Source organism: Sturnira hondurensis, unplaced genomic scaffold (assembly GCF_014824575.4).
Source record: "Sturnira hondurensis isolate 20B ecotype Veracruz unplaced genomic scaffold, ASM1482457v3 Scaffold0000396, whole genome shotgun sequence".
In the NCBI taxonomy this organism is placed as follows: domain Eukaryota; kingdom Metazoa; phylum Chordata; class Mammalia; order Chiroptera; family Phyllostomidae; genus Sturnira; species Sturnira hondurensis.
The window spans coordinates 1,059,309-2,212,741 of record NW_028073027.1 but is presented as its reverse complement, the minus strand read 5'-3'; the positions used below and the strand labels follow the sequence as shown (position 1 = coordinate 2,212,741).

Sequence of the window (1,153,433 nt, the reverse complement as noted above, 5' to 3'; positions counted from 1 at the left end):
GGAAAGGGCAGATACGTGTAGTAGAAGGACAATCTGCGTTGGGATTCTGATTCTACCACTGATTGGCTTTGTTTTGACAAAAAATTTCCTAGCATCCCCACGCTGTTTCCTTGTTTGCCAACCAAAATTAGCAAACTTCTCCTCAGGTAATAAGACATTAATATCTTGATACATAGAAGGAACTTCTCATTCAGAGCTTGCAGATAGCAGCCAGCTGATAAATGATTATTCTCACTGAATGATCACTGCACAACAGCTTAGTGCCTTTTCTCTTATATTCTACTGCTTTGCTCTTTAAAAAACAAACCTTTGTGAGTTTAGAACAATAACTTCTTTATATCTTATGTCAAGGATCAGCAGAGGTGAAGAAAGAGAAATTGAACTAACAGGTGCTTTACATTTAAGTTTACCCTACAAAACAATAGAATCATAAAAAGCAAGAACTATAAGAGCAATATATACTAACTCCTCTAACTAACTACAGAAACACAGGTATGAAAGAGGATGGCTCAGGGTCCCAGAGGGAATAAATTTAAGATCTGCATTTCTTTTAGAACCCTGGTCTCCAAAATCAGATCCAGGACTTTCAACTCAATGTGCACTTTATCCTTCTCAAACTGAGCAAGATGAACCATAGGTTTAACCAATAAAAAATAAAGAGGCCTGCCAAGATTCCAATCAGCCCTGCACACTTACTGGGCATCTACGGAGAGCCAGGGCCTGTGCCAAGTGCTCTGGGGGATAGGGTTGAGTAAGGCATGGTCAGTGCTCTCCTGTCAAGTGGCGGAAGCAGGCACACACACAAGTAACTTGATTCCAAGGCAGACTGTGGTAAGTGTTATCTTAGATCAGTGCAGGAGACAGGTCACACGACTGGAATAGCATGAAGTCAGGCCCGAGGCTGAGGCCATGCTGTTATTTAAGAACCCTATCAGGTTCATCTCACAGCTTGGCAATGGTCCAAAAACCCTGTAGCTTTTTGTCCTGGGTGTGCTGGGTCATAGGATGCTTCTACTGCCTCTGCTGGAGTCTACTGTTAAGGCTCCCAAAGTTGGAGAGTCTAAAAAGTCAGGCAGAGGGAGAGGTTCATTCCACTTTTTAAAATAAATGATGTTAGAATGTCTGGAACTATCAAAAATGGCCCACTTCAAGGTTTCCTATTTCCTTCGCTAGCACGTAGGGATGTACTAAACATCAGAACCTCCAGCTTTCTATCCATCCAGGAAGTTAACAAAAAAAATGTGACATTTGTTCATTTTCCTAAGGCAATTCTTATCTCATTCTGATATGCCTACTGTATCTTATTCTGATACTTACTGTTTGAGTGTCTGCCTCCTGGACAGGGTTGTGAGATGCTGGTGGACACAGCCCTTCTGACCCCACCTCACCTCCCTAAGCACCCTAGAAAGCTTTGTGTATTAAGTAATCAAGTTCAGTTGAATTAAATTGTGCCTACTGCTATTCCTTGAGTTCTTCCCCATTTCTCACTTGTTGACAAGTTTTCCAAAATGCCCTCAAACTCAATATTAAAGTTGAAAGGGCAGAAATGGTATATTTCCCAACTAAATACTGCATTGTGTTAGACAGATTATTAAAAAAGAAGAAGAAGAAAGAAAGAAAGAAAAGAAAAGAAAGAGTGGGGAGAAGAATTAACCTGGATGAAAAAAAGAAAGAGGTCTTGACTAAAAGCCCAGAGTCTGAGCCTTACCGTTGGCTCTATGTGACCTCAGGCAATCTGTTTCTCTCTTCGAGCCTTGGTCTCCTCCTCCATGGACAAGCAAGAAGACTGGATAGGTTTATTGTCAAGACTTTGTTCATTTTGAGTGATCTCTCATTTTAATTGTGGCCATTTTTTATACTGCCTGTAACACTAATAATGGTATGATAATTTACAATTTGCAAAGCACTTATAAAGGCATTATTCTCATATATATGTATCTATGAAACTGTGCTTTCAACATGCAATCTATAATTAGGACCTGACTATACTGAAGCGCGGGCAAGAAGAGCTGAGGAGTCCCCCACTCTACGCTCTCTCTGAAGCAGAGCTGACCTCTAGAGCTTCCTCGGGCTGAGATCAGATTCTTGTGGTCACACCCTGATCCAAACCAACTGTTGGGGCTTTGGAACGGCCTACTCACTCCTGGAAGTGTATCCAAGAAACCCACAGATCTCTGCTTCTACATGTGCTGGCCAGACCCACAAATCAGAGCTCAAGGAAGTCTTCAGGCAGAGGAGTCTTCCTTCTCCCGTCTACTTCACTCAGTCCTCACTGCCTACCTCTCATGAACACTTACGGTTTCAATCGCCATCGAAGAGTGATAATTACAAACTCAGAAATTCTAACCTGAACTAGGTGTTCAGCTGGTAAGCCACTTTTCTAACTAGCTAATCAATGTCTGCATTGTGTCCTTGAACCAAAGTAACTCACTCTGCCTTTATTGTCCTTCATCATAAATGTGCTTATTACCGCCCTCTCTGGTTCTTCCAACACCTGCTTGTTAATTTGACTCAGAGCTTCCGATTCAACTCTGACTTCTTTTCTTGGAATTGTATTGCTAATCACTGACTGAGTCCAGCAGATTTTCCCTTTGCAATATCTATCCCTATAATAATTACTCATACTTAGACATATACTTAACTTCTTAAAGTATTCTTCTGAGGTATTTCACCATGCCACACCTCTAAGCAGAAACACTCAGAGGTTCCCTATTGCGTACCACATAAGCCCTTTTCTTTTTAGCGCTGGTGTCCAAGGCCTTTCGCCACCCATACAAGGCACCCACAAGGCACAACCAGCTATTCCTTTTGCACATCCTGCCATTAAGTAAACTGTGCACTCTTCTCTCTGCCTGCCCCTCATCCCACCCACCCCGCAGCACACGTACCTTTGTAACACTGTTAAGTTGTTCAGTATGTCCTGCCCCATTTCTCCCGACCCTTCTTATTAAAACACGATTCTGTTCTCTAAGGGGAAGCTTGATGGTCCTTCTCGCATTGCACTAATCCTGAACCAGATGAGCATTCTTCATTCTGAACCCCATAGTCTTTTTGCCTTTTTTCTTTGTCAAGCCAGCTTCCGAGTTCTTAGTTCAATTGTGGGAGCACACTTCCAGAGGTGACTTTGTTATTCCAGGTTGCATGTCAGTGAACATTGCTGGGAAACTTGACACAGCAAAAAGCTCAATACAGCTTAGATTGAATGGATTTATAGGAAGGAACCAAAAAGAAAAGGAACAGAAAGAAATCAAGGGCCATTGTGGTCTTTTATCTATGATTTATTTTATTATTTTTAACTTGGAGGATATAGTAATAACATGGCTACCTTCACGGACTTTCACAATAATGTTGCTTTTAGGACCATCAAAAAAAGGCTAGAACAAGGTAGAGCTTAAGAAAAAGTGAAATTCAGTGCTAGGGAATAATATCCCAAACCACAAAACTCAGCAGCTGACTGAGGATGCGGACCATTTATCCTGATATCCAGGGTAATCTATATCTACTTTTCTTCTAGCTATCTTCTTTCTGACTTATCTACACAAGAATGCAGAAAGCCGGAGTGTCTATATTTAAGTAGAATGGATTTTAGAGCAATGAATGGTGACTAATTAGATCTACAAAGCTCACCCAGGATGCCCCTTCCCTGTTGACAAATCACCTGAGACTGAGTTGTTTGTAGTCTGTCTCCCAGGCAGAAACGAGAAGGTCCTGAAGGACAGAGCCCCTCTGACTCATGTATTTATCTCCTAGCACCTAGAAGGTGCTTTGTCTTATAAAATATCCAATCAATGATCAACTGAGCTGATATAACCCTGCTTTTCCATAGTTCTTCCCCATGCCCCAGCATTTTACTATAGTCACTAAAAGGTCTGTGACTTGAACTTGTTAGGTAAAATTCCTCTTGCAAAATAATTGATATGCTACACGCATTCCTAATAGTCATTCACCCCCCGAGAACACAAGAATCTGGCTCCTCAATCTTAAGACTCTGGCTGTTAGACATGAAATGAGCACACTGTACCTAGCCAGCCCTCTGCAGAGGGGCAGTGTGTGCCCTGGGCTAGGCCCTGGCCTTCCACCCCAGCAGCTGCACCCTGAGCCAGAGGACCAGGAGCATGGCCACCTGGTACTGATCCCCTCATTCCACCTGACAGGAAGATGGTTTAAACTTTCTCTTGCACAATGCACTGGAGGCGGAGAAGGAAGGCAGACAAAAAGAATGGGGCAGGTTGATTTCATCAGCCGTAGCAGCAGCTTCTCAATATTTCTTTGAGAAAAGATGTTGGCAGCTTAAGCACAACATGCTCAGGCAGATTCCATTTAACAGGACATACAAGTGGTCTTCAGTCTCCTTCCCTCTTTTCACCTCTCTTCTTTCTTCTGGCCTTAGGCAAGAATTGTTTTCTTAGTGGGAGTGGGGAATATGAATCAGATGTTAGCAGAGTCTGGATTTAATTTCAATTTACATGCACTATTCTTCAATACTGGGTTCTCAACCATAGATCTTTAGAAATAGGTGTGCTATGAATCCTCTAGCTCTTTCAAAAATGTTTGTGGTTTTTTTCCTGGACACAAAAGTAATATGCTTATTGTAAAAATTTTAGAGAATTTATTATATGTTTATGTGTATATATGTGCATAAACATACCTATATTTAATGCATCCTTTGATGTAAGCAATCTATTTAAACATAAATTTTATTAAATACATATTAAATTATTGTTTCATGCTAGTAAATTTTCTCTCACAGGGTGATGTTTTGGTCACTTAGTACTACATTATAGAGCTATCACCAAATTTAGTTAGTTTTACACTGTTGGATATTAGGGTCAATTTATTGGTTATTATATACAACACACTTGACAAATACCTAGTACAAAATTTTCTGTGGTGTGTATTCCTATTGATTTTCTCAGAATGAGTTCTGTATCTACTTTGTGAGATATGACACCAATCTGAATTCTCATATTTGGCCAACAGATGCAAGGCTGGACTACAGGAGATTCGGGAAGCATGGGGAGAGTGAAAAAGTAAAGAGCTGAAACAACAATTGCTAGTTCTCTGGGCCCATCACAGCCCGCAGATTTTTTGTTGTTGTTGTTGTTGCCAAAATTCCTGCTTATTAAACAACCTTCCCCAAGATTCTCTCATGACTTTAATTGGTCCATAGTTTCCCTCATCCCTTTAATTACAGTCCTGCAGCACAGAGAGACCCCAAGAGGATCAGCACATGAGACATGTCAAGTTCAACCAGCATAGTTCAACAGGCGAAAGTAATGCAAGGGGTTTCATTCTTTACTTTTCTCCAAATATGGGCTTTTAAAGGGCCCAAATAACCAATCCATAGCAACACTTAACAGAATTTTAGTGACTTTCATTAATCTTGCAACGAATTTAATGCTGTTCTCTTCGGCGCTTTATTATGTAGAAGAACATAATATTCTCAGAAAGAAGAATCTTTCACCTTTTGACCCAGCAATTCCACTTCTGGGAATATATTCAAAGAAACCCCAAACACTAATTATAAAGAGTATACATACCCCTATGTTCACTGCAGCATTATTTATAATAGCTAAAGTCTGGAAACAGCCCAAGGGCCCATCAGTACATGAGTGGATCGAAAGCTGTGGTACATTTATTTAAACAATGGAATACTACTCAGCTGTAAACAGTAAAGGAAATCTTATCTTTTGTGACAGCATGGATGGACCTGGAGATTATTAGGCTAAGTAAACTAAGCCAGTCAGAGAAATATAAGTACCATATCATCTCAGCTATATGTGGAATCTAATAAAAACAAACTGATAAACAAAATAGAAATGGGGGTGTGGGTATACATGAAACAGGCAGCTGTGAGAAGGAAGGGGTGTTGGAGGACTGCAGGAAAGAATGTGAAGGGATTAAGTAAAACTGCACATGTAAACAACAGACAACAGTGTGGTAACCGCCAGAAGAAAAGGGAGGTGTGGGGCGGGTAGGTGGAGGAATGGGGATTGAAAGAAACTTTGCTTGGGGCGGTGGAGGTATAATGTAGTGTGCAGATGCTGTTTTATTGAGTATACACTTGAAACATGGGCCCCAATAAATTCAATAAATAAAAAAAGAAAATGGGAAAGGAAGTAGAGGATTCAATGCAGTGATCTGGGGTGAAAACTCAATGTTAGCAGTTTTTGTTTGTTATATCATTATTACTCAAATATTTACTGAAACTAAACAAGCTGGAACTAACTATGCTAGTTCCTAGAGGGAATATGACTTGAAGAAAAAAATCTTAACTATTCATAAAAAGCACTAGTTGAGGAGGCTAGTAAATAGTGAATTCTGATATGAGCACCGGTTTTCCATTACAAAAAAAACAGGTACTATTGGGTACAGGTTATTTGTCTCCTTGATTCAAGTTGGGAGGGGGATAAGCCTTGGATTTTTAATGTCATAAATTTTAAGTTATTTAATAAATATAGGCAAGAATATCTCGCTGGACAATGTAAACACATTGGACACTTCAGTCTAAACTTCAGGAATTTACAATCTAGTTAGTTAAATGATTGATTTATACATGAAATTGTGAATAAGCAGTTATATAAGCAGTAAGAGTTAACATTTTAAAATGAATAACATGCCCTGGCTGGTGTGGCTCAGTGGACTGAGTGCTGGCCTGTGAAGCAAGGGGTTTCTGGTTGATTCCCAGTCAGGGCACATGCCTGGGTTTTGAGCCAGGTCTCCAGCAGGGGTTGCGTGAGAGGCAACCACATATTGATGTTTCTCTTCCTCTCTTTCTCCCTCCCTTCCCCTCTCTAAAAATAAAATAAATAAAATCTTTTTTAAAAAGTCATTTAAAAATAAAATAGATAATATATCCTGTGGGGATAGTTAGGGAAGATTTCAGGAAGGGGAATGGGAGGCAACTATACTTTTAAAGAATTTTTTCCTTCCTTGTAATTCAAGTAGATTTATTAGGGGATATAAAATTGGAGTTGAAAGAAAAATCTTGAGGTAACACCACCAAATGCAATGTCCTTGGACTCCTTTGGTTGTCTCACTTCATAAATATTTGTTAAGTATCTACAATGAGTGAGAATGTCAAATTCTAGTGATATAAAGATTCATTAACCTGGAACCATATTCAAGTTACTGTGAGATGAAGATAATTATTTTTATATTCTACTTCACAGTTACCAACTTTATTCATATTGTTATTTCAGATCAACAAAAGCTTTGTAGGGTTGATAATATTTTCTCTGTCTTATCCATAAAAATACAACAAGCCACAGCAAAATATACAAAAAACAAACAAAAGTTGAGTCAGGGTTTGCTTCTTGCTCTAACTTACACAGGACTGCAAACCACTTTATTTATCCTACCCTACAGCTCTTGCTGCAGAATGTTCTGTACAAATAAAATTAGCTTTAGGTCGTTAATCATCTGAGACTAGTTGTTTAGCTTAGTAATTGCACTGATCATTTTCATAGTTTATTTCTTAGATACTTGTCTTCTTTACATTTTAGAAATTTATTACTCTGTTAAGTAACAGAGATTCTAGCATCTGGGAATAAATTGTCTGCTTTCTATGACATTTACTAAGAGCCAAGGAGTTGGCTTATCTCATTAGTCAGCTCTGCATAATTTTCCATATATTTTCATTAAATTTGTATTGAAATATTCACTTCAATTTTTCAACATTTTATAACCCTAAATAAGTTTTCATCTATATTTTGAAATTACTAAAATAAAATTCATGTATTGTATTTAATATATATTTGAGACAAAAATATATTATATAGTGTATATTGTGTTAATATGTTTTCAATATTATCAACAATAATAATGTGTATTAATATGTTACCACACTCTGTTGTTTGTTATAATGACTATAAATACATTTTCCATATTTATATAAGAAAGTTATTAAGATCTATGTTTTACAAAGATCTGGCAATTTCTATAAAATTTAGACAGGCAGCTACACAACTTTTAGGAACTATTTTTGGAGAAACCATTGTATACAAGGTATTGTGCTGGGCACTTCACATACCTTTTTGAATATCATTCTCAAAAGAAGCCTGTAAATTGAAGTACTGGTCCCTATTTTACAAATGACAAAATGTTCTCAGAAACATATATAAGCTCAGTTAATGTCAAGTGAGAAATGTCATCTTGCAATAGAGAAAACCAGGATGTGTCCAAGTGCGTGACTTTTATCCCAGGACTGGGGAGTAGAAAAAGGAGGTGTCCATGACATTATTTTCTTATGTTGCACTACGTTATGGAAAAAGGGTAAGTCCATTGCCACGATAACAAATTTCATTTTTCCTTTTCTTTTTAAAAGATTTTATTCATTTATTTTTAGACAGAGGGGAAGGGGGGAGAAAGAGAGGGAGAGAAACATCATGTTTGGTTGCACTTGAGCACCCCCTACTGGGGAACTAGCCTGCAACCCAGGCATATGCCCTGACTGGGAATTGAATCGGTGACCCTTTGGTTTACAGGCCAGCACTCAATCTGCTGAGCCACACTAGCCAGGACCATTTTCCTTCTTGATGAATTTGCTTTAACTTTGCAACCAATTTCAGCTGTTCTTATTGAAATGTGCTGTCTTATCTTGTCTCATCATCCGGGCCACCAATATTCCTCTCTTCTCACCCTCACAATTTCCACCGCCACAAGGTACTTATCTTCAATAAAAACAATTTTCCTAGCCCTGGCTGGTGTAGCTCAGTGGATTGAGCGCGGGCCTGCAAACCACACAATCATGGTTCCATTCCCAGTCAGGGCACATGCCTGGGTTGCAGGCCGGTTCCCGGCAGGGGACACAGGAGAGGCAACCATACATTGATATTTCTCTCTCTCGCTCTGCTTCCCTTCCCCTCTAAGATAAATAAATAAAATCTTAAAAAAAAACAATTTTCCTAATGGAAGGTACCTGTGAGCATTCCATCTAAAATAACACTGCCAACTAAAAAAAATGGCATTATTCTTCTGGTGAGTGTAAAAGATTCTTGCGAACATTATTAGTAACAATATAACCTAACATAATACTTAGGACATAAACTAGAAGGCATACTACCTACCATTTATTAAGTATACCCTATACATTTCAGGCAATTGTCTTTATCTTCACAGTTAGGTATCTCCGAAAGACAAGGAAGTCTGGGCTGAGAAGTAATGTACCCAAAGTCATGCAACTAGTCAGTGGTAGAACCAGATTCAAAGCTTGGTCCTAAAGTTAGAGAACCACCTATTATTAGTAAGAGATTAAGATAAGGCTATAGTTTGTTTTTTTTTTCCAAATTTCAAGTTTCTCTCCTTTAAATGTGGGCTGTTAATAGCTGTCCTGCCTACTCTGCAGCTGTTTGAGGAGATCAAAGGAGTTAATAGAAGAGAAGTGAGAATACTTGGCACAAAGTATAAAACAGGATAACAACACAGGTTTTGTCAGTCTGTCTAGTGAAGCTCTCCTTTTTATTGAATAGATATTTATTAAGCACTTTTTTTGCACTAGGAATGTTCTAGACTTTGGAACTATGTTCAAAGATAAACAAATATATAGTTATCTGTATAACATACACACAAAAAGTTTGAAGTTTTCAAAGATGAATACAGAGAAGCAAGATTGAAGTCTAATGCCATTATGAAGTTGTGGTTCAGAATATCTATTCCAGTTTTCTTCTAGTCTGACTTCCTTTTCCCATGGAGATCAGAAAAAAACAATTAAAAATTATCTAATTTATTTTGATCTGGTGATCAAAGTTTGACTCAGATTCCAAAGCAAATGCAATTACATGAGACTTGAAATTTGAACTGAGAGAAGGGGATATTGGGAATATATTTGATCAACTCAGACATAGCAAATGTGTCATGGTTCTGAAAACAAACTGTAAGTCTTGATGATTTTGTAGAAATGACTTCTCAATAGTAGAAAAGGTGACACGATCTTGGATCCTGAAGCTACAGTGACAGCTTCCTGATTTTGCACACAAGATTTCCTGATTGGAGGATAGTGATACTGTTCTGGAACCATTAGCATTAGCGTTGTAGCTAACTTAGCAGTTCAGCCTGACACAGTCCTATACTTATATGCATAATGGGAGATGCCTCCTAATTTGATGGTCAGCCTCCTCACCATGTCAGGAGAAATAGCTCTTTTGTCAGCCTGGTTCTGCAGTATGGGCCTGAGAATAGATTCTGGAATCTCATCCTACAGATTTATATTTAACCATCTTAATAATTCTGACACGTTGTAATAAATTATTTCATTCAAATTGTTTGCAATGAAATCTTTTTTCTTCATCAGAATCTTGATCAATACAAAACCCCAAAGAGAATATACAGAATGCAGAAAAACAGTTTTCAAAGGTTATTTTTAAAAGTAATTCAAGTAATTAAGTTGAGTAATAATTGATCCCAGTAGGTCTCCTAATGTGATTTCTCTTTTTCACTCCCTAGTTATCATCTGTTTCTTTCTCTAGAACTCGTGTGTCATCTTGTCATTCAGAGAAAAAAATAAGAGTAGACCGTACATTCAGCTATAACATCTGCAAAGAAATGTTCTTTTGAAATGCAATGTCATATTTCTAATTTGAATTTTTTATTCCTTCGCAATATGGTACAATGATCTTTATTCACGTCAAACCGTTTTTCACATTAGCCTCAAATGTACATTCTCTTACTTTTATTTTTACTTAAAACATTCTTACTGCTAGTGCATTTCTCTTTTGATTGAGTGGAGGGTTTACTAAGCAAGGGCTCTATTTATTTTTTGACACAGTCACCTACCTTTCAAAACAGCTTTGGGACAATAGATGAAATAAGCGCAAACAGCAATGTATAATAAGCCTTTGGTGTGTCTTACAGACCCACCTCATCCCACTCATGGTGGTTAATCTTGAATGAGGTGGTTATATCATTCCAGACTAAGGTCATTCAGTGTTTCCCATAATTCAATATAACTGTGTACTGTTAACCTAACCCTGCTAGCAGATGGTACTTTAGAGAAAAAAATTCTTGTATCATTTGAAAATGGCAAGGTGGCTTTGACTCTTAGAAAGTACACTGTAAGAGCCAGAACTTAAAATCTATGTGTGGCTTTGCTACAGACTAGTTGTAAGAAGAGGGTTTTTTTAATCTTTCTGGGCCTCATTTTTCTCGTCTATAAAACAGGAAGTTTAGACTGAAAAATTAATGTGTTTTGTAAGTTAGCCACCACTTGTTGAAACCAACCAAATGCCAAGTCATATACTTATATGTTATATACTTACATATGTTATAGAGATGGATGAAATAGTGAACCACGCTTCAAGAATTACAATACCTATTTGGGGAGACAGACATAAACCAATAGTAACTCAATATAATGATCTCTAAATACTCTTTCAGTTATGAGTCAAATAAATATGTTTCTCTTTTTCTCATAGTGTGTGTGTGCTCATGCACACATACACACTTATATCCTCATACAGGAGCAAATTAACTAAGAAAAGTTCAAACAAAGACAGACTTCACAGAGATGACTGTTAATTGAAGAATGGGTATCACAGAAGATAGAAGAAAAATATTTATTCACTGGTTTCATTTACATTTACTTTGTTCTTTTGGAAAGAGATTAACTGTGAGAGGCTTATCAAAAGCCTTGATGAATTCAGTCAATTGTAGAAGAAAAGATATGACCACTTAGTTTTTTAATTATTGGATCGTTTCTGAAGTCAACTGCATTTTTATGCAGAGCTCTGCTCTGGGACATCTCCCACTAACGGCAACCAGGTAGATGACTTTCCTTGATAATTATTTCCCTGGCTTGCAGGAGAAAATTTGAGGATTCTCTGAAAACAATCACATGAGAGGATGTCAAATCCCAGGATTTAAACTCAAAATCTTTAAGTTAAGTACTACCTCACTGCTTACTAAGTACATGTCGGATGTAAAAAATGACCTTAAGCAAGTCACTTGATCACTCCGGAAAATATTTCTTTTATTTAAAAAATGGTGACCTCTTTTGTTTACCTCATAGGAGGGTCAGAAAATTCAAAATGCCTGCAGTTTCTGAAGAGAGTCACACACGGATGGAGGGATGTAATTTGGGAGGTGAAATGGGAAAGAGTGGTAAGTGTTGAGAATGGAAAATTACAATAAATAACATAGCCATTCAGTTCGGAGCTATATGGACTTTAGAGATGACTTAGTTCCATATTCTCACTTTCTGAATAACAAAGAAATCCAGTAAAGAAGTTATCAAGACTTGTGCCATATTATACACTCCAGCCCAAATACTAAGAATTAGCAGTAACAATTAGTCATACAGATATTTCCTGAATTCAGAAATCATCAGGACAGTGACCGTTTTAATGATTTTTGGGGTTTTTTGCGTTTTGATATTTCTACTGTGAGTAATTACATATCAACTAATTCACTGGGCAGTTCTAGATTTCTAGAGTCAGTTTTCTGCTCCGAAAGTATGTTCTCTTGCGCATAAGCTATCTCTCGTTTTTAAGGCATAAGATTAAAAATTAATTTTAAATGTGTAAATGTATGTTTTAGAAATATCCAGGCTTCTGAATTCCAATGACTGTAGATTTCCTTCAGCTCTCTTTAATCTTTTGCTCTTGGAAGATTGCTATCTTGGCTCCGTTTAGCAAAAAATCTGCCTCTAAACCAAATGACGCATTTCCAACCTGCCTTTGCATGCGCTGTTCACTCACAGGTGATTTTCAGATACAAGAGTTGCAGTGGTTGTTAAGAGGCAATTATCCACAGGTCTTCCGCGTTTCTGTACTTCCTCTGTGTCGAGACACTAATTACCCCTCATTCCAGAATGTTCAAGTGGCTAAGGGCCTTGGAAGATTGTGATAGCCTTTGCTTCAACAAAGAGAAGACAGGCTTATAGGCCATCACCAAATGCTCAGATTCCCTAAATTCCGGATTCCTTTCCTGTCAAGTCTCAAAGTGTGTGCAGATGTCACTTGGGACTCTTTTTGCTGCCCTTTGGAAGTCGGGCCTTAGGGAACCAGTGCAAAACTGCTGACCCTCAGGCTGCTTCCCATCATCACTGACCTAAAATTCTTGTGTCTTCCATCAGCACCCACACACTGTGACAGGCTACCGTGTTATCTCTCAAGTAAAATGTCAGGCGAGTCCCGGCTCTTCACAGTGGTTAGGGTGGCTTATTCACAACCTGCATTCCAGCAAAAATAATTAATTTAATCCAATTCCTATTTGATAAAGATGGGCTTATAAATATGCATTTGATGCCAAACTAGCCAAGGCAAAGTGAGGGTATGTATGGGAGAAAGCTTCCTAGATCTTCACCCATCAAAGAGGAAGAGAAGCCACATATGATCCTTGCAAGCATTTCATCCATCTTGCTTCAACCCTGGGTATGACAAAAGAACATATGGAAAAATAAAAGAACAAAACTAGAGAAAAGGACCCAACCCTGACTTCCTGAGCTACAGCCAGGCCACCCAACTGCCACTATGTCGAAGAATGCATTTCCTTACTCTTTAAGGCAATGTGCTTCAAGTTCCTGTGATTACTCTATCCAAATGCACCCTGCTGGTACTGCAGCCTGTGAACTACGTCTCTCACTGACTTACCATATATGCCCTCTGTGACCCACCACAATGAAACCTCTGCTTTACCACTACATTAATAGACCTCCAATTACTTATTTTATTTTATTTTATTTTTTCTTATGATACCCACACAAAGGAGAGCACAAAATTATAGGGACATTTTAAATCACTACTCACATTAAATAAGAAAATATTGATAACATCCCATACAAGGGCATCTTTATAACCACAATCTTTCCCTTTCCCTTTAAAGATAACAACTTTTCAGAATTTTGCCATAACCATTTTTCTACATTTTAAAAGTTCCCTGGCTGGTGTACCTCAGTGGATTGAGCATGGGCCTGTGAAGCAGAGTTGCCAGTTTGATTCCCAGTCAGGACACATGCCTGGGTTGCAGGCCAGGTCCCCAATAGGGGACACATGAGAGGCAACCACTCATTGATGTTTCCCTCCCACTTTCTCCTTCCCTTCCCCTCTCTCGAAAAAACAAATAAATAAAATATTTTTTTAAAAAGAATAATCTCTGAGAAGAAGAGACAGCTGATTTTATTTAAGGTTTTGGGGAAGCATGGATTTTCAGAAATCTAAGTGAACTAACATAATCTGAACATGTGTGGTTAACTCAGATAAGACTGTTATTGATCGACAGACACTGAGTTGTGTTTACTGGCATCAGTCCGTCATGGATTGGCTAACTTTCACAAGAGAGGGGTGATACCGATATTTTGGTTTAACAAGGTATGTTCACTAAGGCAAGTAATTGTTCGTTATTTAACAAGCTTAAAACTGATTCGGATAACTACTTGTAACCATGACTAAAGAGTAATCAATCTTTTCTTACCTTTGTGGGAACTTTTTAAAACATCAGTTCTTTTAGTTTGTCTCACCAGTTACGAATATCACGCTGTTTTAATTACTGTAACTTTATGATGAATCTTGATATCTAGTGCAAGTTGTTTCGCTTTATTCTTTTTTCAAGAGTGTCTTAGGTATTCTCATTTATTTTGCTTCTACATAAATTTTAGAGACTGTTTTCTTTAAGTTGTACACACACAAACTTGTGATTTTGTTTGTATCCTATTGATTTTTCTAATCTAAGGATATGATCTATTTTTTCACTTATTGATTTTTTTCATATCACTCAAAAAAATTTAGGATTTTATACATCTTTGACAGCTTTTTTTCTAGGTCCATTGTATTATTTTATAGTATCAGGCATGGCAGATTTATTTCCTAACTGCCTATTTCTGGTAGGTTGAGTTTTGCAATTGAATTTTGTACACTTAGTTTGTATCTACAATATCACTCACTTTTCTTACTTGTTTTCATCATTTATCACTGGAATTTTTGGAGGGAATTTGCCATGCAGACAATAAATTAATCTCTTTTGTTTCTTGCCTAGTCTTTTAACTTTAATTTCATTCCCTTGTCTTTTACTTCACCAGCTATACCTCTAGTATAATAGTGAAATATAAGTTGTGGTATCTAGAATTTATCTGGCCATATTTTAGACTACATTTCCAAGCTTCTTTTTGAAATTGCAGGTGACATATGACTAAGTCCTTATCAATGGAATTTGGGGAGAAATGTAGCACGCTTCTTCTAGTACTTACTATAAAATAACTACATATGACCCTTCATTTCCTCCCTCTCTTTTTCTATCTGCTGCATGGAGAATACTCTTAGAACCTATGGGAGCACAACCCATAGGATGAATGGAACCTAAGTACCCAAATGCCATATTGATTTCCACTTACTTCATAAGGGCCACTTACTTCATAAGGGCTACTTACACTGCATTGTTGCATAATTGAGGATTGAATTTTATTGTTACTTAGCCCTTGGATTTATCTGGTATCACCACTAGAAAATATATATTTAGTTCATTAATTTCAGTCTTTCTCGCTCTTTAATATATGTATTTTAAGGATAAAAATTTCTTTATAAATACTGTTCTAGCTTCATCTCATAAGTCTTACTACGTAATATTCTATTTTCTATTTTCATTTTCTTAGGTCAGAATAGTTTCTATTTTTCATTTAATTTTTAAATGTATTTAATCTCATTTTCATTTAATTTCTTCTTTAATTTCTAATATGTCAATGCCTTTTTATTTTTCAAATGAATATTCTCTAGTTATCTTTAAGGTATTTAATTTAATTATATTGTCCTCATATAACATGCTCTGAATGTATTTAATCCTTAAATAACTGTTAAATCCTGCTACCCAAATTAAGGTCAACTTTTATAAAGAGCTATATTTGATGTACTCAGAAAGAAAATATTTTGTACAATTATTGGATGATATACTCTATATGTTCATGAAATCTTTATGTAATAATATTGCTCAACAATATTTTGATCTGCTTGTTCTACCAATTACTCAAAGAAACATTCCACTGCTAAAATCTCCCTCTGTGATTGAGGAATTTTTTTTTCATTTTTCTTAGAATTCTGTTAAGTTTTTGCTTTACATATTCTAAAGCTGTTTTATTAGTTGCAGGTAAATTAAAAAAAAATTGTGACTTCCTATTGAATAAAATGTTTATAATTATAAAACAGCCCTCTTTTATTTTCATAGTGGTTTTTACCTTATATGCATTTTATTAGCTGATATTAATATAATTGTCTTTCATTTGCTAATTCCCTAGTATTCTCTATTCTTTTAGTTTTAAAATAATTTCTGTACCTTTATGTTCATATATATATATATGTGTGTATATATATATGTGTGTATATATATATATCTTTAAACAATATGCTAGATGTTTTTCTAACTTAATATGATCATCTTTGTTTTAATGATGCTATTTGCATTTTAATGTTTTTACTGATACAATTTAACTTTTTTCATCTTTTTCATTGTCCCCCTCTTCTACATACTTTCTCCTTTTTGAATTTCCTTTGGATTTTTAAAAATTATCTTTTGCTATTTACTTGTTTTAAAAATATATTTTTAATTCTTTTAGCATCTGTTGAAAAATGACAACATAATTAGCATATCAAAATCCACATTTAAATAATATCTTTACCCTGGTTTTGAACAATCTAGGACCTTAAAACCTTTCCTTTACCACAACCCTGACTTACTTACATGTTACTATTTCAGCATATTTTAATTGTCTTTTTAAATAAAAATGTATGATAATTCATTTTTCTCAACCTAACTCTTCTAATCCTTCTTGGTCCTGGCAAAGATGGAATGTCTGATAACAGGACATCCTGTGATCGAACAGTTAGAGCTGCCAATCGTGAGCTGGATTCCATCAGACTGACCAGGTCATATGGTCAGATAGACACAATAGTAGAGCATTGTAACATGGGGACTTTGTACCTAGTGAGAGGACACGAGTAAGCAGCATGAGCAAATAGCTTAGAAGCTCATGCCATTGAACACTGTTGCACAAATACTTCTCCCTTCACGCACACCTCTGGTTGTGTGGGAGTTTTTATGACCATCTGATATAAACAAAAAAGAAATAAAGAAAGCAGAGCTTAGTTCATGGGTAGGTTGGTTCCACAGGTAGATGTTAGCTGATAGTGGAAAACAGTTGCACTAAAGCTCCACTCAAGAGCAGTCTTATGAGTCTCTGACTGCTGTGTTTGCCCCTGAAATTGATACAAAATAATAGTGAATGGCAACTGCGAACAAAAAATAAAATTTAAATTAAAAAAAAAATAGCCCTAAATGATATCTTCAAGTAGAAATCTTTCTACTTGCACATACCTGGGGCTGGTACATCTAATTAACAACGTTGTATAGAAAGATAGAGATCTGAAGTAAGAACAAATACAAATTCGTGGTCAGTGGCAAATAGTTTGGGTAGAAATAGAAAAATAATGGAAGATCAAGAGGATTTCTGGGAAAGAAGCTTGTGGGTGGACATATGGGAAGGACAACTGTACAGAACTTCACATTGAATGTTCATGTTTGGCAGAGAGCACCTATCACAGAACAGTCTGTAACAACCAAGCAGATAAAATCACCCAGCCAGTTGATGTCAGCCGGAGTCATTCGTTGACCCTCTGACCCTGCTCAGTTGTGCAATGGATTCACAGGGGGGGAAAAGGTCATTGAAAGAGCCTTGGGACCAAAAGATGGACCTAACAGTATAATCTCTTCTCCAAGGCTGATGTAACTACTGCCCTGTTTACTACTCAACATTCCACAAAAGGAGATCAAAGCTGAACTCCAGATATAACTACAACCCTTGAGGAGATCAGCTCATCACTTAGTGGTGATTCATTTAGGAAAGACAGAGTTTCATATTGGTTGAAATTGGCACACATGAAGGTATCTGTTTGTGTTTTTCACCCACATCACTAACCAAGGGCTTACAGAGCATCTCATACACTGACACAGTATACCACATAGCATCAAACCATTAAGGACCTGAAGATCCACAGTTGTAGCAAATGAGATGCGGCAGTGGGCACATGATCATCACTCTTATGATACATGAGGTGCTGTGTGACCCAAACACTGATGACATGATGGAATAACAACATGGTGTTTTAAAGACATAGCTGATATAGCAGCCTGAAGATGAAGTCTCTAAGGATGAGGTGGCATCTTTCAGGAAGTAGTACACACCTAAGTGAATGACCATTACATGGTACTGTCTCCAGACGGAGGAATACAGAGTATAAGAACCAAAGAATGGAAGTAAGAGTGACCCCATTTAGCATCACTGTCAGTGACAGACACCTTTGGGGAGTTTATGCTTTATGTCTCTGCAACATTGATATCTGTAAGTCTACAGATTCTGTGCAGTGTAAGACAAGATGCTATTTGAAATAAGCAGTAGACAGAAGATACCATTCTCACAGTTTATTGATAGTAATAGTAGTATAGGGTATTAGGAAGGCAGAGAGAAGAGGCTCCTAAGTAAAATAGATGTATTTTCTTGGGTGGTCGAGGATGAGATAGGAATTGAAAAAGAATTAGAAAAGGCAGGGAATATGTTCATGAAGAGGTAAGGCTCAAGCTGGATTTTGTAGTAAAGAAAATAGTTAATCACACATATGTGTAAGTGAAAGTCCTTCAGGCAAAAAGCATAAAAATTTATACGAAGACTGGGATATGTACAGATTTCTAGTTCCAGAAGGAAAGGAATGTCCCAGAAGGTCGGGCTGCCGTCTCAGACAGAAGACAAAGCAGAAGCCTTTAATGCCTCAGATGCCTGGGGGCAACAGGAAGTCATCAAAGTGTTTTAATCAGAAGAGAGGCTATTCCGTGTGCACTGAGCAAATTGAACTAAGGACACCCATTCTTTTATACCTTCTCTTCAGCCCATTCAGAAAAGAAAAACCTCCTTTTGGCAATGAACCCGTATCTTCAAAAGATTTATGGACTTCTGGAGAAATTCCAGTATGATTCGTCAAGTACAGGACCAACTGTTCTTTTCAGAGTAAGAGAGAGAAAAAGAGAGAGGGGGGAAGATTTAAAAAAAAAAAAAAAAAACTTCACTTGTGAATGTGCGTTTTCTTTTTTGTTTTTGTTCTTTTTTAACTTTTTGTGGGGGAAGGGATAACTTCAGACTTTTGGGGACTCAGGCCCTGGTTACAGAAGCAGAGGGTATAATTTACTTGAGTTATCTTGAAAAAGAAAATTGTCATTAAGAAAAGGGGACAAAAGCACAAAAAGAACTTTCTCCTGAGCTGGAGCACTGGGTTTCAAACTGCAAAAATCACACGCTAGTTAAATCAAGGGCAACACTTCGTTAAAGAGAGTACTCTCAGAAAATAAATGATAAATGAATTGAATTGCCAAATATACTTGTTACTTAGCCCTCAGTTAAAAGCGATTCCATCTGGGGAGCTTTTTAGAAATTTTAGCCCAAGGAGAGCACTTTCTCATTTCCTTTGGGATTTCAGATTTAAACTCCAGGATATAGCAAAAACCTTATTCCACTGAATATGCATCTATTCTCCTCCACTTGCACCCACTTCCCTTTGGACTTGACTTCTATACGTATCATGAATTACTCCTGTCTTGGTGTTCACATACCACTTTTTCTCTGCCAAATCTTCACGTCTGTCTTAACTTAGGGGATTGTGAATGCAATTGTCTGTATGTTTTTTCTTTAAATTGTAAGAAAATGAAATTCTAGTCAGAGGGACTTGGCCCATCCTGCCACTTTCTAGTGTCCAGAGGCAATGGAACCTCAGTGGATCTCAATTTGCTCCTTGTGAACTGCTGACACAAGGCTTCTGATGGAATATTCTGTGTTCCTTTAATAAGCTATTTTCAACCCAAAGCCAGGCATTAGAATGGCTTTGAGAAGCTCTTTTTAAAAAAGACCTTTCACGGGGTCTCATCTTTGGAGATTCTCATTTAAAAGACAGGGATATTAGTACATCTCCAAAGCTCTCAAGTGATTCAAATATTTGACCATAGGGGACAGCCCCAGCCTTCAACCAGGCCACCCCAGCTACACACCACAGAACAAGTGCAGAGTAAAATGGCTATAAGGCTCTGTGGCGCTGCTCTTTACACCAACCTAGTGGACAGATCATAGAGTTAGGTTAGAGATGCCAATCTGTCTGCTGAAGGCATTAGAATGTGTAAAGAGGGGCATGTCCAACTCAGACTAGCAAAGCTTTATTAATCTGAGAAGAGAATATGAGAAACAGAATAAGGAAGGAGCCCATCCCTTCAGTCCACATGTGGTGGAAAAGCCTGGTAAAGAACAGACAAAAGGCTCAGAACTGCCCCCCCCCCCCACCTGCCTTTCTGAAAACACTGACCCCTGGCAAGATTTTCCTTGTCTTTGGAGTCCTGGAAAAGCATGCCATATTTAGAAAGGGAACCCATTTTATGTGAATGTTTGCTAGGCATTAAGAATTCTGCTAAGTACATGCCAGCCAGCATGTAGACCTCCAGTGTCAGCCTGTAAAGAGGACTCTGCCAGCTTCCAATTGGATTGCAAGGACTTGAAGGTGAGGCAGGAGACTCTAGAACAGACTTTGTCCTGCCTGCCACCATCTAGATCTCTGCTACTAGATTCCTCTCAACTGAGTGGTTCTCAAACATTAGCTTGCATTAGAATAACGTAGGAGACTTATAATTCACCATATAAAGCCACAGTGATAAGCATAATAAGTTTAAAAGGCTTAGCCCTGGCTGGTGTAGCTCAGTGGACTGAGCTCAGGCCTGTGAACCAAAGGATCTCGGTTCGATTCCCAGTCAGAGCACATGCCTGAGTTGCAGGCCAGTTCCCAGCAGGGGACACACGAGAAGCAACCATACATTGATATCTCTCCCGCTCTCCTTCCCTTCCCCTCTGAAGACAAATAAATGAAATCTTAAAAAAAATAAAAAATGAAAAGCTTAAATTTAAAAGATAATGTTAAACACTACAATATAAAATGTAAGCCTATAGCTATGCAAAGATTCAAATCAAATACAGATCTCTGGGTCTCACCCCAGAACTCCTGATGCAATCGGCCTGTGGAGGGACCCTGTCCTTTGCACTTCTGGGGCCCATCTGCTGGTCTGGGGACGACACTTTGAGACCCACTCTTCCAGGGCACTAGCACAGCAGGGCTCCCTTCAGGGGGGTGACCAAGATTATGATATGTTTGCTCCAAAATCTGCTTATGATCCCCCTTTTTATAATGTAATTTAATCAAATATTAGGTAACTAACAACATGCAAATGTAAATAAAATAGTTTCTTCTGTTTTTCTCTAATAGCTAAGTAGAATATTTTGGAAATACCCCATAAGGAGTATTGCTTTAAAAAACATGTTGTCAAACAAACTGTCTCTCAGGTGTGAATGCTGAAAGATTGAGTGTGGGGGTGGGGAGAGACACTTGCAAAATTCTTTCACTTCTGTATCTGTGTGCTTTGCAAGTGTTTTATAATTTCTTTGGAAATAGCCTTGGAAGTACATCAAAATATCAAAGAGTTAAAAATGAGTTAGTACATACTAAAATTTTAGACCATTATCGGGAGACCAGTAGTTCAGAGAAGTATAAGCAAATAAGAAATTCACCCTCAAGCAGAGGTTGTCTGCCATTGCTCCAGAGGGTGGGCCATAGGTCTCAAAGTGAAGGAGCCTCAGCCTTCCCAGGGGATGGGCTCCCTGCTCCTGAAAAGCCAGGACAGCCATGTTGAGGTCAGTAGGCCATGCTCACAGTGGTGTGGACCCTACCCTGCAGGCTCTCTGAAGGACATCTGGTGACGGTGGACCTAGAAAGACCAATCACCCAGACCCTCCAGGGAACTAAAGTAAATGTCATCTGATTGCAGCCATCCAGAGAGTCTGGACATGAATCTATTTGAAGTTCCTGAAGGTAACATATTATTTGTATAAACAAAGGCCTGTGGCTACAAATTGAGATAGGAATAGAGCTAAAATGGAACTTCAAGAAAACACCCTGACATGTCGAGAACATGCATTTGCCACGAAATAAACAGTGTCTTTAGAAAAATGATTTAACAACAATTTATATAGCACTTAGTATGCTTCAGGTATTGCTTAAGAATGCTATACACCTTAATCTGTTAATCCCCCTAACAAATCAGTGAGGGGTACTCTGCTGTTACCCACATTTTACTGATGAGTTTAGATATGCTGTTCAAGGCCCCTCAGATAGGAAGTGCTAAACCTGTGATTCAAACCCAGAAAACACAACTCCCCAGTCTGCTCTCTGGGCTGCCAAGCTCTCCTGACTTAGAGGAGAGAGATGCCCATACCAAGGGGGAGAGGCCCAATCGATGCTCTATTTACTGCCACTTTATATCGGTATAGCATAACTTACGTAAGGCAGCCACAGTGATTAACCACAGATTGTCACCACGATCCCGGGAAGCAGATAAAACTATTACTGATCCTCATTTTACAAAAGAAAAATTGAGGCTGAGAGAACCAAAGTGACAGAGGGAGGCATATCTGAAGTTCAGATATTTGACTGCGGATCCATTATTCTTTCTTTCATTCCACCCTAGTTTTCTCAATTTTCTATTTTCCCTGAGGGAAAATTTAAAATCAGATTTTTATTTTTTTCCCCTTTTTATTCCATCCAAAGGTTGGCAAGATGTTTAAATCAAAGAGATGAACTTTTTTTTGAAGCCCAGAATGTTAAGCAATTCTCAAACTTACTAGGAACGTTTGATTTCAATCTTTTCAGGTAACCCATTTACTTATTAAGAGGCAGGAGGGCTTTTGAAGCTTGACATATTGTGCAGGGTGACTGGGTAGAACGTGGCAGTCCTTTTCCCCCTTTATCTTCAGCCAGCACATTGAATTGCTCCTTTGCCAGCTAGTAAGGCAGGCGTGTTGAGACAGTGAAAATGTAGAGGGAGGGACTGAAAGTTTGGTAGAGGAAACACTGGGCCTGCAATGTGCAGACCTAGGTTCAAGTCCCATCTGAAGTCAAGACACACTGGGGGAGCCTGAGCAAATCACTTACTTTTTTAGATCTCAGATCTCTCATCTGTTGAGTATGGGTTTTAGAAAAAATAATTTTCAAAGCGCCTCCTAACTTCCCAGCTCTTTTGGTGGTCTGAGCTCTTCCTCTCTTCTCATGTGATTTTTGAACACGTTGGGCTTCAATTATCCCATCTGTAAATTCAGAATAATGATATTTATCAGGATTATCTTTCTAGATTGATACATGGATTAAATGTAATTCTAAATACACACATGTTTTAAAAAACAGGCAAACAGTATCATTAACTAAGTAGAAGAAAAGTTAATATTTCAGCAAGTAAAAAGCATTGCTACTGATCTTCATAGAGCGCTTAGTGGGTTAAATGCTTGGACATCTGGTGAAATACTAGCCTCAGCTGTTTAAGTGACATCTTCTTAGGTCAAATTTCTCTTCTCTCTCCAGTCCATCTGCTCACAGCTTGTCATGATAAACACTTCTGAGTGACAAAGCAAAGAGTACACAGCAACAAAAGAGGGACAGCATCTTGGATCTTAACTAGACAACATTACCAGAGCAAAAACAGCAGCCAGTCAACTACTTTTGATTCTCCCAGCCCCACCCCACATTACCTACCCACCTCTGCCCCCATCATTCTTTGTACCATGTGTTGTAGCCACAGGTTAGGCAGGAGACAAACTGTGCTAAGAAATCAAAGACATCCATGAGTGACTGAAGAGAAGAAACAAACTTCATGGGTAAAAATAATGCCAGGTAGAATCTGTAGGTGTTACTGCCCTCAGTTCATGGAATAGAATGTGATATGAGACTGATGCTCCCTAGAAGAGGATGATCCAAACACTGCGTCCTGGGAATAAAGGCACTTGGCTTATCGGCGACACCGGGGTCATTTGTTCTGAGACTTTGTCAAAAATTGCTGAATATTCAGCCTGTTTTCTCATTTGTAAAATTGGGCAGTATTCAGTGTTAAGCAATAAACAACTACCTCACTGTCCTTAGGCTTAAATAAAACCGTTCTGACAGGGCTTGACACAGTGAGTAACCAAGTCTTTATTGACTCCGAATGTGGTATACTGGAATAAGCACTATACTACGAAGTTCTCACATGTCCAGCTGAGGACTTGGATCTTTCAACTCGTTAGGAATGATCTGAAGTTTCAGAGCAAGGGAGTACTATCATCAGAGTTGGGATTCATGTTCTTGGTTCTGTTTCCTTTCATAGAAAATGAGGAAGTTATTTAAATGTTCTTAAATTCTCTCCTTGCTCTGGTGTTCTGAAAGTCCATGCTGCTGCCTTGAATGTCTGATTTTTTTAAAAACCAAAAAAAATTGTGTCTACATATGCATTTTGTGTGAATAAGAACATTCCCCAAAACTACTTTTTCCAATAACGGAGTCAATAACACCAAAATTACCTCAGTACCAAACAGATTTTGGTGCATCACACAATGCTAGTAGCAATTATTTCATAATAGAGCAAATTCATATAATTTTTTATTAAATGTATTGGGGTAACATTGGTTAACGATTATATAAGTTTCAAGTGTACATTTCTATGACATGTGATCTTTCTATTGCATTGTGTGCCCACCATCCAATGTCAAATAATCTTCCTTCACATATATTTACCCCCTTTATCCTTTAGTAACTCTCTCCTTTTTCCCTACGGTAACCACCCTACTGTGGTCCATGTCTATGATTTTTTTTGTTTCTTAAACTTGTTTATTCATTTGATGCTTTCAGTTTTATATCCCACATGTGTGTAAAATCAAATGGTTCTTAACTTTTTCTGTCTGATAATTAAGAAAAAATATCTTTGTTAATTATCTTTCAAAAGCATGAATCCTTTATGTACTAATGACAAAAGGTAGAGTGTGTTGTCTGAGCCAGGAGGAGTAAAGGAAGGAATGATGTTAGCAAGAGTCAGAGCTCAAGCTTGACTCATTACTTATCATGTTAGGAGCAAAAAACATGTAATTTTGCCTCCAAGTGCATTCCTTATCAATAAGGTCATCTGTCTCCTTCCATTGAATGAAAAAAATATATCTGTTCTATAACAATCCCTAAAAATATCTGCATCCTTTTTCTCAAGATCTGTGTAAGCATCAGATCTAATCATTCATTCAGGTGATTGAATTGCTACCACAGTATACCCACTGTGTGCCAAGTGTTGTGTTATGGACACATGTGAATGTGATTAGCCTACAAGTATCTGTGGTAGACTATGAGAGAAGCCAGGAAAAGACTTTAATTATAGAAAGACTTTAATTAAAAATCAGGATAGGGGTTACCTTTGCAGGGGGAACAAGACTGATAGAGAAAGAAAACTGAGAAAATTTCAAAGGTATTAAGTATGTAATGGACACATGAGTAATAATTCTTTAAGCTGTAAAATGTATATTGTCTTTGTATGTGATAATAACACTTTAATTTAAAAAGTACACAAAAGTGGAGTGAAATGCACTCCAAATTGATCTTCTCTTTGAAGCCCAAATGAAGTGTTTCCTGCTACATGGAGTCTCTCCTGACTTCACTGATGTTCTTCCTCCCTCTTTTCACTACTCTTCATATCTTTTATTGTACTCATCTTCCTGTAGTTTTTAACTTATACTACATGAGACTATAGGTTGAGTAAAACCATATCTTGCAAACATCTTGATGATAAAATATGTGTCTCATTATCTCTGTTTCACCCACAGCAGCTATCTTGGAGATCAGTTGTGGTATGGTCCAAGGATACAGGAATTTCCCCTCAAGAGTTTTGACTTTAAATCCTGGTTTTATGACATAAACTTACGAGATATTGCATAAGAAGTTTCAACTTCTGTGAAAAGCTGATGACCTTCACCTTTCAGGAACACGAATTTAGGATTTCTGAGACTTTATTGAGATAATGCCTGCTATATTCCATTATGAAGCATTACATAAATGTTTATTTTGGGTCCTTGGACAATGAAGGTTTTCAACAAATATTTGTTAAATGATTTTGCTACTGTCTTCACTATGTTCCAGGTTTCTAATCAAAAGATAGGGAATAAACACGCCTTAAAAATGCAAAATGTCTTGTTCAAGGAATGAAAAGCACTGAGTCACTCATAAATGACCCATCCAGGAATACAAACTTTACTAAAAGAAGTGAGTGGGAATTTTGAAACACTGAACCATAGGAGCTAGAAGAGGCTATTGACCAGTTTGCTTCCAAATTCATTATGAGAGGGGCACTGTAAAAGGCCACCATACTTTGGTGTTATGTATTAATGTCAAATATATTTGGAGGCATGATAACAGCTATGTTAGATATTGATACCAATTAAAATAACAAACAGCTTTTACCTTGAAATGAAGTCATCAATTGTCAATACTTTTCTTAGAAAATTGTAATTTCTAAGACTCCTCAATCTACACAGCATTAGAAAAATTTGAAAATTGCCTGCCAGTTTGTTGAAAATACTTTAAAATATGTTCTAAAGTTGTTTATTACTGGCTTCCTGAAAAAATATGTTATAGAGAATAAATGGGAATAAATAGGATTTACTTTGTTTTGGATATACACATATTTAAATGTCTACTTCGATTAGCATTTTCTTATTTCCAAAATGCTTTAGGCCATTATTGTCTTAATTAAACATCTGTGAAGGGAATATTGTAAATCCCATTTGACACAAGACAGATATGAGCTGCAGAGAGTAAGTGACAAAGACCGTTTCAAAACCTAATTTTTCTGACTCTAGATCCCAGGCATTTTCCACGCCACTACAATTGCTTCACCTTTACCCTCAACATTTACCCTGGGTAGGTCACCTTTTGTCTTTGACATCCAGATATCTCCTTCAAATGTAAAAACTACGCCTACCATATATAGAAGGCATGCAATACATTATTATTGAGTAAATGAAATGATTTTTCACTCAACATCTCCAAAGACCTACTATACTTCCAACATTGTACTGGGCACTGAAGCAGAATCACAGACTTTTCTTACCGTCACAGATAGAAAATTGTTTTCATCTTTTGCTTGTATCTTCTATGAGCAACAAACTACTCAGGTAGGTAAGACTTCAAAGGTAATACATAACTTCCAGTTTTCACCTAGAAGGTGGGCTTTTTGATTTATTCCATTCTGCAAAGGCAAGCCTACCAATTTAGCAGATATAAATTAGAAATTATAAATGACATTTATGCCTTTTTAAAAACACGGCTATCTCTAAATTTAAACTGAAGCACCTTATTCTTTATATCCTCAAGTATCTACCACTATGTCTGGCACATAATAAGTGATTCACAAATACTTGTTAAAGGGATTGAAGTGTTGACAATTCTGACAAAATGGTCAGGCTCAAGAAATGACAAAGGAAATTGATCTCTCTCTCTCTCTCTCTCTCTCTTTCTCTCCCTCTCTCTTTCTGTTAAACTTTATTTTGAGGTAATTTTAGATTTAAAGAGAAGTTCCAAAAATAGTATGGAGTTGCCATATACCTCTCACCCAGTTTCTCCTAATAAAATATCTTACATATTTGTCAAAACTAAGAAGCCAATATTTACTACATTACTATTAAGAATATTTCTGACATTATTTGGATTTCATTAATTTTTACATTAATATCCATGTTCTCTTCTAAGATCCAATCCAGGATACCACATTGCATTTAAGAATTTCTTATTCACACAAATTGTTTTTATAATGTGAAGAGAGTTTTGCATTATATGAAGCCTGATGATGCACTGAGGAATGTTCATCAACCCAGAAGAGCAGACGCACACCAAGAAAAACTTCCAACAGGATATGGAAAGAGGAGAGTGGGCTGGTCTCAACTGTAACTGACAAAGCTGGAAGGAAAAACACTTGTCAATTACTTCTCAATAAAACTGGAGGAAAAAAGAAAGAAATTTGAATTATATGTTCTGAACCACATTTTCATGTCCAGTCTTAGTATTTATAACTACACAAATATATGAGAGGGCATTTTATTAAACAAAAATCCTTTTTTAAGCCTTCCAGTTTTTTAAATATAAAATCTTACAAACATGTAATAGCACCTCCTCTACCCCCTAACCCTGCACAAATCACTATCAGAAAAGATCCTGAAAGCCTCTTGTAGTTTGACTCAGCTTCCTGTTCAACGGTAACAAGAACACATGAATTTCTCTCTTTCTTTGGAGATTGTATTGAAATTACAGTATAGCAATGAAGAAATAGGACAAAGTCATAATAGCAAGAAAATGCAAAGGTGTGAGATGTTTACACAAATTTCTTATAGATGCATGAGTCAAAGCAGACAAAGACTCTGTGATGTGGGAGAGCTTTCCTGGAAGAAGCTAGAAGGTTTTAGGTCAAAAGATTCAGAGATTAGAAATCTCTTATCAACTACTCTGAGTATGAATTTTAGCCAAAAATTTGAGAGCAATTCCCCTTAGGAGAATGAATATTTGAAGTGATTAATGCCTCTAAAATGAATGTTAGTTAACCCAGAGTAAGATCCTCTTTATTCCTGCATTTGGAAATTCTTAGCTAAAAGGCACACTTCTGACCTACAACCTGAATGTAAAGATTTGCCAATAAACTTTGCCAAGTACTCTGAAATTCCTCTCAGCCTTCCATTCAAAGAGAAACCCACCAGGAAATGAGCCCAGGTTCACAAAAGCAGGAGAATTCCACACACCTGAATAACCAATTGAATCTTAATTGAATCTTTCATATTTATCTGTGAATGAAAAAAAAATGGCATGAGACCAATGGGAAACACCATCAAATAAAAGACAAAGGTAAACAAAGAACAACCGACAACAAAGACACAAAAATGACACAAGAACTAGGTATTTTTTATTGAAATTATATTGTCAGAGAAAAGTGAGAAGATATTTTATCTGTGAAATAAGAATGAAGGCAAAAACAAATTAGCAATCAAAGAATTAAAAAAGTTTGTTGGAAATTCAAAATGCATTCATGGAAATTAAAGCTTAATAAAAGTATTTGAAGAATAGTTTGAGAAAAAACAATCTTAAGATTCAGGGGTAAAGAAATAGCAAGAGAAAATATGAAAGAAAAGACAAATGACATAGCAAAACAATCAGAAAGTATTGTATCCTCTAAAGAAATTTCAGAAAGAGAAAAAGAAGAAAGAATGGGAACACAGTATCAAAGATATTATAGAATTATAGAATTGTAACTTCAAAGTTGTGAGGAAAGATATTTTTTAACATTAATTTAAAACTCTATATCCAGAGAAGTTGTTAAGTCTCATGTTGCTACAAAATAGAGATAGATTTTTTTATGTTTAATTTGTATCATAAAGTATTTAAAATACAGCAAAATATGAAAAATTTAATAGGCATTCATATACATATATACCAACCAGATTTTTATGTTGTTTGTATTTTGCCATATTGGCTTCAGAATTTTTTTAAAATAACATGTTTTAGGAGAGATGTTAACAAATGCTGGCATAGCTATGGACAAAAGAGAACCCTTGTGCGCTACAGATGAGAATGCACTAATGCAGCCACTATGGAAAACAGAATGGAGGATCTGCAAAAAGCTAAAAATGCAACTGCCATGTGACCTAGCAATTTCACTTCTAAGGATATATCCCAAGGTAATGAAAACTTGAAAAGGTATCTGCACATACATATACACATATATACAGTATGGAAAATATCCAGTCACAAAAAATTTTTCAAAATCCTATCATTTGAGACAACATGGATAGACATTGAAGGTATTATGCTAAGTAAAGTAAAATAAGTTAGAGGAAGACAAACACTGTAAGAACTCATTTGCATGTGAATTTTTGAAAAGTAGGAACACGGAAAGAGATTGAACTTGCAGTTAGCAGAGGTTGGGGGTGGAGGGAGAGGAAGTTGAAAGAAAGTGGTCAAAAGTTATAAACTTCTGCTTATAAGAAAAATGAGTACTAGGGATGTGATGCATACAGACACTGTTGCATGACATGCAGGAAAGTTAAGTGAGTAGACCTAAAGAAATTTCCTCTCAAACATACATTCAAGGTATATGTTAACAATTTTTCAATACAAATGAGAAACAACATACTTTTGAGAGAAAAAATACAACCATTCTTTGCAAAATAAAGCATGTTTTTAAAAACATAAAAATACTGAGAAATAACAAGTCCATAATACAAATTTATCCTATATTTTCCTTATATTCTATTCCCCCCTTTTCCCCAGAAATCAGATTTTCCCTGTTGTTGATTTCTATCTTCCCTATCATATGCTTTATAAGTTTAATACATCATAAGTATTTAAAAGTTAAAAAGTTAAAAAAACATAAAAATAAAAACAATACTTTGTATTAATTGTTGTTGGGAACTGCTCTGCCTGGTTTCAGGAGTTGTACCTCCCATGGCTAAGGATGAGTGAGTAACCTCTGGAATGTGAGCCACAGGAGACAAAGCTTGTCTCTGGTAGCAAATGCTGCCTCTGCTTCCTCTCCCTGTCCCCAAAGCATGGTCGATGTCCTTGACTGGTAAGATTCCTCACACAGAGAGGGGCAACCTAAGCCAGACACAATCAGTTGGAAGGTCATCATGGAAAACCTCAGGGGGGCTGCAACAAAGAGGGAGTGATGGACCCTTGTCCCCCAGCTATTGTGACATAGCCTAAGTCTCCATGTCCTCTGGGAGAAATGCTTCCTGGCTCTAATCCACTTAAACCTAAAAACCTATGAATGGGAAGGCAGTGTAGCCCTGTGCTAGAAAGGGCAGGTTCCTGGGTGATCACGCCTAAGAAAGAATATGTAAAAATCCTGTGAAACCTGCTTTGTTTAGAATGCTCTCATTTAAATGATAAGGGTCCAAGCAAGATGTTGGTTCCTCAAAGTTTTGTGGCTCTTTACTTATCTGACCCTGACTGAGAATAAACCCTCACAGTTCTTTGAATGTTACCTATTGTTTGATCCTTACCTGTATTCTTCTGAAATTGAACCCAATAAAAGCCTTTTAAGGAAGGGGCTCTTGGCCCTCCCCCCTGGAGGGATCGGCCACCTTTCCTCCCCAAGCAGATCATGTCTTGGTTGTTTCAGTTTCATCCATGGCGAACAGGGGAAATGTGCAGGCAAAGTTGCCCCCGCAAATTATATTCAAAATTTTTAAAGATTACTCTATTGTATATATCCAATTATATATTTTTACCTTCAACATTATGTTTCTGATATTTATCTATCTGGATACATAAAGATTAAGTTTATTTATTGTAAAAGATGCCTGGAATTTCCTTGTTCGAATACCAATTCTCCTATTGATGGATGTCTAAATTATCCCAGCTTTATTTAGTCTTACAAATTCTATTAGAATGATCATTTCTGAACATATTTCTTCCTGTAGATGTGTGAGAGTTTCTCTAAGAAATATTCCTAAAAACTGATTTATCACTTATAGAATATGGCATTTTCAAATTTACTTGATGTTGTCAAATTGAGGGCCTAAGCAATTTTCCCAGTTTAATCTCCTGCTAGCCTCTACCATATTGTTATCAAGCTTTGATATTTTCTAAGTTTTTAATTTGCTAGTCTGAAGCTTGTAATTTTAATTCATATTTTTCTGAAGCTTGTAATTTTAATTCATATTTTTCTGATTGATAGAGGGGTTCATCTATTTATTGGACCCTCAGATTTTCCTTTCTTTAAAATTCCAGTATTTAACATCTATAAATATTTCTATTGAGCTATTTGACATTTTCTCATTAATTTTGGAGACACATTTTTTAAATTATTTGTTATCTTTTGTTTGAGTTACAGAAATCTTTTCCCAGTCTTTTTTTTAAAGAATTTATTTATTTTTCTTTAGAGAGGAAGGGAAGGGGAGAAGGAGAGAAATATCAATGTATGGCTGCCTCTCATAAGTTCCCTGCTGGGAACTGGCCTGCAACCCAGGGCTGTGCCCTGACTGGGACTCGAACCACGATTGTGTGGTTCGCAGACCAATGCTCAATCCACTGAGCTACACCAGTCAGAGCTTCTTTTCCCAGTCTTTTACTTGCTCTTACATTCACAGTGTCTTGTCCTAAAGAGAGTATTATGCCAAGTGAAATATGTCAGACAGAGTAGGACACATATCATATAAGCTCTTAGATGCGGAATACAAAAAGCAACCAACCAACCAGTCAAACAAACAAAAACAAAAGCCATGGAAATGGAGAATAGCGGGGAGAGAGGTGCAAGGGTGGGCAAAATGGATGAAGGGCATCAGGAGATAATAGACTTTTGACTGTGAAATGAGTCAGCCGTGGAGGCATTGCATGCTACATGATGATTCTAGTCAATGGTATTGCAGTGCATGTTTGCAGGTTTGTGGGAGAGTAGATCTTGAAAGCTCTCATCACAAGAAAACCATGTTTTTATAATTATTTTTATGGTGATGGATAGTGGCTAGATTTACTGTGGTGATCATTTCACAGTGTATGTACATGTCAAATAATCACATTGTACACCCAACACTAATGTATTGCATATTAATTATGCCTCAATTAAAAAATAGTTTTAAAGTTTTATGTAGTCAAAGTTATCAATATTATTCTTATATAGACTGTGCTTTTTAGGGTTTATGAAACCCTTCCTAATTCCAACATCACAAATACATTCCATGCTTTTTCTGGAATATTTTAAAGTTCTAAGTCTCATATTTGAATATTTATAACATGTATTTATTTATTACCTCTATAAATAATATCATTTTTAACAGGACCAAAAAAGTAAAAGTTATTCATAACTTCAGCGCTCAAAAACCACATACTGTTAACACTTATTCTATCTCTAGTTTTATTTATGTGTACATGTCCTTTTGTTATATAAATGAGATGATACGGTACCTATATTTTATACACATTTTTATTGAATAGCACTTAATAATATTTGACAAAACTACAGTAATTCACAAAAAGAGGGTTTGAGGCTGGAGAACTCAGAGGTTCAAGGTTTGGAGAATAATGTTCCCAAACATACATAAAAATGTTCCCTTACAGTATGAATTTGGAACACATGCAACCCAAAACAAGTACCCCAATTAGCAATTTTGTTTTTATATGATCTCTGCAGCCCCTCCATTGGAGAAATGTAGAATTATCCATGCAATTGTTATTAATACATCTGTCTCCTTCACTAAACCATTTGCCCCTTTTAGTCATGGACAGATGGACTTCACCTTTGTACCACTAATTGGACCCAGCAACTAGGAAGTGCTCAAGCCATGTGGAAATGGGACTTCCAGCCAAGATGGAGGCATATGTGGAAACACCATGCCTCCTCGCACAACCAAGTTTAAAGAAAACAAAGTTTTAGTAACAAAAATGCCACCAAAACACAGAAAATTGAACTATATGGAAGTCCAACAACAACAAACCATTCCGTCAGACGGGTAAGAGGGGCAGAGCCAGTGACTGGTGGAGCTGGGTCCGAGCAGGGTCGCACGGGAAAACTCCGCCAGATCAACCCAGGCACACGAGCAGCAGTTGGCAGATCCCAGGCATGGGGTTGCGATGGGCAGACACAGTGAGGGCGCTAGGCAGCAGGCTGACCATGGTCACACATCCGCGGGCAGATAAACCAGGTGGAAGAGCAAGCAGTGAGACAGACCATGCAGACCATTGTGATGAGAAGCAGCAGAGGAGACCACCATTGCCCCTGTCTGACCCCACTTCCACATACAGCATCACAACCCAGCGACTGAGTTGCCCCGACCTGGTGATCAACTAGGGATCTGCCCCTCATATGTAACAGGCACAAAGAGACCAACATATTATGGCTAAGAAGAATTCAAAGCCCCAGAGCCAATAACTCTAAGTGACCAAGAAATAGCCAACCTATCAGATGCACAGTTCAAAATACTGGTGATCAGGATGCTCACAAACTGGTTGATTTTAGTCACAAATTAGAGGAACAAATGAAGGCTAAACTAATTGAAATGAAGGGAAATGCACAGGAAACCAATAGTGATGGAAAGGAAACTGCGACTCAAACCAAGGGAGTGGACCAGAAGGAAGAAAAAAATGACCAAACAGAAAAGAAGAAAGAAACAAGAGTTCAAAAAAAGCAAGGAGAGGCTTAGGAACCTTCTGGACAACTTTAAACGTTCCAACATCCAAATTATAGGGGTACCAGAAGGGGAAGAGGAAGAGCAACAAGTGGAAAACTTATTGGAACAAATAAGAAAGGAGAATTTCCCCAATCTGGCAAAGGAAATAGACTTCCAGGAAGTCCAGGACGCTCAGAGAGTCCCAAAGAAGTTGGACCCAAGAAGGAACACACCAAGGCACATAATAATTACATTACCCAAGATTAAAATGGAGGGGAGAATTCTAGAAGCAGCAAGAGATAAGGGGACAGTCTCTTACAAAGGAGTTCCCATCAGACTGTCAGCTGATTTCTCAAAAGAGACCTTACAGGCAAGAAAGGGCTGGAAAGAAGTATTCCAAGTCATGAAATCCAAAGACCTACATCCAAGACTGCTCTTTCCAGCAAAGCTTTCATTTAGAATGGAAGGACAGATAAAGTGCTTCTCAGATAAGGTCAAGTTCAAGGAGTTCATCATCACCAAGTCATTATATGAAATGTTAAAGGGACTTATCTAAGAAAAAGAAGATAAAAAATATGAACTGTGAAAGGACAGCAAACTCACAGTTATTAACAACCACACCTAAAACAAAAGCAAACTAAGAGGACAGCTAGATTAGGAGCAGAACCATAGAAATGAAGAACACATGGAGGGTTACAACAGGGGAGTGGGAGGAGGAGAAGGGGGGAGAAGGTACAGAGAATAAGTAGCATAGATGGTAGGTAGAAAATAGATAGGGGGGAGGGCAAGAATAGTATGGGAAATATAGAATCTAAAGAACTTGAGACATGTGGTCATAAACTAAAGGGGGGAATGGTGGAGGAGGGGGTGTGCAGGGTGGAGGGGAATGAAGGGGGGAATAGAACAATTGTAATGGCATAATCAATAAAATATATTTAAAAGAAAGAAAGAAAGAAGGAAATGCAGGTGAGGAGACATAGGTTCCAGTTCCATAAGTAATGTCTCAATCTCTTATTCTGAACCTGAGAGAAGGGGACTAGATGACCTTGTTTCCTAACTCCTCTAACATTCCAGACTTTCTGATTCTTAAGAAAAAGTATTATGGGGTTCATAAATATTCTTTAAAATATTTGTACTTGGTGATCATATTAAGTAGAACAGTCTTTCAAAAACCAATGATATCTAACACTAACAGGTGTTTACTTAAACACAGATGGAAATCGTGGTCCCTTAAGGCTGCCAAATGTTCAGTAGAGATGTCCTTGCAGGTTTGGATGGATGAGCTGTTTTCTGGTAAGTCGCCATCAGGATTCCAGAGAGCAAGCTTAACATAAGATACCCATTGGTGCTCTCTCACCACTGAGATTTCTGGCAGGATAGAGGCCCGTGTCATTTCCTGGCCACTTTGCCTTTCCATCTGTCCCGTGGACTTCAACCTTCTACAGAGACCTTGTGATTACATCTCCCTCTAGTGACTAAAACCTTTGTATAATGCAATCTTTAGTGGCACATGAGAAAAAGTATTGACAAAAATATATAAATAAAAATGTAATATATTAGTCCTTTGATAATTCAAAGAACAGTTTTTGTTGCTTTATGGGAGTCGTGAAGTTCATAATGTATTCCACTTTGAATTGAGAGAACTGACATCAGGAAGACATTTTTCTCTGTGTGTCTGAGAATCAAATATTCAGAAATCTACCCCATTAATAAAATGCACTAGATTAACCACCTACCAGAGTCTCATGTAAACATATGATAGGATAATATTCAGGTGCAAATGTATAAGAAAAAAATTTCTCTTCTATTCATTCTGTTTATCATTGCCCACAAAACTGATTCTGGTTGATTCATCTTTGAATATTTTTCTTATATTGAGGATTTAAAATATCAAGAATACAAATTTTCAATCCAGTAGCACACATTTATAAAAACAGTAGTAATAGTTAGCCAAGGTAAACTCTAAATAAACAGTTTGAGAAGTAAAATGGGCCAGAGAGAAAGCAATTCATCTTTTAGGACTATGAGTTACCCCAAGAACCCTAGGAGAAATGGCATCATTTGTATTTGTGCCATCCCTTCTGCAGTAGTTCCTTGTGGTTTAAAAGAGACTCTTAGGCAGACAAATCACTATTCTTTTCTCCTTGTTATATCTGTGATAAGCACTGCTGGGATTGCCCGGCACTTCCGCCAAGCCAGTGATATCACCTCCAGACCCAAACCTCAGGACGTGTCACCTTTCACATCGAGTGCCCTCATCCCTCCCCTCAGTACAACTTTAGGCCAAGGACTGGAATGTCCTGGGCCTTAAAGAATGTGTCATCATGAACAAGTTCATGTCAGGAGCCTACTTTTTATTAAAACGGTTACGATCTGAAGTGGAAGCTAGAAACTGGGCTCTGGAGAAGGGATTTTCACCAGCTCCCTGGGAAGTCCCTCTGGTTTCTAAGTCCATTTCTCAGTTCACTTTATGAAGCCCTTAATACCACTGGCCATGCCATTTAAAACCACTGTAGTCTTATTTTTTCATCATTGACCTTGCAGATGTACAATTGAGGAAGTCAAGTCAATGGTTCTTATACAGCATGGTTGTAGGCATCGGATTGGCCCAATCGTTTGATCCTAATCTATTAAATTAATTTCACGGCACAGAAACCAAAGTCCTGGACTGAGTAGAAGAGTCTCCAAAACCCCACAGAAATGGTAGGACTAGAAACCAGATCACAAGAATCCAAGGATATTTCTTTTAAGCCATACTTAGTGTTTTTACATATTCCAGACTAAAGATCCACATATGCAAATAAATGTAGATTCAGTGTTGCCCATTCAAAATTATCTTCTTAGAAGTTTTTAGATATGCTACTGTTATTCAACACATGTTTAGAAATCCTCTTTGGGCATTACACCCAATCTCTGGCACATTATCAGTGATTTCCTCATCCACCAGCCGGTCAGTTCATTAAGGGCTCAGTCTGTTTAATTTTGCTTATCTCTCTAACACTTAACATACTTCTTGACACATGGCAGGTCATCATAAACACTTTTGAATAAAATATGACAATGTTTACCTCTTGATGGAAGATTTAACTATTAGAAATATCCAATATCACAAGAAAAAATATTAAGTTCATGAAGTCACTTGCTGAATTGGATATTCAGCATCATATTATTCAGAGTCCCTGACTCTACCCCCACATGTAATTTGATCCCAGATCCCAGCTATTCATCTCAAAATCTCACAACACCACTCCTAACTCTTGCACAGAGAAAGAACTCATAAATATTTAATAAATGTTTGATGAAATGGAACAGTAGGTAGGAATCTGGATGAAGGCAGAGGCCACTTGTTTATAGGTTACTGAAGTGAGAATGTACTGGTAATATTTCTTCACCAGAAAATAAAAGTTAACATGGGTTATTGCCAAAGTTCTAGCCCTCAACTCTCCCCTTTGAACAGTGTCCTTGGATGAAAAGGCGTTGTATGTAGAACAGATTGTGTCAGGAGCTGACATCCAAATATCTTTAGGTGTCAACATGCCGATCTGAGAATATTGCTAAAAACACAGAAGTTTCTCTTTTGCAAAGGCCCCATCCTGCTCCTTCTAGGGTGAAATATGTACTTACTACCAGCAGAAATTATACATTAAATAAGGAGCACTTATGACTATAGTTAAGTTCTCTGATACTTGCTGGTGTTGATTGTGCTTGACATTTGGAATTCATATATTTATGCTTGCCTTGGATAACAAGTTATTAACAAATACCACCCAGGAATAATGAACCATAGGGTATTTTCTGGGGAAAAAATTCACATACTCTCTTTTTCCCTTCCTTCCCCTCTCTCTAAAAATAAATATAAGCTTTTAAAAGATCCATGGTTGAATGATAAACCCAGGCCCTTATTTTTATCTGATTACAAATTCTTCTAGAAATAATAGCTAGTAAACCTTATCTTTTACCGTATATTATACTGAGTAGAAGGAAAAGTGAATTAGTCCTGGGGCTAAATAAATTTCAGGGCTTTGACATGCCATGAAGTTTAATTAAAAATATAAAAAATAACCCAAACTTGGGTGTAACTTCCAGGATACTTAACGATGCCTCAGGTGTTTTCTCACCATTCAAAATAATTTTTCTTAATGAAGAAATATGCTTGAGGTACTTTTTTTTATTCCTTTGGGATCTCCCCTATTTAAGATTTGTTAATATATTCTAGTTTAACAGGCAGGACTTATTTTTTTTACAAGATGTGTTTCATCACTGAACTGGTTTGTGGAAGAGCCTGGGCCCTGGTTGTGTTCAGTCCTACCCTCATACAAATATGGGTGTTTGGTAGGGGAGGGAAGGAATGTTGTCTTCCGCATTGTTTTTTCTCTCTATTTGTCCTGGCCTAACTCTCAGTATAGAGCACTTATAAATAATCTGACACATTAAAGTGAATGTCTGAACAAGGGGTAAGTCAGATAGGGACTAAGCCAAGTGCCAGGACAGAATAACACTTGGGCTGTACAGCCAGGGGGCACCTTGCTGCCTGCTGTCTTGTCAGCTAGAAGCCCAGAAGAAAGGTAATAAAACTCTTCAATCCTGGCTATCTATGTTCCTCACTCGAACAAAAATTTAGTGATTGATTGGCTGTGGCTCTGATTTCACTCCTACGTGGCTTCTAAGCCCAGGCCAGCAAAGGCACAGTTGGGAATGGGTGCACTGGTAAGATTTGGAGGCCTTCAGCTCTGGGTGCTGCAGCTTTCTGTGCCACTCAAGACCAAATCCTCTCTTCACAGGGCCTACGTGAACTCCCATCAACACAGCCTCCCTTTTTCTCCATCTGCTAAGGGATCTGTTCAAGTCTTCACAAGCATTAGTCTTCCCTGTCCTGACCATATTCTTTTGAATCTGATTTTAAGCATGTGAATCTTACCCAACCCTTCTGACATTAAGACTTTCAAAACCCCAAAGCCAAGGGCTAACTCTATTTTCCTCTCTTATTTCTACAATGTCATTCCTTCTTTGACGGAATACAAAGAATGTCTACCTAGATGAATGGTGGAGACAAAGAGAAAACATTAGGAGTAAACACTACATTGTAGCACTTCACAAATATTATCTCACGATAACTTGTACATGCATGGAGAGAGAAAAAAGAGATATGAGCTCAGAGAAGTGCATTAGTGGTTTGTTATTTTAAGACTGTGGAGACAAATAGAGATCACCTGGCTTAATTCTTCCATTTAGTATGGGGAATAATCAAGATCCAAAGAAAGGAAGTGACTTGTTCAATGTGACAGTGTGTTATTGGGAAGAAATGGGATTTTTTTGACCCATATTCTTATCAATTTAGTTTACAGAAGAGAATACAGAATTTAATGTTAGTCAAATTTATATTTTAATTCATAGCTGAAAGGGATTTAAAAAATTAGACTATGAAATAAATAAATTTTGTTCTTTACTTAGCACATGTGTGATCTTTGTGAAGATCACAACTATTAAACAACTGTAAGGGTAATCTGTAAGTGAGGATATTAAACTTTGTAAATTTGTTATAATCAAACTATGTGAAGTATATAAATTCTTGGCACATACTAGATGCTCAATAACTCATGGTTGTGGTATATAGTAGAATGTTATCCTGTAACTTTTATATTTAGAGTTATATATTATTATATAATGTTATAGGCAAAAGATGTTAGCTAAGTGTTTAAGTAAAATTGAATAATATGCTATTTTGAATGCTAGAATATTCCTTAACAGGCACAGTTAAACCAAAGTTCTTCTGAACCTCTATAATTCATTTCAAAAAAGTATGCCTTAAATTAGAAGCATTGAAACATTCACAAATAAATTTTTTGATATTGAATTCAAACACTTCAGCTAATCAGAATACTTGTCAGTTGAAAACAAGTAGGATAGCAAAGATAGTTTAAATGTCTGGTATCTTTTTTTACAATAAATTTGGGTCCTACAAAAGGAAAAATTATTTTCTCAAGGTGACAGAATTAGTTCCTTACAGATCTGAATTTAGAATCCCAAAATTCAGGTATGTAACCTGTGTCACATTACCCTCTCTGTCCCATTTATAATTTAACAAGGAGGAAACATAAGTTTCAAACCTAGAAGTAACCCACTCTCTCACCTCATACTACACTGTGTGTCAACTATCACATATACTGCACACTGCCCCGTATAACTTTTTAGAGTCACACCAGTCACACTGTACCAACAAAACATAGATCAAGGGACTGATCCGGCTGCTCCAAACTTCTTGTCAATGCATTTCTCATTCCATAAGCTATTTACAAAAATGTCCAATGCCTTGTAAAACTATCTAGTTATTGATGCATTATTTTGAGAATCTTTAAGCAATTATTTCACTTTATTTAATCCCCTCAATTCTATTTCTTTGGCATTTGCTTGGGTTTTTTTTTTTTTTGAGGGGGGGGGCGTGTTTTTTGTTTTTGCCTAGATCCTTAATTAACAGAGAGAAAAAAAGGTTGCTCTACCAGAATTTCAAGCTCTTACTAAAATAAAGAAGACTCATTTTCTGATCACTTCCTTTACTGAAACAAATTGAAAAGATAAAAATAAGCAAATGCAGTAGTGATTCAGAGAAAATAATAGAATTTTACATAAACAATCTCAATCACAAAGACACAAAAGTACTAGTCAAGCACACAGAACATGTGATGGGCAGTGAGAATGGCTTTTATCATAGACACACCTGAAGCTGAGTTTCAGACCAGTCATGTCAATTTCATAACAGCTAATAAAAGCTGATACTAGAGCACTTTCATAAAGAGAACACTTTTTTTCAAATTAAATTCCGCCCATTTATAATTCATATGAAAAGACTTAAAGACAAAACATGATACTCTCAGAAAGTACAGGAACTGAACAAGTGAAAACGACAACGGTCAAACTCTGGAACAGTTTCAAACATCATAGGCTCCGCTCCTGGCACTCTAACATTTGTATCCCATGATTAGGAAAAATTGATTTTTTTATAAATAAGAGAATGCCTCTATCAGCATGAAGCACACATTATTATAACAAACATTTTTGATATAACAGCACAGCAGAGAATGTTGAGGCAGGGAGGCACCTATTTAGCCAATTATTTTTCTGTTTACATCTTTCAATTTTTCTGAATACATTTTGTTGTGCGAATTTGATTTTATCACTTACACTTCTTGAGTTTCCCCAGTCTCAATATAAAATTGAAACAATATTTACCTCACTTATCATAAGGTGTACTCTTGGCAGGGGTAAAGGTCAACAGAATTTCTTAAAGCACAAGATTTATTGATTTATTTATTTTATTGTTGTTCAATTATAGTTGTTCCCATTTTCCCCCCATTACTCTCCTCTGCACCACCCACCCCACACCTCCACAATCAATCCTCCCCACCCTGCCCCTCCATTGTCTTTATCCTTGGGTCCTTTAATACAAATTGCTTGACTTGACCTTTCCCCTTCTTTCCCCTGTTGTCCTCCTCATGCCACCCCTCTGGTTACTACTGTTTTTTTCTTTATTTCCATGTCTCTGGTTCTTTTGTATGCTTATTAGTTTTGTGGATTAGTTTCCTTTATAGGTAAGATCATATGATATTTGTCTTTTACTGCCTAGCTTATTTCACTTAGCAGAATCCTCTTCAGTTCCATCCATGCTGTTGTGAAGGGTAGGAGCTCCTTCTTTCTTTCTGCTGTGTAGTATTCCATTGTGAAAATATACCACAGATTTTTTTATCTACACATGTACTGGTGGGCACTTAGGCTGTTTCCAGTACTTGGTTATTGTAAATTGGGCTTCTGTGAATATTGGGGTGCATAGGCTATTTTGAATTGGTGTTTCAGGATTCTTAGGGTATAATCCCAGCAGCCAAATTGCTGGGTCAAAACACAGTTCCATTTTTAGTTTTTTAAGGAAATTCCATACTGTTTTCCACAGTGCATGCACCAGTTTGTATTCCCGCCCACCGTGTACTAGGATTCCCTTTTCTCCACAACCTCTCCAGCACTTGTTTGTTGGTTTGTTGGTGATGGCCATTCTGACTGGTGTGAAGTGGTATCTCATTGTGGTTTTAATCTACATCTCTCTGATGGCTCATGATGCTGAGCAAATCACTATTCATACAAATCATAAGATTTAAAGGTAAGAGAAACAGAAGTGCCAGGAATAACGCCAAAGTATTTACCTTCAGGGTCTTGAAGAATGGCATTGCCATCATTTGAATCAGGAAAGTCTATAGAAAGAGTGGTCAGAGAAACACACTCCTCCAGCAGTGGCCCAGCTCTCTGTGCACATTTAACAGCAAAAGTCTAGAAATCCGAAGGAGTCAGAGTTCTGTGCAATCCATTATTTAGCTAGGCCTAGCACACATGAGCATGTGACCACTCAAGATATTTCAATATGGTAAGAATCTATTTCTAAGCAAGTTATTCATCTTTAAATAAGATTACCTGAAGAAAAGCTGGTCACAGTTATCTAAATGGTACACTTCTATGATACTTGCATTGTGCAATTGTTTTATTCTTTAATACATTTTATATTTGTAGGAAAAGAAATGATTGTTATTTATTAGAAATCATATCCAAAATACTATTTTTAAAAATTTCATAGACTTTTAGGCATATTCAGAAGAAAAAGTTCTGGAATGGAAGATTTAGTTATTGAAAGACCAAGGTCAAATAACATTTTAACATGATATTTTTCTATTAGTAATTGTAAGAATGCACAACTCCTTTCTGGCTGATAAATTTCTTCTCTTAGGAACTGTAGGGATATTACATTATTGGTCTTTTCCATTTGGGAAGTCAATGGATATATAAAGTGCATATGAAAAGAAATAGAAATTGCATTCCACTATTTAGAACTATAAAAGCATCTAGCAGAACAATAAAAATTAAGATTTATAAATCTGTGAGACAATGTTGAGAGGAAATACAATTTTTATAGAAGAAAGTGCTTAGATACTCTGTCAGTTGGAATTGGAGCAGAAAACAGATGGCACGCTGCTGTTGAAGAGAGTTTACTGAACAGCAATTTGCAAAGCTGTGGATCATGTTTAGGTAAAACAATAAGATATAATAAAGTACTCAGATTCTATCAAGAAGCAATTACCAGTACCTGGCGTGACCTATAGCTGTCAGGAAAGGTTATTTAACAGGAGTTGAGGCCAAAAGGAGCTGTAACCATAGGTAGCAGCCATTGCCCACTTATCACCCAATAGGAAGCTACAGCAGACAAATACCCTCCCCCCTTTGATTTCCTGATGATGCCATTGGTCCACCCTATTTCGAAGATACAGAGAATAGAAGCCTGGACAGTGACATTCACAGGTCCACTTCCTAAGCCACAGTGGTAGATGAAGAATAGTTGGTAATAGATTCAGAGGAGCATAGAAAAATCCAGCACAGATATTCACTAAGATGGGAAATTTGAACATGTTAAAGTTGCCTCAGAAAACACATAAATAGGACTACAAAGACACATAATTATTTTTAACAGAGAAATATTATAAAAGTAAACCTAAAAAATAATTATTATCACTAAGAAATAACTATTTTTATGTATTATTTACATATTTTGGATCTCAACAGATATATAGATAAATAGATAATCAAAATAAATGTGTAGGTATATCAATTGATAGAAGACATTTAAAATGATATTAATTACAATTTCTTATAAAGAGTACTAAATACATGGAGGTTAAATCTAAGATATTTAAAGTATAACTAAAGGGAATTCAATGAGTTACCAATACATATTTCTTTAGCACAATCTTTATTGGTATGTTTATTTATAACATGTGCCTTAGCACATTTTACTTTGTTTAAAAATTTATACTTTATGAGACTTATTAAACTTTCCACTTATGATTTATTTATATATGTACAGAGTCATGGTTTTTTATTTTGTTCTATGACTATAATCTAATCTTATCATTATTTATTTGGTTGTTTATATTAATTGAGATTTGGCCAGTGGGGACTCCTTGAAGATGGCCTATCTTGTCCTTTCAACATGTCATCATCATTCTGAGAGTAGCTCCTTATTTTTCACTATTACAAAATGTTCCAGACTCACCCTGTTCTTTCACTGTTACTTCCTCAAGGACCCCTGACTCCTTTTAGTGGCAAAATCTATTTCAAAAGCAAAATAAGTCATATTTATGCTCATTGATATGGTGTATTGTTGCCCCCAAGCCATCTTAGTAGGGCCACGAGATACAGTCACACAAACCCATTTATACTTGTTGTTGATGTATCTACCCATTAATCAATCTATTTCTATAACTATTGATGTGTCTATATTGAAAATCATGAGTTCACAGTGATAGTTTCAACTCTAATCTAACTAACAACACAATGTCATTTTTTCTTCCTTTTTATATTTTTGACTCCTTTCTCCAACAGTGAGATACATGATTCCCACTAAACTTAATAGTTTTTGCTCATTTCATTAACCCCTGTATGTTAAGAGACTCCCTTACTGCTCACACACACACACACACACACACACACACACAGCCCATCTTCTACCAAGACTCCAATGTTCCACGCTGATCTCCCACACAGACAATCTCCATGCTCCTCTTGAGCTCCAACACCCTGCTCTGTGCTGCAAAGCCTGCACTGAGCACCTCTCTCACACGAATTGGGCTATAAAATCTCACTCTGGACCACCATGTTTTCTCCTCCTGCCAATGTGGGCAACAAACTTGCTTTGGACTGAACCATGCAGGAAAATAAGAGAAAGAGAAAAAAGAGAACAATTTATTTTTCATTCTAAATGCGTACATTTGAAAAAAAATAAGGTAAGAAAGCAATAAGCTGACTTTCCACCATAAAGAAAAGTCTAAGAAAATAACAAATTAAAAGAATGGAACTAGCCTTGGCTGGTGTAGCTCAGTGGATTGAGCACGGGCCTGTGAGGCAAGGGGTCACCGGTTCGATTCCCAGTCAAGGCACATGCCTGGGTTGCAGGCCAGGTCCCCAGTAGAGGACATGTGAGCAACAACCACACATTGACGTTTCTCTCCCACTCTTTCTCCTTCCCGTCCCCTCTCTCTAAAAATAAATAAATAAAATATTTAAAAAATAAAGATTTTATATAAAAAAAGAATGGAACTAATAGAAGAAAAATAATAAGTATGGAAACTAATACAATAGAAATTGGACAAATAGAAAAATCAATGAAAACATAACTTGTGTTTTGAAGTCTTTTAGCAAAAAAATGAGAGAAAATTAATTAGCAATATCAGTGACATAAAAGGAGACATCACTACAGACAATAAAAAATAAAAAAGAATAAATAATATTATGCCAATAAATCTGACAACTTAGATAAAATAGGCAATTGCTTGATAAACACAACTTACAAACATAGAAGATAACTATGCATCTCAGTGCTCATATGTACTTATAAAGAAATTAAATTATTGGTCAAAAATCTTCCCACAAAGAGAAATCTGGTCACACATAGTTTCATGGTGACTTTTAACAACAACTAAAGGAAATATCTGTTCTACAGAATATAGAGGAGAAAACACTTTCCAAATTATTTTATGAGATTAGCACAATCCTGATACTGAAATCTGATAGAAATTATGAAAAAATAAAGTTATAGATCCATATAACTTATGACCCCCAAAAACTTCAATAAAATATTAACAAATCAAACTTAAAAATAGTTTTAAAAGACAATGTATCATGTAAGTAGTTTTAAATCCAAGAATAAAAGACTGGTATAATAAAAAAATCAATCAATGTAAGTTATCAAGTAAATAGGATAAATCATACAATTATTTTAATAAGTACAGAAAACATTTATGATAAAACTTAAAGAAACTTCTTTAATCTGATTATGGGTACCTAGAAAATCACTACAGTTAGTATTGTTTTTAATTATGAAGGACCAAATGCTTTCTCTCTAATAGTGGGGAAAAGGCAAGGTTGTTCCTCCTCAACACTTCCCTTCAGTTTTTATTTTTTTATTTCTATTTTTATTTTTTTGGTGTGTGGGAGGGAAACCTTTCAATTTTATTAGATTAAAAAAACACAACTAAACCCAGTAGGAACTAAGGGGAAAGCTGGTAAAAGAAACAGAAAAAAAAAGTCTGGGCAAAGATTAGAGATGACAAAGGGAGAAACAGAGAGTGGGGAGAGGGAGGAGTTTGGGGGAAGGGGAGACATTGAGAGCCCAAGTCAGGCAAGAAAGAGGTTTCTCAGGACTAGACATCTCTTTTTTAAATATGTTTTATTGATTATGCTATTACAGTTGTCCCATTTCCCCCCTCATTCCCCTCCACCCTATGAACCCCCTCCCACACACATCCCTCCTTTAGTTTATGTCCATGTGTCACAAATTCTATATTCTATTCTAGATTCTATATTTCCCATACTATTCTTGCCCTCCTCCCTGTCTATTTTCTACCTACCATCTATGCTACTTGTTCTCTGTACCTTCTCCCCCCTTCTCCTCCTCCTACTCCCCTGTTGCTAACCCTTGATTTGATCTCCATTTCTATGGTTCTGCTCCTGATCTAGCTGTCCTCTTAGTTTGCTTTTGTTTTAGGTGTGGTTGTTAATAACTGTGAGTTTGCTGTCCTTTCACAGTTCATATTTTTATCTTCTTTTTCTTAGATAAGTCCCTTTAACATTTCATACAATAAGGGCTTGGTGATGATGAAATCCTTGAACTTGACCTTATCTGAGAAGCACTTTATCTGTCCTTCCATTCTAAATGAAAGATTTGCTGGATAAAGCAACCTTGGATGTAGGTCTTTGGATTTCATGACTTGGAATACTTCAGTCCAGCCCCTTCTTGCCTGTGAGGTCTCTTTTGAGAAATCAGCTGACAGTCTGATGGGAACTCCTTTGTGGTGACTGTCCCCTTATCTCTTGCTGCTTTCAGAATTCTCTCCACCATTTTAATCTTGGGTAATGTAATTATTATGTGCCTTGGTGTGCTCTTCCTTGGATCCAACTTCTTTGGGACTCACTGAGCTTCCTGGACTTCCTGGAAGTCTATTTCCTTTGCCAGATTGGGGAAGTTCTCCTTTCTTATTTGTTCACATAAGTTTTCCACTTGTTGATCTTCCTCTCCTTCTTCTGGCACCCCTATAATTCAGATGTTCGAATGTTTAAAGATGTCCTGAAGGTTCCTAATCCTCTCCTCATTTTTTTGAATTCTTGTTTCTTCCTTCTTTTCTGTTTGATTGTTTCTTTCTTCCTTCTGGTCCACTCCATTGATTTGAGTCCCAGTTTCCTTTCCATCACTATTGATTCCCTGTGCATTTTCCTTCATTTTACTTAGTGTAGCCTTCATTTTTTTCATCTAATTTGTGATAAAAATCAACCAGTTCTGTGAGCATCTTGATCACCAGTGCTTTGAACTGTGCTTCTGATTGGTTGGCTATCTCTTGGTTGCTTAAAAGTATTGGCTCTGGGGCTTTGATCTGTTCTTTTGTTTGAGCCTTTTCGGGCGGGGGGGTCTGGCTGTGCCTGTTATGTATGAGGGGTGAAGCCTTAGGTGTTCACCAGGGCAGGGCAACCCAGTTACTGAGTTGTGATGCTGTATGTGAGAGTGGGGTCAGAGAGGGAACAATGGCTCTTGCTCCCCTCTCTCAGATTTCAGTCCCTTCTGCCTCTTCCCACAAGCAAATTTAGCCTTTCTGGTGCTGATTCCCTTGTGTGTGGGCTTGCGTACATTCTAGGACCCTGTGGGTCTCTCCAACAAACTCTCCTATGAGGCTAGGAGTCTCTCCCAGCACCTCAACACCCATAAGTGTTTTCAATCGGTGCTTTTAGGCTTTATTTTCCAGCACTGGGGCCCTGGGTTGCACAACCTGTCTTGCTCCCCATTTTCACCTGGTTTATCTGCATGCAAATGCGTGACCACAGTCAGCCAGGTGCCTTGTGCACCTCATTGGGTCTGCTTGTTGCCACCCCACGTTCGGAGTCTGTTGGTTGCTGCCTGCACACCCTGGTCATGAGCCACCATTTTCTCCTGCTGTGACCCCTCTCTGCCAGCTGCAGGCTCCGCCCCTCTTATTGGTCTGGATGAATGGTTGTCGAACTTCCCTACAGTTCAATTTTCTGTCAGTTCTGGTTGTTTTTTTGTTTCTAAATTTTTGTTCTTCTTAGTTTTGGTTGTGTGAGGATGCACAGTGTGTCTACCTATGCCTACATCTTGGCCAGAAGTCCTGCCTTCAATTTTCAAGAGAAAGTCTTAACCAATGCAATAAAGCAAGAAAAAAGAAGAAGAAATAAAGATTAAATAATTTACTTCTTTAATAAGAAGTAAAACGACTATTATTAATTGATTCATAGATGACATACTTGTTATTCTTAAGAGCACAATGAATTTTACCATAAACATACTCCTAGAATACATGTATTGATCAAGTTCACAAGACACAAAATTACTCTTCAAAGATAATTTTTTCTATGTACATAAGCAACAAACAATTGGAAAAATGAAATTTCAAAAATACTACTTAATATATTAACAAATCTATCAAAATCTAGGAATAAATTTAATAAGAAAAGTTTACTGAAAACTGAAAAATATTACTAAAATAAAAATCAATCAATAAAACTTAAAAGTAATTGTAGATTGATACAATATTCAGGAAATGGAAGAGTCAATATTGTTAACATCCTTCCTCTTCAAATTGATCTCCATATTCACTACAATCTCAATGGAAATCTCAGCATGTTATTTGAAGAAATTGAAAATATGATTCTAAAGTTTATATAGGTATGTAGAGAATCTAGATGATCAAAAGAGTTTCATATTTGTATCCTATAGAATTTATAAGATTCTAGGATAAGAAAGTGACAGTGTTACAATGACAGAAGGACCTAAGATTTAAAAAAAAAAAAGACTTGAAGAGGAATTTAAAATAAAAATTAGTAGATATCTGCTTACTATGTTCCAAGAATTATGAAGGCATTAGGTAGGTATTATAATTTTAAGTTTTCACAATACTCCTACAAAACAGCTATAATTAGGACCTCTACTTTACAGGTGAAACAACTGCATTAAGTAACTTCTCAGAAGTCATAAACCTATTAGGTGGCAGACCCAAAATACAAAGTAAGAACTTTCAGATCATAGACCTTATTCATAAATAAAAACGTACAGTTAAATTTGCATTTATATTCCATATGCAATATAAACAAGCTGAAACATGTTTACCTTTCCAATGTATTTCCAATGTACTATTAGTACCTCTGAATAAGAACTGGTATGTCATTATAATGTGATGTCTTGCTCTGCAAGCATTTCTTTCCAAAATCTCTCAAAACAGTTGAATGAACAATATGCTGATGTAAAGACTGAAAACTGAATAATGTGATGTATGTGATATGTCATCAATAACATGATAATGTGAAAGTAGGAATGACGCTGAGAGGTGGTAGGGCCAGGATGAACCCCAAGTGATTATTATCAAAGATCATGCAGTAAAGAGAATAGACATGGACATTCTCAAACCAGCAGTGTGGAGCTGTGAGGGAAACAACTTTGATTATTACACAAGCATTATTCTTAGAAAACAAACAAAAAAATCAATGGATAGGCTTTCCCTGTATCATTCAAAAAGAATTGAAAAAGAATAAGAATAATTTCCCTGCTTGCAGTAGGAAAAATTAAATATGTTATTAAATATTTATTCTAATACTATTTGTTGAATCCTATAAAAAGAGAAACCACAACTACTGCATTTGAGAAATTCAGCTTAAATTCAGAAAAACAAATGCATATTCCAATAACTAAAAACACAGTGAAATCAGAGTTGAGAAGATTGTGTAAACTGTTAATGCATAAACAAATCATGGAGGCCTGTAGAAGGGAGCAGCAAAGAATCAATGCAAGAAGAAGAAAGGGAGGAAGTGTGATAAGTCCATAGTGAGGTAAGGAGAAGAAATACCTTCTAAATAAAGAATTGCCAAAATCAGAGACACGGTGTCTTATAAGAGCACAGCAAGTTCAAGGAACTGCAAGCAATTCAATATGACTACACAAATATGTGGTAGATGGAGAAGTGATAAGTCTTTGGGGGCAGAATGTGCAGGATTTGGAGTTTTATCCTGAGGTTATAGAACCATGGAAGATTTTACACATTCAGCTAATCTCTTTGTAGTGTATCGGTGTTCTGGCTCGAATTGGAGTTTGGATGGTAATTAAAAGGCTTTTGCAATAGTTCACAGGAAATATGACATGGGCCAGATCTAAAGACATAGAGGTGAAATTAAAAAGTGAATTTGAGAGCATTGGTGGGCGGAATCATTGGGAATGAGAAAACTCTTGAATATGCAGGGGGTGCAGAAGAAAAGCGGACTCCAGGAACTGTGGGACAGGCAGGGAGACGAACATACATCCCCACTGCTGAAGGACAACTTTAATCATCCTACCGGTTACGGACTTCCAGAACCAAAGAGAGGACAAAGCACAAGCAGAACCACTAGATTCTAAAGCAGAATTTTACCCAGATATCTTTCATGAATTAAGCTTTGACAAAATAAGAATAACCTTGAATGTTCTAAGCTTGAATTTGATCAAATAACAGAATGGCCAGCAACAACTTTGGCAATCCTATTTTTACCCAGAACCTGAGATATCAATTTCCCTTGTCATAAGGACTCAGACACAGAACTCTTTTCTAAACATTATGTGTGATTCATTCTGTCTGACTAATAACCTGCCAGTAGATAAAAGAGAAGAGACAAATTGCCCCAGAATAGATAAAGCTGAGGTCAACGACATATGTTGAAGGTAACACCTGCTATTCCATATATAGTAAGTTAGTTAGAAGTTTCATGTTGAATAAGCACCAAAAGCCCCAGCAGAAACCGAAACATCTCCACCCAAATGCTCTCTCCTCTTACCACACTCTAAAATCTTACTCTGTGTCGCTGAGCGTGAGTTAAGCACAGATATGACTGAGCACTGTTGGCATTATTTGTACATGCCTCAAACTACTATGAATGAGAGATTATTCCTGTTTCCATCTCCACATTTCTTTATGCCTCGATCTCATCTACAATCTCAACTAAGCTCTGGAAATTCAGCTTCATACCCTGTGTCTGACCTCAGGCCAGTTTTCCAGGAAACTCCCCATCTTTGGGTCCCTCTTTACCACTGTGGAATTTCAGAACAAATTGATGGTTTAATGAACTACCATTACCTCACTTCAAGTTTCCATTCCTTAAAGTGGAAACAGTCATGACTCAACTACTACACTGTAGTTGAAACCAATAGAATGATGTAAGCTTAAAATGCCATCCAGTTGTGAGGGATTATAACTGCCATTTAAACATTCTCAACCAGTTTAAGCATTGTGTCTGAATTACATTAACAATGAACTTCACTTTCTTCTTTGGTATTATGAAGATAAAAGCAGTGCCTAGAGTGGGTATAAGAACAAAAGGAGTAAACATGTGAAGTGTGCGACACGATCTTGTAAGCACTAAACACTGAATGAAAGGTGGTATTTGTAGAAGCATTGGTGTTATTACTATTACTCATATTGATTTATGTTAAAGTAATCAGTATTTGCTCCTAGCCTATTTATAGGGTACAAATTCAGGGTATTTGGTGGAGACTCTGCAGGTAGACGGCACAGAGGGGATGATGCAACCACACATTGTATGCAGGATGGATTAGGGCACTGCTTGTGTAAGTAGTTGGTGTAGTCCAGGCAATGGCCCTTGCTTGGTACAAGTACAGCATTGCCCACTGCTAATAAATAAGGCTTGATGACACACTGAGTCTAAGCTTTCTTAAAATTGAGTCTCCTGTTCACATTTTGAACCATCATTGGCAGTGATTTTGAGTTGGTCTTTCTGGAACTTCTCGTGGAGATGGAGTTGCTACAGGCAAGTGTGCTATCCTTTCAGGTCTGATAAATGTTTAATCAGCCTTTTATTTCAGACTGTAGAACTTAAGAATTGGACCAGAATTTAGAGATCATTTAGCTGAACCCACCTTTTCCCCAGATGATGAGGCTAGTGCCAAAGAGATGTGACTCGCCCAAAGCTGTGCAGCTAGTAAGTAGAGAAAACTGGCAGGGTCTCCTGACTCTTACCTAGGGCTTGCTTCCTCTTCTCTTCTGCAGTTAGTTAATTTGGTCTCTGTTGGTTGGTCTTCTGAGGCTGAGCACCTGGGTGGTTTCTTACCTGAGTCTTGGACAATAGCCAGGCATATAGATGGGCAGGGCTGGATGACTCAGAGAGCAGAACACTTTGCGCCTAAGGGGCCAAGCTACAGTTTGAAAGAAGGGTGTGGGCTCTGGGCACTTCCCCATAGCTCCCAAGTTCTGTCAGCATGACTGAGGGGAGGAGGGAAGGAGTGAGGAGTATGGTCTCATTTCGCAGGGCTCCTGCTAATGAATTCTGGGACATGGAGCAGGTTTGATTGCTCACCCAACCCAATGTATGTTTGGCCCAGGTAAGGTGAGCAGTGAATTAGAAAAGCATCACTCAACATGAAAAGAGTGAAAAGAGATATTTGTTTTTGCAGGAAAAATTATTCTTGTTATTTTTTTTGCATTCATTCATTTTTGCAGGAGATATCTATTGATTGCATACCATGTACCAGAAGGCATGCAAATGTTAAAGTATACAAAAGCAAATAACAAGACCCCTATTACCAACAAGCAGTAGATAGCAAGTAAATTGCCAGATTTTATGTAGTGAGATGTATGCTGTCACAATGGTAAGAACTAGGCATGTGAAACTCCAGGGGAACTGGTGTGTGTGTTTATGTTGTGTATGTGCACAGACCTTAGAAAGGTTTTTTTGAAAATGATGTTTGAGCTGAATCTTTAAAGATTCAGAGAAAGTATAACAACAGAGGTGTGAGACAGCATGGCTGTTCTGAGAATTAGTAATTCAGTACGGAGGAGCATAGCATCAAAAATAAGGATTATTGGAAGGTGGCTGGCATGTATTATCAATCCACTGCAGAAATGTTCCATTTTACATTGTCGTTGGGAAAACAGAAGCTGAGGAGATTAAGCCATTCTCCCAAAACTCAGGCAATGTGAAGCACCAAACCAAGATTATGTTGGACCTCCACTTTTTGTATGCTTCTCATCTTGGACTCAGAAAGGCAAATTTGGAGAAAATTATTGTCAAGTCTTCCTCAGTGGAGAGGCTGAGCAGTAACTGGTAGCTGAGATATCATTTCTTTACGGAAACCATGGCATATATGTTGGTTAAGAACTCAGGCTTATGCCATGGAAAGCTACTTCATCTGTAATGCACCTATAACACTGTACCAACACACTTAGAGTAATCAACTGTCAAGTACAACCAAGTCTGTGTGGGAAAAAATGTTTCAATTTGGAATGATTGGAAAATCTCACCTTTACTCTCCTGATGTGAAAGATGAAGACTTCAAGCCCCTACTGACAGGGTCAAGAGGACAGGGAGTGACAATGCAAAGAATATGACCAAAAGACACTAAGAACACAGAATGTGTGGGGCAGAGAAATATATACACACAGGGTTTGATTACTGAGAAACTCACAACTTAATACATGTAGTGGATGCAAATTCCATTCCCTACCTCCAGAATCTCTGTTTTGATTTGGCTTTATTAACTCTCTGCAGACAGCTCTAGTTTTACTGCCCAAAGTCCACACTATGATTTGAGATGTATCCATGTCAATATATGTGAGTTTTGTTTGTAAACAAATGAATGTATCAGTTATACATTCACTTGGTAGATCTTAGGTTGTTTGCAACTCTTCGCTGACATAGTGCTGCAGTGAACATTCTAGTACATGTATGTCACTTACAGCACAAATATAAGACCATCTCTTAGGGATAAATTGATAGGTCAAAGGCCAAGTTTATCTGCAACTTTATTAGATATATCTAAATGGTTTTACAATCCATTTAGATAAAAATGGATTGTAAAATCTTTCCAACAGGAGAGTGAAAGAATTTCAATTTTACCACTAACTCTTAAAATACTATGTGACACAAGGCAAATTGCTATGTAAGTTTTACTCTGAGATTAAGGTTAGATCTACCTCATGATATGCGTTGAATAGTTTTGTGGGAACTCCTTTGTAGGTGACTGTCTCCCTTTCTCTTGCTGCTTTTAAGATTCTCTCCTTATCTTTAATCTTGGCTAATGTAATTATGGTGTGCCTTGGTGTGTTCCTCCTTGGGTCCAACTTCTTTGGGACTCTCTGAGCTTCCTGGACTTCCTGGAAGTCTACTTCCTCTGCCAGATTGGGGAAGTTCTCCTTCATTATTTTTTCAAATAAGTTTTCAATTTCTTGCTCTTCCTCTTCTTCTGACACCCCTATGATTCAAACATAGGAATGTTTAAAGTTGTCCCAGAGGTTCCCAAGTCTCTCCTTACCCTTTTGAATTCTTGTTCCTTCATTCTGTTCTGGTTGAGTGTTTATTTCTTCCTTTTGGTCCAAACCATTGATTTGAATTTGGGTTTCCTTCCCTTCACTGTTGGTGCCTTATACATTTTCCTTTATTTTACAGAAATGGAGATCACATGGGGGGTTATCAGCAGGGAAGGAGAGGGAGCGAGTGAAGGAATAGGTACAGAGAATAAGTAGCATAAACTGTAGGCAGAAAATATACAAGGGAAGGTTAAGAATAGTATAGGAAATGTAGAAGCCAAAAAACTTATATGTACAACCCATGGAAATGAACTAAGGTGGGTGGGAAGATGTGGGTGAAGGGGGTTGTACAAGGCAGAGGGGAATAAAGGGCGAAAGTGGGACAACTGTAATACCATAATCAATAAAACATACTAAAAAATTTAAATTGGTTAATTTTTTAAAGAACTGACCTTTGATTTTTTTTGTTTACTTTCTTTTTAAGATTATTTTTGGCTCTTAGCATTTGTATTTCCTTCCTCCAAGTTTCTTTAGTTTTACCAAGTTCCTCTATTATAGTTTCTTACGCTGAATGTGATTTGCTTATTAACTCATTATTCAGAATGTTTTATTTATAAAAATATTTTTTGTAAGGCTTGGGTGTGGGGATTTTCTTATATAAATGTATTCTAATTTCAATCCATTTGTTTAAGAACGTGTTATTGATTCTTTGAAACTTTGTGCAACTTCCCTCATTATCAATTGCTTGTATACTAGCAAAAATAAAACTACTTTAGACCCACTAATTAATTTTGTCTTCAAATCTATAGTCAGTACTAAATTTTTTTCTGATTGATAAATCAGTTGCTGGTATACATATATTAAAAATCACCCATAGTGATTATGAATTTGTCCAATTTATCTTGTGAATTATGCATTTTGAGGTAATATTGTTTAGTGCAATAGGTTTATGATTGCATACTATTCTTGTTAATTTGTTGCATTAATCATTATCAATATCATTATTATGTTGTTGCTGCTGTGTCTTTCTTAATACCATTAAACTCAAACAACTTACAACTCGCCTGTTAGGAAATATCTACTGAATTGTCTTACATATTTTAGTTTTCAGACCTATCTGTGTTAAGAGTACTGTTATTTTATGTATCTGTGAAGGTGCTAAGAAAGAACTTTATGTGACTCAGCAATGCAGAATCATAAAAATAATCAATTAACTGTGAAAATCCTTGGGCAAATTGCGTTGAATCAGTGGGATGGTGGCAGTGAGGCTGGCGGTGTATGTGTGTGTGTGTGTGTGTGCAGGTGAGTATAAACACGACGTGCTTAAGGAGCTAGGGGCTAGACAAGTAAAGCCTGGTGAAGCTAACAGCCTTTGAAGTGTGACGAGGTTGTCATGCTGTAAACCTTCATGGTTTAGAAAAATTTTGTTGTAATAGTTGTAGGGGAAAACCCTGGAATTGCTTTTCATATTCAGTAAAAATTAATTAGCATCAATTGTTCTAAAAGTGATATTCTTGAAAAGTCCCTTTTCTTTTGCAAGTTAAACCTCTGCATTATAATCCTACAGATGGTATTAATTTACTGAAGTTCTTATTTCTAAGTAGTTTGACAAACTTCAGTGATATCTTTGTTGGAATTTTCATGATTTCTATTGATTTTATTTAGTCTAGTATCCATGTGCCCAATAATACCTAATAAATTAATTCAATGACGATACATGTAGTATGTTTTCAAATGGCCCTTCCTTAAGGCTTGGAGAGAAGGAAACCAAAAGGCAACATTTTGTGGACTCGAAGAAGCTCACACCTTGGTAGTGGAGACAAACAAAGATAATACAACGTAGGAAATGTGTGATGAGGCTGTGGTTAACTCTTCTTAAGGCTTGCTAGAAGAGGGCTTGGTGTGAGAGAATTTTGTAAATAAAATGTCACAGGATCCAAAGGTTAAAGAATGAGAACATTTCAACCAGGGGTTTAATGAGGGAAGTTTCTTTCATCAGAATAACCCAGGTAACCCAAATGAAAAGATGGGAATGCGCTTGGCTAGATTGGGAAGGTAGTAGCAGTAGATTGGGAAAACTACTACACTTGGCTAGGTAGTAGTCAGTGTAGCTGGAATATGAGGGGCAGGGGAAGGACAGGGTTTGATGCAAATCAATAAGTTAATTATTATTATTATTATATCTAACACATAGATAAGACACTAGATGCTTCCTGTCTGTCGGTACCATTGCAAGTCCTTTACATATGATAAATCATTTAAGCCTTAAAACAACTTTATGATGTAACTATTATTACTTCCACATTATAGATGAAGAAACTGAAGTCCAGGCCCTGGCTGGTGTAGCTCAGTGGATTGAGCACAGGCCTGCAAACCAGAGGATCGCAGTTCAATTCCCAGTCAGGGCATATGCCTGGGTTGCAGGCCAGTTCCCTGCGAGGCCAACTCCCAGCAGGGGACGCACAAAAGGCAACCATACACTGATGTTTCTCTCCCTCTCTCCTTCCCCTCCAAAGATAAATAAATAAATAAAATTTAAAAAAAAAGAAACTGAAGTCCAGAGAATTTGATAGTTTGCCAAGTTCTCAAGAGCTAGGATGTAGTAGAAACAGAATTAACATCTGGGTATTGGGCTCCAGAGCTGAATCTCTTAAAAACTTGGTATTTCAAGTAACAGCACTTGGAGGGAACTTCCACAAGATCAGCCACCGTCACTGGAAACATACAGACTTCATTTACTTTTGCATTTCCTTGACATAAACGATTCCCCTAAGACAATGGTTATTTGTCAGTACCATACAGATACAAAGGCTGAGGTAATCCAGATGGGAACGGACAAAACCCCTAAAGCCTGGAAAACCTATTGTTCTTTTTTCAGAATTGAATATTGGTTTTCATTATGAAAAGCTAAACTTTATAGGCTGTGAAAGCAGCACAGTTTTGAACTGAGCACCTCAGATAAAATCAGGAGTCGACAATGTCAGCTGCTCCTGTCTCTGGAGAAATGCAAACCTGTGAATATAGGTTTGCTCATTATCTCAGGTCCTTACACAGCCATAAAGCTCTTATGAGCAAATGTTTTTATTTAAAACTGTTTAAACTACTTCAAGTTAATTTACCATCATATTTCTGAGTTCTGGCCTGAAGCTGGCATCTTCCCCATCCTAATTTTATCCCCAGTTGAACTCAGATTTTAAATTTCACGTTTCCAATGAAGCTAAGTTCACCTGGAGGACTTGGAGAAAGCTTCTCCCTGTGACTGCCTCATGCTTAGGTCATGCTGTACTGAAACATGCAGAGAACACGCATTTCTTCCTCCACAGGGATCTAGTTCACTTTGTCCACCTCAAGCCTCTTCAAAACTACAAAATGATTGTAAGAAACCCAATGTCCACAGAGCTTACTCACATCATTGCCTGTTTTTCTTGAACTACTGATAGCTCAGTGACTGCCTCCTCCCCAGGAAAGTCCAAGCCCCAGGTCTACGTCCGGGCCTTTCCATAATCCCGAGTACACCAGTCGAATGGAGATTTCCCTCTAAATACTCCACATTGTAGCTCTTTCAGACTGTACTGATGCTTTCTCACCCTCCGAAATATCTTTCCCAATTCTTCCCACCGCAAGTTTCACAAAATTTTACCCAAGCTGCAAGGCCCAACTCAAATATCTTTTTGCTCCCAGAATTGTGGGGGGTTTTTTTCAACATCATGTCCAATTTACTTTTTTAAGGGCCTCTAAGAAATCTCTCACCAAAGTTCACTTGGAATTGCATTATCTGGTATAAGTAATTAACCTGGGCTCCTTCCCTCGCACCCCTAATGTGAGTCCCAGCCCTTACATTGACTCACCTTGTCTATACAGAAGTTTTCATGGTGGTTCGTGTAAAGTAAATGCTCTGTAATAGAATAACAAAATAGATATGCTGAAATCTACAGCTCCACATTTGAGAGGACAGACTAGTGAAAAGATAACTAAACCATAAAAAAAAACCCTAAGTTCAAAGCCCAAATCTATCACTATTCTTTCACAATGTCAGACAAGTAACTGTCTTTCTGCGTCAAAGAAGAACTCATTAGATAACCACTAAGACTCCTTCTAATATTTGGAATTTGTCATTCTATGATTTCCCCAGTAAATATGGACATAAAATACTGATAACTTCTATCTCAACCCCTCGTCCAGCTTCAGAAATTCTATCTGAGACTATGATCTACAAATCTTCATTAGACAGCAGCAACTAGCGAATCTACACCATATAGTCTTATATTTCCTGATGGTCTTGGCAAGCTGGAGACAAAAACAAAACCAACCAGCCAACCAAACAAACAAACAAAAAAATCCCAGAAAGTTGTGCTCTTAAAAAGAATTCGAATGCAGATTTAGAGTCAAAGCCTCATTTCACAGCAGAGGAAACTGAGGTTGAGATAGGTAAGTTATTTTTCCCTGTCACACAAAAATAGTCATTACCAGAATACACGCTTCACCCCAGAACTCTCATCTCCCAGGAAGAACTTTCTCCATTAGAATGAAGAATTTCAATATTTAACTGACTTAAATGGCTGAGTGCAAGGTAATGAAGAGGAAAAATAAAGAAACAAGGATGTTTTTAGAGCTTCATCTGGGGAGCTTATATGTGGTGGAAGTAATCACTGGGTTTTTGAAAGGCACTATAATTGTAGTATATGTGAGTTGTAGTTCAAACACGCAGGTGGGGAAAATTTTACATTTTCTTTACTTTTATGTAATTTAACTTATTGTACATGTTGGGTTCCTGTTCTACTAGGTGGTGGAAACTTAATCTTGGTCCCTTCAGGGTTCCTCCCCTCATTCTAGGTTTCCATCTGAGTGCTGAAGGATTTATCTTATGCTATGGCACTGGGAGGCATCTGGTCCTCCACGGCCGTTTCCCCATGCACCGACATACCCACCACAAATTTGATGTATGTCTCTAGGTGCACACAGGCCGCAGCTCAGTCATTCCTCATTCTCATTACCAGGAGGTCTGGGTCTTTCTCTGTGTGCCGTTTGACATTTTCTGCTGCTCCTCAGCCACACTGGGGACTCTGTGAGGCCAAGGCCCTACCTGCATACATGTAGACATCTTGAAGAAATCAGGTCCTTTGTCATGTGGATTTTCAGGAACTCTTTATCTGGATTCCAGGTGGGGGAACTCCCTTCCCCTTTCTCCAACATATACACATTCATCAGATATCCTCCTAAAACTGTTGTTCAAACTTTTTTCTCTCGTCACCTATATTGGTGCATAACACATAAAACTCAGTTCTGAGTGGCTGAACACCATAGAATCGTATTTCGAGTGAAGTTTGAAATAGTTGCTGCCGACCCTCTGCAGAATAGCTTTCCTCCATACAATGATACAGGGACTTGCTCTGTTTCCTGCCGGGATATGGGGACTGCCGTGATATCTTTACCTGTCTAGCTCAACCGTGTCTAACACATGCACCTTTGAATTTGTCAAGCAAGTAAGTCTACTCATTCCAGTCAGCCAGCCAGCTGGGAGAGAAACAGAATGTGGATTATCCCCGTGTCGGGGCGTTTACTTTGGAATGCCCCAGCCTGGATACTGGGAGTGTCACTTCCACTCACCTTTCACGAAAACACCTAACTGCAAAGGAGGCTGGGAAGTCACAGTGGGCCGTGTGCTGCGAGGAAGCGGGAACGGGGTTACTGTAAAATCGGCTACTGCCTGCCCATCTCCAAGTTTATAAACCAAAATACTCTTCTTTTTTTGCTCATGCTCGTCTACTATATCTTCCCTTAGTTAATAAATTTAAATGTACCTACTTTGGCCGGGTAGCATCATGGCATTAAAGGAAGTACTGAGGTTGAGGAGCAGAACATCTATTACAGTTTCAGTTCTTTTCGCTGCCATGCAACGGACAGTAGTGTTTTTTAAGACAGGCTCACAGCCTGCTGGGCTGAGTTTGGCTCGCTGCGCCACCGCTAGTTGTGTAAGCTTAATTAACTTCACTTTTCTGGGCTTTGTTGCCCACATTTATAAAATGACACAAATCATGCCTTATTCCATACACTTGTGGTAAAAATGAAATAAATAAGCAAAGGTTTTAGTACAGTGCCTGATATAAAATGGACTCTTAATAAACGGTAGGCAGTAATAGTAAAGAAAATAGTGTATTTTTCTTTAACTGTAAGCTGATGCTACAGACCAAGCCTCTATGCAGATATATGTAGTTTTCCGAATGTAGTCATCAAAATCTACCTGGAAAGGTTTGAATACCTCTCTCCCCATCCTGGCTACAGAACACCATAAAAGTCAGAAGCCGCAGAGTTCAATGAGCTATAAAAATATTATTTTGAAAAATATAGACTGTGCTATGTTTATTACTCATGCTTTTAAATGGATTATTCCCTTTAAAAAAGAATCACATTGGAGTAATTTTTGTTTTTGCTGTTCTAGTTCTTGTTTCTTTTTTGTTGTTGTTATGGGTTGTTATGTATTGTTGTGCTTTGCTTTGAATTTGTCAGCTTTTTGCCTCCAGCGATGTAAACAGACGACACTGAAAACGCCTGGAAATGAGTATTTGTCAAGGTAACTCCTGCCTTGCCCTTTCTCACTGTCAGGCTGAGAGACCCAGCTGGAAATAAGAGCAGCTGCCTGCGGTGCCCTGCTTTAGGGCACTTCAAACACAGCTTTAGCTTTATCCCATTTTAAGTTCAGATATTTCAAGATCCTGTGGAATGGGACACGACCCATCTACTTTATATTTGGATGGTACTTTTACTGAAGATAGACCACAGGGGGAGGGCTGGGGGAGGGGAAGGAAGGGATGGAGTAATAGCCTCTAGATGCCAGGTCAATGATATCTGTATTTTTAGAGCACCTTTCACTTCCAAGAATGTGTCCACTATATCTCAGTATTCCCAGTCATATTAGACCCTCAAATATTATCTAGATTTTAACAAGTTAATGGCGGTGTTTCACCTGAGTTGAAAAAATGTAAATCCAATTGGGAATTGGACCTGTCCAGCTTTGGGGGTTGCTCACCTCACAGAGAACCTTCTTTCTTAGGGTGAAGGAGCCACCATTCCACCATCCTGCTAACAGCCTATTTTTACATCCAGGAAATAGAGTTATTGTAGAACCATGGAAATGGATACGGAAAGAATTCACAAAGCAATCCATTCCAGCTTCAGGCCACTTAAGAAGAATTTTTAGTCTGTTTTGCAATGTTGGTGATGTCCACCTGCATTGCCCTCACTGTGTGCTGAGCTGATTTCACCCAAGGCTAAAATTCTGACAGTTTCGTAAACAAAAGCATAGAGATGTTAATGGCCAATTCACAGTTAGACTTAAAAGGATGCCTTCCCATGAAAGGGACGACTTTCTATTGCCATTTTCTTTAGTGGGGCAGTTATCTTTTGGTAAACAAAATTCCAAATCACGATACAATGAGACACCACTGATTAAAATATGTATGAAAGGCCCCAGCTGGTGTGGCTCATTGGATTGAGAGCCGAACTATGAACCAAAGGGTCACTGGTTCAATTCCCATTCAGGGCACGTGCCTGGATTGCGGGCCAGGTCCCCAGAATAAGGAGTGCAAGAGGCAAGCACACATTGATGTTGCTTTCCCTCTCTTTCTCTTTCCCTTCTCCTCTCTGTAAAAATAAGTAAATAAAGTCTTTTTAAAAACTTACAAATAAAAACAAACAAAGTACATATGGAAGGAAATATCCTTTAAGATAATTATTCATCTTGTCAGTATCATTCTGAGTATCTATACAATACCCAAATTTGAGGTATAAAGTAGTTAGAAAAATTTATCTCTAAACCAGTCTCATAATTTAACTAAAGATAAAATGAGATCTTAGGGAAATTAAAGGACTTGTTTTCCTTCAGGGTTTCTAGAAAATTACTTGCAGGATTCTTCACTGATCTACAACTAAGAGATCTTTGTATTAATTATACTGTAGATACACAGTATAATTAATACTAAAAGCTTCCTTTATAGAATGACTTATAGTTAGAGAAAAAGAACTGCCAGATAGCTGTTTAGGAACATTGCAAATAGCTGATTGAAGTTTACAAGTATCGCTATCACCCAATAGCTTCAGCAGGATTTGGTACAGCATCAGGTGCATTAGAAGTCTCTAAAGGACCTATCATTAAATTACATTTGTGGCAAAATTCTTGGAACTGGGAAAATGACCTCCTTGAAGATGCCATCGACCTTAAGTCAGTAACAGAAAAATAGTCCCCGAGTAGGAAAATCAATAGTAGAATATCAGTGCCATCTCTGCCTCTGAATTGTTACGTGAGTTATGGTAATGACTGAACTTCTCTAAAATGAAGGGATTTAATGAACTCATCCCTAAGGTCCCAGTGAGAGCTCCACTGGTCGGCCCAGCATTGCTGCGCTTGCTCCATCAGTATTCATCAAAGGCGCTTTTGCACATAGACTCTGAAAGATTCTTTCATCATGTGAAGGTTAGAGCACATCTTTCACTGGGAGAAATTAAGGAGGAAATGTTAACCGGTATTATTGATTTATTTTACAAACAACTATACTCCATAAAATCTTTGACAGGTTATTCCCTAATGTTCTAGAATAACGAATATACACATTTAGTTTTGAAAGAAGTCGAAGACTTGAAAAATAATATTAGAGTAAGTAGCCCCTATTGAAATGGCCTCTGTTCACAGAAGAATTTTTAGGCTGGGAATTTACCAACATGGAAAACATAAAACAAAGGGTAAGAAATGAAGGGGAGAATGACTAAAATGCTATGGGCAATTCTTAAATTGAAAAGTTCCCGCAATGTAGCAAAGGTCCCGTGAAGCAAAGGTGACCTCCTTGCTGTAGACACATAATCTTTTTTTAATAGTATTTTATTTTATTAAATGTATTGGGGTGACACTAGTTTGCAGAACCACACAGGTTTCAAGAATAAAACTCAATAAAACGCCATCTGCATACTGCATCAGGCACCCATTGCCCCCAGCAAAAACAGGTGTGGCAATAGCAGAGGGAAAGGTGGTGGGGGGTAGATGGAGATGGACAAGGGGGGGGATGGGGGTGCATAGACCAATAATCTTAACATTGCACAGAGGACTCGGAGCAGGTGACACCCTTGCTCTTCCCTCAGCATAATGTTTTCAAAATAATATTTTGAGATGTTTATCACTATGAAAATATGTTTGATCTATAACTTATGTGAAGTGATAAGTAGTATCTGTTTCACTGAAATGAGCATCATGGTCAATATTTCTAGAAGACATTTCTTCACATAAATTCTTACAAGTGTGTCCCCTAAACATTGAACTGTTTGTTATTCTGTCAGACGGGAGTCTTTCATAACTTGGAGATTAACAAAACAAAGTTTGACTTTTCCTGAAGTTTTCTTTTTTATATTCTATTGATTATGATATTGTAGTTTTCCCATTTTTCTCCCCTTTATTCCCCTCTGCCCTGCATCCCCTCTCTCACCAGCACTCCTCACCCCTCCCTTAGGTCATGTCCATGGATCATAGACATAAGTTCTTTGGCTTCTCCATTTCCTACTTTGTGCACTGACTTTAAATATGTTTCTCACAGCACCTGTAACTCATTATACCCACTTGTTTAGAGGCTTGGCTTTCTCCACTGAACTTGTCTTCTAGAAATTTAACCATATCTTATCTATCTTATATACCCAGGTAAGTCTGTTTCCAAGACACATTAAATGCTTTTAAAGTAATGAATGAAAATTAAGGTCTATTTTGATGATATTACATCTCTCATTACATTTGGATGACGCACATCTGTGTAAACGTAGTAGTCCCTTATTTAATCAGATCCTAGATCTCTGATGTGAAGAATAAGAACAACAGCAATTACTTTGCAACCTCGTATAGTTATTGTATTCATCAAATTAAAAAGACGATGTGGTTGTGTATTATAATTTTAATCAGCTCAGAAAAGTAAGTTACTATATAATGCAATTTTTCTCTTCTTTTGTGGTCATCACTTACTAACAAAAATATTAAGGCACTAAGAAGAAGACTAAATTAGGGTGACACAGGGTTGTACTTTAGCCATTAAGAAAATTGTGCTTTTTCTTTGACCAATATGACACTGACCACTTCCTGGAATGAGTACCTAGAAATGTGAGAAGTGCAACTGAAGTAAAAATTTGACCAGGCAGCTCATTAGTTTCACACATTAGGTCATTAGCCTACTGCTGATGCATGACTCTGTGCTCTCTACCCTTCAGGCTGGTTTAGCTTGGAACATGGGTGTGAGGATAGACAACATCACTGACTCACAGATTGTGGTCACTTTCATTGTTTATCACAAAGTTTCTTCTATGATATCATTATCTTTATGCCTTTACCATAACTGGTGAAATTAGGGGCTGTCAGTTTGCCTCTCTCAAATCACCTTTAAACATATTACTTGCTAAATAAACCATCATTGGTTAACTTATTGGCTTGCACTACTTTCAAGTTTTTCATATTTTTATTATGGCTCTTATCCTCAAATCTCTACACTTTCTAGTTTTGCAGTTACCCCAGTGAAAGATTGGAAACCCCACAGAGCCCAACCTGGGATCACTTAGTATGTGGAGCCACCATCTAGGAATCAAACGTTCCCTGGAGTTGCCATGTTTTGTAACTTAGACCCGCTGAGGACAAGGCTTTGGGAATTATCAAATCCACTATTCTCAATTTAAGGATTGGAGGGAGTTGTTCACTTAGTTTATTAGTGGCAACGGATTATCTGGGCTCTTAATGTGGAGCTCTTTCTACTGAGTATTTCTATCTCCTTTTCTAGAGCTAAAGTTTTCAATACTCAGAGTTGTTCAATACCTTTAAATTTCAAGCACTGTTAGACTTCATTCTTCCTGGGGTCACCCCAACACACAATCCTAAGCCCATCATTTTCAGACCAACCCGGGACAGAGGAAGACATCTGTGTTACTGAGTATGTGTACATTGGTTACTACAAGTATCTGCAGTTTTAAGGACTGTCCACGGATCGCATTTCCTTCCAAGTTGCACTACAGTGACCCAGACACAACACTGACAGCTGTGGTGTAAATAAATAAAAACAGTATTTTGATCCTAATGGGGGGAGGGGTAGTGAGAGGTTGAGGACAAGAAGAGAAAGAGGCAGACAGAATGAAACAGCCACAGCTGTGAAAAGAACAGATGCTGGCCAGGAGAGAGGGAGAGAGTGAGGAGGGGAGGAGAGAGATTAGGGCTCCACCAATGTCAGAAATGTTGAGGCTCTTGGAAAAGGATACACATACTTGGGACAGGTGGGAAGTGTTTACATTAAAACCAGAATATCAAATGCCTTCCTAAATGCTAGCCAGATCATAGAAGACCCAAGCTGACCCAAAGGAAAAAAGCTGAAGTCCTTGCCCAGAGAGCCCATTACAGAGAGAGCCTCCAGAATTCTTTATATTCCATTCAAATTACTGGATATCAGCTGTGAGTCGCTGGATATCAGCTGTGCGCATAAATACTCAATGCTGTGTGTCAGTGGCTCTCGAAGTTCGGTCCCCAGAGCAGCATCAGCATCACTAAGGAAACTAGCAGAGATGCAAATTTTCTGGACTCAGTCAGACCTACTAAATCAAAAATCTTGAAGGTAGGACCTGATACCTGCATATGAACAAATCTTTCAGGTACTTTTGATGTATGCTCAAGATGGAGAACCTCAGCTCCACATGCATGCTACTGCTCAGCTTCCTCAGGGTTGCCTATCGCTTCCAGTCAACCAGCCTCCTCTCAACTTTACACCTTGGTCCCTCTGGGTGCTGCAGGACCCATGCCCTGGCATTGTGGAGTGCTAGTCTCCCCTTAGGGGCAACAAAGGCTACAGCATGTACTTCCAACAAGTGGGATATCAGACCAACTAAACCCACAGGACAAAATCCTGAAATGCATCCACTGAGATTTCATTTAGTAAATGTTGTCCAACACCCACCCTTGACCAGAGATTGGCCCAGTGCAAGGACAGCAGCCTCAGTCATCAAGGCCATATATAATAACTTTCTGTAGTGCCTGTCATTTAAAAAATACAAAACATTTTCCAATAAGTTACTAAACTTGAGCACATCAATGTCTGGAAGCAATTTGGAAAGGCTGGTGGGAGAGAGTTCAGTTTATCATTACGAAAAACTCATTCTCTAAGCCTTGACATTGTTTTCAGTCGTTGGTAATGTAGTTTCTGTGAGTACAGACATTTAGCTTCCAGTGTTACCTCTTCTATGACCTCTGATCCTTGGCAGTCCCTTTTACTCTTTCATCCCTCCTATAAAACAAGGGTCTTGATTGGAGAGAATACTGACTGTCTTTTTTTTTTTCAGCTTTAACACAAAATACCTTTGTAATGGAGTTGGCTGGTTGTAGAGCCAATCACAGCAATGACTTAGGTGATGGTTCTAAGTTCAATTCTCTATGTGGTTTGAAAGGCTGGCTCAGTACAATCCATTCATCTTTAATGAACCTGGGTTTCCAGAGGACTCTGGTGGCTCACTCTGCATGACATGGCACCATGATATCAATCAGCACTCTGGGGAAAATGACTGAACGTACACGCTGATTTGTACCCAATAGTGTCATGACCTCCACTGGAAGGAAGTCAAACTGTTATGAAAGGAGCTCTCTTAGAGATAGACTAGAAAGGAGTGTATATGTTCAAGAAACCATCTCCTTATCTCTTGGGGCCTTTTCCACTAGGTTCTGCCCTTATATTAAACCTCCGCAAGTCCAAGCCCAGTCTCACTTTGCTGAAGACACAATTCTCAAACTGAAGGATATCAGAACTAAAAATCCCTTAAAAGGAGAGTGAGAGAGAATGATTATTTATTTAGTACTAACCCTGTGCCAAAAATTCTGTTAGATGTTTTACCATGACCACAATTCCATTTTACTTCATGGAGGAAATCTAGTCTTACTTTCCTCATTTTGCCAAATGGACAACTGAGATTCTCAGCAAAAATACATACAGTGACAGGTCACAGGATAGCTTAGGAATGGACCAGGGCTAGCCAGACCCCCCAGTGCAGTAATCTTTTCGACCTGTTCTATTCCCTCCAAAAGGTCATTCATCTCCCCGAAAATTTAGAGGCAATACAGAAGTAAACATTACAAACTTTTGACTTTTTAAAAAATTTCTACTGCCCACTATAAAAATAACTTCATTTTAAACCTTGGGAATAATGTAATTCCCAATGATAATTAAGGATTCACTCAAAAAAGCACCCAGGCAATGTCAGGAATCCTGGGATGGACTTCCAGAAAGATGCAACTCTTTCAGACTTTGGGAATAACAATAGCCACAATCAGTAGAATAATAGTAATAGAAATATGCTTCCCATATTTCAACCACTGTGGCACTGTCTACTTTAACTCTCAAAACATTAATTCACATGAGGAGGTAAGAAATATTAATACTATTTCAAAATGAGGAAACTGAAGCTTAGCAAAGTCACAGGACACACCACAATTCAAACAGCTTGCAAGTGTCAAAAGCAGGATTTTTTGTTTAAATTTGTTTATATTTTTCCATTACCCCCTCCATTCCTTCCCCTATGCAATCACTGCACTATTGCCCATGTCCATGAGTCCTTTTTGCTCAATCCCTCTACCCCTAACCTCTCTCCTCGACCCCACTAGCTGTCATCTGCTCTCCATCTATGAGTCTGTCTCTATTTTGCCCGTTAGTTCAGTTTGTTCATTAGATTCCACATACAGGTGATATGGCATTTGTCTTTCTGTGACTGGTTTATTTCACTTGGCATGATATTCTCCAGGTCTATCCATGCTGTCACAAACAGTAAAATTTTCTTCTTTTGTGTGAGCAAATAGTATTCCATCATCTAAATTTCCCATAGTTGCTTTATCTACTCATCTACTAATAGACATTTGGGCTGCTTCCAAATCTTGGTGATTTTAAATAATGCTACAGTGAACACGAGGGTGCTTATGCCCTTTTGAATTAGTGTTCTGGGTTTCTTCATATATATTCCCAGAACTGGGATCACTGAGTCAAAATGTAGATCTACTTTTAATGTTTGAGGTATCTCCATACTGCTTTCCACAGTGGTTGCACCAGCCTACATTCACACCAACACTGCTAATAGGTTTCCCTTTCTCCATATCCTTGCCAGCACTGGTTGATTTATTGATGATAGCCATCTGACAGGCATGAGGTGATACCTCATTGCTGTTTTAATTTTCATTTCTCTGATGATTAATGATGTTGAGCATCTTTTCACATGTCTATTGGCCATATGTATGTTCTCTTTGGAGAAGTGTCTATTCAGATCCTTTGCCCATTTTTAATTGGATTATTTGGGTTTTTGGTATTGAGTTTTGTGGTTTCTTTATAAATTTTAGATATTAACCCCTATCAGATGTATTGATGAATATGTTCTCCCATTCCCTGAGTTGTCTTTTTATTTTGTTGATGGTCTCTTTTGCTGTGCAAAAACTTCTTAGTTTGATGTAGCCACAGTTGTTTATTTTTCCTTTTGTTTCCCTTGCCAGGGGAGATATTTCAGATAAAATATGCTGCTACAAGCAATGTCTGAGATTTCACCACCTATGTTTCCTTCTAGGATTTTTATGGTTTGGGGCCTAATATTTAAGTCTTTAATCCATTTTGAATTTATTCTGTTGTGTAGTGTAAGAAAATGATCTAGTTTCATTTTTATGCCTGTATCTAACCATTGTTAAACAACATTTATTGAATAAACTGTCTTTATCCCATTGCATGTGTTTGCTTCCTCTCTTGAATAATAACTGACCATAAAGGCATGGGTTCATTTCTGGACTCTCTATTCTGTTCCATTGATCTATGCGTCTGTTTTTATGCCAGTGCCATGCTGCTTTGATTACTATGACCTTATAGTAAATTTTAATATTAGATACAGTGAATTCTCCAACTTTGTCCTTCTTTCTTGGGATCGCTATTTCTCTGTAGGGCCTTTTTTGGTTCCATATAAATTTTTGAAATGTTTGTTCTAGTTCTGTAAAATGTGACCTTGGAGTCTTGTCACATTTTTTAAAAATATTTTATTTATTTATTTATCTTTAGAGGGGAAGGAGAGAGGGAGAGAAACATCAATGTATGGTTGCCTTTCGTGCATCCCCTGCTGGGAGTTGGCCTGCAGGGAACCCGCCTGCAACCCAGGCATGTGCCCTGACTGGGAATCGAACTGCGATCGTGTGGTTCTCAGGCCCGCGCTCAATCCACTGAGCTACACCAGCCAGGGCTGAGTCTTGTCACATTTGCTGTGATAAGACTTGCATTAAATCTACAGATCGCTTTGGGTAACATGGATATTTTAATGATGTTAATTTTTCCTATCCATGAACACAGTATGTGTTTCCACTTATTTGTATCTTCTTCCAAAAGCAGCATTTGAACAAGTTTGGGGTAATTGCTGATCCTGAGCTTCTAACCACTATTGTATACTCTTCTTTGCAATGGATGCTGATAATTAATAGTTATGCTGTCATTCAGGGATGAATTTAGTATCTCCATCTTGTTTAACCCTCATTAACATGGGAAGGTGTCATGGTAGGCACTGTTAAACCCCATGAAAGCGTAAGGGAAGGAAAATGTGAGACCATGTGAGGTTAAGAAATTGTTCTTGGGTTTTACAGTTGGAAAATGCAGAAATGGAAGTTCTGAGCCCTAGTGCTCTGCATTTTCCCTCACACCACAAAGACGGACCATAGCTAACCTTAAGTAGATGCATGGAAATTGTGACTCAGACCATGTCATTGCATGCAGAGTTACAGGAGAATCCCCTGCCCCTGGGAGAGATGGGAAGGGATTAGGGTATTTCCCTGAGGTCAGGGCAGTAAAGTAATAACCAATGTTCTCCACTCACCACTTAGTCCCATGTGAATTTGAAAAGCCAGTGAGGCACTAGTTATTCCTGTAAATGTGGTGGGTTGGCAGGAGGTGGGCTCAAGCGTGGAAATCACAGAGTGGCTGTTGTTTCTACCAACCCACGAGCATCTCTTTTCCTCAAGCTTCTTGCTTTTCTGTCTAAATATGATCCAATGGGATCTTTAAGCTCTCACATCTGCTAATTCCACTGGCCCTGGGTAGCCAGTTTAAAGGGGGGCATGAGGACACCCCTGTTTCTCTTCTAACACAGCTTACCCCTGTTGGTTTCCCAAACCCAAGGGCTGCCTTCCCTCCAGCTGTATCTGCCGACTGAGTTCTCATCACACTTTGTGACAAAGCATGCTTTGCAGTCTGATCACCACATCACACATTAAAGTGAATTTTAAAATCAGAATATAAAACCTTAGGTTAAATTTAATCCTTAACTGACATTGATTTCTAAATCAATAAAATGTTTCTTCTTTTCTATAAGAAAATTTTACAAATGCGCAACTTATTCTCTGAAAACAAACATCAAACAAAAAAGAACAAAGATGGATTTATATGAACAGAGTCTTTGTATTATTCAAATATTACTTTAATTTGAAAGTTTTTATTAATTTTTAATGGCAAATAAAATTATTCTGCAATTACTCCTTTGCTGCTCTAAAATACCTTAGCCCATCTTTTACTTTTTTTCCATATGTCCACATTTAGTGGATATCAAAAGCCTAATTATACACTTGTAAACGCACAATTTAACATGCATACATGCATAAAGTGCTAAGGTACAAATACATAAGCACCAATGAGAAACTGCAAATGCAAGAGCTGATTATCAACCTCTTCTCTTTTCTATGTATATAACCTTGAGCAAGACTTTTAACTGGTCCTCAGTTTTTATGCCTGTAAAATGGAAATAGTTTCCACTGTGTCTACTTTACAATATCACAGATTTTTTAATAAAGATTAAAAGGAATCATTTATATTATTTATCTAATGGCGGCAACTCTAAGATTTTGGGACAGTGTATTTCATCTCCCCGAGTCTCAGCTTTTTATCATTAAAATGAGGTTAATAATACTTTGTTATAAACCTTGTAAGTGACTGTAGAGAACAGTGATGGTAACGGATGTGAGAGCAATAGATCAACTGTAGAAAGTGATCCAGAATGGAGAGAATGTGGTGTCATGAATGCACTGGCCCTGATGGTGTTTGCAGGTAGACCTAAGCCAGGGACCAGGGCTGGCGTTCACAGTCCATGACTCATCAGTGAAATCCTCGGTCATAAAATGAAAGGCAAGTCTGAGCTATTCTTTGATTTCTTGTGGTTTTATGCCCTTTCAAGCCACACCTACCTATATAAGAACCAAGAACTTTTGAGAAATCCATTTGAAATGTTTGTTCTATTGGGTATAGCAACCTTAGGTCCAACCCTTTCATGATAAGCCCAGGCTGATTTTATTAATGGCTGGCATCTGGTTTTCAAACTTGCCCTTACATAATGAGTGAGTCCTATTTCCGCCTCAAGCTTTAGTGAAGATAAAAACCTTGCACATTAGGGCAAAGCACCCTTATTCTCACCAACCTCTAATCAGCACAGCTTGGGCTTCCAAAGCTACAAAAAAGAAGCTAGTGTTTCAGCAGTTTAATGAGTAGGCAGAGACAGAGATCTCACCCCGGGCTCATTACTGTAACACAGTTTAAGAGCACAGAGACCATGAAACTGTGGCTGTGTGTGCTGCAGCAGGCACTTCAATAACCCTCGGCTTCTGGATCATTGCAGAGCCAGGGAAATGTTAAAAAGCATGGGACCTCGGGTAGCCTCTAGGGGAACTACTGGAATGTTGTTTATCTTTAGACCGTAACAACTGGTCCAGTGTTTCACAACAGGAAGGTCTGTCCTGGAGCTCAGACACTGAAAGCTTAGAGAAGCAAAGCTTGAAATAATCCCCTCTTCTCTTCTACCTTCTGTCTCCCCGCCCTCCTGGACCCCTATCCCATCCAACAATTCAGATTTAAAAAAAAAAGAAAAGAAAGGCACAGCCAGGGCTGTGACCTTGAAATAGATACAGCTTTGCAAGCAGCTTGCAGTTAACTTAATACTCTAGCCGGGATGGGACACAGCCTGATCCAGCAGGACATTAGGTGATAGGGAAACCAGGAACTGTGCCTTCTTTTATTGTCTTAACTGCTGGATTCAGAAAAATTACCCTCTGTTCAATAGCATCTGTGTTTTTAGTCCAGGTATGTTCTCTCAAATTTCTTGAATGAGAAGAAAGGACAAGCTGATGGTGATTACAATTCTAAAATAATAGTCAATGCTTAGTAACTTTAGTTTCATGTGGTTTGGGGAGTTAACTTTAAAAGTGCGAATAAGTAGCTCTGTAATCTTGGACAAATGGATTTACAGCTCTAAAATGGTGTGCAGACATCTGAGAAGAGATGACAAGAGGCTGCATTCAGGCCCCTGAAGTGGGGAGGTTGCCTGAGCCTTGCACCTTTTGCTCCAGGGATCTCTGAATCTCTCTGACAGAGAACATAGAACTTGGAAGACTCTGGGTGGTTTTATTATTAACGTAATGGGAGCAGATTGTTGTTGAGAATCTTTGCACACCACACCATGAAGATGGGCCTGAGTTTTGGAAGGTACAATAGGGAAATATCAGTGTATAATGTTTACGACTGGGTCCAGTAATCTCAACTGTTTTTGCACAACCAGCTTCAACTTTCCCATGATGGGGAGAAGGAAGAAAACTGGATCCAAGAAAAATTATTTTCTTTTAGTTATTTCAGGATGAAGAAGCATTTGACCTGCAAGTGGTTGAGTAAATAATATTGGTTCAGAAAAATCTAACTACATGCCCAGCTCCTTCTTAAAAACATTTAGCACTTGGCCAGCATATATCTACTTCTGGACAAACTGATGAATAAATTCATTGATTTACTTAGAAAACAACTACCATGCCTTGTCTGAAGCATATGAGATGAACCTTTCATTTTTCGCTCAGAAAAGAGACAGAGAATAAGTAGGTTAAAAAGTAAACTCTAATGGCGGGCAAAACAAAATACAGATAACGAGGAGCTGGTGATGATGATGAGATGCAGAAAATAAAAAAATTAATTCTAGCTGTAGCTTTCAAGAAGGTCTTCATGAAATTGGTGCAATTTTACTCAAACCTTAAGTGGCAGGCAGGTTTTGATAAAGCAAATACTGGGTGAATGCATTTCAGACTGAAGTCAAAGTAACAATGAAAGAAAAAATGTGAAAATATGTGTGCTGCGTGTGGAAAACGAAGAGCAGTTCGTGAGCCCGTAGGAGTGGCTGACCCCGCCTTCTCAATGCCTCAGAAGCACTCCCACTTCCACACTGCCCTTCAGAACACCTGTGAATCTGAAACATGTCCACATGTATAATCTCGTTTATCATCAACAACCCTGTAAACTCAGAATGTCTCCCACTACTTTTAGGGTAAAATTCCAACTCTTTGGGGTTAGCACACTAAGTCCTTTAGGATCTGGTTTCGTTCCACCTGTATGGCCTCATCTCTAAGCCCCAACTTACTACACCCAGGCAACTTTTCTTTCTGCCAGTCCAAGATACCAACCCTTCCTACTTTCCCATGCTCTGGAACTTAACATGTTACTCTTCTGCCAGACCCAATCTTCCTAATTACCTTTAAATGTTGGCCTGCATCAACTTTCTGAGTCGAGCACTACTACCGTTTCCACGTCTGCTGTAGCGCATAGCACAGCACTCTCCGTTGTTTTCCTGGATTTCCGCTCCTTGAGGCCAGAACATTGCCCACATTAACTTCTGAACCCACAGTGACTAACATAGCAGCTGAAACATAGCAAGTACTACAATAAAATTTACTGAATGACTGGATATGAAATGTTAAATTTCTGGACCAAAAAGATGGTGCCCAACTTCTAAACTCCGAGTTGCCTAACACTACACTTTCAAGGATCATTTCTACACTTTATTACTAAATTCAGAGTTGCCAACACAAGGGAGGATGGCATGCAACTGAGATTCAATCTTGACTCAAGTCCTACACTAAGTTCTTCACATGCCTTGGTGCCATCACAGTAGTTTTTTTTTGTTTGTCAAAAAATATCTGAGGCCACCTTAAGGACACAGAGACTGTAATTTTGCTGTCTGAATCTCAGCTGAAATGAAGGTGCGTTTGCATGAGACAATAATCACTTAACTGCCTTGCTGCCATAAGAACACTAATACTTTGGCCCTTCCAGACAGGCTTGGGAATGTGATTAGGAACCATTTGAAAAATGACGCCCTGCAGTAAAATGGAGCTTTGTGGCCTCTTCTCCAATCCCGCCTTCTGATCCTTTAAAACCTTCTTTAGAAGTTTTTTTCCCTTTCCTTGTGTATGCTTACAAAAAAAAAGTGACAATCAGAATTCTTTTCTGAAACTAGCCTTACCTGCCAAATTATCCTGTATTTATTTAGGCAATATTCAAGTCTCTGTGCTTAAAAAAAAACTTAATTCTTGCTATTGAATCAGCCAATGAAAGTCTATGGTAGATTATGTGGCCAGTCATTATTCTTCTTTGCCAAATGCATAGAAACAGAAAATGACTTCATGAGCTTTGTTTTTTGTGGACTTCCTATATCTTGCTGAGCCTTTATAGATAGCATTTGTCTCAGTCAGTATCTTCACCGTGCTGTTATTGGCTAATGGAGTCCAGGTTTGGGAGGTACCTCAAGGTTGGATCCTTTCTATGTAGTTCTCTGCCAAATGGCTGTGGAATTTCTGTTTAAAAACTTCTTCAACAGAGAATGGACTAACTCCTAAGAGCTCATCCTGTCTTTGAACAACACTGGCTATTTCACCCTGTGAGATCATTTTTTCTGGAGTTTCCATAACACCAGACCTCATCTATCCATTAGGGCCACAAAAATAATCCATTCTCCATGCCAGCTTCAGATACGTGACGATGCCAAGGCACTTCTATTGTTTTTTTTTTTTTTTTTTGCAAGTGACTCCTGCATTGGAAAGGTTAAGTCATGCTCCCTGAAGATTCCCCTGATTGTCAGTGTCACTCAGAAGTCTGGTCCCTAGATTTAAGTGCTTCCATCTAGATATTTTTTGAAAAACAACGAAGTCAGGACCAATATATTCCACCTTCATCAACTGACGTGAGCCCCACATTTCTTTCCTTGATCTTATATTTTCCACTCAGCTTTCAAATTTACGTTTCAGGTTATTTTTTTTATTAAGCTCATGCACCCACTATATTACCTTTCCTTTCCCCATGCTATTAAAATTTCTAGTACACAGGATATTTTATTATAGAAAACACTAATATGTAAGTAAAGTTATAATACACTTGCATATATTTATTGAAGCTCTCATTCTGCCTGGTGGCAAAAAAAATACTTAATTTTTGCCATTCTGGGTAATCTTGGTTATTTTTAAATTTAACTCTGCGACTTTACAATTTCCCTTCTATCTTTTTTGCAAGAGTATATCTAAGCTCTGAGGTTTATGTTACATCATGCAGAAAATATCAGGCTGATGCTTATCAGTGCAAGATGCTTGTATTTGTCTACAAAACCAATGTCCATGCACTCAACTGCCTTCTCTCCTCACCAACCCCTCCACTTGTACACTAGATCCCACCTACTCCTCAAAGTGAAAAGATATCCACCCTTAATCTATCCCAGAACAATTATTGATATCCATAACCCCAGACCTTATCCCCTCTCAGCCTTTCTAAACTCAGGAAATGGCAACTCTAACTTTCTAGTTGCTCAAGACAAAAACCATGGACTTATCTTTGGCTTTTCTTTTTTTCTCATAGCTAACATTTATTCTTTTTAAAATTTATTTATCTTTAGAGGGGAAGGGAAGGAGAGAAATATTAATGTGTAGTTGCTTCTCGTGAGTCCCCTGCTGGGAACTGGCCTGCAACCTAGGCATGTGCCCTGACTGGGAATCGAACAGCAATCATGTGGTTCGCAGGCCCGCACTCAATCCACTGAGCTACACCAGCCAGGGCACATTTATTCTTTTATAAAATGCTGTGCTTCTATCTACCTACTACATCCTGAGTCCAACCACTTATACTGATCTACACTGTCACTCCTTGTTCTAAGCCACCATCATACCTCACCTGGATTATTGCAATAGCCTCCTTATGGCTGTCTCTGAATTTCTCCTTTGCCCTTACAGGGTATTTTACTCAGGACAGTTACAATAATCCTGTTAAAAACTAAGTCAGACTATGTCACCCCTCTGCACAAAACAGTGAAAGGCTTCCCATCTCCCTGAAAGAGTCAAAGCTTGTATCAAAGGAAATGGCTCCATGTGATCCAGATGCATGTTGTCCGCCTGATCTTGACTTTCCCTACTCACTGCTAACTCACCACACTGCACTAGGCTGGTCTTCTTGGTCCTCAAACACTGTAAACACACATCTGCTTCAAAGCCTTTGCACTGGGTGTTCCCCAGTAACCCCATGGTTCTCTTTGTCTCCTTCTTCTGGTCTTTGCTGAATACGACCTTCCCTGACTTCCATATTCAAACTCAATTACCTCCCTCTAGCACTCTCCACTCAATTTTATTACTTTCAACTTCATAAGTATGCTTTTACTGTATTTATTTTTCCTTCCTCTGTTATCTGTTTCTCATCACCAAAATACTTCATGAGGCAAGAATTTGTATCTGTTTTGTTTTAGGTTTTTTTTTTTAATTAGTGTATTCCAAATCACTAGAACACTGTCTGGCATGCACTCTCAATAAATGTTCACTAATTGAAATCCCACAAGTCTCTTACCACATGTTCTACATCATGTTCTGCTTTGACACTGCTTTTTTCTGACCATGGGGCTTTTCTAGTCCCTAAGCTCCTGTGTCTGAGCTCTCCACACAGATGCATGAGCAACTTCTGGATACTGTCTATGCCACTCTGGGACTTCTGACACTTCTGCAACACGCCTTTGGTCTTTCCTGCCCAGACATGATGTGGTACCACTTATTCAGTGCTGCTCCCCTGTGCTGGACAAGGTACCCTAGAACCTGCCAGACTCCATTCAGGAAGTAGGCCCTTGATCGTCTGTACTCTCAGATCACTTCTTTGGGGGGAAGTGTAAAACTGAACCATTCATCTCTCATCTCTTTCCAGTTAACTACTGAATGGGGTGAGTCACTTCCTCAGAAGCCTTCTTTAACTTCTCATTGGCTTGTTTACCTCTTTTCCATCTCCAGAGTTTAATCTCTCTATGGTCAATGTGAAAACCATTTCAGGCTTATTTCTTCTACGCCAATACCAACTCATGCCAGAACCTTCATTATTAATTTCTGAAAAACTCAGGCTCTCACAAGTCCCATAGCATTTTCCCTCAAGGTTTTCATCTCTGCCATGGGCTTTGAAAAAACTCTTCTGAAACTAAAAAGCCAAGCCTTTCCTCCTTTCTTGCGCTTGGGCTTCTGCAGTAATGATTCATCCTGAAAGCATGAGACTAAAGAGAATAGCCCCAGGATCCAAAAAATTGGAGATATGCACACACATTAGTTAATATTTTAAAATCTTATTGAGCTTTTCATGAAATAAAATGCTTTGAATTGCTTATCAAGAAGGAGGGGTTAAAAGCATATATAATCTAGAATTTCCAAATTCCTACCTTTAAATGCTCCAGATTCTTCCTTGGTAGGTTTCTAACAGACATACCTAGAAGACCCTGTAGGATACCTTATTCCTATATTATTAATTTCCCATCCAGGTGAAACAACAGTTTATTCCTGCCCATTTAACTTCTGTCCAGGTAAGTTAAGAGACCATGTGTAAGTCACAAGATCTCCTTCTGGCCTGTGGGATCTCAGGCAGAGGGCCTTGTGCAGAACCACGTCACAAAGGGGACAGCAGGCCTTCTCAGAGATGCACACAGGAAGCACTGCTGGCAGGTCCCAAGTGGTAAGCAAAGAGGAAGCTGAAACAGTTCAGAATGCATTCATCTGTCCCAGTGCTCTGCCAAAGTGGAAAGTGCCATCTTCCCAGGTGAAAGATAGGATAGTATGAAAAAATCCATGCCAAAATAGAAAGCTATTCTATTCCCCTCGTGTGTAAGCCAAGGAAGATCTCCATTGTAAAAGTGTCTTAAAATATAAAAATGTTGCCCTGGCTAGATATTCAGTGGGTTGGAGTGTCCTCTTGTACTCTAAAATGTTGTCAGTTTGATCCCTGGTCAGGGTTTCTCTCGCACATCGATGTTTCTCTCTCCGTCTCTCAAATCAATAAAAACGCATCTCCGGGTGAGGATTTTAAATAAATAAAACTAGCTGTTTAGAAATAAAAATATTGGAATTGATAAATAATTATTAGTGATTCCCTTATTGATAAACTATGCAAATCCTTGATAACCTCTGAAAACTAGCATTTTTTAGGTCTTAATCTGAAACCCCGGTGAGCAAGAAAGTATGTTGACACTGGGAAATGCCAGGGAAATTCCAGGACTGGGGTCAGGCAAAGGGTACATGGTCAGAAGACAAAAGGTAACATTATGGCTCTGATGAGAGAGTGCAAGGGAGGAACTGGTGAAAAAACTCTCACATCAAGGAGGAAGATTTAACCTGAGGCATCGCTTTTATTGCATTTCTAGCACATCTCTCTTCTGCATCCCAATTCTATCACGATCCACTGTGAGCTCAGGCAATGCGAACTCATTTTCATATCAGCAAAAGGGATTAGAAAGGTAAATCTTCAGAGGAAAAAAGTCCATGCTGTATTTTAAAGCCAAATGCACTATAACTGATTTTTTATCCATTCTTTTGTATTATTCATGCCTCAGCTCCCTGTCATGGCCATGAATAAATGAAACTTTACAAATGTTATATGTGGTCCAACATGTCCCAGAATCACCCTGAAGCTGAGGATTAGCTGCAACCCATCCTAGGGTCTCACAGAGTGTGAATGTGAAGGCTTTGGAGATAACCAAAATCAAAATCAAAACACTTCCTCGGTCTTTTCAAACTCCCTGTGATAAACAGTAAGATGACACACCTATATTGCATTTGAAATTCAAAGTAAATTAAATATTGTGACAAAAGACAAATCAGATCAATAGAACAAGGGTGCTGCTGTGTGTTTATACCAAATATCTCCCTTTGACTTTTATAGACCTTCCTTTGAGAACTAAGGCGCTGGTCAGAAATCAGAAAAGGCCTTCGCATTATTTGTGACCTGAGAATGGTTTCCACTGTCAAAAGAATAATAATATTCCATGTTATTTAAAAATTTTATAGAACTCAAACTTCAGTGACCACAAATGATGTTTCACTGGAGCCCAAGTGCGTTCACCCATGTTGTCTGTGGCTTGCTTTTGCACTAAGCAGTGGAATTGTACAAAGTAGATCCAATGGCCTTTAAGGCATGAAATTTGTACTCTTTGACCTTTGTCAAAACAAATAAATTGTTTATCCCTGGTGTAAATGAATTTTTTCTTTTATATATGAAGACACTAAAACCCAAGAAGAGTTAACGTCTCAAGGGCACACAGCTGGTATGTGGGAGAGGCAACACTGAAACCCAGCCCTCTGCACCCCTCTGGTGTCTTTTCCCATTATACTGCTTGGTCCAGGAGTCACAGGGACTGCAGCGGGCAAGCCGGTGGTTGAACAGGCCACACGCACCAGAGCCACTGTTTTAAGGTTTCAGGAACATAAACAAATAAGTTTCCTAAGAAGAAGAGAAAAAAATCCGAACAAACACTATGTGTGTGGCAAATTCATTTCGGCTCAGCATGTGCCTTATGGTGTGTGATGGGACCATGTCACCTCTGGTCTGAACTGAATGCTTTCCGCATTTCGGTCAGAGTAAGCTGTTCGTGCTATTTCTTATATTGCTGCCACAACCCGAGAGCCCACAGAAGCAGTGATGTGGGACATTTCATATGAGGGAGGGCTCTGGGGGAAAAATAGAACCTCAGAGTGGGGGAGAGAGTTGAGCTGGGCTTTCTGCTGGAGGCTACATTTTTATTTCTATATATTTTCTGACTGGCGCGTGTCTTCTTTGTTTTGAATAATGGAGATAATTATACATTCAGGGGATCACACTCTAAACCCCTTAAATGATTAAGAAATCTTATTGCAGGCAATCATGAGAAAATGTAAGGGAGGATTACCCAGAGAGACGATGGAAATCACACTTCTTCGAGTCCCTTGCTTAGCACAGGGAACTAATCACTATTCTCTTTCTTTCCCATGGCCTAATTGTTGATATTCCAGGCCTCTCTCAGGGCAAAGCAATGTTCTCTCCTAAACCCTGCTCATGTGAAGTCACAGGTTTGGATGGGTCCCTCTTGGGAAACTGCTACCTCAGTGATTTTGATATCAACTTGTCAGCTCCCATTAACCAGCAACTAGGAGTAGAACAAAGGCTTCCATTATGTTCAGGCTGCAAGATTCTTTGTTTAGAGAGAAAGGAACCCTATACTGAGCAGCTACCACATGACAGACATTATTCTAGAAGCTGGGGATTAAACAGTGAAAAAAATTTATAGTTCCTCACCATAAAGACCTATGTCTAGTCAAGCCAGGTCGATCGATGAGAAAATAGGAAATTCAAATGTGTGTCGTAAGGGATAGGAAAAAGTAAGTACAGAGTGTTGGGGCTATCCAGATGCTACGTAATTTGAAGGAAAAGATGAAACTGATTAGGAAAAGAGGGTAGAGAAGGCATTTGTCAGGCTGAAGGGACAAGCATGGAGCCCGACAGATCAGAGTTACAAGACATCAGACCTACAGAGACTTGCCTTTCTCAGGGGTCATTCCAAGTCTTTCCTCTTCTCCCTCACCAACACAGTCTTCTTTCCTAAGGTTTGAGATGAAAGTCCAGTTACAGAGTATTTTCTATAAACACATGTTGACTGTCAGTGGATCAGAAAACACAGTGTCACTGGAACTTCCCCCCACTGACTGTCACTGTCATCAGGTTTTGTCTTCTTTATGGTCCATCGATAGCAACAATTTCCAGGCTCTGTTTTTTCTCAATTACACTTTAAGCTGATCAGGGTGAGACTTTTCACTAAAGAAAAGTCAACAGCCCTGAAAAGGCAGGTGTTAAAAGCTAGCAAAAGGATTTGATGTTAAAAATGGATGACTGATTTAGAGTGACCAACACATGCCTTTGAGTTTACAACACTATCCATAACGTAGAATGGAAGCCATGGTTGGCAAAAATCATCTAGAGATTGGTAGGGAACCATCCCATTTGGGGGCCCTCGTGTTGCCAAGGGAGTATCAATGTCCACTTGGCTTTTGATGGTGGAAATATAACTCAGTGGTCTCAGCTTCAGAATTCTTAGACTTCCTGGGACCAAAAGTTTAAAGTCTTGGCAAGCTTGAGTTGTGGCTTTAGTCTTAGACTCCTTAGGGAAAAAAAAAAACTCTGAGGACCAAGTGATTTATGGTATGTTCTTCTTCTAGAAGAGCTCTCTAACCCCTGGCCACTGAATGGACTTTGAAATATGCCCACAGGGATCCTTTATCCAAGGACAATCTTTGAGTGCTTATTATTTGCTTTACTAGTGTAGAAGCTCTTTAATCATTGTCTCTGCCTTTGCTTTAATCTAGAAACTGTCAATTTATTAGCTCATAACATGCCTGAAGCTTCTCACCATCTTACTAGGAAGAGACTAATATAAACTCAAAAGAGGATTCTAAAAAAGTCAGATTGATGTGAGAGTAGGATATGAAAAGACAAAATAATATAATGACTGTAGCCAGACTTAGAGTTTATTTCTGAAAAGAAAACTTTCACATTTTGTTTTAAGTGTGGGCATATCATTTTAAACTCCAGCCAATAATAACAATTGATGAGTTGAGTAAAAACATTAACTATGATAAAACTGAAGGTACCCAGTTCAAAGGATTTTCAGCACACAAAGCTTTGTGAATTTACTCAAAGTGCACATTTAGGAAATGCTTCTGAAAACAAAGTGATGAAAAAAACAGACAAAGACCATGTGCTATGAAATAAATAAAAAAGTAAATAAATATCTTGGAGAACAATCAGAGTATCAAGAAAAAATAATGTTCAGGTTACAGGGATATGGGGACTGAGGACAGCATGAGACCAAAGCAGTATATAAGGCACGTACTAGAGAGAAGGTGGTGTAAGAGCCCAGAGAGAATGGACTGAAAGAATGAGTCCATCTTAAAATAAAACTGTAGTATCCTTGGCTTCTGGATAACCTAGACTAGCCACAGCTGGTCTAATCACTGTAATCACTCTGAGGTTTACCTATGACATTTTTGATCTCTTGCTATTTGTCTCTGATCTTTTTCCCCAGTTGTTTTAATATCAAGTAAACATTTACTATTTTTTTCTCTTTTACATATGATATTTTAAAGATTACCTGTCCCTACTCATTCACTTTACAAATGAAGTACCCAGGACCATAAGAGGTTAGAGTAAATGATCCAAAGTCATCCAGATAGAAAGTAGCACAGATGGGACTAAAATCCTGGATCTTCTAATTCCCAACTCATATTTCATTCCAAGAGTCCATTCTTCCTCTCAGTTAATCACTACTCTCCTCTTAATCATAGTGGTAATTTCTGTGAAGGCAGAGAAGTGGTGGAGGTGACTTTTATGTTAGATTTTAAAATTAGCATTTGGAGACTACCTATGAAGGATTACTGGAAATCTGGAGCAAGACAATATCATCACATTTATTTTCTGGAGGGTCCCAATACAGTCTTCCAAGGCACTGGCTTAAAATGATAGGCCTGCCTGCTCTGTCAGTTAACTATCCTGTTATTATTCTATTACCAGAAACAGAGTTTGAGGATTCAAAGGATTTCAGAGATCACCTAAACCCAATTTCTTATCTTATGAATGAGAAAGATGAAGCTCAAGAAGATATCTTACAAAAATCACAGAATATTAGAATTTGAAGAAGCAAAGGATATTTAGTCAACTTTATTTTTAATTTAAATAGAAGCATGAAAAGTACTTAACTACTACAACACTTGGGTTTCCCGCCACCCATAATTGATAACTGCTCCTATTTTGTTGTATTTACTTCAAACATTTTATATAAGAAATAAAACTGCACAGACACAGGTGTAATAACCTTTCCCCATCCCTTAGGCTCCCTTCTGTCCTCATCAATCCAGGAGCAGCCAGTATTGGAAATGTGTTTGTGAATCCTTGCAATGTGCTCTGTGTAATTTCATATGCACATATGGATATCAATAGATGATACATAACTTCTACTTCAAACTACTTCTACTTCTAACTTCAATGGGGGTTAGGGACCGTTGAATCAAAACAACTTGGATTTGATCTGATTGTATATTGTTCTTTCTAGAAATACTCAGTAGAAAATTACTGTGAGCCAAAAATTGTACGTAGTTTTGATCTAACACACCCATTTGACAGACGGGTCGGAGAGGCTAAGTAACTTGCCTCAATGGATGTAGTGTCCACACGCAACAACAACCCAGGTGGCCTCTCTCCTACCCCCATCTCCACAGTATCTTTTCACTGAGACATCCCACCTGATTGTCTTTTTTCTCCTATGTTAGGCGCTGTGGATGTTTTTCATTATCAGATTTAGAAAGCCACATTTCTCCCCTATACTTCCATTCAGAAAGAAGCAATTCTGGAGTCAGGAAATCTCATACCAGAAACAATATATGCTTTAACTTCACACTTTGTTCTGAACAGCAGGGCAGCCAGGCAGACACCAGGCTCACACACCATTATGAATCTGTCAGCAATTAGAATTCTAAACCCTATTCGGTTTTTACTTGCTTCAATCAACTTGTCACTGCAGTGAGGATTATCTACTTTCTCAACATAAACAGCAACAGAAGTGAGTGCAGTGGCTTGCGTCCTGGGCTGAGGCGCAGCCAGAGAGAATGTTAAATAGCACATTTTGCAGACAGGAGGGATCTGGGGCCTTAATGGGCCATAATTACGGGGGGCGGGGCGGGCAGAGCTACACTAACCTTTGTGGGAGGCTTCAGAATTCTGCTCCTTAGGACTGGGAGACATTTTGGGAGACGCAAGAAGGCTGTTCTCTGCTTCTCCAGTCTCCATTTCCTGAGCTGGAGAGAAAAAAAGAAGAAACTGTCTGTTCAATGTTTCTACTCAGACTGGAAGGATCTTGGAGATCATGCCACCCAAACCCCTCATTTAAAGGATTAGGAAACTGAGATTCCAAGAGAGGGGAAGGCCATGGCCAAGGTCAAACTTGAGACAGAGCCTAGTATTCTGACTCCCAGCCCTGGGCTCTTCCCACCTTACCACACTGCCCCCTGCAGAGGAGGTGGAAAAGACCTGTGAAATAAGCCACATCCTTCACCCGAATTCCCTTCTTAGTTTTCCATGGCATCCAGTGGTGCAAAAGATAAAAACTACACAGTGCAACAGATGTGAGGACAAGGCAAGGTCACAACACCAGGGACACCTAGAGAAGAATCTCATTCCACACCTTCTTTTCCGAAGATAGAGAGTACGTAAGTACACAAGGAGAAATTAATTTGACTCCTTTTAACAGGTTATTTTAAACTAATTATCTAAGGAATTTAGAGTTGGGTGGTAAAAGACAGAGTTTGGTATCTTCTACTACTAATAATTGCTAATATTACATATTGATTTATTTAACCTTCACAACAATGTTATGGGGTTAGCATTAGTATGCAGTCTTCATTTTCCGGATGAGGACACTGAAGCACAGAATGTTGTGTAAGTTGCTCAAGGTTATTCACATTGTGTGGCAAACTAACATTTGAAACTAGCTGGTGTGGCTCTAGAACCTCTCTCTGAACCAACAAGAGTAGGAGGACAAACCACCCTGATTTGCCTGGGACTGTCCCAGTTTTAGCACTGACAGTTTCATGACCTGAGTAAACCCTTTGCCCTGGACAAACTAGAAGAGTTGATCTTCCTGCCTATAACTGTACAGACTCTTCTGTTTGTCAACAATTAAATCTAAGCCTGAAGAGACGATCCCCTCAGTTAGGTTGCCATACCTGTTTTTGTCCCCTTGGGAGGCTGAGATCAAAGAAAGAACTTAAGTATTAATATGTGCCTAGTATCAGACTGAGCAAGTGTAAGGTTTTATGTCTTTGTGATTCTCACACACACCCTGGCTGAGGTACATAAACAAGAAAACAGAAGCTCAGCAAGGCTTAGGTTTGCAGCCTAACATCTCAGAGTCAGACAGTGCAAAGCCAGGATTTGAACCTAAGCAATCTGGGAGATCCTGAGACTTCTTTGTTGAGGTAGCTAAAATGGTGAATTTTATGGTGAATTCTTATGGTGAATTCTTGCAACATAAAAATCCTACCTGTGTAGTGTTTTGTTTTGCTTTTTTTCCAGATATGGGAATTGACACATAACAACTTAAGGATAACTTAAGGAATTCTCTTTGAGAATTCCCTCTTTCTGAGCGGAGCTTTGAGCTTCCACCTCCTTCTCGTGGGGTAGAGTATGCACTGGCCACAAATTGGGGCCAACACCTCAATGTTCTTACTCTCTCTGTGCTTTGTCCACACTGTTTCTTTCACTTGAAAAATCAGTGATTTTTCAACCAGTGTGCTGCAAGAGGCACACTGGTATGCTGCAAGAATTTTTAAAACATGCAATACCAGACTAGTCAAGGGCACTGACCTCTTTTCCCTTAGACTGTCAGACCAAAGGAAAAAGAAAAAAAGGCAAGAACCAACACAATAGTAGCTGTCAATCAAAAGCATACCTATTTTTGTCAGATTGGCAAAAAATATATATTTTTGGTGTGCCACATAATTTTAATAATTGGTTTATATGTGCCACGAGGTTAAAAAAATTAAAAATGCTGACTTAGATCATTGCTCCCCTAAAGTTGTGTGCATCTAAAATTCTTATCCATCCTCTAAAACCAGTTCAAATATCACTTCCATAAAAGCCTTCCATGGACATCCTAGTTTAACTTAATCATTCTCTGATCTTCTTTTCCTAAAAGTAATTTACCCTCTTCAAATAGATATCCTAATCTGCCTCATTCCAGACTCACACGGGCAGGATGGGAGAGGGGGCAATTTCTGGCTCTTGCTATGCTGTGAATTCAGGGAAACTTTATCCTGTTTCCCCTCTCAGTACCCGAGGGTACCAGAAGGGCACTGTGCATGGTAAGCAATGCAGGTGCTTGTTGAATGAATATGTGTATGTATTAATATATTTCATTATGAACTGTGATGTTTGCATATGGTGATTTGGATGACTGAAAAAAAAAACATCCAGAAGTTTTTTTGTGTGTAAGGGGATCATTTCTCTGGCACTTCTAAGCCAGACACTAAGACTAAAGAAAAAGATTAAGGCAGTTGGCTATGTGTTTTAGGTACCTACTTTTGTAAAACGTATCCTAGCATCCTCACAAAAGTATCTGTTGTTAAAAATAATGATTTCAGCCCTGGCTGGTGTAGCTCAGTGGATTGAGCACAGGCCTGTGAAGCAAGGGGTCACTTGACTGGTTCGATTCCCAGTCAGGGCACATGCCTGGGTTGCAGGCCAAGTCCCCAGTAGGGGATGCCTGGGAGGCAACCACACATTGATGTTTCTCTCCCNAGTTTTTTTGTGTGTAAGGGGATCATTTCTCTGGCACTTCTAAGCCAGACACTAAGACTAAAGAAAAAGATTAAGGCAGTTGGCTATGTGTTTTAGGTACCTACTTTTGTAAAACTTATCCTAGCATCCTCACAAAAGTATCTGTTGTTAAAAATAATGATTTCGGCCCTGGCTGGTGTAGCTCAGTGGATTGAGCACAGGCCTGTGAAGCAAGGGGTCGCTTGACTGGTTCGATTCCCAGTCAGGGCACATGCCTGGGTTGCAGGCCAAGTCCCCAGTAGGGGATGCCTGGGAGGCAACCACACGTTGATGTTTCTCTCCCACTTTCTCCTTTCCTTCCCCTCTCTCTAAAAATAAATAAATAAAATATTAAAATAATAATAATGATTTCAAATGGTTTAATAGAAATAAATACAGGGCAGGGAGTTCGTTTCCACTTTCTTTGTCATGACCCAAACTCACTGTGTGACCTTTGCCCAAGTGGTTGAATGACATGATTTCTAGGAGTTCCTCCAGCTCTACATGCCTATAATCCAATAATTCTAATGATTAAAGCAATTTTTTTCTCCACAGGGACATTCTGTTCTCTATTGCTATAGCCTTGGCATTGAGAAAACTTTAGATGAATAGTATTATTAATAATAAATTGGTAAAGGACCAGTTGTAGCCACCTGAGGAAGAAGAGGGTGTTATGTTTGAAGGAAGGAAGCCAGAAATTCTGGAGGGACATGATGTGTGAGATGAAGGCTGGGGGTTTAATGAGTTTGAGGCGTGAACAATTCAAGCTTCGGGGCAGCATTCCCTGGCAGTGCTGAGCCCGGCATGTTTCCATGCCCTCTGTGGCCGAGCGCTATTTTAGAATGTACTTGCGCCTGGATCCTCTAACACAGCTGTGACTGTCTGTTAACTTTCAGGCATGGCTCTCCATTCACGCAAATGGCTCTTGGTCTGATACTGACAGGCCTAAGGGAAAGGCAGCTAGAGGAAGGTTGATTGGGGGCAAAAGATGGGGACTTCATTGAAACTGAGATGTAGCAACCTTAGCCCAATGGACCAGGAAAGATAAGAGTTTACTCTATGAAGGTCAGAAGCAATAGTGTAGGAAGTCTTAATGGACAGCCGCACCCGAGCAAGAAATGTTTCATTCATCATTTGGAGAGCCCCTCAAAACTCCTTTGCCATTAACGTTCCTTTCTGGCTAGGACATAACCTCTTGAGACCTTAACCCATGGAAAAAATGAGAACACAGATGAGTGGTTTCACCATGCTCCCACCCTTCTCCCTTCTGGAATCCCTTCCAGGGCCCAGAGTGCAGAGCTGTCAAGTCCTTCCCTGAATGCTTTGGTTAAGTGGATGCCCAGCCCAGCTGAAGAAGCTGTGTCAGGGTCAGGTTAAGCTCTCCAGCTGCTGGGAAGGGCAGAAACGGTCACCATAGAAACAAGCCCCTCATCAATCATGTAGTGACACACAAGGAAAATGACTGAGGTGCAGAGGGGACTAGAGTCCCTGGAAAGACTACCCCTTTTTTCTTGAAAACAGCTGACGGACTACATTCTTAAAAAAAAAAAAAAAAAAAAAAGGCAACCATTTCCAAAATGGAGTGAAAATGGCGAGGATCATTTCTGTGTCCTTAAAGTAGACCTAGATGCTATGGTGCTCTGAGCCTGTGAAGGCAGAGGTTCTTATTTGTGTGGGTTTTGTTCTTGCGAATGACTCTGTTAGATACAAATCCAGTGTCAGAGAAAGAAGACAACTTTGTAACTTGTCCAAGTTCCACATAGTGAATCAACAAGTGAGCCAAGACTAGAAACTAGGTCTCCCACTCCAAATATGTTACTCCTTCCACAATCCTGGGGTGAGGGTGGATTTTCATAGTGAACTAACAAAGATTAAATTTCAAAACCCCTTCTTTAATGGATCCTCTCCCAGGCTGTGAGAAGAGCCTTGGTAAAGTATTCCTGGGGTCCTTTTTTTTTTCAACTTCCAAAAGTAAAATATTTTAACTGAAATTGGTTAAGAATGGTGTTTCTTTACATTCTATCTCCTCCCTTCAGGCTGTTAGCTAGAATGGCCTTGGGCATTTGTGAGATATGGCTAAGGGCAAGTTGAAGTAGATTAACATTTAGCTGGAGTTTAGTAAGATATAACTATGTGGTCCCCAGTCACTCTTGGGAAGAGTTAAATTATCATTTATCTTGATGTAGAACTAAGTTCCAAGAGCACTTCTACAACCAACAAGCACTGACACTCAAAGGAAGGTTCTTTGAAGATAAAAATGGGCCCTGAGGCATCTGCGCAGAAAACAGGAGGAGAGAGAAGCATACAGAGCTAGGAGATAGTCTGTACGATTCTTCTAAATCTCCTATCCTATGTGTGGCAGAAACTTGATAGACATTTTCAATTATTGATCATAAATTGTGAGGCTGAATGAAACTTTTCTAAACTATCAATAATAATTTTATAAAAATACATTTCAATCAACTAAAGAAAAATTAAATTATCTATTTTTATACAGAAAATAATTTTAAAAATATATTTTCATAGGAAGTGGTGATCAGCCAATATACAGTCAAAAATAGGTATTATATAAGTCAGTTAGTAAAGGTATTAAGTTCTTTTATAGAATTAAAAAAATTTTGTAGTATTTTTCAGGTTTGTAATACCTGCAATTTTTTGTAGTTTGGTGGAGATGTACTCATCATTCAAAAAATATTAATTTTTGTGTCTGATTTTGTTTTTGTAATATTAGATTCTTGCTTCATGAAGAAAGCCCTCATGTCATATAAGCCACATAAAATGTGGATCTTTCATGAGTTTACATTAATCACAGGATTACTAAGAATGGGAAGATATGCTCTGGGTACATTTTGCAAATCAGGAATCCATCCTTATTGTACAATCACTTGAGCAGTATCGTTACTGAAACTTTGCAGTTTAGAAAGAAGAGTGTTCAGAATCTTTCCTTTTGTGCACAGAAACAGTTCCCCAGTGCAAATCCATCTGGGTCAATTCCATTGCTGGTAACAGGAGCAAAGCCTTATATAACACTTTGCTATTACTCATCAGTGTTATGTTTGTATACTGCTTATTCCCCAAGCAACAAAGCCATTTAATCTCATTTGATTTTACCAACTTTACTTTATCTTGTGAATATGCACATTTGTGAAACACAATATGTCTGGAGAACTGGTTATTCTGACCCATTTACAGAAAGCAAGACCTCAGTGGAACTGAGGAATTATTAAAATGTGAACTATTCAATTTTATCTCTAATGTATTCTCTCCTTAGAGAATTGCTGTGAGGATTAAATAAGATGATGTAAATGAAATATCCTGACCTAGACACTAGCACATGAGTGTTTGGTAAATGTTAGTTTAATGTTAGATGATTCTTTACTTGTAGGTAAACATTTGCCAACTTGGGTTCATGAAACACCCAGATGCCTGGAGGCATTTCTACAGTTCCTTGAAAGAAAATGTGGTCATAGGACTCGAGCTTTGAAGTTCTCTGCTCTGACACGAAGGGTAGATTGTAGACCTAAAGCAAGAAACCAAACCCATAATACTTTTGCAAACTTGAGTGGTTAGGAAACCTTGTTGAGAACAGATCTGTGAGCAGATAGGTCATCAGAAAACCTAACTGACTCTCAACTTACCTACTTCCCAGTTACATGACCTTGGTTACGTCATTCTATGTATTTCTTATTATTTTATTTATTTATTTATTTATTTATTTATTTATTTATCTTTAGAGGGGAAGGAGGGAGGAAGAGAAACATCAATGTATGGTTGCCTTTCATGAGTCCCCTGCTGGGAGTTGGCCTGCTGGGAACCGACCTGCAACCCAGGCATGTGCCCCGACTGGGAATCGAACCATGATCCTCTGGTTCACAGGCCTGTGCTCAATCCACTGAGCTACACAAGCCAGGGCTATGTATTTCTATTTTGACTTTTTTATCTCCAAAACAAGAATATCAGTAACTTATGGGCCTATAGAAATAAAAAACAATAAAGCATCTGATAAATTTGAAGATGTGTAGACAATGAGTTATTATTTTGCACCAAAAAATAAAGCTGGAGAACTTTCACAAACCCCATCACTACTTTCCTCAAAATTATTAAGCGAAAACAAGTGAGACACATTTAACACACAAATGTTTACTACCTGGATAATGTAGAAGTAAATACATATATTTGATAAAAGGCAAAAAATAAGAGTTGACAGAGAAAAGCTAGGGCTATCTCACTCACACCTTTATCTTCATAGAGGTGAGATGAGCAAAAAGTCAAAGACAATAAAAAAATAGAAGTGAAACATTAGTTAAGAGACAAATGTAATCAAAAAGTAGAAGATAAACATTTATGGAAGAAAGGGAAGAGTGAAGTTTAGTGTATATGAGGTTAGCCTGGTTCTCTCGTAAGCAGAAGCCAATGGATGATATCTGGTGTTGTTAAAATAATAATACAAGTAAAATACTTTCCAGAGTGATGAAGGTAACTACCAACAGAACCAGAAACAAAGGTTCTTAAAATAAGTTACCACTAAATTGGAATTAGAAAGAAATGAGTTGGGAAGCTACTGGTATCCAACATAACTCTTTGATATCATTTGATTTTCTTTACTATTTGATAAAATATGGAAGAAAAAAAATAAACAACTATTATATAAAACATGTTCTTGTTTATCTTTGGTGCCATCAATACAACCTCAGATATTCAATATTGTTTTTAGTAAGGATTTTAATTTTAGCCATCTCTTTTTTTTAATTATATACCTTTACTGGTATAGAATAGACATGGGATACATGTGGCCATATGATATTAAATTAATTAAAACAAATACTATAAAAATTTCAGTTTCTAAGCTTCACCCGCCCTATTTCATGGCTAATGGCCACTGTGTTGCAAGCATAGAATTACGGAATGTTCCATTATTGCAGAAAGTTATGTGCCCTCTCTCAATCTATCTATAATTGAGGTGTTACTTATCATTCCTTCTGGGGTGACTCCCTGACCTGTGTCTCTAGCCAGACACCCTGTCTCCTGAGCAATAGTCCTTCACATGCAGCTTCTGATTAGACAGGGATATTTTCACTTGATGTCCCATAGCACCTTCATCCTCACTTTACCCAAATCTGAACATATCGTATTTCCTATGAAAGTTTTTACTTCCTATATGCCTACCTTTACTGTTGGAACCACCATCTGAAAAGTCACTAGCATCAGATGGTGTCTCTCTGCTGCTTGCTGCTCACATTCCCTGAAGCTGACTCAGTTCATCACTTTTTCCTGACCCACCTCTTCTGGCCACAGTATCTGCCAGTCGTCACTTTGTGATGATGCTAGGTGTGTCTTGAGCTCCTGCTAACTGAACTCTCTTCTAAAACTGACAAGCCACTGACTGATGATCTGAGCATCACTCAATTAGTCTTCTTTATGATTTTTTTAAACCTCAGTAAAATACCATTCCTTACTTTCTGTGACTATGATACATTCTGCATGTTGCTATGTGTTTTGATGTAACCACAACAAAGTCTGGGGAATAAAAAGGCTTTTGGCAAAATCAAAATACTATTTGCATCTAAAGTCAGGGAGAAGGCTTAAGCTGGCCTGCTGCTTTGTCAAACCAGACCACAAAAAGGCAGCGGTTTCACAGGAGCTTACACATGTGCTACTGAAGTGGGTTGCAACCAAAAAGAATACAGCACCAGACTCATAAAACCCATCACTGACTGGCTGCCTAATATGTGTACAGGTCTATGTTGGAGGAGAAATTGGGATATCCTCAAAACTTTACAGTCAATCAGGGCAGAAAATAGTCAAACGGCTATCTTTTTAAATATAAGTCAAGTTATGCACCCAGTAGAATGACCAGCTTAACATTGTTCTCCCTAATCTTGTTTTAGGGAGTCTCTGGTATTGCAGAAATGAGAAAACGTAATTCTCAGGTTGTTTTGTAGTTAGATTCCGAATGTGATTAAGTTCTAACTTAGTCCAGTCTTCTACCTATAAGTGCACGATCTTAGTCAGGTTTCTTAGCCTCTTTGAACTTTGCCTTTCTTTGTTTCAGTAGAGTTTGTGACATTAATGTATTCTTGAGAGGTATCTGAGAATTCATTGATTTACTGAATGCAAAGCCCTCAGCATACTGTCCAAGACCTTTAAACACTCAAAAAATTGTTGTAGTTACTATTAAGAGGAAAAAATGGAAAGTGCTTCCCGGGTCCTGCTTCACAATAAATAGGGAGGAAGGGGGCAAAATGTGTCATATTCATTTTGCCCTTGCAGATCTAGCAGACACAATATGGTTTGGAGCCAGTGGGTATAGTGGATGCTCCTGATCATTAGATTGTACCTTAGGTGTGGTGCGATCCTGGTACTTGCTTTTAGGACAGCAGCTTCCTGCTTGCTTAGCTTCCTGTGCATGGCAGAGATAACTAAGCCCAACTTGGTGAGCCAACTTTGTGGTAGTGTTCAGAGAATCACTTCTGGAATCACAGCCTAAGACTCGTGCTTCCAGCCTTTGTTACAACATTGTGAGTACTCAATTCCACGTGTTAAACACCGTGTGTTTAAAATAATGAAATGGCTCATATTATGTGAAACCAAACCCAGGCCAGTACAGACAGAATGGAACAAGTGACATCCCGTGTCTGCCATGAGCAGGCTATAGTGGCTTTGTGAGGTGACAGTAACTGGGTCTTATCACTGCTCCAGATCGATTTTCTGATAAAAATGAGAAGTAGTCCTGAAGCAGGACATAGAAATGGCATTCAATTTATTTTGCCCATTTAGAGAACTTTCCTTCACCACTATTTTTCAGGATAACTGTGGAGTAAGTGCCACAGCTGTCCCCTTTCAGATGAGGCAGCATATCAAACAGAACCATTTGAAAATCAAGTTCAAAATTGTTTCCTCAGTCCACTGACTGTCCATAAAACCACAGGCATGGGCACCTTAGGCTGCATTTATTCTCAGTACTTGGTGACTGATGGTCAAGTGCCATCAGTCTATAAATATAGTAGGATTCAGTAGCAATCAAAAAGAAAAAAAAATCTTATCTAAGAGAACGGGATATCTTTGCTTAAAATCCTAAGGTCTATTCAGTGACCCACCCACAGCAGCTGGCCAAAGGTTCCATGCAGGATCTCCATCTGCCACAGACACTTCAAGCACCATTGGATCTGCTGGGTGGACAGCCCAAGTGATGAAGCAGTTTGCACAGCAGCCTGAACCTGCTCCAGATTCCTCTCCTGTTCTGTGCCTCCCTCAAAATTAGCAACCTTTGGATTACTTGGTCAATGGGTTCAAACAGCAGACCCAAGTAAAGTATATGCTTCCTCTAAAATCTAAAGAACCCCATTAGGCATTGTAGCTTTTCTTAGTAGTAGGAGAGCAGAAAATTTCCAACTGCCTTAGAAAGTGTATCTTGACATGTCTCGGGCCATTTGACATGTTTCATACCCTAAAAAAGTCTCTAAAGCCACAGAAATTTGGGGTGAGGGAATATTTCTATGCATGTGTCACACAGTTGTTAGAATACTTTCTACTTCCTGTTCACCTGGTTAAATCAACATGTAATATCATCAGTGAAATAAACCAGTGGAGCAGAGCAGTAATCAAGTTCCCTATTGTCTAGAATATGACACAGGTTTGAAAGTTTGATATAACTCCAAGTGTGTTGCTGGTCCTGACAGATGAAAGTAAACTGTCTCTGATTACATTTAATAATAGGTACAAATAATTTTAAAAACTTACCATATCAATAACTGCATACCAGGTGCCTGGAAATGTATTGTTTTGCTCAAGCAACAAACAAACAAACAAACACATCTGGACCAGAAGTTGTAGTTGGAATCAACATCTGATTAAATGTGCAATAATTTATTTTTATTCTGTATTGTTTCCACACTTACAACCAAATTTATCTTCTTACAGTAACTAAAAAAGTGTAATTCATAAGAAGATGTAATATACCCCAAAATAATTGTGAGGTTTTTGCCAATTTATATCAACAAAATACTAGAGAATATACATGGGAACTGATCCCAAGAGTATTTAGTTCAATGTGAAAAAATCATATGTTGGAGTAGACAAAATTTATTGATGAGAGTACACTAGGCTAAGATCTAGATTCATTGCATTTGAGCCACTACGAATGGCACTAAAAGTTTGTTTGGCTAAAAGATGGGTCCAAAAATGTGTATAATGAACAAATTTGAAGTGCCAGAGAAAGGTATCTGTGAACTTAGGGAGATCGATATGCTAAAGTGTTTTTATTACTTAAAACCCTCTTACCTACCTTCTGACTATGATCCCCAAGAACTTTCAGAGACACTGCCTTCACCAAGGCCATGAAAGATGCATTTGTGAGAAGAATCTCAACATTTTTCAACGGAACAGCTTTATTGCGGTTGTTCTCTGCAGGCCAGGAGTGACAATGGGAACTATTGCCATCAACTTGGGCAATCTGGATTTAGTGGGGACAATAGTATCCTAGGGTGGCAGTTTCTGACTCAAGTCAGACTTCAGCTCACTTATGCTTAGAAAGATCAAATAAAATTTGAGCAGGCTTTCCATCAGTCTTTTGCTCTAGGGACAAAACAACCAAGTAACCAATACCGAAGATCTCTGTGGGTCAGGCCATTCTGATTGCTACTTTGGCTCAACTGTCCATCACGGAAGCCATGCCCATCTTATTCTCTAGACTGAAGACGGAAAAAAAACCAACACCAACATAATGTTGGTTGCAAACACTATGGAAGAGTAAGTGTGACACTAACTCAGGATAAAATGTTAAGCAAACACTAATGGAAAAAATGCACAAATAAATTTAAAAATCCAAAAAGAAAAGCAATAATTACTAGGCACTGAGTTTACTACAAGTAATCCAAACTAAGGTGTTCTGATTTGTTCCTTAAGTGCGATTACTAAATCAGAAAAAAGGTGATATATACATGTATGAATGACCCATGGACATGGACAACGGTATGGGGATTGACTGTGGGAGCAAGGGGTGGGATGGAAGGAGGAGGGCAAAGGGGAAAAATTGGGACAACTGTAATAGAATAAACAAGAATTTTTAAAAAGGGAGCTTTTAGAATCAAGGTAAACTAATACAGCAACATGTTTCTAATATTTTTGTATCGATTCATACCAAATGTTGTCATTTTACATGTCTATTGATTTAATTTTTATTAACTGCTTACATGTTTATTGATGTGATTCTCTGCCTCTTAGAATGAAGGATTGCTGAAAACATGATATATAATTAGTTTCCATAATAGCCTTTATGTTTTTACTGTTTCCCACTTAGCTATATTAATGTTTTTCAAAAATGTTGTAATGAATGCAAAATAAAAAACAAAAAGTGGTATCTTATATATAGTATGAAGTTAACCATCAGCTTCATGTGAACAAATAATATGATATAGAAAACCTGGATTTCATTAACAATATATTGGCAAATGAGGAACATCTACACTCTAACCTGCACTAGACAGCCTATATATGAACTGCCTTGCCAGTATTGAATGAAATATTTTACAAGAAGTATTCACTGGACAAAGGGTGCCTCAAAGAAGTTCAGTATAGGGGTGCTGGATAATGCCTCACACAGAGAAGGGCTGTGGTAACTGGGGTTTTCATATCAATACATAAATAAATAAAACCACTTTGTTGGCAGAGCACTGGTTAGCTGCCTTTATTTAAAGTACAACCGTATGAAATAGAAAATTTATTCTGGCCCTGGCTGGTGTATCTCAGTGGATTGAGCACAGGCCTGTGAACCACATGATCGAGGTTCAATTCCCAGTCAGGGCACATGCCTGGGTTGCAGGCCAGTTCCCAGCAGGGGACTCACGAGACGCAAACATACATTGATATTTCTCTCCTTCCCTTCCCCTCTAAGGATAAATAAATAAAATCTTTAAAAAAATGTATTCTGGATAATCTCAAAGGAAGATCTTGGATCAAATATAGGTGAATTTCCAGGGAGGACTGTCTGGATGCAATAGTCAGAAGATTCTTCCCCTTGCTGTAAATGTTTGGCAGTAGAAATAGCTACTGTAGGAAGCAGGGGAGCCTTTGACCTTTGGATGTTTTTGCAGAAGCTGAGTCTATATTGGCTGTTTGGTGGAGCACATTCCTGCAATAGGCAGCAGGCTAAGCTAGATGGCCTTTAAGATCTCTTCTAATCTAAGTTCAGATGAATCCATGAAGGGTGAGCAGAGAACATGAAGGAAGAGGAATTTCTGAGACACATGTAGCAAGACATTGTGGACAGGATGTGAGCAAGAAGGTGGTTCAAAGGGCTCGATCCCAATATATGTTCCAGTGGTAGTGTATCATCAGGATATCTCACATCTACCCGAACACACAGGAGTTTGTTCATTAAACTGGGCCTCTTATGCTCTCTCCTCAAACTGACCCAGCAGCTATGACACACTGATTTAGATGACATGTCTCTCCCTGGGAATAGAGGTAAATGGAAAGAACAATGGAGCAGAAATAGGAAATCAGAGGTTCTAGAATCTAATCTCAGTATTGCCAGATATTCACCGCCTGCTTTTTGAGCAGTATCTTGCAAATTCACTATAAAGGAGACCTGTGAGATGTGAAGAACCTTTTATAACTGAGCATAAAATCGTTCATCAGGCACGAGATCTAGACTCAGGAGTAACCTCATGTCTTTACCTCTCGTATTTCACAATGGTTGTAGCTCTGACATGAATCACATTACAGCTCACATTTTTTTTTGTCTTGGGTTTTGAGGCTAAATGGGTTTAGCAAAGGATATCGTAATTCCTCTTTGTGGCCACAGAATTGTCCTAAGGGATTGCAACAATCAAATGAAATAAGATAAGTATTGATAGAGTCACTGTTACTCCCAAGGCCACAAAGGGAGCACTTCCTTAGTCTCGGAGGAACTGGAATCTCCAAGGAAATCAGAAGACCTGGCCCCCTAACCACCTTCACAGCAAGGAGCACGTTGAGGGAGGTGCAGACCAGAGGTGAATTTACACATCAGTGACTAAAGTTTCCTGCCTCTAAGCATAAGAAGTCACTCATGAGCAGCGTCCCTAAACCACAGCTACAGGATGTGGGCACAAGCCCTTGTATAATTGTTGGCAAAGAGCCAATAAGCATTCATCCCCGTGCAAATACTGGGGCTTTTTTTGTTGCTGTTAACCTTTGAAAACCACAGGTATTAGCCTCTCTTTTTCTTCCCCTTGGCACCAATCATCTTTTCTCCAACTTGGTCTCTTGTGTGTAAAGAATTTCTGAGGAGCTTTTAAACCTAAATTTAATACTTTTGCCCTCCCCTCTCCTGCCCCACAAAATGCCAGGCAGAGGTTAAGCCTCCTCACAAAATATCTGCTGGCTATGCTGGCTTCCGCAGCTCTGTTTGGGCTTTTTGATTAGAGAAGAAATCAGAGAGCTCTAGCAGTGACCTTAACCTTCAAGAAAATACAGGCAATTTCTGGAAATTCCCTCTAAACAACAGTGACCTATTTTTTTTCACTTTAGAATTAACCCAGCAACTATGATAAACTGATTTACATGACATGACTTTCCATGGGAGTGAAGATAAATGGGAAGAGTAGTGGAGCAGAAATAGGAAATTGGAAGCTTTAGAATGTAATCCCAGTGTTGCCAAAAATTTACCATCCACTTTTTGAGCAATTTCCTTCCAGTTTCTAGGCCTTTGCTCTGTGAAACGAAAGATTTGGACTAGGTGGTTCCTGTCTCTGTAAATCGGATTCCTTAGTGGTGGTTCAGCAAAGGTACAATGAGAATGGGCCTCAGTGTATTGTAAAAGATCCCAAACTTAGAAGTTGTCCTTTCTTTTCTGCCGCTGAGGCTAGCCAAATACCAGGCCTCCAAAGAGACCTGGCATTTGGCCTCTCAGGCCAAATTATTATTACTCACTGAGAGGTCAGGCATGGTGATTCTTGACCACACAGTATATTGTAAATGGTAGAGAATCGATCAGCCTTCACTCTGTACCCAAATGCCCTACATCCTGAAATGAAAATCCAAGCTGAGTCTACTGAAGCATAAGAATGTTTTCAAATAAAAGAGATGGCAGTTGAGCATTACGGGTCTAAGTAAACAGAAGGAGGACTTTCTAATCATCAGAGCCTCCAAAGACATATTGAAGACTGTAGGTTATCTGTCAAGAGAGATGTTCAAGCAGTTTCTGAAAGGAGACTCCCTGGGATTTTCTATTTGGAATTCCTGAATGGCACAAAAACCAGGTAAGGAAGATGGCAGTTCTATTCTGGGGGCATTTCTAACTGTAAGAAGTGTATTCTTATCTTAAATTACCATCCAAATTTCTGTATACTCTCACCCTCTGATCATCACCCTACCTTGCATACCCCATGTATTACCTTATGACACACCCCACAGAGAGCCTTTGTGAAATCTGAAGGCAGTTCTAGTGCCGTCTCTGAGTTCTCCACACTAAACAGCGTTGATGCGATTAAACACTTCTACATTGTTATAAGCTGGGCCTCAAGACTCAGAGACATCTACCTTCTCTCATTTTTCTGATTAGATTCCATGGATGATGCTAGAATGTGTCATTTAGACAGTCGTTTGACAACAGTCCAGTTTAAGTTACAAAGAGGACAAACGTGCAGAGAGAAGTCAATTGTCAGGCTGATCCTTAAATGGGAACTGAAAAGAAAGGGCTGGACATTTCGGAGGCTGCTGCCAACAAATGCTACTATCTTGAGGCAAATGGGGATTTTCAGGCAACAGTGCTATAACGATTTGCCAATTATGTCTACTTTAGAACCATTGCCAAAATAATCCAACGACTTTTCATTCCACTACTGTTGACAGGGCAGCTGAAAATTTCAACATTTCCTTTTGCAGTCTGAATAGAAGTTCCCTGCCTTGGGGACTGTAACAATATTTGCCATCATGGGGGGGTGGGGGGAGTGGATGCTGGAAAGGGGAAAGAGAGGGAGGGAAATATTAATGGAAGTAAACAAAGACAAAATGGAATGAGGTTTATTCAAGACTTGGGTTTTGAATGCCTACATCAAATTGATGTTTATGATTGTATCAAAGGCCAAATCTTAGGAATTGAGGGAGTAAGTGTTTCAAGGTAGAACTTCAAAAAAATAGATGCCACATAAGCAAAAACAATTACCTGAAAATTTTTATTTGAATGCCTACCAGGATGTCCCAGCTTTGAGTCTTGGGACAGGCCAGATGTTGGCTATAATAATATTTACAGTGTTCAACATTTAAAACTGATTTTCAAAATAAATTAAAAATAAAATTGAAAAATACAAGAACCTTGAAAAGTTGACAAAAGGTGAAATAATCTGGGAAAATTGTTCAACATTAGACATAAGGAGAGACAAAGAGTAAATGAAAGAAAAAAGAGCAATGGAGAACAGAATGAGTTAAGACACACCTCCGAACCCTGTGGGATGCACAGACATTCTACAGGGAGCCCCTCCTGTGGCATTCCCACCGCTCCCTCGATTATTGTGGCCCTACTTCCACCGGTGTAACAAACTGGGCATCCATTAGAAAGAAAGGGCCTGCTCTTTTTCTGTGTGTGTTTGAAGAAAAAACTGCAAACAGAAATGAACCATTAAAATTCTCGAGCAGGGAGTGATATAATCAAATTGTGCTTTAGGAATCTGACAACCAAGAGCAGAATGGATCAGAAGAAGGCCAGCCTTGGAATGAGGATCCCAACTGAAAGGCTGCAACCTTAAAAAAAAAAGACATGCTAGGGTCATCCTCCAAGTTGATCTAATAATATACCTGTGAGAATGGAAAGGGGGAGGAGAATATGAACACTTTTGAAAGAAGAATGAACAGTGAAAGAATGAAAGAAGAATGAAAGAAGAATGAATGCTAAATTACATACAGATACGGTACTGCTATGGTCTGGGTGCTTGTGTCTGCCTGAAGTTTTATATGTTGAAATCCTAAAGCCCAGTGTTGAGCCCGAAGGCAGTGATTAGGTCATAAGAACAGAACCCTCATGGAGGAGGTTAATGTCTTTCTAAAAGAAGCACGAGAGAACATTTTATCATGTGAGGATATAATAAGAAGTCTGTGACTTCAGAAGAATGCCCTTACCTGACCATGCTGGCACCCTGATCTCAGAGTTCCAGCCTCCAGAACTGTGACAAATATAATTCAGTTGTATATAAGCCGCCCAATTTGTGGTATTTTGTTACAGCAGCCCAAATAGACTAATCTAGATACTATATGGAATGGATTTTGCATGGAATTTACCTGGAACTATAAAAATGACACAGAGAAATCCAGGAATTTGAAGATGCTACATGTGAGAGGCCATTTGAACACTGATATAGATAATCAGCAGACACAAATGCAAAAGTAAATCTTGAAGAAATATCAGGGATGCAAATATGGATTTGGAAGTCATTCTTATAAGAAGGGTAGCTAAAATAATAGACAGTGAGGCCTCAATGACAAAGAAAATCAGGATCAGAGGGCCAAAGACCAAGACCTGAAAAATGCCTAAGTTTAGAAGACAGAGTAACAAGAACCCAAAGTCCACCTTGAGTTTATGATAAGGTACCCATTTGATAACATCATTTAATGGGCTTAGGAGAATGTATTTTCTCATTTTGGGAAATCTGATTATTACTATATAAGGTCTAAAGTGTACATTTATCAGTCTAATTAAGCTTCTAGATTTCCTAATGTACTAAATATTCAAAATCATATAATACGATTTAAAAAACATTAATTGTTTCAGTCCAAAATGACAGTGAGCCAAACTAGAATCTTCAATTATAATATATGTATGGATGATGTACTTATACATCAAAGAGTCTCAAAAACCAATACTTCCACGAGCAAGAGAATAGCCAAGTTTGTTGCGGTTTCCAATGAATGACATCAATCCCATGTAGGTCTCAATCAAAATGGGTTCATTTAACACCATCGGTCCCTTTGCTCTTTCAGATCCACTTGAATTCTTGACGGCATTCTGGATAGCTGGCACAAGCTTAGACATGAACCCAGACAACTGAAGAAGAAAAGAGAGCACAGAGTTAGTGAATGCAGATTAGGTCCAGATGAATCTCTTCTCCAACCAGTCCTTATATAAGTTGACCACTCTTAAGAGCTTCAGTTATTTTTACTTCTTGAATAAGAATCATTTCTCAGAATTATTAACATTGCTTCTGTTAGTCTTTTAATAAATTAATCCATTAATAAATTACATACATAAAGACATCTACCTTGTTTTATTTATTTTTCATTACTGATACTTTGTGCAACATTAAGAAGTCAGATTCATAATATTTCTGACAGTCTATTGTGAATCTCACCTGTTGCCCTCAAAGAAGTGACAGTATAATAATCTAAGAAATGAGCTTCTAATTATTATACAAAGTTCACAAAAAATAAATAGTAAAAAGAAGCACAAGATGCTAAAGGAAAACAAAAGAGGGAGAAATCATACACAGTTAGAGATTCGGGAATAACAAAACGTGACTCAAGACAATCCTTTGGGGGTTAATAGAGTTTCAACGACTGAAACCAGGTTAGTGAGGGCTTACTTGACAGCTGCTCTTTTTTCCAACCCAGCATCCTTCCCACTCTTTGATATTCTTCTACTAATAAGAGTATTTCAATTTTTATTTGAAGAACTACCCTCTTCCATTGAGCCCAAGTAATTTAAGTGGAGCTGAATTTAGCAAATGACTCTAGTCCAATCATTCAGAGATATCCATTCCTCTGGTAGAGAGATTGGTCCAGGTATCTCTACACAACCGATGTGATTGAGAAGTTGATAGAATACGAGCCTATTAGTATTCGTGGCCATTTTTGTCACACATAGGGAGAACCTAACTAAGAATGAAAACAACAAAGGTAAAAGAACTAAGACCTTGAGAGAGATCAGTTTTTAATAAAGACATTTGAATTGATCTGTTCAAAGACAAATGTCTACCATAAACTTTTAGTTAAATGAGTGAAAAATAAAATTTCTTCTTTGGTCAAAACAAGTCTAATTGGTTTAAGAGAAGGACAATTCAGAGAGGATTCCAAACAAAGATATAAACAGGGAAATAAAGTTGAGAAAGCTTTTATCTTTGTATTTTCAATAAGTTATTTAATATTCATTACCTCATTTCAATATAAACCTGTCAGGTGGTAAAAGAAGGTATCATTTCCATGCTAGCAACCAATTCCCATAGAGGTAAATGACTTACACAAAGACACCACTTTCTTAATCATAGTTTAAAAAAATAAAAATAAAAACAAAAACAAAAACAAAAAAACTATTAGAATAGTGCCTATTAGCAGTGAGATCCAAATCTGTATCCTTGGCAATTGGATCACTAATCTAAATAAAAATTCTTAGAGTATATTCCAATATCAATTCAAATTATTCAACACACTGTATAAATCATTCTTCCCATTTCTCCACCAGGAGGCCAATCTCTACTTTAAAGAAGTAAGATACAAGTGATGATTCAATAAAGAAGGAGAAGTCTATAGTCTTTCATCATAATCTAGTTTTCTTTTTTTAGTTGTATTTTGCATTTACTATGTATCCCCTTATACCCTTTTCCACTTCCACCCACCACCCTGCCTACAACCACAATCACCATGCTGTTGTTCATGCCCATGAGTCCTTTCTCTTTTTTGCTTTCTCCCTTGACCTGCCCCAATGCCTCCCCTCAAAGCTGTCAGTCTGCTGTCTACTTATGAATATGTTTCTATTTTGCTTGTTAGTTCAGTTCAATAGAATCTACATATGAGTGAATCTTGGGGTATTTGTCTTTGTCTGGCTGGCTTATTTCACTTAGCATAATGTTCTCCAGGTCCATCTATACTTTTGCAAAGGGTAACATTTTCTTCTTTTTTATGGCTGAGCAGTATTCCACTGTGGAGATGTACCTTAGTTGTTCTATCCACTCAACTACTGATGGGCACATGGTATGTTTACAAATATTGGCTATTGTAAATAATGTTTCAATGAAGATAGGGGTGTTTATATTCCTTCAAATTAATGTTTTGCATTTCTTCAGACAAATTCCTAGAAATGAAAACATCGCATCATATAGTACTTCCATTTTTTAAATTTTTTGAGGTAACTCCATATGCTTCCCACAGTGGCTGCACCAATCTGTATTCCCACCAACAGTGCAAAAGCATTTCCCTTTCTTCACATCCTTGCCAACACTTGTTGTTTGTTGATTTATCAGTGATAGTCATTCTGACCAGTGTGAGGTGGTATCTCATTGTGGTTTTAATTTGCATTTCCCTGATGATTAGTGAGATTGAACATCTTTTCATATGTCTATTGGCCATGTGCTTGTCCTGTTTGGAGAAGTGTCTATTCAAGTCCTTCGCTCATTTTTTAAATTGAATTGTTTGTTTGTGCTTGTATTGAGTTTTCTAAGTTATTTATAAATTTTGGGCATTAATCCCTTATCATATGCATTAGTGAACAGATTCTCCCTAAAACTATCCCATTCACAGTTGCTTCAAAAACTATAAAATATGTACAAGTAAATCTAACTGAAGATGTAAAAAACCTATATTCAGAAAATTATAAGACACTGAAGAAACTGAAGATACAAACAAGTAGTAGCACATACCATGCTCATGGACAGGAAGAATTAGCATCATTAAAATTTCCATGCTACCCAAAGCATTCTATAGATTCAGCACAGTTCCTATTAAAACAACAGTGATATATTTCACAGAACGAGAAAAAATATTTCAAAAATTTATATGGAACCACAGAAGGCCCTGCATAGCAATAGCAATCTTGAGAAAGAACAAAGTTGGAGGAATCACACTACCTAATATCAAACTATACTGTAAGTCCACAGTAATCAAAACAGCATGGTACTGGCATAAAAACAGACACATCAATAAATGGAATAGAATAAAAAGACTAGAAATAAACCCACACCTTTATAGTCAACTAATATTTGACAGAGGAAACAAGTACCTACAATGGGTAAGAGTTTTCTATTCAATAAATGTGTTGGAAAAAATGGACAGATATGTGCAGAAAAATGAAACTAAATTGCCTTATTATACCACACACACAAAAGAATAAACTCAAAATGTATTAAAGACTTAAATGTTAGACCCCAAATCATAAAAATTCTAGAAGAAAACATAGCCAGTAAAATCTCGGGCATTGCTCATAGCAATAGTTTTTTCTGCTACATATCCTCAGGCAAGGGAAATGAAATAAAAAGAAAAAAGAAACAAATGGGACTACATCAAACCAGAATGTTTTTGTGCAACAAAGGAAACCATTAACAAAATCTAATTTTCCACTGAGCTACACCAGCCAGGGCCAAAATCTAATTTTCTATGTAGGTTTTGTCCTGGATTTTTAATTTTATACCCAGTTGCCCTTAGGTAAACCACTTTTCCATGTTAGGCTTAGTTTTCTTTTTAGAAGGAGAAAAAATGCCCTAGAATTTAGAATGCATCTTATTACTAGCTGACCTCACACATAAGTGAGAAAAGAAAGGAAGAAAAGACCATGCCAATGATACTTCTAATTTGTCAGCTGTGTGACACTGAAATTCCACTTCCCCTTTCAGAGCCTTAGTTCTTTTGAAAAGAAGCATTACATTCTGTTTTTAAGATAATATCAGAAGAAAAAATAAATTACCGATTATAAGATGACATAGAGTTTGCTAGAGTACTTCAGTATCAGTGAGTTTTTTCAGAATAAACTAAGGTATTTGCCCCTCTACTTTTCTTTAAAGTAATATTTCTTAATTGGGTAATATAAAAACATTAGTTTAAAAAATAAGGAAAAAGAGATTACTTTACTGAGGTTAAAGAACCTAATAGACAAGCAGGGTTTTGCTTGTTCTCCATGACTTTCACATAGAGTGGCAAAGACAGACAGAATGTACATCTTATTACAGTCCCAGCAGCCTCTTAGAGACTTCAAAAGAAATCTAAATATTGGTGTTACTTAATGAAACAAACTATAGTCATATAGCCTGGAGATTCTGGAAGGAAGGACATGTTCCTTCCAGCAAACTCTATCAGAGGTTTAGTTCATTGGATGTGAAAATCAGAGAAACGTGTTCTTTCTTCAACTTCCAAAAGAGGAAAAACAAAAAGAAAAGAGTAAGTTAATACCAACTGACACCATACACACAAATAAATTCAAGGTGGATAAAAGACTTAAATATGTCACAACAGGATAAAACTCCTGGAGGAGAACATAGGTAGGAAAATGTCAGATGTTCCATGCAGAATATTTTCACCAATATGTCCCCTAGAAGAAGGGATGTAAAGGAAAGAATAAACATATGGGGCTTCATCAAATTGAAAGCTTCGGCACAGCTAAAGAAAACATCAGCAAAATAAAAAGGAAACCAACCATGTGGGAAAATATATTTGCACATGATACCTTGAACAAGGGTTTGATCTGTAAAATATATAAAGAACTCACATGCCCTGGCTGGTATAGCTCAGTGGATTGAGCATGGGCCCACAAACCACACGATCCCGGTTTGATTCCCAGTCAGGGCACATGCCTGGATTGCAGGCCAGTCCCCGGCAGGGGACACGCCAGAGGCAACCACACATTGATATTTCTCTCCCTCTTTCCTTCCCTTCTTCTCTAAAAAATAAATAAGTAAAATCTTTTAAAAAAAAAAAAGAGCTCACATGACTCTACAGAAGACAAACAACAAACAACTCAACTAATGGGCAAAGGACCTGAACAGACACTTCTCCTAGGAGGACACACAGAGCTCTCAGAGACATGTGAAAGAAGGCTCAGCATCACTTGCCATCAGAGACACAAATTAAAACCACACTGAGATACCACTTCACGCTGGTCAGAATGGCCATCATAAACAAAGTAACAAGCATGTGCCGGTGAGGTTATGGAGAAAAGGGAACCCTAGTACACTATTGGTGGGAATACAGACTGGTGCAACTACAGTGGAAAACATTATGGAATTTCATCAGAAACTATAAACAGAACTGCCTTTTGGCATGGCAATTCCACTGCTTGGAGTATACCCTAAAAACCCCGAAACACCAATTCTAAAGAACCTATGCTCCCCAGTGTTCATAGCAGCACAGTTTGCAATAGCCAAGTGCCGAAGCAACCTAAATGCCCATCAGTAAATGAGTGGATCAAAAAACGATGGTGCATTTATACAGTGGAATACTACACAGCAGATAAAAAAAGATGGAGCTCCTACCCTTCATGACAGTATAGATAGATCTGGAGAGTATTATGCTAAGTGAAATAAACCAGGTGGTGAAAGACAAATACCATATGATCTCAGCAACAAGTGGAACCTGATCAACAAAACAAACAAGCAAGCAAAATGTAACCAGAGACATTGAAATAAGGACTGAGAGTAATCAGAGGGGAGGGGAGAGGGAATAATAAGAAACAGAAGGGGAAGGGTCATCAAAGAACCTGTATGAAGGACCCGTGGACAAAGCCAAAGAGGGTAGGATTGAGGATAGGAAGTCCGGGTGGGTGGGGCAAGTGGGAGGAGATGGAGGAAAATGGAGACAACTGCTCTTGAAAAACAATTAAAAATAAAATAAAACGAAATCAGATGCAAAACAACATAAGTTAATAACATGGCCATTTCATCACTGTATTTTAAAATCACTAAATTTCAAAGTCAGAAGTAATCTTAGAGTCCTCTACTTGAACCACTCATCTGTTGTTTTAGTTTCCTTACCGTATCCCCCGAGGAAGCTATACCCCTCTCCACGGATATATCCAATGAAATGGAACTCGCTGCTGTGTAAGCGTATCCATTTCATCACAGTGTACAGTGGGAAAATGCTTGTGATTAGATACATAGGTCCAGGTGTACTTTCTTGCACTATTGGTAACTGATGATTAGACTTTGGAAAACTTACTTAATCTCACTGAACCTTAGTTTACACATCTGAAAAGGAGAAAATATAATAAAATTATAATGTCACTAATATCAATCTCATCAGATTGTTGTATGAATTTAAGTGAATTATTCAAAACTATTTTATTGCTGGGGGAAGGCGGTATAACAGGACTAAATGGTAATTTTAATAATAAAATTAAACCTAAAATATTTTGTAAAGCATATGATTTATAGATATAAATATTATCGCTAGTTATAGGTAGAAGGACTTTTAGTTTTCTTAATCCTATTTTCTTCAATTTTATACTTTGTGAATTTCCTTAATATGTATCATAAACTTCAGAAAGCACTTTTTAAAAACTATAATATGCACTTGTTAAAAGCAATAAACAGTTAGTTCCCTGTATGCCAAAGGATATATTAAATTCTACTCATAAACCATGATTTCAAAAAACATGGTTGAGTATCAACATATTTCTCCCAAGATTTTTATTAGTTATAAAAAGATAAGTATTAACTTTATAGAGAAGAAATCCAGCACACCTTAAATAAGTGATCAAGTTTAACACCAGTTGTAATAAGACACGCAGGCGTCACAAGCCTGTGACATGATGCGTGGGAGGACACAGCATCCTTTCTTCAGTGTCTGTGCCAAAACACACACGTATCCCAATCCAATCACGAGAAAACATCAAATTCAAATTGAGACACTTCTACAAAATAACTGACCAGTATTCATCAAAAGCACTAAGAGCATAAAAACAAAGGAAGAATAAGAAACTCTTACAGTTTAGAGGACAATAAAGACATAGAAAAACAACATGTAATAAAGGTTTCTGGACTGGATCCTGGGATAAACAGAGGACATTGGGGAGGTGGGGAGTGAAAGTTGAATAAGATCTATAGTTAATATTATTTGCCAATGTTTAATTTCCGGGTTTTGAAAACTAGAAATTAAATACTATAGTTATGTAAGTTGTTAGAAGAGTTTGAATGATAGGCACATGGGAACTCTGCTACATCTGCAGTTGTTCTGTAAGTCTAAAATCAATTCAGAATGAAAACTTTGAAACTATTTCTCTCCCAAAATGTTTGTAGTTTTCCATTATTCAAGGAGAAAATTTTAAAAGAAATACAGGTGCAAGAAGACATTGTTACTTTGTTTCTCTTATCTATATTTTTAATATGAATCTATATCAAAATTATACAAGTATCAGTAAATTCCCATTTAATATTTTATTTTCTGACATGAATTATGCTGAGACATTGTGTGAACTCATTGACTGATTTTCTATCCATAGAAGCTAAATGGTTTTTAATTTTTTTCATTTTAATTTGTATTTTTCCTCTAAAAATTTTCTCTGAATGATTTCTTACAACCTTCAAATAAAAATTTAATTTTTGTCCATTTTGAATTTAGCCATTATAAGATTTCTTCAGATATTATTTTAAAGAATATTATTTTCCTGAGTTTGATTTAGTAATTTTATAATTAACTTTATTAAGACTAACTTCCCTCAGGCAAAACGTTGCTTCTTAATGTCAAAAATAATATGTGGTTTTTTCATTTGTTTACCAGTGATGAAAGTTTTCCCAGTGCCATTTTGTTTTAGCTGCTTTAATATTCTGTGTGTTATATGAATTATTTCTACCAGTGCTAGAAACTAACTCTGTGTTTCACTAACACATGAAAGGGTGTCTAAAATCATTCAAGGAATATTGATGAAGCACCTACATTATACTCCAGGCATGTTCTCTCTGCTGTGAGAAGATAGGCAAGAATCCTGCTCTCATGGAGTTTATATTTTTTTGGTATGAGATAACAATTAAAAATAGATACAGGCAATCTTGGTAGTGATAAATTCTAGGAGAAAAATAAAATGCAGTAAAGGGGTAGACAGTAATGTGATTAAGGGGGACTTTCCATATTGTATCCAGGGCAAGTCTTTCTGAGAAAGCAAAACTTGAACTGAGGTCCAAATAACAAAAAGGAGGCAGCCGCTTGGAGAAGGTATGCTAGGAAGAAAGTCACAGCACTGCAGAGCCTGTGAGGTAGGGATGCGCTTAGTTTACTTAAGGAACACAGAAAATCCCTATAAGACTAGATTATAGTAACCAAAATAAAGAGGTAGGAACACTAGGCATGAAGAATCCTGTGTTCTTCATGGTCCTGTGGACCATATTAAGGACTTTAAATTAAAGTGACTTTAAGGACAAGCTTAATATTGCATATTTTTATTTATAAAATGTAATTTTGGCTGCTGTTTGGAGAGATTGCTGTTAGGGTCGAGAATGGAAGCAGGAAGATGAGTTTGGAGGGGGCTTCAGTGGTCAGGCAAGAGACGATGGCACCTGGGACCAGGTAACAGTGGAGAACATAAATTGGGGATATTTTTCAAGATAGAGCCATAGAACTTGTTGATTGATATGACTGAATATAGGAGGTGAAGAGAAGAGAGGAATCAAAGATGACATTTAGATTTTTGGTCTGAGCAATCGAGTAGGTAGTGGTCTCATTGGTGAGTCAGAAAGGCCTCTGGCGGTAGGGCTCAGAGGTGGTGAGGCACAGCGATCAAGCGTTCTGTTTTAGGTGTGTTTTTGAGATGTCTAACCAGTAAGCCGCTTAGAGATTCACCATAGCTGGCTAGAGAGCACATGAGCCTGGGGCATGAAGAAATAGGCAGATGAAAAGCCCTTACCTATAGTTAAAAACTTCATAATAATAATTGTAGATCCGGAGTCAAGAACAGTTTCACAAGTGAAATTAATAGCCTAAACAAAATAGGATGCAGGATAGGGGTTAACAATCACCTCATTCAGGAAACTTTTGTTGAAAAACGTGCTCAGCATTGGAGAAAAGGCAGAAGAGACCTAGGTAAACTGAGGGCCTAAGAGTTCCAAAATTTGGTTATTTGTCTAACACCAAAAAGCTAGCACGCAGCTGAGCAAGGTCTTGGATTCAGATCTCCTAACATAAGTCCTAAAGTCCTCTCTTCTATAAAATACTGCTATTACTAGCAGTAAAATTCTAATATTTAAGAGAGATTTTATGTTCCTTATTTTCTAAAGGTAGAGAGAAAAAATCAGACTCAGTGATTTTCAAACCTTAGAACACTGGATTCCCCCATAGGGTGGGTGACAATATAATTTATCATCAAACCAGAATTCTTTTGAAAAGCAAGGAAGTACTGTTATTAACAAGGTTGGGACAATAGATTTCTGAGCAACTGGGGAGATGGTTGTAGAAGAAAAGGAAGAAGCCAAGTGGATAACCTGCTTCAGTCCCTGTAATCAAATCAATTAGAACTTGCTCAATTTTTATCAGTTTTATATATTTGAAATCTGCATGAGATTTTATTTTAAATAGACATTTGTCTTTTAAGAACATTGAGAAACACGGTACTAAGCTTGCCTAGCACCTCTAGCTAGAGGTCTCTAGCTCTGACTATTCAACCCACAAGGTGTAGAGTGTCGACATTTCTATTCATCTTAAAGACCAAGCTTAAATCCTATCTCGCCCACAATGCCTTCCCCCAAACACACTCATGGCAAACGTTATTTTTTATTTTATTACATTCCACTTTTATTTCCATTCAAATATTTCATGCAGTTCTCTAAGAACTAGACTAATAAGTACAGTTGTCTGTCGGTGCAATTGAATCAAGGTTTCTCTCTACCTTGGGACCACTGTTATTTAGGGTCAGATAACTCTTTGCTGAAGAAGAGAATATTCCCTGTATTTTAGGAAGTTAAGAAGCATCCCTAGTCTCTAAACACTAGATGCCAATAGCAACCCACTCCAGGTACAACAACCATAACTGTCTCCACACATCGCCCAGTGTCCTCTGGTGGGAAAATCACCACCTGTTGAGAACCACTGAACTAAAGAAGGTACAGCATGATATAACTTAAGTATTGAAATCAAACAGATCTGGTCTTAAGTTGCAAATATGGCAATTACTAGCTTAGTGGAGTTTATAATTCCTCTCTGAACTTCATAGTTCTTTTTCTATAAAATATGGCTATGAATAGGATCAAACTCAATTTGTAAAATTTAAACAAACAGTTTGTGTATAAGCTCCTTGTGTGTGTACACACCTGCTCATGTATTTCAGGAAGGGTTGGAGAAGAAAAATGTGACAAGGATGGAGTTTGGGATTATATTGAAAAGGCCATAAAGGAAGCCTATTGCTAATAATCAATAAGCATTGTCAATAACTCATTGACATAATCATCATTACCATCATCATCAAACTATGATTAACTAAAGGCCAAAGTACAATTAACCTCAACATTTCTATTGTCAGCACCCTCTGGAGAGTCCAGGCGCCTTTTCATAGGTTAATAAATGTCTGGCAAATGAGATTACTGAGTGCCTCCCCCGTCCTCAACTCGAGCTTCATTTCATGAGAATCCTTTGTGGCCTCAGAATCTAAGTGCTGGAAAGAAAAAGATGACACTTTCATACTCAATGAACTTGGCATTTCATTAGAGTCAGATGCACTTTATTTCTAGTCATTTCAGTGAACCAGCTCAAAGGAGGAGGGGCCAGGAAGATAGAACAAGCAGTACATTGAAGGAGAGGCAAACAAAAGGCCAAGTCCCCAAGCTGGCTCTTGAGTGTTTCAAGCCCCTGAACTCAGTCTGTGTGACAAGAACGCAGTGTCATCTGATATGATGCCACCAGCCACACACTTTTCTCTAAAAGCTTTTATACACCCACCTCTGGCTCCTTCTTTTATTCCAGTCTCAAAATCATGAGGTCAAATTTTAACAACTCCGGTTACACAGGGGCTGTATGTTGATTAGGACAAGGTGTAGCAGTTCGTGTGTGTGTTTGTGTTGGGGAGGTAGGGAGTGTTGAATGCTTTTGACTTTACAACAATTATTTACCGGCTGAATGGCTGGGCACCTGGTTTGCTTCAGGTGCTGTCTGCCAGCAGTTCACTGCCCCATGTCTCAGTTTTCCTTGTTATAACCATCGCTTGCTTCCTGTTTACACTGAGTAAAGAGGCCTGGTTTCATGCCTGCACAACCACATTCCTCAGTGAGCAGGTTTTCCAAGCCTTCAGGCTATAAGTTTTAATCTCCCTATGCAGAAAGTGAAGCATGCTGGGAATCAGTAAGTTCATCCAATACACAACACTGGTAGCTACTTGGGAAGTTACACAGCTGGACAAAATGTCTGTATCACCCTTTCACATTTTATTTTGAATTATCTTTATGGAGACACCATGACTGTGGGTATGCCCAGGTATTTAAAGAGAAAAAGGAATATGAGGCAGAAACTTCTTTCCTACAAAAGAGAAGTTTCTATACATCCTAATTTGCATCCTCATCCTTTTCCATTCCTTCAGCTTTCCCATCAACATACACACAGTCTTTAACCTCTAGCGAAAATGAACTACTCTTTCCTTATCCAAGAACATTTCATATAACTTTCTAATTTTCAGCTTCTACTCATGTTTCTTTTACTTAACACTTCTACCCAACACCCTTTGATGCTTAAATCACTCATACCTTAAAATTTACATCAAATGTCATTTTACCTGTTAACCGTTCGATTTATCTGTCCCCTCTTTTGCGCTCCCACAAAAGCCTGTGAATCCCTCTACAAGTGGTTTTCGCACATTGAATTGTAATTTGTGCTGTGGCTGCTGTGGTTCAGTTGGTGGGGGCATTGCCCCATACAATGAAATTTTATTTTTTGATTCCCAATCTGGGCACATAACTAGGAGTGCATTCCAGAAATAACCAGTTGATGTTTTTCTCTCATAGTGATGTTTCTCTCTTTTTCTTTCCTTCTTTTCCTTTCCCTCTTTCTAAAATCCACAGGCTTATCCTTGGGTGAGGACTAAAAGAAAAGTAAAATTATAATTTGTTCATTACCTTTTTTTTGCCTTCTCCCTTCCCACTATAAGTATCTGGAGGGCAAAATCTGTTTCATTCTTCTTGGTATTCCCAGATTACTAACACACTGCTCAGCATGTAGGGTTCAATACCAGGTCGGAACACAATGAATACTGGTTAAATTGACATGAAGAAAAATGAAAGGGCCAGGGATGTAAAGTTACATTTGATTGCTAAAATATTGGTTCACTTTTATAATTCCCTGAAAAAGAAAGGTAACAATACCAGAAAAGAATAAGAAGGGTTAGAAAGCAGATCACTTTAATCTGGCTGTAGACCTTCCATGACCCATTCACTGTTAATTGACCAGCTCTGGACCCTCACTAGTCACTCAGAGCAAGACTCACCACACCCTCCAAGAACCCAACAAGTCAATAATTAAAAGAAGAAAGATACCGCTACAAATTGCAAATGTTAAGTTAGTGAAATAATGGAGGATAATTTAGACTGGTCATCATGTATAATAAGACATTATATCATATCACATCAATGAATATGAACACACACAAAGAGTTTCTTCAAATTTAAATATAGTTGTCTGCATATTAGCAATTGTTTGGTGTAGAAATAGAGCTATTTTATTGCAATACCTTAGTCAACTCAATCACTCTAAGTAAGTTGGTTTTTATTTTTTTTAATTTTTATTATTGACTTGAGAGAGAGGGGTGAGAGAGAGAGAGAGATTGATTCTCTTTTCCACTTATTTATGCATTCATAGGTTGATTCTCATATGTACCCTGACCTAGGATCAAACCTGCAACCTTGGGATATAGGGATGATGCTCTTATAAACTTAGCTACCCAGCCAAGGCTAGGTACCCTCATTTTAAAAATGGAGATAGCTGTTCTCATCTCATAGGGCTTTGTTAGTGAATTACATGAAAACATACAAGCTAAAATCAATCAATGTAAAGTATAATTACATAATATTATATGGGATTATGTTTATGTCTTATAATAATATAAGCAATGCCAAAAAGTATTATTTAACATTTTCACAACTATTTTATATGGATAATGCAAAGTATGTGCATGCAGATTGGAAATGTTGGGGAGGCTCAGGGAAAAGCAAGACTGTCTGGAAAGACACCATTGGCCCATCACATTTGCCAGATGTAGAAATGCTCCAGTGAGATGGATGTGAAAAAATGCATTTTGGCATATTATTATATAACTTTGATTGTGATTTTTAGATCGGTGAGATGAGAAGATAATATAAATTAGAATTTGAATATTTTTGTCCATAAAGGTTCTTTCCTAGGGTAATTTCTCAACCAGTCAACCCCATGACTCAACTTTGATTCAATGTTGTATCATCTGAAACCTCTGTCACCAGCTCATGCATGTTCCATGGACATTTCAAATTTGGGTCCTAAACTGAACCTCCAAAACTACTCTTCTTTTAGCTTTCGCCACTTAAATTAATGGAAGCACCATCTACCTAGGCTGAAAATGTGTCTCCTTTGGAATCTTCTTCTTCTTTGCCTATAATATCCTGTCAGTTAACTTTTTCCATTGATTCTATATTCTGAATATCTCAAAATGTCTTCACATTCTCTCCATTCCTACTGCCTCTAACTTACTTTAAGCTCATCTCATCTACTTACAAAGTCAGCCAAAATAGTTTTACAGTTATAAATATACAGCACAGAATTTACTCATATATTATTATTTATTAATTACAGTGTTATTTTCCATATGAAGAACTGTAAAACTACTTTTGCCCTACCCTATGTTTTTTGAGCTATTAAAATTATGATGGTGAATATATAGAATCAAACTCCCTCTGAATTAAATTACTCTTTGTCTGAGAACATGCCTTTTACCTGCACACGCCTCCTCCCCTCTTCATTTGGTCCAAACTTCTGTTTAAGCCAATTTGTACTCACTGAACAAATCTTTGCGTCTTTCTCTGCCTCCTTTATTAAACAATGCATTCCACAAAGGGAAAAATCTTATCCCACTGATTTTTGTATACTTAACAATTGTCATAATTCCTGCATTTTGTAGGTGTCAGGAAACATTTATTGAATAAAGAGCTTCCACGAGCTACAGAAATAAAGATTTTGACTAAAAATAAATGTGGATGTTTTTACCTAAGAAATTACTCCATTATATTGTAAATAATTTGAAGATTTTGACTTCATGTGACTCAGCCCTCTATGATTCTCTTTCCTGGGCCATAATAGTTTTGTTAAATTAAATTGCTTCAAGTATTTGATTTAGTTATAAAATTTCATCTATATTCTTTTACTTTTACCTGTTTTATTCATAAAGGGAATGGAAAAACTAGTTTATTTTACCCTTTTAACATCTCATGTTATGCCACAATGTTCTTATAAAATGTATTCTGTGTCTCCAAAATTATCTTTTCTTCTTATTTATTCTTTTAGTTTAATATAACTGAGTCTTAATCAAAGCCAATCTGGGAAAATGTCCTGAACATAAACAATACTGTGACATAAAACCAATAACAAAAGAAAAATGAAGACTCTAAGATTTGGATAATAGACTCATCATCTTACATCCTAGATGGAGATCACTTACTTGCCTACAGATTTGTGACTGGGGTAGTCTTTGAATTAAGAAATGGCTTGGGGAATAAGAGCACCAGACTCTTGCCAGGAATAAAAAAAAATACTTTGGAAGAAAAATGAAGAAAAGCCTTAAAAGCAACACATCTAACAGACTCACAGAGTTTGATTGAATGAAAACCAACCCATCAGCTGACCATTCATAATGCTGAAACCCACAGATGTGGGGACACACACAGACACACACACACACTGTTGTTTCTACCTCTATTCAACAAGAGCTATATGCACATCAAATTCCCCCATCAGCTTTAGCTAATAGGAGCATTTGGTGAAAATTTTAATTATTCCATTCCCCTTTTGATATTTTAGCTTTTATCTTTCTCCTTAAGTTATTTGATTATATTTATATGTAACAGAATAAAGCAAAGCACTTACAGGTATTAGAGTGATATTGATGGCATTTCTCTGTAGTTAATAGAAATTGTCCTTTAATCATTCACCCTAAATTTCTTCTAGTAAAGGACACTCAGGGAATAAGTACTTAGCGAACCAGGTATAAGGGACAAGAGCAGACTTGGGCCAGGAAGTGATGGATGTAATAACAAAGGCTATTGTTGGTATTTATTTGTTAAGTTGGTATTATTTTGAATTATAATAAAATACAATTACTATTAATAAAAATACATATTCTATTAAAGGCTAGAACTAGATTCCTTTTAAAGATGGGGAATGGCTTTGGGAAGTTACATTATTGAGTTCTTGTGTTGGAATAACACGTGTTAAAAAAAGAAACAGATAAACTACAATGTGTTATTACTAAGAAAAAAACCTGAATGTGGTGGTATGGCAAGAGCAAAATAGAGGAAGAAAGAATCATGGAGTAATGCATTAGAACATTATCATTAATGAGGTCTTTTAAAACATGGAGATCTGATATTCCATTTGAAGTTTATGGCATTATTATGATATAAACTCCCTAAAGCCTTCAATGGGTCTACTTTCACATAAATGTCTTTGTATAAGTGTTATGTTGTTCTTACTGGTTTTCATTCTGTTTTGTTTTGTTGACTTTGGGCAGTAAAGAGTCAGCCTAGGGGTTGATGTTGAGGCTTGGGTCTAGGTTTTGTAAAATAGAATCGTGACATATAGGGATAACTAAGGTTGCTGCTCCAGAAATAGTAGAAACATCATTCATACAATGAACTAATTCAGTGCCTGCAATGACTTGGAGCCAGAGGTAAGCTTGAGACCATAGGTCCCTGAGGATGACTGCATACACCTCTAAAGGACCGTTGACTTTTCCTAGATCAGAAAAGGATTCAAGCCAACTTCATCTGTATGTAAATAAGGCTAAAGACCCCAACCAGTCTCTAATCACATATATTATTCCTCAAATCCTTTTTAGAATATAGGACTTACCAATTTAAAAAATTTATTTATGCATATACATGTATATTTTATTAAGTATATTCAAATAATGCAAGAAATACAAAGTGAGTCATCTAACTACAGAAGACTTCAGATGCAGGTCTGAATTTATATCAGATGAAGAGTTGTGATATTTTGAAGTGAATGCTAACACATAAAGGTAAACCTAGAAAGGTCAGAGAAGGCAAGAATTCTTAGGCCTATAAGTATAACTTGTATGTGTGTATCTAGTTTTGTTGAAAGTGCAAACTTTCATTTTTCACTGTGTGTATGGCTTCAACCATTTCGAACTAGTTGTACTATACTAGCAATGCTAAATTTCCTTGCGAAAGAAGAAAGAACAGGAAAAGGGACTCTCCCTGCCACCAGTAAATTTAATATCTATTTGGGGGGATGAGATTTAAAGACATAAAAATATTGTTAACTGATTTACCATTTTTAGAACATTTTTATACACTTTATCTCATTCAACTTTATAATGATCCATTGAGTTTGGGAGAAAGGCCAGTTTTCATTATTTCCATTCAGAAATAAGACTACCAAGACTCAAAGAGAAAAATGACTCAAATATGACCACAGAGCCATACTTCACACTATTTTATATTTTTCTGAATAAAATAATTAGAATTTAAGTATGCATAGAAAATTATATGTAGCTTGTGTGTGATAAACACAATCAAACATAAATTTTGCAATTTGTAAACCATATTACACTTTACTTTCTTGCTAAGAAATTAGCAAGGAAGAAACATGGTATGGTTATTGTAAATATATATTTTTCATATAACACAGCTTCATTACTTATTAAAAAGACTTATATAAACCTATATATTTTTTCATATATAACACAGCTTCATTATTTATTTAAAATACTTATATAAACCTATTTTAACTTTTATCTATATAATCCCAGGTTATATCTTATCATTTTTTTAACTGTACATGTTTTAGAAACATAAAACTTTACTAACAAAGCTAATCCAGGAGTGAATTCCAAACTGCTTCCTACCTTGCAAAGTTCAAGGAACTTCTCACTGGTGTATCTCACAGGATGCTCAGTGAATGTAGCATAAGGTACCTCAGTAGACCATGGGTTCCAACGGGACAACAGAGATTGCTGTTCCAGACTCCCCCAGTAGATCCTAAGTCCTTCTCCTTGTCTCCTACAAGAAAGGAATTTTTCCTTTAGATTAGCCATTTCCATTAGGTTACAGCAAAAAGGAAAGCATGGGAAAGGAATGGAATATCTCAGTAAGGCTTTATATTGCTGCTGAGATAACTGGCTTAGCTATCAACTAGTTTAATTGTTCCAAAGAATTTAGAAGAAAAGGATGAATTTGTTTTCAGAAATGATGAGTTCAAAGTGTGATTGAGAATTCTATGTAAAGATGCCCAGTTGGACATGGAAATGGGAGGCTGGTATTCAGGACAGATGCTAAGGGCTAAGGGCTAAGCAGTGGGCTACTCACTTCATGACAACGTTCTGATGGCGCAGGTTGAAAGAGAAAGGGAGAAGGAAGAGTCAAGGTGGTGGGACAGGAACTGAAACAGACAATTTGGGAAGATGGTTTCAAAGAGAAAGGTAGATGACAACAATTTCCACAGAGCCACAAATACAAACAACAAGAAAAAACTTGGGGTTTTCAAATAGAAAGATATGTATGACCTTTAAGAAGGATAACTAATTCAAAATATTCTGTGACCTCAACTTCTATATCTCACAATTCTCTATTCTCTGCATACATTCCATCCAGCAAAATTTCAGCAACAAATATGTTAAAGCTCTAACGGAGACTCTCTCTGTCCTTTTCCACTAAATTCATAGTCCTGACCCACAGCATGTAGGAGGCAGCCACTGTCTGGTAGAGCCCTGGCCTGGTCATCTGGTAAACCCAAGTGCAGAGCAAGAGAAAGTCATCTTGAGAGTGGTGGGAGGGAATCTGTGGCAGAGGAATATGGGCACATTCAATAACAAAACTGTAGTTTCTGTGTCCTCTTCTTCTGCATGTGCCCATTAGAATTTATGGTCAGTGATTTTAAACATCTCTGATTGCAAAGAGATCCTCAAATGTTAAGATAAGCTGAGGAACTTCACATTCAACAAACTTTAAAACTAAGGTGCTTATGATTCTAAAGAGGCCCATGGAACATGCAGAGGTCTTGTTTCTTCTAGAAATTAAATCCTGGGATCTAGAATAGAAAACTGGAGCTTAATTGTGGTCTCTTTGCAAAGCTGTGACTTCCTGTATTAAAGAAGGATTCCTTTGGGAATGCTATTGTGGTTTCTGAATGTTTATTCATGTAGAGATGTGTATAAACACCATCTCACACATAAGCATATAACACCCCTCTTTCAATTAGCTGGTCCCTGAGCTGCTTTTTACAAAAGGAAAGTCCAAAAAGAGACTGGCAAATTCTGCTGCCCTATTTTCAGATTTTTGATGATTACATATGAAAGCTGACACTCAACCTTTTTTTGTACTTAATCCTTTGCCCAGAAAAAAAAAACAACAACAACAAAGGAAAAGAGAAAAAAAGAAGAGAGAAAAAAGGAAAATATCGTGCATACCTCTAAAGTTCCCTTTCTAGACCCTCACCTTCTCAACTGCTATACTTTATCATACCTCCTGTACTTTTCCTCATTTTTTTCCTGGCTTGATTGTAAACTTAAAGCTCAGTGAATATTCTATACATGATGATTAATGGAGTATTCTGGTCTGAGTACATTAAAACAGCTTGTATAATAGAATTATTTACTAAGCCATATGTTAATTTATATACTGGGTGCAATTTTGCTTTTATCCAAAAGGGATGAAAATATGTTAAGATAGATTGTCTGGTAGGTACACTTCATATTATTTCACTTTAGGGAAACCCCAAATGAAGTTTAAGCATGATATTAAAGAGGAGTCCTATTTCTAAACAATCAATTTGAGTATGGCAATGACCTTTCTCAGAGATATAATATACTTCTAAGTATACAATTTCACCCAATCCTCTTGCAAGATCCAGAGATAACAAATGGAAAGATAAATCTAGAACTAAATAGTCTTTCCAAAGGTAAAACTAAGGTGTTGCTTCTCAGAAAAGCCTTCAGCACCAGAGTATTATGAAAATCTATCAATCAAATCTATCTTCTTGTCTGTCAAGAAGGCAATTGTGGAATATGGACTCCTTCATGACTAAGAATGTTTTATTAAACTGTTACTTGTGTTACATGAGAGCAATCATGTGAGGTAGAGTAAAAATGCAGTGAACAGGACATCAGATAGCCCAGTGTTAGAGTCTTAGTCTTGACACCTAATGCTGTGTGACCAGGAGCAAACTTATTTCTTCTTCTAAATCTCATTTTCCCCAAATGTTCTTAGGGTGTTCCCACATGGTAACATTCCATGGCCTCATTCTTGTGTGAGTAGTATATACAGCTATCATGCTACTAGCATTCAGCCAGTCAAGCGGATCCATAAAAAGCCTCTGAGTTGTATCTTTAATTTAGAGACATCAGATTAGCACCCCTTCCCCAGCAGAACACATCCTCTGCTACAAAGACTACACTAACCATCGTCCCATCTCTTTTAGGCAGCTTTAGCACCTCCCATGCTATCTCACAAACACGTAAAAGCACCAATCAGCCGGTATGGAGGGATAGTAGTTGAAGGCTTATAAATTATAGAATGCCAGAGCTAGAAAGTCTCTTGGAAGCTATAACCCAGTGTCTTTTTTTCTGGAAGTGGGAAAACTGAGACTCAGAAAGGACCAGCGATTTCCCAACATATCATTACAAACAGAGCTGAATTAGCTAGCAAGAGTCATAGTTTCCTAAAACTCCATTTAGGTGTATTCTCACCATTCTGGGTTATTGTTACAACATACATTCCAAGTTAAGGCCCTGCCATTACACAACACAGCCTTATTTCCAATTAGACACAGAGTTAAAAGAATTGCCCTAAGGAGCCTGCCACCTTTTGTGGGCAAAAAGCATGCTCAGGAATTCTAGCTAAAGGTCAGAAAGAAAATCTCTCTCAAGTGGAACTCTGGATTTTTATATACACTCAGTAATAGCAATTCTGAGGTTTTAGGAAAATCAAGTATTACTAGAAATCAGGGGGTAATAATTAAAAAGCTGTGTCATTGGGGTAAGAAGACTGGGTCTTTCTCATGGAGTTATTATGGTCAAGTTTTCAAAGGGTAGATACAGTCCCAGGTAAAGAATGACAACATCAAATATTTTAGCAAAGAAGACTGTTTGAATTGGATCCTTTGGATTCTTCCTTTAATCATCCCAGAAGAACCCTCTTTCCATAGATTCTACCTTCAGTAGGTGAAAAACACTGTGCCTTCTATTGGACAACCAAGACCTCTATCTTAGGCCCACACTTGTTGTTGGGTTTTTTTTTTTTTTGTCTTTGAGCATTTCATACCAGCTTTCTGATCTTCAGGTAGCAACAATTTTATAAGAAACAAGAAGATAATGAATAAGAGAATGTTTTGTATGCTATAAGGCATTGGCCACCTAGCAAATATTGAGTGCTAGCATGTATCATAATGCTTATTGCATACTGTCAAATAAAATGTAAAAAATATAAACTTCATATTTTTAATCTTTATAGAAATTTTTTAACCTTCATGGATAGAAATAGATGAAGTTAACAGGAAATAAGATAAAACATTTGACCAGGCTCCAACTGATCACCAAGTCAAGAACTACTAGTGGAATAGAATAAAAAGAAAGAAGAGAAACAGTGTTATCTCTGTTTTACTAGTCTAAAGTCCATGTGCCTGGTGCTTCAAAAGGCTAAAACTCAAAACATTAGAGTTTTGAGTAAGGAAAGATTTATTGATGAAGATGGCAACAACTGAGAGGATGGGAGATTTAGTGATGCCTTAAATCCACCTTAAGAAAGTATAGAGTTCAGGCTTGTTTTATCAAAGAAAGAGCAAATAGAAGGGTTGAGAGGTGATTAACAACTACAGATAACTGGGTGCCAGTGGGGGTCCAAGAAAGATTGTGTTTAGCCTGTTGACCCTAGTTGACATGAGTCTAGTTGGAGGTACATGAAAATCTTTGATAATAATACATATTTCTCTTATCTCCTCAGGAGAGGCACTTTCTGGTAGCAGTTACTTTTGTAAAACTCAAGCTGCAAGCAGAATTCCTCCAATGATTAGCTTGTCTATGTGCAGGAAGTTACTTACCTGAATGAAGGCCATGGAAACAAAGCAGTACTGAACAAGATGGAGTCAGAAAGGTTGAGCATTTCACTCTGTTACAGTGATAACTTATTTTGTTCCCACTTTCTATCCTCAAGAAAACCAGCCACATCTGGCCTCTATCCCCACTTCTTATTCTTCACTTTTGGTAAACACCAAAATCTCACAGAATGGTATAGAAGTAGAGGAAGGGGTCCATAAGGACAAATAAGAACTTAATGGAAGAAGGGGTTTATAGGAGTGGGAGATTTTGGGTACCATAGATTGTCTGAATTGGAAGGTCCCTTAGAGGTGTGTTTCCAATTATTTCATTTTATAAATATATACACTGAAGACCAGAATTTTCACAGATCAGAGTTCTTCCTTGAGTCATGTTAATTACATGTTCTACTCAGTGACTCAGACTCAGAATTCTACTCAAACACAATTGTTGGCAGGGTGGAAGGCCTAAGCAATTACTACTTTAAACCATTATAACATCCCAAAAGATGACTTGCCTTCTACGCTACAGAAGTGCCAAAGGACCAATCATGAAAAATAAATATGGTTTAATAACACAGAAAGGAGCTCCAAGTTGACAGAGGTAAGACTTTCTTCAATAAGACAAAAAATTATTTCTATTGGGAAAGCCTCCCTTCCGTGAAATCATTTTTAGCTGAACCACGATAAGAGGCCAACCAGTCAACAGTCTGGGTTAATTTGTTCATTCCACATATTCTTCTTCCTTTGGACAGAAGATACAGATCCTTTTTTGTAGCACAATATGGCCAACTTCCTTTCCTTTGACTTTCCACTCTCTGTCCACCCTGGCCTTCACAGATTCTGGGCAGAGGCATTAAACTACCTGTTAGAAGAGCTGAATGAAGATGCCAGGCTCCCGGAAGGAGAAACAGCAGCTTCCATGATTACCTCCGTCAGTTGCCCCCTCCTTTCTACACATCTCAAATCTCAGAGTTCCACCACAGAATTAAAAACATAGCTCAAGGCACCAAAGCAAGATTTATGAGGAAGCACAGACATTAACTCTTGCTCTAAATGTAGGGCGTGTGCTTGTAAGTATGGGTGAGCAAACAGAGGGAGGTGGTGAGGGGAGGAGGGAGGGCAGTGCAGGGGAGACAGCAGTTCAGAACAACACAATATATTTTCTTAATGTCTCCTTTCAGCCTGTATTGTTGAAAGGCGGGCTTTCTAGGCCCGTGAAATGTTAGTCCCTTGCTTATTTAATCTGTACAAAAGGGAGGACTGAGTTGGCACCCTGGATGGTATTCAATGCTTCTTTGCTCATTGAATGACCTCAGACAAAATATTTTCCATGACAAGAACCCAAAAGACGCTGGCACAGACTCAGACAATAAGATTTGCAGAATGTGTTTACATTTTCTCCATATCCCCAGGCTGTTCCAAACCCATCGGCAGGTGCTGCCTTTATCTGTTCTCTTTGCTCACCTGGCTGCCTCCCAGAAGTTTCCAGAGCCTTGGGCTCAGTGAGATTAACTATTTACTGACATGGGTGACCAAGAAATTCTATGGGTTATATTACTTGAGGGAGAGGTAAGTGCTAAAGTAAAACTAGGTCAGCAGTGTTCACAGAGAATTCAGGGTCAGTTGGTGCCTTGGTAAGAATCGAGTAACCGTCAGGAGGCCAGAGTTCAAAGGGTAGATCTGCCACTGACTGGATGGACAATCTGAGTCATTTCCTCCTCTCTCTAAAACCAAGTAGTTGAATTAGATCACCTCTAAGGTCCTTTTCAGCCCCAATAAATTGATATCTGTGCTGAATGACCAGAATAATGTTTATTATACTGGTTATGCCTAAAGCTTTAGGGTAACTTGATGAATATGAGAAATTCTCAGAGGGCTGCTGACATGATTGTTCTTCTCCTAGAAGAAGAAACGATTTTAAACTGTAGAAAAATAGACCTAGGTTAGGCCAAAAGCAGAATGCAGAGAAAGTGAGGGAGAATATACAAGGGTTACAAAAAGGGTTTGGAATTACCCAATCTAAAATACATATTTATCAGCTTGGGAGACTTTAGATGTGCTTGTCCTAGAAGTGGTCATATTCAGGGCTGAGGTGAAGACTAAGGCACAAACCAAATGTACAACCTAAGATTTTGTGATTCACAGTGTTAGGATGCTTGTGTGTGTGTGTGTGTGTGTGTGTGTGTGTGTGTGTGTGTGTATGCAGACTCCTAGTAAATACTTAGACTAAAACATGGCCTCTTATACTGCTATACACATAGCAATCACTTAATGAATCCTTGTTTAATGACAATGAATGAGTAAATAAACTCACAGAGTTAAGTTAGGATGGCCTCTGAGATTGATTGCCATATTATTCCATTCTTAGAATGTTACATGTTATGGTAGTAAAATCCTTGAACTAAAAGTTCAAAAATAAAACTTGAGTCTAATCCTAGCACTGATGTACTTTCTTTGTAGCTTAGACCTGGGCTCTCTAGGATGTCAACCTCTCTAGGACTTCATTTCCTTTTGCTACAGTCTAAATTTCTGTGTACCCCAGAATTTATATGATGAAATCTTAATGCCCAAGGTGATGGAATTAAAAAGTGAAGCCTTTGGGAAGTGCTTAAGTCACAAGGACAGTGTCCTCATACTGAAATTAGTGCATGTATAAAAGAGACTCCGGAGACCATTACCTCTTCCCCTGTGTGAGGACACAGCAGGGAAGTGCCATAAGTGAACCAGAAATCAGGCCCTCATTAGACCCGGAATCTGCCAGCACCTTGATCTTGAACTTCCCAGCCTCCAGAACTGTCAGAAATAAATTTCTGTGAGAAATAAGCTACCCAGGCTCTGGGATTTTGTTATAGTAGCACGAATGGACAAAGACACCTTTCTTATAAAATAACAAAGGCATTGGATTAGATGTCCTCCAGAGGATACCCCAACCAGACACAAATCTAGCACTTACGATTCATGAGAGCCAAAGACTATTTACCTTTGGGTTCTACTTAAATAACATACAGAAATATTTTATTTTTCAGAACTGGTATGAATAGATTACTTGAATTGAAGTCAATCTAAAACATAAATACTTATTTTCTTAAACAGATCATATTAAAAAATAACTAATTCTTTTACAGCTTAATAAAAATCACCACAAACTCCAGATGTGAAGAGCTGGAAGGGATTAATTGTTAATCATTTATATTCTACTTCTTCAACTCCTTAATTTTACTGATACAGACACTGAAATCTAGAAATTTACTTAGATTAATACTCAAAGCCCTCATACTTTCCTATATTCCAGTGCTTTCCCTTATGAAAACCAACTATTGTATATGAAGAGTAAGTCTATTTATTCAAGCTCTGAAAGATTCTTGACTGCTAGGTTTATTAGTTCCTGTATCAGTTTTCTCTTCCCTCACCATCATTCTGTCATTGCTTGCTGCAATCAGTATTCCATTATAACACTATTATTATAACATTATTATTATTCCATTATTCCATTATAACACTGCAGTAGCTTTTCTTCTCATCTGTTTTTTATCTCTGAATTCTTATTGATAGGAAGAGTAGAAATGCATTCCCTTTGGAGTCATGGTAAAATAATTAAACAACAACACCTCTTTCTCGTGTCCTTTCCTGTAAGAGGAATGTATCCATTTTATAGTAAAAGCTTTGATTTCACAGATTCCATTTAAATGAGGAGCTAATCCAATCAAGTTGATAGTAAACAATTTTTGAATCAAAGAAACCATATGGTTCTTTTAGTTTTGGACATCTAAATGCTCATGTTTTAGAAAGTCCATTGGAGTTATACCTCTCAAAATGAAACAAACACAATTTTAGGATTAGAAATCATAACCTTCTTTCCACTGATGGGAAATGACGCAAAACTTTCTCTTCCTTAGAGTCACACTCTGGTAGACCGCCACTGTCAAATGCTGTAAAAGGAGCCTCATATTCTCATTCCCCTCCCAACCTTTTAGTGTGCAACCTCCCCAATATGTAACAATTGTTCTGAATAGCAACATTATTGGCAAATCCTTGCTAGCATTCTTTCATGAAGTCCAGAGAAATTTCTCTGGGTAAAATTATAATGAGGAGACAGTGGCAGCAAAAATCCCTTACAGTTGAAGGTATCAAAAAAGGTTCTATTCATTTAGTACATGTTTGCTGATCTTCAATCTTGCACCAAGTACCTTTCATTGAGGACAGAGCAATTCATAAGAACAAAGATACAGTTTGGGAGGGGGTAGGGGCTAGGGAGAGACAGAAAAAATTCAGTATATGTCCCTTTATATTATTACCATGATCTTATTTATATTCAGTTAGGCTACAATGCCTATTGGCAGGGTGGAGGGAGAGAGGTCAGAAGAAAGCTATTGAACTCAGTGGGGTTGGTGCTGGCTACGTAGGACAGTACAAGGTCTAGAGCAACCGAATTCTGACATGGAAGTTAGTGAGAAGCCAGTGGGTAATCAGAGGAAAACGATTTAATTAGTTTAATTAGCCAAGGAAATTTGTCTCTGATGGGTATACTCAAATTGACAGAAAGAAGGGTGACTGTGTAGAGGTGAGTGGGGCATGTGACTAAGCCAGATGCCCCCTTGGTCTCCAGACCATTAACACGGCTGAGTCTTAACCATGTGTGGGCTCCCTACTGGTGTCATTAAGAAGCCTAGAGGCAAACAAAAAAGAGGATAAAATCAAAGTTGGGTGGCAATGGTGTGGATAGCAGAAGAAAGAGGAAGGAGAACATTTCAATGGATGATAAATTTTACCTTTAACAGCCCTGGCTGGCATAGCTCAGTGGATTGAGCGCGGGCCTGCGAACCAGACAATCGCGGTTCGATTCCCAGTCAGGGCACATGCCTGGGTTGCAGGCTGGTTCCTTGCAGGCTAACTACCAGCAGGGGACACACAAAAGGCAACCATACATTGATGTTTCTCTCCCTCTCTCCTTCCCATCTAAAGATAAATAAATAAATAAAATCTCTAAAAAAAAATTTTTACCTTTAACAGATTAAAATTGCAGTTGCTAGTTCACTGAATTACCAGGCTTTCTAACCTTAGAGTCCTTCAATTTTCTCTTCTGTTAAATAAAATGAGTGGCATTGTCTTATACAGGTATATATGGGTTAAGACAAATTAAAAATGTCAAATCTCTAACAGTGTCTGGTAAACAGTAGGCACTCTCTATGTGCCCGTTGGATAGTGACTTAGAGCATACAAAACAATTTCTCATCCACTATCCCATTGTTCCTCATGAAACTATTATTTCTGTGAAAATGGTATGAAATGCCCAGAGACAGAGAGCTAGTGAAAGCCAGGGTTTATGCTCAGATATTTCTGGTCCAGAGGTAAGACTCTGACCTAAGTGTCCTCATCCAAAGCCCTGAGCTTTACTCAAAAGATATCAGCATTGAAGAGATCTGAGGGTTGGTTGACAAAGATGACATTTAGTGACATTGCTGATGGAGGCTGTCTATACCTGGCAGAGCTCAGAGCAGAGGTCTGGAGCGGGACTGTCTGCAGCGATGGAAAAGAAAGGACAGACGGAGAGCCTATCTAGTCTAGCTGTAGTTCTTTCCCTTATACATATCAAAGAAAACCTGGCAACAGGAAAAGGTAGTTTCAAGAAAAACAACAGTAAGGTGGCCGCTCCCTTTCCTTTTCGTTTGCACCTATACAGCACTAAGCCTGTGTGAAAATGATATAAAAGGATTGAAAGAAATATACTAGAATATTACCATTATTGATACCCTAGGATAATTTTTCTTGGTTTACAAATTCTCATTTTCTGTAATGAGCATACACTATTTTTACATAGAAATAACAAACTGCATACTTAACATATCATCACCCATCATAATCATAGCAAGGACTAAGCTGTAGCAGTCAGTGTGCTAAGGGCTCCACATTTGTGACCTCCTGACCTTACCATAAATGCACAAGGTGCATGTATAAATCTCTGTCTTACAGATGAGAAAACCGAGGTCCAAAGCCATGAACTAGTAAGCAGCAGAGCTGGGGTTAGGATTTAGGTCTCTCTGATTCCACTGCCCCTCCTAAGTTCATGGCACCCTGTGGATGAACAGGACAGAAAAGAAACATTTACACCAACCAGTTGTTTGTTTTCTATTGAGCCCATATAAAGACAATTAATTCCAGAGTTCACATCTTTATTTGTAGTCGCTCTTAACCTGAACTAATCTACCCTCTGTCTTTCTCCATAGTGCTGATCCAACGAGCTTAAAAACCTAAAGGGACTTCCTGTGGCTTATAAAATCCAGAAACTTCCCCAGTCGGACATTCCCAGCCTTTTAAATACACTTCTAGCATTTATTTCCAATATTCAAAACCATGACTCCTCGGGACTCCAAGCAAACAATTCAACTTGCTGAGCCTGTCTGACAGCATTTGTGATCATTTCAGCAATGCTAAATAATCCCATATACTTATCTTATATCATCAAATGAAGTGGGAGTTGTTCAAGAACTGAGTCCACATCTAAATCATATCCATTGCCCCCACAATATCTATCTCAGTACATGGTCAAACAGTTTTCTCAGGGTCTTTACTATAAAATAAAGTCAAGCAAAACAAAAATACTCACTCTTTAGGCCCAACTGGTCTGGCTGTTGTTTTTATTCTCATCAGTCTACATTTCTGAATTGCATTGTTTAAAACTGAACTCTTAAAATGGTTGTTGAAGAGCTATGGGGGAATCCTTTATCACCTTTGAGGTGTATGTAAAGTGAGTCTTTTAGAGAAAGACCCAGGAGAGGGGGACTGGGGTTTTGCATGCAGGAAGTCTGTGATCCTTCTCGAAAGCGTGAGCTGCAGATGCTGGCCTGACAGGCCTACAGCAGGGCCTTTCAAGGCCAAAAGGCTGCCACGTGTAGACAGGAGAGGGCAACTCTTGCAAAGCTACCAGGAAAAATACCAGAAATTCATACCAAGAGGAATACTACAAAATGGTTCCCTTTTACCATTGTAAAGGAAACATTTCCGAGGTAACTCCTTCTATTATCAATTAAGATATCTGGCAAAACACATGGCCCTTGAATTTGTGTAAGTTTTCATCTCCTCTCTCAAAAGCAAGTCACTTTTAAGCACTCCAAATAACTGTGTCAACAGGCACAGAGGAGCTAAGTTAAAAATAAAAGAGAAAAAGCTTCTGAGAAGAATATGATTCTGAATCTCATTGCTTTCCATTTCTTCTCATCTCAAGGGAGACTGAGAGTAGAAAATTTAGAATACATGCATGGGCAATTAGAAGACCAGTTACCACAAACTTTTGACCCAGTTCTCAGTGGTCCATTGGCAAATAGCCTGAGCCGCCCTGAGGAAGGCAAAAGACACAGAGCGCTCTCTGATTGACAGACACAGAGCGCTCTCTGATTGGCAGAGAAGGAACAGGGCTCTTTCCTAACACATCCCCTTGGATCATGCTCCCAAGGCTGTGTGCGAACATTTGGCTTTCTCTACTTTGAAAAAAATTTTTTAAATGAAAAAGATTCTCAAAAGATTAAATGTGATACTCATTTAGACTTTCCTTTATGTTTTATGAGAGCATTTCCTGGGGAAGTTTATTTATGGTATTGCATACCATACATTATGGGAACAAAGCAAAAATGTCTATCTCTTAACTTCCACACACAGATGTCATCTACAATTAACTTCATTTTCCCTCTTGGCCAGAGTCGGTGCAAGCCATTCAAACTGTTCAACAAGAATTGCCTGTTAAGGGGTCCCCTCCATCTCTTTCCAAAGTGATTGTATTCTGCCTGTCACAGGTGAAATTCAGACAACAAAAATCCATGTCATTTTTCAGGTACTTGGATATAATGAGAGAAAGTATGGAGTTTGGAGAATGGAGGCCTGGGCTCAGATCTCACTGCCTTTCTTTACTATGTGATCTTGGGGAAGGCCCTTTAACCCTGGCGATCTGCTTCCTCATCTGGAAAATGGAAATAAGGATGCCTGCTTAGCAAAACTATCATAGTGCTGTGTGTCGAATGCCCGGTTACTATCAGCAGAAGTTGCAAGCATTCTTTTACCAGAGCCCTAAAAAGTAAATCAGAAGAGAAGATATTTCTAAATTCTCTTAGCATTCCTACTAGCTTCCTTTGCATCTACCAAAAACTGCCAAATCATAAATTTTGTGGGGGAGTGGTGGTGGGGGACACAAAGCAAGAAGAGAGCATGAAATACTAAACTACACACAAAGTTAAGAAATTTCAAACATTTCCTGAAATACAACTGATTTACCTACATTCTGCAGTGTACTCATATATTTAACTTTGGGGTAAGTGACCTAGAGTTCACTTGATATTTTGGTGTATCTTCAAGTTGCAATAGTGTTGTTTTGCACACATGTGAGCTTGGGGTTTTATGATTTCATTTTTACTTAAGATTTGCTTTTACCACAGAACTTTTTATTGCCACCCAGGCCCAGAACAACAGTACAGATAGACCTGGGATCTTCCCTCTTGTTTTTCAGGGCGGGTGCTCAGTCCCTTAGGGTGGCACTTTGTGTACATAAGTGAGAATGAGCAGCCACATCTCCAAGTTCCATCCACTCAGGCCCACTCCCCAAATGGTACCGTCAGGCCAAGTTCCTGTCCTTTGGCATCATGGCATGCTCCGGGAAAGATGGGCCCTCAAAGTAGAAGTAGGGCAACTTGAACAGAAAATTCTAGGGTCTCAGAAACCCGGAGAGTGAGCTGTAGCAGTGCCTGACAAAGTTTATACATATTTGACTTACCTGGGGACCTTGTTAAAAAAATGGATTTTGATTCAATTGGTGGAGTAGGTCCTGAGGTTCTGGACTCTGTACTTCAAGCAAGTTCTCAGGTGATTTTGCCACTGGTCCTATTAACAAATACCGTACGAGGGGCTGTGGACTGTGAGTGGGCATATCCCTAGGCCTTCTGGGTGCCACACCCTCTGGGGGATAGACACAGCTAGATAAGGACCAAAGAGGGCTGTCAACAGTGCAGGCCTAGGACAGGGGTCCTGGTTACCCAGTGGAAGGCACAACAGTTTGTACCTGCTGTAGAATAGCAATATAAGAAAAGAGGGTTCTATTGGGACAATTAAAGGAAAAAAAATCCAAAGGATGCACTTCAAAGAGTTTTCCTATTATACAGTGGAATTAATTGTCAAACAGCAGTTCTCAAAAAATATTTTTATTTAAAAAATAGACTGTTAGGTGTGCTTAAAGATTATTCAAATGTTTACAGTGATCATTTTTTTAAATATTTGTTTATTCAATGTATTTTGTTTTATTTCTATTTTTATGTCTTTAATATTTTTTCTTTTTTTTAAATTTATTTAACTCTTGTTCAAGTACAGTTTTCTTTCTTGTATTCCCAGCCCTCCCCCCACCAGTGCTCCCCACCTCTCTCCCATCTCTGCCCCCCACCTTAGTTATTGTCCATGTGTCCTTTATACTTGTTCATGTGAGTCCCTCCCCTTTTCCCCTGTGATTCTCTCCCCTCTCCCCTCTGGACCCCGTCAGCATGCTCTGCATTTCAGTGTCTTTGGTTACATTTTGCTTGCTTGTTTGTTTTGTTGTTTAGATTCCTGTTAAAGGTGATATCATATGGTATTTGTCTTTCACCACCTGGCTTTTTTATTATAGGACATCTCTCAATCTCTTTCTCTTTATTTTAAAAACCAACAAAACAAACACCTAGTTCCTTCAACCATTCCTCATTGAACTAGGTTAAAAATTCCCTGACAAGCCAGGTTATTTGCTTTTGAATATATTCCAGTTTCCCGATGTCCTTATTAAAGTATGAGGCCAAGAAAGGAAAACAATACTTCAACAGTGATCCAATCACTGTGGAATATACTATGATAACACCCTCCTTCCTTCTAGAGGCTGTATATCTGCTCATTTACCCAAAAACAACATGAGTTGTATTGATGACTTACCACACTGCTGACTCACCTGGGGTTTACCAACATATACGGCTTCTAATATATAAGTCTTTTTTTATGCCTCTGCTGATTGAATACATTGTGAGGAGTTGATTTTTCTAATTGGCTTTTCGAACAAGTAGACATAAAAATATAGCTCAGAGTTAAATTGCCCCTTTGGCACCTGATCTTTCATAAAGAAGCGTTTGATCAGAAACTACAAGGCAGAACAAACAAACCCTCTTGATGCCTTATTTCGTCTAAATGCTAAAGGCAAAAGTGAAAGGAATTAAATGTGTTATGTTCTGGTAAAGGCAGGCATTGGGAATTACCAGCTCATCATAAAATGCACCTCTACAAAGGGGCACTCAAAAACACAGAATTATCTGCTGGAGGGTGGGCCCCTTATGGTACAGGCTTTCCCTACTAGGTGAGTGTTCTAGGAACCCATCTGTATCAGTGTACTAGCTGGTGTTGTTGAGAGAGGCTGCATTTGGCTTCAGGAGGTTTTTTTTTAAGACTCTTTCAACGTTTTTGCCTATTTCATGATGGGTAATTTATGAGTGCACTTGCCCATACCTCACTGAGTGTTCAGCAGTTTTTGACCCAAAAGAGCATGATCCCTATTCCCCACTCTCCTAGTCACCTGATCTTGCCCCATCTTGCCCTGAGCAACTGTTTTTTGCTTCCCCGGTTAAAAAAAGGGTGGGGTGGGGGGCTCAAAGGGAAAGTTTTGCTGATGTGGAAGAGGTGAAACAAAAAAATGGCAGAAGTACTAAAAGGCAGCAAAACTGACAAGTTCAAAAAGTGTTTTGAGCAGTGGAAAGAACATTTTGATAGGTGTATTGCATCAAGTGGAGAGTGCTTTGAAGGTGACTGCAGTTTAAACATGTAAAAATAAATATACAATTTTTATAAATAAATTCCTGTTTGTTGAGGGTTCCCCCTCACATTTTAGAAATAGTTCCTGAGTCAAAGTAGGTAGAGCCCAAGCACATAATAAATAAATGGATGGATGGATGGATGAATAGAAAGACAGAAAAATAGAGAGAGAGAGACAGAGGGAGAGAGAGAGATATCTCATATCCTGACCAAAGCTGAAGAAATTGCTTAAGTGTTTTAAAAAGAGAATCATTTAAAAATGAAACCAAATTAATTATCTTTCCTCAGCATAGTTCAGAGGTGGCAGAACATTTCTGTGTCTGTGAAAACTAATTCTATTTGTATTATAAGATTATCCAAAAGGCTGTAAGAGCCACAAAATTTGAACATGGTCTTTAATTAATCCTGCACCATGCTTAGTATAGCAGTGTGAACCCTTGGGAAATTTTGATCATTAAAATTAAAATGTGCACGTATATACAATTTCCTGAAGATACTTCAGGTACGACTTCAGCCTCCTTCTACCATATCACCATACATTTCTGCAAAGAGCAGAGAAGAAATGGCTCTCAGAATATCAAAGTAGCTTCTTCCTAATTATTTAAAGGTCACTGAGACCAAGGCCTGTTTTGCAATCTGAGTGATGCCCAACACAGCTTATGTTAACTAAGTATTGAATACTAAACAAAATGAATTATCATTTAAAGCCACAGAAATAATTTAAAGATGGGAAATATTGAACTCTAATGTAGCAGCAATATTATTCACTTATGAATCTATGCTCAGTGGAACTATGCTCAAAACACTGCCCCAGGCACCTCTGTATTTCATGTGGCTCATATTCTTTTAGAAAAGAATAAGTATTCTAAGAAACTACCAGGAGAAACCCACAAAAAGAGAAGCCATAATTACAGAGAAGGAGAGTCCATCACTGAAGATCAGTGAATCCTGAAAGAAGTGGCAATTGGAAAATCAAAGTATAGTAAGAAGTGTGCATTCAGAGAGAAGAGGTTATTCCAAGTAGAAGGACATAATACACAGGCATAAATCATGAGAGTGGGAAGGTATTGGAGTTCCTTCGCCTCTCACTCGAAGTGAGGTAGATACTGAGTATGGTCCTTGAGCTTACAGTTTTTAACCAGTTCTTTTCTGCTCCAGAATGAGGAAGAAATTCTCTGCCTCCACTTCTGGTGTGTGTGCATGTATGTTTGGAGTAATTGGGGGTAGCCTAGAAAAGGGAGCATTCATTTCTGCATAGAAGCACATTGTTTACATATAGCAAACTCACTCTAATAATTCATGGCCTAGTATGATAACAAACATAGCTGCTATTTATTACTGTGCACTTTACATGTGTTATTTACACATTTGATAGCGAGCTTCCAAAGTAGATAGTATTTTTTTATGAGGAAATTGAAACCAAACTATTCAAAGAGCCTACTTAATAGTCGTAAAGTATTCTTTTTAGTTTATTTGACCTCAAGGCCTATGTATTCCTTCCTGTTATACATACTTCACTCCTTATGCCTCCAAAAGGTTCAGAGGCTGGAAGTGTGTTTTTCCTCGCCAAACTCCTCCCCAAAATATTGTAGGAGACAGAGAATTTCAATCACGGTAGCTTATCATTCCAGTTCTGTCTTTGTTCATTCTCTATACACGAGAAGCAAGATGGGCTCCAAGCACAAATTTTATTATCATATGTGGTGATCTTATGCCATCAATCTGATAATTGCATAATTCAGGACTGGTTCCAAGAAAGAGCTTTGTTTTTCTTTTCTTTTTTCCCCCCTCACCTACACTATCTTCCGTATCACTGCAGAGGTAACATAGTATCTAACTACCGGATACTACATCTGCTTTACTTTGATCACTGTCTAGAAACTTAAACTTCAGACTTCAAAATCAGCCATCAGTATCCCATGCTAAGACCGTCTGGTGGAGAAGGTGAACCGATAAGGAGACATGTGTTCTATATCCAGCTACTTCTTATTCTTAGAACTTCATATAGTATTGCCATAAGTAATTATAAAGAATTGTACAGAAACTGTTGACTATTTCTGTGTGACTTAAACCTACTATACAGGGGAGAAGTCAGCTAAGAGGATAGATAAGCAGATTGGAGTCAAGCCATAGAAGATATTGGAAACTGGAGTCATCCTTATCCTAGAAGACAGGAATGACAAACTCTCTTTCACCAGGGGCTACACCAGCCTCATGGTTGCCTTCAAAGGGCCAACTGTAACTTTAGGACTGTATAAATGTAACTACTCCTTGACAGTTAAGAGAGAGCTCGGCATTGCCACTGGGTAGAAATAAAGTGCTGGGCTGGATAAAATAAGGTGGAAGCCCAGATTTGGCCCATGGGCCTTGTGTTTGCCATCTGTACTATAAGTCCTTATTATCCTATACACAATTGAGGGCTAAGGAAACCTTTTAATAAGAGGAGAAATATCAAAGTGACCACAGCTTTGATTAAAGAAGCTTAAGTGGTCAGAACTTGAGAGGCAAGATGGATTTTGGAGACTATGAAATAAGGGAGCCCAGTTAAGAGCCTCTATGTGGAGAACTTGTGAGGCCTAGATCAGAACAATGAGGACAATAAAAAGGAGAATGAGGTAGACTTCAGAGTCAATGATAATAGGACCTTGATCTCAAGTTGCATTTATCCTTAAAAACCTGTTTAGTAAACTCTCCTCTCAGCTACTCTATGGTCCTGAGGTTTGCATCCTCTGTGAGTGAGAAGACAGCGTAGTCAGTGCAGCCCTGGGAGGAAGACAAGTTTGCTCCTGGACCTGCTGAGTGTGAGGAGTCTGTGGCACAGCAAAACCATCCTGGGCACTTCTTTGCACCCCTTCCTGCCATGTATTTCCCTACCTCCCCTCTAGCAAGCCTTCTTCAGGAGTGAAAGCATTTTTTAATTATCCATACCCCTCTGCTTCTCGATTTAAGAGCAGAAGGAGCAAAGAAAGTGGCTGGCTCCCACAGGCCAGCTGACACCACTGCCTTTTCAGTTTGTGAGGGTGGAGGTAGAAGCAGAAGCCTCCCATCCAAACAAACCAGACTTCCAATCCTATGGAAACAGAGAACCAAGGTAAAGCCACTGCCAGAGGAGATCCACGTCACCTCACTCATGACCCGGGGAACAACAGTGCAGATACGAGTGGGATGGAATCTCTCCTCACAATCTCACTTCAAGTCTTCACCTTCAAAGAAAAGAAATTCCTAAGGAATGACATAAACCAATTAGAGAGCTGCCTAAGCCAAGCCCAAGTTCTAAAACAGAGACCGTGGGTTCCTTTTAGGTGGAATGATCAGAACAAGGGCCAAGACAAGCATATGTAGGACCCTGGGATGCCTGCCTCCTGGCCTGTCCCAGAGGGAGCTGGATCCCCCACACTGCAGAGGCTGCTCTCATCCACTTCCTCACTTCCAAGGATGTCTTTGCAAACAATGCTTCCCAACCTTCTTTCTCTGATGATCTGGCCAGGGTTCCCTGCTCATTGCTAGGTGGCATTTAATTAGCTTGTGACAATCTGTCACCAAAGTATGAGTGGAAAAGAATCGAGATTTGGAATAACTTGTCACCTTAAAACTTTTGCTTAGTTCTTTTTACAATGTGTATATTCAGTTCCATGCGGAATTTAGAGTTACAATCAAAATATTTCTTTCTAGTCCTGAAACCATTATAAGTTTGAAGAATAGAGAGGAAGACGTAAAGGTGGTGGTAGACATGGAGTAATTGATCGCCTAACATACGCCAGAGTCCTTACATTATGTAATTTCTTTTAATCCCACCACAACCTAATGAGCTGTGTATCATCATGATCACCATCATCATCATCTCTACTTCACTGAGAATTAGGGAGGTTATGGACATTTTCAAGGTCACGCAAGTAGCAAGTGGAGGAGACATATACCAGCTCTAAAATGTGGTTCTGTTGCCAACCTAATATAATCGCTATTTTTACATAAAATTTAATGGGAAGAAAACTGGTGGCAAGTAGAGAAGCAAAAAAATCCAAAAATAAGGAAAATTACATCTAATCCAACCACCCAGAGATAATCAGCCTTAATATTGTGTTGTAAATCCTGCAATTACAGAAGTTTAGCTCCCTTTTTGCAGCTCCTCCACTGATGCTACAGAAAGCTTTCGAACAAATTACAGCTTCTTGTTATATTCAAAATCAGAAAGAAAAAACAGGAAAAGTATATTCACATTTTTGAAAAGGTGAATTTGAGACATAGTCATCGAGTCCTACAACGTGCTTCAACACTGCTTGGTGTCTGAAGAATTAGAAAACATCTGGGTCCTTTAATGCATGTCCTCCAGAAGCTCACCTGAAATAGCAGCCGCGGGGTCATAAAGGCACAGCCAGGGGTCTGGGCAGATTCTGCAGTAGCAGCCAGAGGGGTCCACCGTGCCCACCATAAGCTTATTTGGTGACCATGGCTTTAAACAATGTCCCTGGCTTCAGTGTGTCCACCTTCAATCCATGTTTATCATTTTTACCCAGCTTCATTGTCAGGGTGGTTTTCAAGGTTAATGATATACATATTTATGAACACCCTTTGAGATCAACAAAGCACTCTGCCAACAAAAGGTAATTGTCAAAATCTCTAATAATTAAGGACTTGACTTCTGAGATGAAGGTTTTGCCAAGGGGATAAAGGAGTCATGGTAGAACCCCTTTGCAACCCTAAACAATAAGCTAGTAACAAAATCATAATGAAAATGCTACTACAGTATCTTACCTTTTGTAGGTATAGAATACGAATAGTAATGGTGACGATGAGGGCAAATACTTATTCACTTTGGCATCACATTTTCAAATACTTTGCAAATGATTTGCATAGCTTCCTCATGTTATCCTCAAAATAACCCTATGTAGGGATATAGCATCTTATTTCACAGATAAGCAAAGTCCATGAAATTTTACACAGTATTTCTACCTATAAACCAGCCATTTCATTTGACTCATATAGTCCCACTATTTTTTTCTGTTTTCTTGGGTGAAGAACTATGACCCAGAATGTCAGTTTGCCTATATTCACAAAATTGTTACAAATCAGGTCTCAGTCTAGGACTGGGTCTACCTAGTGTTTTTTTCAAGTAACCTGCAACAACAGTCTTTGTGTTCAGTCACACAGTCATGGAAAATTCCCCACCCAGTTAATTCCTCAAATACCCCAAGGTTGGCACCTCATGCTCCCTATTTTAAGAAGTGACTTAGGTTCAGCCTGGGCAACTCTGAAGACATCTGCAAGTGTTCTCCAAAATGACCCCATTTCAAACTTTTTCTGCAAACCAATTTGTTAAGCATAAGGAGATGATGGGGCATCACTTCTAAAATTTTGAGCACAGAGATGAATTGATCAGTGTGGCATTTTAAGATAATCTGATAGCCTTGAATTGAATTTGGTCTGAGGACAGGTAAACACTGGAGGCAGTGAGATCTAATAATTTCATAGTGCTTAATACGTATTTAGGCTATCTTAGACACTAGGTAGTCTCAATTAATCCTCACCATCCTATGAAAAGTATAGTGTGTCTTCACTTAACACTGTCAATAGGTTCTGTGACTTTAGGTGAAACCAGGTACAATTAAGCCAATTTTACCATAGGCTGACATAAATAAAGAGTCAAGTTCCTATGGTAGCTCATCAACGTTATAATGAAATGACATTATTTGAGGATCTGCTGTACAGGCTATCATCATCTTCACCTTATAGATAAAAAAACAAAGGAAGAGGAATATAAGAGACATTTCAAAAACTATATAGTCACTAAAGAGCGGACCCTGAACTTGAACCAACATAGAATGTCTGGTTAGCCCATGCTTTTAACCACTTCACTGAAGCAAAGTCAGGAAGCTACCATAATTATTGAAGTGAGAAGTAATGAAAACCCCAAGATCACAACAGTAGAAATGGAAAGGGTTAGGTGTGAAAAATGTGGCAAAAGAGACTTGACAGAATTTGACAACCTGATTAGATTAGGGGGAAATAATAAGGAGCCAAAGATGACAGAATTTTCAAGCCTGAATAATTAGGAGGACACAAAGGCCATTCCCATAAATAAAGGCCTGCAGAAGAGAAGCAGGTTTGTTGGGGAGGCGTGAGATGGGGGAAGATGACAGGGTGCCTCTGAGATGCCTGCGGGGCGTACAGGTGGAGACAGCCAAAGGGAAGAAATGCAGGTGTGGAGCGCTTCCCACCGCTGAGCCCCCAGACTTTCTACAGCTCCAATCAGCTATTTTTAGCCTAGAGTTGTAGTCTTAGACTTGCCCTGCACATTGGTGAATGACACAGGATAGAATTTTCCATAAATGCTTGGATTTGAGAAAAAATGCTCATACACAGGTCCAAGCATCCACAAACTCAGCCACCTCTTAACAAGCTGGATTCTTGTGCAAAACCATCTTAAGCTGCTTATTTTCTAAACTTAAAGTATTAGGCACACAAATCAGTGGCTTGAGGATAGACGCAGTAACAGCTGAATAATTCTTTCCTTTCTACAACAAGCTGTCCTTGTGAAGGTGAATTTGCTCCTGCGTGATAATGAAGTCTATTTAGGATTTTTGAAAGTGAAGGTTGGCTCAAAATGTTTTCCTCTGCCCAGTTAGGCCTGAGAGCACCCATTAGCTGACTGAGGTGGGAAGAGAAAAGAAAGACAGAAGGGAACAATGGAGAAAAGTTCAAGATTGACAGAGGAAAAGGGAGGTGGGGTACAGAAACCCACAGTTCTTTACACAGACGATTCTGGGTCTTAGTTACTCAGGATTTGTGATCACAGCATTGAGTGGGTTTGCTCCTTTTTAAAAAATTAGCAAATAACTCCCCCAAATGATATGATGAATAGTATGTAACTCTTCATATTAGTCCTGTGTGGTACACTAGTCATTCCTTTCCTCCTGTAATACATGTTGGCCTTTGGACTTTTGCTCTGATTTCCCACTACAATCTCACCGCAGATTTCAGAAATAATTAACCAGAATACATAGGCTTTGCTACCTCAGTTAATCACAAATAGAACTGTCAGCTCTTTATATACAATATATTACTCATTTTTAAAAAGTGAAGCAACTACATTATGAGTCCAAGTCTAAAAATTTTGAGATTTCATTTAGCTGAACTTTCAGCGAGTATACATATATGCATGCACACCAAGAAAGATCCCTAATTTCTCTCTCTCCTCTCCCCATGCTTCTCCACTGTTTCTGATATAAACTTAATATTTAAACTAAAAATGCTCATTTACATGGTTCAAAAATTGAGTGCTAAAGCCACATATTTCATCATTGTGGACTCCATTTCTCTAAACCTTTTCCTCCACTCCTGCCTGATTTTTTTCCTTTAAAAATCATCAAATCAGTGGGTGCAAATATGTAAAAGATAAACACATTTGAGTTCTGCATACGCTTCAAGAGCTGACTCTTCATAGAAAGGGCTGATATTTTAAACAGTCATTGCAAAACCCCAGTGGTTTTTCTGGGCAACATCAACTGAGCATCTTCAATCAAAATAACCTTCGTGCTGACAGATGCTGTGATGCCACAGCACTTAAAACAGTCAATCTACCAGCAGCAGCTCCGAATACTTCCTCTCTGAAATCATCAGCACCCAAAGCAAAGTACTCACATATTGGAAACACCTTCCTGGAAAAATCACGTTGCCCTTTGAACTGGCAGGGGCTCTAAGACATTTCTTGTTTCTTTTCTCGTCCTGTCTACTGACTTCTACTTTCCCTCTCATTCCTGCTCACATCAGTCTATTATCACAATATTTGCAGATTAATACTTAAAAGAAGCATTTTAATAACTTTCAGCAAAGTCTTGTCACATTCTTTTTAGAGAATCTTAAGTAGTTGGTGGTATTCATAGGGAAATAACACACATTAGTTTTATTTGAATTTTAGAGAAACATGCAAACAAATGGAGTATTGCCAATAAATTAGTAAAACCTGATCCTCTGACACAGAGAGTTCGGAGGTCTAGTATTTAGTGACATGTATACTATAGATTCATGGAGCCCTGACTGTAAAGACAGCCTTGTATTAGGAGTGTAACCAGCAAACTGGGATCCAGGAGTGTAGGACACCAAGTTAGACAGACAGGCAATGCTGTCGGGGTAAAAGAAGGTGGCAATTAATAATGTGTTAGAGCTGAGTTTTCCTTTATGGGAAATAAGATTCCTACACCAAGTTAAAAATCATAATTACATTTGCATATACATACTGTGATCAAGAATTTTGGGAAAGACTTCTTTTTTTCTCAGATGTTCCTAGTGCACATTAGTTTAAAGCATTCTGGAAGTGCTTGAGTTAGAAATCTACCTGACTAGTTGCAGTCTGGTATTTTTTTTCGTTTACCTGAAGTACCGAACACCTTTCTGATGTGTGTGATTCCATGCAACACGCTGTGCATGATGTTCTCAGAGGCCCTTCCGTGTCCGACACAGGAAGGAAGGCTCCAGTGCTTCATTAAGTGGACCCCTGCAGTACTGCGGGCTACCCTTCACTGGTCTGGCAGGTCTTGGAAAGAAAGATTCATAAGACAAAGTCCACGGACACTTTCTAAACTGCTTGCAAAATCTGTCTTCTCCCAACAATGTGACAACCAGTATTGCAGAAACATAACAAGATCATCTTAGGAAAAAAGAAAGAATTTGAAATAGAAAGAAAAGATGGGCGTGGGTGGGAGAAAAGCAGGAAGTTGTCTTCCTGAAGTTAATGGAAAAAAGCATGGATCCAGAGTTAGGGCGCAGGGGTGAGACCATGCCGATGCCTGTCCTTGTAACATATGTGCATGCATTTTTTTTTGTTAAATACCATTGATCTGTCCTTGCTTTTAATACAATTCTAATTACAAAAGTGGGGACATGTCCAGTCTTCTTGTCTGTAGCAAAACATGAAGACAGCAAAGTAAATTTAAAGTGTTAACCACTCCATCCAGATCTTTGATTTATTTAACTTGAGATTTCGGTTTGTATCTGGACTTTACAATTTACTAACTCTGTGGTCTGGAAAATAACTTCATCTTCCCATGCCTTACTTTTTGCATCTTTAAAAGAAGGAAATAATTTTTACCTCCCAGGACTATCAGGAGATTAAAATGAAACAATGGGTGTGACAGTCCCCGGTCTCACTCAGTTTTCACAAATGTCTATGGAATGAGTAATTGATTGGTCGCTGCTGAACATTCCCCATCATGAAAATATTCTCTCTTGGCTTCCATGACTCTACTCAATTTTATTTTTAAGAAAATTGTTGAAAATGTCAATTTTATAGCCAGTAAACTCTAACTGCATTCAGCTACTCTATTAAATCATATTCTTAAAAAAGTGAAGTACTCGAATTTCATAGCATCAAAATTTCAACAATCATAAAATCTTATTTTGCTTATTCACTTCTGTTATTGCTATAAAATAAATGATTAGTTGGCTTTTTTGAAGAAAAAAACAGAACCAGGAAGTCACCTTGAAGACATCCTTCTCCTAAACTCTGAAAAAAGCTGAAAACTTACTGAATGGATCAGAATAAATTATTATCACTCCATTAGATCTAAGTTCTCCCATGACGTTAAAAGATAAGCACAAACACGAGGCATAGATAATTGAGGTTCGATATAAAAATGAAAATGAATGGTCAAGGAACTCCAAAGCTTTTAATACTTAATACATAAACCTGGTAATTTAAGTTATGGACAAAGTAACTCAGACCCAATACATTAGTTCACCTTGCAAGTGGGTTGACTTAAAGTTTCCTTTTTAGATATGCACGGTTTACTCAGTAATAATAATAAAAGGGAACCACAAAAATTCCACACGTACAGCATCACTCCCTCTAAACCAGTCCCAGCATGCCAGGTTGCAGTGCACTTAAACCCACACACCAAGAGTTTTAACTTGAGCTTGGCTGGGGAACTTGGACGGGACTTTCACTATTCAGAGACAGAAAATATTAATTATCATCAAATCTGTCATTATCTTCCCATCCCCCCTCCACATCCTCATCTCGCCTATCTCACCCCTTCTCCCTCCAGCCAGCAAAATGAGGAGCAGTGATTTGCAGAGCAGATTGTGGTTTTACTCAAAAAGAAAAGGGGCTGGCTGTGTGCATCTATTCAAAGTAATCAAAACAAGGAGATGAGAGAGGTATTCTCTGCCGTGCCCCAAGGTGATTTTGTAGAAAATCCAGAAAATATGATTTCATTAAACACCTACAAAATAAAAGTAAAGAAAAAGAGGGGGAAGGGAGAGAGGGAGTCAGACTGAGACAGAGAGGATGGATAAGAGAGGGAGAGAGAAAACTAATGAGAGGAGATAGAAAGAAATGAGACAAAAACAAAATGAGGCAAAAAAAAACATGTGTTGCCTCAGTAGGGGAGAGGGCAAATGCCCTCTCCCCTACTCCCTCTTCCTTTTGAACTGCGTGTCTGGGCAGATAAAGCTATTAGGAGAGTGTGTAGAAGCTGCAAGCAGAGTTGGCCTGGCATACTGAAAGAACAGGCGAACTCCTGCCTACAAGATAAGACTTCAGGGGCGCCTGGATGACCCACTGCCCAAAATAACACCATTTCATCCACTGGCTGATGTCAAAAATTCCACTGCTTGTGCTTCATTTATTTTGGAAAGGTCTATGATACTTACTAACACTGCCCTGGGTTAAGGAACTCTTTCAGCCTATTTGCAAACATTTATAATCTGTGCGTGATTTTCAAGGTCTCTCCCAGGTGCTGCTTTGTACCCAGATGTAAGAGAAAGAAATATGTAAAAGCAGTATATTCCTGAGTATAATAGGAGTCATATCAGAAAGCTAAACTCATCGACGACAAAATTTACCTCTTCAACTAGCCTTCAGTCCATGTGAAACCCAAGTTCACCATGAACATTAGTTTGTATTAGAAATTAAGGAAGATGAAAAATATCAATGACATTTTTATTTTATATTTATAAAACTCTGTGTTGCAAAATTAAGATAATTATGCAGTGTCCCAATAATACACACAAACACACACATATAAGCATGCACACACAACTCCACAATAATACAACTCCAGGGTTGTTGGGCCCAGGAGCTAAGTGTCATTTTAAAAAAACAATTTCTTTCCATCTTTGTGCTTTTCTGTCCTCACAGTTCCCCTCATGGTAGCAAGATGGGTAAAGCTGGACAAGCTTTCACAGGCTGACCCACCAATGGAGAGACTTCCTTCTTCCATTTTTTTAAAAGCCAATGAAAAAAAAGTTACCCTGAGTTTTTCTGAAAAACTTTCACTTATGTAAGAAGCAATATTACTTAGTGGTTTAGAAGCACAGATTTTGGGGCCCGACTTCTGGGTATGAATCTAGTTCTTTCACTTATTAGCTGTGTTTCCTTGAACGAGTTACGTAACATCTTTGTTCCTCAGTTTCCTCACTCGCAAAATGCAGTTAACAATAGTATTTTCCTCATAGGATGCTATCTGAATTGAAACAGTATCTGGGTCATAGTAAGTCCCATTACATGTTAGTTATCGGGCCTGAACTGGGTTACACTCCTGCCTAAAGCATTAACTCACAAGGGAGGGAGCTTACCAATCACTCATCTCTTGAATCTGGAGATCACTTTCTCTGAGTCATATAACTTCTCAGAAGAGAGTTCTTACATAAATAAAACTGGCTCTGGATAGAATGAAAGAAGGGGGTAAGTGGTTGTTGGGTAGGCAATCGACATTGTGTGCTACATGTACCCCATCCATTAGCCTTTATTACAATCCTACCATCCCCATATTACAGAGAAAATCTAAGACTCAAAGGAGTTGTTAACTTTCCCACAATAAGAGAAACAGCAATGGCAGAGGGTGGTGCTTCAAACCAGGCTGTTTGCAAGTCCCGTGTTCTCTCCACTAGGGCGGTCAGCTTCATTTTAATGAAAGGGCCAAGGCTTCTACAAGTCTCCATTTGCACAGCTTTCCTTTAGCCTTATGTAGTTGAGTGCAGGAAGGATCTGGGGGCTTGTCCCTATGTCACAGCTTAGGGGAGTGGAAAAGTGGAAAGAGTGGGGGAGAAAGACAAAAGCAGCTGCAAGTTCTTCATTTCTTACTATTCATGTACATATTAAATGAACAGTGTCTGAGTCCTCTCCCACTCATGACAGACTTTGTTTCCTCATAATTTAAAGGACATTAAAAGTATCTTAGTTGCTTACAAGTAAGAAAGCAGTGATATGGATTTTAATGCACTTTTGGTTGACCTTCACTCATTTTTCTAATATTATCCATGATAATAAGTCTTACCAAGTTTTTTTTTCCTGTATTATTTTATATTTTATATTTTACCAAGAAATCATCTGTTTCCTCTTAGATGCCAAATATTTTTCAACAAATTTGTATGTGGTATTCTCTTATGATTATTTTAAGTTTTTTTCTAATACTGGTCTTACCTTTTTTCTCATTCTTAATTTTATCTATTTCTGCCTAATATTAGTGATACTAGTGACTAATAATAATCTGCCTCCATATTAAAAATAGCTTTATCTTCCTTGTTTTGCCTTAAAATGAAACAGGTTTTAGATGATTTGTTTATTGCACTAACTTCTACCTTTACTTTTATTCATTTCTATTTCCTTATTTTATTTTAATTGTTCTTCCTTTATTTTATAAATATGAGAACTAAGTAATTTTAAGTCATTTCTCATTTGTAGTGAACATATTAAAAGCTTTGCTGACTAGACCACATTTCCTTTTAGCATTTACTTTATCTCATAGACTATACATTTTCCCAACTAATCTATCATTTCAAGTATGACATTCCTACTTCAAAAAAACTTTTTTTCCTATACTATGCTAGGCTGGAGTGACCCAAAACTAAGTAAGACCCAGTTTGTCACATGCAATACCGTAGAGTCTAACATGGAGATAGTCCTGTACAGAGCTGGTGCGGATGTGAGATTTACATTAACAGCAAAACGCCCAAGTAGCAAAAGGCAAGATGTAATAATGCCACTCCCTCCCCTCCTCTGCAATAGGAATCCCACCCAACCACAGAGATGAAAGGAAGTAGCCACAGATCCGGCTCAGAGACCTTCCAGATACAAAGTTGTGCTCTACAAGAGTATTCTCACTCTTTGTTTGAGACCTCATCTCCTAATTCATCTGCCTAGCATAGTAGGGCTGAATCCAGGTTACTCTTTCATCCAGACATTCCTCTCTGTAACTTCCACAAACACCTCTGGAGAGAGGGAATTACCTCTCTGCCCTGTTCCACCCAAAGTCACAAACTACAGGTTGATGACGAGTCTCCAAGCACAACCTGCACTAGTAGATGGGGTGGAACAGGCTGCCTCTGTGTGATGGATCAGCTTATGTCATTTCTCCTCCAAACCAGATGGATTCCTTTGTTTTAGTTCTTGATTCAGTGAGTGTTTTGTTTTCCTTTATTTTTTGAAAAAAAAATGTTGCCTCTATTATAAAGAAAATACACAGCCAAACAGGGGTGGAAGAACATGGGGGTAAAAGATATGGCAAAACTGAATCACCAAACAAGCTATCCAAATATGGTCTCCTATTGTGGAGTAGAGTGGATTGCCCCTAATTTCCCCTGCCTTTCCTGGTTCAGAGAAGCCTGTTCCTAGCAGGGGTAATCCCAGGGAGCCCCATTTCCCAATATATTCTCTTCCTGGGAGTTTGGGAATGCTTGTATAATTCTCAGGCTTTCAAGATATAAAGACAGTATGAAGAAGAGAAGAAGATGTTACAACCTTTTGTTCCAAAGTTGTCTCCAGCCCCATTCCTTAGTATTTGATGCCAAATTGTTGAACGTCATGGAATTGGGGCAACTTGGGCAACAGTATGCTGAGCAATGAGACTGTGTAGATGAGGAAGTGAGAAGCGTCATACTTGGTGTAGAAGCTGACTAGAAGATAGAGTACCAAAAGTACAATAGGAGAGATGCTGAGGAATTGGAAGAAAGCGGTCAATTGGAGCCCATAATCCATCTGTTCAGAGTGTGTAAGTAGTAAACCTTTTTTGGGCAGGGGTCTCAAAGGGTATCCTTTTCACCCCATGTTGAAGACATGCAATGCCAAGCTATGGATGACATTGGTCAGGGTTCAGACAACAGGAATGCCACATAGAACCACATGCGGCAGTCCCACCAAGATGATTCAGGCCAGCCAGATGTCCCGACTACTCATCACTCAAGTTCAGGGTTGACTTCCCTGTGTGTCACCTATACATTCATCCTGCCAGTTTCAGAACCTGATCAGCTAGGGGTGCAGGGCTCCAGCGAGGTTTTTCATACTGCCTTTCTTTGAGCACTTACTACGTATCAGGCATTGTGTTAAATAATTTATATATGTCATATAATTTAAAACTTGCAACAAAACTTTTTATTTATTTATTTTTATTGTTGTTTGAGTACAACTGTCTCCATTTTCACCTCACCATGCCCCTTCGCCCCCACTATCCCCACCTCCCACCCTCAAACCTACTCCCTTTGGCTTTGTCCATGTGCCCTTTATACAGCAACAGCTCTTGACACAAATAAAATTATGCTCATTCTACAGGTGAAAAAATAAAATTTAGAGAGGCTGAATAACTTACACAAGTTAAAAAGAATTCCCCCATGTAGAAAATGGCAAAACTAAATTTCAAGGTAGGTTCATCTAACTCCAAAGGCAATGCTCTTAGTCACGAGGCTATAACTGCCTCTTTCTGCACCGTAATCATGTTGCAAAATATATTACAGAACATCGATTTCCTGAAACCTGCAGCTTTACCAGGTGTGTCCTCTGCGATCAACTGAATCATACCTAGGAATGTTGAGCAGGTCAGAACAGGGCCTCACTATAGGCTGCCAAGTACTGTCCTCCACTGTGCTAACTGTCCACCCTCTGGGGCAGTGATTGGCAAACCAGGGCCCGTGGCCAAATCTGGCTCATTTCCTGTTTTGGTTTGGGTTTTTTTTTTTTTTTTGAGCGTCATTGAAACACAGCCTCACTCACTCATTTATGTATTGTCTGTGGTTGCTTTCACACTGTAACAGCAGAGTTGAGTAGTTGTGAGAGATACCACCTGGAACACAAAATCTAATATATTTACTGTCTATTATTTCTTCAGAGAAAACGTTTGCTGACTTTCAGTGTAGAATACACCTCACCTCAAATACATCTTGGAAGGTTTGACTTGAGGAGTCCTATTATTTTACGTTCTGTATATACTTCATAAGAACACAGAGCATAGGTGCGTGGCACTCTTCTCCCATGAGACCGCAGCTAGCCTCTTTCTTAGCAATGGGCCATGACGAGATGGCTAGAAACAAGCATTGTTCATAGCATCATTCACCATGTTACTGAGATGAGACATTCTGGGGGAGCAATCTGCTCAGCTTAGAAACCAGTCTGCTTTCCAGCAACAGTGTCCGCACCTCGTCCTGGGCCAGAAGACCCAGGGCTAGGACAGCGCTGACTCCTGCTGACCTCTGGACCCCTGAGGTTCTCTCTCAACCCAGGGGAGCAGAAACCACTCCCCAAATGTTCACCTTGAAAACACTAAAGCAAATGATCCAAGCATAGTTTATCCAGGCCATTCACAGCTCCTGAGTCATGAGGTCACAGAATTGTATTAATTCCACAATGACAAAGGGTCGGGGAAAGAAAAGGCACCGATTTTAAATCAAGTGACCAAGGGTACAAGGGAGACACAGTGGTAGAGAGAGATCTTTGCTGTGAGTGAATATCCTCTGTGAAGAGGTTCAATCAGCCTGCAGACACATATCTGAGAAAGCACATGGTTCACAGTTCATAAATCTGAAAATGTATTTGTGAATATGAAGAATTAGCCTTCTATGTGGCTACAATGATTTCCCCGTTTCTAAACATGTTGGAACAGACACCCGTGAGCCATTTGCCAGCCCATAGAATAGTGATTCCAATGTAAAGTGTGGAATTGGACTAGAAAAGATGTAAAGTAATTCACTAGAATTACTACGGATCAGTGCTACCTATGGTCCTCAACACATTTTCTTTTTAACTAGTCCATGCATCAGTCATTTTCCAACAATTGATCTCCCTAATTAATTCACTTTTAGCACTTCAAGCCTATAAAATTGTATTTATTTAGTATTCTATGCTCTGTGGCCAAATGTGTACCCACTGCAAAGTCTTAATGAATGAAACATCTTGATTTGGGGAGGCTTGAGTCGCCAACAAAAAAACGTTAAAAACTAGCACTTGCTTCTAACAGACTTGAGTTATGTCATTTTCCCACTCTTAACTTCATTCTGCTATCTGTATTCTTTTTTCCACCAAACTGCTAGACCACCCAAATTAATTCCTCTCCTTTCTTTGTTTTCTGAAACATGAGTGTGATTTTAAAATTCCTGTTAGATCCTAGAGTACGAGGTGTGTTCATAGGTGTACATTGAAGGTGCTTCTTCACATGCCGATAATTACATTTGGGGGCAAATACACCATGTAGACTTACCTCCGTCTCACACGCAGTCCCTTCACCGCCCTAGGAGGGCTGGAAACCGTAGGGGAAGCTGCCTTGGTTGGGCAGAAAGCCACAAGGCTACACGTTTTACACAAACCTCCTGTTCCGTGCTATTTCCTCTCTGTCCTTCTGTTGCCAAACCACCACCGTTCAGCTAATTCCTCCTCGAGCAGCGTCTCACCCAGCGCTGCAATTACAGTGGAGACAGAAGTGGAGTTGGGAATGAAGTAATGAGGGGGCACAGAGAGGAGGCCACCGTGATTCATCCCTAAGGCATTGGGGGGGTCATTAAATCCATACATGCAGTCCACTAGTCACTAATTTTACCCACTAACTAGAAGAAAAGAGGAAGAAATGAAAATTAGGTGTTTTGAGAAAACCCTGCCTCTGTTGGTCCCTTTCCGAGAAAGCAGCTTACTAAAAAATGCCAACTTGTCATCGTAAATAATCCCAAGGTATTATTTACAACATCCATAAACCAAGGCAAAGAAGAGTACAGACTGTCCCCTACTTAGAATGGCTCAGCTTGACAGTGGTGCCAAAGTGACATGCATTCAGTAGGAACCATACTTCAAGTTTTGAATTTTGACCTTTTCCTGGGCTTGTGACATAAGGTGTGATAACCACAGGGAACCGCAGCTCCCGGTCAGCCATGCAATCTACAATGGTGAGAATAAACAACCCATACTGTGTAGTGTACTGTGTTGCCAGTGAGTTTTTTGGTTTTGTTTTTTTTTTTTTTTTGGATTTTGTTTTGTGTTTTTGAATCTCATCACATCTATAAAATGTTCACCTGAATGTGTCTTCTGCTCCTGGTAAGAAGAGGAAGGCAATTACTCTCTTGAGATGAAACTCAAGATAATTGCCCAGCTGTAGCCCAATGTACATGTTCTGAGCACGTTGAAGGTCAGCTAGGTTAAGCTCTGGCGCTCAGTGGGTTAGGTATTTTAAATGCATCTTCAACTGATGACATTTTCAACTTGAGATAATTGTATCAGGATATAACACCACCAGAAGTCCAGCATCATCTATGTAGGAATTATTAACAAGGTATGGTTGATACAGTTTGTAATTAATACACACGATCATTGTGCCTTAAACATCAATACTTTAATGTGTGCTTAAGGCAATATTTCAGCATGTTTCCTATGGCTTGAGATTTCACAAGAGACAAAAGGAAGAAATTATTATATCAATAGCCCCCCAAATTTTGCTCCTGGACATTTTTTTTTCCTTTTTTTGGAAAATGGGCTTACTTTGCTTTCTAGTAGTGACCCAACACTGAATTCCACATATTTCCCCTGAAGCTCTTTCTCCTAACTGCTGCATTCCTCCCAATAACAGTACATTCTCCTTGCCTTCAAGGCCCCCAGTTATAGCCATTTCTGGTGCCATCTCTCATGCTCTTCCCCTTCTACAATTCCCACCCCAGACCCTACTTCCAGCATCTAATCAACATCTGTTGCTACTGCTTCTTTTGTAGGAGTAACCATCTCTTCACCCTCACATCCATCTCAAATAGTTCAGGCTCTCACTGTCTTCCCTGCTCAAATGCAGCAACCTCCTAACTCTCTCCCTTCCTCCATTGTCCTACTCCCATCCTTCACCAGAAATCTCTCCACCCAGTGTTCCTTGTGTTAAAAATCACACCAACTGTTTCAAGGGTCTTGTGGAGCAGTATTTCTCATTTCTTCAACCTAGAAAGCCCTTATTCAATTCTTAAGGCTCATTTCCTTGAAGAAACTTTCCGTGATCCCTTAGCTTTCTGAACAAGGTGCCCCAACTCAGTATTCATAAATATGTTAAAATAATTACATTTAGCCCTGGCTGGTGTGCCTCTGTGGATTGAGTGCTGGCCTGTGAAGCAAAGGGTCACTGGTTTGATTCCTAGTCAGGGCACATGCCTGGGTTGCAGGCCAGGTCCCCAGCTGGGGATGCACAAGAGACAACCAAACATTGAGATTTCTCTCCCTTTCTTTCTCCTTCCCTTACCCTCTCCCTAGAAATAAATAAATAAAATCTTTAAAAGAATAAAATAATTACATTTAAGTCTTTGTCCCACAAAAGACTTTGAGGCATGAAGCTATTTTTTCTTTCAGTTCTTTTGGATTCAGTTCAGAAGTGAATGAACTGTTAAATGGATTCACTTCTTTATTTAAAATTCATGTTACCATGTTACCAAGCATATGCAATCATTTTGCATTCAAAGTCTCCATCCTTCATGTGACCCCACCTCTAGCCTTATCATCCACTATGCATTTATTACACTCAAGCAAAACTGCATCCTCTCACTACTGTCTGCATTCCTTGCTATTACCTGACCATGAGTTTCTATTTTTGCTATGCTTTCCGCATGGACCAAGCTTTTCCTCTAACCCTCTCTTTACACCCTAAATCCCCACTATTACCCTGGTAACCCTTCTTTAAAGGTCTTGTCATACACCACTTCCTTTATGTTCTCCGGATATACACACAGTTGTATGAATTCTCTTTCATGTCAATTCCTCTGCAATGACATAAGCTTATTGCAACTTACAGTATAGTTGTCCATACACTTGACCCATTTCTGCTATTGTAATATACACTCTTGATAGCACAAACTGTGTTATTTAGCTCTATATCACAACACCTAACATAGTGATGTATGCATATTCACACACAATGAATGCTCATTCTATTTGAACAGATTGTTTGAACCTGGCTTAAAATGCTATTTTTATGTGTACTGCTTGGCACCTGAGTCAAGTTGTTAAGCAGAAGCTTGGTCTGGTGGAGTTCAGTAACAAAGGAAAAGGCCTCAGACCTCCTTCTAGGTGATGCGTGCTTTTATTCTGTTCTTCCTAGAGCAATCAAAAAGCATAAATATGCGATAGCACCTTAACCTCAATAAATATTTGAGAAGTAAGAGGGTTTGTGGATTGTAATTATTATAGTCACTAATGAACATTTTTATACATATATCAAAATTCACTGAACTCCCAAGATATGCCCTTGGGAAAACTTAGTGGCTCTTATTTGTTTTAGAAAAAGCATAGATAAAATTAAATTTATGGTAGGAATTCAAGACTGTTTGTATGCTTTCCAATACGGTGTAAATCAGTTAATTTTAAATGTTTTTAAACTGGCGAGTAAAACCTATGGCTGAGCAAAGGAGCAAGTCTCACTCCTTTTGGTCTAGGGGGGAAAAGAAGGTGGTAAATCCTGGGCATTCTTTTGCAAAAAAATTAAATCATTGCTTAAAGTTTATTGAAATCACATTTACAGAAGAAAACCTATACTGTGAAATCAAGGTCTTAGAGAATTACCAGTGCTATCCCTGGGCCCCAGGCCTCCATCACCACTCTCTCCATCATCACATGAGTCATTCAGAATCCCAAAGCCAGTGAGTTTACTGTCCCTTCGAGTCTATGTTCTGATTTAAATTCTGCATAATGACAGATAATCCCAAGAAAAATTGCCATTGGCCTTGAAGTTTATCTAGATGAGCTGAACAAAGGACAATTAGATTTGTTTTCCTATTTCAAAGAAAAGACAACATTTTATGTAATGGAACTTAGAGGCTGGATTTCACATCTCATCATGAAGGGCTTGTGAGATGTCCCATTCACCTAGTATTTTCATTTCACTTTAGCTGCAATAAGTAAATAAATAAATAAAACTAAATAAAACAAAAAAGAAAAACAATTAACAGAGGGTGACTGAAGTAGATGGCGGTAACAAACCCCTCAGAGCCCTGGGTCTGGGTCATTCTCCATTTTTTTTTTTGGAAATCCCTTCAAGGGTCAGTGAAAAAACCCAGAGTGTATGAACTCAAAAAATAAAGAACTTGAAGTATCAAGGCATTTGGGGTACAAAATAACTTGTCATCAGGCCATTTTTCAACATACATTTTTTACTGGCTTTCAGACAAACACAACACTATTTCCACATAGGAGTGGGCAGACACTGCCTTAGTCATCTTTTTTGTACTGGTCAATGGAAAGATCCCAGGGACAACTTTCAATTTGCCTGGGCACGTTAAAAATTTCTGTGGGTTTTCTCTAAGTGTGCTTTTAATTTAACAATTGCTGAAAACATTTTAGTCAAAAAGTAAAGGTTACCACAATGCAGACCCACAGCATGGAAGATGGGGCTCAGTGCGACTAGGTAAGGCTCAGGTGCAAAAAGAATTAAGTACTGATCTTCTACTCTAGGCTGACCAGTGAGGAGCAGAAATAAAGAGGAGGAAAATCCTGGGCCATATTCAACAGATGAGTGTGTCAATTACTTCTTTTAAAGTGTGGAAGACTAATACCACGAGAGGATGCTATGGACAGCCTCTGCCATGGGAAATGGATTGAATTGCTCATTATTTCACAGAGACAATGAGAGCAAAACTGGGATTAGAGCTCAAGTCTCCTGAGACTTGTTATGACTTTTGAAATTACAGATGAAGGAGGACATGAGCACTTGGACTTTCAAACCCTATAGGGCGTCCTTCCTGTCCTTGTCCTTCCCCATGTCTACATCCAGCAGGAAGGGACATCATACTGCCACTGCCATTTTACTTGTCTGTCTCTCTGCTCATATTGTAAACCCTTAGAGAGAAAGATGTCATATATCATCTCTCCAGAGCTCAGCTCAGTGTTTGACATATACTAGGAGCTAAAGAGTCATTGAATTTATGAGCTAAGTCTTGATTCTGTGCAGCAACGGAGAACAATACTAGGACCAAGAGGTGAAAGATGCAAGAGGAGCTTAATTCAACTCAATACAGGAAAGACCGTTCAGAGCAGAGCCTCCCTGAGTGGGACAGGCAAGAGAAGAACTAGTGAATTCTCTTCTTCCAGAAACCTTTAACAGAGGCTGGATAATCACCTATCAGGACTACTGGAGAGAACATGCCTACTTGGTGGTCTCTAATTTAAAGACCTATAACTATTCCATTCCAGAGCCCAGGCCTCATTTATCTGAGAGAAGAGTCTCTAGTGCCACCTTCCTGTCACCTGGGGTACTTTATAAAGGTTCATCTTTGCCAAAGCTGACTAATGAACTTGCTGATCCTATTTAGTATTAAGCCCTTGCAGTCTACAAAAAACAAACAAACAAAATAACAAAAAAATACCCAATTAAGCAGGAGAGGTCCATGGTTAGGAATTCAGCTTAATCTTCTACTATTGAATCGCTTGTTCCTACCCCACTAGAAGCATTATATAGATTTAATAAACTGTGGTCTCAATATACACCAGTAAAAGAAAATACAACAACAACAACAACATCAAATCTTAAAACTGATCAGGACTTACAGATTACCTGAACTAAAATGCTCATATTTAGGCCTCAAAAGGAGGTATCTATAATCACACAGCTGGTGCCTGGTAGAGTTGGCACAAATTTCCCCTCATTACAAGGCCAGAATTCTTTTCATTACCCAATGCTGTGAAGCCCGCTATAATATAACACTTAATTATACAGGTTCAGGGCTACAAGTCAAAGCAGATCCCAAATGTAATAATAGAGGCTCAAACTACATATGGCAAAAACACGCTATAACATGGTTAACTTATGATGTGAATAAATTATAAAGAGATTGGCTGCATGGTATTTTTCCCATCAAGGACTAAGTTGTACTTCTAATTTATCATGTGGGTAATCTATGCTGTAAACTCTGTAACACATGATCTCATTAGAATCCCAACCAAATGAGAGGCATTGGAGAATCAGCTTGTATAAAAAAGGCAAAGTACATATGCACTACATTAAACTTTTGAATACACGAGCTCTTTTGGACTGACCTATTCTCTGCAAAACAGATATTATTATATCTATTTTTTAAAGAGTTTATTTATTTATCTTTAGAGGGGAAGTGAAGGAGAGAGAATGAGAGAAATAACAATGTATGGTTGCCTCTCGTGAGTCCCCTGCTGGGGACTGGCCTGCAACCCAGGCATGTGCCCTGACTGGGAATCGAACCGCGATCGTGTGGTTTGCAGGTCTGTGCTCAGTCCACTGAGCTACACCAGCCAGGTATTATATCTAGTTTTAAAGATGAGACTAGGGCTTGGAGATATCAAGTGTTTAACCTGCTGTCATACAACTAGTAAATGACAGTCAGGATTCAAATCCACATATGCTTGGTTCCTAAGTCCAAGCTTCTTCCTGCAGGGTCAGGACACCCCAGTCCTTCATGCCTCTGTACATAAGTTTGACTTGACATTACTAACTCTCCGTCTTTGGATCTTAGATAATCTCTCATGTCCATTCAAGGTCCAGAAGTTTTCTAACACAATCTCAGATATTCAAGATTTGAAAAGAATTTCTTATCTATATTCTATCCGAAAATAAATAATGTAAAACATGAACATGCAAATACCCAAGATGGCTAAATTACTTTCATTTCTATTTTCTGCTAGGGGTCATTTAGCTAGGTTTGTCTGAATATTGACACCAATTGAGGGCCTTTGGGGAAGAAGCAGCAGATTCACAGTTTCATTATGCGCGTGATGAGCGAGCTGAGAGAGACATCCCCCATGTGCAGGACTCTGGAAACAGCTGCAGCTTAAACGGGCATTATGAGAAGCATAGGCAGGAATTAGCCAGTGCTGAAAGATGAGGACCTTCAGTCTGATGGGGACTGTCTCAATCCTGTGCTTTGGGCCTAAGAGACTGTGCATCTATCTTAAAGGACTGCCTGTGTAGAGAAAAAAACCCATCTCTTTAAGGCTGCCTGGTGTAGTGAGAATATCCGAGCCTGGAGAATCAGGAGGCACAGTTTTGCACTATTTACCAAAAACTTCTTTAAGATGACTTCATCTTCAAGTGACCTCAGTTTTTTCATTTGTAAAGGTCAAAATGAACCACCTCCCTGCATTTACCATGGTAGTGTATGTGTGCATGTGTGTATGTGTGAATCCAAATAAGCACTGTGGAGCCCTGGCTGGTGTAGCTCAGTGGATTGAGCATGGGCCTGTGAAGCAAAGGGTCCCTGGTTCAATTCCCAGTTAGGGCACATGCCTGGGTTGCAGGCCAGGTCCGCAGAAGGGGACACATGAGAGGCAACCACACATTGATGTTTCTCTCCCAGTCTTTCTCCTTCCCTTCCCCTCTCTTGAAAAATAAATAAATAAAATATTTTTAAAAATAAGCAGTGTGGAAAGGCTTTGCAGATTTCAGGGTATTAAGAACTAATTGCTGACAGTATTACTTTCTCTCTAGTGTAGTCTGACATTTCCACTCCCATTGATTCACTCACCTCAGAAACAGTGATGACATTTTTGTTTGTTGGCTTTATTTATACTTATTTAACTCTCCCATGGAAGGAAAAGAGTGGATTTTGGTGTTACAAGGATCTGTGTTTTGTCTCAGGTAAAGCACTGGCTGGCTTTGTGCCCTTGTGTTTGTTGGTTGATCTCTCTCTTCATCTATTCCCTCATCTGCAAAATGGGGATAATAACACCTGACTAGTGATGACATTTGAATTTACGATGACATATCTGAAGAGTCTAATACACTATCCAGCTCACAATGGCTGTTTAATAAATGGCAGTGGCTACTGTAATTATTTACCACCCCTTTCAAGTGACCAGTGACAAACAATGGGAAAAGAAAAATCCCCCCTACTACTGGCCAATCCAAACCCAGTCCCATCAGTGTCACTTGTGAGGATGAGGACACACATTCAGTGCCAACTGAACATGAATATTACCCCTTTGCCATTCTGCTCGGTCCACGGGCCACCACCTCAACACTTCTGCTGCCACCCAGCAACTGCCCAGGGGAACTGCCTGGATTTCAGACCAGTAGAATTTAAAGAAATAGTTTTTTAACAACTCCAAAAAGCAAGGAGGGAAACCTTTTTTGAAAGGCTCTTTCCACTGCAATGACAATACACAGAAGTATGAGGGGTTAAATTCTGCAACTGAGTCAAATTCAAAACTCCTGACACTGACATCTAGCCATGTCTTCTTCCATACGGTACAATATCATTTCTGTAAAACTGCCTACGCTATTTTTTTCCTCTTTGCTGCATCATTTACTATTATTTTAAATGTATCCAGATAAAAAATTCAAATTTTTGGCTTTTGTTCTGTTGGATACCACAAGAGCATAAATTGTCCTCTCATTGTTCCACAGGTATTTTCAAAATAAAAGTCCAGACCAAAAAAAATAGTAATAGCCTATGTCAGGGAGCTCATTTCTGGAAAGTTGAAACTCTAGTTATGCATCTGCTATCCACCTAATTAATGCTCCATTCCCCAGATGCTTCCAAAGATCAGATTCCCTGTTCTTTGATGCCACAAGGAGAAGAACACATAAAGATGCTAGAACCTAAAGATTTAGGTCAATGAATAAATACCCTCCTGAGGTGTTCACCCATGTTTAAGTTTCACTCTCGGCTTCGTCGTTGCATGTGTTGACAACAGTCCCCCAAGACCACAGTGTATGTCTGCAAAACGTGGGAGATTGAACCAGACACTAACATTCCTTCCAGTTTCTGTTTACTCTCATTATTCTCATTTGTTAAAATAAAATAATAGCACCGCAGAAGAATTTAAACTCATCATAAGTAACAGGGTTTGTTTTCTTTTTTTTTTCCTGCAATGAATTAGAATAAATAGTCCTGAACTTTGACTTTCTGCCATGTGTCCCTCAGGTCCTATTATTACTCCGGGTGGGTTCTCACTGGCACATACCCACACAGCCCTTGAGCTCACACCAGTCTGCTGAACAAGCCTCTTACCACTTGAATGTAAGCTGCTGCACATTAGTAAGATCTCCTCTTTCTGAGGCAATCCGTCAGTGGATATTAGAGCAACCCCTAAAGAAAGGGGGTCCAAAGAGTTACAAACAAAAATGAAAACAAAATAACGTGCAGCTGGCGATTAAGAGATGATTCAGAAAACCCTGGAGAGTCGCATGCATGTGACTTCAATGCCACACGTTGTTGTAGAAAATGATTAGAATCAATCTTGATAGAAGGAACAGAAACACTGCACTTTAACCCACAGAGTTAGGGCTTGGAGACATCAAGTGTTTAACCTGCTGTCATACAACTAGTAAATGACAGCCAGGATTCAAATCCACATATGCTTGGTTCCTAAGTCCAAGCTTCTTCCTGCAGGGTTTTCATTTGTAAAGAGTTAGGTTAACAGTCTTTTCACTTGTGTTCTGTTTTATGCCATTTTTTGTTGTGTTTTTATTTATATTTTGTTCTGTATTCTTTTCTTAAAAAAAAAACTGAGGATGTTAACTGGGTCATTTCTAAAGCCACATAATCCAAAAGACAGTTATAAGATTTAATTGCTGAGTGACAATAAAAGGGAAATATATAAGACGGTTCTTTCCATAGGGAGAGCAGAAAAGCTAAATTGATGGGCACTAAAAGGCCAACATTTAAATGTTAATTACAAGTAGCAAGGGCAAAAGTTAAGATTCCCTAGGTCTAAAATATCCAAATTCTCTAGCTTCCCAGACTCTGTGCTTTAGATTCCAGAAAGGATTAGGCTCTTTTTCACCGAACCAGCTTCTCTCTTTAAAGCCAAATCCCTGACTTGGATTCCATTTGTGCTTCAGAATCCTGCCATGATGACACCAAAGACCAGCGGCATTTCCCTAAAGAAGAGTAGTAGTGTGTCTAACTGATGGCTTTCCTTGTCAGTTAGAGCAGGAGACATTTGTAGAACCTCAAACTGGATGCCCATATACTAAGCACATAGTGAGTACAGCTTAAGTTTTGGGGTGATTCTCAAGTCTTCCCCAGCTGGGATGGGATCCTGCCCTCTGCAGGAATTCTTAGGCAACAACTTCCTAAGGAGGTATTTTTCATTTAAATATAACCTCCTGGCAACCAAATATTTATCTAAAGAAGAAATTGGGAGTGGCCCTGTCCAATCAAGCACCTGGGTTCAGTCCATTACTCAAAAATAACAGGATTGAGGCATTTGGGGAACGCCTCCTCCCAGATATTTGCCAAGAAATAGCTCAGCAATCCCCTACCATCCACCCATCCTTGTCAACACGCCTCCCTGGGCATTATGAGTGAGTGGACAGCACCACACCCAAGATCAAATCCAGGGCATTCTTGGCACAGCTCCCCAAAGGCAAAGTCAAGAGCATGCATGACAAAATCCTTGCCTGCTGCCCAGTTCATCAGAGTATGTGATGTAACTTGATCCTTGCTGAGGATGGTAAGTCCATAAACCCCAAGGCAATTCTGTTTTCAGACTTCACCCCCATCCAAGTCAATCTCAAGTGACTTTTCACCATTAGAGTTTGGGAACACAAGAGGATGATACTCAGAATCTCATACATGACCTTTTCATTCCATACTTAGGTCTGGCATCCAATACCTCTCACCAGCAGTGACTCAAAAATATGATCAAACTATTCTGTGCTACAATCCATCTCACACATCACTACCTGCTTTAATCATTTATCATCCATTTATTGAGCACACAGACTGTGCCTGCCACAAACTACTACTGTGCTACAGTCTGCAGGGACACAAAGATGCATAAAGCCTCTCTGCTCTGGAATCTTTATGACTCCCATTAGCCGAGGAAAATATATAAAACCCCCATATCCTGCTGTTATACGCGGTCTGTGAGCAGGTTATTCTCTCTCCTTCATCTCTCCCTCCACTCTCCCTATATTCCAACCAGGAGACTCCTCATAGTTTCTAAAGCAACTTTTCATGCTTTTGCATTATCATATCTTTTGATAATACTCTTTCCTCAGCATATGAAGCATCTTACCATTTTCTGCCAAAATTTATCAGTATGCTGTCTCTTTAGCAACAATGACTACCCTCAGAAAATAATTGGCTCATCTGTGCTCCCAAAATATGTTGTTTCTGTCTTTCTTTTAGGGTTTGTCATGCTATGTTATATGAAAATTTGTTTTCTCTATATTTCACTCTCACTATACCCAGTTAAATCTCAGGCTATCTAAGGGCAAGAACAATATACAGTATAACTCATCTCTCTTTCACTGCAGAGACTATAAGGTCATTGTCCTCCATTTGTTGAATGACCTCATTAAAACTATTACAACTAAACCTTATTTCCAGAATCTGGGTGCAGCAATATCAGATTTACCATGAAGGACAAAAAACACAAGGAAAACACATAACCACTCTAACTAGATAAAAAAGCTAAAACAACTTTTTAATTAAAAAGTTAATAAATATTAATTGCCTAATGTTCTTAATTATAAGTCAGGTTTTGCATTAGAACTAGCTTCCTCGGCCTGCTAGCTCATCATCAAATAGTATAAAATATAACCCTAGGTGTTTAGGTGGGTTTAAGGTCACTTCTCTATGTGTACCTGTAGACTCACCCCTTTTGACTCTACATGCTTCCTGCTTGGTCTGAATTGGTGTATACCTTGTTGCTCCTAGGAGCGTTTTAACATGTGCAGTCTCTGCTCACAGCAACAGACCTCAAATCTCCAATTAATTAGGGCTTAAGTGCTCACAAACCAATTCCCATCAAAAAACAGGCTCCAGCTCTCCATTAGTTTGTCTCTGACTTAAAGGCCTTAAGTGAATGACTGACACTCCTTTCCTATTGAACTTGCAGCACAAGCTTGTAGTCCTAATTGCCCCCTCTCAGTGACTCAGTAGCTTCTCAGGGAGTAGCTATCTCTTAGCATTTTGTGATACATTAAAGAATATCTGTAAGAGCCACCTTCCTTATAAAGGCAGAGCAAATGGGGGGAGAAAAGCTAATATAGAAGCACCTGTAACAGTCACTGGCTATGTTCTTCTTTAAGTCCTACGACTGCACTGAGAGAACATTATTAACTCTAATTTTTAGATAAGAATACAGACCTCACAGAAGTGATACAGCAAAGCCAAAAAATGAAAGATCTGCGATTGGAACCATGGTCTGTGGAATCCTAAACCATATGAACATTCCCTCACACAGAACTGTTATCCTCACTGTCCCTAACATTCAGGAGATGGCAGAACCCCTTCTTCTTCTCTGGCTCTATTAATTAGAATGAAGTTTGGCTGCATATAACAGAAAATTCCAATTAAAATGAAGCGTACATGCTCTCTTGGCAAAAGAAGACCAGAGGTGATCAGTGCAGGAGCAGAAGCCAGGCTCCTTCCAGCTTCCTCCTCCGCCACCCTTAGGTTTGCTCCTTGGGTCCATAGTCCAAGATGGTGGCTTGAGAATTACACCCACATTACAGGTAGAAGGAGGGGAAAGTAGAAAGATACAGACAGTACTTCCTTGCCTTTTGAGGAGTCTTCCTAAAAAGAGCTCCCATTGCCTTTGCTTACATTCTATTGACCAGAACTTAGACAAATAGAGACATTTAGTCTCATGAGAGAGCCTTATAAATGCAGTTTTTCAGTTAGGTAAATGGTTGCCTCTGATGACTTAGGGATCCTTTTAGATGGGAAAATAAGAGAACATTGCTACATGCCATTTGCATTTAACAGACATTTCTTCTACTCTGAGGACTAATTTAAGTTCTAAAGACAGAATGTTCAAGATTCTAATGGAGATGAGAAAAGGTAGAAAAAGAAAATTGAACTTCTTTTACTCATGCCTGAAGACACTCTGCAGAGAAGATGAAAGCTCTTACTTTTTTGCCTGAGTGGAAGGAGAAGATGAGACAATCATGTCACAAACTCTTTAGCCTGATGTCACTCTTCAGAAGAGAGGACTCACTTTACTTCCAGTTCCACTACTCACTTCCATGCACAACCATACTAAGACTCTGTGACACCAGACTGTGAAGATCATGGCCTCTCTACTCACCTGTGAGTCAAAACACCAACAACCCCAAATCAAAAAGCAGAAAATTGTCACAAATACTGACATCAAAATGGTTTCTTTTAAATGTATACATTTAAAATTTTGAATAAGTATGTTAAGGTCAGACTTCTGTCACTGTTTGGTGAACGTACTGTACGGTCACCACAGGCCTGTGCTAGTCTGGCTACTGGATAATCCAGTGTGGTTGACCATTTTTCCTGAACTTCAGTTATTCCCAGGGCTTTGTCTCCTGAGTCCTATGGAGTGCAGTAATGTTTCATAAATAATGCTTAATTTGGAGAAAAGAGTTCCATGCTATATCACCTTATTTACTGAAAGAGATGTGGGGAAGGAAGGGGTGAGAAGCTAGGGAGTTACTCCTCAGGAAAGACAGCACACGGGACTCTTAATGACCTCTCACCTCACTCCCACCTAGTGAAAATATTTTGCTTTGTGTTTTAAATATATATATATATATATATATATTATAAATATTATATATATATATAATCTCTTCCTTCTTTGGTGAGGTAAGCACTCTGTTGGATGAATATTCTAGTAGTTTGGCACACCTAAATGAAAAATAATTTCACCTATTACATAACTGACTGGATGATTTTAATAAAGAAATGATGAATGATATGATATAAAAATATGACATATAGGGCTAAGTCCAGAATAAAAGAAGAGCAAGGGGACAAAAAAGAGGAGGAAGGAGCATATATCAGTTGAAGCTACAAGGAAAGAAGATTGAATACTAACTGGCCTGTTTTCTTTTTTCCTAGTCTGTCTTTCCCCTGAGTCTGAAAAATGAATTCACAAAAGTTCAAGTTCTGCTTCCAGTATTACACATTCCCAAAACAAAAACTGTCGTTGGTTATAGTATCCTTTGACTCCCAAGAAGGAATTCTTGTGGTTGTTATTTCATGGGAATGAATCTGGAAAGAACATAAAATTTTGGTCAATCCTTGCCCCATAAGATGGCTAAGACCTTAGAGATCACCTATTTTAACACTTTCATATTACATTGGGTAAATCGAGGCCCTGAGAGGAGAAACAATTTTCTTTCAAGGATGCATAGAAAACTGAAGACAGAATAAGAATGAGAATTCAGATTTTCTTATTCCCAACTCAGAAGTAGAGTCTTCATGTTGCACCTTTTAGGAGTCAAATTCATTTCATGAGGATTAACAAGGACTAGTGTTCTTCTTTATTAGAGTGAAAGAACTGAAAAGATCGATCCTTAATCCTAACCCTGCCTGTAACCATTCCAATCACCTCCCAGCATCCTGCTCCCTCTACTTCTTTACTTAAAACATTTCTCAAGAACTCAGGTGAACTTAGCAGTTCTCTTGGTTTGGAGTAACATGTCATAGTGTCAAGGTGCACATCTGATTTTAATCCCCCAGAGCTACTTCCATCATCACTGATAAAGCCTTGTGTTTCTATAATACCTTTCCCCAATAAGCCCAGGGTGATTTATGAACATTATCTCATTACACAATAAGTAATTATCCTAAGAGATAAGTGGGCAATTTTATTCATTTTATACACTGAATCAGACTTATTTCCTAGCAGTTTCAGAGACAGTCCCACAGTTTAGAGTAAAGACTTTGAAACTAATTTTCACTTAGGAACCACTCTGCCTGGTTTCAGGAGTTATAACTAACCCCCATGGCTAAGGCTGAGTGAGGGACCCCTGGAATTCGAGCCACTAAGGAGACAAAGCTTATCTCTGGTAACAAGTGCTGCTTCTGCTTCTTCCCCTGCCCCCAGTGCATGGTCGGATAGTCAGAGACAGGTAAGACCCCTCAGAGTGATACAGGGTGCAGCCAAGGAGGGGCCCAGAAAAGATTTGGAATGGTGTCCATAACTCAAAGTGTACAGTAATATTGGAGGAAATATTAAGATGTCCTCACCCCACCCAGGTGTCAGTTGGGGGAAAGGACAAATGGAGCAGGGCCATTGAGAGCTGTTTTGCATAGCAACAGTTTTGCAGCTAACCTCTGGAATGGTCATTTAACATATCTATAACATTTAACTGGTTTCATAGATATGTTAAATAGGTGTGGCCAAGTTTTGGGCCAGGGAGAAGTGAGTGGCTGCTACCCAGGATATAACTGGGGGCTGATGTTCAGAGAGAGTGCCTGTGGGAGAGGCACGTGGCTTTAGCAGAGTGAAGACCCCCTCTTGGCCAGGTGAGGGGGAGAGCCACACTGTTTTGGAAAGATGTAGATTCCTGTAGCCATTAGGAGAGAGAGCCATACGGTTTCAGCAGAGTGCAGACCCCCTCTTGGCCAGGTGAAAGGGAAGACCACACAGCTTTGCCAGAATGGAGATCCCTGCGGCCAGGTAAAAAAGAAAGACACGCTTTTGGTGGAGTGTGGCTTTGGTAGAAGAGGCCCACGCGGCTTTAGGGTGCTCCCTTTGGCCAAGTGGCCTGGAAAGCAGGAGAGACTTTGACTGGAACTTGGTACAAAGAACTCTTGCCAGTGGAAGGTGCCGCATGACTTTGGATTACTTGGAGATCCTGCCTGGACAGGTGACACAGCTCACATGCCAGCGACCTGAAAAATACGTGTGCTCTTTTCCTGATTTACGGTACCCGGAGTTGGGACAGTGGGAGAAGGGAGCGCTGTGTGTGTGTGTGTGTGTGTGTGTGTGTGTGTAGGTGTATACCCTTAAAGACTTTGATATTTTAATGGAGGCACTAGGCCTGCATAGCATTAAATAAACATTTTGTTTCCTTTTCACAACTCTCTGGCATTGAGAGATGTCTTTCCAATTGGCGGTGGACAGAAGAGCCCAATAGATATTAGTATACCGTCCTTGNTCGGTGGGCCCAGTATTGCCCCCCCCCCCCCCCCGGACCCTTGTTTGGTAACAAGAGGAGGGGCAACCTAAGCCAGACACAATCACTTGGGAAGCCATCATGGAAGGACTCTGGGGGCTGCAACAAAGAGGGAGTGATGGACCCTCGCCCCTGACTATTCTGACATAGCCCAAGTCCCCATTTCTGTCTGGGAGAAGCACTTACTGGCACTAATCCACTTAAGCCTAAAAACCTATGATGGGGAAGGCGGTGCAGCCCTGTGCTAAAAAGGGTGGGTTCTCTGGGGTGATCAGGCCTAAGAAAGAATATGTAAAATCTTGTGAAACCTGCTTTGTTTAGAATGCTCTCATTTAAATGATAAGGGTCCAAGCAAGAAGTTTGTTCCTCAGAGTTTTATGGCTCTTTAGCTATCTGGCCCTGACTGAAAATAAGCCCTCATAGTTCTTTGAATGCTATCTATTGTTTGATCCTTACCTGTATTCTTGTGCAAATGAGCCCAATAAAAGCCCCCTGAGCAGGGGACTCTTGGCCCTTCCCCTTCGAGGGATCAGCCAGCTCTCCTCCCCAAGCAATTTATGTCTTGGAAGTTTCACTTTCATCTGTGGCAGACAGGGGACTTTGTGGGCAAAGTTGCCCCCACAATTCTCTAGTGAATGGCAGTGCAGTGATGGTCAAAAGCAGAAGTCCTCTAACTCCTCCACAACACCATAGCTTATCAACATCTAAATACGTCACTCATCTCCACGTCGGTGTCTCAGGCCCTTCAGATTTAGTGTGGGTCCTGTTGGCTTATTTACAGTTCCTCACAAGCATCAAGTTCCCTCTCTCCTTTGCATATTCTTCTTCCTCCTAAAACATTTTCTCCGTAACCCCTTTCACCTTGTCAACTCTTACTCATCCTCCTAACCCCAGTTCCAGAATTCCTTCCTCAGAGAAAACTTCCCTGATCTCTGCCCTCCAATTTGAATACAAATCCTGCAATAAACGCTCTGACAGCCTTCACGTGGTAGGCTACTTCTCAGATGACCTCCAATAATGTCTACTCCCTGATACTCATGCCCTCGTGAGGCAGCCTCCCCTTGAGTGCGAGCCAGATTGAGCAACATGCCTCTAGAGAATGGAGTGGGACGGAGGTGATGAGATGTCACTTCCTAGCTTTGGTGGCCCAAAGGCTACAGCTTCTATCTTGCTTGACCTCCCTTGTTCCCTCTGTGAAACCAGTAGCCATGGTGTCGGTAGCTTTAGGGAAAGGGTCACACGGTGGGAACAGTTCTCTCTGGCCAAACTACAGTGAGAACCTGAGCCTGCCCACAACTACATGGCCAGACTCAGTGACCGCCCCCCCCGCCCCCGCCCCTTGGATCAGCTTTGAGATGCCCCAGCCCCAGGGACATGTTCACGGAAGCCTTGGAGAGATCCTGAACCAGAGGATGAAGCTAAGTCACACCCAATTTCCTGCCTCAAAAACAGCCAAGTAATAAATCTTTGTCATTTTGTAGCTCTAAGTTTTGACGTAGGTTGTTATATGGCAATAGATAATCCATGCACTTCTTATATCTCTACTTCAAAGCACCATCATTGTTCTAATTTTAAACTTACCAGTGTGATTATTTGATTACTGTCCGATTGCCCCCTTGACTGTGGGTTCCATGAGGGGAAAAAAACCTCTCTCATCCAGCACAATTGTATCACAATACTCAGCACAGCATCTGGTGATGGAAGTGCTGAATAAATGTCAGCTGTGTGACTAGTTTCTCCCAAGCATCTTCTTTTTTCATACACTGTCCAGCACCTCACTCAATAGACATGAACTTCGTCTTCCCTTTGCAGGCTCCCTGCCCATCCCTCCTCCTGCCTATCCCACATTAGGAAAACCCAATCCAGTCATCACATCCTGGGAATTCCACTCCAGCCAAGTCTTCTCATACCTATGCCCTCCCTTCCTCACCTACCAGCCCAGTTCAGGTCCTTATGATTTCCTGATTCTACAATTAGAGAATCTCTCCCATGGTCAGCCCTTTCTTAAAGTTTCTGTTTTCTCCAAATCATCTCTTATAGGGTTGCTACCCCTATCTTCCTGAAGCAAAATGCCAATCATTTTAGGCTCCTCCCGCAAGCCTTCAATATCTCACATCCTAGTAGAACTAAAACCCAAGCTCCTCATATTATTATTGTTTAAAACCACAGGTATGGTAGAAGTTCAGAAACTTCCACTGTATCTTCTCAGCAGCTGGGACCCAGTCCCCTGTGAGAGCAGGCATGATCACACCAGCTGGGCATTTGTTTACTTATGTCTGGGCCACACTGCTCCTCTTTATCTCTCTGGACAAATTCTGCTCACCCTATAAGATCTGCTCAAATCTCACCTGCTCCATAAGACCTTCTAACAACTCCCAATAGAAATACTTTCTCCCAGTTCTGTGCCCATGACCCTGTTGACTTTCCACTGGAGCACTAACCAAAGCCTAGTTAAAGCGTGTGTGTGTGTGTGTGTGTGTGTGTGTGTGTGTGTGATCCTGCAAGCATGTGACCATCTCAGGGATATTCTGTGTCTCGTCACTTTGTCATACACAAGGTCTGCCACCAGGCCAGGCGCAGAAAAGACTCAGCAAATCAGATACTACTGGGAAAGAACGTACCTTTAAAGGGCCACTTTTTATTTTCAGAATGGTGATGAAAGGGCAGATTATTAAATTAGTGGCTTTTCTTTTTTGAGCAAAGACCACAAACTACCTTTGAAGTCAATAAAAAAGATGTGATTGGAGGAAAATAAATCGGTACCTTTAATCCTCCCACTGAGTTTGGAAAGACAACAAAATGCCAGCTTCCCCCCCAATCGTTTCTTTTTAATTAAAAGTTAGCTGAACTCCTTTAGAGGGCTCAATTTTCTGGTCAAGTCAACAAAAAAGAACCAATGCCCTCCACCCCCTCTCCTTGTCCTGCCTCCCCCACTCCTGGAGTTAGGCCACCCTTGGGGGTGGCATACACTTCAGCTGTTTGCTCTGCGCTCGTAATTAGATTGTCTAGACAGGAGACACTGCTGGAGCAATAGAAAATATTTTACAAGGTGTTCCACAGAACCACACTTATAACAGTGATTAGAACACACCGACAGACGCGAAGCCAGCAGAATCGGCCTGGGCCACAAGTTGATTTCACCCAGAGGAGAGCAGAGGCCTTTGAAGCTCTTGTCTGAGGAACAGAGGCCAAATTAGAACTCTGGGGGCACGAGCAGTTCCCTGGCTTTTGGACCTAAGAGAGCAAGGCTGAGGTGATGGAGTCATGTCTGGAATGCCCTCCTTCTGTCCTCCGGGTACTGACACTACGTCAGCAAGGGGCGGCTCCCAGCTCCTGCTTTCACCAGCATCTCTACATAGGGGACGGTGGTGACCACCACAGGGAGTTTCCCCAAACCTCACTTCTGAGGCATTTCCCATCCATTACATTTTACACAATGCAAATTTCAAACGGAAAAAAGAGTGTGTGATGCCTATTTTGCAGGAAGATGTTTCTTGGCCTGACCTTCCCACTCAGCTTTTGTTGGCAAATCAATGTGACAACAACACTATTTTCCAGCAGAAAACCTCTTTAGAGACATTTTTCCCAGCAGTAATTCATTAGGTAAAATCATTTAGCCCTCTAAAATGAATGCATTTTGGAAAATTGCTATACCAGTAGAGGAGTTCCACAAATACACAGGGTTTCAAGACCAAAAAAAAATCTTTGGGATATAAAAAATGAGGAAATGAAGAGATTGAGCAGAGAGGAGAATTATATCAAGAAAGTAGATCAGGATCTAAGTCCCTGAATCCTACACCAGTGAACCGTGTCTTTCTACTCAACCCATTATCAAACCTTGCATCCTCTTAATGCTTACTACGTACCAGATTTTGCCTAAGCACTTTATATATGTATCATCTTCTCTTATCTCCAACACAGACTAATTAGATAGATACTATTGCCCTCTCAAGGTTACACATGAGAAGACTGAGGCAAGGACTGTCATGCGGCAGCTCTGTGCCACTCAGAAGGCAGCCTAGGGCTGGCTCCCAGGAGGCCCTACTTCAGACCAGCTCTGGAAGTGCAACGCCATCTACACTCTACCTCATCATCGCAGAGTTCAGGTGGGAACAGAGGTAAAGAGGGAGGCCCACTTACCCTGAACACTACAATGCATTTGAGGACTAATAGAAATCAGGTGCATGACAAACGGGGAATTTGAAATCAAACGATTTCATGTTTCTGACCCACCATTATTTATTACATGATTACTTACAAGTCACTTAACCACTCAGAGTCACAGTTTTCTCAACATTTCCTATTGTGGGCATATCAAAAAATAAGAGTGGGGGAGATTTGACAAGTAAATATGAATTTTAGAACTCTTTAAGTGACCACTAACTTTAATTTAGCACTTCACAATTTACAAAACACTTTCACATCTATCATTTAAATCTACAGTGAACTATGAGCTAGACTTTGCAAGGATTTATTATTATTCACATTTTACAGACTGGAAATGGAACGCTCAAGTAAAGTGACTTGTCCAAATTTAAACAGCAAGAATTTGGCATGGTTACAATTAGTCATAGCTTTATGCTTAGTTCTTATAGAAGCCTAGTCTTCTACCTCCCCCACTTTGGGGGGGAGGTTATAGACTCAACAGCATTATGAAATTGATTTTTAATTAAATTCTTGGAATGAATTTAATTATGATAGAAATAAGAGTTGGAATTTGCATCTCAGATAAAGAACAACAACACAAGATGTATACCAGCAACTAGTACCCTGGAGGATAAACCAGGCCTTTCACCAGTTCCTGGTTTTGTCTCTTGGGAATGCCGGAATTCGAAGGTAATCTACCTGCACCTCACCAATAAATGATCCGCAGCTCTTAGTTGTCTCTTGCCATTGCCCTCTCCCTTCACATTAAGCCAAAGGCAGACAGTGAATAAAACAAAACATCTCTGTTTTGTAAGCACTAGTATGTGGGATATGCTGACACACGTTCTGCGAGGTTCCAATAATCCTCTTCATGGCTTCTTAAGAAAAGCAGAAGCTACATTAACAGAAGTGATAGTCACCGAGAGATAGAGAAGAGGAAAGAGGGGACGGGAGGATGACAAAACAGACAAGACTATAGAGAAAAAGAGGGATGTGCAGGGAAGAAGGGAAAGGAAGGGAAGGGAAAGGGAGAGACAGAGAAAGAAGGTAATAAAGTAGTATTTATTCAAAGAAAATAATACCAAACAGGAAATCAATCAGAAGAATTGCTTTTGAAACCCATTTCTAATACTAATTAGCTGATAGTTCCTGAATCCCTAAACTCGTTTTGGTCTCACTTGTCTCCTCTCCAACAGGTAGTCAATCAGCCCTACTTATTATTGGGTGTTGAAGATCAATGGCACAGGGGCGGTAAAAAGCTCTCAGTAAACACTGCCAGTATTACCACCTACAGCTATACTGGGTGCTAATGTTACATCATTGCATTTTCTTCTAACAAGGGGATTTGCTGGGACTCAGTCCAGGCTTTCGTCTGAAGTCAGCAGCTGATTTTCCCTCACCTCCTTCTCCTTTTTCTCACCCCTGACCTTATGATGGTGACTTAATGCCCAACCAAGAAGAGCCAACTGACTTGGAAATGAAGGTAATCAAATTAATCTACTTAGTTCCAGGTTAACAAAAGCCTTTATCTGAGAGAAAATCAGAACTTGTTAACACCTGATATCTTCGAGGCATATTAAAAAGGTCTTTGAAGCTATCTCATTAGAGGCTTCCAATAAGACTGCTAATGAAGCAGAATGACAACTAATGTGAATGACCCTTTGATAATGAGGAAGCAAAGCTAACAATTGTAAAATTGTGACTGAAATCTAGGATTCTACTCCTAGTCCAAAACTCTCCTGTGAAAGTTAGCTAAAAATCAAATGAAACATAAAAACACCCTTCCACCGAACTGTGTTCCTACCTCAGGGACTCACAGGCAGCCTCCTAACGCTTCACAGACTGCCGGCGGCTGGCACAGGCTTTCCCCTTCTAACTGCAGAATGCAAATCTGGATAAAGTGCAAGTTAATTAGGAGGGCTGGAATGACAGCAACTCTGTGGTAATAATCGGGTGTCTCGTGGGAAATAAGATGAAATATACCCTAAAAAATGAAATTTGCTTGGTAAAACTAATGAAGGAAGTCAAGTGAAGGATTCCAGAATGTGGGAATGGTATGAATAGGCAGATTTCTTATTTTTTAAAGTGTAGGCTTACAACACACTATTTAAAATGGCACATCAGGGGAAGCATATTATTTAAATAAGTAATCATTGAAGTAACATTGTAATTATAAACAACTTATAAATGAACGATGGAGTAGAAGTGGGCTAGCAATGTAAATGGGTTTATATTAGGGAGTCAGTAGATAATATTAAAAAAACACAGGATTAAAAATGCTGTGCTAAGTTACAAGTTACACTTAGAATCACCAGTAGGAAAAGATAGACTATAAGGATTCTTGTGTGTGTGTGTGTGTGTGTGTGTGTGTATACACATATACACACATATATAATGTAATATTATACTATATTACATTATATTACATATATATACACACATGTATATATACACACTCAATGGAAAGAGAAGGAAATGTAAAAATACGTTAATATATATTTTTAAATACAATAATACAAAAATTAAGGTGAGATAACTAAGACCATAACTGTTGCATCAGTTTGTGTAAATAGGCTCACCTTATCAATTGAAAAAAAAGACACCCAGTTTGGATCACAAAGTAAAATTCAGTCATATTTGTATAGAAGAATATATCAGAAAACAAAGAGACTGAAAATTCACAGTAAAAAATATATATAGGCAAAGATATATGAAGAAGATTCAAAGAAAAAGAAGGTAAATTTTGAAATAGTCTGCAGCTGAGACCAAAAATAAACAAAACATTAAATGAGACCATTGAAAAAGTTTATCATCTAGCCCTGGCTGGTGTAGCTCAGTGGATTGAGTGTGGGCCTATGAAGCAAAGGATCGAGGTTCAATTCCCAGTCAGGGCACATGCCTGGGTTGCAGGCCAGTTCCCAGCAGGGGACGCACGAAAGGCAACCATACATTGATGTTTCGCTCCCTCTCTCCTTCCCCTCTAAAGAAAGATAAATAAATAAATAAATAAATAAATAAATAAATAATAATATTAAAGTATCTAGAAAAACTCAAAACATTGGGAAATTTGCTAATACACTTCTAAAATATTCATGGGTCAAAGTAGAAATAACAAGAAACAATAGAAAAAATATATATATATATAAATGCGCACCTAAGGATATGCTTTTATTGATTTTAGAGAGAAAGAGAAACATCAATGTGAAAGAGAAACATCAATTGGTTGCCTCTGTACACATCTCAACAGGGGACTGAGACTTCAACCTAAGTCTGTACCCTGACTGGAATCAAACCCGCAACTTTCTGGTCTATGGGACAATGCTGCAACCAATTGAGCCACATGGCCAGGGTAAAAACATTTTTAACTGAATGATACTACAAGCAAAACACATCAAAGTCTGTGAGATGCAGCAAAGTGGTGCTCAGAAGAAAATATATCGCTTTCAATGATCTTTCTATTAGACCTGTAGAAAGGCCTAAAACCAATCCCTCTGGCTTCCAAATTAAGAAGTTAAAAAGAAAGCAAAGTAAACTAAAAGTAAAGAGCAAAAAGGAAATGAAGAACATAATTGAAGAAATCAACTAAATAAAATTGAGACAATTGTGAAAATTACCAAAGCGAAAAGCATGTTTTGTTAAAACCAACAAAATTGGTAAGTTAATCAACAGAAAAGAGAGAGAGAGAGAATGCAGATCACCAATATCAGGAAAGAAAATAATTTCATTTAATACCTTAGAGACACTAAAGGAATAATAGAATATTAACAACTTCGTTTTCAAATATAACAACTTAAATAAACTTAAATTCTTTGACAAATACAATTAACCAAAATTAACATGAAATCAAAGAGAAAATGAGCAACCAATATCTATTTTTTTAAATATAACTATTATCAAAAACTATTCCACAAAAAATCTCAGGCCCAGGAGATTTTTTTATAAATTATATCAAAAATTCAAAAACTTCACCACTCATATAGAAAATATTTTAGAAAATAAAAAGAGGAGAAAACATTTTCCAACCTGTTTTATGAGGCTGGAATAACTCAAATACCAAAACCAGGCCAAGACATAACAAAAGAATGAAAATAATAGACTAATATCCCTATAAACACAGACACAAAACTCCATAGTGAAATGTTGCCAAATGAATCCATAAATGTACAAAAGTGATAATACTCCGTGACTAAATGTGTTAATCTGAAAAGGGAAGGCTGATTTAATATTTGGAAATCCTAATAAAAGTAGGATTTTTAAAAAATTAGTCAAGCTGCTGAAAAAGTAAATATGTATAAACAAACATAAATTCTTTAAAAAGAAGATAAGAGGGGAGTAACTCTAACAGATATTAAAACATAAATCAATGTTATAATAACTAAAGGCATAGTGCACTTCAATAAATAGATAAAGGGGGAAACGAAGAGTACAGAAGTAGACCCAAATACACATGGTACAGTATACATTATAAAGGGAAAATGGTGGAGTATTGAATAAATGGTGTTGATAAGTCTAGCCTGCCATTTGGATAAAAGAAAGCCTGGCTGCATAAGTTTTCCCTTATTTAAGGTAAACTCTTAAAGTGAAAAGTAAATTTAACTTTTCTAAAATAAAATTAAGCTTAAGATGAAATATTCTGAACTACTAAAAAGACTGAGGTTGATCCATATGTGATTATATAGTAAAGTTTCCAAGGTATATCACTAGGTAACATCGCTTAAGGCAGGACAGTTTATGACAAGTATACTTATTGGGTAAAATAATTTGTGATAATTTGTGTGCATATAATACTTACAAATGTATATAAACACACATATATCCATACAAAGACATTTTTATTCTATAAGAATAAAAGACCTCACCTGGTCTCTTGGTAACTCACAACATCTCTTAGTGGAGTTGATGTCTCCTCCACTAAGCTTTCAGGGAAGATCTGAAGAGACTTCTTTTAAGAAGAGCAATTAGTCACAGGGATTTTGTCCATGGGAATAATTTTAATTCCCCAAAGCATTGTACATTTTTCTACCTCCATTCCTTTGGTTATGCTCTTCCTTCTACTTGGAATGTTCTTAAACTTTTGCTCTCCTTCTTTGGCTGATTCTCTACCCAAGAAATTGGTTGAGAACCTTTCCTACCATGCTCCCATAGCTCTTTCCAGCTTACATTTAACCATTTATTTGTCAGGTTTTCATAAGAGAGTAACAATTTACTCAAATATGTATTCCTAACACAAAGTAAGAACTCAATGATTGATGAATTCAACTGTACAGCTCCACACCTCTCCCCTGGGTATTCCCAGCTTATAGAACTGAAATGAACTTTGCAGCTGTTTTCCTTATATACCCCACCCCCACTGCACCACTCTCCCAAGTCTAAGACATCACACTCACTTGTCCAGGGACATCCCAGGGAAGGCAAACTTGCCCAGGCAGATGCGACAGACAGCACTCAGGGGGATTTGCTGCAACTGCACACAGCTGAGCATGATGAAGTCATATTTGCAGATCAAGAGAGTCTTGTTTGTGACCACCAGAATCCTCTCCTTCTCATTGTTCCAGTGATCTATCCTGTAAGAGTCATCACAGAGAAATATAGTTGATGGCATCATTTTTCCAAGTTAAAGATAATGACATTTACGGAAACATCTCTAGTAACACAGAAGATCATGAGGTTTGATCATTCAGTAAAAAGAGGGATTGAGGAATGCCATCTCTTCTCTCTGTCAGTCTGACTCCATGACCAAGGTGGAAGAAGGGTGGGAGACCACAGGGAAAGGTTTTGTGGTCACGGAGCTCAGAGATGATTACCGATGATGGGATCCACTAGGGGAAACGCTAGTTTGTATTTATCATGTTGGGAGTCAACTGATTCATACTCCTCTATGTCTTCCTAGTTCTCCAGGAAAGTTTCATGAAGTGCATCTTCCTCCAAGGACACCAAAACCTTCTCTGTGTTCTAACACAACCTGCACCACAGATTTATGCTAACCTCCAAAGATCATATTGCTGATGAGATAAAATGGGGACTTGAACATAGGTCCACTGATCCCCAAGACATCTGTATTTTAAGCTTATACATCCTATCATATCTTTGTGGTAGAAATAAAGTGAAATAAGTCCAAACTATACACTAGATAAGTCATTATTGAATTGTTTTGCTTCATACTTGAGAGCCTTCCAGTGCATGCATGGAAAATTCTGAGTGTTCTCTCCAATGGAGAAAACAAGAAGGAATCAAAAAACAATGGCTTCTGGTTAAGGGAAACAGAGTATGGTTTTCATCCCTCTCACCCGCAGCACGTTTGCTGTCTGTTTACTATAGACTTTAGTGTACAGCACTTCATGACTTTTATTGTTTCAGTACATGCTTTGTCTTCCCTAAGAGACTGACCAGGGTGATTTGTGATTGACTTCTATCTGAAACCCCCCTTCACAGAATCAGTTTAATGTAAAGATAGTATGGGCACCCCACTCCCATCCATGCACAGTAACCACACTGCTATTCTGAAAATACAAAAGGAATAACATCACTCCTCCTTCACCTTATTAAATAGTCTTGTTTTGATCTTAGATCAATTCCAAGTTACGTAATTGGACTACATGTCCTTGAATGGTCTGGCCTCTGCCAAGCATCACCTCATCTCAAGCTGAGAAAACCCATTGTCCAATGGTTTGAATGCCTCATCCAAAGATGGTTGGATAACTCCTATATAAACTTGGTCCCCTATTACACTCTCTCAAAGCATCCTGATTATTTCCCTTTATACTACTAATCACCATTTGTAAGAAGGAATTGTATGTAAGATATTTAGTAGCAGGTACCATGTGCACACTGACAAATCAGAACGGACACCACAGTGCAGAGGGTAGAGCAATGACAGTGAGATGGACTGAGTGTGTATGTATTTCCCATGAGGTCAGAGACCGTGTCTGTTGGGCTGCTCACTCTATGCAGTTCCTATCAAATAGCCTTCCCTGTATAAGTATCAGGGAGTAAGTGAGTGGGTGACATTCACAATAGTTTTGGAGACCTTTGGGCTGGGTGAGGATAGAGAAGGAAACTTCCAGCTCTATCACCTGTCTTTGGCTCATGTCCTTTATTTATGAAATGGAGATAAGACTAGTATTCATCTCCTTAGTTTTGCGAGAGTCTTAAGAGATCTGATTCTCAACCAGTGTTCTATAAATGAACTGTCATTATCACTAGGAGGGACCTAAGTCACTAAATAATTTTAGGTAACCCAAATATATGCCATTCCTCAGTACAATCTAAAGAAAAAAATGAGGAGTTAAATCAATGGGAACAAAAATAAAAAGAGACACAAATGGGAGAAAAAAGGAAGAATGACAAAGAAAGAGCAATAAGCAGCAGAAGAAAGATGAGAAGGATGAGATCACTGAAGGAGGTCCTATTATATGCTGGCTGTCCTATACGTGTGTATGACTATTAACTCTACATGTCCCCACAACCCTTTGAAGAAAGTCATATCTAAAGCCACCACTTAGAGCCATTTTTTGCAAATATCATCTCCCTTTCAGTTAATTGCCTCTTTGTTTAATATCCAAAACATATAAAGAACCCATAAAACTGAATACCAAGCAAACAATCCAATTAAAAAAATGGGCAGAGGACCTGAACAGACACCTCTCCCAAGAAAACATACAACTGGCCAACGGACATATGAAAAGATGTTCAACCTCATTAGCTATTAAAAAGATGCAAATCAAAACCACAGTAAGCTACCACATCACAACTGTTAGAATGGCTACTATCAACAAGACAAGCAACAACAAGAGTTGGAGAAGTTGTAGAGAAAAGGGAATCCTCATTCACTACTGGTGAGAACGTAGACTGGTGCAGCCACTGTGGAAAATAGTCTGGCGGTTCCTCAAAAAATTAAGAAAAGAGTTACCATACAACCCAGCAGTCCTTCTCCTGGGTGTCTACACAAAAACCTCAAAAACTTATATTTGCAAAGATATATGCACCCCTATTTTTGTTGCAGCATTATTCACAGTGGCCAAGATGTGGATCCTATTAACCAATGTCACCCCAATAAATTTAATAAACTTATTTTTAAAAATAAAATCACCACTTAGCTAAAACATATGAGTAGATTTAGTGGTGCAGAGTCTTGAGAGGTTTGGTTTAAATCTTGGTTAAAAATTTCCATCTACTTCAACAACACCGCAATACTTCACTGAGTAAAGGAGAGAATTCTTAATGATCTGCTTAACACTCTCAGTCTTAGTCAGAAAGAAAAGGAGACTCTGAAATTTCTTACCAAATATCTACATGTTTCTCTAAATAGATTGCATCTACTTAGCAGCAAGTTATAAGCTGCTGCCTAATAAACCAGACTTGTTTTTAGCCTAAAAAACCACAGCTTTTGGTTGACTGATTTTATTGAAAATGTCAGCACTCCATAATGAGATTTATTTTAAAAGGTAAAGGATTGGGAGCCGGGGGAGAATTCTTTTTAGGAACACAGAGTGCTCTGCTTCGACACAGACTCTGCATAATTTACATTTCTGGAAATTCTGAATTCAAGTAAACATTCAGGCTTATAAATAGTTTGGGGCCATCATCTCTCACTCCTAGGTGGTATGCGTATTTATTTAGATTTCAATCACACTATTTTCCCCAAAGAACTCATGAAGAAAACATTAAATTTCATATTCCTAATATTAATATAATTGAAGTGTGGTTGGTGATAATATCCAGAGAAAATATAATAGAAATAACATTAATGTATTGTGTTTGTACAGCTTGTGGAGGTTTACAAAGTCCTTGATTATCAATGTTCTCATTTAATTCTCACAACAGCCCTCTGGACTAGACAGTATTGCCCTCATTTTAAAGACAATGAAAGTAAGGTCCATAGACCCTTAAAATGACTTGCCCAATATTTTATACCTAGCAAGCAGTAATGCAGTAACCTTAAATAGGTATTGAGATATCAAATTTAGCCATAGTGTTGCCTTTCTCCCCAGTGTTACCCACCTCTCAATAGAGGATCCTTCAGTCTGATGTAAAAATGTGGCAAATCCACCTCTGAAAGGAGCTAGTGTGATGATAGGTATCAGTCCTAGAACTGGTCTCTCCAGGAGACTTCTCCCCAGGAATTGCCCTTTCCAAACCTCGTCTTCATCCAACATTTTCTGTCTTGGGGAAGAACCTTCTTTCCAATCCGTTATGCAAGCCAGAGACATGGGGTCACTCTGGACTCGTCCCATTTCCTCATTTCACACGCCAAGTCACAGGCATTTCCCTCCCGAAATATCTGCCTAGACCACACACTCCTCTCCTCCACCTTCAGCCTCCTGATCCCATCCCCCCTCATCTCCTGCCTGGACTATAGCAGTCACCCTCCCTCTAGACTTGGGCTCCCAGTCTTCCTTCCAGACCCAGTTCACCTGCACCTGCTCTTGCTCCCCTCCAACCTTTTCACCGTACTGGAGTGCAGTAGACCTTTTGAAAGGCCTAGTCTGCTCTTTACCTCCCGCTCTGGCTTCAACACTTAAGCAGCTGCACAAACACCCTTCAACTCTTCCCCAGCATTCTTATGAAAAATGACAAAAATGCTTCCCCTGGTCTAAGAGGATTTGCAGTTAGGCTCTACCTACTTCTACAACCTCACTACAGGCCAAAAGTCCCTTCACTTCATTCTCCTTGATTTTCTTTCAGTTACTTGTATTCACCATGCCCACTTCTACTAATGGGCCTTTGAACATGCTGTTCCCTCTGTTAGCAATGGTTTTTTTTCTCATCTTCTATATGAGAAGTGAATTCAATTACCACTTACTCAAGCATGCGTTCCCAGACCTCTGTGACTACCTCTCCTCTGATAGACACTTTTAGAGCCCCTCACATCTCTCCTTCATAGTATTGTACTTATCCCAGGTGCACTTGGACAGCTACTTCCATGATTTTCTCAGTAATGTCCATCTCTTCTTCTATACTGTAAACTCCACAAAGATAGTCAGTTCTTAGCATTGTGTTCACAAGGTGGTAGGGGGCCAAAAATATTTCTTAAATGAATTAATAAAGATTGAACAACCCTTGCGTTTTGCAACCCATAAGCCTTGGCTCATAAAGAAATCCTCTTCTCAGGTTTACCCACTAAAATACTACCCCCCCCACCATAAAATAGTGTGTTTTCACAATAGGATAAGCAACATTGAGAAAATGTGTATTCCATAATAGTGAGAAAGAGCAGAAACAAAATACTACTTCCAGTCTACTTCCAATTGTGTAACAACAGCCATAAAACACATAGATCAAAACGTTAACACATTAGTTTGTGTGGTGAGATTTCAAGTGACATTTCTTTTCATGCCTTTATAGGCCCGTTTAATTTTTTTACAATGAACATATTCTACTTGTATTGATTCAAAAGATATTTTTAAACATAATAAATTTCACCCATCCTACACGTTCTCAGCTTAAATGCTCTCTGTTTCATGGAGGCTTACCCTCACCTACCTCTCCCCCAAAGTGGATGCCAGCTTTCTTTCTTTTCAATATACACAAGCCTCAATCAGTGCCTCAGCTGTGGCTGTAGTCACAGTCTTCTCTAGATCATAGTGATTTCTGTGCTTGTCCTATCATTTCCCCCACTTTTGATTTAGTGGCTTAGTCCTATCTGAGTTCCCTCCCTGTGCTCAGTCCAGAGCCAAAGAGAGAGCAGGGTCTTACGTAGCCAGTGAGCAGGGCATGAAATAGAAAACTAGAACCATAAGATCTGTTCCCTCAGTTGTGAGAGCCACTCTCTCCTGGCAGAGTTTTTGCCACATCTCCTATGCCCACCAGTGTTCCTCAGGACTAGTGTCATTTCCTTACTTGACAAGGAAGGGGTCCTGTTCCCCCAGTACAGGAGGGAGCCTAGGAGCTCTGTGAAATTTTCAGTTTCCTGGGATGACAACAGTTTCGCCAGCAGAGGGCAACAATGAACTAACAATGACAGGAAGGACCTGCCTGAACAAGTTTCCAGAACCTGCAACCAGTTACTCAAACCACCCCAGATGCCTTCCCAGAGGTCCCAGCCCTGAGCCCAACAGTACTTACAGTTGCTCTTTTAAGGTTGTGTCAGATCAATTTGTGGTTTGGAAATGATTTCCTTCCAAACAAGAATTTTTTTTCTAATATTATTTCCGCCCCCACATACACACATGCATGTGCATGCACACATGGGAGCACACACACGTGACTCTATAGAGATGTCCTCCCTCATGCTGAACAAGGTGACTAACTGATTGACAGATCTACCTTCCTTGGTGTGCCCCTCCAGCCTCTTAGCATGGCCCAGCTCTTGAAAGACGAAGACAGTACCTTGGCTAGCCAGGAATCAGCAACCCAGGAGAAAAACACTGAATCATTCATTCCACACATATCCCCTGAGTACCCACTGGGTCCAGGCCCTGAAGAGAAGCTAGTTTGGGTTTGCTCTTCAAACACTAACAGATGAAAAATGCATGGCACTTAAGCAAAGCAATTTCCCTCCCCCTGAGTTAAGTGAAGACTTGTAAAATTTTTAGCTAAATAATCCACATGCAATTCTTTCAGTCATTTTGTTACTCTTCCCTAAGCCTCTCCAATGTGTTTAAACCAAAGGACGCTCCAAGTAAACACAGGATTCTAATAAAAGCACAGTGTCCATAAACCTTCCCTGTTACAGGTCCCCAGACTTGACTTCCTGGGGTTCTTTTTTTCTCCCTGCTCCCTACAAGCAGCCAGTCATGTTCCAGATTCAGCACTAGCTACTGGGGAATTGAGGGAAGAATTCTGCTCTTAAAGGACACAATGCTCTAAGACATGGGTGGAAGCATGTAAGGAAGAGCTAATGCAGCACCCAAAGGTGAGAAAAGTCGTGATAACCGTATGACAAGACCACAGACTCGGATCTCCAGGTTTCCAGTCCACGGCCCACGGGGTGCGGCGAGGTGAAGCCACAGCAGCTTGCTGATGCCCCTGAAGAAGGTGCACATCAACCCTTCATTTCCTGCCGCGTGTTCAACATCTCAGTGTTGGAAATGCACAAATCGTTCCTTGGAATGCACACCAAAAACAAGTGTCAGGATTATTTACACATTTCTTCAACACTTCTTTAGTGTGCACCTCAATGGGATAGACAGAATGTCCTCATACAACACAGGTAGGATGGACTGAGAACATCCATCTATGTATCCACAGAGGCTAATTTTTTCTGAGTAAAAAGTCCTACTGTGAGATTTCATATTGTTCCAGTTGATTGTAAAAAAATAACTTTCCCCTCAGAAAACAGAGGTTTATGAGTTTAAACATAGGTATATTTGTATATGTATATACATACACATGTATGCATATGTATGTCTGGTCTAAAACCTGAGAGTGACATGCACATATGAAGAGTTCTGCCATGTATTTTTATTAAATTATAATAAAATAAGCTTCCTTTTATGGAGTTCTTCTCTGGATCAAGTACTATGGTAAGTGTTAGGTACCAGTAACTTCTTTTAACCCTCACCAAACAAGCAAATTGAGGCTTGGGGAGGTGTTTTAGACTGAGTGCTTGGCCCCACCTCATTCATATGTTAAAGCCCTAGCCCTCATTGTAATGGGGCTAAGAGGTGGGGCCTTTGGCAGGTGACTAGGTTTGATGAGAGTGGACTCCAGTGATGGAATTAGTACCTTTTAAAGAAGAGAGATGACTAAGCTTCCTTTGTTCAAGGATGTGAGGACACAGTAAGAAGGCAAGCTAGAAGGAGACCCCTCACCAAGACCTACTCTGTAGGTATCTTGATCTCAGATTTCCAGCCTCCAGAACTGTGAGAAGTGTCTGTTGCTTAAGCCACCCAGTCCATGGTATTTTATTATAGCAGCACCTGCTTATTGATACAGGATGTTAAATTGTTTTAAGTGACATAGCCAGGATTTGTTTAAGGTAAATTTCACTTTAAACCCTTTAGCTTTCTACATTACCAAGCTACCATCCATTAGAAAGATAATGAAATTTCCCCAGTGTCTATACTATAAAGATTGCTGAATGTCTATACTATAAAGATATTATACAGGTTCTCAGACTCTAAAGTTATCTACAATTGTCCCCGTCCTTGAAAAGCTTACAATGTACTATGGGAGGAGATTAGTAAATCAAGTAGTTTGTTAGAGAATGATAAATGATAAGGTGGCAATTTGTCCACAGTGCTAGGGAAGTCACAACTAATGCCTAACATTCAACGCTTACTTTATATGAGTTTTTGCTCTAAGTGCTTCATATGGGTGATCTCCTGCTCCCAGCAAGCCTGTGAGGAAGGCAGTGTCACTGTCCCCATTTTACAGGTAAGAAATGAAGGCATTGAAGGACCAAATAACTTTTCCAAAGTGGTACAGCCAAGATCTGAAACTGTAATTCAAACCTCAGAGCCCAAGCTTTTTATCAAACCCTTTGCTCTATTGAAAGGCATCTTAAACCACCTAGGAAGTCAGGCAAGGCTCTGGGTAAAACGTATTGTAGGGTTTGAAGGATGCGCAGAAGAAAGCTTGGTGCAGGAGCCAGAGCAATTCACTTTAGACAGAGGAAACGTCACGTGAAAATATGTATAGGGTTTGCACATGCAAACATGTATAGCAACATGTACAGAATGACTTGTTAGATGAAACATGTTTGTAAATTAAATAGTATGCAAATTAAAATCTTAAAAATAGAATTTCCCTTAAAAAGGAGGATAACACCCATGAAGATTCTGATTCAGGATTGCCAGGATGGGATCCCCAACACCTACATTCTCTTAAAACCTACCACATGTATACCAAGGCTTTGAAGACCAGGACATTTTCACGAGCTGATCTAGGAATTTCTCCTGATCTGGGACAGATCTATGATCTTTCAGACACCCAGGTGCATCTGTGAGTTTAGACCTGAAGAATTTTTAGGTGGCACTGGAAGATTGGTCGTTTACCCAGCATTTCACATTGGAATACCTCAGAGTGTTTGCAAGGAATGCTTGTCCCATCTAGGAAATCAGTCCTCAGCACTTTCACTTTATCAAAAGTTCCTTAAACTCCAAGAATGAATCTCTTCTCCTCCTCATTTTCCCAGCCAGGACAACCAAAACCAGAGAGCATCACTGTATCATGTCACAGTCCCAACCTGGTCCTGGTGCAGAGACTCTGCTGTGTGAATGTTAGTTTCTGTTCTTATGTCCCTCCTCTGAAGAGGGATTGGCCAGCAATTGGCCAGCAATTTTAGTAAGACTCCTGTGAGCCTAAGGCTCATTTAACCATATAGAAGACTTTATTTTATCCTATATTTCATGTCCTGGATTCCTGAGCAATGGTGGGCTTCCCATCACACCAGCTCATGGGAGGAAATGCTGCCCTGCCTTTCACTAAGATCTAAGAAGATCTAAGATCTAAGCTGTAAGATCTAAGAAGTTGCTTATCCATTCTACAGTTTATTTTCCACATCTCCAAAATGAAAATAATAAAGTTCATACTGCATAGGATTATTGTGAATTTAAGAAACAGTGCACATAGAGCCCTTAGTAAAATACAATGCACCTAAAATGCTTCATTATTGTTGGCTACTAATGATGACAATGAACTCTTCTACACCCCCTTTAAACAGTTTTGAAAAATTTATTGAATTGGCAGATAAAGTAATGAATGGCTGATTGAAGTAAATTACTTAACAAGAATTCATATAACTTACTACAGTTTTCAAATATACAAAATATTTTTATTTCAATATCCAAAAATTAAAAGAGTAGTCATTAGTGCCACATATATAAGACGTGTTTCTATATGTTTGTCTGTTTATTTGTCTGACACTGTTGTGTGTATTTTCATTATACTGGAAGCTATGTTGGAGTTACTCTGTCTTAAAATATAGACCATAATGATATGTAAAGTTTCCTTTATAAGTGATATTGTGGGAGACCAGGAGTTGAACCAAAACCAATAAGAAGCCCATGCAAATGTCTATTGCAGGGGTCATATCACGTTCACTTAGATATCCTGGCCAGAGAAGCCAACACTGGATTCAAATAGGAGCCCAAGCCAGAAGTCACAAGAGAAGCAGCTAGGAATTATCACTCAAAACCAAATCATTGTTTTCCTATTGAATTTATTCTCTCCTTGTGTCAATAGGAAGGTTTGTCTTTAGAAAAGTAATACCAAGTAACTAGCCAGAAATAATCCCCCCCCAAAATAAAGAAAGAATCCCCTTAGTGGCCTAAGAACTATTTATTGAGCAACTTCTACACTCCAGGCTCTAGTGGTATAGTGGTGAATGAAACAAACCCCTGTTCCTCTTGTTCTTGCATTCTAGGAAGGGATGTAAACCAAAGGAAACAGACACAGAAAGATCTAGATAAAAGGGAGATGGGGAATCTGTGGGAATAGTGTAGAGATAAAGCAAAGTCCTAGTACAAAGTCCCCAAGATGGGACTCACCACGTTCATGAAACAGCAAGGCAGTTTGGTTGGTGTGACTGAGGCAAAAGGAGCAAGGAGGAAAGTGGAGGGAGATTTAAAGCAGAAGCCAAATTACATGCTGGAACAACCACAGTTTCTGTGCAGTGTATGACTATTTTTCACATTAAATGGTTATTATTCCCTGCTTTACAGATGGAGGGCCTCCATAAACGACATACATCTAGTACCGGGTGACAGAGCCGAGGCCAGAATCCAGCTCTCTGAACCCCCGCCCAGGCCACATACATTACACCCAGCTGCTTCTCCCACGTATTTTCCCACGCAGCCAGATAACTTTGCCCTCTCTACCACACCACCATCAGTAACAGGGTGTTTTAACAGCTACACAAAAGAAAAGACTGGGCACACCTCATCCTTCTCTCTCTTCCCACAAATGACTATATAGCTGTTAAATAGCTCCAATCTTCCACAGCACAGAAGGAGCTAACAAGAGGTCCACCCTCTGATCATCTCTCTCCTCCCCTGAATTCATTCTAGGGGATTCAGTTGATCAGAAGCCAAGGAAGCTGGCAGGAGAACAAGGCCTAGTTTTGAGGAGGCGGCAGAAAGGGAAGGAATGAAGGACAAGATACAACAAATGCTCACATCTTGCCACCTCTGTGTTTTGTTGTTGTTGTTTTTAATGGGAGAGATGTGTGCTTGCTGTACTAGGTTAGTTACAGCTCTTTGGATACAGGAGACACAGGAAAGCCCGAGAAGAGGACGTGTGTTATAAAAATACTCTAAGGAATTCTACAGAATCCCAAGAACAGGCTTATGAAACCTGGAAAGCCACCAGGAATGAAAGCTACTGTCCCAGGGGCTGCCTCTCTCGTGATTCTTGTGTGTCTCTCTACACATCTCATCTGTTTCCTGTGGACCAGTGTGCTCCTTCTCCTTACTAACAGTGTTAGTTCATCTTTAAGTCCCCCTTGCCTATGACCTATTGACTTTTTTTTATCTTGACTATACATGAACATTCAACTCTGCTCTCATAGCTAACTGGCCTCTGTAGCTTGGCATCCCCAAGTTCAAATTCTCAAGAGAGGAATTCTTTTACTCCAAATCATCCTTTAACAGTATCTTTATGGGGGTCATACTCCAGCTAATGAATTAACCTCTCTTTGTCCAATCAGCCATGGCCAGTGCTGAAGTTACACAGTACAAAATAGGAATTGTCAGTGAAATGCACTTTCTTTTCTTTCAGAGTTGTTTTAGCTATTCTAATTATTTCATCTCTCCATAAAAATTTTGGAATAATCTTGTCTAAGCCTATAAAAATATCTTGCTGAGATTTTGAAAGCAATTATGTTAACCCTGCATATCCAATTTGTGGAGAATTGATGTCTTTGCTATACTGAGCCTTCTAATCTATTGACACAATATGTCTAGCCATTTATTAGATCTTTCATTTATTTCATGATAATTTTGTAGTTTTCAGCATGCAAGTCCTGTACATATTTTATTAGACTTGTACCTAAGTATTTCTTCTTTCTTTGAGTTACTATAAATGCTATTATATTTTTATTAGTTTTCACTTCTTTAATGCCACTGTATAAAAATACAAGGTCTGTCTGGAAAAAGTCCAGCCATTATTAATATAATGAGAACAGTTCCCATGACATCAATGTAACCTGGCAGCCAAAGAGAGTGGACTGGAAAGCACATGTGTGAACAATGATGACTTCACTGTACTAGCCAGTGGGGCCAGTAGATGCCTTTGAGTGAGCATGCGTACTGTGTAGCCATTGTATTCAAAATGACTGAGTGAGTAGAGTAACGAATCTTCATGAAATTTTGCATTAAGCTTCAACATTCCTTCTTGGAAACTATTTGGATGATTCAGAAGACTGCAGCTATGGGGAACTGGTGATTGGCAGCTTCATCATGACAATACGTCCACTCATGCATCACATCTCATGCAGAGTTTTTTGGTGAAACATCAAATCACCCAGGTGAGTCAGCCCCCTACAGCCCAGATTTGGCACCCTGAAACTTCTGGCTTTTCCCAAAATTAAAATCATCTTTGAAAGGGAAGCAATTTCAGATCATGGATAAGATTCAGGAAAATATGACAGAGCAGCTGATGGCAACTGGAAGAACTGTGTGAAGTCCCAAAGTGCCTCCTTTGAAAGGGACTGAAGGGACATTGTCCTATATACAACGTTTCTTGTATCTGGTATCTTCTTCAGTAAATGTCTCTACTTTTCCTATTACATGGCTGGATACCTCAGGACAGACCTTGTACAACTGATTTTCATATATTGATCTTGAATGCCCCCAAAATTCTTAAGCTCACTTAATAGTTCTGGGAATTTTTTGGTAGATTCCTTAGAATTTTCTACAAAGACTAGTATGCTATCTACAATTAGGGACAGTTTTTATTTCTTCTTTTGTGGTCTGTATGCATTTTATTTTATTTTCTGGCCTTATTATGCTTGCTAAATATTCCAGTACTGTGTTGAACAGTGGTAATAAGAGTAAAAACTTACTATGCCTTCTCCCCAGTCTTACAGGGAAAACAATAATACTTTCCCAATAGCATGATGCTAACTATAGGTTTTATGTGGATGTTTCTAATAAAATTTTTATAGTTATCTTCTTATGTTTTTCTGAGAGCTTTTATCATGAGGGTATATTGAATTATGTCAACTGCTTTCTGTGCATGGATTGATCTAATCATGTGATTTTTCTTTTATTAGCCTATTAATATTGTGGGCTACACTTATTAATTTTCCACAACCATATTAGCCTTTCATCCCTGGAATAAACCCCAGTCAGTCAAGGCATATGATTTTTTGTATATGTACTTAATTCTCTCTGTTACCACTTTGTTAAGAATTTTTATGTTTACATCAATTATGGATATTGGTGTGTAGTTTTATTTGCTTTATCTTTGTCTAGATTTAGTATCAGTTTAATACTGGCTTCATAAAATAAGCTTGAAAATATTCCCTCCTCTTCAATTTTCTGGAAAAGTTTATGTAAATCGGTGCTGCTTCTTCTCTATAGAATTCTCCAGTGAGATCTTCTGGGCCTAGAGAATTCTTTTTGGGGAGATTTTAATTATAAATTCAATTTACTAATTGTTACAGGGCAATTAAAATTATCCACTTCATATTGGGTGTGCTGTGGTCCATTACAGCTAAGGTGTCAAACTTTATGTGTGTAGAGTTGGTAGCTGTAAGCACTTATTATCTTTTTGTTGTTTGCAGGGTCTGTAATGATACCACTGTTTCATTCCTAATATTGGCAGTTTCTTTCTTCTCTCTCTCTTTTTTTGTGTGTCAAATTTACTAAAAGCTTGTCAATTTTATTAAACTTTTTAGATAGCTAGCTTTTTACTTTATTAATTTTATGTATTGTTTGGGTTTTTTATTCATCGATTTCTACTGTTACCTTTATCATTTCCTTTCTCATGCTCACTTTGGGTTTGTTTGGTCTTCTCTTCTAGTTTCTTGAAAGAGCTTAAAGGCTGTTCCTCAATTGATTTGAGCACTGTTCTTTTAGTGTTATGAATATATCACTCAGGAGAGCTTAGCTGTAGGCCACACATATAAAATTTTGTATTTGTATTTGATTTGGGCTCAATGTACATTTTATTTCCTTTAAAATGATAAAGGAAATAAATGATCCCTGGTTATTTATAAGTATGTTGCTTTGTTTTTAAGTGTTTGGAGATTTTCCCTTTATCTTTCTGTTATTAATTTCTCTCTTATTTGCTTCCAGTGTAGTCAGAGAATGTACTCTGTATGATTTCAGTTCTATTCAATTTGGTGAAGTCTGTTTTGTGGCTCAGGATATGTTGAATCTTGGTTCATTTTCCATGGTGCTTGGAAAGAACATGTATTCTGCTTTTACAGGGTGAAGTACTCTGTAAGTGTTCATTGGGTCCTGTTGAGTTCTTCTAAATCCTTGCTGGCTTTCTGTCTATTTGTTATATCAATTATTGACAAAATGGTGTTTAAGTATCCAACTATAATTACAGACTTATTTTTTCTCCTTTCAGTTCTATCAATTTTTGTTTTGTATATATTTCATTTCTGTCATTCGGTGCATACCCATTTAGAATTTCTCTGTCTTTATGGTGGATTGATCCTTTTATCATTATACAATTCTCTCTCTTTACCTGGTAATTTTCTCTGCTCAACAGTCTACATTTTTATTAATTCGCATAGCACAGAATTTCAGAAGCTACAGCAACCCCTAAATGTTGTAGTTCTTTCTACCAAACAGACCATGGAAACAGAGGCTCTCTCCTCTTCATATGGTTTACTCCTCTTAGACCCACCCTATTTCTCCACAATGGGGCATTTTGGGAAAACCTAGGGACCCTGTAGAGTGGAGACAATTTGCTGTTTGTGAATCAGGCAGCATGCTTATTCATAAATGTCTATAATAGTTGTTTGTATGACAGCTGTAGTGTCTTAAATATTAAGATTGAGGTCTTGATAAAACACATATTGACAGGCCCCTAAATAAGCAAGATTAAGTTTAGATTATTGCAAATTATTTCCAGAACCTACTGCATTTCTAAAAATCCCAGTATCATATTTGATATCTTTCAGTAACTCAAGAGAAAAAAAATACCTGTAGAGCTTATGAAGGAAACACAAAAGCAGCAGTGTGTTCTAAATGGTAAACACATTCTAAAATAATGATAATAATGATGATGGTCTTGGCATAAACTTCTGTACCGTGACTGAATTCAGTACACCAATGTGCAGTCATTGAGCATGTGGTTGGAATGGGTGCACACATTAGGCTCTCACATGCAGGCAAGTTCACCACACAGCAGTGCATTATGGGAATGAAGAAAGGCCCACACAAGGCCATAAGGAATGGCAAGATATTGGCAAATTGGGGAGACACACCCTATCCAAAAACATTCAAATGGCCTATGGATCTCCAACTTGTGACTCTAGGAAAGAAATATGATCTAAATTCTGTAGGCTGGTACTCAAAATTCTTGACCCTCCTTTCTACCTTTCTAGCTTGTTCCTATGTCTCTCACTCTTAATCACTATCATCCAGCCACACTGAATGGCTGTGGTCTCCTGTATTTATGTCCGTTATTCTGCAAGTATTCTTTCCTCCACTAAAAGATTTTTTCTCATTTTATCTTTTTGAAACTTTATCTTCCTTTTTTAAATCTGTCTATCCCCTTTGCGTTCTATGTTTCCATAGAATCATTTGCAGGTCTATATGCCAACATGTATCATATTATGTTGCAAGTTCATTTACATGAGCTCCTTTTCCACAAAACTGAGAGTTTCTGCCTCGATCCATGTGGCTCAGTTAGTTGGAGCATCGTCCCATACACCCAACGGTCGTGAGTTTGATTCCCCATCAGGAAACATACCTAGATTATGGGTTCAGTTCCTGGTTGGGCCACATATGGGAGGCAACCAATCAATGTTTCTCTCTCACATCAATGCCTCTCTCTCTCTAAAATGAATGAACATATCAGTGGGTGAGAGTTGAAAAAAAACTGAGAATTCCTTGAAGATAGAAATCTTGTCTTATTTGCCCCTGTATTTTGTTGGTTAGGGTTGAGTCTGCCTAATGGAAGGAGCTCAGCAAACACTTAAATAAATGTGTGAATGTGAAGTAATAATAATAACAATAATAAAAGCCAACTCTTATGTGGCATATACAATGTGGCAAAAATTGTTTAAGTATTTTACATATATAAGATATTCAATTTAAAAATAAATAGCCCTATTTTTATGCCCATTTTATAAATGATAAAGCTGAGGCCTGGAGTATGTAAGATAGTTATATGACCAAAGTCACATAGCTAGCTAGTAAGTGATGGAACTGTGCATACTGCATCAGATTGTTTCCACATCTTGGCTCTTTCTAACTCCTCCCTAATTGGTAGCAGTCTTGGGAAAACAAATACTTCCAAGTACATTTGTGGCTGCAGTAACTAAATGCCCTCACTGTCCTACAATTCAGGTCACTCAGGGACCATTAGCTATCTGGATGACGTGGCTGCCATGGGGAATTAATAGAGAAAAGCACTGTGCTTAATTAAGCAGTTGTCAAGAATACCCACACAGTATAAATGGATTCTGGCAATGAAGGTGCTTTTCTTGCTGCCAGAGTCCTGCCACAGGTCATTAACATCTTGATAGATTTGAGTCACTTTTCAGCTCAAGTGCTTTCACCCAAGAGTGGAAGAAGTCTCTTTGGGCTTGGAGCTGCTTCAAGGTCCAGGGACTTGGAGGCAGAACTCCATGGATGGACCCTGCTCATGTCAGTGCAAAGCTTCAAACAGTAGATGACTCTATCAGAATTGAATTCAAGCCAAGTCCATGATAGGTTCTGAAACCTGCCGTGTGCCAGACATTGTTCCAAGCATTGGGAGGTAGGCACAGACGAGTGAATCAGAAACAGGCCTTCCTCACAATGTGCATCTGAACTTTACTATGAAGTATAACACAAGCACAAAGAAGGGAGAGAAAATTATTCTGGTTGAATTATTGGAAGGCTTTATGGATATAACATTCCTGAAGGACAAGAAAGATTTAGATGAACAAAAGGAAAAGGAAGAAGAAGTCATATAAAATAGAGCAAACTAGGTGAGTGTAATAATGAGGCCAAGAAATTGTGTCAGGAACTTTTGGAGACAAGCAGGCAGTTAAATCGTCAGTCCGTGACATTCAGGGTCTCGAGGATGAAGCAAAAGAGCACGCAGCCAGTGAGAACCCACTGAAGCCCTCACACCACAGCATGAGCATGATCTGGACAAGTACTTCTCAAATTTTAGTGCACATAGAAAGCAACTGGGGATTCTGTGAAAATGCAGATTCAGGTTCAGTATGTCTAGGATGGGTCCCGATGGTCAGTATTGCTGACAAGTTCCAAGGTGGTGCTGATTCCAAAACCACACTTGGAGTCACAAGCATCTGCAATATGTAAATAAATGGAAGCACACAAACATAATGGAAGTGGGTAAGAGATAAATTTTAGATTGTTAACTTAATTTTCATAGTACATTTATTATTTATGGCTAAAAGAATGAGAAATCCCTGGTTTCCAAGTCCTTAAATTTATAACTGTAAGTAGCAATATGTTTCATTAAATAATTATTCAGCATGCTGTATAACAGAACTAGACTGGGACAACATAAAGTGTGATTGGCCTTACCCATTAGTGACACCTACCATTCCCTACCAGAATTTGACTTTCTAGTTAATTCTGGGAAAAAGACTGAAGCAAGTCAAATGAACAGCAAAAGGCAGAGCATGATCTGGAGAGGAAAAGAGGAAAAGGTCTCTGAACCTGCCCAGTGAATTTCTGACCCTCCTCCCTGCAAACAATAAACTATCAACAAAGAGACCAGACTCAGGTACAAAGGTCATTTAACCACTTCAAGCTATGGTGATCACTGTGTTGGGGGATGAGCAATCACAAAAAGCAGCAAGAACGGTGCTAGGAAAGGACAGCGAGACTGAGTGGGAGGTCTCATGACCCTGCTGTGACCCTGATGAAGTGATTGCCCTTAGATAGGTCATTTCATCTCTGGGTTTCTTCATTCATAAAATGAAGCCAATAGTCCCTGCTTGCGTTTTCCTGTGGGTCTGCTTGAGGATCAAATGCAAGAGCATGTGTAAAAGCAATCACATGTAATGCTGCTTTGGAGATCAGTGTACTCCAAAGAGGCACCCGGTGCCTGGAAAATAGTTCCCAGTCATGTGTTCCTCAACATCCCTTTGTCTGCCAAGATGCCTTTCTTTTTATTTAAACATCTAGGCTAGAACATTCTTCTGGGGAATCTTCCTAAATTAGGAAGAGATGCTCTACATACTGCCAAATACCCCACCAAGCCCAAGAAACGGAATTCTCAGTTTATCCAACAGGTTTCTGTCAGAGGAACCACATGGTACAATTTACCAAGAGGCACACATGGAATCTTTGCAAAATAGCTAAAGGGTTATTTTAACAAAAGACAGGCCAGCACAGGGCATCGGAGCCCTCACCCTGCTACTTTAGAGCTGGCTACTCTTCTGAGCCTTGATTTCCTCACATGTAAATCGTAAGTAACGTGTCCTGCTTAAGACGATTGCTGTGAAGATTGACTTAAATGAAGAAGGGAACTTTTAAACTGTGAGGTGCTATAGAAATATTATTATTTTATCTAAAATAAATGGGGAATGCCTTATATATTTTATCTCTCTTTCTAATAATGTAGTTTTATTCCGATCCACTTGTAAACATTTCTTACTTTGTGTTCAATTTTAAAAGAATAATATAAGCCCTTAAATGTATGTAGTCATTGACAACTGGGGAAGTAATTGTTCAATAATAGGTGGGTGATTGTGTCACTTTTACAAAAACTACATGATAACCGGGAATAATGCTAGGGAAAACCTGAGAGAAGTGCCATTTAGAGATTGTCACATTTATATGTATTTTACTGATATGATGGCAAATGCGCAGAAAGCACTTACCACAATATTGTACTTGGTACAATTTAAGTGCTCAATAAATGTTATCTATTATAACAATATTTGGTAAAAATGCATAGGGAAAAACTGCAATGACAAATGCCAAAGATTAACAGTGGCAGTGCTTTTTTCAAGAACAGCAGATTTTAGTGACCTGAAGAATATATTTTAACAAATTCACTAATTAAAAAGGAAAAAACAAAACCTAGTCAGATTCACGCAGCTGCACTAATAGTAAGAAGCAGAGCAAGGGTTCAAATCTGAGTCTTCTGGTTTCAAATTCAGGATTCTTTGTATGACACCAGGCTGCCTCATTGACTTTACTTTTATTCCCCTGTCTGTATGTTTGATGTAGACAGTTAAGTCAAGTTCATGTATTTATTATACCAGAGTCCTCAGATAGAAGCCTACATGGGTTTCAGGGAAGGTACACAATGAAACATGTATTTTCTACAAGGATGAGCTAGAGTTACTTGATCCCAGTCACTAGAGGCTAATATCCTTGTTTATGGACAAGAGGAATAAGCACAACAAGCCCCAGCACCACTTCACACTAACGTGCCTGGAGGGAAGATCCTACCTCCTCCTGCCTCCTTAACCACGCAGACAAAAGCATCTTGAGTGCTGAGGAGCCACTCCATCGCCATTATATCATACTTTCTGAGACTCCATAGAGTGTCAAGATGTTCTCTGTGGTTCTGATTTAATGGATCACTTCTAAAAGGGTACACATAGTTTCTTCAAAAAGTCCTTTCCCAGAGGGCCAGGAAAGACAGTGAGAAGAGGAGGCAAAATTGAGATAAACACAATCTTGTCTGTACAGCTGTCGAAACAAGTGAAGCTCCTGGATGAGCCATAATGGGGCCTCAGAATTCTCAGTTTATCCACTTCTCAGCGAGGTCCCACGTAGCTGACGCCAGTAAGCTTACTCTAAAGAGACTCCAGTTAGGAATTGTTCTGATTGTCTGGACTAATTTCCAGTTAGGAATCTGGAATCTTTTTAGAGTAAGCTCACTGGTGGCCTAGCTGGAGCTGGTGGCTGCATCTCTCGGTTTTCCCTTTTGGCCTCAACATGCATCCTCTCCGGGCCCTCTGCCCAAGTGCTTTCAAACTCATATTTTTACTTTTACTGAATAATGCATCTGTATCAATTTACACTATCACAAAGCAGTTTACCTGAACTAATTCAGGTGACCTTTCTTGGAAAAAAATGCCTTTGTGACTTAAAGTTATTTAAGCTTCGATAGAAGGCATGAGTACAAGAAACAGACATGTAAGGATTCCTCTCCTTTTTGAAAAACTAGCCATAAAGATAGCATCTAGGCCCCTATTTCAAACACTCTATCCAACAGCTCTTTGTGGACACTCTAAAGGACAACTCAGACACATTTTTGCCAGGACTGTGATCAACAAGTTCTGTAAAAAGGGAATGACAAGATTGTTGGGAAGATAAAGTGAAATAGTGTGCAGCGAGTTCTATTTACAATGTTTGATATATGGTAGTTTCTCAATAAAGTAGAGTTATTCCATACCTGGAATGGTGTCCCAGTCAACCCAGCAGATCCCCGGGCCTAAGCCCAAGAGTTATCCTGGACTCCTTCCTCATAGAGAATTAAACTAAAAAATCCACCAAGCCCAGTTATGTCAGTTATCAACATATTGCCTCTCAGTTCTACATGTGCCCTTTAGTTTGCCCTGGCCAGGTAGCTTATTTGGTTATAGTGTTATCCCAAAATGCCAAAGTTGTGAGTTTGATCCCCAGTCGGAGCACATACGAGAATGAACCAATGAATGAATAAATAAGTGGAACTACAAATCGATGTTTTTCTCTCTTTTTTCCTTTCTCTTCACAATCAATCAATAAATGAATGCACCTGTTAGTATGTGCACTATAATAAACAACAGAATTTCTTTAAGCATGTCTCTTTCAAAGTGTGCACTATACTATGATTTTGCAATACAGAATGCTACACAGAGCAGAAAGAGGTCCAGACGATCAGAACGATAAAGCAAGTTCTGATCTCTGGTATTTGCTGATTTTCATAGTGTAATCACTGCCACCACAGTTAATTCCAAGCTGCCAACATGGCATCGCTGAATATGCAGTCAGGAGAGAGATGTGTGTTAGCATACTATCATAGAGTATTTCCACCACACAAATGTTCTAGGCATAAATAACCCCAAGAATGTACGTAACAGCAAAGTGAAGTAAAATAATCAGAAAGTGAGGCCTTTTGTAATGTATTATATTTGTTTTATACCTACTCATTTGGTTAGAAATGTTATATAATTTAATTTTAATAATGAACAACTGACTCTCAAAATCTGTGAACTTGTACCGCCCACCTCTCATGAACCAGTGTGAACCAGCATGGGCAGGCTACGGGGTCAGACCCACTTCCCTCCGTGAACAGGAATCACTGAGCTCTTCTGCTGGAGGCTTTGGTGACCATGTTTCCAAGATAGAGACCTCGCCTAACCAATTAAGCCTCTGGAATGGAGTTCTAATTTCATTTTCCATTTAATAGTATAGATTCTTTAGCAGAAAAGAGGTACTTCTTTCCCTTAGTATATGAATATTTTATGTATTGTAAAGATGGTGGTATCCCTAATATTTTTTTTAGTTTAATTCTTGTTCAAGTACAGCTTTCTGTCTTATATTCCCAGCCCTGCCCCCCCAGTACTCCCCACCTCCCTCCCATTGCCACCTCCCACCTTAGTTATTGTCCATGTGCCCTTTATCATTGTTCATGTGAATCTTGGTAGGTAAAGAAAAGGTCATGCAGACCTAAGTTTCAAAGAAGAACAAAGAGGTAACTGCCTTCACAGTTTCATTTGCCATGAAAGCCCTTGTAGATAATATAAATTTGGGGGTAAATGAAGCAGTTATTAAAGTAATAGGGGCTAACTTTTAGCCTTGCTTTTTTTTTAAATCCTAAATGGACATGTGGCCTGTCTTCTCTATGCTGCATGTTTTCCTGGTTTTGCTGCTTGTGTTATTGTACACAAAAATCCATACTGTGTATGTCGACCTCATTCATTCTGTTTCCTAGTCTTTCTTTCTATTTCACCCAAAATGAGATGGGCAGTAGCCTTATGTGGATGAAGAGAGAGTGTTTGTAAGAGACAGAGATTGGAACCAGAGAGTTCAGTTGGGAGGCTAATGCAGTAGTCCTTGAGATCAGTGATAAGGGCCTGCCCTAAGGTGGTCAAAGTGATGGCTGAGTGACGTAACTAGCCTGGGAAACAGCTGTGGGCACCAAACCTGGTCACACCATCACCCATGGGGCACTGTGAAACTTTACTTTCTAACTGGATATGTCAATCAATTATCTTACATAACAACCAGAAGAAATTCTCCCAGAGGTCCATCTCCTATTCTGTTGTAGTTGTGTCAAGGAAAATGTTAGATTTCACTTCCCTTCACTGAGTCACAACTACTCACACTGTCAAGAGCCAGAAGCCTTGAATTTTCTCTCCAGAAGTCTTGGCTATGTGATCTTTCAAGTCTTCCATGGCAGTCTCAATGGCCCCCGGCTGAGTAAGAAAAAGAAAATACCTAGTTTAGAGAGGACTGAGTCCTCCTTGTGCTTGTGATTAGTTATTATATATCTACAGCTTCTCCAAAAGCTGAGCAGAAAAGGTAGTTCTTGCATTTGCCTATTTGTTCTAGGCACTACCTGCTGGAGAGCTTAGCTTTGAATTCTGGTATTTACTAAACTCTTCTCCTTGGGTGGGACAAAAGCAATTCAAGTCCTGTCTTCCATAATCTTACTCACACTTTTTCTTAGAAAGGAAGACAGTCATTTTCAGACCAGTTTTTCTGAACAAACATGTTTATCAGGCAGTTCAAAACATTTAGCAACCTATACATTTTTTATTGTTGTTCAATTACAGTTGTCCCAATCCTCCCCCCGCCCACTGTTCTCCCCTGCACCACCCACCCCCAACTCCCCCAGTCAATTCCCACCATTGTCCATGTCCATGGGTCCTTTATACATGTTCCTTGATTAGACCCTTCCCCTTCTTTCCTTCATTTTCCCCCTCCCCCTTTCCTCTAGTTACCATCAGACTGTTCTTTATTTCAATGTCTCTGGTTATATTGTGCTTGCTTGCTAGTTTTGTTGATCAGGCTCCACTTATAGGTGAGATCATATGGTATTTGTCTTTCACCACTTGACTTATTTCACTTAGCACAGTACTCTCCAGATCCATCCATGCTGTTGTGAAGGGTAGGAGTTCCTTCTTTCTTTCTGCTGTGTAGTATTCCATTGTATAAATGTACCATAGTTTTTTGATCCATTAATTTACTGATGGGCACTTAGGCTGTTTCTAGCACTTGGCTACTGTAAATAATGCTACTTTGAACATTGAGGAAAAATCTACACATTTTAAAAATCAAGCCCTTCTCTCTTCCAGGAGCACACAGCAATAAAGCACAAAAAAGAAAACTTCTTCCAATACTCTAATCATAATTTTAGCTGTGTCTATGAATAAACTTTTTTGTCTCCTTACCTCATCTTCTTCACCCTTCTCCAAGTAGGTGTTCCTACTTGCGGACCTATCTCTAGCTTAAAACTTGATTAATCCCTATCCTAATAAGAAATTTGTAGATCCTCCAGTTCGATGGTTTTTTAAACATCAATGTACCTCAGAATTACCTGAAGCAGGTTTTAAAACACAGATGCCTGAGCCCTGTCCCAGAGTCTGATTCAGTGGGTTGGAAGTGTGCTTGAGAATTGGCATTTCTTTCAGGTCCCCAGGTGATAGTGTTGGTGTGGGATCCTACTGTGAGGATCACTGATCTCTAGACAGTTATTCTCATCCTTGACTGCACATCGGAATCACCAGGGAAGTTTTTTTTTTTTTTAATCCTAATGCCCAAGCTATACACCAGGCCAATTACATCAGAGACTCAATGAATGGAACTCACACACCAACACATCAGTATTTTTAAAGCATCCCAGATGACTCCAATAGGTGGCCAAGGCTGAGAACAATCTGGGCTTATTTAGTCTAAGCCATTTTATTTTATAGTTGTAGAAACAGGGACCACTGTGGAGAAGTCACTTGTCCAGGTAAGTCAGCTAGGAGGTAGCAGAAACAAGCAACCCAGACCTTTAGTTTCCAGACCTACAATGCACTGCTGGTCTCATTTCCAGGTCTGGGCTAATGCCAAGTGACTTACAAATTTTCATATATTTTACATATAATAAAGCTTTAATACTAAGCTCCCTATTTTCTCTCTATATTAACATTCCTAATACTCCCAGCCTGAGACCCTTCTCTCACAAAAGTAAACAGGAACACTATCCTGGCTAAGACCCATCCAAATACCTTTTCTTCACAGTGGTTGGGTGGTGGCAGGATTTAAATTTGCTTATTTTTTTTGGTCTATAATAAAAGGCTTTGAAACATTTTGGCCACAGAGTCCATTGGTTAAGAAACATTTTATATAAGAATCCATATAATAAAAATAGGAACAGAATGAAGTGCCTCAATAAGTGGGGCTAAAGGTGTAAAGCTTCACTCACTTGGCTCCCCTAGGCCCCCAGGTCACTGAGCGTAGCCCAAGTTACCCAGGAAAGAGACAGGTCACCTTCTAAATGGAGCTGAAGGACCTGGGCTCTCTATCCAGATCTGCTGGGAGTGAATTCCACGCCTCAGATGTTTCCCTGGCCTCTGCTTCCTCATCTAAGTGGTAGACCAACTCAAAGCTTTCTGAGCCAAGCTGAGGACCAAAACCTCCTTAACATCTTTAAGAATATATGATCATATCCCTTATACTGGGACGTTCTATCATTTTAATGTTTCCTGTTGAATTGGATGGTCAGACAGTGGACTGAATGATTTCTGACTCTCTTGCCATCGCCGGCTGCTAAAGGGTGACAGAAAGATAACATGGAACCCCATGCCTACTAAAACCTGCATGTCACGTAATCAGTTAATTCTGGAACATTAACCACATATTCCTTGAGCTCCCACTTATAGAGGAGGTTGAGCCAGCATCTCTGGATTCCAGTGACCCTACTGGAAGGCATGGACTACCATGGAGGGAAATGTATTTTAACCCCATGACAATTCTGTCACAGAACTTCAACTTCCCATGATGCAGCCTGACTCTACCAGGTCTATTTGTCAAATTCTCTAAAAAACAATACTTTCTGTGATGACTGATTACATGGATGCTTCCTTTCTCTCTCCCTATATTCATATAATTTATGCTGCAGCTAATATAATTTGATGGAAAAATACAAATGGAATGGAAGAATAATGAAATAATCCTAAAACAATAAGTATTTTGTTGAACACTTTCATGCCAAGCACTTTGCCAAAAAATACTTGAAAATGAATATAATAATGTAAAAAATTTTAAAACCTCACCTGGTTTTATGAAAAGCAATTGGTAAAATCTATCAAAATAATCTAGTCTTTGATTTACACATTTCACCTCTGTGAAGTTATACTATAGATATTCTTGCATACATGCACAACAACTTGTATAAAGTATTCTTTGCCATCTTATTTGTGAATAGCAAAAATTTGGAAGCAACTCAAACATTTATCAATAGGGGACTAGTTACATATATCATGGGGCATATATGTACAATGAAATATGTTGGATATATTTAAATGAAACTTGCATTAACATGTAAAGATTTCAAAATATTAAGCAAAAGAAAAAATGTTCAGAAGAAAAAGTAAAAATACCAACTTTCATGTAAAAAGGAGAATAGATAAGAATAAATATCTGTGTGTTCTTTTATATGCCTAAAGTAACTCTAAAAGGATATATAGAAATGTTAGCAATGGTTCCCTAAGCAGGGGGAGGAATTTGATGGGTAAAAATAAAGTATGTCTTTACCAAATGGTTTGGAAGTCTCTGGAGTTCTGTAAAAGTTCTCACTATCTATGATGTTATTGGTACTGTAATAAATTAACATCAGACACTTAATATTGGAAATGAAATAAAAATGTGTGAACAAGCTGACTTGCATTGAGTATGAGATATCGGTCTCAGCCTTTCTGCTTGCTGTGAGACCCACGTTGAATCACTTTTTCATTCTATATATCCACTTAATTATTTGTTAGGTGGATAGGGTAATAGTTGTAAAACTGTTGGGAGATGCCAAAAACATTTAGTAACACTGAATAATAAAAGACTTTGTTATCACTCTTACTGATAATATAAATAGAAGGTAAATAGTTGTACCAGGATTTGGGGATCAAATGGTTACTGCAATGAAACAATCAGCTCTGAGACTCTTTATAGCCTAATAGAAAATAATGACAGAATAATATGTACTCATCACGTGATAAAAGAAAGCTTATCAAGCTTATCACTATAACATATAGTTCTAGTTCTAAAATTTAACAAAAAACATTGGGGGGGATCCTTATTTTTAAGTCACTGTACAGCAAAATGGGCCACATTTTCTTTAATAATCTAGCACTGAATATCTTCAGTGAAAACAAATCTACTGAGAGAATTTCAAAGACATATACCTTTGTGTCCTTGCTTTTCCCTAGACTAGACTAGGCTGGGGCAGTTGTCACACAAACAATACTCAAGTCAGCTGCTGATTTTTCCCCAGGTACTGGATGCCTTAACTAAATAGTGAGAGACAAGGAGAGGAAGAAATGCTCCTAAGGACTCAGATACAGGAAGATCTCTCTTGTGGCTGTCATTATGTCACCATGCCCAGATAAGACTGCTTTGTGGTAAATACATAAGGTAAGAAAACCAGCTCTACAATGTATATGATTGTAAAGTACAATCAAATGTGTCTTTTCCTGAAAATGAAGAAAATGCCTCTTATTTTATCGTTGTTCATTGTCTTCCCTTAGGAAAAAACAGCATCTTTATTGTAATTTTCAACAGATTTTAGTGAAAGTAGGAAAGTTGAGAAATCTTTTACCCAGTGAGACATATAATTTCTAGACCAGAAAAAAAGCTCACACAGAGTATAATACAACTAATATATTTAGTTATTCGTAATGCAAATGAAAGGCACAGGGAACCCTATAGTAAGAGAAGCGGGAAAGGGAGGGAATATGAAACCCTAATTAGAATCATGAAAGCAACGACATCTTGCTGCACAATGGGAAGACTCCAACCTGCTTATTAAAGTCTCCTTGCTCACAATAGAACATAGACTATAAAAAGGCCATGGGGAACCATTAATCAAATATTAAAAGATCAAATAGTTTCAGTCCCAGTAGTTTATATGTAATTTACATTCTCAAGTATAAATTTAGAGATAATTCCCCATTCCTAATCTCTTTCAACTTTCTGATAAGGTATCTGCAAATATAGAGTCCTTCAGGGAGTTTAAAAATATCTTTCACCATGCAGATCCTGTATTGTTTCTCTCATAAGAAGTTGCCTTTGAATGTGTCTCCAAAATAAAGTGATTATCGTAATATACCTCGAGTTATTAGCCTTGAGGGGTACTTTTGTTCAGAGAAGGCATTATGCCTTTTTTAGATAGGGCTCAGCAATAATAGCAGATGAACTACAACAGGAGGAAAAGGTTACCCAAGCAGACTGAGAGCAAGTGGTTCAGACCTTCATTACTGTGACCTCCCATTCATTGCCCAAGGTGAGATGCAGTGGAGGTGAAGAGTGTCAAGAATCCAGTCTCAGCATAGCCCTTCAGTGTTTGGTTGGCCTTAGGCAAGTCACATCTCGTTAGTGTGTTTCAGGGGTTGGATTAGATAGCTCACAGGTCTTTTCCGAGTTAGCAAAAATGTTGATACATTGTATCAAAAGGGCAGAGTTTCAGTAAATAAATAATAGAAGGAAGCCTGAGGGAAGGAAGCAACGTCGTGGAGTGATGCAGAAAAGGACACAAAAGGTTTAAGGGACCACATGGACTCCTTTCAGAATCCAGTATTCGGAAGTGTGATCTAATGCATGAGGTTATGATGCTAAAAATGATGCTTTTGTTTGTCCAGAATTAATTTATACCTTCATATCAGTCACATCATGCATTTCCAGCTTGGAACTCACATAATTGATTCCCCTTCTTGCTGTAGCATTGGGTATCTATCTCTGGCCTCAGAGACACTGAGTGCCCTTCTGCCACAATCAAAACATAACTTCCCTTTTCAGGTTAAAAGATAAAAACAGGAAACGATCTAAATACCCAGTAAATGTTAAATTAATAGCAGTATATCTCCATGATGTTGGCATATTACAGATTTGTTAAATATGATGTTATGGAAGTACTACAGTGATTGATGTAGGAAGTAATATTTGGCATGTGATCCTATTTTGCACACATTAAACATGTAAGGAAAAAAGTAATAAGGACATATACCAAAATGTATAACTGCACATTAACATATTTGGTTTACTGTGAGCAGGGGGATTATTCTGATTTTTATTTTGCTAATCCACATTTTCCAATTTTTTCAATAAGCCACCTATTGTGAAATGATTTTAAACCTTTTTTAAAAATTTTTTTAAAGATTTTATTTATTTATCTTAGAAGGGAAGGGAAGGAGAGAGAGAGAGAGGGAGAGAGAAATATCAATGTATGGTTGCCTCTCATTCATCCCCTGCCAGGAACTGGGAACCTGGAACTGGCCTACAACCCAGGCATGTGCCCTAACTGGGAATCGAACCGCGATCGTGTGGTTCGCAGGCCCGCACTCAATCCACTGAGCTACACCAGCCAGGGCGATTTTAAACCTTTTAATAAAATTAAATGCTTGACCAGGAATTCCTCCACTAAATTAGTGACTGCTCTTCTGAATTTGCAACAATAATTTGCAATGATAATTTATATATGTTTTAAATTCTTATACTGGAATAAATTGATTTCTTTTTAACTGCTGCAAGGGATCATAGGGCTCTAAATTGTCATGCAGGAAACTGGTTCTAAACCTAGCTTTGCAATTTACTAGCATCTTGGGCAATTCTGTGCTCACTAACTGTTAAGACACTGGGTAAGTACAACCCCTCTCTGGACTTTAGCTGCCTCTGAAACTGAGAGTACTGGCTAGCACCTTTGTGCTCAAAGTGCAGTCCCTGGACAGAGAGCAACAGTACTGCCAGGCAGTTTGTATAAGTGGAGTATCTAAGGGCTCACTCAAGGCCTACTGAATCAGAATCAGCATTTCAATAAGATCTTCAGATGATTGATTTGTTTGCACAATAAAGATTAAGCAGCACTGGGCTAAATCATCTGTAGATCTTATTTCACCTCTAAGAATGATAATTTATGATGAATCTATCACAGATCTGAATCATTTAGAACCTTGGTCTTATTTACTTATCCTTCAAGAAAATGAATTAGGTTTCCTTACTCAAACTTTTTTTACTGCTACAGATTCTATACATCTACATTTATATCTTACCCTGGAGGCCATGGTAAGCTCATGGTCAACTTAATGTCATTCATTGTATATGTCTAATTATAAAAGTGTAAATGTCAAATCAACAAAAGGAGAGAGAAGGCATTTATAATGGCAATGAGATGCCACTTATGAAATGTTAATAGATGTGGCATGCTTTGTACTAAGAACTCTTACAAAGTTAGCTTATTAAAAACTTCATATAAAACTAGTATTTTATCCACACTTTGAGGATGAGAAAATTTATATATGCACACACATACATTCTCCCCATTTTCTCAACTCCCACCACATCAGCAGATTTGTCATTTACAAGGTAGTAAAACTAGGCCATTCCTTTATTTATTCAAAAAATATATTTCTCATATAAGTTTTAATTGAGCCAATAGTTGTATTTTTATTATCCTCACATGCATTAATGCACATTTATTATACTCACATGCTAAAAGAACCCTTCATATTCTGTCCCTTGGTCTGAAAGAGAATAAATGCTCAGTACCTTTGGAACATAGCCCTCAGCATACCTAAAAAAGTCCTCACATCTACTTTAGATTCATTAATAAGATTAAAAGGTTTTCCTTCTCAGGCTTTTGAGAATTTAGGGTTATCTTTTACATACCTGAGGGAGATATTCATCACATAGATTGAAGTCAGTCATTGAAAACCCTTATAAAGGAGTCCAAAACTCAACTATACATTACAGTAGGGAGAGCACTGAACTGATAGACAGGACATACTGAGCCTAGATAGCTCTTTGAAACTTGAGTTTCAAAGTGAAACATCAGTCATTTCCCTTACTGAAGACCAGTACAGGCCACCAGGCACTGGGGCAGCTCATATTCACAGCTGCTGGTCTCCTCAACCCCTTGATGGCATGCGGAAGCACCTGGACCTATAGCTTCTTTTTGTTCATCAGATCTCCTCCCCCTGGGCTGAGTCAGTGGGAAAAGGCACCAGCGTCTCTTGAAAGTGATTCACATCTTCAAGTTTAGACTTGGGAGATAGATAGGTTCCAATCTGTCTCTATTCTGTATTACCTATTCCCACTTCACAACTGACAGTTGGTTGACCGATATCAACTTTAGGCTATCACAAGATACAGAGATGGCATCTCTGCATAGATTTCTCAGCCAGTTCTCATAGTTGCTCTGCTTTCCAAAGATAAACCCCTTCTTCTATAACACTCATGGTTGTCTTTCTCTCATTAAACCTAGGCTGTCACATCATTGATATCAAATATAAATGAAATTTAGGGGATGCTTTGATTTTCTTCACAGTTATATCTTACAACTGAACTTGCCATATTTAGTCAAGTCCACATACTTTAGAAAACAAACCATATGCTCTACATACACAAAAACACTCATACAAATACACAGTATAGCATGTACCAAAGAACCTTATAAGTAAGAGTCACTGAATATAGGTGATATGAGCATATGTAATCTCCAACATGCCTAAATGAACACCATATGCACTGAGTTGCTTCTGTTAAAACTTAACTAAAGATATATTTTAAAGGCTACCAAATCAGGATTCATTAGTTAAAGATTTGTAAATAATCTCAGAGTTTTGGCCAAAATTTACTTATGAAATTGAGTTAAACATTTTTTTCAACAATGAGAGGCCCCATGTACACTTGAAAAAAAAAGATGGTCTTTTTTTCCACAATACAAAATCCCTGATTTTGACCTCAGTTGTTGTAGCCAATGAACTAACCACTACTATGTTGACAAGAATAATGAAGTATTGGAAAAGAAGTATGATGGACAGTCAAAGACAGAAAGAGGTAGGTACTAGACACCAATGAAGTACTACCTACTGATTCAAATGCTAGAAATTTAAAATACCATTTTTCTTCATCTAGATATACAACCCCCATCCTCATTACCCACCCAGCCATTTACTTTCCCAGCTCCAATGCATAGGAAAGACAGCTCGGTTCCACACTGCACCTACAGGTTTGAGACCCAAAATACCTGTTCCCACACAGTAATACCAGCACTCCAATGGAGACCCTTGAGGTTCGTTCATTCAGCACATTCTCAACAAGCCTTTCCACTCCACCACCCCTGTTTACAAAATACAACAAATACCCACTCTGGGCTCACAGCTTTCTGTTCCAGCTGCTCTGGTTCTCTATCCACAGGACATTAATTCATTGAAGTGTGGGTTAGCATAAACACAGGACTGAGGGGGGAAAGACCCATGGGGAATAGAGGACCTGCTTCTCCTTGATTCTAACGGGTGGCCAAAAATACAGTCTTTTAACTTCTCCAAAATTCAGATCCTTTACCCGTAAAAGATATCTACTTCACAGCTATTGTCACTATTATATGAGCTAAGAAATGTGAAAACACTTGGTAAAACACGCTATATAGAAAAACATTAGGATAAAGCATTATATAGCATATAAGAACACCAATGATTTTACCCGTGTAACGAAGTACTTCCGTGAGATATAAGGCCTGTGATAAGGATTGGGGTAGAGTGTTGATTTGGTCACACTGGGTTGCCTTGACATCTGCTTTGGCGCTGGGTCCTTGCCTGGGTCCCCCTCCTCCATGGAGAGTCGCTCAGTCTCTAAGGGTTGGTCATCTCCCTCTTGCTTCAGAGACACAGGCTGGAATCCTTCATAACTTCCAATCGTTGACATTTCTTTAGCCTAAAACAAGGGAAGAAAAACTCTGGTCAGTTAAGAAAAACAAAGTCACCTGGCTCTTGCAAAATGGGTACATGAGCAAATGATGTTTCTGAAACTGACACCCCCCACACACATTAAGCAAACATAGGCATGGGTGGATACAATTCCATAACTCAGACTCCACCATCCTGGAGGGCTATTCTCTGGACAGAGAAAAGGAGGCTGTAGGACTTTTGTTTTTCATCTTTAATTCCCCAGGACAGGAAGGTGAGCAAGGGAAGAGCTATGTGAAATAATTGTCAGGCAACTTTGTTCAAGATTTCATAGCAGTTTTGCTTGAAAGCCTACCAGCCTGCAAGCTTATTTGTGTTAAAAGCAATGATAAAGCACCTTCTTATGTGCTTCTTGGGGAGTAATAAGGCACAAAAGCAGTTAAAACTAAGCACTATTTCTTAGCTGAAACATCACAATTCCAAAAATATATACTAAGGAAATAATTTAGACAAGTGCTCAAAGACATAAATATAGAAGGTTGTTCATCACAATATCTATCATCTAATAGAAAAATATACAACTTTAGGTCTAATAGCAAAATATTGTTTACAATAGCAACATTATGTGCACACACAACATTGTATCTAATACTGAAAAAAATTATAGTGAAACTAAGTACTATTAATAGGTAATTGGCTAAATAAGATATACCATGCAGTGAAATACAGTATAGTCATTGAAAATGTAAGCATATACTTTTATCATGGAAAAATGTCCAAAATATATTATTGTTAGTGAGAAAAGTAACTAATAAAATATTATGAATAATGTTATTCAAATTGGTAAAATAATTCAGAGAGCAAGAAAGAGAGAGAGAAATAAAAAAAGAAAGAAACTAATAAAGAGAATACTTGGGCGCACACACGCATGTACGATATGAGGGAGGTCTGAAAAAGTCTAAAAAAAGTAAAATGAAATATTAATGATTATCTCTCGGTGATAGGATTATGAACAATTTTTATTTTCTGTTTTGATAAGTCTTTATTGTTTAAAATGATAATATGGGAATGGGAAAAACTAGGTTTACAGTTGTTTATATGGGAAAAGACAAACAAATACTACAATACTTAAAAATAATCCAAGAATTAACTGTAAAACTACTTTTGCGCATCTCTGTATAGGACCTAAAGTAAATAAAAACACAATAAATTTACCTTTATTTTGTAAATACAAAGCAACACAAGCAAAACAAGACACACATGCTAACCTAGTAAAAATGTGCCTAAACCAGGTCTCCATTCTCTTCACGAGGCCACATAGTCAGTCATCCCTGTAGTAAGCACACTACTGCCAACACCCCGTGGAAGGAGTCTCACACCAGCTTCACCACACGACTGCAAGTGCCATCCTGTTCTCAGGGATGCCTCAGTGTTCTCAATCATACAAATGTGATTTCCTTGGTTCTTGTGAAATACCAGAAAAATGAGAAACAGCCTCTATTACCAGCAAGTTTACATTCTTGAAATTGGGATTGATTAGAGTATTCAAGAAAGATGAAAATAGCATGACCATATAATTTGTTGCCTAAACCCAGACACTTTTGAGATAAAAAGAATGCTATTAATAATTATGCCAGTATGGCCCTGGCTGGTATGGCTCAGTGGATCGAATGCTGGTCTGGTCACCGGTTCTACTCCCAGTCAAGGCACGCATCTGGGTTGTGGGCCAGGTCCCCAGTAGGGAACATACAAAAGGCAAACACACATTGGTGTTTCTCTTGCTCTCTCCTTCCCTTCCCCGCTCTCTAAAAATAAATAATATATTTTTAAAAGAATATGTATAACATCTAAAAAAACAATTATGCCATTATTATGGGAGAACACTGAGATTATCTCAGACAATTGTGGACATAGTCATCCCAAGGGGTTAGAAGGTAGGAGAAAACGGAGTTGGCTAAAACTCATGAGTGAAAAACTCTCTGCAGATTACATCACAGGTTATCTCCTCTGATCCACCCAGCCAGCATTGGAGGACAATTTCATCTCCATGTCTCTGGGGAGCACAGGGTTGGATAATTCCAGCAACACTTGGATAATTATAGCAGCACTGGGACTCCCAAACGTGCTTTAAGCCTAGCTTGCCCACCATGATGCATGCTACTTTACAACAGGAGGGTATTTGCTGGATTTTCAGGTAATTTTATTTAAGTTAGTTGTACAAAAGACGGACATTAGGTAGAACAGGCTTTTGGGAAACACAAAGCACACACGAAGAAGTAGAAAAAAATTGTTTATGTGTGGGGGGGGGATGAGAGAGAGAGAGAGAATGAGAGAGAAGAGGAAGAAGGGGAAGGAGGAGCGGGAGGAGGAGATGGAGAGGAAGAGGAAGAAGGAAAAGGAGAAGGAAAAGAACCCAAGAGAGAAAACTCAGTGAGACACGGCCTCCCTGGCAGTTCCTCCCCGCCTTTGTGCAGGTCTGCCACCTCTGCACGAAGGAGCGTTGGACGGACGTGCGTTTCTAGAGTTCCCTGTAACCTGTGGGGGAACGTCTGTGCCTCAAGCCTGCTTCTGTATTTGCTGCACTCTGTGAACACAGGCCTAACAACAGACATCTGCGAAAGACTCCGGTGCCTGGAAAACAGAGGGAGGATTTAATTAGCACCACTTCCTCGCCCTCGGGCTGTCTTCTCTGGAAACAGTTGAAGGGGAGCAGAGCACTCTGAGATTGAGCTGTCTGAGATCCAGGAAACGAGGAAATTCAGCTCCAGTTAAATTCTTCAGGCCATGATTACTGGGAAAGTTTAATCCGGTCCCTTCAATCCAAAATGAGTCCAGCTCTATTCCAGTCATGGGGACATCTTTTCAAGGCCATGTAGCTGCGCTGAGAACCTCCCCCAGAGCAGGGAAGCAGCATGCAGCCACTCCATTCCGCATCACCACCTGCCCAGACAATGTTTATTCCCAATTCCATAAAGCGTGCCCTCTATTGCTGTGCAAACAGACTACATACATTCAAATACTAAAAGCGTGTCAATGGCAAAAAACACACTTTTTCACCGAATTTTCTCATTCCAGGGAATGTGTGTAATGAAAAATATCCTAAAGAAAGAAAAGACTGCGATATTGCTTATTGTGGGTGGTAATGAAAAATTGGAAACCAACTAAACAAACACTAAGAGCCGAGAAATTACTAAGTCTATCCAACCGATATTGTGCAGATGCTTAAAATAACGTGGGCAGGTGCTGCAGCATGGGAGTAAAGATGCATCTTCTTGGATAAAAAAAAAAAGGCAAAAAAGTCTCCTCCGGTAATGATGATTTGAGCAATTTTTACCGTGGTAAACACTAGAAGGGAAATGTTGAGATTTATTGAGGTAGTTGGATTGTAAGTGAGTGTTTGCTTTTAAAAAAATTAAAATATATTTGTGCTGCTTTTGTAATAAAAACTAAAATGTATGAATAAATGTGTTGGTTCGCAAACTCAGAAGCTTCCTGGGTGAAATCTGAAAATGGCCCTACACGGAGGACAAAGACAGATCCCAAGGGGGCAGACCACTCCAGGTCAGTAGGTGACAGGTTTATCAGCAAGGGAACTTATACAGGAGGCTTGTCTTCTGAGACCACAAAATGAGTAGATTTCCCTGCTGGAATATTAACAGTTTATATAAACTGTTAAGAGTCCTGGACTGGGTTCTGGCACATTCACCCAGATGTTCTCAATAACACATCTCTCTCTCTCAAAGTCTCATCCTTGAAAACAGCTCCCACTGTGGGAACAGTGGGCAGAATGTCATTTCAAAGACTGAAAAGAGGGTGAGGGGCCTCTAATTGCCCAAGTCATGTCTTCTCAATGACCTTCTTCAAAAAAAGTCCCAAATAAATACCCAAGGAAGTGCTATGCTTCCTTTGATCAGACAATAATTCTATATTTCTCAGATGCCAACAAACTCAGAGCTAAAGTTAATATCGTATTGGAGTAAATAACTTACTCCTGGGCCCTGACCTAAGTATACCTCCTCCCTTTATGCATGCTTTCATCCATCTCTCTGTGACTTTTTTCTAGCAATACTTAAGAAGCATATAGGGCATAAACTGTAGCTAGAGAATTAATGCCTAGTTCAACTTGGTTCATTTTGCACATTTTATAACACTGAGGTGAAGGACTTGCCCAAGTTCACACAACTAAATAGAATTGAAAAAGAAACCAGATTCTTAGACTCTAGTTCACTGTTTCTTATTGTAAAATTTAGAAGAAAAGCAAGTAAGTAGTCATCAAACTCATGCATTGGTAAACTGAAGACACTTTTGCCAAATGTCAGCTCCAATCAGGTTTGCTTTGCTATGGGATTGAGGCTCATCCCCACCTCAGCAGTGCTGCACTCTGTGCCACAGGCTGAAGCTTTCTCCTTCACCTGGGACCAGGATACTTACCAATGCAGCACAGTGGGGGCCAGAGTCTGGGGTCCAAAAGCATCTAGGAGCTTGGAAAATGTTTTAATTTATGTTAAAACCAGAAGAGAAAAACCAAATCTTCGTTGAAAAATGTTTTAATTTTTTTTCATATCAGAAAAAAGGGAAATTTCTGGGGCGCCCAATATCTACTATATCTCACTTAAAACCAAGTAAAATAAAATATTGAGCCATTTAAAGTCTTAGAAATATGCCCTGGTTGGTATGGCTCAGAGGATTGAGCACTGGCCTGTGACCACAGGATCACCAGTTCGATTCCCAGTTGGGGCACATGCCTGGGTTGTGGGCCAGGTCCCCAGTAAAAAGTGCACGAGAAGCAACCACACATTGATGTTTCTCTCCCTCTGTCTCTCCTTACCTTCTCCTCTGCCTAAAAATAAAATAAAATCTTAAAAAATAAAGTTATAGAAATATACATTTTGATATTGATATCATTATGGTGAAGAAGTTGACAAAGACAAGAGAGTCTGGGCATAGGAAATCATAAAGTAGCCCTGACTTGAATCCAGAGTATGATTCACATCCCCTGTTTAGTATTCCATTCTCGGGGTTTATCCGAGACCATTAGAGCTAAAGATTTTCTCCACTCCAAGACTTTGCCATTTCTATTTTGGAGAACTCTGTTCCACTCTGTACTAGATGTCTGTGCTGTAGACAAGCTGTGCAATCTTAAGATAATGATTTTTGCTTTCTCAAAATCAAAGAGAGGCTCAGAATAATTGACCTTAAATATTTGTCCCCCAGGGCAGAGGATAAATAACTACCCTGAGACCTTCTAAGCAGGTGGAAAGGAGTAGCTGCCCACACTAAGTGGTCACAATTCCAGCCACAGGCAAAGAAAGGGGGAGCTTGGGGGTGTTTCTTCACCTCACAAGAGTTTATAATGAACAGTTTGGGCATAACAAAAAGTACCACGGTTTAGATCAAGATAACAGCACTAACATCAAACAGAGATACTGGTGAAACTCAGGCTGTTTCATGAGGAGCCTCTTCTCAAGGGCCCTGCTGTTCTCCATTTCTTCAGCACTACTTCCTCCTTTTTCCATCTAGTTTTAAGAAGTCCTTGGATTCTTGCTCTCCCCCTCTCTCTCTGGCAACCTTGCATAGTCAGGTCTCCTGTGCTTTCTTTCCTTTCCCAGTGTGTCTTCTGATGGCTCCCCAAGTCTCCACAAAGTTTGTTTTAATCCTCTGCAATCCTCTTGTAGGTATGCATGATTTCTGCACAGATTCCACATGATTTCCACAAAAAATATCCTGCATGATATTCCTCTGCTTTTGGAATATTAACAACTACTTCAGAGTCCTCTTGCTACCTCTCTGGCTCCTCGGGAAGACAGAATCCCCATTTAGAAATCAGTCATGTACTCTAACCTCCACATTTTGTGAATGAGGAGACTGAGGCTGAGATGGGTTATGTGTCTCCCTTGAACTTTCAGTTTGGTCACATAAAATTTAATTAAAGACAATAAAGAATGAAGTGTCCTGGCTTGTGTTGCTCAGCAGACTGAGCGCAGGCCTTCGAACCAAAGGATTATAGTTCCATTTCCAGTCAGGGCACATGCCTGGGTTGCAGGTCAGTTCCCAGCAGAGGACGCACGAGAGACAACCATACATCAATATTTCTCTCCCTCTTTCCTTCCCTTCCCCTCTAAAGATAAATAAATAAAATCCTAAAAAAGAAAAGAACAAAGTTATGGCCACCACAGGATTAAACATATTATCCCCAGAGAAATACTTGTGAGTAGACCAAAAGCTTAGGAATGTCTATGGGTTGTTAACAAGAATTGCTACCCTCTTGCAGGTGGGATAGTGCTGGGTGGGGGAGGGAGTGTGGGAGTTAGTTCCTGTGCATTGCGTTATATTGAAATATTTCAACTGGGCTTTTCTGATGATGTCATCTCTATCCATCTGAAGGGGTTAACATTCTCCAGGCATATCCTCAAAATAAAAATCTACTTTTAATTTTGACATTTTGTGAAGGTAATTTATGTGAATTTATGTGTGCAGCCTTTCCTGAGTCTCTGTGAGAACAGTTACGAGATGTGTGGTGGATAAATAACAATACTCTAACACCTCAAAACTCTCCAACAAGCCCTCCTTTGCACCAGTTGAGACAAGAAAATTGGCAAACAGTTCATCACAATGTCACATTTTGTACATTAGTGATAACAAGCCAGCAGGGCGCCTCTGTGTCCAGGGGAAAGTGAAATTGATGGAGGGCCTCTTCCTTCCCAGCTTCTCCCCTCTCAGCATGGCCCTCTGCTCTGACGTTAGTGTTTCCATGCAGCAAGGGGTGAGGTCAGACTACAGGGCCAGGACAAATGTGGGTCCCCCGCTCCTGCACTTAGTGGGTCACCCTGGGCAAGGGGCTTCCCTTCTCTGTACTGCAGGATGCTCATCTACAAAATGAAGGGCCAGGCTTTATGGTTTGCAGATTATACTCTTAGAAACAACTAACTCATTTGAATCAATAGAGATCCATTTATCTGTTTCTGGACATCTTCTGAAGCTTTCATGGAGGGTAGGGGTGAAATGTACTGACATTTGAAAGCTATTGGACTAAATTATTCCAAAGTTTTCTTCCAACTCAATCATTCCGTTAGATTTGATTAATTTTTCTTCAGTGCCCAGAGTATCTGAGATCTAAGCCTGTAGAGGTGGCTCACATAGGGTTTCAGGCTGCTCATTTAGGGTTTTCTCATCTCCTCTTCGTTATGTGACTCCTGCTGACCCAATGGTTCCCTTGTGATTCAAAGGCTGTGGGGTCAGAGGAAGAGAATGGTGGTGGTAGCCGCAAATCTGAGCATCCATGGTGAGGATTCTGGGGTGTTTGGCTTCTGACTTTATGCTAACACAGTGAAAACCCACCTTGACCAGAGCCACTAGGGACATCAATAGCAGTGCACTGAGCACCTCACCCGGGTGAGGCCAGGGCCAGAGACATGCTAGAGCTCCAAACTATACTTGGATGGAAGAAGGGACTGGCTGAGCTCCTCACACATAATATTATTTTTTAGAGTAGTTTTGCTAAAATATATATGAAAAAGAATTAATAAAGACAAAAATGTTGACTGGAGAATCTTGTGAGATTACAGGTCCCTGGTGACTACCCCAGATTAAGTCTCTTACACAATTCCATGAACATTTCTACTGTTCACCCTGTTGGGATTATCATAGCCCCTGAGTCCATGACTCCTGTAGCTTTGTCACGCTGCTCTATAATCAGCACTTGCTTTCCTGTCTTTACTCTGGGCCACGAGCAACTCGGGATCAGAAATCGTGTCACATTCATGTTTATAGCCAGTACTTGGCATGGGCATGGTACAGACTAGGCACTCAGGACAAGTTCTCAAACAAACAGTTGGGTGCCCCACTCACCTCTCTGTCAGGTCTGAAATCTAAAGGGCAAGGTTCATGTGTGATCCTTTGTTGTTTGCACGTTGCCTCATGCTTCAGACATGAGTGCTCAGTCAATGCTTATGGACTCAGTGATGGAGCTCTGTGTGAGGCATGCACGGAAACATCTTCTGTACCCCAACACATACATTTACACTCACAGACACACATACAGCTACTGAAGTGCATAGTCTTGTAGAGGTGATGGAAGCAAGCAGATAATTGCAGACCTACGTGATAGAGACATAGTAGGAGAGAACATGCAGAAAACACAGTGGAAACAGAAGATGACAGTAACAGGGTGGAGAGAGGGGTTGAGAGTGTGGAGACTAAGAGGTATGAGGAAAGGCGCCTCAAACCTGCGTGCGTGTTAGAGAACAGGCGAGGACATTCCAGGTGAAGGTGTGAGACGTGAAGAGGAGGGCGTGTTCCAAAGCTGGAGGTAATGCGTGGTGAGTGTCACTGAGAAGTTTCCTGCCCACCTCCAGCCCCCATCCCTTGAAGAGCTGGTATCAGTTGCTTAAACCTCTGCTCTGTAACAGGGTGAAAGTGAAATCCTCCTCACGTCTCCTCCGCATTCCCTTTTGTCTTCTGTCACCCTCCGTCATTGCTGGGACAGTTCCTTCTCAGGCAGTCCAAACACAGAGGCTGGGCTCACCGCAGTAAGGATCCTAACCGCCTCAAGACTATCATAAGATCAACAACTTCTTTACCGTTTCAGAGATATCATGCAGAGGTGAGTCACACTGTGTGTTGTCCAACTTTGCACCACCGTTTTCTCTCTCTTTTCCAGAGTACCAAATTCTTCTTTGTGTGTGTCTTTGTTTAGTATTTAGAATAATATCAATTTCACCCACTTATCCAAGTGTCTCAGGTTCTCTCCTTCAACTTCCCAAATAAGTGTAGTCTCCCCCAAGATACTTCCTGCAGGTAGCTATTAATGTAACCTTGTCCCAGGATGTTTGAATCAGGAGAGAGCTGGCTGGAGATGTATCTAAAAAGTACAACAGAAGAAAGCCAACCTGTAAGGCTGGCATCAGTGCGGTGACTCATCTCAGGCGACAGCACAAGTGTCCTACTTGCAATTGGCATGGAGCAGACAAAGAAGTGGTGGCATTTGGGGGAAGAGACAAATTAAGATTAAATCACCAGCCTCCCCACTACCCTTCAGGGGAAGAGAGAGAGGAAAGGGAAGGGGAAGAAAAGGGAAATGCAAGGAGCTGTCCAGGATAAAGATGTTAGTCCTGATGAAGTACTTTCAGGGCCTGTGAGCCCTCAACTATTTTCTCCATGAACACATGAAAAAGAAAGGAGCAGAGAAATCAAAGAATCAACCCAGGCCAACAATGCTGACTGCAGCTGTTACTGTTCTTCTGTCTCTAAAGTAAATTGGATCCCTGGGTTTGAATCTGCTGATTCAGAGACTAGGTTGTGGCAATACTTAGACATTAGAACAAGCTTCTTTCCCAAGTATGGAGACAGCCCAGGGGAGTGCGTGGATTCTGTCCAGCAGGGATTACTGCCCACCTACCAAGCATCAGTCCCGGTGCCAGGTAGGAGCACCAGCCCGCATTCCACAGCCAGACGTTCTTGCCTGGGAGCTTTGTTTCAGGAAGCCACACCACAGCCTGGGTTTCCTGCTAGGCCAACTGTGACCCCTCACGTCCAGAATTCGTGAAATTCAGAGAAAGATATTCATCCAAATGCTGATAACAGCACCCCCCTCCAAAAGGTAAAAATATAAACTACATATCTTATTATTCTGATGAATTTTTTATTATAAACATTTTTATTAAAGTTAACATGCACTCAAAAAATCATAAATGTGCCAACCAGTGATGTATCATAAAGTAAACACACCCATGTAACCAGCACATAGGTCCAGAAATACCATGTTACTGGCATCCTGACAGGATTATTTTTCTCAAAGTGAATATTCAGTTGGTTTCACAGGATAGGATCGGAGCGTGTTGCCAGGCATTTGGGATATCATCTAGCCCAACACTCTCACGTTACAAATAAGAAACCAGATGTTCAGATGAGAGCAGTGGAATGCCTTACCTCAAGTCACAAAGCAAGTCCAATGAAAGCCCAGAGTCCTAGGCTTCTCTTTCCTATCCTCACTGCCTCAAATTTCTCTAAAGACTCAGCTGGCCTGTGGAGCAAGAGACACCAGCTCTGCACGTGGACTTCCTGCTCCAGGAGTCTGAGGTTAGCTCTCTCCAGTCTCCGTTCAACAGGGCTCTGAGGAGTTGTCCCAAAGATACAGCTCCGAAGCTCACACAAACCTCACTTTCCCTCTGGATCGTGGTATCAACATATGTTTTTCAAATCCCCCTTCTTCTAGTTCCATGATTTGACTGGTCATTTTGACTTGTGGCCTGTGAGACAACTGTCCCCTCTTCTAAAGAAGTCATCCCTTGGATGGTGAGTGACTGCTGACTGTCACCTGAGGAACTGTAGAGAAAACTAGAGAAATTCAGTTGAGAAGTGAGAAAATGGGGAGGACACTGATCACTCTTTTCAGATATTTCGAGTTTTCCAGAAGGAAAAGAGCACATTTATTCCATTTGATTTTAGAAAGCACAGGGGGGTGGTTGGACCTCTTGTTTTTCATGACCAAGCTTCTCAAAAAATGATCCACCCTTGCTCCCTCAACTTAATTTTATCTCATTCACACCTTAGTCCACAGAAATCTTCTTTCCAGTGCCAGCATATCTATGAAATATTCTCAAAAAAGCTCGTGGGACCGGATCCAATGGATACTTTCCACTCTTCGTCTTCTTTGATCTCTTTGGCACTGTGGATGGCTGACATCATCCTTCTTGAAATTTTTGTTTCCTTATTTTCCTCAGAATTGCAAATTCCCATTTTCTACTTCTGTGTTCCTGGCTTAGATTTTCCTTCATGGAGACTCTCTGTTTCTCACAGGCTGATGTTTATTGGAGCACTCTGGATGCTTTCGTTAAGCAATCTCTTTTATTCACATTTTTGAACAATAATCTATAGATCTGTGACTCCCATGTCCTATTCCCAGCCAGGTCCCTCTCCCAAGCCACAGATTCACCTGCACAACTGACTACTAGACGCGTCATCTTGTTTACTTGCCACATTTACTTCTAGCTCATCATATCCAAAGATGAACTTACCATCTTCTCACCTCCCCCATGAACTTGCTCTGCTTTTTATTCCAATTTCCAAGTTCCCAGCTAGAGACCTGCCTGATTTCCTCTTCTTGCTTGATACCAAAAAATCAGGTACCTATTCCTACAGCCTTTAGATCCTTAATATCTACTTGAGTCTCTACTTTGCTCCACTTATTGCTACAGCTTCAGCTCGTCTCTTGAGGATCATTATAAAGACCTTATCATTGGTTTCTCTCCAATATTAGTCTCTCAAATATATATGCACACAGCAGAAACACTAATGTTCTTAAAATATAAATTGGATCACATCACTGGCTTACTTCCCCTGCCTGATTTAAGCCTGAAAAAATGACAGAGACCGATGCAACCCTGTGCTAGAAAGGGCGGGTTCCCTGGGCAATCAGGCTTAAGAAAGAATGCATAAAATCCTGTGAAACCTGCTTGGCTAAAAATGCTGTCAATTTTCTGACAAAGGTCCTAACAGGATATGAGTTTGTTTCCCAAAGTTTTGTAGCCCTCTAGCTAACAGACCCTGACTCAGAATAAGCCCTTGTAGTTCTTTGTGTGTTATCTATTGTTTGATTCTTACTGCCTGATGATGATTAATGAGCTTTACCTGTATTCCTGTACAAAATGAGCCCAATAAAAGCCTATTGAGGAAAAAGGTCTTGGCCCTTCTCCTTTGAGAGATCAGTCACTTTTCTTTCCCAAGCAGATCATGTCTTGGTAGACCTATTCTCATCTGTGGTGGCCGGGGATAGGGAGGCCTGCCAGCAGATCCCCCTCCCATCCTGTTTCTTCCTCAAAAATATAGGCAAAAAATGTGCACATTATGCATGGCAAAATATGATATGTTGTAGTTACCTGTTAGCTTGCCTTAACTTTCACATTCCTTTCACATTCTTTTGACTAGCACATAAGATCTGGTGTTAGAGACAGAGTTTTGTTTACTGTGGTATCCTTAGCACCAAGTATAGCACATAGAAAGCATGCATTATACATATATACATATGTATGTGTGTGTGTAGTGCTGGACAAATGGATCAGTAATAAATATCTTCATTCCATGGAATACTCATAACAGAAAATGCAAAGGAGATGTAGCCTGGAGAATCTTTCTCTTCAGAGGTGGTGGAACCAGACCAGAAAGGAAAAGATCGGAAACACTTTCTTCTAAACCAGGCTCCAAATCACCAGTTTCCACAGCTTAACGTGATGGCAATTTAGAAATGCATTTGTTCTATGTTCTCAAGACACCATGATCTTTTATCACACAGTTCTTTAGTCATTGCCTTCGACTGGTCTCTCTGAGTAGATTGCGAGCTCTGCGTGGGAAGTAACCATGCCCTCATTTGTCCCCTTGAATGCCCACAGAATACTTAACCCTTTGTGAACCATAGTGAAATCAGTCACAGAGATACCACAGAAGGTGTCTGTGCCACTAGAGACAGACAGAACAAGAAGAAACTCACTTTTGCCTGACATTACCCTGAGGAGTAAGTGACAACTATGAGCACCTTTGAGAGAGAGCACATCTAGGGATCAAGGGAACAGAGGAGAGAGGCTTATCCTGAAACCAAAGAGAAATATTCAGTAGCAAACTCTTAGAAGGCATAAAACAAGACCAGAGAGGGGACCAGTAATTTCAAAAACAGGTACTGCCTACTTTTCCACCTTATTGGTCACCATAACTGAAGGGCAACTTGTGTTTTAATAATGAAATACACATTGAGCCCCTAAAATGATGAATGTTAAACAAGACACCAAATTGGGCAAAATACCTAGACAGGAGAAAGTGTTAGGGTAATATCATTCCAATGCAACTTTGACCATTTCCACTCGACCTAGGCAAGAATGTTAACATCTGGAATTAAGCCTGCTCTCCAAGATGCTAAGAGGATTTAAATAAGTCCAGAGAGTTCTACCCAGGGAGAGAGAAAGGCAAGAGAGCTAGAGCAAAGATATATTTCTCATGAAAATAGTGAAGACCAAAGTATAACTATGGAGAAATAAAAGCAGTTCGTTTTTAAGAACGACATTCACATTCAGCTGAGGTGATTTAAGGAAAGTGGAGAGTTCAGCGTACTAAAGAATGAAATACTTTTTAAAAGTTTATATGACCTTGTGAACTAATATAAACTAATATAAGCTAATACACTTGCTTATATTAGTTTACCATTAACTGTTAAAAGTTAACATTAGCTTGTTAGATAAGGATAGGTGAGGGACAATGGCATCTGTAACAAAAGACCTCTTTCTGTTTTTCAGTAAGGAAATAAAACAAGAAAATTGTCTAAGTGTCTAAGAAAACAGGATATGTGCATGTAAGTAAATAATCATACCAGAATATTAAAGTAAGAATAAATGCATATTTACTTATGTGGGCCTCACTACAATTACTGTTAAAGCAGTGAGCAAGATTAGCTACAGTAGATAGTAAGTACACTAAAACAATTTTAAAAATGCTATCTGTGATATGTGAACATGTTTCTCAATGCTGGCTTTCGGGGGGAGGGGTAAATGTTTGCTTAGTAAACGTACAGCTTCACTCCTAAAGCAATCAAGCCAGGAGTAGGAGTATGGGCCTGAGAAAGATCAATCACGACAATCACCAGGTGTGGTCAGTGATGTCATCTTCATATGCAATATTAAGTGTACATACATATGTTGCAATAATGCATATCAACTTCTCTATCTGTGAAAATATGCATGTTGGTGCCTGCCCTGCTTATTCCATAAGATTTTGTGAAGATCAGATGAAAAGGTTGTGAAAGTACTTTGTAAATGATGGAGTGCTTTGATCCTGTATCTTTTGAAGAGCCTTTAGTACATTATCATAGAAGGAGAAGGAGGCGATAAAATACTATTGGAGCAGAGGTTCTTAGTAGTCACTGAAAGATACCAAGAAGAAAGTGCCCCTGCCCAAAGCTTTTAGGAAGGCTTTTTCCAGTCTTGATGAGGTCAAAACTACTAGGAAGATGTGGGTGGTGATAGTGAGGAGAAGCAATGTGTCTAGACAAGGGATGTGTCAAATCTTCCTGGGAGACAATTGTTCCACTTCAGCCAAGGGGCCAGGCAAAAACTGAAGTCCATGGGGCCAGAATGTGATGCTTCCCAAGTCACCTACAAACACACTTCCTGTGTCTATTCTTGCCTCTAGAATATCCCTTCAGAATATAAAAGCAGTGAAAGGACATCTGTGGCTTACATAATATGTCCTATTTGTGAATGGAGACATTCAAGTGAATGGGTAAATCTGACCGTTCCTTAGAGCTTCTTTTCTGAGATGTGTCACCAAATGTAGGTTAGCCCGCAGCATTATTGTTTGGCAGTATCTCTGCATCAAAGAACTTCAACTGTGACAATGCATAGTGTTTAAAGAGATTGCTGAAATATTGATGTGTCTCCCAAATATATTCCCTGCTAACTATCCTTCCTTCTCAATGTGCTGGGGCCAATCTATACTCTCCAGCACTATTCCTAGTTAATGTTATCCCACCTAAATAGACAATGTCAGGCTCCAAAAGCCAGTAGTGTTTGACTATGGCGCATCTGTAATTTTCCCACCCAAGCACAAACAGTAAATAATTTTTTTAGAAAATGCTGCAGAGAGTTACTGAAACCAACTCTCCTGTTGGGAGTGACTGATTGTAGAAACTTCAGTGTAGGAGGGACCTTACTACCACTAGTTCAATAGCATATCCAGTATAGGTATCTCTCAAATTGCTACTTTGGTTTACTAATAATGTTACCCATCTATAGATTTAAGTTTCATGATAGAGTGGGATTAATCACTACATTATTAGAAGCTGTGTTGGTATATTTTAATACATGAAATAAAGAGCTCATTTAAAATAAGTGATATTGCTAGCTATCTTTTTAATTCATCATCTTCCAGTGGCAATCCATTGGACTGCAATCCAAGTGCATCTCTCATGTTAATGTCCTTTTAAAAATAGCAATACATACTATCAGGCTGGCCAAAAAGTCCATTTACTTTTTTCTGTAAAATAAAAGACACATTTTTCATTTTCACCAATAACTATCGATTTGGATATTTTTAGTATTTCAGCTATCTCCCTCTACTGGCTTCTAGTGGGCAGAGGCCAGGGGTGCTGCTAAACATCTTCAGATGCACAAGACAGCCCCACAGCAAAGAATCATTTGGCCAAAATGTCAATAGTACCAAGGAACTTCACAAATCACTTTTGACATGTTTAATTAGTCACAGCACCCTCTCCATACACTGTACAAATCATTTTGGGGGGTTTCAGTTGCAAAATACCTTTCTTGAAATAATAAAGCAGAATATGCTGAAAATGTTGCACAATTTTCTCCCATCTTCAATATTAAAATAGATGCACAAAAATTCACCAACTTTGAAACGTTTTTAAAATGCACACTGATATGACATCTGTCACACTACAATCTAACAAAATTACTTTGGATGAAGCTAAAGACAACTAAGTACTATGAGAGCCATTGTACAGAAAAAGCTAAATGAACTTTTTGGCCAACCCAATGCTTCTTAAAAATATGTTTATAATATATCAACTACCTTAGTGTGTTTTAGATAGAACATTACATAGCCATTACAATTAACACTGTACAAATAAAATAGAAAGACACCCAAGGTGTCTGTGTATATGTGCATGATAGCATGATCTTAGTTTTTATAAAAAATAAAATACAGGTATGTATACAAGAAAATTTACAGGGATAGACACCAAAATGTTAGCATTTTTTTTTGGGGGGGAAGGGTGGGGAGGAGGGTGAAGGGATGAGAGGTAATAGGATCATAGTGTTTTTTCCTAATTAAATTTTCTAATTTTTTACAATAAAATATTATAATGATTATAAAATGAGAAAATAAAGTATTAGTTTTATTTATACCATTTGAAAATTTAGTTTTTTTTAAATGCTGACATTTTCATTATAGATTCCCCATGCTCCAGCACCCATCATAGGAAAAAATAAATCAATTTGTTCCATACAGAAAATATACCAATATTTGGCCTTCAGAAATTCTCTAAAAATGAGAGTCAAAAAAAGACTAGAATTTACACCCAGATGAAGACAGTTTCCTGTACATGGATAGCTGGGCTGTTGGGCAATGACTTATCTGCTCACTAATATTCAAAGGCTACTTCCAAAAAGCAAAAGCAAAAGAAGCTTTGAGAGATTGAGAAAGATAGTGCCTCTTGAGTAAGTTTTATCCCAAGAAATTATGATACTGATATATAAGTCAAGAAGTTATAAATTCATTATGTAAATTACATAAGGAAAAAAGCTGTAGGAAATACTTGTCTTAGAGAGAAAAGTCCAACACACTTCTAATGAATAGATGCTCTAAGAACAAAGCCCTCGTTAAAGCCAGACTGGATAGAGTGGGTAATTTGGTAGACATTCTGGTTTTCCCCTCACAAGTTCATAGCACATCATGTCCTTACTTTTGATTTAAACATGACTTTGTGAGTGATGTATCAAGATCACTCACCTACAAATCAGAGGCACAAATGTTTGGAGAATTAGGCCAAGCCTTCCACAAGATAATGGACAAGGAAAAGTAATGACATAAGTTGATCCATTTTTTGTAATCAATTCCTGTATCAGGAATTAGACCGACACAGTAGAGAAACATTAGGAGTCAGAGAGACCTGGGCTTTGATCCAGACTTCATGAGTTACCAGATGTCCCAAGTTGGTAGCAATTTATAAGTCCTTAGCTCCAGTTTTCTCAGCTGTGTAGTAGATCCAGTATTTGCTTTGCAGGAAGGTATAAAAATTAGAAAAGCTAATGAATCTAAAGGACTATCAAAATACCTACAATATAGTAGAATTTCAAAACGTAACTTTGAAGGTTAGAGAAGAAGGAAAGTTAAAGGAGTCTAACAATCAACTTAATCTATATTAGAGCAACTTAAATAGTTAGGAATAGAGTAGGATAACTAGTGATAATGGTCAAGGCCTTGAAGTAGTAAGAGGCAGGAAATTTAGGTTCAGATGTAAGTCATTTATTTTCTTTGGGCATGGTTTTGTTTGTTTTATTTTGTTTTGTTTTGTTTTTACACGGTCCAGGAGGTCACTGAACCATTTGGTTCCCCAAGTTTCCCAAAACTCTACCAGTCTAGGACTCCACATGGGCATGGTGTGGAGCCCCTATCCTAAATCAAGGTGGAGGGCTAGGAGACCACTTACAAAGCAAGTCAAATACCAAAAACAATGAGCTACAATGTATTCATTTTAATCATTTTTATCCCAACTTAAATAAGTTTTCTAGTCTTTGGTTATATGTACTTGTATATTTAAAAATTACTTTTTTAAGAGCAACAAGGATAATAAATCAATTAGAAGAACAAGGTATTAGTTCATCTCCGTTTTTGAATTCAATATACAAAAAAAACAAGTGGTAGGAACTTCTCTGTTATAAGCTGTTCCACCAACCAATGAGAGCTACACTTCAGAGAGCACTGACCAGACCAGCATGCGGTTTCATCCAGCTAGACCTGGTCCATGCAGAGTAAAATTCTCCCTCCTATGCAAACCAACATAACATTGTGGATTGTGGCCTCTGAAAGGACCCTGTTGTAGCTTCCCAGATTCCTTCACTCATGAAAGCTACCATTTAGAGTTCATCTCACCCAGAATGAATAGTTCTATATTTGTTAATTGACTGTGCAACTATAATTCAAAGATGAATAAAAAAATAGATCTTTTTGGATAGAGTTTAGAGCCTAGTAGAGGGTATAATAACTTAAGCATCAATCCTAAATTACAGATATTTAAACTTAAGGTACTTATTGTACCATACTGTGTGTTCATAACCACTGTAGAATATAATGTGATGCCTAAAAATCATATTTTTGAAACAATTAAGTAGCAAATAATGCTAAGTGAAAAAAACAAGATCTGAAGTGACACATACACAATGGTTTTATTTTCAAAACCTGAAGTACATATAAATAAGCAAATAAAAATACTAGAAATTAACACACTAAAGTGTTAAAAGAAGACCTGTAAGTGGAACCTGATAGATAAAACAAACAAGCGAGCAAAATAGAACTAGAGACATGGAAATAAAGAACAAACTGACAGTGACCTGAGGGGAGGGGGACAATGGAGAAAAGAAGGGGAAGGGTTGTCAAGGAACATACAGGACCCATGGACAAAGACAATGGGGGGTAGGGTAGAATGTGGGAGGCGGGGGTTGGTAGGGTAGAGGAGAGTAATGCAGGGATAATGGGGACAACTGTAATTGAACAATAATAAAGAAAAGAAAAAGAAAAAAACTTTATCTCTGAGACAGGGAGGTTGTAAAATATGTCAGAAAATAATCCTGTAGACAAATATTAATTAACTTGGAAAGATATGTTATTATGAAGTAGAAATAATGATTATAAAATACTATATTAAAAAAACACCCACATATGCACTGGAAGTACACGTACCAAAATGTTATGATTATCTCTGAATGACTGGCTTATGGATGACTTTTACTTTTTTTTACATTTAAAATTTTTTCCAATGTTTTTTGCATTGAACATATGTTGTACTTATGATTTAGGAAAAAATTGTTACAATAATATTTTTTTTTTAAATATCAGTCATAGGCCTAGGGCTATGGGTATAAGAATAAAAATCTAAACACAAGAATAAAAATCTAAGATCCCAGCACTAGTGAGTAAAGAGACAATTGTATAAGAAACCTTATCAAAGGTAGTGGCTTCACAAGGAGTTTGAAAGGGCTCCATCCTAGTCAGAGACCTCTCTACTAGGTGAAAGAGTACTTCCACTTTCACCTAATTGCTCAGTCCTCCCCACTTAAGGAAGCTCTCCGTAGCCACCAAAACTCCCTTTGACCCAGAAAGACCTCCTCAATAAGATGAAGCATTACACCCATCATAGGTAGGAGCCCTGTCCCTGCAGAGACACTATAAAAAACCCAAGTCAGAAACCATCCTCTGTGCTGCTTTGCTTTTCACTCCCACTGCCAACGCTGAGTGTTCAGAACAGAACAGATGCTTAATAAATGTTTATGATGTATACCACATATGCTACAACAGAAGGGCAAGGGGAGGGGAGCAAGGGAACCTGGAGGCAACTAGCCTAGTACTGCCAACCCCTGGATATATGGCCTTGATGACAATGGTACAGCGAGGGTTGTGTGACTTGACAATTAGACAAACTGGTAACACAGACAAAGAACTACATTGACAGATGTTCATTTATAGGGATTGATGCTAATGATTATTTGGACACATTTAACTTTGCTAATTATGTTGTAGGCCATACATAAAGAGCAAAAGAAGGAAAAGAACTCTTCCCTAGCCAGTCAACCAGTCAGAGAAAGACAGATACCATGTGATTTCACTCATAGCTGGAATCTAACAAAGAAATCTGAACTAATAAGGAAAAGTAGAGACAGATTCATAGAGAATAGTTTGACAGGTCTGGGGGTTGAGGCAGGGGTGAGGTGGAGGGATCAAGCAGAAAAAAAGAACACCATGGGGATGAACAACAGAGTGGTGGCTGCAGTGGGGGGTGGAGGCGAAGAGGTTATAAGGGAGATAACTGGTAATGGAAAAAATATGGTAAAATTGAACAATTTAACAATTAAATTTAAGTTTAAAAAATCTACCATGCAGAGAAAATGAAAGTAACTAATTTTTATGTATATTCTTTCAGACTTCTACATTTATCAGTAGATGATACCGCTTTTCTACTTCAAAAACAGAGCTGTGCTGCAAATATCACTCCAAAACTTCTTTTCACACTTACATTGTGGAGGACGCTGATACTGAGAGTGGAGGCCTCACTCAGAACTCACAGTGTGCAGAACACTTAGCTGTAACTGCATTGGCTACTTTCAAGCTCACCACAGCCCTAGGGTCTAGGTGTTATAATTAGTCTCATTTTACAGATTAGGACAGCCAAATTTAGAAAAATTGAAAAATTTGCTCAAGGTCACATAGTTTGTAAATGGGAAGAGCTCTACATAGATCAAAGTTCTCTGGGATCTCAAGCCTGTTTCTGCCACTGCGCTGCATCGCACAGTAAATAATTTCTTACAACAGCATATTAGTGGTTGTGTATGGTTCTGTTACACACTCAGTCATGTTTATGTAACTCATCCCTTATTGTTAGTTATTCACACTGCTTTCTTTTTACATTGCTTTTATATTGACTCTGCACTGAAGATCCTTGTGGGGAAAATTTTTCATCATCCTTATTTTTTGCCTCATTACAAATTCCTAGAAATGCAAATATTGGGTCAAAGAGTTTGTAAATGTACAGTTCTTGGTACAGGTGGTCAGAGTGGTATACATGGTCCTCCCAGAAATGTTGCAGCAATTTCAGTCGCAGTAGAAAACAAGGGCTATACATACGTGAAATTGAAAAAGTCAAAACAAACAAAAAAACAAGCTCATAGATACAGAGAACAGAATGGTGGTTGCCAGAGGCAGGGGGTGAGGGGTGGGAAAATGAATGGAGTCAAAAGGTGCAAATTTCCAGTGACAAAATGAGTCAGTCACAGAATGGAATTTACAGCATGAGGATCATAGTTAATAATACTGTATTGCATATTTAATATTGCATATTAAAACTTCGTAAGAGAGTAGCTCCTAAAAGCTCTTATTGCACAAAAAAGCTCTTATTGCACAAAAATGTACCTATGCATAGAGGGTATCTACTAGACTTATTGTGGTGTACTGTCATGATCATTTTACAATAAAAAACAAATATCAAATCATTATATTATGCACCCCCCAAAAATATGCCCACAGTTTTATTTTCTGCAGTTTAGTTACCATAGTCAACCACAATCCAAAAATAGAAATAGAAAATTGCAGAAATAAACACTGTATAAATTTTAAATTGCATGCATTCTGAGCAGTGTGATGAAATATTGTGCTGTCCTCCTCTGTCCTGCCCAGGTCATGAATCAGACCTTTGTGCAGGGATTTCTCAATAATAGCCCCAAAGCCACTCACAGAACACTTATTACAGAATATTATTATAAATGTTTTATTTTATTATCAGTTATTATTGTTAATATTATCCTTAAGCCCTTACTGTGCCAAATTTATAAATTAAACTTTATAGATTTATATGTTTAGGAAAAACAGAATATATATTAGATAGATAGATAGATAGATTTCAGATATCCCCTGGGTGCCTGGGAGTCTTAGAATGCCTTCCCCCTAGATAAGGAGAGAATACAGTATGCCAATTATGCCTCAGTTGAAAAAATAAAAAAATATATAAAACTCTTTTTTTTTTCAGGTCAGGAGAGGGGTTTATAACTTTAAAACATTACAGTTAATGCTTTAAATGAGTGCAATACTTGTTTTTATTTGTAATATTTTTTTAGTTGTGAGATTGAAAGGTTAGGGTATGTATGTATGTATGTATGTTTGACAATTTATTAGTTTCATGTTCTTTGTCTTATGGATTCATGAGCTCCTCATTTATTAAACATATCAAAAATTAAACCAATATTTACAATATCAACAGCCATTAATGATTATACTGATACAACTGAAGATTGCTTATAGGATGAGTAATGATGGTATGAAATTTTCAAAACAGATACACCCATTACACAAGCTTACATACCCCTGACTATAGAGCACAATGAACCATACCAACTGGCTTCTAGAGTTGTACATATTATTTGCCTATTTCATTAAGTCCGCATGTGAGACTACCTTGAACTTGGTACTCCTGTTTTGTTCCTGTGGGACAGATTAACTTCCCACATTACAAAATGAAAGTACTCAATTTAACTCATTAATTTAAACACATTTGGGGGAAATCTCTGTGCCAAGTGCTATGCTAGGGGAAAGAAAGGTAGAGAGTAGACGAAAACAAATACAATCTCTTCCCTTAAGAAGTACATTGCCTGCGGAGAAATCAGTTCTGCAACTAGATAATTACAAGAAGACGGGATAAAGCCCTAGACAGGAATCTGTACAAAGTGAAATAGGAGCATTATAATGGCATTGTAGGGTCACACTGAGCAGTCTGGATACAGAGGCATCTAAAAACTCTTGCCCCAAACCAAACACGAAAGGACACAGTCTGTCCCACTGCTGCAAGACGTGCTTATACTGATATTTTACTCCAGGAGCTGCCATTTGATAGTGGCAATGACAGGAAAGAACAGCTGCCCCTTTGCAGGGGGTGACAAATCTTGTACAAACAATTTATTCTGAACCTGCTGTCCAGGGACAAATCAAATACTATGTATTTCAATATAATACTATGCATTTTAATGTATTCCTGCTTAAAAAATCACAAAGCCCCAGCTGAGGAAAAGGTAGGTTTGAAAACCAAGACATGTTGGTTTGGAGGTCCAAGTAAACAGAAAGAACCTGGACAGAAAGAAGCAGGCAGCAGTAAGGATAGACACAAATTCACCGCTGGAGGAAGAGATTGCTGTGAAACTCAGTCTGAGATTACAGGCATAACAAATCGCATTACCATCCTCCAGCAGGCAGAAGGTCAGCCTAAATGCCTGTGTGGAGCATACTTGGAAGACTCTTTCCAAACACTGCAGATTTTCACTGATACAAAAAGCTGAGTTCTAATTTCCTCCCAGGGCCCGAGACACTCTTCATCTGGTAGGACCGCATTTGTGGCTCTTGAGACGTTGCTGGGGACTGTGAATCTTCTGGGGTTTATGTAAGTTCCTTAAACAATGACCAAGTGAAAGTTTTATAGAGCTTTATAGAGAGTTCTAAAGCTGTAAAACTCATCTGTCTAGTACAAGTGGTGGCAGCGAAAAGAGAGAAATGATCTTGACATTTAAAACCCAGGTTTGAGTTGCATCTGTTATTAATATGTTCTGTTGTTTTGGGAGAATAACTTCAAAATTTTGAGCCATATTTTCATTCCCTGCCCCCCCCCAAAAAAAAGACCATAACCCCACACCAGAAAAACTTGAGTGGTAGAAAAGATAAATAAAATGCTCCTCTATGTGAATCAATCAAGTTACAATTTCTATAAAAGTATATTTCTATCATTTTTTTCTTCCAGTTAGTACGCATCTCTCTAGGTCCCTTCACAAATAAGGTCCTTAGAAAGAATATGTACAGTCACCGGTTCCAATTTCTCTTCTTCCATTCTCACTCAAACCCATGCCAGCCATCTGCAGTGTGTTCGGATTTCTGACAACATATCACTCTATGTCTAGGTAGCACCTGGGCTGTCTTACCACCCTCTCCTCTTTGGAAAATTTCTTCACTTTGCTACCAGAACGCACCATGCTCAACCGGAGCTCACCTACCACTCTGGTTCTCCTCCTCCATCTCCTTCTCTGGTTCCTATGGAACAGGGGGAGTTAGAAGGCTGTGGAAGGGGTAGGTATGGCCTGATAAAGGGGTGCATTGTTTATAAAGATAGTGAATGGAAAATACTTTTCATCGTACCACATGCTGAAGATTTTAAGCAATCTCAATGATAAAAGCTTCCTCTCCCCTGACACAGACCCACCCCACTCTGTCCTATCCCCTCTGGTACACAATATATTAACTAGATTCTCCTCACCTCCCTAACCCAACACCTTATAGCACCTCAGGTCAGCCATTAAACCACTTATCTTGTCTGTCTATAATAACTCTTTGATGATCTCATTTAATTTCATTACTGTAAATGCCATGCCTATTGATGACTCCCACTTTTTCTCTTCAGCTCAGATAGCCTCACTGAATCTGGTTTCACGTACTGACTCACTACTGGACATCTGCAACTTAACCCGTTACAAAATAAGCTCCTGCTGTTCCTTCAAAACCTGTTTCTCTCATGGTCTCCTCCATTTCAGATAAACGCCGCTCCTTTCTACTAGCTGCTCAGACAAAATCTTGGAATCATCCTTGGCCGCTTCCTGTCTTCCCCACTCCCTTACTCATTAACCACAGATCCAATCTTGTCATCACCTCCACCACTGCCTGCTGGTCCAAGCTCCCACATCACTCATCTGGTCAACAGCAATAACTCCCTACTGAATCTCCCTGCCTCCGCCTGCCCTCTCTCCACACCACTCTCATCTGTTCTCAACACACAAACAGGATCCCTTTGAAATGTAAGTCAGACCACCCCATTTTTTAAATGATTCTCATTTTACGCAAGGTGAAAGTCAAAGTTTTTACCGTGTGTTTCGGAGTCCTTCATTATTGCTGCCCCCACCCTCTTCATCACCATTTTTCTAACTTCATTTTGAAAGGTTTCCCTGCTCAATTCAAGCTAAGCCTCATGCTTGAAGGTGCCAAGAAGCCATGTTCCAAAGCTCAGCACCTCTGCAGTAGCTGTTGCAGCTGCGTAGAATACTGTTTCTCCAGTTATTTACATGGCTCACTCCCTGGTACCATTAGAATTTTTACTCAAACAACACTTCATTCCTCTCTAAGCACCCTCTCTAAAATTTCAACTTTCCGAGACTTCCTATCCCCTTTCCTGTTCTATTTTTCTCTACATCTTGTATCTTACATTTCTTACTAATTAGTTTTGTCTACCTCCCATCTGTCTCATTAAAAATGTAAACTGCTTGAGGGCAGAAATTATTTCTCTTTGTTCAAAGATGTTGCTTTTCCGAACTTCAGAACACATTTAATGAATAGTTGTGAATGAATGAGACTTGAAAAGACGTGTGTATTGAATAGATGTGAAACAGTTTTCAATGAATGAATCTTGTTCACACGCCTCATTTTATTCTGTGGCATATCAGCACCAATACATACTTCCCTTGAGATACGGGTACAATTCCAAAACAGTGTCACACACAACTTTGTGCATGAAAATGAGAAAAGGTGGTTAGTTACACAAATACCTTGGGGTATGTGTATAAACATTCTGTGTGTGTGTGTGTGTGTGTGTGCCCACTGCAACCCTTCAGTAGGCCAGAATATTCTTTCAACCCATGAGGAATTCTGTAAATGACAGTGGAGCACTCACATACCCATGGAATTCTCCAGCCACGTTTACTATGGAAGAGTCTAGGGCCAGGACATTCAAGGACCCTGTACATCTATTTGGTGAGGGGTGACTGCTTCACGGACCAAAGAAAAAAGCTTATCAACTGAACAAAACCTTCTACATCCCACAAGTTAGGAATCTATACAACATCACATTTCCAACCCCCAAAATAGACATTATTTTTAAAAAGTACACAACCATATTTTACCCAGAATATTTTTTATATTTGCTCAATGTATTTTTAAAATATTTTTATCTATCTTTCTAATTTAATTGTTTTTACCAACTTACTGCTCTCACTAAGCATCTGATATTGCCCACTACATTTAGGAATATCAACACCTGTTTCCTTCCCTCTTAATTCTTCTCAAACACTTAAAGCTGGACTAAGTGACTACTACACAGATTTTCTCTCACTACCAAATTATGTATGGGCTCAGATAGTCATGAACTTGAACGAAACCTTTGGTCAATACTTGTAGTGCTCTCAAGCCCACAATGCAGTGCCTGATCAGTCAACACCCAGGATCTACTGCTGACCAAATTGCCAGCTCATTCCCCACTCAGTCCCACTGGCCCAATAAACAGTTCGAGAATTCTTTCCATCCCTCAAGTACACATCAGACAGTCCTGACTTTTGAGTTTGCTTAAATCCTCTGTTCCTGGAAACTCATCTCCTCTCTACCTGTTCAAAGCCCAGGTCCAATGCCATTGCCTTTTTATAGCCATGTCTGATGGCAACTGACTTAGTTGCCATGGATATATCCTCAGTAAAACCAACAATAGTTGATTTCTTGCAAGAACAATAATTCTTTTTTGAAATAATAGTTCTTTCTTGTAGGATTTATCATATTTTGTCCTGTGTTCTAGTTATTTGTATACATATTTTTAGTGCTAGTAAGCCCCTCTGGGGAAGGGTTGTTGCTTTTCATACTTAAATCCCCAGGCTTGTGGCAGTATGCACCATAGGTGATCAAGAGGCGATTGTTTTGTTAGTGAACGAATCATAGAAAACACATTATTTGGCTAGTTTTCAGGATTTGAGCAACTTGTTCTGAATTCAGGACATTGTGATGCTATCCATGTGTTATCATGCATCAAAATTTCTTATTTTGTGTCATTGATCTCTTTAGTAAAAAGTGCTACCTTGTTCTTTCCAAGTTCCCTTGGTAGGTATCTAGAGATTATACTGAAGCTGTATTAGCTTAATACTTTACCTTTAAGTCACTGAGACTTAATACCTGGCTTAATATCCTGAATAGGTATCAAGGCCAATGGCATATCGTCCTGAAGTCATCATTTCTCCTCTTACCCCTTCAATAATGAGAGGTTTAAGCCAAAGAATTAATTTCATCTCCTCCTGGGTTCCCATGATGTATGACCGGGTGCAGTGTTATATAGACCTAGGTTTCCCTTGTAAGAGAATGGTTTGAACATTTAAAAGATCAAAGGACTTGAACAGACACTTCTCCAAGGAGGACATACAGAGGATCCAGAGACACATGAAAAGATGCTCGATATCGCTAGCTATCAGAGAGTTGCAAATTAAAACCACAATGAGATACCACTTAACACCAGTCAGAATGGCTATCATAAACAAAGAAACAAACAACAAGTGCTGGAGAGGTTGTGGGGAAAAGGGGACCCTAGTTCACTGTTGGTGGGATTGCAGACTGGTACAACCACTATGGAAAACAGTATGGAACTTTCTAAGAAAACTAAAAAGGAGCGTGCCTTTTGACCCAGCAATTCCACTGTGAGAAGCATATCCTAAGAACCCTGAAGCACCAATCCAAAAGAACCTATGCACCCCGATGTTCATAGCAGCACAATTCATGATAGTCAAGAGTTGGAAGCAACCTAGATGCCCATCGGTCAATGACTGGATCAAAAAGCTATGGTACATTTACACAATGGAATTCTATGCTGCAGAAAGGAAGAAGGAGCTCCTACCCTTTGCCACATCATGGATGGAACTGGAAAGCATTATGCTGAGCGAAATAAGCCAGGTGGTGAAAGACAAATACCGTATGATCTCACCTTTAACAGGATTCTAAACAACAAAACAAACAAGCAAGCAAAATATGACCAATGACACTCAAATACGGAACAGGGTGACAGGGTCCAGAGGGGAGAGGGGAGAGAATCACAGGGGAAAAGGGGGAGGACTCTCATGAACAAGTATAAAGGACACATGGACAATAACTAAGGGTGGGGGGCGGAAATGGGAGGGAGGTGGGGAGCATGGGGTGGGGGCCAGGCAGGGCTGGGAATATAAGAGAGAAAGCTGTACTTGAACAAGAATTAAAAAAATAAAAAAAAGATCAAAAGAGATCAGTATTGACAAACTCAAATACCTGGCGGTTTAAATCTGGTCACATAGGGACTGTGAAAAATTGGGGAATACTTCCTCCATTTGGAGGAAGCACATGCTGCCCAGATCTAGCCAATATGCTTTCTCTGTGGGAATGTGGATTCACTATTGCCGAAGCTCATCTTCCTGAAAGGCGAGATCATTGATTTTTATAAGAAATTTTCTAGATGTAAAATATTTGCAACTAGCTCAATTTTGTTTACCACTGCAGCACAAACAAAACCCATGCTGGACTTACCTGTGGCTGTTAGTCTGCAGCCCCCGGATTAAAGAAACTCTCAAGATCAACCATGCCATTAGATTCCACAACTCTGAATAAAAGACCAACTAGCATTATAACTTCTAAAGCAAATGAAACCTCTTTAGAAGGGTCTTAGAAGATACAAGGAAAGATCCAGATTGGTTGAATAAAATGAAAACTCATCTGCTTGCTCATCTCCCAGCACTATTCTTAAGGAGCAGTTCCAAAATTTGACTGAAACGAATATTCCACAAGAACCAAGTTAATAAGAAAAAATGCTTTTATGGATAGCTCCCCTGCTCTACAGGGTATGAGGCTAAGATGCTTAGCATTCCACTAGATCCTGAGGACATGTCAAAGTGCCCTAAAACTTTTAATTAAAAGGAATCTTAAAAGCTATTGGGTACAATCCCTAAAATGACCCAGCTAATGCTTCTGTTTAAGGACACCCACACCACTCACTCAGGGTCATGGACAGTAAGGGAATCAGAGACCTGCATTTGACGTACAGCTCTAACGATCCCTGGCTGCTGGCCTTGTGAACATTATGTCACCTTTCTGGGCTTCAGTTATCTAATTTTGAATACGATAATTGAGTATGTCATTTCCTCAAGACCATTGCAGCTAGACAGACACTGAGAATAGTACACAGAAGTCTTCCAGAGACTATGTAGCACTTCAACCCCTGGGATGAATCTTCATGCTGTCATAACAAACTCAAATGCAAACATGTATACACACACAGACAGAGAAAATATTTCCTCCCACAACTAAAAATGATAAAACCTTTTTGAACATGAAGGAAAAATGATTGCTAAAATTGGCATCTTAAAAAAATAAATGATGTAATCAGTGAAGATGAGATTTTCTTAAAACTGTAGAACAATAAGATGTAATGATAGCTGTCACAAGAGAGGAAATTACAGGAGTCAGTGTGAAGGGATTTGGGGGTGTTTTTTCTTCCGGTGGAGATCTGCTTTTCCATGTATCATAGAAAGACTCTAAAGCTAAATATTTCCCCAGGGCCTTTGTGATCTATGCCTCATCATGCTGCTGCTGACATTAGGAGAGTGTCATTCGGCCCAAATAGAAGCCTTCTTGCACAGAGAGCCAGGGCATAGTAGTCAGACTCCAGGTAGTCTTGTCCTTGCATTTGCATATTACTTCTCAGTTTTGAGGTCCTTTTATGTATATATTCTCATTTATTTTCTAAAAATAGCCCTATTGGATAAATCTTAATCATTATAAAATTTCTTTCAGATAAATTAAGAAATATCCCTCCCAACCTGCCTATGAGGAAATAATGCACTTTGTTTCCCATTCGACAATTCAGGAAGCCTTTCCACTTCTCTTGGCTTTTGGAGATAAGCTATGACCTGCTGGGTGGGACAGAAGGGGGAGAGAAAAGGAGGAAGCAAATCTAATCTTAGCACTAGCCTGCTGATCAAACTTGAACAAATCACTCCAATTCACCAAGCTTCAGTTCACTAAACCACTGAGTAGAGAAAATTATACCTATCCCACTGCTTTTATAATGCAGTTAAGATCAAAATCAATATATAGATAGGGATGTCAAGGAATTGAATAGACTTAGAAATACTGGTTCACAAATCTCATCAACCCTAGACAGTGAGGAAGAGTGGAAGGTCATATGATCATGGAAAATGATGGGCCTACCTGGAAGTGCAAGGTGGTGGTCGAAGTGACCAGAAAGCAGGAGAAGGGGCAGGAGCAATCATCTCATAGAGAGAAACTGTATCTCTTTGCAGAACTGGTGACAAGTCGTCTGGCCTTACCTGACTAGGCTGTGGCTGGTCCTCACGGCTCTTCTTTCTCTTCTTGAATGAAGGGGCTCAGACACAGGCAGTGGTCAGGAGAGGTGTGGTTGACACAGATGAAGCCAGACAGGAGGGTGCTCTGGTGCTGTCACCCACTCGGGTGAATCTCGCCTCACTGAGTGGGCTGAGAGGTAAGTGCTCAGTCACAAAGGATCAATGTAAGGACTGGGGATGTTTACAGGGTGGAACTCAATCTGTCAGGGACAGGGAACTGGGTTTGTGGGTGGGGCCTTTCTTGTTCTACAGGGACACACCTCTCTCTCCTGTCCTCTCTTTCAAGAAGTCCTGGATGTTTCTGCCAGCTTCCTCTTCCATTGAAACCTTTTCATCGTGTGAGCAGGAGTAGCCTTCTGTCCATTTCTCCATGGCATGTGTGTGCCCCAGTTAGCTATAAGAAAGCTTAAGTCTGAAGCCTACAGTCCTATTACTAAAAATTTTTAATGATGCCTTGACTATTGGATATTTGTGATTTTAAGCGTTATAACCACTTTTGTATCAGAAGTATAGAGGACATGTAGGGTAGTATATCTCTGAGAATAAATACAAACACAACACAAGCACTTGGAATGTCTGGGCGGTAATCCTATTAAAGTGTTTGCCTCATAATACTGTTTTCCATTTAAGTGTGTGTCCCTTTCACTAGACTGTGAGCTCCTTCAGGGTAATGACTATATCCTAATCTCCCATATACTCCCCAAGAATATTATCATGTAATAAGTACTAAATAAACACATATTGAACTAATGATAATAAGTTAATGTCTGTTTAGTGAATCCCCATTTGCCACTTGAGGGCTTTGCACCCTGTGGCAAGTTATATTTTTATATTCTAAGCTGATATATGTTTTTAAGATTTTATTTATTTATTCTTAGAAAAAGTAGAATGGAATTATTTATTTTTAAAGAGAGAGGAAGGGAAGGAAAAAGAGAAGGATAAAAACATTGGTATGATTGGTTGCCTCTCACATGCCCCCAAGTGGGAACCTGGCCCACAACCCAGGCATGTGTCCTGACTGGGAATTGAACCAGCGACCTTTTGGTTTGCAGGCCAGTGCTCAATCCACTAGACCACACCAGCCAGGGCCTGAGCTGATGCTATTTTTGGTCATGTATAAATTGGGGGTATCATTTCTTCTTCAGAGATGTTGAATTTGAAAGGAAGCATATGAAAATGAGCCCAGAATAACAATGACATAGCAACAATTGCTACGAAATGTAATTGAAACCTAATGAATTGATTTCAAAACCCAAATTAGAGTTTTCTGTATGAGAGGGCCAGTATGAAGTATGAACTGTGAAAAGACATCACATGTCCACCTGTCATACACACCTCCACAATGTCTAGGACATCAACTTATGCTTTTATTCAGCAGGCAGTTGACTGAGCAACTGTTGTGGCCATTCTCAGTTTTTCAAATAGATGAGGATAGATGAAAATGAATGAGACATAGTCAGCCACAGGCATAGATGGATTTTTGGAAGAAAGAAGAGGACAGAAAACAAAGTGCTACATATGTATGATTGAATTTGTGTATGTTCTATCCTAAATACTCTATTCCGTTCATTCAGCAGATTCTGGCCAAGTCAGATTGTATTTGTTTGATGACTGAAGAAACTGGGGTGCACTAGGACACTACTCTGGCTGGATTCCATGCTTTTAATTTCTTCTTTTAAAAAGAAACATAACAGACACTCCCCCCCCCCAGCCAAAAAAAAATAGGTTGGCAGTTTTGGGCACATGGAGGTCATGAAGAGATTTCATAGGAAATAATGTTCAAACTGCCAACTCACCTAAGACCACCTTTAAAAAGTCCCAGTGAGTAAACAGTCTAATTTACACACCTTCATAATGTCTAGGATATAGTCATTTATACTTTTATTCAACAAGTATTAACTGAGAAACTGAGTTGGCATTTCTCAGTTCTCAGAGGAGACAATAAAGAAAAATGAATTGGACACCATCTCTCACACAAGGAGTTCAGAAAGATGAAATATGTAGAAAATAGTAAGCACCAATGACAGGATTATAAATAGCACTGTGGGAATCCAGAGGAGGGAGCAATCCAGAGAGGCTTCACAGAGGAAGATACACCTTTAAATCTGGTCTGTTAGGGAGACTTGGGAACTTAACAGGTAAAGATGTGGAGTTACGTATAAATGTTAACTGGGAGATGCACTGAACCACTCACTGTTCCCTGATCTAACTGAGTTACCTCCTCCTTACTAGAGACCCGAGGACAAAAAGGGAGTTTCAAATAACTGGTATCTAGGTCACTCCATTTATACACCACAAAACTATAAGGCAATTAGAAGTAATGGCAAGACAAATGCTGCTCCCACTCAGCTCCAAGTGTCTTTATGATGGCTCAGGAGGGGGCAAAAACAAACGCGGGGGGGGAGAGCTGAGAGATGCTGGGTCCCAGCCTGGTCTCTTAAGAGTGGGACCAACCAATGCATTGCTGTTTGAAGAGTGTTATTTTAAAGAGCAAGAGACTCTGTGAAAAGACATCTCATGTCCACATGGCAGCTATCTCATTATCGCTACGTCTCCAGTGGCTGCTCAATACTTCTCCCAGCTCATGCTGTGCTCCTGTCACACTGTACCCAAGCAATAAATGGAGCAGGGAACAATGTGTCCAGAAACAGCACCAATGGTAGAAAGAATGTCACACAGAAAACCTGGGCCTGGTCCCTCATCTGCCACTCACTGGAATCAGCAGCTAGTAGCTTTGTCTCTGCCAGGCCTCGGTTGCTTCTTCTGTGCAATGGGAATTATAATGCAGACTCCACCCACCTCCTTGAGCTGTTGAGGGAGAAGATAAGATGCTGGAGGTGATATAAGCTTTGTAAACACACGTATTTGTATGAATGTACAATGCTATTATGATGGGACCTATGATAACACACGGGATTCACCTCACATCTACTATTTCCAGTCATATCATAGGCTGCGTACAGATTCTGGTGAGTGACATGCCCAACAGCTGAGGAGCAGAGAAGCACAGGAAAATTTTATTACATAGGTTCCTTGACATCATTCCTCTTGATGTCTTATCTTTTCTTCACCTTATCTGCATCTCTTCTTCACCTTCTTTGACAGCCTTTTGATGTATTTCACTGCCCCTTCTACTTCAATCCTACTGTCACTAAGAGAGGATGTAGGTGTTGCTTATTCGGGTTAGAAAACAGTGGTTTATGGGACCTCCTCTTCTCCTGACATCTTTCTGATGGGCACTGAGGGACACCCCAACAATGACACAGCTGGCCCTCTCCCTGGCCCCAGCAGGGCTGCTCTCCTACCTACATACGTAGGGCAGCGTGTGGGCAGGAGAAAGTACGAGCAGGCACAGATCCTCAAAAGATCTGAACCAAAACCTTCTCCATCCTAGGTTTTCCTACTAGAGGTTCATGCAAAGAAGGACTGGTTCATAGACGTGCATCACCAAAGGTTAATGGGCACTGTCGACAAGAAGCCCAATGTGACTGACAGCTCTGCCCCCTCCCCAGGTGGCTTTTGGGAAGAGGATCACAGTGATGATGAAGATACTGAAACTAGTTGTGGAAGCAAACAGGACCCTATAGACAAGTTTTCCACTGAGAGCTGTATGAATGGAGTTCACAAAGTACGTAGCTAGTCCTGTCCGTCTTTTGAGCTCCAAAGGCACACAGCACACATCACAAGTTTTCACCTTATTGTGATTAGTTTTCTTCCTAGATACCTGTCTATTGTCCTTAATATACGGTCCATGTCTTAAACATTCCTTTAGGATCTAGCACAGTGAAATGTTAACAGAGGTACTCAGGAAATGTTGGATGGATGGATGAATGAACAAGCACACAAAAATATAAATTATTCTGTCTTTCTTTATAGTCCCATCAGGCCTGGCCACTGGAGAGATGCCAAGCAGGAGAAGGAAAAACAATTAGTTTCCCTGTGATTTTGACAGGGGACTAAATTCAGCCCAAAGCATCTTTTTTTTTCCCATCTCTGTTTACTCTGGACAATCTGTCCCTTATCAGATGAGCTCAAGGCTGGTGGAAATATGCGTATTTTATTTGAAAATATCTTCTTCATGCAGTTCTGTTTTGCTGCCCAGACATTTGTCTGCTTTGCTGCATGTTGTGTATCAGATAGGACTCAGACAAACTGCTTTGGCTTTCCAAACTGTTTTGTTTTCTACATTCAGTTATGGTTTATCTTGCTTCCCTTTCTGCGTCTCACTCTTATTCCCAAGTTCCAGTGCAGCCCACAATGACAGAGAACAATTTCATTGTTACTTGCTTCACTGAGGGCTAAAAAAGGCATGGGAGATAGAAGGCTTAAGATTTTGTTCCCATATGCCACTAACAAGTTGTGTTCATCTCCTGATTGCCTTTCCTACCTTGGTTTGCTTCTCCTTTGCAAAATACAGTCTGCTTTTGACTGCCACCGAACCTCAGTGCAGTAGCCTGAAACCCTCTGGGTACCAAGCTTCAATGACATCTGACATTTTCCATATTCAGTGCAGCTAGAGAAGAATTATCATCATTTTTGGGTTTGGTTCCAGGCAATGGTCTGGTATCTATTGCCCACTGAAGCCCCACCTCACTTTCCCCCCCAGATCCCCATCTCACTTCCTGATCCATCCCGACCCAGAGTGACTTCACTGGGTATGCGAGGTGGGTAGCTGCACAGGGCTCTGCATATAGAAAGGCCTCATACTTGGTTTTGCTTTGCTGTCACCATCTTGAAATTCTTAATAATTTTTGAACAAGGAGCCTGCATTTTCATTTTGCACTGGCATTCATTCACACACGATGTAATCTGTCCTGTCCTAGCCCCTTACAACCCTAGTTCCCCAAAGCAATAGAGAACTAAGAAGCACTAGGCAAAGGAAAACAATGGTGCAGCTTTGTCAGCCATTAATGGAGGGGTCCCATGGCAGAGCCTTGCCATGGAACGCCCTGCATTGTAAATATAAAATCAAAGAAAGGGCAAGGTGGGAGAATACGAAACCTGACACAGTCCCAGCCCCTATCAACCTTCCCTGTCTTGGGTGTGTTAGAGGCCTGACTCATGCCCAGGGTGTGGCTCCCCATTCCTGCTAAGCACAGGGCTTGTCCTTGCTCACAGAGCTAAGGAGGAAACATGGGTTGCCCTGGAGTGAGTGTGAAAGCCACCCAGTCACCACCCCACCTCACAGAGCTGAACGGAATCTTCAGGCAGACCTCAGGCAGCCATCACAGTCCAGCTTCCTTCATCGGTGAAGCAACCTCTCCACATCAGAGACTGGCCTGACCCAAGTTTACACAGTGAGCCAGTGTCCCATGCTCCCCGTGGCATTAATTCCCTTGTGGATTTCTTCCCCTTTCAATATAGTTGGGGTCCACAAGGAAAGAACCTACTTCTCTGTCACACAGGTAACACAGTCCAACACCAGGACAGTAACCAGCAGTTTCTGATGCTCAGTATGTATTGGTCAAATTAAATTGCAAATGACCCTGATAGTTTAAAACCACAGTATAATGAAATCATTACCATCAGCTCTTTTCTCCTATCCAAAGTTCTTCTTCTAATAGCCTGACTCATTTTGCATATTTCAGCAGGGAAGACTCAAAGGAGGGAGGCAAACCTTATAAAATTTAAACATGTGAACAGAGAGTGAATCATAAAATATAATACAAATAAGACAATCTTTTTAAACATTGAGACTCTAAGCAAAGTATGAAGGGCACTAGTTAGAAGGAAAGGTAACACCCATCTGTGCAGGAATGCGGAGCTACTTCTGAGCCCTCGTTCACTCACTCCCAAGTGTACTTGGCAAGGAGACACTTGGGAATGTTTCCCTGTCTGGCCTTTGGCTTTCTTGTCATCCAGGTAAAGAGGTTTGGATGTGCTCAAAGTGGAGTCCCTTCCAGGGCTGGCTTTCCATGCTTTTAGCACAAAATTATTACCATCTTCACATCTGCGCCATGACTAAAAGACTGGTTTTCAGGGTTAGATTACATTTTAGAACCTAAGTTGGCATGGCAAAATAATGAAAGCAAGAAAACAATTCAATTAAAAAGATTGAGTTCTGGCCAATTAGAGGTGACTCAAAGAAGAAGCTGCTATAGAATTTTTCTGATGCCAAATAGACACGGCTATAACTCTGAGGCACCAGAAACATTTCAGGATGGGTAGATGCCAGATATCCAAGAAGGGCACGTAAACAATGAGCTTCCAGCTCCCAGGTGACTCAGTTTAGACTGAACCCCACCCCAAGCACAGTCACTTGGAGAGTCATTCTGCTCTGTTGGAATGTGTGAAGAATGAAGGGGATGGTGGTCTCTAAGGCCAAGGCCACATTACTGAGAGTCTTAAAACACTAAGTCAAGAGTTTGTACTTTACTTGCATCTTTATTATGCATGGGAACTGTGCTTGGTGATTCTATTTCGACATTTGATGAGTTCTTGTGGGCTATAACCAGACTACAAACATACAGCTTCAGATAGCTGCCCAAATCGCATGGGGAGAGGGTAGAAATATATGTGTGTGTGTGTGTGTGTGTGTGTGTGTGTGTGTGTGTGTGTGTGGGTGGTTGGTCTCAGTTCCAGACCCAGCCACACTCCTGCTTTTGTTTCTGCAACATGAAGAATTTTTGTATGTTGGTAACAGCACTTTGTGACCATCTGCACCAAAGCCTGTCCCACAGTTTGGTCATCCTGACTGTAGTCTCAGCCTGGACCTTTATGGCAGGGTGTCCTTTGATGTCCAGGCAGTCCCTGGACCACAGCCTGAGAACCTCTTGTTCAAAATGCATATTCCCAGACCCTATTCTTGATTTACTAGGTTATAATCTCTGAGGGTCCACTCAGGATTCTCCATGTTCAGAAGTCCTGCCAGATACCTCTTATAAATATCAAAGTTGAGAAATGGAGCATCACACTTTCTCAATCTACTGTCAGAAAACTCCAATATGGAGGAAGCTGTATAAGACCCAGGGAGCAGGAGCTTGTGGGATGAATCAGCCCTGCTGCAAGGAGGCCGGGGAGAAACCTGTGTGTCTGGAACATTGGGTGGCAGACTGAATACAGTATGTGACAAAGTTAGAAGACAAGTAATTTGTACAGAGGTGACCCACAACCTTTTTATTGCTGCCTTGTTCCTGGCTGCAGTAGGCAAGAGTTCCTAGGTGAATTCTGGATTTTAGTAGTTTCCATCCCAAATTCCAATAACTGAATCCCTGTACTTTCGCTGACTTACACCTACATAAGCAAGGTACTCACTTCATCACAGGGGGGTGGAGGGAACGTGCAAAGAGACCAGGGCCAAAGCTAGCTGCTTTATGTAAAGGTCCACAAAAGGGAAAGCGTGAAGGGGTTTAAGAAGAGGAGTTGGCTGACTCTGTCCTCGCTCCCAGGGAGACTCCTTGACAGGCGAAGGACAAGCCCCCACTCCCTGGAGTTTTCTTAAAGCACGTCTGGGACCCAGGTGCTGTGGGAGCTGCAGAGGGAACCTGCCACGCAACATGCCATATCCGTTTTCAGAGGGTGTTGACACCCTCCTCCCACACCTGCTGTTGCCAAATATCACCCTGATTTTTTTCTCCAGCCTCCTGTCTTCATGATGATGATTAAATATTCATAGAATGCTGCGATGCCAGAATACTTTGTGAAATTTCAGATACCTTTTTCTTTTTTTTAAAAGGATGCTTTTCCTTTTCTTTCTGAGTATCCCAATCTTGAAAATAGGTAAAAGAATGACAAATGCCAGTGACTCAAAAAGTAGAACCTGAACAAAACGCTAGCATCCTAAGTCTTTACAGTTGTGTTTCAAGCCCAAAGTGTCTGCCACTTTATGAAGACTAAAGCCCAGAATTTAGAAAACATTCTATATTTTGTTGTTCGTACAGCAAAACAATTTTTCAGTGTACTGCATTTTACCATTGACTCTGTGTAAAATATAAGTAAATGTGTGTATGTATGTCTGTTTTATTTACTTATGCTAAAAGAAGTTTACCTTACTTGAAAAAAATGTATTTTTAAAATATTTAGAATCACAGACTATTGGCTAAGAGTTAATAGTCTCATCTTACCAGTTGTTTTTGGAATAAGTTTCAAGGAGCCCTAAGGGTCTTGCAGAGATGCCTCAGGGCTACCATGTGAGACAAACTAAGCCCAAGAGCCCAAAGCTACAGGCACCAACCCCAATTCAACCAGAGCAATGCTGCTGCTACCTGGGTACAAGTTAAATGTCCTCATAACATTTAACATTTAAGAAGTTGGTGAAAGGAGGCCCTGGTAGTACACATGGAAGCCTAATTCCTTAATTTTACATTTTATAGAAAATATAAGACACAGAGAAAAATGACTGTCCCAAAGTCATATAAGGAGTTTTAGCTTGAGTTTATTGTTTACTTTTTTATTGTACCTTGGTGCCCCTTGGAACTCTTATAATTCTAATTTAAAAGCTTGTTTATCACCTAGAAATCTTATGGCTTAAGCCTAAAACCGGTAAGTCATTAAAATTCCTGGGACAACTGTCTATGAAATAATCATAAACTGAAGGTAAGATCCAAACATTTTTGCTTCCTGAACAAGTCTGACATTCTTAAAGGTCCCCAGAATAGCTGAATATTGTCAGTGCTGATCACAGCTCCATCTTGAATCATAACACAGTTAAGCTGGGTGAGCACACTCTAAAATTGCATTTAAAATACCTACTAAAGAAAGGTGTCATCAAGCTGAATCAATGCTTCAGTGAGAAGTAGTTGCTCAGAGGGAAAAGTACCAATAAGAAGCCTATGTTGGATCAACTCATGTCTTAATATTTATTTCTTTCTAATTATTTATGTAATACTTACTGTGTGCCAGGAACTGTTGTACAATACCTTACAAATATTTACCATTTACTCCCCATATAACCACATGGGGAAGGTACTATATATAATCGTCATTTTACAGGTGGAAAAACCGGGCACAAAGAGCCTCAGTAAGTTGACGACTATCACAGAGCTGTTCCGTGGGACAAGTTTCAGAGATACTTTCCTAGATCACACTTAGCATAAAGGGTATCACATCACTATCAGGGTCATTTCACCAAACTCCCCTGGAGTTACTCCAAGACCTTCAGAAAGGCAGAACCAGTTAGAATCTGTGCTCATTGATTTCATCATTAACAGTCTGAGAATATTACCTAATATTATCACCTCCTACTCTGCCAACACGTTGTTAATGCTTTACACACATGACAGTTCTATGAGGAAGAGATTGCCAGTAGACCCATTTTGCAGATGAGAGAAGAGACTCAGCAAGTGGGGCAGAATATGCCAAAAATCACAGGATTCTAAAGGGTGGAGCTGCCGGCCAAAGGTACTTGGTGTGTGTTAGCAGAGGTCTTTAATTGACTCCTGGAGATTTGTTGTGTCCACAATATTTTACCAGTTTTTTAAACAAAATGCTAAAATCTAATAATTGGGAGGTTTCAATAAAAAATCTAGAGTTTGATTTTTCCCTCTTTAGGTGTGGCACGCATGTACTTCTCCAACACACCAGAGCTCCCACCACTTACCATCATTTCCCATCCAGCCGCTTTGTGCCTTGACTGACTGGCCTGGCTCCTCAAAGCACATTAGCTGTTGGGCAAGTTACTCTGTGAGTGTCTTCTCACAGCAGGTGATCTTGGCAGTAGACTCAGAGTTTTCAGACTTGAGAAATGCGTAGATATCTTTCACAAGACAAAAACAGTGTCGTGAACCTCTGAAATACATTGAAAACTTCTGAGATTTTGCAGAACCCTATTCAAAAATCACTAGGTTAAAATACAATTCAATATTTTAACCAAAATTATTATTACCTATATAGAAATGAGATTTAGATTTCAATTGGTAATTTTTCTTAACATTAAAATAAGAACAAAATTAAAATTTAAATAGCATAGTGCTTTCAAGGTCCATCCTGCTGTGGCATGTATTGGTACTTCATTGCTTTTCATGGCCAAGTAATATTCCACTGTGTGGCTAAACCACCTTTGGTTTACCAATTCATCTGGCTTTATGTGCCAAAGGTTTGGGGAGGGAAGAGTAGGGAGTGACTGCTTACTAGTTAGAGGTTTCTTTTGGAGGTGACAGAAAGGTTCTGGAACTAAAGACTGGTGGTGATTGCACAACATGTGAATATACTTAATAGTGAAAATGTTATTTTTTAAAGGTTTTATTAATTTTATTTTTAGACAGAGGAGAAGGGAAGGAGAAAGAGAGAGGCAGAAACATCAATGTGTGATTGCCTCTCACACGCCCCCTAATGGGGAACTGACCTGCAACCCAGGCCTGTGCCCTGACTGGGAATCGAACCAGCAACCCTTTGGTTTGCAGCCCATGCTCAATACACTGAACTACACCAGCCAGGGCTTGAAAATGATATTTTTATGTTATATGTATTTACCACAATAAAAAAAACCCTCTATCACACATGAACCTTCCAAGAAACCAGACTTTAAAGAATCAGTAATCAAAGTAAGCTCATTTATACTGTTTGATAGCCTTACTAGTACTCTGATCTCCTTTAAAATGGAAGCCAGCAGCCCTGATACAAATCTTTGGAATCCTACATGATAATTCCCTTAACGTCATCTCTGCAAATTATCCTACTTGTATCTGATGCTCATAGCAGCCTGGAAGAAGCTGTTTTCACCTGATCTTTGAGGCTTTCCTATCTCCATGTCCTTACCCTCCTGTTGACTTAGAATTTGAAACGCTGCCATCCTCTCCCATATCAGCCATCAGAAACCCAGACAATGCCATTATCTGGCCATTGTAGAGCCAGATGCAAACACCACTTCTGATCTAACTTATTGTACCTTCTCTGTCATATTACTTACCCGTGTGCTCCAAAAAGCTCTCAATGTTTCTTCGTTGCAAAGCAAACTGAGTGCAAAATTATTAACCTGTCATTAAAGGCTCTTAACAACAATGCCTCACCCTTATTCCTCATTATTTCCTTTCACATATCATATACCCCAGTCAAGCTAAACTATTACCTACCCCTATATGTCTCACACATTTCTACACCCATGCCCTTTCTCAGAATGTTCTCTCTGACTGGAGCTCCACCCATTACTTCCAACTAGAAAGGCTTCAGAGCCTCAAGACTGTATCCCAAATGTGCCTTCCCCATGGGGCTTCCTCCAGTTGTTACCCACCTTCCACCACTCAGATGCTCCCTGCCTTGACATTGACTCTTCACAGCCTTTAGCCTCTTTTGCAGTACATGCAATATCTGTCTTGTAATATAAGTATATTTCTAGGCTGTGTCATTCCCTGACTAATCTGTTAGCTCTTTAAGTACAAGAACTGTCCCATTAATCACTGCAAGTCCTAATGCTCTTGGCATTTGATAGGTACTCAATTAACCCTTATTTCATGGAATAAAATGGTACAAAATAAACAGATAAAAGGTGAAAAATGGATATTACATTTAGACCTACTGCCAGCCTTGTGGGCCTAGAAAATGGAATATTGTGTCCAGTTGTGGCACCTGAAAAAAATAGTTGGTGAAGGCAGACAAGCAGATGTGGATAAGAAAAGCAATAGGAAGAACTGGCTATTTATTAAGCAGAGGGTAAGATTTCGTTAGGCACTTAATGTATTTGTATCATTTGGTTCCCACAATATCCATCCACTTGAGGGCCCAAGAAACTTAGGAGAAACCTGAGTGAGTAACTTTCACAAAACTGCACAGGTAGTTTGACTCTAAGCCTATGCACCCTGCTTCTACAACAAAAGAACACTAAGAAAGGCCAAGCCCATTTCCTCCAACCTCAGCCCCAGGATGAGTTCACACTGACCAGCTCAGCAGTGCACCGTGGGTGGGAATGCAGACGGTGCAGCCACTGGGGAAAGCAGTATGGAGATACCTCAAAAATTAAAAATGTGCCCTGGCTGGTGTGGCTTGGACTGAGTGCCATGCCAGCCTATGAACCAAAGGGTCACCAATTCAATTCCCAATCAGGGCACATGCCTGGGTTGTGGGCCAGGTCCCCAGTAGGGGGCACACAAGAGGCAACCACACATTGATGTATCTCCCCCTCTTTCTCATTCCCTTCCCTTCTCTCTAAAATAAATAAATACATAAATCTTTAAAAAATTAAAAATTCACCTGCCTTTCAACCCAGTGATCCCACTTCTAGAAATATAGCAAAAGAAACCCCAAATACTAACTCAAAAGAACACAATCACCCCTATGTTCATTGCAGCATTGTTTACAATGGCCAAGACAGGGAAGCAACCCAAATGTCCATTAGCAGATGAGTAAATAAAACAACTATGTGAAATTTATGAAATGGAATACTACTTTTTCATTAAAAAGAGGAAAATTTTACTCTTTGAGACAGTATGGATGGACCTGAAGAGGTCACTTAGCAATATGCTAAGTGAAATAAGCCAGTCAGGAGAAAACAAATACCATACGATTTCATTCATATATGAAATCTAATGAACAAACTGAACTTACAAGGAAAATGGGGANGTACCTGCCTTTCAACCCAGTGATCCCACTTCTAGAAATATAGCAAAAGAAACCCCAAATACTAACTCAAAAGAACACAATCACCCCATGTTCATTGCAGCATTGTTTACAATGGCCAAGACAGGGAAGCAACCCAAGTGTCCATTAGCAGATGAGTAAATAAAACAACTATGTGAAATTTACGAAATGGAATACTACTTTTTCATTAAAAAGAGGAAAATTTTACTCTTTGAGACAGTATGGATGGACCTGAAGAGGTCACTTAGCAATATGCTAAGTGAAATAAGCCAGTCAGGAGAAAACAAATACCATACGATTTCATTCATATATGAAATCTAATGAACAAACTGAACTTACAAGGAAAATGGGGACAGCCTTATAGATGGAGAGCGGGATGACAGCTAAGAAGCAGGAGGTTAGGGGGCAGAGTGATTGAGCAAAAAGGAAAAAGGACTCATGGGCATGGACAGCAGTGTGGTGATTGTGGTGGGGAGGAGGGTAGAAGGGGACTAAATGGTAATGGAAAAATACAATAAAGATTAAATTTTAAAAAGCCAATAACAATAAAAGCTAATGCCTCCTAAATGCCAACCATGAACCAGTAAATTAATAGGTACATTACAAACATTGTCCCAAATTCTCCCAACCACACCATGAGGTGAGTATTACAAATTTCAAGACAGGGAAGGAAAATGAAATTCAGAGATGTATCCAAGGTCATGCCACAGTGAAAAGCCCAAATCCAACCTAGATCTCTGTGAGATGCCATTTCAATTATGCCTCACTGCCTCTTCTGTACAGACCCTAGCCATAGGTGGTATATTAAAAAGATTCTCAAAAAAGCACCACCTTGAAAGGAATTGCTAGCTTGAATATGAAGAGCACAATAAGAACTTTCCATTTGGTAATCTCAAATTTCATCCCCCAGAGAAGAGTACACCTGGCAACAGGTGTGGCAAGTAAAGAGGACGGGTAGCACCAGCACCCCAGCGTCGCCCCTGAGCCTTTCCCTTTCCCTGGAGTTCCTTTATTTGCATTTCTGTTGCCACCACCAAGCTAAATCTGCACCTCCCAGGGCTGAGGAGGAGGGGAGAGTGAGAGAGGAGTGCTTTGCTTCTTTTCTTCTAGGTTTAAGGAAGACCTAGTCTTTCTTACTGTTTTCCTTAGCACATCTGAGACAGGGTGGTATATTCAAAATGAAATTTACCAAACACTGAGAAAAAACCCTAAACGGAAATAAAGCAAATAACAAGAACTCAAAATAGATGACTAATCCCAAGACTTCTAACTAAAGAAAGGCACCAAGCACCAAATTGGATCACATTTCCCCAGACGAAGGCTATCTTAAACAATTTCCAAGCACCTCTCAGCGGGTCATCTTGATTCCCATGTGAGACCATCTTCCCACCATGAAAAAGAAATCACATGGTTAGGTCTCCAGAGTCAACCTGCAGACTGCCAGGGTTCCTTCCACTCAATTCTATTTGAGTTTCAGAAAATTCAACTCATAGGTCATTTACCAAGAGTTGCTAATTGACATCCGTAAGTCCCAGCAAGGTCTGCAGCTGACCTCAGTGCAGGCTAGCAACTTCGCCCACTTCCTCCTGAGCATTCAGTTGCCACCACCCCCCATGCACCCACTCAACCACCACGAGATGTTCCTTTGAAATTTGAATTTTAGTATCTATTTTGACATTAAATACAGAGTGTCAGTCTGTGAGGAGGCGGCGCTCTGGACCCCTCCACACTACTCTCCCAGGCTGCAGGCAGGAGAGCCTTGCAGCTCATGACCACCATGCAACACTCCAGCAAGCATTACCTACCATAAGAGTGTTAACCCAAGGGCTGTGGGTGTGAATAGTCAGGATTTGAGTAAAACAGATGTCCTCTTTCTCATTTCCCATCCCACACTGCACTCTGAAGATCAAGAACAACACACAAGATAATTAAACCACACCAGCCAGTGAATCATTCCTGTCTGGGACTTGTGGCTGACATCGGGTTGTTGGTAGTAGCAGGAACACATAAATAACAGTGCGGCATGAACAAGCACTGCTGCCTCCCAGGACAGCAGAGCTCTCTAGCTTATGGACACTTCCCACCTCTCAGAGCCGCTGGGCCTCTGGTCCGTTCTAGGAAATCACCAGGACAGCAGCTCTAACTCTGCCCTTCTCTCTTCCCAAATCCCCCTCAAGAATTTTGCCCCGCTTCCTCTCAGCTGACCCCTCTCCGTTACCTTGACACACCATGCCTGTTTCTACTTCTCTGCTTCAGTATTTTCTGGTGCCTCTTCCTGAAACGCCACCTCCATCCCTTCCCTCGTCTGGTAGAATCTGCCAGCTTCCCGAGACCCATTCCTCAGCAAACCTTTTCTAATTCTCAGAATTGGGTCTGCCTTTGCCCATCTCTTTATTTAAAAAAAAAAAAAAAAAACTAGAAAGAAACTATTATCTTTTTCCAGTACATTTCTTGATTAATTATCATTTCGAATATTTTTTAAAAGTGTACTATGATTCAGCATTGACACAAACATTTGTGAGTACAGAATGACACACACCCAGGGCAGCAGGGGGTCAAGGTAGTGTGCGAGGATCACGTTTTTGTCGTTATAAGAATAACTGCCAGGTTCTTAGAAGAAAATCCTGGAGACAATACACATTATTATCTTAAGAGCCTTCACAACAAATCTTTTTAAGAGGAAAATTGCTTTCGTCTAGGGCAAAAGGGAAAAATACCTTGATAAGCTCTTGGGATAGCAAATGTGCTTTTGAGGACAGCTTCAGAGAAGTGAGCAAACATCTGTGGTGAAAATGAGAGTAATTTGGTTTTGTTCCTTAGTAGAGGGAGTGTGAAAAGAAGAGAGTCGAGCTGTGAAGTCAGAGTATAGACACATCCAACACGATGCAGACACACTGAACTCCATGGGGGAGGTCAGTGGAACTAGATGTTGATGAGAAAGCTGAAAGATGTTTTTAAGAAGCTGATGCCTGCTCTTGCCACTTGAAGGTCTTGGAAAGTTAGAGATCTGCTCAATGTTTCAGAGCCTCAGTTCCTGAAGCTGAACAAAGTGGATGAGAATGAAACCTAGTGCACAGGGCAGTCTGGGGGACTGCGTAATAAAAATGGGCTTGAAAACTATAGTGATGGTTCTTATGTCCCATATGGGATGGTTTGAGGGATGCTCTGATGTGGATGGTGAATGACTATGATGTTGACATTCAGTATCTCTTTGATTATATCAGGTTTGGCCAAAGTCTTTGTTTTTTAAATGTGGTCCCAGACAACCAAGAGTGATGTGACATTTATAAAGTCCCACAGTAAATAGATAATATTCCTCAAGTGCATTTACTTATTTATTCAAGCCTTTATTAGTCTACATAACATGCGTTGCACAACACACGGCACCACCAGTTCAGCCTTTGGTGCTATGAGACAAGCCGGGTTCCCTACAGTCTGAAAGGAGAGAGAACGGCAGAACTTAGGAGAACTCTTGTCACCGAGACCCATCGGGTTTCGACTCATTAACTGGTCCAGGTAGGAAGAGGGGAGTGCAGTCACCAAACAGATCTGCCTATGCCCCTGGGATGCAGCAAGACTGTGTTTGTTTTGTTGTCACGGAACCTTCCTCCCAAGGGATGAAAAATGCCTGCTATACTTCCTTAACATCTAATCAGTTCCTCCTCTTCTTTTTCTGTCTTTTGCCAAAGATATCATTAGGCAAACCAGAACAGAAGGTGGCCGGAACCTGGCCTGTGTGTCTGCTTCACAGAGCTCTAAGCCCGAAGGAGGGTGCCCCTCACTGAGTTCCTGGCATTTGAGGTTCAGTCTGGAAAGGAAGTGTGGCCATCTGCCTTGGACTCTGTCAAATGGAGTCTGTCTTCACTGCTCCATCCTGTGGACATGCAAATCATGGACCAGTTGGAACAGATATAAGCTGTCTAATGCAACTTAAGCCATGATGGCTCTAGGGTCAAAATATAGGGAAGGGAAGGGGAGATGAGAAAATTAGCTCAGTGCCCAGGACCCAAGACATACTGGTGGGCCCTGGGACCCTGTCTGGCTCAACAGTCACGCCAGCTTCTTCAGTGAGAACCAAAGAAGCAGGCTCAAGGGGGTCATGAAAAGCACTGGTTCAACCACCCTCAATTTGTAGGTGAGGACACTGAGGTTGAAAAAGAGATAGCAACAACAGATGAGTAGCAGAGTCAGAGCGAGAATCAGGCATTCTACCTCCCAGCTTACGTCTCCTTTCACTACACTGATGCCTGTCCCCGCTGGCTGAGGACAGCCTGAGAAGTGCAGTGGTTTGAGTGACCCCCAGCAATGCTCAGTGTAAGAAATCTACCCCCCAGCCTGAGAACCCCACCAGCAGACCATCCGCAGGCCTCCAGATAATACAGTTTATGTCAAAACAACTTTTATTTCCTGAGTGTTTTCTCAGCTGTGCCTTAAAATAAAATCTATGTGTCTAATCTCATCCAGCTCCGTGCTGCCTGCTGCCATCACAAAACAGTGCGGAAGTGCTGATAGAAAAGGCTTCAGAGAGAGTGTGAAACTCTGCTGGGAAAACAGGGGAAGGGCGACGGCAGTGGAGAGACCATCTGACCCGCTGAGCTGGGTGCATCTCCTGTGAGCATCATCCTGGCTCAGCTTCTGGGCGTCGTAAGAGCAGGGAGACCATGGCCAGGTTGATGTGGTCTCAATGTCACCCTCAGAAGGTCTTCCCTGTCACAATAAAGGACATACCAGCCTTCCAGTTGCTTGATCACAAACTCTAAAGTTACCCCTGACTCTCTAGCCTCACACTCTGCACCTGACTCATCAGTAAGCACTGCAGGCCGTAACTCCACAACAGAGCCCAAGTTTGTCTCCTACTGCTGTTCCAAATCACCGCAAGTGTGGTAGCTTAAAGCAACACCTACTATTTATTGTATAGTTTGGGCCAGTCAAACGTCCTCAAGGCTCCATTCCATCTGGAAGCTCAAGGGGAAAACCAGCTACATTCATTCCTAGGCTCATGCCCTCTTCTTCTATTGTCAAAGACAGAGTCTGGCATCTTCTCTTCTCTCTCTGCTTCTTCCATCATCACATCACTGTGCCTCTTTCTAACTCTACTGCCTCCCTCTTATAAGGACTAGAGCCACCTCCCAATCTCAAGATCTTTCATTGAATCATAACCACAGAGTCCCATTTGCCAGAAAGTTCCAGTGATCGGGACATAAATTTTTTTTTTGGTGAGGGGGTATCACTATTCAGCCTACTACAGGCTTGGGATGGGTGGAGCTCTGGAGCAGATGTTGCTGGCGCCCCACCCAGCTCCCATTGGCCGGCTGGCACACCCATCTTGCAGCACTGCAGGTGCTGCAGCCAACAGCTTACACACTCGAGTTACACAGAACTGCCCTGGGCTGATGGGAGCTCTCTCACTGGAGACATTACAACGCTCCTCACTCCTTACACGCAATGACTAACCGACGTAGAGGTCAAAAAGCCCAGATCCTCTGCTTCAGGTTGGGACAACTCCCCAGTGTAAATTATACCCTAGACATTCCCTGAATCAGAACAAGACTAGATGTCATCTGTGATTACTCTGTTGGTCCCTCCTCCCTTCCCTATCCTGTGATCCTCACTCCTTTGGAAATCTTTTTTTCTAAAGAGCATGCCCTCAATAAACCATGTGTATCCAAATCCCTTTTCATGTTCTACTCCTAGGGAACCTGAATGAAGACAGACCTTGACAGATACCAGATGGTGAGAAATAAAATATTTATTTAAAACCACAGTAGCCAATGCCTGGCACATAACTGCTCCACAAGTGGTAATGACGATAATTGTAAAAGTCTGGCAATGACAAACTCACTCAGCACTCTCTCTCTGAAAAATTAAAATATTTTCCTATGGCTAAAGTTCTTTTCCATATTGCTTCTGTTCTCTCCTCTAGAGTGATCTGCAAATGCCTGATACCCTTTCATAAAATAGCCACGCAGATAATAGAAAATAGCAATCCTCTTAGGTTTTCTCATTACCAAGCACAACATTCCCGGCGGAGCAGGCATAACTGTCCCACCATCACACACCCCTCTGTAAAGGAAACTGCCCGTGCAAGGTCTTTGCTGGGGCATGGGAATCCCTCCAGCTTAGAAGTAAACCCTGCCTCTGGCCAAAGGTTTTTGGACCATGAAGTATGCAGGGCACAAGGGTTGCTAAAGCACNATAGCAATCCTCTTAGGTTTTCTCATTACCAAGCACAACATTCCCGGCGGAGCAGGCATAACTGTCCCACCATCACACACCCCTCTGTAAAGGAAACTGCCCGTGCACGGTCTTTGCTGGGGCATGGGAATCCCTCCAGCTTAGAAGTAAACCCTGCCTCTGGCCAAAGGTTTTTGGACCATGAAGTATGCAGGGCACAAGGGTTGCTAAAGCACAGGCTCTGATCAGAAACTATGGCATCACTTAAAGGAAAAATCTACAACACGGAGGAGTTACAGTAATTAACCAGAGCAATTAGAATAGGTCTCTCCAGATTTTGTAACCTGGGGTAGATGGTGCAACCTGGAAGCAGGAAGAGGAAGTTGGAGCTTTGAAGAAGAGCAGAAACCGACCAGAGGAGCTGAGCTTCCCTGAAGGTGAAGCATGGGCTCACGTGGTCACGTGCTCTGGCCCTTGATCCCCAGAACAGACCTGAGCTCGTCTGTTGGATTTGGACCACCTTCCCGCTCCCAGAGCTGTGAGGCCTGATGGGTAAGGTTTTCCTGACATTAAAAATGCACTGAAAAAGTAATCATTGATCATTACTGTGCGTCAGGTCCCAAGCCAAGCACAGAAGGTTTTTGTCCTTCAGAAGCTTATAATTTAAGGCATGGAGACCAACAGTTACAAGTAAGTGAGGTGAGTGAGCTCTAGGCATCCAAACAAAGCATGCAAAGACACTCCTGCCTCGCTGCTCTCCATCAAAGCCAGGAGGCTGTTACATTTTCATTTTCTCTAATGAAACATAGAACAGCCCCGACCCATTCATTCTAAAGTGTGATATTCACTCAGTTAATGTTTATTGAACTTGGCATTGGGAACATGAAAGGACACTGGTCTGTGTAACCTCAGGAAAATAGCAATTAACCTAAGTAATGCAGACGAGCTTCGATGCTGAAGTAGTTGTTCAGCCAGGTGGAAAACACTATGCACATAATCAAGTACTGGGGCAGGTCTTTTTGTGAAGGCCTCCCAAAAAAGGTGGGGGTGCGTGTGGAAAAGCTGTGGCAGATGTCAGCTGCCAGATGGCAAGAAGGAAGCAGTTCCGGACACAGGCTTGAAGCAGAGAGGTTTGTGTAGAAAAGTGAGAGCTAGTTGACCCCATCGTATGGAAGAGTGGGCAAGACAGTGGGAAAGACAAAGAGCGTGGGAGGGGTTGGAGGAAATGTCTCTGAGTGGGCGGAGTTTGAGTTCTGCATCTGAAAGTGTGGATCGGGAAGGGCTGGAAGATAACCACACTGGTGGAACAAACAGCCTGTGCCATCAGGGCACCAGTCTCTGAAATCACCCTCCATTGGGCAATTGCCTCCAGAGGCAATACTTCTTCACAGAACAGAAAGGCCAACAGATCTTGATAATTCAGACATTCATCAGAAGGCTTCTGAATACTTTCCCAGAATGAAGTTCTTGAAATGAAAGCAATAATTTTCATGCCATTAGGAAGAGTCAGAGTTCTTTCTCAGAACTCCATCATAGATGATCTGTGGGTTGAGGATGGAAGGTACGTTGTAGACGCTGAATATAAATTCACACACTGGGAGACAGACAAGTGATGTTTTACAAACTCTGCAGAGATAAATGGTCTCTATCCACCTCTCTACATATGCTCTTGAACAATATAAAACTGGGGGCCTGGGCTCAGGTGATATAGGTCATGTGTTTAAGAAGTTAATTCACCCATAAAATGGCGGTTACCATAAAATGGGATCTCCAGAACAGTAAGCCGTTCTAGCAAAAGAGATAAAAATGATGTCAGTCTGAGCAGACTATATCCTGTATGATTTCGACTATATGACATTTTGGAAAAGGCGAAACTATGGAGACAGCATAAAAATGAGTGGTTGCCAGGGAGTTGGGGTGGGGGGGGTGCGGATGAATAGACAGAGCACAGAAGATATTTGGGCAGTGTAAACACTCTGTATGGTATTACAGTGATGGACACGTGCGGTTATACATTTGCCCAAACTCGTAATGTGTACAACACTCAGAGTGAACCCTAATGCCCACGACGGGCTTTGGGTGATATTGTATCAGTTCAGGTTCACCAGTTGTAACCAATGCACCTCTCTGGTGGGGGTGCTCCTGATGGGAGAGGTTATGCTCGTGGGGTGACAGGGAGTGTATGGGGAAAGCTCTGTACCTGCTTCTCAACTTTGTTGTGAACCTAAAACTGCTCTAAAAAATAAATGACATAAAAATGCTTCAAAACCAATCAATTAATTTCAAAGGCAGAAAAAGATCTAGAGCCCAATTTAGGAAAACCCGTGCCATAGGAAGGATGGGTGGCCTTGTCCCTAACAGCAGGGCGGGGATGGTCTCATTAGGTAAGAAGCAGCAGCTGTCCATCCACTTCTGCTGGGCCATGGACCCTCCCCCAAAGCATCCACGTGCCGCAGGGACGGAGAAGTGGGATGGGAGATAGTTCATCAGGCAGGCTCAGGACCTCCACTTCCACTTCCATCAGAGTAGCTATGGTTTCACCTGTTTCAATGATGGGTCTCTTTGCACCGGAGGTTTCAGATAATGAGAGAGCACAGGATGCTGGAAAGCAAGTAGGCAGTCACTTGTCCTTATTCTTTCACCATCAAAATCCAATCCCCCTTTTTTCCTGCTAACAAATCTTGAGAAGACATGTTGCCTTGGTCAGACATCCATGGCCCTTCATGGGCTTGCTGCCACCTTCTCCCGGGTTTGTCTGTAGCTTCTTTCCCATTTTCCTTAATCACCAACCAGACCGACAATTTATAACCCGTCCTCGCCCATACTGTTCTCTGTGCTCCTGTTTCTGCCTGCTTGGTCAACTACAAGGCATATGTCAACTTTAAAAACAAAATTGCCGGTTATTTTACCAACAAAATGGGTTTATTTGGAAATAGCAGAGAAGTGCATTTCAGGACAAGCAGACTATGGTAATGGGGGAAGGATATTTTGGACAAAAGTTCACTGGAGAAGCACTGAGTTTAAGGTTGTGGTGAAGCACTGAGTTTAAGGTTGTGGTGACCCATCATCAACTGCAAATGGTCAGTGTGTTGTCACTTGGGCAGTGAGTGAACCACCTCCTTTTTCTTAAAAGCAGAAGATGAAATTTCCGTGTGATTAATGTCCTCCCCTTGTTAAAATAATTCCTGTCTCCTTCCTGCTGATTATGCAGACTGCAACCAGTGGCAAATGTGGGAGGTGTTTCCCTTCAGGGCTTCCCACTCCATTTTAAATGAGGTTTCCTTTATTTATGCTCCAAGGACCCCAGAGAGACGTCCTTTGCTTTGGTAACACTTGGCGCCTTTTTCTTAAAATGGTGCTTTTTAAGTTATAATTGTTTGTTGACAGGTCCATTTCTTCCATTTTACTGGGAGCCCCTTAAGGGCAGAAACCTGCTTTGTTCTTTGCTACTTTGTTAAACTGGCAGAGAGCCTGGACCCTTCTGAGTGTTGAGTGAACTTTTTCATTCAAACAGTAATAATCAGTACTGCCCACCAGATGGCAGTATATAGACATTTTTCTCTTACCAATCAGAAGCCGGGAAGGGTTTATTGCAAGTTAACTTTCGGTTCTGTCCTTTTAGACAGACAAACAAATCTCTACAGACACCAGGACTTTTGACTGGGCAGTAGAATTCCACCGCTGAATCAGAACCTCAGGAAGCTATTTTATTCCCTAGAAAATGCTCATTTTCTCAGGTGAGCTGAGAAAGGATTCTACTGTTCTGTGTTGTAGGACAGGACAGAAGAACTTGGCGCTGAGTTTGATCATCACAGGCACAAGGTGACCATTTTCCAAGACTTATGAAAAACAGACACCAACGCCCACTGCTTGCTGCCATCTGTTTAGGTCCCTTAACCTCCTGCCCACCCCCATCTGTCAGACCCACACAGCACGAAAAATCAGCCAAACATGCCTTCTGAGAACAGCATCGTCCCCACCCCTGGTTCTTTCTCCCACCCCTGTGGAGAGCACTGGGCTAGCCACCCAGTAGACCTGCAGGTGCTCCTAGTTTAGAGGCCCTAGCTGCTCTACCTGGGACCCTGTGCTCAGCTCTGGAGCTCCTTAGAAGCAAAGGGCTCCCAAATAGAAGAGAGCCCTAGTCCCAGTGAAAGACAAAGAGAAACATTTCCTGAAGTACCTCCCAGATTTAAAAAGCCCAAAGGCAGAATGGCCTCGCCTTTCCACTCCGTTTGGGTTTCTGTGTGTTTCCCTCCACGTTGTAGTAAGGAGGGAAGGAACCTGCCCCTCGTGCTACTTTGCAATTTCCTGTGTTGTCTCCACCACCACCCACCCAGGCGGTAGCTGCTCCAAACTTGTCCTACGCCCACGGATTTCTTTCTCCACTGCTAAAGCAGAAGTTATAATGGCATACAGGGAAGAAGATTCCAAGGAGTTCAACCTCTTTTAATCAAACAAAGCTCTCAGTTCTAAGGGGATCTACCCTGGAGATGAGACTCACTAGCTAACTCTGCCCCATCCTGGGCAAAATGGATGGTAGAGTGGTTAAGACATAGGCTTTGAAATTGGCAGAACTTGGTCAAATTCTGGTGCTAATTATGTGACCCTGGGTGAGTTACTTAGCCCCCCTAAATCATAGCTTCTTCATCTATAAAATAAGGAAAATATATACATAACCTCAGAGAGACATTGTACTGATTAAATGACAAGGCATGTACAGTATTTAGCACAGTTCCAGTGCAAGTAAAAGCAAATGTTAGCAATTACTCTTCGCATTAGCAGACAACCCCTGCAAAAGGCACAGATCCCCGGAAGCAGTTCTCATTGTTACACTCAGCACAAAGTCGGAAACTTCTAAGAGCCCAGAACCTTTTCTTCAAACATGTTGGAATCCCTATTTTAAAGAAGATCTGTATTGCTTTCATTTATCTATTCTTTCATTCAGTAGGACTTGTTGAGTCTGTGAGCTGTGGCAAGCTCCGGGAAGGTTATGAAGATACAAGGATGTACAAATCATGACCTCTGCCTCACGGAGCTCACAGTGCATTGAGGAGACCCACCCATAAGCAGTTATAATACAGTGGGATCCGTGCTTTAAAATGGGTACTCACAAGACACAACAGATGCAAGGGGAAGGAACCAGAGCCCTCACCCACCTTACAAGGCATTGCTCGTCCTTGGTGGTCTAACCCTTGCCTTCCTAACAATGTCTACTCCCAGAAATAATTTTCTTTATGAGAATACAATTATGATGGCTCAGTGCCTCTTACCTTGACACTGACTATCCTCTCTAAATGGAATACTCTCCTGTGGAAACACTGCTTACTAACCCTCCAGGTCTCTGCCTAAGGTGGCACCTGTGAGAAGTCTTTCTCAGCTCTCCAAGGAGACCTAGGAGCTTCTTCTCCCCACTGGCTGTGATCTCACTGAAAGTGGAACCACATACTTTTACTTTGGCCCTGACACTTGACTCAGAGCCCAACCCCAAACTGACATTAGGTAACAGTGACTCACAAATGATGCCCTGCACCCCTCTGCCACCAGCATGGTCCAGGTGTCAGTCAGAAAACCAGCTGAGCTCACAGAAGGTCTCTCGTCCCCCAGGTCACACAGTCCCATTACAAGACAGCTTGATAGCTACAGACAGTTTTCTGATGTCCTCCAAAGTTTCTTGCCTCTTATCCCCCACCAATTTTGGTCCGGTTTTGCTCTTTAGAACAATGCAGAATACATGCGTCCATATTCTCTTCAATGTGGCAGTTCCTTGTGTACATAAAGACATCAAACACATGTGATGGCAATATGAGATCCTCCTTAGTGTTTTGTTCTCTTAGAACAAAAACAGCTAATTAAGCCATCATTAACACATATTTTAAGTGCCTAACATATGCTGAACACTTCTTAGAAGCTTTGAGTTCATAAATTTCATCCTGATACATCCAACACCACCCACATTCACATACCTTAAGTTTTTGTTTGTTTTATTGTATTGGATTTTGTTCTGCGTTCTAAAGCTGTAGATCGTTTTAGATATTAACCCTTTATCTTTGGTATTAACATTGCATCAATTTATTGAAAACCTGTGCCAACCATGAGATTAGGCCTTTTTTAATATTCTCATATAGAATAAAAACAAAAGCAATCGTATTGCCTTTTTGCACAGGTGATGAGTCAGTTGTCAAGGAGAATAACCCCTGTTCAAGGTTACGTTGTGGATAGAATCAGAGACAAGAGACAAGGCCAGCCTAGCTCTCCTGCAAGGCCAGTTCACCACACCAAGTCATTCTTTGTGCCAGTCTGTGGTGTTTGCTTTTCACTTTAGTTTGGTGTTACCTGCAAATCTGGGTGTTTCTTCTTCCAGATAACCATTCAAGTTATGAGTAAAAAATATTGACCAGAAAAAAGGATATTCACCAGGAAAAAAAGGCTTGGATCCTCTCCAGAGGTCTCTTTAGTTTACACAGAGCCATCATGAGCAGACCTTCAGAACCATTTTTGTCACCCAACTGTGAAACTCAGTGAATGTGACATGATCCTGCTCACATTTCACCGTCTTGTGACAATCACATCACAGAAGGCTGTGTTAAGTCCATTGCTAAAATTTCCTCATCCTGCTGATTTACCAAATTAGTGGCATGATAAGAAAAGGAAATGTGGTGTGTCTAGCCTAACCTGTTGGTTAGGTTGAAGTTGCATTAACTCCTAGGGGTCGGTGCCTTTTCTTAAAAACACCCACAGATCAATTGCATAATGATCTGTCCCAAAATTTTAACAGGAACCAAGATAAAACTCATACTGTTTCCTGGCTTCTGTGATAGGCACAAATTGAACCCCTTTATTGAAAAAAGAATCCTTTTATATTTAATTTTTAAAGATTTTACTAAACTATGGTACATTTACACAATGGAATTCTATGCAGCAGAAAGAAAGAAGGAGCTCCTACCTTTTGCAACAGTATGGGTGGAACTGGAAAGCATTATGCTAAGCAAAATAAGCCAGGCAGTGAAAGACAAATACCATATGATCTTACCTTTAACAGGAACCTAATCAACTAAACAAACAAACAAGGAAAATATACCCAAAGACACTGAAATACAGAACAGGCTGACAGTGACCAGAGGGGAAAGGGAAGGGAATTTCAGGGGGAAAGTTTGAATGGTTTGCAGGAACAAGTATAATGGAGACATGGACAAAAACAAGAAGAAGGGGGTAGAAACAGGAGGGAGGTAGGGAAGGTTTGGGGGTGGGCTGGGATGGGGTAAAAGGCAGAAATTGTACTTGAACAACAATCAAAATAAAATAAAATGGTAACTAAAAAAAATTAATAAAACCCATAGCCACAGACACTAGTATGGTGATCACACGAGGGGAGGGGGATAGGGCCAGGTGTGAGAGGGTAAAGGAGGGATAAATGTTGACAGAAGAAAACTTGACTTTGGGTGGTAAACAAATGGTACAATATGAAAATGATGTATTACAGAATTGTGCATTTGAAGCCTATACAATTTTATTAACCAATATAACACCAATACATTCAATAAAAATGTTTTTAAAAGATTTTATTTATTTATTTTTAGATAGAGAGCAAGGGAGAAAGAGAGACAGGGAGAGAAAACCATCAATTGGTTGCCTCTCACATGCCCCTGATGAGTGACCAGGCCCACAACCCAGGCATGTCCCCTGACCAGGAATTAAACCAGTGACCTTTCGGTTTGTGGGACGATGCCAACCCACTGATCCCCATCAGTCAAGGAAAGAAGAAACTTATTAGAACCTGCCAAAATATGATCAGTTCTCAGGGCTATCGAGATGCATACCCACCCATGGCCCCAGTTACATTATAATGCTGTTTGACAGAAGAAGCTTCTACTTCTTTGTTTTGTAGTATGAGACATATCAGTATGTCATGTATCTTTTTTCTTTTCATTAACTGTGTATCATCTGGCAGAGTGTTTGGCTAAATATTCCTAACCCTAAATTTCGAGGTTAAAATCTCTTTAAATTGTAGGAACAAATGATTGCCTGTGAGATAATGTGGATCTCAGAAGTCCACTTGCAGGAAAGAGCTTTTATGTCATAAGCATGTTAAATCCAGGAGGACACAGGTGATGTCTGGTAATCTATCACCCATGCCACTCGGTGTATTCCCAGTGCCAGGAGCATAATAAGTGTGCAGGAAGTATTTGTTATAGCAAAGGAGGAGAAGATGATCATGCAAATATGTGTGCCTTTAGGAATGGGAACTCAAGGTCTTACATTCATACTAAACCATTTATGATTGATAAGAGAACCCTTTGAGAAAGCAGGTCTGAGCAGAAGACCTCAGGAAAAGTTCCCAAAGATTCCCAAAGGAGGATGGGAAAGCCATAGAGAGAGAAAAGAGAAGAGAAACATGGAAGGGTCAGGGCCTGAGCTGAAAGCAGTGAAACAGCCATGATGTGGGAGACAGAGGTCCCATGTTCAATCCCCTCATGTTCCAGCATCAGTTACTTGCCATTAATGAACTCTCCCACCTTAACAGAGCCGCATTTTCCTAAGTGATGTGACAGAGACAAGAAGCCAGATCTCACAAAAGTGCTACGGGCATCAAGTGAGGTAAAGAATATGAGAGCACGTTGCCAAATCAGATCACCTGTACCTGAATCTGTGTCAGGCCCAGCTTGAAGAGAAGACCTGAATAGGACAGCACGTGACAAGACAATATTCAGGGTGGAGTGAGAGACTGCCTCCTGTGGACTCTCCCGCAGAGTTCAACTATGTCTGACTTAGGAGAAACATTGACCTCCACCAGGTTGAGAAGATAGTGCATGTGCAGTACGTGTACAACTGAGAGACAAAGCCATATGAATATTTATCAGGCTTCAGGTCTATAGTGAGCTAAAACTCATCATACCCTGAGCAGAATTCAGCATCTTTTGCAGAAAGCCAGTCATCCCTATTTCTGGTCCTGACAGAGCAATACCTCAAGCCACTTGGTTCTGAAATCTGTCTTCACTGTCAACCCTTCTACCACTCCAAGGGCAGGGGAAGGAATGGACTTCATACATATACCTGTCATCCTGAGAAATCTTTAACTGTTCTGAGCCCAATGTTCTCATCCGTCAAATGCAGATGATGCCATCTGCCCTAGTTTGTTTCAGCATTTTAAGAGAATCAACTGATTGATGTAAGAGCTTTTTAAAAACTGTAAAATGCTATAAGAGAAAAAGACGATCTTAATACTTGCAACACTATAGAACTAAGCCTGAATGACTGCTTTTTTAGCCCATTCATAGAAAATTCAGACAAAAAATAATCTCTTATTTAGTGATACAAAAGATACTGGTTCCAAGTATTGTGTCTGACCAATTGCAGACACTGTGCAAGCACCTCAACTTGTTCATAAGCTTTACAAGGAAGGCAGGGGCATAATTTTGTATCCCACCCTTGCCTTCATTCTCAATTATCTTTGGTTAAATTAAGTCCCATCTCCTTTTTGCCATTTTGTTCTTAGCTCTGATTTGTGATCTGTGGTGGCTTTTTCTTTGTGATTTCTGACCTCCTTACGTCTCTTGACCTGAGGAGTTGACAGCTTCTGAAGCTCCCAGGAGGATCGGACTTCAGCCCCGCATGTGCTTGCAGCCCGATTCTGTTCTGCTGCCGGAAAGCCTTCGCTTAAAGGTGTGAACGATGAATCACACCGTGACGCAGATACTCTCAGCAGCCAGTTGGCCATTCCTTGTTGAGATTACAGAAATCCCAGGCTTGTTAGACTATTCAGCTCAGCACCCAGGCTCAGTGGAGAAACTCATTAGCTCCATTTAATTAGAGAACCAAACACGTCCATAACTACTTTACTGTCAGCTCACTCTCCACAGCCTCATTAATATATTTCTTTAAAATTTCACACCTTTAATGTGGTAATGACTTTCTTAATTTTTTCAGCATCAGATTCCATAGATTCAAGCTATTTAGCTAGAAGACAAATAGAACAATTAACAAGTGGTAGTCACAATACTTTGAACCAATATCTTTGGTATCACTAAATAATTGGTCCTGAAAAAATTTGTACTTTCAAAATTTTAAAAGTACAAATTAAAACATCCTCAGTGCTTGCACAGTGTCTGCAGACATAATCAATCCCTTGACATAGTTTCTGAAGCCATTTATGATGTGACTCAGCCCTCTCTTCCTTTCTGGCCATGTCCTGAACTCTTCACCCACATGCACAAGGGGCACGGATGGAGCTTCTCTCAGACCTGGTGTGTCCTCTTGGGCATCCACCCCTCTGAACGTGCTGTTCCTTCTTCTTAAAATGCCTTGTCTTCCCCTCTGGACATGGTAAGTTTTCCTTTGTGGGACAAACTAGACTGTGGAGCACTTCATGACCCCTACCTTCCTTCCGCTCTGTTTCTTTCAGTTCTTCAAACTCTCTGAGCTCATTCCCTCTTCAAGATCTTTGCACACTCACTTTCCTCCAGCACGCTCATTCTTATTTCTACTCATGGCTCAGGTCTCCACTTACATACAACTTAGAAAAGCATTCCTTGATACCCCACTCACATCTAAAACAGGACTTCACCTAATTCTTTTTTATTTAATCCTGTTTTCTTCTTTCATGACGCTTATCACAGTTGTTAAGGAAGGAAGGAATAAATGGTAAATTCCATGTGTACTTGTCTAAAGTCCACACCCACAAATACTCAACTGTAAGTTTGATAAATATCAAGGGCTAGGTGTTCTGTTCTTCATTTAAGATTCCAGCACATACTGGTGCTCAATAAATATTTGTTGAACAAATTCTTTTCTTAAAGTACTCAGAGCACTTTGTGTAATCTTTAAATAGTACACTTCTTCCGCAGGAAGGCAATTGTTTACTTGCATATTTATTGTCTCTGGATTTGAGTGATTCAAGATGGGTTGTGTGGTCCCCAGAGCATCCTGTGGTGGGTAATACTGTAGATCTCACCACCCTATATCTTAATTGGCTCCAACCTGTCTGCTAGCACCCTTGCGGCAAGAACAGATTGTTTACCTCTACATCCTAGGTACCTGGCACTGCATCTGGCACACAAATAGTTTTTAAGAGAATGAATGAACACAATTTATTTTTCTATTTTGTCCTGATCCTTCAAAGTACTGTTCAGATATCAGAAAAATATTACGTCCCATCACTTGAGTATCTGATACACCCTCTGTGCCTATGTTTTCTGTTGGAAGCACATCCAATAAAACCTATACAACTTCTCTACAACAAAAAGATGCAGAGGCACAGGGGTAAAGGTCCTCCCATGGAATTTAAACTACAACATGATTATTGAAAACTTGTTTGTAAATTTTCCAAGAAGACATCTGTTTTTTAAGGCTTCTTATAATTGAACAAACTATCTCTCACCACCAGGTAGGATTTGGCTGGTAACCTGTTCCCTCCAAACACTGAGCTCCATGCAGCATGGACATGCCCAAGCCACCCTGAGAGGGAGGCCAGGCTAGTAAGGGTCTCACTGGAAGTTGAAGGAGTAAGAGGTGCTGAATGAGACTAGAGAATACGTACAGGGTGCACGTAGCCTCCCCCAATACCTGAGGGGTTACCACCCAATTAGACTTCTTCTGTGAGTTCCAGGAGAAAGGCTAAAGGTGAGGGTGAGATTTATATGTAAGATCAGGAAAACCTGCTTAGCAGAGTTGTCCAGGAGAGAATGGGCTGCCTTAGGAGGAACTGACATCCCAGTCTCCAAGGGATACAAGGCCAGAGCAAGAGAACGATGGTGAGTGATGTTGTGGGGGATATTTAGGCATCTGAAAAGGGATGATGGGGAAGAGGTACTGACTACTAACTAATGCCATGGTTGATCGAGTCAGGTGCTGTGCTTACGCATGGAGTTCCCCCCCCAAACATCCTATCAACATCTCCCTTCCACTAATGAAGGAATGGAGGCACACACAGCTACAGAATGTGCCCAAGGTCACCAAGCTCGGGACGGCATCAGAATTCAAGCCCAGTCTCACCTGACTTCAGAACCTGTGCTTTTAGCTGCAAAAACGACTAAACTAATATTCTGGGGCACTTTATTGAGATATCAAGAAAAAAAACAATAAATGACTCAAATGTATCTACGGGAGCTGGGTCCTTTGCCTTCTGCTTTTCCTTTGTCCTCCTGTACTTGTGAGCACAGGGCACCTCACCAAGTTTCGAGCTTCCTGTGTCTCTGTGTTTAGGTGAACATAGATCCGACAGAGCTAGTTCATTTCAAGTAACCAAGCATGACTTTGGACAGCTCTTGTCAAGATCCAATAGAAGAGCCAATTCCAAAAATATGTTCCTTTAGTGGTTTTTTAGGGTTCTCCGCTCTGCATGGATTGACAATGTGGTAACAAGAGACATTCTGGAGACTGGATTTAATGCAACCATATGCTAGACAGAATGAGAACCCATATTGTAGCAGACCAGACGGTACATTTCCATGTTAACAGAAGCTTGATTGCAAATTACATTTAGTCTCAACAGCTCAGTTCACTGCACACAGATGCCATGGGGGACTGTAAAGTTAGCGAGATGTGGGGGAGTACGACTAACATTTTTTTTAAATCCTTCAGCTGATAGAATGCCAAAGAGCATCAGCGCTGATGCTGAAAAGAAAATGCTGCTATATTTGTTTTGCCAGGAAAGGAAAAATAATCATTGTCGCAAGTTGTTAGTCAAATTATGAATACGAGCTCAGCTGGCAATTGTCTGATAATACAAACAGTGATATTAGGGCTGTCAGATGTTGCGTGCGCTGTTTGACAGCTAACATGTACACTCTCTGAACGAGGAGTTGGTTCACTGATTCAAAAAGTCAGGCAGGCAGAAGGGCGGGTGACTGAGGAGAATTTCTCCCGGGATCCTGGTCTCATGTCTAGGACTAAATCTGGGTCAGCTTCCCAGAGTGGGTCAGCAGTTCCCCATGCAGAGAAGGATTTGTGGAAAAGTAGAAGGAACACAGTATGGGTTTGAGTGGCAGGTCTGTCTCTGACTTGCTGTGCAACCCTGGGTAAGCCGTTTAATCCCTCTGGGCATAGGTTTCTCCACTTCTAAAAGTGGGAATGATGATTCTCAACCAGGTCCTCCTCCCAAGAGTGTTGTGAAGATCACAGCTAAGAATAGTAAACACTGAGTACTCTAGAAATGTTGGAGCTCTCTACTTGGTTGCATTTCTTTTTCGCTCCCATTTTAAGAGCCCAGCTAAAAAGATTTCTTGCCCATTTACTCGTGGCTGAAGCAGAAATTTTCTGTCTGTGTATGAGCATCTTTCATCTTCTTTCTTCTTGGGAGTCTGGCTACAGGTCCCTCTCATGCAGATCTCACCCCGATTCCTTCATCACTCATTTCGTCCCTTGGGAAGATAGGAGGCTTTCATCAGGTCTCAACAGGTGTGCACAGCGCTCTTATTTTTTCCACCCTCCTGTTTTCCAGAGTCCAAAGTAGAGTAGAGAATGTTCTGCTGCAGAATGTATGTTCTCTGCTTACCCTCTGCACCTCAGGACCCTTTATGGTTGTGCGTGGCTAGATGGCTAAGTTCTGACCAAAGAAATATTAGTATGAGTGAAGTACACAGCTTTTTAGCCTTGCCTTTAATCTAGGTGTACATGATCCATCCTCATTCTCTTTCTCCATCCACAAACTGAGTAGAAAGACTCAAAGACCTATGAGAGGGCAGAGCCCCAGAATGAAGGGAATCTGGGGCCCTCAGTGACTATCTGGAGCATAGCCCCCTGCCAATCTGCACTGGGCTATGAAGTAAGTGAGGAACTAAAGTCTCTTCTTTGAAGCCGCCGAGGTTAGTCGGTTGGTTGTAAAAATAGCTAGCTACCTTAAAAGCTAAACAGCCACCTATTTTACCTCACCCCACGAAGTATGTTGCTGTCGGAAACAAAATCAGTACCTCATCAAACACTCCTGACACGTCACGCACTTTCATACTTCCAAGCCGTGGCTGGCACGGTGATTTTCCCCTCTGCTTCCCACTTCTCTCAACTCCAACCACCCTTTCCATTGAGCAAATTCCTGCCTCCGAGGTCCAGCTCTGAAGTGCCCACCCTGATGGAGTTTATTGTCTTCTCCTTGGGGCTTTCACAAAATGTGCACATGCCTCTTTATTTGATTATAATGGAATCATGTTTTACATGTCTCCCTCCCTCTTGAGCCAGGGTCTCTGTCTCATTCAAACCCTTAATGAATGTCTGAGAAAAGTGCTGTCTTTGTCTTTTGCCTCTGTTTTTATCCACTGTCTTTGGGATTAGATGTCCTGGGCTAAGAAGTGAATGAGATATATTTTCCAGTTTAAAAATAGAGGGTCACAGAGGCACATGTAAATGCCTTTTGAAGTTTAGATCTCTTATCACACAGGTCAGAGGGGGAAAAAACACATCTTCTTTTCTATCCATCTATCAATCAAAGCCTGCCCTTGATTCACACAGAGATGTGAGGAGGGGAGGGTGTTGACCTGAGAAGGGCAGACTCAGCATGTTGTGGGCATGGTGGATGCCCCGGTGAATGGTGGCCTCCTCTCTCCCTGTTCACCCCATTCTTCCTTGCCAAACCACTGGGACCCCTATTGATCGTCCTTCAACAGGCGAGGAGCAAAGCTGTGGCCTGTTCACTTCTGAGTCCAGCCCAGCCACTCAATCAGAACTGTTGCTTGAAAGATACAAATGTAGAGTTCTGTTCACAGTGGGACCACCATGCTCACATCACACATCACTTTGTACAATTTAAGGACACCCTGCTGGGCTCCAGTTTTTAGGAAAGAATGGTTTTTGGTTTTGTTTTCCAGTGGCTGCTACTGTTCTCTTCTGTTCTTCCTGTTTGGGTTTGGGATCTGTTTCCTTCTCCCAATTCTAGAGTTTTCAGAACATGGTTATTTCCTCACTTACTTGTATTTGACACTTTGAGCTTCTCTAGTTGCCATCCTGACATCCTCACTGGCATTAGCTATTTTTTTCCCCAGTTAACTCCTAGAGGATGTTCAGGGTTTATCTAATGACAGTGAGGCCGGATGGTGGCAAAAATCAGAAACCGCATTGCTAATGGGGAGTTTGTATGAGTACTAATTCTACCGTCTATGTGGAACAAATCATTTCACCTTAGTCTCTGTCTTTAAAATAGGAACAAAAACATGAACTCTGTCCCTCTAGACTGTCACTCCATCAGAGCAGGGGTCATGTCCATTTTGTTCAGTATGATACCCTTACAGCTACCCTGGTTCCTGCTATGTTGTGGGCCCTAAATAAAAATGGTTGAGTGACTGATTGAGTGAAAGACTGTTGACTGAGTGACTACTGCAGAGATCATATAAGGTAATAGACATAAAAACACTTTGTAAGTCCTGTAGCGGTATACACAGGGAAGTATTATTATTGAACAGGTGGGGAATGTATGGACTGTCCAAAACTGAAGTTACTTAGCTATGTTAAGCAACTCCTTAGCTACTCCTTGGGGTAGCCCGGGGTTGCAATTCAAATGGGAGATAGGGTAGAGAAGTAATTGCTACCCTAACAGAAAAAAAGGAGAGAATTAAGGCAGTGGTGTTAGAAAGGCCTGGAATATTCCTAGGCTGAAAAGAGTTACACATCAGAGAGGAATCTTGTGCTCACTCGTTATAACAAAACAGCTTTTATTGTCTGGCCAAGGTCATTGGAATCCAGAGTTGGATGTGAATTTTCCTGAGAAGTCATTACTTCCTCATGTGTTCTATATTTATTTATAATTCCATCAAGTATGAGAAATGACTTAAGACAGAACTTGTCAAAATAGACCATCCCAGATTTGAACAGGTCAAATAATTCACTTCATAAATGGGAGAATGAGACAAATGATGTGTCTAAGGTAACTGGGCTAAAGATGATATTCAGGGCCAGCCACATTCCTAGCACAGCCTTCTGAATCATATATAGCTAGAAACACTAAGGATGCTGACTTATAACGAGAATGAAAAATGAACATATACATAGAGACAGTAAGGACAAAAGTAGAACCACTTCTTGGATTTCCTGTAGCTCCCCGTCTTGTGGTCTAGCTCAGTTCAAGATCTAGCTACTTACCCTTGGATTCTGACAGCCCACATCCTTGAAATAAACTTCTCTTTATAGCTCAGCTAGCGGGGTTGTCTTCTCTTCATGGGAACCAGGAGTCATAAGCAATCCAATTACAACCCAAAAGCTCCTGGAGGGTTCATGTGTTCCCACCGCCCCTTCCACTGACGTTGGTGTCCTTCATAGATGGAGTAATCAGTAAATGTAAGATGTTGATACTGAAGCTTCAGAAATCTTTCTTAATATCTGCTCTCTAAAAGTGGCCCTCCTTTTCCAGACATCTTCTCCCACAAGAATCTCGTACCATAATTGCCAGTACATTTGTCCCATCTTCCTCTCCAATGTTCCCAGCGTAACCCCCAGTGGTTCCCGTCTAGGCCCAGGCAGTGGGGGGTACAAAGGGGATGGAGACCTCTGTATTAGAACTGTAAGCTTGCTCATTGCCTCTAGTTCATCAAGCATGATTCGTAAGTTACTCTATCCGTGTTAAAGAAAGGGGAAGAGGACAGAAGCACCATTCTTAGACTTGTGACAGAAAGATAAGTAGAATATAGGTTCAGCCCTTAAAATGCTTGACACAAACACACACATAGAGAATATAATTTAAATGTTTTAATAGATAAAAGTACTCAGTCCCCTTAGAATTTGGGGGCCCTGCTGGGACTTCAGAGAGTCGGAGGCACTGGAATTGGGTTGTGAAACCTGCGTGGGATTTCCCCAGATGCCAAGAATGAGGAAGAAGGGTATTCTGAGCAGAGGAAATAATAAGTGCAGTGGCAAAGAGGGGTGGACAGATGTGGCAATGATTACTGACTATACTTCATCTGGAATGGCTAGACTAGCATTTCTCAGAAGATGCTCTGGAAACAAAAATGTTCTATGGACAGTACGTACGGAAAAATGCACCCTATATTCCTATTTACAAACGTAAAATATATGTGTGCCTAACAGTCAGGAGGCTGCAAGGACAGTCAGAGAATATGGTGAAGGGCCTGACGGGGGACAGTGGACACAAGTACAAAAGAGGATGCATGTGAGAGGGTTCAGGGGAGCACAATCAGATTTTCTAAATGCAGGAGAAGAACAGGTTTAAAAGACCAGGTTTTAGCTTGTTGGAGTGAGTTGGTGGCAGTGCAATGTGAGAAGAAAGGGGGAGTATTTGGGGAAGAGAGCACAGGTTTTGCTTTAGTGTACTGAATGTGAATTGACTGTGAGGCAAGTATGTGAAGATGTCAACAGATGACTGACAATACAGCTCTAGATTCCAGAAATGGTGTTGTGGTTCAAGAAGATGGTGGACAACCGTTATAAATGTTATAGAAATGACTGAGCACTAGACACGGCAGTGGATTAGATAAGCTCCATGGTCTCTTTCTGCCCTTACGTGGTCTCCACAACGATCATCAGAGCGACCCACACTAATGAAGACAGATGGCCCACCCTCTGCCTGCTGAGTACGTACAAGTGCATAACCTCCTGCAGCTGATCATGGAACTACTGGCTGCAAATTGGAGCTTGATGCGTCTACATCCCAATGAAAGGAGGTGGTTCTTAAAGAGATGTGTTTCAGAAGTAAAACTTTGCAGTGATCCGGGTAAGATGGTTCCCTTTCTTTGCCTAGACACATTGAGGAGAGCACACAAGGTATTTAAGAACAAACATGTTCCCTGAAATGTACTTCACTGACCCTTCCTAAGTATCAGTGCAGCCTGGGAGAGTGGAGAGAGCATTTGGGATGGGAGTCAGGTGGCTTAGGATCTAGTCCTGACTGTGTCAATAAATCACTGTATGTCCTTGTGAAGATTACTTTCCTCCTCTGTGTTTCCATGCCCCTATTTACACATTTGTTAAAAGTGTGGTTAAATAATGATACATGCACTACTTATTCCCAGGGCTGTCAGGAGCATTCAATGAGATGGGTTCATGAAAAAAATGTTAGTAATGGAAACTACTTGTTTTAAATACACATTCTCAACTGTTAGAGATACAAGAGACCCTGGACTGAGTAATATAACATGCTCATTTTGCAGATAGGAAACCAAGGCCCAGAGAAGGCAGGTGATTCACCCAAGGTCAGACAGGCAGCAGTGTGAAGCCAACATACAGATAGGTGGGTACTCTTCCTTCCCAGCACCACTGCCTTTGAAAGGCCAAGGGCTGGGAGCAATGTTGGAAAGGAATGATAGGCTGGAAAGAATATGTGGTTGAGTGGCCAACCTATGGAATTCAGAACCCCAAGCAGCAGATACAGCCTGCAGTGTGAGTAAGCCAGCTAAAACTAGTTGCCCCAAATTTCTCGATCGAGTGGGCAATCTGCTTTTGTTTATGTCAAGCTGAGTTGGCCACAGCTGAGTCTATCTGAGCCCCCAGCTCAATAACTTTAACAGACACTAAGCCATTTTGTAATGGTATTTTAATATTGATATCCTCACTGACTTGGTTAGAAATTCAGACATAATAACTTCATCCTCTCCTCTCTAATCCCAGAAGAAATGTTCTAGATGGGGCAGCCAGCTGTTCTGATTCACAAAACTTCTAACACCAAATGTATTGGGAGGGTTTCCCACACCAACGAATTCTCCAGCCCTCTAATACTAAGCACTCAGAGTTAGTGCAGACCCCACAGGTTCAGAGCTGGTTTCCACAAGACCACCCCTACTTCACAGGCCAGTCTTGCCACCATTACTTGTGACCAGCTGGTTTTAAATTTGTGGGGTTCCACAACCCTCTCCTCAAGTTTGTTAATTTGATAGAACAACTCATAGGACTCAGGAAAACACTTTACTTACTATTACTGATTTCTTATGAAAAAATACAAGTCAGAAAAAGCCAGATGGGCAAAATACAGAGGGCAACATACAGGGGAAGGAGCATGGAGCTTCATGTCCTCTGAGCATAGTCCCCCTCGGCACCTCGATGTGATACCAAACCCTGTTGCTTAGCGGTTGTGATGGAGGTTTTATTACTTCATTATTACTTTATTAAATCATTGTCCACCAGGGACTGACTCAAGCTCCAGCCTCTTTCTCCTCTCCTCTCTTCACAGGTTGGAAGATAGAGCTGAAATTTCCAACCCTCTAATCATACCTTGATCTTTCTGGTGACTTGCCCTGGAATCTAGAAGCCCCCAGTGATCTCATTAGGGGAAGGGGGAAGACATCCCTGTCACCCAAAAAATCCCAAGGGATTTGAGAGCTCGGTGGCAGAGATTGAAAGATGCTCTTATCATCGCTTTCACCTAAGGGATTGTAAGCGTTTCGGGAGCTCCATGCTGAGGCCCATGGACAACGACAAAACACAGATCTCTTATTATGCCATAGGAGCCATCATTTATTTCTTTCCTGAGCTGTGACAATAGTCTCCTAACTGACCTTCTTTTGGATCTTTCTTCTCCTTCCTCTCTTCCTCCTCACAGTTGCCATTATCTTCCCACAGAGTAACTACCAGTACTCCTGCCCTCCCCATCCTCACTGCTTACTGAACAAAGCCCCCAAATCTTCGTCCTGGTATTCAAATCCCTTCCAGGTCTGGCCCCAATCTCTCTTCTGAGGTTTATTTATTCTACTCCCTTGCTTGTCTGATACACACCCAGCTAAACCTGGACTCTCTGCTAAATCCTGAATACACATAGGCCTTTCTTCACACTAGTCTCTCAAGCTGGTAGAACATTTGTCAAGGTCCACCTCTGTCACCTATGCACCCTAATGGCCTCATGCTTTTCCTGTTTCCATTACATTTTTCCCCTAATATTGTGATGCATGTGCTTGTCTCACTTTCTCATTAGATGATCCTAATGTCAATTCATCATATCATCCTCCACAGTGCTCAGCCCAGTGACTAGAAACCAAGTCTCAGCCAGAAAAACAACATATATTATTTGAGGAAAATTAAATACATAGACTACCCCAGAAGTGAAGACCACTATAAAAATAGTTTAAAAGTTACAAAACAACTAGCATTGGCTAAAGATGAAAGCATTTCCAGACAGCTTCACATCGGAGTTGAGTAGTAGCTGATTTTCCAGAAAAACGCTTGGAAAAATTGTTTTACCTATTCCCCATCTTGTCTGTTCAGTTGCTTTGAAGTCTGTAAAGTGGCCAATATCTCCCATCAGAGCTGTGTTTCCTTTCCAGACAGGAAGACTGCTACTAAGTAGAGAAGCCACACTTGTTTTTGAGGTCTCGGCTGCAACAGTGACTCATCCAGTGAAGCCAGAGGCTGTCTATTTTGATCTTTCTATGTTCAGAGTCTATTTACAGTTGTAATTTTCTTTCTTTCTTTCTCCCTTCCCTCCTCTGGTGACTTATCAGAATGGTCACACATTTGACAAGTGGAACCTGTATGGAAAAAAAGAGAGCACAATTGAACACGCTTTCAGCTAAAGCCCACGAATAAATGCTTGTGTTTACAGCTCTGATGATAGGGTTCCGGTAATGACTTGGCCTTTTTCTCCTTGATTGAATATTCCCCTGAGCTTGCCAGTCTGGGCTCCTGTTATTTAATGAGGACATTGGAGCACAACCTCAAGATGTCTGCAAAAATGACCTTTTCTTTGGGTTTTTTCCAAATGCAAAGAAAAGTAGAGCCCAAGTTAGACAGGGTGCTTCAGGGACACAGCCTTGGAATGCACTCTTTCCCCTAGAAGCTCCGAAGCCTGAAATCACATACTGTCAGAGCCGAGAGAACCATAGAGATGATCTGGCTACACGTTTTCATTCTGCAGCTGGAGAAACCCAGAGCCAGAGGGGAAAAGCAAGTCGCCATAAATCACATGGCAGGCGCAGTCACAACACAGGCATACTTGGAACCTAAGACTCTAGGTTGTAGTCAGTGTTCTTTGGAATGGTTTAGACTAAGTAACAGCTGACTCAATTGCTGCTTAAATAGAGAATAAAATTCTACTGTCCTGATGACAATGTGGCAGCGTTAGGCTTTCCTTTCCCTGTGCTTGAGGTGAAAGACTAGCCACATGAGCAAAGGAATTGGCCTCTCATCATAGGCTCAGTGTCTCACTGTCAGTTTTGAAAACCAGCACAGAATTAGTGTAAGAGACTGTGGTAGAGGATCTTCACTAGGACAGCCTCAGAGGTCCCAGATCTGCCTCATTCATTGTATATCTGCATTTTGGCTTCACCTGCAAAATACGGAATAAGCTTATGACTGGAAGTGCTCTTCTAAAGTTTAAATGAGAAAATATGTTCAAAAAGTTCTTGATGATATAAAGCTCTGTTCTGCTTGTGAGAAAAATTAGCTAGAAATTATGAGAAAAAAGTTCTTAGACTCTTATCAATGGGGTCTTTTCTCCAATATGACAATTTTGTATTCTCATGTTAATAGAGACCCTGTAATTCTAAGTGAGAGATGTTAAAGAAAAATTTTTGGCTTTAAATTTTTTACATGCTCCTTGTAGACAACTTAGAATCCAGAAACATATATTTTTTAAAGTAATCTTTAATCTCATTACCTAGATGTAATCACTTAAATATATAATTAGGAGCAAATTATTATAATTTTGCCTTTTTTCAGAGCTGTTTTACCAGGTCATTCAATATGTTATCTATACGTATGTGTATATGTGTGTGTGATGTACCTGCATACTATTTCAACATTAGAATGCATTATAATATATTTAAATAACATAAATATGTCTGAACATTTAGCTGATTTATTAGTGATTTCCTTAACATAAGTTTAAAAATTGAATGTAGCCCAAGTTGGAATGTCTCTGAGTCTTCCTATAAATAAGGTGATCATAGGTTTTTGGGTCTAAAACAGGGTATTTTTTTAGAGTAGAATGTCACACTGATAATTATGCTGTGACAAAGAAAATAAATCTGAATTGTCCTGGGCAAAGTGGACATATGACCACTAATAAAAGTGTCAGAACTATCTATTTACACTAATAAAAATGTCAGAACTATCACCTGCCAGAGGCAACATAGCTTAAGGTGAAAATCACACTCTAGAATCAGAGCATTTGGGTCCAAAATCTAGATCCACCACTGTTAGTAAAAATGGCATAATGACATGAATCTTTTTCCTCATCTGTAAAATACGGGCTATTACCTGCATCTCAAACGTACATGCATTTGAGTAGGACTGTTAATGAAAGACTGTTGTAGTTGGAAAACACTCTACTGTCAGGAAGATTTCTTTTTTTCTTAGTGGTATTAGTGCAATGGAGATAAGTTCTGTCTGCATCAGCCTTCCCCCTGGGGCTGTCCTAAACAAGTACATGCTGCTGAGTTTGCAAGTGATTCCTTCATTGGAGGTAAGCTAGTAAACCACTGACCCACACAAGGAGAATCTACATTTGCCCCTCGTTGAATCTCATTACACACCATACAAAGGGACAATTATTAGTGTCCTCTTTAAAGCTGTCTTTTTGCTTTGCTGACTACTGGTTAAAATAATCAGCAAGAGTTTGAGAATTTTTTGACCATGCCAGTCCTTTACCCTCTCATGATATTTGGCCACTGGGATTGTACTTGTATTGTCTGTTGCAGTCACCTGATAAGAAAAAAAGCACCAAGAATAGAACTTTAACTTTTCCATAACTTAATTAATGTATAAATTAATTCCCAATTTTCTAATGAGAAGTAATGCTTGAATTCTCTAAAGTCTCATAATCTCTTTCAGGGGGGAAGGAAGTTATGAGTCCCAAGTGCGGTCAAACAGTTGTCTTCTAGTTGAGTTCTTCTATGAATGAGCAGAAAGAGGCTATAGTACTTATAACCCTATGGACTCAGGCATCAGAATCTCTCTCACATGTATCATACCATCTGGCCAGGGATGTTCTACACCACACACTCACTGACCTCGCAGTGAGGACTTGATAACTGCATTATGATGCACTTGTCCAGGCCATAATCATCAGTGTCATCATTTATCAGCTCAATATTCAGTTGAGAAATCTCACTATCCATTTCATAGAAAGCCTTAAGTATAAATCTTTGATTTATCAACCACCTTGGAATTTTTTGTTTATTTTTCTGTTTTCCACAGTACCTCATACAATGCTTTGCATAGAAATACATGTTTAATCAATACTTGGGAAATAAACAAATTATTCCCATCCCTTTTCCTNGAGTTCTTCTCTCTATGAATGAGAAAGAGGCTATAATACTTATAACCCTATGGACTCAGGCATCAGAATCTCTCTCACATGTATCATGCCATCTGGCCAGGGATGTTCTACACCACACACTCACTGACCTCGCAGTGAGGACTTGATAACCGCATTATGATGCACTTGTCCAGGCCATAATCATCAGTGTCATCATTTATCAGCTCAATATTCAGTTGAGAAATTTCACTATCCATTTCATAGAAAGCCTTAAGTATAAATCTTTGATTTATCAACCACCTTGGAATTTTTTGTTTATTTTTCTGTTTTCCACAGTACCTCATACAATGCTTTGCATAGAAATACATGTTTAATCAATACTTGGGAAATAAACAAATTATTCCCATCCCTTTTCCTCTGCCCACCTGAAACAATCACACCTTTACAGCAACCCAAATTCTTACTTTCTTCTTCACCTGTGTTTTAGCAAAAAGAACAATAAGCTTTAAATTACAATAACTGATTTTAAATGGAAGTGAAGCTATAACCTTTCCCTACAGAAGAATATCAATTAATACATGTGGAAGGAATGAGAAAAATAGAAAGTAACTAGAATACCATAATAAGTATAACAGTGAGCAAGATTCAACAAAGATGATAAAAACCGTGAGTAAAATATTAGTGGAAACAGGATATTTGTATAGTTTCAAAGTACCGCCTCTCATAATGTTTTATAATCACAAAGGAAAAGTAGAAAGAATTTCTCCCCTGCATTTACAGGGGGAAACCCAGCAGATGCCATCCTGACCAATGATCAGGATTAATTCCACCAACAGTGCATATCAGCATCATCTGATATGTCCCGAGAATGACACATCAGCTCAGCGGTAGCCTTCCCAATGCCTTCAATAATTACAAGAAAACATCAGACAAGCTGGAACTGAAGGACATTCTACAAAACAACTCATCAGTACTCTTCAAAAGTGTTAAGATCATGAAAGACAAGGAAAAACTGTGAGGAACTGTTCCAGATGGTGAAATTTAAGGAGACATGACAACTGACAGTAATGTGGGAATCAAAACTGGATCCTAAGAAAGAAAAAGGACACCATTGGAAAAACTGGAGAAATCTTCATAAAGTCTGTACTTTAATGGCTAGTTCTGTACCAAGGTTATTTTTTTGTTTCAATATTGTTCTATAATTATATAAGATGTTAATATTAGGGGGGTTGGATGGAGTATTTATAGGAATGCTCTGCATGATTTTTGTTATTTTTCATAAACTTACCTCAAAATAAGTTCAAAATAGAATAACTGAGCTCAAGTGCTCAATGCCGCCACCATCCATGGCGTGTCTGTAGGCAAGTCACCTAACCTCTCTGAGCCTCACCTTTTATCATCTCTAAAGCTAGAGGGACAGCACTCATCTTTGGCTAATGTGAGGTCAAAATAAAATAAGACACCTGAGACACCTGCAGACTCTTTCTTTAAAAAACATACTATTTTTATTACTATTTAACCCCCGGCCTTCCCACCCCATCCACCTAGGATATACAGGATATTCAGTTAAATTTGAATTCCAGATAAACCATACTTTTTAGTATAAGTATGTACCATGCAATATTTAAGACATATTAAAGTCATATTTTTATTTATCTGAAATTCATGTTTAACTGGGTATTCTGTTTTTTTATTTATTAAGTCTGGCCATCCTACCTCCACCTACCTTCCAACACTCTGTGCCCTTATTAGACACCCTGTCCTTCCCTTTGCAGCCACTGTTTACACAAGCTGGTGCCCTCGGATCTGAGAGCCCCTGGCACCAGGATTCCCCGGAAACACTGTGGCAGCCCGTGCTTCAGGGGAGACAGGTGAAGGCGAGTCAATAACAGGACTCTGACTCCGGCAAAGTGAGTTCATGGGGAATGTGTAACTCAGAGGAATTTTCTCTTTCTGGCTTGCAATTGTGCAAAACTTATTTTTAAATTGTTAGGGTGTTTTTATTAACTACCACTGATAACTTCCCAGTGATGTGTCCTATGCAGATTTTTAATCCACGAGGAGAAAGAAGAACCACCAAAGTCCGGCAGATAGAACACCTCTCAGAACCTGTGGTGTGGTTGTGAGGATGGGGCAAGAGAGAAAAAGAGGAAGCCTTGAGCAGAACACTCTCACGTACAGCCACTGACCACGGCGCAAAAGGAGGCCTGTTTTCACTTTCCCGAGAAACTGTGGCTGAGGGAAGGCAAAGAACTTAGACTCTCTCCAGCTCATAGAAATGATCGCCTTTTTTCTTACAGTCACTCATTGCATCTTCTTCTTATTTTTTTTCCATAGCATCTGGCCATCGAGGCTTTACGCAAAGGCCACTCTTTTGTGAGTTTCCCATCTAATTCTCCAAGAAAGCCATGGTTTATTTTTCTCCGACTCTCCACATTATTTTGAAAAGAAATAAAGTCTTTAGCTCTGGCTATAGCCACATGTCCACGTTTTACCTCCTTTTTTGGCTTTGAGGGCAAAGACTGTATCATATGTATGCCAAGATTTCCTACCGCGCCTCCAAAGCGAAGATGAGACTTTCTACCTTGGGAGATGAGAGGACCAAATCCTGGTTCTGATTAACCACTAACGTGGCACACTGGGAACAGCGCAAATGGTTGCAGGTACAGTTTTAACATTGGGCAATAGCTTCTGTTTATTCACATATATAATTGCCTAGGTGATTCCTCAGCCCCTCCCAGGTCTGACATTCTACCCTGTAGGACTCCGTAGAAGTCCTGCTCCTCAGGATTCTACCTGACGGAGCAGGTGTGTGAGGAATGGTCTTGTGCTACCGGCACCTTTGCAGCTCTGAAAACAACTTCCTGTGGGCATCACATTTTCCTTTTCAGTTGACACACCTTTCTTTCCTTCTCCCCACCTTGGAGGTGTGTCAAAACCTTAAAAGCAAGGAACTTCTACAGGAGACGTCTCAGACTCCGAGGGCTCCACTGAGCTAGCAGTAACAGCAATTCTGTGAATCAAAATCACAAACCCCTGGGGCATCTTGCCCCCCAAGCCACCTTCCGAAAGGGTGTCTGCTGACTCCAAGAGAAGGTTCAGATTGTTCTACCCAACAGTAGTCACAAGTGCATAGGCAGCCTTACAGGGTCTTCCTGCTAGATTCGAGCAAAGTAACACTTTCATCTCTCTGGGCCTCTAGGCGCCAGCTCTTTCACAGTGGAAGCCCCGGAAGTAAGAGCGGCTCCTCTTCCCTCACAGTTTGGTAGAAAGCAAGTAAGATGGAACCAGCAACCAGTTAAAAGTGCATGTCCCACGCCAGGTACCAAGTACTTCACATGTAACATTAACTCTTTCTAACAGCCCTCTAACTTTTATATTACAATTCCCATTTGGACAATGAGGAAACCTCCGCTAAGTTTAAGCAAACTGTACAAGGTCACAGAGCTAGAAACTAACCAGAGTGGAATTCAAACACATACTGCTGCCCCACAAGCCTGTGTTCTTAACTGCACACTTCCCACTTCTCAAGTGAAAATGTTTTAAAATCAGAAAGCATCATGCGCATAAAGAAACTGTCCCTTAATCCTCACAACACACCACGGGATGAAAAGGTAGGTATTTTTATTCCTGTCTTATAAATAAATGTAGATCAGACCTCTTGTCATCCAGCTAATAAGTGACAAAACTAAGAGTCAAGCCAGTCATCTGCTTCTGTGACCAGACCCCCAAATAAAGAAAGAAGCATAACCATCCAGTTCTGTCTGAAAGTGGTTTTTTTTTTAATACTACGAGAAGGTCATGCCACCTTGTAAGAGTATATGTATACCCTCAATGTGTCTTCTGAGTGAAATTGCCTTATTTTATCTGGAACAAGGACTTTTCCCCACGTCAGCAGCTCATAGTCCAAAATGGACTTTTCTCTGCCTCACACATCATTCCCCAGATGAAAACTGCCAGCAAAGACCTGCTTCCAGAACCTTGATCATCTATACTATCACTATGAACTGAGGGAAAGAACTGAGCTCTGTTTCAGGCATCAGCAGTGCTTATCGTGTCGCAGCGAGAAATCCACCCCACGCTTTGTCCAGACAGCTAATCTGATAGGAGACGATAAAGATGGGATGCCACCAGGGCAAGGCTCTGGCAGACGCACTTTGCTGATCATTAAAGACATTTTTAAAAATAAAACAAAATAGAAATGAAATGAAACAGAAGGTTCGTTTTCTGAACAAGTCACAGAATCTCTCACTGAACAAACAAAAAAAAGTCTGTGAAGGAGGGGGATGGTCTTCTCTGAGACCTGAGGCTGCCCAGCTGGCAGAATCCTAATGTGGGGTGGAAGGTGTTGCTTCATTTGTGGTTTGTGATTACGAAGACATATGAATAGGGGGACCAAAGGAGGACTAAGTGGGAGAGAAATTGTTTACATGAAAGCTGTGGCTTTCTATTTCTTTGCCAGTTTCCCACCTCTGGGTACCTCAAAAAGCAGGCACAGTGGGAAGGGGGCAGGAATTAATCAACTATAAACAAGCAACCCTGGAAAAAGATCATATGATCTGACAGGCGCAGGGCTCAATAAATAATAAGCACCTTCATTTATATGGCAATTTATAGTTCACTGTACACTATCAATTAGATCATTTCTTTTGATCCTCAAAAGCAGTAAGAGGAGGTCAGCCAGGATTAGTATCCCTACTTCACACCTAAGCAAATGGAAGCCAAGAGAAGGAAAAAAACTGTCCAGCATTACACAGCCTGTGGGTAGCAGAGCAAGAATTTGAACTGCTGTTTCTGACTCTAGAATGGTTTCCCCTCATTACGCCACATTGATATGATCATGTAAATGTTGAAAAGAATAACACCCATAGTCTGAATATAAAGTCTTCTCTTTTTTCTTAGCTGTATAATTTTATTAATGGATACACACATCTGATTCAGATATAAGACACTTCTACCACCCCAGAGAGTCCCCCATATTCCTTCTGAGTCAATCCACCCCTTCCCCAAGCAACCAGTGCTCTGTTTTATTCGCTGTGCATTAGTTTTGCCTGTTCTAGAATGTAATTTAAAAGGAATCATAAAGTTTATACTCCTCTGTGCGCAGCATAATTTCTGTGAGATTCACCCATTAAGCAGACATCTGTATGTATTTATATAGAAAATAATTTAGTGAATACATTCTACCCTTACCATCCGAGATTAGAAAACAAAAGTGTAAGCACACTAGTGTGTGCAGGTTCCTGAAAGGTCACCTACTAAACTGAATTAAAGTGAATCACTTAGGATCTCACTGCAGAATCTACCGCCACTTAGGTAGAAAATTTATTGAACTTTCAGGATAACAAACTAAATGTTACAGTTTCTTTCACATGGGTACTTTATACAAATGTGGGTCTCATCTCTGCCATTGTTCACCCCTTCAACAAATATTTCCCTTGCTCTGTGTCAGTTGGTCTGATGGAGCTCATGGAGGAAAAAATACAGATGACTATTTTTAGCATTGACCATGAAATACCAAATACTCACTTAAGATAAATATTTTCCTCATATGTAAAATGGGGAAGGCATTGTCTCCTGCTACCAGGATTATTTATTGAAACATTAAAAAAGTTCATAAAGACCATTTATATAGTTCATCTGTTTTTGTTTTTGTTTTAGTAAAACCCTTTGTTCTAAAAAAAACTCTTATAAGAAATACACATGTGAAAGAAGTAAAAGAAGAAGACTCCACTTGAGGGGAGGGGGTCGAAAGGGTTGCACAGAGTAATCCAAGCCCTCCTAGTCACCCCCAACTCCAGCCTTCCACGGCCAGGGGCCAGTTAAAGAAACACCGCTTTATTCACTGTGTAAGAGAGAGCTCTTGCCGCCCCTCCAAGCACACAGCGCACTTTGCACTTGCCTTTTTTCTAAACTGCCATGATTTATTACTATAAGAAATTTCCTTGTGAAGGGTTCAGAATAGACCTCCCCAAAATGTGCCACTTTGGCATATGGATTATTTTCAGCTGAATGTGATCGAGCCCTGTAGGCTCAAGGGTAATTTTTATCTCCCTGTTAAAGAATCTAAATTGGGGCCTTTCCCACATTAAGAGTTAACACCAGAAATAACTTTTTATGACCTATCCATAGGGCAGAGAAAACTGCTAATTACTGACCATCTGCTTGTCTCACAGCCCTGCCAGTCGCTTTCCTCCCTTCTGAAGCTCCAGGGCATCGTACCCCAGGCCTTGGCTCAGGCCCTGGCTGGTGTGGCTCAGTGGACTGAGCACTGGCCTGCGAACCAAAGGTCAAGATGCCATGTATTCTTCGTTCTACCTTTCTGTCTCTGGACTTCTCATGAATGTGGGGTGCATATGTACATATGTAATGTAATTAAATTTGGTTATCTTTTTTGTTAATTTGTTTCACTGAGGTTCAGTTGTTAGACAAGCTGAAAGAAGCTAGAAGGGTAGTGGAAAATTTCTTCTTCACCACACCTATGTGCCCCTGTACTGGACTGAGCTCCCCTTGAGGACAACCACCAGGTCTCATTCCGTGTCTCTGTTCCAGAGTCTTCCCCACACTGTCTCTGACACATGGGAACTCATCAATTAATGTGTTCTGAATAAATGCATAAATTAGTGAGAAAATGAACAGTAAGGATCTTTAAGATGGCAACAATCTTAAAAAATTTGATCAGAACAAATACAATTAAGATAATACTCTGTTGTATTCCTCTAATGCATTTCAAAACTTAAACAATTGTAGGGCAGTAGCTCTGTGTTTTAAATGGAGGTGAGGCCAGCCTTGATGGGCCTGCCAAGGCCAGCCAGTCAGGGTCTGAGTGAGAAACACCCAGAAGTTTAGTTCCCACGTGCATTCCCCATCCTGAACAGAACCAGTGCTGTCAAATCATCAGCCAAATTTCTCTGATTATCAGAGGTCAAGAGCTCATGCAGCAAACCATTTCTCCACTGACTTAGGCCAAGGAGTGGCTTGATAGAGTGCCAGGAAGTACAATGAATGTTTTACCTTATAAGTGCTGTGGAGACAACATGTTCCTTTTAGCATTAATTGCTTCATTCAAAAGAAGCCATTTAGCATCTGAGCCTGGTTTTTTCCCTTGATGAGCAATTTCAGGCTGCCTACCAAGGCTTTTGTTTGTTGGGAGGAGAGAGGAAGAGAAAGCATTTTGTTAAGACATTTTAATTTTCATATTTAATGAAACAGATTGGGTAGCAGGTTCCTTCAATTTTATTTTTCTGTTCCCTGAATACCTTCTTGTGTATTGCATATTCTTCTGGAGCTTCCTGCAGGAACTTTTCTACATTTCACAAGTTAAGGTTTCTCAAATGTTACCCACTGAATGAAATCTATTTCTTGCGCCAACATTCAGTTGTTAGTATTATTGTAACAGACCCATCATAAATCTCAAAAATGGAAAGGGAGCATGTACTGGTGTTTCCCCATATTCCCTTGAGCACATGAAATTATACAACTCTCCAAAGTCCTCTTTTTTGCTGCTGTATTTAAATGTTTTGTATTTTTATAGAAGAACTTCTTTAAAGGGATTAGTGCTCCTTAATAAGAGAAGTGTTAGCCAATCAATCTGAAATTTTACTTGTTTTTAATTAATTAACAAAAATGTAAAGATAAACACTGCTGGATTGGAGTCAGGAGACAAGCTCGCTCATTTCGGCTATTATTCACTATAATATTTTCCCTCTCTTCTTTCTGATAAAGGGGGGCAGAGACTTTGTCTTGTTCATATTTAGAACAAAATGGAGGTGGTGCCTAGCTCACAATAGGGGCTCAGTCAATATTTGTGGAATCAATGTATAAGAGAATTCAAGGATTTGACTTGATTTTTCCGGGCCTCAATTTCATTGTTTATTAAAAAGTCAAAAGGGTTGCTAATGTCTGTGTTTCCTGCCTCACAAAGTTATTGTAAGGCTCAGATGAGATAAATGATGGCTTTCTAAAACTGTTCAGTTATGCACAGGATTAAAGCAGAAGTACCTCAGAAACAGCAGCAGGTTTGCATCTAATCAGCCGCGTGACCTTGGCCAAAACATTTCCATTCTTTATAATTTCTCTTTCTCATCAATAAATGCACAGGATTAGATTAGATGATCCCTAGATTCCTTTCCAGCTCAAACCAAGATCTTTAAACTAGTCAACAAAAACTAATTTAGTACGCACTGTATACAAACTGCTCTTCTAGGAAAAAAACACCAAGGAATAATCAAAGAGATTTTAACACAAAATAAAAGCAATAACTCTTCCACAATACTCTTCCTGCTTATTTTTTGAAATACAAAAGCAGACCATTAGGGAAAAGCATGGGAAGATGTGAAAACCATATTTCACAAGAAAAGTCATTTGGGGAAATGAAAAATTGAGTTAGCTGCCGGTATGCATCTTGTAGAGAGCGTTCTGACCTTCCAACCTGCTTGTGCAACAAACTTGGATTTGACATTTGGTGTTGGCTTTTACAATCAACTTAATGAGAACTATCTTTACAAAGAACGAGTGCATGCTGCACAAAAGGGTTCAGAAAAATGCAGATCTAGCGGGGGAGGGGAGCCAAGAAAAGAAGCAGCATAAATATACTATTGTGACTTAAACAAGTTACTTCCTTTGAGTATGTAGACAGCTTAGGGCAATTTCAGGCACAAAAAGAATAAGCATCTTTAGAGCTCTCAGAGGAATTTATTGACTCAAGGGGTGAGAAAATTTTCTCCAGAATTCAGCTGGCCCAGTGAAGAAATGAACCCATCAATAAATATAATATAAATGATATATAGATCCTATATGTTTCAGGGAATTAAACTTTCAAGACAAGATTTTCCCTCAAGAATATTTATAAGATCATCCATGATGTGAAGCTAAATATCCTTCTAGCTTAACATGTCCAATATTAATTTCATAATTTTAATCCTCACACCTACTTTTCTCCATTGGCCTATCTTGAAAAATACCATCTTAATACACCATTTTACATATACAAACCAAAAAACACAAAAGTGTTTCTTGATTTCTGCTGCCTCACTTCCTATGACCAATGAGTTATCAAGACCTATTTTCATAAACCATTCACAACATCCAAAGGAAGGCATGCAAAGAGGAGGAGGAGTGTATTTGTAATAAATCAGGTTATGCCTCAGTAACAAAGAATCCCTGAAACATCAGTGGCTTAACACAAAAAACACTTTGCTTTTTGCTCATGTTACAGTCTAATGTACATTGGCTTTACTCAGTGGTTCTTCCAAGCCATGATTCAAGCATTCATGTTGCTTCTGATTTTTAGGAGCAAAAAGTATATTGTCTTCCAGATTCGGTATATTATCTTCCAGATTCACCATAAAAAGAGAAAGAAAAACAAAGTAGGTGAGATGTTCTTATCTTTTTAAATTTTGTTTAATCCTCAACCAAGGGTGTTTTTTCATTGCCTTTAGGGGGAGAGTGGGGGAAAGAGAGAGAAACATCCATTGGTTGCCTTCCATATGTGACCCAACCAAAGATCAAACCCACAACTTAGGTGTGTGTCCTGACTGGAAGTCAAACCCACAACCTTTTGATTACAGAACAATGCTCCAACTAACTGAGCCACACTGACCAGGACTTATATGAGATATTTTTAAAGACCAAGCATAGAAGTAGTTTATATCTTTTCTGTTCACATCCCATTGGCCAAAATTCAGTCACAAGAAACTTGGTCTTCATCTGACCTCAGGAAAGTTAAGAAATGTAGTCTGCTAGAGTATATTTTGTGTTGAACTTAACACATTGTCTAAGACACAGAAACCAATAACTAATTTAGATGAAAACATACCTAAATTACATTATCTACCCTATTTACAGGTATATTTTGGCACTGAGATCCACAAAGTCTCAGGGTTCTCTACTTAACTGAAAAAAATATTTTATAATTAAACTCTCCCTGTAATTATTGTGGCTTCATTCTCTAAGAAAACAAAAGTGTGCAAATCTGTGTCTTTATTTTCACCTCTGTCTTCTGGGATAAAAGTCTTTTGCTCATGAAATGCTGTATATCTAATTGTTTACTACTACCTTTCACACAAATATTCTTCTTCCCCATTACAGAATAAATACTTGACCATTCTTTAAGCTTTCTCATTCTCCCCACACTCCTTTGAAACTACAGAGATCTCAACAAGACCTGGGTTCAGATAGAGGTGTCTGACCATGTAGAGAAAATCAGATTTCCAAAACTCCAAAATTACTGAACCTATACCATTGAGATGGACTGGGTTACCTTTTATCTATAATTTAGACAAAATTTTCTGAGCCCTCTTGACACTCTTGCTTTCCAGCCCCATTTAGCCAACCAATCCTCACTCATCTTTCAGGTCTATGCCTAGGTATCACTTTTTTCTGTCAGGATTTTATGGCCTTTTAAGTGAACTCAAAGTACACTGCATTTACCTATTTCATAGCTCTTGCCAGATTTTATGTTATAAGCACCGATGCAGGAAGAAGTAGGAGGGGGAAGATTTTAGCATTCCTCAATGACCTATAAGAACTTTGGCACTAGGAATGAGTTGTGATGGTTATGGTGGTAGTGGTATGGTTTATATCTCCATCTCCTAAGGCCATAATGATTCTTAAAATTATGTTTGTAGAATGAATAAATGAACATATTTATAAAAAGGGAAAGTAGCAGCTAAAGAAATTTTGGAGTAATTTAAGGGAGGCCAAATGTTATTAGCAATTAATGGCCATGGCTGAAGCCCATATAGATAAAAATAAGAAAGTTTCAGAATTAACTCTGGGAAAGTGAGGTATCTTACAAGGCAAATTTGAATATCACTTCTTTCACAAAACTTGCTTTGGTCACCTCAGCTTAGAAGTGCTCATACTTAGACTCCCATTCAACACAGCAGAGTGGGTGGAAGCTGTACTCACCACCTCCCATGACCATATTGAAATTACAACTAAATTATAGAATAATTGACTTAGATAACCATTTGAAGACCAGCTGAACAGGAGTTGTATAACTAAGGGTGTACATAAGAAGTTGCATTAAGACTGGTAGGAGATGTGAAAAGGGATGGCTCCACAACCACGTGTGGTGATGAGAGTCCAGAGGAATATCTCAGCTGCAGAGTTAACCCTGAAAAGCGAGGGGTCTCAGCCTCACATTGGCTCCCCAGCCTGAAGCACCAGTGCCAGGAAGAGGAACTCATATAATATCTGGCTGTGAAAATCAGCAACTCCATCTTCCCAAGTGAGATGAAAGGTTGCTGGAAACCCAGGCATCCTTTTTAAAGAACAATAAGAGACTCTTGATCAAAAGTCCTCACACTAAGCTCTGGCAGAGGGACAGCAGCTCAGGGGATGCCAGAGTCGTAAAGGAAGAGATTGAATCATGTGGCTTCAGAGAGAGGGCTGAAGGGACGGCTGACAGCCAATGTCCCTGTGTTGAATTTACCTCCCATATGGCCCATGAGTGCCACCTTCCCTGGGCTGAGCACTCTCTCCACATGGTATTAGCCTGGTGAGCTACGTTAGCTCACCTAATGTAGGACTCCTTGAGGACTCCTTGTGGCCCCACCCTACCCAACTTGTGCATAGCCAGAGTCTCTATCAGCAGCAACCAGCCTGGGCCTGTGTTGCAGTCTGTCTTAAAAACTCTCAACGAATTTTGGGAAAGCATGGTTGGGGGAGGGTGTCAGAGACACACAGGATGAAACTTAGCTGTGTGGATTTGCAGGTGAGGACCATCTTTCACACACCCAATATATGCCATTATTTCTGTGCTGAGCTCTCCCTCCTCAGGCCAAATCTTAATCTGCTTTAGCCGGGTGAACTGTACTAGTTCCATCCTGATATCTCCCAGAGATGTTGTCTCACTGCAAAGGTTTGCTGGTCCCAGGTGGGTTGCAGCTGATGTTGCTGTACCCTGAGATTTGATGAGTGATCTCAGACGCAGCAGTGGCAATGATTTTGAATCTGTATTACCTGATAAACACCATTTACTCTTACCTGATAAACTCCAGAGCACTGGCCTCATGCAAATCAAGTGTCACCTGAAGCTTTTTTAGCAGTTGAGATTAGCAGGCAGCCTACAGGTAGTACAAGTTATGAGGTGCTATGGCTATTTTGCTAAAATGCCCAAGGTCTGATACTAGGAAAAGCCAGCTCCAGTTTGCAGCTTGGCCCCTCCCACATGTACACAGGCCTACCACAGGCAGTTACCAACTGTGGATCACATTGTATCCTCTAACCAGGTAGCCCATGGTTGGTCACAGGCAGTGTCTGACATTGAACTGTGCAAAAGTCCCTCCAAAGAGTCCCCAGAACCAACACACCTGATGGCTGGTTTCAGATCACAACAGAGCACCATCCAATTAGCTTCACAAGCAGCACATCCACTGGTCAGCAAGCACCAGGCCCTGTTGGGGCAAATTCAGCTTCATGGGGTCAGCCCCCCAGAGTAACTTGTATACTGTAGTAGTGGCCAATCCTCATAACCAGCCAGGCTGAGGATCAACCCCACCTATGGATGTGCAAAATGCAATCAAGGCTCATCTAAAACAGAAGGGCAGGCAAGGGACACTCCTGGAGCACTCAGCTCAGGTGATCAGGCAGACTGCCCCACTTGGCCCCACAGGATACCCACTGTATAAGGCCACCCTACCAATATTGGAAGACATAGCAGATCTAGTGTAACAGCATCTGCATTGTGGGGCACCAGAAGGATAAGAGAGCAAGAGATTGAGAACCTATTTGAAGAAATAATGACTACAAACGTTCCTAACCTGCTGAAAATAATAACACAGAAGTCTGAGAAGAGCTGAGAGTCCCAAAGGAGATGAATTGAAGAGGCCCACATCAAGACACAACATAATTAAAATGGCAAAAGTTAAAGACAAAGAGAGAATGTTCAAAGCAGCAAGAGAAAGATAGTTGGCTACTTACAAGGGAGCTTCCATAAGAAGTCTATATGTCATATATGTCAGCTGATTTCTCAACTGAAACATTTCAGGCCAGAAGTGATTGGCAGAAAATATTTAAAGTGATGAAAGAAATGAGATACAACCAAGACTACACTACCCAACAAGTCTGTCATTTAACATTGAAAACAAAACAATAGCTTCCCAGACAAGAGAAAGCTAAAGGAATTCACCACCATCAAACTGAAACTGGAAAAGACACTGGCATTCGGGCCGCCTGTCACTACCAAACCAAATAAGCAATGACAGTGATTGAATCTCTATGGGAGCTTTATTCAGATGGCCAGCAATCTGAGAAAATAGTGGGTTCATACCCTAACAGACCATCTTGTCTTTTCTTTCCAGGCTAGACTTTTTATAACAGGGAATAAACAAGGTGAGGTAAGGGGTTTTGAAGTTCAAGAAGAATTAGGTGAAAGAAACTGCAACATTCCTGTCCTGGGCAGTTAGCTGTTCCCAGAGGTGGGTGGTCACATGTCTCTCCCTGAAACACAAAGGCCCAGATGCTTCCACTTGTCCCCAGGTGGTCATCTCTAGCAGTGCCCCAGAAGGTCTGCTATTTTCCCAGGAGCCAGGATGGGACTTATCTGTAGTTTCTGAAAAAAAAAAAAGCTTTAAAATATACATTACTTACTAGCCTTATAACTTTACCTTAAACTAAAATTTTCCAACTCTTGAGTCCCTTATCAAAACCAATATTAAAGAAATGTTAAAGGGACTAACTTTTTGAAAAAGGTAAGGAGAAGGAGAAGAAAGAGAAAGAGAGAGAGAAAGAGCAATAACCATATAGCTATAAATAATCATATTAAATGTTCCAATCAAAAGACATAGTATGACTGAATGAATAAAAAAGCAAGGCATATATATGCTATCTACAAGAGACCCATTTCAAGTCAAAAGACACACACACACTGAAAGTAAACTGTTGGAAAAAGTTACTTGATGTAAATAGAAACCAAAAAAGCTCAGGTGTCAATATTTATATCAGTCAAAATAGACCTTAAACAAAGGCTATAATAAGAGACAAAGAAAGACATTACATAATGATAAAGGGATCAGTTCAACAAAAGAATACAACCCTTGTAAACATTTGTGCACCCAACATAGGAACACCTAAATATATCAAGCAAATATTAATGAATATGCAGAGAGAGAATAAAAGTCATATAGTCATAGTAGGAAACTTTAACACCCAATTGACAACAGTGAAAAGACATTTAAAAAAGAATCAGTGGCTTTAAATGACACATTACACAAAATTGACTTAATTGATAATTTAATAGCACTTTATCCCAAAGCAGCAGAATATACATTTTTTCAAGTGTAAATGAAAACATCTTCTAGTATAGATCATATATTAAACAACTAAAAATCTCAACAAATTTAAGAAGATTGAAATCATATCAACCATTTTTTCTAACTACAATGACATAAAACAAGAAGTCATTACATGGAAAAAAACCTAAAAGCATATAAACACAAAGAGGCTAGATAACATGTTACCAAACAAGGAATGGATTAACAGTGAGGTCAAGGAAGAAACCAAAAGATACACTGAGACCAATGAAAATGAAAACACAACAACCTATGGGACACAGCAGAAGCAGTCCTAAGAGGGAAATTCACAGCAATATAGGCCTACCTCTAAAAATAAGAAAAATATCAAATAAACAATCTAGCCTTTCACCTAGAGGAACAAGAAAAAAAAACAAACAAAGCTCAGAATGTGTTGAATAAAATGAATAAACAAAATAGAGTTTAAGATAACAACACAACAGACCAATGAAACTCACATGGGCATGGAATCTGGCCTTCCTGAAGCCAGCTGATGAAGCTGACAAGCACAAGGATATCTCCCTACAGTGAGAAGGTAGGCTATTGAATAATTGGTGATGAGACAAAGCTGGCAAGTCAATTTCTCTCCTCTCCTCCTTCCAGAGATGACCCACATAACTGAACAACCATTGGTGATTTTTGTAAAGCTGTGGCCAGTTTGGTGCCTATCACCTTGTATTTGTTTATCCCTCTTCTCCTCTTCCCCCTCTTTTCCTCACTCTTCCTGTCTGAGATTGCACCTCCCAGTAAGTATTTTCATTAAACCTTGCCTCAGGTAAAAGAAGCAAGACTGAACTTGAGAAAGAGAGATTTCCTCAAGGGAAAGTTTGGGATCTTGGAGGACAGACTAACTGATATGAAAAAAACAACAACAACAACAAAAAAAGATACAGTCAAGTCTAACTCCTCTTTGAAAAGAATATTTTTAGTGCTTTTAAATTATTTTTATTTTAAATTATGTTAAAATATGCCCAACATAAAATTTACCATCTTAGCCATTTTTAAGTGCACAGCTCAGTGGTGTTAAGTACATTCATGTTGTTGCGCAACCAATCAGAACCCTTTTCATCTTACAAAACTGAAACTATACTCATTAGACAACTCTCTATTTCTCACTCCCCCAGCCTCTGGCAACCACTATCTACTTTCTGTCTCTGTGAAGTTGACTATACTGGAGAGCTTGTATAAATACAAGTATACAGTATTTGTCTTTTTGTGACAGGCTTATTTCACTTAGCATAATGTCCTCATGGTTCATGCATGTAGCATGTTTCAGAATTTCCTTATTTTTAAGGCTGATATTCCATTGTATGTATATGACACATGTTGTTTATTCATTCACCTGTCAATGGACATAAGTTGCTTCCACCATTTGGCTATTGGGAATAATGCTATTGTGGACATGAGTATATAATTATCTCCTTGAGACCTCACTTTCAATTCTTTGGGATATATACTGAGAAGTGGAATTGATGGATCATGTGTTAATTCTGTTTTTTTAATTTTTTGAGGAACTGTTATACCATTTTTGTAGTGGTTGCCCCATTTTACGTTCCCACCACTGTGTACAAGGATTCCAATTTCTCCATAATCTTGCCTAAACTTGTTAGTTTCTGTGTTTTGTTTTGTTTGTTTTATTAGTGTAAACAGCCTAATGGGTACAAGATAGAATCTCAGTATGGTTTTGATTTGCATTTTCCTGAGAGGGATTTTTAAAAAGAGATTATTTTGTTGTTAGTAGATTAAATAGGAAAGGAGCCCAAGGAAGTCTCAAAGAGGAGGAGAGGGATGATGATAAGAAGCAGAACTCTGTTGTTCTTTCTTTGGCCTCAGAACTTAATGCAAGTCCAAACAAGACAAAGAGTAACAGAATTTAGGCAGGTTTCTCTAACGCTAACTGCTGATACTAAATACAATTTAGAGACTATATCTCATCCACTGTAACTTTGTGGAACGTAGTTTTCACTTCTGTAGTTTTAAAGCCCAGATCTACAAGCCAGGTAGGATAGATAGATCAGGGAAACATTGGTCAACCACTAATATGTTAGAGGCCTGTATAACAAAGCACAACTGTATTGGACGAATGTATGCCTCCTATGGTCCAATAGCTCAATAGCTCTCTGGTGAGCTATTGAGGTCCATTCTAATGCAAATCCAGCTGTATGGATAAAACATAAGCCAACCACCTGGATCAAATAGCCAAGAGAATTTGACTTACTAAAGTATCAAAGCCTACACCTATTGCCCAACTAGTGTGTAATGTTCAATTTCTTCCAAAGATCGGCTTCCAAATATCAACACTTGGGACCGCTTCTCAAGGTTCCCAGCCCATGTACCAATGTATGGAGTTTGCAGAGGGAGGCAATAAGTAACACTCCTCTTTCCTCTTAAGAACTGATCTATTTGAGAAAAATTCAAAAGTTATGCAAGATAAAAACAGCATTTTTACTATGTAGAAATGCTGCTTCTTCTTCCTCAGTTTAGTGTTATACTCCTTGAATTGAGCACATACATTCTGCCTTAAGGAGAGCTGGACAATAGAACCACAAGTTCCTACCAAGCAGAGTGTTTGTCCTGAAATCAAGTCTCTCTAAGAGTGAGTGAAATGGAGTAAAGATAAATGCTCTTTTCCTTTTACTTCTGCACACAACAGAAATTCTTACTTCATGTACTAAGAGAGCTGCAGTAGGAATAGCATTCTCCTTATATCTTCCTTCAGCTACAGCTATGATTTAGCTCAACAGTCCTATTGTAGTTGAAATTTTTCTATGAGTCTTGCAGCCTCTTACTGTTATAAGAAAGGAACCCAATCAATAACTTAGTTGATTCTCACCCATGCCTAATCTATGTTGGGTTTCTGTCACCCACTTTTTGGGGGACCAAATAATGGGAAGCAAGGCTTTGACAAAGTGGAAAATGGGATACTGCACCTCTCTCAGTGACACAGGCCGAGCATAAATCCAGTATTGACATTGTTAGTTCTCGTCTTTCTGACCTTCTCAAACTCTTATGTGGGGAAGATGGGGAGGGAAAAACAGCTCTTACCCTGGGTGTCATTCATGAAATAAAGTCTATGATCTGAATTCCCAGACAGACAGACTAAATTCTACAGACTTTACCTGTAGTTATTCAAAGAATGTATTTGGAATTAAAACACACATACACTTTATTTTCTCAAATTGTTATCTTTACCTTTCAAAAAATGTTATATCCAGTACCTGAATGGTGGGAAAGACCTCTGGAAAGCATACGGGAGATAAAAATATTTCTTACTTTACTATCTCCAAATACTGTTTTACTACATATAAAATAATATTAGAAGTCTTTAGTTAATAAAATCTAGTAATTATTTTATTTAAATTTTCTATAAGAACCATGAATTAGCTTTAAACTCAAAAAAGAGCACTAGATCATATTTTTAATTACAGTGTAGCGCTATCACCTGGTCAAGTTCTTATAAGAAAATTACCAAATTTTATGAGGGACTGTTTCCTTATCTATGAAATTAGAGAAATACTTATACCCACTGCTTATATTTTGAAGACCTTAAGGATACCTTGATTACCTAGCACCTAGGTGTCTAGCACAAAATGTGCACCCCCAAAAATTGGTTTCTCCCTTCAAATTATCAAAGCTTGCCTCAGAGCTGGCATCATTGGAGCTACATTCACTAGTTATCTCTCAAAATGCACCACAGTAAAATTATCTCGACAGAAGCTCTCTTACCAAAAACAGACTTACACATGCTCAACTGAGTTTCAACAAAGGTACAAAGGCAACTCAGCAGAGAAAGGGTTACCCTTCCAACAAATATTCTGGAAGAATTACATGTCTATCTGCAAAAACAGCAACAGAAAATAATCTAGATCCCTTACACCCTGTGTAAAACTTAACTCAAAATGGACCACAGACACAAATGTAAAAAACTCTAAAACTTCCAAAAGAAAAAAGGGAGGAAACATGGTAACTTTTGAATAGGCAAGGAGTTCTTAGCTATTACACAAAAGCATAAGTCACAGAAGACAATTGGTAAAGTCCAATGGATCACATTGGACTTTACCAAATGTAAAACCTTCTGGTCTTTAAGCCACCTGATAAGAATGATATGAATAGAAGGCACAGACTTTGAAAAGTGTTCCTAAATACGTCTGAACTTGTAGCCAGAATATATTTTAAAAATCTCAAAATTTAACAATTGAATAAAAAATTAAAAGTGTGAAAAACATTTGAACACATAATTTATCAAAAATGTGATATGTAAATTAAAACCACGATGTAATACCATTACGTACCTATTAGAATAACAAATAAACACTGACAATGTAAACTGAGGCAAGGAGAACTCATACAGTGCTGATAAGAAAGTAAATCATTACATCCACTTCAGAAATGAACTTGGCAGTATCTTATAAAGTTAAGCATAAACCACACAAGAGAACAGTCCTACCTCCAGGTACTCACCTAAGTAAAATGAAAGCCTACATTCACACAAAACCTGCATATGACTGTTTATCCCACCTTTATTTCCCAAAACTGGAAACAGTCATGGTACATATTTACAGTCAAATACTACTTAGCAATAAAAACAAACTACTGATACACACAATTTGGATGAATCTAAATGCATTATTCTAAGGGAAAGAAACTAGACTCAAAAGGCTTCAATACCGTATGAGTCCATTTATATGACATTCTTGCAAAGGGAAAACTAAGGGACAAAAACAGATCAATAGTTTCCAGGGGACTGACTGTGTGAAGCACTGGGGTGTTTTGGGAAAAGAATTGTTCTATATATCATTGTTGTGGTTGTGGTTACAGACAAAATGTTTGCCCAGACTTGCAGAACTGTATGTTAAAAAGATGCATTTACTGTATGTAAATGGTTCCTAAATTTTACTTTAATCCTCACCCAAGGACACGTTCATTGATTTTAGAGAGAGAGAGGGGAAAGGAGGGAGAGAAGGAGAACAACACTGATGATAGAGAACCACATTGATCAGTTGCCCCTTGTACATGCCTCAACCAGGGACTGAACCTATGACCTAGGCATGTGCCCTGATTAGGAATTGAATCCGCAAACTTAGTTTAGGAGACAATGCTCTAACCCCCTGAGCCACCCCAGCAAGGCTCTTTATTTTTTTTAGTGAGAAAAATAGTTATTGATTATATAGCAAGTATGCCGCTCGGACCACACACTAAGATGTACTATGAACATTTATTTTCTGTAATGCAGTGTAACATTTATACTGAGCTTCTATTCTGCTGGGTTGGTGGACAAACTTCTCCTGAGTTCTTCCAACACTTACCCCTTTTTCCCGTTCCTCCCAAGCTATGCCATAGGTAGGATTCCGCGTGCAGCAGCAAAGTGGGGGCACATCTGCAATGGCTCATAGTTACAGGCCCACACGAGTTCCATCATATCCGCTGTCCCATGCTGCACGGCCCAAGGCATCTGGTAACGCCCATGGTTTCCCTGTCACTCCTGGGGAACAATAATTTTCCCTACAAGGCTGCTGCATATCAGTTTCCAAGTTGTGTTCCATGTATGAGGTAGCCATTTCTTCTTTAGCGTCTCATTACTGCTGCGTTAGCTCTGTGGGGACGCGGGGGTCAGAATCCCTCCCTCCGGACTACAGAGCCCTCTGAGGCATAGTCGTTCTCTCTCACGCCCCTCCCCAAACTCTCTCACACACGCACAGTGCCCAGAGGAATACTCTGCTCTTCCTCTTTGCTTGCTTCTGACCAAACATTTTGTCTATACCTTTAAATACGAACCTTTTACCTTCTCCACAAAACTCTCAAAATTCCCCTGAGGGCTCAGGCTTTTCCATGACAAATGTCAGAAAGACAAGTAGGCTATTTCTGAATGCAGCCCTTCACTGCCTCCCCTGAGGCAATCAAATACAGGGCTGTGCTGAGAAGCTGGAGCTAACATATTGAATTAAGAATATGCAGATTATGGGGATATCTGTAATAGTGTCAACAATAAAAATAAATGAAGAAAAAAGGACATGCAGATTCATCTGCTGAATGAGGGGCACAAGCCACCCTCGAGGGGTGTGTGGAAAGCTCCCTCAGCATCCCAGCTCACAATTTGGGAAAATGAATCCCACAGGGTCATTTCTACTGAAGGCACAGGTTCAATACACCCACACAAAGGAAGTAGAGCCACAAGCTTTATTATCTATGGATTCCAGAAGCAAGAAGGGAGGCAGAGATGCTATGGAGGGCTGCCCTCCATCCTAGGTCCTAAGCAAGCAGGAGAGAGAGGGCAGGGTAGCTAGCAAGCACCTATGACTTGATAAGACTTACAAAGTGGCTGGGGTGAAGGTCACTAACTTTTCAGGAGCTTTACTCTAAGTGGTTATGTTAAAAGATCTCTCAATGTCAAGACTCTGAGTGTGAGTACAGTTATTACACTGTAAAATGCCTCAGCAGCAACTCAGTTGCTCTCATCACAGGGGTTAACCACACTACAGGGGTGCAGATAGGGGTAGGGGAGAGGGAAATGTTGGGAGAAAGAAAAAACAGGTTGATACTTAAAATATCAACCCACCTCATGTGGGTACCAAATTTTAATGGTGCTACTTTTATGACAGTTTCCTCTAAGGATATAGAAATACCTGAGCACATTATGCCATTTCACAAGGTACCATAATGTTGGGGTTTACTGACTGTCAAAATTGTGTTACAAAATTATGTTATTCTACAGAATGCAGAAAGAGAAAGAATTTTGAATGTAAGGAATAATGTGTGAACCAACATGTGAAAGAGAATGTGCATAAAAATTATACTAAAAAAAAATTGTGGGCCTATCAGCATTCTGGACAGTTGTCCTGAAGAAAAAGAGCCTCAAAAATAAAATGTATAAAAACTGTGCTGCCAAATGTTAAGTAAAAAATAATCAGTGAAAGAGAGTAATTAAGTCACGTATTACATATTCTTTTTTCATCCTCTCCAATGGCAATCATGTACTTTTGAGGGGGACATCTGGAAACCGAAGCCCACTTAAATCATTCTGTTTCCAGCAAGCAGCTGGCCAGGAATCTTCATGTACTAAAACCTGCTGTCGGTTTGCCCCTGCCTCCAGCCCCAAATGAAGTCAGCCCACCTTGCCACGAGACAGTTGAAACAATTGCACATTGGCTCCAGTTTCCTGGAGCACTCTCCAGAAGTCCATTTTTCAGAGAAGTTACTGTTCAGACATAAATGAAGCCCCATTTCACAAGCCAGCACCCTGCTGGTGACTTACAGGGACCACATTTCCCTGGGTAGGCAGCCATCCTGGTCTAATCCTGGGTGTATACATTAGAAGTGAGGCAGTGAACTCAGGCAGCGGCTGGATGACTATGGAGGGTATATTTCACAGGGGATTCCAGGGCAGTTGCTCTAAGTTGCCTGGAAAATCTCCTGCCACCGTAAGACGTTATGATTCTATGAAATTCCCTGTTTTCAAGGAAATGAGAAAAGAATAGTACATTATAAAAAAGTTGTCTACCTCAGTGAACCAAAGGTTGTCTGATTCCTTAGAGAAATGAAAGTACATGTTTCCATATTCAGACATTATGTAACTTGAGATATAAATCAGAGAAAATCAACATATTAGGGAATATTTTAAATTATATATCAACTCAGTAAAATTCTGGAAGTGATGTAACAATTTTCTTTAAAGTGAGTCTGTGGTATGATGATACTGAGATTCTGTGATTTTCTGAATGGAGAAAAATGAACTACAAACCTTAGTAATTTGAAATAATGAAAGAAGAGCAGTATGATTCAGCAGAGGAAAGAAAAAATGAAAGTATGGAATTTCTATAAGGAAAGGATGTTGCTTTGCTTTCAAGTCTACATGTTACTGCAAAGGTAGTGACCGACAAGTAAAGTGAGTCAATAGACAAAACTGCAAAATTCATAATAGACATATTAGAAAGCAAAAGCTATGTTAGAGGGAATTTTTAATTTTTTAATCACTAGCCTGACAAAAACTAACATTTTCGTTGACCAATTTATCTCATGGAAAAACACATTAACTGTGTTCAAATGGAGAAATTGTTTTCTGCCTTTAATAAATATATGTTCTGCATAGCCTGTTTGAAGTTCTTTGAGCAAAAGTAACAGGATTAAGTCAGTGGTGAGCCCTTCCCTTCACGTTCTTCTCCACAGCAGGCCAGGTGAGGAAATCAAATCATCAAAATTGTAGCATTGCAGAGGGAGAACAGACGATCTCTGTATCTTTTACTCAATGTTGCTGTCAACCTAAAGCTGGTCTAAAAAACAAAGTGTACAAAAAAAGTCAGGAGATTGTCTTTTACGTAGATCTTTCCAGATAGCAGACACTAGTTTTTCCCAAGATTTAGAAAAAAGAAGCTACATTATGTGCATTCCAATTATTTCTTTTGAGATTAAATTATTTCTAAGAGAAACTCTTCATTTTTTCAATGACTAATGAAAAGAGCACAAGACTCAGCACTGACATCAGTCTCAGCTCTGATCACAGCTCCATATGCCACCAGCTAAGTGAATTTGTGTAGTTCATTTTTCCTGGAGCCTGGATTCATCACATGGAAATGAGACAATAATAACCATCCTTCCATCCCTTAAATGATAGGAACATGAAAACCATTTGAAAACAACACAGCTATATACAAATATAAGAAGGAAAGAAAAAAACAGTATGCTGCAGGAATCATTCGTTCATTCATTCATTCCTACAGCACACATAATGCGGATTTCCAATATAAACCAGGATCTCTGCCAGGTGCTGGGAATTTCACAGTAAACAAAGCAGACAGAATTGCAACCTTTCCAAAGTTTACAGTCTAGTGGAGAAGACAGGTGCTAAATAATCATGCAAATAAACATATTTTAAATTGTGGGAAAGTTAAAAGCAGGTTGGAAAATGATGGGTGGCCTGATTTAGATGAGGACTGGGATGGGGCGGGGGGTAAAAAAAATCAAGAAAAAGTTTCTCAGAGACTTGAAGCATGGGGAGCTGAAAAGCAAACATTTGAGGTTGCAGAGAGAGTTCCAGGCAAAGGGAAAAGCACAAGAAAAGACCTCGAAGTGACAAAAGCTTGACATATTCAAGGCACTAGCAGAAGGCCAGAGTGGCCGTTGATGGTTTTTGTTTGTGTTACCATAATGATGACCTCATAGTGCTTTCAAGAATAGAACAATGATGAATACTGGTGCACTAATTTTCACTTAGGCTAAACTTTCTATCTTCGACAAATGTTTTCAATTTAGAATGCTTCTACTTCCAAGGCAAATTCCTAATTCCAATATATTTAGTATTTATCATGCCTAAAGGACATTGTAGACATCCTCTATTCTGTAGATGTCACAGAGAGTCGGCTTGTTGAAATTAAGAATTTTAAAAAGAAAATTAATGGAACAGAATCTATCTTGAGAAAAGCTAAATGTTCCATTAACATGTGAGCAAGAGTTGAAAGTCCTCAGACTCACGGTGCTGGAAAAGAGAAGACAAAGGAGAGACTGGCTTGGTTCCACGTGCCTATTCAAGCTGTCCTATGAAGGAGAAGGGACTTCAGCTGTCTCTAATGGTTATGAAAAGATTTCATGGTTAAAGATTTCAGGGGATCAAAATGTTCCTTGATAGGGGACAAAGAACTGGATAAGAGCAGGAGATATAAAATTTGGCTGAAGAAAAGAATAGGTATTTCTCCAGAAGGCACAAAGAAATTATAATTAAGTACAGACTAGATTGCTCCTAGAAGACATGCAGAGTTCAGGTATCTTGCAGGACCAGTGTAATAGACAACCTCTAAGCAAAATGTTGAGCCTTTTAGCATCTCTAGACCACACTGGAAGAAGAGTTGTCTTAGGCCATACATTGCAACACATATCCACACAAAAAAAATCTCATAATGTTTAAAGTAAATTTACAGTTTTGTGTTGGGCCACATTCACAGCCATCCTGGGCTGTATGGCACCGCGGGCTGCAGGTTGGACACCCCTGCATGTCTTCCAGCAATGAGAGACACCACTGAACAATGTTTCCTTAAGAGAAAGATTTAAGAAACTATTCTCAGTAAAACAGAAATTTCATCTTCCAAAACTACTAGTCACTTAGGAGACTGGGGAGACTGGCACCCTGATCAGGAGGGGGATGGCCTTAGTAAAGCACTCCCATCAGAGTGTTGTAGGGAGCTTTGTAAACTACAAATGATGGCCACAAAGCCTTTGTCAGTAGAGAGAAATTTTCATTCATTAGAAATCTTTAGTATTGCCCAGTACAGGTTGAGAAGAAACAGTTTGGTAAAGGAATTGGGGTAGAAGGTAAGAGTCTCGGGTTCCTAACTTGAGCAAAATGTTCAGGACCAGGTCCGAGATAAAGCTGTTTCATGATTGCTGGAGGCAGATGGAGGTGGATTAGGAAAGATATAAAGCCAGAACAGCTACTGAAGATTGAAGGGTATGCAGGTGAAGGTAACAGGGCAGACGAACCATTCAATATGAGATCAGGAGTATTAGTTATGGCCCAAGAAAGAAGGTGTGTACAAGAAAGAGCAAGAAATAACATTTCAGGTGTATGTTGTGTAAGCTAGTTTGGTAAACGGGTAAACTGGAGCTTTGCTAATGAAAGAATAAACATTAATCCAATAGCTCATCGGTTCTTAACCTTGAGTTTCTGTTAGTCCCCTGAAGATGTGACTATAGTCTCTGATTGGTGCAAACAGAGGACTTTGTTCTGAGATGCCCTGAAGTTACTCTTAGGGAATGTGGCATCTCAGAATGAGCCAAGGGAGAGTCCTGGGCCTTATTTATATATTGACTTTAGGTGTGATTAGAAGACAAAAAGAGACAGAAAGACTGACGAAGGTTTTATCAGATCATGCTGATGGGTTTTGAAAAGTGACTTGCTAGGATAAATTCCTTTTAGGCCCACTCCCACTTCCAACCCGGATAAGTGACTGGAAGTTTAAATAGCATTTACTGAGTATTTATTATCTCCTAAGCACTGCATAAGTGATTTATTCTCAACACAAGCCTATTAGATAAACTGTACTCCTTCCCATAGTAGAAGACACTCAAAAACTTAACTCCTTTATGATTTCACTCAGTCATTTATTTATTGATCAACATATATTGATTAAACACCTCTTGTGTGCTACTCTAGGCAATATCTATCAGGAGCTACACCAGGGCATACCTAGTACTTTATCTGCCCAGCATCCCTTCCACTTAGAACAGTATCACTTCCCTTTTTGGATCTTTCCCTTTCTCCAGTCTATTCACATGTACCACCAGAAATTCCATTTTCTTACCTCACCTCTATTTCATGATCACAAGTAATGGTCAAGTGACTTAGCACTTGGGGACTTCGGACTAAGGAAATATCAGATAAGGTCTGGTCAGTGGTTGAAAACTATAAGAAAATATTCAAAGACGACGAGCAACCCAATTAAAAAATGGGCAAAGGACTTGAACAGACATTTCACCAAGGAGGACATACAGGGGATCCAGAGACACATGAAAAGATGCTCAATATCACTAGCTATCAGAGAGATGCAAATTAAAATCACAATGAGATATCACTTAACACCAGTCAGAAGGGCTACCATAACAAAGAAACAAACAACAAGTGCTGGAGAGGTTGTGGGGAAAAGGGGACTCTAGTTCACTGTTGGTGGGATTGCAGACTGGTACAACCACCATGGAAAACAGTATGGAATTTTCTAAGAAAACTAAAAATGGATGTGCCTTTTGACCCAGCAATTCCACTGTTAGGAGTGTATCCTAAGAACCCTGAAGCACCAATCCAAAAGAACCTATGCACCCCGATGTTCATAGCAGCACAATTTACTATAGCCAAGAGTTGGAAGCAACCTAGATGTCCATCGGTCAATGACTGGATCAAAAAATTATGGTACATTTACACAATGGAATTCTATGCTGCAGAAAGGAAGAAGGAACTACTACCCTTTGCAACATCACAGATGGAACTGGAAAGCATTATGTTGAGCGAAATAAGACAGGCGGTGAAAGACAAATACTATATGATATCACCATTAACAGGAATCTAAACAACAAAACAAACAAGCAAGCAAAATGTGACCAAAGACACTGAAATACAGAATGTGCTGACAGGGTCCAGAGGAGAGAGTGGAGAGAATCACAGCGGAAAAGGGGAAGGACTCACAGGAACAAGTATAAAGGACACATGGACAATAACTAAGGTGGGGGGTGGAAATGGGAGAAAGGTGGGGGAGCACTGGGCAGGGGGCAGGGCTGGGAATACAAGACAGAAAACTGCACTTGAACAAGAATTAAATTTAAAAAAAATATTCAGGAGCTGTGATGGGTCACAATGTTTGCCAGCTGAAGGAAGTTCAAACTGAAGCTGACACTGAAAAACAGCACAGACTGGATCCTTGTGGCAGTCATATATCTGACCCATCATTGTGCCTTTCACCTCTTCGTTAGATTCCAGGTGTTTATCCAAGGATCTACCCCAAATTATTTCTGCCAAAGCTTAGCTTTTTTTTTTTTTTGCTTCTAGTACTGTTTGTTCGTTGCCATAGTTGGCATGGAAGACTCAAAGATGAAAAACACACAGCCCTGCCCTATGACACTCTTAAGAGGAGTTTCATAAGGACCCATGTATAGACACAGGTTATTACAACATTCCAAGTGGGAGGGGGTGAGAACATGACTCCCTACTGTGTGTATGTGAATCATCCACCTACCCATTTCCCTACCACTCATCCCTTGCAAGATCTTGATCCACTTCTGTCCTCAAGGTATGGGAATCTCTAAAAATTTAGCGAAACCTCCAGAATTGTCTTTCACTTTCTCTCAGCTTCCTCATCTACTTTACCTTGAAGATACAAGGACCAGGAGAGAACTGCTAGAGCAAAGTTTTTGGGAGAAAGAGCTAGGTGATTTCCCCCAGAGCTCAGGGGAAAAATTGGCCTGAAAGGCGAAGAGACACCTCTTCCATAGAGGCAGGTGTAGACAAGATAAGAAATGATGATAGCTATAATTCTCATCTGAGAATATATACATCGCTGTGAAGTAGTAGCTATAATGCACTGTTTAGAGCCATGAGACAGAGTATTTTGGCTTTAGAAAGTTGTAAAATGTCTATTGTAAAGACCAAATTTTGAAGACATTAAAGGTGCATCTTACAGGTGTCACTGTGGGCCAGACTGAGGTTGGAACCATGAATTTATAGTGGCTCCAATACATGTGGTGGCATAATTTCCCTCAATGGGCCCAGTAGTTTAAATGCAGATCAGAGAAAAATAGAAGAAAGGAGTTGATTCACAATGTGTAATGGCCTAGAAAGGGATTTATGGCACCAACGGGAGAATGGCCATCTAGGCTGGACAGAATGTACAGATGAACAGGAAATCAGAGAAGAATTGTTAGGTGTGAGAAGGTAGACATAGACAACACAAGCTGTCTCAAAGACATAAGAGAACACATGAAAGGAGTGAGAGATAGAATGATAGAGATTTGTGATCAGAGAATGAAATCCTGAAGTTTGTGAAAGTCAAGGAATTGGTTAGTCCTCTGAATACTGACCACACAGAACAACAGTAGGACTCAGGAAAGGAGAAAGAACTGCATGTCATGTGCCTAAGTCATCAAGGAATGTGAAGAGAGATGAAGAGGGTGATGTTTGACAGTGGGGATGTAGGGGTAGAAAGTGGAGGATTGAATGGTATAGTCAAACACCATTCTTCTTTAAGAGAAATAGGAACTTGGAGGAATAATAATATTTGGAGGCAATAGTATACAGATATGGGAAAGGTCACATTACTCTAACTTCTGGATAAGATTTAAGAAAAATATATTGGTAGAGCAGTTCCTCAAAATTTCAAAATTGAGGTACTGTATAAGCCAGAGATTTTATTTCTGAAATCCAACCAAAGGAAATGACTCAAACTAACTCAGAAAGATATTTGAAAACCCATGTTCACAGCAGCATTGTTTATCATAATGAAAGCCAAGACATTATTTAGCCAAGACATGAAAACAACCTAAGTGTCTCTGAGTGGTTGAGTGGACAAAGATGTTATCGTATATACAATGGAATATTATTCAGCCATAAATAACAAAAAAATCCACAATTTGTGTAAACATAAATGGCCTTTGAAGGCATTATGCCCAGTGAAATAAGTCAGAGAGAGAAATCCAAGACAGTAGTATCTCACTTATCTGTAGAACACAATTTTTAAAAACACCAAACTCATAGAATAAAAGATCAGATTTGTGGTTATCAGAGGTGTGTGGGTTGAGAAGGAATAATTGGAAGAAGGTGGTCGAAAGGTACAAAATTCCAGTTTTAAGAAAAATAAGTACAAGGGATGTAATGTACTACAACACGACTGTAGTTAACACTGCTGTATGATATATAGTAAAGTTAAGAAGTAGATCCTAAGAGTTCTTCTCTTCATAAGGAGAATGTTTTTACTCTTTTCTTTTTATAGTACTTTATCTATATGAATGATGGATGTTAACTAAACCCATTGTGGTAATCATTTCATAATATATGTAAATCAAACCATCATGACGTATGCCTTAAACTTATACAGTGCTATATTGCAATTATTTCTCAGTGAAAATAAAAAAAAGTAAGTAAATAAAAATAGTTAAGATGGTAAAAAAAAAAGTGTTTTGGGAGTCCATGTAAAGGAGCATTCAGAAAAGTGATATGCCCTGGGGAAACCAGGTTTCAGTTAGGGCAGAAGATAGGGGGGGGAAAAACTCTATAGAGAGACTAAGAAAATGAGAGACTTTGTGGGCATGGACAGGAAATCTCCCAGGGTGCACTGCAAAGGGTTGGACGGGGTGGTCCTCAGAAGGGAAAGGGAAGAGAAATCAACACAGAACAAAGATGTGACTAGAGGAGCAGTAATGACCCAAAGGTGTGGTTGCCAAGGGGAGCTGTGATGTGAAGCCTGGCAGAGGTTGCTGCCTTCAAATGTCCAAAAGAAACTTTTTAATGAAGTTNGTGTTTTGGGAGTCCATGTAAAGGAGCATTCAGAAAAGTGATATGCCCTGGGGAAACCAGGTTTCAGTTAGGGCAGAAGATAGGGGGGAAAAAACTCTATAGAGAGACTAAGAAAATGAGAGACTTTGTGGGCATGGACAGGAAATCTCCCAGGGTGCACTGCAAAGGGTTGGATGGGGTGGTCCTCAGAAGGGAAAGGGAAGAGAAATCAATGCAGAACAAAGATGTGACTAGAGGAGCAGTAATGACCCAAAGGTGTGGTTGCCAAGGGGAGCTGTGATGTGAAGCCTGGCAGAGGTTGCTGCCTTCAAATGTCCAAAAGAAACTTTTTAATGAAGTTGTTTTGATTCTAGAAATCCACAGCATTTGCTCAGGATTTCAAACAGTATGTTGGTCAAAATATGACGCTGCCAAAATAATCTTTTTCCATTTACCAAAAATGCAGTTCATGATGGAAGCTACAGTGACTATGCTGACAAATAAGAGGGCGCAGAGCTCTCCTGGTGCCACCAACTGCAGCCTGAATTGGCGGAGCAAGCCATCCCAGCTCACAGTCAGCCAATGATAATGCTTATATTTGAAGTCTTCCCTGGTGGAATCAAAGTGTGTGCTTTATTCACCAATTTGGCTCTATACAAAGCAGACTATCAGTAATTCTTCCAGCTATTTCTCACGGTCATTATGGAGAAAAAACAATTGAGTAAATATTTGCAAAAGCAATGAATTTTGTTAGTGAAGATACACCATATAAATATTAATCACTACCATTGCCATGTAATTTATTATCCAATAGTTAGTGATGCCTACTCAAAATAAAATGTGAAGTCAATGGAGTGGGGTGGAGAGGTGGAGCCAAGACCCATGAGGAGTGATTTGGCAAGGGTTCTTAGAGGAGGTCAAACTAGAGCTGACCTTCCAGTGATTTTTCATCTTCCCCAAAGATACCTCTTCTCTAGACACTCAGACATACCCTTTCTATCGCCATTCTGCTAAGCCTAAGTACTTCAGCCTTCAGTAGAGAATGGAGGGGAAACCAGCAAGGCCTCCCCAAGCTAACCCAAACCGGGGACGGGATAGAGGAACAGAGCCCACTTACCTCACAGGCCATCATCTTCCCTTGGCAAAAACACTCCTCACCGCTCAAGCTCAGCTCTTGGGGCCTGACCTCTTTTTCAAGCCTGTGGTCAGCCTGCTTATCGGGCCTGAACTCCTCCAGCTGGATCTTGTTTTTGACTTGGCTTCTTTCTTCTCAGCTGTTTCCATTTTAGGTCTCTGTTCCTGATTCTTGAAAGCACAAGTAGCCAAGCCCCTTCCCTCTTCTCAGACCAAGGCACAAAGATTGTTTTAGGGCACCGCTGATCAATGTGGGACAGAAGATAGGTGTCCATCACTGGTCTTCTGGTAGGGGCTTTATTTGGGCAGAGCTGAGCCTCCTCTAGGGGATTCAGAAGAATAGTACTAGATAACCCAACATGTAAGAACAGTGTGAAGTGAGACTTCAGCAGGAAGGAAACAGCAAAGGCCTTATTATCCCAGAGACTAAAGATAGCAGAACCCTGAGCACCCATTGTCTACTTTTCCTTTTTTTTCAATTTTGAGCTTTTGAACCACTGTGGGAACATCAAGTCAAGCCACATTTATTATACAGATGTTATCCAACTCTGAGGCCCAACTATATACCGAGCCAGAAACATACCCAACCTGCCAACACACAGAAACCTTTCCCTGCATTTCTGTGCCACAGATATGGGGATGTGCCTCCACCTCCAGGAGCAAGTGGCCTCCTGAAATACTAAAGATTTTAAAACGCAAGACTGATTCTCCTTATTGTCCACTCTCATGCCACTGCCTCCTCCCTCCCTCTTCCCAGTCCCACCCTCTCCTCCTCCCCCAGGGGCCACTATTGGAGCCAAAATCCACTTTGTCAGTGTATGAGCAGCCTTGCCTTCTCTTGCTACACACCCCATGTGACCCTGGAGAGCCTCCAGGGCATATTTCATCTGGCAGCAGCATTAGATGTCACTGTGACCCAAAACTTCCTGCATTCTTAGGCATGGTAGCGCCTGCCAAAGCCAGCCATGGTGGAGGAAGGAACGCCATTTGGGGGGAGCTGACCAAGTGTGGTGTCAGACGCCCTGTCTGCCAGCAGACAGCAGCACTGGTTTTCCACTGCTGGCCATTCATCAGACTTGGCCAGCTTTGCTCCTTCCCTGGGACCAAGTCAACAAGCTGAAAGCAAAGGAGCTGCAGTTCTGGCACACACAGGAAGCCTTTTCTGTTCGCATGCACACCATGCAGCTGTGCTCGGTGGCCCCAGGAACTGATTTCCCACCTGCCCTACCTGCTCCCCGGCGCTGCAATGGGTCAGGGTTCAGCAGAACTCCCGAAGACTGCTGCTCCTTTTTATTTATTTTTTTCCTGTATTGGAGGAAAAAACCATCATTATAGTCGGTAAACTTCGTGTTGAATTTTCTCAGAGTCAAAGAGAACGAGAGTAAAACTTGGAGGCCAGAAAATGATTTTAGTATCAGTTTACAAGGTCTTCTTCCATGCAGAAATCATAAGTTTTAGGATTAGAAAAGATCATAAACCACCCAAGCCAATTTGGTAAAGAGACATTTGCGTGACTGATGAAAACAACCCACTCCCTGCCGAAAAAAATGAGGGCCACACAAGGTTTTGCTCATAACTTTGAAAGTGCAGGGACTCCTGGAGCCATCTGTGAATATTATTGTCTGCTGCTGATACCACCGCTTCTCTTCTCATTTTGCAGAAGGGAAAACATGAGACCCAGAAAAGATATTGGCTTTTGCAGAGACCAAGGCTAGATGTGGTCCTGCTGAACCCAGGTCTCCTGACTCAGAGCTTTTCTAACACAATGCATCATCCTCTCTCACCCCTGGAGCCCCTCTCTTCTTTGTCTTATTTTCTTTACCCTTGTAGTCTCTTTTTTCTTCATTTTTCCCCTTCCTGATTGCTCTCCTTAGTTTTTCTATCTTTCATTCTCATGTTCTTTTTTCTGTTTTCAAATCTTGCTTCCTCTTTTATTTTTCTCACCCTACTCTCACTTCTTCTCCCTTTATGCACCCAGTGAATCAATCAGTCTCAGCTTTGTGATTCTCTCAATAGGTTATTGGCTTCTATTGAATTAAAAGGCAGAATGGTTAGTTCTGGTCCAGTGGCTCAGTTGGTTGGAGCGTGGCCGCATACACAAACTGGTTCTGGGTTCCAGCCCCAGTAGGAGCACTCATGGGAGGCAACTGATGGATGTTTCTCTCTCACATCGATCAGTGGCCACTCTCTCTATTTCTCCCCACCTCTCTCTCTCAAATCAATAAACATATCCTTGGGTGAGGCTTTTTTTTTGTTTTTTTAATGTTTAAACATGGGAAAGAAGGAAGTTGCAGAAAGCAGTGAAACCAAGAACAATATTTTACTCTCACCAAATCTTCAGTATAGAAGTAGCACCAATGGGTTTTTTTCACCTTTAATAAAAATGAACATGTAATAGGAAAGAAATACAGAAATCAACCCTGCAGATTAGTGGTTCTCAGAGTATCATCCAAGGACCCCTGGGTCTCCGAGACACTTTGAAGGGGTTCACAAGGTCAGAATTGTTTCCACCATAATGCTGTTATTTGCCATTTTCACTGTGTTAACATTTGAACTGATGGTACCAAAACCACAGTGTGTATTATGAAATTTGGGGTGCCTCGTCACATATTCAAGCCATTGAAACTGAATTGGACCCATGGTCATTGTAACATTTACCACCATGGTCAACAGTTTTAAAATAAGTAAAGTTCATTTAAGAATGCCCTTAAAGAAGCTGTTAAAATTATTTATTTTGTGCTCAGGTTTTAAAAACCTGAGTATACATCTCTTTCTCTTTTTTTTATTGTTGTTCAATTACAGTTGTCCACATCTTTTTCTATTCCATGACAAAATGGCAAAAGCAAATCTGCTGTTTGCTTAATAGTTGCTTCAAGGAAAAGCAGTTTTGCAACTGAGATGTAAGGGACACCAATTGTTTTTTTCTAATTCTATCTGGAAGAACGGCTGGCAAACTATGATTGTTTCAACCTGTGTCTTGGACAGACACTTCCTTAATAATGAGTGAAGTGAGGCTGTCACCTCATGGGCACAATTGAGGATCTCTTTTGCCAATCATAGATTCAAGCTTTTGATTAAAAAATGAGAGTGTTGGAAAATATGTATCTGCCACCATAAGTTTAACTGTTTCTCAATACATAAAACTTATCCAATTAGGTCTGTGGTAATATTGACAGATGTGATTATTTTAATTTTGGAATGAAATGTGTTGCCATTTGAAATATTCATGTAAGTCAATGGGCTAATATGTTCCAAATGATCAATGCATGATGTTACAAAACCATATTTTGGAAAAATATCCACTTAAAATGCAAGATACACTAGAAGATTTTAATATAACTGAGCAGGAAATGTTTATTAACATGGTTCCAGATTTCACAATGCATCTAAACTTTAAGAAACTATCATGAGTTTTGATGTCGTTTGTAAAGAACATAGAATTGTAAAGAAAAGTGTTTACAATTATCTGAAAACACCATTAAAATATTTCACCCTTTCCAACTATTAATATGTGTGTGTGTGTGTGTGTGTGTGTGTGTGTGTGTGTAAGGAAGAATTTTCTGTGTCTACTCTAACTAAACAAAATACTACAGATTGAGTAAAATAGAAGACAAATGCTAAGTACTGTAGGAGGTCCTGGAGACCTGCAAGGCTAGTAGGAAGCTAAGACTTGCAGGTCACTAGCTGCACATGTCCAGAAAGACCACGGGAGAGAATAAATGAACTGCTCCACTTTGGCTGCGGGGAAGAGAAGCTAGAAAAATCTTTACAGAGGTAATAACAGTTGAAAAGTCTGAGCAAAAGCTGAGAATTCAGGAAACAAAACCAGAAGAGAAGTAGAGGATATGGGGTGGAGTTTACACTTGCCAAGAAGAGGCCAGAGCGCAGGAATAGAGAGCTGAAGGTATATTGAGTGGAGAGCAAGCATTCTATTAGGTACCACTGAGATATGGCATACAAAGCCTCATAGGAGGGGCTTCTTATACCACTGGAGCTCAGTAAATGTTTGCCAGATGAATCTATGTGTGAAAACAATGATAAAAAAGTCCTGAGTGGGTTTAGCTGTGTCTCATCATCCCCTTCTTCCCACAGTATATGTGAGAAAATTTTGTAGATAAAGATGATAGAGGCCAAGAGGAGACAATTCATACCAAGTACAAGTTCAAGGCAGAGTGGGTCCCTGACTAAATTCCCCTCTCCTGGCTTCAATGTCTCCTTCACCAGACAATTCCTTCTGAACTCAGGCCTTGGCCCAACTTGGGAAAAACACTGAATGAATAAAGGGATGACAGACACAAGGCTTGAGATTCATCATTTAAAGCATTTCTTCTGAACACACATTTCCTGACAAGAGCCCTCGGGATGTGGAAATGAAGAAAGATTTTGCTTTTATCTTCCCAGTCACTTGAACAAGAAGTTCAGGGGAGAGAGATCCATGTGTCCATGACTAAGAGAGCATAGTGCTACCCTAAGTACAAAGCACAAAGAGGATCTCTCTCTAAAGGATGATGAGGCTTTCAAGAAAGTATGGAGAAGATGGAAGTGCTTCAGGAGACTTGCAGAGGATGAAGACAGATTAGATACAGAACACTCATTCGTGAATTTAAAAGCTCCTCAAAGACTGTGAGTCTGCCTTTGTCACTGGATTCCACACCCAGCACAATGCCTGTCACAGCAATGACATTACATAAACATCTGATGAGCTACTCTGAATGCAGAGGTGAGGAAGATACTCTGCCAAGACCCTATTGTTTTCACTTTGATTGACATAGAATGTGTAAGTTTGTGTACGGCGTGATGTTCATGTGTATGTATTACAAAATGATTACCACAATAAGGTTTGTTATAGCTCCATTCCTTCACATAATTATCTTTCTTTGTGTGTGATGAGAACCTTTAAGATCTACTCTCATACAACTTTCAAGTAGATAATACAGGGTTGTTATAGTCACCATGCTGTACTAATTCTCTCATACCTGGAAGTTTATACTCTTTGACCAGCATCCCCTCATTTGTCTGACCCCTCAGTCCCTGGTGACCACCATTGTATTCTCTATTACTTCCAGTTAGACTTATTTAAATGTCACATTAAAGGGAGAATATACAATATGTGTCTTTCTCTGAATCACTCATTTCACCTAACATAATGTCCTTAACATCCACCCATTTTTATAAATGGCAGGATTTTTTCTCTTTAAAGCTGAATAATAATCCATTATTATATACATTGTATAAATATTGTCTATATAATCCATTGTGTGTATCATATATAATTCATTATATATGTATGCATATATATACATGTATATTCGCTATTATATATATGTACATAACATTTTCTTTATCCATTTACCCATCAATGAACACTTAGGTTGTTTCCATGTCTTGACTGTTGTAAATAATACTGCGAATAATCATGGGGGATACAGGTATTATTTCCTTTAGATATATACCCAGAAGTGAAATTGCTGGATCATATGGTAGTTCTTTTTTTTTTTAATTTTTGAGGAACCTCCCTTCCTGTTTACCAGAGTGTGTGCCCCAATTTACATTCCTACCAACAGTACACAAGGATTCCCTTTTCTTCACAGGCTCACCAATACTAGTTTGTCATCTTTCGATAATAGCCAACCTAACAAGTGGGAGGTGATATCTAACTGCGGTTTTGATTTGTGTTCTCCTCATGATTAGTGCTGTTGAACATCTCTTCATATACCAGTTGGTCATTTTCAAGATTCAATTTTGAATAAGCTACACAGTATCTCTGCTCTGGTCTGTGACTTCCCGCTGCCCCCTTCCCCACCACTGGAAATCATGTCCATCACTGGTACCCAAACCTGCCATAGGCAGACGGCCTCTCTTCATCTTGTGATCAAAATGTAAAAAGTGTCCTGTTTCCAGGCAGGCAGAGCCTTGTAGTTTCCCAAAACAAATGAGACAGTGGTCACTGCAGATCTGGTCTCTGTTTCACCTTCATACAGCCTCTCTCATTTCCTTCTTTCAAAAGGCAAGGGGCAAAAGGATTGCATTGGAATCTTGGTCCTGAACCAGAATCTCTGTAAGAAAGGCTGCAATCAATACATATGACACAAGACTGATATGATGCCCTGAAATGAGGGAACATCTGCAAAACTAATGCCAATCATTTTCTAAGGTTGAGCACTATTTTCCTCCAGGATAGATGGGCCTGCTCCCCATTTCAGCCAGAGCAAGACGGAAGGCTTCAGTGATGAATGACAACAAGGAGATTATCACCCCTAAAACAAGGGAATTATGTAGTTTCTCACCACCCCTATCAACATTGATATGCAGAGATTCAGCCCTACCAATCATCTTTAAAAATACCATCTTTAAAATACTTCCCCTTTTGGGGATCGGCTGTCAAGGCAAGTGATACCATGTAGAAATTAATTATGCCTGGATGAACTTTAGTGTCATAACTCACAGAGCTTTATCAGAACAAATGACACAAACTTAGAATGCAAGTGGGAGTCACTGAGGAAATGGAGGGATTTCTGCAGGATAAATAGTAAGTCAAACTCCAGATTCAAGGATGTGAAGCAGTCCAGGCAACCCAAGACTTCCTAAGCACCATTTAAAGGGTGATCTCAGAGTGCTTTGAATAGATAATTTTGTTTACACACAAAGCTTTACAAATGGGGAATTTAGAACAGTTGTGGGATGAAGAGGAAAAGGAGGGGTCAGTTATGGAGTATTTCAGAAATTATAAGAAAGGACTAATTGTCCTGCGAAATATCTCTTCATCTTGTGAAGTCCACGTAGAGGTTGCCTATACTAGACTTAGGTGGTATGAGGCCTCTTTCCGCTTATCTTATAGGATACCTTTACATGTCCCTGTTCTAGCACACATAGTATGCACTCTATTTCCCAATCTGCTTTCCTACCGAATTCTGATGGCCCCTGAACTCAGGGACTTGATGCAATTACCTTTGTGTCCTAAGGCTTGAGCCTAGACTAAGCACAGGGTATGAGCTCAGTTTGTTCAGAGGTCATATTCTGAGTGAGAAAATGAAAATGAGCAATTGATTAAAAGTCGAGGTAGATCTGAACAAAGCCAGTATCCCAAGGGCTGCTCTGCCGTGTTCTTTCTCGTAGGCTGCTTTCTTCACCAAGAATAGCGCTCTTTGATCCTGAATAAAGAAAATTAGAATGGTTCCCGGGGGGGGGCAGCAAATACAAATAAACAGATAAATATTAAAAAATGGGAAAGTGTTTGCTTTGCAAAACAAATACTTTTAAAAAGAGGGAAATGTTTTTAAGAGTGTCAGCTTCAAATTTCTTAGATACCAACACATGGAAAATGAATGGATTGAATCTCAAATAAAGATGGCTTCACCTGTCTTTCTATTGTCCATTCATGTTCTAACATTTATGAAAAAATCCTTGAGATTAAAGATCATATTAAGCTACACAATTAAATCAGTCAGAGTTCAAGATTTAAGTGGCTTCTTCTTTAGCCGCTAAGTAAACATTACCAGTAAAATTCTTACAGGTAAAAAGGATCCTTGTAAGCCCACAAAATGATAGACCATTTTGTTCAGCTCATAGAAACATCTATACAACACAGAACAAAATATCTCTCCAATACACTTGTGAATATCTGCCTTTTTTTTTCAGCCAAAACTAATATCCTTCCTGTTCTCCTGGGTTAGGTCTATAAGGTCACTACAGCGCTCTCTCTCTCTCTCTCATTCTTCTTTATCTTCTCCTTCCTATTACACAGATTTGGCTTTGGGGAATTATTCAGTTTTCCAGGAGAATTTGGGTTAGTTCATGCAAACAAATGTCTGTATCTTCAGCACCCTTCCATTTACTCACAGAAGTGAAGAAAGAAAAGAGGATATGATTGGAATAAATTGTGTTCCTCAATCTAAGTAAGTTAGAAGGTACTAAAAATGCAGAGAGGAAGAGTTGATTTTGTTTATATTTTCAAAGTTTGACAAGTTCCATCCACTAATGAGTTGATATACATCATACTTACAACAGTGTCCTAGGCAATAAAAAAATATTCTGTCATTGTTTCTATCATCATTGTTTCTGATCAAGCCTACCTCCAGCTGGCACTAAACAGTTGGGAGTAGTGGCTTTTCCCAGAAGCTAGAAGCAAGCAATGTCAGCTCTGAAGTGAAGGGGACAAGATGGAGAACTTCCACACCTGCTACTGACGTGACAGTGTGCTCCTCTGAGCAGCACACCTGCTCCTCAGGAGCAGATAAGCAACAGGTAACTCTATAACCAAGATTCCAAAAGGAGAAAAAATAAAAGAAAAGGAAGGAAAGGAAAACATTTTTTTAGAAAACCAACACTAAACGTGAGAAGACACAACCTTAACAAATATAAGTATTAACACTCAAGAAATAGAGTGAATAGAGGATGCAGAGGAAGACATTTAAGATGCAGAGTTAATGTCTTCATAAAGATTAANTGCTCCTCTGAGCACACCTGCTCCTCAGGAGCAGATAAGCAACAGGTAACTCTATAACCAAGATTCCAAAAGGAGAAAAAAGAAAAGAAAAGGAAGGAAAGGAAAACATTTTTTTAGAAAACCAACACTAAACGTGAGAAGACACAACCTTAACAAATATAAGTATTAACACTCAAGAAATAGAGTGAATAGAGGATGCAGAGGAAGACATTTAAGATGCAGAGTTAATGTCTTCATAAAGATTAAAGATGCTCTCATACCCACGAAGAGGTAGCAGCTAGAGCTTTATCCTCAAAGTGTGGTCCACACCACCAAGCCTGGGAGCTTGTCAGAAACGTGGTATCTCAGGCCTTGCCCCAGAATGAATAGAACAGAACATTTGTTTTTTCAAGATCCACAGGTGATTTTTATGTCCACAGTGTTTGTGAAACACTGTCCTACTGGCCTTGGCATTTGAAATTTTGATTATTAAAGAAAATAATTGGTGGACAGAGAAGCAGTAATAGGTTCAGTTAAATTGAAAGGTAGTCAAAAGCCCCAGCTGAGAGTCACTTTTAGGACCACATCTGAGCTCTCATTGGCAAAACTAGACAGGAGAAAATGAGGGAAAACATAACTTTCTTAGAATCCTATACTAAGCATATAAACTATCAATGAAATAAGAAAGAAAAATAAAGATGCACTTGGGTTTGCAAAAATTCATAGAAGTTACCACCCTCATGTCTGGCTTGGGCAGGGGGGTTGGGGAATGAAGGTGTGTGAAGGAATTGTGTGTAGCATGAGGGTAATAAATCAAAGAATTAATCATATGTAAGATATAAGAAAGAGTGGTGAGCAAATGAAGTAGAAAACCTAGAGAAAGTTTAAGTAATGCTTGATGCTTAATATTAAAGTATTTATAATGAAATATTTATAACTAAAATCCCAGATAATCTCAAAGTGGCAGGTAATGGGTGGAAGAGAGAGAAAAACTATTCATGTTCCTGTCTCACTTAGGGAAGAATAGAGGTACTGAATAACTCTAGATAATAATAGCAAAACATGTTTAAATGTGTATGTGTCATAAAAGACTGCGGACTACATGATTCCATTTCTATGTAAGTCTAGAAAAGACAAATCTAATCCATAGTGACAGAAAGCACCTCAGTGACTGCCTGGAGCTGGAGAGGGTTAGCGAGTGGGCAATGGAAGATATGCTGTATGGGAACTGGTCCAAGGGATTTTGGGGTGATGGACATGTTTCATACCTCAATTGTGCTGATGATTAAATGAGCATATAAATTTTAAGTGTATATTTTACCTTTAGATTGATATTGCCTGTTATTAGAATATGTAATGAATAACACAATAATAGTGGGCACCAGTCTCTAAGCACCTACTATATCCCCAGTGCACTCTATGTTGTTCCTTAGTGACCCTGACAGAAGGTGTCACTATCCTCACTATAGAGATGAGGACGTTGAGGATGACAGAGGTGAAGAAATTTGTTCAAAGTCACATTGCCAGTGAATGACAAAAGTAGGATTTGAAGCTGGACCTGCAAACCTTAACAAGTAATGACATCATTATAATTTCATGTCTAGGATCTATCAGTAGAAACCTGACATAAACATTTCAAAAATACTTGTTTAATTAACTGACAACGGAATCATAAATTTAGGAAATGAATAATATTAGACCTAGGAGGGATCTTTCAGATCAAATCCAAACCCTTGTTTCACAGACTGCAAAATACAGGTTTGGAGAGGGAAGATGATTGGTCCAAGACAACAGAGTAAAGTCTGTGGCAAAGCTGATAGGAAAATATGAGTCTCCTGACTTCCACTCCAGCTGTTCTGGAGGGTCCTTGGTCAGACCAGGCATCTGGCCCATGAACTAGTCAACCAGCTAGAGTGATGATCAGGCACCTACCCTGGCCATCCCTCTCTTTTCCTGGGTTCTGCTAGGTCTGCTGCTTACACACCTCCAAGAAGAAGCCTGCTGCCCCAGCCCTTGTCAAAACCTGATGTCCAAGCCAGATATGTAAAAATTTCCAGGTCTCTATCCCCACCTCTATGCTCGTGTCCAGGCAGCGCCAGTTAGAAGTGCTTCCTCCCCAGCTCAGTGCCACCCTTAGTCTCCTGGACTCCAGCGGCTCTACTTATGCCAAGAATCTCACAAAATATTTTTTAAACAGATCTGTCAGCCTCCCCGCCAGGCCCCCTCTCCAGCCCACACTAATTATAGTTACTCAAACCCAGTCAATGGAAAAATATAAGAAATGAGCTGTGCCATCTTCCGCCTGTTTCTTTTCTTTTTTCCCCCAGGCTCTGTCCCCACCCAAACATCATCTCTCTTTCTCTACCTATACATAGGACTGAACATAAAGAAAGGTAAATATTTGCTCCGTGTGTGTGTCTGTGTGTGTGAATACAGTGGGGATACTGTAAGCAGTAAAATATTCTGCTGTGCTGAGAAATAATTTTCTGCACTTTTTAAGTGCCAGTCACAGAGTTAAGGCTACTACAACTGCATTTATAAAGTTCTGACCACTGGAAATACCCCTCTGAGTTCAAAAATATTCAAGTAAATTGTAAATCTTGAAACAAGATCAGTTCAACCAAATCTCTGTGAATGGCAGGGCACCTGAGAGTACCTGTCTCTGTTTCTCAAGTATAAAATGTCTCAGTCTTGAACTAGACTTGCAATCAGTTGTGGGGTCTCCATTAACAGGCATGCGTACAGATAAAACCTTGAGGAGTTAGGCAACAGACTTAACCAACTGTTAACATTCTGGCCTTCTGTCAAGAAGTCTAATGGGCTTATTCTAGGTTTTGGTTTCCCTGGATGAAGTATATTAAAGAAAAGAAAATGTGTATATGCTTCATGTTCCACACATTTATGTTCTCTTGGCTAATATTACCAAAATCCATGTAAGGCTCAGATTAATTAATGATCTGTCCCAAGTCATGCAGCTGGGGCTGGCAAAGACAGGCAAAGACCCAGGTCTTTCCGTTAAATAGCTTGCCTTTCCAGGACACATACTTTTTGGGTCAACTACCTGTTCCAAACACTTTTCCACATATGAGAGGATGTGCCCTCTCATGTTTTCACCTCGTGTATCCTCCTCTTATCACTCACCACTGACACACTCCTCCCTGGGAAGACAGATGCATGGTCTGCTGTGGACAGTGAGTTGAGGCCAGATGGACAGTTTATTATCAAATGGCACCCAACGTTTTATAAATAAGTTTAATATGCTCCTAAATTTATTTTGATCTCAAAAGAGTGATGAGTTGAACCTAGATAACTTCCAGGTGAATGACTTCCAAGCCAATTTGAACCTCCGCAACAAATAAATAATACTACAAAAAGAGTTTCATCACTACGGAATTACAGACAAGGACATCTAAAAAATGTTAACACCATTAACATGCTAGGACATGACATCAATTGTGACATGCTGTTTTCATAAGGAAAGAAACAATAGAAGAGAAGATAGCTATACTGAGTGGGTGTATGCACATGTTGTATTTTTTAAATATATATATTTTATTGATTATACCATTACAGTTGTTCTGTTCCCCCCCTTCATTCCCCTCCACCTGCACACCCCCTCCCCCACCATTCTCCCCCCCTTAGTTTATAACCACATGTCTCAAGTTCTTTAGATTCTATATTTCCCCTACTATTTTTGCCCTCCCCCTATCTATTTTCTACCTACTGTCTATGCTATTTTATGTACCTTCTCCCCACTTCTCCTCCTCCCACTCCCCTGTTGCTAACCCTCCATGTGTTCTTCATTTCTATGGTTCCACTCCTGATCTAGCTGTCCTCTTGGTTTGCTTTTGTTTTAGGTGTGGTTGTTAATAACTGTGAGTTTGCTGTCCTTTCACTGTTCATATTTTTCATCTTCTTTTTCTTATATAAGTCCCTTTAGCATTTCATATAATAAGGGCTTGGTGATGATGAACTCCTTGAACTTGACCTTATCTGAGAAGCACTTTATCTGTCCTTCCATTCTAAATGAAAGTTTTGCTGGATAAAGCAATCTTGGCTGTAGGTCTTTGGATTTCATGACTTGGAATACTTCTTTCCAGCCCCTTCTTGCCTGTAAGGTCTCTTTTGAGAAATCCGCTGACAGTCTGATGGGTACTCCTTTGTAGGTGACTGTCCCCTTATCCCTTGCTGCTTCTAGGATTCTCTCCTTCATTTTAGTCTTGGCTAATGTAATTATGATGTGCCTTGGTGTGTTCCTTCTTGGGTCCAACTTCTTTGGGACTCTCTGAGCTTCCTGGATTTCCTGGAAGTCTATTTCCTTTGCCAGACTGGGGAAGTTCTCCTTTATTATTTGTTCAAATAAGTTTTCCACTCGTGGCTGTTTCTTTCCCCCTTCTGGTACCCCTATAATCCGGATGTTGGAACGTTTAAAGATGTCCTGGAGGTTCCTAAGCCTCTCCTCATTTTTTTGAATTCTCATTTCTTCATTCCTTTCTGGTGGGATGTTTTGTTCTTCCTTCTGGTCCATTCCATTGATTTGAGTCCCAGTTTCCTTTCCATCACTATTGGTTTCCTGTGCATCTCCCTTCATTTCAATTAGTTTAGCCTTCATATGTTCCTCTAATTTGTGACTATGTTCCTCTAATTTGTGACTATAATCTACCAGTTCTGTGAGCATCCTGATGACCAGTGTTTTGAACTGTGCATCTGAGAGGCTGGCTATTTCTTGGTTGCTTACAGTTATTGGCTCTGGGGCTTTGAGTTCTTCTTGAGCCATCTTTTGGCCTGTTCGTGCCTGTTACGTATCAGGATCAGAGCCCTAGGTGTTCACCAGAGCAGGGCAACTCAGTCGCTGGCTTGTGATGCTGTATGTGGGGGCGGGGTCAGAGAGGAGCAATGGCGGTTCTGTCTGCCGTGGCTGCCACCGCAGCTGCCACCACCACCGGGGCCGCGTGCTTCATCTCCCCGAGCGCGAATGTGCAACCGCAGTGAGCCCTCCGCTACTGGGTTCGCTTGCTGGGGCCTGTGCGGTCTGTCTCACTGTGCACGAATGTGCAACCTCGGTCAGTCTGCCCCGCACACTGGCTGGCCCGAGCTGCCTGTGTGCCTGGGTCTGGGGATCTTTCCTGCCTGATCCTACTCCACTGCTGGCTCCGCCCCTCATACCGGTCCAGTTGAACTGTTGTCTGACTTCCGTATAGTTCAATTTTCTGTTCTTTGGCTGTGTCTTTGTTTACTAAACCTTTGTTGTATTCAAACTTGGTTGTGGGAGAAGGCACAGTGTTTCCACTTATGCCTCCATCTTGACAGAAGTCTCACCTGTTGGATTTTTTTAATAAAAAAAATAACATCATTTCATTTCAAGAAAACTTGAGAATAAAGGGGTTACTAAATAATTTGTTACTAAATAATTCAGAGTAAAACTAGGGAAGTGATTTCTTTGCCTGTATTTTCATAATTGTTTCTGTATCATTTAACACTTTAAACTGTACTTTTCCCCTTCTTTTCTTTCATTAAAGCACAAATTTTGGATTGCCCATATGTGAACCGACCTTGCCAATTGAGCTGTATTTTCTGTCCCTGCACAATATTGACTTCCCAGTGTGCCTGACTTGTCTTTTCACTTTTCATTCTATGTTTCTACTTGCCTATCTACCTTCTAATCGCACTCTGTCCCCATCACTGACTCCTCTTCTTCCTTTTGTCTCTTACCTCTTCAGTGACATTTGCCAAAACTCGTTCTTTGCTGTCACAACAATCCCACCCTTGTGCATTCTTCCTCATTCACATCTCCATTTCTGTTCTTTCAACTACATTCCAGTAATATGCCGTTATTGTTTTCTCAGATTTGTCTTTTTATATCTTGCCTTTTTCTCAAATACAACTCATCTAAAGAACTAAACACCTCTCACTAGCTCATCTCAATCACAGTTATTATTCCAGTTATCCGGGCTGAAAAAATGGCATCAATTTTCTCTTTTTTTTTAATTTAATTATTGTTCAAGTACAGTTTTCTGTCTTTTACTCCCATCCCAGCCCCCCCACCCAGTGCTCCCCACCTCCCTCCCTTTTCCACCCCTGATAGTTTTTGTCCATGTGTCCTTTATACTTCCTGAGAATCCTTCCCCTTTTCCCCTGAAATTCCTTCCTCTCTCCCCTTTGGTCCCTGTCAGACTGTTCTGTATTTCAGTGTCTTTGGTTATATTTTGTTTGCTTGTTTGTCTTGTTGTTTAGGTTCCTGTTAAAGGTGAAATCATATGGTATTTGTCTTTCACCACCTGGCTTATTGGCATCAATTTTAATTTGTTCTTCATCTTCACTTCTTATTATCTGAAAATTTGGCTGAACACTTACTCTGTTTGTTCCTCTCTCTACCTGCTGCCATGACCTTGGTAAGACTTCTCGGTCCACATGTGAAGTATGGCAGCGGCTGCCTTCGTAGCCTCCCTGTCACTGGTTTCTTTTCCCTCCAATCCAACCTTCTGCCCCTGCCAGAAATTCTTCTTTCAACATCGTTTTATCATGTCACTCTTCTATGCAAATGTCTTCAATGATTCTTTTTTTTTTTTTTTTTTTTTGCTTAACAGTTCTTTAGCTCTCTGGTCTTCCAAGCACACCCTGTCGTGATGTAACCCCATTTGACTAGTTTAATCCCAGGACTATTCAACATGTACTTCCTGATCAACCCAGACTAGCCTCTCCACACTGCCACAAATATGCTTCGTATTTGTTTTTCACAAATGATTTAATTTGCCTCTCCAAGTCTTAAAATTCAACTTACCCTTCAAGACCTAACCCATATTTCTCTTTCTTTAAGAATGTCTTCCTGTAAATTACCAGTTTTCCCTCAGTTCCATCTCTTCTCTGCCCTTGATCTCTCTCTGCATCACTATGGTGGAACTAGCCTTTCTGGCCCTCTAGCTTTTAGGTAGATTCAACCTGCAGAATGCATGGGAAGTTATTCAAGAAGAAGAAGAGCCAGTACTTATATTTTTCTCTGCTTTCTATGGAGTCTCCAAAACTGACTATATCTCCTCCATGACTCCAGCTCCTATGGAAGAAAATAGTATGGAATTTCCTTAAAAATTAAAAATGGAAGTGCCTTATAACTCAGCAATTTCACTGCTAGGAGTATACCCCAAGAGCCCTGAAACACCAATTGAAAAGAATTTACATATCCTTATGTCCATAGCAGTGCTATTTACAATAGTCAACTATTAGAAACATCCCAAGTACCCATCGGTAGATGAGTGGATTGAAAAACTGTGGTATATTCATACACTGGAATACTATGCAGCAAAAAGAAAGAGAGAATTCATACCTTTTCCAACAGCATGGATGGAACTGGAGATTATTGTGCTAAGTGAAATAAGTCAATTGTCAAAAGACAAATACCATATGACTCCACTTAGAACTGTAATCTAATGAACAAAATCAACTAACAAGAGACATGGAAATAGAATAGATGAATAGCTGTAGGATGGGAGGAGGGTGGGGGGAATGAAGGAAGGAAAGGGAAGGGATTATTTAAAGAACATGTATGAATGACTCGTGGACATGGACAACAGGGAGGAGACTGATGATGGTGGGGGAGAAGGGTGAGCTGGGTGGAGGGGGTAGCAAGAGGGAAAATTAGAATAACTGCAGTAGAATAAACAATTGTGTGTGTGTGCATATACACACACATCCAGAAGCAAGGCCAGGACTTAACAGAAAATTTTTATATGGAACCATTTAACCACTTATTAATGAGCTCTTCATGGTAATGAACCCATTCTGTTTCATTATGAAGTGTCTTTTTTGTAAAGAACAGTGTCTATAAGAAATAATACTTAATATATAATATATAATTATCTTAAAAATGCAAGTGATATTCAATCAGCAACCAAAGTTTGTTGAGCAAGGAGCAGAAAAAATGTGCACTCAAAGACCATTAGAGCTGAATGGGAACTTAGAGTTCATCTCAGCCAAACCACTTAATTAGTGTTCTCAAAGTGAAAACTGAGGCCCAGAGACTTAACTAATTTCCCAGCTAAGAATAGAACCCAGGTAATTTCACTTACAGCCCAACATCCCTTGCATCAAGTCATGACGCCTTTAGAGAGGAAAAGTGCTCTCATTCATTCACAGTCTAAACTAGAAAAGAAAGTCCAAAATCAATAGAAGTTTAGAAAAATACCAAATGGGAAAAATAGAACCTAACAGAAAGACTGTTTAGAGTCACTAAAAAAATATAGAACTTGAAGCCAGGAAAACTAGATTTGAGTCTCAGCAGTTTCACTCATTAACCATGTGGCTTTAGACAACACATTTCATTTTAATATTTTAATATCCTCAACTGAAAATTGGGGTTGAAGATAATAATTACGTTGTTAAATTCAGAAACAGAACATAAGTGTAAATTGGGAAGAAGATTTGAAAAAGAGCACCTGCTGTCCTCCAGAACTAAAAACTGAAAGTGGCAGTCACAGAATAATGGGACGAAAATGTTCCATGCAAGATGAGTGACAAAAACTAAGCTCACCACTTCAGGCTAGGGATTTGCTGTGTGTGGTAGGGGTTGGGGCATGGTATCTTCATACATAAAGAGGGTAGAAAACAATTCCAATTTTATCTCTGAGGCTATGGTTTATAGAAAGCTGTGGTCTCGTTGAAGTAGAATTACAAAAACAGCCCTGGCTGGTGTAGCTCAGTGGATTGAGTGCAGGCCTGTGAACCACACAATCGCAGTTCGATTCCCAGTCAGGGCACATGCCTGAGTTGCAGGCCACTTCCCAGCAGAGGACTCACAAGGGGCAACCATACATTGATGTTTCTCTCTTTCCCTTCCCCTCTAAAGATAAATAAATAAAATATTTTTTTTAAATTACAAAAACACAGCCTGATGTGAAACTGAGTTAAGCAACCCACTGACTCAAATATTGGATCTCAATATCTCTAAAATAGCCATATAGCCAAAATCTAAAATGCCATCATAAAATTAGGCTCAGAACTAGAATTATAGGGAGGTAGTATCAAATACCTGCAAAACTACTGACCACAGAGGAAGAGAGACAATCCCTCTGATCCCAAATGGGCTCCATCTGCCCAAATTTTAAAATTGATACAAAATATGGAGCTAAGAAAGGCAACCAATGAAATCCACAATTAAAATACTAGGCCCTGGCTGGCATAGCTCAGTGGATTGAGCACAGGCCTGCGAACCAGAGGATTGCGGTTTAATTCCCAGTCAGGGCACACGCCTGGGTTGCAGGCCAGTGTCCTGCAGGCCAACTCCCAGCAGGAGATGCACGAAAGGCAACCATACATTGATGTCTTTCTCCCTCTCTCCTTCCCCTCTAAAGATAAATAAATAAATAAAATTTAAAAAATACTAATTTAATCCTTCTAAAATTAATTTTAAGAGAGAGTATGACATCAGTAAATGACTGGATCAACAAACTGTGGTACATTTACACAATGGAATACTATGCAGCAGAAAGAAGCACGGAATTTCTACCCTTTGCGACAGCATGGATGGAACTAGAGAGCAATGTGCTAAGTAAAATAAGCCAGGAGATGAAAGACAAATACCATATGAACTCACCTATAAGTGGAACCTAATCAATAAAACAAACAAGGGAGCAAAATAGAACCAGAGACATGGAAACAAGGAACAGACGGACAGTGACCAGAGGGGAATGGGGAGGAGGATAACAGGGAAAAGAAGGGGAAGAATCAAGGAACATGTATAAAGGACCCATGGACAAAGATAATGAGGGGGGGGAAGATGAAAAGTGGAAGTTAGGGGTGGGTAGGGCAGGGGAGAGTAATGGGGTAAATGGGGACAACTGTAATTGAACAACGATAATTTAAAAATTGTAAAAAGAGACAGTATGAAAAAGATTTTACATGAAAATATTACACTAGTAAAAGTGAAGAAATAACAGTTAAAATTATCCAAAGATATGAAAAAAGCAGTAATAATACAAGATAAGTTAGATATGACAATAGGATCAATAAATGAACGTAGCTGAAGAGAGGACAGCACAGAAATAAAGAAACAGAAATAGGAATAATTAATAACCATGGAGAATAAATTGAGATGTTCCACCATATACCTCATAGGAGTTAAAAAAAGAGAAGAATAAAAGAAAATCAAGCAAAACATCAGAGAAGTTTTCAGGCTTAAAAAATAAGTCCTCAGGATAAAAAAAAAACAACACTCAAATACTAATGTGAATTAATAAAGACAAATCTACACCACAGAACATCTTAATGAATCTGTCAAACTCTAGGATCTAAGAGAAAGGCCAAATTCTACAAATAATGGTTACACTGATAGAAGATTTATTGTCGGCATGAATAGATTCTAAAATTAATAGGGTAATATATTAAAAGTACTTATGAAAATTAACTACCAATTCACAATTTTAATCTTTATTAATCTATCATTCAAAAGTGAGGATAAACTACATGAAGTAAAATGGAGTAGAAACAGAATATGTTGATAGTATAAAAAGGAGAGTACAAAAGAGGATAATGCTAACATGTACACTATTTTTAGTATATATAACAACATAGTATTAATTTTGTGTGTGTTTTGCATGAGGATAAAGGGGAAATAACATTGTTGTGGGCTTATTTTTACTAAAATAATACCCTAAAATGGGTGCTAAAGGAGAGAGGAGAATTTGACACTTCTACAAGTATACATTTTATAATGTTTTAACGTGAAATCATGCTAATGATCTTCAAATTAAAAAACAAAATTAAATCAATAAGAATGGGAAAGGAAACAGTAAAACTAAGCACAAACCGAAACAAATGAACATAAGTGTAGATCAAATGAATAACATAACCACCCTAAATGAATGAGAAAAAGAACTATTCAAGTAACTTCTAATATTACACTTTGTCTATATATCCTTCATTTTAATTAAAAAAGGAATGCAAGGAAACCTTTATTTTTAAAATTGATTGTTTTCAGTGTTTATGTATAGTAATATTGAAATAATTTTTGTGTTGCAGGATTGAGCAAAAGAGTGAATGTATTAGTACTATTGGGAGCTAGCATTCCTACTTGACAGAAGAGAATACAAATAAGGAGCTAGAAAGAGCTCTTTGGAGGTGGAAAGGAATTGAAGGAACCAGTTTTAACTCATGTTTTCACACGGGTATCTATTTAATAAATCCATCTACTTAAACATCTTACAACAATGACACTCTCATGGAAATGAACACACCTAGTGCCCAGGTCTTGGTTTCTAAATACCATTGCCACTGAAGAAAACAGTGCTCCTTGGGAAAGTGGTTGACTTGAGAACTGGGGCAGGGAAGGTAATTAAGATAAGTATGGAACATTCTGTTGTGCTACAAAGTTAAAAAGTACCTAAAAAATATATAGGCATATATCATACACATAGAAGCCTGCTTGGAAGGGATCCAACTACAAGATCTAGTGCAATTTCAGGGCCATTGTGGATTACAACAGCAAAATATACTTACTACAAATCCATGAGTCCATACTAATAATAAGTAGATGGATAAACAATCTGAGTGGAGGTCGAGGGGAGAAAGGAGAGAAGAGAAAGTGCTGGAAATGCTTCCTTATGGATGAAGGCCAACTAATCAATATAGAAGGGATAATGAAATTAGGAAATAATCATTTGTAACCATTATAGTAAAAAATAAATTTAGGCAAAAAGAAGAAGCCCAATGGATCTCAGCTACAGGAAGGTAGTTTTTATGAGAAACAGATATTTACAAAGTCTAGAGGAACATAACTACAAATATTTATAAATTTTAAAAGGAAAAAACTGAGGAAATTGAACACTTTAACCAAATGATCAAAATTAACATTACCAATGAAGAACAAACACATGTCATATGCTTCTGGCTCTAATGCCCCAAGGAAGACACAGTATTATTTATAAAGTAAGCAAGCCAACAAATAATATCTGTATATTATCGTGAGGAAACATCAGACAAACCACAGTGAGGGACAATCTTGAACACAGCAGGCTTGTATTTTTCAACATTATCAATGACATAAAAACAAAGAACAGCTAATGATCTGTTTCTGATGAAAAGAAAATAAAGAGACATGACACCTAAATGTAACACATGGCTCTACATTGGATTCTGAACTGAGCAAAAATAACAGTTATAATGTTGTAGGGAAATCGATAATTTTGGAATATAATCTGTAGATTAAAATATTGTATTGATGTTATATTTCCTCAAGACATTGATGAAAGAAGTAAAATCCTTGAGCAATAGTCCCATTTTTTATGTCTCTTCCTCCACGTATTGTAGAATCCATGTCCAGAGAAAATATTAAATATGTGGTTGTTTCCCTTCATCACTATCCAATCTGCCTGATGGCTAAGCCAAATAAGGCCAACACTTCACATTCCCTGATCCCTACTTCTCAACTAACAGAGGCTTAGCTTCATTCTTCATGCACATGCCAACAAACAGAGAGATGATACCAGGCTCTACCAATGGTACAACCTGCCTGAACCCAGCTCCATGGAGACTCCTTCATAGACATCCAGGTCCTCATTGTATTTGTGGGAAATGAAACTATATTGAATTGAGCACACAACCTAATTAGCAGATTTTGAACTTTAGAGACCATTATGTTACAATCCCACATCATCTTTTGAAGCTCAGAAAACATGTAGCTCTCTTCATTAATTTATCACAGTAAGTGCATCATCCCCGCCTTTGAATACTCTGAGCCTAATGATATGCCCAATGCAGAGGATGACTCATAATAGGTTTCCTTCTAGGGAGATTACTCTGTATGTGCACACATATGCCACCTTGAATGAATTTTTCTATGCTTTTGTGATTGTCTCTTTTAGTAGTGTGTGTGCTTCTGTGTGTGTGTACAGGAGCACACTGGTGCTTGTAGGTACAGGTTTATGCCTCTAGGAAGGTGTGTAGACATCCCTTTGTGGATAATGCCTATGAATTGCCACGCTTCTATGTGTGCATGTATATAACTCATACACTGATTAGTATAAAATTGATGAACGATTTTTCTGTTAAGAATCTCTGAATTGCAAGTGACATGAAACTGAGCTAAAAATTGTTAAGCAAAAAGGAAATTTATTGGCTCATTTTACTGACTTGCTCAGAGTTAGCTTTGAATTCCCATTTGAGAAAAATTCTCAACATCACTAGCTATAAGAGAAATACAAATTAAAACAACTATGAGATACCACTTCATGCTTGTTAGAATGGCTAATACCAATAAGACAAGAAATAACAAGAGTTGGAGAGAATGTGGAGAAAAGGGAACACTCATGCACTATTGATAGAATGTAAATTGGTATAGCCATTAAAAAAATGGAATGAGGTTCCTCAAAAAATTAAGAAGATAGCTATCATATGACCCCACAATCTCTTTTCTGGTTACCTACCTGAAAAATTTTGAAAACATTTATTCACAAAAATATATGGACACTTATGTTCATAGCAAAAGTATGTACAGTAGATAAAACATGAATACAACTTAATTGTCCTTTGAGAAATGATTAGTACATATATAAAGATAAAGATGCAGTGCATATACACAATGGAACACTACTCAGCCATAAGAAATGATGAAATACTGCCATTTACAACAACATGGACACATCTGGAGAGTATATACTGAGTAAAATAAATCATACAGAAATGGGCAAGAACTATATGATTTGCCTCATATGTGGGATACAAAACAAAAAGCAACAAACAAACTCATAGAGACAGACAGCAGAATGGTGGTTACTATGGAGGAAGGGTATGAGAATGGCAATGAAGAGAGTATAGGAGGCAAATATAAGCTGACAGAGGAGACTAGATTACAGGTGTTGAGCACCCAACAGAGTTTATAGATGCCATAAAGCCGTACACCTGAAATTCATATAATGTTATTAAGCAGTTGCCCCAATACATTTCACTGATAAAACAGTTAGGCAAAAAAAAAAATCCTATTTTGGAAAAGGGGAAGTAGGGAACCACACCTGGCAGTGACTTCTCAGGAACACCCAGGGCTCGAGGACCTGGGATCCTTGCTTGGGTCAGCTCGCCTAGGTGCCTCCAGTGACCTCTTGCAAGGCACTTTCCTTTTTTGAGTTTGAGCCTCTTTGCTTCTAAGCAATTCCAGGGGTAAATAATAAATCCAGGAGTCCTTTCAAGTCACTGCATTTGAACCCAGAAGCTGATCTGGGAATTTCTGTTTCCTAGCAACAGGTGTCTCTTCACCCACTTCACCCTCGGCTTTGTAGCCTGTGTCCTGATTAATCAAAGGACCATTTGCAACAACAGCCACGCAGGAAATCAAACCTACAAGCCTAATTCAATCTCCTGCCATGTTACTTGTTCATACAAACTGTAGATTGAGGTGAAAATCTCCTTTTTTTAGCACTGTAAGACTCTGGAATACGTGGGTGTTCAGATATCTTAGATTTTAGACTAAAGCAAGAAAGGACTTTCTTAGCAAAACTATATTGCCATTCTCTCTTTTTACTACCTGTTTTTATCATTTAAATTTTTATTGAGATTGTTGTTGATTCGCATAGAATTGTAAGACATAATACTGAGGTATCCCTCAGACACTTTTTCCTATTTCCCCCAGTGGAAACACTTTGCAAAATTATAGTATAATATAACAACCAGGATTTTGACACTGATATAATCTACCAATCTTATTCAGATACTCCCAGTTTTACTTGCAGTTATTTGTGTACTTTGTGCATATTTATGAATGCTTTTGCCAACTCCATTTCCAGAAGCTCCCCCCACCCCCAATAGCTGAGGCCCTGTACTCGCCTTTTTTTTTTAGAAAGAAGATGCAATGTGAGATGACACCCTAAATATTTGAGTTTATCCATGTGAAGTGCCTAGAACTATGCCTTGCATGTGCAAGAAAGTGTTCAGTATATATGTTTTTACTGCCATGTTTGAGAACTTCTTGTAGGTTGGACACTTGGGACTATCTCATGTAATCCTCACAATAATGCTGTGACTTAGGCAATATGAGTGTCCACATTCTAGATATTAGGAAACTGAGGCTTCCGGAGATTGAATAATTTTTCCAAGATCACAAAGCTATTAAGTAATAAAGCCAAAACTGGTATCTATCTACCCTGGTACACCTGAATGACCAGTAGAATCTCAAAGCTGCTCAGACAAAACTAAATATACTCACAGAAGGAGTATTGTCTAATTTGCTCCACCTTTTTGGTGAACTGGTCTCTGCATATACGGGCCTTTCTCAGTTCCTCTGAATGTGCCTTCTAGTTGATGTATTTTGAGGTCCTTTTCACCAATTCAGCCTGAGCAGCAAGAGCATAAGTCATCCTCAGCCTCAGGGATAAAGGCCGAGCGTGTGCTTTAAATACAGCTGTTGTAAGTTAACCACATCCTGGGCAAATCACCTCTACAGACAACCTACTGCTTTCCCAAGAAAGCATCAGTGTTAAGAAACAGGCGTTAAGAATTGTTTTTTTCTTAAAACAGTTTTATAATGCACACCTCTTTGTTGGGGATCCTTATTTGTGGAGACTGGATTCATCCTAACAGTGCCATGACACTTAAACCCATGGATCTAATGGGATGCTCTGTGGGCCCACGAAGGAATATATACACAGTTATAAATATACCAAATAAAAGATTATTCAGTTAGGTTGCTTGTTTGGTGCCATGTTATAATAATCAGCTAAATTGTTCACTTCCTACCTGATTATTACATGGTCTATCAAGGCTAAATTACATTGTAGAGGGTTTCTGTGTCCCAAGATTACAGTCCTTGGTCACACCGAACGGGTCCTTGTATTCACTGATTAGAGAAGGCTTCAAGGAAACCAAAACACCATGTGGTAGAAAGGTCCTAGGGTATGAGGTGAAAATCTTGACAATGGCAAATATTTAAATTAATATCATTTTTATGGCATCGTTCTTGTTGTACTGGTCATGTAGGTGGGGGAAGGGGGCAGTGTCAGACACTCTCTAAGGCCCCTTTCTGGCCAAAAGTCTATGGTTACAGGTAATGGCAGCCCAAACTAAACTGGTTTCAGTGAACTCACAATGCAGAGGAAGACTTTAGAGGTTGACAAGGAATTTTTGACACACATGTATTCTTTTGTTAATATGCATATAGCAACATGAACTGTGCTTTAGAAATTAGAATAAGCCCCTCTTATCTTCTTCAGTGAATCATTTTTTGTGCGTTTTATTTAATTTTTTTCAGTGAAACTGTTGCTCACAGCTGTTAACACCTGTTCCCCTTGGGTCACAAAGAAGAATGATTGAAGAATTTCAGAAGATGATGGGACTATAGAAATGAGCACATGGAGTGTAGGAAGAAAGAGGGAGGGAGGGAGCAACCATGGAACCCTCTCGCACGTGCCATCTTATCATGACCATTTCCCCTCATTTTACTGTCTTCTGTCTAGACAAAATAAAACTGCTGAAGGTTTACAAAATGATTTTCTATCCAAAAATCTCTTTCCTGTCACAGCTCAATGGGTATATTTTCCCCTTTAATCAATGAGACCTGGAGAGATATGGTACCAGTGCAAACACAAGCCAGCACCTCATGGATGAAGCATACATCGTGTGCTGGTAAGACAACCAGTAAAAAGCCTAGGGCCTCGAATGCCACTGAAGATGGAACATTTTTTGATTCATTCACTGACTCCTGAGGAATATTTTCTTTCTTAGCCTGTGCTGTGTTCCCAGCAACTCCCCAACCCTAATGGGACTCAGCTTAGAGAAAGCATGATAGATGTGATGTCAAGCTCTTAATTTAGCAATGTGTCAAGGAGGAAGCAAGAGTGACTCATTCTTACACTTTAAAAATTAACCCCATTGGGAAGGGGAAAACCCAAGATACCACTGGAAGAGAAAAGAATGAGTGGGGGTAAAACACATCAGGCACTTGGGATTATACATCTTTGATATCCACATGTCACTGATGCTTTTCAAAGGATCTGCCATCACTTTGATTAGTAGCCCCAGACACTGTGTCCCAAAGGAGTAAGTGTGAATAAGAATGAGAACTATAAATCCCACTCTGGTCCAGGACTATGTATTCAAGCTGTTCATCTCTTGATGCTGGTAGATTATTTCAGCCATTCCAATTAGCATTCAATGAGCCCCTACCAACCCGTACTAAGTTCTGTCATGAGAAATCCAAAATGATTCTTGACCACAAGTTGCTTATAAACCATCAGGGGATTTAGCATGCACATAGAAATAACTACGATTCAATGGAAAATGATGTAATCACAGAGGGTCCATAGGAGAGAAAGATTACTTCAACTGGAAGGAGGTATGAAGCTGTATTCATTCGTGTATGCAACATTTACTGAGGCTTATTTATTGGGCCCAGCTTTTTGCTGGAGTCATACTCAAATAAGGGTAAAGAAGAAAAAACACAGCAAGAATACCCCTGATAACACAGTAATGGAAGTAGGCATAAAGTCCCCTGCCTTGGTCTCCTCTTTTGGGTCCCACTTTCCTGCTGCCTACCCTCTAGTCCCTGAGAACATTTCCTTAACACTGGCTTGCACATGAATTCCTGCCTCTGGGTCTGTTTCAGGGACCCGACCTATTGAGAAACACGACGGAGTTTTTAGAAGGAAGATGGAATGTGAGAGGACACTAGAAGTAAGGCAGCCTCCGTGGCAGCAAAGCCTTTAGAGTGGGAGCGAGGAGATGTCATCCCATAGCTACGCGCTGGCCTTGGAAAAGCACATCATATTTCTGGCCTAAGTGTCCATACACAAAATTTTTCATTTGGTCACAGAGGAACTATGTAACTCCATGCCAAGTATGATTTCATTTTAAAGAATAGTTTCATTAGGGCAAATAGATATTTTTTAAAGAGTACACACGCACACATATTGGTACTACTCACGGTAAATTTCTTACTTGGATATCAGTTTTTATAGCATCTTTCTCCTTGGTCTTAACAGAAAGAGCCACATCTGTATTGATTGAAAGAAAGAAAGAAAGAAAGAAAGAAAGAAAGAAAGAAAGAAAGAAAGAAAGAAAGAGGAAGGAAGGAAGGAAGGAAGGAAGGAAGGAAGGAAGGAAGGAAGGAAGGAAGGAAGGAAGGGAGCTGTTTGAATTCTAAGATTGTCTTCTGCCTTAAACGGGGGTCTTACTGGTTCCAATGCTTTTCCTCTTTCCTCTCTGGGTTCAGTAAAGAGTCATGCTGTGCATATCAGCTTTTCTTAATGATAGTCTAGGGTGGTGATGAGGGAGGGAGTTGAAATAGTTAACTAATAGCCATAAAACAAAATTACCTTCTCTGTGCTACCTCCACTACAGGAAACATATAATGGAAATATATTAAATTCTAAAACTTTTTGTAAAGGAAACCAGTAAATCTTGTAGAGAAGCCCTGAAAACCCTGTTGTATGATGTTTCTGTTACACAATCTTTCAATTTTCCCTGGTTGGTCAGATGAGTCATTCTCCTTTCACTGTATTTCCCTGCTGGGTTTTTGACTTAAAGAATTCCTTGCACAATGATCCCCTACAACTCAGGCCAGGAAAATTTTCCTAGATACTTCCCAGAGAAATGGCTAGTTCGGCCTCACATATTCAGTCACTGGATCTTTGCAACAGTCCTGAGCAACAGACCTGACAATGATGATGATTAAAATAGCTATAGTTTAATGGATAGTCTGTGCCAGCTTCTATTCCATGCACTAGACAGGTATTTGCCCCATTTTACTGACTAAGAACTGAGGTTTAGAGAGGTCAGTTAGCCTGTTCTAGTATCACTACCAATAGCTGACATAGTCAGAACTGAATCCAAACACCTAGTTCCAATCGCTGTGCTCTTTTCTCCTTATACCATGAAATGTATAAATCTTGATCTTATTATTTAGAACTTTTCTGAGATATATAGTCCTTCTTTTCCTTTAGTGATGAACAGAAATTATACAAGTCATTCATTCATGCAGATGAAATGGAAATTGGACCAGGATATAGATAAATCTACAGTAATTCTTGCAGTAGACTGCCAGGCAGTTGTCAACTAGATTGTATTAATACTCAAAATAAAATTGTATGCTTTGGGGAAGTTCTTAAGTGTTCTTAGAACTGAAACATTGTGCTTGCCACACAGGATGTTTCATGTACGCTTAATATATATATGAGCATTGATTAAAAATAGACCTTAGCCAACTCAGGGCATGGTTAAATATACTCTCTAGGGTACATCTCTGCTTGTGCTACATAAATTCGATCTTCCAGGATAGAAGAGCTTCATTAGGTCCTTTTCCAGGGAGATTAATGACTCTGATAACCTGAAAGAGTTTATTTTCTTCACCTAGCATGAGTGTTAAACTTTCAAAGAGCAGTTCACACTTTGACATCAATTATAATATCGTGACCTATACATGGTACACATTTATTATAGGTTAAAATGAATCACCTTTAATCCTTTGCCCTGATTATAGCATGCTCCTGCTGAAAATATCCAGTGGTCCTTTATTTTCTAAGCCCGAAGAGTTTGTCATCCTAGTGTCTTGACAAGAATACCATCGACTGACCTTTTGAAACTTCTTCTCTACTTTATGTATCCTAGACCATGGCTCTTTTCTACACACAACACTTATTTCATGCATTTGCATATGCCCTTCCTTTTTAAATCATTTTTTATCATTATTCTATTACAGTTGTCCCAATTTTCCTCCCTGTGCCTTCCTCAACTCATTCCACCCCTCACTCCCACAGTCAATTCCCGTGCTGTTGTCCCTGTCTGTGGTTCATTTACACGTGGTCTTTGTCTAGCCCCTCCCCCTTCTTTCCACCATCACCCCCCTCTTCCCTCTCCTCTGGTCACTTTCCATCGGTTCCATGTTTCCAGGCCTGTGGTTCCATTATGTTCATTAGTTTCTTTTGTTCATTAGATTTCTCTTACAGGTGAGATCCTATGGTATTTGTCTTTCATTACCTAGCTTATACCACAACAGACAAGAAAAAGAAATAAAATGCATCCAAATTGGAAAGTAGGAAGTAAAACTGTCATTGTTTGCAGATGACATGATAGTGTACACAGAAAACCCTATAGTCTCCACTCATACACAAAAAAAACTACTGGACCTAATAAGTGAATTTGGCAAAATAAGCAGGATACAAAGTCAATATTCAAAAAATCAATGTCATTTTTGTACAGCAACTATGAAACATCAGAAAGAGAAACTAGGGGGAAAAGTCCCATTTACTATAGCGACAAGAAAAATAAAGTACCTAGAAATAAATTTAAAAGGAATTAAAAGACCTGCTCATGCCCTTCCTAACCTGGGTACACTCACTACTCTTTACCATCCTCACATATGAGAAATATCCCTGTCCTTCAAGAGTCAGCTTGAATTCCTTTTTCTTTTTGTCATGGTCTCCCATCTAATCTCTCCAGCTCTGAGGTCCCCGTAATACTTGGGTTATCCTCTTCTTATTGCACAGGTCATAGGCCGTCTTGTATTATTAATTTATGTACATGTCTCCTTTCTTTCTTCACTGTTAATTCTTTGAGGACATGGGCTGATTTTAGACATCAAGAGTCATTTTTTTTATCAAACATTTCCTGATATCTGCTTTGTGCCTACTATGTATAGGAGACATAGACACCAGTAAAACATTGATATTGGATTATTAGAAGAAAAACGGGACACGAAAGAAAAATAAGCTCCTTGTGTTAAGTCTCCACTACCAGGTATAGGCCAAATGCGGTAGATGGCGCTCGTCCTTCGTAGACCTTAGGATGGGGAGAGAGCCGGCTTTCTCCTCTGGTAATGAAAGTCACTTCTCTTAATGACATCCTTGTGGAAACTTTTGGCTCCAGTTAGTAGCCACCTTTGGATCACAACCCAACTACTAGTTTGAAAGGGTGATTCAACCACCAGCCCCAAGCAGAAATGCCAATGTCACTGTGCCCTTCTCCAATTCAAAAGAGTGGGCGTCACAGAATTCCAGCGCCATTCCAGCCCGAGATTGAGGTGGTAAATGGCAGGCTCTCAATGTACACAAGCCAGTCCCTGGAGGCAGTTGTCGCCCAAAAAATGTCAACGGGCTTAGCAGAGGATTGACTTTGGTGATGGACTGCTTCTTAGTAAATCAACAAATTGTTCTTTCACCTGGGGTGAAAATATGAAAAATAAAGAGAACACTTAATGTCACAGAAGGTCAAGTCCTATAAAGGGCCTGTGTGATATGTGGTCCAACTTGTTATTTTGGCAGATGGAAAAACTGACGCTTAGAAAGAAATTGCTTGTACCAGGTCACAAAGAAAGCCAATGAGAAGTGCAGAATGGAGACTGGAGAGCCTAAGACCCCTAATTCCCAGTCTCAGGCTTGTTACAGCACCCCCTTTTTGGCTCCATTTTATCCTCTCTATATTTTTCCTTCAAAAAAGACATGTCTTTTTGGTAAGAACTCCGACACAACTAGGAATCATGTTCAAGTCAGTGTTTTGTGCTTCAAATGTTCCTTATGTCTTGGTATGGAATTAGTCTGAATATACTTTCTTCTGTTTTCTGAAGAGGACCAATATTCTCGTGACTTTAGAAGCCGGGTGAGTGTAGAAGAGCCTTATAGTTAGTAGATGTCACAGCATTCTCCTTTGCTTTACCAAATATTTAGAGAATTAACAATGGATGAACAGTATGGTTAATGTCACTAGTCCCAAGTGGTGACGGGAACCAGGTCTACTCCGGCTTGTTTCTGGAGGTCTTTGGGCCAAGACCAGGTTCCAGTGCCAGCTTTACTGATGAGCCACCATGCATCTCCTGCAAGTGACTCTCCTGGGTCTGGAATCAGCTTTCTCATCTGTAACATAAGTATCCTACCAGCAGCAGATTACGTAATGTGACATAATGCTTTATCTTAATGCTTAAAGAAATAATCTTGTTTTCTATTTTGCTGCACACACCTCTTCAAGCAAGACTGAGTGTATTTTCACCAGGATCATCAGGTGTGCCCCAGCCATTTCAGATACAGTGTAAAGAAGGAGTCAGGAAACCTGGACCTGAGGGCCAGCTCTGACGCAGCCAGCCCAGTGATTTACATAACTTCCCCAGGACTCTATTTGCTCATCTGCAGAAATAAGGTAACACCTTTCTCCTCATTCTTCTCTAGTCAAAGCCCATTTTTAAAAAAATCTGAAATGGACCAGGGTTAATGTGAAATTTTTGAGATGCAACAACTATCTAAGCAATCTATAAATCATGGAACACATTACAGATGGAAAATATTACCAACATTTTTATTCACCTCTGACTTAAAAGTCCTTAGAGTCTAGCAGATGTGGATGACCCAACGGGGAATAAGGCACATGCTAAGGCAGTAGATAAGTAAATGCAACTTAAAAACAGAGAGTCAGGGAAAAATTTTTTTCTTGATAGTTCAAAAAATATATTCAAGTTACGTCATGGTGAAAAGCTCATCTTCCTTTGACTTTCTGATATTTATTTTATGACTTCAGATTGTTTTTCCAATTTCTAAATTGAAAAGGTTTTATTATAATTTTTCAGTATGTACAGCCTCTTAATGACTTAATCAGTCCTGATATCCAGCAAGTGACTTAATTCACATCTACATTTGCTTATAGAGTACCCCACTGGTTCAGAAACAAGTCTATAAAGCTAGCACTAACTGCCCAGAAGGAACCAAGGTTGGGGAAGAAGGGAAGTTGATTTTTACAGTGGAATCTAAATTATTAGGCTCGAGATGTATGCCTCGTTTTATCTTTGACATTCAGTGTCCTAAGGGAATAGACCTGCATCAAAAGGGCCAGAATGGCTCAGTGCGCAAACCTGAGGGCTCTGTGCAGGACAGGTGCTGAATCAGCTGGGTTCTTCTCCCATTTGAAGGCAGATCAAAGCTCAGGCCGTCCAAAAGAAATTACACTCTCTTCTGCCACTAGAGGGCCCCATCACCAGGTAATAGGGCAGAAAATTTCTGTCCTCTAAGTGAATGTCTCAGACCAGGAAGCTTCCACCTCCCCACTTAAGGGTGGCAGTTGAAGCCATGATCACCTCAGCCATGCCTTGTGTGTGATTTTGGTTAGCTCCCTAATTAGTAACAGTACTATCCCCCACATATGAGATGCTATATGGCATACACTACTTATGTGATCCTCAGAATAGTCCTGTGAAATGGGTATGACTGCCATTCTCATTTCACAGATAAGGAAACAGACTGAGAGTGGTTGAACAATTTAGCCAAGCCCCTCTGCCAGAAAAGGGCAGAGCTGGGATTTGAACCTGAGACTCTCTAATTTCAAAGTTCAAGTTCTTAGCTGCAATGCTCTATTTTCCCTGGTACCTGGTAACTCAAGGCTCTTTTAGTTCATCACCCTCAGCCCAGCAGTGAGTTTAAAAACGGTAAGGACCATGCTAAGTGAGAATCCAGACTGTGAAATTATCCATTTTCTAGGGGAAGGTGGACTCCTCCTTAATTAAGAGGAGAACAAAAAAGAGGAGGGAAGGCAGGGAGAGGAAGTAGAGGAGCCAAGGCTATCCTTACACAGCTGTGGCTTGTCTGCATGGCACGTGCTCCCTTATTCTGTTTTCTTCCATCCATCTACAGCTGTGATGTTACCCAGATAAAGTGAAAAGGGGTCTCTGTGCAATCTGCAGTGTGCTCTGGAATTGAGACAAGTCCAAGGAAGCCCAGGGGACCTGCAGAAGGAGTACTCAGAACTGGACAGACCTGAGGAGTCTTCTGAGAAATAGTCTAAGGAATAGTTGCCAAAGCCCAGGTGGAGATACCTGGAACTGCCTCTGAGCAGGAGAGGAATAATACTGATTACCATCCAGTGTCTCTCCCTTTGAGTCCACCCAGCTCAGTCCCTAGGGACTTATGCCCAAACCCTGGAGAAAGTAAACCTCCCACTAAGGCCTGAATGTAGGGTGTTCCCACCCATTGTCTCTTTGAGGCGTTGGAAGGAAGAACAGCAGATGATGGCGCAAAGGAAAGAGCCATAACTCTTTGCACTAACTCTTTCGGCACCACCCACTGGGCACACAGCAGCAGGGACAGGGATGAAATTACCAGGGAAACAGATACTTCGGCAACCAAGACTAAGGAGACGTATTTGCGCATCAATATGGGTCCCTATAATTGAAGGCATGGTTATCAAGAATTACAAGTCCAATATTTTACTTTTTTTATTTCTAAGGGGGGAGGAATGTCTATTATTAAATTTTCATTATAATTGATCCATGTTCACGAAAATCTAGTTCATCCATCCACCACGACGAGGACATCTGGAGGAGACAATATTTATATGGACTCCGAGTTTCACGGAGGGAGGCAAGGTCCAAGGGTTATAATCTGACCCCAGAGTAGCAAGGAGGCAGCTTTGCAGTCAGAGCCTCTATCAGGAAGAGGTTACGCAGGTTTCTTAAGGATGGGGTGAGGTACCTTAAAGTAATGGATCCATGACCTGTTTTCCTTGGATTTTTGAAGCTGATTTATTAGGGAATGGATGCTTTTGTAGAGAAAGTCCCATAGCTGGCTAAAGTTATATTACTTAACTTTTGGGAAGCTACTTCAGCTCTAATGTTTGTGGTTCTTCCAAGACTCATAAAACCTTGGGATGAGGGAGAGATACCTGAGAATGATCTTTCTGAGGTGGCATCTGGATCAGGACAAGCTTTACCTGTTTTCCTGCCTTCTTGTAAGTGACAGGAAAACAAGTGGACATTCTCTATTAATAACCTGGTGTTCAAAACTAGAATTATGCTAAAACTGCCCAAACATCGTGGCTCTTGGTATATGTTTTTACGCCATAGCCACTTATGGAATTGCTTTCCTTCCGCTGTGCAAGGGGAAAGAGCAAAAGGTGTCTCCAAACCTCCGTGAAACCTCTACACGTCCTCACTCGGTGTTGTCCTAGGCTTCCTTTTTGGTGGTTACTGAACCCCATTTTCTGCCATTTTCCCCTTGGTTAAGAATGACCCTCATCCTGTAGTAACATCCACTTTTCTAATTCAATGAATTCCTAACACTTTTCATGCATTCAACTTCGTAGGTCGTTCCCAACACGGCACTGAAAAGTGTGGAGAAAGCCAGGGACGGGAGAGTGTCTGGACCTGAACACTGGCCTAGGACAGAGGTGGAGTTGGGCGATCATTGCCCCCTGCGCGAGGAAGATTCCGCAAGGAGTACAAGCCTGCAGACGCAGAGTCAGCTCTGGCTTTACTGTGCTCTGTTTTTCTCTGCAGGTCTCCACAGAGCATTATCTCCCTACCTAAGCTACAGTGCTCTGACTCTCCTGCATATGTCACCTAGGGCCCTGTGTAAGTTTCTCTAGGGTACAGATCAGGAGAGAAAGTTCTGGGTTGTGGGATATTTATACACTCAATTTCAGGACAGATCGCTTTTCAGAATGGCTCATCAGTTTACACTCCCACCAGCAGTGCGCGAGGAGTCCCTGTCCCACATCTGTGCCAGCAATGCTATCTTCTGGCTTCGTAACTTTACCAGCCTGATGGGTGTGAAATTAGTCTCATCGTGGCTTTAATGTATCTCTCCCTGATTAGTTGGATGTGGAGGATCTAGTCATGAGCACGTAGGGAATTGGGGTTTCTCCTCTGTCAATTGCCTATTCATGTTCCTTGCCAAATCTTCTCTCTTTCTTGTTGATTTTCAGGAATTGCTTCATTATTTTAAATATTAATCCCTTGTCAGTTTTAACTGTTGTCATTATATTCTCCCAGCCTGTCCTCCATCTGTTACCTCAGTGTACAGTATCTTCCACTGAACAGAAACTCTTAATTTTTATATAGTCAGATTCATCCATTGTTCCCAGTACGGTTTAGACTTCTTGACATGGCTCAATAAATAATCTCACACCCCAAAGTCACCCAGGTGTTTTCCAATATTTTCTTACTGGTTTATAATTTATCTGTACCCTTAACTGCTTAGTACATTATAAATTTTATCATTTTTTTTACTGTTGTGCAGTTACAGTTGTCCCAATTTTCCCCCCATTAGCCCCTGTCCTGCCAATACCCCCTCCCTGAGTCAATCCCCACCCTGTTGTCCATTACTATGGGTCCTTATACATGTTCCACAATTTTCCCTACATTTTACACCACTTCTGACAATGCTATATGCAAAAAAAATCATCTTACTTCTATTAAATTACTATGTCAATATATTATATATAACAGTATCATTTATAATCTGGACTGGGAGAGACTTGAGAGTAACAAAGAACATTATTTGAAATTTTGCTAGGCAAATGGGCATTAAAGAGAACTTTCTCATGCAAACTGTAACAGTCACCTCCAGGTTACCCTGCATTCCATGCGACACCGTTCCATCTGTCCCACCCACCACGCTGTTCGTCTGTTTGGGGCACAGGCCTCGCTGTTTTCTTTGTGCTTCTATAGTAATATGTGCCAGAGCAAATACTAGGTTCTGCTCTTCTTTTCCAAAACTGTCAGTTGCAAATGGACTTTTATGTTTCAAACTATTTTTTGGACCCAGTATTTCCAGTTTCTCTGGAAAAGTTTTGATTGGAATTCCATGCATTGTTTATTCAATTTGGAGAAATTTGACATTTTTTAAGTGTTAAATGGTCCCAGCCATAAACATAGTTTGTCTCTCATTTATTCAGATATTCTTGCATATCTTTTGACAAAGGTATTTATTTTTCCAAAATCACTTTTTATTAGGTTAATATATTTATATTTTATAGCTGTATATCATAAATGAGGAATATGTAACTTCTTACTTGTGAGAAGAACATTGTTGGTTGTTATAATGTCATATTGTATCCTGAACTAGGGTTCAACACCAAATAGTTTAGAAATATGTTTGTTTTCTTAAATAATTATGTTATCTGAAACTCCCTTCTAATATTGATACTTCCTTGTTTTCTTGTGTTATTATATTGTTTATATTTTCTAGAACTAGGTTAACTAGTAGTGGTAATAGAGATTTTTTCTTTTATGAAATATCTCTGAAGTTGCAAAACTCAACACCAAGGAGCCAAACAGCCCAATTAAAAAATGGGCAAAGGACCTGAATAGACACTTCCCCAAAGAGGACATACAGGTGGTCAATAGACATATGAAAAGGTGCCCAACATCACTAATCATCAGAGAAATGTAAATTAAAACCACAATGAGGTATCATCTCACACCGGCAGAATGGCTATACTCAATAAATCTACAAACAACAAGTGCTGACAAGGACATGGAGAAAGGGGAAGCCTTTTGCACTGATGATGGGAATACAGACTGGTGTAGCCACTGTGGAAAACAGTATGGAGATACTTTGAAAAATTAAAAATGGATCTGCATTTTGACCCAGTGATCCCACTTCTGGGAATATATCCAAAGGAATCCAAAACACTAATTCAAAAGTACATACTTATGTTTTTGTAGTGTTATTTACAATTGTCAAGATTTGGACATAGCCCTAGTGTCCATCAGTAGATGAGTGGGTAGAACAACTATGGGACCTTTGCACAATGGAAAACTACTCAGCTGTAGAAAAGAAAATTGTACTCTTTGTGACAGCATGGATGGGCCTGAGAACATTATACTAAGTGAAATACGCCAGTCAGAGAAAGACAAATACCATGTGATTTTGTTCATATGTGGGATCTAATGAACAAACTTAACTAACAAGAAAAACAGGGACAGATTCATAGGAAGAGAGAAGGATGACAGCTAAGAGGGGTGGAGAGGAGGTTAGGGATGGAGGGATTGAGCAAAAATGGAAAATGGCTCATGGACATGGACAACAGTGCAGTGATTGTAGGGGGGTGGGTATAAGGAGACTAAATGGTAATGAGAAAAAAACAAACTTTCAGAAACAAAAAATAAAATAAAAATTTTCCCTAAAAAATATATCTGAAGTTTCTTTTTTTAAATAGATATTTTGCTGGAAATTTTATGTATGTAGAAAATTTCACTAGTTAATGAGATTCTGTTCTATGTCTGTTTTTGTAAAAAATTGGAATTGAATTTTATAAATTTTTTTTACCTCTGTTGAATTAAGCATATGATTTGTTTCCTTAGTAAATGAATGTGCTAATGTTTCTAATGTGGGAAACTTCTTGTGGTCCTAAGGTAAACTGTGTAAGATCATTATTCATTATTTTTTAACAATATTTTAATTTTTGATCTAACAATTAACTTAGACTTTTACATGTGTGTTTATAAATAAGAAAGACCTATAATTTTCTTTACAGATAACCTTTCTATATGGTCTAACATCAATGTTACACTAGCCTCTTTTATTCTGTCATTGTCTAGGACAGTCTAAATAAAAAGATGATTATTTGTTTTTTAAAAGCTTTATCATGATTGCTGGAAAATCACTTTTAACAGACCATTTGGACCTGGAACTGTGGCAAAGCAAAAGAGAGAGGTTTGGGCTGAGGACTCTTCTAATAATCATTTCTGTTACTTTTCTAATTTTTATATTTGAAAATTTTAAGTTCAAATTTTTATTTCTTTTGCTGGATCTGGAATATTTTTCCGAAATGGGTCGATTGCACTTAGGTTTACCAGTTTGTAAGTATTATAAACAGTGTTGGTGGTTTTTGTAATCTCCATTACACCTGCAATTATAATTATACAATTGTACATTACATCTCTGGTTCTGCCTTCTTTATTTGTTAGTTTTTATTGATATTCGTTTCTCCTTTTTCTCAATCAGAATTACCAATATTACCAGGTATATAATATCTAATTCATCTTTCCAAAGAATTCAAATTTATGTATTTGTTTGTACTCATTTATATGTTGTTACTATTCACTATGTTATTAATTTTTCCTGTATTATTTCTTCATAAAGTTAAGATAATGCTTTCCTGCTGTTGTTTTTCTAGCTTTGTTGGGGGAAATCTTTTTAAATTTTTATTATTATAGATGTATTTAAAGCACAAAATTTCCTCTAGGGCTGCTATTTAAATATTTTATGCCTTTGCCTTTTTTATCTATTTGAATTAACCATTTCCCAGGATTCTCCCACTCTGTATATTAATTTACCTTCATTCTGCTATGTTTTTGCCAGTTGCCACTGTGTATTTTGAATTTACATAGATATGTTATAAGCAAAAATATTTATGATTGCTTCATATACTTGATCATATACATTGTTCATGTTATCATTTTATTATATCTATCTTTTTTCCTGATGATGATTTGTCATCATTTCTAATTTGTTCAAATCAAAGTTGCTATTCTGGTTTAGTATCAGATCATATTGTCTGATATTCTTCTTATGCCATTGTTTTTCATTCTCCTTTTTCATACTTTTGTTGAAATGCAGCTTACATACTTGGATCACATAGGAGTGACTCTTCTTTATAATCCAACTGGAAAGGGTCTGTTTTAGGTTAGTGATTATGATCCATTTATATTTAGTTTAATTATTACTTTGTTAGAACTTACTTCTACCAAATTGTTTTGTGTTTTTTATGTATACAAATTTTATCTGTTTTTTTACCTCCTAATGCAACTTTTTAGTAGCTAGATCAAATTTTCTTCTCAAAATTGCTTAGAAATTATACATTCTATTTTATATCCTGTGGCTGTTCTTAAACTATCAACATACATACCGATATTTAAATCACCAGTACTTAAAAAAATAAATAAATCACCAGTATTTTAAAATCTAATCAACATCTATATATTTTTTCTCAACCAGACAAGCGCACATGTACCTTTTGTCTCTCCCTGCAGCCCCCAAAGCTTTGTCAGTATCATTGATAATGTATAGAATAGATGATTCTATAACTCTTTTTATTTTAGTAAATGGGTTAATAACTTTACTAAGTTACTCGCTTTATTGTCTCCACTATCCATTCCCCCTCTTTCCTATAGTGATAGAGCCCCTGGGTTTGGGTTTAGCATGCAGCCACCCCAAATAAAGACTACAGTTTCCAGACTCTTTTCATAGCATGACCAAGTGATAAAATTCTGGCCAAAAACATGTGAGAAGAAATGTGTGCAATTTCTGGAACATTTACTTCAAGAAAAAGGAGATGACCTTCCTTTTCCTCCTTCTTCATCCAGCTGCTTGAAACATATTGTAGTTGTTAGACACTTTTGACCATCAATGAAATCAACACTTAAGTGGGAAGATGAGCAAGATATAAACAGCCATGATTCTTGGCCACCTGGTGAATCAAAACCCTCCCACCAGCCCTGGACCACTTACCAAACGATTGATTCTTAGGAGAGAAAATAGTAACTTGTCTCTTGCATGTTTGTCTTCTATTTCTCCTATAATTAATTATCACAATTTTGGTGGCTTGAATAAATTTATTATACAACTTTGGAGGTCAGAAGTCCTAAATTCAAGGTGCAGGCGGGGCTATATCCCTTCTGGCTATTCTAGGAAAGAATCTGTTTCTTTGCTTTTTCCAGCCTCTTGACATGACCTGCATTTCTTGGGTTGTGGCCCCTTCCTTGTGTCACTCTAGTCTCTCCTTCCATTATCACATCTCCTTTCCTGACTCTGACCCTCCCTGCTCCTTCTTGTTAGAAAATCTGTGATTTTCTAACATTGGACCCACTCGGATAATCCAGGGTACCTCCTTATCTTAATCACATCTGCAAAGCCCCTTTTGCCTAAGAGGCTACCATATTCAAGAGTTCTAGAGAAGAGAATGTGGACTTTTTTGGAAAGGCTATTGTTCCACCTGCAACACCTTATTAAGCTAACTGTTCTTTGAGTCAGTTTTACACATAGCTGGACCTAAATTCTCATATTACCTTTATCCCAAACTCTATAGTTTCTTTTTATTATTGCTAATTTTTATTATTTTCATTGCTTCTTTTCTTGTGACAACACTTCTTCCAAGAGTATTTGCAAAAAAGGTCTTTGTTTGGCAAACTCCTTTCAATGTCATGTATACTCTCTGCCTCTCCACCTTCAAGGGTTTCCTGAAATTTTCTGTCTTGGTCTCCACCACCCTTCAGAAGAGCCAGTCATCAATGTTATTATTAAAGAACCCTGTCTTGTACATATCCGTATTTCATGGGCTTAAAACACAGTATTCACTTAGTAAAAGTCTGATGAATGAACCACAGAGTTGGTTTTTATGTAACGGCCACAGCAGAAAGGGAAACGCCAACAACGTTAGGGATGTGGCAAGACAGACACTAGAGAAAATGTTCATCTGCCACTTGCCCTTACATTCTTGCATTTCTTGACTTCCAGAAATATCCCATGTCTACATAAAATAGGCTTGATATAAATATGTAAATAAATATATATATTTATGTGTGCGTAGATGGCATTAATCATGCATTTATCAGGTATATCTGTACTATATATCCTGTGAGGTAAGTAAAAAAACTGTCTTTCCTACTTTTCAACTTTATATGGTTTTCAGTGTCTCTTTTAATTTTTATTGAATATTTTTTTCCAGCAGTTGTTAATAAAATGCAAGCATTGATGACAAGATCCCTCTATTGGCCAAGGGCACAGACACTGGCACTAAATGCTCCAGGTTCAGGTGCTGACTGTCTTTTACTCCATATGTGATCTTACTGACACAAATCAGTCAAAATTATCTGTGCCTTAGTATCCTCACCTATAAAATGATAATATCTAATTCATAGGGTTAATGAATGAATTAATGAGTTAATGACATAAAGTACTTAAATAGTTTCTGGCAAATAACTCTATATGTGCTAGTTATATTTTTTAAAAAAAGAAAAGAAAAGAAAAGAAAAGGCACCTGGCTGGTGTAGCTCAGTGGATCGAGCATGGGCCTGCGAACCAGAGGATCGCGGTTCGATTCCCAGTCAGGGCACATGCCTGGGTTGCAGGCCAGTTCCCAGCAGGGGACACATGAGAGGCAACCATACAATGATATTTCTCTCCCTTTTTCCTTCACTTCCCCTCTAAAGACAAATAAAATTTAAAAAAGATTAAAAAAAAGAAAAGGCATTTGCAAAGCCTTCAATCAAGATTAAATATATGACTTAAATCTTCTTTTTCTTAAACTGTGTTGTGAAGTTTGTATGAGCAGCAGCAAAACGAAATCCATCTCATTCCAAGAGAGAGGGTCACAAATGATTTTCTGCCATTAACACTTCCTCCTGCTTCTGGGAGTCTCCGGCAGCTTCTCGGGGAGAACAGATGGGGTTGGGGAGGGGGCCAGGATTGGGGTAACAATTCGAGCCCCTCTCTTCTTCCCTTTAGGGAGATTGCCTGCATTTAAATTTTAGCAAATTTATTTGGTAATAATGGTTGACAGAATGAACAACTGAATTTTGTTTTAACCTAAAGCCACATTACCTAATCCAGATGTACTAGGAAAATTAGAAAGCTATATCCAGTGTATTTTGAGTCCCAAGTCCAGTAACTATTCAAAACTTATATTAGAGGTATGATTGACACTTCAGAGCTAGATAAAATACAAAGTGTCCAGTTAAACTTGAATTTAAATTCAACTGTACGTTTGGTTTGCTTTATTTTTGTCTTTTGCTAAATCTGACAACTCTGCTCAAAAACCCCAATTATCATTGCTCCCAATCCCCTCATGTCGTGATGGGGAAACTGTGAAATTGATGATGAAATGAAGTCTCCTACATCTAGTAAATGGAACCCACGTGTCAAAGCCAGGTCTTACGATGTCTTTTCTTAAGTAAAATACGAAGAATGTCAGAGTAGTCAGGTAAAAGAAAATAAACTGAAAGGGGAGGAAATATCTCTGTGTCTACTCTCCCTAAATATCTTTCTTAAATTTGGAATCTAGTGTCCAAGTCATTTATGAAACCACCTTTTTGGGTTTGTTCCCGACATCACTAAACCGTTCACTGAGCTCATGTGCGTCTGCTCTGGAAAAGCTCCTTGAATGGGTTTTGTCTGTCGGACAACAAAGCACAGCACTGAGGTTGGTAGGCATGAATAGTTAAAGCACTCTTCATGTCTACTGATGCTAGTTCACATAGAATGTTTTATATCATCGACATTTTACACTGTTTATTCCCTGCTCTCTTTGTCAGAGGCAGCGACATCATAAAACATCACACCTTTAAATGGACCACATTCTACATATGTTTTTGGCTGTGAAATTCACATCTCATACACAAACTGATTCCCTATTCTTTTCCCTTGAACAAATTTAAATTTCAAGAAAAAGGTGCTAATATTTCTCTCTTCCTTAACACAGGATAACAGACATTATCGTATTAACAATTTCTGGTTAGAAAAAAAAGCTCAGTTTTCACTGACTCTCTTCTCAAACTGTTCAATTTACCTAAAATAAATTCTCACATTTAACCCAATAAATCTCTCCTTTTTTAGTTGAAAAAATTCAGTTTTATCTTCAGTGGAAAATAGACCATCATTAGAGATAAGGAGAAAGTTAAATTAGTCTCCCTTGCCCCTCTATTTCAAGGCACTTGGTGTTGTTATTAAAATATGTATCATAACCTGTTCTATAGGCAAGTTATTTATGTACATGTCTGCCTTGTCTGCTGGGTTGGAAACTCCCTGAAGGCAGAGGATGTGTTGAACCCCAACACATACACATACAGTGATAATAAATTATGACATTTGCTTAGCACTTCACTGTTTACAGAGACAAATGATCATGCTATCTACCATTTATTAAGCACACTACACTTCAGGCAATGTGCTTATTGCTTTATCCCCAGTACAGCACAGCAATACTGAGTAGTAAGAAATATTATTAGCATGCCTCAATTATAGGTAAAAAATTAAGTTTTTGGAGAAGGATAATTAAACACAGCTAGAAAATGCTACAGTGGGAGTTTAAATCTAAATCTCCTTGCCATGGAAGTTTCTTGTTTTCTTAGCCATCGGCTATAATGCGCGAGGACATCAGATGGGACAGACTGTGACAATGACCCTCTCCATCCTCTGCTTAGTACCAAGGAGTATAGAAGCAACACGTGCTATTCCAAGGGCATCAGGAAGTGACCCTACAGCCCTGGAGAACAGGTCATTAAGTGACACCATTGATCATCTTCCGAGGCTTGATTATCTGATCTCTCATTGTTTTCCCCACAGTGAGCGATATGAAGAATACCTAAGGGTCTAGCCCAAGTGCCAGTGTTATACGGCAAATAGGGCACTGGAATGGGACTCAGGGAGCTGGAAGCCTGGTCCTCATACATGATTTACTGGAGTTGGGCCTCACTTTCCCATATGTAAAGTCATGAATCTAAACTATGTGATCAAAGTTTCGCTTCAGCTGTACATTCCTATAATCCACAAGAATATGAGTGTCCTGAGAAACCCCAGCACCTGGCACATAATGAGTTCTCAGTAATAAACATTAGATGAAAGAGTAAATAAATATCTGATGAAATAATGAATAAATCAAGGAACAATGACAAAATGGCCCCTATCTCAGTGTGCAGGAATCATAAATAAGGTGTCCCCTCACTGCAAGGCCTGAGAGAGAAAGCAAGCTCATTCTTCTTAGTGCTAGCACTTTCCGCCTTTCTACACAATTCCATCTGGCTCTGATACTTCATTTTCCCAATTTGGAACAACTTATCTCATTCATTGGAATCACTTCCTTTCTTATGTTTACAAAACAGATGATTTGGGGATTTTACATAATTCATCTTAAACATAGACTAACTTAAACTGAGTTCAAGCACCATCCACCAGCAGCACGGAGCATTACACTGGATGTGAAGGATATGATTCTATATGCTTTTGAAAGCCTAGTCAAGGTTGTCAACTGAATATATTTTTAATGACAATAACGTTGCCTCTGTGGGCAGGTCCGCATGCACCCTGCATGGGTTTATATTTCGATGCAGAGTTTATAGCGTTTTGGTTCATTAAGTCTGGTCATCCAAGTGAATGTAGAAAAATGAAAGTTTTTAGCATAGTTCTGACTTCCTATTTACATACCTTACTTAGTCCAGATGTGAACTTTTAGAATAGCTGCACTCCTCATGAAAATGATTTATTGGTTCTTGATAGGCATTCTGAGTGTGAGTGGGGTATAGTTTAGGTTACTTTTGTCAGAGCCAGGAGAGGCAGAGTGGGGCAGGGTGAGTGGCAATCTAATTTTTCTAAAAGTAGGTCTGAGATATAGATATAGGGGAAACCACAGGAGTTATTAAGTAAAAAATAATTATTTTAAGATTGGTCAAAAAAACGGAAAGTGTTCGCCTGGGATGTTTGTGTGGTGCTTTCCCGCCTTCACTACGTAAGCAAACAGTTATACAGCATCGCTCATCAGGTATTTTTCTAAGCACCTTACACATATTGATGCATCTAAAATGTATAACACCTTCATCAACCCCATATCACATTCAAAGAAAGGCCCAGAGAATTAAAGTCATTTGCCCAAAGTTATTGAGTTATAAAAGGGGCATAAACCAGATTTGAAACCAAAATGCCTGACTCTGAGGCCAAGGATCTTAAATCCACACCACACCAAGCTGCCTCTGTCCTTGATACCAGTGGCCTCCTACCTGGCCTCTTTCCCTCCCATCCTACACCCAGATTTTCCAACTCATCCTTCATCAGTGTGAACTTTCTATAGTAGAGCTTTGACCCATGGCATTTCCTACCTCAAAACGCTTCAGTGGCTCACAGCTATCCTCTGAAATCTAGTGATCCACCCTTAGCCTGTTCCTCTCATTCTCCACAACTTGGTCTCCATCTCTTTTTTGATGTATTTCCCAAATCTCTCCCTCCACAATCTTAACTTGCAGCTAAACTTAAACCCTACTTGCCATTACTACAACATGGTTATGACATTCCTCTGCCCATGGTTTTATCCACATGGCATGGAAAACCTTCCCCCAAAACAAGGCTGATATAAACCTGACCTGCTTTCCAATATGCAAAAATCACATGTTCTCTCTATCTCCCCAAAATTTATATGTTGAAGCCCTAGCCCCCATGACTGCATTTGGAGAGAGAGCCTTTAAGCAGATAATTCAAAGTTTATGGGGGCAACTTTCCTCAGAAGTCCCCCCAGCCGCCATAGATGAGAGTAATCATGACTGAGACATGATGTGATCTTCTTGGGGAGGGGAGGTGGCTGTTTTCCCAGAGGAAAAAGGCCATGAGCAGTGGCCAGTGTCTCAGGGGGAAAAGGCATTGAGCTCCCTCCTCTAGGGGCTTTTATTGGGCTGTAATACAAAGGAATACAGGGCAGCAAGGTTCAAACAGTAGATAACATTTCAAAGGAATCTGAGGGCTTAGTGTGAGTCAGAATCTGTCAGGAACAGAGTTTTAGGGTTTCCTGCTTGAACCCTTAACATATGAATGAAAGCACTCTTAGCCAAACAGATTTCACAGGTTTATCAGGAAGTCTTTGTGATGCCAGATTGTTCCCCAGGACACATTCTAGCAAGGCAAGGAGCTGCACCCTTCCCCAACAGTTATTTGGGTTTAAGGGGATTAGAGCCAGGAAGCACTTCTTCCAGAGAACATGGGGACTTGGGCTATCTCAAAGCTAGGGGGGGTGAGAGTCCATTGCTCGCTCTTTGTTTCAGCCCCCTGAGTCCTTCCATGAAGGCCTCCCAAGTGATTGAGTCTGGCTTAGGTTGCCCCCCGCTGTGAGGGGTCTTAGCTGTCATTGACTTCTGACCAAGCTTTGGGGGCAGGGAGAGGAAACTGAGACAGCAATTGCTACCAGTGCCAAGCTTTGCCTCCTGCGGCTTGCATTCCAGAGGTCATCCCTTGCCCTTAGCCACAAGGAGTTTAGATGCAATTCCTAGAACCAGGCAGAGTGGTCTACAACAAAAGTTAAATGAGGTCATTAGGGCAGTTTAATCCAACAGCGCTGATGTGCCTGTCCAGAAGAGGAAGAGACATCAGGAAGCACAAACAGAGGACAATACATGTCAAGATACAGCAGTCTGCAAATTAATGACAAAACCTCACTTAAAATGGAATCAGAAGGCTAGTAGCGGGAACTTTCATGTACACATGTGTCACTCAATGTAAACTTCTGACCCTAAAGGAAGAGATGGGACTCGGATATCTGACAGGGAGTGATGTTACCTTACTGACTCCTCAGGGGGAAGGAAAGATTTCTCCTGTCTCAGAAACAGTTCAGCCCATGGGAGACCATAACCCAATCAATGAACAGTCGAGATACTTCAAACTTTCACTTTCCTCCAACAGAAACTTCAATTCCAACAGCTTCTCCTAAATCTATAAAAAAAGTGTCCCTCTCCTTTTTTCTCAAGCCTTGCATGTGGTTTGCCATTAGATTCATGTACAAAACTGCAATTCTTTGTTGTCCACAAAAAAATGCATTTTGCAGGAGAAATACCTGGCTGATTCTTTGACTAAGGTCCGTAGTTAGAAGGCAGCCAGCTGTAAGCCAGGAAGAGAGTTCTCAGCAGAAATGGCCCTTGCTGGCACCTTTACCTTGGACCTCTGGCCTCCACCACTGTGAGAAAATGCATCTGTCAGTTAAGCCACATACTCTGTAGTTTTTTGCGGCAACCCAAACTGACTAATATACTTTCTCTCTTATTTCTTAGGGTGGGGATTCTCAATCTTGGGTTCAATGACTGTTTCTGAGACCTATAAATTTTGATAATGTGCTAGTAGGGACTAAAAAATTGAAAGAAAAAGGTCTAAAAACTACTTGTAATGACAAAACAATTACTTTTGTGGAAAAACAATGTCTCTTAATGTTTAAAATTCACCCATAGCTATTGCAATTTTCTGGATCATTGACCAGCACTGTGTTATTATATTTTTATTATAGACATGTTGATTGCTCTGGTATTGCTTTTCTTAAATATTTGAAAGGCAACAATCTTAAATATTCTAGAGAATACTTGAGAAAGCAAACTAGCTTGATCATGGTATTTCTCTTCCCTGTCAGTACTTCCCTGTCATGGTATTTCATTCCCTGTTCTCCCCATTATTTCAGGAGAGATGTCAATCATCAAAGTGTGTACCCTCAGTCATTCCACAATTTAGTTAACATACCCTTCACATTTCATCAGCACCCCTGACAAGATACATCAGCAAACCAGTTGAGAATTATTGTATTTGGGTATTAACTTTAAGAGAGTAATAGGATAATACTATAGGTAAACATTAGAAGTAAATATGAGAGTCTGGCAAAGGAAATAGACTTCCAGGAAATCCAGGAAGCTCAGAGTGCCAAAGAAGTTGGACCCAAGAAGGAACACACCGAGGCACATCATAATTACATTAGCCAAGACTAAAATGAAGGAGAGAATCCTAGAAGCAGCAAGAGATAAGGGGATAGTGACCTACAAAGGAGTTCCCATCAGACTGTCAGCGGATTTCTCAAAAGAGACCTTATAGGCAAGAAGGGGCTGGAAAGAAGTATTCCAAGTCATGAAATCCAAAGACCTACAGCCAAGATTGCTCTATCCAGCAAAGCTTTCATTTAGAATGGAAGGGCAGATAATGTGGTTCTCAGATAAGGTCAAGTTAAAGGAGTTCATCATCACCAAGTCCTTATTATATGAAATGTTAAAGGGACTTATATAAGAAGAAGAAGATGAACAATATGAACAGTGAAAGGACAGCAAACTCACAGTTACTAACAACCACACCTAAAACAAAAGCAAACCAAGAGGACAGCTAGATCAGGAGCAGAACCATAGAAATGAAGATTACATGGAGGGTTAGCAACAGGGGAGTGGGAGGAGGAGAAGGGGGGAGAAGGTACAAAAAATAGCATAGACAGTAGGTAGAAAATAGATAGGGGGGGCAAGAATAGTAGGGGAAATATAGAATCTAAAGAACTTGAGACACGTGGTCACAAACTAAAGGGGGGGAATGGAGGGGGAGGGGGTGTGCAGGGTAGAGGGGAATGAAGGGGGGAATAGAACAACTGTAATGGTATAATCAATAAAATATATTTTAAAAAAAGAAAAACTGTAATGGCATAATCAATAAAATATATTTTAAAAATAAAAAAGATACAAAAAAGAAGTAAATATGAAATTTATTTCTGTTGGCAAAGATTTCTGCATTAATAAATGAATAGAAACAGGGACTAGAAAATGTTGTTAGAAGGAAAGATTACAGAGTGACTTCAGTTTTATTTTTGAAATGTTTCTCTGCACCTCCATTTTTCTTCCTGATGATCAGCTATTCCTTTTAGAATCAGCGGGAAAAGGAAGACATTCTCACTGAGTAGAATCTCTAGCTACCCAGTTTCATGGGCCCCTTCTCCATTGAGAGCTGCCTTCTCCATTTAGCACCATTGTCACCCTACTCCTTGGTCTAGCATCCACCCTCTTCTTAAGCATCATTTACATTCACCAAGCTTATGTACCTCCTTCAGGTCAGTCAAATAAACTAACCATATTAATGGGAGGTGCTGAGTTAATAGAGGTCTGTGCTTCACAATTCTAATTAATATTTTTGAATTTTGACTATGTTTTCAGAAAATATCTTCAAAACTTGGATTCTCTAATTCTAGCATTAGCCAGTGGGCCATAAAAGTGTGGGTGGAGCTAGACTAGCTCTCCAACCATGAACCAGAATGTGGTCACTGATTCAGTAGCCCTACTCTGTGCTGGAGAAAATAATTAGTCCCATATTGTCAAACAGACATCCATAGTACCATGCCAATTTGTGAAGACCTGATTTATTTCCACATCTCTCTCAAGCGTGTTTACTGACTCACTCTAAATCTGAAAGAGTAAAGAGGCTTTAGAAAGAAGAAAAGAACATAAATATTGAGAAGCCCATGACTTACTCAGCTGAGAGTAAATACACGTACAGAGTAACGCTTAAGAACCCTATTCAAACACACAGATTTTTATTTTGTTTTGTTTTTCTTAGCCTATCTTAAATTCCAAATGGACTTGCTCCGTGACCATTTCCTTTTCCATACCCATTTTGTGCTTTCCAGAGTCCATAAACTCTGCAACCCATTGTGCGTGGAGCAAGAACTGTCCGAAAGCAAACAGCAAACCTCAAATAAGAATGTCATTACTTTAGAGCCTCCCAGGCATTCTCCCAGCCCAAGAAAGACTGTAAAGATTCCTTTTTTAGAAAGAAGAAATCACAGAATACCAATTTCTTTCCCATTGAGACACTCCGCTATTTAATTAAAGTAGTGTCGGCACTTGGGTTAGAACTATATTTTAGGTACACAGGCCAAGGTTATTTCCACAACATTAGTGACTCTCAGTCTTAACTGCACATTGGAATTTCCTACAGAACTTCAATAACCAATGTCCAGCCACACCCCAAGAGACTCGGACTTAATTGCTCTGGAGTATGGCTTGTGCATCAAGAGTTTTTAAAGATTCCCAGGTGATGCTTACATGCAGCCAAGCTTTCAAACCACAGATCACAGTGTGCTACCTCTCCTAGTGACTAACCGTCAACCAGCTGGGTCTCATGGATAGTGAACAAAGAAATCGATGGCACCCACATTGTTCAACCCTCTTTGCCCCTCTCCCTGCTAACATAATACAGATGCATAGTTAGCAAATAAGTTGTTTATTGAACCAATGGCTGTTGTCTTCTTTTAGAGCAGGATTCTTTGAAAATTTTCTTCAAGGGCCAGTCTGTATATATGGGTGTGCAAACAATTTAACTGTGCCATTGTAACAAGAAAGGAGCAATAAAAAATGGCTAAAGTCCAATAAAACTTTATTTATAAAAACAGGTACTCCAGCCCGCAGGCTGTGGTTTGCTGACTTCCAATTCAGTGTCTAAAGTATGTAAAACAATTACTACATATTTTTTGAATTGGGATTACAATGACTCTGGGCCAGTGGTCTTTAGAATTCCATTACAATTGTTAGGTATTTGCCTGCCAGAAGGAAAGATTTGCTTCAGAATAGTTCACCTCTGCCTATCTCTGCTGTTGAATAGAGCCAGTTTTTAGAGCAGAGGCCATTGCAACTCCCCTGGAGCCCACACCCAAGTATACTCGGTACCTCCCTGATACCGCAACAGGGGGCTCTCTCCCTTGGTATACCTCCAGCTCCTTCTCTGTACCCGTAGTGCATCACTTGTCATTTTCCACCCTATTATTTCCCATGTGCTATTTCCCATTCTAGATCATAAGCAAGTAGAAATAGTCACTACAACCACCATTGAATGTATTTATTGTTATTTGCAATACCACTATTAATTATATTTATTATTATTTGTTAATCATACTTATTATGCTTTACAATTCTCAATTCCTTTCATATCTACTAGTCCCTGGAAGAAAGGTAGAGCAATGATCATCACCTGGATGTTAAGATGAGAAACTGAGTCTCAACAAGATTATTAAGCACTAAGAGGCAGAGTCTAAACTTGAATCCAGATCCTGTGATCACAGGAAAGTGTACTTAGTGGGGGGGGGGGCATGGAAACTGTGTGTAAATTCTGAGAGAGCGCTATTCAAATTCATTTGGCACGGGACATGAAGAGGATAGAGGACAAACAATATTGCATTCACTGTGGACGTCAGAGCCAATGAACACCATATTCAACAGGCTGTGAAGAGGCTCTATGGCATTGACATGGACAAAATCATCACCCCCTCCCCACCCCGATTAGGCCTGATAGAGAGGGAAGGACATATATATGACTGATTCCTGACTATGTTGCTTTAGATATTACCAACAAAATTCAGGTCACTTAAACTGAATCCAGATGGCTAATTCTAAATATAAATATTTTTATCATAAAACAAGAAATTCAATTAATAGTTTCATAATCTTGAGAAAATCATTCAAACTTGGAATTTTTGTTCCTTCAACTGTAAAAATACAAATACTAGTTAATACCTTTCAAGATTACTTTGAGAATTATAGACAATCTGATTAATGTTTGTCATGTTAAGAAGGGCTCAGTAGTAGCAGCTACCATTACTAGTATAATTACACTGTTGCTGTGCTGATTAGCTAGGGTTCTTTTCAGTTTGGGTATGTTTCCGTTTGCTGTTACAGATTTCATTGTATTTGGTGCAGTGCCTTTAATTTAATAGGTGTTCAATTAATGCTAAATGAACTCATTAATTAGTTAATTTACTAATGACTTGGTTATATAGGCCTATATTTAAACGTTTCTTCAAGCATAAGCCTGTTAAAAGGAATGAAAAGATCCCCAAAGGTAGAAGAAAATTAGATGATTCCTTTTTAAAAAGACAACACATAAAGTGAGTTTCCTTCCCATTTCAAAGTAAATTTCTTTAGCCAAGTGCACGTGCCCAGCAACACTTTTGTTAAACACTTAAAATAAGGAAACATAGGCCCCAACTGATTTTCTATTCCTTATGGAATCATTAATGCTTAAAAGTCAACAAAAGCAAAGCTATCAGCAGGATTTTCTGGATTAGTAAATGCCTAAATTTAGCTGAGTAATCAGTAGTAATGATAAATTTTCTTGATTTAGAATTTATTTTGGAAGATCCTCCAAAACACCCCCAGAGAGCTCTGAAAAAAGTCAAAAGTTCAGCCTCAGAGCTTGATTTAGGGATACCTCATTCGAAATTCCCAAGCACCTCTAATCTACTCCACTGGGAAGTCAATGAATTGATTACTTAATACACACCAGGACCCACTATGTGTCGGACACTTTTCCTGGGCACTGAGGTGATGAAAGAAGCAAAAGATGCGGTCTATGAGTTCAAGCGGTTTATGATCTGCTGAGTAAGAACAGATGTACAATCCTGAAACAGACTAAAGTACGCTATGGGGTGTTGGCCTCAAGTCCAGAGGGAGGGGTGGAGAGAGAGGGAGAAGAGTATTCGCCAGGATAAGTGAAGAAAGCTTCTAAGGGCAAATTCCCAGTTTCAGACTTGCAGTGGTGCATGCATTAGTGCTGCATACTGACATTTGGGCAGGCATTCATAGAAGTAAAGTCTGGAAAAAGATGAAGACACTTTACCAGTTGGCTCCAAAGGAGGTCTGAGAAGCAAGTTCATGAAGAGTTCTGCTCCATGTAGCTATTGAGGGTTCACACTGTGTTGTGACTCTCCCCTCTTCTAAGTCAGGGTTCCTACCATTCAGTCAGAGGGCCAGTTCTACGAGAGAAAGATCCACACAAGGAGGGTTTTAATGGACTAATCTTCAAAGTGGGCTCATCACTTCTCTTCTTATTCTATTGGTCAGAACTCAATCACGTGGTCACCCTGATCTACAAGGAAGATGAGAAAAATGTAACTGCACGCTCAGGAAAAGAGAATCAAACAATATCAAAGAGCACTAGCACCTTCGGGTACAGTGTGCTGTTCTGGTTGTCAAACTTGTGGTGACTCTTTCTTCAACATACTGATCACACTTACTTCCTCCCCAAAATACACAACAGGAAGTCCCATCCAGTCACTGAAACAAACGCAAGGTCCAGGATGTCTGAATCCATTCTCTCTGTCTAATCATATGTCTCCTTATAGTTCAGTGACCTATGACCTACATGAAATACATAATGGTGGAATAAAGAAGAATTAGCAAAATAGAAACACTTATTCAGAAAAGAGAAAAATGAGAGACACATAGAAGTGACTAGATGTTGATGCTGCCCTTGAGAGGAATTTCCTCTCCATTCGTTCCTGTAGCCAATGGCCATCTTTCTGGAAAGTTCTTTCCCATCCACTATCTTCTGCCCACATATAAAGTGAATATCTGTGCTTTCTTTGAGCATGCAACACCTCACAGTCCATTTCCTGATGGTAGAAATACGAGGGGCTGAAGAAAATACAACATCATACCCAAACTTAGATCATAGTATTTTGACATTACAATGCACTAGAAAATTTGGTAGGTTTGTGATCTACTTTCTTCTTGTCAGTTTCCCATCAAATACACACACTTACAGTCTTTCCCAGATAGAAGAGAGCATAAATATTAGTGAGCATTACTGGCTTCTGCTATAACTACCCATTGTGTAAAAAGGAGGAGAATTAAGAATCTGTATTTGTATTTGCTTCCCATTTTAAAAATAAATGACAGGATTTGTATTTGCTTCCCATTTTAAAAATAAATACAGTGAGAAAGAAAAAACAGTGAATAGAGACAAGGTGGGAGGCACATTTTCAGTTTATATCTGTTAACAATGTTTGGATTTTTAAACCACGTAACTATATTATTACCATTTCCAAAAATGTATCACCAGCTCCAAAAACCTAGCAACTTCTAAAATGAACATAAACAAAACCTAGTGCCCTCTCTTCCTCCAGCTCTTCTGCAGCATCAATTTTCTGGGCGGGCTTCACTAATGATGCCTATTTTCACCAAATTTTGCTTCGGACAAAACTGTGAGTAGATCGAATCAGGGGCAAGAGCCACATGGTAAGGTTCACTCTTCCATCTTCCGTTCAATAGTATAACTCCCTCCTGCCCTGCTAAGGAGAGATGATGAGAACTAGGCACATAGTTACGTGTGTGTTACACGCCATTCAGTTGGCTCCAACTCCTGGTGATTCTATGAGGTGATTCTATGAGCTGCAAAGTCTCATCCTCAACAGTCTTGCTCATACACTGTAAATTCAAATCGATGTGGGGTTTTTTAGTAAAATCAATCCATTTCATATTTGGTCTTCCTCTTCTCCTGATGCCTTCTATTTTTCCTAGCATTATTGTCTTTTTCAAAGAACTCTGTTTTCTCATGATGTGCCCCCAAAAGGACAGCATTAGTTTTGTAATTTTTGCCTTCAACAATGTTTCAGGCTTAATTTGCTCTAGGACCTACATATGGACCTACTTATCCATCTATCTGGAAATCCAGGTTATCTGTAGAACTCTCTTCTAACATCACATTTCAGAGGAATCCGTTTTTTCCCCACCATCCTTCTTCACTGTCTAACATTCACATCCACACATAGTATTTGGGAATATAAGAGCGTAAATGATCTTAGTCTTGGTCTTAATGACACCTCTTTGGTCTTGGTGATCTCTAACTCTTCTATTGCTGCCCTTCTGAGTCTCTGCCTTCTCTTAATTTCTTGGTTACACTACCCATTTGAATTGATGACTGACCCAAAGTAAGCAAAATCTTTATCAATTTCAATGTCTTTATTGTTATGTCAAAACTGCGTGTTTCTTCTATAGTCATGGTTTTATAGATACCCCTGAAAGAAGATTTAGAGCAAAAACAACTCTTAGGAAAAAATAAATATAAATATTGAGCCAGGGCATCCATTAGCATTCAAGAATAATCTTTCAAAAGGGTCACATTTGGATATATAGAAGGATGAACAAGGACTTCCCAGGCCAGTCTGCAAGAGGCAAAAGAGAACTGTGTGATGGGGGTGGAGGGTGAGGTAAGAAATATTTAACCAACCCTTGCTAGGACGAAACAACGCTAATGAATACCCAGTCACCAAAATTTAAGCAGGAGACAAATTGGCTTTCAATGTCAGCCATTATAGAAGGTACAGCTCTCTAACTGCACCCTTAATGAAAAAGGAAGACATTTGGTCTGGAAGGTACCTGAGGAGAGACAGAAGAGCCTGGATGTAAGTTTCAGTGTTAAATTTTGTCTGCAATTAAGAAAAATTATAAACAGTTGTTCAGAGGCTAAATGAACTGCTCTGTCATTTTGAAGAGGGAGTAGTGCAGAGGTGGGGGGCAGGGTAGGTTGGTTGGAGGGGTTGGAGGAGCCAGACGGCCTCCCCAGCCATTCCAGCTCTGAAGCCCTGTGACTCAATGTGTTAAGGATGGCTTTAACACTCTCACTCTGTCATTCTTTCCTTCTCTGTTTCCTTCTCTGTGCCACCATTTGAACAATATGCATGGGGCGTGTGTAGAGAAAATAGTAAGTAGTACACAAATACAATCATTGCCTCTGAAACCACAGCTTCAGGAGAAAATAGCATGTGGGGAAAATGGGCTTGTTTTGACTTTAATATCCAAGGTGATAAGTTGTAGGGCACAAATTGCTGAACTTCATTTGGGAGATTCAAAAGCCACTGAAAATTTAATAATAATAAAAGTTAATATTTATTGAATTTTAACACATACATACTAGCTGAGTTTAAGTGTTTTTCATGTATTGAGTGATTTAATCCTCTTGGAAGAGGTGGTCTTTGAGCAATTAAAAAATAAGCAAGATATAGCCCTGGCTGGCGTAGCTCAGTGGATTGAGTGCGGGCCTGCAAACTGCACGATCACGGTTCAATTCCCAGTCAGGGCACATGCCTGGGTTGCAGACCAGTTCCCAGCAGGGGACACACCAGAGGCAACCATACATTGATATTTCTCTCTCTCTCTCTCTCTCCTTCCTTTCCCCTCTAAAGATAAATAAATAAATAAATAAAATCTAGGAAAGTAAATAAATAAATAAACCTAGACATTAAAAAAATAAGCAAGATATAGACATGTCAATATAGTGGGCAGGTAGAATGTAAGAATTAAGTTCAAGTTCTGGGTGAAGACTGTTGGCTCAGATTAAGTGTCCCAATAATGTCCTCAAATCCTCTAAGTACTAAAGAATTCTAGTTCAATATTCATTACATGGAGGGTGATGCCTGTAGATACAAATGATAGCAATTCTGAAAACTCATTAGGGTAATCATTTATCAACATGTACCTTCAGGGAAAATAAAGTAATCATATTCTTTGAAGTTATGAAGTGTGGAGAGACATTCAGAGAACTTAATACTAAGCATTCTGTTCTATACCTGCAGCTGTTAAATCTTCAGGGATAGACAAATAATTTTGTTGTGGTAGTTGAGTGTGAAGATAAATAGATCGAGCCAACCAAATTGGCAAGACTCTTCGTATTTTAACAGCTCATCTCTAAGAGCCAGATCCTACAACTCACAAACTCCTAAGAAAGGGTGTGAACTCTGAGAGAAAATAAGATCGGTAAATATGGGGGCCAGAAGCAAGGAAATCCTGATTTCAATTCCATGTTTCACTGCAGGTGTCGCTAACACGGGACACAGTCTCCACAGATCACATTCTTCAGGGCTGTTGCAATGGGCATGGGAAGGTACAGCATTCAACCCGCTCAGGGAAGGTCTTCTTGCCCAGTGTCTGGGATTTCTGTCACAGACACCCATCAGCTATCACCCCTTCAGAAATTGCCTCATGCAGAGCTGCTTTGGTGAAGGTGACTGCCTTCCTGGTATGGCATATGTCCAAGAACTGATGGAGGTTGGCCAGTAAAGGCCTGGTCAATACCGTCAAAGTGGGACAGCTCTAATCGACCATTGTAGCTTCAGAGCTCTTTGTGGTGCTGGTTGAAGAAGCTGCCAGGCAACTGGGTTCCCCAATGGCAGGTCCACTTCTTCTCCCCACTCCTGCACTAGACCCCTCCTTCCCACAGGCATGGATCCCAAGGACAATTTCTAGTAAACATCCTACACACTAAACTCTTTATCTTCATCTGCTTCCCAGAGAACCGAACATTTCACAGATTGCTAGTTACTGAACTGGAGGCTATTATTTTTTCAGTGAAACAAAGGTCAACTTAACATGGAATGACCTTGAAAAATGAGTTTACCTTTTTGGGTCTCAGTTCCCCACTTATAGATTTGGGGCACTGCACATAAGTACTCCTTTATATTATATGCAGTCTGCCCAGTAGCAGGCAGAACAGGAAAGCCCTACCTATACAATGAGTCCAGAAACTAAAAAATTCATCCTGATTAAAATATTACATTTACAACTTAGTTCTCTGGTGCGTACAGTGCTTCTGTCCCACAATTTACACTTCAGACCTGCCCATACCTGAAATGCAAGGAAGTGCCTATAAAATTTACTCAGATATCTGTTCTTTTCACAAGAACGGGATATGGAAGCAACTAACAAGGGGAAAAAACATAAGAACTCTGGCATCAGCAGATGAGAAAAAGGTTTAAAATGTGAAAAAAAAATCTCCCTGAAATAAGTAGATGCATAAGAGGATCTGAGAACATGAGGCACGGGACTGCATGTTTAATTCTTTTTGATCTAAATTCATCCTTTTCTTCATAACCAGAACCCACTAGACTCAGGAACACTGTGGAGCAAGCACTAGAATTTAAATGATCTACTTTTGTATTGAGAGCTGCGTGAGCTAGCTGTGCCACCCAGGCCAACCTAGGCTCTCTGAGGTAAGTTTCTCTATATGAGCATTTCAGCAATTACACTGCCTTTTTAAGGGATACTGGGGGGACAAAGTGATGCATGGCTGTAAAAACACTTCAGTAAGTAAAATAGCAACATGTGCATGTAATAGACTTTTGTTCATTCTTGTATGTCCAATCCTCACAGCCAAAAAGGATCTCTAGTCATCGAGTTTATCTTACCTTCAACAACTTCCAGTGAAACAAAAGTCTAATTTCCTAAAGAGAGGATTTGGGAAGTTTTTCTCCCAATTTAGACAACAATTGCATTGGCAGAATCTGCTTGATGTAACTCTTTTGGAACTCTGAAGGCTTGCAGCTTCCAAGGGAAATCTCAGAAGATAAAGTAAGTCAATTGCAGTCAATTTCAACCATTAGCATAGCAGCAGCTACAACCCTGCCCCCTCAGCCTGGTGGTGGGCAGCTTGTTCCTAGAGCAGCTTGCTCAGGACTTAATTCCATTGAAAGCCAGCACAGGCCAAAAGGGCTCTTCTATCCTTCAAAGACGTGGAACCTGTGCTCCGATCACGTATTACTGTTTCAGTCACAGCTGTGCAGGGAAAGAGGTGGGTGACCATTGTTGCAGCATCACCTCCCACTGTTGAATGCTTCTCTAGTTGAAGGGACTTTCAGAAGATTTAAAGGACCAGGGCCTTTTTTCTTCCCTTTTATTTTTCCTCTTGCCTTTTGGGGCGGGAGTAGAACGCAAACATAAAGCCTAGGACATTTAAAAACAACTGAATATACTGGGAAAATGAAAAAATGACAGTGCATGCCCAAGGAAAGACATAGACTAAGAATGAGAAAAGGCCTGAGAAGACCTTAAATGTACATCTCTGGCTGATCCTTCCCGTAGAGGCAATTTGCAACAATCAAAAAACACAATAATAAACAAAAGTAATAGCAAATATAAAACAAAGCCAGGGGAAGGATATAATCTGATTTCCAGAGTTACCGCATTATTAGATTTGAATGTCTAGTTTACAAAAAAATCCTAGAAAACAGGAAAGAATGGCAATTTAAAGAATAAATAAATAAAAGAAGCTCTCCCTGACAAACACTTGATGGCAGATGTGTGAGACGAACACTTATTTAACTCAATTATTTAAAAAATGATCAGAGAACTAAATGATGATGTGTAGAAATCAAGAAAATGATGTGTAAATACATTAAAATATCAATAAAGAGAAAAAACTTTAAAAGAAAAAATATTCTGGAGCTGAAAAGTATAGTAACTCCAAAAAATTCACTGAAGGGATTAGCAGATTTAAGCAGGCAGAAGGAAGACTCAGCAAACATGAAGATAAAACAATGGAAATTACTGAATCTAAAGACTGAAAGAAACAAGATTAAAGAAAAATGCAAAGAGCTCTACCTGGTTTGGCTCAGTGGACTGAGCACTGGCCTGCAAACCAAAGGGTTGCTGGCTTGATTCCCAGTCAGGGCACATGCCTAGGTTGCAGGCCAGGTCCCCAGTAGGGGGCATGTGAAAGGCAACCACACACTGATATTTCTCTCCCTCTCTCCCTCCCTCACTTCTCCTCTCTCTAAAAATAAATAATTAAAGCTGTTAAAAAAAAAAATGAAAAGAGCCTATGTGATGCACATGTCGAGCACCACCAAGCAAACAATATACACATGGTAGAATTCTAAGAATGAGAAAAGGCAAAGGGAGTATTTGAAAAATAATTATTAAAAAAATTCCAAATTTGATGAGAATATGAATATAAACATCTGAGAAGTTCAACAAACTCCAAGTAAGATGAACTCAAAGAGATCCACATGGAAAACATTATAATTAAACACTTGAAAGACAAAGATAAAAAGAATTTTGAAGACAGCAAGAGAAAAGAGAGTTGTCGGATACCAGAGATTCTCAACAAGGTAATATATGAACTTCTCATCAGGAACTTTGGGAGGCCAGAAGGCAGTGGGCAACCTATATACAGCCCATCCCCAACTTCTGATGGTTCAACTTAAGATTTTTCAACTTTACAATGCTGCAAAATTGATACACATTCAAACTGAAATATAATTTTTCCTGAGCTAGCAATACACAGTGTGACACGTTCCTGTGATACTAAGGAGTGTAAAATAGGTTTTCTGTTAGAGGATTTTGCCCAGCTATAGAATAATGTGAGTGTTCAGTCAATCCAAGGAAGGCTAGGATAAGCTATAACTTTCAGTTAATTATATGCACTAAATTCAATTTTTACTTATAATATTTTCAACTTATGATGATTTTATCTGGACATATCTCCAATATAAGTCAAGGAACATATATATTCAAAGTGTTAAAAAAAATTTTAAACAAGAATTTTATATCTGGCAAAACTCCTTCAAAAGTGAAGGAGAAATTAAGCCATTCCCATGTAAACAAAAGTTCAGGGAGTTCACTTGACCTGCTCTGCAAAATATTCTCAGGAGAGCCATGCATGGTGTAATAAAAGGATGCTAGACAGAAACTAAGCCATATGAAGAAATAAATATCCCAAAAAAGATAAATATAGTGGGCAATTATAAAATTAGTATTATTGTAGACACAGTTTATAACTCCTATTTTTGTTTTCTACATAATTCATGAAACTAACACACAAAAAGTTATTAGATTCAAAGGTAATGTTATTGTAACTTTGGTGCTTATTTCCATATTTTGCTTTCTACGTAATTTAAAAGCCTCATACATTTTTAGAAGAGATTATTTTATGTTTTGGGGCATACAGTGTATAAGGATATAAGTTTGTGACATAAGTAGCCAAGAGGTAGAAACAGAGCTATATAGGAGCCGAGTATTTTTCTTTTTTGGTTATTGAAGTTAAACTGTATGAACTCAAATAAGAATATTATAACTTTAGGATGTTGCATGTAATTTCCATGGTAACTGCAAATAAAATAGCTATAGAATATACCCAAAAGAAATGAGAAAGAAATTTAAATATTTTGTTACCCAAAAAAAAAAAACCCAACCCAAATCATAATGCAGAAACTGAGGGACAAAAATGCAGAAGGCACATAGAAAACAAATAACAACATTATAGAAGCAAGTTCTCACTTATCAGTGATTCAGCAAAAATAAATGGAATTTTCCAATCAAAAGACAGAGGCTATCAGAAAAGATAAAAAACATTTGTTCTTTATAGTTGTAGACAACTATATGTTGTCTACAGAAAACTCACTTCAAATTCATAAAGACAAATAAGTTTAAAGTGAAAGGATAAAAAATGTTATTCCATACAAATAGTATGGAATGCAAACATTATTCCATGCAAGAGAGATCAGGGGTGATTGATTACATTATATAAGACATGATAGACTTAAAATCAATACAAGTTACAAGAGACAAAAAAGAACTTTCTATATTAATAAGAGGTTTAACTCAGCAAGAAGATTTAACAGTGGTAAACATTTATGTACCTATTACAGACCATAAAAATACAAATCATGACCGACAGAACTGAAGGGAGAAATAGGCATATGCACACACAGTTAAGTTGGAGCTTTCCATTGCCTGCTTGCTAAAATGTATAGAACAATTAGAAGATAAGAAAATAAAGGACTCAACAAATAAACCAACGAAATCAAACAGGTATATACAGGACACTCAACAACAACAGTCTATATATTCTTATCAAGTGCACAAAGAACATTTTCTGGATAGACCATATGTTACCACAAATTGTTTTAATAGATTTTAAAAGATAAATATTATAAAAATTACCTACTTATACCACAGCAGGATGAAGATAAAGTTAGAAATCAATAGCAGAAGTAAAGTGGGGAAATTTACAAATTTGTGGAAATTAAACAACAAACTCTAAAAAGAATCAAAGGAGAAATAACAAGGAAATTTAGAAAATACTTTGAAATGAAAGGCAATGAAAACACAACATACTGAAATGTAGAGGACACAGTGAGAGTGGTGCTGAGGGGAAATTTCATAGTTTTACCACTTACATTAGAAAGTAAGGAAGTCTTGAATCAATAACCTAACTTTACAACTTGAGGAGCAAGAAAAAGAAGGATAAACTAAACAAAAAGCTATTAGAAGAAAGGAAATAAAAAGATTAGAATGAAGAAAAGAAATAATGAAGATTAGAATGCAGGTACATGAAATAGAAAATTAAAAAAAATTAAATCAAAATAACCAAAAGTTGATTTTCTGGTGAGGCCAAAATGATCGACAAACCTTTAGCTAGCTGAACAAAAAAAAAAAAAACCAAGCCCTGGCTGGTGTAGCTCAGTGGATTGAGCGTGGGCCTGCGAACCAGACGATTGTGATTTGATTCCCAGTCAGGGCACATGCCTGGGTTGCAGGCCAGTTCCTGGCAGGGGCCAGTTCCCATCAGGGGATGCACAAGAAGCAACCATACATTGATGTTTCTCTTCCTCTCTCCTTCCCTTCCCCTCTAAAGATAAATAAATAAAATATTTTTTTTAAAGATAAAAGTCAAATGACTGAAAATGGATATGAAACTGGGGACATCACTGTCTACTTTACAGAAATAAAAAAAGATTATACAAGAGTACTATGAACAATCATACACTAACAAATTTGTTAACCTAGATGAAATGGACAAATTCTGGACACAAAAATCTATCAAAATTAAATCATGAAAAAAATAGAAAATCTGAATAGATCTATAACAAATGATGAGAATTAATGAGACTGAACTTAAAAACCAGTGAACAGATAAAAGCCCCAGATTGAGAGCTTCCCTAATAAATTCTGTCAAACATGTAAACAACTAATACCAATTCTTCTCAAAATTTTCAAATAAACATGAGGAGAGAATACTTTCTGATTTTATGAGTCCAGTGTTATCATGATACCAAAGAAAAACAAAAACCATACAAGAAAATAAACCCCCAGATTCATAACTCCTAATAACAGTGATGCAAAATCCTCAACAAAATACTAGTAAGCCATATCACCAACATAGTAAAAGGATTATACACCAAAAGCAGACGGAGTTTATTATTAGAATGCAAGGATGGCTCAGTGAGTAAAAATTGATTAATATAATACAATACATTTAAAATGAAGGAAGAAGTGTGATTATTTCACTTGATGAAGGAAAAGTATTCAACAAAATTTAACATCATTTTATAGTAAAAGCAGTAGAAAACTAGGAATAGAAGGATATTGTCTTCAACCTAATAACAGCCATAAATAAAAACCTCGCAGGTGAACATCATGCTCAATGATGAAACATTGAAAGCTTTTCCTCTAAGGTCAGAAACAAAGCAAAATGTCTGTTTTTACCACTTCTATTGAACACAGAACTGGAAGTTCTAGCAAGAGCAATGAGGCAAGAGAGAGAAATCACATGCAATCAAATTGGAAGATAAGTAAAATTATCTCTGTTCTCAGATCATACAATCTTACAGGCAGAAAACCCTAAGGATTAGGCACACACACACACAATAAAGCTATTAGAACTAATAAATGAAATTAACAGTTTCAGGATACAAAATCAACTACAAAAAGCATTACATTTCTTTACACCATCAATGACAAGTCCATTTACAATAGCATAATAAAAATAATAAAACTTAAGAATTAATTTAGCCAAGGAGGTAGAAGACTTACACAATGAAAACTACAAATGATTGCTGAAATGAAGGGATTCTGTCTTTAACAGGAAACAAAATTTCCCCCAAATTCCCAATAGATGTCTATTTATATCTCCTTGGGCAGGCTGTTTGTGGACAGTATTTGCCGCAAGAGAAACTACTAACTAAAATTTTAAAGCTATATGTCACTGCCCTGAATGAATACCAGGCTTCCATCAACAAAAGAGAAAGGAAGAAAGGATTAAGACTACACAACTAACAATGCTGGGTACTAAATCACTACATTTGCACTTTGTGAGTGACCTAGTACATTTGTCTGTGTATAAAATAATAATGCAGATTATTTTATAAAACTTTTAGGGCACCTGGGGATTATATGTACTTCAAAATAAAGGAAATTAATAAACATGGCAATCAATTACTCCAGGTAAAACAAAAAAGTTGACAAAAACTCAAGCAATCACAATTTACTATTTATCTCAATAAAGAATGTTACTTTTATAAAAATCATAGTAATGTAAATACTGAAGTCTTTCTGACGTCAGAAGAGAAGAAAACTCGTTTTAAACACAACCTTTAGAGTTCCCATTTTTCTACTCTTGCTCACTTCCTGGGGTCCCAGTTACAGTGTATCGAGAACTTCCCTGAAGAGAATAACAACAAGAGTAAGATCACAGACCCTCTGGGTTCAAATGGACTTCACATCGGTGAGATAGCTCTCCAGTTTAACCTCCTCTACATTATTCCTTTACAAGTGGTTACTTGGCTTCTGCTTGAATACATACACTAACAGGGAGCTCACTACTCCTCTACACAGTCCATTCTATTCCTGGACATCTATAATTATTGCCAAATCATTCCTTAAAGTAAGGTTAAGGTCAACCTACTACAACATTACTCTATTCGTTTTTTCCTACTCCCTAAAGCCCTACAGATCATATCCAATTCCTCTTTCACCAGAAAGTAATCCGTTATTTGAACACTGGTGTCAAGCTAACCATTCAAAATTCTCCCCATTTCAAATTCTTCTTCAGGCCCTCCAACCATTTTTTAATAATATTGTTTCACATTTCAGTGACATTTTGGACACCTCCTTTTGGATGTACTTCATCTGGTCAATGTCCCTTTTAAAATGTGGCACCAGAACAGAACATATGATTGGCAGATGGAGTAGAAAAAAAAAAAAACAAAACAAATTTCTGAATTTTACATTGTATTAGGAGGTATCTTGTAATATGTTTCCTTTTGAGGCTTTTGGGGGATGTTATAACAAAGAATACAATAATTATGTTTATAAAATCTATGAAAAATGATGCATTCCATCCCCCAGACCTTTCCAAAACACATCTGTCCCTATTCACTGTGCATGATAATAAACGTGAGCTGAAGTCTCGGCATGAAGTAAGAAAGGATGAGGTCTGGGTCTGGGTGAACCATCTTCTCTTTCAGGAATCAAAAAAGAATTGTGAACTAAGATTCTTTTAACAATCCTGAATATCAGATAACTCCAGGATGAGATTTATTTCCAATACCCTGCTAGACCCACAAGGAGAGCATGTCCCATTTTGCTGGATTCAAACAGCCAGTCTGTGTTTCTGATCTGCAGTCTCTGTCAGATTCTTTTACTTCATATCTTTCTGCTTATTCCTCTTCTTTATACTCGTTTAGAATGCACTAATGGAAGTAGTCTGCCACGTGGCTTTCCTTTTTGCCACTTTTTCTCAGGAAATGTGATTAAAGAACTTGGAGTGGGCTGTTTTATGCACAAATATTCAGACAGTCTCTTAGCAATAAATGGCTGTCGCTTCTATTATCTGTCTGGCTTTCAGTTCTATTATCTCTTGTGAATTGGTGCAGGGCTCTATGAAACAGTTTTTAGGCAGCCTCATTACTCCCTTCCACACCTTCTGCTCCATCTGAGAGTGTTGCTGCTGTGATTGCTGGATAATGTTTGCCATTAGACAAGGCATATAAAAGAATCAAGCTATGACTAATTCACTTGATGGCTGTGTGCCCTGTGTCATGCTCATTAACACTGCTCGACTCCGTTATTAGAGAATCACAGAGCAGACCTCAGCGGGCTCACATCTATACTATGGGATGCTTTATTTTCCCATCTGAGCCACATTCGACTCACCAGCTTGTCCTACTCACCCTCACCTTCTATCCCAGGCCATTCCACCCTGCCACACCTAACTAGGCCTTTCGGTGAATAAATAAAGGCTTGTTAGAGTCTGTTGCCAAGATAGGCTTTCAGATTATCTGGAAATGGGAGTTTATGCCTTCTGAAGAATTAATTATTCACACTGTTTTCCATTGAAAAGTCATCCAGAGATGCTCCTGGTGGAAGTCCAAAGACAACAGCAATAACACCTTTTGTAACCATTATTTCACCTCAGGTTTACAACAACCCTGTGTGGTAGGCTGTAGAAATAGCACTCTAGCATTAGACTGAACACCAGATTTCCAACTCAGAAGAGCTCCACAAAACACAAACAGGTTATCTACAATGTCGGGCAGAAGGAGACAGAGAGAGAATATTTCCTTAGTACTGGTTCAAAATGTTCTTTTTCTTCTTTATAGCTGTCCCAGTTATTCCTTTGTTGTTCTCCTCTACCCCATGCCCACTCCCTCAGTCAGTCCCCACCTTGCTTCCTGTTCACAACGTTCTGACTTCCGGTTCACAACGTTGAGACTATAGTGGCATTCCAGTTAGCCATTTAGAGCCTCAATCATTAACTCCAACTGATCAGTGACAAATCTGTATGATACCATTACTATTGTTCCCCAATAGGATACCTAGGTATCCTCTACGTCTGAGTGCATGGATGACTGCACTATTTGACTCTTGAAGTTGATCATGGCTGTGTGATTGATTTGACCATTAAATGTGAGTGAAAATGATGTGTAGATTCCATGTGGAAGCATTTAATTGCAGATACTTGAATCTGTATCTTGGTTCTTTCCTTGTCACAGAAAATGTAAAAGTATGTATTTATATAGATGTACCTTAAGATCTAAGTAGCCTGAGATACCAAGCTACTACATGGAGGGCAGTTGCCATGGAGAAATGCCTGAACTTTGAGTACAGTGAAATTTGATTATGCTAAATTACTAAAATTTTGGAGTTGTTTATTGTCATAGCATAATCCAGTCTACACTGACTAATGTACCCTTAATTTTATGATATATCTTCATTAGATATATCATAAAATTAAGCCATTAGTGGAAATAAAAAACATTCAGAATGGCTAATTGAGAAAAGAAATAACTGAACTTAAAAAAAAAAGTTCAACTCCAATCTAAAACAAGAACTCTGCCAGGTACTGTGTGCTGGTTGCCAAGGTAGGCTTTTTCACTGCATCTGGTGAAGACAAGGGAAGTCTGAAATGTATTCCATGCTCTGTACTCCACGCTATGCATCCTGGTTGAGAGATGTACTCAACAGCAGTCTTTAAGTCACACGAAAGTTCGTTACGTAAGAGCTAAATCCCTGAACTCAGATCTTACTTTTTGGATGACCTATGAAACATCACTTCCTTGTCTAAAGTTGCCATTTTTATTTTAAAAAATTTTAGCACTTTGGTTGTTAAAAGATTTAAATTGAATAAAGTATATAGAAGTGCATATGTAGTATCTACAACATAGACAAATAGCACTTAAACCTGAAGCATCAGCTTGGATTGTTGAAAGACATCAGTGAATGTACAGGTAATATTGTGAGTGGAACAAATGAACACTTTCCAAAATAAGTGGTTTGGGAAGCTTCACAGATGTGAGTCACATTGCGCTTGTTCCCAGGTTATGATAACATACATTTTGAAGTGACAGAATTCTGGTATGAACCAGTTTAGTTAAAGAGAGATGTTATTGTTTCACATAAATTAAACAATATTTGAGTAAACAAACCATAGAAAAGGAGCAATGAACCATATTTTGGAACAATTAGAATCAGAGACTTAAACATGTCCACACCCCTCTCTCTTTCTTTGTCTTTGTCCTTTTCTCTCTATGTATCACTTCCCTTTTATCTCACTGCAAATGTTTTGTTTCCAAATAATAGGAAACATAGCTGCCAATAGTTCTTATATTTTCCACCAAAAGACAAAGACTAACTCCTTTTCTCAATTACATTTTGAGAAATTCTGGAGAAAAATTATATCAGCTAGTCTGATCAGGGATTCACCTTTAGACCAATAAACTGTTTACGTGGAACAAAACACACCGACTGGACCAACCTGAGCAATATGCCACCCATAGACCAACAAACTCTGGCCAAAGATGAATCAGGGTCATGGGAAGTCATGGTAGCCCCAACTGAACCCAATTGTTTGGAGTGGGAGAACAGTTTCTAAAAGAAATGAATGGTATAAGTTAGAAAATACTATAAATACCTTCTTTAGATAGTAACTTAGGGTGCATCAGTTGAAAAGTGATGGTAACAAAAATAAATTCATCATTCTTTTAAGAAAGAGAAGCCAATTATCTCTATTATGGGTCCTGTGGCCAAACTTAGTTATATATTTCTATTTGAGGAACTTTCCAGAAAGACAGATTGCCTGGGCCAGATGGATGTTTCCCCATTCATTATCTCTCCTACTATACGACACAATTCACTCATCAGGGAGACTTAGATAAACCATCTAACTACATCTCCTAGAATCCCCTTTGCTATGTGAGTATAGATTAGAGTTTGCCAAAAAGAACTCACGTGAGACTTTGAAAGGCAGAAGTAATTTGGGAGGTTAAAGTGGCCACATGGGTGGCCAGAGGCAAATCACATAGGTGACCAAAGGAGTTGCTTGGCACCTCCCCTAAAACTAAAGAGTTGCAGTACTTTCCTGATGAAATTTTTGTAACTACTTACTGTAGGGTTTCAAGCTGTCTCTCTGATATTTGTACTGTATCCTTCTTGACCTTCCTTCCCAGATGACCCTTAATTTTTCTACTGAAACATTATTTCATATTTTATATAAAAATATTGTTCCTGCATTAGAATGACTCTGTTTTTGTATTCCAACAAAGGCTGATACAGGTGGAGATCTAGTTAGGCACAAATAAAGAGATTCCAGGCTTGTTGACTATAAAGTACCTACGATGAATGTGGTAAAGAAAAAGAACAAGAGGGAAAAAGAATCAGGAGTTTCATTGCCTGGTAAAATGATACAACCATCTCTGAATCGAACATGAGAGGACATACTTTTCTATAAAATGTTTGTTTCTTTCTCTTGTGCTATGAAGGATCTAAGTGAAACAGTTGGTAACTATAAAATTAAGTAATATACAATGTCAATTTCCTGATTTTGACAATTGTACTATGGTTATTAAAAGATTTGTCTTGTTTTTAGGAGATATACACTGAAGTTGTTGGGTTTTGCAACTTACTCTCAGATGGTTCAAATGAATTGATGGAAATAAAGAGAAGGCAAGAAAATTGGAACTTCAATTTTATCCTATAGTAATCAGTAGACCACCCCATTTTGTGTCGATAAAGGCCAAGTTTGTACTCCCACCTGGTAGTAATAATGCAGTGCCCCCTCCCTGTGCCCTAGTGAAGTCATAAAAAGCTAGGTAAAACAGAGATTGAAGTAAGACTTTGTGTCTCATACCTAACACACAGAACCCAAAAGGTTCAGTTTTGATTAAAAAAGCACTTATGCCAATTACCTGAAATATCTCAAACTGAACAAAGAAGACATCAATAAATGCTAACACAGATAACAGTGATGGTGGAATTATCTGACATATATTGTAAAGAAGTCACCATAAAATGTTTGAATCAACCACTATGAATAGTTGAGGCAAATTAAAAAATAGAAAATTTCAACAAAGAAACAGAAGATCTCAGCAAAAAAATAGAAAGTATAAAAAAAAAAACAAATCCAGATTTTAGAACTTAAAAATACAATACTTAAAATAAAAAACTCAGTGGTAGGTTCAACAGTGAAATGAGAAGGAAAGACCATTTAACATACTTTTAGAGCAACAGAAATTACCCAAGGTAAACAACAAAGTAGACTGAGGAAAGCCTCAAAAGACTTTGGGAATAAAACAAAATAACTAAAATTTGTGTCATTGGAGTTAGAGGAAAAAAAGGGGATGAGGCTGAAGAAGTTCTTAAAGAAATAATAATTGAAAACTCCCCAAATTTCACAAAAACAAACAAAAAAGGAAAAAAGGCCAAACAACATGTAAACTTAAAGGTTCAAGAAGCTAAGAGAATCCAAATAAGGAAAAACCAAAAGAAATTCACACTAAGATGTAATGCAGTCAAAGTTCTGAAAACTGAAGACAAATTTTTTAAAAAACTGAAAGAAGCAAAAGAAAGATACAACCACACTTATATGAAAAACCCCATTCAAATTACAGTAGATTTTGCTCCAGAAATTATAACGGCTAAAACAAAGTGGCATGACATCCTTCACCTGCTTGAGTGAATGTCAACATAGAAGTCAACGTCCAGTGAAAATATCCTGTAGGAGCAGAAGGGAAATCAAACCATTTTCAGAAACAGGCAAGCTAAGAGTATTTGCAGTCAGAGACCCTACCACAATAGATGGGCTAAAAAGTTCTCTAAACAGACTTTCAAAAATGGTAATCTGAATATCGGAAAGAAAGTACATGGTAAGCAAAAAATATGGATAAATAAAAATAGATTGTCCTTCTCTTTCAGGTTTTCTAAATGAATTTTCACAATTGAAACAAAAATTGTAGCATTGTGTGATGTAAATATAAATGCATGTAGAAAAATATTTTAGAAAGTGATATTTTAAGTAGGGAAAAGTTAAGAAATAGAAAGGGAGACAAGATGTGTAAACCTTAGTAAAACTGGTAAAAATGGTATCGGTGAACCATGATAAATGGTGTTTATATAATATAAAACCCAGAGTAACCACTAAACAACTATACCAAGAGTGCACAAAAAGCTATGAACAATTAAAATAGAATTCTAATAAATGTTCAAGTGACTCCAAAGATGGGAGGAAAATGAAAACAGAAACAAAAAACAAATAAACAGAAACAGAATAAACAGAAAACAAAAATAAAATGACAAACTTAATCCTAAAATATCAATAATCATAGCAGCAATAAATGGTCTAAATACATTAATTAAAAGACAGATATTGACAAAGAAGACAAAAAGAATAAAGTGGTAGAAATCACTTTATATTAAGGCTTAATGTATGTCTATGGTAATCAATATAGTTTGGCATTGGTGGAAGAATAGACACAGATTATTGGAACAGGATAGAGAATTCAGAAATCAATTTATAAAAATATACCTGACTGATTTTTAACAAAGGTGCAAAACTAGGTTAATGGAAGGTAGATGCCCCTTTCAACGAGTGGGGCTGAAATAACTGAATTTCCAGAAGCAGAAATAAATAAATAAGCTGCAACCTAATCCTCATATGAGAATTATTCAAAAATTAATTCAACTGTTTCATGGACTTAAATATAAAATACAAAACTATAAAATGTTTATTAAAACAAGAAAATGTTTTTGGCATCTTAGGTTAGGCAGGGAATCTCCTAATTGACAGTAAAAGCATGATTCATAAAAAGAAACAAATTGATAAATTGAAACAAATTCATCAAAATTACAAATTTGTGCTCAAGAGAAAACCCTATTAAAGTGATGATAGAACAAGATACAGAATGTAAGGGAATATTTGCAAACCATGTATACATGTAGCAAATATATATAAGTGAATATATAGAAATTCCCAGAACTTAACAGTAAAAATAAGCAAACAAAATAAGCACATAAAAGATGTTCATTACTATTTGCTATCAGGGAAATACATATTAATACTATAATGAGATATCACTATACACCTATCAGAATGGCTAGAATAAAAAATTATGATAATACCAAATGCTGGTGAGGCTGCAGAGAAACGGAATCACTCATACCTGGCTGGTGATAATGTAAAATGGTATAAGCCACCTTAGAAAACGATTGTTTTTTTTTCTTTAAAAACTAAACATGCAATTACCTTAAGAACCAGTGATTGTACTTCTGGGCATTTATCCCAAAGAAATGAAGACTTGTATTCATTTGAAAAGTTACACACGAATGTTTATGTGACTGTATTAGTTCTCTAGTGCTGCTATAAACAACAGCAAAAAAAAGTACCAGAAACTGGGTAGTTCAAGCAACAACATTTATTGTCTCACAGTTTTTGGAGCCTTGAAGTCCAAGATCAAGGTGCCAGGAGGGCTGTTTTCTTCTGTAGGTTGTGAGAGAGACTCAGTCCCATGCCTCTTCCCTAGTTCTCTGATGGTTTGCTGGTGATTTTTGGTGTTCTTGTTGAAGCATCACTTCAATCTGATTTCATTTTCATATAGTGTTTTCCCTGTGTGCATATCTGTCTCCAAAATTTACCCATTTTATAAGAACACCAGTCATATTGGGCCAGCACCCATCCTAAGACCCCACGTTAACTTGAACCCTCTCTACAAATACAGCCATGTTTTGTGTATCAGAAGTTAGACTTCAACATAAGAATTCTGGGGGGAGGGACACAATTCAATTCAACAAGCACCTTTAATCGTGATATTCCCAACCTGGAAACAACCCAGAGGTCTTTTAATAGGTACATATTTCATCAAACTGTGGTATATACATACCATAGGATATTACTCAGCAATAAAAAGAAAACTTTTGATATGCACAACTACCTGGATGACTCCACATGAAATCATGCTAAGTAAAAAAAGCGAACCCCAAAAGATTACAAGTTGTAGAATTCCAATCATATAATGTTCTTGAAATGACAAATTACAGAAATAGAGGACAGATTAGTGGCTGCCCAGGTTAAAGGGGCATGGGTCAAGAGGGAAGTAGGTATAGCTAAAAGGGCAGCGGGAGGGATCCTTAGGGTGATAGGATGTTCTGAATCTTGATATGTAAAAGTCAATATCCTGATTGTGATATTGCACTATAGTTTTGTAAGTTGTTACCATAGGCAGAAACTCAGTAAAAGATAATTGGATCGCTCTGTATTTTTTCTACAAGTGCGTGTCAGTTTAAAATTATCTCAAAATAAACTTTTAAAATAAATAGATAAAATGCTTTAAAAGGTATTTGCTAATTTTCCCAAATTAAAGTAATCATATATGATGAAAACATTTTAAAATCCCTCATAATCCAAGATTTGGTCTGACTGTTATTCCCAAAGGGATAATGATGTCATCATACATAAGCAACGTAGACAACATCTGGGATCACCCTACCTCTTAAACTATAGATAAGGTTGAATTGAGCTCATCCTTACTCTCGTTTCCTTTCTTGGTTTTCTATAAAAAATAGTCAAGAGGATGTAAAGTATGGTATAAGGAATATAGTCAATAATACTATAATAACTGTCAGCCTGTTCTCAATTTGTGTCTTTGGTTATATTTTGCTTGTTTGTTTTGTTGATGGGAGGCTTGGGGAGGCTTGGGATGGGGGAAAAGGCAGAAAACTGTACTTGAAAACAATTAAAATAAAAAAAATAATACTGTAATAATTATGTTTGGTGTCAGGTGGTTATTAGACCTATTGGGGCAGTCATTTCATAAATTACATAAATATCTAATCACTATGCTGTACTCATATAGTATTGTATGTCAACTGCAATTTAAAAACAAATATTTTTTAATGAAAAGAGACTCCTAGATTTTTGTTTTTGCCTAGGGGTAGAAATAGGAATTGATTACAGGTACTTAAATTTCTGAAATCCTGCTTTGGTTAAATCAGTTCCATTTGTAAATTATCTGCCAATTCTGCTCATGACATATTCAACGCTCTTTCAGCCCAGTCCCTTCCCTAAAACTCCATTCTCTTGAGGTAAGTGTGCGCTTAGTGTGTCTTACTGATTATCACAGGAAGGTGGCTGAGGAGAAGATGACACCGTACTAAGAAAAATATATTTAAACTGAACACTCCTGTGTTCTAAGAAGCCATTGATTTACCAGCAACTGGGTGATCACTGCCACTTTTCTCCCCCCAAAAGCCTGTGCTACCTTCTAATATCTCATATCTCATCTTTTCCCTCTTATTCCCTTCACTCTTCTCCTCACACTTCCAAATTCCTGTTTACCATTAATTCAAAGAAGTTTAGCCTTCTCTGTATTAATTTGGCTTCTGGTAGACCATGACCTCTGAGTATCACTTTTCTGCTTACAAGCTTGTCAAGAATTTTTTGAAACCAAGACGTTGTCTTCCTTAGAGGAATTCTTATTCCATTTGTTAGGCAAATCCACTTATTTTTCTTACCACACGCTTGCTAAAGAATATGATCCCAGTGGGTACAAGCTGGCCACGTATTGAAGAACATATCTAAAGGCAGAGGTAATCAATTAATCCTGATTTTTTCTCTGAATCATTTTGAACATTGGTCTCTTCAAAACTAATTACACTTGGGGAAGCAAAGGCATTTCAACAGTCATTGCATTAAAGATAATAATGCTAATGAGTAAAAATATCTGTGCATTCTTCCTTCTTTCTTGTTTACCAAACCCCAGTGTTGCCTGAGCAGTAACATGCTAAACCCTAGAGGACCAATTAGAAGGCTATTATGGGCTGAATTGTGTCTCCCCAGAACACATCTGATAAAGTCCTAAGCCCCAGTGCCTCAGAATGTGACTGTGTTTGGAGATATGGTCTTTAAAGAGGTAGGCAAGTTAAAATGAGGTCGTTAAAGTGAGACTTAACCCATATGGCCAGTGTCCTGACAAGAAGTGGAGATCAAGGTGCAGACACACAGAGAGAAATGACCCTGTGGAGACGCAGGTGGAAGACAAGCATCTACAAGTCAAGAAGAGAGGCTTCAGAAAAGATTTTTAAAAGTTCTGCTAAAACCTTGATCTTTTATGTCCAGAAACATGAGAAAATAAATTTCTATTATTTGAGCCTCCCAGAGTGGTATTCTGTGATAACAGCCTTAAAAAACTAATATGATGGGCCTAAGTCAACCATGAAACTTTGTTTTTACCTTGCGTTTGACATACTTATAAAAATTAGATATAATGGGAAGTCTTTTAGGTCTTTCAAAGTGTCTCTTATATTGTACTTTTGACATTATTCTATGAAGAGATGATGCTTGAAACTGTAACAGCCTTCCTGAAAGCATGAAAAAAAGAAAAACTCAGGGACATTGATCTTAACCTTTGAAATTGGTGAGTTGCTGATCCAACTTGAGACTGCTAATCTCTGAACACCTTGTTTTGTAAGTTTGATTAATAAATCTGAATTGTTTGAATTAGTTTTATAAATACTTTCTTATTCATAGGCCAAAACATCAAAACTCTTACATTTACAAACATTGCATTAACTGTTTTCATATGAAATCAATCCAATTTGTCTGAAATCTAGAAGATTCACGATTAGAGGTCATACTACTACGGCAATCACAAGAATGGATTTCACTGCATAAGGAAGTGGAAAAAGGTAGATGGAGGGACGCTAGAAAGTTATCATTAAAATATACCTAACATCAGCCCTGGCTGGTGTAGCTCAGTGGATTGAGCGCGGGCCTGAGAGCTAGAGGAGCACGGTTTGATTCCCAGTCAGGGCACATGCCTGGGTTGCAGGCCCGTTCCCAGCAGGGGACACACAAGAGGCAACCATACACTGATATTTCTCTCCCTGTCTCCTTCCCTTCCCCTCTAAAGATAAATGAATAAAATATTTTTTTAAATGCCAATATTAAAATATATCTAACATCACTTGGTAGAAATCAGTGTCTCTCTAACCTTGGCATATTAATTTCTTCATTCAAGAAACTTACTGAGCATCACCTACTTTTACTGGGTTTTGTGTCATCTCTATTGAGAGCGATATTGGTTTTATTTATCCTTTTTCCCAACTCCCATTCAAAAGTGTTTACTGTGTATATGGAGATCAAATGTTTTCCTAAGACCCATTTGGTTGACAGAAACAAATGAGTGAAATAAAACCTGACCTATTGCCTTTGGCTGCAAAAACAGCTGGACCCTGTCTTTTCCACTTTCTGCCCCACACCATAAAAGAGAGTCCACCTATAATAGGAAAACCATGGGTCCTATGAGACAATACCTAAAGCAATCACATCAAATGGCACAGACAGTTGTCTGCCACAGGGGGACAGTGCAGCTGCAAGTCCCTGCTCCGGAAGCAGCCTGCTGGCACAGGCCGTGGTCCAGGGGACAGTGCACTTTGTGGAAGCACGCTGGCGCCACAAAGACATGCTCAGCTGCCACTCTCCCTCAAGCCTCACTGCTCCGGAGGTGAGAGAACAGCTAGCACAATTGGTGGCAAGTTAAATCATCTTTCTGAACCAAGCAATTCATAACTGGGGTGAGGAGGGAAAGGTGTTTTTAAGCCTTGGGTTTTTGTTTTTGTGTGGCTGTGTGTGATGACAGCCAAGGGCTCATTATTCTCCTGCCAGGTGCCCAATAACTGAAAAGCCACTTGTGAGGCGCCAACGCTGCCATCTCAGTATTGTTGTTGCCCCACTGCAGGGTGGGTAGGGGCTGGCCGTGAGACAGGCTGTGTTTTCATTGGACTCCTCCTGGAAGGGAAAGAGCCAAAAGTTTGCGGGATGCTTATTGGAGCCAGTTTCAGAGTAATAAAAGTGCATCTTTGATACACAGAGAGTTTATGTTCTTCATAAAAATGCTAATTGCAATCTTTGCCGAAAGGAGTGGCGAGAATGCTTTCCCCTTCGGTTTTTCATATGAATGTGGCTGTACTATGTGGATGACCTTGTGTACACTGAAGGGGGCAAAGCTTACGTCCTCTCTACAGCCTTTCAAAACCCACTCTAAGGATTCTACCACCATGAATCTGAGAGCATTTAAGCTCTTTTCATGGAAAACTGGAAAGCAATCTATTTGTTTCTTTTTTTTTAAATAAAAAAAGCTCTTAATTCAAATACACAGGGGGAGCTTAGAATATTTTTTCCTTCAGTGAGTATGTTTTTCCAAGGTCAACTTGGAGGTTCTTCCTATTTGGCTGAGAAAAACTGGAGCCCTGGTAAGTGCGTTCACAGCCCTCTCTGTGGCTTGGAAACCTTCCCCACCTACAGATGCTACAAGAAGTTGCTGATGTTTTTCCAAGGCCCCACTGTTTGCTTCTCCAGCTACAGAGAAGGAAGACAGGGTGATGAGTGAGGTTTTATTTGTCCTGCAGGATGACTCATTTAGCAAGAGTTTCCGACCCAGAATTCTTGTGTTGCTTTGCTCTATTCATTCCACTCCCTCATCCCTATGCCCCAGCCCCTTTAACTTTTTGGTCCTTGGGCAGGTTTTCATTCACCATCTCCTATAGTTCCCTCCCTCTAATCTCAAAGCAAAAATAAAAGACATTTTTTAAAGATAAATTTCTGACAATTGCACTCAGTTGACTCTGGGAACTTGTTTAAAACACAGGGGTTTTGAAACCTGATCAACGAAGTAATCAGTTCTGGGTTGGATTAAATAGCATCCTTCAAGACTGCGCCAGGCCTTAAGAAGGAAAACAGCTCCCTTCAATCCCTCCCACCATGAATGAGACTCTGTCTCAAGCACTTTTATTAAATATTTCTCGAAACGATGTCTGTCTTTCCAATAGGGAGAACATGCAGTCTTTCTCAGAACCCAGTCGCATCTTTGGTCCAGCGGCAGCTGGTGTCACTCACAATGTGCTCACAATGTCTCTGCGTCAGATGCTTTGTGTCCTCAGAAAGGCACATCATTATTTGGAAAGGAGTAGGGTGAGGGGGCACTAAATATGAGGAATCCAAAACATAGTAGCCTAACTTGACAAAACATCATACCATCGAACCGGTTGTCATTGCAACCGTACAAATCCAGGAGAACAAATACTGAACTTTGTGTTCATAAAAGCTGCTTTCCAACCTCTCTATTATTTCTTCTAAATCATTGCAACACCACACCACACCATTCTTTAAACCTTGTCTTTCCCCATCTGCAAATCAAAGAGAAAAGTGAGAAACATTAAAGTGTTTCTGTGAACATTTTTTTCACAAAGATGCTGCTGCCCAGCTATCTAATGCATTGCAATTTTATTCTATTTCACATAATAGTCACATGGAAACAATCTCTTCTGTACGCACTAGATCTGGCACAGTCCAATAGTAACAAGGAGGCCAAGGTACCGATGCCTTTGGTGGACTTCAAATTACAGGAGGCAGGCTCTACTCCAGGCTAGCGACCAAGATTGGAAGGGACCAGCCAAATAAAAAACTACGTGTTAGTGAAACCAGAGGCTTTGACTCACAGACTTGCTACAAACACCAAGTTGAGGTCAAAGATAGTAGTGTCATGGAATTAAGAGTTCACAACCAGATTAATCAACATGAAATGTTATGATGCTCTCCTAAAGGTATAAAGAGTGAACAGGTACTTAATGGGTGGGATGAGGGGATGGAGAAGAAGCTGGTAAGTCACACTTCTGTGAGAAGTGGACAGGTCTTCCTAGAAGTGTTCATATCGGCACCAATGATGGTATCTCTTCAATGAACCAAATAAAGAATGGCTGGGTGTAGTGAGATGAAAATAAAGGACCACAAGAAGAAGGAACAACATTAGTGAGGGCATGGCAACAATAAACAGCAAGGTGTGCCAAAGAAGCACAAGAAAACATGAATGATGAATGAATGAATAAATAGCATGAAATAAGTAACAGCAAAGGCTATAGATGACATTTGAGAAGGCAAGTGACATAATCAGGTAAATGAACATAGCAACAGTATGTTGCAGGATCCTGGGAGAGTCAGAAGACTGAGAGATGTGTGACTTCCTCTCTTTTCCCCTAGGTCACACTAAATATTGCCATTTAATAATTAGATTTTAATGTGTATCTTCCCTACAAGAGCAGGCACAGATTCTTTTTTTTTTGTCTTGTCCATGTCTATATTCCCAGAATCAGCTAGATGTCTAACATATAATAATACCCATCAGTTTGGTATTGAATGAATGAGCATATGGATAAATGAATATATAAAGTGTAAGGAAGCCTAGGGCATTGATCACTGGAATAGAAACAGAGATAGACCCATGCAAGTGTCTATGAGATTTGAAAATCAACAGAAGTCGGTAATTGATTATATTTGGGCCAAGAGAAAAGAGGAGTCAAAAGAGGCATATTTAGGATGTAATGATACTGGTCTGGGCCAGGGGTAGGAAGCTACGATCATAGGAGCCAGAGTGGGAACAAATTCAAGTGGAGATGAGGTTGGCTTTGGTCATGTGGAGTTAGAGTAATGACGGTTATCTTGCTGAAATGTCTGGAAAAGCAGAAAATGCAGAGCTGGGGCATGTAAAAGAGGTCAAAACTAAAGAAAGGTTTCATTTTACCTGTTGAGACATGTCCGTTAAAGCTGTGGGCAAAGATGGACTTGTCCAGGAGAGAGGACAGAGAAGAGAAAGCAAACAAAGGCAGAGCCTTAGCTATGGTGACAAGATGATCTGGTATCTGAAGTTTGGGGACCACTTCTCTATCTCCCGATCCAGCTGACTGATCTCGTAACCAGGCAGCAACCCAGGAAACACTGCAGACCCCTGTCCCACCAGGGGAGATGGGGTTTTAAATACATGCTGCATTCCAACCATTAACTGCAATCACCAGTTCTTGCCTTGAACATTAAGAGTTACAGCACAGCTCCGAGATTGCCGCTGGCGGCCGTACATAGCAAACTTATTTTTCCCTCTGATGCTATTTAGTTTCTGATGGTGTTATTAAAATAAAAGAATTTTTTCTAAGGAGCTGGGAGGGAATCCACTTAACCAAATTGTTCATAAAAGAAGTAAAAACCCATCAAGACTCTGCTTTGCATTAAACCACAAATATAGAATCCTGTATAGAGAACCTTCTTATGTAAATATTTACAAGGAGAATAAAAAGGGAAAATGGTCTGGGGAGCCATCGGATAGAATAATACAGGAACGAACTTAAATACAGTCAAAATGGGCTCCACCTACTCCAGGGCATCTTCTCAGAAATCTGCTATTGCCTGGCACGAAGAAAGAGGAATATAGAGTTAAAGGAAAAAGAAGCTTCTGGCAAAGTGTCTCTGGAGCCCCATTTCAGCTCTGAAAACTGAGTTTTTTGTTTCATTAAAATTGTGAAAAACTAACTATAATAAACTCCTTAATAATGTTTACGAATTAATTCATCGTTCATCATTCCTCTATAATCAACCTCTACTCTTTCCCAAAGTCTTTCAAAAACCGCCATGTGGGTGCTTGGGAGTCTGTAAGGGCAGCAGAGCTTGTTCCTGGGCTGTTCTCCCTAAGTCCGCAGGCGGGCCCCTTTGCATTCACTGCTGAGATTGCAGGCTCATTCCTACTGCGATGCATGGGTCTATGACACTTTCTCGGGTTCCTTTTCTCCATCTGCCTTGGGTAGCTTGACTACAAAGAAATGATCATTGACAGACATATCAATTATGAAATGTTTTCGTAACTGCTCGCCTGCCCTCCCTCCCCTCTCTCTGGGCTCTCCTGTGCAATCCTCTTCCAACTCAGCCCATTTGAAGCAAACTTGGCTCACAACGCACTTTGCAACTAAACCACAAAATAACATGATTGTAAAAATGTGAGCTGCAAAAGTAATAAATAAGGAAATAAATAAGTGTGTAACCACAGAGGCTCGACTGGCTCCTCGACCCTGTGACCACAGGGGACCTCCGCTCTCTGTCCTCACCAGTGGGGAGGTCAGGAAAATGGAAAGACTCCTTGTCTTCACCGAAGCATCTCACAAATGCAGGTGACACAGAAATAGACTTCTTTTAAAATCTCATTGTGAGATAGACAGTCCCATGTCAGAGTTATCCAACGACAAAAACATGTTCAGAGGGTGGGAGAAGTGGGCTGCTTGTCACACCATCTTAAGAGTACACAATAAGGGGCAGACTCTGTGCCAAGACGCATGCATGTGGCTTCTCTTTAGTAACCCTGGGAAGTTGATATGATTAGTTCTAATATGCCTGAGGAAATGAAGCCCATCAAGAAACAAATAGAGCTTAGACTACAAGCTCTCACGGATGCTAAGAAATGTCCTTAATGACTGTGTGGGATAGGGTGGGTATAGAAGAGATACGTGTGATTTTTTTCACTTAGTCTCAAGCCTGGCTGTTGAGATGTCCCCATTTTCAAAGATTTGGAGATTAAAACACCAAAGTCTGAGCAGCAGGCTCATCGAGTTTTTTACTTACCATCATTTACTTTGAAATCCTGACAGCACCAAATCTCTCTTTATCAGACCTCTGGGGCTGCTGAATTCTGCTAAGGGTATGACCAGTTACAATTCAGTCCAAGATGAAATGAGAGGCTGCAAGCTAGGCCTGGAGCTGAATAACAAAGTTCAAAAATTTTCAGTTCAGGACGCAGAATCTAGTATTCAACAATACTTTGTGCTCCAGGAGAGAGTTTAAATGTTAAGAATAGAAAAGAGAGCCCCCCGATGATTAATATCTATAGAAACAGCAGCATAGTGGGCACTTTTGTCACAGCCCCTGCATCACGCGGTCTTTGAGGACCCTGTTCTCACTACAGCCATCTGAACAGTGCGCTTCCCCAGTGTGTGCCCAGGAGCTACAGAGCCAAGGAATGCCGCCTTTTTCAGGGAGGAACAAAAAGACCCTGGCTGGTGTAGCTCAGCGGATTGAGTGGGGGCCTGCGAACCACACGATTGAGGTTCGATTCCCAGTCAGGGCACAAGCCTGGGTTGCAGGCCAGTTCCCAGCAGGAGATGCACAAGAGGCAACCATACATTGATATTTCTCTCCCTCTCTCTTTCCCTTCCTCTCTAAAGATTGAAAAAAAAAAGACCCAAACAAGACAAAACAACAGAGAAAAAAACCCACAGGAAATACATAGCCTTCAATCAAAGTTAACAGTCAAATGAAGGAGACAGATGGGCATGCAAGTGATTCCTAGGGGCAGGACTAGTTCGACATGCAGTGTGTAGACTGAGAACAGAACCAATAGTCAGTTTACCAATCTCACATCCATTAGCATCTTTGGTTCTCCCCACTCCCTAAATAAGAGTTAGCATTCCCATTTCTCCAAGGGGGGAAATAGAGGTTCAAAGAAGGAGAATGCTTTTTTCCCCTAAAATCTCCAGCTCTTAAGTAGGAAGCCCACAGCTTTAGAACTCCTGCTCTTGACCTCCACCGCCACGCTGGAAATGCTGCAGAAAACGGACCGGCAGCAGCTAGGCGAGCCCTCTTCAGGAGGGGAGCTGCTAAAAGACACATTCCAGGAAGAAGAAGAGAAAATAAAACCCTTAGGAACGAGGCATAGAGATAATAAGAAGAAAACCAGAAGAGGAGTGTGCGACATAAAACACCCCACAGCGCTTTTGGACTCATTAAAAGTCAAACCAAAGTATTCCTTCTCTACGACGTCACATCTGAAACGCTGCGGGTCTGTGATTTTAATGCATTTTTTTGTAACTCATTAAGGATGGAACTATTTCTAAAGTCAGTTATGCATTTGTTTATATTTTAAAACAAAGTATAAACAATATAATCTAGCCTTTGCGGGGAGCAATGGTCTGCCACCGACTTCACGAACAATAATGTACAGTAACATCCTAGAGGGCGCTCTAAATTTAACAGACTGACTTCCACGCTCAACCCAGACGGCTGTGATTTTTTTTTTCATTCTTGAGGATTTGTGGGAGGGTTTAGTTTTATTTTTCCATCTCCTCTCTTTTTACCACACCATGGACTTTGTACTACGCTGCATTTTCAGTAGCCTGCCTATGGTGGCCCCTTCTCCATTTTGGATTTGCTGGCTTGGGTCTCATAGAGATTTGTAGGTGACCAAGTTTATTAGTAGTTTGTATAAACGAAGAATCATCACGCCGAGTGAGGGACTACAGTCCGTCGGCAAACTGTGTAAGGTTGGGCACTTCGCGTGAGCCTTTCTTATGGCTGTGCTCACGTCCTTTGCTTATTTTCTAGGTTGACTTGTGTTTTCGTAGTGAGTGGTTTTCAAGACCTAATGCACGTAAAACATCCTCCAGAAAATAATTCATGAATCCCCCAGCACAAATGACATCTGCTTCTAAACTCCAAAACTACTAGATGTGCCTTTCCGAGAGTGAAGTGGTGATACCACTGTCTTCCCTGGGTTTGTTGTCAGTGGGGTGCTCCCCGTATTACAAAGAAAAACAAGATTTGCATTTCATTTGTCTCCGTTTCTCTCCCCAAGAAGAGCTTTGTCCAGAATTAAAACATAAATGTTTTCCTAGAGGGAATTTCATCCTTGTAGATGGGGCAGATATGAGGAAGGAGACAGAAGAAAAAGTTGGCAGGGAAAGAAGATAAAGAGGATGGTGGGGGAGGGGAGGAGGAGGAGATGTGGAGGAACTTTAGTCCGGTAGCGTCGGGCATTTCCCGAGTCTCGCTGGTTTCCGTCCAGCGACTGCAAGCAAATCTAGACAACTGCCACCAGAGCTGAGACTGAGGAACCCAGGCACCCAAATGAGCCCCCATGCATGCTCACCAGAAAAGACACCGAAGGCCGGGAGGCCCTGCTGCGTGGAGGCCGTGGGAGGCGGGAGCAGCCCAGCTGGCAGGGGACAATGCACTGCTGTGGCTGTGGGCTCTGCCCTTTCCTGCCGCCCGGCAGCCTGGCTCCACGGCTGAGCTTGTCCTGGGCTGAACTCTGCAGCGGCCCTCCTTTTCTCAGACAGGTATTCAAATGAGCAAATGTTTCATTTTAAAAGATTTTGTTTAAAAAATAATCTCAAAACTTCCTCTGTTCCTCTTGCTCTCATGCTCACGAATGCCAGTATAAGAAAACTAGGCAAGTTTGAAACCAACAATATCATAGCAATTAAGCATCGGTTAGCCTGCCAACATATGTCCTATGAATATAGGGCATGAATGACCTATATTCATATGCCCTACGAATATACCCCAGCTTTGGAACTTTCCACAACCTCTCTTCCTTTAGGTTTGTTATTGAGTGAGTTGATACACCTAATGCAACATGGATTCTGATTCATCATAGTGTTGGCCCGAGGTGTTCAGCATATGGTGCAGCCACAGAGACAGCTGCCCTGTTAAGATCTCAGAGCTTTTGTCCCCCCTTTTATTGAGTTTATTGGGGTGGCACTGGTTAACAAAATTATATAGGTTCAGGTGCACAGTTTCACAACACATTGCCTGTACACTGTATTGTGAGTTCACCACTCCAAGTCAATTTTCCTTCCGGCTCCCTCAACCCACCTCCCCCCAGGAATCACCACACTGTAGTGTATGTCTATGATTTCTCTCTCTCTCTCTCTCTCTCTCTTTTTGCTCAACCCTCCAACCCTCCCCTTCCCCCAGCACAGCCACCTCAACCACCTGGCTATTATAAATAACGCTGTAATGAACATAAGGGCCCATATATTCTTTCAAATTAGTGTTTCAGGTTTCTTTGGATAAATTCCCAAAAGTGGAATTGCTAGGTCATAAGGCCATTCCACTTTTATTTATTTGGGGAAACTCCATATTGCTTTCCACAGTGGCTGCACCAATATGCATTCCCTCCGACAGTGTATAAAGGCTCCCCTTTCTCCACATCCTCACCAGCACTTGTAGCTTATTGATTTATTGATGATAGTAATCCTGACAGGTATGAGGTGATACTTGTTGTGATTTTAATTTACACTTACCTGATAGTTAGTGACATTGGACATCTGAATGTCCTCTTTGGAGAAGTGTCTATTTAGGTCATTTGCCCATTTTTAAATTGGATTATTTGGAAGCAGCCCAAGTGCCCATCAGTAGATGAGTGGATAAAAAAAGCTGTGGCACATTTCCACAATGGAATAGTACTCAGCCATAAAAAGGAGGAAATCTTACCCTTTGCAAGGGCATGGGTGGCCCTGGAGAATATTGCGTTAAGTGAAATAAGCCAGACGGAGAAAGGCAAACACCACATGATCTCACTCATATGAGGAATCTAATGAAGAAAATGAACAAACAAACAAGATAAGGATCACACAGCTTTGACTGATGATGCTGCCATGGTCGGTGCTGTGGAGCATCTCTGTCGTCCTGGCCTTTCCAGTACCTACTTTCTCCTATTCTGGCGGCAGCACCTCACTTTTCCTTTAGAGAACCACCTCCCTCTCATCTTCCATCTGTGTGGGTTGTGAAGGACTGACCTAACTCCTCTAGGCTCGCTTGTAGAGGGCGCATTCAGATGGGCGCATTCCGGTGTCAGTCCATTGAGTCAGTTGTGGAATTTCTGCCAGAATTATTTGGGGGAAAGCAAAAACTTTTGGTTATGGTTTTTATACCGATATAAACATACAGAAGCTGAAAACACCAAGAAAAAGAAATGCCTGATAGAGAAACCAACAGAGAAAAAGCATAGCCTATAAAAGAGAAGCATAGTTCTGACTTTCTTACTTGATACTTGTAATTATTCAGTTATGCACCCAAAGCATGATTTTTTTTTAAACCTACTTTGAATCAGAGTTCTGTTAGTTGCAACTGAAAGAGTCCTGGTTAATGCAGGTGCAGAGACAAATGTAATATAAAATGCCTATCTTAGAATGCTTAATAGCTTACAAACAACCATCATATGCACTATCTCATATGAATATCATAAAAATTCCAAACGTGGGTCCTTATCATGCTCCCTATTTAATACATGAGAAAATGGTGGCTAATTTGCCCAAACTCTGGTGGCCAGAACTGGACTCTTGTATTTCTGCTCTTAATCCAGTGGCACCCATCCTTGTTCCAAGGAGTTTATAATCAAGTGCAAGAGACCAGCTGAGCCCATGTGTAAAGCTACACAATACAAAACTAGGCAGTGCATGCAATGGTGAAATAAACTTAATGGGGCAGCCTTTGCTTGTCAGTAAGCCTGATGACCCTTAGAGGAAAAACGGCCTGTGTATTCCGAGAGGACACAGTGCTGAGGTCCAGCCAGCACCAGGAGAATGTAGGAAGGAGAGTGACCGCTCTGGTTTTTACATTTCCCTAGAGAATTTTAAGGCATCTCAAGAGCAGCAGATCTGGAAAGGCCTTTACAAATTTTTAACTCTGATACCATCTTTTTACAGGAGAAGGAAATAGAAAAAAAAATTGTTTAAAAATGTCATGTTATTATTGACTATCCACTGACTTTTAAGTTCCAGGCTCTACTTTATGTTCATTATTGACAATGTTCACATAGACATTGCAAGATAAATATTATTTAGATGTTTCAGATTTGGAAAACAAAAGTCAAAGTTTCTCCCTTTGGTTTCTTTGTACACTTATCTGAGCACTTATCTCAAATGAAGCTCTTTTTCTTATCCAGAGGAGAAGCAGCTACTTGTCTTCTAAGACATCTCGAAAGACCCCGTCCATACTTTCCTTCCCCTTCACTGTACTTCTCCTGCACTCAAGCCACAACCAGCCCTATCAAAGCACAAATAGTTCATTAGACTTAGAAGTCTTTGTTCCCACACCCAGCTCCCCTCTACTAGACTGCAGGTTTTTTGAGGTCAGATACCATGTTTTACTTGTCTTTGTATGTCCAGTGCTCACCATAAGAGCTGGCATCGGAGCTGATGAGAGGAAATAAAGAAAACAGAAGACACAGGCTTATACTTAGGGAAATGTCCAAAGTCAGGAGGCTGAGAAAGACCTGGAGAAGGCCAGGATGGGAGGTGTACAGGAACCAGAATAATATTGGGTCTCAAGAAACACAAGGGAAAGATTGCCAAAAGTATGCAACGATGCAGAGAAAGGTAAAAGAATGGGACTGGAGAAAAGGTCAGGATGTGGGTAGCCACGCTGGTTTTGCAATTTACTGGTAATTCCTTGGAGAAAATTATCAGGGGGTTCAGATTTATCAAGAGAACTGTTTTTCTCTGCCAGCAATCTGGAGGATCTACGAGGTTGAGCAATAGTGTAATTATACGTTTATGTCTGGCTTGCCTAAATGTCCTAGGTTGAAAGACCTCCAGGGCATAAGGTTTTTATCTTTTGAGCAAGGACAGGTTATATCAGCTTAGCTCTCACGGGGAAAACCCAGCACAACGATGGTGAAGCACACTGTGCCAAGGAAATTAGGTTTTAAAAGTACTAGCAGAGCAGATAGTAAGCTTTACTGGATTTAATTAAACTTGTAAGTGAGAGATTCTTATTGGATTACTGTACGAAATCTAGAAATCTAGGAATATAGGGGCTACTCTCCTAATTTGGGTTGTTGTAGTCAAGGAGACAAACCAGGTTCCTGTCCAGAATGGTCTCTACAACCACTACCTTGGGTCTGTTCCCAGAAGGAAGAAAAAACGATGAACCAGAAAATATCTAACTTTAATGCTTCTACATACAGATGTGTGATGGGTAGCAAGACATTTCCCCTCTCTAAACTTCAATGGTCCTAACTGTAAGGTAGGTAGTATACGAATACCTTTCCCACAAGGCTGGTGTAGAAATCCAATAAGATACTGGCCTTAAAAATCATTTGTAAACTCCAAAGTGCTGCACCAACATCACAAATTTTCAACATGGTAGAAATGCTCTTATTATCAGTAGAAATAAAAGATAGAAATAGCTCCAATGTTTGAAAACCCAGCCCACATAAAGCAATTTCTTTCCATTTTTCCTAATTACTAAGATTCATTAATCTTCATAGAAGTATCTGCTGATAGGGATTTTTCTTTTGTATTCTGTCATTAACTTATTCACTGAATAACTATTATATGCTAAACATTGTTCTAGGCACTGGAGATATGGAAAAGAGAACAGTAGCAATAATGATAATGAATACCCAGTATTCCTCGAGCACTTTCTATGTTTCAGGTTTTATATTGAGCACTTCACTCATACAGTAGCCACCCACCCCTCTTATCCACAAGAGATACATTCTAAGCCTCCCCATGGATGCCTGAAACTGCAGATAGATAATACTGAACCCTACATACAAGGTCTGTCCAGAAGGTATCCAGCCATGTAATAGGAAAAATAGAGACTTCTATAGAAGAAGATAAAAAATACAAGAAACATTGTACATAGGACAATGATACCTCAGTCCCCTTCAAAGGAAGCACCTTGAGACCTCACACAGTTCTCCCAATCACCATTAGCTGCCCTGTTGTATTTTCCTGAATCTAATTGACACTCTGAACTCTCTTCCCTTTCATAGGTGATCTTAGTTTGGGGAAAAGCCAGAAGTCACAGGGCACCAAATCTGGGCTGTACCAGGGCTGAGTCACTTGGGTGATTTGATGTTTCACCAAAAAATTCTGCATGAGATGTAATACATGAACAAGTGAGTTGTCATGATGTAGCTGCCAATCACCAGTTGCCCATAGCTGCAGCCTTCTGAATCAATCAAATAGTTTCCATGGAGGAATGTTTCAGCTTAACATAAACTTTGATGCAAATTGGTTTTTCTGCTCATTCAGTCACTTTGAATGCAATGGCCACACAGTACACATGCTCACTCAACAGCATCTACTGCCCCCACTGACTAGCACAGCGAATCATCATTGTTCACACATGCGCATTCCAGTCCATTCTCCTTGTCTGCCTGGTTATATAGATGTCAAACAAACCATTCTCATTGTATTAACAATGGCTGGGCTTTCTTCTAGACAGACCTTGCACACTGTTTTGTCCTATACATACACGCTTTTTCACTTAAAGGAAGCACTTTGTGGGTACTTTCTGGCATATTCAGATTTCCAGCATCACTACTCTTGTGCTTTGGGGAAGTTATTAAGAAAAGTAAGAGTTACTTGAACACAAGCACTGTGGCACCTCGACAGTCAATCTAATCACCAAGAGGACCTCTAATTTACACAGCATGGACGCACTGGACAAAGCGATGATTCATGTCTCCTCAGGTGGGACAAAGAGAGATTTCACCACACTTCTCAGAATGACACATGATTTGAAACATGAATATTTATTTCTGAAATATTCCACTTAATACTTTCAGACAGTGGTTGACCCTAGGTAACTTAAACCACAGGGAAAAAAAACCCTGCGGATAAGTGGAGACTATTACACTGACTCATTTCATCCTTTTAAGGTCACTATGATGCAGGCGTGTTTATTTACTTCATATTGTAAAAGAGAAAACTAAGACTTAAAGAGGTTTAGTAATTTGCCCCAAGTCCATAGTAAGTGGCAAAACCAGGACTAGAACAAGGACTGGCCCAGGTTGCCTATCCCTAAAATCTATACAGTTACCATTGTGCTAGACTGCCCCGATGGGCAGGATCCTTGCTCTCCCAGATCTTACAGACACACCAGGGATGCAGCAGACAGACCAACAGACAAGCATACAGTGACCGCATCCAGAGGGGAGCACCTGGGAAGAACAATTGATCCCCGTTGGAGAATGGGAACGCGCAAATCTGTTCATCAGCGCCCGGGAGCCGGGTCTGATGCCTAAAGCAGCTCTTAAGCTTAACCATATACTTTGAACACTGAATATTTTCCTGTGAAATATTTACAACCTTTTAGATTTACTTATAATACTACTCCTCACATTTTTGTAGAATTTGATGACCTGTTTGCAAGGCTATGAGTACAAGGTTACTTATGATCTCATTTGATCCTTCCAATAGTGATGTGAGATGGAAGGGTCTGGGGCAATTACCTGTATTTTTTGGACCATAAGTTGCACCTAGGGTTTAGAGAAAGAAAAATAGGAAAAAAAAATTTGAAGCAAAACATGTGGTAAAATATTTAATAACATAAATAACATAATATTTCACCAATGTAAACATAAACAGAACTCAACAGCAGCATTAACAACCGTTATTCCTCCCACATTTGCAGGGGGTGTTGCATCTTATAGTCCAAAAATACAGTATCCCCATTTTACATATGAGGAAACTGAGTCCTGAGAGAGAAGCCTACAGGTCTTGAGTCATCTACTTAGTAAGCAGCAGAGCAGGGGCATTAAAGCAGATCATCAGACTCAGGTCCAGGCCTCTCTGACATCCAGCTTCAGAACATCATCTAGCATCTTGATCCAGAAGATTTGACAAATGGAATTACCTCTCTGGTCAAACCTGCAAATGTGGTGCAAGAGGTTTCAGAGCAGGGTGTTAAAGTTCTACTTTCCATAAACCTGTAATTTTTATTTTTAAGTAAAGCTGCTTGGTAGTTACAGAGCGTCTTCTGCCACTTACTTCTAAACACTCTCAGGCTCAGTTCAGAGAATTTTGTACCTTCAAGATTACTTAGCCATTGACTTTGATTGCTCCTGACCTTGTCAAATGTTAGCACCCAATGTGATCATTTTTGGTCATTTTAAACCATTGCTGGTACAGTACGTATCACGTAGGGAGGCCTGGCATACAGAGCATGTTGGAATCAGAAATTAACCACACTTTCCCAGAGCAAGGAGAGCCCTCCGAGCAGATTCTTCCAAGGGCCAGAGCTTAGGAATAGTATTAGGATATGAACTGATTTCCAAGCATCATGAAAAAGAGTCTTCAGAGGCTTTGAACATGTGTTCTACCTGCTGAGTACAGCATGTACAGCTTTAAATATCAGAATACGTTTTTCGTAAACTAATTTTTGTGGCTGTTACCCTTTTAGTGGGGACAGGTACAAAACACATCAATGCAACAGTCTGCTTTACATACTCATTAGCACAGTGATGAATGTAAATTGAGGAATACATAGTGTGTTAAACCTCAAAACCTATACATTTTTCTGAAATGTAAGATAATGGAAAGGCTCCTTCAGTTTTTACCCACCACCTTTATTGAAGTTCTAAATGGTGTTTGGGGCAAGGGGTACTGAAAATAATGGAAGGCTTTTCTCAGCTGTGGTCCAAGAATTCCAGTGAAGAGCTTCCAATGAAGCTCTATGGCAAACAACGCTGTAGACTGTGAAATTTTCCCGAAAGGGTTTTCTAAATGACAACACCACAGACTTTAAAAGTATTTCCAATACCATACACCAAGGCAAGTTGAGTGGCTTAATGGTTTATAGGCCAGGAAAGCAGCTATATTGGAGAATTTATAGACATTGTAAATCCCATTTCTCTCCTACAGAGAAACTTTTTAAAGAGTAGACATGACTTTAAGAATATTGAGAAAACATCAGTTTTCATAAAGCTTTAATAAACACCCCAAGGCACAAGTGTTCAGAACAGCCCATTCACCAAAATGTCACTGCATTATACCCTCCAGGAGATCAGTATACTGTGCTCTCGGGAAGAGGGCATTTGATTTATTCCTAGTTGAGAGCACCAGGTGACAAGCTGAACAGAATGAGTTTGTTCTCTCTCCCCCTCTTCTCCTTTTTTCCTTCTTCACCAAAAAGCACCCAGCCATAGAGCCAGTAGAAAGTCCACACAGGCAGTTACTTCAGTAGCAATTAACACTTGGTAAGGGACAATGACTGTTAAAACCGACTCTTGTGTGTTTCAGGGGTTATGAAGGATAAGAAGGTTATGAATAGGTTCTAAGGAAATTATAGAACTTAACATGTGTCATTTAAATTGTAAGTTTATAATTCAAACTTAATAATTTTGAAAATTATCCATTTAAATTTAAGGCCCATCTCCTTCTAAATTCTATCCTTGGGTTTGATCTCTGTTGCACCTGGGTCTATAGGCGAGTTTCTGGGAATAACCACAGTGAACTATGAATTCCTTTTTGGGGGGAGCCCAGGCTGAAATACATCACGATCTTTTTTATCAAGCTCAACATTTGGCTCTGTGACCTAAAAAGGATGAATATCTTTACAGTGATGGCAGAGCAGAAATCCGATGCAACCTGTAAAACCCTAGCATAGGATGATCCCTAGGAGGAGAGAGTGTGGAAGGGAAGGACCAGCCAGACTGCAATTTTAGTGCTTATTGTGAGGACTCAAGGACATCAAGGCAAGCCACCCGATGCACCTGTGTAAAGGAGAGTTATTGAAATCCCTACCCTAACCTCCAATGTTATCCTTTGGAAAACACAGCTCTGACCATGAAACTCAACAGTTTAAAATTAAGTCATTTCCATCTAACTCCTGGATGGCATATGTTCCTCCCTGTCTCCAAGCCATTGCACATACTCCTCTGCCTACCTGACTTTTTCCTGAAAAACTCCCTACATCCTGGTCCCTGGTAAGCTCAAATGTTACCTTTTCTGAGAAACCTTCCCTACTAGTACAGTAGTGCAGTTAGTTTCTTCCTCTGTGCCCCCTTAACACTGGTTACATACCTCTAGGATTGCATTAAACATGTTGCACTGCTTTTTTTTTACAGGTCTTGCTCCTTTACTATATTAGACTAGAAAGCAAATCTTATATATTCTTAGTGTCTCACATAAGGACTGGTACATAGCAGGCACTTAAAGGTTTCATGGAGAGAGAAACAAGGAAGAGAGAGAGGAGGGAGGGAGGGAGGGAGGGGAGGAAGGAGGAAAGAAGGAAGGAGAAAGGAAGGCAGAAGGGAGGGAAAGAAAGAAAGAGGGATGCAGGAAGAAATGAAAGAAGGAATGAAAATGGCTTTGGTTTCCCAACTGATAGTCCTACAATGAAATAATAATTTCTCCCCCTTCCCAGATATGGAAAATCTATATTTATTTCACCATCTCTTAATTAAATTGCTCATCTGGATTTAAGAAGACATTTATTGATTCTTTTCCATTGATACTGAAGAGGCCCCTAGGAAGACTTAATAAGTGTAGAAAAGATAAATAAGTGTACAGGTAATAAACTCTAGATTACATAAGCAAAATGTTACTTAATTACATTCCTATTAATATACCGACTCTGTAATGAATTTTTGAGGCATTTAATTATCAATTTGACAAGATAATCTAGGGGTAGTTAATGATTATACCAGTAAATTGTTTTTAAAAATCACTGACAATTATTAAGTTTCGTAACAGACATCAAATTGACCTGCTAAACTGTCTGGTTAAATAGACAGCAGTTAATTATGAGGTACTTACACATGCCTCAAATTTTAATACTCAAGTCTTTTTGAATTGTGTAATGTCAACAGTGTTGTGTAAGGGAACAGCTTGCCCATGGGGAATGCTCATGGTTGTGCAGTGTGACCGCCGGACAGGCAGGAGCATGACCAATGATGCTTAGCCTAGTTTGTCTCACTGTTTATCTTGGGCTGGAAAGATGGAATCCCCTACAGGAGACCAGTAACTCTCACATGCACTCAGACCTGTGGGGCTATTCAAGCTCTCTCTCAGAGGGAACTACAGAAAAATGGTCAGATTACAAAGGTTTAGGATGATGATGGCAATATTGCTACTGTACAAGCACCACCTATGGACCAGACACTGTGCAAAGTGCGTTCTATAGGCTATTTCTTGTAATCGTCAAAAGATAGAAGATTCCATCAAGATGCAGGTTTTTCTTGGAATGCTTAGTGGCAGGGTATGAATAAGAAAGCACACAAAACAGACAATTGAGCCTAGCTGGTGTAGCTCAGTGGATTGAGTGCGGGCCTGTGAACCACACACTCGCGGTTCGATTCCCAGTCAGGGCACATGCCTGGGTTGCGGACCAGTTCCCAGCAGGCAACTCACGAGAGGCAACCATACATTGATGTTTCCCTCCTTCTCTCCTTCCCTTCCCCTCTAAAGATAAATAAGTAATTTTTTTTTAAAAAGCAGACAACTAAGAAGATTTTATCATAGCTTCAGATGGCAGCCCGAGGCTTCTGGCCACATGAACTGAAACCAGACAGAGGCAATGGCCCTGGTGCTGAAGACATAAACCCAGTCAAAGACCATTTACTTTTCAGGGGTCTGGAGTACCTGTTTCTCCTCTTCTTTCTTTTCTTTATTTTTTGCTTTTATTTTAGTTTTTTAATTTTTATTGAATTTATTGGGCTGACGTTAATTAATAAAATTATATAGGTCTCAGGTTTACAATTCTATAATACATCATCTGTATATTGTATTGTGGTTCACCACCCAAAGTCACGTCTTCATTCATCACCATGCGTCCCCCCTTCACCCTCTTCTGTCTCCCTCCACCTCTCTTTCCCTCTGCTAATCACTATACTATTGCTTGTGTCTATGAGTTTTTTTCTTTGCTGAATCTCTTCACCTTTTTCAGCCAGCCCCCTAACCCTCTCTTCTCTCACTGTTTTTCAATTTTCTCCCCACCCAGACTCTGTGGTTCCAGAAGACCTCTACAAAGAACCGTTTCTTGGGGTCTAACTCCTCCCTGTTAGCTTTCACAGTGCTTAGTGCAGTGCCCACTGGCACAAACTAAACATTGAAAAGAATATTTCTTGAGTTGAACTGAATTAAACTGAATAGGATTGGATGGGAAGGGATTGCATAGAATGATATGGCATGAAATGGGATGCGAGGGAATGGGATGGGATTCCATTGGATTCCATTGTAGTGCATTGAACTATACTGAACCGAACTTTGTAAGGAAGGAAAACAAACTCCAGAACCTTACGTTGCTTTACTTTTGGGTCAAGGCACATTCAGTAATAATAAAGTAGCCTGAGAGCGATACAGATCCCTATGTTCAAACTTCAGCCCCATCACTTAGCAGTTCTGTGATGCACAGTAAATTCCTTAACCTCCTGTGCCTCCCAGCTAAAGCTAAGATAATCGGAATAACTGCTTCAGGGAATGACTATCAAGAGTCCATTCAATTGCTTAATTTGGGTAAAGTCCTCGGAATAATGCCTGGCACATACAACTCACTATATAATTTTTTTAGTAAAAATAATTTAAAAAAACACAATCACCACTGAGTTGTATTCCACTTTAGGTTTTACCTAAACCTTTCACCTATGGCAAATCACAACACATATGCACAGGAAGGATCATTCCAACTAGTCCCCATCTGGCCAATAAGAAAACTGAAGCTCACAAAGGCAAGGGCGGATCAAGAAGTCAAGCAGGTCACAAATGGTCAGAGAACTTGAGCCTAGTTCTGTCTCACAAGGCTATTTTCAGTTTGGTCAGGCCCTTCTTAGGAAGTCCTGATGTGTATGCCACTGGTCACCCAATAGGCAAGCATTAGGAGAAATCACGGTAACCTCAGGATTGTTGGAATAGCCTTTTAGCTGCCCAGTGTTCTGCAAGGAAAAGGATTCCGGCCGGGACTGCAGTAAACGGTCTGTGATGTGGTGTGATAGAAACAGCCCCAGTGAGGAGGTCAGGAAATCTGAATTCTGGCCCTGGCTCAGCTAGTCACTTTTGTGATGTTAATAGCAAACATTTGTTGAGAGCTTACTCTGTGCCGTGTCCCACATTTATGTCATTTAAACCTCACAAGAAACCGTGGGCATAGACACTTTTATTATTTCATTTTGCAGATGAAGAAACAGAGGTATAGTATACATAAGTGACTTGCTCAGGTCAAGTTGCTGGTAAGAGTCATAATAAATGTTATTTGTAGAATGAAGAGACTGGGCCAATGTGACCTCAAAGGTACCTTTCAACCCATTCCACTTATAATTGAGTGAGCTCTTACCTAATCCTCACTCCTCTGGGGGGTAATTCTGTGGTTCTGGGAAGCTCTAAATCAAAACACAGACATTGCAAGGCCTCCCAGGATACCAAGGTTGAAAGACCAGTGAATCGTTGCACAATGTGGGATTTTCTGATCATTGAAGGACTGAGACATGAGAGAAACTGGCAAAGGATGAAAACATCAAATCTTCCCCAGCCTACCAGTTTCATATATACATTTATTGCATTTGTAATCATGAGGTTCATTCCATTTTGTATTTTTCTTCACTTAATATACCATCATAAACATTTTTCCAATAATTAATGCTGAAATTCTTCATAATTATCACTTCAAGACTATGTGAATAACCAGCCACAACTGCCAAATGATAATGGGTCAAAATAACATAATAAGTGACCCTGTTACTAAATATTTACATAGTTGTTGGTGCACTTACTATTATATATAATACTGCATGAACACCTTTGCCCAGTTCCTTGTCTACCCGCCATATTGTTTCTACAACATGAACTCCCCAGGAGAAGCGAAGGCAAAGAGCTGGTCCATGTCTGCGGCTCATGCACTCTGAAAGGGGAGCATATAACATTGATAGACCACAAATGACCCGGCACGGTTGAAATCTTAAGGCATTGAATGATGAATCTGGTTCCAGATTTTGAGTGAATGTGACTGGTTTGCTAAGGCGAACAAACATGAATTAACTAAGGTTTGGAGTGCTGACTTCTCAGCACATGGATCCAAAGCTTGACTACTGTCAAAGAGAGAAGCGTCTGTGAGAAGTGCCTGCAAGAAACAGACTTCCAGCAATTAAATGAGATGTGAGGAGAATTTTTAAAAGATCAAACCCTCAAGAAATTAGTGCTCAGGGGACAAAAATAATCTAGTTTTCTTGGACTTCACTTTGATAGTTTAATCTTTTTAAGATTTTCTATTGTTATTCTACTACAGTTGTCCCAATTTTTCCCCCTTTGCCCTCCTCCTTTGCCCATCCCACCCCCCACCCCCACAGTCAATTCCCACACTGTTGTCCACATCCATGGGTCCTTCATATACACGTTTTAATCTTAATCCTAAAGAAATATTGTGGCCAGTATCAGCTAATCAGAATGGCTGGTTCAAGCTGAGAACCATAGGAATACATATCATTAACTTATGACATTCATTTGCCAGTCAGCAGGTCTGTTCTTAAGCCCGCATTTTCCACTTCCAGAGTTCTGTCTTATTTTTCTCGATGAAACCACTCCTATAACATGTCCTCCATTATTTACAGTTTCAGGTATTTTTGCTTTTATCTGTCTACTTTTGTTTTGTTTGTCTTGATGGAGAAAACTGAAAAAGTGCAAATTTTTCTAGATTTTAACTTTTCATAATTTTTTTTTACAAATACCTCACTGACAAACTAGTTTTAGAGTATTCTTCAGCAACTCATCCTTTGTGAGCCTTCCCAAAGCAATTAACTTAGTTTTCATTGAAGCAACTCTTTACTTTCACATTCATAGTTTATCTGTTTGCATAATAAATTATATTATATTAAGCAATACAAATGACATAAGTTTTGGGGGGAAATCAAATGACCCCTGGTGAGTATTCAGCTCAACTAGTGGGAGGAGATGGGCACCAGGACACTAGAGAGCAGCCTACCACCCATGAGTATTTACTTTGCTAAGGTCATCTGTCAGAATATTCCGCAAAGGGAATGGAGGGCTTCTGTCAGCTAAGTGAAAGCTACGTCTATTGAACATCAGTATTCCTGAACACAAAAGAGGAGAGGATGAGAATTGGGTGTATGTCTGCTGTCTCTGTATCAACGAGGGACTAAAGACACTTAGTCGAGCTCTGTGGAATTAGAGCTAAGTGTCAGAGCTTGTGTCCTTCACTTTCTTGAAAATCTAGTTTCACTGCCTATTTTAGCTCTGTGATTTTATAAATTCTGATGTGGTACTAGACCCTTCTAGCGAAATCTAAGGAGGTTTCCCTCCGAGAAAACACTCGGAGGCATTAACAACTACATGTCACTTCAGAGAGCTCATACTTCTCCTCGTGGAGCCTGATCCTCCAGGATTCCAGGCATCCCAGGTTCTGGATCCCTATTCTAAAAGGGAGGAGTGCTTTGTAATGGTAACAGTTTCATCTTTTGCTATGAATTCGGAGCCAGGATACAATGCGTGCTTGAAAGGCTTAACATTTGAGCTAGACAAGTCCTTAGAGGTCTTGCCATTTTCCTCTAGTTTACTGAGGCTCATAGAGGCCAGCAGTTTGTCTGAGGTGGTCTGTCCAAGACACAATGCTCAAAATGGAAGAGATTATTTTCCCATGTTCTATTAGTTTAAGAAAATAACTCCTTTGTAATGGCTAATGAACAGAACCATAGGTATATTTGAAGTCTGAATATCTGACCAAGCTCCAGCTTCCTGTGCACTGAAGGGAGGAGACGCTGGAACATGTAGGAATCGGATCCTGATACAACTAGAGCACCAGCAAAAGGTTCTGGGTTTCACTTCAAGCTTTACTACCAAGTCACTGATGTTGGGACATTATTTCTACTCATTTGGCGTAAGTCCTCTTGTTTGCGAAAATAAATCCTATGACTAGGAAAGTTTTAAGGTTCATTTCCAATTCCAGAAACAAAGTCTAGCTGTCCTCATTTCCTTGGCCTTTTTTCCCTTCAGCACAAACCCAGAGATGGTGACCACTAGGGGTCAGACTTGCCAGAAAAAACCTAGGTCAAATTTTTTTTCCCCCTGACTGGGAGAAAACAGATCTTCGAGCCTGGCAAGTGGTGGCACATTTAAACTCTTGCAACATGTGAAGTTATTATGTTTTTAAATATTTCTAAGAAATAGATGTTTCACAACATTCTTTTCTAAGAAAGTCTTCCTTGTATTTAACCTAGATTGCTCAAATATCATTTTAATCTATATCTTATTGTGGTATCTCAGTGGGGACCAGGAATCAGTGGCTATTATCCTCTGGGTAAGATAGGTCTTCTTCTGAGCAAGAGTCAGTTCGTGTCTTAGTTTTCATGTGAGTAAAATGCAGGGCCAGGATTAGACTCACTCTTTCAATGCGAGCACCTTAGTTCCTGCCACTGTTCACAGGAAACAGACATGGGCCAGCCTTCAAGGAGCTTTGATGATCTCTAAAACCTCTGGTGTCAGCCCTAAAGCTCAATTGTCAAGTGAGATGACTTGTCATTTTCTTAAGTAGGCGTCTCGTTTTGCAGTTTTCAAAATAAGGGAGTCACAATAAATGTCTCTTGAAACATCTTACAGCTTTATGGCTGTAGGAATCTATGACTCTACCTTTTCAGCTATTCTAACTCTATTAGTTATATTTCAGAATTTTTTCTTTCAACCATTTTAATTATCCCTTATACTTTTCCCCCCTCAAAACCTGCCCATATTTTAAACCTCTGGTGGATTTTTATCTGATTATTCTTCTCAGCCAGAGCCACTCATTTCCCAGGCTTTGTTTATCCAGCAGCAGGGAGGGTGCTGAGGCACGGGGCGGGCGGGGCTGGGCGGGGCTGGGCGGGGCGGGGCGGGGCGGGGCGGGGCCAGGAGACATGGCTGCCCCTTGGCCCAGGCAGCACAAGACCTTCGACCCTCTTTTTGTCCTGCAAAGAGTTCAGTTTTGATGTTTTGTTTTTAAAATATTTTATTTGTTTTCTATGCTTTAACATTTTTATGTACGTGTAAAAATTCGAACAATATAAAAGTGTATATTCAAGAATAAACTCCCCCATTTCTTTTTCTTGCCTTCATTGCATATCTCAGAGGTAAAAGCTATAGATACTTTGGTGACTATCCTTTGAAATTTTTTTTTCTGCTTGTACTCACACACACGTTTTGTTTGTTTGTTTGTTTCTTTTCACCAATTCAGTACTGTCTAGGGGGGGTGTGCAGCACTCACTAAAGACAGCTTTCTAGTGGGGGTGAACAAACTGTCAAGACATGCAGGTACAAGAATGAGAGTATCAAAACCATTTGAGTAAAAGAGACTGATACAGACAGCACATACTACATTATTTCATTTATATGAAGCTCTAAAACAGGTCAAACTAATCTATGGTGAAAAAATATAAGACCAGGGTTTTCCTCTAGTTGGGGAAGACAGGAATTGCCTGGAAGGAGATGTAAAAGAACTTTACAATATGATAGTAATATGCTACTATATATATCCTAATAGAGGTTTGGGATACACGGATATATACATTTGTCCAGACTCAGTGAATATAATTAAGGCTATGCATGTCAGCATATACAAATGTATGTTAAAAGAAAAAATGGTAAACAAGTATTGAACTCTAGCTAATGATATTCATGCTGAAGAATTTAAGGGGAAGTACGCTCATGTCTGCAAATTACTTGAGAATACATAAAAATCTGAATTGATAGATGGACAAAGGAATGCATTAATTGATATATATATATATATAAAAATGATAATTCAAGTTCAGTAAATGTTAATGGCAGAATCTAAAAAGTGGGTAAATGGGTGTTATAAAATTATCTTTGGAATTTTTACAACAAAATAGGAAAAAAGGTGCTTTGAAACATTTTAAATGCATACAAATAGACTAGACTATTGTTGGCCATAAAAATAAGAGCTCACATTTCTGAGCCCTTAAACAGAGTGAGGACAAGAGACCTAATGTTTTCTCTTGTAACTTCACACATTAGTAGCTATATCATCTGTATAGGCTCCAGGAGAAAGAAAAGGTTCTTAAGAAATAATAATAATAGCTACAATTTATTGGATACTCCTGCATACTATAAACTTCAAATACATTGTGGCATTAAATCCTTTTTGTTTGAAAAAATAAGTATTACTATTTCTATTTTTTTTATTTTTTAGAAAAAGTGAGGATAAGAAGAGAGATCAAGCAACTAATTAAAAAATCACATGACCAGTGAGTAGCTGGACCGGGATTAAAACTGGGTCTTACAAACCCACAAAACCCGTGTTCCGTTCACTAGGATACACTGACTCTCACATCGCGCCCTTCTTGGTCTCTACTAACTGGGGAGAACCCTGGGCCCTGCATCCAGAAACACAGGGGATGAGGAGAGAGGGCCCCCCCAAATTGTAACGGAGCAGTCTGTGGAGCAGGTACCTTGGTTACCTGCACCACTGGCGATGGATCTTAGCTCCAGAAGCCCTCAGCATCTCTCAGGGCAGGCTTCAGGGTGAAGTGGCAAATGGCAGGCTTTGCAGAGGGAGCTACAGCAGTCAAAGTCAAATGTGTTGGATCAAAACCTGGGAACATCATCATGGGCTCCACCCTACCCCCGCCCCCCCCCACCACCGTCATAACAGCTGCAACTGTTTATTTCTCTAACATCTGGCCAGCCCATGTGTAAACAGAGTGAAGGGTCAGCATGCGGAAAGCATCTGAATGCCCCATTTCTCAGCCTCTTAAGGATTACTGAAACGGGACAAAGCCTGCTTTAGGAAACTCTTTTTAATTTCTTTGGGATTTGGGCCACAGTTTCTGAAGCCACTTTAGGATCTCTTCTCACCCTTGAGTCCTTTCCCTCGCCATTACAGAGGGGCAATGCTAGGGGTGGCGAGAACTTTGGACAGAGAACAGATGACCCAGATTCCAGTTCAAGCTCCTCCAATAACTATCCATGAACTTTTGGGAAAGTTTTTCTCTCTAGGTGTCAGTTTACCGCTCGGGTTCTATGAGGGTAAAGTTCTCTCTAAGGTTTCATCAGCTTTAATCTTCAATTTTTGGCATAATTTTGGCAGCTACCATATTACCGTCTCTATTTATCCAGTCAGCACATTCCCAGTCACTGCCCCTCTCGGCGTCCACGTGATGCTTCAAAGGTTATCAACCCCGACACCTTTTCATGTCAAGTGTCTCACCTTGTTTCCCCCTAAAGAACATGTTCAAACCAGCCGTAGTGCTGAAGACGGAATTCGATTTATCAGTTATTGCTTCCGTTTCAAAAGCTAATTGCTTAAGCAGGGCCAATGCCTTCTTCAACATTGTAAGCAAATTAAATATTTGCTGAGCCTAATTTTTAATGTGAAATGTATGACTTGATATTCAAACATACTTGAACACTTTCAATACATTTGTATTTCTTGAAAACTAAATCGAAGTAAAAATCTTGCTTAAAATAAACATTCCATTAGCTTTGATAAATGAAATGCAAACAAAATAACATACTATGAATTTATAAATACACCTTGAATGCTAAGGTAAAGAAGGTTGACATACTTTAGTAAGCAATGCATAACTGCTGAAAGTTTTTAACCCAAGGAGTAATACAATCTGAGATTCGAAACTGAGTTACCCCCCAAATTGCTCTTTGTGACCCAGCCACGAGGTCTCAAGAAGAAAGTAGAATTCATAATTTGTGTCCATTTCACTAGATCCCATTCTCTTCTTTCAATCCTAGTTTTTATCTCAAGGTGATCTTCTAGGTTGGATGACCACGGTGAAATCTTCCCCCCAACTACCAATTTAGCAAGATGAGACCAAAGAAAGAAATTGAAATGGAGGAAATGGTCAATGGAGAGGCAACAGGACCTGCTGGAATGGATCCATCTTATTTTGTGTTTGTGCTTAGGTAGGTGCAGCTTGGCGCTCCCCTGATTGGGAACCCATCTCTCAAGGAAAGCCCGTCTTCCTTTTCACCCTTTCAGATTTCCTGTTGGACCCACCTCCAAGATGTACGAGACCGCTGGGTCACGCTCCATTCCAGCAGAGGGCGCACTTGGAGTAGAATTGAGGACAGTGATGGGAAATGGGGAAGATCATCTCAACCTCCTTCACCAGAGGGCTGGCTGGCTTGGTGTTCTCGGAGCCTTCCTGCTGAACTGAAAAACAGATCGTTGTTTCTTCTCGCCTCTTCTTACAGAATTCTGCTCATTAATCCAGTTAAACTCTGCTGAAGACCCTGTTTTCCAGCTCTATGTTTCGTCCCACTACAAAAAAAAAAAAGACTAACTGATCTTCAAGAGATAGGAAATGAGTTTCTGAAAGGCAACATCCAGGCAATTGCACAGAAGTGCTGCTGAAAACTGAGAAATCAGGAAAAGGTTAATCAGAATAGGTGTGTGTTTGTGTGTCAGAAATAGTCAAATCAGCTTAAGCAAGATCACCTGTCTACCTCTCTCTGCCTCACCATCTACAAGAGAATTCAAAATTATTTTTTAAAAGTGGTGGCAGATATCATAGACTGAGCCCAAATAATGGCATAAAATGAACCTTGAGGTAGGAATGGGTAGCAGAAATCCACAAAGGTTTTTGAGCCCAGGAATGATGTAATCAAAGCTTAGCAACTGGGTCTCCTAGCAAAAGCTTTATCCATTGCAACCCAGAGACTGAGCTCCAGCTAGTAGCAAAAAATGAGCACCAAGAAACCATGCAGGTCTGGCCTCCAGCCCTGGCTCTGCGACTTGGCCTTGTGTCTTGGGCCAATTCCCTTGGGCAAGTCTCTTTAAGCCTCAGTTTCCTTGCCTATCAAGTAAGGGAGTTGAACCACACAATCTGTTAGATTCATTTAACATTTCATATTGAGTGTATGGGTTTCTAGTATCTCAGAATTATAATTTAAATTTTCTTTAGGAAATCCACATAAAGCAGGTTAAGGATGGCTATGCATTCTTTCAGCCACCATTTAGTTTGCGCACATGTCCTTCAGGGGGCAGAAGAGCTCGTGTCAGAAACCTCCAGCCACATCCCCATTCGCCCATCAGCCATCAGCAGTGAGGGTGTGGTGCGGGAGCTGCAAGAGAGGGAGAGCACATTAGGGATTGAGCTGGTTCATGGACTTGAAAGAGGATTGGTGGACTTTGATCAGTCAACTCGGGTAGACTCTGACTTTTACACAAATAGAACACAAGCTCTAAAAGCTTTCAGAGCTCAGCTGCTCTCCCCTCTCATTTAGTAAATGCTGAGACACAGAGCTTGAGGCCACTCAGCAACTGGCAGAGTAAACCTAGGTTGCGGTGCCTCAACTGCCAAGCCCATAACCCTACCAAGACTATTTAGAATTTCTTCTTCCAATTGTTGTTGGGTCCTTGCACTGCTTAGAGATGATCACAATCCCTCAAACCTTCTCACACAAAACCACAGCTCAGATGTAGGAGCACTGAGTCAACAGTCTGAGTGAAAGCTACTTTTACGAGTGGCGCTCTAAAATTCGGATCTTTTCCTTCCACTGAAGTTAGGAAGGCTTCAGTCCGTTCACTATTCATTAAGAACTTATTTCTCCACTTCGCACACTACTTCGCCCTAACATAACCCTTATTTATATACTTAATTATGTAAAACTATTTGAGAACATATTTGAGGAAGCTTACAGGGCCATAAATGCAATTATCCCTGAACCTAAGGGAACAATTGCAAACACCAAATAACCAAAAAATATTTTAATTATATACAACTAAAAATGTATTATATATAAAAATATATATATTCAATTATATATATATATATATATATATATGAGTTCACTGAGGAATTTTCTGTGTGAGTCTTTGCATAAGAGCCACTCAATGACTTAACGATAGGATCCCGATAGCAACTTCATAATAAAGAAACTTTATGTGTCAATCTTATAGCAGACCTTGGTAACTGTCTTCTAAGGCAGAGTTCTGAAGCCCCAAGCCATATACTCCTGGTTGGTAGAAGGCTCCCTGAGAACCTAATAGAGGGTAGTGAGAGGTCTGAAGCATCTTGGGGAACAGCTGGTTAGCACAAAGCTCAACACAGTCTCCTCAAATACCAGCTGTCTCAGCCGGGCTAGGAAGGAGAGAGCAGACAAGTCTAGACAGAGATGGCTGAGCAGGCCCTAAAGGTCAGATGTACTGTTCTGGGATCTGGAGAAAGCATTCTGGGCTCTGGGTACACAGGGTGCCCTTCAGACCTGGCTGAGATCATAGCACTGGTCAGGATTCCCCCCTAAAAAAAAAGCTTTGTGTCTAAAATAGCAGTTTCTTCATTCCCACCCTTCCCCTCACCCAAACACCATGCAAACTGTGTCCTCATAATCTTTCCTATCCAATCACAGCACTTTATAGCTATTCAGGGCCATCTTACCATTTTAGAGATGGAAACTGAGGCTGAAATGAAGGTGAGCCACCACTTACTTACTTAAGGCCAAACTGGGAAGTGGCAGACACCAGCGCCAGAGTCTGCCTCTCCCTCTAACAGCCGTGCCTCCCTGAAACACTGCAGATGACGCTGTGCAGTCTCCTCCGTTGACATCCCGTGGCCCCCAGGACAGAATCAAACATCCAAAGCTGGATGAAAGCCGTCCATAGAACAGCCCGTTTGCTCTTTATTCCTGTCTTCCTGTTCCTTCCCTGATTGCTTATAGGACCCTTGCTCCCATTCAAACAGACCAGACTCATTCCTACTTGTCTCAAGACTGATTCTCCTGCCCATTTCCAGTTTCTGGGAGGCTGTTCTCAGTCAATTGAGCTATCTTCAGACACTAAGGCAACCACACAAAGCAGCTTCACATACTCTCTGTGTGTGCCTCTCCAGAGAGTGAAGAACACACAACACATTTTTACTTTTAATGATATTATTTTGTGGAATTACCAAGGCCTCTTAAAGTCTCAGCCCCCTCCTGTGTGGTAGAAATGGCAAATACACCCATTTTATGGGGGAGATGAAGGAAGTGAGACCCAATGCCGAGAAAGGGCGTATGATTCATCCCCCAGAAAGCAGTGAGTCAGAGGAGGAGAAAGACGACCTAGGCTTCCTGACACTCTACTCTTTTCACAAGGCCAGGCATCTTGCCTGCTGTGATTTCCAAATGCTTGATATCTTCAGAAAATAAGTCAACAAACACTCACTCCAGTTGGCTTACTTTGGGGAAAACTTTTTATTATGGTGCAGATGGGCAAGGGACCTTGTCTTTCTTAACTGCTGAGCTGTACCTAGAATGTTAAGATAATTTATTATGAACTAGCTCTTAGCTTTCCAAGCTGTGACCTTCTCCTGAGGCAACTCTATAAATGAAGGTAATTCTGAAGAGTGAGACTGTCAAAGAAATTAGGCAAAGCCAGAAAACCCCGCTGAGGTTGGACATGTGGGCTTCATCCCACATGCCAGGTGGCCTTCTCTGGTGTTGGATACCTATTTCCAACATCTAGCTGTTGTCCTGCTGGGCAGGGACTGAGAAGGACGGAAAGAGTTGCGGTAAGCAGCTTCATGCTGGGTCAGAGCGTTTGGAAATCCTGGAAAGGCCTGTCAAAAAGAAAGTGGTTCTAGGTCCTTCTGCTGTTCTGCCCCAGGGAAGAGGAAGAACAAAGGGGAGCATGCACCCAGGATGATGAAAAGGGGAGGGGAAAAGAGCCCCAGGAGCCCCAGGGAACTGGATAAGGAACAGTTCTGACCCATTTCTGACCTGTTATCCCACTTACCAAACCCCTATCAGGGTACTAGGTACTTCCATAGAGAGCCTCAGTAAAGTAACCATGCATGTCGTCATCCAAGCCAGAACACATGGGCGTGAAACAGAGCTACTAATGTCGATGCTAGGACAATGGGCATAAACTGGGAAGGCAAAACAAGACGAACAGTTAGTTGCCTTACTTTCAGGACTGACACCAGTAACAAAGGGTCCCCTATCCACAGAGAAAGCTCCACTCCGTGAGGATATAAAAAGCACAAAGATGGAATAATCCAAGGCTGGCTGGGTATATTGAGACATTATAAAAATCCAAGGAAGGATTGAAGGAGATGTGGTATGTAGAAAGAGGAGTTAGCATTTGAACTGAGTTTTGAGGATTTGATATGTGGCAATGAGATTTTTTTTTAATCCAGGTGATTTTTCTTTAAAGCCTCAGCCAAGGCCTGATGGCAGGGGGCATCTGTGGGGCCTGATGCAGGAACCCTGATGCAGCTGCAGTACAAGGTGCAGCGGGACCAGGGAGGGAGGACGCAGGAAGGGTGCCCATACCGCAGTTGGACTCGGTTCTGATTTAGCGAACACCACGAGAAGTGAGCTGTCCCTTCTTAAGTGGGGCTGCACAAATCCACTTCCCCTGGCTTGCAGTTCAGTTGGGACTCTTGAGATGTATAGACTCATGTTGCACAGGCTGCTGCTGGTGGAACCAGGCAACCAGCTTCCCTCTGACAAGTAGAGTCGTCTCAATATTTGAGGAACCAACTACATGACATCTTCTGGTTTTAGTACGAAGCACTTTCTCTCTCCACCTAGCCACTGGAGATGGAGGAAGTGTCTGTGTAGCAATCCAGCATGGCTAGACAGCTTGAGGGAGGTGGATTTTAGGGGCTATCCCTTGTGAATAATCAACCCTGGGAGACTTTATGGGAAGATGACCACTTGTATTCTTATTTTCCAGGAGTACAAAGCTCTAAGCAGAGCTTTGTAGTTTGTAAGTGCCTTTCATATGTGGGTCTCACCATTTTTTGTAATGTAGATCAGGAAAGTGTTATTACTACAAACAACTGACATATAAAGGAATTAAAGAGCTGACAAATGGATGACACATCCAAGGTCACACAGCAAGTGACAGAGCTCAAGTGTCCTGAAGCCAGGACGTGTCCTCCTGTAACGACCACACAGCCAGCTCTCAGAAGGAAACCAGGGAGAGGAAGGGAAAAGGAGGAAGAGCAGGCAGAGCCAGAGGAGGGCAGGAAGAAGGGGAGAAGGGTCCCGGATGGACCTCGAAACTTCTCCCTTAATTCTTCCTCCCCCACTCCCTGTTTTCCTTCAGGATACAAGCAATGGGCCCTAGGCTGTGCAGTAGGGAAGGGCTGCCTGGTAATGTCTCTCCAGAGGTAGGAGCGTGGCCCCGAGGGGTTGCTGTGCTTTCAAAGGCCACTTGTACACTGGGACACAGATCAGGGGTGGAAGAGGGCCAGTCCAGGAGGAGGAGCCGGGCCTGCCTTTGGTGCCTAGAAATCAAAGCAGCCAACCTTGGGCTTTTTCTTCCCCTCACACTGAGGCACTTTTATTGGCGAGATGAAGGGAGGCAGAGCGGGCCTACAGTCCTCGCTTTGCTTTTGGAGGTTAATGACCCAGTTAGCAGCCCTTGGCTGCGTTTCCGACATTTTGCAGACATCAAGCTCCGCGTCTCTGCCAAGTACATTCTGTTCCCTGGAGCTCATCCAATGCATCTCAGATTACTATGTAATGCGACAAAGAGGGAGAGGTGGCTGGGAGGGGTGGTGGGGAGCGGGCGGGGCGAACCAGCAGGCGGAGGAAGAGGGCGGGATGCCGGAGTTGCGGGGCGGGACTAGGGGACGCCACTCTAAATATAGCTGCCCCCTGGAAACGCCTCCACCAAGGTTCTTATTTACTGCGCTGCAGTGATCCTAAAGTGAAGGCGCAGAGCAACCCTGGCGTCCTGGCAATATTACTTGCAGAAATCTTGCGGCTGAGGGCCAAGCCCCTGACCGGGGGCCAGGCCAAACGCGGACTCTGAGCAAGAAGGGAGGGGAAACGGAATGACAAGGGGGAGGAGCTAGGGAACTAGGCCCCGCCCCAAGGCCCTACCCTTGAACCGCCAGCGGCTGCTGCAGCCTGCCTACGCGCTAATTATAGACGTGAATGGAAAGCCACAGCTTTTGAATGATCTGGTTGCTCGCACTGCCTTTGGAGGCTGAGGAGCAGGTGCTGCCCTGCTAGATGCGAAGTGATTCAGTTAAAAGCCCTCTGACAAGCACGAACACTCAGGGATGTATAGGGTTGCTCCAGCTCACCCCTAGCACCGTCTGTTGGTGGATTCCAGAACTGGCTCAAGACGGATTGGGGCCCGTGAAGGTCTTTTTCCTATCTTTTTCACACCATCCTTAGAAAATTCCCCGTGAGTGAGAAGAGCCCCATGTCTTTTCAAACTGTTGGAAAATATGTAGTGTCTTGCTTTACAAGTGGAGAAACTGAGGCTAGGAGGAAAGCTGGGATGTGCCCTGGGGGTACATGGGAAACCCATGCAAAGCTGAGAGAGCCTGGTATCCTGGCAGCCTGTTTGCCTTACCAGATTGGCACCTGAAGCAGGTTTCACTTCAATGGCATCAATTTGCAGTCATGGATCCTCTGAATAGGAGCAGCACCCTTATTTCCTGGCTCAGCTCCTCCCATATCCTACCTGGTGCCTAAGTGCTACGTGAATGGAGAGCCACAGCTTTTGAATGATCCCACACAGAAAACTTGCTAATGCCAGCTGATTCTCATTGGTAGGTAGTTCCAGGCCCGGAACTAGGTAACATGAAAACGATGCCCATTTCTCTGACAGTTACGTGTGAGTCAACCTCATGTGTCCACGTCGTAAGCATAATCTGGTGAGGAGGCGGAACCCAGACTTTTCTTCCTCCTCAGCATCTTACATGCACTCGCAGCCAGACAAGTGCTCTCATCAATATCATGACTACTCCAGGCCACACGAGCACAATAAAAAGTCTTATACTCATTTTGACAAGTCCCTGCAGAAATAGAGGTTTGGCGGGGGGAGAAGTAACTTGCTCACAATCATCTGATGGTGAGTGGCCTAATATCTGATGGTTGGGAGCCAAACCATGGACTCCACCTCATCCTGGTCTGCATCCAGTACCCCCGCTGCAGTCTGCAAGGTGGGAAGGGGACGGGTGCATGTAAGAATCCTCCTTGTTGTAGAGAAGGGTTCCTCTAAGTGGCCAGGGTGCCCTCTCTTTATGGGTTTTGGGTCACTGCTCTCACACCTCCACCCATCCCAGTCCACATATGAAACTGTGCATGAACAGCTGCTATCTTCTCCAAGGTCAGAAAGAAGTCTCCAATCACTGCCCCTGATTCCGAGTAACTAGGCCAGTCCCACTCACCTCCTGGATCTAGCCACATGCCCTGGCCTTTGGTGACCACTCAGGACTTAATTCTCCTGTTCCCTTATCCTGGAAGATGGATAAGGAAGCAACATCAAGTACAATGTTGAAAAAAAGAAGGGAGAGAAAAGAATAAATGAAAAGAATATTTTAATTGTTTTTATTTGCCTCTTGGAAGTAAGGGTTGTATCTTGGTTTTTGTAAGTCCCCACCCTACCTAACAAACACATTAAGCCTAGCAGACAGACACACAAAAATGTTAAGGAATCATAAAACTTGTATGTGGTTGAGGAAGTGTGCATATACCTAGGCTGGCCATGGTCAGATCTCGCCGATGACATGGATGAAGGGTTCAGAACCTGGGCTTTGCAGGTATAAGTCCAGGCTCTGCCCTCAGTTGTACAAGGTTGGTGAATTGCTTAATCTTAGGTTTTCGTTTTCTCTCTGTAAAATGGGCATAAATGTACCTCATGGAGGCAACACTGAGCAGTGCTGCAGGGCAGGGCCAGGAAAGGGGGAAAATGCTCATCCGTGAGAGGTTGTCTCTATAGTCACAACCTAGGATGGATGCCAGATTCAGCTATGGGACTTAGGAAAGGTTTTTAACCTCCAAATGCCGTAATTCCCTCGGGCATCAGGCGAGGGTAACAAGTGTACCTCTCTTACAGGGTTGTATGAGTTAGGTGAGTTGATAGATGTGGAGGGCTAGAGATAGCGCCTAGCACAGAGTGAGTGCAAAGGACTCTTGTTTTCCATTGAGATTGGATAAAGCTGGGATGATGTAATGTGGAAAATTCTAAGAATAATGCCTACTAGACAGTCAGCACTCAGTAAGTATTACTTTTTCCTCATCAGTAAAACAGGATTATTCTAGTTTGTCTCACACAGGTTTGTTCTGAGGATTAATTTAGGTGATGTATGTGAATATTCTTTGTAAAAGTATAGAGGACTGTTTGGATTTTTTAAATTGACTTTGGGGCAGTTTGGAACATTGGGGCATTGATTCCACAAGCATTGTGTTTTAACTGTGCCTGGGCCTATTTGAGATACAATGATAAATAACATCCATGTTTTCAAGGTGGGGATAAGTAGGTAAGGTCTAGGACAGCTACACAAATAACTATAAACCCCAGGCAGAGCACGGCGAGCACTCTGAATAGCACAACAAACCACGTGTCATGAGACAGCAAGGAAGGGCAAGCTGATACCCAAGGTAGGGAGAGGAGTTCAGAAATGGCTGCAGTGAGGGCAAAGGAACTTGAACAGAGCATGGAAAAAGGAGTAGGATTTGGAGGCCGAGGTGAGAGAAAGACATTCCTGGTAAAAGGAGGTAAGCTAGGATGCCAGGCAGCAGAGTCCCAGGGGCCTTCGCTGATGACGTGAAGGTCAGGTGAGCGGGAGCATAAGTCTTGAGATGATGATTCATGGCCCAACTGAAGAATCTCGTGTAGCAGAAGTGGAAACAGAGTGGAGGAGTGTTTCTGCAGAGCCAGACCCAAAGTGGCGGAAACTGGGGTGTTTTTGTAACTCCTTCACAGCACCTCTCAGATTTCATAATTGTGTGTTTACTTTTGTGTTTTTTCTTTACATTGACATGTCAGATCATGACAGATGGGAATGGAAGTCTTTTCTTTCTTATATATCTCTAGGGCCTGCCACAGTGATTGGCACAAAGTAGGAACTTGATAAAAACTTGCTCGGTGAGTGAATGCTTCCTTGATCCCAAGGCCTAAAAGACCACCTAAGTGGTCAAAGGTGGTCAAACAAATCTCCAAGAAAGTTTTTTTCTACCTTTAACTTCAGAAAATCATGTGGTCTCAAGGTGATAGAAAAGAGTTTAAAATTCACTAAATAGAGGTATAGAATTTATTTTTATGATTCCTTAAATATATCTATTTTTAGAAAATAAAATCAAAAAGAACTGAAAAGGGAAAAGAAGAAACCTAAGCAGAAATAAAATGCTTTTCTAACTTGCCATCTCTTATTTAATCAATTTAATTAGCCATCTTTTATTTTTAGTCTACTTTTTCTTTTAAAAGAAGAAAGGAAAGGAAAAATGAGAGAAGGAAAGAAATTACGCAAGAAAGCTATGAGTGTGGACAACTAGTTTTATTGTTTTCTAAAACCCGCTGTGACCTGGATACCTCCTCAGCTCAAGTTGGGAAGTAGAAAAGAAATCCGACTCATTTCAGTTATTAAGGATTTCACACAAGATGCTCTCAACCTCAGCCTCAGACAATAGCCACAGAAGAAGGTTCCAGAATCCTGTAGGATGCTAGAGCCCTGTTTCGGCCCCCTTTGCTAGATCCTAGACAGTAGAGGCATACCCTGCTTACCATTCCATGGTTGGCGTAAATGTAAGCATTGCTTTTAGCTACCTGAAAACTGCCTTTCTACCCTGAAGACCTCCTTGACTCTCTCTCCTGCTGTGCATTTCTAACTAGTGCGTGTAGCCTGCCCAACCCTCTCCCATCCGCACTCCTCTAAGCAGCCACAGCTAAAATCCCCCTGGCCAGGCCATGTAGAAAACCCTGTGCCCTCATCCAGAAAATGATAAACTTGGGAGGAAAAAAATTCCACACAGAGCTAGATAAAATGTTCTTCATAGTAGAAACGTTAGCTTTGACTGACAGAAAGATTACACTTCGAAGTGTTTCCAAACTTAAATAATAAAGAAACCCAGCCAAGTGCCAAACCAGTATGAAGAAATTTCCCAAAATGAGGGGTAGCACACAGTTACGTAGTTGGTCGTGACAATGGCCAGCATTGTTTCTCACCAGTCATCCAGGGTCAGGCCTGGGGAAGGAAGGGTGCAGGCATGCTTAGCTCTCAAGGAGTTTTTCCTTGAAAGAGAATAAACAAAGGCAGGATGAGAACTCAACCAGCTGCTTCCTTCAGGAGACCTGCTGAGGCAGAATAGCCCCTCCAAGGTCTGCCAAGAACAAAGCTTTTAAATTACCATGGAGAAGGACACAGGGTCAGAAGTTCCTAGAATTACTTCCTGCTTGAATCAAAGAAGCGAGGGTGGGGGGAGGAAGGTCTGCTGTCAGGTGGGAGTGATTTTGAACCCTGACTCACACTCTGACCCTTGGAGAACTTGACTGCCTCTGGAGGGAGAGGGGGATACTGCCTACTGACTGGCAAGTGACGTGAGTCATTCGTTCTTTTTAATGCCCCATAGTATTTAGCTTGAGATTTTTCCATGGAAGCAAGAATGTCGCTATGAGGTCAATAGCCCTGGGACTGGACCACATCACCCTCCTCTGCTGCTTTTGAAGATGCCCATCATTTTTGTCTCAATTTCATTAACCTTTGATGTTAATACTCTTCTTCTTATGGGAGACAGCAAAAGTGGTAGGAATAGCCCAAGTTCAAGACCCACTCTGCCTCTTCCAGGGCTCTTGGTTTCCCTGGGCCTCAGTTTCATTAGGCCAAAACGAGGGGAAAGCCTTGCCTGAGTGGTCTCATGTTGTTATCAGGAATAGATAATACGTGAGTTGAGGGAAGGGCTGTGTACTCCTAAGCTCTCTGCACACCAGAGGTTGTAATCAGGCAATGACCAAACCTGTCAGGTGAACTTTCTTCTCCCCCAGTTGCTGCTCCCTTTTCCCTGAGGGTCCCTTGCCTCTTCCAGCTGCTCTCTCTTTCCTCCCACAATGGACCTGACGTGCCGATGGCGTGCAAGGCTGCTTGGCTCCTCAGTCTGTGAGGGCCACTTGCACTGCTTCTTTTGGAGTGAATAAGACTGGAAAAGAATGACAACTTATTCCCACCATTAATAATCCACAACAACGTGTAGCCAACCTGATCAGAGAACACTGGTCAACCAACCCTGCCTCGAACATTCTCAAAATAAGGGAGCTCCTGCTGATGGGTGGGAACTTGGGGCCCGTTTGCCCTGGGTTCTGGTCTTGGTGGGCCACTTCCTGGCTGGGAAACTTCAAGAAGTTCACCTAACTTCTCACAAATTCTTTATTGGTATAATGCGGCTAATTATAACAACCTATGAAAAGAGTTACCATTATTAAATTAAATGAGGTAATAACTACAAATGGGTCTGCCACACAGCAAGTCCCCGAACAGAGAGAAGAAGTTATAATAACAACAATGGCAGTAGCTAATGTTTATACTGCACTTATGATGAAGAAGTCACTGTCCTAGGAGCTTCCCTTACATTGACTCAGCCTTCTCAACAACTGCTTTCACACTCAGGTCATAGGTGGGTGAGCTGGAGCTCAGTGAGATTAAGTATTTACGTGAGGTCACGTAGGTCACGGGGGCAGAACTGGCATTAAACCCAGACCGTCTGACACTCAAAGCATCGTAGTTCCATCTGTGCTCTAGTGCTTCGCCTGGCCACGGATATTAACCCATGAGGATTGTGTCTGCAGCTTTAGTATGAGATTTGATACTCAGGGGGGTTTTCCTCTTATTTATATGAAATGGCTTTCTAGAAAATGCATGCATTGATTCATTTTTAATGTTGCAAATGTGCTGTCCTGTCATTTATAATGACTCGGCTTCTGACAAGCTGGTTAATTGAATGTTATTTTTTCCCTGCCTAAACTACCTTTGCAAAGTTCACACACATCATACAGTTATTTATGGTCTGTGGAAGAACATCATATATGTAAACCGAAGAATGTTTATGAAAGATGGAATTAACAGTGATTGATTGGATTTCACTGATGAGATAATTGGGGAAATGAACAGGTAATTGCATATTTACAGAAGAAGGTCAGGAGCAGTTTCTGGGAGGGGCCAGTTAGATTCATTCCAGAAACCTTAGCTCAGCCTTTTCCTCCCCCAAAACTCCCCCACTGTGAAGCAGGAAGGAAATCACCATGTCTCTCATTTTCTTATGGCTGATTCACTTTTCTAACAAAAACTGTACTCGGATCTGATTTACTCTGGCACCCCCAAAAGGCTCAGAGTAAACCAAACCTCAGCTGAGCCTCAAGGGTACTGCACCCTTGAGGGGGCTCCAGACCACTTCTCCAAAACTCTTTCAGACCCTGCTCTTTCCCTAATCACTTTCTGAGCTCCTCCTCCCCGGGGACTTTGCATAGGCAAGCCCCACCCCCACTCACTCTGCCAGTGTTCTAGTATGCTTTCATACTAGAAAAGTATGTTTAAACTGCACTTTCCCACATGTATGCCCCCAACTCAGAATTAACCTTTCCTTGCTCTAGTTTCCCACTGCATAGAATTATATCTCTATTTTAGTCTCAACCACTGATCTCCTTGCATTAAATTTTGTGCATGTGTCTGCTTCTTCCACCTGAGTAAGCCCTTAATGGTCAGGGTGAAGGTCACATTTATCTCTAAACACCACACAGTCCTTGAAAAACATGATTTCTGGTACGAGGAAGCTTTCAGTAAATTTCAGTTCACTCAAGTTGAGCTTCTCACGCAGCATAGTGGAGTCGCTCTGTGACAGCCCGTCCCCGAAGGCTGAACCAGCCAACAACCAGCTCCCACAGTGATGCTAGCACAGCACAGGCTATCAGTCTCCCAGAGGCAGAGGGAAAACTCAGCTTTAAGTATCTAGAGATTGACTTAACCAAAGGAGTCATACCAGCAGAAAGTGTGATTGTGATTTCTCTTATTATCCAGAGTATATATAACAATCATTACAATGATAAATTAGGGGCAGGAGCCATTGATTTCCAGAGAGGAAAATTGATAATGTGCAATGAAATTTTATGTATAGACTCTTATCCAGGTATTCTTTGCATGTACTCCTTAATAATAAAAGTTCACTCTATAGCAATTTATAGTCAGTATATCAACATTTGATTTCATCCTCATACCAACAGAGAGAAGCTGGAGTCATCAACAATTCATAGATGAGAAAACAGAGGACCAGGCAGACAAAGAGACAGAATTGTTTCGTGCTGAAATTGGGTCTCGAACCCATGACCCCTGTCTATATCCCGGGTCTCTTCTCCCAGGCATTGTGCTATAGACTGAATGTTTGTGCCCTGTCCCCCCAATTCCTATGTTGAAATCTAATCTACAATTTTGTGGTATTGGGAGGTGGGCCTTTGGGAGGCAAGTAGGTCATGAGGGTGGCCACCTCATGAATGGACCTGGTACCTCAGAAAAGAGACTCCAGAGATCTCCCTCACCCCTTCTGCTTGTGGGGTCAGAGCCCTCTGACCCAGGAAGCAAGCCTCACCAGACAGTGGATCTGGCAACACCCATCCTTGGACTTCCCAGCCTCTAGAACTGCGAGAAACAAATGTTTGTTGTTTAAGCCACCCACCACCCCTGGCTATGGCATGTTTGTTACAGCAGCTTAAACAGACTAAGACATTGTCAGGGATCTCAGGAACCTCCACAGGGCAAGGTTTTCAGGTGAGCAGCTCTCTCTCCAGGCTGGGGGGTTTTTGTCAGAGGTCTGTGTGTAAGCTCATGCCACCCCCGCCATGCTGGTGGGGCACGCTTTAAGCGGGTCAGTGCTCTGGAACTGCTCACTCCGGTGCTCCTTGGTGTCCATGGTTCTCTGATGACATTTCAGGGACTTGCGATGTTTTTATCCAAGTCCCCTGCCTCCAAGAAATAACCTGTGACCTAACTCTCTACTTTCAACCTCCATGAAAAATACCTTCTTATTCTCTCAAATCTTCTTGCAAAGTGAAATTGGTGCCATAATTGTCGTCAAAGGAAGAGCTGTTCTAAGTGAGCTAAATCTTTGTCTGTTCTAGTAAGACATTAAATCCCAGTACAGGCTTCCCGGTTGCCTAAAGCAGAGCTTGGCACTCACACAGAAGGTGCTCAATGCCTATTTATTGTTGAATAAAGTGAATAAAACAAAAAATAATGTTAGTGAGCATATCACTTAGAGATGTGGAGGTAATCACGATAAAAACTAGAGTAAATGTGGTTAGATGTTATTGCCTATGAGTAAAACAATTGCTGGTGAGAAGGGCGTGTATCAGGGGACTGTTGCTTCTATCATATGCCTTTGGGAGTGTTTGAATTCTGGGAGGAGTCGCATCATCCAAATGGAAGCCTCTTCTTGGCCTTTCTACCTGCACACTGCACCCCCCACACACCCCTGAAAACTGAAATCTGCCCACTGGAGAACACAGAGGTCTGGGTGGCGGCCCATGTTTTAAGCATGTGGTTTTATGACTTTAATAAAAATTCAAACATTAAATATATTTCACAAATCAGGCAGTTTAGATTCTTTGTGACTCGTGGTTTCTGAGCTGCATAAACAAAGGATCTAAAGCCTCCAGTGAGAGTCCTGTGTCCCATCCTCCTTCCGGCAGCCTGAGCAACAAGGCCAAATGGAAGACATAAATGAATGCCAGCAGGGGACCGCATGGCCCTTTCTACATGTGCCACGCCCTTTCTTTCGGTATAGTTTGCTGAACCTTCTCCCATCAATTCTCTCATGAGCCTATCCCCCACCCCGCACCCCTCATCTCCTGCTGTCCACGCTGAGTCTCATGCCTCCTTAACCCAGGCAGCACAGCTCTATAGAGGGCAGGAGGAGAATCCCTCCTGCTGGTCTAACAGAAAGGACCTGGGACATGGCCACTACCTCTGATTAGCTGGACATTGAGACTGAGTGAGGATGGCATCCCATAGTGGAAATGACACAACTGAAGCCAAAGTTCAAAATAAATGTTTAAGCCTGAAATTACCAAAGAGGGACAAAGGGAGGAGCTGTGTGCTTTGGGAGGACATCTGCTGCCAAGTGGCAGTGGGCCCCTGAAAAAGTCACTTCTCTGAACTACAGGCAGCTTCCACAGAGACGAGGACACAGTCCAGCCTTGCCAGTCTCTTGGGGTGGACGTGATAGTCGGAGGAGATCCCGAGCTTTAAAAGGCTGCAATACAAGGCCCTGTATATTTTGAAAGATTTTTGTTATTGCACATTGAGCTGGAGGGTGGAGGAGAAATTGATTTTCTCCCTGGTCTAAAACTTTGCGTCACAGAGCAGCTAACTCAGCGGCTTTGAGCAGACATTGGGGGAGGTTCAGGCCTGCCGCCTCCTGTCCCGGTTGTCGAATCCCAGCACAGTGCACCAGAATAGAAGATGTCCTGCAGATGTAATCTCTAAAGCAAACTCAGAGGAGTCCGCATGCTGCTCTCCAGGCAACCCCCGAGGACCCAGGAGAGTCGTGCTGATTTTCTGAAACCCATGCTTTCTCCCTGAGGCTTAACCTTACAGAACCAGATTCACAAAATATGCCTCAAGGGCCTATTGTTCCTGGGAAAGATTCCTGGCATTTAGCTGAATACCAACCATCCTGTGAGGCAATTGCTATCATCACCCATTTTCAAGATGAGGACTAAGGTTGAGAAAGATACAGTGAGTTACTCAAGCCCACACAGATTTCAAGGCCAGATCTCCTCTGTTTGAGCTCCTTGCTGAGCTGATTAGATGTGGGCCCAGAATGCCAGGCTGTCTGGAGTCAGAACCCAGACAGGGTAGGTTAGGCCGAAAGTAGGCAGACACAGCACCATCCTCCCTCCCTTCCTGTAAACCATGACCTCTTTTAGGGAGGTTCTAGAGGCTTCCAGGGGGCTTCTCTAGCCCAGTAACAGTGCTGCCAGCTAGGAGGAAAAACTGACCGGCCTTGCCTTCTCAGCTCTGTTCCTGGCTTCTCCACTCCAACGGGACTTTTCAGGGAAATTTCATACCCACAGTGAATCCTTGGGGGGTCTTCCTGTGGCAGGGGATCCTCCTCAGGGGGCACACCCACCTCAGACTTACTCGGGGCTGAGTAGGCACAGACTGCGGAGTTTCCCAGCCAGCATGACCAGCATGATCCTGGTTCCCCTCTAGGTGACTGGGGACACCTACTATAGGTTCCAAAAGGGGTTGGCTCTTGCTCTCTGGTCAAGACAGGACTCAGCAGAGGTGGCTGTCACCCTGGAGGTGGGGCAATCATTATATCCTCTCAGGATCTCAGGAGGTTCTGCGATCTTAGCCTCAGAGTATATTCTATCTACCTCATCCCTTATGATATAGATTTTATTTCAAGACTAGAGGACACCTATAAGGCAGAAATTTCACTGACTCACTGGATCTGGAGAAAGCTCTGGAGCCAGGGCTGGACGAAACACACCCCTCCATTGATGGTGGGCATGGGAGCCTCCAGAGGCCTACCAGGCAGTTCTGCCCCTTGTTTCCCATGGAAGTTTCACCTGTTGTGGTTATACTTCAGGGCAGCATAGGTATCTCTAGTTCCCACTCTGGGCCACGAGGAGAAATATGGGCCACAGGGAACCTCCCAGCCACAACCTCATCCTGCCTCTGTGACCATGGCCTGGAGCCTCTCAGTTTGGGTTTGGGGAGTCAGGGGCCAGGCTCTATTGCTGTAGGGCCCTTAGGCTCATAGGACAGGCTGAATCTGATTCTGGTCATGGGCTTTGGAAGAGTACCAGACCATTGCCTGGGGCCAGGCACAGATGGGAAGGGGCTCCTGGAGGGGCTGAGGGCAGAAGGTGGCCACTCGGGGCTGCTGTGGTGGAAGACGGGCAGAAGCCACAGCTTAGGCTCCTCTGACCTCAGTCTCTTATCATTCAGAGAAGAAGCAGGTTGGCTTTTGCAGCCCCTGGCAGTGGGTTGGTAGGGATCTAATTCTAAAAGGGCAGTTAAATGCGGCTGGGGCAGACAGGGATTCAGTGTGGCCTATGTATGCAGCCAAGAAAGGGATTTATGGGGCTGGAAATGGGCAGGATCTCCCCCTCAAAGGCTTCAGGGTTCATACAGTCACGGAACTTTCAGATGCTTCAGAATCTGAGGGTTCTGACCACCAGCCTGAACTGGAGGTAGTTCAGAATGTGTGAATCTTCCAGCACTCAAAGGAAGGAAAAGGATTTGGTATTGCGTAGAACATGGGCTTGGTTGGAGGGCCGCAGGAGCCATTTCCTTCCCTTGAAGCCTCGGGCTCTTGTCCTGGGCTCCCCTGAGTCAAGCAGGAGAGGCCATTGATGGGTTTCTTTTTCACAGGTGGAAGGACTAAGTTGTGAGAGTGTGGTTTAGAGTGGCTGTCCTGGCCAGACTGAGAAGGAATGAACATTTGAATTCAGTCAGCCCCTTCCTCCTCCTCATCTCTAACCCAAAGGCTAGAAAAAATCCCAAGCCCCTGTGGAATTCCTGGACATGTGAACTGGTTACTGACAGATACGCAACACAGTCAGAATGGGAAGTGGTAGAATAAAACCATTTAAAATACATCAGTAAGCCTGGAGACTTGGCAAAAGTGGGCAGTATTTAAAATGAAAAGAAAGAGAATTTATGAACTTCACATATGGATACAAGTGGGGATGTCATCTGTAGGTCTCCGTGGCCAGGCGATGGCAAAGAGCCTTCCAGAACCATCATCTCCCAAGCACATTGAAAATCCCTGCCTATGTTGTTCTTGGGGAGGGAAAGTTTGGCTTTGAACCAAATCCCAGACCTGTGGACACAAGAAACTTGTCAGGAGAACACAAGTTTAGGCAAAGGGAGAAAACTCCCAGGCGAGGTGCTAAGTTGGGAAGGTCTCAGCAGGCTCCTGGGTGGCACAAAGAGAAAGGGACCATGGTTGTAGATAAGCAGTGATCAGAGATGTGGGCAGTTATTGGGGTTGGGGGACCTAGGAGCAGCTACACATTCCCTCACCTGGACCAAGCTCAGGGCTAGGCTAGGTCCTTTTAGGGTAAGGGACAGGAAGAGAAAGGATGTTGGCAAAAGGTAGGGTCCATTTCCAGAGTTTCTAATGGCAGGGCCTCAGGCAGAGGAGGAGGAGGATTGACCCCAGGATCTAAGTCCCTGCAGAGGAATGGCAGCCCCAGGACCAAGGGGGACAAGCAGCCAGGCTGACATGGTGCTTATTTCCCAGAGCTACTGACCCCGGGCTTCTTGAATTTGAACTTACTTTTCTCTTAGTAAAAATAACATTTACCCAACACAGAACCTAGTGCCAGGCTGCGACTTTCCCAGGCCTGCGTGGAATCCGGTACAGGTTACTGAAAGGAGCCTAGAAAGCCAGGAGAGGCTCTGTAGAGCCCAACTCCATTGCAAAATCCATGTTTGACTCTGAAATCCCATCACCTTCTTGGGCCTTAAAGCCTCGGTGAGAAATGAGGGTGTGGGGTTATAGCAGAAGCTTCCACACCGCTTCTGGGAAGCCCAGTGATCGGAGGAGGGGCCTCGCCTGATAGAGGGAAGCTCAGGAAGGGAGACCAGCACCCTGTACTCCAATTGCTTAGAGCAGTTCCATTTTTAAATTGAATTATGTTGGGTTTTAATATAAAATTTTAGGTGAAAGGCACAACAAGAGGAGTACAGAGGAAAGGATGGGGTGAAGAAAGAACAGAAAAAGGAAAGAAGCAAAGACAAGTGAGCGTGCTGAGTGAGGTGGTCTCTGAGCTGCCTCAGTCCTGTGGTTCTCTGACTCACCAGGGCTCTTCTGCTCACATTTCAAGAACCACTTCTACTCTTTTCTGCATTCCTCGCTTGGAAGGATTCACACATACGCCTAGAAAAAGCCCCTGGTTAGATCTCCTTGCCCAGCCCTGAGGAGCGCTGGCTCACAGAAAAGGAAACTGGGGTGGGTAGATGTGGGCTGGGAGGAAGGAGATCTGAGGCCTGTGCTGTAAATCAGGCTCAGAGGTTTGGGCTCCCTGCTGCGTGGCTTCAGATGCCCCTCTCCACTCCAGAAACCTGCACGCTCACTCTCAGGCCAAGGAGGCGTGCCCAGCTCCCTGGCTGCCCCTGGACACTGGGCCTACTCTGAGGAGTTGTTTTGATTTTTCAGGAAAAACGGTTCAAAGCCAAACTTTCCCTCCCCAAGAACAACATAGGCAGGGATTTTCGATGTGCTTGGGAGATGATGGTTCTGGAAGGCTCTTTGCCATCGCCTGGCCACGGAGACCTACAGATGACATCCCCACTTGTATCCGTATGTGAAGTTCATAAATGCTCTTTCTTTTCATTTTAAATACTGCCCACGTTTGCCAAGTCTCCGGGCTTACTGATTTATTTTAAATGGTTTTATTCTACCACTTCCCATTCTGACTGTGTTGCGTATCTGTCAGTAACCAGTTCACATGTCCAGGAATTCCACAGGGGATTGGAGGCCTGGCGAATCCCCACGGAAGTAAGGACTCCCTTTCTGTGCACACACACCGTCCCTAGAGCTCTCTGCTGCTCTCCCACGCAAGAGGAGGATTGCTTGAAAACAGCTGAGAATGTAGGAGAGTGGAACGAGCAGCCGTCTGGGAGTCCAAAGAGGAATCCCCTAGAGCCAACGAACGCAGTTGACCCTCCCTCTGGGTGAGCGAGTGAATCACTTCCTCTCCCCAGGTCTGCCCCCGTCTCTGTGAAGCGAAGGGGATCCTTCGCCCACTCAGCTGACATTTACCACGTGCCTGCTCTCTGGTGAAGTGGTTCTCCTTGACCAAGGTCACAGCTCAAGTAACGGCTCGGAAGAAGGCACATCAGGCAAACTGACTCTGGAGATCACCAGGGTGCAGGATGTCAAAGCCAGTTTTGCCTCTGTAAAGGAAATGGACTGGACACATTCTCACCCCTCTGCACGCTCACAGCGCAGTAAAGGAGAGTGCCTCCGTGAAGGACAGTCACTCAGTGAGGTGAACGCTTCGATGGCCACCACCCAGCTGTTGTGGTGATGATACAGAGGGGTGGTCCTACAATGCGTCCCAGAAGCGGTGACAGCTAAGTAGAATGCTAAAGACCGAGCCCCAGACACAAAGAGGGAAGGAAGGCAGATGGACGAATGTGGAAAGAACAGAGTTTTGTGGGTTGGAGAATTTCAAGTAACTGCCTGATGACGAACCCTTGTGGGGAGAAGAGAAGAGGAAGTGAGACATTAAATGACACCTCCAGAAGCCTGTGTATGTCCAGCGATGGGCCTTAGATTTTGTTTTTGTTTTGTCATCCCCCTCCTCAAATTCAACAGAAAAACACTGAAATTCAGGGAAATCGCATATGACGTCTGTCTTTTAGCCATCTCGCGCTGGCTGTCTGCAAGGGGACAATGTGGAGAGAAAAAGTAATGAAAGGAGCGGAGATCACTCCAGAAGCGAAGGCAGAGGCAACGGTGACGCAAGCAGGGTCCGGCGGCGTGGCAATGAAGAAAGGGAAGTGAAATCAAAGGGTATTTATTGTCAGGTCCGTGACTAGATGAGCGTGCTCCACTTCTAACTTTCTAGGACTCCACAGCTAAAGAAATCTCCCGGCACGTATTTCACCTCCCATTTTACCCACCCCTCCTGCCACCTCCCACACGCTCCAGTCTGGCTGCCCCTCCCCCTCAGAGGCTTGATAAGAGGTGTGGCAGCGGGCCCAGGCGGTCCCACCATCTTCTCCACCAGCATGTTCTGCTGCCTGAGCAGTTGGCCGCCAACGTGAGTGTTAATTGGGGAGACATCTGAAGTGACCAGACTGGTTACGCCGCCGCCATGATAGACACGCTCCATCTGCTCCAACAAGTCGCATCCCACTGCACACATGAGGCCGGCCTGGTTCGCTGCGCCCAGGGCTTGTTAGAAGTGAGACTCAGGGAAGTTGGATTCACAGGCTTTTAAACTGAAAACTGCCTCAGAGAGTGTTGAGTCCACACCCTTTGATTTGATGACCAGAAAAATAAGGCCCAGTCTTGCCCAGGGTTACACTCAGAGCACAGCTTTTACGACCTGTCCTCTGCCCTTTGTCGGTGGGTAAAGAATGAAGCTGGGAATTGAGCTTCTAAAATCATGAGCGGACAAATATAGTTCCCTGCAGGGATTTGCTCAAACTATCCAGTAACTGGTAACCGAGAGAGCAATTTGATGATAGCATTTTGTATGGAAGCAATCAATTTTTTCGAAATTTTTAATTCAAACAATTCTATTATTTAGCTAGAGGAGACTTTAGAAATAGTCTGTTCAGTGGTTTTGTCACTGGTATTTGCTTATTTGTTTTTGTTTTGTTTTAGTAGCTGAACTTTCCTCAGGTGATGACACTGAGTCTTAGAAAGGGGAGCACTTGGGCAAGATGACATAACACATAAGTGACAAAGTATAATTAGAACCAAGCTCTTGGAACGCCAAGCACACATTTCTCGTCCATTCTTCTCTTTGGTCTTCACAACTACCTCATGGCCACCCACACCCCATCCACTCTGGGTAGGAACGGGAAGGAGGAGGGTTCCATAATGAATAAGTGTCTGCCTTATTTCAAGCCCTACACTCTTCCAGGATAGATTCTGTTCGTAAGATCTGATTGTTGTATAGCCTTTTCAGACTATTTATTCACATTCACATGTATATAATCCCATGTTCACTGAGAAGAATGTTGTGTCTGCCCATTTCACAGAAGACACAGAGATATGAAGTGCCACACAATCAGTAAGTGGCAGTGCTAAGATCCAGCTGTCTCAGTGTTTCCACCCCATCCGGGGACCCCCAATCCTGTGCAGTTACCGCTGGTCTGCAGAGTACTTACACTAGTCAGTTGCCTTTGTGGACTGAATTCCAGTGGTGAAAAAACAGAGAGCCCGCGTTGCTAAGCTGCAGGATTACAAACAACACTGCAACTTCCTGAATTGCAGTTCATCAACAAGGGAGATGGAAGTCATTAAAGAGACCAGTCTGAGGCTTGTAATTAACTAGGAGCAAAAGCACGTTGAGGAGGCAGCAACAATTGGAGGTCTCAATAAAGAAAAGAGGGAAATCTCCCTTTTGAAAGGCACCCACCATGCAGCCCCCATCTTGGCCTCTGCTGCCTCCTGTGCTGAGAAGCTCTACCTGTCTGAACCAGCCCTGCCAAAAGGACAAAGGGAAATTTATATCCTTCGTCCAAAGGTGTTAATGTCAGCTACTGGAAGACCCTGGTCATCTGTGGGNGCAGCAACAATTGGAGGTCTCAATAAAGAAAAGAGGGAAATCTCCCTTTTGAAAGGCACCCACCATGCAGCCCCCATCTTGGCCTTCTCTGCTGCCTCCTGTGCTGAGAAGCTCTACCTGTCTGAACCAGCCCTGCCAAAAGGACAAAGGGAAATTTATATCCTTCGTCCAAAGGTGTTAATGTCAGCTACTGAAGGACCCTGGTCATCTGTGGGTCCAGAGCACAGCCTCCATCTGGATGGGAGGACCAGGACAGGCCTAAACAAAGCTCGGAACTAGGTCAAACCCCACCCCCACAAGCACTTTCGTAAGAGGTAAAATCTGGCTGAAGTGATCCTGAGAGGGAAAGAAAAGCAGTGGCAAATGCAGTGGTGGCAGGGCCATGGCTTTTGGTGGAAGTGGGTTTTGACTGCATTCCAGTTTAGCCTATTTTTGATTGTATAGTGATTGAGTCCCTTGGTAATGACAGCTGCCCGATTCTTGGAAGCTGTCCCATGATAATAATAGTTATAAAAATAAGAAGAACAGTAGTAATAATAATTAGTATAAATATTATATTAAAATAACTACTGTTACTTTAAGGACACCTAACAGACATAAACAGTTTTTAGTCTTCCATAGTCTTACTTCACGTGGCATTTGCTTTTCACAAAACCCATACGAACTAAGTAAGGCAGGAATGGTAACCACACCCATTTTACAGAAGAGCAGACTGAGGCCCAAGACTAGGGGTGGGCTACCCAAATTACAGGGTAAATTAGTGGCAGAGTAGCCAGGATTGGGAGGTGAGAGAATGGAGGAGAAAAGGACTTTGCACCTGGCTAAGTCCCAGGAAAGCAGGTCCTGATTTCTCTTGGGAAGCTGTGTGTATTCTTCATTCCTCCGGGCAAAGTGACATTGAAAGGCTGTCCTGTTGAATGGGGAGTCAATACACCCAGGGATCCAGCTGTGGATGTGGAATGTGACTCAAGAGAGAAACTTTAAAAGGGGAGATTCTGGTCCCTGGGCCCAGCAGAGTATACAACAACCACTGATGCCTAGGCCTCCCTTACATGACAGAAGCCACAGAGCCAATGGAAAAAACTAGGGAGGGGTTGCATATACACACATCAGTAAGCATTGCTCTTAAAGGTCACGCTTACATCTTACCCTGCCCATACCCTCCCTGTGCCCATGTGAGCTCCTCATTGTCTAGGACTTTATCTTTTTCTTCTCTGGGTCACTGGTGCCTATTCCATTGCTGGGCACATCGTTCAATGCACGTTGAATTCATGAACCCATAAAGGAATAAAGAAACATGGCAAGAGCCAACTGACTTTGGGGCGGAAATATGTTGAGCACAACATCTAACTGAAATAACCTGCTCCTTCCTGCCAAGAACTTGGTCTCCATGTGTCTTCACCTGTTAGACCACTAATATTTACTCCCCCGGCAAGTTCGGTAAGAACAAAAACCATGTGGACCCTGAATGATGAAAGGCTGAATAGCAGCAAGAGCCCCAGTACCGCTGAGAGGGGCTACCCAATGGAGGCCACGCAGGTTTACCTGTCACGTTCCGCCTGGCAGCGTCACTAACCTGGAAACACCAAACACCTAAAACGATGCCCAGGTATCAATTCCAGCCCACCTAGATTCACATATATAACAATTCCAATCTGGTTCTGGGACTTCACCCAGAGGCCATTTGATTTAAATTCAAATACCCCAAAGAAGGCATTTGATTTCAATGAAAAGGCTTATTATCCACCAACATGTGTAAAGCCCTGTGTTAGGCACCCAGGGGATAAGACCATCTAATTGGTTCTTTTCAAGGTCTTTATGACGGTGTGTAAGACGAGATAGTACCAGGCAAAAACAAATAAAATCTAAGTTGAGAGTATTGGCTTCCTACTGCAGCTTTAACAAATGTAGTGGCTTAAAATGGCACAGACTTACTACGCAGTTCTGGAGGACAGAAGTTTAGAATGAGTTCACAGGATTCCTTCTGAAGGCTCTGGTGGAGACTCTCTTTCCTTGCCTTCCCCAGCTTCCAGAGGCCTCCTGTAGCACTTGGTTCCTGCCCCGTGCTGTCTTCAACTCAGCGGTGTGGCATCTTCTCTCCCCCGCAACCTCCCGCCTCCCTTTTAAGGGACCCATGTGATTAGACTGGGCCCACCTGGATAGTCCGGGAAATTTTTTTCCCTTTCAAGATCCCTAAATAAATCCCATCTGCAAAGTTTCTTTTATCATGTCAGGTAACATGGTCACAGGTTCTGGGGGTTAAGACATGAGCATTGTTGGGGCCATTATTTTTTGGACCACAGGAAGGATCAGTTAGGTGCTTCAGAGGATAAAGAAAGCCAGGCAAATTTCAAGAGGATTAGGAAAGATGTGACGAAGGAAGTGACGTTTGGATAGTTCTTAGAGAGTAGTTAGGATTTTCTAGGACAAGAAGACAGAGAAAAAGTTGGAAAAAAACCCAGTGAGAGTGGAATATTAGATATATGTTGCAGGGACACTAATGAAATCGTCCAGGCCAAAGTGAGTTGGACTGTGAATGCCACCTGAAACCAGGTATGTTCCTTATGCAGAGAGAGACCTCAGACGTTTTTGAGAACTGCTCTGTCCTTCTGAAAGACGATCCTCGCAATAGCATGGAGGATGTACAAGAGAGAGAGGAGGCCAAAGGCAAGGCAACCAATCTGAAGTTGTTTCAGTAGCCAAACCAAGAGACCATGAGTCATGGGGCTGAAAGCGGGGGAGATTTAGAGACAGGGAAGAAGCAAATTTGTCAGGATTTGGTAACTGATTATATATAGAAAGTAAGAAACCTGGAAGAGACAGAGCTATAAATGCAATAACTTGAATTGACACCACTATGTTGACCCTTAGTGAGATGAACCATTAGCCAAAACATACATGGGAAAAGGAGCAGGTTTGTGGAAGAAGGGGGATGAGTTCAGTTTAGGACAGGCTGCCGAGTCCAAGGTGCCTATGGGGCTTCCAGGCGGAGGTGGCAGCAGGTAGTTGGAGTTCCAGAACTGCACCTTAACTGAGAAATCAGGGCCCCCTTACATCTGTTTGTCTGGCACGAGGTCATACTTGACATATGTTTTTAAAATGACTCACTGGAAATTGTCATCAATCACATGGCAGAAATTTCAGTTCTTTAAATTGCAGAAAGCATGACAAGAAGACATACCACCACCCCCAAGCTAGTGTTTCCAGACATGACATTTTGACGTGACACAATGAAAGGGCTATTGTGGATGCTTATTTTTTCCGAGAAACAAGAGTAGTGCCCTCTGTGCTTGTTCATAGGCAACCTGTGTAGGGCTCAGGCCTGTGAGCAGAGGCAGAAAAGAACGGGTAAGAAGACAGAGTTCTTTAGAGGGTGGACTTACCCCCCTCCATATATATATATATATATATATATATGTGTGTGTGTGTGTGTGTGTGTGTGTTCTAACCAAACCCTCCTGCTTTCCTGCCTCCATTACACATTACCACTCCTTCTACTTAGATTGCTCTTTCTTCTTTCCCATCAAGGCTCACCTCAAATGCCACCTCCTCTGGGAAGCCTTCCATGGTTCACATTAAAGGAAGAATGCTCTCTTTCTACTATTGGTTACATTTCTGTTATGATTCTCTGCCCATAGTATCTATTACTTTGTACTATAATCTTCTGGATATTTAAGACTGTCTTCCTCACCCAACTCAGAATTTCTGAAAAGTGCAGATTCTGCCTGATCTATTTCTGTAAGTGTGCTAACTAGCACCTTACATAATGCCTTGCACTCTGTCCATAAATGCAGGACGAATGGATAGAATGGTCATTTGTGCACTTATATTATCCCCTCCACTCTCTCCTACTCTTTAATAAATAGACTTTGTGTGACCTTGTAGGCAAACATCAGTTCTTATTAAACATCCAAATTTCCTCCCATGAATCCCTTTCATTTATCTGGAGCTCAGTCAATCATTGTTGAACTCAATTGTCATAATGGTATGTGATTTACAACAGAGAGACTTAGATATGATTGTGTTGAACCAGTGTGCTATGAGAACTTAAGAATGGCCCAATCTTGACCTAGGCTTGAGGGAAGCAAGTCATCTCGGACCCTGGATAGAAGATCTGGGCAAGAAGCAGGTAGATCTTGGTTAACTGGGCAGACACGTGGACTAAGGATGCAGGAGGAAAACCAGCATGGGTCAGTGAGTACCGCAAAGGAAACCTCAAGTCCTGGCTTCTAGGCCAGGATTGATTTCTGATTAACCCTGTGAGCTTGAGCAAACTTGTCCCTGACTAGCTTCTTCCCATTACTTAAGTTGCTCCCCATTTGTTGTTTTCTCATAGAGGCGTTCACTGACCATTCAGGCTATCAAAGCACTCCCCCTACGCACAGTACCTTATTTTTGATTTGTTATAACACCAGAACAATACGTGATATTATTTCATTTATTTGTGTATGTGCTTACTACCTGCTTTCTCTACTAGAATACAAGCAGATTAAAGGCAGGGATTCTGCCTGCCTCGTTCATATCTGTGGCCTCATATTTTGTGTTTGCCGTATTTTAGGTACTCAATATTCGCTGAGCATTTGACTACTCTATAAGATAGAGATTGGAGAGCAAAAAGAGATAATTTCTTTAAAAGTTCTGTCTCTCCTAACTGTACAACTATACATATCATTCTGTATACTCCTGATACCCTTAGAAATTCTGAAATATATTAAATCCCCAACATTATTATGATGGCTTTCTGTTTGCTATATAGTTGGTGGCCTTTCTCTAATCCTTTCTCAAGCCTCTTAGCCAGTGTATCAATAATATCCCTTGTTTTTGTTGAGGACTGTACTTTAAAATGCATTTTCTTACTTGATCTTACAACCGCCTGTGGGGGAAGATATTGTTATCTGATTTTACAAGGGAGAAAACTCAAAGCCCAGAGGGGTAAAGTGATTTGCCCAGGGTCACACAGCTGGAATGTGGCAGAGACTCTGGGTGTCTTGATCTCAAGTCCCCCCCACTTTCCCACTAGATCTCACAACATCTTAACCAACCTGTAAATTTCTGTACTGTATGAACAACAGTTGTTTGTAAACAATTGAAAAACAGTGGCTGACTGTTCTATGCTGGCCATACGCAGGTGGGTGTGCTGAGCCAATATTCCTCTCTGCGGATGAAAGATCTGTTCAGCTGCCGAAACACTGGGCTGCAAGGCCCAGGGGGGAAGAGACTGTTTCAGTGGAGGGAGCAGCGGTGCCTAGGTAACCATCTACTTTTAGCTTTTTTGCAAAGAAATTGAGAAACTGAGGCCCAGAGCAGAAAGTGACTTCCCAGTTCTCCTGAATTTGGGCCTTTTACTCATTGTGCCTTAAATACTCAGTGTTTCACGAAGACACAGAGTCAGTCAAAGCTGGATTTTAGGCTTTCGAAAGGGATGGTCCCGGTCTGCATTTTCCCAAATATTGTGGGGAAAGTCTGAATTGAAGAGGCAATAAGAAACAGAAGCCCCTTCTCTCAGGAAGTTGAAGGAAGGGCAAATGTTTGCCCTCAGAGCAAACCCCACAGCAAAGATGCTCTTGGGAGTCCAGGGGAACTGAAACCGCTGTCCCTTGAGGAGTGAGTGTGGCAGCAGCCAGAGGGCCTCTGACCATAGACACAGTGCTGCCTTTATCCGTGCAGGAGGGCGGGATATGGGGGAAGCCCATCGGTAAACCCAAGTGGTACCCTCGGGAGGATGCACCCGACAGTCCCAGAGCTAGACAGCCTCCAGGAGACACAGGTGCAGGTCTGGGGGCTCCCTGCACTCACTGAAAAAGACAAGCTCAATCCCTCCGTTTTCTCCTCAGTAAAGCCAGTCGTGGCGGGGCAGCCAGGGGGAATTAAAAGTGATTTCATCTGGGATAGGTGCGGAACACAGTGGAACATTATCATGCTAGTTTACTTTTAAAGAAACAGACCACTTTACCAATAAACAAGGCAAGAAAAAGGTGTTTTCTGATTTTCGGCGTTGAACAGTATTTTCTGTGTTTAGAGCACAGTATATGCAATCAGCGTTTTGCACTTTATTAAATGTTTTCATATTATCATATCGCTTCACCTTGAGAATTACTCTGTGAGGGAGTCAAACCAGGTACACATTCATTCACCAGGTGGGTTACCAGGTAATTATGAAGACTTCATTCTGCGCCAGGAGCTGCACTAGATGTAGGGAACACATGTGCAAAAATGCGACTGAAGGGGAAACTGAGGCTCGAGAAGATGCGGTGATTTTGCCAAAGAGCACAGAGCTATTCATTGGAGGAACTGGAACTCATAGCCAGATCCGCCATGTGGCTCCAGGCTCTCTCTTGTCTATGCAAGCCCACTGCCCATTTCTGCAGGAATTCAAAGCAATGATCATCCCTCCCCTGCTCCCTCTTCCTTTCTTCTCCTGATTTACATATTGCGAAATGATGAAATTATACAGCACATAATTCCAAAGCAACTCTGCTGCTTAAAAAAAATTGGGAATGGAGTAATTAGGCAGAAAGGATTCTCAATTAGGCAGCGGATTCTGTTTCTAAAGCAGTAAATGGGGAAGAGATATTTTTTAACCGTCTCTTGAATATATTGCCACAAAATGACTGCTGCCTCCAAGAGCTTCAGAGTGGCTCTGAACTGTAACCTTCTGAGATAGCTTCAAAGTGATATTTCATGCCTGCGTTTCCTGGTTACTTCTAGATTTTCAGATTTCAGAGGTAACCTCACACTTTAGGATCTCTGGAACCATGGAAGGTAGTCAAGACCACCACCTAGTTCCAGGTGTCTTCTTTACTTTTCTTTGTTTGTGTTGAGGTGGGAAATGTGAAGACGAACATCCAGAGGTCTTGCCAGGGTCCTTTGAGCCGGGCGACAGCAGAAAATGATGGAAAGTACTGGGCTCTCCAGGGCTGGTCCTGAATTCCCAACCGTCCTCTTTCATGTTGGGGGGCTCTACAGAATTTCACACCTTTAGCTTTATAGAGCTAGTGAACACTGGGTAAACCAGCACATACAATAAAAGTGAGGGTGATACAATGCAAGCTGCTAGCATAAGGGGCAAGCTAAGGGAATGTTCACTATGTTCAAACCAAGGAAGGGCTACCATTGGCGAAAGAGGCAGATTGTTGAACTGACTTCTCTACGGCATCAGAGAATGTAATGGGAATCAGTAGGTAGAAATTCAAGTCAATTAGAGCTCAGCATAAAAAATGATTTTTTTGCAGAGTTGTTCAACAGTAGAGCTCATTAGAGGGCGAGTTTCTCATCACTGGAGATAATCAAGAAGTGGTTCAACAATTATTTCAAAGAGATGCTTCAAAAAGAATTCCAGTGGCCAGTAAAAATGGAAAAATTCGACCTCTTAGGTCTTCTCCAAAGCTGAATTCCATAATTCCGACTGTGGTCACTTGCCTTTTGTAGTAGGATGGAAAGATCAACGCCTTCATTGGCAAGGACTTGTCGCTGCACCCAGGAGAGTCACCCCGGACGTACTAACTTTCTGGCCTTCCTCCTTTAGCAGTACTGTCACGCAGTGGGCTATCATCAAGGGCGTCTCATCCTGTCCCTGGGCCGTCATTTCCGGGAGACTGTTAAAGGAACCAAGTTTAGACTGAGGGCAAGGAGTGGGCCTTACGGCCTCCCGTGCCTTTTCATGCTATAGAGTCTGGAGGGCTCCTATAACTACACGCAGGGTGACACTGGCTCTGCTGATATCTGATCTACTTGGTTATTTTCTGGAAGACAAGTCATTTCTTGGGTGTGGACACCGACATAGAGGCCACTACTCATTATCACAGACACTGCTGTTCTGGGTCGGATGGTGTCTTTGTCATGGTGCCCAGAAAAATCTTCCAAGTGTCTTTAATGGGTAAGCCTCACGAGCGCAAAGTGGGTTTGATGCCAGACTTGGAGTGAAACAGAAAGCTTCACCAACCCTCTGAAATCGACACATCTTAATATTTGCATGAAAAGCAGAACTTTTCCTATGAGTTTCTTGGCAAGGTTCAGTCAGACTTAAGCACATGATGGGAGAACCACTGACAAGAATAATCCCTCATGTGGGCCATTATTTCAAAACTATGTTAATTAAAAATGTATGAGTACCCCCATTTTATGGTTGTTTACAAGACTTCCTCAGGAAGGGATTATAGAATTCACATATGTAAGAACCAAGAGAATCAGAGGTTATCTGTGGTATTAGGTTGGAATGGTTTAGAGAAATTAGCAATTGGCAATGCGTCTGATTGGGGTGAAGCCTTATGTAAAGCCAACTCAATGTAAAAAGAGGAAGAGGCGGGGCCGCTCTGTTGAGCGTAGGTAGAAGACCACGTATTTGAGCCGGAGGAAACTGAGTTAGGAAGTGACTCACTTGGAGTCGTACACTGGCAGGATCGAAACTGAGACCTTTGCCTCCAGAGACAGCATGAGGGAACTGGTGAAAAGGAAAACTAAGAAGGCAAGCCCAGTGCTTAGACTCCCTGGAGGCAGGGGCATCTCCAAGAAGGTGAGAATGTATCTCGCACTGCAAAGCAGTGGGACCAGAGATTTAACATATCTGCTGTTGCAGAGAATGTGGAAATGGATCTTCCATCTCCAGATTTTAAATGATGCCTTGGCTGCACTAATGAGAGAGGATCTAGACAACCAGGAGAGAGCACCTCCCACAGGGAAGGAAGACACAGCCCCTTTAAAGCCAGACAATCAACACATGTTCTTTAAGTATCTTCTATAACAGCAGTAATGATACCTTACTTTTTCATTGATCTGCAGTTTTCAAAGGACTTTCGCATTCGCCACTTGGTTTGATCTTCACACCAATCCTGTAAACGAGTCTGTAAATGAGTGGGGGCTGGAGTCATTACCCTCTTTTTACAGGAGAGGAAACTGAAGCTTGGAGAGGCGAAGTGATGAGACTCTGGCCAAAGTTAGTAAACAGTGGTTCTTGAGTGGTTCTCACTCAGCTCCTAAGCTCCCTGGGTAGCTCCCTTTCGCCATCGTCTCTCCTGCTGTTTTGCCAATACGGGAGGAAGATGTTGAAAGTCATTCTCAAAGTGACCAGAGGGTATCTCTGATGTACTGGGCAGGTCTACACCTCTCTTCATTCCTCCACACCAGAGGCCGATGTTGTTTGAACCAAGTGGTGACAAACGTGGCTGTCATGAAAACTTTGTTTTTGTTTTTTTTTGCTTTCCCCCCTAAGTATTATTAAGGGGAGACTAGTAGAAGAATGTCTGGTAGGAGTACTGGGGAGCAAGGTTTCTGTGAGGCTCATTAGTTTTTAAAGTGTATGAGCTTCGGTCACATTCTTCCAAAGGGAATACAAGACGACATGTCTCATCTTCCCACGGGATTATCCAAAGAGCCAGAATTCTTACTTTAGCTGGAGGGTACACAGTGTGCAATCCAGAAACAATTGGAGAATAGAGATATGAAAAAATATGCACGTGAACATAGATGTGAAAATATACATATGAAAATGTCACATGCAAACAAAGCAAATCGTTTCTAAATGAAGGTAATGTCTTAAGTTTTGGGCAAAGTAATTCATTTACAGTGTTTATGTGTCAGTGTTATAAATTTTCATAATGTTATACATTTATGACTAATTATTATACCCCAGGCACTCTACTGAGGGTTTTGAAGATATTTATAATAATCATAACAAATCCCACATTTTCCCCGTACCACACTAGCTTGGCATATCTGGGAGAGAAAAGGCTTGAACTCGGATGTCAGAGGAGTACAAGTCTCATCCAGAAAGATCTGAGATATGGAGGGAAGTGCCCGAACAGGAGCGTGGATGCAGTATGGACAAATAAGGGCCAGGACACTGAGTGGAGAAGTAGATGGCTAAGTAAGACCACACATTAGGCAAGATCACAAAATGATGTGTATTGGGGTGAAAACTGAACCAAGTCAGGAGGAAAGGGTGTACACAGGCATCTGAAAGTCTGCAGCACAGGTGGGCATGTGGAGAAAGGTGCACTGACATAGCCAAAAAACAGAATGGGCAGCTCAGACCACTCACTGTGCCCAACAACCCTGCAAGGCCCTCTGCTGACTGGGATTTGCTGCGTGATTCCAGTCTAAGGATGCTCCAGTTTGGGGGGGGGGCAACTGTGAATAACTTGATCAAGGTCATATCAAAGAAGATTTAGGGCTATAAATAGGGCCCTAGACTCCACAGATTGTCCCTGTCGTCTGAGGACTCCCAGCTCTGCAGAAGACAAGGCACAGAGAGCTCCACTTAGATCCGCAGACGTGGTGGGGAAGTGGAAACCAAGCCATTCAGTATGTTGTAGCATTCCCAGCTCTGGTTTAACACAGGGGATGTGTTTCCGCTCACAAACTGGCACCGAGAGCTCATTTACATTTAAATAAGAGGCTTGTTAATGCCAGCAGGAGGACGCTGTCAATGCCAAGCCTGGCTCAGGATTCCTGCCAAGGAGTTTCTAAGAGCATTGCTCTAGGAAACTCCCCCAGAAGAGAAGCAAGCATGCCTTCTCATTAAGACAACTCCACCACAGTGACATTTGCTCAGAGTGGTAAGCCTTTGGCTGGGCTGGAAGCAAGTTGTGGAGTCTTAGAAAGTTATCTGTTGCCAAGACAGTTGTTTAGTTTGATTTGGCTCCACACACACTCAGAGTCCACCTGGCATATGTCTGGTGGCCTGGTCAGGAGGACAGGAGGCTCATTCTTGACCTCTGGGCCCTCTAGTCATTTGGGGAGGAATGAGTGTGACTTAGAAGCGCATGCAGAAGACCGTCTTACAATGTAAAGAAAGAAAGGCCTTACTCCGTTGTCAGACAACTCTCAATGTTAGAAGACTCTCCCTAGCATTAACAAGGAGTTTATTTGTCGGTTGCAAGGATGGTGTACTCAAACGCCTACAGATGCCAAGTAGTGAACTAGAGGAGTGAGGCAGGCGGTGTATAAATCCTCAAAAGTTGTCGGGATATTGGTAACGTAAAATGTACCTGTCTAGTCTAGTGAGGAATGTGCTCTTTAGCAAGAACTGATCTCCGGTTTTATAGACATGGATCTAGTCCTATGTAGCTTAAAGACTAATGTGAGGAAGTTGAACAATTAGACAAAAAATTATAACACAGTTAATAGGCACTATCACAGGAAATAAAAAGGGCTGTAAGAACACATGGGAATGATAGGGCTATATAACATAGAATTTAAAGGTCATGAAAGAGTTGATATTTAAGTTTAAAGTAAAGTTTGAGAAGCAGTTACCCTAGGAGAGGTGGGTGGGAGAGAGGGAAGAGCAGGTGCAAAGGTCCTGAGGTGAGAGAGAGAGAAAGAGAGAGAGAGCAAAGGATACCTGAGAACGTAAATAAATTTTATATGGTGAGAGCTAAAAATTCAAGACAGGAAAAGGATGGAGAGGTGAGTAGAGACTAGATTATAAAGGGCTTTCTAAGTCACTGAAAGAGTTTGGATTTTAACTTCAAAACAAGAAGAGTTAAAGGATCAGGTTTGATGTTGGCTGCATCTTCTAAAGGTTAAATACTTCCAGGTTTGGTGAAGGAGGAATCGTGGTGGATAAAGAGCTTGGGACTTGGAGTCAGGAAGCTGTGGGTTCTGGTTTTAGCTTTATTATTCTGTGAACACTGGCAAATCTCATTGATCTCTCCTATAAAATGGAAAGGGCACAAAGCAATATTGATGAAATAATGGAGAAATGGGAACTGTCATATTCTGTTGGTGGTATGGTAAAATCACAAATTATTATTAAAACCTTATCAGAGCTGTTTGACAATATGTATCAGAAGCCTTAAGAACATGCATTCTCACCCTGGCTGCTGTGGCTAAGTGGATTGAGTGTCAGCCTGCAAACCAAAGCATCACTGGTTCAATTCCAGTTCCCAGTTGGGGCACATGCCTGGGTGGCAGGCCGGATCCCCAGTAGGGGGCGCTCAAGAAGCAAATGCACATTGATATTTCTTTCCCTCTCTTTCTCCCTCCCTCTGAAAATGAACAAGTAAAATCTTTAAAAAAGAGAAAGAACGTTCATTCTCTTGGATGCAGCAATTCTATTTCTAACACTTAGCCTAGAGAAAAATTAAACATTGTTTGCAAATGTTAAACCACAATGATATTCTATGTAGTGGTTTTTGTAAGAGCCCCCCAAAAGTGTGATTTAAGCCTCTGCCAACTGGATTTGTCTTAGATCCTTTATCCTGCTGAGGTCCTTTTGGCCTGTAATATTTAAACAAGATTGGCTCAGGTGCTCATCTCATGTGCAGGGAAACCCTGTGACCCCAGCCCTAGTATCTCTGGTTGTTCTTCTTTGACCTAATTGCCTCTGCCTCCCAAATCTGTTTCATTCTCCCTCCCCACTTGGTACTTTGCACCTGCCCTGCTGTCCCTTTTCTGCAATGGACCACTCTGCAGAACACAGTCCTTTACTCCGCCAGTGCCTTGGCCACAGGCAGGGCATGTGCTAAAATTTTATTAAGAATTTAACAGTAAATGGTTTGACACTCAGCAGACAACTACTTCTCTCAAACTCTCCTCCCCACATTCTAAACCTCTTTCCATCTGCTCCCTTCTTTGTTTTTCAGGATCCCTCATTCTTGGCTTCCTTGCCTAGGCACCCGTAAGCTATTTCCTTTCCCAAATTCCTTTCCCAAATTTGAATATTTCTCAAATTCATGTGACACACCACCCCTCAATTCCTATGCCATCCTAACCAGAGACACGAGAATGGATTCCACTTGGTATCTTCCCCATGAACAGCCCAGAAGTGTCTTAAGATTTCTCTTCTTTTCTTGCTCCCCCAACAGTCTCCTTAAGTGGAAGGAGGCAGGGTGAGGACTTATTTCCACATATATGCATTATGCTAACCTCTTTCCATTTAGAAGGCGAAAGAGGCACAGTCATTTTGTTTGAACATTCTGCCTGTGCTTGGAAATAATCTCCGTGTCACCAAATGGAAGATGAAATAAGCCATGGTACAACTGTGCTTTGGAGCACAGTGGAGAGGTTAAGATGATGTAGAATAGGTAGCACATGGGAAAATGTTCAGGATCTAATGTTAAGCAAAAAAGGAAAATAAAGAACAGTAAACTACAACTCACTTCAAAATATGTATTTACTTGTATGTGTGTAGGAATAAAGACTGGAAAACGGCATCACTGGGAGTCCTCAGAGCAGCCTTCTCACTGGGGCATGTGGCAGTGTCTGGTCCTACTTTTTGCTGCTCCAGATGCAGGGACAGTGGCTAATGGTGTTTGGTGTGTAGAGGCCAGGGATGATGCTAAACATTCTACAATGCACAGCACAGCCCTCATGACAAAAGATTTTCCAGCTCAAAATATCAGTAGTGCTGAGGTTGAGAAATTTCTCTCTAGATACTAAAACTTTCTTTTGCTGGTTCGTATTTTCCCATTTTTCTACAATAAGCATGCAGTTCATGCGTAGTTGTCTTTTAAAAAACACACCAAGTGAAGATTTCTGAAAATGATCTGGAGCAAATGACTGCATCTTTGCTATGAGTTAATTCATGTGCACGTACTTAGAACAGTAACTCTGGTTTCTTCACCACCACAGTGGCTTTCTCTGACATCACCCCCTTAAATTGGGATGAGGAGCAGGGGCCCCCAATCCCAGGAGTAGTAGGCAACTATCTCCAAATGGCTGTGGTTCTAGTCATTCTCTCTACTTGGCCCCCCAAGCCTTTGGCCTGTGTCATCTCATGGTTGTTCCAGTGAACTTGCCCTATAACTTTGTCACATATGTGGTCCCCCAAGGCGTCTTGACAGAACCAGAGGTGCAGCAGGGGTCTGGCCAAAAGAGACGAGGTGCCTGTGCATACCAAGAGTTCCGGGTGCTCATCCTTCATTTCACGGCTTGGGGATGCTATTGCCCTGCAGACCCTCTGCCAGGGAGTGGTTCCTGTGGTGATCAAAGTGTGTTCTTTTGGAAGTTTAATCGCTTGAAGAAGTGTTTTATTGCTCCCACAGACTCCTGTGCTGTGAACATTATACCTAATTAGTAACTGAAATAGTGATGATTTAGCACAGCTTCTGCATTTGATGGCTACGGTTTCTGGGACAGGATTCGCCATTCGCAGTTGAAAAGGCAAAGGCAAACATCTCTGCCAGGTAATGCAGCCTTCCTCCCAGTTCCCAGGGGGCTGACAGTCCCTGGAGGGCTGGCTCTTCCTCTGACCCTGAAACTGGTGGAAACTCAGAGGTTATAGAAATGACTCACACCCTAAGAAAAGCGAATTCTGCAGTTGCAAGAGGTTTTCCTTGGTATTTGGAGAGATGCTGTGCCCTCTTACGAATCCATCTAGGATCATGCAATGAAAGAAGGAAAATCTCGGGGAAGACAGATTCCCCAGTTTGTCCAAGGATAGCAGGTTTTGTCTGAATGTAGCATGAGACAATAAAACCTCTGTCACCCGATTCGTTCTAGAAGAGGAGAAGCTGAGGCTGCTAACTGTTCAGAACCAAGTGTAAAGGTGAAAACTACCTAGGACTGCGGCTGGGAGGGCTTCGGGTGAAGTAGGGGCTGACATAGCCCCCAGTTTCAGAAGGAGGGGAAGAATGGAGGAAATATTGGTACCGAGAGGTTTGAATTAGACAATTTTCATTTTCTATCACTATCACTGATGTGGGAGAAGGGACCCTTCTGATCTTCCACAGGCACGTTCGATCGGTGTCCTTCCTCTCTGTTTCCGCCCTTTGAAGACACTCCTAGAGCTTTGGTTCCACTCGTTTCTTTATTTGCTCTCCAAGAGAAGTCATTACCAATCTGTCTCTAGAGATCTAGTCCACATGGAACAGCCTCTGAAACTCTTGACATCTCTGCAAACACCGCTTGTTTCCCAGACAGCAGAACTGCAAGAAACAGTCTACAGGGAGGCAGGAGAAACTGCTGGCAGCCCAAAGGTGTGAGAACTTGTTTGGGAGGAAACAGAGTTCCCTAAGAAAGAGTGTTTACACCCAGCCAGCCTGACTTGGTGGGGATGTCACTATGACTTAGCAAATCTCAGGATGAGCAGGGGAAGTGTTGGCTCCTCACTAGGCAACCTGGGCAAGGTTCTTCCCAACCTGGAGGTCTATGTTCTTTGTTACTTTTGTGACTAACCCAGGACAAAAAACAAAACAAAACAAAACAAAAAAATAATGAAATCCATGTCCAAAAAGCCTTGCTAAACTTAAGGGAACTCTTGGGAGGTTTTTCCCCCCTTTCATTTTTTTCCCCTCTCAAGTGGTTATGATATGCAGGAAGTCATTCTGTCCAGACAGCAAAGTATAACAACAGCCTGGAATTTTTCCATTCTACTGAGTCAAAAAAAAAAAAAGCGCCAGAGGAAGTAATATTAGTCAGTACTTAGTCACATTTGAAAACAATGGGATAGTTTAGGTTGGCTTGACATCACACATTTGCATCTGGTTAGGGCCAAGAAGAAGCCCTTTCAGTTGGCAAATTTTTTGTCCTGCGTTTGAAGGGATTTGGGTTCTCCTTCTCTCCCTTATTACACTGCAGAATCCAAAATGGTTCTTCACAGCCCCTGCAGGGAAAAGGTATTGAATACAAACTTAGAAAGACTTGGGAAGGGAAAAGGTGGAGTGGAAAATATCTCAGTGGTAAGAAAGGACAAGTCTGTACCGGTCAATCTCCTCCTGGAGGAATGTAATTGCCTCCCTCCTACTCTGCAAGCACACCTCTCAGGCCCCGTTTCCTCTGAGGGACAACTCTAGAAGGGAGCACATCTTAACCCTCACCATCCCACACAGGGGCTCTCACTCCCTCCTCCATGTGCTCCTCCATCTACCACACATTTGTTCAAGGCCGGGCTCAGTGCATACAGGAGTGAGGACAACAGTTTCCAACCTTGTCAGACTTTGATACAGATGGAAGTTAGGCTAGAAGAACAGTACATTTTAGTTTAATATAATAAATATTTTACTATAGATCTGTTCAAAGTTGTAGGAGCTTACATATAAGAGCAGCAACTACCATCTTGGAAGTCAAGGAAGAAAATTTTCTGGAGGAAGTAACAGGGAGGCTGGGCATTGGAATGTGAATAGTGTCAAAGGTGAACAAAGCCAGACACTGGTTAAAGCAGCTAAACATGTTATTCTGTGACTACTGACAGTAAGAGCAAGAGCTGAGCTCTCTTCCCATTTGTGCAAGGCCGGCTGGGGATTTTAAAAGGAGAATGAGGTAATCAAGACGGGGAATAGACAGGGCTCAATGAGAGTTAGGGAAGTGAAAAATAACAAAGAAGGAGGAAGAAGCTGGCCAGTGATTGGGATTAGGCCAGATGTGTCTGTCAATCATGAAGATAGGGCTCTGTCCTCCCACAGAGACCAGGCAGCAGAGGCCCTATCCTTTTGGGATGATTACATTTCAAAGGAATGGCTTTCGGGTCCTTAAGAAAGACTCTCCTGGGCTGCAGGAGAGGAGTACATACATAGCTCAAAGGGACAGAGGCAGTCTTTAAAATTCTAAGACCTCAGTAAATGCTCTAAGAAAGGGAGTCAAGGGACTATCATCAAGTCTTGGTCAGAAGAAATGGTAAATTCTTTTGACAGTTCCAGCTTTTTCAGACAGAAACTCAAAGGGGGCCTGGGTCCCAAGGATGTGGCCTTAGGCTGCCAGCAGCCTTGCTCGGGTTGGTCAAGCCTCTTCATCCTAATGCACGGGTTTGGATGGAGTTAACTCCCAGAGTTCTTTTGTAGGACTCAGTGCATGCCAGACAGGAAGGAGAGGGGACAGACTAAACATAAGAAAACGAGGACAAAGGCAGGAGAAGTGAGAAGGCATGGCCTGTTTGAGAGTGTTGCTGGTTTAAGGGCAGGATGTTGGGGGAAGAGTGGGAGTACGTAAGTCCGGAAAGATAACCTGGAAACTTGAAAATCATGCTGAGAAATTTGAATTCAACCGAGGAGGAGGTGGAGAGATAGCGAAATTTAGGATCAGGGGAGCAGTGTGGTTCAATTTGTGCCTTGGAAGTAGGTGGCTACAGTGAAGGTTTAGAGGTAATGGTGAGGTGGTAAGTTTAGAAAGACTGAGACAGGAAGGTAAGTGTGGCTTCTGTAGAAAGCTTCTCTGAAGAAATAAGAGCCTGGACTATGGCAGGGTAGACAAAGCAAGGGCGAGGTGGATTAAGGACAGAGAAAAGGAGAATGTGGGGAGCCATCAGCTGAGAAAATAGAGGGAAGAATTTGGAACAAAATTGAGGTTTGGGCCCGGCGTGAACCAAAGGGCATGGTGGACTTTGTTGACAGGACTGTCTGGTGTTTTCATCTTCTTTCTCCTTACCTACCTGGATCATTCCCATTAAAGGAGCTGGGAGGGAGGTGGTTCTCTGACCTGAACTTAGGAATCTTGATTGTGGTTATTTCATGCAAAATTCTCTTTCATTGCTAGTTTCACATCATCATGAGGAAGTAAAGAGTGTGTCATTTAATTTCTGTGTGTAATAGCCAAGGCAGAAAGGTAAAATGCTGTGTTTTCAACCAGAATCTGGGGTGAAGTTGAGAGTATTGATTTAAGTTCATGGGATAAAGATTTTTAAACAGGTTTAAAGTTTTGCCTACATGATGTAGGCACTGGATGTCACTTTGTCCCCATGGAAACCTGATTGTCTCACCATCGGCCGTCCCACAGTGGGCTGCACTAGCATCCATGTCCAGTGTTACGTCACCATCAGTTAATGATTCTGTCCTTTGTCTTATTTACACAAATAATAATCTGCCTTAATTACTATAGCTTTATACAAGTCTCACCTGGTAAAGGAAATTATTTTTCCTTGTTCTTCAAAAATGTCTTGAGTATTTTAGCATTTGCTTTTCCAAGTAAATTTTCAAATCAGCTTGCCAAAATCTATAAAAAATTTTGGTGGGATTTAGGTTATAATTCTATTAAATTTACGGACCAAACTTAGGGAGAATTTACATTTTAATGATGTTATTTCCCTACTTTAGAACATGGTATATCTTTCTACTTATTCAGATATACTTTAATGCTCTTCAGTAAAGTTTTATAATTTTCTTTATTAAGATCTTTTACAATTTAAAAAAGATATTCTTAGGTACTTTCCATTTTTATTAATATTATATATGGTTTATTCAAAAATTTATTATAAAAGCTTTTGTGGCTGTTATACAGAAATAAAATAGATTTTTGGTATGTTAATGTTATATATAGCTTACATACTTGCTAAATTTTTAAAATGTTAATTATTTGCTTATTGTCTCAGGTTTCTACATAAAGTTTTCTATAGTTACAGCATGTATCATAATGGCAGAGTGGTTCCTTATATCCATTCTTTTTCTATTATGACTACTGTTTAGGGAGTCTTCAATACAAAGTTGAACAGAAGTGATGATATTGAGAACCATTCTCTTGTTTATAATTTAAAATAATTACTTCTAATGTTTAGCCATTTGTGGGGATTTTTGCAGTCTTTACTCAATGAAGCAAGTTTCTTTCTATTCCTAGTGTTTTAAGGAGTTGCATTTTTACTGTATTTATTCATTCTTCTTTTTCTGCATCCTTGAGGTAAGACTTCTATATTTTTAAAAAGTGGTGAATTACATTAACAGACTTTCTAATGTCCAGCTACTCTCACATCCCTGAGATAAACCCACTATTTGAGGTTGAACTACATGGTTGCCATTTTCTTTGCTCTCCATCCCTTGCTGCATCATTGGTATTCCTTCTTGGTCTATTTTCATTCTTCCTGAAATTTATCTTCTAGAATTTCCTCATTAGGGTCTATGGACATTAAGACCTTTCAGTTCCTGTTCATTTTTAATCTCCTTGTTTCTCTTAGAAATGGAAATTACCGATGGAACTCTGTTCCGCTCTCCTCTATGTTATTGCATTCATCACTATGGTGGTGCTGGACTGAGATCAAGACACCTGGACTCAAGATCCAGTCTTGTTATTCAATTATTTTGTGGCCTTGGATAAATCCCTTCCTATCTCCAGTATTTTCTATTCCCCCACAAAATCAGCTAAATGCTATCTAAGTCTTTTGTAGGTCACACATTCTATGAATAAGAGCAAGCAAAAGGAATAGTTAGACTAGCAGTGTTAGAATACAGAGAGCAGAGGGCCAAAGGACATAAAGGGAGTAATCTGAGAAAAACGGGAAAAGGCAAGGTTACTTCTTATATGCCTTTTTTTGTGTACAACTTTCTGGCAAGAAGCTATGAATACTCTAAGTCCCAGTGACTTATCCATCATTTGTGTATTCATAGGTGTACCTTATGTCTTAGGTACCTTTTAAAATGGGGGCTTCTTACAGAGTTCTCACATCTATAGTTCTCAGATCCTTAGCATTAGTAGGCTGAAATTGATGCTAGAGAGCTAAAACCCAAGGCTTAATTGGAGAAGAGATAGTTTTTTCTGAATTTCATGGAAGGAGTTTCACGTACCCTGTCATTCTAGTTACTCATAAAGTTTAGTGGATAGACCACTGGACTGGGTATCAGAAGTGCTGGGTTCTACTGCACATAGTACTTTGAAAAAGTGCTTAATGAATGGTGATCTTGCGTTAACTTTATTTCTTACATTCTCAGCATTTTAACCTATGAGAGTAAAATAATTCCAGATCACATATAATGTGATCACATTATAAGATCACAAATAATATAATGGCCCTGGCTGGTGTAGCTCAGTGGATTGAGTGTGGGCCTGTGAACCAAAGGATCAAGGTTCGATTCCCAGTCAGGGCACATGCCTGGGTTGCAGGCAAGTTCCCAGCAGGGGACTCACGAGAGGCAACCATACATTGATATTTCTCTCCTTCTCTCCTTCCCTTCCCCTCTAAAGATAAATAAATAAAAATGTAAAAAAATATATAATGAACAGTGATAGCATTGAAAATGCTAAGTTACTCTCCTATATGTTTGAGTCTTTCTTTCCTTTTCCCAGTTATTTGCATCTATATTTATCAGCTCTCCTGGACTATAGGAAGCAGGAGCTGTATGTCTGATTTATACCTGTGTCCTTTAAGGTACCTAGTACAGAGCAGATTCTCAGTGTTTGAAAAGTATGTACAATACTTTTGGAATAAAAGTGTAAAAAAAGTCAGCCAGATGTTGGTGATGAGAGTGGAGAACCACCCCTCCTCACCTACCTCCATTCCTAGGGACCCATTTACTTAGATCCAGCTTTAAAAGAGAAAAATGCTTGCAAAGTTAAGACACAGGTGATCAAATAATTTCAGAACACATCCAACCTTACGATCTTCTGTGCCAACAGTGGACAGAGGTCAGTGGGTACCTTCATACTCTTGCTGGCTTCATATTTGGTTTGAGAGGCATTGTTTCTCAGAGGACTGCATGGAGAGCAAATGATAAAAAGGCAAGTAAATGTAGTAAGAAGTTTATTGAATTTCTAAACATAATAAAGTAGTTGTAGTTCTTTTACAGAAAAAAAGAATGATTTTCATAATTATTCTTACAGAGCATTGGAAAAATATAGTTGAGGAAAAAACAAATAGATGGCACATAGAAACATATTTTAATATAATTTGATACATAAATACAAAAGAATACTCAAATCATTTCCTTAAAACAGGTTTCATTCTCTTATTTTCATAAGGAACCACATGGATTACTTTGGATATGTCAGTGGTGGTTCATGACATAGTAGAGAAATGCAATTTGCTGAGTGAAATTACAAATGGAAACCTACATTTTAGGAATATCATGTCTCTGTCAGTGTCACGTGTGTGAAACAAGGCATAACCCCTATACGTTTTTGGTGTGGTTTCCCCTAAGTCAGGGAATGGTATTCTGACTAGTGGGTGATCATGGTGGAGCTATGACTGCACTTAATGTGAAGTTCTTGCTCTTAGTCGACACACTCAGCGTAGAGAAAACCTCACTCAGCGTAGAGAAAACCTAGCTTTTCCCTGTCTCCCCTTTTTCTAGATCTGTTCAATCGTAAACACCATTTACCATTTACATAAAATCCTCTCTCACAGTCAGCATCATCAGATTGAAACCTGGAGTAGAGTCACGCTCCTTTCCAGTCCATCCTGTTTCCCGGGGGAACACCTCTGTATGCCAATGCCCCCTCTGACATTGCAGAGATTTGGGAACTCTCATCTAGCACTAAAATATGGTTCTCTAGAACAGACAAATTGACTAATGTTCAAATTGGGTAAGGTAAAACAAGACAAAGATCATTACCAGGAAAGGTAGGCATTGTTAGTGAAAAAGCATCATTCTTTCTCCAAGAAGCCAACTGGTTTCATAAAAGGATGACCATGAGAGCAGGGTGAACCAGTAGCCTCTTTTCCCCTCACGCCCAGTTTTTATAGTGGGCTCCTTGGATGAGAAGCAGATGTGACTGCAATAGCATGGAAAGCATCTTCCAGAGCTTGGGCCCTTTTACTTCGGTTGGGTGATACCAGGTAGTGTAGGACATGATTTTGTGATTAAGATGTCAGCAGTTCCTTGGAGAAAGGCTAACTAGAGGTGTCTCACTTTCCCAAAGCAGAGATGTATTCGAGTGAACCTGGAGCCAACTGACTTAGAAGGAAAGAGAGCGACTTGGCAAGTACAATTTGCCAGCTGGTTGAGTCAGACGACACATTGAGAAAGATCTTTTTTGGAAGCACGTCCTCCCTTCAACCCTTTTCCAAATATCGTGCACTGTCTACCTTGTCCTACGTAACTGGACCCTGGCCGATTGCCACACCTGGGCAAGAACCCATCTTTCCGGGCTGTGCTGCTGCTCCCTCAGAAATATCTGTAGTTACAATGTCAGTGACAGAATGAGGAAAACAGAAGCCATTAAGTACCCCGTGCTAGTATTTTTAGGAGTCAAAGTAAAGATGCTCTAAAGATCTGGCAAGGACGTTTGGCACCCTGAGCCTCCAGGCCTCACAGCCAACACATTTTCTTTAGTTTTCACTGATGTTAGCCTGAGAGATAGAAGAAGAAATGTGCTGACATTCTAAACCCACCCATGCTTAGTTTATAAAACATGCAGATGACACATATCCTAATACAGGCCCTAGCTCTATTCTCTTCAACAGTTTTTCCCTAATTGTTCCAATTGCATAAAGCATATATTCCCTTGAAGCAGAGTACGAGAAACCTCAGCAATATGCCGCCATCCAGGAGGATATAAATATAAAGTGGCTGTACCAGCAAGGAACGCTCGGGGAATGTGTTTGTAGCCCATTTCATGGTGTCTCTTGAGGGAGGATATGGGAAATGAGTGACTTTCTTCCACTCGGCAAGGCTCCCTTATCTCAGCACCTACTCCTGTAGACAGTGTGTTTTTGAAGGCCTTACTGCAGGGCTCTGGGGACTGTGTGTACATACATATGGGGGAACAACGTTTGTGTTTCTTAGAATAGGCACTTTCTGAAGGCAGTAAATCTAAAAGTAAAGTTAATAGAGCCTATATTTAGGGCTTATCTTCTCACTTTGCTGATGTGTACGCTGAGCAGAAGATCACAGATTCGAGTCAGTCTTGCAGAGGCCAGAGTCGGCAAATGGCTATATTCAGAGCTGGGGACATCTTGCCAGATCAACTGAAGCTGTTAAAAAGGCAGATTTGGAGAAGGTGCAATCGTTTTTCTCAAAGGTGACGGCACAGAAGGAGAAAAGCCTGCAACAAAACCGTGAAATAAAAGCGCGCATGTGTGGCTCTGAGAAAATGACTATCCTCAGGCTTGGCACCTCCATGTCACGGCTGCTTCATGGCACAGCTTTGCTACGAAGCAAGTTCTTTCCTTCCTTTTTTGTGTGCATCTCATAAGTGCACATATTCTCACCAGAGAGAGAGCCCCAATTCTGTTACACTAATGATAAAGATGAAGTTGAAAAAGCAGAACAAAACAAAGAGCCAGAGTAAATTCTTGCAGAGATGGCATGGGAAACGTCCAATGCTACACTCAGCTGTAAAGTTTTGCATCTGAGCTTACATTTTCATTTAAGGCACGTTACATCACACGATAATCTCATGCATGCTAAGGAATCAGACAAGCCTGTGTCATCTTCAGTTCGATTTGCTATTTGATATGTTTTCTGAAAAAGAAGGAGGGCGTAATTCAGATTCTAGGTAGGGAATACTGACTTCGTTTATATAAGGAAATAATTCTCGGATAATTTTTTCACCAGCTTTCCCAAGAGAATAAGTGGGTAGTAACAGAAAGTAGTTTAAAACTGATTTTGCAACTAGTTCATTATAAACTGTTGGTGACAAGATCTAGTTTCTAGGCATCTAAATCTCTTTCATCAAGGATACGCTTCAGCCAAGTTCGATGGCTGGCACCAACTACATCAGTTTCAAATCGCTGCCTGGTGAGGGAGGTGTAAGGCATTGTAACTCTTTTGGGCAATTTCATATGCTGATGTACTTGATAGTCACATAAAAACTAAGCAGAGGGTACATGGAATTGATGTAAAATGCAGCCACTGCCCACCTATCCAGTCACCTTTTACCACCTGAACGTTAAATTATGAGGTCATTTCTATTGTTGGCATTTCAATGATAAAAAACTATTTTCCTCTCAAAGCCTGTTTGAAGGAATGAAACACATTGGCAGAGGCATCATCACCAGGCTAGGCTATTCTCCTACTCCTGGTTTATTGTTATTACTAAATGACCATCAACTGTACCAAAATAGAAAAAGAAATGAGAAAAAACTGGATTTTTTATACTTTATACATAAGTCTTCCAAGGGGGAGGAAAAAAAAAGAAGGAATGCATCCAAGAAAACCTAGCTCTCCCTACTTTACATTTTCTAAAGCAGTTCAGAGTGGAGTTAAATAATTTCATGAGGAAAGACATTCAGGCCCAATATTTGCTCTCTCTCGCTGAGGAAATGGAGTCGAGAGAGCGACTATTAATCCTACGCCTCAGTGTGAACAAAAGTGGCAACACAATATATCAACAACAGCCTAAAAATAGTTCTTTACCCTTCTCCCAACAGATAAAAATATAAAAAGGGAATCAAGCAGGAGAGAACTACCTTAGTTTCCAACTCCATCTCAAATAGCTTTGGAATATTTTAAGAGATAATTCGATCCATAGAAAATTTAAATAACTTTTCCTTTTTGGCAGCCACAAAAATTGGGTCAGGTCTAGGAATTATTAATTTTCTGGCCTGAAAAACCCTGTGTTTGAAAAGTAAGATTTCTTTTTTGAGGGATCAGCTTTCTTGGAAGATGTTTGTGTGCGCGTGTGGATGAGTGTGGGCGAGTGTGCATGCACACACAAGGGTGTGTGTTTTAAAGACAACACAATTATATTTCCCCTAAATATGGGAGACTGTATTGTGTAGAATGAAGGAAGAACAGTTTTATTAATAATTTTCTTTACGTTATGTAAAGCTAAAGCAGGGTGTGTGGCTCCTTTTATTTATTTGTTTTTATAGGGCTGCTTTTTTGTGTTCACCGTCTCATTGTCCTGCTGTATCCTCTACTAAGGTGTCACAGGTTCTACCCAAGTGAGTCTCTACTCAGGTGTACTCACTTGGGTAATTTTGCAAAGTCCTCAGAATGCTGCTTCTATTAATCCACTCCTGGGTGGGGGGACTCCATCTACTCTCCAAGAACTGTTTTCCAATCCATCAGCCGCAACATTTATCAGACCTCACAGAAATTGAGGCGCCTCTCCAGACTCTGACTGCTGCCACCTCAGCCAAGGTGACTGACTATTCTTCTGGCTGGGCTGGTCCCTCCTGCATTTCCCAGGTGTGAAGATCGGACAGAGGTGAGAGGCTGCTTGGCATTCAGCGTGGCCCTTACTAATCCCTGGGAATCAGCAGATAGATGATGAGACCGGCTTGATGGATGATAAACTCTAGGGAGGAAAAATGCCTAGAAAGCATGTTAGAGAAGATCATTTTAAAGGTTTCCTGCAGTAGATTTAACTCAGATGAAGAAAGAATTATTTTCAACCAGAGTCACAGATTTTAACCAAAAGCCAAACAACTAGTAGAGAGAAATGGGATGAAATAAAAAGCCAAGAGCACACACCAAAAGGCAGAGCTTCCTGAGGGATGCAGGTCAAGAGAAAGAATGGCCAGCGGTTGATTTCCTGTGTAGAGCAGCTTCTAGAGCAACACAGAGGCTTCCCAGTAAGTGTCCTGGAAACGCACAGTACCACTAAAGTCCTGGGATAGGTACAAATCATAAAGCTACAACAGCCTAGGGAGCCCAGTCTATCCAATGGCAAAGGCCAAATCTCAGAATGGTAATCAGTCCCATAGTATTTGTTCATGGGCATTCAAAGGTCATGGGTTGTTTGGCTGGTTGGGAAATGCCTGACGCAGTAACACACACTTGGTGGGCCTCAGATCAATGTGAACGGAGAGAGACAGTAATATGCATTGTTTACCTACAGCAGTTTCTCCCTCCGTGGGGCTTATACTGCAGTCCACAGGAGAGACAATTGTCCTAAAGATAAAGTCACCTGTGCACTCCACTGAATCGTAAATGATAGGAACTCCGTTGATATTCTGAACCTCACAGTTCCAGAGTTTTTCAGTTACTGTAAAGTAAACCAACCGTCTCTGGGGAAATTTGCTGCAGTGTGCCTCGCTGCTGCACTCGTTTGCTCCTCACGGTGGCCCTTCCTCACTGACTCCCTCACAGCATGGATCAGACAGAATACTTAGTCCTTTCCCACAAGTTGTCACATGGCGCATGCCAGCTCTGTGGTCTCTGACAGTGCACATGTGGGTTTGCCCCCTGACAGCTAAATGGCCTATGTGATTTCCTCGGATGCCATAGAATGGGGGGTACTTCGGTCTGTGAGAAGCGTACATTGTGCTCTTGTATTCTGTGCGGAGAGTGGCCACAGAAGAGACTGCTGGACTTGCAAGACTGAGTGCATCCCCAAATATGCCACGTACCAGCTGTATCACTCTTGGCAAGTCACTTAACAATTCTGAGCCTCAGCTTTTTCTTCTAGGATTCAGCTATGAATAACCGTCCTCCGAGGGCTGCTTTATGTGCGAAAGAAGTTTGTAAGCTCTCTTAGGAATTACTGTTTTAGACCTCAGAAAGCCACCCCCAGGTCCTGCCCAGGAGACTGATGATACGTTCTGTCGATAGGGCTCTCTGATTCGAGACTGGGCTGGAAGAAGCTGCAAGCCTTGTCCTCCCAGAGGCCAGACAGTACTGTGGAAACTAAATAGTCATCCAGAGCAGTAAGGAAAGAATCTATGCCTTTCTACATAAAACCATAACATATTATGTCTTCTTTCTCCAAGTATGATTTCCTTTTGCACAACCCGAAGTAATGGGTTTTAACAGAACCACTGTCTTTTGCGTTTGACTTTTGCCCTGTAAGAAATAGAGATCACACACTGACATTCCCAATATTTTAAGATCACTATTGGCAGACCAGATAACCAGATGCATGGTTCCTGGGATAGTTACTGGGGAAAGGCATGTAGCTATAAAGCAACTGACAGAACCATTTGTCATTCAAATAAAGAAGGAAAGAAAACAACAAAAAACTCATAAATGCTAAACGTGACCTTCATAAGAGCTTTCACTAGTTTTAAGAGTTTTTAAAGAAGATTTTTATAATTTTCAGCTAAAATTCAAAGATGTTATTTTAAAAGCAACATGCTGCCAAAAGCAAAAGATTCATTTTAAGTAAAAATGGAGGGATGAAGCAACATTTAATTTTGTACTAAAGATGAGTTTTGTGTGGCACCAAGGAGAACATCAGCCACAAAGGTAGGTGCTGTGATGGTGGGGCGAGGGGAGAACTCAGAACAAAGTGTGACAGTGGAATTGGAAGACCTTAAGAAGCGATGAGCTCATTGGTGCGGGTGATGCTCGTGCAGAGTCTGTGTTATCGCTTAGCCATTAATCTGTAAGGGAATTTCAACACAGTGGAATAGGTGACTGCGGGTCCTTTCTAATTGTAGACCTAGAAGCAACAGGAAAACAGAGGTGCCTTGCTCATTCTCTCGTGGGAGATCAAAAGACAAAGTGTGTTGGCTGCAAGACTAAAGTATGTGGCTATGAGCCACTCAGACTGTACAGTGAGAATGTTATAAAATAAGGCTTCCTTTTCATACTGTATGTGTTGCATTACATTTTGGCCATCCCATTTTTTCCAATTATGAAGAAATGAAAAAAGCAAATAAAAATTGACTTAGGCTTCCTCTATGCCTTTTCCTTCCCACCTGCCTATCTGGAAGCTCTTCCTTCTGGTAAGGAAGTTCCAGAATCTGTGGTACTTAAAGGTACTTAAAGTAGAGGGTCTTGTCTAAGTGCAGCCTCTGCTGTCCTGCTGTTTCCGGTGCCCTGGCTAGTCTCCCCTCAATTCTAAATCAGTCAATGCGTCAATTCAAGATTTCGTACCAGATTTTACTACTTCATGAAGCTTTAGTGATACCACTGGGAAGAATTACTCTTCGTCACCCTGCAGTCCTTCCTGTGGAGAACCAGTGGAACCTGCTGATCTTACTGCAGTTGGCCTGAATCAAAGTTATTAGGGGCTGATTCTCTTACAGTGATAATTAAAGAAATGAGTACGGTTTAAGATGTTAGAAAGACAAATGTAAAGAGAAGATATGGATCTCTAAGGCTAGTTCCTAACTGATCATGTAGGAAAGCTGTTCACTTGGTCTAAGTTGCAACATCTCTGCATATAAGCATTTGAACAGAGAAGAATGAGAATGGCTCTCAAAACGAACCAGCCAGTAAATGTTTATGTTGGCTCTATAAAGAGTCCAGGAAAAAAGGGTTGAGGAGACTTGATGAACATTTACCAGAAGTGGGAGTGCCATGCGTGGCATATGTATTAACTCACTTCTTGTTTTCAGAATGACTTTGATGTTGGCAACATCAAAACCAGTACGAGCCATAAAGTTGTGTGCACATCTGTCCTCATCTAGCAGTCTCTCTCCTGGGTTCGAGTCCCTGAGGGAAATTTCCACATTTAATATCAATTTCCTTTGGGTGATTCAAATGCAATTTATTTTCAACCCTGAAAAAATATTTTAACCTAGCTTGAACCAAAGCTATTGCTATGTTTCACTGAATAGATTGAAATAATATTAGAAAACATTTTGGGGTCCAACAGTTCAGAGAAAAAGCAGAAAGTTAATTTGCCTTGACATCCTGTCAATAAATGAGGGAAAATTGAAAGAATTATTGCTGTCTGACTGAGAGGCAAATATTTAGACATTAGACTTGCTTTGCTCAGCTCTAAAGCCAGTTCTATTAGAGTTGTTAGAGACTTCTGTATGCTAATCAGAAACAAAGAGCAGTAACATCAAGGGGGAAATGTCACTGAGTTTCATAAAAATGCATCTTCCACACAACTTTCCCCCAAATCAGCCACTCGCATGCTGGATAACTAAAATAAAGTCACAACTTTTTGGAACAAGAGCCAGGAAAATAAAATAGAGAAAAGAATAAGTGTCTGTCCTTTCAGTATTGAAGGGAAAATATGCCATTTTGTATTTAATTTTCTGCTTGCAACTAAAAAGAGAAAAGAGGTACAAATCCACCACAGTGTGGTTATTAGGCATGACACGGAAAAGAGATTCGAACGGAAGAGCAAAAAACCACCACTTGCGCTCACCAGGTAAGTGCATTGGAAAGAGATAAATCACTGTATGAACAGAAACATCTCTAACTGGCAGAGATGCTTAGGGTGTAGTGTAGTTTATCTAAAAATGTGTCAGAATATGCATCATCATCTCTCAGAGGAGGCGAGCTATGCCCCACTCTGCGAGGGGACAAGAGTTCAGGTATTACCAATTCCTAGTGTAGTTGTGGCCAGGCACAGGACCCAGAAGCAGCGTCATTTCACTTTTTTTTTGATAGAGGAAAAATAGATTGTTAGCCATAGAGCCTTTTAAATATCTCCTTAACTTGGAAATATATATATTTCATCTCCTTAAACAACAGTGATTGCTGCTCCCAAAAGCTCTTATGAAAATTCTCAGTCACACAACACAAGAACCGTGTCACCATAGTTTTAGCTGTAGACTGCCTCTCCTCTAAAATTCCCCCTTCTGCTCCTGAATCCCACTCCTCCTGAATACAGGTTAACAAAGAAACAAACAAAAACTACTCTGCCTATATATCAAAATGAAATACTCACTGGGACTTTTCATCAAATCCTGGCAATTTCATTTCTGTATTGACTTAAGTATGATATATTGTTATTATGTTTTACTGTCCACCTATGTGATTCTGTTCCAAAAGGAAAATCAGTGTCAACCTTGTGAAAACGTGTAGAAGATGAAAGTGAGGATAAAGAGCAAAAATGGAGACACAGTCCTAGAAATATAAGCTTTTTCCCAACAAACAAACAAAAGGACACAGAGGGCACATGCATATTTTATCAGTATTAGCCAGAGTTCAAAAGAATCTCAGACTGAAGTTTTAACAAAGTACTTCAGTGAGAGACCCAGACTTGTTCTTAGGTTGCTTTTATAAAATATTAAGATTTAATATCACTGTCATGGGCAAAATGCTGATATGTATAAAAATTCCAGATAGACAATAGTTTTTCCTTGCCATAATAAAAATTACCAAGTTTCAGTGGGGTAAAAATAACATGCCACCACTAAAAAATATCATTGTTTTGTTAGTCAGAAATGCTTTGGATTAAAAAAAACCCTGAAAACCTGAGTCTCAGAAAGATCACTTTTTATTTAGCTGAGAAAACGAGGGCAATCATAAATGAATTTACCAAGAACTCTATGATGTGAATCCCTGATGAACTCTCATTAAAATAAAACCTAAAGACTCTATAATCTCATCTCATTTTAGAAATAAACACAATCTGGGAAATATACTCTAGAAAGAAAGGGTTTATGGATGCCACATGTATTTTGTGGGAGCCTTCTTCCCTTATTATGATCATAACACCATGAGGACCATAATGCATTGGTTTGTTTATGAAAGCTGAAGCAGAATGGCATTAATAGGTATGATGAAAAGGAGGGAATAAAGAAAGCAAGAAAGAAGGGAGGAGAAAAGAGGAGGGAGAAAAAGAGGAAGGGAGAGAGATTTAGAATTCTCACCAAGTTGCATAGCTTTAACTGGATAATCTTTTAAAGGTTCGAAATTGTATGCTAACGAAACAACAGCCTCATAAGAAAAAATCCAGTGTAGTTATCTGTTGAGTAGATAACTTGACCTCAAATGTTCATGGTTGCCCTGTAATAACTCAGAACTAGGATTCTAAACTTGTTCTGTCCACTATTAAATTAAAACAACAACAACACACAAACCAAAAAACTATGGCAATTTTAAAAAGTAGATATGCTGAATGGCTGTTATAGGTTCAAGGTGAAGTCCTGTCTCCATTATCTGACTAAAACCAGAGGAAGACCAAACAATCACTAACAACATCCAATATATCACCCTGTGGCCACTAAGAATGTGTCCTCAACTTTAAGAATCCATAAGGTACTTCTAAGACATAATGGAGAAAAGAGATACTATTAGAATGGCTTAAGATGAAGTGTTCAGACCTCCCTGGGTTTTGCTGGTGTATCTTGGAGCTTTGGGGATTAGTGTTTAGGCTCTAGACGCTTCAGTGCAGAACTCCAGTGCGGAGAGTCTTTGACAATAAGGCACACATGTGTGTTGCTCTCTGATTGTCTCCCACAAAAGTGCACCAAAAGAGCAATCTCAGGAGAGGGACTCGAGGAACATTTCACAGAGGTATATCTTTTTCAGTCTCCTGGTTTTCCACAGATGGCTAAAGCAGGGTATGGAACATGCTGTCATATTTCGTAACACACATGTACTGTAGCTTGAGGCAACAGATGGACAATCACTTGTTTAAACTACAAATGTGAAATCCTAAGGTAGTATAGCAATATTTCTAGAAATGTATATGAAGAAAAAGCCTTTCCAAGCCAAGAGGAATGGTGAGAGGCTGTGAGGTTACATCAGTTCTTCCCTGATCTCCCTAGCAGCTGCCAGAATTTCCCCAACACCCTTCAAATCTTGATAATGGGGGCATCAAGGGGCAGCTGACACAGATTTGACAAGAGACACCCAAACTGTATCAAATAGAAATAACACTGTTATTCCTGGCTGGTTCACATTAATAGGATTTTTACTAACTAGGAAAACTGTGAAAAGATGTGTTTTCAGAGTCCCTTCTCTACTCCATAAAACCCTCTATGATATCCCCACAGAAGTGTTCTCTTTCTTCCTCTGAACCCAGATAAAAATACTTGTCTAAATGTAGAGTTTTATGGACTTTAAACATCACCACAAGCATCTCTAAAGGATCTTTCATAGAGAGAAAACAACTACAGTGTTAGGAATTCCACTACAGCAATCAGCACATACCCAATGAGGGAATTTTGATCAGGGAATTTGCTCCTACAGAAATAATTTGTCAACAACAAGAAAAAGAACCCACATGTTTGAGCTGCAGAGATTTCCAGCATCTCAAAGCCCTTGACGCCTTATGCTGGAACACGGGACTTATTTTTAAATTTTGAAGGCAATTTTGTTTGCACATTAGACTCCACATTGAGCCAGCATGAGCTGGGGGTCCAGGCAGTGACGAACTCTGACACAAATGATCAGCAGAGCCCATGGCACAGTGGGTTATTTTCCCTTTTCCATGTCTCTTATGTTACACAGAATTACCAAGTATTTGTGTTCTTGACAATTTTTAAAACCAGTATATTTTTACTAACTTTCTGTAATAGACTGTATGATTTTTTCCATTATTTATAAATTTAAATGTCATCAATTAAGACAATATATCAAAAGATAATAGAATAATAAATCATTAAGGTAATATGATCTTTAAATCTCTGTTATAGACAACATTTCATGTAACTAAAACAGAAAAGAGTGATTTGGCATTGTTTAAGCCAAATGACTAATAGAAAAGACAAGAAAGCAATATAAATCATATATTTAAGAAATCCTGGAATAAAATATTGTAGGATCCTTTCCTTATTATACCTTGTGAAAGAAAAAAATCTAAATCTAAATATTTCTGCATATGTATGTGTGCACATTCATTATTATATAAAAGTATAGTAAGTCTATATTTAAAAAGATTTACTTTAAAAATCTTTGGTAAAGATACTCTGAGGTTGTGATAAAAATGCACTATAAAGATTGTAAGCAAGTAGTATTCTGGCAGTGCCACAGTGATGGGCCTGTGACGGTACTTTCTTATAACTTGCTTTTTTTTGGCTTGTAAACATTCAGTTACATGAGGACTTAAATGTAACAAACAAGTAGAATGTTATTGCATTTCATAGTATAAATATTTCATAAATTTTTCCTTTTTCAGCAAAATTTATAATAATATGACTGCTATTCAAGAGGTAAAATTCACCTCTTGATAAATTGGGCTCTTTGCTTCTGGCTTAAAAACAGTTTTTCCCAAGCATTTCATACAAAATAAAGTTACTGAAGCAATTCCTACAGATTATATTCTCTCCCCAACTGTCTCACAGTCAGTGCTTTCTGAGGTGATCAGCATGGTCTGGCTTTTGATTTAGAAGACAGAAATTCAGGGACACAGTCGCCCTTGTACCCTATAATCCACATGCTGCCCGAAGTGAATCTCATTGTGTTTCACATTATGAGAAACTTAAGATGGAAGATAAGAATACTAAGGTAAGAAAAGGACAGTGGTTAAAAAAAAAAACAACACTTTCAAAACTACAACTTTGCTGATTCTAAAATGATACTGTTTCGTGACCAAAGCAAATGAGCCACAAATTAACTTACATGAGCAATAGTGACCATAGACTTGAGAATTCCTTATTGAAAAAATAGAACCATTTTTATGATTATTTTTACTAAAGTAAAATAAATTTCATTGGAATTCCTGAGGCAAGGGTTACAATTCAAAACATGCCCAAATATTTTTTTCATTGCTGTTATGGGTGTTAAAATTTTTTTAAAAAATTAGTCTAAAAATCTGACTATCATTTTATAATGATGAAAAATATATTTGTGGAACCAAGGAAGGGTATGCAGGGGAATGTAACTATATTTGTTATATTTGATTTTTTAAACTAGGTGTTATATAGATAGGAATTCATTATATTATTATTTATACTTTTGTGCACATTTAAAATATTTCATAATTTAAAAGCATATATGTGTGGAACATTTAAAGAAAGGTTTAAGAAATCTCAATCCAAAATACTTAGTTTAAAAAAAAAACACCCTTATTAAGGTAGGTGTCTCTCCTTAAAAGAAAGATATTAGAACCTAATGAATTATGGTTCTGCAGTTGGCAAAGATTCATTTCACTGCCCAATGGAGTTTGAATAAAGATTCCAGGCAGAAACTCTGTATATTTTAAACTCAGAAAAGGGACTTTTTCCTGTAATTGTCTTTGAAAGTGTGGCATAAATGTCACATCAATGACATGACAATATCTCCTATAATATGTATTTTGAGTTGCAGAAAGAGTAAGAGAATAATGAAACTGTGGTTTCACAATCTTTTCAAGTTTTTCTGTCTTTTTAAAGTAAGCTAAACAAAATGCTACAGTTATTTTTTTATGTGCCCTGATTTGCAATTATCAGGAGAAAAAGACCTGGGCCAGGGGGCAGGGGAATTCACTGCTCTTTAAAGCTATCTTTCACTAGAGAAAAAGTCAGTTTTGGTACTCATGTTTGAATATTAGAAAAAAATCAATACTTCTGATATGAAAAAAACCCTGGGCAACGCAGAGCAATTTTGTGTTCTACAGACAACCAAGTTTGCACTGTGTCCAGCAGCATGGAAAAGGGAAGTCTTAAGGTAATATCGTGGGCTAATAATGGGCTTTTCAAGCATAACCCCTCAATGCTTTCTCAGCACATCCCACCTGCAATTTCTTAAAAAATATTGAAGTTTGGATCTCTCTCACTAACATCTGTTTTCAAAATGAACCCTTTTCTACTGGTCACTATAGCTTTTGAATTCGGGTGGTTACAAATTTGGAATTGTTTTAAACTGTGTAATTTACAGCTTAAATTCTTTATAGCCTAACATATAAATTGTGCATTTTTCCCAAGGAACATGACCAGTTTAGAACCACAGAAAGACATGCCTTTTAATACACAAGGAAGAATGGCTACCCTTTGTGATCACAGGCAACGTGGACCTGATAGGAAGGAGGGACGTCAGGCCGAAAAGTACCTGTGAACTGGCGGATTCACTCAGGAAAATCTGCGTGACAGCAAATACCACACTAAACAAGCCATTCAACCAGATGAAAAGTGAGACAAACAGGGCTTAAAAGTTACGGGAATGCAGAAGTGAATGGGATGGAGCATAATCCGTGCAAAAATGTGGAAGTCCTTGGGAACAAAGGCCCATCAGCGTCCTACATAATTGAATGTGAAATGTGCAGTTGGTTAAGAACTTAAAGAGAAATCTCATAATCTATGTGTTTCTACAGAAAGGTTACTACTACATGAAGAATAGAGAGTATTCCATAGCTTGATTGCCTTTCTTCTATTTTTCTATTGCTTTTCTTCTTCTTTTGTGTGTGTGTTTCATTCTTCTTGGCGCCATCCACTAACCAGCGGAACGGGCCACTGACCTCAAAGGTCAGTGCTAGCCTTGGCGGTCAACACTCTGATGCGGGCGGAGTTGCAGGTCTTGCAGAGGATGTGCCCATCCAAAGGGTAGCAGCCTTGGTTGTCGCCTTCAGACAGGAGACCACCACAATCCTAGAAAAATAAAGACAGATGGATAGGATGTAAGTGAAAATAGAAACTACATATGTAAAGATTAAATTCTTTAGCTTTCCATTCAAAAGCTCCAAAATGTGGCCACTTACCTTCCTACTTCATACATCATCAGGTCCCTCCAATCCATCCCCAGTGTATAATATAGTAAGTGTTGAATAAAACTGAATTAGATATTAAAGACATACATTTTTATAAAAGGTAAAAAATAACCCTCCTAAGGTCACTTGGTAGGAAATACATGTCTAGGAAGAGAACAACCCACACCCTGAGGATCTCAAATGGTAGTTTTATTGTCTAACCCACATAATAATAGCAAAAACAACAAAAAAATAAAACAGATCCCTAACCATTAATTCACTGTTACCCTTTATCATCAGTGCAGGGACGAAATCTCTCGGCCATTTCTGGACAGAGGCAAAGCCGAAGAATGACTCCTGCGAAGCAGAAGGGCCACCAGTGGGCCCTGCATACTTAGTCCAATTGTAGCAAAAATAAAACCCTAAGGATTGTGGGGAAGAACGGTTTGTTGTGCTGTCCAAAGGAGATATGAAGGTGCAGAGGGATGAGTGCTGGGCTGGGAGGCAGCCCCCTTCGTGCTGACACTGCTGTGTCCCTGCAGGTAAGGCCAGTTGCCACTCTGAAAATAACTCCTGCATTTCCTACCTTACCAAGCTGTTGGGAGGATCAAAGAGGACAACGGATGTGAAACGTACTTTGAAAAAAATGTGAAGAGGACGTAACTGTAAGTAATTATATTATTGTTGGTAGCACCTCTGTGAGTTCATTTTGGAAAGTATTAAATAATTCAATGTTGGTCCTTACGTTCAGAGAGAACAAGTTTCTTTAGGAAAAAAGGTAGTGCTTCCTTCAAGGGTGTGTGCCCTTGCTAATTCCAGTAGACACTCCTTTAAAAGGCTGCGATTGCTGCATACCTCGCCTCTGCCGTCCAGCACAACAGAACTGTTGTTGGGGCTCATGTCTGCATTTGACAAAGAATGAAATTTAAGTTCAAGAAGGATATCGCCTGAGATGCAATGGCAACCGCAACAGGAGGCCCAGTTGGGCTTCCTGGCAAGGTTGGCTTTACCAAAATGAATGAGCAGATATTCTGTAGCTCTGGAGACACTCAAGAAACTGAGTAGTGAAACCAAACTAAGCCTTTTAACCACAACAGAACGGAAGAAGAACAATTCATAAATGACACGATTTTAAGGATTTCATGAGGCAACTTCTACTGCTACTTGGGCACACTAAAGAGCCCAGAGTCAACCATAGTATTGGGACCATGAAGGCCTTGAATCTTAGAGCCAAGTGAGCCATAATGGGGTGCCCTGTATGATCTCATTTTAGAGAGGGGGAGTGTGGAGCAGAGAGGGAAGTGATTTGTCCAGTGTGATGCAGCGACTAGAACAATGGCCTCCCTCTTCAAATTCAGTGTTTCCCCCATTCTACAGTGTTGTTTCTAAAGAAATTGTCAGTATTTTAAAGCAAACTAATTTGTACAGCTATCATTCAATCTGGAAGGAGCAAAGGTACATTGTCATGCACCTCTTAGCAAGAAAACAAAACCATTCAAAACACAAAGCCTGTTGGTACGTGTGTGAAGAATGTCACGAAGTCTTTCTTCTCTGAGCCTCAGTTTCACCATCTGTAAAATGATCTCTACAGTATCCATGAGCTCTTACACACGTATGATTGAGGTCAATTTTAAAAATGATAACTGGTCATTATTGTTCCTTTTTAGTCATAAAACCTTGTATCAAAGTTGGTTGTTTTTATTATCTTTTCTCATGTTAAGGCAATTTGGGCTCTAGGAAAAAATGAAGCTCAGTGCATAAAACAGGTAAGTGGTTATGGCTAAGGCAGTGAATGCGATGAATATAGTTCTGAGGAGCTAGTCTGGGTCTTGGGAAGATCTTCCTAGTGAAGGTGTGGTAACGAGGAAGTACACATTATCCCTCAGACGTAAGAGGGAGCTGCGACTGCTGCACTCAGGAGACCTACAAGAAAATAAAAAAAAACTGCTTCGATAGAGGAGGTCTGGGCAACTTGCAGAACCAGGATAAGAAAATATTTTAAAATCGCTTTCTGAAAGCGGTGCCCTTTTAGGACCTGGACTGTAGGGGGAAGACTTGCTGCCCTTTGCTGTATAAATGACTACATGGCCCTTGGGCAAGAAGCCTTTCTTGTCACTGCTAGCTGGGATTATAGCATATGTATATATTCCCATGGCACCTCATGCATAACTCTCCTATAGCTCTTAGTCACCTGACCCCGTGTGCGAAGCACTCAGTCAGTGCTTGCAAACTTAATGAGTCTCCATGGCTTTGAACATGAAGTTCCAATCCCTTGGGAAAGAATAAATTCTTATCCTTCTAAATGGGAGACAATGTTACACCCTTGCCCTACAGGAATATCAGAGCCAAAGTGGAAGATTCAGTCCAGCAATAACGGCAACAAAATAATAACAATAACTTTCCCCACTAGCTTAGTTCTTTACAATTTACAATGCCCCCTAATACGCAACTTTGCATTTTGGCCTTACAGCCATATTTGGAAAAGATAAGAACGACTCCTTGAAATTCAGAGTGACAAGGTAAAGTGACATGCAGTATCACTAGCATTAAATGCCCGCAGCAGATCTAAAACCCAAGTCCCATGAACCCAGGCACCAGGGGCTGTCCCAAATTTATTAATTGGCTATGTTTATGGAAACTGGGCTCTAACACGCCTTTCAATGCCTGCCACGCAGCATTTAGGAGTGCAGACCACTGACCTCACAGCGGTAGCAGTGAACGTGGAAGTCTCGATCCAGAGCCACAATCCGGACAGTCTCCTCCTGGCCTGGGGCTGGCATGATAGGCTCCTTGCATACAGAACACCGGGGGGCAAATTTCCTGAAAACAAAGAGATAGTTTGGGTTTGATACTGAGCCTGGACAATGACAAAGAGGTGAGACACAAAGATTAAAATAAAAGGATAACAGATGTAAACTAAGAGGACATTTGATCTACCAGTCTGTGACCTTGAGCCAGTCACTTTCCTCCTCTGGGTCTGCTTCCTCAACCCTAAAATAAGGGACAGACTCAATGATTATTGAGGTCCCTGTAGATCATAAACGATGTTGGGAAAGGCAGGGCAGTGTGTGAATTGTTTATGCACGAGAGCCTTTGGAGCTCCTGGCCACGCGGTACCTTGTCCAGAATTAACCTGTGCATAGATTCTAAACCCAAACCCTGGAATCACCAGAGCGGAGAACAAAAGTCCTGGAGGCCCCTGCTTTTTGCTTCTCTGCCATTTGCCTCTAGACTTTTGTATGTCTTGACCTCACTGTTCTGAGCCTGGTGACTTTGCCTCATTTCTACTTATTAGTGCCTCTTTCTTTGAAATGTGTCTCAGATTCTGGGAAATAGACCTCAAATGACTATTTTTTGAAACAGTAGAAGTTAGTGAATTTAAATATCCTTTACACCAAATTTACTATATCCAAACATGCACTTCTTACATTTTGGTTGTGTTAAAATTTTGTTTGAAAAAAAAAGCTAAAAAGTTCTCAAGTTCTTTATTCTTTAAAGGATTACAACACATCTGAACACATATATACTTATATCTATACACATATATATGTATCATTTTGAGCTTGTTGGTGATGAATTTTAATATTTATTAATATCTTCATATTCTTTATTATGACTGCTAGTCCTAACCTTTTTTCCTCATAACAAATTAATAGGATAAAAAATAGGCCATGTATCCATCTACATATTCTGGAGGTTGGGAGTGGTATTTGGGAAGGTGTGAAATGAGACATGATTTGAAATGGACATAGATAAGAAATGAAAAATTCAAAAAAAGAAAAAGGGACTGTGCAACTCCATTTATTCACAGTAATTTTTTAAAGATTCACGATATTAAAATTTATTTATTTGTGGTGAGACTTAAAAAGAAATAATGATAGTAATCTAATGCTTTACAGAGTACTTTATGGTTGTCAAAGCATTTTTACATATATTATGCTCTATAAGTAATACATATTAATTTTCCTGGCAGCACCCAAAAGGCATCTGTATGGCTGCAACCTAAATAAATATGAATTAAGCAGCAGATCAATTGATTGCTATGAAAGAAAAATTAAAAGAACCAGGGTACAACTGCGGCAGTAATCAGAGTTATTATAATTGGTATTTTGTGCAAGAAGTTTATACTCAGTGACAAAAAAATTGCTTTGAACTATCTGATTATTTTTGAATCTGGGTCACCAGTAGTGAAATAAGCAGACTTCTAAAATCAACTGCAACATCTCCTTTCCCCATTGCGACTGTACATCTGTAAGGTCAGAAGTATGTCTTGCCTATCCCTGTATCCATGAACCTTGCTTAATTTCCCAAGGTAGGATTACTTCCTGTACGAGATGTCATTGCATCTGCTTATTACAGTAGGAATTATTTGCACGTCTTTGGGGACCACCAAACTGTCACCTTCCATAATACAGGACCTGCTCCATCTCTGAGTCCCCCCAAACAACCTCTGTGACTCGTGCACAAAGCAGAACTTCAGGTTATAGCTCATGAAATGAAGCATCTGCCATGTTTCTCTCTATAAGAAAAGTTACTTGGGCCTTTATGTTCAATCTCTAGGTTCCTCCTTTTTGCAAAGGCATAAACTGTGTTCGTGCTGAGTAAGGATTTCTTCCTTCCTAACAATTGGCCTCATTTCCAGGATGAAAAGAAGACACAGGAAGCGGTTTCTGCGGTCTCACAGCATTCTTTGGTCGGCATTTCAAGGACTGTTCCAGATCTCAGGTGGTCTATTTCGAGGTTCAGTTGACTGAGCAGATAATAATAACAATATTAATAATAATAATAATAATTGGATAACACTTTTGATGGCTGAAATAGCTACCATTTATTGAGTGCTTATTATGTGCCAAGCCCTGTTAAGCACTTGACCTTATTTTCTACTGACAGCATTGTTATGAGGAACTACTTTTATCATTTCTACTTTACAGCCACAGGAGCCAAGGCACAGAGAGGGATGGTCTTAATCATCCTGTGTGTGTCCTGGTATATTCCTGGCAATCCACAAATGGATGCTCACGAAACAAATAAATGGATGAGTGTAACATACCTGATAAGAAAGCACAAGACAGAGGAATAAAGGCTCCACACAATGAAAGGGCCATTTAAATAAGCCTGCTTTTCTGGATTCACTGTGCTGGCACTGGGAATATAGATATAAATGAGGACTTAGCAATCGGACCAGTGAGGGAGTGTTAACTGCTTCTTTATTTGTTCTATTAATTCATATTGACATATTTTACAACATTGCAAAAATGATTTAAGGTGGTTACTGTAAAGTTTTAAGGGTGTGTGTGTGTGCATGTGTGTTTGGTATTAATAGCTAGACTATGCGAGTGCTATCTATAGTCAATTTAGAAAACTGTAGAACAAAGGGATGTAAACTGGAACAAGGGGATAGGGTGGGATTGAGATCAGAGAAAGCTTCTTGGGGAGATAGCAGTTGGGTTGTACCTTGAAAGATGGCCATTTAGGGGAAATGGGAAGGCGTGCATGTATGTGGAGGTGAGAGCCAGTCAGTCTGCCCGGGACTGAGTTTGAGCAGTCCTTTGAAATGATAGATAGGAAAGAGTTTCTGTCTTAAGGCTGGAGGGCTGGAGCCAACCTTGATGGAAAGTGGTTATATAAGGAGTGACCCATTCACAAGGCCTCAAAAATAGTATTTCAGAAGCTCATTACTCAAAGTGCAACTCAAGACCACCTGGGGGCTTGTCAGAAATGCAGAACCTTAGGGCCCACAGCAGACCTATGCAATTAGAATCTGCAGTTTAATAAGTTCCCCAAGAGACTTGTAAGCACACTGAGGTTTGAGAAGCACTGGTTTAAAAGACAGGATTGTAGTAAGCAGGTGAGAGATAATCCTCTCATGGTTCTCCTCTATCTCATGGTAACTTCCACTCCCAGGCTGCTCTAGTAACAGCCAAGCAAATTGTCCTTGAATGTGGAGAAGCGTTTCCTAACTCTGTACCCTCACTTATTGCCCAAGTTATTCTTTCTGCTAGGAATCTCGTTGTTCCCCACTTAAAGCACTGGAAATTCTACTTCCAGGAGCCTGCTCAGAGCCCAGGGCCAAGTAATCTCCTCTGACTCTGGCACGAGCCTTTGCCGGTGCCCACCTCCTGGCTTTGAACCCTTCTTGCCTGATGGCGCACATACTCTGCACCTTCCTCCTGACAAGCTCCTTGCTGACAGAGGCTTCTCTCTCCAAATTGGTGCAATTTCAACCCTATGCGATTTCTCTCCTCATCTACTCTCCCCATTAGCAGTTAGTCCGGTAATGGGCACACGGACACCTCTTGGTAGAGAGGTTGCATTGAAATAAAATACATTTCTTAAAAGCGCACAAAGAAGACCTATTCAGAATGGCCAAGAACAAGTACTCCCAAATGTTGCAGAAGAAGACTGTATTCCCCTTAAACTCCCCTCTCCTCAGCCTTGTAGAGTTCACCCTGGGTTAGACTTTTTAGCTGCTTTGTGCTCTAGTACTTTCCAGGCTCAAAAACAGGGTTCTGTAAAATGTTCTTGTATTTTTCTTTAAGAAGTGGGGAAAAGATAAAAAGAAGCTTTTCCCCCAAATACTTACTAATCACACAGACAATGTTATTTTTAAAAAAATAATTTGTGTTTTAACATGCCACTGAATTAGTGGTAGGGGTGGGGAGACAGCTGAAGGCTCAAGATTATTTTCCTCTTCAGTTGCTCAAGTCTGCTTTTCTGGGGCATTCAGAATCACACATTTATGCCACCGTCCGCAAGTCTCTAATTATGCTCCCCACTTTTAGAAATGGGAGATAAACGCATAGATATAAGTTTACATTTGTCAGAATTGATTTCCTGTTTTAATTGAGGGTGCAATATATCATTCTTTATCAGCAACAGAAACATGTGTGCTCTGATTATATCTGTCAATCTTTCTTGGATTGGGGTGAGTCTAAGAAAGGAGAGGCGCAGTGACAGAAACATTCTCCCTCTTGGTATCTTTTCAGTTCTCTTAAATAGATGCAGGTTTTCTTTCTTCATGTGTAATTACAAGCTAAAAATACCGATAACGTGAAGTACAATTTATGCTGTGACTGCCCTTTCAAAGTAAGCCATTCCTTGTCTAATTCAGGTGGAGAATTTCTGCCTTTGGGGCTTTTTAATTCATTCAGCCTCACGTCTTTTGGTGAAGTTTTCACTTTCTTTGCCACTTGGAAAGTGGTCAGGAAATTCATTTTTAAACTATGAGTCTCAGGTCCCCAGATTGCTTGTGGCCAAGTACCTCTTGGTTGTTGACAATCAACAGAGTGGTGAGAATGAACCCACAAGACTGCACATCTGGAGGCCCCAGAATGAACCCCACACTGGTGAGCCATGCAAGCCTCATGTCTTAGAGGGCCTCTGTCTGTCTGGAAGGACACTGCCCACAAACACAGTGTAGAAAGCCTCTATCTTTCTTGTCTGCAAATCATATCTAAGCTTTCATAGAAGTCCTAAAAATATTTAAAAATGTGACCAACCAATTAACCAACTAAGTGGCCAAATAAAAGTAAGCCAAACGTAAAACCATACAATTTTCATGAAAAACCCATGAAAGAGGGATCAGCAAGTGAAAGAATTGAGGAAGTGGGGAGATATTTTTCCAGGCCCATGAGTAAGTAGTCTTGACCTTGAGGCTGTACTTTCTAATCCTCCTCAAAAGACTGCACAGTACTGACTTCAGTAATTTCATTAGAGAATATCCTGTGAAAGCAAAGACGTGGGTGGGAGAAGAAGTGAGGGGAGGGACAATGGCATTACGCTGCCTCTGAGCATACGAGAGGCTTGCATTACTAAGGGCTGAATCGTTCCCTGGGTATGTCCTCCTATAACTTCCTGTCTGTAGAGCGGCAGGATGGAGAGAGAATCCTGGGCTGTTATTACCGGAGAGCTTTGAAACAGGTCTGGTCTAATGACCAAACTGAAGACCTCAGAGAAGTTGAGCAACAATTCAAAGTCACACATCTTGTTCATGTTTAGGCCAGGGAGGGCTCGCCCAAGCTCCTGCCTCTTTCTAGTACAAATACTCTGTGGCTGAGTGAATTTTTCTCACAATTAGAGCCACCCAAAGATGCCAGGAACCAGCCCCAGGGAAGCCATGCAGTAGAGGCCAGGCTGGTAAGGCCACATGGACCACCTGATAGCAATTCCTGCATTGCATGGGGTGGGGGGAATCAATCAATTCTTTTTAAGGCCCCATCAAATCCTGAGATTCCATGGCTCTGAGAAAGAAGACCTGTGGTCCAGGTGCCAGACAGTGACAACAGACTGCAAGAGATTGGCAGGCTGGAAGCGGGAGAGTAGATTGCCTACTTGTGGAAGTCCTCGATGCAGTGGATGAGGCCGCCAGCATCCACGGTGAACGGGATCCCATCCAGGCTGCGGTGGCACATCACACAGGTAAAGCAGTGAGGATGGTAGGCCTTACCGGTGGCTCGGAGAATCCGCTCCATGATGGGCTTGGAGCACACGCTGCACTGCTCCAGGGTATTCTGGAGAGGGAAAGAAAAATGCCAATGACAGGCTGGAACTAGAGATGCTCCACTTCTGCAGCAGCTTACAGAACGACAAACACTGTCACAGAACACACTGGTTCAGGTGCTTGTCACAGTCAGTACCTTCACCATCTTTATTATAGGGAGAAGAAAATGCAATCAGATGGATCAAGTGGCTTTTCTCAGGTCACCCAGGTAATAAGCAGCAAATGTGGAATTTAAAACACGCCTTCTGACTCCTACCCTTGTTCCTTTCCACTACAGCAGGGGTGATGGCAGACTTTTCCGTAAAGGCTCATAAAGTAAATATTTCTGGCTTTCTTGCAACAGTGCAATTATGCTACTGTAGCGTGAAGGCAGCTATGGACAGTACGTAAGCAAATGGGCATGGTTGTATTTTAATGAAACTTTATATACAAAAGCAGGTGGTGCGGCGGATGTGGTTTATCCAACCCAGGCTCTCCACTGGAAGAACACTTCATTACAACTTCTAAAATGTGCTCATCATCAAAGACCTGGTGGGGTCACCAAGGACCCTAGCATTTTAGAGAGTGGTCTGATAACTGAGACTCACAGAGCGTGCTAGCTGCAGATCCCCGTCAGATCAGTGAGCCCAGCACAATCAGTGAGGCTTTGGATCACGTAAGGCCTTGAATTCAAATGCTGTCTCCAACTTCAGTGTTATAAACTCTTAATGGAAATGTCGAACCCAGAGGAGGGGTTCCAGTTTTGAGAAGTCAATTAAGAAAGTTAATTTATCTGATTTTAAAGGCATGCTGAGTTTTAAAAAGGCATTTCTCCCTTAAAGAGGATACCACTTATTGAGTCTGGACTCAGAAATATCGATAAAATTAGTTAACTTTTCATCCTTTCCTAGAATCTCATGCTATCTCACCAAACAACTGTGTTTCACATGTAATACGCTATGTTCACATGACATGTTTGGACTGACTCACTGAGTTTATAATCTAGAATAAACCTGAAATGAGGACATGGTTAAAAAGATGGAGAACTGGAATAGATGTGGAGATTGAAGGTTAATTGCCCTCTTACCACGAGAACCTTAGTTTAAATGGTCATGAGGCAAGAGGTGCCTATGGGTAGATAACAAGTGTGCTAGCCTCCCGACTACAACAGTGGTCTCTGCTGGGCTCCCTTATTTGCATCTCTCTTCTGTAATACTTCCCCATCCCCAAAGTGACTTCCAGTTTCCTTTCCAAACCACAGATGTGCCCAGATAATTTTCCCGTTAGCAAAAACTTATATGGCTCCACAATGTAAAAAAGACCTGGTTCCATATCTGGCATTCACCCTCCCTTTCTAGGCTGATTCCCTTCAGGCCTCCTTTGAACACATGTTCAAACCATGAGAAGCTTCCATAGTCCTGTGCATTGGCTAATAATGCCTGCAGGGAATTGCAATTTGGCATTTTGACCTTTTGAGGTATAGGTCAGAAGGCAATTCCACAGTGAATTTTTCCTAGTTGTCATTTGGAATACACTGCTTCTTTCTCTCCCCTTCCCAAGTACTTTAATGTTGCTTATGGCACTTAACAGTGTTTGCTGTATTAACATTATTTGCACATACATGTATTTCCTCTATCAGACTGCATTTTCTTTAAGGGTTGGCACTATGTCTTAAGAACGTATTTCTCTGTCCCATAGTAAACCTAGTATACTACCTGGAGTATCACAAGCCCAGGACAAATGCATGCTGAAAGAATGAATGCAGGCATACTGTTCATATCCCATCCCAGCAGCACACAGCTGGCCTGCCTCCCCTGACTTGGGAATCGATGCCAAGACGAATTGGTAAATCCATCACCCTCCCCTCCTCAAAGCTGCGGTTGTTGTGGGTTCTGAAATTGCTTAGTACGCCTCTGGTCACAGCCTAAACTCATGGAAACTATTAACCGATTTTCACTCTATTTTGAAGTGGTGAAATTAAAATAGCAGAAAAACCTAAGATGACAGTCTGGGGATGACAACAGTCCGGACCATGAGGACCCTGCTACTTTTCTCCTCTGGTGACCTGAGCTAATGTGGCTGGAAACCGTCTCCTCAGGGCTTGTGTTTTGTTCCTCTGTGGGTTTTAACTTTTCTTCCTTTAAGGCAGCCCTGTAATAGAGTTGAACAAGCCAGAAAATGCTTGACCAGAAAATGTTTTTTGTTTGCACTGAGGCTTGGCTGCAAGGTTCAGCCCATTTGCTTAAAACCATCAGCAACATATAAGGTTGAATCAGTTTCTAAGGAAATTCTTCATGTGGAAGCACTGTTTAAAGAACAGGTAATCTGAACATTTCTTTTACAAAGGCAAAAGAGTGTAAAATATGTTTAAAGTCAGACTATTGTGAAATGCCCACAAATCAGAAAATAAAGGTTCTGAGAATGCAGCTTTCTATTAGCTTGGTCTAGCAAATGGTGGACGAAAACACCTTGTCTAGCTGGATCCTTTAACTGTACTCCTTTCAGTCTTCAACTGGTCTACTAGGACCCTTAGACTTATCTTCTGTTTGAGAAAGGATAAAGACTCTTACAATGTCAAAGAGGAGGGAACTGAGCGTTCCTCTAGTCCAAGCCTCTGATTTCGCAGGTGAGAAAACAGACCTGGAGCACAGATACAGCTGGCCTCGGGTCATGGGGTTCAACAGGGGCAGAAGTGGGACTGTACCATGATTTCCTGACTCCCAGTAATTCAGAAAGGGATCTGACAAAGTTGTTACATAGCCACAGAGAGGGAAAGTTGCTAGATAAAAAAAGAAAGAAATGATCCTTCTGGCTTTGTCAACCTGTAGTGTGTGACCTTGGGTAAATCATTTCTTCTCTCTAGACCCCAGTTTTCTTGCCTGTAAAACACTGACTAACTCTGCCTCTGCAATTGCATAACTCTGTGGTACATCAGTATTAAAAACAATAGACAAAGGCCAATGGCTCCATTATTAGAGATACTCGTACACTACAAACAACCGGATAACCTCTCATCTGAGATTTTAAAGGAGGCGTCATGTGTTAGAAACCTAAACTAAGTAAACTTTACTATGTCTTTTCACTTGGAATTCCAGGAATTGCTGTTGGTAGAATCTCAAGCACCACAGATGATCTTTGTGTCTTCTTATAGAAGGTTACTTTAACGCCAGATGAAAATATGCAGTTTTTGTATTTTCTAAAGTAGGTTAAAAATTTAAGAATATGAAGCAAAAAAAAAAGTCTTCAAGCAGAAAAGTTGAAGAAAGATGTCTCTAAGTGTATCTACTCAAATCACACTTGTACGTGGAGTAGGGGTGCCATGAGCGATCAGTGGGAGGTGGGAGGGAAGAGCACACTCCAGCATAAGAACATTCAAACTCTCGAGAGTAACTCACGAGCTGACTCTGGATCAACCTCTACTGAGCTTTCTGCTACCGTTGTAATAAGATATGTTCTTCCATGAGCCCAGACTACTTCACATCCCTTTTTGCCTAGAGAGTAAGTAGTCATTTTTCAAAGTTAAGCTCAACTGTTACCTCTTTTGCAAAACCTTTTCTAATTCTTCCTCTGCTATACTTCAAGCACAATAAGTCACCTCTTTCACTCCCATAAGATTGTATAGCGCTTCTTCTATGACAATGAATATAATGTATTTGACTTAATGGTTTACGTCAACATCCATTGATCAAACCACGCCCACACCTCTCTCCCTACATCGGAGTCACAGTCTTAGGTTAAGTTTCCTAATAAACAGATTCTCCAACAGAAATTTCCACGTGGGAAGTTATCAGAGAGTGTCTTTGAGATTAAGACCTACGGGAGAGTGCAGGAAGTTCCTGAATAGAGGAGTTGAACTGTGATGTAGTTACAACAAAAGCTTCCGGTGGTTCCGTGGACTAGTCAGTCTGGAGCTGGAATGGCCTTGCACAGTTGTTCTCCTTTGAAACCAGGGCATGAGGCCTTCACATCCCTCCATCTCTCAGTCAGTGGATATATATGGCAAGAGCAGAGGTGATCTTGGGAGAAGGGGTTTCCCTCAGTTGAAGGTAATTACCAGAGAGGGACTCAGCTAGGCACCATTAGCAGCCAACAGTCCCTAAAGCTGGAGGAAGGAGAGCCTCAGTCCTGATGAGGGAGCGGGGCAGTGTCCACAACAGTAACCATCCTTACCCAGGACTGAAGAGTCCATGGCACACAGCAGGCAACTGTCTATGAAATACCTTATAGTTTACCCTAAATAAAGAGTCTACATTTTATACTTTTTAAAAATATATAGACATTGTTTGAAAAATTTTAAAGGATTTTCAAAATTGTTTTGGGCAGCTATACTAATGAACATACAGTTAAAAGGAAAGTATGTTACAGACCAGCAGAAAAAAGCTAAAAAAGAAATTAGCTGCTAAAAGGCACAATTTACAAACTTTTCTGAAATGATGATAATACAATTGTGATTAAAAACAAAAAAAGTTAAGCAAAACTAAAAATAAAATCACACACAGAAAACAATCTTGTACACAAAACTCCCAAGGCAACTGTTTTTAGATATACAATCTGGTTGTATCTTGTCTATCCTCGGATATTGTATAAATAACTTCTCTAATTCACAGTCAGAAGAGCTAGAAGAATCATCTGAATATAAATGACTATAAGCATAAGCAATAACTACTAGTTAGATTATAAAGAAAATAACAACTCTATAATTGGCATATTGCATAGGTTATATGTGTTCAATGTTAAATACTTTATATAAAGAGACATAAGTATTTGAAAATTCAGAAAACTATAAAGTGTTGCCATTTAGAAATGTTAAAATTTTCATTTCATAAAATTAAAATGTAATCTTATATATTTCATCTTTACTTTTTGAAGGTATGAAAGCAATATTGAAACAGGAAAGACTCTTGGAAAGATAAGGGTGGCATCTCATGTCCTGGGTAAGTAAAGTTTTGATTTTGCTGGGATAAGAATAAAAAGGAAAAAAGCAGAGTCAGAGTATATTTAAACCTTTAAAAGTCTTTAGTGCGCTGTTGGTGGGAATGCAGACTGGTGTAGCCACTGTGGAAAACAACATGGAATTTCCTAAAAAAAACTAAAAATGGAAATGTCTTGTGACCCAGTGATTCCACTGCTGGGAATATACACTAAGAATCCCAAATCACCAATGTAAAACAACTTCTGCACCCGTGAGTTTCTAGCAGCACTATTTACAACAGCCAAGTGCTGGAAACAGCCTAAGTGCCGGTCAGTTAATGAGTGGATCAAACACCTGTGGTACATTTATGCAGTGAAATACTATGCAGCAGAAAGAAAGATGGAATTCCTACCTTTTGGGACAGCATGTACACAGCTGGAGAATATTATGCTCAGTGAAATGAGCCAGTTGGTGAAAGACAAATATCATATGATCTCACCTATAATCTAATGAGCAAACTAAACTAATGAGCACATTAGAACCAGAAGCACGGATACATGGAACAGACTGACAGTGACCAGAGAGGACAAGGAAGCGGGATAATGATGGAAAGACGGGTGAGGGAGTCGTCAAAGAGCATGCGCGAATGATGCATGGGCATGGACAACTATGTGGGGATGGACAGTGGGAGTGGTGCTGGGCTCGGCGGGGGAGGGCAAAGGGGGAAAATTGGGACAACTGTAATAGAATAACAATAAATTTAAAAAAAAGTCTTTAGTGACTATTCTACTCCAGGAATTTTCAACTGCCCTCACTTGCTCCTTTTTCCTGTAATCCTTTGTTCAAGGACATAATTGGTCCAGGCAACAAGCACATCCAAAAGAGCCCCAGATCACGTCTGGATGAGGAATGTGAAAGGCTTGAGCCTGCATGGGATCCGTATTTTAGAGTTTATAAACCATGATTCTAGTGTAGCCATAAGATTTAAGAAATAAAGAGACAGAGAGGGAAAAGAACTAGTGATAGATTTTGCGTTAGAATATAGGTCTCCTCACAAACAGAGAGGAATATAGTGGTCACCAGAGGGAAGGGGGTGTGGGATTGTAGAGAGTAAAGGGAGCAAAGTGTATGGTGACAAAGGATTACTTGACTATGGGTGGTGGATACACAATGCAATATATAGATCATGTGTCATAGTAAGGTACACTTGAAACCTATACGACCTTATTAACCAATGTTACCTCAGCACATTTAATAATAATACTAATGAAAAAATATAGGTCTCCTAATTCTTCATACAGTGGAAAATTTCTCTCCTATATCACACTATACAGAATTCATATTTCAGTAGACATACTCTCTATATAAGGAGGCAAATATAAGGCATTCAGATTGACTACCTGTAAGTTACATGCATATAAATGAAGGAAATGTGTACAGATTTCAAGACAGTTTGTTTACTGTCAATTTCAATGGTTCTCACAGGATGACACAGAAAACTCATTGTCGGATCCCCAGCATCTACAACAGAATCCTCACAAAAACTGATGCTCCACACATATGGGTTTGACAGTGAATTAATAAACTCTGGTTAAGTACTTTACATCAAGTAAATTAATCTATTTCACCATGCAAAACAATTCTCTAATCCAGATCTGGGCTCTCAACTGATAGGCTAAGAAACAGTGACTCAAGTGGGTTGCAGGCATGCCACATTTAGGAGGGTTAAAGGGGGCAGAGCTTTGCATAGGTCCTGGGTGGCCACCTGGGGCCAGGGGAAGCCTCGTTCACTTACTCCAGTGTGCTGAATGAATGCCGACTTTTCCCACATGAACTACTATGTAAAAAGGGCTGGAAAGCACAGCTTACATGTAGGTGTTCCCAACAGAACAGCCATGTGGTACGACAAAAAGAGAACAAGGCTATGTATGACTCAACAAACCTCCATTGAATTGCCGGTGCCATTATTCGAACTCAAGTAATTCTATCAACTAACTTAGTCTTGGAAGACAAATTTATTCCTCATTCTGGTCATCTAGAAGGCTTCCCCAATGATGCAAGTATTTTTGGGTTTTCTTTGCAGATGAAGACATAATTTTACTTTGATAGTTTTTCCGATGAGCTATGGTACAAAACCTCTCAACAGCTCTGCCTCTCAGAGAGACATGCATTTCTTATTAAAAGTTTTCTTGTACTTTCTAAGTGTCCTTCACCTAAATTTAAATCCTAACCTTAATCTATATCTTCATGTGTTTATGCATTTTAAAACAGACTGAAAATAATAATGGTAATCCCAGTATCATCCATCCCTCTATTATGTTCAAATCAGAAGCAAAATTCCTATACTACAGATGAAAATTCTAATTTTTTAATATAGGAAAAATTTTTAGTCAGTTTATTAGACGGCATCAAATTCTTAAAATGCATTTTTTTGATGTCATGAACCCCACAAAAATGACAGTTATGAAACATGGGACTAAAAACTCAGTAGAAATTCAACTTTCTTGTTTTTGCTTTTTGTTCATTTCCACTAATGTTTTTGAACACATCTTTTTGCATCCAAAGCCTATATTGCCTCAGCTTTTTATTAAATCCCCTTGAAAAAAAAAACTTTTCACAGGGTTTTCTGCTGAGCAGAGCTGCCTCCCCACTATATTTAGCCTTGCAGGAAGCCTAAGGAGTGGAACAAAGTGTTCGACATCCTGGCAGGTACTGGGAAGAAAGAAAAGACAAAGACACCATCCTGGCCCTCAGAGGTTCCCGGTGTAGTGGGAGAAGTAGACACTTCTAGAAATAGCTGATCGGAGGCAAAGGGCACAACAAATGGCCGTTGGAGAGGCATGAGTAATGTGTGATGGGAACAGAGAGGAGAGAGTAATTACTTTTGAACGGTGAGGAGCAGGCAATGTGCTGGTGGCGTATGATTCTGGGAACCTCTTCTCGGTGGGATTTGAATGAGCTCTTGAGAAAACACACATAACACTCTTTGGAATTAATGTTGTATTATAAGAAGAGTCCTCATTACCCAGGTCCCAGAAATGCCTACATTGAAACAAAATTCATTTCACAGGAAGAAGAATGTTTTAACAGAATTAGAATATTGGGCCACATTGGTGAAGGGCAACTCAGTATTGCCAGAGATAAATATCTATGTGTCAAATTAACACAAACAAAAACACATGTATGTCTACTAAGATGGAATTTAGGAAAAAATTCTTACAAGATTGTGTTTATATTCGGACTAAATAAACTGAAATTAAAATTAAGAAGTATGTCCTAAAACCACAGGAAAAAGGGCAACAAAAAAAGACAAAAACATCAGGACAATTAGGTCATTTTATTTAATTTTGCCATGAGTTGCAAATTATGTTCTTCACAAAGTAAATAATGCCGTGTTGTTTATTCTGAAACACTTGGGCTGGGATTATGAGCTGTGCATTAGTAAATGAAAAAAACCCCTCATTACAGAACATTTAATTTGTTTATACCCCAAGGCCCAGAGAGGTGCTCTTTTACCTTAAAATGTATAGCCCTTGTAGTATGCTAATTCTTCTAACACATCTCTTGAATGTCTCCTAACCCCGAGAAATATGATGGAAATAAGAGGCCAAGACTTGATGAGTGTGTCAGACCTTCATGCCAGGAGCAAAATCACAAGATCACAGCACTCCATTGAGACTATTGTGAGAGGAAAAAGAAGAATAAAATTCCTTTCCTATAAGCCAAGTCAAATCATAGATTTGGCTTTACAACAACTTCAATGTACGGTCTGTTGGGACTTGTTAAGTCAGGAACCAGAGCAGAGTCTGTAAGATATCATCAAAGAATTAGTGATAGATTCAAAAGACCTGGGTTTGAGAGTCTAGGCAATTTTCTTGACTTTTCTGGCCTTTAGTTTCTTCATCTACTAAACAAGATTGAAAATGTCTACATTGCAGTGTCATGAAGACTAAGTGAGATCACACATAAAATCAAAAACCAGTGTTTGGCTGTGTAATAAATGGTAGTTTTGGGTAATTCTTCTTACAGGTTCTAAGGGGGCAGAAACATACATTTAATTGTCATTTTGATCGTTGAATGAATTACCATATTTAAGCATTATTTTTCTATTTTTTCATTCACCATGTATTTCTCTATATTTTACATCTCTACTCTTTAAGACATAGATTATTTAAGGAATGTTGTTATGATACTCTGGGACAACCGGATAATGTCATAACATAAAATGAGCTCATGAATTCCTAAGAGATTTCCTCCTGTTTCCCTGGGAATTCTGTGGGAAAGCTATTCTTACTTCTGTGTAAACATTATTATACCTCAGATCCTTAATGTTTTTAGCTCTTCATGAAAGTAATTTATATTATTTTATACTCTCAAAACAAAAATTGACAGCTTGCTCTGGTAGAGTCTAAAGTTCACAAACAGGAGCTCATTTAATCTCCACAACAATGTTATAGTAGGTAGAATGGTAAAATTCTTATATGCCACATGACTACAAACATGATCAGGACTTACACCTGTGTCCTCTAATTCCAAAGACTTGCCCTTGGAGTTAGAAGATATAGGTTCTTTCTTCTACTTCACCCTGTCCTTCAACTAATACATTTCTCCTATATCTTTCTATATAGTTCTCTATGTAAGGGCGATTACACTGAACATAGTTCTTGACCGTTAGCAAATTGCTGTGCCATAACCTTTCACAAACACATAGTTTGCTTGAACTTGAAAAAATTATTAAAATTATCTTGTCTGACTCTCTCACCTTATATCCTGGGACACTACATTCAGGGAAGCTGATTGCCTAATGTTAGACATAGTCTAAAGCTGAGTTTGGGACTCAGATGCTCCGGCTTCTGTATAGTGCTTTTTTCCAAACTCCACACTAGATTCTTTCTGGAATACCAAAACATCTCTGATATTTTGTCCATTGCTAGTAATAAGAATAAGACAACTAAAGTTGATGAGTTATTAACATAATTATTTATGTCACCTGTAAAAAATCATTGGTCTGAGCATATTTTATTAGTTGAGTTTTTACTACTGTTAAAACAAGACTGTCACAAACTGATAAGTATGGAGGCCCTCTAGCCAATAATTCAGTGGATCTAATCCTATTCTAAGCTTCATGGCCTGATGTCTTTGGGCCCAGCTTCAATAATTCCTACTGCTAGCAACTTGTACAGAAAAGTCATTAGTAGATACTCATACCACTGCACTGAGGGTCACTCTCCAGAGTAGCTGTATCCTCATCTACAGAATGGGATACTAATTATTCTGTCTTATCTACCTACCAGAATTGGAAAAATTAAATGTAATGTAAAATGTACTCTTTAAAAATGCAAAAACATTAAATATATTGTTACAAAGTCTTTTTCTCTGGGAAAAACTGATGTTCCTTCCATATGAGGACTGACCTTAAGTCTTGGTTCTTGAGTCTCTTACTAATCAGCTGAGCCTACTTCCCATCACTCTTGTTATTGGAGAGAAACAGACAATATGAGATGTCCACACAGATCCATAAGCCAAATGCACGCTGAGTTCAGGAACATTTGTTTTTTTTTCCTTTTCATTTTGGATGTTTTCAACTCTTTTCTAATTATATTTTTCTTTACTGTATGTACTTGGAACATCTAACACGTAACAGTATTTAACAAGTATTTGTTGAATGAAAAATGTAAATTCCATTCAATTACCTAACATCTAAATTCTCTTCCAACTCTTCAATTCTATCTTAGGAAGAGTAGACTATTTGTCAAAAAAATCAGTGCTATAGATTTTGCTAAGGATAAATTAACTAACTGAAGTTAATCACACAACAAAGGTAGAGCAACACTTTTTTTTTTTTTACTTATAGTATTTGTCTCCTGTGGGTAAGTGACACATTCAGGGGCAAAATCTAAAACCAGGGTTTAAGCAGTGATGTTCTCTGCTATGTGTATACTGCCTGCTTACACATTGCAGATCACAATTAAATCCACTGTGAATCATCCATTAGAATAAAGATCTGCAAGCAGGGACTAGAAATGTTCCCAATACTCTTTTGCTCATATGTCAGTGAGCAAAATAGTTTCCTGAAACTCAGGCTCTGCCAAGATGTTTATTTCTACCTGGCTTTATGAATTGCAATAATTTCCTAAATTATAGCAAGCCACAAGTGGTCTGAGCCAAACAACTAGGGTCACAGAAGGTCTTTCTTTGTACTTCTGGGGATGACAGAAAAGCTTGTTTGAACCGGACTTGATCCTCTTTCAAAAGAAAAGGGGAAACTTTAAGCCTCGAACTCTTGGGAGTGGCAAAGTGAACAGCCAGAGGGCCATGAGCTAACTTCAATTCTCTACAGATCAGTTGACCAGATTTGGCAATGATTTGGCTTCTGTTGCAAATAAGCCCTTCTAATTATACTTATGCCAGAAGAAGACAAAAGACAGCACCAAAGCTTAGAAAGGCCATAAAAACACGCCAGCATCATGAATGCAACTGTGGGGCTTCCTTCTGAGCACAGCGCTGTTGATGTGTACAAACACCTTGGCTCTGGAACCCACTCACAAGGCCGTAACCTTCTGAAGAGCACAAAGAGAAGTTGGAGACGTGATTTGTTTCCCTTAAACTGTGTCTTGGCTGTAAAATCATTTCTGACAGTAGAAATAAAATAATTCCATATTTTAGTTCCTCCCATTGCCTCCACCACACCGAAGTGGTTTACATTGAGTAGGTTTGAAAGGCATAGGCAACCAGTACGGAGTTTTCTACCCTGTAGCTGCTGAAGACAAAGGAGACAGAAAATCCAGATGTTTTCTCTTTGCTGCTGCAAAGGGGTGGTTGGACTCCCTCTTTCGGTGTCTCTGGAATACGAATTTTCTGTCACAGTTTAGCAGTCTTTTTTGGATTTCAGCACAGTGAACTAACACTTTCCTGGATTCCAACATCTCCAGAGAACCAGATGGATGAGAGAAATTGGGAAAAAAAGAACCCACACTATTTGAAAAAGGTATGAATTTCTCACTCCGCATCTAGCCAAAAGCTCTGAAAATGATTAGAGTGAAATCACTTTTGGTTTGTTCAAATGCATGCCATCGTGGTGCTGTTTGTAGTTGGTAAGAAAGATAAAAAATCTGAAGTGATTTGACGCGTTAGAGTCTGCATTCAGTTTAAGCTAGGAAGCAAATTCTCACAGAGATGATATGTTTACTATCAAAGGCAGAAAAGAATGTAGATGGAATGGGTTACTCTGGAAGAGCCTTCTGTCTACTACATGCCTGTGCTCTAAAACCAGAGACTGCTCCCCAATCCAGACTTTTTAACTGCAGGATATTACCTTACTTCTCATTTCCAGGTACCTATCCCATCATTCCCCCAACGCAGTCTTCATTCCTGTCAACCCAAACTATTTAACACTTCGTGCTTATTCTTGCAGGCCTTTAATTCTACTGTTGCCTCGGCTTGGAACATTTTTCTAAACAACTGAGATGGCTCAGCTTTTTCAGGGCGCGGGGCAAGTGAATGTTCCCTCCTTTATTAATTTTCCCCTGCTCTTCTGTCCTCTCACAGAACTGTTCACGTCTTCCTTGTAGCAGGGAGCCTGTTTGTAGTGTTACCTGTTTATATACTACGGGGAACGCTACAACACCTTGTTAGAGCACTCCCCAGAGTATGTAGTGATAAAGTGCACTTTCCAAGATGATGATATCATCGCATATCCTGTTCCACATTTTCTCCTTTCAACGTGATCCTGATGGCCCACCAGGGAGTGGTGGGGGCTAAAAGGACATGTGTAACTGCTGGCCAATGGAATGTGGTAGAGGTGATATCATATGGCTCCTGATGTTACTCACACAATGTGATAGGGTTTTCGTGAGACACGTGCCTTTGAAGTTCTGAGTTGCCAGGTTTGAGGTTGGGCTATCCCGAAGCTGCCATGATAGAGGAAAATGCATGAAGAACCCTGTTTAGTCCAGAATAGCTGTTCAAGTACGCCTAGGCTTAGTGCCAGACTTGTAGGTAAAGAAGTGCTTGAGAGACCTCAGACTCAGAAATCTCACAACAGACCCTAAGCCAGGACTGTTCAGTTAGATGCTATCAAATTCCTGACCTACCAAATTGTAATTAATAGTAAATGGTGATCTTTTCAGTCACTAAATGTTGGAATAGTTAGGCATGCAGCTAAGTAAATGAAACACGCACAGCTTCTATAGTTGATATCTTCAAATACAAGGAATTAAAATATGTATTTTAGCATGGAACTGGATGAATAAAATCTGGTTGAATTACTACTTGTAAAAATAAATACTAAGTTTTGGATATAAGACACATGAAATTAGTGCATTCTAACTTCATGGAACTAGTTATGTTAATGTAGCTAGGGTATTTTGAGCAACATTAATATCCAAACTGTATGGTTGCAAAATCTATCTTCTTCCTTCATACAGATGACAATGTTTTCAAACTCCGAAAGCTACTGTTTATGCCCCATAACAGCATGAGAATACATTGGTATAGGAATATATGTATAAAATTCCTTTTTTCTTCAAAGTATCCAGGGTTATTTTTTAATAACTCTACATGTAAAAAGACAACAGCTTTCTTTCAGTGTGGGCATCAAGTAATAAAGGCAAATTATCTATTTAATTGTATAGTCAAAAAAATTAAGAAGCCAGAATTTTGTGTAGAATCCTGGAGTGACATCAGAGTGAAGATGACCTTAGTGGCCTTGTGACCCCACCCCACCTGACCCATAAATTCCCTCCATGGCACCCTAGTCGGTCATCAGCACCTGGGCAGCCCCTGGAACACCACATCTAGTCAGAGAAGACTCTCTCGGAAGGTGTGCATTTTCTGAAGAGGCCTCACTGTAGAACTCTCTCTCTTATATTGATTTAAATGCTTTCTACCTCATTAGCCCTACTTCTACCCTCTAAGGACAAGTTGGTTGCCTTTTTTTTTCAATGTAACAGCCCAAGAGAGTATTGAAAATATTGCCCCTCCCCTTTTTCTAGAAAAACAGCAGGATTCCTTCAACGACTCCACGTAGGACATAATTTCCGCCCTCTTACCTCCTGATCCGCCTTCTCTGCAGAAGTGCGGGTTTGCCAGGCTTCCTTCCCTGTGTGGGACTCATGAATGAACATACCATTTTCGGAACTGCTGCTTCCCTTGTCATGCACACTCCTCTTCCTGATGCAGCCAACGACTGACTGCCCTTACTTTCCCAGGGTCCTATATATTATTAATGACCTCGAGGTCAAACTGTCTCCCCTACAGGTCTCTTTTATTTTTATTTTTAACACAGATACCTGTCAAATGGCCCTTGTATGTACTTGTGTGGTTAATTTTTAAAGCAAGAAACAGAATTTCACTTTTGTCTCTCTTCGATTTTATCTTGTTGGATTTGGGTAACTGTTTCAGATAATTGAAACTTTTGACAACAACAATGACCATATTTTACAAATTACAATTCCTCACACCCTTTACCTCAAACCAGCAAGTTCAGGTTAGATAAACTTCTAGAGCTATATAGTTTTGCTTCTGTTGAAAAATCTTTGACACCAGACTCAGCATCAACTTCCCTCCTCACATTCTCTAGAAGTGAATGAGGCATAAGGAAAAGGTTCTGAATTGAAATTGGGTCTCGAAGAGATGTCTGCACTACCATAGCAGTGACCACAATAGGGTAGATATGGAAACAACCTGAATGCCCATAGACAGATGAATGAATAAGAAAAATGTGTTTATCTACAAGGGAATCTAATTTAGTCTTAAAAAAGAAGGAAATCCTGCCATTCACAAAAACATGGATGGACTTGGAGGGCATTTTGCTAAATGAAATATGAGTGTGTCAGTCAGAGGACAACTCTGTGATTCACTTAAATAAGGCATGTAAGATAGTCAAACTCATATTAGGTAGAGACTATGAGAGCGGTTGCCAGGAGCACAGGAGACAGGGAAATGGAAAGCAGCTACTCTATGCGTGTAAAGCTTTGGTTATGCCCGATGAGTAAGTTCTAGAGAGCTGCTATGCAACAAAACAACTGTAGGTAACAATATGGTATTGTGCACTTTGAGATTTCTTAATAGGGTGGATCTCATGTTGTGTTCTTACCACAGAACAATATATATATATAAACAAAGGGTCAGAAGGAAACTCGGGGAGTTGTGGGATATCTCTAGTACCTTGGTGGTGGTAATGGTATCATGGGTGTTTGCACAGGTCCAAACTCATCAAATTATACACATTAAGTATATGTAGTTCTTTATCAATTATACCTCAATAAAACAAAGTAAATAAATAAATAATCCAGCAGTAACATTAAAAAATAAAATTGAAAACAAAAACTTCCGCCCTCCATCCATTTGGCATGCTGATGTGCTAGTGACTGTCCCTTCAAAATCCAAGTGCTACATCAATACCAATGGATGCTACTCCAGATCTCCAGTGTGAATAGCTATCAATCAATTGCCTGTCATTGGATATTTCAGTGATATCCCAGGTAGCTCAGGCCCACCTGGAAACTCACGAGACAAAGCTTGAGGCTTTGATAGTCTCAACTGAGAGCTTGTTCTACCTGTATCACCCACAGTGGGGATGTACATAAGAATGAGACAAGATCACACACCACAGATAATAAGTTCCAGTCACAGCCACGCCCATGGAATTTCATGGGACGGAGGATAACATTTTATGATGTATGATCACAAACATTTGTGATTTGTTGATTTGCAAAAAACTCCACATTAGGGCCAGGACTAGGGTGAGGCAGGCGAGGCCCCTAGAGAGCAAAATGTAAGGAGGTGCCCACTTTCAGGGTCTTGGAAGAGCCGGAGGAGAGCTTTCAATTTGGTTCCCTAGAAAGCCTCGCTTATCTTAGTCCTGGTTCTGCATCTTGTTTTGGATTGGCTTTCCCCCCCTCCTAACAGATTCTACCTAATGGCTATAACTCATTTAAAACCTGGATTTTAACATGACCCATTTATTTCACATCAACTGAATTAAGGACTGTTCCTGCAGTTTCCACTGTAAAATATCACTCAGAGTTATGAGCCCACTCTAGGCATTTTATTCATCCCCATTTCCTTACACGTTTTCTTAGTTTCGAGAACTGGTATTTGCCTGATAACCTGTTAGACTTCAAGATAAAGTGTGTAAGACATACGATGGCAAAAAAAAGTATATGACTGCCCAGGTCATAATGAGCTTTCATTCCTTAGCACAGTGCTTTCTAACCAACTAGGCTACTAACCTACAATATATTTTCAACAGTCTTATCAATATTTTCCAGAGGCTTGAACTACAAAGGGCCACAATGAATACACTGACACCTTCCAAAGCCTTATCTTACTCCTGTGTTTCTGACTGTATGGGAATCTGACTCACTTATTAAGCAAAATAAAAACATCAAAGTCTTCTTTGACTTCCCATTTCATTCTTTATACATATAAGCAATCAGCCAGCCCATCCTTGCCCTTCTTTCTATCCCCATGGCTTGCAGCCTGGTTCAAGTTTTCATAATTTCTGGCAGTACAACTGCAACACCATCCATCAACGATCTTTCTGATACTGTGTTCTGCATTTGCTTTACTCCAGAAGTCTCACACTTGTACGCAAGGTCTGGAAAGGCAACATGAATGAGTGGCATGCTTTTTGTGTGTAAGCAAAGAACAGTTGGGGGACACTGTGGCAAACTGTAGAACACGCCTGACTGAAGTGGAAGGCACTTCTCAGTTCTGGCTGCTTCTTCCCAGGCAGAATTTGTGAACTCCATTTTTTAGCAGAAACTGAAAATCTAGGTTTTCAAATGAATTCTCTGAAATTTAAAAAAGTTTGTAGCCAGTTTAAACTAAAAAAAAATCTTTTTAATATAAAACAAAATATATGCACAGATATCTGGTCTGCGAGCAGCCAGTGTGTTACCTCTTCCTTCACTTACTTTATCACCTATGCCACATTGTCAGACCATATTTCTAAAGCTCAGCCAGCACCCTATCTTCTTTGTAGAAGCCAAAGAAAGCTCTTCCCATGCCTGTGAGAGAAATACAACACCTTGGCAGCATGGTAAGAACTTCCGTAACTTTGATCCCCTGAACACTCAGCCAGTACAGTGTACATTCCAGCCAAACCAGATTGATTGCCTGAACATATCCCACCCCTCTCCCTCTTGGAACCTCTTTTCATATTAGTTTCCTCACTTTATGTTGGACCGGACTGCTCAGACTCCAGTCACATGTGCCCTCTGACCCCTTACTGAGTTGGTTTCTCTCCAGCAAAATTGGTTGCTACCTCTTTCTTCATCCATACATTTGTAGGTATACTCTTGTGGCATTTTTACATTATATTCTGGTTTTGTGTACATGTTTGTCCCAAACATGGGACAAAACATGTTTCTCCCACCCTATTTTGAGCTGCTTGAGGTGGGACCAAGTTTCATCCACTTTTTGCTTCCCTTAGTTCTGTGTCCGGTGCAGAATGTAGGTGAGCAGTAAGTATTCCTCGACTAATGAGCAACTAAATAAAAGCATGGATGCAAGAGAGCCTTTAAGTAGACTCTGTTGAGATCAACAGCAGGAATCCTCATTGACTTTGGCTAAGACTAGAATTCATAGAGCAAAACTGGCTTTGGAAGACAAAGGGAATAGTGCTGAAGTTTTGGCAACAGTTATAACCATTTTCCTGATCTGGGGTGAGCAAAATAGTAAACACTTAGTCATGCAGCATCTCTCGTGGAGGAGCCCTCCACCCACTGCGGGTCTCCTTTACCTTATGAGTGAATCATCTTGCTCTAGAGAGAGTCAGTCTTTGGCCTAGAGAACAGATGTAAGAACTCCCAATTCCCATGTCAGAGCTCTGAGTTCCAGAGCCTGCCCCTCCATGAACTGTCTTTTCCATGTGAAGGATACATGGCACATTTGCCAGAGGAAAATTTTGAAAGAAGTTAGCTCTGAGATCTGGTTAAATGTGCTTCTCATTTATGTTCCATTAGGCACATGAGCAAATAGCAGACACTCCAAATAGCTAGCTGAAGAGAGGACCAGTCCAAAATTCTGGACGATATATCTTGCAGGTGAAAATGCACTTTATGGTAGCTCACCATAGTGGTAGCTCACTGGTCTTTCCTCAAACGTACTGATTGAATTTTTAAATCTTTGTTAAGCTTTTTACCATGTCCCCCCCTACACTTTCTAGTTATGGGGGATGGTTTCTAGATTCTGGGGCTGCCTGAGCCTTGACTGCAGCCTCTGGTGACATGCCCCCTGTACAGAGGCCTTATCTCTGCAATGCAGCGCAGAGCGTGACCACTTCATAAAAGTCTGATTATGCCCCTCTGGGCCTTTCACCGGAAACCAGCGTGTGCCAGGACTTCCAAATGTGATTTTCCGGATCTAATCACAGGTTGGAAAGACAGAAGGCAATAGTGAAAGTTCTCAGAAGCTGTGAGTGCGAAAACGAAGTTTTATACTTCAATGTAGAAGCACCAAAGTTGGAGTTTGAAACTTGGTGCTTTACTTTTCTGTTATAAGACCTAACAGAAACGATATCTCCAAAGCAATTGCATTACCACCATTATTGTATTTATACTTTATGTGTCATAAATCTTTTTATTTATTTTTAACTTTATTGTTATTCTATTAAAGAAACATAGATTTAATAAATTAAGTTATTAATAAATTTAATAAATTCTATAAATTCTATCCCAATTTTCCCCCTTTGCCCTCCTCTGCCCATCCCACCCCCAACTTCCACAGCCAGTTCCCACACTGTTGTCCATGTTTGTGGGTCACTCATACATGTTCTTTGACTAGTTCCATAAGTTTTATATTATTATCTAAGATCCTCAAAACAGCCTTGAAAAATAGACCTCATTATTCCTAATTTCCAAAGACACTAAGACAGGTTATGTGATTTTCCCAAGTTGTTCAATTGGAATGTAGCTGGGCCAAGATTAAAAACTTAGTCTTTCTGATTCTCTAAGTCCATGCGCTTTCCTACTCACTGTGCTGCAAAGAATATATCCAAGATGGGTAATAAAAAATGATAGATACTCCCCAAATATTTTGTTTAGAGTTGGAATTTGCCACTATATATGGGCAAATATATTAAGCTCTAAATTCCCCTGGTATCCAAAATAATTCCACCATTGTCTTAGAGAAGCTGAGAAAATATCCTCCTTCACTGTTCCACTCCTCCTAGTTTATTTCATGCTAAGGACAGATTCCATTTCGTAAAGTGAAGTAAAGTTTGTCTTTAAAATAAAAAATTCATAGAAAGAATTTCCCGTAGAGAGAGGGATCATATTTCAAAGGCCTTTTCTTCTAAGAACTGAAAGGAGAAGGAAAGGAGGCATTAATGAGTTGAGTGCTGAAGTAAAATAGACATTGTGAATGAACGACATTAGCCCAGGAGCAGCTGAAATACAAATCGGCCAGCACTTCGACCATCTGGTGCTTAAAGTCAGATCGGACAAGTGCAATGACAAAGTTCTTTCAGGAGGAAACAACTCAAGTCAATAGTTTAGAAGCTACTCCAGAGACAATGATTAAAGATGGGAGGGAGACAGAACAAATCCATAATATACGTTGAAGCATAATAAAAAGTATGAGAAAGTGAGATACCCCTAATCAGCTTTGAAATTTAATAATATTCTAAGAATTTCACAAATAGGTGAAAATTTAAGACCCAGTGCTTTTTAGGGAAATCCTTCTTGCAGCAAGCTCACTGGACAACATTTCTTCTCAATGCTCTGAGTCTTCAATAGGGAAGTGTGGGGCTTGGGAGAGGAAGAGGGACCAGATATATTGTCTTGGATAACCTCATGCTTTGGATACTTTACCACAAAGATGCAGAAGAGAGAAATTCCAGGACTGACTGAGAAGAATGGGGTGTCCAGAGGCTATGGGAGGGATTTTCAAAGGACCCTAGGATGTCTGCAATAAAAGAGCAGAGAGATTCTCTAGTCTAACCAGATCATTTCACTGATGCAGAAATTGAGGCCTGGTGTTGAAGTGGCCACATACACTGCTGAGTGGGGGCAGAGTTGCCCTCGGAACCCAGGTCTCTCGGCTCTCAGGCCAGTGTTCCCCCCACATCCACTTGACACTCATGCAAAAGACAGGGATTAATGGTGACTAGAATAAGCAAAGGTATCTGTCTAATATTTCAGACTGGTGTCAGGTTCCTAGTAGCAAGTAGCTGAGGCTCTCAAGACTGAACAGAAGAGGGATTTTACCCAAAGATTCAATACTTATATCCTCATGTTTTCCACTTATATAAATTCATGATATAATTTATTTTTTAAGATTTTATTTATTTATCTTTAGAGGGGAAGGGAAGGAGAGAAGGAGAGAAATATCAATGTATGGTTGCCTCTCGTGAGTCCCCTGCTGGGAACTGGCCCAGCAACCCAGTCATGTGCCCTGACTGGGAATCGAACCACGATCGATTGTGTGGTTCGCAGGCCCGCGCTCAATCCACTGAGCTACACCAGCCAGGGCAAATTCATGATACAATTTTTAAAAAGAGGAGAATAGATGAACTATGTGGGGGTATATTCACGCAATAATACACTGATCAATAACAAAGAGGAACAGATTTGTGATCCAAGAGCATGTGTGAATGGATGAATATCAAAACCTTGCATGTTGAAATTCAAAAGAAGCCAGACACAAAAATAAATATGGCATGGCTCCATTGATCTGAATTAAAAGGACAGAAAGAATTATAGTGACAGAAGTCAGGAAGGAGTTGCCTCTAAGGGCGGCCTGTGGGAATGGGCTGGAAAGAGTCACCAGAGACCTTTCTGGAGTGACATACACTATTGTCAAATCTCATCCATAGTTCAGAGGCCACCACCAGAGAGGCTCACGGTCTGAGTACTTCCTTGCATGCAAATTGTGCCTCCATTATATGAGAGAAAGGCAAGAAGAAAATAATTTTAATAAGTGATTATAAATAAACATATCATTGTAATATACAAAATGCCAGTAAATAAATAAAAATAGAAAAAGATACATTCACTGTATTCACTGTAAAAATAGAAAAAGATACATTCGCCTATTTAATGTAGTGAATGTTCTAGATAGGCAAGGGTTTAACTCTCTAAGTGCAAACAAATTAAAATTCTGCTTTTCCTTTTTCTTTTTTTTAAATTTTACTATTTTTAAAGATTTTATTTATTTATCTTTAGAGAGGAAGGGAAGGAAAGAGGGAGAGAAATATCAATGTATGGTTGCCTCTCGTGCGTCCCCTCCTGGGAACTGGCCTGCAACCCAGGCATGTGTTTTGACTGGGAATCAAACTGGTGACCCTTTGCTTCTCAGGTTGGCAATCAATCCCCAGAGCCACACCAGCCAGGGCACAATTTCTTTTTCTAGCCTTGAAGGAATAGCAATAGTGCTTCCTTCCCCATTTTCAATATCTGATCCTCTAGGTCAGAGAGAAAGATGTGGTTACATGTGGGTAGAACAAGTCTCCAGTGACCCTCAAATCCCTCTTGAACTCACAGGTACCAGTTCTCAAATACACAAGAGGTACAACAAAGATCTGAACATAATACTCCCTGTCACTACCAGTAGCTGAAAAAAGTTTGAAGAGAATCTTGAGTTTCTTACAATATGAGAAAACAGGAAAACACAGGGCTGGACAAAAGTACCTCTGTCTAGTGATAAATCTTTATGTCTCTGGGTATTCTAAGAACTAGGACCAGAATAATACCAAGTACCCTAAATTAACTTGATTGGTGAATTTTCTCATATCTTACATGTAAAGCTACAATTTATAATTTACTATTTGTGAGTGGTAAAATTGAAGTTCAGAAAAGTTAAGTACTCATCCTTGATGGGTGTATATCATTTAAATGGTAAAGCTAGGTTTTTTTTTACTCAGGCTTGCCTGATTCAGTGCTATGGCTTTCTGCCACAAGCCTCCTCTCCCTTTGCTGTTTTCTCAAATAACCCTTTCAGAAGATGTGTTAGTCCAGTCTTGGTAATGATTGCCAGATTTATGGCTAGTCCTAGAAATGATGTGCAAGATGTTTGTTGGAGCCTTGGGGGCACAAACCATACAATAAACATGACTTATCCCATTGACCTCATAAGGGAGCTGTGGACCTCGAAATCCAATCTAGAGTAACAACTGACACTTGCAGAGAGCATTTAGATATTTAGATAAGACTCTATTAAAAGCACCAATAAAACTGTTTCTCTATTTATACACCAGACTGCCAGCCTGTGTCAGAGCTTAAAGCAGCTTTGCGTAGCCCAAATGTATTTCCATTTCCCTACTTGTTGGTGCTGTCAGGGTTCTTTCCATGAGAATTTTAGGTAAAGAAAGAAATCCTCTTCGGTGATTCTTATTAACTTGTGAGAAGAAAGAAGGATGGAAGATACCACTGCTGATTGTGACTCCCCTCCCTAGTTTCAACTTCCTAAATCTTCTAAAACATTGCTTTTCAGATTTTCAAATGGAGAATGAAAACCACTCATGTGAAATGCACCTGTTTCCAACCTCAAGCTGTACCTGTTCAAGGAGCCAAGTACTTTCTAGAGAATTTCAAGAGAAAGAGGATACAGTGAGGGGCTCAGGTAGCATAGGCCAGGCTTTCTATATGACTCTTGATTACATCCGATGTTTACGATCAGTACAACCTTAGGGAAGGACCTGGGTTTAGGAGTTTCAACATGTGGGTTTGAATCTCCCCCATTGTTTAGAAGTAAACTTATGTCACAAAGCCCTTGATCCTCCTAAAATCTCTCTTTTTTCATTTATCAAATGCAGATCACAATGCATCTAAAAAGAATACTAAAGTAAAACAGAACATTTATTTTAATACTAGCACAATATTATATAATATTAGCAAAAAGACAATAATAAAATAATTTAGTACAGTGTATGCCATACACTGCCAAATAAATACTGGCCATCATTTGAGATAGTTATTTATTTATCAGAAGCTAGGTGATTAGATTAGACTCAGAATAGGAACCAATAAAAATAGCAGTTTTTAATAATAAGAGTTTGTACAGATTAATCTCTGGGCCAAAACTGTCCCATACTCTTCCACATAAGATAGATAAAAAAGCAAGGTCTCCAGAGCTCCTGACTTTACTAAAATCATAAAGCTAAAAGGATGCAGGGCTGGAAGTCAGGCCCAGATCTTACCAAACCAAGGCCAAGCTCTCCTTCTTTCATTGTTGTTCTACCTCCCTTTCTTGACACTTGAGCAATGATCTCTTTATGTTTCCCAACACATTTGTGCTAAGTATTTTTTTCTCAAAGTAATGACAGTATTTAGTAAAAGGCGAAAGATTTATACGATCTGAAGAGAAACCAGAGTGTAATGACAATATTTAGAATGACCTCAAAGGTGTACTCAATTCAAAAAAAAAAAAAACCCCACCAAAACAGGATTTCTGGCATAGAAAAAGCAAAGAATGGCTTTGATACTCAGTCCCTGGCCATCAACATTGGAGTAGGGGCAATTTCAAGATTTGTCACAAAATACAAATACGGTCAGCAGAATAGACTCAATTTCTGAATTGGTTATGCAGGTGACTGCTTACTGCCCTTCCTTTGACCAAATGCAACCCATTCAGCTGTGAACAGAATGGTTTCCCTATCAGTAAGAATAGCAAAGCTGGTGATTAAGCAGGTAGTCCACATTCCTTCTCAGCACTTCTCTACCTCTAGAACTGGATAACAGTCACAAAACAGAATGATAATACATTTTTATTGAAAAAAAATACTTAGAATTGTGAAAACTTCCAATTCATTCACTAACCATGAAGAATGTAAATGCATCAGCTCTCTCATCTGCAAGTGATGAGGATTTAGGAAGCTTGAGCAGCTCTGAGGGTTTAGGTTTTTATGTCACACAAACACAAAGTTAGGCAACCAAGCTGACCGTCAAACCCAGGGAGTGAGTCTCGTGGACCCAATGCCATGTTGTGGAATGGCATTAAACAGATTAACTATGTAACTGGAAGTATTTCATTTTCTATTCACTTGGGCTCTACTGAAAGTCACACAAACCATTCATTGAGTATTAAAAAGTAATCAGAAATATGTATCAATAAAATGTCTTATGAAAACCTAGGTGGTGCATGTAATAGAATTAAGCAGCTCATGGAATCAAACTGGAAAAACTGTTCATGCATTCATTCATGCATTGAGTCTCTGTTGTGTGCAAAGCATAACCATAAGCCCTGCAGGGACACAGTAAGGACTCAGACCATGGATGCCCCCTCGTCAAGTTGTTCTCGCAGACACAAGAAGGGACTCCATACAGGATCAGAAAGTTGGTGAAACTGAACTGTCATGGAACACCAGATGCTTACTGTATGAGGCTGGGGCAACTAGGACAGGCCTAAGACCAGCGTCAATTATTGCTATGGAAATATGAACACACAGGAATGTTTTGTGTTTGCCCTTCTCCAAGCCTGCAGACCAAAGAGAATAATCTTTTATTTTATGCTTAAAGGGGCAACATCAAAGAGTTTAGGGCTCAAGATGTGGGAAAGCCAAAGCTCACACAAAGAGGAATCAAAACAGTAGTTCTGCACAAGAAGCTTTTGATACATTTTTCTTTATTCTCCCCTTTCTTTAAAGGAAATTAAAATAAACATTCCCTGGAGATTTGGAAACCTGAACATGATCCTACAGTGGTGGACAGAAGTAATATAGGAAATGTTACTGAAATAAAAGGCATATCGCCTGAAAGCATTTGTTCGAAATCCTAGCAGACAGGTGTTCACACGATCTGTAACAAAGCCCTTGTTTCCTTATCAAAGAGGCAAAGGCATACGCAGGATGAGACGCACACATGAGACAATGATTCTGTTTTCCCTGAAACATGAACTATTGTCCTTGCCTGTGAAGAAAGAGCTGAAGGCTGGTCCTTGAGTCAAGAACTGCTCCCTGCACTAAAGAGAACATTTCTAAAAAAGAAATAAAGATATTGATCCTACTTACAATAACATCAATGATAGGCAAAACTTTAACTGCAGAGGTTAAAATCTCTACATGGAAAAGTATAAGATTCTTCAAAGAAGATACAAATAAATCAAAAAGTATCCACATTCATGTATTAGAAGAAATAATATTGTCAAAATGTCAGTACTACCAAAGTCATGAATAGATTCAATGCAATCCCTATCAAGATTCCAATGGTACTTTTTTACAGAAGTAGAAAAAATACTCCTAAAATTTATATGGAATCAATAAAGCTTTGAATAGACAAAGAAATCCAGAGAAAGAACAAAATGGGTGACATCACAATTCCTGATTGCAAGCTATACTGTAGAGTTCTATTCACCAAAACATGCATATGGGATCAGAAACAGACAAATAGACCAATGGTATAGCACTAAGTTCCCAGAAATAAACTCAAGGAACTACAATCAACTAATATTCGACAAGGCAGCCAACAGCACTCAATGAAGAAAAGACAGTTTCTCCAATAAATGGTGCTGGGATAATTGAGTATTCACATGTAAAAGAAGGAAACCAGACATTTTACACCACCCAAAAATTAATTCACAATGGATTAAATATTAAATGTAAGGTCTGAAACTATGTACCTCCTAGAAGAAAAAAAATAGAAACAACACTCCTTGACACAGGAATTGGTTAATGATTTTTTAGATAAAATGCCTAAAGCACAAGCAACAAAACAAAAAACAAGCAAGTGGGACTCCATCCAATTAAAACGTTTCTGCACAGCTAAAGAAAGCATCAACAAACTGAAACGACAACTTATGAAGTAAGAAACAATATTTGCAAACCATGCATTTGATAAAGAGTTAATATTACAAAATATAAAAATTTGCACAACTCAACAGCAAAGCAACAAATAACCCAACTTAAAAACTAGATAGAGGACCTGAGTAGACATTTCTTCAAAGAAAATATACAAAAGGCAAACAGGTACATGAAAAGATGCTCACCATCACTAGTCATTAGAACAATGCAAATTCAAACCACAGTGAGTTAGCACCGCAGGCCCATTAGAATGACTATCACTGAGGAGTTAAGAGGTAACAAATGCTGGCAGAGATGTGGAGGAAAGGGAACCCTTGTGCACTGCTGGTGGGAATGTAAATGGGTGCAACCGCTATGAAAAAACAGTATGGAGGTTCCTCAAAAAATTAGAAATGGAATTCCCATTCAATCCAGCAATCCTATTTCTGTGTATTCATCCAAAGGACAGAAAAACAGAATGTCAAAGAGATATATCTGCACTTCCATGTCCATTGCCATGCAGTTATTTACAATAATTGGACGTGGCATTATTTGCGATAGCCAAGACATGAAAACAACCTAAGTGTTCATCAATGGATGAATAAATAAAGAAGTTCCATTGTATGTATACAACACAGTATTATTCACCATATACAATGAGGAAATCCTGCCATTTGCGACAACATGAATGGACTTGGATGGCATTATGCCATGTGAGATGAGTCAGATAGAGAAAAACAAATACTGTACAATCTCACTTATAGGTGGACTCTTAAAACCAAAGAAAAACCAAACTCACAGAGAGAGAGAGATTAGATTTATGATAACCATCGGTGGAGGATGGGGGAAAGAGGGAATTGAAGAAAGATCATCAACAGGTACAAACTTCCACCAATATGATAAGTAAGTACTAGGGCTATACCACAAATGATGACTATAGCTAATACTGCTGTATGATATATAGGAAAGGTGCTAAATGGGTGAATCCTAAGAGATTCTGTCAATAGAATTTTTCTTCTTTCTTTCCTTTTTACTGTATTAGACAAAAAGATGGATGCTGGCTGAAGCTATTGTAATATCATTTCACAATATGTGTAAATCAAACCATGCTATATGCCTTAAACTTACATAGTGATCTGTTGATTATTTATTATTAAACTGGAAAAAAACAACAAAAAAGCCCTGCTACCATCTCACCAACAGCTCTCCCCTAGGTAAGAATGGCCACAGTTGGTGAGCCTGCCGACACAAGGCCTCCACTGCTAGCCCAGTAGATAGAGCTTTTCTTTACAGCGGTGGATGTCCCTTCTTGCTGCCACTCCTGGTAGCTGCTGGAGCTATGTCTCATTTGCCTTTAGATTATCCTCTAGTAGTTAAATAGTTCCTAGTCACAACTTAACCTTTTTTCATAATGAGATCTGTAGCTCCTTCCATCAGCTCTTTCAATCAACTCCTTACACAGAAAAAGCTAAGGAACAACTTCAGAGGAGGAAGGGATATTTAAAACCATGTGGTCCAAACACACCACTTAGTGGGGAAAATAATTATTTTGCCTAATGCTGGATTAAATGAACCCCCTTGTGGGCTAAAAGAGGCAATTAGTTGGTGTCATGTGCCTGTGATAAAATGAGAACAGGCAGTAAGGAAAACACACTGAACTGGGTAGGAGTGCATTCTTCCACAAACTCTTCTCAGGACTTTCAATATGACGGTGCTCCTCTTAGGGCTGAATGGCCTCTTCTGTAAAATGGAAAAGCTAAAATGAATTCTGTTCAGCTTTACGAACGGTGATACTCATTCATCTCTGAACTGGGGAGGGGTATAATCTATCTGGAATTTGGGAGCTACCCACATGGATTTTCACTCATCATTGAAAACCTCTCAAGAGGTATCCTAGGGTCATATGGCAAGATCTGAAACTGCACTATCTGGTCCATGGGAAAAATGTAACTTAGTAATATTCATCATTTAGAAAATAAGGAGCTATGAAATATCAGCTTCCTGCAAGCCTCATGCTAGGCATGGAGGTTATAATAGACAAAAGCAACAGTCCTCTGCACTGTGAGAACTCACCACCTGGTGGGGGGGGAAACTGAGGAATTAAACAGGTAGATTAAAATTTCAATGGTAGCTTTTATAGTTGGTTGCTAAAAGGTCTCTAAGATTAGAGATGAGAGAGCAGGAAACTTTCCTCATAAAGAATGCGGGTAGCATGACATCAAAACCACTGAGAGGATCGCTGGAGGAGCTCCAAGGAACCAGGCCTTAGGCCTATACTGTAAATCAAAAACAGAAAAAACAACAAAAAATAAAACAACCCAAGAACCAAAAAAGCTAACCCCAAAATGTAAAACAAAAATCCTGGACAGAAACTAGACTTGCCGAGGGAGGAAGGTACCTAATGCAGCCTCTGCAGGTCCCGCCCCTTGACACACGGCGTGTATCATCACGCTGAGTGAGAGCAGGGTGTGTACAGGCATAACAGTTCAGACCACAGGTAAGAAACATTTTTTAAAATATTTTATTTATTTATCTTTAGAGGGGAAGGGAAGGAGAGAAGGAGAGAAATATCAATGTATGGTTGCCTCTCGTGCGTCCCCTGCAGGGAACTGGCCTGCAACCCAGGCATGTGCCCTGACTGGGAATCAAACCGCGATTGTGTGGTTCGCAGGCCTGTGCTCAATCCACTGAGCTACACCAGCCAGGGCGTAAGAAACATTTTTGTGGGACCGAAGATAAAAGACATTTGGCTGGTGGAACTATTTTTAACCTAAGTTTTTAAAAGGAGGGGCTTATGGAAGATTTTTGGTTTTGGTAATGATATCTTGGTCTTGTTCTTAGTGTGGGCAAAACAAAGATTCAATAAAATTGCGATATTTTTAAATCATATGAACAGTATAGCAGAATCATAGATATAAACTATGCCCTGAAAAATACACATATAAATATATTTTTCTCTCCCGAATGAGGCAAATCCCAATACGTCAGTTGTCTCTACAGAAGGAATTAACAGAGCTTGCTGGGCCATCCTCGAACGGACAGACTAAAACATCCTCATAATTCCTTGGGCCCTTGAAGATTAATTTATTTCTTTGTGGCTTTTGGTTGTAGGAAGATCTCTAACAAAAATAAATGAACTGGGGGCTGCCCAAGAGTGTAATGTGGCTGGATTTGTAAGCGAAGACATTTTGTTTAGTGAAATATTTCATCAGATAAACTGCCAGGCTCCAGCAGCCCTTCACGAACACAAAAACATGTTCGAGCCAGTTTTGCCTGCAGACAGAGGGACGCTTATTTCTTTACCCAGATTCTCTTGAACCTTCTTGCATGAGAGCAGCATAAAAATAGCCAAACTGTACACAATGCCTGCAGGATCCAGCCCCCACCCCCACCTGTGGAAAGGAATTCAAATTTCAACTGTGTCTTGCTGCCACAGGTTTGCTTTGGAGCCTAATTATCAACTAAGTTTGATGACAAGGTAACTGGCTTCAGGGGCTTCTTGTTCTTCCCAAACAAAACAAAAACAAATTCCTGAAGCAAGACCTGAAATGTACTGGAGTGAGTGATGCAATTCCAAACAGGCCAGTCTGCTCCTTGTCGTCACACCCCCAGCTTCCCTGGAGAGCCTGTCTCTGTCAGTGTGGACCAGCTTTGACAATATTTACTGACAAATGACAATTACTTTAATAATCATCATTTGCAATCACTTCCTGATTTACAGCCAACAACACTCTCACAGATGAGATCTTATTCATGACCAGAACTTTGTGAGCAAAGTATGCAGAGCAGGGCTGCTCAACTTACTGAAGCACTGAGTGAGTTTACACTGCTGGGGAGCAGTAAGAGGTTCAGTGTCACCCACCTGGGGCATGAGTTCCTCTCCAGTGCCCTTGTGTATGAAGGAGGAAGATTCTGGACCGCTCACCACTTGGGACAGTCCATGGCTGAGAGAACCAGGACCTGTCACACCTACTTGGGAATCCATGGCACACTCTAGGCTGCTTCTGCAGGGCATATTACCTGCAGATGTCACTGAAGATGTTTAAGCAGAAACTTGATCATCACCAACTTGGAAACTGTAGAGGAGATTCCTTCATTGGGTGAGGTTTTTCTAAACAATATCTGTTTAGAGAGTAGTGAAGAATCTTGCTATGAACTTCCAGTTGCTGCCCAACAATCACAGTGGCTTAACACAACATATATTTATTATCTTATGTTTCAGAGGTCCACACACGACTTTGCCCAGCCTTCGGCTCAGAGCTCACAGGCCACAGTCAGGGTGCTAGCTGAGGTGCATTCTCATCTGGAGATGGACAGGGGGAGAAGCTCTTTCTGAACATATTCCTGTTCTTGGCAGAATTTGTTTCCTTTCAGCTGTGTGACCTAGGATGCTGGCTGGCTTTGTGTTGGCTGTTAGCTGGAGGCCACCATTAGGTCCTAGAAGTGGCCCGCAGCCCCTAGGGGCCTTGTTTCGTGGGCTTCTCCAACGCCATCTCATACTTCCTCCGGTCTAAAAGAAGAGTTTCTTATTTCAGTCTGCTTAAATGAACTCTGATGTAATGCACTGTACTTAGGAATGTTATATCTCAATGCCTTTGCTGTCTTCCATTGATTACAAGCAAGTTACAGGCCCCACCTGTACTGGAGAAGAGGGAATTACACACATAAATAAACGCCGGAGGTGTCACACTAGCGGCCGTCTCCCACAAGTATCTATGTCGAAAATCTAAGATTCTTTGTAACGTGCCTTCCAGTGTCTCAGAATAAATACGACACCTTTCCATCCACTGCAACCTCATGGCAATCTGAGAGACACAGATTTAACACCATTTTTATGAGACTCTCCTGTGCTCACCTGAGGGGTGGTAGTCATAGCACATACCTGGTGTGTGTCAGCAGCTCTCTGATGGAGCTTGGAGACTGAGCAGAAGACCCAGCAAAGCCACACATGGACCTTCTGAAACTATATGATAATAAATGTATGCTGTTTTAAACTAGTTTGTTAGGCAGCAAGTGAAGTGTTTACCCATATGGCCTTCGAGAAGAATGCTTCATGAAGATTATTAAGGGCTACATAGCTTGATACAATATCATAATACCAGGAGGGGCTGCTTTACAACAGAGAATGAGAGAGACTGAGAGTCAAGGCTTGGGTTCTCATTTAGGTGTCCCATGGACTCACTGTGTGATCTTGGGCAAGCCACACCCAAAATGTCATGATGCCAAAATGAAGTTGATGAAAAACCAGTAAGTGCTGATAGATCTTTCTGACCCGAGTTCCCACTCAGTCTGTGCAGCGAATACCTAATACCATGAAGGAAGAGGGTGGGGTGGGGCAGGCCCACAGGGTTCCCTGCCTGCCCTCCAGGCTCCCTGCTTAAAAAGCACATCCTTGTCAGATGGTACAGACAGGGAATGTGCCTGGCTAAAGACCAAAAATATTTTAAATCCAGGCAGGTGGAACTGGGATGAGGTCTGCGGCTCAGTCCTAAAAGAATCAGGAATCTTTAGCAGCTGTTGGGACAATAGCTGCCGCCCTGCCCCCCCTCCCCGATGTTGGGCCTGAACCCCCTGAGCTCTCGTCCCTAATTTTGCTTTCCAGATAGAGGTCTAGATGACCTTCTCTGTTCTTCTCCATGACCCTTTTCATCTTTGCTCTGTCTCTGGTTTCAAAGCTGTAGGGATGTTGCCGTGTCTGTGAAGATATACTGTGCATTTCCCCTCCTCTCCATCTTTGTCAACTTTGATGATCTAGACCAAAATCCATTGAAATATGGTGCTTTTCCCCCAGCACCATCTTTTAGCAGCCCCTGGTGCATTATGGGGAGCATAACATAATGATAATAGAGAAATCTATGCATCCACACACAGATTGTTTTCACCCCATACCACAGATACTTGCTGCAAATACTACTCAGTTTAATTTTACATAAATCTACTGAGCACCTATTATAAAATATAAACAGTATGGGTTTGGAATTCTGCAAAAATCTCTACACAGCTTCAGTATTTCCAAGTTCCAAAGGATAGCGCCAGTCAGTTCAACAACAATATAGAATAACCCCGGAATCTGAACAGTTTCCTGGACCCTGCAATGAACCTGGCCCACAGTACTGAGCCTCTTACTATACCAGGAGAGATCAACCTGTCACTTAGTGTCACTGAGCTATGTGATTCAGGCAGGTTAATAGACCTTACTGAGCCTCAGTGTCCTTATCTGTGTTCCAAGAATTACCAGGGAAACAGGTATCTTCTTGGGGGGTTTCGGGGACTAATTTATCTGATACCCGTAAAGTACTTAATACAGGGTCTGGTTCTCTGCAAATACTTGTTAGTTTTTGCAGAGAAAGGCAGGGAAAGGCAGGGAAAGAGACAACCTACTTTACTGCTTATCAAGCTTGTGTGTTCCTTGGGAGGGGGCTTATTTAAAAATAATATTTAGACTCTGGGGGGTGCACATGCTCTAAACAAGTTTCCATGAATTCTGTATTCTTTTTTTGCAAATGATGTAATCTTCTGTAGCAGTTTGTATTTTATTGCAGTTTTCTTCCCGTACCGTTTACCCCCCTTACGCCCTCTTCCAGGCCCCTGCAATCACCGCGCTGGTGTCTGTGTCGATGAGTCCTTTCTCTAGTTTGTTCGATCCTTCCACCCCCCCAGAATTCCGCATTCTCTACCAGGAGTGCCAATGCTCAGATATGCCCCGCAATTCCGAAGAGCTCTTGCTTTTCTGGTGTATGTGGAAATCGCAAGAAGAGTTTCATTTCTTTCCTTTGCATACATCAATCATTATATTTTTACAGCGCTTATTCATACCTGACATTTACGCATGACAATTTATACTTTCTGAAATTTCTTAACATATCTTTTAATCTTCAAAATATTGTGAGCCAGGGAGCGCAAGAGTTACTTTTATCTTACAGAACTGAAAACTGAGGCTTGAAGGCATTTTCCAGGGTCACCTGGTAAGTAAATAGCAAAGCTGAAGTGAGAATTTAGGTCATCCAAGGGTCAGGCATGAATTTTTTCAACTCAGTATTATTGCTTCAGATGACAGGAATTCAGGTGTCATCCCTGCCATTTTTAACCATGCATACTTGGGGTTTCACTTCGCCTATCTGAGCTTCTGTTTCCTTAATAGAAACACGCCACTGATAATATCTGAAGTGTGTACCTCACATGGTTCTTCTAAAGACCAAATGAGAAACTGCATATAATTGGGTCTCCTGCTGGAAAATGTTACACATTTGTTGAGCGTTATTACTGGAAGGTTAGGGCACACATACAGGATTTGGGAGGGTAATGGGTGACTCCCACTGAACAAGCCAGGTTCAGATTCCATGAAGGTGGAACGAGGCTGCAGAAATTGGCTGGACCCACACAGTAAAATGGTATATGAAAAGCCTGCGTGAAGGAGCAGAGGGGTGCGTGAGTCAGTGAGACAAGGACCACGAGTGTCCGCACCGGAGTCCTGTCAGAGGTGGGAAAGCATGGTGGTCAGTGGGTATGAACAGGTGGTAGACACAGTACAGCTGTTGTTTAGATGCGACACAAAATGATGAGGGTTACAGAAGGGTTCTAAAAGCGAGCTTCAGCAAAAGATTACCGTGCCTAGCAAGGGGGTGTCCTATTTGTTACTGACTTAGCATGCAGACAGAATCCCCGTGTGCCAGGTGCTCTGGAGAATATAGAGATTAACAAGATATGGTCCTTGCCTTCAAAGGTTCCCAGTCTAATGATAAAAGAGTCACAGATGAAAATACAGGTATTTTGGGGGGAAAAAGGAATATTACATGTTAGATAATATTATACACCTAATATACACATACATACACAGCATGTATTATACATGTAATATATACAGTACTATATATAGCACTGTATAAATAATAATACAAACTAACAAGTATTTGCAGAGAACCAGACCCTGTATTAAGTACTTTACAGGTATCAGATAAATTAGTCCCCGAAACCCCCCAAGAAGATACCTGTTTCCCTGGTAATTCTTGGTACACAGATAAGGACACTGAGGCTCAGTAAGGTCTATTAACCTGCCTGAATCACATAGCTGAGAAGGATGGATTTAGGATTCCAGCTCTAGCTCACACTCTCTGACTGCACTGAGACTGATGGCCCCTTCTCCTCAGCATCCCCTCTTCCCTCCCAGCTTATTTCTTTTCCAGCTCTTATTACCTTTCAATAGTCCATATAACTTATCAGTTCTTTATTGTTTCCTCATTCAAATGGAAGCTCCACAAAGGCAGGGATTTTTGTCTGTTTGTTTACTGTTTTGCCTACTCTTGTATCCTCAGTAAATAAGGTAGTACCTGGAGCATAGTATGTGCTCAATAATATTTGTTGAAGAGCCGTGAATAAATATTAGATATCACATCATCCTATTCTGCATCTCACACTTAGAGGAAAATGGGGTCAGATGGAAATATTTTAAAAGAGAATGAGATGCATCACAAAAAGAGAGATAGAAAAACTGATAAGATAATGGAAAAATCATGTTGACAAAGAAAGACTGAAAAGCAGGTGGCAGAGAAGCAGATGCGAGGGACAGGGGTTATTTGCAGGTCAGCAAGGAGAAGGTTGATGAGAGAGATTTACAGTCCACATTCCAGCAGGCACTCGGCTCAGAACACATTCGATCTGAATTCACTCACGTAATGCCCTGTTACATAGTTGGAGAAAGGAATCTTTCTCCTGACCTAACATTTGGCTCCTGCCCTCATTTCTGGCTGAAGCGTAGAACTCCCAATATTTTCTCCCTTTCTCCTCCTCTCCCTGTTGTGGGAATGTCAGCCAGCTACAGCCCCACTTCCTGTTGCACTGTCAATGACCCGACAGACTGAACTTCAGTCATTAAGTCTCTTACCGAGTTCAACGTTGAGTAAGACTTACCTCCTTACCTGGGTTTCTGATTCAGCTGTGTAGAGCCACCACAGATAATAGAAGTAGTTATGTTTTGTTCTCAAGTTGTTGCCATTTTGTTTTACTTACATCAGCAAAGAAATAAATGTCCAGACAATAGTATATTTATGTCACTATTATTTTAGCTTTGCTTCAAAAAAACATGCTGAGTTTGATGCCAGATCTGTGTTAAAAGTCCTAGATCTATTATTATTCTGTCACTGTGTGATCTGGACCAATCACATATAAATCTTAATGTCCTCAGTTGAAAATGAAGATGGTGTGAGAGGGGAGGTAGTGGCTAGACTGAAAGGTCCTGCCAACTCTAATATTCTATCTCATTAAGATTCCTCAAGTCTCCTATATAATCAATCTCTTCAATAGCTTCTTTCAATGGAACTGGGTGCGCTGGCAGCTATATGTGTCTTTTTCTTTTTATTTATTCAATAAGAATTATTTAAATAGCTACAGTATATAAGGAATTAAGCCTATCCTCAACCCAGTCAGGGAGGGGGCAGAGGAGATAAATAGAACCTGACCCTCATCGTGAAATTTCTTACCTAATAATAGAGATAAAGCATATTCAACCAAATAACACAAAGAAGATGTGACTGAGGACATCATAAGAAAGAAGTATAGAGATGACAGCAATTCAAAGGATAGAACTGTCACTTCTAGAACAATTAGGGAAATATCTTTTCAGAGGAAGAACTATTTCAATTGAATGATCAAGGATAGAAACCACACTGATGGTGGTGGTGGTGGTGGAGGTGGTAGTGGTGGTGGAGATGGTAGTGTTGGTGGAAGTGACGGTGGAGGTGGTGGTGGAGATGGTAGTGTTGGTGGAAGTGATGGTGGAGGTGGTCGTGTTGGTGGAGTTATGGTGGTGGTGGAGGTGGTGGTGTTGGTGGAAGTGATGGTGGAGGTGGTGGTGTTGGTGGAAGTAGTGTTGACGGAGGTAGTGGTGGCAGTGGTATAGGTGGAGGTGTTGGTGATGGGAAAACCTATTGCTAATATGAAGAGATAACAAGTGAGTTAGAGTAAATGGAGTTAGACATCAGATCATGGAGAACCTAGAATAAAATATCTCATCATGGAGAACATAGAATACCAGGTGAAGATATAGACACAGTACATAATAGATACTATCACACTATACGTTAAGCCATATTCCTATTTGTATGCAATTTCTGGCCTATTAAAATGTCTATCCTTGGACACACTGATCATGTAGGACTAATAGGGAGGAACTTTACAAATGGGACGTTGAACTAATTACTGATGTAAGTTAATAGGGCAAGAATCTATACTGAGGATTGTAGGATATCTCCAATAAGTAAATCTGTAGAAACCACGGCGTATTTTGTTAGCCCCTCTTCCCCAAACCAAATGAAGATTGGATGTATTCACAAATGGCAAAAAAAACCCACTTAGTGTTTAAGAAAGCTGTACTCTCTCAGGGGTAGCCTGTCCACTGGAGAGTCTGTAAGTGCTTGCAAGTGTACTTGTTCTCTCCAGTCAGACCCCTGGCAGCTTCTCTTGAACCAAAATAAATGACAGGCTGTGGAGTATGAGCTGTACTCCACATAGAGCGGCCCATAAAGACCCAGGGGAGGGGGTGGGGGTGAGGGCAGAAGCTAAGGGGGCTGGAGAAAGAAATGAAAGGCTAGGTATGATTATATTAGCAGGTATCCTTGGTAACCACAAAACGTCTTGTACATTTACTTAGCTTGAGAGTTCAGTGGCACATGGGGAAAAAACGTGCCCCACTCACACTGACATCAACAGCGTGGGAACAGGACCACTCTGTGCATCAGTCAAGGTGAGAACAGAGATTTCCAAGGCCCTTAAATCTCAAGCATCTGGCAAAAAAGAAACACAAAGAGCTGAAGGGAGTGAGTGTGCGCATGTGTGTGTGTGTGTGGCACGGTGGGGTGGTAGTGGTTTGGAGTGAGAAGGTGAAGCAATTCTCAGAGAGAAGTTCAGAGCCCAGAGCACTGGGCTTAATTAGTTCTGAAGGAAGCACCCTTCAACTCGGTTGGTAGATACCCTGCAAGGGAAGGGCCCAACCCAAGTGTCTTTTTATACGCTCTAGACACGGACATGAAGACACCTGCTATCTTCCTCAGGTTGGTAGATTGCAGGGTTCTGGGGAAGAGAGAGAATATAGATGTTTTATGTCTGCCAGTGAACATATTAGTGTTCTAGTTATTATGGCTCATTCATAGCTAATACTTAAATAGCAGTCATGTATATATATGTATATACTCATAAATGTATGCATATGTATGAATATACACACATGTATATGTATACACACACATTCTCATTTAATCTTTGTACAAATCCTGTTATAGGAACTCTTACTGTCTTCACTTTAGGTAAGAAAACTAAAACACAAATAAAATAACTTTGCAAAGACCACCTGAGTCAGTGTCTGGTAAAACTGGAATTTGAACAGAGCTTCAGTCCATGGTGGAATAAAACAGTTGAAATTGTTGTCCATAAGCAACATAAAATGTACTTGCACATGCAGGTGAGCTGCAGTGTGAGTGCACACCCACAGACACACATCCTCAGAAAAAGTCAGGCAACTCCGCACCAGTAAAGAAATGGACCTCAGACTATAAAAGGAGCACAGATGGTCACCCTCTATGACTTTATCATAATTTTGTGAAAAAGTCACTGATGATATGAATAATCAACCTAATTTGGGTATTTGGTTTTATAGTTCCTAAAGAACTTTCAAAATCAGACTTTCTATAGAATGTGGTGGGGCAGTAAACCGTGAACAGAAGAGACAAATGTCTTCTGCTTATTATGCAGCTGCTTCTGGTCATTGAAGATGACTTTCCACCAATCCATAATAGCAACATGATTCTCAGATGTCCCCCCACTTCTCATTCCCAGCACTGCCAGCTCACTCCACTTCAGGCTTCTAAAGCCCAGGATGGCATCATCACCTTGGCCTTTGATGGCTAAATTTATGAAGGAGCCTGGGAGGTTTCATTTTGGAACTCATCTGAAGCCCGAGAAATGTAGCAAAGACGACACAGAACACATGGTGCTTAAAAACGATTCTGATGGAATCTGGAGTAAGCATGCCTACTGATTCCACTTCTGTGATGACGCAGCTGAAATGCCATTCAGCATGAAGTAACCACTCCCTCGTGCATGCTAGGTTCATGATCTTGCATGTGGTTCAAGGAGAGAGTGTTCATTGAGGATTATATTCCTCCCAGCAGCTCAGAGAGCAGCTTAAAGAGACACCATTCAAACTCAAACAGCAACCCCCATCACTCTGGAAGGGACTGTCATTGTCAGTGCTCTTCCTACAGACTCTCTACGGTAAAGAAATAGTCCTTCTGTGCTATTCAGTAGGGTAACCACTGGTTATATGGGACTACTGAGCATTTGTAATGTGGCCAGTGGGCCTGAGAAGCTGTATTTTTAATTTAAAAAATTAAAATTAAAATTTCATTTAAATTAATTTAAATAAGCCACATGTGGCTACCAGTGCCAGTCTGAATTATCTAGACCAGCACATTTATTTTACTCCTACCATGAATCATCACGTATCCCTAAGTGAATGCACTGCTCAGAGGACAATACCGAGGATACAGAGTTTAAATTACTTGTTCAGAATCACCCAGCCATTCCACAGCAGAGCCAGGATTGCCATGTAAACCTCCTGATGACTCTGATTCTTCTCCCACTTAAACACATATTTCTGAGGTGAGATTTTGATACACATAAATGGATTACTGTGAGGCAAATTGCAATAGTTAACCTCCTGTTCTTCTCTCTAAAATGAAGAACTTTGGTAGTGGTGTGTACTTAAGATCTAATAGTTTTAAAAACTAGCAATAGCAACAACAACAATAAAAAAAGCCAGTCACCAAGGCTGGGTAGATAGACATATGATAAAATATGAGTTATGACTAACAAATAATAAAACTGGGAACTTGAAGGTATAATTTGAGGATGCTACATTAAAAATGATTATTAATAGCATACTTTTTTTGGAGTAATAAAAAACCTCACTAGAATCTTTGCCAACTGACTACTATAATTCTGCATCCTACCTCTGGAAAGTCTAAATGCTGACTTTATTTAACTTCACTCGTTCTTTGTCTTTCTATACTAAAGCAATTATAGATTGTCATCAAATCCAAAAGTATTTTGGAGTCATGGGAATGCAAAAAAGCCTCATCAAAATAAACTGTTTTAATTTGTTTTACTTGTTCTTTTTTTATTAACATTTACAACACAGAAATCGTGTTTGTTTTTTCCTCCCCCCCCACCCAAATCTGTACCCAATAAAAAAATGTTTCCAAACCGGGATGCCAAGTTTCCATTCCAATCCCATTTTACTTTATATCCCTGGGTGAACCCTCCTTACAAAAAAGAAAAAAAAGATTTGCACTGAAGCTTGGATGGGACTTACTGTGTGACACATGCTGTGGCCATCAGCTCCCTCCAGGCCTGGGGGCCACTGGGAGGGACCCCTCAAGGGACTAGGGCCAGCCTCAGCCAAGGCAGTGATTTTTGTCTCTCTGGCTACTAGGGAAAGTTGCTATGGTCCTGAAGGCATTTATTCTCACCCATCTCTTCCAGAAAGACGTAAAAATTTCACACCTCTTTGCTACATTATCTTAATTATTATCCTGGCTTGCTCCTCTCTCAGTTTACAGATTGGCTGAGATTCCAAACAGGACTCCGGGAAGGAAGTAATTAAATCATAGAAGGTCCAAGTAAGAACTCTACAGAGAAAGACAGGCCTGTGACCTGTGCCGAGCCTTTGTGCAGGACTGCTCCCCTCCAGAAAAGTTATCATAGCTTCAGGTTTCCAGTTTTATATATATATATATATATATATATATATATATATATATATATATGGATTCATTTTGGAGGGATTTCACATTGACATAAGAAAGAATTTCCTGTACATATGGTTCCCAATTTTAGACACAATACATTCCTGGAGATTTTATCACAGAGCAGATCACCAGAAGGGAAAGCTGTGATTGTGCCTGCTTCTTTCATTCAACAAACACGTACTGAATGCCCACTATGTCCCAGGCATAATGACAAACTCTACCCCATTCACATGACCTGAAAAATGAGTCATGTGTCTGAATGGGTAAGAACAATAGGTGTTAGAACGGAGCATCAGAACTTTAAAATATGTTTATTGCAATCGTATATTTATTTTAAATCTATGTGTTCAAAAAAGAATTTATCTTTTACTCCTATTAAAAGTCAAATTCATTGGGATCGTTGCAGCTAAAGTCTGAAAAAGGGGGAGAAAGAACAACAACAAAGACTACACAGAGGAATTAAGGAGAGAACTGTACCAGAAACCTAAAAAAAAAAATCATTACTATAGCACAGCATTAAATTTAGCCTTGAGTTTTCTGGCAGTCAGGACAGAGAAGGACACTTTAGATGAAATGAAAATAACTAACTTCTGTTATAAAAGCCTGGATCTAAATTCTAAGAGGAAATTATCTTGTACATGTTAAAAAAGACATTGCCATAGTGAAAAACATCTGCAACAACAGTTTCACAAAAATATATATGACACTTTTTCATATAGAAGTTTCTTACACTGACGGTTTATAATGACCGGAGGTTACAAAAATAAGAGAAAAATATGAAGTGTTGGATTTTAACTTGGTAAAAACATTTTGGTGGCTATGAGCTAAATGGTTATTCAGATACCACTGAAAAAGGATTATTCAAAAACATTGAAAACTAAAATGTGTATCTTTTTTCATTGAATTTTATATCTCAGATTTGCACCTTCTGATATGCAAATTGACCAGATTTAGAAAGTTTAAGTTGGAATATGATGTCATGTGTGTGAGGTGTACTTGGAAGAAGTAAACACAAAAAATGTAATGGTTCCCATTGGCAAACATAAAAGTAGGTTTTTGGGGGAAGAGTATTCACTGTGAACTTTTGCAAACTGCTTTCCAAATTTTACACCAATTAGTGCACACAAATTCACAGAGATGTGAATAAAAAGGCACACGTTCAAACCTTTTGTTGTTTTAGTGATCACTTCCGAAGTATATCTATGAACATGTGGTTCAAAATAACTTGACATTTTCAACTTGGGTCTATTCTCGTCTTTACTCAACTGAACACACACATGTGCACACTCGTATGCACACGTTGGCAGGACAGCAAAGCCACCCCAGGGCGGGTGGTAAAGGAGTTCTAAGGAGGAAACATTTTGACCTTGAACACAGAAGCAATGATTGATTTATTTCCCACAGTGCTTAATAGGATGACTTCAGAAATGTGCTCACCACGTTTCCTTGGGAGAATCTTCTAAAAACAAAACTGAACTATTACCCAACAGTAGAAATACCTCCACAGTCTTGTGGAGGGTCCACGAGTAGTCACAGTCACAGACACTACATAACCTTTTGAAATCTCTAATTTGCTTCAAGTTAGGGCAAAACTTCCTTTTCAGATAATATGGCCATATATATATATATGTATTTACAGTTTAAACTCTTTAGGCATTTAAATGGATAATTGGCGGAGTTAGTTGCTTAAACGACAGGTGTGGTCATGCCCCTCAAGTGCTCACAAACCCTCCTGGTGACTGCCAGAGGTGAGTTCACCTTTCAGGACCTTTCACGAATCAGCACTAGATGATCTTCTATCTTTACCCCAGTTCTGTCCCCTACTTCACCCCTACTTTATGATACCCCTACTTTAACATTCCCGCCCACTCCCCATGTATTGATTTATTCCACCTCTAATCCTCGCCTCAGGTTCTTCGATCTTTCTCCTCCTTCCCACCCAACATTGTCTGTCCAGCATGCTATTCAGTCTTTAAGGCCCAGCTCCCACCTCCTNTCAAGTGCTCACAAACCCTCCTGGTGACTGCCAGAGGTGAGTTCACCTTTCAGGACCTTTCACAAATCAGCACTAGATGATCTTCTGTCTTTACCCCAGTTCTGTCCCCTACTTCACCCCTACTTTATGATACCCCTACTTTAACATTCCCGCCCACTCCCCATGTATTGATTTATTCCACCTCTAATCCTCGCCTCAGGTTCTTCGATCTTTCTCCTCCTTCCCACCCAACATTGTCTGTCCAGCATGCTATTCAGTCTTTAAGGCCCAGCTCCCACCTCCTCCACAAAGGATTCCCTGATGGTCTTGTTAGAATATACACTCTTTTTTTACCCAACTTTATATTTCTTTTATAAAATCCTTCAAATTCGGCTTTTATTTTCTACTTAAGTTTTTCGGTCCTGTTACAAAGTCCCCGAGGGCAGAGCATTGCTGTCTGGGTCTCTGCAATCCTTGCCATAGGTACTTGGTGCACATTTTTAAAAAGGCATTTGGGTTTTTAAGACCAGACCAATCAAACAAAGTCACACAGAAATAACAGGAATGGCAAAAAATTCCATAAGTTATACACATACGCAAATAACATATGTGCTGCAACTCTTTAGAGATGAGGGAAAACAAGATCTTAAATTATTGTCAACTGAATTCTCACAACAATTATCAGGACAATTATCGTTGTGATCAATTATCTTTTTTTCTTCTTATAATCCAATCTGGGTTGAAACCAGATGCTCATCATCAAAGGCTGGGAAGGAAGCTGGCACAGATTATGTATTTACAAGGGGCCACATGCCTCGCCTTTGTAATCCAATAGTAAAACTACACGGAACAGGTTTATCCCCCACGCTCCCCCTTTTTTAATGACACTTGAAGATGCTGAGCCTCAGAAAGGCCAAAAATTTGTCCAGGGCCACATTGCTAGAAAACAGTAAACACAATGGTCTGTAGGACTACAAGGTCTATATTCCTGCCACCTCACCATGCTGCCTCTTACATGCACATAGTTAAGAACTTAGCTGAAGATGAAAAAGAGTGATTTTCATATAACTTTAGTTTTTGCAAGGCTTTAGAGGAACACATGTCCAGTTGACATGGAGCTACAAAACCTTGGCAATTGCTTGGACACAAGAGATGAAATAGCTCACGAGACTAAACAGCAATAGAAACTATCATAGCACTCAGAAGAGTTTGAAAATCATACTTTATAATAATGAGCATGCATTTTTCTATCACCTATTAAGTGGATTTCACATGTTGTATGTCATTATTCACAAAAAGCATAAGTAGATATACTAGAAAAAGAAAAAAAAAGCATTGATTAGAAGTCATGAGATTTGGCACTAGCTGGTGCAGCTCAGTGGATTGAGTGCCAGCCTGCAATCCAAAGCGTCACTGGTTTGATTCCCAGTCAGGGCATGTGCCTGGGTTTCTGGCCAGGTCCCCAGTAGGGGGCGCATGAGAGGCAACAACACATTGATGTTTCTCTCCCTCTCTTTCCAACCACCCCCACCGAAATAAATAAATAAAATTGAAGAGAAAAAGCAGCCATGAAATTTGGAATTCAGTGCAGAAAACTATGGACTTGCTCTGGTATCTTGAGCAAGTCCTTTCAGTCACTGGGTGGTTGTTTTTGTCCATTTGTTAAATAAAAAGAATTAATTATATGATTTACAACACACCCTTTGGTTGTGACACTCTATAGGCCTGGGACTACTAACTGATAGACCTACAAGATCTCACTGACAATGAAGAGAGACTTGCTTACGTCTGCATGCTGAGTATCATGTGGTGGGCATCAATTTATGATCCATACCACTTGCCTAAAATATTTATACCTCACTGAAGATACTAAGTTAAGAATCAGAAGAAAGAACAAAAATGTAAACGCTTAAAATAGGTGTGTGAATCAGGTGATTCCCCCCCTGCTTTCCTCTGAAGTGAGCCCAGGCATCTCTCCGTGCTGGAGCATCTGTTTCTTCACTTTTAGTTAGGATTTGGAATTTCAGTTTTGAGACAAACACAGGATCTGGTTTTCCGTTTTTGTTCTATGTACAAAGCGAAGTTACAACCTTTTCAAATGCAAGCAGAACTCCTTTCCATCCCGCAGCCCACAAGAATTCCAACAGGGCTGGGTTTTGTTTTGGGGTGGGGAGTAGCAGTAGCAGCAAAAATACTTGTAAAATCAAGAAGGTGTGATATGCTGCAGAAAAGGGGAGAACTGCCAGGAGCAGCGAGGATGGGAAAACCTGGCATCCTAATTGAGACAGCTGCCGAAGAGGCCTCCAGTTTGTTACATTCATTTGTGTATCTCTATACTACAGAGATAAGTGCTTTAGCAGCCCCTTTGAAATCTGAAAACGGGTTTCCCATTCATTCAGAGCTGTGTATTGGCTTAAACTAGCTCTTGTTCGGGAAGGTCATCCGGCAGGTCACTGCGCCATTGTACACTGGAATCTGCACCCAACTTTGATGAAGCTCTGTGGAAACAGGGTAAGTGCTGCTGGGAGGATCTGCAGGGCTTCAACATCTACTGCAACCCAACCAGTCTGGTAGCCAGTGGCCAGAACATACAGCGTTCTTACAAACAATTACAAATAATGAAGAGATGACAGAGAATGGACCTACTTCCCCTAAATCTGAATGTGGGCTTCTGCATTAGCTTATTTCAGACTTATTTTAAAACAGTTTTGCCTTTTCAAGGAGCCACATCCCCCCGCCCCGCCCCCCGATTATTTGCAAGTGCTCAATTCCTTGCAAGAATAAAAAAGGCATAGGAACAGCAGGGTATTGATTTCTTCTCATTGCTTAGTCTTGAAGGAGAAGTAAGGAGCAAAAGTAGCTTGTCCGCTATCAGTGAAGTGGTTGTTTGTTATCTATATTTTCTAAATAATTCAGATTATTGCAATATTCTGCACCCCGTAATGAAAACTAAGCACTATGCTAAGTGTTGGACATTACATAAGATTTTTACAGTATTTAGGAATATGGGATTACTTATTTCATATAACTTCATATTAGCTTCACAAATACATTCAAGTTCTGCTCACTACCCAGCAAGTAAATACAAAACATTAATTTGCTTGGCACTGATTCCAAGTGGTGTAGGATCGCAGAGGAGTGGAAGTGGATCCCAGGGAAGGTTTCATTACTGTTGATTGTAATATGGATGGAATGAAGTCCTCATATAAACTCTGCCCGATTTAGGAGGTGGAACTGGGAAAGCCAGTCAGAAAAACTTCCCAGCGGAAGAGAAAGCAACCCTTGAGTTCTGGCTTAGAAAAGAGGAGTGAGAGCATGGACTGAGAGGCACCAAGTAGCTATGGAGCATTTCAGAGCTTGTCAGTTATCATTTCTGATTTCATGTCAATTACCTCATTTGGGGATGAGGTCAAAAGTGCGCAGAAACTTTACTCAGTTTAAAGAAAAAAACCTCAATAAACGAAAATTATATGGGTACTATCTATTCTTTTCTTGTAAAATTTATTTTTGGATTCTCTGAACAGAATGGAAATGACAAGTGCTCTGCTGAAGTGAAGACCTTTGGTAATGATGTGTGCTTCCCCATAGCCTGTGGGAGCCTGCCTGCAGCCCACCACTGGACCGAGGTAGAGAAAGCAGATAGTCTACCTTGAACAGTTAGTTGCTAAGGGAACAGACAGTGCTTTATGACATTATGGTCAGCCTAGGAAGAAACAGGCTGACCTGTAACAATGCCAGGAGAAGACCAGCTGTTTGGAAAATTACAATGATTATCCAAACTCTTCTTTCAATATATGCATACAACAACAGAAAATTGAAAGCAGCACATACGACCATGAAAACAATTTCTCTGGCGATAAATCTATTGTGGAGTCCTGACTTGAACATAAAAGCCAATTACTGCTTATTTTTTTCTTTTATTTTTTTAAGTAGTTAGAATCCCATTCCTTTGTCTTATGCAGAGACATGCATAAGACATGTCCCAATAATATTAAGCCCAGACTTACATTATTTTAACCAACATCAGCCAGAGAGGAAACCAGTCTGTGAAAGTATTTTAAGAGCAAACCTATGTCCGGCTCTATAGTCCTTGAACATCTTGGCTCTCATCACAAAATACTCTTGGGAATAGATGTGAAGTCTAATTATGTCTGTATCACATCAGTGTGTTCATGGCAATACCAGAAAAGTTATCTGGGTGGCCCCAGACTGGCTTGAGTACAGGGGGATAAGCTTGAGTTTAGCACTACATCTAAATGGCATAATAAAGCTTTCTTATCCATATGGTAGATGTCAGCATGGAACATTAGGGGCACTAAATTCTAGTCCATTGAAAAAGTATTTATTTAGAGCCTGGATCTTTGTAGATGTTTAACATATGTTGGCTGAGGATAATAATAACTAGTGTTTATTAAGGCTCTTACTATGTGTGAGGCACTGAGCTGGATGCTCGGCATGTGTTTTCTCATTTAATTATTACAAGTTTCAAAGGGGAGGGAGATGCATTATCATTGTCCCTGGTTGACAGATGTGAGCACCAGATCTCGGAGAAGGGCACAATAACTTGCCCAACACTCCACAGCCCAGCTGCCCACAGTGGGTGACAGATGGATTACATGTTCTTTCTGTCATCAAGGGCTTACAAAATAGTCTGCATTTAAGTGCATACATGTTTTTGCATCACAGCAAAAGGGGGGGTCAAGAATACACACATGTATAGATAGCTCTCACCCAAGCCAGATGAATCTGATACTACAAAACAGGAAAAAAGCATCTGGGGAATAACACAGAGGAATTCTAATCCCACTTGACCTGGAGGGAGCCATTTCATTTATTTGAAGGGATTTGGAATCCAGGTGAGGAGGCAGCGGAAAGGAACTTCAATGACCAGAAATGAGTAGAAAAGCTGAATGTTTTAACCCAGAGTCATTTCCACGAGTGTGGACTTGAATACTAAGAGGGTATAAAAAGAAAGGGGCAGGGGAGATCACACATTTACTCCTGGGGTACTAGTGATCTTCACCTGTACTTCTGAAGGGCATCAGTGCCATGGAAACAATGCTGGGGACCTAAGGTTTTTGAATTGCTCCCAAGCTGACTCCTTATTGTGGCTGCTCTTCTCGGTTCTGTCTCAGTGTATAGTTTTGAGCAGCCTTGTCACCTATTCATGGAGAGACCTAGACCAACTTAAGGCCCCTTAGCACCTCCTAAGGGGACACTGGGGTGAAATGCTCACTATGACTAAATGGGTGCTTTTTTTTAAACAAATTCCCTGGTTACCTCATTTATTTAAAATATACTAGATTGTTATGTGTGTGTGAAGCCTGGTGGCTCCCAGGGCTAGAATGTAGCCATGAGGTGGTACCTGGTGTTATATGGCTGGGAGCTTCAACAGGCATAGCTGCTCACTTTTTCATAAACTTGGCAGTCTTCCCTCCTTAATGTATACCATGCTAGCCAAGTCTGAGGACACAGCACTTTTGCCATGGTGTTTTATCAGTTACTTTAGTAACTTTTAAGAGTTGCTCTCATTGATATTAACTTTTAGCTTTTGGATAGAATAATATTTTAAGTGGTCATAATTCTAGTTAATCTAAAACACTTAAATTTCTATATTCATGGAACTTTGCAAGGTGTATTCAAATTTAAATTGACAACATTTTCTTACGTTTTTTAGAAGTTAATTTTTAAATGATTTTATTTATGTATGTTTAGAGAGAGTGAAAGGGAGGAGAAAGAGAGGGAAAGAAACACAGATCAGTTGCCTATTTCATGCACAGGGGCCTGAACCCGCAACTCCAGCATGTGCCCTGACAGGCAAGCTTTTACTTTGCAGGATGAGGGCCAACCAACTGAGACACACCATTGAGCACTAAAAGTTAATTTAAAAAAAAATTCTTTCATTAACTTCTTGAGGAATAAAAAGCTGATGTTGGTTAAAAAAAAAATCACCACCAACAAAAAACATGCAACCAGAAGAGGGCCTAGAATGCTGCCTCACACGTAGAAATCAAATGCATTCACAAAGGAGTGCTGATTAAGAACCTGTGTTCTGGAGGCATTAGTTAGAATTAAATTTTAGTTCTACCTACTAGCCTTTTAACTCACCAGTAACCTACTTTTCTCTTTCACTGTCAAGTAAACAATCAAAATGATACTGATTTAATAGATCACAGATACAATGAACTAAGATCAAGTGTGCAAAATGCTCAGCCCAAAAACTAGCACAGAACACAGTATGCATCGAGTGATACGGCTGAAGAACGCAGAAGGGCATGCATGATGGAATAAATGAGTGTTGGCATTACTGCAATTAAATAACCAAGGGGTTGTTAATCTCACTAAAGGCTAATAAATCTGTGCATGCAAGACTATATGTAACATACAATTTTTATTATTCAATTTTCGAATCCACTTCATGAATTTTGTATATAGATGGGCATAGCGTCTGCATGCTCTAAATGCGACATCTGCTGCCAGGACTGGCCCTAGAAATTGGAGGGAACAAACGAAAACTTCACACTGACTTCAAAGCTGTGTGTTGTACGTCATCACCCATTGATTCCCTTCTGTGTTTGGGCTCATTCTCCTCCCCTTATCTTGCCCTCACTGATTGGTACTTTAATTTAATGAAAGAACATAAAGGACATTGAGAAGAGTATACATTTTTCTCTTGATTCAGACCTGTGCCTTGAACATTAGGTGTGTGGAGTAAAACTTATTAGATACAATACATAAAATAGTAAAATATAAATAGCTACTGGGATAAAGGGAATATAAAAAATTACCTATGAATAAGGGGAAAATGTCACTCTGGCGTCAGGCCCCTGAATTATTTAATAATCATATCTATAAAGAACACACTATCCCATCAATGAACATTTCGGAAGCTATTTACTTGGTTTTTAAAATATAATCTTAAAAAGTCTTCAATAGGCACGAGAAAGAGAAGATAAACACAGATGTGAAAGAAACAAATGGAAATGTGCTTTTTAAGGTCCTCCAAATCGTCTCCGCAAATTCCTCCAAAGTTTGCGTTTAGATCTTTTTATGCTCTGATTACATACATCCCCACTAAAAACACTGGGCAGGGTCTCCCACCACCACCGTTGTGGGATTGAAGGCGCATGCTAACTGCAAGAAATAAGCTTTTAGAATTCTCTGGCTGAATGAAGATTGCTGTTTGCTCACTGGAGGTGCATTCACTGTTGAAAGGAATAGAGAAGCATTATAATGCAGCATTTCGCAGTTGAAACGCACAGAGGAAAAAGAGTCTCCACGATTCTCCACACTTAAATTTATTTCCTGTTGTATATCATCATGTGTCTGAACTATTCTTGATTTTTGAAAACAAATATTTACAAAAATATTTACAAACATGCTCACTTTTGCCCTTGAGAGGGCTGGGAGGAATGTAAAAGAATAGGAATTCTTTCCTTATTTCCACAGAGATTCACAAAGTACAATACACAAGGTTTTGTGGAGAATAAAGAGATGAGTAAGACAATGTTCAGCCACTCAGAGCTTTGAGAATAGCAAGGAGATTTTGACAGTACATATCTCAGCAGAGTGCAACCTTGGGCAAATCCCTGTATCCCTCTGGTCCTCAGTTTTCTCATTGGTGAGAGTTCTGGGCCCAGTTATCCCCAAGGCTCTGCCATTCTTTAAGGACGACATCTAAGATTATTTCTTCCAAGGTAAAAGACCCAGACATCCTCAGTAAATCCTATAATACCAGGCGGTATGTTTCCTTCCTGACCTGATGACTCTAAGCTCTACGAAATCTCAGAAGCAGATAACTCTAAGAAAAAACTGATGTAGGGTGTTGATGATGATGACGGTAGATAACACCTTTGGAGCACTTAAAATGTTCATCGGGGTACATTATTTATGCTAATATTGGTTGGAGAAAAAGTCTATATGACTTTTTCTGTAAAATAAAAGATGCACTTTTCATTTTCACCAATAATTGTATAATTTGGATATTTTGAGTACATTGGCTATCTCCTGCATGGCATAATGTTCGTTGTTGTCAGTTATGATCTTGATTTGATCACTATCAACTTCAACTGTTCTACCTGACCTTGGAGCTCGGTCCAGTAAAAATCTCCAGCATGAAGCTTCGAAACCACTTGGACATGTTTGTTCAGTCACAGCACCTTTTCCAAATACTGCAAAAATCTTTTTTTGTTGTTTTTCAGTAGTATTTTTACCTTTCTTGAAATAATAAAGCAGAATACACTGAAAATGTTGCATATTTTCTTTCATCTTCAGTATTAAAATGACTCCACAAAAATCCACCAATTTTGGTAAGGTTTTTTTTTTATGCATGCTGAAACAACAGCTGTCACAATACAATCTAACAAAATTATTTCAAATGAAGTTAAAGACAACTAAGCACTACTAGAGCCATCTTATGGGAAAAAAAAAACAAACGAACTATTGGTCAACCCAATATTACAATTATTTACATCTTAGAAAAAGGAAAACTGAGTTTTTTTACAAGCTAAGATGTGCAGAACTGCAATTCAGGCCCAAATCTCAGATTCCAGTCTTTAGCTGATATCTACACTATTACATTTCAAAATGAAAGAGAATTTGCTATTTCAGGCAAACAAAAATTAAGAGGGAATTCACTTCCAGCAGACATACACTGCAAGAAACATCACGGGACATTCTTTTGGCAGGAAATATATACCAGGCAGAAATTTGGATTTACGCACGCAGAAAATGTTCTAGGGGAGCCTAAATAAGTAAGTTTTTCTTATTTTTAAGCGCTCTAACCTGTTAAAGTGAAGTCAGCAGTGTGTTTATAGCATATCTACAAGTAAAAAGAATGATGAGCACAAAGGATGGGCAGAAGACTGAGAGTGTACTCCTGCACGGTCCTGAGTCTGCACATACAGTGATAAAGTGGTATTTGAAGGTCAACCCTGAGTAGTTAAAGATGTATATTTCAAACAAAATGTCAACACAAACATTAAAATTGAGTATATATAATAAACTACTAAAGATAAAATTGTGAAAAATACACAATCTAAAGAAAGGCAGACAAAAGAAAATGGAATAGATAAAAAGAAATTTTAAAGCTAACAAATTTTAATCCAACTATATGAATAAGGTACAGTTACAGTCAGGAGATTTAGGACCCCTCTCTCAGTAACTGAGTAAGCAAATAGAAAAACAGTAAAAATAGACTAAACTGAACGATATTATCAGTGAACTTAACCTAATTGCCACTTACTCAACACTCAACAACAGAATACAAATACTTTTGAAATGTATGAAACATTCACCAAGGTGGACCACATTCTGGATCATAAAATAGACCTTTATAAACTTAAAAGAACTGAAGTAATACAAAATATGTTCACAGATCATAAGAAAATAAACTAGAAGCCATTAATAGAAAGGCAGAGGAACAGAATCTAAGAATTTGGAATTAAACAATATACTTCTAAATAACCCACGGGTCCAAAGGAAACCACAAGGGAAATTAGAAAATACCTGGAATGGAAATCAAAGCATAACATCAAAATTTGTAGGATGCAGCTAAAGTAGGGATTATTAATTAAATGTTTATATTAGAAAAGACAAAAGACCTCAACTCTATGATTGGAGCTTTAACTTGAAGGAAATAGAGCAAAGCAAATAAAACCCAAGGCAAGAAAGAGGAATAAAATAATAGAGTGGAAATCAATAAAATTGAGAGCAGAAAAACGGTAGATAAATCTATGGAACTAGAAACTGATTCTTTTAAGAAAAAAAAAGATAAACCATATCCAGATTGATCAAGGAAAAATTAGATGAGTAATAAATTATAACTGAGAGAGGGGATAAATCTGCAGCATCTACAGACATAATATGATAAGGGAATACTATAAATTACCATTGGACCTACAAATGCAGCCACTTAAATTTTAAGTAGACCGATTTCTTGAAAGATGTAAACTGTTAAAGTTCACTTAAGAATAAATTAAATTTGTAGATTAAAACCCTTCTGACAAAGAAAATTCCAGGTCCAGATGGCTTCACTAGCAAAGTCTGCCAAATATTTAAAGAATAATACCAATTCCCACAAATTTTTCCAGGATACAAGAAAGAAAGGAATAGTTATCAACACCTTTTATGAGGCTACCATCACCCTGAGGCCAAATCCAAACAAAGACATTCCAAAGAAAACTAGAGTTGAACGTAGGGACTAGGGGTCACTGACCCTCTCCCTTCTCTGTGCAGTTGAAAAACCCCTACATCACTTTTTTTGAACATAGAAAAATTTTAATGAATATGGTAGTCTGGATGCAAGGGGAATACCCCTAGGGTAGCACTGTATTGTCCTCAGAAGTTTATGGTAGTGTGGACTCAGATAACCAAAGCTGAAGGTAGCCGCTTTCCTATTCACTTTTTTCATCAGCTTTCCTGTCTTGCCATGGGAATAATGGAGGCCCATACTTAAGTCAGACCAGCTGAGGACAGCACATCTGCCTGACGGATGGGAATGAGAACCAGCCCCTCCACTCACAAGATCGTCGACCAGGAAGTGACCACCACTGTGATCAAGATAAGTAATGGGGAGCATTAAAATTATGTGTTGATTGTATGGTTCATTTTTGTATTTATTTAACATCATGTAATGCAAATAGTTTTTAATTTTTTTTAATTATTTATTTTAGAGAGAGAGGAAGGGGGAGGGAGAGAGAGATCGATTTCTTTTCCCACTTATTTATGCACCCACTGGTTTATTGTTGTATGTGCCCTGACTGCTAAGATCAAACCTGTATGCAACCTTGGAGTATCTGGATGATGCTCTAACAAACTGAGCTATCTGGTCAGGGCCAGAATGATTTTTCAATGTGTATACAGTTGCAGGCAAAGAAAAAAAAAACTCACCATAAAACTTGTTAATTTTAGTCACCAATGGTGTAAATATAAAGCAAAACCTAGGGCTTAGAGTGTACTAGAATACCTTAAAACTGATGGTCATCTATAAAATTAAAGGTTTTTCTCCTGAAATGTGTGTGCATGGAAGAAGTGTCCTATTTTTTTTTTTTTTTTTTACCCCATTGCCATGTATGATTGTTCCCGGTGAGATTACTTAGTTACTTGGATTGAAGACTTGCCTGGGAGATTGAAGCTGCTGCCAGGCAACACCACTCACAGTAACTGGAGGAAATTAATTCTGATTAGAGGATCCTCCTCAAAATGGAAGGGGTGGTGAGGAACTGCTCTTGTATATTCAGATTCTGAGCAGAAAATGCCTGTGTTTATTTCATACTATTCTTTACTTGTACATAACGTTTGACTCCCCCAAAACCTCAGTCCCCCTTCAGTATCCATAGGGAGTAGCTCCAGGACTGTCTCCCACACCCAAACCCTGTTAGGCACACGTCCTTATAAAAAGTGATGAAGAACAATGCATATAGTTGGCTCTCTAAATCTGTGAATTCTCAACTGCGAATTGTTTCCCTCCTGCAATTGGTTGAATCTGTAGATGTGAAACCCAGGGATGCAGAGGGCTGATGGTACACTTATTGAAAAAAAAATCTGTCTATAAATGGTCCTGCAAAGTTCAAACCCATGTTGTTCAAGGGTTAACTATCCACATCTCATGAATCATAGATACAGAAATCCTGAACTACTAGCAAAGTAAACATAATAACACATAGAATGATTGGCACAGCATGACCGAGGGGGCTTTATCTTGGGAGTGCAAGGCTAATAAAACACTATACAAATTAATCAATGTCATTTACCATATTAATCGCCTATAGAAAAAACAGATCATTGTCATATCAACTGAGGCAGAAAGTCATTTGAAAAAATTCAATATACTTTCATCATTAAAACCCTTGGAAAACTAGGAGTAGAAGAAGACTTCCTCCACTTTATAAAAAGCATCTAAAATAACTCTGCATCGCATATTACACTTTAATGGCACAATGCTTGATGCTTTCTCCTAAGGCCGGGAACTGGGCAAGAATGTCCATGCTCACTATCTCTACTCAACATCTCACTGAAGTCTGAACCAGTACAATAGGACAAGAAACAAAAAAGGCACGGATTTAACAGAATGAAATGAAATCGTCTCCATTCACAGAGAATATGCCTTTTCCATTAACCACCCCCATACATTGAAAAACAAAACAAAAGGCTTCTGGAATTAATAAACTAGTTTAATAAGGCCACAGGCTAGAGGGTCAATGTGCAAAAAACTTGTTGGGTTGCTCTCTGTATGCCACTTACATATAGTTAATTCCCTGTTCTGTGATTCAGTTCTTCATATGCAAAACAAAGTTTCACTAGATTATTTTTGTTCCTTGCTTAAAACAATGTGGAAGCTTGATATTTCTTAGGCTGAATTTAGTTGGTTTAATATTTGATAGTTGAGATTGAGAGAATAAATAATTTAAATTTCCATCACTGATTCTGTAAATTGGAATAAAGTGTTAAACCTCAAATATAAGTACTATGCTCCTTAAACGGACCCAAAAAGAGCCTAGAAGGGTTTTAAATATCAGTGCTCTTTGCTATTGGTCCTCTCTGATATTACCTACAATCCTCAGCTTGCTCCCTTCTTCATGGTTACTCTGGGACCTCTGGCTTTCCTCCAACACTGAGGGCCTGCTCCTTATTTACATTTTCTAGTACATGACACCTGCCTTGCTGTTTTCAACTCAGTGCTCAAAGGTCATCTTCTGGAAAAGTCTATCCCACCCCCTTCCAACTAAAAATTGCAACCTGTCTGTGTACTGCAGTCTTGCTCTTTGCACTGCTTACTCTTTTTTCCACTGTATACATCACCATCAAATACGTTACATGATTTACTTTCATTTAGGTTTATTGTTTGTTGTATGTCTTTCCCTGCTAGAATATAAGCACCGGAAGGCAGGGATTTCTGCTGTTTTATTTTCAAATGTATCCAAAGACCATGGGATATCTGCTGAAAGAATTGAATGAAAACTGAAATGACTGAAGATAAGTAGAATTTTTTAAAAAATGAATAAAGGAGATTTTTGAGTATGTAGGAGTAAATGATCTTATACATACCCACCACTTTCCTATTTTAAAAAAAATCCGTTTTGAATAGTTTTTGAATAAATCTGTTACAGTAAGTCTTATTTAATGATTAAACTGGTACAAAAACATAACTCTTGTAGATTACTGAAGAAATTAGGTCCTTCCTAAAAGAGCAAACATGGAAAGAAGCATTCAAAAGAATGCCTCAGGCTGCTACCTTGGTATTTAGAATTATTACTCTGTTCTCATTTCAAAGAGAATAAAAGAATGAAAGCCATTGCTACATTTTTTTTCTCTCAAATCTAAAAAAAAAAATACTTGAAGAAAAATCAAGCCCATTTTAGACAAGACCAGAGCTAAAATATCAATGCTGGGCTACATGATTGGGGATGTGCTAAAAACCATGTGTTTAATTACCATAGTGACTGTTCAAACCAGCAGTTCTACTTTTAACATCAGAATAAAGGCAACAGATACTTGGATTGTTCCTCACATTTTTATAAGGTACTATGCCATTCACAAAAGGTAAGAGCATTCATTATCCTACCAGCTCTTCCCTTGTCAGGATGACAAGGCGTGTATTAGCACTCTCATTGAAAGAAAAAAGAACTGAGGTTCAAAGATGATAAGAAGATTTGCTCAAGCGTAACCAACAAAGAGCCCTGGCTGGTGTGGATCAGTGGATTGAGCACCAGCTTGCAAACCAAAGGGTCACCAGTTTGATTCCCAGTGGAGGTACAGGCCTAGGTTGCAGCCCAGGTCCCCAGTAGGGGGCATGTGAGAGGCAACCACACATTGATGTTTCTCTCCCTCTCTTTCTCCTTTCCCTTCTCCAAAAATAAATATATAAAATCTTCAAATTTTTAAATATATTAGCATATATTAAGAGTATAGTTGATATGATATACATATTTGCAATAAAAAAGAAACTTAATATTTAGTCCATCGGTGTTCTTCCTCCCATAGCATTGCTGTGGTGACATGTTTTTATCCTCAGGGACCTTTATTTGATGAAGCCCAAAGCCCAATATGAAATGCACTTGAAAACTGGGCTACATTGTTGAGTCAGTATGTCTGTGTGTGTGTGTGTGTGTGTGTGTGTGTGTGTGTGTGTGGTCAGAGCAAGGAATAGAGGGTAGGAGTCTGGAGAGTCCTGGACCTCAGGCTGCTTCCCCGACCTGGCTCAGGGCATTCTCCAAGGAACCCATGAGTCTCTGCAATGCAGCTTCAAAATAACCACTGAGAACATGTCAAAAATCATAGAAAACATGAATAACCTCACCAATGAAATACACAAAGGATGTAAATAGGCAAGTAGCTACTAAGCACATAAAATGATACTAAGCCCACTAAAACTTATAAATATATAAAAGAAAACAATAGGATCCTATTTTTAGATGATCTTTTCACAAAAATTTAAAAGATAAACATGTTCAATGTTAGTGAGAGTAAGAGGAATCTGGTTTCTTACACACCTTTGAGAACAATGAACAGGTACCCCCTTTTGAATGCCTATTTCAGTAGGTATCCAAATGGTAAAGCACATATACTTTTGAGTCAGCAAGCTCATTCTAACAACAGCTTATCCTGCAGAAGTTCTCACATGGCAAAAATGAAAACAATGTAAATATCAATCTGTAGAGAAATGCCTATTTAAGGTATGGTCCATGAATACTATGACATGGATAATCAAAGTAAACTGATATATACCATCATTTTCAGAAGAATGCCAAGCAGACCCTGTTATGGGAAAAATAGTGAGATATAGAACAATATGTATGCTACTGTCTGTGTGTATACATATACACACATGCTGCTTATATTGCATAAAAATATTCTAGATTCTAAAAGTAGATACACAGAACTGTTATAATGACCTCCTCTAGGGAGAGAAGTTTTTATTTTAGATATTTTTGTATAATTTGAATTTTTACCAGAAGATAATTACTTTTAGTATTAAAAATAAGAACTCTGTATTGCAAAGCATGCTGGCTTTTTTATGTATAAGTTGCCTAACTTAGGAAACTTAAGCCTAAGCTGAACCTAAATGCATTCTAAACCACACTTACATACCCTTTTGCTGAGGAAGCGTACAGAATGAAGGTGGAATGCATACTTATGGAAAGTTCAACCCTTGCACATTCTGAAGACAGAAAACATTAAATATTTCTAATGATGGGAAAAAAAGGATTTCAACAACAATAGAAAAGGAGTTACTGGCATTAATAAAGAATGTCCTAAAGATAGCAAGTCACGGTTAAAACAATTAATAGAGCAAAGAGGACATGAAAAGGAAAGCAGTAAATACTGAAGCTTGGAAGTTCGCAGTGACCGTGTATCATCACGCTTCACAACTCCTGAGAAAATTATCTCTGAGACAAACTGGATCAGTATACAAGCCCATGAGAAGCGAGGTTTAAATTTTAAGTGGTTTTGTATCTGTTGCAAAGGTTAAACAGGTATTTAAAAAAAAACTCATTCTTTCTGATTAAATTTTTGTCCAGAGATAAAGTAAAAGGCTCACTATGAAGACTTTATTAATAGGAATTGCCGTGAGCGTGAAAAATCTGACTGAGGGGGAGCTTCCATTTTTTTTAAGCTAAAGGTGATGTAAAATTGGAAACTTCTCGCGTGCCAGACTGAATGAAAACCTGTTAAAAGGCATTTGACTAATTCTGGGTTATTTTTATTATTGAGAAGACTTGGCTTACACTGAAGGGAAAGGAAGCAAAACAACTACACACATGGAGCTGAACTGGCAATTAAATAATTATTCATCACAAACAGTTAATCACCCTTTTAAGTAAGGAGGGCGGGATCCAAACTGCAGCTGGATTTAGGATACTGAGCAAGAAAATTCACCATCAAGTGACAGAGTTCATAAAGCCTAAACACGTAGAGGCTCCAGAGAGGTGGAAGTTCCCTTCTCTTAGGCATCATTCCCTTATTTCTATTCAGCATCTTCCCAGCCTGGGATTCCCAAGTTATTATAAGGGCTTGACCTGGGTCAACAAATTGGCTTAACATTAAGGTCTCATTGAGGTGTTCCTTGACACTGGGAACTCTATCCTCTCTTTCTCCCACTTGTCTGAGTAATATTTCAAAGCAACTATCTTATACTTTCAGAGGCACGTTTCAGAACTGGAGCCTGTCCAGGGCAGGGAGACCAAGAGAGACTTAGGGACAGAGCTGAAAACCTGGACGGCAAGGATGAACAGCAAAGATAGAATGAACTTGGGGTGTTTACCTTGCAGAGAAGGCAGCTTATTAGGTGAAAACAGATTTATCTTTGAATGTCTTGGAGACTAAGTAGACTTTAATATGTCCTTGGACAGGGCTAGATTTATGAGTCGTATTGTCTATTAGTGATAATTTAATATGGAGAAAGTATTAAGAAAGCCAGGTCAAGAGTACAGACTTCGGAGTCTGACTGCCTGAGTTTACCCTCCACTTCCCCTGATAACTGTGCCACCTTGGACAAATTGCTAAATTTCTCTAAGTCTCAGGTTTTTTGTGTTTTGGGGGGGTACGAAATAGGATGGATCAGAGTACTCATCTCATGGGATGACATATACATATATGTACTCACTGAATATTAAAGTGATCATTATTACCGATAGGATATTTTTTTGTATTTCAAATAAACATTATGTACCAAACAGATAGAAATGTATGCAGGATATAAAGTACCTTTTCTGATTATCTACTATAAGTAAGGTCCCAGACCAGGAGTTCTAAAATTTTTTTCATTTATTCCTAATCTATGAGATTTCACCATTCTCCTAGTGAAGAAATTTGTCCCATGTCGTAAATAAATGTTTCACTCAAAAAGCTCAATTTAAACTTGCTTCTTCCTGACCTCAAAACCCCTTTTCCCACTAGATTGAGCTCTAGGACACCAGTACAAAAATAAGCTACAGGCCCTTCTCTCAAAAGCTGCCCTTTTTTAGAGAATATGAGATATATACATATAAATACATAAGTACATAAATAAAGATAATCTACATTATGAAGTGAGCAGAAGAGGGAGTGATTACTTCCAAATGATGATCAAAAGGGAAGCCTCAGGGATGAGGTGGTATTGGAGTTTAGACATAAAGAGGCGGGGAAAGCCATTTCAATGCATGGCACAGGGAGGCACAGCAGAGGGCCAGAAGGAGTGGGATTGTGGGGGGAATACAAAGCAGGTCAGGACAGCTGCTGTGAGAATGTGTGAGATCAGATGAGACTGGATAAACTGGTCACATGCAAGGCTTTGATCTCGCCAACTCTTCTATATCTAGAAGTCTATAAGATTCCATGATTTTAATCTGTAAGAATGAATGTTATTAGGCAGCCTGTACTGACTGGATCAACTGGATTAACTGCAAAGTGCCTTACCACAGTTTTAGTCACCACGAATCTCAACACTCTTGCATGAGATGGGTTACTACGTATGTATCAATAATATGTGGGCAGTCACCCTGTGTATGAACAAACGGAGGATAGGTGCTGAATAGTCTGACCATGGTTTTCCAGCAAATCTGTGGCAAAGGCAGATCACATGTCCCATGAGTTTCTGTCTTCCCTCACTCATGAGTCTGGAGCCCAGTGTCACGTTCCCAAGGAAATTAGCCTAAGACAGTTCCTATAAGCAGTTTTTCCACTCAGTGGGAAGAAAATAAAATCAACCCATTTGTTGTCAGGGCAGAGTCTATGGAGATGGGGGCCTTGATTTTCAACTTTGAAGTTAGTTCAAGTTTCAGAAGGAAAAGAAAGATCATCTCAGTGGGGAGAAAAAGGGGTGAAGAATAAGAGACCTAGTTTGGTCAGAGGAGATGTTTTTAAGATTATGGAGAAGAGAGAATGACAATTGGGTCTGTGGGGGAAGTGTACTGAATAAGGAATCAGAAGTCTGTAATCTAGACCCATTTCTGAAAATAACTGCTGGGAAGTTGCTGATAAGATGGAACTGGCTAGCAGAAGAAAGGCCTAGAAATGTGACTCCAAACCCAACATGTTTTCCTACGGAACCATGTAGTAGAAAGTGCAGACAGGGCTCACACTGACTGGGAAAAACCGCTGGCTTTTTAGCTTCTATTCTTCATCAAGCCACGGTTCCTTCATGTCCGTCTTTCCTTTAGCTTGAGAAAACAACCAGGGGAGCTGGAAAGATGGAGAATTCATGGTGTGTGGCTAAAAACCACAGCACGTAGGGAAAAGGTTCTGCCCCTCACTTACTCATGATGCTGCTTCCGTATCTTCCCTCTTGTCAGAGACCTTTCGGGAAAAGCCTGTGATGGATGAGTGGGGTGGGAAGTAATGACATGGCTGGGCTTTCCTTCGCTTTTAGGAGAAAGGCCAACATTCTTAGCATGAGCCAGGTCCTTCATGGTCTATCTCTGAGAACTCATGTTGCCTCATGCCTCTCCCTCAACCTCTGAGCTCTAACCACACGGGTCTTCTTTCAGTTCCTCAAATCAGCAGGCTCCACCATCTGAGATGTCTGAACTCCTACTCGTTCCTCACAGCTCAGTGAATTAGCACTTCCTTAGGAATGCTCTCTCCACCCCTCTGTCTAGGCCAGGTTCCTGTGTTTGAATTCTTTTAAGACAGTACTCTTCTTTAAAAACACTCTGTCCATCTCCCTTATTAGAACACAAACTTTCTGAGAGCAGGCTGCTTGGCTGACTTTGGTCCCCTCCACTGAATGTCTAGTCACCAATGTGTGGTAGTCTCACCGCTGATGATATTTATCAAATAACTGAGGAAATATTTTGAAGGTTCATCCCCCAATTGTGGACACAGAGGAGTTAGAGTTTAAACGATCTAGTTGGGGCAAATTGAATCTTGTTATCCATTATTTTAAAGCCGATTAAGACAGAAAACACACATAAAAATAAAAAAAATATATATTGTAGAAAAAGTATCTTTTATATATTTTGTTAAGCTAAGTAAGCCAAGAAGTCTGATATGGCAAATTCCAGGAAAGTGCGCTGATTCAAACTGAGCTGTGATGACAATGACGATGAGGACGAGATGATTAAAGCATGACAGAGACTAGCTAGACACCCATAAACACACGTCCTCTTTTTTGGAGTGTGGTTACATATTCAAGCATTTTCTGAAACTACAGCCAAGTCCACAGAATATGAGTACAGACAGGAGACAATGCCACATGTGCCAGTGTGGCCCATAAGTCTCTCCCTGCCACCTCACGAGACCCCTGATGCAGCTTCCTCATCTGCCAGACAAAGAGAGTCCAGCACAGGCTCTGAGGAAGGGTGCAGCTAGCGGATGAGATAAGCCAAGGCCCCTGACTCCCCGAGTGGAATGCACTCATCACATATCCCATTAGATTTTGTCAGACAGAAATAAACTATTACATTTAGTCACTGAGATCTGGGGGGTGGGGTGGGGGCTCTTTGTTATAGCAGTCAGCATTAAGTGCCCAAACTATTACATAAGGCAAAACGTTAAGAAAATTATATTCATTTTTTTACGTTATCTTTCTTGATAGCACCTGAGGTGAGAGTGTCATGTTAGATGTGATGAAACAAATCTACCTTGGCTTTTCTACCTAGTTAATGGCTCCTTTTTTTCAGCAGTTGTAGATTCCCAGGGTTAGACATGACCTTGGGGCCATTGCATCTAGCTCCTAACTAGGGCAGAGGGCTCCTGTCATCGCAGGTCACCGACAGCCTCAGCCCAAGACCTGCTAAGGGAGAAGGTCAGAGAAACAGCTCTTCTCAGTCTGTTTCAACTGTTTAAAAGGTTTTCCATCTGCTGACCCCCAAATCTCCTCTATGGCTCTTCCATGAATTTTCTTCTAACACTAAAAGAAATGAGTTTTAAAAAGGTTACATTCCTCTATTTGTCCTTTCTTGCTTTTGAATGAGTCCTGCTAAATATAAATTGGGAGCAAGATAAGAACCAGGGGGGGCAATCACAGAGCCACAGTTAGAGCTATAATTATAGAACATGCCAGAAAGTTTGAGAAAAAAATCTACATTCCTTTGTTTCACAGGTAGGACTTGGGGATTGGGAAATTCCCTACAAATAAGCCACTAAGCATCAGACTTTTATTTTTAAATGATTTGAAGTAATATAATGCCAATGTCTGGGCCTTACTTTTAAGGATCTTGATTTAATATTTCTGGAGTGAGAACCTGACTAAAAAGTATTTTTAAAAATGCCCTGGTGATTGTAATGCGCAGTCAGAATCAAGAAACCGTGAAGCACTTCTCTACCTAGCAACTATTAATGCAATTATCCATATAGGAAAGCTATAGGGAATAAAATGTAATATCGCTTACAAAAACACCTGTCTAAAACATCCTCTAAAGTCAAGCTGAAACCATTACTTTGAGAAACAAAAACTTGTTTTCTTGTCATGCATTTCACTCATTATTATCCTCTGTTGGAGGGTGATGAAGAGTCTTAGTGAGAAACGCAGAGCTGGAGGTCCGCTTGAAGAAGGACTCATGTCCTGCACAACACCCCCAAAGAAAACTGCGCCATGAAGTCACTGTACCTCACAGGAGAAGCCCAAAGCCCCTTTCAGACACGGGGAATGGGAACTTCGTGAGGGCAGGGACCAGAGCCCCATGGTACAGGTTCTTTTCCAACACCCGCAATACTGGCCCCAGCCCCTAAGGATCCAAGTTCTCCCTAAAGGTTCTTTGAAAGAATACTGAAACCAGCTGGATGGGAGATGGGAAATGCTGCCCACTCACCCATACGGGGAAGCGGGCTGCTTCTGAGAGTCCCTGGCTATCCTTTGTTAATTAAGAAGCTCGCATGTTCCCGTAGGAACAGGCGTGAATGGGTCAGGCGGTGGTTACTCTGGCTTCAGAACGTCAGTGAAATGATTGTGCAGAGCCCTCGGCTGGGCTCAACGGGAAAGTGAGACATGACTCTGTTATCTGTGCAATCTTCCTTCTAGATTTCCAAATTAAACAACAACAATAACAACGACAACGACAACGCTTCTCTGTGCCACTGACTGCTGCCTGCCAGCCTGTGAAACGAACACCCACCACAGCTGGGCTCCCTGTGATGTGGGCCAGTGCCCACCAGAGGGACTAGAAGCACACTTGCTTGCATCCACGGCATTGACTCTTCCCCTCTACAAAAGCTTCAGGATGCTGCTACTCTATAAAAATTTCCCCTTATGCCAAAAAGTGAGGGAATTTTAGACTTAATGAGGCCTCTTCCCTATCTCACACTGTCTGGACAGCTGAGGCTTGAATGCAGTTGCCTCATGTGTCCCAAAGGTCCTATTAGTAGAATGGGGTGACTGAGCAGAGAAACTCGCTTTGATTTTACTGTATTTCAGATTGCAACACATGCTATGAGTGTGGAAAAGGGGGGACAAATTAATCTAATCTCTTCTCACTTGCCCTTTGCTATTTCTCCCCTGCCTTAGAGTTGGCTGGGTGGCTTGTGGACTCCTAGAAGAAACCGTAAGGCTTGTAGATAGTTTCCACAGCCCTGTACTATGTCAGAGAGGGTGGACCCACAGGAGGAACAGAAGCTCCTCTGAAGAAGAGGGAAAGAGCAGTTCTCAAATTCTGCCAGTGCAAAGAGGAATTCTCGTCTCAAGACTGAGTGAGAGGTTGACCAATACCCTAAACTAAAAGGCAGGACTCACAGCCCCGCTTCTCCTCAACAGCAGAACGAGTAATGCCTTGCGCCGACGGAGGCAGTGAGCTTGTGGCAGGAGGGAGGAAGAAGCTTTACTGTGTGTTGTGCTCCCCAAAGTCGTAAGTGATAAACCCTCCTGATTGGGTATGAAACTAGAAAAGTGATTCCCAAAGTGCTAACCATCCCAGGTATTCTATCCTTTCCCTGTGAAACACAATCTTTAAGGATGTTAAATGGATAACTTCTACCTTGTCCTAAAAACTCTGAGAATAGGATATACATGATTCGGCTGCACACAGAGCTTGGCTTAGGGAACAGAGCAAAGGGAAGGCAAGGGGAAGAGAGCCCGCGCAGAGACAGAAGCAGGGTGCTGGGGCTATGCAGACGTCGGGTCTGTCTTATCCAGAGCTCGTTCATTCAGTACGCCCTAGAAGCCCCTTTCAGACACGGGGAATGGGAACTTCATGAGGGCAGGGACCAGAGCCCCATGGTACAGGTTCTTTTAACTAACACCACACCCACCATGTGGGAGGCACCAGGTTATGTCTGGGGATATACTAGTGTCTTCAACATAATACAGGGCAGAAACTTTCAAAAAATGGGATCTCAACAAATGAAACCCAAATCCATACTCAAAAGTAATGGGAGCTATGAAGGGAGACCCACAGAGTGCTGTGAGTGGCACGTAACAGCAGGACAAACAGTGCGGAGAAGCTGGCAGGGGTGGGGGTGGGGGCTCCACAGAGCATGTGCAAAATCAGCTGAGACATGAAGGATGGGAGGCGTTGGCCGGCTCAAAGTAGAGCAGAGCGTGTTCTCGGCAGGGATAGATTATGCATAAAAGGCCGTGGGTAGACCAATCCCGGTGTAACTGGAAGACTGAAAGTAACCCAGTGTGATTATAGTGTGGAGTGAAGAGATGAGGTTGCAAAGACCCCAAAGGTCTGCCTTTTCCTCCCCACTTAGCTGCAGGAGCTCATGCATTCAGTACATCCTTCACCGGCTCAAGGTCGATGACAAAAGGTCACATAAGCAGGTCATATTAAAATATGTCAAGCAGTTTTGCTTTTATAGATGGAATAATGAGGGACAGGGTGCATTGGGAAGAGGAACACACTGAAGGGTTTTTAAGTAGGAGAAAGACACAATGAGTTTTGAACTTCAGAAAGATGATTCATTCTCCATTTAATCCTGTGTTAGAAGGAGAATAGTATTTTTTATATAAAATTGAGAAGGTATTTTGGCAAGTGCCTGACTGTAGGTGGCAAAGAGGCCTGAGGGATGGACACTCACTTCTCCCAGACGTAGGGCCCTGGTGTGCAGACTGAGGTCATTGGTGAGAGGCAACTCTGAGGTCTGCACTCTGTGACCATGGACAGATCACGAGGTGCAGCAAAGGCCAGTGACTAGTTACTTGCTACCGGTTGGGTTTGGGGGCTGGTGGTGGTAATTCTGACTTACTGCATGGGATTATTAAATACTTTGACTTTAGAAGTCATATAAATCTAAAGCCGCAGTTTATTTCTTTTCTTTACGGTTTCTCTATTTGGGTCAATTAAGTTGGGCAAACCAATGAAAAGCACTGTAGGTCACTGGAATAAGAACTGTCTATGGTAGATGCTAACTTTTCAGATGTATCTACTTATTTAAAAATGAAATTGGCACAGAAGGACATAAAGTGAAAAGTAAAACTCTTCCTCAAAAGTAACTGCCCAAAAGTTAGCTATTCCTACAATTTTTCTCTGCCTATGCATTTGTCTCCATGTGTGTTTATGTGTGCGGGGGATGCACGCACATGTATACATACATTCACACGTAAACACCCAATTTCAAAGTTTACCTTCACGCACACATGAAATCCTTTATGTAGTGTTCTGCACCTTGTTTTTTTCTCAAACTAATTTTTCTTGGGGAGCTTTTATGACACATATAGATTTACCTTATTCTTCTAGTAGCCTCCACATGAATGGATGAATATGCCACACCTTATTTGTTTTGTCATTTTCTTTAACTAGTCTCTTTACACTATTCAAACAATGCCACAGTGCGGATTCTTGAACAGGCATTGCTGTGCCCTTGTGCAATTTATCAAACAGAACATTACCGTTTGAAATTAAATCAGTATCAAAACATGTGCACAATTAAATTTTTAAAAGATAGTACTAAATTTGCTTTCCAAAGGTTGTGTCAATTTGTCCTCCAATCAAAGGCGCATGAGGATACTACATGTTCCCCACACTTCTGTCCCAACTAGGCATCACAGCCACCCCGATAAGGGAGAACTGGTATTTTAAACTGCATTTCTTTCAATAAAATAAAGTTGAACATCTTTTCACACCTATTAGCTATTTTCATTCCCTCTTCTAGGAATTCCCGGTTGATGTCCTAACTCTTTTTGTCTAATGGATTGGCATTTAAAAACCAATTTTCATGAGATCTTTGGATGCAATGAGAATTTTGGCTCTGCTGTTTATTGTTTTCGTTCATGTGAACAAGTCACCGAGCCTGTTTTAGGATGTGTGAGGAGTAGATGCATGGATGGCTCGGAAAGCACGTTGTAAACTGTGAAGCTCCGTGTAGATGTAAGTCTTATACTCCAAGGAGGTGCCACACCGGAGTGTTTCCAATCACCGCACAGGTAAAATCTAGCCACACAGTGGGGCAAGAGAGGTGCTTACTGTGTATAACAAAAAGAACCTTTGAAGGGATCCTGGGTAGCTCTTTGTGAATTCAATGGGCAGGCACGGTCAATGACCAGGCGGCCCCCTAGTCATTGGGGTCAAGTGCACCCTGCTTTCATAATTTCCAGTTCAATGTATTTTCCACTAAGCCAGACATGTTATAATAACAGTTAAAAAACAAAACCAAAAAACTCCGACTCACGACAGATGAGGTAACATATTAGGTTGAAATAACAACTGAAGTTAGAGGGACCACAGACTGGGAGGATCAGGAAGGTCCTCCTGCCACGAGCTGGCCAGCAAAGGAGCAGCCACAAACACCGAGAAGGACTCCCGAGACTGGTGATGCAACACTCACAGTCTGCAAGGGCTAGACCCTGATTCATTCTGGTCTATACAATGCAGCAGAGAGCATGAGAAAGCAAGTGAAAAGAGTACTGGCAAGGCTCAGAGGAAATGACTAAAAGGTCGGAAATCAGGGGCTGTGCAGTGGGGTCATTAAAACTGGGATCATTTATCCAGTACATGAGCGTTTACCCCAGAGCTGCCCCTTCAGTACTTATACGTGTGGCTCTGCAGCCAGTGATCTCATCTTGGTTCAATTCAGCATAATCCATCAGTCAAGAAACATTTATTGAGCGCTTTCTATGGCACGCAGTGAGGAATAAGATATCATCCTTGCCCTTAGGGAGAGTTTACAGCTAATGGGGTACATGAGAAATAAATAGGTAATTTAAAAGCAATCTTCTAAGTGGTATGATAGGGGAAAAGCAGAAGATCCTATCACAGAACCCCGGGAGGATAGGTGCAAGACTCAGACTCACTCTTGAGGGGAAGCTCTGTCTAAATCAAGGCCGGAGGAGGAGAGTTCTTGGCTACGCAATGGCAGTGGAAGAGAGCAAGTCTCACATTCCAAGAAGGGAAAGTATTTGCCCAGCCCCAGAGGTAAGCAACAACCTCCCTATTTTGGAAGCAGGTGTGTGTATATGTGTGCACATGGGCACACACATGTCTGAGTGTGGGCAGAGGCTTTTTATATGCCAGTCTGAGGGCGATATAATTACTGAGGGATTTCCAAGGACTTGCTAGATAAATAAAGGTAGATACAAAGGAAGCAACAGATTACATCAGAGTTTGGTGAGTGAACCGTAGAAGAGAGGGAGAGAAGGTCAGGACCCCAGGACAACTCCCATGCCTCTGCTCAGGTGGTGCCTTTCACTGGGCAAGAACACGGCCGGGAGAACGACTGAAAGGAAGGATTGCGGGCTCTGTTTTGGAAGTGTGGAATTTGTGGGCCAATGAACCCCATTTATGAGGACTGGCTGGTAAACTGATGGAGACAGCCCGAAGCTCAGAGAGAATCCTCAGCTGCAGATCTCGGCCGTGGAGTTTCAGCACACAGATGGTATCTGTCTGTAGTCACGGGAGTAGACCAAATCATTCGGGAGAGTGTATGCAGTGTGAGACCAGAAGAGGGATTAGGGTAGCACTCAGAAAAAAACACAGAGTGTAAGAAATGAAATAAAAAAAGGAAATCTGTTTAAAAAAATAGTTGGAGTTAAAGAGGCAGGAGGAAAGCCCAGGAGTGCACAGTGTCACAGAAGCCAAATGAAGACACCATTTCAAGGAGGCAGTGTCAACAGCTTTAAATGTTGCAGAGGCCTCAAGGAAGATAAGGGCTGAAAATCCGCAGTGCATTTAGCACCCAAAGAGGCCACTGGTGGTGTTGAGGAGCTCATGTAAGTGGAGAGGCGAGGACAGAAGCAGGACTGCAGGGAGCTGAGTCGTGAGTAGGAGGTGAGAGAGCAGAGAGAACAAAGCTTACCTGTGCAGGCACATGCCTACATGCACGTACAAGCAGGCACATATATACTTAGATTCAGGCAATTTTATTACATGCATAGATCACATGACCACCACCGTGGCCAAGATACAGAAGAGTTTAAGAGGAGCCCTCCTGATGCCCTTTAATAACCACATCCACTCCCACCTGTTCTCAGCCCTGGCCCCTCCCCTCCGCCCTAACCCCGACAGCCACTCATGTGCTCTCCATTTCTATAATGTCATTTCAAGAATGTTATATAAATGGAACGATACAATATGTAACCTCCTGGGAATGGCTTTTGCCACACAGCACAATTCTTAAGATTCATTCAACTTGTGTGTATCAAAAATTCATTCCTTTTTATTGCTGAATATTAGCTAAGGGGAAGAACATACCACAATTTAGTTAGTCACCTGTTGAAGGACATCTGGGTTGCTTCTAATTCAGGACTATCTACAAATATACAAGCTATGAACAGATTTTCGAGTGAATGTGTCTTCATTTCTCTGGGATAAATGCCCAGGAGTCAATCTCTGGGTCATATGGTAGTTGCAGGTTTAGTTTTTAAAGACACTCCCAAACTGTTTTCCAGTCTAGCTGTACCATTTTACATTTCCTCCATCAAAGTATGATCCCATTTCTCCATATTGTTTCCAGCACTGAGATTCAACATCACTAGCCATTAGGGAGATAGACAATAGTAATATAAAATATCACTATATGTCTATCAGAATGGCTAAAATATTAAATAGTAACAACACTGTCAAGGTCCCCATGACAGACATGTTAGCATATTGATGGTACTTAAAAGCTTGGGAGGAAATGAGAGCAAGTAAAGAGAGAACCAAAGGAAAAAAAGTAGCTTAGAACAAACCAGAAAGTTTCATGGTCATGAAAGAGGGTGTAAAACAACAAATGAAAGTGAGAATTAGATTAAATAGAAAATCAGAAGGCTGAAGAGCCCAAGTAACTTGGGAGGGAGCTTTGTAGGATGACATGACCATCCCCTGCTGAGATATCAGGTCAAATGAACGCTGATGTTGACCAAGGGTTTTGTCCACGTGGGCATCACAAGTCACAGATGCCCTCAGCCAGGGCAATTGGTGCAGTGGTGGGGTGAGAGGGGCCAGGCAGATGGAAAGACAGGCAGATGGAAAGGCAGATGGAGAATGTGAGATGAGGAAATGGAGGCAGCATATGTAATGCACAACTTTCTAGAGTCTAGAAGGGCAGAGAAAACAATAGCTCGAGAGAGCTGTGCAGTCCACGGGAGGCAAATGCAGGTCAGGCTAGGACACAATGGCTGAGAAGTAGCCAATCAAGAGGGAAAGTGGAGGAAGATGGGGGGTGAAGAACAACGGGGCCCTGAGAGGGCGGAGAGATGGGGTCAGCATGCAGATAGAGATCAATCAGTATTTGATAATCTGACACACTTTGCTGCTACTGGAACAGAAGGAACAGAGGGGGCAGACACAGATTGGATGGCAGTAGCTGAAGAAATATCTTCTAGTGGCTTCCATTTTTACTATGAAGAATGAGGCAGGCATCCCTTGAGGAGAAGGGAGGGGGGTTGGGGGACAGCCTGAAATCAGGATAGAGTGGAGAATGGAGGTAACAGTTGAGAGCAGAATTTAAGAATAGAGGCCATGAAGGGGTCCAGGCTGGCTACAGGTTATAATGATGTTAATGTGCTTGGCTGTGTCTTTCCTCCAGAAACATTTAGCTGCTTTGATGGGCAAAAGGCAAGTGATTGGGTTTATCCAGATTGCCATAGTGCCAGGAGAGAAAAGAAAAGGCCTGAAGGGAAGAATTATAATATAAATTCTCATATGTATAGTCTATTTGTCAGAAAATATATGATATGATGAGAGACTTCAGGGTGAATCTCAGTAATACGAGGTGGGCACTGTGACTGGCACTTTACCCACACGAACTCATTTGGTCTTCCCGGTAGCTATACAAGAGAAGTACTATCAACCTCCTTTTATAGAGGACAAGCCCTTGTTTTGGAGGACTGAGAACCTTGGCCCCTGTCACAAAGTACAAAGTTGTTCAAATCAGTGTTTCTTTGAGTCAAAGGCTCAGTCTTATGCAATGCCTTGCATCCTTCAGGTACATGGAAATGAAGCCAAGTGGCCAGTTTCCTGAATGTCATGACACACAGTTTAGATTTTTGCATCTTCATATTTCCAGATATGAATTTGCAATTGCAGGTAAAGCTAAGTACCCTTTCATTCCAAAGTGCATTGACTAGTATTACTGTTATTTCCACCTAGGACACACAAATAACTATGTTACTCCCAAGGAGAGAGCATATAGCATGTGGGGTATCCATGCAAACTTGTCAGGGGTTCATGTCCAGACTTGATGCCCTTTTTCCGTGTCCCACTTCCAGGTTGGAAAGATAATAGAGGTCCTTTCTCCATTCCCTTATCCTTGACAAGAGTCCTGTCCATCACATCTCTCTTGAGCGGTCACTCTGGTGTCTGTCCATTTCCTTCCCCTGGCTGGATGTTCTTGTTTCCCATGATGCGTCCAATCTGTTTATATATCTCTCAAGTGTCCACCTTCCCTTTAATGCTGAGACCTGAGTATGTTCCACAAATAGGACTAGCCACTGTCCCCAAAAGTTTTATTTAATATTCATAAAGCCCTTATAAATATTGTTATAGCCATTTTACATAATGAAAAACTGGAAACCTTGTTTACCTCTCCCAGTTGGTTCTGCCCAATAAATGGCCCTGACACACAGGGCCAGTCTAACTGCCCTTTCATACAGAAGTTACTCAGTGCTGTCCTTCTGGGTCCAAGAGGCATACTTTAAACACAACGTGAAAAGGGGATTGCTCAACTCCTTTGAAAGTGGAACCCATTGCCTAACAGCTGGAATTGTCTCCCCCATTACTGGAATTGGCTGCCCTGTCCTGGGATTACTGGAAAGGAGTGTTTTGACTGAGGCATTTAAATAAAATGCAAATTTTTAGGAGCATTCTGAAAGGGACCGTGGGCTCCACTGGGTAAGGACGTATGTGCAAAAAAAAATGCTGTGATGAGAAAGTCGGGGAGCAATACTGACATGGGATGGGTGTGGAGGTTTGGTGGTGAGGTCAGAGAGGCAGTGAAGAGGAGGCTTTTTTCACTAGAAGGGAGAAACAAATAGAAGCTTTGGACTTTTACTGAAAGCCCAGACTGAGCAGAAGCTTGGGTTTTTGTAGGACTGTTTCCAATTGGCCAGAGAACCTCGCTGGAGCCTTGGAGCCCCAAGTCTGAGCCCTTTCCCTGACTCCATAGCTGATTTCACTGGGGAACATCACTCTGTTCACTGAAGCATCATTTCTACCGTTTGTGTTTATGGGTTTGGATACCAAACAAGCCTCCTGCTGGGAACCCTTAAAGAGGTCTCACTTGTTGCCTCAGTCCTGGCCCTCAGTGACCACTCTTTCTCACAGGTCACTGCAGATTTATTCGGATAAAGAACCTGCCACACTCTGAAGAAAAGCTGCTCCAACAGCTCTCGGAAACCCAAAGGATTACTTTCAAATTTACCAGAAGCCCTTGAATTCGAATAACACCTCTGACAAGGGTACAAAAATCAAAGCACTCTCCTCCCAAACCATTTACAAATGTATCCTATTCAGGCAGAAACCAAGGAGGTGACAGGAAACTGAGTTACAGATGCTTTAGTCTAAATGACAGGTTAGAACCACAACGCCCTGCTTTCAAATCCTCTGGCCAGCTCTGTGCTCTTGGGCAACTCCCTTAAGCCCTCTGAGCCTTGCTTCCCTCGTATTAAAAGCAAAAACAAACAAAAACAAAAACCCTGCACACCAAGCTCAAATTTAGGTTGGAAATGTTTTACAAACTAGAGAGTATTAAAGAGTTATCATTATCATTACTCCTTAATTCAACAATTTATGGACACCACCTATACAAAGACAGTGCGAAGAGCTAAAGGTACAGTAAGAAATGAGTAAGTTATTTCTGGATGCCAATGAAGTATATAGTTTAATATAAGTTAGAAAATGATAAATGTCATAAATCTCTTTTCCGTCCTGCTTACAACTGATTGAAGGGAGCCAGTCCTAATATGCAAACTTACTAGAATTAGGGATTGTGCTATAACATTTTCCTTCAACTTTAAAACATGCAGCATAACTCAGAATCTGCTTGGTTCTGTTTGTTTGTTTGTTTGTAATTTGTTTCTTAAATGTAGCTCTACATGTTCAGTTTCTTCATCTAAGGCAATCAAAATGCTAAGCGCTACACCAGAAGAACCACAGTGACACACTAGACAGAAGTGGCCAGGAGGGCAGGAAGCCTCAGTGTCAGGACAGGACAAAGGAACTATAGCCAGGACAAGGGAAGATTTGGATGGGCTTGATAATTTTCTTTAAGTAATTAAAAGGCTTTGAAGTGGAAGATGTATTCCCTGTCTTCTCAGTGGACCCTGCTGAGCAGATATTGTAAGGAAACAGACTTCCGCCCCAAATCAGCAGTGACTTTATAACCTTCAGAGAATTCAACAAAGAAAAAAGCTTCCTTGAGAGCGAGTCAATTTCCCGTCGCTAGAACTACCTTGCCTAAAAGAATATAATGGTCAATCCATTGTAAAATGATCTTGCAAACCCCATTGCAATAAGACTCCTTTTGAGGTGAGTAAGCACCCCTCTGTTTGTTTCTTTTATAAGTTGGTCACTTGGCTAACTGGCCCCAAATGAAAGTAGATCTCCATAAGCCGGATCCCACCCACAGACAGAACCGAAGGGCACACTTGATGAGTTTGAAGGGGCCTTTCACGTGACCAGCGAGCCTCTGCCATCACCAGGTCCCTGCACTCCAGCCACATCTGATCCTGTACATGCCTTCCTGGTGCTCCGCTGTCAGTCATAGGAAATGAAATAATTCATTGTCCATAAAGTCTGCTTTCCAACCCAGTGTCACTTGCCAAGGGACTGCGTCTACAATATACACACACTTTCTCCAACATCCTTATTTCTTGAAGACATTATCACCGGGTACTTTTTCAGAAGGGGAGGTGGTAAATTACTTCAAACTGCATGAATTTCTATTAAGTGCAATAACATTCTTCAGTTTCTAAAGGGCATCTTTTTTTTTAAAGTTGTCATTTGAATTCAAACTCTTTAGAAAACATGCATAATAATCTTAATGATCCCTTTGAGCAGTTTAAATTCAAATTGTGGAGCATTTGAAATACCATGCTGGCAGCATTTTCCATAAATTGCTCCCAAATTCAATACACCCCTACACACACACACACACACACACACACACACTTTCACACACACTTTCATACACACAGCAGCACTACAGTAAAAAATCTTTAAATTACCGTTTCTTTTTTTTTGTTCCACTTAATTGTTATTTGGTTGATAAATTACTACCAGAGTGTCTACTTATAAATTTCCATACTGTTTGTTAAGAACCTAAACTTGTGGTAGACACAGATTGTTTTGTGGTAGGGATCCTGGCTCTGGCTGTGGGGTGAGCCTGTGTTTGAGCGCACATGTGGGTGTGTGTTTTGGTGTTTGGTAAGTCAGGTCTGATTTACTCACTTACCTTGCAGTTCACTGTGTACGTGAGCATTTTTAGGAAGTTTACTCATTTATGTCCCATCAAGCTCTGTATTCTAGTGTCTTCAGGAGACACTAGGGGTGGAATCCAAAGGTCACTTGGCTAGAGCAAGGGTGTCGAACTCATTGTCACCAGGGGTCCACATCAGCCTCTCGGCTGCCTTCAAAGGGCCAAATGTAATTTTAGGACTGTACACATGTAACTCCTCCTTAACTGTTAAGGAATTGAATTTACATTCGGCCCTTTGAAGGCAACTGCAAGGCTGATGTGGCCCCCCAGTGGAAATGAGCTCGACACCCCTGACCTAGAGGGGCTACTTGCCTGAGTCTGTCTCCGGAGCTCCTACCTACAGCGGAACTGGACTACTTACATCTGCGGAATTTCGTGATTAAAGGAAGCCCTTTTATGCATATGAGAGAAAAGATCTCATTTTCGCTTTATGTCTAGTGTCCTTGGAAACTAGAATTTGTTCACAAAGCATGTCAGTAAGAGCTTGGAAACACAGATAAAGCAATATAGAATTCAGGCATCGTGCAGCAGAATTCCAAGCTTGTGTAATTCACAACTTTAATCTCAACTGCGCTCTGAGGAAAAATGTCCCCATAATTTTGAACATGTGGGTGTTCTTGCCACTGAATTGCATTGAAATCTATCCTCTTTCAATGGAAAATAGTTGGAAAGTTTCATATCACTTACAACATCAATGAAAGAGTAATGATTAGCCCCTTGGGAATAATTAGAAAATTTTTTACTGATTAAAGGCTGTTTTGATGTGCCAACAGGCCTTAATGAAAGTTACAATTCAGAGATTTAAGAAGAGAACAGCGGATACTGCAAACATTGAGCATCAACTGGTTAAAATGCAGTATCATTACTGTGTTGAGTACTATTTAAAAGCTATTTCACAAAGTTTTATTTTTCTTACTGGTGATTTTCAAAAGGCTAACTAAAATTTGTGAATTACAGTCTATTATACTCAAGGGACAACAGAACGCCTCTCCAGTGTTCCAGGGATCAGAGGATGAAACATCAGTATCGTCACCAACACGCACTGACTAAATGCTCTAGGAGCACGAGGCTTGTGCAGGGGCATTCACGGGAGGCAGGGGGACACGTGATGTGGTAGGACACAATGTCCACTTGGAAGCACAGGACTGTGAGATGCTTAGATAATTAGGTACGATATTTGCTCCTCAGGCTTGCATGTCTTACCCTGTCTGACCCTTAAAGACAATTCCCACATCCACTCTGCACTGTAATATTCTACATGTTGGTCTGTTTGCGTGCCTCTCTCCAGTGGTGAGTCCCTCAAGGACTGGGGATTGTGCCTCTTCAACTGCATATCCCCAGTGCCCACTACACTGTTTGAGATGCTCGGTAAATACTCACTGGATGGATGAATGACTGAAGACCATTTAGGGCACCTGAAAAGCAGAGGTAAGAGAGCTAGACCCACGGTCAGAAAGGGGGTGCCGGAGCCCCATTTCAGTGTCCAGCTCCCTGGGCTGCTTTCTGTTTGCCTCCGTTCTCTCCTGTTTATCCAGAGCAACACCTGCCTGGTGCGGGATTGGTGTGAACATCAAATGAAAAACAACCATAAAAAAGTACTTTGGGCACATGAATTTAAGTATAAGGTATTATTATGCTGAGCAATTGGTACAGGTGGTAAATGCTAAAAAGATATGTAATTAACATAGTTGGAAAACAGCTAGATTATTAAGTGAAGTTGCCTAGTACCAACCAACGGTAACTCAGAATCGGGATTCGTTATCCTTTTCTGAAAAGGCCACTTAATCATTCGCTTCCATGTGAAGGTAACATAAGTATCGTGTGACAAAGTGGTTGTTATATGATTTAGGAAATTCACATGACACTCTTTTACCTGGAAAAACTGCATCTTACTGGGCTTCAGTTTACTTATCTGAGAAAAGAGGGGCCTGGGTTAGAGCATCTCAAGGTCCCTTCCAGATGCAATGGCATCAACATTGACTTCCACTCAACTCTACAGCAAAAAGGATTTAATCTGTCTAGAGAGGCAAAGTACTGCTTTTTTTCACAGCTTTTAAACACCTACCCTCTCCGTAAAGGAAGGACAACAATCACATGGCTTTTTCTCCATTTGTTATTTCTTCTGGTCCCCAGGCAAAAAAATTTGGCCTTTGTAATAAATTCCATTAAGATGCCAGAGGAAGGTGATAAGTCCAAGACCATCTGTCGTGTATGTGGGATAACCTATGAACCTGATATTTTAACCTCCTGCACCCCCAAATTTTCTGCAGGATAATACATACATATAAGAATGCTCAATAAATCCTTAGGTACCAGCAGGCTGATTCTTTTAATCCCAGAAGTTTGCAAAAGAGTTCAGCATGGACAATAAACATTTAGAAATTGGACTTGTTCTTTCTTCTCCTACCCACCCCCCAATTCCCCCACCAAATCCCACTTCACTTGCAAGGCCTGGCTCAAATGCTGCAGCCTCACCTGGGAGTTCTCTGGGGATGCTGGTCCCTTCCTCTCCCCGGCCTTTTCTCAGTGCTCTCACCACTCCTTGTATTACAGTGGTTTGCAGTGTGCGGTGCTTCTCATTCATCTAAGGGCTTTGTAAGACCATGGGCTGAGTCTCATGCTGCTCTGTGTCTCTCACAGCCTTGAATTCGGTCCTTTGTACACAGAAGTTACTCACTCAATCACTCTTACACTCAGCAAATGGTTTACTCTCCAGTGAAAAATATTCAAGAGATACAAGTTTAAATGCTCACTTTTCCCTAGGCAATGGAGACAGTCATCACCTCTGTTTCCTGGGTCCTCCTCTTTAAGAATTCAGAAACACCCTTGAGCAAAATCTGACAGTGTGTTTCACCAAAACAACCTTCTTCCTTTTATTTTACTTTGAACTTAATTAATTGCAATGCTTAACCTGCCACCTCTTAATTACATTGGCAAGTTGATGAGGCTTATTGATCCGTGCATGAGGAGGTAATTCCAAAAGAGACTTTTGAAAACAAGCACTTTATGGGAGAACACATTGTTATTCCAGCTTTGCTGGAATGACCTGCAGACACTGCCCAGCCAGACTCAGACCAGTCTGGCTTCCTGCCACTCGTGCCAATTTCCTAATGATCTAATAGGCATGCACAACAACCCTCTAAAGAACCAAGCCTTTCTCTTTTCTCTGGTCTTAAAAATGAGGCAAGACCTAGTGGGTAAATGTGTATCCTTAAGGGAAAACGCAGTGGGGCAGTACAATGGTTTTAAACATGAATAGGGCTTTACTGATTATCTGGCACACCTCTTTCAAAGCCACAGAATGATCAATACACACCTGTTAAACACCTAAATGCACAGCTTCTATACCTAGAAACAGAATATTCTAATCGCTGCTTTATTGACCAATGCCAATTATACGTTCACAGACCTATGGCCAAAAGGTGTAATTCACTGCCAAGGACTAAATTGTGCTCTCACCTCCCAAATTCATGTCAAAACCCTAACTCCCAATGTGATGGTATTTGCAGATGGGGTCTTTGGGAGGCACTTAGGTGTACGTGAGTGTGTGACGGTGGGGCCCTCATGATGGGATTAGTGCTCTCCTAAGAGAGGTACCAAAGAGCCTGCTATCTCTCTTTCCCGCCGTCACATGAAGACACAGTGAGAAAGTGATCTCTGCAAGTCAGAAAGAGTGCTTTCACCGGAAATCCACCATGGTGACACCTACATTTTAGACTTTCAGACTCCAGGACTATGAGAAATGTTTTTATTGTTTTAGTCACTCAACCTATGGTATTTTGTTATAGCAGCTTGAGCTGACAAATACATTTGTTTTTTAAAAACAATGTACTACATACCTCCCAGGGTGAGAGGTATTGCTCTGGGGACTACTTTAAGAGATATGCAGCAAGGTCTGTGGGTGAATAGGAAAACGTGCAAAGAGCAACAGAGAAAGCGAGCTCGCTCCTAAGGAGCTCCACAGTCTGTGTGCACAAGGGTGACTGTCTGCCAGTGCAAGATGGAGAGACTACTGGGTGAAAATAAAGGTGAAAGAGGAAACAAAGGTATAGATAAAAGCTCTGGGGACACAGAGGATGGCATGCTTGTCTTCCGTGAGAAGAGTATACTGAAGGATTCTCAAGAGAGGAAAGGTCTTGCTGATTTAAAAAACAGTCCTATCAGATGACGGGCCATCTGTTAGTTTGAATCTATTTAAGAGAAAGGTAGAGGCTAAGATTTAGAGTGTAATAGCTCAACATTCTGCCCTAATACTGCACTAATTCCTCATTTTCCAAAGTCCTTGGTTTTCTAAGGGTTGATTTTATTGCTCTGTAAAAAGGGATAGTAAGAGTACCCATTCATCTGTGAGGAGTGGGGAAATAATTGATGTGTGGCATTAGGAGAAAAAAAAAAGCTACCATATGACCCACTAGTACAGGTTTCTTCCTCTGCGGAGACGTTGTGGGTGAATTTCTCCCTTTCTACCAAACACCCCTATTCCTTTCCTCCAGCTCGGTGCTCCGAGGCCTCGGCACTCTTAGCACTACCATGTGAAAAACTATCTGCATATTTATCATGATTTGTAACAAAATTCCAAGTCTTTGCCTAAACTACATTAAAAATATAAAATTTCACTTTTTTATGTATGAAATTTTTTTTAGTTTTATTTTAACTAATGTATCCCAGTATCTTTATTAATATAAATTGCCTAAAAAGTCTTTTAACATTAAGCCCTGGCTGGTGTAGCTCAGTGAATTGAGCTCGAGCCTGCAAACAACACGATCGCAGTTCGATTCCCAGTCAGGGCACATGCCTGGGTTGCAGGCCAGTTCCCAGCAGGGGACTCACGAGAGACAACTGTACATTGATATTTCTCTCCTTCTCTCCTTCCCTTCCTCTCTAAAGATAAATAAATAAAATCTTTTTAAAAAGTCTTTTAACATTATTAAAGACTTCATAAAATAAAAATAACTTCTGTGGAGGATATTTACTATCCTTTCAAAAATATATTTGGTATAACTTAAAACCCCATTACATACGTGTGTTTGTGACTTTCAGATTGCTTATAGAGTTCTTAATGTATCCGTTCAATTGTGCACCCCCACCCCACAAGTCCTTTCCCCCTCTTGACACCCTACTTACCCATATTGTAAACATAGAAGACTGAAGTACCAAATAATATTTTAGTTGAAAACTAAAGAAATATTTTTGAGGACCTACAATGTACCTTGCTTGTCACTATGAAGAGTTCAAAAAGAGCACCATCTCACCGTGTAGTAACGCCAACCTCCACGGGCCTCCCCAGCCTCTACAGGCAGGTGAGCAGAAGACAGACCCAGGAAGCCTACTTTTTCTTGAAGGCTGACTGTGGAAGGAAGTTACCGTATCCCATTCAAACTCATCAGAACATCAGAGAACTTCTACTCAAACTCCCCAGCCATTTTCATCTGTAAGTCGGATCTGTGTGTTTGACCTTGAATGCCACAGCTCTTAGGATAATTCTACAGCTGGAAGCTAGACAGCTGGCTTCACATTCACATCATTCCCTTCAATCTTTTATATTTACATCTTAGCAATGACCACTCTTAGCCTCCTGGAGCCAAGTTCTGTTTGCTTCCTATACACACATAAGAGTCCCAGGTCCAAGGTACATTTAAGGGCAAAGAGTCAAAGATCATTTTAGGAGACACTGGGATCTAGAGAGAAGTGGGCTTTCCCTCCGACCTTCCCTGCCTCACTCCTCATAAATATCAAAGCAGCAGAGGCTCACCTAGTGTGATAAAAACTTCAGAAAAATAAAGATGAATAAAATGTGACACCCTCCCACCCCAACCCAAAACACACACTTTCTAGAGTCTCAAATTAGTAAAAATATCTCAAACCATAATGCTACTTGTAGAGGGTTACATCCTGTGAGAGAAGGAGAAACAAAAATTTTGCATGCTCAGGAAAGGCCACATCTATTTGCTGAAGTTCCAGGGAAGCTTTAGGATTGGTTGATACAGATTTTCAAAAGATGGAGATGGAAAGAAGCACAAAAGATGGAGAAGGGGAGGCAGCAACCTAGGGCACAGACCGAGATGTCTGAAGGTATCAATGTCCAAAGAAGAGAGTGCCGTTTGGCCAAGTGTGGTAAAAAGAATGTGCAGGAGAGAAATGGGAAATAAAAGTGAAGTATTTGGGAACTTCTTACATACGCCGAGTAGGAAGGAGAGATACGTGGATTTCAAACCTGAGCGTGCACAAGAAACCTCCCCAAGAATCTTGTGAAAGATATGAATTTCCTGGCTCCTTGTGCCTAAGTTCTGGGAATGGCCCAGAATTCCACTTCTTAAATCAGGACTTCAGAACCATTCCAAAGCAGGTGACCTCCTACTGGTTTGGGGGAAAGCAAGCCTCCAGAGTCTCATGAATTGCTGCTGCCCCTCAGAGGTACTGAAACCATTGTGCAGGTAAGATTCCGGAGATGGAAACAATGACTAATAACTACTCTTTGGTGATTCAAGTTCAGCAAAATTCTCCTTTGCAGATTTCCTACGTATGTCCCGGGGTCACGACCCTGTGCAGCTACTTACTGCTTAAAGCCCACGCACTTTGATGTTTTGCTCAGCCCCATCAGCCCCTTGGAGCCCTCATTTAGCCACAAAGGTATGAATTACTACTTTCATTCTATTTGTGGAGAAATTTTAGTTAAAAGAACAGAGGTGAATGCAGAATAGTAGCTGGTCAAGCTGGGAGACAACCAGGTCTAATTTTAACTTTCATCTTCTTTCTGAAACATCACCTGTGGCCTCACAGCAGGCCTCAAATTGAATATCTTAACTAGTGCTCTTCAACTTGTTATCAGGTTGATTTTAAAGATCAATTTTAAAGCACAATCACTGACACACACACACTCTCTCTCTCTCTCACACACACACACACACACACACACTCTTCTCTGCTGCCCCGAATCTTTGGTCTTCTAATTAGAAATGATGTAAATGTACAGATGTTTTTTTTTTTTCTTTTCTGACGGTACAGAACAGTTCAGAAGACCCCAGTAACACAGATTGCATGCTGTAGCTGGAAAATGATCATTCCTTTATCCTTAAAGAGATATAAGATAAATATGAAAGAAAATGAAGAACAGACGCCCTCCCTATTTTCTTTCCATCCTTTTATCTCCGAAGTAGGAAGTTTACTGAACCGCTGCCAACAATTCACTCAGCCTAATGAAGTGTATAAGTAAAGGATTAAATAATCTTAAACCATTATTCCTGTGGCCTGATGCTGACACTCATCCAAACTCTGGCACACACCGAGTGGTGAGTTCATGCTTGATTTAAAAATAAACAAACTAGGGCAGTGGGAAGGTTCTAGCATAAAGTTTCAGAGGCATTATTAACCTGGAAATCTGAGACTCTCCATCTTGGTTGGGGTTGAACCAAACACCGTCCTATTTCCACACTCCCCAACCAAAATTTATAAAATCCTACATTTGCTAAGGATGTTTTTCTGGAGCCTGGAGCCACATATGGTTAAACCTCTTTATGTCAATCCCAAAGAAAGCAGTTTGAAGGTATCATCAAGGTTTGTGGTTTCTATTCCTGCCTCTGCCATTAATAATCCATAGAACCTCAGGCTAATCAGTCCGCCTTCTTGGGCTTTAGGTTTTCTCAGCTGTGAATGACATGTCTGAATCTCTCAGGTTCCTCTTAGACCTTAAAAAAAATTCTAATTCTGTAACAACAGAAAGTAATATATCTTGAGATTGGAACTGGGAGGAAAAGATGGTGTTTAGCTAGGTCTTTCTGCGAATTCTGCTTACAAGTGTGAGTCACCACCCTCACCGAGGGCCACCTTGGAGCCTGCAGGGACAGGGTGAGCAGTAACTAAGATGGCTGGGGGCTATTTGTGGAAAAGGGCAAAATAAAAAACATTAGCCAAGGGCAGTGCAGTAGCTATTCTTCCCCCACGGAAAGCCTTGCTGTTGGATAATTATAGGGTGCTAATACGAATGCCTGTGGAAGTGAAAGGTGCTTTCCAAAGCACATTCAATCCCCAAATCGGTTTGCTCATGAGTTAATCATCCCTGTAAAATTTTATAGCAGTCCTCACTTAGATCACTTACGCTCTTGAAGGTTCACCTAAGTATTTTCTATTTTTTGCTAAATCTGTATAAGTTTTTTTCTCATGTTACATTTTTTAAACCTAAATTTAAATTTGTATTTTGTCAGCTTGCTAAACCTTTGTTATTCTACTACTTTAGACTTTTTTCCTCAGATATTCAAAGGTTTAATCATCTCATCTGTATATATTTACATATCTTAATCTTATCGTACTGAGTGAAAACTTTCAGAAAAAAAGGTATATGCTATTTAAAATTTAAAAATTGTATGTAAAAAGCACTATATATTTTTAGAGATTAGTAGTAAAAATATAATCAAGTACATAGATAAAATTTAAATTGTTATAGTAGTTACCCCTATACAGAAATTTTGAGAATGATATTAAGGATAAGAACTTAAAGGATTTCATCTGAATTGCTAATGTTTCATTTGTTAAATAATGGATACATGAATTCAATCATATTATGTTTCATATTTGGATCTGTGTTAGAAATATTATATAATAAATTACAATGTATAAATCAAAGAAAAAGTTTATTATAAAATATACATATGACTTTTGTTTCCCAATTTCCAGTAGAAAGGCTAGAATGTTAAGAATAATATTAATATAATAGCAATGATCCTGTGCATAACTAGGAAGATTTAGGAAGAAGGCTGGCCATTAGTTTATTTTACCCTATTAAACATACATGTGTTTCCTTTTATTTTACTTACAGCTTTTTTTGTGTTATTACAATTTGTTAAACAAGAATGTGTGATAAATTTCAAACACCCTGTTGACATCTATCTATCTAGTACTATCTAGTTAAAAATAACTATGTAGTTTCTAAAAGTCCAGTAAATCATTACAGTTGATTATGTTACAAATTCCTAATATTGTCCTAACATCGCATCATGGAATAACCTGGGATGTTTCATTACGTGACATGCGATTTGCTACCACTTCATCTAGAATCCCTGCTTTGGTGAAAGGTTAGCATAGTCATCTTCTGTGGACAACCTGGGTCAGATTACTTTTATGAAATGATTTGGGAAGCTTATCTTTTCTCGGCTAGGCCTTGAATGTTGAAACCACACAGGAATCAGTTCTTTAAAAAATGAAAAATCTTGTTAATGAAATGTCTTGGTTCTTTCTCAGTTAGTAGCTCTACTCTTCATTCATGCTTTGGAGGTTATTAAAGTTTTCTTCTGTATTTTAGATTTGTACAGAAAATACCCCCTTTTATATTAAACTATAAGTGTACTAATTTTAAAATGTCTTACATACCTATGCTAACAGCTTTTTTTCACTCCTAATTTTCTCTAATTTCTGTTCCTCTCTTCCTTAACTTTGTTGGACGTTTATGTCATTGCTCTTTTCAAAGAATCATCTCCTGCATCTAAAATTCTATTATTTTTCAATTTATCAACAACTGCCTTTATTTAACTAATTCCTTTTTTCCTTAAGTTGATTCTGTTGTCCTCTTCATTTTTTTTAGGTTAATATGTTTGCACTCTTTATTATTGTAAGTAACGATCCTAACTTTGCTTGGAATTCGACTTGGGCTGCGTTTCCTTCTCACAGTCATGCAGTGTTAGGAGTAGTGATCAATGATCGTCACTGCTTCTAAGGATTCTTTACCCCAAGAGTGTGCTTACTTGGTTATTCTCCTATAGATTTCTTGCTTTACTATCCTGCCATCTGCAATTCTGCCAGCCAAAGTAGCAACTGTCTACTTCTCCCTTTTAAACTGTGATATGACGTTTTTTCTAAATTGTCTATAGAGATTTAGAAAGAAGATATAATCTTTTTTGGTTGTATAGATCAAATCAATCATATTATTCAACCCCCATAATTGGTTTGTCAAAGACTGCAAGAAATATGTTAAAGTTTTATAAAGAATATAGTTTTACCATTTTCATCTCATACTTCATCAGTATTTTTGTATTATAAATTTCAGTGCAATGATACTTAATAAAGAAAAACTCAAGACTGTTCTTCAGGAACTCTGACATTTACAATAAAATAATGTTCATTGGCCTATTTGATAGTTTTGTCTTGAATTGTACTTTATACGCTATTAATACCATGGTTAGGAGATAATATTTTCTTTTGGTTTGAATTTACTATCACATCTTTTCCTATCTCTTTACTTAACTATTAGTGTGATTGGTTCATTGCTTATCGCCCCCGTATTTTCCCTGAATTCCCCACCCCTCACCTTTTACTTTGATGAACTTATGTGTCTGCTGGAATAGTTAGTCACTTTTTTCAGAAAGGTGGTATATATTCTTTTTGAATCTCCTTGGAATATTTAAAAGGAAACATTTGATACACTGTTCTGTAATAAAAACAAGTTACTGTACTAGTTAGTACAGATGGTATGATTCCATTGTGTGTGTATAACCACATCTGTAGAGATGTGCGGTTAGAGCTATCACCATCTACACATACAGAGACACAGTGAAACAGAAAAGGCATATATGGTAAAGTAGAAACTGTTATAATACTGAGATGGGAGAGCGATGTATCTTTCTATATATTTTCTAATTTTTCTCTCCTGGAGGTTTAATATTTAACATTTAAAAAATCACTAGCATATGAAAGACTATTCTGAACTTAGTATTTCTCTAAAAATAAAGCAAAAGCCACATCTATAAAATTCAGAGTTTGAGTTAACTGTAAATACTTTTTAATTTGAAAGTATAAAAATGGTAATAGAAAAAAAATTAATTAGGAAAGAGAAACCTAGTAACGACGAACGAGATTTCCAGTGAATGCTGGCGTATGGGGAGAAGCTGGGCTTGAGGGTCAAAGCAGGGTCAAGTCTGGGATCTGGCACTCAACTCTGTGGAATTGGGGGAGCTGACTTCTAAAGTTCTCACCACTGGAAATGAAGGCACTTAGAATTGTGCCTATTTTTTAGGGTCATTAGAGGATGGCATGAGATAAAAGAAATGTACTTTGTAAGCATTATAGCATTAAACAAATGTTAGTTGTTATTATGATTATTTTTAACCCTCTCACCCCACTAAAAAAGAAAATATTTATGCCTTCAAAGCAGAGGCATTTTAGGGAAAGCCACATGTAAATGCTCAAGAAAAGATAGGGGCTTATTGGTTTTCACTGGCGTAAGCTCAGCCTTTCAGATTCTGTAATACAGTGAGGCATAATTCATGAGTTTATGGACTAAAAGGTTGGGGAAAAAAAGATTATAATCCCAGGGAGCTGTCGGTATGCGCTTGTTTTTAGAAAGCTGAACATTAGTTTCTGGGTGGTACTATGAACCTAGCAATATGTGCGAGTTAGAAGAGCTGTTCCTAACCCTCATATCATCTTTTACTTTGAACGTATCAGCCTTGGCTGGTGTGGCTCCGTGGATTGAGCTCCCACCTGTGAACCAAAGAGTTGCTGGTTCAATTCTCAGATCAGAGCACACCTGGGTTGTGGGCCAGGTCTCCAGTAGGGGGTGCATGAGAGGCAACCACACATTGATGTTTCCCTCCCTCTTTCTCCCTGCCTTCCTCTCTGTCTAAAAATAAATAAAATCTTTAAAAAAAGAAAGTATCAAAGCTGCATGTACAATAATAGATGCTGAGAAGTTTTATACAATGTAAGGGGCTATATAAATGGAGGAGAAAACTATTTGCAGTTGTTAGCATAATTAAATCTCTTAAAAATACTTGACAAATTTTCAGCTTTCTTAAATCAGTCTTTTTTTTTTCCTTCTGGGAGAATACTAGTGGAGTGACACAGTAATATAAAGAAGAAAATACCTCTGCATGTGTGCGTATGCATATGTGTACATGTGCGTGAGTGTGTGCTGTGAAAGAGAGAGACTCCTCGGAGATGAGAGATCAGTGGTGCACCATTAAGAAAAGAGAAGGAGGGAAGTTCATGTGAGTTTTTCAGGTTTAGTCTTAACTCACCGTTCATTTCCCTATACCCACAGAAAGCCCTGGCCATAACTTCCTTTAAAACATTTTATTAGGAAGAATTGAGCATAGAAAAGAACAACTTTCCTGAAGATGTGAGATACCTACTGTTTAATGGTGGTTGAAAAGTTAGACAGTTTTAACTGTGGCCATTTAATGACATAAGGAAGCAAAAAAACACTCGTGTGTTGGGGCCACTAATATGTCAAATTCAGGAGCATCGAAATGTTTAGTCTCCTGTGGGGTTGGCTTCCTATTTCCTGAGGCATTTTAATCACTTGGATCTTAACTCTAATAAAAATGTTTGTACCAACTTCCACCGCTGGAGAGTTAGGAGTAGGATTTCCTCCCCTCTGAGTGAGAGCCCTGGTTGAGGGGAAGATTCTTGGCTGCCATTCTGTAAACAGAGTTGCTGAGACTCACTGATGTGCAGTGTTTGCAGACTCAGACTCCCGAGTGATGCTAAGAACACAGAAACTCTTTTGTAAATCAGCACTTACGGATAAACCTGTCTCGTTACGGGCAGAAGGACACATGAGGAGGAGGCTCTGTGGCGGCTCTTCATACTCATCCCAACACAAAACTCTTCTTACGCTAGACACAGAAGTCTTCTCATATACGTCCTCATATTCCTTCTATGGCATCTATTTATTTTGGTATTTCCATAGGAACGCAGCTGTGAATTACCCCAAGCTTAGAGTATTTCTGAATTGTATCAGATTATGACAAGAAAAAAGGCAATGCCAATAATCGCATTAATCAATGTAAACCCTAATATTAGGGAACAATTTCATGATATACAAAACAGCACCCTTGCTCATTCCTTTTCTTTGAAGACAGGAAAGAAGTTAGTGTCTCCCTTTAATAATGTGTATCCTGGTACTGAGAATTAAATGACTTACCCAAAGTCACACCAGGAGAGCAAGTACCGGAACCAATGCGTTCTACTTCTATCAACTTACTTCCCAAGGAAGCTCAGTGTTTTCCATTTTAAGCTGGTCATTTACACAGACCCACAAGGACAATCAAAGTGAAGCTTTTCTGAGGTCTGTCACCAAAGTAGAAAAGCAGCTCATTGATTTGCTAATAATTGTACACATTCAAACTAAAATAACTACTATATAATATACTTATAAAATTGATTCCAAATAAATATAAACTTTTCAATAGTGGATAGGTTAAAGTTTAACATATTGCTTCATTGCTGTGATGGTTCTGTAAACTACAAAATCTTTCTGAACTGTGTAATATAAATAAAAAATTTATGCTAATAAAGTAAATCAAAATAAAATATATAGAAATTTTAGTATTTTATAGGCAAGCTGTTTACAATACTGAAAGATTAGAACATGCCCAATACCTTTCTAGTGCAAGTGGCTTTAAAATTTAGTCTGTAAATATAATGTAGATCTAAATATGTAAAAAGCTAAAAATAATGATTATTAACCATCAAAAGCTATATACATATTCATATGAAGTCAATTGATGGGAAAAATAAAAGTATGTATAAAATTATTCAAGAGAATTACAGTGCCGCACAGCATCAAATTTATTTCATTGTAGCTATGTGTGTGTGATTAAGGATTTAAGAGATTATAAAAATATGACTAATCATCGAAACAAATATGAAGACATGATTGGTATAGTTTTCCTCAAAATTATGTTCATATTTAACTTAACTATAATTTAAAGTTGGTCACTTTAGGCAAGAATAAATTTATGTTAGATTGGTTTACTTCTCGGCCTCAGACCATCAAACACAGGTGGTCTGTACAGAGAAATATGTACATAAACCACTATCTTCAATATACTGATTTTGTAATTAAGATGAACACCCACCGACTGAAGCCTAGGGCCTGGGTTTTCTCCGCTTTGTGCAGGATGCCGTTCAGACATCGGTCTCCACTGGCGGAACAAGAGGCAATTTGCATGACCTTGCATGCATTTGCTCTAAGTGCTTTGGTTCCAGGAGGGACACACACAGCTTTCCCAGTCCCCACAAAAGAAAACTCCACATTCCTAATGTGGCAGCTTATTAGACTTAGGAAAATTCAGGAGAAATTAAAATGCTAACACATCCATCTGGGGGCTTAAGGGCTACGCCCAACGCTAAAATCAATACTGAACAAGGGTCTCTGAGTAAAGCTTAGCTGAATTCTGATAAGAATTAAATTACATTTTAGAGTCACCATGGATAGAGCTTGTTAAAGAAAAATCATGATTAAAGGTTCTTAGGAAGAAGAGCATTCAAAAAGATGGTAAGAATTTCCATTATTGGAATTTATCCAGGGTTTCCAAGGGATGTGACCATCTCTCAGACACTGCTCCTTGTCATAGTCACAGCATAGTTATCGGGCAACTGAAGCAAACAGCTGCGGCCTGAAGAGTCCTGAGTTCTGGTGCCTGGAATGGAGATAGAAACCTGACCCCGAGCACCGCAGAAGCCCACAATTTAGCCAGATTAGGCCTTCTTCGGTCTCATTACACACTCAGGAGAGCAAGCAAAGCATTTAAAATGGGAGAGTGCTACATTTGACAGGTTAAAAAAATCTCCTAAAGTCCAATGAATCTCACTGCACATGCAAGGTCCTTATATTCAGAAATCCTAAACAGGCCAGAAATCTCATCAGAATTAATCTCAGGACAGCATTCACTTCAGTACTATTTCTTGAGTTAACAATGTATGCTTTATAAGGATATCCTCATTTCTCTTCTTCATTCTCTAAAATTTAGCTATCTATCCATCCATCCGTCCTCGCCTGAGGACATGCTCACTGATTTTAGAGAAAGGGAAGGGAAGGAGAGAGAGAGGGAGAGAAACACCGATGTGAGAGAGAAACATGGAGTGGTTGCCAGTTGCATGCACCCCAATCAGAGACCAAACATGCAACCTGGGTATGTGTCCTGACCAGGAATCGAACCTGCGAGCTTTCGGTTTACAGGATGAGGCTCCAACCAGCTGGACCACACTGGCCGGGGCAGAGTGCCCCATTTCACATTCACAAACCTTTGGAGAAAATCCTGCAAGCACCCCGCCATAGAGACGAGGCAACTGAGGCTTGGAAAGATCAAGTTAAATCTTCCAGGCAGACAAGGCATTAAGTGACAGAACCAAATTCAGACCCGTGCTCTTCACATCACACTATGTTGTTTCCCCATATTGTTCATATGATTCCTTGTTCATAAAGGATAAAGGAAAAACTGAAGGAGGCTGCCACAGGAGCTTCATTAAAGCAGCAAGAATGAACAGGCAGTCCAAAAGGGGATGGGAAATAGACACAGGAGCTACAAAACACAACACTCTGTGGTCCGTATAAGGACACACAGCCACACACACACTTCTATAGGCTCTGCTGACCCCAGTGCCACAGAGCTCAGTGCAATAGTGTAACGATTCCATAGTGGTGGTCTGATGGGAATGTCATTGTGAATCACAGTCTGCACAATCTGTTGACAAAGGCTGGGACTTTGTGATTTTCTCTTTCCGACAAAGACTTCAAAGGGTGCTATCTGAAATAATTTTATTTACTACACAGGTAAGCTTTTGTTCACTAGATTTCCCCCAATATGCAACTGCTCCTTCCAAATCTATGTTTATGTTCTGGACAAACTAAAACTACATGACGTTTGCAAAAAACACTGGACTACAAGTGCCAACAAGTGAATAGAGCCCTGGCGTGGGCAGTAATGATAGAAGATAAGAAGTCACTTTCTTCCTCTCTGTCTCTGTTCTCACTCCTTAAAACGAAGAGTTTAGACAGACACATGATCTTAGAAGATTTTTTTCCAGCTGTAACACTGTGGGGTGTTATAATGATGCTGGGTATGTGTTTAAGTTGCCTTAGGGGAGAAAAAGGAAATAAAATTGAACTTAAGAAGTGCAAAGCATTAAATCCTGCAAGATCTTAATCTTGAAGAACTTTCAGATCTGTGCTAGCGTCTCCAGGGCTGCAATGAGTTAGAGCCGTCAGGTTATCGGAAAATGCCAATGAGGTCAGAAACTGCTGCAACAGACTTGAAACTTGGGGATCTACAAAGCTATGTATAACACCCAATGTCTTACAACGAAAGCTTCTTTTATGTTGAAATACCTGGGCACTGAGAGCCAAACCACAGCTCTTTTGTGGGTTTGCAAAAGAGTACTACTTTCTCCACTAGCAAGTGTTAAACAGGCACATTAATATCACGCGGAGGGATAAAGAAATTCACACTAAAATACATTTCTGTTCACCCATTAAATTGCTCTGTCATACAATAGCTTAATGCATAGACTTAAATAGCTTGGCAAACAGCTAAGATAATGTGACTGTGAGCATTTTTTAGGAACCCAGTGACATTATTAAAGTATAGTTGTGTTCTTAAAAAGAAAACAATTATTAGCTCAGTCAGCACTCCGTTTACAGTGTTTATAATACAGGTTTCCCCCGTTTGCATCATTCAAAACTTTCTGGGCATGGTAAGTAAGAAAACTTCTGGATAGAAAGAGGTGATTGAAAGGGCCCAGGAGTTTGAAAGCACACTGAAAGTCCAGAAGCCTTGTAACGTTCCTCAATAAATACTGATGACTTCAAATACAGGCTGAGACTTGACATGAAGAGGTGTGATGTTGTCACTTGGGAAACTCTCTGATGCTTCGGAGGGCAACACGCTAGCTTGTACACTCATGCTTGAAATCCACAGGGCGATGGTCTTCCCAGCAGACTGCTAACTCACCTTGGCAGCCCCATCCCAACACACCTTCCTGACTTCATAGGAACACATGGGAAAAATTAAGCTATGCCAATCGACACGCACACATATGTTGAAGTCTGGAGCGAAGTAAAGAGCTGATGGCTACGTGCTATGTGGAATGATTGGCCTTTTGCCAAAGAAAATATCTTTGCCAAGCACCCGAGGACCAAATCTGAACTTACAATGTAGCAGGGCTCACAGTAGGCTTTCTTCTCCACAGCATAGAAGGGCTGCCCTCGGAGCTTGTTGCTGCAGACGATGCATGTGAAACAGTCCACGTGGAAGACCTGGTCCATGGCAGTGCATCCTGTGCCTTCTCCAACCACATTTTCCCCACAGCGAGCACAGCGGCCTGGAAGAAAAAAGGGATCGGCTGTTAAGAACCCACCAAGGAACACTTTCGGTCCTGCTGTGGAAGACAACGTGGGGCAGACAGATTTGCAATGCCAGCAGCAGCAGCAATAGGACTACCACTGGCACCATCACTGCCATGAGAGTCACCATTATCCCCTGGACAGCCAGCAGATGGGAATTTTACATGGCATGGTTGAAGAGTGGGCCATCACAGCCCAAGATCCGACAGAAAATAACAAGAGCAGAACTCAAGTCTCCCGACATCACAGCCAGGGACCTGACTCTGCTCCCACGTGGACATCTAAGGAAGACGGCTCAGCACAGTAGGCATAGAGGGCTTTGTCTGTGAAAGCCTTTCTCCTTTCTGGAGAGTCTACACGTCCAGTTAGACTGTGAGGGAACGGGGTCCAAACTCAAGCTTGATCTCCTTTGACAAAAGCCCTGGTCGTGAAACCTTTGTAGCCAGCTCTCTATGACAGGCAGGTCAAAAGGCCGTCCCTTTTATTTCCAGACCGCTCTGACTGCTAGGAAGTTCTTTCTCACACCAAGCAGAAATGCTTTCTCACTCTAACTGCTACCCACTAGTTCTAATCCTGTCTTCTGGGGATACGTGGAACAGCTCTCCTCTCTCATACCCGGCAATCTTTAAATCACTGCTGCTCAGTTGGTGTTGCCTCCACGTCTGCTCTAGTTTGAACATCCTTACAGCCTGCAACAGTTCCGCATACAGCAGGGTTTGAGTTCCTCAAGGCCCTGGGTTCTGCAAACTTTCAGTATTCTTACATTGATTCGTGGGGCATCCAGCCCACCTATGGTTTTCAGGTTTTGCTTTAAGAAATTCACATGAAATTTCAAATAACAATAAAACAGAACTTAAGAAAAATTTATGTCAGCGAGAGGCATTGTGCTGGTTGCAATCTGTATCTCTGTGGCTGTGTCATGGGGATGTTGAATCAGAGGTCAGATCCAAGCCCAGTTACCCTTTATTTCTACTACGTAACTACAGGTCACTGGGAATGACAGTAAGAATCTGTAGGCTTTTCCAGATAAACTAGAGCAAACCTAGTGCTCCATATGTGTCAGGCATTTTCTAGGTGCTTTTAATAATTAACTCATTTCATATTTCAAGAGATCTCTTCTTGATATGAATAAATAATGCAATAAAAGAGTAATAATGAAAAATGTAGGTTTAAGAGCAACAGAAAAAATCATACAGACTACATGGCAATACTCTGAACTGAATGGCACTGTTACTACACATTGAGTAAACACCACTCAACAGAGGTGATGTGGTACATGTGGAATTTTAAAGAATGCGAGGATTATGAAGAGTAAGCTGGATTCCTGAGATTATACTTCAAATTCGACAAATTTTAAGTTTGTTAAGGCCAGATCCACAAAATTATTTTTAATTATTTCTCTTTCCCTTTCTAGATGCCACGCTGATATCCATCAGGGACCACCAGTGACCTGTGCACCACACTTTGGGGGAAAAGTAGTTTTGACCAATGTTACCAATTATTGGTCATGCCGGTCTACGAGGCACACAGAGGTAGCAATTATGATCCAGACGACAGCTGCCCAGAGTGTAAAGTCTGGAATCCGAGGGTCTGAGCCTACACGGCAGTAGGAGAGTTTGAGAAGCCAGGGGAGATTTCGATCACTGATTAGATGGAAAGATCGGAGTAGAGCCCTAAAGGTCAAGATGAAAAGATAAGCCTTGAATTCACATTCTCTTCAAGACACCCCCAGGTATCTACTCTGTCCAGTACAGTATTTGGCTTCTGTGGGACACACATCAAGGATCAGACAAATCATCACCTTGCACAGTCATTATGAGACCACAATCACATGAGAAAGTGTCATATGACAAAATGCAATGGAAATGTGGAAGGAAAATCACATCTGAGAAGGCTCCAGAAAGTTTCTGTGCAGAAAGAGGCATTGGAGCCCAACCTTGGAGGATGGAATTTTGACAGATTCGAATGGAAGAGAAAACAAACAAACAAACAAAACTCATGTTTCCAAGGCACACTGAATCCAAAAGCACTGCCGTGATTTGGTGCTGGCACAACAAGATTTTGTCTTCTCGGTCATGAAGGCAGACAAACTACATTGATAAGGAACAATCTTCCTTTATATTTTGGAGAATATTCTTCCACAGTGGGTCAGACTAATATGCTGGACTCAGACATGACCAGCTCTTCTGCCTCTTGTATTTTTCCTATTCTTGGGAGAAATCAGGGACACTGGGCTCGAGGGCAGTCTGGCACCTTTAAAATCACAAGCACAGAAAAAGAGCGAAGAACAAAAATTAAAAATAGCCCTGCACATCAACAGGACAGTAAAGGTGCCCGAATGTTCTTTTTTACTTTTTACATTAACAAAAACGTACAGACTATATGCCTTTTAGGTAGGCATTCCGAATGGAAAGAAAATTACTCAAGCGTAGTGCATCCTTGCCCTTACAGGGGCTTACACTACACACCATTGAAAGCATACTACATGCTTAATGCTCTCCTTTTAGACAAGTACCTCAGTACTTTCAAACGAAGAAAACAAGCAGAACTGCACAGACTCGCAGGCATCAAAGCATGAGGAAATGTAGTTGATTAGGGGTCAGCAGGAATCCTGGGGTCGAGTTCAAATGCAAGGCTGGGATGAGAAGCTTGTTGGCAGGGCTTAGCACAGTAAGTTAAAAAATGTGGGGACAGAGGATCATACAACCTGGGGAGAACTTTGTCAGTGAATTAAGACACCTGAACAACAACAACAGCAAAAGAGTCAGTTTATATATTACTGCTTGTTATGTATGTTGCTCTTTGTCAACCGTGGAGACAGTCAGGAATCTTTCTCACCCTTTCCTCCCCCTTTTCCTCTCAACTATAGCAACCTCTGCAAGGCCTCTGAAATACTTCCTTCCCACTACATGCCTGCTACCTACATTGGGTTTCGTTATCTCTCATGGGCCCTTGCAATGGCTTCCTGATTGCTCCCCTATCTCCAATTTACTTCCTCTTACAAGTGGAAAGGCTTTATGGAAGTCTTAGTACTTGAGCAAGTCTGGACAGGTACACAGTTTTGGAACAAGTCATTTTTACCAATGGCATGTGTAGGGGGTGACATTACAGACCAATCGACACCTTGAGCCGGGAGGTGGAGCAGTGGGATACAAGTTTTAAAATGTAATGGTTCCAGCTTTCTCTTTTCATAATGTGAATTTATAGATTTCCTTTATAATGTGAAAATAAAACATTATTTAAAAATATTTTTCCTGGAATCGGGACACCCAGAGGCCATAGACTCTCTTTTGCAAACAACGTTTGTTTTGGGGGTGGGACCAGAAATGTCCACAGCCATTCGGAGAGCTGGTGCAATGGTGATCAGCGGTGACATACTCCCAAGCTTGTACATTATTCCGTATCAAAAGTGAAATAGGAAATGTATGCAGAAGTCAAGCCAGGTCACATTTGTCTTCATGTCCTCCTTGCTACTTGACTTATAGTGAAAAGTTCAAGCACAAGCAAAATTAATAACCTATCTTTAAGTATTATAAAGAACTGAAATTTTACATGTCAATTGTACGGTATATCAGCTTTCTCACTGGACACCTTCTAAAATATTCTGAATGAAGACCTGTTCCAAAAGCTGAGTCGCTAAGTGTATAACAGGGTAGCAAAATGATGGTGAAGTGCACATAGAAACAAAGCTTGCCCCAATTTAGTGTGTGTGCATGTGTGTGAGGGTGTGTGTGTGCGTGTGTGTGTGTGGTCTATCCAGAAAGTACCCAGCCATGCAATACAAAAAACAGAGACATTTACTGAAGAAGATACAAAATACAAGAAACATTGTACAAAGCACAATGACACATCAGTCCCCTTCAAAGTAGGCACCTTGGGATCTCACATAGTTCTCCCAATTGCCATCAGCTGCCTTGTCATATTTTCCTGAATCTCACTGACATTCTGAAATCTCTTCCCTTTCAAAGGCGAGTTTAGTTTTGGGGAATGCCAGAAGTCACAGGGTACCAAATCTTGCCTGTAGCGGGGCTGAGTCACCTGGATCCTTCATCTTTGTTGACTGCAGTCCGTACACGTTCAACATTCTCAGGTTTCTGCTTGTTGTAGGTCTTCCAGAAGGCAGACTACTTTCAACAGATTCTCAACCATCTCTGAAGCATTTGCGTCCCACTTTTATTCGTGCTTCACTCACTGCATCATCCCTGAAAGCCTCCTGAATCATCCGAACAGTTTCCATGGAGGAGTGTTCAGGTTTAATGCAAAATTTGACGCAGATTCACTGTTCTAATCACTTAGTCATTCCGAATGCTCACGCAAACCTTTCTCGTTATATTAACAATAGTTGGACTTTTTCCACACAGGCCTTGTCCATAGCAACTGGATATATTGTCCTAAAGTATAGCCTCCATTAACCTGATTCAGAAATTATTTTCCACTGAAGGTCCAAAAATATACTAGAACAAGTTTGCATTCTTTCTGTGACAGGTTCGTACAACACTCACTGAAGGTTCTAGTCTGATGGCATTTTCTAATCACCAGGGCTTTTATTTTATGGGATCCTGCAGCGTCAATGCGTGTAATGACGAGGTTTTTAAACTGCGTTAAGTTCTGGGACAGTGATTCTCAGTCTCGCCTGTATGTTGGAATTATGTGGAAAACTATTTAAAAAATTTACTGATCTTGGGTCCTTGATCCAGAGGTTCTGAAATTGTTGGTCCAAATGAGCTATCCTAGGATGGAATTTTTTAAAGCTTACAGGTGATTCTAATGTTCAGCCAAGTTGAGCCACTTTCCAAGGGTGCCTATTTCTGTACCACTTGTCAGGAAAACAGCTGACAAGTACCGCCCAAACAGGTTTCTTCTGCATGCAAAACAGTTCTGAGGCAGACGGGTAACAATGGGTTGGCTGGAAAAAAAACAAATTCTGTGGCATTATAGCATATGCTGCTTTTCACCAACAAGAGCACTCTCCCTTATGTCTTAGTCTGAAGAGTTTTCAAGGCCTTTCCGCCCATTGATAACTACATGAACGGAATCTGCTAAGTTTTCTCAGAAACTGTTTTGCCAGCACCAAGCCAGAGAAAGCAGTTCCCTTAATTAGAAGCACTGTTATGGGACAGACTTCTTTTGTGTCACCAATGGCCTCAGACAATACAGAATCTACAGAGAATGTCAACTGATGGCCATTTAAGTAAAGGTGTGGTGTCGCAAATTACACCATGCATCAAATTTAGTCATTATAATTTTCTTGGACTATGTCTTTAAATAATGTAGCAATATTTAGCCTCTCATGCTGAGTACTACTGAGCTTTGTGTATACTTGAATCCTTATCAGATTTTAAAAGCTGGACACTAGAACATATCCACTTCTGTCACTCTGCTTGTATATAGGAGGGGAGACCCCCAAAACTGGAATTTACTTATAAAAATTGTGTATTTATTCTCATATGTTTAAACCTCAGTTACCTTCAAAGTACTCTCCACTTGATGCAATACACCTAATCAAGATGTCTTTTTTCCACTGCTCAAAACGGTTTTTGAACTTGTCAATATTGGTACCTTTTTGTGCTTCTGCTGTTTTTTGTTTCACGTCTTCCACATCAGTAAATTGTTTTCCTCTGAGGACATTTTTCATCCAAGGAAACAAAAAGTTGCTTGGGGCAAGACTGGGTGAATAGGGAGGCTGGGGAACGAGGGTCAGGCTATATTTTTTTGTCAAAAATTGTTGAACGCTCATCAAGGTATGGGCAGGTGTGCTCATAAATCACATCATTAAAGGGGCAAACACACTGAAAGAGACTTCAAAAAAATTCACTGAAGACAAACACAGCCTCTCACAACGAAAGCCAGCCAGTACACTGATATAGATGGGTTCTGAGAACACTCACCTAGCAGGGAAAGCCTGTAGTACAAGGGGCCCACCCTCCAGACAATAATTCCATTTTGGGGGGGTCTGCCCTTATTACAATATATCTGCATTATGTTGTAGGTATATATAATCCACGATGCTATTGCTTAGGTGGTCCTTGCAGAAATGCTCACAGAGTCAATGGGCACATGGATAGCAGGGAGAAGGAGGGGGTGGACAGCTGTTTGCCTCTCTTTTTTTCCCTATACAACACACACACACACACACACACACACACACACACACACAGATAGACAACAGGAAATGGAGCAATGGCAGCTACTGTACTGGAAGCAGTGGTAGACATGAGAAACATGGTGAATGAGAATTTATCAGCTCCTCTTCATTGACAAGTGAGAGACGAAAATAAGAAGCATTTAAAGTACAAAGAAACATTTTTAAGTACAAAATAAAAAAAACTGAGGTAGGGTAATATCAAAACAAGAAAAAAAAACAACCCAGGTTATTAGAGAGAACAGCTCAAGAACTGGTGGACAAAGGCCTGGGCAACAAACCAGATGAGAAGGAGTGAAGGCTGAGTGACCTATTACTAAAAGGAAGTCACCCTGAGGTGATTCATTTATAGAACCTTCAGGTAAGGGGGTAAATTGCAGGGGGAGTCCCACATAGGGCTGCAAAAGAAGCATGCTTCACTGCCTTAGATACACTGCATTGTGAAGAAGTGTTGCAAATATATAAAAGAAAACCACTGCTCTGTTTTCTGTGCCAGGCACTGCCCTACACACTCCACACACATTCTTCTATTTAGCCCTCTCCACTCATATGTACCCTTATTTGATGGATAAGAAACATGAAGCTAACTGACTTGAAGTTAAAGTCTCGAAGGTAGAACGAAGCTGGGATTAGAACCAGATCAGACTTCTGAAGCCCATCTTCTTAACTGGCATGTGTTTTCCTATGAATATATTTATTATTCAATCATTACTCTGATGCTTTCAGCACTGTCCAGGAGGGGGGCCCATTTCCACTTCCAGGGGAAGAGGAAGAGCCAGTTCAGCACAGGTGGCAAACACAAGGCCTGTGGGCCAAATTCAGCCCTTCACCTTGTTTCTAGCCGGCAGCTGCGCCAAGCTCTTGCTGAACTGTTCAGGAGTAGTTGCATTTCTACAGTCCTAAAATTACATTTGGCCCTTCGAAGGCAACTGCGAGGCTGAGGTGGCCCCTGGTGAAATTGAGGTTGACACCCCTGCAGTACAGCATCCCTCCCCCGCCACCTCCTGCCCCCCAAGTCTCAGGAGCACTCAGCGAACATCAGGATTTGCTTAGGAGGAGAAATCATTACAGGTGAAGGTCCTTCAGAGAAGACCTTGAGGTGCTGAACCTCAAACTCTGACTTCCCACTAGGAAAGCTTTAAAAAAATAATGATAGCTATGTTCCACTCTCAGAGATTCCAATGTATTTGGTTTGGGGTATAGCTCTGAAATAGCAATGTTAACACACAGTAGGTTTGAGAACAATTTCTCTAAAGGGAACTGTGTGTTTATGTGTTCCACAAAGTGTAGTTTATCCTGGGGTATTCTTAGAAAGCAATGACGGCTAAGACCAGAAGCCCTGGCCCTATGAGCTACATTCTAGCAAACTGCACTAGGAAAACTCATGGACCATGGACTCTTGTCCCAACCTTCACTAAACAAATTAACACACACACACAGTGGCCAGGACAATAATTTTCTGACAACTCCTGTTCTCAGGAAAAGCAGCATAAACTAACCCCCAAAACCAGACAACAACAAGTACAACAAGCACAAAACAAAACAACATTATTTTATGGTTTTGGATAATGATACCCTTTAACAAAGTTATATATAACACAGTATAAAGGCAATCAGACAGAACTATGGGTGTTAACTCATTAGTTATGGGGTCCTGAACAAGTTCCCTAAATTTCTGAACCTGAGGTCCCTTGTTTTCAAAACAAGCAATTAAGTATATGCCCTTGAGGGAGAGGTGGTCTTAATGCATCATTTATCCAGCCATTCTGTCAACCCTTCAATAAACAGACCGAATCTCTATTCTGTGCAAAGTGCCCTGTCCAGCCGTCACGCTTTCTCAGCTTCTGTAGTAAGGAGAGGTGATGGTGACTGCCTTGAAGTTCAATGAAGGTAACAGCTACAAAGTGCCTACCTAGTACAGACCCTTCTTTTCTCCCTCCTATTGCAGCAGGCGCAGGACACCTTCAAAAATAAGAGCTCATTATGAATAGGACCAGAGGGGAGTGCTCTGGACCCTCCTCTAGAGGTGACGGTCAATGTGGGATCATAGGGGCAGCTGCATCTGCAAGACGGTGATGTAAGATTTGTGTTTAACGATATGGTACTCACAGAATTTACTGCTGGAAATTCAACTGCAAACCTGAAAAGCTTTGTGGATACCACAGAGATGATAATTATAGATGATAATTATCAATATTTATTCAGCACATATTATTAGCCAAGCATTAAGTATCTGAATGTACTATTTTATGTACTCTTCCTAACAACCCCACAAAGTAGGTCTTATTATTATCTCTACTGTAGTTGAAGAAATATCAGTCTCGAGAGATTAAGTAACTTGCCCCACAGCCACAGAGTTAAATACTGAAGCTGGAACCGAGGCCCAGACGGCCTAGCTCTGCAGCCCTGCCCTCTAACCTGCTTATGGCTTTAGCACTCCCAAATTCCTAAAAACTCCTGTCTGGCAGGAAGCCTGTGTAAACCTTCCAGTATCTCTGACAGGAATATCAGTATCTGTTTTGGCTAAACAAGGTTTTTCTTCAAACTCATTTTTATGCGTGGACATTTGCTAATTTCCATTCTTAATTTTTAATCTCTTCTTTTAGATTTAAAATTCACTTCATGATCGATCTGCTGACAGAAAAAAATCAACCCCTACAAGTAAAGTTGGGACTGCTGTCGCTGCAATGACTACCTCTGACTTCTGATGCCGATCTCGTGTGTGGTGCCTCACATGGGATTTCGTGTTTCCCTCAAACTTCACTCAAAGATGAAACAATCTTTAAATTTGTGTGGATGCTTTTAGTTTAGTTTTGTTTTCGGTGGGAAATTTGCAAATGTGTTCTGGTTATTTAAGAGCAAACCTAATACTGAGGTAACTCAAGAGGGTGTTTCTAAAGCCACTGAATTTCAGTGTCTCACGGTAGCTGTGATCTCCCTACGACGTTAACAAACACTCCTCACATTTACATGGTGCTTTACAATGTTACGTGTACACTCTCACCTGACACCACCGAAAACAGAAGAATAAGTCACAACTAACAACATAACTTCCATTAAATTTCAGTACCAGTTCACTTAAAACATAATTTCCATGTTCTCATCTGAATCTTACAATAACTAAAAGCTAGATGAGATAATGATCCCCTTTTGACAAATGAGTTAACCTAGGAGTAACCTTGTGCATGCCTTGGGAGGTAGGTAGCAGAGCCGGAATCTAAGCTCAGTTCACCTGGCTCCAGATCTAGTGGTCTTTGACCTGCGAGCCTGGCGCTGAACCAAGACATGGCTGACGTTCTCACCTGACAGCGTGTCCCAGAGAAGCTAATTAGTCTTACTTGGCTTTTGGTTTTCTACTTCATGCCGAAATGCTTATTACACATTGTTAGAAGTATTTTAAAAGTCTTAGCATGTAAGAGCATGTGGAAAACAGCATCCAGCCCAACTTCCTTTACAGATACAAAAGCAAAGGCTTGGAGAAAAGGAGGCACCTTGGTTAGGATCTTATAGCAAGCAAGACCAGAGAGGAGGCCTGGATTCAAGCCTTCAGGCTCTCAGTACGGTGCTCTTCAGTGGCACAAAGCCATGTCCCAGGTGTGCCACCTCAAGTAGTCATTTCTTTCCACTAGCAGGCGCTGTTGCTTGAGCATGAGGAATTTCTCCTTCCACCTAAAGTAAAATTTCATTGTAAATGGGGTATTTTGTGGGACACTATAGTCCACAAGAATGAGTCCCCTGTGATTCCAGAACAAAATTAACTCCTTTACCTTCGGGACTAGCACAATGCGGTCTCTGTCTGAAACACCCAGCACGTGCTGCATTTGTACACTGTGTGTTCTGAAAATCCCAGGAATGGCTGCAGAATGCGGGGTGAAAGGTGTTGCAAAGGTTACCTCAGGGCCAGAGGGGGCTGGGCTCTGGTCCCTGTGTGACCAAAGCTAGGCAGAACGGATTTGTTTTGTACATAGGAATTACGTATACTATTTTCTGGATAGAAGGTTTCTGATTTTTTTTTTAAGAATAAAAACCACTGGAGTGGAGTAAGTAGTAGATTTGTAGAGAAAAGAACTGGGTTCCAATCCTAGCTCTATTATATATATGACCTTTGACTTGGGGCAAGCTACTTAATCCATCTAAGCCAGTCCTAGGTACCTCAACAGTAATCCCAGCCCCAAGGGGACCCAAGGTGCTACTGGGATTATAAAATTACATATATATGTAATTGTAATGTCAATAAAATGCCGGAAATTATTTCAATATATATCATTGTCAATAAATTTTATGATGTGTATTGTTATAAATCACAATAGAGCAAAAGGTACTAATGTGTCTTGGGCTTCCACTCAGAGACCACATTCTAAGCAATGCCTAGCAAAATCCACAAAGTAGAATGCAGTGCTGAAGGTGAGTAGATAGATTTTGAGGGCCTAAGCTTCTTTGAAAACACTGGCAGCGCCCTTTATCTTCTCAGGGGAGTAGGCCGTTGGATATCATCAATATTTGACACGTGACACTACATCAGACCTCAGAGGGAGGACCAGGCACGGAGCCTTAGAGATCAGGCCGTCCCCACCCTTGCGCGTCTGTAAAATCCTCCTCGCTAAACTGCAGTCTGCATCGATTCCATTTCTGGCACTTGCATAGCAACACTGAGCTCTCTGAGCGCTGAAGTGACGTCTTGGGAACAGTTATTAATACACGTATGTATGCACACAGTATGTGAAAATAGGCAAGATTGAAAGCGATTAGTGTATTACTTTTAGGCAATACTTCCCACTGGGAGTATGCTCCTGGAAAATGTTCTCTCTCTCTCTCAAGAAGCTTACGCAGTCATCTGCTATCACTTACCAGCATGTTTGGGATAAAAATGGTGTCAATTTTAAGGAAACACACTTCTCAATTTTCTTTGTTAACATCTGAATAAAACATGAGAAGCTTCCTACTTTTCCCTTCTCCCCTTTCATTCAGAGAATAAGTCCCTTCACAATCTTGCTTTGTGTGGAGAAGAAATAAATAGTCCCCCTTGTTTGCCACCTCCAAATTAGTAGCATTCACTGGGTTTGAAAGTAAAAAAATTTAATTCTGTTCTAGTAAGCTCCACTAGCTACCATTACTTCTGAGGCGCAGCTGAATGTTTTATAATAAGAACACAACCAGAAATCATATTTCTACCTTGCCAGAGCTTATAGCCCTGTGTGATCATAACAGAGCAGCAAAGGCAGGCACCAGAATGTTCTACAGGCAGGGTTTGGCTGGGACTGAAGGAACACTTTCTGGACCATATAAAAGAGTGTGGGAAAATGAAGCATTTCTTTAAGAAACCATGTACCCAGGCTGGACATATACTTTCTATCTCCTTCTATTAAAATGAAAACACTGGATCAATTGTTTTTCTAAGCACCTTCAATCTTTCATTCTAGGATAAGTTTTATAAGATGAGTAGGCAACTTGAAGTTAGATAAAGCCTGCTTGAGGTTAAGGAGAATCTGCTCCATGGTGATCTTTGGACAGCCCTTCAAGACCCAATTCTCTGAAACACTATAAAAGTTAAGAAATAAAAGCCACAAGAAAACCAGGCAATAGGCATGTTCTATATATGTCAGCAAAGTATTTCTGGGAGATTCCTGTTGTACTAATGTAGTTTCCATTTTTAGATTATCATATTCAGTAAACACATTTAATTTTTACAGTATGACTAATACCTGAGTGCCTAACAACTTGTGAGATAAGTTAAGGGCTCTCCCTTCCTAAGGCTTACAGGGAGCTCCCAGAAGCCATGTAAATCCACAGAAACTAGACAAAAACAGATAAGCTCAGTAATGGGTTCTTGCATCAGCTCCTGTTACATGTTTGTAGTCCTGTCTTGGGCAAGAGATAGCACATAGAGGGATGCAAAGTTGAAGGTCTTTAGCAAAAATTTGGACTGTAAACACAGCTTGGCATTATCAGCATTCTGTTAAGTTCAAAGAAGAGATCGTTACAACAAATACAGCTTGCTTTATTTCTGAAACAAAACTGTGCACATATTTGTGGCCATACTACTAATTAACCTGTAGACTGTTCCTTTCATCTATTCAGTGCTTTTCTGCTCCCTGTTCCAACATGTTGGGGTTATTTTTTCCCATCTGGAACATAATCAAACTATTCTCTTATAGGTACTAGGGAGTAAAACTGTACAAATGGTGAAGCGACGGCAGAGACTGGCTTGTACAAAAAGATTAAAGGAGCAATCTGTGTCCATAAAATGAGGCTGAAGGATGACTAAGGAGTGCCATGATGACGGCCTATAAATATTTGCAAAGTGTAAATGCCGAGGAATAATTTAGCTCGATGCAGGTGGTACAACTGGGAGCTACGGGGTATATTCAGGAAAAGGGAAGATCGCTATTAAAGACAAATCTTTAAATGTGTAAGATGCCACTCATGGCATAAAACAAAATTGGAACAGAAGGGTGGTTGAGAAAGCAATAGAATGAAAGCCAGAAGTCATGGATTTAGGGGTTGGCTTTACAATAGGTGGATGTGTGGTCCTGGAAAGGTCACTTAACCAGCATGGGCCTCAGATCCCTCTTTTGTAAATTAAGAGTGTGAGCCAGAATTCAACTTGAAGAGTTCTGAGTATTCAGCTATATTGTATTCTCAAAATAAGAAGAGGGGAGGGGAGTGGTGATTGACTAGAGACCCTTTACCAGTTTCATTTCTGTACCATTAATTTCTTCAGAATAATTTTTCAGGAACTTACTGTCTTAGAAAAGGTTGCACAAGAAATTTACCATCTTCAAAAGTTTGAGAAAGGTATTAGAGATTGAATTTAGACCCATTCCTGCTCAAAAGCCTCCTGAGGAGGCAGACGACATTTAAGTTACACTTTTACAAAATGCTTATTGAGTACATACTATGGGCCAGCACGGCCGATAGAGCAGTAAGAGAGATGTGCCCTTTGGAACTCACATTTCAAATACAATGCTTACTATAGAATCACCAAACTCTATAATGAGTTCACAAATGAATAAAGGGATAACGTAAGTAATCCCTTGTAAGATTAAAAATAATTAATTACATTTAACATTTACTGAGAGCACCAAACTACCCATCTTTAAGGATCATGATAAATAATTTAGCAGATTCACATTCAAACAGACATTGAATGCTTATTATTTGTCAGCCAGTGTGTATCAAACTAGGAACCCCAGTTTATGCTCAGTGGCTCCTCATTCACCTGTCTGCACATACCCAGCCGACGCTGCTGTGAGCCCAGCCTGGCCCGGCTCTGATCTGCCACCACAGAGAGGCTCACTGGACCCCAAACCTACTTATGCCATTCAAACGTGTTACTGTGATTATGCTATTTAAAGAACTATTATGTAAATTAATAAAAAAGAGCAACAAAGTTTTTAACTTTAAAAAAATACATAAATAGAATGCTCTTGGAAAAGATCCATAAATATACTTCACACAGAAAAAAAAGCAAGTCATTCAATTAGGTGTGGATAAGCACCTTTAAAATATTAGGGAAAAAAGTTTAAAAGTCACAAAGTGTTCAGCATTCACCTTATTTTCCAGGTGTCTTTAAGTTCTTACAATCCTTTAAAGAAACCCAAACTGGAAACGGCAGAGGTCCCATCATCAGCAGTGTAACTCAAGTCAGACACAAGGCCAACAGCCCTTACTCAAATGTGCCTTGATCATTTTTTGTAAGTGATGAAATATGCATGTTGTTGTTTATTTATAAATAAACTTCATTAGGGTATAATTTATGTGTAATTAATTAACCCATTTTAAGCGTGAATCTTAATAAACTAAGAAATTCATAGGCCATTGGAACTACCACTGTGATTGAGTTCCACAATATCCCTTTACTATCTCTTCCCCGCCCCCCGCCCCTCCCCCCCCTGCCAAATTCCCTTATGTCCCTTTAAAGTCAAATCTTGGAGAGCACTATGCTAAGTAAAATAAGCAAGGTGGTGAAAGACAAATACCATATAATCTCACCTATAAGTGGAACCTAATCAACAAAACAAACAAGGACGCAGAATATAACCAGACACACTGAAATAAAGAGCTGACAGGAACCAGAGGGAAGGTGGGAGGGGCTAATGAGGGAAAAGGGAGAAGGGTTTTCAGGAACGACTATAAAGGACACATGGAGAAAACCAATGGGGGAGTGGTGGGGGAAATTGAGACAACTGTACTCGAACAACAATAAAAAAATTTGGGAAAAAAAAATTTACAGATCTTTCCCCTAGCCTTAGAAACCCACTTTTTTTCTGGCAACTATACACTAAATTTGCCTTTTCTAAGATTTTATAAGATGTAATTATACAGTACACAGTATATTTTTTTTGGTTGGGAGACTGCTCTGGCTCCTCTTATTCAGCAAAATATTTGTGAGGGTTTCCAATGTTGCTGTGCTTGCTAGCAGTTCATTTCCTTTTTTGTTGATGGGTAGTATTCCATTGTAAAATCTCGTAAGAGCATAAGCTTTTACACTGTAGTAAGGATTCTGACATTAATTTGTAGGCAATTAGACATTAGAGGAGAATGAAATCATTCCATTATTTTTTCTATAGGTGCTCCAGTGTTTATTATATATTAATAAACCATATGTCTTTCATGCAGCTAGACATATTTTATACTGTTTCTCCCAGTTGAGTCTATGAGCATGGTGTCAGTGTTTTGGAATACCCTTCCACTACTTTTTCATCTGTCTTATTAATCATAGACACCCCTAAAGAAATATCTTTAAAAAAAGAGCATAGTTTTTCCTCTCACTTGTTGGACACTTGAGTTGTTTCTAGTTTTTGGCTATTGCAAATAAAACTGCTATGAACTTTTGGGTATAAAACTTAGTGTGAAAAATAGGTTCATTTCCCTTGGGTCAATATATGAGAGGAGAAATGCTGAGTCATATATTAAATGTATTTGTCACTTTTGAAGACACTACCAAACTGGTTTCCAAAGTGGCTGCACAACTTGACAGTTTTACCAGCTTGATAGTTTTATCAACTTGACAGTTTTGATACACTTATCAAATGGATGAGGGTTCCATTTGAACCTTCCTTGAGTTAACAGTAGGTGATAGCATTATTCTTTTAGATCTTAGCCATTGTAATCAATGGGTAGAAGTGCCTCACAGAGTTTTAACTTGTGTTTCTCTTAAAATTAAAGATTTAGAGTTTTTGTCATTTGCTTACTGGTTACTTGTGTATTGTATCTCGTGAAGTATCCATTCAATATTTTGCCCATTTTTAAAATGAATTGTTTGCTTTCTTTTTGTGTCCTAAAAGTTCTTTTTGTATTCTGGACACAAGTCCTTTGTCAGATACACATATATTACCCTTCTTTTTCTCCCAGTATGTGTGATTTAATTTTTTAAATGGTGTCTTTTTCAAAAGCGGTTTTAAAATGGTTTTTACGTGGTCCAATTTATCATTTCCCTCCCTTTTTCCTTAGTCTTCCCTAGGAAATATTTGCTTCTGCCAATGTCATGAGAATTTTCCAGGAAAAATTTTAGTTTAGCTTTTATGTTTACATCTGTGATCCAAAATACAAGCAAGACCTTTATAATGAGAATTGCAAAACATAATTGAGGCACATTAAGTGAGACTTAAATAAAGGGAGAAACATACCATGTTCATGTATTGGAAGATAACATGTTAAGTTTTCATTTCTCCCTAATTTGATTTATTAAATCTCTTCTTGGTATAAATTGCCAAAGTGATGGTAAGATTTACATGGAAAGGCAAAAAAATATAAAACATTCCAAATAATGTGGAAAAGAAGAAAAAAGTTGAAGGACTTACATTACCTGATATCAAGATTTGCTCTAAAGCTACTGTAATTAAGACAGTGAGGGAGTGGCACAAGGATAGACATAAAAAGAAAAATATTAAAATTAAATTATGTAATTTGTCTCTCCCTCTCAATTGGGATTCCTCAATTCCGAGTCCATTCTGATCGGTTCAATGGGCCCAAATGCATTAAAGAAGGTTCTATTTTGGCATAAAATTTTGACATATAATTTCAAGGCTTTAGTTTAAATAACATGTTTAAGAAAACACTATGCTTCCTTTACTCATTTTGCCCATTACTATATTAAAAACTAGCGGTTTTTTTTATGGCGCATACCAGTATAACATACTAATGCCTGTTTATTCACTTTCTCCTCCAGAGAGCATTGGTATATCTCACATCAAATAAATTGACATTTTGTCTGAAATTTGTTTGCTAAAATCTAATTGTGCATGGTCATGGAAACTAGGAAGATACGGAAGATAAGCCGAGAGATTATACATTTTACCAAGAGATCAGAATTAGTATGTACTTTTCGATGTTAAACAAACAAGAAAACCCACACACTTTTTTTTCCTGGTGGGGGAAAGATGATAATCATTTTGCAACTTGCAAGAATCGAATTTAAAAGTGTTTCGTTATGATGAAGTCATCCCTCATGGATCACCACAGAAAGATACACATTTTACAACCTGCTGAGTACATCAGGTAAGTTCAACTGTGCAATCACAATCTGCAAAAAAAAAAAAAAGATTTTTAAATGGTTCTTACCATGTGAATTCAGGCTTCTATTTAATTTCTTAGCATTTATTGTGCCTGAAATGTTTAAAGTTAGTTATGACGTCCAAAAGTATAAAGCACTCCTTATAAAAAAGTGTTCTTCACTAATAAGTAAGAGTCATTTTTCTAACTGTGGAATAAAATATTTATAACAGGTTAATAGGAAAGGATTGAGATACAGTTAAATGTAATTTATCTTTATTAAAATTGATGTCAGACATTGAGCTTAGACAGGTATCTTAATAGAAAACATGAATGTAGCAAAGCAGAAAACACTACATTTTTCTTGCAGACCTAAACTGAAAGAGTATAATCTGAAGTCACAGGTGGATCCATTTACTCACTGTTATTATCATGAGCAAATTCCACTGCAGTGTCCATGAGGCAACATAGTCCCTATTGCAGAAACGACATTTAGTGAACTATAGCAACAGAACAATTGGCTTGATGATGCCTCTGTTAATGTCCACATTGGCTCCATATGGACAACTTGGATAAAACTGCCTTACAGAGTCTGTCAGTACTTATGTGAATACATTTTGGGCTTGGGTCAACATGAATACAGCTGTTCATTTCTGTGGACATTCTTCCTGAGAAGCAAAAGGCACATTTTAAATAACATTTTTATATCAACAAACTTAAACCAATGATGGACTTTGAAAGATACTCATTAACCATTTACTGTCATGAAATGTGAGATACAGAGGACTTAAGAAGAAACTTTCAGATACGATTGTAGAAAATGGCACTGCTGTGTTACTTACTATCAAGCGGACATAGGACTGCTCCAAATTCTGGCCTTTTAGCAAGAGATAAAGATAGGATGACTGCCACTCAAAGGGCTATTGCAAATTCTGGTCTTTAGCAGGCTCACAGATCACACTGTTACATCCATGCAGACTGGTAAATCTAGAATATTTTGTGGCTCTAAAATAACTAACTCCTATCTTTACTTAGGAGATAGTCCATTCTCCTGGATGATAACCAATTTTCAAGAACTTCTAGATTTATCATAACAGCTTCCCCTCCGGAGTTTTCCCAGAATTTCATCTCCTACAGAATTATGCATTGACATGCCATTTAAGATTTAAAGTCCTCCATTATAGCACTATGAAATTATATATGTATGTGTGTATGTGTATATATATATATATATATATATATATATATATGTGTATGTGTGTGTGTGTATGTGTGTATACATATCTCTCCTAAAAATCAACACAGATCCTCTAGTATTAAGGGAATTACATGAGTTTCCTTTATGATGTCTGTTTTTCAACTACTTCATGTTTTCCAATCTCTTTGTCTTTGCTTATGTTATTCCTACCTTCTTCGTGCCCTGCATCCTGTTTTCACCAATCATATTCATACATTACTATCCAATGCCTATCTCAAATGCCGCCTTCTCCAAAGAGCATGATAAGAAATCAGTCCTTTTCTTACCTGTCCCCCCTCCCTTCCTTCCTCCCTTCCTTCCTCCTTCCTTCTCTCACTCCTACTAATGAATACTGAAATGTTTCCCTTTCTGCGAATTCTTTGGCTCATTTTTCTATTAAGTTCTTCATGAAGCCTGTCTTTATACCTTCAAAGTATGCATAATGTCCTCCCTTTTCAAATTATTGTAGAGATTTGCAACTCTTTTTAGGCAAACATACGAATTCATTTCATGCTGCGTAGGCATTTATATGCTGGCCTCATCTCCCCTGCGAGACCTCGAGGAATGTTTATTCAAAAACCGTGCTCACTTTCTGTGTGCTCCACGTGGATGTGGGTTCCAACCTATGGCCGGTATCTGACATTACAAACAGTGGCAAGCCATCATTATTTTGAAATAACTTTTTAAAACTTAGAGCAGCAATCTTCACCAAAAAGTCTGATATTTATGCTGGCTAATATTATCATAGTAAGAGTTGAAAGGTACATCACTAATTGGTCTACAGGAATTATGTCTTGCTGATGTCAAATGAAGGAATAAAATGAACATAACTTTCACAACAGAAGTCAAATATACATGACAGGTGTTCCAATTAAATGTTCCAAATTGGGTTAGGGGATACCAGAAAGCTTGGTGCAGCAACTAAGAAAGTATTTTTGTGATTAAAAGCAGCCCACATTATATTAGGTGACTACTTAGAAATTGTGATCCTTGATCCTTGTATCCTTGTAATACTTGTATCCTGATATAAGTATTAACCCAGTAAAATAAACAGCTTTAAACTTACCACTAGGGTAGAAAAAAATTGCCCAGATGGTCTAAACCCTATTACTGTACTAAAAAGGACAGTTAGAAGCATGATTTCTGATGTGATTCTCTGACTTGTCCTTGGTTGAGTCACCCAAACTGCCCGGACCTCAGTCTTATCACTATATACCATGGACATAATTATATCTACTTAATCAGAGCGGCTGTGGAATTATATAAATTAGTGCATAAGAAGAATTTGGATAGCACCTAGCATATAAATAAATGTCACTTTTATGGTTATTGTGCTTCTATTTTTTCACACAACCAACACAGGAAAATCTAATATTATTTTACTTTTGTTTTATCCCTTGGTCAAAACCCCACCTTCTTCCCAAAGGCAAACATTACCCTAAGCCACTGTTTAGCTTCACGTATTTTGAATCTCATATAATTAATGTCGCACCGGTTTTCACTTAACATCGTGTTTGTCAGATTACTTCAAGGTGATTTTTTCAGTGCCAATAGTATATATCACAAAAATTGTGGTTATTGTTCCGGACAAAGATCTGCAGATTCACTATAGATCTTTATCATTCGGAAATAACACTGCCGAGAACTCGTTTGCTATAAAAGTTTATTTTAGTATAACAACAAAACAAGATAGTGGATGAAGAACACAACTGCATTCCAAGACTCAACTGAAATACAAGAACACAAGTACCAAAAACAGTAACAGCAACAAGGAGGGAGGGGAAGAGAAAGCGAATGTATATGCAGGAGGGAGGTTACAACAGACAGACCATTTAACTTTCCTTCTGGAATGAAAAAAGCAAATGAGAACAGGTTGAATGAGTGGAACAGGCCACATCTTAGAATAAGGTAGGTAGGGACTGAGAAAGAGGTAAAAGGGAGGTTAATCTGTAGATCATTCAAATAGAACACATTTTTCTCAAGGGGTACACAGGCTGACTACAGTTCAGTGGGAATCATAGGGTTGGGAAAGGTGGATAAAGCCTTCCTCAGCCCAGTACCGAGAGGGCATTGCCACATTGTCTGTCTACCAAACATTTCAAAAGTCTGTGATGGGGACCGGCAGCAACAAACACAAGCCAAAACTGCCAAAAACCACTCGGTGCTGAAGTGGTATGTGGCTCTAAGACCGAAAACACTGTTGAATATTTGCTTCTCCATTCATAGGTCAGGCCAAGTGGGAAGGGAACAAATGACATGGGAAGGGACCAAATGACATCTGTAATTTCTCACATCTCTTCCAGAAAAGTAAGAAAAGGTGATTAATGGGGAGGAGTTCTGAAATTCAACTACCCGAAATTTAATCTAGGCTGGTTACCTGTCTATTAGAGTTGGCAGACTCATAAGTACAGTTGGAAGAGCTCTTTTGTAAAACGTTGGCTCATAAAATCTTTGAGCCAGAAAAGATAATTTCACGAGTTTCTCTCTAGAACCAGGATTCTAGAATCCTGGTTCCCAACCCTCAATCCAGGGATCTCTTCACTCTTTTTAAGGATTTAATGATTATGAAAATAGCACATGTTCATGATAGATAACTTGAAAATTAAGGAAATGTATGGAAAAACAATAATCATGCAATAATTACTGAAAAAGCCTATACTTTAAACAGTCTCCTTAAAGACTTCCTATGTATATTTTTATGTAATTTTTTAAAAATATTTTATTTATTTATCTTTTTAGAGGGGAAGGGTAGGAGAGAGGAAGAGGAACATCAATGTATGGTTGCTTCTCGTGCATCCCCTGCTGGGAACTAGCCCCTGCCGGGAACTGGCCTGCAACCCAGGCATGTGCCCTGACTGGGAATCGAACCGCGATTGTCTAGTTCGCAGGCCCACGCTCAATCCACTGAGCTACACCAGCCAGGGCTTTTTTATGTAATTTTGATCACTCTGAATGTACAAGTTTAACCTTTCTCCCACAGAGGAGTGCTTTCAAAATACATTAAATCCTTCATGTTTTATAGTATTTTAATAATGCCTCATCATTTGAGAGCTATAATATTTTATAACACAGGTACTTATATTTGGTCACTTAGACCATGTAATTATAAATTATAAATTATTTCTCAGTGAACATTTTTTGCAAATGGATGTTCAAATTTCTATTTTGTTATATCTCTTTATATATGCATCTATCTGTCTGTTTTTCTGTTTATCAGATTGAGAAACATGAAACGTTGAAAGCTCTTACAGAATATTTCCAAATAATTTTCCAGAATAGTGGGACTGATTTACATTCCCATCAGCTGCAAAAAAGTGTGGTTTCTTTTTCTAAATTTTTGCTAATTCCATAGACAAAAATAATAATTTATTTTTTATTGTTTTAACTTCCATTCACTCTTAGTAAGAATAACATTTAAGTTAATCATTGATTTGTATTTACTTGTTTAAGAATTGGTAACATCAATCATTTTTCCCTATTGAGATTTCTGCAATTGCACAAATTTTTTTCATATCGTATTTACCATGCTTATTGCAACTATTTATCATATTCGTTGAAAATATAATTCCCATTTATTTCTTTCTTAATTTTATCTTTAACATTTAGATATTTACATCTAAAATTTTTGTTGTGAAATTTACTGATAATTTCTTTTATGATTTGTTCCTTCTTTCTGTATAAGCTGAAAGAAAATCCTTCTTCAATACTAGATCAGATCAAAATTAATATTTTACCCCAGGCTTTTAAAAGTAGTCAGTTTTTAAAGATTAGTCCTTTAACCATCTGGATTGGGTAGATAGTGTGAATTAAGGAACTATATTTATTTTTTGGTTTCTGAAAGCACTACTCTTTTGACAAGACATAACCATTCTTTTTAAAGTAGTATAAAATTCCTGGAGAGGTTTGTGGCAGGTTCTGCCTCCTCTCCCAATTAGAGAAGTCATTTCCATTCTGCTCATCCAAACCACCTATTCCATGCAGGGCTACCCTAAGTCATAATCTTTCTAACACTGCTAAGATAGCAAAGTGAATCAGTTGCCTATCTCATATTTACTTTTGTTCGCTGGCCATTTTGACACCTGTGTAGTCACACAATGATTTTCCAACTGTCGGTTTGTAACTCCAGTCCATATATCTGACATATCATTCTGAAAACCTTTTGGGGCATTTCTCTTTCTCCATGACTTTAAAATAAGTTAGTACATTACAACAGTGTGGGGAGTAGGACCAATAAAATGGCATTGGTCTGGTCAATATAAAATAAAGTATATAAAACAAAATGGAGTCACTCATGTCAACTAAGATGGCTGCTGGCCAGCTGTGACAGTTTGGTTCAAGAAGGAAACTACCTAAGTCAGGCCAGGCCATCCTGCCAAATGCCTGTCAGGGTGGCACATCAAAGATATCAGCATTAGATGTGTCTGCAGAGAGGGCACACCTACCAATAGAGTGCTTGGGGCTCTTGGCCCTGAGCCACAGCTCAATCACGTGCCAAGAATTTGAGTATAACTGAGGTCAACTTCAGAAGTACCACCAAGACAGCTAATCTACCACCGCAGGCTGCTGCTCCACACTACCCTGGGTCATGTGTTGCCAGAGGCCCTGCCCAGCTGAACGTGAACGTCCATACCATCTGAGGCATGACTCCTATCGGACTAAGACACCTGCTTGCTGATGCCGTTTCCTGGGCCTAGGACTGAGACTCTGGGACTTGGGTTTGTTAATCCCTCGTTGACTGTTGTGTGTTAACTGTGTGTGATATTATAGAGGAGAGGATATTCATGTAATGTTGGTGTTCTGTCTCCTGTGAATCTGCACTTACTAAAAGCTGAGTTTCAGCAACAGCTCTTGTGGCTCTCTGCCTCATGTCTTGACGCTGCTGAGTATAGATTCAGCTGGGCAACCTACTTCCCTTGAGCTGAAGGTGCGCTCTGACTCGTAGGAAAGACTATAATGAGACGCTCCCCAATATGGCTATCTATAGGGATCGTATTGAGGGTACTTGTGTTAAATAGAAATCGGATCACAATAAAAGCAATTTAATTTGGTTAATTCATTTAAGCATTTTGTCTTGTACCTAAAGTACATTTATTGTAGATATGCTTTGGAGAATTCCACTGAAAAATTAATCAGGCCATTTAACTGCCTGAAACAAGCACACAGTAACCCCTGAAGAACAAGATTAGAAAAGTCAAGGTCATTGGGTCAGGGCATGATGGTCTTGCTTAACAAAAAAAATCAGACTCAACAGTATATTTATATTTCTATGTATAAATCAGATGAGCTATCTTTGAAAAAAGAATTCTGCTTATAATCAAAGATATGAATTACATATGCATAAAACTTTCAAGGATGGCAGAACCAACGGTTTGGGTTCACATGTGGAAGATGACATTCTTGAATTCAGGGCATAGGGTGACACTGAGTTACTCATAATTCCAAGACACTGAGGGCATAGGGCATAGGGTGACACTGTTACACATAATTTCAAGATGGGCTAAATATCTTTAGGCCCTTGACCATATGCTCCCCAAACCTATCAGTGATCCTCCTGGACTCATTTCAAACTCAGCAAATGCATCCTTTCCATTGAAGTCTTTGGGATGGATAACAATCTTCACAGGTCATCTAATCCGTGCACCTGCCTTTAGGCCAGGCTGATCATAAAACCACCCCAGACAGATGCTTCTTTGCTGTTCTCAAAATTCCCCAAGGAAGGAGGTTCCACAGGCTGCCACTATAATCCACTCCCATGTTTCCCAGTCACCCCCAGGACACTGAATCCTAAGCATTTAGTTAATAGCAGGTGGCAATGAGACAACTCTTTTTCTCTCCCCGAGGAATTGGAAATTGGCCAAATTAGCCATGGTGCAATTGCCAAAGTGTACAGGAACCCAATGCTGCTCTGAGCTTTACAAATATCAAGTTAAGTGGAGGTATTTAGTGTTCCCAGCTGACAAAATACCAAATTCAGTAATGAGCTGGGTAAGTTTTATAATGCTCAGTCAGGAATTTATATGTCAGTAATAAAGTTCAATGTTTATTTCTATTTTAAAAAATTGAAAAAAAATTAAAACCTTGGAAATACATTTTTAATAATTCTTGGATGAAAAACAACTGAATTATGAAACATTTATAATAAATTTTAAAAGACATATCAAAACCCTTGGGATACAGATGAAGTCAGAGAAACATTTATAATCTAAATGTTTTCATTATTTATAAAAATAGCAAATAGATAAACAGAATAAGCTACTACAAAAATGAATAATTAAATAAACTAAAACAAAGTAGGAAGTAGAAATTAATAAAGCTAAATACTAACAGTGATAAGTTAAAAAACAAACAAATTCTCCACACACACATAAACACACAAGAAAACTCTTAGGAAAGTTTTGCTAAAGGAAAAACAGGAAAAGTAGACAAAATGAAAAGAGATATAAATATAGACAAAGATATTTAAAAATTGTAAGTGAATAATATGCCTACATCATGTTAACATAGTTAAAACTCTTGATAAACTGAGTGATTTTCTAGCAAAATATATAAACTACCAAATGGATTCCAACAGAAATCAAACAAATGAATACATAAATACACTTTAGTATAGCCAAATAAAAACAAAGAAATTTATGAGGTTTTTATATGGAAATATAGGGGCTAGTCTTTATTTACATTTTTTTATTGTTATTCTATTATGGTTGTACCGATTTTTCCCCTTTTGCCCCCCTCTGTCCAGCTCATGCCCTGTTCCCACAGCCAATCCCCACACTGTTGTCCATGTCAATGGGTCATTCACACATGGTCTTTGACTAGTCCCTTCCCCTTCGTTATATCATTATCCCCCTCCACCCTCCCTTCTGTCTGTTGTCAGTCTGTTCATGCTTCCACATTTCTGGTTCTATTTTGCTCATTAGTTTATTTTGTTCATTAGATTCTTTTTAACAGTGAGATAACATGGTATTTGTCTTTCACAGACTGGCTTATTTCTCTTAGCATAATATTCTCCAGTTCTATCCTTGCTTTTGCAAATGGTAGGAGTTCCTTCTTTCTTTCTGCTGTGTAGTATTCCATTGCATGTAAATGTACCACAGTTTTTCATCCACTCATTTACTGATGGGCACTTAGGCTGTTTCCAGCACTTTGCTATTGTAAATAGCACTGCTATGAACATAAGGGTGATGAAGTTCTTTTGAACTGGTGTTTTGAGATTCTTAGTGTATATTCCCAGCAGTAGAATTGCTGGATCAAAAGACAGTTCCATTTTTAATTTTTAAATATTCCATATTGTTTTCCACAGTGGCTGCACCAGTATGTATTTCCAACAGTGCACTAGAGTTCCCTTTTCTCTACATCCTCATCAACACTTGTCTGTTATTTGTTTATCATGGCCATTCTGACTGGTGTGAGGTGATATCTCATTGTGTTTTTAATTTGCATCTCTCTGACAGCTAGGGATGCTGAGCATCTTTTCATATGTCTATGGGGTATTTTTCCATTACCATGTAAGCCCCTTTATATCCTCCTGCCCCTGTAATCACCACACTGTTGTCCATATCCCTGAGTCCTTTTTCCAAATTTATAAGTTTGTTAAAAATTTATAGGTAAAAAAGACATGTTGCTTTAAACCCAGCTCACCCTAATGCTTAAGGAAGACATAATCTCTAAATAAGTCAAGCTATTCCAGACCTTATAAAAAATAAGATTTCAAACTGTAAGGATAGCCTATGCTTAACACCAAAACATGATATTGTGACAAAAGTATGGACCAATCCTGACTTATGAATACAGGTATAAGGATTCCAAATAACTAGCATTACCAGCTAGAAGCTATCAGATTATTAATTAGTACATACTATAAAGTTTTATAGGTTTTATATCAATAATGTAAGAATGAATCCTCATTAGTAATTCTACAAACGTAACTCATTTACACAAACAAATGAAAGAAAAATATAACTTTAATATTGAGTAAATCTACAAGTTTAATAAAATTTCATGGCAATTTCTAATTAAAAATACAAGAGAGAAACAGAATGAAATCTCCCATAAGAAAAAAGGCTGAAATCGGTAGTAAAGATTATATGAAAATATGCAATACTAAAGGCTCTGCTACAAAAAGAAGAGATGGCCGATATCTCTTTCATTCAATAATACATTTTTAAATGTAGGAAACCCATAAGAAAATTAGATAACTAATATAAATACTGAGAAAGAAAAGACAAAATCAGCAAATAATAGTGCATGCTTGAAAGAATCCAGGTAACTGCAGCAAAAGGGTTCTAGAACTAATAACATAAACCAGTAAGTTGCCTGGCAAAGTCAAGAGCTTCCTTATATGCAAGCAATAACCACTTAGAAATAAAAACAAACAAAAATATGGCGCGGTCGCAAAAAAGTGTTTAATCTTGAAATAAAGTTATCGAGAAAAGGATTATAATTTACATAAAAATTATTTAAATTCTATTGAAGAACACAAAACACAATTAAAAAAAATTGAGTTTAGTACAGATTTATGGGGCAACATGCAAAGAGCAAATTATGTTTTAGAAGTATTACATAATTCCTCAGTTTTCTACAGAGGTTTTGTGTCTTAATGGTAGTATATTACCATGCATACCTATACACACTCACACATTTTTGGTGAAGGAAGACAAAATTTCTAAGATAGGTTGAGAACTCTTTTCTATGGACATAGTTACTCTGCAGCACAGAAACACAGGACTGTTCCCTTTAGACAATCACATGAGACTTGGATTAGAATTAGGACTGTCATCAAGGTCAGCCTCTCTAAAGTAACAGAGTTCAAATCATCCATGGTCATAACTGTGGCTGAAGGAGCTCAACGACAGTCAGTTCTAACACTTTTTCACCTAGTTTCACTTTCACTTGGGATTTGCCCACTTTGCCGTCCATGGCCAACGTTACTGGCAGGTCCAACTTTCCTCTCTGGGCCAACTAGGAGACAATGCAGTACCTCTAAGGAAGAGATAATAGAATGAAGAAGAGCAGAAAGAATAACTTTTTCTGTTCCAATAGTCCAAAGAGCATCTTCACCGACATTCAGTTTGATCCCAGTATCATAGAGGATGCATATTTTACCTTCATTTTATAATGAAGAAATATGAATCAGATAACTTAGAAATGTTTACCTTTCCTCTTTTCAGTGGGATACTCTTTTGTGATACATACCAGTTACAGTATACATGGGGGACACCAAAAAAATCCATAATGGTCTTCTGGAGGGTGAGCTCCTTGTAATACAGGCTTCACCCACTAGGCAAGTGTTCTAAGAACCTATCTGTATCCGTGTACCAGCTGGTGGTGTTTGAGAAGCTACATTTGGCTTCAGTTAATTTTTTAAAAGATTCTTTCAATGCATTTGCCCATTTTGTGAGGGGTGAATTATGAGTACACCTACCTTCCCACGCCACACTGAGCATTCAGCAGTTTTTCACCCAAAATGGCATGATCCCTGTGCCTCACACTCTATTCTCCTGCTCTTGCCACAAGCAATATATTTGCTTCCCCACATGAAAAAAGTTCTCCAAGAAAACATTTTGCAAATGTGGAAGAGATAAAACAAACAAAAAATGGTAAAGAAATAAAGGCATCAAAGTTGAAGAGCTAAAAAACTGTTTTGAGCAGTGGAAAAAAGTCTCCATTAGGCCTATTGCATCAAATGGAGAGTAGTTTGACGATGACCGAAGTTTAAACATGTAAGAATAAATACATGCTTTTTATTATAAACAAATTCCTTTTGGGGAGGGGTCCCCCCTCATACAGTGTGGTTCCTAGAAAAGGGGATTTTTGAAATGTAAATGAAAGTATATCCCTAGGACGACTGGAGCACATTCCCTCTTATCCAGTCCTTAAAAGAACTTTTCTCATTTCTGAATTGCGTCTGGCCTGGTTCTCATTGTTGGAAATTAATGTTCCACTTGAGAGCTTGTCGTTGTCTAATTCAGAAAAACCTACGCTTTCGTGAACACATCCTTTGCCATAGTAAGAGTCACAAGGTTTCTTAATTCCCTTTTGTGTTTTCCACCGTTTGCTACTACAACAAATTCTGGAGCTCCTGTATTAATTATTTTCAGGAAACAAACTTTCACGATACTGACTGGCATGTGGTTAGGAGTGAAAAATCTTTCTTCCTGACCTCTTCTTTTCACCCATGTACTCTTTATTACATACATTTCCCCTTCATCTTTCTTCCCTCACTCTTCATTTCTTTCACTACTTTTCTGTAAATAAAAAGAAGGAAACAAAGGGAGACGGGNAAAAGAACTTTTCTCATTTCTGAATTGCGTCTGGCCTGGTTCTCATTGTTGGAAATTAATGTTCCACTTGAGAGCTTGTTGTTGTCTAATTCAGAAAAACCTACGCTTTCGTGAACACATCCTTTGCCATAGTAAGAGTCACAAGGTTTCTTAATTCCCTTTTGTGTTTTCCACCATTTGCTACTACAACAAATTCTGGAGCTCCTGTATTAATTATTTTCAGGAAACAAACTTTCACGATACTGACTGGCATGTGGTTAGGAGTGTAAAACCTTTCTTCCTGACCTCTTCTTTTCACCCATGTACTCTTTATTACATACATTTCCCCTTCATCTTTCTTCCCTCACTCTTCATTTCTTTCACTACTTTTCTGTAAATAAAAAGAAGGAAACAAAGGGAGACGGGGAGAAAGGAAGGAAAAAATGATGAAGGATACAATGAATGAAGAAAAGAATGAAGAAAGAAATGAAGGAGCCTGTATGCATTAAGTAAAGGATTGGACAAGAACAACCTGTGTTGAGAGAAACCAAAGCTGGGTTTCTAATAACTTATGAGCTTAGATGTTCCATCAAAAGGATCAAGCTTACTTGGAAATCAACAAATTTGTTCTAGATACTCCAGGATCTTCATGTGGTCGTTAAATCAAAATGGTGGAGCTTTCAGCACCATTAAAGTTTTAGGCAGATCTCAGGCTTTCTTTTACTCCAAGGGTCAAACCAACAGGAAGAGTTGCCTCGCTATCAATCAGGCTTTTGAAGTGCACCTCCGAGTATCCCAAAGACCAGCCCACTGTTGTTATTGCTAGAGAGCCATTGGAAATTTACGAGAAGGGCATTGTGGTGGGCAGTAAAATGATTTCCCAAAGACCATCATGTCCTGATCTCCAGAGCCTGGAAATATGTATATGACAAAAGGGTCTTTTCTGATGTGTCTAAATTAAGACTTTCAAGATACGGTTATTATTTAAGATTACCCAGTTGGACCCGATCTAATCACTTGGGTGGTTAAAATGAGAGAACATTTCCCAGCTGTGATCAGAGGGAGACTTGACTAATGAGAAATGGTCACTGGTGTTATGCTGTAGGCTTTGAAGTTGAGAGGAGGGGGCCACCAGGTAAAAGTGTGGGCAGTGCCTACAAGATGGAAAAGGAAACCAATTGGGTTCCCCCTTCACCCATTCAAAAAGACCTGCAGCCCTGCTAACACCTTGATTTTAGCCCCGAGGCCCATGTTCAATTTCTGACTTAGAGAACTATAAAATTACGAATCTGTGTTGTTTCAAGTGACTACTATGTTTTTAGGACTATAAGACACACCTAGGTTTTAGAGAAGGAAAATAGGAAAAAAATTTTTGAAGCAAAAAATGTGGTAAAATATTTAATAGCCTGTGACCCCGCTCCACCGCTGTCCCCACCACAGTGAGCCAGGTAAGCTACATTCATACCATTAGATGCACCCCGACTTTCCCTCCCAAATTTGGGGGGTGCATCTTTTTTTAAAAGATTTTATTTATTTGCTTTTAGAGAGAGAAGAAGGGAAGGTGAAAGAGAGGGAGAGAAACATCAATGTACGGTTGCCCCTCACACACCCCAGCTGGGGATCTGGCCTGCAACCCAGGCACGTGCCCTGACTGAGAATTGAACCAGCAACCCTTTGGTTCACAGGCCCGCGCTCAATGCAATGAACTGCACCGCCAGGGCTTGGGGGAGGGGGGGTGCGTGTTATAGTCTGAAAATATGGTAAATTTTTTGGTGATTTGTTACAGCTGTAATGGAAAACTAATAGAGGTACCATTCGATAATATTGACACAATCTTTTATAGCTGCTAAAATACCCTCATATCATATCAAACCAGTTTGAGAATGAAGAAGATGGGAAGATAAGGTTTAAGGTGTTCTCATTTTTTTGCCCACCCATGTCCTACCCTTTGAAAGAGGATTTGAAGGGTTACGTATGATAAATCCAACCTTACTTCCTTACCAAATTCCCCCAATACACTTTTCTTACTGCTTCTACATTTTTAAGTAAGTACCAAGATATTTGTTACCTTGGAAAATTCACTCAGTTCATAACTACTATACACCTTGCAAATAAATGATGCAAAAAGGAAGTAAGTTTTCCAAGTATTAGCCTGGGCACTGCCTGTTGGTAGTTTTGCCTTAGACTCCTGTTTTTCTCCAAACGTCATTTTCTTCATTAAAATAAAACAACAACAACAGAATCAGGAAATGACCCAATGGTAATTTCCACTCTAGACACATATAAATTCTTAAGGAGGTATTAAGAGCTTGAAAAGTTTTCTCCTTGATGGCAGGACCAGCATAAACTACACACACATATGATGATTTCCTGAGGAACTAACCTTTAAATCTGTATGCTAGCTTTTAAAATGTGATGGTCTTCCTTCAATTAAAACAGGTGGATTCTTCACATAATAGCATTCAGTAGTGGGATTGCTGATGTGCAAAAATTAAAATACACACATACAAAAAACACACCAGAAAGTTACTTGACTTAACTTGCATTTCTGCATACCTAGGCACTTCCTGTTTTGAACAATGATAAAAATGACAGCAATACCTTTTTTCTCACCTCATAAGTCCCTCAAATCTGTTCTCATGAATTTTCAGCTCCATTATCTTCTGTGAAGTGGCTTTATAAAATTATCTAGGACTAGGACACTAGTGATGTTATATGACAATAAAAGTGGTTATCCCTTCTAGTTTTTATAAGCCCCTAATCTGAGGCTACCCAATGTTTAATGATAGTCGCCAATTTCTCATTTTGCACAGAAACAAATACCCCTTCTGTGACCTCTCACCAGAGCTTTCATCGCTGAACCCCGGGCTCTCCAGCCTCCCATGTGGTGCCCCATTTTCTTCAACTCAAGTCTGCTTCTGTCCAAGAGAACTTCTTTATGAAGTCAGCAACATCTTATGAGTTTTCAAATTCGCCACGTTCTCCTCCCTCTATTCTTTTGCTCATGATATTTTTTTCTGTGTAACATCTTCCCCCTTCTTCTGTAATTGGAAAAATTCTCTTCCTCCTTGAAGACTTAACTCAGATATTGCCCCTTAAAATTCTCCCTCACCTCAGGGCCCCAAATATTCTTTCTCATAGTCACATGTGTAATGCTACTTTATAATATTTATCACATGGTAAAAGAATTATTATGTATTTTTCAATTGTTAACCTTTAGCAGTCTATGAATTTCTTGAGAATAGAGACCTCTGAATTTAATTATTTATAGCACATTTTTTCCCAGAAAGGATTTACAGCAACTCTTGATTCATTCGACCTAGATCAGTGATGGAAATACAGTAGGCTGTCAACAAATATTTACTTACCGACAAAACCAAATAACCTTGTAATGTACTGTGTCATTACTAGACATACTGACTCACTAAAAGAGATCACAGAAAACTTAGGAGATAATTCTCCCGCTCAGTTTCGCCATCTATGCTATTTGTTATCAAAGAAAGAGAAATTGAAAACAGACAAAAAAAGTTATGCAACCCACAAATCTACTATTATGAAAATGTGTATCCCATATTGATGAACTGTGACTTAACTAGAACCAAGTGAATATGTGTAGAACAGCATAATCTAATGAACTTATCATCTCTTCACCAACTGACCTGTTATGGGATTTCAGGCAAATCAATCACCGCCCCCCATCCCCCAGAAACTCCCTGTTTTTTCTCCTTTTGTTCTTCTAGAACCACTGAGGAAAACACAGTGCATTCCACAAAGGCAATTTTGAGAAATAAACAAGAAAACTGCCTAACACTGAAAGTCAGAAGATGCAGACTCTACATGTAGGTATGTCATAAATGAGGCTTGATCTTGGGGAAGTTATTGCTACTCTCGGGTTCTCAGTTTTCATAAAAATTAATTACTAATTCTCAAACTTTCCGACACCCTCAACCACCACTTAGCACCTGGGGATTATGGCACATTCCATCAGCTAAATTTTCTCATATTGATAGCATTTTCTCAGTGGAGGTGGAACGGGGTTGTGTCAGAATCAGTCTATGTATAAACAAGGTAGGTGTACAATGGTATGTAGGTACAGTGATAAAGCTCCCTCCTGTGATTCTCAGTATTCTAGGTGAGAAATAGGAAATTCCTTCTATGTCCCTCCAGCTCCAAAAAACTCATGGTTTTATAATTCAATGACTGAGTGTGAGGAATGGCACAGAAAGGACAACAGTATAAAATGCAGACTAGTGGCAGAATAAAGTTACTAGTGGAGAATAGTTTCTTCATTAAAAACAGACATATATGCTCAGAAAACAGGAACTTAGACTTGGTTTGTGAGAATCTAGGCTTTGCCTTTTACTGTTTTATCTATGTGACCTTGAACAAGGTCCTGGACTGCCTTTGGACTGAATTTTCTCATTTAGAAAATGCAGACACGGATGCCTCCCCGCAGTGGGGATTAGGTGTGATCAGCTGTGCAAAGCACTCAGTGTGGTGCTGGGCACAGAGTCAGTGCTCAATAAATGGCTGTCAACAATTGTGAGGTCCAACCAAGTAAAATGTACTTAAATGAGTAAGACATGTCCCCTGTCTTTAAAGGTTAGGGTTCCTCTGCTAATTTAGAATCTCCCATAACTCAGCTCAAAATTGGACTACCAAAAACTTCTGAGAATGAAATGAATATCAAAGTTCTTTTAATGTGTTTTATATTTATTCAATAACTCCCAAAGAACTATTTAATATTTTAGCACCTTGATTGGTAATTCCAGAATATCTTACTCCAGAAGATCTCACTAGCGATGGGGTTTTAGGCTTCTCTGTAAAGAACAAAGCAGTTCCTTTGTTCTTTACATAGAACAAAGAACCTGCATCATGATGCTCTACTAATGCTGGTGTTGTAATCATGTACTGAACATCTTCGGAAAACTAACTGTGTGTCAGGCACTGTTGTAAGTAATTTATGTGTAATACTATTAATTTATTTAAACCTCAAAGCTACTATCATAAATACTGCTGTGATCATCTCTATTTTTCCAAGGAGGTTACTGGTACAAAGAAAAGTGAAACTTGCTCAGGATCACTGGGGCAAAGTGAAAATTCAAACCCAGGAATCAGGTCCCAGATCCCAAACTTTGGGCCTCTCTGGTGTGGTGGGTCATGACAAGATCCCTAAATGGGCTTCGAGAAACTATGAACTCTAGACCTACCTGAGGGACCTTAAATACATTACTTCCTTGCTAGGTCCAAGGTTTCTCTGTCGAAACTGAGGGATGTGAATTAAATCTAAGGTTCCCCAGCACTAAGAATATCAGAATTATTATGCTGGTTGAAATATTGATTATTTCTCCCTTTCTAGGATTTCCTAACTCAAACCACCCTGCAATTTGAAGGACAAGGATTAGAGTCTGAAGGAGCCTCCATCCCCCACTTTTGAGATTTACTTTTTTAGCTGCTTTTTTGTTTGTTTTGTTTTGTTTTCCTGGCATGTGTTATGTTGGCAACACAAACCACTGTGTATACATCTATGTGTTTGTAAATGTTTATGCTGTTATTGCTGTTTATTTCCTTTGTATAGAAGAAAAATAGTTTGTAAAACAAACACAAATGGAAAGGAAACAAAACTAGGCAGACCAGATTCTAAACAATAGGAACCCCACAGTTGCATTTTGTCATCTTATTTGCAGTGCTAATTCTATCCCCACCACCAGTGAAACACTCAGTAGCCTTTCTCCTGCTTATTTTCTTCTGTAGGACATACCACCATCTGACATACGATATATTTGACTTATTTATGTGTTCTCTGTCCTAGGAGAATGGAAGCCATTAAATAACAGAGGCTTTTTGTCTCCCTTTTTCACGGCTGTTGTGCCAATGTCAATTACAGTGCCTGTGCACAGTAGGTGCTCAAAAAGCATCAATGAAGAGAATTGAATTGCTTCCTGATATGGAGGATCTCGGGACTGATGGCATGACACTATTAAACTTCGTCTGTTTTCTTGCCTCACTTAATATCCTCATCCACCCAAGACAGAAGCCCAGAAATGCATTTACACTCATCCCTTCTACTCTTGCCTGATATGTCACAACATAATTGCCTTGGTTCAGGCGCTATTAGCTCACCTTAAACTAATGCAAATGACTCCAACTGACTTTCAGTCTCCCGAATTCTCTATTTAACATCCAGCCCCACAACAGTACCTAGAGTGAGCAATCTTTAATCAATACCTATCAGATCACTCTGTTCCCTCATCTAAATCCTTCATGGATCTTCGGGGCCTTCAAAACAGACTCTAGACTCTTCAGTAGGAAACCAAAAACCCTTTTGAATTGACCACTGATCATCCTTTTAGTCTCATTTCCCCTCCTATACATTATTCTCTAGTCATATTGCACATTTTGCAATTCCCTCTTGGATAACTTTGTACTCACAGAATTGTTTGTCTGAAATGCCCTTAAATTCACATGGTACTTGAAAATCCCATTAACATTCAGCCCCAACATCAGTTATATTTGAAAATCTTTCCCCAAATTTGCCAATCATGAAAGCCACCCCTAACTTCTTTCTTCCCCTACTACTTTTCACCTAACTCCGGTAGTATATTTGTCATATTGAAATTAAGATGTTTATAAACACTGCCTCTATTTGGTAGACTAATGTTTAATGGCAATGCCTAGTGCAATGCTTGGTACATAGCAGGCCTTTAATAACTATTGAATAAATAAGTGGAGCAAACACACATACATGTTTTAATATAGAGATTCTTATCCTTCTCATTTAAAACATGTTTATAAGTAAAATTGGATTCTAAACAAGTCCCAACAAACACAAAATTTAGAATTTTTCTAGTCTTACCAAGAAAAATCTTGTGGCCTGTCTAGGGTATTTCTTGACTGGGCAAGTGACTGCAATGCTGAGGCCATTCCTTCCACAGGTATCTTCTGTGATCTCCAAGAATCCACCCTGGGCCTAAAGTCTCAGTGAGAATGCTGCCATTACCTACAAAGTTGGGATGGCCACTGGATGCGCACACTCAGTTGTATTTCCTTGATCTGCCAGAAGAGAACCGGAAGCGGTAGTATCCCCACGTGCTGGGACCAGAGACGTAGAGCATGGGAGATTCCAGGAGAGTAGGATGTGGGGTAGGCTGTTCCCAGGATTGCTTTAGAAGCACAAGAAAAGTTTTCTTTAAAATCAGGGTGTCACAACAGCTATCTGAAGACACCACAGATCCAAAATTAGGAGTGGGAAGGAAGTCAAAGGAGCAGTTAATCAGTGTCTGGCTTCCTGAACCACCTTAGTGAAATAAAATGCCAAAATTCACAGATACATTGACACTCCTGCTGATGGCCTAAAATAGCATCAACTTCCGACTTGGTGAGCCAATTGCTAGCTATTGCATTTAACTCTTCTGCCTGATGACATGTCAATAGGGTGACCTTATTTTCAAGATGAGCTCCCTTCTCCTTCTCTCATTTCCACTTTGGCAATGAGACTGGACTTTGCTTTCTCCAAGGCTCATTAGACTAGAAGATGCCACTGTGGATGGATTTATGAAAACTGAAAGTAACTGTTTCCATGTGCGAAAGAAAGGCAGCACTAGATTGGAATGAAACATTGAGAAAAGGGAATTTCTGGATGTAGATATGCTAAAATCCCAAGAAACAGGTTTCAAATTCAAGAGGAAACAGGGATAGAGATGCATCTTAAGTGCTGTTAACAAAAGGAGTATTCTATTCAGCACTTGTCTTATATCACCTAGAGTAAGTGGCTCAGCTGGGCACCATTACCCTGGTAGGGGAGCCAAGAGAATGTTCCTGCAGACATTTGTTGTAATGCAAATGGAATGGTGGATTTCTACCAGCTGCCTGGTCAGTGATGGGACCCTTCTATCAGAGAAAATAAAATCATATTCTAAGAGAAGCAGAGGAGAAATAGAACGGGATTTGGTAGAAAAGTCAGAAGATGAGCACAGGCTCCGTGGGTCCAGTCTTCGGCAGGCCTAGTTAGCCGCTCTGCAAGCTGTAATCACAGGCACAGTACATGCGGGGTGAAGAGCCAGGCTTTGGGTTCAGATAGCACCTGAAATAATTATTAGACTCTGGGAAAATTGTTTGACTTTTCTTTGCTTAAATTCTTCCTCTGTAAAAGAATAGTGCCATCTTCATGAGATTACAGTTGAGAAATATGAGTAATGCATATCAAAACATATGCTATGTGTTCCATATACGTGAATCTAAAAAAACCCTTAGTGGAAATAGTTAGGAGCAAGTGAGACTAGATAACCTCTACTGTAAGCAAAAGTCCTGGTGGCATACCATAGACCTAAGACCTCTTGTAGCTCTATCTCTTCATTTGGGGAAGAAAAAGATATGACCTTTCTTCTCAATTAACCTTATAGTAAAGTAGGAGGTACAGACATATAGACATATATATTTATATTATATAGTGTATATACTTATGAAATACCTGTATACACATATATAACATATACATATATGTATATGCATATATGAGTATAGGTAAGAAATAAAAAACATGCAAGTCATGAATAAAATATTATAATAAAAATTAGAAAGAATCAATTCTGACTTCATTGGAGACCATGTTCTAGGGCAGGCTATAGTGTCTTTCTGTTTGTACAAAATTCTTTTTTTTTTTAAGGTACACCTGCAAGTGAAGTAGATCATACATCATCTGGATCCTGGAGCCCAGCAGCACAACATCTTCGTTTCTCTTTACCATTCACATGAATAACCCAAATAAGTTCAACTCAAGGAAGCAGAAGTTCACCCAGCCAGGGTTCTGCTGCTTTGCTCTCTCCCCACTCCTCACTGCCTGACAAAGGGCACTGCAATCAGATATAGTCCCAGCTAGTTCTGTCTCTGATCCGTTTCCACAGAGGTCACAGGTACATGTCTGAACAATCTGGGCAACAATTGCTTGATGGGTTCCAAACTTTGCATTGGCATTTTTAATCAAGGCAAAAAAAAAAAAAAGACAATTCAGCAGACTACAGACAAAGAAAAAATTAACCAGATTTTCTACGGCCTACAATTTTCTGCCTAGTAGTGATGCATTCTTTGTTCCGCTGAAAAACCCTCTACGCTGATGCGGTGGACACTGACAGTGAAGCTGCGTGGTGGTTGGCTGTCCTTAATTTTTTTCTTCACTTTCCAGATGAGAAAGTAGGTTATGATTCATTTTGTACAATCTGAGTCAAAATTCATTTTTGTCTTTTTTCAATTAGTTCTCCTACATTCCACATGAAAAAGCAAGAGTAGTTTGCTCAGCAAATGAGAACACTGTGGTATGTCTCTGGGTGCTGCTTTCTCACACACAATGACTGAAAAAAATTTTTGTATTAGGTAATTATATTCCAATAATAAGAAAACACAAAAAAGAGTTCATTCAAATAGAAGCAAACACTAACATTAAAAACTGAGAGGGGTTGGTTGTTATAAACTATAAATGGCATAAATCAAACACGATGCTGTTCTAGGAAGTGATCCTAACACCTCTTAAATTCTTGATCTTTTACAGTTTAGAATGCATTTTAACTGCTATTTATTTAAAATGGTTCCTCACAATAAACACACGTAATAAATAGGGAAGGTAATGCTCTTTTTAAATAAGTGAAATAACAGAAACTCAGGAAGTTTAAGAGGTTATATATAATTGCTAGAAGAACAGGTAACATAATCCAGAAAACCTATATTAAGACTTTTGTTTCAGCTCTTAATCTCTCCTTGGATAAAATGATTTCTCTGGTGAAATACTCCCATTGTAAAACTGGTGAAAGAATGTTTTAAAATAATGTATCATATGTTCTAAAGCATATTTCAAATGACAACTATCATAGATACTACACAAAAAAGATACGAGAGTAGACCTGGTTTTCCTGACTCCAAGTCTAGTGTTCTTTCACCATGCTATGTAACAAACAATGGACTATTCATTTTATGGCGGTGCTGTATTATCTACAAGAAGACCAGTGTCACATTAATGTTTTCTAATATTAATATCACTATACGTGCCAAGTACCAGTAGCAAACATTATTGACCCAGGTAAATCCTTAAGCAGTGATGCTAAGGTATCCAAAGGAGGACACAATATTCCTTATGCAAACCTATTTTATTTTTATTAACTGACACTTAAAGCTACTTTACATGCTATGAACCTTCTCATAAACATAATAAAATGAAAAACAGTACTGAGTAGAGTATAAAATGGTTTAGAAAACATAATTCTTGAGTTTCTTTTTCAATTTTTCTGTGGAAGTCTGAAACAAGTACTATTTTACTTGGGGCAGCTATTTTCCTACCCACCTACATTTTAACAGTGTACAGAGGACAACATATAATAAGTATTTGAGGTAAACAAATTAAGAGGCCAGAGGATTCCTGTAGATCATTAAGTCTAACCTCCTAAAATGAAGTTCATGGAAAAAGGGCTAGCCTAAGATGTCACAGCAAGTCAGTGGGACAGGGTCAGGCCCAGAACGTGGCCTCTGAATGAATGCTTGATGCTGGGCTCTTTACCACCCTGTCTCGTGATAACGTGACAACTCCAGGTATAAATGATGTTTCTTTCAATGGGTAGCTTTGAAGACATCATTTCACTAAGGTGTTCATCAATTTGTCTTTGTTGAATTATGCCCACATTCCTCCATATTTTAATATTTGAGGGTTCACAGAGGAGGACTTTTTTAAGATTTTATTTTTATTTATTTTTAGAGAGAGGGGTGAGGAGGCAGAAAGAGGAGAGAAATATCAATGTGTGGTTGCCTATCAAGTGCCCCTACTGGGGACGTGGCCTGCAATCCAGGCATGTGCCCTGAGTGGGAATCGAACCGGCAACGCTTTGGTTTACAGGCTGCTCTCAATCCACTGAACCACACCAGCCAGGGCAGGCTTTTTAAAATTTAAATGATATTTAGTTTAATGTTTTTTACAGAAAAAGCAACAAGTACTTCAAAGTATAAAATCAAGTTATGGATATCACTGACATGGATGAAGATAAAGTAGGTTAAAAAATTGATTTAAACAAAAAATGTTAGGCAAATTATAGTATAGATCATTTACATATAGGGTGAAATTATGAAGGTGCTCTCTGAAGACCAGAAAATGGGAAGCTCTCAAACGAGAATATTTCTAAGTGCCGCTTTAACTTTTCCATAATCCTAAAGCTGAATAGGAGAGAGACAGACAGTGGAAGTTAATAAATGTTTCCCATTACCTCCTGCCTACTGCATGACCTTTGTCTCCTTCTACAAGTTACACTTACACAGTATTTCTGTTCTTTCTTGTTGAATTTTGACAACTGACCTCACCATTGTGGAGAACTGTGAAATTTTGACAACTGATCTCTCAGCTCACACAGAAGTGGAGCTGAGTCTAGTGCTCATGTATTGAAGGCTTGATAGAGAACCAGATGAGGACAGAGGTCAGAGCTGCGCAGTGATGTAATGAATTTGGGAGAATTTAACACATGACTGACATCAGAGTCACACTTAGGAGGAGGATCAGGATAAGGTTGTTAATTTGGACCTGCTTCTGGGACTTTCTGGTTTATTGGCATTGAATGTATTAAGCTTGCTTTTATTTAAGAGCACTCAACTGTCTTTGCTGAAAATTCAAGCCACAGATAGATCATTGCCAACTGGTCTCTACTCTCCAGCAACAGTGTCCTTCACGTGGACTCCGCTGGCATTGTATGTCACACAATTTTAGCTGGTAATAGTGGCAAAAGCCCCCGAACCTGGATGAAAAAGAATGTCTTTTCCAATGCCAGTCATGAAATCTATTTTTCCTTTAAAACCCTTGGTTCCAGAGACTTTAACAGATGCTTTCTCTCCTAGGCCATGATGTTGGCTCATTTCTATCATCTCCCATAGTGTACATCACAATGATTGGTGGACAGTAGGCACTCGATAAATATTTGTAAACAAATGAATCCACTCAATTCAAAATACAACAGATGCCTACCAAGTAGAACTCCACAGATGTTCAAACAATGGCTTTGCTGACAGTCAATTAACTATGCCTTCTGACAATTCTAATGTCACTTCAAAGTCTGGAAGGAGATGATGAGTTGAGTGCTTTAGAGAAAGGTCTGGGGAAAGTGCTGGTGGGGCTGAGAAAGTGGTTTGGAAGGGAAAGGGAGTTGAGGTCACAGTTATCTGGATTTGTAGGTTTATGATCAGAAAATGCATAATTAGCACTTGCAGGCTCAGGCCGCAGTTCTCACTGCATCTCAGTGCACAACCACAGATAATCTATGACTTGAGACTTCCGTTTGTCATACACTGTGTGTGCCCCCTAACCCACTCTTTCTTCTGGAACGTTAAATTTGCTTTCATTTGTTAGGTGACGCAATTTTGATTATAAAGTATAATCAAAAGTATAAAGGAATCTCTTTTCTGCTTTTCCTTTCATCCTTTGATAAAGAGAATGGTGACCCCAATGTAGCCGAATGAGTGGGTGTCTGCTATTTGTATTAAGACAGTATGAAACACCAATCCTGGGTGGATTTTCACATCCTTGCAGGCGCCTAGTAATCTTTCAGAACCGGTTGCTATGGAAAACACATTTAACTAGGGAGCTAGGGTGTTTCTTTCAATGTGATTCTCTGCCCATCTGACCTGATTAGATTAGATCAGAAGAAAATTGAAGAGGTAAGAGATGGTACTAGGAATCGATAAATACAAAGGAAGTCCAGAGTGGGGGAAAGTGGGATCTAGAACATTAAAGGGAAAATTTAATCAGGTAACTTATCCATTGACCAATTTCAAGCCTTAATTTTTACAGTAAACACACACAAAAGAGATCAAGTCCAAAGTTGTCAATCTAATTTTGACTTAAGTTCAATGAATGTATCAAGCATGTTTTTACTCTATTCATTGTCCAGTAGCTTTAACTGATTAAACAAAGAAAAGAGAAAGTTTGACTTATAAGCCATGGCTCTATCACTAACTGCTTTATGAACCTAGGAACCTCACTTATCTTCACATCTCTAAAAATGAGATTTTTCCCAGATAGTCTCAGACTCACTCCAAATCTTAACGCTTCATGATTCTATAAAATGCTACATAAATATTTTAAGTCAATAAAATATTTTCCCTGTGTGGTTTATTGTATACCATGTCGTTATCCAGAGAATATGGAATGTGTGCTCATAATTTCACTCATAGGTTCATTAATTAATTAAACAAATACTAAACCCCTCCTATAAGATAGACGTTGTTCTAGGGCCAAAGACATAACAGTGAACTCAACAAAATCATTGCCTTCAATTAAGACAGCCTTTTCAACAAATGGTGTTGGGAGAACTGGACAGCTACATGCAAAAAAAATGAAACTTGAGCACCAACTTTCACCATACATCAAAATAAATTCAAGGTGGATAAAAGACTTAAATATAAGCCGTGTAACCATTAAAGCCCTAGAGGAGAACATTGGTAGGAAAATCTCAGATATTCCACGCAGCAATATTTTTACTGATATGTCCCCTAGAGCAAGGGACATAAAGGAAAGAATAAACAAATGGGATCTCATCAAAATTAAAAGCTTCTGCATGGCTAAGGAAAACAGTATCAAGATAAAAAAAGAAGCAACAGCATAGGAAAACATATTTGCCAATGATACCTCAGACAAAGGTTTAATCTCCAAAATATACAAAGAACTCACTGGACTCCACTCAAAGAAGACAAGCAACCCAATTAAAAAATGGGCAAAGGACTTGAACAGACATTTCTCCAAGGAGGACATACAGAGGATCCAGAGACACATGAAAAGATGCTCGATATCGCTAGCTATCAGAGAGTTGCAAATTAAAACCACAATGAGATACCACTTTACACCAGTCAGAATGGCTATCATAAACAAAGAAACAAACAACAAGTGCTGGAGAGGTTGTGGGGAAAAGGACACCCTAGTTCACTGTTGGTGGGATTGCAGACTGGTACAACTTGGTACAACCACTATGGAAAACAGTATGGAATTTTCTAAGAAAACTAAAAAGGAGCGTGCCTTTTGACCCAGCAATTCCACTACTAGGAGTATATCCTAAGAACCCTGAAGCACCAATCCAAAAGAATCTATGCACCCCAATGTTCATAGCAGCACAATGCACGATAGCCAAGAGTTGGAAGCAACCTAGATGCCCATGGGTAAATGACTGGATCAAAAAGCTATGGTACATTTACACAATGGAATTCTATGCTGCAGAAAGGAAGAAGGAGCTCCTACCCTCTGCAACATCATGGATGAAACTGGAAAGCATTATGCTGAGCAAAATAAGCCAGGTGGTAAAAGACAAATACCATATGATATCACTGTTAACAGGAATCTAAACAACAAAACAAACAAGCAAGCAAAATGTGACCAATGACACTCAAATACGGAACAGGCTGACAGGGTCCAGAGGGGAGAGTGGAGAGAATCATAGGGGAAAAGGGGAAGGACTCACATGAAGAAGTATAAAGGACACATGGACAATAACTAAGGTGGGGGGCGGAAATGGGAGGGAGATGGGGAGCACTGGGCGGGGGGGCAGGCAGGGCTTGGAATATAAGACAGAAAACTGTACTTGAACAAGAATTAAATTTAAAAAAATAATAAAATAAAATAAAATGAAATCATTGCCTTCAATTGGACTTACATCCTAGTGGGGAAGACATGGAATAAATATTACAAGTTAGTAATTGGATAAAAATAAGAAGAAAAGATATTGGGAATCTCTTCAGTTATTTTGTACTTGAAAACTAAAAGAACTCAGGACAGTATGTACATGTAGGTCCTAAGAACCTATTGATTTTGTTCTTTACCCAAGTTTGAATAAGGTATACCCAGGTCTGGGTACACCAAAATAGCTGGCCCTCACTTACTTTCTCACCTTTGTGACCTTGAATGAATCATTTGGACTTCAGTTTCCTGAAAATGAAAGGTTATTCTCGACAGTTTCTATGATTAAATCTTCTTTATGGTTTTATAAATCTAGGTTCCCAAATCAATGCTTAAAAGCATACTATATAGGTAAATTAATTAAAAATTAACATGTGCTAAGGTAGAACACATTAAAATGCTTAAGATTATTTATCTAGTGCTGTAAACATATATTTCCTTGAACACACACTTTACCAGAAATCACTACCACAAGAGGAAATATATCTAATATGTCTCATTAACTAGAAAACATTCTATTCCCATGACTCACAGATACCTTAAACAGAAAGCTTGAGGTATACAAAACCAAGGAATCCATTTTTTCCCAAATCAATACAACCTTTTTTCTAAGCCACTTCTTTCTAATTTTTCTTCTAGTGTGGTTTTGGGGTTTTAATTAATTAGGTCATTTTCCTGTGGAAAAACAAAAGATCCTTAAGGCCTCAGGTTCCCAGAGTGTTCCTCTAGGAAGCTGTTGCACTTGGAGTCACTTCCAAGATTGTAATTGATAGGAACATTCTGAAAACCATTTTCTTGATATATAACAACAAAAACAATAATAACAATAATACAAATTACCTAGCACTTCTCAACTGAGACCCTCTCAGAACTTTTCAAAGCAATCACTTTGTTCCTAGTGCTGATAAAAAAGCTTCAGCACAGACATGTCGACTGATCTTACAGTTCATGACCCATCCAGCAAGATGGTGCTAGGAAAGTGTGATGGGGTGGAAAGAGAACAAGACCCAGAGTCAGTAGACTTGACCCCAGGGCAATTTTACTGTTTAGCGGGATCTATGTTTTGTTGGGGTGATGGTGGCCCTGGAGAGTGGGGAGTCTCTCAATCACCCAGACTGTTGCTCTTCATATACCAAATGGAAATAAATATATTGTATATTTTACAGGCTTGCTGTTTAGTTCAAATGATGTAACAAGCACAAAAGCATTATATAAATGTTAATTATAATCATGTAAGAACAATAATAATATTGGAATAGAACTGGAAATTAGATCCTAGAGGCAGACTCCCAGGCAAGTTTTGTGGCCTAAGTCACTGAATATCAACAATTGGGCAGAACTTCCAAAACTGAATCTCATTGTCTATGGGATGACTGGATAACCACCTTCCCCATCAAGGGGTCATTAGCCTTTAGCCTAGAGTCTTCCACGAACTTGCTCCTGTCTGTTAAAAAAGTTAACTCCTTATACTGAATGGGAATTTGCCAGCTTCCCCTCATTTGCCTTTGGTGCTAACTTGGATGTACTATTCATTCCTTTCCCACATGCAGTTCTCCAGTAGTGATCAGGGTCCCAGGTTTCCTTCCATCGTACCTTCAACTGCACCTCAAATAGTGGTTTTTGGTTTCCTTTAGCACCTTAGTCTAAGTCCTCTCAACCTCACTTATTGATTGGTCTTTCTATAAAGGAATTATCATCCCCGTTGTTTGGGGCACCCTGCTTCTTATTCTCAGACATTCACTGGATCTCCATTTTGCTCTCAGTTGAGAAGATACATGGTACCAAATATAATGAGTCGATTTTATCAATAAAGTAATCATAGCACATTACCATTCCATGCCTTTCTTCTTTTGAGGCTTACCACATGCCAGACCCCTGATGCCTCATATCTTCCACTTCTATCCAATTGTCCTTTGAGGCAATAAAGCCTAATTTCTCCTAGAACAATCTTCTGGATATATGCAAGTTTTCTCAGTATACCTCACTAACAATACTCAGAAACAAACAAAAAAATTCTTAGATAAATGCCAAGTTCTGTGAAGAGAATTTACCTAGTGCTTCCTGAAAGCATAAAAATTCTTCAAATAGCTCACTGAACAATTTTTAGGACTCACACACTTCAGTTTTCTTTTCAAAAAAGGAATAAGACAACACATTGTAAACAATGCCAAGATAATTACAGCTTTCTGCTTAAAAATAAGCCAGAAGATATTTTCATTCCATCCTCAGATGTATTGCACTATCTATTCCCAGAGATAAGGTTTTCCAAGAGTGCTGTTTTCAGTCCTAGGATCTGAATAACCAGAGCAGCATTATCTTGGAGCAGATCATGTCACAGTCACAGACATAGACGCGTGGAATCTCTCACATACAAACACGTTTTCTCTTTTGAAATGTAGGAAAGCACAAAATTTAAAGGCTCTAGTCTAGGTGTATCAATCAACATGGAAAAATCTTGGGTAAACGCAGAGATGTGTCAAGAATATCTATGTAACAAATTCACTTTAGTTTACATTTCCCCTTCAAAACAGTCTAAAAACATAAACTCTAATGCTGGCAACTAGCCCTGTAAGCTCCCTAATTTTCTAGACATGGTATTTTTCTCCCACATTCATTTTGATAGCTAATTTAAAAATTCCTTCGCCTATCTTATGTTCCGAGATTTACGTTAACGTATAATAATTTATAGTTCACCGTCCCTTGTTCTTTCTGTGACTTATCCCTGGAGCTAAGAGCGTCCCCTTGTATTAACACACTTTTCTAGTTGTTCAGGGAACAGGCTGCTCCAGGATGGGAGCACTTGAACCGGAGGCAAGGAGTCTTGCTGCAAATGAAGTGCCTAAAGACTGGCTGGCTGGTTATTGGATTACATGAGATGTTTTTCTCCTACCCGCACCCTTCTTTTATGTTTGCTTCTCTCCCCTTATAGGGTAATGTTTTGAGGCCCACGCAAGGACCCCATTACCAATGGGAAACTGCTACAAACAAAGCTCAGCAAAAGTAAATGGGAAATGTTCACAGCATGAGAGACGTTATCTTCCCTCCAAAGATAGGGGACTTCCCTAGGCGCTGTATTAGGGCCTATCCTTTGTGGCATTTACCTAAGTCTGTAATGGAAGTCAAAATTTTTTATGAAGATAGAAGAGGGAGACCATGGAAACACTAAAACTTGTACCTTTTCAGAAGAAATTATTTAAACATATACCCAGCCAAGACCCCGTTAAAGTTTCCTGCTTGTAATATTTTATCAAGAGCTGACTGAGAAAACAGTGATCTGCCTTCTTCCAAGGTCACCAGCCAGGGCTACAGCTGGCTGACATGGTATACAGGGAGCTATTAGGTGTGCTATCTCCCTAAAGTGTATACTAGGCCATGGTAAAAAGCCCGTGCCTAGGGTCACATCAGTCAATTCGGGAATTATAAGTGGTTAAACTATAATGTCAGTGACATTGAAGCCCAGGCTACAAAACTTTTGGCCCTGGGCATAGATGGTCATGACTTCGGGAGGGAAAGGACAACCTGAGGCAAGGACAGCCAACTACTGACCAGCTGCAAACAAAACACATGTCTTCTGTAGTGGTCAAAAATAAGAGTGGACTTGAAGTAAAAAAAAAAAGTAAAGAATCCTGAAACTTATTAACTATGTGCCCATGACAACTCACTGAGCCTCTCTGAATTTCCGTTACCTCATGTGAAAAAACGCCACCAGATCTGTCAGTCAGACCATGGTTGTGAATAGGCTTTTTAAATTTGTAGAGCTTTAGGTAACTATCAGCTTTTGTCATCATCACCATAATAGTTATGATGTCACCAACAATAGCATGATTATGTGGCCTATAGAGAATAAAAGAAAAAAAAATACACAGGAAAGGGAAATTTCAAAGACCCACTGTATGCATTAAAACACTCAGGTTGAAAAAGTACAAGAACATGTCTTTCTCTACTTCTACCACCCAAGAAAGCAGTCTAGGATAATTCATTTGTGACAATACATCAATGCACTTTTTGGGAAAATAGAGTATCCTATAAAACTAAGTATTAATAGCATCTCTAGCTGTTTTAATGTGCAGTTTTTTTCCTGTTCCCCCCACCAAATCAGTCTCTCTCACCAACTAGGCAGTTTCAAAGTTATTTCAGACATTGTGACATTTTACCCTATAACCTTGTATAAGTTGCTTCTAAAACTGATATTACTATCCTCTCTAATCACAATGCCATTACTATAGTCAAGAAATTGGCACAGATGTACAATATTATCTAGCATATAATTCATATTCAAATTTCTCTAACCTTGACTCAAATACTTTATAGTTTTTTTAAAATCCAGAATCCAATAAAAACTCATGGCTTGCATTTGAATGGCATGTTACTTTAATTTCCTTTAATCTAGCACAGTCTCTTCTAACACTGACTTTTTTGAAGAATTCAGGACAACTGTCTTGCAGAATGTTATAGGACCTGGATTTGTCTATTTCCAAATGTCTGGACAGGTATGCTGTGTACTTCCTTCTATCTTATATCAACTGGCACATGTCCATTTGCCCATTATTGGTAATGCAAACTTCAGTATTCGAATTCAGAAGGTTTCCTCCAGACCTCTACTTGGTAAAGGAACCTTTTTTGTACTCAAATTATCAGTAAGGTGATTTTTGAGATCACTCCTTATACTTTTAAGCATACCATAATAATAGTTATTTAATTATAAAGAAAAACTGTTGAAAGTTATGAGAATATCCATAAAGAAAACAAACAACCAAACAAAAAACCAACAATATATTCATGAATCATTTCAATTAAGTTAAAAAGGGGAGGATTTCATGGAAACAAAGCAACATGACTGTAGAGGAACCTGCTGCATTTACACCACTCACTGATACTTCATGCCCTTTCTTTCCCAAGTGCAGCCTGTAATTTAGTAGAAGATCTTTGACAAGCAAGCACTTTATGACTTTCAGCAAATTGGCTAGAGTGGCAATGAAAATTTCAGCATTAAATAGGCAGTGATGGAAAAAGAGCAGGTGAAGGGCTTAGGTGGACCTGGGGATGTAATGCATGAACTTTGTTCTTTTAGGGCGGGGCCTCTGCATCTACATGTCCCTAACACCCAGGACAGTGGCACGTAGGGACAATGTTCTTCGGAAATGTTTGATGTTCACAGTGGAGCAATAAATGACAGCTCTCTCAGAGGCAGAGCTGACATTCAAAGCAAGGCATTCTGGCTTTGGAACCCACATTCTTAACCACTACTGATGGAACAGTTTCCATAGCATTTGATCTCAATGTGCAAAGCTCATTCTGTGAGATAAAAATCTCTAGCCTTTAGTCAGGCATTAAAAGTCCTCTCCATAGTAAAGAGGTTGCTCAGAAAATTGAAAAAAAAAAAACCCCAAAACAAAAAACTACCTCATGATACAGCAATTTTACTTCTGGGTGGGTATATATTGGACAAAGTCCAAAACATAAATTCAAAATGATATATGTATCCCTATGTTCACTGCAGTGTTATTTAAAATAACCAAGATATGGAAGCAATCTAAGTGCCCATCAATAGAAAAGTGAATAAAAAAGACATGGTATATATACACAATGCAATATTACTTGGCCATAAACTACGAAACCTTACCATTTGCAACAGCATGGATAAGCCTACAGGGTTTTACACTAAGGGAGATAAGTCAGACAGAGAAAGACAAATGCCACATAATTTTACTTACATGTGGAATTTAAAGACCAAAATAAAAAAAAAACAGTTATAGAGGCATAAATACAGAGAACACACTGAGTGTTGCCAGATGGGGGTTGGGGGATGGTAAAAAAAGGTTAAGGGATTAGAAGTACAAATTTGTAGTTACAAAACAGTCACAGGAATGTAAAGTACAGGGAATATAGTTAATAATAATTATATGTGGTACCAGGTAGGTATTACAATTATAGGAGGGGATCACTTTGTAAATTACATAATTGTCTAACAGCTATGCTATACACCTGAAACTACTATAAAATAATATTAAATGNTAAATACAGAGAACAAACTGAGTGTTGCCAGATGGGAGTTGGGGGATGATAAAAAAAGGTTAAGGGATTAGAAGTACAAATTTGTAGTTACAAAACAGTCACAGGAATGTAAAGTACAGGGAATATAGTTAATAATAATTATATGTGGTACCAGGTAGGTATTACAATTATAGGAGGGGATCACTTTGTAAATTACATAATTGTCTAACAGCTATGCTATACACCTGAAACTACTATAAAATAATATTAAATGTCCACTGTAATTAAAAATAAAACAACAACAACAATATAAAAGTCCTCTCTATATCACCCCCAACCTACTTCTCTAATCTTATTTCCCAACATTTGTTTCTTCCAACATAGGTGATTCTCTCCAATGGTTTTATTCCCTATATGTTAAAAATTCCCCTCATCAGAAATGACATCATTTCTACAATATTGTCCTACTTACAAATTTCTTTTTTTTTTAAGATTTTTTATTTATTTATCTTTAGAGAGGAAGGGAAGGACAGAAGGAGAGAAACATCAATGTATGGTTGCCTCTCGTGAGTCCCTTGCTGGGAACTGGCCTGCAACCCAGGCATGTGCCCTGACTGGGAATCGAACCGTGATCATGTGGTTCGCAGGCCCGCGCTCAATCCACTGAGCTACACGAGCCAGGGGACAAATTTCTATCAGCATAATTTTAAAGACTTAACTCAAAGGCTAACTACTCCATAAACACTTTCCCATTCTTGCCTTAGGATGTCTGTTCCCCTTTTCCAAAATTCTCAAAGAAGGTTTGGCTGAACTTTAAATCACTTGTCACTTTCTATCTTGAGTTATGATTGAACACCATAACTCTGTACATATCCCCTATTAGATTATAAGCATCTTTAAAGTTAATTCTTGTGTTTGCCTGTTTTTATACAGCCCCACGACCTAGAAGAGTAACCTGCACACAATAGGTACTTAATGTTTGTTTTCCACATAAAATACATCTTCCTTGAGTAATTCTGGCCTCAACTCATATTTCGTTCATTCTGTCTACTTAGAAGAGAATAATAGCCTTCTGTTATTCTCCATCTGTCCAAAGCTGATCTTCTCCATAAAACCTTTCTAAATATCCATCCCAAACCTTTGCAGGTGCTGGGTGTGTTTATAAATTCAGTTGTGGTGATGGTAATAGGAATGTATACCAATGTATACATGTCCAAACCCGCTAGATTTTATACATTAATTATGTGCAGTTTTTTTGGTATATCTCAATAAAGCTGGAGAAAAAATCTTTTAGAAGAAAACAACATACAGACCTGGAGTCTGCCTTTGATCCAGTTCTGAGATTCATTAGCTGTTAATATGAGCAGATTACTTAACATTTCTGTGCCTCAATTTCCTAATCTGAAAATAATAATAGCATTTACTCCACAGAAATATATTTTTTTCAGTAAGGATTAAATGAATTAATTCCAAAAGGCACAGATAACAGTGCTGCCATATTGTAAAGTACTCAATAGAAATTAATCCTTATTCTGCATTTTTTCATGGTTTGTAAATATCATTTGCCAATGATTAGTTATTGGTTGGTGATATATGTTCTACTTTTTATAGAAACTTAAAATTAAATCAAGTACAATATTATTAATTAATTTTAAGGGGCATAACTTATTTTCTTAAAGTATGGGATAACTCTGATTACTGAGAATATGGTATATGCCACTAACTTGGCTGAGTGTTTTCCAGAAATACTTCATTCAATACTCACAATCACAGTAAAAGATAGCTGCTCTTTCCATATTAAAGATAAACCAAAACAAAAAAAATATTTAGAGAGAGTAAGTAATCTGTTAAAGCTGTTTAAGCTAGTAAGTAGTAAAACCAGGACAATTCTTGAAGGCAAATATAATAGTTAATTTATATCTGTTTCCCAAAGTTCCCCAAGTATATTAAGTGCTTGATATACTTAGGTTCATTAACACAATTTTTCTTATTGCAAAGTATTTTTTGTTTGATAGCAAAAAATACTTTGCATATTATAACACGTATATTTACCAAGCATATATACCTGGCATATTTACTTTTCATTTTTAATAGACCTTCATACAGAGAACATATTTTTCACTTTGAAGATGAAGTTTACCTTAGACTCCAATATAAACCCTTTTTTTCACATCAATGACTAGAATATAATACACCTATAGTATATTCTAATATAACTAAAGACTTTTTTTACTGTTCTCCATGCCTTTGTGCTAATCTCTATCAACTTATATTTAGCTTTTAGCTCTGCTGTATCTTTTTGGATTGATGCTGTTTCCATATGATCTTACCAGTGTTGAAAGAAATACTACAGAACATTTGCTCTATACCTTTGATTCATCAAAGTGGGAAGTGGGGCTCAGGCAGATGGGGAGTATGGCAATACTGCTGAGTCCGCGGGGGCATGAGAGGGACAGAACCAGCATTCCTTATTCTCACCACTGTGCTCTTTTAGCTAAGCTATGCTGCCTCGTGAATACAAATAAATGCCATGATTTTCACACCCTAACCCAGTCCATCTACAACGTGGCTTTGTACCACTGCTTTCAGCTTACCTTTCAATATAAATTCCCAAATCAGAAGCAAGTAGGAAGACATGCAAAGAGGAAATACTTGAAGAAGTAAAAGCCCTGTGCCATTTCCCATCTCTACCTTTCTACCCCAATGCTTCCATATATAATATCCTTTCTCCACATGTCCTGACAGCAGCACTACTCACAATGAGGTCAACAGATGGGTGTCTGACTAAGAGGTGTTTATCACCCTGTGATGAGACAAGTAGAGAGAGTGAGTATTTAGAAAATATTACAGCATTTTAATAGAGCAATTTATCCTTATTAAATCTAATAATGATAAAAGTTAGTCTTCCACTTGGTGTTTTTAAATTTCATTTTCTTAGTAACTGATTTTAATTATACTCTATAAAAATATTAATCTCCAACAGATTGGGGAGGAGTCTTTCATAACGACAAAAAAAGAAACAAACTGAAAACAAACTTGAGAGGCACTGCTTTGAGGGTGCAGATCCAGGTGCTACCAATTCTTGTATACAGCATTCCTGATGTTCCTGATGAACAGGGCGATTAAATTTTATAACATTCGACCTAAACAGGCCTCTCTCGTGCCTCTTATAACTTTCTACTTAGATTAGTAATTATTTGTATTTTTATCTCTCTGGAATAATTATAACTACCCAGAGGACAAGTTATGTATTCATAACACTTCATAGTTGGCATAGAATTCATAAATTCCCATTACACTAGTGGACTAGATGGATTAATTGTTTGTAATTACTCACAGGTTTGGAGAGGGAAGACGTTTGCAAAAAGAAGTAAAAGGAGCACATTTTCCTGAACTTCGATAGAAAAAGAAATGAGAGCAAAGAGTTCAGACACTATGCGGTTCTGCATCTTGTGTATTACTACTGAGACCTGAGCACACATTCAAGTCCTATTTCTGCCTAGTGAGAAGCTAATAAATTGTCAACAATTAAGTTTTAAATCAAACGTGTGCCTCATGCAATTCTGCTGTACCTCTGAGAATTTAGTCAAAGCCACACAAATATCACACTTACGGTTGACTCTCAAAAAGCAATTTCCAGAACACTTCATTGTGTGCACATGAATTACCAACTCCAACAAATCCATACTCAAATCCTTTATCGTTGTAGCCGATAATACTTACACATACTAATTAAGGAAAATATTAATAGCATGAGGCATTTACTTCAGAAGTCAGCTCTAGAACACACTCACCAAAGTATTCATCAGCAGGTGGATTTTCCATGTCATACAGCATCTTCTTGGTCAGGTGCTCCAGCTCATCTTCCGGGCGGAATGAGGGAGGAGCAGCTGGAGGTCCCTTTGACCCCGTTTGTCCACCCTGTAAAGCAAAAAACATGTGGTCCTTTAGATGAAATCTAGACATCAACTAAGACAATCAGGAAGTGTTTACATCATAGAGGAAAAAGCACTGGACATGGCTATTAGGAATCCTGAGTTTTAGAAATGGTTTTATTGGCTATTCAGGGTATGACCTTCGACACAACACTTGCCTTTTCTACAGAAATCATCTATCAGGCTTTAGAAATCCATGTTTACGACAGTACAACTCAATTTCATTCAATAATTGCTAGAAGTCACAATGCACCCATTGAATATTTACTAAACAGATAAATATACTGAGTCTCCCTCTTAAGGAGCTTGTGAGAAATGAGAGATAAAGGCACATCCATGATTAAGGATAAAGCCACCGTAGAAAGTGCACAACCGGGATACAAAGGTGACCTCTACTACAGCCTGAGAGGAAGAATCCAGAGGACAGGTGGTGACAGAGTCTAGGATTTATTCAGCTAAAAGAAGAGTCTCATGTTAAGGTGACATAAGGAGCTCCTGGCAGCTGTATGTTTATGGACTATTTATACTGTTTCAGATAGAAACTAAAACACATCTATTGGATATAGGTGTCCAGAAAGGGAAGGGCCTTCCTTGTGTTCTAGCTGAGGTTGAATGATGCTTTTCCAGCACTGGGACCAGCTATGTCTCAGATGGGGAAGGTAAATTGGTACCACTGACACTGGGCTGGTATTTTAACCAGCGGGAGAGCCAGAATTCCAGCAACGTAAGGGAATCAAGCATCCAGTGAAAGAGCACTTCAGGTGACCGACCAAGAATCCAAAGCAGAGAAAGAAGGAAGGCCAGGTGTCTGATGTAAAATCACTCTGTGCTGCATAAATAAAGGGAATTTACTATATTTCCTTTTGCAACACCATGATATTTGATATTATGATTTTGACCACTTCCCACGTCACACCCCAACATCTTTAATCAAAGTATTAAAAACAGAAAGAATGTCACAAAAGGTTTAGAAATTACAACGATGCCCATTATCACTATCGGGCAGAGATGAGGGTGGGGATGCTCCTCCTTTCTGTTTATGCATTCCCCAAATTGTTGACCAAGAGCTTCTCCTTCCATGAATCGTTTACAAGAATTAGTCCAACAAAACTTGCATATTCATTTACCAGTTATCTTCATTATATCAAATGAGACCTTGGATGTGAAAATCCAGCAAAGTACAAATCCCTGTATAAATGTTTCACTCTTACTACCAACATTTATTTCAACTTCAAGATGGATATTGATTATATGTGTGCTATCTAAGGCATGAAAGATGTTCTAAATATATGTAACATTGTTCATTGCTACCTATCTGGCCTTTTCTCTAGAATCGTTATCCATTTTTAGGTTTTAAAAATGTACAGACAGTTGGAGTCCAAGTGGCTCAGTGTTTAGGGCTGAAAATGCCAAGAAGTTTTTTTGTTTGTCACTAACCTCACCCCCGGGATTTGATTTCACTGTGGGGCAATTTGGGTTGGAGTTTCAAAGCAGTGAAAATCTATGATATGTGGCAGGCGGCAGAGACAAAAATTAGAGCTGCCTGCCAGGATCTGAAGAATCGTTACCTCCATCTACTCATTGTGAGATAAGAAACCTGACACCCGGAAAATTCAGGGCAGGGCTAATTGTGATGAAGCGGGGATAAGAGTCCATCTTAGACTCACTCATTAACTCACTCATTCAACAAACATTATGTTAAACTCAGGGTCTCCTCGGAGCTGCAAATAATGCCTGCCCTGTAGAACTGGGGTGAGAGTGAAAGAAACTATTGAGTCATTCATTTATTCTTTGGCTTACCAGTGTACCCACTCCTTCTTAGTGTCTGTCTTGTGTACCTTCTGCAAGCATTGGGAAGGGACACAAAGACGACAGTCTTTGCCTTTGAGGGGAGTGGAGTCTAGTGGGGGTGAGAAATGTGCACAAATTACTGATTATAAAAAAAAACCACACTAGACTGGCAGGACTGTATGCAGATATGAACACTGGAGGAACAATCTGCTAGTGTTATTAAACTTTACATTGCAGATACACTACCTACTTCTAGGAGCATTTTACAGAAAGACTCATACAAAAACATAGAATTATATGACCAAGGCTGGTCCCAGGAACTATATTTGAGAGAAAAAAGAATAATATAATAATAATATAATTAGGTACCAGAAACACACCAAAACAATAAGGGCCTTAAGTTACAATTTGAAGGGAAGAGAAAACCTTTCACACCCCGTGTTCCCTTGCAGGCAACAGGGAACCCTGTGCAACACGCACACACACCAGGTGGTGAGAGACCGCCCTAATAGACAATGGCAGATGAATACAATGAAACATGAACAAGCTTTAAAAGGAACTTCACAAATTTATATGTACAAGTGTGAAAAGATAACCTCAATATGTTATCCATTAAACAGATCCAATAATAGAATATCTAAAGGGAGCTCTCATTTCTGTAAAGGAAGTACAGTTAATTATCTGCAGCTCTATACATAGGAAATAAAAAGGGCCTGAAAAGACCTACACTCAAGTGTTAAAGGGGATTATCTCTGGGGTTGGAATACTGGTGGGCTTTCACTTTTTAAGTCTGTTAAGTTTACAGTGTGTAACTGTACTGCTGCAATTCATGATGTATACCTTTTTAAATGTGATGAGTCAAATCATTAAGATGTGCTGGATATTAACGAACCTTTTGAACTGGTTTCTAAGTGGGATCAAATGGGGAACTCTGAGAGGAGCAAAAGGTCAGATGTCGGAGGTCAGGAGCAGATTGGTCGGGGAGGGGAAGTGGTTTGGTGTTTAAGACAGAAGAATCAGTAAGAGCAGCCCCACCTCACTGAGGGGTTAAGCTCCCGGTGGGCCCAGACTACAGGCCTGTGTGAGTCCAGGGACAACTCTGAAATCTGATGAGCTAACCCGCCTTTGGGCAGAGAATGGCACCCGTAAAGATACACCTAAAATTCCAATTTATACACTGCAATTATTACTACAATTACTTACAATTTCAGAAACTCCATAGACCACTGGGAACATATCTAAAGACCCTGGGTAGGAGCACCCAGACCTTAGAGACTGCAGTAGGGATTCTCAGCAGGGGAGGGAGATAACCAGATGACAAAGTTCTCTCTGGAGAAGAGGATGGATGGAAGCCCCCCGACCCTGGAGTGAGATGTAAGTCTCCCACAATGCATTTGTGGCCAGTGGTAGTGAAGGGATATACTATGCCACACGACTAATAAGGTTAGAGACAGAGACTGAACTACTACAGAAACTAGGTGAGCTTCTGAACCTTTCATAGCTTCAGATTTCCTTCTAGAGAACGAACGGGCTTAGTAATGTTACCTCACAGTCTGTTAGGGCATTAAAATGAAACAGCTCGCCTCTTACGTTGCACAGAGAGCTTAACTGCTCTCAACCCAGGGTAACAACGGGACTCTCTTTGGATCCCCAAACTGCCTTTCAGGGAGGGGATTATCTTAGTTCTGGTGATAAATGAAGATGAAGATGAGAAAAGAATCTCCATTCTGTTTTCCAGACTTGCAATAATGAGAGAACTTGAGCCCAAATATGGTGTCACTTGACTAAATTCCATGCATTTTTTCCAACCCAACATTTCATCACATAGAAAAATATGAAGTATTACCTCTAATATTAATGGTGCTGGCTGTTCTAATTTAAATGAACAACTATTAAAAGAAACCTGCTAATTTGTGTTTCCAGTCTTAGGGGGGCCTCCCCAGGAGCAGACACATTTTGTCATTGTTTAAGCCTAATATCTGCTTTCCTTTCAACCTAAGTAAAGGCAGCATGCAGGCTAAGTGTGTCTTCCATAAATCTAAGCAATTCAGATTCTACGATTAGCACTTACATCTCAAGCAGAGCCCTATAATTTCAGAATACTTTCCTTGTCGGCACTTCACAGATTTTAAGAAAAATATACCATTTATTTTATTCATCAAAAACATCTTCCTATTTGTGTGTGTTACTGTTTCTGAAATAACACACTTGGGAAGCCTCTTTTCTTTTAGATTCTAATCTCATTTAATGCTGACCTTGGATTCCTGGGATTTTTCATGAGGAAAGATACCAAGAGATCATTTGTTCCAATGTTTCTGATCCTTATTTGGCTACAGAAATCCCCACTCTCACAAACACACACACACACACACACTCCCTCCCTCTCTCTTCAATGCATAATACATACATCCATGGAATAACATTGATAAAACACAGGCCCCTCAGTTTCCACTTGTTTCTCACACGGAAGAAGACCTAGCCTAGCACTTTCTTCAGGATTAAGTTTCATTTAAGTAGTAGCGCAGCACTTTTCTCATTGGGATGAAGAGACCCCTTCCTTTTCATTTCCCTCCCTCAGTAGTGCTTAGGACTCAGCATGTCCTAAAGAGATAGTAACTGTGTACAATTTATTTTTACTAAGTAGCTTCTAACATTGCAGCTGGTAATGGAACACACATAACAATGCGAGTGGTGAGAGGGGTTGCATTATTTTATTTTTTCAAAAGTAGAAAGGTGAATAGTATCAGCAGTCTATTCATTGCAGTGTAATGACTCCTCATACTTATATGCCCCATTGCAAGGTGTCTCCTTCACATCCATGTAATCTCAAGTGTTTACACAACAGTCCCATACGATCTGTGGTCCTATCTTGTGAGTGGAAGAACTGAGGCTGGGAGAAGATAAGTGACCAACCCTGTGTGAAGTAGCAGCCCGGAAAAACAGCAAGTCTGGACTGAAACCAGGTGCACCACACGGGGCCTGCTCGGCTGCACTGCAGGGCCTCTCGGGGCTCTCCATACCATCCTTTCCCGGCCCATGCAGCTCTGTTATTCTGTAATAACTTGGGTTTTTATCTACTGACTCTATTATCTAAGCAAGGATATTTTCAGAGCAGAGGTTTACTGCTATATAGGGACAGAATAGCACTTTAAAACAAATACAAACAAAGCCTCTTACCTTTTCTAAGAAAAAGATTTTCTTGTAAGTACCAATATTAATCACCAATATGTGTGTTTTTTTGAAATGCTTAAAGGCAAGATATGTTGTGTGACCCCCAGATGAGTTACAGAGAAATAGATTTTAGTGAACTCCTTTAAAATTCTTTTTATATACCTTTTCTAAGAAATTGCCAAGTGCTAGGCACTGTCATTATAAAGTCAAATTATTCAGGATTCCTGTCTTTGACAACTCACAGTTTAAGAAGGAAGAGACACAAAAATAGATAATGACAATAAAGTGCATGTACTAAAACACAGGTATGAATTCAGTGTTCTGAGATGGGAGAAAGTTGCCAGAAATCAGATGTCCTCTTAGTTTGATCTTGACAGATACATTGGATTTCACCAGATATAAGGGAGGAGAGAGAGGGAGGGAGGGCAGGAGGAGGGAGGGAGGAAGGGAGGGAAGGGAAGGGAAGGGCAGGGCAGGGCAGGGCAGGGCAGGGCAGGGCAGGGAAGGGAAGGGAAGGGAAGGGAAGGGAAGTACATTCCAAGAACAGTATATATAAAAGAGCATGTATATTAGCAAAAACAATGTTAAGAAATAGAGGAGGAACAGAGAAATGGGCTATGGTCAATGTCAAGACTGCCTTTACCAAAGCCATGCTTCTAAAATATACATATTAGGAAACATCTCAAACACCAAGGCCAATGATGCCTTTAAAAAGTGGAAGCAGACATCATGGTATTTACGGTAATTTAATGGCTAGCATGTGTTAAAAGGATTGTGATAGTTACAAAGTGAGGCAAAGACTGCTAACTGCTCACCAAAATCTGTTGCCTCTTCTCTCTGAGCACACAGCCAGACTACATTAGATGTGGACATGGGAGGTACAAGAAGGAAGGGGATGACCCTGTGGAGGAGAGCCATCCACACTTTCCAGGCAGGCCTGTCTCAAGCTGTCACTTACAGAAGGGAGCCTGGGCAGAAATGTGCTCAAAGGTGAATGGTTGAAAGTGATGGGACAGTGGTTTATACCATTCTCATATTTTTCTATATTTTTCTTTCTCTACAACAAAGATCTTTTTGCTTAGATATTAAGCTCATATACTTTTTTTCCTGACACAATGCTCAGGTATCTGCACCTGGTTTTTCTCTGCCATGGTTCTTTCTTTGGTAGGGGCCTAGCGGACGATCATTCCAGGGAAGACTTAACATGAACACTGCAGCCAAATTTGGACCTAGGTCCCTGGTAAACGTCATGGGTGAGACTGTGCAAAAGTGAGGACTGTTTCTGTGAGCAAAGTACACATGGGCAGAGTCATCCATGAACAAGAAAGTCACCAGATTAAGAATAATACTAACAACAATAACTATCATATTTATGTAACACTTCAAGGTATTCTTACACAGGGACCCACCAGTACGGAATACTTATTTACCTCTTCGATCTTAGCTCTGCCTTTAACTTGTCCCATAATTTTGCTCAAATCATTTCTATTCCCTGAGCCTTAGTTTACTTGTATGGAAAATGATGTTTTCAAAGATTCCTTTGATTCTATCTATCGTATTTGCGTGTCTATAATATGCGGGGCACGTGTCATTATAGATTTATATAGTGAAATCACAGATATTCATATTATGGACACTTTATAATGTATAAAAACAGTCACAATTAGTAAGTGGAAACCTCATTATTACAGAGATTTCCATTTAGAAGAGAATCTGAATCACTTGTCAGCATCCCGCGAAACAATCTAAAACTTCATTCAGCATTCTGAATCTTAGTAAGCAGCCAGCAGGTCACAGGGTTTCCGCAGCCCACTGAACTTTCACTACATGCAGGACATGAGATCAGAAACACACCAAGGTTAACCGCACTCTCCTACCACCACGCTCCTTGGGTGGAGAGAGAAGAATTCCACTGTGCCACCGAAAGAGAAAAGGGAGTGTGGTATACAGCCAGCATTAAGGTACAAACAGGGAATAACACCCCTGAGAGAACTACCATCACCTTGAGTCATTGTTACCGGCAATTTCACTATTTTAATATATGTGGAAGGATCCATTTTAAAAAATGGCTACCCAATATCTCCTGTGTTACTCTGATATTGACCTCAGAAGTGGGTCATTTTTTTCTCTTGTGAGTTTTTACCTGCTATTGATTTCCTCATTACATAGTGCTAGGTTACTTGAACTCATTGCAAATCTCAGCCTCACCAGAAAAGCATGGCCCAGGCAGACAAAATACTGGGAAAAGGTAGCCAAGATATTCAGAGACATTACATGATAATGAATACTCTATCACTCTGGGTACCAGAGCTGTTCATTTTTCTTGTCCGTTGGTAATGATGTACAAGAGGTTTCTTCTCTCAGAGGGAAAATAACTTCAATTATATGTTCTTGAAAAAGAAACATGGAAATTATCTTCTTTCAAAAGGTAGAATTAGCCCCATTTTGGAGCTGAAAGCCTGACAGAAAAAAATATATTTCTGATATTTTCATTGTTTTTTCCCCTCCTATTTAACTGTGTCAAGTTTGCAATTTGCAATTTCCTGAGGCTGCTTCTACTTTCTGATTTTCACTGAATTACCCTACTCTATCCTCAATGTCTTACTGTTTAATGGAAGGGGCAGCTCTTCAAACCAAGGGCAGACAGTGTGCTGGACATCCCCTCTGCTTCGAGTTAACAGCAGTGGGCCACAGAGAAGGAGGAGAAAAACAGCTTCGTGGGAGTGGAAAAGCGTGCTCGTGGTTCTTCTGATCAGAAGTTCCATTTCCTTGGAGAATAAAATTATAAATGCCCAATGAAAAAGACCCAGCATCTCTGACTTTAAAACTTCCATTCTAGCTTTAAAATCTATTCCAATCGGTCTCCAACTTTCACAAGCCTGGTTTTCTTACAGCCTCTTGTTCATATTCCTTTTCCCATGCCATGCATTGATGCTTCTAAATCAACTTTCCTAAGCCAAATTTGGAATCATAGCCACCAAGCACTAATTCTGAATCACAGTGTGGTGAAATTGCTGGATGTTACCAGAAGCCAAGGGAAAGCGCTGGTGTGTAAGAAGGGGTCTATGGGGTTAGCACATGGGGGTGATAAGATGACAGAGGCCTAGCTGAGAGAAAGTGGCCTCTCTCCACACCCATCACTCTCAGTTTCCATGCGTCAAGGCAGCCTCAGGAGTACTTGGGCCTGGAACATGCTTATTTCTAGGTCTGATGTATAGGGAACCATTTCAGGTCCCCCAAGGTTTGATTCTCATTGTTGATTTTCTTATCTCTATACTAGAAGATAATGACATCCAATTCATGTGAAGAAGCTTGCAAAATACTGAATACTAAGTAAATGGCAGTTCTCATTACCATGATGAACAGCTTACCAACCACTAGCAAAGAAGATTTTTCTTTTTGCTGGTGGAATGTTTGCAGAGTGATAGCATCTCTTCAATAACATTCCACTTTCTTACTTGTTAATAAAGTACTTCAGTGGAGTATATCTGAATTCCACACTGTTTTAGCAAGAGAATGACTCTGCTTTCAACTATAAGCCTTGAAATACATGGCATTTGGTGACTGTATGCTTTGCTGCCTCTCCAAATGATCAACCTTTCTACACCCCAGCCTGTGACACCCCGAGGTGAATAGTAAAGCAGGGCTCGTGTTTGACTCTTCGGAGCAAACCAGACTCCCCTGATGCTTTCCCAGATGAGCTCCAGGCAGAACAGGCGCAGCCATGGGCGCTCTCCCACCTGGTAGGCAAGCGGGAGGGAAGACGAGTAGCAGAAACCCCAGAGTCCCAGCTGGGATTCAACAGAGTTTTGTATTAGCTTTCATGTTTATAGCTATCGAGACTGTCTCAAAATGCCTGCCATTATGTTCAAAAAGGACGTTATTAAAATCTGCTTGTTGCAAATGCATAATTATATACAGTGTGGGGCAAAAGTAGGTTTATAGTTGTGAGTATGTGAAACACAGGTATATACTTGTATTATTTATTAATTTTTTTAGTTTTTGTATTATTTGTCCATGTGAATAACTGTAAACCCACTTTCACTCCGTGCTGTGTAGGAGATAGTGGCAGTGTGTGTTGTCTATATAGGTGTATAAAAACAGATACTAGAAGGAAATATACTGAAAAGTAATAGCTCAGGTGGACTAATGGGATTATGAATAATTTAAATTTTTCTTTATAATTTTTATTTTTTATTTTTTAAGATTTTATTTATTTATTTTTTAGAGAGAGGGGAATAAAAGGCAAAAAAAGAAGGAAAAACATCAATGTTCCAGAGAAATAAATATCCATCAGTTGCCTCTCTCAGAGCCCCACCGAGCACCGGGCCCACAAACCCAGGCATGCACCCTGACCAGAAACTGAACCGGCGACCTTTTGGTTTGTGGCATGATGTCCAATCCACTGGGTCACACACTAGTCAGAGCTTTTCTTTTTAATTTTTAAGTGATATAAATAAAATATAGTAAAAAACAGATGACCCTTAGGAAATAATAAATATTCATCATAAAACATGGGTTTTCTGTGTTTTCTTTGGTATTTTCAGGTATGAAGCCGAGAGAAAATGGAGAGCCTGAAGTGAGAAAAAAAAATTTGATGAAAAAAATAAAGATGCCTTGTTTTTCAGTCTGATATGCACAGAAACACTTTCCTATTATATAAGCTGTTTCTATCTAGTGGGCTTGGCAAATGCCCGAACCTGACACCAGACACCGAAATGACATGCAAATCAGTTTTCGGTTTTAATATGCCAGTATGATGCTTGGGACATCACTTTCCATGGCTGAGGTAAATTTCTGTTTTTGAGTTTTTCGTGGGAAATGCATGCCAGCAAACAAATGGTTAACTCCCTCTATTTCACCTGACACAAGATGGTTTTCATTTGAGTCAGAAAGTTTCTTGCTCAGAGATCCAAGTAACTCTGGATGCAAAGAAAGGGCATGCTTTTTGTTCAATAATAATGCCACCTATGGCAAACAAGTCCCCACTTTGACACGCATACTGATCACATTGGATTTCTGGGCCTTGGAGGGGAGGCAGGTGAAGTGTCTCCGTGAGAATAACAGAGGGTTTTTTGCTTGATCTGTGAAAATTAAATCAAAGTGATAACATGGTAGGAAATGGCAACAAAGTGATAACTTGGGTCTAACCTGAGACGTAGAAGAGAAATGAATTAAAAGTCCTCACTTCCAGTGTTCCCACAGTGTAGAGAACTAAGTCCTCTGATGAACATGAAACTTTCCACCAGTACTAGTAATGAGGCATAAGCCAGACATCAAGAGAAGTGAGATATACCAAAGTCAAGGAATACATCGAGTTGGCCAGAAAGTTTTTTCCCCCATAAGATAGCTCTAGTAGCTCCTAGTTGTCTTTAACTTCATCTGAAACAACTTTGTTCGATTGTATTGTGACAGCTGTCCTTTCAACGTGCATTTAAAAAATACTTATCAAAATTAGTGAATTTTGGGGTAGCCATTTTAATATTGAAGATGGAAGAAAACAAGCAACATTTTTGGCATATTATGCTTCATTATTTCAAGAAGGGTAAAAATGCAACTGAAATGCAAATAAAAAAGATTTGTATGGTATATGGAGAAGGTGTTGCAACTGACCAAATGTGTCAAAAGTGGTTTACAAGTTTGGTGTAGAGATTTCTTGCTGGCCGATGCTCCAGGGCTGGGTAGACCAGTTGAAACCGATAGCAATCAAATCAAGACACTAATTGAGAGCGATCAACATTATGCCATGGGGGAGACACCCCACATACTCAAATATCCAAATCAAGAAAGTTATCGAATAAAATTTTTAAAAATGTGTCTTTTATTTTATTTAAAAAACTAAGTGGGCTTTTTGGCTAACCTAATGTATTTCAGTCAGGAAATCAAGGCACATGAGGGAGAAATAAAGAGCAAAGCAAAACAATGACTGTTAATCAGTATGATGACAACCAGTATGGCTTAGACACTTAAAGAGTATAAGCCCTAAGGGCTACCTGCTTGGGTTTAAATCCCATATCCACTACTTACCAATTATGTGACCCAGGGCACAATGCTTCATTTTACTAAATACTAATTGTTTAATCTATAAAATGATCATGTAACCCATTTACTGCCTGCACTGACTAAAAAAATTATCTTTAAAGATGTGTATACAGATATGCTATGTTGTATAAATATCATGTGAACAAATCAGTGGGTGATAGGGATACAGAGGAAAGAGGGAATCCGATAGCCTGAAGCTTACCAGAAACACACCAAAACGATAAGGGCCTTCCTTGAGTCAGAATTTGAAGGGGAGGGAACACCTTTCACATCCTGTGTTCCCTTACAGGCAAGAAGGAACCCTGGTGCAATAGTCACACATACCAGGTGGAATTAAATACTTTCTGCAGCATAAGCACATTTTTAAAAAGATTTTGTTTATTTATTTTTAGAGGTGAAGAGAAGGAGAGAGAGAGAAATATCAATGTATGGTTGCCTCTCATGTGTCCCCTACTGGGAACTGACCTGAAACCCAGGCATGTGCCCTGACTGGGAATTGAACCGCAATCCTTTGGTTCACAGGCCAGGGCTCAATACACTGAGCTACGCCACCCAGGGCCCCATAAGAGCATTTTTAAAAATAAGGAAATAAATCAAGTCAGTGGTTTTGTTAAGTGACTGTGTTAAGTGACTTAGCCAAAATCGCACCCCTAGTATGTGCAGAGCCAGGGGCTGAACATGAGTTTTCTGATCCAAGCTCAGTGGTTTTTCCACTAATTTACAGCTGCCTCTATACACTCATTTAGAAATATGAAACTTACATGATCCGTCATAAAGGTTAATCAAGGCAGTCAACCTCACTGATTAAAGCATGATGCTAATTACACCAGAGGCTTGAGATCACTGTGGCCCCTTTTACTTTCAAAAACATTGATTGTGGTGTAATGGAGAAAGTGTGGGCTTTGGAGGCAGAAAACGCTGGTTCAAACACCAAGTTATAGCACTTATTTTGCATAAAATTTCACACGTTTGTAAAAATTTCTCTTAGCAATATTTTTTTTTTTCATCTGTAAAAGGGGTTGGAGGGGGAGAGGGAAGGCCTCCATGTCAGGGTCATTGTGAGTAATGTCTAAGATGATACATCAAATGTGCTAATATTTTTGAGGGGCTCATAGCTTGTACCGAATGCTCATAGGCTGTCAAAACTGAGCTATGACTTCTTTCAAATGTGGCAGGAAGGTAGATGAGGGGATGGGAATGCCTCAGTGTCATTCCTTAGCACCGCATCAAGGGGAAAAGGGTCATGCTCTGAAACCAAATCTAAAGACCAGTGGCACTTAGTATTTCACAATGATCATCAACCATGACTCAAATACCAGTCATTCTATTGAAGAAACATCCCTTTCCATAAACTCTGAAAGGTAGACACATATGTGTTAATTTTGTACATTGATGGATTCATAATTTATGAAACTGAAAATAATTCATGTATACTGAGTATACAGAGGGGCCAGACAATGGCCGATATAGTTTAACTCCTTTCAACACCACAGCAGACCCACGAGGTGGGTGCGACTTTGATTTTACACATGAGAAAACTGAGGCACAGGATCACCTTGATAGTAAGTGGAGACCTGGGGTCTGCATCCAGTTGCCAACTCCAAAAAGTGCATATTTAACTACCACACCAATAGCCACAGCCTCTTAATCCATTTGTAGTTTTTTTCAGAGAGATTTCGTTATCTATCTACTTATAGGTCATAATATTTAGGGGGATTTAGTCATATATTACAAAGCCCTGAACTACAGGACCTTTTCTTGTATCTCCTCTGTGCAGCAAAATGGCAGCTAATAAAAATGTAACTTGCTTTCTGGGTTATTCTGATGGAGGGGGACTGAGAACAAGACTTTGAAAGATATGGCTATTTTTGATGTCTTCACTAATGATGCATCAAGAGGAGAAGGAACGCTGTTCTAAAGGCTACTTCCCTTTATCAGTCTCTGATATGAACTGGAGGGTTAATGCGAAATCTCAAAATACTCAAAAGACAAAGGGAAAAAATCATGTAAAAAACACCAATATGCTTTCATGTGAAGAGCTAAAACAGAATGCCATTTCCTAGTGACAAACATAATATTTTTTCAGCTGAATTATGGCCTACCCATGAATAAAAGGCTATGAAAATATTCTATTCTACAAGAACTTGGGCCTCTTCAAAATGTGTCAAGCAGTAGTCAGTTGGGGAGCAACCCTAGATCCCCTGTACTGTGAGTTTCGGAAACGGAAGAAACACTGGAGATCATTTAGTGGCAGATTACATCCCTTCATTAATGAAAAAGAAACAAGCAAACAATCTGAGAGTCAAGGAGGGCAACTGAGTTGTCCAAGGTCAAGTAGCAAATGAGTATAGAATCAAGAAAAAAGCTCAAATCAGGAAAGCAGATCTAATTTTGAACCAGTTTAGCCTTTTTCCAACATAAAAGATCCTCTCAAAACAGTGATGTATTCTTGATGCCTTATAAAGTATGCCCATTTTTGGCAACAAATTTTGGGAGCCCTAATCTACATTTATGCAGCATTCTGAGATCCCAAGATGGAAGTTGCTGTAAAGTGAAAATCATTGCTGTTATTCTTGGCGAGCCTACACAGACTGACAACAGCTGGCACAAACAGATGTGGTCCGCAGAGGATTCTGCCAGGCTGCGCTGGTGCCATCCCTATGCAAGTTCCTTTTCCCTGACTGACAAAGGGCGTTTTTTTCTGTTTCTGCAGTCCCCCTGAGTTCCCTGTTACAGGTGAGTCCACAGTCCTAATCAAGCTGGCCTCAAACTCTCCTCTCTCCTTTTGTATTAACCACTATTTTCTTTGAAAAAAAAAATGAACAATCCAATTAAAAAATGAGTGAAAGACCTGAGTAGATACTTCTCCAAAGAGGACTTACAGGTGGCCAACAGACATATAAAAAGATGCTCAATGTCGCTAATCATCAGAGAAATGCAAATTAAAACCACAATGAGATGGCACCTCACAGCTGTCAGAATGGCTATCATCAATAAATGAACAAACGAGTGCTGGTGAGGATGTGGAGAAAGGGAAACCCTACTGCACTAGTGGTGGGAGTGCAGATTGGGAGAGTCACTATGGAAAGTAGTATGACGTTACCTAGAAAAAATTAAATATGGAACTGTCTTATGACCCAGTAATTCCACTTCTGGGAGTTTATCTGAAGAAACCTGAACCACTAATTTGAAAGACTATATGCACCCCTATGTTCACTATAGCATTATTTACAGTCACCAAGATCTGGAAGCAGCCCAAGTGTCCATCAGTAGATGAGTGGGTAAAAAGGCTGTGGTACATTTACACAGTGGAATACTACTCAGCTGTGAAAAACAATGAAAACTTTACCCTTTGTGACAGCATCTTTGAACCTGGAGAGCATGATGGTAAGTGGAATAAGCCAGTCAGGGAAAGACAAATGTCGTACGATTTCACTCATATGCAGAATCTAATGAACAAACTGAACTAATGGGCAAGATAGTGACAGACTCATAGAGAGCAGGCTGACAGCTATTGAGGTAGAGAAGACTGGGTGAGGGGAAGGAAGGATGCAGCAAAAAGAAAAAAACAGAGAAAAAACTCATGGACAGACACAGATAACGGCGTGGTGATTGCTGGGGAGAGGTAGAGGAGGACATGGGGGGATAAGTGGAGATGGACGGAGACTTGACTTGAGGTGGTAAACACAGAACACAGTGTGAGAAGATGTATTGTAGAATTATGCACCTGACCAGTATAATTTTGTTAACCAGTGTCATCAGAGTAAATTCAATAAAAAGGAAAAAAAAACTTGTAATACAGTCATTGACCTGGGTCGTTCAGCAATTCCTCACCTGCTTGACGATGCTTAATGGACAATTCATATGGACTCAGCTTCCAACATTTCCTGAATATGAAAAGAGTCTTTTGGACAAGAACGAGTAACTAGATGTTAGAGCACATAAAAAAAAACCTTAGGATCACCTTGTTTCACTTATGAGATGCAGCCTAGCATGTTTGTAACCAACAAAAATTTAAACAACTGAGGAGATGACAGAAAAAGAATACATTTATTGAGTATACTTGTGAGTGTCTACTAAGTATTAGCAATAAAGAAATCATTGAGACAAGATTGTGCCCTACAGGAGATGTAGCAGAAAACATTAGACACCTGGAAATATACAAAAGAAAAATACACAAAATACCCAAAGTGAAATCTTTTAATCATTGCCAGAAGAACACAAAGAGGAAATGGCTCAAGTTAGGGAGCTGAAGGGACGCTCACAAGAAAAAGTGGCATTTTAATAAGGTCTTGGATGAAGGTGGATTTAGACACCCAAAGATGTAGTAAGAATGACATTCTAGGTGAAGACCCCAAGAGATACAAAGAGTCAAATCGATAAGTTCTCATCTTTCATTTCAGATAAAAATACCTGTAACTGACCTCCAGCTTTTATGTGTCCCTCTGTGTTCCTGTATTTGTTTCATTGTCTACACTACACAGGAAAGGGCCCGTACAGCCAGCTGTACTGTGGTTGCATGGGGAAGCTGCCTGCAGATCAGCCCAGGACCTCAGCGTGGCAGGTCAGCTAGTCCAGAGCAGGGCAAACACTCACTGGAATGTGTGTTTTTTGCTGATCTGACAAAATGCTTGTTTTAATGACAGGCTGAAGATATGGAGCATCAAAATGGCTACAATGAATGTTGATGCTACAAAGTCAATGCTTAGAAGAGGCCGGGACAGAGAAACCTGAGCACCCAAAGATTTTGTTTCGAGGGCTACGCTGACTCTCAGGCCTGAGGACCATAATGGAAGCTGTTTGGGTTTGCTCGTCGGTTCATTTGTTTGTCTTTGTAGGTTCTGCAGAGTCATGTGCAGCCTTTACATAAAATCACAGCTGTAGGTTTCCAGGAGTCCTCTCCATTTGCGCCTAAGGCATCTGGGTCCAGAGGCTATGAGGCCCTGTGAGAAAGTCTGCACTGTCATAAAGCCACATTGAAAAATTTGATGTGTTTACTGTCACTGTCACTTCATCCACCATCATAGAGGGTAAATAGGAGTCAAGAATTTCTGTTTCCAACTTTTATATATGTTTATACACTGTATTTTTGGACTATAAGATATCCCCCAATTTTGGGGGGGATGGGGGTGCATCTTATAGTCTGAATGTAGCTTACCTGGCTAGTAAATGTAGTTTACATCTACAGTGGTGAAAAATTATGTTATTTATGTCATTAAATATTTTCCCACATTTTTTGTTCCAAAATTTTTTCCCTATTTTCTTCCTCTAAAACCTAGGTGCATCTTATGGTCTGAAAAATGTGGTATGTAATATTATATATATGTATGCATATACCATTTCCTCTCTATGGAAAAAACATGGATAGAAATATCTTGAAGTGTAAAAGAAAGGGTCTTAGATGAAGACAAAAACAGTGATAAGAAGTAACCATAATTACCAACCGAACAAGTGTAGGCACTGTTCTGAATGCATGTTTTACAAACTGCATGCAGAATCACTAAGCCTCCTTCTGCAAATGAATAACCAGAGGCCTAGGAATGTTAAATAGGTTCCCCAATATCTTGCAGATATATATAAAAATAAGGACAAGGAAGCCTGGTTATTCTGAGTTCTAGGTCCCTCTTTGTCATCAACTTGCTGGATACTATTTAGTTAGTCATTTCATATCTTACAGCCTGGTTCCCTTAAATAGATATATCTTTAATCTCCTAATATATATACCTTTTGTGATAGAGACAGGGAGCAGGGGAAGTAAAATTACTGAAGCAATTTTTGAACAGCAAATATGCACGTGAACACGCATAGCGAGGACACAAAAATCATCACCATCATCCTTGTCATCATCTTCTTCATCATCATCACAACTAAAATGGAGTAAGCCAGGCACCTATTTCAAATGCTTCAAACATAGTGCATCCTCCCAACCTCCTGTTAGGTAGTTAGTCTTATTGTTCTCATTCAACGATGAAGAAATTACAATAGGGTTGTAAGTAAAGTGCTCAGAGCACTGTAGCCAAAATTCAAACATGACTACGGTCATGGCCATGACCATGTTCCATGGCCTTAACTGCCACATCATGTACATTGTTGTGTGTTGCATTGTGGGCATTTGTTTTTTCTTCTCTACTCATTACACTTTTGAGCTATGTTAGTATGTGCTCGCATACCTGAAAATCAAAATGTGTTAATTCAAATTTTATATATTGAGTAGGCACAAGGTGGCAGACACTACATTAGCCAGCATTTTGATTATAAAGGTAAGGGTAACATTAGAAATATAAAACACCCCATGACACAGTAGCTTATACTGACGTTAACTATGGCTGATACCATTTCCTCTCTATGGAAAAGAAATGAATAGAAATATCCTGGCAGACAAAAGAGTTTTAGATGAAGATAAAAACAATGATAAGAAATAACCATAATTACCAGCTAGAAATGTATAGGCATTGTCCTGAATGGATGTTTTACAAATTGCATGTAGTATCACACTAAGCCTCCTTCTGCAAATGAAGAAACAGAGGCCTGGGAAAGTTACATAGGTTCCCCAAAGTGTTGCAGACAGTACAGGAAGAGCCAAGACTCAAATCCAGGTCTGTCTGGCTCTAGTGTGTGTGTTCTTAACCACCAAACTACCTTTAGAAGAGGGAGAGTGACGTGAAAGGAGAGAAGAATGCTTTGCCTGTTCTCTTATTCTACCTGGTTCTGACTTAAGGGAATTTGGTGAATATTTGTAGAGCCCATCTACATTTTACTCTGCTATCTATCATTCTTTAAAATGTGTTATCACTGTGCTCAAAGGGAACATAAAAATAAGGCCAACCTCTCACTTCCAACTTGTAGATTAAGAAAATTCAATAAAGTAAAAAAATAAATTAATTTAAAAAATTTTTAAATGTTATACACTTATAAAAATCTTGGAAAAAATTTGGACATTACAAAAATTAAAGGTGAAAGTAAGAAATAAATTTCTCTTCAAACAAGTGAAGCAATGCCTTTGGATAAACATCTTATTTTTCACTTTAAAGGGTAGTGCATACTAGCATTATGAAGGCAAACTTAGAAGCTTATAGGTTTAGGTTTACCAAGCTCTAACTTCCAAAGAGAAAGCCTAACCCACAGCAAACAGCAAAGAGGTCAGATCAAGACTAGGATATCAGATAGTATAATAAACACTGGATTCAGAAGGCAGAAGAGTAGAATTTAAGTCTGCTACATACTAGTCACATGACCTGGTATATGTCATACAATTTCTCTAAACCTCACTTGCTCATTCTGGACCAGATGGGTTCTATCTTCACTTCACAAGGTAGATTTGAGGATGACTGCCTAAGTTTGTCGAATGTAAATGTTTTGAATCGAAAACATGACCTACGATGGAATAGATTTACCTGTGATCAAACTCTGGGGAAGAGACACAGTGATTTCACAGATTAGATAAGCACGTCAGTCTCACAAATCCCAATCTAAATTTCCTCTGCTCACTCACTGAGCCAAAACATGAACTCAGATCTCCTGATACACCACCACACGCTAACCAGACAGAAAGTACTAATACCTTTCTTGCAGTTTTTCTCATGTAACAGCAAACCTCTTACAAACGGATGGCACAAGAAGCTGTATTGCCTTTGGTCAAGTGGGACTCAGTCTCCCCAGTGATTGAGCAAATAGAGTGAAGAGTACTAATTCCCACCATGTGGAATTCAGAGAGACTTCACCGGGAAGGAGTGAGACAGAATACCGTGAAAACAGTATTTTCTCTGAAACAATAAAAAGTCAAACAAAGGCCAGAGACACAGCCAACACCACCTCTTCAGGCCCCTGTGAGGACTCAGTCACTTGCAAATATAATTGATTACACAAGCAAAGGCAAATCAACCTCTCCTGCCAAAAAAGATTTGTTGCCCTTGGAGAAATAATAGCATTTTGGCCAGGGCAGAAATTTTGTCATTTTCTTCTGACTTTGGTTCTGACTTTTGCAAGATGCATGCCTGAAATTCTGGAGCTGAGCCTCTAGAACCCAACACAGGCCGAAAAGTCTAATTCCTAGCCTAGAGTAAGCAACGTGCTCACTACTCAGCTGAGAAGGGATCTGCTAGCTACAGACCCCAGGCTGAAACACTCCCAACCCTGGGGCATCAGAGTACAAAGGCTCTCTAGCCAGCCAGGTAGCAGAAGAGGACTGAATGCCTACTACACACCATGCACTATGATACAGGAAGCAGGTGCTATGTGGCCTAAGCTATACATCAGTTACCTGAGGTGAATATAGTAGAAATAACAAAGCTAGGATTACAACCCAGGTTTAACTTTGAAACGTACACTTGTTGTCAGCTGAACAAAAGTGCCTGCCCTCCAGGAGCTCACAATCTAGTGGGAAAGTCAGAAGGGCAACTCAATAGACTGTGAGCTCCTTGAGGGCAAGGACCACGTTTTATTCTTTCTCGAATCTTCAGAGCCAAGCATGGTGTCTACCATGTAGATGGAGCAACATTAGTATGTATTGAATGAGTAAACCATAATCTGATATTTTCACAGGTAAAATACTAGTCTTATCATACCACTCTTCTGTGCTCACAAAGCGCTGCTTGCGACCCTGTGCCAGTGACATCAGCATTGCTTAAAGGATCCTTTGTAGTCCTACCTTTATAACCTCTACTACAATTCATTCCCTTCCAGGTCCCCTGGGCACCACCTCCAGATCCACCAACACCACAGCCTGCTGTTCAACTGATGTTGACTAAGTAAACAAACAGCTGTGAGGAAGGAGAAATCTGTATCAAAGGCACTATAGATGCCATGAATATAATAAGAATACCGTGTGAACGCCAAGGTTAGATCCATGAGGGGGCTTCACAGCAGATAAGGAAATAGATTTGGGCCATCTAAATCTAACATCTCAAAGACCAGATGCGCTGCATAAGAAAAATTCGATCACTCTTGTTTCCCTATTAATTAGACAAAGGACATCAGAACAAAACATTTTTCTTTAAATCAGAATAAGAGCTGTGCCAGATTCTGTCCTCTCCTACAGGATATGGGTGTAGGCCAAAAGCCCATCATATACATTATTGTTTTTCTTTCCCTAAGTACTTAGGGAAAATTAGGTCTCCTTTGGCTTGCATGGCTCCCAGCAAGGACGTGATCCTCCTACAGTGGTGCCTGGGGCAGATAAGGTAAGAGCTATGTTTTCAAAAGGAAGCAACTTCAGCCATCTTTGAAATATAAGATACCTGGTTAGCCAGGGCAGTGTGGGAATATTCAGGGTTTGGGTCAAGAAGTCAGAAAGTCAGTAAGAAAGTTGGAGACACTTGAGCTCAGTATTGATTGGACCACGCTCTCCTTCACGAGGAGACCAGGAGCTCTGCCTCTGCCGCACGTACTGTGAGATGTCGAGCATCACTCAGTTTGCTCATCTGCAAAATGAGGCAGCCCGAATTGAACTAGATAATCTCCTGTAATTTGGGAACTGAAAATGAAAAAGCACGGAGAAAAGAGATGAGCTGTAACAAAGCATATAAATTCTAAAGAGTGCCACAGAATTCCTTTACTATCGTGACAGCAAGCAAAGACAAGAAAATCTGTGTCCTTTCAGAGAGCCTGACATCGATGCTCTTGCATTCATGCAGAAGTTTCACCTCTGCACACAGACGCCAGGTGCTTTTGCTACTGCCCCAGCTCAAGTCTTGAAGCCCCTGCCCAATATCTATTTGAAGATTAGAAGCGCCTTTCACATCCTTGATACCGAGGTCCTCTTTCTTTTTCTGTGCTGCCTGTAAATGCCTCGCTGAGATAAGAGCTAGAACAGAAGCAAAGCTTCCACTAGATCAGCGATTTCCAACCTTTTTCATCTGATAGCACACATAAACTAATTACTAAAATTCTGCAGCACACCAAAAAAATATATGTTTAATGATCTGACAAACAAAAATAGGTATAATTAGATTCTCCCACATGGGACAGCTATTGTTGCGTTGGCTGTTGTCATTTTCTTATTTGATATTACAAAGCACAGGTGACCAACACAAGGCCCACGGGCTGAATCCAGTCCTCCCTCCACCTTGCTTTATCAGGCCTAGTACCTTGTTTCTACCCTGTGGGCAGTGCCAATGTCCTTGCTCCTAGTTAAGGAGTAGTTACATGTATACAGTCCTAAAATTACACTCGGCCCTTTGAAGGCAACCATGAGGCCGATGTGGCCCCCGGTGAAAATGAGTTTTACACCCTTGTAAGGGAAAAGAGGCCAGTGCCCCTGACTAAATTGTGAGGTATTGTATGTTTTACAATTTTTGTGGCATGCCAGTTGAAAATCGCTGAGTTAGATGGACACCTGTTGAGTCTGTTTTGCACTAATTCTTTGAATGGTGAGAACATTTCCATTTCTTCTCTCAGCAGGCCCACCCTCTAAGTCATGGGTTCCTTATCCTCTCTGCTGGTGAGGCTCACTCGGGGACCTTAAAAATCAGTAACGCCCTCACTCCCAATCCCAACCCAAGAAGAACTGATCAGCACTTCTGTGGCTGAAGCTCGGACGTTGGTGTCGTTAAAGGGCACCCCAGGCAATTCTGATGAGCAGATCGGACAAGAAGAACACATGCTCGTTTAAATATTGGAAGTTATAGACTATCTTAACTTCTCTGTCTTTTTTAAATGGCACATATCCGGGGAATTGTCTGTCTACCCTGTATCCATGATGCCAATCTGGTTTCTCCCCAGAGACAGCTATCAGGGTCAGAGTTGGAAGAGAGGTTGCGGGGACAAGGTGGAGCCACTCGCCTTAGTTTAAAGCAGCCCAGAACTTTCTATAACTTCTCTTTGTCATCCCTGCCTTTTGTATAGGCCTGTAGCTACATAAAATAGAAATAATTCAGAGGAAAAGTCATGTACCTTGACTAACATGATTCATCCTCAAAGGTTTATGTTATCAATAATAATAATGCCTGCATTTATTAGACCCTTACTATATGCAGTGCACCATGCTAAATATTTTACATAGACTGTCGCATTTAATAATCCAAAAATCCCTGTGAGGCAAGTACCTTTACTATAACCATGTACAGAGGAGCAAACTGAGGTCAGTGAGAACAATGCATGACACTCTGTGGCCAGGGTTGCCTGACTCCAAAGCCTGTAAGACACCTTGACCTCATCCCTACCTTCACAGAGACAGGGGGAGAATGAACCTCTCTGTATGTGAACATTTGATTCCAAGAATAAGAAGCCACCCTTTGGTCCTGTTTGGTTGCCTGATAATACCCCTACCACTGGCCCAAATAAAAGTCACATTATGTGGGGGAAAGCAGTGTTGTGGTTGGTGGAGGCAAGAGACTTTAAAAATCTTCAGAGCAAAATCAGGTGGTAACTTAAGAAATGTTTTAAGCATAGGTGATAGGGCCGGCTGCTAAACTCAACACAGGAGGTGAGAACAAATGTTTTCCCAAGGGTTCAAGTGGCACCTGAAAAAGTGCACCTTGCAGCTCCCTGACAGTGGGTCTGTCTCGTTGTTGACCAGGCCAGCTCCCTGCAGGAGCAGCAGCTCTGTGAGCAATTGGAACTGGTGTCCAGGAGCGCCACGGCGCTTTCCTCTGCAGGGCTTTCTTCAGTGTGCTTTTTCTTCCTGGCTCTCTCTTCTCAGTGGAGACTTATCCTCACCCAGGATGGGGCAAACCAGAAATCATTTTCTTTAAGAAGAGTAGAGAAGGTTGAGCAAGAGAGCAAGAAACACGTAGATAAGTTAGAAATCCTCGGTTCTAACAGGACACAAGGTTGTACTGAAGCAAACGGGTTGAATGTGAGAAGCTTCTTTCACCAACAAAGAGGTGAATACATCTTAGGAAATGGTCCAGCTTGCTTCATGGGGTCCAGGCTGCTTCATGCACCTGTGGGGGTTCTCTCTCAGGACTGCAGGTTTTAGCAGTTAGCTCCTGGACCTCACACAAAGGCAGCTGTGGACACAAAGCACACTTTTCTTGCCATGCTGGTCTCAGACCTACAACTGCCTAGTGGCCCCACCTGGACACATGAGATGAGATAGATGGGCTCTTGTTTGACCTTCAAAGCCCCTCATAATCTGGCACTAAGCTTTGCTTTCCATCTTATCTTCCACTTAGCTATACTTCCTATTCCAGAGAAGTCTACTGCTATTCCCACAACTACAGATCCTTTCTCCACTCCAAGGCCACTGTCCATATTGTACCCACTGTTATCACTGCCAGGAGCCAGACATTCCTGACCATCCCCTGAAGGGTCAGTGCAAATCCTAGCTCAGATGCCTTGCTCCTTGATCCAGTGAGTCTATAGCAATGTCTTCCCCCCCTTGCCCCTCAGTGTACCATAGTGGTTAAGAGCACACACACCAGAGCCCATTGCCTGGACCCACTGCTACTGACTGTCTGGCCTTGGGCAGATTACTTAGATTCTCTGTGCCTCAGCTTCCTCAGTGCAAAAGGGAGATGATCAAAGTGCCTGAATTTCCAAGGGCTCTTCTGAGGATGGCATGGGTTAATAAAGTACGTGAAATAGTGCTTGACATATAATAACTGCAATATAAGTACTTGAAAAATAAATAAGCACCTCTTCTGAGGCACCAGCTCCTGTCTAGCCAGTGGTGTAGGAGTATACTTTCAGAACATCATGGGGACTCTTAAGTGTGTGTTCCATTAATGGTGTCCATACTTTCCACAGCGTGGGCCCAGCACCTGACCTAGAGAAGGCACACGATAGTGTTCACTGAACTGAAATGTGCTGAACTGCTGAATAACAATACTGTACTTCTAATTCTGCAAACTGAATACCAAAAAAGGAGGCTTTGGCTGAGTTTGAGCACCCTCATTTTTCTATAGCATGTTCCCGGTAACACACAGAGACAGAGAACTCACCAAGGAAAATTCTGTTTTCTTCTCAGTGTTGTATGATTCTGGTCTCATATTAACATGCCTCAGGGAATAAAATGTGTATTTACATAAAATTTTCTGTTCACGGCATCTTGTGAAGTAATTAAATGGAACAATAGCTTCGATCCGCTGAGGGGTTTTATTTCCAACACTAGGTATGTGATGACGTCCTGAAGTGAGACAGGAAGCTGCCCCCCCAACAGCCATTTGCCATGAGCCACAGTGAAGGACCTGGCTCACCTGTGACTTCGGGAACACAAATATCTTAGGAATGTGGAAGAATTTAGCAGGCATTAGATTCCCTGACACAACAACATGGGTGAGTTAAACATAGGTGTTTCATAATGTAAGAAAGCATACTTCCTTCTGCGCCAGCCTTCTCTCCCCCCCAGAAAGTCTCAGGAGAGATTTTAGCAACTAAGAACCTGGAGAAGGTTTTAGAAATTGTTTAGGTTAATGGTTCTAAATGTAGTTGGCCCTGGAGCCTGACATGTCCATAATGCATGTCTATTGGAGCTTCAGGGGTTGACTTCTAATTTTAACGAGCCTGAAAATATGCGAGCATTTACTGGGGTTGGGCTATGTAGTGTTAGATTAATGTCTTAGTGTAGTGGCAGTGGTTATGTCACTCAGAACAGTTCTGATTGGTCCATGCGAATGTGCCTTAAAGTATAAACACTGGGAAAAATGCATATTTAGTTAATAAGTACAGGTTGTTTTGCAGAGTCTTTAGCACAAAGGGTCCAAATTCCAAAAACAAAATTAGATCTTGTTGATGAGAAGATCCAGGATGAGATTCAAATGACACAACCACTCAGATTTCCTGACTGCAAGTCTTGTGTTGCTCTAACCATGTCACAGCTGATACTTCTGACATGAAGGCTTTGCGGGGATGTTACTGTGTCACTGGGTCGTCTTTGTGTTTTATGTATCTTTGCATCTACAGAACACAATTTCTTGACCCTCCCGCTTTCTCTTACACTGTCTTTCTTATGACAGTAGCAACATACGGCCAATGCTAAACACACAAATACAAACAAAAAACACTCCCCCTAACCTCCCCACATGGCTACAATTTCCTAACTGACCACTCATTTTCATAAACTTATTTTCAACGAATTTCAAGGGGCTTTTCCTCATTTTGGGCTTTTTGACTTCCTGTCAGATTAAAAAAATAATCAGGGTATACACTCAAAAACCCAGACGGGCAAAGCAGATGGACAGAAAGCAGCAGCTTTTACAAACTGTTTCCCTAGGAAACCAGGCAAAAAGCAGAAATAGAACTGGCAGTCAAAATGTGGAAATAGAAACTTTGAGTCGTGGACGGTGGGAAACCCCAACAGCCCATCTCTGCAAAGCACACGCAGGAGGTGAAATCAAAGTAGTGGTGTGTTTCACTGGGTGAATCCAGTAAGCTTAGAGGGCGTGCACCTCCACAGGGATAATTCTGGGAAAAGAAGCACACGCAGTTCTCCAGTGAGTCTCCTGAGTCACTGATGAGAAAGGAAAAGGGAAAGAAACGAGCTCTGCTACCACGGAGAAGCCTGAGTCCATGGACTACGATCTGACTCATGGTCAAATGCAGAATCAGACTCCGGAGTTTGGATAGACATCCCTTTAACCTCATTAACATTTGTCTGAGTGAATATAAAAAGAGGCCTGGGAGAGTTTCTGGGCTACTCACTGCCATTGCCACAGAGTCTGTGACAACACATGACTTAAGATCTTTGTGCAGTTTTGCAGTGACTCATCCCTACCCACACGGGCTTTAGATAAAAATGAATGCTTGTACTTTAATGTAGGATCCTGTATCACTGGATACCTTATTCCCCTTTGGAGTCATCCTGTTTTAAGATAAAAGAAAACAGAGAAGTGCTTGAGAATAGAAAGTGACTGTTGCTACACCTGAATTTCACTGCCAAGTACAATATGCACTTCCGCAGTTCCTTCCATGCATTAGGGCCTCAAGGGGTGCTCTTTCCTGGCTGATACGTATGTAGCAGATCTGTGAGTGATAACAGGGAGAGACTGAATGCGGGGTCTGGCTTCTGTTTCAGTAAAAAATGGTATTTCATTTGGATTTCAAGGTCATTACTGGCACCCTTGGGTCTTCAGTACAACTTAGTAATCTGCATGGGTGTTTACTCTGCTCATCAATGTTAGCTACAATTGGGATGAATATAACCTTTTGCAGCAATAACCCAGCCTACTCCTGCTTCTGAAATGCCTGCTGTTCGGCTTCCCTCAAGCCCTTTGCACTTGCCAAAGTAACCATAACAAACCCTGCTGCCTGTCTCTTGGCCTTGGCCTGACCAAGCAAAAGCCCTGAAAGGCACTGGGCGTGATTGGGGTGGGGAAAGCCTACAAGAGGAATTAACAAGAGACTGGAAAAGTACAAGCTAAGAGCTGCATAGTGTGCATGTGTGTGTGTGTGTGTGTCTGTGCCCTGACACATGTGATAATAAAGGCAAGAGGGTTGAAAAGAAAGACGTTTCCTCCTAAAAGTCACACAGTCTGTGTTTCCATTGGATTGAAAAGTCAACTTCTTGTGAGCGCATTACAAATTTAAATTTGGAAACAAAATTTCTTTGTGTGACATTTCTAGATTTGCTATTAATATAGCAAATTCCCAGAAGACAAAAGAATATAAAAATAGAAAACCTGGGTTTAGGTCTTAGTTTGGCCAATAACTAGAAATGTGACCTTCAGCAGGTTTCAAGGCCTCAGTTTTGCTACCTTTCAGGAGGATGTGGTATGCATACTCTCTTCACTTCACAAGGTTACGGTGAAGAGCAAATGATATAACCTTCAGTCATTCATCTAAGAAAAGTTATTGAGCTTTCCCTCCATGTCAGGCATTGTTCAAGTTGCTCAGGATATAGCTGAACACAACAATGTCCTTGCCCTCACAAAGTGTACATTTGTGCGTATTTGTGTGTGTGCGTGTGTGTGGAGGGGGGATGACAAGAAAAGAAGTTACACAATACACACACATGCAAGACAGGGATACACATGCACACACACTGCACACCCATACACACAATATCAGCAGAGTGATGAATATTATGGACATAAATGTAAAAAACTGTAAATAGTAAAGTGATCTAAAAGTTAAAAGTATCACTTAATATTGCTGCATTTAGACCTTAGATATAAGCTTTCCATAGTTGGAATCTTTCCTTCCTTCCCTTCGTCCCTCCATCTTTTTCTTTCCTTTCCCTTCTTCTGTCCTCCCTTCCCCCCACCTCCATCATATTGGTCAAGACTATACGTTGAGAAATACATTAGGATACAGTTTAGAAATGCACTGGGGTGCACATCCATAAGGAAGGAAATACATTAGAAGCAGATCCTGTCCTCTGGAGGTTTACAGATATCACAAATACAGGCCATTATATATAAATGACTATGGTCCTAGGTACATCATGATAAAAGCAATAGAGAAGAATGGTGTAAGCCATGAAAATGCCTCCACAGAGAGATTATTTTCCACTTGGGACAAGGAAGGTTCAGGAGATGCCTCCTGGAGGTGAATGGAATCAAGAGCCTGGGGTGGGGAGGGCTGTCCCAGGCAGGGAGGAGTAAGTAAGAGGAGAGGGTCCCGACATGGCCTGGTGACACTGAATGGCTCCCAGTGCATGGAAAGCAAATTAACCTGGGAAAACCAAGCAGGGGATCCATTGGCTCCCCCCACCCCAGTGGAGAATCAGTCTAATTCATGTTCTCAGCTCCATTTACCCAGTAACAGAAAGTCCACACGTCTGCTGGGAAACTCAGCTTTTGAGACTCCAAGTTCTGGTCTTATTCAGAGCAAAATAAGATCTGTGTTTCATAAGGAGATTTTCCCTAATTTTGAAGGTCATAGTAACTATACAGGGTAATAATGGCACAATGATCCTTTCAAAAACAATTGCTAAGCACAGTGCTAAGTAAAGACATCTTTCTCTATGAGGTTTGCAGTTCTGCTTTCTTCCTAAAGATAGGTTTTCAGGAAATGGAAGTCTTTTTTACAAATTTAAGCAAGTGATTTTTTTTTCTTTTTGCTCTTTAAGTCCAAATGCATCGCTGTTATTTTTTGCTGCCGATTTGGGAATAAGGTTGGGTAGTAAGAAAATGTTCTTCTATTACTGCAGGCATCTGTAATACGAAGTTAGAGAAGTAAGTTATGCTTTTTGGCTTGATTTCAAACACCTTTCTTATTATGAAGGGTGTGAACTGGAAATAAAGATGCCTTCTTTCAATAGAAAGATTGTGAGCATTCTTGCTTGATAGTCCAAATAAATGGATGAGAGCTGCCAAGAGTATGTGGCTTCAGATCAGCTTGTTCTTAAAGCTATAGAGAACTGAGGCAAGCTGAAATGATCCAACTTAGAAACACTCCTCTAATTGTTAGGATTTAAGAGCAAAATCTGAGCAAAAGGTAAGAAAGCGTGTAGTCATAGTCCAATTTCCCGGTTTCCCTGAGAGTTGACAAAAGAAAGAAAAAAATGTTGGTGATAAAGGAGGGGAGGCCTCAGGTCTGTGGTCGTGAAATAGTGATTTAAAAAAGCCAGAATAACACAGTCCTTTCCTCTGATGGATGCTCTTTTAATAGTAATAAGCATTCAGTGCTTATTGACTCACATTCACCAGCAATTCTAATGACCATTTTGCTGCTTCCTCCTCCTACCAGAGGAGATTAAAACCAATAAACATTAGAGGATGGTGTGAAAGACTCTGAGAAGGAGTGCAGTGACAGCAGAAATGGCAGCTGACAGCCTGAGGGGACAGCAGAGGACAATTACTGAATTTCAGCAGAGCACAATCAGACAAGATCATGATGACGACCTTGAGTCATCAAGAGGTTTTGAATGGCTTCTCTGGAAGGGAAGAAGTATGAAATGCATTTTAATAAGGTATTCTTCCAAAGCCATTAAAATTGTTTAATTATTTTCTTAATTTTGTCTTTGCTAAAGGAGAAAACTTAAACTTTGTATAAAAGTCACAAGTAAAATACAAAGCGACTACACAGAGCATCATATATAACAAATTTTTAAAAATATTTTATTTATTTAGGAGAGAGGGGAAGGGAGGGAGAAAGAGAGGGAGAGAAACATCAATGTGTGGTTGCCTCTCACACGCCCCCACTGGGGACCTGGCCCACAACCCAGGCATATGCCCTGACTGGGAATCGAACTGGTGACCCTTTGGTTTGTAGCCCATACTCAATCCACTGAGCCTCACCAGCCAGGGCCATATATAACACATTTATGTGCACAAAAATTTCACCAGTTCCCCACAGAGGCCAAATACACACATACACACACACACAGTTAGAGTATGCAAAATCTTGGCTAACTAAAGCAAGATAATTACAAAGACTAAAATGTTATTTGCTTAGTTAGAGTAGACAGAGCAATGGCAAAAGGAATACTATAGTCTTAAAAATAGGTGAAAGGACATAATCTTCAAGAAAGTGGTGCCTATTATACAAGATGGGGCAAAAGTAGGTCTATAGTTGTTCATATGGAAAATAATACAATAATTAATAAATAATAATACAAGAATAAGCTCTTTAACATACTCACAACTATAAACCTACTTTTGCCCCACCTTGTATTCTTGACAGTAAAAAAAAGTGAAATCTTCAATAGACTTTCAAAATTTACACCCATGTCTGTGCCAGTATCTGCAGTTTTCCTAACCACCTTCCAAGGTGGGCCTTCCATTGACCATCATTTAACATCTGACCAGTCCAAGGTATCTTTGCAGTCAGCGACTGGCCCACAGTCACAAGGTTGCTGGTGAATCCAGCTCCACTGATTTGCACCCCCACACACCTTGTGTCCAGCTCTCCCCTTACTCCCTTTGCCAGGAGCTTCTCTGTCTAGAGACACCAGAAACCTCATGCTATTACTTCTTATCATGGGCTGCCTGTTAAATGTCAGCCACTTTCCATGTTTTCCCATACAAGTTCCCAACCAATTTGTAAAAGAGAGATTATTAACCCCCATTCTTCACATGAGGAAACAGTTCCTGGAAACATCAAGTGACCAATCTACATCAGATTTCTAATCTATCTGCACTCATTTAGTCTGGCCTTAATGTTTGTCCATCTTCCCTCTTCCCACAAAATTCACAATTTAGACTAATTATCTTTTTCCCCCTAAGAGCTCATGCTAGGCCTTATTCACTTGCATATCCTTCATTGTATCTAACATGGTACGCGGGACAGTAGGGTTGCACAGAATATGTTAGCTGAATATGTGTATGCGAAAAATGGGAAGAGTATGTATAAAGTTTAAAATTAAAAAGACCAGGATTTACATCTCTCCCCTGCCATTTCTGAGTTTCATGCTCTTGAGCAATCTCTCGTCACCTTCAGGTGTTTTCTCTCACTCATGACGCAGAACTATATGACATATCCGGCCCAGAAAATATCCAGTACTTTCCTTGCTAAGATCCAATTGATTTCCCCACATTCTTTTGGGGGACCCATTCAGAAATGTTTTAAGAATAGGTTCACAAAATGCCTGAGCTATAAAAACAAATCTGAGGTATGTATAACTCAAAGGCAACATCCTTCAAGGAAAAAAGAAATGTGTTTGTTACACTAATACTTAGGCATCTCATCTACTCCTCCATTCACACAGAACTGAGGGCCACCTGCTGTAAGACAGCACCGTCATGGGAACTGAGGCTCCAAAAAGGAGGAGCTCAGCCGCCATTGGAACAGAAACCAGAAACGTGTGATAAGAGTTATAAACAGGACGTAGGAAGTACCATTTCTGGGAACTGTCCCAATAGCTCTTTCATCACCAGTTGACTGAGTGAGTAAAGAAACGCTAGAGAGCACAGTAGGGAGATCGGCAATTTCCCACGTAAGTGGCGTGAGCACAAGGGGACCATAGTAGGGCCACTCCGGGACCACGACTTGTTGTAGGGTGTCTGGGTTCTCTATCACTGCCACATGGTCACGTCTGTGTCTCCCAGCAGCCACACCAGGGTCGCCAGGTGAAAGAGACAACCCTAATATAGACATTTCTAGTATATAATGATTTTAAAGTTTCTTACGTGTTCTGTTGCCCGCTGTATTATTACATAGGCATACATTAGCTACTTTAACATGGCTGGTTTGGGTCCCTGCTCAACTTCTGTGACATTCTTCAGGATGAAGAGTGACCTTGTAAAATGGCCGCTTTATTTTAAGTCCCCTCTGAATGGAATTTGTAACTTCATTTCACTAGTATGCAAATAAGAAAAGCCTGAAAGATGATGTCCCCACCCCATTTCCCAGCAGGGGAAGTTCTCATACACCATTTACGGCAGAACTACAGGAAGATTTATAATAGCTCTCACAGAAATTCATCTTCATATAATTCACTGGATTTAACAAGTATTTATCAACACTTTTCAAGCTTATCCGCCTTCCTTCTAAAGTAGAGTCAAGGGGCATCTTCATCGAGAAGGTACCAGAAACTAGAGCCAAATTTATGTTCTACACAAAGCCACAGATAAATCAACTTTTAAAGTACCCATAACAATTTTGAGGAAGGTTAATAAGTCACAACTACTCTAATAACTAGTATGTAGAGAGTGAAAGACGAAGAAAATGGTGGGTTCTAAAAATAACCTGAGTGTATTAGCTATCTATTGCTACATAACAATGAAACCTTTGTGGCATAAGACAATATACATTTATTATCTCACAGCTTCTGTGGGTTCTAATTATAGTCATAGTTTAACTGGTGCCTCGGCCTCAGGGTCTCATGGGCTGCAAGCAAGGTGTCAGCCTGGGTTGTGGTCACCGTTAGGCCCGACTGGGGAAGGATCTGCTTTCAAGTTTACATGGCTGCCGGCGACATTCAGTTTCTTTCTAGCTGCTGGCTTCCCTGAGCTCCTTGTCACCTGGTCATCTCCATGGGGCAGCTCACAACCTGCAGGGTGTTTCTTCAAAGCCACCCTGGGAGAGAGACCCCGCAGCGGATGCTGTTACGACCTGAGGTCACAGAATTATGTACAAGTGATCATGTACACCCCTTCACCTGTGCTTTGTTCTATTGGCTGGAAGGAAGTCATAGATCCTGCCCATACTCAAGGGGAGTTCCATACACAAAGGCATGAATACCAGCAGGTGGGACTAGTTGGGGGCCACCTCAGAGTCTGTCTTCATGACACTTTCTGCCTTCTGCCTAAGCATCTTCTATGAGGCCACATTGGTCTTAAATGCAAGAGAGGGGCTTTCATTCTGTCATTGAGAAAGAACTTTTGGTGTTGATGTATATTGTGCCTTGTCATAACTTGTTTGAAACAGAATGTGTACTTTTCCCTTTGTCAAGCACAAAGACAAAGAATGAAAAAAATATTTTTGTTGTTGATGTTATAGAAATCCTTTACAATAGAAACACTCCACAGAGTTAGATAACTGGTTTTCTTTTATTTTGAGATGCCTTAATTCTCTTTTGAAGTTCAACCCTGTACAAAACCTCGGGGCTAATGGCCTGCTCTGTACCTACCTTAAATCATCTAAGATGCGGGGATACACAAGGTAGGCAATTGAAAACACTTGAGAGTTGATACAGCCTGTGTTTGTAGTAAAGTGTAGCACTTTCAGCGGTGTGACACATCCTCTCTAAAAGTATAAGGCCAAATTTTACCTACAGCATTCCAAAAATAGACAAACAGACAAGGATTGGTCCCACCAGAATATGACAGTGACTGCTACCTACTTTCTCTTCAACAGGTTACCTTCTCTAATACATTCTTCTCAAAAATACTATATTTTTATCTAGTATATTTCAATTTTTTAATTAAAGTGAGAAATTTTTAACTTCTAGTATTCTTTCTCTTAAAAGAAAGAGGGATTTCAATCATCAAAATTTAAAACCAGCTTCCAATTTAAAAGGGAGGCACACCACAGCAGAGCTGTTGAAGTAAAAGCAGGAAAGCGGAATGTTAAGAATTCTGAGTACAACGAAGAATTCTGAACACATTCCAGGGTGTTTTCTACAACAAGGTCGACCTCTAGCATTTTTGAGGAGAAAGGGCATACCTCACTTGCAGTGTATTAAAGTAGTTAATATATGTTCATGTAATGCATTGGGCAATTAGAACACGCTAAAAACTTCAAAATCATTACATTTTAGAGCTAAAATAGAACTTTATGATCGTCCAACCCAATCCCTACAATTCCAGGAGGGCCCTGGGGACCTAAGAGGTTACATGACTTGCCTTACTCCAGATAATAACTAAACGATAGACCTACAACTAGAATTATAGTACATTGGCTTCTAAACTCAGCTCGTTTTACCACATCTCTCTCTGATGCATCGTCCTTCATACACAGAGATACACACATGATCCAGGATATGCAGTCTTGAGGCTATTTCTGCAAGTTTCCTGAGCAGTCTCTTTTTCTCTCCTCTTCCCAGCCACACCTCCCCCCCACCCTAACTCCACCACTCTTCTGTCCTTGCTCCTTCCTTCCTGTGATTTTCTACCTGTACTTTGAACAGGTAGAAATGTGTAACCTCAATAAGAATGGAAATTCAGGATACCTGTTTATGTCCTACCCTTCTTCAGAACTGGTTAAAACCACCCCCCTCCTTCCGACAGGGCTTCTCCGTGTGGCTCAGCCACTCTGACACGTCACACGGCCTCGCTTCGATTGGTAAATGTAACCAGTACCACGAGCCTAAACACTTTACTCGTTTTGTTGTTTCCATCCTTCTATCTTTTTATCTACCATCTGGTAGGTCTAGCCTCTGCTTTCAGGTTATACAAATAACTAAGCCTAATGTTCACCATGAAGCAATTGCTTAAAATTATTTCTAGATTGCTCTTATGACCTCCTAATCACAATTATTCTAAATAACCCAGGATCATTTCTCGGTCTTTTGGCTAAGGTCAAGTATACATAACCCAGAATCAGAATGGCACCAAAAGGTCATTTTGCCAATGACTTACACAATTCTAAAGTTTCATTCGCGTACTTCTAGTTGCTAAAGCAGCATACATGCTCTGGGACTGTAAACTTTGAAGTAATAAATATGTTATAACCTCTGAAGTTTCCGTCTCCTGCTCCACCAGATGGAAAAAGCACAGACTTTGAAGTCAGAGATGCCTAAGTTCAAAGCTCAGCTTTGTCACCTATCCTCAGGCAAGGTATTTCATATCTCTGGGCTTCAGATCCCATATTGCAAAGTGGAATTGTAATCCACACTTAGCAGAGCTATCATGAAAATTAAATGAGAAGTTGTATAAAAAGTAGCCTAGTCCAATGTCTATTGCAAACTAGATACTCATTATGTATTAGTTTTCCTTCCTTCCTGTCGCTATGCGCAGTTACCTGAGTTTGGGAACCACAGTGTCGACAAAACCAAGTGAGCTTTGTAAGTGAAGAGTTTCCCTATCCAAATTACACTGTGGTATGCTAAAAGATTTATTAAATACATTACTGCACACCCAGAGTGGGATGGAGAACAGGGAGGAAATTAAGCCATTTCTGCTATGAATAAAAAGTGAGAAGGTAGAAGGGAAAGAAATCAAGCATAAAGTAATGAAAAATTACCCTAAATGTTCACAGAAAAGAAGTTGAGAAATAAGGAGTTTAAGAATAGTAGCAAGAAAGATTATTTACAGTTGGGAGCTCCTTCGTCCAAAGTTGAAAATTTTAAAGTTTCTAACTGCATTTCTGGGAAACTGTTACAACCCTAGTGTCCCAAAATATACTACGTGAACACTTACCCAGATATAAGTGGTTCACAATAGGGCAGTTCAAGAAGCAGAAGGCTTTTTAGGTAACTTCTGTCAGCTAAGAGTCAATGTATTCTGGGAAGCGGTTGTGCGTGTGTGGCATGCCCATGGCTACAATGGACTGGGGATGTTCTTCCACACACTATACAGGAATGAGATGCAAATACATCTTACTCAATCTTCTCTGAAGTCAAGACAAGGAAAACTATGATTTCCAAAAACAAAAGCAAAACAGTCTCTATTTCTCCCTAAGAGGTTGGGTGTTGGTCCTAGCCATATGTCAACTTGCCTCTGTTCAATCACTCAATCAATAGAACTTCCCCCCGCCCCACATCCAACAGGGCATGCTAAATTTTCACTTCCTGTCCTCAGTATGGAGAAGCAGCGACTTGGTCCTTCTCCTCTCCTTCAGGAGGGGTAAGGTGGTTAAGAAGGTGCACAGAATCCAGGACCGTAGCTTTAGCAATAGGAAGAATGGTCAAGATCAGCGGGGTAAAGTAATTCTGCCAAATGGCTCATCTGTGATGTTTCAAAAGACTAAGAAAAACAGAAAGCACGAGTTTAATGATCATTGAAATTGTTGACACTAACTTAAAATGGGGAAATATAATAGAGAAAACACTATGCCCATTAGTTATGCAGGCTGTATATTGTCAAACCATTTTCTAAATATTTAATAATTTATACTAAAGTTGATGTGGGTGACACATGTGTATGTTTCTTTGACTCTATTCTAGGTGGGGTTTTCTTTGCTTGCTTTTTTACACATAGGGGCCTCAGTCATGAGAGATATATTGTAAGCGGATCAAGCTCAGAGAGGCCCTTAGAGTAAAAGTAAGACAAGAAAGCACTCTTTATTCTGAACTTGCCCAACGCAAACTGAACTTCCCCGGACTGGAAATAAGTTTTGTCTCACTTGAACCCTCCACAGGTTCTTGTATTTGTACCTTCCTAAGTGAACACATCACCTGTAAAAACATTATTTATATTTTATCTATTTCCTCTACTTAACAGATAAACCACATTGCATCCACACTAGTGTCCCAAAAGGTACTTTTTTTTTTGCCAATGGAAGAAGGAAAGTTATTGTCATTTTACCAAATAGAACTTAAGATAGTTTGGGATTCTCAATGAATGAGTGTTGAATACAAGCAAAGCAAAGCAAGTAAAATTAAATAAAAATCAGCTTTATCCTTGAACATATAAGTTAAAAGTTAAATTTTACATCATGAAATACACAGTGATCAACTGTATCAACTCATTCCCCCAACTTGCTCTTCTTCCAAGGTCTGGACACTGAGAAGTGAAATCATGCTATTTATTTAACTGCAGCTCCAGACGCATCCCTAAAAATTGTTGTCAAAGCAGTAGAGAGAAATGACCAAACTTTTTCAAGGAAAGAACAAGTGATGCAAGAGCCCTGTAGATGCAAAACTTCAAAGGTAGGGGGATGGTGGGTAGGTGGGAGTGCAGGGGAAGCTAATTGGCTACACCAAAGACAAAGAAAATGGTATGTGCAATGTTACTCTCTGCACAGACACTTCATGTGAACAAGCAGCAAAGACAAACATCTTTTATACTTTTAACACTATCTATTCCATACAATAAAAACAACAACAACACAACTAATCAAAAGAGTTGCCTTATATTAAAACAAAACAAAACAAGAGCCTAGAAGAGAATGCAGCCATACTGAACAGAGTGAGCCTTGGGGAGTGCATGGAGATATGGGTGCCCTTCCATTTTTCCTTCATATGCTTTTGCATTGGGTTTATTTAACAAGAAAAAGAAACTTATAACAATTGAATAATTTAAGACAAATAGCTTACTCTAAACTGCATTTGGAAAATGGACTGTCTTTTATTAGTACCACAAAAAATTCTAATAAACCTGAGTTCTGCCTTCCAGGAATGCAAATAGCTTCCTCATTTCTACTCCATCCAGTTTTTACTTAAATTCTTGTACAGTCAGTTCACCCTTGTTAAGTCCCTTGATACCTAAAGTGTGAGCAGGAAAGCAATCAAAATGCAAAAATGAAGATTAATGGAGGATTTCTAAGCACTTCTGTTTAAACAATGTTTTGCACAGAACATATTCTTGCTCTTTTGTGGCAAGAGACCACTGATGATTACGTATTTTTTTTCATAATTGAATGTCCCACAAATGCAGTGAATGGTACAAAGGAGCACAATGTTCAGAACTGTAATTTATGATTAAGTAGTGTCCGCATTGCACTCAAATGCTACCTCCAATACTACAGCCATTCTGGACCTGAGGAGCTCTGTACTTCCATTGAATGTTGGGGGCAATCACAATTGGTCTAAAACAGACTCTTTGCTTTCAGGAGAGAATGGGTCAACCCTTCCACGCCAGTTAAATTAAAAAATAAGAAGAAGAAACAGCAAGGAATTGCTTTTTAAAAAATTATGTATACACCTGCCTCTTGATTGCTTTTCAATAAGGAACCTGCACACAAGCATATACACACACATTTGTGCACACACATGCTAAATAAAAGTGTTACTAGACTATCTCCACTGCAGAAGAACAATGATGTTTGGTATGGGGCAGATCACCAAGCAACTCCTTTGAAAAAGAGCTGATATATGGGTATTTAAATTAATCCACTCATTCATGAAATATTTATTGTACCTGTACATGGAAACAAACATGCTGCTGTATACTGTGTGGGGAATCAAAAGACAGAAGTGACACAGTGCAGGCAGAAATGTGCAAGTACAGGGGCAAGACTAGTACATAAGCTTTAACACAGGGTGTCTCTGTATCATGGCTACTGTTCACATTCTGAGTTTTCCCAAAACTCCATTACTACTGGTAATCCTAGATGTAAACTAGTAACTAGTCTGAAACGTCTATAAAAATACTATAGTCTCAGAATAAGAAGGCATTCTGCCAGTTGCACATAGAAAATGTGACATCTTCCATACCCCTCTGTATACTTTAGAAATAGACCCACTATCTAAGCTCTTCAGCTGATACCACCTTAGTCAGAGACACAATCAGCTCTTGCTAATTAACCTATTGTAAGAGCCTCTAACATCTTCTCCTGCTTTTGACCTATACCTCTACAGTCTATTCTCTACACTATAGCCAGAATTATTCCTTTACTTAACACTAATTTGGAAAAAAAATGCATCCCTATGTTCATTGCAGCATTACTTACAATAGCCAAGATATGGAAGCAAATGAGGTGTCCACTGAGAGACAGACAAATGGATGCAGATGATGTGAAATGTACAGAACAGGAAAAAAGTAGCTTTCTTTTACAATTAATTATTGTATTATGAAAAGTACACACAATAAACAATAAGTAATACAAGAATAAACTCTGTGTTTAGTGTACTCACAAATGGAAACTTCTTGCTTCATCCTGATACACATACACACATACACACACACGCACAGGAATATTACTCAGTAATAATAAATAATGAAAACTTGACATTTACAACATGGATGGACCTAGAAGGTATTATGCTAAGTGAAATAAGCCAGACTGAGAAAGACAAATACCATATGGTTTCACTTATACGTGGAGTCTAAAAACAAAGCAAAACAAACATATAAAACAAAATAAAAACAGACTCATAAAAATAGAAATCAAAGTGATGGTTGCCAGTGTGGAGGGAGTAGGGGATGTGTGAATATGATGAAGGGGATATAGTCTGTAACGTTCTGATAAGTTTGCATGTGACAGTTGATCACTAGGCTTAGTGAGGTCATCACATGATAAAGTATATGAATGTCCAGTCACTATATTGTACACTTGGAACTAATATAATATTGTAGACCAACTATACCTAAATACACATGTTAAAACATAGTTCTGCTGTTAATAAAAGTCAGTCAGCTCACGCCATGCCTCAACTTAAAACCTGCCCATGTCTTCTCGACTCATTCAGCATAAAATCAAAGTGCTCAGCATGGCTCATAAAATCCTATAGCCCCTGGTTCTTGGCTGTATCTCTGATTTCATTGCCTGCCACTCTTCTCCGTCACCCTACTACAGGCACCTGGGCTTTCTGTTCCTGCACATTTCAAATATCTCTGAGCCTTGCACTTCTGTTCCCTTTGCCTGGCATGCTCTTCCACAGATCCTTCACACATGCTACAGTTCATTCAAGTCTCAGTACAAATGGCACCTACTAAAAAACAGCCCTTCTCCCACAATCTAACCCACTATATTCCTACTCCATCTTCTTATTCTTTACTGTCCTTTTTCAGTATTTATAATCATTGAATCATTGATGTGCACCTTGTGTGCACATCACTACTTTTTAAACTTACTTTTAAAATTTTATTGTCCTTCTCTACTTCAGAATTTTACATTCATAAAGCAGGGGCTTCATTTTGTTCTCTGTTGGGTGAATACCTTGGCACCTAGGATGATGCCTATGGCTGGAGCTGGATGGCTAAAGGATGGAAGGGTCTAGAAATGTAAGTTGGAGATGGAATCAGCATCCAAGTCATTCAAACAAGAAACATAAATTGATTTCCAGCACTCTGAGGCCATCCATTCATTCAAACTGCATATTAAATGCCAACAATGTGGGAGGCACTACGGTACTCTGTGCATAAAAAGTCCAAAATGGGAAATAAGTCCAAAAGGCTGGGAGCTTTTTAGACACCCCTGAAGGAAGTTGGAATCTAAGTATGGAGGTGTAGAAGGTTAGTTTCAGCTAAAAGGAGAAGGTGAATGGCACCTGATTTATCAACGAACAGTGACATCAATCCAACAGCCTCACTGTTCTATACCCTTATGACACTCGAGCTGCATTGTGTCTCGCTAACCCTCTTGACCAACCTTCACTTCAGCTGGCACGAAAGCTTTCAGAATACATCGCTTTACTTCCTCTGCCTAATCAGGCCATTCTAAAGGAGAAGCTGTGAGATCTACCCAGGTTTTACCTTCACCCACTCATGAAGAGTATCTAGGCCAGATTCTTAGATTCATGAATTTGTGGGGGAAGGGGACAATGAGACAAACCACTAACAAAACTGTCTTTTATCATCTCAAGATATAATTCTTCCTTTTGTTGTGAGGGAAAAAAAAGGGGGAAGGCAATAATCAACCTGGTGCTTTCTGTAGAGAAAATGGCTGTTTTTCTTGTACATTTCAATGATGTAAACACTGAAATGTGACACAGTGAAGGGAATGCTGACGGCTCTGTCAATACACCTAGATGCTGACTTTTATAGTTTTTAACTTTTTGCAAGTAAGTCATGTGAAAATTTTAGGAATAAGGAGTATTATGCCAAAATAATTCATTCTTTATATATTTAATTAAGCGAATGAGGCAGTGTTAGGTCTTACAAGGTAGTAACTATGAATGCAAACTATTTCTTTTTTTCAAGCTTTCAATATCTAGTGACAATTAAATGGACATAATTCAAAGTAGACTTTAATCGATGGTGTGTAGCTGGATGGTACTTGGTCTGAGACTTAAACATCAGATGTATTTTAAAAGGCTGAGAGAAAAATCCAGGAAGCACTAAACTGCATAAACAAATATGTGAAGAAGACACAACTTAGATGAAAGATGTGGGGGGAATTGAAATTGGTCTATTAAATTAGGAATCTGTAACTGCTAAGAAGTAGCAACAGGAGCCAAGTCCAAAATGTCAACAAAGGACAATTATGGCAATGAGGATGGCATGAGTCATGGAATTGACTAAAATAAAAAGCCCAAGGCTTTGAGATGTGACAGATCAGAATCTCTTGTCTTCATTTGTCTCTCCACCCCTACCCTTTCTAACCATCCAGTTTGGACGCAAAGGAGGCTGCATCCAAATATAAGTATAATCTGCAAGTATGTTTGTGGTCAAAGCTTTTGCACCGACCACATGTGTTAAATTCAATAGCAAAATTATAAAGGGGAAGAAAAAGGAATGTGTGTGCCAACATGGACGTGAGTTTAGTTCAATAGGAGATCCCTGTTTCAAAAAATGCCCTATTCTGGAAACGATTCAAACCCCACTGGTTGGCCTGAAGTAGCCTTGGGTAACAGTGGACACAAATACAAAACTAAAAATGGAAAGACTATTGGCTTGAATGACAAGAAACCTGGGTTCTCATCCTGGGCTTTTCTATTAAATAATATGAAACATCTATGTGCTACACCAGCCAGGGCTATTCCTATTATTATTATTATTTTACTTTTGGATATATGCCTTAGAAAATTCTCACAAAAAAGAAAAAGCAGTGTCCCATGGAAGAACAGCAAATCGCTCACTGATGTTGCCAGGCTGAGATCCCTGGCTAATGGCTTGATCCACAGATTCACGCATCAGAGCGACAGCTATGAGCCCTGAGGATCTAACTTCCAGTCTCACCTCTTATGCTCAACACCTAGTAAGGAGGCCAATTATATCATGGCTGTTTCAGTGCAGCAGTGATTCTGGAATTACGAGTTGTGCAGCACTAAAAATTACCTGTTTGTCAGTGATCACATACACTGCACTTTCTAAGTCATCTAACGACTCTTCAATATCTGAAAAGTTGCACAGTCCACAGAGAAACCACACCACTGAGGGCAGCATGGAACCTAGTGACTGTGTGTGCAATAAACTCCTCCCAACACCCACTCTGCGTATCACATGGTAGGTGCAAACTAAATGACTTCCCATTGTACATTGTTCATGTCACAGGCATAAAATTATAAGAGTTTCCATCTTCAGAGTCAAAAAAAGAGGAAATAGAAAAAAAACTAATTTAACACATCATCTTTGAAAATAAATGAGGTTACAAATCTACATTTGGAAGAACAGAATCTAGTCCATATGTACAAGATACCATTTTTTTTACAAACTCAAACTCCGGATTCCAAAATGTACACTCCCTCTCTATACCGAGGCAACAGCTTGTCAGAGAAATGTGGCACGCGGTAGCAGGACTAGCGCAGCAGATGGGGAGTATTTTTACACTGGTTTTTAAGTGATAATGTGAGTTTACATAGGGTCATCCCAAATATTGTTTCAGTGCAGGGAATGACTCCAGTCACTGTCTAACCTCGAGTAGGCTGTTTTGCTTTCAGATCTTGTCTAAATGCGCTGCTGTCAAGACTTCATCGAGAGAAGTCTGTCTTTTCTTTGAAGTAGGAACTGCACAAATTTCTCCGGAACCCTTTTCAGAGTCTTCTCTATGTTTTAAATTGACATTAAAAAACATGGGGAGAAAACAGCTAGGAAAACTTCTCTGCTTAACACAGCTGACTGCACTCAGTCTCTGTTAATAGGCCACAGATGACATGTGTCCCAGGAGAAAAAAAAAATACAGTGGGCAGTAGTTAGAAGCCCTAAATTTTAATTTCAGCTGCCCTCCTAATTGGCCCCACAGCTTCTTTGGGACTCAATTTCCATATCTGAAAGATGTGCTTGTCCATTACGACTGTAGAGTGTTGTCAGGGTGGGAGGCGTCAAATAAAGTGCCTACCGAGTCTCAAGGTTCACACTCTTCCTTTGATGTTGGAGCCTAGTTTGCTTCCTGGTAAAATGGATGGGACAGTCTTGCTGATCTTCAATTTCAATTTCAAAAGATTTTCTGGACTTTAAAATCCTATGCAACCAAAACAAAATGTTCATTTGGTCCGTTCAACAATAGTGCACGTCAATGTTGAGACAAATCTTCAGAACACCTGGGGATAATGTTGTCAGCGCTTTTCCTGTGCAGGCATACCTGGGGGACATGACATACCACCACTAGAAACAGTGGCTTCCTTTAAAGTGGGATTCTCAGTTGGGGGTGGGCAGATTGGGAAAGAGTAGAGTGGAAGTTTTAGCAAGTTATTAGGTACTATTTCCTTTGAAAATTTGGGTCCCCAATATAATACAGTCAGAATGTCAGTACCAGGAAGCAGGTATTTTTGATTACTGTGTTCAATACTGTATCTGGGCAATTCAATGCCCAGAAAAGTGACTGGTACATAGTGAACACTCAAATGTTAACTGAATGACTGAAGAATAAATGACAGGCCCCTTCAAGCACATCCCTTTTGCTCTTCCCTTAAAAAAATCATTGTTTTGAAAAGACCTGTGAGGTATGGTCTTTCTCCATCCACCTCCACCCCCTCAGCAAACAAAGCCAACAACAAAACACTGTGTTCAGAATTAAGCATCATATCTAAGCTTACATATCCAGAGAGTACCTGAGCCAGATGGCACCAGACTTATAGCTCCCTATTCTTTCTACTAAGCCATACTGCCTTCATGATGAGAGGCTGAGAGGCGTGGATCAACTGATTTGACCATGAACAAGGCTATGAATCCTCTGACCTTTGAAGTTCCACACCTGTAAGGGTTGATAATGTAATAGTTCAGAGATTTGTTGGATCCAAAGAGATCAAGTCACACGTGAGTAAATGGTGACTAAGAATGTTCTCAGGTCTCTTGGGTACAAATAGGAGTATGTAATTTTGCTTTGTGAGGTTTTAAACACTACAAAAACATGGCTAGTTACTAACATCATTATCCTCAGTTTATAAGTTTTGAGTCAGGGCACTTATTCACCTAGTTATGAATAAACTGACCATCACTTGATAAATAGTGCCTGGCAAAGTAGGTATTTTGAAAAGGAATGGCTGGAGAAATAAGAATGACTGAATCTTAGAATGATAAATATAAATGACAGAATTTCTGATAAAACATTAATTTTAGAATTATAAAATGAGTCAGATCCTGCCAAAAAAAGGCAGAGGCTAAGTTAAAATTAATGCATTAAGTACAAAATTCATAATTTCCCATTTACTTCTTTAACTAAGCTGATTTATGCTACAAGGAAAAGACATATTGATCTCAAAACATGTATCTTTAAAATTGTTTTTATGAACAAAACAATATGTTAGCTATGTTTGGAGAAGAAATTGCAATTTTGTAATAGAACAGTTAGTATTCAAACACGAACTGTAGAAACTATGATGAAATAATGTGATTTGCCAACATTTCTTTTGTCCTAAAATTTTACCCTTTAGGAAATTTTACTTTTTCTAGAAATTAACAATATTCAGTGCTGATAAAGGGTTGTGTACTATTTGCAACAATTGGACACATTCAGTTCCATGTAAATTAGATTTATATAAGCCACCTAAGGCACAGAGCAGCAACATTTGAGGTTGATAGGGGCAAAGGGAAAGATAAAAACAGCACAAGACCCTCAGGCAACCCTAAATCACCATTAGCCTTAGTGGACCACCAATTTAGACAGTGGTTCTCAAAGGACGTGGGAGGGGGAGGATCCACTCCTCCAGGGAGCGTACTGCCCCAGAGGCATTTTTGGTCAGTCCAGTGGGTGTGTGTGTGGTGAGGTACTACTGGTATTTAGTGGGTAGAGACCAAGGATGCCAAGTCCGGACATTGCCAAAAACTGAAGGATTCTCTTACCCTAATTGTGAAGAGAACCAGTTTCAAACACCACACTATACTCTAATTTACTTCCACCTCTCCCCCTCCAGTTTTCCATAATTTTGACCCCTGGTAGTCATTCTACAGCTGCTGTAATTGTTATTTTTGTGTCAATCCTATCCCACTAAGGAATGCCCAGAGGGGTGGTAAAGCGTTGCTTCGGGGTGTGTCTGTGAGGGTGATGGCATAGACTAGCATTTGACCAGTAGACTCAGTGAAGATGATCTGCCTTCGCCACGTGGGTGGGTCTGATCCAACCCACTGAGGGCTTGTCTGGAACAAAATAGTGGAGGGAAGGTGAATGCGCTCTCAGCTTAAGCTGCGATGCCCATGTTCTCCTCCCTTCTGGCATCAGTGCTCCTGGTCCTCAGGCCTCTTGGCTCTGAATCCTGCTCCCAGCTGCTGCTCCAGCTTGTACACAGCAGATGGTAGGACTGCTCACAATCTCTCAGTCTCCGCAATCATTCGAATCAATTCCTGTTTTCTAGCTACCTAGCTACCTATCTTATTGGTTCTGTTTCCTGGAAAACCCTTATACTCTTCACATGGAAAATCAATCTTGGATCAAAAAAATTCATTAATACAGAATGTAAAACAGAAGATACTAACAGTCTCCAAATTATTTAAACATTTTCATTATTTTCTATAACTAGAAGGCTGAACCAATGGGCCCATCAATCTTACTCTATCATAGGCAAGAATCCTCTCTCTCAAATGATAAGGCTAGGCAAATTTTTAGAAATGTTTTGAACAGGCCTCTGAGTAAAAGAAAGTGTTAGAATATATAGAACTTGAACTTCACAGTTGTTTTAACAAAAGCAGAAGTCTTTTGATAGTCAAAGAAACAGGTCAACTTGAAACGCCTTGTGTGATTTTGTTTGTTCATTCATTCAAGCAAGGTTATGAGACACCTTCTAGGTTTTAGGCACATTGCAGCATACCAAAATGAGTCAGTAAAAAACTCAGTTTCACAGAGCTTTACATCTAAGCAGGGTGCTAAGACATTCAACTTCAATATGAAGCAGAAGAATAGAACTTCCACTACAGGTGAATGGCTAAAGGCAATAAGAAATTCAGAGAACGGACATTCATTTTCAGTTCAAGGGTATGAAAAGGCTCGCAAAAAAGACGCTACCTAAAAGGCACATTGTTTTGGCTCTGCCCTCCCTGCCACTCTGAGGGGGGCATGTGGCAACAGGTGGCTTGTAATGGAGTTAGTGTGCATAGCAGGTAATATTCAATGGTAAAATTTCTACAGTCAATTCATTACAATACCTTACAGAACCATGGGCAATGGTTCCCCAAATGCGGTCTTCAAGTAAATCATCGTGAAGATACAAATGACAACTTTTTGCTTTTCCCCACTCAGGAGAGCTCTTCTAACACTGGAAATCTGTCACACCCTCGTGTTGGGGATGTATGTGTAATATTTCTCCTGTGAACTCATACCACATACGATGGCACCCTACTATCTCCAATTTTAAGCAGCAGTGTGCTTTGATACTTAACGTGATGAGATAGGGTAAAGAAAAGGAAAAACTTGTTGGAAAGAGTTTATCTTTAATTTATTGGTGCACGGAGTTTTAGAAAGCAAAATAATATAGCCTCCCCATGGAAACATTTCATTTACCTAACAGCTTGAAATCTTCACTGAGGATTATCTTGTACATGAAGCTGCCCCAGGCCTTTTAGAATTTGTATATCGCATTTAAGGGAAATATAAGCCTAACCATCAGACACACCAGGGCCCCTTCATCATCCAGGCCTGAGATGCACGCACATGGTACAAGGGCAGGACATCCACAAACACACAAATTACCGCACAACTTCACGTTCAGATGAAGATGCCTTCCGGTGATTTTCGTCCCCCAGCCATATTCCCCTCCAAAACATGCAGTCTGCTGTGTGTTTTTTTTCCCTCTACTGTTGCTTCTCCTTTCCTTTGGCTTTTCAGGGGACTTAAAGTGTTTTCTGTTCTTTTTGATGACATCTTGTCATGTAGATGCATTCTGTTCAGTTCAGAAGTTCATTAAATTCAGATAACACATCATTCTTGCAAGGTGACTGATGTTTATTAATGTACCATGTGAAATGGCTAATTCAGCAGGGGATCTGAGCCTTTCTTTGCATCACTCAGACACCTAGAATAATGCAGTGTGTCTGGGATTCATCAGGGGATTATAATATTATTTACATATTTAAAGAATTCTTGAAAGTCACATGCCTTTGAGAAATTCAGAAATGTGTGCATTGGGCAAAAATAAATCAGATACAGGCAGCATGCTGATTCACACATCTCTAAATCCCTTTGTTTTTTGTGCCTGCATAGTGGGGAATGGAGGAGGAAAGGGATGGGGGAGAGGCAATAAGAAGCTCTTTATGTGATCAAGCTTTGGGTTCTTAACAGCTTTATTAACAGCTACACTAATATTAATCTTTAAATTTAAGTAGTAAGCGTAGTTTCCAAAGTTTTCCCTCCCCTATTTGTTATCTCACTAAGTTTTGGTTTTCCACTATGCTTTTCTGTAGAATGAAAACAAAACATGAGTAAAACAAGTGTTAATTGATCCATCAGCCTTCAGTCACTTACCCAGTGCCATCAGCCCAAAGGACTGCCAAGTGCATGTGGTAAAATAACAGAAACTCATAAAAATGCACAGGGTACCACTCCCTCGAGGGCTCCCACAACTCTTTCTGGCTTTTGTGCCACTTGAGCCCATTGAGACAAGGATGCTGACAGGAAGTCCAATGGCACCATAACAGTTCAGAATAAAAAAGGCTGGCCAGTTTTAACTCAAGAAACAAACGCTGTTTAAATGCCGGCAACCTGCAGGGCACTCTTACATGCTATGAGATGCATCCCTTCCTCTCGGGGAGTTCATACTTCAGGAAGAAATAAACAGTACAGCCATGTCTGCACAACTGACAGAAATTATTTAAATACTGTTACTGTTTCTGATAAGTAGAGGATTGAGCCAAGGGTTCTTCATTCTTTTCGTTTTCCTCGCCCCCCCGCCCTGCCGACTCCCCCGCTCCCCCCCCTCGGGGAACACTAAGAGTAGGTGCTGAAATGTCAACAAGTGTGTACAAGCACATTGCAACAATAGTGAAAAGTTTTACTTGAGAGTCAATAAAAAAGACGAAGCATTCACTGAGCATCAGAATATCCTTCTATCTCCTGACTGTCTTCTGTTACTTGAAAGAAAAAAAAAAAAAGAATATAATGTTCCCTAAAAGTAACCAGCTACTATCAAGTTAATCTTTTAAGCCTATTGCAAGATTTGCTGTACATGAAGGAGTTAATATTGGAGCAAATACAGTTGGTGAAAAACATATCTTTGTCAAGAGAATGAGAAGAAAAGCAACACATGGAAATAAAATATTTGTAAAAGATGCATCTATATAGGACCATTATCCAAAATATACAAAGCACTTACAAAACTCAACAATCAGAAAATGAACAACTTGATTACACAATGGAAAAAGACCCGAACAGACAGGTACCTCACCAAAGAAGACATCTGCCGTATTTTTTCGGATCATAAGATGCGCCTCGGTTTTAGAGGAGGAAAATAGAAAAAAAAATTTGAAGCAAAAAATGTGGTAAAATATTTAATAACATAAATAACATAATATTTCACCAATGTAAATGTAAACAGAATTCAACAGCAGCATTAACAACCATTATTCCTTCCCAATGAGGGGGGTGGTGAGTCTTACAGTCTGAAAAATATGGTAGATGGCCAACAGACATATAAAAAGATGATAAACATCTAAGGTTATGGGGGGTATACAAATTAAAACAACAAGAAAATACTATCAGGGTGACCAAAACCCAAAACACGGACGACCCAATGCTCGCAAGGATGTGGAGCAGCAGGAGTTTCCCTTCGCTGCTGTGAAATGCAAAATGGGACGGCTGCTGCAAAAAACCTTTTGAAATTTTCTGACAAAAATAAACATACTCCTACCTTAAGATCCACTAGCCACATTCCTTGGTATTTACCCAAATGACTTGAAAACTTATGAATACACAAAAACCTGCATGCGAATTTTGTAGATTTATTCATAATTGCCAAAACTTTGAAGAAACCAAGATGCCCTTCAGTAGGTGGATGGCTAAACAAACTGAGATACAGACAGATAACGGAATGCTATTCAAACCAAAGGCAATGAGCTATTAAGCCATGAAAAGACATGGAAGTAATTTAAACGCATATCCCTAAGTGAAAGAAGCCAGTCAGAAGTGGCTGTGATAATGTACAATTCCAAATACACGACATTGTGGAAAAGGCAAAACTATAAACACCAAAAAGACAAGCACTTGCCAGAGGCTTGGGGGAAGAAGGGATAACTAGGCAGAGTACAGAAGATATTCTGTAGTGAAGACTTTTATTGGTGAAACTATTCTGCATAACAGTATAATGGCAGATGCATGTCATTCACTACACCTATATTCAGAACTGTGGATGTATACCAACACCAAGCATGGACCTTACATGGACTTGGGTGGTCGCCATATGTAACTGTAGGTTCATTGCTTGTGACAAACATACCACTCTGGTGCAGAGAGGTTGACAGTGAGGGAGACTGTGTGGGTGGAGGCAGGGGGTACATGGGAACTCTGAAAACTTAATGCTCAACTGTGTTGTGAGCCTAATACTCTAAAAAGTGATCTTAAAACACACACACATACATACGCACACACCCCCTTTGGAAATCTACTTCATCCTGGGGAAAAGCAATCTTATAATTCCTAGTACTGGAGTCTAAAATCGAAAGAAAGACAGATTTACAACAGAAAGAATGAATTTGATGTGTAGTTCAAACTTTACTAGCTGTTGGACAACTGCTGTAAATATCTACACATCTGTAAAATGGAAACAAATACCTACCCATCAAGAGTTTTGGGAGCCTGAGAATGAGATAACGAACACACAAATGCCCCCCACACTTTGAAGCATGCACACGTTATTGAATGGTTTTGCTTTCGAGGGGCAGAAGTAACCTCCCTGAAGCAGTGGCTGTGGAGAACTTCAGTGTGCACCTGCACACAGAAAACAAGTGTCATGCGGTTGTGTTCATTGTGGGGCAATAAAGTTGCAGTAGTGGTGACAGCCTTGCAATCGTCAGTCTTGGAAGATTTTTCACACATCCTGAGCACAGTGAGGACTATAAAATAAAAAGCATGCACACAGAACCAAAAACCACAAGTTGTGTCATTCCAAACTTCCATCTATTCTCACATTTTCATGCCATAAGAGGCCTAACCAGTGTAGTCCAGAATAAACTCATTTCCGTTATATGTGAAGTAAAAACATTTCCATAAGAGATGAAGAGTGAGGGGGATAGGTTAAGAACAATAGGATTTTTGGATTGAAAAGGTTCAACAGATAACAAAATCCTTGCCTGCTCTCAAGTTGTATGCCATGTGAGTGGGAATCTGTGGGGTATGTGTGTGTAGGATCCAATCCATAAGCAGAACCATAACATAAAATTAAAACTAAATAAGCTAATCAATATTTAGCTCTGCAATGGGTTCTGTGCAAGAACCTGATGGTGAGAACCAATGCCAAGTAGTGAGAGGGAGCAAGGGTCTGGACCCATCCTCCAGGAGGGAGGAGCAAGACTGGCTGTACTTTTAGGAGCAAGACTGGCTGTACGTCTAGTGGGGCCTAAACTGAAGGGCCCAACTACCTGCCAGCCTACCAGACTCTTTCTGAGTGTAAATCAAACTCTACAAAACAGCAAAGAAAACATCCGTTGCATGAATGAATAAATCATCAACAACAAAAGAATATATTAAAGGCCACATCCGTGTCCTTCCTTAAAGACTTGTGAGCTACACAGATAACCAAATACACTAGCCCACTTAACAGTTACACAAAAACGATTCCAGGGCAAGGATTCCTAATCCGGTTTTACTGATGTGAAACAGACGCATCGAGAGAAAGTGCAACACACGAAAACTGCCTTGCTAGAAAGCAGCTGAGTCCAGGTCTCTGGACTTTGATATAACCTTTTGTACACAGTCTCATATTGCAGTCATCTCTTTACAACAGTCAATTAGCCAGAGAAATAAATAAAATAACCAACCCAGTGCTGAAGGAAAATTGTCCCCGATAACTAGGAGGTTATTTTATGCCACAAAAATCCATGAAGGTACATTATCATATTTATTAAGAATCTAAAGTATATTTGTTAACAGACTTGAGATGTGGAGAGGCTACCATTAGTTGTGTGGTCACTAAGAACATCTTGTAGTTCCACAAAGGACAAAAATGTCCAAGTCATTCTATCATTCTGTCTACAAATCCAAGTTTGCAACTTGCAGGCCTAAGTGCTGTGTGGAAACAGGGCCATAAAGAATCTTCAAGTGACCCTTGGCTCCAAGGAAACCACAGTGGACCTAAAACAGCGGGGGCATCTGGCCAGTGACGAAACCAGCAGCAAGAGAGGACCTGACGTGCACCATTTCCTGCTTTTGGAGAGAGAAGGGCGAATGCCCCCCAAAGTAAGAGGCTCTAAAAAGCCAAACATACGTATGAATGGCATGTCCATACCTTTTATATTGTTAATCCATGAATAATATCTACAATTCATAGATCCACACACAGAAAACATGCCTTTTTTAAAAATACAGGGCAGTGCAAATGCCAGGGAGAAGCATCCCAGAGTGTCTTCTGAAGCAGGACGGGGAGAGCGGAGAGGGGTGGGGCAGACAAGGGACATTGTTTACTCTATATGTATTAGTCCTATTAGACCTGGTAAGCTCAAAGTATGTGCTACTTAAGTGGAAAAAAGCAACAACTTGAGAAACATGGAACATTTATTCACGTGTTTGAAGGACAAGAACACTGGCTGCTTATTCATCATCATTGTCTCCTTTCTGATCAATAAATAAATGTATCAGATAATGCCAAGGAAGTCAAGGAGAGCAGAACTTCGCAGAGCTATTACGATTGCACTCATGGAAGCTGAAGCATTATATGTTTTACATGCTACTGATCACTGTGCATTCATAGGGCTGTAAGAGGTTCAATAATGTGCTGTGCCTATGCTGAGGAGGAAATTATTAGCATCTGGAGGAAGCTTTGAGGGTGTCACAGAGGTGGAATTTTTGAACTTAGCTATCCTAGATTTTTAAAAAGGGCCTCCTTCACAGAGGGTCCGTTTGATTAAAAGTAGAGGAATGAAGGACAGGGGTTGTAGGCACAGGGTCCCGCTCTTCGGTCTGAGTAAACTGTGGGGACTGTGAAGGAATACAGGAAGAAGACTGGAGAGGTCATAAAAAATAAAAAAAGAAGTACATGGGTATCAGTTGTATGGACTTGATCCTATAGTAATAGAAAGCTATCTGAAGCTAAATTAATGATAGCAAAGTAACCAAAGTAAACTTAAAAGCATATGAAATATAAGGAACGTAGTGATGTAGTGATCAATGATATAAAACATTGAGGAGGGCCAGGTATAGCAAATAATATAAGGGGGAAAAGGTTGTGATGATAGCCACACAATTTTCTTCCTTTCTTATATAGTTTCTTACCCAAATTAAAGTCAATAACTGTCATGACTGTCTCACACCCTCTGTTTTGAGTATACACATATTCCTTGAGAGCTTTGAGAAACTAATGCATCCCTGCAGGATTAAGGAAAATGTGTGCACTGGAGAGGAAGGTGTAAACAACTGAATTCAGATATGATGCCTGGGAGCAACTCAAACCCCTCACACAATTAGACAATTGATAAAATACCTAAAAACTTGCAACCTATCCCACAGAAACGGGCCAATGTGGGCTCTATTTGGAAAGCCCTGTGAGAAAGTATGGATCTGTTATTACCTTCTAAGGTGTAACAGACTCTCTATTTCAAGAGCTATTGAATGGGCGGTTAGTTAGAAGCAGGATCATATAGTAGTAAGAACAAATGGTAGGATATTGAAAAACCTAGGCTTGAATTTTCACCTCATATATTACCAATCCTGTGATTTTGAGCAAGTCTCTTCTCTAATCCTGTATCCTCGCCTATTTTATAGGGCTGTAGCAACCCCCCAGTGACATACTTGCAGTGAATGTACAAATGCCAGTGTGAGTTATAATTCACTGATTTTTCCTCAAGTGGAGAGCTTTCATGGAAGCTTCATTCCAAGTGGAGAACACGAGCTTCGTTTGCTCAGTATCACAATGCTAACCAGTGAGAAACCCCTCCAGATTTAACAGCTAGAAATAGTTCACCTGTCAGTAGGACATAGTCTGATGTCATCTGGTCTAATTTTGCATAAACAGAAGCTTAGCAGCAGCCCTTGGCAGGTGAGCAAAAAGATTAGAACTGTTTTTTTCCCCAACACTTTGTTTTTAAATGTAATTGTTTGTTTGCTGTTTTTATTTGAATCTACACAATCTGTTCTTTGATTTGGGATCTTAAACAGTTTGCTATTGCTTCATGGCTTTGAAGATCAGCTTTAAGAAATGAAACCAACGAGCTGTCACAGACTGTGAGCAATGAAAGTAGCTGATATTTGCAGACGTTGCAAGTGGAAGGAGCGCTCGGATTTGTCTTCAGGACCTTCACCTAGAGGCCTGGCAGTGCCTGAGTCCTCCTTGGCATGGGCCCTCTTCTTAAAATCAACGTGTTTTCTAAATGTGAGATTGTAATGCTTACTATTTGGGCAAGGAAATATCAACATGGCAGGCTGATGTTTTCCAAAGCTGCAGTTTAAAGCTACATAGAGTAGGTATTGCCTGAAAAGTTCAGAGCAATGTCAGCATTATCTAATTAAAATCAACTGGCAGATGGACCAATTCTCTCTAATCTCTAGTAGACATGTTTTTCTCTCCTTTGAGAAGAACTCACTTGAAATCTTTGAATTTTAGAATCTTTAGGTTGGAAACAACCTCCCTGGTGACGCCCCAAGCTCTGTCTCATTCAATGGCTGGATGCCCTTGCAATCTTCCAGAGTTTCTAGGGACGGCAATCTCACTACTTTCTAAAGCAATGGAGTCTTCTTTCAGATAGCTGTAGTTTGGTTCTCCTGTCATGAAGCAAATTTACATTTCTTCCATGTACCTTCCACCTATCACTATTGTATTGTGACATTTATTAAGCAATTTCACTAATTCTGTCTGCAATTTTGTCTTGTTTAATTCTAATACTTAACTAAAGCTTTATTCTTCCTTAGAGCTCAGCAAGACTAGTCTGCCATTTCTGGTGTCTCTTCCCTCTTCTTGAACCTCTTAGCACTGATGACCAAACTCTGGGATTTGTTCCTAGGTGCTTCTGGGAACTAAACCTTCTCTTCTGGGTAACTTATTACATTGTAGTTAAGAAAGAAATGGGGGTATATTTTAGACTCATACTGATATTAGGTGACTGGACTGTGTAGATGTGTTCATTAAGACTACAGAAATAGTACATCAGACCCTTCACTACAAAACAAAACAAAACATGAGCCTAAAAAAAGTTCATTTTGCATCTTCTGTTTATAGTTAGCTTCCCAGTGGTATACCTACCTTCTCTCAATTAACAACTACCAATTTATTTGATACATGTATATGTTTTCCATGAAATTACTTGCCCACCCCACTCCGGGGGAATTTTCTCCTTCTTCGGGGTGTGGTCCGACTCCATGAAACTCTTGGGCTGAAACTCTTCTGTGGTTCTGCTCTGTGAGTAGCATTAGGATTGTTTCCTCATTGCTGGTGTAACCTGTCTTCCTAATTCCTGGCTGACTACAGGGTACAATAGTTGGAAGTGGTCTGGAGTGATCCTTGTACTTGTAAGCACAGAATCTCCCACCCTCAAATACTAATCTGGGGAGGCCTAGCTGAGCTATTAGAGACCACACAGAAACTCAGCAGGATGGAGAAGTATTGATGGACTAGAGCATTTTGCTGAGTGCAGTGCTTAAGCATACAGTTATTTGCAGAAAATTGTGGAAAATTGCTCCATTTAGTATTGTCACTGATTTGTGGAAATGTGGAGTTGGGTGTGTGCATGTGTATATACACACACAATTCAGAAAGATTTGCTTGTCTTCATTTTAAGGCTGTTATTGATTTTCACCCTAATGTATGGAGGAATCTTGAAGTAAAATGTGGCTACATTAATAAAATGCACCATTTTTTAGGCATACTAACAAGCACAAACAGATATTATCACCTGAATTTCTTTCCTCCCTGTTTCCTCACATTATCTCCTCTATCAGGAATGCCACACTTCTAATACTATGAGCTTCAGTTGACAAGACCTGATCAACACCACTTTTCTCCTGAACCTTCTCTCAACTACCTAAGGTCATTGTTCCTCACAGCACTTAATACACCCTGCTTTTTATACTCATTAGTGTATTGGTGCAAATCAGTTGGATTTATTTTCACATAAGCCATAATACTTATACTTGTTTCCATATGGGAGGTTCATCAGAAATACTTTCATCACTTTTATTTCCAAAGTATAAAATCAGGGTCATTGGCATTTCACAAAGCAATCAAGGGATATCGTCATTGAGTCTGAGCTCTCAGAGGACACGGGATGTTGGTATGGTAATCTCTCACCCCACTCTACATCTAGCAATGATCACAATTGTGGCAAATCACTAACTGAGCTCAGTTCACAAGTTTGAGAAGAGGTGTGATAGGATGACTAATTACGGATTCGTGAGTTTTACATCTAGGCTCATAAGCAGATGCCATCCAATTACTGACTTTCATTTCATACTTAATACATAAAGAAACAGACAAAGACAAAATGTAAAGAAGCAAAAACCAATGAAGAAAAAAATTACTTCATAAACCAAATGATCGAGGATAATATATATAACCCTGATTCGGTTGCACTGGGGCAGATGCATTAGAATGCCAAAAATGCAAATTAAAAAGTCTGGTACATTGCCTTAGCTGATGTAGCTCAGTGGATTGAGTGTCAGCCTGCAAATCAAAGGGTCACTGGTTTGATTCCCAGTCAGGGCACATGCCTGGGTTGCAGGCCAAGTCCCCAGAAGGGGGTGCACAAGAAGCAACCAAACATTGATATTTCTCTTCCTCTTTTTCTCCCTCCTTTCCCCTCTCTAAAATAAATAAATAAAAATCTTTAAAATAAGTGCCATACAGTTAGCAAAAATATTTTTGCAGATTCTCAATTATCTTTTACTATCATGCTCCTTCAGGTTGGACCATCTCTTATAGATGAGTTATTTCATTCCACCAGTTTCTCTGTAAGTCCTGTGTTTGAAATACAGGAATACATCCTCTCATAGAAACAGTGTTATAATTAAATATTAGGTTCCACATCTAATCCAAAAATTACATTAAACACATGATTATGTTAACCATATTTTCTGAATCCAAGATGGAAACATGATCTGAAAAGTTCAAATATGAAAGAAAAATGATGATGATAACAACAACTAAAGTTTGCACAGCAAGGAACTGTTCTAAAAACTTACCATGTGCTCATTTAATCCTTACTACATCCCAATAGAGAGTTTAAGTCTAGAGACGTTAGGAGAGGTGCTCAAGGCCCAGGGCTCTTAAGTTGAAGAACAAGACTGGAATACTGATGGTCTGATCCCAGAGCCCATGCTCTATGCTCTATTGCTTCTGGCTAAGAAAAAAAAATGTACTCAGAGCTCCAACTTATTTTTTCGAGACCCTTCTTGTTGGGGTGAGAATTGGAGGAAGAATATCTTCCTCCTCTAGCCGCAGAGGGGCAAGTGGGGAAAGAGATATTTCCAACACACATTCCACACATTCCAACACAGTGTCAGACGTTTCCATGGCCTAGGACAGGGCACTAAGAGGAAATCAGAAGTTTTGAGAGGTGAAGCACTTGGTTATTTGGAGCTAGAAACCTGAAGAGAAGGCCGAGAGCATAAATGTGGAGGGGCCTCTGGAATTGTACTTGGTAGAGGGAATGAGCCTAAGGAAGAAGACCTACGGTTGCCAGTATTGTGAATAATGCAACTTGGGGAATGGTAGGACTTGAGGCCCTGGCCTCTTCTCACGCACATTCTCCTCCCTCTGTCCAAATTTCTGTAAATGAAGGAGGAAACTGTGATGAAGGGGCATAACTGGGATAGACAGTCTATGAAATGGTATTCACGACAAGAAAGCAGGGCAGGAAAGAAAGTAGAGAAGTCTCCAAGGGAAGTTGAGAGTAAAAAAGAGTCCTACGACAACCTACTGAAGGCACCCATGTTTATAAGATGGAAGCATACGAACCCAGACCACTATTATTTCAATGAGCAGCACATATGAGGTCGGGTGTGAAAAAACATTTCCTGGCGATGTCTGAGGTAAAGCAGGTTACTCTAGTGCAAGAAGAGTGAAAGGCCATGTTTCTCTTGTATTGCAGACTAATTACAAGTTCCAGGGAATATTTGTAGACTCGAGCCAGGGAAGTTTGACTCAGGGAGACAGTCCTGTGTCTTCAGAGTGAAAAAAAATAAAGGGTCAAATGAGTTTTATTGTTCACATGCAATGGAACGTTTAGCAACTAACTTCAGTGGCCTTGGTTTTAAATAAAATGTAGAAAATTATTATAACAAACCTTCACTGTAAAGACCGAAGAGTTTATGGATGAGACAGTATTTTATAAGCTGTGATGTGGCTATTAACACACTAAATATTTCAAGGTAAAGTTGAGGCTTCTAGAAATAAAACAATTGTTTCTACCTTTGCTCATCTATTGAGGCTCATCCTTTCAAGCACAGGTCAAATTTCAACAAGCCTGTGATCTCTCTCCCAGAATTCCAAGAAGACAGGCAGCTCCTCCTCCATGCCTCCTCTCTGCATCTGAAGTCTGTCTGCTGTATAGCATGCATCACTAGGAGGAGTGTTTGCTGATTTGCATGGCCATCTCCACTAACAGACTGAAAGCTCAGATTGTGTTGTATTTGCCTGAATACTCAGCATCTGGCAGAAATTCTTGAAACACACAGTATTCTCCAAATACGTTGGCTGAAGAATAGTGGGTAGTATATTCTATAGATTTTTTGTCCATCATCTCTTAATGCAGGTTTTTTCCCTCTCTTTTTAATTGTTCTGAGTTTTATTGATAAAGTTTCAGAATAAAATGTTGTATAGGTGAAAAACACGATTAGAGATATGAAAGATTTTTGTTTGTTTTCTTTCAGAGATGCATACGTTTTCTTCAATTGGCAAACTTCCACAAAAAGTCAAACAGACAAACAGTGAATATTGCAGGGTTTGTGGGCCATTTGACCTTTGTTGCAGCAACTCAACTCTGCTGTGCAGAAAGAAATCAGCTATAGACAACACATCAACAAACAAGCATGGTGAGTTCTGATCAACTTTATTTACAAACACAGGTAGAAGACTGGATTTGGTCCATGGACCATAGGTTGCCCACCCCTGTCCTTAATACATGACTCAACCCCTCTTCCTCCTATTTCCAATAGCAGTTCCAAGTCACTTAGATAATGTGAAATGCTATGCATCAAATGCCCTTTTGCTCTGGAAACCAATTCTAGGTTGTGACCAAGTAATTAACACTTGGTTAATCAAGTGAAATGCTTGTGCTTCTGCTGTTTAGTCTCTCACCTTCTTGAAGCATCTGGTATATATTCATTAAAATTCAACCACAAGGACAGAAGATAATAGGAAAGACAAACAGTGGAGCCAATACGTATACCTCTTGACTATGATGGACAGAAGCAGAGGTCCAATCACAATAAGAAGCATGAGGGTTAGAAACAATGTCTATCAAAAGATCACATGCCCTCACTTTATGCTAATATATGGTGAATGTGCAGTAAACACTCAAGGAACAGACTAGATGGTGAGAACACACGATGCCAATTCACAGGCATCGCTCTCGGCAGGGACTGCTCATGATTATAATGGAACCACCTTCAAGATGCTCTCCATGCCTTATTCTTTAACTCTTTTATGGATCCATAACATTTCTCAGTTGTTTTTGTTTCCTTACTACACTATATATTATGGCCTAACTAAACTGTGACTCTTCTTTAAGATATAGCAACACATCTGTCATATAGATGGCATACAATTTTGTAGAATGGATGGATGGACGGACGCAAAGTAGCACTTGAACTGTGTTACTAAGTGAGGAATCTTTCCTAATTTGAAACATGCCATTAGGTGGGAACTTGATAGATGGGTTGATAGATAGATAAATAGATATTAAATGTCAATAGAGATTCAGAAATGGAACAAGTTGGAAGCCAAAATAACAATTATTACCTGAGGCAAATTCCTTCAAGACAAATTCATCAGTCTCCCACTTGGTTTCTCGATAACCTAGATCATTATACTTAGTTTACAAACTTGAAAATAGCTCTTTACATATTTGTCTCCATTCCTTGATTATGAGCCCCTCATTGAGGACAGGAATCCTAGCTGACTCGGGAATCAGTTAATTCGTCTTTCCGTCTCTCTGTCTCTGCGTGCCTACATTGCAAGGCCTTATAAAGTGAAGGCCTTCGTACCATTTGAGGACTAAAAGATTTTGGATGCCTGACAGAGGAATGTAGGGATTTTGCTATCACCTCATTACTAATAAGATAGTCTTTAATTAGCTCATAATTCTACCTGTGGATATCGCTTCTGATGGTGGCTACATTTCACTGCAAGAGCTCTGCCTTCTCTTAGGTCAGGGTCAGTTTCCTTTGTGGGGACTGAGATGAGGGCGGGTTTGTTTGTAACTGCTGAAACCAGAGGATTAAATCAAAGTGCCTCAATTGTCATCTAAAACCTGGAGACCACTTTGGCAAATAGTGGTCTATCTCTTGCCTGCAAGGATACTTTTTTTTTTTTTTTGCACAAGCAGTTACAATGTAACAATAATCTGAGTGAAGCATCATCTTTTGCCTATAAATAGTACCATCAGAGAGAGCATGGTGCAACTGGATTTTAAGAAATGTAAAACTATTAGCTTCTGTCACTTTTTCTTTTACATTTGAAATTTTCTCTGTTGAATTTACTTAAACTATGGAATAGCCTCAGTACCAATAAAACATTCCTCCTATTAAGCTGAAAATGACAATGATGATAGCACTCTGATGATGTACCAGAAAGATAAGGAAATTTTGCAGCAAACATTTTATATGCCTGAATTAGATATCAAACCAATACTCTTTTTCTATATGGAGGCATTTTGGAAAAGAGGAAAGACCTTTCAGAGAGAAAGAAAACATAATTTTTTAAAAAGATTTTATTTATTTATTTATCTTTAGAGGGGAAGGAGAGAGGGAGAGAAACATGAATGTATGATTGCCTTTCGTGCGTCCCCTGCTGGTAGTTAGCCTGCAAGGAACCGGCCTGCAACCCAGGCATGTGCCCTGACTGGGAATCGAACCTTGATCCTCTGGTTCGCAGGCCCGCGCTCAATCCACTGAGCTACACCAGCTAGGGCTAGAAAACATAATTTTTGACCTGCACATCCTAGCTTGGTTACAAAAGCTAAGAAACCAACACAACCCAGCAACATGCTGGCCCAAATTGCAAGACAATAAAATGGAAAGGGGAGAAGATAAACCTCCAGTGCCAGATCCACCTCAAGTGAAAATTTTCTTGGTGCTTGAGCACCAGAATCATCAGTAAATTCTGGAGCAATCTGCCAACCTCAGGACTAGTGGAAACAAATATCCAAATAAGAGTATCATTTATTTAAAACTAGGGTACTGTGTAGAAAATTGTTTCAAGAAACGTGGAGGCTGGAGAGAACGGCAGAAGGAATGGAGGAACGAGAATGAAGTTTTTATTGCAATGCACCGAAGCTGAGGTTTTATTGAGAACTAAGGCCTCCAAACAAGCAACTCACGTTTCCCCCCCCAACGTTCCTTCCTGAGTATTCATTATCTGAGAATAAAGACACCAGAAGCTGCTCATGAGCAGTAACCAGGATCTAAATTCCCATCCTAATTTGGCATTAGGTAAACCCTTGTGAGCTCAATGGATTCTCAAGGGCCTGAGTTTGTCATCTATAGAGTGGAAATAAGGCACAGTCCTTCGGGAGCTTATTCCAGCAATGGAAAGAACTCAACGTCCTTTGTGCAGCCTACGAAGTTCACAAAACCACACCGAGAGCTCATTTTCTCCAAGTAATTCTGAGGTAAAATTTAATCTGAAGTCAACTACATCAAGTGCTTAGCTCAGCTACCACTGTAATGCAGAGTGCTAATTTATTAACGGAACGCGAGGGAAGTCCAATAAAATTTTTCCCGCTTACATACTAGTCTACACTACAGTCTATAAAGGACTTTCTCATTAAGTGTCACTTTTAACCTCACAAAGGAAGAGTGAAAGAGACAGTCAAATATAATTAGCCCAGATTTCCCAGTCAAAACACTGAGGCCCAGTAAGGCCAAATGACTTAATAAAATCCTATCTTCTGACCATGGGTCCTGTGTGTTGGCCACCAAACCACACAGCTTCCTTCACTGGCACTGCCTGGTCTTTAATTATTACAAGTAACACGTTTTGAGAAGGGAACACTATGTTAAGGCAGCCAAGGTTGAGCAGAGGCGGATCAGGTGAGGACAGTAGCGATACACTGGGGAAATGACCGGCAGTGACCCGCCTGGTGAATGGATGTGCTTGAGGTAAGCTCGGGTGTTCATGTGGCCTCTCTTAGACGCTTTGTGGACAGAGTGGAGGTGGTGCTCGTTCTGAAGTCCCATAATAACCAGGGCTCATGTGAACACATGCTGTGCCTCACACCCACACCCCTTTCTTTGTCGCTTAGAGATGGCCAAGAGGAAACAGGCGGGATGGCCCAGAGGGTTTCTCTTAACCTTGGAAGGGCCTCAGTACCTGCTGTGTCTTAAGGTGTAAACACACTAAATTAAGCAGAAACTAAGAGAGGGAAAGAGAAAAGGAGTAAGTGAATCAAGTCCTCTTTTCTGTTTACAGTCCCTCCTGGCAAATATTTTGTTGCTAATGAAAGATCCATTCACGACGCCCTATCTCCCGATTAGGCAGGCACTTTCAATCACGCTCTGCGGTGGTAGCCCCTTAGAGGGATCAGGCCGGGTCTCCTGTTCCCAGTAGCACTGCATGCTGGCACCCCAAGATATGCCCTGTCCCACACAGTGCAGGCCCAGAGCCGTCATGATAGGACCTGGGGAGGCGACACAAGAAAACCCAGGATAGAAATGAAGCGTTCAAAACAGTAGTCCTGACAGCCTATGAGGAAGAACGAGTGAAAAAAAGGAAATGCATATTGATCTTTCATTACGGACCACACGTTAGGCTACACACTGATTTAGTGCCTTGTTTGTATGAGCCAACACCCTGCTGTGCACATATTATTCACATCGAGGCTCAGGGAAGGAAAGCAACCTAACCAGACAGAAGTAACTGGGAAGTGGCGATGAAATTGGCACTAAAGTCACAATGATTCTGAAGATTATGTTTGGTCTTTTTATTATTTCCTGATGATTTCCTGGGTTTATGCACCCAACCCTCAGCACAGTGTGATGTGAAGAGAATGTGTGTTTGTTCCTAGTTTAGAAACTTTTTGGACTTTTTCTGCCGAATGGGCACATCTGATGAGATGATATCTAAGGATCGTTTCAGATCTGGAAATGCTCCAATTCTGTGGAACTCTAGGGGCTTTCTGCACCCAAATGCAGCAAGATAACAGTGGTTTTAGGTTGTGCACACAACACACCAGATTGCCCCGTGTAACCCTATTTGGATTCCTTGCCTTTATGAGCAACCTTGCTTCTATAGGCTTTAGTTGCCTCATGTGAAAAAAAAAAGACAACAATAACTCTGCCTCGATTAACTCACAAATTTGCAGAAAGGATCAAATGAGTTTTAGTACTTTGTATACAGAGACTTGTTTTGCAAATAATATCAGCACTCCTGCTTCTCCAGGGGGCTAGCTTGTGGGGTTCTTAATCATTCACTGGTAGCCAGAATTGTGTCAATAAGCAGAATGTTGGGTATGGTTTGGTCTGAGGTATTGTTGTTCCAGGTGACCAACCAAGGCTCTGACAGCCATCCTTGGCCACTTCCCTGGGTGAGTCCTGAAGGAACGTGGAGGGCTGGTAGACCCCAGGACAGCAGGGTTAATGGCTGAAGCTCTGAGAGCACATTTCCCCAACGTGAGGCCTTCTCGTCTTGACAGTACCGTTCCTTTCTGACCACAGCCCTCTGACACAGGGAAAGAATATTTTCTCCACTTTAGAGGGGAGAGAATATCTACAGTACCAAAATCAGAAGAAACACAGGGAATAATCTAGTTTGACTTTTCTGCTTAAATTTAAGAAAACTAAAACCAAAGTTTTGGGAGCTGTGGGCAGACGGATACGATATTAAGATATGTTCGGTACTCAACATTTACCAAATGGCTGGAAGTTTTATTTTCCCAGAAAATGCTATTTAAATCCACATTCATTCCTCTGATCTAAATTATTTAATTTTTTTCATGGATTTCCTTTTTTGTTGTTCAAGGCATGGTATTTGACATTTAGGGAAAAGTGGACTACATAATCCTCTCGGGGTAAAGGAAGCATACAACACATTTCTTCTAAATATAAGCAATATAAGAAGGGTTTGGCCTGTTTCTCCAAAACTACCCCCAGTGACAAAGGACCACATGGCAAGACTGAGGTCAGAGAGAAGGGATTCAGGTGTCTATACAGTAGAACCTGTCATTGGGCACCTCTCCTAATGAAAAGTAAGTGACAACCTACTCCACGGGTGAGTTCACACAGCAAAATCAACATCAGATTTTGAGCCATATATTTCTTAACAGGGATGAGGGCAATAACCTAAACACAGATGGTCCTCAAAATCATGTTACTGGATAATTGTTTAAGGACTAGTGATGGCCATCTAGACAAAGAGGGTATTGAAGACATCTGCAAGTATTGTCTTCAATATACTGACAGAAAGCTAAATGCACAGGGTTCCGGTCCTCCTCTGTATTATACACCAAGCCACAGCCATGCAGAAATCAATCTTTAAAACAACTACAAGGTTCAGAAGAATTAGTTGCCTTTTGTTGAGTTAATTAATCTAAGTTATAATTAGTTTTAGGCCATCCATCACCCATGTGCATGGCATTTCCTCCCAGTTGTTAATCGCTTGAGTTAGAGACACCATAAAGCCATATAATGAGCCACACACACCAAGCCAATATATCCTGAATCCTTAACGTTAAAAGGCAACCTCTTAAAGGGAGACCTTAGCAAACACTGCATGAGGGCATTTATTCCACGTCTTATTCTGGCACTGTGTGTGGCTGCAGGAAAGTTGTTGACTACTAAACGTTAGCCAAACATCCCATTTTTAGAAGAATATTTAGCTCCATCTTTATAGTGCCTGGACTTGTAACTATCCATTTCTTGAACATTAAGCTGAGCCACACAAGAAAATTACTACAGTGATAGTATTTCCAGGGCACACTGAGTCACTGTCCAACGTCTAAAATGGGAAATAAGTAACTTGTGCGGATTTGCTGGCACAAAGAGAAGGAGGGTACTCCACTGTTGGTGTTCTGAAGCAAGCCTCGGGGTCTAACATGGGGGGAGTGCTCTATTTCCTCCAAAAGGGGGCTGTTCACACACACACACGCACACACACGCACACACACACACTTCAGGCTTGGGAATAAGAACACAAGAGAAGGCTGAGGCCAGCATCACCAATAATTATCAAGCTCAACTGCTGTAAAAGCAAAGATGCCGTTTGCTTTTGATGGCAATTGGCCTCCTTGGAAGAATGAGTGACCAGAGCCACTCCACCCAGCAACCCACCAGGAGAGAGGCCAAGGACCAAAGACCTCTAGGTTCAAATCCTAGACCACACAGAAAGAATGGGGTTTCTATCTGAACAGGCCAAGGGTCGCAGCTATTGTGGGAAGTTGTCTGGTCCCCATTTGAATTAACAGAAAACTTGTGTTTGTACTTCATGCCCATCTGAAACCTTCTTTTGCTGCCAATTTTACCTCAAAAAAAAAAAAAGAGGCAGAAAAGAAGAAAAACAAAACAACCTAAAGTGATTAGAAGCAATGGTAATGTACCTGTCTTCTTCACCGCAGCCAACACTATTTTGATCAAGCCTGAGCTTCTTTTAACATCGTTCTCCAATAAATATTTCTCTACAGTTTCGATCTTTTCAGAGGTGAAAAGAAAGAAAAGGATAAAAGAAACAAACAGAATTCAAAATAGTATTTACTCTCCCAGCAGAGCAGCGTGGTGTAAACAAAACTAATACTTATATTCCTAGGTTCTGAACCCTCATAGAACCACTGCAGAAAATAATTTCAGTGGTGAACCAGAGTCTTGCAAAACACATCCAAAGTCCTAATAAAATGAGATACTTATCCTGCTGCTCTGATTAGCCCGCTTCCATTCAATAGTTGTAACTAATGACTTGTTTTTCCTCTAGTGCTAGGGGCCCTGTTACTGTGCTAAAACACAACGTGCCTCATTTTGTTTTCCTGGCCACGTTTGTCTCTTTCACTGATGACTGCCATTTGATATTTATGAAATCACATAAAAATAATGCGTAATCCTCTCTAGAACCCCCTCCCAAACTGTAGAAAATTATTCAGAGCACAGAGATTAATGTAGACTCCATGCCTGTGTCCCCCTCTCTAAGCACTTCTAAGTCACAGTCTCTCACTCTCTCCTGTGTATGCTCTCACTCTCTCTCTCTCTCTCTCTCTCTCTCTCTCGCTCATGCTCTCTCTCTCTCTGGCTAGAGAACACACTGTACTTTGGAGATAATTGACTGTGGAATATGATGATGTTTATTCAAAAACAGGTCACACAGACTGCAATTTGAGAGTCTTCCTTTATCCTCCTTATTTAGTTTCATCCAAGGGTACAGCATACAAAAAAACCCTGTTTCCTGTAAATCAGAAATGTGGAGCCTTAATTACTTTTTTAGATTTAACCTACTGAGAAAAACCACTGCAAATGTACTCTCCCCTCCTTGAGATCAGCAACGTTTAGAAAAATTAACTTCAGCTTATTCATTGAAAACAAACTGGGATGAGATAGAGTGTGCATTCATACCATCTTCACAGTATGTCCTCCAGTTGGTAAAAGAACATTAGACTCTGTTTTCCCAGGAATAATACAAATGGACAGTAATTATTGGGTGAAAAGGTGTGGTGGAAAAAGTAATCTCTGGCTATTGATAATCTCTGCTGTTCTGTAGACAGGAGGTCTGGTCTCCGACCTGAGCTGGAGCTTGTCCGCCAGGCTGCTGCCAGTTACCGTCCAGCTGACTGTTTCACATTGAAAAGCGTTGTCCAAAAGAGACACATGGTAAGGCAAAGACAACCCTGCCACTGGAGGTGTGTCCTTGTAAATCATCTATGCTATAAAAGAGATATCATATTGCATGTATTGGATTTTCACCCTTTAATGTGCCTTATGTGAGACATCTTTAGGGATCTAGTTCAAGTAATACCATTCAACATTCATTTCAAAGATCTGGGCCAGACATCAAAACACTGGATGAAGCACATGACTAGTGGCGTGTTATCTCTGAATAAAAAAGCCACTTCTCAACATAGTCTAATATAGGCTTGCATTTTCAAAATGGGAAATAATTACATTCACAATGACCTCATTCCATTGTAGTCATTTAATAAATGTTTACTTTATACTAGCTAGGTCCTTGGAAATATGTTAACTAATGAGATATAAACCTAAGTTTGGCTAAAAGAAGTTAAGACCTGGCTACTAATTTATATTTAACATATTGCCGTTGGTATTTCTTTCCATGGTATTGTATTTAGAGTACTTCTTGATTAATATTAAGTGTGTAGATTTCATAGGCTCTTTGAAGAGCCATATAAAAAAGAAAGTAGTCCAATCTCTTGTTTTACAAAACTGAGGGGAAAAAGAGGTAGATGACTTGTCTAAAATCACTTACGGGTTATTAATTGGAACTAGAGCCCAGCACTCTTGACCTGGCAGGTTCTCATTCCTGTTTCCCAAACACTTCATTTTTTATCAGTGTGGTTGCTTAATCTCTCCAACAGTGAATACAAACCAGGCATTAAAACTCACCCAACAAATATCCGTTAAAATTTTTATTGCGTCATTTGACAGATTCTAAGTTGTATCATCAATTTCTATTATTCCAACTCAGATACATATCATCCCTCCATCCTCCAGGGCATCTTCTCATTCCTCATTGCATTACATTATAAGAAGGAGGACTTCTAGATTCTGCTACATCAGGGATAGTACACAGGACGTTGATTTACTGAGATACTTCCCCCACTCATGGGCCCATGTAAAGTGGAACTCCTCAGATTCAACAGTGTTGTCTGTATTTCCCTCTTAAGCAGATGCCCCCTCTGAGCATGTCATAATAATCTGACAATGCCCGTTCTCACAATATTTCTGGGGGACCAGAACAAAACGTACTGATAACCTCTTGAGAGCAAGCTGTTTCGTAAGATTTATGCTCCACAATTCATATGAAAGGGCTTTAGAAATACATCCAAAGCCAGTGTTTGCCCTGGCAAAACTGCAAGTCCCAAGAAGCATGGTCACAAAACAGGACCTTTCCGACAACCCAGAAAGTGTGATCAGAGGCTTTGAGAGCTTAGAGAATTCCGAAATCTACTCTTACTCCTTCTAGATGTTTATTAAATTAATATGGGACATAAAATGTATAGCTTAAGCCTAGGGATTCAGCATGAGTCTGTGAAGTTTGTAACCAGGAAGTTCTCCAATCCAGCTATATATAGTTCCTTGCCTATGTCCTGGGTTAGGGACATGGAAGGTCAAGGAGAACCAGAACTGAATGGTGGGCCAGGGGACATTTTACTTGTCCCTATTCTATCTTTTATGCCACCAGAAACTTCAGCAAATCCCCCTAGTTCTTAGTTTCCTCACCTATTTTTCCCCCCACTGAAATCTTGTGAGTAGAAATCATTTTCCATCTCAGTATATGGAATACCTAGTGCGGGGCCTGGCACATGGTAAGTGCCTAAGAAATGTCTGTGGAACAAACGAAAGTAATAGGGCTTCACCTAGATGTTATATAAACCCTCTCCACGCTAGTGTTTAGCTTAGCCAAAAAATTGGAGGAAAGGAAGAAATCTCTGGTTCCAGTGTCTGAGGCACTAAGTACTTCCTGGTACTTTCTTTTTATTTAGATTTATGTAACTACACTTAACATGCAACATTTTCACTCAGCCTTTTGTAGATGCCCCTGAACTATACCATGTGCTGAACTGCCGCAGGATAAGCCATGTGTGGAGCAAAACAAAAATTGAGATCACAAAGTTAAAAGCCTCCAAATTAATTTTCAGGACCAAAAGCAAAACAGTAAAAAGGAAGAGCACGCTATTACATTACATAATATATTGATGAAGCATCAATGACAGACCTGTGATAGTTTGAAGGATCACTGTATAAATGATATATAAAGATATTTTTCAATTATATACTTGACACTTTACTTCTAAATATTGTTACTGTATTAACTGCCATTTGTCAGAAAAGTGATTGACTCGTCATTGGCAGGTTCTCCTCACCCCACCTGATTTTATTGTAATACGCTCATGCCATTTGAAAAAGTTACCTGGAAAAATCACCATGGGGAACAAAATTATGTAAAACCTAAATGTGATTGAGACAAGTGTGTTCGTTCGCTATATATGGAAGAACAGTCTTTATATAGCTTTTCCCATTATTATTATTATTATTAAAAACTCAGTGTACAGACTGCCGTTGCCACCAGAGAGTGGTATTAACAGTACTCACAGGGCTGCGATCTGCCACCATTGAAACTTACAAGACCAGTTATGTCAGTAACTGATTCACCATTACCTTTACTTGTCAAATTAGAGTAACAACAGTCATGGGATCCATGGCAAAATCTACACAATGCTTAGGAAACATACACACTACGCAAAGAATTGCTTTTCAACAGTGAAGTGGGAGGCACTGGGTTCTGTTTGGATTAGTTGGTGCCTGTGTACTGCCAATCATCTCGATGTTCTGTATTTCACTACACAGTTCTTTGCCCTCGGGTATCTCACAAAGCAGGATATTGGAGACAAAACGCCTCTTTCACAAAGATTAAACTAACCAACAAATCTATGACTTGGTAGAATTATGCAAACATTGACCATTCAAAAATCTCCAGTGGTTCTGCCACCAGGTCATGCTGAGAGGTGCTTGGCCAACCACTTGTCTCAGACTGCATATGAGAGACAGCTTGCTGGGCTCTTCCTCCACTGGGCCAAGGGAAGGGAGACCTCAGAGGAGACCTCCTTGCTGACCTCAGAAGGGAGGTCACATCCAGGCTGTCCTTTATGGTGGAAAGAAGAGTCATTGGAATAAACAAAGTAAAAAGGCAAATGGAGGATAGTAGAAAAAGACAGCAAAAATAAATATTAAATTTCAGAGAGAGTTCAGGACTAGGGAGAAAGAGTAAAGGAGCAAGTCAAAAGTGGAACATCCACCTTGCTACTAAACATCACTGAAGTAGACATGCCATTGGCCCAGGGATGCACATAATGAAATGTGGGGTATTAGTGAAAAGGTTGTCTGAAGTCTATTTCTGGAGCAGTGGATAAAGCTACTAATAAAAATCCATCAAATGTTGCCGCAGAAACTACTTATGGGATGCCCAGAAAAAAAGATGTGATCAGATGTCCTGAACATTAACTTAAAAGAGGTATCAAACTCTGAAGGACATTTCTCAAAAGCAATGAGGTAGTCAGCAAATCAGGATTTCCTTTAGTTAATTTGCTTTGGCCACGTAACCAAAAAAACACTTTAAATGTTACATGTAAAAAAAAAAAATGTCTTGTACAGGTGCCGCCATATGCAGTGCCAGCTCTCTGGAACGCGTGTCTCTGCCCAGCATCACCGATGCCAATCCCAGCCATCCTGTAGGCCAGATGCAATGGCGCTGCCTCATAAAGCTGTCTCTGATGGCTAAGATGAATGTGACGCCTAAATCATCTGGATATCCAGTAGATTGTATCTTTAATAGCTTTGACTACTGAAAACTTTATACCTGTGCTGTAGACATTACGTGTCTTAACGCTCCTGATGTACGTTCTAAAATATGGTGTACATCACATAAAATATGGTGTGGTGGGTTTAAGAAAGAGAGAGGGAAGGTGGGGTGGAGAAAAAAAGGGAGTAACTCTTCTCAAGCAAGGACCCAGTACAGCAGAAAGACTCCAACATGGATTAACAAGGAAGGGAAGGAAGCTTCAGGGCTCCTTGCTTGCATCAGCCCCTTTTCTAAGGTCCTGGTAGGGTCCCAAGCTGTGTGCTACTGCTCTGTCTTTCCACTCTGACTGGTCCCTGTCACACGCTCGTGGAGCAGTGTTGGAATGACAGTGGGATTTGGGGTTTGATTACGGGAATGTCAGTAGATGATACATTTAGCCGAATGTAGAATGATGCTACATTTACACAGTTTGTGATCACTATGGCGAGTGCTTAATTAAGCCATCTACAGTTATCACCGTGTGAGAAAGACTTTCTGGAAATGCCCCTGGGCCCATTACCATCCTAGCTCTGGGACTCAGAGGTATGGAGTCAGAAGTCCTGTAACATGAATATGTCCTCTAACACCCAGAATACAGATTATGCTGGTAGAGAAGAGAAGCAGGGCATGAAATGCATGGAGTCAGATGCTAAGCCAGTTAAATAATCTACTGAGTCTCAGATGTGTAGAAGTACATGCACAAGGGGATGATACTCAGCATTTAATAATACGCAAAAAAAAAGATGCTTTCTCTTGGCAGAAATGTGCTCAACAATGTACTAGAAGCAATTAAAAATGTCCCACTGACTTGATTTTGTTTTTGACGCAAACTTCACTAAATAGAATTTACAAAGACTGAAAGCATTCTTTTAACAGCTTACCAATAAAAGAAAGTTAATAGCAGTTTCCCTAAGTTTGACAATCATCTTGGTTGCACAAAGTTACCTATAAAATGTTGCACAGATTCAAGACAGTTTTCCAAACTTAATAATGACAAATTTAAAGTGTGTCGTGTTTGCTTTTTCTCATTTGAAATAAATACTTATTTTCTTACATAATTGTTATGGGATGAATGATGCTGCCTCCCAAAGTTTGTACATTGAAGCACTAACACCCAGTACCTCAGAAAGTGACTGTATTTGAAGATGGGTCCTTCAATGAAGCGATTAGGTTAAAATGGAAACCTCAGGTCAGGCCTAATCCAATATGACTGATGTTCATAGAAGATGAGGAGAGATCAGGAGACAATGATAACATAAGAGAAAGTGACCATCTAACAGCTTGGAGAGATACCAACCCTGCCAGCACCTCGAACTTGGACTTGTAGCCTCCAGAAACACTCCGAAAAAATTTTTTTTCTGATGTTTGAACCACCCTGTCTGTGTCATTTAGTTACAGCAGCCCTAGGAAACTAATGCAGTCACTCTTGGGCCATCATTTTTTACTTTTAAAGAGGTCTTCCCAAAGTTATACCCCTCAAAGCTTTAGGTCCCACAGCATCTGAACATCTCTCCACACACAAACACACAATACTCTCACTATTGCCTGTTGAGTGCATTAACTATAGTAGCTGAGAGTAATGCATTTTTGTCAGAAACCTTTACTTTTTATACATACTTTTTAAATAACACTTCCCATCCTGAAGTCATTTTTATTGTAGTAACTACCAAAATGGGTAATAGAATCCAGTCATTTAATCAAAAGCTTAGTTTGGCTCCTGAGGTTCGTGTAACCTTGTCATCTAGAGAGTCATGATCTACAGACCCTTCTCAGATGGGCCACTGAGGGACACCTAGATAGCACTGGGCATCAGCACAGGCCTTTTATGTCCTGTGCTGTTTAGGGAATTATCTATTTTAAAATCTAAATATATTGCAACTGCAAGGGGTATTCCACAAACAGAAAAGCTAAGCTTGTGATAATTTTTAGTTCACACATTTCATCCTATGTATGTTATAGACAAGAGATAATGATTTTAATATTTACATAGTAAGAGTTGTTGGGAAATGCTTGACTTCGTGAAACTGCATCATCATCTGTAAAAAAGAATAATTTTCCATTCCCTGTCCATCTCAATAAGCAAAGGTAACACATTTCTTTCATCTCTGATAGCCTAAAAGTTTATGACCTCCCCATCACTGGGCAACTTTGTTATAGTAATTATTATATTCCAGAAGGCTTTTAGGAAAGTTAGTTTTATTTTTTTAAGATTTTATTTATTCATTTTTACAGAGAGGGGAGGGAAGGAAAAAGAGAGAGAGAGAAACATCAGTGTATCTTTGCCTCTTGCTCACCCTCGCACTGGGGACCTTGCCCACAACCCAGGCCTGTGCCCTGACTGAGAATCAAACCAGAGACACTTTGGTTACCAGGCTGGTACTCAATCCACTGAGCCTCACCATCCAGGGAGAAAAGTTTGTTTTAATTTCTAGGATTTCTTTTTGAGGCTATAAGTGGTTAACACTTAAAATAGAATACCAGGTGTCTGCTGTTAACAGGGAAGGCTAACATTAAGCATAGATAAGAGCACTGAAAAAGAGGATATAAATTGGAAACCCATTACTTCTTCACCTGATAACCTCTTATTAAAAAAGTCTTTATAAATATGATCCATGCAGTTAAAGCACACACACACACACACACACACACAAGCAGCAGCAGTGACTCCCGCTTGACTCCCTATTAATAGCCTGGTACTAGAACTCACAGAACTGCCACAGAAGGCTGAACAGTCCTGGGCTTTTCACGCAATCAAGTTCACACTTCCATCGTTCTCCATATAAGGCTTCCCAAACACACTTGGCCTAGGCTCACTCATTTGGCATTTCTCTTGAGGGAATGCAACTCAATGTTCTACCCACAGGTTTTAAGAATGACAGTTTTAGACATTTATTAATTTATATCATTTTCTCTCAGTACAGGCTCATTTTGAATCAGTGGCAAATATGATTAGGAATGGAACATTCACTTTGTCTGACTGTAAACTTTGGATATAAATGGGCTGGATTTTACAGCACATTTAAAATTTTTCTTCTCCCTTCTTTTCTAACTGGGTCTTCAATAATGCAAATTTTTCATGCAAATGTATAAAATAATGTTACACCAGGCATTTGGCAAGCAGTTCACATTTTGGATGAAAATATGTCACTTGAAAAACCAGTCATCATTGGGTGTGCTACAAATCCTTCCTTCTCATTTGGAGACACTGCACTGGCGTAGTACTTTGAGAAGGTCTTCAGCTTGTCTTGGATCTCTCAAAGCTCAGTAGTACTTTCCTCTCTGAGGTTCAAGGATATTGGCCAGACCATATCTCTTTGACATTCTGCTGAGCTACATTCCACAGCCCACTAATTATGCCCCTCACACTGCCAGTGGTTTCATTAGTGCCTGGCAGGACAGAGTGATAGATGACAAATGAAGAGATGAGTGTAAGTCTTCTATTAGAAAAATAATTAGGAAGCTTCTAGTAAATAACCTCCCAATAGCCTCAAACCAAGAAGAGGAATACTCAATAGCTTGGCATATGAGACCTACCCAAGATCAGAAGTAAGTGCAACTTAAGGTTTAAGGCAGATAAAGGGGGTTGTTGCACAGCCGTGAGGATCTTGTTAATATCCTCTCATAAAGAAGCAGAGTAGGATCAGGGCTAAGAGCTTGGACCATTTCATCTTCAGGAAAGGAACCCCATTCCCCTCTATCTCAGTAAAAACTCAGGATATTATTAGTATTTCCTTTGTATACTTTTTGTGAGGCCTAAGGCGGGCCAGTGCACATGAGGGCATCAGAGAGAAATAATAACTTCCCTTGGGTGATTTCTAGCACTCATACGTGAGATCAGGTTTTAAAACTTCTGAACACATGGACATTTAACCACCATTTATAGCATTTTAAGCATGAAGTTCCCTGAGTGCTTTGAATATGCTTCCTAAAGGACATGGGCTCCCAGTAGTTAAGAATCACTATTAGAAAACACAGCATTGGGTTAGGTGACCAAAAGGTTTCATAAAAACTTCATATGCATGCTTGTTTATGCTATCACATACAGAGGTATCAGTGGTGAGCCAGCCTTAAAACTGATCTTGTCTTTGGAGGTACATGGCCAGATGTGTGGAAAATCAGAAAGGCAGTCAATTCATATTGAGGTAAGTCTAAGTTAAGAAAATCTTTAGGCTTTCAGCGAAGATGGAGGCGTAGGTAGACACACTGTGTCTCCATGCACAACCAAAAGAAGAATAACAACAAATTTAAAAACAAAAAACAACCAGGACTGACAGAAAATCGAACTATATGGAAGTCCGACAACCAAGGAGTTCAAGAAGAAACATTCACCTACACAGGTAGGAGGGGAAGAGATGGGCAGCTGGGCAGAGAGGACTCGTGGCAAGGCAGTGCCTGGAGGACCGGGGAGGCAGTGGATTTTGGACTTGGCAGTCCCACATTCGAGTGCAGATAAACCGGAAGGAATAACTGGGGAGTAAGACAAACTGTGTAACCCTGGGTCCCAGTGCAGGGAAATAAAGCCTCAAACTTCTGACTGAAAACACCTGTGGGGGTTCAGGCAGCAGGGGGAGAAACTCCCAGCCTCACAGGGGAGTTCATTGGAGTTCATACTCACAGGGTCCTAGAATGTACACAAGCCCACCCACCTGGGAATCAGCACCAGAAGGGACCAATTTGATTGTAGGTAGCAGGGGAAGTGACTGAAATTGACTGAGATTGGAACAAGCATCATTGTTCCCTCTCCAACCCCCTTCTCCACATACAGCATCACAATGCAGCCATGTGGGTTGTTCTGCCCTGGTGAACACCTAAGGCTCCACCCCTTATATGTAACAGGCGCACTGAGACAAAAAAAAATGGCCCATATGAAAGAACAGATCAAAGCTCCAGAAAAAAATACAACTAAGCAACGGAGAGCTAGCTAGCCAACCTATCAGATGCACAGCTCAAAACACTGGTAATCAGGATGCTCACAGAATTGGTTGAATGTAGAGGCAAATTAGAGGGAAAAATGAAGGTTATGCTAAGTGAAATAAAGAAAAATGTACAGGGAACCAACAGTGATGCGAAGGAAACCGGGACTCAAATCAATGGTGTGGGCCAGAAGAAAGAACTAAACATTCAACCAGAAAAGAATGAAAAAACAAAAATTCAAACAAATGAGGAGAGGCTTAGGAACCTCCAAGACATCTTTAAACATTTCAATATCCAAATCATAGGGATACCAGAAAGAGAAGAGGAAGAGCAAGAACTTGGAAACTTATTTGAAAATACAATGAAGGAGAACTTCCCTAATCTGGCAAAGGAAATAGACTTCCAGGAAGTCCAAGAAGCTCAGAGAGTCCCAAAGAACTTGGACCCAAGGAAGCACACTCCAAGGCACATCATAATTACATTAGCCAAGATTAAAGATAAGGAGAGAATCTTAAAAGCAACAAAAGAAAAGGAGACAGTTACCAAAAAGGAGTTCCCATAAGACTGTCAGCTGATTTCTCAAAAGAAACCTTTCAGGCAAGAAGGGCCTGGAAAGAAGTATTCCAAGCCATGAAAGGCAAGGATCTATATCCAAGATTGCTCCATCCAGCAAAGCATTCATTTAGAATGGAAGGGCAGATAAAGTGCTTCCCAGATAAGGTCAAGTTAAAGGAGTTCATCATCACCAAGTCCTTATTATATGAAATGTTAGAGGGACTTATCTAAGAAAAGGAAGATAAAATAATATAAATAGTAAAATGACAACAAACTCACAGTTATGAACAACCACACCTAAAACAAAAACAAAAACAAAAAACCTCAGCAAACAATAGAACAGGAACAGAATCACAGAAATGGAGATCACATGGAGGGTTATCAGTGGGTGAGTGGGTGGGGAAGAGAGGGGGGAAGGTACAGAGAATAAGTAGCATAAATAGTACATAGAGAATAGACAGGGAGAGGTTAAGAATAGTATAGGAAATGTAGAAGCCAAAGAACTTATATATATGACCCATGGACATAAACTAAAGGGGGAAATGTGGGTGGGAGGGGGTGTGCAGGGTGGAGGGGAATAAAAGGGGGAAAATGGGGCAACTCTAAAAGCCTAATCAATAAAATATATTTTAAAAAAGAAAGAAAGATCTTTAGATTCCCCTGACGTTAGAGGTTCTGGACAATTATACAATCTTATCTATTTTCCCATGCCCCTCCCCCTTTTCCATTGATCGAAGACCAGTGCTGGTCACATCCTACATAAAGCCTTGCAAAATTAATTCACTCTACCTCTTCTGAAGACAACTAGGACTTTTGGGGGGCCTTTCATTTAGCACTTTTGCAACTCTGGTTCTGTGTGAATAAATTCGTCCTTATCGTGTATCTGATCATGGCAGGGAAAGGTTCATTGTCTAATATAATGGGGATGTTAGTTCTATATATTTTTATAGTACATCATATTGAATAAAAAGGCAGGAGTGGTCAGAGGCCAATGGCACCAATAATACAGATCTGATCTTCCCTATTGGATTTTAAGCTTTTTAAGAATGAGCTAAGTTCTAGTTGATTTTTGCATATTCTTTTTAATTCTGAGGACAAACTAGAATAAATATCATATTATATGCTAAGACTATATCTAAATATTGGGTTCTCCATATACCAGAAAATCAAAGAGCTAAAATGAGAAGTAAAAGTTTATTTCTGGGACAGTGGCACTTTTGGAAAGTCAAGTATTTGACTTTTACTATGAGACAACTCCTAAGATTTTACACATCTCCTGTATGTAAAATCTTTCAAAATGTTTACATTCGCCACTACTCCTGACACATCAACAGTGATCAAGCTTCTTCATTTGCTGGGAAAGAGAACAACTCTAGTCTCTCCTTTGAAATAGGCGAGTCTGAGAGTTTGCAGCTGGCTAAGCAGGAAACGAGGTTCCTAGAGAGACACACTAATGAGTTGGGTGGTTGTTTCGTTCTGGAACTAAGATAAAACAAAAAGCAAAACACCAGTAAATTGAAGTGAGATCCTCACTCCGTAAACATAAAAAATTACATTTTGTTAGAATCATTTGTTAAAATGATTCATTTATTTTTCCAGGAAGGTTAGGGACCTGGGATATTTTTAAACATCAAAATCGAATGAAAATGAGATGAGTAAAATAACTATTCCCAGACCTCTGAGCATCCTAGGACATCCATCTTGATAGTGACCCTTAAAAATCACAGAAAGAAGAAATTATGATGTTGGTCAAAATCATACAGACTCTGAGAACTAGTCTTTTCACAGGAGTAATTGTGAGACAGAACAAGGATCCTTAGAATGTAGGCCATTTTCTATTATTAAGAGGCCTTAATAAGGCCAAGAGATAAGTTCTTTGTGGTAACAGTTATTACACCTTGCAAAAGTCTCGTATTTCCGATGTCTCTACATTACAGCAATGTGGAGAGGAACTGTGTGGAACACAAAGCTGTGCTAGTTTTCTCATCTAATCTGCCACTTACTAACTGTAACTCTCTAGGCCTCAGTTTTCTTATCTGTAAATTTGAGGGGTTATAACCTAATGATTTTGAAAGTCTTGTCTATGTCTGAGAGTTTCAATAAGCTGGTGTAGAGAAGCAAAAAATAAAGGTTTATTATTTTTCTAATTCATATCCTTCACATTTGTAGGCAACTGTTCTTTCTTCAATCAAGAAGTAAATGTTCCAAACACAGGGAGTTCACAGATAGACACTTAACCATGAAAAAATTAAGCAACTAAATCAACAAAACTTTTCAGATGAAACGATCAGGTAGGAAAGTACAAGGAGTCTTACAAAACATCTAGTAAAACTACTAAGTTTACTAAGTAAATCATCAGATACAAAGTCAATATAAAAAATCAATTGTACTTCTATACACTAATGATGAAAAATTGCAAATTGAACTTAAAAACACTGTTTATAATGGCACCCAAAATATAAAATGCTAGGGATAATTTACCAACCTCTATGCAAAGCTACAATAAATTTTTGAGAGAAATTAATGAAGCCATAAATAAAACAAAAGATATACCATGTTCGCGGTTTGGAAGACTCAATGTTAAGATATCAACTACTTCAAATTGATTTATACTCAACAAAATCTCAGTCAAAATCATAGCAGGTTATTTTGTGGAAATTGGCAAGTCGATGCTAAAATTTATATGGAAATGGAAAGGACTTGGAGTAATTAAAATACCTTGGAAAGAACAAATATGGAAAACAAACCCCATCTGATTTCAAAACCTACTATTAAAGTGAGTGATCAAGACAACAGCATTGGCCTGGGGATGGATACACAAAGTAAGAGAAGAGAACAGAGAGTACAGATAGACTGACATAGACATGGTCAATTGCTTTTTGTCAAAGGTGTTTAGGTAATTCAATGGGAACAAAGAGTCTTTTGAACAAATGTTTATGCTGGAAAAACTAGATCTCCTAATGAGAAAAAATAAACCTTGACCTTAAACTGAGGTGAATCATAACCCTAATTTATACCATTAAACATCTAAAAGAAAGCATGGAATATAATATTTGTGAGCATTAGGAGATAAGCCTAGTGAAAGAAACAAAAAGCACAAATTATAGTTGATAAAAACTGATACATTGATCTTCATCAAAATTAAAAACGTCTGCTCTTCAGGAAACATGAATAAAACAGAAAGTCAAGTCACAGACTAGGAAAAAATATCAGCAATGCACAAATCTAAGAAATCTTATTAGGAATGTATAACATACTCATAACTCAATAAAAAGAGACAATCCAATTAAAAATGGCTCCAAAATTGGATGACACTTCATGAAAAAAGAAGATATAAGAATGGCCAATAAGTGGGTAAATAAATGCTCCAGATCATTAGTAAGAGAAAAGGTGTAAATATAAGCCACCGTGAGCCACAGCTGCACAGCGAGGAGAGCTGAAACGGAGAAGGGTGACAACAGCAGGGCGGGGGTGCCACCGCACCTCCCACACACTGCGGTGACAATGTAAAGGATACATTTAGGCAGTTTCTTATGATGTTAAATAGTTCCTACCTGACCCACCAACTTCCCTTCTAGCTATTTATCCCGGAGAAATGAAAACTCTGTATGTACAAAGACATGTACCTGAGTGTTCATAGCAGCTTCATTCCTAACTCAGTTGTAAAAATAAACAAATGCCTCAAAACAAGTGACTAGATAAACAAAATGTAATATATATGCATGGAACGCAACACTGCTTGGCAATAAAATGAATAGACTATTGATACACACAATAACATAAACGACTCTCAAAAACTATAATTACTCTGAGTAAAAGAAGCCCAGGCATGAGAGTGCATGCTGTATGATTCCATGCACTTGAAATCCAAGAAGGGATCAAGATGATGGATGTTACAGAGCAGACCCGGCCTAGGAGTGAAGGGCAGTGAGTGCAACAAAACAAGGGGAAGCCCCGTGGCAGGCTCAGTGCTCTCCACCTTGACTGTGGTGGTGATTTCACAGGTACATACACTTGTCAAAAGCTTCCTGCCTTACATGCTTAAAGTGGACACATGTTATTGTATGTAAATCAAACCTCAAAAAGTTGATTAAAAATATGAATCAACAAACTCCATGGACATTTGGAAAGTGCACAATATAAAAGAGATTGTGTATATAACAACACACATAAACACATGTATGCCCGAAGGAAAGTAAAATGTTAGAGCAACAGTGAACCTGAGAAACTACCTAGCTGCTCTGCATACAGAGTTGCTGATGTGACAATGCTTTTGTTATTTAGGTCACCCAAAGTGATCTGGTAGAGTAGGTTTGGGTTTTGGCATTTTGCTGAACAGCCTGCTAAGTTCTAAAGCAGGACTTTCTCTTTATTTTATTTAGGACATAGGAAGTTTCTTCAAGATCCTTCATTAAACAAGAATGCATTATGCAATGTGTTAGTTACTGTGGGTCAAACAGGGTTGTTCAGATACCATCTCTACCCCATAATTCTCCAGGTCTAATGGACACTGGGGCAGAGGCTGGTGGAAGACAGGTATATAACTGATTTTAGTATAGCTCAAAGTGTGAAAACATCCACAACAGAGCGTGAAATAAGGTACAACTCAATTTTAGGGCAAGTAAAAGTCTTCATGAGAGAGAACAGAATTTTAGATCATTCTCATTGGATCACATTTGATTGTAAAATATTTTATTTATTTCAGGGAGGGGTGGGAAGGCATTCCAGAAGGAAAAAAAAACCTCCAAAATTACAGAAATGAGAAATAACTGGGAATATAAATTCTTAGCTGGAAGCCCAGATGCTTAAAAAAGTAAGATAAGAGTGGAAATCCAGGCAGGAGTTTCAATTCACTCCACAAGTGGCTGGAAACTTCTGAAAGCTTTTATTAAAAAAAGACAATTAATGACAAGGGTGGAACTGCATGGCAGAAAGATTAATCTGGTAGCCTGTGCAGAAGGAACAGGTGTGGAAAGAGATTACGGGGGAAACACCCATTAGGAGGACATTCCAATGGTGCAGGTGAGAAATGAGGACAACTGAATTAGAGCAATCTCCAGGGGACTGAGATAAGAAAGTAGATTTCAGATGTTGTGAAATTAGAAGGAAACTTGGGACAAATTATGCATGGGTAATGAGGAAGAGGAAGTCTAGTTCCAAGACCTCAGGCCTGGGTGCCTGGGAGGGATTTAATGGGTGCTTCCCCTCCAACTGTTGATCTCATGACACTACCACAGCTGCCTGAGACCACTCAGACATCTGCTTGGGATGTGGGCCATGGCGGAGCCACAGAGAGTGGCTGGTGATACCAAGATCCACAGTTTTCCAGCCCTGGCTGGTGTAGCTCAGTGGATTGAGCGCGGGCCTGCGAACCACATGATCACAGTTCGATTCCCAGTCAGGGCACATGCCTGGGTTGCAGGCCAGTTCCCAGCAAGGGACTCACGAGAGGCAACCATACATTGATATTTCTCTCCTTCTCTCCTTCCCTTCCCCTCTAAGGATAAATAAATAAAATCTTTAAAAAAAAAAAAAGATCCACTGTTTTCCAGGGGGAAAGCATGAGGACAATCTTCAGAAGACCTGGCTTGTAGCTGAGGCTCTCCCATAAATTTGACATGCAATTGTGGATGAATGACCCTCATTACTGAGCTTCTGAACCCTCAACAGTATGAGAGAGAGAAACCTCTGTGCTTAATCACATGGATTTGGTGAGGTCCACAAAGAACTATGGAAGTGGAAAAGTTCTGCACAAAAAGAACAACTAATGTTACTATCACCAGCTTTCTCAAGCATGCCTCTCTTCACACGTCTGGGTATTGTCAACTGCCCGGAGCATATGACCACATCCATCGTCCTCCTCACCCTAACATCTCTTCCTCTGTTTCTCTAATCCTGGACTTGACAGAGCTTCAGATCAGGGATTATGTAAAGACAGTTCTCTCCAAAATACCACCAGTTCTTCGCTATGCACCCCAAATCAAAATCTATGTCCTCTTTTCCACAATAAAAAAAAAAGAAACATTTTGATATTTCTTGAATGTTTGCAATGCTACTATATCAATATTCTCAAATATTTTCTTAATCTGAACAAATTACAGGCTTTAGGGACCCTTCAACACTGATCCCTGGCATTTCATTACCTTGACTCTCTTCTCTGCCTACTAAATATCTCTAGTTTCAAAAACTAAATGAAGAGCAGTGATCTGTTCTAACTCTGGAAGAGATAACTTTTCTGGGTTTATTGAAAGGTAGTTTGTTGTTCTCCAAGAACTCACCTTCCTGAAGGATTTTTCAAGGAAACTTTCTAATCATAGAAGATTTTAGAATTTAATCTAACCCCCACATGAGGTGGACCTTTACACCTTTCCTGGGATGCACAGCTTCTTCAGTGCCTCCCACACAGTATGGAACAAACAGCTGTCTCTTTCCCTACCCACAGACTGACACAGACAGGGTTCACGACAAAGAAGTGAATTCCAGAGCTGCTCTGCCACTGCGGACCTGAGAGTGATGACTGGCTTTATCTGAACATTAGAGAAAACACACATCCCACTGTGCAGGGGTATGAGACAAGAGTTGCGTGAACTACACAGCAATATGCAGATGTTAGCTTTTATAAAACAGCAAAGAAGAAGGATTCCACTGTTTCTTTAACAGGATTTTCAGTAGGAAGGGAACATTTCTCCTTTACAAAGTGTTGCTTATAACAATATTTTTCAAGGAACTCAGCTCAGATGGTACAGGAAACACATTATGGTCTAATGTGGCATGCAAATTCACTGTTCAGCACATTATAGGAACACAAATATAACCATGATCCCCCAGCCTTACAGGTTCTGATTTTATCTCCTTCCTTTCTTCATTCTCTTCTTTATTATTTTCTTCTCTTTCTTTTCCTTCTTTCTTTTTTTTCTGCCTCCTTCCTTTTGCCTCTTCTTTTAAATTGCACTATGATGTAGGAAAATTAAAGCAATTCATCTCGAGTATAGGGGAGATTTACTTCTTTCATTTAAATTCTTTTTCCTTAATGGGTTAAATGCCACATTCCTCAGAATGTCTCAAGGTAACAAAAGATCATTGTGTTAAGGCATGAAGGTAAGTTTTCCATCAGTGACTAAAAATTGGAAATAAAGGAAAGCCAGTAAAAACAGTCCTCACTTGGCAATTATTCCACCTTTGGAAATTTCCAAGCCACTTGCAATCATTAATTAATTAGAGAAGATGACGTTCTACCTTGCTGAGGCCAGAAGCGTGATATAAAGAGGTCCAGAGGCTTTCCTCAAACTGTAAGTGAAATGCCACGGGAGGAAGTGGGATTCTACGTAGGGGCTCATTTCTCAAGCCAGTAGTCACATCACTAAGCAAAGCAGACTCAATATTGGGACAATAAGGTCCTCTGTGCACAGGTGCAGTTGAGTACAGCAGTGTTCTGCTGAAAGACTAACTGTGAAAAAGCCGGTCCTTTCATTCAGCACTGCCCCCACCACACACAGATTGTATCTGTAGCCTCATCAGCCACTTTCCCTTTCCCCCAAATTCTGACAGATGGCTAACTATCACCCTCGAACCGCTCTCCTGAATAATCTCAGAAAGGTGTACATTCCTTTAAATTGCACTATGATGAGGCTTGATTTTCATTTTTACAATGCACAATGTGATTTTCAAACACATGACACTGTTGAAGATCAAATATTTCAAAAAATTTTAAATGACATCAAATTCACTGATATCCAGAATCCATAATAATGTAATAGATCACCATGAGTAATTGCAAAAAGAAGGGAAATAAAGCACCATGCTTTTTGGTAAATGGTTAATAAAAGTTCCTTCCATCACCCTGAGTAGGGTGTTGGGAACCAAATGGTAGTGGTGCGGCTGAACCCAACATGTTCGATTCAGGTCTTGCACTGGGTGCTGTTTTCCTACAACACTCGGCCAATTCTGGGTTCAATGAGGAGGGACTATTCAATGTGCCCAGTGACAATTTTGGAAAAAAGAAACTCAGTGCCTCAGTGGCTTGGTACTTCTCACAAGATTATTCCTTCCACCTAGACATTCTGCTCTGTCTCACATCTGTTTCCCCAGGTGGGCTGATACAAGGTCCTTACACAACTCAGGGCCCCTCTCTTTCCAATAGGTTCACCCTGCAGCCATTCTAACAGGAGGCTTCGGATGGAGCAGAACTGCACACCTATTTGAGCTAGGTGTTAATGCCAGTTATCCCAGCTGAAGCCTTTAAGCATCCATGAGGGAAGTCACTGCACTTGCACCAAAGTGAAGTAAAGTAGAATAATCCAACTTTTTTTCTGGATTGCTTCTTTGGGGGCAGGAAGGACTAATGCAAATATACTGTAATGTTAACAAAGGGTGAGTATATACAGACTAGCTATTTTGGACAAACTTTATTTAAAACAAGCAAACAAACAGACCTACTAATATTTATTTTTGTAAAGAGATTTTGGAAAGAAAGGCTTTCTAAGAGCAACATTGCAAAAACATAGTGTGTAAACCTGGAAACTTCACGGTGGAAGACGATCATGACTGGCCCCGTTTCCCGTAGTGGATATTTATGAGTGCCTCCACTTTCTGGAAGGCTTCTTCTCCTCTAAGGAGCCCAAAATTCATTTTGGAGGACTGGTATTAGAGCTGATACTCACATCTGAAAATAGCAGTTTAGTAAACACACTGCCCACAGAGCAAGGACCTGACAGATTCCTATTACAGTGTTGAAAATGTGATTATGTCTGTACACTGAAAATGTCAAATGTGTTAAATGATATATGGAGACCTTCTATGTGTTAAAAATATATAGTATTGAAATATATAGAGACCTTTTACCCAATTCATCTCTTAAAAATAACATATTCTAACTATGTTTAATGTCTGATTCTCACAGCTTTAAATGAAAGGAAGGGAGAGCTTTGTTCCAACCCAGGGGCTGGAAACCAGTGTGGTGTATCCATCTCACCCCTTCCAAGTAATTCTCCTTGGGTCCACTTGTCATGGTAAAAGGAAACATCATGCTAGTTCAAATACTCATGGAAAATCAAATTGTAGCTGAGTGGGTATGTGTAATATCATTAGCTTTTGAAAGGGAAGTAGTTGAATGCATTGACTTAAAAGACATACATGCTTGCAAGTAGATCAAACAATGAAAAAACCTCATTAAAAACTTTTAAAAAATGTCTAATAGGGTTAAAGACTAGAGGGTAAGATTCTTCTTGAAGGATCAATAACATGGATTGACAAGGGTGACAAACAAGTTTCATTATACTGCAGCAGCCTCTTCCAAAGCAAACTAGACAAGGCGTTTGCACTACTGTACAGCCCTTCTCCTCACCTGTCTCCTGGGCTGTTGGCCACGTATGTCCTAGCAGGCACTGTGGAACCAACTTGGCTTGAGCTCTAACCACCATCACATACACCCTACCTGACAGCAGCTCGACTCATGGCTGCCCTGTGTACCTCTCACCTCCAGATGTGTTGATGCCCTGTCCCTGTGAGGCATGAGATGCTACAGATCTATTTGGTGCCCAAGTAAATGCAAAGTCTAGGCATGAGAAAGTCTCTGATTCACAGAGAACCTTGGTCCAAGAAGAGACAGAGCTGGAAGATAAATTATCTTCCCTTTTCCCACCACAAAAAGATTATCCTGAGCTGCTATTATAGTTCGTACGCTCTTTTGGAAGACAATCTTTCAAGATTAAACATGTAGATGCAGTTGGTACTAAACAATATGCATATCCATAGCACGACTCCATTTCCCCAGTAGGATCTCCCTCTTTTTCTATGGCACTCAGGCTTCCTTGGGATTCTGGTTTCTAATGCAATAAAAGCAGCAAATACACTTTTGCCTTTGGCTCTGCTTTCCAGGGAAGGCAAGCTGAACAGGCAGCCCTTTACTCCCATCATTGTATTAATGAGTTTCCTACCTTTGGTTGCAGTGGTGGTGCAGAGGGGGCTGGAACAGGATCTGTGATGTATGTCTTCTTGGGACCAGCAACCGGATACACTCCAGCAGGGTGCTGGTTTCCTGGCCCAGAGGGCGTGTACCCTTGTTCCCGCTTCCAGGCATTGGGGTGACCTTGTTGACCATAGGCAGGATCAGAATCATTTTTGCTCCCATACGCAGGCCCCACCGGGCAATAGGCTTCATAATAGCGCCCTTGGTTAGGACCATACCCATACCCAGGCTCAGGCTGAAGTCCTGGTGGTGGAATATATGCGTAATCCATGCCTCCCCGTGTTGAAGGAGGTGGACACTGCCCAGACATAGGCACTGGTTGAGTGTTATAGCTCTGGTGCCCTGGCCCCGGGCCATAAAACTGCCCTGGCGAAGGGGCAGCCATGTAATGCGAGCTGGGCTGGGCTGACTTCACTTGCACATTGAAGGTAGGCCTCGACGGGGTGGATGCCGTAGTGTAGGAGGCTGGGACGGGCTGAGGCTGGGGTTTTAGTGTTCCGATCGGAGTCACGGGGATGGGTCCAGCCTGAGGGGCAGGCTGTGGTTTCAGGGTTGACTTTTTGGTTGCTGTTAGTGGGGGCTGGTTTGGTATGACCATTCTCTTGTGTCCTGTGACAGGGGTGGAGACTGGAGGAGAGGCCGTGACACCAGCAGAGCCCTACAATGGAAGGGAGACAGAAAAAAAGAAAAGTACAGAGATTACTGCCAATGAAAATTGTTTTTATAAATTTATAAACTGCCAAATATTATTTTTGTATTAACTCTGCAAAACACAAATCCAGCATGGTTTCTGCCTTCTGAGACTTCAGAGACTAACACAAAAATCAGTTATGTTCTTGTGTACAATCTGAAAAAGAAATCAAGGAAACAATTCCATTCATAATACCATTAGGATAAAAATACTTAGGAATAAGTTTAACTGAAAAAGTGAAAGATGTGTACTCTGAAAAGTACAAAATGCACCTGAAATAAATTAAAGAAGACATATAAATAGAAAGATACTTGTGTTCATGGGTTGGAAGATTTTAATACAGTTAAGATGCTAATAATCCCTAGAGTGCTCTACAGATTTAATACTATCCTTTTCAAAATCACTAGGGCACCTTTTTTTTTGTTAAAAACAGAAAAATCCACCCTAAAATTCATATGCAATTTCAAGAGACTCTGAATTGTGAAGGAAAAAAAAAACCTTGAAAAAGAAAAGGAAAAGTGGAGATTTCAAAATGCCCAACCTCAAAACTTATACAACTATAATAATCAAAGTAGTATGGTAGTGGCATAAATACAGAAAAGTAAACCGATGGAATAGAATAGAAAATCCAGAAATAAACCCTTGAATGCATGTTAAATTAATTTTTGACAAAGGTGCAAAGACCATTCAGAGGAGGAAAAACTGCCTTAAATATAACAATACAAACTATAATACTGTTAACAAGCATAGGGAGGAAGATTCATGACATTAGATTTGGCAATGTTTTTTTTTTAATGTAAAAAGAAAATAAATGGAATGCCATGCTCTCAGTCAAACTAGCCAAAGACTTCTCACCACAGTGCTAAAGAAAGAAAGATGAAGGACAAGTCAGAGGGAATAAAAAAAAAAAGCAAAGAGGGGGTTGAGAGAAACAAACACAACAGCGCAACCAACAGATGTTAAATTTTAGATCAAAGATTCTTGTCAATGAGTAATTTACCCAAGATAACTCAAGTGCAGCCTCCTCCTCCTTTCATATCTTCCTGAGGTCAGCTGCATTCATTTGTTCAACTCACAATTACTTAGTACACAATGGAATATTACTCAGCCATAAAAAAAACAATGAAATCTTACCATATGCAAAAAACATGAACAGAGCCAGTTGGTATTATGCTAATTGAAACAAATCAGACTTAGAAATAAACACAGTCTGTTTCCACTTATAGGTAGAATCTAAAGAACAAAACAAACAAAACAAAAATGGACTCAGATACAGAGAACAGATGGATGAATATCAGATGGGAGGGAAATTGGGGGTCTCGGTAAAAAAGATAAAGTACAAATTGATACTTACAAAAATAGTCATGGGGATATAAAGTATAGCATAAAGAATACATGAGTACTAGAGTTATTGGGGGGGCTCACTTGTAAGTTATACAAATGTTTAACCACTGTGCTGTACACTAATATAATATTGAATGTCAACTGTAATTGAAAAAAATAAATTGAAATATAACCTTATCTTGGCATCACACACAAAAATATACTTACTAAATGTCATAGGAACGTCCTAATGACACAAAGGTAAAAATGCCTTTTTTCTGAAATATGGGAGGCTATAATTATGATGGAAGACAAATAAAGGCTTGGGGAAAATTTGGAGATCCACACCTTTGTCCTCAAGCATTAGTCTATTAGGAATGGGCAAATAGGCAAGTGATACAAAGTTTTAATCTTGATAAAATTTGTTAATATGACAAATGAGTGACCACACTCTAATTTTGTTGTTTGATAACTTCCAGGTAAATTATAGTATATATAGGAAGACAGGATCCGACACTTTGTACTACTCTATTATCATTTACCCACACCAAGCCACCAGAGAGAGTAGACACGTAGAGCAGATGCTACTAACTGCTTCCCCATCATAACACTTCCCTTTTTCGTTACTCAGAGAATTTCAGTTTTGTTTCGGGGTGCAATGTGCCCACTTAAAATACTTCCCAAGACTACTTTGTAAGTAGAAGCTGCATGTGACATGGTTCTGGCCAGCAAGCTGTGCACTAAACATTTTTGTGAAAACTAGGCCTTGCCTGACATAAGCACCATCCCTTCCCATTTTTCTCTTTTCCTCTTCCCTGCCTGGAAGGTGGACACGGGGCTGTGAACGGCGCAGCTCTCTTGCCCCCACCATCACAGATATTTAGCCGTGGTGGCCGAGCTTTCTGGATCTACATTGATTCAGAGATGAAGAGAAAAACTTTCCCAGGGGCATTAGGTTAACATTTCATTCCCAGTGGTTGTCACCTACATAGGAAATCACCACCAACTAGGGAAAATTTAGAAATGAGAAATACATTTTATTGTCACAGTGACTAGGTTATGCTTTTATCATTGAATGTGTGGATGGCCAGATGTCAAAACCAAGGTAACAATAATGCCCCTGTTGATACCGAATAGAGTCTAGGGACACATGTTTGCTGGCAAGCTGACTGTGAAGTTTCCAGTTCCCAAGGAGGGTTGCTGGTCCTCTCTAGGACTTCTCCCCTACACCACCCTCTCTTTCCTGGTTCAAGTAGCTGCTCTCTCTCCTGGTCCCTCTGAGCCTAGAGGAGATGACAATTCTGACTCTGCCCCAGATTAGCATTCCGTTCCTAAGGCTTCTCTGTACCCAAATGGGCCTATGTACAGAATTCCTTTCTAAACTAACTCCTAGAGAGGAGCTAGTTTCAGTGTGTCATTATTCTTTATGGGATTGTGACTGTTATAGAGCTACCTTTCCCATGTGTCATTTGTCATGACTTCAGTTTCCTAGGGACTTTGCAATTCTAGATTCAGTTCTGTTAAGTTACAGGATGCTATTAAAGTGAGTTTCTTTATCCTCCCATTTTTAAAAAAGAATGTATTTATTTATTTTTGGAGAGAGGGGAAGGGAAGGAGAAGGAGAGGGAGAGAAACATCAATGTGTGATTGCCTCTCATGTGCCCCCTTCTGAGGACCTGGCCTGCAACCCAAATAGGTGCCTTGACTGGGAATTGAACTCGCAACCCTTTGGTTCATGGGTTGGCACTCAATCCACTGAACCACACCAGCCAGAGATCTTTTTCACTCTTTTTTAATACACGTCTTTCAGGGGAAAGATTTGTAATTTACGTTTGTAATTTAAGCGACCTCACTATTACTGTCTTGGTAGAGTGAACTTCTTGTTATGCAGTAAGGTAGTCCCAATAGTGTCCAATAGGAAGAGATGCAGTGTTCTCATTAATAAACTTATTAAAAAACTGTAAAATAAATACTCAGTTAAGAGGGTCAGATTTTTCTAGTAAATCATATCTACCTTAAAAAATGTGAACATAGGTGGAATTGAATGAAAGAGAAACAATAAAGCTTTCATGTGATGACTCAGGATCAGCAGAAACTCAGAGCTTCTACTTGGAATACTGAAAAAACCCAACTATAAATGGAGACAGTGACTGAGCAACTGGCTAATGACAAGCATCCCCTCTGCTGCCGCTGTAAAGAAGTCAGCCCCAAAACAGATGCCTCCAAAGTCACGTATTTTGAAAATGAAAATCAATCACCTGCATAAGGTGAAAAACATGTTAGAAGCGACTTTTTCACAAATCGCTTTCTCTTTCTCGGTGAACACACACACACACGTGCTTGCACTGGACTGCATGCAAGTGTGTGTGCACACACACAAACCAAACACCCCTGTCCTTGAAGGAAGGCACCAGGGCACTCCCAGGCACCACCGCTTTCTTCTAGGAAATAACTCGCCAGTAGAATTCTCTTCTGGGATAAGAAGGTTTCTCACAAGTTCATGGTGAATTCTGCTGTGTATGTGCCGCCATGTTTATACATATTTTCTATATCATAACTACGTGTGTGAAAATAGCACATTTAGCTATATTTTTCCTTTTCAATTTTACATTCTTTATCTCATTGGAGGTGGAAGTGGTAAAGAACAGGAATCATGTTAAAGCATATTTATTTTTGTTCCTCATAGTTAAAGAAAGCTATGGCAACATTTTCCTGGGCCACATTTTCAAGTAAATGCATAGTGAATTTTTTCTACTTACTGGATTAGTTGGCACTTCCAAGTATGTATTTTTGGTATTTCACTTCTTTTTTTTTTTTTGCAGGAATCCTTAATGTTTTTATCATGATTTAACATTTTCATTTTGAAAATCAAGTACATTTAAAAGTTAAACTCATATAGCTATGTGTTGTGTGTGTATGTAGATTTTTCTGAGATTTGAATCTATGCAGCAGTATTTTTATGTGGTTATTTTTCCATTAATTACTTTTAAACATTTCAACGTTAAAGCTCTGTGGAGTGAATCAGAGGAGGACAGTGTCGCAGGATCAGTGGCACATGTCTTCATGTCCCAGCTTTCCGTGGCAGAGGGGCGAAAACATAATCAGTTACAGTTGACTGACTGTCTTCATTCCTGGGCAGAACTGGTGTGGCCATGAGAGGAAGACATGAAAGGGGATATATGAGCATCACGTGTTCACTTCTGAGAGCAGACCCTCCGCTCCCTGTCGGCACAAGTCAGGAACACATCTTACATTCATCTACCTCTCTCACCCTGCCCCACCATCCCTTGAGTACACTTGCAGGAACTCAGGCACACACGCACACCCCTAACAGAATCTATATATAGCTCTTGATTACTTCTCACATTCCTGCACTTTATTCCAGTTTTGCTTTCTCTTCCCCGAATAAGGTCCTCCTTACCACTTCCCCAAGCTATTTATTACTATAATCCAACCTCACTTCTCTCTCAATTCTCCTCTTTAATAACATCATGATGATCTCTCTAACATGAACATCTGATTGTAGCTCACTGATGATAGAAATTTGGCAATGACTCTGCCTTGAGTTGAACACTATTTTTTTATTTTCCATATACTCTCTAAGGACTTTAACGACCTAGCCCTTGCCTCGCTCTTCAGTCTGCTTTTCCTTCATCACTCAGAGCTTCATTGTAGCAGTATTAACCTTGTGTAGTGACTGCAATAAACCATACACCTATGTCTCTGCTCCTCTTTGTCAGCCAGGACCTCCTTCTACAGTCTGGGATCCATTCTCTGCAAATCCACCCCATTTCTTCCATGCTGCTCAAGCATAGCCATCTTCTTCCTGACAGCTGCCTGCACATTCACCAAATCTCATCAAATGAAGCTTCTTCTGTAATGTCGTTCTTCACTCCCTTGGAAGAATGTTGAAGTTCTTTCTATGGTTCTTCACTTATCCTCCTGACCAGTTTTGTGCACACTTCCATTAAAATAATCATATGGTGTTTTAATAATTGACTTGCATGTTTCATAAGCATGGGAGAAGTCACACTGTAGGCACTAGAAAATCAAATAGTCATGCTCTTGAACAGAGATCTTTATAGTCTGTAATAGAAAACCCAGGGGTAGACAGAAAAGAGCTACTATATCTGCTCAAAAGTGGCAGCAGGGACTTAGGCTCTTTATGCTATAAGTGCTCTTCTAATATTTCTGTAAAATTGCTTTTGATGACATTAGTCATTATTTTTGACCATTGACCACTGAATAATTATCCTATTCATCTGGCCCAGGACCTCTCTTCTTTCTCTTCACTCCCTCCAGAACCATGCCCACAACTTAAAAGTCCTTCCATTACGAGGACTCTGTTGAATTTCTATCTCCAGAATTCATCTACATTCTGAATACAAAGATCAAATATTCAACTGTCTTTCACGTGTCTACTGAATGTCTCATATGCTCCTCAGGCTCAACACATTAAAAGCTGTTTATCACCTTACTGGAATTTACTTTTCTTGGTTTTGTTCTGGTTTTCTCAGGCAGGTATTGCTCAGATGAGAACACTAGGAGTCCTTCTTGAGCCTCTCCCTCACATCCCTTCCAAATACTAAAACCCTGTTGACCTTCTTCTCTAGACAGAAAATTCTATAACTCTCAAATATGCCCCGTTCACCATTTTCACTGCTGTCACATTATTCCAAGATACTACCACCTCTTACCAGGTACGCTCCAACATTACCCAACCTAGTGTCCCAGCATCTATTCTTCTTCCCCTCAGTGAATCCTTCCTTCTGTAGCTAAAATGAATCTCAAATGAAAATTTGATCACATTACTTTCCTGCTTAAAAGTCTATGCAGGCATAGTGGAATGGCTTGGGCTCAATCTGTCTCTTCTGCGTCTCCTTCAGAGTGACATGACAGGTCACTCTCTGACACTGACTTTCTCTCATATTCAGTGTGTCAGGCTCTCTCCCATCTCAGGGATTATATCCACGTGCTTTCCTACTCTCTCTGATTTGTGTTGAGCTAACACATGAGAATCCCTTAGGTCTTAACCTGCGTATCAGGTTCCTCAATGAACTTTTGCCTGAATCCTCTGGAAGAGTGACCATTCTTCACTGCTCCCTTTCTGTACATATCACACTTGTACATATCTGTTTTCATAGGGTCACAGACTGTCCCTTACATTCTGCTTCCCCAGTGGCTTTTCCACATCATAGCACATAGATGTTTAACAAATATTTGAATCAATTAATAAATAATGGTCTCCCAAGAAAAATGCATTTCTATGTTCACATTATAATGTACAAAATATAAACAGCCTCATTTTCCATATTACTTGACAATCAAGAAACTCTGTGATACATTTAATGCATCCTAAATAAGAGTAATCTCACTAGTCTCTCCCTTTAAGTAGTTTAATGACTTTCCTTTTTGAATTTATTAATAATACTATATTTCAAAGGAGCACTTGAGACACTTATTTTCCTTTTAATAGTCACATCATATGTATGACTACTACTTGGTGTTGGCTCCAATCTCCTGCAGAAAGAGTCCAAAAAAAGACACCTAATGCATTTAAAAAATGTTAATATTTACTGAAAGAAAATATATTTTAAATCAATTATTACATAATCACAATATCCCAATTCTTAAGAATTAAATTAATCCAGATTATTCATTCAATATAAATAAAATTGAAATTCCAGTAGGCAATGAACTAGATGTTAAAGCCACAATAAGACAAAGGAAGTCAGAGTCACTGCACTCGGAGGAGTCTTAGTTTATTCAAATTTTATACAAAGTTTGGCTTATCTCAAAAGCGAATTCCACTTAAAAGGAAACTTTCTACAGTAACAAAGGGAAAACCATAAAAAAAATACAGCCCCATGTATAAACAGCAATGTAAAACTCAAAGCCCCTTCATTCCATTTGACATTAGCTATGCAATGATATGGAAAAATGCTTAAGATGTTAAATGTAAATGTTAACTACAGAATGTTAAGTGCAAAATACCGAATGTAAAATCAATCATATGTGTGATACAGATGAAGCTACATAAAATGATATTTCCATATGGACAAGGAATAAACAAAATATGGAAAGGGAGATGGTGATTTGTTAGAAAATAAGATTATGAGTATTTCATCTTCAATTTTATTTTCATGACCATTGTTTAAAATTATTTAAATAAAACCTGATAAGCATTTTTACTTGTAGTTATTTACTCTCATCTGTGTACCCTTGTGGCAAAAAACACAAACTAAAATACCTATTAGTGATGAAAATGTATAATAATACCAAACACATATGTAGCATTTACTTTGTACAAACATTTGGGGTCAAACACAGTTTGCACTTCATCCTCACAAACATTGCTGAGACAGGAATGATAATCATTCCTATTTTCCAGAAAGAGATACTGAAGCATGGAAAATCAACTGCAGTTGGCAAATCCAGGATTCAAACCCAGATAGCTTGCCTCCAACTGTTTCAGGTTTTGAAAACCATTCTCTCTCTCTCAGGTAAAGAAAGAGTGAAACAGATCACATTAAAATAAATAGAGATTTTCTCCGTTTATTTATGGTTTTCCTAGGTTGAGGCAACATGCGATAAAGATATGGGTATAAAGAAATAACCCTCTCCTAGAAGAAATAAAATGAAGTTCACGGGACAACAGATACTTCATGTCCCGATGCAGGAAGTAGCAGTGACATGGAATGTGTAGAATGGAAGAGACCATATACTATCTAAAGGCAGCCCGTACATGGTGCCAGCTGATTGCACCAAAGGAGTATGAACCCGATGTTCCTCTCCTGACTTTTTTTTTTGCAAACACAGGGAAGCTAAAGGAAGGATTTCTACAAGCCAAATATAGTGCATGTGGTGCACTCTGCAACTTCCAGCCTAAGTTAGGAACACCTGCACACAGAAATATCACCAGGGAGGGTGATCAATGAAATTGAAAGGTCGTGCACTAGAAGATAGGAGAAAAAAATTCCAGGTTTGCGACTGTTCAGTTATGTGGCACTGAAAAGTCACACTAATTTTCTAGATTGGCTCCTCATCTGAGCAACAAAGAAGACTTAAAAATACTGTTATTTTCCCCCTGCTTTCATAATGAGGAGTCTTTTTTATCAAGTTAAAGTGTTTCCACAACCCATATAAAAGGTGAGCTTACTGGATGATGCAGTGTTGAAAGGAGACCACCCACATGTTTTTTGTTCACCTAATGCTATTTCTTTGTAAAAGAAGACAGAATGGCATGCAAATTCCAGTGATTTCAAGAGGAAATCTTGAAAATGTGCAATAAGTTTCCATGGCCAATAAGAACTCATCCCTAGTGATTCACACCAAGCGGGCACTTAATAATCACTGGATAAATGAATGGAGAGCCAGGGATTCTCAGTTTATACACACTAAGAAAAAATGCAAACACAGCTTATCTATTTCAGTAGTAACGCCATGCACTCCTATGTTTGATACTTGTTCCTTGCTTAATAAAAGATTACTCCATCATTTTCTCCAAGCCTTTAACCGAAAAATAATTTTGTCTTCTTGAGTCCCCTCACTAATTATCTTCCATAATTCAGGGTTTAATACAAATAGCTCCATTCCTCACTTATTCAGGCAACTCACATTATCCACTTGATAGATGACCCCATGTGCTAGAAAACAACCTAACAGATTGTGAGTACAATATAGGAACATACTGCTATACATTTAGAGAAAGTACTCCTCAAATCTGGCTGTATGACAGAATCATTTAGGGCTTTTTAAAATACAAATTATCTTTCATTTAGGGCATTTAAAATACAAATTATCTTAGACCCATCCACTCAGAGAGTAAAATCTGCAAATCAAAAGAGAAAAGGATAAAGGATTCTTTGTTAAAACCCGAGTTCAGCCCTGACTGGCTGCGGTGGGTTGGGCATCATCCCAGAAACGGAAAGGTCGCTGGGCAACCGAATGATGTTTATCTGGGACATCAATATTTTGTTCCCTTTCTCCCTCCCTTCCCCTCTGTCTAAAATCAAATAAAATAAATAAAATATTTTTTAAAACCCAAAGTTCAGAAATATCTTTGTAGGTTCTATTGTTAAAGCTGAATAAATAATCCTACCTGGATAGCAGCTATGAGTACTGGGAGAAGGTTACCTCAATTGTCTTCAAAAGACAATGTTTAGATGACTTTGATTTAGCAACCAAGGTAATGTTTGTGTATTTCTATAGACTCCTTATGGGCAATCTGTCTGTGGGTTATTTCAGTGATACATATCATCAGCACTAAAAAATCCATACATTTTAGTTCTAGAAATTCGGCCAAAGTAAATAACCACAGATGGCATAAATCTTTAGCTTTAAGAAATGTTCATGCCAATGTCATCTGTAAAAATGAAAGGCTGTGAGACATTTAAATAATCACAGAGAAATTGGTTAAATAAATTAGGGTATATTCATATATTGGAATATTATACAACGATTAAAAACTATATAATTAACATGCTCTAAAACCTGTGAACAATCCAGCAATTCCACTTCCCAGTATATGTTTTAAAAAAAAACCCTGAAAGCAGGAACTTAAACAAATGTCAATATATTCATGCTTCTAGCAACGTTTTTCACAATAGCCAAAAGATAGAGGCATCCCCAGTGTCCCTTGACAGATGAATGAATAAACAAAATGTGGTGTACTCATACAACGCTGCGTTAATTAGCCTAAAACAAGAAAGAAATTCTGACATATGCTAAAATGTGAGTGAACCTTGAAACACTGTGCTAACATGAAACAAGTCAGTTATAAAAGAAACGATCCTATACGATCCCAATTATATAAGGTACCTGGCTTAGTCAAACTCATGAAGATGATAGAATGTAGTTCCCAGAAGGGCAGGGAGAGGGAGAAATGGGGAGTGATTATTTAATGGACATGGAGTCGCAGTTTCAGAAGAGAAAAAAGGTTTTGAAGGTAAATGGTGCTGGTCGTTGCACACACACCAATGTGAATGTGAGTGTGCTTTAATGCCACTGAACTGCATACTAAAAAAATGGTTAAGATGGTGGATTTTGTTATGTATATCTTACCACAGTAAAGAGAGGCAGAAAATAATTTAAAAATTAAGAATTTCATATATTTTAAAGTTGGTCTAGGAAACACTGTTTTATATCTGTTAATGTATGCATCTCTCTCTCTCTTTCATATGCACATACATAAATATATAGCTAGAAAGATTTATTCTCAAACTCATAACAGGTTATTTTAAGAAGGTGATTTTTGGATGTTCTGTGTACTTTTCCTGTTTTCCAAAGTTTCTAACAAAACCACATATTACTTTTTTAATCAGAGGAAGATAATCTCTTTATATATATAGATTTAGATATATTGATATGCATGGATATAAATATACATTTAAAATAACATATATGAAATATATAATTTTTAAAACTAGCACAACACCAAAAATAGTGTTATAGTATCCCAACTTGTATGTGTGTGTACATAGACAAAAAAGAAGAAATATACTAACACAGTCAAATAATTTTAAAATATTTTTAAAAGTTAAAAATTGCATCAGCTAATACAAAAAGAATTTTTGTTTTCATCTTTAGATTTTTTTGCATTTTCCACATTAAAATATTACCACATAAATGGTAGCAGAAACCTGGTGAATGGTTAAAATGGCCTCACAGATTACCCTTAAAGTGAAAATCATAGGGTTTTAATTTGTGCCACTGAGTTTAAAACGCTGCTGTCAGTACGTGGACACTACATTAATACCCTAATTTCCCATCACTTATGGACACCTAAACCACACCCACACACACAATTGAGTCCCACAAATGCTTCCTGTGAGAGAGATGGAGGCATACATACCTTGCACCTGTGCATTGGATCAGCACTGTGATCCGATGTAGTACCCGTACTACAGCGAGTGAGGGGCTCTTCTTAATAGCCTTAGAGGCAGAAATAGCCAAAACCACATGGCCTGGAGTGGCACTCCAGCACAGTATTGGTCTTAGAAGCTTTTTCATTTAATTCATCTTCACACGACTTCTGAGCAGGTATAAAATACTTGGAAGACAAGCAGCTCCCATGACCACTGAACACACTCATGCCATTATGCCAAGTTTCAACCCCCACCCCCCGCCAAATAAAATGCAGTCACCTGGGAGCACTTTGATGCTATCTGGAAAGTCCTCATTTCTTGATCCCTAACTATTGAACACAGAGGCAACGGTCCAGGAGAGGTCCTGCACTCACATGTCCATAAACTAGCCTGTCAGCACGTTAAAGCCAAGAACACCAGTATTTTAAAGAGTGTTTCGCCCTACACAAAAGAACTGTTAAATGAGAATGGTATGTCAGCAGTCCTGAACTTGACAGGTCTCCGAGGCTCTAGATTGTAAGAATACCCATACAGCACAGCACATTTAGTCCCCAGCATGCATGCAGCTCGCACTGGAAAAAATGCCATTGTGATGAGGGTTCATTCACTCTGAGTATGTTCTATAATCTAGGAATGTAGTGAGAAAAGAGCCTATTTCTACAGCAAGTGACTTCATACACTGAATCATCCCCTCAAGGGCCTTATGCACTTCCGTGCAATCAGGCCAGGGATTTAGTGAAAAACACCGAGAGTTAAACCAAGTAGCCAAGAAATAATAAAACACACAAATCTTGGTGAGACTCTGCCAGATAGCACATGTGCATTTTACATGGCCGGCGGCACTGACAGTTGAAATAATAATTTTGGTGGAAAAACTGGCAAACAGGAGCCAATAAAATGCCCATAACTTATTATTTTTTTTTAAATTAGAGGGTGGTTGAGGAAATCACGGTTCCTTTATCTGATGAATGTTACACAGTTGATAAGCAAGGGAAGATGCATTCAAAATAATAGTCAATAAGGAAAAGTGAGGTAAGCATATGTATGTATATTAACAAACATTTTGTAAGCTGGTAATATTTTAAAGGAGAAGGTTTCTCAAAAAGTTACTGTAATGTGATTGTTATAAATCTGGCTATACTATTTTTTCTCTTTGTATTGTAAAGGTTGTTGATTCTACATCCTAATTACCTTTAATCTCTTCAGTTTTCACTATCAACATATGGATATCTTAGTTCAGTCCACCGTCTCAGGTGCTCCCGTTTACTGCAATGCACACGAGGTCTGTCCAGAAAAATTCCAGCCATTGTTAATATAACCAGAGCAGTTTGAGCAACATCGATGCAATGTGGCCTGTGGGAGCGACTTTCCTGGCAAGTCCCCCGGTGTGCCACAGATGAGAGTAAATATGACTGAGACATGATGTGATCTGCTTGGGGAGGAGAAGTGAGCAGTGGCCAGTTTCTCAGGGGGAAAAGGTCAGCAGCAGCCAGTTTCTCCGAGGAGAAAAAGGCCTCGAGCCCCCTCTTCCAGGGCCTTTTATTGGGTTGTAATATACAGGAATACAAGGCAGCAAGGATCAAACAGTAGATAACATTGCAAAGAAATCTGAGGGCTTACTCTGAGTCAGAGTCTGTCAGGAACAGAGTTTTCGGGTTTCCTGCTCGAACCCTTAACATATGAATGAAAGCACTCTTAGCAGAGCAGATTTCACAGGTTTATCAGGAAGTCTTTGTGGTGCCAGATTTCTTTCCAGGACACGCTCTAGCAAGGCAAGGAGCTGCACCTCTTCCCAACAGGTATTCAGGCTTAAGGGGATTAGAGCCAGGAAGCAGTTCTCCCAGAGAACATGGGGTCTCAGGCTATCTCAAAGTAGGGGGTCGAGAGTCCATTGCTCCCTGTCACAGCACCCCCCCCCCCCCGCTCCAGGCCTTCCATGAAGGCCTCTCAAGTGATCGAGTCTGTCTTAGGTTGCCCCCCCAACTGTGAGGGGTCTTGCCCATCATTGACTTCTGACCAAGCTTTGGGGGCAGGGAGAGGAAACTGAGGCAGCATTTGCTACCAGAGACAAGCTTTGTCTCCTGCGGCTTGCATTCCAGAGGTCGTCCCTCACCCTTAGACACAAGGGGTCGAGATACAACTCCTAGAACCAGGAAGAGCGGTCTGCAATAGTGGCAGCCAAGGAGAGTGAACTGGAATGCACATGCATGAACAATGACAACTTCAGGGTAGCTGTCCCATTCAAAATGACTGAGCAAGTAGAGCAACGAATCTGCATCAAATTTAGCATTAAGCTTCAACATTCCTCCACAGAAACTATTTGGATGATCCAGAAGGCCACAGCTACAGGCAACTGGTGATTGACAGCTTCATCATGACAACGCACCCACTCAGGCATCACATCACATGCAGAGTTTTTTGGCAAAACATCAAATCACCAGGTGACTCAGCCCCCTACCGCCCAGATTTGGTGCCCTGTGACTCCTGACTTTTCCCCAAACTAAAATCACCTTTGAAAGGGAAAAGATGTCATACGGTCAATGAGATTGGGGAAACAGTGATGGGGCAATTCATGGCAACTGGGAAAACTGTGTGAGGCCCCAAGGTGCCTCCTTTGAAGGGGACTCAGGTGTCACTGTCCTGTGTACAATGCTTCTTATATCTTGTGTCTTATTTAATAAATGTCTCTATTTTTCATATTACATTGCTGGATACCTTCTGGACAGACCCCATATATTGCATACATATACACATATGCCTATGTACGTATATTTTAAATGGATTTCGTATTGTCCTGTATTTTACCTATGCTGCCACTAGACTATTACTGAAAAATCATTGTCTTTCTTTATTAAAGCCTCCAGGAGAACATTGCTCTTGGAGTGAAGTCCAAATTCCTTCCTGACAGAGCTGCTGCTTCCCTTTCTAGCCGTCTCCTCTCCTACCTCCTTCCCCTCTGCAATGGATATTCCAGCTCCCCTGCAGTTCCCCACCGGAACACTCCAACCTGCTCCACCTCTGACTCCTAAATAGCATCCATCCTTCAGGTTTCGAATGGATGGCACCTCTGCGAAGCCAAGGCGAAGTGTCCATTACTGATGTTCCTTTAACAGACTGCACTTAGCTTACAATAGCCCTTGCCCATTGTTTTGCAATTCATCCTCTAAACTTTTCTTCCCCTCTAGCTTCATCTGTACGAGGACTTTTGTCTCTCTCATTCAACATGATACCCTCAGTGTTTAGCAAACAGACATGCCATGAGTATTTGTTCAGTGAAATAAAATTATTTCAGTAATGCACTACTGACAAATCCTACGGGAGATAGTGAATGAAACAACAGCAGCAGTGGTTGCCTACATTGTAACTGCCCCATACTCCTCTCCTTCTCACACCAGTTTGTAAAGCCAAACCCTGAGTTATCTAAGAAATATGTAAGTCAAATAGAGGTTTTTGTAACTCAATCTAATTTAACAAAATATTCCGATTTAGTTCATGCATTTTAGGTTTCTTACCCGTAGGTAAAAGGAAATGTGGTGAGTGCGGTTCAGTAGTTTTGGGTTGAAATCAACTACTATAGTGAAACCAACCACTGGAGCCGACCACTTATTCAGACACCATTAATAAAAGGGTGGGATCCTTTCTCTCAAGGAAAATCCTAAATTCCGGGGTGAATTCTCATTGCTGAAATGTGCTTGTTAGTGGGCGAAGTTAGAATGGGTCTGTATTTGAGACATAGTATGAGAAGAGTGATCTGAGGCAGACAGAGGTAGACACAAAGGAATTTTTGTAAAAGGAGAAATCAAGTTGACTTATTTGTGCACATTTAAAATACACAGGATTTTTATGGAATCATGGAGCATGAGAGCTGGAAGGAACCAGAAGGTCAAATTTCTACATTCTCCTCAAGGAAACAAGGCTTAGGAAAGATTTACCCAAAGTAGTGAGGTTTTGACAAGGTCGGCATTAGAACCCAGTCTTCTAGACTGCAAGATCAGCGCTTCTGCCAATACAGACTTGCTAATAAGCCACTCCCCAGAAGGCAGCAGATTGGTTCTGTTTTTTCCGACAAAAGCGAACCTCGTGTACAGACACGAGGCAGCGCTGCATGGAAATCACCAGGAAGGCTCAATGGGGACACGTTTGGTTGCTGTGTTTTCATACAGGAGTTTCCAAAATAGTGGAATTCAGCAAGGGAAGCCACCAGTGTGAGTGAGTGGCTATATTTGCTTCAGTGGAAACAAACCGACCTTCGTCCACATATTTCCGAAGAAATGTGGGTGACCGAAAACAAAGTAAAAGGGATAGGTGATGTGCTACAGTCCTTAGAGAATTCCATGACCGACATTTGCTAAGACTTATCAAATATCCCAAATAAAACACGGAAAGAACACCACATTTACAGGACAGTAAGCTCACAGCAAAGTACTCAAATGTTTGCTCAGCTTTTCTTTTTCTTTTTGCAAAAAGCATGCTCATTTTTTTACATAATCAATGTATTAAGATTTAAATATACATCATCCACATTATGTATTAGGAGAAAATAAAGTTTCACTTCTCCTAACATATTTGTTCTCAGAAATGGAGGCTGCTTGTCCACTTACTGCAGACAGATAAAGGGGCTAAATCCCAGAAGGGTATAATTTCTTAGGACAGTGCACTTTTGCTACAGAGTAGGAGGAAGGGTAGAAAATGTTTTCATAAAAAGCGACTATTAGGGACAAATAAGAGCTCTATTCACCAAACCTGTATATATCCCTTTATCCTTGTAAAACAAGCTATGAAAGCACATAATGACTAACTGTAGCAAAATTACTCACATTCTAACTTTGCATAATCGCTAAAATGGTTCCGTTTTTTTAACCCTCCCCCTTCAACAATTCTACGCTCTTAATTTTTTTTCAACCACAGCACAAATGGTTATAGCAAACGAGTGTACCAGGCACATCTGCTGTTCCAGAAAGAATTCACTCTCCTGTGCCAAATCCACGTCTATCGGAAGAAATAAAAATACACTGTGAGCAGGTTCAGCAAACGCCCAGATAAATCCTGCAATGACCACAGGGGATATATTCACTTCTGGTAGTCAGTGTGCTTTGAAAACAGTGAAGGGATGAAGTCGATCTAAAAGCAAAGTTTTCTCCCACGCCTGTTGTTGTCACTCAAGCACAGATTACAGTTTCGATAGCTACCTTCTCACTCTCTCTGAGCAACTATTTAGATAATAGGATTGAGATAACCTCAGATGTGAAGGGAAATTGGCAAAGTGTTTTGCAGTATATGAATAGTATTCTTAAAAACAACAATGGCAAGAATAGCAATAGTCCTGGTGTTAATGGTCCTCCAAACCACCCCTTGCTATTTTGCCTGGTTGATGTGTTTGAAAGCTTTGAGGATATGGACTATTTGACATTGTAAATCATGCAGAGCATTATTTACTGCTAAAATTCAGAGTAGTAAATGGTTTGTTTTCTCTTTGCTAGATAACTACTGTCAGCTGGAAATTTCAGGGTGGCTTGTGGAAGAGACCACCACTATTTTGGTGATGGCACAGGGCGACCAAACTCCATGGATGCAAGAACAAAGAAATGGTGGGCAGGCAAAAGCGAGGTAACAATCACCGATACTATAGCTGAGAGGTACAGATGACTGACAGAGTTCAATCATTTGGGGCTCATCTCTCCAGTGGAACTTCCTTCTGAAGGTAAAATGCAAAGAGTTATTTTACCCTATGTTCTTTTATTTTAAAATTACAACATAGGAAACAATAACAAATTCAAAGGGACACAATGTAAAATTGGGACAACAAGGTCTGAAAATCCTGGGTCAAACAGATCTATTTATGTCATGTTTTGGCTCTCAATTTCTTCTTGGTAAGATGAGGGGATTCAATTGGAAAAATTCAAAGATCCTTGGTAACTTAAAGTGTCCAAGGAACACCTTTGATTTCACATACATTCTGATACCTGACGTCCTTTGGATATAATGTGACCCTTCTAATGCTGACACTACTTTCAAGATTGACTTTGAGAAATCATAAGATTTATATGTTACAGAATACTCAATCCCTTATGCTATTATGTTACATGAACATAACAGGATATAAACTTGAATATACAGCATTATTAAAGTGCAGTATCTGAATAAGATCTCACACACTCACTCACACACACACACACACACACATACACACACGCAAGCACAAACCCTGAGCTAGAGGTATTTTGGGGCTGTTAGGGCTAGAGGTATTTTGATAATTTCTTTTCCTTTACTCTTTAAATAAAATGAATATGTATGTTTATATTTCAAATAAAATAACAGAGAAAAACAATATTCCCACATATGATTTCCTTTCAGAGAACACACTGCATTTTCCAGAACCATCTAAGAGCAAAAAAAAAAAATGTATTAGTTGCCTCTAACTATATGACTTTAGACTCTATTTTTGAAAAATGGTGTCATTCATACAGTCACTGACCATTAACTGACCACCTTCTAAATACCAGGAATTTTGTCAGCTGCTGGGTAACAAGTTACCATTCCTGGTCTCAATGAATTAACTATAGTTGGGGAAACAAGCAGAAAACCAGTGGAAACTTCTCAGATTCCCAGAAGTCTGACAAATTCTACTTGGAATACAATGCTGTACTGCAACCCATTCATTTTTTAAACATTGAGCTGAGTTCCAGCCAGAAAATATTGGCTCAGGAGGCCAAGGACCAGGGCCCTTCATTGAGCTCTGGAAGTACTCAGCAAAAGTAGGCAAGTTCCTGTCTCCTCTGTTACTTGGCTCCATTTCCTTTAGAGAGGGTAAAAATGCTTCTTCACCCCTAATATGGGTAACTGAACTCCAACATCTCCCCCTAGCCTGTTCTTCACCTGACCCCCCATGCATCTCAGACAAATGCCATTACCTGGGCAATTCTTATGTACTCTTGTTGGGAACTGCTCTGCTTGGTTTCAGGAGTTGTAACTGCCCCCTATGGCAAAGGCGAGTGAGCTACCTCAGGAATGAGAGCCACTAAGGAAACAAAGCTTGTCCCCTGCCCACAATGCTTGGTTGGTTAGTCTATGATGGGTACAACCCCTCAGAGGAGGGGCAACCTAAGGCAGACACGATCACTTGGGAGTCTGTCATGGAAGGACTGGTAGGGGGCTGCAACAAAGAAAGAGTGATGGAGCCTCCCCCCCCCGCCCCCCCGCCCCTGGCTATTCTGACACAGCCCAAGTCCCCATTTCCTTCTGGGAGAAGCACATCCTGGCTCTAATTCACTTAAGCCTAAAAACCTATGACTGGGAAGGCGGCACAGCCCTTTGCCAGGGGGATCGGGGTGATCAAGGCTAAGAAAGAATATGTAAAATCCTATGAAACTTGCCTTGTTTAGAATGCTCTCATTTAAATGATAAGGGTCCAAGCAAGAAGTTTGTTCCCCAAAGTTTTATGGCTCTTAAGCTATCTGACCCTGACTGAGAATAAGCCCCCATAGTTCTCTGAATAGCATCTATTGTTTGATCCTTACCTGTATTCTTGTGCAAATGAACCCAATAAAAGCCCCTTGAGGAAAAAAGTTCTTGGCCCTTCCCCTTTGAGGGATTGGCCACCTCTCCTCCCCAGGCAGATCACGTCTTGGTAGTTTCACTTTTATCCGTGAGGTGGGGGGTACTTTGAGGGCAAAGTTGGCCCCCCACACTCTCAAGTTTGATGAGAATTGTTCTTCTAAACTGTGTAACTCTAGAGTAGGATGATATTCTAATATTCATCTATTCATTCTTTTATAATACTTAGAATAGGATAAAGATGAAGCCACAGTAGGCAATAAAACATCAGTGAGAAGTGAATACATTACTGAATTAATATATTCAAGTATGAAGTTGTCCCCATTTTCTTGAAGTGCATGCGTGTGTGTGTGTGTGTGTGTACACATACTGGTGTGTTTAAGATAAGCAGCAGCATCTGTAGTTAGTGAGAAAATCACAGGGGAGAAAAAAGAGGAAAAATTACCGCAAAAGATCCCAGGCATGAGAGATACAATCTAAGGAGCTATTCACTTTATTGCTAGATTTCGTCACTCCATACCTAGGGACACCATCCAGGAAAGGCAGACAACAAAACTATTCAAGGAGATATTTTGCTATTACAAAAAGAGAACTCAACTTTGACTGTATTTATTCCTGTGCCATGCGTAATCTTTTAATAATGTTTGAACCAAATGATACCATTCACTCTTTCTTAGAGTTGTGAATGAAAGTGCCAGGTTAGCCCGCATGTAAGATACCATTTTTTTCTCATTAAAATAGTAATACTCACTGTAGAAAATATTGGAAATACTAACAAAATTAACAAAGAAAAGGGGAAACACCCTCAATTCAAAATCTTAGTGATAATAACTGTTAAATGTTGGTTAATTTCCAAGTTTCTTTCTATGCTGTTACGTATGTGTACGTACTTTTGTGTGCATACTTGTGTATGATTGGTATGGGTGCTAGTGTTTAAATGTTAACGCTTCTACATGCAGTTTTATATCTTTTTTCTTTTAACATATCAATTCAAAAAAGCTGTTTTACAGTGTGACAACCAAGTAGCCAATGTGCTTTAACAGATATGAACACTCAAACACAATCACCTACTATTTATCAGACATATTTAATTGCAAGGACAGGATACAAAACACCAAGATTTCCCCACTGTCCTGAATTACACTCTGCTCTCTTCACCAAGCAGTTTGCTTCTGATAAAAAGATTTGAGGAGGTGCAATGGTATATCAAATGATCAGGCATGCACTTTTAACAAAATGTCAACCCTCCACCTACTCACTTCTCATGTATATCAGATGATCTTTCTATCACAAACATGCAATCCAGACCAGTGCCAAATGCCTCAATGTGAAACCCTCTGATACTGGATTCTAAACACCTTATTGTTTAAAGACATTTGATATCTGAGATGGAGTATCTAAGAGCATTCATTCATTATTACTGTTATTACCAGTATTACCATTATTATTTTCATATTCCTTCTGTCTCTGTAACATGGAGGTTGTTAGGAAGCCAAAGGTAGAACGAAATGAACAGGACTGTGTAGAAGAAATATCAATGGGCACAACATATGTTTATAAAGGGTCCAAGGAGCTACTACAGCAAGAAAGGCACATAACACTGAGGCCCTAACAAGGGACAGAGTTTGAAGGAAAAAGGACCCTAGAGCATTAGCTAGAGAATTCATACCCGTGCAAATGCTGTCCCAGCCTACCTTTTCCTAGAACCTTTGACTTTGCACAACGATATTTCCAAATCCACATAGGAATGGGGTAAACATGATCCTCTGGTGTAGCTGACAATCATATTTAAGACATATACGAAACCAAGGCGTAAAAACAAAGAGAAATAGAATTTAGGAATAAGGCAATAAAGTTGAAAGCTTCAAATTTGGTAGTTAAAATTAAGTGGAATTATTCACATGTGGGAAACCTTGGCTCCTATAAAAGAGAGAGTGATGTCTTTCTTTTTGGAAACCCAAGCAGTACAGTAACCACGCACATGAATCAGCAAAGGGGCTAGACAGTCCTGTGAGGAAGCACAAATTACGTGCCCAAGTGACTTAAATAATTTGACTTCTGGCCACAATTCAAAGATCAAATCTTGCCCCTGATTTGGAAAGTTATCATCTGGCTGTGGAGATTCCTGTGCAAAACCTCAGGTTGAGGGGAAAATAACAATAACAAAACCCCCAAGTTACACAGTATTTATTTCACATGTTTCTTAGCCTTTTTAAAAATACTTTAACTAAAATGGGATCTGGGCTCAGAAAAGAACTTCCAATTTGGCCTTGTTAAATAAAGCACTAAACTGTTTTTTCAGGGTTGCCAGATCTCACAAATTGAAGGACTGAGAGGTCATGCATGGGTCATTTAGTAGAACTCAGTCCCAGCAACACTGGGTCTGCGCTTCGACCTGCAAGCTGGGTTACAGCCACCGCTTCCCCCCCACACCCTAGACTTCCCCAAGCAGAGGCCAGGTGTCTGTCAACAACTTGTCTCCTTGCTTTCACTGAGGCCTGTCTCTAATACAGGGTACTGTTGAATGTTTCTTTTGTAATAACTTGTCTGTTTAAAAAGTGAAAAGAATATGGAACACAATGTAAATTACATTTAGGTGACCTCTACATTAAAAAAAAAAGCATTTATCAAAGAGGGAACATAACTGAAAATACCATAATGAAACAAACCATACTTTGGGTCTGCTTCGATCACTTGCCTAGATCTGTGATGTTGCGATGAACACTCCAGTGCAAATAAACTGCCATCTGCACTAAAGGACCAGAGAGGTTATCTAAGCCTCTGCACAGAGTGCTGTGCAGAAAAACAGAACCAAGTGCAGACATGACAACAATGATGGGAAAACAAACCGAACATTGAGAATGGAAAGCAAAAACAAAAATGTAATCAAGCAAAAATGCTGCAGACAACAGCAAAACCCTTGTGTTTCAAGGGGAGCTTTACATTCCATGTCTTCAATTCAAAATCTGTTGTTCTTTTTTAAATAAAGTCTTCAGTCTTTAAAAAGTCCAATAATAAACTATCTCCAATAGAATTTGTGAAACTATCATGTATTATGATTTCATTATTTGTTTGTAAAAAAATTCACTGTATAAAAACCATTTTGGGGCCTCCCACATTTTTCAGCCATAAAAAATACTGCAAAATAACTTCTATCATGGAATCTAGACCATTAAAATATCTCAGAGTATAATATTTTTAAAGACACAATAGCATTACAGTTTTCAGAATATAACTGCTGGTTTATAATCCACATAAACTTGGCACTCAAAAAAAAATAAACAGGTACGAAGAGTTTCCTGCACAGTTTTCATAAATATAAGCAAATAAAATGTATTTCAATATAAATATTATATTTATCAAATTATATGCTGGTAAAGAATGCCATTCATATGATAGAAGTAACAGATCTGCTTCCATTCTCCTTTACATGAGGAATTTGTCATTCTTTTATAAACTACTGAGAGCTGAATGAGAGAAGGAAATACAAGAGGAACTCACATATTGCTTACATGGGCCAAATGTATTTATTCTTGTTCCTCTTAACTTTCTGACCCTTGCCAATGATCAAGAGTGATAAGAATTAGTGCAAAAATAAAAGACCACATCATGTACATTCAAAAGTGTGTAAAATAAGAGATACATAAGGGAAAACACACCCCACTCATTAAATGAGCAGCAGATCGCAAGGAATGAGGGGTCTTTGGTGCAGGGAGAAACGCGTCACATAAGTCCCCTGGACCCAAGGAGTTCACATAGCAGCAAAAGAGACCCAACAACACTAGTGACTGCTTACAACACCACGGGTGAGAACACTGAGCAACATGAGACACGTACTAAGATTTCATACAGAGCGTCCCCAGACTGGCAGGCCAAGCAAGAGTAGTCCTCTGGGCTGTCCTGTGGGGCGGACAGAATTAGAACACATGTCCGCATTACAGAAGAAGAAGGACAGGTTCTGTTTCAAGCAGTTGATGAGAGAAGAGGCACTGACAAAGGGTAGGGCACAAAGGGAGCAGAATCAAGTTTGGTAGGAATTTAATAATAGCTGAGGACTGTGCGCCAGTCCTTACCCATGTGCATTGTGAGTATAAGCAAGGAAGGGCCTGTCATTGCTCCCGTTTTACAGATGCGGAAGCTGAGGCTGGCTTAAACTGACTGAGCTTCAGCAACTTGCCCAAGGGCATGGAATAGTCTACAGTTAGTATCTGAATCTAGACTTCGTGTTTTTTAAAGCTGTTTCTTAACCGCTTCTACACTACAAGCCAGTACCCTTGTAGTGTACCTTGTTTGGTACCCAAACCAAGGATGTACAATTAGATCAAGACAGAGTGTGAACAGTCACATCTGCCTTTAATTTTAGTTGACAACTAGTCTGATAGGATTAAAGGACACAAATTAGGGCAAAAGAAGGGCAGGAGAGGGACTCAGTGCTGAGAAAAAATACATTGCAAGGAAAACGATTACTCCCTGAAGAGAAAGACTGTTCGTTAAGAGTAAGGACACACACACCTCTCTGATGCAAATTACTTCTGTTTAGTGGAAGATGACATTTCAGTCCTGAAAAAGGCAGCTTACAAAATATTATTTGATTAAAACCCTATCATCATGGCCGTGTCCACTATTCTGTATCTACATATGACCGAAGTTTCAAATACAATACTATTTTTAAATACCAATTTTTTCTCTATGTGTGGTAGCATTTAATTTATTTTTGTTTTTGACCTTATAGGACAAGTGAGGGAATTAAATTATCATGCTGCCACACTGAGAAAACTCAAACAACATCGACGAGGCCACAAAACATCGATGAGGCCACACGACATCGATGAGGCCACAGAACCAGAAGCATGCCCTCCCCTTCATTAGGCACCATCACAGTCTGATGCACTACCCTATTTTGCTGTGTGTTATGTGCTCCTGTGCATAATGCACACCCACATTTGTGGCCCAAACTTTCAGGAAAATACCCTTTCATTTTATTTTTTAATTCGATTATTTCTTTGTATTTAGAAACAAAACTGATTATCATATTCCAGGCTATTTTTACATGCAGATATTGTTATTGTTTTCTAGAGTTATACCTTTAATGCTTAAGCATAAACAAAAGAATTAAATATGTTTATATAGATATGGAATAAATACTACCCATGTATAATGGGCATCCTTATTTCTCCTTCAAAATTTCAGGCAAAAAAATTGCACATTATACATGGAAAAATATGGTATATATCTGAAATCAACAATCTTGTAGTACTTGGGGTTTTTAGAAGGAGTTAGAGGAGGCAGAGAGCACAAAGCAAATAGGTGAATTCCTCTCTAAACCCGTTAAATAGAAGGTCACGAAAAAGGAAAAAATCTATTTTTATTGTAATGGAAGCGAAATAAAATTAGATCCTACAAGATTCCTTGCTAATTTAAAGTCCTGAGGACATTGTATCATAATTCTGGCCATCGATCTCTTAATCTAAATTCAAATTTAACAGACACAAAGGACATAATCATTTTAGGAAAGGCCGTTTCAAAACACACTGCCTTTTTATTACCCTATTATACCAAAATTATGGTAATTTCTTAATAAAGTATGGAAACAGGCCACATTATTAATTGTATTGCAAATATAATATTTAATTAAAGATATATTATGTTGATAGCATTTAACATCTGGAGCTGGGGCTTGGCAGACCGCACAGAGTAACCACAGGAAAATAATCCCTACAAATGCCCTCTGTGTTCCAGTGCTCGGTAGAGTCAACATTCCTTGGAACAACATTTTAAGTCCCTTATATTTTGGGAAAATATCTAGGATGAGGGGAGAGACTCATCAGCATCTGTCACGTGTTACATCACCCAGCATTCTGTGGGTCCATGTCCCCGAGGACACATGAACGGCTTTTCTGTGGTCACGCATCAGTGAGGTGGGTGCCGCTTTGCAGACCCCCCCACACAATCAACTATTTCGCATTTTTAAACAGACTCTCTAATGGCTTATTAGTCTCACACCAAGTTTTTTACACATGCATTCCAAAGTTTTCCAGCTCCTTTCTAATGTCAGTTTAACACAGTCAATGGTGAACTAATGAGACTTGTTTAGGAGCAATTCATCATTACTGCACTTGTACTGCTCCCCGCAAGGTTTTTTCCCCCACTAAACTATGCTCATATCTCATTACTGGTGCTTCATGACTGCTTTTTGGTCTAAATTTTCTCACTGGCATTTAGTTTAAAAAAAAAGACTTTTCCATAGTATCTATAGAACCGTTTCCTTTACAAATGTCAAATCAAAGCATTTCTAACTTCAAAATACCACAGTCAAATTAAGACAGCTAATCTCAACAACAACAGTAAAAACAACAACAAAAGAGGGTTTTTTCTTCTAGTGTAAGTGGCATTCCACGTTGTTGTGACAGACCTGCATAGAGCCACGGCTGTAGGTACCAGCGGCCGTGTTTGTCTACTTCAAAGGGCAATGTAAGGGATCTCAATCTGGTCCCAAGGAGACCCCTCAAAAACTGTAACATTCTCTTACAAGATGCAGTACGTGACAGCATCTTGCAGATAGATGAAGAACCTATACGATAGTATTAGCTAATAATGTGGCACTTTACACAGATTTACACATGTACAAGGATTTTTGTGTATATGTACATACAGCTCACGCACATTTCATTAAGGGACAGAAATGATCTTGGTAAATTAGAAATAAAACAAGTACATTTACATGTTCTCAATTTTTTGCCCCATGAAATACACATATAAATATACAGTAATACCAGGCTTTTAACTATTTCTGACATTTTTAACTTCAGAATTTTAAAATCTGGATTTTATGGCCCAGGGACAAAAGGGGTGTATATCTCTAAACCTGAGGACTCAAAGAAGAAGGCAAAGTCCCCTAAGCCGGTCTATTCAGTTAGAGAAGGAGGTATTTCTCTTTTCTCTTCCCTCCCACACTGGGGGGCAGCACCACCAGAGCTGTGAGAACCCCCTTGCCACTGCACTCCCATGAATCCACTCAGTTGCCAAGGGAAAGGTTCATGCTTAGAAGTCAGTCCTCAAAAATTAGGAGAGGAAGAAAACAACAGTTACATATCCTGCCATACCCTAATGTAAAATGGTAAAGCTAAGAAGTAGAAAATGGAAGAGGGTCAAACCAGACATTAGAATGCTAAAGGCAACAAGTTTATAAACTTATAACATGTTATTCTACCTTTTGGGGGACTTGGAATTCTCTACATGAGTCACTGGTTCTCTGTAGAATTATAAAAAAGTTAAGTCATGCCACGTGACTTGTTTATTTATTTGTTCCTTTAGGTTGCCAGCTGAAATGCGAGGTCCCTAGAGAAAAGTTCAAATGACATGTTTATTTGCCACAATTCAGAGAAAAAGCTTTACATCTCAGGCACTTTTAAAATAAAACAAAAGAATTATTTTTCTAAATTCTTAAAGCAACAATGTCTCATTTCAAAGTTTTTTAAACTGTTGGAAAATGTTACACAGGTGCAATTTCTCAAAGAAAGAGGAATTTGTATCACAGATGGAATTAGACCATCTTTAGGTGCTGGTATTGAGAAGTAAGATGACGCGGAAAATACTAAAATGTAAGACCCAAATACAGAAATATGAAAGGCAAAAAAAGCAAGAGAATGGGGGGTAAAAGTAAATAATTTAGATACAAAACATGAGGAATGAACTTTGCCAATAAACAGACATAGCGTAAATAGAAAATATCCTGATTGCTTTAAGTAATGACAAAATTCACACACACACACACACACACACAAATACACATAGACCAAAAGTAAAAAGCACATAAACATATTTTTTTCTCGTCTTAACTGGAAATAGAAGCCTTACTTTTTAAAGAAAAAAATCCCTCATGTAATTCTTGCTCTTATCAGAGAACCTCTGTCAGTTTTTCGCAGCAGATTAATCACTTTCGCAACCCACGGAAAAAGTTTTCTGGAAAGCATAACAGCCTGCAAGTGTAGATGACAGCATTACTTTTCCTGCAGCTCAGCCGCCTACAAATTCTCTCTCATCCATGACTCAGCACGAGGTAGAAGGAGCTAATGAAAAGGGCCACATTTCCTTTTGAAATTTGTGAACTTTTTTTCAGTGCAGAACTGTTAAAAAAATCCCCCAAAAGCTCCACAGAAAAGTAAAGCAGCTCTCCATGAACGTTTGTCAGTTATGTACCTAGAAACTTCCAAGTAATACTCGAAATAGGTTTGCTGTTTGTCTTCACATCTGAGGCCTAACGGGGATTTAGTGTGTACACATTTCTGTATTCCATTTCTAAGGATTATGGAGGGGGAAATGATAAAAATGTTGCTTTGCTGAAACCAAGATTTCAAAAGGAAAAATAAAAAACATAGAACTTTGTGGTCAAGAGAAGGGACTTGTCCTGGGGCTTTCCCTCCTCACAAAACAAGACTTACTTGATTTGGTTGTGTAAACTGCTCTCTAGAAGCAGGCGGGCTCCTAGGGAGCCACTGGAGAGATGGAGGAATTACATGGTATGGTATATTTTCTCCTATGGAAGAAAATAGGTGCTCACTTTGTTGGAAATGTATGTGAACTAATGAGACAGTCTCATTTTTAAACACTCATCAAATATTCACCTAGGGTCCGGTGTTTGCTAGCCAAGGTGCTAAGCACTGGGCAGCAGGGACAGGAAGCTTAATAAGATGGCCAAGGTCACTAGCCAGCTTTCCCATGGCACGCTGGTGCTGAGTAGGTGACCAAGTGGGGAAGGAAGCCCTGAGTATATGAGCATCTGCAGGACTGGGTGGGGAGTGTGGTGATTAGGAAGTTCAAGAAGAAAGATACAGGACCATATAGTGAGGACAGCTAAATAAATAAGGGCAGAGGAGGTTGCTTTCTCAAGTGAAACTCTGAGTAAGTCTACTGGAAGAAAGTCAGTGGTGGGAAATGTGCTCTGAATCACTGAACCATAGAATGTAAGTTGAATGAGAAAAGAAACAGGCAGGGACTGATGGGGAAATAGAAAGGTAATGAAAGACAAAGATGCTGAAGAACAATGAGAGCTGGAGAATACAAGGTTAAGTTCAGGAGTTTTTATTTTGTTTTGCTTTTTAATTTTATGATTAATGAGCCAAGCAAGGATAAGATCCAGGGTGTAACCCTGGGAGGGGCAGCTGCAGCTGAGTTAGGAGTCAGAAAGTAAGAGGATCAGAGACTCAGAAAGCCGAGAGTTGAACCCTGAAATCTTCCAACAAGACTGAAAGCCTGGGCACAGAGGAGAGGGACAGAGTGAGCCATTGCCAAGGGGTCAGTGAGAGATACTCAGAACCAATAGATGAGTGAGTGATAGCAATGTGAAGAGAGAGGTATTTTAGTTAAATGCTTTTAACTTTACAGAGGAGCATGAGTATGCAATACTAAATTGCAACTCCAGTTAAGAATGCAAAAGAAGCCACCATCACCTCTGCTCCTGGTAATTTAGAACCAATGTAAAGGAGCCATCTGATCAGCAATAGTTCTATTTCCAAACCAGCAAGCAAACCTCCTTACTTTAGGTCTCCATATCTGCCAGAGGTAGAACACCAGTCTGTCCACGTGTACTGTCCCCTATGTTGTCATCGCTCCGAGACACCATCCCCAGTGACAACGTTGGCATCCTCCTGGTTCCTCCTGCATATTTTCTGTTTTTCCTGTTTCTTACCTGCAAGTATCCATGGCTTCTCTGCCACAGATGGAGCTTCTGAAGAATACGGCTCGCTGCCTGTGACAGTTTTTTTGTGTCAATTTTGTGTCAGCTACAGTTCCATTATTCAAACACTAATCCAGTCTTGGCTCTGAAGGTACTTTGAGGATGTCATTAAAGTCCATAATCAATTGATTTCAAGCAAGGGTAATTATGTAAATCTTAGTAGGTCTGACTGAAGGTTGAAAGTTGAGGTTTCTTCAACAGAGAAGAGATCCTGCCTGTAGATAGCAGTGTTGGCTCCTGCAAGGAAGTTCCAGCTTGCCCTTCCTAACAGACCACCCTGTGGACGCTGGGTTGCCTAGCCAGCCCACACAACCGCAGAAGTTAATTTCTTATAATAAGTCTCTTAATATTTATCTCCTACTGGTCCTGGTAAAACACTGACTAATAATATACTTTTGCTGAACACCATCAGTCACACTGGCTGCTCTTTGACTTTTGGTAGAAAACAAGCCATTCATAAAGATGCCAATATTGCGAGAAGGCTAAACAGAGACCGTGCTTGCTGCATTATGATCCCCCCCTGAACAAAACAGTAACGTTCTTTTTGAAGAAATATGCCTTTCTGCTACACATCAAAAACACTAGGCATTTATCTCCTCAAGGGCCTTTCAACAGTGTGGGGACTTCCTGGACCCCTTGGAAGGTTTCAACCATCCCAAAGCAAGAGGGGAGCAATGACACTACATAGAAGGCTACCCTGAAATCTTAAAACCCTACACAGCAAATAAAGTCATTAAAACCATGAAGAGGTGGTAGAAACAAAAGGTAGTAAATAACCGTAGGGGGGAAACGTGTGATTGAAGAGGCAGAAGTCCTAGCATCAGTTCTTTGCAGGTTGGATCTGCCTACAACTATAAATAAATAGGAAATGCTTTGGGTCCTATTTTTTAATTGGAAATAAAAAATTTCTTAAGAAAAACAATGTTAGCAGTATTACTCAACTGGCAAAGATGGCAAAATGATGTCACCTTTCAGTAAAATAGCTCTTAGTACCATGTCAATTGCATTGCACATAGTATTATAGTTTATATAAGCCATAGTTTGAATTTGAGCTCTTACCACAATAATGTCTTTACAAATATCTTTAAATGCAGAATTGTAAATAAAATTAAGTCTTAACTAACTAGATGTACTATTTTTTTTCATTTTTTCCAACTGTGATTGCTTTTGTTCTTTACTAGTTCAGTCTGGTTTACTTTTAACACAGACATGATAAACATGCATGACCTTTTTCTGGTGGAATAATTGGGAATCACAGAACATCAGTGTGAAAGATCATGATAACTGAAAAGTTACCTGCCTCCAAGGGAGGTAGGTAACCTTTCCAATATCACGAAGATCAGTTGGAATGAAGTCTAGAAGGCAGGTTTCCCAGCTTTTTGCCAGTGTTCTTTCCACTACTGACTGCTGGATAAGAAAGCTTGAAAACACATTCTCATGCACACCTCCATACTCCTTGCTCTCCCTAACCCTCAGCAAAACCCAGGGGATGCTTCTGGCCGAATTCAGAGATGGCTTTGGCAACTCTGACCATGTTCCTGGAATCCATTTGCATATGCTGGTCAGCAGAGCCTGCTTCATTCCCTTTTTGGTATTACTCACTCTGCAAAGGTTAAGTGTATGTGAATTATTATAAGTTTATTTTTATTCCCCCACCACCCCCATTTCTTTGGTAAGTGATCACTGACTACCAAGCATAGGAAATACATTTCACTGAATGATTTTCTAAAATCAAAACTCCATCTGAGCTGCAACTGAGATAGACTTAGGGACGATCACTTATAACATTAACACCCACTTACACTTTGGCATTCAAAGACAATCAGGGTGGGAAAAAGGTCTCTACGTCTTTCTGAAAATGCTTCTGGGGCTGAGCCTTGGCTACCCCACCATGGACTGTGCTGCGTGCAGCAGCGGTAGCATGAGCAGCTGGTGGTCGCATTGTGACTCAGTGCATCACGGGAGGGGGCCAGATGAGGAACTAACTCAATTGTAGAACATGAGTCTCAACTAGCAAGTACTATATGTGGTCTCCTTAGGTGGACAGATCAAATTGAAAAAAGAAAAAAAGTGAGGGGATAGACTGCTAAAGTCAGTCTCCTGTGAAACAGTGAAAAAAAAAGCATTTGGAGAGACACACAAACACTTGCTTCTTTCACTCTGGATTACAGTAATGTCTTAATAACTAAAATTAGGAGCATCTTATGGACTGATGAGGCATAAGAAGAACAGGGGTGGCCCCAGGAACAGGGAATGCAATTTCCACCCAGAACAGACATCTGGAGAGAGAAATAAAGCATGCAAGCTTGAGCTATTAGGGCCCAAACTCCTGGCTGCTACAAAGCTGGCCAAGATCTAACGAATAACTTAGAAAGAAAGGAAAAGGAATCATAATGGCCACTGGGGACCAGAAAGGCCATTCAAATTGCAAGTGGGTCACTGTGACCACCAGACTTGTGTTTAGGTGCTCTGTTCTCTCTCTCATCAGGGCGGTTGGGAAGGAGGGTCCCTCTATTAATTAAATGCCCAAATTAGTGTCAACAATCATAACTATATTTTTGTTTTGAGATAGGTTTAAGTATCATGCCAATGTGTAGATGCAAGAACAAGCCATCTCTTCTTAGTAAACACAACCTAACTTTCTACATTTTCTAAATTGAAGATGAAGGTTGTTTCCATTTCTATTCCAAAAGATGCTTTGCAGGGCAAGGGAGAACAAGGTAGAAAAGAAAAGAAAGGTAGAGGGAAGAAAAAAACATTTTAAAATGTGTCCTTGTAAATATTTATTGCTAAAAGGTATTTTGTTCTTCAAAATACTGTGTGTATATACATACAAACACATATTAATATTAATTTATTTAAAAATACACATAATGTACATACATTTATGAAATTATATATATATAAATTACAATCTACATAAAACAAAAGCAAAGTAGGCTCATTATAGAAACTTTTAAAATATGTAGAAAAATATAAGAAAGAAATCTTATGTCCCAAAGCCCTAGAAATAATTCATTATCATTGAACAGCCTTGGAAGTGTACCCCTACCTCCTCTATAAAATAGAGCCAATAACAGAGCTCATTAAAGTAACAGAGGTTAATAGGCAATGCCTGTGGCACAGTGTGTGACATGTGGAAGGCACTAACACAACTATCTACCAGCCCACCAGTTACTGCCTAGGGGAGCAGGCTGACAACCAATTAGAATAAAGAAGGTCATTTTGTCCAAGCTGGTGCCACTGGACTGAGCACTACCTACATTCTCTCAGTTCCACTTAAATTACATGTATTCAGTGAAAACTCCCCCACTGGCTTGAACCAGAGCCCATCAGAAGTCTATAAAGGGACGAAGAACATCAAAGAGTTATGAGTTTTCCTGAAGCAAGTCTGACTACAAACCAGTGGCCTGGAGTAGAATGAGAACCAGTCAGAGAGAAGAGCATGAGCCTCAGCCATTCAGACCGAGGCCCCAATTGAAGAGACCACTGCAGGGTGGCGATGCCTTCTCAGAAGCAGGCAGGATTCAATCTAGCTTCTATCCAGCCACTTCACTGATCTCCAGCAACTGCTGGATTCCCGTGGTCCAAAAAGACAATCCCAGTTTCATCCCAAATCCAATCAGCCACCCAAAGAAGCATTTTTGTTTGGTTGTGTTTGGTGGAGTACGAGAGCACGATCCCAAATGATTCTAAGAGACGAGAACAACAGATGAGAAATGGGTCATCCCATTGAGAAAAGGATGACCCACTTCTCATCATCCTTCAGTCAAGAAGTCCACACCACCAACAATGCGAATTTAATAAAACTGAAACCATGTGCTATAATTGGACTGCCATTCTAGCTAGTGGGTTTCCAGGGTAACTGTATTCTTGCCAGGGATAAAATACACCTAGTAACACAAAGATTAAGGGTTTGGGAAGAGTCAGCACGGAAGCAGAGGTCAAGAATCCAGGCTGAAGAGAGCTACACCAAGAGCAACATCGTTATAGTGGAATGGATTCAAAGCCCCAGCCCTGCCAGGTACTAGCTTCGTGATTTCAGAAAAACCATTACACTTCTCTAGGCCTTGCTGCCTCACCTGTAAAATGACAATAACCATGGCATCTTGTCTCAGTGCTATAACAAGAGCAAAACAGGGAATTTAAAAGTAATTGGTACATTTTAAAACCTGACTAAATGTTTAAAAAAAGAAAAGAAAAAGTTTTGATAGATGTCCCTAGACCTGGATATCCAGAGGTCTAGAAAGCTAGAAAAATCATTTTTGTTTTCTTTTTAAATTACCACTTTGGAGGGAAAGCACTCTGAAAGCTTCTGAAAGCAGCCAGAAATGGCTGACACAACCATGCTGTCTGGGGCTGTGCTCCCGTTATTCCCGCCCCCACAGTCCTGACTCCTGGGAACACACTGCCCTGTCAGAGTAATTCGGCAAGTCTTCACTGAGGAGGGACCCAGCTTTTCAGGACACAAATTAAGGACCAGGAAATTGCCCTTGCTTCGGGTGTACCGGCTAACTGGAATGCTTCATAGCCATGAATACAGCAGGCCTGTTTAGCATGCTTCCCCTTGGGGAGAAGACTCAGCTGCTGCAAAAGCAGCAGTTATGAAGAAAAAGGGGAATTTTCCTTTTCAGTGAAAAAGGGGCCAGGGGGAAAAACAAGCACTTTGGAAGATTCTTTAATGTGTGAATTTCAGGGGAGAAGGGGATACTTTTCGTGGTGTCTATATTACTATTAGAATGTGTCAATAAAGGCGAATAGCGATAATTACCTTCAGCCGCAAAATCCATCATGCCCTACCCCCCCATGGGAAACTGAGCCAGCAGCAGAGAAAGAGAACGATACTAAGATATGCCTGTGCTCACACTTGCAAAACGACTTCCAGGTAGCGAACAGCAAAGCAGCAAGAAAGATGAACTTTGAGAACAAGAACATGCACACACACAAAAAGTTTGCCGTCCTAAGATTAAATGCTGAGGCAGGAAGAGATACTATTCTTGAATCAAGTGAGAAAAGATGGTAAAGTGCGATATTAAAATGCAGCACACTGGAATAAGTTTGCCTCTATAAAAACTGTTATGTTCTGTATGTGATTTAAATTAATGCCTATATTTGTTGGAGATAAAATTAAAACGAAGACAAACGGTGCCAACCTATAACGTGTTCGCTGGAGTGATAAATAAGGCAGTGAAAGGTACTTTACATTTCAGTCACATCTATGCAAAAGGGGAGCTCGAAGCATTTGAGGAACATTTGTTAATTAAATGCCACAATAGCTTTGTGAGGCACCCAGACTGTTAGTTAGAATACGTGTCTGTTAAAAAAAAAGAGACAGGGAGGTTCAAGGACCTTTGGCCCTCTGGATGCTGCTGATGTGGATGCGGGTGGTGAAGGCAGCAGGCTCCCTGCTCCTCCGCCTGGTGCCAGAACTCGGAACACACGGCTCTCTTCGTGTCCATTTCATAACAGACCTCAGATGTCTCACTCTCTGTTTATTAACTACCTCAGTGGTGGGCAAGATTCATTTTAGCTGGAGATAAAGGCCACAGGTGTTACATACATTAACAACAAACCTCTGCCCCTTTACCTTGAAAGAATGGCCCATGAATGATTAAATACTGTCACATCATTTATTTTGCACTTGAAAACTTGTCTCAAGTATTGATCTCTTCAATCCTGCCCTTCACGTGTCCCCTCCCACCCTCCCCAGCACAAGGCTAACACTGGTCAGGAGCTTTCTGTTTTGTGACTCCAGTTCTCTGAACACCACAAACCTAAGGAACACAGGCTGTGTTCCAAACTCTGTGTGATAGGCAGCCAGGTTCACTTGCAAAAATGAAATCAAGCAAGACTGGGTGTACAGGGATAACTGTGTATCGACAACTGATAATCTGGTTCCTTTCTCCTTTTACATATGCTTGCAATTTCCCAAAACAGGAAGTTCAAATAAGTCGAAAGGAGAGCATTCGTGAAAACCCGGGCAGTACATCTACCGGGACAATAATCTTGTCCAGAGCTTCTAGGGAAGGTGCTGGCTAGGGGAGGACTCTGGCTTCTGAAGAGGAAGCTGCAAAAGAAAAACAGGTGCTGCCTTTTCTGTAGGGCATTTTTGGTTAATCCAGGTAAAAATTTTAGGGAGACTTAGGGATCACCTAGTCCACTCCCCTTTTTTTCCCAGAACAGAATTCTCAATTACTCTCCATCTTCTTTTATAGTTTAAAAAAATGCATTAAATTCCATTCAAGTTTGACATGTATATCAATGCAATAGATGTAAAATCCTACAGTGCCCCCCCTACACCACTCTGTGCACCTCTCTCTTAGCCCCTCACTCTGTGCTTTGATTTCCCACTGAATGGACGCATGCAAGTCATGCTGATGCAGCTTCAAGTCAATTTCTCTAGACTTTTGGTAAATGCAAAGTATTCTTTCAAAGCACTTGGATTCAGTGCACCTGGGACAATGTACCTACCCACACTAACCCCAATCCAAATGCTAGTTAGAATTGCTAACATTTAATATAATATCTAATAAAAAAGATGCCAAATTATAAAATGCATCATCAGTTGTCATACTACTAAAAACAGAAAATACTGCTATTTAAACCATGACAGTTTTCTTATTACTTATAACTGTTCTACACTTATTAAAAGAATGTCTTTAAATTATTTAGACATAGTTTTATTAATCATACTACCCCACTACACGTGCACACACACACACAAACAATAAATGAAACAAACTAAAGCATTGCCAAGGCTTCTCCACAGTTAGAGTTCAACACTTTAACCAATTTTCAATGGCAAATTATGGAAGTTCAATGTTTTTCTCAAAATGCTGTCCCCTCTGGGCCATCATGAGTAATCATAAAAGAGGGTTTCACTACACTCTCCGTGATTTTCTTCCAAGCAAGATTTAGTGTACATTTGCAGCATTGACAAGCATGTCATAATCACCATCTCAGTAACAGTAATTAGACCGAAATGTCTAATTATGGGTCTTAGAGTCGACAAAGTATAAGTATGTGAGAGACAGAGCACTTTACTGTCCTAAGTACAGCCCTGATTTATTCCGCGTAACAACTGCATGAGAATATGCATTGTATTTTTAAACCATGTTGAAATCAGGACCCGAGGCCTGGAGTGATTGCGCTGCTTATCGAAGGCCACACAGCTAGTAAATGTGGCCTTCCACAGCTAGGGTTTTCCAGCCAAGGCAGCTAACATCTTTAGTGTGACTGCCCTCAGGAGTCACACAGCCCAGCTTCTCATGCTAACAATTAGATCGGCTTTGTTATACATTTTTTTGAGAGTGGAGGCACAGGAATTACAAACTCTAAGCAAAGTGCTCACACATTTAAATATCTTAAAATGGATACATACTTATTTTGTCAAAAGCAAACCAAAGGGAAATTGGCCATGGTGTTACTTCTGACTCCCTTTTGATACAAATGAACAGATATCTGGGCCTCCGTCTTGAAAACATCATTGTGAAGCCCTTGCACAGAGGCCTAACTAACTATTGAAAGTACTGGGATGTATGTGTGGTGAACGCAGGTAAGGTACACGCATAATGTCTATACCTACATGTACCTATATGCAATAGATCTTAAAACACATTTTTATCACATTGACTTCTATTGGTGTCTGTGTTTGTGCAAGGACATCATTTTTGGAAAGGCAAAGGACTCATCCCTATGAAACGCTGCGGACCAAACCTGTACTTGATCATCATGGCACTGCAACTGGGACTTGATCTGTGTCTGGAGCAGAAGGGAAAAGCCTTATTGAACTAGTAAAGGAATTGCTTTTTTAAATTTTTATCCGTGCTTTATCTCTTCTCCTTGTTAAGGGTAGTTAGCACAACTGAACAATTACTTAGGAGGAACAATGCAAAGCTTTGAGTACTTCTCTTTATGTACTTATCAAATGAGTATTATAATTTGCTATAATTCTCCTACCTGATTACATGCAGTAGCTATTTCATTCTAGAAATAATATCTTAGACCTTGTTTTCGGAGTTGGTTAAATTGCTTAGGAGGAGAATAGTAGGCTCAGTTTCTTTGAAGAGTGACACAGTGGCAGCGGCTGTGTAATTATTCTCTCTGGGCCCTCACCCACCACAGTGTCGTCTACTGAACCCACTGCTTTCCTGTTGAGAGCTCCAGTCAGTCCTACTGACTAGCACACGGGAAAATGAGGCGGGCAGATTTTCTTTTTATCTTGGGACTGAGAGAATAAGAGAAAGAAATACCAAGACTGATCAACTCTGGTGCATTTATAATTTTGATTTTAGGCTGTTTTAGATATATGCGTCACCAAGCAGGTGCAGTAATTCAGACATTATAGTTACTATATGGTATTCTCTGCTTGAGACCACTTGCCCTTTAAGCTACTCCATAGCTGGGCTATTTTATGCTTGGCAATTACTAGTCTATTCTAAATGGAGAATTTTATTTCATTTAACATAGATGTGAATTTTATTTTCAAAATGCCAAGCATTCCAAATGCTTCATGTATACTAGATTTTAAAAAATCAATGGTTTCCAACAGAAAGAAGTTTAACACGAGACCTTCAACAAATACATCTAGAAGAATTTCATTCTCCAAAGTTGTTCAATAACGTATCCATTTATATGTCTGCCTCTCCAAAAGACCAATGGAGGACTCAAAGGCGGGGCCTGGGGCCTCTTACTCAAGTGCATACAGCCAGGGGCTGACACAGCTCCTGGCACTTTTACCCCCTCTGCCAAAATTATGGACAGAGAATATTAATTGCATGCAGGTATTTCAAATTGGAAGTTCAAATTTCTCTTTAAAGACTGATTACCATGCAAGTACACTTGAGGTTATCCAAGCTTGCAGGTGAGACTTGGAGCAACTATAAATGAATTATTCAGAGTTAGGAGCTAGGCTGTCGAGACTCCCATGCCAGCTCTGCTCAGCTCCCAGTCACAACTCTCTGAGCCACAATCTCTTCACCTGCAAAACGGGGGGAAAGGCAGGCGACTCCACTGGGTTGCTGTGAGGATCAAATGAATTAATACATGAAAGTGACATAGTTCGCAATGCATGTCACCTTATCTTTTATTATTGAAAAAGATTGACCATTGCTACAAAGGGTTATTGGCGGGTAGAATTTTATATGAAATGTTGGCTAGATAAGCATCATCCCAAATAATATAGATGACAAATCCCTAAGTTTGATGCACCATTCAGGGTTCCTCCAATTAAAGTATAGCCAGAATTATCTTATCTAAAACTTCCAATGCTCCAGTCCTCTCCCCAACTATAGCCCCTACCACCCCCAGCTACCTACAGAGTGAAGAGTATAATGTATAAAATCATTGCATTGCACAGAATCCACTTGTAAGCTGCCCTTCCAACCCTCATCCCGGTATCCTTTTGGCTATATTCCCACTCCATTTTCACTCACCTCTTCTTCCAAGTACTTCAAATTCCCTACTTAGTTGAAAGCACCATTTTTAAGCACATTAATTTCTGCGGTTGCAGTTTCTTCTATCTGAATTGTAATCTGACTCAGAATAACTCCTAGACATCCTTTGTGACCACCTCAAATGTCACCTCTCTAGCTAGCCTCATCCTTCTTTGTGATCTCATAGTAAAACACACAGTGCTCTGAATGGACACACTGGCAGACTCTGTCTTCAGGCCAAGGAGAGACTGTCCTGCCCGCCTTAGCCCCCATGCTCTGCCCTCATGGGTGGTTTTCTCATATCTTACCTCTGTGCCTTGGCCATTTTCTCTGTTCTTCCCCAAAACCTCTTTCCTCTCTATTTTCCCCATGCCATCAACCTAGCAAATATCCAACAGGTTTCCAAGACCTCTTAATAGAAATGGCCAAGTCTCCCATCTCCAAAGACTGGGCTTTCTTTGTTCCTCTGATATGCTTCCCAGAATACCCTTATCTTAATCCACATTTTGTAAGAGCCTAGATTTTATAGACCTGTTGTCAATCCTGCTAACCCCAGCACTGAGAAAGTTCCTAGCATGTGGTAGATGCTCATAAAATATTTGCTATGTAAAACTATTAATTATCCCTTTAAAAATAATTTGAGTCAATAAATTTTATGGTAAGTGAATTTTATTTTTTAAAAATATCTGAGTTACCAATCCATGTCTCTTCCCTGTTGTTTAATCTCTTAGTTGCTAGACAGAGGTTTTACATGTTTGCATCCTATTGTGGAACTATTATGGGGATGGCCCAAAAGGTCATTTAGTTTTTTCCATATGATGGCTCTAGGAGTGCTTAGTTGTCTTTAACTTCATTTTGGATAATTTATTTAGACTGTATGTGACAGCTGTCAGATCAGCATGCATTGAAAAAATTGATGAATTCTTTGGTACAGCCATTTTAATGTTGCAGATGGAAGAAACAATATAACATTTTTAGCCCATTATGCGTTATTATTTCAAGAAAGGTTAAAACATAACTGAAACACACACACACACACACAAAAGATTTGTGTGGTGTAAGGAGAAGGTGCTGTGACTGATCAAAAGTGTCAAAAGTGATTTGTGAAGTTTCTTGGTACTACTGATATTTTGGCCACATGATTCTTTGCTGTGGGGCTGCCTTATGCTTATGAATATGTTTAGCAGCACCCCTGGCCTCTACCCACTAGAAGCCAACAGCAGCAGGTAAATGACATACTTAAAATATCCAAATCAATAAAGTTATTGGTGAAAGTGAAAAATGTGTCTTTTATTTTACGGAAAAAACTAAATGAACTTTTTGGCCAACCCAATATGTACAAAATGCTCAGTTACACTAGCTGAGATTCAGTAAAACAGAACATCATGCCAGATTCTAAGCCACTGACCCACGATCTACAAATGTCTGATACATGTGATGCTCCTCCGAGGGTGAACTGACAGTGATACCACAAAGCTAAGCCAGAAAACTCCTTTGTTTCAATATCCACATTTTATTACTAAGGTATTAGGCTCAGTTTAAAAACTATGAATCACCAAAGGTCATGCGATCGATCCCAGAAGAGTGCCTCCTCTCAGCTCCACATCATGAATGGCGTCTAAAGAGAGATTTCACGTCATCACTACAGTGAGATTTAGTAAATATAAGGATGGACGACGCAAGCACCAAATACTGGAGCTGAGCACTATATTTGGAAATAAAGCGATCACCAGTTCGTTTTTTTTCAATATGACCAGATTAAACAGGTATTGATAATCATGAAAAGAGAAATAAATACACTCTTGGCTTGACATGAGTCATCATTTGATGGGCTATTTCAAGGCAGAATTGATATTTCTAAACAGCTGATACCAAGAGAGGCAATGCCAAAGGACCACAGAGGTGGGAACAAAAATCACTACTGATTTCTTTTACAGAACAATTCCGTAGATTGTGACAAGTTACCACTTAAGGATTCATAGTATTGGAAATTGGAAGACTTGAAGCTTTTAGGAACCCTCTACCTTGACCCCTAAAAGTAAGTATATGACTCAACTAGATTATCAGCTGCACTGTACAATATTAGAAAAATAAATAGGGAAAATGATTTCATGTCCTTGTTCTCCAAAGTGCTCATCTAGAAAAAAAGGATGAAACAATTCATGTGCTCACATCCTTCTCCAGAGGCACCAGAAAACAAACACAAGTTTATACGGTGTAGTGAAGAATGCAGAAATCCTTTGCTCCTGAGAGACAAAACTCACCATCTGTTACCTGAAATCTAAAATCACAGCTATCTATCTCCCTCTCCCAAGACTATAGGCATCTGTTCACCTTGCCCACCCTGGCTCATCCCAGTACTTTAAAAGATCTAAGCTCATTCCTGCCACCAGGCACATGCATTGTTCTGTAAGTACAAATTATGAACTTGACATTGAAGTGTCCCTTCTCAGCAAACATCATTCCACATACTCCCATCTGCACTTTTTTTGGCCTGCTTAACTACCTGGATTTCTTTACTGGCTTATTGTTTATATGGTTACATTCCCCTATCCTTTCATCAGCATTGGAGGGCAATCAAAGAAAGAACCTCACCTCCTTAGTTATTATCCCTCATCCCCAGTCCTCAGAGATCATACAGCATTGTAGGAATCAATAAAAGTGTGATGAATTATGTATAAATAAAACAACCTGGGCTCATGACTTAGGTCTCTCATTTACTAGTTCTATGATCTCTGGCAAGTCTTCCAGGCTATTTTTACTCAAATAAGATCAGAAACCACAAGTATATATGCAGAATTGTAGAATTCAATGAGATTAGGTGCTGAAGTCTTATAAATCACGTAGACCCGCTGTGTACCAGGTGCTGTTCTAATAAGCACCGTACACATGCAATATGATGCCTTTGACTGTAAGTGCGTTTTATTTTTACCACTAAGAAACAACTGGTGTCAGTTAATTTATAACACGATGGTTTTTAATCATACCAATTATAGGGTGCACTTCAATCTCAAATAAACCCTGAAGAAAAGGTGCTTCATAAAATAGAAGAAATATAGATTTATACATTTAATACTTCTAATAATCCTAAGAGACAGGACCTATTACCACCTACATTTTACAGATGTGAAAGCTAAGGCACAAAGAGGTTAAATAACTTGTTCAAAATTATAGGAGTTTCAGTAACGATGAAAAAAGGTTAACAGTAACAAATGAAGCTCTAGCTTCAACTCTTCATAAAAATATCAAGAGTTAGGTTTGCTCCTTCCTAACCATTTACCTCCTCTTCACCCTCTTCTAATGCCCCCCACCCCTCCTTTTCCTCTGGTACTTATCATAACATTGTCTGTGTCTATGAGAGTTGTTTTTGTTTGTTTGTTTGCTTAATCCCTTCATCTTTTCCACCTAGCCCTCTGAGCCCCCTCCTGTCTGACAGTTGCCAGACTGTTCTCTACCTATGAGTCTGTTTCTAACCTTTTTGTTTATTTTATTTATTAGATTCCACATATAAGTTATACCATATGATATGTGTCTTTCTCTGACTGGTTTATTTCACTTAGCATATAATACTCTCTGGGTCCATCCATGCTGTTGCAAAAGGCAAGGTTTTCTTTTTTTTGGTTAATGAGCAAGCAGTACTGTACTGTGTAAATGCACGAGAGCTTGTTTATCCCCTCCTCTACTGATGGGCACTTGGGCTGCTTCTAAATCTTGGCTAATGTAAATAACACTGCAATCAACATGGGGGTTCACCTATTCTTTCAAATTAGTGTTTCAGGTTTCTTTAGATAAATTCCCAGAAGTGGAATCACTTGGTGGTGAACACACAAATGCAATATACAGATGATATATTGTAGAATTGTATAACCAAAACTTATAAAATTTTATTAACCAATGTCACCCCAATAAACTTAGTAAAATACAAAAAATAAAAATTAAAAAGAAGTCACATTTGCTTATCTAAATTGTACAGTTGAACCATGAAATCTTCCTCACTGAAGTGTATGGTGTCCGGAGTTCTAACAATTCACACAGCAAAGTATTATCTAAATAAAAATAGACAGTAGTTTTAAATACAGAACTTTATTTTCTTAATTTGTGTCTTCTTTGCATTTACATACTAAGTGTTCACCCTACCAATTTGCACTCATTTACATTTTGCTTTTACGTTTTCTACTCCTTTCATTTATTTGTCTTCTGTATACATAAAGGTACTGGAAGCTATTCTGAGAAAGATAGCTTCTCAGAAAGATAATCCTTCTATCTGTGTTTAAATCTACTTTCTGCCCCTCTCCATTCTCCACTCTCCTTGGTCTGAGCTTAGTAGGCATTAAATGAATGTTTTTGACCAATTAAAAGCGCAAAAGAAATCCAATTTGGTACCATATCCCATGGCATGATATTAAAAAATACACAGTATTGTTAGCTTCTCGAATATGATTGGTGGCAGTCTTGGTGTGATTTACCTAAAGAGAGAGCGTGGCTTTTGAGCTAAGCAGAAAAAAATCCAGGGGTGTTGTATCTATGCTTAAGTAGGGGGTGGGGGAGCGGTACTCCACAGACGATACACACACAACTCTCAAAGATGCGGCTGTGACATCGACAAGGCCTGCTCATTGAATAGCGTGCCGAGACTGACCACAGCTAAGAACAAAACCAATAACCAAATACCTGAGTTCTTTGGTGAGCTTATAAGAAACTGTTAAAGAAGTTACATACGAATTGTGGCACAGATGAAAAAGAGTACAGTCCTCATCGATGCTCATTTTCAAAACAATATCCCTTTTCATATAAAATACGCTGAAGCACGGAAAAGTTATTTGTACAGTCCTGCTTCCACCTCTGAAAGTCGAGATGAGATATTCAAGCTCAGCTGTGAAGCTCTAACACACTCAACAGAAAAGGCAATCAAGGTATAATTCCTTTTATGTTATCTGATAATATTTTAAGGAGTGATTAAAAAGAAATATAATTGCATCCTTTTCTAATTGTTCCTCATCAAAGATCTTAGCAGAGAAGTTAATGCAATTATACAATTAAATCTTATTCATCCATTTTTATATCATATGAAAAGTTCTATTGATTATATTATAAATCTTTCATCCTCACATACAGGTTAAGAGTTAGAGGATGTTCCAAAATCACTTTGCCTCAGAACCCTAAGTGACAATATTCAATCCCCCCTCATGTCATCTCTCATAGCAGGTAGAGATGACCAGCACATTCTGGCAAAGAGGTATGACAGAGGTCCGTATCTGCAAAAGTTTGAAAGTTTATGAGTAAAGGAACTTCTATACACTTTCCAATAATACATGTGTATAAAACTAAACTCAAAGCATGGTAAAAGTCCCTTTGAGTCATCATATATTGAATGCTTTCAATTATTTTTCATTTAAGGACATTTTATTCTGTTTGAGTTTTAAAAGATTTCCTCACAATTCATAAGACACACATGCACATGACAACGTATTTATGAACAAATATAAATCCAATTCAGGATTTTTAAAAACTACTATAAATATTGACTTTGAAAAGATAGAAATAGAATACAATCTTTTAAAATTTATCAAAATCCTAACGAATATCTTACAATTGCCATTTAATGAACTCATTGCTGTACTGTATTAATTTTCCTTATCAGAAAGCTGTAAAGCATGTACGTGTGTATTGCTAATTTTTCCTTTCCAAGGTCTTTTGGCACTATGGGGGAATGTTTACTGGGACAAGCATTCACTTGCTCTGTCCTCACAGGTGTGTTTGAGTATGAAGAGGCATGCTCTGTGAGGAGCTCGGCATTAGACATGATGCAATAAACAGTGTAGAAGTGTCAGTGGAGCCAGTTTCTCCTGCAAGGGTTTTACTCTTTGAGCTTTGACTAAACCTCTTTGGCTGCTTGTTTTATCATGTGTAAAAAGGCAAGTGCAAAAAGTTATTCATGCATATGCACCTTTAAGAGTCATTAACAGGTGAACATTACTTGCAACATAAACCATTAGTAATGACAGTAATTTCCTTTATTAATCTTACTCCTATGGGAAGATTTCCATTTTAGATGTTAACTACACTTCACCAAGATTATACATCAAAAACCTAAGCATTCTCTTTAATGTCTGGATCAGGTAAAATGATTATTTTACAAACTCATTTAAAAATCTGTCAATGTAGGTACATCTTATTGCAGAAAAGAGAACTAGGCTATGAAGTAACATGACCGTTGGAGACAAGCCCGCACAAACATCTGTATAAATCTGACATTAGGAACAGTCATATATGGTCCACACTGCCGTTCAGGGCATATAAAACTGGTGAGAGGGCCACCCAATCTAGTTACACATCAGCAGTTTTGAAACCAGAGTGTGAACTAAGGACGAGTAGAATATAGAATATGAACTAAGTCCAAGGTAGAGCCAGTACAAAAATGAGAGGAGCAGAACTCTACCTTACAGAACTTAACTTGCAAGCACCTGGGGAGAAACCGCATCTGAGGTACTCAGTTCACCCTGGTTTTAGAACTCCTCACTCTCTCCTACCCCAGGAGCAGGTCATTTCAGGCCTCGCTTCCACGTATCGCCACACTGCCCCCAGGACACGTTCCCTTGTTGACCATATCTGCCTCAGCCATGTGGAGTCTCTTTGCCATCACAAGACATAGAACCCACACCGTCTCCTTCTGGTCTCCGAAACCCTGTTTGGTTACAGCAGGCTGGAGGCTACACCCCTCCATCAACACCTGGAATAGCACCATCATTAATGAATGGGGCAAGTTCATTCTCTACACCTTGAGTTTTCCATGTGGAAGGACCTTGGAAAAATATTGGAGAAATACTCCTGGCATGTCTGTGCCTCACTCATTCTCCTCCTGGGGTGGAGCAGTGATTTAATGGATCGTGACTTCGAGGAAAGAACAGTGCAGCTATGTCTCAGACCCCTGCAGTTTCACTCATAACCTACTCCTTGCAAGGTTACGCGTTTCTCTGCTTTTTGAGTCTAATTTGTTTGTAGGCAACCTTAGTTCAGGAAAGGCCTATAGGTGACCAGTGTGTACCACCATCGGGAGAGAAATTGGTCTGTTCAAAGGTAAAACAGCAGTAATTTTCCTTGACCTGAAGTAATGCCAGTCAACCAAATGCCTTTTCCAGTCACAAGGCTGACACTGTGGACTCCGTCTATGGGCCTCGTCTATTTCTCAGTGGCTTCTGATGTGGGTTGAGAAGACACTATTTTGTGTCCTTCAAAGTCATGACAATTAATACTCCATTAGCCTTGTTCCCATGTTTTTCTCCAAGCCTTTTCACTATATTTTAACTAGCAGTCATTCACCTTTTTCTGGGGGGTGGGTAGCTGTGGGGTTGTACAGATTCTTCAGAAAGCCAAGAAACAGTACAGACCTGATCATCAGATTTCAAGTGGGTCTCCATGCCACCCCATGACCTTTCCACAAGTTGGTTTATGATTATGCCACACTCCAGAGGGTCCATCTAAACAACCTTGGCTTCACACACTTCCATGCCTCCATCACTACTCATTACGTTCCTTCTTACTTTTGAAAAGAGTGACGCTACATAGCATGAATGTTCTCCTTTAGTTACTCTCTTCTCATCAACCTGTTTCTGTTCCTATAAGCGTACTCTTTTCTTCCTGCAGGGACAGAGGGAGAGGTGTTCACTCTGTCTGCTAAACGAATCTTTGTAATCATGTTCTTAAATCTAGTTCCTGCTGTCTCCTCCAGAACCTTGTTCCCTCATCCATTCCCTTCTCACACCCACTAATACCATCCATGGCTCCCACTCAGCAAATGCCTTCACTACAGCATTGGACCATGGGTCTCACTTTGACTTGGGGGTAGACCATAGTGGGCACTTAACTTCAGTCTTCATCTCCTCATAAGCCGTGCTTTTCCTTTTATCACCAAACTTTCTAAAAAGAATGAAGAATTGAGATGAAATCTGAACTCAAAGAAAGTCCCACTGCTGGTTATATAATGGCAGGACCAGAAACTAAGTCTCCTGAATGTTTCTTTAGCATGCAGACTTGAATGCTCCATCTCCAGAACCTTCCATTTGGCTGAGTTAAATACTCAGTATGAGGGAGTAGTGCATAAAATGTTGAGTCTCTACCACACCCACAGCTCTATTTCAGGAAAGAGCCTCACAGAGTTGTTTGTTTGTTTGTTTTTAATGAATATATTACCCCAGCTTTGTAACAGGTAATTCTGATTTCTGGCCACAACTAATTAGATCAGCAATTTAACAAAAACAGATCCATGAGAAGTGTTAGAGGAAGAATTGCTTCCCAATTCATACCAGAGTTGAACAAGCTGAAATAATGGACCCTATCGCTTTGAGCATTTAAGCACCAAGCCTACAGAGAAAGAACTGCTAGTAGCAGAAAAAGGATAGAGCAAAAAAGCAAGAGATTTACAGAGTAGTGTAAAGAAGTCCTGGAGCAGGAGTGGAGATTTTATAGTGGAAATTGTGTTGTACAGAAGAGGACTAAATAAAACCACCAGCAGGAGTAGCAATAGTAAACAGAAAGAAAAACTGAGAGCAGCTAAGTCATAGGAATGCAGACCCTCTGGAAGAGGAAACACTGACTGTTTACTTTTCAGGGATGACAAAATCAGCTACTGTTGTGTCCCCAGTGATACTCCAACTTTCCATGAGGCTGGAATGTCTGGCTGCTGACATGGTTTCTTGGACTTCTTTCCTTCTCTTTGTGTCCTCACCATAAATTCTCACCATCTCAAGTCACCCAAGGTAACCTGAAGCACATCTTGGCTTCTTGCAACCTGAGAGGATCTAACTACAACAGACCAGAGAGACAATTTCTTTTTCCAAAAAGAAGACAGACACATATGCCCAGCTGACCCACGCTGGTATACCATGGTTTAAAAAATAACTGAGGCTTTGACAGAATGAAAAAGAAAATAGTAGGGTGGGGGAGAGAGTTTATTTTGTGTCTCTCTGTTTGCAACACGTTAGCCGTTGTTTGGGCAATACTGTGAGAATGCTCTCCTGCAATCTAAATGCCACACAAGCCATTCCGATTAGCTCCATTCTCTTTCATACCCCTATTTTCAGATTTCAGTCCCTAGTGATCACCTTTTTATAAATACAAAGCAGCTGGGCAATGTGGAAAGAGGCAGGATGGCTTGGGAGATAGAATTGACCCCCTGGGCCTTCCCATCATATAATCAGTATGGAAAGTTTAATGATCTTTTCTTAAAAGCCTGACTATGTGAAAACACTTGCTTCTTAACAGAGAATAAGCTAAAGATATTTTCAGTGCATTGAATCATTTGCATTCTTAATTATGGGAGACATTTTCATTGCGTTAAGTACCTTTTTCTAGCTAAGTGAAGAGCATGGTTATTTCAAGTAAACAAAACTGTCATAATAATGCCCTACTCTTCTTCCCTGGTGACTGCCTGTATCCAAACCACGGAGCCATGGAAAAAACCTCCCCAACATTTACTCTCCTGGCCCCAGAGTCTGTTTAGAAAAGTGTCTGGATTGGTCCGAACAACACATCCCCAAGCAACTCAGGGGAAGTTGAGGTCGATAACATGAGCTAATATGAGAATTCCAATATTTGGAATGGCAGCTGAAACTGTCTTCCACAAACCTCAAAAACAAAACAAAAGAAAATGAAACAAAACAAAAACAAGCAATTCCAACCCCAGACATTTAATTTTGGATTCACACAGACTCAAAGATGCGCATGCATGGAAGCTCATCTTTAACATTGTAATAACGAAAATCTGGAGCACTCTGCTAACATCCATCCTGCAGAAAAGGCTACGCAATGCCGCACTCACTCTCCGGAGCCCTGGACAAGTGACACAGACAACGTGGCATGTTATCCATTCTACTGTGGTAACTATGGATGCTATATAAACGTTTAATCACTATGTTGTACACGTGCAGCTAATATAATAACACTGTAGTTCAACTATAATTGGAAAGAAATAAAAAAATTAAAAGCNTCCAACCCCAGACATTTAATTTTGGATTCACACAGACTCAAAGATGCACATGCATGGAAGCTCATCTTTAACATTGTAATAACGAAAATCTGGAGCACTCTGCTAACATCCATCCTGCAGAAAAGGCTACGCAATGCCGCACTCACGCTCCGGAGCCCTGGACAAGTGACACAGACAACGTGGCATGTTATCCATTCTACTGTGGTAACTATGGATGCTATATAAACGTTTAATCACTATGTTGTACACGTGCAGCTAATATAATAACACTGTAGTTCAACTATAATTGGAAAGAAATAAAAAAATTAAAAGCCATTACGGCCAACCCCTGTTGGCCGTAACATGAAAAGCTCTATAACATGAAAAGCTAAGTGACATGCTTTAGTGACATGCTAAGTGACTAAGCTTTAGTGACATGAAAAGCTCTATAACAAATTGGAGATAACAGACAATATTTTACCATTTATAGGTACAATAAACATTACCTGTGTAGCCTTAGCCATATACAGCTAAGTGTTGGTAAAAGATTGGAATGATACACAACAGAGATAATAGTAATAACTTTACGAAAAACTATGGAGTTGGAGTGTGGGGGCAGAGTGAATAGAGGGGCTACTAAGGGAGGGCTTTAAGTTCTATTCTGTATACTTCTGATACTGGGATATGTTGTGATGAGAATTTATTCACATTCCCACTCTCTCTCTCCATATATATATATAGAGAGAGAGAGTATATAGAAAAAGTCAAGCCATTGTTAATACAGTGAAAACTGCTTGTTGTAACACTGATGTAAGCTGGCAGTCAAGGAGAGTGGACTGGAATGCACATGCCTGAACAATGACGACTTCACTGTACTCGTCAGTAGGGATGGTAGATGCCTTTGAGTGAGCATGTGAACTGCATGGCTGTCCAATTCAAAATGACTGAGCAAATGGAGCAAATGATCCGCATTAGATTTTGTGTGAAGTTTGAATATTCTTCCACAGAAACTATCCAGATGATTCCGAAGGCCACAGCTATGGGCAACTGGTGAAACATCAAATCACCCAGGTGACTCAGCTCTCTTACAGCCCAGATTTGGTGCCTTGGCTTCTCCCAATACTAAAATCACCTTGGAAAGGAAAGAGATTTCAGACCACTGATGAGATTAAGGAAAATATGAAGAGGGAACTGATGGAGATTGGGAAACCTGTGTGAGGTCCCAAGGTGCCTACTTTGAAGGGGACTGAAGTATCACTGTCCTTGGTACAATGTTTCTTGTATCTTGTATCTTCTTCAATAAATGCCTCTATTTTTCTTATTACATGGCTGGTTACTTTCTGGATAGAACATGGGTGTGTGTGTGTGTGTGTGTGTGTGTGTGTGTGTGTGAATAAAGTTAAGAAACAGGATGTCTCCAATATACTGCAGATGTATTTGACTGGTGGACTAGTACAGAATAGTGGAAGAATAATGGGATTCAAAATGAACAGGACTAAGCATGTTACCACTTGGGAAGTAGGATTTGGGTAAACTCATTCAACGTTCTGTATAATGCTGAGATAATACTTTCTGGCCAGGCAACCTCACAGATTTGGTGTGATAAGGGTGGAATGAGATACCGACATCAAATCACTCTATACGCCAGCTATCACTGTTATTATTGTTGGTATTATTTGACCTCCCAAATATCCCTACAGAGAAACAGATGTTCACGATAACAGATGATATGTTTTCGACACCTCCATTTAAGTCGCATTGTTTTATCCTCTGCCTCCCTTCACTAAGGCCTGAAATTTACACAAACATCACATGAGCCCGTAGGATTTTATTTTATCTGTCACATACTGCTGTCATTAAACACACTTGAAATGAGTGGGTTTAGTTCAAACAAAACTGCTTGTTTCCCAAACTCAACAAACACAAAGTGGGGAGAAAAGGAAGCCTGCACTTGAATCGTGTTCAGAAGCACCGCACGTTACATTTCAAGAAGAAGCCCCATCTGGCAGGCTGACACAGTAATAAGTTCTTTTAATTGTTAGGTCAGTCAGATGACAGATCCAGGCTCTCAATTATTTCACTGTAGTTTTATTTTGTTATTGAAGCTCATTAAAAAAAAATCCTCCTTGTTATTCTGTATAAGAAAATCTACCTTTCTTCCTTCCTAGGAATGTAAGCAGGCAGCAACTCAGTGCAACCAGGATTTGCTACTGGGCACCAGCTAAGGCAAAACAGTGCTGTTGGAAATTCAAGAAGGAATGTACAAAAAATGCTGGCCTGCAGGAAGTCACAGCCAACAGAGGAGGTCAACTCTTACAACCCAAAATAATACTCATACTTATCAGAGAGACTAGTGCACTTTTTAAAGAAGTTCCTTCTCAAGTGTACAAATCTACTCCATCTGGACAGTTTATTTGGGTGCTAAAGTGAAAACAGCAAGAGTCAGGACACCCTGACAAGGTATGTGTGTGTTGTGTGAAGAGTACATGGACATCCTCCAAACTCAGCCTGAGCCACCCTTCCCTGTAACCAAATCTATAATGCTCTCTTCCATGCCCTATAGATTCTGGGTGATGCCCTAATTTCACAGGAGCCTGCACTTTCAAACTGCCACATCTTGGCTCATGCAGTTTCCACTTCTGGATATCTCCCTCCTCCAAACTTCCACTGCATTTTAAATATATTTCACCTAGTCAGTACTAAATAAATAGCTGTGGAATAAGTAAAGCCTCCTAATTTTGTATGCAAAAAGCACTTCCTCACAAAAAAAAAATATATGAAGGATAGTATTTCATTAAGTTACAAAGGAGAACATGCTAGAGAATTTAGCAAACATTAGTGTGAAAGAGAACTTTAGAAATGGCCTAGTTCTACACTTGATAAAAGATGGACTAGAAACTCAGAGAAGCGAAGTAATTTTCCAAAGTCAAATAATTAGTGGAAGATGAGGGTTTGGAATCTGCTCTTGTGACTAAAATGCCCAATGCTCTTTCTACACTACGCTCTTCACTTACATTTTTGGATAATGACAGGGCGTGTGCTGACAAGCTCAGTGGATTACTAAGCAGGGGATAGCATTCTATTAGAGAAAGGAAGAAAAAAGCAAGGGTGCTTATTAAAACAAGTGTGCTTTCTCTTACAATGACTGCCACTAAAGATAATACCCAAGATGGTGTACATTTCAAGTATCAAGTGGACCTCTCTTCTGACCATGATCAAGAAATCTGTGTATCCAAGCTCTGCAGAACCCAATGGGACTGTGGATTTCAACACTGGAGCAAAACGTTCTTTGACATTAACAAGGAATGTAATCCCTTGTTAGGAATATATTAGCAAAGGAAGGGGGCATAGGATATATAGACTTCAGAAAATGCTTAAGAGCTTCATTTCTCTCAGCTTCATTTCTCTCATTTTCCCACTATTTGGGAAAAGGCAGATTTTTTTTTTTTTTTAGGGACTAATGAGCACACAGCCTTCCTACCTTGGGTTGGGAATCCCATTCACACTCAGAACAAAGGCCAGTACATTGGTGTGGGAGGAGAAGAATGTTGCTTAAAATGAAGCACCACAGGACTTCAAAGCAAAGAAATCATCTCATCTCTCAGATTTTTCTCATCTCTAAAATGTGGATAAGACCTCTCATCTTCAGGCGTTATTATGAGACTGCAATACTAACAACTGAACAAAAATACTTTGTAAACTCTAGGATACCAAGTGAAAGTGTTGAATTATTATCAAGAGGGACAACCAGTTCTTAAGGGACTCTGGATCGGCCAGGCTGAGAAATGTTAGCTGGTGACTATTTCAGGGGTAACGGGGAACACAAAAACTTTGAATCTGAGGAAGGGAAGGAGGCACGGAAGAGAGGATGGCTCTCAATCCTTCAAAATCCAGTGCACTAATGCGTAAATGAATGAACCCGGACAATTTATGTACCTCCAGAGTGACCTAAGAGGTAGGACTGTCACTTAAATACACAGAAGGAAAGAATTTGGCACAGGTCAAAGAGCAGGTTCATCTGAGGGTTAGGACTACAGTCTAGGCCCTCTGAATTCTACACGACATTATGTAGGAGACTATGAAGCAAGAGAAGCATGAGAAACACATAAGAAAATCTACATCACAGCAAGGCAGAGATTGCTGAGGAGTGATGTGAGACCCCATTACATGGGATGGGAATCTTGAGGGACGACTGCAGGCCTTTCCCCTCCTAATCAGGGCAGTGGAAGACCCTGCGAGAGCAGCACAGTACAAGGCAAAACCAGGTGAACCAACAGAGACCTGGGCCATTTGCAGGAGAAAAAAAGTGTCAGATTCTGGCTTGGATGCTGTCTATGCATTGTCTCTTATAATTCTTGCCATGTCAAAAAGGAAATATAATTTATCCTCTCTTCTTGATGAGGAAATTAGGGTCCAGAGTAGTTAAATACCCTCACAGCACTCACAGAGCAGCTGAGTGCTAAATGGAAAGTCTAGGCCTGAAACACCAGGGTGAGGCCAAGGCTCTCTCTGCTTTGCTAGGTGAGTGGCCCTGTCCACCCAGGTGGCAGCCCAGCAGGCGGGAGGTGCTGCCAGTAGGGGGTCAGGAGAGTCGCTGTGTGCACAGTTGGCATTCAAAGGAGAAAGTGGTTTTGGGAACAGTGTTACATTCACATTTTTCTGCAGGGAGGTTATGTGGGGTGTTTTTATTTTCTCTAATGAGAGATTAAGGGATTCTGGGTACCTTTTTCTCTGTTTTTCTTTGTAGCACTGGCATGGCAAGAAAATAACAAAATGTGCACAAATATGAATGGAGCTGGTGTGGGTGAGGAGTCAGAACTGCTCAGGCAAAGCGGTTAATAGAAAACTTTGTGAGTTTTGAGTGAACTGTGGACTCTGGGAACACAGACCTATAAGAGTGAAAACAGCACTTCCTCATTGGTTTTCCTTGCTACACACAGGACTCCACTCCCCACTCCAAGCTCTGCATAACTGGAACTCTTACTACACCATCACTCCTAACTCATAAAAATCAAATTGTATTACTCCCTTTTCATAATGTTCTAAGTCTTTCTTGCTTGGTGCAGAGTTCACATATCATTTTACAATCTAATGAGATTCTGAATAGGATACATCATATGTACATCTGATAGAATATTTAGGACTTAATTTTCACCCTCATTGAACAGCTTTATGCAATTCATATATTCCAAAATGTGTGAATAATCGGGTACTTGTGATCATGATGGTGGGCCAATTACAATCTGAAGGTTGGGCCGTATGTCATTGGGAAGAACTACTCCACAACCCCAAGTGGGGGCTCCAGGCTAGTGCACTGCAGCTGGAAGAGACACTGACAACTGACTGTCTCAGCTGTGTCATGCTCCACCTGGGGAGACCAAGGCAGGGACAAACTGGAGGCCACATAGCTAGACAGAGGCAGAAGCAGAGCATGTGCTGTTGTAGAATCTCTAATCTCTATCACAGCATCTTGTCTGCCCCTTGAGACAAAAAGCCGAGGCTTTTGTTTTCTCAATGACACCCCTCATCCCCCCGGGATCTCAGACCAAAACAAAGGTGCTGCTGCTCTGAGAAAAGCAGAGCCACACACACGTGCCTCTCAGCAGACAGAAAGTTAAGCAAACACAATTGGTGTAACCCATTGTCCTTTAAATCATTTCATTCATTTGTGACCTTTAGAAAACCTGTGGTTTTACTTCACTTTTATTTAGAACAGCAAGTAGGAGGTAAAAATGGCAAAATAACCATGGCTTGGCAGTCATGGTAACTCCATTCACTGGGTTGTTTTCAAGAACGTTGACGGTTTGATTTTCCCCCTATCTGTCTTCATTTGTTCAACACCCACTGAGTGCCTAAGCAGTACCAAGCACCAATGTGTTAGATGCGGTGGCAAACCCAGAAATGGAGGCACACGCAAACGCCCTTCCCAAGTGTCCAGTCTAGTCAGAGAAGTAGAGTGCATGGAGCTCAACAAAACTGCGACACAGCACAGAATGTACCATATTCCAGGAGAAATGTGTACCTCGGGTCAAACGGGGCAGAAGGCAAGTCCGAGGTCCAGGGTGAAGATGAGAGTGCCAGGAAAGTAGTGACTAGTGACACTACTGGTAGAAAACACTAATAAAGGGGAAAAGAGTTGGAAAATAATAGAGCCCACAGGAGAGGTAAGAAGAGGCAAAAAGAGAGAGTATGAACTAGATAAATGACAGCACTGTGAGGCTTTCCCCGGGGTGTGTTTAATGTGTAATCATTTACCCCAAATTAATTTCAATTTAAAGGAAAGGCTTGTGTTTCTGCAGAAGCACAAAAGGACTGAGAGACAAACAAGGAACTTGTTGGCCAGGGCTGGACATATTTTGTCTTGGTGTTTATATGTGGCAATAAACAAGCATGTACACACACACACTTGCTGCTTGCTCTCTGCTCAAGACTATTGATAATACCTATTTTGTATCGATTGGTAGGGTCATACACAAGTCAGGCACTTCTCTGCACCTGTTCAATTTATGACACGAAGTGCTAAAACTGGGCCCCTTCCAACTCCCATTTCCTCTGGTTTGGTTGTTGTGTAATTGCACAAATAGAAAAGGGAACACCAGGACATTCATATACTAGGGACTCAATAACATGAAAGTTATAGCATTATCAACAAGAGGATGTGACTTCTACAGCCCATGGCTTTTCTCAGGCAGTCTTGACTCTTGCCCTGACTCGGGAAAACACACGAGCTGATGGACTGCGGTTGTGCCCCAGGCTGCACGGGGTTCGGAGAAAGAACAGGCCAGTGGGAAGAGCGAATACAGCATCTTCACTAGAAACTTATTATTCTCACGAAGGAAGCTGAGGCCTAAAGGTATCACTTTTACCACCTAGATGATATCTATGTGAGAAAGGCAAGGAACAGCTGTTGCTGTTTTTTGAACTGGTAAATGAAGGCACAGGAATTGGAGCAGATGTGTGCTCACGGTATCTCATTCTATGCACAGGCACCACTGTTAAAATACAGCACTCACCATGGGGCGTTGGGCCTTAATGTATACCTCCTGTCCTAGTGTGGGTTTAGATTTTGAAGCCTGCTTTAAGAACCCAATAAACACAGTTTCGCTATATTTGACAGTTGCCTTTATTCCTCTTTTTTAAAGAAGAGAAAGGAAATAAATATCAACTCCTTTTTTTCTAATTCATAAAGGTACTTCCAAAACTACTAACGGTATCACGACCTGAGCTTCTGGAACTATGATTGGAAATAATTCAAAATGAGGGTCCCTTTTAAGTTCCAGGTACAAAAAATATATATATTCTCCATAGAAATACCCACCATGGGGCAAGACCACTAACCCCCAAGGTTACCTGTCCTGGACAATAGCTCAGGACCCCTTAGAGAGGTGGGGACATCACCAGGGTTTATTTGTAAAATAATCTATAGGAGAAGGGAATGGTTGATTTAAAAGATACTAAAGAACTATTTCAGAAATTAAAATCAATGCCTAAGGAGTGTCAGTAATCAGCCATCTTTCCCGGCATTAGTACACGGACCCTGCAGAGGACAGCCTCGGCAGCCAACCACTGGTGTCATTTTCATCTCAGGCCCGAAGTGCCAGAAGCATCCAGCCCAGTGTGAAGTGGTGAGGTATGAGCATGACGTGACTTCTCGGGAAGTTCATGATGCAAAGGGGGGAGCTATGTGGAAGTAACTAGGTTACAATGCAGTTAATTGATGTCATCATGAGAAAACACACACAGAGAAACAGATATAAAACACAAAAGCCAATTCAGGGTCAACTCTAGGGAGGTGTTATATGATTTTCAGGATAAGAACAAACCATAAGACAGCCTTATTTTTTTTTATTTTACCAATTGCTTTTCATTCTTGATCATTAGAGCTAACATTTCTTGGTCCTTTTCTACCTGACAGTTGCTGTGCTGACTGCTCATCTCATTCATCCCTTCCATTAACCACAAAATGTGGGTAATATTTTGCACTCCAGGCAGTGCAGCACCAGGGCCCTCACATTTAACCATTGTTTAGTGTGGGTTCCACCTGGACAGAAGGAAAGTAAAGCAAATGTGAGCCAAAACTCAGAAGAGCGGTGAGAGATGTTTTTGCCAACGTATCTCCTACCAAAGATCTAAATCCAGGGGCCCATTTGTTACCCTCATGGCATTTGATCCAGCAGTGCAGGCAACTTGCTCACTCACTCACTCTTGAAGCAGTTTTTTTTCATTTTATTTCTGGACAGCACCATCAGTGGATTCTCTTCTGGTCCCTGTCATGACATCCCTAAACGATTCCCCTGTGTTTCTCTAAGACATCGAAATATTGGCCCCAGGGCTTAATTCATTCAGGAGTACCCAACCTTTTGGCATCCCTGTGCCACAATGGGAGGAGAGCTGTCTTGGGCCACAGATTAAATACACAGTAACATGGAATCACAAAACAACCTCTTAACATTTAAGTAAATTTACAATTTTGTGTTGGACCACATTCACAGCCAACTTGGGGCACATGTGGCCTGCGGGCTGCAGGTTAGACAGACACCCCTGCATCATGTCAGTTAATATTAAGATTTTTAATTTATATCTGCTGATTCCTCAACCCCTCTCAAGCCAAGACTTTACCCTCAAACCCCACACCTATTCATTCAAGTATACACCTGTTCATTCAACTACTACTTGGAAGTCTAACAGACAGCACAGATTTATCATAATCAGAATCAGATTCTCGATATTGTTTTTCCCTTTCCTCTCAAAAAAAAAAAAGACAAAAATAACTCTCTTGTTCTGCTAACATCTCTATGTCCATTATTGTCATCCCTCAGGCAAAAAGCCTAGCAGTCATTCTTGGTTTTTCTTTTACTGTCATATTTTTTATCTAACTTGTCCAAAAACTTGTTGATGCTACCATTGAAATACATCCAGAAACCCACTACTTCTTAGCATCTGCCCCACACCTACCAATCATCATTTCTAGTTTGGATTATCCCTGTAGCCCACATTCTATTCTCCACAAAGAATCCAGGGTGATCCTGAACCCAAGTCTCATCCCATAACTTCCACTGTTCCCCATCTCACCCAGAGTAAACACGAAAGGCTTTGCAATGGCCTGTGAGACCCTATCAGGGTCTCTGTTGCTGCCTGCCATCCTCTTCTCTTATGCCCCTTGTGATCACTCAGCTCCAGCTTACCCTCAGCAGTTTGAGATTTCTGCTCAAATATCACCTTTATACAACTTCCTCATGTGAAGTACCAACTAGTACTCCACACCAAAGGACTCTCTCGCCTCTTTACCACTTTACTTTTCATAACTGTACTCTCACCCTCTACAAAAAAGCCTGCCACCCAACAAGTGTTCAGTAAATAATTGTCATAATAATAGAAAATTGCTTCTCTGGTTACATTCATTTTAGTTCTGGAAATAAAACTGAACTTGAAGAGTCAAGTCAGACAGTGTAAAAAGTAATGCAATAATGTAATCACTTCTAACAGTGGTCTGTTGATTTAGAATCAAAGTAAAATATACCACCATAGATTTGGACTATGAGTCATGGACTATTAAACTTGAGAGGCAGCTGTGCTGGGCCAGAAAGACAGTAAGTGGGGGTCAGGTGACAAGGGCTCCAGGCCTGGCAGTGCCACTGACCTAGTGCATGATCTCAAACAAGCAGCTTCATCCTCATGGGCTCTCCTAGTTCATCTAACAAAGATCGATTCACCTCAAATCCCTCATGNAAAAGTAATGCAATAATGTAATCACTTCTAACAGTGGTCTGTTGATTTAGAATCAAAGTAAAATATACCACCATAGATTTGGACTACGAGTCATGGACTATTAAACTTGAGAGGCAGCTGTGCTGGGCCAGAAAGACAGTAAGTGGGAGTCAGGTGACAAGGGCTCCAGGCCTGGCAGTGCCACTGACCTAGTGCATGATCTCAAACAAGCAGCTTCATCCTCATGGGCTCTCCTAGTTCATCTAACAAAGATCGATTCACCTCAAATCCCTCATGTCCTGTGGTTTGATATGAAGACCACCACCACTCATTCAAAAGACACTCTTTCCGAGTTTGTATAGAGGAAATCATTTCCTGTATCAACTCTACTTGCAAGTTAGGAAAGCAGTCACATTTGAAGTTATGTGCCTTTTCTGAAAAATTATGTCACCTCCTTAACATCTGAAGAAGGAAATAGAAGGCTCTTCTTCCCATGGAACTACCATGGGTGTTAGATATTATCATCTACAACATAGAAGAAACAAGTATTCAGGAGGCTAAACTCTTCCAGAAAAAAAAAATAATAATAATAATAAATAAAATTCACAGTTGAAAACAACTTGCAGTTTTCCTATCAATATTCTCAGTGCCTATTCATGATATGCTGTCTCATAGGCAGATGCATGAGATGTGTCCTCTCATAAGTAATAGAGATGACCTCTAAAAATACATCCCCTCTAGCTTTATTCCCCAGGCTGCNCAAGTATTCAGGAGGCTAAACTCTTCCAGAAAAAAAAAAAATAATAATAAATAAAATTCACAGTTGAAAACAACTTGCAGTTTTCCTATCAATATTCTCAGTGCCTATTCATGATATGCTGTCTCATAGGCAGATGCATGAGATGTGTCCTCTCATAAGTAATAGAGATGACCTCTAAAAATACATCCCCTCTAGCTTTATTCCCCAGGCTGCAATTCCATGAAGCTCAAAACCAGTTCGCTATTCTGCATTAACATTTCTGTGATCAGATATAGTGTGGGCGCCTTGAGTCTACCTGAGTCAAGACATCTTCACACAAGTGACTCACTCTGTAGAAGCTCGGGCACTGCTCACTGCTCTGACACCATCTCTGCTGAAGCTGATTCCACCTCGGTGGTGTTACAAGCCAACATCCTGTTCAGCTGCTTTCCCTCGCCACACAACAATGTAATTGGAACTGACTGAAAAATAAATCTCAATTTCCCTGTTCCATCGGGAGTATCTTTCAATTTGGGAGGTTCCTTCTCTATTCACCAGCTCTCCTCTGCATTGGGAATCATTCTTGAGCAAGCACACCAGTAAACTCCCCACTCTTACATTAAAGATACAGGGAAACAGCGTCGATTCTTTCATCAGACTGCTTAGATCTGTTCCTTAGGGACCCGGAAAAAATTGGGCGTTGCTCCTAGGTTGAATTTATGAAGAGGCCATCCACCTCCTCACTCCGGCTGTGTCACCTCCAAGAAGCATGAACTCAATGTGCAGTTGTTTCAAGGAACAGGCATTTTTTGGCCTCCTAAGTACCTCTTGCTGCTACCAAGTCCCAGTTCCCAAAATCTGAGGCAATTTTGCCCAGCCAAAGCCTTCCTGAACTTTTACCCAACAAGTCACAGGCCCTAAATGGCATTCGCTCAGGATTCAGAAAAACCAAGTAGGGGGTAAAGGTAGAAAAGAATATGGTACAAAGGAACATTAATGACACCCACATGGAGTTGTAGGCTGCTGTGCTGACACCATCACAAACAAATGACATCCACATGGCACTGTAAGGTACCCCAAGTATACTGAGTCAAAAACTAAATTTAAAAAAATATCATTAATTTCCCATAGAAAAATGTGAAGGGTTGTTAGGGATAGTGCCATCTATTTCAACAGTTAAATTTCATTATACATTCAATATCCCCCATGCTAAAAAGAACAGCATAGCACCCTAGTGCCATCAGGATAACTGTAGAAGTCTTTTGTTAAAACCTAAAACTCATCCTTTATGGTGTGGCTACTTCATCTCTCCTCACCTCTCACTCTCTATGAAAAATAATGTGAAATTATTTATATTCTCATAAACAAACTGCAGCAGGGGACTTAATGCCCCTCCAGATAAGCTGTGAACATGTTAATTTACTTAGTGAAAGAGACTTGGCAGGTGTGATTAAAGTTAAATCTTGAAAAGCAGGGATTATCCTGGATTATTTAGGTGGAGCTAATGTAATCACGGGATTTCTTAGCAGAGAACCTTCCCCAGCTGTGATAAGAGGACGCCTTGACAGTAGAATGGTCAGAGAGAGGCTGTGGTGCTGTCTTTGAATTAAGAGGAAGAGACTGCAATCCAAGGAATATGGGTGACCTGTAGAGTTTGGAAAATACAAGGAAACTGATTCTCCCCTAGAGCATCCAGAAAAAAAATACAGCTCTAGTGATACCTTCATTGCAGCTGATGAAACTTGTGCTGGACTTCTCATCTATAGAACCGTAAGATAATAAATAAATGGGTTGTTCTTAAGTCATCAAGAGTGTGGCATTGTGTTACAGCATTACCAAAAACTAATATGTACACCAAGCTCCCACTTACTAGACTTGGCTCATTATGGTTCATGAGCAGGTGATGGTCCCCACAGCCTCCTTCCTTATCTCTCATGCATATTTTCCACATCACATTGAAATCAGTACACATGGCTGTTTTCCCAGCCCCAGTACCCATCGAACTTCTTATTCCTTGAGTTTTTTCAATGTTTGTCTCTGATATCTAGCACATAGTACTGTACAATCCACTGCCATTCTTCCATAAATATGTATTGGATAAATAATTCTCAATAGGAGCTTAATATGTATTAATTCAAAGAATTATAGAGCATTAGAGATCAAAGTCACAACTCTAGAGATTAGAGATTAAAAAGCCTCACTTGACAGATGGAGAAATTGAAGCTCAGAGATGAAAAAGTCTCATGGGCACAATGTAAAGTGCTTCCAGTTAATCAATTAATATTCAAACTTTTTGTGTGAGCTCCTCCACCTGACTTGTAAGGCCCTCCACGATGGTATCACGTGTCTCTGATGTGGACCTTTTACCATGCTTCCCTTATCGCACCCTACTGCCACGACAACTCTCAGTCGCTCAGGGTTTCCCGAAATGGTTCACGCTAGAGATCTCTGCTCTTAGGGCATCGCTCCAACCAGTGTTATCCAGCGCCCAGACCTGAACAGTAAAAGAAGCCAGGCTCAGACTTTTTTCAATGGAGAGCAATCTTAGGGTCAGAAAGTGACTGTTCAACAGCCTCCACTCTCCCTCCCATTTCTCAACACACGTGAAGTGATATATTCCTCTCTTATGGGTCAGAGTGCCTCCTCTATTTTCTCTTTTAGGGCATATGTTATATTTTCCCTACTGAAAGGTAACTTCCCAAAGAGAATATTTATTTTTTATTGCCCAGTGACTAATATAGTACCTGTCTATATATACCTATTAGTTTGATGAGAGGCCAAATATGAAAAAATGGAAAAATTAGATGTTTTATAGGTAATAATGTTTACTATTAAGTTTAACAACAGAATATGAACTCTGTCCACGAGTTCAAAGTTTGGATATGACTTCTCTATGTAGAAACTTATGCAATTCTTACTAAAAATATCCTATAACCCAGTTTTTAGTTTTTATAGATACAACAAGCTCCCTGAAGCTCATAAGGGCACCCTTTGTCAAGAGAGACATGGACAACTAATGTCTGGGAACGTGATAAAGCACTTTTCCCTGATATCATCTCATTTCAAATGCAAGTTAGGCACGAGCTGGGTAGTACCACTCACACTGTCTCCATCCTAGAAATGAGAACAATCTGTTGATACAAATCTTGTCACCATGAACTATATGCTCCGTCACCTCAAACCAACAGCCTATTCAGTCAACTCACCAGCAGCCTGAAGCTTGTAAGTACAGTATCGGCAGGTCTGTGTTTTTCCAGGATCTCAACCACCAAAAATAAATGAGTGCCTGTTTTATTTTGTGTTGCTAGCTGTTGCTTTATTTGTTATTCTGCTCTATCATAAATGACATCTTTTAAAAATTTATATGAATTCACTATTCATAACACAGAGTTTTTTATTCTATTAAAATTGTAGGAAGTATTTCTGTTAAGGGGGTTTCTGTTAATATTTGATAAGGTAAGATTACCTGTGAAATACCTCGGTCACATTAAAACCAAAACAGCATCCTTTTTCTCTTAAAAGTATCCTATCATGAATACTATAAAAGTTTCCTATGAAAATACTATATCATCTGAAACACGAATTTGGGGAAAACTTTATGACCAGTGTACAAACTGACAGTGTAAAGATGGTAACATGGGCCCCCAGACAATACCTTCTCCCAAGTGGAAACTAATGTTACCACTAATGCTCTGAGGTACGCCAACCCTGAAGCTCTGCGTGCCCATCACCTTTCAAGATAGAAATGACGAACTACTGAAGAGAACCTGATTGGTAATTATAAGTCCATTTCTGCATTCTCAACCTTCTAAACATTTACCATATTTTTTCAGACTATAAGATGCACTCCCCACCAATTTGGGAGGAATAATGGTTGTTAATGTTGCTGTTTACATTGGTCAAATATTATTTATGTTATTAAATATTTTACTACATTTTTTGCTTCAAATTTTTTCCCTCCTCTAAAACCTGGGTGCATCTTATGGTCCAAAATACAGTACCTCTGTAACTATAAGTCAGTTGTACGTCCCAGTATTCTCATCTGCAGTAAGAACAACGTACCTGTGGCAGTGCTCTGGGAAAGATGATACTATCTCACTGCCTAAGATACTAGTTCTGGCAGTGAGAGGAATCATACACATCAACTAAGACTTGTGCCTTGGTTCTGACTATCCCTGAAGTGAGGGAAGCATGAAGCCATTCCAACTGCTCACTACAATAAACAGGAGGCCACCGATGAGACCTGCGATGGCTTCCATTGCCTAGGCAAACAACATAGTGAATGTGTCAAGAGTAGAACATAGTGTGGGAAGTAATGGGTCCATAGTAACTGTACCTCACATGCAGATCATTCTGTATGTTTTCTAACAGGCCTTTTTTGGTATTATTTCAACAGACCTTAAATATAACTCTATCAGGATATAAATTGAATTATTTCCCCCATTTTATGCACCTGTCCCAAAGATCCAGAAGGAGACAGGGAAAGTGATAAGGACCTAGACCCTCTGATTCCTAGTCAAGATCTATTCCAGTGTAAAAGGCCGTCTTCCTATCTAGAGAAGTCATTCAACATGCATCTTACTGTGCAGCAAGTTCTGACTTATTTGGAAGGTTCATTCTTGTAGGGCCCACATCTTTTCTGAGTGCTATTTCGGAGTACCATGGTATAGCAGATAGGAACATGGGTATTGGGATCAGACAGCCACAGTTGTAATTCCCAATTAAACCGTTACAAGCTGTGTGTGTGCCTTAGGGAAACTTAGTCCCCTCCCCATGCCTCGATTTACTAATTTGCTCTATAGGGACATGAGTGGTACCACATTTACTAGAGATCCTGACCAATAGCACGAACTTAAGCAGTAACAACTATGACTATTAGGTCCTCATACACTAAAGGCTATACTTCTGTCTACTGCTTAGAATGTATGGGTAGCTGCATGTGTGTGTTATAGGTGTAAGAGTGTGTGCATGTGTGTGGAATGTGCACTGCACATGTGTACATGTGTGACTGCATGTACACAAGCATATGTGCATAGATGAATCTGTACAGGTATGTAAATATTGAGGATTGGGTATATGAGTAAATGTGTGTATCCTTATGTGCACAGGTGGTCAGGGAAAGCCAGAAAAGGGGAGAAGGAAAGTTAGAGAACTCAGGGTCAGATAGATGGAAAGAAGCTGGTTTATAAATAAAAATAAAGATTTTAACAGATAATAGCTTTATAAACAGGTACCCTGATAAGCAGAAGGGCAATCAGATATCTCATATCACAGTAATGACACATCTTCTGATTAGGTTTCCCAATCTAGTCTCCCCACCTAAGGCCTTCTCTTTCCAAACATTGCTGAACAGGGAACAGGGGCAGACACATGAGCCTATGCATCTTTACTGTTTCTTACAAACCTCAAGGAAGCATGTGAGGCAGTCGTAAGAGTGTACACTCTATCTTTAATGAAAAACCCCATTGGGTTTATCAGTCTTTTTTGCATCTCAGTTGTTACACTCTCAAGATAATGAGATAAAGCACAATGCTGCAGCCTTCAGTGGTAAAGCCAGAGTATTATTATAAAGCATAATTTTCTGGTAATCAGGTTCTGAACTACCAAAAGTACACAAACTATATAAAAGCATTTGGAAAAAAATCACTGTTTGCAGATCTCTTAGCTATCAGTCAAGCCAATGCCCTCAGTGTCCATAGCACCAGGAAAAAAAACACCATAAACTCTGAAAGGTAAAAGTACTGCATGAGGCTCCATCAATTTATATATTTATACCTTTCCTGGATTTTAGAAAAATAATATGCACCTTTAATATATATGGGTATAATATTTTCTATTTCAGCATTGTAATTATACCTTACTATGTCTCAGGCCAAAACAAACAAACAAACAAACAAAAATCAATGTATAAAACAAAGAAATACAAAGTCAACATCCAACTTAAAAGAGCAACTGCTTTGTACTGGAAAACCTCACAGTTATTCTCATAAATTCATGGTCTCTAAACTCATTAAGTATACTCCAGGAATGACAGTGGAGCCCATTGATACGAAAATGGCACACTCATAGTTTTCTTTTCTTGTCATTCCTGCAGGAGTCTGGCTTTCTTTTCAGCTAGATCTGACCCTTAACCAACTGACTGTTGCTGACTATTTAAGTGGACCCAGAAAGAAGGCTAAACCAGTACTGGGGCACCTTAGGACAACCTGAACCCAGCACTCACTTCTTCCTAACAGAGTCTATTCTCTCTGAAATACCCCATGAGAGGGAAGTACGGCAACAACTTGAGTCAGTCCCCTGCCCGGGCCTCACTGTCCACCTCTGCAAGATGAGGGACTTGATCCAGAAGACCTCCAAGGGCACTTCTCACTCTGAAGTGTTGGAGAAAGCAATGCGGGGTACTGCAGCTTTTTAAAAAGGCTCTACCATCAGTATCATCTACACCCCTCCTGCTTTCTGCCTGTCCTTCTTCCTACTTCTTACGAGTGAATCAAATCTATCCTGATTCTTCTAAAACTAAAGGCACAGTGGCTGGTAATTTTAATACCACTAGCCTTTCTTTTCTTTCTTTCCCCTTTCTCTTCTTCAACCTAAGACATTCCTCATTTATTATCCTCATGTTCAAGGCAGCAAAATGAAGCAGATATAAAGTCTAATAAAATGTTTGAACCCAATGGATTCCTGGATGATGATAACTGCTCACCTCACCACACCACGCTCCCTCTATCTGTTGAATATAACATTTTCAAAACGTCTACCAGAAGAGTTCATGAAAGAGTGTGTGAAACACTAGGGTCGATCCTCCTTTTGAAGTATGAGATGGGACAAGCTGTGCATTTTCCTCAAGGAATGAAGGCCTTATGGAATATTTCTCTCAGTACCTGAAGTAAACTGAAGTCCAAATTCTTAATTTGTAAGTTGAAATGCAGCACAAGGAAAGGACAGAAGTTTGCCTGATAAAAATCACATAGCAATTTGGGGGCAGAATTAGGAAAAGCACTCACGTGCTCTGCCACATTGATTTCATCATCTTCTGTTCTTTTATTTTCTCCATTATTCTCTCATGGGTTAGGCTTTGGACTACAGGGATTCATAGTAGAACCTTTGGGAAATAGTGTGGCTGACGCCACATGGGCAGTGGTTTGCTTCCCACACTAGTCCTACCTTGGACACCAAATGATCATTAGATCATCCCTAAGAGCTTCAAGGTAGGACACAAATAATTAGCACAATGTAGCAAGGGTGGTCTTCACACTACAAGGCAACTCAGGGTGGCCTCTGCAGTGAGCAGGATGATGTTCAGCAAGGGACTAGAGCCCCAGCACCATTTTTCAAGCAAATCTGTTCCACGTTAGCCATTTTATATATCAAACTTACAATTAAGAGTTCATTTGACCAGAGTTCCTGCCTGTGTAGGTCGACTGATATACTAGAAACACGCAGAAAGAAGATACAAACTTAAGCACCAAATTACCTAGTCTTCTTTTTGTGAACATTAAGGCAAGTCATTTCACATTTCTGGTCCTCAATTTTATCATATATCAGATCAGTTAAAAACTAATTCATATGTACTGAGTAGTACAAGAGATCAAGTATTATAAATGTGCTTTGTGTGCAGTAAAGCACTTCCAAATCATGAATGTTAACATATGATACTGCTATCCATAGGCCCAGAAGATTTATACAAATGCTGGAAAAAAGAAGGCTGGCCCTAATGAGTTAATGGCATTGGAGTGTCTGTACTGAGGACACATAAATAGAGGGATGACAGGGAAGTGGAGTACCATGTATGTTTGCTGTTTGTTGTCTGAGATTCCTGCTACTGAGTCTGCAGTGTGTTGATAAGGCAGACAGAAAGACAGAAGGAGAGACTGCATTGGCAGAAACTTATCTACCTGACTTCTTCACAGGCTTATTTTACAATGTTTGCCCTGCATACACTGAGATTCAACCAGGTGGAATTATTTCAGTCCCTTAATGTATCCACTTAAATACCAGCACTGGAAAGTCTCCTTTGACTTCTCCAGAAGGGGAAGGAAGCATCTTACTCTCTGAATCCACAGCACCTTGTTCAGACATTCATCACTGTGTTTATCATATATTTCTGTCATCTCTTTACACATCTGTACACACAAGTCCGTCATATGATGGGGAAAGTTAGAAACTTCACTCACCTTCATTTTAATCTGCCATGCCTGCATTCATTAGGGTCTAAACAATTGCTGGCTGAATAAAGTATATGATTCAACGTATGAATCAATTTAAAAAATCCATACCAAGTAGCATATAATTAACTGTGATTTTCTCAATGTGTGGGCTGAACTCTGATAAAAATCCTCATATAAAACCAGGAACATTAAATTCACTGAACAAATCATAAAGTAGCATTCCATATAGCTGAACTTTTATGGAATGAGAATAGATGCCCCTCAATTTCTTTAGTTTTCATATGTTGTCCCTAATTTCCCATTTTCTCTTTTTGGTCTATCTCTTCTTACTCAGCTGCTCTCCTTGGATTTCCCCATATTCCCATTTGTCTTTTTAATTTAAAAGCAAAAGCATTATGGCCATCATGGACTCTGCCTGGATCACTGAGGGACAGGCTCATACCCATCATTTTCAAAGGTAGTACTGTTTCTACCTGTAATTCCTTCCTATTCAGTCTCCTTCTCCATCTATTCACTCTTTCTAAAATAAACAGATGGGAATGGGGATGGGAAAGATAGGGGTAAGATAATTGTACAGCCAGCATTTGAGATAGAGATATAAATAAAAAACATAGAAGTGATATAGCAGGTGGGGGGTAAAATTACAGTTTGCAGAATTTGATCACCTGGACTTGAACCTGAACATTGCCACTTATAAGCTGGATTGACCTTAGGTAACTTACTTAATATTCCTATGCCTCAGTTTTCGCATCTGTGGACAGATGTATTTCCTATATCTGGGACATAGGAAATACACAATAATGTAAACCAATATAACATAATATAAACCATTATCATATGATAAGCTATGGCATAACATAATACAACGGAAGATTATATTTTTCAAAGAGGGCCACAACATAAGCTCTTCTAGAACCTTGTGACAATCCCATAAAAAAGTAGAGTCTATGTCCCCTGACCTTGAATTTAGGCAAGTCTTTTTTAACTACCTCAACCAACAGTGTGCAGGGAAAATGACACTATACATAACTACTAAAACAAGTCATAAAAATGCATGTATCTTCACCATACTTGTTTGGGATATTTGCTCTTGGAACTCAGCCACTATATTACAAAAAAGCACAAATAGTCTTTGGAAAAATCCACTTGGAGAGAAACCACAGTCCCTGAGGCACAGATCCAGTCAAGCTTCCAGCACCAACCTCTTGGCCATTAGTCTTATATCTCAACAGTGAGCCCTCCAACCCAAGTTGAGTCACTCAGCAGAGATAAGCCATAATCATGGAGCATTACCAAAACTGTCGATTTGTGAGCAAAATAATCCTATATTTTGGGGTAGTTCACCATGTAAAGATGACTGATATATGAAGTTCATCATCAATAGATGACTGATACAGATGTCAATATAGATAAAATCATCTGTTTTTTAAATGAACGTTCAACTCATCCATTCAGGCAAAAGAGAGTGCTTGAAATCCCTCAAAATATGCTTTTTTCAAGTGCTTGTTATAGTTTATAAAGAATGTTCATGAACAAGAACTACTGTGTACATTGGACATAATTATACATGTATGCATGATAGCTCCACATTACACCATTTCTCAGGGAAGTAACTTGATCAAGGTCACAGAGCTACTAGGAGAAAATCTAAACTTTCAAAGACAGATCCTTATACTCTGAGTCCAGAGCTGTTTTCATTATATCAAAAAATAAGAACAAAGGAATGTGAGGATTTTGACCCAACTCTTGGCTCAGCTACCATCTCTGTGGCTTGAGAACGCCCACTATAATAATAAGCCTTGGGCTTCTTGAGAAAATGAGGTGCTTAGTTAGATCAAAAGACCTCTAAAATCCTGTGCAGCCCTAACATTCTCAGAGTGTGCAATTGCTCCCACATCTGTTAGGGCCTTTCATCGCTCTCTTTCCTTCCAGTTGTATTCTTATGCTATCCCGCTGCCTCCTCTGCTCCTTGCCTTGACACAGCCACCAGATTCCACAAGCAAATTCAGATCTGTGTTAAATCCCTGTGGACGATACGTCTAATTTCACCCTCTTCTGTGGTAGGCAGGTTTCAAGGATGGCCCCCAATGACCTCCACCTCCTGGTATTCATACCCTTGCATAACACCCTCTCCTCGCCAACAATCTGATCTCAGTCACTTACTTCTAACCAACAGGATCTGGTAAGCATGATGGGATATCACTTCCATAATTAGGTTGCAAATGATTATCACTCACATCTTGTTAGCAGCCTCTTCCTATTGCCTTCTAAACTTCCATGGTTTTGATGTAATGAGCTGCCATTTTAGAGAGGTCACATGACAGAGAGCTAAGGGCAGTCACCTGCCAATAGCTAACTAGAAACAAAGGCCCTCAGTCCAACAACCCCAGAGAAACTGAACCCCAACAACAACAAACACCTGAGCTTAGAAGCAGACCATTCCCCAATCATGCCTTCAGGTGAGATGATAGATTCTGGACCTATACCCAGATTGCAGACTTGTGAGAAACTATAAAGTTGATGGTCCAGCTAAGCTCTGCCTGGATTTCTGGCCCACAAAAAAATATGAGGAAGTGTATTTTTGTACCATACTTTAAAGCTGCTGGGATTTTAAGCAATATGCTTACAGCAATAAACAACTAATATTTCTTACTATGAGTCAATAAGGGAGAGCCTCTGAATATCACTAAGGGAGAAACTCACTACAAACATGAGAGCCTTGTCTCTGTCCCCACTACCTAACATTTCTACCCCAGTGGGTCAGAAACAGGACATAGACTTCTTATAGTTCATTCACACCAGCAGAAACACAAGCCCAGAAGATTCCAGAAAGGCCCTGATAGAGACCCACTATACCCTGCAGGAAAAATGTAGAGGAATTTTACTGAATCAACATGAAATGCAAACAACAATTATGCCTGAGGCACAAAAAGAAAAATGTTTCACTAGAATAGGCCAAGGTCAATGTGGACTCCCTTATGGAGTTGCTCAAGAGCATAAGGAACTCTATTTTAAAGCTGCCTTGTAACTCTAGTATCATCAACAGTGAAGGTGAAGGAAATGAGCAAGAACTAGCCTCATTTACAAATGGGGACCCGAGGCTTAGAGACAGGAACTGACTGACTTTACACAACCTGTTAATTGCAGAACTGGGAGGAAAACCCACGTCTCTCAGCTCAACTCAGATCTTTCCAATGTAATTGCCAAAAAAAAAAAATCATTCCAAGCAAAATAGGAAATCACTTATTTCATTCTTAATATATGTGACTTGCAAGGTCACACTTAAGGCTACTATGAAAAAAATCCTAAAATGCACATACTCATATGTATGACCACATCTAACATATATGTACGCATTTGGGTGCATAAATAGCTAAAAGGACAAGTTCTAATTGCTTATTTTTAAAAGCAGATTACAAAGGAAATCAATGCAGGAAGGAAATAACAGGATTCTATGCAAAAGGTGACAAGCTTATAACGCCTTACTTCCTCCTAAAAATAGTTATGAAAGTCAATATTTACCTTAGATGAGTGGAGAAAGGATGTACTTATTCCAAAATATACTGTCTTACATATTGCACTTGATAACTGGGATGAGATTGAAAAAACTTGTACACTGTTTTGTAATTTACAAAGCAATTTAATGCACAATATGTCATTTACTTTTCATAAAACCATATATGTAAGCAGAGGAGGTAATCATATGACTGAAGAAAATGAGGTACGGAGAAATAAAACAACTAAATTCTACACTCTGAACATGGCGGAGATGAAGTGAAATTCTAGTTTTCAACATCTAAAGGCTCAGTCCAAGTTTTGCAGATGCAAATCATTCTCAATTAAACAAAAAAATTCCAGATTCTGTCAATTTACTATGAAACCAGGGGAAGACACTTCTCTAACTTAGGGTTTCCTCCTCCTGAAAATGGAGACGCTAGACATGTTTGTTGTTGACACTGGCTTGAGGCTTGAGTGATAAGAGGTGGAAGAGAGTGCTGCTGACAAAACAGTTGACAAGAAGTTTTGAAGGATTTTTAAAGTGTGGTCCCAGTATCAGCACCATCTGGGAACTTCTTAGAAATACAAGTTCTTGAGGCTCATTGCAGGCCTACTGAATCAGAAACTCAGGGAGTGGAGTCCACCATTCTCTGCATAATAAGCTGTCCAGGGCATTTTGAATAGTCACTTGAACCAGCTGTGACAAGTTCATAACCTAGGAGTCCTCATTTTTTTGTGTTTTAAAGCCAACCTAATTCAGTTATCAGAGTGATTGACTTGTAATCCACAGAAATAGATGTTGATGACTCATGCGTGTGTCAAGACTGGTTATCACTCTAGCTTTGGCTTTAGAGTCCATGCAGCAGAAGCTACGGAAAGAACCGAAAGGATTAGACAGAGGCCGGGGAACAGCTAGACCCACACACATTCGGGTATGGTGAGAATGATAACTAGTTTATGTGAGATAGATCGTGTTTCAGAGATTTACAGTGATATCACAGATCAAATTTACATTCCAATCTTATTGCAAAAAAAACAATAACGCAGACAATTTAAGAATAAGCATCCACCTCCCAATAACGAGATCTGATGATGCCAATAGTGCTAACGATATGCCAACCCTGTTCTAAGTGCTTTACTTTTGGAAACTCATTTACTCGCCACTACAATCTTATGAGGTAGACAGCATGATCATCTTTATTATAAAGATGAAAAAACATGGGTATAAGAAGTTTAAGTGACTGAAGTTTAAGTTTAAGCCAGGTTACATAATTAGAAAGTAGAAAAACTGGAATTTAAATCCAAAGCAATCTGGTTCTAGGATCCATCATTTTAATCACTACAATATACTTCCTTTCGAATAATCTTAAATCCCATGAGATGGTTCCAAATCATCCTGAATACCACGAATTTAGGTGCAAATTTTCTTAAAGAATGTGGATTTGGTCCTTCAATGTGCAGACGCATCTCTCTCTGGTTGCACATGCTGACTCCCATCAACTTCAATCCAATCTTAAAGAAAAATCTTCCATGATGAAATAATAGAAGCACAGAAGGAAAAATCAATACAGTTTTTCTTTTATACAGGGCCAAAGGCCTACCAGCTCAAAACTCGAATCACCATGAGAGGTCATCTTACTACTCAAGTGCAATTTGCAGACACTGAAACAGTCCTTGAAAGGTGATGGCTACCCACTAGATATCTGGGCCAATTATGGAAATTCGGAACCCCTTCAGGCATCTTAAACCATTGTTCTCAAAATCCCAATCAAGTTATTTCATTTGCTTGTTTTTAGGAGATAACACGTTCTTTGCAAGGCTGAGGAAGCAAGTGTCCTCCTGCCTGACCCTCACACTGTTTCATGTACAACACAACGCAGTGTTCACCTGGAGGTGTACTGATAGTCACAAAGACCATGTTCTAAAGTCATTGGAGGTTGTCAATAGCAATTTTAATAAATAAAACATTTATATCAGCTATCATGAATGGTTTGAGGCTGAGTGGTTTGCCTTAGGAACAGGAATAGTTAATTTGGGGACTTGGAATAGAATTAAGGTCTTTTGTCTTTTTTCCCAAGTTTTATATCAGGGAACAGAAAACTTCAAGCCCTGTAACCAAGAATGAGAGTACCACAAAATCCTAGCATCATTCAAATTGATTTTCCCATCTGTTGCCTGAATTCCTTTCCCAACATTATTGCCAAAATTCATTTGATAATGATGATGGTGGTGAAAGCAACAGTAGTCATAGTGCTATTCTGTGCAAGATAGTGTATTCACCCATAATACACACACCCATTAGTTCATGTGGTCCTCACATCAACTCTGAGATGTGTTATTAACTCAGGTTAATAATTGAGGTTTGGAGAGTTTCAATCCCTCACATGGTAAATGCCAGAGTATAATTTTAAAGGCCTAGGATAAAGGGATACTTGCCATCTTCTAAGGCAGCGTACATTGAACTTCAACTGCCCTGACTGTTAGAAAGATGTTATTTTATATTATATTGCTGACTGTCTTCTGCAGCTTCTAAATAGAAGCTGAGAAAGACTGTATTTCTTTTGCTCCCTAGAGCTGCAGAGAAGTCTGATCCTACCTGAATAGATTCCTATTCAAGTAGAGATAGGAGGCATAAATGGCCTCTATGGCATCCAGGCAAAGTTCCACCTCTTCCTCTTCAAACAACATCTTATATGTACTTCTTCCCTGCGATGTATATTCTGTGCTGTAACTGTCGGTTTGTATTCTCTCAATAGACAGTAAACTTCTACAAGGCAGGAGCCATGCACAAATTTAGGTGTGTATTTCAGGCACACTTTTCAATAAAAGCATTGAATTTTCCCGAGATATAAGTCACACGCCATAAAATCCACCCTTTAAAAACATATAACCAGTGGTGCTCAGTATATTCAATAATCAGCAATCCATATTTCTATCTAATTCTAGAATATTCTAATTATTTCCGAAATAACTCCTGTACCCAGTAGTAGTCACTCCTTATTCTCCCCTGCATCCAGCCACTGGACACTATTCTCCTTCCTGCATCTTTAGTTTTGCTTATTCATACAAATGAATTCACACAATAAGAAGTCTTTTGTGTCTAGCTTCTTTCACACGGCATAAAGTTCTGAAGGGTCTTCCACATTACAGCATGTATTACTATTTCACTCCATTTTATGTCTCAATAATATTCAGTCTCATGGATATACTACATTCTATTTATTCATTCATCAAGTAACATTTATGATGTTTCCACTTTTTGGTTATTATGAATAATACTCGGATACACATTCATGTACAGGTTTTTGTATGGACATAATATTTTAATTCTCTCAAGGATAATAGGAATAGAATTGCTTGGCCATATATTGAATCTATGTCTAATCTTTTGAGGAACTGCTAGAGTTTTTCCAAAGTGGCTGCATCATTTTATATCAACCAGCAGTGCATGGCAGTTCCAATTTTACTACACCCTCACCAAGACATCGTTTGCCTATCTTTTTAGTAAACCACCTCAGTGTGTGTGAATGGGTACCTCATTGCAGTTTTGATTTGACCATTTTATAGATGACAAATAATGCCAACCGTATTTTCCTACACACATTATTCTCTTGGAAGAATCCACATATAACTTTGGACTCCCCCAAACTTAACTAGTAATAGCCTACTGTTGACCAGAAGCCTTACTGATAACAGTCAATTAGTAGATATTTTGTATATGTATTAAACTAAAGAAATGCTACTAAGAAAATCATAAGGAAAAGAAAATACATTTATAGTATTTATTTTAAAAATTGTGTATAAGTGAACCTGTACAGATCAAACTTGTATTATTCAAGAGTCAACTGTATTATATCTTCTGAGCAATGCATACAGATTATTGTTCCACTTATTTAAGTTTAATATCTTCCACAAAGATTTTATGTTCAACTAATAAAGAATAAAATAAAATAATAAATGTATATGTGAATAAACCAACTAAAGAATAAGAGAAAGAATCCAACTAGGTTTTGGAAAACCAGACATAATGAACACCTTCTTGAATTCAATGGCCTTCTCAGAAAGCCATCCATTACCAGTTTTCGAGATACTTTTCAGTTGTCCTCTCACACCTTCAGCCATAAATTCTATCTTTCTTTCCCTTTTGCCCATCTGAGATGATGGACAGTGGTAGAGAGGTGATGGCCAGAATGACACATCTCCCTTCACACCGTTTCTCCTCTAGGAAATGTGTCCTAACCCAACCACAAACAGACCACCCTGATTCTGCCTTTTTTCCCTCCTCTTGCTGGCTGTAAGTTATGATTTATAAGTCACTATAAAAGTAGACTTCACCATGAACAAAGTTAAACATTATAACTCTTAGCTATAATAGGCTGACTGATGAGAAAAGGAGCTCTAACCTTAGAATACATAGAATATTAAGTCATCCAGGATGCTGTTAATAAGAAGTGTTTCCTGGCTTTGACTCTCTTTGTAAGAGAACTTGTTGGCCATTTGGGAAATACAACATCGCTTTGTATAGGTTGGGTAGCTGAGAAAGCCGAGAAGATTCCATATTGCCAAAAAGCTTAGCATCTCTAGCAATACCTGAGCAGTATCATCTTCCAGTATTTTCATACAAGTGGTACAACATTAAGATAGAATTAGAAAAAAAAATCAACATACCAGGTAAGAGCTAATGTGCCGGACTACTCACACTTCAAACTCTCTGAAATGCCACATTTCTTAAAAGGAACAAATAAATATTCTACCTCTTTTAGCCACTTTAAATGTTATATTTTATTTATATCACTTAATATGTTACTTTAATGGATCCACTGTTTACCATCAATATAAGCTAAGAATCCATTTAGAGTTAAATTTTATTTTTAGAACAGTAAGTTTACATATTTCAAGAGATTCACAGGTACATATAAAGTACATTTCCATTGAAAGAAGCATGAGTTAGAATGAAGCAATTAGTTTTGAAATGGCTTATAACTGGCATATACTCATGACATATCAAGTGTCAGGTCAGCAGGCATCAGAAACAATGTGGTAGAGGAAGGAGGACATGAACCATAGGAACTCAAGCAGAGGCATAAGATAATTCTGCAGATATTTTTCCTGAAAAAAGGAGGCATACACCAACTCATCAGTCAGTAAGTACTTGTCTTCTATTATTGAATCTAGTAACTTATTACAACGATCTTTGTATTAAAAAACACTGAGTAACATAATGGCCTTCTCTTTTCAGCAGTACTGCAAAGGATACAGAAAAGAACTTAATGTTTATTTTTATATTATCATAATGAGAGGCTAGATATAGTATTGCATTATAAACCAAGATAACATCTCAACCAAGTGCACTGCTTTCAAGTGATATAAGGCAATGCAGTGCAAAGATGAAGCCAGACACTTTAGCTGAATCAGTGGCTACCATTAAGTTGCCCTTACAAAATTCATTTGCCTCAACTCTACTTCTTTTTTATTGGTGCCAATACATGTTCATTATGGAAAAATCAGAAAATAGATATACTTTGTCATTCACTAACTCGATGTCTATCCAGACTGGATTCTCTAGCAGATTCTAAGGTGTGGATACTTACATCATTACTGAGTTTAATGACAGCATTTATTTATTTATTTAGCAAATATAAATTTGCATGCTTCTTACATGTCAGGAAACAAAAGACAATCTTGCCTGAAGAACCTCAGTCTGGTATTTATCATAATTATTTCTTTGTTGTTCAAGCTGAAGGCATTATACACTTTTCTATTTTCTCTGTAAGTGATATACTGTGAGATAAAATTATCAGAATTTTTATATTTGAGTTATTTGTGACTCAGAACAACAAAATACAACCCAATTCCCTTTGTCCTGAACCCCAGTATGACAGCATAATTTAGGCTCATACTGGAGTTAGAGACCTGGAACCAAAGAGAGACAAGTTCTAAAACATCCAAGTGTCTTTGTCTTTATGTGCACATGGAAGAAGCACTCGCTGGCTCAACAGCAGTTCATGCCCAGCGTGTATCTTTCATTTCAATAAAACTCCAGTGCACAGTTTTATAAGGAATGTGTAGGCTCACGTCATGAAACATGACTAATTAAAGTTTCATATTTATAATTAATATATTCACTCAACAGCAATCTATAACTTTCCACAGCGTGAAAAGAACCTTAGCAGTTACACACCAATGTGATATTTTGTGTGAAGGGCAGACCCGGCACTCACTATGATAAATGGTGAAATCTAGGATTGGTTATTAACCACCTCCAGTCTTCTGTCTGGAGAGATCTCTGCCATCGTCAAGCTTCAATCTAGCTATACAGCATTTACAAGAAGTGGGCGTCAAAACGGAAGAGACAATGACACCATTTTATCTGAGGTATGGCTTTTTCTCTTAAAACATAATACTCCTACGTGTTTGCCATAGCAAAGTCTAACCATCTTGAGTAATAATATATAGCAGGATTTGTATTTTACTGTTTATTTCCTTCTTAAATTAAAAAAAAAGAAATGAGGAACCATGGGGTTTCAGACGAAGGCTACTACCAAAATAGGTAATTAAAGAGTGGGAGAGGAAGAAAGAATAGGGAAACCAGTCCTGACAAGAAAGCTCTTTAATTTTCCAAATATGATGTGTGATTCTGCATGGACATAGAGCTAATTATTTCCCCAAAGATGCTGTTATGAAATGAAGAAGCTCAACAGGCATCTTTGTGCGTTTCTTTGCCTGAACTGAGTGATTCAATGGAATGTAAGAGAGTCATCTCTTAGTCAAGGTCTTGCAAACAAATCAGACCAAAAGGCTACCACAGGGACCATGACCACAGTACCAAAGAAGATACCCCCACCCCTCCCCAGGTTCCAGCAGAGCTGGTTTCTCCAAGGTAGTCAGCAGCTGCTTGCTCAGCTCCCTCCCACACTACTGCTGGGAGTTAACCCATACTGAGCACACTCTTAGAGTGCGGCATGTGACATGGAAAACTTTTGTAAAGGTGAAATCCAAGGTAGATTTTCAGCATAAATTCCATTCTGGAAATGCTACATGCAAAACAAAGATTTAGTTAACTTTATTACGCTCATCATATACGACACAAACACACTCATCATCTGCTAAAAAGGGAGGGGGTATAAATGTTGTGATGTAATTATATATAATCTAAAAATTAATCACCCTTCATCAAACTCATGGCTTGCAACTGAGTCAGCTCACCAGTCCTCCACCTCCACCTCATTGTTATTTAACTGCTGAAGTTTTCTGGCAGGTCCAGACCAATTCAAAATCACCCAGACCTTCTATACATAAGCACCGAAAGAATTGGGTTCTTTTTTCTTAAAACAGTACCTTTGCACATTTCAGTACCTTTGCTATTCTCCAGTTGGTCTCCTATATATGAGCTTCCTACAAGGTGCCAAATTTTACCACAGCTCTCAGAGTAAGCTATCAGTAAGGAGACGATACAGGTACATTGATAAATCCATCTTTTTCCAACAAATCATAGTGTGCTGCTAAATTTTTCCCAGGAGAATACAAGAAGAAGAAGAAGATGACACTATCCATACCTATTTTCAACAGCATAAAACCCAGTTCCCATCTCATTTACCAAGAAGCAAAGAGAGAAGAACCAGCAAGGTCCCAATCTGCAGGGATAGTCCACCTCCATCTTGCTGCACAGCACCAGCGTGTCACAGCTTCCCCTCCCATCAGCCTACATGTTTGGGTTGCACTAAATAATATGAAATACTAAAAATTTAATTACTAATTAATCTCCCCTGCAGCTGCTCAGGACTTTTGCAAGCTAGAACAGGCAGCACAAGGGAATAGAAGATCCACGGCACCACAGACTCCACCCTGATTATGCTGCCTACGAGCCCCCAGGCCACGCACATTCCTAATGAAAAGCCTCCCATTCAACGCACACACACCTGAAACAATTTCTCAGGTTGCCTCAGAGATTATTGCCCTATGAAAGGAACTCAGTGTGGGGGCGCTTGAGATTGCAGTTAAAGACACTGTGCATGTGCCCAAACAGAACTTTTGTGCTCAGCTTCCAAACAAACAAAAAAATTACAATGCTTTTTAAATGCTTCAAGTGAGGAAGACAAATACAGCATTTATAGGGTAACCAGCATTCAGAAAAGATAAGCCCCAAGCCTTCAAAGGCCTGGAGGTTTAAAGCAAGCTCCCAACTCAAGCCAATAATCCCAAAACAAAATGGGAAGTATTGAGTGACCTACTGCTTAAAGACAACATCTTATTTCTTGAAACATTAGAGGAATATGGCATTTCTGCAAAGGGGAATAATTGTAGTTTCTGTGCCCATTTTAGAAATCAACGAAGCTCAGACTGGTGATATGCACAGGTCACACAAATGGAGCTCTTTATATGTTATTTAAAATTTGCCAGTGAGCCCCAAACCCACTGTAAGGAGAACGCTATCACCTCTAAATCCCTCCTCTTGCTACGATAGTTCTTGGGCGCTTAGAAAGCTACACAAGTACTGCACACATGTGATGCATCTGCCCATCCCCTTTGCATTCCATATGCCTTATATGGCATTTGAACTAACGTGTCCTTCAAATAAGACATTCATTTTTGGCCACCACTGGTGTGGCTCAGTGGATTAGGTGTCATCCTGCAAACTTAAAGGTTGCAGGTTTGATTCCTGGTCAGAGCACACACCCAGGCTTCAGGCCAGGTCCTTGTCTGGGGGCGTGTGATAGGCAGTCAATCTATGTTTCTTTCAGACACCGATGTTTCTTAGCCTCTTTCTACCTCCCTTCCCAGCTCTCTAAAAATAAGTAAATAAAATCTTTTTTAAAAAAAAAGTTCACTTTCAATATTTCTTGCCTTTCCCATGACATAGCCAAATACATTCACAGGCTCTCTGCTCCCTGCAGTCCTCCCTTATACTTTCCTAGAAAAGTATAAAGTATGATGTTGACATTCCTATTTTTTTCTTACAATTTCAACATCTGGTGAGTCACATGACAGCCTAAAGTAGCACAATGAAGCCCTTCTTTTGTGACCTTTTGAATTGTTTGCGTTTGTCTCCTCTATAAGAGTAAGAATTACTCTAGGGGGGTGTCCAATCTTTTGGCATCTCTGCATCACACTGGAAGAAGAAGAGTCATCCTGGGCCACATGTTAAATACATTATGACGCATAATCACAAAAAATCCCATAATATTCTAAGTAAATTTATGAATTTGTGTTGGGCCGCATTCCCAGCCATCCTGGGGCACGTGGGCCAGGTTGGACAAGGTGCAGCCAGGCTGCTATGGAGTCGGGACATGTTGATACTATCACATTTCTAATGACTGATCTATAATGGGACCTCAATAAATACTAAGTGAATGAATGAAAATGTGAAATTGAGCCACACTTCCCAAGTAAAAAATATGAATAAGCAAGTGAACAGAACTAAAGTTGAAAAATCTCAAAGTAGAAAAAATGTTTCTTTAGAAAAGAGAAAAAAATGCCCTATAAAATCTATTTTCAAGTACTCAGACATTTTTCAAAGTTGTTACATGAATAAAGCTCCTTTAGACCTCTAGCTGTACAAACATTCCACATATGTTACTATTTTCCCCTAGATCCATTAGTCAAAGCAGCCTTACAAAGGTGATTCAGAGGCAGCTTTGGGAAAGCACACACTTGAATAATGAGAAGCCACAGACCTCCTAGCCTACTTGAAGTAGTCAGGTGATTCAAGGGGATTTGTAATTTGCTTTGGATCAAAAATAAAAACATCAAAGTTAGACCTTAACAGTCGACATTTCTAGGACTTTTCAAGTACCTTTTAATTACAACACAACACAATCTACTGCAGACATCAACTTTTTTGGCACATATTTTTAATATTTTAGGTGTGTGATTATCATTCTCACAGCATATAATTACGTTAACCAATAAACACTAACACATCTAATGCAGTTCCACCAGAGTGAAGATACTCAGAAGAATAAGTAGTTTCCAATTAACTCATGCTTTTCTAGGTTAGAACAAGAAAAAAGTTAGAAAGGCTCACTCTTTAATTTCTGAATGGAACGGGCTCATCAGAAATAGATTTTTACCTTGATTCTCAACTTCCTCTATTTAAGGGTTATCATTATTAGTGTTTTAAACATTCTGAATGTTTTTCTTTCTATGTGAAAACCTCAAGGGACACTGTTATTCATTTGACTTTTTCATAGATTTTTATCATTGATAAAAACATTTAAAAAATACTGGCACCCTCAACAAAATACTGACATCCTCAATATGGTCCTGGAACTTAAAATCAAACACAGGTGTAAATTCAGGGTCCAGCTGTGCTCACACTGCAGTCATATGTCCTAAAACAAGTCACTTATCTACTAAGTTTTAGTTCCCTCACCTACAAAATAAACCCATCATTAGTATCTCAAAGTTGAGATGGCTATGTCTTACTCAAGTGAGAAAACATGTGAAAGTGCTTTACACTCACTAAAGCACTGTACAAACATCAGTGATTAGGAGTTTGTGTGCCCAGTGAGATTGTGCAAACAAAAACAGAGCTGCTGAATAAAGGCATTAAGATGCAGAGATTTATGGGAGGTGTACGTAGACACAGTGTTAAGGAATGAAGGTTGTATTGAGCAAAATCCTCTAAGCAAATGCTTCCCAGTATATATCAAGGTATAAAAATTGAGGAGAAAAAAGATCAATCAAAAGTCCTATTTTCCCCATTTTTAAAGAAGGCAGGGAGGCACACACAGGTGGATTCAGTGGCAACCGCCGTGGCCTTGCTGCCTGAGAAGCTGAGCTTGAGGCACCTGCTGGGGCGGAATGGAACACACTGCTCAACACCACACAGTGGTCAGAAGCTGTGAAGCAAGCAAGGCTTGCTGGAGAATTTCTCAGACCTGGGCCCATCCTCCAGCATCCTTCCAGAGGTCATCTTGCTTACTATTTTCCTTTTTTGGAATGAAGCTTTCACCTGCTTGAGAACCTCCCACTACTTCCCATTATCTACGAAAGACAAGCCAAAATTTGAATCTGGCATTCAACTCCCCCCATGGCTGTCCATAGGAAACCTCACTCCTATAGCCACTGCACATCTTCAGTGGCTTCTGGCAGCCTGCACCTTTCATCTCTATGGCTCAGGCTGTTCTCCATCATCGCCTCCATCATGGTCCCCATCCTACAATCTGAATACACCCGTCTTCTGATAAATCCTCTCAGATTTTGTTATCTTCAAAAGCACCCGACATTCTCTTCCTCAAGTTTCTGCAATGTCTCCCATAGTTGAATTTAAAATATTATGGGCTCCTAGAAGATGACAATAGGGTCCTATATATTTCCCATTCAACCATCCACTTTTATTCTCCTATCGGTTCCCCCAAAAGACCACAGTGCCTGCTATATATCTGCAGCTCAGTATGTTTATCAAAATTAAGTGCATTTGCACTGCGAACAGGTCTGCTTGGGTCAAGGGCGAAGACAGCTAAGGAAGAGCTAGGCTCTTGTGTGTTTTGCTTGTGCCCCTACGTAGCAGACAGTCTCATTATACATCTAGGAAAGGCGATGGGGATATGTCTAAAAGGAAAAGCACTGCCACCTTATGCACAGTTCACTGTTGAAAAGACTGACAGCGGAGAAGCAGGGCTGGTTTTTAATTCATGAAAGAAACCATTGTGCATATAGGAACTGCTGTTCAAGAACTGAGTGAAACTCAGCATGCCTTATGCACTGTCACTTTGTCAAGCAAGCATCACGCAAGTCTAACAACATGGTGACAATAGTGCCAGGCCAATGTTTGCATCTAGAGTTGTGCTGGATGCGTTCTGAGGATGCGGAATCCTGAAAATCCACTTGCCATTACGGCAAGAAGATCAGAGAGAGACAGGACAGGGCCACTAGCAATGGAAGCTCAGCTTCTGAATGCAGATAGGAAACGCCAATGCAGAAAAATAGCCAAGCACCAAAATAAGTTTTAAAAAATGCATATACAAACTGGTAATGTGCCACCATCTGCACTTAAAAAAATATAGATTAATGGTTTTCACGAAATTCTGGTGAGACTGAGGAGAACCCGGTATATTCAAACTGCCAATACAAGCCATTCACAACCTTTGGAAAGAAAAATAAAGAAAGTGGTCATATTCCTCGATGTAGAAATCTCCCTCTTAGGAATCCGAGACAGGAAAGTAGTTCCAAAGAAAATATCCATGAACATATTGTTCGCAGCATTACATACAACCACAACCCAAAAATGTAAGCCCACCTCACATATCCAACACAAAGAATTTCTTTACAAAAGACATGGCCCTCACCTTGCCTTACCTTTACCATAGTCATGCTGAAGTCTATTTGTGAACACTATAACAACATGCAACAGAACAGCCACACACTCAAGGCCAGAAAAAGAGCCAGGCAATAAAAGAAGAAGTCTAATTTTCATATTGCTTTTCTATAATGTTGTTGTAGTAATTTAAGGAGAAATTAATAAAATTAATTTAAAAATGTCAGTTAACCTATGTACATGTTAAATAAAAAGACAGCTTAGACCATTGGCTCTGAGAAGATAAAAAACAATGAAAGGGCTACAAGCAGCAGCAGCTCGTCCCTTCAGCTCAGTGTCAGCTCTTTGCAGCCGGCAATGTGGAGACCTTCCTGGGCAGCTCTTACCTGCGGAGGCCGAGGCTTGTACGGGGAGCTGCTCTCAAGGTCGGCCAAGATGCTCGTCAGTGAGTCAATCTCCGCATCCAGGCTGGAGCGTCTCTCCTCCAGGGTCTTGCCTCCAGGATTTCCCTGCCAGAAGCAACACAGACATGTTCAAAAAGGAAACTGGCAGTATCTATTGCATTCAGCCTGACTTCAAATTTCTCAAGTTATACTGTGGACATGTCCAAGGTTTTCTGCATCTTTTTTTCCACTTCTTATAAAGTTTCAGTGAGGTATACTGAAGTAGAATTACCCTTTTTGACCATAAAAATAAGAGGTATAAGGTGATTTTCCTAAGGCTAAAAGCAAAAGTAAGTGTCTCCATCCTGTACTCAAGGAGCAGGTCCACCTGGAAAGGAATTACAAGTTTTTTGTGTTCAGAAATCATTGTTTAGAACAATGACATTTTAGTCGGAACAGAAGGGCAGAGATGGGAGAGAGGAATCAGTAGGGGATCAATGGACATTAGCTGTGTCTGTGTGACAGAGAGGGCAAGTCCTGACCAATGAGTCTACAAATGAACTAAACGTGACTGCTCAGGATTCTGGCCGAGGGGCTGGCAGAGGAAACAAGTGTTAGTGGCCCCTGATCTGGAAGCTAGGGCTTAATGGGTTTCCTATTTCAGTGCTTTCCTTATCAGAAACACCAACTTCTACTTGCACTCAGAATTGATAAGAGATGAGTAAAAGACAATATTACCACAAGGGCATATATGGGCATTGTAAGAAAGGTCAGGAAAATGAGCAGTTTTCCTATAGCATAAAGCAAGAAAATAATAAAGCGAGGTGGCCATTTCACAAAGTAATAATAATCATGGATTTTAATGGGAGCATCTCTCAAGAAACCAAAATGCATCAGCAGCAAGATCCAACAGAAATAAAATAATGGGAAGTGAGTATAAACTAATCAACACTATCGAATTTGTCTGAGGAAGTTAGATATCACAATACTATCTGGAAAAGGTTAGAAAAAGCATTAACCAAGAAACCAGAATATCCTCAGTTAAAACAAAAAAAATAGGATATCATGACAAGCTAGCATTAAACCGTACAGTCCTCTAAGTATATTTATCTTCCTAATATATAGGCTGATTCAGGCAACGATAACATAATAGACTTGTCTATTAAGACTGGCAGTTCCTCTCCTCTCCAAACCACCTGCCTTGCATCCTAGAACTCATTTAGATCTCTGTAGCAGACAGCCCTAAGGGGACTGGGTACATCGGCCTCTTGTGAATTTAGCCAGCATGAGCTAATCCCTGTGGATGAGATCGAACCCAGGCACAGGGAAAACACCAGTCTATGAAGGCTGGGGCCCAGGGGTACTCTGACCCTTGCAGCCAAACTGGATGACTGCTGCTTGGCCCGGGGTCACTGGAATTCCCCTTTGTGGGCCTTCTTGAATAATGGGTATGTTTTCTCAAATCATCTAAAGCAGGCTTCTCATCATTTTCTCCTTCAGAACGTACTTCCATGACTTCTCCATGGCACTCCATTCCTTCACCTGTCTTTTCTTATAATATCCATCACGATCTGATATTATCATTTATGTATATTTGTCTATCACCATTTTCTCCTAGCAGAATGTAAGCTTCATGAGGGTAAGGGCTTTGTCACTTCTGCTCTCACTGATTCCCCAGAATCTTGCTGAGGGCCTGACCCATGGAAATGTTCAGTAAATGTGTTCAAATACATAAATGAATGGACAATGACAGACACTGCCATAGGTCCAGACGGTAACCCTTTTCATATCAATATCTTTTGGGTACAAACAGCTAAAGATACAGTAAGAGCAGTGGATGCTCTAGTTAAGAGAGTATATATTAGGTTATGTTATAGAAGAGGCACCAAAAGGCTCAGTGTGCATTTGCATGCACACATGTGTGTTTGTGTATTTTACATTGTGCGGCCCAGATTGGAAGGTTGCCTTTATCAAAAGTAAGAGATTTCCTCAGCTCTGTTGCCATAGCCAAAATGAAAATAAATAAATACATGCATACATACACACATACAACATATATACATGTTGATTGTGTTTTCTCAGAGCCTGAAGGGACTGTGGGTCTCATGGGTAAGGACAATGGGAGGTAAGTTTGAATGTGGAAGAGGAGGAATGGGCGCAGCTGGGGAGAGTAATGGCGGGGGGGGGGGAGGATAGGGACAAGTGTGATTAAACAACAATAAAACATTTTCTTTAAAAAAGAACCATGGGGTTTTGCCCTAGAAGCAGATGTTTTGAAAATGCTAATCCCTCTATCAAAAGCAATCTCATCTTTATCCCATTGAATGTTAATAACTATGAGATATTAACAGTGGTATTACTAAGAAGAAAATCACATTTAGAATTCTTGTGAATATTCTGACATTGGGTCCTGGTACAAAAAGGACCGGGAGGGCATTGTTGTCATGGAAGACAACTGAGAAATGTGGGAACCTGTTCTTTCACGTGCAGATACAAACTTTATAATAAATATGAGTTTGATAAGTGTATTTCCATTTACTCACAGAAAGCACAATAGACTGGTAAGAGAGGTGGGTTGCAGTCTGATTAAATTCTCTCCTGGGCCATACTTTCCTCATATATAAAATAAGGAGAATATCATCTGCCATATCTAAGCCAGAGGGATATTAAAGGATTCAGAAAAAAAATGGATGGGAAAATACTTTGTAAATTATAAAGTGCTATAATTATGATAATTTTCATAAATAACATTAATTATAGCAACCAGTAACTATAAATTAATATGAATAATACAGCTATTGTTAATTATTCTTCTTCTTAAGGGGAGCATCATTCATTAAGTGTTCTCTGCGGTATCAGTAAAGAGACAGGATTTAATAAGAACTACCACATCTGTGCTCTAGCAGAAAGTACATCATCTGTCCATGCCCTAAGTCACTGGGATATCTAACCACAAAGACTCAAAATCACAGAATTACCCTGAGCTATACAATGAAACAAGTAATTATATAGCACACAACGAGCCTGTGCATGCAAGACTTCAACTGGTATCAAGTCACTTTATTCTCCCACCCCTCTAAGTTGGTACTTCTCCTCATTGGCAGTTTCTCATATTAGGTTGATGCAATTTAACAAGTTCCAGCCTAATGCTGTGGAACTTTGCACCAAGCCCCCTCTTGCTGCCTTACCTGAGCTTCTGGCAAAAACTTTGCTCCTACATTTATTTCAATCCTCCTTTTGGGTTACAATAGGCCCCCTTAACACTATAGAGTGTCTATTTTATTTTAAGTCTCAGTTCAAATGATTGAAGTCCTTCCAAGTCTACTAACAACCCTTCTCTGAAATGCTCATCTAACTCTCTCAGTGCCTCTAGATTCAAGGACTATCTTGCTACACTCAACATTTTATACTAGATACCAGAGGCCATAGTCTTATAACCAGCTAACACAATCCTACACAGGTATTATTGTGTCTTCTCTTTAACTCCTCATTACTGTAGCTTCACCAGTCACCTGATGGCTAAATGACCTGCCTGAAGCCAAATAACAGTAACGAAGTTCCTGCTGACACTTTGCCTAATGCTTTTTCTAAACATCATACAATCTTTTATATATTAGCAATTATAATAACAACAATTCTCATACTCTTCAACCAAAGCTAGAGAGATGCCATTGTCTGGTTGAGGTTCTGCAAAGAAAAAATCAAAACCTATTACAAAGACTTGCATGCCGATCCCATGAGGCGGTAGTGAAGGACTAGAAGAGATAAGCAGGGGAGGATGGAAAGCAAAGTCAAAGGTGCTGCACTGAGCTGCTCAGCAGTGTAGGCGAGTAGGTCTCAATTCTCCTGAAAGTCCTCTGAGGAGTCCTAGAAAATGTGCCTCAGATCTTCCCACTGAGGAGTGTAGAAGAGATGACCTATCCCCAAGTTCCAGTTCTCCATGGGTTCATAGTTGCCTATGGGGTTGTAAACTCCCTCATATTTGTCCCAAGAAGTGGAATGGTAACAAAGAAGCTCCAGGACAGAAACTGAGAGAAAGGTATTGAGGTGAAGGTAAGGTGCTGCCAGGTCATACCCATGCACAAGTGGTGGCTGTAGCGATGGCTGGTGGATGGAGATGCAACTAGAGGATGAGAGGTGAGGTACAAAAGGTGTCCTTTTATTAATGCATATGAGTAAGTCATTCATAAGATATTTTCTAGAAGATAATTAGTCTTATTCACTCAATAAACATGTACATGATAAGAGCTTACCAAACCACAGTTGGGCTTCTTATAACTTGAAAAGCCAAAAATTTTAGTTCCACTAGAAGAATTACAGGGTGATGATACCCTGATTGTAAATTAATAGGGGCAGACTCTAAGCCAGAAAGCAGAACCAAAATATATAACTTATCAGGCCATTGCCAAGAGTCTGACTTTAGGTGGGTCATGTTTTAGCCAACATATCGCAAATCTATCAACTACTGGTAACCGTCAAGGAGAACCAGCTGTGATTTATGAGACTGTTCATTTGTATTTATTTATTCATTTTTATATCCAAATACCTTATTAAAAAAGGAATTAAACTCACAGAAAAGTTGAACACGTAGTAAAATGAACTTCACCCAAAACCCCTGTACCCAGATTCATCAATGGTCTACACTTGGTTCTCTATCCTTCCCCCTGCCCCTCCCTTTCTCTCTTAAATAACGAACAGAAGATAGGTGTGACCACTAGTGGAGTTTGTTCATTTTTAAGGCTATGGGAAAATTCTACATCTTATATGTAAAGGATTCATTGAATGCAGTGAGGTTAAAAGCTTAGAAACTACCTTTCAATTAAAAAAAAAAGCAAATGGATTGGAGATAAGCAGTAGGAGAGGACTCTAAGATCTTCTCCAACTTGAATCTGATGCAAATTTCCAGAAATATGGCAAAAGGCGGATGGCAGTGGGGAGTTAGGTGTTCAAAATAGCAAAATCTACCTTTTGTCAATATACGTAAAAGTATATGTTCTGTTTGTTAAAGCACTGAAAGCATTTTTTAAAAAGTTGCAGAAACTTCCTTTCCATACACTTCAGCTTGCATTCCTAAGAACACCTGATCTGGAAATCATTCTTGCATCCCAGATATTTAACTGGTGCAATGCTATCTAATATGCACACATGCTCACATTTTACCAGCTGTCTAGCACTGTCCTTTATCTACTGTTAATTCCCATAATCTAATCAAAGATCACACATTGAGATGACAGGTCTTTTTAGCCTCGTCTAATGTTTGTCTTTAATGAACCTAACTTTTAAAAGAAATTTAGGCCAAGTGCCTTATTAATAGTTCAATAAGCTGGCTTTACCTGAGGACTGGATTCAGGCTGCACAAGTGTGGCAGGACCCCCACAACCCATGATGCTGTGACCTTCCCCCTGCACCACATCATGAAGTTTATGAGGTCAGTCTGGCCCCGTTAGGTGACATCAGGTGTGATAACTAGACTAAGGAATCAGATTTCTCCATTGTCCAAATGTCCTCCTCCTTTTAAATCAACAAATTATCTGTGAGACTCTGCTAATATTCCACTTACCAAGAACCTTTCAGCCAATGGTTCTTGTATCAGTAGATGATCCTCCCCTGAACTGATCATTGGTGGGTGAAAAATTGTGAGAGTACTCATCGTTAATGAATGGAAATAAATGGATCTTGCTTAGCATAATAACAATTTATTCGTTAAGAATTTATTCCACCCTGGCTGGGGTGGCTCAGTGGATTGAGTGCTGGCCTGTAAACTTAAGGGTCACCAGTTTGATTCCCAGTCAGGGCACATGCCCAGGTTGCAGGCCAGGTCCCCAGTTGGGGGTGTGTGAGAGGCAATCGCACATTGATGTTTCTCTTCTTTTCTCCCTCCCTGCTCCTCTGTCTAAAAATAAACAAATAAAATTCTTAAAAGGGAAGAATTCATTCCCTTTTTGAGGTAGGGGGATAGAACTAACTGCAAAATCTTCTACTATGAAAGACTTTGATGGCAGGCTTTCAAATGATCTAATGATCTAATGATCAAATCAACCTTGTTAAAAAGTGAGTTCTTAATTCAGGCTATTAAAAGAAACAGTCAAGGGGAATGGTCTAATTAATGAAGAACTAATCTCTGCCTGAGGACACTAACATCCCAGAATTTGAGCCAATAACCTGCGTAACACTCAAAATATGCATGAGCCTGACCACCTAGTTAACAAGCCTCGGAAACTTGGGTGGTGCTGAGCGGTGGCAATCCCAGTGACCCAGCACAGGGGGATCTGAGAGCCAAGATCTGTACATCCTGGCTCAAACCGCCCCTGAGAAAGAGACCAAATAACCAGAACAAGCACTTGATGTGAGAAGAATTTTTAAATTGTGTTTCACAAAACTCAAAAATTTCCTACAGACCCCACGTGTGACACCAAGGAACTGCCAGCTCTACCCAATCACAGGCTTCCTTTTCTGATTCATCAGAGGAGAAGCTTTCCCGATAGCTCACCTTAGGGAAACCTAGAAGGCTACTACCTCAAATAGTACATTCATTTTACATCTAAGTGTGATTTTTCTTTTTCATGGTATTATTTAAGCATTAATAATGCAACATGAACTTCATTTCATTTTTATTTTTCTTTTACTATAAATAAAGTTCATTATTCCATTTGTTTTAATGTTAGTTAAAAAAACATACAAAAAGAACTTGGTGGCAACAAAAGGGATACCAAAAATCTATATTACTTATAAGCAACAAAAAGCTAAGTATGTATCTGTTTATCCTTTATCTATCATCCTTCTACCCTTAAAGAAGGTAGGATAATAATCAATACGTTTCTTTGTTCGTGATCATTTTATTAAGTGCTCCACCCAAAGCACAGTTCACACAAAAATAGCAGTGGTAAAGGTTCTGAAGCCAGACTCGTAGAAATTTAAAACCTGGATCTCCCAGTCACCAGTTCTGCGACCTTAAGCAACTTACCTAAGCTCTCTGGGTCTCAGTTCTTCACACACTTGTTGTAAGGACTGGGCAAAGCCATACAGTCCAATACTGTTCACATAATAAGCCTTCAATAAGTGTTAGCTAGTCAATTATTGCCTTGACCACAGTATCAAAAGAAATGGTTGGGCTGACATAGTAAGTCCATTGAATATATAACTTTTAAAAATATTTTGATTCCAAGTTAAAATGTGAAGTTGAGGGGATAAGGGAGGGAATTTCAGGGTAAAAGGGGAAGGGTTTACAGGAATAAGTATAAAGGACACATGGACAAAAACTAAGGGGGGTGGAAATGGGAGGGAGGTGGGGAGCACTGGGTGGGGTGGGCTGAGATGGGAGCAAAAGACAGAAAATTGTACTTGAACAACAATTAAAATAAATAAATTTTAAAAAATCTGAGGTTGGAGGCTTCAATTAGATGGGATTCCTGTGCTTCTTAGCACATGTAAGGATGCTAAAACTGAACTGTGAAGAATATAATTCTAATCAGTAGGTCTTAAACTTTAGCCTACTAGTAACCACCTAGAAAGAATGTTAAAACACAGATTACAGAATCCCACCCAGAGTTTCTGATGATATAGATATTATATTTCTAACAACTTCCCAGGAAATGCTGAGATTGCTGATCTGAGGATTATACACAGAGAAACACTGTTCTAAGTTAATGTCACAATGAACATTTAAAAGGGTTAAGTGTGTTTGTATATGTGTATGTATGTGTGAACAGAAGTGAATTTATCTTATAAACAACTTATGTTATATTACATGATTAATGAAGCCATAAAAATACCAACACAGTCCAAATAACGGGGTAAGAGAGATTTGGATAAAAATGAAAACAGTTGCACTGCTGCTTAATATGACCCCCATGCTATTATAATTATATTATGGGAACCCTCATCACACTGATTCAGGAAATGTCACGTTGAGATAGGCAGCATTTGGCGGTGAGAGTTCTAGAAAATATGACCTATAGATTCTAGTAGAAATGTGACTTTTTTGAATGAAACTCAATATGTTAAAGAGAAAAACTGTTTAGTTCATGTTGATTTATGAATTCTCCTTCCCACTCACTGGGCTATAGGACTTCCCTTTCCAAACCCCACTTGCCTGCCTTACTGAATGTGCTCTCCTCTGTGAGACATTGCTGATAACCCAGCTGATTTGCTAGCTGAGTCCTCTTTGTCTAGTTCTTTAGACTAGCAAGGTTCACAGGGAACTCTCTTGTGCGTATGTGTGAACAGCTCTTCTCCCATGCTTCTTTGTGAAATTGTTTTTGCTAAGTAGTATGCAGTCTAAAGTAAGCATGATCCGAACCTCAAGAAATGTAGTATACTGGATAATACTACTTTCACACCTGCCTAGTGATATCAAATACACCACGTTCTTTGAGACTCTTTGTAAAACCATGCAGAGAATACAGAGATTTAAATATTGGGTTGGCTAAAAAGTTTGTTTATTTGCCTGCTTTTTTCCATAAGATGGCTACAGTAGTGCTTAGCTGTATTTAACTTCATTCAAAACAACTTTGTTAGATTGTAATGCAGCTGTCATATCAGTGTGCGTTAAAAAAAATCTTACCAACACTGGTGAATTTTTATGTAGCCATTTTAATATGAAAGGTGGAAGAAAATATGCAACTTCTTTGGTATATCATACTTTATTATTTCAAAAAGTAAAAATGCAATTGAAATGCAAAACAAAGATTTGTGCAGTGTATGGAGAAGGTGCTGTGACTGATTGAACCTGTCAAAAGTGGTTTGCAAAGTTTCATGCTGGAGATTTCTCACTGGGTGATACTCCACAGTCAGGTAAACCAGCTGGACTTGATAGGGATCAAATAGAGACATTAATGGAGAACACAATATACCAAGCAGGAGATAGCCAACACACTCAAAATATCCAAATCAATAAAGTAATTAATGAAAATAAATAACACGTTTTTAATTTTTTGGAAAAACTCATATGGATCATTTGGCCAAACCAATACAAAAACTATTCCCTTTCCTATGAAACTTACAATCTAATGGCTGACAGAAAACAACCACACATTTCCCGTATACAAAAATGGGCTCACACTTGAGTCCTGTTGTTAAAAGAGAAGATTCATTTACCCCACAGGTTAAGGGCAGTGGGGATAGGTGCCTCAAAATGCCATCTTTGGAACAAACACTACAGTGTTCCCAATAGGGGTAATGTGCTCACAATTTGAAGTGCAATAATAACTTGACAAGTGGGAACAGAGCATTGAATGAAAAGAAAATGAGGTAACAATGGGTGACAAAGAGAGTTTTCCATGGTACGAGTGTATCTGAAGAAAAAGAAAACGTCAAGATAAAACCTAGACACTTCACTTGATATGGGCTTCAGTTTTTGTCCCTCACACTCGCTAACATTCACCCTTTTCAGCCCTAATACACTCTCCCAAAGTTGACAATGTTTGCTAAACCCACATCTCTTTAAAGGAACTGGTCTTACCGCCAACCCTTATTGCCAAAAGAGCCATATTTTGAACCATGTGATGCTACTTCAAAACACTGTGACCCACAGAAAAAAGGCTGGACATGTGACCAAAGGTGCATAAAGAGGCTGGTGAACGAAGATGCCAGCCAGAGGCAATAAAAAGACAAAACAAACAAACAAAACAAACAAACAAAACAAAACACTAGGCAAACAAACTTTCTTTTAAATCTGAACTAAAGAGCATGTAACAAAAGCCATCACAAGGGTGAACTGCAATCAATGATAATGAAGAAAGATCATGGTCATGGCTAATTATTCATAATAAAAACATATAAGGAGATGAGAAGCCAATTATCGGAGAGAGGAGAAAAGGGGACAGGCAAATAATAAAGGAGCAGAAGATCAGAGAGGGGAGAGAGGGAAGGGAGAAAAAGGGAGTAAGAAGGAGAGACGGCCCCATTCCTGAGCCTTCAGACGCCAGATCACATCCGTACAATAAACTCGTGCAGTGGAGAGAGCATGAGGGGCCTCTGTGCAACAGTCACCTCACTGACTCAGGCAGCACGAGACCCACTCGTTCCCAGAGATGTCGGCACAGAGCCAGCTCTGCACGTGTGTGGCACCATCAGGCCCTCATTTGCATTTCTGAATCTCAAGTTTTACGTCTATAAAATGAGGGATGTGAACCTGCCAAGCCTCCTGTTATTTTTTTTTGTCTTCATATTGTGTGAATCTAAAACAACACTTAACAACTTGCCTGTCACGATTTTTGCTGCCCATTTGCAACCAGATCCAAACTCACTAAAACTTGAAAAATTCAGAGTTTAAGACAAATCATTCACAAGTAAGGTCAAGGTCATAGCAAAAATGGTGCTTGATTACAAACACACAGCCTCATTGTTCACTGTTTTATTCATATAAGAAAGAAAAAAAATACCCCCAAAATAACAAAAAACAAACAAAGGTAACCTTCACGTTTCATTGTGTTTACCTACTTATTGAATTATTTATACTAAATTGTAATCTTTATAAAATAAAAATTACATTGATTATATACTATTAAAGTAGTCCCTTACAATTTAAATCAAGGTCAATTTGCATGAAAACAACTAAATAACAATGTGGAAAAATACATATATTATCTACCTACTATCAATATAAGAACTTTAAGATTAACCACAATAACACTAATGATTTCAAGGTAAAATAGACATTTTTAAAGCAGCATAACCACCTGGTGAAAAAAACAAGCATACATTAAACCCCATTGTTAAAAAAATATAAAAACAGCCACTCTGGTTCAAGTACAAGCAAAGGAAGCCTAGGATTCTGCCGGCTTGGTCTTCCCTATTGGCTCCAATAATGTCCCCTGGACATTTCTATAACAGAGAGTTCAAACATCACTGCTGCAGATTACTTAGACAAGCTATGGATAAAGAAATGGGATCCTAAAGAACACGTTGTCAGTCAGTCTGCACACACAGTTTAGCAAACGCTACACCAAGATGAAAGGCCATACAATTGAAATGTCTATAAGGACATGCATAAAATCATCTGTATCATAAAAACATTTCCAGGAATGCTTTGCATAATGCAATTAACACAAAATAATTCTAAGAGAAGTTTTAAAAGGTAGCGAACAAAAACAGTTTGGTTTTCCATTACCGAAACGTTAATGGATGAGGATAGAAAAATAGCAGTTTGAGCCTACAAATTAAATACACTGACTAAAATACTTTTCGTCCACCCTTTAGGATGCAGTATAAAATAGATCATGCCAGATATTTTTGTATTGGTTTTGTTTTAAAATCTCAAGGAAGACAGTTTTCATATTTTGTGTCTTGATAATGCAGGACCAGTGAGCCGGGGCATGATAAATTTCAGAAGTCACTTTCTCATATTCCTCAGCAACACAGTAGAAATAGCCAGAAGCAAATGCTTGAAAACTTAGAAGTCTGAGGTTAATCTGATATAGTAGCTCATCATCCTGAAACTGCCTTTGCTTGAATATCTTCATGACTTCTTGGAATGTCACCAAGACTAAAAAACAACGACAGCATTCAGCCCCCATGTTCAGCATTCCACGTGAAGCAGCCAGTGCTATAAAACAGGCATGCCCTCGCAGTGGAGAAGGGGAGAGGAATTTCTTCTTTCAATTATTTGTGTATTCATTTTTAGAGAGAGGAGAAGGGAAGGAAAAATAAAGGAAGAGAAACATCAATCGGTTGCCTCTCACACCCCCCTCCCCACTGTCCAGGGACCTGGCCCACAACGCAGGCACATGCCCTGACCTGGAATCAGACCAGTGAGTTTTCAGGTTGCAGGAGGATGCCTAACCTAATGAGCCACACCAGGCAGGGCAGGGGTGAGAAATTTCTTTAATGCTTCTGGTCCCGAACCCATGTGCTAAGTATTATCAGTCAGGACTTGCATATAATGTTTGGGAAAGTATGAATAGATTATAGATGATTAGCATAGAGAAGGTAACTCAGGCTCAAGAAATATTAGGACTGAAAAGACAATTTAAGCAACTATTCCCACACTTTCATTTCAAAATAATAAAAATATTCCCCCAAAGGTGTCTAGGATGGTAATTCAGTAAAGACACTGAAATAGGACTAAAACCTAAATAACCTACACTGCGAAACATCTTCTCCAAAGCAATATGTCACGCACTATTTCAAATGCTCTTCTTCAGAACCTGTGAATAAGCAGAAAGTTTCTCTCCTCCTATCTTCCATGGGAGAAAACTTTATGGAGGAGAACACAGCGCTGTCCCAGAATTTCCAGTCTCACTTGTAGGACAAGGCCAACACAATTTGGGAAGGAGTAGAGTCCATCCCCCAGCCCGTTCAGGAGTCCATGTGGACACAGAGGTGCCAAGAAGTGAAACAGATCTGTCAGAATGGCTGGAGACACTTAGATTTGTAGACAGACATGGAGGAGATGGGAAGAATCCCATGACTGAACCAAAAGGAAACAAAGGACCAGAAAGCCTCAGTGATTTTCTAGTAGTCAAACAGCCAAGGCATCAGGCTGGGACAGGAAGACATGAATCACTGCTTCTTAATCCCAGCCCTTCCACCCAAAACTCAGTCTCAAGTGAAAAAAAAAAAAAAAACCAACAACAACAGTATTTTGATTTTCTCCTAAAAAACTTCTAAGTATTCTAATGTCAGAAGATGACTCTGAATATATAGAAATGTTGAGCCAGAAAAGTGATACTTATTACCTGTCCAGGGTAACCACAGGGCTGTCTTTAGTGAACAGGGGAGCGGATGTGTAGGCGAGGAGTGTAGGAAGCAGTGATCTAGGCACTCATCCCAGTCCTGATATAACTCAGTAGGGTGACCCTGGGCAAATCACTGTCTCTTTCCAAGCTTGTGTTTTCTCAACAGCAAAATGGGGGGTTTAGATGTGATTTACATGTTTTCTTCTAGAATTCAAAGGCCTGTTTTTCCAACACATTCACATAAATGCAACCTACCTAAAGTTTTCAGAAGCTTAAAGGTTATTTATCTGATTAATGGTTAATGTGGATGGTGATTTTTTCCCGCTTATAGCTGCTTACTGGAATCAAATGACTCTGTTTCTATTTAGTTTAAGTGTTATTTTGACAGTTGAAAATACAAAAAATATAAAGCGGATACTAACAACAATACACAATTTGAAATATCCATTTCAAATACAGTCACTGACAACTTTATAGAGGAAGCTGCATTCAGTTATATTGTTTTGAGAGTCCTGCGCTGATTAATGGAAATAGAAAAAAAGACAGGTGAGAGCAGCAAATCTAGCAAGTAAGCAAATCTCAGCAGCAGGCAGAAAGGAAAAACACAAAATGTATATCAGTCTTATCTGAAAGTATAACAAAGGCTGAGATATGGAGAATCAATCTATGATGGCAAGAAATCACATTTTCTAACAATAAAATACATTATCAGCTCCCCAATAATCATCCTAAATCTGTCCATCATCTTCTCTTGGTGAAGATGCCGGTTCCAAGGGAGCACTAGGCAATACCCTATGAGCCAGTTACCCCGTCCTCTGGACACAGGTACCTCTTGGAACCTAGGGCAAGAAAAGCATAGCTTTCTCTGCACTGCTCTCAGCAACAGAGAAGGGGCTAAGTTCAGAAAAGCGCTTTCTTAAATATGGCCTCATTGGATTCTCTCGGCAGTCCTAGAGATTAATAGGTATTATTATTTATATTTTACAAAAGAGGATAGCAGGGATCAAAGAAAAAGAGGCTTTTCCAAGTCACTCAGGAAATACACAGAAGGATCGGGATTTGGGTTGCAAATGTTTTGCTGCAACACTCTAGCTCTGACGCTTTCCAGGACATCAAACTGGGAATGCAAAGACGGAGAGGGTTTGCCTTCAAGCATCAGGTGAGAGTACACAGGCCAATTAGGTGACCGTGAATTAGGCCATTGATGTAACTACAGTTAAAAGTCAAGTTCTAATCCTCTCTTTGCCTTCCAGCACTTCATTTAGCAGTTTTCATTCACTTTTTCATAAATGTTTATCAAATATTCAGGATACATTGATATGAAAGATAGGAATTATAGGAAGGAAGGGAGGGAGGGAAGGAAGAAAGGAAGGAAGTAGGAGGGAGGAAGAAAAAAATCAGTGGATTTCTGCCCTACAAGTTCTTATACTTGCATTACAGAGGCTAGTTTCCCCACAAGTAACCATAGTATAGGGCTGAATAAGGCAGGTTAATATCAAAGTATATGAAACACAAGATACGAGAGTAAACATACACACAAATAAGAGAGAGAGATGGAAGGAGGAGGAAGAGGGAAAAAGAGAGGAGGGGGAAGGAGAAAAGAGGAGCTAAATAGAAAAGTCAGAGAGAACTGCATGGATTCAGTGAGAATTGAGAAAACCTTACTTGGAGAAAAAATATTTAAGTGTTTAGCACGTGAGCATAAAGATATAGGAGGAACACTGCAACAGGCACTAACTCTTGGAAAATAACACATATTCCTTTAGGTAAAGGTAAAGGAAGACGAGACTTGAAGGGTCAGCCGTGCTCACATTATGCAGGTGTACACACCCTAGGCACAGGAGGAACCTGGCTAGTATCCAGGGTACAGATACCCAATGGATAAACACGGCCCCTATGATGAAGGAGAGAGTGGGCAGGGGTAATTGCATCTTAGGACTCAGTGTTGAACGTGGGAACAAGCACACAGCATGAATCACATATATTTCAGACAGTGTACAGAAAATTTACATTAATAACACTCCCAGCAGGAATTCCTATTTTTATGAAAAATGTTGCCAATGATAAAAAGTAAATAAGGACCTTATCAGAAAGCTATTGACTTCACCTTAATTAGGAATGAATGTGAATCCACAAGACAACAAACTTTTCTGCCTTCAATCTAGGAAATACAAATTAAAAGACAGCTTTGAAAGGACTGTTCTTTCCACAGGTAAAGGCTGAAAAAAATTAAAGGAGGCAAGAAATAATGCTGTCTCAAGTCTTGTTGTTCTTACCTCAAATTAGAAAGCCTTTCTCAATCCCAGAATTCTATTCATGCCTCAGTTCAGGCTTTCCTGAGAAGTGTTTTTCTTTTCATAGAATATTCAGAGTCAAGTGATAAATCAAATGACTACTATTTACTTGCCATAGTTTAGTACCTACTCTCCATTAAAGAGTCAAGCCAAATAATGGAAGAATAAAAAACTGAATTGGTCCTTTCTAGCTTTCCTTCCTTCCTCTCCCCTATTCCAACGTGAACTTTTTCTTTATGATGAATTCCACTTAAAATAGTCCTAGTGGCTCTGTCCCCATCTGTGGTTCCTACTTGAAGGAGAATCTGGGTCCCTACCTGAATTTAAATCAAAATGATTTAACACAGGGAGATGCTGACCAAGTCATACCCCCTCTCAGGTTTAGCGCCCTCACATGACATAGGGGAGTGAAAATACAAACCCACAGGGGCACTTCAAAAGCCAGGGGGCATAGGGTCCTTGGAATCACATATCCAGTAGAATAACATGACTCCTGTAAAGGTACAGGAAAGGAGGGCAGTATAGGATCACACAAGGTGAGTTCCAGGAAACCAGAGGCTATTACACAAAACTCTTGGTTTCAGAGGGAGTCTACATTTTGGTGGCTACAGACGGATTCTGTAAGAAGAAGAAGAGGGTGGGCTTTCAAAACAAAGCTGAGCCTCCTCTGAGGACAGAAGGATTTCAGATGCCCGTTCACAGGGAAAATTCTCAGGACTACTCCCAGATTTACCAAATCTGAACCTTTTGGAGCAGAGTCTAATAATGGGCATTTAACAAGCCCTTCATCCCTCTCCCAGTTCTTTTCTACACTCATCTCAAAATCTGCTGGCCTAGAATTCGGTTGCCTGATGGGTAATGCAAGTGTTAACAATAACTGGAACAATTTAATTAAAAATCCCACAATTCTGAAAACATTTGAAGATAATTCTGTACTAATGTATTCTAACCCAATTTCTGGGGACAGGGAAAATACTTTCCTCTTGTTCGACAGTTCTGTGTTCTCACCCACAGTGCCAACAGGGAAAACACAATCTACTTCACTTCTGGTTTGTAGAAATGGCAGTGTTTACCACCTCGAAAGAGTGCTGTAAGTTTCCATTTATTGGTGTTTATAAATTCTTCTGAGTGTTCTGAAAAATCAACTATGAGTTGGCATTATGCATAGCACCCTGTTGGAGCTTAATACATATTCAATTAAAAAACAATGACAACAATACAGCAATATCCACAAATTAGCATTAATTATAGCAATGCATTATTCTCATCCTACTGCCTCAATTTTATCTAGGCAGCAGTGTTTATGTCTGAAGACTGTATAGTCCTGCCCAAAAAACAGGGGTGATCTTTGCTCAGTGGTATTAACATCTCCTTTAGTAAAAATTCCCATCACCCTTTCCTCAGAGTTCTAATTTTTTAGAGGATCTTCCTATTTGGCAACTAGGAGAGAAAGAAAATAGCTCTCCCCTAAATAAAGTCAGGATCCACTGTAGAAAACTGTATGGAATTTCCTCAGAAAACTAAAAATGGAACTGCCTTTTGACCCAGCAATTTCACTGCTGGGGTTATATCCTAAGAACCCTGAATCACTGAGCCAAAAGAACCTATGCACCTCGGCATTCAAAGCAGCACAGTTTACAATAGCCAAGTGCTGGAAATAGCCTAAGTGCCCATCAGTAAATGAGTGGATCAAAAAGCTGCGGTACATTTACACAATGGAATACTACACAGCAGAAAGAAAGAAGGAACTCCTACCCTTCACAATAACATGGATGGATCTGGAGAGTACTGTGCTAAGTGAAATAAGCCAGGCGGTAAAAGGCAAATACCACATGATCTCACCTGTAAGTGGAACCTAATCAACAGAACAAACAAGCAAGTAAAATATAGACACACTGAAATAAAGAACAAACTGACAGTAACCAAAGGAGAGTGGGAGGGAATAAATGGGGGAAATGGGAAGGGTCATGAAGGAACACGTATAAAGGACACATGGACAAAGTCAGAAGGGGATAGGATCGAGGATAGGAGGTGGGGTGGGTAGGGCGGGGGATAGTTTTGGGGGGAAATAGAGACAACTGTACCTCAACAATACAAATAAAGAAAGAAAGTCAGGATCCTGCACAGCATCCCAGACTCCTCAATTTCCAATAGACACTCCCCATCCCAAACTGCTCTGGACTTTAGTTCCCCTTCACCACAGCCAAGGCCATGGCCATCATCCTGGTTCAGGCCCTCATCTGCTGCACTAGACCCCTGCAGTCAGCCCTGAGCCATTCTCTCACTGCTGTTTCTGGACAGTCCAGTCCTGCTACGTTACAGAAATCCATCTAAATAGAGATCCGGAAATTTCATTCTCTTTTATTGTCCCCTCACGATAACTAATATAGTCTCAGATTGAGAAAATCCCCAAACTGTCATCAAAACTACCAAAGAGAAAGCAATTCCTTTATTTGAATTGGGGGAGTGGTTATAAGACACAGAAATACTTTTACCAAAAACAGAAGAGAGATACCCTCAGGCAGAAGAAACAGTTTAAGCAAAGGACTGTAATACTATGTGTCTATCTATGTAGTTCAGGTTCACTTTCCTCCAGGGGCCAAGAATATAATGGCTGGCCAAGCCATCCACTGATCGAGGAGAGTCACCATTCCCTCCCCGCCTTCCCTGCCCTGTCTCTCCCAGCCACCAGAACACATCTTGCTGTATTTGGTTTTGCTGACTCGGCATGAGCCTTTGACACGCATAGTTGAGGTTGAGGAATCTGTGCCTAGTGGGTTTGAGGTTTCATCAAGAGAAAAAGAAGGAACTTGTGTGATTTCACTGAGTAACTATTTTCACTACAAAAAATTCCCATATTTATTTTTCCCTTTTTTGAAATGGCACTAAGGAAACACATGCCAGACTGCCATGAACAGAGCTGTACTTTCCAAACAGTAGCAAGAACTAAATATAGAAAAGCTTGAGTTGCTCACGACGTATACTTCCTTTCCCATTTCCTTTCCCCGCAGCTCTAAGCCAGTGCACAGAGTGAAACATGTTAAACCCTTCCACGTCACAACGGCATCAGAGGGCTGGCAAGCCCATGCATAATACATATTCCATAGATCTTTCAGAGTACTCCTATTGCCAAGACGAACACTCAATCAATACATCAATCCAAAAATATCAACCCAATATCCCTCAATGACATAAAGACTATAGGTAATAAAGGAACATAACTGGTGGCCCAGCTTTCAGGCAGTTTCTAGAAGAGGAAGAACAAAAAGATAATAAAATGAGTTGAGACCTGTGAATCCTAAAACCTCCAGTTGGGGTTGGGGCCAGCTTTCCTACTGATTGTGCCACCTTGGGTAGTTCCCTTAAGAAATCTGCCCCCACTCCCTGCCATTTCCTCATCACAAGAAAGATGGCCTGGGTTAGGGCATTTTCAGATATGAACCACCATGATTTGTGATGCTTAATGGTTTCTACATGCCTCCCCATGTCACATTATGATTCTGGCTTTATGATATATAGTTTGGAGGCAATGTTAATGAACATGATATAATTATGTCAGTCCACAAAAAGACATCTATTAAGTGGCAGGAAAATGTAACATCATTAACGGATTTATCCATTAACTGATTCATGGTATCTTTACTATGAACCAGATACTACTAGATACCCCATACTCTTCTATCTTAATTAATCCTCAAAATAACTTCCTAAACTATTCCAAATGTTGCACGTGAAGACAAGCAGTGCAACTGGTGAGCACCAGAGCAGGCTGCCTGGCACTGAACCCTGGCCCCCCACCACTGCACCACACCACCCAGTCAGCAGAGTCTGGACCCAGAGAAGGGAGAGTTGGGACGAACTGGTGGTAGCCAAAGCCGTGAGGAAGAAAGTGAAATCTTCCTTTTAAAAACGGGAAGGATTTCTGATCAGTTGAGAGATAAGGATACCCCAGGCAGGAAAAAGACAGGAGAAAAACTAACTGGGCGCAGGAAACGCACAGAGAGAACATCAGCCTCACAAGGGCAAAGACTACAGAGAGCACAGTGGGAGATAAGGTAAACTTTACAGGGTGCCACAGGCCATGAAGTATCGTGAAAATCAACCCCAAAAAGGAAACTTAATGAGGTAAGCAATAAAAACCCATAGGAAGTAACATTTTTTGAAGACCAATGGCTTGAAATATGCGACTGGAGTGGGGATATGGAGACAGAATCAAAGCCGTGAGTCTATTGCGGTAGGGAGAAGAAAGGAGCTAGGGCAATGAATGGGAAAAGGAGACTACAGCAAACCTGAGAGTCATTTTCATGTTCAAAAAGGGTCAGATCTTGCTGACAGACATATTAAAGTTACAAGACAATGATCCCAGAGTTGAGAGTCTGGGAGACTAAGAAATACAGAACGAAAGCCTTGGGAGGATGTGATGAGTAGAATTTGGAACAAATTAAATGTGAAGAAACAGGTTTTTCCCTGTGGAAAGATCCTATGGATAAATGCAACCTAAATTGCCAAAGGAAAACATAGGGCCAAAAGTCATAACTAGGTCATGTTGTTAAATAAAGAGATCAAAGTTGAGAAGATGGAAGGTCAAGAGGAAGAACACTGAATGGACACCTAAATTTAGGGCTAGAAAGAGAAGAGTTGGGGGCTGGTAAAGAAGAGAGAGAAGATATAGCTGCAGATACAGCCCAGCAACCAAGGAAGTTCCATTCAGTGAAAACTGAAGGAGGGAGGGAGCAGGGAGAAGTGTTACCGTCCTGAAAGACACAGAGGAACATGCTGAAAAGTAACAGTCCTTAGGGAATCACAGGTGGTAAACTGGTGCAAGGGCCATGGTTGAAATGAGTACATTCATGTTAGGATGTGGCTTAAACCCCAGTTTACAGAGAGAAAGGTGGTGGGGTGGGGGGCTTTCCTCACTTCATGAATCTGTAACTCTATGAAAATTCTTTGTCATCGCCATGGCCCACTACTGTTTTTTATCCCCACGGGGTCAGAAGAGAAAGTCAATGAGCTAAAAGGAAATGAAAACAATCCACAATCATCTTAGGCGCATTTCAACTTAGAAAATGGCCTGATGTAAAATGATGATAAAAGGCTCTTACCAGGTTGCTGAGTTGGTTAGAGCATTATCCCAATACACCAAGGTTTCAGATTTGATCCCTGGTCAGGGCACATACAAGAATCAACCAATGAATGGATAAATAAGTGGAACAATAAATGAATCTCTCTCTCAATCTCTCTCTCTCCTACCCCCCTCACTGCTTCCTCTCCCCTCAAAAGCAATTGAAAATAATAACAAAAATGATGGAGTCTCCTGAATGTGCATGGTAGTTTGCCATTTTTTTATTCAATTGTTTGATCACCTCTTCAGGGAATACCTAAGTCTGAACCTATCAGGTACTCTATGAAGTTCTGAGACAGGTCTTCAGAAAATCAAGACCCTCACTCAGCAGTGCACGTGCTGTAGAATGTATGGCTTGAAATAATACATCCCTGATCAGAGGAGAGCTTGTCATTCTCCTTCTAATACATACAATACTAGCAAATATACCATTTAATGATCATATAAGTATTCATTGCTTTATGAATGGGGGTGAGATAATTTTTAATAGAAAGAATTAAAGCTCAGTGATGTTGAAATAATATTACAAAAATTATTGGTAAGATAAATCCTTTACTTACTGATTTAGAAAGTGATAGGAAACAGGTTATTTTCATTTGATCATTCGGGAAAAAAAAAACAGAAGAAAAGAATTGGGATTATCATACTAGTTCTATGACTAAAGTAACTGAGATTTGGTTCATGGGGATGATCTGAGTGAGATCACATATCGTCTGAATGTGTCATCGACAGGTCAGAACAGACAGGCACAGATGGTAAGACGGGCACAGACGGTAAGACAGGCACAGACTAACTGAAGCAATAAAGGGAATGAGACGAGTGATGGGGAAAGACGGGAATTTCTGAGCTCTTGCCATGTCAGTCTCTTTCTTTCTCATTTTTAGGGGGTCGTGGGGCTCATAAACTAAATCCTTTATCTCCAAAAAGGGGGATTTTCTCTTTCCTGTGTCACACAGTCACTCTTTCTAAAAAACTACAAAGAAACATTTTTTCCACCACCTACCACCTATTATACGCTTTTCTACAATAATAAAAACTGACATCTTTACTAAAGATTATTAGTAAAATACGTATAAAAACAAACTAAAATTACAGAAAAATTCCAGTTTAAAGGTTGATGAATAAATTTCTTATATTTTCAAGCCAAAGCATATCCATCCATTCCATAATGGTATAGACAATTCAAAACAAAAAGCAGAGGATAATACTGCAATAGAGGATTCTACAACATAACCCATAGTGTCCACACAATAATAAAGAAAAAATTGGAGAGGAGAGTGACGACTGGTAGTCTGTGTTCTTCACTGAAACAGAACATAAAGGCAGAGTAACAATAAAGCTGTGGTGGCAAAGGAAAAAGAACTGGACTGGCTCAACCGAGCAAAAGGCAGGTTCTAGCCCTGCCTCGGATGCTCAATACCATGGAAACCCAGGGCATTACTTAACCTCTCTGAGCCTCAGTCCCTTCACTAGGACAAGGTGAAGAATTATCACTATACTTGTCTTTCCATAAGTTCTTTAAAAGCTCCTTGAGATAAAGCATATGAAAGTCTTTTATTTTAAAACAATGTCAATTTTGGAATTTATGGAATTATAGGGTAAGAGTTTTGAACAGGTCAAATTCACAAACATTAATGTTACAATAATAATATCTTAACATTTTAAAGATGGGCATACATACCACATATAAGAATACTATATTTTTAACTGTTAGAGGTGCAAAAGTACTTGACTTTTGAATGGATCAACTGAATTCATATTTGCACAGAAAATTTCCCTAAAACGTTGGAGGTTCAAAAATAAAGTATGAGTTAAATCCTTAGCTTTTGGTCTTAGCATCCTCTGCACCCTCTTTTACCCACCGCTTGCAGATCAAGTTTTTCTCTGTGTTGAGCGGATTACATAAATTACAAAGGAACTCCAGGTTCATGAGCTCAAAGGAGCTTCCACACCATGGGGATTGGCAAAGAATATACTGGAGAATGAGATGGAAGATTAGCTTCTTTCCACTAAAGAATCACAAAGAAATATCTCAATGACCCTTGGCCATTAACTACGAACATGTATTGTTGACGACTTTGGCTACTTTTTGAAAATTTGAAGTCATCTGCCTTCTCTCATTTCTAAGGGGACTGATACTAAGCCAAGAGGTTTAAAAATCCCCAACATGCATTTTGGTTTTATTTTGGTCCATTTAAAAGTAAATTCCTGCTTCCCTGACATTTGCTATGAGATCTAAATAAGTTGCCTTAGCTCTGTGAGCCTTAACTTTTTTATTTGTTAAATCATATTTGTGCTTTTCTTATTTGTGAAAGTCAAATATAATATAAAATATTTTTCAATTTAGCAATCACTATAAAATTATTAAGAGGTAATATTTTATTACCAAGGCATTGTATTTTGAGGCTGTAGGAGATCTAAAAGATGATTTAATTCAATCATTTATTTTGTAGAGAAAGTTAGTGGGAGTATTTCTTTAGCAAAAAGACTTAAAGACCCCAAGTGTTTAAGAGCAAGGAGCGGGATCACTGGTGTACTATGGGAAGACGTGGAGCAAACCAAATGACAGCAATGTCTGCACCAGAACTCAGCAAAGAGACGAGTTACTTCAGAATAACCCAACAATAATAACATCAACAGTAAATCCTTACTAAGCCTAGGAAAATGTCAGGGACATACACTAATCTTATGTGTATTATCTCTTTGAAACCTTCACCAACTCAGAAAGAACCAACTGCAGTTTCATTTAACTTTGAGCAAAGGCAATTTTCTGAAATATATAATATTATGAATTGTTCCCTATTGACAAATTTAAGTGCTAAAGCAAAGCTAACCTTATTGGTTTTCTCTACATACAGGAAAACTGACCACAACCAGTTTTCCCATGAGACTCTTATTGTCCAGGGAGATTAACCAATGGTTCACTGTAGACAGCAGGGCTGTGTCCTAGATTAGGTAGCAGCGTCAATGGTGATTGAGGTAATAAGGGTGAGTGTGTGTGTGTGCGCACTCCACTACCAAACCCAGAGAAAAGGTTTTCCTCTCTAATTTTTTTTTAAATAAGGAAGAGAAACTATGGCATTCCATGAAAAACTTTCAAGTTGCTCAATGAAACATTGGAATAGTCCCCGTCAGCTCTAGCCTGCTACTTTCAAAGAAGTTTTTACGAGTCTAGACACCAAAAATACCTCTCTCTTCTCAACTGAGTACCCAATCAGACAATGATTCAGATTGAAAGAAAAACAGGAAAGCTTTGACATTTGCTTCTAGAAAGTCACATTGACCAGACCAGCTACACATCTAAGAGCCCACCAGCCCAGCTAAACACACTCTGACAACCCACAAAAGGGAGCCATAAAAGGAGGAGATGATGGCAAACAAGCTACTGCTGCTACTGCTGTTGCCAGTGTCACAAACAACCCCACAAGCAACTAGGGCTCGTTAACCTAATGCCCAAGGGAACCAGGCGAAGGGCCAGGAAGAAACAAGCATCTCAGTCACTCCTTTGGTATGTTTCCATGTGCTGAGATATTCTTATATTCTCACTGAACAGAAAGAAAGGCAAGCATTTCAGAGTGGAATCAAGCTTCCACTGATCACTTTGGTTTTGCTCTAAAGAATCACACACTACCTCTGTTCTTAGCCTTTAGAGCCTGGACATGGTTCTTTTTCGCCAGCCTCCTCCTTCCTCCCCCCACTACCCGATCCAGAAGGGACGACCTCTGTAACCGTGTGTGTCTACACCATATAAGCAAGTCCCAGTGCCTCTTTTCATGAGTTCATGAATGAACATGGCCACAGCTGTGGGCCTGAGTTTTCTATGCCTAAAAGTAAAATTTGCTCACCCAATACCTACTAGACTAGGATTACATGTCACACGACATTGATTCCAGTGCCACTTCGAATAACGCTTCAATCAATTTTTAAATTATCATTGATAAACAAGATACATTAAATGGCTCAGTGGATGAATGACTATAACCCACCATTCATGCTATCCATATGTGACCTTTAAAATTCTTTTTATAAGAATAGAAATGAGTTGGCCTACAGATTTTGGAGACTGACTTTAAACAAGGCCATAAATGATTTCAGAATTTTCTCTTCTCTCTTTCCCTTTCAACGAACTCCGGGCATTTCCCCAAGTTCAGGGCACAGGGCACAGGGCACATTACACTGTTCTCACTTTCTGCTGAGAAGAGTCACCTCTTTCAGTAGCTTTATCGATCAACTCCTGGGGGCAGACATGATACCTCACTCCTGGACTGATGGATCCTTTGAATGTGCATCTAAAAGGATAGGAAGAAAATCTGTGCAAGGAAATCATAAAGGGACAAATTCTAGTTGAAAAAATAACACTAACGTTTGGAGTAAAGAGCAATGGACAAAACAGCAAGTTTTCTGAGGTGGGGAGATTAGAATCAGAGTAGCAAACATGGCCATCCTGACCAAACGAAGAGAAGAGGAGACATGAATACTGAAAGTGTAAAACCACTGGATAGTAGGGAAGTAAAAGCAAGCCACGGGGCTGAGTCACAATGAGAGAGGTAAAATTAAAAGTTGTCAACTGGAGGTCATGGGAAAAAAACTCAAGCATAGATATCAAAAGAGGAAGTTAAATTCAGAGCACCTGAACTCAGAGCCATCAGGTATCAGCAAGTAAGTCCCTAAGGAGCTCCAGGAAGTCAACCAGACAATCAGAGCTGTCCGCATGGGGTTTCCCACAGGCACGACCTGTTTTGTCTTATGGTGCATTAAAAGCACCACTTGGCAGCCAACACAGACCTGGGGATGTCCTCCTTATAGTTACAGTAGTGACAGAGACCTGCCATAAACTGTCCGTGGTTCCGGAATAAAGGGCGAATTCCACAGCAGCTGTGTCACACGTCCCTGGTGCTCCTCTCCCTCTGCCTTCTCATGACCACTCTGCTGCTGACAAAGCCTCTCACCCATCTGAAAACTAAGCTCCTACCCAGTCACCAAGTGCAGTTCAAATGAAACTGTTTCTAAAAATCTTTGCTGCATATCTCTAGTCAGTTTTTATTTCACTGACCCTCCACCACAACATAGGACTTAGAGTGTGCTTCTGATTGAAGCATGATAACTAGGCATCATTTACCACAAAACACCTTAATTTAGGAAAAAAATACACACACATACCCATATGTTTAGGACTATCAGAAGCACTCCCCCCAAAATTTGGGAGGAAAATGGGGGGTACGTCTTATAGTCTGAATGTAGCTTACCCGGCTCACTGGTGGGGGGTAGCCTATGTTATTTATATTATTAAATATTTTACTGCATTTTGGCTTCCTATTTTCCTCCTCTAAAACGTAGGTGTATCTTATGGTCCAGTGCATCTCATAGTCCTAAAAATACTATATACTTCGATGAAGCTTCCAAGCTTGATTCAGAGCTGGTAGCTGATCCACCTCGTGCTTCAACATTGCCTTACCTATAGTAGTCATCCAAAAATATTTTACAAAATTGAAAAAAGAATTGGAAGTTCAAACAACAGAAGGGGGACTTAAGTTATGACCTCTTATTTCCTTGCAAATCTGAAAGTTTATAATGCACTCTCTCCCTTTGAACCTTTGCTAAACAGTGCTAAATACCTGCCTGCTTCTTCTAAAATAGAAAGAAATTACCAACTGTGGAATCAGCTCAGAAAACTAACAGTCCCAAGACTGAGACTCGGCACTAGATCCACAATGCCAAGTTCTAAGACTATAATCCCCAGCATGCAGGCCCAAGTGAGAGAAGATACTCAGTTTACAGCAAATGTAGGAAGAACAAGCAAATGAAGGAAGTGGGTGCTGAATGGCCACTCCAAACCTCACAGGTACTGAGGTCACACTGATCCTGATAGAAGAGAAAATATCTCATTTGTTTTTTCCAAGAGTCATCTTTTCCTATAAAAATGACAATTCTCAAAATAAGAACCCCTGACACTAAATTATTTATTTGCTTTTTGCAACGGTAAAGTCTCCAGCAAACATTAAAAGTTCAGCGAGTCAAGCAAAACTCCAGCACCACCTGTGGTTCCAAACAAGAGCACGAAACCCCTTCTCCACCTGAACCCCAGAGCCTTAAAACCATGTGCCCAAGCCGTCTGGTACAGCGAGATAAAGGGTAAATCCAGGCATCAAGAATTCTCAGATTTATTAAGAGTTCAGTCAGAAACTACACAATCTACCCTTCTTGGGTCTCGGTTTCCCCATGTGTAAAGAGAGACAGTGAAGTCATTTAGCAAGTGCTCAAGAAGGCCTCAAGCAAATGCTTGGCGCAGGATCGGACTATATTATCTCTTAGGTCCCTTCTAGCACTGGAAATCTTATTATTCTTATAGTCACACTTAGTAGACATTCTTTTGGCTTGAACCTGAAAATTTGGCTGGAAACATAAACAGACTTCTACATAAAAACACACATTCACCAGCTATAATTTGGACTTGGCAACAGGAGGCCTCACCATGGCTGAGAGGAAAAATTATAAAAATTTCTCCAGTGAGCATATTACCTTGAGATACATTATAGCTCCCATCCAAAAGGTGGTGCGGATACAGCCAGAGCAGGGCCAAGTCATTATATCACACGGCGCCACCCCCACGCCAGGGAGGGGCCTGCCCATTCTCTTCCGAACTCGCCTACAGCCTTCCGCACAATCAGGAATGCCAGGCCTCTCCCTCCCAGATTCGTCCTTTTCCACTTGGCAAACTCTATTTTATTTTTTATCCTTCTTCCTTCTGTTTTGCAGAGAACATAAGCCAACATGGCAACAGGCTTTTTGTTTATTTCCTTCTTTTTCAAAAACAAAGTTGTGGTTTCAGAACAGTTACCGAGACAGGGCCTGTACAGAACAAGACTTTTTGTAATTTTAGAAAAGCCGCACGTCTGAATTTCCCTTAATGAAACACTTTGGCAAAGTCTTATCATTATTCTTGCTGATGTTATTTTTTATCCAGTAATAATTATAACATCAAAAAATCTACACAGCCATTATAGTTTAACAGTTTTAAATCCATCTGTATTTCATTTAATTATTAGATGTTGGTACAGTTACTTTATTTTTAATTATGAAGAAACTGAGACTTATTCTGACTGGCTCAAAATAATAAAACTAGAATAAGCTGCTGAACTATTCAAACACAAGTCTGTTGTCACAAAGTCAAAGAAACTTTTTAGAAATAAAGATTTTAAACACAACAAAATAGTTTCCATAATGATCCAAGAGAGAAGATTAACTAGGTGAAGCTTTTAATTGAGTAAACAAAATACGCAAAGAACCAACACCATGAAAGAGCAAAAGTATACAAAAGGCAAACTTGAAAGGCTTTCTTTTTCTTTTAATAAAAAATGACTAAAAATAAGAAAAATTGATCATAATTGTTTTTTATCAACAAGGGATCTCTCTGGTGAATAAAATAAATATAAACTTTGTAAGACCCCTGCCCATCACTGGCATCTGATCTGGTTTGCTGGCCTACAGCAAGCCAAAATGAAGGGAGTTCGTGACATCTGTGAGAAGACAGAAAATGTGGAAGTGCCTTTATACGATCTAGCCTCCAAACTGAATTGGAACTTACTGGTTATAACTGGAACTTAATCATTTCACCTGGTCAATTAAAAAACAAGCTTCGTCTTTTTCCTAAGATCTGTCATATAAAAATATACTCCCAAGAAATGCATGTGACCCTTTCTTCCTTCTCCGGCCCCCAATTTTTGTGTACGGGTCACCTTATCAGGGAGGTCTTCTTGACCATGTGTGCTCAAGGGGCACCCCCATGTGGGCTGCACCCCTTACGCATTCCTCAGCCTGTGGCTCTGATCCCATGCTAATATACCCTTTATGTTGTATACGCTTTATTTACCTCTACTGGTTCTACTAAAATAAAGCGTCAGGACAGCAGAACCCTGTCTGTCCTTTTGCTGCTGAAGCCACAGTGTTCTAAAGGTGCTCACACAGGAGCACAGAATATCTGTTCAATGAATGAATCACTTTTTTCTCTGCCTCCCCAAAACCCAAAATGTAGGTGAAAGAAAGACAGACAATGAACTGAACTATTTAAGGGGTTATTTCCTAACGCTTTTCCTCTTTAAAACTTATTATACCTGGCTGGTGTAGCTCAGTGGATTGAGCGCAGGCCTGTGAACCAATTGAGCCTGCAGTCCGATTCCCAGTCAGGACACATGCCTGGGTTGCAGGCCAGTCCCCAGCAGGGGATATAAGAGAGGCAACCATACATTGATGTTTCTGTCCCTCCCTCTTTCCCTTCCCCTCTAAAGATAAATAAATAAAATCTTTAAAAAAACTTATTAAGGGTAAACTTAAACATACAAAGGGAAACCAAATGATAGAATAAACTTTCAGCCCCCAATACGTAGCAACTCATAACTAATCTTTTTTCACCTGTATTCTCACTAATGCCCCGCTCTTACTCTTTTGAAACAAATACCAAACATCATTTCCCTTCTCAAATATTTCTAGTATTTTTCTAAAAGATAAGAACTGCATTTTTTCTTCCTGCTATCTAGAGTAACATAATGACCTATAAAAAATAACAATCATGGATTTTGTTATTCAGGTTTCCTGTCTGACATGAATAGCATTTGGCTGCCTGCGTGGTGGCAGGTGGTCACCAGAGGCCCTCCACGGCCACAGGCTGAGGACCATTTCTCATGGTGCTTCTGACTCCAGCCCAGTGCTTTGCCATCACCCCTCTCTGGAGCACAACAGTTGTATATAATCAACACAGACTGTAATGTGCATCCCTAACCTCACGCAGGAGAGAAACTCTGAAAGGTGTTTGCTGCTGTTTTGGCTAGAAAGATGCTGCTGACCAATTAGGACCCACTGTGACCAACCAGAGACTTAAAATATCAACCGTACTCATGTAGAATGCCATGTCTGTGGATAGAGAAAAAAATAAGAAAAGTATGGCTGTGTGCTCCAGGATAACGAGAACATGTGAACTTCTCAAATGGCATGCCTAAAAAAATGGCTTTCAGTTTTGAAACAAAACTAGCAGGGGAAAGGATTCTGCGGCTTTGGAGTACAAGCTGGCAGAACTCTGAAAAGCTTTGAGTTGGGCATTTTGCCTTAAGGTGACTTAGCATTCTGTGAGTTGCAAAGCTCTCTGTAGGCTCTGGATAAATGTTTATCCACCACAGAAAACATCACTGATTTCGTGAGCTTCCTAGCATGGCTTATAAATATGACTTCAACCACAGATCTTACCTGTGCCCTGAAAGCACCTTCATCGAGCGGTGGTGGAGGAGGGAAGTTTCCAGAGCCAGACGGGAGAGTACCGGGATCATCCAGAGGTGGGGGTGGGGGTGGAAGAAAGTCACCTACGCAAAGGACACATACACATCTAGTTACTACGGATGCAAATTTATAAGCACTCTTCAAAACATATAGTGGCTGGCATTCTGCAGCTTTGTAATTGGCAGTGACACATAATTTTTGCCTTGCATGACAATTATTCCCTATCTTTCTTTTCCTCTCTTTACTTAGTAGCCTTAACTTTCCAAAGATTGGGAGCCAGGTTTGATCATTCAAAGTGACATAAAAGCTAGTCTATAGGGGTCAGGTACATTTGGCCAAAACAGGGAAGATGGTTAGGGTGGTGGATTACTGAAGTATGTGAGACTTGGTCCTTATCCTCAGTAAGTTTTCAGTCAAGTAGAGGAGGCAAAAAATGACTACACAGTAAGGATAATATAAGAGGCAATGTATAAAGATGTACAAACGAACCAGAAGCTAAGATGAAGAAAACCTTATGTCCAGGTACAGAAACAAGGAAGGCTTTACTGAGCATTTAAATTGTCCCTGAACATTATGATGTAGAGTAACTGCACTTTAGGTGGAAAGAGAGAAGAATAAAGGCATAGAGATTTTTTTTAAAGAGACTAAGAAATAAAGAGCAAGTGACAAAATAGCATAAATATAGAAATACAAAATAAGCCATAGCTTATAAAATAGACCAGTGACAAAATAAGTCTTTAAGTGTGTCGTAAAACTAGCAAGTAGCTTGAATTCTAGGTGTGCAGTGAGGATCCATCGAGGATTTCTGAGAAAAGACCACTTGGTTGCAATATGATTTCCTAAAGAATGATCTAAAAGTGCATATGGGCCAGATAATGAAAAACTGGAATGAGAAGCATCGATTTGGAAATCTACATGCAATTCAAGCAGAGAGTGATGAGGCTTTAGCACACTAGGAAAGCCCAACACTGAGGACCAACAAGAGGAGCACACTGAAGTTAGAGTTGTTGAAGAACAGGCCTGATCTCTCAGATGTGAGGTATCGACATACATCCAAGAGCTCTATGGGCTCATGACATAGAATCTTTGTAAAAATATTCTACAAGAAATCCTACTAGGAAAAGAAAGACCCCACTTATTTAAAACTTGTCATTTGTCCTTTTCCTGTTAAAAATAATACTTTACATATGTTGGGAAAATTCTCTCCTCTATTTATGGATAAGTAGCTTTTCCTTGCATTTCAGCTGTTCAGCATTTAATGGTAGGGCAGCAGACTCTATCACTCAGTGATCTGCTTTTGGACCATACCAAAACACTGCAACTTAAGTCTTCAGAAAAAGGATGGTCAAAATTGAGCAGCGGAAGGAGAGTGACTTGAACTGGTTGGTCTGCTACCCCTTTTGGATGCTCACATGGGCTCCATGTGCCTTATGAAAAACAGTTCAGAGCCGGGGGAGTAGCTCGCAGCTATAAGTCTGTTTCCCCACCATATTCAGACTACCAAACAGTCTAACATTACCTTCAGAGCACTCTTTTTGGGGCTCTCACAGTGCACCAGGTACTGTGCTAAGATTTTCATACACTGCCTCTTACTCCTACCAAACTGTCTATGCTGATAGTTCTCAAACTTTGGAGTTCATCAGGATCTCTGGAAGCTCTTGTTCAAGCATAGATTGCTGGATCCCACCTCCAGACTTTCTGATTCAGTAGATGCGGTCTAGGGCTCAATAATTTGCACTTCTAATGAATTTTCAGGTGATGCTGATTCTTTTGGTCTTGGGACCACGACAAGAAACCCTGCATTAGGCAAAGTATCACATTATTATTCCTATTTTAGACCCCATAGGATTAGTACGGCTTGATGACTTGTGTCATAAAGAAACATTTCTACTTCTCTTACCCTTCTGAGTGAACTCATCCCAAGGCATACCTTGCCCATATTTCTATTAGGTTTATAAGTCTCAAAAACTTTTATTAACTCCACCCAGTAGTTGCAAACATTGCCTACAAACTAGAGTCACCAAGGAAGATTCTCTAAAGTCACTGATGCCAAAACTCCATCTCACACCAATTCAATTAGGATCTTGGGGATGGGCAAAGGCAGTGAGGAGGAAGAGTCAGAGGCCAGGACTGCTCTTAAACTCAGCTAATTTTAATGTATAGCCAGGACTGAGAAATTCCTTTGGCCTTCATTTGGCTAAACACTGCACTAAAAAAAATTATAATAGCTGTTAAATACAAAGAATTGTCACCAAGTCCCTTTGTGTCTTTTAAAAGTCATAACATATGAGAGGAATGCACACAATGATATCTTAAGTGATTAGCAAAGGATATCAAGGTTGATGGAGCCTTGACTACCAAATTCTAGCTCACAGCCTAATTTTCCGGTTCAAATGTCCTATTCAGACCTATGTCTACTTCATACTACACTTAACAGAAAATTTCTGAGCATCTTCTTCTACTTCAACAGATTCTGTTTTGTTATGAGAACTGTCAGCATCAAATAGAATCAGACCTGAATGAATCTTGGAGGTCATACTATAAAGGCAGAAACAGAGGCCCACAAAAAAAAAAGAAATTATTTGAAAATAACATAAATCTAAACTATCCTAGGAAAAAAATAGGCATATTTTTATTTTATTTTTTAAAAGATTTATATATATTTTAGACAGAGGGGAAGGGTGGGAGACAGTGAAGGAGAGAAATTTCAATGTATGGTTGCTTCTAACGCACCCCCTACTGGGGACCTGGCCTGCAACCCAGACATGTGCCTTGACTGGGAATCGAACCAGCGACTCTTTGATTAGCAGGTTCGAGCTCAATCCCCTGAGCCACACCAGCCAAGGCTGAAATTAAGCATATTTTTAAGGCCCTAATGATAACCTCATAACAATAATCTGCCTTATTTTGATCAGTCACAAAGTTAGACCAAAGTGTTCAGTTCTTCAAGCTCGCTATCACAGGCTTCTTATTGCATTATTCAGAGTGGAGCCTGCACTTTTTTTTTTAAAGATTTTATTTATTTATTTATCTTTAGAGGGGAAGGAGAGAGGGAGAGAAACATCAATGTATGGTTGCCTTTTGTGCGTCCCCTGCTGGGAGTTGGCCTGCAGGGAACTGGACTACAACCCAGGCATGTACCCTGACTGGGAATCGAACCGCGATCCTCTGGTTCGCAGGCCAGCACTCAATCCAGAGCCTGCACTTTAAAATGTGGACAAATGGTAAATGTCTTGAACACAGATATATAAGTAATAAAGAGATCTTGTCAAATAGACAATGGGTCTTTGGGGGAAAGCAAAACTAGGCTAGATAGAATTACAAATGCTTAATAGCTATTTTTAATCAGACTAAGAACTATTATGAGAATTCTGACTGTCGCTCAACAATTTTAATCGGCATGTAAACAAAAGAACATGCCTCTAAGTTACTGTAGGAATAAGTTCAGCTTAAGAGAGAAGACGAACTTTCCCTGTTGAAAGAAGATGGTGAAGTGGAAAGAACAGAGCTTGTGGGTCTGTGTCTGTCCGTGTGTGCACATGTATGTCTGTCTGTGTGGCAAAGAAAGAGGGAATCCTTTCCATTATATATTTTAAACAATCAAAGGACATCTGTCTTACATGCTTAGGTGGTAAGCATGAGAAAAGCAGCGGAGCAGAATCAGCAGCAGTACCTTCCAACTAACCATGCCAAAGCTGTAGAGCTTCCCATTAGTGCATACCCAGTCCTCTCTGTATGCCGAGGAAACCCAACTGGAACTCCCACCCCGTGTGTTACAGGAGCTTTGAACAAACAAGCAGGCAAGGCAAAAAAGAACAACGCATCAGGAGACTGGGGCAAGGAAGTGACACATGAAATCTAAGACAGAAACATTTGCTTTTAGAAGAAGCGAAGTAGTCACAGACAGATGTCTACAAACCTGGCTTCCTCTTTATCTTTCCCCTCACCACCCAAAGCCTACCACATGCAAAACACTTTTATTCATCAATTACCAGGTGAAATGGTTCACTCAAAATTACAAGCTGGTAAAATACAGGGCTGCAAGTGGACCTTCCCTCCGCCCTGGCGAGAAGCGGAAAGGATCTTGATTAATTTCCTCCAAATTATCCCACATCATTCAGCTAATGTTCAAAGATTTTTTTCTTTGTTCCAGAGGTAGCGTCATGAGGCAGTTAAAGGATAAGCTGGGCAAATAAAGTATTATATCCCTGATTCTCAAATGCTACTCTACACCAATTAAACTTCAGAAAATAGTCTGTTATGCATACCCCTAAATTGAAAAGGGAGTGAAGAAAAACCGCTAAGAAGCCAGCCAGCTCTGCATATTTTTTCAAGCTGCCCTCACTAGTCTAGAGGTTAAAAGGCAGTGACACTGAAAAGCAATGTGGCCAGCTGGTGGTAGCTGAACTGTCACCTACTGCAGTACATGGGATGAACATATATGAAAGGCACCTGAGTACAGAGCTTGCTATCCCTTCGTGAAGTACATGCCCCAGATAGAGTGAAAAGCAACAAGACTGTACCAGCAAAGAAGGTGCTAAGGTACTGGTTATGTATGATAGTAGTGGAAGAACACAAGGGAGTAACTAAGCTCAGATCATCAACTAAAGTATGGATTCCTTATATACATATATTTCTTCTGCATCCAAACATCCATGAAAACCTGCACACCTGCCCAAGAATTTAGACAGCAGCCCCTTTGGGCCTCCGTACACAGTTCTGTCACAGCGTCTCTAAACTAGACTGCATTTATGGGCTTATGGGCACAGTCTCCTAGTTAGAACCGAAGATTCTCACAAGTAGAGCCCACTCATACTTTATCTTGATATCCGCACCACCTGGCATGAGGTTGAGGCCATTGCACACTCTCAGAAAATGCAGGATGAATGATGAAATAAAAAGCCATTTAGTCACTCCATTGATATACACTTTTAAATGACCTGCTGCCTTTTCAAACATCAATGCAAAATGACCAAGGGGCTCTGAATAAAGCTCAGAGTCTTATTCAGCAGCTGTGGGGTGAGGATGCGGATGCCGTTGCAGATGCCTGGATGCCGCAGGCAGCAGCACTACTCAAGGGCTCTTCCGCTAGCAGCTGCTGGCTCTTCGGCCTTCAGCTGGGGAACATTTTTTAATGTTTAAGGAAAATCTAAACATTAAGGTATGTATAAGTGAAGCCACTTAGGGGCTTCTGAAATTAAAGGCTGACAGGGACCAGAGGGGAGAGGGGAAGGAATTTGAGGGGGAAAAGGGGAAGGATTTGCAGGAACGAGTATAAAGGACACATGGACAACAACTAAGGGGGGTGGAAATGGGAGGGAGGTGGGGAGCACTGGGGGGTGGGCTGGGATGGGAGTAAAAGACAGGAAACTGTACTTGAACAACAATTAAAATAAATCAATTAAAAAATAATTATGAGTGCATAAGACACTGGGCTGAAACATATATGCAGGTAAAAAATTGAATTATGGTGAGCAAATAATAAGCTTCGGGTAAAGACAGTCATTCACTTCCATTAATAATAACTAACAAGAAAGGAAGTATGTTCTAAAAAAAGAGCACAAAATTTCAAGCCCAAAACCTAAAATACAAACCCCACTTCAACCCTTCACTTTGAAAAAGGCAACACTACCATTTCGGGTTCAATTTTCCTCGCCTATTAAATGAGGGTAAAAATCGTCACTCTGTTCACTCTGTGGATCAAAGTAGTTAAAACAGTGACTTTGTACCTTTTTAGGCCAAAAACCAAAGTAAAAAAATTAAGCTTTTATGCCATGATGCACTACTTCTATCTGGACATATAGAGGTGCATGTGAATCTGAAACAAGGATATCGTGAAACCGCATTTACTACATATAATGTAACACAATGAAAATGTCTGTTCCATTTACTTATTTAAAAAGTATTGGTTGTGACCCACGAAGTGATAATGACCCATAAACGGGTCCCATGCCACAGTTTGGACATCACTAAGTCCAGTTGTGTCTAAGTGACTTCCACAGTGTCTACATAGTAAGCACTTAGCACTACTCACTAATACGATGCTAGCAGCCCCACTTGTGATAACTGCATTTGACTTCCTCAAACAAATGTCTACATAGAAAAATCAAGCGCAAACAATGACAAGTATTCTTTCTTTTCGCTTATACTCCAAAGGGCTATAAACTTGCCCGCTAGGCGAAACAGGCCAAATGTGAGACGATGAAACTCTCTGAACAAGGTTGAGTAAAGAGAACACATGAAAACATGGAACAAATACAAAAATGGTGACAATCTCCATACGGTGAATGATTTATGTCACAGCTATAGCATTCTCCTCACAGATTAGAGGCCACTGATTACAAAACCAAGCAACTTTGAAGATGTGCTTTACAATTTCAGCCTCAACTGCATCTTCAGTTACCATTAAGGCATGTGTATCACCAAGAAAATGACAACAGGAAGCACACTGAGTGAAATGTTTTAAAAATGAAGCCTTCAAAGTTTAGGGCAACATGTATAATAAGGGTACCATTTGTGTGACAACATACATACATATATCGTGTATCATTCAAGACAAAACCTTATCACTCATAAGATTTTAAAAACTAACACTGGGAGATGACAGAGAACAAGCAACGCTTGAGAACAAGTACCATTTAATGTATAACCTCCTTGTCTTTGCAAACTATTTATCATCCATTGGTTATAACTGAAAATATGAAAGGAATTTCTCTGATTTACTCAATATACTCTTCCTATCAGAGAGAGGATGAAATGCCTGCTTAGTCAGAGAGCCAAAGCCCCCACCCCATCTCAGTGTGAGCACAGAGCTCTGTCCTGGAGACAGACTGAACATCGTCCATAAAGCAGCTCCTGGATTCCGGTTCTGTTCGGTGTCTTGGAGTGCTCAGCCACTCTGTGAGTGCTTCAGAAGCAGTGATGGCCATGAGGGCAAGGCTCTGCACTTCTGGCCTCCTGGCCTCACTGTCCTCAGAACAGCAACAGCTCAGCCTCCCTCCAAGGACACATCTTCATCTGTAAATAAGCAGGGATGTAGCTCTGACCAAGGAACTTCAATCCCTTAGTTCTCACACTAGACACGTGTGGAGTTCAGGCTTTTATTATACATAATTATATGTGAGAAAAGTAGCCTTTCTATTTTTCTTTTATTTTCTGCTGCTTAACTAAAAAAAATGTGTTTATTCTAATATAATGTTGTAAACAATTGCATTTAAAGAGAAAGAGTAAGACTAAACATAGTGATGAAACACAATATTGTTAATGGCACAGCAAAATCAGCACTCTTATCTGGTACTTGCATATATAGAGTGCTCAAGATAAACTTTTCTCAAGAAAAAATTCACAACTGGTATCCAAAGTCATAAAATACTTATATACTTTGATACAGCAATACCACTTTTAATGAATTGCCCTATAATACTAAAGAAGTAATGGAAAAGTATACAGAGAATCATGTTAAAGAATCTTCATCACAGTAAAATACAATCAAAATAATCAGAATGTTCTACTGAAAAAGTATTGCTAAAAATCAATTGTAGTCCGTCAAACACTAGAAAATCACGCAGCCATTAAAATCATGATGTTGAGCCCTGGATAGTGTGTCTCAGTGGACTGAGTACCAGCCTGCGAAGCAAAGGATCACCGGTTCAATTCCCAGTCAGGGCCCGTGCCTGGGTTGCAAGCCAGGTCCCTGGTAGGAGGCCTGGGAGAGGCAACCACATATCGATGTTTCCCTCAGTCTCTTTCTCTCTCCCCCACCCCGTCTCTAAACATAAATAAATAAAATCTTTAAAATAATTTTTAAATGATGATGCTAATTTAGACCTGACATCTATTTCTTCACTGACTGAGTGCTTTCTATATGCCAGGCATTATTCCAGACACTAGAGAGAAATCAGATTAACTAAATATTAAAGTAAACACATTTTCAGAAAGGGCTATGCTCATGGCCTTTATACCCTATCAGAAGGAGTAGAATACTCAAAAATGATTTAGATAAAAGATATTTAACATACATGATACATACTACATAGAAATACAGAGCAAATGAAGGAGAGACTGCCAGGCTGGTGAAGGGATGTGGCAATTTTAAAGAGAAAGGCTGGGAGTCGCCTCACCAAGGTGGTGTTTGAACAAAGGTGGCAAACCCAGTGAGGGAATGAGTGGTCATGGAACACGTGGAGTAAGAGCATGAGAAACTTTCCAATACATTATTATGTGAGGGAAAAGGTGTGCTACTGAAGTGTTTATAGCACGGTCCCTCTTTTTGCATAAACCCATGTGCTAACAATGGTTGCCTATAGCTTGAAAGATGACGTGTTGATTTTTTTATTCTTTCTCTTTTGAGTTTAACGGTTATATAACAAATGTGAATTATAGGCATGCATTTTTTAAAAATCAAAATAAAGATACTTTCAAATGAATTACAGAATCTACTCAAAACCCAGTGTTTAATTTTAATGCATCACTATATTTACCCAAACCAAAATGCAATGTCTTCGTCATCTTTCTAAATAACTTAGCTTGAAATACCCTTTGAAATTCTCAAATTAAAAGCAAAAAGAATTATTATCCTAAAGTAGACGAAGTCTCCCTGGTTTCCCATTGGACACTTTCACTCCACAGTTAGCTCACAGAGAACCCCTGGGCCTTCACTGAGTTCAACAGTCCTCACGCGTAACCACGAGTTAACAGTGCCCGGGTAAAACACCATCACTTGTCTCATCTAACCGAACTCTATTTCTCTGTCTCACAGTGGCTTCTGCAAACTTGCTGAAAAGCAAATTCAATTCCTCAGTCAAAAACATTGAATTCTTTTTTAAATAATAGGAATTTAGAAGGACAGTCTAGTTCTACAAATGGACTAGAACCAAATAGTCTGTTTGAGTCTACCGAGTGTCATTTGTCTGACAAAAACATGGCAACGGCTACCGACACCACCAACCACATCACTGAATACCGAACATGGTCATTCAAAACAAACAGGGCAATGAGTTCAGCTGAAGCATCAGCCTTCTACTAGACAATGAGATAGCTTCGGCCCCAATACCAAAAAGTATATTCCCTCAGTTTAAAAGTGGCTTTTAAAAACCCATGATGTGGACAGAGAATGAGGCAACAGTCCAGGTTATTAAAAAAATCTTAAATCTACCACTGAAAAGGGAAGCTGGCAAACAAGTATGGATGTGATAAGAGACTATTCCAAAAATATCCCTTTCTTTTGGAGATGGATCATCAGCCCGGGGCGGCCATTGGGAACAGAAGCTTACCTTCCTTCCAAAACCGGTGATGAAGCTGGAGGGCAAGTGGTTCTGCAATAAAAACACTCTGAGTAGCTCATTTAAATTATTCCCCACTGCTACATCAGGCTGGAGTGACCCATCTTCACTTTCAATGACCTTCTCCATTTAGCTCTTGCTCCTTCTCCATTTAGCTCTTTTATTAGGACACATACCCTGCTCTTTGTTAGTTTAATTGCACATCAATTGGTTTTTCCTATTAGACTATAAGCTCCTTGAGGGAAGGTGCTCTGTTCTACTCATCTCCATATAGAGGACAAAGAGCACACAGGAGATGCTCACTCAATGGTCATACTATCATTATTGTAAATTATCACCATTCCAAATCTCTATTCCATTAAATTGAATTGGACTCTGAAAGAATGAACGAATATATTTTACCATGGAAAAATGTGCCCCTCTCTAATGATTAACATAAGGCCAGTATACTACAACCCTGGTGGGTAACAGGTCCTGCATGACACTTATAATTTCACCATTAATAATATTAGTCCTAACGTAGCCACCCTCCTCCAGTTGCTGTTGTTATTATGCATAGGCTTACTCAGATCATGCCTCCAAATACAGGCACCAGGTGTTCATCCCTAAATCACCTCCCGGCCATGGGGGCGCCCCAGCCTCCAGAAACAGTGCAGTCACATGTATCACACTTGATATTTCTTTCATGATGAAAGATCTGTAGAAAGGTCTTAACCGTATGTATATCCCAAGTCATCTTAGAAACTCCTTCATATCCTCCAGGAATTTGGGACCATCAGATCTTCCCCCACCCAGGAGAGGGAGGAGTAGAGGAGGAGCAGGACCGTGAAGAAAGAAGAGATGTCACATGGACAAAACCTCAAATTGTTAGTGCCTGTCGAGCTGAAACCTATCCCGCTTTTGACGGAGGGTGTGCATCCAGCTCTCACGGGGGCACTTTCTTCTACTACATTCAGTGAGGCCTCACTCAGAATTCTTAAATCGGAATCTATGGGGTTGAGACACAGACACAAGCATCCTGACCAGCTTCCTGGGTGAGCGTCACTGACCTCCATGGAAAACAAACCCAGTCTGAGGAACTATTTCCAGATTAAAGAAGACTAAGGAGACATGGCAACTAAAAGCAACTTGTGATTCAGAATAGGATCCTAGACCAGGAAATGGATAGGAACAGGGAAATTGATAAAAATCTGGATAAAGTCTGCATTAAGCAAGCAGTATTGTATCCGTGTTGATTTCCTGGTGCTGGTAACTGTACTGTGATTATGTAAGACATCAACATTTAGTAAACTACAGGAAGGCTAAAAGAGAACCCTTGAAACTGTTTTTCAACATTTGTATAAAATCTGGAATTATTTCAGAATGAAAGTCAAATGTTTTTTTAATTTTAAGGAAAAAAAGTTACTGACCCAGTCTAATAATTTTATTTTGCAGATGGAGAAATTGTCAACCACTGTTGGGAGAGTGAGACACTCAAACAATGAGAAGCACCCCAAGAAACCTGTGGTGACCCCAAATCTCCTAACTTCTAGCTGAGGACACACTTGCCACAGTCTGTGGTGGATTCAGTGCAGCCAACTGAGACCTCTGGGGAAAGAGAAGCGAACTCGTTCTGTTCCTACAACTCCAGAAGACTGTGAAGAACAAAAGATGGGCTTCCTACGTAGAAGACTTGAAATAAGTGATCAGGAGCCCATGACACATCCTAACAAAAATCCAAGCTGAATGCAGCATGGATTGACCAGTAATCTTAGGCTGATGGGCAGCAGCAAAGTCCCACGAACTTCCCCTTCCCACTGCTGGAGCCTGTTCCCCTAACAGGAGACTCCTTGAGGATGAAGATGACTATAGGAGACCTTGGCCCTTCTCTGATTTCTCCAGTCTTCGTCTTTTATACGCAAATGCCTTCAACTTCTTCTCACTGAAAAATTCTTGTTACTATTTATACAAAATGATGCCAAGCATTACTCATTCTCCTTCAACCTTGCCATTTCATCGAGTCTGAGGCTTAGCAAATGCACAAATGCTTTAAAAATAATCAGACACTCATTTCACTTCAAGGTGGTTGTTTTTTTGGCATGTATTTTTTTTCAAAGAAATACTGGAGCTGACAGGTACTTGCTCTAAAAATTTACTTCACCACCTGCTAGCTGAAATATTGCTTTCATGGATTTATATTGTATTAAAAGGTCACTGGCTGTTTAAGTCTTAAACAGTTTTAATCATTCTAAAAGTCTCTTAACGGTAAGAAAAGGAAGCTCAGAACAAACAGCAGCAGGGACTCTAATTAAAAGGGCCAATTCATCTAATTTTATTTGGGGTTAATTATTCAGGATTCACTCTTTCATGTGTAAGGAATAGCAATTAGTAATTTTCGTGATTTGAGAATCATTGGAGGTGTAATCAGTTTAAATGAGTGAGTGTTTACCACACAAGATGGTGAATTAGTCTCTCTCAGCTGGAGAACAGGAACATTAGGCTCCAAGAGATCAAGGCTAAGGATTTCAGACCCTGGTCATAACAGCCACTTCAGAAGAAAACGCATGTCAACAGCATCCAGCATTCTGTTTACTTTTAGCTAAGGCAGGGCACAGAAGCTTCCTGAAATTACCTTTAACCAGATTTCCACCTTTGCCGCTGTTACCAATCACTGGCTGGCTTCTCTTTGGCGCTTGCCACCATGGTAACCATAAATGCATTACATTTAAAAAAGCAATTCTAAGTGTATATATCATTTATAAGCAACTCAAGACAAAGAATAATCACGGCATTCATTTATTCCACGTCTGCCCCTCTGACTGATAGCAAGGCATCTCCACCTGCACCTCTAGCTTGCTTTATGCTCAAAACTGAATTTGCTCACATACCTGCTTACCTCTTATGCATCCTCTATCGGTACTATTTACTTATAACAATTCTCCCAATTGCCCAATCAGGTTGAATGAAACCCTTTTCTCTGTTTCTGTCCCACCCATCCACACAGAGTACAGTAAGCTATATGAAATTACACCAAATTTCTCAAATCCATTTACCACACCCCAATCCCTCCTCACTGACACCAAAACACTTAGTGCCTAATTACCTCATATCAACATGTAAGAAACAGCCTAAACTGCTTTCATTCTTACTAACCCAACTCTTTCTAACTAATCTTATACACTGTTGCCAGATTGAATACTTTTATTGGCCCCCAAACAGCTAAAACAATCTTGAAAATGGACAAAGCTGGAAGACTCTCCCTTTCTGATTTCAAAACCCACCACAAATCAAAACAGTGTGGTGCTATGGCAAGAAAAGCTATATAGACCAATGAAATAAAATAGAGAGCCCAGAAATAAAACCTCATATACACAGTCAACTGATGCTATAGTAACTGGGCTGGAGTTGCAGAGAAGGAGGTCGGGACTGCTCGACCCCTGATGAAACCTCTGCTCCGGGCTTCCCAAGATGTAATAGGACCTCCTCCTGCACAGGCAGTATCCTGAAAAAGGATGGGCCTATGAGGAAGTGGAGGGTAATCTGACAATCTCAGTTCACGCCCCCAGAACGCTCTGGTGACTGAATTCCTTGAGACTGCTGCTGCAAACGGTAGCTCTGGAAGTTTTGCACTTCTGATGGCGTGTCTTTGCTGAGCCACCTAGTCAGTAATCATCCTTGACTCCAAGAATTTGCTCCTTGACTCTGCTTTTCTGACTCTCAGAATTTGCTCTGTCAGGACTTCACTCTACCATGATTTCATATCAGAACCCGAGCTATTCTTGGAGACCCAGGTCACCTGCCAACCCTACACAACCTTTCTTGGCTACTGTTTGACAAAGGCATCTCCCCGCCTCTCACCCTCTGTAGCATTTCTAGAGTGCACTCACAGTGTATGTGGTCGAGAATAAAAGAACCATTTGCTTCGGTTCCCTGTGTTTCTAGAAGGCACCTATCATGGATGATTCATGGCTCTAGCCCATCAGGGCTGAGACAGAAAAGAGCTAAGAAAGTCTTGCCAAGTGGGTCATGCATATGCACGACTTCTTGACAATTACAAGTTCAATCCTTTCCCAATAAATTATTCTTTGAAGGCAGAACATGAGAAATTGAGTGACTATCAACTTCAAACTATGTGCATGTGTATGGGGTTTTGTGTGTGTGTGTGTGTGTATGTGTGTGTGTGCACGCGTGAGAGAGAGAGAGAACCAGAAACAATGAAAGACTGAAAATGGGAAACTCAAATGGAAGGAACATCCCCATGGAGATAATTTCTCTGGTATTCAAAGGTATCATTTCCACTAATACCTGGACTATTTACTAACTGTGGAAACATGGGAAAATCATGAAACTTCTGAGCCTCATTTTTTTTTCCTTTGTAAAATGAGAGTAACAGTACTTGTCTTTACAGTGCCCAGGGTAAATGTGAGAATACGTTTACAAGTACAACGCCCTGTGCAATATAAAATATTTTTATTGTTAAGTGATTCTCTATGCAACTTAACCACAAATGCTCTCTCACATTTAGAAAAGCTAACACAAAGTGTAATCGTATACTGAGTGAGTATATGCTACACACTTAACACAGCTCTTCAGATACAGCAGTCCCAAAGACTTGGGGCAAAGACAGAGAACGGGAGGCATTAGAGGACAACTAAAACAATAGCAAAATGAAGCTCCAGCCAAATAAATAAACACTCTGCTCTCCCCAGCACGTTTAGAAATCTTGGGAAGGAACCACGGAAGGAGCCCTGAGGTGGTGATAATTTGGCCTATCAAGTGCGTCTGCAACTGATTAACCCGATATTTCCCCAGATCTGGGACTATTACTGGCTTACTTTATTGTCTTTAATGGACAAACTGTTCTTGAACAGTTTGCAAGACATAAACAAACTATTGTGATGAATCAATTAAAGACGACAGTTTTGTCCTCAAAATCCAGTGAAATTGCCAAATCCAAACACCCAAGCAGTCAGACACAAAAACATCCCCAAATCCCAAGGTCCTGGCTTTGCTCTGGGTAGGCTTTTCTTGGCCCATTTCGCTCTGTAACTCTGCACCCCCACACCTCCAATGGGCAAGTCCGACACATAGCAACTTTCAAAAGGCCTCCAAAGTCTATTGGATGCTTATCGTCCATCAACTTATGTTTTCTGAATTAGAATAGAATGCAACAAGTAATCTCTTAAAAATCAAGTGTTGTCTCTGGGGAAGCACTCCAAGAAAAACCTCCTTCCTTGTATTCCATTCACTCTGCTTTCTTCACCCCCTCAGATTAGGAAGTCATGTGATAGAAGACAGTCCCAAATGCAAAGTCTGTGACAAGTTCTGGGCAGAAGTTCAGGCACCTTGTTATTTTAGCAGACCTGATCTGGCTGCCCAAAGACATAATTTAGCTGAGTGAGGAACCCGTCCCCTCCTCCCGCTTCATTTGGCCAGCTGCCTAGGAAGGTCTTTCATTCTGAGGGCAATGGATTTATTGCTCCCTTTTATTTCTCCAGTAGTTCCAGTTCTCTAAGTTTCAAGTTCAGTGAGCTCAGCCTTGGCATCCAAGGATCTCCTTATGTCTCATCCTTAAGAGCATTTGTCCCAGGTCTGTTTGCCAAGGACATGGTGGCAGTTCCCTTCCTGGCACTTGAGTCTGCAATATTATGCTTCTGCTTATAAACAGACCCATCCCAACACTTGAGATACCTCTCCAAGTCCTTCTGGCACTGTCACGGCTTAACAGGAACTAATGGTATAACTTTATAAACTCACAAAATTATCAGATTAGAAGGGAATCCAAATGGAATAAAGAGGTGTGTTGGTCTTCAGGTCAGCAAACAACAGGCAAATTGCCAAATCCAGCCCACTTCCTGTTTTGGTAAATAAAGTTTTATTGGAACACGGCTACAGTCATTAACTTACTTATAATCCATGGCTGCTTTTGTGTTCTGTTGGCAGCACTGAACAGCTGACTTTCTGATCAGCAAAACCTACAGCATTTTCTGTCTGGACTTAGCAAAGTTGGCCAAACCTGATCTAGTCCTTGAACTCATTTTACAGATAGAAATTCAGATTTAGTCAGATTAAGCAGTGTTCCTAGGGAATAAGTACAATTTCAGAAGCACTCTAACTGGGGCAGTGCTGGCATATGGCACTGTACATTCAATAAATACTGGTTATCACCAGTGTCTGAAAAGGAACTTTATGCTCCTTCAATGTGGAACAGTGTTAAAATGATTTTTAAGACAACATTGTTGCCCTTGCGAAATTCACTAGCTAGACGAGAGGAAAGTCATCAACAGATAATTTCAACATAATATTGTATGTATTAGTTTTCTGCTGCTGCTGTAACAAATCACCACAGACAATTATTTAAAGCAACACAAATTTATTATCTTACAGTTCTATAAATAATAAGGTCGTCATGGTTATCACTGGGCTGAGCTCCTTGCTGGAGTCTCGAAGGAGAATGCATTTTCTTGACTCTCCAACTTCTAAAGACTGCCCTCGTTCCTGGGTTTGCGGCCACCTTGTTCCGTATTCAGGGCCAGGAAAGGCCACTGAGTTCTTTTCCACACCACGTTATCCCCGTCTTCCTCCGTCTCCACTGTCTGCATCTAAGTGTGACGCATCTCCCTTGTGATACCACTGGGCCCACTCGCACGCCGCAGCGTAAAGTCCCTACCTTAAGGTGAGCTGACTTAACAGCTTTAAGTCCATCTGCAACTTTAATTTCCCTTCGCCACAATACCCACCATATTCACAAGTTCTGGAGGCTAGGGGCTGGGCATCTTCGAGGCGGGGAGCAGGGAGCACTGTGTGTGCGCAGTGCCGTAAGCCTGAAAGGGCAATCCACAGGGCTGCAGCACAGATAAGAAAGAGCAAGAGCTCTTTCATGGTACACATTTTCTGATTTCCCCATAATTTTCTAAAAACCCCACCATATTTCAGCATTATTTTTAAATTGAAATATATATTTTAAAGTTCCACTTCTGCCCTATAGACAGTATTCTTTTCTCTTTGTAACTATCACATTGATAGCACATTTAAGAAAAAAAAGAAACCTATTAGATATTAGGTTGAGAAATTTTAGGAGGCAAGTTCGAGTGAGAATTTCACTAAAACCAGTAACAGACTCTCCCCGTGGAATTAGTTTTCTTGGGTTCATTTTGTAGATAAGAAAACTCAGAAAGACTAGGAACCTGCCCACACAGACTACCACTAAGGCTTAGAGAAAGTTATTTTATCTCTCTGAAGTTCATAATCAGAATGAAATAGGTTAGTGTAAAATTTTTGTGATGGTCTATGTGGCAGTGCCTTAAAAGGGAGGGAAGGGGTATTGAAACCCATTTGAAAAAAATAAATTCTATGAGTTTGCAAAAAGCTGGAGCATATACAGCATATGCCTGAGATGGTGGGAATGCTTTATTACAAGTATATTTAACACTTCAGACAAAAGTATAACTGACACTAAAAGATATAAAACTATGCTCTTTCACTGCTTTTATGACATAGAAAAATTATGTTTGTTCAGAAAATATGAAACTTTTCATGGAACTATTAACAAATATAGAAAGAAAGTATAATTCCATGTGCAAATCCCCAGGCACAGCAGTGAGAAGTGAATTGCCTGCTTGGAGAAGGTGTGAGTGCCCAATAACTGGAAGAATGCAAGCAGAGGCAAGAAGACTCCTTCACATGAATGTCATAATGGACAGGCAAGATTTATAAATTCAAGAAACCTAGAAAATGGCCTGTAAAGGCCCTTTCAACACTGATACTTTATAATTCCATGATTCAAAGTACAAGGGCCAATTACCTGCAATAAGAGACTCGGGCTTCTTTTTATAGGTATAGTCAGAAACCCCCACCTCATGCCATGACAGGACAGTTATCCTAACTGCAAGTAGGTGCTCCCTAAGGGTAGGATATAAACATAACTCTCTAGGCAAGATCAGGCAAAAACAAACAAACAGACAAAAAACACAACTTTCAATGTGGGCCATACCTGTGTATGACCCTAATACCCGTCTCACTATCCCACTGCAAATGAAGCTTCATAGATCCACAGTGTCCCCAAAAGCTCCATTCTGCCCACTCTCAGGCAGGATCCTTCAGAGGTCAAACATGGTCTCACCCAGAAGTATGAAGGGGCGCACCTACCCTGCCAATTCTTCCAAATCCAACTCTCTCCCATATCTATAAACTGGCTGAATGGAAATAGTCTCTTCCCTCTGATTTAATGGGTGTGAAGATCGGGTATAAAGGCTTCAAAACATGTGAGAACTTTCCGATCTGGCCCTTGTTAACTGAGATGGAGGTGATGCAATGATATTTCTTAAATTAAGGTGTACACATTTCCATCCTTTACAATAAAAAAAAAAGTAAAATACCAAATTACCAAGACGGAAAATTCCCACCGTAAACAACTAGGGCTACGCAGGAGACAAAAACAAGACATTTAGTCACAAGAGCTCAATGCCCTCCTGTTGAGAGAAAATATACACACATTCCCACGCCGAACCCTTTCCTTCTGAATAGAGCCAAAGGGGCAGGAAATAGCTGGGTAGAGACATTATATCACTGAGACAAAACGGAACCGGATTATCTGTTTGTTTATTAGATTGTGGACTTAGGCACATTGTTCTTCACTAAGAGCTCTTGACATAAGCAGACACACACATTCTATGGAATGAAGGCTTTTGTGAGAGTATTTTATGGTACTTAGGCCCTTGAAAAGACTTATAAAAGCTGTCACACCAGAGGATTAAACCCAATCTTTGGGGCCACCACTTCAGGAGAGTCCAGTTCACTTCACACAGCCTTAGCTAGGACATGTGAGCTTTCTTGGACATAATACCAAATGGTTCCAACTCCCTCGGTGTGGAATTTCTCATATTACCCCCACCCGCAAAGCAAACACAAAATCCTGAGTGCTTGCAGATGAAAATGAAAGCGGAGTACTCCAGAAATGGAATTCGGCTACAATTCATTTCTGTCACTAAAAGAAAAAAGATCCTCTTGGCTTTACTTTTATTTAAATTTCAGACAGGAAAACTCGTAAAATGATAAGTAAATTTCCATTCTAATTCCATATTTTGCTAACTGATACAAGATCACACAGCGTCCACTTGGGTTCTAGTTTGTTTTCATTTACTTGTTTTCAGAGTAAGGCTTTTAAAGCCTCGGACTGGATCTGAAATGAGGCCAGTGTGTAGAATTCAGTGTCATATTAAGCTGTCTCAATATTTAAGAAACACAGAATGGCAATTCATCCCCAAACAATAGAGGTATACATGTGAGAAGACCACATATTCCTAGAAACAGAAGGACTTCCCATACTTCATTCAAACACCCGCACCCTTTGCTTCTCCAAAAGTTAAAGAGCTGGGCTACAAAGTGCCTATTTATTGTTAATAGGCAATTAACAATAAATGTGCCCATCGATTGTTAAATAGGTATAATAAGTATTGATCTATCTTTGTAGTCAATGACTTATCCATCTTTCTCTTCCTTGATACTTGCTCTTTTTCTTAAATATTTCATTTGTAGAATCAAGTAGACCAATGTTGTACAATGGAACTTTTTATATTATTTTATATTATACTTAAAATGATTTTTCAACCCCCGCAAAGAAAACATCTACCACAAAAGAAATCCAATTTTTCTGTCTGACTCAAGACTTTGACAACAAATAACTTAAACTATATTAAAGATTTTAGAGTAAGAGTTGAAAACATGAACACACACCTGCATTGCCATTTATCTGAATAGAGTAATACCTTTGGGAACAAGAATCATGTCTTACTTTCTCTCAAATCTCCAAATCCAATACTGTGTCAAGCACACGTACCAATTAGCAACTATGAATGGGAACAGTTGCTTAGCACGCACTGCTGGGGTGAAAAGTAAACACAACGCAGTGAAAAGCCCCAGGTGCCAGGGCTGGTGTCGCCATGGGCTTTGTGTAAACCTGGGACATTCATTCCACAAGAAAGTTCTCATGCTTCATAAGGCGTTATAAGGCCCATGTTACTGAGAGGATGCAAAGTTTCTTACGAAAGCCTAGCATAGAATAGGCAGAGCACAGAGGCTACTTCAAGTCTCCTATCCATCTCATTAATAAGCAAGTGGGTTGCACAGTTGTAAAGTTTCTGCTCAGGCCCCATCCTAGCCATGAATACCTAGCACAATGCTCACGTCCTGTGAAGAGAGGAGGGTATGCAATAACATTAACTTTCATAGAACTGGAGTCTTGTGAGTTCTCTTTCTTTGTAAAGGTACTATAAAGGCAGCTAAAAAATGTGCAATGAAATTGATGGGGAGTTTTTTATGCAAGAACAGGCAGACACTGATGGAACACAATGTGCATGCATGCACACTAAATATATACTAAAAGGGCAAAATTAATGAATAAAGGTAGGATTATTCATTAGATGGAATGGGAAAAACATATAAGCCATTTTTAAAAATTAATTTATATCTTTACCTTACATGAAAAGCAGTTTCAATTTGATTAAAAGCTATTAAAAAAATTGAAATCAACTTGTACATGCTTGCAAATGAAAACAAATTTGAAAATACCCCAAAATGTAAACACATGGCACACATTTACTTATATAGAAAGCTTACATAATTGTCAACACACTAATACAACAACATATAAATTATTTTTTTAAAAAGCAATTCAATAAAAATGATATACATGTGAGAGGTAGTACAGTGTCAGGCTGAAGACTACACCCTTAGAAACCATGAAAGCAATTTTCTTGAGGATCCCTGACCACTGTCTTCTCAAAGCTGCTTTATAGCATCTTTCAACAGTTTTTCAGAAGCTGTTGGTGTCAAGTACTCTCTCCCCAGTATGGCTAGTTTTCTCTGGATGACATCATCTGTATTATAGCGTGGAGTGCTCGGAATTACATACCTAGTCTCCCAGTTGAAGTCTGGCTGAGGGAGAGTAAACTTAGACGTGAAGGGAACTCCACTCCATTGGAGGATACCCCTTGCTCTACACTGCTAACTCCTACCAAGGCTATCCAGGGACCCACTCCTAACTGCTCAAGCATCACCAAGCGGCTCTCTATCACCTCAACCTTGCTCATTTCATGTTTTCAACACTTTACCAATGTTCTTCCAACATAAATGATTATAAGTAACATTTGCATGTATGGCTTTAGAAACTAAAACATGGTTTCCTGAAATTTTAGCATGCTTTATAAGCCATAAATGAAGAAGCAGAAACAGTCCATTCTCCCAAGCCAGAAATGAAATCAGTGCAGATACTGGGGCAGAGGATTAAGTAACGCTGCTCCAAAGGTAACCTGTCAAATGTTCTGGAATGAGCGAGGCCCAGTTCTCAAGTCCTACTGGTTCCAGGAGGAAATAGTTAATCTGGAGATCAGTCATTTGCAGTCCTCAAAGGCCAAAGCAGAGAGAATACTTAAAGAGCTATTTTGACCTCTATCTTGGTATAGGACGGATGATACTGAATCTAATGTGGAGGCGCCATTCTGAAGGGCACATGGGTGACTTGTGAGGAGAACGCTGCAGAGGAGCCTTGATCCCTGCATTCCAACACCAGCCGGGTTTAAGAACTATGTACACTTTGTTTAGGAATCTCATTTAGGCACAAACATAGAAACGGCAGACATATCGTAGAATGTTGATGTTAGCATTAATGAACATAAAGATGTCTTCAAATGAATGATGCAATTACTCATTTTCCAATAGTTTTCATCATAAGGCAAACAAAACTAAAGCCAGAATTTTTCTATAATTGACTAATATCCTCAATGTGCAGAAGTGATTTCAGCAAATTGTCGCTAAGAAATTGTCAATCATCTCTCTAACCATCTTTCCTTGAATGTAGACATTCCAATTTCAAGCAAAAGATTCATCGATATAAAAAAGGTAAAAACCTGTCTTTCTCTAACTGTCTTATTTCACTTAGCATAATGTTCTCCAGGTCCACCCATACTGTCTAAGAAAGACAAATACCATATGACTTCACTCATATGTGGAATCTAATGAACAAACTGAACTAACAAGAAAAATAGAGACGGGCTCAAAGATAGAGAGCAGGATGACAGCTGAGGGGCAGTGAAGGTTAGGGGGTGGAAGGACGAAACAAAAGGACAGAAGGACTCGTGGGCATGGACAGCAGTGTGGTGATTGTGGGGGGCGAGAAGGATGTAAGGGGGCGATATGGTAATGGAAAAACACAATATTTTTTAAACGGTAAAAACTGTTGACAAAGACAAAACATGGACGTGTAACCGTGGCGTTCTTTTGATCTCAAAATGAATAATCAGCATTTATTACTATGAGAAAAATAAGCATGCATGTACCCTAATTTCTATTGACAATAATCAAATATTTAAGTTCAGAACTAGGTGTGGTGGGAAATATGAAACCCTGACTCCCTTGAGGTCACATTGGATTAGAAAGGGCCCCAGGACAATGGATTCCCAAACTTTCCTTTTTCATGGTTTTTCTTTTAAAAAGTAAAACCATACTTATAAGAATTATATTGGAAAATAGAGCTAACGAATCAAGTTTTTAGAAAAGTCAACAATGAACAGAAAACACAGCCATTGAAGAATGGGAATTAAAAACCAGTACATAAATTCTTCTCCCTTCCTCCTATTAATGGACTCTTCTGTGACACACTAGTGTGTGAGGCCTTTGTGAAAATGTGCTGTGAAACCAAGCATCAGTTGCACTTGTTAGGAAGTTGTGGACAATGTGGTTAAGTGCCATTTCGTATTTGCCATCTCTCCTTCTACATCCCATTCTTACTTTTCCTTCATTCCTGTGTACCCTGGGTATGAGTCTCCTTCCAGTCAAGGGCATAGGTTTCTGCATCAGGCATTGTTTTCTCAGTAATCTAGTCTAAGACAAACACCTACATTGTACCACGCTTGGTTAACAAAGACCCACTTCCTTGACATAGGGAATGGGAGAAACCACTGTAATAAATGTATTAGACAGTGCGCTTAACCTGGGCTGATTGCAGGATCTATACTTACAGAAAATTGTAGAATAACACCACAATTCTGCTATAAATAGAATACTAAATGATGTTCTAAATAATTTAAGAATGTTACTTGCTTGGGCTTGGTGCAAAAGTATCACTAAAATTAATCTACTTTAGATAATCCTATGATAAACTCAGACCAATCTGGGATGTCTTCCAACCAAATATGCCCTTTAGCGTTTAAACCTTGAACCAATAACAGCCCTACACACAACCCCCAAAGCTAAGCTGAACTCCAGAAAATAGCGAAATAAGCAAAATGAAAGAGTGCATTTCGTAACCCCCTCTTCCCCAAAACAGCAGCCATGCCCACGCTCATGAAACAGCTCCATGATCAATACCTCAAAAGAAGCTTCTAGCATGTTCTTCATGGTTGAGAGAAGTCTTTTAGACACAACCACTAAAGATGAAAATTTATAATAGCAATTAAATGATATGATATCTAGGGTTAGCTTCAAAATAATCCTGGATGAGGGAAAGGAACCAGTGTAAAGGTGAATCAAGAAAGGCTACAGGTCAAATCATTGCTGAAGTTGGATAATATATTCATGGAGGCTCACACTATTCTTGTTACTCCGTATATGTTTAAATTCTTCCATAATAAAATGTTTTTAAATTAAAAGCATGTATTTTTAAAGTTAGAATAATAACTCTCACTACCCTAAGGCTAAAAAAGGTTATCGCTGTTCACTTCATTTCTTAGTTAAATGTACTACCCTCATTGTGTTTTACAAAATAAAAAAGCAAACAACTCTTCAGAACTGAGAAAAAAACCATCTTCAAGCTACTCTCAACCAGTATGTTTCATGTTTCATGTGGGTTGGAAGTGCCTTGAATTCCAGCTGAATTTTTTGTAGACATATACAGTTTAACCCATATCTGAGTTCTCCTTCAACAATCTCTTCAAAAACTTAAAAAGGTGGCTAGTGGCTGCAGAACTAAGTACCACTTGGTTCGAATTTACCGGAAACTGTTTATACTGGAAATCTAACTTGCAAACGCCCGAGGTAACTGCACAAGTACAATATTTGCATTTGCCTAAGGAAATGAACTAAAAATACAATATCCACTGCCCTAAATACCAGCTCATAGCGAAATACCGATATGCTGCACATCACTAACACCATTATGATTGGTACAGCACTAATTGAATGACCTCAAAGGACAAAGAGAACACTACCAAATTTTAATTCTCAACCCATCCCCCTGAGGAGTGCCAAGTGTTGGGGAGAACTGACACTTAAACCGTATGATTCCAAACCTGGGAGTATTTCACATGTTCAGACTCATTGTAGTGAAGAGCCAGGATTTAGCTCTCATTGGGAAAATTATAGCCACGCAAATTCTATCATGTTAATGCACTCATGTGTTTTTTGTTCTTCAAAAACAGGATGTAATTGAAATTAGATTGGCACCCAAATTTGTCCTGTGCATTGGAAACTTTTGAGAACTATGTTATTTCACTATTCAACAAGATGGCAAGTTTGGGGGACAGGGGCACATTGTGAACTAGGAAAAGATCTTAATGTCACCAACTTATTACTGTACTAGAATATCTTTGCCCCCAGATCTCTCAGGAACAGTCTTGTCCAGATTCAGTGCCGAGTCTTCAGCACCTTCTGAGGAACCCCATCCACTGTTTATCAAGACTGAAATCTGGGGAAGGCTCCACTGTTCTAAATCTACCACCCATGTGCACTCTGAATATACACAGAGAAAACTGATTGCTTCTTTCTAATGGTTTTCAAATGAATCTTGTCCAGATATTAAATTCTGTGACTCTAGTAAATGTCTGCTTTGGATGCCAAAAGGAAGTGCGAGAGCTTCTAAAGAGTTCATGCAAATACTAGAACTGCCTAATTATCTGCAAGGAGTAACTGCAGCTCTGGCTAGTTACCTCTTGCCCTTTCCCTCAAAGGATTCGGTAACTAAGTGACTGCTGCATCGTCCATATAAGCAACCCTATGGGTAATTATAGACTATTACCACATCATTCTGTGCACTTTTCTACCTCGAAATCAGCTCCTTTTCTTCTAAATCAACAGGCACTTCCTACATCCCGACTCCATTTCTTTAGCTTAATTATTTGCTCAATGTGCTCACATCTTTCTTCAACCAGAAGCCAAGGTTGGCTGTACCAACAGTGGTCAAAGGACATGCATTGCTTCTTTGAAATATCATGGAATATTTTCACGCCTATGAACATACTGATGCACACCAACTTCCACCCTGATTCCCACATACCAAACCCCATCCAGAATTTAACTCTTCAAGTCTGGCACCAAAGTCCTCAGCGCGTGATTAAGCCTTTGCTGATTTCTTCATTCAAATTATTTTCTGTTTTCATTGCTTTCTTCTCATACATACCTGTGTCTCCCTTAGGGCATGACAACTTTCTACCTTATAACTATATCTATACCTACCTACCTGTCAGATCCCTGCTGAAGAAAATTATGATTAATTTATATGCCTCCTATAGCAGCTTTTCAGATATTTTTTATCATGGCTCAGAATAAAAAATACAGTTTACAGAGATTGAGCATGCATGTAAGTACACAAACACACACACATGTACAATTGACATGAAAGTTTCCCAAAATGATACTGACCCTAACACATGTGAAGTACTTATGTTTGCTGGTCATACCATAATTCATTGATTTGATTTATGACTTACTATGTGACCCACTTCTGAGAGTCATGGTGCAGAGTTTCTTACATGGTGTCAATAAATGCTTAAAAAATAAATCAATAAATGAACCAGCCTACAAAAAGAGATTTACTTTTTCATAATCATATTTGTCAACTGAAGTTCTCTTTGTTTCCTTAATAAAAAGATTCCCTGTAAATTCCTGGACAAAATGAATATCTTCTACAAAGGTTAAGCAATGAGAGTTGGTTTTATAATCTTCAGAGTAGATCACATTCATTTTTTGCCCCCCCAAATTCACCAGCATCACCCATCTCATTCTCCAGTCAGTATATAATGTTAAAAATTTCACTTTAGCCCTGGCTGGTATAGCTCAGTGGATTTAGCACCAGCCTGCGAACCAAAGGGTTACTGGTTCGATTCCCAGTCAGGGCACATGCCTGGGTTGCGGGCCAAGTCCCCAGTAGGGGGCGTTCAAAGGACAAACACACATTGATATTTTTCTCCTCTCTTTCTTTTTCCCTTTCCTCTCTCTATAAATAAATAAATACACTCTTTTTAAAATTTTCACTTTAATCCTCAATTTAAATCAAGTATACAAATCTACTGTTTTCAACCACAGCTTATGTCTTACACAGAGCAAATGATTAATAAAATTACACTGACTTAAATCTCATACATGACATCAATTATTTCACCAATCAAGGAAGCCAAGGATTTGAACACTCTTCCTCTGAGGGTGTTTTATTTATCTCAAACATTAAATGAGCCCTATTATCAGGAATGTATAAAGCACAGACTTCAGCTTCTCCTGGGTGAGTGTAGATTCAGTTTTATACAAACCATTTGAGAACTTCTGTAGAACTGGAAGGCCAACCATATCCAGTCAATACAGCCCTTTTCCTTCCTTATGTGTCCATATGATGGTAGCATGAGGCTCCTCCCCCAATACCATTAACATTTCCTTGAGGTTTCATCAGCCTCTCAAGTAAAAATTCAGTCTCTATAAACTGCCCTGAAACCATCCAACTTGCTGAATTAAACCTATGCTTTCTATTAAACTGCCTTCCATTTATGCTGGCCCCAGAATTCTGATTCTATTCCAGCTCAGCTCTTATAAAGATGAAGTCAAAAGCAGGAGATCCCCAACTTGTGTCACCGGGGTAGTATAAAGGATACAACTCCAAATGCTCACTGCTTGAGTTGTTTTTCCAATAACACATTGGGAAGACCTTCTAGAACAGAAGATAAGCAGTTAGCGCATCTTTGTGAGTAACATCTAAGCCTGGAGTTGTTTTCAAAGAATACAAATACAGTTTTATAGCTGAATTATTTCTAGGTAGAAAAGTTTTAACAATTAGTTTATCTCAAATTATAAATTTTAGGTGTCTACCACTGAGTAATCTTTGAAAAGATTAAAGTCTTGAAAAACAAATAAAAGAAATACATTGGTTTTCCATTGAGAAATGTTACTGAAAATTATCCGGGCCCACGATTCTCAAATATTATTAACTGAGAATGTCAGTGGTTTTAGGCTTTAATTACAGCACTGAATAGCCTGAGCCCTGAAGATCTCCAGCCCACTCTCCTGTGTGGTACAAGCTCAGGAATTCTCCCCACCACCCAGGACCACAGCAGACAACCTGTCACATCAAAGGAGAGGAAGTGCAGTCGACACTGCATTGTTTGTACTGCACTGTGCGGCCTGGAAATCAGGAGACAGCTGTTCCTCCCCGACGCTTCGGCCATACTGCTATGAGAACCTGGACAAGTCACTTTTCCTTTGAACCTTATTTTTCTCCCTATAAAGCAGGTGCTGAGATGAACTTAGTGATTTTCAAACCCAGTTTCACAGAATCATAGGGGAAACTCTCGCAAAGTACTGACGTGCAGGCCCACTGCAGACAAATTAGATAAGATCCTCTGGACGTCGAAGCCCTGACATTTGTATTTTATAAAATCTCTACTGCTGGCTCTACAGTACAGCCAGGGCCAATGGTGTAGATGATGTTTGAGGTTTTTCTCAACACTATCTAAGGTTTTCTATCCAAGAGAATCAAAGAGTTAGACCGCTCAGGCCACAAATCTCACATGCTCCCACGTGTCAGAAAGCCTCTTTAATGCCAACAACTCAAGAAGAGACACCTTCTTCTCTTCCAATAGTCACGTGGCCACCAGCACCTGAAGTCTGAAAGCAACTATGAGATAGCAGTTGAGCAGTTTCATGGTCAGCATATCATTTCTAGAAAGCCTAGAAGTGATAATTAGGGCTAAAAACAGGAAAGAAAAGTAAAAAGAACAATACAAATGGCCCAGTCCTACTCTAGACAGCTCTACCTCACTGCCATCTTAAAAACACACATTTTGGCAGAAGGTGGGACTTGGAGAATGGCGAGGAATGCAGTGTACTGAAGAGAAGCTGATATATTCTGGAACAAGCAAAGTATTTCAGTCAGTCAGAGAAAATTAAGGAAACTCAAGGGAACACAGTTGGATGAGTAGAGTAGGGCTCGATTATTTTTAAAAATAAAAATAACAAAGAAAAAGAGAAAAAAAGAATTCCAAACAACCCACACAAGTTTTCGGGTGGTATTGAAACAGCAGTGGCCTCAGGCGTTAAAGACAGAGAAGTTAAGTGAACCAACAGGTTACAAAGAAGCTTTTACGCGGAGCTGAAATGATCTATGGTCCATTTTTATGAAGTGCTGACCCTGACAGCCCACTGGCACAGAGCCTGGAGGGTGGCAGAAAGAGACATGTTTAAGGAAAACTAAAAGTGAAACGCCACCTGCTACTTTCACTGGTTCACAAGGGCCATGTGAGATTTGAGTGGCAAAAGGAAGCCGAACCTGCAGGCTCACTTCAAATCGTGAGACAATTCCAGCGTGCTTACTAAAGAGAGCTGTTTCCAGTCATTTCAGTGGTGCCCTGCATGCTTTTCTAAGGTAAGTAAGTACTGTGGACAGGACTCTCCTGAGATTATTAAGCACAGAACACATGTTTAAGCCCACTACCTTCAAGCAGAGTATGAGAAAGTTGTTTTTCACTGGAAAATGAAAGCATTAGGTGCAGAAGTGGCAGACAACTCCCACTCCCCACCAGATGGGACATGAAAAAAGCAAATGAAATAATTCATCAGGAAAAGAGAGCACTGTACGGATGATGGAACTGACAGCAAACCGTTGCAGCTGTTCTATGTCACAAATGACGGGGGAATGCTTTATCCTCTTACCCCGATGTATGTGCACACACGTGCGTGCGCGTGTGTTTGAGCAACACTTGAGCCATTATTTATTTGTTTCTGGCTGGTCTATTTTCCTCCTTTTTACAATGTAAAATTCAGGAGGACAAGGGCTTTGGTAGGCTGACTCTCAGTCCTAAAACAGTACCCTACACATGGGTTCTCAAACATTGCGTGACTGCCTGAATGAATGAAGGAATGAATGAACAAATTGTCATCAATTTACTTTTCTATCATGAACTTACGTGTCCATATTTTCTTTCACTAAATCCCGAGAAAAATCTAGTTCCAGTATAACAATACATGTTGTCCAGTTAGTATGTAATCAAAGAGGCAGATACAACCTATTGATGTCAAGTGTAGAATTTAGATGCAAAGCTAAAATTATAAGGCTATTTTGTCCATAATTGTTCTGATTTCTCAAAATTTACCTCCATATCTTCATTTTTCAAAATATACATACATAAGTATAAAGCCAAACACACACAGACATAAACTGATTATTTACATTAGAAAAATAATAAATAGCTTAACCATATCAGTGTTGTACAGGGTGAGAATGCCATCCTTGTAGGTTAAAGTACTGAAATAATTTAGTTGCTCTATTTGCAAGTAGTAAGAAGTGTCTGAATTTCCAAAGATGAAATTTCCAGGTTGGCACATTTTAATGAAGAGAGGAAAAACACAGATTCTGAAGAGGTTTGAGGCAGATTTTAAGGTGTATTTTTAAGTTATGCACTATATTTTCAAAGTGAAGACTCTCTGGGGAACAGGGATGGGGAAGGTGGAGGAGGGTATAGGGGGATAAATAGTGATGGGAGCAAATTTGGGGTGGTGAACCCACTATCTAGTATACAGATGATGTATCATAGAATTGTACACCTAAAGTCTATACAATTGTATTCAATGTCGCCACTGCAATAATTTCGATTAAAAAAGAATCTCTCCTTACAGTTCATTCTTTATACACACACTGACAAAACCAGAGACACACCATCCTTTGCTGAATGAGAGCTTTTAAAAGTGCTAGTGTGTGAACCACTTCCTTTTGTTTTCTGGGGAAAAGCTAAAGCTTGAAAAATACTCTGTTAATGAATCATCTTAGGCTTGCAACTTTAAAATTTAAGTCAGTAAGATTGATAAATTAAGGTTCTGATGGCAACACGGTTCTTGCCTGTCATGCACACGGTAGAGCTGTAACAGGAACACTTGTTTCCCTCTTACAGATAGGGGAGGATTGATACAAGGCTGAGACTTGGCATTGCTAATGAGGAATGTCAGCAAAGGAAGTTCTGAGGCTCTCGGTGCTGCTGGAGCCAGCATAGCAGGGAAAGGTACATAAGACTCAGGCTACCATTTTCTCCTCAGCCAGGAGGTAAAATGGTAACAGCCCTTCCTATCTATTCAGCGATTACAATTTACAATTCACTTTTGCACACAGTGTGTCATGTGAAGGAGAAGGGCCAGCCAACACTGTTTATCCCCATCTGATACATGGAGAAGCCAAGTTCAATAGGATAAGTGACCTCTCCATGTCACAGACGGCAAGTGACGAAGGCAGGCCTCAGGGACCAGGCCAGCACTTTGTTTCTGCACACAGCACAGCATTAAACTGCAGCTGCATGGGCGAGAACCGGCCTTCTGCTTCCACTTGGTTTCTATTGTTTTCAAAAACAAACAGAGATGGCCATTTTTATTGTTGGGATAGTGGTTAACAAAGGAAACATTAAGTGGAGCCCGCGTGTAGAAATGCTTTTTTCCCCTTCTCTTAGCAAGTGCTATGTGTTCCTTTGCGCACGGGTGAAGCAGTCATAAAAGCATGGAAAACGAAGTTAATGAAAATCAAGTTCGGAGAGGACAGATCACAAACACGTCTTCACTGCCTTGTCCACCTGCCTCTGTCTCACCTTTGAAACAGAGGAAACACATGTATTTCTTAGGATGTGTTGCGTCATCTCCAAAACGGTTTTACAAATAGACACATAAACCCATTCTATGTGTTCTTAATTAAGCAAGGAGGCCCTGAAAGCCCATCAATCCTCTCGGGTTTACTGGGATGCTCTGCTGCTTTGTAAAGAAAATCCATACTCTCAGGACAAAACACCCCAGTCTGACATACAACAGTGAAAAATGAGATCGCTTGACAAAGCAGTTTCCATAAAAGGGGATTATATAAAAAATGCATACACACGGCTTGATTCTTAAGTTTAGAAAATTCCCCACAGTGAAGTATGAACTGAAGCTATGGCTATGTAACTATCTGAGCAAGAAAAGCAAAAAGAAGCTGACTTTGGGACGTGTCTCCCTTGGCCTCATGCAACAAATTACAGAGTATGGGGTTGCCCAGGCTGCCCATCTGTCACATTAACACATGGACAGGCTCAGGGTTTGCAACAAACTATTCACTATCTAAGCATCAGCTTTTGGCAAGAAAGACAGAGGGAGAGAAGAGTAAGGGAGAATGGCGGCACGGATGGTTAAGAGAAGGGTTAAAGAAACACGGTAATTAGTGGAAACGGAGAAGAACCAAGGGACACATTTAACTTTGCACAGTCACTCTGAGCCCAGACATCAGTGCTTACAACTCCCACAGTCCTCCATTACGACCCATGATTCATGCCCACGGTATATTCACTAAATATACTCTTCTTTCCTAACACCATCCCCATTCACAAAAATTCTATTTTCCAAGATGCAGATGCAAGACCTCTCCAGGAAGCTTTGTCTAATGTCCCTGATCTAAAGTAATATCTTATCTCTCTTCTGTTCCCATCAGGCTTTGCTCTCTTGTAATTCATTTCACATACCTTAAATGTCCTCCCATTAAATTATTAAGTTTTGATGATAGAAATCATGTCTTGTTTCTCAATAAACTCCAAAGCATCTGATTGGAATAGAGAAAGTTTTTAGTAATATTTCATTAAGTTAAATTCAAATACTAAAAGACTCCTTCTAGCACTAACATGCTGGATTTAGAAGTCTGTGTCTATCTCACTTAATCATGTATTCATTCACTCATTAAGCAGTTATTTACTAAGTACGTATTGCCTGTCACACATCTTGCATAGTTCCTAAGTTACCTTTGTGCCCTGGAGTTAGCAGTTGAGTCTAGAAGGAAGGAAGACACTGATCAAATAAGCATACACATATGAAATTAGAAACTATGATAACTATCGCAATAGATAAATTTAGGAGAATCTGAGAGCATCCCTTGAATGCTAACACTGCCCCTTTCAGGGATCAGTTATCAGAACACAGAGGCAACTATGATAAAAATAAAAGGATGGGTGTGAAGGCCCCTGAATGATGACAAATGCAGCTCCATGGTAGTTTTATTTTTATTAGGAACTTAAGCAACATTACAAAGGAAGAAGTGAATGTTCAGCTTTAACCTCCACCCATGCTTCTATATTATTATCTAATATATTCTGATATATATCATGGCAAAAGACTATGATTGCCTTAGGACTCAGTCCTTGCTGTGGAACACACTAACAAAGTTGCATCCTCTGAAGTTCCCATTCATAAAACAGAGACCATGATCTCTGCTGGGACAACAAGACAAGGTTCATGTGTAAGAATTCAATGGGAGTGGGGTAAAAACACATTTTGAATAGGGCATATATTGTTCATACACAAAAATGTCAACTCGAAAGCCTAATATACATAAACCTATATGTGCATATCCCTATCTGTGCACATATAGATTCATACATGTATGTAATATGTATATATGTAGTTCAATTTCTCATTATGTGATAATTTCTTTCATCACAGTAATTTTTCAGTCATTCTATTGCCCTTCTTGGCACAACATTTTCTCTGCCATCAAAGGATGGGATAGGGAGGTAAGAGGATGTCAAAGTGCTTCTGCCTGTCATGTCTGGTCACAGCCAGGATAAAGAAACAACAAATGACCAAGGACCTGATAATGGAGGCAGTGATTAACATAACGTCTGGTGAAACTGGTGTCAGCAATAAAAGTCAGGAAAAATTCTGAGACTTAACGATACTGTGACTTGACATCAAGGGGGAGATGGTAGCATAATTTTACCTAATGTTTTGTCAGCAACCACACAAGATGATGAGATGTATACAACTGAAACAGCACATTTACATCTAGTTTCCTATATAAAGAAGGCTGATGTGAAATCCTAGACTGCATGTCTCTTCTCTTTCAAGCATAAAGAACTATAAGAAAATCCTAGAAGGAAATGCTACTGCTCCATAAGCAGCAATAAAATCATTTATTAATGATAGCATTCAGTAAATGCTTACGAAGTGCCAGACACTTAAAAGAACTTTCAGTACAATTCCTACCCTTCACAACAACCTAGGAAGAAGGAGGTAGCATCCTCTTTCTTCCAGACAGGAACACTGAGACTCAGAAGTTCACTCAAGCCCTGTCTAGATAACTCCATTGGTGAGGGGATCATCGTGATATGCCAAGGTTGTGGGTTTAATTTCCAGTCAGGGCACATACAAGAATCAGCCAACAAGTGCATAAAGAAGCGGAACAACAAAGGAAGCCCACCTTCCTCTCTCTCTAAAAAAAAAATCAATAAAATAATTTTTAAAAAAGTTCACTCGGTTGTCTCAGATTCCACAGCTAGCATTGACTGAACATACCATACAGCTACCATTTAACTGGCAATATGCCAGAAGGCCAGAAGAGGTGGGGGCATGAAAAGCCAAAAGAGAGACATCCCTGATCCAGAAATTAGTCATACACTGGTTCGATCCAACTCGCAGAGAAGCCAAGACTTAGACACAAATGACTATAACCCAAGACATAAAAATTTAAGGACCACAAGGAATGCACATGTGTATGTGGACATGGGGTGTGGACAGATGAGACTAATTTCACACAAATATAAGTAACTAAATTAACATGAATAACCTTATTCTTCACAACTTTACAAAAGACATGTGGGCTTGATTCCTTTAGGAAAAGCCTATGGGCTGTGTATTCTCTCAGGCTGTTTTCCTTCTGGGTGGGTAATTCAGTAATATAGTTCACAATGAACAGACTGGAAATTTCCAGAGAGCAAGTACTCTGTCTGTGCTGTATCTCCAGTGCCTAGGACAGTGTCTAGTACACAGAGGTGCTCAAGAAATATCAAATCAGGCACTGAAGAAATTAACATATAAATTAATTTCACAAGTGAACAAACAAATGAATACAGAAACATAAAAGCAAGTGTATACCAGTAAGAAGTAGACATTACAATGGAGTTCATGAACCCTAGTTCCCTGACTGCTAAAGCCCCATCCCTGCAGTATCTTTGCGAAGGTGAGTGCCAAGGTACTTTTGCTAGACAGCAGGTGGGATTTCTTGTAACAGAGGGCCCACGCTAGTGACCTAAGTGGTCAGTGATTTCAAGAATACCGAGAAGCAAAACATGAACTTTTGTTTTATTCACCATGGTGGCAGGAAGCACAGAGAGAACCACAAAAGCTGTATTATCTAGAACTTTCTTGAGAGCTATAAAGTAACTCATTTGCAGAAGTTGTTGATTTTGTACATCGGGACTGTTTGGTGAGATTGAGGAAGCAAATGATGGCTGACTTCCTGGAGTGAGTCACGGCTGTAACCCCCTTTGACAGTATTAATAGAACGGGGAAAATTTCCAGGAAACATCAATTACCACAACTACCAAAATAGAAAAGGCAGCCAGTGATTTAATCACTAAACTTTAGGGGAGATTACTCCCTTTCTCTATCAGAAAAAGACAACAATAAATCACACGAATACATTTTGAAACAAGTTAACAACATCCTTTCACAGAGTTATCTTTTAATCCTACACTAAGATTTTGCTTTAGCAGAATGGCCATATATATTCAGGGTTAATTATAGTTGAACCAAAATTTGGAGGTCAGGAGTAGACCTCCAAGAAACAGACATATGCATGAAGTGATTTATTCATCCATTCATTACTTCCTTCAAACCTTGAATTAACAGGCTTGTAATGGGCACCTACATTATGCCCCACATTCATACTCAGTAAGAATCAAAGAACTAAATAATAAAGGTAATAACTACAATCAATGTCTTCATCTCTTCTACTGTTGTGACTAAATTTCTCCACACTGTTTGTAGGTTATACTGACATTAGAGTTAAGAGATGAGCTCTGCTCTTGTCGTCTCAGAAAGTGCTAGGAACCTCGGGTCAATGCAGTAGGTATAAAAGCCTATGGGATTTTCACACTTCTGTAAAGTAAGCCACATCTGCCTTCATAGCTTCATTACCTCACAGCCTGACAGCATGGGGCAGTGGCTGTGCATTCCTCAGGCTCTGGGACCAGACTGCCTGGGTTCAAAGCCTACTTATACTACTATCTACAATTAGAGCTGCCAGACACTTAAAAGAATGTTCAGTACAATTCCTACCCTTCACAACAACCTAGGAAGAAGGAGGTAGCACCCTCTTTCTTCCAGACACGAACACTGAGACTCAGAAGTTCACTCAGTTGTCTCAGAGTCCACAGCTAGCATTGACTGAACATACCGAGCAGCTACCATTTACCTGGCAATATGCTAGGAAGCCAGAAGGGGTGGGGGCATGACTTAGAGCAAGTTATTTCACTTCTCTCTACCCCAGTTTCCTCATCCATCAAACGGAAATGAATAGCACAATTTCACAAGATTATTGAGAATTAATTAAATGAGCATGTATACTAATTAAGTTAGAAAATATATACATGCAATGCTTAAATTAGTATGTATATTATTTAAATTGGTGTGTATGCTAATTTAATTAGGAGGTATCCACATATAATGCTTGAAATAGTATCTGGGGAATAATTAACACTTCAGAAACTGTTACTGTTATTTGCACCATTATTAGTAGTACCACAGGTAGTCTGAGATTAGAGATTTTCACTACTCTACAAAGGAACAGAACCAGCGCGCCCCAGCTGCACATCCATGACTCTGCCCGAGTGAGCCCACTGCCCTCCGTCTGCTCACTCAGGCATCCATCACCCCACTCTGCCGCCTTCACTGGGACAAAGCTACATACTCCAGCCCAAAAGAATATTTTAAGATCCTAGTTAGATCACTTCTTTCTCATCATAGTTGCTTTGCTTCCATTGCCTATCTAAATTCAATATGTGTGGATAAAGCAATAGTCAGCCCATCCCATTGCCATTCACCTCCAACACATACAGATCTACCCTAACCAGTTCCAAATATCTTTTCTGGCCCTTAAGTACTTCACCGCAGCTGTTGTAATTAGTGCAGAATGAAATTTAATTAAAAGGATATTTTGCCAAGTACTAGTAATTAGCTGGTAATAAACATCCCAATTTCTTCAACATGCTATCTCCTCAAAAAGCTATAGCCACAAAGACCTTCACTATGCCCTCTATGAGAAACACACCAGAAGTAACACATCCGACCAACAACACAACAGTTAAATAAGTTCTGGAACGTCTATTCCATGGGTTATGCCATCGCTAAATGAAATGGGGGAAAATCTCACTTTATAACATTAAATTTTAAAAAATGCACAATCACATCTCTCCCTGGTTACATATAAAAACTATAGATGCATATTGCTCAAGACTAAATTGGTCCATAGAAAACTGGGTTGGTGTACCAGGGTGACAAGATTGTGGGTACACCTTCTAAGTGAATTTGTTTCCCTGTTCTCATAAAATAAACTGTGCACATTTTTAAATGTATGGAAAATCTTCATATCTACCTAAGTGCCCAGAGAAAACATATCCAAGCAGGACTTATACATATAATTAAAATATATTAGAAAATTTCAAGTGTATAACAAATCATCCTAAGAGCAGAAACTTTTCCTTCTGAAGGATATACAAGCCCTCTCCAGATGATATCCAGGCATTACGGAGCATGTCACTCAAATGCAGACACTTGGAAAGAAAGCTCTCCTATCCTCCCAGATCCATTTAGGCCTAAAGTCTACAGGAGAAGCAACATGCCTAGGTCCCCTTCATCAGCAGCATCAAGTGCTATTTTGGAAGGTTGCTCACATCAAAGAGCATCATCTTAATTTCTCATCATGACCATGTGAACAGCTATATAAATGGCTGAGTGAGCTGTGGTCCCTACTTCCAAGGAGATTACATCCTTGACTCACAGGATGGTTCCAGGCCCCAGTCTTCAGAAGGCCTGGCAGAGTCTTTACCTTTCCTCCTTTCATCCTCCCTCTACGCCCAGGAGACCTAGAGCTCCTGGTGCCCTCTACACCTCATGTCATGCTGCCGTCATAGTCACATGGCTATAGTCCCGCCGACCACCCCACCCCAACACTGCCTGCTTTCCATCCACTGACCCACCCCCTTTGGGGTGACTGCTCACCCCTTAACAAATCTGTATCTGTCCTATACTTAGAATCCAAGTACTTTTGAATAACCAAACCTAAAAATGAGCATTCTTTATCAAAAACCCTACTGAATTTAAGGTCTGGATTATTTTCTAGTTGGTTTAACATTGTTTAAATCTAAAAATAAAATACACTTTTGAACCTTTAAATGGAGGTTCCAGATCTTAACTTTTTGTTCTTTTTCCCAAAGCAATTAATAGTCCCAGACATATATTGGATCCTTCAAAGAACATTAACTATACACAGAAGATGTCAGCAGCCAACAGGGATTATTTACGAAATGCACCCATACTTCTCGAGTAATACCTGAACTGAACACTGTCGTGATCAGAGGAGGGGACCTGGGGAGTGTTGAGTCAGGGGGACACTACATTAACCACCTGAGAAAGAATCAAAAACCTGCTTCTGGGTGCTGAGCCCTGAAATACCCACAACTCCATGCCTCTCGCCTCAGATTCTTCGTCTAAAATGAAAAGTATTCAGACAGATCATCTGAACTACACATGAGCAGTGACCTTCCACGATCCACCTAAGTTCCCTTGGGTCAGGAGTCAGGAACCCTATTATTCAGGTCTTGGTAGCCAGACTTCACAGGTGAAGGACACTAGTCGACACCACCTCTGGATACTTCAGCTTTGTCATCTACAAAATGGGGATAGTAACCTGCCATTGACCTATCAAAGAAGAGTTTTGAGGGTCAACCACAATAACAGTGAAAGTGTACCATGAACATAAAATACCATGTAACATTAAGGAATTTTAATTATTTCTGTCACTGCTAATATTAGCAGTGACACAGAGAAAGTACTGGGAGTGCAATCTGTGGGAACACTGCTCTAGAGGAGGCCTGTGGAGAGGAAGCAGGTCAGTAAATGAACTTGTACATGACACTATGCCTTTCTGTCTGGTGACGCCAGAAGGAAAGCTTTGGAGAATAAAATGGCTGATTAAGAAATGTGAGAGCCTGCAGCCTGCTCAAGGAAAGGCACAAAATGGAAGCAAAATTACAAACACAAAGCTCTCAACACATTCTGGATTTGGCAGTAATTTCCCTTAACTGACTTAATAACCAAATCAGTCTTGTTCAGAAAGTGACATCACTGAGAACAGTATTTCCAATAACCCAATAATTCAGGATATTTCCGTAGTTTATAAACTACTAAATGATCAAATTAAAGTTGTCCTGCCTAAAGGGAAAAAAACCCAAGCACTTTTTATCCTGAAAATATCACAGGTATTAATTTGTGTTTCCTTATTTACCTTTTTTTTCTGATTTGGAATAATGCCTTGTATTTATATAAGCATGTGTCTCCTTAATATATATCTATAGCTGCAGTGCTATCGATATTATTTAGTCAAACTACATGTAATCGCTAGGCGGTGGGCAATAAATAGATTACTATTAAGGGCTTGAATGAGTTGGGAAGAAAGAAATAATAAAATATAAAAATTTTCAAGAAGAAAAAAAATCAAGCTGGTGAATTCACGGACGTCAGAACACAAGATTCAGAGACCTATTAAGACTCCATTTTCTATCACTGACAATGTTTAGTCTGCCTGCAACATCCCTGTATCATCAACATCTCTGGGTATGAACCATTTGCTTCCCTCAAAGTCCAGTCCCAAAGCTTCCTCCTCTTGTACAAGCATAGTCTTCAGCCTTTACCTTCCCAGCCAGACTATATTAACCTTCTTCTGAGTTTTTAAGTTTCAATTCTGCCCTGATTATAGTGTTTAACACACTGTACCTTTCCTTGACTTAAGTTTGTACACACATGTCTTGACTCCTATTCCAAAGTGAGATTTCTGAAGTGAGAAACTAGGAGTCAATCTTTCGTGTCCATTTTTATTTAAGAACTTTATTGAATTCATTGTGGTGATATCAGTTAATAAAATTATACAGGTTTGAGGTCTACAATTCTATAATACACCCTCTGTATATTGCTTTCTGTGTTCATCACCCTAAGTCAAGTCTCCTATCACCATTCTTCCTCATGCCTAGCCTTAGAGGAAATAGGGATGTTCTTTTTCTAGAAGTGAATCTTATAAATAAAGAGACTAGACTGGGTGATTTCTGGGGCCCCTTCCAGCTGTAAATGCCAAGATATTACAGTCAAAAGGAAGTTATGACATTATCTAATTTAATCCCATCATTAAGCAAGAGGCTCAGAGTGAGAAGAGGATGTGCCCAAGTGGAAGGCGGTCTCCTGAGTTCAGCCCGGTGCCTCTTGGCCACACCATGGCACCTTTTTACGCTGCTGACAGGCCAAGAGGGATTGCCTCGGGACTTTTTTCCTAAATTTCAGGCCAGAATCTTAGAATGTATCTACTTGACAGATGACAAAAAAATATTTAGTTTAAATAACCATTACTCTGAACATCACCGTGTTGGCCAAGAGCTCTTCACCAGGACTGAACTTGCTGCCTGGCATCATCTTAATAATATTAAAGTGGAACGCAAATGCTGCCCCTAGAGTAGTGATTTTCGAACTATAAAAGGAAACTCATTAATGTGTAACAAAAGCCATGTACTAGACCTCCAAAATTCATTGCTAAAATTGAAATAGAATATAAAACATCATTGTACACCATGTAAAGGAAGAGTATATACAGTTAAGCAAAATACTCTTTCATATCATATATGTGTGACTGTGTCTGCATGTACATGGAATTATCAGTGTAAAAATTATTTCTCCCTGCAATGTGGGTCGAAAAAGTTTTAAAGCCACTAAGTTGGACCAATGTCTCTAAGTGATAAATATTAATAGCTAACTGATGCACAGTTAACAAGCAAGATGGGCAAAAGCAAGTTTATAAAAGCAGTAATACCAGCTCTAGGCCTCACATTTTGCTTCCTTGGGAGAACAAACTAGACCTCGACTGGAAATAATGGGCACAATGAAGTGACCCTCCTCTCTCCTCCCACAACCTTTCTTGCTTTGGACTACGAAGTTCCTGTTTCAGGAAACCAGGGTTCTTCGGGCCCTGACCACCCTTTCTCTCTCTCTTCCTTCCTCGAGGGAGACTCCAATCAGTCTATAGGACCTACCACAAAAAAGTCAGGTCCCTGAGCACTCTCATCAGACCTTCTGAAGATTTGCCTGGGCGGCTGGGTTTGAGTAACTTTCTCTTTCTCCTGGGTTTGGTTGCTAGAAGACACTCTACTATGACTCCTCGTTCTCTCATGACCTGATAACTGTGCTGGGCAAAGACTGACGGTGTGCACACAACATCCTGGCACAGCTTGTATAAGATCATTGTGCCTCATTACAAAACGGTGCCTTCCTTAACTCTCTCACAACCGTTAGACCAAGATTTCCATTTTTTTATTTTTTATTTTACAAGGGTCTAAGGATTTTTCTGTCTTCCTTTAAACAGCGGTCATGATGGATCAACTGTATCTATCTTTACAGCAGCCAACATTTGCATTAAAATATATATATCGAGTTCCCATGCCACCTCATTATTTTTAATATTATTAACTTTTTTTATTTCACGGGTAAAGAAAGTGACCAAAAACTTTTCTGAGTTCATCTCTAGCATGCATAAAAACAAGAATGCAAGGGGACCCTTACAAATAATAGCTTCTCAGCCAAAGTCTTCCAGTCCCCCTTTTTTCCTTAAAGTACACACCCAAAATAAAGTTCACATCTTGTTTACCTCTAATTCTGCACAGCTCTTAGCTGAACGCCTTAAATGTTCTACTTGCTCAGTGGATGTTTGCTGAGTGAATAAAAGAGTGAATGTTCAGACTAAGCTCTTCTTCCCATCCCTTAAGACTCCCATCCACTCTCCCAACACACACGTTTCAGTTAAAAAAAAAAAAAAGGTTACAAATCGCTAGGAAGGGTTTTTTTTTTAAGTAGCTGGAAAAAAGCAACAAAGATTCTGGATCTCTAATTAGTATCCTCCCTTACACTACCCAGAAGATTCAAGTGGCCAGCCTCCCATTCATTCATGTATTTATTTGACTTCCTTCCTCACTACAAGGTTAACTTCGAAGAACTTTTGTTATAATACTCTTCTTATCACAAAGCCAAGTGCATATAACATCTTCAAAATATGACCAAAACATCATGACCCCCAGATCCTTCTCCTAATTGATATCTAAATGTTTGTCATTAGAATTTTACACCTGTAGGTTAAGGCTCTGGTTTCTATTAAAAATAGAAGTCCTCTGGCAAGGTTCCACTTTGACATACTCTCAAAGATGCAGATATCGCTCTATAGATAGATAGATAGATAAATAGACAGACAGGAACATATAGATAGGTAGACATAGATATACATCTATATCTCAGTATAAGCACATCTAACAAATATGTCTTATATAGATTTTGGGAGTCAGGATACAAAATACAATAGAAAGATCATGAAATTTGCATTTAGAGATAGCTGGACTCAAATCAATGATTCATTATTTATTAATCTTGAAATATCACACAACTCATTATCTTTCCGAGGCTATTTTCATTATTTGAACACTGAAAATATTCGTGCCTAATCCCAACTAAAGAAGATATATCAGACACCTGGCATACAGTAGGAACAAATAAAACATTAGGTCTCTCGTGAAGCCTGTGTAGTTAAGAACAAGAATGTATATTTTGCTCTGCTGTAGGGAGCATATTAGCCTAGAGTGGAAGAGTGGAGAGGACCTGGGAGCAGCAGAAAGCACGCAGAATGCAGCATCTATGGCCCATGTCACAGCCTAACCAAACCCATGATGTCCCATGGGAAAAATGTTACTCCCACGCCTTTCAGGCTTAATGAATTTCATGCAGTTTCTGTCGCTGAATCACATTTTTGTACAATTTTAGGGCAAGAAGTGAGGAGATAATATTGCTCAGTGGCATTGTTTTACAATGGAAGAAACCAGCCCAGGGTGGTTTTGTGATGTTCATGTGAGAGTGTGTAGGAGAGAGGAGTCCTTTCCGCTGGACCGTGCCCCTTGGTTGGCTCATGCCAGGTGCAAGGTTGCCTTCTTGATCGGTTGCCACCACCTGTACAGTGAAGCTAAGGTAAAATTTCCTTTATTCCGGCAGACCTTTCAGTTGAGTACCCAGGCACACTTCTGAAATCGTACTCAAAACAAAGTCAAGCTTTGCGATAGATGATTGACTAGGAATCACACCTTTATTCTCTGGGGAAGAAATAACAGGTGCCACTGGGGTGGGTTTGTTTCTGAAAACAGGATGTTTGAGGAACACTTCAAGCATGATGCCCAGATCCTAACTTCACGCTTTGTGCCCTGAGATTCCCTCTGTGACTCTAGCTTTGTCCTTCCTCCACTTCCCGTAATGACTGGTCTGTTAGCAACCAGTGTCCCAGCAGCTGCTCCAGAGAAGGAAAATTCCCTGGTAGTCCCCAAGAGGGGCGCAGGTCCTAAAATGACTCCTTCCTCAACCACAAACTGACACTGTTTTCTAGAATAAGAAGCGATGTATTTCCAATAACAAGTTCAGTCTAGAACGGACAGTATTTTCATACAGGTTGATTTTTATCTGGGTTATATCCAATATAAAGTAAACTGCATGAGACAGACTGCTTAGGAATGCTACAAATTCACAACTAGCAAAACATGCCTCAAAAAAAAAAAAACCTATTGTTAAAGGAAATGTGGCTGTAGCTCTTTGAAACAAGAAAGCTACTAAAAATCCAGAAACCCTGAAAAAAATACTTAATTATGACATGGCTGAATGAATTGAAAGGGAAAATAACAACAAATAAAATTTATGTAACCAAAAAATATCAAAATATTCAGGAAGCCAGAGTCAGAGGGCTCAAACTTATCAGTGATAGATAGTATAAAAGAAGTGTTTTCAGCTTTACCAAACCTGGCCATACCCACGGGGCTTTGACTTATGCCTATGTCTTCTCCAATTGCCACAGAGAGACTTTTTTTAGAAGTTCCAGGAGATGATCTTGCCAGTGCCTCCTCTCCAGATGGCTCCAGGCGTTGAATCACCTACCTTTACTGTTCTATGTGTTCTTTACATTCCACACAGACAGTACAGACAATAGTAACCCACAGAGGTAAGTATAACTGTGGGACAACGGCTGCCACTGTGTCACCTTTATTGGATATATTACATTTTAAGAGGTTTGTTCACTTTTCCAATTGGCCCATGCTCTTGGCAAACTACGGTCAGGTAGTGGTGGCATGGAAGTGCAATGCCCATATCGCAAACCCTTGGTATCATCAGAGGGAAAGCAGCACATTATTCTTTTTACTTAAATACTAGAATAAAGTTAAAAGTAAACAGCTTATAAAATGACTTAGACTCATGAACAGGATAAGTCAGGAAAAGCTACTGCAAAAATAATCACATACATAATTCTAATTTTTTAATCCTGTAAGTTTTACTTTTATTATTACTCCTTCTGAACTCTAGTGTTTCAAGTTTGTTTCCTCCAAATCTAGACCTGTTTGGGTTCCAAGAGGTCTAACTTATTGATTCAAGTATAAATCCTATTTGCCTTAATCAAGCTATTTAATCTGATCATAGGAAGAGTATAACTTCATCTGTTGACCTTATAACCCTTCAAGGCTATTTTTTCCCATTCATAGTGGGGAAAAAAACTATATGCATTTTATAAATGACATGCATATTTTTAATGTGGTGCATCACAGTTATTGATTTGCATATCTTGTGTCAACCTTGCATCCCTGGAATAAATCCCGCTTGATCACAGTGTTTTATCTTTTCAATGTATTGCTGGATCTAGTATGCTAATATTTTGTTGAGGGTTTTAGCATCTGTGTTCCTATAATTTTCTGTTTTTGTGTGCCTTTGTTTGGTTTTGAAATTAGGATAATGGCTGGCCTCATAACATGAGGTTGGAGACTTCTCTCGAATTTTTTTGGAATAGTTTGAGAAGGATAGATGTTAGTTCTTCATGGAATGTTTGGTAAAATTCGCCTGTGAAGCGGTCTGGTCCAAGGCTTTTGTTTGTTGGGAATGTTTTGATTACTGCTTCAGTTTACTAGTTGTGATCTGTCTATTCAGATTCTTTGATTCTGCCTGATTTAGTTTTTGAAGACTTCATGTTTCTAGGAATTTATCCATTTCATCAAGATTTTCCAATTTGTTGGCATATAGTTGCTTGCAACTATATTGTTGTTACAATTCTTTGTATCTCTTTGCTGTCAGTTGTAACTTCTCTACTTTAATTTCTGATTTTATTTATTTGGGTAAACTCCCTTTTTTTCTTGATGAGTCTAGTTAAAAGTTTGTCAGTCTTATTTATCTTCTGAAAGAACCAATTCTTGGTTTCACTGATCTTCAGTATTGATTTTTTTAGACTCTATTTTGTTTATTTCTGCTCTGATCTTTATTATTTCCTTCCTTCTACTCACTTTGGGTTTTCTGTGTTGTTCTACACATGATTTTTTTTGAAAGGCAACCATTATAATACCATCTAGTGCAGTCCTGTAATTGAATCTGACAAACTGTGCTAAAATTGGAAAGGCAGTTCTTGGTACTTACATCTTTGTTCAGGAAAATAGAATTCTGGAGAATTTTGCTGTTCCCTATGTGTACTCAACAATGGCACTGTGTTCAACTCTAGGCCCTTACAAACGAGGCTTTCTAAGACACGCTGAATAAAATAATTAAAAGCTTTAAAAAACCTGCCATGGAACAGTTCAGCTAGAAGTAGGGAAGGAGACACGGGTAAGGAACTTCTTGGGAGCTTGCAAGCCTCCTACAGGGAAGGAAACTTGTTCTTTGCAGCCTCCAAGGGCAGAGCTGGGACCAAAGGTGCACTTGGGGAACACCCGGTTTACGGAAGGGTGGGAAAATTACCTTTTAATCCAAAATGAACATGAGTAATCCTATAAATAAAATATGCTCCCACCTCCACCCTATATTCAAATGAACGCAAACTGAAGATTGTCTAAGGGGGTACCTGCACCAAAGGGATTGCTACCAAGTCCTGAGTCCCTCCAGAAAGCTTGAGGACTTCTATTTTGGTGGTGGTGGTGGTGTTCAGCTACAGAAGCCCCATCTGTATTATTAAAGTTATGCCTAGGTATTTCAAACTTTACTCCCTCTGCAAAACGGACCTTCCCCCACTATATTTTCTTAACTAGTATTACATTTAAAACTACCACTATGGAATATTAAGTTCACACTAAGCAACCTTAGTATAATTATAACTGCTATTTATTCCATAAATATTTACAGAATGGTTCCTCCATATCTCAACCATATTAGGCAATGTGAACTTAACAATGACGAGCACAGAGTTGCTGCTCTCAAAACCAAATTACCTTGTTAACAAGGTAACTTTGACGTCGCCTCACTGGACTAAGTGCCTGTTTTATTTACCTGTTTGCTCTTCACCGTTCCCTTCCCAGAGTTTATAAATCAAAAGTGGTAAAGGGAGAGTCCTCATTTAATGAGGACTGGGTCACAACTGTGGAAGTATGATCACATTGCTATAGTTTGTTCTTGTTTTTGTTGCACTCTGTTATTGTTTTTCTTCTTTTTTTTTTTTTGGAGGACAGATGTTTACAACTAAACAGGCTAGAGATTATAAATTTTTCAGACTAGAGAGACATGCCCATATTTTATGAAGATTTCAAATCAAAATAAAGACAATTTAAAAAAACAGAGCTATTCAAAGACAGAAAGGGCAGTTTCAGTTTCCTAGTAGAACAGTAAAGACAACCCTAACAAAACCTTGTGTGAGATGGTACAAACTAAAGTACCAGGTGAGAGACTGACCTACCTCAGTAGTTCCAAAACTTCGGAAGTGTTAAAAAACAAAAAAAGGTGCTCATCGCAGGCCAATTATACCAGGATATCTGAAGATGAGGCCCAAGTTTTCATATTTTTTGAAGGTCCCAGGTGATGATGTATAATGAGGATAGAGAACCACTGAGAGATGGTTTAAGCCCCGTGAAGTATATAGCACTGGCTATTGTCTAAAAAGCTGGTAGATTTTAAGTCCTAAAGTAAAAGGAAAACGTGATAAGAGGCATTGGCATAATCTTTTCCATTTTAGCAGGTCATCAAAGAAATAAGCAACTGGGGATAGAACAGTGGCTCTAATAAACGAGTCCAGGTTCTAAGACGGGCTCATGAGGCAGAAAGGCCAGAACTGTCAATAATCCATTGGATGATGACAGAGAAGAGGGGGACACACTTTTGAAATCTCAAAAAACTGTTACTCTATCTGGCTCTGCTCTATAGGTTTTAAGACCTCTCGTTCTTTTCCTTCCCTTCCCTCTCCTTCCCTCCCCTCCCTCTTTCTATCTCTCTCTCTCTATCTCCAGAAAACTCCTAATCACAATCTCACCTCTTCTAAAGCTTAATTTATGTTAATGAGATGCCTGCAAAATTCACTGGGATTTTGGGAATACTTGCAGGAGGGAATGCTTAGTGAAATTCTTAAGGGAAAAGCTATGCTTTTGGTATTGAACACACTTCTAACAAAAGCAAGAAAAAAAGGAACTTTCATTGAATTTCTATGATATCCAAGTACCATAACATGAAAACAGCCTATTTTTAGTACTCGAGATTGTTTTTGAAAATCACCATGCCACTGAACCATAGTTTTTTTTTTCCTTCTACTACATCTTTTCCATTCCTTCCTAGCCACTGATAATTATTAACCAAGACCTTATAGCAAAAGGCAGCAGTGGTTGCAGGTTGGCAGAACCTGGGAAAGCAAACATCCATGTCTACCCATCAGCTGTCTAGGGGAAGAGAAAGGTAAATGGGGAATAGAAAGGTAAGGGCATTGGTCAAGGCTAGAGTGAAAGCTGGCATTGGCCCCAAGAGAAAAATGCAGAAGTTCTGACTCTCAGCCCTTATTGCAAACCACCAGCCATTCTCACTTCCCCTGCCATCAGAGTTGACTTTTGCCAGTGAGGGAAGAACCAGTTTCACAAACAATTATCACAATAAGAAACAAGGGTGGGGTACTAAGGGATCGTAACCATGGTGGATTGCCTGTTGACTACAAGACCATAGCCAAGCTTTAAGAAGAAATTAATTTGTTCCTTCAATAGTTTACTAGACCAGTCTATAATAAAATCTAATTGGTAATTGTTGATAGTACTGATGTAGTTGATCCTTTTTTCCAGTGGCACTAAAAGTTTCATAGGATGGAAAAAGGCAAACTTGACCTGAACAGTTAACTTTCACAATGTTAAAGCTGCCATAAAGGCACCACATATGAGCCAGGGCAGAAAAAGCAAAAGGGAATCTTTCTATAGCCATTGATTGCCATATCATTATTATTATCATTATGTAACACAGTAGCATATGGGGAGAATTAAATGGTGTACTTTCCAAAGAGACTCTAGCCAACTGGGTTAGGCAATGGCCTCCTTGAATCAAAACCCATTGCTCCTTAAGACTTGCATAGCTGCCTTGATTAAACACAGCAGCAGGCTCTAGTTGAAGAGATGATTCTTCTTTTTTGAAGGGAGGTAGAATAGAGTAATTGCCAGATGTTTGCAATTTTAGCTATAAAAAGATGGCTGCTTTCCATCCCTGAGTATGTTGAATCTTTTTTTCTTTCTACCCAAGCTATTGTGGTTCACTAAAATAGGCCACTGCACTGATGAATCATCATTCAAAACTACAATAATGGAAGCAGAAGAAATACAACATTTCAAATTCACAAAAAAAATAAATTTAAAAATTATATATAGGGGTTAGGTATATGCTAAGCAAAGGAAGCAGGGTGCAGTATAAGCTACTCAAGAACCTCCTCTTGACTACTTTCTACCTGTTGGCTGATACAAGCAGTCTCATCACCAACTGCTCAGCTTTCAAATGGGGAGGAGTTCCTGTGTGGCCTCCCTCTTAAAGGAGAAAACTCATGCCTTATCTACTATGCCTTGCATAGGCACTGCCTAGAGGAGATGTGCAAATATACATGAAGGTGTATTGAAACCACATATAATGATATAACCACCTATACACAATGTATGTTACATAGTACATGCATCGTATTTTCTTGTGTAGTTATCACAACCCAATGACCATCACCACCTAATATTCAGTTCTCTCTCCAGACTTCGACTGCCTCCTAAATGTGATGACAGGAAAATGGAGACCTAGCTTTTATTTAAGCAGCACTAATATAACTGACTTGGGGGATTGGTGACCTCTTAAGGAGTGGATGTTATCTTTCTTAATGAGTTAAGCATCTCTTTAAGGGTTTGATGACATATGGGCCCTTTCCCTGTAAAAGATATACACATGGACCAAGTTTAAACACAATTTCAGGAGACTGGCCAAATCCCAAGTATGAATCACAGAAAGGAATGGGATCCAAGATGAAATTCCTTAAATTAATTATTTTCCTGAGATGATATAATTAGTAACATTTTAAAATTTGCTCTGCCTTATTTGATACTTAGAAAAAATATTTTTAAAAGTAATAAAAAATCACCAGTTTACTTTATACAGTTTGCTTTATGATCAATTGCATTATCTGTAGTAGTTCAATAACAAAAAATGCTTCTTCTTAGACAGATACTGTGAATATGAATGCTCTGTTTTTTCTATGTTGACATAGTTCATGTAAAATTCCTCTCTAGGGAAGGCATAGTTATGCAAAGTCGAAAAGGGACATATCAGTATATCATTTTTCTAGCAGAGACAAATGAAAGAAAAGTCAATCCTAAAATGTCAATTAGTAAAATGCTACTACACAGCAAAAAAGGATAAAACTAAGGTTCATTTCAAAAATGGCCAGCATAAGTCACATTTGAACAATTATGATTTAAAATCTATGAATGAAAAAAAAACCTGAATGTTAGCCCCCTTAACTAATGTAAATTCTTTAATTTTAATAATGGCAATGGGTGTAATGGCAGCTCCTGTTGGTTTAGCCATTATTTTGTATGAAATGTTGTGTCAATTTATTTGCTCACTTTTGAGAGCAATTGTTTGAACTACATATATCTATCTCTATTTTATAAGAACAAGTTGAGTGAGTTTAAGTAGCCACTTAACCGAGTTACTACGAGCTCCTGGAGAGTAAGAGAGAAAATCCAAATGCGAACCCAAACCCACCCCATGCTGGAGTCTACGTGCTTAACGCTGACTACCCTGAGCCTACCTTCTTCTATCCTCTCAACCCTGCCTGGGCCCCAAGTAAACTCTTTTTTCTGAATCTTATGAGAAGTTAACCATAGTGCCACTACACAAAAAACTTACAGTTTTATATTGTTCGTTAACTGGTCATGAATATGCCGACTTTCTAAATAAAATATAAACTGTTTAAGGGCTAGGATGTGTTTTTATTCTTGTCCCGTCTATTATAGAGCCCTAGTCAATAAAAAGGGTATGGCACGCATCTGAATCGGTCCCAGCAGAGGATGTGAAGTAAATGCAGAAGGTGAGATATGAAAAAGTAAAATCTATCTACTGAGGACCACAGTGGGTGGGCACATATGACATCTCAAGGACACTTCAAAAGCTAATATTTCTAAACAGACGTTACATAACTTGGAGACTTTGTTCCAAGTAATATTCATGAAGGAAGCACTTAATAAAACTAAGTCATTATAACATATGAACAGATCAATAACAAAATTATCATCTAATTTAAGTGTCATTTTAATTTCATCTTAGTGTCAATAAATCTACCAATAATATCTAACAAGTTTAAGCAAGATGGAGTAATTCACCTGAATTAACAAATATTTCAAATGGTTATTCCAAAAGCTTTCTGAAATAATGTCTTCTTCATAATGACTTCTAGACATTATTTTTGCTGTTTTATACTTCAGCACATCATCTTATACACACCCACACACAGGTGAATTCTAAGCAATTTTCGCATGTCACTTGGAGAAATTTAATTTCAAACACTTCTGAATAGTTAGGATGAGGGGAAAATAACTGAGAAATTTTCTTTTAATAAAAAATAACAGTAGCATTAATATGACATGAAGTGCAGTGCTGAGGCAAAGCGCTAGCCTTGGACTTAGGAGGCCAGGGTTCGAATCCCAGCTGTACCCTACACTCACTTTTTCAATTTGCATTACAATCTCTGTGGAACCAGGGTGAGGATGCCTATCTCTTCCAGTGTTGCCAAAAAGACTGGGCTAACAGTGAAGCAAAGTGGACTACAGATGAAATAAACTAATAAATCCACTGAACAGTTTTTCATATCCTTAAAACAATTTTCTGCCAGAGAAATTGTTTTAGTAATAGTAATATCAGTGATTATTATACAGTGATTATTCTGTAGTTCGGATACTTCACTTAAGGGAAAACAGTAAAATTTGGTGAAACGCGGCTTCTACATTCATAAGCCTCACTGCAGGTCACCTGAATGTCAGGTTTTTCATTCGTCTCTAGGAACCACACTAATGTGGGAACCATAATAACATTACAGGATATCATGGTGATTAAATTAGATATTATGTGGGAAAGTGCTTCAAAACTATTCTCACGCACACACATCTTTATTTCATAACAAAGTCCTTCTTTCATTGCTTCCTGTTTCTCAGGATCGCCCCAAACTGGAGAGAAGTTTAAAAAGTAAAACAGAACCAACCAACAAACAAACAAAAAATTTCCAGTTGGCTCACATCTCACATTCTTAAGGGTGTGTGTTTGATTAGGTGAAAAGGCTGCTTTGACCTAGTTTCAGGACAATTGCCTTTTTGCGCTTCTTTTTTTGTCTTAGCATCTGCATGTACAGCAACACTGCATTCTGCAGCACGACAGACACCAGGGGAGGAAAGGTGCGATCTTTCTGGCCAAGACCACCATCAGCAAAGTGCTTCTTGCCCACAGAGTGATGAGATTGGTATGCACTTGCTTCTCAGTGCTTCCTCCCTGGAGCTACCCCATATCCTGAAGCTATTCCTAAAGCTATCTTTCAGAGCATACTGGATGTTTGAGTCCACTCAGGGTGAAGTTACTCTGCTCATATTGTAAAGCTACTCCCAAAAGTCCAGATGTACTGCCCAGGGACATGAGCAAAGAGCAGCCAACATTACAAGGGTCAGAACAGGCACCTTTCTCTGCTTTTGCACACACTGTTCCCTTCGCTTGGCTGTCCACCACCCTGTTCTGCACGGCTAACAACTAACTTGTTCTCCAAGCTCAGCTCAGACGTCCCCTCCTCTGTGCAGCTTTTCCCAATCCCTCCCACAACACTGCCTCCATTTTCTTTTATGGCACTTAACTTACAGAATGCAACTTGATGGGTTATGGTGGCTAGTATATGTCTATCTTGATTAGCAGGCTGCCTATTCTGTTTGAAAATAGCAACATACAGAACAATGTAAAGAGTGGATAATAAGGAAGAATGTTGAATGTCAAAGTGCTAAAGGGGTGGAAGTGTCACATCCCAGGAACCTGTCCCTGGTGCTGTGCTTAGCTGTCCAGTTTCTGACTACAGGAAATCTAAGAAAGGATGATAAAAATATAATACCCTAAGTTATCTTTTTTTTTCTTTTACAGCTTCTAGGGTTAATCATGGTTCCAGGATATGATTTCTTTATATGGTATATTTGCCCAAAGGCTCAGGTGTCAGGTTTATTTTTATAATATCCATAATGAATCCATTTATAGATGATTTGCATAAACCTGTCGTGACCCAAAATCAGCTGAGATTTCAGGCATCCCTACCTGATGTTACACAATAGCAAGTGCTCTATACTGCAGGCATTTGGACATTACTGAGGCATTCTAGAAGAATCCACTTCTGGTTTGGGCCCCAATTAAAATTCCTTGGGACAATATATGCAGAAAACTGGTATTTCTGAAGAAAGCACAAAGGAAAAGCATACCAATATGAAGGAGGACTTCAGTCCTTAAATCTCTACATTGTTTATATGATAGAAGAGGTATAAAACCCGCAAAGCCACCATTATTACGGTGTTACACACCGTAGAGAGTGTGTAACCCCAAGACTTGGAGAAGGTTCACAGGGCATTAAAACACTGGATGCTAGAGTTATTTCAATAAGCAAATGACTTCTAAACTCTGGGTGAACAGCAATCAGAATTATTTGGGGAGCATGTTTTATTTCTTTTTGTTTTAATTCAGGTTTCTAGGCTCCAGCCCTGATTCTGATTCTGTATGATAAACATGAATCCTAGAAACTGTTTCTTCTTTTGTTTTTTAAAAGTACTCCCTAATTTTTTTTGATGTCTGGCCATCTTTGAAAAACACTGGGATAAACTATGCATTATGATATGCTTTCAAAGTGTGACGTGGGCAGGTCCATGTGCAAGATGGCATCCAGGAAGGAGAAGAAATCATTAAGAAATCTATGTGTATGCATTTATCTTACCATTATTGAACAATTTTATTTTAAAATAAAGACTAACAGAAAGTTGTAAAGACAGAATGAAGAGTCCCACATACTGCTCACCCAGAGTCCCCCAGTAGCGACATCTGATATAGATATAATACAATATCAAAGCCAGAAAACTGACAATATTACATTACTGTTCACTAGCCCTTATTTAGTTTTCATTATTTTTTACTCCGCATCCATTTATGTGTGTTTGTAGCTCCTTGCAACTTTATTCCATGTATAGATTCATGTAGCACCAACTACACCCAAGACAGAAAATCATTCCACCACCACAGAAAGGCTCCCTGTTGCTTTTCTTGGATTGAACACCTACCCCCTGCCCCACTCCATCCCCGATTTCTGTCCCCTAGCAACCACTAATCTGTTCTCCCTGTCCAGAGTTTTGTCATCTCAATAATGTTTCATAAATGAGGTTGCATAGGATATGCCACCTTTTGAGACTGACCTCTTTTTATTAGGGACAATGCCCATGAAGTCAACACAGGCTGCTGCATGTATTAATAGTTCATTCCTTTGTATTGGTGAACAGTATTATTCCATCATATGAACATACCAGAGGATGTTTAAGCATTTACCCATCAAACAGCATTTGAATCTTTTTCAGCAGTTTGTCATTGTGAAAATTTTGCCATGAACATTCATGTGCAGGTTTATGTATAAACATAACTTTCCATGCCTCTGCATTAAATGTCCAGAAGTACAACTGCTGAGTCCATGCAGTTGTTTGTTCACATGTTTACTTTGGTAAAAAACTGACAAAAAGGTTTCCAGAATGATTACATATCCATTTTACATACCCCTACCAGCAATGTATGAGAGGTCCAGTTTCCCCACATCCTCCATATCATGTAATTTTTTTGATATTCTAATAGGTATGTGGAGATATCTTATTGTCATTCTATATGTATTTTTATTCTTGAAGAATTTAAGCTTACTTAGATGTAAAATATTAGATGATTATACTATTACACATTTATACAATTTAAAAATAAAAGAGATTAAAGAACACCTTACCACACAACATTGCATCATTCAGTCTCTGAAGTCAGACAAAGATAAGGAATCCATCACCTTATTAAGGAATTCACTTCAGTGGTTAATTAAGCTGACAGATTACAAGATGACAGCAATTTTGTCAACAATACACAAACTTCTTTTTGTTCTAAAACATTTCATCTACTCTGTTCACATATCCCAATTCTATCACTGTAGCTTCTGAACAAGTCACCCAAACAGAGCTGTGTCACAGAACTGTGCCAAGCATGGAAGGACCCACAGACCAGGGCACACCTGCCCCACCTGCTGTTCTGTGACACTGAACAAGGCACCGGGCCACCCCACGCCTCCAAAGTCAGGGCAATAAGCCCTGCCTGTATTCAACAATTTTGACTCATTATCTCCAGCACTCCTCAGGCAAAGGCTCTGTAACTCCTAGAAATGTATTCGTGACTTAGCTCATCTCATCTAGGAATCAAAGGGGTTGTATCAGATAATTTTTACATTTTGGTGGTAGAATTTTCCAGTTTGGACAGGGATAGTAACACTTTCACTTATTAGTTTTACGAGCATTTATCAGTGCTATATTTATATCACTGTATCAGTATTCATTAGTAATAATTCTTATTATATTACTACACAGTCACTAGTCTCATAGTACTAGTATTATAATTTAGAATCATTATTAGTAGAAGTATGTATAGGATTATGAAATGCATCTAGTAAGTAAATACTATTTTATAATTATATCAATATTACTTATTATTAATAAAAAGTTGTTTTTATTACAGCAAGACGTTTAGGCAGAGATTACTCTGTGTGTGGCTCATTGTAATTACATTCACACCTGGAAGAGTGCCTGGCACAAAAATCTATTTTAAGTGAATGGTGGTTGAAAAACTACAGAACAGTAATTCCTTAGTGTCGTAAGGTATTGTATGGTTTATAAAACATTTTCACACTCACTGTTGTATTTGATCCTCAAAACAATCTTGAAAGATAATATTACCGGCTAATTTCATAAATGAAGGAAGGGCATGTGAAATAGTAAAGGGTCATGCCCAAGTGCAATATGTACCAGAGGCTTGAACGTGAATGCCCTATCAAATCAGTGCTGGATCATGTCCCTTTTGAGAGTCGGTAGAGTCTCATTGGAGTTACCGACGTTTCAGTGACTTTGTGACTGTCCTCTTGACAGACCATGCATAATTAAAACAAACATCTGAGAAACAGTAATTGCTCTTGTGTGATTGCTGGCAACCTAACAGAACTGTCAGGACTACATAAAGAAGGTATTTCCCATTTGTACCTACGAAGCCGCAGTCCAGAGTCACCTTCCTGGAAGGGAACACAGACTAGGACTCCGGGGGCAGCAGAGCACACTGCGAGCCTAAATATTTAGATATCGCTGTTCAGAGTTCACAGTCCTCCTATATTTCCAACCACTGATTCCTCCAGGTTTGAAAAAGAAAAAGGTTTTACTGACTGTAAGAAGAGAAGCAGCACAAAATTGGCCTATACACTCCACGTAAAAATGTAGGGGAAACCCATTCAAAAGTGCATTGTTAATTATATTGCCAGAGTTGCTATCCAGTTCCCTCGTATCTTAGCTGTGTGTTGAGAGAGAAAACATACCCCCTGCCTACCTGGGCTACACAGCACTGATGGCTTAGTTCTCCACCAAGGATCAATAATCCAGGACGCATCAATTCCTAGGAGCCGCGCCACAGCCTTGCCTCCCCCAGAGTGAGACAGCAGAGATGCAGTGGAGTGAGCACATTGAGGAAAGTGCGATTCTAGACCCAGTTCAGTCCAAAACTCTTGGGTAACTTTGGAAGCCATTATCTGTCCTTTCCACTGAGTTTCCATATCTGACAAGTGAGAGAACTGGAATAGATAACCTTTAAATTCTGTTCTCGTTCTGCTACTCAAAGTCTTTGTGATTAAGACATGGAGAATGGCTCCGGAATGAATGCAAAAAGGGAACAAGCCTGGCTGTCACCTCCATCAAGGAGACTCAGGTGTTCACAGTGGTATTTGGTTCTAGTCTAAACTAAATTAGCAATCACCTATAACTGATACCTCCCCCTCCATGGAATGGATTAATAACCTCAGGGTAGCAAAAACCACAAAAACAGCTAGTAAAAAAAAATCTTTCATTGAATAGACTTTATTCCACCTATTTTGATCTAACTTTACAGGCCTAGTAGAAGCAATATAGGCAAAGATTAAAAACAGAGGCCTAATTTATATTACATAGTTCCTACATAGTATAGGGAAATACATGTAGCAATACTATGTGAAAAGAGCAGCCATTTTAAACTTAATTTCAAAAAAGGACGATGAAATAATAAAATAATGGAATTGAAATCAATGAGGCTGTCTAGCCCCATTTCCAATACATAGAACCCTTTAAAATCAGCAGGAGTCCTGCACATGAGGAGCAGAGCCTACCTCTACTGTCTCATTAGCTGCATGATTATTGAATAGTTACTGCACTTTTGGTAGAACACCCCTCAGTACAACGGCAGTAACATCTGTTCCGCCTAACTCAGACCGCTAGCGGTAGTTCACTTTCGAGAACTGAATGACCATGAATACGGAAGTGCTGTATGAACTATAAAAAAACTGTACAAATATAAAGGTTTTGTACTGAAAGGGTCACGTTGGATCTGTACAATATGGATTTATGGATTTATTTTATCAAAAATCTTAAATTAAAAACAAGTTTTTAAATTAGAGACTGGAGAAAGTCCACTCTAGGCCACAAGACAACTCTGACTTTATGAACTTGAAAACTTTACAAATCATTCTGTTTGATAATGTATTGTAATAATGGGTTAAAAATGAAAATTTTCAAAATCATTTCACGAAAATAATGTGTAAGTGAAGTAGAAAACATTACACAGCTTGGTCTCCACTGAGAACAGAAAAAGAAAGATCTATACCCTTTTCTGCCATTGAAGTCTAATGTTTTGTTTTTTTATTTGAAGCAGGGGCAGTGAGGCCCAGACTATAGGGTTAAGAGCACTGGTGGCTAGCACCTCCAAGAGCAAAAGGAAAACCACATCATCCCATTGTCCCCATCAGTGTAAATAGAAGGTGATGAGACAAAGCCATACCTACACACATACGAAAGTTTTCCACAGAAATGAATGGACACTTAACATGGTAAAGTTTGTATGGAGACAAAACTTAATTTTTATTCACATACACACACATATATATATGCTCATAAGCGCATAGTACAGGGCACAGAGAGTTTTGGGGAACCCAGGGGCATTCCAAACAGGTGAGGAAACACAAGGTGTTAAAAAAATCAGAACAAAGTATGAGGACAAGGGTAGTAAAACGAAAAGACCCTATGGCCTAAAGAGCTACTAACTGGGGAAGAAAGCACACCGACTTTTAAATGTGCCTAAGCCCTTTAGAGAAAGATTATTAGCAGAACACCTTATAAAAGAAAATTATAACATATGGTATCACATAAATATAAGTTGATGTGGAAAACATGTGGGTACTTTTCCACTTTCACAGTCAGAATTAAAAAATGAGAAAACAAACCCCAGAAATGACAGATATAATAACTGAGGTGAGAAATGTAATCGGTAACTTCAGGGTAGCAGTGGCTTAAGCAACTCCTGAGCTGAAAAGCTCAAGGGGTGGGCAGAGGAGACGGAAAGTAACTCAAACACGTAGGCTGACCCGCAGAACCATAAAGCCTAGTAAGTGTTTGAGAAGCTAGAACCTGTGCCCAGATAAGCAGGCTCGTGTTGCTCGGGCTCAACTATTATCTCAAACATAACTGAGTACGTGCTAGGGGTCAGGGCCCTTGCTGGGTGCCACTGGGAGTAGAGGCCTAAGTCAGACAGTCCTGCCTCCGAACATCCTGAGGTTCCTGAAGGAGCTAGGTTTACACACAAGTACGGCAAATAGAAGACACGTGGCAAGAAGGGGATGAGATGCACAAAGAGGTTATAATGTGGTGAAAAAGAGACCTCATTAGAATATAACACAAGATCCTGGGTAACTCTGGACTCAGAGGGCACCCGAGGTCTAGTGCCAACTGGGCCCCGAGCAGGCTGTGCATTTCTGAGCAAATAACATACATTCTGCACTACAACTCACACATTTACACCAGAAAAAAAGTGGGCTATGTGAGTTCCACTGGTTCCAACTTTCTATCTCTCTGATTGGGTTATAGGAGACCAGTGTCCCAATGATCCTATGAATGAAAAGTCTTGATGGGCCAGAAATTTGGGAGAGTATATCCTAAAAGCGAAGGAGAGCATAAGCTGAGGAGTAAGCCTCCAGCATTACCAACTCTCCCTCTAAATAAAAACTGCTTCCTACTCCTAGGGATTCCACTCATGGCACAGAACAGTGTAAAGGGACAAAGGAGAAAAATAAAATGGATATACATTTTTACATGTACAAAATTTTAAGTAAAACAATATGAATTATAAAAATGGTTAGAGTAACAGAGATGCACTAACATCTAGATTAAATATAAAGTAAAGCATATCTTATACTTCTAACAAATATCATATCATAATATACAGCAGATGAAAAGATGTAGCTTCATTTTAAAAAGTCTGAATATCCATAAACCTTTCCCCATATTTGTCTTTAAAATGTATTTATGCAAGGGAAATGTTTTTCCTCCACGTATTCAAAAAAAGGTTATATTAAAAAGAGAGACTGGCAGAATTGCAAGAAAGAATCTAGACTTCAGAAATTAAATGAGACTGAGTTGCTTCAAATGAGGGTGCCACAGCCCAACTGTTTACTGCACGAAAAGAATTCCCGAGTGCTGCGCTCACCCATCCAGCCATCCGCCATCCATCCAAATATATACATACATAAGAACATACAGACATACATTTGACCATACACAATCATTCCTACTAAAAACACAGTAGCATAATAAGAGCCAAGAAGAACATAAGGACGAGTGAGAAACCATGTCTTGTTGCTTAAATGGGGAGACAAAGCTTACATTCTTATAAGGAAGTAAGGAAGTATCTATCATATGGGGCCCGAGCACCACATATGCCATGAATAGGACAAGCACACTGAGTAAGGACAACAGCCTCATTTCAAAGACTTAGTAGCCACAAAACCATAGAGGATAAGATCTCTCCTCTCTAAGCGTACATTGCTTTATGTGAAAAGACACTCAGTTCATAGGGTTATTGCAGAAGGCAATAAAATGATCATGAAAAAGCCCAGTGCCTCACAAAGACTACACGTTCAATGTCTGACAGAGCAAAAGCAGGAGAAAAAACAAAAGTAAAAGTTAGAGAGTCACAGTGAGATGCATGTGGGAACCCACAGAAGGAAGCGATTACTTCTGATGGAGGCCGTGGCCAGGCATTTTGGAGAAGGCAATACAAGTAGGATTTTGATAGATGACAAAAGGATGTAAATAATGTGTTAAGAGAAACGAGTGGAGCAAAGAGACACAGAGTATCAGGAAATACACCAGAGTCCCTAGGGAACAGGACAGACAGTAAGGAAACCTGCCACAGGATAGTAAAGAAGGTGGGGTGTCTCAAGGTAAGGAGCGTCACCCACAATCCAATTCACCATCATTCATAGCACTCAGAGTGCAGGAGACTGGGGAGACCATGACACGCTTCCCTCCTCCCTCTCCTGCATGCTATTTTTTAGCGGACTTAATATAAGATATGTCCCCACCCTAATCCTGGGGAACGCATCAACTGTCATACCTACTAGGATTCCCTCACATGTGCCTCCTCCTTCAGAAGGGATGCTACTCTGTCTTTATTCCTTTCATTTTACAGGAAAGTCCTGTTAGCTTCCCCCAAAAGTTAGGAGACAAAATAACAATGCCCCTGGTGAGTAGACCAGTCGAAATATTGAGAAAACAAATGAGAAAGCCAACATATGACTCCTCTTGTCCTCATGAAGAGGGCTTCTCTTCCAGATCCCATTCCTGAGCCCCGCTATCACTAAAGAACAATGACCCAAAGGAAACCAGCTCCACAAAATTCTGTTTAGCTGCAAAGATGCACCCTCCTTCAAGATCAATATAACTTCAGGCCTGCCATGGACAGCAGTAGGGCACCACGGGCATCACTTATGGTTTTTCCGCAGCAGCGGTCCGACGGTCTTGCCATTGCCCTTCCTGGACAAAGGATGCCAAAAGACCCACAGCTCACTGTGCCCGCTGGTGCCTGACCTCCCCACCTGCCTCCAGTCACTTTATTCTGCTCCACATCTGGGCTGGGCTTCTGACTTAAGTCCTCCAACACTGGTAGACTAGTAAAGTGTTGACTGGGGGCAGGGTGAGGACTAGGATGAAAAGAGAGAGGCTGAACTATGTCCCACAGCGTGAAACAGTCTCACACAAAACTGCTGGGGATGGGTGGGGGGGAGGGGTGGAAACACTAATGTAAGAACAAAGTAGAAACATCCTAGAGAGAATGAAGTAATTTTTTTTTCTTTGAAAAAAGCAGGATGAGGGAGACAAAATAGAGAAGGGGAGTCTAAATCTCCTTTCACTGCCTCTTCTCTGTTAGCCACCAGAAGTCTAGCTAACATTCTTCTCTTTGCTAGTACGAGTTATTGTTGCGTGAGTTGGGATGAACTGCCGTCACTGACTGGCAAAAACGTGCAACCTCTTCAACCAAACACATGCCATTCTCTATGCTCCCTGTGGGGCTGAGTGTGTGGAAGTGCACATGTGTACATACATGACATGCTGAGCTCATGTAGATCTTCAAATTCCACTTGATGTAAATATTGAATGTACTGCTATTAAAACTCCTAAAACTAGGCTTCACTCACATTTGCCTGTGAACTTCAAAAAATGCAGACCTCACAGGCTTCTCCAGACAACTCTAACCTACAGCAGCTTAGAGGAAGAGCAACAGCCAGCGAAGGCAAACCAGTCCCAGGGGCCTTAGCAGGTTCCCTTCTTATGGGCTTCCCTTTAAACCACTACATGGCAGCATTCTGAGACATTTGTCCAACGGCAAGCGGGAGAGTCCACTGCGGGGTAGATGGACTTCTACTGGACAAGGGAGAGGGTAGAAGATAGCTCAGTAGGACAGAGAGCTACAAATGAAGTGACTGGGGTTGTAGTTTGGGCTCTAGCGTTGATTCACTGTGTAGCCCTAAGTCGCTGTGTGGAACACTTAGGGTTCTCAATCTCTTCATCCCTAAAGGAAGAGTCAACTTAGATGGTTCCCAGGGAATTTTTATCCTGGGATAGTCAGTGAACTCTGAGAAACACACTGCAGATTCTGGAGCCGCCTCTTTCCGACACAACATCGTGCTGTAAGTCACTCTACTAGACTGAACTCTCCCACTTTGGGCACCCAACCCTGAAATCCCTGCACTTACCTTCACCTCCAGGTTGCTTGTACGGGTTGTACTTTGGCTTTGGAGCAACCACTGGTGCAAATTTTTTGGGTGGCTGTTGCGTGGAGACTGAAATGCTGGGGGTCCCAAAGGAATGGGTGGTCTCCATCCGTGCAGGCACATGGCCAAGGGGCTCCCCGGTGCTTTTGGGTGGCAGCCAAGAGGGATGAGACATCGTTGGAATCTGGAATTTTTAAAAAATACAGTGGTTTTTATGGAAGCATGAACATGGAGACAATATATCTCAATTCATTATTATTATATCTTAAGCCATAGTTGATGGAATCCTGAAAACTCTCTCTGAGAAGAAGAAAGAAGATGGATGAAGGAAGAAGGAGGCAGGGAAGAGGAAAAGAAAAATCAAACACTTCCACTAATCTTAAATAAACTCTCTTCTAGCAGTTACCTATGTTAGTGCCTAACACTCCTCAGGAAATAGATACAAATAAGAAATAATCCCTAACCTGAAGGAGTTTCTATGGTAGGAGAATCGGGATGCCAGTAAGGCTGAAAAAAGCTTCAATTGTATCAATAATCTATTAAAATAATGAGCACACCAGCTACGTAAATGACAGTATGTGCCTAAGCGAGGCAATAAGTTACCTAAGTGAGCATTTAAAAAGTGTTGCTGCAGAAAAAGAAAAGATCGTTTCTTGCCAGCAGCAGAAGACCTCACTGCTGCAGTGACCTTCAGACAGACCTTGAGTGCAGAACAGAGGTTGGGCCGGAACGACGTTAGCAGAGATACATGGACAGAAAAGTACACAGCCCCTAGCATTCGATGCGGCTGCTAATAAATGTGGGGGATAAGAAAAAGCAGCTTGCAACAGAGTGAAATGTGGAATGGAACAGGCAAGCCCTGCATGGAGCTTAAATTTATTTAGGCATTAAGGCACTTGAAACAGGACAAGATACTTTAAAATGGTCCCCCTGGCAGAGGCGGTACCACTTGCCACCAAGGGGCACTTGGAATCTGGAGGATGAGAATATTGTTTGCCACTATGCCCAGGGAATTCCTGGCACTCAGTGGCCAGAGGCCAGAATATTCAATACCTGTGATGTATTGGTCAGCGCCACATGACAGAAAAACGGCCCATCAGGAGCTATGCTGACTTGATATCATACTGGACCTTTATGGAAAACTCAACTAGGAGGGGGACAAACCAGCCCAGCAAAGGTACTGTTCTAATTAGGTTAAAATACACTACATGAGGAAAGAAAAAACGATGCCTTGCATGTCAGAGCGAGCCCATCACCGCTGCAGGCGGCCTACGTACGGGCGGGGGCTGAGCCTCGGCAACTGCTGCTGAGGATGGCTCTCCAGGCCTGATTGCAGGAGCTCTCCAGCGCAGCGAGGCCCGGAAGGCACCCCGCACCGCTCCAACCCCAAATCCACCCAGTAATTTATTAATTGAACTGAATTAATTGAGAGGGCTACGTGATTACCTCCAGATGTCTGTAAAGACAAAGAGCACTGAAAACGCAAGAAAAAAGTAAAGGCTTCAGAATGTGACATGGCAGAGGCCGATGGGGGTGAAGGGGAAAGTAGGGGGACAGTGTTGTCTGAGTGTTAGCATCAGGCCACACCAGATGAGTGACATGATCTTGAGCGGCCTCCCTGTCCCGATCACAGGCCTCAAAATTAAGATAAAAGCCCTGTCCTCCTCAACTCCTCCTCAGAGTGCTTATGGCAACCAACGAGATAACAATATCAAAGTGCTTTAGAGATTGCAAAGTGCTATTCAGAGGGAAAAGAGGAAAACCATTGGAAATGTAGTTTCTCAATCAAGAAGATAACATTATCCATGAGAAGAACTCTAAACTGACAATCAGGAGGCTTTTGTTACTGAAGCCAGTAGCACTGCCTTTCCAGTCTGGTTGCAGGGTCTTTCTTTCTCTCTTCCTCCCCAGGATCGTGTGCACATGCCATGTACAGATACATTGACTGAACTGTTTCCCTGAAAGGGCACAGAGCGTATTTCACACATCCCTAAGTCATCATTGCAAGACCTCGCACAAAACAAATACAGAAAGACAACCATGAATGTCTGACTTACTTGTGGTTCTTAAACCTAGGTGCATAATTAGAATCATTTGAGAAGACTAAAAATATATATATATAATCTCAAAACCAGGCCCATCTCTCAGGTTGAGAAGCACTAATTTTCATTATGCTTGTTTTTTTTAAATTGATTCTCACTCTTCTACTAAAAGGGGATAAAAGTGTGTGTTCTGCTTTCAACATGACTAAAGTGAGCATAAGTGGGAACCAGAAGGATACAATAAAGGTTTGAACAGTTTAATGTACTAGGCACTTTTGTAGTGCATATTTTATTTGTACATTTTAAAAATGGGTTAATGTGATCATTGCCACTTCTCTGTAATTCTAAAGTTATTCCACTAGAGAAACTTTAAAAAATGGGTTAGTATAGGATGCAGTGATCTCAAAAGCAAAGAAGCACATTTCCCGAGCAATCCCATATTGCCAGTTGACCATGGAATTTTTCTGGGAGAGTACGAAAGACAAAAACTTAAGCACACCAATACAAATCATTGACTCCACCATCTTTTCATCAGCCTCAGCACCATGTATTACCCTCACATCACTCTCCCCATGAAGGCACCTCCAGCTCCACCTCCTCAGAGGGCCAGGGTCTGGCCAAGTATCTGTTCGCAGATGACCTTCACAGCATCTTCTAATATCATCCCTCAGTATGTCCACAGCGACCCAGTGACACCATTCCCGGGATTTAGGATGAATGTTCATGATCCTGAAGTTTTGCTCACTCCCTTCACTTTATACCAACCCTTTTTTTAAATCTTGAACCAGCTCAAATATCTCTGATGCTGTAAACATTTCCCTCTAAAATGAGTAGCTTAATTCCAGCCTCTTCGAGGACTTATCTCACATTGATAACAGTCCACACAGAAGCTACGTTTCCACCTGCCGATCTGCTGCAACCAGCTGGAAGCTCCTGAATGGTCTCACTATACCAGCCCAGTGCCGGGTTGAGAAGCCCTTAGAAAATATGCTAGGCATGAATGGGTGAGTGAATAAATGCTTATCTCCTTGGTTACTCCTCCTTTTCTAGAATCTCTCTATATCTCGCTCCTTAACATCCTCTGATCTGATAGGATCATCACTTTTCCCCTCCCTTTATTTAGCGATGTAATGAATCATGCTGCTAAATTTCCAGATATTGAGCCAGCTTTGTCCTTCACAAAAGGTCCTACTCCATCACAGTTGTGGTGTTTTCACATATGAATGAGTTAATTATGCTATTTTACACATAAAATTTTGTACATACATTTGTAAGATCATCCCATAGTGTTGTCTTCTCTACTTGTTTTACTTATCATTATTAGGTTTTTACATGAGGGCTCTGCACCCTCTTCTATTCTGTGTATTAGTTTAATGGTGAGAATGACATATGATCTTTAAAGGTTCATCAGGATTCAATGTAAAGTCATCTATACATGGTAATTTCTTAAATGATAGATCTTAATCATTATTTCCAATAACTTCTATAATTGTAGTAGTTTTATGCTTCCTTTGAGGTCATTATTTAGCATTTACATTCTGCTAGAAATTCTATCGGATCTTTGGGTTTCATCTCTATTCCCTTTCAACCAAGCTAACTCTCAATTAAAAAATGATGTCTACCCACCGTGTCTCATTTAGAGCCGGAGCCTCACTTCCTACTATCCCTTGAAGAGATGATTCATGTTCTCTATCTTCCAGTTCAAGTTGAATATGCTCTCACTGCACTTCCACAGTCCCTGGAATGCTGCTGACACCACACTCACCACACATCGCTCTGCCTCTGTGCTTGCCTGTACCTCAAAGTAAACTCTTGAATCCTTAAGAGGAGAAGTAATTATCATTCTCCAACCCCGGGGCCTAATACATGCTAGGTTTCCAATAAAAATATCTGTTAATTTAACAAATGAATAAATTTACTTGTCTGGTACTGGAACTCCAGATGAATCAAGTTCTCATCCTGTACTCAAGAAGCTTAGGGCCTACCTGAGGGAGATATATTTATGTATGTGAAATGAGAAAGAGAAAAACACAAAGCATACAAAAAAACTGGGGTGTGTCACAGAAGCTAACACAGGCTTGGCAGGGGAAACCCTTAACAAGGATGTTGAAAGCTGGTTGCCTCCAAATGGTAAATAGAGCAATAAGGACCACGCCTGGAAGAACTGTGAGCTCAAGAAAGAAACAAAGCATTTCTGTGGGGCAAAGAACAGAGCACTGGCACTAAAAAATGAGAGGGTGAAGCAGAACAATTAAGGTTTGGAAGATAAAGTGAGCTTGTGTAGTAAATGTCTTATATGAAGGAATAAGGAGCTAGAGCTTTTATCTTTGACTCAGAATCTAATAAGAGTGAAAACCGTAGGTAGGGAAAATTAATCCATGCAGGATAGATCCAAGGAAGGCAATAAACACAACAGAGTCCCTATGGCCCCAGTTCCAGTCACACCTTTGCCAGTGTGACCTTCAACAAGAAAGGATACCCTTTTGCAAAATGAATGTCTGTAAAGTCCCAACCTGCTCTAATATTCTATAGTATTTTCTTTCTCTGAAATCTTAATTGCAGACCTTTGTTTTGATAAATGGGTCTGAGGAAACCTCACAGGTTTTGTGAAGGAATAAACTCAAACATGTCAGCTGGGGTTTCTCGGCTTCTCAGAGACGCCCAACACAAGCACAGAAAAGCCGTGGTGAGAGCTGGTTTTGCTGGACCCAAACTTACCCTGCTCTTACTTCCTCTGGTTCCAGATCAGTTTCACTCTAAACTTATAATCATCATGAAAGCAAGAAGTGAAAGGGAAGATCTCCACAGAGACTCTGAAAAATACACAAACACGAGAATCGAGAGGAAAACAAGAGAAACAGCCCTCCTCTGAGCAAGATGCCAACTGCTGAAGGGAGTCAGAGAGCTAGGGACGCTCAAGCACTGGTCTTTCGAGAACTGTAATCAAATGCAAAGAAATTAAGAAGAGCCTACGAAGTTTCAATTATTACCCTCACTGTTGCTCCTTGTACCCGACTGACAATAAATAACAAGTGTTTACTAAAGACTTACTATCGGCTAAGCAATTTTCTAATGGTCACATGATCTTCCTGGCCATTATACGAGGTAGCATTACAATGATCACATCTGGAAACTAAGGCTTCAAGAATTAATGTGCTCAAATAGCTAAGCTTAAGTTTGGGCATAGGTCTTCAACTACAAATTCATGGTCTTCAGCATGGTACCAACCTTTCTGTTTTAAGGATAAAGGAAAACACCAAAATCCAAGAGAAGGCATTACTTACAAACTGCAGATTTTACTCTTATCTCCTCATGGATCTTATTTGCCATATGCCCTCTGTATTCTATTCCTTCAAACTTCAAACATCCTGTGAGCCACAGGATCACAGACTAATGAAGCCAATAGTCTGACCACACAAATCAAAGCACAGCAGAATACAAAAGACTACAAAAGACCACATGGTGACCAAGAGCCTTCCTCTACAAGTGGGAAAACTTAGGGCCACAGGTAACGTTATAATAAATAACTAACAAAGCTGCTGAGACATTATGGCTCTCTAAAGACATTATGGCTCTGCAATCATGGTCACCCCAATAAGTAAAACTAACATGTTTGATGAAATTTTCCTTCTTTCCCCAAATCAATATTGAACTCATCTTTAAACATTTACATGGGTCATCAAATTTTAAAAACAACCAACCATTACATGGTACCATCTAACACCAAGTGCAATAAGCTCAAAATAGTGTTTTACAAACTGCATACTTGTGCATCATTATGTATACATTTTGATTCAAGGGTTGAGAATAACTGACTTTGAGCATTTACATTAATCTTTAAATCATGCTGTGTTAGATCCTAAACCTCTGTTGGCAATTAAACCAAGACCTGGCTCCTGGTCATGTCTGCTGAATGATACTAAAGAAAGACACGGGTATTAATATCTCCATCAGTGACAAAAGACTTGAGAGATTAAGGTATTATGTGACTTAAACACCAGAAACAGGTGATGGCAGACTAAAGTTTAAAAATCACATCCCTTAGCAACAGTTTCAACATTTAAGCGAGAAATTAAGATATAAATAACACTTTCCTATAACTGAAGGTTTTTCACTCTCTTTCCTCTTTATATCAAAACTAGTACCTTTTTAGAATTTCACAACTGCCCTCATAATGATCTGTTAAAATGGTACAACGTGTTTCCCTACATGGGCTACAGTTATCTGTCCTTGGTAAGATAAAGGACGCCTGATCTTCTGAGTTCAGACTCACCTTACAGTCTTAGATATGCAATGAGGTCAGAATGCAACAGTGTCCTCTTCTGAAAAGGACACTGAAAATGAGGTGATGCTAATGACCTGTCTACACACAAACTCTTGTGATTGTATGACAGACCCTGACTGTAAAACAAGCCCCCCAAAGCAAGATTATCCATGGAGATTCCAAATCATCTCTAATCACTGAAGAACCACAGACTTCTTTTCTTTTCTTTCTTTTCTATTCTTTTTCCTTTTTTTGTCACCCATTTGCCTGACTCTTCAATCCTCTCCATTGTGGGAGCGAATTTCAGACTGATCTCAGAGATTACCAAGGCATCAATCAAGATTTATTATGCACAAGTAAATAAGTACTTTAGGCAAACCTCTTCCAGACGATGTAGGTAAGTCCCTACCGAAGTAATTATGAAGCAAATACGCCCTGGGATGTGATGGCAGTGTGGGAAGGTAACATTAACAAATGAGGCAAGCTGAAAATTACACACAATTGTTCATTGAACTGCACATGTGATCACTTTTCCACGGAAGCATCAGGTCAGATGAGAGCCGGAAAGACAAAGCAGAATCTGCCATGGGCTGAAAATGTCAACGCATTCACTCAACTTCTCTTTGCAGGCAGCTCTGGCCCAGCACTGGCTAAGCGCCCCACTCTCTGCATGGACAGCTGGCATTACTCAGAAGGGGTGCCTAGAGAACAACTCTCCAGAAATGCCAAACCTTTATATAGACTATCTGAGAAACAGTTGGCAATACTGGAAAAAGCCCTGGACACAGACGCAGGGGACGGGACTTTGGCGCAATTTCTAGCTCAGCCACTAATCGGCTCTCTGATTTTTGTCCCTAGACCTCCCTGAACCTCAGTGTCTCCCCCTATCTATAAAATAAAGATTTGATGCCTGCTGCCATTTCTTCTGACTCTCATGTTCCATGATTCTTCCTACAAGTCCACAAGCTGAGTGAGGTAAGGTTTCTTACAAAACTATCTTAACTCCCAGAAGTCCCACTGACCACAAAGCGTAGAGTGAAAGGAGGAAGCATAGGAGTCAACATATTCTATGCCAACCCGCCTTGCACGAAGTTAATATGGACACAAGCTAATGCTAAAGGCACAATCTTCAATATTGACAATGCAGTTGGTTGCCAGCTGCATTTGAAGATCCCAGGTAAACTAAGAAGCAGCAAGGGATAGAAGCACCAATCCAAACAAGAAAACACTGGCCTCTGATAAAGAAGTGAGGAATAAAGACATCTCCACATTGCACTTTCACATCAGATTCAGAATGTCACGTGAAAAGGGAACAATCAGCTAGTACAGGGAAAGGGTATCAGAAAGACCAGGACTCTCAGGAGAAAGAAAAGAAGAGAACGGAACTAAACCAATCACGAACCAGATGGTCTTTGTGGTCACAACCCCCATCAGTCAAGGAAAAAGAGAGATATGATGTCAGTAGTCAAGACAAGATACTCAATGGCCAGGAAGTGATAGAGTCCTACCTGGGAGAAATCTAAAGAATGAACTGGTTCCTTCCAATTTAAATATTCAAAAACCAAGATTTAGAGAACCTGAAGCGGTTTACCCAAGTTACCACAGCAGCCAGTATATATCAGAGTCTGTATTCAAACCCAATTGTTCCTTCAAAAAGTGTTTGCAGTGGAACAGTTTCACTAAACAAGCTAGTAATTCTATTGATTATTAAGATGACAATGTAAAAAAGTTGGGCGAATGTCATCTTAATGAACGAGGAGTAAAGAGCTTCTCTCTCAAAAAAGCCAGCACCCAGGCCATTGAAAATGAGCACTGAAATCATAGGACCCCGAGCTCTGGGGTCATTTAACAGCAATGGTTCTACTTGGCTAAGTGACCAGGACAGTGCTAACCCTCTCTGGACAGCCATGTCGTCAGCCCTACGATAATAAGCATTAAGAAGATGACCTGCAAAATGACTCTTGGAATGACATTTTATGCTCTACAGTGGCATGGCTAGTTTGTAGAATGTGCTGTGCTTTCACAATATGTATTATTACAAAGGTTTCCTCTATGTCTCTGACTCAAACAGGCTGTTTTTCTGTGCAAAGCTGAGGGAAAGGTGCTAACAATGCCTTGAGCCCTTTGAGCGGGGCACTTCTACTTCACAAAGTGAAAACCTGGATTTCTAAAGACAAGGTCTGAGTGCCTGATTCATACGGGTTATAAACTCCTGGTTTATAGCTTGCCCCTCCACTAGGATGAAAACTTGACCGTGGAAAAAATCACCAACAGAATCTCTCTTGAGGTCTGGTAATTGTTTTGGTGATAGCTGGAAACTTCGCATTCCAAACCCACCGTTAAGTGGGTAAGTCCACAAGTTAATTACTGCTCGCTTGCCTGCATTCCCCTGAGCCTGTTCACACTTGTATTAACACACACACACAGTGAATCTGGGTCGTCTGTTGGCTAGTCTGTTTTGCCCATTAGATAGGCCATAAAATTTTACTAGCACTTGAGGGATGTTTTAATAGATTTTAATTGTTAATAATTTTGTTTGTATTTTCCTTTCTTACAAATTCATTTTGCTACCCCAGTAAGAGTAAACAGAATGAAAGAATTCCAGTTTACATATAACTTGCAAAAATATAAATATTTAATTTTGCCTTCAAAGAATGAGTCCCCTTTTGACAAATCTCGAGCCATATTCACACCTGACAATATTACATGTGACTCTGCGAAGCAATGTTCTTTCAGGCAACACAACATGCTAAGAGAAATCATAGTAACAAGAAATAGAGGAAACAATCGTACTTCAGCCTTCTAAATGTCATACTGCTCACGAAACTGTCACCTGTCAGCTGTGCTGTTTGTATTCTATTGTCACAGCTACTGTCATAAACTAGCTTAGAGCCTTTGCGTAGAGTGTGAATACTGTAATCTGAATTAACGTTATAAAATGTAGTGTGATATTATTATAAATTAAAGTTTCCAGTTTAATCTTTGTTTCTCTAATACTTCATTTTTAAATTAAATTCTAAATTACTACATTTTTTACTAAACCCCAAATCTACTTCATCGTAAAGTATAACAATACAGCTAAATTAAATAAAAATGTCTAGATTTGGGAAAAATAAAAAGGGAAAGAGGAAAGATACACATTTTCAACCTTCATGGACCATGAGAATACAATTTTGGAAAACAAAGAGATTCAGCTTCATGCATTATATGCTCTGAAATAAAATTTTTTGTTTAACTCCAATCGAAGAGCCTGGAGAAATTTCTCAGTATTTGAAATGGTTTGAAAAACAGCCAAGCTTCTCATTAGAATGTGTTATAAATTCAAATTATGTAAGAGAAGGTAGTTTTGCAATTTCACATATAACAGCAAAACAGCTGAAACCATTTTCAACTGGTGACCTTTTTCTTAAGTCATGTTAAAGGTTGTTCCACTTTTACTTCAAGATTTTGAAACAGAGACAAAAACCTTACACGCATTGACCAATGGCAGCTGAGTGAAAACGAGCCAGGCTGTTTCGGATCAGTTTCAGAATGACATCAGTGGATGTTATTCCCTTTTAAATTTCTCTCGATGAGAGTATGGGTGTTGTGCCTTGTGCTTTTTTTAAATCAATTATTGACCACCATGCAAAAAAGGACAATGCAATGTGTATCGAATGTACTGAATTTGGCTAATACTCTTGGGAAATTAAATGCACACACACTTACTGTAGACATTTTTAATGTAGTAGTTAAAGACACAACAGTCACCAGCGTAGAAGTTTAGTATCCAAATTACTAACAAAGATATCTCTTCTAATGTGGAGCTTAGGTTGAAAATTAACCACGATCTGTAAGTTTGCGTGTGCATGTCCAATGACCAGGAGCTCATTACCTCACAAGACAGCCCCTCTGTGGTGGAACACTCAGAACCGCGGGAAGGTGATGTGCACCTGCAACCTGTACGAACCCCTGTAAGACCCCGCTAGGTGTCCCTCTGGAAGCACAAGCCCTCTTGCATATGCAGTCGCACAGAAATCTAAAGGAATTTTTTAGTTTCCTATTCAGTTTATTTTCCTGTGTTCCAAGTTTCAAAAGTCCAATTCCTCCTTCTGTTGAACTAGTCATAGAGCTTGAGAACAATAACACAAAATTTAAAATCTCAAACCAATTGTTTTTGAACATTTCTTCAGTGAAAAATCGGTTTTTCATGCCAAATCTTTAAGAAAACCCCAAGAATAGAATAGACAAATTGATAAAACAGTTCCTTGGCCTTTATGTAAATCTTCATCCTTTGGCAGAACACATTTCACTCGTAGGGGAAGTAAAAAATGCACTGCTGTCATCCCTAGAGGGATTGGCTCGGACACCCCTCAGAACCCAAACCTGCAGATGCTCGAGCCCCTTGTATAAAAAGACATTGTATTTGAGTTTAACCTCTGATCATTCTCCATGCTTTTAATCATCTCTATATTACTTATAATACTTTATACAACGTAAATGACATGTAAATACCTGTTATACTATGTTTAGAGAATAAGGACCAAAAAAAAAGTCTGCGCATTTTAGGCCTAACTACATGAGTACACATCAGCAACAACAAAACATTTTTAAAAATATTTTGACCCACTATTGCTTTAATCAGTGGAAGCACCCCTGTGGATACAGAGGGCTGACTGTACTCCCCTTGCCCTCCTAGGAGGGCCCTGTAAGCCGGGGCCCTTTTCAGCCCTCATAAGCTGGGTTGAAAATCCACTGCTCTAAAGTATTACAACAGCAATTTTCAGTAACGCACGAAGATGGTATCTTCCTATATTTTCCTAGTGCCTAATACAGAGTCTCCCTATCATCAGAGCTTAGCAAGTGATTACTAGAAAAAGAGAGGATACACTTAAGAATTTGGGAATATAAAGAGGCAAGCTCTGCTTCTGAATCATTTTAGTTCACATTTCAAATACTGTTCCCTACTGTTCCTTATAATTAGGGTGACCATACGCCCAATTTATGCCTGCTGTTTCGGTGTGATTATGACCAGTGCCCCTTTTCACTCTCAAAAGTGTCCCAGTTTAGATGATGACTACAGTCACTTTACTTACAACACTGTGATGATAGGGTTTTGGTCACTGAATGCAAAGCCACCATACGGCCAAAGACCTCCCACACTGAGTTTACTTCTGCGGTGGCTAAGGGGGCGGCACAATCTGCAGTGGGAAGCTTTTCTGAGACGGATGGACCGGGATGCCTCCGCACAACAAGGACGCAAGGCACAACAGAAATCCAGCGGAAGCTGACACCAACTACCCTACACACCCAGCCTCTGTCTCCTGAACCAAAGAATATCACTTTTCTAAGAAAATTGGGGTTTTTTCACTTCTGTTATGTCTTTGCCATCTGCCCACTCCTGTCCCTAACCCCGTCAATATAACCAACAATTTTATCATGTCAATTGGTTCCAAGTATTAATAGAAGGATGGTGGGTTTGTTTGATTCTTAATTTGGAACAGAAAAATAAGGGAGTAGACAAGAAGCAGAAATAAAATGTATTCAAATTTATTCACTAGGGCACAGGAGTAAAGGTGGAGGGGATTTACTTATAATGTTTTTCTTTTCCAAATAGGACTCACAGAAGAGTTAAGGGAGATGAAGTCAAAATAACCCAATGCAGGCTCACAGGCTATGTGTCTATTTAATTTATTTTAAATAAACTATTTTGTATTGATTTCCATTGCAAATTCTAAATAAATATTCCACGGGGTGGGGAGAACACACAATATGGAAAGTTGATGGCGCTTTCTGAGGATGGAACTCCCCCCAGACATGCTAAGCACTGTTATATCATAATACTGCACGTCTCCTTGTAGTACTTTCCAAGATGCTCGAAACCAAAACAATCTAGAATGCTCTCCCAGCTCAGGATCTTCCCTCCTTATGGCATTTTTTTCTGATAAACAGAAATTCCCCTTAGGGATTCCCTAAAGTAAAGCTGTTGCATTCCCTTCTGTTACATAGTTAATTGCACTGCCAAATGGAGACCTAATAGAACGTAATTGTAAATCCATTCTCAATGTAGTGTCTCCCATACACACAGTCTTACGGAAGACATGTCCAAAGTGTGACAACCAAAACCCCGACTGTGTTGGAAATGGCGGATCGGCACTCACACTTGCCATGCCACTGAGGCTGCCTTGCAGGGAGCGTTTGATCGCAAAAGAGAGTCTGTCAAAATAAATGATCTGGCTTGAGATCTGCAAGACAAAAGATGGAGGCAATGTTCCTGCTACTTCTGCTATTTTCTGCGGGAAGAATGGCCTTGGGCATGGAGACCAGGGATTGTTCTGTATCCACAGTCCCACGTTCCATCTCCAGCCTTGCGGCTGTCGAGAAGTACCTGCAGCAGAGAGAGTAGCTGGACTCCATGTCTCAGGTCCAGTTACCACTTTCCCAAATATGGCTTCTTCATCTCTGGTTCCCAAGTACAATGCTGTATTCAGTTTTGTCTCAGCGTTATGATTTCTTGCTGTGCTGATTACTTTGTGTGGTTCTGGGATTCGTTACTGAAAGCCCAGCCTTGAACCTTCTGTGTAAAATCCTTCCAGTTTTTTGGAAACACCTAACGCCCTGAATTAAATTCTTTCTGCTGAAAATATCTAGAGTGGATCATTTCCCATAGTAAAACCAACCCTATCAAGATCCTTAAAATATAATTTGCCAAATTATCATCAGGACACAGATTCAAATCATTCATTGTGCAAGCAAATCCTGAGTGCCTATGCAATGTGCTCTGGTCATCAGCAGGGAGCGGAGCCATGCACAGGGAGGTTGCAGCGCCACCCTCTCTGAGCCCCAAGTCCAGCGCGAAGAGGCATCCTACAGGAGGGGAAGCAGCGATGCTCGGGACCAACCTGGTGGAAAGCCTAATCTGATCTCAGCATTCTCGCCTCAGCTCTACCACTCACTGATCAGGTTTTCTAATCAAGAAGGCTAGATGGATGAAAGTCCCTGTAAAATCTAACACTCCAAAACACTCTGAGAATTTGGACTCATGAGGGAATTTACTTGGATTCAAGTCCTAACAAAAATTCCTAAAGTTCCAGTTCCTTAAATCTGAAGGTCAGAACCCAAAGGTCACAAAACACACAAACCTCATATAGTTAAAATGGGAACAGGAATCAGTGACCCCCAAATGTTATGCCCTGCAGCAGCCAAAAGGTAAAAAACTCAAGGAGGGAAATTCAAAATCATGGCTGCTGTGGTTGTACAAATACTAGAGAACAAACTCAGTTTCTTTGGGATACATTTCTACTTTGAAAACGTCTATCTCGCACTCTGAAGAAAAAAGGAATATTTACATGTACTGTCTTCTCTGAAAGTGCTCGGAACCACCATGGAGTGAAAGAAACAGTAGGCAAATGCAGCAATGCTGAGATCTCTCAGGAAAAAAATCATTAATTTCTTCATGTCATAAACAAAAACATCCCTGATACTCATAAAAGAGAAGTAAATTCATAGACAAGAAGAAAAATTTCAGGAGAGACGAGGTCATACATTTAATGGCAGTTTTGGCACGAGCTCCAAAGCTGGCCTGGCCAGGGACTTCCAGACCTCTTTGGGCCTTAATTTTCTCATCTGTAAAATGGAGACAACAATATCTGCTCTACTTACCTAATAGGTGCTTATTAGGATCAAGTGAAATACTGAACACAAGGGCATTCTGTAAACAGCAGACTATGTGTGTGTGTGTGCAAGAAGAACAATTATTAATAAAGGAATTTCAAAGGAAAGCTAAGAATGGTACTTTTCAAGGCCTGACAGCAAAAGGAAATATAAATATAGCAGTGATTTTACAATTTCATAATCTGGGGAAGAAATGGTGATCAGAGTTGTGACAAACAATGATGCCCAAAAGAGAAGAGAAACCAGCTCAGCTCTGTCATAATTATCTCGGTTCCTGTAGCACACACAACAATGGAAAGACCGCAGGGAGGGGCAGGAGCAGCCTTTGTGACTGTGGCACCCCAGAAGCCTGAAGACACTGGATCCAAACAAGGACATTTCCACCTCCACAATTAAAATAATCTCATAGTGTGGTTCTCTAAGAATTTTTGTGACTTCACCAGTTTCTCAGGCATATCTCTTGGAAAACAGAAACAACGACCATAACCCAGAAGTGAAACATAACACTGCTGGTTCTTTAAAGCAGTACAACTGGAGGGCATGAAGCCAGCTCCAGGTCTGCTCACCTGAATGGACAGAAATACAAAGGCAGATCCTGCCCACATCTGGACTGCAGGGCCCAAGGAGCAAGACAGGACCTAAAGGGCCTAGACAGGAGGTGGAGGCAACCTAAGCAGTAGGTCATCATAGCCAAAACCACTCGGCACTGAGGCAAAGTGGCCCCCGTCCTCACTCTACTGGAAAGGAGCCAGGCTACGACAGGGTAAGATATAAGCTGAAAATCAAGTCCCCCGCCCCTGGGCGCAAAGTCACAGGAAGAGTTACAATCTAGGAAGCGAGATGGTGTCCTCTTGTCTGCACTGGGCTAGAGTCCTCACAGAGGCCTCCGGGGCCTAGAGAGATCAGGTGGCAAAGAGAAGAAATAAGCAAAATAAGTCAAGCCTACCTTTAATTCACTGAAGAGAAGACCTCAACGGCAAGTAAAGATAGCCAAAAACGTAAACAAAAACAAAGTACATGCCCATGCACAACTTCAATAGCAGTTGGGAAAATGCAGATTAAAACAGCAACTACGCACTGCTGGCCACACACAGATTGGCAAAAAGTTAAAAGATTCATCAAATTCACTTTGGGATTAGATGTGTGGGAAGCTAACATTCACAATAATATGCAATAATATGTTTTTTTTCTCATAAACAGATGTGTTCTCTATTTATGTGTTAGACACGTGACTTGTCTATGGCTACTTTGGTGCTACAATGGCAGAATTGACTGTTTGTGACAAAGACCATCGGCCTTCAGAGCCTAAAACATTCACTACCCGGCCTTTTACTGAAGAATTCTTCAGTCCCCAGTTCTAAATGAAAAAGTGTTATTGCTTCCGATTGCTACAGATATAATGAATCTGTTCTTTTTTTCTTAAACCTTTTACTATTTTTAACATGACCTTTCATGCATATCAGGGTATGTTTTGATATATAGTCCTGATATAACTCTTGCATTAGTGCCTACCAATTATCCCAGAGCTATTTGAATAATCCTCCTTTTCCAGGATGTTTCGAGGTGGTCCCTTTAGGCATAGTTAATTCTACACGCAAATGCTCTGTTTCCACGTGTGTTAGTTATGCAATGGCCCCACCTAGTCCATCACTGGTACATGACCATTTCAATTAGGGTAGCTTTACAATGTGCTATAGCATCTGACCAGCTGGTCCCTGTTTCCCATTTCTCTTCTTTTCACATTTCCCTTAGCTATTTTGCCTGCTTTTTATTAAAATAGTTCTGTGTTCTTTTGTTAATATTCAAGAACAATTAACTCGAAAGTTGTCTTGAGATTACATGGAATCTCGGAAAAAATAACTACTTAATAACTTTTCTATTTTTGTTTAGGAATACGATACACCTTTCAGTTAACTCAAGGGGTCCCTCGTATGACTCAAAAAGTTCTAGAACCTCTTTGCACAAGCCATGCACAATTCTCACTAAAATATTTACTCTTCATTTTGCTGTGAATAGCTTCCCAAAGATTGCAAAGTATTCATTTTTCAATGCCGCATACAAAATCTACCTAGAAATGAGATGTGAAGAGGCATGTTTAATGTTACAGTAACCAAAGAGATGCTAATACCAAAAGACACCAATGTATCTAGTCCTGGCACAATTGGGAGATACTGACTGACTCACAGACCCCTGCTGCAGAGGTAAAGAAACATCCTGTTTAGAGCACGTCATCAGCAGATTTGAATAACCATAAAGTGTTAACCTCTGACTCTAATATTTAAAACCTCCAACATCATATTTAAGACTTTGATGGACTGCTATATTTATGCATAAAACTGTTAATCATAGCAATATATGAAAATAATGAAACAATTAAGATATGGTATAACCACTCAATGAAATATTAAACAGATGTTAAAATTTTAATCATTCAAGAATATGCAGCAATATAGAAAATGCTTAATATACAATGCCAAGTGATACATAGCACCATGGTAATTTATGCTAATAGCTAAACATTGGAAGGAAATACACACACACACACACACACACACACACAAATAATAGACTGCCCCTGTATCAAGGTGGTGGAATTATGGGTAATGCTTTTTTCTACTAAATGCTCTGAGTTGGACAGAAAGTTACAAGATTATTTGACAATTTTTTAAAGAAGTGGAGACCAATTTTTCAGTGCCTTCCAGATCTAAAATTTGCAATTCTTTTTCTGTTAAAGGGGGGAAAATGAGACTCAGGCACGTGAACCGATTTTACGAGGTCCTACAGAGGAGTTCCAGGCAGCATTGGGACTAGAACCCAGGACTCCAGGATTGAGAATCAGTATTCTTTCCTGTACAGTAGTTATGTTGTCATTTTTCTAAGGGCTAACAAACTCTGAGGTCATTTTAATATTTTCATATATGCGTTATAAATAAATACATGAAAATAACAATGTTCAATTACTGCTCTAAGATAGCAATGGCTATAAAAATCCTACAAAATGCTTTGATGTGCTGGAGTTTGAATTAAACTTCTTTTCTAAATAAGTCTATTCAACAGAGTAGAGGACATCAAAGTATGTCTATTCTACAAAAGAATGCTTTTGTAGAAATAGCCATTTCCTCATCAAGTCATAAAGCAATTTTAGTGCTAGGTTAAGAATTAAGTTAATATAAGGTAAATTCTGGGCGGAGATGGGAGGGGGGTGGGGAGCACTGGGGGGGGCAGGGCTGGGAATACAAGAAAGTAAACTGTACTTGAACAAAAGTTAAATAAAAAAAAGAAAAAAAATAAGGTAAATTCTGGCACTGCACATCCACTTGAGAACCTACAAAGTTTCAACTTGCAGTATTATCATTCCAGGGGAAAAAATTCCTTCAAAATTAAAAGCTAATGAGAACTATTTCCTTGACTTTTCTCACTGCAGCCTGACAACAAATTTGGCAGAAGAGGTGTTTAGATACCTATATACACAATGGATAACTGTAATTAGTGTCTAGTATTCTATTATGCCTAAAGATAACATTTGGAGCCCATATGCATTCACTGTGTTTTGAATTTTTAGGGGTCCTAATTAGATCCCAGTGGAGGTAATATTTTGAAAGGAACAATGTAAAAGAAATCATCAGAAAAAAGATAGTCAAGAATAAATGGTTAATAAGGCAAAGAGACTGTATGCATGTGTGTGTGTGTGTGCGATTTCAGCACTACTGAAAGCACACTTTCCAAGAGTCTGATCAACCACCTCCAGTGATGGGTGAGGGACTTTCCGATTTCCTGATATGCAACAGGCCTTTCTCTTAATGTCTGTGGTTTTACTACACAGCGGCATCATCAAGTATCAATCATCAATCATCCCTCATAATATTTTTTGTTCGCCTTCTGAAAAAAAGCATACATCCTTCATTCCTCTTTGCTATTATTCAAATCACAATAAAATAAAAATTGAAGGGCTGGGATGCGAGCTGGGATGAGGCAGAAGCCAGGTAAAATAGTGGGGGGGCAGGATAGTGAAGAATAAAGGGGCATCAAATACATGGTGACAGAAGAAGATTTGACCTTGGGCGGTAAGCATACAACACAATATACAGATGATGTACTAAACACTTGAAACCTATCAGACTTTATTAATAGCATCCCAATAAATTTTTTAAATGTAATGCAAAAGAAGAATCATCTTTGCAGAAACTTAGAATGTGAGGGTTACAGATACAGTGAAAAATGAGTACACTGGCAATTTCCTGAGTGTCTCTACTTCAGTTTCATCTTTTCTTCTCACAAACTTCTAATACATGCTTTTGTACCTTTAATGTTGAAAGTGTCCTGGCCCAGCAAGTGTTAGACCTCCCGCTGAAGATGTCTGTCTCCTCGGCCAGAGGCAAAGCTCCCTGGCGAAGGAAACCACTCTTTAATCATCTTTTTAAGACTTAAAACACCTTACACAGTGCCTGGTACAGAAAGTAAATTCTATTAAATAAACTGTATATCTATTTATACCAAACCATGATAATGAGGTGAGAATAAAATAGAAAATAATGAGAATAATATTTACCCACAAAATTAATTAAAATGGATTCTATGTGTTCATGAAGCCTATATTCAATAAAATAAAATAAACTTACTAAATATTCTAATAATACGTGGCAAAACATTTTCTGTCTGGTATCATTCCTGATTATGTATAGGAACCAATGTGCCGCAACAGGATAAAAAAGAGAGTGCAATTTGAGCTAGAATAAAATAGAATTGGATTCAAAAGTAGAATATTCATCAAATTTTTAAGGGACAAAAGTCAGTAATTTCATCCTAAAAAAAATTTAAACAGCAAGAAGATGCTAAACAGCAGTGAGCATCATTGGAAAGCACAGAATGGACATGTTTCATGAACTAGCAACCATACTGACTGGAATCAAATATACACGAACCCTTTCTAGGCCTTCGTGTTCTCTGAGGCAGTTGAACCCTACATCCCTACAGGGTTTTAACTGCCAACGAAAACACTAACGTCATCATTGCTGGGGAACAGTAACAGTATCAGGAGACTCTCAGATGGTGGGAGGCCAGCACATGTGCAGAGGGTAAGACACAAGAGAGGGGACAAGAAAAGTCAAAGGATAAACTCTTTAAGAAGTTAACATCCTACTAACTCCCAGGAAAAACTCTTCAGAAAATGCTAAAACAATAACAACAACCTCTCCCCCAAAACAAAGCAGAGGAAGAAAAAAAAATAAGACCCTAATTAAAATCACGTATATGAACATCTAATATACATAGCTTTCGTTGTTCTAGGTACTGCAGGAGCTACAAAAGAGGTGTACGTACATGCAAAGGAGGAGTGTACCAGAGAGTGAAAACACACATCACAATCACTCTATGTAGAGGCAGGAAAAGGTGATTTCTTTACAGTCCTTTTGAAGAGCTTTCTCTTCGATTACTATAGTCAAAAGGTAAACACCAGTCCTTGAGATAGTCAAGGTAGACAATGTCATTAACTTCATTTTACAGACTTGGAATTTGATGAGAGAAAATCCATCATTCAATCAACAAATAACGAATAACCAAGCCTGGACTTGAACGGGTTTACTAACATCTAAACAAGTGTGAGTTCCACTACATACAGGTACCTCCCTTCAGCTTTAGTTGATATACACAAGATCTGGATGAACACATCGTCAAGTGACGAAAGGAGGTTATAGCAGTTCAGACTGGTGGACATGGGTTAGGATTGGCAGTGGTTATTTGGGCAAACGGAACTTGAGGTAGGTCTCACATTCTAGAAGAAAAGGAGAAATAAGGGTTTTTTTTTCTCTCTCCTCAAAAGTTCCTTCCTCCATGTCATCAACTGCTATGATTTCATTATATTTTGATAGTTCCTAGTTCTAGTCCTAACTTTTCTTGTAAACTCCAGCCTTGAACATCCAGCAATACATTTACAGAACTCTCAAATCTGAAAAGGTGAAATAACTCCCATTCTATTTCACACACATGGAATGTGTTTGAATGAAGGTTACCATCCGGCCCCTAAAGTAGTACATCAGGAAACCTGCTCTGTCCCAAGGTAAGGCACTGGCTCCAGGGACTTGGCCGTCCCTCAGCGTTGTTTCATGTGTGACAGCTCCACTGAGAACCTCCTGGATAAAAAGGTGTTGTTGGCCTTTTATAATACCAGCTCATAAGTAATGTAGAATAAATACTAATACCCAGGTCATCTGACCAGAAAACCATTTCAGAAACGGTAAAACATTCCATTATAATAACTCCATCTTAGCTCTGAATGGCATGGAACGCTCAATAATGCTTGTGGAAAGAAGGAAAGAAGAGAAGAAAGGGCAGAGGGAGAAGGAAAGAGAAAAGGAGACGAGAAGGGAGGCAGAGGAGCGTCAGGGGCAGAAACAATGGTCAAAAAGGAGGATTTTTAATTTAATTTAACTGACTTTTATCTCTTATTATTTGACTGAACTTTTGTTTTATTTTTTATTTGCTTTATTGGGGTGACACTGGTTAATGAAATTATATAGGTTCCCAGCATAATTTAACTTTAAAATATGTCTTAGAGACTCATGCATTGACTTGGGGTTTGCGTTATTGTCCCATGTTGACAGCTCTGTGTCTTTTAATCACACTACCATCTTGGACATGTTCACTTCTTTCTGGGCCTCTACTACCTATTTATTACAAGAGGCTCAATCAACTCCAGAGTCTAAAAAAGGTAGAGCAGAGTAATGCAAAGGGCAGGAGGTTAAGAATGAAAAACTGTGAAGAGCCTGGGTTCTGGCATCAGGCCACAGAGTCTGAGTCTAGGTTCTGTCACCTACTGGCTCTGTGACCTTGGGCAAGTTGACTTCATTGCTGTGGGGCTCAATTTCAAAATCTGTGAAGATCAGTTATAAAGATTGAACATATAAGTAAAAATTTCAAATTATTATATGTGATTCTTCTCTGAAGGAACTTAAACCACTTGAGAATCCTGTGGGGGTGGTGATAAGGAGGAAATATACCTCCACACAAATACAGAGAATGGTGCAAACAATTTCAGGAAGTTCATGAACCACTAACCCTTAATTTAATAGCCCTTGAACCAGATGGCCATTAAAATCTCTCCTCTTGCAAAGTCCTGTGACATGAACAGTTCAGACACAGGCAATGAGTGGTTCCTCCAGGTTTCAAGGAATGCAAACGTAGGTCAACTACACATGAGATACTGATGACTCCCATTGGATTGTCAGGAATCTGACAAATGAATATAAGGAACGCACCCAAGGCCATGAGTCCAAAGGAAACCTAAGCAAACTAAGACTCTGCTGTGGATTGAATTGCGTCCCCCTTAAATTCATACGTTGAAGCCTTAATGTCAAATGGCATGAGGTCTCTGGGAAGTAATTAGGTCATGATGAGTTCATAAGGATAGGGTCCTGATGATGAAATTAGTGCCCTTATATGAAAAGATATCAGAGAGCTGCTCTCTCTCCCCTCGCCATATGAGCACATAGTGACATGGTGGCCTTCTCCAAGCCAGGAGGAGGTGTCACCAGAACCTGACTATACTGGCACCCTGGTTTCACACTTCCAGCCTCCAAAACTGTGGACAAATAAATAAATTTCTGTTGTTTAAGCCACTCAGTCTTTGGTATTTCGTTATAGCAGCCTGCACTGACTAATACACACTCTGCACCCAAAATAGCACATTACAGGTTCTCGCAGAGACAAAGAAATTAGACAAAGGGTGTCATTTCTTCATGATGCAATAACACACACACAGTGGACTCTACCATGAAAAGGCTGCCTCATCTCAAGTGCTCAAGGAACAGCATTTTTAACTATAAGCTACAGAAGTTTATTTTTCACATGCTTCTAATAGTTTAAAAATAATTGCAATGGAAAAAGTCACTTGTGCTTTTTCTACTTGCTCCACCAAACAAATTTATAAAGAAAGAGGCTGTGAAATATGAAGAAATAGTCTTTGCAAGTCAGGTGTTCCTGATTTCACGTGTGGCTCTCCACTACCAACCTGGGTGACCTTACTGTTCAATTATCATTTTTTTCAAATTATACACATTGAGTTATATTACTCTCCTTTTGAAAACACCTGTGTCCTGAAAAAAGTACAAATTATTCCTATTTCCATAATCTGCTACCAAACTACATTTCCAACCATTTCACTTATCCCCCAAAGGTCCTACTCTGTCTGCAGATCCAATATTCTGCTTTCAGCCTAAAACGACAGCCCATATTTTCCCATGAAGGTTATTCTCTTAGCTCACTCTTACTGCATCATTTTGGGGTAAACTTCCTTCACTCTCCAGCCACCAAAAACGAGCCCTGGCCAGTAGCTCAGGTGGTTAGAACATCGTCCCCACATGGCAAGGTTGTAGGTTTGATCCCCAGTGAGGCCACACATAAGAATCGACCAATGAATGCATAAATAAGTGAAACAACAAGTCGATGACTCTCTCTATCTCTCTCTCTCCCTTTCTCTCTCTCTCTCCCAAATATCAATCAATAAAAAATTTTCAAAAATCATACCAGAGCATGGATGAAACTGGAAAATATTATGGGAATTGAAAGTAACCAGTATGATTCCACTTAAATGAAATGTCCAGAATAGGAAACTCTACAGAGCAGAAAAGTAGATCAGTGACTGCTTAGAGCAAGTGAAATGAGGTTTGGGGAAATGAGGAGTGAATGCCAATGGGTACGGGGCTTCTTTCTGAGGTGACAAAAATGTCCCAATGTTGATTTTAGTGATGGTTGTACAACACTGTAAATGTAACAAATCCCATAGACTTGTACACTTTAAAAGAGTTAATTGTACAATATATGAATAGAGCGCAATAAAGCTATTATTTAAAAACAGAAGGGAAACTTATCCATCCACCTAGGTTCTTCAAATGCTATATAAATTTCTTCTCCCCACTCTATCAGTTAAAATCCTTCTCTGGAGCCCCCTCAGAATGTTATTTGTACCTTTGTACCTCTAGTTATCATATTTCATTCTTGTTGGCAACATAATTATGTTTCACTATTCCCTGTCTGCCTCCCACACTAGAGCATGAGTGCTTTCAGAGAAAAACAAACCTGTGTCAGACACTTCCACACCCGGCCCCTCTAACCATTAGGTTCTTTTGTGTACATTAGGAAAATCCGCCCAGTCTCTCCCTGGTGAGTGGGGGATGGACAGGATTGGAGTCCTGCCCACCCTCCAGCCCTGGAGCAGGACATCTGAATGGCGGGGAGCAGCGGGTCCGCAGACACCCTTGTCTGGCTCTCCTCCTCCCACAGTCCAGTAAAGCGATCCATGGGAGGCACTCTCAATGAATGTATAAAAACATGTGGAGCCCAAAGAATATGTCTGATATCATGTCTTACAACCAGACGCTCCGACACTCCAGCAGAAAGCTCAAGGCATTCATTTTTGGGTTCTCCTATACCAGTTGTTTATTTTTGCATTACTTCATGACATGAAAAGTGTTTTTCTTACTAACTGGACTCAAAGGCTTCGGGTGCACAAATGAAATATAGTGAGTTATTTTAACACATTTAGGTAGTAACAAAAAACAGAGAAGTTTTTTTTTCTTGAGTCAATTTTCAGTTACTAAAACAGGCTATGATACTATGCAAGTCCACTGTTTACAGAGCGGACAGCAAGAAAATGTACTGAAAGGAGTTTTATCATCAACCCAGTTTCCAAAAGTTCCCTCTCCGCTGACACAAGGGAGGAGCACTGATCATCTTCACCCTCCTGTGAGAGGCGCCTGTGCCCCTGTGCCCATCATCACCTGGCCACCTCCACTTCTTTCAGGAAATGTACCCAGCCCCACAAACCAGGCCAGAAAAAGGAAGAAAAAAATGTGGTTTAGTATTCCCAAAATACCTTGTACTTTTCCTTGTGGCACCTAACACAAGCAAAATTACATAATTACTCATTAAATTATGAAGGTGGTGGTTGCCACTCATAGACCAGAAGCCCTTTGATGGGAGGGTCTGTACCTGCCTGGCAGCCACGGTTCTGGTTAGGGGCCAGAACCTGGCCATGGTGGGCACTCAAGAACTACTTGTTGATTGAATTAAGGAATTCTCCCCACCATACTATACTGCCTTACAGTATTATTAGGTCCTTGAAAGCAGGGATTATGTCTAATTCATTTTGGTATTTCTATTACACCTGGCTCAGTGTCTGAGAGGTTATATCAAAGAATTTATATGTAGATGAGTAAATAAATGAACCCCATAGTGGATCAATTATGGGATTAGCGCGGCTATTTCTGGCGCAATAATAGTAAAATAAGCACATTGGGTGGATTAGGAGTTAAAGTCAACCCTGAAAGCTGGTCCCAATAATAGATCTTGGAACAGCACCACACAAAGGAAGACAGAGTCAGAGATGAAAGATGTCCATGGATTTATGTCAATTTCCTTGGGCTCCAAGAGTCAATTTGCACCCTATTTCAATGGGTGTGACTCTTTCCCAGATGCAACTGGGCTACAAATCTCATGTTGTATCCAAGCAGAGCCCAAGAAAACCAAGCCTTTAGAAAAATAGAATAATGGCAAAGCGAAAAGCAGCTGCAACAGCCAGAAGACTCGTAAAACTCACAGCCCTAGGAAAGTCGAAGTGAACATGCCCTGCAGAAAACAAAGGGCTGCAACTTGAAACTCTCCTCCCCTGTGGAGGCTTGTCCAGAGTTGCACCTCGGCGGCCTCCTCAAGGGGTTTTTGATGTGAAAAGGTCATTTTGCCAAACACTGTTTTGGTAGACGCCAACAGCAGACTTCCTGAGGCATTCAAAGAATCTAAAGTTTGGGCAGAAAACAAACTGTGCACATACAGGAAAAAACACTACCATGTGCTAAGACACGAGGAACACACACTCCAGTGCTGAAAACCTACAATCAAGACCCAGAAAATGTAACTGTGGAGTTAAATGTCAACAACACCAAAACCTTACCAGCTAAACGATGATCACTGATGCTGCTTAGATGGGGAGCCCGACAATGCACCCCACCTGGGATCACTGGGAGGTTCTCCAACTCTATCTACCTGCCATCATTCTGGGGCACTGGAGCTAGGTTTGAATCCTGGCTCCACCACCATTCCCTGGCTGTGCAGCCTTGGGAAACTTACATGAGCTCTCTGTGCTTTTGCATGAACTCATCTGTAAAATGAAGATTATGATAGCCCTCAGTGGAATGTGAGCTCTAATGAATAATTAGTGGCTAGGCCTGTGAGCGCCCAAAACTGCCCTGCACAAATGCCAGAACAGAGGGCTCTTACACTCATCTGGAGTCCAGTGCCACTTTTACAAAGAGCACCACTTAGGCCCAGGGAAGGGCAGGGACCACGGGGTAAACCATCAGCTGATCCAGGAGGGCAGCCAGGCCTGGTGAGGCACGATGACCGGTGCTATTCACTAACACATGGAGCTGCTGTCAGAATCCAGTGAGCTAATGGATGGGCTGAGCTTCAAATGGTACCCGGCTTAAAGACAGCAGTATCTGTCTGCTATGATCATTGATAATAATAATGCCTGACACATATTTATAGGGTGTTTCATAGTTTATAAAGCCCCTTTGTATCAATTATCTCATTTATTCCACACAACAACTTAAAGTTAAAATCTACATTCATGACTCTGCAAGCCCAAAGGAAGAGACCAGGTCAAATGAGGCCCAGTAAGTCCCTTCATTTTTCCAGGATCACATAGCTAGTTGGCAGAAAAGTGCAGCTCAGAACCTGTGTTTTCATTACTGAGTTTAATGCACTTCCCTTCACAGGGTACCATACCACAGATAGAGCTAACACCAGACTACAGATTCCCCAGTATCTTTTTGATGGGTAATTTCCCATGACCCATAACCTAAAAAAAAAAAAAAAAAACCTCAGAGGCATATGAATTTTATTTTGCTTTCGTTACAATTCCATTAAACCTTGCAGAAGGGATATCTACCTTGGATCTGAGCTTTCTTTCCTGTCTATGGAGAGATAGGAGACACCCCACTGAAGACAAGGCAACGGAGGAAAGAAGAGAGGCTGGAAGAAAGGAGGAGGGGAAGAGGGAGAAATAACCACACTCTGATGAGTAACTAAGCCATATCCCTCAAGCGCTTGGTGATAAGCCAGATCTTCTGATGTAGAGAACTTGAACACCACCTTGCTGTAGTCACCTCTCAGCCTGCTGAAACAAGACAGATGGACAAAATGTCGGGCGTGACCCTCTTTTTCACACAAATCTAAGTGAATACGTTTCTCAAGGGAACAGTATCAAAGGACTGGCCTGAGGTGGGTAACGTCCTCCTGGAAAAGAGACAGCAAAGGGCCTATGGAGGGTCTTCTTACCCTGAGGATAAAAGTTTGTAATTATGGGCTCCTTCCTCTCTGTATGTATCATCTATGTATGTATCATCTATGTATATATTATGTATGTGTATGTATAAGTGTATGTAAAGATGTTACTATCTTACCTATGATCTAATCAAGAGAGACAAGTAAGCCCTTTCTTTTTAACAGCATGTACAATAAAAAAAAAAGGTACTGACTAGGTAGGTGACTGGGAAACCTTGATTTCATTCTGGTTTTGTCTCTAGTGGAGAGACTTGGAAAGGCCCCCAAAGCACTCTGGGCTTCTGTTTCCTCATCTGTCAAGTACAGGCTCAGAAAAGATCAACAGGACCCTTCCAGCTCAAAAGAAAAAAAGCTAATATCCTAAATAAACAGAAAAAAATGACAAACAGTCAAGCCAACTATTTCAGAAAAGTTAAAGTAAGTGTTTGTTTCCTCCGTAAGCCCTGGTTTTGAACACAAGAAACATGTCACAGTTAAAATCACCCACATTCATGGCTTCGATGGTGAAAACATCTACCACAAAAAGCCAACAAAGTTTTGCTTAAAAACAAGCTATTTTCAGGAACAACTCTCTGAGTTAAAGCCCCAGTTCAGAAAATTGGGTTTGGCAGGTAAAACACTGTCTTCTTTCTGAAATTATTACGCTCTAAAACATGCATGTGTGTGCATATGTATCTTTTTTTCTCAACAGCATTTCATACCAAAAGTGTTTGATCCTGAAATAAACCTACAAGTTTTCCTGTGGAGAAGAGAGGGTAGATGAAGGTCTACATTTTAGCCCAAATGGCTTTATATTTCACACAAGATTATTATAAGATGACAGATGTGAACCTTAAGAATTTTAACAATAAAGCCCTGCTATCCAAAGAATGTTCCGTAGAACACAGTCTGGGAAATCATCCATAAAACGGTCCCATTATAAAATAAATTTGGCAAAATCTGAATTTAACAGAACAGAAAGGAATGCTGTGGTTATTGCTTTTACCTATAGGACTGCTCAGAGTTTACCTTGATCAAGATACATGGAGAATCTTCCAAAAGGGTGCTATGGTAGCAACCAGTTCCTGAACTGACTTGACCAGTCGTGGAACAAGTATGCCATGAGCACACTTTCGTAGCTGCTGCCATGCAAATGACAGCAAATCATGACAAGGACATACATAGCTTTACCCACAGCAGCATCCCGGCCCCTGTAAACTACGTTCTACCATCCAATTAGGAACTTGCACGTTTAACTCTATGTTTATCTATGCCAGATTTTATAATAGCTGCAATGATACTCCACTAAAATCTTTGACAGTCAAAGTAATTTCTATTTCTTGAGACTTTGTTGTAATCCAGAAGGAGCCCCGCCCCAAAAGGGATGGCTGCCATTTCCCTACGCTGCAGACATTGTGATATCAGGCAACACTAAGGGAACTTCCCCTCACCATCCTTATCTCTCTTTTGTTTCCAATTATTTAGAATCAATTATATTTAAGGCAATGAAAGATATCAGGCAAAGCTGAGCTGACAAGAAAATTGAGCGCTGATGTTGCCCCTATTTAAAGGAATGCCAGCTATACACATCAATGCTTGTCCCAGGCTTCTGTTTTCTCACAGTCAGAATGAAGTAAGCGGATTTCACAGTCTCACATTGCGTGATTGATTCTAAGACTTTCGGGTGTGGCTCATCATTATCTCCACAGGCAATTCCAAGGATGTTTTGAGCAAAGGCAGCAACTTCGGAGCCAGTGTTCCCTAGGCCAGGATGGCACCCTGCAAAGACCACTGCCTGGATAACCCTACTACTTGCAAGTTCATGTTCCAGGGCACTGGCTAAGACTCTAGTCTCGTTACTCTGCAGCTATGCCGTGTAATGTTCGGCCAGCAACATGCACATTACTATGCCTCATCAAGCCACCTGCTAAAAGTGACAGTAAATTTAAAAACACCCTGGCATGGCAGAGAGCTGAGGCAGGACACCAATAGTGCCAAAACGCACTCAACAAACCACCACAGGGTTGCGGGTGGCACCTGACTTACAATGAACCCCCTCCAGAGGCAAAGTGTTTAAACACCCAGGTCTACTACCCAGAGTACAATGTATTTCAGGAAATACTCTCTTGCCTAACTTCACTCAGATATGTATTTTCGGACAGAGAACAACAGTGATTTTAATACTGGCTCTTAAGAAAAAGAAGAAATAAGAAGAGAAAAGTGATGTTTTCATCATAACTTTATAAAGCAAAATCACTTCTACTGCCCTTAAAAGTGGTCTGAGGGGAAAAAACAAGAGCATTCCATAGCTTTTGTTATAAGCCCTCTACAAACATCCAATATTTTCTACCTTTCTGTCTCCTACTCTCCCTCTCTCTCTCTTGCCCCCACATACAACAAACACAAACCCCTGTCACAAGCATTCATTAGATGCACCAGGAGGCTGGCCCCTCGCTCTATTTTTTACACATGGACCCAGAGACTATGAAAGCCTTACTCACACACTCCCTGGCTTTCCAACTGAGGTACCACCTGCAATAACAGTTTTCCAAAGGGTCTGGATGGCAGCCAGAGGGCAGCATGAGGGATATGTGAAAAAAACGAAGTGCAGCTCACACTCTTCGCTCAGCCTGGGAAGTCCTTTCTCCTTTTCTACCACTTTGGTTATACCCTGTGTTCAGGTTCCAGATCAAAACCCTCCTCCTCCTCCAGGAAGACTTCCTTCCTTTGCTCCACACTTGCCTCTAATCCCAACCAAAACTAATGTGTCTTTCCCCTAGTGACCCAAAATCCCTTAACTACACCTCTGAGTATTTAGAAATATGATCTAAATTTATTGACTCTTACAGAGATATCTCTAGTGTATGAACTTTCACCAATCTCACTCTCCCACCCCCCACCCCTAAAAAAAGCCCTTAGGGTCAGTGACTGGGTCTGGTTGAATTCGATGAACATAAAGACAAAATCTATCTAAAGAAAGAATTAAGACAAGTATGTAATTATTATATAGGAAAGATTCTACTGAAGACAAGGAGACAGGAATAGATTAAGGATTCCAGGCTGGAAGTTGAACAAGTCCATGTCAAAAGTGTAACAAAGATCTTCACACATAGAACAATGCATAGCCTTTAAAAAATGGAGGCAGTTAAGACTAAATGAGCATAAACGAGTCAGACAGAGCCTTAATCAGTCCCCAGGTATGAACTCTTAAAATCCTCAAAGTAACCTTGGAGGTAGGTACTGTTGTTCTTTCCATTAGATTAAGGGCATAAAGCAAATGACTTGCAGAGATCTCTGGTAACTTGCTGAGGCAAACAGAAGCATTGTCTTCAAAATTCAGCCCAGACACTCTAGCTAATGTGCCTGCCCATCATGCCCCACTGCTTCTACAGAAGACTACTGACATCCTGCAAAAACAAAGAGGGGCGTGGCCGTCTCCAGAACCCAATCAAAGGAGGATATTTACAGAAGGACTCAAGAAGTGACATAACACAGGTTAAGAAAAATTTAAGGATAAATATCACATTCCATAGGTCTGCACCTGCATTAAGGAAAGGCGAAACTCTTGGAGTTTCAAAGGGAAAGACTAAAGCTGCAACTTTTTCTAGTTTACCTGACTTCCTCAAATTAGAACTCACTCTTTGCTGAGAGCAGTGAGGCTGATCTTCCACTTGCACTGTTATTTCACGAGTGACAAAAATGTGGTTGCTACCTTGACTATTAACTTCAGAAATGCTCTGTGATGACTTCGCCAGCATTTTCCTTCCAGAAACAATTAAAGACCCTTTAGCAAAGATGTGAAAAATCAAACTTAAATGGCCAAAGAGAGCACCTTGTGGCCCAATCTTAATGATACTTAATTCTCAGTTGAGAAATTTTATAGTAAACGAATCCTTGATTCTGTGAAAAACATCTTTAATCTCATACCCTGCTAATCACACAGCTGTTTAATTTCTCTTCCCATCAGTTGTGAAAAAATAAATAGATAATAACTATAATAGTTATTTAAGAAACACTTGGGTCTCGAACAAAAATTGAACTCAAATGAATCTTCCCATCTGGAAATACTAATGGAGTGGATGGAGAACTGACTGGATACAGTTGATGTGAACTTGCATTGCATTATTATAAGTATCAAAATGTGAAGCTTTGAACATCAAAAGCATCTCACATCCTGCCACAGAATGTAAAGTCTACACTGCAGTCTCAGACAAGCCTGGTACCTGATGTTTTATCCCAGTGGATTTTAACAACCTGTTTCCTTTCACTGTGACCTTGTTTCTTCTTGGACACAATAGGCACCACATGCCTGTAAGTACTGACTAGACTTGCCATTATGGCTTCGGTGATCTGGAGCCGGGAGAAGGGAAGATCAGTGTCTTCATATTGCAAACATGTTACTCTACTCAAAGCAGGGAAATAGAAAAGAAGCTATTGTTAAGGCTGGGAGTCAAAACAAGAATCGAGGAGTAAAGGATGGAGGAGAATTTTAAATATTTGGTGGCAAGAGAAGGAGGAGGTCTAAAGGAGTGTGGTATTGAGGGTAAACCAACTTTGCAGAAGAGAGAAGCTAATGACCAGGAAAAAAAAACCCTCAAAACAGGGAGTGGCCAGAAGAAACATTCTGTAAAGGAGGGGACAAATGTACTAAAGGAAATAAAATAAGCAAGCAGAGTCAGAGGGACCAGAATATTAGTAGGGGAGCTTCAAAGGAGATATCCTCATATTCTGTGTATTGATTCTTTTCCCATAACTGCAACTGGAAAACACTAGCCGGGGTGTCCAAACTTTCGGTGCCTCTGGGCCACACTGAAAGAAGAAGAGTTGTCTTGGGCCACACATTAGATACATGTCTACATGTAGTCACAAAAAAATCTCATAATATTTTAAGTAAATTTACGATTTTGTGTCAGGCCACATCTGGACTGCATGTGGCCCGTGGGCCGTCCGTTGGACACCCCTGCATAAGGAATGCCTGGAGCAGTAACAACATACTATATCTTCATGTGACGTGTTTCTATCTGCCGTTCATTTGTTGAAATCCTTTCCACTCTTCAATGTGTGCTCGAATGCCGCCTACCTGAGGGAACCCTCCTACAGTTCCTACAGCATGCTGTCTGCATCTCTCCTTGTCACCTAGGTCATTTTGCTTTTAAGCCGGGTAGGTATTTCTTATTTATTTTTATTGAATTTATCAGGGGTAACGGTATTTAATAAAAGCATACAGGTTTCGAGTGTACAATTCTATCATATAACATCTGTATATTGTATTGTGTATTCACCACCCCAAGGCAAGCCTCCTTCCATCACCATGTACCCTTCCTTGCTGCTCTCCTACCCCCCCACCCTGCTTTCCCTCAGGTAACCTCCACACTGTTGTCTATGAGGTGAAAAACTTCTAGTCATTTCTGTTTATGTCTCTCACTGAATCGTGAGCTCCATGGGAAAAGAAATTATGTTTAACCATATTTTTATTCCTCAACACCAGAGCTAGGTTCTGCCCAGTAGGCACTTAATAAGTAGATGTTTCCTTATAAAAAGCTAGAAGAGGACACTTCCTTCTGTAGGTATTCTTGTCATAGGAAACAATTTTAAGGATGTGCAATTTTACCCACTAGCAAACACCCTATAAACTCCTGCAAATGACAACCACTGTCAATATTTCATCGTTTTTTCTCAAGTGTACATCAGTTCAGAATATGATCACAGTTTGCACACTCATTATCATAGTCTACCTGAAGAAAGAATACAATGTAAATACCACATTGCCACCCCGACCTGAGCAGAGGCTCACAACTGTCGGTGTGAGAATCATCTCCAGGGATGTAAAGCAGCTTTCCTGAAATGGCAGCCTCCCCTCGGCCCCACCCCCCACGCCACATCTCACCAGAAACCAAGGGCACTTCCTTCACGCCTCGTCATTAGTGATAAAGTGAATGAGTCAACTATACATAAAATAAAATAATAAAAAATAATGTACCAGGAACATGACTGCATTTACATATCCATGATCTCATTTGATATTTTCCACGAGCTTCTGCAATAAGAAGAAATGGGATCATTATTTTAGAGATGAAGAAACAACTCCACAAGGTGTGATTTGCCCCCACACAGCTCACGAGAGGATCCGGTAGAATGAAAAACCAGGATTCAAGATTCCACATTCAGACATTTGTTCATTTTCACCAAGTCGTCTCCACTATTCTCAAGTGTTAACCAGGCACAAGAAGATGATGACGGAGCCCCTGAGACTTACATGAATGGAAAGATATCTAATTTGTATAGGGTTCCATGAGAATATAATAGAGGAAGGGAGGGAGGGAGGGAGGGAGGGAGGGAGGGAGGGAGGGAAAGAAGAGACAAAGAAAGAAAGGAAGAAAGAAAAAAAGAAAAAGAACCTGTGGGCTAAGATACTTAAATTTCCTGAAAAACAGGAGTCCTGAACTATACTTTAAAGCTGTCCTCATCAAAGTGAGCCCACAAACTGACAGTTTCAGAATCATCTGAGAGTTTGTTAGAAGTACAAATTCTCCCACAGTATGTTTTCAGACCTAGTGGCCCATAAGTTCTGAGGGTGAGATCCCTCCACCAGGTGATTCCAATGCAGGCCAAGTTCAAAAAGTGCTGTTTGGAAGCTAAGGAAAGACCTGGCCAAAAAATGAGAGAGTAGCCAGTATATTCCAGGAGGTGGGAGATGACATTAAACATAAGGAGGTTCAGAATCCAGAAAACTAAAAATATGTCAGCAAAGAAGGTCTAGAGCAATGAGCCACACAGGAGATACCCTGTCAGGTAAAGGCCTGGCTCTAGCAGGTTGTCCAACTGGCAGACCAGGGGCTGCATAAGACCCAGGATGGCTATGAATGTGGCCCAACACAAAATCGTAAATTTACTTCAAATCCTTTTTTCTTCTCATCAGTTTTCATTAGTGTTTGTGTATTTAATGTGTGTCCTGAAACAACTCTTCTTCTTCCAGTGTGGCCCAGAGACGCCAAGAGGTTGGACACCCCTGCAAGGCCACCATGAAGTCCTAGGCAGAGAATGCTGAATGCAGGCAGAGACGTGCAACATAAGCCCCTGGACTCCAGAGTCACTAAGAGTTTTGAACCTGAAGGGGAGAAAGTGGACAGACCTAAAGAACAAGATCATGTGTCACTACAGGCCACATGGGGTTCGGGGGGAAGTCTTTTACAACCTGGGAGAACATGAGTTCACCAGACAGACAATTAGGGAAAGAAGCATGGGCCGGGTACAAGAAATAAAACATGAGCTACTCAGGGAGGTACCCTGGGAGTCAGCATCTTCATTTATAAAAGAAAAAAGTTAATAATCCTGACCCAGTCAGATTGTTGAGGGGATGAAGTGATGGCTTCTAACACAGTATTCAGCATGCAGCAAACACTCCATACAGTCCACGGCCTCTCTTTTTCACTCAGGCCAATGCAGAATAAAGAAGGAAAAAGGCATTATGCCGTCCCTGGGGCTCGTAAGTAAGCTGCTGACTTGAACAATGTTTTCTCTTAAAATGCTCACAGGACAGCCTGCTACAGGAGTTCTGTGGTCGGCACCACACTCCGACACATTCCATTTCAAGACCTAAGCCTCCTTCACTTCCTGCTTCTCACTCTTACTTTTTTCAGAGGGGCTGCAAGTTCTCAAGTTTATCTTGAGCATAGCAGCTTTCTTTCTAAATGACACATAACAATTTCCACAGGCAAACGTGCTATAACTTCTTGTTTCAGAATGGGGCTTTTGGTTACCCTGAGAATGGATCCAGTTCTACTCTCGGGTGATCTGTTGGAAAGTGGAAACAAATCAGTCCAGCAGGTTAGCCGGAGATCCACTAAAGTGTGTCTCCTAGAACATGTTAACTACGGTTGCTCAAGGGGAAACAAAAGCCCAGAGTCAAACAAATGCAAGCTGGTGGCAGTCCCACAGGGCTTCCCCAAAGCCTCATCGTGCTAATGGACATGGTCAGTACCTAAGAGGGTGCCAGATTACGCAGCACTTTTCAGGCTTAGGTGACCACTCCTTTCAACTGGTGTCTCCTTGGACTATTTAAGGACTATGCATAGAAAATGATGAGTCAGAGCATAATATACATAAGGCAGGGGTCATCTATTGCTTAGAGTCAACTTCCAGAAAGTCTATAAACACGGTACAGTATTTTTGGCATGCTTTTTCATCTTCCCATTCACTACTCTACTCACTGTTTTCTCCCCTTCCTCCACAAGCCCCCTTTTCCTCCCCACTCCTCAATGCATGCTGTTTTGGAAAGTCTCTGCTTAACTAATCAGCATTCAATGAACTAACTCCTTCTTTTTCACCACCCTGCACATGGATACCTCTAGTCGATCATCAGTCCATTTGCTTAGAAAGTATCTCCTTTTATCATAATCCCACTCATTCAAGGCCAATTCAAATGCACTTCCTCTACAAAGCCTTCCTTGATCCCCTACCCTCTACCTCAGTTGGAAATAATCATTCTTTTTTCTTCTCTGAACTCTCGCAGCATCAAGTTTCTACTTTCTTCTTTATAGTTAATTGTGTGTTGGCCCATCTGCACGCGTTGGTTCACCCCTTCCCTAATGCTCGCACACCTATTGTCTTGTTTCAGCCTTACAACATGCCGGGAGGGAGAGCAGGCAGGTATAAGTATAGTCATTGTCCAGAGATGAAGTAGCTCAGTGGTTAGAAGAGCAATGTTTAGAACCAGACCACCTGAGTCCAAGTCCTGGCCTTACCTTTTATGAGCCAAGTGATCTCGAGCAAGTGGTGTAAAGTCTCTGGCTCTCAATTTTCCGTTTGTGAAAGAGGGGCAATAATAGCACCATCCTCAGAGGGTGGCAGTGAGGACTGAGTGAATTAATGATGCAAAGTGCTCAGAATAATGACTTATTCAATAAGCATTTAGTGAAAGTCCCAGGGAGTTTAGAAGTGGCCAGGTCAGAATTTTCCAGATTTATGCCATGTCTCTTCCCTCAATAATGCTGTATTTCCATATAAGTCATCTATTCAGTACATATTTATTGAGATCATAAATAAGCCAGGTGTGACTCTGGGCAACTGGGAAACAAACAAGACAGACAAGGTTCTGAACTCAGGGGCCTTACACACCAGCAAGGAGGAAAAGAAGGCAGAAGGCAGTCCATGCAAAAGTAACATAACTAAACATACAAGATAGCGAAGTGTCTTTTCTCATGGCTTGTCCTTGTGGCATCCTTTCCATCCCCACAATCCATTATCCTATTGTCCTTCAAGCAAAACTATACACAGAATGCTTCCTGTTTGATTTAAAGTGTGCATCTAGAGTTCAACATTTGTTTAAAACATTTTGGCTCAGGTCACCAATTTCTTCAGGAAATGAGGCAAAGATCACTCTTGGATCTTTTCTAATTACCCTGTACATGCATTTGGGGCCATTCCTCCTACACCCCAATAAACACAGGGGCACCCCAGTGGCTGATCTGTTGTCTCAATAAAAGAATATTCTGTCTTGCCATTCAGCAACTGCTTCTGGATTTACATTGTTTTTATGAGATTTATCACCAGAGGGATGTCTCCCTGCAAGAAAGTGCCATGCACAAAACTGTTGACTTGACTATTCTCTCCCTTCAGAATTTCAGCTACTAAAGGAGTTAAATCAAACTAATCCTATAATTTAATTCCTGAGGAACTTCGAAAATGATGCTTCTGAATCTAGCAAAATAGTCATTCATCTTCTCTCCTGTGTTTAATACACGCTTCTTTTTGTATTAGAAACATTTTCTCCAATTTATTATGCTCCAATTTAAAGGCTTTTCATGTTTCTCAATCATTTGTCATTCACACAGTCTCTACCCGGATTTGTAATTTGAAATATTTTTATTTTCCCGCCCCATCGATCGGGGGATGCACCTCAAGTTCTGCCCTGCATAGTGGATAAAGGTGGTGATGATTGTGTGTGTCTGAGATGGAGGGAAGGAGAAAGTATTGGATTAATTAAAGTTTCAAGTGGTGGGTGTCCACCTCTGCCCAAAACTGGGTGAAACACTCTAGTGTAAGGGGCAGCATTCATATCCTTAACCAGAAGCAGATGAAATATCTGTCAAAGCCTGTATACCTTCTTTAGAACAAGTATAGATCTATACTCGCTCTAAACAATGGTCTTTGCTGACCTGAAATCTGTTCAATTGAAAAGCTTATTAAGATTAAAAAGATACAAGGATTAAAATCAGACATAGATGTGATCTCAGTTAGTGGTCCTTCCCACAGATCTCAGTCTGGAGAATTCTCTTCCACTGAAAGAAGTTCCATGGAGACCTCACGAACACACAGGTGGAGCCTGAGGCCAAATTAGCCAAGATCTGTTGCCATGGTTGCCCACTGAAAACTCATGGGGAAATAAGCCAAAGACTCCGAGAATGCTGGCTCTACATCATCTTGCAGAGTGGCTGATTTCATCTTGCCTAGGGAGGCAAGCTGGTCATTTCAGCAATCGAATGGTGTATTTAAATTAAACAGTACATAAAACTAAATTAAATCAAATCTGAAAGTGGAGTTACCAGTAGAAGAGTCCAGAGTTCTCACAGCACACTCTATAGTCCATCACCTGAGACCATGCATTTACCCACAAACCCTGGGGCTCCAGGAAGCTAAGTTTTAAAACCACTGATCCAATCTCATTTCAACACTAACAATTCTTCAGAAGAAACTAAGGCCAGAAGATCAAGTGTCATCCACAGACACAGAGACAGTCAGTTGCATAGCCATAGTCTCCTTCAAGAAACCATGTTGCCTTTTCCAAATTATAAAATGTTTTTATTCTATAAGTCTGCCCTTTTAATAGGATAAAGAAGTTGGTAGAATCAATGTGCTCACCGAAATTTAGAAGTGTGCCCAAGGTGAAGAAGTGGGCAATAGGTCATCTAAATTATATCTAGGGAAACCCAACTTGGAGAAACACACACATCCATTCCATATATGAAAGCTCCATGGGATGGTTCTGTAGTGAAAGGAACAAAACTACACAGGAGAAATTTGTTTCAGCTGCTATAATAAATGTGGCAGGCACAAAATCAAACCACTCTAAAATGATGTGAAATCCATTCAGTTCTAAGAACAGAAAAACACAGCAGCATTTATGTAAGGTGTGGGAGACACGTAACCTAAATGTGTTCCTTGGGTTAGTAACTTGAACTACAAATTCACTAAAAAAGTGAGAAAAGCCTACAAGAAAGAGCATTGAGCAAAAAACATTCTGAGACGCATTTGATATAATAGTCATATGATTAACAAACTGTCACATCAAACTTTCCCACAACGTGGGAACACTTTGACACTTCGTATTTTTAAAACTGACATTTTGATTCATTACTGTAAATAGCACATCGGGTAAAATATTATGACAAGGAACATATCATATATATGTACATATATATGAACTCTATATATTACATCTGTATATTTTTCCTAGCTCTGTAACATTTTAGAATATATAAACCTTTTTCTTACACTGACAGCTTTGGTCAGTATGTAAACAGGCCATTGCACTCCTAAACTACTCACTTCTCTTGTAGTAGGCAGATGGACAATGTTTCCTCATTCCTCAGAAAGTCTACGAAGCAGAGGGATTTCAAAAGTAATAGGATGACTTCTAATGAGATTCTGAACAAGCCTGACAACTACAAGCAAAGGATGTCATCCAACTTGTTTTAATCCACTGCACCTGAGTTCACAAAACTCACTGTCACCAACTTACATAAAACATTTCTCTTTTCTTCAGGCTGCTCCTAATCTACTTAGAGAAACTGAGACACGCACATGAAATTCTAAAGTAAGGCAGACTGCTTCAAATATGCAAAAAAGGTGCACAGTGCTGCTTTTTCTTTTCACTATTTAGTGTGTATCTGCATTACTTATAATAAGTAACACAGTCTCTAAATCATTGTTCAGAGTAAACTGATTCAATTGAATGAAGCAAAGTGTGGGCATCAAAGGGGTCTGAAGAACTTCAGACAGCTTGCGAGAACAGTCAGATTCCCAACACAAGCTTTCTTCACAAAGAATATATATAAAGACAGTGTTAGATCCCCACCTAATACCAAACAATGCCATTGCCCAACTTTTCATTTCACCTACAACTCGAAAACAAAAGATAAAGTATCCATCCCCCTGAACACCCAAGTGTCTGTCTACTTCAATTTTTTTTAGTAATTGAAGCTATTATGCACTTTCAAACTATAGACAATTTTATCAAAAAACACACACAAACACACACACATAAAAAAAGATCCACAGAATATTTGTCTTATGCATTTTCTCTCTGGGCATTATTTCATCATTATTCAACTCATCTTCCTCCTTAAACACCTGGAAAATTAGATACTAAAAGGAAACAGAAGATTTATCTATATATATCAAGATATACTCATCACAAACAAGCTTTACCTCTCTACTAAAATTTAAATTAGGTAATGATGTTTTTCCTTAGCATATTAATTTTTTTTAAAAAGACTGTTCCATATTTATAGTTTTTCAGAAAGGATGCAGAAATGGTATCGAACTTATCCAAATCACATAAAAGTTAGAAAAGCATAATAGATATTATTTAATGAATATGGCAAATCTCGAGGAAAAACCTACAAAATATCAATATCAACCAAAATGTAGATTTTAGCTTCAGCACTCAAAAATTCTCGCATCCTTCGTTTATAATCAAAACAGGAGGCTCACTGTGTTCTTGGCGATATTAGTCCATTCATTAATGGCAGGAGATCTTTTTCCCTCATATTCTGAAGGCATCCAGATTTATTTAAAGTTATTCTGAAGTCCATTTCCAACTAAATGATATAGCAAATAAGCAAATTAAAGTATATAGTACTGTTTTTCCCTTGGCCTAATGAAAAAAATCAGCTAGAGTGATGTCCAAAGCATCATAATAAGTCACGGTTTGCACCTCAGTCCTCATAATTACTTTTCCAAACTCTGAAGGTGAGAGGTTATAACCTTCAAAGTCCAGAGACTCCTTTAGTCCAAAGACTTAAGGGTCTCCGGTTTCAAGAGCTGAAACCATTGTCCACGGAATGACATCGCTTCCAGAAGTGCTGGGAAGGAGTCAAAGTGACATCATAACACTTGAAGACAGAAAACCCAGAGGCAAATAAATCCCCACCATGTATTCTTTGAAGTGAATTTCAGCAGCTCACATGACTTTAGTTTCTTTGTTGTAAAGTGAGGATAATACTAGACAACATACTGAGTTTTGTGAAAATTAACTAAGCATTCATGAAAAATCTTAAGAAATCCAAACTGGTGGATTTCTGTTCCCCAAAATCATAGTTCACCGGCTTCTACTGTCACTAAAAATTTGAAGAGATCACTTGAATTCAACTCAGTTGAACCCAATTTTAAAAACTACTAGATGATCCTCATGTGTGATGTAAGACTATGCCAGGTGCCAAGTTTAAAGGCGGGGAGGGGTACACGGACAGAGTGAAGGAAGGAGGAAGGTCCACTAATGTCAGAGTTTCTGCACCCAGACCCTGCGATCTCAGGGAGGAGACAGTGTTTGACATGTGAACTACCTGAAGAATACTTAACACTATAAAGTCACCAAAAAAAGTAAGAAAGAAAAATGGTGCTGACAGTGGCTTAATGGTAGTTTAATGCGAGGTCTTACATAAGGTCAAAAAAAGGAGTAACACAGAATGTGATGTTGTTTCCCCCTGCCCCCTAAACATCTTCTTCTCAGTGACCGAGCTGTGGAATCTGGTAGGAAAGGGTCACTGCAGACCAGTAGACTGCACTGGTCAGTCTACTTGGGCATCTACTCTGGGCACCATCTATCACACCTACACGATCCATGATTCCCCTCAATTCCTCATTCCCTCCTCGGCACCCAGCTCCTCACCCTCTCCATACTTCCTATGCCCATTCCTGGGGACAGTGAGCTCCCCAGGCCTGGCTCATCTACACCCACAGCCTTCTGGGCTGAAATGATGGCTCAAACAGCGCTAAGTGTGACAGAGCTCTAACACTAGAGGACTGTGAATCAGGATACCTGAGCTCCTATCCCAGTTGTCCCTACTTCAACCTGTGACCTTGAGTAAGCCACTTCCACTCCATGAACTTCAGTAGTTTCACCCATCAAGCAAGAGTAGAGGATATGTAAAAGCACTTCTTGCTCCTAACGTTCAACGTGTCTGTCCTGACAACAACTCCTGTCCTGAATACAACTTCTAACAGTTTCCAAGTGACAACTGGGGGCTCACGAGTCACACAGCTCCCCAAGAGGCACTGACATGACCACCTCAATGGTTCTATTGTGGGGAAGGTCAGGGGCTCCTTCAGAAAGTAGCTGATCTAAACAGAGCCCAGGAGCACCATGGTAACACCACTCCAAGCTGCCAGAGGTAGGGAGGAAAGGCAGCCAACATGCGTGCGCAGCTGCCACATTTCAGAACAGCACTCAAACCTCGTTAATATCATCTTGCTTAATACTGAGTCCCATAGATCATAAGCTATTTTTGCTGTGTATTTAGCAGATTTGTGTATCGCCTTCCCTGCCAGTGTTTTCACAGTCCAGTACAGAGGCCTCTGCCATCAGACAGCCTTCAGGCCTTTAGGCCACCCAGGTTAACTCAGGAGAAGGAAGGAGGAGGAGAAGAAAGATGAATAGGAGGAAGAAAATATACTCAGTGGGGTTGGAGGCTGGGAGGAGGAGGGAGAAGGTGTAATAAGAGCAAGTACAAGCCATCACTACACTCAAGTGTGAAGCACTCAAGTCCCATCTCTCCAAAGACTCCGAGCTGATGTGTGGAGAGAGAGTGGGAGAGCTGAGTCCTCTCTTATTAGACCTGGGCCAACACATGTCCTGCCATGTCATTTTTGATCGCCACCTCTGCTTGCTTTCACTGGTCTTCGCAATATTAGAATCCTCACGCATGCCACTCTGCAGAGCCCTACACCTGTGTTTTAGGGGGTAAGCACACAGCCACTACAGTGCACTCTTTAGAGCTTTTAGGGAGGGGCTTCTGCTACATGTCCTGTGTTACGACAATTGACCAAGCTAAACTACGTGGAAACACTTGTCCCACAGTAGATTCTCAGTACTCGTCTGCTTGTCTCCATGTGTTTCACACAGCAGCAAAGCCACGTGCTCCACCCTTAGGTCCCTTATTCCCAATGGTCTTCATGGAAAGGACGAACCCAGTCAAGGCCTGCTGAGTGGCAAGCAGGAGCCCGAGCTTCAACCGTCCCTCTACCACTCAGTCAGAAGGGGGCACCCATCTCAGACCTGCTGCTCAGTGGGAAGGTGAAGTAGGGTAAGTCCCTTCTTCCCTGGGAGGAAGCTCAACTAGACAGATAGTTTTTAAGTTTCTTTCAAGTTCTGAAAGTCTGTCTGTAAGCTTCTAAGTTTCATATCCATCTTAAAAACAAGGAACAAGGAGAGGGAAAACCATTGAAGAACACAGTCATGTGCTTCGTTATTGAACATGATGTCTAGGGCACCGTGCCAGAAGCTGAGGAAAATTCAGAGAAGCAGAGAGTAAGTAGTGCTAGGATTCAGGAACCTTACGATGCGTGTGGGCAGGGGACGCAGGGGGAGGGAGGGGGAGGTCGAACATGGGAAGATGGCGATACAAAGTAAAGTTCAATTATGGAACAAAGCCCCATGCTAAGACTATCTTTCAGAGCCAAGGGACAGAGTGAGAAGGCTTCTTTAGGCAGAAGGACAGGTGCCCGTCCTGCGGGCATAAAAGAAGGCCCACACAGGCAAAGTGGAGAAAGGTGACATTTTACCAGAGCTAGCCTCTCCAGGGGAAAGGCCATCGGTATCTAAGAGGATTAAATGTCTTCCTTGTTTTACGTCTTAGATCATTTTAAAGTTTGATTCCATACATTAAAGGCTATAATAATAATGGTCACCCCAGCCAGCCATCCTCCTAATGCTATGCGGGGTAGTGGGAAGAGCACTGGGCTAGGGAACAGGACGCTGGGTTCTGGGCCCTGCGCCACTGCTACCATCCGCTGCCAGGGTTCAGCTAAATGGCTTATCTGGCTGTGGGATAGGAGATCTTGTAGAATTCCAGCTGGATTCTTAAGGCTTCCTGAGAACCTAACTGTATAAAGCTCATGTTTTCCGGAGAAAGAGAATGAGGCCCACCGGAAAATAAATGATTTCTCTCATATCAAACATTTTTGTCATCTATGTCCAGCTCTCTGGGTGTAGCTGGTATTCACCTGCTTCGAGGTCTTGCCTCGAGCACATTCTTGCCTTCCAGAGATTTCTGCTCAAGTCCCTAAAATATCCCATCAAAGTCTATATAATCATGTTTCAAAGTCAACTCCAGTCCCCAGTTTGATCAGATATTCCCAGGTAGAAAGAGTCTCCCCCGAGTTCCCTCACAAATAGAATTACTCAGCTCACACATCACACTGAGCTTTGGCTGGTCCTGAATCAAACTCACCTTGCACACCTGCCAGCTCCCTCCTTCAATTGCCACCTAGCTTGGGAGATCCTAAGCAAATGCTTATTAAGTCAGCTTGGTCTGGAACCTCAGTTTTCTGACACCCAACCAAGTACCTTCTCCAACAGCATGCTGCCTCTGATCATCACAGGCCAAGGTGTGCGCAATCCTTAGAGCAGCCAAACTACTTTCAACTACCTCTAAACCCATCATGTTATTTATCAAACCAACTAAATATGTACCAAGAGCGAAGGCACACAAAGGAAAGGAGACAAGGAGCAAAGGGCACCTGCCGCAAATCAAACAGCCAAGTCTGTGAACAGAGGACCACTGGTATTATCACCCCAATTTTAAAAGAAAGAAATGCACGGTGCAGAGAGTCAACGGCTGTCCCATACGGAGCCCCAGGTGGAGCAAGGAGGCCCAGTTCTGCAGTCCACTAGGACACTGCTTTTCCCGACTGCAGTAAATGGTCAGACGGAGAGTCTTAACACATAGCCTCCATCTGGGCAGACCCATTCAGTCTATTGCGGAGGGTGAGAGACCTCCCAAAAGGAAAAAGCATGGCAGCCACTCAGTGAGCAAAGATTTCACGCTCAGACCCACTAGACCTGTACTGTTGGAGTGAGAGCAGGGCAGAAAGATTTATGAGGCAGAGCTGTATGACTCCAGAGGCCACCCAAGGCACACATCAAATGGGAATGTAAAAAAAATCCCTTTCAACCCGTGAGGACTCAGATGGCAGTGCACGCAGTGGTGGCCCCAGTCAGACAGCAAAGGCATATTGGCACCACTGTGATTTGTCCATTCACCAATATGCTTCCCAAAAAACACCCATATGCTTTCTCTTAGCTTCCATATGCTTTTTAGCAAGGAAATGAAAATATTTCATTAGTTTTCAGTAATTAATAATTACTTATTTCACAATAGTCACCCTCATTAAAAAACGAAAATAACTGATTAAGCTGCAGGATCCTGGCTTTCAACTCAAGCTTTTTAATTTTTTTTAAATTCTTTCCCTCTAGAAATTGAGTAACAGAGTAAAACAGCCAGTGTGGAAATATTCACACTGTGGGGAATGAAGAGTTATCGCCCATACAGCCTGGCATTCCTCGTGACTGAGACACTGTGGTTTAATGAAAAGAACGTGGACTCAGAGCAGAAAGACTCGGGATCCAATCCCAATTTGACCTCTGGTGAACAGTACTTGCGAGGAAATGCAGGGCGTTGAAAAGATAAAGCCTGCTGGATGCCGTCAGCCAGCCTCCCATTATGCCCAGGGAGCAACTTCACGGGGCTTCCTCTGGCTATCTCAAAGCGCGGGTAAGGCATGCCCCAAACCCCGGCACTCTGCCAGTCCTTGTCAGCAGGCCATGGCCAATAGCCTGGAAATTGGTCTGGGGCCTAAAACAATTCTTCTCAAACGCTAACGGGCAAACTACCTGGGGATCTTGTTAAAATGCAGATCCAGATTCAGGAGATCTGGACTGGAGCCTGAGATCTGCGTTTCCAACAAGCTCCCAGGTGATGCTGATGTTCCTGGTCTTCAGACCAAATGTGGAGAGGCAAGGATCTAAAAAGTATCAAGATAAATTTAGGAAACAGAATCTGTAAGAACAGAACAGCTGTGACTATCTCCTGGGCTAGGACAAGGGTTATTAATTAGAGTAACAGTAATGTTTCTGAGTATTACACAGCACAAAGGTATTTTGATTATCATCACAAATGTCCCATATGTGATTTCCATTTCACAGATGACAAAACTGAGACTCAAAGAAATCAAGTAACACATGCAAGGTCACACAGCTCATACTATGTTTTCCCAATTCAGGTATAGCTGCCTGTCAGTGTGAATATAAGTCAAAGGAAGACCGTGTAAAAAGCAAGAATTACTGCAGAGTGCCAGAATGAAGTGCGGTTCTTGTTCTGCCTCCGTGTCCCCATCCGTAGGTGAAGGTGCGGCCCCTGACCACCTCTCAGGCCTCTTCCATTTCTGACACCAGCCCGCACTCTCATGGTTCCCACATATTCTCACAGTGGGTCATCAAGCACTGAGCATCAGCTTCACACATGTGGTAGTCATGATACCTTGGCACGATCCAAGTCCTAGCTGCTCACATCTGCATTTGTGCTGATCCACGCATGGTCAGAAGTCTGCCTCTGTTAAAAATCCCACGCTCAGTGGAACAGAGAGAAAACAGCACATGGATTTCCCAAAGCATTCATAGTCCAGTTCAGTTGATAACTCACAGTATGATCAGGGCACTATGACCCTAATCACTCTGTCTCCTCTTCATCTCACTTACAAATATGGAGAAACCGAGACCACTAATGTGACAGAAATGTTTTAAAAAGGAAAATTGTAAGTCACTCATAATGCATTTTATCCAATTGTCCAACAGTTCTTACTCTGCCTTAAGGTGCCAGATAACCATTTAATTAATTAACTATCATGTAATTGATTCCTAAGGTTTATAGAATTGTTTCATTGTCCCTCTTCATGTTCAATATTATCTCTGCAGACACTCAGATGTCTTGGAGCAGATCCAGATTTAAATCCAGGCTGTGCTATTTATTACTCAACCTCTCTGATCTCAATCACTACATATGAAAAATGGGAAAAGAAATTTCTTATTTCATGAGAATAAATGAAATAATATATTAAAATGTCTGGTGTCTACATTACAGGTAATTTGAGTGAATGAGTGAAGGAATGAATGAACTAAGCAAGCAAGCAGAATAGGAGTCTCAATGTTAAAATATCACCCAAGAGTTTGAAACAAATAAAAATTCAGAGTCAGGCTCATAAGTAAGGTGGATGCTGAGAGCAGAAAAATAGGTGAACCCTGGGAAAAATCCCACAGCAACGGGAGATGTACACTCCCCAAATGTCACCTCCGACTTCCTGTACTAAAATTACCTTTGGCTTAACCTAGAACCTATGTCTGGCCTTGAGACGGACTACACAACTAAAATTTTAAACAATATTCTATGTATATGTGCATTTTCTAACTATTTTGTAGATTCATATATGAGTCTCCAAACACTCCATAATCCTCTCCCCTACTCCCAAGCACACACATTAACACACGTGTGCACACTCACATGCAAATTAAGAACAATAGTATTGGGTAAGTCTCCTGACAGAAAGGGACCTATGAACTGAGAAAGAAAAAAGTTTATTTAATAAAACAAGGCCGAGAGATGCAGGCACACACTTTAGAAAGCATGAGCAGTGGAAGTTATCACAATGATAACTTCCAAACCAGAGTAAGAGGGTCTGAATCCCAGACCAGGCTTAGTTGCAAACTTGCTATGGGACCTTGGGCAAATCAGAGACTCGTGAAAATAAGGGCGGGGAGAACCTTTACTCTCCGATATTCCACTCTCCCCTTCCTCCTATCTCATACATGGAGAAACTGAGGTTCAAAGGAAGATCATCCCTTCATCAAAATCACAGCAAATTAATTAGAGGCACAATTTGAACCTCAGACTCAGTAAAATAATTTTCAGGCTCTGTATCTCAATACTAGGAAGACTGTGATTAGTGTTTACATCCAGTGGCCCCTAAGTTATCTTCTAACTAATGGATAATTACAAATCTCTTGTCTGAAATTGGAAATGTCATGAAAACATGAGTTTGGTTTTGGCAAAGATCATTCCAGCCGTTTCTCAATCCCTGCCCAGCCCCACAAGAACAAGGCAAAAAAGACCAAAAGAATGAGAGATGCTGCTAGCAACTTGAAATCGCAGGCCTTGAGCTAGATTTCACTGGATTGGCTCTTGTTTTCCCGTCCTCTTGCTTATCAATCCTTATCTGTCTTCCCTTTATTGATGTTCCCAACTATGCACACAGCCAGCTAGGAGCTCATCCTCAGTTTCCTATCATTCACTGGATTAGAAAAGGGAAGAAGACCAAAAGATGGGTGGAGGAAACAATGGTGATGTCAGGGTCAAATAATCTCTCAGAGAAAAGACTGCAGGGGAATTGATATTCTCCTAGTAAACACAGAGAGCAGAAGCCAGCCAGAACCCTCTGTTTCACTGTCCCCAAGGGATTAATGAAGATGCTTAGAATCCATTTGTGTTTTAAGGGCAGCTCACATCCTGCATTGACACTGGTTTAGCTTAAAAGACAATGGCCCTTTATTTATTGGATTGTGCAAAAACAGTTTATAGAAAAGATTCTCTTCTAAAATAGAGATATAATTATAAAGTCAGAAGAAAGAATTCTAGTTCAGGATTTGCTACTAATACCTTGGACAAATTGGGCTCCCTCCCTGACCCCAATATCTTTATCTCTGAAATGACAGAATTGGGCTAGATTGATTCCTGAAGTCCCCTCTGGCTCTGATATTCTCACTTCTTCTTACAGTTCAATGATTCAACCTGGAAAAGTCAAACAACAGAACAACGAACAAATTGATGCTACCAGTGGATAAGTTCACCGGATGCTCTATGAATAAGACAAGATCATGGAATTGAGAAACATGGAGATTTTTTTTCTTTCTAACCAGAAACTAGATGTCACTGGAGGTAGTGAACAACCATAACATAAATGCCCAATCATAGCTTATAATTCAAATCCCTAATTGCTCTTCTAGTAATAACAGAATCAAAAGCTAAGTGCAAGAATAACTGTTTTTATACCAGCTCTCTAGTAGAGCCCTAGGATTTTCCTATGACCTTGGACAAGCGGCAGCAAGAGGAAAAAAGGACAAGGGTATGGAAGAAAATCACAGATAAGAGCACATTTGACTAAAAGTAGTTGATCAATACCACGATCGACTGGTCTGACTCCATTGGTTATGAGATGCTGAAGTGTACCTTGGAGACAGAAAGTGACTTGCTCAAGGTGATACAGCCTGAGATGGGATTAGAATTAGATTCTCATGACTTCTGGTTGACATGTCCTGACATAAAATATACTGCTTCACTCCGCAAAGCAATGATAGCCTATCCAGGTAGCTAAAATATTAATAATAATAATAATAATAATAATAATTTAATTTTAAACTGCTACCTCTACCTCCACCCCAGAAAACAATAACTTATTAATTTGATTTAAGACAGTCTAGGACTATTCCATCAACTTGTAATAAACAAGTAACTCTAGCAATATAGACAAGTTCATGAGAATTAATCAGGTATTATTCATCCTTGCTAATGAATCACACTGTTGAAAACAGGAATAATCAACAGTCTACAGAAGGCCAGAAGCCTGTTCCTGTTCAAGTACAGAGCTTGCCTATTAAAGAACATTGGGTATCAGCTCTAAATAGTAAACAGGGTATACCGTTTCAGATTCCATGAAGTGCAGCTTTAAATAGACTTGGTTTGGAAATGGGACAGAGAACACACCACAGTCAGTGGATCAACGTTAAGAGCAGAGAAAAACAATGATTATACTCATTAAGTGGGTGCCTGTTGACACATCTACTGTGAAGTCTAATTATTTATTTAAACTGTTATTTTTCTTCATTACTGCCACTGATACCAATTATTACCACAAGATTATTTTAAATTCTGCAGCATGCCCCCAGAATATTCACTTCTCCACCTTCCAAAGGTCATTTGAGAAGTCTTTATCCTTCTCCCTCCACCAGCTCGCACCTCCAAAATACAGAGGGCATACAGAAATAGAGAGATGAGAGAGAGAAAGAGAGAGAGAGGGGGAGGGAATCCCTCTTTCTCATCAACAATTTTTCATGATTTTACCAAGCTTGATTAAACCTCTCTTTGTAGTTTCAAGATGGGTTTCTGTGCAAAAGGAAGGAGGGAGCACCGTTAACCACTTTTCAGAGCTTATTCTATTAATACACAACAATTTAAGCATTTGAAGAAAAGTTAATATAATAATTCCAATTTCTAAATGAACAAGTCAGATCTCTGCCTAACAAACTATCAAACACTGATATTACATGTCTACAGCACATTCTTTTCTGATATATTTATCTATGAAAGTACATGAAATACATGAGGAAGATTTTTTTCAAGGGCACTTTATGGACGACACAGGGACCAAACGATGGGCAGGATCCATTCCTGTATTTTTCGTCACTACATTTCTTGTAACCTCTTTTTGTAGTCAAGAGAACAAAATCTAACCAACACAAGCACTGCTACGACTACTCTAATTACGGAGGAGATTCGCTGTCCATATATTGCCCACCTCATTTGTACATGATGTATTTTTTAGTCTATGTGTATAGTGAATATCAGCTTTGAGAACCATTATTAACATAACGGCATAATTTTCACTTAATCCTAAATCATTAACTCCTACAAATATAGGGCAGTACTAACAAACTTCAATTATTTTCAAGGTCTATGTAACTAAAACAATGTTTACAAGCCCAAGATGATGAAAATAATATACCAAATGAATTATCAAAATATTCAGCGGAACAAATGGTTACAGTATTTTTATGTTGATATCAGATCTCCCACAAAGATGCTTTTCTACAAATCCTGTATGAAAGACTTCTAAAGGATAACAAAGAACACAGAAGAGCAAACTTGGAAACGCAGATACCAACTGGTTAGTGGTAGGCGAAAACTCACATTTTGTAAAGTTTACAGCTATCGTGCTTTTTTAAATTTGGGGGGGGGGGCTCCATTTTCTGGACAAACTCGAGAAGAGGGAATTCCTCTGTGAAAGGCCCATCTGCCTCACGCAGGTCCCCCTGGGTAGTACATGTGGGCCTTGGGTTTCAAAAGTCTCTAACTCATTTGCGTATCCTTAGGAATTTGTTGTCGTTGTTGGAGCCTTGGGTTATTTTTTTTGAGATTATTTTGGGGGGGGGGCAGCTAAGAGATGATGATGGATCTAACTAGGACAGTCTGGCTCAGGCAGAGCCAGGAAACACCGGCAGCACAGTGCGGTGAAACACACACACGCAGAAAGGCGCCCTGCCACGTGCTAGCAGAGCATACACGCAGACAATAGATAAGAACATTCTAGTACATGGCATGCTGTAGACAAATACCAATAAATCTGAATCTGCTGCATCGCTTACGTTTTTGAACGTCTGGTATTCAACCTTACGGACTAAAAATTGAAAGAGACAGTTCAATAAAAAAAGCATAAAAGGAAGGGAATTCATTTTCTTAGACATTTTTCAGTTTTGGTGCCCATGAAAGACCTTTGTGTGTGTTTCTTCTGGTGGGAGTGAAACCAACGTTAAACACCATCGGCTGAGATTCCTATTAGTATTTCCTAAGTGTGAAGACAGTTCTCTCTTACCTCAGACAATAGCTCTGGTCAGAAGATACAAGATTCAGCCAACTGCAACAGTAGTGTCTGGAAACGAAAAGTAGGTAAAAGTTACTCTTAGACACTAAGCTGTATGTATTTATAAATCATCATACACTCATAACTACATAGTGGTTTCTTACTTTGCAAAACATTTTCACGTTCATCAGCTCATATCACCCCACACCAACCCGATGAAGAAGCAGGGAAAGATGGTCTTCCTGGCTTCATAGGTGAGGACACAGAAGCTTACAGAGGAACCGAGAGGATGAGAAGGGATATGAGTCTCATCATGACCTTCTGTCTCATAATGACCTTCACAAATACCATGTGAAATGGATATCATTGTCCTCATTTTACAGATGTGGAAGCTAAAGTGCAGAAAAGGCAGGTAACTTGCCAAGACCATACAGTGTAGCACACGTCACAGTGCTGGTACCCTCTGGTTTAGTAGTCTTCCCTTTTTGCCTCAGTTTCTCCTATGACATTAAGGTTGGGAAAACACAAAGAGCTCATTGACTTGATCCACTTGGGCTGGTAGAAGGAGGAATAATAAAGTAAAACTACCTATTTTCTGCCATGAGGAAAGAGGCCCACACAGGGTTTGGAGCTGGTTGGACTTGTCTTCCTCTTACACATAACCTTAGGCAAGACACTTAAACTATCTGTCAATTTCCTGATATGTAAATGAAGATTACAATATCTACTTCATAGCCAAAGTTCACATAAACATTATTTGTAAGAATTTCCTCAATTATTTCATACCAATAGATGTAGACAGTGGTGGTATACTCAACTATATTTCTTCATATGAGCCTATGTTTATATGATCAAAAAATAATATTAGAAGTACACAATGCTCGAGAACATCTACTGGGTAGTCTGTGCTTCTAATTTTAAAGTACTATAATATTTGTCCATGTCAGTCTCAGATGGCCTCACCTAACACATCACAAAGAACTTTTGTTCCAAAAGGCAAAGCCTCAAAATTAAAAATCAAGTGACTTTCCAACCCCCCAAAGCAAGAGCTACTGCTTTAAGATGAAGACCAGGTGTATATGAAGTCCTTTTAAAGTGTCTTCTTGTATCATGCTTCAGGTTCAGAAAGATGTGCTTCCAACAGGATGGCAACAAAAGCACTTGTTTTAAACAATGGATAGATTTACTGAGAAGTATAAGACCTTGGGAAGTTTTTACAATATATCTCATTTTCACGGAAGACTCAGACCAGATGAAGAAGAGAACAGGGTTGATAGGATGCCCTATAAGTAGTTCTCATCATATGCCACCAAAATTAAAACATTAATCATCTTTTCGTCTTATAGTCAATACTGTGGAAAATTATTGCATGACCATTTTATGTCATATCATCCTCATTATAACCCCAATGAGATTTTTTTGCCCCAATTTAACCAATAAGGGAACCACACTTCAAAGAGCACACAGTTAATATGAAACACATAAAAACTTAACCTTGTACCTTGACACCAAAACCAGTAAGGACCCTCCTACTCATAATGCAGCCCCCAATTTGAGAATGCTCCATTTGGAGGGAAAGGAAAAATGAGTATATACCATACAAAAGTCCATTGTCAAGGCACCAAAACATTAATATTCAGTACTGCTTCATTGGCAAGTGAAAGGAGAAAGAGAAGACTTCATATCTGTGGTCTAACCAGAAGGTGACACATTACTAAGCTGGCTGATGCAGAAGCAGCGTCGACGCAGGCTTACCATAAACACTTTCTCAGTTCTCCCCAGCAAAGTGTCAAAGATGCAACATCCTTGTGCGAGCCCTCAGAACATTAGCCACAGAAACAACAGAGTTGACACCATTCAATTTTTGTGAAGGGGCCTTCATCAGTAATTCTCATCTCATGCAGTAGAAAAGCTGAAGCCTTTCAGCTAAGCTCACCAGCCCTCTTCACCTGATTTTAGTGTCCTGTGTTCTCAGGAACTCCAGAGTATCTCCTAACGGAATGGAGTTCCCCACTACACCCAGAAAGACATCTAGGACAATGGACAAATCCCACTCTAGTGTCTTGGTAATGAAGCCAGTTATCCTTGGCTACCTCTGTGTATTTTACAACTACTGAGCCAGAACCCAGCATGTTTGCACCCTTTCTCAAACCAGCCATCCCATCCTCTCCAGAAGCAACTTCAGCCAAAACTTAAGAAAGAAAAAACCTATACAATCAACCTCTAACTTACAAAACTTCAACCTATTAGTTAGAATCTAAGCAAAAGCAAGACTTACCAAACTTAGTTGGTGCTAACATAGAATAACAGAGAAATTCTACTACATTTGGGGGAAAACAGGAGGAAAAAATTAAATCGAGAAAAAATGAGAGTGGAAAAAATGATGGAGAGTAAAGGAAAAAAGCAGAAAAGAGTAGAAAGACATGAGAAACGAAAAGCACAGAAAGACCTGTTTCAAAAAGTTTTAAACAAACCATGGTATCTCTTGAATCGATCACTGTAACATAGGTTAATTTTTAAGCGATATTCCACTAGGATGATGATTCTAACATTACAAATAAAAATTCCAACCATCTGGCATTAGATTTGCTGAGACCAATGTAAACATGCCTCTTAATCCTTAATATGAGTGCTATATCTTATTAAGAAATATGACAGAACTTCTTAAAACTCCCATAAATGGGTAGCTCTTCAGCCCTATTGACCCCAATGTTCTTTCTGAATAGACAGCATTATCTTGAAAAGAGCACCTGTATGTGGATTGAGGACCCAGTTTCTGTTCTTAGCCCTCTAATTCCCAAATGTTTTAAAACAAAACTTGCGTGAAATATGCATTTTTCTGTTTCCTTTTTCACAGGTTGTGACCAGGATTATTTCTGGTCCACTCTTACAAAGCCAGAAATTATTTTGTCTATACTTTGTTCATTTTGATAAGTTCTATGTGGTGGTAAAGTTGCTAGAAAAAGGATTACTTATACTAAGATTTTTAAAAATTAATGTCATAATCTAAAGCATGATTATTAGGACATCTGTCCCAAAAGCAACTGAAGTGTTAGATCATGCCAACGGCATTAGATGACAAACATGGAAAGGTCCTCATGGCCATATCGAATCCTTTCTGAAGAACATTTTTAAATGCACTCTCTCACCTGCCACCCTAAGACACTTATCATGAGTACAACATATTCCATGGCTTGTGAATGATTTGGTTGTCTCATTAAAGTAATGTTTGCCAGTATTTAATTGCTTCCCTCCCTGATTTTAATTTCCTCACCTGTCAGCATCTATCAGAGACTCTGAGATCTTCTGACATCCTGGCTGATTGTGTTGAAATTAATCAGATTTTTGAAAAGTAAATTGCTTTGGCCTAAAAGTAATGCTCTACTTCTTCATGTGATATTTATAAAAGTTCTATCAGAAGAACTTATAATCTAGGAATTAAATAAGATGTTTCAGGAATCCTAAGTAAATATATCAGTAGTACTTTAAAAAAACAAATCAACAAGTACTTATTGAACATACAGCACTTGCCAGCAATCGCTCTGGGGTAAACAGAAGAGAGGAAACAGGAAGCTAAGTTAGAAAGTTTGGAGAAACGGATAACGATAATTAATCAGGAGGAATTCACCTTGGCTTAAGTAGCTGACAATCTGGTCACTCAAAGGGTGTATTCGGTATTTACAGTTGTGACCAGTTGCATGTGTTGTTCCGCACACAGATTAACTATTTTACTCTTCACCTCAACCCAGTAAAACCAGTGCTGCTGTAGTAGCAGCAGCAATACTCTCTTTTGACAAGAGACAGAGGTGACCCACAGAGGGGAAAAAACGCTTTCCTCAATACCCACTTTTGGACAGACCTGGTTTTGTCATCTAAGTAAAATCAGAAAATGCAGCATGATTACTTTGGGATAAAGGCAGAATTTCTTTTTTTGCTTATCCTCCATACACAATTATTTAGTGCTAATTCTTGTGCTAATATCTGCCAGCCAGAGCGCTTCACACACTCAGGAAACCCACAAGCACCACCTTGTTCTACAAGAAGTAATTAAAATGGTGGGTGAAAAAGGACTCTGCAGTATGTCCTCCCATCAAGAGGACATACTCTTGTGTGTATGTATGTTATTGTTTCTACTTTGGAAATACAGATGTATGCATTCATGCAGTGATCATGTCCCAAAAGTGAGTCTGTAGCATTATCACATCTATTTTTCAGTTATTCTGAGGATTTAAGGCCCCTCAGTGAAACAGAAAAAATTAAAAACAATGCATGCATGAAACTGTGGGGTATATGGGAAGGTACCCAAGGTAACACATGGAACTTAGAGGTTTGTTTTCACAAAAATGGGTTTATAACTAAATGTAACCTAACCCTAGTATGGGTCTTATTTTTCTAGTGGACTTGAGACCCTATTTAAACAGTAAGCATCACCCTTCCTGTGAAGATTTTCCTGATCTACAAAGGTTTGGTGAAGCAGCCTTTCTGAAGACTCCCACAAGGCCTGTGTCCATATTTAGACACTAAAATCACCACACTGTCTTACACTTTTGTTTGTGCATGCTGAAGAGAGAAAGATTGCCTAACTCAGTTTGTTATATCCAAACACCCAATCCAGAATATGGTCATTAGTAGATGCTCAAGAAAAAGGCAATTGGATGAATGCATGAACAAATGAAAAAAAAAAAAAAGCATTCTGTGCAATTCCCATAGCACATAGATCAATGTGTCAGCAGCAGCAAAATGAAAATGGCACCAGGTGTTAGACCAGTGAAGTCAGACCATACTTCGGTTCAGCAACCATGGTACTTGAGTTCTAGCTAAGAAAGAAATCAGAACCAAAATTCAAATTATAACAGAAAGTTTATTTGGAAAGTCACAGAGGTAGAAGAAGTGAGCTATACAAGAAATGGGATCAGGAACACAAGTTACATAAGCAAAGGAAGGAGTTTAGGGGAAAGTGAGAGGCAAGGAAAATTTGCCTGGGGAAAAGGGATGCAAAAAGGCTTGAGGGTGTTCCAGAGTTAGGGGGAGAATGTTCCAGAGTTAGGGGGAGAAAGCAGGAGGGAGAGTGGGAGAGAGGATGAGGGAGAGAGACAGGGATGGAGACAGGGTAAGATCATGGGGCGAGATCGGGGTAAAGAGAGAGAGAATCTCAGAGAGAGAAGTGCTGTTTTGGGGTCCTCTATTTTGAGGGTATTTATCTAGTGTTCTCAGGGGAGAATCCCAATAGAATATTCATAAGTTTTCCAGGTGTGTCCCTGGTCTCCACTGATTGGTAAGGCCCAGGTAAGGGAGTCGTTATTCAATGCAGCTGGTCCTAATGTCAACCATGGCAGGACTTGTCTGGTTTTGCTGCTTTTCTTGGCCTGGAGCTAAAACACCACTGACATTTAGATGCATTTGAAGTAGGTCAGAACCTCATTGTCCTTCAAGCTGAATGCTTAAGGGCCATTCTCTGGCCCTGAGGTTTGTTCCTCCTCTAAGGGAATTTACTCACTAGACTAGAGACTTGCTAGGGGAGGAAAGATTACCCTAGGGGCGAGATCCTTATCTTCCCAGATTTGCCATTGCTGGGCACTGGGAGTTTCTGCCCTGGTGGCCTTCTGTACCTGGCCCATTCTCCTCGCTCTGCTCATGGCTGTCTAACTGCCCACTACAAGAAGTGCTTAGAAAATGGTAGTTGGGTTGAAATTAACTGAATAATTAAAAAAAATAATGTTCAACTAAATAGTTCTAAAAGCTACTGAGTGAGAGGTTCATTGAGGAGTTAAGCAATCTGCAATGACTAGTCATCCTACACCAATTTAAGGGTAAAACATTTTAAGAGTAAAAAAATGTTTTTAAGGGTAAAGCATTTTTAAGGGTAAAAAAGTGTTTTTCACAGAAATAATAACAAAGTTTGAATTCACAAGTAAAAATGTAGGCAGGAGTTGAGAAAATTTATGTAGAGAAAAACATTACTTGTCCAAAAAACCATGTTAAGTTTGCATCTGAGTAAACCAAGGCTTACAAAGATTAAGTAATCTGATCTAGTTCACACACCTCATAAGTTATGCTACTAGTATTTATATCACGCCTTTAAGACCCACAAACTCATACTGTTCTCAGTAGCCAACAGAAAAAAAAAAAAGGCAGTCTTGAATGAGGACTTATAGTTGGATGGCATGGTGGCAATCTAGAGTGATGTGGAAATAGGGAAGGCATAAAAATATAAGCCTATAAACCTTTTTAAGTCTCGGGATGCAGACAGCAAGAAAAACACTGAAGGAGCAAGGGAATGGAGGAACTACAGCTATCTGCGAGTATCTGAGGACGTGGCATGAATAAGCCATGTTATACTTCTGCAAATATGCAATCTAGACTATGAGGGTTGACATCATGGAAACCCGAGTTTCAGAGCAATGTAAAGAAGATCTCTAAACCAGAAACTGCCCAGCAACAGAACAAATTGCCTCACAAAGAATTGGAAGTGTTCAAGTAGAAGCTAAATGGCCATCTGTCGGCAAAGCACGTGTGACATCCTGGCAGTGGGAAGGAGTTCGTACTAAAAGACAGACCAAAGCAGTTGTGTGTTTCAGAGATTTAGCTGTCCGATATTGAGAGATAAACAACATCTCAGATCTCGAGACAAAAATTTGAAGAATGCCTTTTGAAGAAGAGACCCTGGACAAGCACAACATTCATTCACTACATCCATTGAGCACCTACAATGCGCCAAGCACAGGACAGTACACATGTTCCAGAAGTTTAGACCAGGACACGGAAAACACATCTTGAAGAGTTAAAATGGAACTGCTGCTGGGCAATTTGTGGGCCTAATAAGCAGTGAGGAAAAATCATCACTAGAAGTCTAAGGAAGAAAGAAAAAAATATTAAATGGTTTGAGGGTAACAAAAGGCAGGAAACATCAGTTCTGTAGAAAGAAAAGGAAGTCACCAAAGGCCTAGGTTTGAGGAAGAGCTGATGCACAGCAGAACCAAAGGTCAAGTCACATCTCACTTTTAGGTGATAAGGACAGGCATGGAGAAAGAATCAGAAGAGTGTTTAAAAACAGGGTTTAACACAAAAACACTCACAGGTGAGGGAAAGCAATCAAATGGTGGATGAGAAATAAGAACAATGAGATGTTATAAAAGAACATCCAATTTATTTGAAAATAAGAAAACAATACATTTTAGGCTTTGCAAACCTACTTTCAGTTTGCCAGATTTACTCTTTTCTACCCACTGCAACCTCTCTCCGGACCCAGCTGCTGCCCCCAAACCCACCTGAAAACAGGTGTTAGGTACCTAAGAGAAAATAGAATATCTGGGTCTGATTCTATTGCTTTTCTCAGCATTCTTCATTATGATTCCACAGTCAGAACAGTTTTTATTGGGGAAAAAAAAGCAAATCACTTAAAATATTAACATAAGCAAAAGCAAAATTGAGAGCAATGTTTTAATTGGACAATCTCCCTCGCTCCCACAAGGAAGAAAGAAAGAGAAAGAGAGAGAGAAGCTTTAATAGAGAATTGGAAGGCAGTTGGTTAGTTGTCCCTCCAGTGACTTTGAATTAATCTGGGTGAAGAAGGTAATGGCTGCTTCAATCCAAACTCTTTTATTTTTTTCACCCACAAAGCTGGAATTCTACCAAAAAATGAACAAGCAGTTAACTCCACTTTCAACTTCTCAGCTTTAGCTAAGACTAAGTATTTTATGCTTAAAGAGCAGCACTAGTTAACTACTAAGAAAACAGAAGAGAGAACAGTGGTGCGGGGTGCTGGGTACAGAGTAGGGAAATTATTCAAAGGCTTTAATATGCCAAAAATAGGAACTCTTTCCAAATAAGTTCAATTTTCACACACAACAGTTCAGAAATATCTACCTTAAAGCAGAAAATCAACAGGAAAAAAAATTAAAGGGGGGAATGCAGTAACAAGTGGATTCTCATCCGAGCTCCCCCACTAACTAGTGTCGCTGGCTTGGATAGGCCTCTTCCAGCTCTTCCCTTCCATAAAATGAAAGGGTGGGGTGGGGTCTCTACAGTTTCCAAGGGTCTGCAAGTTCATAATACTACTAATGTGTGATAAGCCTGCTTTGACGTGTTGACATTTACAAGAATGATGCAAAAGGAACAGTGGGAACGATGGAGTTTTAATGTGGATTAAGACAGCGGCACCAAGATGTAGCAACAGTCATTGAACTTTTCACCACCAGGCCCCCACAGCAAAGGTGGGTGCAAAAGCTAGTTTCATTTAAGACTGTTCTTCATGCATTAATATTAATTTTCTAAGATCTCAGTCTCTGAGAACACATCTTTCTAATAATCCACGTGATGAAACAGAAAATACGCATGAAGCACGCGTGGCTGAATCCCAAACTGCACGGTCTTCTCCAAGAGAAAGGCACTCTGGGAGACTGTTTGAATGAAGAGCTGAACTACCAGCTTTTTGCATGAAACAGTATTTTTACGTGAAAAAATGATGGACAAACCACGGTCATTCAGATTTGGGTTTTACAGGGTATTTTCTCAAAAACAAAGCAAGAGAGCCTATCATTTAAATGAAAACAAGTAAAGTTTTTGTTTCCAATGATAAAGTTCAAGTTTTAAAGTAAAATTAAAATTTTATAAAATTGCATCTATTATTATACACTTGAGATCTTCCTAATATTTAAAATACTTCCTTGATGAAATTAGGAACAATATCATTAAATATGGTTTTTATGGTATAGAATAAAATATGGGAACATTTGGAATATCTGCATAACTCAATATTTTCCAAATGGACAAGTAGGATGTTACAAAATCATACATGGAGACCCACTCAAAGCAATAATTAGGCAATTATATGTTAATATAACAGAGTATGAAATGTTTATTGATTGCTAATTTCACATTTTCACCAAACTTTAGAAAACTACCACCTGTTAACTTCTGGTGTAGTATCAAAGAATAAAACCCACAATTCCCTCCTTTTTCCTTCCTTTTCCAATTCTTTTTGGAAATCCTTTCTGGATCTTCCTTTTTCACAAATTTTAATCAAAACATATATCACAAAACAACTAATTCAAAGCAGAAGTGAGAATCCAGCTGCCACTTTTCTCGATAATGTTTTTCGGTTTGTTTTGGAAAAGGTACTATTTTTATACATATACTTTGCATTTAATAATATCTTTTAAGTTTCTGTTATAATTTCTACCATAATAAATATCATTACTACAACTTTTACAAATAAAAACTCATGTTAAGAGACCCTGAGACTGGATCACTGACCTGGATGGGGTTACACGTGCTCCCCTCCTGTGGAGCACTAATGTCCTTTGGTGGTTCGAAACCATTAGGAAAGACAGAGGCTCTGCTCTACTTTCAGATCCTACTACCTGTTCACCTCTGTGTGGCTGCCACTTCGGTGAGCCTTTGGAAACACTGAAACATCTCTACGACTTCACCTTGGAGCAGGCCATTAGTGAGTCAACAAATATCGTGTGCCTTCTACGGAGCAGGCACTGATTCTGAAGGCACCTGGAACAGAATCCAGACTCTGCTATTACTCAAGGTATACTTAGGAAAGATACAAAATCTCTCTAACCCAGTTTCTTCAGTGTAAAATGAGAATGAGAGTAGGACCTACTTTCTAAGCTTAGTGTGCAGCTCTCGTGAAATGACCCATTAAAGAGCTTACTATATAAACAGTGCCTAGCAAGTAATAAAAACTCAGTAAATCATACTCATTGTTATTATAACTAGGATGCTTCTTATCATTGTTTACAATGTACATGAAATAAATAGTTTAACCATATTATCAAGGGTTCAAAATCTATCCCAGATACCAAAGCACTCAGCTCCACGAAAACAAGAAGCAAAAGTATCTGGGAGTATTTCTTTCTCCCCTCAGGAGAAGAGAATCTGTCTTAACCAGCCATTGCATAAGGTCCTAAACTTTCTGTGGTCAAATAAGCAAGCAGTTCAGGGGCGACAGCATTCTCAGTACTATGGTGATAGGACAAAGGACACAGAAAGTGAAAATTCTAACCAATTTCCTGATTAGACAAGAGAGGACTTTTACTTTTCCTTTGTTTTTGGCCAAGAGTATGTTCATTTTATCTCTTTATCCCCCTTCACTTAAAACCGGAAGGAAAGGGGGTAGAGAAAAATAAGGATACTTGTTAATACAAAGTCAGACACCGCCCCCCCCCAAAAAGGTCCTCATACTGTTAAGAATAGATTGCAATTATGAGAGATTAGGTCCTTGATCAATTCTTTGGATTAACAGAATATAATCTAGAGGAACAGATCCATGCACACTTACCTACAATTTCTTTATGAATATATAAAGGAATTAATCAGCAAACTAGTTATATTGGTAAGACCCAATTTCATTTTTAAAAGAAGAAACCTGCTACCTTTATTTCACATTATTTTGTCAACTATAAGTATAACTACTTCAAGTGCCAATATCTCACTATCCTAATGAGACTTTTACTGGTGATTTGATAGAATGATGTAAGTTGTGCTTCCAGAATAATGTATAGCAATGATCATACCCCCTTAGCAGCACTTGGATCTTCAATCAGGAAATTCAATTTTAGCTGCAAAACTATGTTTTGGCAAAAGTGCAATTGAACTCAGTGTACTTGTCACATTTCTAAATATACTCCGGTCACCATGACAACAAGGGAGACTGATGGATCACTTAAAAGAGTACGGTATATTTAATTGTCAGCATTTTAAACTGAGTCAAAAAAATGCTGTGTGATAGGTCTACTCACCATGGTTACTGTTGGTTAAGTCCATAATAATAACAGGTTCACATACGCACACTGATAACGTGCGCAAGAGAACATCCAGTCAGAGGCCCTGTGTTTTCAAACACACCAAATGCCAAACTGAAGGCTTTCGACAGACCTCGTTCTCATTAAGGTGCCACTCAAGAACCTCTGCCCCAGACCATCAGGGTCTGCATCTGCACCCGAGGTCTCTATAGCAGACCATTAATCAGATTCCAAAGCCTGCTCCCTTTCTTAGACTAAAGATAACAGTGACTGTAAGGTTGTGTTCTCCCAGAACATATCTGGAATAGGGGATGAGAAAGACTGTTTTTTCCTTCCACATAGACCTGTTCTAAAATGATAGTCTTCTAGGATCTGTTCATTCCCTAAACAGTCACTTCCTGAGCAAGCACTTCTCCTTTACTGGGCAACTTTCTACACACTGGGGATCTAGTAGTCAACAACAAGCCTTGGTCCCCACCTTTAGGAAGCTAACATCCTAAGACAAGAAGATGACAAAGACACAAATAAATAAACCATTAAAGAGAATGAAATAATCCAAATGAACTGATGCATTAGTTTACTATATACAGTGCCTAGCATTCAGTAGACAGTCAGCAAATCTTCATCATTATTGTTGTATCTAAGATATCTCTCAGCAAAAGTGTTTGCAATGTACATAAAAAAAAACAAAGACATACTAACCATTTTCTTTCAGAGAACGATAAATGTGATGTAGAATATAAAATAAGATAATGGGGAAAAGTGATAGGGGGGTAAGAGGTGTGCTACTGCAGCTAGATATTTCTGGATCCCTCTGAGATGCCATATATAATGAGCTTTGGATGTTGACTCCAAGCCAGCCATATACAAAATCAAAGAAAAGTCATGGAAACAAACTTGGCTTACATACAGTACAAGATAGACCAGCGTGTCTGTAGCCAGTATAGTGGTTAAGGGTGGGAGATAAAAGACATGGCCCATCTGAAAGAGCCTTGTAGTCCATAAAAAGGTCTTTCAAAAGTTTCTAGATACCACAGAAACCCCTTTATGGTGAGGGCTTGATATGATCCAATTAACAACTTAGATCTTTCAATGTGTTATGGAGAAGGGTCACAAGAAAAAGCATTATAGAGATCGTTTCAGATACTCTATTGCCAAGTCAAAGTGATGGAAGGTGACTTGCATCGAGTCACTCTACTCTTACTCCAGTGCTCTTCCCTGGCCCCTCACTTACCCTTTCAACTGCCCCTCACAAAGGGCAACCCGAATCAGGAAGTACTCTGGAGGCAGAACACACACACACACAAAATGGCCAAGCATGGACTGTGAGCAAGGGTGGGAACCTCACACATAGGCCCACAACATGACAGGAAACATGCCCCCTGATTCAGCAAGTCTGGGTGGGACTTGAGATCCTACATTTCTAACCATCTGTGACACTTGATGGCAATGCTGCTGCTCTGTGAACAACAATTTGAGAACCAAGGCTCTAGGGAGTTCTGGAGGCAGAAACACTAGTAGAGCAGCAGGCAATGAGAGCTTGGCTGAGGGTAATAATAGGTGAAACAGAAAAAAATGAAGAAAAAATCTAAAAGATATAGCAAAATAGTAACTATCCAAGACTTGAAGTCAAATAATCCACAGGTAAAAATTTAAAAGAAGAAAATGGAGTTGATTTTAAGCTTTCTTTAATGATATTCATTATGTCATTAAATGCCTATGTAACTACTCATTACACAGATAGTTTCTATCTAGTGCAAAGCATTTCAAAACTAACGTTTCCAATAGTCACAGTCTATCCCTATAAGAAAGGGCAAAGGAAAAGTACTGTGGTTATAGGTAATGACAACAATAATGCCAATTCTTTATTAAGAGCTTATTCTGTACCAGGCACACAACAACACACTCTCTCTACAGTTCTGGCGGCAATTCTATGCTACTTCACAGGCTACAACTCTCGATGATAAAACTGATATTCAGAGACATTACAGGGTTCACCCAAAACACTCCTGCTTTGGCTGCATGCAAAACCAGGAACGGACCCTCAAGTACATGACCCTCACCTCCACCCACCCAAGAAGTGAAATCTATAGGAGAATTAGATGCCCACATGGGACATTCATCCTCAAAGTCAGGGTCCCCTTTTGGTCTGACTAAGCTTTATGGCTGCAAGTGGCAAAACTTGATCCATGGATTCTGGTAGCATGAGGGTGAAGCCCCCAAGGTCATGTGGTCAGTCTGCAGCAGAACTGTGACTCATTCCATATCCTCATGCAACAAACATGGTGAGTACTTTGACGCTCACATTCAGAGTCATGTCTACTCCAGCATTCTTCAATGGCCCCATGCTTACCCTCTTAACTTTATTCTGCTGTTTTTTACAACTTTTTCTACCCAGAAAGTAACTGGCTTTCTACATTTAAAGTGAGGATGTGAGAAAGAGGCCCTCATTTGTGAAGATGCATGGTAAACGGTAGTGGATATTGACAAGGCATCAGTAGATAAGAAAGATGAGCTTAGACATTTCCCCTACACAGGAAGTGGGTAAGAAATAAGCCACAAGATCTTCCTTCTAGTCACCCACACTGTGTTTTCCCAGGATGATTCACAGGTATGGCTCCACGGACCTGACAAAAAGGACCATCATCAGAAAGATAAAAGGATGTTTTTATGCCTGCTCTCTTTTTTTTTATTTGTTCCTTCTTGAGTAATAACTATTAATTGTGCTCTGTGGGCAGTACAGAGATGAGTCTACCGGGAAGCCAGCACAAATCCATCAAGTGCTTTTAGCCTAAGCTTTTTAGAAGCAATTGCTTACCACATTTTCCCTGCTCTTTTTCTCAAAGCTAGAATTAAAGTGGATTTTACCACGCAGTCACCCCATTGCCTTCCTCCTCTGCCTCCAAAATGAAGACAGAAGATGGCTATCGGTCTATAAGCAGCAAAATCACAAGACGTGTGAGAAAACCAGTTCGTTCAGTGTTTATAAAGCCAAAGTATCAGTCCCTAAAATAGGTACTCAATTTACATTAACAAATGACAACCCTGTGAAGTACACATTGGAAGTTCAGGAAGATAAAGCAATGAGTGCTCAAAGATGATATGTTTCCGGACAAGAAACCAACAGCTATAAAATACAAGAGCCAAGAAGTGAACACAGGTCTTCTGACTCGAAGGCCAATCCTTTTTCCACTTCTTACCCCTGCCTATTTCCAAGATTTTCCACAATCTTCTATTCTGTTCTGCAGAAAGAATCAAAGCTTCAAATATTTCTTAGAAATAAGGATATATATAATCTTGCAAGAGGTCTTTTCTAGAAATAGTAAATGACAAAGCCATCATAGATTTTATGAGACTTCCTTCTAACCAAGGCAACATGTTCTTGACCATAGCCGGATTCAAGGATTAGTTATAGTCTAAATCTGGAATCCTAAAGGCTCTTGTTTTTCCCAGCACAGGTCTCTGGGCAAATAATGTCACCACACAAAGCCTGCTCCCTCTCCCAGCCCCAGTCTCATACTGAAGAAGGAAGAATCAGGGGAGTAGAAGTAATAGAAGACTGAGGGCCTGGGAGGCATGTGTTCACAGAGGCTCTTGCTCATTAGGAAGTAGATAAAATTAAAAACCCAAATGGAAAGGCAACATAACTAAGTCTCAACTCATCTTTCATTATGATTCCCATACTCTCCATAGTACAGATAGATACTGGAAAGGATCAAACAAGAGGAAAAGTAAGAATAATCCAGTTGTCAGGTTTTTAAATGTAATCTATAAACAAGGTGAGAATTAACATGTATAAGCTATAAGCAGCAGCATCCTTTTTGCTCTGCCCTTAGCCAGGGGGGTGGTAAGGTTCAGAATTTTGAAAAGATTCTTTATCATAAGCAGAGCTGACAGGGACACCTGATGAGAACAGTAATTAAATCAAAAAGTAAATAAACACTGGGATCAATGTTCTTCACTTTTGGTGGCTGACTTAAGAAAAAAGGATGCCTTATAAAGGTGGATATTTCTCTCTCCTAACCATAAATATAGGGTAGCATCACAGACTTCCTCTTTTTTTAAAGTTATTTTGTTTCTCAACAAATGCCAGTTAACCACCTTCTATGTGATAGTTAGTGTGTGGTTTGGGGGAAAAGTGTGGTAGAAAGAGAAAAGGACACAACCCCTTCCTTCAAAGAGCTTGGAGTCTGGTACCTAAGGCCAAGCACACAATGTTGTGATTTTTTTTAAGTCAGCAAGTTATGTTCTCAATTATGAAAATACCAAATGTCAGATTCTTCCCCAGTCCAAGCAATAATGTAAAAGGAGCCAATCCTTCTGAACCAGATATTTTTTAATGAAAATTATGACTGTTGAAGCTTTTCCCCTTAATGCCAACATTATTAGAACTCAGAGGAAAACACAAGGTCAATTTAGTGTGCTCTATACTCTTCCCAGGCGTTAACCACTGCCCCGTAGAAATGTAACATGAGCCCATAGCAAGTTCAAATATTACAGTCACCACATTGAAAAAGAATAGTAAAAGGAATTTATTTTACAAATATATGCAAAGTACTACCCTCCCAAGGTGTCACATGGGCCGCACTGCAAGCGCCCCGTACGTGTGGCGAGTGGCTGACATATTGGACAGCACACCTCCAGACTCCTCACTTCACCTCCCAGTCAGTGAACAGAACTAAACAGTTGCTGGAGAAAGAAGACAAGCTTTATAACAGTTAGCAAAATAAACAAATACCCACAGGTATTTCTCTCAACCCCATAGCTCAAGACGAAGAGACTGCAGGGCACTGAGATGGCAAATGCCAGAGGGGGAAAATGGCCCCATCCCATACTGAGGATCAGGAAAACCAAACAGGATTGAGGATTAACTACCATCAAAATGGCAGCTTGGATGCTCTGCGTGTCGGGATACTGATATAATCACACACAGGAGCTGAGCCTCTTCCTTCCCTCAACTCTTTGGTGGCCCGAATCAAGGTTGGTTTTCCAGTTCTAGTCATCAATGCTTCTTTTCCCCACTCCTATTGTGCATCCTCTGAGTAAAATACGGGGTAGGTGCACAGTAACTGTGTAATGCACTAATGCATGAAGCTACCAGAAAAAAAAAAGAGGTGAGAAACTCTTTACCTTTTTTCATACCTTCTGGCATTGATCTATAGATACGGAAAATTGTTTCCTTGTCAAATAATAAAGAGCTAGCTCTCCCTCCATCATTGTCCCACACGTCTTCCTCCAGGACAGGTGGGGATGAAAACAGCTGACATTCATTAAGCCATATTAATCCAGGGGAAACACTATCTCCTGGAGTCATCTGGAAGGATGGGCGGGGTCCAGCTCTCACTGCTTCCTACTCGCCCTAGTGTTCTTGTTTCTGTTGGAGATTTGGTTTCTAAGGTGAGCCCCAATCCCTAGGGGTTTCACTGGGTAAAAATACACAAAATTAGCATTGTCACTCACCTCTTTCTGTCTGGCAGACCCAGGGGTCGGACTGGAGGGCAGATCCAGGTCCGAAGAACATTTTTTAAGTGAGCTTTGGAGCCACCTACTCTGGGAGCTCTGGCTTTCTGTAAGCATGAGACTCGCAGTTTGAAGTCTGCTCCGTGATTGTCACTACTGATTTGCAAAGGTGTTGGAGCATTAGTAGCCCCAGACAACTGGTCTTTGGACAAAACATGATCCAACTGATCAGGAGCAACATCAATGCCCCTGTAATAGGTCATAGTGAGACCATGTACTCCCTGATATGAAGCCATGAAAAGGGCTTCACATCCGCGGTGATCTTCCCTGAAATCCACAACCCCAGTCCAGTCACCAGAAAATATCAGACAAATTCAGACTCAGAGATGACAGATAGACTTCAAAATTTGATACACTTAAAAAGTGGCAGGACCATAAAGCAAGGAGAGGCTGAGAACAGTTACTGTCAGCGGAGACGAAGCAGAAATGAAGCGCAGACACAGAGTGGTATCCCCAGCCGGACTGCGGAACAGAAAAAAGGCATTATTGGAAAAACCAAGGAAACCCAAATAAAATCTGCGTTTTAATTCATCATGTTGTACTCTTGGGAATTTCTTAGCATTGATAAATATTAACATAAGAGAAAGCTGGGCGAAAGGTACACAGAAACTCTCCACTCTTGTCATTCACTGACAACACGTGAAGGGGACTGGGAAGCAAACTCCCTCAGGCTGCTTCCAGCCAAACCGAAGCTCATGGGGAAAAGGGCTGACAACACTGAGAGACATTAAAGGAACAGGCTATGAGCAAGGCCAATTGGCTATGAGCAAGGCCAATTCTGGCAAAAAAACAAAAAAAAGAAATTGGTATTGAAAAATTGACATTTTTGCTAATTATTGACAATGTTTATTGTATAGTTGGGGTCACATTAGATAGATAATCATCTTCCCAAACCACATTTGAAGCTTTCATAGATTAAACCAGCTCAGTTTTACCAGGAGACAAAAAGTCTATCTCCATCTGTGCGAGAAGGAAAAAGCTTCACCAACACATCAGCATGACTTCCAGAGATTCAGTATGTCCAGACCTGTTAGCCCCCATGTGTGTGAAACTATGTAAGTGAGCCTGGAAAAACATCCTTTTCAAATAATCACATTACTTTTCTTTCAGATTTTTCTGTCAGAAGCCAGTTTTCCTTCAAATAAATTTATCTGATTCACCAAACCAATCAAAGACTAAAAAAATAAAAGAAATTAAATTCTATCACTTTCCATAGATAGGTGGGTGGGTGGATGGATGATGGATGGATAGATGGATCAATCAATCGACCACTAAGTGTAAAGGCTAAAACTATCTGAGCCAATGCACCAACTGCAGTCCTCTGCTAAAGGAAAAGGACTTTTGGAAATAGTTTACTTCTTCTCAAACCCTCACCCCTGCAACAAAAATATCAACATATTTGCTGAGTACATTTTTTAATCATAGGTTAGGAGAATGTTTTTCCGTCAACAACAGTAGTGAATGTTATAGGACGGCATCCAACACTTTCTGGGTGAGGGAACTGAATCCAAAAGAGAAACAGAGTTACCCAACTCAGCTCTTTCCTATCAGAGTCCCTCCTAAACACTCCTTCAGATAGTCAAAACTTCAAATAAAAGAGTTCCAAAACAAGGTTGAAAAACAAAGAAAAGGCAAGTACTGAGAACAAAGTACCATGTAAACAGCAGGATGCAGAGACAAAGAAGTCCTCAAGAGCTTGCTCTGGAACGGCTCCTGCCCTCCTTGGAGAGTGTTTGAAGGGAATTTGGAGGGATTTCTTGGAGATAGCTCTTCTCTGAAGATGCTGTTTTCCCTGCAGCCTCTCTATTTGTGTCTGCCTGTCCTCCTACACTCCAGATACACAGGGTCCAAAGCCAGTGCCGGCGTTTTTCTAATTGCCTCTTGTCGCCTCCCCATCACTACTCCACTATCACATGCCCTGACTCTAGCCTCCTATTCTCTCGCCTATGTTTATTTTTACTTCTTGAATGAGACTCCCAGATCCTGAGATCCTCTCTTTTCTTCCTGTATGACACCTCTTTGTGGCAGCATTTTTTTCCCAGTTCAATGAAATGATGCCTGCAACATTTCAGAAGTCATTTTGGTCATCTCTCTGTCTTGACCCTCCCCAATGTTTGATAAATACAATCTGCCTTCCCAGCTCACAAATCTACCGTGTTTGACTATACTACTACACTAAACATGCTGAGCCGTAATTGGCTATATCAACAATGCAAAAATAACTTCAATAATAACCCTCTCAATTTATAGTGGAGAGTTAATGAAGTATTTTCTTACTCATTAGCTTATTTGAGTACCACCACCCTAGTAAATTAAGGACAACAGAATTGGATTGCCCCTTAAACAAAGGGGAAGCCAAGTTGCAGAGATGGGAAATAACCTCTACTAAGGGCTCACAGGAAACTTTTGGCACTGTTGGAACCTGGACCCAAATCTCCTCATACCTGGCCCAGAGTACCGTCTATTACCCTGAGCACTTAAGGTTCTACGATTCCCCTGCACAGGAAAAAAAACTACATACCAGAAATGACAAGGACAAATGTTTAGCCTACACCAGAATAAGACCAGCATTTTTTAGCTGATTTAAAAAGGGGATTAAAAAAAACGGTAACAAAAACATTATTCATCTGATTCTGGTAGAGATGATTAGCAGAAATATCTTGCAAAGAATGTGGGTGTCCTGGAAGATTCATTGTCGTCATCATTATAATTTCTAATCACGCTGTGTGGGCAGGTGTCCGTGTAGCAGAAACACCACTGGCACCCAGATTAGCAGTTTCATCAGGAGACTAGAAACTAAGTCTGCAATTCTTAGACCTGAGAGCCTGAATCACAACTTTCCCCTCAGGGATCAGCAAATACGCAGTGTGGGCCTCCGCCAGGATTGTGGGGGCCTGCTGAGGGAGGTCATCAAATATCATGTCCACCAAAAAGTGTGTATGGAAATGAGGTACAGGAGGCTTTCTGGGAGCCTGGAAATGTCATTAGATGCAGACAGAAGGCCACAGTTGCAGGCCCACATTATGCCTCTAATTTGCTGAGTAACTTTGAATGAATCATTTGCCTCTTTTGCATTTTGTTTTCATTCGCATTTAAAAATTGAGAGTTTTTAAACTAAAACTATTGAGATATGGGAGGAGGTCTGGAGGAAGGAGGCCGGCAACAGAGTTTCTGGCTTCCCCTGGCTCTGCACCCTCCCCCAGGACAGCAGGCCTGTTCTTATCATTTTACATTCTGGACTGGAGCCACTCTGCACAATTTCACTTGAACCAGGTGTCCGAGTGCACAGAAATCATGGACGTGATCCCTGATAACCCATCATTTTAACATGATGGGTTCTAACACTCTGATTCTACTCAGACAGTTTTTAGAAAGATCCTTTTCCCAATTTACTTGACTTGGAGAAAATAGTACTGGCAGAATTTTAAAATAAACCTATTAATAACATTGTCTGCAAACGTAACATGAAGCACGTCAATGTTTTCTTAGGCCTCCGCATTAGTAGATACCCAGAGAGAATGAGCAAACTCTACAGAAGGGAGCCCCAGCAACAGGAGAAAACCCACCACAAACCCCATAATCACTTCACAGGGATTTATTTATTCACATACAAATATTTACTAAGCACCTATGATGTGATAAGCACTATGGTAAACTTGAAATGAAAGAACAAAAGTTCTTGTCCCCATGAGGTTTACATGAAATTGGGTCTTGGTGTTTTTAAAAGTTGTACATACTCAAATAACTAAATCAAAATCAGTACCTCACAAAATATGTGGCATAGAGTTAAAATGATCCTTAAGGGAAAATTTATACCTTATTAATATTAATAAAAGGGAGAAATTAAAGTAATGTAAATTAAGAGTCATATTCTGACAATTAGAAAAACAACAAAATAAACCTATGCAAAACACAAGGATGTACTACTGGAGTTTTAAAGAGAAAATAAAGAATGGCAAGATAATACGTAAATAACAAACCTTTGCTTTTTTAACAAGTAATAAATCTTTTGCTCAACTAATCAGAAAGAGGAACAGTAATAAAGCACAAAACTTTCAATAATAATGTGGAAATAACCATAAACACAGAGGACATAAAAATAATTACAACAAATCCAACTCCTTGCAAATTAATTCGAAATAAGTGACTTTCCTAAAATGGAACTAACAAAAGTATCCACAAAAGAGATATAAAAGCAAATGAATCCAATTACAATAGAAATGATATGTTGTTAAAGAGCAAAATATCTCTACCCCTCCAAAAAAGACATCCGGCCAAAGCAGTTTCATACGAAAATTCTTTTACATTTTTTAGGAATAAATTATATAAATGCTATTCAAACCATTTCAGAAACACTTCCAAATTATTTTTTCATGATTTAAAAAAAAACACTAATACTAAAACCTGACAATGCTAATCCACACACACACAATTTTTGAAAAAAATCTCATTATAAAAATTGATTTAAAAAATTGTGAATAAATGACTGACCTCTAGATTCCAGTGACACTAAAATCTAATGCATAAACTATGACCAAGTGGCTGAAATTTCAGAAACACTAGGATGATTTCCTGTCTGATAAATGCATTTATATATTTCACCAAATTTGTAGAACAAAAGAAAAAATCTAAGATGGTTTCTTAAAAAAAGACAAGATAAAATCATTTCCATAGTTTCCAAAAACGGTACTAAAGATTCAACAACCAGTGTCTATTTAAAAAAAAAAAAAAGAAAACAGTCTCAGAATAGGAATGGATAGTTTTAACACTGTATGTTTCTCAAACCAAAACCCAACATCACAATTGAGAGGGAACATTAGCATCCCCATTAAAATCAGGAAAAAGAGAGCACTCAGCCTAACACTGCTACTTAATATTTACTCTTCTAAAAGTAGAACAAAATATAATTAAAGGAAAGTGGTAAGGGTTACAAAAATTAGAAAGAAAAGGGCAAATTATAGTTACAGATGAAATAATTACTTAACTAGAGGCTCAAAGAGATTCATCCTAAACTTATTCAAATAATGAGAGAATCCAGTAAAGTAGCTGGCTAGAAAATCAATCATCTGAAATCAATAACACACACACATACAATTAGTTAGATGTAATGTCAGGTGAATGGAACATAAGGTCCTCAAAATGATGCAAATCCCTAAGTATTAAATCATTAAGTAGTTAAGCATTAAGGTTTTAATATATAATAAAGGTGGCTTTTCGACTATTCAATAAATAGTGTTTGAACAAGATGGTCTGGAAAATATCAGAATAGACCCTACCTCACATCATTTACCAAAATAGAATCTCAGTGAATCAGTGCTGAGAGAGGGAGCGGGGGAAGAGAGAGAGAAAGAGAGACATACAGAAGAGCCAGATGAAATAATTAGAGAAAAATTAGAGAATAAAAGGCTTTTAAATAATTACAAAGTAAAGAAGACATTTCTAAGTGTTACATAACCCCCCCAAAAAAACATAAAGGCAAATATTGAATTGATTATGTACTTTTTTTACTTTAATCTGCAAGTTTAAAAGACAAATGCAAATAAGAGGAGTTTGCACCTATTATCACAGACTAAGGGTCACTTTGTTTGACTATCACAAAACAATAAGAAAAAGTCCAACTATCCAAAAGGGAAAAAAAGGCAAAGAGCAGTTCACAGAAAGGAAACGCAAACGAGTGTAGCCTATTTCAAATGATGTTCAAAGTCACTGGTGACAACAGATGTGAAAATTAAAACTACTAGACACTAGATACAAAAGTGATTGTCTAGATATGTAATTACATGAGAAGAGCAAAATGCAAAGTTTTGTGTACAGTATGCCCCCTTTTGTGTAAGTATTTTACATACACAGGAATAAAAAGGAATTTAATATACGCATACTCTTGTTTTTACCCAGTTTATTTCTAGAAGGGGATATAAGGAACTAATATCTTCTGTGTGTGAAAAGTAGAGAGAAAAGACATTGACAGGAGAAAGATTTATTTTTCATTACACATCTTTTTGTGACTTTTTAATTTTGTGCTATGTTTTTGTGTGCATTATTCTAGCTACTTTCAATTTCCTTTAAACAAAAGGCCGGACCACAGTGCACCAATGGGAACATCAAGTGCAGGGGAAGGGAGCCTGCTAGATGCTCTGCAGTTTCCACCGCTTTAATTTATTATGGCGTAGCGGATTGAGAATGCCCGAGACATCAGGTTTGAAGCCAAATGCAGCTATTTACTAGCCTTGACTTTGGGGAAGCTCTTTATTCTTGCAGTGTCTCAGTTTCCATAGCTGTGAAACAGAAAGCTAAAATTTACACCTCAACAGATTGTCACAGAAATTAAATACGATAACATATATAAAGCACCTAGCCCAAGGTCTGGAAAGGCACATGCAGGGGTGGGCAAGAGCAGATTTACAGTTGTTCATATGGGAAATAATATAATAACTAATAAATAATAATACCAGAATCAACTCTGCATTTTGCATACTGACAGCTGCAAACCTACATTTGCCCACCCCTGTATTTTCAGTAGAATAACTTATACTAGTTAGTTCCCACTAGTATAAGAACTCTTCCTAAATAATAGTTTTTATTAGTAGTAGTAGTGTTATTACTATTGCTATAATTATTATCACACTGCTGTTCTGCTTAACCACATACATTGAACCCAACACTCACCCCCCAACCGCTCTGGTTTCAATGTCCTGTACCATTGCCACAACATCCTAAGCCCCGAGGAAGCAAAAGTTGGATAAATAATTACCAATTCTAAACACCAGTTAGGAGGGTAACTGGAAAACATCTATTTCAACTCCCATATTTCACTGAGAAAGGAGCAGAGGCCAGCTGTAGTTAGCTGGCCAGCCAAGGGGATGGAAACTCAAGTATACTGCCTCCACTCCACAGAACTAACCACAACATCTCTTGTGTTGGTAAGGAGTGGGCCTCTTTCCCTCCACTTCACTGGGCCTTCATTTTATTTTATTTTTTTTTATTTTTCAGAGAGAGGGGAAGGGAGAAAGAAAGAGAAGGAGAAAAGTATCATTGTAAGACGCATAAGCTTCCCAACTAGGGACCAAACCCACAACAAAGGGATGTTCCCTGACCAGGAATTGAACTGGCAACCTTTTGCTTTGTGGGCCAATACCCAACTAACTGAGCTGTATCAGTCAGGGCATGGCCCCTTATTTTAAAGCCTACCTAGTTGGACTCCCAGAGAGCTTCATTTTTACTCTGAAGCACTTCACTCCCCTTGTGAACAAGAACAGCCCTGGTACACACAGACTCATTGCTTCAGGCTCCCCCATACACCAGATGACAAAATTACCGTTCTTGCAGTATGACAAAAGGACAATGTAGTCAATCCCCCAGAACAGGAGAGAAAAAAGAAAAAAATGTAGTGAAGATTCTATCCTGATAGACAAAAACATGGGCCACTTTGTCTAGGACATGGTGACTTAACAATGGACAGTAAGAGACCATGCATCCTCCAAGCACTGGGCTTTGTTAGTGGTAACGGTGGTGATGAGGTTTTTGTGTGTTTGTTTTATTTTTCTTTCTTTCTGTTTGGTCTTTGAGAAAGATTCTATTATGGTTGCTATCAATTCTCATTTAAAGAAATAAGGACAATGGTATTAATAATGAAACAGAAGTACTCCTTTTTTACTCTCTGTGGTCTATAGTTTCACATTTCATTCAGATCAGAACTCCATGTTTTACTGATGTGAAAGTGTGTGGTTTTTGCGATAGCTAAGTTCTTCTAATATTCAACTTTCTGTTGCTTCTTACTTGCAATTTACAGTAAACTTATCCCAATTGTTTTCCCTTTGTCAAAATCAGCCCATCTTCAAAACAAGCAGGCCCACCGCCCCACATGGCACTTTTCATGAATATCATGCAGGCATGAGCCTACTTAGACCCAGTTTACAGTGTTCAACCATCTCAACCAGGAAGCAGACTGCCCAAATTGTATCTTTAGATTCCACAGGATATAATTATTCTGGGGAGCACAGCAAAAAGCCAAATTCAGTCTTTGCGTATCTCCCCTCGCCCCCCATGTCCTATCAGCCTTCGTCTTTGGTTAAATTTGAACAGAGAAATCAGGGAGAAAATCCATCACTTATTACCATTCCCTTAATCAAGCATAATCCTTACATGAGATGATGATTCATTTTGAAAAGTACTTCATAGGGGCTTAGCCATCCTATCAAATCTCAGCAATAGAGGGTGCCAAAATTATTCTTCCCCAACCATGTATTAGCAGAAGCTTGGGCTCAGGAAAGGCAAGTGCACTGCCTGGGAGCCACCGGCAGTAAGTGGCAAGAAAAGGTCTTCAACCCAAATGTTATCATTGTAGAAGGCATTTTTCATTCCCTGCTCTGCCTAAGGAGAGAGCCCCAGAGCTTGTCTGGATCCTCTGCATGTCATCGGCTCTTAGCCATTTCGTGATGATACCCTACAGCTCCATCAGCAAAGCTCCCCATCAGCTTGTACCTGTTGGGGTGCATTTTGATTGTTCAATGCCTCGGCGTAGCAGGGGTTAACCATTTTCACAACCACCAGGGTCTGTCAATTGTCAGATTTGCCACAAGCAATTTGTTACTCGTCATTGTTACAGTCCTAAAGTTCCAAATGATTTGTTATTTAGAGGCGAGAGCTCTTTCAAGGTTATCCCTATGATATTGTCCCTCACACTCTCATTTACTTTAAGTGGGAGAACAAGAGGCAGAGTTATGGGTCTCCAGTTACTCTACTTAACCTCAGCCTGCTTTCCCTCGGTCACAGCCCACAACGTGTTGTTACATGAACATTATCCATCATAAAAGTCTTTGATAAAATAAAGGCTGAGAGACAAACTGCCGCAGACGGAAGGGCAGAGAGACCTACAGAAGCTGGCTTTCCTGGTAATAAAAGAAAATATCTGAACTCCCTGTAGACTGGTTTAACCTCTACCATCAGTCTTGAATTTGTTCCGTGGTCTGATGTTTGGATAACAAAATTCTGAATACCCTGCTTATTATAATCTCAAGCTGTCTCACCAAAAACTGAGTAACGTGAGTAAAAGGTGACACACTCACATTTATACACACACACACACACACACACACACACACACACACACACACACACCAGAGCACAGAATGGGCCCAGCCTAAGTCTAGTGCTACAGATGACCAAACACACCACACAGTCCATTCCGCACAGGTCAAGACAACTTCTCCTAGTGCCTAAGACATAAATAGCAGTCTTCTAAGTTTTAATGAAGTCAGCTTGACCATCACCATTACCAGCTTATCTCATAGGACCCAATATGTATTATCTGTCTCTCTCACTGGACTGGGAGTTCCCTGCAGTGAAGGATCAATTATTCATTCAAATAAATATTTACTGAGCAAATATGTGTCAGACAATACTCTAGGTGGTAGGAATACAGGAAAGAACCAAAAAAGCCTAAATTCCTACACTCATGGAGTATATAAACCTGTTGTGAAGGCAAAAAATTCACATACAGGTAAGTAAACAGAGTTTCCAAACAGCAATTAGTAGGTTTAAAAAATAAAATAGGGTACAGGAGACAGGGACTGCTCGATATGGGGGGAGGAGTTGTTACTCCTACTTCTAACCATTGAGTCAGAGCTATAAAAAAAAACTACTCATGCCTGCCTCCCATTCCAGATATTCTGATTTGTTTAGTTAGAGTTGTGCTTGGCTCTAAAAACAGTATTTTTTAAGCATATTCCACTGTTTCCAACATACCGTCGGGGTGAGAACTGCTGGCATGCTCAGTTTTAAAAGTGAATAGGCCTGGGTTTGAAACCCACCTATTACATATAATCTGTGTGATCTCAAGAAAGATAGTTAATCTCTCTGAGCCTCAGTGCCCTTACCTGTAAAATGGAATAATAGTAGTAATGTGTAGCTCTTTGGAGCCTTGCTAAGATTAGATCACATATGTAAAACCCATAACAGAGTGCCTAGCACATGGAAAGCACTCAGTGAGTGCTGGTCATCATGTTCTGTTACCTTCATCAGTTAAAATACGCACAGGAGATATGAACAAGAGAGCTGAAGGCCAAATCTGGTCCTTAGATGGATTCTGTTTTCCATACACAGGGTGAACATTTTTTAATTGCTTTGTCATTACTCTGAGCCAAAGTTGATGTTACTGAGATCATAAGTTGAGTTTTTTCTCCTTCCATAAGGAACTACATAAGGACAATGGTATTAATAATGAAACAAAAGCACTCTTGAAGTATTTTAATGAGCCAACACTTAAAAACTAAACACTTCACATGAAAATCCGACAAAGTGTTCCTACGGGGCAATCAGCGATTGGCTGCAGGGAGCTGCCACCTTTCTCAGAGAGAGGGAAAGAGCCCCTGAGGCTTTCCCTGCCCCGCACCACACCTTGCGGCTCCCTCCCCCCAAAACGTGCTGAGACACCCTGGCCCAGGACCGGTCGAATTTCATCAGCACAACTGCCCTGTTACCTTCCCTGCAGTAAAAAGGAAACAAACTATTTCTTGTAACCAAGACTCTAAAGTGGAAAAAGGAAAGCTAGATAAACGGGCTTCGTGTTTCAAGAAAAAGTACCGGAAGAATTTCTTTGTGGAAGTGAAGGACATCCCTGTGTATTAACTTAGCAAACACAGTGTCTGTCAAAAGCACAGAACTCACACATGACCTGATCCCACTTTTACATAACTTACATGGGCCTGTAGACAGATGACGCATCATGCCCTAGGCATGGAAATAGGAGCTTGGTAAACATTAGCTCCTTTAATCCCACAACTCTGCGAGGTACTTTCCATTATCACCATTCTCAAGGATGAGGAAACTGAACCTTGAAAAAGAATAAGCAATGGTTTGGGGTCACATAAATAATAAATGGCAAAGTTAGGTATGGAACAAGAGCTGTCTGACATCAAAGTCGAAACTTCTTCCACTATCCTATGCTCCTTCCACCCAGGGACCTATTTAGTGTAGTTTAACTACTGAGAAGAACAAAATGGGAAAAATCTTGGAAAGGACACCATTAGTTTAAAACATGTACTTCCCTGTACAGGTAAGTACAGGGAAGACAGGTCCTCAAACAACACCATTTCTTTCCTTCAAGGTCATTTTTTATGATGTTGATGTTTAATGCTTGTTTATACCAAATGGCCTATCATAAAATTGGTTTCATTATACATCATTTTGCTTAAAATCACAGAATCTATCAATAGGTAAGTGAGGACCTATCGCATATCTCTCTCTGGCCTATGAACCTGCTATCCATGCCACTAATAATGAAGAGCATCTCAATAATTTCTGGTGGCTATGCCTCTCAAACTTTGAGAAACTTGCAGATTCCAATGAAACCTGTTCCTCTCTTTCTTTTGTCCCATGTAAAACATAGCTCTACTTTTAAATCTACAGCCAAACAGGTTGGGAAAAGAAGAAAACATTACTTTGTATGTGTGTCATGTTGTGTTGTGTTGTGTTGTGTCGTGTTGACAAGGGTCAAAACCAATAACTGAAATGGAAGTCCAGCACACATCTAGGTTCATCGCATACTGCCTCTTTGCTGGAGCCTCCCTGGTTCATCCAGTCAGAATTTACCAGCCTCCAGATTCTAGTACAGGTCATTGGCATCACTTTAGACTCTCCCGGTGTACTTAGGTGTTACATGTCAACAACCCCACTAAAGTAGAATTCCCTGCAAGAACTATTTTTTATTCATTCTTATGCCTACCCGAATCCAGTCTCACCACCAATGCTAGGCACAAGATCTGGCACAAAGTCAGATGAAAAATAAGAGTAAATTAAGTTAAAAAGTGAAGATAAAATTAACCATTTTCTAACCATGTTTCTTTAAGTACATGTATATTTAGCATTAGTACCAACAGCACTGCGCTTTGTGCAGGTTCAGGGATTAATTTTTTTAAGCTTGGATTCAAGATGCTCACCATCTACTAAAAAGAATAAATGTATACGTATAACCATACACAGGAGAAATAAAAACTAAGCCTCCTAAGAGACACAAACAAAAAAAGTCCTGGCCGTTGAGAGAAATGTGAGGCATATGAAATTGCTCAGAATTTTGCTATAATCTCTATTTTAAGTGGTCAATTAAAATATATCTCTACAAAGAACTATGCAATTTTTTTCTCTGATAATTTACCGACATTTCCTTTTTGAAGATGCTGACATTTAACTATCAAAAAGAGCTGTTGAGAAAGGTCTCAGCCACAATGGGGAATTCAACTTTTTTTTTTTTTATTTAAGGACGCTTAAGAGAAAGTCTCTTCTCCTTTCAGCAATTCTGGAAGAGGCTGATTTTTCTGACAATATAGCTATAAAGAAACCTGAGTCAAATCACATGAGAAGGGACATGAGGCTTGAGGTATTTTAAGTCTACAATTATTTGCTGAAAACACACTAACTGCCAGGAAATACGTTAAGGCTCTCCAGGGAAACAGAGCTCAGCCTTTATCTGGGGTAACAGTGGGGTACTACTGGTCCAGAAGACATCAGGATACAACTTTATGATAAGCAACATAGAAAAGGTGTGGATAAAAGACTATGAGATCCAAGGAAGAGAGAAATTATGTAAATTAGAAAATTTATGGATAAATGAAGCATGGCACTATAAAATGAAAGCTAAAAACTAAATTGAGTACCTTGGCATTTGCATTATACTCATAGTTCTGCCAATAATTTGGTGGCAGAACTTAGGCAAATCACTACCTACATTTTAGACTTGTTTTCCCCATCACTAAAAAGGAGACATATGGCCCTCCCAGTGGTCAGTCTACAAACCCACAATACTCTCTTCTGAACTGAATTACAGCAAGAGAAAGCAAGTTGTCTTCTGTGTCATTTGAATCCATTTGCCCTCTTAGATGTTTGTCAACCAAGAGATTCAAAAGCAATAAATTTTGTAGCTACACACATGATATTTTCATCATAATTTACACAACTGACTAAATATACACCATTTCATCACAAAGGCCACAGTGCTCCTACAGGGGACATAGATTGTAGGCTAGTAAGCAGGGTGCATTTCCGCCAGGGCTCCCCACCTGCTCCGTGGCAGAGAATGCACAGGGCAATTCTAGGTTCCCCTGCCATTGCCAATACTGGTTCTGTTGGGTAAGTATTTTATCTCCCGTCAGAAATGACCCCAGTATGTTTTTCCAGTGTCTTCTCCCACTACAACTTTCTTCATATCTTTATTTTATAAACTAGTATCGGCCAAACTTCCTTTTCCAAACCAGAAATTCCAAGGTGGGTGCTGGGAACCTATATTATCAATTACAAGTGTTGTCAATAATCAGAGAAGTCAGGGAAATCCTACTATAGAGCAAGTGAACTCTGCGTCATTGGCCATGAATATCCTGTTTCTTATCTCTTTTGTGTGGGTCTTCTGCCTGACTTACGCATCTTTCATCTCTGGCCGGTGACATATGCTTGCCCATCTTCAGGAGCCAGTTAAAGCAGCACCTGATTCCAGTGCCCTCCACACTCTCATATTATATTGGTATTTCTTATCTCCTCTCTTGAACTATGAGATCTTAGATATCAGAGAAGTCGGACTCATTAATTCATTCATTCCACAGATACCTATGGAGAATCCACCATATTCCAGGCATTGCTGTAGGCATCGGAAACTAGGTTCACTCTTCATGGGCATTCTAGCACAGGTGTTGACAAATCAGAGCTTACAGACCCAATCTGGCTCACCGAATGATTCTGTAAATAATTTTACTAAAACAGAGCCACAATCAATTGCTTACATATTGTCTACAGCAAAGTTGAGTATTTTACGTTGTCTCATAGGGGAAAGGGCTACAACAGAGACCGGGTAGAGTCCAAAGGCAAAATACTTACCATTTGTCCCTTTACAGAAAAGTTTGCTGACCCCTACTCTTACAGTCTTCCCACAGTGCCTGGTAGACAGTAGACAGTGAATACATTCTTAAAGGACAAAATAAAGACAGAAAGCGAAAATACAATCACATATGGCAGGTACAATGGCAGAGTCTCTTTTATCCAATCTCCATCTCTGGCATCTAATTATGCCAAAACTCATTTTCACCCAGAATACATTATCGGGTACAGTGTATCCACTGTATCCACTAATTATGCTACAGTGTAGCATAATAAAAAGGGATGCCAGTGGCAAACTTTCAAACCTATGGAAAAGTTAAGAACTAAATGGATTTGCTGTGTATTCAAAAGTCATTACTATTGCAGGCTCATTTGTGATCACAACAGCTGGCTCGGCAAAGCATATTACAATAGCTGTCTTTTCTGGCTTTCAGAGCTTGCAAAAGTTTGAAGACCGTTGTCATTGTATTTCTTTGGTTTGTTTGCTGCATAAGATGCATCTAGGGGAGTGGACCTGTGCACCACTTGGATCAAGCTGACTGACGAGACTGAAGTCCTTCACAAACACACAGCTGCACATTAGGAACCCCTCATTCTGTCAAAGACCAAAGTCAAGTTTATAGATCCAAACAAATATCCATATCCTAAGAACTGTCTTCTTTATCATGTCCACATGCAAACCCTCTCCTCTTTCAAGAAAAGAACTGAAAATTGTGCTCCTTGCAGGATCCTTTTCAGAAGCTCAGTAAAAAAACAATGTAAAGTGTAGAAATGATATACAGTTAAGGTTTTACAAGTCTTCTGCACAGCGTCAGTACGGTTTACTGCAAAGAGTAACCATTTTCAGCTAAACAAGTCGTGATTCCACAAATGCTGCACCACTTGTTAACCACAAAACACGGGCAAACCATTCAGCTTCTCTGTGCCTCTGCCTCTTATCTGCAGAATGGGAATAATACCACATACATCACAGGGCTGATGGAAGAATTAAATAAGGTCGGTAATCGCAAAGCAGCTTTCTCAGAATCAGAAGAGGTTTTCAGTAACAGTTGGTGTTCTTCCTTCCATTTTATCCAATAACAAGTGCAACACAGGTCCCCACACCTCAAAATACCTCTGGGTGATACCGTTCAACTCTCTGAAAATGTGACGGTAGACTTTTAAGTCAATACATTTCAAAAGATATCATGTGTACAAGTCCAAACTGAAAAAAAATATTTCCCTTTTCAATTTATTACTTAGAAGGTATATAATAGGTCTTGTTTACCCCATCTCTGGGTAGTTGATTTCTAAGAAAAGATTAGTTGAAACAACAGTCCCCAAAGCGCATTATATGAAGAACATCCTGAAGAGCATGATAGGGTGGATAATCAGGTTGGTTCTAAATATCCCATCGGGTTTCAAAGTGAAACAAAAATGGTCAAGTGCTGGTCGTTTTCACTTCCTGGTTCCTGTGTTCTTGGCTGCGGTGATCACCTTTGTCAAAAACAAACCAATATGCTCCCACTAAAACAGTCTTCATTCACTGTGCAAGTAAACATGGATAGGTGAGTAGATGGATATGGATGACGGATGAGACAGACAGATGGCCAGAGGATAGGCAACTAGAAGGGTGACTGGACAGATGGGCAGAAGGCGAGATGGGCTGGAGCATGGACAAATAGAGGGACAGAACTCAGGCAAATGCAGGTGACAAGATGTTAAGCAGACACACAGAAATGCATAAAGAGAAGCTAAAAAGATAAATCCATGATGAAAAGATCAATCTCAAGACTGAAATAGGAGCACAATTCCCTCTCTAACTTACTGCTCCTTAAATCTCCATTAAAAAAAAAACCAAAACCCAAAGCTCTCTCTTCATCACTACATCAACACATCCAAACCTGTGGTCACTACAGTATCATGTACCTCCTCAGCAATGAGAAAGATCCTCTGGATAAAACAAGTTGACCACATCCTCCTAATGAGAGACAATTAAAAGCTCCAGAAGGCACACGGCAACTTATCTAACGCAGTACATTCACAAGAGTAACAATGATACTATTTTCCAGTGTTTCTCTAATTAACGTTATATTAATTAAGAGAACTTGGCCCAATAGATTTTTTAGTCAGAATTTTCTCTAAATTAACCATTCTATAGGTCTAACTTTATCCTAGAACTGAGACCTTACCTAAAAGTGATATCAAAATTCCAGTCCAATACGTAGTAATTCTGAAGGAAACAGAATGGCAAATTCCTCCACTGCAAGTACCCTGTTTTGCGTTGACTCGAATGCTCTTCTTGGTGAGCAGCACTGAACAATGGGGACCACGGGGACATGCATCACAATACACGCAAATACATCACTCACATAACGCAACATTACGCAGTGATTATAATGTATACTTTTAAATAATGTTTAAGGACATGGGAAAATCATTACAGTATAATACTATGTAAAGAAAATATCTAAACTAAAGATGTATAACATGTCCGCACACCCCCCTTTAAAAAAAAGAATATAGTGGTTATGTGTATAAACTGCAACAGTGGTTATCTCTGTATAATGGGTTCTGGGTGTTTTAATCTGCCTCTTCTTATCTTTGTGCATTTTAACTTTCTAAAATAGCCACCCACAAGTTTTATCATTGCAAAAGAAATGTTTATTTTGGTTTTAGGAAAAGGGCCAGCACCTGTGCTAAAATAACAACTAGGAAGCCCCCCCTCCCCCATTTACAGAGTATTTTCAGATGCAGTAACTCATCTGACCCACTCAACAAGTAGGAGAGATGGGGTCAAGGATCCCCACAGAGAGCCAGGCAGTCGGGTTCATGCAGTAGAATGTGACACAGCAGACCTGACTCAAGGTTTCCCAGTGCTCTCCTACCTTCCTGACAATGTCCATTCATTTATCTCAGCAAAAGAGTTTTGTTTTTAGTTTCTTTTTCCTAAAAGAGGTTCCAAAACCCTTTTGCTTTTCTTCCACCCCAAAGTACTAACATACCACTTGGAAAAAATAAAAAACCTCACATATATAAGCCTATCTGGGCCCCTTAACACCTTGCCCACAGTGGAAGGGGAAGACTGTTCAAGAATAACATTTCCTGCTGTTGCTATTTTCATAAACGTATAAAGCCAATTATCCTAACGGGACCTGTCCACCCTATTAAGAGGATGTCCAGGCACAATTTAAAAAAAGACACAGTCTGACCTAGATAAGGAAATCAGAGACAAAGTTTCGAAAGCTGCTGAAGACGGCAGAACGTGGAGGGCGGTCTGGAGTCAGCGCGAAGAAGGACCGCAGCTCACAAGTAGCTGGTCTCGGTATGACTCACCGCACTGCGGGGCTGCGTCCTGCCCCATTCATCAGACAGGTTTTTCCATCAGACTTTACTGATGACAAGGTGCTAAGATCAATTCTGCAGTTTTAAAATAGGAAAGATATGACTTAAAAGTAATAACACTGATTCCACATGGCACACTCAAAAAAGCTCAGGGAGAGTTATAGTGACGACCGTAGGAACATCGGCCTCCATTTCACCTCTGCCAGGGAGCAAACCTGCCACAGTCTGTACGGTCTGCAACTGTTACGGAAGTTACCTGATAAACTGTGGTTCTTTAGCAAAGGTCTAAGACAGGTTAACTACGTAGGTAATGTATATCAGAAAAGGGTGGACCTGCTTAGGGTCTGGGGGCAAGATGTGAAGTCAGGTTTCTGTGGAAAGGTTGGAACCCACAGAATAAGATAGAACCTGGGAAGGGGCCTAACCTTAGTGGGGCTGAGCTAAGAGCTCCTGCCCTTAGTCCCCCTCCTGTGGAAACTTCTAGAACAGAACCCATTGCACATACATGCAGGAACAATAAAAGTATTTCTGGGCAGAATACACATTCATCGGAACGAGCCTGAGGTATAAAAAAAGCAGGTGGTGAGAACGCTGAGCCTTGGTTCCCTGTAGCACCATTGGGCTTCCTCTCCGGCCGAGACTACGCCCTTTTTGAGCCCCACTCACTCTCTTCTTGTGCCTTGAATGCATCTTTTACGTCCAGGAAACAATGGATTAAATATCCTTTTTAAAAAGCCTTTACTCAAAGCATGGCACACCACAAGTAAACTGGTAACAGTACATGCCCATCAGAATTACCTACAAAGTTTTTTAAGATGCAAATGCCAGGGCCCACAACCAAACATTTAGGATGCAGACTAAAAAGAGGGAAAGGATGTCAGAAACACAGATAAAGGACGCATGGACAAAGCCATAGTGAGGTAGGATGGATGTTGGGAGGTGGAGATGGCTGGGTTGGGGGTAGTGGTGAGGGGAAAAGGGAGACAACTATACTTGAACGACAATAAAAAAACACTGTAAAAAACCTGAATTTGGGTGAAACTTCCCCAAGTGAAACTGATCCACAAACGCAGGTGAGAACTACCACTGCCTGGAGCCGTCATCAACATGGGTAGTTTCGAGAGTCAGAGATAGGCAAAGCCACGAGCTGACTGGGCTGGAGTCTATAGGAGGATCAGGAGGGAAGTAAATAATGTGTGCTCAGGGTGCACAGTGGGAACGGAGGGCCAGAAAATGACCAGGGTAACAGAGAACTGTCTCCAAGGCAAAAAAATAAAAATGAAAAAAAAAAAGTTTAGCCCCAAGAGAAGTGTAGTGTGATCTGTGAAAGATCTCCAGTAAAAAAGGAACTACTCAGGGGCCCTGGCATGCGGCAAACAAAGAATTTCTTCCAGGATATAGGTTTGCAGAGATGGGTTTGCAAAAAGTATTCCCCCAAGGGAAGCTAATTCATCAATCTACACAATATATTCAGTTTAATACCTTGAAAAAGATGACACTAAGTGAAAGTAGATGAGCATACCTCTGCATATTGCTTTCAATATTGTTGAAAGAAAAACAGGCTCTGGAGAAGCCCTGGAGTGGAAGGAATTTGGTACAGACCCCAAATAAGAAGATGGATAGCCCATCATGACTACTAAATGTCTAGGACAAATCTCTCAGCCAAAACAAGGTAGACTTTAGCTAATTACACCTCCCTGATTGCTTTGAATGTCAAAATCAAGTCCAATTCACTTGTCTGGTGAAAACCTAGAAACAAACCCTACAGTTGCACTTCAAAATGAAATCCCCCATTATAAAATAAAGTTTTCAGCTGGCTAATGAACCTCGTCCAAGTGTCCTTGGACAATGATCTTTAAGTTTGCCTACTATTTCTGCTTCTATAAAATGGAAATAACAAATTTTCTCAGCCGTATGTAACAAGAAATAATATCCTAGGCGGTTGTTAAATAATGAAATACCTTGTTCTAATTGCTAAATAAACTATCAACTTAAATTTTTAAAATCTAATACGCATTCCTTTGTTTTCTATAAGCAATATATAGTTCCTAATTTGCATCATCAGTCTATTCAATTCCTGACTTGCAAGAATCAATTCTGACTTATCCAAAATTCCAACAATGGAATTTATCTATTTGACTGGACTCTCCCACCTCTGCTATCACTTTGGAATTTGTGCCTTTTGCTGTGTGTTTCTTTATCCTATAGCATCTCGAAACGGAAGTCTGGGAGAGAAGCAATGAGTCTGATCATTTCTCAGCAGACGTCTGAAGTTTTGCACTGAGGGGTGGTTGTTATTTCTGAAATGAAGGCCGATTCCTGCACCACAGTCCTTGACAGCATCACACGGGCCCTATTTACTCCAGTTGGGGTCATTTAGTGTGTCTTTCAATGTGCATTTCCTAAGTGGATTAACCAGCCTCCATTACCTCATCCCCTACTCGACAAACTGTCCCTTACTTTCACAACACGGCCCTGTCCTACCTTCCAGTCTCCCAATTTTCCCCCAAAGGAATCCTATTAGGATCTGAGTGAGAAATGGAGGCAAGCCTCCTAGCGGTGGCAGAAAACATCCTTTCTACCTTGCTTTCTGCCTCTTCACGTTACTCTTCTCCCTCCACCCACCTTGGCAGTGGGAAGGAGGAGGTGAGTTACCCAATTATGCACTTTGGAGAAGGAACTAGGCCTGTTCAAATCAGCCCTTCCTCCCAGCCTTGGGCCTTACCTGGAGGCTGAAAGCACACACGCCCTGCTATTCAAGGTAAGGAGTTTCACAGGCCCAGCCTCCTGTGGGGCAGTAGTCTCAAGCAGGAGTTGTTCCAGAAAGGGTAACTGATTATTCAGGAATGCTGCATTAGCAAGCCCAGTGAGCTAGCAGATTTAAAGTTCATCCCACAGCCTAGTCTTCATTTCCAGTAACCAGACTTCAGTGTTAACTTTCAACTGATTTCTAGATGGGTATTACAGCATGGACAGCAGAACGGCAAATAGAGCTGAGATTGTGGCTTGGGAGCCAAGGTGGAAGTCAGGTTAAGTCTCAATTAATCTGTCAAGCTCAAACATATTGTCTACTCTGTCCACACTGAATGTGCCCTACCTTGTGCCTGGGTACATCTGGGCCTCTGCCTTCACTCACCTCCTTTGTTCATCCTCAGATTATCTTCCCAAACCCTTAGCTGGTTCGCCCTACCTTGACCCGCCAGCCAAGATCACCCAGCCTTCTCAGAAGCCTCCAACCACAGGGATCTATCTCTGCATTCCCTGAATTCCCATAGCTCCTTCCAAGCTTTTGGTCTTTATCACTCTGCAATTATGAACGCTTTAAGTGTAAGGCAAATATCTAGGCAAGCCTAAGCTCGTTTGTTGTGGAGGACTGAGCCCCACTCAGCTCCATCCTCTCCTCCCCAGCCCTCCTCCACTGACACCAGTTAACTAACATTGAAGGAGAACTTCTATGCTCCAGTCAACAGACTAAAACCATTATATTCACTATCTTGTTTGATCCTCCCTAGGAAGTAGATACCATTCTCACTCTCTGAAAGGAGCAGGATCTGTCTTCAGAAAGGCTCTCCATTCCAAGAAGATTTTGCTGTTTCTGTTGTAACTATGGGGATGCTGTAGACAGAAGAGCAGATGGGGATGGGAAATGAAGGTCAGGAGACCTAGTTTAGTTCAAAACTGAGGTTCTACCTTCACTGCCTTGACCTTCACCTACACTGCCCCTGGATTTAAGGAGAAAAAGAATTCTCACTTTAAAGAATAGAAGATGGGGTAAATAAAATTCCATATGGACACAGCTCTGTGAAAGGCCAAATTACTCAATGTGAACAAGTCTCCCCATTCCCAATCTCTGCTCTGAAAACAAGAGATCTGGATAACGGTGGTTTTGTCACTAGATGAATAATAAGCCCTGAGGATTGCTAGAATTACAAGGCCCAGACCAGATCCACTCAAATATAGCTGGAAGCTTTCTAGTAACTCTAACCGTGCATGGGGAATGAGCTGCTCAGAGAAGTGAGTCACTTACTGGAATCTGGGCTGCCTGCATTACTCAGCTGATATTAATACACCCACTTGTTCATTAAAGTTTAATTGGAGTTCATGTGAATTGGTTTCACTGGGTACTTAATCAAAGAGAAGTGTCTGTGTATGAACAGTTCACATACAAAGCTAGAAAGCACAATGTTCCTTCAGCCTCTACACACATCCAGATAGTAAGTTAGTCAGAGAGGGTGGGACAACGATCGTGAAGGAGGAATGGAAAAAGCTGTGCACACAAACACAAAACAAGAGTAAATGGAAAATCCTCTGTGAAGCACTAGCCACAGTTCCTAATTCATCAACATGGCCTAACATCACCCAGGACTCAAAGGTCAGCTCCTGCGCAGCAACTTCTTCTTTTCTGGGGTTCACTAACAAAGTTGCAGGCTTCCTTTCTTCCCTGTCTGGGCACCTGTCTTCCAGCCGTACATCTTTATTTTTAAAATGGGTAGAGAAAGAAGTTAACCATCATTCAACATAATCACACATTTCTCCAGTATTGACAAGCAAACCAGGAACACAACCCCCAACACCTATTTATACAATCAGGGCTGCCAGTACCCTGCCATTTCTTATCAAGTATCTCACTAATCAACATTTCTGGAGGTATAAGTTTTAAAGCTCTGGGAAATATCGTGCACCAGGTTGGGAGGAAATAGACTTCAAGCTCAGTAGCACGGGTTGCATTGTCAGTCTTCCCTTAGGTGTGGTCCAGTGCAAAGCGCGCATGATTTCTTGGCCCCAAACAAGCCAAATGAGTCTAAAAACGTGATGCTACACTGTATCTGACCCCTCAGAGCTTGTGGATTAAAAGGCATCTACTTCTTAACTGGCTTTATTGAGATAAAATCACACACCATGCAGTTCACCCAGATGAAGTCTACAATTTAGTTTTAATATATTCACAGGGCTCTGCAAACATTTCCACAATCTAATTGAAGGAAATTTTCACTGCCCCAAAAAGCAAACCAGAGCAGTCAGTCTCTTTTCCCAACCACACCCTTGCCAGTGACTACTAATCTATTGTACTTTCTATCCTTACAGACTTTATGGATTTGCCTATTTTGGCCATTTCATATAAATGGAATCATACAATATGTTGTCTTTTCTGATGGGCTTCTTTCACTTAGATAATGTGTTCAAGATTCATTCATGTTGCAGTGTATTTCAGTACTTTATTCCTGTTCTTGCTGAATAATCTTGTTGGTGGGGGTATCACCTTTTGCTTATTCATTCAGCAATCTACCTTTTAAAAAATAAATGGACCCCCATATTCAAAAGGAGAGCAAATTACCTAGCACTCAGCTTGACAAATAATGGGCTTGTCCCCTCCATGGTCCATTCATGACTATCTCATTACACCTGTGAAGGAAGTGGGACCAAGGCAGGGGATTCTGAAATGGGAGAGAGGAGGCAGCAGAGCCTGTCCTTGAAGCCACTGCAAAGTTCAATCTCTTTGGGATGACCCACATGTGCGCTACTTCGCAGTTTACGAGGTGCTCTCACTGGCATGACACAGCCAGACGGCAGCTCCCTTGGGAAGGAGCCAGGGCGTCTGCATTTCTGACTTCCCCGGGGTGCCAGGCAGAGCTCGGACTGCACCACAGAGGCAACCTTCGCAATCATCTCTCCCTCAAGGAAAACCACCTTCTCCACCTATGATCCAGCTCTTCATAGCAAGCACTTACTATGTGCCAGGCACCAACATGGTGATCAGTAAATATGACACCTGCCCTACAGGAGTGCAAAATCTAGCAGACGACCCCAAACTAACACACATAGGACACATCAATGCCAGACTAAACAGAATTACGCACGTGACCGAAACTCAGAGAAGAGACTCTTCAGCTTGTTCTGGCTCACTTGCCACGCTAGTGATTCCATTGCTCACCTTGTTTGTAGAGTGAGCTAATTCTTACATGACAAACATAGATGGGACATGGACACTCAGAGAGATAAAGAATTCATGGCCATCTGTGTCCCGAAAAGGTACAAGCTGATTTGTATCTGAGGCATAAATCTGGGCGCAGTTCTGTTCCCACATCATTAACATCACCAGATGATGTTGAGCAGAAAAGAAGCCATCAAAGATGGAAAGTCAAAGGGGTCAACTGTCTAAACTGAAACGCTGTCTGCGTCCCTCTAAAGCAGGCTTTCCGAGACACTGGATGGAAGCTGGCAATTCACTCAAAAGTCGTCATCGAAGAAACCATGAGGTGTGAAGTAAAGAAACAGGCTTCCAAAATGCATGTGATCTTACCCACACCCCAGTACACAAAGGTAATAATACAGCATCGGGTTTATTTGGTGCCCTGTGTTCTAAGGGACTCAAAGACGTTTGACAAAGAGAACTCAGTCCTTCCCACCTCCAGCAAGCAAAGCGTTGACTCTTAGTCATAAGAAGCTCAAAAGCATCTTCCATCCCTCCGTTCTGTATTTGGAGGACACACCAGAGATTCCAGATAAGGGCACCTTGCAATCAAACCAGAAGTCCAACTCATGCTTCTGGTTTTGGGGGTGTACCCCACCTAGGATCCAAGTGGTGGAACAGATCAGTTTTTCATGCAAACCAAAGACAACTGACGCACTTCTTGAGAACTTCTTTCACTTAAAATCTCTACCAACATGAAACCCTCTGTAATATACTCATCCAGTCTGCACATCAGTGCAAGGGTTCCTCTTTAAATTTCTACAGCAAGTTTGCACATCCTGTTTCCTAATGACCTCATGCAAAAGAGGAATATTATGTTCACCTCTCTTATTCATTAAAGCAAGTTTCAGGAAATACTTTGACATTTGATTTTTGAAAAACACATACTGGTTTAACAGAAAGTCCTAGGCATTCATTGCTGTTTATACTGGGGAAAAACAAGTTAATATCAAATCACAGTTAATTTTTTAACCAGTGGAAAATAAAGGCAAGGATTTTTTAGGTTTATTACAACTCTATATAACCTGGGTAGTGTGTGGTAAGAATGAGCTCATTACACTCAAATCAGGTGGTGAAGCAGAAAGCAGCCCAGAGTTAGAGGTTCTGGGTTTGCATCCATCACTGCTTTAAGAAAACTCACTGTATCTCTCTGCATCTCAGTTACAACGTCTTTAAAAGGGAAATGATAAGCTCTGCCTTGTCTACCTCATAGGGATACCACAAAAAAATGTGTATTGAAGTGTTTTGCAAACTACAAAGCCCCATACACAATGTAAGGTATTATCATAATGTCCTTTCCTATAAATGCATGTTCAAATGACATGAACAAATACTTTTGCCTTTCTGTTTCTATTTTGAATAAGCCAAAGAAACACCCCCAAAATCAATTCCAGGAAGGTACCTCTCTCCCTCTCTCTCTCTCTCTCTTTCCATCTCTCTCTCTCTTTGTAAAGATAATTGTTGTTTAGAACAATAAGCCCAAGACCCTGAAGAATCTTCCATCTTGGAACTTATCCTCAGCAGCACAACTTTAAAATTAAATGTCTTTGAGTATATTCTTATTTTTTGAAAATGTATGAAATATATATATTTGAGTATATCACCTTTACACAGTGGTATACCAAAATTCCCACCCACTTCCTTCTCTGCAGGAGAAGCAGTCACAGGCAGAGACGGCCCCAGTATATCGATGCCCTCTGGGGAAGAAGAAAACAGGAGACAGCTCTGAGGATAGGACCCAGGTACATGAGCACTAGGGGAAGACAGAGTGTGACTGACACAGAGAAAACTACACCCTACAGAGCCAGCAAACTCATCCTCAGTGGCTACCTGGCAACTCTCTATGAATGAGCCATCAAGGATGCGGGTGCATTCCACTCCCTAGGCACACCATCCTATGAAGTTTATTCTCTCAACTATCACCTGCAGGTAAGCAAGGATCCAAGGATGAAGAAGTGAGAAGCCCAGAACTTTTCCAAGGTCGTTAGTGGCTGTGCAAATGCAACTCCTATGTCCCAGGCTACACGGGTTCACTGTCCCTGAATGAACAGCAGTGCCCTGACCTGTTTGTGTTCTACCTATTGTTCTTCATCATTGTAGCAGTATGCCAGAGTGATGAGAGCTAACATGAATACAGGGCCTATTTCAGGCACTGTTGAACATGCTTTATGTTGAACATATACCTTTAACTTATTTTTAACTTATCTTTTAACTTATTTAACCCTTGCAGTGACCCTTTTCAGTAAACCCATTTTATAGATCAGGAAATTAAAGCACAAAAAGTGAAGTTTGCCCAAGGTCAGACAATATAACGTGGCGAAGCAGATTTAAGCCCTGGCAATCTGCCTTCAGTGGCTGTTTCTAACCAGCACACACAACTGCCTGTTCCTGGGTTATTTCCAACACTGGTGAACACCCACCATGAACCAGGCACCTTTGGAGAGTCTCACATACATTTTCTAATCTATCCTTACAGTGAGAGAGATTTTGTTAACTCTGATTCAGAGGAAGTCACTGAGATAATAGGAGATCATTTAACCCAGGTATTATAAACACCAAGAAACATACTAGGATTTGAACAGCTGTTTAATTTTAAGTTTAGTGCTCTTCCTAAACTTCCGCCAACTCTCACATCAAGAAATGACACAGCCCTCTACTCATCATTAGCATTGTCCATCTACCTAGCCATCTATTAATTCATTTTTCTGCCTGGCAGGGCAGTGGAAAGAAGAGGAGACAGGGAGACCAGAGAGGTTCTATCACTTATAAGCTGTGAGATTTGGGCAAGTTACTTACCCTCTTTCTATGCTTCAGTTTCCCCAGCTAACCACTGAGACCAGTGATCCCACAACCTCACCTTATAAAAAGTAAGGTGATACTTGTAAAACACTAACAGTGACTCACATACAACTGCCCGATAAAAATTAGTTCCATGAATAACTGAGAGAAACACTTAGATTAAATGGCACAATCTAAGAAAAAGCACCACTAGTGTTTCTGTCAAATAATAGCTGCTGGAAAGCAAAAATGATATTCCTTTATTGTGAACACCCTCTCTAATAGTCTACACAAGTGGTGAGCCTCACCCCAGTTTGATCTAGTCTGTGAACCCCACAGTGGCCAGCACAGTACCTTGCATATAAGAGATGCTCAGAGTCAATGATTACATATCTTTTCCTGAATTTTCCAAGGGGAAAAAAATCTAAGGTGCTAAGATAACTTCTCTGAAAGTTTGGGAGCTTCAGTTGTCCATTTTCATCCCAAATTTTATCTTTAATTTGGAAATTATTATCCACAATTGAAGCCTAATGCACACTGAAAAGCTTCAATGTCATGTTCTTGTTTATTTCTAATAATTTCTCAAATAAAGAAGAAAAGTGGTTTCCCAGTTTCCTCCCACATTTTTAAATCTCTCTGTCTTATCTAACAACAGCTGCCTCGTTCGTGAAATCACACATTGTGCAGTAGGTCCTTCACCAATGGTGATTACACGTGCTTTCCCGAGTCAGTCAATAAAGAGAGAGAGAGAAAAATTGGGACAACTGTAATAGAATAACAGTATTTTTTTTGAAATAAAGAGAGCTGTAAGTGCAAGAAATGGGGGGCATTTCCAATTAAGAAAAAATTCCTATGGAAGAATTACTTCAACTAGGACATGTAAGGAAAATGGCTGCCAGAGTACATCATTAAATTCCAGGGGAGAAAATAGGAGTCTGGGAATCCAGACGCATGCAAGTATGTGCATGTGCATGTACACACGTGGTATCCAGCCATGTCATGTGAAAAACAAAGACATTTACTGAAGTGGATACAAGATACAATAAACACTGTACATAGGACAATGACACCTCAGTCCCCTTTAAAGCAGGCACCTTGGGACCTCGTACAGTTCTCCCAATTGCCATCAGGTGCCCCATTGTACTTTCCCAAATCTCATCAACGGTCTGAAATCTCTTCCCTTTCAAAGATCATTTTAGTTTTTGGGAAAAGCCAGAAGTCACAAGATACCAAATCTGGGCTGTAGAGGGGATGAATCACCTGGGTGATTTGATGTTTTGCCAAAAACCTCTGCACGAGATGTGATGCTTGAGCAGGCACGTTGTTGCAATGAAGCTGCCAATAGCCAGGTGCCCGTAGCTGTGGCCTTCTGAATCATCCAAAGAGTTTCCACAGAAGAATACTCAAGCTTAACGCAAAATCTGATGCAGATCTGTTGCTCTACTCACTCAGTCATTTTGAATGCGATGGCCACACAGTACGCATGGTCACTCAGTGGCATCTACAACCCCCACTGACTAGTACAGTGAAGTTGTCATGGTTCACGCCTGTGTATTCCAGCCCACGGTCCTTGGCTGCCAGGTTACATCGATGTCGCGCAAACCATTCTTGTTATATTAACAATGGCCGGAATTTTTCTGGACAGGCTTCACATGTGGGAAAGAGCTAGGCTAAAAACCATACACCACAGGGCAGAAGAAAGAGAACCCACCCCAGGATTTGGCGGCAACCGTGTGGAGGGTCACAACACCGCCACAGGCCTGGGAGCTGGAAGGTTAGATCTGGCAGCTCCGCGCTCTGCTGTTCACCCGCCTCCCCCGGGAAAGTCACACCAACTCAGCCTTCTGTTCCTAGAATGGAGCTCTCACGGGCCTGTGAGGGACTTAAGTGAGAGATGCGAAAGCGTTTTTGGAGACATCTGTACAAACAGAAACGGGCAGTACTACCCTTTCGTTCCAGTGCCACAGAGAGCAACTTTTCTCTGAGCCAATGTGCCTCACACGTGGGATCGATTCTGATCACAGGCTGCTTTGGGCAAAGAAAGGAGGGATGCAAACAATCTCCCAGAGAGCCAGTGCTTTTAATTTCTCTATTATTTTCAAAACAAAAAAAGCAAAATTTTGCCCTCTTTTGTTTTTCCAAATAAAAATAAATTATAACCCTAACTTGCGAATAAATGCGGGATGGAGCTGTCCTTAAGTAAAAGCTTTTGATAACAAATTGCCTGCACTAACTGCTATTTTACTGCTGAATTTTTTATTGTTGCTTAAGCACGGCAATTATGCTAATAAGCCTGGGAGGATGGTACATCGAGTATCGAATCTGACAGATAAAATACTCAATAAAATGCTAATCTCACCTGAAAACTGGAATCAGACAGCCGTATTAGTATTTATGGATATGGCATCTTAAACATGTTTTTTTAAAGATGAATATATGAAATCAATGTTGTCTCTTAATGCAACCTGCCATTTCCAGGCCTCTATGTGCTCTAAATTCAAGGCGACGATTGTTCATTGACTTAGCTTTGCCTCTTGACACAGAAATGAGGGCTTATTGGTCGTCTCTGCCACATAAAGAACCAGGCAATGAAATGTTTTTCTCCCTCCACTCACCTCCCTCCCTCCCTGCCCACCCCACCTAATCTCCCCAGAAAGGGAAGGTAAAAACTGCCTGTCTGAACAGAAAGAGAAGGCAGATTTGACAGCAACAAGAACCATTTGTCAAACCATCTGGCTTCTCTCTTCACCTGACAGGAGGGAAGAGTGATGATGTGTCAGAAAGAGCGGGGAATTGAGGATGCAAAGAGCTGGTTTCTCATCGCAATGTTTGCCGTTTCCTCAATGTGTGGCCTTATCAGCCTCCGCTTCCTAAATAAGGACCTTTTGGAGCCCAATGTCTCTATGAAGAGCAAGTCTCTACAGGTTGCATGAAAAACCAGGGCCAAACCCCCAGTGTCTGTGAAGAACTGAATAGCATCAGTCAGGGCAGATATATCCAGCTGGAGCCTAAGATTCCGGAACTTGTGCTTTATGGACATGGTCCTTTCTTCCCATGCATCCCCAATATATATTGAAATGGTCCAGGCTAAAATTCAAAGGCACCAAATCAGAAAAGACTGAACTGTTCACCAACTGTCCTCAGAAATTTAACTGGTTTTTGTTCTGTTTTGTTTTGTTTTGCATCAATACATTTACTCTGGGAGGGAGCAAAAAAGAAAAGTCAGCTGGCTGTTTTAAGTAACAACAACAAAACCCTCTCTTTCATATGAACCCCATTAAGTGGAAAGAGAAAAAAAATCCTGTTCTTCAGAAGTTGCCATAGGTAGGGCTACTAAGGATCAGAGAGGACTTTCTCCTCCATCCAGAGTACATGGGTTCTGGGGTCAAGACAAGCAGTTTTGCCCGCTGACTAATCCCAGCCTGCCGCCAAGCACACCACAGGTCCTCTGGGTCACGGGCCTGTTGACTCACCCCAAACCCAAATACCCAAGAAACTAGTCACTGCTGAACATGAGAGGCAGTGCACAGGAATCTCAACACCCGCAGCAGCAGCAGCAGCCGCCACCACCACACCAGAGCCTTCTCCTATCCCCTTCGACACTTCAAAGACCTGACGCCCTTCCAGAAGCTTCTATCTGCCCCTGCGTGGGTCTTAGGCATGGACAAATCAGGCTTGCACTGAATGGTGGAATTCGTCACGTCGTGACAAAACTGGGCATGGACCCCAGAACTCTAATTTACTTTGGGGCCTTGGAAAGACTTTCTTGTTTCTTTCTCCCTGTTTCTTCCTTCCTTTCTCCCTTTCTTTCTTCTTTCTCCCTGCTTCTTCCTCTGTACCAGTCAATCTTTTCAAGACCAAAGGAGTCCCTTGGACATTCGCAGAAGAGAGAAGAGACAGAAAAGTTTCAGCAGAACTACATAAAATCTTCATCTCTCTTCCTTCCAGCCAATCCTCATAACACAGGCAAGCTGAGCTGATGATTACCCCCCCCCCCACCTTGCAGAGGAAAAAATGAAGGCCTAGAAGTTCAGAGATTTCCCAAAAGAACACAGGAACTAGAAGCTCTGATACAGAGAGCCATTGAAGAACCAGGGAGAACCAAGCAGTCAGTAGATTCTGGTCATTAACCACATGTTCCAAGACCCCTCCACACCAAAAGCAGATGCTGGTATTACCAGGATATTATAGATCTGCTCCACCCACAGGTGCTACTGACTCATACCTCTTTCTACTGCTTCACACACACAGAAACAACCCAGTCCAGACTCCTTTATCATTATTGTACTATGACCAACATTGCAATTTCCAAAACACTGTCACAAGTTTACCCAATAGGAATCATTGTCCCACAGTTTGCAGGAGAAACATTGGAGGGACTAAGTAGATTCTCTTGCCCAATTTTCATAAGTCTCTAACGGCAGGGCCAGCACTCAGACCAGGTCCCCTAACACTAAAAGCCCTGTTCTTGCCACTCTCTTAGGCCACCTCTGAATTGCCAGTGCCTGTATTTCTTTAGTAAACAACCAGAGCAGAAAGTCAGCTCTGAACTGAGACATCTCCCAACAGAGTAACGATTCGAGTCATACTTCGAGGAATAATTTCTGGGAAAGCAGAGGAGGTGATGCTATCAAACAGTGAAACCTAAAACTCCTACTCACTACCTGCCTGGGAGGGAGCAGGAAATGGGGCCGAGGCCCTTTCCCTGCATGCTCCCCCTGCCCATTTCTGTCACTCACAGTCATTACTAAACTCAGTACTTCAAGCAAATGAAAGATGTTTCCTAGCTCTTTGGCCTTGGGTAAGTCCCCGACTTCTTTGGCTTTGTTACTAATGCATGTTCATACACACACGCACGTACACACCTAGGATCATCCCTTCGTTTACTGAGCAGGATGCTGACCACAAAAAGCCTCTGCCTTCCCTGTCCTGCAAAGCACTGCCCTAGTCCTAGAAAGCTACACCCTAGTTATTCATGTAGTGTCTCCAGCCTCTGCACCCCGTGCTCAAACCAGAACCCTCCACCTCTGCCTGGGGCCTCCTAGTTCCCATCCCCCTCCCTCTGCTCAGGCCCTCCTGCCGTACCTATTTCTGTATCCTCACCTGCCACTGCCCTGGGTGAGGCCTGCTCCCCTCCACCCAAGACAGGCACTACCTCATCTCCACATGACCCTTCATGACCTTTCCCCTCCCACCCCAAATCCATCTTTCCCTGGGTAAAACACGGCCAACCCTTCAACAGCTCTTCATACAAAAGCTGTAAAAACGCCCTTCACCATGCTGGCTTAACTTCTTGCATGCCATGAATCGTCTGTACCTTCTAAAAGCAGCACCTACTTGAGTAGGTCTGTTCTACGGGTCTGGTTTCTAGAGAGAAAGGTTTTGTGGCCATGATACAGGAAGAAAGTGTGGTCGTAGAGGACAGCTTCAGTCAGCACCCCCAAGGCACGTCACCCCAGAGAAGCCAGGTAGTGGTGAGTGCCAATTCCTAGACCGGATGCTCAGAATCACCACTGTGCTAGGCCTATTACAAGAACCCTCTAATCTTTATAATTTACCATGCAGGCTACATTTAATCCCCAATAAAATCCATTTAAACTGCGACTCAGGTTTAATAACTCAGGCTCACTGAAGTTATCTAAATCATTCTGAGCAGCTATTGGAACTGGGCTCATAACCAAATCTCTGCAACGGCAATGGGATATACCAGTGTTGATAAGTGTCAGGGGTTCTGTGACACGCTTTACCCAAATAACCTCAGTAAATGTATGTACACGTTCCTTACAATGCTTCCTTATAATTATTAGTGTCCCCATGTTCCAGATCTGGAAACTAAGGCTCCACATCACCCAATGTGTCTCTGGCAGATAAAGACTGAAATCGGGTGTCCTGGGTTTGCTCTTTATCTCTTTCCTTTGCAAAATGCATCCCCTCTTCATTTAAATTCTCTTCTGCGTCATGGTAAACATAAAGGGTATTTCTGTGCATAAGTCACTGGAAGCAACATTCAGCTGTGCATGTAGAGGCTGAATTGCAAGTCAGGAGAAGCTGTTTCACAAGCAACAATTGAGTTAAGATCCCAACGGTGGAAAGCGGATTTATCCAGCACAACATGGGAGCACAGCCTGACCCTGGACTATTCCCAAAGGGCAGAATCACAAAACAAGCTGGAATTTCACTCGGTTTCACAAATGCAGCACCTTGGCATGCACCCATTCCTTGCAACAGGGACAACTGCAAGAAGGTTAATAACCAGAGTCAGATATTCAGAGGTCACTGTGTAAACCACTTCCTCCTCTTCAAAAGCTAAGCCTCCCTGACAGAAATAGGGTGGATGCTCTAAGAACTTGGGAGGTAGGAGAGATGGTACACACTGAACTACTCCCACCAGGGGTGTCACCAATGCTGTACACGGACACCCTCTTTCCCTCTGTCTCTGGAGACCCAGGATTGAGGAGCCCAGGGGAAAGCAGAGAGCTGCTCATAAAAGCCTTATGCTACTAAGCCACTTCCCAGGGGCCCTTCTAGCTCTTTTGGTTAACTGTAGTTAACCTCCCAACCCCTCAGGCCTCCTGAGTAATTCAATGGGACACACTTTCACAGGGTGCCTATAAATGCCAGCCACTGAGTTAGGCTCCAAGGCTCAAGATGCCCACTCTCTGGAGATCAGAGGTCAGAAACAGACACCACTCCTTAAAATACAAGGTGGTCTGTGAACAAGTTTCTGAAAATACAAACCCTGGAGTAGGGAATGTAGGAGGCGAGAGACTCATTCCGAATGAGGAGCTGATGTTTCTGAGAAGGTAGACTTTAAGATGCATATGGAAGGATATTGCCTGCCAGAGCTGGCCATGCGGGATGGAAAGTAGAAGGATGTGGTGGACAGGACAGTCAGGGAGCGAACAGAAAGGTGGCCTGAAGTCAGATCACACAGGGCCCCAAACAAGGTTATCACTTACAACAGTGATACCAGGAGGCCAAGAAAACACACCACAAGTCCCACGACAGAGGCTCAGAGCTCACTGCTCTCCAGACACCCCACCAAAATTAAAGGGACCCCCTCCACAAGCCCAAGGAACATGCATATGTATGCAAGCCAGCCTCCTATCACCTGGCACACAGGGCAGGGAGCTATAGAAGATGTGTATCACTCAGGCCCCACCCAGTGGGGGCTGAACAATGTCCAGAGTTAAGGACAAGGAAACTGAAGACCAAGAAAGTAAACTGGTGAAGACCTGACAATTGAGAGCTAGAAATAGGTTGCCCAAGCCTGCTTCACCAAGGGCCCATAATATCATTGAAAATTCCAGGTCACTAAGACACTTTTTAAACCAGGGACCAGAGATTAAAAGAATAACAAAGAAAGGAAGAAATGTGGGGAGGTAGACAGTGAGAAGGAGGGAGGGGAGGGGAGGGGAGGGACAAGGAAGGTATAAAGGAAACAAGAAACAAATGTCTCCCAAAGGCCTCAGTGACAAGAAGGAAGAACAATGAAGGCATCACTCTTCCAATGAGTGTAAGGACACCCAGATACAAGTCAAACATGGTCTGCAGTTTCAAGTGATTGCTTACATTTTGACAGTCCTGGTATTTTCTGAACAAAGAAGATAAACTTTGTACAAATAAGTTTTGAGTTCTTATTAACCAAAAAATAAATACATTGGATATCAACGTATGGGATAGAACTGGACATATAACAAACTGTTAATGATCATTAGTTCTTGAGAGAAAAATGGATGGGGTAGTAGCAAGGGGGTTGGTAAGTTGCAGAAATGGCCGCAAACTCTCCCTGTTCCCGAATCCTTGCCCTTGCAATGTAACTTTGAGGTTTCTCCCCATCCAGAGGCACTCTTTCTCCACCCACATTACTCATAAGTGTGTATTTCATTCCTGGGCCCATAACTTCATCCACTGCTTATTCCATAATCCAGCTTACATGTCTCCCTCTTATCCATAAATGTGTACAAGTTTTCGAATGCTCTAGTAAATCCAAATGTCTTCCTAAGAGTTATGATAGCAACATTTATTGAATGCTTTATATTTGCAAGGTGCTCTTTTAAACACTTCCTATGCATTATTTCATTTAGTCTTCACTGCATCCTTTTCAATTGTACAATTAACCCCGTTTTATAGAAGAGGAAGCTGCATCACAGAAATAAAGCAATTTGCCTAAGGTCATGGGCCTACTAAGCAAGGGAAGCTGGATTTAAACCCAGACCTTCGAAGTCCAAAGCCTGCACTGTCTATGCTGTGTCCTGATGTCACCCTAAGCCACCAGCTGGTTAACACAAACAAAACGGGAAATAGCTAAGTGACCCTTTTCTGGCTCCTGGTGAACACAGCTTCCTTTCAAAGACTCATAAACCACCTACAGTCCGGTCTAGAATTATACCAGGAATCACAACAAAGTCAGCAGATTCTAGACTCCGGATACTTGGTTTTTTGATAACTGGTATCTATTTCCTCATCTCTCGCTTCTGGCATTTCTGCTGATTTCCAGGTTTCCTCACAATTATGGCAGCAGTCCCACAGTCACCATCAGAAGTACTCCTCTGTGTCCTTAGGTACAGTATGTGTGGCCCACAAACTCTGCAGTCATTTAGCAGAGCTAACTAACTCTACTCTCCCATAATTCCTCATCTATCGTGGGCATCAATTTCTTCTCAATGATGCCAATTCCACCCCTCCCAGTTTAAAGGTCCGCCCCCTCCCACGATAAAGATGACTGACAGAGGCAGAAAACAGACACGCAGCCCCATTTCCTCTCTGTCATCTGGGACGTTACATCACCATCCCCTGCTTACAGAAATGCTAGGTATCCCTGCAAAAGACCTCCCTGTCCTGGAGCCCACTCTAATCCCATGCCTACCTAGGAGGTAACTGAAGGTGAAAAGGCGTGATTGGCTGCCAATGACGTCACTGCACTACAGGCCTGATTAAATTCTTCATTAATTGAATGCCACTTTACTTGTACACCTGACTCCATGGGCAAATAAATAACCACAAAGAAAACAACATAGGGTGAAGGCAGTAATAAACTATAGCTTCTGGCTCAGGCAGGAAAGAGGAATCATTTGCAGGGGTTACCTGTCATTAAGAACGATTTGGTCACCAGGTAGGGACATACAGTTCTCTATATTAAATTAGGGGAATGATTCAAAGGGGACCAGTTTCAGCTGACAAGAGCAAAAAGAAAATCAATTTCAGGTTGCCAGGACAACTAGACTTTTCCAGCAAGAATAAATTTGATACAGCCCTAAAATCTGACAACTAAATGTTTCCTCGCATTACATCACATCTCTAAAACGTGTGTTGAACCAGTGAGATAATCAAGCCTGCTAATTACTTTCTACAACACCCATAAGATACAGGATTGATGGTCTCGGCTTCCACCTGACTTTTATCTAGCAGCTCCAGTCACTTTCTCAGTTTTATAGTGAACAAGGATTTTGTGCTTTTCAAATGAATCTCAAGGCATATCATCCTCAGTCAGTCCTTGGATCCTTGAAAAAGGAAGGTGAACATCTTTTTAATCCATATCCCCTAATGGTTTAAAAGACCCATATCAGTGTTCTCTGTCCCATAATTCATTGTCTATCCCTTCCAGTGAAGGGGCCTAAAGTCAAAGAATTATGTGTAATGAAATGTTAGATCTAAAGGGACTTGGGAGAGAAGCTTTGTTTTACCAGAAGGTAAATCTAAGACACCGATAGGCAAAACGTTTGCTCAAGATTAATACACCTGGTGAAATGCAGAGTCAGGACTAGAATCCAGGTCTTTTGAAAATGTCTTCTATGCAATTTCCTTAAATAGCTGCCATCATTCTGCCTCTGCCTTACAGACTCTGGAAGCTGAAGCTAAGTCCACTTGATCTCCTATTAATCCTCATGAGGCAATGACCCCAAATGGCCTTAACCTAGGAGTTCAGAGTCCTGACCCCAGATCCAATAATATCTGATGAGATGAGCCTTCTCTATGCATTTATGTTCTCAGAAGGCTGAATATCAACTTACCTCCAGGGCCTATTAAAACAAGAACAGCTAATAAATCACTGGAAAGCACTTTGCAAATGTAAAGTAAAACAAAAATGCTAAGCACCAATAATATAAGTGCCCCAGGATGAGGCAGTCCCCTGGAGAGGGTGATGATTTCAGTGGCTATGTGGTGCCCACCATTACCCCCCAACAGAGGAGAAGGCCAGGAGGCCACACCTCTCCCCAAGCCTCACTCTCCTCTCTTAACGGCTCCCAAATTCAAGTATGCCTCTAGATCTTACTATAACATTTTATATTAGGATGAACATGCAGAAACACACTTGTTGTCAATTCATGTGGTCATAGGGTCTTTGCTAAGTGTGGAGAAACACTGAGAGGAGATCTGAATCCAACAGACAAAAAAGCAAATGTCAAGCTGTCCCTAGCTGGTGATAAACCAAATAAACCATGAAATACAATGAACCCATTAGAAGCTGCTTGTCAGTGAATTCAGGCTTGAGAGCCAATTTAAAATCTGGTGAGAGGTCAGAAGAGTATAGCACACACTTAAGTTCTTGCTGCAGGTGCCAACAGGAGAAAGAGGTAAGGACAGAGCACTCCTTCCAGCCACCTGCATGATCCTTCGTTCTCATACGAAAACGGAGCAAGGTAAAAAAGAGGACAGGATAGGAAACCAGGGGTGAGGAGGGAAATTCAGAAATCAAAACTGCTGTTAAAGAGATTTGGCTTCTACCCTGACCCTGCCACTACTGTTGCATGATGCTGGGAGAGTTCCTTAAATCTCCCTGAGTTTCAGTTTCCTTTTCCATATTAGATAAATAACATGCAGATGTACTGCACAGGCTCACTTTGAGGATTAAATGAAATGAGGTATGGAAAGTAATTTACTCAGTGTCTGACATTTAGTATGTGTGCAATAAATGTGAGTTATCATGATAACCATGCATGATCTAAAGAGAGGCTGGGGGCTGGAATCCAAGCACAGAAACAAAAAGCAAGAAGTAAACCCAGAAGTTAGAGGCCTAAATCATGGAGACAGAAAAGAAAAGATCTATCCCACAAGTTCTACTGAAGATCTATCCCATAAGTTCTTTTGCTGAAGAATTATCACTGGGTCTACTCCTAAATGTCTTGTTTATGGGTAGAGGACAACAGCCCAGGAATGGTCAGTCACCTGCAAACCTCAGTTGTGAATGGAAATCCATGGCACTTAGAAATTCAACCACTTAATCACTATAGAGGTCAGCTCTTGGGATGTGAGCTACTAAAATCTAGAATTGAGTATTAAATGTGGCTCCAGGATCGTCATCCCAAAACAAGGAACTAGTTTCCATAGGAGGAAAATGCTCACAGATTTTGAATCATACTGACCCACACCTAGGACTAAAAAGGGGGGGGGGAAAGGACAAGCCATTCCTTGGATGAAACCCTGGGAGGAAAAGCAGGGCCTTTCTGTGGAAACAGAGGGTATCTGGGGAAATACAGTCTAAGAGGCCAAATGATGTTCTACTCTAAAACTGATGGTTCAAAGCCAAGAAGGCCCCTAGCCATTCTACTGTCTCCTTTGGAGAAAGGGCCAGTTTCCAAAGCTTGAGAATGCCATGTGCTCTGGAACTAAAATAGAGATGACAGCAAACTCTTGAAAATAAATAGCAGTTGAGGAAGAGGCCAGGATCTAGAAAGGACCTGATTGAAGCACCAAATAAAAGGACTGAGTTAAAGTCTTGCCTAGAAGAGTTGCCTATCAATTTTCCTGATGTTCATTCAGTCCTTCTCCTAGTGAAATTTGAAAGGATTAATTCCTAGGTAATTCAGAAAGCAAACTGTGTCCATAATGAGGAATGCACAGTGACTTGGAAATGAAAGTGTTACAAAATGATGCCAGGAGTCAATGTCAACCATTTCATTCTTCCACAATAAGGTCTACCAGAAGTTTCTACATGGTGCAAGGTCGGCAATTCTTTCTTTGGCGGTGCCTAAACTTAAGAGACCATTATTGTTTGTGACACATGAAGCAATTTCCATCTGCAAAGTGCTTTGGAATCGCTTTTTATTAGTGTACTCAGCATTCTTAAAGCTAAACACAGCTAAAACCCTAGTGGAGGGCCGCAGACCCCATGATCTACACACTCATCACACTCACCCGGTCCACACACCTCCTTCCAATGACTGAATGGATTGAATAAAAGGCAAAGAAAGCACTAAAAATGAGAAATCCAACTGAATCCTACACTCATTTATCGAGGGAACCTGGCACTGAGCTAGGTGTTTGGAGTTGCAGCAAAAGGAGGTACAGAAATAAATCTGACACAGCTCTTGACCCCAAGGAATTTTTAGTGTAGGGCCATTTGAGAGACTGTTACAATCCCTTCCAACTTGAAGATTTTTTGATTCCGTGAAAGGATAAATAGGTTTCAAGTATTATATACAAGAACATGTTCTTACATGACTCAAAATATGAGCAATTATATAGATATAATTCTAGTCCCCAAAACAGAATCAAAGGCAAAAACACAACATGGGCTTACTTCCCCAACTTTCAATTTTCAGAATCGAGATAGGCCAGCCCACATGAAGTAAGAAGAGACTTTAGTACAAATGAGAGCTAACAATGAATCTGGAGAGCAGACAGACAACCCAAGAAACTTACTCTCAGAAGAAAATATAAATTCAACAGAAAGGTTTAGTTTTCATAAAAACACTTAATGGATGCATAAACAACCAGGGATGGAAGTCAAAATTAATTTGCGTGCATCTGTAAACATTAGAGATACAGTATTTGAAGCAACTACCCTCTACTATAAGATGTCACATAAAATAATCGGGCACAGCTGGACTTATCACCTGACGAGAGTATCAGAGAAATGACTGAAGAATGAGAAGGACTATGGGGTATTCTACCTAAATTTTAAGGTCCTTTACAACCCTTGATTTATGGTTCACTTCTATTGATCAGCACCTACTACATAACCTGGAACATATTAAATGCTCAATAAGTATTAGTTCTCTGCTACCTTAAATAAATGAAAACAAACATGTAAGAATGAACAATCAAAAACTAGAAATACTCAATTCTGTTCTCCATCATGGTGCCCTCGTTGACAACTCAGCTGTGAAAGTGAACTGACTGACACATCACTCCACTAATCCCCAGGACTGAATCACCAAATATCATGGCTCTCATGATTCACTAATCAAATAACATCTGCTGGTGGAGAGGTGGGGGGCACATTTGTGTGTCTACCCTGTTTTGCTGGCTAGGCTAAGGCTTCAAAAGGCAGGAAATACAGCATGGCCGTAAGAGCACTGCACAAGTCTTTCTCTCCCTTTACCACATGGCATTGCACAGCTTCTTCACATCATTTGAGCATCACTTCGTTCATTAGTAAAATGAGGATAACATTCCACAACCTACCACCTTCACAGACCTACTGTAAGGCTCTGATGACTTCATGGGGGTGAAAGGGGACAGCCACTGCAAAGCCCTGTATAAACCTACATCATATAATCATACTCCCCAAAGGATCAGTCATCGTCAATAAATTATTACTCTTTACACGACTGGTCTTCCCGGTGGTTTTCTCATAATAGCACCAAGCATTTGTAGCCATTAAAATCTATGCATTTTACTAAAGCATAAGATACATTGTTTCCCTAAATCTCCCCTCAACTACTGGTAGAGTCTATCACAAAACCCCAAAACCCCGATTCATTTCTTCTCACTTGTACTCCTGACCCAGTAACACTGCCAGTCCTCCCGTGCAGTCTCCTCTGTGTAGAAGCATACCTAGCTACCTCCGCTGTACCGAAAGCACACACTCAAGATGAGTGCCACACGTGAAACCCAAGTCTGCTGCACCCCTACTCCCCAAAACTAGAACCACTCGTGAGAACTAGACTAGGAAATGGTTGACTGCTCTGCCGAAGAGTTTGGTTGTAATAGTGCAGTGAGCAGGAGTCCACGGAGGGGGCATCTTGTTTTTGTTCTATTTGACATTAGAGAGGATATGGATGTTCAAGTTAACAAGCTCACTGTTACTGAGGACACCAAGTAGGAGACATGTGAGATGTGAAGAGACAATCTGGAAAGATATTAAATTCATGCTTTAAGAGCTATAAGACACCTTCAAGGCCCATTACCGCTTCACTTGCCAGACGGAGAAATGAAGATCCAGAGACTTGAAGCATCTTGACTCTCACAGGGCGAGCTCATGGCACAGCTGCCACCTTTTAGCTCCTTCTCTCTCTGAAACAGTCACACTCTGCTTTATGACTACTCGCCTGCTTCCTTCTCCTCCTCCCAGAACTTGGACACTATGTGGTTAGCCAGCGCTCAGCAAGGGGCATTGCAGCCAGACAAGGCAGAGTCATGCCTGGTTCTTCAGCCTCCTAGGGAAGAAGGGGAACTCCTCTGGGCACCTACTGAACCCCGGTGGCTTCCCCAGAGCTACATCTTCCCACCCTTACTCAGTTGCTGGCAGGTACAGGCTGCCATCAAGACATTAAAGCCCAAGGGCTGGAATATTTTGTTGAGGAACAAAGAAACCCCCTTTCTCTCAGCTAAGAAACTAAAGCCATTCTTTTAGAGAGGAGAAAGGGGTCAACTTTTAAAAGGAACAGAAAATTACCAACTTCTGCAGCAAGACTCTTATAGTCTGTTGGCAATAGACTACAGGACCCATACAAAGAGGACCATCATGCCTGCTCTCATGAAGTAGAAATAACTGCAGTCCTCTCTAGGGCCAGCATTTTGCATTTCAGTTTCTTCTTAACCTTCTTAATATCCATGACAGGCAAGTGACTCATTCAATTACTAGCTGGAAAGGCAACACTTCAGTTTCACATCCCTAGTTCCATTTCTTAAGGTGTGAGGAAGCTGTGGGATCTGCCTCCTGCTGGTCCCACTTCTCCCACAGAGAAGGTGGAATTTTTAAAAGAATCAGGCAATTAACATGGCCATCGTAAGGCTGCCTTTGCTAAGTGCACACCTGTTCCTACAACTCTGTTGGGCGCAGCCCCATTCATCCTCCAACCACAGAAGGGACAAGCAGAGAGGGAAGAGCGTGAAGAGGCGGTAAAAGCACTCATCCTCACCCTGAACATGAAGCTATCTGCCAAGTGAAGGCTAACAGTGTGTCCAAAACATATTTAAGGAAATCACAAAGAAAAATTCAGGACCGTGGTTTTATTTCGTCTTTTTAAGTTCAAACCACAGAAAGTATTTGACAGAATTAGAAGCCACTTTCTGCGGGGAATTCCACAAGAACTGGAAAATCTAAGGCGCAATTAGAACCAAAGAAAACAGAAAGAGTACAGATCTTGGAGATCATCAAATCCGGCCCTGCCGCTTTGACATTGAAAAACGTAGTCCAGAAAGAGAGTTTCACAGCTGGATGGCAGTCGAATTGGGCTAAGAGCCCACATATGCTGACTCCAAGAATAATTTCTTAGTCTTTCTTCCATGCTAGCACTGACTTGAACACTGTCTGCAAATTAAACCTACATGCAACTGAAAAGAGAAAATAAACTGTTCTCTGTGGCAGATGCTGGGAACACTGGCTTCCTTCTCACAACTTCACAGTTCATGTTCTGCAGAAGACGGAAAGCAATGAGAGTCCTGTTTTGTCAGTAACAAATGCACATTTCTCAGGAATGCATTCTATGTCTGGTATTCTCCCTTAGCTCCCTCTCCCTGTCTCTTTTTTTGCCATATATGGAACTAAGCTCCAATGTCTGGGTCACAGAACTCAGGCCAGGGGTATGAATGCAATCTGGTTTCTGAGCTGTTTGTCTTTACTGGAAATTCGATGAATCCATCTAGGAAACATTTACTAAAATGCAAAAGGCAGAGGGAATTGATTCACACCCTGAACTTGGCACAGAAAAAAAGATTTCTCTTTCACTCACCCAAAGGTATGCTAACCAGATTCTGTGGAGAAAGTGACAAGTTTAACAAATGTAGGAGGCTTTCTTTCTCGAGAATTTTGTATGTGCACGCACACACACTCGCACATGTGTTGGGAGGTGATGGGGAAGAGAGTTGTTCTAACATAAGAGTTACAGAGACAAAACTGACACTGAAAAAGCAAGATACAACCAGCTAGCCAATTAGAACATACACCAGGCATCCAACTTCCATGATATGATTTAGTTATCTCTTCATGTGGTGTCTGACTTTCAAACTTTTGCAAACTGCATTTCAGAAGCAGAAAATCTCTTTGAGAACAGGGGTAACCGGTGATTGTCATTCCCATTTAAAACAAGAGTTAAGTATCTATAACCCCACACAATATACTCAAAAGGAACTATAGAAAAATTATTCGATAAACACATTCCCTAGACTGGTACAATTTAGAAGGATAGGGTAGAAGAATGACAGAAGGGAACACCAAGGACCTAAGAATAGAAATGACTTGCCCAACGGCACACAGTTCAATGAGTTGGAGAAGTCATCATTTCAGTAAGGAGCACATCAAATCTAAAAAGGAAAGTAGAAGGAGCTTAGAAAGACCTTATGGCTTCCAAGAAAAAGAAAGAAAACAGCTACCTATTTAACCCTCAGTAGCATGCTGCTCTCAACACACCATGCGGCACACACTGGCTCTGTCACTTTCAAAAGTGAGTCTCTGTCCCCTCTCCTTAGGGAGGGCTGAGGACAATGGACAATATCCTGTGCTTGAAAAGCCTCCAGAAGCAGAACGTCCTGATTGGAATTTAGGGTTCAACAATTCTGTGAAGTAGAACTGGAGCGAGTTATCCATCCTCTTATCATCTCTAGTGGTTCACCTGCAAACTGGACATAATCACGTCAACCTTGTAGGGCAGCTGTAGTTGGAAAGATTAAATTGGGTTTTATAAAGTGTCTACCTAGCAATGTTTGACATATAAGTAAGCACTTAATAACAGCATCTTCATTCATAATTCCTGCCACAAGGAGAATGGAGGATTTGGTGCAATGGCATGAGTAGGCAGCCAAAGGTTCAAATGCCCATAATCCTTTTCAACCTATGAACTGTGAGCCTGCCTGTGAGTTACATGTATAATCTCACCAAGTCTCCTTTGCCTCAGAGTTGTTGGGAGACTCAAATGAGATCTCAGCTGGGAATAGATCTTCAGAAACTGTCTTGCCATGTGAAAATGTATGATGATCATCAAGGTCAGAACCTTCTTGAAGAACAGGAGAGTGTCATATGAATGGTGACACGCTGTGTACATATCAGTGGAAGAATGAGAAATGACCCAGGCTTTACTTTTATGACTTGTTTTACTCAAAAGCAAACTCAGCACTTTACAGAAAAATAAGGTTTCTTTAAAAATAGCTTCAATGCCATGTTACTCCTCTCATAAATGTTCCTGAGACAGAGGCCATAGGCCCAGAGCACCAACTACAGTGGCAAGAATTTACTGAAACTACCACTCAGAACAGTAAAATGAGCAATGATAAAGTGCTGATCAAGGGATGCACAGACTCTGGGAGGGCCTGGGGGCTGACAAAGCCCCTAAAAGGAACCACCTGAAGGGAGCCAGCTTCAAGTGGCTTCATCAAGTCCAATTTCAAAGCCATTGTGAAGAAACCAGCAAGGGTCATGTCTCTCACTTGGGCCCATTTTCCCCAACTGTACCTTAAGAGATGTACAGAGAGGCAGAAGGTTTAAAGAAGGCAGAAACATGGTCACTGGGGCTGCCAGGTGTTTGAAGGGCCTCTAGTACTGTGGTTTTCAAAGAGGGCCCCAGAGTCCTGGAAAGATAACTAGGTCCTGAACGTGAAGCCCATGGGACCTTCCACTATTTAATGATAGCATCACCCTATAACTACACTTTGGTCATTTTACATACTGGGATTTCACATAACATTTCATGAGGGTATAAAAGGGTTCCATGAAGGAGCCCTGGCTGGTGCAGCTCAGTGGATTGAGCACAGGCCTACAAACCAAAGGGATACTGCTTTGATTCCCAGTCAGGGCACATGCCTGAGTTGCAGGCCAGATCCCCAGCTGGAGGGACATGAGAGGTAACCACACACTGATGTTTCTCTCCCTCTCTCTCTCCCTTCCCCTTTCTCTAAAAATAAATAATAAAACCTTTAAAAAATAAAATAAATAAAAGGATGCCACGAAGGAAAAAGATCTGAAAACACCAAGGCCCAAACAGTCCACCATCAAAGGTCACATAGCCTGCTAATGGCTAGAGCGCAGAGGGCTCCTGGAGGAAGGCCTGGGAATGAGGGGCTAATGAGGAGCAATCAGTGAAGGTTAAGAAAGCTCGGAGAACACATGCTGCAATTACAGAGGTCAGCTAAGGCCCTCAAAAGGCTGTAAACCTCCGGAAGGACTTGAGAAGCAAGAAGTGAAGGATGATGGGAGACAGAAGGAGCAGGTGTTCCAGGTACGGAACCGCTTTAGCCTGTCTCCAGGCACACCTCTGGTCTTCACATCCAGGTGAGCTGCTCATGGGAGAGGGCCTCCTGCGTGGTGGTAGGAGCCTGAAGGACAAAGCTGGAAAGAGCAGAGCGCACACTCTCATTCTTTTTCTGACTCCTGAGGTGGTACACTGGCACCTCAGGTACAATCCCTCCTGGGCAACAATGGACTTGAGCTTTTCATTCCCCCTTCTTTCCAATGCCAAATAGGGACAAGGAGATTCACATCAACCCTCGAGTATTCTGGTGAACGCACAGGGAGGACTCTTCAATCTGCTTAGTAACAGCAGCAGAAAGTGCCAAATAAGTGAGTCAAGAAATATTTCTGGAAGAGCTATTCAACTGGAATGCTTGGAGAGCCACCCGCATTGCAATAACTCGATCTGTCCTCATCTTTTAGAACATACATAAGCCCAGGTTTAAAAAAGGACTTCACAGCTCCAGAGGCAGCCCAATAAATAAGTAAACACATAGAAATCTCTCAGTGGTTTACGGAAGTTATTAGTGAGAAAGTTATGTGCGCAATAAGGACACAATTTCACCCCTCTCTGTCTGTCTCTGTCTGTCTCTGTCTCTCTCTCTCCCTCATTTCACGTTTTTCCCCAACCACTTTTGGTAGTGAGCAGTTTGTCATGTTTCCAAGAGAAGAGATGCAGGCTCCTGCGTGGCCGATCCATCTAAAACCACATCATCTGTCTGTGCGGCAGAAAGCCCAGTTGGAATAAGCAAGTTCTGTGCGTTCAACTAGAAAACACTTCTTGTTCTCGCTGTCAAAATAATTCTGTATTAAACTTCTGGGATATGTGACTAATGTGCTTAGAACCTTTTGGAGGGACTGGTTTATTTATTTTAGGGAGGGGAGTGCTGCTGCTGCTGCTGCTGCTGCTGCTGGGGATGGTGAGAGAGAAAGAGGAGGAGGAAGAGAGAAGAAGGGGGGAGGATGGAAAACAGGGAAGAACAGGCCAAGAGCTGCTCAGAGACCTCACATCAGCTCCAAGGTGCCGGCACTGCCACACTTCATTATCAGAAGCCTGAGAAGGAACAGAGCCAGGCCGGAAGCAGAAAGAAAGACATATAAAGACAGACAGTACTCATTTTCCAGAGTTAAGGTTGCCTAACAGTTCCTAAAAAGACTAGGAAATTAAAAGTAAAAGCAAAACAACACACACAGACACACACACACACACACACACACACATATACCAGAGTCGTCTTATCACAGCTGTTTCTGAAGCCCATAACAGCTCCCCACTGCTTGCAGACCGAAAGTCCTGAACGTGATTCGGGGCATTTCACACCCCTCTGATGTGATACAGATGCCTCACCTCCCTGCACCTTCCCAACACAGCCTGCCACTCCATCTTGGCCACACATTGTCGTGCTTCTGCTGTTCCCTTGGTCTGGAAGACTCATTGTCCTCTCCCTTGTTGACTAAAATCCTAGCTGTATTTCAAAGCCTAGAACGCCGCCACCACCACCACCCACCCACCCATCCCATGAAGCCTTCCTCGCTGGCTGCAAACAGAACACCTTGCCCTCCAGCATGCTCATAACTCTGGGACTGATCACTTTACAGTCTTCCTCCAGGTGCATCTCTGCCTATTTCCTAGCCTATCTTCTCGCCCTAGAAACTAGTCTCCCCATTGCCCCTGCAGTGTACACACAGGTGTGCGCAGGCACACACACCGCACACACAGGCAGAAATTCCCTTTTTCTCTCTGGGCATCTCCCAAAAAGGTGCAAGGCCTGCGTACACTAAGCACTCAGTTGATGCCCACCCATCACTGAGCCTTGGTGCCTGTCACAGCAGTAAATTCAAGAGACATAAAAAAAAAATCAGCTGAAAAACCCTTGGGAAAAGAAGGCCAGGAAACGGCTCCTGCTAAACATCGAGAGTCAACACTTGCCAGCTGCCCTTGGCCCTTTTCAATCCAATGGTTCAAGTCCCCCTCTCCCACTTTCAGTCACGAAGTGGGTAAAGGTTGGGAGACGAAATGAGGACAGGTGGCAGGGGGAAGTGTCCAGGGGAAAAGAGATGAGGTGACCACATAAAAAATCTCAAACACATCACTTTATAGTCTGGCAAATAATTGTAGGTTGAAATCATCTGCATACTTTGTATTTTGTGTTATTTTTCACAAAATAACACAAAAACTTCTTATTTGTAGTACTTATATGAGGAAAGAAAGAGAGCGGAAGAGCAAGGAAGGAGAGGAAGGAAGGAAGAAACAAAGGGACAGAAGGGGTTGGAGGGGAGAACAGTGAAGGGGGAGGGGCAGAGGAAGGACCATGCGCGCTGCTGGTGAGCCTTGGCAGGCTCTTTGTCTGAGCGTCTCTCCGGAGAGTTATTTGGCAAAGAGAGCTTTAGAAAACAATTTTGTCTTTTCTTCTCCAAACCCCACCTCCCTCCCCCACCTCAGTTTAAAAATCAGCTCCAACCTCCTAAAGAGGAAAAGGAAAAGCGGGACCCAACTCGCTTCACAATTTATACCAGTTAAGGAAAACCACTTCTTGGAGCAAATTCTTTAAGGTTCAGAGGATAACCTAGCCTCTCATCCCATTTCTCTCTATTTCCACAGCTCTTCTCTCACTGCGGTCTTCTTGCCTTTCTTCAACTTGGAAGCAGACCTTTGCCCTCAGAACCGCTCTTTCTTTCCATTCAAAGTGATAAACACCCAAAATAGCTAAGTCTTCATTCACTCATTTATTCATTGTATTTTTTTCTTTTTTAAATAATATACTTTATTGATTATGCCATTACAGTTGTCCCATTCCCCCCCTTCATTCTCCTCCACCCTGCACACACCCTCCCACCTACATTCCCCCCATTGGTTCATGTCCATGTGTCATAAGTTCTTTAGCTTCTACATTTCCCATACTATTCTTGCCCTACCCCTATTTTCTCCTCACCGTTTATGCTACTTATTCTCTGCACCTTCTTCCCACCTCTCTTCCTTCCACTCCCCTGTTGCTAACCTTCCATGTGATCTCCATTTCTGGGGTTCCATTCCTGTTTCAGGCATCTGCCTAGTTTGCTTTTGTTTTAGGTGTGCTTGTTAATAACTGTGAGTTTTGCTGTCCTTTCACTGTTCATATTTTTTATCTTCTTTTTCTTAGATAAGTCCCTTTAACATTTCATATAATAAGGGGTTGGTGATGATGAACTCCTTGAACTTGACCTTATCTGAGAAGCACTTTATCTGCCCTTCCATTCTAAATGAAAGCTTTGCTGGATAGAGTCATCTTGATGGCTGTGAGACCAGGCCTGTATTCATTTATTCATTTTAAATGAAGCCTACTAAGCACCTACTAATAAGCACCTATTCTCAAAGAGCTAATATTCTAGGAGAGCAGATCGAACAAATGCATCAGAAACTGCGAGCGAGATCGGTGACAGTCGGTCACATGAGAGGCCCATGTGGCAGTGGTAGACATTCCCGGGAAACGGTGGGAGCCTTTCCAGATAATGCAGCTGGCACCTGGCACCTCTGTAAAGATTTGTTAAAGGGAAAAAAAAGGAAAAAAAAAAGATTTGTTAAAGGAATGACTGAATCGTTGAATGAAGAAAGAAAGAAATGGATGAAGACGCATTTGAGCCCAGCCTTAAAAGAATGAGTAAGATTTGGACGGGCAAAGATGAGACAGCGAACGTTTTAAAGGTGAGGGTCACAGCTGCACAGAGGCAGGACAGTTAGGGAATTGTCACCGAAACGACCAGAAGTCCAGAGCAAAAGGGAAGTGCTCTCAGAAGAGGAGCCATAAAGGCATCCACTTAATAACCTAACAGTTCTTCCTAAGTAATGGATTATGACCTAGTCACTGGTAAACCTTTACAGACCCTAATTCACTGAATCCCTATAACAACCCTACTCCCATTTCACACGGAAAAAAAACAGAAGCGCGGGAGAGATTCAGTAACCTGCCTAGGTAAGAGTGCTAGTTGGTGGTGGAACAGCCTGGCCACAGAGTCTGTCTCTTAACCACAACATGATTACGTCCCCACCTTATATCAGTATCTGAGAGATAGATCACAGAGGGCCTTCAATGCCAGACAGAGCAGTCCACGCTTTACATGCGAAAGAAACGGAAGGTTATGAGAGCTAGAATAACAAGGTCCTATTTAGGGAGAATGAATACTTTCCATTTGCGTATAAGACTTATCAGAGCTTGTGAATGGGTCAGAGACTAACAGATGAATCAACTGCAACATCACCCCTGCCCCCTCCCGACCAGCCGCACACTCATTAATCACTGTTCCATTGTTCTGTGCATAGTCCAACAGGATGCAAAGTACTTTTTTCTCTGTACACTCAGACCCTGAATTTGATTTTTATATTAGAATAATCTGTTCCCATCTGGTTTCCGGGCTGAGGATTCCATGGAGCCGGCCACGGAGGGACGGCATGCCTGCAGTCGGCGATGAATGGCCTCTCAGTCCAGCCGGAATGCTCTGAGAGGCGGCACTGCACATGTGCTGAATAGTCTCAAAAATAGCTCAGCTAAAGGACACGGGGGAAAAAATGCACTCCTTAGAACTGACGTGTTTTTCCCTTTCTCTCTCTACCACTGCTTCTATGACCTAGTAAGGAGGTTTCACTGCAGAGCGCTGAAAGTGATGAACCAGGATTCAGGAGACCTGGGTTTCAGTGTTAATTGCCACTTTTTTTACATAATCTTGGACAGGTTCTAGGCCTCAGTTTTTCTGTCTGTAAAACGAGAACTTAGTGCCCAACGCGAATGACCGTCCCCCTTTGTGTGTGTTTGCGTGTGCAAGAGATGCAGGTGCATTCTGGTTGAGAGGGGTTTTTTTTTAGATCTTGAACCTTTTAAAAATGTTAAATAAAGTGGTATTAAGAATCAGGTTTGGGGGGTAGAGTTCAGGTAAAATACCCAGGGTCAAAGAGCCAGACTTCCACACATAAAATGTTGCAGTAGTTATCCGTACACGGTGGGGTTACAGATGATTTCCTTTTTTATACACTTTCCTGTACATTCTAAATTTATAACATGAGGAGTACGTACTGCTTTTACCATTAAAAAAGAAATACTATTTTTGATATTAATTTTAATAACACGCAGAATCATGCTTGTGGGAAATATCAGGAGAGTCAGGCAACTCACCTGCGATGTGAAAAGCAGTTCTCTCATTACCGTCAATGAACAGAGCGGGAACTATCCTCGCAGCCTCTGTGCTCCCCAGCCGGCCCCACAGCACGAGGGGCTTCCTCGGGCCGCCCCTCCCAGCAGGCTGCGTCCCAGAGGGCAGGAGCAGCATCTTGTGCGCTTGCAAACGCCAGCACCTAGCCCAGTGTCTGCCCCATTCTAAATGCAGCAGTTCCTATTGTATAAGTGACTTGGCTAAGAACTACCACAGGAATAAATGCAGATAATATCTAATTATGCCTAAAGAATTAATTTTTTAGTCATGAAGGTATACACACACACACACAGAGTTTACATATACATACATATCTACAAAGAAGATTTTCAGTTTTACCACCAGTTTTTTAAGAAAACTGCTCTTTATGAATCTGAAAGACCTATATTTATTAATATAAAATTTTAGGCCAGGTTGTTGAATAAAAAGTCACATTATAGGAAAGCCTCCAAGTTTTTGTGTAACAGCAAATGTAGTCATTCCTGTCAATGTTGTGCATGTGTGTACATCTACACAGACACACATGCATTTACCCATGTATACAGTATGTACATGCAGAGAGGGAAATTTCACAAGGTGTTTTCCACAACTTTACCAATGATTATCACTAGTGGATCTGCAGAGATTTCTTATTCTCTTTTTAGCACTTTTCTAAAGTGTTCACATTCTCTTCAGTGCTGGGAAAGTGTTTTTAAAACTAATAATACAATTTAAAAATAAAAGGCAATATGATAAAAAACCTAAAAAGAAGAAGAAAAAGTAAACTGAAAACACCCCCACCACCCCCATGCACTCACCCCACTGTTTTCTAAACACAACCTCACTTCCCACCCCACCCATACCCCGTGCACACAGGACACACTGTGGGGGGGGCCCTCAGTCTCTAAAATCACCTCTTCCTTTTCTCTGCATTAGCTGAAACCCACAGCTACAGGACAGTGAGGAAACATCCTGTGAGGACAATGGATGCTAAGACCTAAGGGACCGCTGCTGGCTCAGGGCCTCCTCCCACAGGACTCCGAGCCCTGGGAGCCCTCCCAGCCCCTACCCAGAATACAACCACCGTCCCTCAGAACGCTGTCTTTTTCAGCACTGGCTCCACTGACTGCATCTGCGATGTGGCTTCTTCCCTCACACAGCTGTTGTTGAGGCGCAGTTGCTAAAAAAAGACTACAAGCACTTTGTAAATACAAAGTGCTTAATCATAGTGCATCCCATGAAGTCCTTCTGGAGGCAACAGCAATGGTGACAATGTCTATTTTGGTTTAGCTTCAGTGACGGTATTGATGATGATAATTACAACAACAATAATAAAAACAGCCCACCCACTGGGCATACTGGCCTTGCTACCAGTTATTAAAAGTACAAAGAAGTAAACTCCTCTCTCTAAGCACAGGACACCCCACGCAATCATGCACTGCTAACACAGGGCAGGTTTCATTAATGATGGATAAGTGGAGGTGTTAGAGGCCCTGTTTGTTTTCTTCTTTAATCCTCTGAAATGTCCTCAGTTTTCTACATGAGAATGCATTGTTTTTATACTTCAGAAAGGAAAAAAGGGGAGGATAATTTTAAAAGACACGGAAACAACCACCAGGATAAAGAAGCCAGGCTCACCTGTCACAGATTTCAACCAGGAGACTTCCTCACCCATGAGCCCGCAGGGGATCTTCCCTAAGTAGGTCACCGATTTCTCTCCATCACGGTAGACCTCTCCCAGCGCTCACCAAAGCTACCAATATCTCAGGAGGTTAATGTGGACAACTGCTGAGTTGAACCAAAAGTAACACACTTATTCAAAAAACAGTTAGAGAATGTCTCCAACATTCTTGGGTCAGCAAGAGACACCAAAATTAAGAGGCTGCCCCACACTCCAGAAGCCAACAGAAAGAGAGCACTTAGACACACTCACAAATAAGAACGGCTCCAGCTCGAGGCACAATGGGATAGGTCTTAAAAGTGTTCCCATGCAAAGCAGTGTAGGGAAGTGGGAAAGGAAAGGTTATTTCTAGCTGCTGGGACACAGATCAGAGGTAGTGTTTCAGCAGGATGAGACCAGAACAGAGGCAGGGACGTGGTGGACGTTGGTCCAGGGCACGGGTTAGCTGGCCGAAGCAGACCAAGGGACAGTGAAGAGCGGCTCTAATGCTGGAGAGAAAGACTGGTATCAGATGGAGGAGAGACACAGAACGCCAGGCCAGGAGTCCACACGTGGATTTCCCCAGGAGGAAGTAGTGCCTCTGGATGCAAACCCAGTGCCGTTATGATTATTTCATTTGAAGCCATTTTTATAGGTAGTTGTAAATTTTAAATTAGTAAATGAAAAGTAAGAGGCTACCAACAAATATCCTAATGTAAGTGAGCCACAAAATGTTCTGAAGTAAAACCACGGAAAACGATTATGAATACCCCACCAAATGAAAGAACACTCCCCTGCAGTGCTAAAAATTGGGTGGGGATGGGAGAATGAACTACGAGGGAAGACGGCAGAGGTCACGGCTCTGTCTCTTAGTTGTGCCCAGTGATCTCATGCAAAGTACCCCATTCCCCTCCCCTGGGGCCACCAAAGTCAGCACGTCCACAGTCTGAGCTGCCTCAGAAAACATGAATGCTCCTGGCCAACAAACTCTACCCTTCATGGAATGATGATGTCAAAATGCTGAGGGTTCAGTAGAATCCAAAAAAAAAAGCATACCACCTCAACAACAAAGGGAAGAGAGAGCTTTTCTCCTCCTGAAGCATTGGTTCTCATCCCTGGCTGGACAGTAGGGTCCCCTAGGGTACTTTTTTTTTTTAATGCTGATATCTAGAGCAATACCCTGGCCATTCCAATGAGAATGTGTCCAGAGGGAGCATGCAGGCATAGTTATTATTTAAAAGCTCCCTGGGTGATTTTAACATGCACCCAGGATGGAGAGTCACTGCTGGAATATTGAATGAAATGCTCCACAGAAAGCAAGATGTCAAATAAATGAGAAGAACTGACTGGCTGTATGTACAGCTGCAGCATCACAGTAACACCTAACAGCACACAGGTTTCTTTTCAAGGCCTCTCCCCCTCTGGTTGGAGAGTTCAGGGTAAGCTCTTTCTATGGGGTTGTCAGGTTCCCCAGGCCCTGTGAGCAGATGCCATGAGAGGGTCATTGGCATCACACAATCAGTGAAGGTGTGTCCCTGCATCAGAACACAAGTCAAACACACCACTGGTCCATGCAAGGTTCTACCCACCACTGTAGTCAGACAGGGGGGACAAGGAGAATGTAGATCTCAATTTCCAGCCTTCGATGCCATGGAGGGGTGGGGGTACAGCAATCAGGCAAATGCTGGTCCTGCCAATTTCTGAATAAACTTAAAGAAGTCCTGTCATCTCTCTGAACCTAAATTTCCTGGTTTGCTAAGTAGGAATTAGAATATATGCCTTGCATGTTGTTTTTCTCTTAAGATTAGGGATGATGTGTGTACATAGGCTGGTACATGCCAGATGTTCAATAAATGACAGTGAACACATTATTATTATTGCAGAGCAAATAAACCAAACTGAAATCATCTCCATAATTGCATTCCATGACCAAACTGCAAACCGAAGACAGAAATGAGAAATACATGTGGTACACAACGAATTTCGTATCTCATAAACTACAAGTATTATTTACACTTCCAGCGTCAACTAAAAACCAGTCTGTTCAAACCAAGTTGTCAGTGCAATTTCCCTCTGTCATGATGGCTTGGGCTTCAACAGTCGTTAGGCCTCACCTTTCCTCTCTGCAGCCCTTACTTACCACGGGACAGGAGGGCAAAGCTAAAAGGGCTCTGGAGGCGGCCTGACCATCACCCTCACCGTGCCGGTAGGAGAGGAAACCCAGGACAGCTGGGGTTCCACGGTGCATCGGGAGCATGGCCATCTTTAAGAAGATAGGCAATTTTCATTAAACTCAGAGGTCATTAGCAGTCAGAATAAAACTATAATAAACACAGTCCTAATTAATGAGTTTACCAACAATTCTTCTCCTGTGACCCTCAGGCTGAAAATTACAGGCCTTACTCTATGCCAGGGAGAGCTCTAGACCTAAGCCGCAAAGCCAGTGATGGAGATAGGGTGAGATGCCTAGGCTCCACCATTACCTGGTAACTTCAGGCAACTAACGCCCTTCACTTCTAAGCCAGGTACTCAGGTACAAAGCTAAGCTACTGCACAGTAGTACAGACCCTGGCAAGCCAATTACCGCAAAGCTCTTCCTCCCAGTCACCGACAAAAGTGGGATTGACTTGATCCTGGGCCACCCTATGCATCTCACCAATGCAAGCCAATTGCCTCCTCATCCCACCACTAAAATCCTGATTTGCTATTTTAAATAAGGGGATGGGAAGTTCCCGTCCCCAAATAAGCAGAACCAGATGCACACTGTGCTGACCACACAATAAAGTGAGGCCTTGTCTATTGAATAATATAATTCTCACTGACATCTTTCAGATTACAGGAGAATTGCTGGATGGTGACAATGGAAAACATTTATAAACAAATTAATGGTAGATAAATGCGAGGGATTTGTTCCAGTCTGACCTTGACACATCTACATGTGGGTTCCTGGTGAAAACGCATAAAAATCCACTGACAGCTTTGTACCCATTACCCTCTTTGGCCAAATGCCAAATGGCCGAGCGTTAAAATCAATATTAAGCCAAAACTGAGGCTGAAATCTATTGCTATTGTCATCTGAACTTCCTTGACACAAGAATAAATATGAAATTTCTCTGTGTTGAAGATAATTTATCACTGACGTTGCTGTACAGGGTTTTGGAAGTTTTCTTGATCATGAAATGTTGAGGGAACAAAGCTGGCATTCTACTTTTAATTTATCTTCAAAAACTGTGAAAAATTCTTAAACAGGTATTTTCTGGAAAAATTGTAGCCTTAGGTAAAATAAAATAACTGAGGCTTAAAAATAGTTCTTAGTGATTGTTCTCATCAAGGTTATAAATGCATTCACTAACCTACCCTATAGTAAATTAGGATTATGATATAACCTAATCTCATAATAATGCCTCTACTGCAATTTATATCTTTACAAACACTTATTAGGTAAGAACAAATACGATGTTCTTCCCAAAGTTACCTAGCTAATATGCTCTACTAACTAAGATTAAATTAACCTAATACTAGCATTAACTATCAATGTATTCCCCTAATTGTTTAGTTATTCAAAAGTACCTAACAACTGCTTTACCCCATAACACAAACAGCTTTTGCAATCACCATGAAATAGTGTTGCATTTTACTCTTATAATATATGCCTTTACATTTCAATTAATCTATAGAATCTCAAGGTATACAGCACTTTATGAAGTCTTCACTACAAGTCACATGTAAAAGATTCACCCATGTTTTAAAGTAAATATCTGGAAATCAACTTAATTTTCTAGATATTAACTGGAAAATAGTATCTAGATATAGACAGCAAATCCGAAATGCATGGCTTTTTTTTTCATACTACTAATGGTTTTATGCTGATACAACAGTAACTTGTGTGATGATCACGCCCTCAGTCACTTCCTACCCAAACTTGGAGATGCCCAAATGTCAATGAAGTAGCCACGGGGCTCTCTTACCCCTCCAGAGGCTACAGCAGAGATCTGAGCTAAAGAGCAGCTGTAGGGCAAATATCACAACAAAAGGCAAAGCCAGTGCATCCTTAAAGGTAACTGAGTTGCCTAATTCTAACATGGCACTTCTAGCTCTGTAGAGCCTTAGCATGGACGCACACATGGGGCAGAAAACAGAAACCTTAATATGCAGGCATCAGAGCCTTCTAGAATAAGACACTGTACTAAGTGAGACCTCTAGAAGAACTCACAGTCCAGCACTGGAGACAAATGTGTACATAGCTAACTATTTCAGTGCTCACAGAGGTCTGCAGGTTTCGGTGGCAGGGAGGGGGCGTCAAGAAAGGTTTCACAGAATAGGACATTCAAACCCCACATGATGGCTAAGTGCCCAGAATCTAGGAACAAGGTAAAAGAGAGTAATGCTCCGAAATGACGTGTCAGGTGTCACAGTGTACAGGAAACACAGCTGTCACTGCCTTCCAGAGACCTGTGACTACCACCTCTGTGACCTGGGAGAGTAACATAAAGGCTCTGAGCCCCAGTTTGCTCATCTGTAAAATGAGGAGCACCTACATTTTGAGTGGGTATTGGAAAGGCTGTGTGAGATATCTAATGGAAACAGCTGGCAGGACCTGGCTGTGGATGTCCGTTCAATAACTCCTTGCTCCTTTCCCAGTGTGAATCCACACACTCAGTAGATGCATTCAGCCAACCAGAGAAAACTGCTGTCCTACAGAATGACTCATAACCTCTTTGCTGAAGCAACCAAGAGACTGTCCACATCTTCCTCAATAGAGAGTACTTTCCCAAGAAACTACGACAGGAATAGTAAGTAAGCCACACAAACATTGTGCAACTTTGAGGTAAGCGTGATGTGGAGGGATGTGGGGGTTCCACCTGGACTTACCCTGCATGACACAGAGGAGACGCACTGTGCTGGGACTGGTGAGTATGGCTGAGAGAGAGGAGGCCTTCAGGGTTCCAAGCACACAAGTATCCATTTCTGTTAGGAGTTCTGTGGGGAGGTTGCACTGCAGGAAGGGCACGCTCCTTCCGCATCTGCTGCCCTGGGCAATTTTTGATCATTCAGCGACACATCCCGCATCTCTCCCCTGAGGAAAGGTGTGGAAGGAAATCCACCCACTCTGGCTGGTGGGCATGATTTTTGGGGGTTCCCCCAAAGAGAAAGATGTCTGTGGAGCAGGGAATAATCCCCTTTAGATCTATAAACTCCGCTCTGATTATGGCATCACTATACAATGCCTCTAACAACCAATTCCACTTCCACAGTATCCGACACATAGTACAGACACTGGCAAGCCAATTAACACAAAGCTCTTCCTCCCAGTCACAGACAAAAGTGGGTTTGAGTTGATCCTGGGCCACCCTATGCATCTCACCAATGCAAGCCAATTGCCTCCTCATCCCACTACTAAAATCCTAATTTGCTATTTTAAATAAGGGGATGGGAAGTTCCCATCCCCAAATGAGCAGAACCAGATGCAAACTGTGCTGACCACACAATAAAGTGAGGCCCTGTCTCATAACTGCCAGACACTTCCAAATCACCATAAGTAACACCTACTGAACCAGGAAAATTTACAAAACTCTTCCTGCCCTTATAAGGGCAGCTTCTGCTGCTCTGGCTCTCACCTTCTTTCGTAGATTTGGAATGCATCACTTGTAGAGTTTAACTTCTTAAGAACAGGTGGGCAGATCCAATTCTAGTTTAATGTCTACTCACTTAAATTCCTCAGGCATTTATTGAGCAAACACCTTGTGTACAGAGGGCCCTGAGCAAGACCCTGGAGGTACAAAGGTAAATTAAGATACAATCACTGACTGTGCAGTATAATGGTTAGCCTTATAGGCACTAAGTAAAAGTTAACTGTTGAGCATTGCAATACATTATTATAAATATTAACTTAATGTCAAAAGTACAGGATGTATTTAATAATGGCAGTCTGAAGTATATGCACACACACACACATTATGGAACAATACAATACAACATTGTTTATTATACAATAAACAATACAATATTGTTTATTATACAATGTTCTGGGGTAATAGAATTACAAGCAATCTAGATTTTCTTCCTGATACTTTTTTGTGTTTTCCAAATTTTCTACAGTGAAATTAATTACTTGTATATTCAAGAAAAGCAGCAATAAAATGTTTAAAATAAATAAAGAACACTAATAGCCTCAGAATTCTGAGCCTAAATTGCTCCTAAGCTATATGTGTAAGTTCCTATCCTCACTCAGAAGTGTTTGTGTGCATGAACATGTGTGTGCCCACGTGCATGCACACACACCTAAGCCCACATGTATGGTTAATACTAAGTAACCAAAAATATGGGATCTTTTGTGGGATCCTGGTTAGGATGAAATGGCCGCAGGGAGGACTGGACGCGTTCCAGGAGCTAGGCCACCACCCTTCACAGCAGCTACAATAGGAGTTCATCAGAGTGGCTGTTGATCAGAACAACTATTCCAGCAAGGAAGACACGTGGGACAGAGAAAACCACCAGCGTCTCCAGTACGAGTCCTAAGCTGAGAAAGGCGGGCAGAGCTCCTGACTGCAGGCATGGGCTTGTGCACTAGCTGCTTCTCCCAGGGGCAACTCCACGTGCCTGTCCCTGGGCAACACTTCGCAATGATTGGGTCATGTGTTCATCATGATTCATGGTTAACCCTCACACCCCTAGAGAGGCCAAAAAGGTACATTCATAAATCTTGGCAAACATGTTTATCTGGTTGTTTAGACTTAGAAGGAAGATACTGCTGCTAAAAACATACATTTGGTAGGGAAACCCAACCAAAAATACTGCAAAAAGCTAAGTGAGAGCTAACAACTTACAGCTCAGAAATACTTCATGAACACCTACTGCGTGATGTAGTATCTGTGCTACAGCAATAAATACAACAGGCATAGTCCTTGTCTTCACAGAGCTTAACTTCAGAAGAATTTAGAAGGAAACAGTAAAACCAAAAGCAGGTGTGGACTCCTGGCCCTACACGGTCCAAGACTGCAGCCCTGCAAACCTGATGGCTCAGGGCAAAGTACCAAGGCTGCTGACGGGGACAGGGGTGGGGAGGCTGCATTTTCATCCCTGATCAAGTAAATTTGACCAATTCATGCCCAGAGCTCTGAAGTCCCACAGAAATGAAACATGTCCAAATCTCCTTGAGCTGACATTTCCCAAACATGTCTGACCACAAAAATCCCCCTTTTCATGGAAGACTCACTTTTCAACAGATCGATGAGACTAATATTTGGCAAAATTCGGTTTGCAAAATGCACAATAGTGGCCGTGCCATCAGTAATAAATTATTATGAGTTGAGTTCTTTTTTAAAACAAGAAAAAATTAGTATGCTTCCTGTAAGAATTTTCAACTTGATTCTTACAAGTATGAAAACGTATTTATTTGGATTTCTTCATTCCCCAAAACATAGGAGAAAGAGACTTGGGGATATTTCCCGTTTGGCAGAGGATCATGGACCTGTAAAGCCACCCCCCAACCCAGAAACCCTGGGAGGCCCCTTCTCGCCCCACGCCAGAAGGGGTTACAAGTACAGGCACCTCTGCAACAAGGGCATTTGGCAGAAGAGGCCACAGGTGAGTAATCAGCACGTGGCCAGGTGCTGCAGGCAAGACACACAGTCACAGGTGCTCACAGAAAAGTACACAGTCAAGCTCTTGAAATGCATTTTAAGGTGGAGTAGTAGTTACAGACATCACTAAGAAGGGGAAAAGCACAGATAATGCCTAAACCCTTTCTTTGTTTTAAATACCTTCCCTGCTGAACACAATAATCAATCTGACAGGAGAAATGGGTCAGAGGAGTTGACTTGTAAAAGGGAAACAGTTCTGAGTTAAAAGTTAGGAGATTTAGGTTCTAATTTATTCTAAGTCATTATCTAGTCAGAACCTCATATTCCTCCAATCACCCTGTTCCACCATTCACCACTGTTCATTTGCCTGCACACTTAGAAGTCACCAACAATCTCAAACCACTGAGACAAAGATTTTTGTACTATATACTTGGTGTTAGGACATTTGACAACCACTGGAAAAAAGATACAATTAGATCCACTCATCACAGCAAACACAGCAATAAACTGCAAATAGTTCAGAGACCTAAGTGAAACTGTGCAGGTAGCAGAAGATGACAAGAGTGGACCTGGTGCTGGGAAACGCCTTCCAAGTTGTGACCGACATCCAGAACCAATGGAAGAAAAGATGGCTGAATTTCAATACATGAATGAAAACTTGAATGTAACTCACTCTCAAAAACTTTAGAAAAAATTACATATACTTTTCATGTGTTTATTTGAAATTATATACATTAAATATATAATGTAAAGAGAAAGAAGAGGAAAACACAAATGAGATAAAATGTTAGCAGTAGGTGAATCTGGATAAAAGCATATGGATGTTATTTGGACTCTTCTTATTCTTGCAACATTTTTATGCTTGAAATCATTTACAATAAAAAAATTAAAGGAACAAATAAGAAAAAGGAAGAAAAAAACATAGTAACTAAGAGTTAGTTCTATATTTTAATAGTATTTTAAAATGTAAGACCAAGCTACTCCATTCCCTATAACATTATGGGTACATATATTTCATAGCTACACAGGAATTTTATATATTTTAATTTCTTAACATGAAGAAATATTCTATGAACAACACTAAGATGTCCAAGACCACAGTGGATCTTTAACCAGGGCTACGGTTACAAGATCTCTTGGTCAGTTCAAGCCTGTGAAATCCCAGTTCACTGCATGTGCAATCGAGTACCATTTCCCTTCTAGAAAGAGCAAGTTTAAAGCCGGATGTGATGAACTATACCTAACAAGGTTATAGCTGGCATCAATTTTTAAAACCCTATCCTTGGGGGCCTTCAAGGTTAAGCTTCATCAGATGGAGGGGTGGGAGACAGACAGCGTTCGTCTTGTCAGAACATGGACAGATCTTCTGTGCTGCCGTCCACTGCACATCTGACCTTCCCGGCACAGGGAAAAAAATTGGTGAATCAGTGAATCAATCAGGCCCTGAAGTTTCCTTTCTGGATAAGTTTGGAGAGGGGAGAAAAAAGATATGAAAGTTAGACATTATGAGGTCAAGAATCATCAACCCAATGGAACTTGATGTTTAAACTGAAACAGGCAAAATGTCTGGGAAGGCAGCAAAACTCTCAGTCTTCTGATTCCAAAACAGGCTCTGCTGACCCCCCCAAAAAATTATATAGCAGCTGAATGCTAGGTATTTTTCCCTTCCAAAAAGCATTAAAATGTAAAGGTCAGTTAGCTTAAATGGTATTTTATTGCACATACGTTTAAAAGACCTCAAACAATTAAAGCGATGAAATATAGTCCTTGCTATCATTTTTAAACATTCCTAGAAGCATAAAAAGAAGGCGCATCCCAACGTAAAAACGTTAACTCTTTCTCTTCCTTTACACAACATTCGTTGCATGGGTCCCCCAAAACTCAGGAGCCCTTTCAATTGCATTTCCAGCGCATTCACGCCTTCTGAGTGAAATTCCTAGTTAGTTGCCCAGCAGTTGTTGCTCTGGTATCAAGGAGATAGCAGTCCAGAAGCGCAGCCCCTGGAGTAAAATGTTAACCGAGATACCATCAACGAAACAGATCTAAGAGCCAGAGTAGATTAGTGGTTCTCACAGGAGCTTCAAAACAAAACTTAAACTCCAGCCTCCCCCAAAGACACCATGACTCAAGTGAGCCGCTTCGAGACAGTGCACATCTCCCAGTTCCTCTAGGAATTTTAATAAGTGGCCAAGATTGCAAAGCACTAGACTAGAAGATGCTAAACTCCTTTGCAGTTTCCTAATTTCTAGAAAAAACCTCGGCCATCTGCTGTTTTATGGTGTCCTTACCCTGATGCTGATAACATCATTTTATTTCTCTCCCTGGTTCAATTTTCACACCAACAAAAAAATGACAAACCAATTTCACTAGTCTATAAAAATTTTGTTAAGTACTCTACATATGTTAATATCATTTTTATCACCTTCCTTATATAATATATAAAACTATTCCCTAGCTTTACAAAGATATTTCTCTTGTAACTAGTCTATAGTTAGACTAGTCTATAAATACTTTAGTCTATAAATATTTTAAGTCTCTAAAAATAGTCTCAAATTTTATTCACCACCAAAGTACCTGGCAATTACTACCTTGGCTGTAGGTTTTAATTGTGCAAAACCTTATAGATCCCAGGGTAGAAAGAACCATCCAGAGGTCATCCTTCATGGACAACCTTCATGAAGAAAAAAGTTACCACCCCATTTCACAGGCAGATCAAGTGAGGCTCTTTCTGCTCAAGTGATTTGAGCTTACTCACACTCAGGCCCCGACACTCCACACCGACATGCCTCTCTGATTTCTGATGGTCAGAGGCTTTCCTGTTGGGCCTTCAAATATAGGCTGAATATGGTTCCCATTCTAGTTCATCTGGGTGACTTAAGACAGCCAGAGTCCCCACTCCGGGGCTTATTCCACTAATCCCTAGCACAGGAGACTGCAACACCATGACCTCGCATCTGAGACTGTAAAAAAATGAAAGAAAAGCCTTAGATGTCAGTAAACTGTTAAGACACTTAATGGGTTAAGAACTTTGAGCAAGATATTTAGTGCAAGAGAGAAAGAATTCCCTATGATAAAATTTCATAACCTGAGCTTGGGAAATAAGTAGGGGCAGAGGATATTAATCACAAACAAATTGGTGCAATTAATTGCAGGGTGCCTGCTTCCTAGAGGGGTCTGAAAGCTACTGAGGCTTATGATTATAGAGATTTATGGGTCATCGTTCCCACTCAAAGGGCAGAAAAATGAAGTAGATGTTTAGAAATATATGCCTGTTTCAGAAGCCCTCAGGTACCATGGATTTAATGTTAATAATTAAAAGAAAGAGTTGTGGAGATCACCTTGTCCTGTAATCTCATTTTGAAGATAATGAAATTAATGGGCAACAAAGAAACTTGCCCAAGACGACAAAACAATTAAGAAGCACGTAGTTCATCTGAGGGCCATTCTAAAAAAATATCCTCCTGTCATGCCACACTGCCTTGGTATCAGCCAAAAACTAAAATGGAAAATCTTTGAAAGCATTTCAACAATCACAATCAATGAACAGTAATTTTTTTGTCTTCTTAACATACAAAGTCTGTCCAGAAAGTATCCATCCATGTACTATGAAAAATAGAGACATCTACTGAAGAAGATACAAGAAACATCGTATAGGACAATGATGCCTCATTCCCCTCCAAAGTGGAAACCTTGGGACCTCACACAGTTCTCCCAATTACCATCAGCTGCCCCATTGCATTTCCCTGAATTTCACTGAGAGTCTGAAATCTCTTCCCTTTCAAAGGTCATTTTAGTTTTTGGGAAAAGCCAGAAGTTGCAGGACACCAAACCTGGGCTGTAGTGGGTCTGAGTCACCTGGTGATTTGATGTTTTGCCAAAAAACTCTGCATGTGATGTGATGCCTGAGTGGGCACGTTGTTGTGATGAAGCTGCCAATCACCAGTAGCCCATAGCTGCAGCCTTCTGAATCATCCAAAGAGTTTCCACAGAGGAATGTTCAACCTTAATGCAAAATCTGATGCAGATTTGTTGCTCTATTTGCTCAGTCATTTTGAATGTGGCAGCCACACAGGTGACATATTCACTCAACTTCATCTACCACTCCCACTGACTAGTACAATGAAGTCGTCATTGTTCACCCACATATGTTCCAGTCCTTGCTCCTTGGCTTCCAAGTTACATCAATGTCATACAAACTGTTCTCTCTTTATTAACAATGGTTGGACTTTTTCCAGACAGTTCTAATAGTAAGAAGCTTTCATGAACAATGAAGAATAGTAAGAGTAGCAAGATATATTTACCATTATATGATTGTTTAAAAAGCAGGCACACCCCAAAAAAGTTATTTGATACACACACACTAAATGTGGAATTCAGAGAAGGAAATACGCTTTTTAAATTTGATTATTAAGTTTATACTTTGTCGTCTTCATTGTAAGGGTGGCATTATTACACAAGCTGAGCCCCTAAGAAGAGGTAAAAGGCAGCAGGAGACATGGGCAGTGGAATGAAACTCAAGTCCACAGACATTGGCTGGGCATTTTCTCTGTAGATGGCTCTGCCAGAATCCACATAGAGGAGCGGTCCCAACCTTTTTGGCACCTGGGACCCGTTTCATGGAAGACAATTTTTCCATGGACTGGGGTGGAGGGGGACAGAGTTCAGGCAGTAATGAGAGCAATGGGGAGTGGGATGAAGTTTCACTCCCTCACTGCTGCTCATCTTCTGCTGTGCAGCCCGGATTCAGGGTTGGGGCCCCCTGAGGTAGAGCGCAATAATTACAAGAAAGCACTAGCCCTGCCCACAAACTGTTTAAAATCAAATCAGACAGCACTATGCAAATAGTTTGCTCTAATTCAAACCTTGAATGAGGAGCTCAAAGGATGGGGGAAAACGACACTTGCAACAGACCAAGGATGAAAGACAGTCACTAGCACAGCCAACCAAACCAAAGGGGTCTGTATGGGACAGACAAGGAGGCACTCGGGAGGAGCAATCACCCACACACCCCCACGGCACCCAGTCACAGACCCACAAGTGCTCTATGACCCCTGTCAGTTGGGTTTCCCGAAGACACCCAATGCGACCAAGCTGAACGATTTATATTTAAAGGTGCTGTCTCTGCTCCAGATCCATCTCTACTTCTCTTCAAAGCAATTCAACAAACAACAGTTGATTCCACGCTGCATTCAAAGCCTCGGGCTGGACGCTTGGTGAAAGAAATTCATTAGATATGGTCCATGCCTTCAAGGAACTCATGACCTAGTGAGGAAGTATAGAACCATCCATCCACTGTGTGTTCATTCATCTTACATTCATTAAATATTTGCTATATATCAGTTACCAATGAACAAGCTGAGGCTTTCAAAATGGGCAGACACAGCTGAGTCCACAGTCCGGGGCATGAGACAAGCATAATACCCAGCAAGTGCTGTGCAGTGTGGTCAGGCCAAAGGAGAGGTATATGCATCTGCAGCTTCAAGAGAAGCGGGTGGGTTGCCAGGAATGACATGGAACGGGTCACCTCTAAAACTAATCATTATTTTTCTAACTTAAATATAAGGTAGAAGGAATTAGGCATCTAAACAAATGCCTCCCTGTCTGTCACATACAGACCCCCTTGGTTGACGACACACATGTAGCAGACTGTGAGAGGTCCCCTGGGAATGTTATGGGCAAAGACTTGACCTTGAGGACAGAGTAGAATGTCTTCTTATTGCTTTGATGACTCAGACCAACTAGATCTCACAGAATCAGATCTGGAGAAACCTTTGAGAAGGTCCCACACGATGAGGAACAGAAAGGGGGCCTAGGATCCAGGACTCCAGCCCCTAGAGGTGCCTCTCCCCAGCCTCAGCCTGCTGCGGGTGGGGCTGTGAAGGAGTCACCTCCAGCTATGCCATACTGCCACCCGGGCTGCCAGACGGCTGAGGGGCAGTGTCAACATCTGGCTGAGAGAATGGTTAAGAGGTTCCTGCCTCGGCAATGCGGATTTACTATGACTATTTCTTGAGGAGGTATATTTGTTTTTAAACACTCCCCGGTGAAAAGCCATGACCAGCCTTCCTATAACCACATATAAGATGTTGAACTGAAGCCAGATTAGTGCCAGAATGAACATTCTGATTGAGCTCCTTTTTCCACAATGGAAAAAAAGCAAAACAAAACAAAACGAGGCCCAGAGAGACTGAGGTCACCCTGCCCAGTCACACCACAAGTTCGACAGCACCTGAGTGGACAGTCAGCTTGGCGGCGAATGACTCGCTCTCATAGCCCACATGTTCAGCGCCTCAAGAGCGACAGGAGCCAGAGGGAAAGGATCATGCCCAAAGGACACAGCAATTAACTGCACAGTGCAGAGACAGATCACAAGAAACAATTAAGAAATAAAGGAAGAGAGATAGAAACTATTTCATTACTCTTTTCTCTAAAGCTTGTTAAAGGTCCTTCCCTATCCTACCATCACCCTAGGTCCTTCAATGTCGGCGCTCCAATTAAACTCCCCCACTCACACCATTTTTCCGTCAGCATCCAACAGCAAAGGGGCCGGAGGGTTGCCTATTTCTTATGCATCCTTAAGACTTCCTTTATTAGTCATAGAAAACTGAAGTCACTTGGGGGACGGGGTTGACTTTAGAAAAAAAACATAGTTTTAAATTAGTTCCCACTAATTTGTTCCTCTGTGTGGTATACGTCCTGAAGACAGGAAAAATTAAGTTTCTAAAATTGACTCAAAAATGGAACTTGTTGTTACGTTGTGTCGGTTGTCACTGTAGTATTTCTTATTAGGATTTTTCATACTGTCATTTTTCTGTTGTATTAATTGTAGTTTGATCAGTGGGAAGCTATTTTGAATCCATGGGACTTTCCCAACCAGATTGTTTTGGCATTTTAAAGTCACTCGAATGCAGGGCCTAAACAATACGGCAAGTATCTCTCTTTCTCTCTCCTTTCCACTCGAATCCTAAACAAAGCAGCCATCTGTTCTCTCTCTGAAAACACGGGCCCTTGTTTCCATTTTTCTGTTGATAATAATGCCTCAAACTTATATCACGTCTGTCTCCAACTTGCTTATTAAAGCATTTGGTACATATTGCCTCATTCATCTTCAACATCACCCCCTATAAACCGGGAGAAAAGGGAAATGTTGGCCAGTGTTCAGTCAGATAAGTGATTATATTGGATGTTTAACAAATTTTGAACAAATGAGCACATCAGGAGAGAGGGACCCGGGACCCTCCAGCCCAGTCCCACATGCCTATGTCAAAGGGAGAACCACAAGGGCGAAGTCGTTTGCGTTCTATTTGTGAAGTCAGGTCTCTACTCGCCACTGTAAACAGCAAAGATAAGAGCCAAGTCTTATACTTATTTGTATCTCGGGGACCTGATGTGGAAAGGGGGCTCATTTAAGTATTTGTTGAATAAATTAAGATGGTCGTGAATAGTTCCACCGGTGGTTGTTGCAGAGCTGGGGTCGAAGCTCAGCTCTCCTGCCCTCTTATTTCTTGCATCATTTTTCATAATACCACATAGGCCCAAATGCGAGACTAGAGACACCCCAAAAATGTGATAGGGAGTGTCTCTAAGTAAGAAATGTGCTGAACACACCCAGTAGGAATCCCTGAGGTCGGCCACTGGCCACGCTAAAACTTAACCCAGGCTCAGGCTAACTCTCTGAAAGCTCCGCATTCCATACGTGCTCCATGTATCTGGGAATCGGGGGAGTTGTTCCGGAACAGTACGACCCAACCGGAAGAAATGATGCATCTTAATGCCAAAGGACAGCATATCTCTGTAACACCCCTGAGCCCCCTAAGAGAACATCCTCCCTGCGATTTACCTTCATCACTCTGGTAACTCGAGAGCGCTGGTGGTCTCAGGGCCATGAAATCCACCAGCCCGGAATTTTCCAATGAGCAGAGAGAGGTCACTGAAATAAACACCTTTTCTCCATGTGCCTAGCCGGAAATCAGCAAGTCATTTGGCACGTTTTTCTTCTTTTCAGAATACCCTATCCCCCACTGCTATTCCTTGAAGCTAAAGGAAAAATAAATTGTTGCTAGAAAAGCAAGTTAAATGTGGGATCCTGTCATCTGAATTGCTTCTGGAATAGTAGGAGTTCCAACAAATTCAATAACTCCCTAAAGATTCTTCAAAAATAGATCATGCAAACTAGAAAGCTAGAGGTCCAAGGGGAGAAGGATAGTACTTTTTTTAAAGCAAATTAATTACTTATATAAACAGGAAACAAATTCATTACAAAATACAAAAAAAATCAACAGAAATCAACCTTCAGAGCATGTTGACGAATTTGTTCTTTCAGAGGGGAGGTGGGTGAAGTTGGCAGGAAAGGAGGAGAAGACATGGGGAACTCTTTAGGAGTCCCGTCACAGGCTGTGTCTGACAGGGACAGAGAGGCTGCCCCTGGCGTCTGGGATTGTCAGGCACCCTGTGGGGGGCACTGACACCCAGCCTCGCAGCATCAGCAGGAGGAACAGACAGTGTGCACTCCAGCGCCCCCATCTACAGAGAGGCCCCTGCACAGAGAGCAGGCACAGCCGGTCAAATTCATGCTGCACTGATACTCCTTTCCTCCCTCTGCACTCCCTGCTCCGAGAGCCTCGGAAATCAAGGCTAGGCTGTCCCAAGGTCATTTGTTATTCTTATGGCCGTGACCCAGAACTGTAACCCTCTCCCAATATGATCCTCATGAAAGTTTGCCCTTTTTGTATATACAGACCTTCCTGTTCTCAGGCTACTCCCAAAAAGATCATCTTGGGCTTGGTATACATAGTCCATCATCCAGCACCTTCACATAGTACACTTAAAAGTGAAAGGGTCCTACATTTAAGGATACATAAAAGATTCACAATATGGTACTTAACTGGCTTTGATCTCCAAACCTAACTTTTCAGAGGATCGTCTGTAAGCTAGCCACTGGAGTCGCTGCCTAAATGTTCATTTGATGTCTGGTGTCTGTCATGTCTACAAGGACAGAAAAGCCCTTTCCATGCTCCTCCGGCCGAACCCCAGTCTGAGGAAGACACTCCAAAGAAGGCAGACATGTCCCCCCCAACCCCACCCCGAGCAGCCCTGCCAGCTAACCAGTGCATACCATCTGATAGGGATAAATGGTATTTTCCAAATGCATGTTTCTTTCCAAGGATGTTGCTGGCCTCAAATTCTAACTACTCAAAGTTGAATGATTTGGGGCTAGACTCTCAATCATTCTAGACATCAATTTCTTTTTCTACAAAGTAAAGCAGTCAATTCAGTGAGTTGTAGACTTCCTACTGGCTCAGAAATTCTCTAATTATGAAGTTCCTGCTGCCAAGTGGTGTGCCCATCTCCCTCTTAGATTGTTCATCTCCTCCCTCTCTCTCTCTCTCTCTCTCTCTCTCTCTCTCTCACACACACACACACACACACACACACACACACACAAATATGCACACTTGCCCTTTCCAGTCCACCACCTCGGAAGGCAAGCTGCAAGCAATCCCTACCCACATTCCCCATCACTGCTTCTCTGCTTGAGATTCGACACAAAAAGATTTTAAAATCAGTCTGTTAGCTTAAAATGAGACACACAGACACCACTTACACACAGACCTCACCTTGGATGAGATTCTCTGTGCATTCCAGCAGCCTCTGCACCACCCCAGGCCCAGAAGGTCATCTGCCAGGGTCCCCGTTGCTCAAGTCCGATGGCTACCTCGTATGCTCTGAGACCTTGAACCGGTCATTTGACATCTCTGGGCCTTAATTTCCCTAACTATGAAATACAGTGTTTGGCCCAGAATAAATGCCAAGGTATCTACCAATTCTGACACCCCACTCTAAAGCTCGGAAATTTCACTGGAAGTCGAAAACCAAGCAGTCCCCGAAGCCTTCATCTCATATTGGTGCTCACCTGTAGGGTCCCAGATAAATGGAAGTGACTTTTTGCATGATCTTGTACAATAAATAATAATAGCGCATCAATAGGAGCAAATGGTTCTAATTTGTGTTTGTTTATTTGTTTATTTCCAGGCTACAAAACTCGCAGGCACCACCTGCCAATGGCCTTTGGAGATTCCATGATGCCACCCCTCCTTTTGTTTTTACAATGGGCCAAAAGTTCAGAAACTAAAAAGGTTAAAATGGAAACCACACAGTAAAAATATGGAGCCTGAAATATTGAGAAAATTATTTAAAAAAATATTAAGTAATACCGCACCCTTCTTTAAAACTGTTAAGATGTTAAGAAGGGCTAACATAAAGTAAAAATAAAACTGACAACAGAAAAGACTGATTTGCCTAGGATCCCTTTCAGCCGTGTCATCAGCAGGAATAGCAAACACTCTTGTTTCTATTTGTTGCCCTCAACTGACATGCTTGGTCGTGGTCGTGTGTTTTGTCTTAAATAAAATGGGGAAGCAACAAACATATTAAATCGATCTGCAAAAAACCTACATTTGCATGTGGAAAACAAATAAGTGGGTGCCTGAACGGGTGATTAGGCGTGTAATTGCCCATCTGCACATGGGGCCCCAGCCTCCCTGCAGGTGTGTGCATCTCAGGAGCAGAGGTCCTCTGCTCAGTCCTCCACCAAGGGAGGTGACACACAGGGGAAGCGGTACCCTCCACAACTGGACCTGCTCTGAGCTGCCCACCACTACTGCCCCAGCTCCCTGTCCACTGTCCCTGTATCTTAAAGCTGAAAACCAGAAATACCTTATGTCATCCTTTTGTTAGATTTCTGGGAATTCTTTAAATCACAAAGGCAATGTTTTTTTCTGAGCACCTTCAATGGGTGCCTAACAAACATTTGCTGCTCCAACTATTTGCATGAGCATGGGTAACCTTCTCTCCTAAACTCTTCACTTTGGTCACTACACTCCAACCAAAGCAGCCCCTCATTTTTCGGAAAGGTACCCAGCATGCCCCTGCCTTAGGGCCTTTGCAATAGCTTGCTCTCAGCCTAAAACATTTCCCCCTCTCTCATTTCAGGTTCACCAACTCAAGTACACTCTCACCAGTAAGACCTTCTTAGACCAATGAATTTAAATCTGTGTCCTCCCTACCCTCTGTGCCCTTAACCCTCTTCACGGTTCTTCTGAAAATAGATTACAACCTAAATTATACATTTGCTCCTTAGTTTGTAGCTTAACTGCCAAATAGGTTTACTTAATTTTGTTCATGGTTCTATTCCCAGGGCCTGGAAGAGTGTCTAACACAGAGTAGATACTCAATAAACAGTTGTTAAGTTAATGAGTCATCATTATCATTTGTAAATCACTACACTAAGCACCAAAGGTCCTCTTATGAAATAAGACAGGATTCAGGCTCTTACGAAGCTTCTACAATCTAGTGGACGAGGCAGCTTAAGAATCTGCTTCCATAGCAGGGCACAGTGGCATGAGCACTCTCTGGTGTGCACACAAAGCACCCTGATAATACGAAAAAGCAAGCTGTTGACATTTAATGGAAAGGGATAGACAAAGGGACACCAAAAAACAGAATTCTCTGGAAGTATCTTTTTAAAAAGCACAGAAATCATCCTCAAAAATACATTCAGTACACAAAATTACCAAGACATCTTAGCTAGCCTTCTTCCCTTCATCAATAATGCTGAATGGGACAAAAGATTGCCCAAGATAAGTCAGCATTTATGTGTGCCAACACCATGGAGAAACGAAGAGTCACTTTCATCACAAAGCCTTCATTTCAAAAAAGAAATTATTTAAATGCACACAAAATGTGCCTTCTGAAAATTCCAGACTGTCCAGACAGAACTGAGCTTAAAGTACAAGTGGCCCAACTTCTTACTGCCTCTACAAAGGACCCATCAGTATCAGTCTCTACCTAAATAACTGCAAAGACAGAATCTGCACCGCCCCCCCAACCCCACAGCAGAGTCCTGCCCTGCTCCTGCCTTCTCCCTCCACTTTCTCTATTCTCTACTCTAACCACTTCCAGTTTCTTTTTTTATCACTCAGAGGCTCTGGGTTCCAGAGCTCTCAGCCATCCCCACCGCTCTCTTCCTCTCTCTCCTCTGTCTCTCCCACTGTTCCAGGCTTTTTTTTTCTTGGCAGCTGACCTAGCAATTTAAATTGCTCAGGCAATTTAGCATTCTGCTGAGAACTAAGCACTTCATCTGGGGTTGAGGGAGGCGTACAGAGAGTCCAAAGGACTCATGGGTTAACTCCATGAGACCTAGCCCAGTAAAACCCTGGCAAAGTCAAATAACTGTGCGACCTTGACCTTAAAATGCCATCTTTGACATAAATTAAAACAGTTCAAACATTATAACTCTTTGGAAGCAAAGAAGACAAAGAGGTGAAAGGCATCTCCTGACCCCACTCTACCTCAAAAACACACAGAATTTGGGGAGCCTTGTTCATTCAAAAAAAAAAGAGTGATCCCTCTGGTACTGTTTATCCCAGGTTCTCAACTCCCCAGCCACCCTGTACAGATAAATGTGAGATTAGAATATGGAGTTTTTAACCATCTCTATACCTGAAGATAGTTTATAGTCACTACTGCTGTGTGACCTTGCACAAGAAAGTTCAAGTTGACAAACCAAAGAATCCCAGAAAGTAAAACAAAAAAATGATCACTAAATATCTAATCCAAAAATCGCCAAGAGACCTCTTGTATGCCTCCCCATTGTCCTTCCCCCACCCCCTTCTCCACTTACAGCCATTACAGATATTGCTAAATGACCATGGCTCTTTCCTACCCAGTCGAGAAACAGCTTCAGGATCCTTCTCAACACAGACCTTCAAGGAGCCACTCTCAATACACGGTATGGCCACATGAAATGAAATTCAAGCCACTCATTCTTCAGATAAAGAAATCTGAAGCTCAAAGATGGCCTATATCCTCCTCACACGTCAGGGTCAGGAGCAAAACAGAGGCCCTTGCCTCTGTTCTCCAAAGTCATTTCTCTTCCTCTAGTGCTGATGTTCTGTGACTATTTCTTGGGAGTGGGGCAGGGGAGCTTGCTATTGTATTGTTGTAAGAAGTATAGATAAAGGGTTTCTATGCAGAGGCCGGTGCTTCAGAAAGGCTTGCAGGAAGAGGAGCATCTGGTTGGCCTGAAGAAGGTTGCAGTCTACACGAACAAGCGCTCTGTGCCCACCTTTAGCAGAAGAAAACCCAGGGTCAGGGGAGCACGTCCAGCCGAAGGAACAGCATAAGCAAAGGAATGGCGAGGCCCCTGTGCACTGTTAGCGGGGCAGTAGCCATAACAGAGGCCATGGGTGAAGGCCGGGGAAGGGGGAACGAAGAGGACAGCAAGTCAAGGTTAGAAGAGTCACCCCAAGTCTTTGCTGTGTTTTAAATGTTGATTTTTTTAAATGATATAAAGGCCTTAAGACTCATACATGGGAAAAGAAAATAAAAGCAAAGTGGACGAAAAATAAAGAATAGATCTCCATTCTCAATGAAGAGAAAAGGTCTGGCTATAAACTGTATTACAGGAACACCTTCATTATGTAAAAGCCTATTTTGTTTTCATGTCATTCTTAGATTACATCATTGAGTGGCTACAGCCATCTTGCACCGTATTCTAAATAAATCACTAGCTTAATCATAGAACGAGCCAGGACCCTAGATTTAAGAGGAAAATATTAGATCATTTTAAATAACTGATATAACTCAAGCCAGTTGTCACTGAAGGAGGGTGAGATGATGTCATCCTGAAGAAGTCCCAAGGAGAGCCCAAGAGGGTCAGTGCCCGGCAGGCCCCAGAGAAGCTTCCATTTATAAAAGAGGAGGCTGATGGCAGCTGGGTGGGGCTTGCCTGGCAGCCCAGACCGAGGATTTTGTCAGGAAAGCCAACGCTGACTTTTCAAGTAGAGATCCCCATGAGGCTGTCCCCATGAAACATCGCATGTGAATATCTTGTTAATACCCAGAATGACTACATTTCCAAATACCAGAAAATGTGAGCATATTGTGATGTCTGTACTTGGAAGTAAAACTACAAAAGCCAAGGCTCTTTGTTATTCAGGAAAACGGGGAATCAGGGTGACATATGCAACTGCTGCAGGTCTGTCCCAAGCCAAGGGGACAGTACAAAGTAGGGGCTTTGAGATAACGGCCTGATGACAGACTGAGGGTGATGTTTAGCAGGTGCAGACCACGAAGGACATCGGAAATTCATGTTTCATAGGTGCCGACTGGGTACCGAGTACCAAACTCAGAAACTTTCTAAACATCATGCTGCTGTAAGCGTAAAAGAACCCGTCAGGTCATTGCCACTTGTCTCATTTTTTCAGGTATAAAAACCAGTTTAAAAAGTAAGTGACTTCAGTAAAATGATGCAGTTAATGCACGATAGGCTCCCTACTCCAAATTTTGCTTTACCTTGTTACCTTCACCCAACGAAAACAGTCTCCTGCTAAAAACTTTTCATAAATACAAATAATTAATAAGAAACACCCGGAAAGCACTAAAAGTATTAAAAACATTGAGAGTTGAACGGGGCCATGAATGGGGAAATAGCAGTAACATTCCGGCCAGTTACAGTCTCAATAACCAAAGCTGGTTTGCCTTATTTTGGCAAGAGGGCTACTAATGAGTTTGACCATTATTTTAAGTCTTCCATTTTCATTGATTTTTTTTTTTTAGGAATATTAAGGTGGACTCTAAGGGAACCTGTCATCTTCTATCAAATGTACTGCCAAGCTTGGTTTTATAAAAAGCCTGTTTTGGTCGGGGGAAGAGATGGATGTTCTGGAAAAGAACTTTCTGCCAGACAGAAGGTATTGGCTGAAGTTTTCTGTCTGATCCTGTCAGTCTCACAGTAATGTTGTGTATTGGCTTACTGTTCTTAATACAAATGTTATTCATAACTACAGAGACACACTGTCGGAGCCAAGGAATACTGATTTATGCAACTTTTCAGGACACATGAGACCCAGCTGGAGACATGGACCCTGAAATTCACCTAAAGGAACAAGATGAAGGCTCGAGACTGCAGAGTTTGACCTAACTTTCTCCAGTGAGTGTGTGGGACAGAAGGGAGGTTGCAGAAAGCAGAGAAAACATGCCTAGAAGTTGTGCGGGCTGATTACGACACGTAGACTGTGTGGAGGGGGAGGAGGGAAGCACTGAGCCAGAGTCAGGGGCAGGCTTAGGTGGTCGTTCCCATGGCTGCCAATACTCCGTGGCCCTGGAAGAGTCTGTCCCCTCTCTGGGTCTTGTCGTCTCACCTGAACGGTAAAAAGCTCAAGTAAGAACATTCAGACATTGCCACCCAAAACTAAAGAGGCTAAAAATGCAGAGGTGTGGCAACATGGCAGTAAATGAAAATTTGTATTTTTCCTCTGAAAAACCATGCCAATTTTGTACTCTACACTATTATATATCAGTGGTTATACTGAGATTTTAAATGCAGTTTAACCTCCAAAGTCTTCCAGTGAAACTGATTCACAGAAGTACTCTGAGTTTATTCTGTGGCCCCACGTAACTCCTACACCATAGCGCATGACATGTAGCCTAGGCAGCTCCTAAGCTGGCCCCGTACAAATCCACCCTTAGCTTTCATGCTCTTGTGCAATCCCTCTCTCTGAGTGTGGGCTAGATTTAGAGACTTGCTTCTAACAAATAGAATGAGGCAGAGGGAACAATGTGTCACTTCCAGGATTAGGTCGCAAAAGGCTTTGGCTTACATCCCTCGCTCCCCACTCTGAGGGAAGCCAGGGCCATGCTGTAAGCTGCCCTGTGGAGAGGCCCACATGGCAAGAAACCGAAGGTGGCCTTCAGCCAACAGTCAGCAACGGAGGCCCTAAGCCCAACAACCAGTGAGTAACCGAATCCTGCCCACAGTCCTGTGAGTGAGTTTGGTACAAGGCCCCCCGTTCTTCCTCTCAGATCCTTCTAAGGAGATCGCAGGTCCAGCAGACACCCAGACTGCAACCTCGAAAGAGACAGTCAGGCACCCGTCTAAGCTACTCCCGATTCCTGACTCACAGAAACTGTGAGATAATAAATGTTTTTTGTCTTAAGATGCTAAATTTAGGGTAATTTGTTATGCAACAGATAATGAAGATAGCATCTAAGTCTGAGATCATTTTAATGGGCCCTACCAACCCCACCCTTTTCATGAGGCCTGTGGAGTAGACTATGACTATGAAAGATCAACACCGGAAACTCTCAGACAGAACCTCTGTGCCCCAGAATGCACAGTCATCTTCTAGTTTGGTGACATATACTCAGGCATGCTCTGGCCACACAGAGATGGCCATGGAAATGCCAGTGCATTTCAAAGTCAACATGACACTTCCCACTACAGTTACATTGATCAGAATGAACATGCAAGATGACAGACTCCTTACTTGCCCAGCTGTATTCTGCTATCAGCTAAATCCACCCTTAGAAACTGCCCAGCCCTTGTGAGCCAAACTCTGGCCAGAAATCCAACCTACTGACCCTCTAGGCTTATGTCACAAGACTGCAAGGCTCACTGAGAAGTTGTGAGATCAAATCTCCTCCTGGAAACCTTTCCCAGTGTTCCCAATTCTTTCCACTCTCCAACCTTTCATCTAAGCCCCATGAGATACGAGACTATAAACTGCTTACCTTGATTTCCCAAGCACCTAACATGAGGCCTGGAACAATCACGGTCATTAATGTAGGTGCATTGTAAACAATACTTTTCTAAGGTATATTTCATTTTCATGTATATGTCTTTCTCTCTAACTAGACTGTGAGCGTGTCAAAGTCAGGAACTATGCCTAATTCACCATGGTGTCCTTAAGATCTGGCAGTTCACTGATTTCCAGACAAACACCCAGATCAGGGCAGAGATCAAGCTCGTTGCTGTGAACCAGGGTTAGAGGCTTGGCAGCACCCTACAGAGGACTCAGAGGTTCCCCATTCATTCAGACTCAGACCTTTTCTACTGCACAGCAATCCAATGAGGGAAAACCCCAGAATTCCTCTGACCTCCCCAGGCCCTCCCCAAGATCAAAGTATCTCCACTGTGCTCAGGTCAGGAAATAGAAGAAAGTGAAATTAGGAGGTAGAGTGTGAGAAAGGGAAAGAAAGAGACAGTTCTTATTTTTACTATCATGGAGAGCAAACACCTCATACACGACATCCCCAGGTTGCAGAAGAACAACAGAGCCTCAGGAGGCTGATGGGTCCCTGCTCAGACCCAGCAAGTGTAATTTCTGAAGCAATAACAGAGAGGCAGCGAAAGCTGACTAAGCAGATGGTCACACATGCCCAAAAACCACCTGACCATGTAATCGTAGGGAGCCAAGACATTCACCTGTGAAAGTCAAGTGGAAGTGACCCATGCTTTGCTTCCGGCGCAGACTAATAACTGATTCTTCTGAGAACCAAAGAGGAAATATTAAAACTGAAAGCCCTTGGCTACCGTCAACAATTGTACACTAGTATCAACAGAGGGAAATAATTTCCTTCCTGACTCCTGCTGGGCCAGCCACGCCTGGAGCAAAAGGTGTGATTAGCTAATCAAACAAAGCAAGAGCCAACGGGCCAGACGGCCGCTTCCAGGGGATTTCTGAAGCACTGACACTTTGTCTCCACCTACCTCTGTCCACCTCCCCCTGTCCATCTCCCCGTCCAGGGCAGTGATTTTCAACTGGTGGCTGCAGCACACAGAGGTGCCACATGTTTTTGTCAGATCGGCAAAAAATGTATTTTTGGTGGGCCACAGAATTTTACTAGTCAGTTTATATGTGCCATGAAATGAAAAAGGTTGAAAATCACTAGTCTAGAGCAAAAACAGATAGGAAAAGTAATAATAATACTCCATTTCACATCAACTTCAATTACCATCATTAAGCGAGATTCCTTCTAGATCCTTTCCCAGACTAAGAACGAATCAGCACCCACCCGATCCTGGGGGTGGCGGGGGTGAAGAGTTCGGAGAAATGACATACTCTGAGCCCTGTATCCGGCAGGGCACTGAGGACTGCACATGAGATCGTAGTTTTCTCTATATTCAGGCTGAGTCTTTACAGTAAAGAATGAAACAACTATAATAACCTACCAGGTATAGGCCACACTTCACAGTTTGCAAAACAGGTCGTCCTCTATTGACCTGTTGGCTCCAAACCAACATGAGAGGTAGACAGGGCAATGACTGGGGAAACGAAGGCAGAGGGATCTGGTTCTTTTAGGGATGCAAATCTATTGTAATAACTGTAAAACCTTCTGATACCCATCCCACCACACTCGCTGCCTTTTTATGAACTCACAAACTTCATAAGCCATACCGGTCCCCAAAGCTTCTTTCTCTGCCCAGTCATTTCTTCACTCATCTGTGCTGGGATTCCTAAAATGCTGCCACAGAGAACTGGCCAGTGTCCAATGAATACCCTCAGGGAAACGGACATGTCTAAAGGGACATGTCCACCTTTGGATTTTTTCTTTTTTTCTCCACAAAAATGCACGGTGCACCTATCACGTGCCAGAGATTCTACTAGCCTCAGGGGAAACATTCATGAACATCAGATGATGTCCCTCTTCTGACTGGGTTTTGTCATCTCAAAGGCCATAAAAACATGTGCCCTGCCTCCCGTCCCCTCTAGGACCTCATTCCTGTAATAGATCCTGGTGGGAAATCATTTCCGGCCCTCTTAGCTTCCCTGTGTGGAGAGTCCGGTTGGCTCAAGTCCCTTTTGGAGGATGAGGTGAGGACTAAAATCTGACATGTAGGGGAGCTCTGACAAGGCGGTTAAAAGGTTTACGGTCACTAAAACTTTTAGCTTTAGTTCTCTCCCCGTCCTCCCAGTACCCAGATATTCTTTTGAGGGAACACCACTTCCCCACTGTGTAGATGCCATGAAGTGGGGGTAGGGAGATTTCAAAATCCAGCAGAGCCCTGGCGCACACACACAATTTAGCACAGTGTCTTCCTTGTGGCCTCAGTGACTGGTCCAGAAGTACCCGTTACCCGAGTCTATAGGGATATGGCAAACAGGATTCTCTGTCCCCAAATGGCAAGGAGGCCTACAGCCCAGGCAGCAGCAAACAGCCATCTCATGACCACAAAGTGAAACACCCCAACAACGAAGCCACCACATAGAAGAGGGAGAGCAATGAGCCGGGAGAGACAGGGCCAAGCCATGTTCAAACTGGGCCTGTTGCCCACATTACCTCTGACCCGCTGGTTTTCAGTGGGGCCCCCCCCACGACTGTGTTGTCCATAACATCTCTGTGCAATGTGCCTGAGGCTGCCTAAGTGTTTCAGTAGACAAACTCCACGGTTGGCTCCTAATTAGCTTACAGAAAACAAAGAATCCCACACCTTTCCTCACTCCTGTGTAGGAACTCTCTTCCGTTCTGTCACTACACACTAGGCTTTTTTTTTTTAACCTAAATGTAAACCTTTATATTCATCACAATTTAATTTCAAACACCAAAAAAAATTCAGGAGGTAGAACAGGTAACAAAGGTGCACGTGTGATGCTTAAAGTGTACACCTAGGGCAAAGATTTCGAGACCACATTTGAAATTTTAACAGGCTGCCCATATTCTTTTAAGACACACTGATGAAGAGAAGAAAGGGTGACAAAGTGTAACTGTACACTGAGCCACACCTTTAAATGAAGTTAGGGTTTATCAATCACAACAGCATCTGCTTTGTTTGGGAAATCTGCATCATAGACAGGCCAAGACATATATTTTATTCAGTACAAAGCCAGTGCTTGCAGCATGGATAGATTGGCCCTCGGGATGGAGGCCACAGATCCAGAATTCTAAATAGGAGCCTTTCCCAGAATCCTCCAGCCATTTCCCTCAAGTCTCCTGCCAGCCCAGGGTAGCCCACACCATTGATTCTTCTTACCACCCCTCTTTTCTAGACCTTGATGTCCCATTCTACCCTCTAAACACAGAGGAATTCTGAAACACAAGGTAAAGCTTGCCTTACCTGGTCACCATTCCCCTTTCTGAATGTACAACAGGGTTCAAATTCAGATCCCAATCAAGCTCTCGTGGGCCCTTTAAGATACAGGTTCAACCTTTTGCCTAAGCAAAGTTAGCCTCCCCTACCTCAAGGGATCATTGTGAAAATAAAGTGAAATCAGAGAAGCATCTTGTACACGGGTAAACAAGAGCCACTCAGTAATATTACTTTCTTTCCTTACAAATGCCCATAAGACTGTTCATTGACATTTTCATTTTGGTCTTCGATTTCAAGAACACTTCCCTCAATGCCAAAGGAGAAAGATAGAAGGGACACTATCATTGGCAGCCGGAAATCATCATTACTCCAAATTTTCTTCTAATCTCTCTTCATGACAACTTCCAAGAGCTGAGTCCTACCTTTTATTCGCCACACATTTTATTAGCATTATTATATTTCATCCACTGCCAATGAAATTAACTTAAGAAAAAAAGAAAGAACATTTTGGTCCTTCTCTACTTGGTCCAAGCTTGTTATTAGTGCCATGCTTTCCTTCATTGAAAACCACTGGTTTTTAAAACTCATTAAAACATGAATGTTGACTATTAAAAAAAAATGCTTTCTTTTCGGCATAGGACTCACCAATTCAGGAAACAGTATCTTCCCCTCCAACGAGTGCCCAGTAGAACAATGAAAATAGCCCTAAACCGAAAATCAGGTGAGTGGATTCCGTCCTCAGTTCTGTTTCTGAGCCTCAGTGATCCAACCTGTGGGTGGGAAATGGGAGAAGGAGGTTGTTCATGAATCTCGCCACCACCAGAACACCCCAGGTTTGTGAACTCGCTAACTAGGCCATACTGAGACTGATGCCAAGCTTGAAACCACAAATCTTGCAGCTCATCTCGATTCCTCTTGAGCCCCCGGTCAGCTCCTGGCACAGCTCTTTCACTAACTTGTCTCAGATGGTGGGGAAAGAGGATGCCAGCTACCCGTGTTCATCCTCGGCTCTCCCAGGAGGCAGCTCCGTGGTAATGTCAGAGATAAAGAGCTAGGTTGGTTAGATACATCTTAGACAAGAAAAAAAATGAACAGCAAAGACTGAACTAAACAAATACAAAGGTATAAGGAATATGAGATCGCAGACAAATTTCTAATTGTAGGAACTAGCAGGCCCTCTGAACCCTGATTCCCTTGCCTGAAAAGTAAGAGCCAATGAGAGCAGAGAGCTAGACAATCTTGACACTTCCCAGTAAGTCCTCATTACAGGTTTCATTTCATTAAGAGCTATTACTAATTTACTAAAGATGATGCAATATATATTCCAACATACACAGATGCCAAAGCAGCTGGCTGTTTTGAAGGTGTCTTGTTTTATATTCAGGAGAAATCCACATAAGAGAAAAAATGACTACTCCTATTTTCACTGTTGTCATTTTAAATATTATTAAATCAATCATACAATTGTTTCACATATATTTTCTCACTCAGTCTTCAAATATCCATATAAGATCAAAGTTGGGAAGGATCTTAAAAAACCACCCACCTCAACTCTTCCAATCGACAGAAGGAGAAGCTGGGGCCAGAGTAGGGAGGTGGCCATTCCAGGAGCCCACCACGAGTGGCAGGCAATCCAGAGCTCTGACCCAGTGCTTGCTCCTCTGGACCCAGTTGTCACCACTTTGACAGAGGATAAGGGGACTCATTGGGCGGGGAGACTTTTCTTTGGTCACACAGTAGCTTTGGAGCAAAACACCAAGTTCCACACCCAGGTCTCAAAACACTTCCTTCAAAGTTCTCAGAGTCCCGCCAGACAGCAAAAGGAAATAACAGTAGAAAAATGGAGCATGATCAAGATGAACACAGCAAAGCAGTGAGTTCCCTGAAAACTCACGGTTCCCTGAGAATCTAGTGATTTTCAAGGACATCAGAATTCTCAAAGCTGCCCTGGCTGTTTGCCCTGGCCAGTGTGGCCCAGTTGCTTGGGCATCATCCGGCAAAGCAAAGGGTCGCTGGTTTGATTCCTGGTCAGAGCGAAAGCCTGGGTTGCAGGCCAGGTCCCAGATTGGGGGCCTGTGGGAGAAGCAACACATTGATGTTTTTCTCTCATGTTGATATTTCTCTCCCTCTCTTTCTCCTTCCTTCCCCACCTCTCTAAAAATAAATAAATAAAATATTTTTTAAAAGATTTTTCAAAGCCATTCCATTGAAATGAGAGAAAGGCATAATTTCAGACTTCAAATTTGCTGAGGAATGAGGTATTTGCAGCATTGGACCTGTGGAGAGTGCAATCACACTGAAAACAAATGGTAGCCCCCTTCCTCAAGGCCTAGAGAACCGGAGCTTCTCCCACTAGAGAGAGATACAAATCAGAACAGCTTCTTCAACAGCCGCCAGGGCTATCAGTGAAGGGCGAGGCTCTCCACCTTGGCCCTAGGGCAATCTCTCACTTGCCAGCTTCCCTCCCAGCACAAAGGAGAGTGGTCTCCCTTTTCCATAGTCAGCTTCTCTTTTAATATTTTCTCTTCTTCTCCATAAAGAGAACAAGCAGCTTTGCTAAAGAACCGCTGTGAAATGATTGAAGTTCCCATGCAAACAAACCATTAGCATAGTTCAAATGCAATTTAAATTACCAGTTGTTAAAGTGCTCCTCAATTTCACAGTAAGTTTCCAAGGAGAATTAAATGCTATATACTATTTAATTGGTTGTTTTCTATTTTTTAACATCCATTTATCCCCCCTACCACTCTTATATTTCAGAAGTGTCTATAAAAGCTTCCCTTTAAAAAATTATACATTGTTGAATAGAATAAATCTAAAGATTGAAAAGTATCAGAGAAACAGCTGCATAATTATGCACCTCAGCAACACTGATGGTTTTGACACCATAAAACACGCAAAATTTTTAAAACTTAGGAGTCATCTTGTAGTGCTGTCATTTTTCACAGATGAAGACAGTGAGACCCCAACGGGGAGAGGAAAGGTTGACTCCACATCCTCTCATTGGTCAGTGGCAAGACTGTGAGCTCCGAGCCCTGCGCCTCCTCTTCCCACCACCACGTGGTTGGAGCAGATGACTGGAAATACTCAATGAATTTTTCACCCATAATTTTTTAGAAGAAAATACGAAGTCTTCTTCAAACACATTCCTGACCTCAAAAGCAGAGATGGGCAAAGGCAAATATGTCCCCAAAGGGAGAAAAAGGAAGTAAAGCCTAATGAGTACAGTCAAAGAAGTCTGAAATGAGCAGATTCTTGGCAAGAGAAGTCCAGACACTCATCTAGGTTCGTTAATCAAGTTCTGAGGCTTCAAGACGGCAGAGTTCCACTGCCTTATCTAGCCTGGAAAGAGGGCCTGCCCTGGAACCTGAGGATAAAGGATCAACAAAGTAAAGGAAGGTCTTGTCACTTATGTAAACAGAAAGGCTTTCTGGAGGCCATCGTGGGTACAGGATAAAGTTCATGGCTTGATACTGGACTTATGTAAGTTATTTACCCTCTCTGAGCTCAAGCTTCCTGTCTGCAAGATGGGGCTAATCCCACCTACTCATCAGGGGAGGACATAATGATGCCCTGGGATTCCATGACCAGCATGTGTGCACAAAGCCAGCATAAAATCTGCATTAATTAAGGTTCACCCCTTGACTGCCAAGGTTTCTATAATGTCTCAAGGCTAATTATAGAGACTATACCTGAGTGCTACAAGCCATGAATATTCCCTAAGTCTGTTAGATGCTATAAGTACCCTGACTATAAATTCACTAATTTTGTCATTCAAGAAAACAAAATAAAACATGTGCATAAAAATTTAAAACATCCAAGCATTTTCCTTCAAAGGAAAACATTTTTGGAACTACTGTTTAAAAATGGCCTTCAAACCTAGTAAATGAACCACACAGCAGTAAAAATCCCAATTTAATGTCCAAAACCTCATTTAACCTTTCCATTAATCCTCTGAGAAAGATTTCCCAATTATTCATTAAGGAAACTGAGGGTCAGGGAGGTTAGGCAAGGTTTCAGGGCTAGGAAGTGGTAAAGCCAGGACTTGAACCCTGGTCTTCTAAGTCAGGCTCCAAGACACAGGTTTTATTACTCTGCATTTATAACTATACTGTGGGCAGCTATTCTGCTAGAGGCAGAGATATACCCATTAAAAAACTCTTCTGCTATTTTCACATTTCAAGGGGCTTTGAGATAAAAAAAATAAAGGTCGAATGTTCAAACTTTAAAAAAAGATGTTCACAGTAGAAGCAAATAGGTACTTCTTGAATTCCACCTTCCTGTTATGTTCTTAAGAGAAATAAAATAAGCTCAGAGTCCTGGCTCGAAGCAGACATCTGCTGGGTATATGGGAAACAGACTCGAGAAAAGTTAGCAATGAGATGATATCAGACCAATTCAAAGAAAGAATTCAAATGGCTGATCTCAGGATCAAACAAATCACTGAAAACCCTCATGTGAGCTTCTGAACACCCTCCAGATGCAACTGTTAGCTAACAGGATGTCATGTGCCTCGTATTCAGAGGTGCACAAAGCAGACACTTGCTAGCACCTCCTGTCCTTAGTAGGGCATAGTGTCTGGACCCAGCAGGTGTAGGTACTTACTTAGACATGCCTTGAGCTCTCAGAAAGCTCATAACCTCACTGGAGACATGCTCAAACACACAAAACAGAAAGAAAAGAGTTCCAATCACAACGAATGCGTGCCATGTTGCCCCCAGGGTCTGGAAGAGCACTGCAGATGACTTCTAAACTGAGCCTGAACACCCAAGAGGATTCCACGTACAAGGGGGAGGAAATAGGCCCAGGGAACATGATGTGCTGAGACCTTGAGGAAAATGAGATCAGGGTATTCTGGGGGAAAGTGACTAATGTGATAAGGCCAGCGTCCCTCCACAGAGCATGTGGAGGGACGCAGTAGGACGTGAGGCTGGAAAGGAACGCTGTGGCCAGGACATGGAGACCCTGTGCACCAGGCTAAAACACTTGGATCCCGAGACTCATGGGTACTGCACTTTGAGAAATGACTCAAGAGAAAGTGAAATGGTAGCACTACCCTTGTAAGACCTGAATTGCCTTTCCACAGTCAGGTTTCAAGCATAGCAACTGGTAGCAGTGTCTAAAGGACAGCTTCCTCTGACGGGCCCCACCCGCAGAGAAGTCAGAAGAGTAGGTAGCTCTCAGAGTTATCCCAAACCCACAACTCCATGGATACCCTTTCCTCCAGTCTGGAGGTCTCACCTGTGGAAGACCCAGGAAGGAACATGCATCCTTTGAATCCAGGAAGGAACATGCACCCTTTGAATCCAGATCCTATGCTCAAAAGCACAACAGATTCTCCATTTCCTCAGAGCCCACTGTGAAGTGAGTTGGCAGAAGAGAGAACGGAGAGATCAATTCTGGTGTAGGGGGGTGTAAGGGGTGGGGCGCATGGGTGGTGGGGAGCAGATGATGGGGAATACTTCTTTCAGAAAGTGTCATCTGTGCAGAGGTTTAAAAGGGCAGCAGGAAGATGAAAGGGGGAAGGTCCTCTCAGGCTAAAGGAACAGCATGAGCTAAAGCATGAAGGTGAGAAAATGCAGGGTATTGTGAGGAATGGCTGGGAACGGGGCTGACTTAGGGATGAAGGAGCAGGAACTTCAAGGAAGTTCATGGCAGGCACAGATTGCCATCTGGTTACGATGGGGCCTGGGTTCCAGGGGAAAGAGTTTTTTTTTAATGCTGAAAATACTAGAAAAATGTTATAAATGAAAAAAATTAACAAACTTATAGTCAGGGACATACAGCTGAATATACTAGGGAAATAATTAATATTTCCAAGGAGAAGTGTGGCATGGTTTCGCCTTCACTCGGGATTCTGGGCTCCAGTGCTAAGGCTACGTATTGACCTTTCAGAACCAGGGCCAAAATCAAGAATAGTAGGCCTTCAGGTCCTTTCGGGTCAAAGTACAGAGGGGCACTGTTCTCTGGCAATGACTTGGGGAGTTAGGACTTCTACATCTAGTTCAGAAGTCCTGATCTTCTTGAGAAGAGTGCCTACAGGTCGTTAAGTGAATTCCAGGCCCTAGCTGCAGCAGAAGTGCCCCTAGTTGGCAACCAGAGCATAAAGAACAGGGTGGGAGTCACAGTATCGAAAGACCTGCACTTGATTCCTAGATTCTCCACAAATTAACTCTTCAATCCTGAGCAAGCCATTTCCTTTTAACAGAGGCACAGTGTCCTCGTTTGTAAAGCGGAAACAATCATACTTACATAGCTAGGTCCTTGTGGGAATTAACAATTTACTTGTGAGATCAACTATAAGGATATGTGTTTCTACACGCAGGCTGATGTGTGCAGAACCGGCGCTCCCCTGAAAGCCACCGTGTTAATAGGGGTAGCAGAAAAACTGCCTCACCCTCCTGGGGAAGTAGCTAAATCTGGAGTTGTCAACAATTTTCCCCCCCGTTGAAAATTGAGCTGTAGTCCCCAGGCAAGTCATTACATCTTTTTGTGCCAAATTGTTTTCATCTTTTAAATGACCCAGTAATCCCACTTTGGGCAATATACAACAGGGAATAATCCAAAAGGAAAAAAGAAGGCAATTTGTTCGTAGATGTTATTCGTAGTGCTATTTCTAGCTCTTTCTATATCCCTCTATTATAGCACTTATCTCACTGTGCTGTAATTATCCACTCCCCTTCCAAACGCCTCCAAATTATCTTTGAATCAATCCCCAGCACCTAGCACAATGCCTGGAATACAGCAAGAACTCAATAAATGTTTGTTGACTAAATGAATGAAAGAAAAATTTTAGAGAATATCGAATGAGCAAAACACAAAACACTGTTTTTAAGAGATGATATTAAAGAATCTTAAAAAAAAAAAACACTGGTATCTACAGACTGCAAACTTTTGAAGAGGAATGTGCGAAGAAGCCTCAGGAGTGAATCTCAGATGATTTCATTTCTGATCTCTGAGCATCGCCAGGCTTGGGCCGAGTGTATACAAGATCACGAGACCCCCAGGGGCGTGAGGTTACCTGCAAGCGCTACATTACATGGACTAAATCCCCGAACTTCTCTGAAACCATTTGATCCCCTGAAAGGTGGAGCATTTACTGGAAAGCCTACCTAGCACATTAAAAAGAATTGCAGGAAGCCAGCAAGGGCCAGCAAGTGTAAATTCACATGTAAATGAAAGAAGAGGGCTGGCAGGTGCCCTCGGCCCAGAGGCTTCCAGTGGAGGTGAGGCTTTGAAGCCCCAGCTCTTTCTGGGCTCCCACTAAGCCTTCCAGACCCACCTTACAGGGCAGGATGGTTAAATGAAGCCTCCTCACCAGGGAGCTTACTGGAGGCAAGAATCTCTACAAGAACAGACAACACATCAAGGAAAAACACTAAGTTAAATATGGCCCATAAAGTCAACATCACTCTGAATGTTCTGTATTCTTGGTGGGAAAGAATGCTTTATACAAATACCCAGGGAAAGCAAAGGAAGCAGCTTGTTCTAGAGGGCTTATTTGGGGGCATTCCAGCAGCTCTTAGCCAGGAAGTCAGAGGCAGGAAGCCACTGCCCTCCATTCATTGGCCAGAAAGAAGCTCAAGGTTAGAAACCAAAGCAGGGAGCACACAGGCTCCTTAGTCCAGAACAGCTGCAATCTGTGGCCCCCCACCCACTATACATGTTTTCACCTGTGTCAGGGTCTCCCAGAGTCCAGCCCATTGAGCTTGACACTCTCTGACGGATACTGCACTTGGCTTCGGTAGCACACACAACCCCTCCAACACATGTCATGAACCCGTCCACTGCTCTCTGGCCCCACTCGGAGGGCCCTAATCAAAATAACCGTCACCTACCACCTGGATGGTTGCAAGAGTCTCATCCCTACCTTCTTGCTTCTACTCTTGTCCCCTCCTTGCCATCTATTTCCCATCCCCCATGGAAGCCAGAACGATGCTAGTGAAACAGAACTCAGATGCTCCCCATCACACTTAGACTCAGGGCCCCACCTCCGCTCTAGCTTAGGAACACTGCCCAGCCCTCCCCACTCTGGACCCAGGTTCTTTCCCCTGGAGCCCACAGCCTTCCAGCACACTGGGCTCCTTCTGTTCCCCAAATGCAAACCTATTCTCACTCCATGCCTTTGCATGGACCATGCCGTCTGTGTGCAATGCTCTTCTCCTGACTTTTACATGACTGCCTTCTTGTCATTCAGATCTCAGCTTAAACAATCACCTCCCAGAGCCCTTCCTCCATTCACTCAGTCAGAGTGAATGCTCTGAAGTGCTAATCATTCTCTCCTGTTTATGTGTTCACTTAATATCTGCCTCCTCCGCATACCCCGACTGGAATGCAAGCTCCAAGGGATCATTCTTGCCTGTGTCTTTTTCTTTACTCTAAACCCAGTGCTGGATCAGTGCCCAGAACAGTACAAGGCACACGAGTGGGAACCCAATAAAGATTTAATAAAATTAGATGAATACATACCCCTGATGAAAGAAACCTCACAGACTGCTGAAGGGTAAGTAGCCCAGAACTGTGGCTAACCCCCTGGACTCCAGAGTAGGACATGGGTCACTAATGCTGGGACTCAGGAGCTGTAAGAGTTTGGGCAAGTTTTACCCCTTCTCTAGGCCTTGCTTTTCTCAGGTAAAATGGAGATAACAGCACCTGGTTAGTGGGAGTGCCGAGAGATTTAAAAGGGATAAATCATGTATTCTGCCTAGCATAGGATTCAGCAAAGAAGTGTTCACCTCCGTGACCAACAAGCCCATCTTCCAGGTGGGAAAACTAAGACTCAGGAAGGAGCATTCATCATCACCAGAGTTAAACACTGAGTGAGCTCTGGCTGGGGTTGCCCAGTTGTCTGGGCATTGTTCCATAACCGCAAGATTGCAGGTTTGATTCCCAGTCAGGGCACATGCCTACACTGAGGGTTCAACCCCTGTCCAGGTGTGTATCATCCTGGTCTGGGCACGCACAGGGCACAACCAATCAATGTTTCTTACACAGATGTTTCTCTGTCTCCCTTCCTCTCTCTAAAAAGCAACGAAAAATGTCATCAGGTGAGAATTTTTAAAAATAAAGTAAAATAAACACTGACTGAGCAGCAGAGCCAGGTCAGAAACTCACACCTTCAGTCTCTGTCCACAGACCAGCTGTTCCTTAGACATAACAACAAAAACACCTGATACCATGTCACCGATTTACATATGCTGCCTTGTTCCAGAAAGGACCTAAAGTACCTGACAAAAGATGCACATCGTTCATGACCTTTTTTTCAAGTGAAAAAAACTGGGGTGGGGGGAACATGGAAAAATAAGGTGAAGAAAAGGATTACAAAAAATACGAGCCATAAGTCCTATATTCTTTGTTACAAACAGGCTTCACATTTGGCCCTGAGATCCCCAGAAGTGGAAACAAAAAGAGGAAAATACCTGCGGACATCCCTTTAGAACACTTGGCTAGTGAAATGTCACTGCAACTTGTGAAAAGAGGTGCCACTATCCAGTTGATAAATGCACTGGTTTTTCACACTCCTGTCAGTTACAACCCAGGATCTGCTTCCTACCGATCACATGCCCTCTGAAGTCACACTACTGGGTTCAAATCCCAGCTCCGCTACTGACCATGTGACTTACATCCTCAAAGCCTCAGGTTCTTCCTTTATAAAACGGAGGGTAAAAAAAGAATACCTAAAAGGGTAAAAAAATGGGCTACGTACATACAAGAGAATATCATCCTTCCTTTAAAAGGAAGGGAATTCTGACACAGGCTACAACAGGAGGAACCTTGAGGACATTATTCTAAGTGAAACAAGCCAGTCACTGAAGGCCCAGCACTGTGTGACCGCACTTACGTGAGATCCCCAGAATAGTCCAACCCAGGGAGAGAGAAGGTGGACTAGTGGACTAGGGGACTAGTGGACTAGGGGACTAGTGGACTAGGGGACTAGTGGACTAGGCTGGAGGAGTTAATGCTTAAATGGGTACAGAGTCTCAGTTCTGCAAGATGAGAAGCGTTCTGGAGACTGGTTGTACATGAGAGAGTATTAAACCCTACTGAGCTGTACACCCTACTGAGATGGTAAGTGCCTCATGATGTGCATTTTACCAAAAGTAAAAGTCAAATTTTTAAAACATAGTATGTACTTATGGGTAGCTGTAGTAGTGACTCTGTGATTTAGGTCTAGTGCCTAGCACCATGCTTGGTAGCAGGAAGTAATCCATTTACATCAGTTCTCCTTATTAACAGGAACAGCGTTCACACTGGTACCACCAGCCCTAAACTCTTAGTGCCCCTGTCCATCAGCACCAGAGCAGAAAAAATGTCCCAAGCCTGCATGCTTCCAGGCAGCCTCCTCCCAGGAGTGAGCAGGGCCTCCAAGCCCCACCCAGCCAGAGGCCCTGTGGAGAAGACAGGTTGCATACAGCCTCTCCCCAGGACTTCAGAGCAGCATCCCTCCTGTTCAACAACGACCAGAACAAACACAGGTCTTAGAGCACTTCCTCTACTCTACTAAAGTCTGCCACCCAAGGCCACTGGCACCAAAGTGCTTCGCCAAAACGCAGCCTCCTCATCTTCCCTGTACTGGAGTAAGTGACCTCCCAAGTTGATCAGAAACTGAACTGACCACAAAGAGTTACTCATTATGGCATCTGGTGGACTGGACTAGAGCGGTGCCCTCTTGGTCTCTGTCAGATGTTGGCACTGCATCAAAAAGGCTAAAAAAGAAGAGAGTGTGTGTGTGTGTGTGTGTGTGTAATCTACTCAGAATCAGAGCTCACCTTTGAATGGGAGGGAAAAACACTCCAGATTTTCCCCAGCTTCAAGAAGAGCGGCAGAGGCTTAGATGGACAGGCCTGCTCAATTTCTTTCAAGGCCCGTTCACAGTCTCCACTGTCTTGGGTAAAACCTAAATACAGGGCTTCACTCTTCAGTCCTGCCTTTCAGACAAGCTATCATCTCCTTTTCAGAAAAGGAAAAGACACAGGCAGCAAAGCAGTTCAGAAGAGAGCAGCTCGCAGTCAAACAACATTCACATGATCCAAAACAGGAAAAGAAAGTAGAAACCAAACAAGGGAGGAAAAATAAAATTTAAAAAAAAACAAAACAAATTCACAGTGGATTGAGCACGGGCCTGTGAAGCAAAGGGTCGCTGGTTCGATTCCCAGTCAGGGCACATGCCTAGGTTGTAGGCCAGGTCCCCAGTAGGGGACACATGAGAGGCAACCACACAGCGATATTTCTCTCCCACTCTTTCTCCTTCCCTTCCCCTCTCTCTAAAAATAAATAAACAAAAAATATTTAAAATATGTCTATAAAAAAACCCAAAAAACAAATTCAGGCAGCTAAGCCCATGTAAGAGGTCTGAACTGGGAGGATGTGGTTCTAATTCTCGATTTCTCACCAAGAAGATCAGTAAATGTGGGCAACTCTGGCATCTCTGAGTCCCAATTTCCTCATCTGCAAAATGGGCATGTTTTCTGCCTTTGCCTGAAGGAACAGCTTTTCTGTAGTGGAAGGAAGATGGAACACAGAGTGAGAAGATCTGTGTACTAATCCCACCTAATTAGCCATGTACCTGCAAGGCAAGTTAGCTGGGCTCTCCAGGCCTCCACCACCCACTGTCACGCTACAAAATGAGATAGGTCAACTGAATAATGTCTAAGTGTCCTTTCACCTCCGACAGTCCATCAAAAAGACACAGATGTCCTGCCTACCAGGCGTTTTCCCAAACTGTGGATGGTATGCAAATGCTATATAGCAACAATCTGCATACCCTTAAGTCCACCCATAGCTCTGTCTTTCAAGCCAAAACTATCCCCTGCCCAAGCAACCCCAAACATCCCTTCTGTCTTGTTGCTTTAGCCCTAGCAATCAGACAGCCAACACTCCCAAATTATCTTTCCATCCAGCTCAAGTTAGGCCTCAGGTGAGAGAAAATATCTAATTTTTCTGCACAAGAATAGCATGTTTCCTCACAGAGCCTGGCTCTAAATCCCACTATGAAAAGTAATCCCCTGGGAAAGCAGCTGTCCACACCCCGAGTTAAAGCACCAGTGCTCCCAGCAACAAGCCCCATCACCGAGAGCTAACCAGCTGTCAGGGCTGCAAAGTCAGGGTCTGGGAGCAGAAATGCCATTCGCTCTGGCAGTAATGAAGTACTCACGCAACGCCAGGCCCCACAGGCAGCTGGCCCTCCGCTGGCTCTCGCTGCCTCTCACTGACTCTCACAGGCCCCGAGTCCCCCTGCAAGGAGGTGATCCCAAGGCCAGAGGGAAGCAGCACTGAGACATTCTCTCCTCGGCTTCCAGAACCAGGGGCAAAGGAATGGAGGGGAGGGATACAGGCAGAGGGGGGAGGGGCACGACTTTGTTTCTGAAAACAAGAATTCAAATCCTGCTTCTCCTAAACCCTGAGTCACCTCCTTCTCTTCCAATAGATCAGTGTGGTGGGTAAACATTTCCATATATGGAGAAGCAGGCTGGAGGATGTCAGAAAAATCACCCTTCTGTCCTCTGGCACTTGAAGAAATGCCCCACTTAAGACAGAATTCCTTACAGGGAGTAAATGATTAACCCCCAGAGAAGTGGAGTCTGAAGGGTTCCACAGGCTGCCCCGCCCAAACAAGGAAGGGACTGGTTTGAAGGCGGCAAGCTCACCTTAGAAATGGGGTCAGCCAGACTGTAACTACACGTAGGAAGTACCCTATTGACTCAGGGTAAGGGGAGCTCTTTGGGGGGATTCATCTATAGAGGTCACCCAGAATCCAGTGTGCACTTATTTTAATGACAGATGAGTCCTAAAACAGTCCCTACTCTTGGACCACAATTCCCAACTTCCTTGGGCAGAGATTCCTCCTAAAAACTTAGTTTTGCATGAGTTCTTCATAGGATAGACACCAGGCAGGAAGACCCAGAATAAAACCAGACTCCCAGAGAACACTGGGTGGGGGTGGGAGTGGGGGAAATAGGAGGTGAAATGCCCAATTTAATTTGTAAGATTAATTTCAATCTTAAGTTTCTGAGAAGTGCTCAATGACTAAATTGGACCGGTGAAGTCAGTCAGGAATGAATCTGGTCTAAAATAACTCCAGACTAATTTAGAAAAGGAGAAAGGAGAGAGAGAGATAAAATGCTGGGGGAAATGGTGGTATGGGTAAAGAGGGGTTGGCTCAGAGAAGGGAAGCCCTACCTTGGCTTCCCCGTGGTTCTGTTTCTTAGTGTGACCTTGTTCTACTAGTGACTGTAAAGGCTTTCATAGGTCAGATGAGCCAGTTTAGAATTGTCGCCCACTTCCTGGCCCTTGGGCCCACACCAGGAGGTTGCTTGTTCTCATCCACAGAGAATCTTCTAGCAATAAACAGCACCAGTCAGGGAGTAAGCGGACCCAAGCTCTAAGCCCAGATGAATCACTCCTTAAAATCTGGGACAAATCAGTTCTCCTCTTGTAGCTTACACTGTCTTACCTACAAATTGGGTAGCTATCCCAAACCGCCCAACTACGTGCTCTAAAAGCAGCCCCCACTTGTTCTGGACAAAAAGTCATGACACGTTTATCTTGATTACTCATTGTTGCAAGCATGTCACAAGTACCTGAAAAACTGCAAACACTGCTTATTTATGGCATGCTTCATCAATGAACACAAATATAAGTGACTATTAAATAAGATAAGGAAACAGGATCAGAGAACCTGCCCCTGCATGCCAGAACCAGAGCTCAGTACAGAATTCTCACCACCGCAGTATCCCAGGGGGTCCCAGAGGCAGGCCTGAAGAGGGTGAGGAGAGGGTCCTCACACGTAACTCAGAAGACTAGACCAGCCATCAGAATTCGTGGTGCTATAGAAAGACTGTCATCTTGTCAGGAGCTTTCTTAAGTCCCTTCCAATATTGCAACAGGTACGTTGTAGCAGATGCAAGTGATATTCCATGAACAACAGCTGCCCATGGATGGCCTAGGAATTCTGGAAAACCAAGGACCGAGGCGGAAGCCACAGGGATAGTTACGAAAAGCAGAACGATAGTCCTCATCTACCCTCCATTTTGCAAGCAGCATTTAGAGATCAGTTTTCAAATCCACAAAGGGGCTCTTCATTCCTTAATGTATGTGAGCCTCTCCCCCCCTGACCATGGAGAACCACTGGATCAGGGATCTCAAGAGGAGAAAAACCAAAGGCCATTGAGCCCATGCCCCCTCCCCCCAGTCAGTGAACCCCTCCATGGTAGTGCTGAGGTCTCCGGTGAGGTGAAGTTCATCTCCTGAAGCCGCAAATTCCATCCTTCCAACAGAAAGTTCTTCCTTACGTGGAAACATAATCTGGCTCCCTGTGAAGCTCTCCAAGATCTCACCCCTCAGTTCCTCTGCCTGTTTCCTGACCGCCTCACATTGCTAGCTCCTAATGCATGTGTTGCCAACTTGAAATCCATCCTTTTTCAGTTTTCCAGCAAGTGTTACTGCTAAGCATCCTGTTCTGCGTATACACCTCTGGCCTTATGGATTCACATGATGTATCCTGTGAAATCCCAGTCACTGGGAAATGGGAGAGATCAGGTCTTCTGGACCAGTTCCTCACCTCCCTCTACCCCATCACCATGTGGACAAAGCTCAGGAACACACATCCCACTCCTGCGCTCCGGTCCTGCCAGTCCTAAAGCTGTCTCCAGGGTACAAGGCTGCTCCAAGGCACATGCAGCCAGAGCTCTGTGGAAGGGGAGGGCCTTTCCAACAGGAGTGCTATCAGTGGCCTACAGGCAGGACCGCAGCTATTCTAGCCTTGGGATCTTTACAAAAAGCAGGGGAATGTTCTTTTCTGCCACGGTTCCGATGGCACTCTTTCGCTATAAGGTACAAATAACAGTGATGCCTCACAGTAGAGACATGCTTTACTGGTTGGTAAATGCTTTCCTAGATAGTCTCCTTTAATCCCTGTGGCAACCACCCCTGGAGGTAGCCTCACACCTACTTTAGTGAGAGGAATACCGTGGCTCAGAGAGGTTAAGGACACCCCCAAGGTCACAGAAGGGTAAGTAGTAAAAACAACACCAGTTTAGCAGTTAGACTGCTTGAGATTCCAGGTGCAATTCTGCTGGCTGTATGACCTCCAAACAAATGTGTAACTTTCCAAACCTTGGTTTCTACACCTGAAAATCAGAGATTAAAAGAGACACTCTGTCTGCCTCTCAGAGCAGTTATGAGGATCAAATGAGATAATGTGAGTGAAAGCCCTCTGAAAGACCGGGAAGGCGTACAAACGTGTAGGAGATCATGGTGTGATTACTCGTAAATGACTGCGCATTCCATTACAAACTCAGAGAGCAGTGAGGTCATCCTCAAGACAAGGAAACATGAAGGCTCTGGGAATTAAAGAGTAATAATCGGAGGCTCTACAGGGTTATTTCTATGCACTACTCACTGTTGAAGTTGAAGGTCAGCAGGGACTATCAATTTTTTAACTGCAAAGTCACATCTGTCTGCAGGAATGCTCAAGACAGCCACAAGCAAATGCCAGGCCAAAAGGAGATAATAGAGATGGACATTTGGAAGATGCCCCCCCACCCCACCCTGCACCGCCCCAGAGTCCTAGTTGCAGAAATGTGACCTGCAATGTTTTCCTTGAAGAAGCTGTTAGAAACACTGGCTCCAGTCTCTCTGCGATACGCCCGTGGGGAAATACGCAAACAGTAAGAAGCTATTTACCAGAGAGCACTGAGCAAGCTCCCAAGCATGAATTATCAAGGGCACAGGATATTTCAAGTTGCAGATAGCAAAAAGACAGAAATTTCAATCCATTAAAAACCTCCTGGCTATTCCTTAAGATTTGGGACAAAATCTTAAGGCAGCAAAGAGGCCCATTTACATACATACCAGAGGCCCTGCTACAGGTCACCTGGGAGCCAGAGGGCCCCCAAGAAGCCCTGAGAGTGAGGAACCAGTCTGGCTTCCTTCAGTCCTCCCCCAACGCGATAGTAATCAGGATTCTCTTCAATTTCTGCAAAGATCCAAATCATCCATGTCATTATGGAGGGGCTGGATTTTCCCCAGAAATCCATTCCCAAGGCAGATGAATACTCAGCTCAGTGACGACTGTTCGCTGCTTTGCATTTTACCATCGGTTTCCTTGTGCTTAACGCTGGAGAAAAGCACTAAATTAATTTGTGACACAGGAGTGTGGGCACTAGTGGGAGAGGTGGACAGCTGAGTGGAAACAAACAGAGACGACTTAGAAGAGTGAACCGAAGCCACAGGCCACGACTGCTGCAGGCCCAGGTGGTGGGAGTGGAGCGCTTTGTGGAGAAGCAAAGGTCTAATCACACCATTGATCAGTTTAAAAAATAGTCTCTCTGGCTCCTCACTGCCAAATAATAACAATAACAACTATAATTTAATGAGTGTTTACTCTGTGCGCAGCATTGTACTGGCGGCAGTTTGCACACATTATGCCCTTTAATCCCATCAACAACCCGGTGAGCTGGCCAGCCTCGTTCCCACATTATGGATGAGGAAGGGAGGACTTAAAGAGCAAGTAAGTGGTGCCAATCCCGGAGACAGTAAGCGGAAAGTCACAGGGCAAGCCACCCCTTACAATCCTGTCCAATGTCTAACCTTTCCCATTGCCTAGCCCTTGCCTATTCCATGTCCTTGAGATGAAATCATCCTCTCGAAACTATCACACATGATACTCATGTATACCAAACATAGACTATCTCCAAAAATACCTGACAAAAGTCCTTACTTGTTTCTGTCTCCTCACCAGGCCCCTGACGTCAGAAACCGTGCCTGTGCTCTCGACACTGTGTACATAGGGAACACTCAGCGTCACAGGTACTCAGTGAGACAATGTGTCTGAAGGCCGGGCCAGGGAACTAATCTCAGTGAGGTTCCCAAGGTCCACAGCCAAGCTGAAAGGCACTGGTCAAGTATCGCGTACGAGGGGCAGCTGGAAGCTTCTGACGGAAGCTTCTCAGAGGCTGCCCGACCTTTGAACTTGCAGCCAGGTGCTCCAGAGGCCTCAGAGGGAAGTGGACAGAAAGCAAGTCTCCTTGAAAAAGAGGGAAATGTCCAAGCCCCCTGGCAATGGTGACTTTCGCTTAGTCGCCCTTTCTCTAAGACTTAGTGAAAAGCTAACTGGGGTAGCAAAGTGGGTTTCACACTTTTCTTTCTCTAACAACAGCCCTTTTCAATTTGCAAAGGCAGTAACAGCAGAACTGCTCAGCCTGATTCCAGAACATCCCTTCCCTCCCCTTCTTTCACCATTTGTCACCTCCAGTCCCCCTACCCACCCCAACCCCAAGCCCACAGTCTCTCAGGCTCCGGGGAGCACTGCTTGAAAACCAGCAGCCGCCTGGGCTCCAGTACCTTTATTTCCTCATAGTACCTTCCGGCTCTGACTCCTACGACCCCCAAGGTCTGAGACGCACCTCCTTCATAAGCAGTTCCACATTCCTACCAGTGAGACAGGCCCTACGTAGAGCAACAGGGAAGAAAGAATTCCCAAAGTGGGAAACTTGGATTATAGCCTATTTAGGAACCGTGTTGCCAAGTAAGTTAGTAAACCTCAATAAGCCTCAGTTTTTCTCACCAGTGAACTGGGGAATAAAATTGTTATCAACCAGATTAGGTATTTATGAGAATTAACTAATTTAATGCGTATATAAGGTAAGCTGCTTAGCAGAATGCTACAGTAAATACTGTGTTGCGATCACGTCATCTATAAATTTACATAAGTATGCAAATGGAGAAGCATGAAGCACTGTGTCCAGGGCAAAGATGCGAAATAAATGACAGGGGCCTATTCCTTTCCTTCCTTGTTCTCATGGACACTTTCAACCCGAACAAAGCCCGGCAGCTATAAAGAGCCAGAGGAAGGGACACATTTTGTGTCCTAAATTCCCTAGTGCCCATCTTTGAAAAATCTGACAGCTTGTCTCTGGGACCTTTGAAATTCATGGCCATCTTAGTCTTCCAAGGATGTAAACCAACACAGTCAAGGGTGGAAAGTGAGTTTGAGAGAAGCACCGAGCCAGATAATTGGCACAGGAGGGAGTGTTAGATGGGGCACCCCACCTCCTAGCTGCCACATCGACCAGCGGAGTAGCCTGAGAAATCCCATCTGCTCTCTGAGTCCCAATTTCCTTACTTGGGAAACAGGGGTAAGAGCCCCATCTTCGACCTCCTCATAATGCTGAGCAGAACTAAGGAGCTGATGGGTGTGAAAACTCTCGAAAACTTCACAGCTCTACCCCTATATCAAGTAACAACATTTTTATTACAACCTTAAGCAAAAAGTTGAACCACTGCAAAAAATAACTGAGAAAGTGCCCAAAACTTGGGAATCACCATATCTTGAGGCCCCTGCTCCAAATATAAGATTCCCTGTCTCTCACCTGACCTTTGCCCCGAGTTCCCTGAACATCCTGAAGGTGCTGCCAGGTCAGGCCCCCCTTTGCCACCAGCTGACTCCTCACCAGTGCTCTGAACTGCACAGAAAACCATGAGCAACTGTCCTCAGGCCAGCCCTCCGGGGCTCCAGGAGGGGGCCCAGCCCACCTTTCCAGCCATGTCTCCCATTATATCGTTACATGAGTCCTGGCTCCAAGCAAGAGTGACCCCAATTCTTCCAGACTCCAAGATTTTGATCATGCTTCCCCCCAGTGCTGCACCTCCAAATCTGAGCTCAAAATCTCCTTACTGGGCAGTGGGGAAGTGGACCCCTTGGGAGGGTTCTGCGACTGGGCTATAGTCAGCAGTTTCTTCAGTGCCCCACCCTTTTCCTACAGATGGTCCCAACAATTTTAGCACCCCACTTTTTGAATGCTTAATGCCACATATGGCCATGACATCCATTCTACTGATGGGAAACCTGAGGTTGCAGAATACAGTAAGAAGCTGAGCCAGTAGCCAAGTGCAGGCCTTTGACTCTAGAACCTGAGCACATTTCACTGTCCCTCAGCAACAGAGTACCACGAATACCCTGCCACAGAAGGTACTGGCCTCAGGGCCAGCTCACTGCACGACCCTGGGCAAGTCCCTGCCCTTCTCTGAGACGTACAATGAAGGCTCTGAGGTCATCCCACATACCTACACACCCCTTTCTCTCTCCTCCTGGAAGATTTCAGAAATGAAGTTTTAGAAATGAGATTTCAGAGGGGAAACTAACAAGGTAATGAATGCTTACATACTCATATGTGTTTGGGCAATTCCACCTCGAGTTTTCCTTCCTGACCTCCAAAGCCCATCTGGTAAGAAAAAAGAGGGACTAACCTGAATGCCAAAAAGACACCACTATGCTACAGGATGGCACAGGGGACGCTGTGTGGTGGCATTGCCATGCAGACCAGCAAACCGTTCCCCAAGCACAACTGCAGTCATGGTCACAGGGCATGAACCTTGTCAGCAAATTACTGGTTTGACTGGCAATTTTTAACATGCTCAAGATGCAAGGGCATTAACTCGGGCAGCACAGAACGCACCTGATATGCCTCATGGCCTGTGGGTTCCATGAGGGAGGGCAATGAAAGAAACCCTCTTTTCTTCAAGATTCTTAAGACAGTAGCCTCTCTCTTTATAGTGCAGGCAACTAGGACCACTGTGTGACCACAGTGCTCTCATTTGGATGTGGAGACATGGTCTGCCCAGCAGGCTGCCAAGCCCCGTCCTGATACTCTGCTGAAGTCTAAATGTTGACTGCTAGGTTATCCCAGGACCACAGGGTCCCAGAGCCAGCAAAACACAGGTACCAATTCCTGTGAACAACTTCCCTGGAGCATTCAGTCATTCAGAAAGCATCCCGACTCCCACCAGCACACAGTGAGAAGATAAGGCTAGATTTCTGCTTTCAAGGACCCTGCACCAATATCTTCAGTAGCTTCCCAGTGGCAATAGAATAAGTCCACATGCTTTATCTAATTGCTTAAGTTCCTGAATAAGGCGCATTCAGTCTTCTATTCCCACTATACACCCCCTTCCACTGACACTCAGCATACATTCTTTGCTTATTCGGTTGGGACTCTTAACTCCCATAACTCCCTTACTTGACCTACTTCCCCTCCCTACCCTGAGATCCAATACAGATATCCTACACAACCCTGAAGGCCAACCGGCACTCTCAATAAAAACAGGATCGCTCTTTGAAGAAGGGCGGCTATTTCTGCAGTGTCTCGTGTATTACAGGACATCTAGCATCTCTGGCGCTGAGCACTGTCTGGCCGAGTGGCCTGGCCTCTGGCACTGAGATGGCAACAACAAGGACAACACACCCCACGGCTCCTGCAAACGCCCCTCACAGAGATGCTACTGCCTCCAGTGGAGGATCGCCTGACCACCGTCACTCAACATGAAGGCTCCTTCGTTTCTCAGTCCAGCCAGAATCATCCCCCTTCTCTGAATTTGCTTAGCTTGCTGTCTAGGACACCAGTCATAACCTTCTTTATACTATTCTTATGATGAACTTGACTTATTTCCTCTCCAGTGAGGGCTCCCAGCAGAAGAACCCATGACTGACGTCTGCCCAAAGTGCTAAATCCAGCCCGGGGCCAGGCTCATCCTAAGTGTTTAAGAAACGTTTGTGAGCAGATTACGTAAATGGGACAGCTGTCCAGGGCGCAACTGCCCACAGGAGATTAAACTGAACTAAAAAATTACAAGTCAACCACTGTTGTCAAAACGAAACAAAACAAAACAAAACCCAACTCAGAAACCGAGTTTGGACAAACAGCCTGCATTTGGGGGATACCAAATGTATTACTGTTATATATGTTACGTAAATAAACAAATATTAAGTAGGCTATTATACCTAGTTATATGATAGTATTATGATTAATTGTACGTATTAAATATTCTGTAATAATAACCTCTGGGTGTTTTAAAATGAATGTGTTGATGGCAACATATCCTCTCCATGGCTCAATCCCACCCTCTCGAGAGTCTTCCTGCCCTGTAGAAGCAGACTGCTGAAAACTACATTTCCCACACTCCCTTGAAACTAGTAAATTAGGTTGCAGCAATTAGATTTACTTGTGTTAGACTTAGCAGGAGAACAGGGAGCTAAATCACCCCATTGCTATTCCTACTGGCCAGCAGCATTGTGGGATCCTGAGTCAAAGTGCCATTCCATGGGGCAATGAAATGTCCTGCCACCCACTCTGAGGACGTGAAAAACGGTTCCAGAGGTTCAGCAATGGCTTCCTAATATCATCTTCCTTATCCTTGGGTTGTGGCTACGGAATAAACTCTTCACTCAGTAGTTCCAGATGTGGCCTCCTGGCTCCGTCTACTCCATCCTTTCCAACAATTTTGGAAAGGATCCAGCATCTTGTCCCCTGAACTAATCCCTTTCCATTGAATTGTGTCAAATGCCTCTCCTGCACTTAAACCTGAGAGATGCAAGAGGGAAAATAAAAAACAATAGATCAATTAACTGATCATCCATTCCTCTATTGCTTGATCTGCTCGAGTAAGACTTGTGTCTGTCTACACCTGGGACCCTCCCTTGCCTGTGAAGAGAAAATATCTCACTTTACTGTAATGAGCCAAACAGACCTTAGGGACATAAGTGGCAGAGGCCATAAGCTAAACAGAACTACACAAACTGGCTTATGGTCAATGTAAACTCTAATTTATGTAACAGGAAGCACAGTTATAGCACAAGTACTGACTCTTTCCTGAGAATTCTTGGCTTGACCTCCTTCTTTTCCAGATTTGCCCCTGAATACTTCAGGACCTCCAAGGCATGCCGGCTGCACCCCTTGCCCATCTGCTCTGTGCAGCCCCACAGTCTTCAGCCTCCAGAGCTATCTGCTCCTGTCCTTGTTTCCTTGTTTGTAAAATAGGGTTAGCAATAGTACCTTCTTCATGGGTGTTTAAAGGATTGGATGAATCACTATGAATAGCACAGTGAGGGCAGTGAATGCTACAGAACAATCACTTTCCAAGTGTCACCTTGTATGTAACCAAGGAAGGATCTTAGGACACAGGTATATGCCCTATTGTACAAATGAGGAAACTGAGACTTGGAGAGTTTATATAACTTGCCCAAGGTCAGACAGCTAGCAAGCAAGGGGTGGAGGCAGGCGCCAAATCCAGCCCCATGGCCTTCCATCCACAAAATCCCGAGCTCTTTGTTCTTCAGCTTCCTGCTTGCTGATATGCACACCTAATGGAAAAATGCATTAAACTGCAGGAGGATAACAGCCCAGACATAACGGGGCTGTGCCTTGGGAGCTCTCTGGGCATCACAGGATGATAAGGCCAATGTCATAAGCCCTACCCTTCAGCGTAGTCAGCTCCTGTGGGTAAAATTAGCTCAGCGCTGCTTCAGTGCCGCCTGGAGCCCGGAGGCAAAACTCACCCTGGGCACAGCATAACCTCACCTGACCCTCAGTCCCAGGAAGGGTCCCTTGTGAACCTCATTAGGGCCTGAGATGACTCGGTTTGCTCATTCTTGTCTCTGGCTGCTGAGGTCACCTCTCTGCTATCCAGAAAGGCAGCTCCGAAGGAGACATTAAAAAGAAAATGCAAGAAACTGTTCTGCCTTCCTTTCCTCTAACACTGCTCCTGAGTAGGACAGGGGGCCTGCTGCCACGCCAGCTGTGTGCGAGGGAATCTGCCAAGACAAACAGCCCAGCTCAGGACCGAAGACAGACACTAGTCCAGATGGACTCCTGAGATTTCCCTCCTTGTTTTGCTCTGAGGATGATGGTACTGACCAGGGGAAGGGCCCATTCTACATTCCGTGTCCTACAGAGCACAGCACCCTGATGACGACTGCCCATCATAATCACGTCACACAGGTATAAAGGCAGAGAAGGAACGAAGAGGGTGGCCTCTGGTCAGGGAGCACACCGGGGGCCTGGGCACTTCCTGTACTGGACACCAAGCTGCCAGGGCGTGAGCCCCACGGAACTGTCATTCAAGCCACAAGTGTGTCATTTTCTAGCAACTGTATTTTTAAAAAACAGGAAGAAACAGGAAAAAGTTAATGTTTATAATATCTTTTGTAACCCAACATATCTAAAATATGATCACTTCATAAGTAATGAACATAAAATTTATTAATAAGATAACTTACATTATGTTTTGTTCTGAGCCTTTGAAGTGGAATGAATAGTTTACCCTCACAGCACATCCCAGTTGGAACTGGCCACGTTTTACATCCTCAACAGCCACATGTTTTTCCGATTTAACTCGGACAGAACAGGGCTCAGCATGAAGCTGGCACACTGTAGGCAACTTCTAATATGGTGGAATGAATGGTTACATGATGGATGGAAGGATGGACAGACGGAGCATCCTTCCACTGAGAAAACTGGCGAACTCCCATGACTCCTTTCCCTGTATCAACCACACTTTCAACTTCCCATCTTAGGTCAGATCAGACTGCGGTCTTGCTGTCGTTCGGCGATTTCCAACCCTCCACATTTCGTGGCACACATAAACGAATTACTTAAACGCTGCGGCACACCGAAGTCTACATGTATTTTTCCCGAACTGACAAAAATAAATATGTATGACTTTGATTCATTCACACTGAATGGCTACTGTGTTGATCATTGTCATTTCTTTTTAATTTGACAATCTAAGAAAAAAGAGGCCCATGTCCCCAACTAAATAGTCTGGTATGCGTGTTTAAAAAATTCTGGTGGCACACCAGTGTGCCGTGGCACACCAGTGTTGAAATCACTGGTACAGCTTAATATGAATAGCATAATCTCCATTCCTTCAAGAATCGCCAACTACATTGTCAGTCTTTCTCATTTTCTCAGATCAAAACAAGCCTGTCAAACACTAGTCAAAAGACCTACCAACCACTCACATGGATCTCAAGGAGGCCACTTCACCTCTCTGCACCTCTGCTCTCCCTACCTTAAAAATATAAGCCAACGCTATACATCTCATAGACTCATTACAAAACACAAGATAGTGAAAACGCCAAGGTATTATACGGAAGTATGGAAGCACCCAAAAGTTTCCCTCATTATAAATACATACCGTGTGAGATTAAATATTATAAACTTTAATCATACCTGCACGCACACATGCACAAACAAATACAACTGTGTGGCTACTTGAGCACCAGTATTTTCATTTCCAAATCACGGTTCTTCCTTTCGCCTTTCAAAAACCACAGAAGATACAGTCGCTCTGATTTTTCTAGGGAAAACAATTAGGTTTTCCCTGAGTCAGTACACTCCAAGGTGTGCAGAACTGGGTTAACTTGCCTACAAAGCACAGACTAAAAAATGCTGGGGCAGGACGTGAGCAAGCCTGGGAGAGGGCATGGATGAGGCTCAAGTGCCTTTCTCCAGGTGGGCCCCCAAAAGTGTTCTGTACAAACAGACATTCCTTAAAATGTAATAGCTAAAAGCTCCTCCACCCCACACAACTTCCAAGAGCTGAATGGTAACGACTATTTAGTTTCATTCCCCTTTTTGGGCATGATACACAGAAATGTTAGGAGAATTAAAAAGGTGTGAGGCCGAAATGAGGACTTACTAGGGGCACTGTTGCCAAGAGGAGCGAAAGGAAAAAAAAAAAGATGATCGATGTGTTTCTTTTGCTGACCAGAGTCACCATCAACAGATCTGATTTTTTAAAATCTCTCTCAGCCCTGGCTGGTGTGGCTCAGTTGATTGGAGCAACCTGTACACCAAAAAGCTGCAGGTTTGATTTCCAGTCAGGGCACATGCCTGGGTTGAGGGCCAGGTCCCCAGTAGGGGACGAGTGAGGGACAACCATACAAAGATGTTTCTCTTCCTTTCTTTCTCCCTCCCTTTCCCTCTCTCTAAACACAAATAAACAAAATCTTTAAAAAATGTTAAAAAATGCAGCGAACGTACCGAGAAGGAGGGCCACTCAGACCCGAGATAAAGGAGGTCCTGTGGCCACTCAGCACCCCAGTTTTAGCGGGGAAAAGCAAACAGCACAGGAAGACTCCATGGATGCTCAGATATTGGGGGCAGCAGGGCTTGTGCCCAGGCTGCAAGACGTGAGTGGGGCACCACAGCCTGAAACCCTGTAAGTCAGAATCCAAATCTTTGGTTGTTTCTGTTTATGAGAGCCCTGATTTTTTTCAAAACCCAAATTAAAAAGTACCCACTGACTGACCCAACCAGATAAAACTATTGGCACACACGCTACAGACTACAATGCCAGGAAAAATTTAAAAACAGGTAAACTCAGCTGCAAATTTTCTTTAATCCAAACTAGCAAAAGATAAATTATTGTTCCCTATTTGGTATTTCTATTTGGTATTTCTCAGCCACACATTCTCCTCAGCCAGTGAAGTTCCCGTAGCAAAGTGGCCATCACAATGGGTTTCTGCCAGACCACGCACATGAACATGTCACCCTTCAGTGCCTAACCACACACACCGGAAGCCAGCCTTGTGCCCTCACTGGCCAGGTCTTGAAAAAAAACCAGAGTGCTCTAACTACCCTGGCATGTGCTACCTTAAACACAGGGGAAGGCAGGGCCAGCACAGAAAATGTGGCTGTTGTAGTTTTACAAACTCTCCTAAGGCACTCGTTATACACCTGGAAATTCTCTATGTACTTTACAAATATTAATTCATTTAACCTTTCCAACACCTCTATGAAACAGGTACCATTATCATTATTGCCATATTACAGATGAGGAAACTGAGGCACACATCCTCACAGAGCTAAAGAGTGGCGGAGCTGGGCACTGAATCTAGGCAATCAAGCTCAAGGTCTGCGCCCTTGACCACCATGCCCCGCTGACACTCGGCCGGTTCTGTTTGCCTTCTCTGCGTTATCACTGGGGGCGGAACACCAAAACATAAAGTCACGTCTAGGAGGAAATGTGATGGGCACACAGACTGACATGACTGACACAGGCTCTCCCTGAAGTCGAGTTATAGGAGAGGCCAAATAATACCCGGGAGCTATGTTACTGATTTATTCTGAGAAAGCCCTGTCACGAGACCAGAAATATGAAGCATCCGTGTGGTCAGCATATTCTCACTGTCACCATCAGGAGATGGTCTCACAAGAGTGAAGTCGAGTCAAAGGCACAAGCACAGCAGGGTAGACAGACCAGAGCAGCCATCTCCCCACGCACGGTCTCACCGAGGGGCCTGGAAGGCAGCTGAGCCCCCCTGAGTCCTGCCAAAACTGGGAGCAGGGACTCTGGTCCCCATTTTGCAGAAGAGGACACGGATGCCTCCAGTTTTGGTTACAAGCTACACTTCTAGGCAAGAAAAGCACCCTGTCCCTTATGGTTGTAACGATAAGTGTACAGGACAGAGAGGAGACATAGTAGAGGAGTAGCAGGTTCAGGGTTTGCAGCCAGACAAATGAGAGTTCGAATCCTGTTCCTGCCATTTTGTGACACTGTGCAAGTCCCATTCTGCACTCTGATTTCTTCGTCTGTGAGACTAGGGAAGAATAAAAATCTCTACCTTGTGGGGTTACTGGGAGATTAGAGACGACACTAACAAACTGCCTAATACCTGGCACATGGCAGTTTTTCTTTAAAATAAAAGTAAAAATAACAGTTGCCTGCTTCCCCTATTCGGGACCTTTCCTCTTGCCTGGTGGGATGGATAAAATGGCTGTGTGGCTCTTCCTTTCTTCCCTGCTTTTTCAATGGGACCGCTGTGCTCACAGTCCCCTGAGCACACAACCCCTTGACCCCCAACCCTTCAACCATCCAGCCAAGTTTGGTATTCTTTCACAATTTGATGTTCTCACCCAGGTTCCCTCTTTTCCCTAGAAAGTTCTACCAAAAAAAGTTCTACAAAACCCAAGTCAAGGATCACTGACCCCACAAAGCCTTTGTGATCATTCCCACCTCTGTGTCTCACACATACTCGGTTATAACACTAACACCACCTAAAGATAAATGAATAACCACGTGCAAGACTGATGTTCACCACCAGTACACAGAGATACAGCCATAAGGATGCTAAAATATTTAAATGTCTCCATTCCCCTTGGTAAGCAGCTTCTTTCCGAAGGCCCTCAAGTGTCCTCACACCACCCCAATTTTCCCAATCCCGCCCTTAGGACCCCCAGAACCTCCCCACAATCCAACAGTGAAAAGGTTTTCCCTGGCAAGGCCGGTACCTCTTCAGTACAAGGTATTATACACATTTCAATATCATCTCCATCTGCGTGGACAACTCAACTACTAAACTAAATGCTGATATACACACTTTTTGGAACAGAACAGATATTCACCTCTGGGTAGGATGCTTCTTGAGAGCCAGAAGGAAACGAAGCCCCTCAGCATCCAAGTCTCCCCACCCAGGGCAAGCCTACGGCCAACGCCGAACTGATTCACAGCATCTCCCTGCTTCCCCCTTCTCCCTTGTGGCCTGACACACAACTGCCCCACAGTACCCAAATCTGAAGTCAAACCCAGTTTGACTCCCACCTCTTCCAGCTACCCAGTCATCTCCCTGCCCTCAGCGGCTCCCCTCCAGTCCATCCTCATGCCCTTCCGATGTCAGGACCCGGAGGCTCCACACCTCCGATGACCCTCTGATGCTGACAAGTCCAATCCAAATGCTCCTGACACTGGCACAGGGGCGTGGCCAATGGGGGGCGTGGCTCATTGTGACCTCATCCTAGGAATATGGAAACATATTTCCTCAGAGCACACAAAAGGTAGAAAAGAAACATAAGAAGATATCCCTTTAAAAGTTAATCAAAGCTGTTAAAAAAAAAAACTCCTTGTATTTTCATAACCTACTGAGGTTTTAAAAACAGCCGTACATCAAAATGATTCACCCCTCTTCCCTCCTCATCCAGTGAAGTAGGAAGGGCAGGGTTCACTTTCGTCAGTGTTAATGATGGGGAGGTGACTGCTCCAGTAACACAGAGGGTTCACGTCATGACCAAGGCCAAGTTCTAGCCTCCAGCACCGCAATGCAGCCAGAGCTGTCCGAGGTCCTCGAGTCAGCACGTCTCCTTTGTGCACCAGCTAAGGGACTAGGACGGAAACACACACCATGAAAGTCTGTCACTCGCTATTTCCTCATGATGCCATCTTCTCCTGAGTAACACGCGCCACCTCTGAACGCCTGGATTTGCGTACTTTGTTCTGTATTGCTTCATAGACTGCAAGCAATATGATGTCACGACTTAGCCTGTCTCCTTCACTACTACATCCCTAGTACCCAGAACACAGCGCCCACAATGGACTGTGAGAACAAAGGGGGATTTGGTGTCAGACCCAAGTCTGATGCCCTCCACCCTCCGTTACCAGCGGCCTAACCATGGACAAATAACACCTCAATCTCTTCATCCTTAAAATCCAAATGATGACCCCTGCTTCTTGGTGTGTTTCAGAGAAATTAAAAGTATATATATTCACCAACAGTCCATACAAAATAAGCAGTCCATATATGCCCGCTTCTTCCTTTTTCTACCAGTCCCCAGCTGTGCTTCTTTCACCAGCTACCATCCCCGAAATGGCTTCTTCTCCCATCAATCAGCCCTCCTTGCCTGCACCACTCAGACCACAAGTGTGCCTTCTCCACCTCTGATGCCAGCCCCTCCCGCAAAGCCCTCTGAGACAGGTGTCCACAACTGGGACCCACGCCGAGCTCACAGCTGAAGCCCACCACATTTTCACGTCTGCCACACTTTGACCTACTTCCCAGCCAGAACAAAGCGGGTGATGTTGGTAGTGATTCAGGAAGGCCTTGTGTTTGTTTTTCCCCCAATCATCTTAAACGTGAGGCATAACCCCAAACCATGAACTCACAAAGCTCAGGGCTGAATGGTCTACAAAGCTCAGGCCACCAAGCCCAGCTCTCTTATTTGATAGATGCAGAACCGGTGTTCTAGAGAAAGGCAGTGTCTCAGCCAAAAACAAACTCCCAGACTCCCCGAAGATCAGAAACAACAGCACGGCTCCAATTACATCCTAAGAAAAGGCCCTGGCTTGCCTATCACTTTCCCTCATCTCAGAAATGACTCCTTCTATCTCAGAGCTTAAATTCTTTCTGATTCCATTCCAGGCAAATGTATTCTCTCCATTATTAAATATTCTGCATCATTCTATATGATGTAACATTTCTGTAATTTCCAGTTCAATGAGGTACAATTTACACACCTAGAAATAAAATTGCAAATGTTTCAAAGTATAAGAGATGGAATAAGAAAAGAACAAAGGACTAGAAGTGAGGAGATATGGGGTCTAGACTTGGTTCTGCCACGAACTACTTACAAGACCTTGAGCGAGTCCTTCTCTCCTCCAGGTCCCCTTTTCCTCACAGTAAAATATGGGGCCGTTGGGCCACAGCCTCTCCAACTTGCAATATGCTGCGTCTCCTCATTTCCTCCAATACAATATTATCACCCACTATCCAAAATAATTAGACTGTGACTCATTAAGTTCAGATTTTTTTTCCCATAGTACAACTGGGTACATACGCTTTAGCATTGATCAGTGTTCATCACTGAATTGTAATAAAGCTTTGCAAAGACAAGAGTCCCGTTTATGTGCTAATGTCACCCACACTTTGTAAATCCGTAGAGTAAACGTTGCCAGACTGACGAAGTTTCATACCAATGCAGTGCTGCAGGGGAACAGGAGGACAGCCTTTCCATTACACGAAAGTTTCGGCTTCCTGACTGTGGATTTCTTCACAGTGGTCCTTTTATTCTAATAATCCTGCAATGCCTCAGATCCCTGCCTTATAAACTGTGTATAGAAGCAGCTATAGATCTCACAGAATATATTAATAATGGGAGTACCTCCTTGATTATGTTAGAATCATTCTGATTTTCCCAACAGTCCCTGAGAGACAACTTCAGTGAATAAGAGAGGTAATCCAGTTGGAGGTAATCATGTTGAAAATATTTGGCAAAAAATTATTACATAAAACTTTGGGGTGGTAACAAACGTTCTGAGCTTAAGTCACAGAGCCTCAGCTGAACCCAGAGGACTCATTCAAATCCAGTGATGCTCAGTAGATTTCTAGACAGTATCGGGTTTGCAGTAAGTCACACCATCACTTCTAAAGCTGCTAGAAAACTCAAGGTGCTGATTCAGAAACGGTACTTCTCTCCTGTTTCCTATTACTCCTTCCTCCTTCCAAAAAATTAATCATAAATGCCAGGTGATTCAAGCATAGTCTTTGGAGCATGTCCTCAAAGAAAATAGTATAGGTTTCCCAGTTTTCTTTTCCTACTAAGCACTCATAAAATAAATTAATGAAAAAGGCCTTGTGTATTAAAGTGCTCATAACAGTGTTATTTATAAGAGCATATCAATGGCAACAATCCATATTCAAAAACATGTAGATGGCTGAATTACAAAAACAGTATTCCACCCAATGGAATATGAGTGGCCATTAAAAATATGGAAATGTGTATCAATATTCAATGGAGAAAAAAGGGCAAACAAAACTGCCTAGTAAGAATATGTATAAGAAAACACTGGTGGACAATATCTTAATAACATATCTCCTTTTGAACAATGATGATAAACCAACAGCTAATGGCATGACTCAGGACTCCTCTGTGAGAGTAGGGAAATACCTGAAGCTATGACAAAGAAACAGTGGTTAAAACAGAATAAGGTAATCAGAAACTCCAAGAAAAAAAAAGACTGCATGAGAAATCATGAGCGAAATGTAACACCAGTGCAAAAGAAAAGAAAAGGTTAATGGATCTTCAAGAAGAAACTCAGAATAGATTATAAGCAGGTAAGAGAGCAATTAGAAAGACAGAAGATACAGGTATCATAGAAAACACTTAATTTTCTTCTCTTAACCCCAAAAAAATTACAACCTTAAACTCCAAAACATATAGAGCTGTGCACTTGCATATATATACACACGTATGTATGCCAGATGACCATTACAGAACTAAAACAAACAAACTTGTGATAATTTTGAACAACTAGAAGGATCTGTTAGATTTTCATGCTAAGGGAAAATTCAGTACCCTGTAAGTAGCTTAAAGGTGGTGACCTCAGAGTCTTAGAAAAGGAAATGAAACCACAGCACATAAATATTGAGCAATACTTACCTAGAAATCATAATGTAAATGTTGATTGTTTTCAGCTTTTGAAATCAACCCACAGACACAGCAGAAGACTCAGTTATGATTACAAAACTTTGTACAGCTGCTTGTACACATGTATCCACTATAAACACTGAGATGCAAAGTATATAAACATAACTGACAAATTGCAAGAGTAAAAGTCGGAGAGGAAAAGTGGAGAGAAACCCGACAAACGTTCTCACAAAAAGGTGAACAAATAAATAATGCCAAAAGTTGAGGTAACAAAAACATCGAGATTTATGCATATGATATTAACTTATAAAGGAAACTAAAAGAGAGGTAATCAATCAAAAATAGGAAAAGGGTTGGGACATACCAGTGGGTATAAAAAGCTAGTCCTTGCCTATCATAAAAATTAACGAACATACATTAAACGAATAACTCAAAAACTAAAGACACAAGACTACCATTAGAGATACAGCAATAACCACCAGAAGAATTAGAAATTAAAAACAGTTACAAGTAGACAACAGAATTGGGGTGGGGAGACATGGGACAAGAAATTCTTGGTTATTTTATAAATGCTTTTTTGTCTTATTTGATTTTATTTTAATCATGAGCACTTATTTTAAACTTCCTCAAAATGTAAAGGAAAATAATATTGCAAAGGAAAATGGAATAGCTGCAAAGAGCATGACCAAGAGGTCACGAAAGTCAAATGTGAAGGGGCTTTCTTGGGAAAACCATCACAAAATGTCACTCTTACGGAGATTACTAATGCACGGCGAGGTCCTCTTTTAAGTCACTTTGCCCCCTTTGAGAAACTCCCCTCTTCTGCTTTTCTCCCTAAGCTCTTTAACTCTCTCCTAACATCTTCCTACAAAATCTTGAACATTCTATGCCCCTCAACTCTCTTCTCTGGCTTCCAAATAAAAAGCAGTCCCTAATGAAAACTTGAAAATGTAAAGAATCCCCGAGGAAACCTTAAAATCAACAGACAGCTCAGGCAGCAGTCTGTGGCCTAGAAGCGCACCGCGGCAGGAGGCTGGAACTATAATTAGCTGCTTCTGGGCAGACAACAAGGACTCCTAGTCCCTGGAAAGGAGGTAATTAAAGGAGGCAGTTTCAGGCCTGAGGTGGTAAGTCTCAAGGAACTGTGGCTCCGGGCAATCCCAACCTGCACCCTGAATGAGGAAATAGGAGCCCGCAGGCCTGACACTCCATTCCTGAACCATTTTTAATGCTCCTCTCTGGTTTCCAAAGCCAGGGGAATGCCAGTCACTTCTCTCTCTCTTTTTTTTCTGGTCACCTGGAACCTATTTACTGGGCACTCACGATGTGCCAGGCATTGTGCTCAGCGCCAGAAGGAAGGCAAAGGTGAATGAGACAGGAAGCCTGCCCTCAGGAAGCTGACAGGTGAGGTGGACATGAACAGAAGTCATAGCTCCCAGTGCAAGGTAGGGGATGACCCACATCAGGAAAGAAGGAAAGAGGTGGCTGCCTGGTTGGGTGCCTGGGGAGGGCCCCCGAGAAACAACGCAGAGGCTCAACCTGAACAAATGGAAATCACAGGGCCATGTCAAGGTGAGGCGGCTTTCTAGAAGGTGAAAACTACATTTGCAAAGGCACGAAGTCTGCAAACAGTGGGGCCTACAGGAGGAAAGGAACATTATTCACTGTAAAGATGGATACAAGGGCTGGTAAAGATTAATGTTCATGACTCCCCTTTATGGGATGCCTCCCCCGTGCCAGCACAGAGTCTTGGTAGACAGCCTCTCCAATCCTGGCAACCACCCTACAGGGTAAGAATATTCCCCCACTATTTTACAGAGGAAGGAACTCAGTGGGGGAAGAGAATGTTTCCGAGGTCCCAGAGCCATAAAGTATCTGCACAAACTCAAAGCCAGGCCTTTTGGAGTCTAAAATCCAACCCTTTTCCCAGGGTGCTGCCAACAGAGGAGAAAAAGGAGTCTCTGCAGTCTCAGCTGGAGCTCAGCCAGGGACCCTGTGCGAATGCATCTCAGAGCTCAGAGCAGCACACTCATGAGCTCCCATTTTCAGGATTTGCAAACGTCACGGTGCTCCCCTGTCTGTGCCTAATGACTCCCTCCCAGAATGTCCGACAACTTAGCTATCACACCATCTCAGCACTCGGGGCCTTTCAAAACCTGGGACTGACAGGGCACTTATCTCCCAGAATTTCACACTCCATGGGGTGCTTGTCTTGTGAAGATCACACAGCACAGCCAACAAAACCCACAGCTCTGAGCTCCATTGCCAGGAGCCCAGGAAGTCAGGAACCCCAGCTCATGTCTCACGCCTCAGCACCCACCCACCTGAGATGCTCCAAATGCAGCCAAGCTTTGTAGGTGATGGCACAGGACAGGAGCTCTGCCTGACACGTATCTCAAAACACTGGCAGGGCGGTCTGCCTCCTGCCGTTCTCTACCCATCTGCTTTTCCCCCTGCTGATCCACCAAACACTATCCCCGTAAACTTGACAGGACTGACACCAAATTTTCTGCTTTGGAAGAAGAGGTCCAGGGGAGGGGAGGCTTCAAATAGGACTGAATGTGACCCTGTCATGAGGAAAAAATCTGAGATCCAACTCAGCTACAAGATAAACCCATTTTCCCATTACAAGTGTCCCCATGATTTAGGGGTATTGCTTCGCTATTCTTTCATGAATACAAACCAAAAACAAAAAGTCTGGAATTTAACTTAAAAAACAGCCTGAAAATTGATCTCCCTATATCACATCCATTGACGATTTTCTGTTGCCTCAACCCTTCTTATAGGCACATGCACGCCCTTGGCCTTTTGCTTGGACGTCACAACGTCTGAACCAAAATTGGTGCTGGGATTCGCTACTTAAATATAGCCGTGCACTGCATGCCTTGGCCCATGTTTTGTAAGTTTGCAACACACTGGCAAGTGTTCACCTGGCTACCAACTATTCAGATACCCCCATGAGAATTTTCCATGAATTCTTCAAAACTTTCCAGCTTGTGAATGTAAGGGTACTTTCCAGACGTTCTCTCACCCACTGTTAACAGCCTTACACTGTCATAGGAGGCAAGAAGCAACTTACACTGGGGATGAGCCTGTGAAGGCAGATGAGACAGTCCTTTACTCATACATCAAATGCCGTATTGAGCAATTGGTTGGCAGAGGCACTATGCTGTGCTAAGTGCCTGGATAGAGAGCTGAGTAACACCTGGAGGTTGCCCTCAAAATATTCAGCCTATGGCTGAGTAACATTCCATGGTGTAAATGTACCACAGAGTTTCTCTCCACTCATCTATGGACAGGCCCTCGGGCTGCTTCCATAGCTCGGTGATTGTACATAATGATTCAGTTAACATAGGGGTGCATTTTCTTTCAGATTAATGTTTTGGGTTTCTCTGAATCCACTTTAGGGTTGCCCAGAAGTGGAATCACTGGGTCCTAAGGCAAAATCGTGCCATTTGCAACAGCATGGGTGGATCTAAAAGATATTATGCTAAGTGAAATAAGTCACTCAGAGAAAGAAAAATCCCATATGATTTCACTTATATGTGGATTCTAATGATCAACATAAATGAACAAACAAAACAGAAACAGACTCACAGAGAAACAAACAGAGAACAGACTGATGGTTACCAGAGGCGGTGGTGTTAGAAGTCTGGATAAAAAAGGTAAAGGGGTTGAGAAGTACAAATTGACACAAATTAAGGAAATGGTCATGGGGGTGTGAAGTACGGCACAGGGAATATAGTTAACAATATTGTAATAACTGTGTATGGTGCTAGTTAGATACTAGAAATGTCATAGGAAACACTTTGTAAAGTGTGTAATTGTCTAGCCACTATGCTGTACACCTGAAACTAATAAAAACAATATTACTATTAATAATATTTCTCCCTCTCTCTAAAAATAAATAAATAAATAAAATGTTTTTTTCAAGAGTTAGTACAGCAAAAGCCCAGACGCCCAGCCCTGACTCCCAGGCTCCTCAGCAGCAGCAGTGTGCATTTCCCATAAGCCAGCAGTCCTGGACTGTTACAACAAAATGCTAAAACAAACTCTCCAATTATCTCAGCACTGCAACCAGCTGCGAGCGGTGGGAGGAAGACAAAGTACCTGGTAGGTTAGTAATACACAGTGGAATCTATTTCATGCAAAAGGAGGGGGGAGGAGGATAAAGATAAAAGAACGCTTCTTCCAAGAGCTTCCAGTCACTCCCTTCCTGGGCTTCCAATTACTAGAAGGTACCAGGCAGAGCACCAGAAACTGACGAACTGGGAATGTCCCAGCTCCTTCTGGCTCCACACACCAAGGCTCTGAATCCAGGTCCGCCTACTTCATCAAGATCAAAGAAAACAAAGATTCAGGCGACCCTTCCATAGCTCGAGCCCACTGAAATAACCAAATCTCATCCACGCTATTATCTACTCAGCTTCCTCTTCCTGGTAGAGCCCTTGCCCAGCCCTTCCAGCTCCCTTGTACTCATGGAGGTCGGCTCTGCTAGCTGCAGCCACAGTAGCCACACAGCAAATGCTTATGGAATTAGAGAAGGCATGCCTGCTTTCCCCACAACCCTGCAAACAAAACGGTGTAACAGCACCCTCTTAACGTAAAAAGAAGCCCGAGACTCACTGTCCAACTCCGTATCGTCCCAGGTCCTGCACTCTAGGGTCCCACCTGCCTTCCCAGCACACAGCTCAGCGGGCTCAACCTGAAGGACTCTGTGCATCCTTCAAAGCCCAGTTTAAGCCCACTATTTCAAAAACATAATTTCCTGCTCATAGAACCTACCCCCTTCTTCTAAGTTTCCAAGGCACAGTCTCATCACTTCCCCTACACTGTCTAGTCTCAGAGAGTTTATTTTTTCATGGGTATCCGTCCTCCCACCCCCATCAAATGAGGAGCTCCTTCTGGGTAAGTCCTCACGCCCAAAACACCTCCAGAGCTGTGAGTCATGGCACACCACAGACATTCAAAAACTATCAAAGCACAGTTCTCATGGCTGTAGGTAGCCATACAAGATGAAAAAACAGCGCCTCACCAGGGCCCTATCAATATATTTTCACCTAATGTGCTTTTTATTGTCTTGAGATTGGTTCCTCCAGTTACATTCACATGTTGGCCAGTCAAATCCGCATGTGAGAGTCTCCCACCAAGAGGCACACAATCTCTTTGAAAACCAGCAATAACCAGAAATCTCCCACACTTGATATGGTCTACCCATTGTTGGATATATCTTAGCATATGGTCTTCACTGCTGAGTTTGACCGAACTCCATGGTCTTCTTGGTTAAATCCCTATGAGCAGCAGGGGAGAGGGGATGAGCACAGGGCCAGCGGGGGAAGCAGTGCAGCATGACAGGTAAGGTCTCAACTTTAAAATCCCACAAACCTGGGTTCACATACAACCTGCCACCAGGGAAAGGCACTGAACTTCCTCAAGGTTCTTATGGCTGTTAGAGGAGGAACAGAAACATAACTCAGGCAGAGTGTTTGGCACTTTAAGCATGCAATAAATGGCAGCTACCATGGTAATTAGTTCTATTCCTGTCTCCTATTCCAGTTTGCCACATCACCAGAGTGCTGATCACACCCCCGGACTCTCCATGATGTCTGCACACCCATCTACAGGCTGTTTGCAAAGCCTCAGCCAACACCCCTGTTCCGTTTGCTGCTGGCTGGCATGACTGGAAGCAAGGGCTCTCCAGGCTTCCCACCCTAAACCCTGGCACTAAGGGGACAGTGCAAAAGCAGAGAAATGTAGATTCTTGGGCTACTGCCGGGAAAGGGTGCTGCCCACAACTCTGCAAAGGTGACAGAGGACACCAGATGCCACAGCAGCTGCCTCAATCGCTGGGAGCTGTCGACATCGCTCAAGCTTCTACCATCATAGCCCCAGAAACAGACAACAGGAAGCAGGGAAAAGGTGGAAAAGGAAAGAATGAAAGAGCGTGTGACTCGGTGTGTGTTCTTCTCAGCCAGGCTTCCAAGTCACTCACCGCATTGTGAGGTGCCTGCCTTGAGCATGAAGGACAAGGGCACAACCTCTGCCCACTTGCACTTCCTACCCGTCACTGAAGGTTGCAAGCAGCTCAGGATGCTGAGAAAGTGTATCCTCAGGCAAAAGGCTGGGATACAGTCCTGCCAGTGCACTAAAATCTTTGTGACCTTGGGAGGCTGAGTGACCTCTTTCAGCCTTGCTTTCTTCATCTCTACAACTGGATGTTGGCCTGGACTGCTGGGTCTTTAAATAACTGCTGATGCCTGACAGAAACACCGAGGCAACTTTGTTCTAATTAGTTGTGCCTAGGCCTGTCTCTCAGAGATTCGAATGAAAACTAGGGAGGGAAGGATGTATATATATTTTTCAATTCTCTGGTTAATTCTGAAGGTTAAGAGTCATGGATCAGCCTTAAATATCCCTATGGCCCCTTCAGCTAAGACCATCATGCCTCACCTTAGAAACTGACACAAGACAGGCACAAAATAGATGTTTGCTCCTTCCACCATTACATCCACCCCCACCCCAAAGCAATGGCAGCTGGTGCCACACAGTAAACTGTGTTGGCCTACCAGACCCATTCCTGAATTTAAAAATACTGAGGTACAGGCCTGGCTGGTGTAGCTCAGTGGATTGAACACAGGCCTGCGAAGCAAAGGGTCACCAGTTCAATTCCCAGTCAGGGCACATGCCTGGGTTGCAGGCCAGTTCCCCAGTAGGGGACACATGAGAGGCAACCACACATTGATGTTTCTCTCCCACTCTTTCTCCTTCCCATCCCCTCTCTCTAAAAATAAATAAACAAAATATTTTTAAAAAGTAAAAATACCCAAGGTCCATTACTGGGAGGTTCCCACCAATTGAAAGAATGGGGAGAGGATGCCTGTAAATACGTACATGCCCAAAAGAGCAGAGCTGAGTTCTAGAACAGTGCTCCCCCAAATTTACGGTGTACACACATCGCTTGAGGGACTTGTTTAATGTAGATTCTGGGGTGGGGCTAAAATTATTCTTTTTTTTTTAAGATTTTATTTATTTATTTTATCTTTAGAGGGGAAGGAGATAGGGAGAGAAACATCAATGTATGGTTGCCTTTTTTTTTGTGCGTCCCCTGCTGGGAGTTGGCCTGCAGGGAACCGGCCTGCAACCCAGGCATGTGCCCTGACTGGGAATCGAACCGCGATCCTCTGGTTTGCAGGCCCACGCTCAATCCACTGAGCTACGCCAGCCAGGGCGAATTATTCATTTTTAAAGGTCCCATTCAATACTGATGCTACTGGCCCAAGAAACAGACCCTGCATAGAAGTGTTCTGAGCACAGTCACAGGGAAGGGTAAATTTGCACAGATGTGCAGGGCATCTAGTGTGCACCACTTGGCACTGTGCTGGGGCTGAGTAAGACACGAGAAAGAGACCTCTCAGGATATATTCACAATAAAAGAGACAATACTTTAAATTCTGTATCAGAGGCATAGCTAAGGTTCCATGAGCATTGCAGCAGAAAGCCATTTATAATATTTGGACAGTATGAAACAGAAAACCACAAGGAATAATGAGGAGGTAGCTACCTTGCAGAGGAGAAAAATTACAAAACAGTATGTACGGCACAGTCTTACTTGGAGGCTATAACCAGGTTGCCAAGCTGTATTTGTATGACACACTACCTGGGGTACTTTTTATACTTTTAAGTTTTAAAAAAAGAAGAAGAAGAACATATGATAGAAATTGCACAAGACCTGGAAAGCCAAAGTTACTATCTGGCCCTTTACAAAAAATGTTTGCTGATCCCTGGGCTAGAAAAATAGACAGAAACACAGATACAATTATACACGAAATTTCATGGTGGTTATCACAAGCGGCTCCAAGTGTTTTTTATTTTCTTCTCTGTGTTTTTCTATATTTTCCTAATTTTCTTAAGTGACCATAAGTTGTTTACAAATCAAAGTTATAAAAGAGTTCTCGCCCTTTGAGCAACTGCAAATAAATTTTGAAAATAATCAGAGATGCCGATAAAGAATTTGTTAAAAAGAAAGTTCATCACGGTGCAATTTATCATGATGAAAAATTAGAAGCTCAAATGCCAGCTGCCAAAAACAGATGATTAAAAATTACGGTATATTCTTAAGATGGAATAATATACAGTCATCAAAAACTACATGTATGAAGAATTCCTAACGCCATGAGAAAGTGCTCATGTTCTGCTGTTTGGTGAAATGGCAACAAACAAAAACTGTATGCGCTGTAAGCCATCAAGTCAGTAAAACGTAAATGCACCCAAAAGCAATGAAAGGAACCACTCGAGAACACTAAAACTATAAACGGTGTTTGTATCTAAACAGTAGATTTCTGAGTGATTCTCATTTCCTTCTTTATTTGGTTCTGTATATTTAAAATACTTTATTATGTGCATATACCACTCTCTGAACAGTACCACACACACTGTAATAAAATTTGGGTTTGTTTTTGCTTTTGATTCTTCCGGAGGGATTGAGAGGAAGCCAGAGGAAGAGACATGTGCGTGGCGTTTTGAGCAATGGGCAGGCAGGCTTCGACCAGAGAGAAACAAAGGGCCCTCCAGCCAACAGGAAAGCACATGCTAAGAGTCATAGGCGTGCAAGATGGTGTGACCAGTAACACACACTCAGGGTAGCTGAAGAATGCAGTGTGATGGCAGGGAACAGCAGGAAGCAGTCCTGAAACTGAGGCAAGATCAGATGATGGCAGGAGGGAGGTGCTCACAGGAAAGGGTTTTCCCACAGGCCGTGGGAGCTGGCGAGGGAGCAGGCAGGAGGCCAGCTGGGAGGCCGGAGGAGGGACACTTTCCCTAGAGTAGAGTCAGGGATTGCCACAGAGACCCCTGCAGAGCAAGAGAATAGAACAGGAAGTGTCTTCCACTCAGTTCCAAGCACCAACTGGTTCTCTTTAATTTTCTCCTAATGGGGTTGTACCTATATTTCTACTTAGAAATAAAATGAATTGGGAAATGAAACCAACACATTTTTACCAATTCAGGCATTACTAGAGGGCGATTCTGACCTCCTCTTAAAACTAGACACAACCAATCCTTTACGTTGCCTCATAAGTTACTTCTGATCATCAGGTACAGGAGCCAGACAAAGGAGAGCAAGGCCTGAAAGGGCCGTTGTTGGCCCAATGGACCCAAGGCAGGGTGAGGCTGAACATAAGAGGAAGAAAAGGAAGAAGGGCTCACATGGGGGGGACAAGGAGGATGAGGTAAGGCGGGGCCAGGACGGTTACTCCTGCAGCCAGGGATCCTGGAGGACAGAGCGGGCTGCACAGAAGCTGCGCTGAAGTCCCCTTCTCCCCAGATTCCTCACAGGATAAGAAATGGGGCTCCTGGAAACCAGAGGAATGTTGCTGGCAGCAGACACTCAGGCCTGCTCAAGAGGACTTTACATGGAAGTATAAGAGGGAGGGAGGAACCTCTAAGGGCTGAACAATGCACTGGGCAAACAAGTGTGCCCCAGATACAGGCACCACAGAAGGGCAGGGGCTCTGGAATCTCAGGAGAAACCAAGGGAGAGCGAGCCCACCAGGGACAGACCTCCAAGCGCCCCGCAGCCCTGGGGACGAAACAGGAAATGAGCTGGAGGGCCAAGGCAGGGCCCCAGGAGGATACCTCAGCACAACGATGCAGTACTGCCTGTCAGGGATGCACACATAAGCCAGAGAGGGAAGCCCCACTCTGAAGATAGAAGCAACCTAATGGTAGGCCGCCATGGAAGATTCAGCACAGGCTTCAGTGGTGGCAAAGTCAAGGGCATGGGGTCAGCACACTTCCATGATTAACAGGGAATGGGGAGACTCAAACCTATGTAGGGCTCACATCAAGGCTTTCAAAATTACTCTTGTTTCTTTCTCAGTGGCCAAAACATGCCTGAATGTCCACAAAGCTATCAAGCTACAGCCCTGCCAGTGGGACCTTTCCTCTATGTACTGTGCATACGCACCTGTATAACAACACTTCACCCACTGACCAGTTTGGTTTGCATGTCTGTTTCCTGTGCAGACCACAACCTCCTAGACACAGACACGATACCTCATTCACCCTATATCTCCTGTTCCCTGGAATGACAAGCAATGAACATGGAGATGACAAATGTCCTTCGAGATGCTTAAGGCAGTCATGACTCTTTCAGCAAAAGGCAAACTGTCTAATAAACTCTCACTGACTGACTAACAGTGTGACCCACAGTTCAGGGAAGCAAAGAGGTAAAGTGATTACAGGAGGTTCAATTTCAGCCAGAGAAGAGCAGCTGGATACAGTGGGCAGAAGACAAACATCGGAAGAATGACACTATATTGTCTTGAGTTATGATCTGAAGAAAGGGAGATTCTGGGGCCTTGGAAAAGCAAACAGTAGCCAGTAACCAGCAAGGTGCTCAGATTAGACTCTGAGCAACAGAGAAAAGAGACCAATGAAAGTGTGTGGGGAAAAGGCACAACATGAATGATCAGCCTAATGGGTAGGGCATGGGCAAGGGAGCGAGAAACGCCAAAGAGAGGGGAGAAGGAGCTGAAGGGAAGGGGCTGTGGTGCACTCACTGGGGACGGACTTCTCAATGTGCTTTATTCTCCCCATCTGTGAAATGAGCTGAATCCATGAGTCCCTTTATTGCGCGTGCAGGCTAGGAAGCGAGGAGAGAGCCTGGACACTCTGGGAGCTTGACCCACCACCCTGACACCCCTGTCCAAGTGAGAACACAAGTGCCTCACTTTTGACACACTTGTGAACTGAGAGTGCTGCAGGTCCACCCGTGCCAAAAGGACGTGAAAGCAAAAGGCTGTACACTGAATTGATCCCAGCTCAGCAACATTTCCAGGGACTCTTCTACTCTATGCACTTGTCACATAGTACCATCCTGCCAGCATCCCTGACCCACCTCGGGCAGAAGCCATCACAGTTCTCCCCAGATGACTTTCCTGGCTCCTGCAGGCAGCTCCATCTATCTCCTGTTCTCCAGCTCTTTGGTGCTTTCCCATAATATGAACTCCATGCCCTTCTCTGGTATTTGGTAACCATGAAGTGCCTTCCAGCAACCAGCAAGGTACACTGGCATTTGAATCCTTAATAGATAACATGAGCATTCCCATTTTACCAATGAGGAAACTGAGGCTTATACAAGAGCTTATCTCCATCTTTTCCAGGACCACCCCAACTTCTAGCCAGGCCTCTCTAGCTCCTGAACCAATCAAGAAAGATACAGCAACCATATCCAGTCTTTTCTAATCTAATTTCTTTGCTGCTGAATAAACCCAGTAAGCAAGGTGCCCAGGAAAATCCTGGGTTTTCATCACATCACTATCTTTTAGCCTCCTGTGCTGATCCAGGGTGCAGACCATGAATGTGGCTCAAAGCTCCAGTCCAAAGCCGATGCCATCACCCTGGCCAGACTCCCTAGCCGCACCCACATCACTACAACTGGTCCTCCCTCCCAGTCTTGGAGGCTGAACACTGGCAGGGACCCTGACATGGGAGTGAGGACTTCTCTCCTGCACTGTAAGCAAGCCCCTCTCTGGGCTAGCTGACCTATCTATCTAACCATCACTGGATCACCCCCAGACCTGCTGCCCATTCCAACATCAAGCCTTGGGCCACCCAGCTCCTTCTGCTGGTCTTCTCCTCAGATCCATGCCCCATCAACCCCAAACTTGTACCTGGTAAACAGGTTGGCGCCTTTTCCCAATTTCCATCCTTCCCTTTATTCATTATGGTTTTCTATGACTAGACTTAATTGACCTGCTTCAGATTACAGCTCAGAGAGGTCAGGTGACTTGCCCAAGTCACATAGCTAGTAAGTGCCAGAGGTGGGACTTGAACCCAGCTCTCCTAATTCCAAGGCATGTGTCTGTTCCACTAATTCCCAGTTTCTCTCCATTGCAGCACTCAGGAAGCCACCTACGCATGCTAAGTTGGGGACCACATCTGATTTATTTTCTTTACAAATAATGATTGCAACAAGAGCCAACAATCACAAAGTGTGCACTGAGGGCCAGGTACATGCTCAGCACTTTACACGCAGCCTTAGGAGGTGTCACTGTCCTCATTTTCAGGTGAGAAAAATGAAAGTAACCGATGCAAGGTCTGACTAGCTGGAACCCAGGCTTTCAGACAAGCACAGTGCTACATCTCCTCTAGTTCAAATGCAATTCCTCGTGCACGAGGGTGGTCAAAGGTCAAAACTAGGGGTCAGCTAAATGAGAAAATGTAGCTGAAGACAACCAAATGGAAGGTGCTAGAAAATAAGGTTTTTTTTCAAAACCCAATGGATGCTAGCTATCACTCTGCAGTAGAACTGAAAGTAATATTGTTCCTAGGCAGTTTCCAGTGACAGTGAGGGACAGCCTGCAAGTCAGAACTTCTCTAGCTTCACCTCCAGCTTTGCTCCTGACAGCTGCGTGATTCCGGGCAAGCCCTTTCCACCTACCTCTGATCTTTCCCCATCTGTAAAAAGCAAGCAAACCAGCAGTTGGACTAGGTCAGTAGTTCTCATCAGCATTGGCACCACCCATGAGCTTGTCAGAAATTCAAGTTCATGATCTACTGCATCAGAATCGCTGGGCTAGAGCCCAGAAAACCCTCCAGGATGACTCTGACACTCCTTCTAGTTTGAGAACTCCTAGAGCCGATGATCCCTATGATCCTCCCAGCTCTGTCCCTCAGAGAACCTCCAGTTTCTTCAATGTAGGAGCATCTAGCTCCTCCCAATTCTGCCACATTGACTTTGATCTAGCAGGGGCTGAGTCAGCTGGCTCTCTCACGGGGCCACGTCCGAACTTCCTCCTGTGATTATTAACACAGAAGTCCCCAAGAAACAGACAATTACTCTACTGAACTTTTTTATCCATTGACCACCTCGGCAGAATGCATTCTGTCACTATGTTAAAAAATAAAAGTAAAGACATTAGCAAGGAAGCCACATGAGGAGCACTGTTATCCTGGCACCATCTTTTTAAAAAAAAAAATGAAAAGGGGGCTTATCCTGGAGGCAAGTCAATAAGGAACTGCCATATAGTCTGAGACGGTGCCTTTCTAAGCCCAGCAATCTCTTTGCTACAAACCAGCTGAAAGAACGAGAGAGCCTTTGCTTTGTCCTCCAGGGACATGTGTAGGTGAAACAACTCATTTTGTCCTTAGTCCTTATATATCAAAAGAAAAAATATCCAGATAAACCTTACTAGTATGAAAACACATCCCAAAGAATACTACTGTCTCTGTGCAGACTATCAACAAACAGACTGTCCATTGCTGCAGCCCTGAAATACTTTCTGAAAGTCTATTGCAGAATACGAATGAACAAGTAAGTGAATGAATGAATGAATGAATGAGAGGGCACCTTCTCAGTGCTGATACTAGGGTGAGTAGAGATGAACAAGCTAAAATGCTATTCTGGAAGAACTAAGTTCGAGTGTAGTGTGCACGATGTCAAACCTGTCCACCCGCCCACCCACTCATCCACGCAACTGTCCACCCATTCAACAAGTGCTCCTGCTGCACTGGCCAGATTCCAGGTGGGAAGGGGTGTCTTAAAGAAGTGCAAAGCCCAGAATGAGATAGGCATATAGATAACTATAACAGAAGGTGTGGGAAGTGCTCAATGCCATGCAAGTGGTACACATAAAGGGCCATGGGGCATCACAAGCAGAACTACTTCCTGTTTAGGGGCAAAGTATGGAAATCCAGGTCAGCTTCATGGAGGAGGTGCAGGCCCCTGAAAATCAATTCGGATTCAAACAGGTGATGGCGGCAGGGAACAGCAACCCAGAGTAAGGAAACGTGACAAAGGCAAGAAGGAGAGAAGACAATGAAAACGAGGTTCCAAAAGTCCACTGGCCCCCTGAATGGAGGGATAAAAAGGACAAAAGCGGAGACACTGAACAGATCTGTGGCCACCAGGGGTTGGGGTGGAGGAGGGAAGGGTGAACAGCTGGATGACAGAGGGCAGATTTTGAGGGCAGTGGAAACACTCTGTGTGACGTGATGATCAACAACATGCCATTGCACATTCGTCCAAACCCATACACTGTACCGCACTGAAAGTGAGCCCTGATGTCAACTGTGGACTTCAGGTGATAATAATTGTGACAAATGCCCCACTTTGGTGAGGGATGCTGCTAATGGAGAAGACCATGACTGTGTAGGGGCAAGAAGGATATGAGAAATTTCTATACCGGTCTCTCAATTTTGCTTGTGAACTGAAAATTGGTCTTAAAAAATACAGTTTTTAAAAGAAAAAAATAAGGATACACAGAGGATTTATTTCTCTGGGGTCCTGCCACTGCCTTCACTGCCCTCAGCTCCTTCCTCCCAAATGCAGAGGGAGGGGCTCCATCGTCCCTGCTGGCACTGAGCACCATGCAGGGCACCTGTTCGCCCCATCCGGCTCCCCAGCTCCTGTGCCTCCCCAGCTGCCTCATCCCTGTCTCCCTCCTGGTATCAGTGCCTGCCACCGGCTTAACTGTACTTACTATGCCACGGCTCCACACTACTGTTTTCTGTAATTTATAAGACACATACTGCCCACGAGTGTGTATTTTTAATTCCAGCAAGAAGTTTAGGGATCCAATCTGTGTGAAAGTCAGACTGCAGTGTAATGTGCTATTATGTGATAAAGCCTCCGAGAGTGAGAACGGGCAATGTATCCTGCTTATCGGACACCGGCTCCCTTCCTGGGTGTCACGGGTTTCCTTAAAAATGACTGCGCTCGGCTGTGCATCAATTTGTCCCAGTGCTCCAGAAATGAAGTTTCCTAATACTCAAGGCTTCTTTTGGGAAACACTTACTGAGCACTCACGCCATGCTAAAAGTAAGTGCCTTGGCTCACTTAACTTTTACAAAGTGAACCTTGGTGCTTTGTGAACATCAAGCACTGTGAGGTGGTGCTGACCACTGAACCCACTTTACAGATAAGGAAAACTGATAAGGAGTAGAGCAGAAGAGCCTGAATCCAAACCCAGCAGCTCCTCAGAGTCCCCGACTGTCACGCAGGCATCCACTCAACAACAGGGACACGAGCAGGGAACTTCCACCATCCTTTTTTTTACCTTCTCTGGCCTTCCAGCCTCACCCCAAACTGTCACTCCCCACTTGGGGGCCTCAGTCTCCTCCCTGGAGTACAAAGAAGCTGGAGTGTGGTGATCCTTAAGCCCTACTTTGCCAGAGCCCCTTCCAAAAACAGAAAAAGCAGAAAAGTGGGTCCCATCCTGTCCCACTCCATCCACAGCCACATCCTTTATTCATTCACCATGATAGATTGATTGTAACAGGCTTCTCTATAAAGAATCCTTCCCAGCTGTTTTTTTTTTTTCATGAAAGTTTTGCAGTCACGGAGATATGACAACTAAATATGATTCTCATTCAACAAACATTTATAGAATACCTACTCCATACCAGGTTCTGTGCTGGGGATGAGGACACCATGGGAACGAGCATGCATGGTCCCTGAGTTCATGGAGTTCCTGTTCCTGCAGGGGAGACAGACTATGGAACTGCCATGGTGGTAGTGCTAGTAAAACACAGGACACTAGAGAGACACATGGGGAGGAAACAAACCAACTTCAGGGCAGGGATCCAGGGGGGAGTGGGGAGCGGCTGCCAAGTTTTACCCTGACTAGAAATCAATCAGTCAGAGGGACCAATGTGGAACCCTGGACTAGATCCTGGAAAAGAAAGAGCACGTTAATGGAAAAACTGATTAAACCCAAATAGAGCCTAGAGTTTAGTTGACAGTAATGTACCAATGTCAGTTTCTTAGTTTTCACAAATGCACCATGGTAACATAAGATGTCAAAAATGAGGGAAACTGTGTGAGAGGTATATGAAAATTCTCCACACAGACTTCACAACCCTCCTGTAAACCTAAAATTATTCCAAAGTTCAAAGTTTCTTCCAAAAGATGACAAAAAGAACATACTCATCTCTAGTATCTTTTTCAAATCACAATTTTCTGACTTCATAAGGATAGCGCATGATAACAGTAGCTAACACTGAATGGAGCTTACCATGCATCAGGCTTGGTTCTGAGGGCTTGGTATGTATCAACTAATTTAATCCTCACAAGGAGATAGGTAATTTTGTTATTCCCATTTTACAGATGAGGCAACAGGACCCCAAAGAGACTGAGTGACAAGTTGAGGTTAAGCGGTAGAACCAGGATGCGATCTAGCTCCAGAACCCAGGTTCTTACAAACTACATGTTACATCTAGGCTTTCAGAACATTTCCAGATTTTTCAAGTAGGTATACATGTAACTGAGAAAATCCAAAGGATTAATCACAAAAGTTGAAAGGCGAGTATGATGTTTAAAAAGAAGTGAAAGAACTTTCAAGGTAAATTCCTAACTTTTGAAGATCTTCGCTGGAGTGGAACCAACCTTCACCGCCACTACCGATGGCCTCTCCGCATGTAAACAGGATCTCCGGGCTGTGCTGTGTCCTGTGTTCTCTGCCACACCATCCTTAGTGATTTGTACCGCCAGCCCACGATACGCCACTCTGCCACTTGCCGGGACACCTGCTGACACCTTCACCCCTGCATCGTCTGTCCAGGTACGTGGCGAAAAGAAAACACGCAGGCTGCCAAAGGGTCTTCAAAACTGGCTTCAGCTTTCCAGGTGACTAATTTCCTAGATGCTCAAGAATCCATACGGAGAACTTAGCAGTTCTTTGCTCAGTTCTGGAAAGCAAAAATCCTTGTCTCCAATGTATAATGTTCCTCACTGACTGAGCTTCCCACCAGTGTCAAAGAGAAGTCTGAGAGCTTCTCACCTTCAGCGTGGGGTCCTGGGAGGGCAAGACTTGTTCTCGCCCATTGAACAATGTTTATTCAATAAAGAAATGGTTCTGAGGAACAGACTGTCCACTGGAAAGATGTGCAGCAAACAGGACTGCCACCCCCCAGTCTTCCCCACCACCACGGTCATTTTGTCTTTAGGAGGTTCTAGAGCAGACACACCCTGCATAGTCAGAGCCAGAAGAAACAAAAACACAAGGAATCCTCAAGAGATGGGAAGTAAGGGAGCTCTCCATATCCAGCTGGGGAATGGAAAGAGTGTAGGCAAAGAGATAAGCTTGAGTAGCAGAGCAGATGGTAAAGTGACTAAAAAATAACAAATGATGTAAAGAAAACGAGCCCAAAAGGAGGTTGGAGGTAGAACCAGTTTTCACTGAATGCCTACGATGCATGGACAGGGAGCTTGCTTATTGCACGCTTCCTCGTGTTGTCAGACTCACAGATACGTGTCTGATCAAACAGTCCAGATTAAGGTCAACTTAGGCTGACTTAGCAAATGTTAATGCTCAACATTTTCAGTTGGAAGGTCTCTAAGAGGACACCTAGCCTACACCTAACATTTCATAGACTCAGGCTCAGATGGGGGAAGACTTGCATCCAAACCAGAACCCAGATCTCCCCATTCCTTGCCTGTGCTCTTTTCTGCACAGGTATGGATAACAAGGTGAATACTGAAAGAACACAGCCTGAGATCAAATCTCCTATGATATGGTGGACCAGACATGTAAATTATCCTCCATTCCACCTAGTATGTTCCATCTGCTAATGACTACTGGGGAGGAGTCATTAGCAGATGACTTTTAAATAAAGTAAATGACTCCTCAGGAAGAATATAAAAGGGTAGCATGCCTTAGATGAAAAGCATGATACAGATGAATGAGAAGGATTTATCAGAATATGGGCAGTTAGGGAGGAAGGAAAGGTGGTGAAAAATGGTCCCCATGACTCCATGGAGTAAACGAAAACTAGACCCGCTAGAATCAAGCTCTTCACCAAGAAACCAAGACCCAATTTTAACAGAGACTGGTTCACAAGGCAGAGGCTCTGCCCCTGACACAGTGTCAAAGTGCCCTACAGAAGTGACGGCTTCTGCAGATGGGCAGTCACTCAGTTGGAACAAGGCCAAAAGCAGAGTTCTGCACCAAGAAGTCTGCTTGCCTCTTCCGCCCCAGATTGAGGCTATGAGGAAAATCGGTCTAAGTTGTATCCATGTGTTAGGGGGTCTCAACCAAATCAGTCATGTCAGAATTCCACAGTGGTTCTGTCCCCAGTGACTCTGTGGCAATCCTCCAGGCCTCTGTCTTCATATACACATGCTCTCTCTCTCTCTCTCTCTCAAACCCAGCTCTCATAAGGAAAGCCTGCTCTGATTTGACAGCCTCAACCCCAGCCTGAAGTCCCTGTGTCTGCAATCAATCATTTGACTTGCTCACCTTTCATACAAATTAGAACCTTCAACCCTGCAATGGTTGGTGAGGTACATGCCTGCGTACCCCTACTAGGTTAAGATGCTGGTAGCCAGGATCCATGGTTCCCAGAAACTTTTCCCAAAGTACACTGGAACACTAAGCCCCAATCAATGTCCTAGGGGGAATAGAAGTCTGTGATCAAATAACTTGGGAAATAAACTTCTTAGAAGGCCATAATGTGCATTAGTCTACCAAAGGCTCAGAGAAGTCCAATGATAAACATATCCATCTAATTTTGTGTAACTTGCACTTTTCCAGACTTACTTGGCTATAGGAACTTTTTGTCAAAGAACACCCTTAACACTTTGGAAAACACTGTCTTAAGAATCACAACATTTAAGGAACTTCAATGTTCCTGCAGCAGCACCTTATCCAATAGTTCTATTATTGCCCTTCTCAGACCAAACGTCTTCCATAGGAGCAAGGACTCCCAGCAAAGGAGTTTACAAACTTCAGGCCAATGAATATATGTTAAATGAATGAACTAAATCCAATCCTCTCATACCTTCAGATGAGAAAGAAAAGCTAAACATGTCAGTATGACCTCCTCTACATGTCCCTAAGTGTTTAAAAGAATGTCTTCCACAACAAATGGGTTCAATAATTCTTGAAGAATGGCATGGAATGGAATGGAACAGAAGTTTCTCAGCTGTGCCCAAAGCCAGAAGTTCCCATAACACTATGAACTCCTGCCTCCTCAACTCCTTCACCCAAGTTGGGCGTCAACCAGAAGAAAACGAAGATGACAAATCAGAAGAGAAAGGTAAAACCAAAGGCCCTTTGGGTGGGACATGTGGAAACGGTGCTTGCAGACTGATGGTAACAAACAAAACATGTCTGTATCTGATTTAGATTTAATAAGATAGTTTGCTGAATGTTAATTAAATACTCAGTGGTTGTTACCAACTGTGGTGATTAACTTAATTTTGAATTAGATAAGCAATAAATGCTTAACTGAAGTTCTATTAAATTCTACCCAGCAAGTGAGGAATATGAGGCTCATAATTGACTTTAAACAAGACAGTTATGGCAAGTTAGTTGAATTTTTATTACCTGAAGATAACTGCCTTATTAAATCTAAATTGACTATTTTATTTGATAGAGAAATGTGTCATCTGTTCTTCCCATTTACCAAAAATGTGTCCAAGAAAGTTCCCAGTTTGTCCAAACTGTTTGGATCAGAATTATTTTGTTTTCTAGCTCTGTTTTAAAAATAAGTGGAATTATTTAAGAATGAATAAATGGCCCTGGCTGGTGTAGCTCAGTGGATTGAGCGCGGGCCTGTGAACCACACAATCGCGGTTCGAATCCCAGTCAGGGCACATGCCTGGGTTGCAGGCCAGTTCCCAGCAGGGGACTCACGAGAGGCAACCATACATTGATATTCCTCTCCTTCTCTCCTTTCCTTCCCTTCCCCTCTAAAGATAAATAAATAAAATCTTTAAAAGAAAAAGAATGAATAAATGTAAGAGGTAGACAGGTCTAGGAAGGAGTTTTATATGAGGCTGAAGAACCAGGTAATCACGTTTTCTAAACCAAAAATCAGGGCTCTGCTTTCTCAGCATAGATACAGGGTGGAGATGTTGTTTGAACATCACTATCCGGAACTTTTCAGGATCTTTCCATGATCTAAAAAGCTACTGATACTAAACATTTTCAGTCACAGCTTCTGTTCAAACAAATGGTTGGCTGTGCTACAGAACAACCCGTATGACCTGAGGTAATTCACCTAACGTCTCCGGGTCTCAGCTACCACCATGTTAAATGAGGAGGTTGAACTACAGATCACTGACTTTACTCTTTTATTTATTTTGTGGTATGTATAGCCCCTGGAATAGTGCCTGGGACACATAGTAAGTGCTTCATAAACACTGACTGAACAAACAAATTAATACATAAATAAAGTTTAGGCAACTCGAAGCACTAAACCTTTCCGGTCCTTTCACAGTCCACTCCTGCCCCCCAGACCATGGCTAAGTACTGCCATTCGACAGCTCACACAGGACAAACACACCTCAGCCCCTTCCCGAGACGTTTTTTCAGTAATCAAAAGAACACACTTTGAAACAATAATGGACTATCATTCCTTACATATTAATTTAGCACAGACAACTGCAAGTCATGAACTTAAGTCCTAGTGAAGATACAGAGGACAAGAGACAGACGCGCTGGTGAATGACTGCAGACCAGTGCGGTCTTTCTGCGGGATGGAAGGCACCTGGGACAAACAGTAATGGGAATATGTAGTATTTTCGTCCCTTATGTTCTCCTTTGAAAGAACCCACAACTTATTTAGCCAGACGGTAAACATCTATTTAAGGACAATGACTTGTCATACTTTACAGTGAAATACAAAAGACGTGGCTGTCCGCCTTTGTTCGGTGTGGACCCTAATATTAAATGTGGGTCCTACGGCCTCTCTTGGGCATATTCCAGGCTGGCAAGAGGAGGAATCTACAGTCGTGCTGATAGAAAACTGAAGTTGAAACCCTGGGTCAGCATCTCATTAGCGTAAGCCCTGGGCAAGTCACTTAACCTTTCTCAGTCTCACTTTCCTGACCAGTCAAACTTGGGCAGTAATAATAAGTACTCACAGGACTATCGTGGGGACTTACCTGTAGTCTGTAGGAAAACACATGATTCATTTTAAACCACTACAAAAAGGCAGCTGGCAGAAAGTGGCTTGACCACATTGCTGGATTCCACTGTGGTTAAGATCCATGCAGCCCGGCCTAGGCCACAGGCTCTCCCCGGTAAGTGGATGTTAACCCACCGACACCAGAACAGTGGTTCCTCGCTATTCCACATGAACAGGAGCCCACCGTTCTCAGTGCCTACTCATCCGTTGTTAATATTCGCTGCCTGTCTGTCCCATTCTGATGAAATGATCCCGAGGAGCCAAATGGGTATAGGGCCTCCAGGTAGGACTGGAATAAGAATCTTTTCCAAAGAAGGAAGGAAGGGAAGAAGAAAGAGAGGAAAGAAAGGGAGGGGAAAATATCAGGATCGACAGACCTCAAAAGCATCCTAGATCAAGTCTTCACCTGATGTCCGAGTTTTCACTGTAGCATTTCAGCCACACACAGCTCACAGATCTCCAGTGATTAGAGATTTTATAACTCTGAAAAGAGCTAATTCCATTCAGAATCAAGAGGTTCCATGGAATTCTTGGAAGAGAAAACTGGATGGAGAGAGAGAGTCTCCTAGACAGATGGCTAACTCGCCGCCATGAGCTCGGTCATCCTTCTGAAGGCACTGGGATCTAAAGACACTCTTCTAACAAGGGTGTGATCACCTTGGGGTTCTGCTGGCACCAGGGCTGTGGACTCTGTGTGTGTCACCCGGTCAGTCTGGGGTTACTCTGAACCTAAATGAGAATGGGTGACCTCTATTCTACCTCTGAAATGTCCCTCACATCCATTTCCTCAACTCTAATTCGGCTTTGCTTTATCTCTTGCCTGAGCTACATACAGCACATCTCACCGTCTCCAGTACCCTCCCCTCCAATCCATCCAGCATATTAGAACCAGTTATTTTCCTAAAGCACAGATCCAATCAGCCCACTTCCCTACTTGATGCTTTTTTCATAGTGTAGTCTCACCTTCTCAGTGGAGCTATCAAGACCTTTGGCATTCTTAGTCCCACCCTCATCTCCAAGGCCTCTTTGCCAGGCAGCCATCTCCATTGACTCCAACTCTCCAAAGCATTGTGCACTTTCTCGTCTCTGTGTCTCTGTCCATGGTATTTCCCTTACCTTCTCCTCTGGCTCACCAAACAAATTCCCATTCATCCTTCAAGGCCCAATCAAATAACAGTGTAAGTTTCTCCAGGGTCCCTAGAGTTAGTTACTATTCGATTAAAACCACCAGATACTTTTGCTCATAGTTTTACATATTGTGTTGACTTAAATGACCTCCCTGAGGTAGGGATCATATCTCCTACACCCAGACAAGATTTACAGTTCAGTCATTCACAGGTACCCATGGCACACAGTGTTGTACAAATCAACATATTTTTGTTATACAAATATATGGACAAATGTATCTTTAGGGTTCTGTACAGCTGCTGTTACTAGAACCCTGTTCTCAAGTAAAGCTGCTAGGCTGTGGCCAAGAAGAAAGATTTTGAGGTTGGAAACAACCAGACTACTGGAAAGCTGACCTAACTTTCACCTTGTTCTGAGAAAAGGTGCTGCTCACCCTCTGGATCACGGCAGAGTTTGCCTTCCCCACAAGTCGGGGTACACCCAACCCCCGGGGTGGCGACTCCCCTCTGCAGTTCCTAAAAATGATTCCTCTCCATACCAAACAAGACAGAGGCTCTGGGTGCCATGTAAATGTTTTTTTTTTCTTCCTGGGAATTAAACAAGAACCATATTCGGTAGAAATTCATTAAATTGAGTAAATACAGATTATTCTGTGACCTCTTGGCACAGAATTCAGTACCACACTGGACTATCACAGTTCAGTTACAGTTAGAGATCTTCAGCAAGATGGGCCACTGGATGTAACATAATAAATTCAAAAACCTTGTTAAAGTGCACACATGGACAGAGATGCCATCTTATTTCTTAACTCTTCGTAGCCAGAGCAATTTTAGCTGCCCCAGTGCATCCCAGACTAACCTTTCCTGTCCTTCAATGCCTAACCTAAGGCCCAGCACTTCCAACAAGCTTCTGCACGTGGAGTGAGCAAGTCCTTCTATGAGTTCTTCATTTATACCACTCTCACAGCACTTTCTTATATTTGAAACAGGCATTAACATGCTTTAATCAAATCTAATAAACTCTAAGTGCCTACAATCTACAATCCCCTTCAAACATGCTCAGAGTTTACCTTTATGAATGCAGTTCACTGAACAAACATTTCTTGAGCACCTAACATCTCCTCTCACACAGGCTATGGGTGTTGAGTCCTTCCCTCAGGCTTGGCCTTATGTACATTACTTACACTACCGCACTCAGTACTCACCTACAAGCAGGGTGACCACATCATTTATCCTCCAAAGCAGAACATCTCTAAGAGTAAAAGGGGACGCTATTAACACTACACCAGGACACAGGCACAGACCAGGCTGTCCTGGAAAAACCAGAAAGAACAGTCCCTCTACCTCTTTCTTACACGAGTACTTTTGCTAGAGCAATTTTTACAGACAAGGAAACAGAGGTTAATATTGAGGACAGGAATCTCCTAACATCTACAACGTGGTCTCCTTAAAATGCCACGGAAATCACATGACATTTGTCCACCGCCTCTTCTCCTAATGGGGAAGGTTCTCTGTCTCCTAAGCCCTCTATCACTTGGCAGCTGAACTGCTGGTCAATGGCCTTGAGTGACTAAGGAGTGTCGACAATAGCAATGGAAGAAAAGGTGCCCCTAGGGAGGAGGAAGAAGGCCAAAACACATTCATCGAAGGTCACCAAAATAGCCCCGCCCTTCCTGATCCTTGCTTAGGTATCCACATGAGTTTTTCAAGAAGGCCTGATACCACCCCTCAGCACCCGTTTTCCATTGGAAGTACATGGGGCTTGCTTTGATGTGAGGCCACAACACAAGCAATTGCTCCAGTAGAAGCAAACCCTGCAGGACTGACAAACACAACACAAACAAAATCCACGGGAGTCAGATGGTGACAGTGGTGGAAGGGACACTGCACATCCATTCACTGGTGATTAGAATGCCTGTGAGGTCAGTGGCACTCGCCTCACTCTGCTCTCCTGCACGCTGCTCTCCTCACTCTGCTCTCACTCTGCACGCTGCTCTCCACCGCGGTGGCCCATTAATAAGATGTCCAAAAGTTACTCTGTTGATAAACCAAATCGTGCCTGTGACTAATCCAGGGAGCACAGCTGGGATTTGAACTTGGTTCTGTCTGGGTCTAAATCCCACAATACCCACCAGAAGGACAAGGTGCCACCCCTGTGTGCCAGGCCAGGAATTGGCACATGACACACCACATCACCTTTTTATAAAGCACTGCCATGCCTATTTCTCTAGTTTTCATAAATGCTCTGTGATATATGACCTGATCTTTATTTGAAGGTAACTGAGGCCTGAATATTCTGAAATTTGCTTAAGATCACAGGGCTAGTGTGTGGCTCAGAAACAGGTCTTTGTTTTTCCTATACCCCAAACCACCGGCGATGGTACTGTCAAAACGATGGCATAGCAAAGCCCCACCCGCAGGGACCTAGAGTCCTCACACTTATCCTCAGTCGTCTTCCAAAGTCACAGACATAGGGAGCTAATGCTGCTAATTAGCACACAGTGGTTTCTTGCCTATGTTTAGGGTCTGCTGCAGACTTTCCCATCAATTTCTCATGCTCACTTACAGAAATTAAGGAGCAGGACAGGAGAGTCCGGGACGGGATCTGATTCTCACTCTGCCACTGAAAGCGGAGCACTGTGTGGGAAAGGCCCTTCACCCCTGGATCCTTGCCCACACAGTGACAGACAAGACTGACCCTGCTGACCCATCTCCTGGATTGCAGGTGGAAGCTGAATCATAAAAACGGTTGTAAAGTGTATTTGCCACATAAAAAGTGCTATGAAGGCTATGAAATACTAATGGGTTCGATGAGATGGGTTGCAATTGGCAGATCAAATACTGGCAGCCTGAAAACCTTCAGGCAAGCAAAAATAAGTTGAAATAAAAGGGGCGTGCCTGGGTAGGGGAGGGGCTGTCACAAGCAAGAAACCTGGGAGATAGGAGAGTCAGAAGCTTGGTTCCTGCAAACAAGCCATAGGCATAAATGCCAGTAAAAGAAATAAATCCACAAACCACACACAAACTCAAACTGAACCATCTTAATCACTTTGTTTTCCGAGTGCAAAGTACAAAGTTCAAGCCTAGAAACAATGATCTCTAAGTTATATCCCCTCCCAAACTCTCTTAAGCAAAGCCCCTGGGGGTGGGGGCGGGTGGAGAAGGAATGTGTTAGGCCAGGCTCAATAGAAACTGAATCAAAAACACCTTTGAAGGAGAGCTGGCCACAGCCCAGTTCCAGTTCAGCTGACAAGGGTGTGACAGAGCAAGTCTGCCCCTTTCCAGGGGGGCTCAGTTTCCTCTCCAGCACAATGAGGAAGCAGGTCGCTCTGGCCACCAAGGCCCCAGCCTGCACTTCTAACTAACTGGCTGCTAGCTTGCTGGTTCTCCTACTGCCTACAAGCTTTGGTCACATAAAACAGTTTTTCCAGCCAAGGCTGATAAGCCAGCAAATAATTAGAAGGACAAGAATAAGAACTAAGCTGCCTAATGTGATTCTAACAGCAAACAGCTCCCGGAACCCACTTTTCCCTCTGCTGCGCTGGCCCAGTACGTGATCTCCTGCCCTGGAACATTTCAGCAGACTCCCAAGCAGGACCCTGCCTGTGGTTCTGACCCACTGTCATTCTGCCACCAGAGCTCTCTGAAGCACAGATGCAACAAGGCCCTCCTTTGCTGGCAAAGTCGCCGTAGCCCTCCTCCCCTCTCCAAAAGGCTGCCCTCAGCCTGAGCTCTCCTAGCAGCCTTTACCGTCTAATCCTCAGGGCCACCTTTCACAGTGATCACCAAGCACACCCGTCTATTCTGCAAGCAGCCTTAGGCCTTCGGCTTACACACACATATTAAGGTCTCTATGCCTGGAAACTCTCCCACCCCATCCACCATACGAAGCCCTCCTCTCTCTTCAAAACCCAAGCCAAACTTTTCCAGGAGTATCTGTCTGTTCTTCCAGGTGCTTGTCACTCCATCCTTAGTGTTCCCATTGGCCCTTTGTTTATTGCTCTAACAAGGCCTTGCCATGTTCTATTTTAATCTCTCTCCTATACTAAAATCAAAATCCTTGAAAACAGACCCTCGTTTTCATAAGCCAGTATCCAGCATTTCTGTCTGGCGTATGGCAATCACTCAGTACACATGTGCTGAGAAAATTACAAGAGGGAGTGTGGGGGCAGTCGGGGGCTGCCACAGACAAGGAAGCTGGGAGATATCATGGAGTCAGAAGCTTGGTTCTTGCAAACAAGACACAGGCCTAAATGGCAGTAAAAAAAAAAAAGTCCACAAACCACATTCGAACTCAAACTGAACCATTTTAATCACTTTGTTTTCAAAGTGCAAAGCACAAAGTCCAAACCTAGTAATAATGATCTCTAAGTTAGTATCTCCTCCCCAATTCTTCTAAGCAAATCCCCTAAGGCAGGGGGCAGGTAGAGAAGAGGTTGAGCTAGATGTGATCTCACACACATGTGAGCTAGTAGGGAACAAGGAGCCCGGAAACGGCTTCATGGAACAAAATAGGTTTGGGCTTTGAACTTAAAGGATCATAGGTTTACAGCAGGCAGGGACAGTGGGCAGGCCAGGAACTCCAGGCAGAGAACACAGCACAGGCAAAGGCACGGATGAAAAAACAGAGGAACATTCAAAAACAACAGAACAACCTGTGTGGCAGAAAAGTCAAAGAGCAGTTTCAATGGCAATTACTCTCAGAATGGCTAGTTTGACCCTGAAGGTGGGACTGCCCAATGCCTTCTCTGGCAGCTACAGCGTAAGTTACTCTCCATGGAGTCCTGTGGCCACAGGCCCCAGCTTCTGGACCACTAAAGAGAGTCCCTTCCGCCAACACTGTCATCTGTAGTTGCAGTGAACTTCATCCTTTTCCTCATCCAGAGTGCCCACCACGTGCCAGGCGCTCCTCTGGGCACTGGGAACATGTCCATTAACAAACGCAGGAGTAGCCTTGCGATCCTCCTGAAGCTTATTTTAAAGTGGAGGGAAGACAAAAACAAGCAAACATATGCGGGGGGACCCAAAAGACCAGAATTATCTTCTGGAGGGCAGGCCTCTTGTAGTACAAACTTCCCCTGCTAGGTGAGGGTTCTAGGAACCCATCTGTATCAGTGTACCAGCTGGTGTTGTTGTGAGAGGCTGCGTTCAACTTCAGTGAATTTTAAGTTCTTTCGACTCATTTGCCCACTTCATGATGGGCAATTTACCAGTGCGCCTGCCCACAGCACACTGAGTGTCCGGAAGTTTCTGACCAAAACCCCCCACATCCCACCTCTCTATTTACCCAATCTCTCCCAGAGTGACTTTTTTTCTTTTTTCTTTTGTTTCCCCAGATGAAAAAAGTCCTCAAAGGGAAGTTTTGCTGATATAAAGCAGGTGAAACAAAAACACAGCAGATGCTCTAAAAGGCATCAAAATCAATGAGTTCAAAACTGGTTTGAGCGATGAAAAAAAGTCTCAACAGGTGCATTGCACCAAATGCTGAGTACTTTAAAGGTGACTGATGTTTACACACATAAGAATAAATGCACAATTTTTTATAAGTAAATTCCAGGGTTTTCTTGGTCCCCTGTCATTTAGGGTGGTGACTTGTGCTTATACCGTTTCAGTTCATTCCCTTCCTAAAAAGTTACTGAACATCTTCAGGGGCGCCACAGATGATAGGGATTCAAAGGTGAGAAGACCAAGGTCTTATTTACTTTGTTGGATGCCATTCCTGAGATGCCTCCTAAGAAAATGCCTGCATCAGTGAGTCATCAAAATGCAAATGACCCACCTGAGGCAGGTAGGCCACAGGAAGTTCCTGGGTCCTGAGCCTGTACACCTTTAGGGAAGGAGTCTGCATGTCAATGGAGGGCAGGATCCAGTAACAGCTATTTGGCTCAACTCCAGAGGTCATCTAGCATTTTTGCATTTTCGCCATTGCCCATACAGCAAGGGCAATGACTAAGGTCAAGGCCCTCCACCAAACCCTCACCACCCAAGTACTAGGGATGTAATGTACAACACAGTGCCTGCAGTGAACACTCTTCTATGACACATATGAAAGTCAGAGTAATTCCTGAATTCTCATTACAAAGAAAATTTTGATCTTTTTTTGCTTTTAATTTATTCTGTATGTGAGACAATTAATGTTCACTAAACTAACAGTGGTAATCATTTCACAATATAAATCAAACCATTCTGCTGTACCCTAGACTTACACAGTGACGTATATCAATTATATCTCAATAAAACTGGGGGGAAATCCTCATCACTACGGAGGACTGGAAAGGGGTAATATGGGGTGTGGGGGGAGTACAGATGGTTTGCCAGAGAGGCTCCGGCTTGTCCAGTTAAGTTTGGGGAGAGAAAACACCCAAAGGGTGGAGGGGATGGTAGTGCCTTGAGAGAGGGAATGGCGTGGCGCTGAGGAGACTGCTCACCGACGTACACCCTCAGTCATGCTCCTGCCAGGCCCAATGAAGGTACTCTGAATTAAATGCCAAGGAAGGACACTGATATCAGTGTTGGTTTGAACGTTTCATTCTGCGGGCACAGAAAAGAGTGGCGACAATGCCATCCATCAGTCGGGCAAAGGTTGGAAACTGGGCCCTGTCACTTAGCACAGTGGTAAAACTATTTAACCAGACTCATCATCTCACCTACAAAATTAAACCAAAAATCACAAAACCAACTTTAATAAATCAGAATGAGAATGACGTGAGCACGTGTCAAGCACTCAAAAAATTTTCAGTTATATTATTATTACTATTATGATTAAGAAAGAACACTAGGAATATTAACATTTTCTAACCTCTATTCTTTGGCTCAGCAGCTTCCAAGCAGGGATCCCATTAACCCTCTGGCCACCCACTCACCCTATTTGTGGAAAGTCAGAAGAGATGAAGGCCTCAAGGATACAGCTGTTTCTTTCTTGTGACCCGCACTGGGGACACACTGGCCATTTCCATCAAGCCTCCAGGCAACCTAGAGCCGGCACCCACAACACACTCCCATTCTATTTCATACACACCTTCAAGCTTCAAGCCCTGGATTTCCAGCCAGACAAATAGGAACTTTCTGCATACAGCACAACTTTACCTCCACTTCCTCACCTTAGTTTCTTCCAGCAACGCACGACTTTCCAAGCCCTGTTCCAAGAAAAGTCCCCACCCACCAATGCACACACACAGCTAAGACTCCTAATTACCTGCCAAGGTCAAAGTCTCAGGTTCATTCAACCAATTACTTAAGTGTGTTACTATGCTTCCTGCATTACTATCCAAATACCTATTCCCGAAGATGGTTTCAGAGCTCCTGCCCAGGCTTGTTCTGTGAATCTCTAGAGAGCCATTTAATGGCCCCTATAGCCTACAAGATAAAGTTAAATCTACTTAGCAAAAAATAAAAGTCCTCCCCTTTCTTCAATTCCCACAGCACCTTTCATGCTACCCATTCAAAATACAGCTTCAAGAATAAACGTTCAAATGTTCCCTATGTCTCCATTTGCCTCACTGCCTGACTCTTGCTTGTCCTTCTTCCACCGGGGCAACTCCTGCTTGGCCCAAAGAGTCTCTTCCCACACCACTCCCTCTACACTGGCTTCCGTGAAATCAACCCTGCTCAGGGCAGAGCAGCCAAAACCTACCCTGAGAACAGCGTGCACGCGCACGTGCGCACACAGAGCCTAGCACTCCTAAAGGAAAAGGACCCTGTCCTCACGTCTGTACTCTCAAGGCCAGCCAGTTTTCGGTTCACAGTAGGTGGGCTCCAGAACTTATGTGCTTCCTACATTGCTCTTCTTTCAGTGTAAAAATAGCCATGTGTTCCATCCTCTGGATTGACCGTATCACCTAGCATCTTCAATACCCCCGTCCGTTTTCCATTAAATGCAGCAAAGTTTTGGGTTAAGGGGGCTTCCCACTCCCTGGGAGTTACTCCGCCCTTGGCCAAAAACCCATTGTCATTCCAGCATCTTAAACCATAGTTCTGAAACCAAATCCAACCTGACCGATTCCTGGTTCCCCATTAACCCATGCAAGTTCTGGACCAGGATAAAGTCACACATTAACACCAACAGTCAAAGTTCTGGGTTGTGATTTTGAGCACATTTCTAATTAGCAGAGTGACCTTGGGCAAGAGTTACAGTGGAGATGAAAGTATTGCAAGGCCTAATTCTCAGGGGATTTTTGAGATTCGAATGGAAAATATGATGAGAAAGTGTTTTCTAAAGTGCAAAGCACTGTACATTCATACAGGGTATGATTAACAAATTTTATCAAACCTAAACCATTGACTATAAGATGTACCATCATCAACTTCGAATGAAAAATTGCTCAACTATGACACATCTGTGATCATAAGACAGCCCAATTTCAGTGATATTCAATTTGAAAAAGTGCATCTTAGAACTGATGAAATTAACTTATTTGTCTCAAAAATACAGGAACATGCTGTAAAATCTTCATATTTGCCAATGCCACACAATAGGGAGTCACACATGTCAAGTAAATTAGTGAACACCCAATGATAGTATTTATATGCCAAATTATTGTCTCTCTTACTTGAAATGAGCAGCAGAAGGCTTCCCAATGTCAGCCTCCCCCCTCTCAGTCACGTCCCAGTCTGCTCAACATACTCAGATGAAGACTTCAAGTCATACACAAACTCCCAAGCCTGGCATTTTTAAGACCCTTCATAATCAAGTCTCTTTTCCCACCAAACACTGGCTGAAACTGTCTCCCTCTCCCAAACCAATGACCTCTCCACCAGAATGTCACCTCAGGGGTCTCTCATCAGCCCCAGCCATATTTACCAGCTCAGTTTCTCCTGCCTGGACCCATCCCTGAAGCCAGCTCTAGGCTACCCAGGTGCTTACAGGGAGCGTGACCACAGGGAGCATGACCCCAGCAAACTGCCTGACCCAAAGGTCCCAGGCCTGCACCCTACCATTCAGACAGCTAGCCCCAACTATTTATCTCCCATCTAAAGTCTACATTCCAGAAGGTAAAAGGTCTGGGGTTGGAGGTGAGGGACTGTTTTGCAAAGATTAAATGCAAGACACACACTCATCCTTTTAATAGTCCTCAGTGCTGGCAGAAACACTGGAGAAGCTGGTCATGGGGTAGAGTGAACCCTATTGGGAATTCTGGCCCCTACCATCCATCCACCAGTACTCACTGTAGCACCCACCTTCTTTGGGCCTTTATTTTTGTTTCCCTGTCTGTAAGAGTAAGGGAGTGTGAGAATTTGAGGGGGGGGGGGGGTGTCTGAGTTAGTTGCTTCCCTTCCCTCCACTTAAAGATTTTCTTAAAAAGCACAAGATCTGGGAGAGGTAAGACATTAAGTCACTAATACCTTAGTGAGAATAAATTTTATTGGGAGACAGGCAATTTACAAAACGGGGATGGAGGTGGAAAAAGAAAGCAAATTGAGGGGAAAATGAGTCCGATATTAGGAAAGTAACTCAGAGATGATCCTACATTTTTGCATTGTGTGTTGAAGGCTGAGTGGATCCCTGGGAAGGGCAGGAAAGCCAGAAAGATATTTCTGGTCCCACTAGCACCAAAAAGTTCCAAAGACACTGCTCTGTCAGTGTACCTAGGAACATTCCACTGATTATCTCACCTCACATACGCCCTCCCTCCAACTCCATGCCCCCAACACAGTAACATTTACAGTTTCATCTCCACTCTCCACATTTTATTTAGTATTCTCTGGTCTATTATCGCACCCCATCCCCTCAAATGCCCTCACCCCCGCACAGATGGCTTCCCTCAATGTCCCTGGCTGGCTTCAGAAAACTCCTACCCTTCAGAACGTCCTGATCAAGTGCGGACCCTGCTCCCATCTCTGTTCCCTGTCCAAAGACCAGGAAATCAAACTCCTTTTCCTGAGCGCATTAAAACGTTATCCATGCCTTCTCCTCAGCACCTAGCACTTTCTATCTTGGGTCAGGCTTGGCTCCTCGGTGGTCTGAGTACTCCCTGAAGGGAGGAACTAGGCCTCACCTGCCTGTCTGAACCAAGGACCCCGCACAGGGCCTGGCATTCAGTGGGCGCTGGAGAAATACATGGAGAAAGGAAATTAGAAATCGGGAGCCATTTATTTTAATTGCAGCTAGACTGACTTCCAGGGAAGCCTTCCTTCTCTCTGGACCTCAGTTGTCCCACCTGTAAAATGGGGGGGCTTGGGTGACTGGGTTCCTAGGCCCCTTCCACAGTGACAACTGGGATTCCGCGAAAGCTCTAAGCAGCTGGGCGTGGCCCCGCCCCCTGGGGGGACCCAGAAAAGCCCAGGCAGGGGGCAGGCAGGGAAGGGCTCCAACCCTGCCCAGCCCACGGCCCGAGCTTCCCGAAAAACTCGGGGTCTCCCTTCCAAGGCGTGCACCCCGTGATTGCGCCTCGGCCGGCACTTCCGCACAGTGGGCCGTTCGGCCCGGGCAGGGCTCGCACTCCACACCCTGCGCTCGTGCTCCTGCCACCCCACAGGCGCTAGCGCCCGGGGAGGCTGGGGGTTACCGAAGCACCCGAGGGCAGAGGGTGGGGGAAAGGAAGGAGGATTTGCAACAATACCTCTGGGAGGAGGCAGCCGGGGTGGCAGCGGCAGCGACAGCGGCTGGAGGCGGAGGCAAAAGCGTAGGAGGAGGTGCCCGGGCACTCCCCCTCCCATTGTCCCCAGCCCCGGACGGGCCCGGCCCGAGCCCTGCACCGTGCCCCGTGTCCCGGGCCGTGCAACCAGCCCTTACCTTGCAGGACCCGGCTGTCCCCCTGCTCGCTAAAGCTACTTATCCCGGGAAAGCTCCCGCAGGGCCCGGGAGCGAACCCACAGACAAAAAGTGAAACTTCGGCAAGGCTGGATCGGCTGCTGGTTGGTGCCTTTCCCCCTCCTTCCTCCCCACCGTCCCCACCCCCTCCCCTCGGTCTCCCGTGCGGTGCCCTGAGAGCTGGAGGCTGACGTCAGGGGCCTGAATTCCTGACTTTGCCTGCACGCATTTGTCCATGTAAGGTATGGGAAGGCGGGTGCCCGAGGAGCCGCCGCGCGACTCTCGCCTGATGGGGGAGGGGGCGCCTGTGGCGGGCAGTGGTTTTGCCAAAAGGTGGGCGCACAGCGGACATTTTATTTCCTGGGAAGAAGAGAAGGGGACGCAGGGATGCAAGGAGCTTTCAAAGGAGGAAGAGAAAGAGGGAGGTGTGGAGGCCGTGCCTGCACTGGAGGAAGAGGAAGGAGACGTAGGAGGAGGAAGCAGTCCAGTCGAGGGGCTGTTTAAGAAATGGGAGAACCTGCATCTGTTCTTAAAGGCGCCAAGTTAGGTCACTATGTCTGAGCAGCAGAGATACTGTCCTAGAAACTACTCGCTCCTGAGCCTCTCTGTATTCCCAGCAGGACTCAAAACGTACTGGATGTCGGAGCTGGCAAAGACCAACTTCCCACCCGCCCACGTCATGCATGAGAAAAGTGAAGGTCTCGGAAGAAAAATGACTTGTACAGGGTCGTACAGGACACGGACCCGGGTGTTGGACCTGGGTGCTCAGATCCCTAATTTGAGTTCCCCCTGCCGGTCAGGGCCCTGGCCCCCTCCCAGAGCAGTGAACCAGGTTAGATGTCAGCGGGCCAAGGCCACGAAGACCACCCAGTGAAAAGAGTCAGTTCCTGGAAGGTCTGATGGACAACCCTGAATAGCAAACTCCTCGATTGCTTGAGGGTTACTTCCTCTAACCTGTCCCCAAATAAAGGAACCCCTGGAGTTTAACGTTTATTTCACACCGGGCTCTGAAGTCCAGAAACTTTATTCTGTGCTTATAGCTGCAAAAAGAAATCAGTGAACTGGGTGAACTGGTTTGCATAAAGGCAAGCCCATTCTTGGAAAGTTAGAGTTGGATTGTTTTCCTCTTGATACAAGGTGCAGCCAAGAGGGGGGGCCCCCAAAAGGGATTTGGAATGGGGTCCAGAACTCAGGGTGTCTAGGAAATATTGGAGAGACATATAAGTTGTCCTCACCCTTTCCCCCACAGGTGTGAGTTGGGGGAAGGGACACATGGAGCGGGAGGAACATGCAGGACTCTTTTGTACAGCCACAGCCTTGCAGCTCATCCATGGCATCGTCATTTAACATATCTACAGCCTTTGGCTGGTCTCTTAGATATGTTAAATAGCTGTGGCCATGCTTGGAGCCAGGGGGATGGAAGTCACGCCCCCAAGATGTAACTGGGGGGCAGGTCCCCCGAGTTACAGAGTTACAGCACCTGCGTGGGAGCTTGGAGAAAATTGGCTCCATAACATGGGGCCATACATGCCCAGACTCACGATGGCAGCCCAGTAAACTGGGAATAATACAGGACTGCTGGCAGGTGTAACTGATTGTAGGAGGAGTCAGAAATGAGGGTACAGAGAAAGATTGGTGCAGGGATTTAAACCCTGATACTGCTGCCACTGGGGAGAAGAGCCACAAGGCTTTGGCAGATTGGTGACCCCCCCTTTCCACAGCTTTGGAGGAGAGGAGAGAGCCACGTGCTTTTGGCCAGAGTGCAGATCCCTGCAGCTTCTGTAGAAGAGGACCACGTGGCTTTGGGGTGCCCCCTTTGGCCACGTGGCCTGGGAAGCAGGAGAGACTTTGTCTGGAAAATGGGTACAAAGAACTCTTGCCAGTAGACCATGAGAAGGTGCCACATGGCTTTGGAGTAATTAGAGATCCTGCCTGGACGGTGACATAGCTGATGGTGCCAGTGGCCTGAAACACAGACATTTGCTTCGTTTCCTGAGTTACGGGGTACCCTGAATTAGGGCAGGGGGAGAAGGAAGCACTGTGGGCACCTATGGATATCCTAAGGGACTTTGATATTTTAATGAAGACATTAGGTCACTACTTTAAGTCTGTATAGCATTAAATAAACCTTTCCTTTTCACAAATTTCTGGCATTGAGAGATGCCTTTCATATAGGACAGCGGACATAACAAACCTTGGCCCCCTTTGTTCTGTAACAGTTTTTGGCATCCCTGGGTGGGCCAATAATTGCTCTCTCCCTTGGACCTTTGTTCTGTAAGACTCTGTCATTTGCAAATGTGAGCAATCATGAAAACCACCACCGTTCGCTATGTCGAGGCAATAAAAATGTGTGGCATCCATTGCCTGCAAGGGGTTCCAGGGGTGGGGACTTTGTTTCCTCGTGTTTCTACTCTACTGATACCTACAATAATAATCCCTCACTTCCACACATCATCAAAATACTTTTTCAGTGTTAGATTGGACAAAGTATAGTCCCTCTTTTGCATCTGAGAATTCGCATTTGAGAAAAAAGGTAAAGTGACTCACCCAACACCACAGCACTTGAACTCACTTCCACACACCCTGGTCACCTGACTAATCCTATGAAGTTTCCACCGAACCAGGAGGGCCTGAGCTCCAGCAAGACTCATGGTGTTTTGTCCTGTATAATGCACACCCACATTCTCGACCCAAACTATCAGGAAAACAATATTTTTTAATTCTTACTTCAATTTTTTATGTATATATAAAACTGATTATCATATTCCAGGGTATCATCTTGCATGCTGATATTCTTATTATTTCTAGAGTTATACTTTTAATGCACAACCATGAATAAAAGAATTTAAAACATTTGTATAGATACAGAATTAGTACTACCCGTGTATAATATGCATCCTTGTTTTACCATCAAAAAATTGGGGCAAACAAGTGCACAATACATGATAAGACATGCTAGTTCCCATTCATGAATGTTGAGAGTACACTGTGAGTTGCCTATTCATGAAACTTCCAGAGCCTAGTTCTGCTGGAATTTGGTGGGATATTTTGACCAAGAATTAAAGAAATAAATGTAGAAACATATATTATTGCATTTAACATTTATTTAACACCTTTCTTGTACGAGGTCTTTAAATTTCTGTGTTTAAATTGCTTAATCCCTCTTCCTTTCAAATTCTCATTTACACGTAGAAGAATATGAAGAAAGTAGCAGAGAAATAAAATTGAGAGTATTGTATGCCATGCAATAATGAAATATTTTTCTCTTTCCAACTAACAGTTTGAAATAGGAAAACAATGAACTCATAAAAGAGATTTTCTTGTGGAGCTTTAAAAAGATCAGATCCTGTTCCAACACAATTCATTTACTCTCCCTTCAACATTACAGCAAACCCATGTTCTGAAGGCTACTATTTAATATAAAAAACACCTGATATCACACAAAGTAAGAATGGATTCAGCCAATCCTCCTCAGATATAAAAGGACTTGACCAGCATTTCTTTTTCTTTCTCCCATTAACCCACTTATAAAGAATAATGGGGTTCTAATGAGGATTAATAAGATTTAATAAGGTATAATTAGAATCATTCATTTCATCCACCATACACATTATAAGAGCGCTGTGTTGGATTCAGAAATACTACTAATTATGTTGAAACTGTTATATGGTTGCGTTGGGGAGGATCACAGTGTTTCTCCTCCTAAAATATTTATGAATGGCTCAGGTTAGCATAAGCATTATATAAAGTTAATCACAAAAGATGATTTCAGCTCATGGGGCACTCACCAGGAGTGTAAGAGATAAAGTAAATTGGATGCTTGGCAAACTGCATGCAGTGTTGTCATCAGTGCAAACTCAAATCAAAGGCCCCTTTGTCATTCGCTGATCTGGTTTCTTTTGCATTCTCACTTTTCTCAACATCCCTATTAAAACCTGCTGTGTGCAGGGGGTTGGGGAAAAGAAGAAAGGTGTATAAATTTGCAGAATCAGTGCTAGAGAAATATGGATTTATAAATTTAGAGACTAAAAGAAGCACAGAATTTCAAGCGGGGCAGAGGTCATGTGATGCAAAGATTCGTGGCGTACAGACGCATTCTGATCGGTCCAGTTATGGCACACAGAACTTGGAGGAAGACCTGGCTGTGGTACCGCCATTTCGTGTATCCGTTATGGTTCCCTGCCCAGAGGCCTTTGTATATCTCACATCAGTCTTTTCTCTGAGCTTATGATATGCCAGGCTGTATTCTAATGATTCTTCATATACTTTCCATTGAACCCTCACAAAGCCCTTCTGAGAATGGCATTACCATTTTCTCAATTTTTCCCATGAGTAAAGTAAAGCCCAGACAGGCTAAGTAGCTTGCTCTTAAGACAGCCAGCACGTGGGTAAGCTGAGATTCCCCCTGAACCCAGGCAGCCCGGCACTTGGCATTCTCACTGCTGAGTGACTACCTGGTCTCAGTTGGAATACTCCCATGTCCAGAACTCATAACCTCCAACAGCCAACCAAGAGGAAAAAATGTGAAGAGGCCACCAGAGAAATAATAAGGACAGGAGGGGTGTGGAAGATAAACACCAACCTGATGTTGCCTCTCCACAGCCTCACACCCATCAGGCCAAACTCCTTGTTATGGTTTGCACAGCTTTTCAGACATTTCTGCTGGCCCTTCACTTGCACTCATCCTCGAGCCAATTGAAGTTCTAGTGGTTTCCCAAACACATCTCACCTGTGCATGCTTATTTGCCTTTACACAGGTTCTTTCTTCCAGGAACTCTCTTCCTTCCCCTTCTGCCGAGCAACTCCTACCTAATCCCTTCAGACTCACCTTAAATATTGCCTCCTTTGTAGGGCCTTCTAGCCCTTACCACCACCTCCAGTGGACACATTACCCCTACAGAGTGCTCCCATTACTCTTCTCACCTTAATCCATATGACTCTGAATAGTGCCATTGGTCATCTTGTCTTTTTCTGCTACTGAACTGAGAATCTAATTCATCTCTGAGTTCTTAACACAGTGAGTATTTGCCTTGATCATTGTAGGCATTCAACTGTTTCCCCTTCTCCTTTTTCTTTTTCTTTTTCTTCCTCCTCTTCCTTCTCCTCCTTCTTCTTATCCTCCTCCTTCTCCTCCTCCTCTTTCTTCTTCGATTCTACCACTATTTTTCCTCCTCCTTTGCATTGAAGGCAGAGGAAGATGCACAAGGTATAGAGCCTGGGTATTTAAATAAAATCGCATAACTTCTTCAAGAGATGAGGCCTGGATGTAAGAAGACCAATGGGAAGAGAGAAGAGTCAACGGAGCCCAACCATTTGGAATTAGAACCAGGACTGGTATGAGGAAGCAAAGAAGAGGAAGGTTTGCAATCCTTTCCTTCCCCTAAAACTGCTGTGTGACTGTGGCAAGTCACCTTCTCACTGGTCTCAGTTTCTTTATCTATACAATTAGGTTTTTAGATCTGATGTTCTCCAACATTCTTCCTGCTCTTCAATTTGGTGCTATTTTCAACCTGTTGACCAACGCCATCTTCCCAGATGTCAGCATGCCACATTATACTCTGTTCTAGGCCTTCTCACATTTATTTTTTATGAATTAAGGATATGATTCTGCTTTATGAGTAAATATGGAATTAAAGCACTGGTTGTTCCACAGCTTTAATTAAATGAATTATTTTCTAAAACACCCAAGGTCATTTTTCCAGGAAGAACTAGGTACAAGTGGCGGTTCTAGTATTTGATATCCTCAGCTCTATAGCTGAACTTATTTTGCTTCCCAAGGCTATTGTACTAGCGTGTGATGCAAGCATGACCTTTTGTAAGCATCAGCCCTTTGTAAAGAAATGAGAACTTGATATGGTAAACTGTAGTGGTGGACTTTCAGTAAATGCCTCATTAAAGATAAGCAGTTTACAAAAGGTCTGTTTACTCTCTGTTCTGTACACCTCATTGTACCATGGGAAAAAGAATGATCTCAATGTAAAAAAAGAATACATCTTCACATTTCCCAGATGAATATGTTCTCCCTTTTTTGAGTATTAGATTTTTTTCTTGAGGGGAAAATGGTGTCACAAGCTACTTTATTGGTTTAGAGAACTCAAGCCAACGTGAACAAATGATGACTTGTACCTACTTTGGGGTTTCTGCACAATTTTACCCAGTTTTTAAACCCAGTTTTCAGCCAGTGGCTCTAGAGTAATCACTGTTTGCATTTTGCCACATCACAGAATCAGACTATCTGAATGTGTTCAGACCTATTCCAACTCAGCCACCTATACAAATCTGCTGAGTGTTTACCTCAGGTAAGCCCAGAATATGGAACAGCCAGTGAACCTTCAGAGTTCAGGAAATCCAGTCCAACTGGAGGCCAATCTTCATTATCGGAAATGTTGATGGAGGGAGCTTTAACCTCTCTTGAGTTCACAGGAAATGAAAAGTTTCATGCCCTGGTTGGTGTGGCTCAGTGGATTGAGTGCTGGATTGCAAACCAAAGGGTCACCGGTTCAATTCCCAGTCAGGGCACATGCCTGGGTTGCAGGCCAGGTTCCAAGTAGGATGCATGTGAGAGGCAAGCACACATTAATGTTTCTCTCCCTCTCTCTCTCCTTCCCTTACCCTCTGTCTAAAAATAATTCAGTAAAATCTTAAGAAAAAAAGTTTTAGAGAGACTCAAACACAAAAGGAAAAAATTTATACCATCTTTATATTCTAACAGCAAGTATCTACGATGCACCTATTAACTGTATTAGACCTTGGAATACAGTGTTGAGAAAAGTAGACACAGTGCCTATCCTACACAGTGCCTAACACGAAGAAAATACAGTTCACGTTTGAACAACACAGGGGTTAGGGGTGCTCTCTCCTGCATGGTCAAAAACCCATGTATGACTTTTCACTGTCCAAAAAATTTATTAGTAGCCTACTGGAAGCATTACCCATAATATAAACAGTCAACATATATGTTGTTTGTTGATGCATTATATACTATATTGTTACAAAAAGTAAGCTAGAGAAAAAATGTTACTAAAGAAAATTATAAGGAAGAGAAAATATTTTCACAGTACTATACCAATTTATTGAAAACAATCCCTGTATAAGTGGGCCCACACAGTTCAAAACCATGTTGTTTAAGGTTCAACTGTACAATACATTGTTAAAAAGAAACAACAGACCCAAAATGGAGTCACCTGTGGTAAGCCTCACTAATACTTAATCCCTAACTGAATTTCAGTTTGTCTCTCCCAGGAGTGGAATTTTAAACCGCTCAGTCTGAAATTTCCTGATCCACGTTAGTGAAGTAATTTGTCTGATAAGACCTCCGGTCTTCCCCTAAGAGAAGGTGGGCTTGTCTGAAATAATCCACTCCTTTAACCTCCTTGTCCCCACCTTCCTTCTGCCCATAACAACCTTCCATTTTGTATAGTACATTGGAGCTCCTGTCTACTTAGTAGATGGGAGGCTGCCTGATTCATGAATTGTTTTTTATTAAACAATTCATGTAAAGCCAATTAGATCTTTATATTTACTTGCTTAAATGTTTGTTTTTTAACAATATCAAACTAACTCCAAGGGAAAGAGTTGGTGAGAGAGTCTACCCCGGGCTAGACTAGACCAACTCCTTCAGCTACAAGGCTCCTTTGCTGCTGCTGGAGCAGGCCGTGATGAGCCTGGAGACACACTCCGAGGCCTGAGGCAAACACAAGTTTGGAACTCAGTTTTTGTCTTCACTCAGCAGCAGCAGGGGCCAGAGGATGATGTGCAAGGAATCCATGTCGGCCTGGGGCACCACTGGTGGCCTCACTGGTGCCTCTAGGAAGCTGTGCAGAGTTGTGTGACTACTGAAGAAGATCTGCTGGTTCTTGGTGATCTCAGCATCTGGGGAAAGGCGTTAGGAGGTGCCTTGCCTCGTTTCTGGCTGCAATGAACAGCCTCATCCACTCCTGGAGAATGACAGCAGATACCAGGGAAAGGGAGAGCACCTCTGCCCAACTGTAAGGAATTGACTATACTCACACAGGTGGGGAAAACACAGGTGTACAGTTGTGAGCGCATGAAACCCAAAGGTTACTTTTATATTATTATTTATTACTTATATTCTTTTCCATACAAACAACTGTAACACTACTTTTGCCCCACCCTCTATTTCCAACTGTTGTTTCAGGTGCATAAAAGAGGTCCATGATATGTATTTGGAATTTAATTAAAACATAATGTATATGCCATAAAATGTATTGATGTTATACATATATGTGATTTTTAATAAATTTATAAAATTATATATCCATGATGGCATTCTGATATTAGAAATGTTCCATGATCCCAAAAAGAAATTTTACATCCTTTTATATTTAGTCATTCCCCATTCCTAGCTGCAGATCCAAGGAACTACTAATTAATTTTCTGTTTCTATGATCTGCATATTCTGGACATTTCATGTAAATGGAATCTACCATGTGTAAACTTTTGTATCTGGCTTCTTTCACTTTGCATAATGTTTTCAGGGTTCATCCATGCTACAGTATGTATTCATATTTTATTCTTTTTATGGCCGACTAATATTCTATTGTATGGATATACTATTTTCTGTTTATCCATTCATCAGTTAATGAATATTTGATTACTTCAACTTTGGTGCTAGACAGTTTATGGTAGGATATATTCTGAAATATTTAATGAGACTTTTACCCATATTTTTAACCTGTGGCCCTTTACTCACTCTGTTAAGACATTCTGTGTGAATGCATTCCTAAAGAAAGGACAAGGTAGATGTCAAATCGAATGAGATTAGGTTTCTCCTACTTTGCTGATTAAATTTAATATTAATTGAAAGTTCCCAATTACAGACAATTTTCAAATCTTCTTGCTTTCGAGTTGTGGATTGAAAGTAGTATCCTCAGTAGGTTATCCAGCCTTTATGTGAGAGCCCTTGCACTCAACATGACTCTAAATTAAACATGCCTCAGTCCTCCGTCCTCCACACCTTCCTGTTTCCGCCAGTTTCCCGATCACAACTCATTCTTGACTTCTCTCTCCCCAACTCCTTTCTTCAATCAGTTCACAAGTCTGGACATTATTGCCCTAAATGTTCTTTCCAATCGTCATCTCTGAGGCTAAGGTCTTATTAAAGAACAATCCCATCATGTTGTGCATTTAACCTTCGCAAATTCAGACTGAGTGCACAGAAGAGAGAGGTGACCATGTAAATGCTGCTAGCATTCTTCTTCACCAGGGTTCTTATGAGTAGGACATGCCAGGTGTGAGCCTGCTGCCCCGCAGTGGGTCTCCCCCCAATCTCTGCCCACTGTCTACAGTGTGCTCTCTCCCCTCACTGATTCTGTCATTTAAAGATACCCATTTTCTTTATTTGGCATGGCCCCCAGTTAAAGGATAGCTGCTTTTCCTGGTGCTCAAGCAATAAACATCAATTAGTCCCAAGCTGAAGGAAAAATGGGCTGTGTTGGGCTCCCACATAACACCTTCCTAGGTATTTTTCAAAGATAATTTCAAGCAAAATGTCACTATATGCTTTGATTTCATTCACTAACACTAACATTAGATGGGGCTCCACTGGTCACCAGGAAAACTCAAATGCATTTCGAATGCACGATATTAGCACAAGTCTACCAAAAAAAAAAAAAACCTTGAATAAAAATAGATGCACATGGAGAACAGTAGGTCAGTAGTTCATGCTTGCATTCCTAGAATGTTTTTTAAACCCAAAGGGCCAGTGTTTTCACCCTCCATTTGAACCTTACAGAGTCCCAATCAGACACACGGTATTATCTCATCTGTCAAGCTGACTCATGCAGCACCACACAACCTTAATATCTCACCTAAAATTCTGATCCCTTTTAGTTCCATATGCCCCATGTAGATGCAGCTGTGTAACTTGATGCTCAGACACAGGCAGGGATAGAGAAGCCTCTGGCTAAATATTTAGCTTCCTTTTAGCAGGCTAGTTTATTATAAGCGTTCTCTGTGTCTATGACATATGACATAATAGATAGGCAAGGAAAGAACCAGAACCCTTCAGAATATCCTGAGCAAAAATAAAAGCAGTGAGAATGACTTTGGTGGCATTTGCGAATTCCAAGTAGGACAGGTCACATTTCTTTAGGTCCCCAGTATAACATGCAGATAAAGTACAGGGGAGGATGCTTAGGCTGGGAGTCAAGAGACCTGGGACCTCGTACTGACTCTGCTAATGAAGGTATGACCCTGAGCAAGTCCTTTCCTCTGCCAGGGCCTCGGTGCATTCAGTCATTCTTCTGATAGAAGGGGATTACTGTCCCTCATTCCTCTGTACCTTTAGGGTATGGACCTAATACAATGATGAGGGTAAAGCACATTGCAAACTGTAAACACTATGGAACCATTGTTATTGGAGTTTATAATTCTAACACTGCCTTTCCTATCTCCTCTCAACCTTTGCAACACAGCTGTCAAAGTTAGCCTCCAGTGTTCTCTCATTGTCTATTTGGCCCTTAATTTGTCAATACTGATAACAGTGGAAGTACTAAACTACAAACTGACACAATTATAATATATACTGAGGCTTGATTTACCCAAATATAGAGTGAGTAAGAGGGCTTTCAAGGATTACGCTCTTAAATAGTTGGTTACTCAACTGATGTCTAAATTTTCTAAGTGTTTTTCTTTAAAGAAAAAAAAGTGGGTGCTACATTGGGATGATGGCTAAATTTCCAATCTAATTTTTTAAAGCACATGATTTTGTCATTTTATTCCTACCTCTGATTACAATGAAGGGATTGGGCTTGATCACCATGGCAGGGGTAGGAAGAAGAAACAGATTTGATTTCCTTGCCTTCTATTTTACAATGACTAGTTATTATAGTCCAAAAATCATTTAAATGGCAATATCTCTCATCCCCTGTGCCCCACTTTATCAAAAGGCAAGTGGCATTCACTGGAGTAAAAAATAATGAGGATCAAAACATCTGGGTAGTTTTTCTGTCCCTGTCACCAATTCACTGCTAACTGGTTGAGTATGAGATGATAATCCTTCACGGTGTGTCCTGCTAGGAAGTGGGTGTAACACCAAAAGTTCACCCTGACCTACCACCTCCTATCTTAGATCGAAGTCTACAAGACAACCATTAATGATCTGGCAAAGGGGTGTTGTTAGGGAAATAGCATGCTTGTATGCCCCACTTGTCCAGGACAATCCTAAGTTATGCCTGTTGTCTCAAAGTAATTATTAATAGCACTACCTTGTGCTCTCAAAAGTAGCCCAATTTGGACAATGGATTTTTTCCTGTTTGCTGTATAGCACAGGACATCTTCAAATAAACATTTCTTGAGTATTTATTAATGTGGGATCCTCTGAGCATGACATTCACTCCAACCAGTCATGTAACAAAGTCTAATAATTAAATATAAATACTTTACACGAAGCTGAAAGTTGTTGTACTTTAAGGTGCTATTCGTGTTCAGGATCGGAGAGAAATTACATTTAACTATTCTTGTATTCTTTAAATATTTCCAAGTACCTACTACAAGGCAGGCACTTGACTAAATATTATGGATACAACAGAGAAAAAAACATAGCTGAAGGGGTAGTTAGAGGCTAGTTGGGGTTATAGTCAGGGGAGAGTATAGGAGGGTCACATAGGTCTTGGGAAAGAGAATGATGAGGAAGATTTGCTGAGAGGAATGATAGGTAAGATGAGATCTGAGAGAAGAGTAGACATTAGTTCGGTGAAGAAATTTAGGGCAAGGAGGGGGTGCTCCGGGGAAAGGACCCAGCAGCAGAAGCAAAGACTGAGAATTGTGAGATCATGGTAGGATCAGGGAATTAAAATAGTCCATTATAGATTGAGAACAGAATGTGGGGAGAATAAGAAAAGATGAGCTTACAAAGGAAGAGGCAATGGAGCTTACGAAATTTGGACCAAGTGGGCCAGGAACACAATTCAGAGAAAAGAACAGGGAAAAGCATAAGGATGTAACAGAGCAGTAGGCAATCTATCCTAGACATTGATGACTTTATCCAAAGTCCATATAGGAATTTTGAGCAAGGGACGGCTGCCCAGAACTGTGCTCAGGATGGTTCTTCTAAGCAGTAGAACTGGGAGTGTGCAAGTTCACTTCCTGTCTCTGGTCCCTCCGAGCCTGCCTCATAACCTGTGGGTCAGCCTGCATACGTATACAAGTGTGTGCCTCTAGAAATCACCGAATCCCATCCTCTAATTTAGTACATGAGGAAACAGCCTCTGGGCCAGGTTTGTACCTTACAGAGCACTCCATAGCTATCCCTTTTCCCATCACACTTCTACTTTTGCTTCCTCAGGGCTAGGAAATCCTGACCCCAACCAACAGACCTGCCCAGAATGAAAGCTTGAAGATACCAGGAATTGGGTCAAAAATGGAATATGACATCCAGCTCTCCTCTGGGAATGGCTTTGGCCAGGACCCAGGAATGCAGAGTAGAATCAAGGGTATACCATAAAGAATAACAGATGTCCTGGCTGGCGTAGGTCAGTGGATTGAGCACAGGCCTGCGAACCAGAGGATCACGGTTCAATTCCCAGTCAGGGCACATGCCTGGGTTACAGCCAGTTCCCTGCAGGCCAACTCCCAGCAGGGCATGCATGAAAGGCAACCATACATTGATGTTTCTCTCCCTCTCTCCTTCCCCTCTAAAGATAAATAAATAAATAAAATGTTTTTTTAAAAAAGAATAACAGATGACCACTCATTTGAAAAATGGTATGTAGACATTAAGACCACAAGAGGCTATTCAAAATACACTGGTTGTATTATACAGCATCCTTAGTTGTGAGAAGTGAATTAGACTCTGACAATGTAAACCAAAGATTCAGTTTATTGAACAGAAGTTGAGGAGCTTCTAAAGTCTACTTTCAGACTAAAGAACAGGTTCAAAAACTATCCAACCAGGGACAAAGCTATTTAATCTGTCATGCGGTGACACTGCCAATGCTAGCAGTGGCCTGTACCGCTGGCATCCCCAACACTAGGTACTGGCGGTGGAACTGCCACCATGCTGCCTCTGGGAACCAGCACTGGCCAGTCTGTTCTGCTTCTTTGAACCACCCGTGTCGTCAACGCCTGGAGCAAATGCATCGAACTGCCAGAGCCCAGTCTCTTGTGTCTTAATGGTAAGGGAGACCGAGAGATTGAGTCTCTGTCACTTTCAGCTTTTATATGAACGACAAGCTTTGCTTCATGACATGGAAGACTCTCCAAACACAGGAAGGAAGAAGGAGGAGACTCAGATGCTGAGATGCGACAGAAATGACACATGTTCAGGACACTACAAAACGAGGGAAATGAGAACATTGTCCTTGAAAGACAAAGGAAGAACAACCTTCCGGCTATGAGTCATCTAAGGATACAGAAGGAAAAGATGAAGTTTTGGGCATTCTCTAAAAGTTTCAGGGCAATGCCTTTTAAATCAAGAACATGTCATAAAGGGAGACTCCAATATGAAAAGACAACAAAATAACTAAATAGGAAATAGGAAAAATATTTTAGGAAACTTAAAAAGTGCAGTAGCAGAATTAATTTCCACACTGCGGGGTGAGAACGGAAAGCAGAAGTGACCTGGAAAAAATCTAGTCTGTGATACAGAGGATAAACTTTAATCTCTTCTAGATTACAGAGAAAAACCTAAAGAGATTAAAAGAGAAAATGATCTATGTACAACAGGGATCAAAGATCCAACCTGAGAATTATTGAAGGTTCTTAGGGGAAAAGTAGGACCTTGGGTAGAAACGATCATTGGTGAGAGACGATGAGTAAGGGCACAATTAGAGGAAATTTTCCTGAGCTACAAATAGTTTCCCTGAGCATTTCAACCAAAAGGTCCCTTGCATTTAAGGCAAAGTCAGAGATAAGAGAGTCATACTTACACAAATCAGGGAGTAATTTTTGAAGCTCCGGAGTAAAACACAGCAACAAATCCTTTACACATCCGCATGAAAGAAGAGTTTACCTAGTAAGGAAGAAAAATCACATTGGCCTCAGTTTTTTCAGCCACAAAAAAATGACAAAAGTAAATAAAACAATATTTACATAGATATGTGGGAGAAGGGTTTTGACCAAGTGAATTTATTTTACTTGTGTGAAAGCAACAAGAAGACATCTGAGGTATGAAAAAGAAAATATTTAGACCTTGCTTCTCAAAGCGTGTTCTGCGGAACAGCAGCATCTTCTTCATCTAGTGGTTTGTTACAAATGCAAAATCTCCAGCCTGCCCTTGACCTGCTAATCAGAATCCGTACTTTAGCCAGATTCCCAGGTAATTCCTTTGCACGTTTTCGTCTGAAAAACACTGATTCGACACAGGCTCTACAGACTGAAAACAGAACCCATGTAAGAACTAAGGAAAGTGGAGCCATGGCTGGAATGATTGACAAATTGCTCTGTGAACTATCCACAGAGCCCCCAGGCTCCTGGGAGGTCACTGAGGAGCGTGGTCAGTGTCACCGGGACTGAGCAGGCGGGCCTTGCCTCTTTGAGAACACGGAGGTCGGTGCCTCTCTCAGCAGCATCTTGATCAAAGTTTCCCTTTTACTCCTTTCACTGTGGCTTCTTCTCTTATGAGACTGACCCTACACTTGGCCATGAGAAATTTCTCTTGAAGGACTGATTCTTCACGTGAGGCTTCACATTATTGAGATAACTAATTAAATGTCATTAGAATAATTTTAAAAAATCAGAACAGCTATGTCTGTTAACAATATTGGGAGAGCACATCATGACATTATAAAATTTATTTCTTTTTAAGTCTTCATATTAAGTTTTCTTGAATGAGCTGATAAGCATAGATTTGTAAAAATAAACTTCAACAAAATATTTTCTCTCATCATGAAGATATTCAAACAGGAAAGCAAATCGTGATTCCCATGTGATATTTCCCCTACGCCCTCCCTTCCAGCATTAAACCTCACTGTTCCCCTGCCTACACTTTGCATTCTAACAAACTTACCTCGTGCTTTTCTACCTTCGTGTCTTTGCTTACGAAAAACTCCACCTCTCCCGGCCTACCAGGAATCCCCATGGTTATAGGCTTAATAGCCCTTCAAAACCTGAGATCAGGGGATACTTTCTCCATGAGAACTCCCCTGAGAGAACCACTGGTATTCTAAACCTCTTCCAACTCTCTAGATAGCCCTCCAAGTTTTTAACACACTTTACATCTCCTATCATTATATTGTCAGTAGTAATAGTAGTAGCAGTACCCGTCATATTCTAACGCCTTGATTAGTGTGAGCATCGATAGGTGATTGTTAAGTAAATGATTAAAATTTGCCCCAAGAGTTGAAGCAGATGGAAGAGGTTGTGGAAACACCATGCCATTTCTTCTCTGATCTTTTACCAGCTGTTTAGCATTGCTTTGAATTTGGTTAACTGAGTGACCCAGTTTAACTATCAATAGCTCTATAGGCTTGACAAATAGAAAATGCTCATGTGTGAGGGTTTTTTTTTTTAACACCAAAAGACCATGTTGTGTCTTTCTTTATTTAGAATAACTTACTGTCTTACTGTGGACCACTTGCTTCCTGGGCTCCAGGAAAACTGTTTGCTCTAAAGCAGAAGAAATGAATTGGATTGAGAGCTCTCTAAAACCCCTTCCAAATCTAGCCTTCTATAATCCTAAAATGATTAGGATTTAGGGACTTTAGTTGCTGTGCCCTAAAAATATCATAATGCCAAAATGTCATAAATATTAATAATGCTGAGTATTTACCCAATGCTTAATCTGATGCATTCATTTTTTTAAAGATTTCATTTGTTTAATTTTAGAGATAAGGGAAGGGCGAGAGAAAGAGAGGGAGAGAAGTATCAATATGTGGTGGCCTCTCATGCACTACCCTACTAGGGATTTGGCCCATAACCCAGGCATGTGCCCTGAGTGGGAATCGAACCAGCAACACTCTGGTTCGTAGGCCGGTGCTCAATCTACTGAGCCATATCAGCCAGAGCAATGATGTATTCTTAATTCTCACATCAGCTACTCTCTGCTGCAGTACTACTGTTTTTTTTTCTTTTCTAGAGGAACCCAAAGCCAAAGTCAAATTCCCCCTGAGAATTTGCTTTCTCAAGTGGAGGCGTGCCTTCCGCAAGCTGTCCCCAATTAACCTTTCTCCTAGCTACCAGGGCCTGGGCCCTGTGACTCGGCAATGCAGCCTTACACTGCAGCCTCCGAAGGAGCCTATCGTCATGACACACAAGCAACAATGACATTTTCCGCACACCAGTTCTAAGTTAGGCAAGCACCAGTTTCTTCACAATGTATATCTCCAAGTCCAATGAAATAACCAGATTTTAATACCTTTGATGAAATTTTAATCGATAATCTCTAATGTACACTGTTATACCTCATAAACTGGGGGTGATATGTAATGTGTAGTCTACCATAACCCAAAGAACTAACATTTATCTTCACGTTTATATTTACGGGTGGTTTCCACATATATGTACAACCTATTATCCCCTAGTATTCGTAACGATGATCACTGAATTGAATTCCGCATGTGTCGTCATTAAGAAGAACCAAGAGAGGCCTGCTTTGCTGTGGCCAACCACAGCAGAGTCCAGTAGGCTTCAGAGCCAACTGCACAGATAGAGAGGGAGGCTTTCTATTTCCCCTTCAGTCATAAGTCATCCCTCAATGTATCCAAACAGCCTATCAACAACCCAATTCTCATCAAATTGTTTCCCTATAAAGGCCTTCTAGATCTCTACCTCTCCAGCCAGAAATATCTTTCTCCCTCAGTACACATAAGACTTTTCATATACATCATCTATTATATTTTTTTAATTTTCCATTATATTTTTTCTTCCCATTCATATTTCATATTCCATACTACTGTAAGAATACTTACCCTAGACCCACTGAATCTATAATTTAAAAAAGCATCATAGTACATATGTGGCACCAGGGACATCTGTGTGAAGGACAGGAACTGTATGCATACGTCACATGTCCTTTGAGACACAGTAGAACATAGTGGTTAAGGGCCCAGGTGCTCCCATGTCAGACTGGCCAGGTTCACTTTCCAGCTCGGCCACTTTCAAGTTAGGCCTCTGGCAAGTGACTCAACCACTGTGAACTTAATGCATAAACGGGAATAGAATAGTACCTGTCTCCTAGGCTTAGTTTGAGCTTACACGAGTCAACCTTTCTAAGTACTAAGAGTGCCTGACACTTAGTCTGTGCCATGTGAGTCAGTTGTTATGGTCCCTCCTGATAGTCTCTTCCCAGGAACCGCCTCGTATAAAACTGTATACACACAATCCTATTGGTGCAAAGCACAACCACATGCATATTCTATCTCAGACTTCTCAGGGGACTTAGGGAAACTAATTGATTTAGTTTAATAAATTAGAGCCCTCTGTGGTCCGTACAAATCATACCTACTATTGATACTACAAGCACAATTTCATTTTTATGTTTTTACAACAATTGACCATGTTCTTCTCTCTGGGACAAAGTTTATTCATGAACCATGTCATTGTCGTCAGCTGGCAACAAGCACAGGGCATTTCTGAAGGCTTCACAGCCCAACTATGTCATGGGTTGAGAGTCCCAGAGGAACTTTCACAGGTCATTGCCCAGGGACATGAGACAAACTGGAATTGTAACAGATGCCTCAGATGAGTAAGGCAAGTGAGCGACAGGCCAGGTATGAGGAAGCTGTGGGGAGGAGATTAAGCTTTATAGTAATACAGACAACTGTATGGCTCAGATTAATTTTCACTTTCTCTACAACTCATATATATTTTGTTTCCCAAACTGCATTTTTCATACAGCATACCTTGTTTAAATATCAGGGGTAAGAATCCAAATGAAATATCTTTAAGCAAAAACTGGCATCAGTTAGCAATGTAGCATGTTTGCAAAGTGGCCACAATAATCTTACCTATCCCCCTGCCAATGTGTGTCCGTGGTCAACCAACCACCTTGCACAGTTCAAAATATGGGTGATTGGGATGCTCACAGAACTGGTTGATTTTGGTTGCAAATTAGATGAAAAAAATAAAGGCTACACTAAGTGAAATGAAGTAAAATACACAGGGAACCAATAGTGATGGGAAAAAAAAAAACTGGGACACAAATCAATGGAGTGGACCAGAAGGAAGAAAGAAACAACCAAACAGAAAAAAATGAAGAAACAAGAATTCAAAAAAAATGAGGAGAGGTTTAGGAACCTCCAGGACATCTTTAAATGTTTCAACATCTGAATTATAGGGGTACCAGAAGGGGAAGAGGAAAAGGAACAAGTGGAAAACTTATCTGAACAAATAATAAAGGAGAACTTCCCCAATCTGGCAAAGGAAATATACTTCCAGGAAGTCCAGGAAGCTCAGAGAGTCCCAAAGAAGTTGGACCCAAGGAGGAACACACCTAGGCACATCATAATCACATAACCCAAGATTAAAATGAAGGAGAGACTTCTGGAAGCAGCAAGAGATAAGGGGACAGTCACCACAAAGGAGTGCTCATCAGACTGTCAGCTGATTTCTCAAGAGACCTCACAGGCAAGAAGGGGCTGGAAAGAAGTATTCCAAGTCATGAAATGCAAGGACCTGCATCCAAGATTGCTCTATCCAGCAAATCTTTCATTTAGAATGGAAGGGCAGATAAAGTGCTTCTCAGATAAGGTCAAGTTCAAGGAGTTCATCATCACCAAGCCCTTATTATATGAAATGTTAAAGGGACTTATCTAAGAAAAAGAAGATAAAAAATATGAACAGTGAAAGGACAGCAAACTCACAGTTATTAACAAAAACACCTGAAACAAAAGCAAACTAAGTGGACAGCTACATCAGGAACAGAACCATAGAAATGAAGGACACAGGGAGGGTTAGCAACAGGGGAGTGGAAGGAGGAGAGGTGAGGAGAAGGTGCAGAGATTAAGTAGCATAGACAGTGGGGAGAAAATACACAGGGGGAGGGCAAGAGTAATGTGGGAAATGTAGAAGCTAAAGAACTTATGACACATGGACATAAAGGGGGGATGTGGGTGGGAGGGGGTGTGCAGGGTGGAGGGGAATGAAGGAGGGAAATGAGACAACTGTAATGGCATAATCAATAACATATTTTTTAAAAATCTTACCCATCCCTGTATGCACACACACCTCTGCACTTCCTCCCATAGAGGATTAGAGTCTGCTTATCCATCCTTTGAATCTAGGCTGGCCTTGCGACTTTGACCAATAAAAGAATACAGAAGAAATAATATTTTGCAACTTCTGAGCCTAGGCTTCAAGATGTGCAGCATCAGCTCTTACCCTCTCTTTCTGGGTTTACAGCTCAACTGCATGAGAAAAAAGCCTGAGTTAGCCTGCTAGATGCTGGAGACACAGCCTGGCTAATAGCCACACCAATCAGCCCCAAGCAGACCTGCCAGTTGTCTGTAGCTGCAGGAGTGTACCGAGGCAAGTTCATCAGAATGACCACCCAGCTGAGCCCAGCCCAAATTACTGACCACAGAAATTGTGAGCTAACAAATAACTATTTTAGGCCACTAAATTGTGGACGGGTTAGTTCCACAGCAAAGACTATCTGAAACATAATAACACATATCACTGAGAGAAAAATATGTCTTTTAGTTCAGTGAAGATATTTAGACTTTTGACAAGCCTCCTAGGTCTTTTAAAAGAGGTCTGAAATCAAATCTGAAATCAAAGTGGCCATTAGAAGAGAATAAGCACACACTCGTTACAGAGAAAAATAATATGTAAAGGGTGGTTCCAAGGGACAGAGTTTTCACTACAGGGGCTCTGTTTTTTGGTTGGTTTGTCTGTTTTCATTTTGTTTTTTGTGTGTGTGGAAGGGGGGCTAGGGTAAGTACATACTCAGGATCTACAGAGAATAGGCTTTTCAAAAGGATGCATAATCATCTTTACATATAGAGTCCAGTTTATAGGTTACCAAATACTTTCAACTATAATATTTCTTATGACTTGGAATAAAAAGTTGTTAGATCTGAACAGGGCCATAATAAATTCAGAGGGTTTCAAACGTGGCATCACAGAGTTAGAAATGACCTGGGGGCTGTCACCCCAACCTTCCCTGTCATTGATTTTTAAATATTAAGATTTCATTTGAAGAAAGGGTTCAGTGGCTACAAATGACACTCCCAGAGCTCAAACAGCCCCTTCACACACAGAAACTAAAGCAAGTTTACAAACAGCACCCCCATCCCCTGCTCCAAGCCACATGAACTCAGATTCCTCGGCCTCCCCACCACAGACTCTACAGCTCCATTGTTCGGCGATCTCCATCGTCTACCGATGAGGGTCCTCAGCTCAGATACTTGCTCAAGACCATTCAGACTGGGCAAGGCCCTCACATAACTGTACTGAGTCTAAATCCAGATCTTTCACCCTCACCAACAATGTTTGGGAGCTGGTGACTCTATTGAGCTCAAAGCTCGACAAACAGGGGAATTATACGCTGTGTAGTATGTATAACTGCCCACTTGTTGTGGTCACCATACACCAAGTTCATGATTAATTTTTAGAGAGTGGAATAGCCTATGTTTTAACATTCTGTAGAAACCCTTTTCCCTAATGTTAGAAAAGCGATGATGTTCTTCCCTCAGCAACCCGCAAAAGAGGAACAAACTTGCCCTTGTGACCCCAGGGGCATAGAAGTAGAATCAAAAGTTGGAAGTAGCAAGAGGTAGGTTGTAGTTTACATTTTTAAAAAGTGCTTTAACGGAAAATGACCTAATGGCTACCACCGAATCAGTATCACCCCACCCTGAGGTGTCTTGAGACTAACTAACTAACTAACTCCAGGGCTGGTTCAGAGGCTGAATAACCTGACATCTAAAATTCCTATGAAGAAGTTTATGAGAGCTCCTGTCCTTGCTCATAAGTAATGAGGACTACCACATTATCGACCCTGAGAAATCTTGTCCCCGAAGTAGAGGCTTGTTGCATCTCTTTCCCCAAACACTGAGGAACCCATACTCGGGTCTCTTTTAGAACATAAAGAACGTTTGTTCTGACCAGTTTGCCTGGCACCTGACATTCACCCTTCGGACGGGCACGCTGCTTTCCCAAAAATATTTATGACAGCATGTGCGGGGGTCTCAAATATTCCTGGCCAAATGCCTTCCGTGTTGGGGAGACAGCCTCCTACAAGAGGGTTTTGTCTCCTTGGGGTTTTGTCTACTTCATGTTTCTCAGGCAGGCCAGTGTAGGAAGAAGCGAGGGGGGAAGGGACAGAAAAGAAGGAAACTTGGACTGATTCTTTCTTAAGGGTACGCCAGGCCCTGGGCTAGTGGCTTCATAACAGTTAGAGCCTTTCGTCTTCTGACAGCCACAGACACAGCGAGTTTTACTCTGTCTATTCTGCAGACAGGCAAACGGAAGCCCTGAGAGGTTCACTGGTCCAAGGCGACAATGCCCAAAGGGATAAGCTGCCTCTGAAGCCCCGACCTTTGATCCCAGCAGCCCCGTAAGAAGGCTTTGGTGAGAGGAACTTGATTCCTTTACTGGAGTTCAAAAGAAAGATGCATTAGTAATCTTTTAGCCACTCAGTCTGTGTCAGACACGCCCACCCTCACCACCTCAGGAAGCCCCCATGGAAGGGAAAACTCCTAATTCAGCAGAAAGCCCACTGGGCTAACCAAGTGCCCCTCTCCACTCTGTTTGCCCACTTGTAAATAAAGGGATTTTAACTATTTGCTTTCTTAGGTCCTATTGCTAGCTCTAAGAAATTTCCATGGAATCAGTCAAATAAATTATTACCTGAGTAATAGGTGTTAAGGAATTTCTTTCAACAGCAAAGAATCTCTGCCTTTAATTTTAAACTTTTTTTTTTTCACATACTCATTTGGTACCAGTAGAAGGTGTTACAGTGGAGACCTTTATTTATTCCCAGGGTGTTTTTGGCATAAGCAGGGATGGCAGTGAGAGCTTCCTCCACACAGGAACCTCACAGACACCTCTCCGAGGGGGTGCGAGCAGAGCCCCACTCAGCCTGTGCTGAGAAGTTAACAGCCTGCTAGGTAGGACTGGAGGTGGCAGGGAACGTGGTGGAAGACGGCTGGGAAAAGCACAATATTAGATGTTAGGAGATGCCGTTCTAGCACGGACCCACCTGCGTGCAAGACGCAGCTCCTTCAGACCTCCAGTTTCTCAGGGCTAGAAGGAGGCACTCAGGCTGAGAAAGGCCCAAGGAACCTAATAAGATAGTCTGTGCACGATCATGTAACTTAATTCACTAGTTTGAGACTTCGGTCTCTTAGAGTTGGGTATGAAAATGTGCCTTTTGGATCTTCTTTCTGTTTCACAGATCATGTCAGGCTACTCTAGTCCCCCTATGAGTTAGCGACCTTGTGGATCATCTGATTCAAGATTCAAACTCCAGAAACTGAATCAGATTTTGTTCTTCAGAGAGCAAACAGGCATTACTGGAAGTGTGCAAAGAAACAACTGGAAAGCACCTAGAATTAGACAAAAATAGCTCTGGGGAGATTACCCCCTCATCACTGAGAATGGGGCTCACTGCCACTCACAAACAAACCTAGATGGATCTAGGTTTAACTGAGCCTTAAGGAGATCAGAGAAAGCTGCTAACCTCAGCCCTTCCTACCAGTGCTCAGCCTGAGTCCTTTGTTTTCCAGCCTGAGAACCTTCAGTGGATCACAGCTGAGAGGCATAGCTGGACAAAACCGTAGGTCTCCAGCACTTGGAAAGCATTTCCATTCATCCTGTTGATGAGATTCTAGTCCATTCTTCTGCCAAGTCCAAGAATCCTTCAAGACATTTGTCCCCAACAAATGGTTACTTCCTTCTTGTTTCCAGCAATTGGAAACATTGCTTTAAATGTGGCAGCCGGATCCATTCCTGTGCAGTTATTAGTTGGAAAGATATACCATGACAGCAGTCTCTCTGTAACTGAATAAAGGATGTTATTCTATATCATTCACTTGTATCAAGCTTCCTAAGGAAAGAATTCATTAAGAACCTCAGAGCTAATTAAGGTTGGTGGCTGCAAGTAACAAACAAACTGTGGTTATCTCATGTGAAAAGATATGGTATTGAAGTGATATTGAGGATCACAAAATAAGTGGGAGGCTAAAAGAATGAACCTGGGGCAAACTCAGGCTGTACAGTCAAGGGCATATGTCAGAGCAGTCTAGGCCATGTGTAGGTGCTCTCGTCTGCCTGATTTCCTCCATCTGCTCCTCATTCACTAAAGATTCAAAATCCTAGGTGAAAGTAGGTGATTGGCTAACTTTAAGTCATGTGGTTAAGACTTAGTGAATTTATGTCAGTCCTTCTTCTAAAGGAGTAACCATAGAACTTTTATCACTGAACTCTCTGAGTACCTACATGTATATGGCTTGCTTTTTTGTGCCCTGTTTGTGCCTTGCACAGATGAAGTGCCCACCACATGTCTCCATAGAGACACAGTTCTCCTCCAGGAGACTATTTTGGAAAGGAAAAGAAATTAATTTGGCCACCGAATCCAATTGTACTTTTCAGCTTATTAATGCCACATACAACCTTTCCATTACCTGCACTAAAACACACCAGTATCGCTTAATGAACTTTTAAATTGGCTCTTTAAAATAGTAATGCAATCAGGCTCCTCGTTTGATTCATGCACAAAAATCTGTAGACAGGATGAAAGGAAAAATGTGAATCACAGTTTAAATAGATGCTTGTCAACTGCTCTGTAAGACAAACAGATGTATTAATTAGCACATACTTTAGGGCATATTTTATACTTAAAAGGAGGAAGGAGAACAGAATATCATCTCACCCACGGCAATAAGAAAGATTTGAGCTCTGACCTCAAAAGCAAAATGACATCTTGTTTTCAGTAATGCCTAGTTCTGAGAACAATGAACTGGGGGCTTGGAGTAGAGCTCTGAGGGCCTAAACAGGCCAGAGAAATGATCTCCGGATTTCTGCAACAAGGAGGCTGTTGTCTAAGAGGCATAGAAGAAGTAGACCACATGTTTAGTAATGTGGGGAAAAGCCTCGTAACATAGAACAATATGAAGAAATCCAGTAGTCATAGAGCTAAGGCATTTTAAAAGGTCTTTAGAAACATAATTGTGTTCTCATATGCCCTGAACCTAAGTATAATAAGATTTAGAATGAGAGCAGAGTCAAAATTCTGGGTGTACATGATATGCTGAATGTTGTTAAGGTAATAAATATGACAGAGTCCCTACCTTGCAGATTTGAAGGGATCAGTTAGACACAGGCATGAGTTTTATGTAGCATGTTTTCTAATTATGATAAATTTGTGTGTTTTTTACTTTTTTAGATTTTTATTTATTTTTAGAGAGAGAGGAAGGGAGGGAGAAAGAGAGGGAGAGAAATATCCATGTGTGGTTGCCTCTCACACACCCCCAACTTGGTAACTGCCGGCAACCCAGGCATGTGCCCTGACTGGGAATTGAACCAGCAACCCTTTGGTTCACAGGCTGACACTCAATCCACTGAGCTACACCAGCCAGGGTTTAGTGTGTTCATTTTAAGGAAAGGATGAAAAGAACTCTCTCCCTTAGAGTGATGACCATGTGATTTTTTCTTCTAGCACTTCTTTGGCATCTGTCCCTGACCCCCTGAGGTCATTATTTGTGGGTAGGTCTTGTCATACTGAACTTCAGACATGAGAAAAGGACTATATCCTATTCCTTTCCTTTTTATTCCCCTCAACAATACTTGCCTAGCACATAGAGGATTCTCATTATGTGTATGCTGAATGAATAAAAAAGACATAGGGCTCCTTGTAGTCCAGGTAGAATTCTCCCAGATCATTTTAGAGAAGCTCTGTAAACTTGGCAAGTGAGTGAATCTCTCCAGGGCTTCCCTATAAAATGAAGGGTGAAAGTGTCGGCTCAATTGGGGGTTGTAAATAGTTCTCACTTTATATGCCTGTAAGACTGGTAGCGGATGAACTGAGCTCTAGTTTGAGAAGAATTTGAAGGCCATCTCTAGGCTTTGCCAGGAAGAAGACTGTGATTGATCAGCTATTCCTGTCATGGGTATTAGAGTGGCAAGTGGACTTTTTAACTGTTACTCAAACTGAGAGCTTCAATGTGAAAATGAGATAGAGATGAACCAAGGAGACAAGTCAACTTCTCTGGACTCTTAGACAGGACAGTCTCTTTGGCCAGACTACATACCACTAGCATAAACAAACAGGTTCTTACATGATGAAGAAAGAGGATATTTCAAGGTTTCTATGCATCGGGTAACTCATATGCTCTGCTCACCTTTTCTTGCTGTATCTGTAATATTTTATAGAATGAGAAAGTTAGTGATTTGTTAAAGAATAACATTAACAGAATGCAAAAGTTATGAGAGAGTTACTGCCTGCCCTTCCTGGTAGATATCTTCCTAGCCATCAGGCAGTTCCCTCCGAAACGCGTGTTCGTCAGGTATGCAAGTGAAACGGAGCAGGGGAGAGTGCGTGTGAGCCTGGATTGCCAAATGCAGGATGATGAATCTGGCTGTGCTGACAGACAACCACTTAAGATGCCGGCTTTAGATACAACTTCCCAGGTCCTACCTAGAACAAATGAGTCAAAATCTTGATTCAGGAGAAATATTAACACTCAGAAATTTCCATGATGATTCTCACATGAGTTCAGGGTTGGAAAGCACTGCTTCTGATGGCTGAATCATAGTGCAAAAGCCTCTGTAAAAGGTGAGCAAACAAGATAAAATGTCAGAGGCAAATGTAAATTCCTCAACTTTACAGTGACGAGAACTAGAAAAACCTAAGCTGACAACAGCATGTATAGCAAATCTGCAGCATTCGTGTGTCTGTAAGCTCGGGATGAGCTAACTCTGAGACAGCCTGCCACAGTGCAGGAGGTGTTCGGCTGAATGTGAACAAACGCAAGATCCAGAGCGGGAGATGAAATCCCTCTTTTCTAGTGAGCACTCTCAGAAGACAAGTGGACTATGCTCTGGATTTAATAGTCGCAATTATTATTTTTAGTAGTAGTAGCTAGTAGCAGCAGTAATTTTTATGTAGCACTTCATCATGTACAAGCTTTCTGTGTCCGACATTTATTTACTCTAAATAAAAATTTTAATCCAACTGTCTTGATGCAATATGGCCCATTGGCGGGTGAATCACTCAAACCTAGGTCTTTTATCTCCCAAGTCCCATGTCGTGCTTGACAATTTGAAGAATTTACAGACCAGGAGAGTAAGATAGCTGAAAACCATTCTCATCAGGAGAAACAGAGACCCTTATCCTGGGAAGAATTCAGGCCTTTTCTCTCGTCTCCAAAATCTGGTGGGTTTCCATAGGGAAAGAGGACAGACTTGCCATCGGCGGCCTCGGAGAGCAGACCTGGCCAGTTATAGAAGTTACAGGGAGACAGGCTTTGCCCCACAGCTTGACCCAAGATACTTCTTATACTCAAAGCTCTCTAAAATGCAAAAGGAAATCTTCAGGTAGAGACTGTAAAGCTATCAGGAATGTTCAGGCAAGAGCTTCAGACTTGGTGATTTCAGAGGTTCTGAAAGGGACTTGGGTTTATTGTGAAACCCAAGACCATCCAATCTTCTGATGATTAGGGTTACAAGAATAGCTGACCTGGAGGCAGGGATTGTGAGGGAGAATGGTGACCTCAGACCTGGAAGCTCACACTGTGTGCCCAACTGGCCCAGAGCCTCCCGCTTTGCCCTCTTACCTGTATTGGCAAACCTCATGCCTGAGGCTGAGCTAAAATACTGAGAGCAGTCTGATTTTCCTTATGCTTTGGACAACCGTCTGTCTAGGGAACCTGATTTAGTCACTCTCAGAGCTAGAGGGTACCTAGAAGGCCATTTGGTCCAACCTGGGCACCGTGTAGGTAGGAAAACAGAAAGTGAAGTATGTGCCCTGAATCACAAACACCATTTAATATTAGGCTTGCAGGAGAATCTTAGGGACCCTCTGGCCATGCCCCTTTATTTTCCTGATACCCTAGAAAGGGAGCGACTGCCACAAGGTAAGTTAAGACAGAGTTGTGGCAGTCCCTTGTCTCTTAACGTGGTGTTCTTGTTGGTTACACATCTCACCTCCTGTTTTTTACTGAGGACCTGTTCTTTCTGTCTGTCTCACCAGAGACAGTGTCTTCTGCCATAGGATGGGTAGTGGCTAGAGCTGAGGTCACAGTGGGCCAGCCCTGCTGTGCACAGCGCCACTTCGCTCCTCGCTGGGCCTTGGGGTCAGTGTGCAGCACCACCCTGACCCCAGCGGACTTCTCTAAGCACACAGACAAATATAAGTGTTTTATAAGCTGCCACATCTCTGAGGTTTTCAAATAAACAGACTACATACTAATCTTTCTATGGTTAGCTTTTGTGTGTATTCTTTGGGCATTGGAGACCAGAGTTAGTATTATGGGTGGAAAATAGAATTTAGAATAAAATAGAATTTATCTTTATAATAGTTGAGAATTATTTAATGGAGTAAATAGAGAAATAGCAGTGGACAAATTTCTCCTCTTTCTCTCTCTTCCTCCTTTCCTCCCTTTCTCCTTTCCTTTCTCCTGGGCTGCAGGTGTTTATCAATTGAACAATGACTGTCCTCACTCTCAGAGCAACTATGTATTGTGTGTCTCTGTTGTATGGATGCTCTATGCTGCCTTCCAGCCTCTGTGCCCATCCAAGAACACAACTCTAGAGAATACAACTCAGGCACATTTCTTTATGAAAGTCTATACCCAAGGCCATTGCAAAATCCCTCTTAGGTCTGACAAACACACTCATTTGTTCTGAAGTTATTATTTCTGCAAGGCCTAGCACTTGTAGTAACAAATACCAGAGGTTAACAAATGCCTGCCCTGTCGGTTTCAAAATTCCTCTTTGCAATTGTTCACTGCTCTTTGAGAAATTTTTCTTTCTCTGCTGGAAATTTCCATTGAGTACTCAGGTGAATTTTTCTGGTGAGGAAATGCGAATATCCCATTTACAGGATTTTTTCTCTTTTTAATCATGCCTATGTTTGCCATTTTGGGCTGGAAAAAAATCCCAAACCAGAAGACCCAACTCTCTTACTTAATTGCTCTAGGAAATGACCCATCTAATTGCTCTAGGAAATGACTCTCTAGGGTAAAAACAGGTTTCCCCAAATGTACTGAAGAAAGAAGAGTTTACAAATGAGCCATGCCATCTCCTGAGAGAGTGGAATAAATGTGAAAGAGCAGAGGCCCCCTTCAGATGGAGACCTGGGCTCGTCTCCTGTTCCTACTCTTTATAACCTGGACTTTCCTTACCATTTAGAAGGTGTGTGGCCTTGAGTAAATGATTTAAGCTCTCTGTAACGCACATTAGGATAAGACTTCTACAAACTGCATGAGTCTGTTTGTTGTGAGGAACGAATGAGTTGCTAGATTAAAAGCACAGTGAGAGGCAGCCCTGGCTGGTGTAGCTCAGTGGATTGAGCACAGGCCTGCGAACCAGAGGATCGGGGTTCGGTTCCCAGTCAGGGCACATGCCTGGGTTGCAGGCCGGTTCCTTGCAGGCCAGCTCCCAGCAGGGGACACACCAAAGGCAACCATACATTGATGTTTCTCTCCCTCTCTCCTTTCCCCTCTAAAGATAAATAAATAAAATCTTTAAAAATAAATAAATAAATAAAAAAGCACAGTGAGAGGGCTTCCCTGGTAACAGAAGAACAAAGCAGAGGACTGGAGACTGGAGTGAGGTGCGTGTGTAGGTGACAGGACAATGAGGAGGGAGGGCATCTGATCTGCGCAAGGCGATTACAAAGAGCAGGTGGACAGCAGGAGGTTAGGCCTGGCCAGCCTGCTTGGGACTGTCAAGCTTAATGGAGGTGGCACCAAAGAGGCGGACTACCTCTTCTCAAAGGAAGAAATGGAGTAGGAAGTGGGGTCAATGCGAATTTTAGAAATGAAACCATATAACACATTTCCAGAATTGGAAAGAGCATTGCCTAGTTGACAGACGATCTCGACCTTGTCTTAGCCTACTAGGAACTTGCTATTTAACTGTGAGCAGGTAACTTACTTTTTGTGAGGCTTAATTTCCCTGATGCTCAATGTGGGAAGAGAGGCTAGATTACTAGAATACCTCTGGCTCTGATATTTAGTTGTTTTTGATTTGTGAGCACTCTTCTTAATGCTTGACAGGGAGAGAAAAGAATTATGCTGAATCGTAATGAAAAAGTGAAAGAAAGAAAAAAGAATGAAAGAAAGAAAGCCTTAAGACTGAATGGAACTAATGAATTGTGCACTATTTCTAGCAATTCCTGGCAAATGTTTCATAACAGTAGCAGCTTGCTTACCCCTTATGAAATATTTGTAGAAAAGAAGGTACAGATTGTAAGCAGGAAGACACTCAAGATGTTGAATATCTTTGAATGTCTGATAAGAAACAGGAAAGGGGGAAATTGCATTTGATGTTAATTTTATTCACTCAATAAACATATGTCAAGTGCACACTGGGAGTGTGTGCGCCCAGCCCACATGAATGCTTTGGGTCCTCAAGAAGTCACCATTTAGAATAGGAGATATAGAATTTTTAAAAAATCCACTCTGTGGGCTTAGTGAAATAAGTGCTGAAGAAAGAAAGGATTTATTCCAGTTGGGAGGATTAGGAAAGGCCTCATACCAGGTGACATTGAACTAGCCTTTAAACAATGAGTAGACTTTGATAGATTGAGAATGAGGAAAGGGGGGCATTCTAGACTGAGATAATTACATGAATAAAGGATACTGAGATAATTACATGAATAAAGGATTGCAAATGGGAAAGTCTGGGTGTTTTTAGGGCATGGAGGTAGGCCACATCGCTGAGACACAGAAGTCGGGGAGATCTGAGGGCAGGGAAGAGGAAGGTCAAATTTATCAGCTTTTATTTGTTTTTTTTTAAGTTATTTTCCTTGTAATTGACTTTCCTAATGGTTCTTATTAGAGAATTTTACCCAATATTCTTTTGAGGGGCAAAGAACCATTAATGTGATACTTGGGGAGATGATATCAATATTTAAAAATCCAGCCAATGTGTGATCTGCATGTTTGGAGTACACAGGCACGTGGAAATTGCTGATAACTTAAGAGTGGATCTTGGTTTTCATTCTTTGTCTTGTTATTAATAGTAAGAATTCTATAGTGCTCTGAGTGATAGATTGGGGACTCAGTGATTGCAGTTTGGGCATTTGGAGAAGTCAATTTGTATCTCTAGGTCTAGGTAGATAAATGACCTGAAGTGCATTAAGGGCAATTTCTTAAAACTAAAGACTCTGTGGCCACACGTCTAGAGCTAATCTGGCCCTGTCACAAACAAACTCTGTGACCTAAGGCCCAATCAACTGACCTTTGGTATCTTAGCTTCTTCCTCAGAAAATGGTGGTAATGCTGCAGTGCCCAGCATCACTGTGGGAGGCCCAGGCTGGGGGTTGTGAGGAGCAATAGAGCAGAAGCCAGGAGATGGGGCTGAAGGGAGGTGCTTCAGGTTACGCAGGTAGACCCCAGGCTTTCACAGACCTGTGTGCAGAGCTGCTCTCCTCATTCTAAGAGCAGTGACTGAACAGTCTGTGGCAAGGCCGCCCATGGAAATTAAATAAGGTCATATGTGTGTAAATGAATCCGTAACAAGACCACAAAAATGTCAGTGTATGTGATTATTTCACAACCCAGCTCCTTGGGCTGGGGGTCTCCTGGCCTCTCCCAGATTAGTTTCCTGATTGGTCTCTCAGCACTCCAAGAGCAGGTCTGAGTGTTCAAAGAGACGTGAACCTTTCTTAGCCGTGGTCCTGGTTCTCAGAGACCATTATTCACTTTGTGACCTTAGCATTACAGCACAGGTCTTTCTAGCCTTTGATTTGTTTATCCTTCAGACAAATGGAACCCCAGAATTATCAGGGGGGGTTCCAGCTAATTATCCCCAGATGTTTCAGGATTTCTTCATTTTACCTTTTTCCCCAAATCTTTTGGGCCAGGGCCCCTCTTACCTTCTGATTCAACCGCCTCTCCCCTAACTTCTTCCCAAGTCCTCCCACTTGTGGAAGCTTGAACCCTTCTCCCAGACGCTTTTCCTGATCCCCCCCCCCTTAGAAATAATCACTCCATCATCCAGGCTCCAGTCTTGCTCCACTGCCTACCATCTTCACTTTCTGCCGTGGCTACATTTCTCTGACTACATGTTGGAAGGAAAGATCATACTCTCTTTTCATTGACCTACATTTTGGGGAGTGTTGCGTTTATCATTCACCTTTAACCTGGCCTGTATATGAAATTCTCTATGGATAAGCCTTGGCTAATTGTGCTGCTTAGTGTTTGCATCCAAGGTGGGGGTTTCAGGAAGAGAACATTATTCCCTGAATTACTGTTAGAAGAAATTCATATGATGTTGTGAGCACAAGCCAGAAAACACAGGTATCAGCAGACGGACAATCTTGGATCTGCTGCTTAACCTTTCTGTGCCTCATTTTCACTTCATTTCTAAGATATGGATACTATTATTCTCAGGATAAGACTGCTTTGAGGATCAAACAAAGTACTCTGTGACAGTGCCTGGCTTGTAAAAACTGTCCCGCAAATGTTAGGTAAAGTCAAGTGGATTAGAATTGAAATTCAGTGTGACCCTTTAAATGAGAGAAGTTGACATGAATGTGCAGGATCATGGCTAATTGAGGGAAAATGAGTTCTCTGACAGAAGAAGAGTAAACAACTGTTATACTAGATGGGGGAATGACTGCTTATGCTCAAAATAAATATCAGAGTACCATACAAATATCAGGAGGTGTTACGTGAAGAATGCAAAAATTAGAAATTAGCATAAGTGAAGTATTTTTTAAATATTTTATTCATTTATTTTAGAGGGAGGGGAAGGGAGGGAGAAAGAGGGGAGAGAAACATCAATGTGTGGTTGCTTCTCACTCACCCCCTACTGGGGACCCAGCCCATAATCCAGGCATGTGCCATGACTGGGAATCAAACTGGCAACCCTTTGGTTTGTAGGGTGGTACTCAATCCACTGAGCCACAATAGCCAGAGCTGCATAAGATAAATATTATTTAGTGATTTGTTATTATCAAAATTCTTTAGGCCTTGTTTACAATTATTTGTCTCACCCCTATAACTATATGGCCTTAAGCAAGATCATGTATTCAGAGCTTCAGTCTTCCAGTGTATAAAATCTAGATGCTTGAAAGAAGTTATCTCTAAGATTCTACCATCCAGCTCTAAAATCCTCAGACATTAGCATTTTTAACTCAGTGTAAAAACACTTGGATTTTTTAAAGCCAATTTAAACCCCACTACATTTATGCGCAATGAGTATTGGGAAATGTTACGGAAGAGCTATCTCAATATGGGTCACCAGGCATCAAAAAGGATGTTACTGTAAGGGTGGGTGTGGGGGTGTGTGTGAATAGCTTTTTTCCATTCTCATTGAAGACAAAGCCAAAGCAAGCGCACTTAAATTGCATAAGGGAGGTCTTTCCAACTACTTAGGGTGTGTAACCTAGAAACAGTTACCAAAGAGAGCTTAGGAAATCAGATCCTTAGAACACAGATGAGCAAAGGGTTTCAGCAAATGGCTCTGTGAAGGTCTTTCCAGCCCTTGGCTCTCAGGCATACCTCTGTGCTCAGGTGATCTGTCAGGCTCCTCCTGGCTCTGCATCCTGGCCTGGTTCTGGTTCCCCTCATTTTTACTGGACTCGGAGCCAAAGGGTTGTGCTAGATTTCTAGTTGCTCAATGTGTTATTACTAGCAGTTAGGTGACATTGTGTGTGGTGTTAGTGTGCTTTGCAGTGAGTTTTATTAGCTGCTCCTTGTAATTATTTTGAAGCTCATTTGTTGTCTCCCCATTCTTTAAGATGGGAATGCTGACACCCAGAGTGGTAGGGACAAAATCAGAGATGGTACTAAAATGTGTAACCTCCCAGGCCTGAGCCCCTAACTTTGTCCTTTATCCATGTTACCTAGTAAGTCCTCTTAAGTCCTAATAGTTCCCCACTTAACAGACATGAGGAATGGAGCATGAGGGTATGAGCAGCAGGGAATAGATAATCTGCACACCAGAGGACTTCCCCATGCTCATCCCAGAAACAGGAGGAGAACACAGACAGTCCAGCTGAATGTGGCAAACATTCGGTATCACTAGAATTCTTATGATAGAGGTAAACATGGTCTTTGGCCAGTGCTCAGCTTTGTGAGCTGGGTACCTGGGACTGTAGAATTGTGGGCATATGTTCAACACATTCTTCCTTAAAAAATCCAGAGTGACTTATGGAAAAGATATGATGCAGGAATGGTGTTCAGAGACCTGGGTTCTAGTCCTGGCAATTCTATAAAACTTGCTGTGGAAATTTGGGCAAGTCCCTCCCTGGCTCTGGGCCTCATTTCCTTTCTCTGTGCTGAGACAAGTCTGCAGGAGTTGTGGTCAGTTCATACACAAACAGTCTCTTTTGCTTCCATGGCAGTGAGTGATGTAAGGACATGTGGATGCTTCTGGGGTAAGGTGCTGTTGCAAGCTGGCTCTCACAGCCTCTGGAGGGTCACGAGCATCAGCATCCTGCAGGGCTGACAGAGTGCACCTGGCACCCCAAGCACGGCACTGCCATTGGCAGAATAGGTACCCAGCAAGCGTCTGTCACAGGAATGCATTAGGCTCAACCGTGGCCAACAAAGACCTGAAAAACAATGATTTGGACAGGATAGAAGTTTATTTCTCTACCACCGAGGCAAAGCAGAATAATGGTCTCACAACGATTTCCATGTCCTAATTTATTCCTGAAGCTGGGAATGTTTTCAGTTGCATGGAAAAGGGGGAATTAAGGAGGCAGGTAGAATTAAGCTTGCTAATGAACTGACCTTAAAATATGGAGATAATCCTATATTATCTAGGTGGGCCCAATATAATCTCAAGGATCCTTAAAAGTGGAAGAGGGAATCTGAAGAGAGAACCAGAGTGATGGCAGCATGAGAAAGATTGGGCCGACTTTGCTGGCTTTGAAGACGGAAGAAGAATGTGAGCAGCGTCTAGAAACTGGAAAAGACAAGAACATACATTCTCCCCTAAGCCTCCAGGAAGGAATCCACGCTGCTGCCGCTTTGATCTTAGACCAGTGTGATCCCTGTCAGAAGTCTGCTCTATAGAACTGTAAGATTTTTTTTGAAAAATTGTATTGTTTTAAGCCATTAAGTTTGTGGACATTTCTTAAAGCAGCAATTAGAAACTAATACAATCACCCAAACATTTGAAGGAGGCAGCCTGAGATAGAGCGTTCCAGTCCCCATGCATCAGAGACAGAGGCCCCCCCTCTCATGTTGCTCTACTGCGTAACTTTCACTTATAAGGAGGCCTCAAGGTCGGTGATGGCTGCTGAAGGAGCTCCAGCCATTCTGAGCAGGAGCAAGGATAAAAAGCGGAAAAGTGTTCCCTCCAAGGAGAGTTTCTGGGAGTCACACATACATCTGCTGACTTCTCACTGACTGGGACTTAGTCATCTGAGCACACCACACTGCGGGAGAGGCTGGGGAATTCAGCTGGCTGATTTGGTGCCTAGTCGCAAACCAGGGTGGTTACTAAATAGGAGGCGCTGGATGCTGGAGGCAACTAGGAGACTCTGGCACAACAATGGCAGTTTCTCTCTCTCTCTAAAACAGGTGTTCAAGAGTCGTAGTTCTACTGTCAAAACCTGCCTTTGGTGCACAGGGAAAAAGCACACGGTGCTCAGTGTGCCGTTTACGTGTCTTCCAGCCCTTCCTTCTTAGCCCACCATAGACTTTCAGCATTCCTCTCCACTTAGCTGCCTTTAAAAAATAATTCTTGTGTGTTCTATTACAGCTGTCCCAAGTTTCCCCCTCCCTTTGCCCTCCTCTATCCTGCCCACCCCCCCACAGTTCATTGCCATGGCGTTGTCCATGTGCAAGGGTCATTTGTACATGTGCTTTGACTAGTCCCTTCCCCTTCTTTCCCCCATTCCCCTCCCCCCTTTCCTGTGGCAGCGGTCAGTGAGTCCCCTGTTTCCATGCCTCTGCTTCTGTTTTGCTCATTTGTTTATTTTGAAGCTTATCACTCTCTACCCTGATTGCCTCTGTCTCAGTTTGGGCAGAAGCTCCTCACCTCCCGTCTGGTTTCCTCCTGAAGCATAAAGCACTCTGTTGAAGTGGACAAAGGAGTCGTAACTATCCCAACAAAGAACTAACCCAAATCACTCTGACTAAGAAGTTCAAGTGGGGAGAAATGCACCGTATTTTAAAAAGGCTCCTAAAGTGATTCTAATAGGAATGCCCTCTTCCCCCTCCTCTTCTGCCCTTGCCCCTGATGAGGGGCTACAGCATTCACTTCTATTTATGTTCAAGGTATTTGTGTGCACACCTTTCTCCCCCGCCCCCCCAGACTAAGCCCTTAAAGTACTAGATTGTGTCTCTCCTCTCTGCACCTCTACCCCCCAGCATCTCGGAGGCATCTGGAGTGCAGGAAGTGGAACACAATGAGACGCTAGGGAGGACTGTAAGCTGTAACTTACAGAACATCATTTTCTTTCTGAGTCCAGGACCAAGGAGTATTTAGAAAGCCCTACCTATTACCTCTGCCAGAGAGAGTACTTTTGATAAAGAGAATGCTTGGTAATATTTTTTTAAAGGCAAAACAGTTTCAAAGCAAAGACCAAACATTTAAAAAAGCGAGCAGATGGGCCCTGCAGGTAGTGTTAACTGACTAACCTGGGTGACTTCAACTGCTAAAATTGGTGCTGGGGGCTAATGTCTTGCGTGTCTTGCCTCATTAGAAATTCTTTCTCTTTCTAAGACGTGTTTCAGGAAAAGAAGGAAGAGAAATGAAGGGGAGGGAAAAAAAGACAGCTGCTAAGTTGCCACCAGAGGGAAAAAGGTCTAAAGTTGAAGAATGTCGTTGAAGAACTGACTGATCCACCTGACCTTTTATCTCTTTTTATTACTACTCCACACTCCCATGTCAGGCTTCATTTCCTGTTAGGATCCTTCCAAAGAAAGAAGCTTGCCTTCCTTTTGCCTCTGCTAAGCTTGCAAAGACATTTCTGATCTTTTTAGCTAAATCTAGCTGAGCAGGGCCACGGTCTCTCTTTTTCCTGCTGCTCTGAGGAGAAACAGAAAGCAAAGGAGGTGACAGGCAGGTGACCTACCTTATAGAGGGAGTAGGAAGTGCTTTGTCCATATTAGCATCACAGAGAGTTCAAGGCTCTCCTCCCTGATTCTGGCATCGGGCTGGTTCACAGTGGCAGCCTGGAGCCCTGGAGCGGATGCTGTGGGGAGTGTGGGAAATAGGTAGAAATAGTATTGCAGTGAATTCACCATTCCACACACAGAGAGAGGGCAGAGGGAGGGTGGCAACACTATAATAAGTAACAACAAACAATGGATAATCCCAAATCCAAATGCATAAACATCTAGTGAGGCGGGGTCAGAACTGGCTGAGGGTCTGAAAGAAATTGATTTCGGAGAAAACACTGTGACTGATCTTCCCCAAAGTGGGCGAGTGAGACTTTACCCCGTTGTTTGGACGAAACACAGTGTGCTAATTGTAATATTCTTTCTATTTCCTACCTCTGAAAGAACACAATTTGGGGTTGTTTGGCTATCGGTACATTGATCTGAAATGCACTCCCCCTCCCCCTCGACTCAGGGAATAACACTGGACCGAAGCGCAGTTCAGAGCATGCCAAGAGGAATTGTGAGTACCTGTTCTGAAAGCACTGGTCACACCGTGAATTTTTAGGCACCCAGGACCTTCCTCTTTTGAGTCATTGGCAAGCAGACTGGCAAGCAGAGGAGACATCTGGTTTTTAAAACTGTGGCTTAGAATCTGGCCAGGGCAAATGAGTAGACCATGTCAAATTCACAACAGAATCATCCCCCTTTTCATGGGGATATGATGAGGTGTCAGAAGCAGGATTTTCTGCCTCAACATACCAGTGTCCGTCCTAGAGAAGAGACTCAACAGGGGCATTGGGCCAGGGAAAGGTACACACACCACACAGGCACGCCACTGCTGCAGCGAAGGTTGCCAGAGAGGCGCTCCAACCAAAACACAGGACCATCAGAAGAATCTGCCAAGAACCCTCTGTCCTGCTGGGACACATACCACACCGGGAATGCCTTCTCCTCATTAGGAGATGGGGGAAGAGAAAGAGTCCCAGTATGGGTTCTGAAAAAAATATTCTATTCTGAGAGAAGGCACACATGTGCAAAGACTTGCAGTCAGACTGCAGGTCTGCCGTCATTCCCGATATGCAGGCTTCTTGAACGAAGCTATGGAACCTGGAGCCAGCCCCTGCAGAGAGGCAAATAAAATCCTGTGAGCTGGAATGCAGGCTGCTCTCACTTGACAAAGCCTTTCTCTTAAAATGTGGTGCCCTCCATCTTCGGTCTTACCTGCCTACCATTCCTGGAGGATGGACCCTGTACTCATGGCCCAAGACAGTGGCTAGAGTTCCAACTATCACATTAACATTCTAGGCAATACAAAAATGGTTACTGAGCTGGTGGTCATCACAAAGTGATACTGACTGCTGAATAAGTGGGACCACACTTCTGAGCAGACTTAGAGAATATCCCTTCCTTGGGGGAGAAAACAGGAGTTGAACTTCTGGCTATGTTTCCCATTGGTTACGAGTTTACACCACAGGGTGTTAAATTCCCTCCGCTTCTAGTTTTTGCATGTATATTTTGGTATACTGGTCCTACAGCAATGTTAATAAGAAAGCCCTCTGATAGGAGATAAGCAGTGTTCAGCGTGAACAAGAGACTGTCCATTTGTACCTATACAGTTCACCAGAATCCACACAACTAAGATGAGAAACATGTGTGTCCAAGAGGATCTGCCCTGGTACAAGCTGTGGACTATATTAGACATTTATTATGTGCCCCCGGCATAACTGTTCATTCTCCTAATTATATCCAGTTTCCATGCTTCAGCAGGGAATAATCTTTGTAGCAACAAGATGTCCTCACTTTTTTCTTTTTATTAGAGGAGATAAAAGTTCAGTTAGGTCTTCTTCGAGATGGTCTTGAAGCCATAACTGAGGTTTGTTATACCTCTCTTTAACCCATCCTTCTGAATCTTCCTCTCCTTGGCCAGCTCTGCGGCTGGTCTGGTTTGCACGCCTGGTGGAGCGGCCCGTTACAGACCTCACTCCACCACCACAATGTTCCCTCCACTCACACTCGTGCTGCCGCTGCCTTGCTTCAGACCTGCTTCCTGTCTTGCCTCAATTATTGCAATACACATTTTTAAAAGATTTTATTTATTTATTCTTAGAGAAAGGGAAAGGGAGGGAGAACAAGAGGGAGAGAAACTTCAATGTGTGAGAGAAACACCAGTTGGTTGTCTCTTGCACACACCCTGACTGGGGCCTGGGCCCACCACCCAGGCATGTGCCCTAACTGGGAATTGAACCGGCAACCTTTTGCCTTGAAGGATGGTGCCCAACCAATTAAGCCACACTGGTCAGGGCTGCAGTAAGCATTTAAGTGATCTCCCTAGCTTTGATATTTTTAGCTCTTCATTTTGAACGCACAACAATTACCAGATAAAAATCTATAAAGCTAGAAAGTCTGGTGTATGTGATTCTGCACACACGCACACATGCACACACACACAAACGGCTTCCTATTATACCTGGATCTTGTAGCTGCATATTTAAGGCCCTTGTTAGTTATGATCCAGCCCCTACTCAATTGCCTAGCATTATCTCCTCCTTCAGCAGGCCATCTAATCCCATGTACTGTAATCCCAGATAACCACTCTGATTCTGTGCTTTCCTATCGTTGTGCCCTTTCTCAAGCCGTTCTTATCACACATGTGCTTGTCCAAACCCTACTTACCTTCCAAAATCCAACACAATAAAGATACTTACTCCAGTGGGGGTGAGGGATAGAGTCAGTACAAAATTGAGAAGGCATCAGGCAAGCAGGGGGCTCCGTCAGTAGCCAGTGTAGGCACCCCTTGCTCTATCACTGGGTACCCTACCCTCTCCAACACCCCACCCGTAGTGTTTTTCTTGAGAATTTTTGTTTTTAACACACGTCTCTGGTTTTTATACATCATTCAGTGTTTAGGTCAAAGTCTTCATGCGGAGGAACCAATTTAATGCTGCAATTTAATACATGGTATTTTAGACTAACAGAATAAAAATAATTTCTGTGAATCGTTTGAGTTACAAGGGAAATCACACAATTATATGCTCAGGTTTAATTGACTATTTCTAGGTTCTAGAAATAGAATCTAAACAACTTGGTTCTATTTCTTTAGATAGACCAACCCAACAGAGAGCTTTGAAGGACTTCACATACATGTGTGCTAGGAGTTTTCATGAGAGCATATTCAACAAAATAGCAACGGCTGTTTCTACATTAGCTACTACATTGAAGGCACCATGATAGTGGCTAACACAACCCACACTTTGCCACTAAGGGGCATAAAAGTCATCAGTAAAATAGACCAGTGAGCTGGGAACTAAATATAAGAAGAAAAATGGTACCACGGGACTCTCTGGGAGGTCGGCAAGGGAATGGGAATGTGTGACACCTGGACAGGGAATTAGAAAAAATGAGAGGTGAGCCATGTCAGTCTAGAAGTAGGCCTTTGTGTCAACCACTCACTCCTGTCTTTCCGTAGTCATTATTCAGTCATTCACTTTTGCTTCTTCATACTGAGAGCTGGGGCAGGATGGGAGCTGCAGCAAATACTCTTCCTTGGCTCAACTTTCATCCCCAGCCCTTGGATTCCTCATCACCTTTCAAACAAGGGTGGCCACTGACCCAATGGTAGCCAATAAGGTAAAAGGGTAAAATTGCTGCAGGAATCCAACAAATAGTTTGACTACTTCACATAAATGCCAGTATTTTCCTTTCCTCATTTTTTCCACTGGATTGCATGGATGGTGGCTGTACTTCAGCAGTCAGAATGTCACCATGAGGGAAAAGTCCAGATAATTTCAACTTAATAGAAATGCAGTGACTCTCCGTGGAGCCTCTAAACAAATGCCAGCAACAATGTATCTCTGTGTATTTTAAGTGTGAAAAATAAACTTCTGTTTGTTTAGTCGTTGTAGTTATGTTTTCTGTTGCTGAAAGCATTCCTAGCCAAGTTGGGAGCTCGCTTTGGGCCGGGCCTTCTGTTTGGTGAGATCTTAATAAAGTTGTTTGTTGCAAACACCTCAAAAACAAGAGCCCACCACAAAGGGGCAGGTGATAACACCTCTTCAGTTGCTCCTCTTTGGTGAATGAGGCAGTGAAATTTATAACTGGGAGACGGGGACAAGAGTTATAGGTGGCGGCCCCGCCTGTCTCAGCACCACCGTATATTTCTTTAATGAAGTGCGAGACCAGAACTCCATAAATTCACATAGTAACAGAAGTGGGCAGCAGCTCGTCAGAGGAGCTATTCAGAGAGCCCAGCATCACTCTTCGCGTACTGGAGAAGTTCACAGCTGGTTAAAAATAGGCTTGGAGAGAAGTCGCTTTTAGACCACAGCTCGTTTTGGATTTCTCTGGAGTCCCATTCTGGGCCACAATGTGTTTCCTCTTTCTTTTCGTTCGAGTAAAAGCACCCAGGTGGTTCAGAGACACTACGTGTATCGTTATCTTTAGGTCTGTTGTACACTGAAAGCAGAACTAGGGGGAAACAACAGGACCCCCTGGGTACGTGGAGCGTTACTGCCTGAAATGCCAACAACGCCGACTGAGACTTTACTAGGGGCTTTAAATTCTCAGAACAACCCTGTGAGAAAAAGACTCTTAACCATCTCCTTTCTCTGATGAGAAGCAGGGGGTCCAGAGAGCAGAGAAGCAATTTGTTTCTAGTCACACAGCTAGGAAGCAGCAGGACCAGGACAGACCCCAAGGTCTGCTGGATTTCGCTCAGAGCCTGTGCTGTCAGCCTCCTCCACCCCGGCTGGTCTGGCAGGGCTTCTGCATCACCTCATTCTGATCCTCAGAGCAGCCTTGGGAACCAGGCAGGGCGGGGACACCACCCAGTTTACAGAGGAGAAAACCGAGGGCCAGTGAAAGGATTTGCCAAGGTCAAGCAGGCCACGCCCAGAAGAAGTAGGACTTGAACCAGACCTTCTGACTTTGAGTCCTCTGTTCTTCCAATACAAGCTGCATGTTCAAGCCCCTCAGTTCTGAAAGAGCGTGCTGAATTTTGGAGGAGGTTGACTTTTGACATTCAGTAGGAGACCTTGTATCAAGGAATCAGATATCCTAGGGCTAAGCTGAATCTTCAGTGCCTCTTATTGCTGAGTTCCTCTGTACAATGGCATTTGGTACTGACATTTAATATCCCCAATACAATATTGTTTTCCTTGTTAATTTAACATCCCTTCAAATACTGGGAGGAGAGTGAGCTGGAAGGGCTAGATGTCTTTAATAGGGGACTATAATTTAGCGGATAGAGCTAGCAAAATATCTCTTGGAACATTTGAATTATTCAGTGACATAATTCTCATAAGGAAGCTGAGAATTCACTTATAAGGGGAAGAGCTAGGTATTGTACATGTGAATATTTTTTTAAACACCCGAGTTTTGAAGTATAAAAGTGGTCTGCCCACATTGATAAGCACAGTGATAATCAAAAGAGAGCTCCATGGAGGTAATAATGCCTTGAATTTAAGCACAGCTCGTCTCTGAAGAGCTGGAAGCACTCTATAATCATTTCCTTATTATGATTCTCGAAACTTCCTGGGTCAAAAAGTCACAAAGTTTCTACCTCAGCAGTTTGGCCTCGGTTTCCTCGGGGAATCTGACGCGGAAAAGCAGGCTCTTGTCTAAGAACTCGTCAGTGTCAACAGTTTCCCTAGCCTTTCCACCCCCCGTCCCGTCTCCCCAGGACCCTGTCCTTATCATCCCACTACCCTACTTAGCCTATCTGGCTATTTCTCTGGACCTAACTGGTTATTCTCATGGCATTGAACCATACGGTATTTTAATTAGAAGGGTTTCACTCCAGTGAGCTGAAAGCAGAGCAAGTAGTTCCAAGGTGGCGTTGGGGGAGGGTCCCTTCAGTCAGAGGGATTCCATTTTTATCTCTTTTTCTACATTGGAGATCTGCATAAGATTTCATCTTTAGAAAGCGTTTTTGCTGTTTTAAAAAAATTGAATCAGCTAGTCCAGTCTAACACCTTCATGCTGATGACGGAAAAACTGAGGCCCTGAGCAGGTGAGTAACTTATGCAAAGTTCCACTCCAGCTGTTCGGGGGCCCATCTGTCCTTGAGCCCTGGTCTCTGGGTGCCTGTCTGGGGCCCTTGGCGGGACACCAGGTTGCTTTACCCCCAGCTGTCACTTTCTCTGACACAACCCCAGCCCGAGTCTACCCGAGTGCAGACCTGCAGTTGTGGGCTCATACCTAGTGTGATCTGAATGGTCCCAACGGACCCAAATCCGTTCCTATTTTAGAGTTAAAGGGACTCGTTTTACGGGGCAACATTAGACGGGACCATGCAGGAAGAAACAGATAGAATTAGTGTGAGCCATTTTCACCTAGTCCCAGAATGGCTCTCCACCTCCACTAGGGCATGAAGAAAAAAAGTGTAAGTACAAACATACACATATATTTATATAGCTACTGCCTTCCAGTGAGCACAAAATACACACATACACACACACACACACACACACACACACACACACTTTATTCTACATTAGTTCTCCTCAGGTGAAAAGGAGGACAGTTACTACAATTCTGCAGCCTCATTTTGCAGTAAGAAAATCAAGGCACAGAATAAACTGACCTTGACTCAGACCATGGCCTGGCTTGGAGGTGTGGCAGAGGAGTGTCTAAGTAGTGTTCTATCATATTGCGCTTGAGGAAGAAAGTCTTGGAAGTTGAGGATCCAAGTTCTGGGCCTGTACTGGGCTGAGACCTTGGGTAAGTGCTTCACTCTCCGAGCCTCAGTTTACCCATACGGTAAATGGACAGAGGAGGGGGTGTTGGCTATCTTCTCACTATGGCTCCTTTCATTGTACTAGAAGTGGTTTGAGTGTGGATAGGCTCAAAAGAGCAGGGCTGAGCCTGGAGAAGCTCACCTGGATGGGATAGGGCTGCCCCTGCTTCCCTGACGCCGGGTGTTCAGCCTTTGGGGAGTGTGAAGTGTGCGTCCTATGGCACAGTTTTGTTGGGGTCCCGGTCCAGAACACATGCTAAGAGTTGGAGCTGCTCCATAAGCAGAATTCAATCTCAGATGCTGCTACATTGTCCTGGGGCTGAAAATGAGAATGGGGTGTGTTTGTGTGTGTAGGGGAAGGACTGGGTTGGGGAAGAGTGTGCAGCGGGTGGTGTGTTCTGGGACCTAATCTGGAGGCATGACGTTCCTGGGTGGTTCTGCTGGGGTGGGGCTACACACACGGTCTTCAAAGAGTGAGATAGGAGGACCGCAGAAGCACCCTTGGAGTTAGTAATTTTGAGCTATTCTCAGTTTGTTTCTCTTTCATTGTCCCTGGAACACTAGCTACCTCATTACAAGTTATCCCTGACCCCACTTCAGAGAAGATACACAAATAAACCGATAAGCACAAGTTGTTCAATACTATAGTGAATAGGGAAATGCAAATCCAGACTACAAGGTGATTCTACTTCCCATCCACCAGAATGGCTATAATTTAAAAAAATGGAAAATAACAAGTGTTGGCAAGGATGTGGAGAAACGGATCCTCATATGTAGCTGGTGGAAATGTAAAATGTTGCAGGCACTGTAAAAAAGAGTCTGGAAGTTCCTCTGCAGGTTAAACACGGAGTTCGTATAATCCAGCAATTCCACTCGTATGTATAGACCCACGAGAGTTGAATGCAGGGACGCAAACAGGTAATTGTATGTGAATGTTCATAGCTGCATTATTCACAGTAGTCAGAAGGTAGAAACATGAAATGTCCATCAAAAGAGAAATAAATACACAAATTGTGGTATACATCTACGGTGGAGTATTATTCAGCCATACAAAAGAACTACTGTAGCTTTAGAACTGTGCAATATTCTTAGAGAAGATTGGATTAGATTAGAATTAGAAGTAAGGGAGAGCGAGGGAACAATATCCGCCCCTAACCTTGTCAAGTCCAAAGTGAGTGTACAAATGATGCCACTGGCTTGTAGCTTGCCTTTTTCTTTTCCCATTCCTGCTTGCTGATGTTTTTTTTAAGTGCCTGACACACAGTCACACGAGATCCAACTTCATGACAAAGATCCGTCCACAACCCCATCCCTACCCGACCTCATCACAGCACACTGCACACAGATGGCCCTTGGCCTAGGGACACACACCCTAGAATCACGTTTTGTTCTCCACAGGACAGACCTGGGGAAGTAAGGTCCTAGCAGTGGGTTTAGAGTTGTGTGAGCAGGAAATGCCAGAGTTCTGGGTTTAGAGCAGATGATCTAGAAGCTGAATGTGTCTGGTTGACTCCTTGCCCAGTGGAGAAGAGAACATCTGAGAAGGGTGAGCCTAGGGCCTCAATAATGCAAGGTCCTGCTAATCAGGGGCCCAGTTGCTCTAGTTTAAAACAAGACTAGAAAGAACTATGATTATTGAGCCAGGCCATGGAAGGCACTTTTGATTGGCATTTGATTCTTATTACAATCCAAGTATTATTTGCCTGTATTAAAAATGGGACTCATGAAAGTAAAGTGAGTTATTTAGGGCCACACAGTGAGTACGTGGCAGTGATTCTGACATCTGTGATCTTTCAAGAACTGCATTTTTTAAAGGGTATGTTTTCCATAGGACAACTGAGGAAGGTGCTATGAAATCCTAAGAAGGCTTTCTGGACAGAGAAGGTGCTTTTTGCTGTCAGAAGTCAGTCAGGCCATACAGCATGCCTGGGAGGCTTTTGTCCTCACAGTCACTTGTAGTGTCTTTGGCAGGCTTCTCCGCTGCTCTGCTCAGGCCACCCGGGTCATACGGCACAGTCCCGGCAGTCCAGGCTGACAGGCTGACTGTGAGTCGCAGTGCAACTGTATCAGTCCAGGACCACACAGCTTCTGTCTGGACACTTCCACGTGGCACAGCCGCACAGAAGGCACCCCGAGTCCTCTGGTAAACAATGCAGGGAGGTTGCCATGGTGTCTTTCCATCTTTCCCAGTCTCTTAAGGGATTATTCACATCACAGTTCAGAAGCTGGGAAGCCTCAGAGCAGCACAGTGAGATGCATTAAACTGGAACTTTCCTCGCTTCTTGTGAAAAAGTTTCCTATTCTCTTATGGCGCCTTGGTTTCCTTGTTTGGAAATGGGGCATTGTAGGTACTAACTTCACATGATGAAGTGCTTTAAAATGTGTTCTTGTTGTCATTTTTTAAATAATCAAAGATGTTCAAGTTTGGAAATAGAGAGAATGAGTTACCTGGGAGGTAGCAAGTTCCCCCAAATTGTAGATTTTTAAACAGATGATGGAAGATTTGGCAATGATGTGTGGAAGACTTAAGAACTAAATGATCTCTGAAGTCTCTTTTAGCCTTATGACTAAATTATAAAGACTTTTCACTTCTTTCCAAAGAAGGAAAATTGTGTTAAGTACCACAAAGAAGCAGGATTGGACCCTTATGAAGATACCATGTAGAGAAGCAGTTGTTTCTGGCTTGAGGAGTTGTAGGGGCTTAGAGGAAGAGATGACGTTTGAATCTGGCCTGGGGCAATGGCTGCCTCTTGATGAGAAAGATGGCAGGACCAACGGTGTAGTGTGGGGCAGCGATGCATGGGGATTATTTGTATAGTTAAACAGGACTAGTTTATTCTTATTGAAATGTGATGTAGAAAGTGGAAGAGATTGCTGGTTTAGTAACTTGAGGTTAGATGTTACCAAGTTGTCCAACATGTGGTCTGCAAGCCCAGGATGGCTATGAATGCAGCCCAACACAAAATCATAAATTTACTTAAAACTTTTTTATTTGCTCACCAGTTTTTGTTAGTGTTTGTATTTTTAGTGTGTGGCCTCTGACGATTCTTCTTCCAGTGTGGCCCAGAGACGCCACAGTTTTGGGCACCCTAAGATGTTTTTACTTTATTCTGAGAAACATGGGAAGGTATCAGAGTGTTTGCTTGCTTGCTTGCTTTTTAAGCAAAATAGCAAAATAATAGTCATTAATGATGTTCACTATTTCTGAGTCCACTCCTTCTGGATACATGATGGGATTGTACGTCTTGGCCACCTGTGGGTGGGGTCATGGGGTTAGTTCTGCCTAATGAGCTGTGAGCTTTTGCCACCTCCAGGGGAGCACTTAATTATCAGTGAGACCATCTAAGATCTCCTTTCTTTTACAGTTTTACCAATGTTTCTCATTACGGCCAGTTCATCAGCCTGGGTCTCAGAGTGGAGAAAATAATGATGTAGAGCAGAATCCTCAGCTGCCCAGGATGGACAACTAATGAGAATGAGAGATGAGTCTTTGCTGTTTAGTCACAGGAATGTTGGGTTTGTCTGTTGCTGCAGAATAGCCTAACCTAGCCTGACTGATATAAGTAACAAGGTCAGGGTTGCAGAGAGTTAAGCTTGCTGTGGTATGCAAGGTAGGTTTTGTTAGGAGAGATGGGAGGCAGGAAGAAGAGAGTTAGGAGAGAGTGCAACAGGCCAAACAAGAGACCATGAACATATGAGGGAGGCCAGTGGGAAGGCCAGAGAGATAGATGGAAGGGAAGGGATAGACATGAAGACTTTCAAAGGTGACTTTGAAAACAGAGCAATCACAGGACGTTGCATACAATTGGATTTATCTGCAGACAGATTTTTGACTACATTTAGTGTCCCACTCTGGTGTAACAAACAGGATTGCCTAAAAATGTCCCTGGGAATCCATTCTAGGATTAATTGTCGGGACAATTAATTCTTTGGGACCAGAGGCTCCCACTTCTCCCAGCAGGAGGAGCTGCACCCAAATTCAGCTTCCAATGGGACCTGGCAGTAAGTTTCCTCTCTCCTGTAGGAGGGTCTGCTGCTGCACCCAACTTCCTATGATCCCTAGGATTTGCAGGCATGTTAGATAGTTAGTTCTCATAGGCAAACATCAAAACTTAGTGGCCTGTAAAAGCCAGAGAGCCTGGCAGCCATGCAATCCACAGTGCCCCCCTTTGCTGGTCCCTATCGGCCTGTATGCTCTCAAATATAACCTTTAAAAAGAAACAGGAAACTATGTCAGATCTAGCATGCATGTAAAAGCAAAAGATTGTTCCATGTGCCTTCTACTGATGACCTTAGCTTTGTAAGTTTTCTTAATAAACCCTGTTCTGTCACCCATAATGGGTCCTGAACCTTGTTGCACGTTGCATGACAGGCCTGACAACAAAGGGACTCATCATGCACAACCACTATGAAGCAGGTTTACTGTGCTGCTCCTCTGCTTTGGGAGATGGGAGAACAGACATGCAGAGGGCCTGGCAGAGGTGCCCTGGGCCCCAAGTCAGACAGGAAGACTGTGAAACTCTGGCTGAGAGGGAAGCACAGCGTTCCAAGTACCAACCCAACTGTCCTCTGGGACGTATACTCCTTTGCACCCTGGTAAAAATGTGTTTGTTTGAATTTAATGAATCACCATCTTTTCTTTGGAAAGTGGATCAATATTGTTTAAAATGATTAGCCTGCACATTTATTTTCATGTTCAACTCCATCCCAGAGCTCCTGGAGGAATTCTCTGAGGAGTACCAAGAGTGAACCACTTACCTGTGAGTTGGTCTTCGGGGCTTAGGGCACGCATGTGGGATCATGCTTGAAATAGCCAGTGCAGCCCCAGCCCATATCTCTAAAGTCACTGGGCCCTGTAGTAGAATTGAAGCATAGTATATTTATGTTAAAAATAGTAAAACACACTCGAGTAATTTAAAATATAAGGTGGTGTTTTTGTTTAAGTTTTTAGGTGGCACATGGGTTCTCAAAGAAAACAGAAGATGAAGGTATTAATAGAGACTTTTGAGGAATTTCTCAGAGTAACTTATGGACATTTTCAGGGACTTCAAGGGGCTGATGAAACAGGTTCTTTGTACTGTCTTTCACTGGAGGTATCGTTAACACTACACTTAGGGCTGTCAGTGTGAGAGAGGGATGTGGGCCTCGTGCCAGAGCTGATGAAGGAGAAAGAAGGAAGAAGAGCGATCTCCCTGTAGTGAATGGGAGAGAGCTGCAGAAGAGACACAGAAATGGGCTGGAGAGGCTGTGTTTGCAGAGTAAAGGAGAAATGCCTGGAGGGTTGTTACCTCAGTGGAGAGTGATGAAAAGGGCAAAGGGAAGGTATGATAAAAGCCAGACCCCAGTGGGGGAGAAGTTCTGTGGGAAAGACACTCCCATTTAGCCCTTTTGGATTCTACTGGAGGGTGAGATGGGCCAGAAGCCTTGGGTGTGGGAATGGGCCACAGGTGGCATATGGTGTTGGACAGTCTGGAGTGTGTACCTTGGTGACCACAGTGACAGCATGGTGTAAGAGGTTGAGACTCGAGACATCTAGGTTCTTATCCTGACTTTTCCTTTAATTCCCTTAATGTACAGTGAGTGCCTGCTACGTGGCAGGCCCGGTGATAGGTGCTGGAGGGTCCAGAGTGATGCCAGTGTCTTGAGGAGCTCAGGTCTGACGAGGAAACCAGTTGCCCCCACCTGCTGTGTTCTGTGGTTGTGTCCCTTAACCTCTTCGGAGAGTGTGGCTAGTGTCTCTAGGAAAGTGGACTTTCAACTTCTGAAGACCAAACCCAGGATTATGTTGACTTACTCATCCTGCCATCCGCTATACCGGACCATTAGAGGAGTCTTATGTGTCCAAGGCCTCAATTGCTACATTTACACTGGGACAAGAGTAACTGAGAACATATATTTTCTGAGGCTGAAAAGAAGAGAAGGTGGGCGAGTGCCCAAGGCATGGCCCCACTTCCAAAATGGCCCACTGGAGAAGTGACTTTGGTTCTCTCCACTCAGGGAGGGGTGCGGAGAGTTCAGGGGTGTTCCACCTTTGTAGCTCCCCACACTGAAAAAACCATCACAGTGCAAAGAAGGGGAAAGGCCTTCCCCTCCCAACGGACATATGGTGAGGGCATTTATTCTAGCCCATCACTGCCTCATCAATTCCCACTGGGGATAATAGTTTGCTAAATTAGACAGGAAATGAGAGCAAAATGGGACCATAAAACACATGTAGTGATGCACGCACCTCACTCTCAACACATTCTTGTGCGAAACAAAAAATTAAATGCTGACCAAAACATTGCTCCAGTACCTACCTGGATTCAGATGATTATAACAGATATAAATAGTATTTACTAATTTCACATAAAATGTAATGGCTTATCTGTTTGCATGTCCAGTTCTAATTATTTTTGCATATTATAAACCTGAGCAACAAAGTTCCTCTAAACTGAAATAGATTGGAGCCTTGATGTGATTAACAAAAGAAACTTGGCCACCAAATGTCCTCAAGCTGTTGGAGCATAAACCTCAACTGATATTGTGTGTCAGTTACAATTTGCCTTTATTTGTCCATCAGCATCCTCTCCAACTATATATATATATATATATATATATATATATATATATATATATGTGTGTGTGTGTGTGTGTGTGTGTGAAGAACTGTCACAGGTACAGAGAGGCATTGGGGTCTCTAGAATTATTAAGAATCATTGGCCTGTGAAATATCTCTTCAAAAGTTCTGATTTCTCCCTTGGGGTACTTTTCATTTTATTTTGATAACTGGATGCAAACGAACCTCTTTAAATCCTTCCTCACCTGCGTTTTTTGCATGGTGTTGCCACTGTGTCTGTTTATTACAGACTATTAACAAATATACAGCCCAGTTTAGATTTATACAAATCAACTGCATTAGGGCAGTTACCCCTCAAAAATATTGAAGGTTAAAAACAAGCCTGTCTTTAACTGCAGCTCTGTTAACTTCTGGCTTTCTATAATTATTACGATGGTAACAGTGTGTGGTTCAAACGCCAGAACTCCAAACCAAGAATGGAGCATTGTTTCCAGGCCCTGCCCCTCATAAACTCCTGGATCTGGAGCAGTCACTTCCTCTGTGTGACCTTGGGGAAATCTGGATAAGCATCTTCTCTGTGCCTGTCTTGCTGGCTTACTGGTGAGCTTAGAGAACAGGGGAGATGTGGTAGTTCCTGGTGAGATTATCCAGACATGAAAGGAGGAGCATTAATTTGCTTAGAAGGGACCGGGAGAGCCAGGGGGGCCCATCTAGCTTGCTCTGGGAGATGCGCAGACACTGAGAGTTCTTAGAAAAAATTACCTTGGCTGTGTTTTCAGTTATTCTCAGTATTTGGCTACAGAAGGATCATGTGTAATAGTAATCTCACCTCTCCCTATTAGGTGCCTCAAACATCTTGAATATACTTAATTCAGTGTGCACTGATTAAGTGTCTACCACCAGTGCCACCATTAAGTACCACCAGTACAGTTTCAGGGGACACAGAGTCAGGTCAGAAGTGTTCTTTCTTATAGCACACAAGTAATTCTGATGACAGGCAGAGTGCGAGTAGGCTCTTGTAGCAGCAGAGTCTCTTTGCTGAAGGACAGCTTCATTCCCCTGGTGGTGGTTGGAAGGGTGCTCGTGGAAGAGGTGGGATTTTAGCAATCCTTAAAGGGCCTGACACAGGTGTCTACTAGATACTTCCCAGGTGAACTGACAAAAATCATTGCTTTTAGCAGCATGGTAAGCTCAGTCGGCACTGAGTGGTAAACTTGCTGCGGTTTTCTTTCTTCTTCACGTCTGACTGCCTGGGGTTTAGCAAAGGACCAGCAGACATGGGCACTGAGCAAATGTGTCGTGAAGGGAATTACTGAACAAAGTCATTGTGTTTGGAGTGTGGTTGAGTGCATCAGATGCTAAAGAGAGGGAGTTCACCTTGCTCCAAGACCTCGGACAGGTCATTCTTCTTCTTTGCTCATCAGAATACTGGAGAGCCACATCTGATATGACTTACAGGCTTGTGAACAGTTTCCTGCCTGTGACTTCTCTGGAACTGACTGCCAACAAGCAACCAAGAATAAAGCAACTTCCTGGAAGCATGTTGCAGGGGATGCTAATGACTATCATAAGAGAGTTAGGATGGGGGGAGCGTCATAGGGAGCAGCCATCACTGTCCTGTCAGGAGGACTAACCCGAACACTGATACTAGAATAAAAGAAAAAGGTGGTTAACAAAGGCAATTGTCTATTGTGTTGAGGAAAGCTTCCTAGGGCTCTTTTCTTTAACAAGGTTAATCATCTTCATAGATAGCTAGAATATTAGGGTTATTAAAGGGGGGAAAACTGCTGATGTTTAATTGGTAATTATTGATGGCATGCTAATGAGTTGATTGGCCTGGAGGCTTAGCATGGGAAGCTCTTTGTGGAATAAAAAAAGGTGGGTGGCCAACCCTTGGGCTATTGTCATGCAGTTATCAGGTAGTCCGTGCTTCTTGTTTTAGCAGCGGCAGCATCTGAGAGGTAGGCAGGGGTTTGCAGGCACAGTGATTGTCCTTTCGGGGGAGTCTCTGAAAGGTGCAGACGACATTATGAAAAGTAGCCTATGCTTACATCCTCACCCACCTGCAGTACTAATTTGGTCTTTGTTTTGGCTGCTAGTGGAGTCCTTCAGCTGCAAGTCTCCCTTGCATAAAGCGTGATGTTTTATAAGTATGTAAAATACTTCTGTATTTTTGGATTAGTTTTGTCCAGTTTGCAAGAGTTAGAGAAATGCTGTTTACCTAAGGTTATGGGAATCGAATGGAATGCAGAAATTGAGTCAAGCCTCTTTGTGGCAGTGAGGCCAGCCCTTGGGCTGGTAGGAAAAGTTCGTTGCCATTCTAGAAACAGCCATCATGACTTCTGGCCATGCCTTCACCTGTGAAGGCTCATTCCTGCTCCTCAAGTCGCCCTGATTCTTATGCTTCAGCTTGTCCTTGCCTAGTCCTTTCTCCTGCAGTGGCCACTGACCTCTTCACTCTGCTCTTCTCCTCTGCCGTGGCTTCTCCTGCCTGGTGCTTCTGAAAGTCTCCATGTGTGCACCAATTTGTTGTCCCCACTTGTGCTTGTGTTTCTATGCAACCCAGAGGATCTCGGTTGGCTGCACTGGCTTCACGCGTGTGCACGCTGTGCAGTCCCACAGTACCCTGCCCTCAGAAGGGCCCAGCACTTGGAGTAGTTTTCTCCTCTACAAAGACTCTGAATAGTGTAAAGTCTTCATAAAGCACATGTTACATTGCAGTTTGTTATCTGCTTGTTTATCTGTCTTGTCTTATGCACTGTTAGCTGCTGGAGAGCAAGGAACAAATCTTTTTCATTCCTGTGTTCCTAGCACCTAGCCCAATATTCAGCATATAGTAGGTGCCAATAAAATACGTAAAATGAAAACAAAACCCCACAGTTTGTTGGTGGCACTGCAACTTTAAAGTCTCCCATCTCTCCATCTTGGGCTTAGACAACTGCACCAAAATGTGATAATGGATTGTTTTCAGTTGACAGCTCTTAGAGAGACTATCTTCTTTTATGTCATTTTGGAAGTGGGTTTCCAAATTAGCAAAATTGTACCTGCTACTCAGCTCTTTTTTGAAAGTCAGATCACATTCAGGTGAGCTCCAGATTCCAGCTGGACAGACACTGCCCACAGGGTGATGAGTGGAGCTCAAAAGGACCCAGCGTGGTTTAGCATGGGCCCTGCTGAGGCATAAGTTGAAAGCAAAGAAGAAGTACAAGGACAACTCCAGTTTGGGAAGGCTGGAAAAGAAAAGGAAGTTGTGAAATATAATGAGTGGCCATTCTTATTTCTCTCCAGGTTTCTGGGTTTCTGTCATAGCTCTGTTATTTAATCACTGTGTGAACTAGAGCAAGTCACTTAACCACAATGGAATTTGTTGATAAAATAATAAAGGTCACTGGAAAAATCCCTATTGTCCACCTCATGCTATCTCAATAGGCACAATTTTGAAAGTGTTTATTTAAATGTTTTGTGAAATTTGTAAAGACCTGAGGTTCAGTAAAGGTTGGTTGTTACCCAATGTACTCAGCACACTCATGGCTTTCCATGAAGCTCCTTCGCTGAGTTTGAGCCAGCATGACTATCCCAACTAAACATCAGTTCCTAGGATAAAAGTAAAGGTTTTGGTAGCCATGAAAACCCAAAAGTGCCTTTATTTATATGAAAATGTAGATTGTAGGCGGGACTTGTTGGCTCTGAGAGGACAAATGTTATCAATTTAGTTCTTGCAAAACCTTGTAGAAGTTGTCTGTTACTCCAACTTTTTCCCACCAACCCTACTTCAAATAAAATTAAAACATATTTGCATGTGACTTCGTACTATGTGCCCAGCATAAGAGATAATGTAAGCCATCCTCATCTAAAGCCTTAAGAGAAAACTAGATGCCAACATAAGGAATTATGAGAAGAGGTAGACCACAAAGCAAGTGACAATGGTCCGCCAGAGCTTTGAAGAGGAGAAATGACATCCCACCGGAAGGCTGAGGAATGACTCCTACCATCTGTCTCCAAGTGCTACGGTTCTTGGATGCAGTCCCTTAAGCCCTCCAAGGTCCTTACAGAGCATGTGGACCTGTGTGGGGCATGCATATTCAGGACTCTTTCTTTCTCAGAGCCTGGGAACAGCGCTGTCAGGTTGTCCCAGTCACACTCTCCCTGTGAGGTCCAGAGCTCTGTGCAGCTGAAGTCTGAAATGCTTGGCCTTCTAGAATCTTGGTGGGGAGCCCTAGGCGAAGTCCCTTAGACTCTAAGTTTTCTCACTTGGAAAATGGACGTAATCATACTCGCTTCAAAGGGATGTTGCAACATTTAATTGTTATTTGTAAAACTTTCTGAGATCTGTAGATGAAAGACGTTGGAGAAGACCACAACGTAATTATTATACAGGAATTAATCCCTTCATCAGCCTTTGGGAGTTCTTTCTTTGTTCATCATATGAAATGTTCATCATATGAATTCCTTCGCTACCCTCTTTGGGTGGGGGTCTCGTCACACTGCACTTCCAGATGCAAAACATTCTTACAGGAAATAATGAGTGATTCTTGATAGCCTGGTCACCCTCTGGGACTTTCTCTGTTTAACTTCATCCCCAGACCACCACCTTTTCTCGTCTTTTTACCACTCTTATGGGAAAGGTCTTGCTCTTTTACCCCTGGTCAGCAGTCAGCAAGCTGTGAGTGAGAAGTTGACTCAGTACCAGTAAGTTTGCTAACTTAGTAAGTTACTACTCAGTGTTTTCTGCTTTTCAATCCACGGATATAATGCCATGCCCAGTCTTGGATAGCAGTGACAGCTTTCTTAGCCCCTAGGAAAACAAATCGCCCTCGTTTGGCATCTGATACTCTTCACCTCTTCATTGTGAAAATGAGATGAATATTCTTAGCTTGTGATTTCATAGTGGGGAGAACCCACTAAAGTCTGAGGCCTTCCTTTAATTTTATCATTGATTTGCTTCTTTCAGCCTTTCCTTTCTTTAAATTCCTCAAGTAGAAAATGACAATAATAACTTTTTATTAAAATTCTTAAACATGTGTCCTGAGGAGTCAATGAGATCATGTATTTCAAAGCATTTTGAGAACTCTAAAGGATGTGTAAGTACACAGAGGTGAGACAGAGAATTATATGATCTGTAATACAGAAATCAGTGGGTCCAGACAACACTCATAGAAACAGATTTGGAATGAGAAGTGAAGTCACTGATATCAGCCCCCACTGCTCCAGGTTCGCCGAAAGAGTCTCCTCTACAAATGCTCTGTCTCTTTATCATCTGGCCTCTGAATACCTCCAGTAGTGGAGAGCTTGCTACTTGTCTATGGGTTCTATTTCATACTTGGAAGCTTCTTACTGCCAGAAAGTTCTTTCTCTAGTTGAGACGACACATGTCTACCTATTATTTTTAGAACTGGTTTACAATTCTGGTTCCTGGCTTCACACCAAAAAAACAAAACAAAAACAAAAAACTTCCTCCCCTATAATGGTCCTTCAGATTTGTGAAATCAAGGATCATGTAGCTCCTGGGTTCTTTCTTCACCAGTTAAAACTCCCCAGTTTCTTTGATTTTTCTCATGACACTGTTCCCTGGCCTTTCACTGTTCCAGAGTTGGCGATGTGCCCCACAAAGGTGGGGAGCAGAGGTCCAGGACGGGCGGTAGAGCGGGGTGGGAACGGTTGGATACCTTTGGACTCAATATTACAAGGAACACCATGGAAAGGGCATTTTATCACAGGCTACAGCTAGAGAGCTCAATATCCAATATCCTCCGTGCATTGCATTCTGTTGGAGCTGAGTGAATAAACACTGTGATTAAATAAAGGCAGTGAAAGCTTTGTTGTTCATTGTAAATTGCATATTTATTCCTCCAGAACACTGTGAGTCTTTTAATAATTTTTCTGCTGCTATATCACTATGGAGGGACAGGACAACTTTTAGTTTCTTTTGCAACCCTGAGCTATACTGAACCTCGCCTACACTGGATCTTATATTTTAGGTGCACGGGCCAAAATAAGTGGTATGAGGGCAAACTGGAGAGTGGTTCAGACAGGTGTCATCCCAAGATCTCTCCTACTGCTCTTTGTAGCTGTTTCCATTCCCAGTCTTAGAGTGACAAAACTTGGGGGCTGGAACAGAAATGAGATCCCATAACATGAATGATGAGGCGGGGCCTGAGTCACAAATCCAAGTGAAAAAGACATTGGATGTCAGCCAATCCGATCCAGCACTCGATGATTGATCTCCTTTATAACCCTGGATTCGGTTAGGTTACTATTTACTGAGCAACTGCAATGTGCTAGGCACTGTGCTGGATGTTTTTATACACAGTCTATTATCTAATCTTCTCTTCTATGCAATGAGAAAAGTGTGACAGTCTCCCAGAGTTGAGAGAGATTTAACATCAACAACACTGACCCGCAGTGAGTTTTCTCTTCATCTTCTAAGGTAACATATATCATTCATTCATCAAGAAATGTCTTTGAAACCCTCAGCAATGGTTCCCCAAATCTGGATTCTTCTAAGCCTAGGGAGTTACTACCAGAGAATCTCTGAGTCCATCTGTGTGCTCAAGATTATCCAGAGAGTGGAAAGTACAGGCATGTTTTACTCGTATGTACTTGCATTTCTTAAGTGTATGTGGGCACTGTTGTGACTAATACAATATCATTTTTAAAAACCATGCTACTAAAACCATGGTGTCTTTGTCATAGAGTTTATCAGTGATTAGAACATTTTTATTGTTATACATTATTTTCTGAGCAGTTTTAGACTTACAGGAAAGTTGAGGGGAAAGTACAGCAAATTCCCATACTCCCCTTTGCCTCTCCCTACCAAGTTTCCCTATTATTAACTTTGTGCATTAATGTGGTGTATTTGTTATAGTTAATGAGCCAATACTGATACATTGTTATTAACTAAAATCTATAGTTTACATTAGGGTTTACTCTTTGTGTTGTACATTTTACGGGTTTTGACAAATGTACAATGACATCTATCCATCATCATAGTATCATACAGCAGTTTCACTGTTCTAAAATCCCCTGCACTCACCATTTGATCCCTGCTTTCCTCACTGTGAACCACTGACCTTTTTGTTGTCTCTATAGTTTTGCCTTTTCCCAAATGTCATAGAGTTGGAATCATGTAATGTGCAGCCTTTTCAGACTGACTTCTTTCACTTAGCAACGTGCATTTAAGGTTCTTCTGTGTTTTCATGGCTTGATAGCTCATGACTTTTTATTATGAAAAAATATTTTATTGTATGGATATACCATAGTTTGTTTATCCATCCTCCTATCGAAGGACATTTTGGTTGATTCCAAGTTTTAGCAGTTATGAAAAGGTTGCAATAAACATCCACATATAGATGTTTGTGTGGGCATGTGTTCCACTTGTCTGAGGAAATCACACAAAATGTGATTGCTTGATTGTGTGGTAAAACTGTGTCTGTTTTTGTCAGAAATTGTCCAACTCCTTCCCACAGTGGCTGTACCATTTTGCATTCATTCCCTCTACAGGGAATTTTGTGGTTCCTCTTGCTCTACATCTTCATCGGCATTTGATGTTCTCAGTGTTCTGGATTTTGGCCATTCTAATAGGCGTATTTTTTAAATTTGAAATAGTCTTATTGACATATGTTGTTGAGCACCTTTTCATGTGCTTATTTTCCATATATATATATATGGAAAAATATAAAGCTATATATATATAGCTTTTCTGATGAGGTATTTGTTCAGATCTTTTGCCCATTTTGAAGTTTATTTTTCTGTTGTTCTAATTGTTCAGTTTTAAGATTTCTTTATATATTTTGGGTAAGAGTCCTTCATCAGATATATATTCTGCACATGTTTTTCTCCCAGTGTGTGGCTTATCTTTTTATTCTTTTAACAGTGTTCCCCACAAAGCAGAGGTTTTTAATTTTAATGAAGTTTCACTTACCAATTTTTTTCTTCCATGGACTGTGCTTTTTGCTGTTGTCAGTCATCACCAAAGCCAAGGTCACAAAGATTTTCTCCTGTGTTATCTTCTAGTAGTTTTTGGTTATATCTAGACCTATAGTTCATTCTGAGTTATTTTTTGTGAAAGATATAAATTCTGTATCTAGATTCACTTTTTTGCATGTGACTGTTCGGTTGTATCAGCACTTTTTGTTGAAGACTATCCTTCCTCCATTGAATTGTCCCTGCTCCTTTGTCAGAGATCCATTGACTCTGTTTGTATGAATCTGCTTCTGGGCTCTCTCTTCTATGCCCTTGGTCTTTTCTTTTGTCAGTGCCACACTGTCTTGATTAATGTAAGTTCATAGTACATCTTACGGCTGGATAGTGTCAGTCTTCCAACTTGGTTCTGCTCTAATATTGTGTTGGTGACCGTGGGTCTTTCCCCTTCCCATACAATCTTTAGAATCACTTTGTTGATACCCATGAAGTAACTTGCTGAGATGAATAATCCCTTACTTGAGACTGCATTGATTTGATAGATTAAGTTGGGAAGAACTGGTATCTTGACAGTACCGAGTTTCTCAGTTCATGTACATGAAACTTCTCTCTGTTTATTTAGATCTTCTTTCATTTCTCTCATCAGAATTCTGTGGTTTTCCTCATATAAAGCTCAAATACACTTTGTGACATTTAGACCTAAATATTTCAGCTTTTGGGTATTAATGTAAATAACATCATTACATTTCAGAAGTTTAACTAGTATTAAGTGGTAGGTCTGTTATATTTTTCAGGTTAAAATGTGGTCTGCACAATGAACCTCACACTCCCCACTTCCTGCAAAATTTCCTGGTGCCCCTTTTGTAATCTCTCCCTCTTGCTCCTCCTCACCCCCCATCCCCAGGTAACCACTGATCTCGGCCTTTCACTAGAGATTAGTTTGCATTTTCTGGAAATTTATATAAGTGAAATCATACAGTACGTACTTTTTATTGCCTGGCTTCTTTCACTCAACGAAACTGTTTCATCTATGTTGCTGTGTGCTGGTTCCTTTTCCTTGATGGGTAGTCTTTTATATAGTATGGATGCACTATATATTGTTTATGGACTACTGGACTGACCTGTGGGTTGTTTTCAGTTACTACAAATAAAGCTGCTATGAATATTTGTAAAAATGTGGTTTACATAAAAGATAAGAGACTGCTAGCAAATGTGACATTGACATGAAGAAACTGACCCCAGGGCTCTGAGCTCCTGCTGTTAGAAGGGTGTCTGATGGTGTTATGTGGCAATGTCATGGGACACTGGAAAAATAAACCTCGTTTGCCAGTCAGACTTGAAGAATGAAATAGCTATTTCTATTCAGAAAAGTTTAAAACTCTTACGCCTCACCACAGACCCATGGAGAGAAATGGATAATAAACAGCCTGTACAGAAGGTACAGGCTAGGGAATGCAGTTTTGTGGTATCATCCAATATGTACATTTTTAAACCAGCAGAGTAAATAACTCACATTGCTTATAGGACCAAGATAAAAATTCCTACCATAGCATGGAAGCCTATAATGACCCGACCTCTTTCAACCTCCTGAACTATATGATCCTTCCCCTACTCAGCCACTCCGACATGACACGTGCTTTTCTTTGCCTCCCTTCTTCCATGGGGCCTTGGCATATGCTGCTGCTTCCCTCTTTAGCAAGGTCATATATCAGCAAGGTCATGGTCCTCCCAGGCCAGGCTTCTGAAAGCACTGTATACTTCTGAGCACTTGTCACACTATGATTTTACACTTATTTATATGACTAGACAGTCATGAGAATGTAAGCTCCATGAAGAAAGGTACTATGTCTGTTTAACTCACAGTTAGGGACTGTTGTTGAGTGAATGAATGGTTGATAGGATAGTCACAGAATCATGACATGCATAAATATCTCATTCAAAAGTATAGGGGTCACTCAGTGAATCATTTTATTTTCCTACAGGGATTTTCTAGGTGTTATGGTCCATATAGATATCTGGTACAGGTGGTGCCCCCCTCCCCCCAGCCCCCAAACACTATAACCCACATTCTGGCCCCTAGAGCACTGGAAACTGACTCAATGGCTTTTTGCACAGAGTGTTGACTTAGTAAGATTTATTATGGTTGTGTAAAAGTTAATTTGATTTTTGAAGAAAGTTTATTTAGCAAACATTTACTAACTATTCACTATCTGCCATACACTGTGTTAAATGAGAAGAATGTATATAACTGCTCAGCCGTGGTCTCCATTCTGGAAGACTTGAGTTATAGTGTGGGCAGAATGTTCATCAATTCCATGCCATGTTGAACGGTCCAGGTAGAGTCATATTAGGGGTTGTCAACTGTTGTCTCTGGTGGTCCATCCACATAGGATTTTTTTTGCTGTGCATTCTTTCTGAAACCTTTGGGCCTGAAGGCCTTAGGGAGGTCCTGGGTGTTTTGTTCCTTATAGACTTATATATCTGGCTTGAAATTTCTTGGGTTTCCACTACTTGCCTTGTCCCTAGGTACATACTGTTTCCGACCCTTGGTTGAATTCATTTTTCCTCTGGGGTTAGTGGTCAACCAGTGAGAAGGACTGCTTCTCATACTCTTATTTTTATTTATTTATTTATCTATTTAAAGGGAAAGGAGGGAGAAAGAGAAGGAGAGAAACATCAAAAGAGGGAGAGTCCTAGTGGGGATCTGGCCCACAACCCAGGCTTGTGCCCTGACTGGGAATCGAGCTAGTGACCCTTTGGTTTGCAGGCCGGCACTGAATCCACTGAGCCACACCAGCCAGGGCTCACGTTCCTATTCTGTACAAGGACTGTTGGAGGCATAGAACTGGATCACACAGGCCCCAACAAAGAACTCACAGTCCCAATTAAAGGAACCGATATAAAAATCCTAGAGTGTTTACAAAAACAGCTGTGAGAAGAGCAGTGACTAAAACACACGATTCTGACCTGTGGGCAGCATAGTGGACGGTGGGAGGAAGTAAGGAAGAAGCATCTGGGAACAACCTTATCTTGTCCTCAGTCAGTGAAATCAGCTTCTCTTGCTCTGGGACCCTGGGCACGTTACTTCAACTTTACCTCCTTTTTTTTTAACAAGGAAAAACTCAAATTTTAATACATGTGCTTAGAGAATTCACATAAGCAGACAAATTCCAAAGATGGTTAGGCAAAACTGGGTATAAATGTCATTTTTGGGACCAAGAAGAAAAGGAGGAAATGGTGTCTTTGCTTTTAAAAGTAATAATGGTTGATTTGTAGGGAGTTGAGGGAAAGCAGAACACATGTGGCAGGAAAATTCCTGCTCCAGTGGCACCCAGAGCCTGACCTGGCCACCAGCCTTCCTATCTACTTAATTCAAACGAGGCTCAGGTGAAGCAGGTTTTTCCATCTGAGTCTCAGGCAGGAGAGGGAGAGGGACAAAGTTCTTTCTGGGTCTTTTGTTTCTCCCCCCCCCCCTTCCATGTTTACTCTTTTATTATTTTTTAAATTTATTTATTTTAAATAAATAAAGAGGTGTTCAAGTACACCTCTTTGAGTCTCAGTTTCTATGACTATAAATCTGGAAGTGATATTAGGATACAGTAGGGTTGTTGCGAGGTTTAAAACACAATGTGAATGGAAATTCTTATTACAAGGCTTCATATAAAAGAGACAGTCAATGATGATCACATCTGAAAGCTATTTTATAGGAACCTCTACACAGACTGTTTACTGCAGAATATGTTTTGGCAATTCTTGGGCCCACTTTTCATCAGAAGCCTCAGTAGGAGAGCAGGCAATCCTCTTCCTTGCCCAGCCATCGGCTGCGTAGAACGTCCTGTGCCAACAGCAGGCCTGGCCGTGTGACCTCTTCTTCTTGGCTTTTCCCACTGGCAAGACATGAATAAGGAGAGGCACCCTCCATGGTGCTGAGAACTTTCCCAAGGAGCTCAGAGGGAAGAATGTTCTGTGTTTTTGCAAAGCCTGACCCTCTTCTAGAGCCAATTTTGGTGGACATACAGAGAACCTAATTGTTTTATGTTCTTCAGATCCCCTCCATTGGTGGCCACTTAAACCCTCCCTTAACACAATGAAATGCTTCAGAGTCAGTATCCGACAATCTCAGCTTTGAACGGTCACAGGTGTGCAAAGAATTTCAGGTTGACACATTCAGAGTGTCGGAGCAGGAAGGTGTCCCGAGCTTACTTGTCTAACTCTCTCATTTCACAGCTGTAGAAAGTGAGGCTCCCAAAGACAAAGCCAGTGATAAACCTAGCTCTCCCGCCTTCCAGACCTGGGCTTGTGCCGTGACACCACTCTGCCTTCCATTCCTGAAAGGAACACGGAGCATGAATGTGAGTGTGAGGTTCCTTGAGTGCCGGTTATCACAAAGGAGAAAACAGCTAATTCAGCAAAACCTGCTCCCGCTCCCCCCACAATGTTTATGTGTATGGGAGAAATTTTTCAGCTTATGTAACAGACTTCCAGGAGGACATCTGGTTTGGCAGTGTTCTTGTGACCTGGTTTCGTTCTCTCTGTCTTGTAGGTCCTCTTCCTTTATGTTGTGCCTCCACTGTAAGGCTCTCTTTTCCCTCAGGAAGTCTGTCTGAACTGTCCGGGGCTGAATCCTTTCAGGATCATGTACTATGGTCCTGCTTTGGACCAGTTTTCTCTGCAAAAATTTTAAAGGTCACTCTGATCAGGTTTCTGGTACCATGTGCCCTGCTGTACACCAGTCACTGGGGCTGGGGTCTGCAATGTGCTGACATAGGCCTGGGCTGCGTGCTCTACCTGGGGGCTGGGAATGGGGCCCTCTCAGGCCCTGTGGAAAATAACCTCCAATGGAAATAAGCTCATTTGCCCCAAAATGAAAAATGTCCTCTGTGCCACAACAGTGTTTTCATGGCTGACATTAAATTTAGTGGTTTCTTAGATTTATCAGGTTTTCCATCTCCTCAAATCAGGGCTTGCTTTGCTTTCTAGCAAATAGTGCAGTTGTATCGGTAGAAGTTAACTCAGAAGATTCTATAGCATTTTCCTGAGTGAAGTTGAGGTCCAGGGATTAGGTAACATAATATTCTCCTATTGATCAACTAACCCAGGTCTTGTTCTGTTTGTGCTTTTATTACATAAAAAATGAGACAAGCAAATGAATCAAAACCAAAACCAACTAATACACAAATAAACAAAAACTCAAAGCCTAATTGTTCAGATTGCTAAGAGAGTCTGACTAAACATATTCCAACATAAGGAGCACTTTTATAACAACTACTTCATAACCTGGACAAAGGCAAACTACTGCCTCATCCCATTGCACAGAAAGGAAAGTGAGGCTCAGAGAGTTGAAGCAACTTGCCAGAAGCCAGTCAGCAGGTGGGTCTCAGGTGCCAAACCAGGTCCTCTGACCATAGAAACCTTTGTCTCTCCGTTTGTCATGTTTTCTTGGAAGAAGATTAACACATTTTGAGTGTTAGCACTTGTTATCATTTCCCATTTAAAGGGACATATATTTGAAATGCAAATTAACATCAACAATGCATATTATTTTTACTGTCAAATTGGCAAAAACAATCGAAAGGATTGGGGACATCAAGTTTTAGAACCTTGTAAAAAAGAAGCCCTTTCGTAAACTACAGGTTGGTATGAAAATCAATGTAATACCTTTGAGGTCAAATTTGGAAGTTATCTTTTAGAATGCAGCTTAGAGCATTGTGCCTGCTGTGTGTGTGTGTGTGTGTGTTTGTAAGGTGACACAAACAAAAATGTTCATTGCAGCATTGTTTGTGATAGAGAAAAAGTAGAGACTACTGAAGGTCCATTCACAGGGGCATGGCTTAACCATGGTGTAGTGATGTGAAGAAATACAGGGAAAACAGTACATCTAGAGCAGCTAATGTGGCTAGATTTGTACCATGTGCTAAGTTAAAGAAAATTGTAGAATAGTATATACAACATTAACCATTTATATAATACACAGACTACAGAGCAAATCAAGGCATTTCTATAGGCACATAGAATTAGTTGCACAGAGTAAAGGGTTAACATTACACTGTTAAGTGCTAACAGTGGGAATGGGGTGTGGATGAGGAAGAGCAGGGTTGAGAGTGAGCAGGGAGTCGGAATTGGGATCAGCGGGGATCCAATGGATATTTGTTCTTAGATACTTGGAATTTTTGTAGTAAAAATATGTTTACATTCTACTTGTGTAATTTATAGTGTTCCAATATAAAATAACATGGAATTCTTACCAAAACACAGTAAATCATTTAAATTAAAAATATTTAATTGGTATCTGAGTTTAGAGGGGAAATTGCTGACTCCTTGCACAGTTTTCTGGTCATAACAAATACTTATTAAAAGTCTCCTCAGCACAGGTAGCCTTCAATGCTTTGACAAATCTGTAGATTCACAGAACCCTAATACGAGAAAGAAGCGCAGATCACTGGTGTTCACCTACAGAGAGGCAGGACATTGGGGCCTAGAATCTAGTTACTTTCCTGTTTCTTTTCCAGAAGACCCATTGCGCAGTCGGGTTAGGGCCAAGTGAGTGGGACTGCATCCCCCAAAGCCTCGGGTTTTGCCTCTGTAGAGAGGAAAGAACATCATACACTGCCTTCTCTGCTTTCTTAGGAGGATTAAATCAGCCAGTGATTCCAAAATTATTAGGGAGCTGTCAAACATAATAAAAATATTAAAGAATGATGTCATTGCTCTTGTCTCCATTTTTCGGAGCCTCAAAGTTAAAATGATTTACCCAAGGACATGCAACTGCAGGACTTCAGCTCAGTCTTTGTCACAGTACTGATCATGCTTTGCAATAATGCTCATATCACCTTGTCCACGGTGTCTATTGATTATCTAATGTCTAGCAGGAATGTGAGTTATGTACAGTACTTTCTGGACTCAGCTTCTCTTTCTCTAAATGAAGACTGTGGGCTAAATTGCTAATATCCTTGTCAGCTGGGAGGGTCTGTGACTTGAAGTCTTCACTTCAACAGCATTCCTCATCTTTAACCAGATAGCCAACTCCTCCAACATCCTCCAACATCCTCCAAAACTTGAGAATTTCAACAGGATGAGATGATGAAAGATTGGCCAGTCCTTCCATGTGCAGGGAGGTTCCTGCAGAAGCTTAACTGTGATATCCTTGGCTGATGTGGGCTTGGAAGTAATAACACCTTATGTTTATGTAGTCTCTTGCTTCTGAGGAGCTCAAAGGGCTTCCCAGACATTATCTCACTGTTTCTAATTATCACTCCCTGGCACACCTGGCACCAATGGGTTAAGTGGTTTTTCCCACAACCCTCTGGTGGCAGAGTAGGAGCAGGACTCAGGTCTCCAGATTTTGGCCTTCCAGCCTCCTCACTGCATCATGCAGCTTTCAGGATCAGTGACCCACCTCATGGGGAAGGGTCAATTTACCATCCCTGCTGTAAGGGTTAGAGACACCTGCTGGGGAGGCCTGGGAGAAAAGACTCTTCTCTCCTGCTCCAGGCTTGTGAAGTTGATGACCCATAAACTGGTTATAGAGAAAAACCTGGTCATGGGGTGACTCATTCTCTGGAACAATCTGGCACTCCATTCGGAGACATTCATCATTGCCAGTGAAATATTTCGGGACATTGGAAGCCCGGTGCTGTGGCCTTATAGGCTCAGTGCATATTGTGCTCCAGTAATGTAACATCAGGAACCTTAGCTGGACCATCCAGTCCACTCCTTGACTATTTCCTAAATGGCACAACTAACATATGGAAGCAGGAAAAAAGAACTGGCCTTGCAGTCCGGAGATCAGGCTTTCAATCAAATATTACGTATTCTGATGTCATGCGCGACTAGGAAAATGACAGAATCTCTCTGCTTTTCACTTACCTGTTCATAAAAATGGGTAACACCTGCTTCGTCAGTTTGCTAAGAAGAGCAAATCAGAGACAATATAAGCCAGTCATGATCTTCAAAACATTTGGGGTATTTCATAGTAGCAGAGAATATTCAAAGCCATAGTGATATCAACTTTAGCAAAGATTTGGGGAAAATTACCTTTATATTAAAATAAGCATGAATGTATTATTAAATAGTGAAGTCAAATGGAATGAATTAGACAAATAGATTTTACCTTGACCCAGAGGTGGAGGAGGGGGTGATTAATCCTGTACCTCCAAGTCCCACAGAGTAGAATTTCACTTTTCTCTGCCATTGGGAGCTATCAGGAATACTAGGTGGAGAAGTTTGAGAAGTGTTGGTCTAAATGGTCCATCTCTTTGATTTTTTCTGAGTTGTAGTTTTATACCAGTTGCTTAGATATTATTAAGTTCAGTTCTTGTAGCAAGAACTTCACAACCTTTTAAAAAATATTGTTGTCTCTGATTTTATCAAATATCAATATAAGAAACAGTTTTACGAAGAACGATTCTGCACTGCCTGCAAAACCACTGCTGAAGATCTAGTTCCTCGTGTTCCTTAGTGTCCCCTGCAGAGGAGTGAGGCTGATAAAACCTCTTCAAATTTTCTGCCAAGTAAAGGGTTGTCTCCTCTGAAGAACGGGCATTTGTACTTTGATCACACACTAAAAGGCGGGTAACACATCACTTTTCTATTTTAGCTTTGGCAGTCAGGAGGCTTGGTGCTGTTTCATTCGTATATTTGGTAAAACTGGTATCTGAGACTCCTGGCATGATTGTCTCCTTTCTTTCATACGGTGGCTGGTCTGTGTATTTAGCTATCTGGCATTTTTACTATAAGCCTTCTCCGGTCTACTGTTTATTAGAAATAGCTAGGGTATCAATAACAGGGAAACCAATTCTGAGATAGCTTTATTCGAAGCAAGTGGATTCACATTTACAATATACAATCACATTCTTCCAGAGGAGAGGCCTGAGGCAAGTTTGGAAGTGAGTCTGGGTTTGCCTGTAGGCCCTCGCGGCGACCACTGGACAGCTCCTTCTCAGGAAGAGTATCACTACTCAGTGACCCACTCTTCTTCCCAAGTATTCCCGAGGGCAGGGGAGAGTGGGAGGTGGAGGCAGCACATTGACCACACCTCCCATCCCTGGACCACACCCATCCTGAGGGTGTCCCTGTTCTGTGTCCCATTTGGTCACAGGATCCTGAGTATTCAAGAGGGAAGTGATTATGAAAGCCAGCTGTCCAACTTCTCGTTTTAAAGGAGAAATTAGTAAGGACTAGAAGGTAATGAACTAGCTCAAGTTCTTTCAATTGTATTGTAAACATTTGTATCAAGTTCTCCAAGGATGGGGGTAGAGTAAGGGGAATGAGAGATTTATAACATTATGTAATAATGGCCACATAGCCAGATCCACTGGGTTTAATACATCTCACGTTAAAAATTCCTAGAGGTTAGGGTAAATAAGGTGTGAGAAATGAAAGGTGGGAGGAGAAAAAGATTGTATTTTTCCCCCTTGGGCATATTGTATTTACTCAAATGTGCTATTGCTCGGCAGAGATAAGAATTAATAGCTTTGTTTCCTGTGATCTCTTTATCAGCCAAAGTACAGGACTATGGGTCTCAGTTATTTTAATGGAAAACCAGAGGTTGTATTATCAGGTGATAAGGCTGTGTCAGGCATTATTTATTCTTTTATCTCCTTTGTTCAAAGGGAAGCTTTCTAGCCCTGGCGGATGAGTGGGACTACCCGGACAGTGATGCTCACTGTGCCTGATCTTACTCCACCTTTTAAGATAACTGTGGCAGGTAAGAGTGGGACCGGATGATACAGAGCACAGGTCCCAGAGAAGGCCGTGATGCCTCGGGTCCTCGTCCTAGCACAGGCAGCTTGAGGGCTTTGCAGAACCCCTCACATGGCCCAGGTAACTGGACACTGCAGAATCCTTCACAACTCCTTGGGGAGAATTTACTCAGCAAACACAAACGGGTGATCTCTGATGTTCCCAGGGCAGCGTCTGATAGGAAAGGGAAGATGAGTCATGCGGGTTCCTGCTGTCCGAGGGAAATTCATGCTGACAGAGGTTTGCAAGTCTGGTCACACAGAAAGGACACTTAGTCACATCCTCCTGCTCTGGGCTTCCAGAGCACCTGTACCTATCTGCATCTGGGCTTCTGTCACGCTGTGTGGTCATGTACTTGTCAGAGTGCCTGTCTCTTCCTCTGTTAGCATATGTGTCCCTCTGGGGCAGAGACCAGCTCTTAGATAAGATCTCAGGTCCATCTTCAGTGTTCAGCTGAAACAATCAGTGTTTGTGTAGTAAACTAATGTGTGAGCAAATTCATTCATTCGTTCATTTGTTCATTCTCCAATGTCTGTTGTTAATTTCTGTTCTATAATACTTCTTCTGGTCAGGTCTGTTACTGATACCAGGGATTTCAAAAAGGAGCAGCTTTGCTATGAGTGCCAAGTATGGCTTATCTGACAGGACCAAGAAACCTCCTGCTTCAGCTCCCTTGTCATTCTTGCAAAGAGCCCTGGCTTCTCAGCCTCTGTAATTCCTAGCAGTGATTCAGAACTGAATGTGGACAAGTGAGACCCCTCAGATATTGTAAAATGAGTGCTTACCCCCAGTGGGACAAGCTGGGTTCTGACTACCCCAGTTCTGCCCCGTCTTAGATAGGTGACTGGGGACAGGTTGCTTCCCCTCTGTGAGTCTGTTACTTCCCCTGAGAAATAGGGATAATACAACACTGTTTTCATTTTCTTCACATGGTTTTTCCAAGAGTCATAGGAAAAGGGGTGTGGATGGCAAAATGACACCAGGGAAAGCAAAACTTCTTAGAAAATAAAGCAGCTCCCTCTTTACCTACACTAGGACCCTTCCTGTGGTCGGGAAAAAAGCCTTTGCTTCGGCATACTCCCTGCCTTCCTCTGCATTTAGAATAATTATTTCCCTCATTTATTATGTTTCAGAGACTCTGGAGGAGTGGCCTGGCAAGAAATGGAGCCACTTCTGCAAACTGGCATCATATAAGGCATCCACATTCCACTAGGAGCTTGCCTGGAGCTCACGGAAGAGAGCATCCTCAGCAAGGGCTTTCTTTGGGGACTTCACAGTGATTGACTAAAAACGCAATAAAACAATGGGCATTGGATAAAAAGCCAATGGAAACCCTCCAGGCCTGCCTGACTCAGCTCCAGGAGAGGCTCAGTCTAAGTTAAAATCAAGGGATGTGCTGAAGCAAGGCAAGGCACGAGAAGCTGTCAGATATAAAGGACAGCACCAGTCACAATACAATCACAGACTCTTCCTCTCACTCCTGCGGGGTGGAATTGAAGTAATGATGATATTTCCTTTCAGCTGGTCAGAGTCCTGGAGTCCTGGGTCCCAGAGTCCTGAGTCCCAGGAATGACTCGCAGGCGTGATCTTGGACAACTCCTTGATGCGTTCAGTTTTTGAGGGTCTTACCTTTCAAATGAGCAGGCTGATTAATTCCTAAGGTCCCACATCACTTTGACATTTTGTGGTTCTCTGATCTCCAACTGTTTGGTGATTTCTGTGGATACTCGGAACTGAATTTATAAGCATGTGGTCCTTGTCTTATGATTCTCCCAACGGATCTCTGGCTGGCACGAGCAGGTCTCCACCCGAGGCCACACCCATCTATTAGCAGGGCCCCGGACACTGACAGCAGCAGTCCTACTCTTCCAAGGGCCTGATCCTGCATTAGCACTGATCCCTGTTGGGTTTAAGCTGAATATTGGACCAGGAGGCAGAACATGAGTTGTTGTCCAGATCAACTATGATTCAATCCCTTCAAGGCCCATCTCCAGGAGCTCTCTTTTATGAAGCTTTCTCTTTTATCAGTTTCTCTCAAAAGACTGTGTCCCTCCCCTCTCCTCCTTTTTGTGGCATTACCAGTCTGTGACAGTGGTGGATGCCAGCAAAGTCCCTTGGCTTTCCATAGATCCTGGGAGAGTTTTATACATGGTAGGTGCTCAATAAACATGAATCAGTGACCTAAGGAATTTGAAACTGAGGTTTGAGGTAGATATGGATTTGAATGATACAGATGCAACACATACTTTTCTATGATCTCCTTGGGGCTTGGCTATGATCACCCTGGAGCACAGAGATATGTTTAGGTAGCAATGAGGGTAAGGATGAAGCAGATAGAATTATTTGGTTGTGAGAGACAAAAGCCCAACTCAAATCAACTAAAGCAAAAAAAAAGGGGTATTTCTGGGCAGAACCGATTTCTGGTTTGACAGCCAAGGCACCTGAGCTGTTGTTAGCTTCTGCTGTCTCTCACCTTTTCTTCCTTCTGTGTTGGTTCTGTGCTCAGGTATGGCCCTTGTAGTAGCAACGGGTGTGCTGGCAATCCCAAGGAAAATGAAAACTCATTTACCCCACAACATTTTCAGAAGAGTGCTGGGCTAACAACGCTTGGAGCCAAAGGAAAAGTGGGCTCTGACTGACCTCGGTCCAAGCCCATCCCTGGAGCTGGGGAAGGGTACACCCAGAGGACAAGTGAGCAGAGCTGTGAACAGTAGAGGGAAAAGATGCTTGGGAGAACACCAACCTAGCGCATCTTCAAAATTTTGCAGTGTTTCAAAAAGCCTCACAGAAATGTCCCATTAACTAATATTAAAGCCACAGAAGCTAGTATGTCAAGATTTTTTTTGCCTTTGTCTGAAATTATGTCAGTTCATTTTGGAACACTGGATATCTCTTAGTGACCAGAAGCTTTCTGCCTCATAAATAATAGAGAGGGAAATTAATTTCTTGTGTACTCCATTTAATAGTGCTGATTCATTTTATTTTATTTTTTATTGTTCTTCAGTTATAAGTGTCCCCATCTCCCCCGAATCATGCTCCCCTTCCCTAACCACCTTTTACATTCAGTCCTCTCCTCTGTTGTCTTTGTCCATGGATCCTTTATACATGTTCCTTGACTGGACCCTTCCCCTTCTTTCCCTCGTTATCCCCACTCCCCCCTCCCCTCTAGTCACTGCCAGTCTGTTCCTTATTTCCATGTCTCTGGTTCTCTTTTGCTTGCCTATTTGTTTTGTTGATGAGATTCCACTTATAGGTGAGATCATATGATATTTTTGTTTTAATCCTAATTCCTATGAAAATTTTTCCTTAAAATTATCATTGCATACATATCAAATCATAATTATTTCCACTTGGGATTGGAGGGTTAGTGTATGCTCTCAACCAATAAGACCTGAACAAGCTTGAATGTGCTGTTTGAGCCAGTAATCATCACTGCCCTACACTACAAGTGGCTCTCAGCCACTGGGCACACCAACTCTGTTTTGAAAAATGAGGAAATTAAGAGTCTTTGACAACCTCTGTTCCGCTGCCTCTGCAACCTCTTTTTCAGCCATATATGTTGTGCCTGGTCAACAGCTTTACCATCTATACCTGCAGGGGTATGGGAATATAGTTACTGGAAGAAGAATGAGAAACAAAGTTGAGTAACTCACTGAAGCTTAAAATGCAAGACTCAAGAGGCCTTCAGAGAAAAGGTCTGGAGTCAAGATGTGGAATAATTAGGCTGTTGAGGAAGTCTTTTGACTTTCGGGAGGGTGG

General features: G+C 40.6%; 2 protein-coding genes, 1 long non-coding RNA gene and 1 pseudogene across 6 annotated transcripts; 1 reads left to right on the top strand and 3 right to left on the bottom strand.

Moving 5' to 3' along the window:
- Positions 1–99,111: 99,111 nt before the first annotated feature.
- TPRG1 (tumor protein p63 regulated 1) lies at positions 99,112–236,301 on the bottom strand. Its single transcript, XM_037038270.1, has 6 exons — positions 236,096–236,301; positions 206,497–206,727; positions 197,146–197,237; positions 175,180–175,356; positions 118,594–118,747; positions 99,112–101,862 (listed from the first exon to the last, which is right to left on the bottom strand). The coding sequence occupies exons 2-6, from the start codon at positions 206,716–206,718 to the stop codon at positions 101,668–101,670; spliced, it is 840 nt and encodes a 279-aa protein (XP_036894165.1). The 5' UTR covers positions 206,719–206,727; positions 236,096–236,301; the 3' UTR covers positions 99,112–101,667.
- LOC118981540 (ORM1-like protein 2) lies at positions 147,346–147,794 on the bottom strand (annotated as a pseudogene).
- A 214,826-nt stretch (positions 236,302–451,127) lies between the features above and the next one.
- On the bottom strand, positions 451,128–1,082,646 carry LPP (LIM domain containing preferred translocation partner in lipoma). Of its 4 annotated transcripts, none has more exons than XM_037037971.1 (13): positions 1,082,573–1,082,646; positions 1,034,676–1,034,799; positions 1,019,469–1,019,593; positions 923,965–924,021; positions 873,976–874,177; positions 813,736–813,848; positions 784,409–784,531; positions 701,051–701,740; positions 616,481–616,607; positions 563,683–563,852; positions 473,454–473,632; positions 467,822–467,942; positions 451,133–465,024 (listed from the first exon to the last, which is right to left on the bottom strand). In XM_037037971.1, the coding sequence occupies exons 5-13, from the start codon at positions 874,166–874,168 to the stop codon at positions 464,896–464,898; spliced, it is 1,845 nt and encodes a 614-aa protein (XP_036893866.1). In that variant the 5' UTR covers positions 874,169–874,177; positions 923,965–924,021; positions 1,019,469–1,019,593; positions 1,034,676–1,034,799; positions 1,082,573–1,082,646; the 3' UTR covers positions 451,133–464,895. The 4 variants fall into 4 exon arrangements, with proteins under 4 accessions (XP_036893910.1, XP_036893981.1, XP_036893866.1 ...); XM_037037916.1 differs by lacking the exon at positions 1,082,573–1,082,646 and adding an exon at positions 1,082,400–1,082,477; XM_037038015.1 differs by lacking the exons at positions 923,965–924,021; positions 1,019,469–1,019,593; positions 1,034,676–1,034,799; positions 1,082,573–1,082,646 and adding an exon at positions 892,254–892,333 and having other exon boundaries at positions 451,128–465,024.
- On the top strand, positions 1,082,607–1,083,624 carry LOC118981409 (uncharacterized). The gene is made up of 2 exons (XR_005065344.1): positions 1,082,607–1,082,694; positions 1,083,211–1,083,624. It is a non-coding gene; the product is annotated as an uncharacterized LOC118981409 (long non-coding RNA).
- The last annotated feature ends 69,809 nt before the right edge of the window (positions 1,083,625–1,153,433 follow it).

Coding starts and splice junctions, on each gene's coding strand:
- TPRG1 (XM_037038270.1), bottom strand. CDS start 206,718: ATGTCAACGATTGGAAGTTATGAAGGATTCCAGCCTGTGTCTCTGAAG. Junction 197,238..206,496: donor GGAAGTACTTCGTTACACGG/GTAAAATCATTG, acceptor TTTCTTACTCAG/CCGGGGGCCATTGAGACTGC. Junction 118,748..175,179: donor CCTGGGATGTCCCTGGACAA/GTGAGTGTGATG, acceptor CCTTTCTTGTAG/GAGACAAGGAGAAGGACTTA.
- LPP (XM_037037971.1), bottom strand. CDS start 874,168: ATGTCTCATCCCTCTTGGCTGCCACCCAAAAGCACCGGGGAGCCCCTT. Junction 813,849..873,975: donor CAAGCAACCTGGAGGTGAAG/GTAAGTGCAGGG, acceptor TCCTTTGCGTAG/GTGACTTTCTTCCACCCCCA. Junction 701,741..784,408: donor ACAAGCCTCGGCCTCCGCAG/GTAAGAGCTGCC, acceptor CTTCCATTGTAG/GGCTCTGCTGGTGTCACGGC.